The sequence below is a fragment of the Suncus etruscus genome, chromosome X, assembly GCF_024139225.1.
Source record: "Suncus etruscus isolate mSunEtr1 chromosome X, mSunEtr1.pri.cur, whole genome shotgun sequence".
Taxonomy (NCBI): Eukaryota; Metazoa; Chordata; class Mammalia; order Eulipotyphla; family Soricidae; genus Suncus; species Suncus etruscus.
In genome coordinates, this window is record NC_064868.1 from 13,909,001 (window position 1) to 15,041,823 (window position 1,132,823).

General features: G+C 39.6%; 5 protein-coding genes, 3 non-coding genes and 2 pseudogenes across 9 annotated transcripts; 2 read left to right on the plus strand and 8 right to left on the minus strand.

Moving 5' to 3' along the window:
• Positions 1-88,393: 88,393 nt before the first annotated feature.
• Positions 88,394-90,378, minus strand: TMSB4X (thymosin beta 4 X-linked). Its single transcript, XM_049767108.1, has 3 exons — positions 90,256-90,378; positions 89,154-89,267; positions 88,394-88,811 (listed from the first exon to the last, which is right to left on the minus strand). The coding sequence occupies exons 2-3, from the start codon at positions 89,251-89,253 to the stop codon at positions 88,777-88,779; spliced, it is 135 nt and encodes a 44-aa protein (XP_049623065.1). The 5' UTR covers positions 89,254-89,267; positions 90,256-90,378; the 3' UTR covers positions 88,394-88,776.
• Positions 90,379-120,663: 30,285 nt separating this feature from the next.
• Positions 120,664-123,768, minus strand: TLR8 (toll like receptor 8). The gene has a single exon (XM_049767091.1). The coding sequence runs from the start codon at positions 123,766-123,768 to the stop codon at positions 120,664-120,666; it is 3,105 nt and encodes a 1,034-aa protein (XP_049623048.1).
• A 41,650-nt stretch (positions 123,769-165,418) lies between these two features.
• Positions 165,419-185,687, minus strand: TLR7 (toll like receptor 7). The gene is made up of 3 exons (XM_049767090.1): positions 185,655-185,687; positions 185,232-185,332; positions 165,419-168,562 (listed from the first exon to the last, which is right to left on the minus strand). The coding sequence occupies exons 2-3, from the start codon at positions 185,232-185,234 to the stop codon at positions 165,419-165,421; spliced, it is 3,147 nt and encodes a 1,048-aa protein (XP_049623047.1). The 5' UTR covers positions 185,235-185,332; positions 185,655-185,687.
• A 13,279-nt stretch (positions 185,688-198,966) lies between these two features.
• Positions 198,967-199,073, minus strand: LOC126000178 (U6 spliceosomal RNA). Its single transcript, XR_007492540.1, has one exon. It is a non-coding gene; the product is annotated as a U6 spliceosomal RNA (small nuclear RNA).
• A 51,356-nt stretch (positions 199,074-250,429) lies between these two features.
• Positions 250,430-250,504, minus strand: LOC125999582 (uncharacterized; annotated as a pseudogene).
• Positions 250,505-252,369: 1,865 nt separating this feature from the next.
• On the minus strand, positions 252,370-252,463 carry LOC126000398 (uncharacterized; annotated as a pseudogene).
• A 19,922-nt stretch (positions 252,464-272,385) lies between these two features.
• On the minus strand, positions 272,386-295,180 carry PRPS2 (phosphoribosyl pyrophosphate synthetase 2). Of its 2 annotated transcripts, XM_049767101.1 has the most exons (8): positions 294,933-295,180; positions 288,288-288,471; positions 280,556-280,654; positions 279,892-280,016; positions 277,300-277,473; positions 275,441-275,600; positions 274,693-274,801; positions 272,386-272,489 (listed from the first exon to the last, which is right to left on the minus strand). In XM_049767101.1, exons 1-7 carry the CDS (start codon positions 295,052-295,054, stop codon positions 274,709-274,711), a joined length of 957 nt encoding a protein of 318 aa, XP_049623058.1. In that variant the 5' UTR covers positions 295,055-295,180; the 3' UTR covers positions 272,386-272,489; positions 274,693-274,708. The 2 variants fall into 2 exon arrangements, with proteins under 2 accessions (XP_049623058.1, XP_049623057.1); XM_049767100.1 differs by lacking the exon at positions 272,386-272,489 and having other exon boundaries at positions 273,930-274,801.
• A 39,753-nt stretch (positions 295,181-334,933) lies between these two features.
• LOC125999910 (small nucleolar RNA SNORA77) lies at positions 334,934-335,062 on the plus strand. The gene has a single exon (XR_007492345.1). It is a non-coding gene; the product is annotated as a small nucleolar RNA SNORA77 (small nucleolar RNA).
• A 23,376-nt stretch (positions 335,063-358,438) lies between these two features.
• Positions 358,439-973,374, minus strand: FRMPD4 (FERM and PDZ domain containing 4). The gene is made up of 17 exons (XM_049767089.1): positions 973,255-973,374; positions 590,031-590,147; positions 481,391-481,551; positions 475,156-475,258; positions 418,426-418,471; positions 407,698-407,802; positions 405,250-405,357; positions 399,906-400,037; positions 393,641-393,760; positions 381,504-381,640; positions 379,231-379,357; positions 375,242-375,331; positions 374,485-374,667; positions 372,173-372,311; positions 365,498-366,562; positions 363,915-365,117; positions 358,439-362,328 (listed from the first exon to the last, which is right to left on the minus strand). Exons 1-17 carry the CDS (start codon positions 973,293-973,295, stop codon positions 361,037-361,039), a joined length of 5,169 nt encoding a protein of 1,722 aa, XP_049623046.1. The 5' UTR covers positions 973,296-973,374; the 3' UTR covers positions 358,439-361,036.
• Positions 973,375-1,095,782: 122,408 nt separating this feature from the next.
• Positions 1,095,783-1,095,887, plus strand: LOC126000233 (U6 spliceosomal RNA). Its single transcript, XR_007492589.1, has one exon. It is a non-coding gene; the product is annotated as a U6 spliceosomal RNA (small nuclear RNA).
• Positions 1,095,888-1,132,823: the final 36,936 nt, after the last annotated feature.

A 1,132,823-nucleotide genomic window follows, 5' to 3' on the forward strand; every position in this document is an offset into this window, starting at 1 on the left:
GGTACTTGTCTTGCACGCAGCCAACTGAGATTTGATTCCCAGAACCCTGTATGATCCCTTGAGCCTACCAGGAGTGATTCCTGAGCACAGAGCCAGGAGTTATCCCTGAGCACTGCTGGATGTGGTCATCCCCTTTGTCCCTCATAAAAGAAAGGACTGAAAACAGACATCTGGTAAACCACCTCCTAAAGACAATGAAGCTTGGTGTTTGGCATTCTGAAATAGGGCATTTTTCTGCTGCTTTTTATTTTTCCTGTACTTTCAAATTTATCAATGACTACCATTTTAATGGTGTCATAATTTTTAATGGTACTAGGTTTATAATAGTAATTCATTAAGTGGTGCCAAGTTAAATGCCTGGAATAAATAGCTCAAGAGAAAGCTGTTCCTGTGCATTTTAAAACATGTCACTTGCTGACAAATAATGCCTACACAAAGTTCTTGGCCTAGCTTCTCTCCAGAGTCATAAAAAACAGCCATAATCACATATGCATCCCAGGGGGTGGTGGTGGAGAATCTATTTCTTGCTGTTGACTAAAAATAAATCCCTGTCTCCTTGAGTACTCTGCTTCCTCTTGGTGTAGCTTCTCCCATGTTAATCTCAGGGCTGTGGTCCGAGTCTTTGAGATTCTGTACATGTCCCAAGCCAGTCTCTAGCAGATTCTTCCATATGATTCCTGTCTCCTCCAATCATCTAGCAGCCTCTAGGACCTGAATGCACCAATAGGATGCTAATTGGCTGCTGCAGGAAAAGCACCTCAATCTCTGGCTGCTCTTGGAGAAGAGAGCTCTCAGCTGAAAGTAGAGAGCTGATAGAATGTGATCATGACTACTATGAATCTTCATCTGGGAAACTACAAGATCCCAGAGGGACATTTTATCCTGATACCTGCAAAATGACAACATACCAGGATAGGAGACAGTACAAGTACAGAGGCCGAAAATAATGAGAAGTGGGACAGAGCTCTAGGAACTGGTTTGGAGACTGTGGCCCACTGAAACCCTAGATGCACATACCTCTTCCCTCTCTTCTGATTATTATATAATGGAAGGTTCTCAAAGCTCCATAACATTTGTCAACAGACTGATTTCAGGGCAGATAATAACAGAGTCCACTATCTCTTAATTGGAACTAAGGAGATTGGTGGCACTACACAACAATGCAGCTATTCTTATTACCTTTTTTGTGTTTATAAAATTGAGTTAGAATATTAATATTAATATGCAATAGACACATTTCTTAATTTACATACAGAGATATTTCTAATTATTTTCCTATTTGATTTTGATCTTGGTACATATTGACAGAGTCAGGACCTATGAAGAAAAGTTCTTTGAGACATTGGATGAAGCTCAACAGTAGAACACTTCCCTTGCAGGCCTGAGGTCCTGGGTTTCTTTCTTGTCATAAAAAAGGAAGGAAGGAAGGAAGGAAGGAAGGAAGGAAGGAAGGAAGGAAGGAAGGAAGGAAGGAAGGAAGGAAGGAAGGAAGGAAGGAAGGAAGGAAGGAAGGAAGGAAGGAAGGAGGGAGGGAGGGAGGGAGGGAGGGAGGGGGAGGGAGGGAGGGAGGGAGGCAGGCTGGAAGGAAGGCTGACTGAGGCTTATTAGAGATTCTAAGCATGTGAAGGGTACCTGAGACCAGAAACTGGGGGACTTGCCACTCTGGTGGATCCTAGAATGAGATTCCCTGGGTTCAAGTCCCAGCCCCACTATTGACTTGCTGTGTGACCCTTGATTAGGTTATGAGCTTCTCTATTCCTGTCCCTCCATTTGTGAAACAGCAATTATGATAATGATAAGGGATTAAAGAAGCCCCTGGAATGTACTTTAGGAAAGTGCCTGTGTGTGATTAACATTCATCAGCCTGGAGTAGCACTGCTACCCAGCCCATTCACAGCAGTACTAAAATGCATCTGGCACGGTGCTAGACCTCAGTGATATGTGCATGACTCAGCCCCAGTCCTGGGCCTCACAGCAGCCACAGGAAGAAGCAGGTCTATAGAGCAGCTGTCATCTGTGTAGACTTGACCATGGTGTTCTGACCTTCAGCAGAGGAATTTCAACAGCTCCCTCCATTGAGATGCTGCTACTCAGACAAATCCCTCCAACATGCAGAATGTTCTGAACTGACATATTTGTCAAGAACGTTTACAGAACTGAGACTTAATAAAAATGAGGGACTCACTGGGAGTCTTGTTACCAGGGACACTCCTTGGATTTGCTTTAGCAACTGATTTCATAAACAGCAAACATCTGCTGTGTTCTTGGCACTGTGCTGGGACAGAAAGGAAGATGATGGAGATACACCTCCTGCCTTGAAGAAACTCTCAGAGCTGAGAGAAGCACAGCCTGACTATTCCAATGAGACTACCAGTGCAGGAAGATTGAGGTTACTCCACCTCTCACCCTTTTGCCTTCTTTCATCTGCCGTGCTCACATTGTACTGTACTGGCTTCCTTTCCTTCCAGTCTGAGCACTCGCATTGGATGGCATCGGGCTACTCAGAAACCACATTTCATGTCTGAGTTATCATCAACCATGTGGTCATCATGGAGTAGCTACGCAGTAATATTTTCAGATTATAGGTGAAGAAACTGAGGCCTAGGAAACATTCTCATCTTGCTCACAGGGAATGCTGGCTCAAGAAAATGGATGATCTCAAAGTTCCAAGGATGTCCCACCTCTTTAGACTTTCCAGTCAAGATGTATCTCAGCAAAATAAATGTTGCAAATTCCTTTTGGGGATTTAAAGTTAAAAGCTCACCTGATAATTGATTATTGCTCACAAATGTCCCAGCCCTTCTTACTAAATACATGCTTTGATTTTGTACATCCCTCTTAAGACAAAAAAAATCACATGCCTGAGTATATTATTAACAATATTTATTTGGGTCAATTTCCTCAAGTTACCACCACTACAAAGTCTATTCTCTTGACCTCAAATAGAAATAGTTCACAATTAGGAATAATGTTATTCCATTATATTTTTATTTTTATTGTTATATCCTGTACCTTGTGATTACTATTGAAATAGTCTAAAAGTAGCTAATATTTTCAAAACTATGCCCAATGTGATTTTTATGGTTTCACTCTATGCAGAGAAAATTCTTTTACTTATGTAGAAAACATCTATTTGAATTATTTTGAGTATTGGATTTCTAGCCTAAATGTACATACACTGGTAGGAAACATTTTGCTTGTGTAATGCTTTGGCAATAAGCCAAAGCTAAAGGAAATTTGGGTCATTCTAATGGAAGAGAGGTTCAAGGTAGGTTTGTAGGCGGTCATATTCCTTTTATGAAACAAAATCTATACATTTGGAAAGACCTATTTGGGATCTAGTTCCAATCCCTGCATCTTTATTAATTCAATTCTGTGAGCTATAGAAAACCTTTTACCCTCCATTTTTTCTGTTTTTTTTTTTATTCTTAAATAGTCAGCATTGAACTTGAGCACTAGTGGTCTTTATTATTTTAAATCTATAAAAATTCTTAAGGCAAAGTCTTTCCATGCTGTATTTGTATAGGTGTCATAATATTTATATAATTATAAGTATACTTATGCTTATAACCGATCACTTATTATGTATACTTATACTTATAACCAATCACTTATGATGAAGTAATGAGTTCTGAAGAACCAAATTTCCAGCGTGTTGTTGTTTTCCCCCATTATAGTACTTGCATCTACATAGTCCCATTTGTCTTTGAAAATTACTTCTTAAGCAGCTCATTCTCAGTGGCTTAGCAATCTGATACCATTTTCTGGAAATTATTGTTTGGAAGCCCAGCCACCTTGCATGATACACAGTGTGCCATGATGAGTATCATCTCAGAATGAAGCATGGAACACAGAGAAATGGAAGGATCCATTTCCTCACATCATTTTCTTTGTTTTGTTTTGTTTTATTTTTGGGTCACACTTGGCAATGCTCAGGGGCTACTCCTGGCTCTGCGCTTAGAAATCACACCTGGCAGACTCAGGGGACCATATGGGATACCGAGATTTGAACCATCTGTCTTGGTTCGGCTGTGCACAAGGCAAACGCCCTACTGCTATGCTATCTCTCCGGCCCCTGATCATTACTTTTATTCTCTAAACATTCATGAATTCAGGAAGGGCATGATCGGAGAGTCAGACTCACCAGATCATTCCCATCAGCTAGGCATGGTTGACTTTTTCACATTTTGCTCCCATGACTTATAATGTCACAACCTTCTGTCCAAAGCTCAAGATAGAATCTCTCAGCTACGGATAAAAAGTGCATTCTCTCTACTCCCCACAGAGCTTAAATCAAGAGTCCATCACAACCTTAGAAGAGCAGATTTGCCACCAGTCTAGATGTCTATCTGCACAGTGACAATCCTGGATGGAGGCAACAGTAAAATAGGATGCAGAAGAATTCCCTTGGGAGTAGGTGAGCAGATTAAAGGTTAAAGGTTCAAGAGTCCAACTCCCAATGTTTAGTCATCATCCATATCCCTTTGGCACACTTGTACAAGCACAGTTACCTGAACCCTACTCCCAGGAATTCAGATTTTATGTATTTGAGAGCAGCCCAAAAGCTGCTTTGTTCATTTATACTCTGGAGTTCTGATGGGGGCCATTGCTGAGAATAGGTTTTAGAGTAGTTTAACTTGTAGAGAGTTCTAAAAGCAAGGAGACAAAGGCAGATAAGGCTGGACCTCCACCCCTTGAAAGGGTGTGAGAACCCCTCCTTCAGATTTGTCTGGAAGCTAGTGTAATTGGCTAGCTGGCAAGGAAACCATCAGTGACAAGAATAAAGATCATCAGGATGTAGAAATTCTGAATTTCCAACCTCATTGATAAGGAATAGAAGATGCTGGTAAGCAAGAGAGTGAAAAGATTTATTTTCAGATTTCAAATGACACCAGAAAGGGTCTGAGTGCCATTTGGAAGATGAACTTAAAAGGTCAAGTATCTCTGGGACCAGAGCAATAGACAGTGGGCAGCACTTGTTTCGCATGCAGCATACCTGAATTCAATCTTAGGCATCCCCTATGGTCCTCTGAGTCCACCAAGAGTACTTCTTGAGTGCAGAACTTGTAGTGGCCATGGAGCATAGATGGATGTAACCCCAATACAAAAAAAGTCGACTATCTTGAAGTAGTCTTTGTGAGTTTTTAACATATTAAAGGACCAAAAGGTGAGCTTGAATAAACAGTCCATGTCCTCAATGTAGGACACATTCAGCTTCATACACTTGCTTTCAGTCAGAAGGGTCTTAACTCAGAAATAATTCTGCAATCTCACAGCTTTCCTTGGGGACCCCTTGTCCTTTCCTTAGCATAACTGCCCTCTTTCTTCCAGAAACCTTTCCCCATCACCTACCCAGTTTATACATAATGGACAGATTCTATCTCCTGTGGAAACATTCCTCCTGTCGTCACCCCATCCAAATTCTTGTTCTTTCAGAACTACTTTCTCCAAAACCATCATGCACATTCCCCCACACTGTATGCTAGCTTTCCTCAAATGGGAAAAACAAGGACTTTGCCAAACCCCGAGGAATGGTTCTTGGTGATCACTTTAAATATTATGAAAAAGGCCTCTTCTCCTAGACCTCAAATTGCCTATCTTAGATGATATTTACTCTTCTCAGTAAGAGGCTAGTTTTGGCTGACAGTTACCAACACCAAGTGTTTCCTCTGCATCTGCCCTACATGAAAACCTAGAGCAGACTAACAAACAGTTGTCCTTCTTGCACCCATCCCAAGAGGAGAGCACAGTCATAGTCCTGGCTTTGGGATGGAGAGAGATGAAGTCACTTGGCTTATTCCAGATAAGAGGTAAAGTTGGGGTTTTATTCCAGACCGTGTTCAGTGTTGTATCCCTAAGCCACCCCCTCTACTTTCTCCAAGATGCTTCTACATGAGTTAGAGCTACATTTTATTCTAAATGAGAATTATAATCACCCGTTTTACTGGCACCTAGCTTCTGGGGTTGTAACCTCATGCAAAACTTTAAAAATGGTTTTTAAAATCAGTTTCTTTACTATTTCTTTGTAGTAGCCATTTGCTTCATATTTATCTACCTATATACCTAGGGTCACATAAAAATTTCTGCAGCAGAAAGGGGTCATGAGTGGAAAAGCTTAAGAATCCCTGCTCTAAGGAACCCTTGGACGTGAAAAAGAATCACTTTGATGTTCTACTGCCAGTTTTCTGCCAACCACCCAACAGCATCAGGCCCCAAACCATCCTAGACAGATCCTATGTATTATCTTTGAGGCTCTGATCTTCATCTTGAAAATAAAAGTTTTGAAAGTTACTACTCAACCTCAAGCTGAAAAATAAACTGAGGTTAACTGATAATATCGCATTTTTATTGGATTCCCCTATTGTGTTCCTCTGTTTCTAGCGAGGCTCAGACATTTTCCTGGCATTTTTCTTATTGGACATGTTCGTGAACAGAAGCCTTAGTAAGAGAAATCTGTCCCTAGATACCAGCCTGGAATGAAGATAGCAGAACAGTGGTTATACCAAGGAACTTCAGGTCCACCAAGAGGACAGAAGACTGCCATGGATCATAGAGTCCCTGTCTTCAGTGTGGCTAAAGCTGGTGCAGATGATCAAAGAACAAATAACCATGGCACCTAATGATAGTGAGGCTGCTTGGAGATCAGCTTAGTCAGTCACAATTCTGTATATGGTTCCAGGACTGCCAGTATCAGTTCAAAGGATGAACCAGATCTGCAATTTACCTTGTTCTCTTCAGACCAAGGTGCATTGCTGGATCAAGGTTGAGAATGCATTTCAAAATGATGTCATCGATGTCTGAAAATCATCTCTCTTATGTGTTGCTTGTTAGTGTTGGTGTCATACCTGTCAATGCTCAGGTAAAACTCCTGGCTCTGCACTCAAGAATTAATCCTGGCGGTGTTCAGGAGGCTCAGGCTGGCTATGTACAAAGCAAGTGCCCTACCCACTACACTATCTCTTCAGCATCTCTTGTGTGTTGTTTTTTTACTTCAGAGAATTTTGAATACACAAAAATTGTCAAAGTAATAGAACAAAGCTACAGTATCTATCTCCCATTCTAAACAACTATATATATATCTTTCCAGACCACACCCTTTACAACATCCTACCAAACATGGTATTTTCACCCCAAAATATGTATATATGTATAAATATATTTATACATATATAAATATGTTTGTTCTCAACTGAGGACAAAGTTCTGCCACAACTCTGAGACATTTGGCAATATCTGGATACGTGATTTTTGTTATCATTGGAGAAGACATGCGGTTGGTATCTAGTAGATCAAAGCCAGGAATGCTGTTCGCCATTCAAAACAGCCCCTGTAACAGGAGTCCTAGTTTCAATCCCTAGTCCTTCATGACCTCATGCGCACTGCCAGGAGTACCCCCTGAGCACCATTCGATGTAGCCTGAAACCCCGCAAATAAATAAATTTTAAAAAATAAATAAAAACAGCCCCTGCAACAAAAAGTCACTCCAGGATGCATCTAGAGTTAATATTAAAAAATATTTTGAAATATGACATGTTACTATACTTAAAAATCCTAAAGATTCTACCAAAAAAGCTCCTAGAAACAATAGATTCATATAGCAAAGTGACAGGCTACAAAATTAATGCACAAAAATCAATGGCCTTCATATACACAAATAATGATCGAGAAGAAATAAACATTAAAAACAATTCCACTCACAATAGCACCACAGAAATTCAAATACTTCGAGTCTATTTAACTAAAGAAGTGAAGGACCTATACAAAGAAAACGATAAAATATTGCTTCAATAAATAAAAGAGAATACAAGGAAATGGAGACATCTATCCTGTTTGTGGATTGGGAGGATTAACATCATTAAAATGGCAATACTCTCCAAAGCATTGTACAGATTTAATGCAATCCCTCTATGAATACCTATGATATTTTTCAAAGAAGTGGATCAAACACTCTTGAAATTCATCTGAAGCAATAAAAGCCCAAAAATAGCTAAACCAAACTTGAGGAAAAAGAAGATGGGAGGTATCACTTTCCCCAATTTTAAATTGTACTACAAAGCAATAATCATTTAAACGGTATGGTACTGGAATAAAGACAGACCCTCAGACCAATAAAATAAACTTAAATATTCAGAGAATGACCCTCATAATTACAATAAATAAATCTTTGATAAAGAGGCAAGAATGCAAAATAGAACAAGGAAAGCCTCTTCAACAAATGGTGTTGGGACAACTGGTCAGCCACATGCAAAAAGAGCAAACTCTGACCTCTCTTTGGAGGGACCAGCAACAAAAAGTGAGTCCATGATAACAAGCATATTACAATGAGTGGTAAGTGCAGTTAGAGAAATAACTATACTAACAGCTACCATGACAACAATAGATAAATACAATGCCTGTCTTAAAGACAGGCAGGGGGTGGGGGTAGGTAGAAAATGGAGGGACAATTGTGGCAGGAAAGTTGCACTGGTGAAGGGAAGTGTGCATTTTATGGCTGAAACCCATAAACATTTTGTAACATTTTTGTAACCATTGTGCTTCAATATGGAAATAATTTTTAAAAATATTCTGAAATATAAAGACTTTTTAACAGCATAACTGCTATCCCATAATCACATCTGAAAATAATCATTATAATTACATTTTTTGTTGATAAGTAATCTTTTATTTTTTTTTTGGTTTTTGGGCCACACCCGGTAATGCTCAGGGGTTACTCCTGGCTATGTGCTCAGAAGTTGCTCCTGGCTTGGGGGACCATATGGGACACCAGGGTATCGAACCGAGGTCCGTCCAAGGCTAGCGCAGGCAAGGCAGGCACCTTACCTTTAGCGCCACCGCCCGGCCCCGATAAGTAATCTTAATTTTCTTTGCAAGATTAATTCCACTTTGACATATACTCTAACATATTTATAGGTTTCAAGAATTAGAGGACAATGGCATTTTTCTATCTAATTACATTTTAATATAGCATGGGGCGCCTAGGACAAAAAGTGTGTCTTACATGTTTGTGACTTGTATTATAAAAAGGTCTCTGGAAAACATGAACGACTTACTTTGAGCTCTTATAATTGCTGATAAAAATTGACTGGGGGAAACACTGATGAATTCAACTATCCTCAAACTATTCTAAGAAGCTCATCTCTGAATCTCACTGTCACTGACGGCCATTGACAGGAGTTTTACTCTCTCATGGCACCCAATAATATTCCATCAGCCCGCAGACCTGTTCGTGAAATTCTTTCAAACTTGCAAAAGATTGCATTTGTAGGGAAAAAATTAAACAACATCCAACTCACTCAACATTTCACTCTTCCGAGAAGAATATTCAGGTTTAATGGTCACTTTTATGGGATTCACTAAGTCCATTTCAGTCCATTTAATCCATTTAGTCTCTGCAAAAAAAGAAACAGTTTAGAAGAGATACGCATAATTTAAAACTCTAAAATATATTTGCTGCTTCCATGCTTCTGTAATACTAATAAATAAAAGTAGGCCTAATAAATACTAGTAAATGTACAGTAGGTAGGGCATTTGCTGATCCTTGTTCAATATCTGGCATTTCATATGATTCCTGGAACACAGCCAGAAGTAATTCCTGAGTTCAGAGCCAGAACTAAGCCCTGAGCATTGCCAAGTTTGGCCCCAAAGCAAATAAATAGAAATAATAATAATAGAAATGAGGCATTTTTCTCCTTAAAATTCAAAATTTTATTTCCTTCTAGAGCAATGAGCAGTGTGTGTATAAGAACTAGAGATGAACGGGAGAAACCCTAATGACTGAATTAAATGCTTAATAGTCACCACTTTTTTGGTGGGCAGGAAAAAGAGCAGCAGTTGAAAAGTACTGAAGTCTGGGGAGAGGAATTTAACCTTCGTTCTAGTGATGAATGTGGATCTCTTGAATGTTGCTGAGGAAACACATAGGTATGGTGAGATTACTGTTTTAAATAGGAAGAAGGTTCTCCATAAGAAGGGGAGGAATTGTTCTTACTGCACTGAAGGTTATTAATTAAATGCCTTCCCACTTGGACAAGCATTGTCACTAGGTTACTATGAAACCTACTGCTATTGCTCAGTCATTCAAAACAATAAACACAGGTCACAGCATGAAGGTTAGCTGAGGTACACAGAAGCAGGCCAGTCTGCTGTTTTTAAGGAGGCCCCAATATAGAGAATATTAAATAAATTAGGTCATTCCAGAAAGAGAAGTGGAAACCTCAGAGTGGTGATCAGTTCTCTTTTCTAGGAGGTTTGGCTATGAGGTATTGAACTTTCTGTTGAGGCACAATTCCGCATTGTGGGTCTTGGTAGTTCCCCTAAGGGGAAAGCCAAAGTGTGAAAGAAAATTCTCTCACCCAGAATTCTCTCTTGGTAGCTGGGCCTGGAGCATAGAACCAATCAGGAAGTGCCCTTAGTACTTGGACTTGAGGTAACCAGGCCTGAGATTGTTCTTGAAAGTAGTGCTAGAGGCTGGGATCTTGGGGTAGAACCTGCAGGAATGCCTGTTAGCTGAAACACTCTTCTTCTGAGCACAGACTGACCTCGACCAACTGTCTTTGGCCTACTGTTAGTTCTTGTTTAGTTTCTAAACCTGATCTCTCACTTTTCTGGACTACCCATGTCTGTTTTGCCAGTTCCTGTTTGTTTGGGTTTGGTTTTGTTTGTTTGGGTTTTTTTTTTTTTTTGCTTGAGTAATTCTTAGTTGGATTCTGACTTTTATAAATAACAATTCTAATAGCCTGTGTTACTGCGGAAAGATCATTTCTTAGACTCCTAAGGTGACTTGAGTTCTGATGACAAAGGCTTGCATGAATGTTCTTAATACTAGTGAAAAGGCTGGTTATTCTGCAGATACATGGCAAATAAACTTACAAACACTTCTAAATAGCAATTTATGCATTTCTCTTGCTTTTTTTATGTTCCTAAAAGTATTAATCCCCATCTTCACCATCAAACGTCAGTGTATATATGAAGAGATTCTGGTAATCAAAGACAGGAATAGCAATCCAGTATAATCATTGCATTTAGTCACTGAGTGTTGTAACCTGAAATGTATGCCGATCTGTAGAGACTACGAGAATGAGAGACAGCGGGAGAGAAGACAAGTGAGTAAAGCCTTGGGACCAAAATGGAATCCTGAAAAACCATGAATTAAGATAAATATACATGTCATAATACACAAGGATGATCAAGACTCATTACTAGGTTTTTCTAAAAACAAAAAGGCAACAGGCTGGAGTGATAGTACAGAAGGAAGAGTGCTGGCATTGCTCATAGTCTACCAGGATTTGGTTCCTGACACCCCTTACGGTCCCCTGAGTCCCCCAGGAGTGATCTCTAAGCTCAGAGCCAGAAGTAAGCTATAAATACTGTTGAGTGTAGCCCATAAATTAAAAAACATAACAATTTGCATTTTGTTTGTTGTTGTTTTGATTGGTTGGGTTTTGGTGGGTTTTTTATTTGTTTTTTTGGGGGGGTTGTACCACTCCTGGCAGCATTCAGGGGTTACTCCTGTCTCAATGCTCAGAAATCACTCCTGGGGGACTCGGGGGACCACATAGAATGTCAGGAATCAAACACGGGCTTGTCCCGGGTCAGCCAATGTGCACAGCAAACGCTCTACCACTGTGCTATCGCTCCGACTCAAAAAGGCACAATTTGTTATATGTTCCTATTTATTTGAATATAAGCCTATATCAGTTTGTATGCTTCCATTCACAACACTGCAAAGGAAGAAATGAGCTAGTGTCAGTTACAGATTTATACAAAATATTCTTAAACATTATATTAGAAAGTTTTAATGTCCTGAGTAATGGGCAGAGACACATTGAAATGGTGTTTCTATATCCTGAGTCCCTATTATTTTTAGATTTTTGAATGATCAAAAATCCTTTGATTGTATTAAATAGAAAATGTTGACTTGAGTCTGTGCACTCCTTCGGAAAGTCTTCCAAATAAGACATCATTACTCATAATTAGTGTGGTGAATAGATGGTGCTGATTAGAGCATTCCTGATTTGAAGTACATAATAATTCTGATTTTATAGGACTAAGATATAATATTTATGATGTTTCAAGAAGAATATCTCAGAAATTACCATGGTAGCAGAAGTTGTTTATTTCAGTTCCCTTTGGGTTCAAGTATATTTATAAATCCTGACACACTTGAAATCTAAACATAATAAACTGGCCAAACAGACACAGATCAATACTAAACAGTGATAAGATCAAAATGACTAGTAATTAGTTATGTTTAATCCTCCAGAGGATAGCAAACATCTGTGAATAAAGCTCCTTTAAAGAAAAACATTTTTCTGGTGAGGAAGACAGCTCAACAGGCTAAGTGCGTATGTTGCATGCAGGAGGCACAGGGTTCATTCAGTTCTTGGCACAACACTGAGCCATGAGTAGTCCTTGAGCACTCCAAATAAGTGTGACACCCCAAAATGAAATTATACAAAACGAAAATTCTGTGTATGGAGCCAGTATATGACTCAGTGATAGAGGATGCCTTGCTATGTGGGCCCCTGGATTCAATCCTCAAAGCTGCACACACACCAAAAAAATGTGGTTAAGAAGGCAGAACAGGGGAGATGGCTTACATGGGAGAGTCTATGACATGTCTTATGTAAGGCCCTGAGTTCATTTTCTGGCAGTGCATGCCCCTTGGTACAGCTAGGAGCCATGCTAGCATGTTACCCACAGCTGTACTTAGTCCCTGCCCTTTTGTGTGTGGCCACTACTGGGGAAAAAAAAGGAGAATGTGGGAAATATTTAGAAATGAGCAAGGAAGAAAATAGGAGAGTTCATTGGTGTACCAGGAAGACGAACCATTTTTTTGATCATGGGGTGAGCATGAGGAATAACCCTAAAAGGTTAGATATATAAATTTTGCCTTGAAAATATTTCCTGTTTCCAAACAGTTGTTATATCATATTGTGTATACTCAATTTTAGCTTCAAAAATACTCATATTGCAAATTGTTCCTAATTTCTCTATAATTAGTTGCTTAGATCAACAAAGAGGAAATTGGGAAGCTTAATTTAATTTTCAGCAGGACTCATAATAGCATAACAAAAAAAACCTAGCAAAGCAGGGAGAAAAACACAATGGAGAGAGGGCTTTGACCCCTTGGCATAAAACAAAGCAAACAAAGACACAGGGAACTGGTCTGGCGCTGGCAGGTAGCCATTTTTGTCTTTGAAGCCCTCAGTGACATTGTTGAAATACATCTTCAAAAACAGGAAACTGTGTGATTTTGATTTTCTGGCAACCTCGCCCTTTCTTGTGAACTGCCAATCTGACCAGGAGTTATTAACTTAAATAATAACTCAAGGATGAGGACAGAAACCGAAGTATTTCCTTGCCTCTGAAACATGTTCATTTTCAAAAAACAGCTCTGAATCCACATCGCTTTGGACCTTTCTGGGGTTCAACAGACATTCCTGAAACAAGACTCCACAGAAGATAGAGGTGTGTGCGTGAGGCCTTAGACTGGATTTGATGCTACAATAATGAGCAGGATTTGCCTGGTTGAGGTGGAAATTCAGTAGGCGAGATGGGACCTACGGTATAAACTGAAATTCTTGGAGACAGGACAGCTTGTGCCAACCAGACAGCAATCAGGTAGAGAAGATAATGGACTTAACTCTTCCCCCATCTCTTCATCAAGAAGGTGACCTATGGGGCCGGAGAGATAGTATGGAGGTAGGGCATTTGCCTTGTATGCTGAAGGACGGTGATTGGAATCCCAGCATCCCATATGGTCCCCCGTGCCTGCCAGGAGCGATTTCTGAGCATAGAGCCAGGAGTAACCCCTGAGCACTGCCGGGTGTGACCCAAAAACAGAAACAAAACAAAAGATGACCTAGAGCAAGAATTGACACGTGTTCTGTAAAGGATCTGAGAGTCAATATCGCAACTACTCCACTTGGTCATTGTAACAGATCCTAGATAGTCATTACAGTTATGCCAATAGAACTTCACCAACAGATATAGAATCGGGGCTAGATCTGGTCAGACTTAAATAACACCTGATCTATATGATTAGCTCATTCTCTCTAATTGTTAAAAAATATTTTTTCATAAAAGGAAAGAATGTTTTTTCAGAAACAAAAGAGAAGGGAATAGGCTAGGAGCCAGAGTGATAGAAAAGTGGTAGGGCATTTTTGCCTTGCACACAACCAAACTGGGACGAATCCAGGTTCAATCCTTAGCATCCCATATGGTCCCCTGAGCCTGCCCGGAGTAATTTCTTTGAGTTCTACAAACATCTTCCATATTTCTATTCTAAACTCCTTATCCAAGAGGTTAATCAGATGGTTGGAATTTTTTAGGTCATCCGAGCTATCGTCTTCATTCTCTGTGCATGGTGTTTGCCTGCAAGGTTTCCCCATTGTCACGCTTATAGTGTGATTTTTTCTGCGTGTTTTGGTGGGGTTCATTGGTTAGAAAGAGTGCACGGCCGCAAAGCGGAGTGGCTGTGCTCTTCTGGAGCCTCTGGGAGAGCTATTTTTCTGGGCCCTTTTCGGCCCACTCCCAAGAGAGGTTCAGGAGACAGGACAGTGGAAAAACACGCACAGGCAACACTCACAGTTTCTCACAGTCGGGAACCACTGGGTAGGAGTGGATTTTCCCAGCCCGACATCACAAACAGGAGACCTGCCTTTCTGCAGAATACTGCGGGTAGCCGGTTTTCATGGTCGGACACAGTTCCTTGGCTTTCCGGCCCTTGGATGAGCCTCTGGGAGAGCTATTTTTCTGGGCCCTTTTCAGCCCACTCCCAAGAGGTTCAGGAGACAGGACAGTGAAAAAATACGCACAGGCAACACTCACAGTTTCTCACCTGCCAGGAGTAATTTCTGAGCACAATGTCAGGAGTAATCCCTGAGCACTACCAGGTGTGGCCCACCCACCTCCCAAAAAAGAAGGGATTTGGCTAGTCTCTCTCTTCAAAGTTAAGCTTTTTTCCTCCAATTTATATGTGCAAATGCCTTGGCCCTTGAGAGTTGAACTCTCTCTCCCTCTAATTTCCTTTCATTTTTCTCCCTTTCATTTCCTTTCTTTTACTCTGTGGGGTTCCCTCTTCTCTCATATTTCCCAAATTAAACTATTTTACCTCAGAATTTTAAGAAAAGTATTAAGGTCTACAAACAGGAAAACTCATGTTTCTCTAATTAATGAGATTATTTTCATCAATAATTAGTGATACTTTTAGATACTGGTGAAATAATAAAGCAATAATGTTTATACACACATATATATGTATTTGTATAACATATACATTGTTTTGAGGGCTACACTCAACTGTGCACAGACAGGGCTTACTCCTTGCTCTGAGGTCAGGGATCATTCCTGGTGTAGGTCAGGGGACCATATATGGTGCAGGGGATTGAACTCAAGTTGTCCACATACAAGACAATGCCCTTCCGGACTATGCAAAGCAAAGTATTATCACTCTGGCCCAAGAGTATTTATATTTTATAATAGGTTATTAAATATAAAAGTAAATCAGAATTCTGATTATGCTATGTTTTTTAGCAAATGACAATTTATTATTTCCTCTTTCCAGTTCCATAATTGACAAATAAAAATTCTATATATTCAAGATATAGAACCTGGATGTCTTGATACACACATATATTGCAAACTGAATATTACTGCCATCAAACTGGTTAACATTTTCATGACTTCATTTGGTTACCATTGCAGGGATTTTGTTTTCTGTTTTGTGTTGAGAAGATTTATGATCTAGCTATTCTTCAAATGAAAAGTACTCCACAGGGCATTACATTCTGATGATGGCCACCAGACTGTACATTAGACCCCCAGAACTTATTCATCTGATAACTGAAACATTTTACCATTCTACTCTTGCTTCTGTTCATTCCATGTTTTCAGATCCCATATAGAAGTGAGCTCATAGTGTATTTGTATTTCTAAATCTGACTTATCTCACTTACCCTTATGTCCTCTAGGTTCATCCATGTTGTTACAAATGGCAAGATTCCTTTTATTCTTTTTTATTCTATTTTATTTATTTGTTTTTAAGCCACACCCAGTGCTGTTCCAAGATTGCTCCTGACTCTGTGCTTATCGATCACTCTTGGTGTCGCTCAGGGAACCATCTGAGGTGACAGGAATAGAACCCAGTTCTGCCATGTGCACAGCACTTCTTTACTCCCTGTAATATCTCACTGACTGCCCATTTTTCCTTTCATTGAATAATATTCTATGGAAGGAGGCTCATATTTGCTTGCATGCACGTGCACACAGACATATTTAAATGTTCCATACTGCCTCCATTCATCCCGCCAAGAGTATTTAGATTTTCCATCTCTTGATGACTGTGAGCATGATGGCACATAAGCAGTGCTCTCTTTGAGATCTTGTTTTCATTTCCTTTGGATAAATACCCAGAATTGAGGTTGCTGGGTCACATGAGGGTTCTATTTTTAACTTTCTGAGGAACCTCTATCTGTAGTCACTGTCCCAATTTATATTCCCACTCACAGTGTTGAAGAGCTTCTGCAGAAAATCAGTATTGAGATGAGTAAAGACTCAAGCTTTCATAATAAAATGAAAATATCTCTTTCCTCTCCCCCAAACATTATAGAAGGCATCAGTCGCAAATAAAAACTCTCTTGAATTTCTCTTCTCTAAGCCCTTGAATTTCTGGCTCCTGATTTACTTCATTTGAGTCGTTGATTGGTTCATCCAGCAAACATGTGTTAATCCTAAACTTTCTCCCAGTCTAGCTCCAGTAATACAACCCTAAGCATGGTCCATTCCTTTTTAACACTGTGTTCTAAGAAACCTGTAATGTGATGGCTCATTCTGATGTTCCATTTGCCAGTCACCTAAATTATCTGTGACAACAGAAATCAGACCATACAATGTAAACTTGATTCATAACTTTGGTTTTAGAAGTAGTTCACATGTTTCGGGGGTTACAGAGGAAAGAATGCAGGCTGCTAATGAACTTGTGATACTTCATTCAGTACCATACTGGAAATCAGGAAAAATAAAAAAACGTTTTAGGCAACTCAAACAGAAAATGATGGAGGGGTCACATACATTTTTAAATGATATTTACAAGAGAAATGTTTTATCTTTATTTTGGACTTTTCTTTATTTGTTGTTGTTTTTTTGTTTGATTTGGGGGGGGTCACACCCATCAGCGCTCAAGGGTTACTCCTGGCTCTGTGCTCAGAAATTGCTCCTAGCAGGCAGGGGGACCATATGGGATGCCAGGATTCGAACCATGGTCCGTCCTGGATCAGCTGCTTGTAAGGCAAATGCCCTACTGTTGTACTATCTCTCTGGCCCTTATGTTTTTGTTTTGTTTTGTTTTTATCTTTTTGTATAGTATCTTTTGATTTAGCCACCTTAATTTTATTTTTTATTTGGGCACTATGATGTTTACAAAAAACACACTTTGACTTTCTTTTTCAGAACTGGATTTTTATTTGAATACTGTGATTTCTTTAGGCCCTCTTTCCTCTCAGGAAGACAGTGTGATTACAGCAGAGTACCTACATACACAGACAAACACACACACACACAAACTCACACACACACACACACACTCTGTCTCTGGGTCCTTTCTCCTCCACTCCACCCCACTTAGCTAACTCCATTCTCTAGGCCAAACTCTTGAGCCTTTAATCATTGTGAATTTCCCCAAAGAGGGAATTAAAATTTGGGAGCTGACTAAACTTAATATTGAAACAATACAGACCCATTCCGGAGCTGAGGCCGCAAACCTATCTTCTTGAATATCCATTTGGAGTGTAAATTCCTTCTTAAGTGTGTGTCCCTGTGCCCTGCAGTGTTCTGTGCGCTGAAAACATCCCTTTCTGAGCTGTGGGCAGAGAAGCAGATGGCTAGTATGGAAAGTGCAAGCACAGAGCAAACACCCAGTGACTGGCAGTTCCTAATTGGCTTGGAGCGGGTCCAAGCTGCAACATCAACCATTGAGTCAGATGTACTTTCCAGTCCACCTGTGAGCCGTGCTCTGACTTATTCAGCGGCAGGAGCACAGCGTGTGCCAAGAGAGTGGGCACCAAAGAAAAGACTGGACAGGGGTTGCTAATCACCTGGATACAGTCTCAGCCTCTCAGGTCAGGGGTCATGCCAGGTGGGGACTGATCTGTGCCTTGTAACATAGGTTGCAGCATAAGTTCTTCCTTGCACTTCCAGATGTGACATCCATAAAACACTGCTGCCTGCTGTCCCCTGAAAAAACCTGGCTACCATTAGAAGCTTCGGCTCTGGCAGTTCAGTTAGGTGCACCTGAAAATTAGAAGAAAGAGTAATTGAAAGTGAAACTCTGGCTCCTCTGGAAAGCCCTACCCAGGGTTTCCTGGTGCTGCCTGTATTTTGTCCTTACAAAAGTCAGCAGCAGCCCAGACTGATCCCAGGGCTGTCTGTCCAGCAAGAGCATAGCAGGTGGGCTGGAGGCAATCTGAGTCTTTGTGTCCCCCCCAGGAGCCTCCAGGAGCTAGCTACCTATTGGGGAATCTCAGCTCCAGCAGTCCTTAGAAGCATTCATGGGCCCTGCGATGAGTTTGAGTCTTGGCAGGGACACTCGGACTGTTTCCTGTCCTAAGAGACGGGCTGGAGGAACAAAGTGAACCAAGACTGAGTGTTTGTCCGCAAGGGAATTAAGAGCTAGTGGGAAAGACTCCTGAAAACCCCCTGGAGATTTTAACCTCCTGGAAACTCCCTCAGAGAACTCAAAAGAGGGAAATTGACAGAGAGAAATAGGAGTAAAAAGGTTTCTTGAAGGAGGTGGTTGGTTTTGGGGGGTTGGGGCCACATCCGATGATGCTGATGGTTATTGCTCGCTCTGTACTCTGTAGTTGCATGCTCAGAGGGATCATACGGGGTGCCAGGATTTGAAGGGCCCTACCCACGGTATTATTGCTCTGGCTTGATTGCATTAGATTCAGAGCCTACAGGTAGAAATTTGGCCAAGAGTCTAAGTTGTAAAAGACGCTGCACTGTCAATAGACTTATGGGACTATGGGGGGATCAGGCCCCCCTCTCACCCTGTTTCACTGGCAAAGCTTAATGCCCTATTTTGCCAGAGCTTTTGTTTGTTTGTTTTTTGTTTTTGAGCCACACCCACTGACGCTCAGGGGTTACTCCTGGCTAGGTGCTCAGAAGTCAATCCTGGCTTGGGGGACCAAGGGATCAAACCACGGTCCGTCATAAGCTAGCACTGGCAAGGCAGACACCTTACCTCTAGCGCCACCGTGCCGGCCCCTATTTTGCCAGAGCTTAATGCCCAAGCTGCCTGTGCTGATTAGTGTATCCCCAAAGTTACATCTTAAATTTCTAAACACTTTCCAAATGGGTGCTATACTTCTTTTGAAGATTATTTAAAAGTTTGAAGAGCATACCAAGTGGGAAAGAATTGTATAAAAAGAACACACACGTTCCTACCAATGTGGAGATTTTACGTCTGCTCCCGCCTGTCTGTCTTCAAGTTGTCTGTTGATCTAGGTGATACATTTCATTGAGTTAGTGCTCCATGTGGGTAGGGAATAAAAGTGAACATTTAACCCAAACCCCTTCCATTTACACATAAGCGTAGTTTCTGTCCACTTCTACCACTGTCCTATAAGTGGGTGGAGTTGGAGTGGGAGGAGTCAGGCCTTAAATTGTTCGAAGCCAAGTCTCTAAATTACTGTTCTTGCCCTAATAACTCTTGAGAAATAGTCCTTAAATTTGCTTAAGCATTTCCTGTGGTCTTTGCAAATAACCTCTAGTGGAAAAAAAAACAATTGAAGTGACCAGGCTTGCCCTAAACGCTATGGTTAGTTCACAGAACCGATATGAGTAACACATTGGTGGGTCTTGTTGCTTCCTCAGCCCTGAGCTGCTTGCAACAAACTTCCTTCCCTGATAATGACCTTAAGATTCACCTCTCCATTCTTTTTGAGCAATTTCGCAGAAAATACTACTACTGGGAACAGAGAGACTGTCTCCAAGTTACAAAGAATTTCTTCAGAAATTTGGAATGTGTTTGGTGTTCTTAAAAAAAAACTGCTTTATGCCTATTTCACTTGGCGGGATGTTTTTGGCTCTGTGGCTAGGTGGTTGTGACAATTTTGGAACTTTCTGACCTTCCAGTTTCTCCTCCACTTGACCTTCTGATGCCTGGTGATGGAGAATTGTTCCTTGATTCGAGGTTCTTTTAAAGAAAAACGAGGCTGCAGTGAGCTCTAGCCAAATATTATTAGTTGGGTGTGTGTGTGTGTGTGTGTGTGTGTGTGTGTGTGTGTGTGTGTGTGTGCATGTGCATTTGCAAGTGCATGCATGCATGTTTCTGGCCCAGTAGGCCTCATAAAGTGCTGTCAGATGAATTCTCTATTGAGGACTTTGTAAAAATAAATTGTATTCCTGTAAAGTAAGAAAGATGGATTGCCCACACCACTCAGTTAGATTTGTCTTATTTCTTCACTGTTACACATTTTATGCTTGAAATAGAGGAAGACCCAAGGCAATTCTGGCTTCAAATTACCCAACCTGTCTTATTGGCTAATGGAGGTGGCCAAGTGGATAGTGGGGTAATGAGTCAAATGGTGGTGTTTCAAGTGAAGAGTTAGGGATGGACCCCTTTTGAGTTACTGAGACCTCCTGGATGTAAAGAGGGGCTGACTTGGCTGCAGAAACCAGCCCTAGACAGAAACAGTTCTCCCAAGACCCAGCTCTACACAGATATGTGGCTGAACTGTACTTTCCAGGAGCAAAAGAACCCATGGCAGAGTGGGGTTAGAGTTTCAGAGTGGTGAGGTGCCTGGCATTGAGAGCAGGAAGCAAACGCTGGGTCTGTATTGTAGAATAATTTGGTTTCTTTTTTACACACTGAAAGGTCTGGGCACTTCTGGGTAACAGAACAGCTTAATCATGTTCCCTGGGCTTGAGGGCCAGCATGCACAAAAGGTGGGCACCTACTGGGAGGGGAAGCTCACATGGGCAGCAGATACAGAGACATGCCGTAGGAGATAAAGCAGTCCAAAGGGTGTGCTTTGGCCATCCCTGGTCATGATTTCCTGTTCTTGGTTCTGGTAGCATTGTAGTTCATATGAACTACAATGAACCCAGTGCCAGGTGGCAGAAAAACATAGCATGTCTTCCAGAACATTTAACAAGTTCTAAGCTTACTAAAGCATTTTGGTTTGTCTCTGTTTGTTTTGAGGTCATATCTGGTGATGCTCAAGGGTTACTCTTGGTTCTGCACTTAGGAATCACTCCTGGAAGTTCTTAGGGGACCATATGGAATATGGAATATGGAATGCTGGAGATCAAATTCGGGTTGGCCTTATGCAAAGCAAGTGCCTTACTCTCTGTGCTATCTTTCCAACCCCTCTTAAACCATTTTGGGCTGCAAGTTCCACAGATTCATTAGTGAATCTCGTGTTGCTCTGTATGAGTGACTGCAGCAGGAAATAATCAATCTCAATGCCCTTAGTCCGTAACCAGAGTCTCCTAGTGCTCAAACTCAGACTGCCATCAGAGGTACTTCTAAAAGTGGAACATTTTAATTTGTTTTATTTGTGGGGGAACACTTGGTAGTGCTTAGGAGCAATTCCCAGCTCAGTGCTTCAGGATCAGTTCTGGTAGTGATTAAGGGAACCACACAATACCAGGAATCAAACGCAGGCCACTGGCATGCAAATCTTGTGATCAGCCCTTTGATCTGTCTCTCCAGTGTAATAGAACATGTAGTAAAAGAGATTATTAGCTCTGTCCTTAAAGCAACCAGCTATCAAGCCAGATGATTATTTTGACTCTCTTATTGTTTCAGTGAACACCCTCAGTCTTCACAATATGTTGGTACCAATTTTTTTTTTGTTTTTGGGTCACACCCAGTGGTGCTCAGGGGTGACTCCTGGCTGTCTGCTCAGAAATAGCTCCTGGCAGGCACCGGGGACCATATGGGACACCAGGATTCGAACCAACCACCTTTGGTCCTGGATGGGCTGCTTGCAAGGCAAACACCGCTGTGCTATCTCTCCGGGCCCGTGTTGGTACCAATTTTAATAACACCCAGAACTTTCCAGAAAGGCAATTCCAAAACTAGAAGACCCATTCTAAAGCAATTGAACAGAATTCAAAAGTGCTGAGGAGGAAAGAATCCCTAGAGCGAGACTTGTATCTACCAAAACTGGAGAATCAAAATTCATTGGTACAATATGTACTTTCAAAAGAAAAATGGGAAATGCTGAGATTAATACCACCCTGACCACCAGAATACAGTGTATCAAGAATCCTCAGAGGAACAACACAAAATACTGTTGGCTTTTTGCCTGTTTGCTTTTGAGTCACACCCAGCAAAGTGGATCACACACTAGCACACCCTGGGGAACTATAAGGTCCTGGAGATCAGCCGAGCCAACACATGCAAAACCTGTCCTCAACCCATTGAGTTATCTCTCCTGCCCAGCATTGTTGGGTATCTTCATGAATATTAGCAGAGAACATTTTCTCTGAGACTGTTCAACAATTTGAGAGCTTTACATCTCCTAATTCTTCTTACAAACACATTCCTTATATGTTATGCTTACATGGGTTTTTTTGGTTTGGTTTTGATTTTTGACCTCCCAAGCAGTACTCAGGAATTTTGGGTACTCCTTCCAACAACTCCTAGCCAACTCACTGTCAGTTCAGTGCTCTAGTCCTATAGTGACAGGTGGGTGGGTGAGAAATAGTGGTGACTTGAACCATCCCAGAAGTGCTCATGAGCCTCAGGGGATGTATCCAGTGGTGCTCAGGGGACCAGGTCGTCAAGGGGATTTAAGCAGGTCCAGCCCCATCCATGTTTATATAGTTTAGATATGAGTAAAGGCCACCACTCATTGTCTCCATTTCTGCTTGGGAGAAGGTTTTTAAGAATAAATCCTTGAGGTTAGCAAACCAGCTTTGCTGAGATTTACAACCCTGAGTCCCGCATCATTTTAGTTGTGCTGGTTTCCCAAGTACTGGAGTGTCTGATTTTTTGTTGTTGTTCTGAAACAAAGTTGACTTGTCCTGGTTATTCTTGGTGTGGGGTCCTGCGTTCTGAACAAGGAGGGACACCATTTTACAAGGACCACATGGTGTAAGCCACATGCTAGGTTTCCTCAAGCCTATTTCTATTAATTAACACACCCCCAAGCTACCTGGCCATACCAGAAAAGGACACAAAGGAGAGTAGGAAGGAACTCCTAGACACCAACCAATAATTTTAAAGATCATTAAAAAGCTAGAACCTCCCTATATTCCTTCCCTATAAAATCATCTTCATGACCTTGGGCAGGGTTCATCTCCTTCTAGAGTTTTGGGACTATTAGCAGACAGATTATAGTTTTGTTCAGCTTTACTCCAATTATGTGGTCTCGTTCTTCATTCTGAACCCTAATATTGGCGCTCATGGATTTACCTCTGCCCTGCCCTGGAGAACCAAACTTTGCTCTGGGTCACTGAGTGTTCGGGGCTCTGAGATACCAAGCCCAGTGGCTCAGCATACCTTCCTGCCCATTGGCACACTGAAGGCTTTGCAAGATACAACCTCATGCCTCAGTCCTCAGCTTCCTCCTCCAGCACACGCTGTGGCTTCTCCCTTTTGTGATAAGCACAAAAGCCCTGAGCTCTGGAGTCAAACAGATGCAGGTTCAAGGAGGAAGCTTGAGGAAATAGGCTTTCTTAGCTGTGCAGCGAGGTATGAGTGACCTAGTGTGAAACTCACGAAGGTCTGCTTTGTGGAATTACACTTTTCTACAATCCGGAAAGGCACTGCCTTCAGAGTCAGGAAACAGGGGAAAGATTCGTTTCCTCTGCCCCCACCCCTCAGGCACTTAATAGCTTTGAACTCCCCATTGCCTCTTCTGAAAAAGAGGTTGGGTGAGCTGGGGGAACTGGGTGATGGGAAGGTCCCTCAATTATTGCTCTCCTCCCCTCCATCATCTGATGTTTACAATACATGACTGCAAATACCCTGCACAAAGTCAGCTGACTAAGGTGCAGAAAAAAACTAAACACTTGTCTTCCCAACCGAATTGGGGGGTGAGGTGCGTTTGAGCCACACTCAAGTGCTCAAGTGTTACTTCTGGCTCTGAACTCAAGAATTACTCCTGGTGGTGCTCAGAGGATGCTACGGGATGCAGGAGATCAAACCTGCATTGACCTTATGCAAGGAAAGCCCCCTTTTCCCTGTACTATTGCTCTGCCTCTCCCAACAGATTTTTGTTTGTTTGTTTTTGTTTTTTGGGTCACACCTGGCAGTGCTCAGGGGGTTACTCCTGGCTCGATGCTCAGAAATTGCTCCAGGCAGGCTCAGGGGACCATATGGGATGCTGGGATTCGAACCACCATCCTTCTGCATGCAAGGCAAATGCTCCATGCTAGCTCTCCGGCCCCATCCCAACAGATTTTTAACACTCTTCTGAATGAATCCTGCTGGTGAAAGCACTAGGCTTCTCCAGCTCAAAAGAGATAATTTTTTTCTTTGTGTAGGGGAGCAGTGGGGAATGAGGGGGACTCACCCCTAGCAGTGCTCAGAGGTTATTCTCAGCACAGTGTTTTGAGGACCATTCAGTGCCAGGGATGAGCCTAGGGCTCCTGTTTGCAAAACCTGCACTCCAGCCTTCTGAGCTTTTATTGTCCTGGACCATAGAGTTTGATTTTTACCCTTGCTGAGGCTGCTAGAATAAGCCATCTCCACCCTCCACTGCAACTCACCTGAACCCCAGATCCCCTGCCTCCATCCCCCCTCCAATCCTGCAAGTCAGGGAGGATGGTGGGAATAGGAAGTCAAGTATTTGAGCAGGCCAGGCTGCTTTGTGTCAGGCTTCCTCATATTACAAATACCTCCTCCTTGCTCTCCTCCCTGGCATCTCAGCTTAAATGTAAAAACACTTCTGTACCCTGGGGAAGCGCCCAACATTCTTTGGCTAAGGATTTTTTCATCTTTCACTGGCCAGTTGCTGAGCTTTGCTGCCTCCCCTCCTCCCCCAAATCAAAGAAAGGAAGTCTGGCATGAAGGGAAAAGCACCTTTCTGGGTGCAAACTTACACCTGGGCTGGAATGAAACCTCTAGCAATGTAGCAGGACATACTTTTAAGTTGAGGGTGTGTATTCTTCCCCCACTTAACACTCTGGCTCTCTGCCTACCCGTGGGGGAAGCAGAAGGCTCCCTGGTTTGGCTTTCTTTTCCAGATGGGCACAACGTTTAAAGACCTGCATGTGATTCCCAGAGACAAAATACCCCATGCATTAACTCCTAAATTTGAAGTCAGCCTTGTTCCTTTTTAAATCCTGTTGGGTGGCTGATTTTCGTGGAATCTTGTGCATTTCCCCCAAGACCACCCCACCAAAACTAACATTCCATCTGGCTGATCGGCACTCGTCCAAATCTGGGCTGCATCCTTTGGAAGGAATCTGATACCCTTTGCCCAGTTCTGGTATTTCTAAACTGCACCACTCAGCTTCTATCATGCTATCAACTGTTGGGTTTAATTATGTTTGTGGTCCATTTCCTCTCATTTCAACATAAGGCCCTAATACCTGGACACTAGCAGAGCAGTAAAGGCACTTGCTTTACATATGGCTGATCAGAGTTTGCTTTCCAATATTCCACATGGTTATCTGAGCAACATCAAGAGCAATTCCTCAGCACAGAGCCAAGAGTATATCCTGAGCATCTTCGGGTGTGGCTCCAAAACGGACAGACACACACACATGCAGATATACTCATAAATAAATAAAACACAGGCCTCAAGATCTGACCTTCAAGTATGTTTTTCTTGGTACTGTATCTTCAGCACCTACCACAATGCCTGGGACTTTTAAGTTAAACAACAAAGCCATAAACTTATAAACACCCCCCAAGATCATGAAACTGAAACCTAACGACTACTAACCATACACGATCAACAAATGACGATAAGCCACAGCCATTTGATAATCTCTTTACTTTATTTTTGCCTTTTCTCTAGAAACATATCTTTCTCAGCTCCTTTCTATTCACTTTTTCTTTGAAGCTGTCTGATTTAAATGACATTTATGCTCAGACTCTTAAACAATGGTTAATCGTTGTTGGTCAAGTCTCAAAGGGTCTCTGCTGAATAAATGAATGAATGAATAAATGACCTCTCAAAGATTATTTTTTGAACCCATCTTAAATAAATCAACTTATCAGTTATTTTGTTTCTTGAGTTTATGCTATGAGTCAACCAAACAGAAAAGGTAGACCGAAGAGAGAAAGAGTGCACAGATGCATCTATCTTTGGAAGTAACAACTAATCTATACTGGAAAGTAGCAAAAAATAAACTATGTGGTATGCTAATCAGCAAGCAAAAGAAATGACATGTTGACAATGAAAATACAATGGTTCTTAACATAATTTATGCTAAAAGAGAACTATAGGTTGAAAGGAATATCTAATGGATAAATTGATTTCTAGACAACTATGCTATAAAATTGCAATTAGATGTTGGAGCCTAGCTCAATCCCCAACATCGAATATGATTCCCCTGTCCCAAGCACAGAGCCAGGAGTAAGCCTTAAGCACTACTGGGTGTGGTCCCAAAACAAACAGTAAAAAACAGTTGATGTCAGAAGATTAATGGAGTCCTGGATGCTGAGAGTGGAGGGGGAGGGATTGTAAGTGAACGTGAGAATCTGGATATGCTGGATGTGTTTAATATCTGGAACATGGAAACAGTCTTTCAGGGGGGGGTATAGAAATCAATGCTTAACCTACTACATGTTCTTAAGTACATCAGTTACTGCTTGAAAAGGCCAAGAGGGTGCATTGGAATGCACCCATGAAAAGCTACCCTATGTGGGCTTGGTAGGCCACTGAACTAGTCATTTTTTGAGTCTTGTTTTTTTTTTAATCTACCAAATCAGAACCTCTAAAGAATTAACTAGATAACAGTTTTAGTTCTATAAACCTTTGTTACCAGGTCTAATTTTGTTGGGTTTGTAATACATGGTAAGTTTCTATTCCAGAAGCAAAGAGACCTAATGCTGATTCTCAGGTCCTTTTGTTATATGCCTTGCTTCTTTGTTTTCATCTTCCCCAGCTGCACTGTCTTAGATTTCTATCACTCGTTCAGCAAGTATTTCTTGTACCACTTTGTTTATGAAACCTTTTCCAATTTTCTGTGATCGCTTCTGAATTCTGGCCCCTGACATCTGAGTGGCTGGGTAACAACCTGCCTTCTAACTCACACTCACCCTGCCATAGCTCATCTCAAACCTACTCACAGATCTTCTCTTGCAGACTCCAAATCACATGGAAATAATAAAGAACACTAGAACCATGAAAGAGCAAGAGAGGGGGCCAGCGCAACACTCAGTGGGTAAGGCGCTTGCCTTGCACATGGTCTATGTGGGTTCAATCTCCAGCATCCCATATGGTTCCCTGAGTCCTGCCAGGAGTGATCCCTGAGCAGAGAGCCAGACGTAAGCCCTGAGCACCTTTGCGTTTGGCCCCAACCAGAACAAAAGTAAACACTCCAACTTTCACCAATGATCATCCCCTTACAGCCTTGAAAGTCTTTCGTATGCAAAGAACTGAACCTGACCACTTTGTGTCTGCAAAACACACACAGTGGACATCAGCCCTTACCTCAGCTCTCAGAGACACCCAAGACATGGAAAATTCATTAACTGCCTATTGAATTGAAAGGAAAACAATCATTTCCCGCAGATGTGCAGGCCTGAGTGGAAGCAGGGGTCCTTTCAGTGTGTGAGCACAATGGGCTGTGCCCATTGTAAGACTGGAAACACGTGGAGGGCAGCCTTCTGCCTCCCCTGGAGAAGAGGAGCAAAGAACAATTGGGATGAAACTCGAGAGTGCGAAGGAAAGCTTGGTGGACCCTTGAAAATATGGGCCCACATGGAAGATGTCCTAGACAAGAATGGGGAGCTGGTGACTGGGCAAACAATGTAGGAACCCCGTGCATTGGGGAGATTGGCTCTACTTTGTCTGGCTCCCCAACACAGCACAGTGACTCTGAGCCCTACCGGGTGTTGTAAATCACTTCCTATCTGGCACCAGGGTTAACACTTGCTCTGTGAGCAGGACTGGCAGGCCCATTCTTTATCTGGGATGAGAAGAGGAAGCTGTTTGACAACTGCACTCCAACCTCCCCTTTACTCTGATTTTCCACAATCCCAACCTTGAGGGGCGGGTGGTAGCCAGGAAAAACAGCTACAAGCACTGAAGGCACAGGGCAGACCTGCAAGGAGCAGCTGAACTGGTGGGGAAGGAGGAAATGCTACCAGGGTGAGTTGGTGTGTTCTCTTCTCTTCACAAAAAAGCAATAAAATGAGTAACAGCGGAGGGGAAACTGTATTCAGTTTAAATCCTGCTTCTTGTATGACACCAAATTCCTACTCCCTGTCCATTGAGCTATTATTTATCATTTGATTTATCTATTGCAGCTTCATTGCCGGAGCAGCTTCCAAATAGAACTTGTGTAGGGAGACACAGAATCACCCCAACTCACAGAACAGTGAGAGGACAAAGAGGCCTTGCAGATCTTTCTAGAAGGTCTCAAGCTTAGAAGGCAAAGACGATGCTGAAAACAGGAGCTGAGCTCAAGGCAAGTGCCCAAGTCTCATTGCAGCTCATCCTGAAACCCTCCAGGTCAGCCTGCAGCCTGACCTCATCATTTTAGAATCTTTGGAAACCAGCAAGTCGTGTTCCCTGGAATTTTCCATTTCAGGTAAACAAGCTCTTGTTCTCCAGGAAAGGGGGGTGGGGCTTCCTTTCAAGTTACTGTTATCTTATATCTTGACCAAAGGGCAGAGCAGGGTTGACCCTAAAGCCAAGCAAACACAGGAGCATGAAACGACCATGTATCTGCCTTTGCAGCCCAGTCTGGCCCTTCACCAACCTCCACCAGGTTTCCTAGCCTCTTCCTCCAGGCAGGGCCTCTTGCTCTAGCTTATTAGAAAAGAAAAAGAAAAAAGAAAGATGGTATCTCTGCCCTGTCCTAAGAGTTTGACTGGAACCTTTTCTTCCCAATAATCAGCTCCCTGCTGTGACAAGCCTGCAAACTGCCTGTAATGCCTGAAGGCCCAGCTCAGCAGGAGGCCTCTGTCTCTTCTCAGGCCCCTGACTGCCTAGCCTTTGGTGGGTATGCCCCCCACCTCTACCTCCCAGGGCCTGAGCCTCTCTGACTGCTAATCCCAGGGTTTCCTTCTAGCTGATTCCCTCTGGACATTCCCATCCCTCCCCCTCTCCAGCTGGAGATTTGCCCAGACCCTGTCCCTGTTCACTCTAGAGCTCCATAGCATGACACCTTGTTTTCATGCTTCACAGCATTTAGCACACTCAGAAATGATTTTCATTCCTTGCTTCATTTACAGTGGTTCTCTCTTCCAATTGATTCACTGAAGTATGTGGGAGTGGGGGTCTCACATGACTATTGCAACAGTAATCACAAAGAGAATCAATGTCAACATACTCAGGCCAGCTCTCTCCTGCTACCTCCCTATACGGGTTGGGCTTCAAAGACATCTAGGTTGCTAGAAATGTTCACCTCTCTCTCCCTCCACCTCGCCCTGCCCCACCTTGCCACCATGTAGATGTCCTAGCTATCTAGACTCACAAGCAATTGCAGCATTTCAGCCACCGTCTTTAGGCATCCTTTGAGTCTTTTTTATGTGAATCCCTAGGGTATGAGCTCACTTGCTCAATAAATACTTGTTGAATGTGCAAATAAATGTCTGAGTTCATTGAGTCGACTTTTTGAGGATTTAATAGGGAATCAGCACACTCCTACAGTGACAACCAGAAAGCACAGATTTCAGGTTTGGGGGTCATAAAATCTGTCACAACTCCTCAGCTGCCCATGAGCTGGAAGGCAAGCATGAAAGAAATAAACACCATAAAAATCTAGACAGTGCAGAAAACCACCCACTGGCTCAAAAATTTTTTTTTTATTTTAAAGATGATCACCAACTCTTCCCAGATAGTCTAGTCTGGGTTAAAAACTCTGAGTACTTCTCAGAATGGGTGGGAACAGATCCTCCTTTCTGCATAAACCACAGCAACCCACAGCCACACCCGACACTCTCCAACAGAAACAAGCCCAGCTCTACAGCTTAACCTTGTCAACTGCCAAGCCACCAAATGCGTTCCAGATCTACGGATCCTGGACTGTGTGGCCACACTCAGGCATGCGACACCCCAAAATTTCATAGTAGTGTCAGCCCAATAGGATCACAGAAAATCTGATAGAAAAGTTCCATAGAAGACCACCATGCTCAGAGAGCCTAAACAGTAACACAGAAGGCTCAACTATCATCAGCCACAGCCCAGTAAATCCTTAGATAATGACTTTAGTAACAGCATGGAGAGATAGAGCAATTATTACAAATTGACCATTACTGATCTAAGTTTTAATAATTCCATTTTCTTTTCATTGTTTCATGTTTGCACCTGTAAGGTGACACACTAAAATGGTGATGGGATCCGTATTTGAATACTTATTGACTGAAAAAAAAACTATATTATGAATAACTTGGCAAATCCTGGTGTTATAATAAAAGAGTTTTAAAAACTAGGCAGTGGAGTACATTTGATGCCTCCTTAAAGAACTCCTTGATTTGCTGCTGTAGCCTGAACACCCTTTGGGAGAGATCTAATGATTTCCTTGCAGAGGAAGGAAAGCAACTAGAGCAGGGGTGGCAAACAAGTTCAACACAAAGAGCCAAAATTTTAAACTGTGAGAGTCAGAGAGCCACACCACGCAGTGACCTGACAAAACAGACAAACGCTCACACAAAAGCATCTAATTTTAACAATAATATATTAAACACATATTGCATTTTGCCATTTTGAGTCAGGGTAAAAATCCTGCAGTGATGGTGAGGGTGTGCTGTGTCCTCCACACGAAGAACTAATGGCTCCACACTAAGAACTCATGGCAAGATGTGACACAACATGTGACACACGGGTCCCCCCCCCCCCGCCCCCGTGCTGGCCTGTGCAGTTTTTCCGAGGGATGGGAGACGGGATGATGCAACCTGGGGGCGGGACTTCGCGGGAGATCTCTCCTCAGAGGTCCCTCCTCAGAAGCAGCAGAACAAAATCCAAACTTGGCAAAGAGCCACAGTATACAAAAGAATGATAAGAGGCAAAGAGACGCATTCATTTTGGCCAAGAGCCGCGTGTTTGCCACCCCTGAACTAGAGGCTCAATGAAATAGAGAAGCTTGCTCTGAGTGACTGAGCTAGCTTGTTGGCTCCACAGCCTCCAAGTAAGTGGAGCTCCAGGGAATCATCTGGGACAAACAAGACATGCCTGGGAAAAGACTCAGGAACCTGGGCCGATGAGATAGCACAGCAGTAGGGCGTTTGCCTTGCAGGCAGCTGATTGAGGTAGGATGGTGGTTTGAATCCTGGCATCCTATATGGTCCCCATGCCTACCAAGAGCGATATCCAAGCATAGAGCCAGGAGTAACCCCTGAGCGCCATCAGGTGTGGCCCAACCCCCCTCACCCCCCAAATAAAGACTCAGGGACCAAAGATGACCAACCAGATGCTCCCTCCAAATTTTTGGAATCAATAGGAAAGCAGCAACAAAGAAAAGATAAGAGGATATTCTCCCAGTTTATAGATGGTTAAAATGGACTATTGTGAGTTGAAAACTTGTTCAGTGTGATAGAGATTCAAAAAAAGTCTTGGATTCAGGCCTTACACAAAATGTATAAATGTCCTGAGCTTTGAGGGGAATGGGAGAACAAGTAGTAGCCAGCCTGTAGTGAGTGCTTGTCCTGCGCATATCATTCTGTGTCTCTGCTACCTGTGTCTCCAGTGTATTTTAGAGGCAACCACTGATATGTACTAGTGAGGGCATATTAACTTTGATCTGGTGGTTAATTGAATGTCTCAAATAGACCAGAAAGAGATTTCACCTTGCAAAGTACTTTTGCTGCCTTTATTTTAGTTCCCAATGTAAAGGAGAGACTGACAGACATATAGACAGACAGACAGACGAGACAGAGAGACAGAGAGAGACAGAAAGAGGCAGGCAGCTGGAGCAATAGCACAGCATGTAGGGCATTTGCTTTGTATGTGGCACACAGGGGTTCAATCCCCAGCATCCCATATGGTCCCCCGAGCCTGCCAGGAGTGATTTCTGAGCACAAAGCCAGGAGTAACCTCTGAGCATGTATGGAGCAAAAGCCAAAATAAAAGGAGAGACATAGACATAGAGGAAGAGTGAGTCACTCACCAGCCCACCCACAGATGTTGAGTTAGTCCTGGCTCCTGGCTCTGCACACAGGAATCACTCCAGGTACTTTATGCAGTGCCCAGGATAGAAGTGCGATCGACTGCATCTAAGTCAAGAACCCTTGAGTATCTTTCTGGCCCAAGGTCCAGGATTTCACCATCCCTAATCACCATCTAGTGTGGCCACTACAACAATAAAAAATAATAATTGATAAAGGACTGCTGCCTTGCTCCCTGTCTGCTTTTCTGCACAAGACAGCCAAGAAGACGCCATCAAACACAATCTCCAGGACCCAAACCCGGTAAGGGCCCCACCCAATAAGGTGGAGCCAGAGGAGCGAAAACGCTCTGCTTAGCTCTGGGGCTGTGTGCATCATCTAACCCACGAACCCCAGCACAGCACATTGTAAAAACCACTATACAGGTGTTGCAATGGGGAAACAATGCAGGACAACACCACACATAGAGAATGAAGATGACCTGAAAAGTACCAACCACATAGTTAGCCTCTCAGATATGGAGTTTATAATATTAATATGGGGGATGTTCAAAGAACTCAAAGCAAGCATAGATCAAGACCATAATGATAGAACTCGAAACTGAAATAAGAGGTCTGAAAACTCAGTAGATGAATTGAAAACCTCAATTAAAATTGAAAACTCCTCTCCAATGGAGTAACAGCAGCTGAGGATGGGATCAGTGATTCAGAGGATGAGATGCAAAACAACTCCTTACAGCAAAGTGATTGGAAAAGAACCCTAAATCAAATGATCAGGCAATGAATAAACTACTCAAAGAATGTGAACAAATGAAAACAGAAGTCTTTGATAAACTCAACAGAAACAACATAGGAATCATTGGAGTCCCAGAGACCCAGGAAGAGAATATTAAGGAGTTGGAGGAAGTGTGAGAAGAGGAAGAGAAGTAAAAAGAGGAAGAAGTAAAAGAAGAGGAGGAGGAGGAAAAAAAGAGGAAAAGAGGAAGAAGAAAAGGAGGAAGTAGAGGGGAGGAAAAAGTAAAAGAAGAGAAAGAGGAAGAAGGAAAAGAAGAAAAAAGACAAGAGAATGAAGAGGAAGAAGAAAATTAAGAGAAAGAAAAAGAAGCAGAAGTAGAAGAGGAGGTGGAAGAAGAGGAGGGAGAAGAATAAGATGAAGAAGAGGAGAAAGGAAGAAGAAAAAGAAGAGATGAAAAAAGAAAATGGATATTAATGATTTTTTTTAGTTTTTTTATTTTTTGGTTTTTGGGTCACACCCGGCAGCCCTCAGGAGTTATTCCTGGCTCCATGCTCAGAAATCGCTCCTGGCAGGCTCTGGGGACCATATGGGATGCCGGGATTCAAACCAATGACCTTCTGCATGAACTTTACCTCCATGCTATCTCTCTGGCCTCTGAAGATTTATTTTACTTTATTTTCTTATAATATTGTGTTAAGCACCATGGTCATAAACATAGTTGTAGTTGGATTTCTGTTAAAAATAATAATAAAATTACAAATTAAAAATGATTATGATAAAAATCATAAAAATAATCATAAAATTATGATTTTTCTAGAACCTTCTATTTACATACAAAAATTATGTTTGGAGACATGGGGGTGTCAAATGCCCACTACAACTTGGGAATCTCTTTCTTTTTTTTTTTTTTTTTTTTTTTTTTTTTGGTTTTTGGGTCACACCCGGCAGTGCTCAGGGGTTATTCCTGGCTTCACGCTCAGAAATTGCTCCTGGCAGGCACAGGGGACCATATGGGACGCTGGGATTCGAACTGATGACCTCCTGCATGAAAGGCAAACGCCTTACCTCCATGCTATCTCTCCGGCCCCGGGAATCTCTTTCTATAGAGGAAAGGAAGAAAAGCTGGTGAGGGTTTGGGAGGATGGAGATGGGATGCTGATGAAAGCCTCTGCCAAGGGTGGAAAAAAGAAAGAAAAAATACTAATTACAAAGCATATTATGTCTCAAAGTATAAAGCTTGAAGAAGCTTGGCTATATTTGGACACACACTTTCAGTATAATTAACTGGAACCTTTCTCCTGGAATATGGACAGGAACCTAGGGCAGGGCATACAAAACTTTTGTAGTGCTGCTGGGACATTTGCTTCTCTCTAGTGCTTCTGGGAAAGGACAAAAGGGAAAAGGCAAAACCACTCTGCTGTTCCATCCATGGCTCAGTGGCTTCAGGAAGTTCTTTGACCTCTCTAAGCCTCAGTTTCCAGTCTATAAAACAGGCAGGCACAGTGATATTGAAACCTCATATTGCCTTTATGGGGATTAAATTCACCCTATGTCATATAAGATGACATTTTTAGCACAGAGACAATCTCCTTAGAGCCAGCTAATAAAAGAAGTTGTGAGAGATTTGTGGACCAGAGTTATTTTAGAAATCAGAAGATGAAGATTAGCACAAAGAGTGAAACAGCATTTAGACACCAATGGAGTCTTTTTTGCAGACCCGAGCTTTTAGAATGTTTCAAAACCAATTTTCAGTTATTTATTCTTCTAACATGTGCTATTGGTAACATAAAAGACTATTTGCCGCTTCTCTATACATCTTTCCAGTTAAATGACAGTATTTCAGGACAATGACAAGTGGGTATTTTCAAGATTGAGATTTTCTCTTAAGAGCACCTCAGACTGTTCCCTCACCAGGAAGGGGGTTTAGCAATGGAGCCATGGAAAAGATCCCATTCAGTTGTTTATTGCTTTATGATTAGTTTGTACAGTCTCTTGAAAGTGTTTTCCTTTTCAGAGGCACCTCCAAAGCTCTGTTAAGAGGGGCCTTCAATTTTGAGCCAGTGCTCCTCAACTTTTTGACAGTATTGAGAGGATTACCTCAGGCACCCCAGGGGTGTTGGGGTGGGAACACCCCAGGTCCATACCCAGGGGTGCTGGGGATCAAACTAAGGTCAGCAGCATCAGGGCATATGTCTTTAATTCCTGTGTTGTCTCTCTAATCCACCAACATTTAAGCTTTTTGAACGAGCAATTCCACTCTAGAAAAATCAGACCTCCTGAATAAGTCTCTTGCATGCCTGCACAAATACAAGTCAGTTCACAGTAGCACGCTAGATTTCCCATGTGTTTAAAAAAATTGAGATCCATCATTTTAAACATATGCTCAATTAAATCTCATTTTGTTATGCTTCAATTATTTTACCCATGCCCTTTACTTGAGTATTAAGATTATTTCAAGCTCTTTCTGACTACAGTTGGATACTATATTTTTATGGGGAATTTCACAGGTGATAGGGGAGAAGCTAGATAGCTCAGAATAGATCTAACACAACATGAGAGTGAGTGAGAGAGACAGAGAGAAAGACAGACGAAGAGGTGGCACAACTGGGGAGTTAATTAAAACCCAGTGCACACAGCTTGGTGTCTGATGAGAGCATTGCACCCCGCTCTGAGAGCCACTCCCAGAGCAAGGCTTATTGGCTGGGAGTGGCTCATTCTAGTTGCACCACTGTCAGAGGCTGATTCTATGATGATTTACGGAGAGAAGCCAGTGCCTCTGGCTCTGATTTTTAAATCCATCAGGCATAAGCACAGAGGGAGAATTTACTGTCTAAAGAACCTTCTATATTCTCTGTCCTAGGTACAGTATCATAAAATGTGGGGATTTGGCTCTGCTATTTGTCATAAATCTTCCAACTTCAACATTCTATTGAGGTGGATGGGCGTGAGGAGAATTATACCAAAAAGCTGACCTCTTGAGTCGGAGAGATAGTACAGGGGTTAAGGCGTATATCTTCCATAGAGCAGCCCCCACTTCCATTCCCAAACCACATGGTACCCCAAGCATTACTGGGTGTGACCTTTGAGCTTCCCACTTCACATTCCAGCATTCCACGTGGCTCCAGAAATCATTGCATTGAATCTCTGGCTTGGTTTTCTTGGCTGAGAATTGTAAAAAGGGTCTCTAGAGCCTCTTGACATCACTTGGGAATCATCCCACCACACCCCTGCAAAAAATTTTAATAAACTCCCTCAGAATTGAACCTGTAGTAGGTTGTGGTAATAATGTTGCTATAAATTGAACTGCATAGAGCAAAACAAACATAAACTCCTTTTTCTGAGGCAATAATCAGGTATAACCAGTCATGTCATTTCGAGTGGCAAGCCAGAAATAAAAGGATCATTTGGTCACACCAGCTTAGAAAGTTTCCTTAAAAACTCACAGGAAGGAAGGGGCTAGAGTGGTGGCGCAGTGGTAGGGTGTTTGCCTTGCAGGCGGCTACAGACCTCGGTTCAATCCTCAGCGTCCCATATGGTCCCCCAAGCCAAGAGCGATTTCTGAGCGCATAGCCAGGAGTAACCCCTGAGTGTCACCAGGTGTGGCCCCCAAAACAACAACAACAACAACAACAAAAACTCACTGGAAGACTGAAGTGTGGAAACAGTCAAAGTGACTATTGATAAGAGAGACTAGCTAGGGGCCAAAAAGACAGCACAGCGGTAGGGTATTTGCCTTGCACGGAGCCACCTGCCAGGAACGATATCTGAGAGCAGAGCCAGGAGGAACCCTGAGCGCCAACAGGTGTGGCCCAAAAACCAAATAAAAATAAAAGATAGACTAGCTAGTTCAATATCATTTATCAACTCATTCATTCACTGGTTAGGTGCTTTTATATCAATATTTCTCTACCAATTTAAAGGGAAACTAAAGAGTTCAAGTGACTTTTAAGCTCAATATCATGATTTTGATGCAATGTAATATTACAATAAGAATACAATAAAACATAGGTTTCATGTGCATTACGAAATATCAACATGTATATATACTGCATTTAATTAGTATCCTTTTTGTTGATATAAAAATAACATATTGAACATTAGTTATATTATACTGGAGTTTCTAGCAGAAATGACTTTGAGCTAGCTCGTTCAGATAGTAAGTTTCTCCTCCTTTTTCTGTTTTTGTTTTGTTTCCATGGAAATCTGTGGGGGAAATTTTCTACAAAAAGCTGTTTCGGATTCTTTTGACTAAAGTTCTTCTAAATAGCAATAGTGCAGAGCAGGTGGAGTTACTAAAATGTGATTTAAACCCAAGCACACACACGTCTTACAATTGGGCGCAATGGGAAAGATATTTAGTAGCAAAGTACTTAAACGGTGTAAGACATCAACTATTTTAACTCTGTTCACATGATTCTGATAGTTTGAAAGCCTCCCAGAAATTGTATCACTTTGAAAAGTATGCTGCAAATGACTTCCTGACACACCCAGCCAAACTTAAGATGAAAATATGTGTGAAAATTGTTGTCCAATGGTCTGAGAGGTGTCTGAGACAAGGGAAACTAAACTGAGACTTTCTGAGGCTAGACAAAAGCAAGGCAAGCAAACTCTGGCCTGCTGTTGATAAGTCAACTTGGCAGAGAAACACATGCTGGTCAAGTGTACTCAAAGAAAGTTTATCTTTCTGTGTCTATTTTCCTCATATAGAGTAAAAGGCAAAAATTTCTACCTTCAGGATGTCTGGAAAGATGACAAGAGAAAGTTGCTGCTCATGAAGGGAGAACTATTGATTTCTGCTCAGCGTCTATGCATCTACAGGCAGCCTCTGCATGGCTTTGCTCCTGTACATGTAGATGGAACTATCCCACCAAAATAATTATACAATAACCAAAGACTACATACAACTAGTGGCCCAAAATGAAAGGAGAGAGTCTAGAGGACTAAAGATAGACAAAATCAATTGTTATTTCCTAGAGTCTTCATTTATTATTGTAAATACTCAACCAATCTCTTTTAATCTCATCAAAGATGTTAATGTGGTGATGGGAAGGTTGCACTGGTGAAAGGGAGTGTTATGTTTATGACTGAAACCCAACTGCAATCATGCTTGTAATTATGGTGCTTAAATAAAGATTTTATAACGGTAAAAATATGTTAATGTTATTAATTTGTATTAATTGAGTAATAATAACTATAGTGAGGCTTATGATATGGGAGACTCTGTATGCCAGATATTATGCTCTGTGCTTTGCATGCAGGACCTCGTGAAAGTTCTCCACAATCCTTTGACACAGGCATTATCCACCCTGTGTCCTCTCAGGAACTGAACTTGGGAGGTAGGAATTCTCTCAACCCCACATCTTCAGGAAGCAGACTTGCAGCTGAAACCTCTCCAACTGGACACCATTCCTATTTTCTTCTTCCTACATAGCACACCCAATGAGAAAATTAGTTTGTTGGGAGACATGAGTGCTTGCCATTTAGGTTAGACCCCCTCTATATGAAACCAGTGTTTCTGGGCAGAAGAAAGAAGAACTTGACTTGGTAGATGAAAGTCTGGTGGAGGAGAGAGATTACAACACATGATTTTCCTCTTAGAAATGCAGAGAGATAGTTCCAAGGCATTGGGAAGATATCCAAAACCAGTCAATATAAATGATCTGACTACAATGGTATTTATTTATGAGCTTGCAGCAGAAAGGAGGCCCCCCACGTGGATTTTCTGAACAGAACTGCAGTAGTGGGATTATGCCCTCAGCTACAAGGTCTCCTCAGTCTTCAGTGTGTGCTATATCAGAAGAAATGAAAACGCTGGAAGCTGGGCAAACTGGTTACCACCGCAGATCCCTGCATTGGCCATGCTGAGTGCTGTACCCCATCTTAATAAGTAAGAGGACGCCTTCCTTTCATTTCCCAGGCAAGATACTTAACTTGAAGTGGTCTAACATTCCTTTGCAAAAGGATCTTCATGGCCCTATTTCCTGAACACTACAAAGTAGGCAGCAATAGGATCATTTGGCGACCTCCAAATTTTGCTCCCAGTTTTGCAAGCCACCAAACCTGAGATGAGGGGGAACAAAGGCAAGTCTGTTCCCTTTTGCTTTTTTTTTTTTTAGTGGCAGGTAGGAGTACTTCCGTGTACACTTTATCTCAGCATAAGAAATGAGCCTCTGGTTTCACTTCCAGTGTAGTCAACATGCACAGTGCTTTGAGAGGGAACCAAAGTCTGGGAAGAGAGTCCAAAAGTGCCACTCATTAGAATGAATAAGGCCAGAATTCATACTTCATTGGGGTTTCATGAGAGAAGGCAAGTTGGTAGAATTTCTGGGTGTAGGTGATGGCATGAGTCCAGGAAAAACTGTAACATTTTAGAGACAATTTAGTATAGAAGTTTCCTGAAAGATTATAGAGAAAGGCAGGCTAGAGGAGAAGGGTGTGAAGACTGGCAAACCTATGGACCAATTGATAGTACAGCAGGTAGTTGGGCATTTACCTTGCAGGAGGCCTACCCAGGTTTGATCTCTGGCACCACATATGGGTCCCTGAGCCCTACCAGGAGTGATCCCTGAGCACAGAGCAAGAAGTAAGCCCTAAGAAATGCCAGGTATGACCCAAAAACAAATAAATAAAGACAAAATAAACAAATAAACAAAGGCAAACTAAAATGATTGGCAAACCCTGAATGGGAGATACAAATACTCTCTGGTAAATGGTGTGTCTAGCTTGCCCACACTTTTCTTCCTGTAACAACTTGCCTATTTCTGTGCCTTCAAACCCTCTACCACAAATACCATCCATTCTGTTGTCTCATAGTAGCTAACGCTGACTAGGGATGGAGCCTCTCATGTCTGAAGCCCAAAGTTGAATCCTTAGCACTGCTGAAAAGAAAAATTGCATTGTGAATCAAGCATTCTATAGCATTCAGCACTGTTCTTTGCATTTCATGTTAGTTAAGAATTTCTTTCTTAGGGACCTTAGCGGTGGCACAAGCAGTTAGGCATCTGCCATCCTCGCAACTAGCCTAGGAGGGACCACAGTTCGATTCCCTGGCATCCCATATGGTCCCCCAAGCCAGGAGCGATTTCTGAGCACATAACCAGCAATAACCCCTGAGCGTCACTGGTTATGCCCAAAATCCAAAAAAAAAAAAAAAAGTAATGGTAAAGTTCCAAATTTTGGGGGCCGGAGAGATAGCACAGCGGTAAGGCGTTTGCCTTGCATGCAGAAGGACGTTGGTTCGAATCCCGGCATCCCATATGGTCCCCCGAGCCTGCCAGAGGCGATTTCTGAGTGTAGAGCCAGGTATAACCCTTGAGCGTTGCCGGTGTGACCCAAAAACCAAATAATAAAAAAAAGAATTTCCTTCTTAATTCTCACACTGGCCATTTGGCCATTACAAATGAGAAGACTGAGGCCCAGAGATATCATTTAACAAAGTCAAGATCACACAGGAAATGTGATTTCCAGTTGCAAATCGTACCATGGCATGATAGAACCCCACTTCTGTCCTCTAAGCTGAAAGATCCTTGGATGAAAAAGTCTAGACTTTGTGCATTGGTTCATTGAGTATGCCAAAGTGTCTGCAACATTTTACTAGACTAGCCCTGGGGAATAAACGCAGCCTCTGGGCTACTCATTCTCAAAGATCTCAGAAACAGCTTAAAATATGCTTTCCCAACTCCCTGACTGACCTTTCAGGCAATTCTGCTACAAAAAACAGCTTTTCAGACAATCAAGTCAATTGTCTGATAAGAAAGACATCAATCAAATTCCCATTTTCACAGATGATGTTGGCTTTGAACTGGGAGTACTAATGTTAGAGAAGAGGCCTCTCCAGCATGTTCTTATTTTTTTTCAACTGTTTTCATCTCCAAACAAGGGAAGTATACGTACAGGTGTAGAGGTCTACTGCCTACTCAATCACAGCCACTAGGGAGAGAGTGTTTTGCTGCCTTTCAAGCACACACACTTGTGTCTTGTATGTGCCAAGGCCACCATTGCTCTGGCTCACACGCGTTGGTCACTGTGCTATAGAAGTCATTAGCTTAGCTTGTGTAACATGGAGGAACCAAGAGTGCTGCTTCCTCATTGGCATACAAGACTTGCCCACAGTCCCCAGCTGTTATGAAAGTGTGCTGAGCTGCACAACAGGAAGTACAATCCATGGCCAGTAAATAATCCCTTTCCTTCCCTTTTTTGCTGGCCTCAGAACTTCCTTATCCTTAGTTCCAAATCCTTTCTCAGATGTTTACTTAGGAACTTGGATTTTCCTCTCCCTCTTGGAACTCCTCTGGTGGGTGCAACAAGGGAGCCCAAGTTCTGTCATCTATCTCTCATTTTATAAGCTCAGAGTCAACAAGGGTGAAAGCAATAATGTCTACAGAGCTTCCAGGGAAACCTTGAAATCACAGGGGAAAGGGCCCACTTCACTATACTCATCTTTCTTCTGTAAATATTCTGAGATGGAATCTATCAACATCACTTTGTCCTTGAGTGAGAATTTCCATTTTGGTTTACCCCGGCACACCCTGTTTAAAACCAAACCAAGAAACCTGAATCAGGAAGTAGAATTTTGGATATAAAGCTTTGCAAATATATTAGAAAGTGCAAAAAGAGCTGTAAATAGCAACTCTCACTCAGCAACTACCATTCATGCCAGGCAAATGGGAGAAATATAAACTCATCTGTGATTAAATGTGAGAAGAATGAAAGGTTCCTAAAACATTGTGCTCCTAATAAACATTTAATTCCTAGAGTCACAAAATGCACCATGACTGCTGAATTGCTACTGCTGACATTCATTTCCTATGGCTATTCTAACAAATGATCATAAACAGGCTTGAAGCAACACATTTTAAATCTTATCTTAGAGCAGATCACAAGTCTGATGTGGATCTCACTGATCTAAGGCAATTTTGAGTCACAGCTCTTCTTGAGGCAGGCTCCTGGAGAGAACCTGTGACTTCCCTCTTCTGGGCTTTTAGAGGCCACCTGCATTCCTTGGCTTATGGGCCCCTTCCTCTATCTTCACAGCAGCATTGTCAGGCCATATCTTTGTAAATTGCCATTTCTTTATTTCTCTTCTATAGTTTCATCTTCCTTTACCATTTTCAAGGCTCTGTGTGATTACATTGAGTCCACCCAAATATTCTAGGATAGTGACACAATTTAAATTTTATCTGACTAGCAACCTTAATTCCATCTGTAACCTAAATTCCTCCTAGCCAAAGCGCATAGAATTTTTTCAGGATCCAGGGTTGAGAACATGGAAGTCTGTGCAGAGTTCTTTATTCTCAATAACATCACACAAATATATACATATTTTTTCTTAGTAACATATGTTTTGTCTTTCGGCATTATTATTTTTGACTGCAAAATAAATTCTCCTAGAAATTGAGTCCTATTAGTGTCCAAACAAAGTAAAGTACTTTTACTTTTTACTTTTACTGAGCACTATTAAAGAGGCAAATTTTGCTACATTCATCTTTCAAATTCTTACTGAATTTCTGTAAAATAGTGAAGGCAGGGACCTAACCTGGGTTCAATCTAGACACCACCTGGTGGTCCCTGAGCACTGGCAGGATTGATACCTGAACATAACTGGGTATGGCACAGAAACAAAATGGGAAAAAAGACATGACTGATAAAATTCTTGTTTACAGATTTAAAAAGAAAAGCACATGAGATTTGAAAGACTAAAGGTTGTTCAGCTATTGGAATTTTCTTGGCTTCTCTCAATACCTTTTATCCTGCCTTTTTAACCCTCAGGTCTGTGCCATCACTCCCTCTCCAGACCCACATCACCAACACCTCCACCATCCAAATCTATATTTGCTGGTGGGCATGTGTCCACATTGCGAATTTTGGGGGAAATCAGAATAGAACACTGAAAGCTTGGGCTTTCTTTGCATTAAGAAAGCACGTACATTCTCACAGAAGAACAGAAGTTGAAACTTGGACTAGAGAAAGCAGAACTTGGAAATAATTTGGCTGAAATCATTTGGAGGTCAGCATTGCAAAACCTAGAGACATTCATGAGCACCATTCCTCTGGAGACCTCTGCATTCAACTCTGTGTTCAATCTCTCCCTACCTGTGATATCCCAAGTTCTCTGGAGCTCAAGCTGGGCTGTCAGAGGCCCCAGATCTCTGCAGCCATTTGGTTACTGTAGGGGCAGGTAGGTACTCACACAGCTGTACATGCCTGTCCTGTGATAAGAGGCAGAACCGTGGGGTGAGGAAACAGAAGTGCTCACCACCAACAAAAGTCAGAGCCAGCAAATTCAGCGAATGCTTCTCTCCAAGCACTGAGATGCTCCAGCTTCCTGGTATTTTCTTGTGCTTTCAGTTTGGAGACAAATGTGATATTTCGTGGAGTCCTTTTTTGTAATACTAACTAGTTCAACTAGCGTATAATAAAAGAAGAGCAAGGATGGTGGGATTTCTTTCTAAGTATTGTAGTTTTTTAAAAACCACACACACAAATTTTTCTAGCCCTAGGCTATTTCTTTTCATCATTTTTGGAGGACCAGAATATTAAAGAGTTCTAAAGATCCACTTCTTGAATTCTTAGCTCAGCCATCTGCAGTATTTTCTCATTCCTCTTGTAGTCAAATTGCATGGAACCCTGTTCATCACTTTATTAGACTTCCAGCCCCCAACTTATGTCTCGACCTATGACAAACTTTTGATGCTTAGCTCAGGGCATATGTGAGCACATCTGGCCATCAGCATTATCATGCTCAGCAATTTTGAGGCAGGCACTGTTTGCACTGTTTGCACTCTGATGGTGAGCTTCCCCTGCAGTATTTGTTGTGGTGAACTACTTACAGAGTTACTCTTCTTCGTCTCTCAGAAACAGTGCAGTCAGGACTGTGTGCAGAGCAAGTATTTAGGAAGGCTGGTTATAGATCAAGGTAGGTTACTTCACATGAAGGTTTGCTAAAAAAGAGCATGCAAGCGAAAGCAATATGGCTCCCAGGATGGGCTCCTAAAATAGAAAAGTGAGATCAAAAATGATGAAACCCATTGAGAACAAAAAATGATGAAACCCAAATAAAGCCCAATATCTGTTACAAGGGCAGTATGTATGTCAGTTTCTTAGTTTGGACAAATGAGAAATGGCAATGTAAGATAACCATTGGGTCAGAGTGATAGTACAGTGGGATAGACACATGCCTTGCAAGTAGTTGACCCAAGGTTGATTGCTGGCATCCCATCTGGTCTCCTTAATACTGCCAAGAGAAATTTCGAATGAAGATCCAGGAGTAAGCCTGTAGTATGCCCCCCTATAGAAAATAAAACCATGGTAACCGTTAGGTGAAGCTGAATGAAGAGCCGACTTCAGCTCTTGGTGCTGTCATTGCAATTTTTCTGCCAATTAAAAAAGATCCTAAAGGCAAAAGTTTGTTTAGAACCGAATAAGCATGATAATTTTGTTTGAAAGAAACTGTGGTTTTCTTTTTTCCAGAGGAATGTGTTTATGTCATGCAAATATTTTAATACAATAAACTGGGAGTAATATGATAGTTCTATGTAGTTCAAAAGTATTGTAACAGCTACCATAAATAGCATGATACAGGCTCAAGTATGCCGTGAACCAGCCCTTCTTGGTTTAGTGATGCCACCTTTGCACCGATGCAGATGAAACATCAGATATTTGGGAAACTTTTATATGACTCCTCTTTAGCCTTTTCTGTGGCTTCCCTATGTGTCTAGCGTATGTAAGGCACTGAGATTCTTACAAGTGGATGGTCACAAGAGCACCTAAGGAAATGGGATGAGTATTTTCTGCACAAAATACATGGTTTATCTAACACTTGAAGCAAATGCATTTCTCAGATATGTTTCCTGGGCTTTGGAATATAATTTTGTAAGACACAAGCTTGCAGGCAAAGCTTAGCACATTGAATTCAAGTGTGTTCAAAGCTGAAAAGCACTACTGTGAGTGATTGGAAGAGCTGGTGGATTTTCACAGGAAAACTGAAGTGAACTCTGTTCTACCTGAACGTGTATACAGTTAAAAGTACAAATGAGTTACCCATTGAGAAGGATCATTTGAGTGAAAAGAGTATTTTCGGTTGCATTTTCTCAAATTCTTCCTCTTGAAATAGTTGGTGTTTGCAAAGGCCTGCAATAGCTGAGTAGCTACAGAGCTTTATACCTGAAGTGGGTAAAGGAAAGCAGAGCTTTTTCTTCTGGAGTCACTCTGCCCCAACTGCAAGGCCACATCAGCTTGGTGTATCTATAGGCTTTCTTTCCTCTGGTAGTTCATCTGTTTCATAGAAAAGCAGTCAAGTAACTGAGAAGAGAGTTCTACCCCAATTCACCACCTCTCTAGTCTAACATAGAACAAAGTCTAGCAAAAATTCCCAGAGTGAAGTCCAATCTTCTGAACCATTGACTTCTATTCCAGAGATTTCTTTCATCTGATGAATCCAGCTGTTCCCAGCTGAATGGCTGTTGTCACCAGTGGTTATGAGTTATTGGCTCTAGGAGTGGAGCAACCTAAAAGATTTGAATCAAAGACCCTGCAGAGATCTTCCACCCTCTCTTCTATCTGTCCTCCACTCTGAAGGAACGTTCCACAGTCTCAGCGGAAATAAAACCCCACTTAGCTGTGGACCCCAGGCTTCCAGAACTGATTTAGCCTCCAGAAGAGTCATAGAACAGTTTGGCCTTTGTCCAAGTTGAAATGAGAAATGTTTTCCTGATTATCACAGTTGCAATTTTTCCTCAGGGAAAAGAAAGATTCTGCCAAAAGAAGGAAACCCAGTTCTTTCTAACTCAGACAGGTCATGGAAGGAGGTTGCAAGTGGAGAGGGTGGCTGACCTTTCTCTCCAGAGCCTCCTTAGTCTTTAGACCTGCATTCTCATAGGTTAGTCCAGTCAAGGACATGCACATCCATGCATCCTGCTAGCTTCCAACCAAGCCCATATGAAAAGGAACAATAAGAGGCAGATGCACACCAACCATAGAAACAAGTCAACCTCTGCAGACTGGCTCTGCATTTGACCCTAGTTCTAAACTCTGCCATCTTCATCCCTGCTCATCATGGCTGAACGAGACAATTACCAGCCTCTTATCATGGAAAAGCCCCTATATGGTGCCCACTATTTCCTATTTTTATTTCTCAGCACTTATGAATGCTTTCATTTGCAGACACAGTCTCATTCATTTTGCAGCCCAAATTAGCAAGCAGAGTCTCGGTTTGCAATGTGATAGAGGCAGAATCTCCCAACATGTTTTGTGCAGCAATGGCTTTGCTCCCTTTTCTCTCCCTCAAGTTTCAGACACATGCACACCCTTTTTTCTCTTCTGCTAACCTTATGGCATTGACCTGTCTCCTCAGTCTAACAACTGCATGATATGGTCCCAGAAGTGGGCTGAGACATCTAGGTTTTGCCCAGATAATTATGTGCTTACCACTATAATTTAGGCAGGGCACTGGTGTTTCCTAACATTTTCTTTTTTAATCTGGATTTTTACAAGAAAAGGACATGGGGAAATGTTGCAAATAAGAAAGGAACGTGCAAGTGCTAACTCTGAGGATTCTTTTTTTTTATTTTTTATTTAAACACCTTGGTTACAAACATGATTGTGATTGGGGTTCAGTCATATAAGAGGACACCCCCCATCACCAGTGCAACTTTCCCACCACCAATGTCCCAAGTCTCCCTCCACCCCACCCCGCCCCGCCTGTACTCTTTTTTTTATAAATTACCTTTATTTAAACACCGTGATTACAAATATAATTGTAGTTGTATGATTACAGTCATGTAAAGAACACCCCCCCTTCACAAGTGCAGGATTCCCATCACCAATTTTCCGGATCTGCCTACTCCCCACCCACACCTGTACTTGAGACAGGCTTTCTTTTTCCCTCATTCATTCACATTGTTATGATAGTTTTCAGTGTAGTTATTTCTCTAACTGCACTTATCACTCTATGTGGTGAGCTTCATGTCATGAGCTGCACCTACATGGGAAAATGGGGGGAAATAAGGGTTGGGACTGAGGCAGTAAAATATTAGAAATGAGATTTGTAGGGCGGTATCAAGGTCACAATACAAGATGGATTTTATGGATATATAAAATATATGCATACAATACTATCAATAGGAAAACAAGGAGAAAAAAAATCCAGTGACTGTCCCAGCATAAACCAGTGCTAGAACAGCCTGCCCTCCTCCCAAAGTGCATTCCCATTAGTGTAGGGAGAGGTAGGGGGGAAGCCTGAGGACCACTAAGAGTCCACCTGAACCCACTTCTGGACATCTGAGCTGGCACCCAGGGAAGGCCTGGAGTTAGGGGAAAAAGACAAGGACAGCTGGGGGCCTGCCAAGCCTCCCAGCACTCCCCAGGCCAGGGAGAAGGGCTTGAGGACTCTTTCTCATCTGTGCTGAGCCAAAGGGAGCAGAGATTTCTGGACCTGCATTCAAAGTGGTGGGGAAGGAGTTTGTGGGCCAACACCATCAGCATCATTTCAGATCCTATAGGAACCTTATAGGATCTTATAGGAACCATGAACTCTTAGGGCGCATCCTGTATACATTTTTACATAATTTCCAAGTGACTTCTGCATGCCATGGTACTAACTGACCACACAGATGGTTGGGTTGACTTTCAACAGCTCCAGATCACCCACTGGTAAATGATTCCCTTGTCAGTCTTAGGTTCCATAAAGAAGCAGAAAGTTGAAGAATTGTTGGACAATTCATTGGTCTTCAGAAGATCATCAGTGTATACTGTAAATGGGAGTTTCTTAGGCCAAATGTTTTTCCTTTCTATTTCCCCCATATTTTGCTCTCTCTATGCAAACAACCACCACCACCATACATACACCTTTTTTTGTACTTTTATCTTTATCATTAAAAATATCTTACTAAACAAAAACAAACAAACAAAAAACGATTGACTTTTGTATAGGGTACCTTCCTACGGCTCCCTAATGTCCTTTCCAGATAATCTACCTGGTATGGCCAGGCTGCCTCATGGTATGAATATGATTAGAGTTGGATTATATGGCAAAACTGGAAACAAGAACATGCCTGACCACTGTTTCATACTCTCTTCTACCAAGGCAGAGGTCCCCGCAAAGGAACAGTAATTGATGCAGTAATTGATGGTACTTGCTTTGCTTGTGGCCTACATCCGTGCTTATTCTTGGCTCTGGACTTAGGGATCACTCCTGGTGAGGTTCAGGTGATCATATAGGGTGTATATTCTCTCTGGGCTAAGTCTTCTTTTGATAATAACTCCAAGTACAACTGTGGACAAAAAAGATCAAGGAGTTATTATAGACAGAGTAAAATTAAGACATTAAAACTACTTATAGAGCACACTGTAGTGGGAGTCCATGGCTTCCAAATGCATTCTGAATGTGTTCTGTGCAAAAAAGCATTAGAATATTATTATAGACATCTATAAAGAGCACTTGATTTGGACACCTGCTCAATCTAAACAGCTGTATCTGTTCTTGATGGAAGTGTTTAATCCATTGACATTTAAGGAAACTATTGACAGAAAGGACTGTTGCGCCATTATATTGTGAAGGGTTGTTGTTATTATTGGGGATTTTGTTTGTGTGATTGCTCTTTGAGTAGCCCATTTAGGGTTGGTTTCGATAACGCAAATATTGCAAGTTCTTTTTTGTCTGAGAATGTTTTTAATCCTCCCTCCCATGTAAATGAGAGTTTCACTGGGTAGTGAACTCTAGGTTAAAAGTTTCTTTCATTTAGTAGTTTGAATATGTCATTCCAATCATTTCTTGCCTGGATTGTTTCAAATGGAAGATCTGGTTTGATTCTTATGTTGTTTCCTTTATACTTGAGGTTTGTCCTCTTTTACTGCTTTAAAGAGTTGATCTCTCTTTATGTTTTTTACCATTTGGATTACTAAATGTCTTGGTGTTGTTCTGCTATGGTTTATTTTGTTTGGCACTCTTTTTATCTCTTTTATTTGTAGAGAAACTTTTTTCCCAAGGGTAAGGAAATTCTCTGTTATTTTCTTCCTCACTTCGTGTTCTTCCCTTTTCCCATTTTCTTCCCCTTCTGGAATTTCTCAGATTATTTATCTTGTCTTTGTTCATTGAGTACTTTACATTTTCTTCCAGGGTTTTGTCTCTCCTTTCTTTTTTGACTTCTTTATTACTGATGGCTTGTAATTAGTCTTCAAGTTCATCTATGCTATTCTCTATCTGTGTAATTCTACTATTATAGCTTGCTAACATGTTTTTAGTTCTTTGAGTTTCATTTGTATGGATTTTCTCGTCTTCTGAAAGAGTAGTTCTTTGAGTTGGTTGAATTGTTCATCTACTTAATTTCTTAGGCTAGTGACTCCTTGATTTCCATTGCTAAACCATTAAGTGTTGATTTTAGGTTCTCATCTATAAGGTTGAGGCTTTTGGGTGGTTTTAGAGATTTGCCAGGATTTATCTCTATAGCCCCCACAGTAGATATCTTCTTTAGCTTCCCCCTTGATGTTTGCATTTAGTAGTTTAGAGTGCTGGAGTATCAGGGTGCTTAAGAATGTGATTTACTAAATTGTTTGTATAAAATGTGACTCAAGCTATATATTCTTAGAAGTTATTTTTCTAAATTAGTAAGGTTATCTAAGTATGGTAAGAATATTACATACTAGTTTATTGATTTGTACAGCTGGTCTTTGAGCTATATATTTTCTTAGAGAAAAAAGTGCTAAATCCAATCTTCTTGGAAGTCTATGATATAAATTTAAATGACTTCTTGTGGAAGATCTAGCATCCTCACAGTATAGGAAAAGGAGAACTAATGGGAAGGAAGGGGGTTTGAGTAACAACCCGGAAGTTGGCTGGGGGAAAAGCCCATAAGTACAGTGCTGTTTGCATTTGGTGGAAGAGATTAAAGCATGCGTTTCTCTATTTCCTCCCCAACATAAACCTGGCTGGCTTCAAAAGACAGATGAACAGTGATGGCACTGGAACCCAGAAAGAATCTCAACAGCTAATCGTTTTAAAGATCATCAGAAGCTAGAACCTCCTCATCCTTTTCCTATATAAATTGGCTTGGCTTGTGGATTGAAGATCTGGATTGGGCCCTTAAAGGCAAAGGGATTTGCTCTCAGTTTAAAGACCTCCAAACTAACATGAAAAGATATAACCAACAACATCTTGCAGACCCTAGGTGAGGTGGCCTCCTTAGAGAGGTGGCCCCGACTAGCCAGTTCGGGGTTTGTGACTGACAGAATACACTCTTGCTTTGCTTTATTTCAATTGTGCAGTCTTGTCCAATTCCAGTCCCTAACAAGGTGATTGTCAATAAAATGAAGTTCCTTAAACCAGCCCCAGAACAATGTATTGGTAACCTTTATGAGTGAAGATGGGTTCCAGTATCTGGATTTTCAAAACATGTTCATTCCAATCACATGTTAAGAGCAAAACAATAGTCATAAAATTATTCCAAAAATAGATTTTGTGCTTAAATGTAACAGAACTTTCCTGACAATGTTTAGTATAACTTATTAACAAAATTATTTTAAAGACTCTGATAAAACAAAAAGGAAAAAGGAATTTGCAACTCAGATTGGTTGTCCAGGTCAAAAAGTGGCCAATCTGGGTCATGTCCACTTGGCTATTCCAGCTGCCTTAATCCATCCTTATACCCCCAATATTCTTCTTTGGAGTGATGGAACCACTTTGGAACCCACTAAAAGAAGAAAGTCAAATAACAAAGTCTGCAAAGATTCAAACTCCTAATTTACTACTATTCGCTATTATTTATTATATCCTTACCAGATCAAAGTCTTTGCTTCCAGAGATGCTCTGGAAGATATAAAATAAATTGTAGCAATCACATATTTGTTTGAAACATCAGTATTGGGCCGGAAAGATAGCACAGCGGTAGGGCACTTGCCTTGCATGCAAAAGGATGGTGGTTTGAATCCTGGCATCCCATATGGTCCCCCAAGCCTGCGATTTCTGAGTGTAGAGCCAGGATGTGATAAAGAAAGAAAGAAAGGAAGGAAGGAAGGAAGGAAGGAAGGAAGGAAGGAAGGAAGGAAGGAAGGAAGGAAGGAAGGAAGGAAGGAAGGAAGGAAGGAAGGAAGGAAGGAAGGAAGGAAGGAAGGAAGGAAGGAAGGAAGGAAGGAAGGAAGGAAGGAAGGAAGGAAGGAAGGAAGGAAGGAAGGAAGGAAGGAAGGAAGAAAACTGTCCTTTCCTTGGCAAAATACAAGAGCATGTACCAGATTCCATAGGGACAACCAGTTTCAGAAGCAGTACAGACTCAGCTACATGAAGACTGGAGGGAAACCGGAAGGGTGAGATCAGAAAAAAGAGAATGGCCCCAGAGAAAAAAATTCCTGAGGAGCAACTCAGGTTATTCAGAGATATACAGAAGATAATAATCCTCTAAAACTTCCTGCTTCTTGCCAGCCCTGTAATCTTCCCATCTTGCATATTTTAAGCTCTGGTCAGAGTGTTCCCTATCCCCCTTGTCAAATGAATATCAGAAAGATTTCTGTCCTTTCCCAGCATCCCATTTAAGAATTCCCATGCCTTACCTTCCTATCACTTCCTTCCTTTTTTTTTTTCACAAAAAACTTCTCCTAAATTAGCCATCTCCTCTCCAGTCCTCTCCTTTCAATCTTGACTACCTAAGGATAAGAACCTCCTGTGGGCACACTGACACTACTCAATAACAGTGCTTAACCCCTGGAGACTTATGAAAGATTACTCACATTCCATCCTCCAAAACTCCTAGTTGAGAAAGCAATTAGAAAATGACCCAAGGGGCTGGTGGGGTGACTCAGGTGATAGCCAGGTGAATCCCCAGGTCATGGCCACCCATCCTTCTTTAGCACTTCAGCTGGTTGTGTTCCTGCCACAAATGAGGAGAGAGCAGAGGAGTATGTCAAAGATAAAACAACAGAAGGAAGTAGCAAAGGGCTGAGTGAAACCAACTCCCAATAGAGTCTCCCATAGCAGGAGGGACCAAAAGACTGAATAGCAAATATGTATTTCCCAATCAGATGAAAGCAATGCCTTAGAAGATTTCCCTTTATAATATATTACAAAATTAAAAAAAAACACTGCAGTATCTTGAGAGAACTCACATAATTTCTGAGCCATTGTTACAATAATATAAATGGAAAATTCACACAAGAGATCAAGAACTTTTCATAGAAGAGGAAGATCATAAATGTTCTAAAGAAGAAAGATTTAATTCTTAAGCTAATTTCTTTATGGTTTCTCCTGACCATAAAGGTAGGTGTTCTGCTGGTTTTATAACAGTGCTTTAATTAGCATGATGTGTGAGTAATTCTCAGGCTTGGAGAAAGAATCTCTAAAGTGGATATGTTTCCTTCCCAAAGAGAGAAAAAAGCCTGTTGTTATTGACTAGTTGGTGGTGGTGTGTATGTGCCTTTTTTCTTTTTACTGCACTTGAATGGTTTATTCAAACACTTATTCACGTATATATAAACAGAACTGGGAAAGAGAAGCCTCTCTATAATTTGGAGCTTCAATTTTCCAGTACTCAAACGAGCAAAGCATTGTCAGATTGACCCAGAGACTGAGAAGTGCAGTTTAATTAAATGGATCCTCACATTTTATGAGGCTCTTTGAAATGTTTAGCTATAATAGGCCATAGAAATGCAAATGATGAACAGGAAGCAAATGACAAGGAGCCTGCCAAGCCACCAAGTAAGCTGAAGGCAGATATTTATCCATAAATCTTCCAAGTCAAAGGAAAAAGAAAAAGGAAGTCCTTCGAGATGCCCGACCTTCTCAACATGTCCAACCTTGACATGTCCAACTTTCTAGGCATATCCAACCTTCTTAACTTCTCCCTACATAGTCCCAGCAGCAGTGGTAGCTGAAGAATTAGAATTCCCTGATTCTAACAGCATCCCAAATAGAACAATTAGAAGGGCAGGTCTGGGAGAAGAGTATTCAGGATACAGAGGTCAATAAAAATGCAGCTCCTGGGTCCACAGAGCTCACACCTGACTTGAATGTTAAAATTTTTAAGAGTGTTATAACCTAATTTAAAAAAAAACCCCTTTAAATCAGGGGCCAGAGAGATAGCATGGAGGTAAGGCATTTGCCTTGCATGCAGAAGGTCGGTAGTTCGAATCCTGGCATCCCATATGGTCCCCCGAGCCTGCCAGGAGCGATTTCTGAGCATAGAGCCAGGAGTAGCCCCTGTGTGCTGCCGGGTGTGACCCAAAAACCAACCCCCCCAAAAAAAAAAACCTTTACATCAAAGGAAAGGGAGTCTAAATAACTTCTCTGGTTTCATGATGATTCTTTTTGTAATTATTATATAGTTTTTAAGGCATTTTTTATAGTTATTTATAGTGAAGTTTTAAAAATGTTTTAGCACCAGTCCCACCATAATCACAACCTTCTTCCACCAATGTTCCCAGAGTCTTTTCCAGTGAACACACACCTCCCCTCCTCAGCCTACCATCAGAACAGGCACCTTTTAATGTTTGGTTGTTCGAGGTCGGTTCTCATGATTTCAGTGTTGTTTACGTCTGGTTTAGATTTTTAATTCTGTCCTTCCTTAACACCACCAATGCACCTGAGACATCCTGGATCCTGGCCCTTTCACATCCTCTTTCTCCTCTGATTTTTTTTTCATTCTCCTCACTATACTCTGGATCCAAGAATGTTCTATACAACTCCCATTTGTACCATTGCATTCCCTCATGCCATTATTGTAAATACCACATATAAGTGATATCATTCTGTGTAAAGTGAACCCTTCCCCCAACTCCCTTTTTTCCCTAACCCCTTCTTATGGTATGTAAACACCCACTGGATTACAAGGACCTTCCCCCACCCTCGTGAATTGTGTTCTGGTTAATACAGAAAGGAGTTTCCTGAGGGCTAGGGACAGAGACAAGAGAAGAGAAAGACATGGCTTAGGCAGCACAGGGGAGGGAGAGCTCTGCAAAGAAAGACATGGCAAAGAGACTCATGGCAGAGAAAAGCTGTAAGAAATAAGCTAGTTGGCTCCAATGAATATCTTTTCTCCACCATTACCCCAGTTCATCAGACCCGTCAGCCTAAGGGTCTAACGAAACACAGTGCCTGGGGCAGCCTCACCCAACACGTGAAGCATATTAGTTTTTAGTTTTTTTCACCAATTTTATATTTATCCTTCTTTTTCTGGCTTAGTTCATTTAACACAATAACTTCCAGTTTCATCCATGTTGCACCAAATTGCATGATTGCATCATTTCTTACATATATGTAGTTCTCTATTGTTTATATATGTACCACATCTTCATAATCTCATAGATTCCAACACTTAGCTATAGTACTGAGTGCTATGATGAACAATGGTATGCATACGTCCTTTGGAGTGATTTTTTTTTATCCTGGGTATAGATGCCCAAAAATGGAATTGCTGAATCATATGATTTTACTGAGAGAACTCCATGCTATCATGCTCTTTTCTTTTACTCCGGTTTTATTGAGACATAGATGTCAGATTTTTAAAATTTGTGTTTTCTATAAATCACATGCCAGTGTTAAATAATAAGACTCCAGGAATGTGACTTTGTCTAATTCATCCCATGACCTCAGAAGGATCCACCAGTTTAAAGGAGTTACACTGGCGCTGAAAACTCCCTTTCAGTATCAGTATCAGCGATGCCCCCAATGATTTGCTTCCGGCCTTTGATTTGCATGGGTTTCTGCAGCACTTGCTGCTGGAAAGTTTGGGAAGAACTGGTCCTCCGTGCTCTTCAGTCAGGAGAAATGACTGCACTGGCTCTTGGGACACACTCATGCTTCTCAAAAATTGCAAGCTTATGGAGTCATTCTCTAAGTAATAGTGTCACTGTGAACCCAAACCCCAAAGTCGGTATCATCCTGTGGGCTTTATAACAGAACAAAAGAGTAGGTCACAGAACAACCACACTTGTTGCAGGCTATTTTCGCCCTTTTACAGCAAGTCCTTATTGTATGGGCGGGCCTTGTTTCTGCTTTGTCTGGGAAAGCAGCCGTGCAGAAGAGTGCAAAAGGTTTCGCTTCCTTTCTAGCCTACATTAAACAGTAAAAAGGGCATTTTGAAAATGCTTTGGCGGAGGACAGTCACTTCCTGGCTGCCTTTGTTGAGAGAGATTCAAATAGATTCCAGAGGCACCATTTATGAGACCTGTTTTTGTGACAAATATCTCAATAACATGAACTTTTGATTTTAGCATTCTTTTCACCACCTTTCAGGGATTCTCCCAGCCCACAAGACATTATCCCAGCATTAGTGACATTGTCCCTGTCTGGAAAGTGCATGTGCTCTGAGGATTCTGCCCATGGATCAGCTGCTGACTGGGCTCCAACAGCATCCGCGTGGATTATTCTTTTCAGCTGTCTTATTGCAGGCATTGAACAGACATGTACTCAGTTGCTTGTTATCTTAAGAAAAATGTCCCAAGAGGGCAGGAAAGCACTCAAAATTGTTTTCAAATCTGAGATAAGCTACTCACACTGAGATTCTCTTCGTATAATTTGGAAGATCTCTTGGCATGGTGAACCCCCGAAGTTTCGCCACTGCTTTCTCTGTGATGATCCATGTGACCACTTTTTAGTTTTCGAGATGATAAACCTAAGGTGTAATGCTGAGCCTCAGTGAGGAAGAAAAGGTACTTTACCTTGTATTTCCATTGATGATTGAGAAAGAAAGTGAGATTGGATTGAACAGTGGAAAATCTGGTAAATGAGTAAAGCTCCCTGAGAAGTTTGAAGGAAACCGAACATTCTCTCCATTTAGAGGTGAAAATTGCTTCTCACCAGCAAGTAATCATTTTGCCTTCCTGATTGTTCTGGACCTCATTGATTTTGTTGGTTTTCTGTTTGTTTGTTTGTTTTGCCTGTAATAGGTAGTCATGATCAGAATATTCCTCCCTTCTTTAAGGCATGATTTGGCTGTTGGTAAATTATGAAACACTTTGTTAGCTTACAGGTTTCGCCTTGGTTCTCTCCTAGAGTTAGGCAGCTCATTGAGTATTTTCAGCCCTTTATCAGACCTTTGAGGAAGGTGTCTGAATGTCAGGACAATTTTGAATAATGAATCCTGGGACTGTACTGCAAAACAATGAAGGCTCGAATCCTTCTGTCCTTCATTTCTGTTGCTTACTCTACCTTACACAGTAGATGCTTCATAAGAGTGTGTAGAATGAATGAAGTTTGCTCATAGCCAACCCATACTATCCCTTCCAAATGAACGCATAGAAAGAAACAAATATATTTAAGGATAGATAGTGAGTCCCTGTAAAGCACAGAGAACTTACGTCTATATTCGTTTTCACTATGTTAAATAGCTCTGAGTGGTTGCCTCCATTCTATCTCCCTCCATATGTTGATTATATACAAAAATTCTAAAGTAAGGCCAAGACTAGTCCTCATGTTTCTACTGGCCTTGAAAACCTCCTCATGTGGTTTGCCAGCACTTACTTGATGATGATACTCGCTATGTTACTATGCATTGAGCTCATCTCTCTCTCTCCCCTTCTCTAGAGCCTCTCAGGCTAATTAGATCTTTGGTGCACTCTTGACAAAAGCTATAGAAGCTACAAGTCCCAGACCTTTCCCCTGGTACTCCAGTGTGCCTGAATGACTGGAGCATGTTTTTTTGAATCTCCCCAGACACTACCTCCAGACACACCAGTCACCCTTAAGAGGGAGTCAGCAATCCTGCTCTCTCCCCCGCCAGCAGACCAGAAGCCATTCTGGGAGTAAGATGACAATACAATGAGTAGACAAAGCCTGTACTGTGTGTGCTTTTCTGTCTGCCCATTGTTGAGAGCCAGCTGACCCTGGGTTGTGCATTCTCTGCATATCAGGAAGTTCCTAATCAGGGGAGAAGCAGTTTCTTTATAGTACTAAGGACATAAGCAAATTTAGAATTATTTGGGAAAGGACTTATTTAGAGGATTTTTTTCTTTCTCCTCATCATAGACATTCTTAGTGCAAACTTTTAACTCGAAACCAGCTAGATAAAAATGACAACATAGATTCTATAGGCCATGGATTTGATAGTTGTATCCTTTACTTCCTACACCAGACTTTATCAAGATCTTTGGCAAATGTTCTCACACTTGGACTTTCTCAATTGGTTTCACAGGAACAGGCCTTATCTGCAATTGGAGAAGGGTAAGGCCACGTCACACGGATACATGAAATGTTTGTTACGAAACTAGTTCCATGGATAAAAAAATCTAGGAAAAAGTTTGGATAAGAGTTATTTTGCCTTTAAAAGGAAGTGATCCACATCATTTAAACCACTAACAACTATTAAGCATGCTCTTCTGTCCAGATTTAAATTTTAACTAATATGGGCCCGGAGAGATAGCACAGCGGTGTTTGCCTTGATAGCAGCCGATCCAGGACCAAAGGTGGTTGGTTCAAATCCCGATGTCCCATATGGTTCCCCGTGCCTGCCAGGAGCTATTTCTGAGCAGACAGCCAGGAGTAACCCCTGAGCACCGCAGGGTGTGGCCCAAAAACCAAAAAAAAAATTTTTTTTAACTAATATTTTATGGTTGCTGGCACTTTTGTATATTTTATCTCACAGTGTTAATACACTATTTACTGATGTCCTTTATCACCACCAGAATTAGTGCTTTTCACTTGAAAACTAGCTTAATTTTCCCCTTTAATTTCACTCTAGTCTCTATTTCTTGGAGATCTGGTGATACATAGTTCTGTGATATTCAATACGAGACCTGATACTCTGTTGCTATATGTTTCCCTTGTCATAAAGATAGAAATTAACCTTTCTATCTTTATTTTTCATCCATCTTGATAGGTGTATACTAAAGAGTACAAAGGAGTCTATGGTCATTTTAATCTACTTTCTGGGTCTTTAGTTGTTAGATCCACAAGGTGTATACCCGTTTACTGAGTGTATGATGTAGAAATAAATATAGAGAAGCAGTCCCATTATCACCAAATCAGTCTTCTTGCTGTAGATCAGGCATCATTTATGAATATGACTGTTATAAGGGCATCTTTTTCTAATTTAAATATATATATGACCACTGTTATTTTCTTATCCATGAACATTTCATTCTAGGACCAGAGAGGTAATACAAGGGTTTAATCCAGGCACAGCCAGGAGCATTCCCAGAGTAGAGTCAGGAGTAAGCCCTGAGTACAGCCTGGTGAGTCCCAAAACCAAAAAAGTTTTCTTTCAAATGGAGAAAAAGAGTTATAAACAATTAATTCATGAACGCTCTACACACCAGGTAGTAAGCAAACTTTCATTTGATGGATAAATATGACCAGCTACCTGTTTTACTACAGCTTTCATGGTCAAGGACAGAGTTGGGTCACTGTGACAGAGATGGTCTGACCTGCACAACAAAAAATAATTACACTGTGGCCCATTTCAGTGAAAATATACTGTCCCCACTACAGGCAAAGCTATTTTCAAGGCACTTCAGGAACCACAGGAAATGAGTAGGCACAGAAAAATGACCATGATGAATGCCAACCTCTCATATGGATGAAATTTCTAAAGTAGCAACTTACATAGTACAGAAAAATTTAAAAAATGGAGAATAAAGTAGAAGTAAGACTCAAAGGACTTGTACTTTGCATGGTGAGGAGAACAGAGCCCAAATGCTAAAATTGGGCCCTTTTTGGATTGGCATACCTCCCCTTCAGAGCCAGGGAGCTGGGCCATCACCAGTCTTCCTGACTAATAGATGAGTAGTAGACACCCCACTTTGGGTCAGTCAGAGTGGACAGAAAAGAGGTTTATAGTTGAATATTAGTCTCACAAATGAAACAGATTTGAGGGAGGTGGAGGTGGTCTTCTATAGAATGAAATCATTTGAGTATTATTTTAACATATACCTACCACCTTGATAGGGCCAGAAGTAAGCCAGATTATACTTGTCAAGTGTACAGTACACTGATTGCTAATGAATTGGCCTCCACAAGATGTCCAAATTGAAGCCTTTTCAAGAAGTGATACTTTGAGGGGTAAGAGCGATATTACAGTGTATAAGGTGCTTGCCTTGCATATGGTTTATCCAGGTTCAATCCCTGGCATCCCATATAGTCCTCTGATTACTGCCAGGAGTGATTCCTGAGTGCAGAGTGAGGAGTAAATGCTGAGTATTGCCAGGTGTGGCCCCAACCCACAACCAAAAATAAAAAGATAAAATAATGTGTAACTTTATCCAGGTGGATTATTTCCAGTTAATACCATCAAGGATCTGCAGGCTCACAAGAAATGTCTACCACTCGATTAACTCCTAAGAAAAATGTGAGTTGAGGTGTTGAAGGGAGGACAGATATAATGGACTTGGTTTGCATATGGCTGACCTAGGTTTCTCCTGCACTGTATATGGTTCTCCTAGCACTGCTAGGACTGACCCCTGAGTGTGTGTGTGTGTGTGTGTGTGTGTGTGTGTGTGTGTGTGTGTGTACAAGAGTAAAACACGAGCACTGCTTACTGAGTGTGGCCCAAAAACAAACAAAAAGAATGTGAGTTGAAGAAGGGTAATTCTTCATCCAGAATTAGGGTTATTACCAAAATCTTTAAATTTGATTGGGGGCAACTGGTGAAGATAATTGTCCTTTAAATGACCCACTTATATACATCCAGATCTTTGTCAATAAAAAGAATCATGGACAAACATAAATGTCCAGGTTTCCATGTCCTCATTCATTGACTTAGACATAAAACATACAGTTTTAATCTAAATGCAGCTGAATATAACAGCATGCTAGCATGACGTGACCAAGCAAACAATATATTAAAGGACTGGATTATAGTGTTTACATAATCTTACAAAAGGTGATATGTCCCTGGCCAATAGGAATTATGGCAAATTGCAATCCTGTTTGCCAGAATCTAGATTCTTAGAATCACGTTGCTATACCTATCATTTTTGCCTTTTATAAGCCTCAAAAAAGGACGAAGTAAGAGATGGAAGGAAGAGGAATGGAAGTATGAATTGCTTTTGTATAAGTAGATAAAAGACATTGTCATGATTTTGTGTTATCTACTTGGCTTTGGCTGGCTATGCTTTTGTATCCACTACCATCTAATAAATTGATGGGTAATAATAAATCAGAAGCATCCACTTGGGTGGTCTGGCAAAAATTCAGTTTCAAGTAAATATAAGCACTCTGAAGATAATCTGCCGTCAGGAATGTTCTTTTTAAAGCTCATTGTTTATTTTAATCCAATGGAAAAAAAAAACATAAAAACTGAGGAATAAGATATGTAAAGAGAAAGCACAAATATTAAGACTGGCAGATAGTAAAAGACAAGGATGAACTGAAGGCCATGTTCAGCTTTTAGACTATGTAAGCAAATTTCTCTTTGGAGCAAAGATTTGAGTTTGAAGACCTCTGAAGGCCTTGAGTTCCTGCTTTGCATAGAGAAGTTCCCAGGTTCAATTTTTGATGCCTGATGGTCCCCTGAGCATCAGCCAGGTGACCTTGGTGACCTCCAGAACTGTTGAACATGAGGAACAGTGGACTAAATATTGCTAGAAGGAGCCCTGGGGACCCCGACTCTCCTTTGGGAAATCCAAAAATAAAAAAAATAAAGTAAAGGATTAAGGTACATTAACTTCATTACCTTCATTTAATTAAGTTAACTTTTTGATTGTTTGCTCTGGGGCTACACTTGATTATGCTCAGAAATCACTCCTGGCAGGGCTCAAGGGATCCTATGAGGTGACAGGAATCAAACCCAGGTTGTCTGCATGTAAGACAAGTACCTTACCTGCTGTACTGTCTCTCTAACAAAGTAATTCAGATGGGAAGTCCATTCGTATATGTCTTTACTGTATTTTCAAACTCTTACAGTTTTTTAATACTAAAGTGATACATGTATATACACATATGGGCAATCACATACATGCTTGGAAAATGTTGACAAATGCCAAACAGAATGTACATCTCAACATTCATTTAATAATATTGTCACCACCCAAAGATACCTAACACCTTGTTTTTAAGTGGAAGTTGTATTAGGGGGGTAGTATTTTCATTATATCAAAAAAATTCAGCTATTTGAAGTAAAAGATTCCAACACAGTTTGTCACCCAACATCTAACCATAGCTATTGAAAACTCTAGAAAGGTTTGATGACCAAGGCCAGCCAAATTCTCACATACCTATTGAGAATAAGAAAATCATCCTCTAGTCTTGATCATAAAGACCAAACTATTTTAGGCAAGAACCCTATGGGTTCTCAACCCTGGAAGAACTGTGATTTACAAAAGAGCAAGTTCCTTCCAAAACGAGACCTTGGCAATAAGAAGACTTAGTGTTCCTTAATGTCCCCAGCTCTAATTACAGAAGATTGTTATACTTACCCCTAGAGGTTCTAATATTGTTACCTTAATTTACAGCTGTTCTTTAATTTCAATAGGCAAATGAAAGTTTTAATTATAACTAAGCAGCTCTTCCTGGGAAGATCATGAAAAGAGACCTGTGATTTTGGTTTTGGCAGGGAAGAGGGTGAGAGGAGTCCTTGTGAGTACTGTACTCACCCACCCTAATTCAAACACTGTACATGTGCACATGTTCTTTGGACCAAGTTAGGATTGAGACTATGGCCAAGCTGAGCCAACAGACCCATGCGTGACCTACAGCTGCACATCTTCCTGCTTTATGCACTAATAGCCACATGCTATCATAAATGGAAGGCAGAACTTTACCATATTGAGTCTGTCCATGCAATAAAAGGATATGAGGGGTATCAAAGCATCAAAACAAGTCTCTGTTGAAGTGAAACGTATTATCTTTTATTGTTTAATTTCTTTCTAGTCAACCTTATCATTTATATATCATATAAATCATCATATATTTACAGACAGGTAGCAAAAATTCTGACAAAGTTCTCTTTTACCCCTCACCCAACTAACTTCTCCCTTACGAGCATCTGACATTACAGCAGTTCATTGGACATTATTAAGAAGGAACAACAATGGGGCCAGAGAAGTAGAAAAGGGATGAAGGCCATTACCTCACATGCAGCTGAGTCTACTTTCATACTTGGAACCACTTGTGGTCCCTTGAACTCTGCCAGAATTGGGACAGGAATATGTCCTGAGCACCATCAGGCATGACCTACTTGGACCCCTGTTCCCCCCAAAAGAAGCAACAATGGTACGCTGTGATGTTGAACTACTCTGAAAACTATTTGGTTTCACGAGTTTAAAAAAAAAGATCATTTTTGGCTCCAGAATTTAATCCAGCCCCCCCTCCACACATACACACAGCATTTCGTCATCACTTCTCCTTCATCTTCTTTGAGATATGACAGTTTCTTTATCTTTATTTATTTTATTTATTTACGTGCCCATGATCTTCTTTGGTAGTGCTCATGAGGAATTTTGTAGAATGTCCTGCAGCTTGGGCTTACCTCTTTCTCATGAGTCTGGGGTTATGCCATTTAATAAGTTTTTTGAGGGGACATACCTGGTGATGCTCAGGGGTTACTCCTGGCTCTGCACTCAGAAATCACTGCAAGCAATGCTCTGGGGGACCATATGAGATACAAAGGATCAAATCTGATTCAGCCATGTGTAAAATGTGTAAAAAGCGCTTTACCCACTGTATAGTCGCTTCAGCCTCTCACTGCACTGGTGATATTGCTCTTCATGGCTGAGTTATGGTGCTGTTGGCCAACTCTCCTTTCATCTCCCTCCCCTCTTACCTCTTACCTCTTACCCTCCTCTCCTCTCCTCTCCTCTCTTATCTTCTCCCCTCCTCTTTCTTCTCCTCTCCTCCCCTCCTCTCCCCTCTCTCCTATCCCCCCTTCCCCTCTCCTCCCCTTTACTCCTTTCCCCTCCCTTCCTCTTCCCCTTCCCCTCTGCTCCTCCTCTACCCTGTCTTCCCCTTCCCTCTCCTTTTGTCTCCTCTCCTCCATAATGACAAAGGTATCTACTACTTATTGAGCACATTCCATGGGCCTTTAAACTATTTGATCTTATTGAATCTTTGGAACCATTCACACTTACTCATATTTGCTTCCATGCAAATGTTATATTACCGGTTGAATATACTTTGCCCGTGGAAAAGGAATTTACAAAAATGGAAAGGAGGGTCCAGAGAGATAGCATGGAGTTAAGGCGTTTGCCTTGCATGCAGAAGGACAGTGGTTCAAATCCCAGCATCCCATATGGTTCCCCAAACCTGCCAGGAGCGATTTCTGAGCATAGAGTCAGGAGTAACTCCTGAGTGCTGCTGGGTGTGACCCAAAAAACAAAAAAAAAAAAAAAACAAAAAAAAAAAACAAAAAAAAAAAGGAAAGGAATCCATCTTTGATTTGAGTACTTAAGATCATCATTATAATGCAACACAGCTGAACCCACCCAACAGCTAACTCAGCATAGGGCAGGAAGAGACAAGATATATAGAATGAGTCAGAGAGCTATTACAGTCGCTAAAATGCTTGCCAGGCATGTGGCCGAACTTTAATCTCCAGCAGTGCATACAGTCTCCTGAATACCACCAGGAGTCACTTTAAATGATAGTTTTCTTCTCACCTATTTGCTCCTCTTTAGAAGTTGTGTCACAAAATCCAATCCTGTTTGGATGAAGGACTAGTGTCCCCTTCCTGAAGGGGGAGTATCATACTGATATTTGGAATTATTTTGTAAGAAAGATGATGTATTCTAAGAAAACTTCCTTTGAAATTTAGTAATCCATTTTAATAAAAACAAATTATTACCAGACTCTGAATTCTATTTTTTTAAGAAAATTTTCACCTTAGCCAAATCAAACATTTTCTGATTAACAGTGAGTGAATGTCAAATTGGACAAAAATAAAGGAATCAGGGCAAAAAGAAGTGTAAAAGGTCAGAAGAAGACATTCAAGTCAGCTGAAGTGCTGGAAGAATGGGTCATATTGTCCAGCGGGCCAGAATAATGAGATATAATTGGCTATCAAAGCTTATGGAAATTCAGCAGGCTACAGAGCACTGGCCATCCAGGACAACTTAGTTAAAGGCAGGCTTTTGATTGGTATTACTGGTTATTAGCCCACTGATCAGTATTTATTTTGTTTGTTTGTTTGGAGCCACACCCAGCAGTGCTCAGGTGTTACCCCTAGTTTTGTACTCAGAAATTACTCCTGTTAGGCTCTTGGGACCATATGGGATGCCCAGGATTGAACCTCGTTCAGCTGTGTGCAAGGCAAATAAATGCCTTGCCCATTGAGCTATCACTCCAACTCTGATAAATACTTATTAAGCTTCAAGCATTTTAGTTATAAGTATTTTTGTTTTAAAACAAAAAGAGATTTAGAAGGACAGAAATCTCACTCTTTGGACTAATGTTTTCCTGTAAGAATTAAGTGGTTTAAATACATTTCATTAACTACAAACTTTCTTTTCAACCATGCATAGTTTTAACTTTTCAACCATGCATAGTTTTAGCTTTTAGTTTTAGACCTGTCATTGATTAAGAACACGGTTTCTAATTTAAAACATTTGGATCATCATTCTGGTTCTGGTGTACTAACACCATTGAGAATAGCATGTTCCCAAAAGTCTGGGAGTAAAGCGATAGTACAGTGGGTAGGGCATGTGCCTTGCAAGCGACTAATCCAGGTTAGGTCTCCAGAACTCCATATGATCTTCAAGCCCTGCCAGGAGTGATCCCTGAGTTTAGAAACAAAAGTAAGCCCTGAGTACCCTTGAATGTGGCAACAATATAGTCTGAAAACAGCCAATGCTAGCAAGATTGTGATAAGAAAGGAATCCTCATCCACTGTCGGTGGGAATGTTATCTGGCTAAGTCTCTATAGAAAGCAATATAAAGAGCTCTTAAAAATAGGTATAGAACTCCCATATGATCCAGTGATACCACTTCTTGGTATCTACTCCGAAAGCATAAAAACATTCATTCAAAATGATATATACACACACCTATGTTCTTTGATGCACTTAGTACAAATAGCCAAGATAACAACACAACCCAAATGCCCAACTATGAATTAATGAGTCAAGAAGTTGGATAGAGCTGTAACGGCACCTACAAATGCAGTCTCCATGTTCAACCCAAGCCAGATTCATAGACTCTTCTTTACTCAAAGGAGATGTAAACACTGGCCTACACAGCAAAATGCTGGGCAACTCAGGAGGAGAGGGCAAATTAAGCCCTCCATCACCTAGAATCACTGTTTCCCCAATGGTCCTGCCTCATCACTCTATTATCCCTTTCGGGGACACCAATCTGACCATACTTCAGGCATGCCATTTGGGAAGCGGATATCATCAGAGCTTTTTTGGAGAGAGTGCTGGCACACACACACACACACACACACACACACACACACACACACACACACACCCCATATCTTCCACCTCCCAGGAAGCCTGACAACTGAGAACTTTCTCTTAAAAGTAATAAATCAGTAAAAGTAATTTGAATTTCTGGACAACTTCTTTCTTTTGATGCTGTCTTCCCTAAAGGAACATCCCAATTTAACAGAATGGACAACAACAAGAGTTTACTAAACCTTCTGCCAATGTATTAATGACTTCATTGAAAATACAATAATATTTAAAAATGTGCTTCTTACTGTAATTTTTCTTTATTTTTTCTTCTATTTTACATCTCTTCTTTCTTTTTTCAATAACTTTGTTTTCACTTCTCTGGAAAAATGTATCATGATCAACTATGTTAACTATGTGATGCATTTTTTAAAATAAATAAGTAGGTTATATATATGTATATACACAGTGGAAGATAGTGTAGAATAATAATTCTTCATAAAGGAAGAACAAAATCATGCAGTTTGCAGCAACATGGGTGGAACTAGAGGAGATCATGTAGAATGAAGTTACTCAGAAGGAAAAGGACAGATATGTCTTTCTCATATATTGGACTTAAATATACATACATAGTAAGGTAACAACAAAGGTCCAATGGCAACATAATGAGAAAATTGATCCACACAATTGAATTGAATGTGAAAAGGAGGGTCATTGGGGTCTTGTGGTAGAGAGGTTGATACACACTTGTGATGGGTGATGGGCGTGTGTTGGAATTATATGCATGAGAAACCATCATTAATAGTATTATAAGTCACAGAACCTCAATCAATAAAATTTTTTCAAAGAAAAACAATGAGGTCCTGACTGAATTCCACCTGGGGCACATCTTGAGGACTGATTTTCTTTCTCTCTTTAATCTTTAATGGAATGGATAATCTTTTTCTTCCCAGGATCATTTAGATATTTTTTTTTGGTTTTTGGGCCACACCCGGTAATGCTCAGGGGTTACTCCTGGCTATGCGCTCAGAAGTTGCTCCTGGCTCGGGGGGCCATATGGGATGTCGGGGGATCGAATCACGGTCCGTCCTAAGCTAGCGCTGGCAAGGCAGGCACCTTACCTCTAGCGCCACTGCGCTGGCCCCTCATTTAGATATTTTTAACATCATTTGGGGACCATATAGTACAGGCAGGTGTTCCAGGGGCAGCAGGAAAGAAGCATATATGTCTATCCTGTCATGTACCAGGTTACATAATATTATGGGCCTTAGGTACTACAGTAGACCTTTCCCACCCCAACTCCAAGGTAGGAAGCTCAAAGGATCCTCTCTCTATATTTAACCTTAAGGGTCAGTAGTGTGGTAAAGATACACATTTTATTCTGTTAGATCCAATATATCTTCATCTGTAAACCTGGAAAAAAGGATAGTAGTTGATAGTAAGAGTAAAGTAAGTAGATAGGCCTGATAGAAAATGATCTGCTAACTGTTAACACTGGCAATTAAAAATAACAATTTAGTTCATGAACATGAGTTCTGGATCTAGTTGCCAAAATGTCGGAACTACAGACTGTAGGTTAAACCACACTAGTTAGCATCAGCAAAATCCAGACTATGGGAAACTTTGCAAGTTTGCCAGAGGCCTCAAAAGAAAACTGTAGAGAAAGCAAAGCTGGAGATAAGAAGATGCCCATTTTTGAAAGTAAGACTAGTGTTCAGCAAGAATATAGTACCTCTGGGTGATAAAACCATAAGGAGTTAAAAAATAAATTGTTACTATGAAAGAAAGGGAGTGCCTGATTTAAGAGTGCTGATACTATACTGGTGCTGTATAAAATTTTTGGAGTAGGTGGAAAACTTCCATTATTTGACTTGTGTGATGATTCCAAGACTTGGATGTTAATTTTCTAATAACACATCAAAGCATACATTTATAGGGTTTTGGTTATGTGTGGGATCTTCCTTATTTTATCATAAAAACAAGATATTTTTAGTTATCAGTTACTCAAACAGGAGGCTGTGCATTGACAGATCCCTACTTATATCGTTTCTTTAAAAATCAGAAAATATGAGACCTGAGAGATAGCACAGCGGTAGGGTGTTTACCTTTCATGCAGCCAACCCAGAATGGACACTGGTGTGACCCAAAAAGAGAAATCAGAAGATATTTTGTATTTTCTTATGGGAATTGACTGGTTCCAAATAGGCACTGTCTCCCCTACTGATGGAGCTTCGCCTTGCCAATTCTCATTGATGGTACCTGCTGGGTACCTGTAGACATATGAATTTGTGACCCCAGAAGTTGAGAAAATGTGTTTTGTCCTAAACATTGAGCAGTTTCCTTTGTGAAACAATGCATTCTTTTTTTGTTTGTTTGTGGGTCACACCCAGTGGTGCTCAGGGATTACTCCTGGCTCTGCGCTCAGAAATTGCTCCTGGCAGGCAAAGGGATTGAAACCACCATCTGTCCTGAATCAGCTGCATGCAAGGCAAAAGCCCTACCTCTGTGCTATCTCTCTAGCCCTACCACTGTGCTATATCTCTGTCCCTAGCAATGTATTCTATAGAAAATTATTCAACATGGGTAGGAGAGAAAGTAAACAGATAAGTTGCTTGACTTTGCATGCGGCCAACCTGTGTTTCATTCCCTGGCAACCCATATGAGTTGGTCTGCCAACTCAGGCCTGCCATGAGTGATTCCTCCTTGTTTTCCTAAAAGACTGGACCAGTCAACATTCCCTCAAGTAGTGAATGAGAGTTCCTTTCTCCCCACATCCATGCCAGCACTGGTAGTTTTTGTTCTTTTGATGTATGTCAGTCTCTGTGGTGTGAGGTGATATCTCGTTGTTATGATTTGCATCAGGAGTGATTCCTACGTGCAAATACAAGAACACCACTGAGCACCAATGGGTGTGACCAAGAAAAACAAAACAAAACAAAAGGCAAAAAAAAAGCTTACAACAATTTAAATTGTATTTCTCAACCGCATACCCCAAAAGAGTTCTATGCTGAGGTCTGTTCTTTCTTTCTCCTCCCAGGAGAACTCAGTCTGATGAGGAAAATTGATGTCTAGTTAACTCTGCTAATCTAATGAGCTCTGGGTCTTGAGAGCATCAAATGTAGGGACGCAAAGAGGACAAAATGCCTCTGAGTGAGAATCTAAGACGTTACTTGGAAGATGCAAAATGACTTGGGAATTGGAATATGACTAGAATAAGAGTGAGTTCATGTGGGAAAGCAAAAGCTGTACAGAAAGAAGTGGGAAAGCAAAAGCTGTACAGAAAGAAGGAAAACGTTGAATGCAGAAACAACAGCAGGTTCATCATAGTGCACAGTATTTGAATTAGGTTCTCAGTGCTGGTGAGTAATTTACGAGTGATGAGGAACAAAATACAGTAGACTTACCACGTGACTAAGACAATAATGCCGCCATTGACAAATTGGGAGGACATGTTTTATAGAGAGGCTGACTTTAAGCAACAACCATGTGAAATACCTACCCAGATGAAGAGATAAAGAAGAGACAGACAGAGACAGGAGAGTGGAAAGTCACGTGGAGTATTAGGGAATTATTGAGTCACCAGTTTTACTAATTAAAGCTTTGGGGGAAAGGAAGAGTATAAATAAGGAAGAGTCTAAGGTCATATTTAACTCCTTGAACAAACTATGACTAAAGAGACAGGTAGAAGAAGTAGAGCCAGTGAAAAGGAGGGTAAAGAGAGAGATGATTCACAGCAAGGGGAGAGCAGAGGAACAGCCACTAAAAAGTGTCCAGTATGAAGAGAGAAAGGATAATTTATAGGGTGAGGAAGGATTATTGAAAAAAGAAAGGGAAAGGATATTTATATAGCTAGAAAAGGTGGCCAGTTTCCTCCTAAGTAATTTGTGTCATCATATGTTCCTTTTCTTTCCATTAAAACCATTGTTTGGCATCTGTGTTTTATCTTTATATTTTTCATTTTCTTTTTTTTTTTGCAAAATAATATATTTAAGCACTATGATTACAAACATGATTGCAGTTGGGTTTCAGTCATAAAAAGAACACCTCCCTTCACCAGTGCAACACTCCCACCATCAATGTCCCCCTCCCCAACCCCTGCCTGTATTTGAGATAGGAATTCTACCTCTCTCATTAACGTTGTTATGATAATTGTTGGTGTAGTTATTTCTTTAAATGCACTCACCGCTCTTTATGGTGAAGTTTTTTGTTGTTTGGGGACCACACCCAATGATGCTCAAAACTTATTCCTGGATCTGTGTTTAGCTCCTGATGGTGCTCAGGGGACCATATGGAGTGCCAGTGCTCTTGCCCTGGTCGTCCCCAGACAAGGTAAATGCAGGGCCCACTGTACGATTGCTCTGGTCGCTCTTCATTTCTATTTTTTTTTATAAATTTTTATTTAAGCACCATGATTACAAGCATGTTTGTAGTTGGGTTTTAGTCATAAACAGAATACCACCTTTCACCAGTGCAACATTTCCACCACAAATACCCCCCTCCTTCCCCACTCCTGCCTGTATTCACGACAGGCATTATACATCTCTCATTCTTTAACACTGACATGCTAGTTGTTAGTGTAGTTATTTCCCTAACAGTGTTCACCACATTGTGGTAAGCTTCAAATTGTGAGTCCATCCTTCCGGCTCTTCCCACCCTTAACTCTATTGTCTCTGGGCCTTATTACAGTAATGTTTTTAATTTTTCTTAAAACCCATTGATGAGTGAGACTATTCTGTGTCTATCTCCCTCTGACTTATCTCACTCAACATAATAGATTCCATGTACATCCACATATAGGAAAATTTCATGACTTCATTGCACCTAACAGCTGCATAATATTCCATTGCGTATAAAACCACAGATTATTTAGCCATTTATCTGTTGTGGGGCATCTTGGTTGTTTCCAGCATCCAGCTATTGTAAATAGCGCTGCAATGAATATAGGTGTGAGGAAGGGATTTTTGTATTGCATTTTTGTATTCCTAGGGTATATCCCGAGGAGTTGAATAGCTGGATCATATGGGAACTCAATTTCTAGTTTGTTTGTTTTTTTTCCTTTGAGGAATCTCCATATTGTTTTCCTTAAAGGCTAGACTAGACGGCATTCTGACCATCAGTGAAAAAGGGTTCCTTTCTCTCCACATCCCCGCCACCACGGAATGTCCTTGTACTTTGTGATGTGTGCCAGTCTCTGTGCTGTGAGATGGTACCGCATTGTAATTTTGATTTGCATCTCCCTGATGACTAGTACTGTGGAGCATTTTTCATGTGTCTTTTGGCCATTTGTATTTCTTCTTTGAGGAAGTGTATGCTCATTTTTTCTCCCCATTTTTGATGGGGCTATAGTTTTTTCTTATTAATTTCTGTCAGTACCTTTTATATTTTCAATATTAGCCCCTTGTCTGATGGGTGTTATTTGAATAGTGGATTATGTAGATTATGTATCTTAGGCACTATTTCCTTTGAGGTGCAGAAGCTTCTCAGTTTAATAAAGTATCGTCTATTTTTCTCTGCTTCCACTTGTTTGAAGAGTGCTGTTTCCTGCTAGGAGATGCCTTTAGTCTTAATGTCATGGAATGTTTTACCTACATGTTGTTCTTATATCTTATGGTTCAGGCCTGATATCAAGGTCTCTAATCCATTTGAATTTGATCTTTGTGCATGGTGTTACATGGGGGGTCTGAGTTCGCTTTTTTGCAAGTGGCTAACCAGTTTCGCCAATGCCATTTGTTGAAGGGGCTTTCCTTGCTCCATTTTGAAATGTTTGCCCCTTTATCAAAGATTAGTTCATTCTATGTATGGGGAACACTAAAGTCTATTCCACTGACCTGAGGGTCTGTCTTTATTCTAATATCGTGCTGTTTTGATAACTATTGCTTTGTAATACAGTTTAAATTTGGGGAAAGTAATGCCTCCCATATTCCTTTTCCCAGGGATTGCTTTAGCTATTCGTGGATATTTATTGTTCCAAATGAAATTCAGGAGTGTTTGATCCACTTCTTTGAAAAATGTCAGGGGTATCTTTAGAGGGATTGATTTAATCTGTACAATGCTTTGGGGAGTATTGACATTTTAATGATATTAATCTTCCAATCCATGAGCAGAGTATGTGTCTCCATTTCCTTGTGTCTGCACTTATTTCTTGAAGCAAGATTTTGTAATTTTCTTTGTACAGGTCCTTCACCTCTTTATTGAAGTTGACCCCAAGATATTTGAGTTTGTGGGGCAGTGATGTGAATGGGATTTTTTTTTGGTTTTTGGGCCACACCCAGCGTTGCTCAGGGGTTACTCCTGGCTGTCTGCTCAGAAATAGCTCCTGGCAGGCATGGGGGACCACATGGGACACCGGGATTCGAACTAACCACCTTAGGTCCTGGATTGGCTGCTTGCAAGGCAAATAACGCTGTGCTATTTCTCCGGGCCCACAGGGATTATTTTTTAATATCCAATTCTTCTCTATCATCATTGGTGTATAAGAAGGCCATTGACTTTTGTGTATTAATTTTGTAGACTGCCACTTTGCTATATGAATCTATTGTTTCTAGAAGTTTTTTGGCAGTCTTTAGGCTTTCTAAATATATTATCATGTCATCTGCAAATAGTGAGGGTTTGAAGTCCTCCTTACCTATCTGGATGCCCTTGATTATTTTTCCTTGCCTAATCACTATGGCAAGTACTTCCAGTACTATTTTGAATGGGAGTGGTGACAGAGGGCAGTCTTGTCTTGTACCAGATTTTAGGGGTAAGGCTTTTAGTTTATATCCATTAATAATAACATTTGTCATTGGCTTGTGGTAGATGGCCTTGAAAAAAAAGTTCCTTTAGTTCCCATCTTGATAATGGTTTTTATTAAGAATGGGTGTTAGACCTTATCAAATGATTTTTCTGCATCTAGTGATATAATCATATGATTTTTGTTTTTCTTTTTGTTGATATGGTGTAGGATGTTGATTGATTTATGAATGTTAAACCATCCTTGCATTCCTGGGATGAAACATACTTGGTCGTGGTGAATGACCTTCTTGATGAGGCATTGGATTCTATTTGCCAGAATTTTGTTGAGAATCTTTGCATCTGTGTTCATCAGGGATATTGGTCTGTAATTTTCTATTTTGGCAGCATCTTTGTCTGGTTTTGGTATCAAGGTGATGGTAGCTTCATATATGAAAGTATTCCTATTTCTTGAGTTTTATGAAAGAGCCTTAAAAGTATCAGTAGAAGTTCCTTTTGAAAGGTTTGAAAGAATTCTTTAGTTAACCCATCGGGGCCTGGGCTTCTGTTTTGGGGAAGATTTTTGATCATTATTTTAATGTCCTCAATAGTGATAGGCTGCTTAGATATGCTACCTCATACATATTTAACCATGAAAGGTAATAAGAGCCCAAGAATTTATCCATTTCTGCCAAGTTCTCATGTTTCGTGGCATAGTTTCTCAAAGTAGTCTCTGATTACCCTTTGAATCTCTGCAATATCTGTAGTGATTTCACCCTTTTAATTTCTAATCCGGTTTATCAAGTTTCTCTCTCTCAATTTCTTGTGAGATTTGTCAATGGTTTATCAAGCTTGTTTATTTTTTCAAAGAACCAACTTTTGCTTTTGCTGATCCTTTGGATTGTTTTCTGGATTTCCACTTCATTGATTTCTGCACTAAGTTCAGTTATTTCCTTCTGCCTACCTATTTTTGTTCCATTTGTTGATAATTTTCTAATTATAAAAGCTGTGACATTAAGCTATTTGTGTAGGCCCCTTCTTTCTTCCTGATGTGTGCTTGCAAAGCTATAAATTTTCATTTCAGTACTGCTTTTGCTGTGTCCCATGAATTCTGATAATTTGTGTCTTTATTGTCATTTGTTTCCAAGAATGTTTTGATTTCCTCTTTGATTTCATCTTTGACCCATTGCTTGTTCTGTAGTAAGCTGTTTAATTTCCATATGTTAAAATTTTTCTTCTGTGTCCCTTTGTAGTTCACATCTAATTTCAGTGCCTTGTATTAAGCGAAGGTAATCAGCACTATTTCTATCCTCTTGATTTTATGGAGATATGTTTTATAAGCCAGCATGTGTTCTATCCTGGAGAATGACCCATGTTCATTGGAGAAGAATGTATATTCAGGTTTCTGGTGATGAAGTGCCCTATAGATATCTACTAGCCCACTCTGTTCCATTTCTCTTTTCAGAGCTAGTATATTATTGTTGGACTTCAGTCTGGTTGACCTATCAAGAGGTGACAGGGCAGTGTTGAGGTCTCCCACAATTATTGTATTGTTATTGGTATCTTTTTTCAGATTTGTCAACAATTGTATTAAATACTTTGCTAGTCCTCATTCTGTGTGCATATGTTAAGGAGTGTGATTTCTTCCTGTTGTACATATCCCTTGTTCAGTACAAAATATCCATATTTGTCCCTTACAACTTTTCTGAGTGCAAAGTTTGTGTCATCTTGTTAGCCCTTCTTCCTGTAACCTTTCCTGCTAATAAGACCTGCCCATTTCTGAGAGAGTCTTAGGTGGGTAACAAAAGTTTGGTCTGAGGGACAGGAGAAGATATGGAGGATGGATTGAGATAGAAGCATGAGGAGGAGAGATGGCTGAGAGACAATGTACAATGCAGGGCTGAATAGGGATCCAGCATAAAAGATTATGATAGGCCACACACATGTTGGTCAGAGCATGAATAAAGCTGATATTTCCTGAACCTTGACTGCCTGTGAGTTTTCTCCCCACTGTTGTCCCAAAGCTGTAGACCCATCGGCTGGAGAGGGTTGCAGACACGTGGCCCCGGGGTTGGAGGAGAAAGGCCTCTCATCCCTTCATCACCATCCACCACTTCCAGCCCACTCAAGGGCTCTTATTCAACATCATCTGATATTAATATGGCCACTCCAGCTTTTTTTGAAAAGCAACCATTTATTAGAATCAATACAAGAGTATGAAAAGAGGGAAGAAGGGGAGAGAATGAAGTCTACATCAGACGTCAGTTGTAACACGTAAATTGCCTACTTTCAAACATTTACATTTAAAGTCAAACATATAGATATATATGTGTGTATACATATACATATATGTACACATATCATTTATCCTAAAATAATCAAAAGTAGACATGTTTGGCTGAAATAGAACAACAACAAAACCCACAACCAAAGCTCCCTCATAAAGCAAAAAGGTCCATAGAGAATTTCCCATTTTTCCTTTCAGATATCTGGCTACCAAGTGTGACTTGTTTCATAACTCAGAATAATCCAGAGACTAAAACCCAACCTCTTGCCACTCCAGCTTTTTAAGGGGTGTTGTTTGCTAGGATGGTTTTCATCCAGTCTTTGATTTTGAGTCTATGTTTGTTCTGACTATTCAGGTGTGTTTCTTGTAGGCAGCAGAAGGTTGGGTTCATTTTATTGACCCCTTTAGCCATTCTGTGTCTCTTAACTGGTGCATTTAGTCCATTGACATTGAGAGAGATAGTTGTCATGGGATTTAGTGCCATCTTTCTGTAGAAGGTTGGTGTGTCTATTGGTCAATCTTGTCTTACAGTAGACCTTTCAGGTTTTCTTAAGGATGGTTTTGAGTTTGCCAAGTTTCTGAGCTGTTGCGTATCTGTAAAGCTATGTATGCTTCCTTCAAACCTGAAAATGAGTCTTGCTGGGTGTAGTATTCTAGGCAAAGGATTTATTTCATTGAGTTTTGTCACTATGTCCCACCACTGCCTTCTGGCCTTGAATGTTTCTTGTGACTGGTCTGCTGTAAATCTTATGAATGCTTCCTTGAATGCAATTTCCCTTTTTGATCTTGCTGCTTTCATATTCTATCCCTATTTATGGGATTCATCATTGTGCCTAGGATGTGTCTTGGGGTGCTTTTCCTTGGGTCTCTTTTAGCTGGTACTCTTTGGGCATGCAGGATTTGGTTGCATGTAGTCTTTAGCTCTGGCTGTTTCTCTATAATGATGTCCTTGACTGTTGACTCTTCCTGGAGATTTTCTTTCTGGGTCTCTGAGACTCCAATGATTCTTAAGTTTCTTTCAATCTTATCAAAAACTTCTATTTTCATCTGTTCACATTCTTTCAGTAATTTTTCCATTGTCTGATCATTTGCTTTAAGGCTTTTTTCCCAATCTCTTCTCCTATATGGAGTTGTTATGCATCTCATCTTCCAACTCACTGATTCTATCTTCAGCTGCTGTTACCCTATTGGAGAAGCTTTCCATTGAGGTTTTCAATTCCTCTACTGAGTTTTTCAGACCTGTTTTTTCAGTTTGGAGTTTTCTGATTTCTATCTTGATTTTTATTAGTGTTTCATTCAACTTGAGCTATGCTTTGAGTTCTGTGACATCCTCCATATTTCTTCTCTAAACTCCATATCTGAGAGACTAACTAGGTGATTTGCCTTTTTTTGTGTCATGAGAGTTGCCATCTTCATTATCTATGGCTGGTGTTGGCCTTCATTGTTTTCTCATTGTCATGCTTGTATCGTGGATTTTTCTACGTGTTATGGTGGTATTCATCAGCTGGATGATGTGTGTAGCTGCAATCCTCTGGCTCCACCCTTTGTAGGTGGGATGACTCACCTCTGAAGAAGATGAACCCTCAGGAAAAAATGTCAAAGAGGATCAAGTCCCAGGCTGAAGCAAGCAGAGAAAAGGCCCAAGATGTCTTCATTTCTATTTTTGATTCATTTTTTTCAATAGAGATATAAAGTCCTTAAGGAGTTGAGAGGAATTATTCACTGCCTTCCATTTTATAGTATCTTTCCACACAGATGCACTCCATGTTATTAACCTCAAAAGCAGAGATCACAGTAAAAATGATTCAGTAGTGATGAATTTTAAGTACATATTCACTTTACTTTTATATGTTTTTTCACTGTAAGTTTGATAATTTGATATTAAACCATGTTTATGTTTAACAACCAGCTCTCAAAATTTCTGGAAATTTTAACAAGTGCTACTGCCACTAATACCACTATTATGAGATATCTAGAATAGCTCACATAAAATTTAGTATAGAAATCTTTGAAAAAATTACTTTTAAGGGAGATTAAGGGATATTTTCCTTTGTTCATTTAACCTATATTATTTTATTTATTTAAAAGTAAGAGATAGGTATTATTCTTTTGGGGGAACCTCCAAGCATTGTTCATGGGGTCCAAGGGCCACTTTACCAATATGTGAAGAACTGGACTAGAAGGTTTAGTGCTAGGACCCAGAATGTGACATTCTCAGTTCCTGTGGATTTAGAGCCACTGGAACCACCCAAAAGGTAACATTTATCAGTATTTGGGATACCAGGGATTAAACTAGGGGCCAAGTATATGCCCCCTCACCCAGAACTCTCCACTTATCCTTTATATTATTATTAGAATAATCATTTATAATGTTAAGACACTATATTAGACAGATCACTTAAATTGCCACTGTGTAAGAGGGGAGATGAAAATATCTATCTGGGGGGCTAGTAAATGGGTCAAAGGTATGGATTACAGTTTTGCATGCCAGATCCTTGGATTCCCCCAGTCAATGTCTGAGAGCAGATTCAAAGCACTTATCCAGGAGTAGTCCTAAAAGTACCCCATGGTGTGGCCTCCAAACAAAAAAATAATAAAATACCAAATTGATGTTGCATATATATTGAAGCCTAAACAATAAAAAGCATTCACTAGCAGGAAGCAATAGTGTTAAATCAGTTGAATGGCACTACACCTTTCAAGTGTTTAAATATTTGATCTCTGTCATTTTTATTATGTATTAATAAGGTTTAATGAAATCTTTTGGAAAGGTCACGTTTCTTATCATTCCACCTTCAAAAGACAGGAGAAAGTGCTTCATTGTTTATGATTCCATATTGGAGTCTTTGGGGATTGTGTCCCCACTGAAATCCTCAACTTTTTTTTCTTGGTTTCCATAACAAACAGGAAGCCTTAAAAATGACTCCTGTGTTAGTCATTGCCCAGATATGCGGTTATGTTAGCACTGGCCTCAAGCTGAAGATAGGATAGGGCTCAATGTCTATAAGCAAACAGGAATATTGGGGTGAAGACATTTTTTCCAGGTAGAAAATGGAAGTGGGCCAGACATCCTTGAAGGTCTCTTTTTTTAAACTCTGGGCTAGTGTTGGGAAAGTTTGTTTGACCAGTAGAACAGGTGATGTTTGTTCAAGGTTTGCAGAAGCTCAGCTGACCCCTGATCAACTGAAAATCCTACAGCTCCTTGGTTCTCTGGGAGAGTAGGAGGTTTCTTCCCATGGCACAGTGGCAGAAGTGACTGGACAGGCTATGTTCTCATTTAATCTGTACCTAGATTTCCTTTGTTTTGTATGGTTTAACTTTTAAAAGTTTTTGATTGATTCGCCCATGAGGAACAGTTACAAAGTTGTTTCTGATTCAGTTTCAGTCATACAGTGCTCCAACACCAGTGCACATTTCCCACTACCAATGCCTGCAGTTTCCCTTCCCCTATATGGCAGACATTCTTCTCTCTCTGTGTGTCTCTCTCAATCTTCCCCTTTTCCCTTTTAGACACTGTGGTTTGCAATATTGTTACTGAAGGGGTATCATGAATATCACTATATCTCCTTTAAGCACCCAGTTCTTGTCAAGAGTGATCATTTCCAAATACCATTGCCATAGTGGTCTCCTCTCTGCACTAACTGCTCTCTCCCACTCGGTCCTTAGGGCCCTGTCTAGATTTCCTTTCTAATGACACCATCCCCTATCAGAAACCTGAACAGATATATGCCTCCCAGACCCCAGCACAAGAAGCCTTTGCTCTAGCCACATAGCTCTAAGGACAAGCAATTTTCCAGCCTCATCAAGGGAACTGAATAACATTTGGGATAGATCCAAATTGGTATTTAAGATCTACTTTAAACTGAAGGAAAATGTGATTCACAAGTATGTAACTGTTTTCTTCTTTAAAAAAAAAATCGCAAGTGGGGCCGGAGAGATAGCATGGAGGTAAGGCGTTTGCCTTTCATGCAGAAGGATGGTGGTTCGAATCTGGGCATTCCATAAGGTCCCCTGTGCCTGCCAGGGGCGATTTCTGAGCGTAGAGCTAGGAGTAAGCCCTGAGCGCTGCTGGCTGTGACCCAAAAACCAAAAAAAAAAAAAAAAATCGCATGTGTGAGAAGGTTGGTTGCAAACAAGCCTAAATCTGACTCTTTTTTTGTTTTGTTTTGTTTTTGTTTTTGTTTTTGGGCCACACCCGGCAGCGCTCAGGGGTTACTCCTGGCTATCTTCTCAGAAATAGCTCCTGGCAGGCACGGGGGACCATATGGGATTCGAACCAACAACCTTAGGTGCTGGGTCGGCTGCTTGCAAGGTAAACGCCACTGTGCTATCTCTCCGGCCCCCTAAATCTGACTCTTAATGGTGAAAGGACAGCATAGACCATCCCTGGAAAGGGCCTTTGAAAAAATTACTGATAACATGGCCACATTATAATGTCATGGGTTTTTTGTTTGTTTGTTTATTTGTTTGTTTTTGGGTCACACTTGGCAGTGCTCGGGGGTTACTCCTGGCTCTATGTTCAGAAATCACTCCTGGGGGCTGGAGAAATAGTGCAGCAGGAAGGCATTTGCCTAGCATGCAGAAGGATGGTGGTTCAATCCTGGCACCCCATATGGTCCCCTGAGCCTGCCAGGAGCGATTTCTGAGCGTGGAGCCAGGAGTAACCCCTGAGCACTGCCAAGTGTGACCCAAAAACCAGAAAAGAAAAAAAGAAAAAGAAATCACTCCTGGCAGGCTTGGGGGACCACATGGGATGCCGGGATTCAAACCACCATCCTTCTGCATGCAAGGCAAACGCCCTACCTCCATGCTATCTCTCCAGCCCCCTATAATGTTGAGTTTTATTAGTCAGAATAAGTCCATCAACTCCGACATCTGCTTTTTTTTATTATTAATGCTGTTAGCATATTTTAATTGTATTTATTGCTTTATATAAGTATGTGGAATCCTCACAAATACTAAATCATATTAGAATGAATGTAAGGAAAAATCATTTTTCTTTGATCAAATAATTAATCAAATAAAGAGTCATCAGTAAATGTCAAAAATGTTTGGTGATATTTTGATGAGGAGCAAGACTTTGAGGTTCAATTTAACTTCATCTAGGTTACTAATTAATTACAAGGGGCGGGGAGGAACTAATAGGTTTACAGTAAGAAAATGATACCAACATATAAGCAAGGTATGATATCATCACCATGGAATGGTACAAATTGCCACTATGTGCTTCTTATGAGAGGCACAAAGAAGGATACAACCATTTTTCTGGATGATCCCTACTAAAAATAATTAGTTTGTGTTTTATTCAGGCACACCAGGCATTGCTTAGTGATTATTTCTGGTTCTGCACTAAGAAATCACTCTGGTAAATACAAAGGACCATACAGGATGCCAGGGATTGAAATTGGGTTGTTTACATGCAAGGCAAAAGGCTTACCTGCTGTACTATCACTCTGGTCCTCCAAAGTGGTGATTTCAAACCAGCAAAAAAACATTATGAATACTCAAAATGAGGATTTTCTAGAAACCAGCTGGATTATATGCTTAAAATATGTTTTGAAAGATATCAGTAGAAGTATTGTTTCAGATGAAAAACAGACCACAACCAATGTGTCATGTGATCTTGTATTGGGTCCCCAATGAAGAGGAAAAAATGCCATTAGTGGAACAATTGGAAAAAGTCAGTTGTAGCATCATGATCCTCTAAGATCCCAGGAGTCCATATTTCCTTTAATTTTTGCAGCAAAGTCATGGGCCACTACTTTCCCTTCCCTGATGTGACAGATCAGAAAAATAAAATTCCACACAAGTTAGACACTCCAAGGTTACACAGCTAATAGAGGATAAGGAATAATGGCAAGTTGACTAGTGACAGTGTAGAACAGTGTGCCATTTTGTTTATTGGCACTTGGGAGTCCCAACAAAGGATTGGAAAACATGGGCTCTGGGAGAGGCTCAAAGCAAAGGCATTTCAGGGTGATTTTAGCTCATCCTGAGGAGAGACAGTTTATGATTCATGTGAAGTCATTGATGAGGAATGACAGCTTGAATAAGAAAGAAAGAAGCAGGAGCTGGGGAGATGGACTTCTTTAGTTGTCTGTATCAATGACTCTGACTCACTCTGAGATAAACACTTGACATCATAAGGTTAGTAAGACTAAAGCCACACACACACACACACACACACACACAACTGCAAAGAAGTTTGATTAAACAGTTGTTTGTCCTTAGCAGACAGGAGAGTCGGGTCATTCTTGTTCTGTTTCTTTTTAGTCATTTGTTATGACTTGGTTTAATGCTGGCAAGAATCAACTAAATTGATTTCATGACACTGAGGGAACATGACCTGCAATTTAAAAACCATGTTCTGTGGTGGAGAGTTCAGAATGGCAACCCTCACTCTCTAGTTAAAAGGCTTGCCCTCAGTCTTCTTTTCTTACTCCAGCCTAGCCCCCTTCTTTTTTTCCACCTTATCCAATGTATGACCTTACAGCCCTCACTGTGGGTACCTAATCAGAAATGCCTAGAATATGAAGCATGGCAGCAGGGCACCAGGCATAAGTGACTTGGTCAAGCTAGTATCCTAAGACAATCTCATGTTACATAGATCAACATACAGTCACTGACTTCTTGGAGAGGTGGAAACAACAAATAGTTCATCAGTGTTTCCAAGGAAAACGGTGGAAAGTATGGAACTGCCTTCTTTGGGGCTCGTGGACCTGAGGTTGGCTTCCATCCAGTTGCTTTGGCTTAGGATATGATTCAGGGGCTAAACACACACTTCAACTATGTAAAGGTTTGCCTTTGATCCCTAGTACCACGAAACAAAGATGGAAATTGAAAGCAAAAAATGAACTTCATTTGCCTCTACCTCTTGCTAATCTGGAAACTTCATTGTTTGAAACTAGGGTTGAAGATGTAAATAGATTTTTCCTTTTTAGTCTCCCTCTCTCCTGTTGAGAAACCTGATGGGGTGTTTCTTTTTTTTTTTACCAGAAAATCAGCTCTGATGAGATGAAAGTTCAAATTTTTATTGTCCATGTGTTTGTTTTTGGTGTATGTCTGTCTTCATGCATCTGTTTTATAACAGGAGTTTTAAAGAGCAAGCCAGTGATTCTTTAAGGATTACCTTCAGTAAATTTAAATATATGAGCTTAAGGTACTCTCAACTTCCTAGCTTAATTTAGAGTTACATAATTCAGTCCTCTCTTCCAAGAATCCATTGTATATTCTTTTTATTTCCATTTTCTTTTTCTTATACATTTTTTTGGTTTTGGGGCCACACCCGGCAGTGCTCAGGGGTTACTCCTGGCTGTCTGCTCAGAAATAGCTCCTGGCAGGCACGGGGGACCATATGGGACACTGGGATTTGAACCAACAACCTTTGGTCTTGGATCGGCTGTTTGCAAGGCAAGTGCCGCTGTGCTATCTCTCCGGGCCCTTATTTCCATTTTCATTCAGGGCAGTGATCTCTCTATTGAGAGACAATAGAATATGTACTAATTTTTCTATGTGGTATTTATTTTACTTCCATTGAGGACATATCAAATCACTGTAACGATACAATTGCTTTCTTCTAGAGCATTGCTATTCATCCCTGTCATCACAATAAACATAACTGATTCCAACCTCAGTCAGCTATTTCTTCCATCCCATGTTTCTGTCTCCACTCACAGTGCCTATATCTTTCCCTATATTAATCCTTCTATGTCATTTTCTTGTTAATATGAGAAACTGCAACGATCTTTTCCCACAAACCTTGTGTTTAGGAAAATGTTCCTGTCCACAATACTAATCACCAGGTTTACTACTTCAACCATGGTCGTGCTTTGCCTCTAGAAAAGCAATTGGTCACAATTCAGAGTAGTTTGAATAGAAGCCCCCCCCCAAACAAAGTTCTGTCCATTTCAATTTTGCAAAATCTATTAATGTAAACTTATTTGGGCAAGGAATCTTTGCAGTTGTAGTAAAGGATCTTGAGATCATCCAGGATGACCCCAGTGGAGCCAGAATCTAATGATGAGTGCGATTATGAAGAGGAAACTAATTGATGCAAAGAAGTCCATGTGACACAATGGAGTGACGCTGCCACATGTCAAGGAAAACTGGAGCCTCCAGAAGGTAGAAGATACTAGCAATATTTGTTCCCAGAAACTTTGGAAGCAGTGGGCCCAGTTGACATTTAGATGTTGGTCTTGTGGCCTTCAACATTGTGAGAAAATTTTTCTGTTGTGGGGTTGGAAATATAGTCCAGTGGGTAGGGCAATTGCCTTGCATGCAGCCAACCTGGGTTCAATCTCCAGCATCCCATAAAGTCCCCGGAGCACCACCATGAGTAATTCCTGGGTACAGAGCCAAGAGAACCCCTGAGCATTGCTGGGTATAGTCAAAAAACAAAACAAAATAAAAAGAAATTTGTTGTTTTAAGTCATTGAGTTTGTGGTCATTTGTTATGGACAGCAGCTCAGAAGCTGATGGAAGAACAGTTTGGAATGTGTCCATCCTAGAGTAAAAGTAGTGCAAACCTTAGCAATGCCCCAGGAACAAAGTCATTTTACCCATTTCAGATATATATGCACCCAGTCTAGCCAGTGTGAAAATTGGGACTAGGGGCTGGAGAGTGGTAGCTCAAAGTGGTGCATGTGTAGACCCTGGATTTGACCTCAAGCACTACCTTACTTCCCAATATCACTGGGAGAGAGTAACGCTACCAGTACCCCTGGAAAGTAGCCCCACAATAAAAAAGATTGATAGCAAGTGAGCAGGGAAAGTATTTATAATGCAAAGATGTTACAGTCTGTCCTATTGAAATGTGGACTAAAATACCAATAAAAGTATGATTTATTGCCTTCTCATACTAGGCTAATTATCATACCCGATAATATTTTTTGATAACAAGTACAGACAGCTCCTCCATTGCCCTACCTTACATCGAGCGACATTTCTGAGCAGGAAAAGACTACAAGCTGGTTCATGTGGATGGAATGATTTTTACTCCTGATATCTCTCTATTGCCCAAGTGTCATTTTCAAGCTCTTTAGTCAGGCCGAGGGACCCTTCACCGTCTGGTTCCACTTTGCCCAACCTGTCTATGGACTGGCAAAAATAACAGCAAGCTCAAAGTGGTTAGAGACTTGATCAGACTCTGGCCATCCACTCACCTTGCGTCCATTCTGGGTCTGACTTGCCTTCCTCCTCCCAGTGACTGTGACGGAGCAGGACTCTCCGGAAGTACTCAGTACATTTGAATTTCAGTTCGTGAAATTTTTTTTGTGAGCGTTCTCTTCTCACATCTTAGGAAATATTTTTGTTTTGAGCCTGGGAAAACTGTCACCAAATCTACATGCAGCTGCAGGGAATCGGCTCCTTCCAGAGCTCAGTGTGGCCACGAGGAAAGGCGTCATTTTTTGTGCACTGACAATCAGGAGACAGCAATGGCTCCAGCTGGCTGCTTCTATAGCTACTGAACACAACTCTGTCCAGGCCTTCCGGAAATGGACGTGGCCCATCAGTCTGCCATGCGCTGGCATTGAGGCCTCCTGTGTTCAATGACCTTTCTTCAAAATCCTGACATACTATCTGCTCCCAGCAGCCTTGCAGGCAGTCAATTGGGGGAAAGAAAACAGAAAGTATGAAGCATAAGCAATAAATGTTTTTCTGGAAGTTCTTCACCTAAATCATAAAATCCACAAGCAAGAAAGATTTAATTGTATCCATATTTTTTGGTTATTTGGGGGAGGCACACCCAGTGACACTCAGGGGTTATTCCTGGCTATGCACTCAGAAATCACTCCTGACTTGGGGGACCGTATGGGATGCTGGGAATCCAACCAAGGTCCGTCCTTGTTCAGCAGCTTGCAAAGCAAGTGACCTACCGCTCTGCTACCGCCCCATTTTTTTTTGTTTTTGCTTTTAGGGCCATATTTAGCAATGCTCAGAGGTTAATGCTCCTGGATGTGCACTCAGGAATTAATCCTGGTGCATATGAGATGCAAGGGATGGAACCCCAGTTGGTTATGTACAAGGCAATTGCCTTACTCTCTGTACTATGTATCAGTCCAAAGAAAGATTTTCTGAGGGGGGGGTCCACACCCTGAGGCACTCAGAAGTTACTCCTGGCTCTGTGCTCAGAAATCACTCCTGGCAGGCACAGGAGACAATATGGGATACTAGGATTTGAACCACTATTTGTTCTCGTCCTGGGCCGGCTTCATGCAAGGCAAATGCCCTACCGCTGTGCTATCTCTCTGGCCCGCAAAGAAAGATTTTTAAAATGTCCATGCAAGCTATTCCTAAAGCTAGAGCATTCATCAGAAAGGATTGTCAAAAGATAACAGGCAAGATTTTTTTTTTTTTGTTTTTGGGCCACACCCAGCGGTGCTCAGGGGTTACTCCTGGCTGTCTGCTCAGAAACAGCTCCTGGCAGGCACGGGGGACCATATGGGACACCGGGATTTGAACCAACCACCTTAGGTCTTGGATCGGCTGCTTGCAAGGCAAACACCGCTGTGCTATCTCTCCGGGCCCAACAGGCAAGATTTATCGATGCTGATAAAAAAAAAAAGAATTTGATTCTGATGCCGAGCATCTGCTGGTTTTTATCAAATTTCACTCACCATTGTGCTCAGGGAGAAACCGGAATGTAATTTTCATAGAAATATTAGTGAAAATAACCACCCAAAGCAAAGAATCTTAACACATTTCTGAATTACCAAAGCTCCATCAATGACCTTCAACAGGGAAATACTAATTTTTTAGCATTTCCAAACAAATGGAAAAGAAAAGGGTATCTTTAGCTGAAGGACAGGACTCAGCAGCAGAAATAGCATCTTTATGAGTATTATATTTGGGTGGTTACTGGACTCACTCACTACTCTGGCTTATCAAGTAGTTTGAGGTGGGCCAGAATGATAGCACAGCGGTAGGTGTTTGCCTTGCATGCTGCCGACCCTGCATGGACCTAGGTTCGATTCCCGGCATCCCATATGGTCCCCCAAGCCTGCCAGGAGTAACCCCTGGAGCACTGGGTGTGCCCATCCCAAACATAAATAAAATAAAAAAGTAAAATATGCTAAAAAAATAAGTAGCGTGAGCCCTAAACGTTGAGTAAGAATCAGCTACACCAAGGAACAGAGGCAAATAGGCTCTTAAAATATATTTCTACTTGTGTAAATATGTTTCAAGTTGTTTTCTGGCATGTCATTTACATAGTCCAAGGTCCCCTTAAAACTAGCACCTTCCACGAAGTAGCCGTTACTCAATGCAGATGTGAAAATTCCCATACGTGTTACTTCATCACTAAGCAAGGTGCCTTGGCCCCAGGAAAGAGAATCTTAGCATACAAGTCTCAAAAGCCAATGATTGGTTTGCTACTGGTGGGAGAGTGGGATCCGGGAAATTAAAAAACTGAGTAAGGGCAAGAAATCCAGGCCAAAGAAGACATGTTTTAGGAAATCTCTCTTCTTCATACTGTTCTTCATGATACAACATGTCTGTAACTTTGCTTTAAAATCCATCTGAACCTTCCACTTGTCCTCCATTGCCATGTGAATCTCTGTGCCTCTGTCTCTCTGTGTCTCTCTCCGTCCCGCTCTCTGGCTCTGTCCCTCCCCCTTTCTGTTTTTTTGGTCTGTCACTGTATCAGAAAAGTGAGCAACTGGAAGGCGGAGCAGGGGAGGGTGTTTTTCTCCTCTTCAGCGCCCAGCAGAATCCCACAAAATTAACTGGAGCAAATCAAGCGTTAAGAGCTTTCAGGTTCGCAGACAATGTTGCCATTTCCATACTGCAATTTCGAAGAGCCTTGGGTGGTTGTTTTTGTTTTCTGGCCACGCTATTGTTACCCAAAGGTACTCCTATTTCTGGGGTGCCGGGCAAAATGGACCCTGGGGGGTTCAGAAGAAGCAAGACTGCGGTTGAGTTAATTTTGTGTTTCACGGAGTTAGAGGCTTCTTGGGGGGGGGGGAATATAGATCGGGTGCATTTGGAAGAGGCCTTATCTCATTCAGAGTGTGGGGAGAGTGCAGGGATTAGCAGGGATGGAAAAGAGCAGAGACAGCACCCCCACCCCACCCCACCCCCGTCTGGTAGCAACCGCCGCCTCCTCCTTCCTTCATCTCAAACCGGGGTTGCTTCCGACAGTCGCTTTCAAATTCTGGCCGTTGGAAAACGTGACTGCAGTAGCTGAGAAATTTCGGAGATTTCAAAATGAATGTCTCGTCGTGCCCAGTGCTTTTATTTGTGTTTTTTTTTTTTAATGCCCACTGTGTGGTGTCTGCGTGCAGCTGAATTTAAAAGGTGCAGACACCCGGTCCGCACTGACCTTCATTGAGCTTCTACCTCCGCGCGCCGCTGAGCTGGGCCTCCTGGGGAAGGGGAGGGGGGCCAGAGGCACCTTCCTTGAGCACCATCTCTGGGGTTCAAGATCCCGCATCCTCAGATTCCCGAAATTGTACCCCTGAGAAACGCTCAGCCCTCCCAGCTCCTAAAAGGCTGGAGTATAAATTCCCAGATTGAGTCTTTAATGCCCCACTCCCTTCTGGGAAGATTCTCTCTTGGGGAGAAAAAAAAATACTTCACCCCACCCCCCATCAAACAAAAAGCCTCCCCTGCCTTAGAGCAGTTTCTTTTGCACCCGCTAGGAGCAGAACCTTCTCAATGCTCACCCTGCAAAACTCCGTCCATCATTTGGGAACTTGGAGGAGGGTTACCTTACTTTTGTCCTCTCAAACGAGAAAGGCGGTGGCATGCACCCATCGATTGCATAAACTCTCCTTCCCCCCTGAAAATTCATTTTTTATTTGGGAGCTGAAAAAGGGTTCGTTTCTTAACTTCTGATGCACCTTGCATTGTTTGGAGAGGGGAAAAAAAAAACCACATCACGCAGCTGCCCTAAAAAGCTTAGTGTGCCTCGGTATTTTCATTTAGTCCACACCCTTCCTTGCAGACAGGAAAAGAGCCAAGGCAGGGCTGGAAGGCCTGGCTCCTTGTCCCTAATTGGGCTCTGGGAACCAGAAAGCACTGGGGCTTTCTCCATCCCGCCAGATCTGGTGTAGGCTGAAAGGCTGCTGCAGGCTGATGCTCTAGTCTAGTTGATTATAAACCACAGGTGAATGGTTTCCGGAGCATTTCTCAAGAGTTGAGCAAAGGAAACAAAACTGGCCGAATAATAATCAACACTTTGCCCTCCACCAGCTTTTCTTCCTTCCCCCAAGACTTTTAAATTCAATTTGGATAGTGTTGAACTTCTGGAACTATTTGCATTGTACATTTTAGCTTGGCTCAGATGCCCCGAGTGGACTTTGGGGCCAATTGCCCATTTTGCTTTAATGGGTACTTGAAAAACTTTCTGCACCGTTATCAGCTCGTTTATAAATTAATTCTTGCAAATCAGAACTGCTTTTCCGGCTTTCCTGCACATTATGTACCCTTGAACAAGAAGGTGGCGTCACTCACCCCTTGTAATAGGGTTTCAAGGAAGGTGACTTATGTCTACAAAATCCTCTTGGCTAAAATTTTTGCTTTTGGTTGAAAGGCAAAACCTCTTTGATATAGTCCTTAACCTATATGATTTCATAACCTCAAAACTTTTACTAGTGGCCAATGCATTCATTTTGTAAAATACGGGACATCTGCCTTTAGAGGAAGCATGTTTTTATTTTTTGGTTTTTGAGCCACACCCGCTGATGCTCAGGGATTACTCCTGGCTATGCACTCAAATCGCTCCTGGCTTGAGGGACCGTATTGGACTCTGGGGGATTGTACTGCAGTCCACCCTGGGTTAGCGCAAGGCCGATGCCCTACCCCGTCTGCCACCACTTAGTCCCAGAAGCAAGTTTTAATAAATCTTTCAAAAGCTACTCATTTTCCTGACAAAATTGTTGAAACCGTTCATACTGGCTAAATAGGTCTGAAACAGGACCAAACACCAAGTGTCAGCTTAGGCACTGGAGGTGTGTATCCCCCTTCTTATGCCGTATTCGTACGAAGAACCCAAATACCCACAAATTTAGTGCACTAATAGACCCAACCAATTTATCAATTATGGTCTCCATATGCCAAGTTACCGCACTGCCACCCCCATGCCCTAAAGAGGTTATATATCTTTTCCCCTAAGAAAATAGCCTTACTATCAAGGCGCTCTTTCCAAAGGCCACACAACCAGGTTTTAAAACTTTATTTGCATATTAAAAAATTGTGCATTCCAATATAATTAAACCATTCAACAAAAAATGGCACTCAATTTAACTGTTTTTTACAGCCAGCAGGACACTTTGAACCCACACCCGGTGTTAACTCCATCTCTGGTCCCACCTGGCTTCTTCCTTCCCCCAACATAAACACCCAAGTTTTTTTCCCTTCCAACCCAAGACCGATGGGGGAGGCAAGGCGCCTCAGTAGTTGTCAGTAGTTCCCAAATCTTAAAATGTGAAAGGGGGGGCAGCACAGTCATTTAACTTTAAACTTTATTCAACTTCGCATCTAACCGAGTTAAACAGCTAAAAGAAGTAACATAAAGAAGGCAATGCTTGTGGAATGTACAGCATGGAAGGGCAGCCTCGCTCTCTTACGACTCGCCTGCTTGCTTCTCCTGTTCAATGGCTGTTGAAAGACAAAAAAGGGGGGGGGGGAATGGATGAGGATCTGGCAAAGCTGCAAAAAGCTTCCCTGCTCCCTTGAAAATCCGCTTATTCTACCCAGTCGCGACCATGCCTCCATTCTCATCACGAATACTGACACTTGGAACAAAAACAACCCCAAAACAATCGGCAATTCTATTTCCAGGCAATCTTCATTTTGAGCTGTCAGGCTCCTCCCCTGCATTCCCTGACACCCCCCCCAACTCCCCAAATTCTTCTCCCAGCCCCTCCCATCTCCTCCCTTCAGTCCCTCCCGCCCTGCCCTGCCGCCATGAGGAAGAGTAGGGATGGGGGGCTGGCTTACTTTCTTTAGAAGGCAGGGGGTTTTTCTCTTGCGTTTCTGTCTTCTTCAACTTCGACTTATCGAATTTCTCAATCTCGGCCATATCGGGCTTGTCAGACATGGTTGCGGAGGAAGCTGCAGGTAGAGAAAAAAAACAAGGAGGGGTGAGAAAAAAACACCCACCCACATTGGCCCCGGGCTTCAAGATCGCTGCTTCCTCCCTATGGGGGGGGGCGCAAAACCACACCTCTACCTCCTTCCGTTTTCTTTCGGGTCAAAAAAAAAGCTTCCTCCTTTGCACAGAAAAGGAGCCGATTCTTTTCTAAAGGGGATCAACCCGAAAAGTGCGCGCGCTAGGTGGCCCCGATCGCCTCCCCAACCTCCCGCAGGGTGAACAACCCAATGGGGCTGCAACGGGGCAAAAAAAATAACGGAGCCCTTTCAAGGGCAAGGTAGAAGCGAAGGCCCTGTCGCAGCGCGCGCTGCCATTTCCCGGAGGTCTGCCCTAACCATCCACCCCAAAAAGATCTACGGGCCCCCCACTTGGCTTTCAGGTCTCACACAAAGGCAGAAGCTCCGATCGCCGCCGACCACCGCCCTCCCCGCTTCCTTCCTCAACAATGCGCCGCGCCCCGACACCCCACCTTCCCCCATCTGCCTCCGGAGCAGTATAGCTCCCGGCGAGGAGCCCCGTCCGAACGAGTGTCACCCCCCTCTTCCCTGCCGCAGCTCCCCGAAGATCGTCAACTTCGAGGGCAAAAATAGCCTCGTTGGAAGCGCCGGGTGGGTATCCAGGCAGAACAAAGGATCTTTCTGTCGCCCTCGTCGGCTGTGCCCCCCCAAGAAGCAAGCGAGATGGCTTGGAGTGGAGGTGGGGGGCGCCCAGAAAAAGCGCTCGGAGCGCGCCAGAGCTGCCCAGAAGCGCGCGTAGTCGCGAGCCGAACCCTGATTTTAGCCCCGCTAAAGCAGAGCCCTAGCTGCAAAGATTTGGGCGTCTCCAAGGCCGGGGTGCGGGACCCCAGAACAGAACACCTTTCGGGGAAGCCCTGCAAGGTAACAGGGGAGGAAAGGCACGGCCTGATCGGCGAGCGGGGAGACGGACAGGGATACGGGGGGAACTCACCAACGAGGCACGCGAGCTAGGAGAGACGAAAACGGACGGCGACCACCAGCGAAATGTCGGGCGGGGCGCGGCGCCGGTTTATATGGGTGCCGGGAATGCAAATGAGGTGACGTCACCGGCCTCCAGCTTCCCTCCGGCCCCAGCTCTGCAGCGGGCTGGGGCCCTGCGGGCGGTTCTCGTGCAGCCCCCACCCCGAGCCCGCGTCCACCAAGGCGCCCCGAACCCCACCACAAAGGTCGCGGAAAGCCCCGAAAGCCAAATTCCCCGCCCCTCCTCCACAAGGCTTTGTCTCTCATGGATGTCTCTAGTACCGATTTTTCATAGCCGCGGGTGCAGATCTATTTTTGGGGGGGTCGGGCGTGGGGGGGATTCACGACGTATCTGATGGCTAAGAAGAGCCTGTCCGAAGGGGATCGGACATTGGGAGAGTGGGAAACTGGTTTTGTCGGTTGCACCCGCCCCCCCCCCTCGACCAGGCTCGCCGCGGACCTTGCCCACTGCCAGGGTTCGAGTCCTGTGACTCAGCTCTCCTGCCCCACCCTGGCCTTCTTTGTGTCTACAGTCGGTTACTTGCTTGTCCTCTGCTCTTGGAGCTTAAAGCACCCAGAATGAGTGATACCCCCCAAAAAATTTAGTTTTTTTTTTTTTCTGCAATATCTCTCTTGGATTTCCCTCCGCTTCCATTTTCCTAGTTCGCAACTTAGCTATCCGAATATTGGTTGGGGGGGGGGTGTTTCTCTAGAATTCCACGCTTTCTCTTGGTATGGGAGTAGAAGTCAAGTTCAAGCTCAGCGACTGGCCTGACAATGAGGAAGTGCCCGCACTTGCCTGTTTGTGATTTTCCTAAATTATCAAAGTGCTTGCTAAGATGGCCTGCTTTCATGCTTAAGGCTGCAAACGCAGAAACGGGAAAATCTCAAGTTGAAGTTGAAAAGGAGAACCATTTGGAGAGGAGCAGGTTTCTTTTTTAGTGCCTCCTGCCCACCCTCCCCAGAGCTGTTGAGGGAGCTTGGGGAGGTTGAGTGGAGGGGGGGGGCAATTCCAAAATGGCACCTGCCTCAGAGGCCAGTCACCTCCTCACTGCAGAAATGAGTTGCAGACACCAAGTCTCACTGCCTGCCAGTGACCCAGGAAAGGGAGAGACCAGAGCACACAGGCAGCTTTGAAAAAGGCCCCAAACTGATGTTTTCAGGGGACACATACTCTCCTGCTTTTGGGGATTTGTTTCCAGAACCCCCTTCAAATCAGGTTTCTGGCGGTGTTTTTGTCTGCCTGGCCTCCTGGCTTCGGTAGAGCCTTCAAGGCACTTAAAGGCCTGTGAGTTCCCCATTGCTTCAAGCAGGGAAGTTCCTCCTTCTGAGGAGGAAGGGAGACTCTGGGCAGGTGACTGGTTCCCTGGGGCTATGACTTGCCTTGCCTGGTGGCTGCTCTGTGAACCTGGAGGGCTAGACCAGACTGCAGTGGGATAGCCTGTAACCTCTCCAGGAACACATTCCCCAACCCAGCCCCAGATGCCTGAGAGGCCACTTCCTGGGAGAAACAGGAAAGATAGAGCAGGGTGCCTTTGGGGGCCTGTTGAGCTGACATTTGCCTTGGACTGATACATTCCTGTAGATTCTGTGAATCCCCTCACCCAGCTGCAATTACTTCTTTTTCTCCCAGGTTAAAATGAAGGCCCCTGCTGGCTCCTTTGACAGGCTTAAGCCTGGAAGAAGCCAAGTCTCTTGTCAAGACAATTGTCCTCTTTCGTTAATAAGCTGCCTTTGCTGTGTTTAGCTCTTGATATAAAGTGGGGGGCAGCAAGGCATGGTGGGGAGAGAGTGGAGACTGACACTGACAGAAAGAACTGAGGCTGCCATCTTGGGCCTAACTTGCCTTCTTGTCAGGAACCTAGAGAAAACAGAAAAGGGACAGTAAGTCTGAGGGAAGGAAATGCAGACTAAAGGCAAATGTTACCGAGGCTCTCTTTGGTTGTGTTAAGAAATTGTTCTGCACCTCATTTCCTCTCCCCGGCCAACTGGTGAAATGGAATCTGCAGTGCCTACTTCCCAGAGAAGTTGGGCAGCTTGAATCCTCAAGATGGAACTTGGCCTTCAGTCAACACTTTTATATTGTTTTCTGACATTACTATTTAGGATGACAGGTTAAAGGGGGAGGGAAATGAATGTTTCACTGTTTGCAAAATATGAGTATAGATCCCACTTAGCCCCTGCCGGGCCTTCCTCAACACATGGGCCACAGAACTCCACAAAAAAGTGCTGAGAGAGCCACACTGGAAGGGGCCCCACCCCACTGGTGCCTGGTGAACCCAAGTAGACATATAAGACAAGTTGGGTTTTATTTTGCTTCCCAGAGTACACCTAGAATCTAGCAATAGCGATTTCCAAAGTTGGGGGAGCTGCTGCTGATAAAATTATGACTGCATGAAAATCACTCGTTGGTTTTCAAAGTGTTCAACTTTGTACAGATCAGGAAGAGGAGGAGGGAAACAAAGAAAGAGCAACACCAGCAAGACCCTGGATTCCGCATTCTCAAGCCCAGATCCCTTTGTCTCAATTACGGGAGCCTCCTACCATCTGCACCTACCCACTTTCCCCTATGACCCCAACCTTCTCCATCTGTTCATCTAAATCCCTGTAAAAACAGCCTGAGTGTGCCCCCCCCACCCCGCCACCTCACCCCCCTGTAACAACAAGAGAGGAAAGGACAGTTTTCTAGGCTGTGCCTAAATTCAGTTCTCACCCTCTTCAGTGGCTACTCAGGGAGAAACAGGCAGGAATTGGAAGAATTTGCAGGAGCTCAAACTCTTGGGGTTCTGGTGCTCCCAGAAGGCCCCTCTAAGCCTCACAGCTTGAATGTCATTTCCCCCCTCTGGCCCCTCTTCATTGAGCTCAGTGTGGTGAAAGGAACTAAAGGCATTGGGGCTGATGTGATAAAAAAAAAAAAAGGGAAGGAAGGCAACCGAAAGGCAGAGAAGATTGAAAGCACGATTGAGCTATTTTCCTATCCCTCTTGGTTGATTGAAAAGAAACTAAGAGCGAAAGGGAACTTTAATGCAGAGCTTCATCAACCCAGTTCCCTTCTGTGGCTCAAATTTGCCTCGACAACATCCCCTCCAAGTGGTTACTCAGCCTCCACACAGCAAGGACAAGAAAAAGAAGCCTGAGAATCTTTGTGTAGGTTCAGGAGTTGTTTAGTTAGGCTGGGGCTGACTCTGAGTGAGAGAAAATAACAGGAAATGATGTTGAGAGGCAGGCAGTGACCAGATTGTATAATAATCACAGTGACAATCAAATCCTAATAATAGCAAAATATTTTTGAGTGCTTACCACATACAGGGGAATCTTTTCATACAGTCTCCCTAAATCTACACCGAATGCTATTATATATTATGTTTCTCATTTTGCAGATGAGGAGGTCCTGGGCAGATTAAATAGCTCCCGGACAATAATACAGTGGAAGGAAAAGGCAATTTCAATGATTTTAAATGAGCTGGCTGGCTTGTTTCAACACTGTCCTATGTCCAAAATCCTAAGCTAAGACCCATAGTAGCTCGGTTTCATAGGCTAGATCAGGGAAAGACATAGTTGATCTCCATAAGCTGTACAAATTGACATCCCCAGACCTTTGCTATGTAAATATTGTAGTCATCTTCCACATACGGTAAAAATATCTTGGTTCCAATTTTCAGCTGGTTTCATTATTGAAACTATGTGTGTTTTTGGCCTCCTGCTCCATGGCCCAGTGCTCTTGCAGTAAGTGAGCCCTTTATCTTGAAAGTGCCAGTCGCAAACAGTTTTTTTATTTTCCCTGCTTTAACATTTTCCCCAGTAGTCACTCATGTTACAAAAATCCAAAAAATGAGCAGGTCAAAGAACCTATTGAAGGGGAAGGCATTTAAAACTGCCAGCAGCCTTTCCAAGTTAAAAACGATCAACTAGCATTGCATCATGAAGTCAAATTATCATTTGCCAGTAATAAGTATTCATATAATTTTACATACATCAGCAAAGCTTTTTTTTAAAAAAATATATTGTTCCTGCATCACCAACCGAAGATGCTTAACTGCTTTGTACTGAGGAAAATAAAAGCTAGCTAGGTGGGTGGTGGACAATTGGTACAAATTTGAAAGGAAAACACAGGTAGGCCAGAGTCAACCCTAATGACTCTTCAAGACTGGTGTTTTGTGTGGACACACAGCTGTTATTGACTGTAACATGAGACATATTCAAGAAATATGCACAGACATATTCAAGAAGGTCCAGCCCTGGTTTTCTGTTCTATTGCTGCCATCTTGAAATTCTGAATAGTCATTTTCAGCAAAGGACCCTGCATTGGGGCCTGAGAGATAGCATGGAGGTAAGGCATTTGCCTTACATGTGGAAGGTCGGTGGTTCGAATCCCGGCATCCCATATGGTCCCCCAAGCCTGCCTGGAGCAATTTCTGAGCGTAGAGCCAGGAGTAACCCCTGAGCGCTGCCAGGTGTGACCCAAAAATAAAAATAAGACCCCACATTTCCATATTGTTTTGTGTCCTCAAATTTTGAAGCCATCTTGGCCCTCTCTCATTCCCTGTGTGCCCACAGTGCTCCTGGTTTTCCCTAGAAACTAGGAGTGAACCTGTTTATTTAGATACTCTTTTCTCTGAGTCAGTCTCTTCTTGGTTCTGTAAGAAGGAGTTAACAATTTGCAGAAGGACTTTCTATTAGGAGATGAGAGGAAAACAAGTTTGGTTTGGTTTTCTTGTTGTTGGGTTCCTTTGTTGTTACTTATTCTGTAATGATTGGGGCAGTCACACATATTTTTCTTGCAAGACTTTGAAGACTGAACACTGATTTTTGACACTGTGCATCCGAGCACTGTCACTGGGACAGCAGAGCCACTGGTATCACACTCAGATATGTGGGACAGTGCCTAGGATCAAACTCACAACCTTTTACAATTGCAAGATTGAGCTCTACTATTGAACTATGCTTGGGTCCAAGAAAAACAAAAATTATTGTTTAATTTTTAATATATTTTTGGTTTGGGAGCCATACCCAGTGATGCTCAGGGATTACTCCTGACTCTTTCCTCACTAATCATTCATGTTGGTGCTTGGGGGACCGTGTGGGATGCCAGTGATTGAACCCAGGTTGATGGTATATGAGTCAAGCACCTTACCCACTGTACAATAAAACTCTCCAGCCCCCAAAACCAAGTTTTAAAGCACAAAAAATAAATGGGCTTATTCATGATTCTAGAATTTGCTTAGAGATTGAGTTGACTGGATTAGTCTAAAGACTACAGGTTCTGGGTCCTTACCTACGCTCCACCAGTACATAGAGGAGGAAGGATAGATTGATTCTAGTCTAGATTTTCTTCAAGGCCAGGCTCCAATCAAGGATTTGTTCAATCCAGCAGCCTTTTCTTGTGGACTTTTTTTTTTTTTTTGCGGGCAGTCTCACCATCCTCAGTTCATTCTCGAACTGAGATGTGTTTTGCATAGCAGACTCTCCCAATCCTCAACCCCCCCACCCCAAGCCCCTGTCTTCAGTAAGAAAATAATTTCCCTATTATGACGTCCAATGATCACTTATGGGGGTTCCCAGACTGTCTTTTTCTGACCCTGTAGTTATCAGCGTAGTGAGAAACCACAGAACAACTGTACTTGAGAAACCGAATCTACCATTTACCATGAACCATTTACCATTCTGCAATGAACGCTGGCATTGGAATGCCACAGTCCATACCAGCAGCTTACCTCAAAGTGTTTTAGCACCAGCTCAGAGGAACGGGTACATCGGATAGCAGTTGAAAGAAGCAAAAAAACAGCTTACAGGTGTCACCTTACAATTTGGGTTTGAGTAGTTCCTTATGTAATAGAACTCGTATTTATCTGGTGTTTGTGAACTTGGTCAATGTACTTTCTCATCTTTTGTGCCATTTTATCCTTAAACACTCTCATGCTGATAAAGTGGCTAGGTATCAGTTTTGCAGATGATGAAACTGCAGAGAGAAGTTGAGAGACTTGGTCAAGGAGGCAGAGCCAAAATCTTAAACCAAACTTGCTTTAAAACACTGTCCCCATAGTTCTTGTAGGCCCATCGTATGCACCGAGCTCAGTGACATTAGAGCTCAATGACACCATCCATCATGAGGGAGTGTATATCTTGAATGTGGTGACAAATTCATTCATGAACTTGCATCAGTCACGTAAATGCTTTATTTTAGCTAACTATAGATGATGTGTTGGTATTAGAATTGTCCCTGATGCTAAGTAAATACAACATTTGTCTTGTGGTTGTGTGTATACACACACACACACACACACACACACACATATATATATATATTGTGGGGGGTATGGAAGTATGCTCAGTTATTTAATTTTTGTCATCCAAGCATCCATTTCTCAGATTTGACCCTTCATGTTTTGCTTCCAAAGATCAGAAAATACTCATCCATGGAAATTTCTTCCTCAACTGACAGCCCCCTGCCTGAATATATATATTTTCCTTAACTACCCACAGTCCTTTCCACAAAGCATGAACATTTATTTGAATTTAAGTCCTGAACATATAATCTCTCCATTTGCTCAACAAATATTTATTATGCTCCTTAAAGGCAGGCAGTATTCTAGAAGTTGCAGACAGCTCAGTCAACAAAACACCAGGTGTGTCCCAAAAAACAAAAGCAAAAACAATTTGTATCCTTAAGGATAGCACAGTCCAGTGGGTGGAGATAGGTAAAGTATCAAAATGCGAAGTGTGTTGTCACTACAGGACAAATGTAGCAAAATAGAGGAGGATGTGGAGAAGTAAACAAGGCCTCTGAGTTCCAAAAGCAACACTTTCAGGGAAGGAGAATATAGACCTTGTAGATATCTAGAGGCAGCTGTTAGGTAGTTGGATGTCAAGTCAAAGTCATGGTAGAAAACATGGGGATTCTTCCAGACACTCTTCAAGGAAACCCATTTCTTTTCTTTCTTTTCTGTTTTGGGGGGCACGTGTGGTGGTGCTCAGAGGTTACTCCTGACTTTGTGCTCAGAAATCACTCCTGGCAGACTCTGGGACCAGAATGCAGAATGCATGATGGAGATAAAACCTGGATCTGCATCGTGCGAGGCAAGTACTTTCCTTGCCGTGCTCTTCCCAGCCCCCAAAACATTTCTTCCTTTTCCTTCAGCTCTCTCCCAATCTTCTCCACCCAACAAATAACAAAATCATATTAGCTTGCTGTGTCCCTCATTCCCAGTGAGACCTAAGAGACCTTGAAAATTGAAGATTAGGAACCAGTGCTTGGAGCTTACTTTAGATTTTGTCATTTGGATGTGAGAAATTTGAAGACCAAACCCCAAACCAGTCCAACATGGAAAGTGCCCACTTGTGCACAGGAAGATGGAGCATAAAAGTGGGTAATAAGCAACAAGCAAAAAAGAGAACTAAGATGCTGTTTGCTCTGTGACACACATTTATGTCACTTGGATGGCTGTTTTCTTTTTACTAACTAGAACCCCATTATTATTTCCTTGCAACATGTACAGATTGCATCCACTTGGATGTTTTATTATTTTTTCACTTCGAAATAACTCCCAAGTTACAAAAAAGTTGCACAATGAAGAAAAGCACAATGTAGAATTACTATATACCTGGCTCAGGGATTACTTCTAGGAGGGTAGCAGAGTTTGGGGGATCATATAGAAGTCCCAGGGATTGAATTAGGGCTGGCTACATAAAAGGCAAGAGCCTTACCCCCTGTATTATCTCTCGGGATCCATTTGCCACATGTTTTTCATCATCAATCTATCGCTGTTTCATACTCGAGAATAATTGCTCCTGACTTCATCTTAGCCCCAAAACCTCAGTGTGTATTTACTAAGAATAAGGGCAAGTCTCCAACATCACTGCAGTAGAACGATACCCAGGAAATTCTGGACACTGCAGATCTATTATTTAATCTACAGACATTACTCGAATTGGGCCTTGTAGTCTTTCTTTGCAACAGTTTTTTCTGGTGTATGTTGCAGTTCACGATAAGGTCATGAATTTGGTTGCCATGTTCCATTAGTATCTCTGACTTCCTGGGCCTTCCTTCATTTTCCATGGCACTTTTTTTTTTCCAGGACAATGTGGCCTAATGTGCTGTATTGTCTTTTTATCTCATGTGGCTTTGACATTCCTTTTAGGACCTGGCTGAGTGAATAGAGGAAACCTCTGTCTTATAGCAGTTGAATCAGGAGTGTGCCCAGGTGGAACTTAGACAAGATTGATCACTGTTTAGCACTTTTCTTTGCATTTTTTCCCTTCAAACTGAGGAATTGAGTCAGGAGAAAGTGAGTCTCAAATACTCTAGAAACTGCTCATCCCTCTTCCCCGATGTAGGTTTCTGGAAATCAGCTGGGTTTTTTTGTGTTTTGTTTACTCTAATAGGAAACAAAGCCATTCAGTAACCCCATTAATTTGGTCTTAGGATGCTCATTTTACAGAGCGGAAAACTGAGGCATCAGAGATTCCAGCAGTGACATGGTTGAGGAGAGATTAGATCCAGATCTTTAAAATTCTCACCTTTGTGATTCTGATTCTCCGCCCTCCCCCCCTTTGCCCCAGGATTAAGGTGAGAGATAGTCTGGGCTAAAAGGTTTTCAGATGCTGGTCAAACAAGAAGGTCCTCTCTGGTTTTTCAGATTCACCAAAATGTTTGTGTTCCCCACCCCCCAGAATCATAGGTCAGAGAATGAGCGAATCAACAGAAGTGTGTGATAATTAGAAGACTAGCTAAATATAGGATTTATACACAAAAACGGAAAACGAGGAAAAGCTGGAGGGAGATTTATTCTAGAGGTCCTGAAAGAATGTCCAAATGTCTCACAAATGGAAAACGGCCATAAAATTGTAAAATCTCTTTGTGTAATTTTTGTTTAAAGGAAGCGTATAGTGAACAGTTCAGAAGGGAATTTCTTTGGAGAACTATTAATAGAGATTACCTCTGGGAAAGAGAATCAGAAAGGCCTTGCACCATGATCAAGCATTACTTGCATATATTTCAACATTTAGATGATTCGTTGGTGCTGTTCTCTCACTTTTATAGAGTCTGTTATATTATACTTACTGATAATGCACGTACGTATGGAGCAGATGGGAAATATTTGTACCCTCAACTTAGTTGTGAGCCTCAAACAGTTCAAAAATAGTTCAAATAGTATTTAAAATGCAAACATAGATAATTTCTAGGTGTATGAGTATATATCACATCGGCCTGGGTTATTTCTTGCAGAAGAAACACCAAAGTTTCTAGTACATGTTTGAAATAAATAAGAGTGCAACCATGAACTGGGTTTCTTTAGTAAGGAAATACCTTGCAAAGGAAGTGAAAAGTGCAGCCAGACTGAGTAGAAGCACTTCCTGCTTACTAGTCATGAAGGAAACCAAGGTTCTTAAAGGAGCAGGACACCTAGAGCCAAGGGGACCTGCGCTTGGTACTTTTTACCCTTAATCAAATTGGCTATAGCCTGGTTTGACCACCTTGTGGAAATCAGGTCAGAGTTTTGGTTTTGCTATAGCATGTGAGCCCTGTATGAAGTGTGACTGAATGGAACCATATTTTCAGAGAGGCTGGAAGCTGGGGACATACAAGGACTAGGTGTCTACAGAACATTCATGGACTGGGATTCACATGTTGTGGATGTGGCAGGTCAAACCCCTATAAAAGCCAACATTTCTTTGTCAGGTGCTTTCTTAGCAACGGCGGTCATGATCTTGCAGCTGCTGTCTCATTCTTGCTCCTAAGAGCTGTAAAGGAAGGAATGACCCACATTTGAGTGACTTGCTCAATTTTGGAGGCAGGTAGTGAGAGCAGAAGTGGGCCCCAAGCCTAGCAGGTTAGCTTCTGGCCTAGTATCCTGGGGAAAGAGGGGCCACCTGTGGTTTCCTGGGGTTTCATCATCCTCTTGTCAGTTTATGTGGAAGTGACTTTGTTCTGATTTCAACTACCTCCAGATGTGCCAAAGGGGCACTTAAGCAGTGTTGGCCAGGGAGGCCTCCATGTAGGTAGGACAATGGAGAAAGCCTGGACCAGCAGGTGAAGCTTCCCCATTTGAGGTGGAGAGGTGGGAGTGAGTCAGGGCTAGGCTATTCCCCTGTTTCTTCCTCTGCCAAGACTGCTTTCCCGTAGGAATTGGTAGATAATCAGCTCCAATGATGCACAGCGGAACAGCTGGACATGCAACCTCTCCCAGGCCTCTGCTGGCCTTGATTAAATGCCCCCAGGAGCTGTGTGGACTCACCCCATACTTTTCCTTCAAGGACTGCCTAGAAGACTGGAAGGTTATCCTAGATGCCCCTTTCCCAGCCCACCATGTGCAGCAGTAGGGATGCAACATGGTAGCTCCAAATGCGGAAATATGCCAGCTAAATTGGAATTTCAGGTGCCTCTCAAATAGCTCTACAATGAAGGAATGAGTTCAGGACTGATGTGAAAATCCACCTTAAGAGCGCATTCTGGATATTAGCTGGCTACTCTTTCTACCTTGTTGTAGGTCAAAGAAATTTCAACCTTTTTCAGGATTGATCACTACTTCTGCACACACATACCTCTCTTAGTTTTCTTCTTAGGAGCTCTAGGCTGTCCCTGAGTCCTCTGATTTGGGAGGAGAAAGAGAGCAGAAGTGAGAGAGGACTGGAAGGGAAAAGAAAGGTCGCTGAAAGTGCAGCCCGGTGGAAACTGTAGCCCAAGAACTCCTGGTCAGGCACCAGTGGGTGGTAGCAAGATGCTAAGTGGACTTGGAACTGACCCACTAGTCATGGTCACATTCACAGCAGCAGAGCCTGTGTTTAAGTCTCATCAACTAACTCCCCAAGGCTCCAGCTTGGCAGGGCCAGATTCTCCTCTTCAGAAGAGACTCCTCCCCCACGGAGCTGCCCACACAAAGGCAGGATTCAGAACCGGAGCAATAGAATGCAAGCCTCCGGCCTCCCCTTTAGTTTAGCACTCCCAAGTCCACACCCTCCCTGATGGCCTGCTGCTGAGGAGCCAGGCGTGCCAGGCGGTGTAGACAACAGGGCAGCGGTGGAGAGTCCTTATCCCCTGGACTCCACCAGAACTTAACCCTCAGAAGCCAGAGGCTCCATTTTTTAAGTGTTAGCCCTGGAATGTGGACAACTGGTGTCACCACCTGCCCGGTGAAATGCGGATTATTTTCCCAAAGCAGCTCCCCCACCCACCCCAGCAGCCAATTCAAGGCTTCTGCTTAGACAACCACCCTGGGGAGTTTCTTCTGTGTTCCTGTCCCCAAGGGCCAAGGCAGGACTCACCCCCTCCCCAAGCCTGTCAAAGCCTTTTCTCGCTTTGTCTGTTTGTGTCTGTTGCTGACATGTCTGTTGGTGCCCCTTCTGGTTCCCCATCTCCTGGCCCAGCAGGGATGTGTGGCCTCAGGGACTTATTACCAGCACATAGCAGTGGCTTGGGAGGGCTTGAAACTCCTGAAAACTTATTTAAGGCCTACCTTGAGGCTGGAGGAGAGATAGGACAGAGGGGGGCCACTTGGCCTTATTCAAGGAGGGCCTGTCTTTGTACCCCTCAAAAATAAAAAAAAAAGGGTCATGATACTAGCAGGGTTCAAATCCCTGAATTGTGAAAAGGTGATGGTTATTAATTGGATGTGGTTTACTACACACTGATATTCTGTGAGGGTCTCTGATTGCTATTGTGGGAGGAAGCAAGAAATACCCACAAACTCTCTTGTTTTGGAGGGCATGAGCAAAAACCAACCTGCTGAGCACAACCACTGGATAGACAAAATCCAAACAATATTAGGCTGCAGTAACTAAAGGCTTCTCATTCCAGGTTTTTTTTCTTTTGTTTGAGAGACACAGTCAGCTCACTATTGAAGGGAATATGCTACTGGTGGTGCTTTGCGGGGAGCATGTGATACTGGGAATTGGACCAGGTCACCTACATGCAAGACCTACACTCCAACCTATAGAGTGATTGCACTGGGCATGATGTTTCTAACTTCTTATGCCACTTGGGACATCTTCATGAGAGGCAAATATCCTTCCCTGTTATACCATCGATCTGGCCCCTTGGTTTTGTTGTTTGTGGAATTAAAAAAGGAATTTTGAGTTATTCGGATGTCATAATAATATGCAAGGCACATCAGCAGAGAGTTGCCAATCCTATGAGCATTGGAAGAAACTATGAGTGAAAGACCCAAATTGAGGAATCAATGAATGAGCAGAAAGAGCTGGGTTTTGTTAGTTTGTTTTTAGGAAAGTAAATGGATTTTCTTTTCTCCACGAGTTTCTGCTTCTGGGAGAAATGTCTTGTATTTGCTGTGTGCTGAAAGGCTGCCATCTCTGTGCCTCAGGATACCCGGACACACCTCATGCCTCCCCAACAACATGCCAGCCCACGAAGCATTTTCCTTCTTCCTCACAGCCAGGTCCAGATTGGGATTATAATCTGTCACTACATTTTCCTGCCTCTACACGCATCCCTCATCTCTGCACCCCTTCTAGAGCTGGTCTGGCAGTTGCATTCCCCTTCTAGAGTTCCTTCCCTGACCTGGGTCCACAGGGGGAGTCCTGCCCTTGTGGTCTCCGCCCAGCCAGAGCACATCCCTCCAGGGCATTTCTCCATTGGAAGCTTTATAGCTCAGTGCTGCCTTTTCCAGGAAGCCCTCCGGGGGTGCAGCCACCTAGGGGGATGCCCTGGGAGGGGAGATGTGGGGGCCAGGTGGGGCTGCCTCCGAGGCGTTGATGCTGTCCCTTGGGGTGCTGAACCCCTTTGAAAAAGCGCCTCTGCTGGCATCTGTGCCCAGGACTCTACAGAGTAAACAGGCACAGGCGCTGGGCAGCGCCCCAGAGGCTCCCACGCTGTCACGTGACTGCGGGGTGTTGATTCACTTTCACTTCCCAGGCAAGTGTGAATTTGGGTTCCAGACAAGGCGGTGGGAAGGCCCATCCCCAACTGCCATTGCTTTTTCTCAAGCCTAGGAGCCCAGAACTTGCTTTTTTTCACCTTGGAAAATCCAAGATAAAAGAGAGGAGTGACTGGCCTGAGTGGCCTCAGCAGTTCTCAGGGGTCCTGGAACCTTTCATCAGGCGTGTTTCTCCTCCCCAGCAGCCACTTCAGCTGGCCTGGGGGTGGGGGGGTGGGGGCGTGAGAAGGCCACAGCCTGGGCCTTGACTGCAGCTCCCGAAGTGCATTGCAGGAAGCCCCTCTGGGACGTGGTTCCTGAGGCTTCCCAAAGTGGACTCTTCCCTTCCCCGCCTTTTGGCTCTATTTGCAGTGCCCAAGGCTGCACTCATTTATTTGGTCACAGTGCTCACAAATTGCTCACTGGGGGACTCACTTGTGATGCTGCTTAGCCATAACTAGCAGTGTTCAAGGGTGATTCACCTAGAAGAGATGCGGGGAGGGGTCCCACACACCACATCTGCCCGCGCAAGGTGGATGTTTTGGTGTTCAGCTGCCCCTGTACTCCGAGAGTTGCTTTTTTTCTTTTATTCTCCCGTCCCCTTTGGTTTTGGGGTCACACCTGGTGGTGCTTGAGACTCCTCCCTGATCGCTGTTTGAGAGGATCACAGCTGATAAGACATTGCCTGGAATGTCACCCCTCTGAGCTATCCTTCTGGCCCCCAAGAATTGCTTAAATAGTCCTGCGGCAATGACAGCAAGGTTCCTGCTGGGATCTTTGGGAGTGAAGAGGCACCGAGCTTTGAGTCGGTTCTGTACAAGCCTCACCTTCCCTCTGGTCCTCTGCTCTTGGCTTGGGGCAGATGCAAGCTGGCAGAAGTGAGAACATGGTTGTGCTCCTGAGACTCCAGGGTGGTGCATCTGATGGACAGAGCCCAACATGAGAACCCAAAGGGAAAGGCTGGAGCTCAGGGAAGAAACAGCACGAAAAAAAAATCAAGTCTCCAGGGATTATTGCCAGTCCCATTCTATGATCTGTCTCTAGCTTCTGGAACAAGCCAGCCCAATCCAGTGTCTTTGGACATTCCTTATGCCATGTTTCCCTCTGGCTCACTTGTCCCACTTCCTTCTTATAAGGGACCAGATGGTCACACTGGTCCCATCTCTATAATCTGGGCCACTATTTTATCCTAAAGCCAGTGAACTAGCTATCTCAGTTCCACTACAAACTTCAATCCCTTTCCACTGCTCCAGAGACATGACAAAGGGGTTTCAGCCTGAGCCACAACATGTCCTCCCTCCGTCCCTCCCAAGCACTGCCTGGCTGAGTATTGCCTGAAGTAACCTCTGAGTCCCCAAGTGCTGCTGGGGAGGCCCCTGTTTCCCTTGGGGTCGGAATGATACTGTAGTGGGGAGGGCACTTGTCCTGCACGCAGCCATTTTGGCTTCAATTCCTACATCCCATAAGATTCCCTGAGCTCTCCATCCCCCGGAGTGATTCCTGGGTGCAGAACTAGAAATAACCCCTGAGAACTGCAGGGTGTAGCTCCCAAGCCTCCAACATAAAATAAATCAATAATTCCCTTTATACTCACTTTGCACACAGTTGGCCTGGGTTCCATCCCTAGCACCACCTGTTTCCCTGAGCACCCTCCAAGCACAGAGCCAAAAGTAAGCTCTAAGCAGTACTAAATGAGGCCCAAACACTTGAATAATTTCCTTTTAACTCTGGAAGAAATTAATATACTCAGGGACCCTCAAGATTGCTACACAGACATCACGGGGTTGGGCGTTCTCCTGGCTGGTCCCCTTTTGTACAATATTTGCTGCATTGCCTTGAGCAGTTTCCTCTGCTATCTGTCGGAAAGATGTGGAAATAATACACACACAAACACACACACACCTGTCCAGTGTTGCACTGAGGCTGTCATGAGATGATTCCCTTAACATGCTTTCAAAATGGTGACATCCCATGACCACCTAAAACCTCCTGCAGTTGGAAAGCAAAAGGTTTTACTCCTATAGTGAATCAGCTTGGCTCTGGGCAGGTACTCAAAGGGGATCTGACTTCAAAGGTGTCAATCATACCATGAGTGACAGTGCACCGGTCTCATGAAGTCTACATGGTGGAAGGTATTTACACCAGGACAATGGGTCGAGTTGACTCAGCACAGCATGGCTGCTTCCATCTGCATCAACTGTTTATTAATCATTTGCTGGTAGCTTGTGACAGATTTCTCCCAATTTTCCATTTTTTTTTTTTTGGTTTTTGGTTTTTGGACCACACCCGGTGATGCTCAGGGGTTACTCCTGGCTATGCGCTTAGAAATTGCTCCTGGCTTGGGGCACCATAGGGGACCCAGAGGGATCGAACTGCAGTCTGTCCGAGGCTAGCAGTGCAAGGCAGACACCTTACGACTTGCGCCACCACTCTGGCCCCAGGTTTCTCCCAAATTTTAAAGGGAAAAGATGTGAACTTCTGACTCCCTTCTAGTAGAGCTGAGCTCTACAAAGCTTCCTGCAGGAGCTGCTGTGGCTGGAGAAAGAGCAGTGAGCCAGCTTGTCAGGATGCAAGGCTTTGGGGGCTCTGCCCTAGTTAGTATGCTTCTCCTCCAGAGCAAAGTTAGAGCCAACATTCCAGCACGTGCCACATGCAGCCATCACCCTCAGGTTGTGGGTGGCCATTTGGCATTGCAGAAATGCATTTTTGGGGGAGAGGGAATGGAGCATCTGGGTCCTGCCAATAGTGGTGGCCCCTGTGTAAGAACACTGTAATAGATTTGCCCTAACAAGTGTTGGATGCCTTTCAGTCCAGAGCATAGGCAGCAAGCAGGGAAATTGTTCTCTTTCCCAAGTGCTCAGCACAGGCACGAAGGGATGTGAGGAGGAAATCCACTCAAAGTCACGGTGCAATGTGGCCTCCTCTTGGGCAACCGGGACATATTTGAAGATAGGCAAATAGAAACGCCACCTTCCCAAGTGAATCAAGTAAGTACCAGAGGGTCTTTGGGGACGGTGAATAGTGGTGTTTGTACAGAGAGGTAAAAACGAACCAACCAACCAACCAACCATTGTTTTTACGTTCGGTTGGAGTGTGTGAACTTCCTTCCACTGACTTCTGACTTTGAATTCAAATGTGCTCCAGGAACCTAAAATACTGGGACCATCTTAGAATCTCCCCACACCCCACCCGCACTCAACCGAGACCAGCTTTGAGTGCCTCCAAGGACCTGGTAACCCCTCCAAACCTCCCCCCCGAAAGTCCCCAGGTGCTGCCCATGTGCACAGGTGCTCTCCGTACTCCCACTCAGCGTTACAATGTCTCGGGATTTTGCGGGTTTCTAAAGCGTCTTTGGGAAAAGCTTAGGATCCAGTTACAGTGGGAGGCCTGGCTTCAGAAGCCTCAAGGCCTGGGGTGTTTTCTAGAAGATGTTCCGGGGAAGAAAGAAAATCCCACACCTGGTAAACCAGTTCAGCCAGCTCCGGTGACATCACCAGGAGCCAATAAAACAACCCCCTGGAGTTGACCCGTTCCTGTCTGAATTGGTTCCGCCTACGCATTGCTGGCCAAGGTGCCCCCCAAAACTGCACTTTTTCTGAGCACACCCCTTGCTGCTCTGTGTGAGGACTGAGCCTGCTGGTAGCAGTCTTCGTTCCAAGCATTTTGGACTCATGCTGCGAGGATTAGTTGGAAGAAGCCTGGAGGCCAGAGACAGGTGGGAAGCCAGGTTTCGGGGTAAACAATAGAAATAAACTCCCCAAGCGGAAAAATAAACCAACAACAAAACAAAAAAACCCAAGGTGGATTTACGCGGACTGTTGCTGCCACCTACTGTTCAGAGTTGCTATTGCCGCATGAGAAAGAGTCATTCGCCCTCTGGTGGTGGAAAATGCCAGCTGTCCCCCCCTCTCCCCCCCCCCCCCCCCGCCCTTGGACTCCCTTTGATTTACTCCCCTAAACAGGTCATGTGGGGAAAGGGAGGGAGATGAAATAATCTGAGATGAAATCATCTGGTTCCTTCCATTAACTTCATTTTATTCAGGTGAATCTTTGTGGAGAACTGTTCGGGTGGTCTCCTCTGGTGATGCTTATTATGGCTTATATTGTTTGAAAGCTGGGGAATATCACAAATTCCCCTGTGCCGAGTTTCACAAATTTGTTCTTAAGTGAAATTTGAGAGGAGGGAACAGATACATAAGCCCTTTGCTGTCCCAAGTTTAAGTGGGGCTATGAGCGATTTGGGGGGCACGGGTTACTCCTGGTTCTGCAATCAGAAATCACTCGTGGCAGGCTTGAGGGACCATGTGGATGTGAGCAATTGGATCCAGATCATCTGTATGCAAGGCAAATGCTCTACCTATTGTGCTATCACTTTGGCTCTGAGAAAACACCTATTTTTTTCTTTTCTATTTATGTATGTATGTATGTATGTATGTATGTATGTATGTATGTATGTATTTATTGTTTCGGAGCCATACCCTAAAAAATTACACATGAGCAATTTTTAAAATGTTAATCATGGGTCACATAGATTTGGACACTGAAAATGTCATAAGCTTTACTTCCCATGTGTACCGTCTCAACTGTGGCAGGAAGAGCTGCTAACATGTGCTGGATGGAGTTGCTGAACATGCGAGTTTGTGTCCATGCTGAGAGGATGTCATGTACAATGTAGATGAGAAATGCTCAGAAGGAAGCCACCCCTTGACCCCAGGAGCATTCTGGGATGGAAGATTTATTTGGCATGGCATGGAATTTGCTTTGGGAAATTGTGCTTTGGTGACATTGAAACTGGCAAACTGCTCAGTATTGACACAGCTTACCATGAATTCGGACTTGTAGCCATGATAGACTAGAGTCTGGGTTCTCCAGGGTGCCCTACATGATGGCACTGAACTCATGTCTATTTCCTAACACTTCCCCTCACCTTTGTCTTTATTTTTCTCCTGCACTGCACAGGCAAAAGCTTAGCATAACATCTGAAGATGAGGATCCGAAAATGAGGGCCCAGAGATATTGTGCAAAGTTTATGGAGCTTACCTAGCACATGACTATCCCACTTCAATCCCTGGAACCACATAGTGTCCCCTGAATACTACCAAAGTGATTCCTAAGCACAGAACCAGGAGTACATCCAAACTCTGCCAGATATGGACCGCCACACACACATACCCAAATAATGTCAATGCCCATATGAAATGAGAGAAGCCAGGGGCCCAGGGGTCTCAAGTGTACTGGTGGTGTTAAGAAAGGACATAACTAGGGGCCTGGAGAGATAGCACAGTAGCGTTTGCCTTTCAAGCAGCTGATCCAGGACCAAAGGTGGTTGGTTCGAATCCCGGTGTCCCATATGGTCCCCCATGCCTGCCAGGAGCTATTTCTGAGTAGACAGCCAGAGCACCCTGAGCACTGCTGGGTGTGGCTCAAAAACCAAAAAAAAAAAAAAAAAAAAAAAGAAAGGACAGAACTAAATACCTAAGCCAGCGTCAACAACAATGAAATCATGAGACCCAAACTTGAACAACCAAATTTAAGAAAGTACCTGTTGGGGGCCAGAGAGATAGCATGGAGATAGGGTGTTTGCTGTGCATGCAAAAGGACAGTGGTTTGAATCCCGACATCCCATATGGTCCCCTGAGCCTGCCAGGAGCGATCTGAGCGTAGAGCCAGGAGTAACCCCTGAGCGTTGCCGGGTGTGACCCAAAACGAAAAATCAAAAAAATAAGTATCTGTTATTCTGGCAGGCTGGAGTGGAGGCCTGGGATGGACTCTGGGGACATGAAAGGAGAAAGATTGACACTGGTAGAATTCTACCACTGGTGGTAGAATTGGTCATGAAACACTGTCTAAAACCGAACTAGGAATAACTTTGTAAATGACAATGGCTTAAAGAAAAAAATTAAGTTGTCAGTGATTCCTACCCTGGCTCAGAGTTTCATGGAATCAGCAAGTTGGATCTATATCACTTGCAAGACAGTGAGCATTGGATATGGGAAGGAAGAAGGGGGAAGAATCCATATTCCTGGGCAGAGGCTGGAATCTAACATCTGAGTGTGACCCCCCCATTTTTACTTCATCTGTTCTCATCTGGGTCTGTAGAATTTCAGCCTCTGCTCACAGTTGTGGATTAGTCGTGGTCATGAGTATTGGGGACAGAGTGACAACAGGTCAGGAAGCCACAGTGAATCTACAGTCTGATGGAAAAGCACGAAACAAAACCACTCTCTTCTTTCCTCTCTCATCCACTGAGCCACACTTGTGACAAGTGTCGAAGTGTGAATAGGAGGGTGAGAGTAAGAGTGAGGTTTAGAGGCTCAGGAAAAGACTCTGTAGGAGACATCTAACTACTGCTGTAAACTAAGTAGGGATGGGCTCTGAGGTGAGGACCATATGTTTGCAGCTTGAACCAGGAGTAGAAGCCTTCCGACATTTAAGTTTTGGTTTTGGGGCCACACCCATATGCACAGACAAAAGTCCTGGCTTTACACTCAGGAATCGCTCCTGGTGAATTTGTAGGCCATATGTGATGCTGGGAATTGAACCCAGGTCTGCTGCATGCAAGGCAAATGCACCTGCTGCACTATCACTTCATTTGTATTTCTTCCTCAAGAATGGTCGTTCATCTCTTTCCCCCATTTTTGATGAATTTGAAAGTTCTCTTCTTGTACAGTTCTTCCAGTGCTTGTGTGTGTGTGTGTGTGTGTATTTTTTTGTGGTTTTTGGGTCATACCCGGCAGTGCTCAGGGGTTATTCCTGGCTCCATGCTCAGAAATTGCTCCTGGCAGGCACGGGGGACCATATGGGACGCCGGGATTCGAACCGATGACCTCCTTCATGAAAGGCAAATGCCTTACCTCCATGCTATCTCTCCGGCCCCAGTGTGTGTATTTTTTAACTCAATCTTGGATGTGTACCCTTTATCTTGGGTGTATACCATATATCTTGGATTTATACACTTTATCAGATGATTAATGAGCATATAAGTTCTCCCAGTCTGTGGACTGTCTTTGTATTCCAGTTTTCATTTCCTTTGAGATGTGGAAACTTCTGAATGTAATATAGTCTCATTTGCTTAAGTTTGTTGCCACTTGCTTGGTCTATGGTGTTTTATCTTTAGAGATGCCTCTAATTTCACTGTCATGGAGAGTTCCCCCTATGTTTTTCTTATGGTTTCAGGTCTGATACCGAGGTCTTAAATTTATTTTGACTTGGCTTTTGCGCATGGCATCAGGAAAAGATCTAAGTTCATTTACTGCAAGCAGCCAACCACTTTTCCCACATCACTTGTTAAGAAGGTTTTCCTTCTCTACTTTATATTTTTGCTCCATTATTGGAGACTAGGTAAGGGTCTATCTTAGTATTCTCAATACTATTCATTGATCAGGAGCTCTTTCTTTATTCTAGTACCATGCTGTTTTAATTGTTAATGCTTTGTAGCACAGATTAAAGTTGGAGAAGTGATACCTCATTTATTTTTTCCAAGGATTGCTTTGACTTTTGGGGGATTATGTGATTGTTATTCTGTATAAATTTCAAATTTCGGAAGTGTTAGATCTTTTTCTTTTCAAAAAAATCATGGGTATCCTTATAGGGACCCCAGGCTTGATCAACGTTGATTTTTAGCTTTATCGATCATTACTTAAATTCATGGAAAATTGGCCTCAAACAGTAAACAGATGATTACTTAGAAGATAAGCCAAAGGGATATTTTCTTGCATAAATGCATAAATGCCTTTATTCCCCACAGTTTTAAAGAACATTCTTTTTTTTTTTTTTTGGTTTTTGGGTCACACCCGACAGCGCTCAGGGGTTACTCCTGGCTCTATGCTCAGAAATCGCTCCTGGCAGGATCGAGGGACCATATGGGATGCCGGGATTCAAACCACTGTCCTTCTGTGTCTAAGGCAAAAGCCTTACCACTGTGCTGTCTCTCCGGCCCCTAAAGGAATTCTTCTAAGGCATCTGCAACTTGCACGGACTTCTGAGTAATCCTCTCAGAAGTAAAGCCAGCCTGATTGATGGTCGTTATAATAACAAACTTCTTTGGAGTCATGTTCTTCCCAAATTGCATGTGGAAATTCTGAACCCCAGTACCTGTGAATGAGACCCCATTTGAAGATAGGAAGGTTGAGAGATAGTTAGTTAAGCTGGATTCATCCTGGAGTGGGGAACTCTCAATTCCATATGGGTCCTTAGAGGAAGAGAGAGATAGAGAAAGAAAACAGGCAGTGACAGGGAAGGTAAAGATTCGAATGAGGCATGTACACTTCAAGGAACATCAGGTGTGTCCAGGACACAGCACGTTAAACCTCCTTCTGGATCTCAGCGTTCCTAAATACAGCTTCATCAGAGACTTCCAGTTTCCAGAATTGTGAGGCAATCAATGTTTGTTTGTTTGTTTGTTTGTTTTTTAGTTCTCTTTATTGAGTGATAAAGCTCTCCAAAAATTAGGTGTGTGCACCAGCCCTAAGTGCAATCAATATTTATTGTCTTGGGTTACAGTTTGTGGTGCTATGTTGTGGGAGCCCTAGAAGACTTGAAAAATTATGATATTTGAAAATTGCTTCGAGAATGTTTAGTTCATTTACAAATGAGAAATCATTTTCAGAAAGGTGGGTGTTATTTCTCAGTCACACAGCTTCTTTGCTCTGACCACCACTGGTCATTCCAGTCATTATACTTGAATGTTCTTTGTGGTGGCTAACAACCAGAGACTGTGGCAAACAGGGGACTTTTCAAATCATAACCAACTCCAAGAAAAATTCCAAATAAGACTTCTCTATTATCTATGAATATTAATTCCAATACTATATTTTATTATATCCTACGAATGAGTCCAATCATTTTATTTCTATACCTCTCAGTTTGACTCATTTCATTTAGCATAATGCTCTCGATATCCATCCATGGGTAAACAGATTTTATTACTTCATTTTCCCTAACAGCTGCATAGTATTCCATTGTGTAGATGTCCCATGGTTTCTTTACTCACTAAAAAATAAATTTAGAGATTAATGAGTGGCACAAAAAACATTTGGCCTTTAGGTGTACGTGTTACCTGGGGTTGGTTATTTTATATTTTTACTGAAGTTAGTAATAAGAGAGCACTTATCCCTTACTTTGCATCTGAAGCTAGTTTTCAAGGAACTGCCTTGAGTTGTGATCTTCTCCTTTGTAACTCAGAACTCATTTCTTATATCCATAGCTTAATGTATTGTTTTATTGTTAAGCACTGCTTTGTAATTGTAAGCATTCTTCTCAATACTTATGACTGGTTAAATTTTTAACACATTTGCTAGAACGTGTTTTCCAATACATTCACTGTGTGGTCTCATTTTCATCATATTTTGCCATCTGTGTATCCACTCTCCTCAAAGAGGACACAAAAGAAGTCCTCTAATGCATCCGGACCCCAAGGACTAGTCCACGAGATCTGGCAGATCAAAGTTAGCCTGCAACAGGGAGAAAGACTCCATTTGGTTGGGAAATGGCCCAGTTGTATGGAGGTCTGTCTGAGGATGACTTCCAGCTTGCTGATAAAATGCTACCTGATGCTTCATTCTGCAGAGAAAGATTCCACACTTTGTTTGCTGAAGACAGTGGCAAGCGCCAAGCTTAGCTGCTCTTTCTAAGAGCCAGGTAGAATTCAGGATCAAGAAACCCTAGCATTTCCCAGGGCAGATGTGATTTTCCTAATAGCATGTGGGAGGTGTGTGTTTCTCTGGCCATAAAGAACTAGGTCCTATATCCATTACTTTTTGTTTATTTGTTTTTGGGGGAGCCACACCTGGTGACGCTCAGGGGTTACTCCTGGCTATGCGCTCAGAAATCACTCCTGACTTGGGGGACCATCCATTACTTTTTTTTAAGTAGGGCTCACACCCTGCAGTCTTCAGGCTATACCAAGTTCACACTCAGAGGCACTTAGGGAGGGGAAATGCTATGCGAGGTATCACTCATGGCGTTACATGTGCTAGGCATGCACTCTGATGCTTGACTTGTCTCCCCATCTCTGCACACATTCTTTTGATGGGACAGAGATCATAGATAAAACCTGAACAATTGAAGTGCTTGTTCATGTCAGATCCCCTTTACCACATGATATACATGGTTCAGTTGATTAATCACATTAAGCTGAGCAAAGCTGGTCTGCTAATCATCAAGCAATGACTCCCTGTGTGGTTCCTCTGCCTTCATTCCTTGGGTCTCATTGGTTCATTGCATTGGATGGTATTCTTTGGGGGTGGAGTTTGTATTGTAAAAGAATAGTAAATGTACTTTTCTAGCTCCCCCTCACCATCCCTATAGACTCTGCTCTGCCAGGAGCGTTCTAGACATGGATATATCCAGTCATTGGAGTGGGGTCTAACTGGCAGGCTCTATCGAGGCTACATTTGATATCTTCTAAGAAAACCTTAATAAAGAACTTTCAGACTAACTCTAACCAAGCTGATTTTCTTTGGGGAAAAGGACAAAAAATCATTTTGCTTTGAAATTCTAATTCTTGGGGCCAGAGAGATAGCATGGAGGTAAGGTGTTTGCCTTTCATGCAGGAGGTCATCAGTTCAAATCCTGGCATCCCATATGGTCCCCCGTGACTGCCAGGAGCAATTTCTGAGCCTGGAGCCAGGAATAACCCCTGAGCACTGCCGGGTGTGACCCAAAAACCACAAAAAAAAAAAAAAGAAATTCTAATTCTTCAGCTTTTCATGCTATAGCTCTTGATAGAAACAGTAAATCCTTCTCAGGAATGCTGGATAGTATTTAGAAACCTTTGGTATGCATAAGGCATATACATATACATTTAGACAAAATTTCCCAAACTGTTATGCAAAAGATGATATTTTAGAAAATTCTAATCTATCACAAGTCACTGTTTATACATGTCATGTCCTTGTCAAATTAAAAACCTTCAACTTCTGTATTAATTTCATCACAAATCAGTAATATTCCATATTAGGGTGGCATTAATATAAAGGCTCTCTGTACTCAAATTTTTATCTCATAAAGATATGTATATGTGAAGAGAAGTCTAAGTGTTATAGAATTATTTGCAGTGACAAAAATCTGGATTGCTAAATAACTAGCAATAAAGGCAGGACAACAAAATTGTCATTCATATAAAGAAGTACTAGAAGCCATTAAAAACAGAAAGATGTTTTCAGGGATATATTAAGTGGAGGGGCAAAATGTAGAGCCCTGAAGTGACTCCTTTATTTTAAAAAAAGCAATTAAATGTAAAATGAAAACTTGTTGAAGTTGTGGGAAAATTTGCTAGCTGCCTAGCAATCTTTTTTCTTTTTCTCCTGTAGTTAACAACGTTCCCCCTTTGAGAATATTTCCGGACATAGGTTTCCATGATGTGAGGACAGTGTCTTGTGGGTGGAAGGTTATATAGATGGGAACCACGGTTGAACCTGGGCCCTGAGTTCTCACCCTGTTACTTTTGCCCTTGGCTACCATTGAAACCCAGCTGTAGTGATGTAGAGCTTGGGTCATGCAAGGCAATGCCAGTTCTCTAAGAGATAGAAAAGCAATGAGAGGAGGGGGCCGGAGATCTTGAGTGGTCGGGCAGAGCAGAGCTGCTATGCCAAACACACTGTTGTTTCTGGAAATTTTCTTGGCATCTTGGGCTGCTATCATCAAATACCAGTCTGGGTGGTTTAGCAAAAACAGATATGACTATCCTGTGATTGTGGAGATAAGCAAGTCTACGATCCTGGCAAATTGGGTAGCTCTTATTTCCTCCAGCCAACTCTGAAACTTGGTGAAAACTCTGATAGTTTCCAAAGTAAAGGGTATAGTCTCTAAGTTAAGCTTGCAGATCTTTAAACAGTACGTGTTTCCAACAACAAAGTCAACTCCTAGACTTGGTGGAAACTTGATGGTCTTTTCTAATACCATCTTCTCTCTTTGTCTTCACATGGAAGAAAGAGTCCAAAAGAGTTCTCTTGGGACACTTTTATGAGGACACCAAATCTCCCTCAGGAGGGCTTCATCCTGATTACCTAATCAATCACCTCCCAAAGCCCCTCACCCCAAGTCCCCAGAAGTTAGGTTGTATGAATATGGTGAACTCAAGGCCATAGTACACAGGGTAGAGAAATAAACTGCCGTGTTCTTGGTTATTTGGGGGTGAGGGGCACAACCCATGGTATTCAGGAGAATGTGCACTGTGGGAAATCAAAGAATGCAGCAAAGTATGCACATTTGCACCTAAGGCTTTCCTCCCAGTTTTGCTAGACCTAGTTTTGCTAGGTCTTTTTTTTTTTTTTTGAAGGGGGGTCACACCCGGCAGCACTCAGGGGTTATTTCTGACTCTGTGCTCAGAAATTGCTCCTGGCGAGTTCATAGGACCATACGGATGCCTGGATTCAAACCACCATCCTTCTGCATACAAGGCAAACACCCTACCTCCATGCTATCTCTCCGGCACTTTGCTAGGTCTTTTGAGAGCAAGATCTTTATACTTCTAACACAAGAATTTTTAATAGTGATTTCCTTAGGAATCAAAAAGACATTGGGGTGGAGATTTCATTTTCATATATATTCTTTTGGAATTTTTGAATCTTAAAAATGTATATGCAGATATTAGCCTATATTTATTTAAAAATAATGACAGAAGACCAAATGATATTAAGTTTTTAGGTTAAAAAATGGAAGGGTTGACTAGGTGGTAAGGGCATAGGGTGGAGGGTGGGCAGATCCTGGCTTCCGGCTCTCTACAAAATTCTTTTCTGATCTGGAGGCTAGCCCAGCCGGCATGGGGTTTGGGGAGACCCCATGTCGAAGGCCTTCTCCCTAACTTGGGTTGCTGAGGGCCTTGATAGGCCCCAAGCCGTCCCCTCTTCTGCCCCCCAACCTCCAGGCCTTCCTTCCCTGGGTGCCAACCCAGGTGGTCAGGCAAGGTGGGTGTCGGGTGGTCCCTCTGGATGGGGTCCCAAGCTTTCCTTGCCCTTCCCCCAGCACTAGGTGGGAAGGGCACAGGGTGGAGGGCGGGCAGATCCTGGCTTCCGTCTCTCTACTGAATCCTTTCTTGATCTGGAGGCTAGCCCAGCCGGCATGGGGTTTGGGGAGACCCCATGTCGAAGGCCTTCATCCCTCCTGGATGGTGGGTCATAACTTGGGGTGTGTTGAGATTTGTTCGATTGCACTAAGGTTGTCACTGGCAATTTCTTATCAGTCTACATGTTCAAAACCGCGCACAATATATATTAGAGTATTCCCTATCCTTAAGTTATGTTTTGCGTATGCAGTATGTCCATTTTATATTCTGCCCTTTCGCACACCCCTACAAAACACATTTTTACTCCTTGACTCTCTCACCCCCCCTACCATCAGTAACCAACATTACTCTTTTTAACTTCAATACCGCAAAATCCTAATCAAAGACCAAAGCCGTGCATTGGAATTAACAATCCTCAACTATTTCAAAAGACATAAAATGGACATGCATGTCTTTTGAATATTTTATGTGTTTTTTTCTCTGAAAGCTATGTCTTACTAAATATTCTCTTATACAGTGACGATTCTAACAAATTTTTATCTTTTCTTCTTTTTGTGAGCTGTTCAATAAGGAATTTTTGTGAAAGAGTCCCCCAGTTTAATGCTTATGATTGAACCATGTCATGGGGATTGTTGGACTTTTTCTTATGGCCCCCATATGCGCTGATAACGTCATGTGGCATTGTTCCTTGTTTGCATAGGCACATTAAAATGGGAAAATACTATACAATCAAATAAGATCTTATCTAATAGAGATTGGAACTCACAAATCTTTTAGTGCAATGGGACCTTACACCCTGAATATTGACATAATGACCTGGCACATGGCTCAGAAGAATGGGCATTCTCCATTCACCCCTGAACCAGGGAAGCCATCCACGAAACATCCAAGTTTGTCTATAACATCACCTGGAAGCAATCCTCTACCATGGAAGACCCTACTGCTGCTCTGACTTCGACCTGCTCAAAAGAGACTTCCCTTAACAGTGAGAAGACTTAACAACAACAACAACAACCTGCTTACAAGACAGTGCTCTCTGCATTGTCCTGTAATTGTGAGATGAAACTAGAGGACGCTCCACATCCTGACTTCAATGTAGGATATGCAGATTCCAGGATCTTTAATACAGAAGCATGATACCAACAACAGAGAATGTGTGAAAAATAAAAGTGTTTTACACTACAGATAATGTCTTGGATTGGACAAACTAGCTTGCCTGGAGCCTAGAGTTGGTCTTATGCCAGGAAACTTCAGGGGTAGGGTCTCCTTGTATTTAGGCCAAGGTTTTTTGTTTCCATGTCCCTCATATTTTGATGGGCCTATGCAAACAATAATTGCCACTCTAACACCATTTTTACTGTGCTCCTTTGACTCTAATCCTTAAAAAAAACTACTTAAATTTTTAGGTTAACTTAAACTAATATGCATGTGCATGGAAATGTAAAAAAATACTATGCCTTTAATGTTTAAGGAGTTACATAAGTTTTATGGCTTTCGATTGCTTTGTGTGCTGCTAAGAAACATTATAAAGTATTACAATCTGGGGACTTGAGGTACAAAGTAATTGTACATGGGTTCTGTTTTATTTATCTTAATGTTCTTTGGCTGAAAGTTCAAAGTTAAGATATCAGCAAGGGTACTTCTGAGAATTTTGTTTATGGGTGATTGTCCTTCCACTGTAACTTTACCTTGTCCTCTTTCTTTGCATCTTTGTTCTAATAATAAAAATAAAAAATTAAACACTAAAAAATGGAAGAGTTGAAAAGAGGGTAAGGCACTTGACTTGTATGGGGAAGACCTGGGGTCAATCCATGGCACTACATTTGCTCCCCTGAGTCCCACCAGGTGTAAGTGATCCCTGAATGCAGAGACAAGAGTAATCATCTCTGAGAACAGATGAAAAAAATACTCAAAAACTAAATTTGAGGCCACACTGGACAGGGCTCCTAACTCAGTGCTTGGAGTTCTCTCCCAGAAGTGCTCAGGAGACCATGGCATACCAGCCCATTGAGCTCCCTCTGGCATGATGTTGACTTTATATTTAACAAATTTTAAGTCCTATTTTCAAATATCAATGCATTGAGGCAAAAGTGAATATGAGAAATAAACTCATCCACCAAGTTCACTATGTCCCACTTCATAAAAAATATTTGCTCACAAGAAGTTTAAGCCAAGCCTGTATGTCACCTTTGTTAGTTGTAACTCTCAAAAGAAGTATGTGCCAAAGTATGTGAACTTAGCACAAATCCTGATTTTCTAATGTTATTTCTTTCTTTCTTTTTTTTTTTTTTTTTTTTTTTTTTTTGGTTTTTCGGGCCGCACCCGTTAGATGCTCAGGGGTTACTCCTGGCTATGCACTCAGAAATTGCCCCTGGCTTGGGGGGACCATATGGGACGCCGGGGGATCGAACCGTGGTCCTTTCCTTGGCTAGCGCTTGCAAGGCAGACACCTTACCTCTAGCGCCACCTCGCCGGCCCCCTAATGTTATTTCTTAAAATATACATTTTGATTTTCCTCACAGTGTGAAGGGACACAGGAATGAGCTCGATAACAAATTAATGCATCATCTCTTTAGGATTTCCCTTCATAGAACAAGCCTGCCTTCAAATATTTGTTCCCATGCTTCAGCAAACACAAGCATATATAAATTTATTAATATAAATATCACAAGACAGGTTTCACTGTGACAAAACTGAAATGGTCTTTGGTACATGGTCTTTGACTTTGTCTATGTTTCATAACCTCATTTTTTCAGTTCCTTAGAAACAAATTTTCAGATTCCAGTGTTTTAATTGCCTTACATTTGGGTTTACAGTCTGAAAGATAGCCAGGTGTTATTTCAAATTTTTGTGTGGAATTGTCATCACTTGCACACCCAAAGTTCCAGGGCCACCTCCCCACCACCCAAAAGATCCCTTTGATCATTCCTTATAACATTGTCCCTTACCTTTGAAAAACACCAGAGTTTTCATCAAGTCTAGGAGTTGACTTTGTTGTTGGAAACACATACTATTCAAAGATTATGCAAGCATAACTTAGGGACTTTACTGAAGAAAAGATGGTGCATTGCAGCTTTTTCTGCTTTACTTTCTAAAGAAACTTTACTTTCTTATGTTTGGATACATTCAAATGGTTTTCAGTTTGATTTCATAAGATGCCTCTTGTAGATTCAGATTCTCATTGGAGAGAAGATGCTATTGACTGCTTTGAAGAACCCAGAATAGCATGGGCGGATGGGCAGGAAGAATAGAGGCACTCAGAAAGGGTACTTATAGGTATGACTTTTCGGTGGTAAGCAAAGACAAAATAAGTTGTTCTAATTATAATGATCTTAATGTCAAAAGTTAACAAAAACTGCTTCCTTTTTAGTTTCTCTATATATTTCTCACATAATCATCATGTGAAGTATTTTTATGATTTATTTATTTTGGGGGGACATATTTGGCAGTGCTCAGGGCTTACTCCTGAATCTGTGCTCAGGGATCACTCCTAGAGGTGCTCGGGGGACTATATGTACTGGGGATTGAACCCCAGTTAGTAGCATGTAAGAAAAGTAGCTTACTGCTGTTCTATATCTCTGACCTGAAGGAAAGCATGTTAAGTCATCAATTCAAGATTTTCAGCCATGAAAATTGACAAATAGTCTCAGTGTTTCTAACGTAGCTACATACTTAAAAGAAATAGAAGTAAAAAATATCCACTTGAAAACCTACCCATCTTAGCCTGACTTGGCATGTAAGCCTGAAAAACCAAATGTATAGCCTACGTTGGTCAAAGTAATTATAAAGGAAAGACTGATATAGCCATGGCTGAGGTATCCATGTCTTCAGGAGAGATGTTAAAGCTAAACAGAAGCTTCATTTCAAGACTGTTAGTTATAGTTGTAAAAGTTTTTAGATGTTAGAAGGAAGGTATAGTAAACCAGCTGCTAAATTGGCCCGCAATAACTGCTGCCTGCTTTTTCATAGTCTACAATCCTGATGGCCAGCAGAGACCATCCCATATCCCCTATCAGTTTCAAACATGGGGAGCCCTGTGACTAATTTCCAACCAATAGAATGAGGTTATAGATTATCAGTTCCCTGATGAGGTCATAAAATATAGTGCCATCCATCTCACCCACTATCAGTCTTAGAGTGGCTTGGAGAATGAAGCCAGCTTCTGTGTGGTAGAATTCTGTCTGACTGAAATTAGCATGGCATCTGGCCAGCCACTCAGGAGAAAATGAATTCTGACAGGAACCACAAGAATGTGAACTTAAAAGTGGATCCTAATTCTAGGAGATGCCTATAACACTAACTGACCCCTAGAGTACAGGGTGTCTGAGAGAGCCATAGCAAAAGATATTGAACCTAGGCCTAGACTCCTGACTTACAGTGACAGATAAGGGGTAAGCCACTCAGTTTTGGGGTTATTTGTTTCCCAACAAGAGAGAATGGAGACAGATGGTAATGGTAATGGCTTTAAGTTTTATTACATGGCTAAACTGTGGCTCAACAATATTTAATATTGTTTAATGGAATTCACATACAAATTGTTGTACCGAGAATCATTTTCTGTTAAGACTACATTTTTCAGACTTTGCCAAAACAGGCCTTCCGCCTTGGGGTTGTCAGGCCATTGGAGAATGGAGCTCTTGCAGATACGTTGCCTCAGCCTCAGATACTGACAATGCTGAAGCACAGGCTCCAGCAAGATAAAAACAATCACATCTAAATTCTCATCCATGAGCCTCTGCAAGGCCAGGTAGAATGCTGTCTTAAAGTTCCAGTTTCTTGCATAGTTTTTGGTTAAGACAAAGATCGTTTTCTTGCTTTGGTAAATGCTCTGCATGACATTATCAATGTTGGCTAACCCTGGGTCCCAGTCCCTCTCCTCCAAACAGAGGAGCACACTCTTCTCTTCACTCTCTTCAAGGTGGAAGCGCAACTCATTGATAACCCAGTCAGTTACAGAAGCGTCTTTGGTATCATATGAAACATAAGCATCATAGAAAGTCTGGGATGTGGAAAGAGACCAATAGCCTTTCATCTTTGCCGAGCACATGTGATAGATGAACCAGACATCCCAATAAAACCAGTGATGACCCAGGGCAGCCATCATCACCGCAATGGTGATGAAAGATGTGAAGATAGAGAGCGTGGCTGCCATGGTGTCTGAAACACAGGTAGTGAGATCAAGACTCATAATACTCTCTCCACTTTGATCCCCAGGACTGGCACAGATGACAGTTGCCAACCTAGGAATTTTTACCTTCTGGTTTTCATCAATCCACATTAAGAAATCACCAATGTCACAGGTACAGTCAAAAGGATTTCCACCGAGCTCCAAAACCTCTAACTTCACACCATCTTGAGTTTGGAGTGTAGATTTGTTGATCATCTTGAGCAAGTTGTCACTTAAATCAAGGTGTGTCAGATTGCCAGCTTCAGCAAGAAAGCTGGAGGGCAGTTGGGAAATCCTGTTTTGACTCAGGAGCAGTGTCTGAAGAGACGATGTGCATTTCGATTGGCTGCTGGGTAAGAAAAGCTCATTTCTACTTAAGTCAAGCAAACGGAGATGAAGAAAATTCTGGAGTAGCGTCCAATTAAAGAAATTTAACCTGTTGTCATTTAAATAAAGTTGGGTGAGGTGGGGGGAAAGGTAACCGAACACGTCATCTGGGATACGCTGAAGTTTATTTAAAGATAAATCCAACCTTGTTAGGTTTTCCAAATGCTGGAAAATTTGCCTGTACCTGCTGTCATCTGCATTCCACAAAAGGTCTAGGCGGTTGTCACTGAACACTAATTCTTCCAGGGATGCACTTTTGAGCTGGAACTCTGTCAGGGTGTAAATATTGTTGTGGCTCAAGTTTAAAACTTTTAGCTGTGTTAGATTCTGGATGAAGCCTAGACAGTGTGTCACTCCTGCTATCTGGAAATAATGCGAATTGGAGCTGAGATCTAGGACTTCTAACTCCGTGAGTTCATGGAGTGCATTGTCATCGGCAAAATCCAGCCAATTGTTTGTCAGATCCAAATACTTGATATGAGGCACAGCTGAAAATTCAGTCCCATGAAGCACTTGACCATTGGCATTTGAAGACAGATTTAAGCAGGCAATGTCTTTAAAAGCTTCGAATTGCTTATCCCCAATGAAGAAAATACTGTTTAAGCTCAGATCTAAGGCTTTGCCATAAGCTGAGCACTGTGGCTTTATTAAAGGATGAGTGTTATGATAAAAATTGGAATGAGGATCAAACTCAGTATCTGTAGAGCGTGGCTTTCGGATGTGACTATGAAAAGAAATGTTGTTGGCATCCGTTTGCTGGATTTCATTTACCAAAGGTGATATTCTGTTTTCTGATAAGTAAATGATGGTCATGTTGGAGAAATTTTGGAAAATAGTAAAATCAATCTGCTTGATAAAGTTAATGCCCAAGTTGATAGTCTTTAAATTGTGGAGATTCATTAGGGGCTGGAAATCCTGTTTTCTGAGTTCTTGGAAGACATAACCTCGGAGGTGCAATATCTGGAGGGCTTTAAGGTGAGAGAAGTTTGGGGAAATGTTAACATATTTGGGATAGTCTGGATGTTGATAGTTAAAGGATAAATCAAGAATTTCTAAATTAGGCAGTTTGGTGAAAAATTCTCCTGAGGCAATTTCTGTCACTAAATAGTTGAATTCTAGATGGAGCACTTTCAGCTGAGTCATATTTTCAAACCATCTGGCAGGAATGTTGCGGAGGGATGTGCTGGAGAGGTTTAGGTAGTGGAGTTTGTTCAGGGTTTGAAAAGCCAGAGGATGTATATCAATGGATGCACCATTGTCACAGGGATTACATGGAAATGGGGCGTTGTAACACCTTGGACAGTTCCCACTGAGATCCAATACTCTCAAATTGACCAATTTCTTGAAATCTGTTTGATTGATGGTGTGGATGTTGGTGTTGCTGAGATAAAGTTCTCTGAGGGATCTAGGAAGTTTTGGGGGTACTTGGTGAAGGTTGTTGAAAGACAAGGAGAGCACCTTCAGTTTCTTAAGATGTTGAAAGGCCATTTGGATGTTCAATGTCTTATTACAGGTGTTGCCAAAATAGCAGTTCCAGTCCAAAAAGAGAACTTCCAGATTAGCCAGTCCCAGAGTGTTATTTTCTGTTACTGAGACAATATTGTTTTGAGTAAGTCGCAGTTGCTTCAAGGAGTCCGGCAAAGTTGCTGGTATTTGTTCGAGTAGATTATCCTCCAGCCACAGCTCCTGGAGCTTTAAGTTGAGGAATGCATCTTTCATAATATCCATGCCTTGCTTGGTCATCTTGGAGTCCTTTTGCCTCTGGAACTTGGTGTTGTGGTTGAGGTTGATCTTTGTTAGATTCGGTAGGTGTAGGAATGAGGTATTGGTGATGTGTGTGATGAAATTCTCAGATAGGTCCAGTTCTGTCACATAGTTACCCACGGTTTGGGGAACCTGTTTCAGCTGGCGATTGTTGCAGTCTGCTATAATGGAATCATTGAGGATTTTCTCATCGCAAGGATAACTTCTCAAATGAATGGTTTCAACGGTGAAATCACAGGATGTAAAGATGATCAGAAAAAGGCAGGTCAGAAACAAAGGTTGAAGGACCATATTTGCCTAGAGGGAAGAAGAAGTGGAGGGACTGTATTGGTGATGGTCCTTTATCAGGACCTGGGTGCTGCCAGGCCACTGAGGCAGATGCTGTGAAGTATGATTTATCGTAACAGGGAATCCAACTTGCTTGGGAATGAGTTTATGCTCTTAACTTATTTGACTTTGAAGAGGAGCACTCTGAAATTATGATTAAAAAACCCTGGAAAGCTTCTGTAGAGGCAGTTATCCAGATGTCCCTCCACTCTAATGGGGAGTTGCTAGAGCACCCCTATGATGCATGCTAGTCCCCAGTGCAGCCAGTGCTGTAACTAGGGCTTCACCCTGATAGCCTCAGTATCAATGAAGTTGGGACCAGTTCCAAAGAGAGCTCAGATCCAACTTTTATTGTGTGATCATCTAGTATATGCAGAAAGACACCTCTCAATCCTCTAACTGCACAATCATATTTCTCATGGATGTTTCCTCTAAGTAAGCCTTCCCTGCCTCTGTGAATGTCTCTTATGTACTTGCTTGCCAGGAAAATGGACATCATCTGTGGAGAATAATAACAAAGTGTCAGGGATTGTGCCAAGCACAATCATCTTCTCACCAATGTGATGAGCACAATACAGTGAGACCAACTCGTGCTGTCCTTCTTGGTTCATGAGGAGGCCCACCCAGGAACTTCAGCTTTCTAAAGAATAATACATCACAGAACTGGGACTCAAGTTAATCTTTTGAAATAGCATGGATTGAGTCACTGCTTGTTGCACACCGAAATCTCATGTTGCAATCTGCATGTTTGAACCTGTGCCTCAAATGTGGGATGCAGTCAAATTATTTTTACACATCAGATAGCACTCATATGTCCCTTGTCATACATGTGTTGAGTTTATAGCTGTTCTTTTGATAATATTCTAGACTTATATAGGTGATACCTGACTTTTCCTTTATATTTTTATAAGTACCTCTATTTCTCTGACTCTTTTAGAACAGGTTTTCATATATTCCCTTTTGTATATGGATAAACTTCTTTGGGGTATTTATATATTTATATAATCAATACTCCTATTAACACAATGAAGTAAAATAATGTGCTTGGCTTGATCAACAGTTGTATTAATAACATTTAAATTCTTACTACACAGGGGATGGAGACCAACCTTTTCAAAAGTACATACTTCACTAAGCCTCAACTCCTTGTTGTAAGATCAACTAAATTGGTGTGCTTTCTGTTTAAATTTTCCTATAATTAAGGGTTGGGGAACCAAGTTCATCTCCTCCTATGTAGGTTTTTTATATAGATGTTGATTATTTGGAGAATCAATCTTTTTTGCTCATCTTCTGATCACAAGAAATTAAAGGAACTTCCATCAAAGAGCCCTCAATGAGAGAGAAAAAACTTGCCAATCAATGGCCAGATAAACTAATACTATGAATGAGTTCATTCAAAGTAGCATAACAGATCTTCCATATTTCAGTTGTTTCAACTATAATGTTCTTTTGAGGGGAAGACATCCAGGCGTATTTCTGGCTCTGTGCTCAAGGATACATTTCTTGTGGGAATTGGGGGGCCAAATGGTGCTAGGGATCCAACCTAAGTCAGCTTCATGCAAAGCATGCTTCCTACCTCCAGACCCTCAACAAGAATTTTTTTCATCTTTTCTTTTAGTGGCTTTGTAATTTTATGTTTTGTCTTGAGGCCACATCTGGCTGTGCTGAGTGCTTACTTCTGGCTCTGCAATGTTTGGAAATTAAATGGGAAGCCAGGAATCAAATCTCGGTCCACTACATGCAGGGAAAGCATTTGCCTTCCTCTGCACTATCTCTCTGACCCCTGAGATTTCATTTCATTTATCTAACATATTTTAACCACTAAAATTATTTTGGCATAAGATATGGGGTGTGGGGTGCCTGAGTGATAGTACAGAGAGGAAAGCATTTGCCTTGAATGTGATTAATCCAGGTTTGATTCCCAGCATCCTATATGGACCCAAGCTTCTAGGAGTGATTTCTGAGCTCAGAGCCACAAGTAAGCCCTGAACAGTGCCAGGTGTGGCCTCAAGACAAAACTAAAAAAAATGTAGGGTGTTTTTAAATGGAGATACAGTTACCCCCACATTATTTCTGAAGATCTTTTTTTCCTTTCTCAGTGACAGGAAATATTCCTGTAATACCTACTTACTTACCAGAGCATTCACATCTATTTCTGGAATCTGTTATGCTATTCATCATCCAGGTGTCTGTCCTGTGGGTTTGAATAATTACAGTACTTGGGAATGCTAGTATCTTACATTACCTTGCTCATTCTTCTTTTTTGGAGTTTTCTCATAAATTAGGAGACAATACTGGCAATTCTTCATACAAGTAGCAGAGTAATATATTTGACATGTAAAGGTATTTTATGCATGAGAAGACAAATGACCAAACAGAAAAATGGACAAACTATATTAACAAGAGCAGAAAAAAGGAACATAAAATTTAGACATACAGAGGATATTCAATGGCAGTAAAAATAATACTTGAAAGGACTGTTTTCCACCAATTCCGCTGTTCATATTTTGCTGGTGGTAGGCATTGAAGCTACTCTAAGATAGAAAATACTTTGTAATATCAATCATAATATAAATATCTGTAAATCCATCCATTTCCTTTCTAGAAGTAATGCTTCTTATATATGCAATATATAACAGAGTTGCCAAATTGACTTACACACATGCACTGTATTCCCGGACGGCCCATGTAAACAGAATAAACTCTGAGTAGAGGTCTAGTTATATAAACAATGGTGTGTTCATCCTGCTGCATACTAGATTCCATAACATAGAAACAGGCAGCTCTCTATGCAGTTATGCCTTCATTCAGTGACTATGTTGTGAGCTCAGGGAATCTTTCCTTGCACACAACCCAGTAGGGATCAAAACAGATACAAATACTTGTCTCTTTGGTGATTCCATTATCATTTAGAGGTGATGTGTAAGATATATGTTCAAAAGGCCTATTGGGGGACTATAGTCCCCATTTGGAGATGATGTTATATTATGGAAAGGATTGGGGAGATTAAAAAATGGGAACTGGGGTGGTTCTATAGAATAGCTCGCAATTGGCACTTCTCTTGTGTTTTGGTTATAATAAGCCTGGAATAGGGGGTTGGGGAGAGAAAGAATCCAGGGATAAATGCCACTGTGCTTTTGGCATGCCAAAGGCACATAATTGTAGTGGGACTTGCACCCTTGAGGCACACTGGGGTCACCTGGTTGTTGACTTAAATGCTTGTCCGATGTCTAGAAATTTTCACTGGATGGAAGAAGACAAATTTATTTTTGGAAAGAATGGGAACAGCTGACAGGGTGAGGCCGAATTGCAGCTTCTTCCCTGAGTACAGTGAGCAACAGTAGTGGTACCTAGGGTGGACCATTAGGGTAAGACCCAGACTTTGCATTTCAAACTAAGCTTGGGCCCACACCCAGCAAAGAGGAGGAAGGCCACAAGGGGGCGCAGGAGACCAGCAGCAGAGCCCAAAATTCTGTTTTCAGGGAGTTGGGACAGGAGGTGTTGTTATTTTTGTTTATTTGTTTGTTTTGTGTGTGTGTTTTGAGGGGTAGCCAACCCGGCAGTACTCAGGAATCATTCCTAGAAGTGCCTGGAAGGACCATATGTAATGTCAGGATTTGAACCTAGGGCAGCCACATGGAAGACAAGCAGGCCTTTCCCATTGTACCATCACTCCTGACACCTGAAATTATGTTTTCTAGGTGAAGATGAGATTCCTGAGAGTCTAGGGTCACTTAAAAGAAAGTTTTTGAAAAGATGGAATTATTCGGAGGGTGTTTTGTGAGTGAGGAATTTGAGATTCCCAATAGTACCAGAGTCTGGTGGAGAGACCAAGAGTTGACACATTCCCAAAGATACTTTTTAGGGAGAAGTTGGGTCAGGGCATGGGCTGGGGGTAGGAGTAGCCTTGCGGAGCAAGGGTGAGAAATTGGGGGTCAAACCCTCACTGTTTTAGCCTCTACAGAAGGGACATCAAGGGTTTCCTGGACCCCAGGGTACATATTCTCAGGTGCAAGTGCTTATCCAGCTCAACTCAGAAGAGAAGTAAAGCCCAAGCCTGGCTTCCAGCCCCCTCAAAGGTTCAAAATTGAGTCTGGGAAAGGAAGTGAAAGGGAAGCAGAAGTGGGAAGGAACCAGGGAACATTCATGAATCAGATGAGTGCAGTGAGAAGGCAAGAGCCCCACCACTGCCTGTGTGCTGGAGTAAAGGTCACAGAGTCAATTAGGGAGAAAAAGGGCCTGTGCAGATCAGGCGCTGAACACTAGACCCCACCAGTAAGCCCAGCGCCAAAACAGAATTCTTCCAGCAGATACCAGGTGCCAACTGAGCGGGTTGGAGTCGTAGGATAGAGGGGAGGGTGTTTGTCTTGCACACAGTCGACCAGGGTTTGATTCCCAGCATCCCACCTAGTTCCCTGAGCACCACCAGGAGTGATTCCTGAGTACAGAGCCAAGAAGGATCTAAGTGAAAGTTCCACCAGAGGACCAGAGAGAGATGTGGCTTGGACCTGGCTTCCGAAGGCTCCTTGCAGGGAAGTTAAAGGATTATGTGCTCATGAGATTGGGGGGGGGTCCACAGAAGACAAAATATATCTGAGTCTGATGACAAAGAGCACAGGTGGCAGAATGTAGAAGACTGCAACAGAAAGGGCACAGGAATTTCAGGCAGGAGTGATGTTGGACTACAGCTTGGAGTATGTGTGTGAGCATGGGGGTGAATATGGATGAGCGTGTGTATATTTGTGATTGTGTGAGCCTGTGTGTTACCATATGTTTGAATGTTGATGTTTATATTTGTATGTGTGTGTACTACCATATGTTTGTGAGTGTGTGTTACCATATGTTTGAGTGTGAATGTTTCTCTTGGTGCGTGTGTGAGCATGTGTGTTACCATGTTTGAGTGTGAATGTGTATATTTGTGAGTGTGTGTCCATATGTTTGTGCGAGTGTGAATGTGTGTGTGTTGCCATATGTTTGACTGTGAGTGTGTATATTTGTGAGTGTGTAGCATGTGCGTTACCATGTTTGAGTGTGAGTGTGTACATTTTGGAGTCTGAGCATGTGTGTTACCATGTGTTGGAGTGTACGTGTCTATATTTGTGAGTGTGTGAGAATGTGTGAGCATGAGTTACCATATGCTTGAGTGTGAATATTTGTGAGTGTGTGAGCAAGTGTATTGGTATGTGAGCATGTGCATGCGTGTGAGCATGCATGTGAGTATAATTATGCGAGCATGTGTATGTTACCATATATTTGAATGTGTACGCGGGTGAGCGTGAGCATAGGTGTTGGTGTGTAAGTATGTGCATGTTTGTGTTATTGACTATATTTGTGATTGTGTGAGCATGTATGTGACTCTGTGAGCATGTTTATATACCTATGAATGAGTATGAGTGTTTATTTGTGAATGTATGGGCATGGGTGTGAGCATGTATATTCGAGATTATGAGTGTGTGAGTAAATGTGTGTGTGTGTTGGAGCAGAGTCTGTAGCACACAGACCACTCCAATCTCTTCCTTCCCACCAGGCTCACTATCACCAGAGGCTTCCCAGGTTTTAGGAATGCAGAAACAGAGGGTCAAGAGTGGCCTGGCGGGCCCGGAGAGATAGCACAGCGGCGTCTGCCTTGCAAACTGCCGATCCAGGACCAAAGGTGGTTGGTTCGAATCCCGGTGTCCCATATGGTCCCCCGTGCCTGCCAGGAGCTATTTCTGAGCAGACAGCCAGGAGTAACCCCTGAGCACCGCCGGGTGTGCCCCCCCCCAAAAAAAAGAGTGGCCTGGCACCAAAAGTTAAAAAATTAAAAGTTTTGGGGGGCCAGATCAATAGTTCAGAGGGTAAGGCACTTGCTTGCATACAACCTACCTGGGTTCAATCCTAGAATCCCATATGGTCCTCTGAGCCCTGTCAGGAGCGATTTCTGAGGTCAGAGCCAGGAGTACCCAAGCACCACTAGGCACGGTACCAAACCAAACCATACTCCGTTTCTAATTTTCTTGATTTATTTTAGCTTTGCGGCACCCTCACTTCCTTAAAACTTTCCTCCAAAGTAAACAACCTCATGCAATGTAGAAAAATTGGTCAATTCCACAGCTCACATCCTGGCAAGTATTGACTCAGCTCCACTTTCCGGACTAAGACTCGTCTAAGGAGAACAACTGGAATTTCCCTTCAGCGGCCACAGCTTCCCTCTGGAGGAGAGTAGCCAGCACCCAGCACCCAGAGACCTCTCCCAGCTGGAAAGACTAAATCACAGACTAAAAGAGATCAGATACAGTGTTTGGGAGAATCAAGTTTTAAATTGTTGGGTATTTCTTAGTTGTACTGGGGGGGTGTCAAACAAAAAGCTTTACACATCCAGGGCAAATGTCTGCTTTTTGTGCTAGAGCTCCATACTTGGCTAAACCTCTGGAAGGCAGCTTCTCTGTTTCTCTGAGGCACAATCTCCTCTTTGCAATTCTAAAGCCCTCAAAGAGCTGAGCACTTGTAGATTTTGTTTGATTTTGTTCTTTGAGCCTTCTAAGAAAAGCTCGGGTATTTGGGGACCACACTGGCTAATACTCAGTCAACTGGCCAGGTGGTTCCATGCTCAGACATGATCATACAGTGTGTCTTATACCCAATGGTTTTGAGGGACCTCAAGGAGCCCTGAGATGCTAGGCATCAAACTTGGATCAAAAAGGCCATGAGCCCTTTGAGCTATCTCCCTGTGCTCTGTTTATTTTTTTATTAATTTATTTGGCAGCAAAACCTTATGTGAAATCACTTTCAACTACTCTTTTTTGTTTTTGGGCCATACCCATCAGTGCTCAGGGGTTACTCCTGACTCTGCACTCAGAAATCGCTCTTGGCAGGCTTGGGGGACCATATGGGATGCCAGGGATCGAACCGAGGTCCATTTCGGGTCATTTGCATGCAAGGCAAGTGCCCTACTGCTGTGCTCTCACTCCTGCCCCACCTCCAACTACTCTAATATTTTATTTTGCACCTAACATACATATTGTTACTCCACAATCAGAATAGCCATGTGCATGACTTGGAGCCATAGCAATTATATTGAAAGGGCATTTGCCTTGCACATGGCGAATCCAGGTATGCAAGTGTTTACACTTCACAAAGACCCTGTATCGTTGTTCTAATGTTTCTTATACTTTTTATTTGCACCACACCCAACTGTGCTCAGGATTTACTTCTCTGCCCTCGGGGATCATTCCTGGCAAGACTTGCAGAAATACATGGGGTGCCAGGGATTGAACCCAAGTCAAGTGCCTTACCCACTAATCTCATTTTCTAAGCAACAGGCTGCTGCCATATTTTTGCTGCTACAGACAGACGGAAGTACAAAGACCATGCAAAGGTGGCTATGGAAATTGGCATGATGGTGCCCCAACCAAGGGATGCCAGAAGTGCCAATCACACCAGGAGCTCAGAGAAAAACAAGAGACGTATTTTCCTTCAGAGCCCTGGAAATCATGCCTGGGCATCATAATTGCGAGGAACCCCTTGGTGTTGTTCAGCATCCCCAGTTTATGGTGTTCCAGAAACACAGCCTCAGAGACCAAGGTTGAGGAGAGAGAACAGGAAGTGCGAGGTGCTTGGTGCAACTCATATGCAGAGCAGATCCAGCTGCAACAGGCAAATCTTTGCACAGCACAAAGCTCAGGGCAGACAAAGCCTGGTGCACAAACTAGGCCATTGTGGTCTTTAGCTTCGCCTGGGACACCCAACCCCCAAATCTTGAGATCTGAACATGGATCAAAGAAACAAAGGATAAGACCTGTGCAGTTTGCAAGGAAGTGTGTCTTAGCTAAAGACAATGTGGTAGGCACAATAAGCCCTTAGCCATCCCAGGACCCAGCTGGTGGGATAAGGGCAGAGCAGAGATTAGATGTGCAATGGGATGTCCCTGCCAGGTAGACTCATCAGTCCATCAGGTTATCCCACTCAGTCTGGAGTGCAGGGTGGTGATAAGTGTCAACTTCTTCCTGGAGTCACCAGCTCAGTGATCAGAAACTTTTTCCCTCATCTGCAAGGCACTCTCCTTCATCATTTTCTCTCAGTGTTTTCTGTATCTTGATGCCATTAGCCCCCAAGAAGAACTATTGCTTAGAAAGTGTAATTTGGCACTTGACCTGGGTTCAATCCCATGCACCCCATGTGGTTCAGCAAGTCTTGCCAGGAGCAATTTCCGAGTGCAGAGGAGTAAATCTTGAGAACAGATGGGTATAGTGCAAATTAATAATAGTATAAAAAACATTAGGACAGGGACCCACAAGGTGGTGCGGAGCTAGCCTACGACTGGCTTTAGTTAGCTAGGTAGGCTGGCACTAGCCTAGGACTGATTGAGGTTTGATCCCCTGGCATCCCATATGGTTCCCCAAGCCAGGAGTGATTTCTGAGCGCATAGCCAGGAGTAACCACTGAGTGTCAGCAGGTGTGGCCCTATAAAACAAACAAAACAAAACAAAAAAAGAAACATTTAGGACTGTGGTCCAGAGTCTTTGTGAAGTATGGGTAAAGGTGAAGGTATGATTCTTCTGTACCCCAAAAGCACTATTGGAAATATGGTGCTTCAATTTAAATAAAGTAAGTAATACAAAGGGAAAAAAGAAAATATAATTAAACCCTAAACTGAATTTCTTAGTGGTTCATCCATGATGTATGTAAGATTCCACAATATGATTGTGCATTTAGATCATGCTTGGCAGTACCCAGAGTAATCGTGGCTCTGTACTCAAGGATTACTCCTGACAGTGTGATGATAGGGATCAAACTGGGGTCCACTGTATTAAGTATTAAATATTGTTAATCTCTATACTCTCTCTACTGTATATTATAATGATTTCTTGTTATTGGGGACCCTTTCAGCAGTGTTCAGGGTTTACTCCTAGCTCTGTGCTCAGAGATTACTTTTGGCAGTTTCAGAGGACATAATGGGGGTGCCGGAGATTGAACCCAGGCTGGCCATATTTAAGGCAAGTGCTTTACCCACTGTAGTATCTCTCTGGTGCCCAGAGCTAAAGTTGTGCCAAGCTGGAAATCGTGCTCTTGGTTCCTCATTGATGAGGCTGACCAGCTGTGCCTTGTGGAAGTAAAGGAAAGAAATGGTTGTACAGATGGCACTTGTCACCTAAGAGGAATTGCTCAAGAAATAAATTCTCTAAATTTCGTCACATTCAATGCAGTCTCTGACAGCTTCAGAAGACAAAAGCAAACCTGAGATATTTAAGCAGGTGCCCCAAAAGTCAGAGAGCCTGATTTTATGTGCCTATAGCAGAGGATGCTGTTTGAGTAGTAGAACTCCATCTGCTGGCATCGGAGGAGCACTGTAACAGGGAGCTAACCTGGATCTCAGTGTTCAAAAAAGTCAGTGAGTTCATAAAAGTCAGTGAGTTAGGGGCCGGAGAGATAGCTCAGTGGTGTTTGCTTTGCAAGCAGCCGACCTAGGACCTACGGTGGTTGGTTCGAATCCTGGCGTCCCATATGGTCCTCTGTGGCTGCCAGGAGCTGTTTCTGAGCAGATAGCCAGGAGTAACCCCTGAGCGCTGCTGGGTGTGGCCCAAAACCAAAAAAAAAGTAAGTGAGTTGGGTATTGCCATAGCTCCAGTTTTACAGGCTTGGCATCTGGGACCCAGACTGGTCACCCAAAAGATCCCTCGTTAGGTGGCTGCTCTGAGACACAGTACTGGGGGTTGTTAATGATGTGGTTTTTCTGAGCAAGGAAGACTTGGTTACCATACCCGAAAGTCTAGAGATCCCATCCTCTTGCCTTTCTACAAAGATCACGTGACTGCAGAGCAACAAGAAATGAACTAATGTGAGGAGTAGCTATCCCCAAACCATGCTTAAGGGGTAGGAATCACTTCTGGTCATGCCTGGCTGAATGGTTCTATGCTTTGGCTCTGATGTTATACTGCTTTGGGGGCCATGCAGTGCCAGGGATCACTCTTGGGTCTTTGAACATGCAAAGCATGTGTACCATAATTCCTGGGCACAGATTTTAGATGTGGACACCAACTAGCAGCCCTTTATAACCACCTGAAAAGTCAACACAAACTGTGCTTGTAGTGCCCATCCAGAGAGATGGGGATGTAACTTAATGAACTTTCTGTAGTCTTTGAAAATAGTCGTGTGCTGGGGAATGATAGTTTGAAAAATAACAGGTGAGGGACAGATAAATATTACAGCAGACAAAGTGCTTTCTTTGTACATAGCCAACCTGGGTTTGATTCTTGGCGCCACATATGGTCTCTTGAGCTCTACCAGAAGTGATTTCTGTGCATAGGCATGGAAATAAATAATACAAGGTAATGCCTTTACACCCCCTAAAATACAATTAAAAGTTTTTAATTGGATCCAGTGTAATAGCACAGTGGGCAGGGCCACCTTGCATGCAGCCAGCATGGGTTCCATCCCTAGCATTGCATATGCAATGAACACCGTCAGGAATGACCCCTGAGTGCAGAGCCAGGAGTAACCCCTGAGAAACATTGGGTGTGGCCCCAAAACAAAAAAAACTTTTTAAATAACAAATGCCTCAACTCTGTTAAATAGGTCAGTTGAATTCCAGGGACACACTCCATTGGAATGATCTCCATAGATCTCCATAGATAAGACACTGAGAATCACATTCGACTGAGTTTCTAAGTCCAGTCATTTCCTCAGGGAGGCTCAAACTGCAGTTCCATGGCCTGGGCCCTGGGACACTGCCTTCTCTTGTTTGCACTCTGAGTACAAAAAACTTTCCAAGGGGGTATTTAGGATTACTGCATAAAGGCACGAGAAGGCTTGGAGGAAAGGATGTGCCTCCCAACTGCTCTGATGCTTCCCCACAACTTTTCAGACAAAGGAGGAGGAAACTTCTGCCTTCTGCAGTCAAACTGAGTCTGAAACCCTGATTGGTTGCAGCTTAAGTGCAGGGGATCCTCACTTTAACTTCATATTGGACTTGCCAGGCAGCTAGAAAGTTAACTTGTCCCACTTCTACTGGATTCTGAATTCCTTGCCAGAAATATAGCCTGCAAGTCCCGTGTGTGTGTCTAATGTCAAGGCAAGGCTAAGACTTTCTGCTCTGAGGCTGACTTGCCACCTAAATTCTGCCCTCCACCAATCACCTGGGAGAAGCAGGAGAGTGTTTCATTTCATATTCTTCTGGGGTTTTAATCCTTTTTTTGCTATATAATTAGAATGGTTATCAAGAAAATTTGCAGCTATCAAAAATAAATTCCTAATTCCAGTTACAGGTCTGTGCATGTCATTGTCATTGGTTCAGCTGGCCAATCCCTTCTTGGCCCATGCAGTCGTTTTGCAATGCATCATAAAATTTTAGTGCAGACTTAATTTACTCTAAAAATCTAGAATGGGTACTAAATGGATGTTAAAAATTAACTTTAAAAATGTATGTTAAATGGGTGTAGAAAAATCACGCCAAGAGCTGTAATCAGAACTAAATGAGCTGAGGAAAAAATACACGATAAATCTTGGTTTACTTCAATCACACCTAGCAGTGATTGGAAATCACTCTTGACAGTGCTCACGAGACCATAAGATGTGGGGGTTCAAATGTGAACTCCCATATGCCAAGCCTACATGCTTCTATGAGCCATAGTACAGCTTAGGACAGCTTCTCTTAAAATCAGACATTTTAGTTGCTTTGAGATCTTGTTGAATTTTTTAGAAAATATCTTTAAAAAATCAAGTAGGACTGGAGCCATGGTAAAGCAGGCATGGCATTTTCCCTACACACAGCTTAGCTTGTACTATACCTAGTACCTCATATGGTGTGCTAAGCTTGCCAGGAGTCATTCCTGAGTGCAGAATCTGGAGTAAACCCTGAGCATTGCTGGGTGTGGCCCCCGGAAAACAAAGAGTTAAAAAAATCAAGTCTGAGGCCAGAGAGAGTAGAGCAAGGAAGATGCTTGCCTTGCATACAACCAATCCTATTCAGTTCCCAGAACTTCATATGAGTCCCCTGAGCCCCACTAGAAGTGACCCCTGAGCAGAGATGGGTATAAGCCTCAAGAACAGCAGGGTGTGGCCGCAAACCAAAAATATCACATTTGCTTTTCATATCTGCTAGCTGTTGACCAAAAAAAATTCAAAGAAACAAAAAAACAAGCCCTGGTCTATCTAAACAGTCTGGAATATCATAATAAAAACAGTAGCTAATGGAGGAAGAAGGTCAACACTAGTGGTGGCAATGGCTTTAATTCACTGTCACTATGTGCCTGAAATATGACTGTGAAAGACTTGTAATTCACAGTGGTCCCAATAAAATTAAAAAACAAACAAACGAAAAACACCTCTAAAAACTGTAGCTTGTGTAGGAAAAACTCTGAGGAGAAAAAACAGAACTTAGTATGAAATCTCTCATCATAAATTAATTCCTGCTTGTATAAGGTTCCTGTATTTTCTGCGCAAACACTCAGCGCCCTTTCTTCCTATCCCATCCACCCAGTCTCACTTGCAATTTTCTGTTTGCTGCTCAGAGTCCTAAGAGCACTGTACATTAGCTTTCCAGAATAGCTGTACCCTGGCCATGTTGTCTTCATCTAGACTGACTTTGTTCATCCTAGTGAGCACCAAATCATATTGCTACAGAGGAATTACGGAGCATGCTGGAAGGTTGTGTTAAAAGAATAGAAGTGGCTCACCGTAGTGCTAGCGTTGTCCCCTGTAGTTCTCTGCTCCACTCTGTGCAGCTGTGAAGAGCTGGTAAACTTGGAGCAGTGATGCACGTGAAAACTGGCAAACTTCCCGAAATCGCTTTGCTTTACCAGCAGCACCACCTCATGTGTGGTTTGCAGAAGTTTACATAGGAAGAGGGGAACTTGTGATTTCTTAAGCATCGCCTAATCATCTATTTACTGGGCTTGAACATTTCAAAAGTGAAATTGGGGAGTGGGGAGATTAAGATGTGAATACCAGTCAGTTCTGGAGAGCAGGATGGTGGAAAGAGTAAATGAAAAATATAACCCTTTCATGTTTGTTTGTTTGTTTCATTTTATCAAATATTTGTACTATTTAGGATTGCCCAAACTATTTTGTTATTTAATTCAAAACCGTAGTTCAAAGACATGCACGTGGCTTTATCTTTTTTTCTACACATTTCTAAGACAGGTGCACGGCTTTATTTTTGTTCTATGCATTTCTAAGACAAAATACAGTGTGAGTGTGCATTCCCCCACTAGGCTGAGGCCACACAGATTGACTTTCTCTAGGTGTCTGTACACTTCAGTTGGTACTGGACACGTAGTATAAGTTCAATAAAGTGCATAGAGTGAATGAATGAAAAGCATTCTTGAGGCAGAAAACCCAATGTCCTAGTTTGCTCAATTAAAGAAAAAGGGGTCTTGGGGTTGCTCACATACCCTGCAGTGATTAGGAGGCACTCAGCAGGGCTCAGGTGACCATATGTGGTACCAGGGATAAATTTGAGTCAGCTACATGTAAGGCAAGTGCCTTCCTTACCTGCTATACTATACCTCTGAACCCCATGAGAACTGAAATTTTTGCTCTCAAAAGAGAGGACCTTAGAAGGTTCAATGAGCAAGGGTCATATACTATGAACTGGGAACTAAATCCAGCTGGGAACTTAGACTCACTTTTTCTGATGGGGTTCTGCAATCTAGTTGCTGACAAAGAACACTAACTTTCAATTTCAGCAGGCAAAATGTGACCACCTCTCTCAGAATTCTGTTCTTATCTGACCTATATTATAAAAAGTACACTCAAGGAGCCGGAGCGGTGGTGCAAGCCATAAGGCGTCTGCCTTGTGTACGCTAGCCTAGGATGGACCACAGTTCAATCCCTTGGTATCCCATATGGTCCCCCAAGCCAGGAGTGATTTCTGAGCACATAGCCAGGAGTAACCCCTGAGTGTCACAGGTGTGGCCCAAAACACAAAAACAAAAATAATACATTCAATTAGATGGAAGGATGATTGGATGGATGGATGAATGGGTGGATGGTTGATGGACGGATAGATGATAGATAGATAGATGATAGATAGAAGATGATAGGTATGTAGATAGATAGATAGATAGATAGATAGATAGATAGATAGATAGATAGATAGAGGAGTTTGAATCACACCCAAAAGTCCTCATGGTCTGCTCTAGCTAATAGGGTACTGGAGACTATATATCATACTGGGGATTAAATAGGGGTCAGCAAGGTCAGCTGCAGCTTATTATTAGATTTTGGATTTCACAAATAACATAATTATAAAAGTGATTTGTCTCTTTATAGAATTACAGATTTTCCCATTGGTATATTGAGTCTAAAATACTCTCTTGGGATAGCATGGTGGTAGGGTGTTTGCTTGCATGCAGAAGGACAGTGGTTTGAATCCCGGCATCACATATGGTCCCCCAATGTCTGTCAGGGGCGATTTCTGAGCGCAGAGCTAGGAGTAACCCCTGAGTGCTGCAGGGTGTGACCCAAAAAACAAAATTAAAAATAAAATAAAATACTCTCTTGGGGTCGGAGTGGTGGCGAGGCGCAGTAAGGCATCTGCCTTGCCAGCACTAGCCTAGGACGGACCGTGGTTTGATCCCCCCAGCGTCCCATATAGTTCCCAAGCCAGGAGCGATTTCTGAGCACATAGCCAGGAGTAACCCCTGAATGTCACCAGGTGTGGCCCAGAAAACAAAAAATAAAAACAAACAAAAACCCCATAAAATACTCTCTGGCTCTTAAAAAATTTTTTATTGAGACTTGTGAATTACAAGTCCTTCATAGTTGTATTTCAGATATATAGTGACATTGAATTAGGGCCATTCCCACCACCAGTGTTGATCTCCCTTCACCATAGTTCCTAAACATGCATCTCATACCTCCACCCTTAGTACCCTGGTCTACCAGTGTAACAGGTCCATTTTGTGTTTAGATTGTTATACTGTGGGTCTCTTCATTATATTGTTGTTAACTTTGGCTTGGATATGTAGTTCTGACCATTTTCCCCACCCAATGCACCTGAGATCACTTGGCTCCTGGGTGCCTGTCATCCACGTTTTATTTCTTTACTCAATTTGTAGAAAGACATAGAAATATGAGGTAAAACAAATGATTTGTGTTTCAAGGTTCTATGAAAAAGGCAGGAGCTTCTTCTATCTAGAAGATATAAATAAAATTAGAAAAAGAAAATAAAAGAAGATGAGCATGGCAGGTTTTTGTTCATATGCAAAGTAAATGTTGGCGAAATTAGAGAGGAAATACCATTGGCCAAAAAAAAAAACCCAACAGGGTGTCTCTACCCATGATGCATACTGTCATAAGACCAAATACAGGCTCTGGACATACAAATTGTCCAACCCCAAGGTTTTTCTTTTTTGGTCCCAGTAAAATTCTACTCAGTTGTGTTTGTCATAATCTTCTGTAATTTGAGATCTTGGTTTTTGCACCGATCCTAAGTTGAAGCTGGGGTGTCGCAGAGTCTTCTGATTTCATCCCACTGTTAGGTGGTAAAGCAGGGAAACCTACCTTTAGAGCAAGTTGTTGCTGTTTCCTAGTCATCAGGGTGTCATATGAATCTACCTTGGAGCTAGTTGGTGCCAGGGTAGAATTAGGGCCTCCCTGGGGGGAGATTGATTCCTGGTGTTGGTGCAGAAAACCATTCCGATTTCAAGGATGGGATTCAAGCTTTGGGATTGGACAGTCAATGTCTGGTAAATTGAGGCCTAAGTCAAGTCCCCATGACAAATAATACTCTCTGACTCTTGACTGAAAATGTTTTCTGACTCCAGGCCAGTAGAGTTAAGCCTGGATGGGGTATAATGGACCCATCTTGCCTAGGCCTCTAAACTAGAACAAACCATGCTGGGACAGGAGTACATTTCACACACACACAAATTTGATGATGATGATGATGATGATGATGATGATGATGATGATGATGATGATGAACAAATCAAAGCCACCCCTCCTTGAAGTACCTCTCTACCTGCCCACAAAAGGCTTTGGAAACCATCTTTTGATAGGAGATGCCCCTTTTCAGGAATTATGGACTGGAGAGACCTTACATAGGGTTTGGTGTATGTTTGGGAAAGGGTTCCTTAGAATCCAAAAAGCAGCTTGTGGCTTAGTAGACTCCTCCTAAACCTTCATATAGTGTGGCCCTGGATCTTTTGTAGAATTTTCTCAGGAAGAAGGGGGTACAATGACTGCTGGAAATGAACTGAAGAGATGGTGGGCTTTTTAGAAAGCACATGCCTGGGTTTTTTAGGTCCAAAACTTTTGGTCCTTTGAATAGACCAGTCACCTGAATTCTCATAGTGTGGAGCATCCACTGCTTATGTTTGTCATGTGAATGTACAGGAATATGTTGGTTGTTCAATTCAATCAGCCTGCACAACACAGGAAGTCTCACACCACTGGAGACTGCCTCAGAGAACAAGGTTGAAGCTGAGAGACTCCAATGGATTAAAGAAAAAGACATAAGTAAAAGACAAAAGTGTGAGTTTGGGAGTCTTCACTGTCTTCAAGTTCATCATGATTTCTTAGAAGAAGGAATCATTACCAGAAAAGGGGGAGGGAGGACATTTTTTAGTCAACTGCCATTTTATGCTAACCGGACCAGACTTTGTACATGTTCTAGGGCAGTTATGGCTAACCTTTTTGAGTCCGAGTGTTCAAACTGCTGCACAATGCCTGGTCCTCCCAATGGCCAGCCATCCCTGTTGCCAGGTGAGCTGCAAAGCAGACACTGGCACACTCGCCTCCCACCAGGCCGCATATCTTAATTGTGGACCTTCCCACATGCCAGCTGCAAGGCCTTCGCTTGCCACAGCTGGCACGTGTGCCATAGGTTCGCCATCGAGGTTCTAAGGCCTGCATTTTGGCACACTATTTTTGGCCTCATCTCAAAGTTGCTTCCTCTGGGAAGAAGAGCAGACACCAATCTCTTCCAGGGCACCTGACACAGTGGCTTGCCACAGCAAATTCCAGCTCTTGGGATTTCAGAGTTACTATTGCAGCTCATTTCCAAAATAACTTCTCCTTCCCCCACTTTGGTGCTGTCTCTCCAGACACCTCTGGGGGAAGTTCTTTAAGTCACCATTTAACTGAGGGCCAGATGTCTCCTGAGGGTCCACAGGATATTTCAAGGGAGTCATAGGTAAAAATCACAGAAATGAAGGGCCATGGCACAAGACTAGGGAACCATCTGTGGGACATGCACAGGAAAGGTTAGAAGGGGCCACTCTACCAAACTACTTTCATGTTTGTAGTGTTTTCAGAGTAGAGGGCGTGGATTAGTGGAGCAGAGAAGCATTGTGAATTAGGTATTCCTCATGAGGTCTCTCCCACTTCAGATGCACAGTCCCCCTGCCTGCCTTCCCCCTTCCATAGGGTAAAGGATCAGTTAATGCCACAGAGGGCGGTTTCCCTCCCAGTGATGTGGCTCAGTTCTAAATGGCTTAAATACTATGACACGACAGCCACATTAGGCAGCATTTCCTTTTCCTGGACAACAGAAAACTTAAACCATCTGGAGGAAATTTGCAATCCCCAGATCAATTCGAGAACCCCATCTTGACGTGTGGGGCAAGACCCTGTTTGGGATTTTCCAATCGGTTTCTGAGTGTCATGAGAGTTACACTCATGACAGAGTGCCAGAGAGTGCCAGAGCTAGTTAAAAGGCTGGGAGGGTATCAAGGGCAGTTTGAAGGGAACAGTGGGTGGCAGAAGAAACTAATGGGCCACAGCTGAGTGAGTTGGTTGATGAAGCAAGACTATCCGGTGTAATTGTTCCATGATGCTTGTAGTCAGATGAAAATTGTTTTATATATAACTTGTCAAGTTTTCTACATCAGCCATGCTGATGCTGAAGGGCAGGACCAAAGAGGAAGTAAGCTTCAAGTTAAGGTGGTGCCAAATTGAACTTCTCCACGGGGAGGGGTGGGCGGTGCTAGCATGAAACTTGTGGCTTGGGTTGGAAGGCAGCCACCAGCATGCATCCCCATTTAACTTCCTATGCATGGGTACATAGAAAGGTAATTTTGTGGTGAATCGGTAGCCCTTATGGGTTATGTTAAGAAAAGAACTACCTCTGTGAATCTTCCTCAAAACGCATGACCCCAATTTCATAATGAGAAAGAGCCCAGAAAAACCTGATTTGAGAGACACACTGAAAAATATCTGAGCAGCATCCCTCCAAAACTATGAAGTTCATAAGAAACCATCTGAGTGACTCTCAGGACTCATAGACACCAAAACAGTACATGATAAATGTCAAGATGCAATCACTTGTATAGTCTGTAATTGAAAATGAAGAAAGACTGAATAAAGTGGGGTAACTAAATGAAATATTGTATATCACTATTGGATCATTAATTGGGATAGTGTGCCACAATCATTTAAGAGACTAATGACAGGGAGACATGGGATGTGGGGGTACAAAACTCCCACTAGCTTTGTAATTTGGCTGCCAAAATGTTCTAAAATAAAAGTTTTGTTCATTGATTTCATTTTTAATCTCAATCTTCTTCTTTGCTTTTATTTTGTAATTTTTTGTTCTAGTTTTGCAGCCTCCCCTTGACATTCTCAGTGGTTACTTGTGACTCTAAGCACAGGACTAATAGCAGGTGGTGTTTAGTGGATCATTTGGGTGGTCGGGGTTGAATCCAAGTCAGCAACATGCAAGGGAAGCCCCCTGCCTACTATACCATTATTGTGGCCCCTCAACTTTTGTTCCTCATACACCAATACACAGTATTAACACTAGCCAAAAGATGGAAAGGACCCTCCTGTCCACACGATGATGAGAAAAGCAAAATGTTTATACAACATGGCAGAGAATTCTGAGAGTTCTGATATGTGCTACTACCACCTGAATGAGTCTTGCAAACATTAGGCTAAGTGAAGTGGGCTAGACACGAAAGGAAGGATCCTGCAGGACAAACAGGACAAATTTGTATGCGGAGAAATGTAGGAATTACCAGGTGTGGGAAAGAGTAGTGGCTTCATGGGAACAGTTTCAATTTGGGATGACAGAACGTTCTGAAGCCTAATTACACTGGTGGTTGCACAACAATGGGAATATAACGCTGCTGATTGCACATATATGAAAGGGCTAAAATGATACATTTCCCATTTTGTGTGTTCTACTTTGGCTCCTTACTAGATAACTAGATACAGGTTTTTGTTCATTTTCTACGTCTTCAGTCTTGTTTCTAGAAATCTGTTTTAATCTAAGTTGTCTAGTTTCTTTTTACTGTTGCATGTTTTTTGGGGGGAGTGGCATAAACGGCATGCTCAGGGGTTACTCCCAGCTCTACACTCAGAAATCACTCCAGGTGGGACTCATGGGACTGTGTTTGATATGTGCAAGGCAACCTGCTATGTTATTGCTCTGGCCTCTCTAAGTCATCTAGTTTTAGCAGATCTTTTTTCAGAATTTCTTTTCATTTTTCATTTTTATTTTTCTGAGTTGGTCACGTGCCACTTTCATTTCTGACTTTTCTTATAAGACTTTGTGTGTGTGTCTGTGCTTTGGCCATATGGCTAATGGCTTTCCCAATTTATCTGTATGAATAATTAACTTCTGTTTCCTCCATTCTGTCTCTTCTTTATTTCTTCTCTAATATTCCTCCCTTCCATTGCTTTTGTTGTTGTTACCATGTCCGGAGTTCACAAACTTCATTCACGGTCCTCACACACACTTGGCTGAGAGGCACTGGAGATCCCACAAGTCATTGTAGTGCCAGAAATCTGGAAGGAGGTGGTGCTGGGACATGTGGGTCAATGCCATGCTAAGGATGGAGCCTGGGTACTCACACCTATAATACAGGCACTCTGCCATTAATTAACACCCCATTCTACACTCTTCTCTCTTTTCCTTCCATAACCACACCTTGATGGATTCTTCTATTTTTAGTTTCTCATATAGTTAGATTCCCTCCACTTCCCCTTCCTCATTATTCTTACCCACACACTCCTCCTTCCCTGACTCCCTTTTCCCCAACCTCTTCAGAATCAACCGAGATGTAGATTTCCCCAATGCTTCTTCTGGCATCTGATCTCCTCAGTGCCAAGGCTCTACCCATTGGTAGAGAGCTTCTACCCATTAACACTCCACAGCCATCTTCAGCGGTTCCTAGTCTTCCTTGTTTGCAATGTGTAGATTTTGGATCATTGATATCATTGAGATCATTGAGATCCAGGCTAGAATTGGAACCAGAAGCTCTGTTGCACTTATTACTTCTTTCCTGTATGACGGTTTAGTGGGTCTGTCCTGTGTTATTCTCTATCAATCAGATTTCCTTTTATGTTCCAGAGTTTTAGTCATCCAACCAATCGTATGCATTTCTCAATGAAGGGAGACTTGAAGGGGAGATGCAGACAACTGTTGGTACAAGTTTGGTGTATGGGCTTCAAGAATTTTTCTTTGTATATACTGACATATTGCACATACTTTTACAAAATATGATCAGATGACACACTACCCCCTATTTTCCACCAAGCACTTTGAGTTGTAAAATATTTATAATTTTGGCTTTCAGCTTATGTCCAGTGGTTCTCAGGTGCTATTCTTAGCAGTCCTTGGGGGACAGAGTGGTGCCAGGGTCTGAACAAAGAATACACACATTTTTTTTGAAGTTATTTTTTTTTATTTTGATCATAGTGTCTTACATATTGTTGACAATAACATTTTAGGTACATATTTACATAAAATCAGGGGGGATTCCCATCACCAAATTGTCCTCCCTACACCTTCGTTTTTGTCCTACCTCCCATTTCCTCTTTCCTCACCCCCAGGGCGGCTAGAATATGTGGTCCCCTCTGTATACAACCCACTACCTGGTAGTCTTGCACCTGTTTGGTCTTGATGCCTCCTTTATCTCCCCCTCTAACTGTAGGCAGGACTAGCTAGTTCAAGTTGCATGGTTTTGCCGGAAAAAGAGAAGATATATAAACTGGGGTAAGAGTCTAATACTCCAAAAATGGGTGGAATCCTTCTAGAGGCTCTCATCATCGATTTGGGAGATGAAGGAGAAAAAGAAGGTGAAACACTCCACCAGTACCAAAAAAAAAAAAGTGTCAATTATCCAGTGAGGACTCCAGCTATATCGATAAGCACCACAAAAAATAGATGAAAGAAAAAAAAAAAGAAAGAAACAAAAACAAACAAACCAAAAACACGCCATGATCTTGAAATAAGAAACATGGCATAGCACATAATGAAAAAAGAGAAAAGAAGAGAGAAAAAAAAATAAGTATATTTGGGGACAACGATTTCAATAATCACACCCAAACAGAGAAATCGACCAAAATAGATAGGTAAATAAAAATAATACTAACAATAATAAATGAAGGTAAAAAAATATATAAAATAACCAAGGTTTTGTGCTTTTTGTATTTTTGTTTTTTCCCCTCCTGCCCTGGCACAGTAAATATTGGGGTCATTCAAAAAGGAATTCACTTGGCCTAAGAAATATGGGGTTTCTCCGTCCTTGGAGTATACTGTCATGGGATCAGCTCTAGACTTTGCTCAGGATCATTTATTGTCCCGGTGGAGAATACACACATTTTTAAAAAAAATCTGGGAAAGTCACACCTGGTGGTGTTCAGAGGTTACTCCTAGTTCTGTGCCCAGAAATCGCTCCTGGCATCACGGTGGACCATATGGGATTTGAATCACCATCCTGGATCATCTGCATGCAAGGCAAACGCCCTACCACTGTGCTATCTCTCTGGCTCAGAATGCTCACTTTTGAGCTATCTTTGAGTAATCTTTCTGATCCTTAGCGCACTGTTCTGGTGATGTAGCTCTGTTCTTTTGGTTAATGGCTATGTTATATGCATTGTCTGGATACAACATTATATTGGATGAAATTTATTTTTTTAGGGTTTGCCAAAAAATTTGGGGGTGCTCAGGAACCACTCATGGCGGTGTTCATGGACCATCTATGTTCCTAAAGATCAAAACCAGATCAAACATATTCAAAGCAAGCTCCTTGCCTGCCACAAAAAAAAAAACATTTTGAAGGAATATAGTTTTAATTAACTCATTAATCAAGTTTGAGGGTCCTAGATAAATTTGTTGGTGATAAGACTATAATGAAACCAAATTTGTTTTCATTTTGGAGCCATACTATAAAAAAAAACTGAGGAAGGTAACTTTTCAACTTTCTTATTCTACCTTTCCTCCTTTCTCCTCCTCCAACCTCCTTCTCTTTCTTCTCTTTCTCTACCTCTACCTTCTCTTCCTCTTCCTCCTCCACCTTCTCTTTCCCTCCTCCTCTTCCACCTTCTTCTCCTCTTTCTCCTCCTCCTCCACCTTTTAGTACTCCTCCCCCTCCTTTTTATCATCCTCTCATTCTACTCCTAATCCATCCCCATCTCCGCCACCTCCTCATCTTCCTCCTCCTCCTTCCTTCCATTTCCTCCTCTGTTTTGTACTTATTCTTAAAATAGTAAGTTTGGGTTTTTCTCTGAGAAAAACTTATGACCCTCTTCTGGCAGATATAGCAGTGGAGGGTTGTGGAAAGCATCTGGAAGTTTCCTTGGGTTTTGCCTCTCTGTTTGGTCCATTCTCAGTTGGCACATTGCTCTCCTTCATTAGAACTACATTCTAATGGATTCCTTATACATATTTACCTCAGTGAACAAAAACTTGCCTTGCTACAACCATTACTTTCATAAAGTTAGCTGCCATTTGTTCTTAGGCTTCTTGTAGGGATTTATTTATTTATTTATTTATTTATTTATTTTTTGATTTTGGGCCACACCTGGTGATGCTCAGGGGTCACTACTCCTGGCTATGCACTTAGAAATTGCTCCTGGCTTAAGGGACCATATGGGACACTGGGGAATTGAACCTAGGCCCGTCCTAGGTCCGACATCTTCAAGGCAAACATTTTACCATTGCACCACCACTCCGGCCACGTTTTTTTGTAAAGTTTTTTGTAAAGTTAATGTTTACTATTTTGCCATTGATTGACAATAGCATTTATGATTCATGCAATAAAATCTTTTAATTCATCCAATAGATTCATCCAATAAAATGTTGTATCCAAACAATGCATATAACAAAGCAATTAACCAAAAAGAACAGAGCTTCATCACCAGAATGATGTGCTAAGGAGCAGAAAGATTGCTCAAAGATAGCTCAAAAGGGTGCATTCTTCATTTAGACACTAGCACCACTCATTCCCCTAAAAACTGTTAAGAATAGCACCTAAATATCACTTGGCATAAGCTGAAAACCTCATTACACCCACTCCTGAATTTCTAGTGCCATTCATGCTATCAAATTGACCCCGTCCATCCATTCTTCTCACACCCCTCTTTTCCTCTGGTAACCACATTTTCTTAATAAAGTTATTTTTGTTGTTGTTCATCAGTTAATTTGCCTTTGTTCCTTATATTCGACATATGACAAAAATCATCTGTATAGCATGCTTAAATAGGTTTAAGATTATAGGCCACACATGTTGGCCAGGGCTGAATAAAGATGATCTCTCCTGAAAAAAATTATCTGTAATTGTTTCTCACTTTCTGAATTATTTTTCTAATTAAGCACAATCACCCTGAATTCTATCCATGTTGTTGCAAGTGGTACAACTTTGTTTTTAAATATTTAAACATGTTTGTGTTTGGGTTTCAGTTATAAAAAAGAATACCCACCTTCACCAGTGCAACACTCCCACCACCAATGCCCCCATCCCCCTATTTCCCCAACCTGTATTCTAATTCTCTCACCCACTACCATTGTCATGATAGTTGTCAGTGTAGTTATTTCTCTGACTGGACTCACCACTCTTTGTGGTAAGCTTCCAACCCTCATCTATATTGTCTCTGTATTATTACAATAATGCCTTTTATTTTCTGAAAGCCCATAGATGAGTGAGATTATTCTATATCTATATCTTTCCCTCTGATTTATTTTATTCAGCATAATAGTTTCCATGTCCATCCATGTACAGAAAAATTTCATGACTTCATTTCTTCTGATGGCTACATAGTATTCCATTTCTTTCGCCACTGATCTATTGTTGGCATCTGGGTTGTTTCCAGATTCTGGTTATTGTAAATAGCACTGGAATGAATATAGATGTGCAGAAGGCATTTTTGTATTGTGTTTTTGTGTTCCTAGGGTCTATCCTAGGAGTGGTATTGCTGGGTCATATGGGAGGCCATTTCCACTTTTGAGGACTCTCCATTTTGTTTTCCATTAAGGTTGGACTAGACAGCATTACCATCAGCAATGAATGAGAGTTCCTTTTTCACACATCCCCTCCAACATTGATTGTTCTTGTTCTTGGTGATTTCTTCCAGTCTTTGTGGTGTGAGATGGTACCTCATTGTTGTTTTGATTTGCATCTCCCTGATGATTAGTGATGTGGAGCATTTTTATTGTGCCTTTTGGCCATTTATATTTCTTCTTTGAGGAAGTGTCTGTTCGTTTCTTCTCCCCATTATTTGATTGGGTTAGATTTTTTCTTGTTAAGTTCTGTCAGTACCTTTTATATTTTTTATATTAGCCCCTTATCTGACGGGTATTGAGCTAATAGTTTCCCCCATTCTGTGGGTGGCTTTTGTAACTTAGGCACTATTTCCTTTGAGGTGCAGAAACTTCTTAGCTTAATATAGTTCCATCTGTTTATCTTCACTTCCAGTTATTTGGAGATTGATGTTTCCTCCTTGAAGATGGAGAGGCACACCTTTTTGCAGAAGCTTCATCTTTTCTAATTGAATGCTAGTATTCCTTCTTTTTTTTTTGTTCTTTTGGTTTTGGGGCCATACCTGGTGGTGCTCAGAGGTTACTCCTTGCTCTGCACTCAGAAATCATTCCTGGCAGGCTCAAGGGGGACCCTATGGGATGCTAGGAATTGAACCCAGGTCCGCCTGGGTTGCCCTCATGCAAGGCAAACTCTCTACTGCTGTATTATTGCTATTGCTCCCCTGAATGTTACTATTCCACTGGCATTTTGGGCTATGGCTTCTCTGACTCCCTCTAGTCATCGTGGAAGAGTACTGAGGCTATTTCTTGTTTTGGCTATTGTGAATAACGCAATTATGAATATACAGTCTCATATGTCTTTTTAAATTAGTGTTTTCATGGCCTTTAGAAAAATGCCTAGAAATGATATTAATGAATTATCTAAGATTTATACTTTCCCTTTTTTTAAGGACTTATAAGACCATTTTCCATAAGAGCCACACTTATTTATATTCCCATCAACATAAAAATCCCACAATTTCCTTTTTTTCTACATCCTGGCCAGCATTCTTTGAGTTCCATCTTTATGCACTAGATCATTCTTTTAGATGTGAGGCAATATTTCATTGTAATGTTTGTTTGTATTTCCTGAAAATAAGTAAAATGTAGTGTTTTCCATATGCCTGTTTCCTTTGGGGGGTGTTTGAGCCACATCTGGCAGCATTTAGGGGTTTCTCCTGGCTCTGCGCTCAGAAATCACTCCTGGCAGGCTTAAGAGACCATATGGGATGACAGAGATCGAGCCTGGATCAGCCACATGCAAGACAAACACCCTACCCACTGTACTATTTCTCTGGCTCCATATTTTTAATTAATTTCTTTATTTAAACATCATGGCACAAGGCTGTTTATAATACAGCTTTTTTTCACAATTGGAAAATTGTTCATGATTGACTTTTAGTTATATAATATACAACACCCTTACCTTTCAACAGTGCACATTTTTCACCACCAATGTCCCCTGTTTCCCTTGCAGCTGGGCAGATATATTCTTTTCTCTCTCTCTCTCTCTCTCTCTCTCTCTCTCTCTCTCTCTCTCTCTCTCTCTCTCTCTCTCTCTCTCTCTCTCTCTCTCAAAATTTCACGTTTTCTTTTTCTTACAAATTTTCCACATAACTATATTTCTATAATTACTTTTAGAATTTGAGGAAAATTGGGGGTAGAGGGTGTTGGGGGCCTCTGTGGTGCTCAGGGCTTACTCCTGGCTCTGTACTCAGGGATCAATCCTAGTTGGGCTGAAGCTCAGCCCCATGCTAGGAAAATGCCCTTTTTGTTGAAGTATTGCTCCGACTTGGGAGAAAGTATTTTTGTTTCTTCCTTTTTGCATCGTACCCCAAAAGGCTTCCCCCACCCCGCAAAATAAAAAGCCTTCAAGGTTAGTAATGGCTTCTTGAAGAGCTAATCACCTGAAAGTGTTAATAATAATTCTACCACTAGATGGCGATCTCTGCCCAGTATTGCGGACTCTATAAACAAGTTATTTTTGCAGGGTGACCCAAAGAATAAAATTAGTATGGAATTTTTAATTTCTGTGAAAGCTGAAAAAAATTTACACATGTTTATAAAATTTATTTCTGTTTTGAGACAGTTTCCTTAGCTACAGCAAGCCTAGTTTCCGGAAAATAAAAACAAATTAATTGGGGGCCCGAGCAATAGAACAGGGGGTCGGGTACTTGCCTTACTTGCAGCCTATCTGGGTTCAACCACCAGCGTAGCCCAATGTGATGCCACACCAAAACCAAAAAAAAGTAAATTATTTTGTTTGTTTTTGATTGGGGACTACAACCCGCTATGCTCAGGGCTTATCCATTTTTCTGCACTCAGGGATCACTCGTGGCAAACTCAGGGGACCATATGGGATGCCAAGGATAGAATTTGGGTCAGATATGTGCAAAACCAGCACCTTATCTGCAATACTATATCTCTGAAATGAAATGTAATTTTAATTGCTTCAGAATATACAGTTGAAGAAAAACAAACATGGATGAAATAGTAAGCAACACACACACAAATACATACTTGAGACAGTAAAAGTGACATTAAGAAAGAACTAGAGAAGGGACAAGCAAATAAATGTATTTTCTATTATTTTTCCTTTTCTTTTTTTAGAGGGGGTGGCTCACCCGATGGTGCTCAGGGGTTACTCCTGGCTCTGAGCTCAGAAATCACTTCTGGTAGGCTCGGGGGACTATGTGGGATGCCAGGGATCAAACCTTGGTCTGTCCCAGGTCGGCCACGTGCAAGGCAAATGTCCTACCGCTGTGCTATCACTCCAGCCCCAGGCTTCCCAAGTGTTTTCTAACTTCACTCGCTGAGTTCATTGTATTAGAAATAGACAATGAACTAGTACTCGACTATGAGGAAAGATGAGATTGTGTGGTTTGCTGCAATTTGGATGAAAGTGAAGGAAATCATGCGAAGGGTAGTGAGTCCAAAAGGAAAAAAAACAATACCAGATGATTGTGCTCCTCTAGGGAGTACACAGAAACAAAATCAGGGGTTTTGACATCCTGATGGAAACCAGCCCTGACGTCATAACACTGGAATATGTTATCTGTGACACATATGTAACAAGTATATGATCAGAGGGGGCTAAGTGAGGCAGAGTCCAGAAGGAGCCTTGGAGAATGGGGGTAAGGGGGGGGTCCCTGGCACCCAGATGGATAACTTAGAGGAGCAACATTGCAATCTAAAATAGTCATCATGGGCTGTCATGAAAGAGGATAAAACATAAGTCCAATGGTTAATGGTCTTTGGCATTTCAGTGGTGAAGGAGGTTCATATTAAAAGCAGGAATATTGACATTATTGTAACCAAGTCACTTTAACAAGATATGAAATACTAGAAGATAACAAAAGAAATAGCACCAAGTGGAAAAATATTCAGCTGCTTAATGCACCTAAAGTGCTGAGCCTTTCTGTCTCCCTCTTGAGTGTGACATAGGTGATAGGTGACTTTCCCTTGCTTTGCTCTGCTTTCTGAGCTGTTTCTCTGACTTTTTCCCAGTGCAACCTTGCGATGCTTAACTCTGGCTTTCAGAAAACTGGCGGATTCTTGCAATCATTTTGGGGTCCAGTAATGGCAAGGCAAATATATACAGATGTAAACAGTCCGTTTCTTTCTCATTGTCCATGTGAAGTTGGCATCATATTTGGATGAAAACAGAAGCAACAGATCTCCCAGCCTTCCTACTGTCTTCTCTTCTCTATCCAAAAGGGGTGCAAAAGCAGCACCCACCCCCATCCTTCCTGGAGATACAAAAGTTCTCTAGTCACTTTAAGTCCTAACCATTTCTGTGATTCTTTAAAAACACATGGACTGAAGAGGACCAAATCCAAACAAAACATTTAGCTTTCAAATGTCCCTTGAGGTATTATGCAGAGAGATTAAAGTGGGTTTAAGAAGAGAAAAGAGGAGAGGACTAGGGGAAAGAAGCAAGGAAAGGACAGGAGGGGAGGGAAGAGGAGAGGACAGAAAGGGAGGGGGAAGGGAGGGGAGAGGAGATGAGAGAAGAAGATGGGGGAAAGAGGAGAGGATTGGGGGAGAAGAGAGGACAGGGGTGGAGAGGAGAACAGAGGAGGGGAGGGGAGAGGAGATGAGAGGATGGGGAAAGAGAAGAGGAGAGGATTGGGAGAGTGGAGAGGACAGGGATGGAGAAGAGAGGAAGGGAGGGGAGAAGAGGAGAGGACAGGGTAGATGAGAGGAGAGGATGGGGGAGGAACAGGGGAGAGAGGAGATGACGGGGGAGGGAAGGGGAGAGGATGGGGTGGAGAGAAGAGGAGAGGTGGGGATTGGGGGAGAGGAGAGGAAAGGAGAGGAGAGGAGAGGATGGGGGAAAGGAGAGGAGAGGAGAGGACGGGGGCAAAGAAGAGGAGAGGATGGGTGAAAGGACAGGGTGGAGAGGAGAGGACAGGGTAGACAGGAGAGGATGGGGTGGAGAGGAGGGGAGAAGGGAGCAGAGAAAAAGAGGGGAGAGGTGGAGAGGGGGGAGGGGCGTCAAGCGGGGGAGAGGAGGGAAGTGGAAGGGAAAGGAGCTATAGAGCCAGAAGTAAACCTTGAGTACTGCCAGATGTGGCCCCAAAACAAAATACCAAAAATCTCCCTAGAATAGGGTTTTGCAACGGTTTGGCATTAAGTCACTTGGGGAGGGGCAGCTGGTTCTTACAGAAAAGTCTCACGTGGAATGTAGTGGCAGCACGGTGGTAGGGCACTTGCTTTGCACATGGCTTTCATCCTCAGCACAGAAAAAAATAATACTCCAGATTTTGGGATTCCAATAAGTTGACCCTGGAGTTCCAGTGAAACCATGCATTTGAGAAGTACTCGGTCATTCTCCAAGCATGGTTCTCCCTGTGTGATGTGCCATCAGAATTCTCAGCATTCTGAAAGGCTTAATGTAACTATTATTTTCTAAATTGATGGGCCTGCAGGGGCATAAGAGATAATACAGTGAGTAGCATATCTACCTCGCACGCAGCTGACCCAAGCTTGAATCCTAGCCCTTAATATGGCGCCCAAAACAAACAATAAATGAATAAATTTTAAAACTTCAATTCCGGCCTTCTAAGCCATGATCTGGTGACAAAGACCATTCCCAGCGCTACTTGACTCAATTATGCAGGCAGGTTAGTTCAATGCTTGGGCCCTGGAGATGTGATAGTGCTAGGGCGGAGTGATGTTAGGGGGATTCCCAACTTATCCCAACAGTGAAGATTACAACTGCTAGTTTTGGGGGAGACATAGTATTATGGGCTAAAAATTAGTGCTAGGTGCATGAGAACCTATCTGAGCCCAGCCCCCAGAAATCCTCATTAGAACAAGCTCCACTCATGAGCTGTCTGAGAAACAGTAACAATGGAGCAACGATGCTTATGTACTTATTTACAATGACTCTGACTCTGCTGATAGAAAATAGCTTCAAGTTTCCAAACTTCAGTGCTCAATGGACCATCAGAATAGGCATGAATTTGGGCCTAGGATTGGGGGCTGCTTGTAGATCCTGAAATCATGCCAAGGTACTGCTTGGTTTAGGTAGCACAGGAACAAAGGCAGGATAGTTGATGCCTGCATCACTGGGACTAGTCCACAATAAATCCACCAACCCAGCCAGTTGTTAATCTGGGACGTCTTCAGTGCTGGTTGACCCATGACCAGTTTGCATAGTTTTTTTTTTCACTCCAAAAGGCCTACAAGCCCTTGAAGAAAGCACAGCAGGAATCTTGATGAACATCAGTCTTGAAAAGATATTTCTGGATGAAGAGGTCCAACTAAAAAGCCAGAACACAGACTTAACAGCACTGAGATCTAAACTGCAACCCCCTCAACTTTATAATGTGTCTGCCAAGGTGGCAGGTAGAATGGAGGATGAGAACATTGGTGATGAGAGTTTTAAAGCTGGAGGTTGAATTGGTGTTGAAATACCTAAAAATCAACTATCAGTGACTTTGTAAATCATGGTTCTTTTATTAACTGCAAAATTATTTTTGGAAAAGATCATTTTTGGTTGGCCGTGACACCAAAGGCACAGGCAACAGAAGCAATATTTCAATTCTCGTGAATAGAGCAAAACAGAAAAACTGTTGAAGGTAAAGAGAAAGTGTTTCTGAGGAGCCAACAGTGTTTATAGCTAATACTGGATTCCACACTTGAAATTTGCTCAGAGAATTGATCTTAGAAAAGAAAATTGAGGGTCCCGAGCGATAGCACAGTGGTAGGGCATTTGCCTTGCATGTGGCGGATCCAGGAAGGACCTTGGTTTGATCCCTGGCACTCCTTATGGTCCCCGGAGCCAATTTCTGAGTGCATAACCAGGAGTAACTCCTGAGCGTCACCAGGTGTGGCCCAAAAAGCAAAAGAAAAAAAAGAAGAAAATTGACAATGTCCTCTGACAGATGCGTTTTTTAGCTTGAGTGGGCAATCATTTCACAACCATCATGTTCTATTCCTCAAGTATAATTGGGGGGGGGCTCAACTGGCAGTGCTCAGAGATTATTTCTTGCTCTGTGCTCAGAGATCACATTTGGTGGTACTCAGAGGACTATGTGTGGTGTGGAGAATAAAATCCAGCTCTGCCCCGAGCCCAGTGGTTCTTGATGAGGGACAACTGCCATTTTGTCCACCAAAGTACATGGCTCACCAGTGCTGCCCAGCAGGTGTGAAAAGGTTGAACCCCATTACCTTTCAGTACACAGGATAGCACCCCTCCAAATCTCCCTGCCCCCAAGGAAGAATATTCTGCCCGACAATCAAAAGTATTGAAGTTGAGAAACTGGGAGATCAGGACAAAGGCAGATTATCTTGAATCTGTAAGTCTCAGATGATGCTGAGAACCCTGCATGTCTAATGACCCTTGAAGAAATGATTGTTTCACATTCAGGGACCACTGCAAGACCCCACAATGTCTGTTCCTGCCATTGGGCCAGCAGGTATCAATGACCTCTCTCTAGTTCTCTTCTTTGACCTCCAGAGACAAAAGCCAAGTTCTAACTCAGTGCCTGCCATTGGCCTACTGGAAGTCTGCCAACTTCCATCAGACTCAAGCTCACTTCTGGACATATCATCCCAAAGATCTTCTTTCCATTTTGCCATTGCCTGACTTTACTCACTCTTCCTAGCTGAGCTCTCGTGACCTTCCTGCTGGTCCTTCCATCTTGTCCCCTAGTCTGTCACTGCTCCACTGTCATCTAGTGGGCCCTCTGCATTGGCTTCTAAATACTAGCCTCCCTCCAAAGTGTTAGGATCTGCTCAGTACATTTGACACCATGGGGAATATTTCTTTGATTCTTTTAGTTGAGGGCCACACAAAGTGGTGCTCTGGACCAATTCTGCTGTTGCCAGGGATCAAAACTGAACTCCCTGCATGCCGAGCTTGTGTTTAGCCCACTGAGCTATCTCTCCAGCCCTGTGGCATGATTTGAAAGGATTATTAACACCAATAATTTGATATTTTATTCATTTAATGCATGTTCAGAAGGCATTTTATCTTTTTACATAAAATATACGCTCCTGAAATGGAAACGAATTCTTTCTTTGTACTTCCCTTTTTTCTGAGCCCCTCATAGGAGACAATGACTGCCCAGCTAGTTCCGTGAAATTGGGCATGGCTACAACTTTTGCCCATTCTGAATTCTGGCAGAAGTTTCTTTATACTTATATGCAGCCCTAACCACTGTGCTTTGTGACAGGAAACCCTCACTCTGGACTGAACACTGCTGTTCTGCTTTCTTCCTAGGACCAGTGAGGCCAGCTCAGCCAGTTGGTAAGACAAAACCAAGCTGCAGGAGATTGAGTTTAGCAAATGTTAGAGCTGATTTCAGAATAGCTTGCTGAGATGGAAAGAAATGTAAGGAAGTGACCCCTCAAATTTCATCAATCCTCCAAATTTCAGACTCCCAAAGTATCATATTCCAAATTCCCACACAAACTTTGCCGAGGCAGGACCTGGTGCAATCTTGCTGTTCAGGGCCTCACAAGGAGGGATTAAGTCTGCCTATCACACTTTTAGAAGAAAATAATTTTGTGCAAATATGTACAAATATCAGCAATTTTTTTCTTTTGGTTTTGGGGCCACACCCAGGGCTTACTCATAGCTCTGCACTCAGGAATCATTGCTGGCAGTCTTAGGGGACTATGGTCTATGATCTCCTAGGGGATGCTGGGGAATTGAACCTAGGTTGCAGTGTCTTACCTGCGGTTCTTTGTTCTGACCCCTCTCAGAAGTTTTGTAAATGAAGTTTTATGATTGTATGCTATTGTTCTATAGCAAGAATAATGTGAACACACATGTGAAAATGGAGTAAATGATTGCACAAACTCAGGAGCTATGAGGAAAGAAAAAGGGGGTGGGGGGTGGTGAAATAGGAAGCTCTCACTTCTTCCTACAGGCAAAGAGCCAACATAACTCAACATTTGGCACTAATTTATACCTTGGCATTTTCTTTTTTTGTTTGTTTGTTTTTCTTGTGGGATCCTAGGAAAAAGTTGAACTGGAGCAATAGGAAACTTGGATCAACAAAAGGGACTTTTCGCCAATGAGTTTTCAGCAGGAACTGGTCAGTGTTCTCAGAATAGAACGAAGAATGTAGGAAATTAGATTTCATCCTCAGCTTTCGTAAGATTTTGTTCTTCTATTTTTTGATGGGGGGGGGGCTCACACCCGGTAGTGCTCAGGGTTACTCCTGGCTCTACGCTCAGAAATCACTTCTGGCAGGCTCAGGGGACCATATGAGATGCCGGGATTTGAACCACCATCCATCTGCATGCAAGGCAAACAACCTACCTTTATGCTATCTCTCTGGCCCCGAACGTAGGAAATTAAAAGGATGTTTAAAAATAAGCCCACAGAAATGCTCTCCAGTTTTGAGACATTTCTTGTAAATTTGATACATTTAAATTCAAAGAAAGCCAAGCCGTAATTGGCACTTTGGAATAAGAAATAGCAAATGGAGTGCGATTCTTCAAGTAAAAATATCTTTTAAAGAATAGATGAGGGCCTGAGTGATCAAAAAGGGGATTGTAGACATCATAGATCAGGTAATGCAGGTTGTAAAGGACTCAGTGTGACTGCTTGAGAGATGTACCCAACCTGACAGAAAAGTATTCCAGCAGATCACCATGGCAACAGCAATAGGATTTGTATCATGGGATTCATTGGCTTGGTGTGTGTGTGCAATTGATCCAAATTCTATTAATAACATCATGGTTGGTGACTGAATAGATGAACAGAAGAATGGGGAGTCATGAAAAAGTGAGAATTTGAATAGTTCAGGGAGTGAAAATTTGCCTGTGTGTTTTGTGGAGTTCCTTGTTTCTTCCAGATGGTTTCTATTTATATATTAAAATAATTTCAAAATAAAAACTAAAATAAGATATGAGGGACCAGAGAAATAGTATAGATAGTATGTTCTTTCATATGGCTGACTTTGGTACCACATGATCCCTGAGCCTGTCAAGAGAGATCCCTGAGCACAGAGCCAGGAGAAGCCCTGAGTACTGCTGGGTGTGGCTCCAAAAATAAAAGCAAAAAAATGACATTGGGATTTTGAGAAGGATTACACTGAATCTGTTGTGGTTTTCTAATGGCCCCTTTTACAATGTTAATTAAATACAGTGTGTAAGGCACATGTCTGACCCAATTCACATCCCGAGCACTGCATTTAGTCCTTTAGGAGCTACCAGAACTGGCCCTTGAACATGGGTATAAGCCCTCAGAACCATGCTGTGGTCAAATCTTAAAAACAAAATATGTTCATTCTTACAATCCATAGCATAGAATATTTTTTCCATCTCTTTGTGTCTTTTATTTCTTTTCGTTGTTTTCCTCATTTCTATTTTTGCTAATTCATTATTAGCTTATAGAAATGCATGAATTTTTGCATGTTAATTTTGTAGCCTACCACTTTACTATATTCATTCATTTATTAGCTTTGCAGGAAAGAAAGGGTCAATCACATTTTTATTACCAGTGCTCAGTGGGATGAAAAAGGCTTCAGATTGCTGCTTCTGTATTTTGTTTCTTAATTGGCCCATTTTTCTTGTCTGCTTTTTTTCTTCATGCTAAGAACAGATTTTTTTCCTTTGATAAATCTTTAGAATGTCCTATATTTGGAGGAAAGTAAAATTAAGTGGATACTGAGGTTTACTGACATTCTTCAAACTGCTATTTGGGTTTTGTTTAACTATTTCCTTATTAACAGAATGCATGACTCATAGTTTTCTTCTCCTTAGTTAAGAATTATTTAATTTCAGAGCAGGTTGAATAATGCAGTGGATAGGGCACTTTTCTTGCACATGGCCAACCTGGCTTTGATTCCTGGCACCCCACGTGGTCTCCCAAGCATCACCAGGAGTGATCTCTGAGAATCACAAACATAGCAGCAACAACAACAACAACAACAATAATCTCAGAGCAAGTTGAACAGCATCTGTATTTTCAAAGAGCACATAGCCAAACCCTCTGCCTACTTCACTGTCTCTCATCATCCTTACTTTCACAGTCTAACAGACCTTACCTTACACATGACCGACTGGGGATTGATCCCCTGCACCCCATATATTCTCCTCATAATGTCTTAGGTTATTCTATTTAGAATGCAACCTTTCCCCACAAATACTGACCTCTTGTCCTAAATGAGCTCTCATAGGCTAAACCAACTCTGAGATGAAATCCAGCTGTAAGTTGGGTCCACCCTTTTTTGTCTCAATTCCTTTGCAACAGCACTCTTAAATATACCCTTAAACACAACATAAGCATTCATGTTTGTTTCTGCTCAGGATAACGTTTACATTTCACTGCTTATAACTTTTTTTTGCATGCAGTCCTTTCTGCTGGAATCAGAGAACAAAGTGTTATGGATTCGCTTAGATCAAACTCTTAAAAAAGGCAATCTCAGCTTTTTGTGACATGTGACTGGGAATTACCCTACAAAGGATAGTTTTCCTATTCATTTTTTTTTGGGGGGGGATTGGGTCACACTCAGGATTACTGCTGGCTCTGTATTCAGAAATTGCTTCTGACAGGCTTAGGAGACAGTATGATGCTGGAAATCAAACCCTGATCAGCTGTATGCAAGGCAAATGGCCTACCCACTGTGCTATCTCCGTCATCAGTTTTCTTATTCTTGAACCTCTCCTTTACTTTCTGGAGTTGAATTTGATTTTCTCTGCTTCACTGTGTACATTTTTTTTTACCTTCTGCTTTATCACCAGGTTGACTTTTATTCCCTTTTCTACTGTTTTGCTGAGCAATTTCTCCTTTACCTATATCACCACTTACTAAAATGCTAGAACATTTTCTATTTGTCAACTTATCTTGAATGCATCAAAAGGTTTTTACCCAGGGCCGAAGAGATGGTACAGTAGGTAAGGCACTGTAATGCTGGGGCTTGAACACCAGCTGTGTACACAGAAGTTACCTTTAAGCAATACTGTTTTTCTAGCCCCTATATGTCCTATTTTCTTCTGTGGCCATAAGAGCTGATCATGAAAAAATTCTTCTATCACAATATGGTAAATGCACCAGACAATGTGTCAGAGAAATCCTCAGCAGGTTAAGAAAAACACCAGGTAAAAGGTGTCCATTTGTATGAGGACAGATGAAAACTAAACTTCGGTGTTGAACGTACACAATTGCTAGTAAACTCTAGCTGTGGATATTATATAATGTTCTAGACAATGTTATTATATGCAAATACATGAATGAATAATTTTAAAGTGGAAAAATTTTAAAAAATCACTGAGGATTTCCAATAGCTCAACCCAAAGAAGACTAGATGGTGGGAGATGCAGGGTCTGGAGAGACAAGCGACTGCAGTAGATCATGGTTATAGTGACTGATAATCTTGTCTCAAAGTCCCATGTGGTGGCTTTCCATTTGGACCTGGCATTGGGATGTCACTCCCTGTCACTGGAGTTCTAAGTTCCAAAACAGCCAAAGTAGTGGTGGCTTTCTTAGCAGTGATGCCCTACTGGAAAGTGAGTCTTGGCTATAGCATCATACTGTTGGCCCTATAAACTTTCACTGTTCAAGATATATCAATTCCTGCAATTCACTGTTGTGAAAAATTTCTTAGATCTCCAGCTCCCCGCCTTGCCTCCAGCAATGAGAAATGCACTAGTTTTGTATTTCCTGCAAGAAAATTTTATGTCTTAGTTAACTATCTTCAACTGGCCACAGGAATGGCCATTGGCTAGAAGTGGTAATGAATGAGAGTCATTTTCCTCCTGGAAGCAACTTCTTGCCTCACTTGGATCATTGATGACTCTAGGATATCTTAAAGGTACCAGACACCACCAGGTTTTAGTCTTCCTATAAGATGCTCCTTCTGAGACATTAAGATTCTGGCCTCCCCTTTCACCTTCAGTCTAAGCTCTTGCCAAACATGTACTGTGAAGAAATGGGGTCACTGAGATGGCAGGGCACACCTGTTCAAGATGACTTGCAACCCTAAGAACATGATCATGTCCCCCCGCCTTCCCTCTGTAATTACAGCAGCTGGTGTGACACACTCTGAGTGTCTCAGCCATCTTGCACACTAGGTGGTCAGCCCCTTTCATTGTGCTGCCCCAGTATATTCTGCTTGTCATGTTTGCCAGCACATGGCCTGGTGCTTTTAGGACAATAACTGTGGCCACTGAACCAGCCATAGGCTCCTGATGATAGTGAGCTTTTTGCTGCTGTATAAGCAATGCTGGGGAGCAATCCTAGGGCCTCACCATACAAGTGTTCCCCTGGTCTCTTATTGATATCTTAAAGGCAAAGCCTTGGCTCTTATCCAATTTCTGGATATCTGTGCTGAAAAGTTGAAATAAAGGCTGGGGTTATGTGGTTTTAGAATAGATAGAGCATTTGCCTCGCATGTGTGAGGACTTGAGGTCAACCCCGGAAACTGAAACAACAACAAGCCCTGAAAATAAAAACATAATGCAGCTGAACAAAGTAAAGTTAACATGGATTTGAAGGGCTGGAGAGATAGTATGAAGGTAGAGCATTTGCCTTGCATGCAGAAGGATGGTGGTTCGAATCCCGGCATCCCATATGGTTCCCCGAGCCTGCCAGGAGCGATTTCTGAGAGTAGAGCCAGGGGTAACTCCTGAGCGCTTCCGGGTATGACCCAAAAACAAAAACAAAAACAAATGGATTAGAATGTGCCAGAGTCCACAGGTGTCAGTAAACTGGTTCTAGAGGTGGCGCTCATTGAAGCAGGCTGTGTACTATGTCCATGTGAGAAAAGAATCTGCTTGAGAGGAAAGTACACACAGACCCTTCACTTCCCAGCCAAGAAACTATGTGCAGAAAAGGTTCTTTGTTCTTGAGTTTCACCATGAATATCACAAGTTGAAAAAAGAAAGTGAGAAGGATAAAAGGGGACCAAAAAGTAGAAAAATATAAAGCAGTCCTATTGTCATCAGCATCACTACCGTGGAGGTCCGCTGTGTCATCAAATCATAAATTAGTTTCTTTTATCTCTCTTTTTAAACTTCCCTTTTTACTGCATTCATGAGCGTGTTCATTGGTTTCTTGTTCTCTTTTATTATGTTGACTTAGAGAAATGGATTCATTTTTGCTCATGGCATTCTGCAAAACACACCTTCTATTCATCTGCCCACAATCATATTATTTTGGTTATTTTAGGAAGCCATCCTGGCAGTACTCAAGGTTTACTCCCATTTTGGTTCTTTGGAAGTTGCTTTTGCAGTGGGGAGTGGGGGGACCATCCAATGTTATTCGTCCATCAGGAGATTCAAATTGTTCTGAGTGTTTCTTAGGGCAAAGGACTCAATCTTCCAGCACATGAAACCAGTAGTGTGTTCAGGTGTTCAGTTACCAACTGCTCCTGGGATATGGTGCCCCAAAGCTCAAAGAGGAAGGCACTCCATGTCCCATTTATCTAGTCAATCTGTCCCTGTATTTTGTGGACTCTGCTCTCTTGAAAAGGTGGAGGACCATGTAAAAGTTTCCAATCTGGCTTTCTTGGAGATTGAGGAACAAGATGCCCAGTTCTCCAGTCACATATCACACAGGACACTGCATATTCCTTGACTAGCGTCATGGACCATATGGACTGAAGCATGTTCAGCCAGACAGAGCTGGAGGTAAACATGAAGGTAAACAAAGGGAATCTGAGGCAGGAATGAGCTATGGTCTAGCCCCCTGATTGTCCTCTCCAGAGCACAAATTTTTTTCTCTGCCATGACATTTACCCTGCCTAATGTCTCCCTTAGCCTAGTCTACAGATATCTTGCTGAGATACCATTATTATCTGAAGAGGAAGAATATGTCACAGCCAAGTCTGGAGTCTCAAGGGACTGGTGCAACTCTCAATTTCAAGGAACTTGGGGACTTGGGGAGCAGGATTTATGGAGGATCAGGAGTCTCTCCATGAGCTGAGGTAACAGGAGAATCAGTGTACATTCAGAGTTGTAAGGAAGCTGGCAGTCATGCTTTTCTGAATATCTGAATTGGAAATTTTTTAAAAATCTGTGAATGCCCAGAGTCACGTACAAATCCACTGAGTATCCTATCAACGTAGAAAGAGGGACTTGTCTAGACCATCATGGAATCAAACAATCAGCGTGCTTTTGGTGACTTTCTATGACAAAGCCCAGTACTGAACCACATAACAAAGTGCCCTGTGGTTTCTGGGTTGTGTGATTTTCAGTTTTCATTCCCCTGAGTCCACTTCTCAACATGCTTAAGTTTTCATCAAGTACTATTTGACTTAAATATTATCCAAATAGTTGAAGCTTTGTCCATTCAAATGTTTTTTGTTTGTTTTTGGGTCACACCTAGCACCACTCAGGGGTTACTCCTGGCTCTGCACTCAGAAATAGCTCCTGGTAGACTCGGTGGACCATACTGGATGCCGGATTCTAACCACCACCATCTGTCTTGAATCCTGCGTGCAAGGAAAATTCCCTACCTCTCTGCTGTCTCTTCGCTCCATTCATATGTTTTTGGGTTTTTTTGGGTTTTGGGCCACACCCGGTGACGCTCACGGGTTACTCCTGGCTATGTGCTCAGAAGTCTCTCCTGGCTTGGGGGACCATATGGGATGCCGGGGGATCGAACCATGGTCCGTCCTAGGCTAGTGCTGGCAAGGCAGACACCTTACCTCTAGTGCCACCACGCCACCCCCCCATTTATATGTTTTACTTGAAGAAAATATGGTGTTTGGAAGTCACCATTTTAGAATGATACTATCCCTGTTTTCATTAAACAAAGGCATCTATTACTACATCAAAACTTAGAAGTTTTCATAGAGCACTACAAATTAATTCTTTACTCATTCCAGAGATTTCTGTGAGAATGTGCGACCCTTATTAATTGCCTTCATGTCATTTGGAAATAAATCATATATTGTATATTTATACCTATACTTAAAGTAAATACTTTGGTAATTCCAATACAATATATTCCAAAGATAATATCATATCTGTAGTACTTTCCAGAGGTCTCAGACACTCCTGTGGGTCACTTCTTTTAAGAAATAAAGCTTTCAATTTATGTGACTTCATGCCCAGTTGAAAAAAAATATTTTCAGAATGTTTTGGTCCTTTCTGCTATTGTTTTTGAGTAGTAAAGTTGAAGTTAAAAGTGGAACCTTTGGGGCCAGCAAGGTGGCGCTAGCGGTAAGGTGTCTGCCTTGCAAGCGCTAGCCAAGGAAGGACCGTGGTTCGATCCCCCAGCGTCCCATATGGTCCCCCCAAGCCAGGGGCAATTTCTGAGCATCAAGCATGTTGGCCCGAAACCCCCCCCCCAAAAGTGGAACCTTTGTCTGTGTTAAAATTTGTTCATCTCTTTTTCTTTACTTTCTTCTCTCTCCCAATTTTTTGTTTGTTTTTTGAGGGCCCATCCAAAAGTACACAGGACTTGCTCCTGGTTCTGTACTCAGGGATCACTCTCAGTGGGCACAGGGACTATATGAATTGCTGGAGATTGAACTCAGGTCAGCAGTGTGCAATGTAGGCTCTTTACCTGTTGTAATATCTCTTCAGCCTGTCCTCCTGATTTAATGGAATCTGTTTAATTGTTATACCTCTTGATTTACCAACATTAGGTGAGTTTCACATAATTACAACTATACTTTAACAAAAGAGTTCAAAATATCATTGGATGGGAGAGTCTTCAATGGAGTATAGTGCTTTGAAATGTAGGTGATATTTGCTTGTTTGTTTTGGGGGCCATACCCAATGGTGCTCAGGTGTTACTCCTAGATCTACACTCAGGAATCACTCCTGATAGTGCTCAGGAGACCCTATTTGATGCTGGGGATCAAAGCCAGGTTGGCAAGGCAAGTGCTTTCCCTACTGTGCCATCTCTCAGACCCAATGTAGGTAAAATTATTGGTCTTATTCAGCTCAGGCTTCTATAACAAAATACCATAGAATGGGTAGCTTCAGTAATAAACTTTTTATTTTTCCAATTCTGGAAGGTGGAAGTCTATGAGCAGAGTGCCAGTGTCATTCTGGAGAATGACGTGTACATTGTTGACATTTTTCCTTATATATTCAAAAGTTGGTAAATGTATTCCCTGGCCTCTTCTTATAAGGCACTAATCCCATCATAAGATCTCTCTCACAACTTTACTCCCAATACACCACTTTCTAACACCATCACTGTCACATTGAGAGTTGAAATTTCAACATATAAACTGGGAGGGACATTCAGTTCATAACAACATTTAAGCTGATAAATTCCCATCAAAATTAAAGGCGGATTAATTAATTCTATTTTAATTAATAAATTTAATAAATAACATTTAATTTGTGAATAAACTATGTACATTGATAATAAAGATGTTTCTCACTATTTCCCCCTGGAACCCAGAAGCAGACATGGGGACAAGGAGGTAACGGCTGGGAAAACAAAGTCTCTAATAATTGTGAAACAATTAATTAAGGAGTAAACTATTGGCATTTCTGTTTTGCTAATTATCTCACTCTGGTGCATTTTAATATCATAGATACCAACCCTAGATTTTCTTCCCTATCCCCCTGTATACCAGAACTTCTTAAGAGACCAAGTGGATATTTTTCAGTTCTATGATTGTGTGTGTTTTGCGATTGGGTGTATAATAGGTGTATAGAATAAAGACAAATTACAGGAGTATCCAGCACTTCACATGCATTCCTTGCTATCTTTCTTTCAGTAGTAGTTTCTATAGGAGCAGAAGTGTATATGGAGACCCAAAAATAAGAAATGTGGCATAATATGAAGCCCATCTTACTTTGTCATTTATTCAGGATTCATCTCTGATATAGGCAATCCCAGAGAATTTGAGGACAGGTGTTCGATGAGACAGTTATGAGAAAATCAAATGAGTCAAGCTTCTCTTGGCAAGTTCAGATGTCAGTCAAATTTTGCAAAGACCTAGAGTCTAGGTCTAGGTCTTAAACTGCCTCTTTGAAAACTCGACTGTAGGTCACATGATTGTCTGTGGCCAGGGCATTTTTCAAGCACTGCCAGAAGTAGGGGTAAGCCTGTGGGTTTGCTGGCCACTCCAGTACAGAATTCCTACAGAGCCTCTTTCGGAGCTGGAAGAACTTGGACTTCTGAAGGGGCTTCTCAAGGAAAACCAAGATAATCACATCCACTTTTTCTTCCATGAGCCTCTGATGGGCCAAGTAAAATGCTATCTTGAAATTTTCAGTCTTTGCATATTTGTCTGTCAGTATAAACACTGTCTTTTTGCTCAGCTCTATGCTGTGTGAAAGGTTTTCCAGAACAGGCTGCCCTGGTAACCAGTCCCTTTCCTCAAGACATAAATTAAAATGTTTCTCTCGTGGGTCTTCCAATTTTGCCACAAGCTCATCCAAAACCCATTCTGTCACAGCTGGGTCTTTAGTGTCATACACAATGAAAGCATCGTAGCAAGAGTTCAGTGAGAGTAAGCGCTGATACCCTTTTATTTTGGCCTTCCAGAAATGGTAACTATACCATACGTCCCAGAAATAGAGGTGGTTGGCTGTCATGACTACCATCAGAAAGACAACTGTCAAGATGGAGAATGAAAAGAGGATCAAGTTAGTTAGGTCTAACTCACAAGTATACATATTCAGAGAGACGACGCTCTGACCTTTGTGTGCTCCTGGCCCTGAACAAGTCACTTCTGTGGCCAAGTAAGGAATAGTCACCTCTGTGTGGTTAATCCACCAGACAAACCACACTGCATCACAGGTGCACAAAAAGCGATTATGATGCAAAAACAATATATCCAGTTTATTGAGGATATTTTCTGGAAAGCTTGTTTTCTGGATAATTTGGATTTTATTTGAACTGAGGTCCAGATATCGCAACTGAAAGGCATCTTGTAGAAAATACTTGGTCAGGTACCTGATTTGATTATTCTTAAGGATTAGTTTCTTCAGGCTCCCAGAACAGTTGGATAATCTCATGGGGAGAGTCTTTATCTGGTTGTTGCTGAGGTCCAACGTTTCTAGATTCTTCAGATACTGGAGGTTTTCCCAGTTGAAAGATTTGAATCTATTTTTGACCAAAAAGAGGGTCTTGAGGGTTGAAGGCAAACCATGAAAGACTCCAGAAGGCAAGTAACTTAAGGAATTCTCAGAGATATCTAGTAACTCCAAAGTGGTCAAATTCTTGAATAATTTGAAGTATCTGGTGTCACCATCTTTCCATAAAATATCCAAATTATTTCCTCTGAATTCCAGAGTCTTAAGAGATAAACTTTCCATGGTCAGGCTAGTGGAGGTAGAGATTCCATTGTTATTCATCATCAGTTTCTTCAGAAATTTTAAGTTCTTGGTAAAGTTAAGCATATGAGTAATTCCTTCTGATAGAAAATAGTGACTATTACTACTTATATCTAAAACTTCCAGTTTCTTTAGCTCTTCAAATGCGCTTGCATAAAGCAAATCCAGGCGGTTATTAGAAAAATCCAAGTACTTCAATTCTTCCAAATGCTGAAATTCAGTGCCATTAAGCGTTTGACCTATGCTATTTCCCGACAAATTTAGACATTTGAGGAAAGAAAGCTGCTTAAAATCAGAGGACTTGATAAAAAATAAGTTATTTCTACTTAAGTCTAAAGTTTGACCATACTGATAACAGTCTTCATTATAAGATAAAAGAGTCTCTTTGCTTTTGAATCGGCAACTCCTGGCAAACTCATCATACCTGAAATAATGTAATGTTTCAAGGAACTGAGCCCCGTGATTCACTATAGAATTTCTGGAATTCGAGCAGGAGCCAAGTTCGCTTGAATCTCCAGAAGGTGAGATTTTATTCATGGAAAGATCGATGATTTTCAAGGTTTTGAACTGTTTGAATAGGCTTAGGTCAGCAATTTTTATGAAGTTCGTGCCCAGATCAAGAACTTCCAGATTGGAAAGCTTCTGTAATGGTAAGAGGTTAAGGCTACTCAGCTCCTTAAAGACATAACCTTTGATCCGCAGAACTTTCAGGTTTTTTAGGGAAGAGAATGCATCTGATAGATTTATAAATGCATGATAGATCTGAAGTTCAAAATTGAAAGATAAATCAAGTTGGACAAGGTTGTGAAGGGAACGCAAAAAGTTGGCCTCTCCAATTTCTTTCGCCAAGAAGTTTTGGGAAAGATCTAGATCCCTAAGTTTTTTAAGATTTTTAAACCATTCCGAGGGCACATAATGAAGAGAATTACTATGGAGTCGCAAAACTTGTAATTCTGTCAATGTGTCAAAAGCATTTTTATGGATCCGGAGGGGAGAATTATTTTCACAGGGCGTACAAGGATATGGGGCATTATAACAACGAGGGCAATTTCCGCTTAGGTCAAGAATTTGCAGCTGAGTGAGGTTGTGAAAATCGTCTTCATGGATTTTTGCAATCATGTTGTTATAAAGATAGAGTTCTGTTAAAGTTGATGGCAAAACCTTGGGCACAGTGGTGATATTATTATCTTTTAGGGAGAGCAATTTTAAATTTTTCATACCTAGGAAAGCATTTTTTTCTATGTGATACGAAACATTACAAGGATTGCGAAAATAACAGTTTTGGCCCAGGTAGAGCTTTTCTATGTTGGTCAGTTCTGTGAGATTATCTTTCATAATCATGTAGATGTTGTTGGCCTCCAGGCTCAGCAGCTGTAGACTGGCAGGAAGACCCAGAGGTATTTCTAGAAGCTGATTTCCATCCAGGTAAAGGGCCTTCAACTGAGTGAGTATACTAAAGCTTCTGGGTTTAATCTGCAGCCTTCTGAGACATACTTGGTCTTTCGGCCCTAGCCGAGCTGGTATGCAGTTACATCGGAAATCAATCTCAATCAGATTGTCCAGCCATTGGAAAGAGGCTGGAGAAATTTCTGGGATGTGATTAATAGTTAGGGTGAGGTTGGTGGTGTTGGCAGGAATACCTCCAGGGATTTCCGTCAAATGCTTGTCTGTGCAGTCTACAGATACCTGGGCCATTTCCGAGTCTGGAATTACATCACAGGGCAGAGTTTTGGGAAACCATCGAGCCCCGAGGAGTTTGGAAATCAGAACCATGTTAAGCAGGATAAGAAACTGTCTCTTCTGTGTCCACATCACAAATATCTGCAAGTATAAGAAAGAACAAATGACCAAGAATCAAAATGGGACATTTCCATTTGCTACCTCTCTTTTGCTACATTTGAATTAATTAATGAACTTGAATTTTATTTTAGGTGGGATTTGGGGTGGTTTTTGTGTGTGCACCTGGCAATGCTCAGGAATTAGCCCTGGGTCTGCACTGAAGACTTACTCTTGGCAGTGCTCAGGGGACCATGTGGGGTGCTGGGAATTTAACCCAGATTGGCAACATTCAGGGCAAGCACTCTATCTATACAGATAGCTGTACTATCCATCTCTCTAACTCCCTTTTTACTCCTTTATTTCTAAGTTTTTCCATGCCCCCGACTACTTTTCTTTTCCAACTGTACCATCCTCACTCCAGTTACTAGCCTTCTGCGATAGACTTCAAACTTCTTTTTTAACCTCATGTGACTTTTATTTTAATAAATTTCAATAATAAAAACTTTATCACCTTAAAGAGAACTAATATTTATTAAGTGTAAAACAAAAACTTTAGTCACTAGTTATAATAATTAACTCAGAGATCTGCGACCTATATGCAAAGTATTGTAACTTAGGTAAATCATTTGTATATCTAAATCCAGATCCTTTTAGTGTTATATTTATGGATGTTTTAGTATTAAAAATTATAGAATTTTATAATATTGTAAATTTATTTTAATGAAAAGTGTCAAACCTACATAAAAGCAGGAGATATTTTTAATATAATTTTTATTTTAATCATAGTGGCTTACATATCGTTCACAGTAATATTCAAGGTACATAATAACATTGAATCAGGGGAATTCCCATCACTGAATTGTCTTCCCTCCACCTCTGTTCCTATCCTGCCTCCCATATCCTACACCCTCACCCCATGGGGTGCTAGAAAGAGTGGTCCCCTCTGTGTCTAGTTTATTACTTAGTGATCTTAAAACTGTTTGGTCTTGGTACCTCCATTACTTCCCCCTCTAATTGGGAGATGGGACTAGATAGTTCAAGTTATGTGGTTTTGTTTGAGGAAGAGAAAAGTAATAAAATGGGGTAAAAATCAACTACGCCGACAATGGGCAGAGTTCTTCTAGAGGCTCTCATCCTCGGTTTGAGAGACTAAGGGGAAAAAAGAAGGTGAAACACCACAACAATTCAAAAAGAAGTATCAAATAAGATATCCAGTGAGCACTGCAGCAATATAGATATACACCACATAATTGCCATGGTCTTGAGATAAAAAACATGACAGCGCAAAAAGGAAGAAGAGAAAAGAAGAAAAAAAAGTAAATAAATAAATAAAAAAGTGGACAACTACTTCAATATCCACCCCAAAACAAAGAAATTGACAAAAACTAGATAAAAGAGAAAAAAAAGATTATTTTTTGCTTTTTTGTCTCTTTCTTTTTTTCCCCTCCTGCATAGGCACAGTAAATATTGGGGTCATTCGAAAAGGGAATCCCCTTGGCCTAAGAGATATAGAACCAACCACCTTTGGTCTTGGAGCGGCTGCTTGCAAGGCAAACACCGCTGTGCTATCTCTCCGGGCCCAAGTTAAGTTATGGTTAGTGCTTCTGAGGTCAAGAACATAGTGGATTTCTCTCTCCCCCTTTATCTCTACATCTAGTAGATGGGTTTCTCCAAGGGTTTCTCCACCCTTGGCATATATTGTCATGGGATTATCTATAGACTCCTTTCAAGTTCATTTACTCTCCCCTTGGTTCTTTTGTGGTGTAGGGAAGACTTTTGCTCCGATCAGGATTATAAAATCAAACCTCTATATCTAGAGATCTCAGTCTCAAAAGCAGGAGATATTAATGTGCTATCATCTAGCATCAACATATATCCACTTTATTTTTACCATTCCTGTTAACTTTGTTTGTTTTGTTTTTTGGCCATACCCGGTGATGCTCAGGGGTTACTTTTGGCTATGTGCTCAGAAATCTCTCCTGGCTTGGGGAACCTGTTAGGACACAGGGGGATCAAACCACAGTCCATCCTAGGCTTGTGCCACAGCTCTGACCCCCATTCCTATTTCAATTATCTCCTCACCCTCATGTACATTGGGAAGCCAGCTCACTTTGAAACAAATCCCATATAAAATATAATCTCCACTAAAGCTATATCAGTGTCTCTGTAATTTAAAAGGATTTAGAAAGAGATGATAGATCTATCAATATATTATCATGTCCTTATTGTACCTAATAATAGTGCTTCTTTTTTTCGTGGGTTTTTGGGTCACACCTGGCAGTGCTCAGGGGTTACTCCTGGCTGTCTACTCAGAAATACCTCCTGGCAGGCAAGGGGGACCATATGGGACACCGGGATTCGAACCAACCACCTTTGGTCCTGGATCGGCTGCTTGCAAGGCAAACGGTGCTGTGCTATCTCTCTGGGCCCCATAATAGTGATTCTTGAATATAATCAAGCACTTTGTTAGTCCATATTTGTTTCGCTCTCTCAAAAAATAATTGGTATTCACTGGGTTTGTAGAAATGAAGTGACAATGCTTCATTTTCCTTCCCACTGTTGGAGCAGTGACTGGGATCAAACACTTATGTTGTGGCATATACAAGCTTTGTTAGGTGCTGGGAATGAGGGGAAATATCATGGATTTCATGCTGGGCATGAAAGTGGGGTGAGTCTTGGTGTCAAATCTGTAGCCACCAGCATGAAAGGCAGCATTCTACCACTGAGTCACTGCCCTTGTCCTGAAATTTGCTTAGAAAGATATGTATTTCTGCTCTCTGCAATAAGGACTTGAACATTCTGCAAAATATTGGCAGAAGCAATTTGACTTTTTTGTTGGGGGGGCCACATCCGTTTGATGCTCAAGGGTTACTCCTGGCTCAGAAATTGCCTCTGGCTTGGGGGGATCATATGGGACACCGAGGGATTGAACTGCGGTCCTTCCTTGGCTAGCGCTTGCAAGGCAGACACTTTACCTCTAGTGCCACCTCGCTGGCCCCAGCAGAAGCAGTTTGAAAAGCAAATTCAATGACCTACCTCAGAGTTATTTTACTTTTTTTTTTTTTTTTTGGTTTTTCGGCCACACCCGGCGGTGCTCAGGGTTTACTCCTGGCTGTCTGCTCAGAAATAGCTCCTGGCAGGCACGGGGGACCATATGGGACACCGGGATTCGAACCAACCACCTTTGGTCTTGGAGTGGCTGCTTGCAAGGCACCACTGTGCTATCTCTCTGGGCCCAAGTTAAGTTCTGGTTAGTGCTTCTGAGGTCAAGAACATAGTGGATTTCTCTCTCACCCTTTATCTCTACATCTAGTAGAGATGTTTTTTTGGGCCACACCTGGTGGTGCTCAGGGATTACTCCTGGCTTTGCGCTCAAAAATTATTCCTCCCTGGCAGACTAAGGGGACTATATGGGCTGTCTGGGATCAAACCCAGTTGGCTATTTGCAAGGTATTTGCAAGGCAAATGTGGTATTGCTCCAGTCCCACTCTGTATCCAGTCTTGTCATAGGTCTCTACATAACACATCAAGTGATAGATTTTGGTCTGCACACAACAGTCGACCATTCAACCACATTCTGTATATCCATAAACACTTATACCCCAACCCTCACCTCCAACTCCTGCTGAAACTGTTAATAATCAGATATGATTATGTCACAAATCTTTTCCTGCTTGACAAGTTCGATACAAATCGTGAATAGTAAGCTTCACAGAGAGGGTTAGATTTCAAATGGTTTTAAATCCAGGAATAGGGCTAACCTGGCTTAAAACATGCAAACTTGATTCTAATGGGTAATTAGCAAAGTGTCTTGCTGAGAAAAGCCCAGATTTTTACCAATGGTGTTAATCAGGCACTAGAACTAGGTGCCAGGCTCAAGGTTTGAGGCTCAGTTTTAGCCCTGGTGTCCACAGAATGAATGAAAGGTTTTCCAAAGAACCGAAGCCAGATACTTCCCACATTTCTGCACTCAGTAATTCTCACTTTTCCCAACTTCAGTCTCTCTAGTATTTCCAATAGACCCTGTCCTCGTGTTTGGCCACATAGCACCAGGGGTTCACATCTCCATCGGAGTTTCTGCAATAGTTAGCCTCACCAAGGCCTCGCACCCCGTTGGGGTACTCCAGAGTGATGTAGGGATGCTGGAAAGTCTCATTCTAAAACAGACATAGCTTCCCACTTTGTAGGACCGTCGAGTTCTGTGTTCCTCTGTAATCTGCACCATTGGCTGTGAAACATTCAGGTGCGTGGCCTAGGCTAGGCTGCAGGCAGGCCGGGCCGCCAGCGTGAGCACAGCGCAGCAACAGAGAGCAGGGAGAGGTGGGCTGCGGGCAGGGCCATGGGCCGTCAGGCCGGGGGCAGCCATGGGAACGGGACAAGACTTCAAACTTCTAAGGCTAGAGAGATTGTATAGTGCGTAGCCATCTTTCATATGGCTGACCCAGGTTCAATCCATGACACCACTTCGATGTGATCCCTGATCACAGAGCCAAGAGTAAGCTCTGAGCACCACAAAAACAAGCTGCTCTCCCCGATCTCCTTTCTCTACAAATCACTTATCAAGATGGCTAGAATATTTTTTTAAAACCTGAATCTTATCAAGTGGAACAACTTTCTATCAACTTTGAATAGAAATCTTCAGCAAGGTCTTTAGCATTGCTCATGTCATGAACGTCCTAATTCCAGACGAACCCTCTTTGACCTTGAACCACCTTTCACCTTGTATAACAACATACTAGACATCTGGTCTGTTTTCTGTTCTGCATTTGAGACAGTCTTGCTCAATTTACTGTTACCTCTTCTTGAAATTGTCTTTTTGCTCCTCTTCCCACATCCAGGTCATTAGCTTCCCCTAGGTAACTGTCATTGTCTTCAATATTTGGTGTCTGCTTAATCCAAGTGGCTTTCTCTGACCAACTTATCTAAATGCTTTCTCATGTAATGACAGCATGTCCTTGGTCTTGCTTAATCTCGGTGAGTAATGCCTGATAGTGTCCATTAGACTTAAAAAATGAATTTTGTATACATAAATAAAATAATCAATGCACAAATGGATGAAGAGTAAAATAAAGGGAAAATAGTTCAAAAGAACTCTCTTTTACCAGAGTTCTTCAGGCTACTTTCCCAAACACCCGAAGTATCCCATTTTCTCTCTTCTACTCACCCCCGAATTCCTTGGATTAGGGAGAAGGTTTTTTGAAGATTTGCTTTTTGAGATATCCAGTTTGACACTATCTTTTTCAAGTTTTTTGGAATCAATCCAGACAGAATTACTCCATTTTTATCTCCCACTTCATCATCTGTTTAATGGACTATGAAACACCTTCTGGTGAAGGTTGGAAGAATTGGGTGTGGTCCTGGCCTTATTCACTTCCCATATACCATTTGGAACCAACATTCCTGGTGAGAACAAATTTACCAAAAATTATTGGAAATACATTGGAGTTCCATTTATTCATCTCCATACTTTCTTTTGACATAGTTATTGAAATCCTGCTGGGAGCTAATGGAGGAGTGCAGTAATACATATTTAAAATTCAAAGTGAAAATACCACTAGCTTTTTCTGAACACGATACTGACAGTGCATATGTGTAGCTTAATTGTATGTTGTTCTTCTTCAATAGAGCACTTTCAGATGCTCCCAATTAATTCTTTTGATTGTTCATGAAGTCCATAGATTGGTATATATCTCCCAATATATTTTTTTTCAATTTTACTCCTCTCATAGAGATAGAATCTCCATTTGCAGTTGGGCATATGACACTATAAAATTTTTTTTTCAGCCTTCATGGTAACTCAGCTTGGTCAGGTCTAAGTGCTAGACTGTGTGATGTGAGAGGAAGTGAGAAAAGCAGTTTCTGGGTCTTGTCCTTAAAAGCCATTTGCTTTTCTCCCGTCTAGTTCCATCTGGCTTCAAAGATGGTTGTCATACTTAACCATGATGGAAGTTACAAATGAGGAATGTATGTTAGAAATAGTGAAGATGCAAGCATATCCAGATCCTTATGTGACCTCAGAGAGCTTAGTGGAAGTACTGGCTCAATACTGCTGACTTCCAGAAGCTTACAAGAAATCATAACATTGTTAAGCCAAGTACATTTAATTGGATTTTATATTGTATTAATGCAAACTTCAACTTTACCAGTGCAGTATACAGAACTTAGAAATAAATAGCTGACTGCAATAGACCCTAAATCATGTGACATTGATGTTTGTGGCCCTATTATGCCATCTCTAGGGACTTGCTGAAAATATCACCTGTGGGGCTTGTTGTCTATTTTTTTTTTGAAATATGATTGACACTCAATGACCTTGAAATCCAACTGGAAATTATAAAGTAAATTGAAAAACATATTATACCTCAAAAGAGTTATCAATTATCTGATACTACTGGCAAAGAAAACAAAATGGGGATGGGGGGGTAATTGGTGGTGGAAATGTTGCACTGGTGAAGGGGGTATTCTGTTTTTGACTGAAATCCAACTACAATCACGCTTGTAATCATGCTGCTTAAATAAGTATTTTATATATTGAAAAAGAAAATATATATAAACAAATAGGACTAAACCAAGCTAAAGAGTTTCTGCATGGTAAAAGAAACAAATGATAAAATTCAAAGACAGAATGGGTAAAAAATTCTCATTCAGCCCATTAGATAAAAGCTTGATAATTAGGATATATGAAGTACTCACAAAGATCAACCAAAAAATTTTCAAAAACCCTATCAAAAACTGGGGAAAGAAAATTAATAGATATTTCTCAGAGGAAGACATGTGAATCACCAGTAGATACATTAAAAAGTGTTCAACATAACAGAATTAAAATTGAGAAAGGTCTACTAGGAAAGTGATAGTTGAAATTCATCACTCTGGACAAGAACTGCACGCTGAAAAGAGACAAAATGATATGCATGATACCCCTTAATTAATAGTAGTGCAAACCATAGTGTCAAAAAAGAAAAGAGAAAGAGTGAAGTAAAATGCCTGCCGCAGAGGCAGGCAGGAGAGGGTGGGTGGGAGGGAAGAGGGCATCATGAAGGGTAAGAGAGAAACTGGGGACATTAGTGGCAGGAATTGTGTACTAGTGAAGGTTGCTGTACATGGTACAACCGTAACTGAATCATGAACAACTTTATCTGTGAAAAAACTGTATCATGAACAATCTTATAACCACAGTGTTTAAATTTTAAAAAAGTTTTCAGCTTTATCTATTACCAGGGAAATCCACATCTAGACAACAATGAGATGTTATCCCACACCAATGAGAATGGCACATATAAAAATAATAGGAACAATCTGTGCCGGTGGGATGTGGTGAAAAGGAACTCTCATTCACTGCTGATGGGAATGTGTCTATTTCAACCCCCAGAAAAACGGCATGGAGAGTTCTCAGTAAACTTAAAATTGAGATGCTATGTGACCCAGCAATTTCATTTTTTTTATATCATCCCCCCAGGACTTAAAACTATTCATTCAAAAGGACAATTTCAAACCGTTATTCATTGCTACATTTACTATAATAGCTAAGACATGGAATCAACCTAGGTGTCCAACCACAGATGAATGGATTATGAAGATGTGGTACATGTTCACAATGGAATACTATGCAGCTGCAAGTAATGATGAAATAGTGTAATTAATTTACTGCAACCTGGTAACAACTGGAAGATCTGTTGCGTGAAATAGGCTAGAAGAATGACAAATACAGGATGATTTCACCTACCTATGGTGTATAGAATAAAAAGTTGAGGAAATGTAATAAAGAGGGGATGCTTACACCACCCCAGAACTTAGGAAGAAGAAAAAGAGAGGAGGAAATATATCAATGCAGGAAGAAAGAAGACAAAAAAAGGGAAGTAATGGGGTAACAGGGTCTGGACTTTGGTTATATTAGTGATATGGGTGAGTGTTCTAGTTCTATATCCAAAGCACAAACTCAGCAACATAAAAGCATGAGATTTAAGCTGCAACCATCAAACGTTATGAGTCTGTCAACTATCAATAACTTTGTATATCATAGTTCTTTAAATAAAAAAGGAAAAGAAAGGTAAAACAAACAAAACATTGCATAGTTGTTGTTGTTGCTATCCAGTTCATTAACTTCAGTTGTTTATGGTTCATATATGTCTGAAACTATCCACTTCTTAAGCCTTTTACTCAATAGTGAGAACTTGTAAGATCTATTTTTAGCGACTGTACAAGAGAGTGTTGTAAGCTATATTAAATTTCCACATGCCAGCTGCAACTTTGCTCTTAGGAGAAATGGGTTGGCAACATTCATAATGATGACGGGTGTTGATGGCTTCATACTGTTTTTAGCAGTCTTTGGAGTGAAATGAGCCAGTACATAAGCAGGATGGAAGGAATTGTAGCTCCACTGAGTGAGGATTTCTCTGCCTGCAGCCTGAACTCTACAGCTGATTAAGACCTCATTAATTTGGGGCCTGGCAGGATTGACAAGCCAACTGCTGTACCCCAAAGTCAAGCATCTCTAATGGATAGAGTCCAACTAGTAACCTTTAGAGAAAACAAGCTCGGGTGATTATGTTTTCCTCAAGAACAGAAAGTAGGGCCTGAAATCTCATCAAGAGAGCTGCCTTCCCCTGGACTTCTACAGCTTCTAGAAAGTGAATTCAAAAGAGAAGAACATTGAGAAAATGCAGACTCTTTAGACTCTCGTGTTGATCTAATGTGACAGCTAGTCACAGGTGGTTATTTTGATATAACTTAATTAAAACTGATAGCAATTTAATTTTTTTGTCGCATTAACCATATTTCAAATACTCAAACACCATTGAGACCTCCACAAACTGGACTGTATTCTGGCAGGGGGGATCTTATTTTTTCATTTGGGAAGAGCTTTATTAAGATTATATTCATATTTAGTAATATAGAGCATGCAAATTCAACATATTATGGTACAGTTCCAGAGTTGTAGAATCATCATTGCTAATTCTAGAACCCTTTCATCATGTCTAAAAAAGCCCCATACCCATTAATAGCCACTTTCAATTTCATCCTTGACAGATGAATTTTTATCTGTGTAGAAATTTCTAGATTCATTGGTCTAGACTAGGTTTTGGCAAGCGTCTATAGTCAAACCAGGTAGTAAATAGTTTAACAGATGTAAGCTATTATGCAGGTACTTAAATATATATTTATGATGTAACTAACTAAAATGGGATCATAAGCCCTCCAGAAACAGATGATAAGATATATTGGCCCACAGGTAGTAGTTTGCAGACCCATGGTCTAGATGGGAGCTGTTGGTTTTATTCAGTGTGTGCATGGAATGAACTCTAAGCAAATTTATTCCAAGATTACAAAATATTAGAACATAAATTACCTGAAAAACTTGTAAATTTATTTGCATCATTCAAATTACAACCAAGACCATTTACCAAAATTCTGTCACCCTTATTTCAGTGCTAAGAGTTGGGATCCTTGACAAGGAGGAAGGTGAAATGCAGGAACTTGAGAGCTTGCCTGCACACTGGGAGACCTAGGAAATGCTGATCCAAAGCTATCCTACCTTTCTATAAGGTTCTATGTTATCTCATCCCCCTCTCCTTTGAGAGAGTGAGCACACATAAGTCTCCAACCTTGTATTTATTTGCACTCTAACATTAAGCTGCCAAGAGAAAGAATTGATAAAAAAAATCCAAGCTTGGAACTTCCTGAAAATCCCACAGACTCACATTAAATTATTGTAAATAGTAAAGCTTACTCAAGGATCAGAAGATTGACAAGAAGATGAGGAGCAATTGGAAGAGATAGAGAAGTAGGGTTAAGTAGGAAGTGTGCCCTGAAGAAAAGGGTGGGGGCAGTGCAGGGGGAAGGATACAGGAAGTAAAGCTAAAGTAGAGCTTGCTTGTCCCTTGAACTCAGTTCCTTCCTCTTGAACTGATTTGTTTCTCCTGGGAACAAGCACAGCTAAGTTCGGTCAGTCTTGGTCCTGTGCTTCACAGTTGAATTCCCATGGAAATGGCTCTTGACCAGAAACCTGGAACCCAGGAACAGACACCAGTGTGGGTACAGTCCAAGAGCCACCCCCATAGGGAATTTTAATTGTAATAAGGTAGCTGTGATCTGATCAAATAGGTGAAGACTTTGTTCAGGGTATCCAAAAACAGATTCTTTAAACAAAGTCTTAATTCATAGGGATGGGACTCAGTGGTAGAGTACATACTTCATATGCATGGGGCTCTGAATTTCATCCTTGTCAGCATACGTGCACATGTACATACATACACATGTTCACACACCTTGCTTAAATCTGTTACTTTAAGAGAATATCTGTGTTGTTGCTATACTTAAAAGATACCTTGAGATGATTTTTTAAGTGTAAACGTTTTTGGGGGGCTGGAGAGATAGTACAGCAGGCGTGGTGCTTGCTTTGCATGCCATCTACCCACTGGCACTGTGTATGGTCCTCTGAGCTCACCAGAAGTGATCCTTGATCACAGAGCCAGGAGTAAGCCCTAGGCAAGGGTAAGCTAGATGTGCACCCCCAAACAAAACAAAACAAAGGTAAAAATTTCTTGGGGCCAGAGAGCTGGCGCAGTGGTATGGCGTTTGCTAACCTAGGATGGACTGCATTTTGATCCCCTGGCATCCCATATGGTCCCCCAAGCCAGGAGCAATTTCTGAGCACATAGCCAGGAGTAACCCCTGAGCTTCACTGGGTGTGCCCCCCCAAAAACAATAAAAGTAAAAATTTCTTATAGGCCAATAGAAATTTCTGTAAGTGTGGAAATGTCCCTTTTCATGTCATTGATAATATAACCTTAACTTCAACTACTCTTATTTTGAAATAAAAGAGATATCTTTTGAGAGAAACAACCCTGACTGGTCAGTTGGAGCTGTTGGTAGATGGATTAAAGGTTTGTGCAATTTAAAAAAAAAGAAATAAAATTTTATTGGACATGGAGTCATATCTGTGCTTTCATGTGATACAAAGGATGCTCCTTATTTTGTTTTGTTTGCTTTGCAGAAAGTGAGCAGTGTTGTGATTGACTAAAGAGAGTAAATTCGGTCATTTGATTCAGAAAATACTGCGTGACACAGGGTCCAGTCATGGTGATGAATCCGAGCTTATTTCAAACGCACAGGGGAAATGTACGTCTTTGGGGTGCAGACTAATTATTGGAAAACTGGGAATGTTTGGGCTTGCATACACAGGTGTTCTAGTTTCCCTATAAGTCACCTCTTTTGTTAAAATGGAAAAATGTGAAATTCAGGTTGAATAGTCACCACTCATTTGTCTTTGCTTGGAGTGTTTTGTAATAGCTACCGTTTTATCTGTGCCACGTGCTGAGAGAGACCCGCTATTTTACACCACTGCACCATGACAATGAAGTTGAAAGGACATAGAAATGTCCTCATTTCACTAATGAGGAAGTAGAGATCAGAGCCACAGTTTCAAAGCCAAGTTCTAACCCTATAGTGACTATCACCTTCCAGCGACTACATTTAAATTAATTTCCTTGTCAGTTATAGAATTCTTGGCATTGTAGTATTTCACTATTTAGAGTTTTCATGAGAAGCATGTTCAGATATCATAACATATATTTATGACTTCAGTGTATTAGCTTAAGGAAAAAAATGGCATTTCCAATGATACCTTATTTAGGGGGTTAAGGGTCCCCTCAAGCAGGGACACCAGGGTGATGCTTGGAGATGCCAACAGAGAGTGGCTGGGGAATGGGACAGATGTCAGGGATAGAACTCAGAGCCTCCCAGGTGCCAGGCATGGCAGTACAACTGGAGCATTCTCCTTGAAAATCCCCCCATGATATATTTCTTAGAGAGTAAATTCCAGATGTCAAGGGCTTAAAGATAATGCTGACACCCACTCTTGCTATTAAAAATGTGGCTTAACAACTCTTCGAAATGGCAATTTTTATCCCCTTGCATGCAGGACTCTGACCTGTATTCACCAGTGAATTTCCGAGGTTTATGATGCATATTAAATTCACACCAGAATGTCTGACTCTAAAGCTTGGATGACTAATAGGCAAAACTATTTACAGAGATGGTTCTAACCTCCTGCTTTGCCAATACTGAGTACATTTTTGTTTTGAAGTTGGCCTTCTGCCATTAACAACAGCTTTCCTTAAAGGTGGAACAGTGAATACAATTATAAGGGTTTCAGCTCGACATCATTCATCACCATCAATCAAAACCCACAGGTATTATGGTGTCCACACGAGAAGTTCAATTCCATTCTTCCCTCCCCAGTTGACTACTTTTACAGGATTTTTACTCACCTCTTTCCCCTTCCCTTCTGATGACCACGAACAGTGTTTTTGCATTTGGCTAGGGGTTACAAGGCAGTGCTCAGGGCATCTAGGGGCCACTCCTGGTGATACTCAGATAACTAGGCCTGAGAGCTGAGTGTGAGGCTCAAGAGTGAGATGCTGCTCAGACCTTGAGGTGTTGGGGATCACCAGGGCCACCCAGTGGTGTCCGGAGTGGGGGAGTCATGCAATGGCAGGGATGGAACTTGGTCCCTAACCATTCCCTAGCTCTATAGCAGAGTTTTTGCTCTTGTAAAATCTTGAGACAGTCATGGTTTAGGATTCAGTCAGTAGTGCTACACTGAAGAAAGCCGCTGGACTCACTTTCCAACTCACTTCATAGAGTGCATTCTGAGGCCAAATGGCAAAAGTGAAGAAGTGAGGAAGGAAACTCTGCACAATGCAATAAGTTTAAGGACAAAGAGATGGTTTTGACTTTCCATGTTCATTCTTCCCAAGGAGTCACATCCTGTGATGTGAGCTAGATCTGGATCTAGTCAATCTGTCCAGCACAGGGATACTCACTGAGTTCTCCTAGAACTTGACTTTCTCACCTCCCAAATGTGGGGTTCGTGCTTTTGCTTTATTATGTTCCCCAGTGATCCTCTTCTTCTGTAGTTAGTTAATGTGTGACCTGGAAATGCCTCCCACCCCCACCATTACTTTCTCTACATCTCTACATCCTAGTGTATGGTCTCAGCTTTGAGTCTTCTTAGTCCCCCCACCCCCAAATCTCAGGCTGCTGTTATTTCATAAAGGCCCAAGCAAAGTTTCAAACTGCCATCAACTGCAAAGAGTTCCGAAACAAAGAAGAGAAAACCCCATTAGTGCACTATAATTAATATTTGATATCACCACATAACTATTGTATTAACTTTCTGAGAGAATATAATGGATAGAACCTAATGACAATCCAGCAGTTTGGGGAAAATGACTAAAATTTAGAAGTCGCCAATAGTGGAATATAAAATTTGTCCTTCTAAAGAATGTGGCTGAGCTGGAGATACCCTTGCATGGGGCAAAACTCCAATTTGAAGCCCCAGCATCACATCTGGTCAGCTGAGCACTGCCAGAAGGAACCCTGAGTTCGAAACCAGTAATAACCCCTGATGGCCTGTGGGTTGTGGGAAAGGAAGGGAAAAATTAATCTAGGGCTAGAGAACTAGTATAGGGTTTGAGGAAAAACTTCCCTTATCTGTGACTAAGAAAATGTGACCATGTGTGGTACCAGTTTAATTCCCCACACCACACATGGTCCCATAAGCTTCCAGAGGTGGCCCCTGATCACAGTGTCAAGACTAACCTCTGAGCACTGCTGGCTATAGCCCCTACACTGATCCCCCCCAAATAATGTGGTTGAACTGAGTCTTCAGGTGAAACCAGTCCCAGACAGTGACAGAAACTTCTTTCTAGGCCCAATATCAGAACCACCTAACAGAACCCAATCAGATCCTAGATCTATGACACAAAGTAGTGTATAGTGATAATTATTTTAAGCCTGTGCATTTTGGGGTGGCCTGTTACGGTGACTGATTGGGAGCTCAAGCAAGCAAATTGGTGCAGAAGTTCTAGCTAGAGACACAGAAGAGGGAATTTAGAAAAGTTTCCTTTTGGTATTGCCAATATTCTAGTGAAGTTGGAAGCAAGATTGTCAACTTACAGTGGGAACCAGAGAAAAGGCTGGAAATAGGAAAAACAAGGACATTGTAGAGCTCATTCTTCCAAGAGAGACAGAGAATGGCTGCACATGGAAGTAGGAATTGGATGCCTGGTGGCAATAAGGAACCCCTCTCCCAAGAACTGCCTTTCTCCATTCAGTTGGTATTGTTCTCCCAGTCTTGATCATTTACTTATTGCATTGATATTACCTGGTTAGGTTTTACTACTTTTGGCTCAATTCATCACAAATGCAGTTGATCTCATGATGCAAATAATTAAAACCTGGCAAACATTTACAATTATTCTCAGTTCAAAGAGGAAGTATCCTCTGGTTGGAAACCCAATTAACTAGGCATAATGGGCTAAACTATGCTTTGTATTCAGTAAGCCTGGTCTCCATCGCTAGCACCAACTAATATCCTAGGTACCACTGGGAGTAACCCCATGCACCACTATGTGTGGTCTTGGGACCCTGGTTATCTTCAACATTGCAGGGCTCAAGATGCACTACATCTTCAGGTCCTCCCATTTAACCTCCAGCCTCGCTGATCTGGAATGACTGTTAGGGGTCTGAGCTTCCAGAGCACCCCAACACAAACAAGTGGATGAACAAATGAATGAACAAACTATATTCAATGGGCAGTACATGCAAAAAGCAGATTTAATTTCCAATACTGCATGATCTTCCTGCACAGAGAACATGATTCTATGGTTACATAATAATCTATTTAATGTGTGTCTTGGAGACCATGATTAATCCTTCCCTAGTACAGGACATGAGGTCTTCTCTGCCTTTTTGAATGACTGTCTTCATAGTTTGTAACACCCATGATCATTTCTTGAAGGGTTCCTAGAAATCAAACTTCTATATTTTCCTATCAAACATCTTAATAAGATTGAATAATCTCCCTGAGTTGTTTTCATCCTTGTCTATTTCTTCTCTTGAAATTTGTTTTCATGTCTCTACTCCTAAAAGTCATACCAACTTTACCCTTTTTCCTGAGTAAGTTAGCATAAGTGAAGCCATGTTCATTGTCCATCTCCTGAGTAGCAGTGAGTACTAGACTTGAACTAGAAAGAGCAGAGGAGTCTATAGCATGGCTTCCAGTGCCAGGCTGCCCAATCAAACTAAGATCACTCCAGATCCTTTGTTTTTTTTGTTTGTTTGTTTTTGGTTTTTGGGCCATACCCGGCGATGCTCAGGGGTTACTCCTGGCTGTCTGCTCAGAAATAGCTCCTGGCAGGCATGGGGGACCATATGGGACACCGGGATTCGAACCAACCACCTTTGGTCCTGGATCGGCTGCTTGCAAGGCAAACGCTGCTGTGCTATCTCTCCGGGCCCCACTCCAGATCCTTAATCTCTCAAAACTCTGCTCCCCATCTGTGCCTCAGTAAGCTGTTTTGAAGTCTGTTTTACAGACATCAAGCCTTTGGCATACTACCTGTTCTAGGCAGTCAGTAGAAGTCCACTGTCGTTATTATCTAAAACCCGTGACACCAAGCCTCAAGAGGCAAAGGCAGCTGTAAGCATGGTTTAGCATAAAAATAGACATATGCATTTCTAGGAAATGAAACTAAAACACATTGCTTTTTGTGACTAAAGAACCCCTGCCTGCCCAGACACAGTTAACTCTTCACTAGAACTTTGACACCTATACTCCGATCTAGAAATCAGAATGGGTTTCCACTGAATAGACTCCATGGTATCTAGTTTGGGCAACAAAATTATTTCATCAACAAGTCATGGATTAGGGTTTTTTTTGGCATACCTAATAATTTATACCACTGACAAAAGAAATAATCTGTTACTTTGTTACTTGAATTTTGCAGTAACCCTACAAGGCAACTAGAGTGGGTATTAAAATGTCTGGTTTAGAATCAGAGGAATTGAGTTTCAGAGACCTCAAGCCCACCATCTATTGACCGGAGGAGCTGATGCTGAAAAAGATTCTTCTTGTAATCAAACTTTAGCCAGGTGTCTCTATAGCATTAGGTTCTGACTTTGGGGCTGGGATGTTCACCTGCTCAATTTGAGCAATAATACTACTGACTCAGTTTATGGAGAGTCCCTGATCCAATAACTTTCCCCAGCACACACCCCCCCATTGATAACAGCTCTTTCTGGCCAACTTGAGTCCAGAATCCTCTTGAGTCAGTGAGACCAGAACCTCCACATTGCTGTTTCCTTTTAATAACTTTCCACCCACTGACAGCCTGCCTTGGCACTAAAGCCCTACTTAACCATGTTTTGCTGAAAACAGAACCCAATTTCATCCTGAGGTCTCTTTCCCTCAGTCCTAGCAGTTCTGGAAAATATGTTCTTATTGTGATTATTTACTATCCAGCTCTGCTTTCCTCTGACAACACACAAGCTTAGATTTCCCACAGCTCTGGTTTAATGTGTATTAGTCTACATCCTCCTTAGCCCACATAATGTATGGAACCAAGTACAGAGTCATTTTAGTGGTTCACGTGACTTGATAGCCAAAAATAGAGGATGAGAAAGTTAGATCCATAAAAGCTATTTCCCAAGTTCCAACATCTGTTCCTCTCCAACTTCTGTATAAAGTTTAAATCTGAAACAAATATGAACTTCTAAATTACCCTGTAATCAATCTTGGCTATGAAATACCATGAAGTCCTCCTGCCCCTCTTCTTTCCCCTAGCCAATTATCAAAGAATTAATTCTTAAACTTCCCTCTGTTAGCTGGTTTTGGTCCTCCCCCAAAACTTAGAGATTACATTCTTACCATGTTTAATTTTCTTCTAGGACGAAACACAGCAATCTGGTTGAAATGTGCAAAGCATGGGAGGTGTCAAGATCCGTCTAGGCTGAACCCAACAGCATCAACTAAAATAAAGAGAAAAAAATCTAATTTTATATTCCATATATGACAAAGTATCATAGTAACAGACATGCTAGGGACACAGTTTTAACAAACCTATTAGTACTATTCCCTTCCTCTAAGAAATAAAAACAGGAGATAAAAAAAATCATCATTATTACAAGATGGGCTTAATCTTCAAAGAACTGACATTTTAGACTGCCAAATTTTCTTTATATTCTATGAACTTTTTTCATAAAATTTGTATTCCTTCTCCTCTCCTCTCCCTTCACTGAGAATTCTTTATTTCACTTAAATTTTCCCAATTTGACCCAATGTTTAAAATACCTTTGTGTGTTGCATGAACTTGTTCAATGTCAGGAGTCTTCTGAAATGAAGAGGAGGACCATAGGAAACTGCCTGATCTGGGGTTTTTGAGAATAAAGATAAGATTGATGGTGGGGAGGAGTAAAACTATTTAAATCACCCCAGACATGTGGTTGGCAGAGAAATTCAGGTTCCTCTTATTTCTACCACAATTGTTGGTGCAATGTCTTGTCTAAATTCAAACAACTTGTACATGGGGCATTTTTATATGCACATAATATGTGTTTCTCTATCTCAGCAATCTTGATATTTTGATACTATAATTCTCTGTTACATTTCATTATGTTAAATAGCATATCTGAACTATGGCACCCACTAGATGCCAACCACATTGTCCCCTGTGAAATTTAGATATTTCCAGGCTTCTTAAAATAGCTCCTGGGTAGCCAAATTTCCCCAGGTTGAGAACCACTGTTGAGTAAATATCTGAAAGGCAAGTCTAAATTGTCCTACTCTATCTTAGGACCAACTGTAGGGACAAGCCAATCATGGGTGTCAGTGTAGAATCTGTGTAGATACAAATCACAGGATCTCAGGAGTGTGTTCACCAAAAAGAACTGTTGTCTTGAATATTTATCACAGTAATCATCCATTTAGCTTTTACTAAGTGCCTGTTCTGTATGATGGCCTGATTCCTACTCCTTTATAGCTGCCAGTCTAGAGGGTAACACAGGTAAAAGTGCCATATCAATATTGTAAATCATGATGCTAAAATAAAATTGAAAAATAAAAACAGGGTCCGGAGAAATAGCATGGAGGTAAGGCATTTGTCTTGCATGAAGAAGGTCGGTGGTTCAAATCCCGGCATCCCATATGGTCCCCCGAGCTTGCCAGGAGCAATTTCTGAGCGTGAGTGACCCCTGAGCACTGCCTGGTGTGACTCAAAAACCAAAAAAAAAATAGAAAGAAAAACAACAGCCAGAAAACAGTTATGGAAGTTGGACTCGATTGTGGTGCAGACCACAGTTCCAAGGGACCCTTAGGGAGAAACATCCCGGTAGCCCTTTCCTGAAGGAAAACATGGAAAGAAGGAAACAGGAAAGAAAGGAGATGGGAAGGGAAAGATACAGTGCAGAAGGGAGGTGCTGAGACTGGATGCAGGAAGAACTCAGCCCACGGAGCAGCAGCTATGAGAACGTGCTGGGTCAGCAGTGGCACCACTGTGATTGATCCAGGTCTAGGTAGAGGAAGTTTTGGGGGAGAGGATGGGGCTAGAAAAAGAACAGAGTAAGCAGTCAAGTTCAGAGGCCCCTCAAGTAAGGAGGTATCTCAGGCTTTCAGAATATTGACCATCTGTTTTCAATCAGTGGCAGAAAACACATTAAGGACACACACCTTTTCCTGGTCTGTCCAAACGTGTCCCATTGGGCTAGGGGACCTGGAAGCTTCTTTCACACCTGCCAATGAATAGATTGTGTCTGGGAAGCCCCTTTGAGGGCTTCAAGCTGGTAAATGCTCTGAATAGGTTGAAGTTTTAAAAGATCCATTAAAAATGATGGTCTTGGAGCCAGAGTAGTGGTGCAGAGTGGTCAGGCATCTGCCTTGCCCATGCTAGCCTAGGACGGACTGCGGTTCGATCCACCGGCGTCCTGTATGTTTCCCCAAGCCGGGAGTGATTTCTGAGCAAATAGCCAGGAGTAATCCCTGAGCGTCACCGGGTGTGGCCCAAAAACATCAAACAAAACAAAACAAAACAAAATGATGGGCTATTTATTGTCTTTTAATATTTTCCAACTCCCCCTCATTTCCTCCCTGTAGCTTTTTCTATTAAAGTAACCAGGAATCTCACAAACATCTGGCTACAACTATAGGACACTGGTCACATTTTGATGTGGTGTTGGGGGACCCAAGTTACAGAGTTGGTGAGCTCACCTTTGGCATGAGGGATAGAATTAATGTTTCAGTACCTTCGAGGCAGTTGCTTACACAACTGAGGCTTGCTGGAAGATCATTCCTGACTGGGAACACAGCAGGACTAATAAAATGTTATACACTCGAGATCCCTTCTCACATGAGAAATACAACAGGGCATGTGTTGCCACAAACATCTGAGACTTAGTGGCTTCTTAATTTTAGTTCTATTGAAACCATTGTGATTTACAAAGTCTTTCATAGTTGGGTTTCAGACATCACGGCTAATCCCAGACCAGTATCGACCTCCCTCCACCAAGTGCATCCCATACCACCCCTCCTGCCCGCAGCCTGCCAGGATAGCAGGCTCATTTTAAGTTTAGATTGTTAAAGTTTAGATCTCTTGACTCCCCTGTTGCCTTTGGCTTGGATATTTGGTTCTGTCCTTTTTTTAACACTATCAATGTACCTGAGACCACTTGGCTCCTGGCCCTCATCCATTCATATTTGTGTTTCTCCTCTTCACTTAGTTTCTTTTTCTGTTGTTGTTTTTGTTTTGGGGCCACAACCAGGGATTACTCTAGGCTCTGCACTCAAAAATCGCTCCTGGCAGGCTTGGGGGACCATATGGGATGCTGGGGTTTGAACCTCGGTCCATTCTGCGTTGGTGGCATGCAAGGCAAATGCCCTACTGCTGTGCTATTGCTCCAGTTTCTTACCTTCCCTTCACTATACCCTTGGGCCAAGGATGCTTGAGACTACTTCTATTTAAACCATTGCACTTCTTCTTGCAGTCATTCCAAATACCACATATAAGTCATATCATTCCATATGTATCCTCCTTCTGGCTTACTTCATTTAACATATTATCTTCCAGTTCCATCCATGTGGCTGCAAATTGCATGATTGTACCACTCCCTACAACTATGTAATATTTCATTGAATACATTTACCACATATTCATTATCCACTCATTTGTTTTTTTTTTTTTTTTGGTTTTTGGGCCACACCCGGTAACGCTCAGGGGTTACTCCTGGCTATGTGCTCAGAAGTTGCTCCTGGCTCGGGGGACCATATGGGACACCGGGGGATCGAACCGTGGTCCGTCCAAGGCTAGCGCAGGCAAGGCAGGCACCTTACCTTTAGCGCCACCGCCCGGCCCCACTCATTTGTTTTTGGACATCTAGGTCGACTCCAAGTCTCAGTGATTGTACTGAGTGCTGCAATAAATAGTGATGTGCATACATCCTTTTGGATGAATGTTTCTCTGTCTTGGGGATAGATACCCAAGAAAGGGATTTCTGGGTCATAAGGCAGCTCAATTTTGAATTTACTGAGAATCCATCATACTGTTTTTCATAGGGGTTGGACAAGGGAGCATTACCACTAGCAGTGGAGGAGAATTCATTTTTTACCACATTCCTGCCAACAGAGATTTTTCCCAGTATTTTTGATATGTGCGATCCTCACTACACAGTGGCTCATTTTTTATTGTTGCCCATTTAGAAAACTTTGACTCTTGCCAGATTTTATGATGCACAGTTTTAGGAACTGGTGTATAAAGAAGGGCAAGACAGGAAACAGACAATTTTATTAGGCTCACAAAACAAACAAGGATGAGGTCCCAAAGGGAAGTTCCAGAACTCTGAAAGGATAAAACGATCCTGGGAGCTTTCCTAACTTATCACCATGAGGACCTGGTGAAAGGTGTGGAAAGAGGAGGGTGAGAATTGAGGAGCATTTGAGCCCTGTATATCTTGGTGTGAGGAACAAGGTTGAAAAGCCAAGTTCAGAAATAGATGTTTGAGGGGCTGGTGAGGTGGCGCTAGAGGTAAGGTGTCTGCCTTGCAAGCTCTAGCCAAGGAAGGACCACAGTTCGATCCCCTGGCGTCCCATATGGTCCCCCCACGCCAGGGGAGATTTCTGAGCGCTTAGCCAGGAGTAACCCCTGAGCATCAAACGGGTGTGGCCCTAAAATCCAAAAAAAAAAAAAAAACCAGAAACAGATGTTTGAAATACAAAACACTAGGAACTTCTGTTTATAAATGTTTATAAATCTGGCATCTTTATATTTCTTTTTTATTAATATCTTTACTTAAGCACCATGATTACAAACATGTTTGTAGTTGTATTTCAATTATAAAAAAGAACACCCCCTTTCAACAGTGCAACCTTCCCACAACCAATACCCCCATCCCCCTCCTCCCCACCCCCTGTCTGTATTCAAGACAAGCATTCTATTTCTCTCACTCACTACCATTGTCATGATAGTTGTTAATGTAAATATTTCTCTAGCTGCACTTACCACTTTTTGGCATAAACTCCATATCATGGGGTGGTCCTTCCAGCTCTCCTCTCTATTGTCTCTGGGTACTTTTACAATAATGTTTTTTTATTTTTCTTAAATCCTACAGATGAGTGAAACTACTCTGTGTCTGACTCTCTCCCTCTGATTTATTTCACTTAGCATACGAGTTTCCATGTCCATCTAGGTATATACCAGGGGTGGCAAACACAAGGCTCTCAAGCTGCATGTGGATCCTGGCCAAAATGAATGCGGCTCTTTGCCTCTTATCCTTATTTTGTATACTGTGGCTCTTTGCCAAGTTTGCTGCTTCTGAGGAGGGACCTCTGAGGAGAGATCTCCGAGTGAGTCGTCCTGCCCCCAGGCTGCGTCATCCAGTCTCCCATCCCTCTGAAACAACTGCACGGGCCAGCGAGCGGGGGGACCCATGTGTCACATGTTGGGTCACTAGTTCGTAGTGTGGAGGACGCAGCACAACCCTCACCATCACTGCAGAATTTTGACCCTCACTCAAAATGGCAAAATGTAATATGTGTTTAATATATTATTGTTAAAATTATATGCTTTTGTGTGAGTGTCTGTTTTGGCAAGTCACCTCGTGGTGTGGCTCTCTGACTTTCATAGTTTAAAATTTTGCTCTTCCCCCCGCACTGGTGCCCAGGGTGAGTGCATTCCCCTGGGGCCGCTCCACGTGGGTGCATGGAGACCCCTACGCCAGCCAGCCTGCATGCCTGTCCCCAGAGTGAGTGCAGTGTCCTGAGGCCGCTCCAACTGGGCATGCAGGGACCCCCACGTCCACAACCCCACGCGCCTGTACCCAGAGTGAGTGTATTCCCCTGGGGCCGCTCCACGTGGGTGCGCAGAGACCCCCTTACCCACCACCTCACTCTCCTGTCCCCAGAGATCACCCCACCCGACCTGAGCTTAGACAGGGGAGTGCAGTTCCCTGGCACATAGCTGGTCAGAGTCGCCTGCGCCAGACCCACTCTGCACTGCTGGGACAGGCTAGGACCAATAGACTGGGTGAATTTGGGCCTGCCACCTGGACCTTTGGGTGACCTAGAGCAGCCTACCCCCCTGAGCCCCGGAGTGGACCTGAGACTCCCCAAGGGCTGAGGGCAGCTACCGGGTGGGTTTGGCTGGGGGAATTTCTTCGGCTGAAGCTCGGAGGGGGGCGGAGCTTCATTGACTCCCAGATAGGGGAGGGAACAGAAAGCTAGGCTCAACAGCGCCTGCAACCATTGTGGCCAGGAGAAGAACTACACCGGCTGACAGGAATAAAGAGAAGGAAATTGACCAGAGCCACTGAAGGAAGGCTGACCTCCAGGTAGCAGAGTGGGGGAGAAAAAGCTAGACTCAACAGCGCCCTCCACCATTGTGACCAGGAGAGGACCAGCACTAGTTGACAACAAAAGGGAGCAGCAACGGATCAGGCCACATAAAGAGCATAGGAGGAGCCAAACCTCAGCGAGCTCACCCAACAACCCCTCTAGAACCACCCTCAGGGAGGGGACCCATCCCCATGCCACAGGGGATCAAAACAGGCTGACTTTAGAAGGCACAGCACTCAGGGCCCGGAGAGATAGCACAGCGGTGTTTGCCTTGCAAGCAGCCGATCCAGGACCAAAGGTGGTTGGTTCGAATCCCGGTGTCCCATATGGTCCCCCATGCCTGCCAGGAGCTGTTTCTGAGCAGACAGCCAGGAGTAACCCCTGAGCACTGCCGGGTGTGGCCCAAAAACCAAAAACCAAAAACCAAAAAAAACAAAAAAAAGAAGGCACAGCACTCCAAAGCACACCAATAAATGCAAAGAAATTTGGGTAAATCAAGGAGAACCCTAACATCTGGAGATACGGAGACAAACCCTAGCAAGTTTCCAAGTCCACCAAAAAGCACAGATCCATGGGAAGGTGACCTAAAAGCAGCATTGAGGAAGTAAATGCAAGAATTGATAAAACAAATGAAAGAAACGCTAGCTACTGAGTATAAGAAATCTATGGATGAACGAATCAGCCAAATTAAAGAAGAAATGTTAAAGAACATGAAAGATTTCATACAAAAGGAATTGAAGGAATTAAAAGACAAAGTAACAAGCCTTACGAGCAGAAACACAGAGTTGAAGAAGCACATTGAAGAACTCGAAGGAAAACTGCAAACAAAAAAATGATCAAGAAACCAACAAAGAAATAAAAGGCAAAGAATTGGAAGGAAAAGTCCAGTATCTAATGAACAAGGACAAAAGAAACAATCTAAGAATTGTGGGTATACCAGAAGGGGAGGAAGTAGGGAAAGGGGAAGAACAAGTAGTCAGGGAGATAATAGCAGAGAACTTCCCCACCCTCTGGAAACAAACTTCAATGCTAATCCAGGAAGTGAAGAGAGTACCTAATAAAAATAGACCCTAATAAACCAACAGCAAGACATATAGTAATCCAAATGGCAAAAAACAAAAACAAAAACAAAAAAAAAAACAAAGAGAAAGATGAACTCCTTAAAACAATAAGGGAGAAAGAAACCTCAAGTACAAAGGAAGGGACATAAGAATCAAACCAGATCTCCCATTTGAAATAATACAAGCAAGAAAACAGTGGAATGACATATTTAAACAACTGAATGAAAGAAATTTCCAACCCAGGGTCCAATTCCCAGCAAAAATATCATTCATATGGGAAGGCAGACTAAAAACATTCTCAAACAAGAACAAACTTGAATTATTTGTGCAAACAAAGCCGATCCTAAACCACCTTCCAAACCCCAATTGTAACAACAACCAACCTACACAACACAACTGCACAACAGTCATCTCTGTCAATAATCTCCCTAAATGTCAACAGACTAAACTCTCCAATTAAAAGACACATAGTAGAGAACTGGATTAGGAAAAATAAACCGGACTTCTGTTGTTTGCAAGAAACACACCTACAACTACAGGATAAGCACAGGCTTAGAATAAAAGGATGGAAAATAATTATTCAAGCCAATGGAAAACAAAAAAGAGCAGGAACAGCCATTCTTATATCAGACCAAATTGCATTCAACCTCAAGAAAGTGATCAGAGATAAAGAGGGTCACTACTTACTGATCAGAAGTCAATATCTATGCACCTAACGTAGAGCCAGCAAAATATGTGAGGCATCTGCTCGCAAACCTGGAGAAACACATGAAGGGAAATATGATAATAGTAGGGGACCTCAATACTCCACTATCACCACTGGACAGATCCACCAAAGAGAAAAATAGCAAATAAATAAGAGCTCTACATGAAAAATGAGAAGATCTAGGGCTAATAGACTTATATAGGACACTCCATCCCCAGAAAGCAGAATACACATTCTTCTCAAGCCCACATGGAACCTTCTCCAGAATAGACCATGTCTTAGGATACAAAGCCCACCTATATAAGACCACAAATGTAAGGATCATTAGAAGTACCCTATCAGATCACTATGCAACAGAGGTCAAAATTGACTTCAAGAAGAAGCAATGGAGAAAAACTAATACCTGGAGATTAAACAACATGCTGCTCAACAACAGCTGGATCAAAGAACAACTCAAGGAAGAAATAAAAAGATTCCTTGAGACAAATGATAATGAAGAGACAACATGTCAAAATTTATGGGACACAGCAAAAGCAGTAATTAGGGGGAAACTCATAGCAATACAAGCCTATGTCAAGAAACAGGAAAATGAAAAAATCAACAGTTTAAAGAATCACCTCAAGGAATTGGAACAAGAGCAACAGAGAAATCCAACCACAACCAGTAGGCAAGAAATAATAAAAACCAGAGCAGAAATAAACAACATAGATACTAAAAAAACAATACCAAAAAAAAAAAAAAACCAATGAGACCAGGAGTTGGTTTTTTTGAAAAAAATAAATAAGACAGACAAACCACTGGCAAAACTCACCAAAACAAGAGGGAAAACACCCAAATCAGTAGGATCACAAATGAAAGGGGAGAGATTACAACAGAACCCCAAGAAATACAACTTATCATGAGATCATATTATGAACAACTATTATCAGCTAGGCTAGAGAACCCAGTAGAAATCGACAGATTCTTGGAAAAACACCCTCTTCCAAGACTGGAAAAGGAAGAACTAGAAAGCCTAAACAGACCAATCATCTCAGAGGAAATTGAAGATGTAATTAAAATACTCCCTAAGAACAAAAGTCCAGGCCCAGATGGATTTACAGGTGAATTCTATCAAACATTCCAAGAAGACTTACTACTACTTTTCCATAGGCTCTTCCAAACCATAGAAGAAACAGGAATCCTCCCCAACTACTTTTATGAGACTAATATCACACTCATCCCCAAAGATGGCAAAGACACCACCAAGAAAGAAAACTACAGACCAATCTCACTAATGAACATAGATGCAAAGATACTCAACAAAATCTTAGCAAACCGAATCCAGCACTTCATCAAAAAGATCATACGTCGTGACCAAGTGGGTTTTATACCAGGAACACAAGGTTGGTTCAACATACGCAAATCAATCAACATTATGCATCACATCAACAACAAGAAAGACAAAAACCACATGATCATATCAATCGATGCAGAGAAGGCGTTTGACAAAATCCAACACCCTTTCATGTTAAAGACACTCAGCAAAATAGGGTTAGAAGGAACCTTCCTCAAGATAGTTACAGCTATCTATGAAAAGCCTACAGCCAACATTATACTTAATGGCGAGAAACTAGAAGCATTCCCACTAAGGTCAGGAACTAGGCAAGGCTGTCTACTTTCTCCACTCTTATTCAATATAACCTTAGATGTCCTAGCAATAGAAATCCAACAAGAGAAGGGAATCAAAATAATCCAAATTGGGAAAGAGGAACTCAAACTATCTCTATTTGCAGACGATCTGATGATATACATCGAAAACCCTAAAGAGTCCACAGTAAAACTCCTAGAAACAATTAACCAATACAGCAAAGTGTCTGGATACAAAGTCAGTACACAAAAGACAGTAGCGTTTCTATATACAAACAACAAAATCTAGGAGAGAGATTAAAAATACAATTTCATTTAAAATAGTATCAAAAAATATCAGGTACCTAGGAAACAACCTTATAAGGGAAGTGAAAGACCTATACCAGGGAAACTTTTAAACACTTCAGAAAGAAATTGAAGAGGATCTAAAGAAATGAAAGAACATCTCATGCTCATGGATAGGTAGAATTAACATAGTCAAAATGACTATCCTACCCAAACTACTATATAGATTTAATGCAATCCCTATCCAAATTCAGACATTATTCTTTAAAGAATTAGAACAATCAATCACAAAATTCATCTGGAACCACAAAAGACCCAGGATAGCCAAACACATACTGAAAAACAAGATGCTGGGTGGCATCTCCTTACCTAACTTGAAACTATACTATAAAGCCATAGTAATCAAAACAGCATGGTACTGGAACAGAGACAAGACCTTAGACCAGTGGGTCAGAACAGAATTCCCAGACATAAACCCCCAGATATACAGCCAACTAATATTTGATAAAAGAGGCAAGAACTTGAAATGGAACAAAGAAAGCCTATTCAACAAATGGTGTTGGTACAACTGGAAAACCACATGTACAAAAGTGAAAATTGACCCATACCTCACTCCTTATACAAAAGTCAACTCAAAATGGATCAAAGACCTTGAAATCAGACCCGAATCTATAAAGTTTATAGAGAATGAAATAGGCAGAACACTCGAAGACCTATATATCAAAAAGGTCTTCGAGAATGGAGCACCAATGGCAAGAACTTTAGCATCAAACATAAACAAATGGGACTACATCAAACTAAAAAGCTTCTGCATGGCGAAAGAAACCTTACAAGAAGACAGTTAACAGAATAGGAAAAAATCTTTTCACTCGACATATCAGATAAAGGGCTGATATCTAGAAAATACAAAACACTCAGAAAGCTGAGCCCCCCAAAACCAAATAAAGCCATAAAAATGGGGAGATGAAATGAATAAACATTTCTCTGAGGAAGACAGAAGTATGCCCAACAAACACATGCAAACATGCTCACCTTCACTCATCATCAGGGAGATCCAAAACAAGACAACAATGAGATACCACCTTATAACAGTGAGGATATCTCACATCAAAAATAATGGGAACAATCTCTGTTGGCGGGGATGCAGTATGAAAGGAACTCTCATCCACTGCTGGTGGGAATGCCCCCTAGTCCAACACCTATGGAGAACAGTCTGGAGAGTGCTCAAAGAACTCAGAATTGAGCTGCCATTTGACCCAGCCATTGCTCTCCTAGGTATATACCCCCAAGTTGGAAGAACATTCATTCCAAAATACGTGTGCACCCCACTATTTATCTCAGCACTCAGTATAATAGCCAAGTCTTGGAAACAACCTCGATGTCCAACAACAGATGAATGGATCATTAAGATGTGGTATCTATACACAATGGAATGCTACATGGCAGTCAGAAATGATACAATCACAAACTTTGCAGCAACATGGATGGACCTAGATCATGTTATGTTAAACGAAGTAAGTCAGAAGACAAAAGATAAACACAGAAGAATAGAACTATTCTGAAGCACCTAGAACACACATCTTATACACAACTAATACTCAACAATCAAAAAACAGGGTTTAACAGGGTAGAAACTCCAAACACTGTAATAGTCAACATATACTTGGGAGTAGTGCCCAAAATACATGAGAAAGGAACAACACAAACTCTTGACTACACAGTATACCACAAAGAAACCAGCAACACCAGAAACAGCAACATAGAGAGAACAGGTATGTAATCAGCCTTCTACAACAAAGACCCATAATAATTCCTTAGAGATCGTATACAGGATCACAGGTAAAGAATACCACGGCAAATCACTGACTCCAATGGAAACATCCCATAACACTATGTTTTAATGCCTTTATCTTACTATATTTTAAATAACCTCTCAGCTTTTCTGTCCACAGGCGTTCTTGGATACAAAGGGTGGACAAACTAAGTTGGCAGCTCGGGGCTCAGTCACACGAGATACCGTACCCAGCTTGCAGTACGAGATGGTCCCGAGAAAACTCTTTAACATACACTTTATCTCTAGGTTATACCTTCTTTTAGGAATTGAAGCACGTAACCAGTCAGACCACCGAAGCAGCAACTGTGATGTACAGACTTAAACTACAAGCTTTACTCATCGAACACATTCAAGCAAACTAGCATTCCCTTGCTATTTTCTCCTCTGTTCTCACTTTCTTTTTATTTTTTCTTTTCTTTTCTTCTCTTTTATTTTTTCGTTTTCTCTTCTCCCTTTCTTTCTAATGTATTTTCTATTTTCTCCCTTCCTACCTCTTCCATATGCCTTCCCCTTTCCCCCCTTTGGAAATCCAACTATCCCTTCACCTCTCAATCCCACCCAGACCTCACACCGTATTAAAACTCTTCACCCTCAGTCTGTAATCTATTAGGCATCAAGATTGACCTCCTACCCCAACGAACCAGTACCCAGCACCCAGGCGAGGGGACACCCAGTCAAACCCACACCTCGTGTCCTGCAAGAAAAGGCAGCCAACTCCCCTGCGGACTCATGCTGCGCGGCCCTCCCTACCAACTCCCACTAACATGGACTGTTACTTGAAACCGGACTTAGTTCCAAAAGTATCCCCAATGCAAGAACTCTTCCAAGACCTCCCTGCTGCAAATCTTTTGCCAATCTGAAGAAGGTCAGGGGATGTGATGGAAAGGTGCCTGGGAAACCACACACCACAAGAAAAACCCAAAAGACAATGGGAAAACCTGTACTTCCAACATAAGTATAAGACCTGTATTACACCACCTCTTTACCTGCTTTTCCCCAAATGTAAGGTAGTCTTTTCCATCACTTTGGTCCTTTACATACTTTGTTGATTCATTTTTTTAAAAATGTCTGTTCTACATATACACATGTGAGCACATACATTTTTATTCCTATTTTTATCTTTTTTGGGTGTATGATCTGATTCTGTTTTCCTCTCTGTCTACCCCCAAATACACCAACAATATAATGTAGCACCATTTCTCCCTACAAAGGCAGACTAAAAAAGGGGAAATCTTACATATAAAAAAGAGCTTTTATCTACTAGGAATAGGAACTTATAGTTGTTTACAATACAGGGATATCTCCTACCTTGAAAATATGTCACGTGGACTCAACTTAGACCTCAGGTGATTAGACACCACTCGTCCAGACTTGAACCCTGGATCCCAGACATAGAAATGGCACAGTTCTTCACAACAGCTGCAGGAAACAAATCCCATCCAGGACAGCCTTAATACTGCTGGGTCACCAACAGGTGCCAGCTCTAATATGATATCCTGACAATGAGGAAAATGGGAACAACTTGACCTAAGAGCAGGTTATCCTACCTCACCAGCTAACGATAACACAAAATCAGAAGACTTGTCACCCTTTGGTAGGTCCAAAAGCCAAGATCGCGATTTACAGATGACTGGTTGCTAGAACCATGACCAGACTGTATATATCTTGGGACCAATAAAAAAGCCCTAGTCCAGGGTTTGAACTACGACCTGCACAATACCCATGATCCCCAGTTCCAAAGGTCTGGCAGAGACAATGGTAACGGAATGGGGCTTCTGGAAACACAAAGACGCTATCCTATGTGCCATCCTAGGTTCAGTGCAAAGACCAAGACCACCAACCACAGAAGATGGATTAAAATGACACTGAGGGAACAGAACTTCTAGAACCACAAAGAAAGACTTCATCATAAGTCCCACTCCAGAACCTGTGCAGATACTGAGATCTCTAGATACAGAGGTCTGATTTTATCACCCAGGACAGAGCAGAAGTCTTTCAAACACCACGAAAGCACCACCAGGAGAGTAAATGATCCTGAACAGAGTCTATAGTTAATCCCATGACAATATACTCCAAGGGTGGAGAAACCCCATATCTCTTAGGCCAAGTGAATTCCTTTTTGAATGACCCCAATATTTACTGTGCCAGGGCAGGAGGGAAAAAAAAGCAAAAAGCACAAAACATTGTTTATTTTTTATATATTATTTTTTATCTTCATCTATTATTATTTTTTTATTTATCTATTTTTGGTTGATTTCTTTTTTTTCTTTTCTAAAAAATATGGAACGCGTCACGAATTTGCGTGTCATCTTTGCGCAGGGGCCATGCTATTCTTCTCTGTATTGTTCCAATTTTAGTATATGTGCTGCCGAAGAGAGCACAAGGTCGATTTCTTTGTTTTGGTGTGGTTATTGAAGTTGTTGCCCCCATTTATACTTATTTTTTTCTCTTTTCTTTCTTTATGTGCTCTGCCATGTTTCTTATCTCAAGACCATGACTTTTTTTTGTGGTGCTTATCATTACTGTTGGAGTCCTCACTGGATATTTCACACTTCTTTTTGTACTGGTGGAGTGTTTCACCTTCTTTTTCTCCTTCATCTCTCAAATCGATGATGAGAGCCTCTAGAAGGATTCCGCCCATTTTCAGCGTATTAGACTTTTACCCCAGTTTGTTACTTTTCTCTTCTTCAAACAAAACCACGTAACTTGAACTAGCTAGTCCTGCTTCCCAGTTAGAGGGGGAAATAAGGGAGGCACCAAGACCAAACAGGTGCAAGACTACTTAGTACTAGGCTAGGATCAGAGGGGACCACATATTCTAGCAGCCCCAGGGGTGAGGGAAGAGGATATGGGAGGTAGGACGAAAACGGATGTGTAGGGAGGACAAATTGGTGATGGGAATTTCCCCTGATTTTATGTAAATATGTACCTAAAATATTATTGTCAACAATATGTAAGCCACTATGATCAAAATAAAAATTATATTAAAAATTTTTGTCTCTTTGTGTCAAAGTTGTTCGCCACCTCTAGTATATACCCTAAGAACACAAAAACACAATACAAAAATGCCTCCTGCATACCTATATTCATTGCAGCGCTATTTACAGTAGCCAAAATCGGGAAGCAACCCAGATGCCCGAAAATAGATGAGTGGCTAAATAAACTGTGGTATATATACACAGTGGAATACTATGCAGCTGTCAGGAAAAATGAATTCATGAAATTTTCCTGTATATTGATAGGCATTGTTCTTTAGATTTCGATGGCAATAAAGACTTCAGTTTTATTTTGCATGCATAGCTTGGTTGAACATCAAGGCCATTCTCTCCAGGAAACTCTTCCTTTCAGTACACTCAAACCATAATTTGGGGACCCAGTGAGGCAGTAAAGGCAAGGCAGGTACTCCTTGCTGCCTGCTTTCCCAGATTTCTCTTGTGTTAAATGTGCCCTTGGGTTCATCTAGTGACTCTTTTTTTTTCAAATGAGGCAAATGTTTCATGAATATATTGAGAGGTGGGGATTATGTAAAGACTGGATTATTTTGATTGACCTTACCTTTTTCTTAATTGTGTGTTAGAAAACAAACAGTGGTTCCAGAGTAGAGAACCTGAATTAAGGAGAGGGGGGAAAGGAAGACGAGGAGAGAAGAGGAGAGAATACGGGAAGGGAGAGGAGGGAAATGGAAGGAGGGGAGGAGAAAGGGGAGGAAAAGAGACGGGAGAAGATGTATTTCCACAGCTTCTGATTAACTTGTTATTTCAAAGGCAAATTGTTTAGGAAAAGGGGGAAGGAGTTGAGTTTACTAAATTTTGGGGATTACTTGTTTAACCCTTGTAGAGAATCCTAAATGCATGAAAGACTTCCGTCCTTAATAAGTAGGTTCAACTCAACTGAATCTTTTTATTTTCTTTCAGTATGGGGGCTGCACCTGGTGATGCTCAGGGATTACTCCTGGCTCTGTGCTCAGAAATAGTTCCTGCCAGGCCTTGGGGACCATAAGGGATCAAATCTGGATCAATCACATGCAAAACAAATGCCCTACTCACTGTGCTATTGCTTAGGCCCCCATCAACTAAATCTTTGGAACTTTCTCCTGGAGTCTGCTGCGGATGTAGAGCCCCCGTTACTCAGAAATGTGGCTGCTTTACCAAAAAATGCTCTCATCACCCCTATGTTTACCTCAGTGTTATTTACAATAGCCACAATCTGGAAGCAACCCAGAGGCTGGATAACAGATGAGTGGCTAAAGAAACTGTGGTACATTTACATAATGGACTACTGTGCAGCTATTAGAAAAAATAAAGTCATAAAATTTGCTTATACATGGATGGACGTGGAGACTATTATGCTGTTAAATGAGCCAGAGGGAGAGGGATAAACATAGAATAGTCTCCCTCATCTCCAGGATATAAGAAAAGTAAAAGACAATATGACAATAATATCCAGAGACAATAGAACTGAATGCCAGGAGGACCAGCTCATGACATGAAGCTTGCCACAAAGAGCAGTGAGGGCAGTTAGAGGACTAAATACAATGACAACGACAAAGACAATGATAGTGAGGGAGAAAGACAGAATGCCAGTCTGAGAGATAGGCAGGAGGTTGGAGGGGAGGAATGAGGGAAAATTGGTGGTGGGAAGAACACACTGGTCAAGACTGAACCCCAGTATGAAAATTTTTGTAAACATGTTGATTTAATAAAAAAAATTAAAAAATAAATAAAAATGGGGCCGGGCGGTGGCGCTGGAGGTAAGGTGCCTGCCTTGCCTGCGCTAGCCTAGGACGGACCGAGGTTCGATCCCCCGGTGTCCCATATGGTCCCCCAAGAAGCCAGGAGCAACTTCTGAGCGCATAGCCAGGAGTAACCCCTGAGCGGCACAGGGTGTGGCCCAAAAACCAAAAAATAAATAAATAAATAAATAAATAAAAATAAAAGTCTACAAATAAAATGTAAATAAAAATAAAAGTTAAAAAATAAATCGGAGGGAGGGACTTCAGAGCATAAAAACCGGCTAACCTTTGCAAAAGCTGGCTCCCTGTGTGTGACACCAGGCGGGGAAAATCCGCAAAAGTACACCGGCCCAGTGGGGCTCAGCTGTGAAAGACTGTGAGTGTGACCTGTCTATGTCTGTCTACTGTCCTCTTGCGTGAAACTCTTGCGAGTGGGGCAAAAAGAGCCTCCAGAAACCTCGCTTGCCCAGACGCCATTTTCAGGGAGGGACTTCAGAGCATAAAAACCGGCTAACCTTTGCAAAAGCTGGCTCCCTGTGTGTGACACCAGGCGGGGAAAATCCGCAAAAGTACACCGGCCCAGTGGGGCTCAGCTGTGAAAGACTGTGAGTGTGACCTGTCTATGTCTGTCTACTGTCCTCTTGCGTGAAACTCTTGCGAGTGGGGCAAAAAGAGCCTCCAGAAACCTCGCTTGACAAGACGCCATTTTCAGGGAGGGACTTCAGAGCATAAAAACCGGCTAACCTTTGCAAAAGCTGGCTCCCTGTGTGTGACACCAGGCGGGGAAAATCCGCAAAAGTACACCGGCCCAGTGGGGCTCAGCTGTGAAAGACTGTGAGTGTGACCTGTCTATGTCTGTCTACTGTCCTCTTGCGTGAAACTCTTGCGAGTGGGGCAAAAAGAGCCTCCAGAAACCTCGCTTGACAAGACGCCATTTTCAGGGAGGGACTTCAGAGCATAAAAACCGGCTAACCTTTGCAAAAGCTGGCTCCCTGTGTGTGACACCAGGCGGGGAAAATCCGCAAAAGTACACCGGCCCAGTGGGGCTCAGCTGTGAAAGACTGTGAGTGTGACCTGTCTATGTCTGTCTACTGTCCTCTTGCGTGAAACTCTTGCGAGTGGGGCAAAAAGAGCCTCCAGAAACCTCGCTTGACAAGACGCCATTTTCAGGGAGGGACTTCAGAGCATAAAAACCGGCAAACCTTTGCAAAAGCTGGCTCCCTGTGTGTGACACCAGGCGGGGAAAATCCGCAAAAGTACACCGGCCCAGTGGGGCTCAGCTGTGAAAGACTGTGAGTGTGACCTGTCTATGTCTGTCTACTGTCCTCTTGCGTGAAACTCTTGCGAGTGGGGCAAAAAGAGCCTCCAGAAACCTCGCTTGACAAGACGCCATTTTCAGGGAGGGACTTCAGAGCATAAAAACCGGCTAACCTTTGCAAAAGCTGGCTCCCTGTGTGTGACACCAGGCGGGGAAAATCCGCAAAAGTACACCGGCCCAGTGGGGCTCAGCTGTGAAAGACTGTGAGTGTGACCTGTCTATGTCTGTCTACTGTCCTCTTGCGTGAAACTCTTGCGAGTGGGGCAAAAAGAGCCTCCAGAAACCTCGCTTGACAAGACGCCATTTTCAGGGAGGGACTTCAGAGCATAAAAACCGGCTAACCTTTGCAAAAGCTGGCTCCCTGTGTGTGACACCAGGCGGGGAAAATCCGCAAAAGTACACCGGCCCAGTGGGGCTCAGCTGTGAAAGACTGTGAGTGTGACCTGTCTATGTCTGTCTACTGTCCTCTTGCGTGAAACTCTTGCGAGTGGGGCAAAAAGAGCCTCCAGAAACCTCGCTTGACAAGACGCCATTTTCAGGGAGGGACTTCAGAGCATAAAAACCGGCTAACCTTTGCAAAAGCTGGCTCCCTGTGTGTGACACCAGGCGGGGAAAATCCGCAAAAGTACACCGGCCCAGTGGGGCTCAGCTGTGAAAGACTGTGAGTGTGACCTGTCTATGTCTGTCTACTGTCCTCTTGCGTGAAACTCTTGCGAGTGGGGCAAAAAGAGGCTCAGAGGAGCACGGCCGCTCCGCTTCGCTACGCGGCCGTGCACTCTTTCTAAGGAAAGAACTCCATTGCAACAAGAAGGAAATATCACACTAAGAACGGCGCTATATCACAGAAGCAAACATTTCTCTCTGGACTGTCTTCTCTGTTGCATGCTCGGGCCTAAGATTTGTCCCAGTGTGAGGCTTCATCCACGGAGGACTTCCCTCCCTTAGAGGCAAGTCAGCCCATCCAGAAAGGGAGGAGCCAGAGGAGTGTGCTGCCTACATCATATAGACAATGAATACCACTACAACACGTAGAAAAACCCACAATACAAGTGTGACAATGGGGAAACAACGCAGGCCAGCATCAGACATAGAGAATGAAGATGACAATTCTGAGGACCAGATAATGACTGAACAACTAATCAACCTCTCAGATAAGGACTTTAGACTAGCAATATGGAAGGTGCTCAACAGACTCCAAGAAACCATGGATCGAGTTGAACAGAACACTAATAAGAACCAAGAAAATATGAAGGCAGAAATGACAAAACTCCAAACTGAAATAACATGTCAACTAACAGGACTGAAAAAGTCAGTAAACGAAGTGAATGACAAAATGGATAAGCTCTGGGACAGGGTATCAGAAGCTGAGAATAGACTTGGTGCTGTGGAAGATGAGATACATAACAATTCCATACAGCAGGAGAGATTGGACAAAAAACTTAAAGCAAATGAGCAGACAATGGAAAAATTAGTCAAAGAATGGGAACAGACGAAAATAGAAGTCTATGATAAGATCAACAGAAACAACTTAAGAATCATTGGAGTCCCAGAGACCCAGGAAGAAAATTTCCAGGAAGAATCAATGGTCAAGAACATCATTAAAGAGAAACTTCCAGAGCTAAAGAATATATGTGATCAAATCCTGCATGCCCGAAGAGTACCAACCAAAAGAGACCCCAGAAAAACCACCCCAAGACACATCCTAGTCACAATGACAAATCCCACAGATAGAGACAGAATTCTGAAAACAGCAAGATCAAAAGGGGAAATCATGTTCAAGCAAGCTTCCCTGAGATTTACAGCAGACCTGTCACCAGAAACGCTCAATGCCAGAAAGCAGTGGTGGGATATTGTGACAAGACTGAATGAAATGAATGCTTCACCCAGAATACTATACCCAGCAAAACTCACTTTCCGGTTTGATGGAAGAATACATGGTTTCACAGACAAAAAACAGCTCAGAAACTTCACAGACACAAAACCAGTCTTAAGAGAAAAACTGAAAGACCTAATCTAAGACAAGACTACCCAAAAGACACACCAAATTTTGAAATAAAGATGGCGTTAAATCCCAGGACAATTCTTTCTCTCAACGTCAATGGACTAAATGCACCAGTTAAGAGACACAGAGTGGCTAAATGGATCAAAAAACTCAATCCAACCTTCTGCTGCCTACAAGAAACGCACCTGAATAGTCAGAACAAACATAGACTCAAAATAAAAGGCTGGAGAAAAGTTATCCAAGCAAACAACACCCATAAAAAAGCTGGAGTGGCCATACTAATATCAGATAATGCAAACTTTATACTCAGGAAGGTTGTAAGGGACAAAGACGGACATTTTATATTAATCAAGGGGTACGTAGAGCAGGAAGAATTCACTCTCCTAAACATATATGCACCGAATGAGGGGCCAGCAAAATATTTAATACAACTGTTGACAAATCTGAAAAATAATATCAACAACAACACAATAATTGTGGGGGACCTTAACACGGCTTTGTCAACACTGGACAGGTCAACCAGACTGAAACCCAACAAGAATATACTAGACCTGAGGAGAGAAATGGAAGAAAGAGGCCTAGTGGATATATATAGGACACTCCATCCCCAGAAACCTGGATACACATTCTTCTCCAATGTACATGGGACATTCTCCAGGATAGACTACATGGTGGCACATAAAACATACCTCCATAAGATCAAGAGGATAGAAATTTTGCAGACTACCTTCGCTGACCACAAGGCTCTGAAATTATTTGTGAACTCCAAAGGGACTCAGAAGAAACACTTTAACACCTGGAAGTTAAACAGCCTCATGCTCAATAACCAGTGGGTCCGAGATGAAATCAAGGAGGAAATCAAAAGGTTCCTGGAAACAAATGACAATAAAGACACAAACTCTCAGAACTTATGGGACACAGCAAAAGCAGTACTGAGAGGAAAATTTATAGCTTTGCAAGCACACATCAGGAAGGAAGAAGGAGCTTACCTGAGTAGCTTAATGACACAGCTAATAGAACTAGAAAATGCTCAACAAAAGGACCCAAGAATAGGAAGACAGAAGGAAATAACAAAGCTGAGAGCAGAAATCAACGAAGTGGAAACTCAAAAAACAATCCGAAAGATCAACGAAAGCAGAAGTTGGTTCTTTGAAAAAATAAACAAGATTGATAGACCACTGGCAAACCTAACAAAGAAAGAGAGAGAAAGAAATTTGATAACTCGTATCAGGAATGAAAAAGGAGAGATCACTACTGATATGACAGAGATTCAAAGGGTAATCAGAAACTACTTTGAAAAACTCTACGCCACTAAAAATGAGAACCTGGAAGAAATGGATAAATTCTTGGACTCTTATAATCTTCCACGGTTGAAGGAAGAGGATGTAGCATATCTAAACACCCCCATCACCATTGATGAAATTAAAACAGTAATCAAATGTCTGCCGAAAAACAAAAGCCCAGGTCCAGATGGATTCACTAATGAATTCTATCAAACTTTCCAAGAGGAACTACTGCCAATCTTGGCAAGACTCTTTCATGAAATTGAACAAACAGAAACACTTCCAAATAGCTTTTATGAAGCCAACATCACCTTGATACCTAAACCAGACAGAGACGCTACCAAAAAAGAAAATTACAGACCAATATCACTGATGAATGCAGATGCAAAGATCCTCAACAAAATCCTGGCAAATAGGATTCAATGCCTCGTTAAGAAGATCATCCACTACGATCAAGTAGGTTTCATCCCAGGAATGCAAGGCTGGTTTAACATCCGTAAATCTATCAACATAATACACAACATCAATAACAAGAAAAATAAAAACCACATGATCATATCAATAGATGCAGAGAAAGCATTTGATAAGGTCCAACACCCATTCTTGATCAAAACTCTCAGCAAGATGGGAATGGAGGGAACCTTTCTCAATATAGTGAAGGCCATCTACCACAAGCCAGTGGCAAATATTATCCTCAATGGAGAAAAACTGAAAGCCTTCCCTCTAAATTCTGGCACAAGACAAGGCTGTCCTCTCTCACCACTCCTATTCAACATAGCACTGGAAGTACTTGCTATAGCGATTAGGCAAGAAAAGGATATCAAGGGAATCCAGATAGGAAAGGAAGAAGTCAAGCTCTCACTGTTTGCAGATGACATGATACTCTACTTAGAAAACCCTAAAGACTCTATCAAAAAGCTTCTAGAAACAATAGACTCATATAGCAAGGTGGCAGGCTACAAAATTAACACACAAAAATCAATGGCCTTTCTATATACCAATAGTAATAAGGATGAAATGGACATTAAGAAAACAACCCCATTCACAATAGTACCACACAAACTCAAATATCTTGGAATCAACTTGACTAAATATGTGAAGGACCTATACAAAGAAAACTATAAAACTCTGCTCCAAGAAATAAGAGAGGACACACGGAAATGGAAACACATACCCTGCTCATGGATTGGCAGGATTAACATCATCAAAATGTCAATACTCCCCAAGGCATTATACAGATTTAATGCCATCCCTCTAAAGATACCCATGACATTCTTCAAAGAAGTGGATCAGACACTTTTGAAATTCATTTGGAACAATAAACACCCTCGAATAGCTAAAGCAATCATTGGGAAAAAGAATATGGGAGGAATTACTTTTCCCAACTTTAAACTGTACTACAAAGTAACAATTATCAAAACAGCATGGTATTGGAATAAGGATAGTTCCTCAGATCAGTGGAATAGGCTTGAATACTCAGAAAATGTTCCCCAGAGATACAACCATCTAATTTTTGATAAAGGAGCAGGAAATCCTAAATGGAACAAAGAAAGCCTCTTCAACAAGTGGTGTTGGCACAATTGGATAGCCACTTGCAAAAAATTAAACTTAGACCCCCAGCTAACATCATGTACAAAGGTAAAATCCAAATGGATTAAAGACCTCGATATCAGCCCCAAAACCATAAGATATATAGAACAGCACATAGGCAAAACACTACAGGACATTACAGGCATCTTCAAGGAGGAAACTGCACTCTCCAAGCAAGTGAAAGCAGAGATTAACAGATGGGAATATATTAAGCTGAGAAGCTTCTGCACCTCAAAGGAAATAGTGCCCAGGATACAAGAGCCACCCACTGAGTGGGAGAAACTATTCACCCAATACCCATCAGATAAGGGGCTAATCTCCAAAATATACAAGGCACTGACAGAACTTTACAAGAAAAAAACATCTAACCCCATCAAAAAATGGGGAGAAGAAATGAACAGACACTTTGACAAAGAAGAAATACGTATGGCCAAAAGACACATGAAAAAATGTTCCACATCACTAATCATCAGGGAGATGCAAATCAAAACAACGATGAGATACCACCTCACACCCCAGAGAATGGCACACATCACAAAGAATGAGAATAAACAGTGTTGGCGGGGATGTGGAGAGAAAGGAACTCTTATCCACTGCTGGTGGGAATGCTGTCTAGTTCAACCTTTATGGAAAGCGATATGGAGATTCCTCCAAAAACTGGAAATCGAGCTCCCATACGATCCAGCTATACCACTCCTAGGAATATACCCTAGGAACAGAAAAATACAATACAAAAACCCCTTCCTTACACCTATATTCATTGCAGCTCTATTTACCATAGCAAGACTCTGGAAACAACCAAGATGCCCTTCAACAGACGAATGGCTAAAGAAACTGTGGTACATATACACAATGGAATATTATGCAGCTGTCAGGAGAGATGAAGTCATGAAATTTTCCTATACATGGATGTACATGGAATCTATTATGCTGAGTGAAATAAGTCAGAGAGAGAGAGAAAAACGCAGAATGGTCTCACTCATCTATGGGTTTTAAGAAAAATGAAAGACACCCTTGTAATAATAATTTTCAGACACAAAAGAGAAAAGAGCTGGAAGTTCCAGCTCACCTCAGGAAGCTCACCACAAAGAGTGATGAGTTTAGTTAGAGAAATAACTACATTTTGAACTGTCCTAATATTGAGAATGTATGAGGGAAATGTAGAGCCTGTTTAGGGTACAGGCGGGGGTTGGGTGGGGAGGAGGGAGATTTGGGACTTGGGTGATGGGAATGTTGCACTGGTGATGGGTGGTGTTCCTTTTATGACTGAAACCCAAACAAAATCATGTATGTAATCAAGGTGTTTAAATAAAAAAAAAATTTAAAAAAAAATCGGCAGGGTCAGAGAGATAGCACGGTGGTAGGGCATTTGCCTTGCATGCAGCTGACCCTGGATGGACAGCGGTTTGAATCCTGGCATCCTGAGCCTGACCAGGAGTGATTCCTGAGCACAGAGCCAGGAGTAAACCCCTAAGTGCTGCCGGGTGTGGCCCAAAAACCAAAAAAAAAAAAAAAAAAAAAAGCAATAGTTTGCAATATGTGGTCTAGTTTCTTAAACTGTGTAAGTAACTAAATGTGGGAACTGTGTGTTAAATTGGCAACAGTGAAAATTTCCTGAATACACAGTGACCAAAATTAATTCAATCAGGTCAGAAGTTTGGCAGTGTCTGCAGTTCTTGGGAGAAAAGTGGTCGTGAGTGGAAAAAGTTAAACAAACTCTGATGTAGGACAAACCTTCCATATAGCTCATCAATCACCTATTAGCGTATTAGGAAGAAACTGGACTTGAAAGTTAAGAAACCTAAAATCAAATCCTATCTCTTCCTTCCTTCCTCCCTCCCTTCCTTCTTCCTTCCTTCCTTTCTCCGCCCTCTCTCCTTCTTTACTTCTTTCCACTCTTCCTGCCCTCTTTCCTTCATCCCCCTTCTCCTTCCTCTCCCTCTTCTTCCTTTTCTTCCTTCCTTCCTTTCTTATTCCTTCCTTCCTTCCTTTCTTTCTCTTTCTTTCTTTCTTTCTTTCTTTCTTTCTTTCTTTCTTTCTTTCTTTCTTTCTTTCTTTCTTTCTTTCTTTCTTTCTTTCTTTCTTTCTTTCTTTCTTTCTTTCTTTCTTTCTTTCTTTCTTTCTTTCTTTCTTTCTTTCTTTCTTTCTTTCTTTCTTTCTTTCTTTCTTTCTTTCTCTTTCTCTCCCTTCCTTCCTTGTTTCTCTCCCTCCCTTCCTTCCTTCCTTCCTTCCTTCCTTCCTTCCTTCCTTCCTTCCTTCCTTCCTTCCTTCCTTCCTTCCTTCCTTCCTTCCTTCCTTCCTTCCTTCCTTCCTTCTTTCTTTCTTTCTTTCTTCTTTTTTATTTGAAACTTATTTCTTCATTTAAACATCTTGATTACAGATATGATTGTGATTAGGTTTCAGTCATATAAAGAACACCCCCATTCACCAGTGCAACATTTCTACCACCAATGTCTGAAATCTCCCTCCATCCCACCCCACCCCCACCTGTACTCTAGACAGGCTTTCCAGTTCCCTCACTCATTCACATGATTATGGTAGTTCTCTGTGTAGTTATTTCTATAACTGCACTCACCACTCTTTGTGGTGAGCTTCATGAAGTGAGCTGGAAGTTCCAGCCCTCCTCTCATTGTCTCTGAGTATTGTTTCAAAAATGACTTTTATTTTTCTTAAGAATCATAGATGAGTGAGACTATTCTGCATCTCTTCCTCCCTCTGTCTTCACTCAGCATGATAGATTCCATGTACATCCATGTATAGGAAAATTTCATGACTTTATCTCTCCTGACGGCTGCATAATATTCCATTGTGTATATGTACCACAGTTTCTTTAGCCATTCGTCTGTTGAAGGGTATCTTGGTTGTTTCCAGAGCCTGGCTATTGTGAATAGTGCTGCAATAAATATAGGTGTGAGAAAGGGGTTTTTGTGTTGTTCTTGTGTTCTTAGGGTATATCCCTAGGAGTGGAATAGCTGGATTGAATGGGAGCTCAATTTCCAGATTTTGGAGGAATCTTTATATCGCTTTCCATAAAGGTTGAACTAGATGGCATTCCCACCAGCAGTGGATAAGAGTTCCTTTCTCTCCACATCCCCGCCAGCACTGATTGTTCTCATTCTTTGTGATGTGCGCCAATCTCTGTGGCGTGAGATGGTATCTCATCATTGTTTTGATTTGTATCTCCCTGATGATTAGTGACGAGGAGCATTTTTTCATGTGCCTTTTGACCATTTGTATTTCTTTTTTTTTTTTTTATCAAAGCATCTGTTCATTTCTTTTCCCCATTTTTTGATGGGATTAGATTTTTTCTTGTAAAGTTCTGTCAGTGCCCTGTATATTTTGGATATTAGCCCCTTATCTGATGGGTGTTGGGTGAATAGTTTCTCCCACTCGGTGGGTGACTCTTGTATCCTGGGCACTATTTCTTTTGAGGTGCAGAAGCTTCTCAGTTTAATGTATTCCCATCTCTTTGATCTCTGCTTCCACTTGTTTGGAAAGTGCAGTTTCCTCCTTGAAGATCCCTTTAGTCTCAATGTCATGGAGCGCTTTACTGACGTGTTGTTCTATATACCTTGTGGTATCAGGTCTGACATCAAGGTCTTTAATCCACTTGGATTTTACCTTCATACATGATGTTAACTGGGGGGTCTATGTTTGCATTTTTGCAAGTGGCTAACCAGTTCTGCCAGCACCACTTGTTGAAGAGTTTTTCCTGCTCCACTTAGGATTTTTTGCTCCTTTGTCAAATATTAGGTAATTGTATGTCTGGGGGACAATGTCTGAGAACTCATCCTATTCCACTGATCTGAGGATCTATCTTTATGCCAATACCAGGCTGTTTTGATAACTATTGCTTTGTAGTACAGTCTAAAGTTGGGGAAAGTAATGTCTCCCATTTTCCTTTTCCCTAGGAGTGCTTTAGCTATTCAAGGGTGTTTATTTTTCCAGATGAACTTCATACGTGTTTGATCCACTTTTTTGAAGAATGTCATGGGTATTTTTAAGGGGATCGCATTAAATCTGTATAATGCTTTGGGGAGTATTGCCATTTTAATGATGTTAATCCTGCCAATCCATGAACAGGGTATGTGTTTCCATTTCCGTGTGTCCTCTCTTATTTCTTGGAGCAGGGCTTTATAGTTTTCTTTGTATAGGTCCTTCACATCTTTGGTCAAGTTGACTCCAAGATATTTAAGTGTGCGTGGCACTATTGTGAATGGAATTGCCTTCTTGACTTCCTTCTCTTCCCTATCATTATTGGTGTATAAAAAGGCCACTGATTTCTGTAGGTTGATTTTGTAGCCTGTCACCTTACTATAGAAATCTATTGTTTCTAAAAGCTTTTTGGTAGAGTCTTTAGGGTGTTCTAAGTAGAGTATTATGTCGTCTGCAAACAATGAGAGCTTGACTTCTTCTTTTTCTATCTGGATTTCCTTGATATCTTTTTCTTGCCTGATCGCAATAGCAAGAACTTCCAGTACTATGTTGAAGAGGAGTGGTGAGAGCGGACAGCCTTGTCTTGTACCAGAATTTAGAGGAAAGGCTTTTCATTTTTCTCCATTGAGGATAATATTTGTCATTGGCTTGTAGATGGCTTCAACTAGATTGAGAAAGGTTCCTTCCATTCCGATCTTGCTGAGAGTTTTGATCAAGAATGGGTGCTGGACCTTATCAAATGCTTTCTCTGTGTCTATTGACATGATCTTGTGATTTTTATTTTTCTTCTTGTTGATGTTGTGTATGATGTTGATAGATTTACGGATGTTAAACCATCCTTGCATTCCTGGGATGAAACCTACTTGGTCGTAGTGTATGATCTTCTTGATGATGCATTGGACCGATTTGCCAGAATTTTGTTGAAGATCTTTGCATCAGCATTCATCAGGGTTATTGGTCTGTAATTTCTTTTCTGGCAGCATCTTAGTCTGGTTTAGGTATCAAGGTGATGTTGGCTTCATAAAAGCTGTTTGGGAGTGTTCCCATTTTTTTCAATTTCATGGAAGAGTTTGGCTAGGATTGGTAGTAGCTCCTCTTGAAAGATTTGAAAAAATTCATTAGTAAATCCATCTGGGCCTGGGCTTTTCTTTTGGGGCAGATGTTTGATTACAGTTTCAATTTCCTCAGTAGTGATGGGGGTGTTTAGATATGCTACATCCTCCTTACTTAAATGTGGAAGGTTATAAGTGTCCAAGAATTTTTCCATTTCTTCTAGGTTCTCATGTTTAGTAGCATAAAGTTTCTCAAAGTAGTCTCTGACTACCCTTTAGATCTCTGCAATTTCTGTCGTGATCTCCCCCTTTTCATTTCTAATATGGGTTATCAGATTTCTCTATCTTTCCTTGTGAGTTTTGCCAATGGTCTATCAATCTTGTTTATTTTTTCAAAGAACCAACTTCTGCTTTTCTTGATCTTTTGGATTGTTTTTTGGTTTTCCACTTCATTGAGTTCTGCTTTCAGCTTTGTTATTTCCTTCTGTCTCCCTATTTTTGGTTCCTTTTGTTGGTCATTTTCTAATTTTTTGAGCTGTGTCATTAAGTTATTCAGATATGCCCCTTCTTCCTTCCTGATGTGTGCTTGTAGAGCTATAAATTTTCCTCTCAGCCAGACTGGCTGACAGAACCATGGCCAGACTGTATGTATCCTGGGACCAATAAAAAAAGCCCTAGTCTAGGGTGTGAGCTACGACCTGCATAATAACTATGATCCCTAGTTCCAGAGGTCTGTCTAAGACTATTGCAATGGAAGGGGACCTCTGGAAACATAACAGAAGATGCTATCCCAGGCCCCTTCCTAGAATCAGCACAAAAACCAGGATCGCCAACCACAGAAGACGGATTAAAATAACACTGAGGGAACAGAACTTCTAGATCCACAAAGACATAATCATAACTTCAACTCCTTGACTCGTGCAGATACCGAGACCTCTAGACACAGAGGCCTGATGTTATCACCCGGACAGAGCAGAAGTCTTCCATACACCTCAAAATCACCAAGGAGAGAGTAAATAAACCTGAAAAGAGTCTATAGTTAATCCTATGACAATATACTTCAAGGGTGGAGAAACCCTGTATCTCTTAGACAAAGGAAATTCCTTTTCGAATGACCGCAATATTTACTGTGCATCTGCAGGAGAGAAAAAAAAAGCACAAAGCAATTTTTTTTATTATTATTTACTTATCTATTTTTTGTTGATTTTATTGTTGTGGTTTGGCTATTGAAGTGGACATATCCATTTTTATTTATTTATTTTCTTCTTTTCTTTTCTTATGTGTTCTGCCATAATCTCAATACCATTATCTCAATACCATGGTTTTTATATGGTGCTTACCCTTTTGTTTTGTTTTGTTTTGTTTTGTTTGTTTGTTTGTTTTTGGAATGCTCACTGGATATTTTAATTGACAGTTCTTTATATACTGTTGTTGTGTTTCACCTTCTTTTTCCCTTTCGTCTTTCAAACCAAGGATGAAAGCCTCTAGAAGGACTCCGCCCATTTCCGGAGTTTCTGATTCTTTTTTTTTTCTTTTTTTTCTCCAGGTTATTACTTTTCTCTTCTTCAAACAAAACCGCATAACTTGAACTATCTAGTCCCGCCTCCCAATTGGGGGAAAACAAGGGAGGTACCAAGACCAAATAGGTGTAAGACCACTAAGTAGTACACTAGGCACAGAGGGGACCACTTATTCTAGCAGCCCCGGGGGTAAGGGGAGAGGATATGGGAAGAAGGACGGGAACATAGGTGGAGGGAGGACAATTCGGTGATGATAATTCCCCTAATTTTATGTTAATATGTACCTAAAATATTATTGTCAATGATATGTAAGCCACTATGATTAAAATAAAAAGTATATTTAATGATAAAAATTTTCTTCTCAGGTCTGCTTTTGCTGTGTCCCATAGATTCTGGCAGTTTGTGTCTTCATTATCATTTGTTTCCAGGAAAGTTTTGATTTCCTTTTTGATTTCATCTCAGACCCACTGGTTGTTCAGTAGCAGGTGTTTAATTTTCAGTTGTTAAAGTTTTTCTTCTATGTGGCTTTGTAGTTCATGTCTAATTTCAGAGCCTTGTGGTCAGAAAGGTAGCCTGCATGATTTATATCTTCTTGATTTTATGGAGGCATGTTTTTTTGTTTTTGTTTGTTTGTTTGTTTTTGTGGTTTTCTGGGTCACACCCGGCAGTGCTCAGGGGATACTCCTGGCTCCATGCTCAGAAATTGCTACTGGCAGGCACGGGGGACCATATGGGACACCGGGATTCAAACTGATGACCTTCTGCATGAAAGGCAAACACCTTACCTCCATGCTATCTCTCCGGCCCCGGAGGCATGTTTTATGTGTCAGCATGTAGTCTATCCTGAAGAATGACCCATGTACATTGGAGAAAAATGTGTATCCAGGTTTCTTGGGATGGAGTGTCCTGTATATATCTACTAGTCCTCTTTCTTCCATTACTCTTTTCAGGGCTAGTATGTTTTTGTTGGGTTTCAGTATGGTCGACCTATCAAGTGTTGATAGGGCTGTGTTGAGGTCTCCCACAATTATTGTGTTATTATTGATTTCTTCTTTCAGATTTGTCAGTAATTGTATTAGATAATTTGCTGGTCTCTCATTGGGTGCATATATGTTTAAAAGTCTAATTTCTTCCTGTTGAACATATCCCTTGATTAGTACATAGTGTCCATATTTGTTCCTTACCACTTTTCTGAGTATAAAGTTGGTGTCATCTGATATTAATATGTCCACCCCAGCTTTTTTGAGGGTGTTATTTGCTTGGATGATTTTCCTCCAGCCTTTGATTTTGAGTTTATGTTTGTTCTGACTATTCAGATGTATTTCTTGTAGGCAGCAGAAGGTTGGATTCATCTTTTTTGACCCATTTTGCCACTCTGTGTCTTTTAATTGGTGAATTTCGTCCATAGACATTGAGGGAGATGATTGTCATAGGATTTAATGTCATCTTTGTAGATAAGTTTGCTGTTTTTGTTGGTCTCTCTTGTCTTAGAGTAGACCTGTCAGTTTTTCCTTTAAGGCTGGTTTATCATCTGTGAAGTTTCTGAGCTGTTGTTTATCCATGAAGCTATGTATTCTTCCTTTAAATTTGAACGTGAGTTGGGCTGGGTGCAGTATTCTAGTGAGGCATTCATTTCATTCAGCCTTGTCATAATATCCCACCACTGTCTTCTGGTCTTGAGTTTCTTGTGACATGTCTGCTGTAAGTCTTAGGGATGCTCCTTTAAATGTAATTTCCCTTTTTGATCTTGCTGCTTTCAGTATTCTATCTCTATATGTGGGATTTGTCTTCGAGGATGTGTCTTGGGGTGTTTTTCTTTGGGTCTCTTTTAGCTGGTACTCTTCAGGCATGCAGGATTTGATTGTATGTAGTCTTTAACTCTGGGAGTAGCTCTTTGATGATATCTTTGACAGTTGTTTCTTCCTGGAGATCTCCTACCTGGATCTCTGGGACTCCAATGATTCTTATGTTGTTTCTGTTGAGTTTATCAAAGACTTCTATTTTCATCTGTTTACATTCCTTGAGTACTTTTTCCATTGCCTGTTCGTTTGTCTTAAGGTTCTTTTTCAATTTCTTCTGTTGTGTTGAGTTTTTCTGCATCACATCTTCCAGTACTCCGATTCTCTCCTCAGCTGCTGATACCCTGCTGGCGAGGCCATCCATTGAGGTTTTCAGTTGATCTACTGTGTTTTTCAGATCTGTTATTTCAGTTTGGAGTTTTCTGATTTCTGTCTTTGTGTTCTGTTCAGATCGATCTATGCTTTCTTTGAGTTCTTCAAACATCTTCCATATTCTATTTTAAGTTTCGTATCCGAGAGGTTAATCAGGTGGTTGGAATTTATTAGGTCATCTGAGCTTTCGTCTTCATTCTCTGCGCATGGTGTTTGCCTGTGAGGTTTCCCCATTGTCACGCTTGTAGTGTGGTTTTTCCTGCGTGTTGTGGTGGGGTTCATTGATTAGAAGGAGTGCACGGCCGAGAAGCAGAACCGCTCTTCTGCTGCCTCTAGTCTACAGTTTTTTTTTGGGGTGCGCTCCCTAGGCCTCTGAGGAGACCTTCACGGATTGAGAAACACAGGCAGACAGTTGCAGGAGAAGTTTTCCTCGAAGTCCTCAGAGTAAACAAGGCATAGCAGGGCAGAGCCTCCGCAGGCCAGAGAGCTCAGCTTATTGGATGGCAACCTCCACAGCTAGAATTTACTCACTGGGCAGCTTCAAAATGCAGTTTTTTTTTTGGGTGCGCTCCCTAAGCCTCTGAGGAGATCTTCAGGGATTCAGAAACATAGGCAGCCTTTTCTTATTTCTATCTCTCTCTTTCTTCCCTCCTTTCGTCCCTCCCTACCTTTCTCCTTCCTTTCTTCTTTCTTCCCTCCCTCCTTTCCTTCCTTCCACAAGTACTTCCTACTTTCAAGTCCAATTTCAGTCAAAAGCCAATTCCAGAAGCTCTGGGAAAGAGCAAAGGGCCTGTGGTTTCTTTTATGCCTTCAGTTTGGGAAGTTTCATGCATGCAGCTATTAAGGTGTTTACCTATCCCTGTGTTAGCTATTATCCCTGAGTGAACTTTACTTCCCCCACCCTATCCTTCATTTTCTGAGCCTGTGACCCCAATCTTATGGCCCTGTGTATACAAAGATGCTTGAGTATTTTCTCTGGAGACTTTCCATTTCACCCCCAACCTCATCCTGTTCTGCCTTTTGCCCCTATTTCTTAGCCTTTGACTTTCTGGAACTCAACAGTCCCTTCCTAGACAAGTTGGTCTGCTGTCAGGTTCAAGAAAAGAAGCAGTCTCTCTTCAACCAGAATAGTTCATTGTTAGAGCTTGGACTCCTGCCCAATCCTTCCCTGTGGAATTTTGTGGCTTGTGCCAATATTCTGTGCCAGGCTGGCATTGTGGTCTGCTGTACTAACTGTATCCTTATACATGTGTTCTTTCTCTGAGAAATTATCTCACAGCATGATGCTTCAGAGACCAAGTCAATGAAACCATTTGAAGCTGGCATCACCAAGACTCCCAGATTCTGGAGTCTCTGTTCTAAGCATCCATTGAAAATAAATTATGTATTAGGAAGCTTCACTTAAAATGAAGAGCTAAGGGGCTGGAGCAATAGCACAGCAGTAGAGCATTTGCCTTGTACTTAGCCAACCCCAGACGGACCCTGGTTTGATTCCTGGCATCCCATATGGTCTCTGATCTTTCCAGGAGCTATTTCTTTTTTTTTTTTTTTTTTGGTTTTTAGGCCACACCCGGTGACGCTCAGGGGTTACTCCTGGCTATGCGCTCAGAAGTCGCTCCTGGCTTGGGGTACTATATGGGACACCGGGGGATCGAACCGCGGTCCGTCCAAGGCTAGCGCAGGCAAGGCAGGCACCTTACCTCTTGCGCCACCGCCCGGCCCCGGAGCTATTTCTGAGCACAGAGCCAGCCAGGAGTAACCGCTGAGTACCACTGGGTGTGAACCAAAACTCAAAACCCAAAAACCACACACACACACACAGAGCTAAGTAAAAAGGTACATTATTTATCTTCATAGAACAGGCTTCAGGATACAGTTTCCCTGAAATATGTGCTTTCAGTACACACACAGCCTCAGGAAAGTTGAGAATTTTTTGTTGTACTCCCATTTTACTTAGAAGTTGGGACATTGCTGATGGGAATGTTGCACTGGTGAAGGGGGCTGTTCTTTACATGACTGAAACCCAACTACAATCATATTTGTAATCACAGTGTTTAAATAAAGATATTAATTTAAAAAAAGTACTGTATTTATACAGCAGCCCTTTACAAAAAACAAGATCTTTAAAAAAATCTAACTGGGGGCTAGAGATAGTATAATAGATAGGGTGCTTGTCTTTCATGCAGCTGACCTGCATATGGTGCCCTAAGCTATGCCAGGAGTGATTCCTGAATACAGAACCAGGAGTAACCCTTGAGCATTGCTGGGCTGACACTAACAAATCTACATAGCGACTAGAATAATAGTACAGCAGGTAGGTTGTTTGCCTTGTATGTGACCAACTAGGATTTCAGCTGAAATCCCATATGCTTCCCCAAACACTACCAGAAGTAATTTCTGAGTGCAGAGCCGGGAGTAACTCTTGAACATCATATGGGTATGACCCCTTCAAAAACAAAAAATAAAAGCTAAACTAAAAATTCTACATATATTTCACGCTTACAAAGCTTCCAAAATAGTTGAAAGGGGTCTCATTAATGATCCATGCAGCAAAACACTTCTAAATCTGCAAGGCTTGTTTTAGCTACTAAAACATCTCTAAGCACTAAAACAGTGGTCTAGGACAACATTTGCCTTGTATACAATTTACCTGGGTTTGATCCCCGGAATCCCATATGATCCTAGGAGCATCATCAGGAGTGATTCCTGAATGCAGAGTCACAAGTAAACCCTGAGCATCTCCAGGTGTAGCCCAAAATCAAACAAAAAGTATCTCCTAGTACTAGCAGAAAGTGAAAGTAGGTCTTTGTTTTAAGTGCTGCCTCATGGCCAAGGCTGGAGGAGCGTGTGTAGAGAGAGGGCAAGGACTTGGGTATTGCGGAAGAGCTCAAAAGCCCCTAATTACAACTTTTATATTTGGGGGTTGGTTGCTTTGTTTAGGAGCCACACCAAGCAGTGCTCAGTATTGACTGCACTCAAGAATTTCTCCTGGAAGATTGGGGGCGGGGAGGGCATATGGGTTACCAGGTATCAAACTGTGTCAGTCGCATGCAAGGCAAATGCCCTACTGGCTGTGCTATCACTCAGACCCAGAACTTTTAATTTTTGGCTTTGGAGCCACACCACGTGGTGCTCAGAGGCTAGTCCTGTCATATTCCTTGGGAATTATTCCTGGTGTTGATGAAACCTTGTCATACATGTGATTAAACCTGGAGCCTTATGCATTTGCTCCAAACATTTCAACCACCACCACCCCCAGCTCTACTCAACTTTTATGCTGAGAACACATTCTCTGGGTGAGGTGTGAACAAGATAGGTATATCATTTCTACAAGATCTGTGGACACTAGCTCTGCTTTAGCTGCCACAGAGTTTGTCAAAAGGAAAATCTTCGTAGGGCTAAAAGTATCTCAGAGGATTCCTTCCCCCCTCCTTTCTCAGGGGCCCAATCCCAGCCTCATTTGGAGAAAATGAATCGCTGTTAGTCCAAGATCCAGGCCGTGCATTTGAGTGTGTCTTTGTCTTGAAGTGTCATAGGCAAAGTGGCATCCATTATTTTTAGTATGGTCTCTCCCACCACATTGCTCACTTCTAGAATGAACTCATTTCTGGGCATGTGGAAATGTCAGGTGAATAGTCGCCACAAGTTATGCTCAAAGCATACAGTATGTGAGGAAATCTGTGCCCCCATAATATGAATCTTGGTAACAGTGAGAGCTTAACATTTGGGCTATGTTATCTGCCATTCTCACTTTGAATCCTTAACACTCATTGGTGCCTGGCCCAAGTCCATAAGCCAATAAAATTGGGGCTGACTCTCCCCTGATATCCCAGGTTGGGTTTTCTTTTTACCTTGCTTGTAGTAGTATTATTCTAGAGAATCTCTCTCCCTTTATATGGATCCCACACCAGGCACCCCAAGATAAGTGCACTGGTCCCTGACATTCCACCCCTGCTGGCTCCTCAACACATGACTCAGTGATAGGAGGCACAAGCTGAGAGTGTCTTCTTGGGGGCCCGGAATTCATCTTCCATGGGTGGTCCTCACAGTGTTCTTCACACATACTGTTCTGGTTTGCTGTCACCAGGAAATGACTAAGTCTAGTAGGGTAAGGTGGGGAAGGTCCTTGGTTATCCAAGCATCTGTGGGGGGAAGTACTTCTGAAAGGCAAAGAAGTCATGTGAACATGATACCCAGGACTCATAGCATCCAGAAGAAAGAAGCAGCAATCTCTAGTGAACAGGAAAGGCCAGGAAATGGAAGGAGATAGGAAATGAGAGAAAATGGCAGAAGAGAGGAAATGGCAGGATGTAAAATCACCCTATGGCCATGTTTTCAACCTCGGGTGAACAAGTCTGAATCAGGGTCGCTGCATGAAATAATCCAAACCAGGCTGAAGGTGAAGCACATAGAGTCTGGCAATAGTCTACCTTGTATGGAGAGCCAGCTGCCTTCCAGAACTGTTGTTTTTATTGAGTACAGAGACCACCCGAATGGGAGGGGTAAGGACAGAGTAAGGACATATACCTAGACTATCCTGAGCCAGTTCCACATAGGTTTACATGTAAGACAATCTCTGCTGGGGGTAAAACCAAGTTGTAAACAAACATATACAAAGAAATGAGGGGTGATCTTTGTTTTGTGTAAAACAAGGTATAATCTAACAGCAGGACATAGCAGGAGAGAGTATATGACAGGAAATGGCAGGGGAAAGGCAGGAAGCACCTTGAAGCCCCAGAAGCCCACTGCCCACAGCACCATGGCCAAATGACCAGCCTTTTCTACTGCCTCTTCTCCCAGCTCTCCCCAAAGCGCAGCTGGCTCAGGAGCCTATGTGAAGTGGACCCAGCCCCACCCACTCCCAGCTCCCCTTCCCACTGGGTTTATTGGCCTAGATCAGGTCCGAGCTGAGTCAGGGAAGATTTTCCCCCTGAACTCTTTTTGCCATGTGATTGCTAAAAAGCCCTAAAATATCCCAGAGATGTCAACCAATTGTGGGGGGACCATCACTCACATGGATTATCAGAGAAAAATTATTATTAGAGGTGACTTCCATTGGAGGTGATCCTTGGTGAGTACTCAGCCACGTGGATACTCAGCCACGTTCGCAGGGCTTAATATCTGGCTTCCTTAAAGGGACTTCCAGATTTGGATTCATTTTTAGGAAGTGTGATATTTTAAAATATTGATTGATTGATTGGTTTTGGCTCATACCCCACAGTGCTAGGGCTCACTCCTGGCTCTGTACTGAAGGATCACTTCTGGTGATACTGAGGGACCATTGTGGGTGTCAGGGATTAATAATGGGTGAGTCACATACAAGGCAAGTGCTCTACCCAATGTGCTATCTCTCCAGCCCCTTAAAATGTATTTATTTTTTGATATTTTTGTTTTGGGGCCACAGGGTGGTGGTTTTCCGGGGTTACTCCTGGCTCTGTGATCAGAAATTACTCCTGGCAGGCTCAGGGTACCATATAAAATGCTCAGGTTGGCTGTGTGTAACGCAAATGCCTACCCTCTGTGCTATCACTCTGGCCACTTAAAATATATTTTCAATTATAGTTTAGGAAACACGGTTACAACAATGTTATTGTTAGTGGCATTGGTGTACAAAGTTACTGCCACTCTCCATCACAATGCCCAAGACCCTGTTTGTTCTTGTTGTCATCTCTAGTTCATCTTTTTCTATCACCCACCCCTAAGGGCTCCTACCAATGCTTGAAAATATGACTTTTGTGAACCAAGGCCAAGGATTTGTCATTGATCGTGAGTTTACTTCCTTGTTTTCGCTCTCTTTAAACCACAGATGAGTGAGATTACCCTCATTTGTGATTCTCTTGATTTATTTTGCTTAACATGATACATTCCTGTTCCATCCACATGGCAGAAAACTGCATGATTTAATCGGTTCTAACGATTTTTATAGTATTCTGTTATATTCTATGCCACAACTTCTTTATCCATTCATCTGTCATTGGTCATTTGGGTTCTTTCTGTATCTGGGCTATTGCACTAAGTGCTGTGATAAATATAGGTATTTCTCCATCTTTTGGAATGAATGCTTATGAGTTTGGGTTGGGGGGGTAAATGCCTCAAATTGAATCACCAGGTCATATAGGAGTTCTAGTCTTTTTTTGTTTTGTTTTGTTTAGGGGTCACACGGGACAGCGCTCAGGGTTTCCTCCTAGTTCTTCAGGCAAGAAGTCACTCCTGGCAGGCTTGGGGGACCAAACCGCGGTTTGTGTTGGGTCAGCCCGCGTACAAGGCAGTCACCCTACCCATTACCCCATCGTCAGTTTAGTAGTTCTAGTCGTAACTATTCTGCAGCATCTCCATACTGTGTTCCATAGAGGCTGAACCAGATGGCATTCTTCTCCAACAGTAAATAAAGGTTTCTTTTTCACCACATCCCTGCCAACATGGGTAGTTTCCAGATCTCCTGATATATGCCTTTCTCAATGGTATGTGTTGACATCTATTTCTTCTTTGGATTTGTATTTCTCTGAGGGGCATGAGGGGCACTGTTTCATATCCCTACTATCCATCTGAATATCTTCTTTGGGGAAGTGTCTGGTGATATTTTCTTCCCATTTTTCATAGGCTTACTGTTTTGTTGTTGAGCTCTGTGAGTGTTTTATATGTCTTGGATATTATCCCTGTATTTAGTGCTTGGTATGCAAATATTTTTCCTATTCCATAGGGTATCCTTTTATGCTAGTCCCAGGGAGGTTTGTTGGCATGCAGAAACTTTTTAATTTGATGTAATCCTATTTAATTTTTGTTACATTTCCAGTGGAACCAAATCATTGCAGCCTTACTGAGAGAGTTATTCCTGGAGAGTTATTTTCTTCATGTAATTTATGGATATTTGTCTAATCTTAAAATCTTTAATCCATTTTAAATTTACTTTGTGACTTGTGCTAGCTATAAATCCAGTTACATTTTTTGGCATGTGATTATCTTAACTCTAATCATTTTAAATGTTTTGCCTAGATAAATTCCAAACTGACCATTTTCTTTTTAAAAGAATAATCGCAGGGTCCAGATAAATAGTACAGTACATAGGACACTTGCCTTGCATGTGGTTGACCAGGTTAAATTCCTGGCACTCCATATGGCATCTCAAGTACATCCAGCAGTGTTCCCTGAGTGCAGAATCATGAGTGATATCATCCTCTGTTTGTGATTCTATTGATTTATTTTGCTTACAATGATACATTACCATTCCATCCACATTGCAGCAAACTGCATGATTTAATTTTTCTTATGATTTCATAGTATTCTGTTATATTCTATGCCACAATTTCTTTATTCATTCATCTATCATTGGACATTTGGGTTCTTTCTGTTTCTGAACTATTGCATTAAGGGCTATGATGAATATAGGTATTTTTACCTATATTAGGACTAAACCCTAAGCATTGGTAGGTGTGACCGTAAAGCCAAAAATAAAGAAATTTTGGTACATAGTAGAGATATAGGACTGGGATTAACTATACACACACATACACACATAATGAACCCCAGTTTGATCTCTGGCACCATACTGCCATGAGTATAGAGACAGGACTGAACCAAAAACAAAACAAAAAATGTGGAAATGTATGCTATAATTTGTTGAACTTCAAAGGAGTATGCATCTAACTAGAATTTGGTTTTCTGGCTCATGAATGCAAGAATGGTTGCCTCTGCAAAGTCAAAAGGCTCACCCTAAAGCTGTGTGTTAGGTTCTCATGTATTTTCACCGCATAAAAGAATCCCTTAGGCTTTTTTCTCAACCTATTTCTCCTTTTACAAAAATTGTAATTGTATTAAGCTCAGTCAATTTTTTGGTTTGTTTTCCAAGCTAAACCTGTACCAAATTATTTGAAACATGACATTAGAGGAGAAGAAATTTGCTAAAGCAATATACTCTTGGAAAGGAAACAGGAAAGGAAACGGAAAAGTAGATGTGAAACTTAGCAAGTCAGACAGCCAGTAACCATGTAACAATGGGCGAATAAACCTACCAACTCAGGAACTGTTGGTAATACCCACAACTAGAACAAGGAAATGGATCTAAACACAATAAAATAATGTCATTGGGTTTTAAAGGTTTGATTAACTTAAATCTTAATATCTATTGGGGAAGGAAGGACTAAATATAATACATTTTATTAAGAGTTTTGTTTTGTTTTTAAGTAGAAGTATTCTTTTGTTGGTTTGGGGCCATACCCAGAAGTGCTCAGGACTTACTCCTAGCTCTTCACTCGGATCACTCCAGTGATCAAGGAGACTTTATGGCGTAGCAGCATAATTTGTTTCAGAAACAGATTGACTTAGGGACTAGGACATTAATGAGGTCTTGTTTACTTTGCCTTTCAACTTTTCTATTGAGTATATATAACCTTCATTTTTAGACATAGATAAGGTATAGATAAGATGGCAGTCTAATAGCTCTTGTTGTGGTGGACCAAATTGTGTGCCTTTTACATGTATTTGAAGTAAGGAAGTAAAAATGTTAAATATGATCAAAGTGCTGAGCAGTGGTTAAATAAAATTAGTAATTAGTATCCTGGTAAGACAAGGCCCGGGGGAATATATACTTTATCTTTGCCATGTAAGGACACAGAGTTTGCAACCTGAACACGCTCAATAGGCTACTTCACTTGGACACCTCAAATTTAGGAAGTAAGGAAATAAATGTCTGTTGTTTTAGACTACCTATCTATGATACTCTATAATGGTAGTTAAAATCTGACTAATACATTAATTTTTCCAGGTTCCCTTGGAGGGCAAAAGGGTATAGTAACCCTCACCCCCATTTATCCTGGATTTTACTTTCAATTTGCAGATACTCACCATCTGAAAATATTAGATACAAAGGGAAAAAAACACACACAACACAACAAAACCCTAGAACTTTGATTGCAATCTACTATTGCAATTAGTCTATAATGTATTATACTTTTAATCTCTTCGTGTTCCTTGCTTATAAAATTATACTTTATCATGGGTATATCTGGACCAGAGAGAACATGGAATATGGCAAGTTTGTTACTACTTGCAGTTGAAGGCATCTCCTGGGGGAGTTGGGATACCTCCTTGTTGTGTATGTAAACATTTTAATGAGAATTTTATGTTACTGACCCTACCCTGATCGGTGATTGTGCCCTACCCTAGGGTGTGACCTGGCACTCTGCCCCCACCCTAGGGTGGTACCTGATTCTGCTTCCACCATTGGGTGGTACCTGATCCCACCATTGGGTGGTACCTGATTCTGGGGCATAAAAACTAGGGTCTGTGGAAGGTGAGAGGCTTTTTGTCCTGGACCTATTCTTAGGCCTTTTGGCTTCGGCCTCTTCACGGAATAAAGAGCTGTTTTCTTCGGAAGCCTGACTGCCTGTTGGCTTTCTTCCCGCCGCAATCACCTCAGAACCGCCGACTGAACAGGGTAACAGACGTGTGGTCCGAGCTGGAGGAGAAAGGCCTCATCCTCCATCCCTCCATCAGTCAACGCCATCTAGGGCTGACTTGCAACACCCCCTGTGGCTAAGAGGGGTCACTGCATTCATTCCTGCAGCACAGGGCTGGCTCTAACTTGGTCATGTGCCATTTCCTGATTCAGTCTTTGAAGCCTGAAAGTGGATGGCCTCACAGGAGAAGCCTGAGCTCCCTCTTCTGTTAGGGCCTGGAGGTGAAGTCAGTACTGTGCACACTGAAGCAGTGTTTCTCAAATATGGGCTATATTGTGGGCACCTATGATAAACCAAGGGGATCATTGCTGAAAATAGCATCAAAGAGATGCTATGACATGACACACAGGGCCAAACAAGTGAGATGGGAGGGAGAAACACAAGAAGGAAACAAAGCCCAAAGAGGTCCATGGTTGGAGGAATTTTGAAAAACGCTAAAAACTAAGGAATACCTGTCAGTTTGAATTATCATTATTTTCTTCCAGAGAAGATCTCTGAAGAAAAGATCCTTTCATAGACACTGGGCATGCAGAGAATGTGAGATCCCTTGTGTTAAAGATCAGGAGTTTGAAGTTTAAAGGAGAGAATTTCCCTTCTCCTTGATGGTTGGTTCAATCTTTGCTTCTAAAGACCTACCCAATCCTCAGACCTCTGGTAGAAAGGCAAAACAAGAAGGCACACGAGTGGGCTGTGCTGCCAGAGAGAAAGCAGTATTCGGACTCAGCAATTCATGTGGGGGCACAAATCACCCCAAGCCTTGTCTTAGTGAACTAATAGCCTGGCAGGGGCTCTGATCACCTAGAATTTCACAGGAATGTGCATGGTCTGGTTCCTCGCAAGGCTGGGAGGCTCACACTATAATTTGTCCTAGATTGAGGTTATAGGGTACAAGAAGGATTTGGGAAGTGCCCATATTCTGTGATAGTTTCCTTCTGTACCCCTTGCATTTTTCCTTGTTTTTTTTTTTGTGTGTGTGCCACTCAGGGGTTACTCCTGGCAAGCTCGGGGGACCATATGGGCTGCCAGGGATGAAAACTGGGTTCATCCAGGGCCATTAGTGTGCAAGGCAAACAGCCTACTGCTGATTTATCACTCCAGCCCCAACATTTTTTCTAATTACTTATGTCATTGAAAAATAGTTTTCCCTGGAAGAGTGTACATTGAAGTTAGTGACTGAAATAATAGTGGCTTGGCATGGTGGTCTGACCCTGTATATCTGTGGGCGATTCTTTTTGATGAAAATACAATCATATTTTACGTGCTACTGAGTTAATAGTAAGTAAGTTAATAGTAGGGTAAGGCTCTTACCTTGCATGTGATGAACTTGGGATCGATCTCTGTGTACTTTATATGGTTCCGTGAACCTGCCAAAGTGATCTCTGAGTGCAGGAGCCAGAAGTAAGCCCTGAGCACTGCCATATTTTGCCCCAAAACCAAAGAAAAAGAAAAAAAATACTCCTTCATCTGTTAAATTTCAGAATCATATCAAGATGACTGGGACTATAGTGATAGTACTACACAGGTGTTTGCCTAAACTCCACACCAGGTAGTCCTGACATTCCTACAAATTTGTTTTTATAGCTCCATGTGGCTTTAAGAGTTTAAAAATATTCTAACAGAAGAATTTAAAGATTCACAAGTTGTTTTAGCTAACTGAAGTCCTGCATTTATGTTTTGCATTAAGTTAATTTCCTCCTAATTTACTCTCCAAGTCCAATATTGTGTTCATTTCATTTTAATTCCAAGTCCCTCAAGTGCTCTAGAGTTTTCTTTATTAGAGGTAGAAATCCAATCAGAGATATGAAGCTGAATTGGAGAATTTCTATTTATGATTTGCATTTTAGTTTATTTAAATTAACTTCTATCTTCAGTCACAGAACATAACTGTGACTCTTAGTTATATTGCTTATAGTGGAGATAATTATTCTCCGTTTACTTCCCTGGCCCCCTTACTTTTCTTCCTCTCTTAGACTTCCTTCCTATCCCACCCCTTCTCCCTTTTCTCCCTTCTCCCCATTTTCTCTTCATGTTTTCTCCCCCTCTTTTTTTACTGGTGCAAATTGCAGCACTATAGAACAAATAAACACGTGATGCAAAGGCTAAGAAGGTGGGAATATGAAAAAAATGGTTCTCAGGAGCACAAACTAAAGTCACATGAGAAGGTAGCTAGCTGCCAGCAAACCTCACCTACACTAACCTGGTCCAGAGTCCAGAACTGTTCCCATTGTATAATCTTTGAGTTGGGGTGACTTATTTTTACTGGTGCAAATTGCAGCACTATAGAACAAATAAACACTTGGTGCAAAGGCTAAGAAGGTGGGAATATGCATAAAATGGTTCTCAGGAGCACAAACTAAAGTCACAGAGAAGGTAGCTAGCTGCCAGCAAATCTCACCTACACTAACCTAGTCCAGAGTCCAGAACTGTTCCCATTGGCATTGACTATAATCTTTGAGTTGGGGTGACAGTATTTCCCTTAGAGAAGGGCTCCCAATATGTTGCCAGTACAGTAATTTTCTCATAAACCAGACAAATTATTCAGGAGAAGAGGCCAGGGAGGGCAAATGGAGGGCAAATAGAGCTATGTAGGAAGGTTTCTGGCATGAAGAACTCTCATGAGAGTCCTCTGAGCCTTTCCAAGGGGGAAGCAGTGCCCACCTTGGGGAAGGTCAGTTCATATTCTCATCAAGCTATAGCATGGTGTGGACATAACCTCTGTAGATAGGCCTGGCCAGAGGGACAGATACCACAAAAGAACACTGGTATAATGGCAGCAGGACAGCTGGCTGCCTAGCACATTGCACATTTCTTCAATATTTTTGTATTTAGTTTCTGGGGTGGCTGAATTAATAATTCTCTAAACTTTCAGGCTTTTGAGCTTTTGGGGGTCTTTTGAGCTTTTGGGGGGCTTCTTATCTTCATATCTGCCTCCACACCCACCCTTGATAGTGGTACCTTAATCCAGGAGGCAGCCTTCATTCCAAGTCAGCTAGCCAATGACTATAAAAGAAGAGGGTGGGGAGGACCAAAGATAGTGTACAGAGACGGGGGGAACAGAGAGGTAGTACAGAAAAGAGGAAGGTGCAGTGAGGGCGAGGAGGGCAGGAGAGATAGTACTTTGTATGTGGCTGACCATAATATAATCTCTAGGACCACATAAGGTTCCTTGGGCACCACCAGGATTGATTCCCCGAGCACAGAGTCAGGTTTAAACTGTGTATAAACCAGCTGTGTCCTCCAAACTAAAAGAATAAAAGGAGAGTAAGAATTTGGTCAGCTCTCTGGGTTTGTATACTCTAGTTTGCCTCCCTGAAAAAGGCAGTTTCAAGGAGTCTCGGATCAGCTGTCACAGACACAGTTGCTAAATTTTCCATTGGTGGTGGTGTTTTTCGATTCTTGGGAACTCTTTGGGCAAATGCCACCATTATCATTCCCCCAGAGCACTCTCACAGGGGTCTGAACCTCATTCTGTCATAGAGGAGGGATATACCAGGATTCTCTTCTTCTGGGACCACAGCTGACCTTGTGCAACCAGTTCCCCTCCATCAACAAGATCTGATTAGTTGCTGGGCTATTCAGTACATAATCTCCTTCCCCCAGGCTCTCACCCCTGGGCCATTTTTATAAATTAACATATACCTTAAAGACAAAGGCTGGAATATATCTAGAGCTGTGGCCAGAAGGTCATAAGCAATCAACCTGTACCTTTAATATGTAGCATGACCTTATTAATATATAGCATTGACCTGTCAGGCCCTAGCAGGATTATTCCTGCTTGACTGTATGTACATTTGTAACCCCCCTTCTTATGATCTAAACTGTTAAATTTATTTTACTTATGAACTGTCCTGAGCTTGGGACTTTAATTAGGAGGGTGATCTTCCACACAGAACTTAGTGTTCTCATGTTTAGCCAAATCTCAGCTGCAGAAAAATTTCTAGAACTGGAACTTCACTTGACAGATCTCTTTCCCAAGACATTAACAAGGTGGGGGACCTGGCAAACAGTGGATGCAATAGAAACCAACAATAGAAAGCCAAGGCCACCCATGAATGGAGCACAAGATTGTGTAATGAGTTTGCCCCCAAGCATACAGAGGAACTGACTTGAAGATTCTCCACAGTGTCCCTAGGAGTAAGCACTTACTAGATCTTCCTCTGAGGTCTCTTGTGCTATGTTTTTCATGCCTGATTATCTATGATTTTCTAATGAGCCCAAGTGGTACATACCATCATCAGTTCCCTTAACAGAAGAGGCAACTGAGGCTCATAGACTAAGCAGCATATTCATGATTGTGCAGTTCTAAAGAGCTGGTACTTGAATCCAGATGAGTCTGCCTCAAAGATGAATGCCTTATAAATTCAATGCTATTGGATTTATTGACTTACAAGCTTCACCAGGTAACAGCACTACACCCGGAAGCAACCTTTCTAATTCTTTTCAGCTCTTATTACCAATCTCCTTGCTCCCATTTCCCCATAGTGGGGACCTGGTGTGCATCTGGAAGAGACCCACATCACTCTGCCCTGGAGAAGGTTATCCACACAGACCACCAGAATGTGCCACAGTAGGAAGGAGCCAATAGGTACTGGCATAAATCTGTCCATCCAGGCAGGCATGTTTGTTTGACCAATTGAAATGGGAGAAAGGAAACTGGGATGCTCACCCCATCTATCCCCAGAGTTTCTTCCCTGATCATCCATTCTCACTAAACTTGAGTATGTGGAGAGTGGCAGGGAAAGAGAGGCCTATGGAGGCCAAATGACTTCTCCAGATGTTGGTACTTCGGGGTAGTGACACAGTATTCTTAGAATATAAATGTTAATATTTGTTATGTCACATTACGTAAATAAAATATTTATAAATTAATTGAAAATAAAGCAGCCCTTCCAGGGATCCCTTTCAGCTCTTCCCCTGTCCCCTACTGATGAGCACCAAACATCTCAAAGTCCTTGTCTTCCACCAGAGAAATGAACAACAGCAATGCATACTACCATTTGTGGAGTGTTTACTAGGGACAGACTGTTCGCTGATCTTTCTACAATTATCATCTTTCCTCTTGTCAACAATCACAATCAGAAGTCAACAATCAACAATCAGATGTCAACAACAACCAACAAACAGATGCTCATTCCAGGAAGGGTAAACTAAGGTGTAATGTAACTTGTTTCCAGTTCAGAGCTGGGACTCACTCTTGGCTCTCTCTGACCCTCTGCTGCTTATCCAGACCCTGTGTTCTTGGTCCTCCCTGAGCCTGGTGGAAACACTTCAGTCAGCCTGTCAGTGACTGGCCAGAAGGCTCACAGCATAGCAGTGGGCCAGGTGTCAGGAGCCTGTTTCCCTCAGTACCAAGGTTGGGAGCACAAGAATGCCAGGCTAGCATGGTAAGCTGGGCTAGGGTACAGACGGAAGACCTTGGATTCATTTTGCTCCAGTGGTGGGGTGCCTCTGCTGATGGCTGGTGGGAGGTGCCATCTGCTTTCAGAGGAGGGGTTCATGGAAAAGAGACAGCAGACTTTCCATTGGAATCACCTCTCTTTTTTTTGGCTGCCTTCCTGTCCCTTAGAACATGTTGACCATGAAGATCAGAGCCATCTAGTTAGCAGGGAGCAGCCCATCTGGGCCCTGCAGAATCTTAGGGGAATCCTCTACAGGCCAGATATTGTGGGTGCTGATTGCAGCCAGCCATGAAAGGGAGAGACAAGAAATCAGGCCAAGGCTTGTTGTCTGGCTCAGAATAGAATCAAGTGTTGGGGGCATCAGGCAGGGGGATGGCAGTCACCAGGATTTCTTCTGAGTTAAATAGCACTGGGCCAGCCTGGGAGGCCCAAAGGTTCAGTCTAATCAGACAAAGACTACACATTGCTGGAAGATTGTGTTGACTATGACAGATGAAGAGGGAAATCATCAGTATGATGGGGCAGGGAGAGAGGAGGGGAAGGAAAGAGGAGATTAGGGAGTGAGGAAAAAAGAGAAAAGCAGAGAAGCAAGAAGAGAGAGAATGATACTCATCCAGGCATCAAGTGAGAAGCTAAAATAGACAAATAGAAAACAAGGTGAACTTAGAAGGAAATAAGTTCACTTATTATTGGTTTACTGAAATTATTTGAAAAAACCTGGTCAAGATCAGGATCCCAAATTTGTCTCTTACAAGAGGAATCCCAAGACTTAGCAAAAAAATGCATTTAATGAAGAGAGATTAGATTGGGCTTGTAGTACTCTATTGACTAAAGCCAGAAAGGAAATGAATTAATTTTAGAAATAGCTTCAGTACAGGTGGGGCCCAATGAGGTTATTAAGATTATGTATTGGTTAGCTAAAAATGTATTTACAACTACTGTGACTTCATTTTGGGGGAATTGGGGCTACACCTAGCAGTGCTCAGGGGTCATTCATAGTTTAGAGCTCAGAATCTGGGGCAATGCTGAGGGGCTACTCAGGACTAGGGATCAAACCCAGGCTTCCCACATGCAAAATATGGTCCCAGTCCTGTAAGTTTCTTTTAAAATGAAAATTACAGAATTTCTTAGTATAATATTGCCCTCTTCTGGACAATCCTAAAATGCTCAATGAGGAAAAAACTTTTAGCAGTGAACAGAGACCAAAGTTTTTCACTGGCAAAGGGAGTGCTTTGGGGATCAAGGGACCTTTTCTAAATTTTATGCCATGTCTTTAATGCCCATATAGAAACAAATATAAATGTGGGACCAGAGAGAATGTCCAGGGGTTAAGGTGCTTGCCTTGCTTAAGCTCAACCCCAGTTTGATCTCAGCCACTTCACGGAAACCCTGAGTATCAACAGAGGTCACTGACTCCTGATATAGAGTCAAGAATAGCTCTGCCAGGTGTGGCTCCCAAAGCAAACCCAAACATATATGATATTTGGATTCACTTGTTTTAAGAACAAGTTAAATTTTGAAAGCACAAAACATTCCAACACAGACAAACACGAAAACCCCAGGCATTTAAAATATTTCTAAGTCATATACAGGCGCCAGCAAGGCCAATGACCCAGCCAGCACCCTCAGCTGCACTATGGGAAATAAAGGTTGCTCAGGGGTTTACAATTATATTATTTCACTCCTTAGGACAGATGAATATATTTGGGAACATCCTGAAGTGAATTATTTCTTATAAAAATAATATTTAAGGCCAGATTGCTTCAAGAGGCCATTGTTCTTGTTCAGACTGCACGGATGGATGGGGCTGTGAGAGATTCAAAAACAAAAGAATGAAGTTTCTTTAAACCTATCATTCTAGAGTCCTAGGGTTTAGGTCCATGTAGGTTACTGGGAGGGCATTGCACGCTATGAGTTCTGGCATGCAATTACAAAAAAGAAACAGAAAAGGCCAGTACCTATTAAAGAAGGCTGTTCACTACACAAAGTAATTACAATCTACTTGATAGTTACTCCAAGATGCTATGTTCTTCTGATTGATTGGTTTTTCCAAGCAGTTTAGGAATTATCTTTCTTTGTAGCTGGAGATGCAGAATCTCCAGGCCCTGGAGGGAAGCTGGTGTGTGTGTGTGTGTGCGTGCGCGCACACGCGCGTGCGTACGTACGCATATGTGTCCTGTGTCCTGTGTCCTTCTGTGGTCTTTGATCATGTGTCAATCAGCTTCTGACTCTGCACATACAGAACAGGCTCTAATCCATCACTTGCAACATGTTCAATTTCCCCTTTGAAATCTAGGATCTATACTATAATAGAATCAATAGATAGTGACCATGTTATAAATCAGGGTGATTTTACATGTTTTCATTTTTTATTTCTTTTTCACAATAAATATAACATTTGTGTCTAACAAAAATGGGAAAGAAAAAAGACAAGTGATTTAGCAGATGATTCAACATCAACTTTCATGACCCTGGCTTATTATTTTTATGGAAACCAAGCTTAGATTTTCATGACAAGCTTTGTTCAGGGCATAGACCTGAAAACAAGTCTTTATTCCAAGATGTGCAATGTTTGTTTGGTTTCAGAAAGCCAATGCAAGTTTTGCATTGAAAGTCCGATTTTTAGCATTTGCAAACAATATTAGAATCTACTGAGCAAAGGAAGCCCCAGTGGGTGTTCAATGTAAGGATGCGGGGGCTAGAGCAATAGCGCAGCGGGTAGAGTATTTGCTTTGCACGTGGCTGACCCGGGTTCAATCCCTGGCATTCCATATGGTTCCCTGTGTCTGCCAGGAAGGAATTTATAATCAAAGAGGTAGGAAAAACTCCTGAGTGCCACTGAGTGTGGCCCACAAACAAGACCAAAAAAAACGTAAGGATGCTTCTACACAATAATTAATGATGTGTTTTGAATGAAAATTTGAGCGAGTGATCATTGATTTAACCAGAATACTCTCCACATTTCAGGATCTACAATAATTCATTGTGATCAAAAGACTAGAAATCTCAAGTGTTGGTGAGGGCGTGGGAAATAAAACTTTGGAGCACTGTTGATGGGAATGGAAATGTGTGCAGTGACAATGGACAAAATATGGAGACAGTAACACTGAAAATGGAAATCCAATCTGATCCTGCAGTACCTACTTCTCTGACGGTGATGAAAACACTAATATGAAAGGATCTGGGTTCACAAGAGCCAGACCATAAAGTCCACTCCATGTGCGTGGATGACTAGACACGAACATTGTGAACTGTCCAGTCATGTGGTGCAACTTGGCCATTTAAAACTTGGATGGAAGCCGAGGAGACTGTGCCCAGTGAATCAATTCAAGAAGGGAAACATAATGACTGCAGCATTTTCCTCCTACGTGGCACATGAATAAAGCCAAGGAGTGTACCCCAGCTTCCAAGTGGACTTTAGGGGATACATGCTCTCAAGTTGGGAGGTTCCTGTGGCAGTCAGAACACCCAAACCCTAGCTTGCAGATTTCCACATCACCAGGGAAGAGTTGAGTGACTCAGCACTGTGGTTTCTCTGACTTTCACAATATCTGTGTGATGTGAGTGGAATAATCATCCTGTGCATGTGATTAGCCCCATCTTAAGTCAGAATGGATGGACTTTACTGAGCTCTCCTAAACCCTGCAAGGCCCTACCCTGCTCGGGGGTTCTTCCAAGGGTGTGAAACACTTCCTCCGCAGTTTGCCCCTCTGATCCATGACTACATCAATTGCAGAAGCTCCCAAATGCTCTTTTTGTTCAATATTACCTCCCATGTGTTATTTTAAGTTATGCAGCAATTATCAATATCCCCAGCAATGACAGAATATATGTGCACCAGAACTGAGTTTTCAGTAAAGATTTGACCTGAAACATGTATAGTTTTTTCTTATTACTATCAATTCTAGTAAATCCATGATGCTTTTATTTATTTATTTATTTATTGTTTTTGCAGTGCCAGTGCTGGAACTTAGAGCTCACATGTTTCTAGCACATACCTTACCACCAGGCTAGAAAGAAGCCAGTTGTTTTTTTTTTAATTTTTGACAGCGCTTAGGGATTACTCCTAGCTGTGTGCTCAGAAATCGCTCATGGCAGGCTTTGGGGACCATATTGGATGCCAGGAATCAAACCCAGGGCTATCCTGGGCAAGACAAATGCCCTACCACTATGCTATCACTCCATCCCCAAGAGAAGCCAGTTTTATTATTGTGTTTGTTCAGCAAAGTTTAGCCTCTACCAGGAGGGGTTACTCGGCCATATGGGTTATCAGAAATCAAAACAGTTCTATTTACTATATACTTGAATACAATTTTATTTACTATCTACTTGAAAATAATGTACAGACAGAAAGATAGCCACTGTCTCCACTGATAAGTGCTGAGAACCATTGTGTGTTGACCACAGTTTCATCCAGTAGTGACTGATGGGTGGGGAAACGCCCTGGTGCTGACATGTGCAAAGTCTAGGGAGAACCAGGCTCCCAGGGAGTTCAGGGCTCCCTAGAGTGACGATGCTGTTCGTGGAATTGAGGATCGGAGAAGTGGCATCAGCTGGCAGTCTTGGAAAGCTCCCGAAGGACAAACTCCCAATAGGTGCTGGCCACAGGATCACACATTGGTCTCATTCAAGCTGTGGGAGCATCCTCATATGCCTTTGGCTTCTCCTCCAGTTTAGCAAGAGTTTTCTGCAGCTTCATTCTTGGCTTTTCTTCTTTTAGATTTCCTCCAAAGTTTGTAAGTCGAGTTGGAATCTCAGGCTTTGTTCTCCAAGTACAGGAAAGTCTGCCAGCTCTCCTCCCATTCCTTCTCCCTGGCAAAAAGTTCCTTGGCCAGTACTAGATTCTCAGTTGCACAACCTTGATGTGGTGGACCTGAAGCAGAACTTCCACTCTTGGTAGTAGAACACTCCTTGATGTTGAAGTCGCAGACCCAGTAGTGGACAAGCTCTCCTCAGACACCGTCCATTACCTTCACCTTTTCCCTTTGGAATTTCTCCAGTTGATCTACTTGCAATTGTTTGTTTATTTATTTATTTATTTATTTTTATTTAGTATCTTTATTTAAACACCCTGATTACAAACATGATTGTGGTTGGGTTTCAGTCATGTAAAGAACACCCCCCTTCACCAGTGCAACATTCCCATCACCAATGTCCCTAATCTCCCTCCTCTCCACCCCACTCCCACCTGTGCTCTAGACAGACTTTCTACTTCCCTCATTCATTCACATTGTTATGATAGTTCTCAATGTAGTTATTTCTCTAACTACACTCATCACTCTTTGTGGTGAGCTTCATGCAGTGGGCTGGAACTTCTAGCCCTCCTCTCTTTTGTCTCTGAAAATTATTGCAGGAACGTCTTTTCTTTTTCTTTTTTTTATCTTTATTTAAACATCTTGATTACAAATATGATTATGATTAAGTTTCAGTCATGTAAAGAACACCCCCCTTCACCAGTGCAACATTCCCACCACCAGTGTCCCAAATCACCCTCCATCCCACCCCACCCCCACCTGTACTCTAGACAGGCTTTCCAGTTCCCTCATTCATTCACATGGTTATGGTAATTCTCAGTGTAGTTATTTCTATAACTGCACTCACCACTCTTTGTGGTGAGCTTCATGAAGTGAGCTGGACGTCCCAGCCCTCCTCTCATTGTCTCTGATGATTGTTGCAAAAAATGACTTTTATTTTTCTTAAAACCCATAGATGAGTGAGACTATTCTGCATCTATTTCTCTTGCTCTCTCTGACTTATTTCACTCAGCATAATAGATTCCATGTACATCCATGTATATCCACTTCCAATTGTGGTGCTTTCTGGACCTTGGCCTTGACCCTGTGCAGTAACCAAGGCCAGCACTTTCCTCCCTTCATTTGGTACCTGCAGCCTGTCCCAGAGTTCTGTATGGCAAGTCCGTAAAGCTGCACACACACACCACTTCATTTTTGTCTCCAGCTTCTGCAGCAGCCTCAGCAATGGAGCCAGGTTCCCCAGGGACAGGCAGAAGTCGTCCTTGTCCTTGAACACCAGATCACACTGGCAACTAGCTTCTGGGTCATGGTCCAGCTCCTCTATGCACACAATGATCTGCAACTTGATGTTTATGAATTCTCCTGCTTCCACAAGGCCTTGGTTTTCCACCAAGGCCTTTTTTATTCTGTATTGCACACTTTGAGTGTATTGAGTGAGCCCCTCCAATAGTACTAAATTGACCTCAGGATTTGTGTATCTGATGCTGAAGTGAGGCTTGATGTAAGAACTGGAAATAGGAAGCCTCAACTAAAATATCAGACATTGAGATTTCTGAACATTACACAGCAAAGTGCATTGCCAGTGAATGGCATGGGGGCTTGGAGTCATAGCACCCTGGTGAAGCCCATTTCCCTGCTCTGCCTGCCCCCAGAGTTCTTATACAGGGGACTCCTAGACCCATACTTGTGACACTTCCAGTCCTTCACCATAGGAAAACAGGAAGTGCAGGACTCATTTCACTGCCTGGAAGTCTGTGACTGCCACTGTATACATGGATGCGTGGGCCACGCCCTGAATCGAAAGCAGTGACCCTATGGCATGACGTTCCTGCCCTTTCACCCAGAGTGGCAGTGACAGTGCATTAGGCTGGCCATAACAGGGACCCATCCTGGCAAGCAGTGTACCGGTGCCTTTCTCTCGGGACCTGTGGTCTCAGACTCTACCCCAGGATTGACACCTGGATGCTTCCCTTCTTCCCACAGATGCAGCAGGATTTGATTTGAACCTGAGGGGGGGTTGTCTTGACAACACAATGTATCCTGTCAATTTTAGAGGTTTGACTTGACCCTAACTGCTCTTGACAACACAAAGGATCCTGATAATTTAAGAGGTCTGACTGGAGCTTGAACAGCTGTTTTGACAAAGATGGATCTTGTTGATTTCAGATGTCTTAAACCTGAACCCCTGTTTTTATTTTTTAAATACTTGTTTTGGTTGTAGAATCACATCCAGCTGTACTCAGGAGTTACTCTTGGCAGGCTCAGGAAACCATATGGGAGGCTGGGCGTCTAACCCAGGTCATCCTTCTGCAAAGCAAATACCCTACAGCTGTGCTCAGGCCCTGTTTTTTTCTTTTTATTTAAGAATCATATTTGATATGCTCAGCCTAATTCCTGGCCCTGTGATCAGGGATAACTCCTGGAATATAGGAAATCATATGGGGTGCCAGTGATCAAACTTGATTTGACTATGTAGAAGGAAAGAGCCCTGTTCACTGTAGAATGATCAGTTTTTGTAGCAAGATCAGTTTTGGTTTTTGTTTGTTTGTTTTTGGGCCACCTTCCATGACGCTCAGGGTTTACTCCTGGCTATGTGCTCAGAAATTGCTCCTGGCTTGGGGAACCATATGGGACTCTGGGGATCGAACCGATGTCTGTCCTGGGTCAGCCAAATGCCCTACTACTGCTCTATCGCTCCAGTCCATGTAGCAAGGTCAATTATTGAACTTTAAAGCTCTTATTCACAAGTTAGCCTGTGGAGGTCAGAGAGGTAGTGAGAGATAGCATGGTCCTGCAAAAAGAATAAATTTTAAAATAATAAAAATAATAAACTTTCTTTATTCTCATTTATTTTTGTTTCTGGAGAGTTTATGTCAAGAATTGGCCTAACATATGGAGGTCTTGCCGAGATAGTCCTCTTGGGGCCATGGTTGCAGACTCAAGTCACCTCTGTGCTCTAAATGTGAGTCCTTAGGAATAATGTGGTGACTGGTAGTGAATAGGGACAGCTTCATACAAGGTCTGAATGGGATCTAACCTGCGGGTCCATAGAAATCTGTAATGACTCAAGGACATTTGACCCTCCTGAGTGTGTCTGCTCCTAGCCAGGAGGGACAACTGAGCACAGGATTTATATGTGTAGCCCAAGGCCAAGGAATCCTTAAGAGCCCACGAAAGGTCCAGCCAGGTGGCCATCAGTGCTGCTCACCCAGCTCTCCCTTTCTCGTGTTCACTTTACTCTCCTCATCTTAACAATGTCACTGCTGCCACTTATCTTAAATCTGGAGCCACCAAAAATGAGAAGGACACATCAGGCCTGCAATAGAATCCCGGTGACATCAAATAACTGGTGAATATAATGTATTCAGAGTTAAATAAATCAGGGCGATAGTGGGTTAGAGTCCCACTGTCCCAAGGCCATGGGTTAGAATTCCACAAGAAGGGAGATTTCAGTCTCATTAGATCCTGTCAGGTCTCTTCTGAAGTTGCTGGATGCAGTCAAGATTTCCAAGGGATGGGTTGGCCAGTCATTGTGGCAACCCCTGGATGAGTGGAATTTCCCAACACGAGCAAATTTGTGGGGTTTTTTTTTGTGCCTGTGGTTGAGTCTTGTGTCTGTCTCTGTTTTGTATAATTTAATCTTCAGGCCTGGTACTAGAAGGGCTCCTTATCTGCTCCTCTAGATACAGCCAAGAGCAGAGTTGGAGGGTCAGGAAACACTGGGGATTCTCAATCATCAGTGACAGGGCTCAATTTGCCCTGGAGCAACCCATCTTTTTTGATCAACCTCAGCTGTCCTCCTGCCATTCTTAAAGGGATAGAGGAGCATACATTTATTAAATCAGCTTATCTGCATGTATATATGTATGGTGGCCACTCCTTTCTATTGGTCAATCCATCTATTTGTGTGGAATGCTAGAATTGTCAGGTTGAAATGAGAAGTAAAAGCCCTTAGATCTGTGCAAATTGTATTAGCACTAGAATGTGTCTGTCTTGCTCCATTGGTGAGTTTGTTATTGTTATTATTAGGCACGTGTCTCTGCTCCACTTCCAACAGTGAAAGTTGAATGAAGATCACCAGGAGAAAAGTTAGATGCTAATGAGACCAGCATGAGGGGCTTTGGCTGGTAGAAAGGATTATTAAAGACATCTGGTATTAGGAGGCTTTGGTATCTAGACTGCTGACTTGGTAGGCTGGTGGGCCCTGTGCGGGTGTCAGTGGATGCAGAAAGAGGATGTAGATGAGCTTTTAATCCTTTTAAAAGGAGCTAAGATTCTCTAGACTCATGTTACAGTGCTCATATAAAATGGGAAATTACAGAAAATCAAAGTTCTAAAATCATGTGCATAAGTGTTCTTCTCTACATTCTGTAAATTGGGGAGCATTTGCTTTTTCTCTCTTCTTGGCACTTTCACTACACTTTTGATGCTTCATGGCACTATGTTGGTTTGTAGTAGGGTTTATTCCTCATGCAGACAGGAAATGTCTAAAGTCAGCTAGAGAACCCCATAGTCCACGTCAAGGGAAGCAGAGCTTAAAGATAAGGTTAATGACAGGAGCAGGTCCAGTAAAAATGGGTACTGTTACATCTACTCTGCTAACCTCAGGGAGTTCCTAGAGGCAGTATGGTCTAAGGAAATCATCTAGAAATGGCTAGATCTCCAAAGACTGGCCACAGCCTGGGCCCTGCTCTCAGTATTGAGAAAAGTCCTGGAGACCAAATTTCTCCAAACCCTGAAGAGGGATGGAACAGACTAGGAAATGATTCCCAAAGCCATCTCCAGCTCATCTTGCTGATCTAATCTTCACAATTTCACACTGGCCAAGCCTGGGAAAGCCAGACATGGCAGGCAGAATGCATTAATGCTTCTATTATGTAGATTACCTGCTCTGTCCTTGACACAGAATTCCCCAGGAATTCTCAGTAAAATAATGGGGTGCTCCAAATATAGAGCTCTTCAGTTTTGCTATGGTGATGCAAAAGAACAAGCCAAGTTAATTAAACCATCTGGCAAAATTTAAAGTGAAGGTGGAAAGAAAAACTTATTTTTCTGCACCTGACTGAATTAAGTGTATTCTAGTGGGCTTGACTTAAAAGTTACCCCTTGATAACCCAAATGAAAGTGGACTAATTGGTTGTAGAAAACTTGCTATGAAGAAATTATAGCTGTACAGATTATCAGTAGTCTGACTAGAATAGTAGAAGCCAGAACTTTATCAGGAATAATTTAGGTTGAATAGGAATATAGGAGAAGTTACTCAAAGCTGTGCTTTATGTGCTGTTACTGAACCTATTGGGACTTCTAGGTCTCCTCTCCTGGAACCACCTGCCCAGCATTAAGGAGCTTTTCTAAAGGTCTGGCAGCATTCAAGGGGAATGAGAAACAGCACAGCCCTGCAAAAATAGCAACTAGCCTTGAACAGGACATTCTTGGCTGGGTAGCCACTAGCGTTGAACAGGAACATTCCTGACTGGATAGCCTAACTTAGAGCCTGCCAAAAATTAGAAAGCCAAAGTAGAAGAAACATGATGTATGTCACAAGCTTGTCAGTATGTTCTAACCACTATAGTTGCTTCTATACAACTGCTTTCCTTCAGATAAGGTAGGAATGTGGATTGTCTCCCCCAGCCTCTGTAAGAAAGAGTCTATGATGTATGTATGAAGAAATCTCAGGGCTCTCAGAATCGCTTTGGCTTGGGTGGGGTTCTCAGTACTGATAAACTTTTGTCACTTTCACTTATTTCTCTGCTGGAGAGTGGGAGTGCCATCCCATGTGCAATCCCTAGTACCCCATATGGTTCTTCGAGCTTACTAGGAGTGATCCTTGAGTGCAGACTCAGGAGTAAGCCCCAAGAACTACTAGGTATGATCCCAGAACAAAAAAACAAAAAAAGGAAGAAATTATCCTGTTGCTCAGACTGCTCTATAGAGTCACAGAGAAAGAGTTGCTAGTTTCATAAAAACTGTATATGATAGTGACTTTGATGAAACTAATAGAATTATCCATGTCTCCCTCAGAATACATGATTGAGAGGCTATGGCTCAGAGAGAATTATTTTCCCCTTCCTTGCGTTTGCTATGCTCAATGGAGGGGGTAATTAAATCTCCCCAGAAAATATCTGCAGACTGTTGATTAAGGTGAGACACTGTCAATAAAACAGTATCATACTTGAGGGATTCAGACAAAAGAAAAATTAAGGATTCCAGCATTGTTCAGGGTGCAATATATCCTGTGATAGTTTAGTCCTTTTTTTATATGGCTTTTGGTCCACACCTAATTGTACTCAGGACATATTCCTAGCTCTGTGCTCAAAGATTTTTCCTGGTGGGGTTAGGAGCACCATATATGGTGCCAGAAATGGAACCCAGGCAGCCTCAAGCTAGGTAAGCACCATACTTTCTGTACTATCTCTCCAGCCCCAATATCCTTTTTTGGTGGGACCACAGCAGGAAGTACACAGAAGTTACCCCTCACTTGTTGCTCATGTTGCTGATGAGTCCCAGAAGATCATATCTGGCACCAGGGTTGAATAAGAGTTGTCTGTGTGCAAAGCAAATAACTTACCCCTGTTCTCTCTTTTCAGCTTGATAAATTTTTTTTGTTTTTTTTTTTGGGGGGGGGCCACACCCGTTTGATGCTCAGGGGTTACTCCTGGCTAAGCGCTCAGAAATTGCCCCTGGCTTGAGGGGACCATATGGGATGCCGGGGGATTGAACCACAGTCCTTCCTTGGCTAGCGCTTGCAAGGCAGGCACCTTACCTCTAGCGCTACTTCACTGGCCCCGATATTTTAATATTCTTACACAATTCTCATATTTATCTTTACATTTTTCCATTAAAATTTACTAAATACACAATACTTTATGCCTCAACATTCTATTTTGTACATCTACCCTGGATTTTACTATCATTTACATTTTAAAATTGTCTTTAAAGAATAAGTAGTTAATTATATGTTCCCTAATGCTTAGCCTTGTTTATATAAATTTTCACTGATTCAATTTCACATAGCATAGTTTAGTGTCTAAAGACTCCTAGGAGACTAATTTCAGAATCAGCAGACAAATTTCTGAATAACCGCTTTAATAATTTTTTACAAACTGGGTTAAACATAAATTCCTGCTTTATTATCAGTAAATATTTGATTTGGTTCCTTTGGCCACTTGCTATGTTGCTCAGAGATCTACTTGCTTCTGTGCTTGCTTGCGAATCACTCCGTGTGGTATTCGGGACCATGCAGTGCTGGGGATCAGACTCCTGCATGCTCAGCCCATTGAGATCACTCTCTGGCCCCAAATACTTGCATACTTGTAATTACCTCCACCCAGGATCACATAAAATGTCTTGGGTGAAAAAGGGTCGAGTAGAAAATATTGAAGCACCCTAGTGAGCTGTTATTCTAATAGGGACTCATTGAATTACATTTTGGAATCTAATCTAGATACAAATATTTAGTGCATCTATATTTTAGTCTTCCTTCAAAAGTGATATTGGCCAAAGAATAGTATTTGACATTATCACAATAAAATCTATACCACAAATTACAAATATGACAATATCTACATGTTTAGATGACTGGAACAAGGCTTCCAGAGTACTAGGATAGCCTGGTGCCAATGTATGTACCCACATCTGGGATTTAGAGGAGTCACTCAGTTTCTATTACATTATCTTTTTTAGTAAATAGAATATTGAGTCCTGATGTATTAAATTGTGACTATTAAATACATTAAGTCACTATTAATAGTAGACTACACATTTGAAATGTTATACCCAGAGACCCAAAGTGTTTGAAATCTCTTCTGAAAAGAATAGCTTCAAGAAACAAATCATCCATGGTAATTAATGGTGAGTGAAATTTTTAGATTTTTTTAAATAAAAAGAATCACAACCACTCATATTTTCATGAAGAATCTGCTATTTACAAATGTTTATACCAAATCTTTCACAGAGTGGGGGCAGGAGAGCTCTTCAAAATAACACTACTGCAGGGGGTAAGCCATTTGTCTTCTATGCAGCTGATTCCAGTTCTGTCCCCAAAACCACCTGGCTCTCTGAGAACACCCAGGAGAGACTCCTGAGCCAACAGGAAGCCCTGAGCACTGCTGGTATGACCTCAATGTCCCCTTTCCAGGAAACTGAATAAATAGCCTCTGTTTCTGAAATGATCTGGAATGGTCTAGAATGATCTTCTGAAGTCATCTTGTCACAGACATTCTGGGCATGTGGTACTTCTTTCCCAGTATCCATTCTCAAAGCATCATCCTGAAGGCTTCATATACCTGCAAGAAGTGCAGTCCTTGTTAGGGTTTGTGGGGACCAGGGCCACATCTGGTGACATCCTGGGGGTTGTGTCATGTGGGTCCTAACTGAATAAGAGAGGTCAGTGGTTTAAAGAAGGGGTGTCTAGATTACTTTTGGCCCCAAAATCTAATGAGAAGGAAAAAGAGAGTGGGAGAAAGATGGGAAATAATGATGGACAGGGGTCAAGAGGACTCAGGTGCGTGGGTGGTGTTCAGGAAGGACAAAACTTAATATCCAGACTATGGAGTCAACACTGAAATAATGAGATCCAAATTTTTACAGCCAAATTAAAAAAGGTACCTGTGAAGATGGCAGACTGTGAGGGGGAGGTGTGGGGAGGAACCTGAGGACATGGGCGGAGGGATTGGTGTTGGGATTGGTTCTGGGGCATTGTAGGCCTTAAACTTAATTTCTGAATAACTTTGAAAATCGCAGTGAGTGTTTTAATTAAAAAAAAAACCTTTTTAAAGAAAAGTGGGAACTCATACATGTTAGGCAAATGTTCTCCCATTTGAACTCTCTGTGGCCCTGCATGTCTCCATTTTATACCATCGTATTTACTATTTATTGTCATAAGCATAAAGAAAAATTTCCCCGGTCACTTAAATGTGTCACTCTTTGACTCCCAGGATCACTTTTCGTTTGAAAAATTTCCTTTAGATTCTGGGTGCAAATTCATTTCCCACACACAGTGTCCCAGCATATGTCCTCAGCTATGGCTTACTTCTTTATATGTTCACATATTGGGGAAGCAGCACCTAGTAGTGTTTGAGAGACCATTTGATACCAAGGATTGAACCAACTTGGGCCTCCTGCATATGCAAAGTATGTACCCCAACCTTTGTAGTCATCTCCCTGGGCATGTTGGAATAATTACTCTCTTCATGCTATTGGCTGGGGATGGAACCCAGGACCTCACATGCAAGACAAGTGCTCTACAGCTAATGTACACCCCAAACCCATAACCTGTCTCTTGACTTTCTTCTCAGTCCTCTACATCAACCCCAAGAAAAGGCTCAAAGTCCAGTGGTTCCTCCAGCATCTGCTGGGCTTGCAGATGTTGGCTACCTGAATTTCCTCTGCTTGACCAAAGGAAGCACAGTCTCCATTTAGATATTTGGGTTCTGTTCAGCATTGCATTTAGACAGAGATACACGCTGTCTATTCTCTTTTTTCAGAATATTTTGTAGTCAAGATTCATACTTGGGCCAGTGGCTCCATTGGTTTCATTTTGTGCTAGTCTAAGCAGTATTTCCAATATATCACACACATCTTACAGGGGCCAAAATCCTTGAGACCAGAACAGCTTAAAGTCTGCAACCTGGTGAGTATCTATGTATCCTGATATACCTTCTCTTCCATTAATTTGTCAATTAAAAATCTGGCTTTTGCATATGGAGATTTCAGATAGCTATCCTTATATGTCAGTGTATATGTGTGTGTATATATGTATGTATAAATATAAATATAAATATAAATTGCACTGATTCATAGCCAAAGTGATAGCATAGCAGGTAGGGAATTTGCCTTGCATGCAGCCAACCTGAATTTGATCCCCAGCATCCCATATAGTCCCCAAGCATCATCATGAATGACCCCTGAGCGCAGAACCAGGAATAATCCCTGAGAACTTCTGGGTGTGCCCCCCAGATTCCATTTATCACTTCAGAACCCAGTTTTCTTGATTTATCAACTGCTTTCCCCTTCAGTTAACTAAATTAGGTCCCATAGTACAAAACTGGGTTTGTTTTCTTGATGTATTACGGGTATGTGAAATTCTACAATGTTTGTTTTTCTGTTTGACTTACTTCACTGTGCACTAGGTCCATCCCTGTTGCAAATAGCAGGGTTTCCCCCCACCCCCAACTCAACAGTCTATTTATGTCCCTGTCTGCTATGTCTCCCATCTCTGATCAATCATGAGTTGATGGGCACTTAGGTTTTCTCATACCTTAGATGACGGGTTTTACATTCTTGGCTAAGTGCCAGTCATGGGTAACTGGATCCTTTGGAAGTATTTTTGTTTTCTTTTTTCCTGAGGAATCTTCATACTGTTTTCCAGTGCCTATACTTGTTGACATGCCTGCCAACAGTATCCAGGGCACCTTGTCTCTTCATCTTCTGACACTCGTTTTTCTTTTGTTGTTGTGGACCATTTGATAACACGTTTACACAGGTTTGAGTTGCATCTAGGAAGAGATTATTGTCTATTCATGTGCCTGCTAGCCATTTGCATGGCATCTCTGAACAAGTCTCTTTAGATTCTCTGTCCATTTATAAGTTGGGTTTTGTTATTGAGTTCAAGGGTTATTTAAATAATTTGAACTTTTTAATTTTAGGGTTATGCCTGGTTGTTACCCCTCCCCCAATTCCACATGCTAATATCACCTGTATGGTCAGACCTATCCACAGCTGGGAGGGGTGTCTGTGGTTGGGAATATAGGTGTTGCCTGAGGGGAAGGGAAAGAAGGAAACACAGGAAAGGATCATGGAAGGCAGCAGAGAGAGGCTGCTTGAAATGCTTAGCATAGAAGTCATGTGGGGAAATGCACATGGTGGTTAGGGCTGTGAAATAAAACTGGCTATCTCCTGAAACTTCAACTGACTCTCTGTGAAATTATTTCTCCGCTGTTATCCTGCAACCTTCAGACCCACCTGCCAAGGTGCTACAGGCGCCATGCCAAGAAAAGCCTGACCCCAACCCTAGAACTCTATATTTTATATTTAAACAACACCTGGTGGTGCTCAGGAGTTACTCCTGTCTTGGTCTTTGGGAGACCATATGATGCTGGAGATATAACGGGCCTTCTGCATGAAAAACATATGTTCCAGGGGCTAAAGTGACAGCAGAGTGGTAGAGCATTTGGCTTGCACATTGCTGACCTAAGATAGACCTGTGTTCAATCCCTGGCATCCCATATGGTCGCCCAAGCCTGACAGGAGCAATTTCTGAGCGCAGAGCCAGTAGTAACCATTAAGTGTCACTGGTTGTGGCCCTAAAGCCAAAAAAAAAGACACATACACACAAAAGTGTGTTCCAGCCCTTTTCCTCTCTCCCTCGTTCTCGATCTCTCTCACTCATAATTTGAATACTAACTTGTCAGATTACGATTTACATGAACTTCTCCCATTCAGTAGAACACCTTTTTGTGTTGGTTTTTTTTGCACTGTAGAAGCTTCTTAATTTAGTGCCATTTGTTTGTTTTTGCCTTTGTTTCCCCAAATCTCCGAAGAATATTTCTAAGGGCTGATGTCTTTTTCTCATTTATGATGACAGGTCTCAATTTCAAGTCCTTTCTTTGGGGGGAGGTCATCCCCGCAGTGTCAGGCCTTACTACTGGCAGTGCTCAGGGATGCTGCAAAATAAATTCTAGCCTGCCACATTTAAGGTAAATTCCTACATGCTGTACTATGACTCTAGTCTCACAGTTATCATTTATTAAAGAGACATCATTTGCTGTTTTTGCTCTTAATTCTCTGACATAAATTATTGATTTGGATTTAAATAGCTTTATTTCTGGGTTCTCAAATTTGCGGCAGTGATCTGTTTTTAAAGTTGTGCTTAGTATAGTCATGTAGAATAATATGAAATTGAGGTACATGATATTTCCAGTTTAATTTTTTTTCTCAGAATATTTTGTTTTGTTATTCAGGTCTCCTGTATTTCCCAATTTTGACATTTGTTTCTACTTATGTAAAAAATGCCATTGGATGTTGCTCTTTAAAATTCTTTATATTAAACACTGTGGTTTACAGAGTTGTTCGTCATTCATTTATTTCTAGGATTCAATATTCCAGCACCAATCTGGCCAGTAGTATAACATTCCCCCCCAGCCTGGTCATCAACTTTCCAACCTCTCCAAGGCCTGCTTATTGGCAGGTACAAATAATTTAACTAATATTTCTTGCTACAACAAAATGTTAGTGGAATAATAGAAAAAAGGCTGCATTCACAGAACATTTGTGAAACTTGTTGTATCTCGCAATGAGGCCTTATGTCATTGTCTGAAGTTCTACTAAGTTGTATATTGCCTATTGAGCATTCTATTGTTGATTTTGTTGAAGTTATGTGGTTTCTATGATAATTTCACATCTAATTCTGTGTAATCCTACTAGGAAATCAGTATTAGCAGTATGGGGGTATTAAGAGATCCACAAATTTGAGGATCTGTGAAGTTTGACTGATGAGTTCATATGGCTACAGCAGTGTTTTGTGGGAGCCCTCTGAAGTGCCCCAGTTTGATCAGCTGCGAGGTCAGTATGTTCATGAGTTTTCCTAGCGAGTTAGGATTATTTTCCAAGTGTTCTATGTCTTTGGCATTGGCTGCTTGTGAATACATGATGGAAGGTTGTGGAATTTGAGTGTGGTTGCCAGGGGCCTCTGGAGGTTCAGAGGTGCTGGGTGAGGTGGCCCAGAGTGACTCCACAGGTCTCCAGAGATAATTGGACATTTTGTTATGTATTGTTAGGTATTTCATTGCTTTGGTTGACATGGGAATTTTATTTTTAATTTTTTCAAAGTATAGTAAACAGTGTTTATTTAAAATTACTTGACATGCCATTTTTTTTAAATAAGTCACATTTATTTTTCTTAATTCTGCTAAAAAGAACACCAAATGGCTATTTTCTTTTTTCTTTTTTCTTTTTTTTTTTTTTTGGTTTTTGGGCCACACCCGGTGATGCTCAGGGGTTACTCCTGGCTGTCTGCTCAGAAATAGCTCCTGGCAGGCATGGGGGACCATATGGGACACCGGGATTCGAACCAACCACCTTTGGTCCTGGATTGGCTGCTTGCAAGGCAAACACCGCTGTGCTATCTCTCCGGGCCCCAAATGGCTATTTTCTTTCTTTTTTTTTTATAAATTATCTTTATTTAAACACCGTGATTACAAATAAATGATTACAGTCATGTAAAGAACACCCCCCTTCACCAGTGCAGGATTCCCACCACCAATTTCCTGAATCTACCTACTCCCCACCCCACCCACACCTGTACTTGAGACAGGCTTTCTTTTTCCCTCATTCATTCACATTGTTATGATAGTTTTCAGTGTAGTTATTTCTCTAACTGCACTTATCACTCTATGTGGTGAGCTTCATGTCATGAGCTGCACCTACATGGGAAGATGGGGGGAAATAAGGGTTGGGACTGAGGCAGTAAAATATAAGAAATGAGATTTGTAGGGCAGTATCAAGGTCGCAATACAAGATGGATGTTATGGATATATAAAATATATGCATACAATACTATCAATAAGAAAACAAGGAGAAAAAAATTCCAGTGACTGTTCCAACATAAACCAGTGCTAGAACAGCCTGCCCTCCTCCCAAAGCGCATTCCCATTAGTGTAGGGAGAGGTAGGGGGAAAGCCTGTTGACCCCTATAGAGTCCACCTAGACCGGCGCCCAGGGAAGGCCTGAAGTCCAAGGGAGAAAAGGGGGGATGGATGGGGGCCTGCAAAGCCTGCCAGCACTCCCCAGGCTAGGGAGAAGGGCTCCAGTATGGGGCCTCCCCAAACCCCATACCTGGTAAGAGCTGGTCTCCAGAATCAAGGAGGAAATCAAGAGGCCAGATGTCTGCCCGCCCTCCTCCCCATGCACCTCCCCCCTGGTTGACATGCCATTTTAATGATGCTGTTCCATGCTGTGTGTTAGAAGTCTCTCTTCATTTCTGTGTGCCTTCCATGATTTCTTTCAACTGTGTCTAAGATTTGCAGTATACAGAATCTTTCAGGTCCTTGGTTAAATTTATTCCTATATATTGAAATCTTTGCTTTCTTTGGGTTGGGGAGCCATACCTGACAGTGCTCAGGGCTTCTGGTTCTGTGCCTGGAGTCACTCTTAGCTATGTTCAAGGTATCGTATATCTAGAGACATCACAGTCCTGAGAAAATAGCAACGAGTTTTGAACAGGACATTCCTGGCCGCATAGCCACTAACCTTGAAAAGGAACATTTCCTAGCTGGGTAGGCACATTTTGAGCTGCCAAAAATTAGACCACCAAAGTAGAAGAAAACATGCTGCCTGCCACAAGCTTGTCAGGATGCTCTAACCACCAATTTTTGCTTCTGCACATCTGCTTCGCCTTAGATAAGGTAGGAATGTGGACTTGTCTCCCCCAGCCTGTGTAAGGAAGAGTCAGTGATGCTTTTATGAAAAAACTCACAGCTCTGAGTCTCTTTGGCTTGGGAGGGGTCCTCAGAACTGAGTCTAATAAACTTTCTTGCACAGGGGCCATGCTAATCTTCTCTGTATCCTTCCAATTTTAGTATATGTGCTGCCGAAGTGAGCTCTAATAAACTTTCACTTATTTCTGTTTTGGGAGGTATTGTGTTGGCAACTTCTGTGTTAATACAGGCAGGGGATCAAAATGGGTTTGGGCTGTGTACAAAGCAAAACCTTTAGCTCTTTCTTATCTCTCTGGTCCCATGTAATAAATCCTTTTTGCTTACATCTGGGCCACACCTAGCTGTATTTGGTCAAAACATGTGACATTGAGAACCTAACTCAAGGCCTCACCTGTTTGGCAAATGCTTTCCCACTGAAATTTATCTGTGGACCCTCTAATTCTTGCCATGCTTTTTGACTCAGATTGTCTCCTGTTTTTTAACGTCTAATAATTCGTTATGTGTAGACATCATTTTGTGTATTCGTAGGTTGTCACTTGACTATGCTCAGTGGTGACGATTTCTAACAACTTTTTAGTGAATTCTTTGGTATTTTCTTTGATGCTGTTGTTGTCTTAGGTCCACAACTTAGGTAGTTAAAGATCATTCCTGATGGGTATGTGGGACCATTTAGGGTGCTAAAGATGGAATTTGGAGCAGCTACATGCAAGGCAAATACCCTACCTGCTGTACTATCACTAAACCCTGATTTTTGGGATTTTCTATGTGTATTATATCATAGGCAGAAAAGTGAAAATCTTTTAACTTTTCTAATTGCATTCTTAGTATTTCCCTTTGTCTAATTAATCTGACTAGGACTTCTAATACTATGTTGCTTTGTAGTGATAGTGGACATTCTTGTCTTAAAGTGGATTATTTTTGTGGGCTACTCCTGGCATTAGTTAGAGGAGGGACCATGCACTGCTGGGGATCGAACCCAGGGCCTCACATATGCATACCAGTCCTTTGACCTATCTCCCAGCCCCTTAACCACTGATGTAATGTTTTTCATCAGTATGATGTTTGCTATGGCCTTGTTACATGGTCTTTATTTTTGTTGATTTAAAAAAAATCACAAATGAGTTCCTAGGGTATATCCCTAGGAGTGGTATAGCTGGATCATATGGGAGCTCAATTTCCAGTTTTTTGAGGAATCTCCATATTGTTTTCCATAAAGACTGGACTAGACAGCATTTCCACCAGTAATGAATGAGAGTTCCTTTCTCTCCACATCCCTACCAACACTGATTGTTTTTGTTCTTTGTGATGTGTGCCAGTCTCTGGAGTGTGATGGTACGTCACTGTTGTTTTGATTTGCATCTCCCTGATGATTAGTGATGTGGAACATTTTTTTTCATGTGCCTTTTAGCCACTTGTAGTTCTTCTTTGAGAAATTGTTCATTTCTTCTCCCCATTTATTGACAGGGTTAGATGTTTTTTCCTTGTTAAGTTCTGTCAGTACCTGGTATATCTTAGATATTAGCCCCTTATCTGATGGGTCTTGGGTGAATAATTTCTCCCATTCTGTAAGTGGCTTTTGTATCCTAGTCACTATTTCCTTTGAGAAGCTTCTCAGCTTAATATAGTACCATCTGTTTATCTCTGCTTCCACTTGTTAGAGTGCTGTTTTCTCCTTGAAGATGCCTTTAGTCTCAATGTCATTGAGTGTTTTATGTTAGTCTATATATCTTATGATTTCAGGTCTGATAAAAGTTCTTTAATCCATTTGGATTTGGCCTCACACCTATATTAATGGCAGCACTATTTCCAATAGCCAAAATCTGGAAACAACCAAGATGTCTTTTTTTGTTTGTTTGTTTGTGAGTCACACCCGGCAGTGCTCAGGGGTTCCTCCTGGCTCCATGCTCAGAAATCGCCCCTGGCAGGCACAGGGGACCATATGGGATGCCGGGATTCGAACCACTGTCCTTCAGCATGAAAGGCAAACACCTTACGTCCATGCTATCTCTCCAGCCCCAAGATGCCTTTTTTTTAATATGGAATGCTTCACGAATTTGCATGTCATCCTTGCTAATCTTCTCTGTATCGTTCCAATTTTAGTATATGTGCTGCCGAAGCAAGAACCGAAGATGCCTTTTAACAGATGAATGGCTAAAGAAACTGTGGTACATATACACAATGGAATATTATGCAGCCATCAGGAGAGATGAAGTCATGCAATTTTCTTATATATGGATTTACATGGAAACTATTAAGCTGCATGAAATAAGTCAGAAGGATAGAGATAAACACAGAGTATTCTCACTCATCTATGGGTTAAAAAAGACATTATTGTAATAATGCCCAGAGATAAAAGAGATGAGGGTTGGAAGGAACAGCTCATAATATGAAGCTCACCGCAAAGAGTGGTGAATGCAGTTAGAGAAATAAGTACACTTACAACTCTCATGACAATGTTAATGAGTGAGAGAAGTAGAATGCCTGTCTCGAATACAGGTAGGGTGTGGGGGAGGATGGAGATGGAGGGCATTATTGGTCTGAATGCTGCACTGGTGAAGGAGGGTGTTTCGTTTATGACTAAAACCCAACTACAATCATGTTTGTAATCATGGTACTTAAATAAAGATATTATTTTAAAAATCATAAATGAATGTTGAACTTTATGCATCTAGTAATATGAGTTATATAAGGATACATCATTGTGTTCCTGGAATAAGTCACACTTGGTCATGGTGTATGATGCTCTCAGTGTGTTAATTAATTTGGTTTGTGTATATTTTGTAGAGTTTTGAGTCTTTATCAGAAATATTGGTATGACTTTGTAATCAAGGTAATGTCTATTTATACTTGTATTGGGAAGATTAGCCTCTTTAAAGATGAGTAGAATTTACTAGCAATACCATCTGAATCTGGGCTTTTTTTCCTTAAGATTTATGAATACTATTGAATTTTCCTTACCTACAAATGGTCTGCTCAGATAGTAAATTCTTGATTTTCTTAAAACAGCTAGGCATCTCAGAAAGGGGCAGGGACAAAAGGCTTTTAAAAAAGAACCAGTGGATTAAAAACTTGGCTAAACTGGAGAAAGAAACATAACAAGATCAAAATATAAATGTCTCTCTAGAGCTGCTTCGTAAACGAATCAAAATACAATGAGGAAAACCAAGCTCCAGAGATAAGCTGACTTTCTAACAGAATATTTGGAAAATCCTCCCATTCCTTTCTGGTCTGCAAAGTCTGAAGAAAAAGACAACCAGTAATCCCGTATCTGACAGAGTTCTCCAAAATTAGTGGTGGTGGTGGTGTTTTTTTGTTTTTGTTTTTTGGTAAAGTAAAAACTGAAGAAATACATCAACTAAAACTGGCCTCAGAAAAAATTTTCTAAGGACTTCTTCAGAAAGCCTACTTAGAAACAGGAAAACACAGCACAGTATGTCTCATTGGTACAGATAACCAAATTCAGAAGACTGTTATGGTAGTATCATTTTACTCTAATATAAAGGTAAAACACAAAAATCTTATGAGAGGCCAGAGCAATACTACAGTGGGTAGTATTTGCCTAGTGTGTAGCTAATCCAGTTTCGATCTCCCAAACACCACCTAGAGTGATGATCCCTGAGTGCAGAGCCAAGTGTAACCCCATAATTGTCAATGGGCACATAAGGTTAAAACGGACACAAAGAAAACATGGGGGGGATAAAATGCATCATTTTAGAATATGGCCAAAGGTAAGTTTTCTCCTTTTAAAATAAATTAGGGATGTGGATTTAAGAAAATGTGTGAGCTGTTGGTGAGGAGATAAACTGGCAGAGGCTGCAGTATGGCCTGGCTACTTGGGGTTACTGTCCAGCAACCCCACTTCTAGCTAGAGACCCAAAGGAAATTACAGCACTATTCCCAATAGCCAAGACAGAAAGATGAAAGGTTGGAGAAACAAAAGAGATTCATGAAACTATTTGGAGGAAGAAGGCAGGAATCTATTGTGTTTCATGCTTTTTAGATTCCAAGTGAGAAAACCAGATATCTCTCCTGTGTTATCTCTCAGAACTCCTGGGCAGAGGCAAACTTCAGACTAGTATAAAGGATTACTTAGTTTCTCTCTCTCCCTCTCTTCCTCTCTCCCTCTCCTCTCTCTCCTTTCTATCTCTTCTCTCTCTTCCCAGAGGCTACATATTAGCATCCCTGGGTGATCACTGAGCGTCACCTGCTCCTGCGAGCCTGGCAGCTAATTGCAGGATTTTGCACTTGACATGTTACTGGAGTTGTTGACCTTGGCTATTTGCTTAGGGGGTGTTTTTTCCCAGGCTTCTATAGTATTAGTAGAAGTTTCTAGTTTCCTGTAGTGCAGTGACTGGAAGGATTTAGGAATTTCCTTTCCAGTCTCAGCAGGGGGGCTAACTGTTAAAGGACTGGAAAAGCAAGTCTCATCACTTTACTTTGTATTTATCTTTCTTTCCTTTCTGTTTTTGTTTCTGGGCCACACCTGGCAGCGCTCAGATATTACTCCTGGCTGTGCAGAAGGCAAATGCCCTCCCCCACTGTGCTATCATCACTTTGGACCCAAGAAAAATTTTCTAACAGAAACGTACAAATTTGGGGTCAGAGCAATAGCACAAAAGAAAAAAAGGAAAAGAAACTTTTCTCTTTCCTTATTGAATTTCTAGTGGTGCATAAAATTCACGATATTTTGTTCAAATCTGACGCTGTGCAATTTATTTGACTCATATTATTTTCTAGCTTTAAGATTAAACTGTGTCCCTTTTAATTTGCCCCAATATATTTTTTGCCATTTTGTTTAGGCCACACCCATCGAGGCTTAGGAGTTAACCCTGGAGTGCTCAGGGGACCATGTGGGAGGCCAGGGGTCAAACCTGGTTTCCTCATGTGCAAGAAAAATGCCCTCTCCGCTATACTATCATTCCATCTCCCCAACATTTCACGCTGGGGGAAGACTTTCACTCATTAGCACTTTCCCAATCAATAATTTCTCCAAGCCATCAGCTATTAGAGAATAAGAATCTGAACTGAAGTGTGGGTTCAAGTAGACATTTGTCTGGGAGAATTTTGGCACTTCTGACTCTTCCTGCACTTGAAATGTGTTTTAAAGTCAAGCTCTGTAACTGCACAAAAAGCCAAGCATTTGGGGCCAGAGTGGTGGTGCAGTTGGTAGGGTGTCTGCCTTGCATGTGCTAGCCTAGGACAGACCGCATTTTGATCCTCAGGCATCCCAAGCCAGGAGTGATCCCTGAGCATCATAAGGTGTGGCCCAGAAACAAACAAAAAAAAGTAAAGCATTTGATAGGGTCAAAGCCATAGCACAGGGGTTAGGACGTTTGCTTTGCATACAGAGGATCCATGTTCAATCCCTGACATCCCATATCATTCCCCATGTCAGCCAGGAGTGACCCCTTGAGAACCGTCAGGTGTGCCCCCCCCCAACAGACACCCTGATCTTATTCCTTAACAAAATGAACTCTTCAAGATTGCAGCTATCCCCTAAAGAGAAAGACAGAATCCTGCCGAGGTGGAAGTCCAGAGAGCTCTTAAGTTACATTTATGGAGCCTGGAGGAGCCATTTCACTTGATCCCTAGAATCCTTCAATCCCCCTTAACACACTGCCAGGAGGGACCAGGCCTTGGCTGGTGATTCATCCCAGGGGCAAAGGAAGGAGTGAAACCAGAGCTGGCTCTTAGGCTTTGAAGTCCACTGGTGTCTCTTGTGTACTTTGGCAAAGCTTTGAACAATTTGCAGAGCTCAGAATCCTGAGACAACAGCAGTACTCCAACCACTGTGTGAGTTGGAGAACAAGTACAAAATTTAGGACTTTCCTCTTTCTGTTAGCATTTCAGGACTTTTGCATGCAACTGATTCCTCCCCTCCTGTGTTCCAACAGGTGTTCAGCCACACAGGTCAGTTGCAAACACAGCAGGGCTGAGCTATGTGTCTATGGCCCGCAATGCATTGCTGGGAAGGGAGCATTAGAGAAGAGTTCAAGTTGCTACTATCCCTTAGGCCTTGGGCCATCTAAGCAAAACTCTCCTAAAGGGGCTTTGCATAAAGCCAGGATGCAGAGCTTCCTTTCAGGGGTACTAAGCACCTACATCAGATCAATACCCAAACTACTTCCAGAAATAACCCCTTCCCTTCTCTGGGAAAGCAAGAGGAGCAAGCAAGTTTGGTTCTAGTACATGCTTTTCCTTGCATTCATTTAACAAGTCATTCATGTCCTACCCAAAATTATTATGGGGTAGAGTGTACAGTTACCTCTGCAAATGCAATAGCTCTCCAGCATATGGGTTAGTCCGCCATGGTTTTTCCTCCTAATGAAGACGTCTAAATCAGCCTCTCCTCATCAGCAAAGCTCCCAAATCTTCATGAAATGGAGGGTTTTTCCTATGTAGATAGGATAAATAGCAGGTCCAGCAACGTAAGTGGATTACGCCTAGCAATTGAACATGGAATGTCTTGGTCTCAGGAGAAAATTGTGGAATACAACTGGGATAAGGAAAATGAAATGGCCTAGGTTTTTTGAGTCAACCATTAAAAAAAACATCCCTTTTCTTTTAAAGAGCTTTCTAGCTCCGTGGCCCTACCTCTCAGCCCTGTTGCTACTCTATGATGAGCTAGGGCCAAATATCTACCAAAAATCTTAGGCTAAATGACCTCTTATTTTGCATTTTCGCAATCCTAGATTTGTTCCCACCTCAGGGATAAGGGGTTCCAAAATATACATTTTTCTAATTCATCTACCATAGCAGAAATTACCACAGGCCCCTCACAAATTATTTTTTACTTTAAGATCATTTTTCCTATATTGAGAATAACTTGCCTCTTGAATCCTGTTTTAGAGATGGGGAAACAGCTAATCAGAACTTCTTTTGCTTTTCTGAGATTGTTGCTACCTTTTTTTCATCTTATTTCTCATATATGTATTTCTGATTAACTTTTTTTTCCTTGGCCATTGCTCTGCCTGTCAGTCTTAAAAGACATGATCAAACTTTCTGCATTTGATGCTGAACTGGGTCCAGTTACTAATAGAGAGGCTTAGAGAACAGGTCTTTCGAGAAAATTCCTCCAGGACTTCTCAGGCCTCTTCTTCCAGGCAACCCACTTCACACTCTTTTTTTTAACTTGCTTTCCCAATCATTTCTCTGAAAACCACAACTTCCAAATGAGAACAACATGGCTTTTTCCATACCACCTATCTGCCATCTTAAGTTACTCACATTTGAATCAAGCAGCAAGTCTTGTCTCTTGAATACTGGCTTTCAAGCCATGAGCAATCAAAGGAAATAATCTCCATTAATCAACATAAACGAAATTGCAATCTTTGTTAGTCATGTCACAGATGTCTCAATAATCATTTTAAGTACTTGGATAGAAAGTACAGTAAAGAAGTTAGGATGCAATACTGCTAGAAAAATATCCCTCAAAATGGTGGCAATTAAGTCACTTAAGTTTCAGTTCCTCAATGAAAATGAAGAAAATGACTGGATGATTTTTAAAAAGATCACATGCTGCTTCCAAGACACTCAGGCTTAAGGCCATTTGTGGTATAAAATGGAAGGGCTGGTAAAAAATAATCCTATGCAAATATAAAATGGTCATCCCTAAATACCCAAACCAATGTTAATGACAGTCGAATCAAAAGACCCAAACTATAACAAACTATACACAAAATGGACCTGTTATTCTAGCAGTACAGGGAGCAGAGGGTGTTGGTATGAGATGCTTGCTTGGAACTATGGTGGAGGGAGGTCAACACAGGTGGTGGTAACACCCTTATTCACTGTTACTATGTAACTGAAATACAAGTGTGAAAGACTTGTAGTTCATAATGGCCTCAAATTTAAAAAAAAAGCCACACACATAAAAAGGAAGCTATAGAGAATCATTATGAAGCCCTTTTTACTTTCATAATATTGTGTTGGTGATTTGTTTAAATAATAAATTTCATGTGAAATTTATAGAATTTTTGTTCCTAATTCTCATTAAATACTACTACTGAAATTTTATAGATTAGGAAGAATGCCTTAAATTAAATTTATTATAAGTTGATGTTTAAAAATAATCCTATGCAAACTAATATTAGGCAAATTATAAATCAACACTCAGCAAAGGCCTTAGACAAATCTATTGATTCATCAAGAAATGTATGTATTGGCACCCTTAAATATATAAGGTAAACACTTAAGAAATATGAAGAGACATATGCAGAAAAACTATTGTATTAGGAGATTCACTACTCAACTTTTAACATTGGACAGATCACTTGCTGGGAAACATGGACAGGAAATATATTTTAGATCAAGTGAAATAGACATAGTGATCTCTGACAGTAGCAAATGTTAAAATTTAAATATACAGACAGTATCTTCTAGAACATGTTTGAGTGGCCACACCCAATTCATTCCTTTTGAACTAGCTTCCTGGTCCAATATGTTCTCTTGTTTTTAAAGAATTTGCATTGCTTTTCATTGACTTATGAATGTGTAACTTTTTTAAAAAAAATTTAAAATGTATGTATCAGGATTTGAAATAGTAACATTTATGTTTGAGATTTATGATGTTATTTCCCCACACCCACCACTACCATTAAGTCCCTTCTTGACCCCTAAGGGAGCTCTGTTCTCATGGCATTTCTCAGGGCTAGTTTTTCTTGGGCATGACTAGTTCTCGATACTTATTTTAATCTCTCCTTTTGACACACTGGACTTAGCATGGATCCTTCCAGTTGCATTCAAGTTGTAGCAAAATGCAAGATTTCATAGCCTGTAGCATTCTATTGTGTAGACATACCACAGTTTCTTTCGCTACCCATCTGTTTTTTCTTAGGTGGCTATTGTACAAAACATGACAATGAACATAGACATCCGTATATCTTTATAAATTATGACATGTAATAAAATCACTGGATCAAAGGGAAGTTCTATTTTCAATGTTTGGAGAAATCTCCCTATTGTTTGTCACAGAGACTGAACCAGTTTACATTACATGAATGAGAGGGTCTATTTTCACTGTATTTCTACCGATAGTGGCTGTTCCCAGAGTTCTTGATAAACATCATTACCACTGCTGTGAGGTGCTACCACATTTTTATTTTTATTTACATTTTCCCAATAGCTATGATAAACAATTTTTGATATGCTACATGGTTTCAAAAAATAAACACGGTCAGAGCGATAGCATAGCAGGTAGGGTATTTGCCTTGCATGTGGCCAACTTGGGTTCTATCCCTGGTATTCTATATGGTACACTGAGTACCACCAGGAGTGGTTCCTGATCACAGAGCTAGGAGTGACCCCTGAGCAACCAGGGATGGCCCCTAAACAAACAAAAAAACTAAAAATAAAGTTGGAGGAGGGAGATGAGAAAAAATAGTTTGAATGCACATCATTTAGTTGAGTGTAACTGGAAATCAGTGGGTGGAGAGATACTACATAGATAGAAACTTGCCTTACCTGGCAGACCCGAATTTGATCTCTGGAACCCCCATATGGTTCTCTGAGCCTTGTCAATGCCAAGGATCGAACCCAGACTTCCTGTATGCAAAGCATGTATTCTACCTACTTAGCTATCACTCTGACCCTAAAATGAGTTTTTATTGGAGAGCTACTCCCAGCAGTGCTTGTGGGCACATGTTGTTCCAGGAATCAAATCAGGGTTAGCCACATTCAAAGCAATATTATATCTCTTTGGTCCTAAAATAGGGTTGTTTTTTGTTTGAGGGCCACACTCAGCAATGCTCAGGGCTTATTACTCCTGGTTCCATGTACAGAGATCATTCCTGGCAGGGCTGTAGGGACCATGTGTGGTGCCAGGGATCAAACTCGGTTGACCACATACAAGGCAAGTGCCCTACCCACTGTACTATCTCTATTGGTACCTAAACCAGATTTAAAAAATCATGGTGCACTGTTAGCTAGAACAAGAAAAAGAAAACTCAAAGTTAGATATTGAGAGTATTATTAACATCCCATGTATATGGGTTACCTGGACATATAGAACATCCAAGACTAAATGTGATAACATTTGTGCATACCTACATTCACTACAGTGCAACTTCTAACAGCCAATGTTTGTAAACACTGGAGGTGCCTGGGACAGATGGGTAAGTGGATTCAGTTACTGCAAACATATACAATGCCATGCTATGCAGCCATGAGGAAAGGGAAAATCTGGCCTCACTGCAACGTGGATGAAACTGCAAAGGAGTCACACAAAGCAAAGTCAGTCAAAAAGAGAAAGACAATGCCAAATGATATGGCTCACGTGTAGTCAAAGACAAAGCGAAGAGACAATTACCAGAGATAAGTTAGCTTTAGATTCTGACTACAGAATAGAAATTATCCAAACGGGTTGGAGGGTATGTGTGTGTGTGTGTGGGGGAGGAGCGGACTCTGATGGAGGAATATTGGCACTTTGTGATATTGGGGTGATGTGGAAAATCCCTAAAGCATACAAACATTGAGTTCTTGAAAACCAGTGTTACCCCCACAAACACACAATTAATGATAAAGCTGAATAGTAAAGACATAAAATATTTTTCATTTTGTGGTTAAAATTGTTAATAAAATAATTTATTAATAATTTATACAGTGGGTAGGGCATTTACCTTGCATGTGGCCAGCCCAGCTTCAATCCCTGGCATCCCATGTGGTCCCCTGAGCCCACTAAGAGTGATTCCTGAGAGCAGAACCAGGAGTAACCCCTGAGTACCACTGGATATGGCCCCATAATCTTACTGAGGTCCCATGATTCATGACTGAGTTTCATGCATACAATGTTCCAACATCAATCCTTGTACCGAGGCCTACTTCTGTTTCCCTCCCAGCCTGCCTCAAGAACAAGCAACTTTTTTCCCTTTAAGCACTGTGGTTTAAAATGCTGTGACTGATAGCTTCATAAATGGTACTTTACTGCCTTTCAGCACCTTGTTCTGTCACAGTGACCAGTTCCGCCCACCCATGTTCCCTTCCCTTCCCACACTCAGCACTAGCCAACTTGGTACTAAAAGATAGTTCTGCTTTTCATTTCTATTGAGGCTGGCTACCTATGTTTCCTTCTATTGTGTAGATGACATATTCCGAGTCTTCCCCTCTCCTTCTGATTAGCATCACTCAGCATAGGACTCTCCAAATCCATCCATGTGGCAGAAAATCACATGATTTCATATTTTCATATCCAAAAATAATTTCATCTCAGATGCTAATACTTTTTCATCTCAAAAAACTAATAGAAAAGACTGAATAGTAGTGAAATAAAACTCTTCACAGACCAATAATAAGACATTATTTTTATTAGTATTCAGAACCTTCAATCTATCAAATCCAGATGGCTTTGGTGAACATTCAAGGAAGAATACTGATGCTGGGGGATCCCTGCCAAGATTCCAGTGAGTTTTATTTTTCAGAGCAAATAAAAAAAAAAGCTAAGATTTATACGACCCCATCAAAGATCCAAAAATATCCCGAGCAATCTTGAGCACAAAGACAATGCTCAAACATCACAAGCTGCATGTTCTGCCAGCTCTTGCAGTCAATCCAGAGAACTCAGAAATAACCCCCATCCCAATATATGGTCAACTGATCTTACACAATGATACCAGTGACATATACTGTGTGAAGGAGTTCATCATTCTCCAAAACATGATGTCTATACAGACAAGAAAGATATTTTGCCTTTATTTCATGCCAGATAAAAACAGTTAAAGACTGACTAGAGAGACTCAACATGGGGCCCAACCCACAATAATTAAACTTAAAAATGTGTCTATGAAGGACGAAGGGGGTGGAATGGGAGGGAATGTGTAGATTTAGGCACTGATGATAGCATTGGCTGGAGTTCAGTGATTAACAGCTTTGTACATGTTGATGCAGAAATACCAAAGAGTTAAAAATATGAACTTGCAAAATTGCCAGGGGATAGTACAATTAAAAAAAACATTTTTGGATATAATCCCCAAAGCACAGGAGTCTTGTTTTACAAAAGGAAACACAAAATAGGGGCCAGAGCGGTGGCGCAAATGGTAGGGCATCTGCCTTGCCCACACTAGCCTAGGATGGGCCTAGGTTCGATTCCCTTGGTGTTCCATATGGTCCCCTAAACCAGGAGTGATTTCTGAGTGCAAAGCGAGGAATAATCCCTGAGCGTCACCAGGTGTGGCCCAAAAAACCAAAAAAGAAAAAAGGAAACACAAACTACATTGCAGTCAGATAGTGGTCCAAATCCTTAGGTCCTTGTAATGTCCTTTCAGTTTGATTATATCACAATAGACTCCAAGCTCAGCATACATTTCCCTTGACTTTAATTGAATATCCTGCTTCATGTTTGATAGCTCAGCTTTGCTTACATACCCAGCTATTCTGCTCCTAAGATTGACAATTTGACTACCACTGTTATCTAATTTAATGCCCTCTGTGAAAAATAAAAAAAAATCCTAGCAGTACTTCTATAGCAAAATTTTGAACACATAAAATTTGACCCCACTTCTAGTATTCTTTCTAGGAATGTGCACAAATGGCTATTGATATTTACTGTAGTTAAGAAGTATAAGCTTCATAGCAAAATAAAATTATTGTAGTTAATATTTTGTCAAGGAATCAGCCGTGAGGCCAAGTTACTGTAGTTTGATTGAGATGGTCCACCAGATGTGCCTCCTACTGTTAGATATGTAGACACCCAGGAAATAGGTTTAGCTAGAAAGATGATAATCTGAGGAGAGGCAGAAAAGGTGGTTTAAGGACCACTCATTACTAATGACTGGAATGCTGGCACCCATAGGGAATGCCCTCTTGGTGGGGAACCTGTATCCACTCATATCTGCCCCCTCTCCCAAATAAGATATTCGAGAGAATTCTGCATTAGTTGCCTGAGGCCTTTTTGATATGACAAAGCCTAGGAAGGTTAGATTAGCACAGATGGGCAACTATCTGTTCATGCATGCCTTTCTTCCTGTGCTTGCTAGTTGATAACAACAGATACTGGACATAAAGGCCAGTCATTGCTCTCAGCCCCAGAGGCTATGAGCTCTCCTTTCTTATTTCTGTTTTGTTTTAGTAATCTTCAGGGCACTCTTGTTCCCAGACCAATCAACCAGGTCCACCACCACCCCCACATCCAATTCCCATGAAAGAAAGAGAATGGGTGGGAAGGGCCAGGCCACTCAAGGAAGGGCTGGTCTGCACCCCAGCACAGGATCAGCTGACAAGCAGTTGAATGGCGGCCAGGCACTGGCAGCAAGAAGGGTACTTTCATTTCAGCGGCTCTCAGTGGCACTCCTCCAGGATTCTCTCCTCCCCACTTAGTTCCCCTTTCTCACAGTGGGGACACATCCAGGCTCGATGCCCAGGCATCACATCATCAAAAGCTCCCTGCTGCTGCTTTCTACAGGACCACAGTGAGGAGGGCAGGTGGGCGCTATAAGATTTTAGGGTGCCAACTTGCATTCTAAGCTCAGGTTGTGAAAAGATAGGTCGATTGTAATCACCACCCTCCCAGTATCTTCTTGATGAGCGAGGTCTGAACCCCTAGGTGGACAGAGCTGAATGACAGATACCAAACGCAGAGGCCAGATGTTCAGCACAGTCCCAACAGCCTCACACAGAGGCCACATGTTTAGCATGTGCCCAACAGCCTCCGACACACAGAAGTCATGTGTTCAGCACATGCACCAAAGCCATACACAGGCCACATGTTCAACACATGCCTCCCACATACACAGGTACACATAGGTGTTCAGCACATGTACTAAATGCCTCCAAACACAGAGACTACATGGTAAGCATATGCACACTAATCTGGAGGTTCAGTTCAATGTCCTCTGAAGGCCACTGGCCCTCTGAGCAGCAAAACCACAAAAAACAGCAAGCACTGATGTTGTTCTACATTTCAGGGAGCAATGCCAGCCTCCCTCTGGGAGCAGTGCTAGTACTCTCTGGGGTTTCATCTTGGGGACGCCAGCTGGCCTGTGTCCTCATGGCTTCCCTGCAGTCCTCCCACAAAAGCAAGCATAACCCCTTCACTGACAGCAGTTACCATGAGCCACCCAGATCATTCTTGTCCTGCTTAGCACCCCTGTGTGGGTCACACCCCCTCTTTCACAGTCTTTCAAACAAACCCAGTGACCCACAAAGAGTCCGAGACTACTTCCTGTGGCTTCTCAACGAGGTGTCTTCTTGTGATCTGTGATGCTACACTGCCTGGACTCTACTGAGACAAGATGGCAGCAAATTCTCCGAAAGAATCAGTGACATGCCAATGATTTCATTTCTGGTGCTGGGGATCGAACCCAGAGAACAAGCACTCTACTGCTAACCCAGTTAGAGAGGTGCTAAACTATTAGCTATTCGTCCATAATATTGAGTTTATTCCAACTTTTTCTTCAGAATCTTCAGCAGGATCAATACAACCAAGTTGTGATGCAATCAGACTGAGCCTTGCCCAGGTAATTCAAAGTAAATTGTAATAATAGTGACAAATGCAGTTCAATGTATTTAATATATAGATATAAGCCTCTAGAATTGGAAGATGGTTAATGCTCACCACGGAAAAGTCTAGGCATTCATATTAACCCTAGGCATTAGTATTTAGCCAGAAAACAGATTGGAGGTTAAAGAGAAATCAAGCTGATCAAATGGGACTGTGAAGGACATTCTATGCCTCCAAAGCAAGAAGGGGCAGGGGGAGGGGCAAGAGAGATAGTATTGTGGGGAGGGCACTTGCTTTTCATGCTGCCAACCTGAGTTCCATCTCTGCCATCACATAGGGTCCCCGAGCAAAGCCAGTAGATATTCCTGAGTGCAGAGCCAGGAGTAACCCTTGCACATTGTTGGGTGTGGTCCAAGAGCAAACCAACCAACCAACAACAAGCAAGAAGGCAAGTTTTGGTCTAGTTAGTGTTAGTTGTGGAATAGGATAGAGCTAATTACTATATTCATTTTTATTTTGCGGGGGGCGGCACACCTGGTAGCGCTCAAGGATTACTCCTGGTTCTGCACTCAGAAATTGTTTCTGGCAGGCTCAGGGGATCATATGGGGTGCCGGGGATCTAACCCAAGTCCGTCCCAGGTTCCTCTGTGTGCAAGGCAAACATCCTACTGCTGTTATCACTCCAGCCCCTCACTTATATTCTTTTTTTTTTCAGATCTTATTTTATTTTATTTTTTAAATATATTTTTATTTAAACACCTTGATTACATACATGATTCTGTTGTTTGGGTTTCAGTCATGCAAAGAACACCACCCATCACCAGTGCAGCATTCCCATCACCAGTGTCCCAAGTCTCCCTGCTCCCCACGCAACCCCTGCCTGTACTCTAGTCAAGCTTTCTATTTCCTTCATACATTCTCATTATTAGGATAGTTCAAAATGTAGTTATTTCTCTAACAAAACTCATCCCTGTTTGTGGTGAGCTGTAACTTCCATCCCTTCTTTTGTGTCTGAAAATTATTATTGCAAGAATGTTTCATTTTTCTTAAAACCCATAGATGAGTGAGACCATTCTGCATTTTTCTCTCTCTCTGACTTATTTCACTCAGCATAATAGATTCCATGTACATCCATGTATAGGAAATTTTCATGACTTCATCTCTCCTGACAGCTGCGTAATATTCCATTGTGTATATGTACCACAGTTTCTTTAGCCATTCATCTGTTGAAGGGTATCTTGGTTGTTTCCAGAGTCTTGCTATGGTAAGTAGTGCTGCAATGAATATAGGTGTAGGGAAGGTATTTTTGTATTGTATTTTTGTGTTCCTAGGGTATATTCCTAGGAGTGGTATAGCTGGATCGTATGGAAGCTCAATTTCCAGTTTTTGGAGGAATCTCCATATTGCTTTCCATAAAGTTTGGACTAGACAGCATTCCCACCAGCAGTGGATAAGAGTTCCTTTCTCTCCACATTCCCGCCAACACTGTTTGTTTTCATTCTTTGTGATGTGTTCCAATCTCTGTGGTGTGAGGTGGTATCTCATAGTTGTTTTGATTTGCATCTCCCTGATGATTAGATTGGCACATATCATTTATATTTTTAATAAAGAAAAAGGTTACACTTTCTAAGGGAAAACATTGATTTATCATTGGGTTATAATACTATGGAATTCAGGGTAGAGCATATATATATATATGTTTGGACCAAAGTTCCATTTCAGCCCATTCCCCACCCCACAGAATCCCCTCTCCTCACTTTTCTTCTTTTATTTTTCACTCTCCATTTCTTTCACCTCCACTTCTCCAGAAACTCCTATAGTTTTCAGATAGCTTAGTGACAGTTTTCAGTTAGCTTAGCTGGGTTCTGCCCTCTTTGTTTTAGTTAATATGACAATGCCTGGAGAGAGGAAGCTTTGTATGTTATGGGGAAGGATGTGACGATTGGATAATTTTTTCATGTTTTTTGGGGGGTTTTTTTGGCAGTGCTCAAGGAGACTCTTATATGGTACCAGAGATCAAACCCAGGTCAGCTGGATGCAAGGCAAACACCTTATTCATGGTTCTGTCTCTTAGATTTCTATGGGACCAGAAGAGATAGTCTCTCAGTTAGAAAATAGTTCAATATAACTAGTTCCCTACAAACATTATTTGGGGGCCCATTTCTATTGAGTTACCAGGATTTGCTGCCAATCCTGCTTTTCATGCACCAATCAATCCTACATGGTACCCATCATCTGAGAGTCCCCTCCCTATCACTCTGCACCCTCCCACGAAGCTCAGTTCCATGGTCAAAATCTCCAGTTCTGTTAGTTTGGTTGTTTGTTGTTCTCTTCAGATCCCATGTATAGGAGAAAATATCCCCTTGAATAGAGTTAATCTGAAATTCCACAAAATTGTAAATCCTTATGTTGCTATAGTACAATTTAAAAGAATTTGGGGGGGAGCCACACACAGAAGTGCTCAAAGATCATGCCTGGTGGTACTTCTGGGACCATATAGGTTACTGGGAATTGAACTGGGGTTAGCTTATGCAAGTAAAATGCCCTACCCGCTGTGCTATTGCTTCAGCCCTGATATAGTACAATTTTAAAGAATTCTTCTTTAAAGTATTTTTGGTTTGGGGGAGTCACACCCAGCAGTGCTCAGGGCTTATTCCTGTCCCTGAGCTCAGAGATCATTCTGGTGGTTTTGGGGAATATATGGAGCACCATATGAAACCTAGATCACAAATGTGTAAGGCAAATGCCCAAACCTGCTGTACCATTGCACCAGTTTTCCCAAAGTCTTTCTTAGAGCTATATAAATTTAATATCATGAGTAAATCAGCACTGATAACATCTTTAAATTCAAGAAATTTGAATATATATATGTATTATATGTATATATATATACACCAAATGGAAAATTTTGTAATAGTGAAGAGAATTAAAATTTTAAAGGGGGGGCTGGGAAGATGGCGCTAGAGGTAAGGTGTCTGCCTTGCAAGCAGACGGACCGCAGTTCGATCCCCCGGTGTCCCATATGATCCCCCCAAGCCAGGGGCAATTTCTGAGTGCATAGCCAAGAGTAACCCCTGAGTGTCAAACGGGTGTGGCCCAAAAACCAAAAAAAATTTTTAAAGGGAAAAACTCTGAATAGGACTAACAAAGGATGAAAGTGTGTTTTATCCTAAAGGAATACTGGCTTTATATGAGAGAATATTATATTACAGATACAGCTAGGTATCTGTATTAATACATAAAACATTGTAATAAAACTACATTATTAATCTGATAAAATAATTAAACTTTCTGTATTTTGATAACTAGAGAGATTGAGGGTATAGCTTCAGACGTACCTTACGGGAGAGGTGAAGAAAGATGCAAGGTGTTGTGGGAACCACAAATTTATTCTCTATCAACCCAGGGAAGTAACCATTCCCTGGAACTAACCCAGGACTATTCAAAGACACCTACAATGGAATAGAGGAATAGAGGGGAAACTGAGGATGAAGCACCTCCCCTCCTTGGGAGAAACCAGGAGCAGGGTAGGGCCCTGCAGGGTCTGGGAGAGCTGAGTAAAGTCCATTCATCCCAACCTAAGCTGACCAGGTCAGGCAGCTGACCACCTAGCCCTCAATGGCAAACATATGGCACTTGTGCCAGCAGTGGCACACAAAGGCCTTACAGCTGGCACGTGGGAAGGTCCAAAATTAAGATATGTGGCAGAAGGCGAGTTTGCCGGTGTCTGCTTTGCAGCTTACCTGGCAACAGGGCCGGACTGGCCATTGAGAGGACCAGGCATTCTTTGGTTTTGTGCAGAGGTTTGGACACTCAGGCTCAAAAAGGTTAACCATCACATCTAGGCCCTAGACCTTGACCTTGGGAGACCCATGCTCCAGGCTAGGTGGGAGGGCTCAGACTGAACATGGGCAAATGTGTCCCAGGAGCAACAGGAAACTCCTGGGAGGTCTTTTTTTGAGGACGGGCACACCTGGTGATGCTCAAGGGTTACTTATGGCTCTGTCATCAGAAATCACTCCTGGGAGTGCTCAGGAAAAATATGAAATCCCGGGGATCCAACTCAGGTCAGCTGAATATAAGGCAAGTGCCCTCTCCTTCTCTGTGGTCTCTCCAGCCCCCAAGTGAGGTTTTGATTCACACAAGCACAAAGTCAGAAAGGACACTCAGTGCTCCTACAGTGAGTGTGGATGGTCTGAGTCCACACCAGCACTGAGCTGAGAGTCACCCAGAACATGGCCAGGTGTGGCTCCCCAACCTTACAGAGCTTTTAAAAAAAATCAACATCCAGGGACAGGAGTGATACAGTGGGGAGTGCTTTTGCTTTAAACACAGCTGACCCGGGTTCAATTCCCGGCATCCCATAGGGTAACCTGTGCCTGCCAGGAGTGAATTCAAGGTGAAGTTTCAGGGGAACCTGAGCAGACCCCAAACTGAGTGAGTCTACCCATCCTTTTCCTCCTCTTGAGACCACTTGGTGCCAGTGCTCCTATAGTATTCACTCCTGTAGTGCTCACAGCTGCTGGTCGTTAAGCAGCATAAACTGCACTATAATGTGCTGGCATTCGTTGGGGAAAACCCCATCCTACAGTGATTCTGCAAGAGTTCAAGGGGCCCAATTTGGGATTTAAGTGTTAGAATCTACGTTTAGGGACTGGAGAGATAGCATGGAGGTAGGGCATTTGTGTTGTTTGCAAAAGGACAGTAGTTCGAATCCTGGCATCACATATGGTCCCCGAGCTTGCCAGGAGCGATTTCTGAGCGTAGAGCCAGGAGTAACCCTAAGCGCTGCCAGGTGTGACCAAACAAACAAACAAACAAACAAAAAAAGAACCTAAGTTTAGAACCAAGTTTGATTTAGAATTAACTTATTCTTCTGTAAGCTAGCTTTGATATAAACCTAAGTGAAGCCATTACACTGGAACTAGGCCTAAGATAACAGCTGCCAATCTCTAGAACCTGACCTTATGAGCACATAGCACATACCAGAAAAAAGCAAAAGGTCCAGATGGCCTCTGAAGAACGTAGAAACTGAACACCAAGCCTCGGGTCTGTGAAGATGCAGCCAAACATATGCATTTGTCTTATACAGTTTATTAAGAATACATAGTTTTAAAAGGTCAATTATGATTATGTGGAAACCCCCTAGACTGCCTATAAAAATGGCTGCGAGCTATTGTCAGGGTCGCCATTGTCCCAAGAATGGTTGACCCCAGCTTCCTTGCATTTGCAGTAATACGTGTGGTCTTTGTGGGATGGATCCTGAGTCCGGAGGTGATATAGGCACCCCATACCCATAAGTGGGTATAGTACCTCCTTCAGAGCAGAACTTGCTTGCCGTTGCCCTCTGTGATCCCCACACAGCTGGTAAGTACAAAGGAGCTGTAGCTTTGCAGAGGCTCCCCAAAGCATGTTTGCAAGCACTGTGCACTCACTCAGCCTGAGAACATCCTGGGTTCTCAGGTGCAGGTATAGGCACCCTTGGGGGACCCATAGTATGAGAATTTTCTTTCTTTTTCTTTTTTTTAATAATTATCTTTATTTAAACACCGTGATTACAAACATGATTATATATTATATATTATACAGTCATGTAAAGAACACCCCCCTTCACCACTGCAACATTCCCACCACCACCAATTTCCCAGATCTCCCTCCTCCCCACCCCCCCCACACCTATACTCGAGACAGGCTTTCTACTTCCCTCATTCATTCACATTGTTATGATAGTTTTCAGTGTAGTCATCTCTCCAACTGCACTCATCACTCTACGTGATGAGCTTCATGTCATGAGCTGCCCCTACCAGCCCTCATCTCTCTTGTCTCTGAGATACTGTTAAAAATGTCTTTCATTTTTCTTAAAGCCCATAGATGAGTGAAACCATTCTGCGACTTTTTCTCTCCCTCTGACTTACTTCACTCAGCATAATAGATTCCATGTACATCCATGTAGAGGAAAATTTCATGACTTCATCTCTCCTGACGGCTGCATAGTATTCCATTGTGTATATGTACGAGAATTTTCAATGCACCCAGGAGAGCACTCAGCCTCTCAGTGTCCTTTTCTTTTCCAGTTGGGGTTTTTTGGGGAGTTGAGTCATACCCAGGGTTGCTCAGGGGTTCCTCTTGGCTATACGCTCAGAAAATGCTCCTGGCAAGCTCAGAGGACCATATGGGATGCCAGGGATCAAACCCAGATCAATCCTTGGGTAAACACATGCAAAGAAAATGTCCTACTGCTGTGCTATTGCTCCAGCCCCTCCAGTTGGTTTTGCTTGCTTGTCTGCAAATGAAACTAATTGGGAAAAGCACAGGAACATAGGCAGCAAGTCTAGAGCTGAGCAGCAACCTTAGAAGGCAGTTTGGAAGAATCTGTACTCAGCACAAACTGAGATTCTCGACCCTGGAAACCCCAAACATCCTAATGCTCTAATCTAAATAATGGCCAAGACAATGCCATGAGAATTGTCTGCCAGCTATGAGCCACGCTTCCCTTATTTCTGGCTTTTGACCATTGTTATTTTCATTGTTGCCATTTATATTCTTGGCCTCTGCATTTGTCTGTTCACGTGATTTCTGAGTGTGATCCACTTGGCAAACTGGGCGAGCTCTTACTGATGTGGGGCCAGTGTCTTTACCTGTGTTTCTTTTCTTCACTCATAGAGCTGCGAGGGGGCCTGTGTGCCAAGGGGAAGGAGCAGTGGGCTCTTTGGACCAGGTGAGTGTAAAGTCAAACTAGGATATAAGTGCTGCTCAACTTGTGACTTGCAGGGACCCTTTGCTGCAGGCTGGCTAAGGTCACAAGGGAGTGAGTGCGTTAAGGCCTAAAGCTCAGGTTGCTGACCAGCTGCTGCCTGATAGCAAGGTTGGATGAAGGCGTTATTTATTCAGGTCTAGGAAACATCCTTCAGCCTTCATGACTAATGCAAAGGGTTACTGCTCACTGTATCCCTGGCAACACAACTTGGAACAATGCCCAAACACAAGGCCAGGTGGCTGACTATGATGCATCTGAACGTGATGAAAGGTGGTGAAAGGAAACAGGTGTGAGCGGGAGCCAGGGATCTGAATGTGGAGAAATCAGAAAACAAGTGAAGCAGAGAAAGCAAAGGGAGCTGATGTGGATAGATGGACAATTCTCTAAAAGACAAACATTAAAAGCATGCGATGTAAATGCATATCCCATAGCATGATGCACACAGGCATGAGCTATCTATAGGAAACCAGATGGTGTGGGGATGGGCTTTCAACAGGGGAGAACAGAACAAGGTGGGATATATAAGACTCAACTTTTAGAGCAATTGCAATTCTTTTCCTGGTTGTCCCATGCTATGGTGGTCAGGGGTCATGCCAGAATCCGATCAGGGCTCACTTCTGGAGGTGTTCAGGGGACCATTTGCACAACATGCAATTGAACCTGGTTTGGCCACAAGCAAGGCAAACACTTCTGTGCTTACAAAAGTTCTGATCACTAAATATTCTTGATTGAAATTCTGTGCAGGATTTCATTTTTTTGGTAACTGGGATTCTATTTGCAAAGTACCAACCAAACACTTCCAGGTACCCAAAGAAAACACAACACTAGAAGACAGTACGAACTTTGAAAGTAGTAGGATTTTATTCAAATGTCTTAGTACAGTGTTGGAAGGTCTTAACATCTTATATTCTAAGCCAACACAAGCGATGTAAATGAGCTGTTCTTGAGTCTAGTTGACATATCTAAGAGAGAAAAAGTTGACATCATATCTAACATGCTTATCAGTAAGGAGACTGGTACTACTTAAATTAGAGGCCGAACTTTGGCATATTAATATCCTTATCTTTTACCTCATGATTCATTTACAACCACATCGAGGCTGAAGTTCTTAAATCTTAAATGAAATAAACTATTCATCACCTAGTTTTAGTCATGTCAACATATCCACATTTGCATGCCAAGCAGCCCACAAATGCATCTTATTTTCTTAACTGTTTTGGGCTTCTTCTAAGCACCAAATTCCAAGAAATACAGATCTCCCATGTATCAAAAATTAAAATCAGAACATTGAAACACTCTTTCTAGAATATTCCCCAGCCAAGTCTTGCCAGAGTCCATCTGTATTGCCACAAGCCGACTTCTCAGACTTACAGTATCTTTCCCCCAAAAAAAGCCTTTTAAAGTTACAGTAATTTGCTAGTTCCTGCCACAAGTAATATTTTGACTTCCCTTCTTCCACCTTGTAAGCAGCAAAGCTTGCACCTCCAAGATAGCTCTTCCATGTCTGACAATGCTAGTGAGGACTTCGTATCTGCAGAATCTAGATCAGCAAAGTTATTCTCTCTGAGTCAGAAGACTCAGCAGAAGGAAAACATGGGGTTTACTTATTCCACCAATTACTGGGGACAGAAGAATTTTCTTGGTTGTCCACCAACGTGCATAGAATAAAATTCAAAGACTCAATGGTGGCCTTTGGCCAGTGATAAAGAGGCACTTTGGGAGGCTCTTGTACAGAGAAAACTAGCAGACACCTGTGTTGTCTTATTGGAGCATCTTAAGTTGGGTTATTTGTATTTTTTTCTTCCATAGACCTTTATTTTGGGTTCTTGGGCAGACCTCAGTGGTGTTTAAGACTTACTCCTGACTCTGCACTCACTCAAGAGATCATTCCTGGAAGGTTAGGGGGGACATCATGGGGTGCCAGGAATGAAACCGGTCACATGCAAGGTAAGTGCCCTCCCTGCTGTAACAATGCTCAGGTCCTTCCATGGATCTTTTTACCTACTTTTCATGTAATAGCTTTAGGTACAATGAACACTTGTCTTAAAGCAACTGGGGGGGGGTCACAGTTGCATCATCCTGAGTGTCACCAGAATATTCCAAAGGAAGCATAGGTGAAAGTCACATAAATGGGGGTGGGGTCACAGCATGAGAATAAAGAACCATGGTGGGCAGGGAGCAAGAAAGGACATTAGGTTTGAATGGGCCAGTCAGAAAAAGTGAGAAATACAGGCTTAAGTGAGATGTTACTTAGTACTTCTGAGTATCGACAAGGACAAAAGAATTTTAAATCAGGACTAAGGAAAATGCACTGGTAGATCTTTAGCAAAATTTACCTTTGTATTCATGTCAAAAGCAAACTCAGGATCAGACTACTAAATTTGAGGGGACTCGGGAAAGTCTTTATTTTGGTGCAAAACTATATAATATGAAGTCACTGGAGGGCATGACCAGTAAAAGCTGGGTCCTTGATGAGTGAAGAGACCATGACTGACAGACAGACTATGACAAAATGCTTCCAAGAAGGAAATCTTTTGCGGAATATAATTTTGAAGCTTTTCCGCATGATATCTCAAGAAAATAGCCAAAACATGTATTTTTCCCCAAAGTGGTCATTCAAAAATACTAAACTGCATTGTTTTTGTTTACTAAAACATTAATGTGTCCATGGCCATCTGAGGCAATTTGAAATTTGGTCTAAGTGAAGGACAAGAACCAAAAGGGTTTATTGGAAAACCAGTTCCTAAAATAATACTTCCATTACACGATATATTTGCTAACCTTCATTTCAAAGTGAAGGGCTGACTCTTGATAGGATTTTATCCAAATGTCCATAGGCATTATCACTCCATTTACACAAAAAGCTCTCATAGAAAATCTCCTTTGGCATCCCCAAGTTCTACAGAATCTATGTATCATATAAAGATATGGCCTCAAAGCACTGACAGAACACAGGAAAAGTTCACCCAACGCAACAAGATAACAAAACCTTTTCTCCTTTATGACATCCATTAAAGAGCAAACCACCAAACCACTGACCCCCCTCCCCCCTAAGCTGGGAAACAATGGTGTTGAGGTTCAGAAAGGGGAACCAATGGATCACTACAAGATTGCAGTTAGCCTACAGTTGCGGGATCCCCAAGCTACAGAATCAGAGCAGCTCACAGAAATCAGGCCAGGTCTACAGTGGGACGTGGCTAAACAGGTAAGACACTGACTCCCCATTGTGGGTTCTTCGGATGGCTTCAGCCAAGATCATGGAGATGTCAATGACCTAAACACCAACAAGAAAGCAGACACCGGGAGAAGCCAATGAGAAAATTGCATTACATTTGAGTACCCCCCACATTCTACTGTGTCTATGACTAGACGTGGGTTCCTCTGGGCAGTAGATGGCTCAGTGTTTTCACTGTCCCCAGCTGCCACATGGATTAGAATTCTCCTGCATAAGTCTGAACACTACTCCACTAACTATAAAGATACCCCATGTATATGTTGCACCCCACTTCCCCATTATCTGTCAGTGGAAATCAGTTTAGGGTTTCTATCTCTGAACTCTGACTAGGTGGGCTATGAGCCTTCCTTTGCCACATAAGATGGGGTTTTTGTTTTGTTAGAGATGGTCTTGAAATTTGGGGACTAGGCTTGTTAGGTGCTATGGAAGTTCTATTTCATTGGAACAAAGATTGTTTTCTATTGTGGATTAATTTGCTTCATATTTCCTAAGATCCCATCCCTCACACCCCCACGATGTGGGCCATTCTCTGAGCTCGAACAGAACCAGAGCCTCTCCTGATGAGTGGCTGCAAACTACCCACATCTGCCTTCATGAGCAACTCCATTCAGAGGGCCTCAGAAACTCCGGTGGGAGGCATCCAGCTTGGTTCTGGCTGCCTGCAGTATAGATAACTACCTGAATCTTGGCGCAGTGCTTCATCTTGTCCTCTTGTGGAATTGTGTTTGTCACCACCACGGCCTCAAAGGCAGCACTGTTGATCCGGGAAATGGCTGGGCCCGAGAAGATGCCATGGGTGAGGATGGCATACACTCTGGTGGCCCCTGCTGAGAGCAGCCTGGAAAACAAGGCGGGGGAAAGATGCAGCATGTACAAGAGTCCTGGACATATTCTTCCCTGGTGTAAACTGAAAGGCAAAAAGGAGTGGGCAGGGAAGTTGCTCTATGTGCTGGACGCATGATGTGTATGCAGGTGCCATGGCAAAGAAAGAATAGGGAAGGAAGGAAGAGGAGGGAGGCAGGAAGGAAAGAAGTAGGGAAGGAAGGAAAGAGGAAAGAGGAAGGAGGAAAGTAAAAAAATAAAAGGCGACTAAGATATACAAGGAACTGACCAAATTTAACAAGAAAAAGACTAACCCTATCAAAAATAGGGAAAAGAAATTAACACTTTCTCATAGAAGAAATAAAGATGGTCAAAAGGCACATGATAAAAATGCTCTACATCACTGATTATCTGAGATGCAAATCAAAACAACACTGAGGTACCATTTCATGCCACAGAGATTGGGACACATCACAAACAACATTACGCATTTTCATGTCTGGACACTGTGGAATACCACAAGCCCACAATGCATCTGGTTGAGAAATATGGTAGAAAAATTGTGTTCATTTAATTGGGAATTGAGCTGTGAGGCTGAAGAAGGAAATTTCTGTAATTTTTAATTTAGGGGGGGATGAGGTCCACACCCAGTGATGCTCGGGGGTTATTCACTTCTGGAGATACTCAAGGGACCCTCTGGCATACCAGGGCTGAAACTGGGATTGACTGCATACCAGGCAAGCACCCATCCTGCTGTACCAATACTCTGACCCCATAAACACAAGTTCTTCAAACTTCATTTGTAGGGGTGGTGAGCTACTCCCAGTTCTGCGCTAACAACATGCAATATCAGGGTTTGAACCAGGATTTGCTACCTGCAAAGTCAATGTCCTCACTTTGGCCTAAACAAGATATTTGATTTCCATCATTGGCCCACATGTAGTGGTGCTCAGAAGTACTCCTAGCCTGGTGCTCAGAAAATCATGTGATTATAGGAATAAAACCTGGGGCTCCAGGGGATGGAGCAATAGCACAAATGAGAAGGGTGTTTGCCTTGCACGCAGCTGATCCAGGTTTGATCCTTGGTATCCCAATCCACATGGTCCCCAAACACTTAACAGAAGGAGTAACAGATCAGAGTCAGGAGTAATCCCTGAAAACTACCATATGTGGCCCAACTCCACCCCTAACAAAACATTTCCAGGACCAAGTTCTAAAAACTAATTAAAAAAAACAGAGAGGCTGGAGCAATAGTACCGTGGGTAGAACATTAGCTTAGGATGCCGCCAACCCCAGGTACAATCTCTGAGCCCACCAGGAGTGATTCTGAGCACAGAGCCAGGAGGCCCAATAGCAAAACAAACAACAACAAAAACAATACAACAGCGCTTACATGTTTTGCTTAACTGTCAAGCATGTCCCTTGCCAAACTTGCCCAAGCACCTGTACCCTTCAATTGTCTGAGCCACCCTTGGGGAACCCCAGCTAAGGGATTTGCCTTTATTCTTTCTTCAAAAGCAGAGGTGGGAGACATTTAGCTGCCGACAGCCATGTGGATACGGATGATGTTATTTGTGGGGTCCTGTGATGACACATGTCCCTTTCTGAACCACACCAAACCCCCATGATGTTTGCCTGTGGATCTAATGCTCCCCATTCCTGCCTAGAATGTTCCTTTCCATTACCAAGCCACCCTGAGCCTCCCCTGCTCGTACTTGTCAGCCGCATGACAGATGGTGCCACAAGTATCGGCCATGTCATCCACCAGGATGGCTACGCGGTCCTTGACATCGCCCACCAGGACCATGCGGTCCACCTCATTGGCCTTTTTCCGCTCCTTGTGGATCAAGGCAAACTCCACGTTCAGCCGGTCTGCAATCGATGTTACTCTGCAGAGACAAAGAAACATGGGCCCGGTATCAGAATGCTCCTGGGTCATGGGATAGCAGGCCTGGGATAGATCTCCAGCAGTGCTGCTAGAGACGGGGCTGGAGCTTCTTTCTGATCCATGCATCCCCCCCCAAGCAGCTCAGCCAGGCCAGAGGGCTGTGTGCAAAAAAAGGTCAGGGAACAGAGGTGGTGATACATAACGGGGGAGGGAGAGGGAGAGAGGGAAAGGGGGGAGATAGAGGAAGGAGGCAGAATGAAAAGGATAATTGTCAAGTTCCTACAGGTGACAAACATCTAACACCCTCTGTTGTTCAGTGAGACCATTGCTTACTAACCTCTGAGCATCAACAGGTGGGACCTAAAAGCCAAAACCAAAATACAAAGCTACTATCTGAAATTGGCCTTCTGTGATGATCATTTGTTGGTGTACTTAAGGAAATTAGTCAATGGATCTTAAATGGAATTAGTTATTACCCCCTCTTCCTTGATGATGGACACATACCCCTGCAGAGGACATTTGCCCTAAGTATAAAAAGAAAGTCTGGGGCCCGGAGAGATAGCACAGCGGTGTTTGCCTTGCAAGCAGCCGATCCAGGACCTAAGGTGGTTGGTTCGAATCCCGGTGTCCCATATGGTCCCCCGTGCCTGCCAGGAACTATTTCTGAGCAGACAGCCAGGAGTAGCCCCTGAGCACTGCCGGGTGTGGCCCAAAAACCAAAAAAAAAAAAAAAAAAAAAGAAAGTCTGGCAAATTTGGGGGGGAGGGTTGCCAGGATACAGACTTGAGCAACACCTGTGGTGGGGAGGGGGCAGCGATAAAAGTATCAGAGAGATGCTGTGCATTGCTCTTAGCACCCCCAGCGGATCTTCAGGTCTCCCCCAGGTAGCTATGGCAGTGAATTTATCTGTCCCTTTCTCAAAATTGCCAGGCAGTGCCAGACTTCAGATTCCAGGCTGGGAATAAAAGGATTCTTAATTTCAACCCTCCCTCTTCCTCCAAAGGTTTTCAAAGGCATTCCTGGGTAGGTCGCTACATATTGGCACCTCACCTCACCCAGCAGCCACCCCTGTGAGCCTTTCAGCCTAAAACTTCTATTTTTACCTCCCTTGGCTGATTCTCAGGTGCTCCTGGGAGTGCTTGGAGGACTATACGGGATCAAACTAGAGTTAGCCATGTGCAAGAAAAGCCCCTTCCCCGCTGTCCTTTTGCTTCCCCTCAAAAGCTCCTTCCTCCTTAGGCCAGTCATCCCAAGAGCCAGAGCTCAGGTCTTTAATGTCCATTTCTCTCCAACAGACGGTTGGTGTTTTTGGGGGGGTGTTTTGAGTCACACCGCCTGAGCGATGCTCAGGCTTATTCCTGGCTCTACATTTAGTAATCACTCCTGGCGGGCTCAGATGCTGGGGATAGAACATGGGCCAGCTGCATGCAAATCAAGTACCCTCACTGCCGTGACTCCTCTGACTTCTATGACTTACGGAGTGTTTCCCTGATTGCCCTGTGATCCACTGACTTGGTTGGGGTGACACCACGCCTCGAACCAAAAGGTGGGCTGGGGGTGAGGGGCGTGCCAAGCATACAAACCTCTGCAATTCTCTCTCCATCATTGCTGGGATCCATTTCTACAAATATGCTCAGACTGTGGAACACCCTACCTGCCTCCTGTACATGGGTTGCATCCCACATCTGCATAGGGCCTAGGCTATGGCTTCATTTCTCAGTTCTAATGTTCTCTCCTCACTCTAAAACACAGACTGGCTTTTCATGTGGACCTGTCCCTGGAGACAGCATTAGAACCTGCACTCTGCTCCTTTCTTTTTTTGGCTTCTCCAAGTGCTGATTTTTCAAAAAGATTTTGTTCTTTGGGGGTGGGTGGTCTTCCCTTCCAAATGCTGAGGATTTAGGATTTAGGTCATTGTGCTCTTTTTTTAGTACACATTTGGTCATGCTTGAGGGTTATTTAAATCTCTTCACTCAGGAATCATTCCTGACAGGATTGGAGGACTATATATGGGATGGTGGGGATCGAACCCTTATCAGCTACTTGCAAGGCAAGCGCTTTCCCTACTTTACTATCACTCCAGGGCCCAGGCTACTGGGCTCTTTAAAGAGACCTTACTGACATCTCATGCCTCTTACAATCAGGAGGGAAAGGGCTCACTGAACCCCACTTTTTTATTTTGGTTTTTATTTTTGGGCCACACCAATAGCTCCCTGGGTTTACTCCTGGATCTACGCTCAGAAATCACTCCTGACAGGCTCATGGGACCATATGGGATGTGGTGGATCGAACCAGAGTCAGCCATGTGCAAGGCAAAAGGCCTGTTTGTAAGATAAAGGCTGAAGTCCCCTAGAACTTGCTGCCTCAGCTAATTGGGGGGTGGGGGCAGCAGGCCCTGGGGTCAGCTGCACAGATGTACCTTTTGGCTCCCCCCGCGTCGGGGGAAACAATGATGCAGTTCCGCCACTCAGAAATGTTCTCCCGGATCCACTGCAGCACAGCCGGTTCAGCGTACAGATTGTCCACGGGGATGTCGAAGAAGCCCTATGTGACAAGGCCAGAAGGAGGTTCACATCATCTACATGGATGATGGACACGGGGTGCTTTTGAACAGACTGCCTAATTATGAACCCACTTTATCTGTGTTCCTACATTTGCTGTGTCTTGGTTAGTTCTATTCTGACAACTTGGCTTCTGTTCCTGAGAAATCACCTTCATTTCCTATCCTAGTGTCTTGGCCTGTCCTAGAGATGGAAGCATGGTTTTGCTACTTTATATCCACATTCAGATGCAAGCTTAATTACGGCCAACAAGCCAAGCCCTTGTCTCTGGCAACATCAAGTATGATGTCAAACTTGAGTGTGTAGAGAGAGGAAAATCCATGAGAAGCAACATCCAAAATCCCAACCCATGTACCCATTAGTCCTTTGGGAAATTGAGTCTGAGTTAGAATTTGACCTCTGGCATTCATTAGGGGATAAAAGAGAAGGGTTAGAGATGGGGATCATTGATCTAGCACAGGTATGCATGAATGAGGCTCATTTGTGCATATGCACACACACATTTAAGGAGCCACTACAGACCTGGATCTGGGAGGCATGTAGATCCATGGTGATGATATGGTCGGCGCCCGCCACTGACAGCATGTTGGCCACAAGCTTGGCAGAAATCGGTGCTCGGCTCTGAAACAGACATGCCTGGGTGTTATGAAAAGAAGAGGAAAAAAAGGCAACCTCTAGAGTAGCCCCCACTAAGACTTGAAATCAGGGCTGAGTGATTCCATGTTACCAGAGAAATGAACGTTAGACATGGAAAGTCATTTGACAACTCCTAATAATAAAAAATGACCAACCAAGGCTGGGACCGGAGAGATAGCATGGAGGTAGGGCATTTGCCTTGCATGCAGAAGGATGGCGGTTCAAATCCCGTCATCCTATATGGTCCTCTGAGTCTGCCAGGATTGATTTCTGAGCATAGAGCCAGGAGTTTCCCCTGAGCGCTGCTGGATGTGACCCAAAAAAAAAAACAAAAAAATTGACCAAGGCTAACAAAAGATCCCCTCTCTTAGTCACTAAGTACGGGTCCCCAAGGCGAGACTATGTCACTCTTATGGGACCTCTAAGGGGTAGAGAGAGCAAATGTCCAAGAAGCCAAGCAAATGTTGACTGTCTCCACGTGGAAGGTCACCCTTGACTTTCCTCCAAGGCTGGTGAGTTTCCCGAAGCTCTTTGGCAGAGGCTGTATCCAGGGATGGAACAAGTCCAGCAGGGAGATGGGCTGAGTGCGGGGAGGAACCCTCAGAACCCCAAAGGTCAAAGTCAACTCAGCGAGAAGAATGCAAGGCCTGGCAACTGGACACTTATGTGTCAGACAATCTCAACAAAAGTTAGATGAAAAGCAGCACTCCTTAAAAGGTGCACGTGGCTTTGGTATTTACAGAAATACCAGTGCACAAACCACTGCCTTAGAGCAGCTGAACTTGTCCAGAGCATCATTTTCTACTCACCTCGGTCAGTTGTTGCTAAATGCACACATTCCAATCTCCAGCCACAAACACAGCACCAGGATAAAGCCATGTCCCTTGCATGGCACTAGCTTGGGTTCAATTTGCAATATCTCATGATCTTCTTAACACTTTTGGGAGTTAGCCCTGAGCACAGATCCAGGAGCTGCCCCATGCAGCACACCATCTGGGTATGGCTTCCCAAACTAGACCCCCCAAATCCAACCCCCAAGTCCCAGTGATTCAGCAGACATTTTATTTAAGTAAAGTTTTAGCATTTTACCACAAAAATAAAAGAGTTGAGGACCTCTTGTTTGAAATAACTGTATTATGAACAACTTGGTAAATCATGGTGTTAATACTAAGTTTTAAAAACACACACATATAGAGCCGAAGCGATAGCACAGCAGTAGGGCATTTGATTGCACATGGCTTATCCAGGACGAACCTTGGTTCAATCCCCAGCATCCCATATGTTCCCCAGAGCTAAGAGCAATTTCTGAGAGCATAGCCAGGAGTAACCCCTGAGTGTCACCTGGTGTGGCCCCAAAACAAACCAAAAGCACACACACATATGAAGGAACAACAAATAAGTAGACCAAATCACTCCACCCCCAAGAAACAAAGCAAACCAAAGATTCCAGATTTCTCTGCTGGGAGAAACCATGGTCAGATATGGCTGCAAAGGAACCCCAAATTTCACGTGGCTGCTCTCCTGCAGGAACAATCCATCTGGGTATCCAGCAGAATTTATGAAAGCACCTTGTACAGGAAATTCCTTGGCAGACCCACTGGGTATGCTCAGATAGCCTGGAGGGCCTCACACATGTATGATCCTGTGGTTGAGCTCCAGCAAGCCTCATCCACCAAAAAAACACCCAGGAGCAGCGATGTTTAAAATACAACAAGGATGTGGGCTAGAGCAATAGTATGGGGTAAGTTGGGACCAGATAGATAGCACAGTGTGGAAGTCCTTTGCCTTGCATGTGGCTGACCCAGCTATAATCCCTGGCATCCCATATGGTCCCCCAAGACTGCCAAGAGTGATTTCTGAGTACAGAGCCAAGAGTAAACCACATTGGGTGCGGTGGACCAAAACAAACACACAAACAAAAAACAACTACAGCAGGGAGTGTGCTTGCCTTGTATGTAGCCAACCTGGGTTTGATCCCAAGCTCTCAATATGGTCCCTAAGCCTCAACAAGAATGATCCTTTAGTGGCTGGAGAAATAGCATAGTCTAGCAAATTTGCCTTGTATGTGGACAACCTGGGATAGACCTGGACTTGATCCCTGGTGTTCTATATGGTTCTGAGGCTACCAGGAGCAATTTCTAAGCACCGAATCAAGAGTAATCCCTGATCTTTGCCAGATGTGGCCCCAAAACAAAAACAGAACAAAACAGAAAAATGAATGATCCTTGAGCACAGAGCTAAGACAAGGCCCCAAGTATGGCTAGGCATGGCCACCAAACAAACAGAAGCAGCAGGAACTGGGAAATCATTCACAGCGTTTTATGCGTGGCATGAAGAGGTCCCAGGGACTCAATCCCCAATATCATTTGGTCTCCTCCAAGCACTGCTGTAATCTGTGAGCACAGAGCTAGGAGTTTCCTCTGTTCGAACACTGCTGTGTATAGGCCCCAAACTAACAAGAAACAATGCAAACAACCTCTCCATATGATTAAAAGGCTTTGGGGAGCTTCTTTGCAGGAAACTCAAAGTAAGTTGTATCTGAGCTGCTATATGCAACACCATCCTCTAGGGCAAAAAAAAAGGGCATGAGAAAGTCTGAGGGTGCTTCTGTTTCCTCGTGGGGTCCGGGCACAGCTGCAGTAGATACACAGTGAATGCAAAAGGCAGGAGTCCGTCATCCCACCCTCAACTCTCTACTACTCTCCACTATGGACAGCTGGGGGGTGCAAGAAGTGGGGCTGTCTCCTAATGCTTCCTTCACCCATTTCCAGACACAAAGCCAGTCTGCTTGCTCTCAGGAAGAAAATGAATCATCAGAAGAGCATTGGCCATTGAAAAAGGACCAATTTCTGGCGCAAGGAGGCTCGAGAAGCACCATGGCCCACTCTGGATGCTCACACGTGCCACAGTGCCAGTACAGACCCTTCTGCCACCACCCCCCACACTCATTACAGAAAAAAAAAACTACTCAGCATCCCCTGCAAACCTCCATTCTTTCAGCAAAGAGCCCAATCATACAGAAGGCTCCACTGGACACCCAGGGTATGTCAATCACTTGGGGGAGATGTTGCTATAGAAGTGTGCAAAGGATGCCATGGGTCAGAGGTGCCTGGAAGTATCGTGGGGTTCCTTCCCAGCATCAGAGTCTTGTTCAAGCTATCCTGGCTCAGAAAATCAGCGGTGTAGTGTCATTCCCAGCTTGACAGGGGTTTGACAACTCCCCACTCCCTGATGCCATCCCATATCTTCTGACAAGATGCCTGCAGTGGTTGAGCACTGGCCCTCAGGCTAAGCCGAGCCCAAGGTCTGAAAAAACTGGTTTATTTACAAAATCTTTGCAAATACGACATCAAGGATTCTGTGAGTGAGTATGAGTGAGTATGAGTGAGAGAGTGTGTGTGTGTGTGTGTCTGTGTGTGTGTAAAAATGGGCTATATCTAGGGCCCTGGAGGCAGCGAGTAGGGCATTTGCAAGTTTAATCCTTGGCATCCCATTCGGTCCCCAGAGCCTGCCAAGAGTGATTCCAGAGTACAGAACCAGGAGTAACCTGAGAACTGCTGGGTGTGGCCCCCAAAACAAAACAAAAACAATAACAAAAAGAATTGACCTGCATCTAGTGGTGCTCAGGGGACATTGAGTGGCATTGGGATTGAAAAGGGCCACCTGCAAGGTTTGGAGACAGCGTGGAGGGGGTTGCCATGCAATCACATGGGTACTCAAAGGACTGCTGAGAAACAAGCAGTAGCAGGTGAAGATGGGAGCAAAAGGTGAGAACAATCGCCCATTCCTGAAGATCCCAGAAGCTGTAAGTGCTAAGGAGCCAACCTCCAGGGAATCTAGAGTCTCTCACTTCAGACCGCAGGCCCCACCTGCTGCTGTCACAATTTATTATGACAGGAAGAGGCAAGCACCTCCATCCTCAGGGGTGTGTAGTTCTAAGCACCCCCCAGTTCCCCCACGTGAAAACCCTCCACAGTCCCACCCGTAGTCCCAGTTGTCATCTCTGCCTAGCTTCTGTGCTGACAGCCATGAGGCTATGGCACTGTCTGATCAGGTCCCCCAAATGATAGGACATTCAGCAAAGTGAATGAAGGGTAGGGATAGAGCAACAGACCTGTGACAGTGGGGAAGGCACTTGCCTTGAATGGTGGTGAACCCAGGTTCAATCCCTGGCATTCCATAGAGTCCCCTACACAGTGCCAGGAGTGTTACTCGATTGCCAAGCAAGAGTAAGCTTTGAGCACTGCTGGTTGGATCCAAAACACAAATAAAAATGGAGATTGTACAGCAGGTGAGGCACTTGCCCTGCATACAGCTGTCTTGGGTTTGATATTCGGCATCCCATCTGGTCCTGAGAAAGGTCAGGAGTGATTCCTAAGTGCAGAGAGTCAGGATTAAGTCCTGAACGTTGCTGGGTGTGGCCCAATAATGTTTAAAAAAAAGGAAGGGGGCAGAGCAATAACACAGCAGGGTGTGTGCCTTGTGCGCAGCCTACACAGGACTGACTAGAGTTTAATCTGCAGCATCCTCCGAGCCTGCCAGGAGCAATTTCTGAGTGCAGAAGCAGGAGTAACCCCTGAGCACCGCCAGGTGTGGCCCAAAGCCCAAAATAAATAAATAAATAAATAAATAAATAAATAAATAAATAAATAAATAAATAAATAAATGGGGAGAAGCAGAGAGTGGGTGTTCCCCATCCAAAAGTTCTTAAAGAAAACTTTGGGAAAGTGGGGAAGTGAGACAACAGGAGTAAGCTGGAATCAGAAGCTGCTCACAGGCAGCTGTCAAGGCCAAATTCTGAATGCAAAAGGAAACCAACCTACTCCCTGTGAATGAAAGCAACGATGTGTGAAAACACAACCTTGGTCAAAGCGTTGGTAGGCAAACAGAAGGCATGGGAGTCAGCATTTCAGCTCCTTTGCAGGAATTGAATTAGGGCCAGGGCTCATCCCAGCGTGCAAACAGGGCCACATGGAGAAGGGACTAATCAGAAGAGATGATGACGTAAATGGCTGGGGGTAAATGTAAAAGCTATGGGGAGCAGAAAATGTCTGATTAGAAATCAGACTGCAGCAGGCCCTTGAATCATGTGCCTATGCTCAATGTGAATTTTAACAATTACCTAAGAGAAAAACAAAACAAAACAAAAAACCAATTTCAGTCCACGTTGAACAAAATGACATTATTTCTGGAGCTGGTTTCTCTGCAAATTTTGCTGAAAGTGGCTGTTTTGTTTACAGACAGAAAGTCTCAATACCAGGACACAATAGAGTCTGCAAATCCGATGTTTAGTGGGACATGAACAAAAAAGCCGTATTCTGCCTGGGAGCTGCGTTAACCATAGGAGAGGTGGCCGACCTTATGCTCGATGAGGGCTGGAGAGGTAGCACAGCGGGTATAATGCTTGCCTTGCATTATACTGACCCGGGTTTGAATCCCAGTATCCCATCTTGTCCCTGTGCATCGCCAGGCATGATCTCTGAGTGCAGTGACCTTCTGCAGGGTGTTAAGGCGGAGACCCCTACCCCTCCAAATCCAGTGACTGCTCTTTAATGAGAAAAAGATCATAGAGAGGCAGGAAATATCATGTGCAGAGAGAGGCAGAGATGGGAGACTGGAAAAGGCTGAGAGGGAGGGACCCTTCATTCCCCTAAACATTCAGAGGCTGTGTATGAATCCAGGAGAGGGGTCCATTTCTGTGGGGTCAACTTGCTCATTTATGATTAGGAATTGGAGAAGTCCTCACCATCTTCTTGAAAGCTCCAATCCTTCCCTAATTTTTTTTTTTTTTTTTTTTGGTTTTTGGGCCACACCCGGTAACGCTCAGGGGTTACTCCTGGCTATGTGCTCAGAAGTTGCTCCTGGCTTGGGGGACCATATGGGACACCGGGGGATCGAACCGCGGTCCGTCCAAGGCTAGCGCAGGCAAGGCAGGCACCTTACCTTTAGCGCCACCGCCCGGCCCCTTCCCTAATTTTTTTCACAAGCAATAAGTCCTATTGTTTTCTATCCCTTCTAGAAACTTCCAGAGCCTCCTCTGATGAGTGGGGTGAAATGAACAAGACAAGAACATTGAATAATAACTTCTTTCTAGAAAGATACGGTATTGCTTGGGGTTTCTTTCTTTTGGGGTGGGGTTGAATAAAAATGAAGAGCCTTGGATCTGGAAAAAGAGTTCAGGACACTACAGGACTTTTCTTGTTCACAGCAGATTTAGGTTCAATTCCCTATGCCCCACATGCTCCCCCAAGCACTGCCAGGAATGATTATTTAGTGCAGAGCCAGGAGAAAGTTCTGAGCATTGCTGGATGTGACCTAAAAATAGAATCTAAAAAGACAAACAAAAACAGACTAAACCAAAAAGGAAACCAGAGCACCACACCTGAGCTATTCTTTTGCTGGGCTCCATCTTCAACCTTATGTTACATTTTCTATTTTTAATTTTGGGGGTCATGCCTGGCAGTGCTCAGGGCATACCCCTAGTTCTGCAATCAGGAATCAACAGCCGGTGGTGTTCGAGGACCATATAGAATGCTGAAGATCTAATCTGCATTTCTTCCGTGAAGTATCCTACCCACTGTGCTAATTCTCCAGTTATCCCACGTTGTTCCTTTTCCAGTTCAACCTAGTTGGAGGCACTGAAGCACCACAGTGGACATAGGACAAAGGTACACTTCATCTTGCAAAACTTAAGTGCATTGGCCGGAGCAGTGGCGCATCGGTAGGGCATTTGCCTTGTAAGCGGCTGACCCAGGATTGTCTCAGGTTCAGTCCCCGGTGTCCCATATGGTCCCCCAAGCCAAGAGCAATTTCTGAGTGCATAACCAGAAGTAATCTTCTGAGCATCTCCAGGTGTGGTGGAAAAAAGCAAAAACAAAAAACAGGGGCCGGAGAGATAGCATGGAGGTAAGGCATTTGCCTCTCATGTAGAAGGTTGGTGGTTCAAATCCTGGTATCCCATATGGTACCCTGAGCTTGCCAGGAGCTATTTCTGAGCATAGAGCCAGGAGTAACCCGAGTACTGCTGGGTGTGACCCACAACAACAACAACAACAACAACAACAACAACAACAACAAAAACCAAAAAAACCCCACAATCTTAAGTGCAGTGGTATAGCAAGGCTAGTGATGAGTTCAATCCAGGAACCCCTTCCTGAATCCCCCCCACCTTTTTTCTGTGATCAGTACCATCCTGAACCACGAAGATGTACAGTGGCGCCATCACCAGGACAATACTGGCAACTGAATACTTGCCCTCAAATGGGGATGGAGAAATATTAGCAGGGGGGTTGTTAGGTAAAAGACAAACCTTTCAAAATGCCAAGGGCTTGAGACAGTACCTGGATTTGATCGCTAAAATGAAAAGATATATCAGGGCTGGAGTTAGAGCATGGCAAGTAAGGCATTTGCCTTGCAGGTAGCTGATGTGGGTTCATTCAGGTTTGATCTCCAGGACCCCGTATGATTTCCTGAGCTCGTCCAAGAGTGATCCCTGAACACAAAGCCTTGAGTGCTTCTGGATGTGACCCCACCAAAAAATAAACCCCAAACTAAAACAGACAGCAGGCCAGAGGCTTATATTAAGGCGAAGATGTGGCTGTTTTGAATTCTCACCTACCTTGTCCTTTTTGTCCTGTCTGGCATACGGGAAGCAAGGGATGACGGCGGTCACCCTGGAAGAGGAGGCGATCTTGCAGGCATTGATCATGATGAGCAGCTCCATGAGGTTGTCATTGATCTCGCCACAGCCGCTCTGGATGATGTACACATCCTCTCCTCTCACGCTTTCCCCGATCTCCACGCTAGGAAAAGCAGAAGGCCAGCCCCCCATTAAGCAGGGCTTAGCGTGCAGTTGGGCTCACGGTTGGGATCTAGTGCAGGGAAAGGACACAGAACCAAGTCAGCATGGAGAGGGTTGCTGGGGAGGTATGCCAGGTGTTTTATAGAATCTTAGCCCTGGGTCAGATACATCTAATTCTCTCAGCTGCCAGCATGGACAACCAACCAGCATGTCCAGCCAGGTGAGCTCAGCAGATGCAGGGTTTGTAGGAGATGGGAGGAGGGAAGTCCTCTGACTTGCACACATGGGGTTCCAGAATCCCAGCAGTGCTCAGGAGTCACTCCTGGGGGACCACATGGGATGCCAGGGATGGAACCTGGGGAAGGCAGCATGTAAGGCAAACACCCACCTCACTGTGCTATCTATGGCTCAAGGCCCTATATCCAGCTTTTGTTTGATTTATTTTCCAGGAGACAGTGATCTGATCTTCTCCCCTTTCTTTCATTTCCTATGCACTGACATTTTCTCAGCACTGCAGAGATTCTATCCTCAACTTGGGGCTAATTATCCAAACCCCTCTATGGCAGAAGCCTCAATGGGCTGCCCTTGAGAAGCCCCTTCCGCCTGCTTCTGTACCCTGTTTCCCACTTTCTGCCCTCTTTCTTGGCCTGCTTCCTTCTTTCGTTGTTTGGCACCCTCCAGTAACTTTCTATAGTCTGAGAATCCCTCAAATCATTTGAAAAGTGTGTTGGGAAATGATCCATATGTTGACTGGAGCCCAGGGCATTGACGGCACAAAGGGGCTTGCCCACCTGTGCCATAAGCAGAAGTGACACCCAGCAGGAACTTTCCTCACCAGAACACTGTCGTCCCCGGAGCCAGAGTTGGGGGGACCAGCATGATTGATAGTACAGCGGATAAGGTGCTTGCTTGCCTTGCACCTGGCTTACCCAGGTTCAATGCTCATCATCTCATAAGGCCCCCCTAAGCTCAGCCAGGAGTGATCCCTGAGCAGAGCCAGAAGTCAGCTGTGAGCACTGCTAGGGGTAGTCAAAACCCCCCACAAAAAAGCAATAATAATAAAATAATAATAAAATAATAATAATAATAATAATAATAATAATAATATAGTAATAATGCCAGCAACTGCTGTGCTGCTTGGTTTGAAAAAAAACTGCTGTAAGTAGGAAGAATTCCAGCCCCATGTGAATTTTACCTTTTTTTTTTCAACTTAGTCCAAAATGAGCTTGCAGAGAGTAAAATGGCCCAAACACACACTTTATGCATGTCCACACACACCACCAGGACAAGTCACATGCTTCTAGCATCTGGGGGAACCATTAGCCACGTTCCAGAGCACCCCACCCATTATGCTACAGTAGAACAGACGATATGAGAAAATTCACACCCCTCCCCAAAGTAGATCAATCTTTTTTTTTTTTGGTTTTTTGGCCATACCCGGCGGTGCTCAGGGGTTACTCCTGGCTGTCTGCTCAGAAATAGCTCCTGGCAGGCATAGGGGACCATATGGGACACCGGGATTCGAACCAACCACCTTTGGTCCTGGATCGGCTGCTTGCAAGGCAAACGCCGCTGTGCTATCTCTCCGGGCCCGATCAATCTTTTATTTTATCTTGATTTACTTTAGGTCATACTCAGGGATTACTCCTGCCTAAGGGACCAGGGACAATGGTATTTCAAAATGTCTAGTGAGGCCCCCAACTTTACCCTTTACCTCTTCTCCTAGGTCAAAAATCAGTTATAGCCAAGAAAATTAATGTAATGAGCAAGGCCATTATTTCTGGAGAAATGTAAAAGACTCCATTTGGAATACCAGCAGTCGGTTGAGTCAACAGCAGCTTCTATCTAGTCTCAAATGGACTAATTAAGATAAAAGTGGACTGTGGCAAGCTGTCATCACTGGAAAATGAATTTTGATACCAGAGTGCAAGGGCCCCTAAGCAGCCCAAGCAAAATGGTTACTTCTGTGCAACAAAACAAAACAAAACAAAACAAAACAAAAAAAACCTTTGCTCTTCAAAGCCACATTAGCCTGGTAACAATTTGGCTAGCTTTGGAAGCTTTGCTGCTTCCACGTCTGAAGACACAAAAAGAGTGGCTTGGAGCTGGAGTGACAGTCTAGCAGAAATGCCACTTTGCCTTGCAAGCAGCCGACCTGGGTTTGACCCCCCAGCATCCTATATGGCCCTGAGACCACCTGGTGTAATTCCTAAATGCAGAGCCAGGTGTAAACCCTTTGCATCACCCGGTGTGGCACCCAAAAAACAGCATGAAGCCTTAGTTCGGGCTGAGAGTTGGCAGAGCTCCCTGAATTCTTGGTCCACAAATAACCAACCCCCTTCTTCCACCCACATTGGGGAGCAATCTCCATCGCTTAAACTTCCTTAACAATTTCTGGAGGCCTACCACTGGTGGAAGGGGCTAGTCTGGTCTCTGCAGCCCAGTCCTATTTCAGTCGAGTTTTACTTTAATTATTAATGAGGGAATGAACTTGAAATCATTGGAGTGTATAATTCAGGTAAATAAACCCAGCTTTTAGATGAAGCAGGCATGGCATGCAGTGGTACCCACCCCAAAGACCTCTGGTTTTAATCTCAGGACTCTAAATGTAGTCGTTAACATAACAAAGAGGAGAGCACTGGCAGAACACTAGAATGAAGGTCAGTTGCACTGATAAAGTCCAAGATTCCTTAAAAACAGGAGACCAGAGGAGTGGGAGAAAGCTATGTTAAGACAGAAGCTGAGGCAGAAAGATGCGGTCTGCTGCAAAAAGGGGGTATGGGGCCCTGAGCCAAGGAATGCAGGCAAACCAAGGAAAGATTAAGAGAAGGGATTCTGTCTCCCACCTCCAGCTGCAGCTCGCCAGATTCCTACCTACAGAAAGCAGGACAAAGAGAGACATATAGTTCCAACAAATAGTTACTGGCCGGGTGTGATGGCTTTAAATTCCCAAACATCCAGTTTTCTTTTTTCTTTTCAGGTACCTCAATCCCCAAGACTAGGAAATCTAATCTTGCAAAAGATAAAAAATATGCTATGGCCTGGGGTGGGAGAGATAATAGGCAGCTCAACAAGCTGAGCTGGGTGCAGGCTGGGTACGCAGGAGGTCTGGTTTGATGCACCAGCATCGGTGGGTGTGGCTCCAGAAAAAACCAAAATTATTATCACTGTATAAAGTAACTCCAAGGCTGCTCCTGTTGCTGCAAAGAGATGTTTGTTGGTGACTTCTGGCTCGCCAGTGAAGATTTTCGGTCTCCTAAAAATGATTTGGGGGGGGGGCAGGATATGGCTCAAGTGACAAGGCTGAATTGGCTCTCCTATCTTACATCCCCTAGTAAAGCTGGGCCAGAGCACTACCAGAAGTGGCCCTCAGAAAAAGGAAACTGTGGCCAGAGCATCTGTTTGCCATCTAGAAAAAGAAAGGATTTTAGACTGATCTCCAAGGAAGGAGATAGGAGTTTATGGGACTCAGCAATGAGCGGATGCCGGAATTACAGACTTACACACACACACACACACACACACACACACACACACACACACACACACACACACACACACACACACAACCAGTGTGTCCAGAGAGTGAAAGGTCCTGAGCTGTCCAACCCTGCCACCAAGCAAAAGCTAGTAGTAGCACCTTGTCAGCCCTGAATTAGGTACCTCAAAACTTCCAGTACCAACTGCCACCACGTGGGCAGAAACATGGCTTCCTTGCTGAAATCCCCACACTGAAGGTTCAAGTTAAAAGAACAACTAACTTCTGTTGTGTGGTTCTGGGGTCATTTGTTACCCGGGAAACTTGGGGCCTTGAGGTGCCACTAAAGGGCTCGGAGGGTAGGCCATTCAGCAGGAGTGTTACACCAGATTTCAGACATTTCGTCTCCCACAGAGGAGCTGGTGTTCAGCTTGCAAGTCTGAAATGGCTTAGAGGGAAGATAAAATCAGCTGTGTGCTAAATTAGGTAGCATTTAGGAACGGGGAGGGGGGTGCAGCAAAGGGAGCCATCAAATTTGAGGCCCTAGTGGCAGCCCTGGCATATCCCCCCAAAGCATTCAAAAGTGGAGGGGAAAGGGATAGGGATAGAAATTAACTCAGGTGGTAGATCCTCACCACCAAGTGCCAGAGCAGTGATGGGAGTGGACCCCAAAATGAAGAGCCACAAAAATTCAAAGGGGGACTGGGAAGGAGTCATGATCAGGGGCCAGCAACCTTGACTTCTGGCCTGGCTCCATGAAGATTCGGGAAGGAGCTCTCAGAAAAACTGGACTTTTTCTCCCTTTCTCTCTCCTCTTTCCCAAGACCACGCAGTAAAATGCGGGTCCCTGGCAGAGGACTTGGGCCAGAACGGCCTGTGAATCTCAACCACCTCTGAACCTCACAGTTTATAAAGAACCCCAAGTCAGGAAGTTCACTACTTTTCTGGCCCTGATACCCAAACAGAAAAACACCACAACGGAACTTATTCCCAGCCTTCACATGGAGTGGTTTTTCAGCCCACAGGCTGGTGAATTACGAAGTCATGGTTATAAAACACTGAGAATCCAATGAAACTGCATCCGTCTTCGCAGTGAAACACCAGCATCCATGTGAATTCACCCAATAGTCCTGCCAGTCTTTTGAACAGAAATCCTCCATGGCCTGACATTGCTCTTATTACAATCTAGATCAGTGGTTCTTTGGGGTTGTTGTTTGGGACCCAACACAGCTGTGCAGAGTCTGGGGGCTGTGTCACAGAATTACATTCTGATGTGGGGTTGCTACAATGCAGAAGGGGGTAGTATCTAAGTTGGGGCTCCCCTCCAGCCCTTTGAGCTATCTGACTGTCATGTGAAGCATTTGGGGTGCAGTGAGATGACATTTGCTTCCGGAATTCACTCCCTCCAAAACAAAAAAGATTATCCGTTTATTTTTCAAGTTCTTAAACCTACTGCGGCTTGTGGACTGGCAAATTTAACCAGGCACCATTTAACCAGGGCTATGCATACCTTCTCCAGCCTTTTCCCAGCATACTCACACTCTATAATACTCTCGAAGAAGGAATTCTTTGGCCCAATAATTCTGGCTTCTAGAAGCCACCAAACTGGTGTTAACTCACAAGTTGGACCTGGACCTTGGGATATCCGTGGTTCCTGCCCCCCACCCCCCAAAAAAAAACAAACCCGATTTTTAACTTGACAGTCATTAGTCATCGAAGTGGGACAATTTCCCACTGAAAAGGAATTCTCACACTACTCAACACTAGCTACCTCCTTCTCCACATTAAGAAATTCGAAGCCCTAGTAGTATCTAAGAACTTTTTCTGTAAGCCAAGGCCATCTAGATTTCTCTCCCACCACCTTTTCTTTAATTAAGAAAACTTTAGGAGCCAGAGTTCAATGGGCAGGGCGCTTGCCTTGCACGTGGTCAGCCCGGGTTTGATCCCCGCACCCCCCCGCACCCCACATGATCCCCCTCCCTGAGCACCGCCAGAAGTGATTCTTGACAGCAGAGACAGGAATAAACCCTGAACACTGCCAAGTTGGTCCAGAAAGAAAAAAACTAAAGGAATTGGGGGTTTATTTTATCTCTAGGTCTTAGGCTTTATTACTTGTGGGTGTCCCTGCATTTAAGTGTGGATAGCATGGAGAACTGGAGATTCTCATGGGGGAGGCTGCTGGCCTCCAGCTGTTGATTCACAGCCCCCAGGGGGATGTGGGCTGCACTGGATCATGGCTTTGGGAAAGAAATAAAAATGACTGGGTGGCGGCGGCATTTAAGGGAGCGACTTGACTTGCCGCGTCCAAGGGCTTTGTGGTCTTCGGCAGGTGGCAAAAGAGCCGCGACCGTCCCCACCACTTCGGGGACGGGGACGGGGACGGGGGGGCGTCCAAAGACGCAAGAGCCGAGGCCCCTGGCAATTCCCAGAACTTCCTAGAAGCGGCAAATGCATCTCGGGGCTTAGAGGCGGAGGCGGTGGAGGAAGCCTGGGGAGCCCCAGCACGTGCGCCCCCAGAGCTCGGGCTCTTCCTTCAAGCCAAGCACAAGCCGGCAGCCGGTTCCCCCCCCCCCTCGAACCGCTCCGGGGCGTCACTAGACCTGGAAATACACCGATCTCCCCGAGTCACAAGCCCAGGGAGCAGCACGATCCCATGAAGCGCCCCAGGTAAAAGCAGAGCAGAGTGCGGGAGGGAAGTAGAGAGGGGGGTGACGCGCGCGGCGTGCGGCTCAGCCTAGCGTGGAAACCGGGCGAGCCACAGTCGCTGGGGGTCCCCCACACACACACCCGCTGCCCAGCCCGCCCGCTGCACCCCGTCTCCCGGCCTCGGTGACCGCGCGATCGCCCTTCCGGGCTCGGGCCGCCCTGGCCGGCTTGCAGCACCGGAGGCCGCGGGGTGGCCGGCCCTGGCCCTGGCAGTGAGTGCGGGCCGCCGCCGCCAGGGTGGCAGCCGCGTGCCCGCGTGCGCCCCGCGCGGCCCCCACCTGGTCTCCTGGTTGCTGAACTTCTTGGTGACCACCTTGCCCAGTTCCAGGCCCAGCCGATCGGCTACGCGCTGGGACAGGTCCTGGTGCGAGCTGCCGCTGAACAGCACGATGTTGGGCATGGCGAGGCGAGGCGCGGGACTGGGACGCTGCGGGGCGCACGGCGGGCACAGCAGCAGCAGCGGCGGCGGCGGGAGCGGGAAAGTGCGGCGCCGGCGGGGAGGAGCAGAGCCTGGAGGAGCCGCACCGAGGGCGGAGCCACGCGCCGGCGGGGGCGGGCCGGGCGGCCGGGAAACGGGGGGGGGGGGGCGGGCGCGCCCCGGAGGGCGGAACCGCGGAGCTGCCAGGGGCGGAGCGGCGAGGTGAGAGGCGCGGGAAAGTGGGAGCTGTGGGGCGTGGGGCGGAGCGACAGGGCACCGGGGATGGGGGGTGGGTGGGAGCTAATTGCCCAGCGTTGGATGATGCCCCGGGAGCTGGGCCGCAGGGGACGGGGACGGGAGCATGCCAGGCTCTGGGTGGTGCTGGAGCTTGGAGGTGCCCTTGGTCCCTGCGAGAGCTCCTGCCCCCTCCCCCAATCCCAGATCTGGATTTTTCTGGCCACTTCCTAGGCCAGGGCCAATGTGGGCATTCAGGGAGAGAAGAGGGAAATGATGAGGAAGGGATTTCACAGTTTGGAGCAAGCCCCCAACCTGGACGCCCCAAACCCGGTGCTCTAGGGTTCAGCCACTGAGCAAACTGGAACCCAAGGGCCCTGTATTTGCAAAGCTGCTTTGGTTTGTAACAGATCTAAGCACCCATCTATCCAGACAGGAAAGCTACCGTCCTGTCTCAATTGGAAGAGAAACATCCCCTAGGAAAACCAAAACCAAAAAAGCCTTTCTCCCTTTAGTATGTACTTCAAGAAAAAAATAGATATGCACACCTTTTAGTAACTTTGGAAGTTCACCAGTACGAAACATTCGGATGGTTTTTGGCTTTCCCCTGTTATGTAATCATTCAACGCCTTAATCAATGGTGCTATAAAGTAGAACTAATATCCTTTCCATTCATTATGCTTCTTGGTCTCTGAAACTTGAAGCATTCACCATCAGTACTTGGTGGAAATTTGCTGCTGATCCCAGAAGTACAGAATCGCCATGAAAAGTCCCCAATGCCTGTTCTGGTCTTGAGTGCTGACTGTAAATTGGGGAAACAGGGTTAATCTCGAAATCCAAAGGCCCACTCAGAATCCTCATTTTTTTTATGTAGAGGTCCTACCCAAGACAACTTAGCAACGTCCCTCTTGTTGGTGTCTCAAAAGCCAACCCCAAGGACCCAAAGAGCAGACAAAGACCCAAAGAGCATCCAAACTCTGGCTACAACCCCAACGAGCATCCAAAGTCTGGCTACAACCAACCCTCCAGACCCCTGGAATCAGCTGTCTTCCCCCTTCATGTCAGATAGGAGCAAAAAGGATTTTTTTACCCAAGAAGCAAGTGAAGAGTCAACCTTGGCACAAACCAAATTAGGGGAAGAGAATGTGTTGCTTGCAGAGGGAAGAGCAATGGCCATGCTAGTTAATGTTCCAGATGTGACTGCATTTGGACAAAAGTGATTCTGCAAAACTATAGGCTTGCTGCTGGCTGCTTTCATGATACTGACATTCTGAGGATTATGTGTTTGTTAATTTGGTGGAGGTTTTTCCTGGGGGTCCTTGCAAATTAAAATTTTGAGACTGTGTTTCTTTTAACTCCTGATGCTTCCTGTTTAGCGAAAAGACTAGCAAAACATCCTTTGTAGGAACTTTTCTGACCCTTCTTCCTTTTGCCGGATATGTGTGGTGCTCTATTATCTGCTGTTAATAATTTGTAATCTATGTATTTTATATATGTGTATATATATGTATTACTGGAGTCTTGCAATACTCAGATTCAATGACATGCCTAAAAAATTTGGGGGGGGTCACACCCAGCAGTGCTCAGGGGTTACTCCTAGCTCTATGCTCAGAAATCGCCCCTGGCAGGCACAGGGGACCATATGGGATGCCAGGATTCGAACCACCGTCCATCTGCCTGAAAGGCAAGTGCCTTATCTTCATGCTATCTCTCCAGCCCCTAAAAATTTTATCATGTGAGTCTTCTAATGTAATTATTTAAAACTCATCTAATAAAATGTACTACCAACAATATTGTTGTACTTATTGTATCCTTAAAATTTCTCTCATAAGTCATGAAATAGGCTTATCCATGGATAGATTGGAGAGTATTATGTTGAACGGGATGAGTCAGAGGGAGAGGGACAGGCATAAATTACTGCACTCCATTTGTGGGATTAAAAAGTATGGTATTAATATACAGAGTCAATAGAGACCAGTAGAACCAGTGATGATAGGAAGCTTGTCACACATTGAAGGGCAAGGGTGGGTGCATTTAGGGCAGAGAAGGGACCACCGTGACAATGAGAGTTGGAAATGACCACTCTGGACAAGAACTGGGTAGGAAAGGAAATAAAGTGCAGTGCATGATACCCCTTCAATAACAATATTGCAAACCACAGTGTCTAAAAGGGAGAGAGAGAGGGAGAGAGAGAGAGAGAGAGAGAGAGAGAGAGAGAGAGAGAGAGAGAGCCTGCTATAGAGGCAGAGGCAGACAGGAGAGAGGGCAGGGGGAGGGCAGGAGGGAAACCGGGACATTGGTGGCAGCACTGGTGAAGGGATGGGTATTTGACATTATATGAATAAAACTCATCATAAGCAGCCTTGTAACTGGTGATTCTCATGGTTATTCACTTAAAAATTTATAAAAATATTTCTCTCATAGACAAAATACAATGTTCTTCTCAGAGGGAAAGTGGAATTTTGTTACGATGGTGGGGCTGGTGTCTTTGGTAACAAAGCTGATGGACTGTTTGATAAATAAAACAGCTTAAGACACATCTAAGTTTATTGATGTCTGGGGCTTTGGAAGATTGAATTAATCATGACAAACCTTGAACTTAAATAATCCCAGGGAGAAGCAATATCTGGATTAGTTGTTGGCACAACAGTTTGATGAGTTACTCAACTTAAATGTTAAGGGCATAAAATGGAAATGTACCACTGGGATGGACAGGAATCATGTAAAATTATCATGCGCAGCCAACTGCCCAGAAAGCTGTCCTTGATCAATGTACAGGGTTAAAAGAACAGCATTGCCAAGACACCCTAACATACTCATCCTTAGCAACTGATTATAAAATTTAAAGTTTGCAAATAACTTTATTTTAAAATAAGTTAGCATGGATGCAAGCTTATTCCTTTATTGGTGACATTTTCTCAATTATTTTGCTTGAGTTTTATTTCTTGGGATATTATTTAAGGTCACACACTTCCAAGTCCCATGACCTGGGTATGCCCGATCCACAAAACTGCAACTGTAAAGAACTCCTGCGCTAGTTTCTCAAAGTTGGCACCACAGACCCTCATGTTCAGTAATATACATAGGGTTTATGGTTGAATGTTAAGCAGTACCTGAATCTCTATCCACTCGAGATGAATAACATTTTCTCCCCAATTGCAATGATCCAAAAATGTTCTAGACATTGTCAAATGTCCCCCACCCAGCGAGTTTAATCAATCCAGATGTATAACCACTTATCTGAATAGAGCCCTTGGCCTTTTGCTTTATGTTGGTTTTTGTTGGTGGTGGTGGTTTGGTTTGGAGCTACACCTGGTGGTACTCAGGGCTTTGGAATCACTCCTGGCAGTGCTTGGGAAGACCATATGGGATATCATGGATTGACCCAGTGTCCACTCCATGCAAGGCAAATGCCCTACCTATTGTGCTATCCCTCTGGCCATCCTGCCTTTTTTCTTTGTGTGAGCCTTTCCTCCAGTCTGCTTGAGCTTCCTCACAGCATGTCTTAGGGTTTCAAGAAGCTAAGTCTCAATAAACAAGTGGGTGTTAGGCCTCTAGTTGTTTTGTGCTTGCTAAAGTTCCATTGTTGAAGCATGTCACATGGTCAGGATGCTCTGGGCCAATTTATAGGAATCAATCCTATGTCCACCAATAATCTGCTATGGAACCACAAGGAAAATATAATACATTGAAGACTAAAGACTCAGGATGAAAAGATAAGATCTTGCATGTACTATGAGTCAAGTCTATTGTAAAATAGTCATTGGCTAGTATTAGAAAATATTAACAAAGAAAATAAAAGCACTGAGGTATATCTATTATTGACTTGTACCTTCGTGATTCGTGGCTAAGACTAAAATGGGAAAAGTTTGATTTGCGTGGTTGAAGGCTTTCATGTCTTGTCTCCGCTAGATCATGACCAGGGTTTTTTTTTTTATGAAGAACTGGAAAGATTTTCTAAATGAATGAATTCACTTTGAAGTAGTTCAGAGCTGAGTAGAACCAATGGCCCATAACCCATGGCCACAAAAAGCTGCAGGGCAATTAGAATGAGCTCATCTAGCTCAAAGCTTTTCTCTCTAAAATAGTGCTATACAGAGGAAATATGACATAAACCATGTATGGAACCTATCCTGTCAGCCATATTAATAAAGAATAAAAAGAGTAAATAACATTTTAATAATATACATTCTTTCATTGAATATGTTCCCAAATATGCTCACTTTTACATGGAAGCAATATAAAAATATTAAGAAGACAGTGGTTCATGCCATTTGTGATACTATGTTTATGAAATCTGATGTTTATTTTCTACTTGCTTATCTCAATTTCGGCACACCATGTCTCGAGTGCTCAATAGTTGAAGCTAATAGTTGCCAGATCAGAGTAAGAAGTTCTAGAACACTGTCTCTTGAAATCAATTCAAAGACACCCTAATATATCCATATCCATCCTTTTGTGTGGTTTTCTTAGGAAAATAGCAAGCAACTTTATAAAATACCAAAGTTTATGAGTAATATACTTTTAAAATAAGTCAAAATGGATGCAAGATTATTCAGTTCTTTATCATTCCTTTCATAATTTTTCATAATTCATAATTTTTCATAATTATTTTTCTCGATTTTTGTTTCAATAACCTCTATTTATATTGTTGTTGAAATAAAACACTTTTAGATACAGATAAGAAGGTATAGTGAAAGCCTAGATACCTCTACCCATCACCTAGATCTAGCAGCTGTCAAAGTTGTCCATATTTCTTTGCCCTTTATTCAAAATTCCCAAAGCCTGAATGAAGTCAAAATTCCCTTCATTTAGAGAAAATTTAGCGGTGGCCCATCTATACAATGGAACCTTATTTGGCACTAATAAGAAATGTGTATCTAGCCATGAAAAGAAACATGGGAACCACAAATGCGTATTCCTCAGTTTAAAAAAAAAGGAGCCAATCTAAAAACACGACATATTGTAAGATTCCAAATTTATGACATTCTGGAGAAAGCAATAATTCAGAGTTAGTTTAAGGATCAGTATCTGCCAGATGCTGGAAAGGGCAAGTCTAAAGAGGGACAGCTAAGAGGATTGTTAGAACCATGGAAACTAGGAGACACTTGAAGTCAGCATTTGTCAACCAAGCTCCACAGGACCATAAGGGCATTCCAAGAGGGTTATAGGTGAAAACTACATCAATAGGGGACATGGCACAAGACTAGGCAGCAACAGGTTAATATGGGAGCCACAGGAAAGAAATTGGTAGGAACTGGGTCTTGGTGGAGAAGAGGTTGAGAAATGCTGTTTTGATGGTGGAGGAAGTGTGTATATATATGGTGGAGGCATCAGAGTAGATTATGTAAAGGCTTGGTTCATCAATGATTACAATGCACTTTGTTTATTTGTGTTGGATCAAACTTGGCAGCACTCAGCTCTGTGCCCAGAAATCGCTCCTGGCAGGTTCTGGGGTGGAGGGGTGCATCGGATGCCAAGGACCAAACCCGAATGGGTCCAGGTTGGTTACATGCTAGGCAAATGCCCTACCTGCTGTGCTATCACTCTGGTCCCACAAATGCACTTTTCTAGAACATAATGCCGAGATATTGAGGGTGGAAAGGATATGCATCTTGGACATAAGAGGACAGGTAGGAACTTTCTGTGCTATCTGCTTTCTGCTTATGTGAACACAATACTACCCTGTGGGATGAAGATCATTACAAAGTAGCAGAAAGGACCAAAAAAAAATAAAAGGTCAAGGAGCAAAATAATTGTGTAGAGAAGATTTTCCAAATGGTTAGTAAACACAGATCAGCCTCGTTAACCATCAAGGAAGTGCCCTTGAGAAGCACAGCGAGGTAACTGACACCCACTCGGGTGGTTTTCAGCAGAAAGACAGAGAACAACAAATGGTGAGAATTCAAGAACTTAGAGCCCTCACCCTCTCTAGGAGGGCTTGCAGAATGAAGCAATGGCTTTGGAAAAGTCTGTTTCAGTTCCTCAAACTTAAATATAGAGCTTCCAGCTGGGGCAGATGGCTCGAAAGGCTAGAGTGTACGCTTTGTCCGCAGAAGTCCTGGGTTTGATTCCCAGAACTGCCTGGTCCCCTGAGATCTACCAGCAGAGGAATCCCATTAGCAGATCAGAGAATGATAATTACCTGACTTGCAGCAGATCTATAAAGATCAATAAATCTCTAACGATCATAGTCAATAAGATGGAAACCAGAAGTCAATGCAAACAATCTTATTGGAACTTTAAACTAAAACTCCCATCCAAGAAAAATAAACAGTTTAGACGTTTTCTCAGGGCCTGAGTGATAGCACAGTGGGCAGGATGTTTGCCTTGCATGCTGTGGATCTGGGTTCTATCCCTAGCATCCCACATGGTCCCCCTTGCCAGGAATGATTTCGGAGTGCAGAACAAGGAGCAACCCCCCTGAGCACCGCAGGGTGTAGCTCAAAAACAAAACGAAACAAAAGTTTTCTAGAAAGGCAAAATGACAAGCATTTCTTGGGAAATTTACATATAATTGGGAATTTAGCATATTTTCAGAGATTATCAGCTGAGTGCTGCCAAGTTTGATCCAACACAAATAAACAAAGTGCATTGTAATCATTGATGAACCAAGCCTTTACACAATCTACTCTGATGCCTCCACCATATATATATATATACACACACTTTGCTGTTTTGTGGGAAGGGGGTTGGTCCGACCTGGTAGTGCTCAGGTACTGCTCCTAGCTGGGGGATCACTTCTGGGGGATGGGAGGACCATCTACTGTGCTGGGGATTAAAATGGATGCTTCATGCCAGGAAATCAGGGAAAATTATTACCATTCTACCTCTCTGGCTCCATAATGTCCTTTTTATTGGACATTCTTGGTCCTATTAGTTGAATAATCAATTATTCCTGGGTCTTATCAGTCACTACTGGAAAAAAGAATAAAGATAAATACTCAGGCCTACTAAGTAAGCTTCAGAGAGCTGTGCAGCATATATAATCAATCCACAGAGGCAACAAATAAGGGTGGAGATGGAAGTCTGAGAAGGTTTTTACTGGTGGAGCTAGAAGGTTGTATTTATTTGTTTATTTTTATTCAGGCAAAGAAGTGAACTGCAGAGTTATTCATAGTAACATTTCAGACACACACTGCCCAACATCAACCCCACCACTAGAATCCATATCTCTCCACCAGTGACCCAGATTCTCCCCAGCCCCCAGCCTGCATTCTTGACAGCCTCATTTTTCCAGGTTTGGTTCTTGTAGTTTGGGTCTCATGCTTATAGTGCTATTGACTCTGTGGCTTAAATGTAAACAACATAAACCACACATAATATACTGTATTACACTAATTAATTAACATATACTGAACCATCCTTGCGTCCCTAGGACAAATCCCATTTGGTCATGATGTATGATTTTTTTAGGATATGCTATCAGATTTGGCTGATCAACAATTGTTGATTTTGATGTTGCTATTCATTGGGTAAATTGGTCTGAATTTTTTTAGTAGTACATCTATCTGCTTTGGGTATTAGTGTAATGCAGGCTTCATTGAAGCTGTTTGGAAGTATTCCTGTTTCTTCAATATTTTGGAAGAGTTTGAGGAGTAAAGGTAGTAAATCTTTAAAGGTTGAATAGAACTCACCAATAAACCCATCTGAACCCAAATCAGGACTTTTTTGGGGAGTTTGGTTTTTGGGCCACACCCGGCGGTGCTCAGGGGTTACTCCTGGCTGTCTGCTCAGAAATAGCTCCTGGCAGGCACGGGGGACCATATGGGACACCGGAATTCGAACCAACCACTTTAGGTCCTGGATCGGTTGCTTGCAAGACAAATGCTGCTGTGCTATCTCTCTGGCGGTGGGGGGGTGTTAATTACAGTGATTGGCCTCAAATAATACCAACCAGAGCAGAGATAAAAGAGAAAGAGATAGAGGGACTGTGGAAAAGATAATAGCTTAAGTGCTGGAGAGATAGCACAGTGGTAGGGCATTTGCCTTGCATGCTGCTGACCCAGGACTGACAGTTTGATTCCTGGCATCCCATTTGGTCCCCCGAGCCTGCCAGGAGTGATTTCTGAGCACAGAACTAGGAGTAATACCTGAGTGCTTCCAGGTGTGACCCCAAAAAACAAAAAAGAAAAAAGGAAGGATGGAAGGAAGGAATAAAAGAAGAAAGAAGAAAGAAAAGATGGAAAGAAAGAAGAAAGAAAGAGAAAGAAAGAAGAAAAAGAGAGAAAGAGAGAAAGAAAGAAAGGAAGGATGGAAGGAAGGAAGGGAGGGAGGGGGAGGGAAGGAGGGAGGGAGGAAGGAAAGAAGGAAGGAAGGAAAAAACAAAAGAGAAAGAAAGAAAGAAGGAAGGAAGGAGAGAAAGAAAAAAGGAAGAAGGAAGGAAGGGAGGGAGGGAGGGAGGGAGGAAAGAAGGAAGGAAGGGAGGAAGAAGCGAAAGAGAAAGAAGGAAGGAAGGAGAGAAAGAAAAAAGGAAGAAGGAAGGAAGGAAGGAGAGAAAGAAAAAAGGAAGAAGGAAGGAAGGAAGGAAGGAAGGAAGGAAGGAAGGAAGGAAGGAAGGAAGGAAGGAAGGAAGGAAGGAAGGAAGGAAGGAAGGAAGGAAGGAAGGAAAGAAGGGAGAGCAGGAGGGAGAATTTTTCACAGTTCCAAAAGTCTCAGAGTGCCAAGTAAAATAGACTCGGAACAACACCAAGACATATGGTTATCAAACTGACAAACTCATTGGAGTTTTATATCAACCATTAAAAAAGCAAAAACCAGGGCCGGCGAGGTGGCACTAGAGGTAATGTGTCTACCTTGCAAGCACTAGCCAAGGAAGGACGGCGATTCGATCCCCTGGCGTCCCATATGGACCCCCCAAGCCAGGGGCGGTTTCTGAGCGCTTAGCCAGGAGTAACCCCTGAGCATCAAACGGGTGTTGCCCGAAAAACCGAAAAAAAAAAAAAAAAGGCAAAAACCATTCTTAGTTCAAAGACTACAGAAATAGGGTCTGGGTAAGATCTGACTTAAAGATGACACATACTTTGCCAATCCCTTATCTATCAATGCTTAGCAGATTCTCATAATATTTTCATTTTTTGTTAGGGAGTGGGTGGGTGTCAAATCTGATGATACTCAGGGGTTACTCCTGATTCTGTGCTCAGGAGTCAATTCCATCAGTGCCCAGGGGACCATGTGGTAGCAGGAATTGAACCCTGGGTTCCTGCCAGTGGTCCTCAAACTATGGCCCGCGGGTCACATATTGTATTTGTATCTGTTTTGTTTCTTCATTGCAAAATAAGATATATGCAGTGTGCATAAGAATTCGTTCATAAGTTTTGTTTTTACTATAGTCAGACCTTCCAATGGCCTGAGGGACAGTGAACTGGCCCCCTGTTTAAAAAGTTTGAGGACCCCTGCGAGTGTACACAAATCATGTATCCAGTTCATTAAGTATCTCTCTGGCCCCAAAGAAGAACTCCATGAAGTCATGGGAATTTAAAATCTTGCTTCATTTGGGGCTAGAGTAATCGCAAAGCAGGTAGGGCATTTGCCTTGAAAGCGGCCAACACAGGATGGACCCGGGTTCAAATCCCCAGCATCCCTAATGGTCCCCCAAGCCCCCAAGCCTGCCAGGAGCGATTTCTGAGCTCAGAGCCAAGAGTAACCCCTGAGATCCTTTGGGTGTGGCCCCAAAACTTAAATAAATAAATAAATGTTTATTTTAAAAAATAAAATATTGCTTCATTGGGCTTTTGTTAAGTTTGTTTGGGGAGCTTCACCCAGTAGTGCTTAGGAGCTACTCCTAGCTCTCTGCTCAGGGATTGTTCACAATGGTTCCAGGGGCGGGGTGATCCACGTGACGTTGGGGATTGAACCCCAGGCAGGTTTTGCACTTGGCAAAAAGTATGTCTTCCAACCCTTTGAGTTAGTTCTCCAACCTTCCTTTAATTTACTTTGATACTTTTTCTTTCTCCTTCTTTTCCTTTTTTTTTAACTTACAAAACAAAGGTGCCATGCAGAGAAGAACTGAAAAATTAGAAATGTTCCCAAACGAATACTCCTTAGATTAGTATTCACAGCGGGTACAGGAGACAGTTTAATGAAAGTGTGATTATTTTGCAATTGATGTGATCAATGCAGACAGCGACTTGAAGTCTGTTCTGAATTTCCCATCTCCCTACAGACCTTTTGCTGCAGACACTCATAAACACTGCATGATAAAATGGGAATCAGCACAAAATGACCCCTAGCAATGCCTGAGAGCGAAGAGGAATAACTTCAAGAAAACTGCTCTTTGAAAGTATTTTACAAGACCCTTTCATGTATTTAAAATGCTGGAGAGTAATAATATAGATGCTGACTTGTGTTTCCCAAAGTGGCCAGGACAACATACCTGGGGTCACTGAAATGATCCAGGGCAGGGCAGTTTTTTTTTTCCTTTCTGAAAGTGGATAGTGGTAGGTCAAATAGGTTTGGGAATCTTGCTCCAGAATGTCTGAGGGCCTGTTTTATCAGAGCTAAGTCAAAGCTTCCCATGAGGGAGGCCCAATGCTACTGAATTATTACTTCTTAATTTCACTTCATCACTTTGTGAACTTGTGACTCAGAGCCCCTTCCATTTTCACAGAGAACTGAAAACAAAAAAAAAGTCCTCTAGTCAAAGACACTTTCTGGTCTTGTCTTTGCAAAGCAAAGTGCCAGTGTAAACTGAGTTCAGAAATTAGTAAAAAAAAAAACAAAAAAAAAAAACAAAGGCCATGTTTTAAACATCCTTTCATTTTGAGTTCGAGGAATTGGTATATTCTTTGGAGCGCTAGTTGGAATATCAGCCTTCCTGAGACATAACAGAGTCGGTGTAGCCTCTTAGTCCTAATTATAAACATGTTTTTAAAACTCTCATTCTGATCGTTGTATAAGAGGATATTTATGAGTGGGTACAAACGTACACCTGTACCCTAAATCTTTCCACATCTACCATTGACCTCACTCCTCTAGATTCAGATAGCATCATCCTTTCCTCCACCCAAGAAGACTCTTATACTTTCCTTAGAGAAAGTAGTAGGGAACCTGAGAATAAGACATGATTTATGGGTGTACATGCTCTTCATTTATTCATTTTATTCCTAATTTAGTTCCTTTAACATTACTTTTTCTCTCCATCATTCAAGTCATTAGGGTTATAATGGTGTCAGGGTTTCTCTTATCCTCACAGGTTCATGCCCTTTCTGGTGTTCAAATTTAGGGTGTCCATCAAAAAGACACAGTGGACCACCAGATAAATTTAACTACGGTAATGGAGAAATGTTGAAGTCAATGCTTTCTTAGTGGTTTTTGGTGGAAAATGCATACGGAAGAGGGAAGCATTCGACCAAGTGGAGGTGGTGCTGAAAGGTCGTCAAGGAGTATGTCTGAAATCCTATCAGTACTGGAAACCTATCAGTACTGTAATCCTTTCAGTACTGTAAACCACAGTGCAAATTTTTATATACTAAAAAAGGCACATCTTATAGAAGCAGACTGTGGAAGGCAAATGAGGATGGAGGGGGACACTGATGGAGGGAAATGGACACTAGTGGAGAGATTGATGTTGAAATATAGAATGGCTGAAATCCAATCATGAATAATTTTGCAGTTTCATGATAGCTTCTTAAAAAATAAAATGTAAAAAAATATTGGGGCCAGAGCTTTAGTACAGCAGGTAGGGCATTTACCTTACATGCGGCTGACCCGGGTTTAATCCCCAGCTTTCCATATGATCTCTCTGAGCTTGCCAGGTGTGATTTCTGAGGTCACAGCCATAATTAATCCCTGAGCACTGTTGGTTATGGCACCCAAACAAAAATTTAATTAATTAAAAGCTGTTTATTTTGTAAACAATAAAATTAATAATTTTGGGGGGCTGGAGAGATAGCATGGAGGTAGGGCATTTGCCTTGCATGCAGAAGGACAGTGGTTCGAATCCTGGCATCCCATGTGGTCCTCTGAGCCTGCCAGGAGCGATTTCTGAGTGTAGAGTCAGAAGTAACTCCTGAGTGCTTCTGGGTGTGTCCCAAAACCAAACCAAACCAAACCAAAACAAAATGAATAGTTTTGGGATTGGGAATATGACTCCATCGTAGAACACATACCTGGCATGTATGATAACTTGGGTTCATGACTCACCAAACCAAACTGAATAAAGAAACCCAAATGTAGAACTTCTGCAAACACTGTTGTTATTCTAAACCGAATTCTCAAGTCTTAAAAAGAGCTCATCATGTCCTTTCCAATGGTTTATCATATATTAAAAAAGATCTGACTTATGAGCACAACTCTTAACAAATGCATTCATTTGCTTTAATGTCTATAACTGTATCAGTTCAAAAAAAGCATAACATGATTTTCTCAGTCTTTTAACAGGAGAATAATGTGACCTTATTCAGGCTTGGAAGTCTTAGCTCAAGTGTCTTGGGGGGAAAAGCCACACTCAGTCAATTATTAACCACCCTGGCACTCCTTCAAGGTTACAGTATCAAAGCGAAGGGAAGGACAGCACCAAGACAGCACTGAGGAATTTCAGTTCAAATGCTCTAGAATAAAATTTAGACTCTTAAATGCCAGAATGTTGGATGCTTTAGGTCAAGTCAGTAAAATAGGTTTCATCAATACCCAACTTGTGTGCAATGCAATGCACTATGTACAAGTCAGAATGATTTATCACAGATCAAGGTTGTTTGCCAGTGAAATTGGACAGCAACCCTAGGTTCTTGTTCCATGAGCACAAGTGAGTAAACTGGGGCTCAGGGAAAAGCTGATATCCAAGGCTGGGCAAGGATTTGAGCGCTCTTCTTTGTGTCCTGTTCCTATGTTTGACTCAGTCTTATGTTGCAAGGATATCAGCATTATTCTTCAGTGCTGTGTGTTCTCAGAAATCCTACAGGATTCTACTGGGGAAGTCTATGTATTATTATCTGCACTGGAAAGGAATCAAAGTCACATAGAAATCCATACATTCACCAAATTACAAAAGTCTTCTCCCAATCAATCAAGCCCTATCAATCCAAAACTGCTTACCAAGCCAATAAATTGGTAGCGTATTGCTCATGGACAAGTTTAATAAGTTCCAATTCATCCTTGATGTTTAGAGATTGCTGATGTGGCCTTTTGTTGGAAGTGGTGCTAAACAGCCAAGTGAAGCCCATATTAGAGCTATGAATGACCAAAAAGTCACATTCAACTCATTTAGTGAAATTGAATGGATGACATCAGGGTTCCCAGATCAAGTCTTAGATTTCTTTTTTTTTTTTCTCGAAGAGGGGATGGTTGGGATACACACAGTGATGTTCAGGGGTTAGTCCTGGCTCTGTTCTTAGGAATCACTCCTGGAGGGCTCTGGGGTTCAGGGATGGGATGTCGGGAATTGAACCCAGGTTGATTGCATGCAAGGAAAACACTCTCCTCAATATACTATTGCTCTGGCCCCCAGGTCTTGGATTTCTTTCGCAAATTTCTTGAATTTCCAAGAAGCACAAGTCTCAGCTAGTTGAGCATTTGGCTACTTCAGTTGACTCTATAGAGTGAACCAAAAGAACTATGGCTCTGTCACCATGGAGCACCATCATTTCCCTTCTGGTTGAGCACCTTCCCTTCCCAGCGCCATTTCTAGGCACCCTACCCTGGCACTACCTTCACCTCCCATTTTCTCTTTAGAAGTCGCCGAGCCGCATTGTGTGGTGACTTCTTATCTAATCAGCAGAGAATACATGTTAATGGCAACAGCATTATTCTTGGCACTAAGTACACATTCATCTAGTGAGGAACCAACAGCAATTTTATGAATATATTTCTCACTCACTTTCTATAGTCTGGATGGTTGTAGTGTTAATATCCTCAGAACTCACCGAAGCATGCAGGCACCTTGATGAGTGGCTATTGGGTGACATAGCAATGGTTTGGCACAACTCTTCTGTGTCTAATTGAGTTGCAGTCGCCATTCCTAACACCAATAGCCATTGTTATTCTGCTATTACCAATTAAAAGTAGACCCATTGCAGGTAGAAATGGAAAAATTCAGCCAATTAACATTTGGCCAATGTAAACCAATAAACCAAGCAATTTTGTGTATCTAATTTAATAGTCTCATTTGAGTGCAGGTCTGTGGCAGATCTGGGGGGTATATTCCTTGATTTAGCCAAATAGACTTTTGTTGGTCCTCTCCAAGAAATGCTCAAGGGGTGTCAGTGCCCTGACATGTGATACTCTACCAACCAGACTGGCTAGTTCAGTGCTCAGGCCCAAGATATTTTTGTGTTACTTAGGTCCAGTGGTGCTGGGACCACCAGGGTTCTCCAGGGCCTCACCTGCTGGTGTTTAGGGTGCCACACAATGCCAGTTTCCACTGAATCCTGAGCCATTTCCCTGGGCCTATAATCAGGGTCCTCAAACTTCTTAAACAGGGTGCCAGTTCACTGTCCCTCAGACTATTGGAGGGTCTGACTATAGTAAAAACAAAACTTATGAACAAATTCTTATGCACACTGCATATATCTTATTTTGCAATGAAGAAACAAAACAGATACAAATACAATATGTGGCCCAAGGGCCATAGTTTGAGGACCACTGAGTCCTATATAAATAAACATTTTCTTTTTACCAGTGATGGTCAAACACAGGACACAGGTAATTTCTCACACCTCTCTCAGCCAGGGGACATGCACCAGGACAGAAAACATTTCTGTTTGTTACACTTGGGGGCATTGCTGGTATCAAAATAGTGAGAGGATATCAAGGATGTTGCTAAACTGGCACATGACAGCTTACTCCATAAGTAACTGTCCATTTTGATATCATTCAGGCCAAAAAACCTTCAGAGAAGTTTCTAGTTTCCATTTTATGGGCCACAGAGCACTGCTCAGGCACCATATCATGTCAGGGATAGAACTCAGACCTCCAAAATGCAAAGTCCTTTGAAACCTTTGCATGAGCTTTTCCAGTTTTGTGACTGAGTACTCTAGCGCCGTTTGCATCAGAAAAAGTATGAGGATTTAGTCCTCTCCTTTCACTCTGCCCCTAAAATAATCCTAATTTTGGTATATTAGCCAATGGATGTGACAGAGTACATGAATTAAATGTGACTTGTTAAGTCAAACCAATAATCTGGCATGAATCTTATTTGCTTGTTATGGATAATTGTATAACATTTTTAGTTTGACAGTTTTTTTCCATATCCATATCACATTCCATATCACAAAGCTTAGGGATCAGTCCCAAAAGTGCTTGGGGGACCAAAGCTGAAGCTCCCTTGTGAAAAACATGCACTCAGTCCTTAGAGCCATCTTCCTGGCCCCAGCAGAGAAGAATTTATAGACAAAATGGTCGGGGTATGGTGTGTTGTTGTGGCTTGGATTTGTATATTTTTCTCTGTATAATAGCATTGGGGATTGGAACCCAGGGAGTGTGCTCTGCCACTGAACTGCCTGACATTTCTGCCTGGTCCTTTGTCTCATCTGCTCGTAAACACCCGTAAACACCAAGCTGATGAAACACAAGATGCTTCATCAACTTGGCAAAAAAAAAAAAAGAAGAAGAATGAGAAGCTAGTAGAACAGAAGCTTCAGTGCTCATAAATGTGCTTGCTGTGCTCATTAATATGTACATGGGATACAAACAGAATTTTCATTTTTTGGTTTTGTTTTGAGGCTACCAGCGATGCTCAGGGGGTTACACCTGGTTTTGCTCAGGGGGACCCTATGGGATCAAACTCAGTCAGCTGCATACAAGGCAAGTGCTCCATGCAGTGCACTATTATTCTGGCTCCAGAGCCCACAGCTCTATGACAGTTGTTTTGATTCTCTCTGGCTTTTCACTTCAAACTTCCCCTCATAGCCTCTTGTATCCACCTATGCTATTTTACTTAATTGTAGGAAGATTTTTTTCTTTTAGCAATTTTCACTTCTGGCCTCTCCCTCCACCCAACCCAGTGGTACATGGCTCTTTCTACTCAGTATGGTCAACGTTCCTGAACAAATGGCTTGTTCAAAATGTCTGATATGACATCACAGAGAACAAGAACAACTAGTGTTGCACAGTTGCGGAGAGAAAAGGACTCTCATTTACTACAGGTGGGAATTTAACTAGAAGGTCAGCTACTATTTGACCCAATAATACCACTCCTAGGAATATACCTTAAAAGACCAAAAACACCATGCAGAAAATCCCTCTGCATTCCTATGTTCATCGCAGCACTATTTGTAGTAACCAGAATTGGGAACAACCTAAGTGCCCTAGAACAAATGAATGGCTATAGAAACTGTGGTGCATCTATACAATGGAATACTATGCAGCTGTCAGGAAAAATGAAGTCATGAAATTTACATGGATGGATATGAAGATTTTTATGCTGAGAGAAATGAGTCAACGGGAGAGACAGAACAATCTTATTCATTTATAGGATACAATTAAAATAAAAGATAGTATGGTATTAATATCCAAACAAAATAGAGATCAAGGCCAGGAGGATTAGATGCTTGCCACAAAGAGCAGTGAGTGCAGTTAGGGTAGAAATGGCCCACTCTAACAGTGATAGTTAAATGGATCATTTTGGACAAGAACTGGGTGCTGAAAGGTGATAAAGTGATATGCATGGTAGCCCTGCATCAACAATAGTGCAAACCACAGAATCAAAAAGGAAGAGAGAAAGAGGGAGAGAGAGAAATGGAGGAAGAGAGAAAGCAATAGAAGGAGAAAGAAAAAGTTCCATACAGTAGAGGAAGAGAGAATAGAGGGGCTGTTATACAGTTTATTTTAAGGAAACAGGCTGTGAAGTAACTTCAGTGGCAAACTCAGTCATTTGAAGACAGAAAGGGGTGAGAGCTCAAGCTTCCCTCATATTAATGCCTCACAGGACCATGCTCTATTTGTCAAAATGAAGACATGAACAAAGTTCTTATTACCATTAGGTGGCAGGAGTTTTTCTCCCTCTGGTCCCAGAAACCTACTGTTGAGGTGACTATATTGAGTGCCTAGAAGGTTCTCTTGCTTTCGAGAAGACATTTGGCATGAGTGACTAGATAAAAGTCATGACAAATGAAGTACTTTTCAAGATCTCACCCCACATCTTGCAATTCTCTGATCTTTGCTCTGCAGAAGAATACTGCTGTGCAGATGTCTGACAGAAACAGTTCACTTTCTTAACAGGGAGGATTGGTATTCAGGGCCATATCCAGAGGTACTGGGGGCTACTCCTGGCTCTGTGCTGGGGATCACTCCTAGCATTGTTAGGGGAATGAACCATGTGGTACTAGGAATTGAACTGAGTCAATAGCATGTAAAATGATTGTTCACCCCCTACTATCAGCCTATCAATGATTTTGAACTTTCTGTTTGCTTGTTTGGGGGTCCATACCTGGCAGTGTTCAGGACTCACTCCAGCTTGTGCTCTGATAGCACTTCTAGCAGGGCTCAGGGAACCATATGAAGTGCTTGGGATTGAACTCCAGTGAGCCATATGCAGGCAAGTGCCCTGTCTGTCTATTCTCTGTCCCCTGCAATTGCTAATTTTCAACACATAGGAGAGGAACTGGGGATATTTTAGTGGTAAAGCGTAGGGCTCACATATTGAGAGCCTGACTTCCAACCCAGCACCTTCCCCCCCCAAAAAAAACCAACAACCACTTAATGAATTAAGGGGGTGATTTCATGAAAAAACCCACATTTCTAATTTCTTTTGAAAAGCCAGAAGATTGTACAATAGACCTGAGAAACAATTGTTGCCCCCTGCAGAGCTGTGGTCTGGTGGGGAAATCTGTGACTGCTGTTCTTCTGTCCATTTTCCACCAGACCCCTGTGATGCTTTCCCTTTGCTTCCCCGGGCTCATCCAGGAAACTGGTTCTGCTACTGGACTTTTAAGTCTGAGGATGCATTTAAATTAGAATCCAGATAACAGCCTGTCTCCAATTATCTGAAGCCTGCTACACGGAGGACATGCCCACATCTGGAGAAATCTCATTATCTACTGAGACACGGGGCTTCAAGCGGTGAAGCAGGAAAACAAATAGCTGGATGGGTCTGTATAAAAGTCCCCTTGATTTGAAGGCCACCTGTAAGTGGAGTGCCCACGAATGGATATGAGTCCTGCCCTACACATTTAGAGCAGGAAACAAAATCCTCACTTAAACATGAATAATGTAGCCCTGAGAAAACAAGGAACAGCAACTGTCTAAATGCAGATGATGGCAATTTGGTTCCCATTCAAATTCTCTGTATAGGTGGCTGCAGGATCCCAGGTGAAGCTCAATCCCCCCCAGCTTGTTTTAGAAATAAATTTAGACTTCAATTTCCTTCCCAAGATAGGCTTTTATTGTATATTATTCTTGTTTTAGTAATGTTCTATATTTTTCATTACTCATTTTCAGTGCAGGTTGGAAACATAAAATTATGGGAAGAATTGAGGTCTCAGAGAGGGACAAAACTAGAACTTATTACTTTAGCTTTTGGAAACAGAGCCTTCCTGCAAGCTTGTTTTTCTACAAGAAAAAGGTCACTGAAGAATATATTATCTCTCACTTCATTTATTGAGGTCAAATATGGTCAGTATTTTTAATTTGAAAGAGAGAAAATCCCCCAAGGGACTTTCATTTTAAGTAAAAGATTATGATATCCAACCTGTAGCTGTCTTTTATGTTGCATTTGGAGGCCTTCCCTGGACATACTGATTGGGGGACTACTCTTAAATCACTGTTCAGATGTTATCCTAGGGGACCCTTTTGAGGTGACCCTTTGGGGCCAGGAAGTCAAAGGTCTTTTGCACACAGCCCCTTGAACTATCGCCATAGTCCCACCCTGAGCTGCCTCACTTGTTAAGGTTTTTGTTTTTGGGCCACATCCTGTGGCACTGAGTGTTTCCTGGCTCTGCACTTGGAAATCACTCCTGGCAGGCTGTGTGTGGACCTTATGGGATTCCAGATAGAACCCGGGATAGAACCTGGGATAGAACCCAGTTGGGCTGCTCTCAAGGCAAATATCCTAACCACTGTGCTATCGCTCAGGCTCCAACGAGATAAAATTTGGGAACAGTTAAATTGCACTGGTCTAAGAATTCAGAAAGACTATAGTGGATGGGGCCGGAGCAGTGGCGCAAGCAGTAGGGAGTTTGCCTTGCATGCACTGACCTATGATGGACTGGACATGGTTCTATACCCACATCCCATATGGTCCCCCAAACCAGGAGCGATTTCTGAGTGCATAGCCAGGAAGTAACCCCTGAGTGTCGCCGGCTTGTGGCCCAAAAACCACACACACAAAAAGAATATAGTGGAAACTTCTGGAGAAGTCAGATTTTTCTTAATTTTTGATAGCTCTATACTATTTTATAAATGAGACCAATTTATATTGTGCCTGTTCTCTTCAATAATGAATAATAAAAGAACCACATTTTGTTATCCAGATTTCTTCTGGGAAAAATGATAAAGCGTTACATATCGCCATGTGTGAATCTGGAATTCTTTTTTTTTTTTTTTTTTTTTTTTTTGGGTTTTTGGGCCACACCCTGTGACGCTCAGGGGTTACTCCTGGCTATGCGCTCAGAAGTTGCTCCTGGCTTCTTGGGGGACCATATGGGACGCCGGGGGATCGAACCGCGGTCCGTCCTAGGCTAGCGCAGGCAAGGCAGGCACCTTACCTCCAGCGCCACCGCCCGGCCTCAATGAATCTGGAATTCTATCCCAGCACAACTCCTAAACATAAAAATAAAAAATAAGTTTCTGAGGGGGCCAGAGAGATAGTACATTTTAGGGCACTTGTCTTGCACGTGGATCTCTGGAATTCCATATGGTGCCCTGAGCACTGCCAATATCAGATCAGAGTGGATGCTCAGAAGAGTCATTATTCAATTGGGTGGGTGGGGGGTATGTAGTAGCAGTGTTCATGGGCTTCTAGGAGCTGGGTAATCAGGAGTTGTTTCTGAAGGTGTGCTGGGATTAAAACCAGTCCTCCTGCATGCAAATCATAAACTCCAGCCCTTTGGGCTTCCCCAGAGAAATACAATTACACATGACCGAGGGAAATACACAATCTTTTTATTTTTATAGAATTTTAATTTTGTTACTGCTTGGGGGCACATTTGGTGGTGATCAGGGTTTACTCCTACTCTGTTCTCAGGAATCACGCCTGGTGGTGCTCGGGGGACAATTGGGGATGCAAGGGATCAAACCTGGGTCAGCCTTGTGCAAGTCAAATGTCCTACTGGCTGTCCTATCTCTCTGGGTCCCTAAGATATTTTTCTCTTAGCTGGATTTTCAGATTGTGTGATCTGAAGCATGAAGATTTCTTAAATTTAGAACAGACTTTTAAAAAACTATTCTTAGGGCAAGTTTTTATGTAATGAAAGGAAAGATATTTTGAGAAATATCTGAGAAATGACTTGGTGACTTAATAAATAGTACAGGACAATCTCCCTTATATGTGTATTTAGACTAACTACATGAAAAAATGTAATGGTTTAAATGGGGTTGCATAGATCACTTGTGGCTTCTGAGTTTATTGGGGAGAATGAAAGAAATAGATTGGAGGAGAAAAACAAATGTGAAATAACAAAGGGGGGCAGGGGTCAAGGGAACTCAGGTGCATTGATGGTATTAAAGAAGAACAGAAGCAGGACGGTGACCATGGAAATCGGAATCCGCTAAGGAGTGTATAACAACTCACCTGCCAAGTCAACTAGCCCTGAAAATGGATGGCGCTGGAGTGTCGGGCCCATATCCAGCCTTTGGGGGCAGTCGGTGACATGTGAGAGGGGGATGGGGGCTATCCGTAGGTCTACGCCTCGACGAGTAGGAGGGCTGCTGTGGTGAGCCTTGAAGCCTAGGATGCGAGCCCTGGAGGTGCTGCCACAGGTGCATATCTGGATGGTAGTAGCAATAGATAAATGAATAAATAAATAGGAAGTACAGAACTAAATATCCAGAATAAAAAATGGTCAGTTCTAAATACCCAAGTCAAAGTCAATGGCAACAGAATTAAGTGACCCAAACTATAACAAGCTAAATACAAAATAGATCTGTTACACTAGCAGTTCAGGAGGCCAAGGGTAGAGGTATGGGATGCATTCTGGGAACTATGGTGGAGGGAGGTCAACACTGGTGGTGGGAATGCCCCTGATTCACAGTACTAAGTAACTGAAATAAAGTTGTGAAAGACTTGTAATTTACATTGGTCTCAATAAAATTTATAAAAAGAATGAAATATCCAAGCCATGGAGTCAACAACACTGATATAAGGTCCAAACTTGAATAACCACACTTAAAAAGGTGCCTGTCTATTCCCATGACAGTATGCTTCAAGGGTGGAGAAACCCTGTATCTCTTAGGCCAAGGGAATTCCCTTTCTAATCTCCTCAATATTTACTGTGCCTATGCAAGAAAAATAAAGAAGCACAAATTATTTTTTTGTTATTGTTGTTGCTTGTTTTTTTCTCTTTATTTGGTGCTTTGTTTTGTTTTTATTTCAGGACCGTGGTTATTGTTTGGGTGTTGTATTTATTGCTGTGATACTTTTTGGGTTCTTTTGGTTGATTTTTTTGTATTGTTTTTATGTTTTTTTTCCCTTTCTTCTCTTAAATTGATATTTAAAGCCTCTAAAAGGACTCCTCCTGTTTCTTTCTTGTTTGATTTTTGCCTCCCTCCTTTTTTTCTTTTCTTCAAACAGAATCATGTAACTTGAACCATCTTGTTCTGCCTCACAAATTGAGGGGGAAATAATGGAGGGTACCAAGACCAAACAGTTGTATGAACATTGAGTAGAAATAAAAAATGATCAGACTTAAACACCAAATCCAAAGCCAATGACAACAGAATCGAAACCCAATCTACAACAAGCTGGACACAGAGGGGACCACTTACTATACTAGCAACCTGGGGGTCAAAGGAGGGGAATATGGGATGCATGCTGAGAACAGGAGTGGAAGGAGGACAACTTTGGTAGTGAGAATGCCCCTGATTCAATGTCACTATGTACCTAAAACATTACTGTGAAAGATTTGTAATCCACTTTGGTCAAAATAAAAATTATTTAATAAAAAAAGGCGCCTGTAAACATGCCAGGCTGGGAGGGGGAGGTATGGGATGAACTCTGAGGGACATTGGTGGAGAAAGGTTGATAATGATGTGTGTTTTAACACTGTATGTCTAGCACTCATATATGAACAGTTTTGTAACTCACAGTGCTCTAATGAAAAATTTAAAAAGTAGGGTTGACCTGCTTATTTCACTGCTGCAAAGACCACACTCAGCAGTGCTCAGAGGGTGCCTGAGAAATGCCAGTAGTGTCCTGTGAGCCATGCCATGGTGGTAGATCAATGGACTGGGACATGCTTGGCATGCACAGGGCCCAGGTTTGATCCAGCATTAGTCCCCTGAGCACTGTCAGGATCAATTGACGAGCATTGCCAAGCATTCCAAAACCTGGCTCACCATCTTGCCAGCCCAAAGCAGTAGTTTTCCAGTTCCACACTCCTCTCTGCTTAACCCCTTTGTTTCACTGGAGCCAGGAGCACTAGCTCTTTTGGAAGGGACAGTTATTGAACCGGGGTGTGGTCCCTTCTGAGATGAACCTTCATCAGAGGAGCACGTATCAAAGCAGCCTTGTCAACTTCAGCTGCAACAGTGTGGTGTGAAATGGTGTGAGCATCACAATGGAAGCATGCACATGTCACAACAATAGCAAGGAGAAGGGGAGGGAGAAGGGAAATGGAGGTGAGGGACAACAGAAGGGAGAAGAGTAGAAAATAAAGGGTAGGGGAAGAAAGGAAATGAAATAGAGGAAGAGGAAGGGGAGGGGAAAAAGGGAAGGAAAGAGAGGAAGGGCACAGTGATTCTTTGAAATGATTGTTGAAACTGAGCCCCTTTCTAGAGGCCAAACTGTCAGCCCCACCCCTACTCTGTCTGCTGATCATGAAGGTGCATCAAACCCTCTGGGTATTCGTGCTTGTGGTGAGATCCATTTTCTTTTATTTCCTTGTGTGATATTGCCTCTTTTCTGGAAACGTTAGTTAAAATTTTCCTGTCTTATGTTGAGGGAATAATCACAAAGAAGGAAGATTTTGTTTAATCAAAAATCACACCCAGCAGTGCTCAGAGGGTGCCTGAGAAATGCCAGTGCATCCGATGAGCCATGCCAGAGAGGTAGCTCAATGGGCTGAGAAATGCTTGGCATGCCCAGGGCCTAGGTTTGACTCAGCATTAGTCCCCTGAGCACTGCCAAAACCCCAAATCCAAAATCAAAGCAAAACATCTGCTAGTGTGCAGGCAATAAAAGGGGCATACCCTCCATGGAACCCAGAGCCTCATGTACACATGGCTAGTTAATGTTCTACTCATTGACCACATCCCTCACCACTGAATTGAATAATTGTGAGTATTTTTGGTGGGGACCACACCCGGTGGTTCTCAGGGGTTATTTCTGGCTCTGTGCTCAGAAATCACACCTGGTAGGGTTGGGGGACCATATGGGATGCCCAAGATCGAACTTGGGTCCATACCAGGTTGGCCACATGAAGGCAAATGCCCTACCACTGTACTATCACTTTGGCCATGTGGGGAATATTTTAACACTTGCTTTGTGTTGGACACTTTAAAAATAAAACTCTTCGGTCGGAGCGGTGGTACTAGAGGTAAGGCCTTGAAAATGCTAGCCTAGGACGGACCTCGGTTCGATCCCCCGGTGTCCTATATGGTCACCCCCAAGAAACGAGCGGTTTCTGAGCACATAGTTAGGAGTAACCCCTGAGCATCAACGGATGTGGCCCAAAACCAAAACAAGACTAAATAAATAAATATAAAACTCTTGCATGTCATGAATCAGATGCTTGAGTCTTGGGCAAATATCAAACTGCACAGAAGAGAAGATATGCCATGAGTTGGGCCACTAGATGGCGGGAATTTTTAACTCCAACTGCACATAAGCCCCCACACCCCCTAATAAATTAGAGCATGCTTACTCTAAAACAAAGAGCCCTAAGGGAAGGCTGGGCCAAGTTGAGGCACAAGGGTGAGAAACCTGACCAGAGGGCTCTGTTTCCTGCTGGCTACCATAATCAGCCTGACTACTGGTTCCTTGTCCTGCTGGGAGCTCCATCCCTCCTGGTGATCAGCAAATTAAACACTTGGAGCACCCACTCCGAGGTCAGTATATGTTGTAATGGGCTTGTTCCCATTACCTAGTCTGGAATTTTCTTCAGGCAACGATGCATCTATTAGAACAAGGAAGGATGTGTGTTACCTGCCTTAGGGCTTAGGATGACTCCGTGTGGCCCAATTAGCAGAGGATACCACAAACTTGGGACACTGGAAACTGGCAGCTGGTCTGGTCTGGGGAGTCATAATGCTGGGATTTGGATTATCAGCCATGAAGTGCTCTGTTGAAGAAGTCACCCAGGTGACTACAGATCTTTCTGCTCTGCTTTCTCATCTTAGAGCAGGTAGACAGCTTCCATAGGCCTGTCCTTTCAGGGGCTTCCCTAACCCATACTTGTCAGCCTATCAAATTATAGAGCTGAAATTGTTCTTACAGGTCTGGCACATATGACCCTGACACATACCTGTTTGACTCTCTTCCACTTTCTAGTGGAAAAAAAGTAGTCGTGGTAACTGGAATGTAGAAAGAAGACTTTTGGGCAATGACCTCACCATGACTTCCACAGCAGTTTAAGGGAAGGCTACCAGAATCTACCTAGTCTTTCCTAGATCATAGAACCCTCAGCCTCAGCACAGAAAAGATGTGTAGAGGAAAAAACCTTGTTGTATCTGTGCGTTACCACTATTGGTAAAGTATTGCTTGGTAAATTTAAATGTTTTCTTAGTTTGGAGACAGTGGGCTGGGCTATGTGGCTGAGTGCTCAGCAGTGGAGTTTGAACAGAGCAAATATTCTATCCCATCTCCTGCCTGGTCTGCCTCATTTCCTCTCCACTGAAATATTGGCAGTGAATAGTTCAAGCCAAATGAGGCAGATGGCAGAACTACCACCAGCCTGCGGCCCACAATAACTGCACAGAGCTACAAACCCTGCACCCTTCAAATCCTTTCACAGGAAACGGTTTGTATCTGAACCATTTAGTATATCATTACACACTTTCTCTCTCTTTCTCTCTCTCTCTCTCTCTCTCTCTCTCACACACACACACACACACACACTAAATATACGTATATATAACCATTCCATTTAGTATAGTTCTAGTTTTGGCTGATAACAGTGCATGAGAAGATTCCCATCTGAACTCTCAATTCTCAGGCACCCTATTTTGGGGTGGAGGGAGAATCCTCAGCAAGTTGGCAAAGACCTACAGGACTTGAGTAAATGACAGATAACAAACTGAAGTGACTGCAGATAGCCATTGGGCATGACTTCAGCCACATCAATTCTGCATTCGGAGCAGCATTCCTGTAAAGCCTAGAAGATTCAGCTCTCTGTGAAATTTGTGCGAGCTTGCTGGTTCACAGATTTTGTTGTTGAATGTTGAGTGTATGCTCCCCCATGAACCCTAGACATATGCTCATTTTAATTAATGAATACATTAGTTGGGGAACTTTTTTATGAATTACTGAGAGAAAAAGTAAGTTTATATGAACAGCAGATAAGAGGGTAGGTAGGAATGGAGCTGAGAGGGGAGTCGGAGGCCTAGAGAATTCTCCAGAAGTCCCACTACCCCAAGCAGGGAACAGATTTCACCTCCCAAATATTCTTACTTGTACAACTATGCTTGTGTTGTGATATGTTCTTGAGTGAATGTTTTCTTCACAGCCAAGAAAAATATTCTACTCCTGAGCCATATCCCAGCCTATGCCCCTATTATTAACATCTTGTGGTTTCAAAATGATCGATTTTGATTATTTAATTTATTTTTTTCCTCCATGAAACATCAATGTGACTCAACCCCAACAAGAGAATTTCACTCTGGGAACACAAAAGTCACCTGAGACAATATGTAAACAAATGGTGTCGACATGCCAATAAAGCTTTATTAACAAAGCTCTTGGGTCACAATGACTGATCCCAGGCTTAAAGAGCCATTTTTATATTTTTCTGCTAGAGCCTGCAATGGTTATTCTCAATATTTTCCTGCACTATGTCCTGACCCCTTCTCCCGTACCTCCTGCAGTTCTGTTCTTTCTTTTCTGGTTACAACCACTAGCAACTTTTTTTCTCTTTTTAATTTACATTACCTCCGTGACTTAATAGTTACATACAAACTGGTTCAAGCAGTCCTCTGAATAACTTAACATTCAACTTTGAGATCCTTGTGCAAAAGAATTATTTCTATCATGCTCTTTAAAATATGTTAAACACAGTGGATTTGGGGGGTGATAGTGGGTTAGTTTGGGTCAAGGCTCTGTGCTCAGGAATCACTAATGGCAGGTCTCAGGAGTTCATATGTAGTGCTGGGGATGGAACTGGGGTGTTTACATGCACGGTACTTACCTCAGTCTCATCTCTGTGGCTGCAAACACATCATTGATGTTTACAATTCTCTTAAGCCTTGTCCTTCCTTTCTTTCCTAACCTTACCAATTTTGGAAATTTCCTGGAACCCTGTGTTTTTCTTGCAAACTCACTCCCTCATTGTAGGAAACCTATATGCAGCTTTATTAGGAATGCAGCAGAGAAAATACTTTTGTTTTTGTAGCTCTGCAAAACATGCAAAAGCCTGTAGCATTCCTTCATGCTGAACTTTGACCTTGACAGATTTCTGAATTAGAAATTGTTTTTCATCAACATTTTAAAGGTCTTATTTTTTTAGACATTGAGCATTCCTTGTTTCTGTGGGTAGCTGAAAACACTTCAAGTCTTCAGCTTTTGTATGATGTTCTTTCTTACTGCTTTCCCTCTCTGAAATCTTCTAGAAGCTCCTCTCTATCCTGGCATGAGTCTGAATAGGATTCCCTTTTCCACCATTGTACACACCCCTTGTTGGAACTTTCTACTCATGTTTTTTTCAATTATGATAATTTCCTGAATTACTTCTATGAAAATTTCCTTCCCCCCCATTTTCTGGAACCTTTCTCAGTTCATTGTTAGATTTTCTGCAGAGAGAATTTTTAAATCTTTGTTAGTTTTCATTTCTTGATCTTTCCATTCTATTCAGAGATATCTTCAAGAATTTCTTCTACTGAATTTTTTTTGTTTCTATATTCATATTAGGTAAAATCACATCATCAATAGTCGACACTTCTGGTCTTAAAGATGGACAATTTTATATGCTGTTAACTGCAATTATTAATTTCCAAAAGCACGTTCCTCTTCTCTGATTATTCCCTTTTGTGTTGTCTGTGTCCAATTCTCATTTCATGGGTGAAATATCTTCTCTCTCTGAGGATATATTAATAGTAGGTTTGGGGTTTGTTTTTTTTTAACTTCCTGCGCATTTTTTTTCTAGTTGTTTGCTTCTGCCAAATTGTTCTCTCATTTTCCCATTAGAAATTTTCTATACCTGATAACATCAAAACATAAAAGCCAACATTTTTATACCACTTATTCTGTCTGGCAAAAACTCGTAAGTGCTCCACACATATCAGCCCACTTAATCTTTACAACATCAGTAAGAGGTAGGGGCCATGAAGGATGGAACCTACAATAGAGAACTAAGTGGACTGGAGAACGTACACAGCTGGGAGGGCACTTACCTTGCCCAGGGCCAAAGCACATTCAATCCTGGTAACCCATATGACCTCCTGAGAATCACCAGGGTGATCCCTGAGTGCAGAACCAGGAGTAACCTCTGACCACAGCCATGTGTGGCCCCAAACAAAAAACAACACCTCCTAAATCCTCTAACACCTCAGCAGTGGTCTAAAGTAGACACTAAATTTAAGAGAAGTAGAAGCTCTGTGCCCTTGAGACTGGGTTTCACTGGATATTCGAGCCAGTGGTAGTGAACAAAGTGCTAGAGTCATAGTGGAGGAGTGTGCCTGCCCTACATGCTGCTGACACAAGTTCAATTACAAGCACCACATACATTGCCCTAAACCCTACCAAGAATGATCCCTTAGCACAAAGCCGAGTAAGCTCTGAGCATTCTAGGTGTGGCCCAAAAGCCAATTAAAATGAAAGCACAAACATTATAGGTTTTGTCTTTTTGTTTTTGGGTCATACCCTTTGGTGCTCAAGGGTGACTCCTGGCTCTACACTCAAAATTTGCTCCTGGCAGGCTAGAGGGGCCCTATGGGATACCAGGGATCAAACCCAGATCCATCCCAGGTCAGCCGCATGCAAGGCAATCCCCCCTACCGCTGTGCTATTTCTCCAGCCCCATTAAAGTTTTTTCTCTGGGGGGGGGTGTTAGGCCACACCCGGTGATGCTCAGGGATTGATTACTCCTAGCTATGCGCTCAGAAATCTCTCCTGGATTGGGGGATCATATGGAACTGCGGGGGATCAAACCAAAGTCCATCCTATGTCAGCCGTGTGCAAGGCAAACACCCTACCGCTGCGTCACTGCTCTGCCCCCATTAAAGTTATTTTTTTTAAAAGAAAGAAAGTTCAGGTGCTTCATAATTTGTATACATTGTTTTTGAAGATAATTCTTTAATGAAGACATGTTGGCTTCTACCACACTAGCCCTAACATTATTTTTAATTAACAGCACAAATGATGTGTTTCCTTGAGTGAAATGTAAGATAACCCAGTAGTAATCCTAAATAAAATTTTAAACTCATAAAATATAATCTCAGTAATGTGAGGATTAGCCAGTCTGATAAAGGGACAAAGATTGAATATTTAAAAAGGGGGGCACAGGTGGAGTAACTTTTTCCCCCTTATTTTTGGTTTGGGGGGCCATACCTGGCTGTGCTCAGTGCTTACTCATGGCTCTGTGCTCAGGAATCACTCCTGGTAGGGCACAGAGGATCATAAGTGGTGTCTGGATCAAATCAGACCAGTGGAAGGCAAACTCCATATCCCACTGTACTATCTTTCTGGCCCTGTGCCAGGGCATATGACAGAAAAAGTAGCAGTTTTCACCCAGATGTTTTGAGAACTAAGGAAAGCCAAAGGGGAAAAGAGCTTCAGGCTTTGGGCCTTGAAAGTGGGGTCTGAGTCCAAGAGACAAAGTACAGGGCATCAATGACACCTTAGACAGAGGAGGACACATGTGTGGACTTGGACAAAAGATGTTACCCACTAGAGTGTAGAGGACAGCAAAGGGATAGGCCAAGTCATGTCAACACATTGGTGAATGAGAGGACTGGATATCATGAAAGAACCTTAGAACTACCTACTGGAATTGTACAATGAAGAACGTTGATTATCAAAGCATTGGGACTTGGACTTACATGCCAAATCCAAGGGCCCACCTACATAGATGCTCAACACCCAAAGCTGTCCATATCCTGATCTCCAGAATTTGACAGTATGAGTCCATGACCTGCAATACTGTAATCCAGTACTTGTGTTTGAAGCCACCAAGTTGGAGGTCAATGACTTTGGAAGCCAATCGGAAAATCAATACAACTTACCTTCTACAGTACACCAAATGTTTTGAGCTGGTGAAATTTTCCAGAGAAGAATGTTCTAGTCTCCTGCACAGTGAGGATATGTGCCAGTATGTATGGAGCTGATATTGGTCTCCTGTCCTACTCATAATACTCTTTTCCTCTGGGCAGAATCCTTTCTTTCATCCCTGCAGGACAATCACAGGAGTAAAAGGAAGAAAGAAAGTTTTTTTTTATCTTGGAAACTGAGACTGTCTGGAGGTCTATTGCTCAGACAAAATTCTCTGACTTTTAGCTTCACGTTGTATTTATTTACTAGCAATCATAACAATGTGCTAAAGCCCCAGTGGCACACACTGCAGAAGTGTGTGTGTTTCAGCAGAACCAAGATAAATGAGAAACATTGGGTTTTCCAGCACGTATACCATCCCTTGAAAAGAAGTTAAAAATCTTTCAACATTCTGTTTTCTTGAAGCATTTTTTGCTAAGTGTACTGGAAATTTGATGTAATTAGCACCTGATCTCTGTATTTATATGTCGTTTGTGGAGATCTACATAGCCAATGATGAAGGAAATTAGGCGTGATTATCTGGAGTACCCTTGGCCACAAAGTATTGGAATGTTTTACCTTCCTGTTCGAATGACCAATTTAGCGTCTCACAGAAGTGCACTTTATCCTTAATTTATCCTTAATTCAGTCTCACATATCCTTCTAGACACTCTTCTTCAGCGAACTGAAATATTCTCAGTGGCCATACTGAGATTGGGGTTAAGAGGAAACAGGTGTTACAAATGATTTTCAGCCCAACTATCCTTTATAGTACCATATAGTTTGGTGCTAATGTCAGGGACTTCTACATTTTTTTCAAAAAATATTTCAATTTCTGGCCTGAGAAAAATGAAAAATCCTCTAATAATAAACCCTATTATCCCACACTTTTCAGGAAGTGAACTGATATTCTAAATAAAGCCTAATTCTTTTTTCCTTAAAGCCTAATTCTTGTTTGAAATGTCACGGAGTTTTCCCTTTCCCCATTCAGATCTCTCATCTGAATGCAGCACAAAGAGATTTTGGGAGGACTCCCTTTAACTCCCCAAATATGGGCCTTCAACTAGCAGCATTAAGTGCTCCTGGGCGCATGTTGTTAGAACTGCAGGTAGAGCCAGCCCAGAATCTTAACAAGTGTTCCCGTGACTGCCTTGCACATTCTTGTTTGAGAACTAGAGGCTGAGAGTTGCTAGAATAAATGGAGTTACTATTTCAGCAGCTGGCATGTGGAAGGCACTCAATACATTTTCCATAAAAACAACCTGAAAAAGACTCACTGAAGATCCACAATATTAGAAGAGACAGCCTCATGGCATAGTCTATCTCTAAGCTTTATTGAGTTTCAATGGATTCTTCCATCATGCAGCCAGCCAATGACCTGGCATTCACTGTAGTAAAAAGGGTTAGGTTAACTTTCTGAATCACTGTCTTGCATTTTTAATGCCCTGTTGTGATAAGTGAGCTTACAGTAGGAGAAAGTTTGTCTTTGAAAACGGATGGGAGAAAAAAATATATACAAACCTCAGGATTTGCCTTTTTTGGTGTCCCTGGCAGAAGATTGTCTCCTCCACATTGGCGTCACCTGGGTCTTTCTATTCTCTAATTATACCCTGTGCCTTTGGCATGATCATGTGAATAGCTTGAACATTTTTTAGAATTAGGCAGGAGATAGCTATGAGATAAAAAGGTTGTGCACTGACTGCAGTCAGCTGGAGGCCTGGCTCAGGAAGAAGAAGGGAGGCTGGATATAACCTTGATCTAAGGGCATTGCTGTAGGAAAAGGCTTGTTATCAGGACAATTTGGTCATGATTGCAGAACATTCCATGGGAGGGTGTATGAGCTGGAGCATAGGACAAAGGACCCAGAGGAGGGTAAACAGGAATTGGATGCCTTACTGAGCTCTTCTTGGACCAGTTGGGTATCTTAGGGAACTGTGAAACTTGGGGAATTTGTCACTTCAGTTGGGGGTAAGTCAGGACCCCTATGAGTAGATCATTTTGGTTCTTGACCTGGTATTGTCCTAGCCATGGTGTCTGTCTTGTTGTGTCAACGGAGGAACAGTTATATTTGGGGGTAGAGGTGGGAGAAAGTTAGGCTACACCCAGTGGTGCTTCTGAGTTACTCTTGGTTCCTGTGCTCTGTCACAGAGCGGTAGAAACCCCAATACAAACTAAAACTTTTTTGTTACATGTCTTCTTTAATCTCACATTCCCTTGTTTGGTTCTGCGGTGTTTCTCTGGACCCTGCCAGTGGCATGTTGAGGCCTCTGAGGGCAATCCTGGATCTCAAAGGGTGCAGGTTTTTGGCTTCACACCAACAGTATTGGGAAGCAACATGAAAAGCTCTTTCCCTTGACATGACTGGTTTTAAAGGAGGTGAATACTTCTTCCATTCTGGATATTAAGGTGAAATGGGAAGCTTGTTGGCAAATGTCCCTTCCCATGTAAAGAAATGATAATATGTGCAAGTCTTGACAAGAAGAGCTTATTTTCTGTCATTATCCCCACTTCCTCCTGCTTGAAGCATGCACATTGGCACAAAGTCATGATGAATCACAAGATACAAAATGCCTTGTCCTCGTGCCTTTTTCAGTCTTTTGTTGCTTCCTTATGTGATTCCTGTTATGAGAGAAAAACACCCCAGGATAATTCAATGTTCTGTCCAGTTTCCTCTAATGCATTTACTTCATCATGCATTTGGAGGCATGAGTATGATTCTGGAGATTGAACCCGAGGTTGACATTTTTCTTGCTTGGGGGATTAGATTATACCTTGCAGTGTCCAGGGGCTGCTATTGGCTCTTTGCTCAGGGATCACTCCTGGTGATGCTCCAGGGACAGAAGAGTGGATGCAATCATGCACAAGAAGCTGCTGAAAACAGTTTTTGTAGAATTGGAAATTCCTAACTGGAAGCAACTCTGCAGTCGAGGCCTACAGTGACTTTTGATGGTTTCATTTGGATCCACCTGAATTAGATAGAAGGTGTCCAGACATTTGTTCAAGCAAGATTATGACCCATTCTGCCTGGAATTCTCCCACATCCCAAGTTGGGGGGTGTCTCATTCCTTTCCTTTTCTTTATAGAGTTCTCTCTCATATTTCTTAAATAAAATGTTTGGGGATTGGAGTGATAGTACAGTGGGTAAATGGCTGAACTAGATTCAATTCCTAGCATCCCATAGGTCTCCTGAGTGGTTCCTGAATGCAGATCCAGGAGTAAACCCTGAGCACCACTGGGTGTGGCCCCAAAAATCATATTAACAAAATGTTTTTTAACATGCATCACCCCAGGGTTCTTGGCATGTCTATGGCAGTGTTTAAGGCTAATATTTGAAAGGCTGACTGACTATAAAGCAGACAATTTTTGCAAACAAGGGGATCTCTGCCAATCCATTGAAGGACTAAATGGAATAGCAGGGTGACCCTCCACCAAGTGAGAGAGAATGTCCCCTCTCCATGACCTTTAAGCCTGACCTTTGGTACTTTGTCTCTGCTGATTTGTAACCAGGTACAAATTGGTTCTTTCTGGATCTATTCTAGAACTAGAACATTGGCTTTGCAGATTTGGGGGTTGCCCTTTCCCCTGAACTCCAGAATCACAGGATCCAATAAATTTCTTTCACTTTCTTTTTTTTTGATTGCTATTTTTTTTTTTGTGGTTTTTGGGTCACACCCGGCAGTGCTCAGGGGTTATTCCTGGCTCCAGGCTCAGAAATTGCTCCTGGCAGGCACGGGAGGACCATATATGGGACGCCGGGATTCGAACCGATGACCTCCTGCATGAGAGGCAAACGCCTTACCTCCATGCTATCTCTCCGGCTATTTTTATTTGGTTTTTGCTTTTTATATGAAACTATTTAGTCTCCTTAATACAGCTGGTTTAGATACAACAAGTGTACTCATCACCTGTTTGTCTGAGAACTTTTAAAATAGATTTTCTTTTTTCTTTTTTTTATGATTATATTTATTTAAACACCGTGATTACAAATATGATTATAGTTGTATGATTACAGTCGTGTAAAGAAACCCCCCTTCACCAGTGCAACTTTCCCACCACCAATTTCCCAGATCTCCCTCCTCCCCACCCCCCCACACCTGTACTCGAGACAGGCTTTCTACTTCCCTCATTCATTCACATTGTTATGATAGTTTTCAGTGTAGTCATCTCTCCAACTGCACTCATCACTCTACGTGATAAGCTTCATGTCATGAGCTGCCCCTACCAGCCCTCATCTCTCTTGTCTCTGAGATACTGTCAAAAATGTCTTTCATTTTTCTTAAAGCCCATAGATGAGTGAAACCATTCTGCATCTTTCTCTTTCCCTTTGACTTACTTCACTCAGCATAATAGATTCCATGTACATCCATGTATAGGAAAATTTTATGACTTCATATCTCCTGATGGCTGCATAATATTCCATTGTGTATATGTACCACAGTTTCTTTAGCCACTCATCTGTTGAAGGGCATCTTGGTTGTTTCCAGAATCTGGTTATTGTAAATAGCGCTGCAATGAATATAGGTGTAAGGAAGGGATTTTTGTATTGTATTTTTGTGTTCCTCAGGTATATTCCTAGGAGTGGTATAGCTGGATCATATGGAAGCTCAATTTCCAGTTTGTGAAGGAATCTCCCTATCGCTTTCCATAAAGGTTGTACTAGACGGCATTCCCACCAGCAGTGAAAATCTCTTTCACTTCCTATCTATCCAAATTCTATTGGTCTCCCCTCTTTCTCCTCTCTCTCTCTCTTTCTCTCTTTCTCTCTCTCTCTCTCATTGAGAATGCAGCACAATCTTTCTTTAGATTTGAATATGTGATATTCTGGTCCTTGGCCAAACAGCTCCAGATCCTGGCTAACCAGTTACTATATGTTCCCAAGCATGTGTAGTTAGAAGGGGAAACTAAAGGTAGAGACTCAAGCCTTCCATTAAGGTCTGATCTATGTCTTCACACTTCCTAGTCTAGTATCTGATTAGATCAGTGAGTTCTGGACCCCACTGGATGAGAAACCTGGGCTATGTATTTCTTTGTTGTTTTCTAGAATTCTCCAGTGTTTATGAGGTCTTGTCATGGTAAAAATCTACTAGAACAGAAGTAGGCTGCTTTCTTTTATCTTCTGTTACTGGTAAGAATGTAATAGGAATGAAAAATGTCTTCTTTCAATATGGTCATAAACAAAAGCAGAAACAAATGCTGATATGTTCCCCAAAGATGTCTACTATGGAATATTTGATTGCAAGGTGTAATAAAATAGTTTTAGTAATTGACTTTGCCTGGCATTTTCTTTCTTTTGGGATTGATACCAAAAATATTTTATGTTTACTAAGATTGGGAAATTTCTATTTTGTTTTGTTCTGGGGCCACACCCGGCAGTGCTCAGGGATTACTCCTGACTCTCTGCTCATGCATCACTCCTGGTGGGCTCAAGGGATTATATGGGATGCCAGGGATCACACTCAAATTGTCCATGTGTAAAGCAAGTCTCCTACCTGCTGTACTCAATGGGCATCTTTTTTTAATAAGTCAGATGCTCAGGGAAGAGATGGACATGAATTAAATTTTATTTTCACTCTTGAACATGATAGGGATTTTGCACATCTCTCTCTCTCTCTCTCTGTGTTTGTATTCTGACTTGTAATCTACAGGGACTGACACAGGAAAGCAAGCCAAATTTCAGTTTATTATTTCTAATTTAACTCACTAATTTGTATAAGGAATATTACATATTCTGACAATTTACTAGCAGAAAATAATAAAGTGCCTGGGCTTAAAAATAAGACAATTTCAGAATTTTCTCTATCCGTGACATAAAGTGTCTCCAAGAAGAGGCTTCATTTCAAATTTGCACAAAGATGTCACAGACTGATGACAATCATAGTGATGGGTAAATTTCTTTTATCCTTTGGGCCACAGCTAGCAGTGCTCAGGGCTTAGTTCTGAGCAGGAATCACTCCTGGTGGTGCTCAGGGGACCAGATCTGGGATCAAACCTGGGTTGTTCAGGTACAAGTCAAACACCCTGGGGCCGGAGAGATAGCATGGAGGTAAAGCATTTGCCTTTTCATGCAGAAGGTCATCAGTTCGAACCCCGGCATCCCATATGGTCCCCCGAGCCTGCCAGGAGTGATTTCTGAGCATGGAGCCAAGAGTAACCCCTGAGTGCTGCCGGGTGTGTCCTAAAAACAAAAACAAAAAAAAAATAACAAGTCAAACATCCTACCCACTGTTCTATCTGTTAAGCACCTTTAGTACTAAGTGGGTTCATTAGTAGTTGTGCCACATCTACTTTTGTGCTCAACTCCCATATCTTGCCTTTGAATCTCCCCAAATACAACATTCCCTTGATATTACAATCCATTCCATTACCTGAAAACCATTTTTTCTGGGATTTATCCCTGGGTTGGCTGTATGGGGATCCTGAGGTTAAGCCTGGGTTCTTTCCACAAGGCTTTGCAGCAAAGCCACACAGATGCACCAGAATGTAGTATGACTCTCCATCCCCCGGATAGCTCCTCCTTAGCTCTCATCTAACTTCAAGGCAATCAAACCATGAGGCCCAGAGCAATGGAACCAAGTGTGATGTAAGGTGGTAGCTGAAGTCTCTCTTCTTAGCATACAATCATGATCTCCATTCTTTTGTCTTGGATTTGTGACTGTCCCCAGTAGTAATAGGGGGCTACTCCTGGATCTGTGCTCAGGGAATTTTCTTGGAAGTGCTTAGGAGACAGTGGAGTGCCAGGAATAAAACCAGGATGTATGACATGCAAGAAAAGTGCCTTACCCACTGTACTATTTCTTGTGCCCCATAATCTCAATTTTAAAAGAAAGGACAGCAATGCTTAAATTGGTTCCCAGACTATCCAAAATGGCCCAACTGGGATTTAGATAGTCTCTCTGCTGCTTATGAGCACAATTTCAAGGTTCATTGAGCCTTGACAAGGCTATTTCTACTGCCATTGTCAATTGGGGCATCTGGCTATTTCTTCTGCTTGTTTGTTTGTTTTGTTTTTAGAGCACAAGTGGCAACAATCAAGGATTACTCCTGGCTCTACACTCAAAAATCACTTCTGGAAGGCTTGGGGCCCACCATATTCGATGCTGGGGATCAAATCTGGGTTGGCTGCATGCAATACAAACTCCTTACTTGCTGTGCAACACTCCAACCCCACATCTGGCTATTTCTCAGTTGATTAAGAAGCAGAATTTTGGGCCTGGAGAGATAGCACAGCAGCGTTTGCCTTGCAAGCAGCCGATCCAGGACCAAAGGTGGTTGGTTCAAGTCCCGGTGTCCCATATGGTCCCCCGTGCCTGCCAGGAGCTATTTCTGAGCAGACAGCCAGGAGTAACCCCTGAGCACCGCCAGGTGTGACCCAAAAACCAAAAAAAAACAAAAAAAAGCAGAATTTACTTTATTCTTTAAGCACTATTTACATATATTTTGGTGTTTTTGTTTGAGGGGGGAGTCACACTCAGTGGTACTCAGGGATCCCTCCTCGTGGGACTTAGGGGAACATATTTGATGCCAGGGATTAAATTGGTGTCAGCTGAGTACAAGGCACATGCCCTAGCAATAGTACTAAAGATATGGCCTTATTATGTAAATATCATGTAGATATTATAAAAACGATTGAGGACTGAGGGAAAATTATAGTCTCCTAAGTGAAAAAATTGGAATGTTGAATAAAAAGTAATTCATGTGATTTCTATTAAATGACTTTGACCTTTAGGGCTAAAGAGATAGAGCAAAGTTTTGTAGTGCATGTTTTTTTGTTGTTATTGTTTTGTTTGTTTTGTATTGCGGTCACACCCGGCGGCACTCAGGGGCTACTCCTGGCTCTGCGCTCAAAAATCGCTTCTGGCAGGCTCTGGGGACCATATGGGATACCGGGAATTGAACTTTGCATGCAAGGCAAATGCCCTGCTGCTGTGCTATCTCTCTGCCCTCCACTCATCACTTCTATGTAATTTCATATTAGAAGTGTTCACTATAGGGGCCAGCGAGGTGGTGCTAGAGGTAAGGTGTCTGCCTTACAAGCGCTAGCCAAGGAAGGACCACGGTTCTATCCCCCGGCGTCCCATATGGTCCTCCCAAGCCAGGGGCAATTTCTGAGCGCTTAGCCAGGAGTAACCCCTAAGCATCAAACGGGTGTGGCCCAAAAACCAAAAAACAAAATAACAAAACAAAACAAAAAAAGAAATAAAAGGAGTCCAAAGCAGAAGAGAAGTGGAAGTAGCATTGTTTACAGCTGCACAATAATATATAGGTTGAAAATCCAACAGTCCATTAGAAAGCTTTTAGTATAACAATGGTGGCTACAAAATCAACATACAAAAACTATTTAAAAAAAACTATTTCAGTCCTATATGCAAGTAACAAATGAGAAGAAATTATGAAAATGATCCCCTTCACAATTGTATCCACGAGAAGCCATTAATATATTGTTGTAAAGCACAGAATTTCAATTAATAAAAAAATTAAAAGCACAAAAGAGGATCTAGAGCACTAGTATAGAAGGTAAGGTGTGTGCCTTGCATATGGCAGAGCTGATTTAATCCCTGATATCCCATATGTTCCCCTGAACTCCCAGGAATGAGCGAGGAGTAAATACTGTGCACGGCCAGTGTAAACTACAACCCCTACCTCATTCGCTCTCCCAAAAAAATCCCCATAAAAGATTCATCTACTTAGGGATAAACACTCGAGGTGAATGATCTCTATAACAAAACTACAAGATACCGTTAAAAATACAGATATATTAAAAGGTGAAAAAACATATTTAATAGTTTTAATTAGAAGTAATAGACTTCAAAATGTCCATATTATCAAAAGCAATATATAATTTAAAGTGATCATAATAATTTCCAATGATATATTAAAGTAAATAATAAATTAAGAAAACTGAGGCTTATATGGAACCACAAACGACTATAGTAATCCTGTTTTGTTTTGTTTTGTTTTGTTTTGGACCACACCCGGCAGCGTTCGGGGGGGGGGGGGGGGGTTACTCCTGGCTCTGTGCTCAGAAATTGCTCCTGGCAGGCTTGTGGGACCAACTGGGATGCCAGAAATTGAACCCAGGTCAGTCCTGGATCGGCCGTGTGCAAGGCAAATACCCTAGTGCTGTGCTATCGCTCCGGCCCATGACTATAATAATCCTGAGGAAGGAAATTATAAATGTAAATGGAGCAGTACAATGTTACTTGAATTCAAACTATACTACAAACAATAACACAGAGGCCAGAAAGAGAGAAAGTGTAGCAGGGAGGGCATTTGCCTTATAGGCAGTTGACTTGGGTTTATTCTCTAGTATCTCATATGTCCCCTGAACACTGCCAGGAGTAATTCCTGAGGGCAGAGCCAGGAGAAACCTCTAAGCATCTCTATTTGGGTTCAACCTCCCCAATAATGAGAATAAATAATACTACAAAGTGACAACAATTAAAACTGTATATTGGGATATTAAACAAACACAGATCATAGAGCCAAAAACCCAGAAATAAATTTATACATTTACTGATATTTAATTTATACTACTTAAGACCACATAAAGGACAAAGAAGTCTCTTTACTCAATGCTGCTGGGAAAATTACAGTGTCACATACATAAGAATGAAACTTGACAACTCTCTTAAGTCCATTTACAAAACTGAATTCAAAATGGGTTAAAGACAATTGATATAAAACTCAAATGATAGGGTCGGAGTAATAGTACAGTGGGTAGGGCATTTGCCTTGCATGCTGCTGACCAGGGTTTGATCTGTGGCATTCCATATGGTCCTCCGAGCCTGCCAGAAGTAATTTCTGGGTACAGAGACAGGAGTAAACCCTGAGTGCTTCCAGGTGTGGCCCCAAAACAATAAACAAAAACAATAAAACTCATATGATAGACTGGGATGTGGCATAGCCAACACAGTACATACCTTGTAAATAGGTTTAGTTCCTGGCTCCACATACACACAAAAACTCAAGAGAAACAAACAAACAAACAAAAAAACAAAAGTCTCTAAAATTTAGCAATAAAGTATGTAGATGATCACACAGGGGAAGAATTCCATAACCTTAGCTTTAGAGAAGTTTTTGGGAAATTCACTCCCACAGACATGCAAGTGAGTAAAGATTTAAAGAACAAGAGAAGTATTGCAGACTCACTCTGCACCCTGCTATAGCCTCAAGTGCGGGTGCTTTTTCTGTCTGCCACAGAAACATTCCAGGGGCCCAGGACCACTTTGACCTTGTCAAAGTAGATGGAGCTGCCTGGCAACACAGGAAAAAAAAAAGGAAAAAAAAAGAACAAGAGAAGTAGAATGCCTGTCATGAATACAGGCAGGGAAGGGTGAGGAGGGGGGCATTGGTAGTGGGAATGTTGCACTGGTGAAGGGAGTGTATTCTGTTTATGATTGAAACCCAACTACGAACATGCTTGTAATCATGGCACTTAATTAAAGATTTATATAAAATGATTCATCTTTAAATTGAAAAGGTTTTGTAGCACAAAAGAAAATATAGAAAAAAAAACAGAACAAAAACACAGCCTACTTATTGGGAGAAAATAATCACACATCATATATCTGGTAAGGATTAATATCTGATATGTATGAAAAACCTATACAACTTAACCAGAAACAAGGAATGTGAGCAATAATCAATAGATGATTGGCTAGAGAAGATTTGGTTCATTCATCAGGGAATACTACTATTTAACTATGAAAAGAAGAAAATTTACAGGAGAGGTAGCTCAAAGGCCCAGAGCCCATACTTTGCCTGGTCCAGGAGGAAGTGGTTTCTGAGTAGGAACAACATTGGGTATCATCACCAAATAAATTCTTTTTGTTTACTATCCACATCTAGCCGTCCTTGGTGGATCATGTGGTGCCAGGGATCCAACTTGTGGATCCTATAGCACGATTTTGGCTCTGTCAACCAAAATGTTTCTGAGCAAGATAAGAATGAAAACAGAGGATACCGAAGCACCTGCCCATTCCGCCCTACTCTGGATGGAAAAAATTGACTCAGATATGATAAAAAGATGATTCCTCTGGGGACATTTTCAGACCCTTATAGTAAAATCATCACACCTGAAAAATAAAGGGCACCAAAAGCAGTAGCTTGTGAACCTTCAATTCCTCTCTCTGGGAACACCACAATTAATTAAACGGGTATTCCCAGATATCACAACAGCAACAGCAGCAACAGCAACAACCGAAGAGCAGGAAAGGAGGGAAACTAAGCTTAAGTTACATCCTGGTACTTTGGAGTAGGTAGTTTGGATCTCAATGAAGGTAGTTGTTCCTGCTATCAGTTACCACTATTTTGTACCAAATATTTAGTATACATAAGACAGCTGTCACTTACGTAGCCCACACTTGTATTCATGGCTCTTTGTAGGTCCGGGCTGGGCAGTGTGGGCTTTGACTGGCCACCCTCCTGGCTCTGAGTGCTGACAGGGCAGTGCAATCAGTTTCCCTTTTACTCTGTATTAGGGCGCAGCTAGCCAGAACCCAGGACCTCACCTGTGCAAGGTGAGAGCCCCAGTGCTCCTTCCTAAACCTCAGCAGGCTGCGGTTTCTAGAGGTTGCCTAGTAATCAGCAAGGCACTGGGGTTCCCCTCAGCACCACGTCCTACCCATGATTTCCCAGCCTTCTCCATGACCATAGTTGTTTTCCCATTAGCTTCATTTCTTCTTCATTACCTCAATTATCCACCATGGCAACCTTGAGGTCTGGAAAACAGATCTGACCTGCTGAGTGTAGCCTGGGAAGGTAATGTTTGCTTCTAGCTGCTTTTTTTTTTTAAAAAAATAATATCTTTATTAAGCACCATGATTACAAACTGCTTCTCTTTGGTCTGCCTTTCACTTTCTGCCAATTGCTTCTGGGCTTACTGAAGCCTGGGCTATGGTCACAAAGGCAGACTCCACGAAGCTACGAAGGGGGGCAGCACCCCAATATTCACAGTGTCACAAGACAGTCAACTTTTTCTATTTTGCTTGGGAGCCCTATGGAAAAGTGCTCAAGGCTTATTCCTGGCTCTGTGCTCAAAAATCACACCTGGTAGGGCCTGGAGAATTCTATGGGGCTACTAAGGATCAAGTCCAGCACATTCCTCATCGAATTCTTACCTTTGTTCATGGGCTCAGACTAATTCAGACTGAGACTATCTATATCTTCCCAGGGAGGAATTGTTTCTGGAATTTTGTGGTAATTGGCTGTGAGCGAAGAGAATAATAGAACTAGTTTTGGAGTATTTAAATAAGGCACCTTAGTCAATACTTGACTTTTGGGACATACTTTGAAGTGCTCCATGTTGGGTTTTCAGTGCTCAATGCTCAACACTCAGTGCTCAGTGCTGGGGGGCACTCCCAATGGGGCAGTGCCTGGGCTCAACCCAGCCCCCTGCTTGCAAAAGTTTCACTTAGCATCTTCAGCCAGCTCCCTACCCCAACATTTTTCTATTGGGCCTTCACATATGTGGGACACTGGGGATTAAACCTAGTGTGCAAGGCAAGAGCCCTATCTGTTGTACTATATATAGCTCCAGCCCCTCATGGAACTTTTATTTCTTGAACTGAAACAAATCTTCTCCCTGTACCTGCTATTCTCCTAGCTCACAGCCAGTTACCACAAAGTTCCAGAACCGATTCCTCCCTGAAGAAGATACAGGTGGTCTGAGTTAGTCTGAGCCCATGAACAAGGGTAAGTAGGAGCATTTAGGGCAGAGCAGGTGAGGAAGGTGTTGGACCTGGTCCTTAGTATCCCCCACAGAATTCCCCAGGCCCTTCCAGGTGTGATCCCTGAGAACAAAGCCAGGAGTAAGCCCTGAGCTCTTCTCCGTAGGGCTCCCAAGCAAAACCAAACCAAAAAATTGTCTTGTGACAGCATGCATACTGGGGTGCTGCTCTACCGCATAGCTTTGTGGAGTCTGCCTCTGTGACCATAAGATTGTGCTAAAACAAGGGTACAAACTAAGGTCTCCTCAGGGAACATAGACTCTATGGGAAAGAAATAGGCCTAGAGAAGGCTTGTCTCTCTGGAATCTGAATAATACTAGAAGATTCTACCCATTGACTGTCAATGACCCAAAGCAGACCTCCTGGGCTTTGAGTTGGGTGGGAGAAAACATTGCTTCTGAGTGTGTTCAGAAGAGAAAGTTTAAGGGTTTGAGAGTATGCAAAACATGTGGGATCCCTCAGTTCCATTCCTAGTATCACACTGTTCCCAGCAATGCCAGGAGTTATCTTAAGCACAGAGCTAGAAGTAACATCCTCACATTCCAGCACTCATGGTGTGCCCCCTAAATAAAAAAACATAAAGAAAGCCTACAAATGGCAAATGTGTACTTTTTACTTTAAAAAATCCCCTGTACTATCTTTCCAGCTCCCGCCCAAGTATTTCATAGGAAAATTACATAGTAATTACATAGTTCATCCTTTAGAGATAAGAAAAAATGAAATATGATCTAAAAGATCACGTTTGATAAGAAAATCCCAAAACTTCACACAGGGCAGTGCTGGGGCCTTGGAGATAATACAGAAGTTAAGATGCTTATCTTGCATGGATCTACCCCAGTTAGATCATGGAACCACACTGAGCACCACCAGGTATGGCAGCAAATTACTACCTAATCACACACACACACACACACACAAAACCAAAACACTGTAGATCTGAAAAAATAGAGAACAATGGATTTATGACCCAATTAAACAGAAAAAAATGTTTCTTACTAAAATCAACTTCACAACTCTAAAATTCAGAAATCTAAGCTCCTAATTGCAGAAAGACTTTTGGTATGGGTGCAAACTTTGCCAGCAATAAAAGAACCAGTGTATTTATAAAAGAAGGCCCTATAGAAAAACGGTCCATAATAACACTTCTGAAAAACAGCAGCAGTAAAATACCTGCAAAAATAATTCCATAGATCATTAAAGCTGAAAAAAAAATCACAGCTGAGCAGCCTAACCATGGGCTCTTCCCTAGAGAGGCATATTAAGCATCGAATTAATGTGTCTCTGGTCCCAGAGCTCCTGGTGGGGCAGAGCATTTTAATGATTTTTTTCAAAGTAGCCAAAATGCGAGAATTAGCATAAAGGCAGGTCTTCAAGAGCTCCTTGGAGCCCAGGGTTTATTACTTTTATTCCATCTGTCTAAACATTTAAAGACGAGCCTGGGGCACGCGTTCTTCACCTGGGGCATCTCTAGTTGCTTGAGAAAAAATATAAGCAAAACTCAAAGGTGTCGGATAGACTTTTGTTTTGCAGCAAGAGGAAAGGTCAAAGGTCAATCAATTGCTCAAAAGCTCAGAATTGCTTGGGGGAGGGGCTGGAGATTTAGTAGTGAGAATCCTTCTTGCACAAAGCTCCACCTGGAGTGATCAGAGTATGGAGGCGTGGTCCCCAAATTAACCCAAATATTGCTTGGAGAGCTCAGCTGCATCTTACTGCACCCTCTGAGAATAGAAAGAAAATCAAGGCTTGGGAAGGACCTGAGGTTCCCTCAAGGGAAGTAAAGACCAGGTTAAAGACTCACATTGGGAACCTGATCCTTAGCCAAATCCTTAACAGCCTGGAGAAATCTCTCGCCTAACAAAACACGTCCGCTCTCCTGCCACCTAGCGATTGGTTCTAAGCACTACAGTTTTTTTCTCTCGGAACCTGGGCTAATGTTTCTTGTTTGTTTACTACTTTAACAAAATTAAAGCATTGTGATATACACAGTTATTCATAGTTGGCTTTCAGACATACAATGTTTCAGCACCAATCCCACGACCAGTGTCAACTTCCCTCTACCCATGTTCTCAGTCCATCCTACGCCACCATCCCCTTCCAGGCAGCCATCATAACAAGTGTCATCGTTTTAAGTTTGGTTATTCAAGTTTGGGACTCATGATTTCATTGCTGTTGATTCTGTGGCTTGGATATTTAACTCTGTCCTTCCTTAACGCCACCAAGACACTTGGGTCCCGTTTTTCTCCTCCTCCACTCAACTTTTTCCCTTCTCTTCACTACACTTTTGAGGCCAAGAGTGTTGTAGACAGCCCACATTAAAGCCACAGGAAGAAGGATAAATATAGGATATGGTCTTTAGAATAACTACGTGAAGAAAATTCATGTTGATTTTTTTATTTTGTTTTGTTTTTGGTGTTTGGGCCACACCTGGGGCTTACTCCTGACTCTCTGCTCAGGGATCTCTCTCTCTCTCTCCTGCTGGTGCTCAGGAGACCATATGTGGTGCCGGGTCTTGAATCCAGGTTGACTTTGTGCAAGTCATGCACCTTCCTTGTTTCTCTGGTTCCAGTGCTGATGTTTGGACTTTTGACCATTCTGGAAGAAGGCGGTCATGGTGCTTTCCAGTCGACTTTAGAGAGACGATCCCCAATTTGTGGTCACTGTGGTCACTAGGACAAGCTTCCTAGGAACATACTAGAAACACCTCACCCCAGACTCCCTGCATTTGGATCTTAAGGGATGGATGGGCTTACACAAGCCTTCCGTCCAGACTAAAGAGGAGCCGAGTTTAAGTGCCACCATCAGGAACGTTGGGAAAAGCTGACTTCTCCATTCTTTGGCTTGTTAAGTTGAGCAGTGGGTCCAAAGGTAGATGGAGTTCACTTGACTGACCAGGGGCTCTTGCTGTGAGATTCAAAACAGGCAGTGATTCACATGTATGCTAAAGTTGCAAGCATAAAGGGGTTGGGCCAGATAACAGCTAAGTTTCCACTCAGAGGTTATATCATGCCCAACTGTTAATGAGGCCACAGAGCAAATAATATTCAACCTCTTGAAAATAACACGTCTTTTTTTCTCTCCTTAACTATTTGAAGATATGCAGGTGGACTAAACTGGGCTAAACTCAGACTGGAATAAATCCAGTCTGGATCAAATCCAGGGCTCCTGTATGCATGTAAGCATGAGCTTAGCCTGGAGTGGGAAAATTAGGAGCAGATGCAGGAGTGACACACTCTGAGCAAAATGTCATAAGTCATAAAGTATGATCAGAACAGAGCAGAAGAGCCAGGTTGAGCTGATGGCTTGAGCAGGAAGAGAATAATTAGGAAATGCCTGTATGGAAATATATGGGGTTGCAGAAACAATGAGTAATTGTATATAACTATATGGAGTCACAGAACAATTAGGAAATGTCTTTATGGAACTATTTAGGGCCACAGAACAATTAGTAAATGTCTATATTAAACTATATGGGGTCACGGAAACAATTAGTAAATGCCTGTATGGAACTTAATACAGAATCACTGATTGGACCCAGGATTGTGTACATTAGCAACCAATGTGTTAGTTATTCAATCCATGAAGATCCAATCTGGCTTTGACCTGGGAATCCATTTATAGTTGAAACTGGTTCTCCTGCTAATCTACAGATGCTCCACCAAGCATTTGAGCCACCTCAGGAAGTTCTGGCTCAGAAGAACAATCTTACTGCCTGGGGAGGAGACTTTCATTGTTGTTACCTGAGAAAACAGACAGGGCTTCATTGGCTGGACAATGTGGAGAATGGATTTCAGAACAAAGGGTAGAATTTTGAAGGCATAGTTTGGAGTGCTCAGGGAGCTGGTGAGAAAGTCACAGCAGGAGGAAGTTGGGGCAATTCTGTTTCAGCAAGATCACTTTGAAGCCTGGACGTCATATTGCATCATGGGATTATCCTTTGCTTCATCTCCTGTGCCCTCTCTCCCTCTTGTAGCATGAGGGCAGGGCACAGGGGTTACTCCTGGCAGGCTTGGGGGACCATATGGGATGCCAGGGATTAAAGACAAGTCCGTCCCAGGCCAGCTGCATGCACGGCAAATGCCCTACCACTGTACTATCTCTCTGGCCCCTTCTTAGACACAGAACACTGGTTTTAGGATTGAAGAGCCTGCAAAAAGCAAAGCAGAATGTCCTCATTTCCCATGTGAGCGAGGGTCAGCCAACAAGCCGGCACCACATGAAACAGGCTCACGGTCCTCAAATGGGGTCTTGCCATTCCTCATCATTTTGTTCTAACATTGACATGAGAAAAGCCATCTTGGCTGTCATAGACGGAAATATTACTAGAGGACTGTATATAGCATTGATATGATGTCAGGCCCCTTTTGCATGATCTGGCAAAACGAACTAAGGAAGGGGCTCAATTGAATTTTCTGGTGGTGAGGAAAATTGCTCTTTTTTTGGGAGGGGCACACCCAGAGATGCTCAGGGTTTATTTCTGGCTTTCATCTCAGAAGTCACTCCTGAAAGGCTTGGAGGACCATATGGGATTCCCAGAATTGAACTTAAGTCAGCTGTGTGAAAGACAACTGCCCTACCCACAGTGCTATCACACTGGCCCCAGGGGGGGGGCACATTGTTTCATTCATGGCAATGCTCAGGGGGTTTGAAATCCAGTACCCAGCATGCAAAACATGTGATCTAATGCAAGGGTGTTGGCATTTGAAATGGAAGGATCCAAAGCAGTCTTGCTGAGTCTTGCTGCATGGGGAAGGACTCACTTTCTCCTGTGTGAATTTACAAAGAAGTGCAGGCTTGCAAAGGTTCAATGTGTAGGCATTGATGGGCACATACCTGGCAGCTCAAGGAACCCTGTTAGTACCCGGCATTTGTATAAGTACAGGGAGAGGGACAAGAATGGTACAATGAGACCTGCATTTCTCTTACCCCTTCTATGGTGATGGGAAGCACAGTTGGCTGGCATGCATAGATGAGTTCCTTACAGTCAATTAGTTAAGGTGTGTGTGTGGGGGTCAGGCATGTATGGGATGCTTTTTCCTGTTCAATTTTAAATGATATTATATGATCTACACATAAAAGTGTCTAAGATACAAAGGTATGCTAACTTTACATGACTCCCAAATGGGTCCTGAACTAGTCCCCTGACCATGTCAGAGTCTCTCCTGCCTGCCTTTCCAAGGCCCTGTTCTCCTCTCTGCTTCTCCTGTGTCCTTTTATTTATTTATTTATTTATTTATTTATTTATTTATTTATTTATTTTGGTTTTTGGGCCACATCCGGCGGTGCTCAGGGGTTACTCCTGGCTGTCTGCTCAGAAATAGCTCCTGGCAGGCACCGGGGACCATATGGGACACTGGGATTCAAACCAACCACCTTTGGTCCTTGGAATGGCCGCTTGCAAGGCAAACACTGCTGTGCTCTCTCTCCGGGCCCTCTCCTGTGTCCTTTCTCTCCCTCTTACTCTGGCATTCCAGACCCTGGCATTTATATTAGACCAATGCCTGCACCTAAGCAGCTTCCAGTCTTGGCAACCCTAGTCAGAAGCAGTCGTGAAGACATCTATCCATAAAACTTAGGACCATAGGATGAAATAAAATCTTTGGAGGGGGGAATTTGGGCTGTATTCTAAAATGAGCAGAAGCCACTGCCAGATTCTGAGCAGCAATGAGTACATACTGATATGAACTATTTCAGTGGAAGAGTTTGAATGGTGCCATTTTGTTAATAGCAGTTATTATCCAGGGAGACAAGGATCATCCATTAGCTCCCGCTAAATAATCATTTTTGGACTTTCTGGATTCTCTATAACAAATCTGTATTTAGTTTCATAAGGTTTTCAAAAATAAAGTGCTTTTAACCCGGGGTTGTATGAGGACTTGTTTCATAACCAGACTGTCCTCTAATAGTTTTCATATGCGGTCGATCAGATTAATAAATTAAATAGCCCAAGGGATTATAAGATCATCAGCTATAGCAAAATGCTCAGCTACATCAAATTAAATCTGAAAATTAAATTTTGTGAGACTGAACTCTGGGTGTATTTTGAATTAAATGAGTGCTGGATATAGATGATGTAAAAAAAACATTATGAAGAAAATTTTCCTGAAGAAGGGTCATTTTAAATTGTAATAAAATTTTTAAGAAATATGGATGAGAAATTAGTCATCAGTATACTTTTAATCTATATTTATTTATCTGCCTCCACAGGCACTTATGATTAATGCCAGACCTTATACTCAATATTCTCATAAAAATGTCTTCTTGAATTTATTTATCAATCCCAGCATTCTATTTTATTTAAGATATGTTCAAGTGTGATTCAGTGATGTTTATATATTTACATATTATAAGTACAGTGCTTTATTTTATATCTGTTTGCCTTAACACTATAGATATTGTATAATAGAACAATCATTCTAAAAGGTCAGGGCTAGAGAGATAGTAACTATCTATTGTTCTATCTATACTATAGCTGGTAGGGTGATTGCCTTGCATGTGGTAGACCTTGTATTGGTCCCAAGCATCCCATATGATTCCCCACTCACTACCAGGAATAATTCTTGAGAATAGAGCCAAGACTAATCCCTGAATATCGCCAGATATGGCCCCCAAACAAAACAAATTAAAAATTAAAAAATGGAATAAGCCCTTTACTCATAATATAATTGGTCATAAATTCCAACTGCGTTTAAAGAATAAAAATTTTGTCTTTTCAAACTGCAAAGAGAATCCTTAAATATGTGTGTATGTGTGTTTTGGGTCACACTCAGCAGTGCTAGGGAGATCCTCCTGGCATAGGAAACAATGTGATGCCGGGGGTTGAATTTGGGGTCCTGTATGTAAAGTGTGTGCTCCAGCCCTTTCTATCATATCCCTGACCTAGAAATGTCATTTCCTTTAATGAAATAGAATATAAAATGAGAGTTTCTTGCAATCCCATGGTAGACTATTCAATTTTATTTCTCGGGTTGTCTTGGCCTCAGCAAGGATACACTTTAGAGAAGTTAACCATGCCTGAGGACTTTTCTTTCCTAGTAACATCTCAACCAATTAATAAAATTAATAAATTATTTAATTGAACGTTGCTCTGGTGAAGGGGGTGTTCTTTTTTATATAACTAAAATCCAACTACAAGCATGCTTGTAATCATGGTGCTTAAATAGAGATATTTACAAAAAATAATTGAGATCCACAGTTAAAAATTTGTTCACGATTGAATTTCTGTCATACAATGTTCAACACTTTTCAGCAGTTCACATTTCCCACCATCAATGTCTTCAGTTTTCCTCCTGCCTTCCGACTTGCCTGCCTCTGGAGCAGACATTTTTCTTCTCTCTTCAAAGGAACTTAAGAAAAAGAATTCATTGAAAAACTTGGCAAAATGCATGAAAAACAAAAGAAAAAGAAACTCAATTTTCAACTACCAACCAGGCAACAAATGCATATGGACAAAAATATGAACAAATATAACAAAATTTTAGTGAGTATGCATACAGATATATATGACTTCTTGGTGATATTATTGCTATTTAAAGATTTTAAGTATTGGGCCAGAATGATAGCACAGCGGTAGGGCGTTTGCCTTGCATGCGGCCAATCTAGGATGGAGTTTGGTTTGATTTTCCAAGCCAGGGGCGATTTCTGAGTGCATAGCCAGGAGTAACCCCTCAGCATTACAGGGTGTGGCCACAAAAAATTAAGTATTACCAAAATTACAAATGGGGAGGCTGGGCCAAGTGCTATTACAGTGCTTAGTGCATTTGCCTTGGATACAACTGACCTGGATTCGATCCCTGTTATCCCATATGACTTCTTGAGCACTGCCAGGAGTGATCCCTGAGTGCAGAGCCAGAAGTAACTTCTGATCATTGCTGGGTGTATGCCTCTCAAAATACCTCCAAAACAAAAAATCGGGAAGCTATTTCTGGCTCTGTGTTCAGCAGTGACTCAGTGCTCAGGAGTGACTCAGTGCTTGGGGGATAATATGGTGCTAAGGATCAAACGGGCTGGCTGCATGCAAGCAAGTTCACTAACTCCTGTACAATCTCCAGCCTTAAAGTAAATTATTTTAAAATTAGTTTTACATGTACACTATGATCCAGCATGTTCATCTCAGTGTTGTTGATAGGAGGGTTCTGGAGGCCATCTGGATGCCCATCACTGGAGAAGTGAAGGTAGTAGATGTGTGCCTTGGAGAACTATACAACAATGAAATAAAAGGATTTGGCTAGAGTACACAAAGCAACAAAGGGCAGTTTGTTCAATAATAATGACTGAAAACAAAGTCACAGCAATTATAGTAAGATCATATGATGTCTGTATTATCTATATATCCAATTATTCTCTAGATCTAACTAGACAATCAAATTATCATAGGATACACAGCAACACCGCACTTTTCTTCATTCTCCATTAATTCAGATGATGGGCCTCCTAACCATTTGTTGGTTGACTTATTTTGACCTGACTATGTGGATTTATTAGAGTAGGTTAGAATCACTAAAGATTTAAGTCTAGGGATCAATGGGTCCTTCTTGCTAAAGGTGGGCACAACACTGACACACTTTGGTTATACCACACCCACACTTGGCTGGGCCTGTCTTCTATTTCACCAGCGTAGGATTTTGACCTTTCAAGTACCAGTATGTACCAAAGTATCATAGACTTTAACACACAAGCCAGCTACTTCCAGAGCAGCTGAACCCTCTGCCAGGCACTGGTCTTGGTGGATTCACCCTTTAGGGACCCATATGCCAGAAACACTTTTGGGTTGATATTCTCCGATGAGGTTACATGAGCCTTGACTCGAGTGACCATCCCCCTGGCACAGACAACGAACTGCATGGAAAGGAGAATAAAGGTTTCCAGGGTGCCTATGAGATATCCACATCTGAGGCCACACTCATACCTCTGAAAATTCCACTTCTTCTGCCCACTCTCAACTTACTCTTCCTATAAGATCAGCCAATCTAGGCCAGAATGATAGCACAAAGAGTTGGGCACTTGCTTACACAAGACTGACCTGAATTTGATCCCTAGCATTCCCATATGCAATCACCAGGAGTGATTTCTGAGTAAAGCCAGGATTAAGTCCTGAGCATCATCAGATATGGCCTCCAGACAAAATCATAACAAAGGCAACTAATCTGCTTTGACAGTCTCATTGGAAGCAGACTGGATACCCAAGAACCACTAATAGAGAAAAGTGATACTGAGTAAAAAAGCTAACCTGCTTTGTGGACCATTTTCCTTGGACCTACAAGCCCCATGAATGGTTGAGCCTGCCCAGGTGAGGGGAATAAATTTCTAGTAAAGTTGGTGAAGGCTTATCATTTCTCAGTTTCCACACTGGGGCATGCATCCTAGATAAAAATCGCACATAGGCACAAAGAGACAGGTACAGGAATGGTCATTGAAGCAGAGTTTTTTTCTTTTTTCTTCTTTTTTTTTTTGTTTGGGCCACACCCAGTGATGCTCAGGGTTTACTCCTGGCTATGCGCTCAGAAATTGCTCCTGGCTTAGGGGACCATATGGGACACCGGGGAATTGAACTGTGGTCCGTCCTAGGCTAGCACAAGCAAGGCAGCACTTGTGCTACCGCTCCGGCGCCTGCAGCAGAGTTTTAATAGTCAAAAATGTAAATGACCTAAATATTCACGAACAATAGAACCTAAAGTTTAATGTTCAATAAACTATTGTATGGATACAAATGAATGAGAGTTGTACATGCAAAGATTCTTGCAAGGCTAATGTTGAAAACCAAGTCAAAGGACAAAAAGGTACAGTATAATTTTATATAAGGTATGAAACATAAAGCATGAAACATTTACATAAAGTATGAAAACATCACAACTTGACACATAGCTAAGGGTATGTAGTAATGTGAAAAAAATACATAACATACTGGATGAGGCTGAGTGCCAAACAACATCAGATGGGATATTATTTTTGAAAGAAGAAACACGAGACTAGGAAGGTTACTCAGACTATTCCTTATCTTTCCCTGATATTGATGTATTTAAAACAAAGATACAAAGCAATATGGTAAGTTTCTAGGGTCTGACACATTGGGGTAGTAGTACATAAGAAATGCCTACAAAAATTATAGTGAATAATGGATCCTCCAATGTCATCTTACAAAAATCACAATATAAACTAGTAAATGCTAAGTGTCAACAATAGTTACCTTCATATATTCATATATATTCATATATTCTTCATATATACATAGTGGTCAGGATAATTATTGTGTTTTTATTCATGACTTCCACATCTCTATTGTCCATGCTGGTATCAAAATCAGAAATATGTAAGACTAAAATCTGGTGGTGAAATCTTATGAAAGCACTATTTTCACAGATGCAAGATTCAATAGAAATTACATTCCATACAGTTTTTATGAGAAAAGTTATCTTGGCTATATTGAATACTGTAAACTGTGTCACCCATTCAACACAAGCTGGGTAAAATGTTGTGGGATAGTATTTACTTAGAGAGTTTTATTTTTACTAGAAGTTGAGGTCACAGGGAGACATATCACCAGGAAGGCCATTTCCACAGAACAGATAATATTATTGAGATACTGGATTATGATATGATGAGGTGGAAACATACATGACAGATTAAAGGTGGCAGCCAATATTTGGTTAGTCCTTCGTTTTAAAAGTACAGATTATTGGGCCGAAGAGATACCATAGCGGTAGGGCATTTGCCTTAGACGCAGAAGGATGGTGGTTTGAATCCCGGCATCCCATATGGTCCCCCGAGCCTGCAGGGAGCAATTTCTGAGTGTGGAGCCAAAAGTGGCCCCTGAGCGCTGCCGGGTGTGACCCCCCCCAAAAAAAGTAGAGACTTTTTCTCCTCCTCTTGAATATGACTTGGCCTGGTGAGCCAACGAACCAAAGGAACATTACGGATTTACTTTCTAGATCAGTTCATAAGAATTGCTACGTTTGGGGTCAGTAGGGCATTTTTCTTGCATGTGGCCGATCTGGGAGGAAACAGTTTGATTCCTGCCATCCCAAATGGTCCCCCAGCCTGCCAGGGGCAGTTTCTGAGGGCAGAACCAGGAGTGGCCCCTGAGCACTGCTAAGTGTGGATCAAAAATTGATCAATCAATCAATCAATCAAGTTTTAATAAAAAGAATTGCTAAGTTTACTTGTTTCTTCTGGGACCTTCCATCTTAAAAGCCAGTCACCATGGAATAACTGCTGTCATCTTGAATAAATGTTATGCTGGTAGAAACCCAAGCTTCATAGACAAGTCTCTAAGGTCCAAACAATTGTTAGTCACATGAGAAGTTATCATAAAGCCTTCTTAAAACTTTAGTGAATGCTAACCTTAGCCTCTGCTTGATTTCAACTGCATGAGAATCCATTTCCAGACCCAAGATAACTTTTTTTTGGATTTTTTTGGCCATACCTGGCGACATTCAGGGGTTGCACCTGGCTATTCTTAGAAATCACACCTTGCAGTGCTTTGGGGAACATATGGGGAACATATGGGATGCCAGGACACATGCCCTACACACTGTACTATTATTGCTACATCCCAAGAGATGATAACATTTGCTGATGCATTTTATGGTTGTTTTAATGCAGCAATTGATATTCAGAATAGTATATTTGTATGTTGTCAGTAAGAAAAAACTACAGGGGCTGGAGAGATAGCATGGAGGTAAGGCATTTACCTTGCATGCAGAAGGACAGTGGTTCGAATACCTGCATCCCATATGGTCCCCTGAGCCTTCCAGGAGCAATTTCTGAGCATAGAGCCAGGTGGGTCTGAGCACCACCAGGTGTGACCCAAAAACCAAAAACAAACAAACAAACAAACAAACAAAACAAAAAACCTATAGAAATTCCAATAAAAACTGTAAAGTAAGTAAAAATGAATCTAAATATGGCATGATTTTATTGAATATATAGAAAAGGAATAGCAAAATCAAGATATGTTCTGGTTACAGTCTGTTGAATTGTATATCTAACCTATCCAAAAGCATTAATGCATTCATTTATGTCAGAGAAAAATATTATCACCCTTGACAAGGTAGCAACTGTAAGATAAACTTGCCCTATAAGGAGAGATGAGCTGAGGCTGATGAGATAGCACAGTGGGTAGGGCACTTGCCTTGCATGTAACCAATCCTGGTTCAATCCCCATCACCCCATATGGTCCCTTGAGTCCTGTCAAGAGTGATCTCTAAGCACAGAGAGCCAAGAGTAACCACTGAGCATAGGCAGGTGGGGCCCCAAAACAAAATAAAAAAACAACAAAGGAAGGATCAGCTTTAATCAAAGGGACTCTGAGACAATCATAACAATCAGACTGAACTTTTGCTAGAAAAATATAGGACAGAAAATTGCTTTGCTCTAGCAGATTTATGAATACAATGTTTGTGACAGCTTAATATCTCTGGGTTAAATGTAATTCAAGTTGTGAAATTCTGTATTATGAAATTTTTCTGTTGGTTTCTAAAGATGTTAGAGTCTAATCTATTAACCCCCCTGAAATATGTTTGCAGTAATGATAGCCCCTTGTGCATATGTTAATATTTAAACACATTTTAAGTAATTTCAGACACAAGGTTCAGTACAGAAAAGATTCACACTTCTTAAATGATATCTGTGAATAATTTAGTGCTTATTCACAAACTCGAGCATATATTAGAATATTCTGGAGGACTTTGTAAAACACTGGTCGTTGGTCTCTATGTCCAGAGTGTTGGATTTGGTAGGTAGAGTGTGGTAATTTGTATCTCTATCAAGTTGAAGTCTGCCACTGTTTCAGGAGTCACTCTTTGAGAACCCCCCCCAATGAACATATAATGAAGTCATGATGAACTCTATCTTCTTTTCTTTCATACACAAGACTCTTTGTTTCACCCTCTATAATTGTTCTGAATAACTGAAAGTCTTTTTTAGAAAGCAGTTGGAGATGATGATTTTCTAAATGGCAGTCAGTTTGTACACTTTTGATTTCTCAATACTATGAAGACTATTCCTTTAAAAGTCATGAAATGTGGGGCTGGGGATAGAATTCAACTGGAAGAATATCTGTTTTACATGTGTGAAGTTCTGGGTTATATCACCAGCACCTTGAACTCACCAATACATAAAAACACCACAATGGAATAAATGTTGGCTATAAAAAAAGATGAAACCATTTTGTCATGTGGGTGGACCTGGAGAAAATCCTGCTGAATGTAGTGAATGTAGGAAGTCAAAAGGAGAGGGACAAATACAGAATGATTTCCCTCTTATGTGCACTTTAAAGAGGCAAAATAAGACATATAATATAAGGGCCAAGGGGATAGTACAATGGTAGGTCATTAGCCTTACACATAGCAGATCCAGTGAGCAAAGAGCCAGGAGTAACCCCTGAGCACTGCCTGATATGAACTTCTCCCCCAAAAAATAAAATAAAACAAACAATACATATATAATATAATATTATATAATAGATATAATAATTGCTATAACCAATATAGCAAATTCCCAAAGGCCAGCACAACTTGAGAACTGGTGTACAGACCTGAGCTGATCATGGAAAAAAGGTGGAGACAAGCAGTCAGTCTGGTGGAGGGTGGGGTGCTAATATACTAGATGCATGAAGTCCTACCATTGAAAGTATTGAAGTCGGGGCTGGAGAGATAGCATGGAGGTAAAGCGTTTGCCTTGTGTGCAGAAGGTCAATGTTCAAACCCCAGCACATCCCATATGGTCCCCCGAGCCTGCCAGGAGTGACTTCTGAGCGTAGAGCCAGGAGTAAGCCCTGAGTGCTGCAGGGTGTGACCCAAAAACTTAAAAAAAAGAAAGTATTGAAGTCATGGTACTCAAATAAAAAACAAAACAGCAAAAATTAATATAGACATACATATGTCTATATTTCATATAGATGAGGAGATAGGGGAAGAGGGGAGGCTGTCTTAAGATGACTGGCAAGATAATATAGGTGCTTTTATGATATTTTAGGTTAAATAAATAGTCAGGAATAAAATGTAATCAGTCATTAGTTAGAGAGGTAGTGAAAAACCACGAGTGAATTCATTACCTTGCAAGAAGGACGAGGTAGAAATAATTCAAAGCTAGTAAGTGAAAATATTATGTCAAATTTCTATTTAATAGAAATGCATATTGTGGACTTCTGTGTCTCTGAAGCACAGCAGACATCTTGGGCCTTTTCTCTGTTTGCTTCGGCCTGGGACTTGATCCTCTGTGGCATTCTTCCCTGAGACCCAACTATGATACAAACATGCTTCTAATCATGGTGCTCTAAATAAATATTTATATATATATATATACACACATACATATATATAAAATGGAAGAAAGAAAAATAAGCTAAGATTAAGTTCCATTTTTTCCAGAATAAAACTATTTAATGACCTTTTGTATATCCTAAGTGTGAAAAAAAACAAGTCTTTATCTTCATGGGATTTGTTTGTATTTAATTCCTCCCCCAACCAACTACCCTATACTTTGTTTATAATTTATCTATAAAAATCTTTTTAAATGTGAAAATAAATAATTTCTAGATTCCCCCCAAAAGAAATGCATATTGTATGTAATAAAATATACCAATGATAAGAAGTAAGAGACAAAGACTAAAATGACAACTGGTAAAATGAGTTGTCTCTTGGAACTGGAATTGAGGGTGGGAACAGCACTTGATGAGTGCTGTTGCTGAAAATCTTTGGTGAAGTTTAAATGCTCAAAAAATTATGTTGATATTTCTTTGAGCAAAAGAAATGCAATTATTCACTTGGCTACAAACTAAGGAACAAAGTTTCAATTGTTAGATTTAAATCTTTTGCTTCATCTCTTAGCTTGGGGGGGTCACACCTGGCAGTGTTCTGGAGCCTAGGAAGTACTGGAACTGGGGGATTTTACCAGGTTTCCCACCAAGAATGCACACACTCGCTTTTTTGAGCCAGCTCTCCAGCCCTTGAGTTCAAATCTTAATTTGACTAGTATCCAGGACCTGGGGAAAGTGATTTGGAATCTCTAGCTTTAAGTTCCTTTATTTTTTTCTTCAGAAAAATGGTGATTCATAGCAATTTCTCCTTGGCTGCTGTAAGAAATATCTGGGATCATTGTGCACGAATATTATGTGGCAAGGTGCCCAACACAATAGCAAGCACAAATTTTAGATCTTATTATGATGAATCCCATTATTATTACACAGGCAATAGATGGGAGTCTGAGGTGGCAGAAGTGAGGCAGATCAGATGCAGGGCATCTAGAATTGTCGATCCATGGTATTTCTGTGATGTGACACACTCCATTTAGACACATATGTGCAGGTTTTGTCAGCTTTTTATCAGAAACCCAGGGAGTACTGGGGCTAGAGTGATAGCACAGTGGATAGAGAGTTTGCTTTGCATGCAGCTGACCTGGGTTCGATCCTCGGCAACCCATAGGGTCCCCTGAGCTTGCCAGCAGCAATTTCTGAGTGCAGAGCCAGGAGTAGCCCTTAAGTACCACCAGGTGTGGCCCCCAAACCAAAACCAAACCAAAACCAAACAAAAATGAAATTCAAGGAGTACTAAAGGATTCAATCATAAAGCTTTGTGTAGTGCTGAGAGATCAAGGCATGCAGAATATATTAGGAAATGAGCCCCATCCCAGAGCCGACACAGAGAAAGCACAAACTTACCATACCTCCTTTTGGGGGGCTCTGACAAGGGTTGAAGTGGGGCATGTGGAGAACAGAGTTGCACCAACATGAGCTCTACTTCCAGATTAATAACTTAGGAGCAAGCAGTCAAACCCAATCCATTCTCTTGCCTATAAATACTTGCCCAAGGCAATGGTTACACTGGTTAAAGTTGAGCATCTTTCATCATTCATGTGCAGGTTGAATCATTTGATCAAACCTGATCTTAAAGTCACACTGGACTCTGAAATGAGCATACTAAAAAAAAAAAACCACACCCAAACCCCAAATTCCGAGAGAAAACTTACCTATGGACATAGCAGTAATAAAACCTGCACAGGTCAGTACTACATCATTACTGGAGTTTCCAGCCCCAGAGCAACATGGAATATTAACAGAAAACTCTTTCTGCAGAATAAGCCTGGGCCAGAATGGAGGACATTGAACTCTGCCCACGTAGCCTATGATGATTTATGTCAGGATGTGGTTCCTGAAGGCCTCTCAGACCCCTTTCACGTGGCTGTATAATTTCTTCTGGCCACATGATGTGATCAGTGGAGCATGTAGCTGAGGAAACAGCCTTAAGGGGCATGACAGGCAGATCCAAAGGTGGTCCCCAAGACACTTTCCCTTGGTATTCATTCCCCTATAGAGCCCCCCTCTCCCCGGAGTGAGGACAGGCCTTGTGACAACAGAATATGGCAACAGTGAAAGAACTTAGAATATGGGGCTGGAGTGGTGGCACAAGCTGTAAGGTCTCTGCTTTGCCAGCCCTAGCTTAGGAGGAACGGTGGTTCGATTCCCAGGTATCCCATGTGGTCCCCCAAGCCAGGAGAGATTTCTGAGCGCATAGCCAGGAGTAACCCCTGAGCGTCACCAGGTGTGTCCCCAAAAAGAACTTAGAATATGAATTTAAGCCCCTAAATCAGTCTAATTTTACTTAGATTATTCTCTCTGTGTGTGTGAGTGTGAGCACACTCTGAATATTTACATTTCTGATCCCTGAAATCAAATGCAAAAGGACTAGTCCACACAGCAGCTGATTTCGGGAATGTGGACATCACCCTCACTTGTGACTCTAGGGGTGCAGCCAGAGGAATGTGACCAGGGCAGGCTTCCTGCCATAAATAAGGAGAAGGGTTGTGATGGAAGAATGAAACAGTGCCAGGGGAAGTGACCCTAGAAAAAAACCTCACTCGTTCTAGATGAACTCTCAGAGAGATTTCAGAACATTGAAAGCACAAACAAATGTTGGAAGTGGGTCCCAATTGCCAAAGCATAGAAAAGATGCTTGACCCATTACTGTATCATGTGGCTTTCCTCACTGTAGTCCAATGCTGGATGAATGGGTCTGCAGGAGGGGTGCCACACAATACAAAGATAGATGGATTCAAGGGAAAAAAGAGCATAGGGGCCAGGGGGCTTCCAGCTTCCTGGATGGATCTGAGCCAGTGTTGTCCTTTCCCTGCCAACTTTTTTTGACCAGAACAAAGGTGATTCACATTTGTTATGGGGGGGTGGAGTTAACAAAACAAAAACTACTTATGTTAGTTAATCCTAGGTGGGTCTCTAATAAAGCCTAAGTGGGTGTTTTTACAAATTCAAAAGGTGGATGGAGGAAAGGGAAAACTGGTAGGGATCTAAGAATTAGCTCCAAGTGTCTACATTGTATGGTTATTATTATGACTAAAACTAGACAAACACTGTTAAATGTCTCTTTAGGAAGTTTTTCATAAAAGACTCCTTTAATCCTCAATATTTCTCATGTTTTAAATGACTGTGTAATAAACTCAAACCCTATCAACTTGCTCATATTTTTCTTTCTTTTTTTTGTGGTTTTTGGGTCACACCCGGCAGTGCTCAGGGGTTATTCCTGGCTCCAGGCTCAGAAATTGCTCCTGGCAGGCACGGGGGACCATATGGGACACCGGGATTCGAACCGATGACCTCCTGCATGAAAGGCAAATGCCTTACCTCCATGCTATCTCTCCGGCCCCGCTCATGTTTTTCATGTCCCTCTACTCTTAAAATTGACAGCAAGAATAATATTCTTCTTAGTTTTACAGTCCCAGAAGTCAAGCTCAGGGTCTCAAGCATGCAAAGCACATTACCACCGAGCCATATACCTGGCCCAAGAGAGTAACATTTTGGCAAAACTTTTTCTAGGGGCACATGTGTTGCCAGGGTCCAAGGTGACCTAGCACAGTCACCTGCATCTCCTTTCTTGAGATGTGGACTTTTAAATTTTCGTACTTGAACACTAGGATATGGAGTGGGGCTCTCTCTGTCTTTGGAGAAATTCACAGTCTCTTTCAAGCATTATAATCTCTTTATCTCCCCCTCTTGCTCTTTCCTCAGAATTTCTAGATAAAACCTGGTTTTACTTAATATTTTTTCAGAAGTTATGAAATAGTTGTAGTGTTGGCTCCGAATAGTAAGCTCATTAGACATATTTGGGGTTAGCCTGGGCATTTTAAGGCCTACATTGCCATGCAAAAGAAGTCTTGTCATCCTGGGTCCTGTAAACTCTGAGTCCTTCAGGATTTGAATGATAAGGAATTGAGAACAGCCACTTCCATTGCAGCAAGGAATCCTGCACTGTTTACCATTGGATTCCACTTCCTATGCCTAGCATTTAACTAACCTAGGAAGTTGTCTCTCACATTTACTTGAATAGATGCATTTATCCTATTTTTGAGCAAGTGAAACACACAAATCAGAGTGAAAGCTAGGGAAATATTACCAGGTTAGAGGGAATCAAAATGGCCCAGCTTTCCAGGTCTCACTTAGAGCTATCCACTGCCAAAGCTAATTCTGTCTATTATGAATGGTGACACCACAAATGGGTTTTGATCAAAACTGCAGGAAGGAAAGTGATAATTAACAGGAAGAATTAAAACAACAACAACAACTGCAACAATCACTCAGTGTTTTGAAATGAATACCTAATAGAAAATGGAGAAGCAATGATAAATATAATAGAAAGATGAAACAGAGCTCAAGTGAAGATAGTATGTTCATTTACATTTAAAGCTTAAATAAGTGCCTTGGTATAACTACTTCCAGTGGTGCAAGATTTCACTCATTTCATTATTTTGTGTCTTGGAAACATTTAATTTAATAAAGAAGCATTGTGGGGCCAGAGCAGTAGCACAGTGGTAGGGCATTTGCCTTGCACACAGCCAATCAAGGACAGACAATGGGATGCCATATGCCTGGCATCCCATATGGTTCCCCCACAAGCCTGTTAGGAACGACTTCTGCAGAATCATTGTTTTCCTCTGGATTTCCTATGTGTAGGTTTTGAAATTAAAAAATGATGTAGGTAGACTATGATATTCCTTATATGGTAAGTGTTAGTAAACCATTACTTGGTAAGTGAAAAACTTACATGCTATCACCCAAAACAAAGATCATTCCTGGCTTTTTGTATGTGTTTGTTTACAACTTCGTTTCACCCAAAACAGATTTTTCCACTTACTGCCTCCTATTCTACATGTCAAAAGCATATATGGGCAGGACTAGCTCACGTTAAGCCATTAGGTCTTCATTCCCCCTCCCGGTGGTAGTCTCAGTACTTAATAAATCTCTCTCTCCTCTCTCTGTCTCTCTTTCCTCTCTCTCTCTTTCTTTCACATGTAGAAAGCTCTCCAACCACATGTGTTTTACCCTTTCAAGCTTGGCCTGGTTTATTTACTGAGGTGACCCCTGCTCGAGTTCCACTTCTCTGGGTGAGATTATAGCATCTGGATCTTAACAATAAGGAATTGGTGGAATATCTAAAAAATACCCAACATATTATTGGCCAAGCTATTATGAATAAAAATCCCATTCAAACAGTAGAACTGACTCTTTGCTACTTAAAAGCTGAGAAGTCATCCCTGCAATCTAACGTTAAAAGAAGTCACAAAGAGAAAGCTTCATCATTGGTCTTTGAACTAGCAGAGGCAAAACTAGCACGAAAATCCTTATAAGTCAAACACAAATAAAATAAAAAATCACCCCAAAACATAATTACATATGCCTATACACTTCCCACACCTCCATACACCAAACAGACCTGATGCATATTCCCAAACCAGCTACTTTCAAAGTAGAGATATGAAAATAGAAACAGTTCCAGTATTTTGAATCTTTGATGATTTTCAAATGCTTGAACAAGGGACAGCATCAACTGAATAGACCTGATTTGCTTTGGGTCAGTGTCAACAGTTAATAGTTATGAAGAGACATCACCAAGAGGAACAAACGTCTTTCACTGCCCAACCAAGAATGATATAGAAGAAAAGGGGAGAGTGACGTTTTGAGTTAGCTCAGAAGTCACATTGGGAGAAATAATAATGAAGCTTATCTTTCTAAATTAAATCATAGTGAAAGATGATATTTACAGCAAAAGGAGTTGATCTATTGTAGTGTTGTTTGAGCTAGTCATTTCAAGAGCCTTAGTCTTTCTTTTCTGGAACATTTCTTTTATGATTGGAGTACTTCCTTTTGGTATTATGGACTATTTTAATTTTAATGTCCGAGACAATGCCAATAATAGTTGGATTTCACTATAAGCAATATGGCCGTGGTTCACCTGTGAACCTTTTCTATGTCATTGTTTCCCCTCTGGACAATCCTCTTATGTATAGCAGAGAGTTGAACCAAGGAATAACAGCAAAAGTCATTAGAATCCATGTCAGATGAACTCTAAGTTAAACGCTAAACTCATGAACACATATAATAATTATGAGTTATATATCAAGTTGCAAGATGTCTGAAATTGTTGACAAGGATGGTCTTTAGGGGGTGGGTCGATAAGAACTTTCATTTTCTTCATTATTTCTATAATACTTGTTAATAGGAGGAAACTACTAATTTTTAAAGGTGTGAAAATGACATTGTAATTATGTTCACATGTTATTTATGCAGGATTTTTTTGTGAAAATGCTCTTGGATTAATGTGTAGATTTGTTTCTACATAGATTGTGAAAAGAGGCCTGAGGACTAGAGAATTGAGATCAGATGTGCATCCGGAGACTAGAGAATGAGATCAGATGTGTATTCGTATGTGGGGAGTAAAAATCAACTGGCTACTTATGTGTTTGGACATTTTGTAATTAAAACAACAGTAGGTGATACACTTGAAAAAGCAGACTGAAAGTCAGACGTAAAGGACCGTGAATGTGAGGAAGTTTCTTTCTCTACTTTGGTGATCTCCAAAGTTGAGTGATGGCTACCCTACCTGAGACAAAATTTTTGCATCCATGCACCAGGCATATGCTTATTTCTTTATTTATTTAAAATGATGTACATATACCACTGTACTTTTATGCCATTATAAAACATACACAAACATAAAAAAGGCTAGATAAAAATAAACACAAGGATCATTCTTATATATTCTTCCTATACTCGAGGCAACCTGGACCCCACTTAGGAGCCCAACACTTTGTGAATGGGGTCCCTTGAGTTTTCAATATAGTAAAGAGTCCACTTATAAGAAACAGAAACTTATTGGAACACCCCAGAGGTCAAGAAGATTGATTAGAAAGAGCCAGAGCTATTTGATTGAGGCTTTTCAAAGAACTGGAATGGGCTGGGAATTGGTTATAACTGGACATGTGATTGGAACATGAATCATCACTTCCTTGTACACTTGCTTATACATATGCAGTACACATAATGTATTCTGTACAAAGAGGCAGGATACAATATGCATAGAAAACAAACATCCCCCACATATTATCTTGGGCAATATATTGAACATAATGCTTATGATAATAATAGCTAACATTGAGTATTTGCTCTCTGCCAGGTATTGTGATAGCTTTACATACATACATAAGTATTACTGAAAAGTCATGACAACCCTATGGAAATAGAGCTTATTATTGATGTCCATTTTACAATGAGGAAATTGTGACTTAGAAAAATATGTATTAGCTTTCCCAAGATGAAGGGCTAGAAAATAGCAGAGTCCAAATTTAAACAAAGAAGTTTCTGACCCCAGACCCCATGTCCTTAACTACCAAACCATATTGCCTACATAGAGAAGTAATGGTAGTGTTCAAACCATAAGGTTGTTAGGATGATTAAATGAGATAATATATGTGTGATGTTAAGCACATTAGCTGACATAGAACACACATCCTATTGTTAGTATTTTAGTACACAGAATAATATTTAGCAAAAAATGTCCACAGTACACACCATTTATATTCTCAATAGCACACCAATGTTTATCATAATAAAATAGTTCATTATTGAAACATAGTTTATAATACACATCTAACTCCTTTTGTTTGCTACCATCAATAAATATGTGTAGTTTCTGTTATTGAGTCTCTATGAAACAATTGATGAAAGAGAAAGCCACTGTGGACTGTTAGGCCTCCTGCCCAGTAGGCAAAAAAAAATGAAAATACCTATTCCTGGCCCCCTCCTAAAAAGCAACCAGCTAGATATTAGTAGGAGTATTGGCGCACATAAATTGTGCTTGGGTACTGAATAGGTTAAGAAGTACATGTCAATTTGATTTTACAGCTGCAGAACTTGCATCGTTTTGCTTTGTCTCAGATATTTTAGAAAACTTCCTTGTATTCTCTCAGTGGTCAAAGTGACCACTTCTGAGTTGTGTTTTGTTTTGTTTTCCTAGCTTCAATATTTCTATCAGATTGAAATGTTTGACAAATATTTTACTATTTTAATTTACTCATCGCTTCTATATTAGAGCAGACATCTCTTGCTGATTTTCTGGCACATTCCAGATTTGAGATTTTGTCCCAATTTGAGGCTGTAATTGTAAATTTGGTTGGCAGCGTCGGTCACAATGGAGGAGGGGTGGTATGAGGCTCTGTGCTGAGAGCTGGGAGCTCAACTGGGGCTCACAGGCTGGTGTGTGTTTTGCGTCATATTACTACATCTACACAGACTTTTCATGATTGTCAAATGTTTCTTTCTGCGAGTTTACAAGTGCTTTACTAAATGTTTGTCACTCTTAAGGGAATTCTAAGTTTCAGGGTAGAGTTGGGAAGGGAGATAAGGTCTTTGGTTTATATATATATCTATATATATTTGACATTTAGTCAAAGCAGATCTCTCCTTTCATCAAACAACTGAATTTTGATGTCACTAATTTCTTTCCTTTTAAGAAATAAAGATATGCTGGAACTAGGAACCTGCCATGCTTTCCCCCATTCTATACAGGAGTTACTTCCATTTTACCATAAAGAGCATGTGTGTTGACACAACAGAATCCATCTCCACCCCCTCTCTAGACCAAATAACATATGTGAGTGCTAGTTAGGTAGGATTCTTGGAAAAAAGCATAGGATGACCAAAGACTATGAGCCCAAAATTTATTTATTATATATATATTCTCGAATCATTCACAATAGCTTTTTGAATTTTAAATGTTGTTTTGCTATTTCCAGTGCTTCAAAATCATAATTTTAAAACATAAATTGCGTTTTGGATACACTTTTTTCTTTCTTTTTTTCACTTCTAAATATACAAACAATATAGTTTCCAAGTATCTGCTTGGGAGAGGAGGGGATAGGATTGATTGTTTTGTGTGAACACATTAGAATTTCACAGCATAGACCTGGAGTTTCAACTCTGAAAAATAGCCACATGGCATCACTTTCTTGTTAACTTCTTTCACATGTGTGTATATTTATGTCTACTATAAACAGAACACATGAATTAGTACATTTCCACATTTCATCAGTGTGACTTTTATCTCCTATTTTATATAAAATAACAAAATATACAGAGAGAAGAAAGGAGACATCTGTTCATCGTACACAGAAGGGAAATAAAAATTCATGTATGGCTTTGCAAAGGTAGATTATGACAACGTGACTTTTGGACTTTTATTTATTTAAAAGCATCTTGAGAGAACGTGTTAGTGTGCTTACGAGAGCGGCCATGGTGGTTGAATGTCGCGACGAGAGTCCAACGTTGGCATCCCCAGGAGTCTTCCCGGTGGCTGCCTCTGCAGCTTTCAGGAGGCAAATGTAGTTGATGACAACCTCGTCAATCTTCACCACGATTTCCTGCCGTTGTACCTCAGAGTTCACGACTTTAACTAATCGCATGCAAGCTTCCGTTAGGCAACAGAGCACTTGAAAGCTGGAGGTCATAGCCAGGAGCATCTCCTCGGGGCTTTTTTCGGCCATTGCCATCTTCCTGCAGGCACTTCCCAGCTGTCGGGACTCAATGGCTAACAGTTGCTTGTACTGAGAAAGCGTCAGGTCATACACTTCCTGATGGGGCTGCTCTCGCTTCCCCTTGGTTGCCCTGACAAGGCAGAGCAGCTCATTGGCATCATTCTGGGCTGCAAGGAACCCATCGGGCATTGCATATGTGCTCTCCTTGAGGGCATTTATTCGTGCAATCTGAGCATCAAAAGCCAGGCTGCTGAAGTTCATGTCATTGGACCCTTCTGGCTGCTCCTCTCCTTGCTTCGGACTCCCAACAGCCAGGGGCAGGCTGGTGAGTTGAGACTGGGCTTGAATTAGCTGAGGGCGGTAGAGGCAGGAGACCTGGTGAGTGGCCTCTTTTTTCTCATCTTCCTCCTCACCTTCTTCCTCCTGCCCTTGACTCTGAAAGCAGTAGCTGAAAGGTCCCCTGCATCTCCAAGTGTTGCCTTCTAGCTTCCACAATGGTAATGTTCTATACAACTTGGAGTTTTTGTGAGCCCCGTGGGGCCTTTTGGGAGCCTTTCCCTCGCTGCTAATGTGCATGGAGCTTTGGGAAAAATTTCTGGTGAGCTTCTTCCCCAGAGGGAGCTCTGCTGGCCTCTCTGAAGGGGCCTCCTGTGCTTCTGTGATCCCTGGACACTTGAAGCTGACTACACCCTGGGCTCTGTCTTGCAAGGTCTCCAAACTGACCGATCCCAAGAGGATACCACTGCTCCGTCTCAGAGACCTCTGGCTGGGGGGTGTCCGGAGATGGCTACCCCATCTCAGCTCCAGTGACTGCCAGCTCACAGCCTCTCCATATGCCTCGTTTGCTTGGGAGAATTCATGAGGGTCTGGATTTGGAATTGGCACCTTGGATTCCAAGTGGATATTTGATGGTAGCAGGATGAGATCAACTTCGGGATGTTGCGACCAAGCTGAAGGCATGCCTCCTCGTCCTTCCTTCCCAGGCTCTGTCAAAGCTACACTAGGGGCAGGAGAAAAGCAGAGAGAATTATTAAGCACCACTGCCATGGCTGGCTTCCTGTCCTCACTTTGTAGTGCCTGTCATTTCTCAAGGAGGCCTTTAGAACAGTTGCTCTTCTTGGGAATCACGTGCTTTCCAACCACAGCCTTCTGAGAGCTCAAAACACATTTCCATCTCAATCCATTTCAGATTACCTATTACTGCTGCAACTCCCAGCTCAGTTGAAATGGCCTAGAAATGCCAAATACTTGAAGGGAAGCTGGAATTTCAGGAATGATCTGGCTTCTAATATTTGTCTCTGAAAGTTCAGGCAGGCAGTGTCAAAGACATGCCCTGTATGTATAGCATATAGAGGGCATTTAAATTTTATTGAGAGTTTGGTCAATCCTGGCCAGAGCTACCTTATTAATAACTGAATAAATTATTAATAATAAAAATTTAATAAATAAAATAATAAAAATAATAAATTATTAACTGAATAAATGAGAATTAAATAGGAAAACTCTTTTTCCTTTGTGGTACTGGGATGGAACTTAGGCCCTCACATACACATACATACACACACGTCAATTCTCTACCATTGAGTCACACCCTCGTGCTCCAGGCTAATTTAGTTATTTATTTTGAGCCATATCCAGTGGTGTTCGGGGCTTACTCCCGGCTCGGTGCTCAAGGGTGACCTCTGGTGGTGCCCAAGGGACCAGATGCAATGCTGAAGATGGGACCAGGGTTAGTAGTATGCAAACCTGGTACCCCCAAATTTATCTTTTTCAGAGCACCCTGTGAGGTTTGCCTGATATAGGCTCTGAAGTTGAGATATTAGGAGTGGCTTAACTTTTCTCATAAAAGTCATATGAAGAAAATAATCTCCCTCCATCTCATAGAATTTCCATAAGCGCAACAAATAACCTGGCTAAAGGGTCTTCATCAATTTCAATTTCAAAGGCTTAAACAGGGTGATTCAATCGCTGCAACCTAAAGATACTCTTGGATGATGGATTTAGCACAATGCACAGACACTTGCTTTCTTAAGGCAGGTGAAGCTGGTGGGTGGGTTTTGAGAAAGGTGAGAATCCAAAAATAGGAATAGAAACTGGCCCAGCTACACTCTCGAAGATAGCTTCTCTATGGAAAAGATACTCTTGACTGTGTGGCCTGAAGTAGAAAAGTGTGAAAGGGAATATGGTTTTACCCCCTGACGGATGGCCAGGTGGATCTGTGAGAGGTTCAAGTGCCAATGGAGCCTAGAACTGTGAAGGCTGACACTGAAGGTATCTGTATTCTTGTTTCTACATCACCCAGACACTTCCTGACACTGAGGTATGCCAGATGAAAATACTAAAAACAAGCACTGGGCAAGCATTGAAAAGGCCAATGCCCTTTATGCTATTGCTTCAGATCTAGACACTTAGGTCTTTAATTTTAACCATGGGAAGTTGCTGAGTGACAGTTGACTTGGCCACCACTCTGTGGCCTTCCTACCCGGGCTAACTTGTCTCCCACCCTTTATGCTTAGGTTGCCAGTTAAGTTTGTTTTACAAGCTCCCAGCAAATCAAGCACTAAATCCATCACTGCTGTACCTGTGGTTTCCTTAATCTTGGGGAGCCGATGACATCCATCTCTCAAAGTGCCAAACAGGGGTTCGGTATTAATGGCTGTGTGCAGAGCAGGCACTGGCCCCCGTGGACACATCCCTTCTGTCTGTGGGTGCAGGTCCTTGAAGGGGGCGCCATGAGGGGGCAGCCCTTGGGCTCTCTCATCTGGCATCAGGTGTTTCCCCATGGAGGGGCATTGTGGGGACTCCACTGGGGTGGCACAAGTGCTGCTGCTGCTGCCCGTGCCACAGCCTGCATCCACCGAGGAGCCTTGGGAGCTCTGGAGAGAGAAATGCCCCTCACTTTGGAGCGATGACATGCGCTTGGCCAAATGGTAATCACAAAGGTGGGCCACTCCTTCTTCAGCTTCGGGCAGCTTGGACTGGTGGTCACAGGGAGGCCGCTCAGCATCCTCTGGGGTTTCTAAGTCTTTGGCTGAAGATGCACAGACTGTGATGTCACTGGCTTCTACTGCAGAAGCGCCTTCCTCCTTCACTTCGGTCTCCCGAGAGCCCAGGCCAGAAGCTCTGGGAAAGGTAATGCCCGTGGCTGCTTCCAGTCCAGCCTTCTCCACACCTGCTCCGTCGGGGGCTACATACCATCTTTGGCTGTCCTTGCGGAAGGCAGTTCTCTCCAGGTTGAAAGTGCTCAGGTGTTGACTGTCTCTCGAAGCTCCGGCTCCACATTTCCCTTTGGCTTCCTCCTCAGGCTCTGGGGTCTTGGTCCCCTGCTGTTTTTTCCCTGGCAAATTGACGCTGGGGGGCGCCTTGCTCTCTGCATCTGCAAGCTTGCTTTTCCGTTTGCTGGTGCAGGAGTATACCACGGACCCCATGTGCAGTTTGCTAAAGTAGTCCGTGACCGACTTGGTCTCCATCGTTTCAGGCTCCATCTCCATGTGGTCTGAGTGAAGGATCTGCTTGGAAGGCACAACTTTGGGCGGGAGGTCAGTGGCTGCACGGCTGGCCTTTGGAGGCAAGCTCCCAGGGGGGGCTTTGGACGTGGGGAACTCTGTCTGCTCTTCAGGAAGGGGCTGGTAGCCTTCGTGAGCGGCCAAAAACATGCGGGAGAGGTTTTCGGACTGCTTCTGGGCCGTGGCCAGTTCAGAACTCTCCGTCATTTCAGAAGAGTTAGTTTCATTGCCTGAGTCTGAAGAAGACTCAGGACTATAGGCCCGCAGGATGGCCACACCTACATGCCATAAAGAAACAAGAACCGAGTCATTAATGGGGGAGCAGCAGAGGCCTGGGAGACACGAAAGCAAATGGGACTCACTAGCATTTAAAGGAAGAGCAGGCTGTTTCCCCTTTCAGTAAGGATTTAGGCATTTATTGTAATGGTTGTTCCAGACATGGGGAGCAAACATGCCATGTGTTTCCAAATAGCAGCAGCAGCAGCAACAACAACAAAGGAAACCAGATACACACACAAAATAAGCCACGATGGGAGTTTCAGCACATGAATGAAATGGGGCATGCGTGAAATGGAGAGTGGGGCCTCCCAGGACAGCGGGCTTGTGAGGATGCAGTGGCATGGCTATCAGTGAATAAATGTAACGATTGTGAAAGAACCTGAATTGTCCCTGGTCTGTTGTTCTTCTGAGCTGGCCAGTGCTCCCAGGGCATCCAGTGTGGAAACCACGGTGCTCTCCAGCCCCTTGTCTCCCTTGCCCTCGGAGCTGGTGGGCACAGCATCGATGAGGGACACAGGGATCTCGTCCTTCTGCAGGTTGCTGCCTGGTTCCTTGTCGTCATGGAGGGCAGCAGCCTGGCTCTGTGAGTCTTCCTCATCAGAACTATCTCGGAAGCCAGGAGGCGGGGCAGCGATGGCCATGTTCAAGGAGCGCAGCAGGAAGTCATCCTCATTGTCATCACCTTCTGGCGGGGGCAGCGATGTGAGGTCGATGATGTCATCACTTGACCCAGGGAGGTTGAGCAGGGCAGGCCGGCTCATCTCTCCCACCACCAGGTCCTCCTCACAGCTCACCTCATCCTCATCCTCCACATCGTCGGTGTTTTCAGAGTAGCAGATGTCATGCAAGAGGGGTTCCTCAATGCCTCCGGCGGCCTCAAAGGTCTTCACATCGCCGATGTTTGCATAAACAGAATTTGCCACAAACTGGATGCTGTCCGGGTCAGGAGCGAGATCTAAGTTTTTCATGTCATTGGCACTACTGATGTAGAGGTTTCTCTGCTTCTCCAGCAGCTCTGGGGACTCCTCCAAGAGTTGCTCATAGCCTAGAGCTGGGGGCGTAAGACTCTCATCCAAGGCCAGATCCCCAAAAATAAAGGACACTTTAGCTCCTCTCGGAGACTCCTGTGCTTTCTTTATAGTGTCTGAGCCCGAGAAGGTCAAAAGTGAGCGCTGAGCTAGACCTCTATAGTCAGCCTCGCATGGAACATCCCCTGATGGGGCCAGTGGCTGGCCAAGGGCCTCTGGACAGTAGGTGCTGTCCACATATAGGTGCCGGTGATCTTTGGGACACAGAGGGCTGTCAGCAATCTCCACTGCCTTCTGTTTGGAATCGATGTATGTGATCTGGGCTTCTTGTTCCCCCTCGCCAATAAAGGTGGTCATTTGGGGTATACAGTTCCAGTCTGTGCCCACGAGGTTATGTTTTCCTTTGCTTTCAGCTCCTGAAGAGAAAGAGTCATGGACAGACATTATTGGGTTGACACTCCCAAGGACTTATTTCTGTTTCATTTTTTAATAAAAAAAATTGGGGAGGCACATCCAATATGCTCAGGGTTACTCCTGGCTCTATCCTATGAATTAAAAATGGCAAAAGCCTAATTTAAAAATTGTTATTTTGTAAGTTCTTCAAGGGTCTTTCTGCAGGGAATCTGGATGTGGAATTCTGATGAGCTATGATATTTAACCCGACAGGGCACTAGGACATTCTGTGAAAATTGCTCTGAAGACTGCAGAGGCAACATTGGAAGGCAATTTCAGGTCCAACTATTCTCCTCTGTTTCTGCAAATGGCTTCCTGGCCCTAGTTTGGACAATAGTCACATCAGGCTGTAAGATAAATGGGGAGGGGCCAGAGAGATAGCATGGAGGTAAGGTGTTTGCCTTTCATGCAGAAGATCATTGGTTTGAATCCCAGCATCCTATTGGTCCCCTGAGCCTGCCAGGAGCGATTTCTGAGCATGGAGCTGGGAGTGGCCCCTGAGCGCTGCCGGGTGTGACCCAAAAACAAAAAACAAAAACAAAAACAAAAAAATGATAAATGGGGAAAAGTCAGGTGTTCTGAAAAATGTTTTTGGTTTTCAGAAATCAAATTATACAATGGATGTAATGGTAAAAATATTTTCAGTTATTTTACTAAATACATTATTTTCATGAATAGTCAGAAGGGCATAATTATGAAGATACTGAGTTATATACTAGTTATATTTGCATGAAATAATATATGTACTTTGCAGGAGTGAGAGGATTAGCATTGCTTTACTAATAACAACTTAGATTATGATTGGTCTATCTGTGCCTGTGTGTATTGTTGAGAGGAAGGACAGTAGTTCATCAAAGCCTTGATAGATAGAGATCTGGGTTTCATTCACAGATCAGCAAACCAGTTTTATAAAGGAAAAGCCAGATTTCACATATTTCAGGTTCTTCGGGTCAACTGCTTAGTGAAGCAATTGCTGAATTCTGCTGAAATACAGATGGAAACGGTATGATAAATGGGAACCCAACCCAGAGAAAGGATGTTTCCACTTTGTGATCTTATTTGGAAAAATATATATTTATAGTTGAAAATAAGGATCTCAGGATAAGGTCACCCTGAATTTACTATGAACCCCAAATCCAAGCTGAGAGAGATTAGTGTCACACAGAAGGAAAATCCAATTGGAAAATACTCCATAATTATTCAGCAATACTCTATAACTATTTATCAAAGAACGTTGGTAGTAATAGAAGCGAGAAGACGCAAGTAAGATTTGCTTCTAGAATCTTTCAAGGAAGCATAGTTCTACAACAGCTAAATTTTGGGCTTCTGGCCCCACAAATTGTGAGAGAATAAATTTCTGTTATGTTATATTCCCAAGCTTGTGAAGATTTTTTTTTATTTTTGGGCCATAGTCGGTGGCGCTCAGGTGGCTATGCGCTCAGAAATTTCTCTTGACTTGGGGACCAGATGGGATACCAGGGGATCAAACCACAGTCTGTCCTAGGCTAGCATGGGCAAGGCAGATGCCTTACCGATTGTGCCACTGCTCTGGCCCTGTGATGATTTTCTATGGTAACACTAGGAATATAATGTTCATGGTCTATTTTAAATAAAACTTTATTTATAGGAACAAACTTTACCCCACCAAATCCACAATTTTCAACCAAGAGAACGAAAGCAAGTTAAGAGATACATGATCTTCCTAGGGCCCAAGGGCCAGAGACACAGGATTATGTGGATTCAGGGATTTTAGAAGCACTTAAAGCAAGGGTCTCAAACTCGCAGCCCACCGGCCATTTGCGGCCCTCTGTACAACATTTTGTGGCCCTGCCCTAGAGGAATCTTTTTTTGTTTTGTTTTGTTTTAGTTGTTTGGGTCACACCCCCCAATGTTCAAGGCTTACTACTGACTTTGCACTCAAGGATCACCCTGACTTTGCCTCCTGAGGCCCCCAGGTAAACTGAGTTTGAGACCCCCTGACTTAAAGGTTAATTTTCAAAACAGAGAGGAAAAATATGAGGCTTATTTCTCAGATCCTGATTGAGGTCTTTGATCACATTGAGACAAGGAGAAAATACACACTTAAAGTTGATTTTCTTCCACAAGAGGAAGGCACTCTTTAGGCTTCTGGACTGATTTGGAGGCTTGGAAGGTTGTGACTTGGAAATTAGGATCTGTACCATGGACTCATTTTTCACAGTGGGAGAATAAAAGAGTAGGGAAAAACTTGACTAAATAAGCTTCATTCTATTTATTTACTTTGTTTTTTTGGGGGGTGGTCACACTCTTTAATGCTCAGGGGTTATTCCTGGTTCTGTGCTCAGGAATCACTCTTGGTGGTATTTGGGGGTCCATATGGGATGCTGAGGACTGAACCTGGGTCAGCTGTGTGTAAGGCAAGTGCTTTACCTGCTGTTCAGGCCTGTTCACTCTATTAAATCTCAGGAGTGTTGTTTGACCATTTCTCTTTAAACTTTATTTATTGTTTCATTGATTGGTTTCTGGGCCACACCCAGTGGAGTCAGGGTTCACTCCTGGATCTGTACTCAGAAATCTCCCCTGGCAGGCTGGGGACCATATGGGATGCCTTGAATATAACCGGGCCCCTCCTGGGTCAGCCGCATGCAAGGCTAATGCCCTACTGCTGTGCCCCTGTTTGACTATTTCTGAAGACCCTATCACAGTATGCTAAATATCTGGTGTTGCTCAATTTATATCAAGAAGTTGTTCTCTGGAATAGTCCATCTGCTTATTTTCTCTTTTCACCCCACCTCTGTTCTCTCCCTCTCTTTCTCTCTCAGAAGATGACACCCAGCTATTAAGACAAAACAAAGGCATTACCTTATCTTCCTCTTTCTTTTAAACCTCTATCTTTGATATGTAAAGCCCACCTGGATGACTTTACTTTGCCCTGCCTGGTTGAATTTTGTACTGGATTAATAAAGAAAGAGTCAGTTTTGGCTTGGCATGCTTGGAGATACCATTAGGGAGAAGCCATTGACTCCATGACTTTCTCCTGACTGACTTGGTTAATTAATCCTTCGCATATACCCTGCTTCTTTAGACCTGTCTACCTGAGGTAGAAATACGATGTGTGGGATGATTTCACAATGTGTGGGATTTATTTTACATACATACTCTCTCTCTTCCCCCATAGAATGGAGGCACATACATGGAACATGTATTCTCACTCTATCTCTCTGCATTGAACTGGAAGAAATTACTGGAAGGTTTAAGAACCTTCTTCCTTGCCAGTGACAGCAATTCTCAGAACTAAGCTTGCTATTTCTAGATTTTTTTTTACTAGGCATTACATTGTGAGTCACTATGAATGGGACAAGACTGCAACCCTTATTACTGTTACCATTTTTAGACTCACAGGTTCAGTATTTCTCTACTTATACAATGTTAGCAATCCATTATGGAAATTTCTTTTTAGGTTTTGGGGCCAGATTCAACTGTGCCAGGTTTACTCCTGGCTCTGTGTTCATTGCTCCTGATGGTGCTCAGTGGAACATATGCAGTTCTCGGGAGTGACCCATGGTCAGTTCCATATAGGGCAAGCACCTTAACTCTTGTACAATCTCTCAAGGCCAGGAAAAATTGTTTTCAAAGTAAACTTTAGGAATTGAAAATAGAAAGATAAGCATTGGGTTTATAATGTGAAAAGATTACTCCACATTGTTGAAGTGCTGTTTGGAACATCAAAGGTCAACATTAAATTGCCTCAAATACCCTACTGTAAAAAATAAAACCCCAAACCAGTCATAAATGTGTTCACAGTTCCCGTTAGTTCCTCAACTTTCTTTGTAATCATTTGTGTCTTCTCAGGAATTCTTACTTTTAGTCTCTTTTCCTTTCCTTTTTGTGTTTTTCTCTTGTCTTTTTTGTTTTATTATGAAGACACAATCAGGGATGCTTAGGACTTACTTCTGGCTCTGCCTTCAGGGATCACTCTTTGCTTTATTGGACTCAGGGAATGTTCTGTGGTGCTGGGGATGGTAACTATTATATTTTCTCTCTTCCTCTCTCTTGCTCACTCACTCACTTGCTCTCTCTTATGTCTCTCAATTTTATTCTCATTTTTTCCACATTTTGTTTCTATTACTGATGATTTTTATTTGTTTGGAAGCTACACCAGGAATTTCTAAGGGGTTAGACCTGGTTCTGCACTCAGGATCATATGGGATGCTGGGGCTCGAATCTAAGTCATCCATGTGCAAGGCAAGTGCCTTATTCATTGTACTAATGCTCTGGCTCCCCCTAATGTCAGTTACTAACAGAACTACTGGGCATCCTATTAAGTGTTAATTCTAGAGCTTTCACTAATCCTTAATTTGTAAGCTAGACTTTTATTGTTACCAATGAGGAAAAAGAAAATCATTTCCAATAAAACACCAACACAAAGCAGATTCCTTAGTGTGGTGCTGGAGCACAGAAGTCAGTGAAAAGTTGTCTGGCAGGCTTTGCCCATTTCTCTTTCCTCTCTGGCTTTCCTTTGTCCTAGAACTCTATGCATTCATAACCAGCTATCATTCCAAACAGTGTGATATTATCTATATAACTATCTACATATTATTACATAACTTTTAATAATACTTTGATTTCCTCAAGATTTATTAGTAAGATTCAGGGCTTATTCCTGGCTCTGTGTTCCTGGTGGGCTCAATGGGGTGCTAGAGATTGAGCCTAGTGAGTCATGTTCAAAACAAACAAAAGTTTGTTTCCAAATTATTCAAAATAAACCTAAAGTCAGGTGCTCCTAATTCTATTTTTTCCATATGTCAGTAGCTCTGAGCTGAAAATAATGTTGGTCCACCTGCCATATTAGTAAGTGCCTATTAACAGGGAAAACAACTTCTAAAACAAAAGAAGATCAATACTAAGCAATGATAGTATCATCATTGGCAGTCCCCTTGATCTTCACTGGGTGTCTATTTGGTTCTGTCAAGGGGCTTACATGAATGACTCCATGTCTTTATAATCATAATAATCCAATTGCAGAGCTAAGATGATTAGTATGTTCCTGTTAGGTCCAAGGTCAACGTAAGTTTTAGGTTATATTCAAGTCCTCCTGCTGCTAAAGTTCCCAAAATCTGGAAGGCAAGTCTGACAGCAGGAGGAGGTGCCTAGCCAAGTGGCCTTGGGCATCTTAAGGAGAGAAAATTCCTCAAGTGAAGGTCTCACAAGGCAGCTGAAAATGGAATGCCTTGGTGGAAATTATGAGACTTTCATTTGAAGGATTGTTCTTACCCGAAGTCCAGTAAGAGGGAGGTAACCATAAGCCCACTATGAAGACTGATGCTTACTCCCTCCACAATAATAAATCACTGCTTTTGAAGCCAGAAGTCAAGCATTTTCAAGTGATATAAAAATTGTGTAGGGAAAAAGATTAACATTTTCATAAAAAATTAGACCCAATCTAACGTCATTGAGAATTTTTGTGTTCCCTTTATTAGGAATTTTGATTTCTTTTGAGAGTACAATTTTAACTTTTTAAAAAACATCGTCATTTGCGTTGTCTGTTAGGATGGTGGGAGGTCAGTTCTTTAATGAATTCAGGAAGAAAATACCTGTTTCTTGGGCCCCTGTGTTTTTCTTGTTGGCCATGTTAAATATTGACCTTCTGGAATCCACAAGTAGTCTGTAGTATCCAGCAGTGAGGCAGGCCAGATTCATGGCGTCTGAAGACTCCATCAAGAGAATGATGGGCTATACAAAAGACAACAAACTGGTTAAAGTCTTCCAATCCTTGACAAGCTTCTTTAAGTGACAAGGGCTTTATCTGTGCTTAAGGAATATAGACAAGAAGGTTTTGAGTAACCATTTCACTGGAGAAACACAAATGAGGGGAAGAAGAAAAAAGTGAGAGCTTTGCTGGGGAAAAAAACATTTAGGGAACACTCACTTGAAAGCCTAGTTAAACTGAATATTTCCAAGCCATAAGTGAAATAAACAAACAACTGATTAAAAAGCACTAGTCAAGGTGTTCCCAGATGTGAACCCACAATCTGAGACATCATGAGAAGTTTAGGTTTTTGTTTGAAGGGAAATTAGTGTTGAAGAGAAGTAAAAAACGGAGTGGCAATGACTGTTAAGATGGAATAAAAAGTAGTAAAGAGATTGAATGAAACTGAGACAAAGGACTGGTTTTCTGGAAACAGGGAAGTGATATTATGTCATTGGAATTGGACATGGACCTTGGGAGCATATGGAAGGAAACATTCACTTCAAACCATTTTTCTCACTGAGTTGGGAGGTGAGAGTTGAAAAGGTATATTAGCAAAAGTGAGAGAAACCAGGGAGCAATTACATGGGGACACATTGGGAAGGGAAGGGAGACACATACAGGGATGCAGGAAGTCAAATGACAGGGATGATTTTCATCCAGGGACATGATCTAATTTCCCATTTAAAGGCTTGCACTGTCTTTCCTCCCAACTTGTATTGAGACGGTTTTTTAGTTCTTTGACAGGGACAGAGAAACATGAGTAGGATCTTGTCATTCCTGTCTGTTAGGTGATTTTTCCAATGAATTGCCTTCAATAAACACTTCCTTCCACGCTTTGTCTAGGAAGGGGCTATTGTTTTCAACGTCTTTATTCACAAGCCAGGCTTTTACAGGTCTCTTTACCATTAGATCCCCCTGGGTTGATCCCAGAGCATCTCATCAGCTGTGGCCAACCAGTTTGAGCTCACATGCTTAACTTTCCCATGTTCCCGTTGTCATGTTCTCCATTGATGCTGACTCTTCTCCTCCAATAGTCCTATAGCCTGTTATCAGAGCCTCTCTCCTGGTTGATATCACTCCTTTATGGAATTACTGTCTCCTTCCCATGCAGTGTTCCCACCTCACCATCACAGAAACATGACATACGTGAACATTGCCAATATCCAATGGCTCATGTTTTATTGAGACAACAAAAGAATTAAAGGCAAGGAGGACTAGGTTATCTCCTGTCAATTCCTTTTTGGGGAATAAAATATGCTTTTCCTGGATAATCTCACATGGTTCTAAATGGAATGACTTTGATATTTATAGGGTAAGATCAGTCAATTCCAAGCACACAGAACACAACAAGAATGACAAAATTCTTTTTTTTTTTTTTTTTTTGGTTTTTGGGCCACACCCGGTAACACTCAGGGGTTACTCCTGGCTATGCGCTCAGAAGTCGCTCCTGGCTTGGGGGACCATATGGGACACCGGGGGATCGAACCGCGGTCCGTCCTAGGCTAGCGCAGGCAAGACAGGTACCTTACCTCTAGTGCCACCGCCCGGCCCCATGAATGACAAAATTCTAAAAATATAATTTTTTTCATCTATATGCCCCCAAATAGACACATAAGACCCAATATAACATTTGAGAATGGGGATTCTAAAGAAAATTGAGAGTGAGGGGCTGGATGATAGCATGGTGGGTAGGACATTTACCTTGCACTTGGCCAATCTGTGTTCGATCCCTGGCATAGCATATTGTCTCTCGAACCTGCCAGCAATGATTTCTGAATGCAGAGTCAGGAATAACCCTTGAGCACTTGCCAGGTATGCCTCCCCAAAAAGTGGGGAGGCAATAACCCTTACTCTTCATATATAGGAAACACATTCTAGAAAGTTTGTAGGGGAAACTTTCCCTTAAATTCTAACAATCTAACAATATATTCTGCATTTACTTGTTCAAGGAGATGAGGAAACTGGGCCCAGAGAAGTTTGACCACTTGTCTCTCATGTACAGGTTATATAGTGTGGGTGGAGCCTGAGGGATTAAGGTAGAGGCATATTTCTGGGCCACACTGTATCCCTGATGCTACGCATAGAAGGTATGCTTGCTTGAAGCCAAATTGAAATGAGCTGTTTTAATCAAGGCCATGCCTGCAAAAGACATACCTTCACATCCAGGACATGGAGCTCCACCCTCACCAAGCTCTCTTCTTCAGTAAACATCTCAATTCGGTTAACATGGCTGAAATCGGCTAACAGAGCCACGAGGTTGGTTTTGGTGTTGATGACGTGGCTTATGCCATATCGGGGCCCAACCAGGAGAGTCACTTCGGAGCGCTTTTCTGCCTGCTGGGGAGAAGGGGACAAAACTTCAAAATTTTAGACCTCTGAAGCACAATGCCAAGATGAATTTGTGGAGTCTGTTTTTCTAAGATTATATTTTCTTTTAAAAGTGTTGCTGGGTTTCACTGTACTCAATCATCCAATTAGAAGAACTAGTAGATGACTGCCTCAAGGCACTGATAAATTATGAATAATGTAGAAAGTAAATGTTATCATAGCATGGAGATTCATAATCATGAGCTGTGCTTTTGAAAGCATGAGGTTCTTTTTCTTTGTTTAATGGGAAAGAAACTTCTGGTCCAACTTTTGAAAAGCCAGACACCATTAGAATGCCCCAGTGCTCTATGTTTTCCAAAGTTCTCTTTCCAGAGCATTTTCTGCACTGGCATCTCACTTAGCATTTCTTCTGATATTTTATCCTGCAGTGTAGTCAATTAGATGTGAAGGCTGAAAGAGAGACTCAGCTGATTTGTCACAAGAGGCAACCCATCCAAGGCAGCCTCCACAGTGACATCAGGCAGCCTCTATCTATGGCTTCCAAGAAAAAAATCTAACCAAAAAGAAAACAAAAAGAACTTACCACTAATGTTGCCTTGAACACACGACCCCCATACAATCGCAGGTCACTGAGGAACTTGAGATAATGGACCTTGGCTTGCAGCGCAGAAAGCTGAGGAGAGAAAAAAAAAACTCAGTTGTTAACTCTATTGGGTGTCATTCTGTTTCTGCTCGGATACCAGCTAAGACAAGGACACACTAGTAGGAGGATTTGACTGGCGACAGGAGGAGTGTGACAAAGACTCTTCAGGATTGTAATGAAAGTAATTGCCATCTATTTGACTCCTGATGCAGTCCAGAAGGACATCAGGATGAAAATCTATTTGGGGGGAAACTGCATGGAAATGCTGAGCCAATATACTCAACTAGGGAGAACAGATGATGAAATGTTCCACAGAACATCTGCTCATTGGATTTTAAGAGGCAAGTGGTGCTTTCCGATTGCAATTAGAGACCACGGTGGGTTGTGGATGAATTCTCCCTGAGCACAAGGACTCACCTGTACAGGGAGCTGGTTTGCATACACACCTGCAATCTATATAAAAACCTTTTAAAATAGGCTCTACTCCAAAGTTCAACTTTCTTCCAGTTTTTTCATGATTACAGCAAGAAATAACTTTTTGAGATTTAGCCACTGGGTATATTTGGGGGGAGGGCAAGAGAGGCCACAACAGGTGTGGCTTGGAGCTTACTCCTGATTCTGTACTTAATGATCATTTCTGTGGGGCTTGAGGGCAATGTTTGAACTGGAAATATCAATCTGTTTTATTTGCTCAATTCCAAGAATCTATTGTTTTATGAGTAACTTACAATCACATTTTTATGTAGATAAAAATTTGTCGTTGACACTGTATCAGTGGTCCTCAAACTATGGCCTGCGGGCCACATATGGTATTTGTATCTGTTTTGTTTCTTCATTGCAAAATAAGATATAAGAAGTGTGCATAAGAATTCGTTCATAAGTTTTGTTTTTACTATAGTCAGACCCTCCAATGGTCTGAGGGACAGTGAACTGGTCCCCTGTTTAAAAAGTTTGAGGACCCCTGCATAGATCCTCACATCATAAAAAATATATTCAATTTAAAAAGAAGTTTATATTTTCTACTAACTGTGCCAGGAATGTGTATTTGGGGGTAACATTTTCCAGCAGTATAGACCATTCAGTAGCAAAGACTGGAAAGGTCTGTTTTAAATTGCAGATGACTTGCCAATTCATTTGTTAAACATACCTAAATGTCCTACCCTTTATGTAATTGTTATTTAGTACTATTCATCCATCCTACTTCTTTCTAAAATCTGAACACTTGGCAAATTGATCTGAAAGCAAACTACTCATTCTTGGCTAGGAAAAAATGACCTTTAGAGCAAGACAGCAATGGATAGATCCATCGAAATTAGAACAGCTATTCAAATGATTACAAAGCCAGGGAGCTAGGCTTGACAAACATCCTCCTAAATAATGCCAATGAAAAGAAACCAGCTTTTGGAAAATCAGAACTGAAATTAAAAAGTTAAAATTAAATTAATTTAATAAAAGTTAAAAATAAAAAAGGGGCTGGTGAAATAGTTCAAGGTTTTTCATGTGAATTTTGTATGCTGAAGATTAAATCTTGGCAACCTGTGGTTCCTAGAGTGTGGCCAGCTAGGGGTGACTGAAGGCTCTTAGCAGAGATGGGAGTAGCTCCAGCACCTCCAGGTAGGGTTAAAAAATGTTTCCTCACACACCCCATGCACTAGTAATACTTCCTGATGTTGTCCCTTTTTGGATAGGCACATTAAAATGGGAAAAATTAACAGATTCAAACAAATTCTTATCTAATAGAGATAGGACCAAAATTATTTCAGTGGGACCTTACACCCTAACCACTTGGCATAGTGACTTGTCCTATGAAAACAAACATGGTCTTCTACATCAGCACCAGGAACAAATTCTACCAAGGAGAGCCCAACGATTGCCATGGCACTGACTTACTCCAAAGACAGTTCTCATGTCACCCTGACAACCGGGCAACAGCAATAGTCTGCTTCTAGGGCAGAATTCTCTGCAATGCTAACTGAGGATGAGATGGAACCAGAGGGCTTCGACATAGCTCCTATACAGAAACCAGGATCTATAACTGCAGCTACCTGACAGCAACAACTGCGATAACGAAAAGCTGACCACTAAGAATGACACAGGGGTTGGACAACCTGGTATGCCTGGAGCCTTGAGTTGGTCTTATGCCAAAATACCTCAGGGGTAAGATCTCCCTGTTTTTTTTCAGGCCCAAGTTCTTTCTTTTCAATTCCTTCCATGTTTTGCTGTGCCTATGCAAACGACACCTGCCACACATACACATATTTTCTCCTATAGTCTATCTCCCATCTCAAAAAAAGGATGTGTGTGACTGTACCAAACCTTAGAATATTGTATTAATGACTTTATTGGTGATTCAATAATTTTCTCTAACATAACTGCTAATGAACTCTCTCCCCTTCTTTTCCAGCTTTTTTCTTTTAATTCTCTATTTTCTATGTTTAAATAACTTTACTTTCTCTCATCCTGAAACAAATGTATTAGGATCAGTTATGTCAAATATGGAATTTATTTTCTTTTAATAAACTATAAAAAGGTGTTTGTATTTAACCCAGGATATCCTGTTCTATTTCTATAAGTTGAATATTTACAGGAAGTGGGTAAAGATGATTGATAGTGCGTAGAACCTATTACATATTTTTAAAAAGCCATGGGGGTAAAGATGGACTACAATCAGCATACTTTAGCTAGTAAAAGTGACTTACAATTAGATACTCAGACCAAATAATTGTCCCTTTAAACAATGATTTGTGTTAGAGTTTCACTGTCTCTATGGCTGTTGTTGCTGCAAAGTATTCTGGGGCTATTGAACTGTTCCCAATTGCACAGAGCCAGTTCTTAATTCAGTCCCAGTATTTGAAGGCTTCTTCTCATTCTGGTTATTGTAACCCTTTGTTTTTTATTTTATTACCTATTCAGCAATCTCTAATATGTCCAATAGCATACTTTATATTATTTCATATGTTTTGAGGTTATACCAAGCTGTGGCCAGAGCTAACCCCTAGCTCCGTGCTCAGGGATCATCAGTGGTGCCAAGCTTGAATTGGGGTCAACCACATACAACTGAGTCCAGGCCTGGGACATAATATGAGAGCTAAGATGCTTGCCTTGCATGCTGCCAACCCCAGTTTGATCCCTGGCACAGCCTATATTTGCCCACAAGTGATCCCTGAGCAGAGAGACAGGAATAGTTTCCATGTACTGCTAGGTGTGGCCTGAATATTATCCCCTCCCAAAATAAATATGTATTCTTTTGTCCTTGATAAAGGATTTTTTAGGCAACAGTAATAGTGGGCAGCAGAAACAACGTCATTCTGTTTCCAGGAGAAAGATGGAATTAAATAGTGATTGACTAAGCAGAGTGCTATTCCTCCATGAACAATTTGGCCATGTCTAGAGACACATTGATTTTTCATGATTGAGGGGGTGGGGTGTGACTTGTGTCTTATGGGTAGAGACTAGGAATGCTATCCAACTTCCCACAATGCACACACAGGATGGCCTCTCTCTACAACTAAGTACAATCTGTTTCCAAATGTGAAAATGATTTGGTTGGGAAAGAAAGCCTGGTTTCATGAGCCTGGTTCTGCTCTGCACATAAACTGGTCTGAGTGTAGACAAGAACACGGTAGGAAGGTAAAATGATCTGGCAAGTCACATGGTCTTAGAGTCCATAGAGTCCATTCACATGTGAACACACAAACACAAAGGCCTCAAAAAGGATCTACAGTGTACAAGGCATATAAGTAGGTTGCCATACTTACTTGCCATTAGTCATAGAAATATGTTAATAAATCCAAAAGGTTATACAATGTGACTGCTTCTGAAAATATGGTGCTAAGTATTTTATTCACAGGGTAATTTTAAACATTTCTAAAATGCACACAAGCTTCTCTCTTGTAAATCCATTTTCTATTAAGATGCAGATGTGATACCTTTTTCCCGGGTGGTACCAAGTTTTGATTTGCTTTGACAAGGTGTGAAAGTGCTTTCTTTATGTTCTTTTCTTTCATGCTTTGCAGCACAGCCGAGGGAAGAAAGGTCTCTAATCCCCATTCTTTCCTGCAATGAAGAACATATCTTTAATTTCGCATTCTTGTGATGATTAGCGATCTAAGACAAAATGGTGCTGTGACGATATTTGTTGGAACAGATGAACTCTGGGTAAGGTAAGGAATGGAGGCAGGATCCCAGTTAAGGACAGAATTTGTTATGTACATATGGGAAACATACGATTTAATCATGAATATATGTTTGCGTTTTCAAAGAAATCTTCCTCACTTTCTAGAGAATGCTAGGAAGACTTGGGATCAATAAAAATGGAAGTGATGCCTCATTCAATCCACGACTGAGTGTTCTGGAATCCACTCACATGTATGAGTTTGTCTTTTTCAACACCAGTTTCTCCCCATCTCTGTTTATTCCCACCTTTCCCTGCGTGTCCATACTTTCACTTGGATGGATGGATGAATAGATATGTCTGGACCATTCTTCCTTCCCAGCACCCTCATTAATGGTCATTTCCCTAGAAATACACAGTTCTCTGCACTCACTTCCCTGCCATGGTCGTGGCTTTTGAATATCTTCCACCTATATTTCTTTTTTTTTATTGTTAGGAGGTTGATGAAGCTCTTGTTGCTAGTTAATCTTTCTGTGACTCTTTGTTTCTGAAACATTACATGGTTTCAAATATGTGTTGATGTCTTTCATCAACATTTTTTATTCGGGGGGTTGGGGGTGGGTACTAGTATGGAGTCTGGGTTCATCATCTTTAAGTAGGTCTGCTGTTGATGTGATGGGGCAAACCTCACACACAAGAAAAAGCAGACCAAGAGGATTGAGTTCATACAGCATTTTGGACCATGTTCAATCTGGTAAAATATGGGTCTAAATAGTATGAGATACTTGTTAGTGGCCGAAAAACCATCTCAAGTTGTGCAGGTCACATCTTGTGAATCTGGTCCTATCAGCTTCAGAAAGAGGATGGAAGCCAGCAAACAGCAAATGGGAGACCGGAAATGTTCATGATAGCTCAAGCAGCTGGAAAGGAGAAGCCATTCTGCCCCCTAGTGGTCAACTCGGCACTGTGACTTTAAAACCTCCCTGGACACCCTCAGGAAGCATCTTCACAAGTGGGAATTTAGCTAATTTGTCCTCTTTCTTGGAGCCAGGGAGGTGACAGAGCCCAGAGCTGTCATGGTTACGCGGGGCTGTGGATTCAGCCCTGCCACACAGCTTGAAGTAGGAGAAAGAGGCTTCTAAGTGTCCTGTCCATGGGCACCTTTATGGGACCTACCTTTAAAGCCACACTTACCCACTGAAGGCCACGCAAAAGGCTTGTTTCAGAAAAGAGGAATCTTCTGCAGACAGAGCTAGTACAGGGATGCTAAAAAAGGGTACTCAACCAGAGAAGGTATCCAACCCTGTCACCCACAAGGCCTAGTCGGCCTGGGGAGGGTCCCCTCTGGCTTTCTCAATGCTTTTTTCTACAAACTCTAACTTGCTGTCAGCACCTAGAATGTTGCTTTCCACACTGTATTTTGGTACGCTAAAGTAAGGTTTAAAACTGGGGTCATAAACCCCTCCAGAATATTCCAAGGGCATTACAGGTGAAAACAGAACCAATGGAACCATAGCAAGAGGGTAAAGGACCCACAGGTTGAAGTGGGGGATTTAGGAAAGAGGAAGGTCTGAGTTGGGGTGACATAGGGGTGAGAGAAGTAGAGAAAACTGACCAAAGTTCGGAACCCAACACCTTCCCCCATTAGCTGACATCATCACTTGGCAAGTTCCCAGATCCTTCTGTACCTCGGTTTGCATAGCTGTAAATCGGAGCTAAATTCCTAATCTCAGAGGAATGTCATGCGATTAAACAACTTCAGGTCTGAGCAGTGCTGAGAACAAAGCTTGGCTGGACGCCAAGTCCCTTTAGAATCGCAAACTCGAAAACCTAAACATTGAAAACTGTCTTCTTTGCTTTAAATAGCACTGTCTTCTGAGCCACAATTTTTTAAAGGAGTGTCATGGAAAGGTATAGAGAATTTTTCCACCCAAAATGCAGAGAGAAGCTTACTATATTTTTTGTCCGGGGGGGGGGCATATATTGTGTCATAAACAAGATCAATTTTGGAGACAGATCCCTGGATACTGGGACCTTTCAGCGACGGCATCTGTGTCTTGCAAATCACTCTACAGAGTCAGCACTTACTCAATGTACTTGAGGGAGATTTTCTGCGTCTGCTTGGTGGTGACGGTGGCGATATACATTTGCAAGGCTGCCAGCCGCAGGGCCACGTCGTATTTTAGCTCGGGTCCGAATCTCTCCTGCACCACATCGTTGCAACTCTGCGAAGAGATCAGCAGAGGGCGCAGCGTGTCAAAGAAAGGGTCGGTACAGACATTAAGGGAACATAGGGGACAAACGCTCGCGACCCAGAAGGGTTTGCACCTTCCCGTCAAAGGTAAGGGAGTCAGCGTGGAAACGTTTCCACATTGCTGCTCGCTCAAACTCTTCTGCCTTTTATTGCACCCATCAAAACTCATGCCACCCCCTCCCCAAACTCTTCACGTGCACCCACTGTTTCATCCACTATTTAAAATCACGAGCATTTTGGTCAAAGTAGTGATTGGGAATTTGGGTAGGAAATTTCCAAACACTGGCCTCGCCATGAGCATGAAGTTCCTGGACTTGGGCTAACAGGTTGCCATCCTTGCTTGTGGGTGCCTCAGTTTCCTCTTCTGCAAAGGGCTGTGGTGAGGATGCAAGGAGTTAAGCATGGAAAGCCCCTCAGCATTCTACCTGGTGAAGTTGAAGCACATGTGTGTGTTCCTGGCTGCCATCACTTGTCATCCAGAGTGGCCTTGGGTGGCAGAGTGAACAAGTATAGAGCTGTGGCGTTGCCACTGATTCCTTGTGTCTGAAACGTGGACCAGTAAAGCTTAACTCTGGCTGCCTCAGCATATCCATCAATGCAATGGGCATCCATACTCACTGGCTCCCTAGAGTGGCACTGGGGTTTCATGGAAGGGCTTGATTGTAGGGCCCAGGCATCACTAGTAAGAAGGGGAGCTAGGAGCATTCTCAGCTATTGCAAGGTTGAGTTCTGTCCCTGGCCTAGGACGCTACCAGTCTTTCCAAATCTCCCTGCCTCACCTCTGTGTTTATGCATCTGAGACACAGATTCATCTACCTTCAGAGGCTTTGTGGGGTGCTGGTGTGGGCAATGAGCTCCTCCGTGAGCAGCAGGGTGGCATGCTCGTTCACTCACTCCAAGGGGGCGCAGCGGGCACAGGTGCCCGCGGAAAGTCTACCAGTGTCGGAGCTTCCTCTGCGTCCTTTGTTTTGTTCTGTGGAGCTAGTTTTTCAGGCTGGATAACATGCTGTGTAGCCTCTTTCTCCCCTCTTGCTTCTTTGCTTTGTTTCCAGAAGTTTCCAAATGGGAGACTCTATCAGGGTTTGGCTGCTGTCTTTTGAGAGGAGAATCCATTTGCGTTCCTTACCATATTGGTTTTGATAAAGAGAAGCATGCGCCTCCATGTAGTTTATGGGTATCTCTGCCCTGTAAGTCCATCCTGGGTTCCACTGGTGCCTTGCACTGCTCTCGGGAGGGGGTATATTGGTCTATTCCCTCCTGCCTGACAATGAGCTCGCATTCCTCGCTGCCTCCATCTCAACTGTGCTCACCACCTTGGTTTCTCAGAAGCTCATACCCTCATTTGATTTGCCAGTGGGTCTGGCCTGTGGCAGCAGAGAGGGCAGTGTCACAGAGAACTCTGTTTGCAATTCTGTCTTGCTAGTCTTGGGGTAGCTAGTTATTTTTGAGTGTCCAGGTCTGTCTATAAATGGGTGTTATAGGAATAGTATCCTGAGAGGATATTTTTCTAGTCTCCTGAACTTTGAGGAGGAAAGAGCGACAGAGCGACAATCTCAGGTCACTGGAGACACTTGAAGAATCAGGTGTTGCTTTTTAGAAAAGCATTTTGATAAATCACTTTCTTCTATATCTACCGCTGAAAGATTTTTTTGGGCCACACCTGGCGACTCTCAGGGGTTACTCCTGGCTCTCACTCAGGAATCATTCCTGGCAGGCTCAGGGCACCATATGGGATGCTGGGGATAGAACCCGAGTCAGCCACATGCAAAGCAAACAATCTTCCCGTTTTGCTATCACTCCAGCCCCCACCATTGAAAGATTTTAAAGGATTATTAGTCTAGCATTTGGAGACAAAATCTCCAAGGGTGACAGCAATCTGCTCTCATTAATCACATGACCCTGGGTATAGCATTTCATTCGGTCTTTGAGACTTAGTTTTCATATCTGAAAAATGGGTTAACACATTCAACTCTTGAGGTTGCTAGTATCCCCAGGAGATTGTTTCAGAAAATCACTGTGCTTTCTAAAGTTAAGTTAACAACTGTCACTCCTTCACTCTTTCCCCTTACTGCCATGCAGTAAGTTTGCTATTTAACCAAACTTGTGGGAAATGTTTTGGTCAGAATGATTAGTCACTTAATTCTATTATATAATGAGTTCAGACTGCTCCTGGAGAATTAGTGTGAAGCCTGCTATATCTCTTTTTGGGTACTAATCATGCTATTGTTAGTCTCAAGTTCATTACTGAAAATTTAGCTACATAAGCAAAATGCTGGTCATTGTTTTTGCATATGTGATTCCAGAAGATTACATTTCAGCTGCACAACAAATTCTTACAATGAACATGCCAGATTTTAAAACAAGCTAATATTGCCAACATGTATGAAACATTCAGGGTCTTCTTCTATAGTATCCTGTTTGCTAACAGTCATTCTCTTCATAGGTAAATGTCAGCATAGCTCAATATAATTATGAATGTGAACAATCCAGACTGTTACGATTGACTATATGCTAAATTTGGCCAGTGATACTTCATTCATGGTGTATTAGTGGCCAGGAGATGGATAGGTATTGAAACTACCAAATGTTGTTTTCCTTCCCACAGCTCATCTAGTCAATGGGCTCTGTCCTCATTAGGAGCCTGCTAGATTGAAGTGTTTTTTTTTTCTTTATAACATGACATATATTGCTTCCACTTACTCTTCTGATCTTGAAGCTAATTTCTTACATCATTTTAGGACCTGAAAATAAACTGGGTATACAGTACCACTGGCTTATCCATGAACTTAGGTATTTTTTTAGACGTACTGTATATTTTGTTATATAAGTTAGGGACTTTGGAGCAGAGGGTCTAAGGACAAGACATTGTCATTTTTTTATCCTTAGTAGATTTTGAGCTCTGCTGAAGAGCTTTCCATCAGACCTCTTGGCACCTTTGCCAGTACCCAGATAGGGAAAGGAAGCAGACATTGTGTTAGTACCTGGTAAGCCTCTTGCCATGTTCTACTGATCTTAGCACAGTCCCATGGGTCTAAGAAGATGTGCCTTTTGACTAAGAAAATGGCCAGAAATGGCCTTTGACTTGGGCTATCACACCATCATAGACAGACTCAGGGCTTTGCTTCTGCCCTCCATCCCCAATGGCAAATCCAATTTCTTTTTTGTTTTTTGTTTTTTGTTTTTGAGGCATCCCAGGCAGAGCTCAAGGGTTACTTCTGGAGCAGGACTAGAGGTCATTCCTAAAGCTGGTGGGATCGAACCAAGAGCTTGAGCACTAGCACTTTGAGATGATCCCAACCTCAATTTCTTTTTTATGGAGGTTCAGGGACTTGTGGTGGTTGAAATTGAAGCAGATTGAAATGAGCTGAAAGTGTCACTTTGCCAACGAGATGAGGCTCTGGCATCTCATTTATCTATTGTGAAGCACAAACTGGCACCTGCCAACTATTTCTTTGCAACCAAAGAAGTAAAAACCAGTCCATGGGGCCGGAGAGATAGTACAGTGGTGTTTGCCTTGCAAGCAGCCGACCCAGGACCCAAGGTGGTTGGTTTGAATCCCAGCATCCCATATGGTCCCCTGTGCCTCCAGGAGCCATTTCTGAGCAGATAGCCAGGAGTAACCCCTGAGCACTGCCAGGTGTGGCCCAAAAAACAAAATAAAAATAAATCCCAAACAAACCAGTCCATACTGGAAGCTGGATGGGGTGATCTCCTGGTGGGTTCATAGAAGGGATATGAGTTAAGAGAAAGTACAGCTGAGATTCAGGCTTCTTGCCAAGGTCACATCTGGGTTGCCAGAGTCACCTGGTGCCAGGGACAATGCTCAAGGATAGAGGTGGCCAAACTTTAACCCAACCCCCAAATCATGAAGGTCCCAATGTTCTTCGTGGAAATTGGTGCAAAGTGTCATGCACATTTCCTTGTTAAGTACAGTTCAGCACAGGTCTGCCGTTTCCTGATGACTCAGGGTTAACTTCATGAACACCAACCAACTCACTGAGCTATAAGCACCACCACCTCCTCCAAAGTCGCTGACTGGGGAGTTTTTGTTGGCTTGTTTTTGTTTTTGAGCCACACATGGTGATGCTCAAGGAATACTCCTGGATCTGCCCTCAGGAATCACTCCTGGTGGATTTCAGGGACCATATGAGATGCTGAAAATTGATCCGGGGCTGGTTGCATGTAAGGCAAACTCACTGTAATATCATTTGAGCCCTTGATTTGGGAGCTTTAAATGCTCCCTTGTGTTCCTTGTCTTCTTTTTTTTTTTTTTTTTTACTTTTTTTCTTCTTTATTTGAACATCTTGATTACATAAATGATTGTGATTAGGTTTCAGTCATGTAAAGAACACCCCCTTCACCAGTGCAACCTTCCCACCACCAATGTCCCAAATCTCCCTCCATCCCACCCCACCCCACCTGTACTCCAGACAGGCTTTCCAGTTCCCTCATTCATTCACATGATTATGGAAGTTCTCTGTGTAATTTCTATAGCTGTTCTCACCATTCTTTGTGGTGAGCTTCATGGAGTGAGCTGGTGTTCCAGCCCTCCTCTGAATGTCTCTGAGGATTGTTACAAAAATGACTTTTATTTTTTCTTAAAACCCATAGATGAGTGAGACTATTCTGCGTCTCTCTCTCCCTCTGACTTATTTCACTCAGCATGATAGATTCCATGTATACCCATGTATAGGAAAATTTCATGACTTCATCTCTCCTGACTGCTGCATAATATTCCATTGTGTATATGCACCACAGTTTCTTTAGCCATTAGTCTGTTGAAGGGCATCTTGGTTATTTCCAGAGCCTGGCTATTGTGAATAGTGCTGCAATAAATATAGGATTGAGGAAGGGTTTTTTGTATTGTATTCTTGTGTTCTTAGGGTATATCCCTAGGAGTGGAATAGGTGGGTCGAATGGGAGCTAAATTTCCAGATTTTGAAGGAATATCCATATCACTTTCCATAGAGGCTGTACTAGATGGCATTCCCACCAGCAGTGGATAAGAGTTCCTTTCTCTCCACATCCCTGCCAGCACTGATTGTTCTCATTCTTTGTGATGTGCGCCAATCTCTGTGGTGTGAGGTGGTATCTCATCGTTTTAATTTGCATCTCCCTGATGATCAGTGACGAGGAGCATTTTTTCATGTGCCTTTTGGCCATTTGTATTTCTTTTATATCAAAGTGTCTGTTCATTACTTCTCCCCATTTTTTATGGGATTAGATGTTTTTTTTCTTGTAAAGTTCTGTCAGTGCCCTGTATATTTTGGATATTAGCCCCTTATCTGAAGGGTGTTGGGTGAATAGTTTCTCCCACTCGGTGGGTGACTCTTCTATCCTGGGCACTTTCTTTTGAGGTGCAGAAGCTTCTCAGTTTAATGTATTCCCATCTGTTGATCTCTGCTTCCACTTGTTTGGAAAGTATAGTTTCCTCCTTGAAGATGTCTTTAGTCTCAATGTCATGGAGTGTTTTACCGACGTGTTGTTCTATATACCTTATGGTATCCGGTCTGATATCAAGGTCTTTAATCCATTTAGATTTTACCTTCGTACATGATGTTAACTGGAGGTCTATGTTCGCTTTTTTGCAAGTGGCTAACCAGTTCTGCCAGCACCACTTGTTGAAGAGATTTTCCCTGCTCCACTTAGGATTTCTTGCTCCTTTGTCAAAAATTAGGTGCTTATATGTCTGGGGAATGTTATCTGAGAACTCAAGCCTATTCCACTGATCTGAGGGTCTTTCTTTATTCCAATACCATAGTTTTGATAACTATTGCTTTGTAGTGAAGTTTAAAGTTGGGGAAAGTAATGCCTCCTATTTTCCTTTTCCACAGGAGTGCTTTAGCTATTCGAGGGTGTTTATTGTTCCAGATGAACTTTATAAGTGTTTGATACATTTCTTTGAAAAATGTCATGGGTATTTTTAAGGGGATCACATTAAATCTGTATAATGCTTTGGGGAGTATTGTCATTTTAATGATGTTAATCCTGCCAATCCATGAGCAGGGTATGTGTTTCCATTTCCGTGTGTCCTCTCTTATTTCTTGGAGCAGGGCTTTATAGTTTTCTTTGTATAGGTCCTTACGTCTTTGGTCAAGTTGACTCCAAGATATTTGAGTTTGCGTGGTACTATTGTGAATGGGATTGCCTTCCTGACTTCCATCTCTTCCCTATCATTATTGGTGTACAAAAAGGCCATTGATTTCTGTAGGTTGATTTTGTAGCATGGAACCTTGCTATATGAATCTATTATTTCTACAAGCTTTTTGGTAGAGTCTTTAGGGTTTTCTAAGTAGAGTATCATGTTGTCTGCAAACAATGAGAGCTTGAATTTTTCCTTTTCTATCTGGATTCCCTTGATATCTTTTTCTTGCCTGATCGCTATAGCAAGAACATCCAGTACTATGTTGAAGAGGAGTAGTGAGAGCGGACAGCCTTGTCTTGTACCAGAATTTAGAGGAAAGGCTTTTAGTTTTTCTCCATTGATGATAATATTTGCCATTGGCTTGTGGTAGATGGCTTCAACTAGATTGAGAAAGGTTCCTTCCTTTCCCATCTTGCTGAGAGTTTTGATCAAGAATGGGTGTTGGACCTTACCAAATGGGTGTTGGACCTTCTCTGCATCTATTGATATGATCATGTGATTTTTTATTTTTCTTCTTGTTGATGTTGTGTATGATGTTGATAGATTTACAGATGTTAAACCATCCTTGGATTCCTTGGATGAAACCTACTTGGTTGTAGTGTATGATCTTCTTGATGATGCATTGGATCTTATTTGCCAGGATTTTGTTGAAGATCTTTGCATCAGCATTCATCAGGGATATTGGTCTGTAATTTTCTTTTTTGGCAGCGTCTCTGTCTGGTTTTGGTACCAAGGTGATGTTGGCTTCATAAAAGCTGTTTGGGAGTGTTCCCATTTTCTCAATTTCATGGAAGAGTTTGGCTAGGATTGGTAGTAGCTCCTCTTGAAAGATTTGAAAAAATTCATTAGGAAAACCATCTGGGCCTGGGCTTTTCTTTTTGGGCAGATGTTTGATTACAGTTTCAATTTCCTCAGTAGTGATGGGGGTGTTTAGATATGCTACATCCTCCTTACTTAAATGTGGAAGGTTATAATTGTCCAAGAATTTTTCCATTTCTTCTAGGTTCTCATGATTAGTAGCATAAAGTTTCTCAAAGTAGTCTCTGATTACCCTTTGGATCTCTGCAATTTCTGCCGTGATCTCCCCCTTTTCATTTCTAACATGGGTTGTCATATTTCTCTCTTTCTTTGTGAGTTTTGCCAATGGTCCATCAATCTTGTTTATTTTTTCAAAGAACTAGCTTCTGCTTTCATGATCTTTTGGATTGTTTTTGGTTTTCCACTTCATTGAGTTCTGCTTTCAGCTTTGTTATTTCCTTCTGTCTCCCTATTTTTGTTCCCTTTTGTTGGTCATTTTCTAATTTTTTGAGCTGCGTCATTAAGTTATTCAGGTATGCTCCTTCTTCCTTCCTGATGTGTGCTTGTAGAGCTATAAATTTTCCTCTCAGGACTGCTTTTGCTGTGTCCCATAGATTCTGGCAGTTTGTGTCTTAATTATCATTTGTTTCCAGGAAAGTTTTGATTTCCTTTTTGATTTCATCTCAGACCCACTGGTTGTTCAGTAGCAGGGTGTTTAATGTCCAATTGTTAAAGTTTGTCTTCTGTGTGGCTTTGTAGTTCGCATCTAATTTCAGAGCCTTGTGGTCAGCAAAGGTAGCCTGCAAGATTTCTATCCTCTTGATTTTATGGAGGTATGTTTTATGTGTCAGCATGTAGTCTATTCTGGAGAATGACCCATTTACATTGGAAAAGAATGTGTATCCAGGTTTTTTGGGATGGAGTGTCCTGTATATATCTACTAGTCCTTTCTTCCATAACTCTTTTCAGGGCTAGTATGTTTTTGTTGGGTTTCAGTCTGGTTGACCTATCAAATGTTGGTAGGGCTGTGTTGAGTTCTCCCACAATGATTGTATTATTATTGATTTCTTCTTTCAGATTTGTCAGTAATTTTATTAGATAATTTGCTGGTCTCTCATTGGGTGCATATATGTTTAAGAGTCTGATTTCTTCCTGTTGAACATATCCCTTGATTAGTACATAGTGTCTATCTTTGTCCCTTACCACTTTTCTAAGTATAAAGTTGGTGTCATCAGATATTAATATGGCCACCCCAGCTTTTTTGAGGGTTTTGTTTGCTTGGATGATTTTCCTCCAGCCTTTGATTTTGAGGCTATGTTTGTTCTGACTATTCAGATGTGTTTCTTGTAGGCAGCAGAAAGTTGGATTCATCTTTTTGACCCATTTTGCCACTCTGTGTCTTTCAATTGGTGAATTTAGTCCATTGACATTGAGGGAGATGATTGTCATAGGATTTAATGTCATCTTTGTAGATAAGTTTGCTGTGTTTGTTGGTCTCTCTTGTCTTAGAGTAGACCTGTCAGTTTTTCCTTTAAGGCTGTTTGGGTCTCTTTTAGCTTGTACTCTTCGGGCATGCAGGATGTGATTGCATGTAGTCTTTAACTCTGGGAGTATCCCTTTGATGATATCTTTGACAGTTGATTCTTCCTGGAGATTTCCTTCCTGGGTTTCTGGGACTCCAATGATTCTTATGTTGTTTCTGTTGAGTTTATCAAAGACTTCTATTTTCATCTGTTCGCATGCCTTGAGTACTTTTTTATTGCCTGTTCGTTTGTCTTAAGGTTGTTTTCCAATTTCTTCTGTTGTGTTGTTTTTCTGCATCACATCTTTCAGTACTCCGATTCTCTCCTCAGCTGCTGATAACCTGTGGGTGAGACTATCCATTGAGGTTTTCAGTTGAGCAACCATGTTTTTCAGACCTGTTATTTCAGTTTGGAGTTTTCTGATTTCTGTCTTTGTGTTCTCTTCAGATCGACCTATGCTTTTTTTGAGTTCTACAAACATATTCCATATTTCTATTCTAAACTCCTTATCTGAAAGGTTAATCAGGTGATTGGAATTTATTAGGTCATCCGAGCTTTCGTCTTCATTCTCTGTGGATGGTGTTTGCTGTGAGTTTTCCCCATTGTCACACTTGTAGTGTGGTTTTTCTTGCGTGTCGTGGTGGGGTTCTTCTGCTGCCTCTAGTTGGCTGTCCTCAGAGTGAAAAAAGGCACAGCAGGGCGGAGCCTCCACAGGCCAGAGACCCCAGCTTTTTGGACAGTGACCCCCGCAACCAGAATGTACTTACTCAGCAGATTCGAAATGCAGTTTTTTTTGGGTGCGCTCCCTGGGCCTCTGAGGAAACCTTCAGGGATTCAGAAGCACAGGCAGACAGGCATAGAAGAAGTTTCCCCTGAAGTCCTCAGCCCAGAAAAATACTTAATATTATTGTTGACAAGCTTGACAAAGCCAGCTAAATATGGAGTGAATCTAGCAGCTTCAACAAAGCACTGTGACCAAAGTCATTCATCTACTCCAGCAGAGTCTCTGCTGCTCCAGGTTCCCAAGGGCTCAAAGCCCATGGTCTTGCCAGTCAAGCAGGCCTCTCCTTCCTGTGTGTTTAAATGGTGCATCTTCCCAGCAGGATCCATATACCACTCCCCTTGTCTTCTATTTAATCTCTGACATCATCCTTATCTCTGTCACTTTCTCATCTTCTCCTTATCTTCTTAGAAGACAAGGAAAGCTTTCAAGCACATACAAAGTACTAAGATCAAAAATGTCAACCTATGAACTATTTACACTGACCAAATGCCTCATTCCCTTTGCTTTTTCATTCCTTCTAGGATGACTTCCATAGGTAGCCAGCCCCAGCCCAAAGCATTCTGTCACTATTGTGCATTCTCTTTATTGTAGCAGTAAGTTTCGTCTCGTTTCTAATCCCTTTATGTAATTCTATGGCTATGTCTACGTTCTGTAGGTGCATCTTCAAGTTTAATTGGATTATATTGTTCATTTCAGTGTAATGGAAAACAGTTATTTCTAATATATATATAAACCGTACCCTAATGATCAACATAGAAGAAACATTCCCTTTGTGGAAAATTTTGGTAGATACATATTCCTGAAAAATGATAGCCCAGAATCAGTCAAAGTGGGCAGAGGCTCAAAAGGCTACTCTCCTTTAGGATTTACAATGGTATTAGTAAATGAATAATTTTACTATAAACTATTCATTTCAGTATGAGTTATTCATTTGCACTGGAAAATATAATAGAAATATATGGGCAAATGGATAGCAAAATAAACACGTGTGTTTATGTGTTTATGTATATATATTTGATTTTGTGACTTCCTCTTGATTCTTCATGCAGAATCACTCCTATTAGTGTTGGAGGAATCTACGGGGTGCCAAGAATTGAGCCAGTGTTGGCTACATGCAAAAAAAGTACCTGCCCATTGTACTGTCTCTCCAGTATTTAAAACAGGCTATAGCCAAATTGTGTAACCCATTATATAATTAATAACTCATTAAATGACAGAGAATTTTTTACTATAGCTGAATGTCAATTAATAGGAACAGAATTACAAAAATCATTTTCTAACATCAAAATAACAGGTTCAGGTGAGCACTAATGAATACTAAAAGAGTAGGTGAATATTTGAAGAGTTACAGTTAATGAAAGGAGTCACATAGTAACTCTCTATAAATTACTTAATTACAAATGGAAAATTAATCATTTTAGAGGCCACAGAGAGATACTATAGTGGATAGGGAACTTGCATTGTATGTTACCAAATCTGGTTTGATCTCTGTCATTCCATATGGTTCTTTGAGCACCACTAGCAGTATTTCCTGAGGGCAGAACCAGAAGTAACTCTTGAGCATCACCAAGTGTGTCTCCCCAGAAAAAGAGAGGAAGAAATAATTTTGGAAAAGAGTCATTGCAAGACATCATCCTAGCATTCCTGATATTTCAATATGAGCAGGAGTTGGGGCCAAAACGATAGTACAATGGGTAGGATGTTTGCTTTGCATGCAGCCACCCCAGGATCTATCCCTGGCATCCCATATGGTCCCTTGAGAACACCAGGAGATGTCTTTGAGTACTGTTGGATGTGATCCCTCCAAACTCAATAGCTACAATCATAACAACAACAATATGAGCAGAACACAAAAATCTATTTCATTGTTCTCCAATTCAAAACAAATAATCTCAATGTGAGCCATCTAGAAATTAACTTAATATAATAAGTCCTCAAAACTGGCAAGGTCATGATAGTAAAATAAAGGGTACAGTTGCTCCAGTTCTAAGGAGACTAAAAAAACTCAGAAAACACCTAAAAATAAGATCATAAAAATAGATTCTACTGTAGAAAAATGGATATTAAACTATATTTTGTAAAAAAAAGTAAAAAAAATAGGGTTGGAGAGTTAGCACAGTGAGTAGGGCATTTGCCTTGCATGTAGCTGACACGGAGACCAACTTGGGACTGACCTGTGTCAGATTCCCAGCATCCCAAATGGTCCTCTGAGACTGCCAGGAATGATTTCTGAGTGCAGAGCCAGGAGTAACCCTTGAGCACTGCTGTGTGTGGTCCAACACCCCCCAAAGTGAAAAATATAGATATGGAATCTATATCAAATAATGAAAATATCTCAGCATAGAATTTAACTATTAATTATATAAAGATGATATAAATTATCTTTGTCAAATAAGTACATAATGAGCTTCTTAGGGATACATTTTATCATTTCTATAATTAACACACCTGCTTCTGAAAAAAATACATATTCTACATTCAAAAGCTTCTATTTGGAACATGAATCTGTAGTAAAAATAAAGTCAATGTAATATGAAACCAAGGGTAAAATCTACTCTTGATTATGATAATATACTTTTGTTTATAATTATATTAATAATATTAATAAATAATAATTATGAAATAATTTCAAAGGCAAAGAGAAAAAAGTTCCTAAATGAAAAAAAAAGTTTAAGATTTGCCTAGAGCATTGATATAGAACAGGTCATAAGGTTCACATACCTGAACATAGAGATACTCAAATGCCACCGGGTCTCGCCTTAAAAGATCAATTGGATCCTTTGGGACAAAGCTAATTCGGAAAAGACAGCGCATCTTATGGGAGTTAGGTCTCTGTGTCACCTGAAAGAGAAAGAGCAGGAGAATTCTTCAGAGCTGGCCAAGCAATGACAGTGGGACATAAAAGAGTTTGTCCTGACAACTGCACATAACAGTTTTTTACATTGGGTTGACCAGATGCATGGCGGAGATGAGACACAGTGAGAGGTTGCCTACCACCAGGAGAGCTATGTGATGGAAAAAGAATGAAGATACTTCTCAGGAGGCTCTACCATCTGAATCCCCAGAGACTCTGGAAAGGGATCTTCATACCAGAACTGTAGGATTGGAGCCAAAGAATCATGACACAGGATATATCATAGGGAAGAAACTAGTTTCAGGATATCCTAGGGGCAGGCAGAATGGCACTAGGGTGCTGCCTATGCTTTGATCACAGTAGGGTGGATCTGGGGCTACAAAAGGGGAAATCCTGAGCAGAACCCAGAGATTGGCCCACTAGAGTTTAGGGCAGTTGAGTATAGTACAACACTGTTGTGGGTTTTAGTAACTATAGACAGGAACATTAGAAGCCCAATAATGTCAAACTTGGTGATATCATTTTGGGAAGCAGGAAGAATGATGTTGTGACCTATGAGCTATAGCTGAGGTGCACATATCATCACAGTGCTCCAAAGATTTCACATGAAGACAGTGTTCAAATGATACAAAGAACTTTGGAACACACTGTGGTTCTTCAGCACTCAGGTCAATGTGTCCTTTTTCATGTTTTCCCCCTGTCTGCACAGTATGTGCTAAGAACTAGGTGTGAGTCTCTCAATTCCATTTGCCACAAAAGGGAATCCTCAATGAATATACAGCCTAATAAATAAAAGACATTGGATTCTAAGAGAGAAGGTAAAAGCTCTTCAATTTCCTTTGTAAGGTCAACAGGATGAGCTAAACAGGTGTTCGATTGAGGTTTAAATGTTTTTTCACAGAGCTGTATTAGCTATATATATATATATATATATATAGTGGGTAGGGCACTTTTATTGCATGCAACCAACCCAAATTCAATCCCCAGTACTATATATGTCCCCTAAGCCCTGTAAGAAGTAATCCTTGAGGGGCCAGAGAGATAACATAGAGGCAAGGCGTTTACCTTGCATGCAGAAGACGGTAGTTAGAATCCTGGCATCCCATGTGGTCCCCCGAGCCTGCCAGGAGCAAATTCTGAGCATAGAGCCAGGAGTAACCCCTGAGCGGCACCGGGTATGACCCAAAAACCAAAAAAAAAAAAAAAGAAGTAATCTTTGAAAACAAGGTTAGGAGTAGGCCCTAACCACTATCATGTATGTTCCAGAGAACATAAACAAAACAAAAGAAACCAGCTCTTTGAATTACTTCTTAGACTTTGTCTTCTCAAAATAAAAGTGAAAGCTCCCCCACACCAGAGCCCCTTCTACTCCCTCATCTCCCAATCCGGATTTGTTATCTTCCCCTCAATTAACCCTCTTTACCCTCAGTTCTTTAATTTGTTAGGCACCAAGACTGACCTCCTGCCCCAACAGATTCTGCCCTTTCGCACACCCCTACAAAGCTCATTATTACTCCTTAACTCTCTTACCCCCAACCATGAGTACCCCACATTTACTCTTTTTAACTTCAGTACTACACAGTCCTAATCACAGACCAAAGTCGTGCATTAGATTTAACAACCCCCAACTATTTCAAAAGACATAAAATGGACACATATGTCTTTTGAATATTTTATGTGTATTTTCCTTAACAGCTATAACTCTTTCTAAATAATCTTTTACCAGGAAGATTCTACCCACTTTTTATCTTGTCTTCTCTTTGTGAGCTGCTCAATAAGGAATTTTGGTGGAAGAGTCCCTCAGTTTAATGCTTATGATTGAACCATGTCATGGGGATTGTTGGACTTGTTCCTATGGTCCCCATATGTGCTGATAATGCCACGTGGCATTGTTCCTTGTTTGCATAGGCACATTAAAATGAGAAAATATTATACATACAAATAAGTTCTTATCTAATAGAGATTGGAACACACAAATCTTGTAGTGCAATGGGACTTTACACCCTGAACATAGATATAATGACGTGGCACAGGCCTCAGAAGAATGGGCATCCTCCATTCACCCCTGAACCACGGAAGCTATCTGCAAAACATCCAAGGTTTTTTTATAACAACACCTGGAAGCAATCCTCTACCAGGGAAGACCCTACCATGGCTCTGACATCGACCTGCTCAAAAGAGACTTCCCTTAACACTAAGAAGACTTGACAACAACCCTGCTTACAGGACAGGGTTTTCTGCATTGCTCTTTAATTGTGAGGTGAAAGGAGAGGACGCTCTGCACCATCCTGACTGCAATGTAGGATATGCAGATTCCAGGATCTTTAATACAGAAATATGATACCAACAACAGAGACTGTGTGAAAAATAAAAGTGTATTGGCACTACAGACAAAGACCTGGATTGGACAAACTAGTTTGCCTGGAGCCTAGATTTGGTCTTATGCCAGGAAACTTCAGGGGTAGGGTCTCCTTGTATTTAGGCCAATGCTTTTCCTTTCCATGTCCCTCATATTTTGGTGGGTCTATGCAAACAATAATTGCCACTCTAACACCGTTTTTACTGTGCTCCTTTGACTCTAATCCTTAAGAAAAGCAACCCACTTAAACTTTTGATGTTAACTTAAACTAATATGCATATGCATGGAAATGTAAAAAAGTACTTTGCCTTCAATGTTTAAGGAGTTACATATGTTTTATGGCTTTAGATTGTTTTGTGTGCTGCTAAGAAATATTATGTACTACAATCTGGGGACTTGAGGGACAAAGTAATTGTACATGGGTTCTGTTTTATTTTTCTTAATGTTCTTTGGCTGAAAGTTCAAAGTTAAGATATCAGCAATAGGACTACTGAGAATTATGTTTATGTGTGATTATCCTTCCACTGTAACTTTACCTTGTTCTCTTTCTTTGCATTTTTGTTCTCATCATTAAAAATAAAAAATTAATTAAAAAAATCAAAGTGAAAGGAAGGAGATGAGAAATATGGGGGAAACAGGGGTCAGGGGTCTTGTTAGATCAATGATGTGGTGGAGTTGTTTAGCTCTATATCCAGCCAGCACTGAAAACATGAGATTGAGGGTCTGGAGAGATAACACAGTGGTAGGGCATTTGCCTTGCATGCAGATGGACGGTGGTTCGAATCCCAGCACCCCATATGGTCCCCCGAGCCAGCCAGGAGCAATTTCTGAGCGCATAGCCAGGAAGAACCCCCGAGCACTGTTGGTTGTGGCCCCAAAACCAAAAAAAAAAAATAAAGAAAACATTAGATTGAAACTACAATCACTGAACTTTCATGTGTGCTTGTAGGGGTGGGGGAGAGTAGTGTAAGTGGGAGGGAACATGGAGAACTGGTGGGAGGATTGGTGTTGAAACACTATATGCCTAATACTTGTCTATCAGTAACTTTGTAAATAATGCTTTTTTAATGAAATAAAATAATCTGGGGGGCACACTCAGTGATGGTCAGGGCTCTGCACTCAGGAATTCTTCCTGGCAGTGTTTGGGAGACCATCTGGGATGCCGGAGATGGAACCTGGGTTGGCTGTGTGCAAGGCAAACACCCTACCTGCTGTGCTATCACCAGCTCTAAATTAAAAAATTTAAAAAAGAATCCATCTTTCCAAAATTTTTATGTGACCTTGAGTCTATTGTTATGATAATCAGGTCATACTAGTCTTGGGAAATGAATTAGTATAATGCCAAAATGTACTTTAAATTCATTAGAAATGCAGTCCCTAAATAAGTCTCTAAAACAAATAAGAATACAATTTCTAAGAAACTTTAAGTAGTATGTTAATAGCCAGTAATATATTCTATATAGAAGTTTAGTGATAAATTGCCAAACATAGAAGTCAAGTTGCTTGGAAGTTCCTTGATGGCTTTCATTAAAATGAAATGTTTATAAATAATTGTTGTTTGACTAATTTCTTTGTTTTCTTTTATTTAGGAGCCTGGATGTACTCAGGTCTTATTCCAGACTCTGTGCTCAGAGACCACTCCTGGCAATAAACAGGGGACCACATGGGATGCTGGGGATCAAACCCAGGTCAATTGTTTTTGAGGTACCCTACCTGCTGTACCTTGACTCTGGCCTCTTGACTAATTTCTTAAACTTTACCCTCCTGTCATGCCTGATCAAGTTTATCACCCATCTGGGTTTGAAGGCATATTGCTGATATTTTTTTTATAATATTTAAATCTTTCTTAAATATTTAAGCCCTTTCTCTTTCTCAGAGAGAAAACTTGAGTTTTAGCACTTTGCTTTTAGTTCTGATTAAAAACCAAACCAAACCAAACCTTTCCCACAAAGTTAAGCAAAGAACCACAGCAAGAGGCTTTTTGTTTCTTTATAGCATTTTCAAAGAAATTAAAAAAAAGGGGATGAATGTGAAATGAGAAGCTATGGCTACCGAAGCACCAGAAGAGTGTTTTAACAGTATTTTCCCCCCTTAGCTAAATCAGTATGAAGCTTGCCGATAAAGGCTATGTGGTAGATAAAAGTGCAGAGGAAAATAACTAGAAATATCGAAGTGGAACTAGAAATGTCAAAAAGATGTGGAGTGTTTCATTAGACTCATAGGAACTGGCTGTCAGCCCAGGTCTGCTCGCATTTCCTGCTAACAGCTGAAGGCTAGGGCAGGCAGACATGGGGGACCATCTGCCAGCTTCAGCCCACCACACATACCGGAAGTACTTACCACACATACCGGAAGTGTCTTGGTGGACAGACCCCCCCATCCCCATACTTCCTCATAGTATATCTCAAAGGCATGATCTCTGCTGATTCCGCCCCCACCCCTGACGTTCTCTGGGAGGCATGTTCTCTCAGATGGACCTCAGTGGGGCTTATCTTATCAACACTTCCCTGGCTTCTTGATATACCAATTTCCTTTCCTGTTCCTCTCCCAGTATGACCCGAGAGCTCCTTTCAAACGAACCACGTGTGTCCAAGGCCTGTTCTTCAGTTCAGCATCTGGAGGAACTCAGAGCCAAACACTGACCTTTTGTCACACAGCAATTCTATCTCTGAGGCTGCTCCTCTAACATGCAGCATCACATATGTCAATTATTTTCGGCAGCTGTGCTAATAATCAGTAACTATGAGAAGTGAGTTAGAATCACTGTAGGGAGACTTCAGTATGATCAAAATGACAGATCAAATGTAGGACTAGAAATGAATTAAAAACGGAAACAGTCTAATGATTCATTGCCTCAAGTTTTACGGAATCATCAGCATTGGGGGTGTGTATTTTGGTAGAACTTGAAGTTGGGGCCAGCATCATTTTTGTTTGTTTGTATTTGGGCCATACCTGGCAGTGCTCAGGATTATTCCTGCATCTGCATGCAGAATTTCTCTTAGCCGATGCTCAGAGGACCATATGGGGTGCAGGAGATCAAACCTGGGTTACTTGCATGCAAGGCACATGCCCTATCTGCTGTACTATCACTCTGGTCCAAGGGCCACCAGCTTTTATCATCAAAGCAATACAGAATATGTATTTGTATATTTTTGTGACTCCATTTTCTGGAGCTGCCTTGTCTCAGTTTCTTCTCTTAGTATACTTTCATGCCCTCCCTCTAAGCTTCCTCATCACTGAATTCTCTCCCACCCCAAGAGGAACCTGCTGAAATAATTTTACTGCTAAAACAGGCTCTGCTTATGGACAATTACAAGAGAAATTAGGATATACAGTATCCAAACAGCCTGCTTCTCTTTCCAAAAAACAGATGGGGGTTGCATCTTGGTATCCAGAAAGTGGAAAAAAACACATGGGCGGATCACATCATTATAGGATGTAGTAATGGCCCCCAAATAGTGACCACACCCAGAACTTAAACAGGACTTTGACTTAATTTAAATGATCCCAGAAACCATTTCTTTGCAATAACTTCAAGAGATCAATGATTAAGACAGGGGACCCAGTCACTGCAGTGACATCCCATCTAACTTTCTAGAGCCACATCCCCAGTGAGTAACTGTGAGCTTGTGAATGACAAATCCGCTTTGAGAACAACTGACAGCCTGTGAAAAATGGACAGAAAGGGAAACATCACCTGAGGTGTGAAGTCCTAGGCATTGGCATGCTGGGAGAAGCGTGGGATTTGGGTCTCTAAACATGCAAGCATTCACCTGAGTAAGAGTCTCCTGTTCATGAAGTAAGAGCAGCTTGGTTGCAGAGCCTTCTGTCCTCTGCTCCAGCATGAGTGAGAAATGTTCAATGCCTCTGATGGAGAGCTTCTCTTGAAGGGTTAAGATGACATCCTTACAGAGAAAACAACACTTGGTCAGCACTCAATGTAACACTGCTGTCATGCCTGTAAGCCTATGAAAACTGATCTTATATCTGAAGCCTTTCCACCTTCCAATTTTTGAGGAAATTGCTGATATACCTTCATTTTGCTTTTTGAGCCTTTAAATTGCACTTGTCCTTATAAAAGCCCAGTTGACAAATAAAATTATACCGTTTATTTCTTTATTTCAATTTTGTAGTCACACCCAGTGATGTTCAGGGCTTACTCTTAAAAAATCATACACCGTGATTTACAAAGTTGCTCATAATACAGTTGTTTTATGCACTGAATGTTCTAATAATAATCCCACCACCGCTGTGAACTTCCATCCATCAATATCCCAAACTTCCCACCCCCAAGCCTACTCCCTTTGTAGGCACAGACAAAAATATTTACTTTATATTTCTTATGATGAAATGGCAAATGGAATGATCAAAAATAGATAAATAAAAGTCAATTTTATTATTGTTTTATCTATAATGATGTTTACTGAAGTTGTTGAGGATTATTGAGCTGGTTGGTGCTTGTTGGGCCTTTTATGTTATTGTTTCTGCTAATTCATCTTGGTGTGCTTCTATATGACTTTCCTCTCAAATTTGCTGTACTCTTACTGAACTGCCAGTATTGTGAAATTTGGAGGTTTTGTACAATAGGCCATATATAGGAGCTATATATCTGGATGATAAAGGCCCCAGAGTTTTCAGCCTGGAGATTAGTTTACCTTGGATGATTCAGTGCCTTGCCATTTGTTCTTCCCATCTTCCAATTTTATACCTATCTAGAATTCCAAAGTGGAGGAGTCCAGTATACCAAAGGATACAGAAAGGAGGCTTTCCTTTTTTTAACACTTTTCCTAACTTTCCCATGACCTCTAACCTTCTGAGCTCATAACCAGGAGACAAGTGGCAGGAAAGGATCACCTATCAAGTAAGGTTTTTTGTTTCCAGACATACCCAGAATGCTCAGGGTTTTCTTCTGGCTCAGCACTCAGAAATTACTCCTCACAGTGCTTAGGGAATCCTGTGAGATGCCAGGGATAAAACAATAGGCAGTGTTCAAGGCAAGTCCCCGACCTATTGCACCAATCACTCCAGCCCTCAAATAATATGGTTCAACTTAGAAAGGGTAGCAACAGATGGTACTAGTTAACCCTACTTTTCCAAATGGAGGGGAGATGACATTTAAATCATGGCTCTGCAAGGGGTCAGCTGTGTGCTGGCTGCATGCCAAGTCAGCCTGCTATCTCTTTCTGTAAACCTGCTTTGACTAGTTATATCAACTCACTGTGCTCCATGGATGCTTTCTTGCCCTTCGACAACAGGCTTGAGTTATTGCAACAGACACTGAGTGGCCCATGAAGTCTAAAATATTAAGGCTGCCTCCTGGCCTACTTTTCTTTAGGCACATGTGCAAGTGAAAAGACTTTTAATCCTAGTTCTGCTAGGTAACAGTCATATAGTTTAGGGCAAATGATTTATTTACCTTTTAACTATTTCAGTTTATTCACTCTATTGATAGAGTAATATAATGTACCTGCCTCTAAAGAAATATAAGGATATCATTCATATATGGAAACTATTTATTATAGCACTTTTGATAAATAATTGGTTTACTAGAACAATGTGTTAGTTTTTCTTTTAAATCCCTGAGGAAGGAGAAAAAAGAGCAAGACTTGTTAGCAGTTCGCCCAAGGATTAAACACTTATGAACCAAAAGGTATTCTGGCCATAAACCTGTTGGCTGTAATGGAAAATGAATGCCCTCAACCACTACCTTTTTCAGATACTTAAAGCTTATAAATTATTTCCTTTCAAGAGAATCTCTAACATATGCTAAACAAATGCACAGAGCAGAGGTTTTCAACTTGGAACATTTTTGCCCACAGTAACATTTGATCATTTCTGGAGACATTTGTGTTCTCAAAATGGGATTAGGGATGCTACTGCCACTGAGGAATACTGCTAAACATGTTATAAAGCATACAACAACTCCCACAACAGTTCTAGAGTGAAGTGCTCACCAGCTTAAGAGTTTTTTCCTTTACTTATAATTTTGAGTTTTATATTCTTCTCGGTAGGCCTCTTTCAATTTCCTGAGGCCTATTTAAAATAAAGATCTACATACCACCCACCACCAAAAAGCACTCAGTAGAATTGCTTTGACTTTATTGAATTTTATAAAAAGATTCTCTGTTTCATAATTTTTGCTTGAGGCCCAGAAAGGAAAAGACAAAATCAGCCTTTGTGTGAAAACACATACCTTAGAAAAGATTTGCTGGAATTCCCAGAAAGGACACTGGAAAAATCAATATCAATAGTTTTTCCCCCCATTGTGACTCTGTAGCAAGAACTTAGGCAATTTTTATGAAACAGTGTCATATTTCTTTTATAACTATACTCTTTCTATTTTTCACCTACCAGCCAGTGTCTCTTGTGATAATAAGGCTGCTAGGTACAAGATAAGATAACTTTAATTTGCTGCAAGCTCTGCATTGCTCCCTGTCTTTTCATTGCCTTTTGCAATCCTTAGGGAAATCAGACTTAGTTTAGTGCAAGTTCCTATAATAAAGAGGCCAGAGGGAATTCACAACATAGTTCTTTTCTAAATTTATATTTATTTCTGCTAAGAAACATAAACGTATTTTCTTTATCTATATTTTCAGGTGGGGAATGAGACCCTATGGCCAAGAGCTTATTTTTAGTCATCTCATGACACAGAACAAGGTCATAATGTCATATAGCTCCATGGGTTAGATCAGTGAGTCAAATCTAGCCATGACTGATCATTTATATAATATCAGTGTAGTAACAGATTAATATTGCTAAAAGAAATATTTGATTCTATTCCTGACTCTTAGGAGGTATCTTCTAAATTATCAGAGAACAGTCCTAGTTGGAGTGACTCTGGCTACCTTGGATTACACTAGACCATCTATGTCCAAAATATGATTTTTTTAACTTTGTAATTTTGACTGAGGACCTTAGACATGTGGTATCATCTTGATTTTTGGAGGCAATAAAAATGAGTGTCAATTAAACTCTGAAAGTGGGCCAGAGTGATAGTACAATGGGTAAGGCTCTTGTCATGCATGTAGCTGACCCAGGTTCAATCCCTGATAGCCCTTATGAGTACTGCAAGAAGTGATTCCTGAGTGCAGAGCCAGGGATAACTCCTCAGCTTTGCTGGGAGTGTCCCCATAACAAATAAAACAAAACTCAAACTCTCTGAATTTGAAGGCTTGGGGGACCTTCCATTGTTAGTAGTCCTGACTGTATACTGTTGTATATTATTACTGAGAAAATATACTGTGTGTATGAGTCTACCAAGTCCACTAGAAGTCCTATGCTTGATTTCCACTGCCTTATGCACTTTCCGCTATTACTTATTTTAATTAGTCACTTATTTTTGTGATGCTGAAGATTGAACCTAGGGCCTTACATGCAAGGCAAATATCTACCACTGAGCTACATCCCCGTCCCCTACTGTTGATTTTATTCTGTATTCTTGCTGCAATAAACTGTAACTGTGAGTATAATAAATAGTTGGCTAAATAGTTAACAGAGTCGATAACTGTTACAGAGAAGAAAGAGTTCACAAAGCCTCAAATATTTATTCTTATATCTTTTTCAGAAAGTCTGTTGACTCCTAGATTAGTTTATCAATATTTAGAATGTCTCACAATAAATTGATTTGAGTAGGAATATAGGAAAAGGACATTTTATATCATTACCATTTAAAAGAATCAGTCTTCCAACAACAACAGAATCAAAATCCAAACTACAACAAGCTAGACACAGAGGGGGGCAAAGATTTGTAATCCACTTTGGTCAAAATGAAAATTATTTAATTAAAAAAAAAAGAATCAGTCTTGTAAAAAGGAAATTAATATTTCACCTGAAAATGATTTAAGGATGATTTAAGCGTTTCATCATTAATCTACTAATATTGTCTGCTCATTACCTGCTAAATCACTACCTACCTAAAGCAATTCAAAACAAGCTGCTTATTGACATTATGACAATAGAAATGTGCATTGAGTGAGACATGCTTCCACCCATGAGGTTTATGATGATCGATCTACACCCCCCCCAGAATTAGTAGTTGACTATTGCTAGACATTTCAAGCACCCTGCTGATATTCACTTGATATATTATTGTGCAGATTGTTACTAGGTGCTTCTTTAACCTCAAAATAATTTCTACTGTGCTATATGAAGAAAGTCTATTTTAGGTGGATGGAGAGAGAGCAATCAATTTCGAAGCATCCTTTTGTACAATCAAAAAGATAATATACACCATTTTGCCCCTGGAAGGAAACATGGGGAACTCATAGGCTTAGATACCCTTCATGTAAATCTTGCCTGTGACCCTGAAAGAATAGGATTGTATTGGGGGTCTCTTCATTTTCATCCTTTTCCTAAGAAGCATGACTCATTTCTGCCTTTTATTGGGTTGTTTTCCTGACACTGGTTATAGTAATTAAAAGTGAATATTATCTTTACTATTTTTTTTTTGCTGGACACCAAACTAGCAGATATTCAATTAACAGCCAACATCTTAATCTTCTTGGCGAGTGACATTGTTGAGAAGTCATGCTGGCTTTGGGCAGGGTGCCAAGCCTTCTCGGGTGCCAGGCATGCTATTGTAATTAATCTGCAGTTGCATTAAAATGACGAGCCCTTGTTTCTTCACTGATATCCTATTATAGTGTTTATTATAGTGTTTTGTTTTGCATCCAGGCACATACATACACAGTAGAAGTTTCATAGTTTAAGCCTTGTGCTGATAAAGATTCCCATGCTCCCCTTTTCAGTGGCTACAAAAAAATCTCAGAATCAGGTATATCTTTTTTATTTTATTTATTTTTATTTATTTATTTTTGGTTTTTGGGCCACACCCGATGACACTCAAGGGTTACTCCTGGCTATGCGCTCGGAAATAGCTCCTGGCTTGGGAGAACATATGGGATGTCCGGAGATCGAACTACAGTCCGTTCTAGGCAAGCTTTACCGCTTGTGCCACCACTCCGGCCCCTAGAATCAGGTATATCTAAGAGATGGTACTCCCATAGCATAAAGTGAGACTTTATACTTTCATACTTTTTCAAGACTTTATCCTTTTTACTTTCATACTTTTTCAAAACTTCATACTTTCTGTGGAAAGAGGGGAGGAGCTCCACTTACCTTGATGGAGGTGCTGCAGTCAAAGCGAAATGATTTGGTCTGTCCATTTTCCAGATAGACTTTCAGAACATTTGGCATAAAAAGAAGAGAATTGTCCTTAACAGTTTCCTGTTTAACCCAAAAAAGGGAAGGTATCAGTTAGTTGAACTAGAATTCTGTTCTCTTCAGTGGCACCTTATTCCAATCATAGCATAAGGAAACAACTGAATTCTCCAAGGCCGGGTGTCCCTTTGGTGAGAATTGAGTTTGGTTGTTCCCAGCAATATTCTTTTTCTGGCTGTAAATAATTCATTTGTTTCAAATAAAAGACATTTTTTTTATCAAGAACAATTAGCTCAGTGCCCCCAAGTGTCAAGGTTTTTTTTTTTACCAGAAACTACATACTCACGAATGTTGGGAATGAGTTGTTGGGAATGAGTAGTGTTGGGAATGAGCATCCCAGACTAACAAAATAGCATGTCTAAAGAAGAACAAAGACTATCAATAATGATGTTTAATTTGATGCCCATTGGTTCTGGGCAAGGCCAGGAAAGTAAATCACAAGTATCAATGATCTTCAAGTGTAAACTTATTTTACAATAGGATTTTTAAACCCATTTAACAAAAGGCAATAAAAGGAATGGATTCATGTGTTAAAAGCATTATACTAAGTCTACAAAAACAGATCTCAATTTAGCAATTCTTTAGAGTTGCCTAGAAACATGATCAGAGGAAATGGAAGTAGAGAGAGATAAAGAGGAAGGGGCTGGGAAGAAGGCCCATAGAGTGAGTTCTGTGAATCTTTGGTGTGAGCTGCGTTCTGCACACACAAAGCCACAGAAGTCGAGGGGAACTCAACAACCATGAAACCATTTGTTCTTTGATCGGCAGATAAAGAAAATGAAGATGAGATGCTCAGAGATTTGCTACTGTCCTGCCTTGCCCATAGAAATTTAGGTCCTAAGTGGTCCCATAACAGTCTGTACTTTTTGCATACAAGTCTCCTAAGTTCCCTCCCCTCTTTTCTTTCAACTCTATCGAATATCTGACATGATTTACCTGCTTCTCAAATCACCGAGTCCATAAGAATTAACACACAATGTGTCAGAAGCACAGATAAGGAAGGCAATGAAATTGTTCACAAAAGGTTGAAGGGGTATCCTGGGATTGAATATCCCTCCCACACACAGATCTGTAGAGAGGCATGTAAGAATTGTCCACGTAGACAACTGAACCTCATCCCTTCCTCATAATCCATGCCTCCAAGTGCTCCTTTCTTTCTAGGCACTAAGTACCACTTTCACAGATGCTTCTAGATTCATCTTCTATCTACTAATGACCTAATATCATGCTTGAAAGCTTGAGAAAGAAAGAAGTTTCAGAGAACCTTCTGGGATACAGTTCTTCTTATAATCTTAAACTAAAGTCTTGTTGAGCTCCCTACAATGGATATCAATGTGGCCTCTCTGAGGGCTGAGAACTACTAAAGAGGGCAGAATAGGTCATGGGGAATGGCAGGGATAGGGATGATGATAGGGTGGACCAGAAGATAAATTGCTCCCAGCACAGCACAGTACCAACTTTGGGTCCCTCACACAAACATCACAATTGGAGAGAAACAGGGCAGTAAGTTAGAGCTAGTAGACATTTGGAACACAAATGTGTTGCTTATGATGCACAAGCCTGTACCTTTAATTCAGATCTAGCACACCCTTAGAAAAGGGCCCTTGACCCAAAAGGAGCATGTTGTAGAGGATTTCTGTCCTGGAAGTGGATTTAGTGACACTCACAACATACTCAAGCCCAAGTTACAAAATCTGGCATTCTTCAAAGGTCCAAAAATATTAGTGATCATGATGATAAATTCTAAAAATAAAAACATCATGGTGCATATGTGGATATATATGGAAACTGAAAATGAAGCATTCTCTGGATATTAGCATTATTCATTTTGAAGATATGCTTAAGCAGACATAATTTCTATCAAGACCTATTGATGGAGACTGGGTAATATTCCTTTATTTCTGGTTGAATATATGAAACTTCCCCATAATTTACAACTCATTTGTTCTTTTGATGACTTGAAAGAATAGAATATTTCTGTATAGGAAAAATTAGGGGTAAGAACATAATACCTTTCTTGAAATTCATAAAGGGACTTATGGGGAAGAACGCTAGTCGGCAGAATAGTCAAAGATAGGAGAAAGTGTCAGAGTCATATTTTACTCAATATGGGTGCAATGCCAGTGATCTCAAACCAATTTTCTTGCAAAGTATTCCAGTCTCTTAACAGTAAAATATTCAAGGAAAACTACCACGATTCTCGAGGTATTGGTGATCTCTTAAACCCTTAACAAACCTGAGACTTGGCATCTCTCTAAAAATCCATTAATCCCATTGAATGATCAATTGCATGGGGAACGCCCCATGCCCACTGACTGACCCACAAGTAGGCAACTGTCAACTCACCGACACTTGGCCATTGATGATGACCTCCTCAGAGAAGCGCACTTTGACTGGATTGGACTTTAATCTTGCTTTCTTGGCAGCACTAATAAATGCTGATTTTGGAGACTAGGAAATAGAAAACATTGGAGTTTATTATTGGTACTACAAGGAAGACCTCTTGTAATGCCTGTTTTCTATTCTCATTGACCCATAGATATAGTATTTTTTGCTAAATACAAAAATGCAAGCTACAAATAAAAAATAAATACAAAATTGTTGGATGCATAAAATACAATGTAGTTCTTGAAACCATGTCTATCATGCTTATAAAGTGGTGAGTTTTATTTAGCTACCAGATTATATCCTTATAGATTATGCACATATTCTTACTAAACATATTTTTAAAGATTCTTGTTTTACTGTATTATGAAAGCCATAATTCTTTTGTGGGGGCATATGTATGGGTTACACCCAGAAGTGCTCAGGAGCTAAATCCTGGCTCTACAATCACTTATTCTGGTGGTGTTGAGGATCACATTCTGCATTCCAGTCTTCCATGCTCTCTCTCTCTCTCTGACCCTTTCGTTTCCATTGGGAAACTACACTACACCTGGAGTAGTCAGTGGTGCTCAGGAGATCATGAAGTGCTAGAGATTAAATGCAAAGCATGTGTTCTACTCTTGGGTCCATTCCCAGCCTCCCAAGGATCTTTTCAGATGATTGGTATGAAAGATGAAAGCCTGTTTTGAATAAGGAGCTTTAGCACAATATGGAAAGTGAAAGATGGACACATTCAAGCATTGTATTTTGTGATGAGTTAATCATGAATTAACATTTTTAGAGAAGCAAAATAGTTTCTATTGAAATACATTTAGGGTATGTGAGGAGAGATACATGTTCATGAGAAAAGGGGCTTCTCCAGAGTGGGAAAAAAGTGCCCTATATATAAAAAGTGCATTTTTTATCAATCAGTTTATTTTTCACAGATACAGATAATAAGTCATTACTATTATAAAGTATATAATATTATAAATAATATATATTAATAATATATTATTTATAATATTATATAGTATTATGTAGTCATATATATGACTATTATAATAGCCATGACTATTATTATTACTAGGCAATAATACAATGATATTCTAGGAACATCTTGTAATCACTAGTGTATATACAGCTGTCTGATGTGTACAGTGAGAAGTGTATTCCTGAAATATGCACTCATCCCTATGCAGTGCATCTGAGCTCTCACAGGAAATGCCAAATGACTTCTACCCCTTTGAAATTGATCCCACTGGTGAGGATAAGTAAAGCATGGTAGAGTCATTCCTATATATTTTAGAGATGAATTAAAAGAGAAATAGATTCAAAGTCTATTGATGAACAGAGAAGCAAGATTAAGATGATAACCTATCCAAAGTGATGAGCAATTTATCACAATAGTTTAAGGTATGGGCAACATTATTCTTATACTTATTAGTAACATTTGTTCTCTTTTTATTTTTTTTAATTTTTATTTTGATCATAATGGGTTACATATCTTTCACAGTAGTATTTTAGGCAGATATTAACACTGAATCAGGGCAATACCCATCACGAAATTTGTCCTCCCCCCATCCCTGTTCCCTTCCCGCAACCATATCCCCACCATCATCCCCCGGGCTGCTAGAGTAGGTGGTCCCCTCTGTGTTTAGCTTACTATTAGTGATCATATATCTGTTTGGTCCTGGTACCCTCCCTTGTTTCCCCCTCTATTTGAGAGGCGGAGCTAGATAAATTGAGTTATCTGGTTTTGTTTGAAGGAAAGAAAAGCAATAGATTGGGGTATAAAATAAGAAAAAAAGTCAAATACGCTGAAAATGGCCAGAGTCCTTCTAGAGGCTTTCAACCTCAGTTTGAGAGAGGGTGTGAAAAAGGTAATCGAAACACCACAACAATAACAATACAGAAAGAAATATCAAATTAATTATCCAGTGAGCATTACAGCAATAAAAACAAGCAGCACACAATAGTCTCGGTTCTGAAATCAAATCACGCTGGAATGCAAAAAGAAAGAGAAAGATAAGATAAAATAAATTTAATGAGAGTGAGCAGAGCCATTGATCGTCCTAAAGTGAATATTAACATTTTAGATTTAGATATCATTATTATTCATAGCATATGAATATGTGGGTATATGAGCATGTAAGTACAGATGTTCATATATGTGCATACATGCATACATGTGTGCATGTAGGCAAGTGAGTGAATGCAGGCAAGAAAGCTCCCATACTTTATATGGCCCAAACCTGAGTTTAAAACGTTTGGATGTATTCAGTGGTTTTGTGATATTACTGGGTAAGGTAGACAGGAGACCCTTGCATACTATTGAAAGATGATTTCAGGTTCAGCTTCTTTGGATTCTATGATCCTCTCTTATTTGAAGGAGGGGCTGAATTACTGGGTTCTTTTTTCTCAGACAGAGGACACAATGGGAAAAATTGCACCACAGGAAGCTAGATCTAGGGACATACAGCCTTTGCAGTATTATTTTTGAAATTTGTCTTCATGTGAGGATTATGTGTGTTGCATAATTTTTATGAAGCCCTTTCAGAGAAGGATAGTCATGTGAGTACATGGTTCCTATGTTTCAAGCACCATTTGTTAATTTTCAAATGAATTCTATTCTCTGTTGTTTACAATATAGAAGCCAATATTTTGCTTGAGTCACACAATTGTTATTTTAGAGATCAATTATTAGCAGTTGCCTATGGTTCAATTTAGGGGTTTTTTTGGGTACTCTAGAACTAAGAGATTGAAGTTGAGGGTCTAAAATTCTAGTGACAAAATTCCAATTCAGCCTCTACCTTCTGTGTATTCCAATAGTCTCAAGGCACAGAAGCCAATTTGAGCATTCTATACTTTGAATTTCAAAAAAAATGAAAAGAAATTCCTCTCTTTGTCAAAAATATCTTAAAGTCAATTAAAAAATAATTCAATGAGATCCACAAGATGCGCTATGCCCATAGAATGGATTAGTGTTCAATCATAGAAAGTAATAGAATTCTGAGAAAAGGTGGTAACATAGATGAAAATATTGTTAAATGAAAGAAATTGGACACACAAAGTGTCATGTATTATTTGATTCCATTTAGTTGAAATGTCAAACTAGACAAATTCATAAACACTTAATGGTTACCAGGTATCCTTTTAGGGTGATGAAGAAGCATCTTTTAACTAGGTAGTTGTGATGTTCGCACAAATTTGTAGACATATTTAATGCTATAGGACTGTATTTCCTTGGACAGAATTGAGGTTACTAAGGGAGAGGGAGGAGAAATTTGGCAGACAACATTAACAATAGGTTAAAAAATTTACATTACATGGAAAAAGGTAAATTTGTTATGAGTGTTTTACTACAGTTAAAAATAAAACAGGGGGCCAAAGATAGAGTACAGTGGGTAAGGTGCTTCCTTGCACGCAGTTGAATAGGGCTCATTCTCAGCATCCCATATCGTCCCCAAAGCAAAGTCAGAAGTGATTCCTGATCAGAGAGCCAGGAATGACTGCAAAAATAAATGAAAATCACTGTTGTAAAACAAACAAACAAACAAACAAACAAAAAAAAACACGATAGGGCCCAGAGAGATAGCACAGTGGTGTTTGCCTTGCAAGCAGCCGATCCAGGACCAAAGGTGGTTGGTTACAATCCCGGTGTCCCATATGGTCCCTCGTGCCTGCCAGGAGCTATTTCTGAGCAGATAGCCAGGAGTAACCCCTGAGCACTGCCGGGTGTGGCCCAAAAACCAAAAAAAAAAAAAAAAAAACCCACGATAAAACACCAGTATAGGTAGTTCTAGAGTGTGCTGGGCTTTCAGAATGAAATAATCCTGGTTATTTCAAAGATTTTATCTCCAAGCTTCAACCTTGCATTGACACATTCTGTTTCAAGAGATTGGCTGCCTTCTTAGAAAACCAACAGTACTGCTCACCCCTCTCTGCAAAAATTCCCCTGAAAGGATTCTCCTCAAAACACAATAGCTTTGAACCTGCTTGACGAACTGTTTAGAGCCCAACTGATGAGATGATTTGGTGTTCTCTTCAGTATCCCTAATTCTGGGCCAGGACTAGGAGTGATTAATGGACAAATCAGACAGTAGTTTAATCATTTGCTTTTGATAAGCCTTTTTTTTTTGCTGAAGGGAAAACATTATTCTCTTTTAATGCTCTTTAAGCTGGCAATATTTATATTGGCACAATGAGCTTCACACAAGTGAAACGGCTGGAATAAAGCTCCCTAGAACAGACACTACTAATTAGGTGAGACATTTGAAGGTTGCCACACCCACTTTTGCCTTACTGGCAATTAAGGATTTGACTTACATTGGCACATTGTATAAAGTGCCAGCTATCGAGGTTCATTCTTCTAGGTATCTGAATTTCTTTTACTTTTGTTTGGCTTTTGGGCTACACCTATCAGTATTCAGTGCTCTGCACTCAAGGATCACACCTGCAAAGCTCAGGGGACCACACGTGGTGCTGAGAATCAAACCTGAGTTACCTGTGAGCAAGGCACCTGCTGATTCATTATTCTATGTATCTGAATTTGTAAGTGAGAATATTTACCATCTCTTTCCACAATATAATCCGTTGCTTTGATTAAAAAATCACATCTTATTTTTTGAGGACGTATACACACCATAGTTCATTGCTGCAATGAATATAGGAGCTAAGATATGGAATCAATCTAGATGTATAAATGATAGATGGATGAATTATGAAGATGTGGTCTTTAGGTACAATGGAATACTATGCAGCAAGGAATGACTAAATCAAGCAATTTGTTGCAACCTGCTTGGAACTGGAAGATCTCACGTTGAGTGAGGGAAGCCAGAAGAAGAAAGACAAACACAGGAAGATCTCAATTATCTGTTATATAGAATAACTGGATGAAGACATGTAATGGAGTAAAGGGTCAATACCTAGATCATCCTTGACCCTGGAGCTTAAGGAAGAAAAGGCTAGAGAAGTAAAGAAATCAAGACAGGAAAGAAGATGAGAAGGAGAAGTAATCAGGGAACAGGGACTGGGCTTCAGTTATATTGGGGATGTCAATGGCTATAAAATATATATTATTTTATTTAATTTTAATTTTCTTTTGGTTTTTGGGTCACACCCGGCAGTACTCAGGGGTTACTCCTGGCTCCATGCTCAGAAATCACTCCTGGCAGGCTCGGGGGACCATATGGGATGCCGGGATTCGAACCAATGATCTTCTGCACGAAAGGCAAACGCCTTACCTCCGTGCTATCTCTCCGGCCCCTACATATTATTTTAAGGGGATGAAAAGATATTACAGCAGGTAGGGAATTTGGTTGTATTGGGGATGTTGTACCGGTAACATACATATTATTTTAAAGTCATGGCTATAACATACATATTATTTCAGGAGGATGAAAAGATATTACAGCAGGTAGAGAATTTGCCTTGCATATGTGCAACACAGGTTTGAAACCCAGCATCCTACATGGTTCCCCAAGCATGGCCAGGAGTGATCTTTAAGCACAGAGCCAGGAGTAAGTCCTGAGCACCACCAGATATGGCCCTAAACCAAATATTAATAAAATCACATATTATTTTAAACATATTTTAAAGTCAATTGCTGGGATAAAAGTCTAAGAATCAAAAATAGTTCATTTTTTCTTATTTTGATCCTGTGACTAGTTGCCATAATGGAAAAACTTTGTAGAAATTACTTTCTGAGTGTTGGAGTGATACTATAAAGGGAAAGATTTACCCTTGTTCACCTCAGTTTGGCACACAGTAGCAGGTAAATACTGCCAGCAGTGACTCCTGAGCACAGAGCCAAAGTAAGACCTGAGTACCACCAGGTATGGTCCAAATTATTATTACTTTATGACAATAAAACATAACTCTCCAAATTTGAATCTTACGAAATGAGAATCAATGAAGTAATGATTTCTTCCTCTGGCTCTAGTTATTTCAGGTACATGGGAGATGCCAAACAGTCTGGACTGCTTCTGGAACACATTTCATTATGGCTCAAAAATCATAAAACATCCACCAAACCAAAGAAAATAATTCTTAGCAAACTTCAGAACATAAGTACTGATCCCAAGCATTTCATATCCTGTGGTGGAAATGATAAGTAATTACCATTTAAAAATTATCAGATTCCTCTGCTATTAATTTTAAGATTCAAAATCCTCTAATCTACCCCTGTTCCACTTTAGAGATTGACTATTGCTAAGTAGGTCCAATAGATGAGTGTCATGTCCCTGATGTCTTAGATGTTCTTAGAAGTCACCAGAACACCAGAACACCACTTGAAAAATTATAGAGAGAGATTCATTTCTGAATCTAAAGTCGGAAGTCCTGGACATAAGTATTTGGTGACAACTAGCTAGCTCATAGTCACTGGCTGGTTTAGTTGGGAGTCTGCTTTTCCCCACTTCAAATGCTGCTCAAAGCAGACCCTAAGACAAAAAGGTAGTTGACTTAGGGGTGAAGCTGAGGTAGTTGAGAGGGGAAAGGGTAACAGGGAGAGGAGAAAGTCACTGAAGCATTCAGATTTAAGTTAGGCACCACTGCAAGCAATTTGAGCTTAGTGCAACAGAATCTTGGGGAAATATGGCAGACCTTAGTCCTCATGATTGTTATATTGCCCAAAGAGAAAAAGTGAGTGAGTAGGGGGAAACATATCTATTATTCCCTGCCAGTTGGTCCGCTGTTCTGAGACTGACAATTCCTCTACACATCATGCCTGTTCTATGAGCATGATCATAGGACTAAGAAAAGCTCACAGGTGAACAGTCTGTATTCTCGGTTGTAAATTTTGCTGAAATTCTCACACTGGCCAAGGGACTCAAACAGTGTCCATCGCACTGGAACTATTGTTGCACTTAGGAATACGACTTAACTCACAGCACACTGAATTGGAGTTGGATAATCTACAACAAACTGTATAAGTGGGGACCAGTTACCCTAGCATCCTAGGAGGTAAAAGAGGGAGAAGTGGGAAATGCTGGGAAAAGGGATGGAGGGAGGACAACACTGGTGGTGAGAATTCCCCTTATTCATTATCACTATGTACCTTAAATATTACTCTGAAAGATTTGTAAGTCACTTTGGCCACAATAAAAATTAAAAAAGGAGGTTCTAAAGACTTTAAAAACTCTGTTTCAGTATGATAGACTTGGAAAGTTCTGGAACGTGAGAACAGAGCACATGAAAAATTAAAGGGCTCGCCAAGAAAGACAGTTAATGAAAAAATGGTAACAGTACAAGGGAAATAAAGTGTGTTCACAGAAGATAAATTCATGAGTAACCTTTGGTAATTCCAGCTGGAGGAAATACTGCTAGATATGGTTAAAAATTAATATAGTCAACTATGTTTTGCAGAATTATTTATAACTGAAAAAACACTAAAGATGGTATCAAGAGCTCAATGATATGGTGTAGCTTAAGTAAATCTTGATTTAATGTAATGTTTTAGTGCATTTTAAATGATGCTTATAAGCGATTCTTTATGGCACAGGAAAATAATTATGATATACTAAGTGCAAGAAGAATAAGGCTGGATATACAATATGCTCTCAATTACTGACGAGGCAGAAAACAAAACACTGGGAGGAAATAGGCTGAATGTTTACACTGGTTGTCGCTAAAGAAAAATGTGCTGACACAGGTTTTTCCGTTTTTGTACTTCCTTCTATACATGCAGCACTCCCTCTTTCTAAGAAATAAAGTAAACAAGATGACAGTAAACAAGATAGATAATACTAATATCAATAATTATTTCTTATTTAAGAATTTCAGTTTTATAGGGCTGTCCTACCAGTCCCCCAACCCCCAACAAGTGCCTCACCAGAGATGAGGTATGCTGGGGATTCCCCATACTACATTCCACATTTTACATGGAATATACCAAGAAGGCCTAAACAATGCGTTGTCTTGATTGCATTGTGTTATACAGAATAAATAGCACATAAAAAGGACTGGCCAGCACACTGCAAAGAAATTCATATGGTCCTTGAGAATAATTAGCAAAAAAGGAAACCCAATAATTTCTCAAAAAACAATTTGCTTATAAGACAATTCAGATGCAAATATCTAAGGAAAACTTTGCAGTCTCTTCTCTCCATGGTGCTTGGTTCTACAGTGAATGTTAAATAACTTTTGGATTTCAGCATTTTGGACTGGATTAGGAAGAAAAAGTATCAGGTGGAAAAAGAGTTTCCAAGCACAAATAACTTGACTCCCAAATGACCATGACCACTTAACAATCCCTGGAGACAGCTTTGGTTGTCCACTGGGAAGACACACTGAAAGGGATCAGGTATATGGAGACCAAGATGATGCAGTGTCCCTCAGTACCAGGACAGCTCTCTGTGAGGGAACACTCTTTCACAGCGCCAAGCAGAATTGTCCTGAGACTGGAAGGGGCTGAAGGGGCTGGGCCAAGCTCTGTGGAGCTGGTGGATGAAATAAGAGGCTGCAATTTCAGGAGGGAATGGCTGGTGCAAAGCTAATCAGAGATAATCAGAGATAATTTCTAATAACTGAGCAGCAGGGGAAGGAATCTGAGGTGTGAGCCATTAGCCATGAGGACATATAACACTTGCTCTTAAATGCTGCGGCAATATTTTGACTTTCAGGCTAGTACTTGAAAGCCCAGAAAAAATCCAGACTACCTATCTCTTCTAGGGGTTTTCTCAAATAACTGAGAATAATGAGTATTACATGAGTAATAAGTCAGGCCACAAGACACACCCCTTAACGTCAACGCAAACTCACCTCTTTTCTCTACGTTTACTAACTAGGGCAAAAAAATTCCTCCCACCTGGTTTGGAGTGAAATGATTCTGATCTCGCCTGGTTAACAGAGGTGCAAGTGGGGAAAGAAAGTTCACAAAAGGTCGTGTCAGCTGGCAGCTTCATTAACAATGTATGCCAGTCACTTGCTCATTATAGATATCCATAGTGGCTTTACGCAAGTGCATTGATCTCTTGCAAAGAAATGAAGTCCAGAGAAAGCTAAAGGAAGTGAGGGTAATAATTCCGTTAATGGAGCAGACCACATGCATTGGGAGTGGAAGGAATCATGAGCTCTTGGAGCAAGACAGCCTTGCATGAAATGCGGTCTGTCTACCTTCTTTGTACAACTGACCAGACTCCCTGCTAACGTGGTGCAGGAGGGAGATTTGTGCTCTTACTGGCGATTCAGTCTCAAATCTTAGTTCTCCTACATCCAGTTGTTGCCTCAGTTTTCACAGCAAAAATTGGGAGTGTGTGTGTATATCTGGGTTGCTGTGCCAAAGTGAAGGGATTTAAAGTGACAGTTCATATTAGAGGCTGGGAATAAGACCAGGGGTTAATGCACTTGCCTTACACACAGCTGACTCTAGTTCTATTCCTGGAATGTATGAGCACCGCTGCTGGGAGGGATCGACCTGGTGTGCTCCCACCCCAAATACTCATAAAAGTCACAGTTCATATTAAACTGAGCTTTTTCCCCCTTATCAGTAGTTTCACTGGATGGCATAATTTGCTATCTTGGTTAGTTTCTATTGTGATTTTATTAAAATCCTGAGAGTATTTTTTCCTCCCCCCACTTCCCTAAAGTGTCTATTTCATTATCTTTAGGAGGAAAATTCTACTAAAACAGGCTATAAAGAGCTAAGTCAGCAGATGGAGACTGGTACCCAGCTGAAGCGCAGTTCAATGAATGTAGAAATTTGAACTATAAGGTTAGACAGATTTGTAAGCTGGTGGGATTTTTGGCCACTCTAAGGGATGGTCTCACATGATACTGACGGTGACATTTGGGGAGGAAATCTGAAAGAATGCCCCTTGGCATTTTTTAAAATCTCAACGGACAACATAGGAAGTTCACAAGCAAAACCAAATTCGCAGAAAGAGGAAAAAAATAGGAGTTGACTAGGACTAAGGGTGGGAAAGAGATTCATTTTCTATGGGAATGAAGGATCTTAATGGGGGAGTGATGAAATTCTCCTCTGGCTGGTGGGAAAGGTTTCATACCCCACTGTATTTTTGAGAGAAATTCAGACTGAGAAGGGTGAATTTTATGGTATGCAAATTAAATAGTGATAAAACGGTTGGAAGAATCCTGGGACTGAAGGTGATAGGATTTTAATCACTACACCCTCCTGACCAAGGATGCTTAAATTCAATTCTGATTACTAGAATTTTCCCAAACCTACTGTCATAGGTCTCCCTGAAATGTCCAGGTTCCCACTATATTACTGAGCTAGGGTGAAGAATGTACAATTATGCTTCATGGCCCCATGATGCGATATTCCCACTGGGCTTTTGAATGAGCTAGAACCTAGGGCCTGACACAGGGAGGCCTATGCTTTTCCACTGAACACCATCCCTGCCCCCCTGGGCTTGCATTTCAGAAGTCTGGTCCTCAAGAAAGCCTTGAGTTTTGTGTCATTTCCAAATGCAAGTCACATGTAAAAGTACAAATGCACAAATACACAAATGCAAGTGGCAGAGCCAGTTGGAAACTCTTTCGAAAAGGTGCTGCTGGCTTTTCTCTCCAATGTCTGTGGGTCTGCCCTCACAGAGGAAAAGAGACAATTAATTGCGAGTTTTCAGCTCGAATGGTGCCGAGTGCAGGCTATTTTTCCTCTGCTGTTACTCATCATCTGTTTCCCTGCAGCGGGAGGAAACCGGAAGTCTGACAGCAGGGGCCGGCGCTTATGCATAGGACACTTACAGGGTAAGGCTGAATGACAGTGAGGAGTATCGATTCTTTGCAGCTTCTGTAAGAAAGAAAGAAAGAAAAAATATTCATGAAATGCACAGAACCAAGCCCCTAACATTGAGAATATTATTTTGGGAGGAAATGCGTGATGAACTGGCGACTTTTTTTTGACTTCTGAAGCAGAGTAAAGGATAAGTTCAGACCTGGGCTTTCAGACCACAGTAGAAAACCCAAACCCAGCCTTCAGCAAGGCCAAAAAGTCACTCAAGAGCTTGCCATGTGACTTACACTGGATGACTGCATCTGTGAGACTGAGCACAATGGAAGTAGCTGAGGACTAGCAGTTTGAGAAGGTTCCCTCATCAAGCAGTCTCTATTTTATTATTATTATTATTATTATTATTTATTATTATTATTATTATTATTATTTTGCTCTTTCCTGGGCTCCATCCTGACCTTCCTTTAGCTGCATATAGATGTCTCAAAGGATAACTCAAAAACTACCAATACATTAAACATTATTAGCACTGCATAATGAGAGAACAATGCCAAAATGCCGTTGTTAATGCCTGTGTCAAAGCAGATTCCCACCCCCAGCCAGCCTTATCACCCATCTTCGAGACTTCCTCTGCAGTCACTTCTACTATAGGGCCTCGCTAATTGCATCAGACAAGCCTCATTGTAGTTGAAAACAGAGCAAGGTTTATCTAATTTGTACCAAGTAACCCAAACCTTTCAAATACCCAAACCCTTGTGTGTTGGTCGGGGGAAATCATATTATGGGTGGTAGATTTTCTTCCTCCCTTCTTTTCTTTTTTTATCCTGAGTTAGAAAAAGGTCAGTTGCCACTTTACTGAAAGAAGCTGACTTTTAATCATGAGGCTGTAATTAATTACCTGCCTCTGAGATTTATGGCCCAAATGAATAAAGGAAGGGGTCTCTTTCAGGGCTGTTCTCTTGATGAGGCTAGTACAAATCATGTTTGTAGTCCTGTTGGCTGGGTTGGGCCCCTGTTCCATGGTTGCTTTCAGTGGTGCTTGGGGTAGACTCTAAGGTAAGGAGTGGGCTTGGGAGGAGAAACTTCAGTGGAACAGGGACAGAAAGCAGCAGAAGATTCTGGAAGATGATGGGCAAAGAACTACTCACTGTAGATGTAACCCATTTTCTCTCACAGGCCAGTTTCTGAGGCTTGGCAGGGTGCCCCAACCCTATCAGGGGTTCCTGATATGACATCAGTATTGTCAGATATAAAATCAGAGTGGCCAACTTAGCAAATAAGAACTGAATAGATGATCTAAACAATTACGCATTTCTGCTGAGTAGACATGTGTGGCAGTTCAGGGCAGTTGTCTGGCATCACTGAGCAAACTTGGTGTCACAAACACTGTGCTCCATCCATGCCACTCTGGCTTCTTTCACAAAGAAATGCTGGCACCAGCCTTTATAACGGAATGTAATTGAGGATTCAGGTCACAGTCAAAGGGCTGGCGACCCATTGGGTCTCCATCATCAGGAGAGTGGCTAAATGAATGTGTTGCAATGCATTGTGGAATGAAGTAGCTGTACTTTCTATATGTGTGACTACTAGGATGAACCTTAAAAACAGTGCAAGATGGGGCCAGAGACATGGCACAGCGATAGGGTGTTGGTTCAAATCTCGGTATCCCATATAGTCCCCAGAGCCTGCCAGGAGCGATTTCTGAGTGCAGAGCCAGGAGGAACCCATGAGTACCGTTGGCTGTGATCCAAAATTCAAAATAACAAAACAAAACAAAACAAAACCAAAAAAACTGTAAGAGACAGGATACGATATGTAATAGAAGGGAGAGAGAGAGAGAGAGAGAGAGAGAGAGAGAGAGAGAGAGAGAGAGAGTACAGTGGGTAAAGCACTTGAATTGCATGCAGCCAACCTGTGTTTGATCCCCAGCACTGTAAATGAATCCCTATTCCTGCTAGGAATGATTACTGAGCACAAAGCCAGGTGTAAGCCCTAAGCGCAGTCAGAAATGGTGCTCAAACAAGCCAATAAATATGTAATGCAATGTATTCGTGAATGTTTTAAAATATGTTTGCATGAAACCACAATACACATGAAGAAGAGTGCAAAAATGATAGGAGACACATTTGATATAGTGGGCCATTTTCTCTCAGTGGAGGCAGGGGGGTGGGAGAGAATATAAGTATGGATAAGTCAAACCAGCAGGGCCTTGTATTGTTCTGTGGTGATAATTATTTGTACCAGGAATTGATGAGTTTGATTAACTAATTTTTCTGCACTTGTGACTTTAAATTAATGAAGGAGGATGAAGAAAGTTGGGGGTAGCCATATGTCAGCAAGCTTATTAATTGTTTAAGAGGACTTGGTTCTTGGAAATCCCCTAAATAATGGCTATTCCTCATAGCCATTAAGGACTATGGAGAAGCAGGCTCCCAATGTGGCCTGTCACATTGCACCAACTCTCTCCCCGGTGGATTCAACACAATTCCTGGTCGCTCAGTTTCCCATATGGTTTGGTCATTAGGAGGAACTCTTGTGCAGAAAGCAAACAGAAGCAAAACTCAATTAAGTTTCCTTGTTCGTAGACAATACGACACAGCCATCATACTCCAAGTGGGAGGGAGCATCTGTGAGTATGGCAGCCAAGCGGACTGTTTGTCCTGCCCAGTCTGTTCTGCCTAATCTGTTTACAGAACACTATGGAACAGGTGCTGGATTCTTGGACCATACACTTCCGGTACAGCTGATTGGGTCTGAGTATTTGAATGAGTTCAGATTTCTTCTCTCCAGGATCAGAACTAAGAGACTCTAAGGAGAGTTGTGAGCCTGCCCCACTGAAGGCTGAATGAGAGGAAATGTTATACTTTTCCTTTGCTGAGAAGCCTTCACTCTGCTTTCTAGAGAGTGTGAGATTATCACCAACAGTGAATAGCGTCCTTTTTCACCACATTCACAGTAATACTGTTTCAGGTCTTTTTGTTGTAGGTCAATCATTTTTACAGCTGTAAACTAATCTCTCATTGTCTACTCATTGGCATCTCTCTGACAATAAATAATAATGAACCCCTTTTGTATATGCCTGTTGGCCATCTGTATGTCTTCTTTGAGGACATACGTGTTCACTTTCTCTCTCAACTTTTGAATGGGATTTACCGCATTACAATTAAACTACAATTTCCAAAAATGTTCAAAAATGGGGTGAGTTTTTAAAACAAAGTTATTATTAACACAAATAAGAACAAAGAGCAAGGGGAGTGGAACAATAGACAGTAGAGTGGGTAGGGCACTTATCTTCCATGAGGCCAATCTGTTTTCAATCCCCAGTATTCTGGTGTCCCTGGGGGTCCCTAAATGCAGGACCAGGAGAAATCCTAGAGAAACTTCAGGTGTGGTCCCAAACCCATCACCCTTCCAAAAGAGGAAAGTAGTAGTGCTCCCTACCAAGTCCTGGGTCCTCTGTTCTGAATGCTGCTTACTCACCATACAGGTAAAAATACACTGATTGATGTCAAGTGCCTGTGTATGAGATCTATCATCAGTTCTGGAAATGGGCTTCCCCTCACTCACCTATAAGTACTTAATTATCACTTGCCAGACAAGAAGAATTAAGTTCATGGTAATTTGGTTCCCTTAGGTTTCCTAACTCAGTTGTAGGAGAATAAAAATATCAAAATTGTATGTGTTCATAGGTTACAGGCTTCTAAGTTGATTGAGACAGATTCAACTGAAGCGTCATGCCAGTAGATATCAATCATTGCCACACAGCAAAGCAGGGTGCTGCGGGCCTTCCAAGTATGTTACTGAAAATCAGAGTTTGTGAACCTTTGCCCCTATTTTCTCTGGAGTCTGACTCAATTTTTCAAAACAGGGCAACAGGTAAAAGCCAGAAGCAGCAATATATGTTCCAAGAGCAGAACTACATTCATGAAATCTCTTTCCTGCCATAGAAACAGGCCCAAAGCATCCCCAGCGGACAACACATGGACGATAATTGATATGGTGCCCTGTGCTCATTTTAGGGTAGGCTTCTTGCTCATCTTGTTCTACAGAGCCAACAAGATCTTTCTTTTTTTTTTCTTTTTTCTTTTTATTTAAACACCTTGATTACATACATGATTGTGTTTGGGTTTCAGTCATGTAAAGAACACCACCCATCACCAGTGCAACATTCTCATCACCAATGTCCCAAGTCTCCCTCCTCCCCGCCCGACCCCCGCCTGTACTCTAAACAGGCTCTCCATTTCCCTCATACATTCTCATTATTAGGACAGTTCAAAATGTAGTTATTTCTCTAACTAAACTCATCACTCTTTGTGGTGAGCTTCCTGAGGTGAGCTGGAACTTCCAGCTCTTTTCTCTTTTGTGTCTGAAAATTATTATTGCAAGAATGTCTTTCATTTTTCTTAGAACCCATAGATGAGTGAGACAATTCTGCGTTTTTCTCTCTCTCTCTGACTTATTTCACTCAGCATAATAGATTCTGTGTACATCCATGTATAGGAAAATTTCATGACTTCATCTCTCCTGACAGCTGCATAATATTCCATTGTGTATATGTACCACAGTTTCTTTAGCCATTCGTCTGTTGAAGGGCCTCTTGGTTGTTTCCAGAGTCTTGCTACGGTAAATAGTGCTGCAATAAATATAGGTGTAAGGAAGGGGTTTTTGTATTGTATTTTTGTGTTCCTAGGGTATATTCCTAGGAGTGGTATAGCTGGGTCATATGGGAGCTCGATTTCCAGTTTTTGGAGGAATCTCCATATCACTTTCCATAAAGGTTGAACTAGACGGCATTCCCACCAGCAGTGGATAAGAGTTCCTTTCTCTCCACATCCCCGCCAACACTGTTTATTCTCATTCTTTGTGATGTGTGCCATTCTCTGTGGTGTGAGGTGGTATCTCATCGTTGTTTTGATTTGCATCTCCCTGATGATTAGTGATGTGGAGCACTTTTTCATGTGTCTTTTGGCCATTTGTATTTCTTCTTTGTCGAAGTGTCTGTTCATTTCTTCTCCCCATTTTTTGATGGGATTAGATGTTTTTTTCTTGTAAAGTTCTGTCAGTGCCTTGTATATTTTGGAGATTAGCCCCTTATCTGATGGATATTGGGTGAATAGTTTCTCCCACTCAGTGGGTGGCTCTTGTATCCTGGGTGCTATTTCCTTTGAGGTGCAGAAGCTTCTCAGCTTAATATATTCCCATCTGTTAATCTCTGCTTTCACTTGCTTGGAGAGTGCAGTTTCCTCCTTGAAGATGCCTGTAATGTCCTGGAGTGTTTTGCCTATGTGCTGTTCTATATATCTTATGGTTTTGGGGCTGATGTCGAGGTCTTTAATCCATTTGGATTTTACCTTCGTATATGATGTTAGCTGGGGGTCTAAGTTCAATTTTTTGCAAGTGGCTATCCAATTGTGCCAACACCACTTGTTGAAGAGGCTTTCCCTGCTCCATTTAGGATTTCCTGCTCCTTTATCAAAAATTAGGTGTTTGTATGTCTGGGAAACATTTTCTGAGTATTCAAGCCTATTCCACTGATCTGAGGGCCTGTCCTTATTCCAATACCATGCTGTTTTGATAACTATTGCTTTGTAGTACAGTTTAAAGTTGGGGAAAGTAATTCCTCCCAGAAAGCATTTGATAAGGTCCAACACCCATTCTTGATCAAAACTCTCAGCAAGATGGGAATGGAAGGAACCTTTCTCAATATAGTTAAGGCCATCTACCACAAGCCAGTGGCAAATATTATCCTCAATGGAGAAAAATTAAAAGCATTCCCTCTAAATTCTGGCACAAGACAAGGCTGTCCTCTCTCACCACTCCTATTCAACATAGCACTGGAAGTACTTGGTATAGCGATTAGGCAAGAAAAAGATATCAAGGGAATCCAGATAGGAAAGGAAGAAGTCAAGCTCTCACTGTTTGCAGACGACATGATACTCTACTTAGAAAACCCTAAAGACTCTACCAAAAAGCTTCTAGAAATAATAGACTCATATAGCAAGGTGGCAGGCTACAAAATTAACACACAAAAATCAATGGCCTTCCTATACACCAATAGTAATAAGGATGAAATGGACATTAAGAAAACAATTCCATTCACAATAGTGCCACACAAACTCAAATATCTTGGAATCAACTTGACTAAAAATGTGAAGGACCTATACAAAGAAAACTATAAAACTCTGCTCCAAGAAATAAGAGAAGACACACGGAAATGGAAACACATACCCTGCTCATGGATTGGCAGGATTAACATCATCAAAATGGCAATACTCCCCAAGGCATTATACAAATTTAATGCTATCCCTCTAAAGATACCCGTGACATTCTTCAAAGAAGTGGATCAGGCACTTTTGAAATTCACCTGGAACAATAAACACCCTCGAATAGCTAAAACAAGATCTTTCTTTAGTAGAAAGCATAGGATGGAGCCTGCTTGGGTTCAATTTGAGTTAACCTTAGTTTAAGCAACCCAAAAGTGTATACTTCTGGGAAATCTACAAACAAATTCACAAGGGGAAAAATAAGCTGATTATCTCCCATGGTAACTTATTGCCATGTCATATCACATGGGTGCTGATAAAGAGAGAACTTTCCTGTCCTTTGCCTCACTGTCCTGACTTCTTTTAAAGCTGAAAGGAGTCAAAGCTAAAGAATGAGAGAAGGCCCCTAAAGTCATTGTACTCTTTTGAGGCAAATGAGTTTTGTGGTGTTGGGAACTTACACTGTTACTGTATATACTCGAGTGTAAGCCAAGTTTTTCCAGCACAAAATTTGTGCCCCAAAACATGAACTTGGTTTATACTCGGGTCATAGAGGTTATTTGATTCGGTTGACGTAGTCTCCAGTCCTCTTCTAGCATCTGCTGGAGGGGGCGGTGCTTCAGCTCAGTCCACAGTAATGGCTGAGCGGAAGAGGCAGGTGGCTGAACTGAATGCCACTGACCTATTTCACCCACAATATTCTGGGCTTTGTATGAGACCGATATCTTCGAAGTTAGTGATGATGACAATGTCTATGCTGATACCCTCACACCAGATACAGCTGAAGCTCTGTTTGGACATACGGATGATGATGAGGAGGAATCCAGTTTTGAAGGATTTTAACCTTTGGGATTTAGCTTGAATAACTGTTAAGCTACGTGTTTCTGTACTTTATTTAAACTTTTAAAGTTATTGTTGCTAGGTTACAGTTTTTCTTTAGCAATAAATATGGAAAAACATTTAATCTACTGATTCCTTAATTATTGCAATTGTTTCGGGAATATATTTTTATTTTTGAAGTTTACCAGTAGCTGCTGCATTTTCCACTTCAGCTTATACTCGAGTCACTAAGTTCTCTTAGTTTTTAAGGTAAAATTAGGGGGGTCAGCTTATACTCGGGCGGGCTTATACTTGAGTATATAGGTACTTGCCACTGAGCATTTTATTTCAGATTCCAAATAGTTAATGACACATGAACAAGTGGCTGAAGAAATTTTCTGACTATGCTCTTTCAATTTCTGAGATTTTATGGAGGGCCAGGGAGGAACTGGTTGAGTCCTAGAAAGCTGTGATGAATAGGTAGTGTAAAATGTGAACACAGTTGCTGCAATTTTATACCCCGTGAGACCCAATTGCTTTGTTTACTACCATTTCTATTCATTTAAATGCACTTCAACAGATTATATTGCACCCAAGCAATCCTTGACCAAGAGAGTGAGTGCTTAGAGCCCCAAGAAGAAGTAATCAAAAGAATGAGGGGTATAAGGTGGTGAAATGGAGAACAAACGGACTCAAAAGACTGGGAAAAATGCTAGTTTTCTTTAGAGCAGCTCTCATGGTACAATGTTTATTTGTTCAGTTCTAGAAAGGGAAGTGGTTATTAATATCTTCAGTACAATAGTGGTTAGGAACAGACAAGTCCCTCAACAAGCACTCTTGTTGCTCATCACAGACCCTAACCATCACAGATACTGTATTAGCTTCCTATTACTATTGTAGTAAAAGAAACAAAAACCTTGTTCTCTAAAATAAACTATTATCTTAAAGTTGTGATATGTCTGAAATGTGCTTCACCCAGCTAAATTCCATGTGTCAATGGGGCTGTTTTTATTCTGGAGCCTTTTCAGCTTCTAGAAGCTTCATTATATCTTGGTTCATGGCCTCTTCTTTTATCTTCAAAACCAACAATGTACTATCATCAAATTTCTCTGACTCTCATGCTCTCTCCTGTCACTTGATGGGACCCTAGTATTTACACTGAGTCCTCTTGGATAATCCAGAAAAATTGATCCAGGCTTAATAGAATCACATCTGTAAACTCACAGATTAGGGTTTTGGCATCTTTGAGGGGTCATTATTCTTCTTGGCATGGATAATAGCTTTATTTCTTATCTAATGCTTTATAACAAATTACCAACACTTAATGACAACACCACACACTTCTTTTCAGTGAAGCCAGTGGGCTTTTACTAGAACTTACTTAGAAAGATGCAGTGTAGTGGGGGTAGAGAGGAAATGTGCATTCAGCAGAGAACAGGAACTTGAAAGAGCAAACACAAAGGCACAGAGACAAGCAAGGGAGGCACACGTTTAGGGAGAACACAGGTCTGAAAAGCAAGCCCCACACACTTTTTTAAAATAAAAATCTTGTATTTTCGTGAGTTGGGAAATATTAGAAAATATATATGTTGACGAGTATTCCAAGATTGAGGTGTTATCAAAAGTTTAACAGGAAGGATCTACTTCCAAACACATTTCTGTGATATATGCAGGGTTAAACAATTTCGGGTCACTGTTGAACCAAAAGACTTGGTTTCTTGAGTGTTCCCTGGATATAAACAAGATCACTTGGTTCATCAAAACTAGCAAGAAAGAGAGTCTGTTAGCAAGATGGAAGTTTGCATCAGCTGTCATATAATTATGTTGGCAGAATCCCATCATCTTTGTCATATCTAGAAGTAAGTCACAGGTGCTCCCCATATGTGAAAGGAGAAGGGAGGATATAGCTATATATTAGGAAGCAGGGATCATTAGAACCAATGAGGACCCTCTTAGATTCTGTCTGCCACACTAATAAAGAGAGAGATGAAACAGTATCTCTAAAGCAGCTTCCAATATTGACTTCATCTTATATAGACTATTGTTTTCACTCAAGATTGTCAGGAAGAACATAGAAGGAAAGAACTTGAGGAGGGAAGAAAGTAAGAAATGGAAATCATGTGGATCAGGCTTCAGGGCTTCTTTATAGCTCTATATACAAACCCCAGAACCAGCAACACAGAAAACATGAGATCCAAACTATAACCATAAAACTTTATGTAATTTTTATATCTATTGAAATCATTGTGATTTACAAAGTTCTTCACTGTTGAATTTCATACATATAATGTTTCAGGGCCAATCCACTACCAGTATCAAACTCTTTACAATGTGCCTGTCAAGGTGGCAGGCTGAGGGGGGAAGGGAACTTGGGAACACTGGTGGAGGGAAGTTGATATTGGTGTTGGGATTGGCACTAGAACATTCTATGCCTAAAACTCAACTATCAATATTTTTATTAGTGATTCTTTTGTAAATACAAAACTAAAAAAAAGAATATCAAGAAGTATTGTACAACTTATCATTTAAAAATTAAGTTTTGAAAAAATTAAAATTTCGAATTAAAATATACCTATTATGACATATGTATGACAATAAAGTATTTGTATCTAAGTGATTTTCCATAAATTGCCTGAAATATAACTTATATTTATTTTAATTTTACCACTTTTGAATAAATAGTTATATTATTTAATATTATATTTAATATATTATAATATACAATGTTATAATAAATAAAAATAAATCAATTGAAATTAGAATTGAAATATAATATTACAATATGTTATTTATATTATGATTGGGGATGAATTATTTCCTCAGCTTTCTCTTGTCTATAAGTAATTATAATCTGTCTGACAAAAAGAATTAACTCCATGTGTCTATCTCTTAAGATTCCTAATCCTGGGCCCAGAGAGATAGCACAGTGGTGTTTGCCTTGCAAGCAGCCGATCCAGGACCAAAGGTGCTTGGTTTGAATCCCTGTGTCCCATATGGTCCACCGTGCCTGCCAGGAGCTATTTCTGAGCAGACAGCCAGGAGTAACCCCTGAGCAACACTGGGTGTGGCCCAAAAAAACAAACAAACAAACAAAAAAAAAGATTCCTAATCCTAAAATGCTAGGAGGAAAAAAATGATTGAAGCCATTTTAAATGGTTTAACAGAAATATAAGGATGAAAATTGGAAGATGCCATATACAAGGAATTAGATAACTTGTTTTTTTGAAGTTGTAAAGAAGAGACTTAAAGAAATTCAGTTAAGGGGCTGGAGAGATAGCATGGAGGTAAGGTGTTTGCCTTTCATGCAGAAGGTCATCGGTTCGAATCCCAGCATCCCATATGGTCCCCCATGCCTGCCAGGAGCAATTTCTGAGCATGGAGCCAGGAGTAACCCCTGAGCACTGCCGGATATGACCCCAAAAAACCACACACAAAAAAAAGAAATTCAGTTAAAAGCACATTTAGAGAAGTATTATTTCATAAAGAGATTCCAAGTGAAATTTTTCACTTTTGATGAGTAATTTCAAATTACAGTGCCAACTTTTTAAAGTGGCTGAATGTCTTAAAATATCATTTTCAGGATCCAGAGATATGGTTTAGCGTGAGGATGCATGCCTGGCATGTGAAAGGCCATAGAATTCGATGCCCAACATGGCCCAACATTAGCCAGTATGACCCCTGACACTGCTAGTTGATATGATTCTCCAGTGCTATATTTAACTCGTGTGATAATTGGCGCTCTGCCATCAACTGTGCAATCCCAGATATCAGAGCAGGAGAGGAAAATATATTCGATCAACTTTGCCTTCAATTCCTCACTTTCCTTTTTTGCAACAAAAGTATTTTGCTTTCTGTTTTTAGTGAGTCTTTTGAAAGCATTTGCAGTTCTTGCCCTCAGTGATTGCAGACCATGTTTTAGCATTTTTTACATTTATCATGTTTTACATTTCTCTTTTTTAAATTTTTTTCTAGGTTCTTGGTTTAGGGTCATACCTAGCTTTATATTCAAGGTCCATACCATGTCAAGGATGGAACCTGGGACATCTGCATGCAAAGACTTTCTAGTCTATTGGGCTAATTTTTTGGTCCTCACATTAAAACGTTCAATTTCAATGGGTGTGATTCTGTTGCAGCTAGCAATGTAAGAAAGAAGCTCAGATTCCAATAACATTTTCACATTTCAAGTCCCTTTCAACAGTGAAGCTAGAGTTCTGATCTCTTTCTCTTAGAGCACCATAACTTTACATCTTTCTTCAAATTAATTCCCCATTTTATGTTGCATTATTTTAATATTGTAGTATATGTATATTCATCTAGGAATATACTATCACAATTTTTCCTTCTATAAAAAAACTGAATAGATTTTCTGACCAGTTCTAAGATTGTTAAAAGTATGTGGTAAAGTGCCTTGATTGGATTTCAAGGAAGGAAGGAAGGAAGGAAGGAAGGAAGGAAGGAAGGAAGGAAGGAAGGAAGGAAGGAAGGAAGGAAGGAAGGAAGGAAGGAAGGAAGGAAGGAAGGAAGGAAGGAAGGAAGGAAGGAAGGAAGGAAGGAAGGAAGGAAGGAAGGAAGGAAGGAAGGAAGGAAGGAAGGAAGGAAGGAAGGAAGGAAGGAAGGAAGGAAGGAAGGAAGGAAGGAAGGAAGGAAGGAAGGAAGGAAGGAAGGAGAGGAGAGGAAGGAAGGAAGGAGGAAGGAAGGAAGGAAGGAAGGAAGGAAGCGAGGGAGGGAGGGAGGGGAGGGAGGGAGGGAGAGAGAGAGAGAGAGAAAGAAAGAAAGAAAGGAAAGAAAGAAAGAAAGAAAGAAAGAAAGAAAGAAAGAAAGAAAGAAAGAAAGAAAGAAAGAAAAAAAGAAAGACAGAAAGAAAGAAAGAAAAAAAGAAAGAAAGAAAGAAAGAAAGAAAGAAAGAAAGAAAGAAAATAAGAGAAAGAAAGGAAGAGAAAGAAAGGAAGAGAAAAAGAGGAAGGAACAAAGAAAGGAAGGAGGGAAGGACAGAAAGAAGAAGGACTGAAGGAAGGAAGGAAGAAGGAAGGAAGGAAGGAAGGAAGGAAGGTAGGGAGGGAGGGAGGGAGGAAAGAAGGAAGGAAGGAAGGAAGAGTAATTCACTGTTATTTGCATTTATAGACATTTATATTTATTGGAGGTTGGGAAAAACAAGCCAAAGCAAAATAAAGTACATAAGCTATTTTATGTCAAAATGCAAGTTTTTTTGTTTTGTTTTTGTTTTTGGGTCACACCCGGCAGTGCTCAGGAGTTACTCCTGGCTGTCTGCTCAGAAATAGCTCCTGGCAGGCGCGGGGGACCATATGGACACTGGGATTCGAACCAACCATCTTTGATCCTGGATCGGCTGCTTACAAGGCAAACACCACTGTGGTATCTCTCCGGGCCCAAAATGCAAGTTTTGATTAAAATAAAGTCTAAACAAGTTAACTGTAAGATCTTAAAGTTCAAATGTAGAGGTAATCAATCTATAAAGGCTAAGACCTAACATTAAAAATGGCAAAATAAAAAGAAAATTTAGAGCTAGTTATGAAAGGATTTTATAAAATGACATTCTAACATAATTCAAGAGATTATTGTGCCGTATTTTTATTTGGAACAAAAGGTGGTAAGGCAGAGGGAAAGGGCATATGAACTCTCTTTTCTAAGGTAAATACATGCGCACACACAATTTTTATTCTTACACTTCAGAGTTCTTCAAAGAGAATGGAAAAGTATTTTCTACAAGTGAGTGCATCATGCCCTCCCTTAAACATTTTGCTGGTGGATAGCCACTGTTGATGGAACTAATTAAAATTTCTCCAGTGACTTGACTCGGAAGAGACTTTCCTCAATCCTACTGGATCATGAAGCCTTCTATTTTGTCTTCCGATCTGAGTCTCTGTTGATGTAAAGAACATTATGATTTCAGTGACTGGGTAACCAGCCATAACAAAGTGTTAGCTTAGTCAATTGCTGGCCAAGATTGAGCACTCAAGAAAGAGCACTGCCCTTCATTTTTAGTCAAGTTGCAATGAGATTACTTGGAATGGAGGTTTAATGCTTCATCAAGTTGACCTTTCCAATACTCTGAATAGAGATTGTAATTATCCACTGCCTCAATTCCTAACAGGTTCTGAAACTATTAGCTGAAGAGAATGGAAATCACTGGCAAATAACCAAGCATTCTGAAAAGGTCAATACATTAATGCTAAGTGTGATCTGTCATGGACATTTGGTGGAAGGTTGGATTATATCCAGTGATGCTCAAGGGTAACTCTTAACTATGCACTCAGAAAATTCACTTGGTAGTACTTGTGGGACAGTATTTGAAGCCGGGCATTGGACTCAGGTTGGTGGTAATATCATTCTGGCCCCTGGAGTAAGGTGACCATTTCTTAGTTATATTCAGGGTCCCTGGAGTAAGGTGACCCTTTCTTAATTATATTTAAAAGGTGCTACAGAATGAAATAGGTGTCATGGAATTACGATAGTCATCCCATCAGAAGCTCCATTGAACCCACGCTTCCTTGTGTCATCTTCTTCCCTTCAGTCTGGACTATCTTTGTGACTTGCTTTTGATAAATACTGTGGCAGTATTGAGTCACAGCAGTTGTGTATGCTCAAGCAAATCTTTAATTATAGTCTTACAAAATTATTAACCATCCTTCTAAAAATCCCATGATATGTAAAACCTAGCTTTGCTGTTAACCTAAGTGCAGCCATATTAAAGTCAATAAAAGTGCAAGGAAAAATATTAGGACTGATGGGTTGCAGAATTAAGGTTACTAGAGAGAATGTAGAGACAGCAGGGAGACATGACCAACTATGTGGAGGAGCACTGGAGGTGGGTATATTGTGCCAATATGTGCTTTGAAGAGGCATGAAATGACTTTTCGCAGGGTTGGGGGGCGTCATATCCCACAGTGCTCTGAAGTGACTTCTGGCTCTGAGTCATTCGTGGTGGTGCCCTGGGGTCCATGTGATGCCAGGGATCTAAAAGGGATTGGCCCCATGCAAGGCAAAAGCCTCAACACTTATCCCACAGGTAGAGTTGTCAAAACTAATGATAACACAACAAAATGCTTTGCTTAAAGAATTTCCAGGCCATGATTTGCTGTCTGGTTAGGGTGTGTATTTGAACTTTGCAGAAGGATGATTAAAGCATGCAGTAATTTTAGATTTTGCATTACATAGCTTACTTACAACCAATGCCTCGAATGTAAACCTAGGGAGAAGGAGAATTCTTTGCAAAATTTAATCCCCATTTTATTGAAAGCCTAAAAAAGTTAGGCTATGATTTGCTTTGTGAAGAATAATTGGCTTTTAATTTAAAATTCATATAATTGATGTAGTTATTAACAAACTTAACATTTTTTTAAAACTGTGTAGTGAAATTATAGGTTGGGGGCTCTGTTTTAGGAAGTGGCTAAGATACTTATTTCAAATCACATTCAATATAATATTTGTTTTTATTTTGACCTAAAATTTTATCTATTTAATTCACTTTTTTGTTGAATGAATGTTGTCTTTAGACTTTGAACTACTTGATTTCAATAGGTACTTATGCTTAAGATTTATAAAGGGCAGCTGAACATTTTTTTTCAAAAATTTTAAACTTTATTATTAATTGATTGGTTGTTGGCCACACCCAGAGGTGCTCAGGGAATACTCCTGGCTCTGCACTCAAAAATCACCTCTGGCAAAGTTGGGGAACATCTGGGTGCCAGGTATCAAACTGGGCCCCTCCCGGGTCAGCTGCATGCAAGGCAAGCACCCTACAGTTGTGTTATCTCTCCCGCTCTGGCAGCTGGATTTTTGAGGTTAAAAGTAACTTGCTTTATATGCATAGATTATAATAAATAGCTCTCATTTCATTCTTTTCTTCAAAATTTTTCTTCAACATTTACTGAGCAGGTGTCAGCTATTGGGGGGTTGGTTGGTTCATCAGTGATCCTCCAGAGGAAAAGGTTTTTGTGCATACTTAAGGATATTGGCAATGTTTGGGGACATTATAGCTATCAAAATTATGACTGCTACTGGTATCTGGTGAGGAGGGCAGATACTTAACTTCTTACAAGGCACAAAATACCCCCTCTGTAGTCAAATGTTTAGTCCCAAGCATCTAAAAAATCTTGAACTTAGAATCTCCATACAGATAGATACCTCCCAATGAATCACTGTCCTGACTTAGAACTCTCTAGAATAGTTTGACCCAATTTGGAATGTTTTATCAATAGAATGAATCACATGGATGAATTATTTTCTTTTCCATCTTCTTTCAGTCAGCATTATGTGAGCACAATAAATTGAATTAATAATGTGCTAGGATATAAATGTACCACAATGAAGTCAACCATTTGGCAACTGAGGGACACTGAGTGGTTTTGTTTTCATTGGGGGCCATAAAGAATCCTTTTGTTATTAATGCTCTTCCATATGAGAACACATGTTAACGTTCTTTAAGTATATTCCTAGGAGCAGAATTGCTTAGTCATAATTACCAGAGTTCAGGCATAGACTCAGTTCCTTGCAGTTAGTTCATTGTTTTTTCCAGATCTGACACATCTGTCTCCTGAACTCTATGTATTCTATGCATCTATAAGCTTTCTTTCAAACTCTTGGACTCTAATCACTCTCTGACTGAGCTCCTTCCATTCTGCTGGCTATTAGAATGAGCAGCAATTCACTACTGCACACTGTCAGCTCCATCCATATTCTTCAGCACATGAAGAGGTAAGAGCTATGATGAACAAAAGGCATTGTGCTGAATAAGGGATTAATTTATGTTTCACAAAGGAAGGGCTGCATAAGAATGTCTTCAAATTCCTACATGCAGTCAAAGCTTTTTCACCCAAAGAGTGCAAGATGGTGTGTGAATATGCCAATGCCTGCTCCATAAACTGATCTCAACATGATTTGGACCACCAAAGTCCTGGTGAACAGTTAGCAATTTTTCACTGCTCCTCACCATGTGTTGGGACAAGAGAGAGTTAATTCACGTCCTCACATTTATTGCCTCTGCTTTGCTATGTGTCTGGCATAAAAGCATGTTTTTCATCTTCCTTTGCCAGTCTAGCTTTTCTGGTATTTATTATTTGAAGTTAAATATCAGAATTTCCAAGGACATGCTAGTTGGTTCAGAATATCCACAGAAGGCCCCAGACTTGTGGCAATAAGAAATGAAATTTGCTAACGACAGTAAAAAAGAAATCCAGTTTCGCCCTGTTTTAACTCTCTCAGCAGCCACAAGCAGCTGCAGTTTACAGCACTGCAGAATGATCTGATGAACAAGGCTATTCCAGAGGCTCGATCTAGATGTATTTGCTCAAGAAACATCAGAACAAGCCTTTACCTACATCTCAGCCAAATCTTTCTAAGGGAAAGGGGCCTGCATTAAACTGTTGAAAGGTACACAGAGATTAAAAATGAATTCAAGAATATGTATTATACTGAAAAAAAAAACCTTCTAGCAGCCCATTTTCTTTAGTGGCCCTAAAAGAATAATAAGATTTTTAGAGATTTCAAGTAATCCCATTTCAAAATTTTGACAAGTGTTTTTCCCCAGCACTGAAGCACATACAAACCTCAAGAAAATAATTCTTGGTGATAGCCAGAAAATAAGAACTAGATTAATAACTAATATATTCTGAATGGTTACCACATACCAACATGGACCCACACATGGTCTTTAGGTTGCCTAATTTATCCTCTGCAGAAAAGGAGGTAAAATGCATAATAATTTATATTTTCCATAATGATAGATTATATATTATAATAATGATTTATCCTCTGCAGAAAGGGAGGTAAAATGCAGAAAAGAAGGTACTGTTGTTACCCCTCATTTTAGAGAAGAGGAAACTGAAATTTATGAAGATCAATGAAGAGGTTGTAGTTCTCACATTCAGTGATTGGCAAGATTGGTATTTTTCAACCTCCAACACTCAGTTATAGAGTTTTTTTTTTTATAGAAATACAGATATGGAGTTAAAAGCACAGAGCATATCAGGCAGTAAGTAGTGTGAAAGTTTGACTTTTTACACTTCTGAATTAATGAGCATTATCAGTATTTAAAAGGAATCTCTGTTTCTCATATATAGTTGGGGCAAATCATAACTCCTTAGTGGATTTCACTTTTTTCTCTTCTGGAAACATGGACGAAATCAGAGGTTTTCTACTTGTGCTCCATTCAACCTTCTGAGATAGGGGCATATACCATGGTAAAAGCCCTGGACACTACTATGTCTTTTCTTTTTTTTTTAATTAAAAAATTCTTTGTCTATTCAGTAAGACTATCACCTTTAACTATCTGCTTTAATTATCCTTTAACTATCTGCTTTAAGTGCAGGTACTATGAGTTAGGCTTTTCCTGGAAAAGAGGGTTCTTCTGTTGAAAGCAATAATAAAATGATTGCCAAACAATTGCTGCTACTGGTTCTCTTCAATTTTCAACAGATCCTGATCTGTCAGTCTCAATCTCTATTTGAATTTCCCAGTATCATCTTCTCACTTAAACTCAATGAAAACAAAGATACCAAAAATTTCATTGGATTTGTCTGCATTTCTGTTCCTTGCCTCTAAATAATATAGTGGCAGAGGTGAGGGTCTTGGGCAATTTGGTGATGAAAGGGAGAATAACTTATACCATAAATATTAATCTAAAGTATAATAAATACTGTAATTATGAACACTATTGTGACCATGATATCTAAACTACAACAAAAATGAAAAAAAAAAGATAAAGAATGGCATGTAATCTGGCTATTTTATATTGTAGTCTAGCAATACATACAAGAATCCAGGACACAGGCAGTACTATTATCTATTTTATAGATAAGGAAATGAAGCTTAGAAATATGAAGAATATATATTTGATTTTTGATTTGGGGGCCACATCCAGTTGTGCCCATCTGGGATCATTTGTGGTGGGCTCAGGGGGACTAGATGTATTGCTGGGCATAGAAACCAGGTGGGCAGCATGCTATGTTGTCACTCCAGCTTCCTGAAGGTACTTTGTTTTTTTTTTTGGCCATACCCGGCAGCACTCAGGGGTTTCTCCTGGCTCTGTACTCAGAAATCGCTCCTGGCAGGCTTGGGGGACCATATGGGGTGCCAGGATTTGAACCACTGTCAGTCCTGGGTTGGCCACTTGCAAGGCAAACGCCCTACTGCTGTGCTATATCTCTCCAGCCCCATGAAGGTACTTTTTAATAGTTTCATGGTGGGAAAGAAGAATAATCCAACTCCAGAGCTTATATTTTAAGCAGATAGGACCAGCTCTATCTCTACACTTGCAGTAAACTATAATTTCCCACCACAGAGACCCTAGCTAATGGCATTGGGGTCTATTGAAGAGGCAGAGCAGTAACAATGCTGTGTCAGGTCTGAACCCAATCACGTGGGAGCATCATTTGTTCTTGCATGTCCACAAATTCTCAGATTCATCATGCGCATATCATAGCCAAGCCAGTCCTCTTAACTCAAAAGGTTTTGGAGACATGTGTAATAGACCTCAACCTCATCTGCACCCTTCAGGAAAGCTCAGCTAATAGAGGCTGAGCCACTCCACCCATATTTTAGATGAATGATAAAGGAATGTTATTTTCAGACAGAAAGAAATAGCTACTATATAAGCCCATTTCTCTGAAATTATAGGACTAGGCAGATTCATAGAGATAGATGGTAAATTAGAAGTTACCAGGGGCTAAGGGAAGGGGGAAGAAAGGCTTTGATCAATGGGCACAGGTAGCAAGTTTCTGTTTGGGGTGACATGAAGATTTTAGAAATAGAATAGAAAATTGTACAGTATTATGAATGTAATTAATGCCTTTGAATTGAAAAATTGAAAATGTGGTTAAAATGGAAAATTTTATGTTCCACCCATTTCAACCACAGTAATTTTTTTTAAAAAAGATAATCATTAAAAAGAATTCAATACCACTAAATTCTTGTGGCTATTTGTTATTAAGCAGTAGGTGTCTGATACAGTCCTGTTGGAATGGTAGGGCACATATTACAGAGAAAGAATGAGAATACATCTAATGGTGAGTATGAGTGAGAGAAGAAAGGGGGGAAATGTCAGATCCAGTATCTGGCCTGCTGAATGAAATCTCTCCCTATTAAAAATAAATTAGGTAGCAAGCCAAGGAAAGAAGCAAATGTTGGGGCAATTAAAAAAACATTTGCAAGTGGCTTATGCCATTTTAGGGTCACTCCCACAGTGGTACTGCTGACATGGGTACATGAGACAAAGAGAGGAATTCAGTGAGCTGGAAACAATTTTGAAAGGGTCTAAAGCCAATACAAATTTGGAGCCTGAAAGACTGCAAGAGATTAGAAAGAGACAGGTAGTGTCACCTGCCAAGTTGAAGCTTTTAGAAACAATAGTTCATATTCCAAGTCAAATTAAAAAAAATCACATTCTTATGCAAGTCAGATCAATCTGACTGACAGTTGCTTTCCTTCCCCTCTTTGTGCAATGATATTTATGTTTGATTCTGCTCTTTCTCAGTTGTTACTTCACTTTCTGTTTGCCGGCCCTGCAGTGTTCTCACAATTCAAGTATTTAATATATTTTTAAATGCTGAAATCAAAGAGGTCCAGAGACTGTAATGGAATACATGGCAAAATTACAAAAGGGAGGAGGCAGTGGAATCCTTTTTTAGACATTTGCTGAGAGGCTAAAAGTGTTTGAGCATTGAGGTGTTAGCTGAAAGTCTTAGCAGCAAGCCATGTGACTTCGAAATGGAAATAATAATGATAATAATAAAAATAATGATCATCATCATAATCATAAGCCTGTTCAGAAGATTATTGTGAGGATAAATTATAGATGGGTGAACTGCTTTTAGTATCTTGGGAAAAGGTATTATGCAAATTTAAATTTCCTTCTCTTTTCATTATTTTTCCTTGAAGACTGACAAAAAAAAAAGAATTCTAGTGGGTGGTGAAAGCAAAGACTAAGGAAGAAAATAATTCAAGAAAGCAAGTAAGGGAAGGACTTCTAGTCATTGTATTTGTTTTAAGAAAATGCCTCTACCAAGCCACAGAGCTGTGAGGGTGGACGGCTGATTGGGAGAGTCGTTCTCCTCTCTTGCCCCTCTTCAGGAAACATTTAGATTTTACATCCATTATGCTAAGAGCATCTTCTCTAGTCTTGTGACCTGGCATCCCCACCACTTCCATCCTGTGCTCCACAATGCACCAGATATGGCGCTCACTGACAAGTCTTCATAAATTGAGGTGCTTGCTGTCATGGTCAATAAAATTGGACTTTTACTATTACTATGAATTCTTGAGACCAGACTCTGAGGTAGAGCACTGGAAAAGATACTGAGGACAGAGACAAGTCAGGAGCTAAATGGTTTCATCCCACGGTTGCATCAAGAATTGCCCTCTTCTGTCATGTTGGCTACATGTTCTTGAAGCTTCTGTCAGTGCTCACCACCCCCGAGGTTTTGAGATGTGGAGGACTCCTGGGAGCAGTAAAAGGGTTAGTCAATATTCCCGCCTATTCTTTACCACCAATTGCACCCAGCCATGGTGGGGCTGCGTGACCACACTCACCCCAAATCTTTGATATCATACCCCAAAATAGTTTTCAGTGTTTCCAATTCACATAAGAGACTGCTCTCTTCTCTCTTCACTGATCCAGGGTCTGATCAGGGTCTGACCCAGGGCTCCTTGGCTCATGTCAGAACTGTCACCAAGACCTCAGCCACTAATTTTACACTTCTGGGTTCTGGACATATCATTATTATCACAATTCAGTGCCCAAATGTCTCAAAGTTTTCTTCCTCTTCTTCTTTTTTCTTCTTCTTTCTTCTTCTTCCTCCTCTTCTTCTTCTCTTCTTTTCTTCTTATTTTTCTTCTTTCTTCCCCCTCCTCCTCCTCCTCTTCTACTTCTACTTCTTCTTCTTCTTCTTCTTCTTCTTCTTCTTCTTCTTCTTCTTCTTCTTCTTCTTCTTCTTCTTCTTCTTCTTCTTCTTCTCCTCCTCCTCCTCCTCCTCCTCCTCCTCCTCCTCCTCCTCCTCCTCCTCCTCTTCTTCTTCTTCTTCTTCTTCTTCTTCTTCTTCTTCTTCTTCTTCTTCTTCTTCTTCTTCTTCTTCTTCTTCTTCTTCTTCTTCTTCTTTGTTACATCTAGAGGTGCTCGCTACAAAACTTGGTTTAAAGTGTTGGCCTAACATTTTGGTGCTAAATATTTGGGACACCCTAGCAGAGCTAAGCAGAGAACTTATAGTGTTGGGTACTAGATACAGATCCTCTCATATGCCTGGACTGTACTCCATCACCTGAGCAACATATTGTACCCTACTTTTTTTCCTTTGGCTCATGAAAGCCACCCAATAAAACTGCCGGTTGTGTCACTGTTATTTCTCCAATCTGCCACTCACAGGTGATCACTTTCTCCACTTACCAGTTGAAGAAACTGGTTAAGCGATGCTCAATTTGTCCACATTACCTGACAGAACAAGATTTGGCAGCTGTTAAGGAGAGCTACCATAGGCCTCCAAAACGTAGCATGGAAATGAGCAAGTCCTACTTTTAGGTGAGAAGAGGCTGCGTGGGGAGTCACAGAGAAGGTATTGAGTGGCATATTTTGTTTGTTTTGTTTTGGGGGATCACATCTTGTGGTGCTCAGGGGATTATATTTAGTTCAATGCTCAGGGGGATTATATTTAGTTCAATGCTCAGGGAAGCAATGTGCATAGCTCTCCCTGCTCCCCAAATTCTATCAGGCTTATTATCCCAGTTTCCAAATTGTCATTTCTTTTTTGTGTAAGGGGAAGGTCAGTGCTTGAAATTGAACCCAGGGCTTCATTCATGCAAGGAAAATTGAACCTAGGGCTTCATTCATGCAAGGCAAATTTTCTACTGTTGAGTCATATCCTCGAGGAAGAAAAAAGAAAGAAAGAAAGAAAGAAAGAAAGAAAGAAAGAAAGAAAGAAAGAAAGAAAGAAAGAAAGAAAGAAAGAAAGAAAGAAAGAAAGAAAGAAAGAAAGAAAGAAGAAGGAAGGAAGGACAGAAGAAACAAGGAAGGACAGAAGAAATAAGGAAGGAAGGAAAGGAAGAAGAAAGAAAGAAAGAAAGAAAGAAAGAAAGAAAGAAAGAAAGAAAGAAAGAAAGAAAGAAAGAAAGAAAGAAAGAAAGAAGGACAGAAGAAACAAGGAAGGACAGAAGAAATAAGGAAGGAAGGAAAGGAAGAAGAAAGAAAGAAAGAAAGAAAGAAAGAAAGAAAGAAAGAAAGAAAGAAAGAAAGAAGGACAGAAAGAAAGAAAGAAAGAAAGAAAGAAAGAAGGACAGAAGAAACAAGGAAGGACAGAAGAAACAAGGAAGGAAGGAAGGAAAGAAAGAAAGAAAGAAAGAAAGAAAGAAAGAAAGAAAGAAAGAAAGAAAGAAAGAAAGAAAGAAAGAAAGAAAGAAAGAAAGAAAGAAAGAAAGAAAGAAGGACAGAAGAAACAAGGAAGGACAGAAGAAACAAGGAAGGAAAGAAAGAAAGAAAGAAAGAAAGAAAGAAAGAAAGAAAGAAAGAAAGAAAGAAAGAAAGAAAGAAAGAAAGAAAGAAGGACAGAAGAAACAAGGAAGGACAGAAGAAATAAGGAAGGAAGGAAAGGAAGAAGAAAGAAAGAAAGAAAGAAAGAAAGAAAGAAAGAAAGAAAGAAAGAAAGAAGGACAGAAAGAAAGAAAGAAAGAAAGAAGGACAGAAGAAACAAGGAAGGACAGAAGAAACAAGGAAGGAAGGAAGGAAAGAAAGAAAGAAAGAAAGAAAGAAAGAAAGAAAGAAAGAAAGAAAGAAAGAAAGAAAGAAAGAAAGAAAGAAAGAAAGAAAGAAAGAAAGAAGGACAGAAGAAACAAGGAAGGACAGAAGAAACAAGGAAGGAAAGAAAGAAAGAAAGAAAGAAAGAAAGAAAGAAAGAAAGAAAGAAAGAAAGAAAGAAAGAAAGAAAGAAAGAAAGAAAGAAAGAAAGGAAGGAAGGAAGGAAGGAAGGAAGGAAGGAAGGAAGATAGAAAGAGAAGGAAAGAAAGAAAACAGGTAATAAATAATAGGTCCTCTGTCTTTAAGAAGTCCACAATCTGTGCTCAGGGATGAGAAATTTTGTTTCAGGCCACACACAGCAGTGCTCAGTGTTTACTCCTGGCACTGTGCTCACTTGTTGGCTTGAGGGACCATATGGGGTTCCAGGGATTGAACCTGGATTGGTCCAATGGAAGGCAAGTGCTCCATCCACTGTACTACTGCTTCAGCCCCAGAAACTTACAATCTAAACAACAGATGGACAAAATTGCAGAGAAAATACCAGATACAAGTTATATATGGGTGCCTGACAATTGAAGTGGGAAGAGAACAGCTGTTCCCAGGTTATAGGTGAGGAAAGTTATATTCAGGGACACATTTTAAAAATACTTCAAGCCAAACTGGATGTATGGAAGAGGAGTTTACCATGTGGGTAAGGCAAAGCAAGGCATTTCAGGCAGTGGGACTAAGATTTCTATGGAAAAAAGGCAAGAAAAGCACACAGTGCTCTTGGGGGCTGCTGGAAGTAGCTGATGCTATACCAGAACTGAGTGAAGGCAAGGGAGTGGGGACCAAGAACATGGATCTGGTCACAAAGGTAAGGAGCACGTGCTTTCTGTCCAGGACAGTCACCTGATATGGGCTCTCAAGTTGAAGTCTTTCCATCGGTTTTATATGTGAAAAATCCCCCAGGCATATGCACACATATGGTAGGTGCTTGGAAAGAATATGACACAGTTACAGGCCATTTCCATAGCTCAGGTAAAGTCAATTCACCATTTAAACAAAGGATGTCAAAATGGTGGCGAAGATAAGGGGAGCTAGAAGAACAAGTTGGGGAAAATCTGCATCTACAGGCCAGGGATCCAAGAACAAAAGGTACAAGGTGCAGACTAGTGCAATGCAAACACTGAATGAGGGGGCCAGATATCCCTGGGGCTTGTAGGCTTCTGGGGTGAGTGGTTATTTATGGCCACTATCTCACAATCTATGTGTCTCAGGGCTGGAGCTTTGAGGAGTTTCATTGGAATGGAACTTGTAATTGAATATTAATAATAAGGTCATGGAAAAAAATCTCTGAACTCTTGTTCCAGATGCAAGAAAAAGAGAATAAACAAAGGAAGAGCAAGCAAACAGAAACAGCAGGCTAACTTCCTTCCTGCACAGCTGAGACCATCTCCTTATATGTTCCCAGAAATAATCACAACCAGAGCTTTCAGAGTACTATGGACGTCTACTGTTCTTTGTATTGGGGGTGGTGGTGTGCTGGATCAAGCTCATGTCCTAAGAGATGAGGCAGATATTCTACCACTGAGTTGCAACCAGACCCCCCAACCAATAATATGTTTTCCTTTCTTCATTCAAGGTACAAAGAGCAAAGTGGTAGAGATTGGTAATATTCTATTTTCATTGGCCTGCAGTTTTCACTCCTGTCACCAAAGGAAATCTTCAGCTCATGCCTAGAAGCAGAGTGAATTGAAACGGGTCAAAACCAACATATAAAAAAAGAAGGGATTAAAATCTGTAGCAAATATTTGCCTTTTACATGAAGCATTTTACCTGGCGTTTAATTGTCTATGGAAGTTTAATAATATTTGAGTAGGTAAGATAGAGACCTGTATGGTGGTGTAGGCATAAAAAAAGCTGAATATAAAAACCAAGTTTAAGTGTAAGAACACTCAAAATTGCCCGGTGCATCAATACAGTGCATTTAAAAACAGTATAAAAAATTGTACAAGCCTGAATAGGTAATAATATTCTGGAAACAATGGTAAGGAAATAGCAGGGAAGTTAAAATAGGTAGCAGACCATTACTGTATGATGCATATTATTTTTAATAATATTATACAGCTTTTTTATATTTGATGAATGATAGCAATGTTTAAAGTACCCCAAGACACAATTATACAAACACACATTAGGGATTCTTTTAAAAATGTATTTTCTTTGCCCAAATGAGTCCTTACTGGGGTCTTTGAAAGTTATGTAATATATTATATAAATATTCTTTAAGCACAAGCTTTATAAACCTGTTAGGGGAAGTCTGAACAGAATTAGCAAAACTGTCAATGTGCCGAGTTAATAATGCACCCTGGATAGCCTTTGTTGTTATTCACATGCAGTTTCTTCATGGAGATGAACTAATTTCAGATCCCCAGAAAATATTAAAAGCAAGTGGCACTTTGAGCTTAAATTGGAAATATGGCTCACTGGGTCCTTCTTTTTCTAAGAGGAGTCAGATTTCACCAAGGGCCAATTGGTTGTTTAAGAAGACTAGGATAAATTATTCTTTGCTATAATGAATACAATAGATAAGTTATGAAATAAACCTAAATATCTCACAACAGATGAAAGAATTATGAAGATATGGTACATCTACACAATGGAATATTACACAGCTGCAATAAATGATGAACTCATGCAACTGGCTACATGGTTGGAACTGCAGTGGCGCAAGTGGTAGGGTTGCCTTCCATGTGCTAACCTAGAAAGGACAGCAGTTTGATTCCTTGGCGCCCCATATGGTCCCTTAAGCCAGGAGCAATTTCTGAGTGCATAGCCATGAGTAACTCCTGAGCATCACCGGGTGTGGCCCAAAAACCAAACCAAACAAACAAAAAACATCATTGGAACTGGAAGATAATCATGTTGGATGAAGGAAGCCAGAAGATAGACAAACATAGCATGAGCTCACTTATCTTTGGTCTCTAGAACAACTAAATGAGGAAATATATATAATGTCATAAAGAAACGATGCCAAGATAACCCTTGACCCCAGAGTCTAGGGAGGAAAAGACCAGAGAAGAAAAGAAATCAAGGTGGGAAGGAAGATGAGCAAGGGAAATATTGGGGGAACTGGGATCTGAGCTTTGTTAACATTGATGATGTAGGAGAGTGATATAATTATACAACCTAAGCCCAGACTCAGCAATTGAAAAAATGAGATCTAAGCTGAAACAACTGAACTTTAATGGCAGATGGCAGATGGGATGGGGGAGGTTGACTGGGGGTTGTGGGATGATAGAACGGCGGGGGGGGGCACTAGTGAAAGGAGTTGACACTGGTGGTGAGATTGGGGATAAAATATTATATGCTTAAAACTCAACTATCTGTAACTTTGTAAACTATGGTTCTTTAACAACATATTTTTTTTTTCAAAAAATGAACAACACTGGGTTGAGAACGGCATGTGCCCCCTGTAATGCATTTGGCTTAAGGGGGACAGTGACACCTTTAAAATACCTTGTTATTTTCTCACTATCTGGATGGGAAGATGAACTAGATGTGGGTGACCTCATTGAGATGTGAGGCCCTCTAAGCAGCTGGCCCCCAGTCTAAAATCTGGCTAAGCACGATGCTAGAATCTCTTCATTCCAAATCTGCACCTTAGAAGTGCTAGTGAGTGGCTCACCTGACAGCTGCCAAGGACAAAATTAATGTTACAGGACAGCAAAAGCTTGAAAACTGTTTTGAATTCTTAACTGTGGGCCTAAAAACATGCTTTCCGCTTAGTAAAAATAATAAATACACACTCGATTTACATTTGAAAGCTTGTTAAATAGTTGGAGGTCTTAGTAGCAAGGATCAAAAATCCAGGGGCTCAAACATGCAGACAAGTCTAGAGCTGAACTACATCCTCAGCCTGAAATAGTTCTCTCTGCTTTGAAAGATGAAGCCTAAAATGAGCTCCTATTCTTCAGAATATGAGCTGAATGTAAATGTATCTCCATGTAAAGACAAGAATGTACAATTACAAATAGATATATCTCCGACAGATCTCTTTAACCATTTTATCATCTTTGTGGTAGGAATAGACAACTTTTCCAAACACTATCCAGAAAAACACAAAAACAACAGCAACGGCACAAAAATAAACAAACAAACAAACAAAATTACTGAAGTACTGGTTATAAAAGAGGAAGACTGATGCTACAGTTTCGTTACCATGGGAGGTGGTTTTGTATTAAAGGTATGAATTTGGGAGTTAAATTCATAGACTGATTCTGATGGAAGGCCACATGCTGTTGATAAAATAATGTACAGTAGATTGGTCTCAAGTTCTGGGCTTAATAACACAGAGCTCTGAGCAGCAAAAATTTATTTAATCCCCAAATTAGTTGGCTTGTCTGCTTGAGTGGCTCTTTCATCTACCCAAGGTTCAAGGTAGACATTTAGGAAGACCCTCTATTCCTCACTGTCCAGCGATATCTGCTGCATCTAATAAATCCCCAAATTTAACTCATTGTCTACATACAGGCTGATCTGGGCTGGAGTCCAACTGCTAGTTCTTGACTGGACATTAGGTAGAACTCTTCTCTTGTCTCTGATCTGTTTCCACTGTGATCTCTTTTATTCCATTGAAAACATAGCAGAGCCAGAGGGGAGAGGCTCCCAAGTGATGCTCAAGGATCCAGGGGCCACTCCACATGATTCTTGGCCAACCAGACTGGGATTCATGAACAGGGCCAAATGACGGCGTGCCTTTCAGGCTCTGTAGTATTGGGAAGTACTACAACTATACCTGGTGGTGCTAGGAGGATGTTTATGGAGCCAGGGAAGAAACTACGTGGGGTTAGGCATATACAAGACTTGCACCCCAACCCCTGTTTTCTCTATCTCCTGCTACAGAATGATCCTTTGAAGATGAAAATTGGGCACATTTGTTCTACTACTTCAACCCTTCCCACAAAACCTGAGAAGGCTTTAGTGGACTCAAGTGCTTGCATGTTCCACGTCTGGATGTGGCATCCACCAAGGTGAGTTTGACATCCCTACAGTTGAGGACTCTGGTCAGGGCAGGGGGATCTTTCTTTTCTAGACAATGGCTCTCTCTTTTTTCTAGAATAAAGTACAGACATTTTCACATTCATGACTAGGAGTCTTCAGGATTTGCAGATATTTTAGGACACGTGAGCAGTATCTTGTCAGTGGCAAACATGAACAAATCTCTGTTCCAATCAAACTTGAAGTCCAAGTGTGGTCAAGGAACCAGATATATCCAGCAGGTCACTGCTGTTCCTTGGTTGCTGCCTCTTCCCATTAATCTCCTCACACTTCATTCTCTGGCTATTCTAATAGTCACTCCGCTCCCTGTCTCTTCCTGAACCCTGTTTCAGCCCCATTCTACCCACTGAACTTTTCCAATCCTGAATGCTAGGTCGTCGTCAACGTCGTCATCGACCTCCTCCTCCCTCCTCTTCCTCCCCTCCTCTTCCTCCTTCTCTTTCTGCTCCTCCTGAGGATTTATAGAGACTCCTTTCCCTATGCCATTTCTGTCTCTCAAGCACAGAGCCTTTCCTGAATGCAGTTATGGTCATTTGGAATTACTGGGGCCATCCATTGGGTCCTTTACTCTAGGACCATCGTACTTTCCATATCAGACTAAACGTCCAGGAAGAAGCTGGAACCAAATGGGACCGGAGAGATAGCATGGAGGTAAGGTATTTGCCTTTCATGCAGAAGGTCATTGGTTCGAATCCTGGCATCCCATACGGTCCCCGGAACCTGCCAGGAGTGATTTCTGAGCGTGGAGCCAGGAGTAACCCCTGAGCACTGCCAGGTGTGACCCCCCCAAAAAAAAAGGGGGCCGGAGAGATAGCATGGAGGTAAGGTGTTTGCCTTTCATGCAGAAGGTCATCGGTTCAAATCCCGGCGTCCCATATGGTCCCCCGTGCCTGCCAGGTGCAATTTCTGAGCCTGGAGCCAGGAGTAACCCCTGAACACTGCCAGGTGTGACAGCCCCCCCCCCCCAAAAAAAAGAAGCTGGAACAGATCTTCTTTCTTTGTTACTCTAAACCCAACCCTGTCACAATGGCTACGTAATAAATACCAAATGGTGAATCCACTACTATGTGTCTGGCACATAGTAGTTGCCTAATAAATACTGAATGGTGAATCTGCTTTATATAACTGCAAGTAGCAACACATCCAATCCAGACAAGTGGTAAAATCTCCCAAACACCCAGGGGTATGTCTAAGATACCCACACTTTCTTTCCTCTGAGTCCTCATGGAGATAATTCTTTCTGAAAATTGCACTCAAGGAGCAGTGATATCTTCCCTCTACCAAAATCACCAAGTTACTTTTGTTGCATATTTAAATTTTAGAGGTGAAAAAGCGTGGTTTTCTTTCTTCCCTTCCTTCCTTCCTTCCTTCCTTCCTTCCTTCCTTCCTTCCTTCCTTCCTTCCTTCCTTCCTTCTTTCTTTCTTTCTTTCTTTCTTTCTTTCTTTCTTTCTTTCTTTCTTTCTTTCTTTCTTTCTTTCTTTCTTTCTTTCTTTCTTTCTTTTTCTTTCTTTCTTTCTTTCCTCTCTTTCTTTTTATTTCTTTTTCTTTCTTTGTTTCATTCTCTCTTAGTTTTTCTTTTCTCTTAATTTCTTTCTTCTTTCATTTCTTTCTTCCTTCTTTCCTTTCTTTCTTTCTGCCTGTCTTTCTTTCTTTCTTTCTTTCTTTCTTTCTTTCTTTCTTTCTTTCTTTCTTTCTTTCTTTCTTTCTTTCTTTCTTTCTCTTTCTTTCTTTCATTGTTTCTCTTTCTTTTTCTTTCTCTCATTCTCTTAATTTCTTTTTCTTTCTCTTGATTTCTTCCTTCCTTCCTTTCTTCTTTCTTTCTTCTTTCTTTCTTTCTTTCTTTCTTTCTTTCTTTCTTTCTTTCTTTCTTTCTTTCTTTCTTTCTTTCTTTCTTTCTTTCTTTCTTTCTTTCTTTCTTTCTTTCTTTCTTTCTTCCTTCCTTCCTTCCTTCCTTCCTTCCTTCCTTCCTTCCTTCCTTCCTTTCTTTCTTTTCTTGGGCCACACCCTATGACGCTCAGGGGTTACTCCTGGCTATGTGCTCAGAAATTGCTCCTGTCAAGGAGGAGCATATGGGATGCTGGGGATCAAACCAGGTCTTTCCTGGATCAGTTTCATGCAAGGCAAATGCCCAACCACTGTGCTATCGCTCTGGCCCCAGTTTTCTTTTATTTTTTTTAAACTTTATGTATTGATTGATTGGTTTCTGGCCCACACCCAGTGACACTCAGGGGTTACTCTTGGCTCTGCACTCAGAAATCACCCCTGGAAGGCTCTAGGGACCATATGGTATGCCGGGAATAAAACTGGGTGCCCCTGGATCAGCCACATGGAAGGCTAACACCCTATTGCTGTGCTATCTCTCCGGCCCTATGGTTTTCTTTTTATAGTGGATTTTTTCCTAGTTAAATTGATTCACCCTCCTTTTTTTCTAGAGATAACTGGCAATGAGTGTTGAATGTGGGAATTAAAACAGACATTGGATTATGTACAGATAGTCTCTGGTATTAGATTTGAGGTGTTTTTAGAAAACATCACTAAACTTAAACTTCTGAATTATTGTCTTCCCAAGAAATCCCTGGGAAAGTGCTGAATGGCAGCAAGTGCAAGAAGCAGAGATGCAAATGAGGGGATTCATGGTCTTCTTTAGGGTGCAGACTTGACCCTTGGCATAAGCAGTACCTCAGGCACAGCATTGGTGAGTATGTGAAAGCAAGAAGCCAGGCACTGTGAAATCTTAAGCTTCAGGGTGGCCCTAACCAGAACTTTTTTGGAAGAAGAGGGATCAGTGCTCAATCTCTTATCTTTATTGCGGACATCAGTAGCCAGGGTTGGAAAGACACTTATAACTGGGGCCAGAGTAAATAGCCAGTAGTAAGGCATTTGCTTTGCATGTGGTTTCCCTAGGTTTGATCCCTGGCATCTGATATGGTCCCCCAAACCTTCCAGGAGTAATTTCTGAGTACAGAGACAGCGGTAACCCCTGAATGTCACCATGTGTGGCCCCAACTCCTCCTCAAAAAAAAAGATACCTATAACTCCTATGGGGGACCCCACTGGTTATCTTGGGGTTCTGCCTGATTAGCCTCTTAGTTTCTCTTCTTCTTCTTCTTCTTCTTCTTCTTCTTCTTCTTCTTCTTCTTCTTCTTCTTCTTCTTCTTCTTCTTCTTCTTCTTCTTCTTCTTCTACTTCCTGTATGTTCATACCCCACTTATTTTTTTCAGGACTCTTCCAATAATGTTACTTCCTGTATGTTCATACCCCACTTATTTTTTTCAGGACTCTTCCAATAATGTTACCTGAATGTAGATTTTCATCTGGGCTCCCCTCCTAGGAACCCCACCTAAAGCATGAATACATAGTGAATGACAAAAATATTCATATAAGCAATTATTTATAATTTTTGTTTTTGGGTTATACCTGCCTGTACTCTGGAGCTATTCCTGGCTCTGTGGTTCAGAGTGATCCCTGCCTGTGCTTAGGAGACTGTATGCAGTGCTGGAAGTCGAACTAGGGTCTGGACTAAGCAGCCATAGGCAAAGCAAGTGCCTTATCTCTTTAGCCCTCCATTATTGCAATCCCAACCTCTTAGTGGTCGTAATTTGGGTAGTTTATGCAAAATAAAACCAGAGGCCAGTCTACCTTACTCGCAGTGTAAACATAGTTTCAGAACTAGAATGATAGGGAGAAGGAAATTGGAAGCAATTGGAGCTTGCAGGTAAATAAGAAACAGTCCAGATTAAAAGTAAAATCTCCTATGTCACAGTCACACTGGGAAATTTTCTATATATCAAAACATACTGAAATAACTATCATCAATAAGGATCATTCTCTTAAAAGGATGACTGCAAATGTTCTTTGAAACTGAAGAAATGCCAATCTGCATTACTCTTACATAAAGATTTTTTTCCTGAGCAAAAAGGCAATTATGCCTGACAGGTACCTAAAATAGCCTTGATTCTGAGTTTATTTTTTTTCAATCCAAATGTGGGCAGAACAGTGGTGCCTCTGAATTTGAGCTTATAAAATCGACAAGGGGTGGGGAAATAAATTGAATTGCAATATTTAGAGTACACAACCCATTTCAACTACTTCACCATCCCTCTTTTCTCTTCACTTTCTTGGAAGCAAATGAAAAGTCTAAGTTCTCTTTTCCTCGAGCTGAAAATGGGTATGTTTGGGGGAGAACTGGTCTAACTGTTCCATTGGGCATGCATGCTTGACTGAGCTCTGCTTGGAGCAGGCTACATATCTCTGAGAAAATACTGCCCCTGGATGAGCTTTTGCATTCTTATGTATGATCTAAAGAAAACCTTTTCTGTAAAGCTTACTATTTTGCAAAGATGAGTTTTACACACATATTAATCATGGACGAATACAGAACGTGAAAAGAATGTGTATGGCTTCCTTGGAGGAAATAATTCTCATGCTACTTTAAAAACAGACATTTTGCTCTGCAGGAAGTCAAAATCTAGGTTTTGCTGTCCACAGATGGACAATTCTCAACAGTTCATCTTCATAATGCAAATGACACGTGAGAGTAAAAACTAATCTATTTACTTTGAAAGGGAAAATAAAGGAAACTTTCAACAGAAGAGTTGTTTTATTATTTTCCCCAAACATTACAAACGTGTACTCCTTTTGTGGGAGGACACACAGCAGGGCTGGGGAACTACTCCTGGTGCAGTGCTTGGGGGTGGCCTCTGGTGATATTCAGGAACCGTGTAGACCTGGGGATTGAACCTAGGGCTCCTATATGCAAAGCATGTGCCCTAACCCCCTGAGCTATCTACCCAGCCCTACTCTTAACTTTCTAAAAAAACAGAACTTTTCCTGAGGATTTCAGAAGTATTACTCAAATTAATGTGCTATGTGACCATTTCTTCTACTTAATATTTACAAGAATTCTTTTGATTGAAAATGATTCAGTAAAACCTTTAGCTACTGGAAGATTATGTGATCATGGTAAAATAGTTTTAATAACCTTGAGCTCCTAAAAACCATGCAGTAACCAGGAAGAAAGCAACTAGGGAGCAAAGTCAAAAATTATGACCCCCCAGCAGCCACCACTGACACCTGGCATCTTCCGGGCAGAAAAATGGGCTCGAGTACTAAATGTGGGTAGGGAAGAAGGAGAATAATCTATTATATGAAGACATTAGCTAAAATACAACCATGGAAAGAATACAATACATCTTCCTAATTAGTACAAGGTAGATCTTGGCATGTATGCATGAGAAAATAAGGTCTAGGGTCAGAGAGATAGTACAGCAGGTAGGGGTAATTGCCAGGGCATAGCTGACCCCAGTTCAATCCCTGGCATTCCATATGGTACCCAAGCACCAACAGGAGTGATTCCTGAGTGCAGAGCCTGGGCATCTCTGGGCATGGTTCCCAAAAGCAAAAGAAATATAATATAATCTAGCAACCAGTAGGATATATAGTCAAGCAGAAAATAAAAGCAAATATCAATGTGTTGCACTTACTACTGTTTCTATAAATGGAAAGAGATAAAAGTTGAGCCTCAGCAATATGTCTATGACTTAAAACACATCAACTACACTTGAGTTTATAAATTTATACTGATACTTTAAAGCAGTCTGGTTTGGATTCAGAGAGCTAACTTCATTGGACTATATTTATGCTTTGCATATAGAGGACCCAGGTTTGGTTCCCAGCACTGCACAGTTCCCCAGAAGTTTTGGGAGTAGCCCTTGAGAACCACTGGGTTGGCCCCCAAAACAAAAAAATTTAACTAATTTAAAAACACCAATTTATCAGAAATGCCAATAAAACAACACATGGTTTGGAAAACTGGCTTTTAACTCAAGAAATGAGACAAGTATTTGCTCTGTCTTTGATATGAATGTTCTTCAAGAGAAACCAAAATTTTTCTTTAGAGAGCTACTCAGCTGATTATTAACAAATGATGAGATTACAGTATTGCCTCTTTGCAGCAGCTAAACAAATGACAGATCTTGACAAAGGTGCGTAGTTGCTGCTTACAGCACAGAAAGGAATGGAATCATGGCTCATACAGCCCTGGGAATGAAAGCACAGGTAACCCCCATGAGATGGAGACAAAAACTCCTACATGGAGGCAGAGGGCAGAAGTTCATGTGACATGACATGCTAGGATGCATCTTCCAAGTCCAGATGCTGGAAATTTCTACAGAACAGATAACTTTTAAGATATATGCAAATAAATTACTTCAAAAGACAAGAATTAAGAGGTGGCTAGACAAAGCAGAGGTTAAGTGCTTTGAGCCATGAGCAAAGGACAGTCTAGAAAATATGTGGTGTTTGATTCAAATGCACTATGATAAATTATTTTCAGAGCCATTGGAATACAGACAAAATATTGGCTCATATTATGCTAATATGTAAAGTGTGAGGAACACTATTGGGAAACTTTATAAGGAGCTGATCCTTCAGAGATACATACTGAATTCTTTTTTTTTTTTTTTTGGGTTTTGGGCCACACCCGGTGACACTCAGGGGTTACTCCTGGCTATGCGCTCAGAAGTCACTCCTGGCTTGGGGGACCATATGGGATGCCGGGGGATCGAACTGCGGTCCGTCCAAGGCTAGCGCAGTTAAGGCAGGCACCTTACCTCTAGCGCCACTGCCCGGCCCCTGAATTCTTTTTTTTAAATTGAGAGCCTGTGCTTTACAATACTGTTAATAATTTCTCGTGCACATAATTTCAACAGCACAATGCATTGCCAGTTTGCCTACCACCTATTGGATACCTCCAAGGACCCCAATACCTTTCCCTTTTAATTTCTTCATCCCTTCCCATCAACTCCCCTCCCATTGTGTGGATCCTTTCTTCTATTATGTTGCCTTTGGACCTTGGTTTTCCTCTTGCTGTGTAAACAATTCTCACCTATGAGAGGTCATTTTGTATCTCTCCCTTTCCTTCTGACTGACTTTGCTTAGCATGATCTCCTCTAGTTTCATCCAAGTTGCTGAAAACTGAAAAATTCTTAAAGATGAAATGATGCTCTGTCTGGAGATCTCTTTAATATTATCAAAAGGTGGGTGGGAAAGTATCTTGAAAGTGTGGCTGATTGGTGAGTTGACCACCATTGGTGCTGGGTGATGGGAACAGGGGCTGACTGGATTTTTCTATACTTAGGAACCTATTGGGGGCCAGATGCATGTTAAAAAAGACAGAACTAAATATCCAAGCCAATGGCAACAACAATGGAATCAAGAGACCCAAACTTTAAAAATCTAAACTAAAATACGGGCCTTTTCAACTTGATCTAAGAGCAAGTTGTCCTTCACCAGCCAATGATAAGACAAAATCAGAAGACTTGTCATACTTTGATCTGTGCAAAAGTCAAGATCGCTATCTACAGATGACTGGTTGTTACAACTATGACTGAACAGTAGGCATCCCGGGACCAACAACAACAAAAACAAAAAGTTCTAGCCTAGGTTTTGGTCTATGATCTGTTCAACAAACAAGATCTCCAATTCCAGAGGTCTGACTGAGACAACCGCAACTGAACAGGGCTTCCAGAAACATAATGAAAGACTCTATCCCAGGCTCCATCCTAAGAGCAGCATAATGACCAAGACCACCAACTATAGAAGATGAATTAAAACGAGACTGAAGAAGCAGAACTGCTAGAGCCACAAAGACTTCATCATAAGCTCCATTCCTTGAGCTGTACAGACACCGAGATCTCTAGATACAGAGGTCTGATATTAGCATCCATGACGAAGCAGAAGCACCGAGAGGAGAGTAAATGATCATGCAAGGAGTCTATAGTTAATCCTATGACAGTATACTTCAAGGAGGGAGAAACCCTGTATCTCCTAGGTCAAGGAAATTCCCTCTGTAATGTCCCCAATAGTTACTGTGCCTATGCATGGGGAAAAGAAAAAAACACAAAATAATCCTTTTATCCATATATATATATATATATATATATATATATATATATATTGACTTCTTTATTTTGGTGTAGATATGGACGTTGATGTCTCCAATTTTATTTTATTTTATCTTTCTCTTTCTTTTTTCACTCTGGCATGGTTTGATTTCAGGACCGACACTATTGTGTGGTGCTTATCCTTATTGCTGTAGTGCTCACTGGATATTTTATTTGATATTTCTTTCTGTATTGTTGCAGTGTTTCAATTACCTTTTTCCTGTCCTCTCTCAAACTGAGGTTGAAAGCTTATAGAACGACTCCGCCCATTTTCAGCTTATTTGATTTCTTACCCCATTCTATTGCTTTTCTTTCCTTCAAACAAAACCACATAACTTGATCTATCTAGCTCCGCCTCTCAAATAGAGGGGGAAACAAGGGAGGGTACCAGGGCCAAACAGATATATGATCACTAGTAGCAAGCTAGACACAGAGGGCACCACTTACTCTAGCAGCCCAGGGGGTGATGGTGGGGGATATGGGTTGCATGAAGGGAATGGGGGTGGAGGGAGGACAAATTTGGTGATGGGAATTCCCCTGATTCAATGTTAATATGTACATAAAATACTACTATGAAAAATATGTAAGCCAAGATAGTCAAAATAAAAATTTAAAAAAAATAAAGAAATCCCATTTTGGCATTTTTATTTTGACAGATTATTGTGCAGTTTTGCAGAATAAAATCTCTGTGTAAATCCTCAAAAATTGTTAATAATTTCTCATGCACATAATTTCAACAGCACAATGCATTGCCAGTGTGCCAAACACCTATTGGGTACCTCCAAGGACCCCAATACTTTTCCCTTTTAATTTCTTCATCCCTTCCCATCAATTCCCCTCCCATTGTGTGGATCCTTACTTCTATCATGTTGCCTTTGGACCTTGGTTTTCCTCTTGCTGTGTAAACAATTCTCACCTATGAGAGGTCATTTTGTATTTCTCCCTTTCCTTCTGACTGACTTTGCTTAGCATGATCTCCTCTATGATGCTCTGTCTGGAGGTCTCTTTAATATTATCAAAAGGTGGGTGGGAAAGTGTGGCTGATTGGTGAGTTGACAACCATTGGTGCTGTGTGATGGGAACAGGGGCTGACTGGATTTTTCTATACTTAGGAACCTACTGGGGGGCAGAGGCCAATCAGTTTCCTCAAAAATTATTAACAGTATTGTAAAGCACAGGATCTCAATTTTAAAAAAAGACTGGGGAGCAGAAGGGTGATACGGGATGCACTTGGGGGAATATTGGTGGAGGGAAATGGACACTGCTCGTGGGATTGGCCTTCATTCATTGTATGTCTGAAACCAAACTATGAAGGACTTTGTAAATTACAATGGCTTTGATAAAATGAACCTTAAAAATGGTTTTTTAAGGGCTTCTCCTACATTACCAAGAATCTTTTAGCAAACCCCCAGATTTAGCTCCTGGTATCAAACTACCATTGTGAGATGTTGCAAATTGAGATGGGCTGATCCCAGGGACAGTCACAATACTGGGCCAGTAAAAGCCCTGTTTGAAAAGTAGTAGTAGTATTTGTGGTGACCGTTTCTACCTTGTGTTCTTAAGCTAGTACTAAGTAAGCTTGAGCTGCTGGCTTGATTTGGTGCTAAGTGGAGAGAACTCTCCCAAGAAAAAAATCAAATAAAGGAAAGTGGGAGGAGTCAGGATATGGAGGGGCAGGATTTCAGTCCTGTGCCAGGTGGTCTCCATCTTTCCTTTTCTTCCCCTCCTCCACCTAGCTAGATTCCCTATTTTGCTTCTTCAGTTTGAGTTGGACTCCACTTCTACTAAGAGACTCCTACTAATCAGAGCTATGCTACTTGCAAGATATACCATATATCCGAAGGCCCAAGGAGGACACCATACAAAAAAGAAAACCAATTGCAAGAGAAAGCTACTTTTAAGGGCTTCCTCCATATTGTATTACCTTGTTAAATAATGGGAACTGGAACCTCACTGTGCTTAAGAAATATAATAAATGTAGAAACCGGAAAGGTAAGAAATGTGCATGGTGTTTTGTGTGTGATGTGTATATGTGGAAAAAAAAATCTCAATTTTAGAAGCTTTCTATAAATTTGATCTTTTTTTTTAAATTATAATTTCACAATAAGTTTTCTTTGTTTCTAGGGTGGGCTATTCAGGTTTGAAATGACCAATCTCCATGTAACCTAGATATCCCATAGTACTCTATTAGAGAACCGTATGCTATTTCCGGAATTTAAAGTGATCTGCTAATGTTGATTGGGTTCAATGAGAAACACTATCTCACCTATATTACCCTTGCTTTAACAATAAATATAAATGAAAACACTATGGGGGTAGAATTTCAGATTGTGTGAGGAAAATTCAGTCTTATATACTTCTTGTAAAAATTCAAGATTGCTCAGCCCACAAAGCAATCCAATTTATTAGACTCTGAGATATATACTATTTAGTGCATAAAAATTTAAATAGAACAGCCTTAAGGAATCAAAGGGAAAGGAGGATATTTAACAGCAATAAGTTCTTGTATGATGAAAATAATGCATCTTTTTTATTTTCTCCTTTATTATTTGACCCAAAATCAGAAATGAACTTTGCTTGGTTCAGTTTGAAAAATTCTGAACACAAAAAGACAAAGACATTGAAATAAAAAGAAAACATTATTTAGAATAATAACATATTATAATTGCTTCCATCTGAAAAATAAGATCTACAAATTAGGGGAAATTTTTCTATCTAAACAGATGTGCTAGCATAGAGGAAATGAGTCTATATTTTATCTTTTAAGTTGTTTTCAAATAGCTTATTAACTGCTTTTTAATGTCTACTATGTAGTGGTATATAATTTGGTATACTTAAATAATGATTTAAGATAAAAAATAATATTAATAAATAAAGATGGTGAAAATCAATCCATGTTTGGAATAAGACCAACTTGAGAGATATCAGCTCATGCTTGTAGGTGGCCTTTGAAGGCATTTCAGAGTAAACAAATGACCTTACAGAAAGTCCCCATTTTCCTGGTTTCTGCATTTTGTCCAACACTAAACCAAGAACTATGGTGTGTGTACTAACTTTTCTCCCCATCATGCTCACTGTAAGAAACATTTCATTTCTTTGTTTTATAAATAATGAATCTCCACTCTGACACCTGAGTTGGCTGGCAGAAAACACACTCAATTTTTAATTTATTTTGTTCTTTATTTTTGCTGTTAGACCTGGCAGTGCTCAGGGCTTACTCCTGGCTCTGTATTCTGGAATCACTTCTGGAGGGGCTTCGGCCCACATGTAGTTTTGGGGACTCAACCCATATGGGGTACATGCCAGGCAAGCATCTTATTCACTGTATTATATGTCCCTGGCTCTACACACTCTCAGATTTTTCTTATTTTTTTAGGTTATGAAACAGTATTGATGGATGTTGTTCTGCTCTCACCATTCACACTCTAAGTCATAGTCTACCCCATGACTGAAGACTGGTCATTACAATGCCTTGGGTATTGTACCTAGTGGTAGCAGGTTGTATACAGCCGATCAGACTTTGGATTGACTTCATTAAGTATTGCTCAACTGACCTTGAGAAAATTATTGGACCCAGTAGTCTAATAGAAAGCTTTGTACACACGTATACAAGTAAAACTCTCGTATATACTATTTGTATTTTCCTAATTCTATTTCTTCAGCTAGAAATGAGTCCACTTAAATCCAATCAGGAGAATTTGTGTATGTGGTCCAGGGAAGGCCTTAATAAATGGTGACTGACTCTCTTTTATTTTCCAGTTGATTTAAAAAGTGATTCAAGTGCATCACTCAACAGCATCTGTTTTCATGAAAACAAAAAACCAGGTTAAAAATGGCAAGGGGGGTACGAAAACCTTCTTTGTGTTTAGAGAATAATTTTTGGTCGCATTGCACAGATTTATGAAACAAGGCATTTTTATAGGTCCTATTTATAAAGCCCACTGTCTTGCCATTTAGTTTATGAACAACAGGGGTCTCTGCTCCCACACCATCTGGGTTCTCAGCAGGGAGAGGGTGGATCTTGGTAATTGCTACCTCCCTGCTCTGTTGCTTGGGAACTGGGACCGAATTTGCTTCATTCCCTCCCTCCTCTCTTCTCAACAGTTGAATGGATATTCTGCCATCTTGGGACACTTCCTACTCATTTGGGAAACATGTGTATGCAGGAATTTTAAAACTGCACCTTCTGGAGAAAAAGGTGAGATATGTCTACAATTATGAATGAAAATTTTTTTCGGCAGGGAAAATAATCACACACAACAATCATCTCTAGTGGCTCTCAAAGGGTGGACACTAGTGACAACTATGCCTAGTGGCTGGGGAAACCGCACTAGGATGTCAAGGATGGGGTCACAGATGCTTAGTTTCCTCATTCCAGGATGGTGCTATGCAATGAAAAACTGTCCCCCATAGCCAGCCTAGAGCCCCCATTCCACCATTTTGGGGCATGATAGCTCTACATTTGCTGCATGCCCAAATAACAGGCTCAGTTGGGAGAAGTTGGGAGTAGTGCTGCAGTCTCTTTGCCAGAGATATGTCGATTTTGAACTACCAAATTTTCTGCATCTTAACAAGAAAGGGGTGTGAGGAATTATATAGTTTGAACACTTAGGAAAGGAGGAAGATGGTTCTCTTTAAGTCCATGTGTAAATAATGCACCCAGAGTATAAATGCATAAAATCAAGTCCAGTTTGAGGAGTGCAGAGGAGTGGAGATCATGAAAATTATTACTAAAATCTATTTAGCTATCCTTCCCCCAACATCTCTTCATTTTCCATAAAAGATCAAAGGTGGCCAGATAATTTATAATACTTTTTTCTCTCTACTACTAAGAAAGTGTGGTAGTCTTTTATGTACTACAGTGCTTTTATGTACTCTTTTGCAAGGTGTTCTGTGTCTCTGATCAAAACCCAAACATCTTGGGGAGGTATTACTCAGTTCCCAGCATTCATTCAGTTTCTTCTGCTGGGTAGTTCATCCTAATTACTGTACAAAAAGTCAGAGGTGGCCATTAATTCCAAGGGACATTAAACTAATGAGTGAAGCCATTTTCTTATTAATTTTTATTAATAAGAAATTTTCTGGGGCCAAAGCAATAGTACAGCGGGTAGGGCATTTGCCTTGTACACAGCTGGCCAGAGTTCAATCCTCATCATCCCATATGGTCCCCGAAAAGCTACCAGGAGTGATTCTTGTGAGCCAGGAATAAGCCCAAAGCACTGCCAGGTGTGGCCCAAATAACAACAAACAAAAAGAAACAAATTTTCTTCTCCCTCCTGGAAACCCTTGATCACATCTTTCAATCTCTCTCTCTCTCACTCTCTCTCTCTCTCTCTCACACACACACACACTCTTTTCTTTCTTCAACTTATATTCATCCTATAGGTGTCTATATTTTTGTCCAGCTTCTTCTTTTGGGGTTTGACTGAATAGCTAAATTTTTGCCCCAACCCCCTACTCTGTAATTTTAAGAAGAGTAATGACAACATCTGACACAAAGACTGACTGAATTATTACCAAGGCACCAAATGCTCTCATATACACACTAGTTCACTTGATATATGGACAAAAATGCTTAGTAGTTCAAATTCTTCATTTTCTCTTATAGTGTAGGAGACAAAGACTAGAAGACTTAAGCAAATTTCTCATGATTGGTTCTGGTGATTATGATGATGATAACCTGGATAAAAATAAGAACTGAAACATATTGATGACTTACCATGTGTGGTTTTTTTGTTCTTATTCTGTCAAGAGATTTACCCACTGTGTTTTACCTGTTTCTTTTTATTTTACCTGGGGTAGATCTTCAGTTTATAGAGAACGATAGGAAGTTCTTGCTGAGGTTACCTATAACTGATCGACCACGGAAGTAAAATTGGAATGCAGACTTTCGACTGTTTAGCCATGTGTATTTCTATCAGATTGCAGGGTAAGGTTTTCCAACTATTCACCAATTCTTCTTTCCCACCCTTATTTCATTGCTCTCTGACAGCTCGGTTCATTTTTTCCCATTTAGGCAAAACATACAACACTCATTGCCCCAGGACAGGAAGTGTTATCGAAGCAGTAAAATATCTAGGTCACAGGAACAGAGGATGAAAACTACAGGCTTGAAGGGCTATTCAATAAATCGGAGTAAAGGCTTCCTGTTCTCCAGAGTAGAGACCAGTTGGAGGATGGTGGAGAAAGGGTCAGTTTTAGGGCAAGCACAAGAGCACTGATTTGTGGGTGCCTATAAAAGAACAGCCACATTCTCCATCTTTTCAGAGACTGAGAAGAACCCTCAACTAGCTTTGTTAAATATAAGAGCACAGCATCTGTGCCTTCTTTCCTAGTCGGAACCCTGGAAAGCTGGCAAGATCTTGAAGAAACTCAGTCTTTGTGATTATTCTCTGTTTTATCTGGTTTGGGAGGAACAATTGGACTGAAAATAATAGACAAGTGACTAAGGAAGGCTTAACAATGGTGAATCATAGAAGGCACATAGCTTTGTTTCTGAGTGAGTAATCCAAGACAGGAAGCTGAACCACACTGTCACATACAATCAAATAATGATGAATGATGTGGCCAAAGAGTGAATGTATGTCACCTGTCCCAATAACTCCTCCCTCTTCCAATAAGCCAACACCCCCACCCAAATGTAGACTGAGCATATCAGAAAGTGGAATGTATTGACCATATGCTAGAATAGTGATTAGAAACAAAACTTGGACTGTTATAAGGTAAATAATCATACATTTCTTGAACATATGAGTATGTAATAAAAGAATCCTGCTTACATGTCCACCTAATTGCACTGCCTGTTAAAAATAAAGGAACTTGAACTTTTTTTTGGGGGGGAGCCATACCTGGTGGTTCTCAGGAGTTACTCCTGGCTCTGTGCTCAGAAATTGCTCCTGGCAGGCTCAGGGGACTATATGGGATGCTGGGGATTGAATCCGGGTCTGTCCAGGTCTGCCATATGCAAAGCAAATGGCCTACTACTGTGCTGTTGTTTCAGCCCCAGGACTTTGAATATTAGCTCCTGAGACAGTCTACTAAAATACCAAGGAAATGAAGCTTATTCATTGGCCTTGGACATATTCTGACCAGAGTCTCTCCAAGATGATTGTTGTTTGTCTCTTCAGTCACTTATAGAAAGGGAACCACACACTTTGAGAAAGTGGTAGATAAATGGAACATGGCACAGGATCTTCCATTTCTTATCTATGATCTTCCATTTCTTATCCCAATACAAGTTGCTAAGACATTTCAATAATGTCAACCATATGATATCAGAGAAATCAGTCCTTAAAGTTGAACATTTTCCTGGTTCCTTAACATTCATTTTCAATAAATGAGTGGCATGAAAACATTTAGAATAGTGAAAAGTTTAATGAGGAAGTCAGAGAGGGTCATTAACAAATTCTGAAACATAAAAATAATGAGGGAAGCCATTTTCTTATTATTTTTCTATCACTATCTGTCACTGTAACCTTTATGAACTATGAACTCCAATTCATTTTTCTACTTTATCTTTATTAGAATGTTTCCCCACACATTCCATTTTCTAGAATTGCTGACCTTTTTCTCCCCAGACTCTGTGATTTGCAATTTTCAGGAAATGTGTACACTGCAAGTGTGTATTAGGTGAGACCACAATTTGTAGTGTCAGCATACCGAAAGGCTGTTCTTTTGTGTTTTCACTAAAATTGCTTGCTGTTCTTACTATATTAAGGCCTTATTATATCATACATCATTGTGCATATTTTATGTGCTGTGTGCTCAGTAGATCTTTGCTTTGTTATTTGACTAAGCAGCACTGTGATGCATCTAAGCCCAGCTGAAATTAGACAGGAAGGTGACCTTCCTAATGTATTCATTTGCAGACACAGTATCCCTGGAACATGATCTGATTTGACTTTCCATTATAATTCTGGTAAGGAGGGACTAGAAAAAGGACAGATGTGCTGAGATCTGAATTTTAGTTGGATGCTTTCTAAATGGTTTCTTTTGCTATTATTAAGCTGCCAATCTCCCACCAACTGGAACAAGCAAGTACTTCCTACCCAAATCAACTGCTTGGCAAACCTGGGATAGGGGACAAACTATTTGTGCATGATCCAAACTGGTGGTTAGCATAGGTAGGACATACAATTCCAGATTTCCTGGGAAAAAAGAACTTAGCATACCCAATAGCCACGTCTGGTTGCTTTTTGTACTGGTTTTCTTCCACTGCCAATGTGCACTGACATTCTTACTCTGAGTGAAATCTTCAACATTTCCAAGCCTGAGTTTCCATTCTGTGATGTGGGAACAATAAATTGTATTTGCTCACAGGACTGTTGAGTGGACTACGTATTATGAGGAGGTTTAGAGAATTCACTTATCAGCAGGTTGGATTTTATTAATCCATTTCCTACTGCTAGGACCTTCAGCATATCCTGGAACATTTCTGTGCCTGGCTCCCTTGTGTGTAAATTAGAGGCAACCAAGTGTACCCACTCATCATTGTGATATAAAATTCATTAATATAGAATAAGTACTCAGAACAGGGCACAGAAAACACCATATAAATATTATCTGGTATCTATTTTTTGAGGGGAGTGGGCTCAGGTTCACCAGTTCCATATCTATTGGTACATGGGGGTCTCAGAGACATAAAGCAGAGTTTATAGGGCCATGTGGTGCTGGATATTAAACTGGGATTGGAGTCCATGTCCCCTAACTCTTTTACTATCCTCCAGTTCCTGAAAACCAGTGACTCATAGTATTTAGTAGAATATTTAGCATATTATAAGGACATACTACATTGTAACTTTCATAATTATTATTATTCAGGGATATAATCAATAAAACATTTTTATCCTTGGAGCATCAAAAATATCACCCTTAAAAGTTATCCTTGATTCTAGAAATAATTGGCCCATTTTTTGTGAGGATATACATGTTCTGGGTAGAAATGAGTCCATTTTTAAGCATTATTGTTAGAGTAATCTTTCCAATTTTTAAAGGAAATTTGTATATGCTTAGGTGTATTTATATGCACCAATAACTTTGGTAAGAGGAATGTCACTAAAAACGTATCTTTTGTCCTTAAAGAAAGTAATACTGAGTAATTTCCCATATATAATTATTGTTTTTGTTTTTGATTGTGGGCCACACTCAGTGTTGCTTAGGGGTTACTCCTGGCTCTGCACTCAGAAATAACTCTTGGCAGCCTCAGGGGACTATATAGGATCCAGGAGATTAAACCCAGCTCAGCTGCATGAAAAGAAAATGCCCTACCTGCTATGCCCCTTTATTTCTTATTTGGTTTCTTACCAAAAAAGTTCAGCACTTCTTCAAAGTCCAACCTCAGTGGAAGAAATGTGGGCAACTTTCTGGAGAGGCCAATGGAGTGCTAGCACTGCTTACTAACCAAATCAGTGAGACTACTCAACAGGTAGGGAAAGGAGAGAAATGGAATGACACAGCCACCTTCTCACAGAAGAGGGATCAGGTTTGCTGCATAGGAATTTTTTGCCTTCTTATAATGGGATGCATAAATGGCAGCTTGTACTGTAGTGAAACCACCCAGAACTCATTACCTACATACTGGCTCTTCAGTGATACATTCAACAGGTAGGGAAGTAGATGGTGGAAATTTTCACAATCTGTTGCTTGGGTTCTAAAGTATGGAATCAAGGCATGCTATGGTAAATTTGTTTATACATGAGAGACATTTTCTAGACGGAAGGGTAAATTCAATAGCTACCAGGTTCTCAAATGGAGCTCTCAGCCATGAGAAGAGCTGGATGAAAGGTAAATGGAGATAGGACCACAAGAAGAACCAGTGGCAGAGGTGGGACCAGCATGCAGTGAGAAGAACATGCTGCTTTGCTTCACTTCATGGCCATGTATTTCTTCTATTCATTGAGCCCCACCACAACACATGCTGCAAAAGTCACAATGGGGAAACAATGCAGAACCTCACTATTCTTAGTGAATGAAAATGGCACTTCTGGGGCTGGAGCAGTGGTGCAAGAGGTAAGGCATCTGCCTTGCCCAGACTAGCTTAGGAATGACCGCAGTTTGATCCCCCGGCGTCCCATATGGTTCCCAAGCCTGGAGCAATTTCTGAGCACATAACCGGGAGTAATCCCTGAGTGTCACAGGGTGTGGCCCCAAAACCAATAAGGAAGGAAGGAAGGAAGGAAGGAAGGAAGGAAGGAAGGAAGGAAGGAAGGAAGGAAGGAAGGAAGGAAGGAAGGAAGGAAGGAAGGAAGGAAGGAAGGAAGGAAGGAAGAAGAAAATGGTAGTTCTGAAGATCCAATTAGTACAATACACCTATATAGCCTCTCTGATAAAGACTTTAGAGAGGAACTGTTGAAGATGTTCAAAGAACTCAAAGAAACCATGGAACAGCCAGCCAATAAAACTCAAGAGGATATGAGAGTAGAAATGAGAAAACTTTAAACAGAAATGATATAACTGGAAAACTTGGTAGGAAAAATGAGAAAGTAACAGAAAGGGCTTCCCAACAGAGCAACAATTGCAGAGGACAGAATCATCAAGCTAAAAGATGAGCTGCATAACACCTCCATACATCAAATGGAGCTCTCATCACTAACATTTGTGCCTTTAGTCTAACATGAGTTAGGGAATGACAGTTGCTACCTTGACAGGGCAATTGAGAGAGGGTAAGAACAAATTTGGTGACCTATTGTGGTTCACAACCATCAGCTGGACAATGTATGTTACTATAGCTTCAAATTGCAAGAATCAAGAGGGCCTGAGTTTCCAGGGATAAAGGCAAGATCTGTTACTCAACCCTCTCTTTCTGTACCAGCCTTTCCTTTAACTCAATGTCAACAGCTACCCTGTTGCCTCATCATGACATGCTGGCAAATCCCAGCCATGGCCACTAAAGATTCTTTCCCAGCATGAACCACTCTCCCTGAGCCCTGCTCTCTGAAATGTACGGCCATTAATTACAAGTCTCCTTTAAGGCAGGGATCATGTTTCAGGTATTTATAGATCCCCAGGGTCCTAGATCACATTTGTTATCTAGTTAGTGCTCAATAGTTATTTGTTGAAATCTAATACATTTAATTGCACTGGTGAGTCTTGGGGGATGGGGTGTGGTTCACAATATCTTTAAGCGATTACATAACGTGGTTTTTAGATATGAAAATTTGAGATTAATGAATTTATTTGTGAAAAGCCAAGGGAAATTATTCTATGATACTTGTGAAAAAAGAAAGATGTGGTAATTTACAAAGGGCAGACATTCTTCAAAGATTCTGCTCCTCAACTCCCAGAAAGTATGAGGTAGAGTTAACAACTTAGAAAACTATGGGATGAATGGAACTCATCTAATTTCAGTGCAGCAATTATTTCTCTTATTGAGAATATATGAAAAACCCAAATGTGGTTACTATAGCAGTAAATTGGTCTCCAAGAAACTCTTTCATTTTCGCAAAAAATAATTTCTTTAATAGAGCAACCAAATGATAAGAAAAAAGAATCCACAAAGAACACAAATGTATGCAGAAACCAAAAAATAGACCATACACCAATGAAATAAAAGAAAGAGGGTAAGGGAGGGCGACTAAGACTAACCTATATAGGCCAATAAATGGATGCCAATCTTTAAATGGAGAATTGTACAGTGTTATTAAAATGAAGAGTGGCATTTTTTTCCTGTGTTTACATAGTGGTTAAGAAAATGGGCTATTTTATTAAACAGAATGGGAATTTATTTAGTGGAAGCTAGGACATTAAAGTACATATTAGCTGAAGAGTCTAATAAAAAAAGATTCTTTTTACAAGAGCTGCATTTTGTGGTTAGTACGCATAAGGCAGAGAGATGAATAAAGTGATGGGAAGGCACAGGAAATTTCCGAATACACCAATTGTTTCATTAGTCAAAGTAGTATTTCACAATTATAGTTTTAATGAGATTGCAGGTAATGGTCACACTAAGAACTTAATGGTCAGCCACATTTTACTCTGGTGAGTTGCACTGCATGCCAGTGTACTTTGCACTTTTTTTGGGGGGGCCACACCTGGTGACACTCAGGAGTTACTCCTGGCTATGAGCTTAGAAATCGTTCCTAGCTTGGGGGACCATATGGGACGCTGGGTGATCAAACCACAGTCCATCCTAGGTTAGCGCATCCATCCCACTGCTTGTACCACTGCTCTGGCTCCTAATTTGTACTTTTTTTTTTACTGTTTCTAGTATTTTATTTTATTTTATTTTATTTTAATTTTATTTTGACCAAAGTGAATTACAAAACTTTCACAGTAGTTTTTTAGGTACATAGTGACATTAAATCAGGGGCATTTCCACCACCAATGTTGTCCTCCCTCCATCCCTGTTCCCAGCATGCATCCCATATCTCCCTCCATTACCCCCCCCCAGTTGCTAGTATAAGTGGTCCCTCTGTGTCTAGCATGTTGTAGATTGGGTGTCAATTCTGTTGTCATTAGCTTTGGATTTGGTGTTTAAGTCTGATCATTTTTTTTATTTCTACTTAATGTTCTTATGACTGTCTGGTCTTGGTACCCTCCATTATTTCCCCCTCAATTTGTGAGGCAAAACAAGATGGTTAAAATTTTGTGGTTCTGTTTGAAGGAAAGAAAAATAAAATAAAATAAAATAAAATAAAATGGGGCAAAAACCAAAGAAGCAAAAAATGGGAGGAGTCCTTTAGAGGCTATAAATATCAATTTAAGAGAAGAAAGGGAAAAAGGAAGAACCATAACAACACTATTTAAATTTTTTTTTTAAAAATCAAACAAAAAACTCGAAAAGCACCACAGCAATAAAGAAACCAACCACACAATAACCATGAACCTGGAATAAAAAAAAGAAAAGAAAAGAAAAGAAAACCCATGGAAAGAAAAAACAAGCAACAAACAACAACAATAAAAAAAAAAAAACAAAAAAAAAAGTTAATTTGTGCTTCTCTCTTTTTTTCTTGCATAGGCACAGTAAATATAGGGGAAAATAGAAAGGGAATTCCCTTGGCCTAAGAGATACAAGGTTTCTCCGCCCTTGAAGTATACTGTCATGGGAATAACTACAGGCTATGTACATGTTCTTTTACTCTCCCCTTGGTTATTTGGTGGTGTCTGGAAACTTTATGCTCCATCGTGGATGCTAAAATCCTGCCTCTGTACCTAGAGATCTTGGTATTTGCACTAGTCAAAGGATGGAGTCTAAGATGGAGTCTTTCTTTACGGTTCTAGGAGTTCTGTTCTATCATTGCTGTTTTATTCAGTCTCTTTGCACTTTTGATTAAAATGAAGCCCCTGTTAATTTGGGGTGGGGTGCATGGAGGTTGGGGATACAGCCAAAACTTACTCCTGAATCTGAGCTCAGGAGTAAGAGTGAAGGACTTTGAGAACAATGTGGGCCAGTGGAGAAAGGAGTAAGTGTCTTATCCATTGTGTTATCTGGAACCTTGGGGTTCCAGATATATAAATATATCCCTGGAATTACACCAATTCTGAAGTGAGTTGCAAATATGCAGAACTTGTTTTTTGGGGGATGGACATAAAACATAGGAGCTTTCGCAGAGGGGTGAATGCAATTAGAGAAATAACTACACTAACAACTATCATGACAATATATGCTAATGAGTGAGAAAAGTAGAATGCCTGTCTCGAATACAGGCAGGAGGTGGGAAAGGAGGGAAATGCGGGCATTGGTGGTGGGAATGTTGCATTGGTGAATGGGGTGTTCTTTTTATGACTGAAATACAACTACAATTATGTTTGTAATCATGGTGCTTAAATATATTATTTAATAAAAATAGTAAAAAAAAAGGGGGGGCGTTGAATAAATAATATTAAAATGGGGCTGAATAAAAAGTATAAATGGTAGGGTGCTAGCCTTGGACTCAGGTGACTGAGATTCAATCCCAGCACCACTTATTATCCCCTGAGCAGTGGCCCACGTACTAAGTCTTAGTAATTCCTTGGACCTGAGCATCGCTGGGTGTCCCTCCCATGAAACAAACAAAAAATAAGTAAACAACATACAAAATACCTCACCCTTCACAATTACTCCTGGAACCAAATGAGGTTCAGGGAACCATATGAGATGGGATGTCTGGGATTGAACTCAGACTTTCTGCATGTAAAGCAAGAACCCTAACCACTGTCCTCTCACTCTGAGTTCTCAGGGAACTTGGGGAACATATGCAGTTCCAGGGATTAGACAGGAGTTTGCTAATTCAAAGCAAATGTCTTAAAAACTCAAGTATCTCTAGTCCTTCAGTTTACTATTTTTCTAAATGTCTCCAATAAAAAATCCTTGGGGTCAGAGCAATAGTACAGCGGGGGTGCCTTTGCCTTGCACACAGTCAATCATGTTTGATCTCTGGCATCTCATATGATGGTCTCCTGAGCCTTCCAGGAGAGATTCTTGAGTAAAGAGCTTGGAATAGCTTCTGTGTGTTGGTTGGTGTGGCCCAAAACCAAACAATGGATGAAATAATCGACATCCTGTCGTGCTGGGGTTTATATCATGTTCTCTGCTCAAAGGGTGTTTATGTCAGTGTTCAGAGGACCTTGGGGTTCCAGCAGTTTAACCATGGAGCCCTCCCACCTGGTCTCAGCTGGGTGAGTGATGGCTCCAGCCCAGAAGCTCTTTTGGAAGAAGAGGAGTAACCAACCATTTCACATTTGTGTTTGTAATTTGTCATCGATATTTCACGTTAACACGCACTGTGAACTTCCTCTGTGGTTAAATTAGGAAACTGGCACAGTGTTTTTAAAGGAACACTACACTTGCCTCGTGCCTAGAAATTCCATGCACACCTTCAATTGCTAACCAGGAAGACTACCAGGAATGGCGGAAAAACTCGCAGACTATGGAGATCCGGAATTCCAGGTCCAGGAGATTTCTGCTACTGGCAATGCCCTAATGTCATTTGCAAACCAGGAAGACAAGAGGAATGGCTGAAAGACTAGTGGACTATGGACAGCACAACTTCCGGTTTCCCAGTAGGCAATGCCCTGAGGTCATTTGCATAACGCAGAATGTTCTGCTACCAGCTGATTTTTTCAGTTCCAATGTACAGGTTTCCTTAAAATCGTACTTTTGCATGGACGGAGAAACTTTCTCTACCCATTGACTGAAAAACTGTCCAGTCTCTAGGACTCCTGTCAAATTGCTCTAAGTGTACTGCAGGTCCGTTCCTTGGTCTTAGGCATTGCAGAGAATCCGTTAGAAGCTCCATGCTTTCACACACAGCTAATTTTTAGCTTCAAGCTTTAATACACAGCTAATTTTCAGTTTCAGGCTTTAGCACACAGCTGATTTTTGGAGAGCTTTAACTAGAAATGAACCTGTTTTGGTCAGTACCTAATAGTTACCTCTTTCTATCTTAAGATGGATAGTCTTTCTTCAACCTTCAACGATACATCCAGTTGTTTCTTTCTCTGTGTTTTAGGTTGTATGTGGGGTAACTGACAGGTGTTCAGAGTTCTCCCTTGGCCAGAGCTGTTAAGAAATTCCATAAACTCCTTCAATTGCAAGCCAGGAAGACGAACAGGAGATGCCAAGAACCTGCAAACTATGGACAGGACTTCTGACTTCCCTACTGGCAATGCCCTGAGGTCATTTGAATAACGCAGAATGCTCTGCTCCCAATCAATTTTTTTCAGTCCCAATGTACCAGTTTCCTTAAAATCGTACTCTCATGGAAGGAGAAACTTTCTCTACCTGTTCACTGAAAAACTGTGCAGTCTCTAGGAATATGGTCAAAGTCACCTTGAGTATACTAGGGGTTGATGTCCCTTGGTCTTGGGCATTCCAGGAAAGCCGTTTTATGCTCAGTGATGTTAAACACAGCTAATTTTTGGAGAGCTTTATCACTCGATAAAGCTGCTTTATCGAGTGATAAAGCTTGACATCAAGTGTTGAAAGATAGAAATTAACCTGTTTTTGTCAGTACCTAATAGCTGTCTCCTTGTGTCCTAGTGATGTGTGCTCTTTCTCTATTCTGCCTTCAAAGATAAGTCCAGTGGTTTATTTTTCTGTTTTAGGTTGTATGTGGGATTACTTAGGCATTTTCTGATTCTCCATGATAAATCAGAGTTTATTAAATCCCGTGGCCAGTGCTATTATGTCCGTCCAATTAGAGGTTTTCTTTGTGTGTGTGTGTGTGTTTTTGTGTGCGTGCATGTGTGTGAGAGAGGAGAGAGAGAGAGAAGAGAGAGAGAGAGAGAGAGAGAAGAAAGGGAGTTTGGATTCAAAGTAGTTCAGAAAGATGTGAGGGGAGAGAGAAAGAAATACATTCAAGAGGAAACAGGATCAATCAGTAGTGAAAGGTTGCTTGCCTAGCAAACCTCTAGTATCTCATCTGATTACCTGAGCACCTCCAGGAATGATTTCTAGTGAACGCTGCTGCTGCAGCAGTAGGGCATTTGCCTTGCATGTGGCTAACCTAGGATGGGCCACAGTTCGATCCCCCAGCGTCCCATATGGTCCCCCAAGCCAGGAGCAATTTCTGAGTGCATAGCCAGGAGTAACCCTGAGTGTCATCTGGTGTGGTCCCAAAACAAAACGAAAGTAAAAAAAGAATAGGTATTTGCACCTTATGTTTATTTCAACACTCTCCACAAAAATTAAACAACAACAACAAAAAAAACCCAAAAAACATAGGTTCTTGGAGGGCCACTCCTGGCTCTGGCTCAATGCCCTGGGGTTTACTCCCAGTGGTGCTAGGAATCAAGCCTAGACAAGTGCTCAATCCTGACAAGTGCTTTTGCCACTGAATCACCTCCCTAAGTCAGACAGAGAGCTTTAAGGATGAGCTTTAACATGCTCTGTTCCTGTCAGGGAATACCCCACTGGATCTCTGCCGGGCTGGTAGGAAGCAGGAACTGTGTAGTGGTCAGAGAACCAGGAATTGGGTCTTCCTTTTGTGATATAGTCCAGAGCACATATTGGAGAGCATTTTATCTGCCCGTATCCAAGGGTCATCTGAGGGGACCAGCAGCAATCAGACAAGACACATGGATCCAGGCTTAGGCTTAGAGGGGCAGTTGCTTATTCTGCCACCAAGAACCATATTTGAGATTCAGGGTACCCTAAAAGGGAGTCCCAATCATATACCCAAAGAAAGATTCCTAGCTCTCCTATTGATCTCACATGGCCCCAGAGGGAAGAAGAGGGAATCTTATGCACTCAAAATTTCCTGAAAAGTATAAAATTATACTTTTTGGGCTGGAAAAATAGTCCAATATGTTAAGGTTCTTGCCTTACCTGAGGCCAATCAGAGTTCAAATCCTGAGACCTACTAAAGTGAGCAGTGAGGATTAAGACCTGATCAATGCTGGGCGTTTCAAGAAAACCTTTTCCAAGCCCATATTTTCCAATTTCCCAAATCATTACAATTTTTTCAGGGGTGTGCAAAGTGAGTTTTAAGTGCAATCATGTAGTGAGAAATGAGTTGTGCTGATCATTGGGATTTGAGTCTAAATTTGGTCTAACTATGGAAAATGCAGCAAGCTTCTTGTCTTTGTCATCTCTGAAAGGACAAAGTGAGAAACACTTTTGTGTGTTTGTATTGGTGTTTGTGTCTCATCTGCTGTTACTCAGGGATTATTCCTGGCTCTGTGCTCAGTAGTAGAGAGAAGGTGAATCTGGGTATGCACAGTGCCAGGGAATCCAACTGGCAAGTGCGTTACCTTCTGTACTATGTCTCTGGTCCTAACAAACATTGTTTGGAAAGGGACATATGGATCAGAAAACCTGTTCCAAGTACTCTACTCCAGCATACTAGAGGAAACTATCTCAGAACATATGCTATAAACGGGTGCAGCAGTTTTCAAATATAACATTCAGGGTGCAACCTGAAAATCCATTTTCGTGTGACTTTCCTAGGTCACAGAGGAGTTTTAAAACATTTTTCCAACCCTATTAAAATTATAAAAGTCCTTAGCTCAGGATCTGGGTGAAAATGATACAGTTAGATCTGTGAACCATGGTTGGCTACTCTTATATTGACTCATTGATTTCACAAAATTCAGTGAGTTTATATTTTATTTATTTAGTTTGGGAGCCACATCCATCCATCCTCAGGGCTTCCTCCTGGCTCTGTACTAAAGAATCACTGCTGGTGGTGCTTGGAGAATCTTATGAGGTGCTGGGATTGAAAGCAGGTGGGTTGTGTGCAAGGCCAGTGCCCTACCTGCTGTACTATCTCTCCAGCCTCTCACTGAACTTTCAGCACATATAAATACTTTCTGTTTATAGAGACACCAGCTTTTATTCTCTTCTTTAAAGCAGAAGGAAAAATATTTTTCGAAAAGCCTCCGGGAAACCTATTAAGACAGAATCACAGTTTAGATAGCATTGTGCCTGTCTAGCTAGCAGCAAGCCATTCAGTCATAGAAAAGCTAAACAAAGGCAGAGATTTTGTTTCTTCCATCATCCTCTGGGCACAGAAATCAATATGGTTGGTTACAGAGGTGTGTGCCTAGGGAAGAACAAAATGGACAAGTGACCTCCCATTACTTCCAACATGGCACCCCAGGACACACTGAGAGAAGTTCTAGATGAGATCTGCTGAGACTCACAGGCATCTAAAGAGAGAAGTGGTTCCTAATAGTAACATGGCAGCTTTCTGGTCAACCACAGAGAATCTGCCCCAGCTTTTGTCTTCCAAGTCTAAAAGAGGTTTGGGGGTATCCCATGGCCTGGTTCCCTATGCAGGGGTCCCATTGCCTACCCCTCTGTAGCAACATCCACAGAGAAAGATCTTTTGGAGTGTTTCAGGTTCTATGAGGACAGGCATTTTGCCAGCAAGCTGCAAAGGTTCCATTATGTTCAGTCTAAAGCTGGATGGCCAAGTGTTCTGAGATGAGGTGATTTGGCACCCTAAAAATGAAGCTCTTCTATTTACATCTTGCTGTTTTCAAAATGCCATTCAGCATTTCTCATGATGCAGTAGCTGAACCAGGCTTAGTAAAGAAGCTAGCTTTGGAAACCCCTAGAAGCATGCCACTGGATGCCTTTCCCAAATACAGATGTGCTTTGTGTTGATAGAGCATAAATGCTACATGCCTTTTTGTTTATAGGGTTCTGATAACTCTTTTTTTTTTTGTTTTTGGGCCACACCCTGTGGTGCTCAGGTGTTACTCCTGGCTATCTGCTCAGAAATAGCTCCTGGCAGGCACGGGGGACCATATGGGACACCGGGATTCGAACTAACCACCTTTGGTCCTGGATCGGCTGCTTGCAAGGCAAATGCCACTGTGCTATCTCTTCGGGCCCAGGTTCTGATAACTCTTACTTTGAGTTCAAACTTGCTTGAGAAGAAGTTTATAAAGACAAATGCCACACCCCATTATTCCTCATGCAGTATTCCAACCTTATCCCCCACCCCTCAGCAGGATGAGGGAGTCCACTCACCAGTATAATTGGCACAGCAGCATTTGAAAAACTTCTATAGATTCCACCCTAACTCACCACGAGGGTGACTCCAGTTCCCATCTGAGGCTATTCTGGACCAATACTTTATCATCACACAAAATCCTGTTTCTGTTACCCCATTAAAACAATTATACAACTAATTCTTTACACCTGTGCTAAAACTAAACCAATAAGCCAAGTACCTTTTTGTTAAATATAATTTTTATTTTGATCATAGTGGCTTACATATTGTTGACAATAATATTTTAGGTAAATATTTACATAAAATCAGGGGGGATTCCCATCACCAAATTGTCCTCCCTACACCTCCGTTTTTGTCCTATCTCCCATATCCTCTTCCCTCACCCCCAGGGCTGCTAGAATTTGTGGTCCCCTATTTAAAAAACTTTTAGTTTTGACCTAATTATTCTTTTGCTTTGGTTGATGATTTCAAAATTCAGAATGAATCACTCAGTCAAGTTTTCTAAAAAGCAGTGAACTGTATGTCTGTGTATTCATGGGATTAGGTACATAAAATTACTCATCACAAACTGATTTAGGTATTATGTTTTGATCTCCTTGATTATGGAATATCAATGTGTTAGTAATTTTTGGAAAGAGAAAAACAGCCCCAAAGCCTTTTCAGAAAGCAATAGAAATAGTAGTCAGAGGAAAAAATGGCCCAACTCCTTTACTAAGCATCAAAAGAAAATGACAGCCATCTACTCTTTCCAAATAGTCTGGTCCTAGTTGAAAATTCTGGGACTTTCTCAGTATGGGGAAATGAAGATATACCTTCCCACCTGAAGCTACAGCAGCCCAAATCCACACCCAATACCCACTGACAGAAACGGTCCAACCCCATAACTTAACCTAATCAAACTATCAAGTCAAAAATCAAACTAAACATTTCTTCCATATTTATAGATCCTGTACTGCCTGGCTGCAAGCTCGGTTAGCTTCAACAGTCACATTGAAAGCTCAGTTAGCTCCAACCACAACCAAGTAAATCTTTAAGCACTGACTTTAATAACAATATTGAGAGATACAACAGTCATTTTGAATTGACCCTTAATGATCTAAATTTTGATCCTTCCATTTGCCTTTATGCTAGAACAAACAGCAGAAAGTAAAATTTTTGTTCTTGCAAGGGAGCAGGCTAGGGTCGTGGGTGGGAAACTGGAGGGCACTGGTGAAGGGAAGGTCACATTAGTGGTGGGATTGATGTGAGAACATTTTATGCCTGAAAGAACTGGATTGGGAACAACTTGGTAAACTATGGTGTTATAATAAAAATTAAAAAAGAGATCTCAAGAGCAACTAAAATTAGTTTTAAGAGCTTTAAAGAAAAAAGAAATAGGAGGCAGAGAATGTTCAGGCTTGAAGCATAAGCACTCTAACTGAAAACCCAGGATGCATTCAGGAATATGTGCTGTCATATTAGAGGTCAGTAAGAAGGGTTGGGCTTGTGTTTCTGGCCAACAGAAAACTCTTCTTCTGCTGGCTAATGTCTCAGCTGGGAATCACCAGGGGAATCACCTACCTGACCAGGTCGATGACCCGTTCCCTTGGTGCAGCGCTGACTGGCTCATCATTGATCATCACGATCTGATCTCCTGGGATCAACTTGCCTTCTGAGGGACCCCCTGGAGACAAAGATGAGTGAATCATGTGAGAAGACCAATGGGATGACATCTTTCCTGAGTGTACTCTGCCTTAGCCCATGTCAACATTGGCTGCACTGGACAATGAGCCAAGAGCTTTGAATAAGCTAGAGCCTGAATTCAATAAAATATACTTTTCAGAGTTGGCACTTGGGCATCAACTTTGGCTCCAACTTCCCAGGCAAGTTTGAGACTCCATAGGCTTACAGTACTTCTCAAAGTTGATGTGCTGCCCAGAAGACTGAGGAGGATTAGGGAAGTAGGGTGTAAAAATGAACGCCCCTCACAAGCTCCAAGAGCTGTATATGCTGAGTGGATGGATCATACTTGGAGTACGGAGACACCTAGAAAGTATTCTTCTGCAGGATGCAAACCAAAGGGCTAGAGAAAGAGACTCCAATACAGTAGGTAGGAAACTTACTTTGCACAAGGTACAATCTGCACATGGCTCAATCCCTGGTGCCCCATATAGTTCTCTGAGCACTGCCAGGAGTGATCCATGAGCACATTGCCAGAAGTAAGCCCTGAGCACTGTGGGTATGGCCACAAACAAAAGAAAAATAGGAAGCAAATAATTGAAGGCCATCATTACATGAAGCTTGCACATATACTAACTTAAAACCTAAAAATAAACATGTTGTTTTGGAATTTACCTCCTGATAGAACGATATGGTAGGATACGGAATATGATTTAAGCTTTATTTCCAGAAGTTTATCTCTGGGGAACAGGTGCAGCTTAAACAGTATTTCACTTATTATCCCAATGACTTGGTTTAGTCATCCAACCAGGCTACACGTGCACAACCTGGAACTCAAAGTCATTCAGTTGTTCTCTACCCACCCAGACACTTGGTACACGTATCACTCAAGCAGGGGCATGAACTTGTGTGCATTCTGAGGAGTGGGTGAGTGGGGAGGAAGATTAGTTTGTCTTTATTTAATTGAGATAAAATAATCATTCCAAAAGGTGGGAAGTGAGATTCAGTGTTTGCACACGAAAGGAATTCAGCAATCAACTGAGTGACATTTTGTAAGCATTGGATTATGTGCAATCATTCCAATTCAGTCCAATGAACGGCTAAAAATTAAATACTGATCAAAACCAAAACGGTTTTCAAAGTAACTTCACAATGGGTATTAATTATCCTGATAATGAGAAAAACCACTGAAGATAAACAGACATACTTACTCCTGCATTTAACCTATACTTTTTGTCCACATGAAAATGTTCTTGTCTAATCAAGTAACTTGTATTCAGAATTTAAAAGAAAGCCACACAAACTTCACTCAAAAAATGGAGCATACTTCAGAGTGGTCTATTTCAAAGTATATTCTTGTGTCCTTTCCTTTAAAGTCTGGGTTATCTTGCATCAAAATTCTGCTCATGTCACTAAGAACACCTGGGCCTTCAGTACACAATGTTTGAGAGACCTGGTTGATCTAACCAGCATTGTCAAGCACAAAAATGGCCAGAAACAGTCATCTCTGACCTCTGTTTTCACTTTTTCTTTCTCTTCTCAAAATTACCTAACAGTAGGAGTTTGTGTTAGATAAAGAACTGAAGGCAAGCAAGGGAAGAGGTTGAAGGAACAGTGGGACAATGCAAGAAAAGAAAAAAAAAAGACTTGAATTTCTAGTCAGCTCTAGATAGAACACAGATGGTGAAAATTCTCATCATGAGAACTGTTTAAATATCTAACAGTTACCAAAAAGGCTAAATATATTCCCAGATAGGACAAAATATGTGTAGACAAATATAGAGCAGTAAATTAATATAAATATAATATAAACAATGCAAAGTATTTGTGACTGAAGGCCCAGAATTGCTACTGCACATATACCTTCTGTGTTTATGCCAGTCATGGTTAGCTGTCAGGTGCTGTACAGGTGTTTTTTCTTACAAGGCATGGGTATTACTTTCTTATAAAAAGAACCAAATAGTTTGCTTTGAGAAGAAAATTCTCCATTGCATCAAGTACATTCATCCCATGGAAAACTAAACTATATAGCTAATGAGGGGAAAAGCTCAAATGACAGTAAAGAGAATGGCCAGGCAATGGTAGTTGTGAAAAGGAAATATATTCTTCTCTGGACAATTTCAAAGTGACTTACTGGATTAGAAATGCTCACCCTAAACTATATAATATCAAAATAATGGAAAAAATGAAAGAATTATAAAAATCTACAAAAGCTCACTTTGATAAGCTCTTTAGTCGGTTTTCTTGAATTTACTCAACTGGTTAAAATGTATTTTATTTGGTATTTGGGGCAACAACTGTTGGTAGTGTTCAGGGATTAATCCTGGCTCTGAACTCAGGAATCATTCCTGGAGGACTCAGGGGAACCAAATGGGGTGCTGGATATTGAACCCAGGCTATCTCTGTGCAAATGCCATATTTTCTGTACTAATGCTAAAGCTCCTGGTTAAATATTATAGAGTAAGATTATCATCATTTCTGGAATGAAAAGTATATGCCTGGGCATTCTTCCCTAGACTCATAAGGTAGATGCTATTATAATTAGTTCAGATGATGTAGAGCAGCAACTTCAAGCTGAAATGCCTGGGAGTTGACACAGAAGCTCAAAATTTAAATAAGGAAAGAAAGAATGAGGATTGAAATCCCTAAAAAAACAGGCAGTCTGTGATCTACACTACATACTACTAAATGTGGCTTCTTGTTTGCCAAATCCTGGAGAGAAACTGTATAGAAAAAAATTCTTTTTATTTTCCCAAAATTAAATTCAACATTAAAATAAGTAGATAAGGACCTGGGGATGGCACTGCAGTGGTCCTCAAACTTTTTAAACAGGGAACCAGTTCACTGTCCCTCAGACTGTTGGAGGGCCGAATTATAGTGAAAAAAAAACTGTGAACAAATTCCTATGCACACTGCATATATTTGATTTTGAATTGAAGAAACAAAATGGGAACAAAAATAATAAGTGGTCTGGGGGGCCATAGTTTGAGGACCACTGGTTCAAAGGGTTGGAGCACATGGTTTGCATGAGATAGCCCCATGTTTGGTTCCTGGTACTGTGTGATCACTGGAGCTCCACTTGTGTTGCCCTTTCCAAAAACAGTAAGATTAGTAGATAAATAGATATAGTATATAACAGGAAGATTAATGTTTCTAAAAAGGCAAAAGCAAAAACTCCCTCTTTTTAAAATAATAACTATTTAAAGAACATTCATTACATTGTTGATTATATAATGCATTTGTTTTCAAGTAAGTGGGAGTGAATATTTGAAAAAGAAGAAATGAAAGAACAAAAAGAAAGGAGGAGGGAAGTATGGAAGGAAGCAAGGAAGGAAGGAAGGAAGGAAGGAAGGAAGGAAGGAAGGAAGGAAGGAAGGAAGGAAGGAAGGAAGGAAGGAAGGAAGGAAGGAAGGAAGGAAGGAAGGAAGGAAGGAAGGAAGGAAGGAAGGAAGGAAGGAAGGAAGGAAGGAAGGAAGGAAGGAAGGAAGGAAGGAAGGAAGGAAGGAAAGAGTATAGCAATAATTGGGGCCGGAAAGATAGCATGAAGGGAAGGCATTTGCCTTTCATGCAGAAGGTTGGTGGTTCAAATCCTGGCATCCCATATGGTCCCCAAGCCTGCCAGGAGCGATTTCTGAGCATTGAACAACGTGTAGCCCCTGAGCGCTGCTGGGGTGACCCCCCAAAAAAAAGAGTATAGCAACATGAAAATTTGTGAAAATTATTGCATCTCAAATTAGGTCATTGTTAGGTCATTATCAGAAGGTTTACTGTTGTGTTACTGATCCTACCCTAAACAATAATTGTACCCCACCCTAGGGTGTGACCTGGTAATAGTGTATTGGATTATTCCTTACTTGGAATTCTGCTCCCACCCTAGGGTGGTACCTGATTCTTGTTAATAAAAGCAAGGGTCTGAGGAAGACTGGGACTCATTCTTTAGTCTTCTTCCACTGAGCTTCACTCCATCTTAGGAGCAGAAAGCTTTTGTGGTTTGAATTCCTTGCTTGAGCACTGGATTTCCTGAACCCATTCTTGTACCTTTTCACTGTGTGAATTATTTGCTGCGGATTGCTACAACTGGAACTATTCCCCCTAACCTAATCAAACAGGGGAATCGGAACTGCCTTTTCTGTCTGGGAGCTTGATGGGAATCAAACCTTAACCAATCTCCTAGAGAACATGACTCTTCAGTTTACTAAGCTCTTGTTAGTAGTTGATTTTTCTGTTATTTTGTTTCTGAATATTAGGTATTTTCAAATACATGTATGCTTCTAAATTGGTGTATTCCTACTCAGATGACAGTATTAATATTTTTAGATATGTGTCCACAGGGTCCAGGAATTCAAGCACTGTGACTGATACTGTGCTATTGTGGGATGTGTTTTTGGCTACCCAGAAAGGCAACTTAACTTTGAACAGTGGCATCACAGTCCATGCTATTCAATGGTTTATAGCAGACCCTTTGTACACTTATGAGAATGACTATGGCAATACATTCATTATCTGATCACACTGTTGAATTTAAGAGAGTTAAGAATTTGGCAGTGCTATCACTTTGTTAGATTTTGCTGTATAATAAATTATTGCAAAGTTCCACACGGTGTTGAACAATTATTTCTTCTCATGCTTCTGGGCTCTTAGGATCACCACAGACTAGCTGATATTGCTCAAGTTCACTATTTGGCTTCATACTGCTGATCAGACCTTATTGGAAGGTGTGGAAGAACTGTCCCATATGTTCATTCGGTGGTTGGGGTTGAAATGGCCATAGCCATTTCATGAGGGAAACTCATGTTTTGGCTATGGTAGAAGTTCAGGAAACCAGCTCAAAGGCATAAGGAAGTTTCCAGTTTTTGCTTATGTCATCATTGTTGACCCGCCATTGGCCAGTGTCAGTTGCTTCGTTCAACTCAACAGCAACAGGGTAGGACAAGTAATGTAGTCTTTCCCAAAGTGATCTTGTTTTCAAGGAGGGTAAGGAAGTGAATGATTTAGGAGGGTATGAGGGCACCTTCAGGTACAACAAAGAGATACTTTCTGCTTGTTTATTCAAAGAACATAGATTGAGGGGATTGGAGAGCTGAGTGATTTTGTTTTCTGAAAAGGAAACAGTAGGCCAGAGAAGTTTTGGAAGCTTCTTGTCTAATGGAATGGGGTGGGGTACATCTTTGTCAAAAAATCCAACCATTCCAATGTCTAAATCCTATTGTGACTTACAAAGGACAACTTCCTTTTTCACATCAAGGCTTTGTCAAGAGCTTACAAAGTGCATAGTATACAGGGTCTATCCCTTTTATGTACATTCTCTTGTTAAGAAGTGAGCTAAGTCTAGGATTTCTAGTGGTGAAACAGGGTTTTCCTAAGTCAAGTACTGTGATATAATTGTCTAAAATATAATGTGTCACTCATCAGTGGGCTATAAGAAAAATAAAAAAAGTATAGCAATAATATCAGAGATAATAGAGCTGAATGCCGAAAGGACCAGCTCATATCATAAAGCTTGCCACAAAGAGTGGTGAGTGTAGCTAGAACACTAACCACAATGATAACTACCATGACAATGATAATGAGGGAGAGAGGCAGAATGCTCATCTGAGAGAGACAAGCAGGGGTTTGGGGTGGGGAGTATAGGGGGGAAGATTGGTGGTGGGAAGATCACACTGGTGAAGCATGGTGTACATTCTATGACTGAAACCTCACTAGTTTTGTAAACATGATGATTAAATATAAAATAAACACTAGCCCTAACCCTAGCCCTAGGCCAAGACCTAAGCCTAAACATAACCCTAACCCTAATACTAAAACAATTCTAATATGAGAGGCTGAAAGCAAATTTTGCATACAGGAGGCCTGACTTGGATCCCTGATACCTCATGGTCCATATGCACTACCAAGAGCCACTCTAAGTGGAGTATTGCCAGGTGTAGGCCCCCACCAAGCACACACACACACACACACACACACACAATCTCTAGCTTAAGGTGCCATATTTTCCCTCTTGTGGTCTGACTTCCAGATGATAGGAGACACCACCTATTTCCTAAAATGGAAATGAACAGTGAAACATAAAACACAAAACAAGTCTGGCAGGGTTCAAAGAAACTGAAGGACCAAGTAGTAGAATAAGGGTGCTTACCTGGTGTAACTGAGCGGACGACCACAGGTTTTTCACTTCCTGCCACAAAACCAAAGCCCAGCACGGGGTCCCTTCTCATCTCCACCTTCCTCGGAGCTGGAGGTATGATTTGGCAGCTGTCAAACCGAGGGTCATCAAATGGGAGTGCCTGTGTCATGTGACTGTGGGAGAAGCAAAGGAGACAGGAAAGAGGCATTAAAGTCCGAGGCTGAAATGCCTGAACAGAGCACTTGCTCTGTGTAGGGAGCAGGAGAGGGGTGGGGAGTGCCCCAGTTATGCCATTCATGGGTTCCTTGTCTTCCATTTTTCCTTGAAAACCAGGCTGGCTTCTGCTTTAGGTCTTGGCACTAGACTGGCAATTGCCTTAAACTGACATGCTTGTCCCATGGGTGTGTGTGCTGCCTCAAAACTGCCTCAATCTGGCCTTCTTCAAGAGGACTGTTCTGGCCACAAACTTTAAAATTGCAACCTTGGGATTAACAGTAGAGGAATTAAGGCACTTTCCTTGCAAAATCCAGTTTGGCTTCCAGTTTGGGAGCAACCAAAAACATACCTGAGCACAGCTAAGAGTTGCCCTAAATGCCATCTTCCTTCCAAAAGAAGATTAACAACCCTGCTCCCTCATTTGCAGATGTCTTTTAACTCAATGCTTCTACTTCTTCCCCCAGTCATCTTCTTCCTTGCTAATGTGCTACAGAATACATGTAGTTGATTCTTTTTTAATTATTTAGTTTCCTGCACAAGAAGGTAAAGCTCCACAAAAGCGAAAATGTTAATCTCTCTCATATTCCAGGTGCCTAGAAAAGTGTCAGGGACATAGTTGATGGTCAATAAATAATTAGATCCATGAGAATTGCCTAGTTACAACTTTTCCCCTCCTTTTCCCTCTTTTATATCTTTATTTAAACACCTTGATTACAAACATGATTGTAGTTGGGTTTCAGTCATATAAAGAACACCCACCTTCACCAGTGCAACATTCCCATCACCAATGCTCTAAATCTTCCTCCTCCCCATCCCACCCTTGCCTGTATTTGAGACAGACTTTCTACTTCCCTCATTCATTCTACAGCTTTTGAGCTAACAAAGAACCTCTGCGGGTAGGTCATTTAGGCATCATTTAGGGCATGAGAATTTATCCTACTGTCAAAGGAATTCATTTGCAAAGAAGTCAAGAGATTAACTCTTCACATTTATTTTCTGAAGAGATTTTTCCAGTGACTTAAGTGAACCTTTTTGTAAACACCTAAATGTCAGGAGTCTTATTAATAATGTGAATAGAATAAACCCCATGTGGTAGTCAAGTATTTTCCAAATGCTTCCCCAAATCATACAGTTAATCCACAAAGCCACCTTGACAATGAAGGAACAGACCATACATTATTAGCTACATTTTCCTAGTACAGAGGAAAGCCAGAGAAACCAGACAGCTCGGGAGGTGATTGCATGTGGCCAATCCGAGGTTGATCCCCAGCACTGCCTAGGGTCCCCTGAGCACCAGGAATAATCCCTAAACTCAGTGCCAGGAGGAATACCTGAGCACTGCTGGGAGTGGCCCTTAAACAAACAAAACCTTTTTTTCAAAGTAAGGGAAAAAATAAAATTAAAGAAAAAGAAAGCCTTTTCAGAATAGTGGCTGACTGCCCTGTCATTAATAGAGATGCGTGTTTAACTCTTGAATGTGTACAGATGCCTTCACTCGTGACCCTTATCCATGGCAGAATTCCTAGTGAAATTTACTTAAAGTAACTGAAACCATGATACAAACTTGAGTCTCCTTCAATCAATTCGAGATCAGTTTGAAATACCTGGAAAGATGTTGCTCCAAACACCATCTGGGCAACATATTGTTTAAATAGAATAAAGCCAGACAGACAAAAGAGAAATCCCGTTGTTCTTCAGTGGAATGAAACAGACTCCAGCCAAGGCCATGAACACCCTCTAGGCTCTGACCTTTAGGACTATATCACTGATGAGGAAAAGAAGCTGAAAGCCCTTTCGCAATCGAAAGGAAAGGTCTTTGCACTTTAGCTGCTTATGACCTGGAATGCTGGGCTGGTGTTACTTTGTGAACTAACCTCTTTTACTCCAGCTGGCATCTATTGGCTCTCTCACTCCTTCTTCAGAAATCCCCTTGCAGGAGGTGGGTTCACCTTACCCACTTCCCTATTACAAAGGCCAGGAGAAGTGAGACAATGGGGGCCAAGGTCATGCTTTGCTTGGGAGTGATCCAGCTGTGATTCATGCCAGGTCTTCTGATTCACAGTATCATGTACTTGAGCATTGAATTTGCAAGGTCAGGGCCAAATAAAATCAGGAGACAGGCCCCTCTTACAAGCAGCACATACCTTTAAGCCCAGACCAAGGCCAGCCCCCCATCACCATTTGGGACATTCTAGAAATGTCTTAGCTCAGAGTGATGGCATCAAGGTGAAAGCTAGAGAGCAGTCCAGTGGGAAGTTGTGCATTCCCATCTGGACTCAGCTGTCAGATGGGTCCACCACAGCAGGACCCTTGTTGGGCACGAAAGCAGGTGAGTAAAAGATTGCAGGGTTTTGGCAATCCAAAGCAGTCATGTGAGTGTGTCTACACCTACGGACCAGCACCAGTCTTACATACTGACCCAGAGGTGGCACCAACCAATCAGCACTGGTTGGTGGGTTAGTGGTTAAGAATGTTCTCCAAGAGGCCACAATTCAAAACTTTGGTTAATCCAGTAAGATGAATATAGGGTGAGTCCCAGTTTGCAATGGAGAAATCTGATAGGGCCCCAACACAGAACAGAGAGACAAAGGACAGAGAAGGCCAGCCAACATTGGGACCAGTGCAGAAAAGGAGAGCTGAGTTTGTTACAGCATATCTTGCTGATTGGACACTTGATCTTTAAAATGCCTGCAAGTTCTGTGGCTGCATGTATGTGTGGGAGAATGGGGCCCTTAGCATGGCAGAGAAAGTCCTCATCTCTGATATCCTGTACAATGAAGCTCCATTCCTAAATATGTTGCTCTTGACATTGGAAATGAGTTTCTTCCCTTGGCCAGAGATGGGACAGAAGCACAAAGGGTAAGAGACAATTTTGGAGTCAGCTCAGAGTTCTGGCTTTGCACCACAATCCATAGCAGACATAGAAAGCTGGGAAAGGATGGAGCAAGGCTGAGGGCTACTAGCCGTCCCACTTTAGCAATCCTTGGCATAACTCAATTGCCAGTGTGGAGATGGATGAGCAAAATCTGATCCCCCCAGTTCTTGCTTGAACTCCGGAACTTTCTTTCTGGACACACTGGACCTTCCCAGTGAACAGATCTGTGAAAAGTCTCTAGCAGTGGTCCTCAAACTGCTGCATGTTGGAATCATCCAGAAGTTTTCAAAAGTCCTAAGATCTGGAATGCAGTAGAGGTCACTCCCATCAAAAGAGCCACCATTCAAAGTCAGTATCATTTTCAAAACAAAGTCCCAGTGATTCCAAAGTGTAGGACCATTCACCTGAGGGTGGGTTCCAGTAAATATTCTAGGTCATGGGAGAAGAGGGCACACATGACACCCCCAATAACCTCCTCTAGCTTCCTTTGCAAAAGGAAGTTAAAATGTTCAAGTTTCTCTCTTGGCTACCTGCCCTCTTTCCACTACTTGAAAAAGTCATAGTTGCCCATGTTAAAATTTACCATTCATTCATCACTCCTGTGATTTCATTAATACCTAATATCTAGTAAGCCACAATTTTATGCTAAGCATTTTCTTCAATGCTTTCCATATGCTAGATAATTGGATTCTCCCAAGCTACTCCATATTATGTTCCTTTATTCATTTAGTCAACAAATATTTATTGAACGCCTGCTGGCTTCTTAGTTCTGGGGCTGTAGTAGAGACAAAATAATAAAAACAGAGTCTGTTCTCTTCAGTATTCAGGACCAAAACATCAGTGAACACATTAGTGAAAGGGTTGTTATGTCCTCTCATTCTAAGTGCAGAAGAGAAAAGAAAGCAGTGAGGAAGGAGCAGGAACCATTGGGCTCTAACCTTGGGTTAGAGCTCTATCAGGGACCATGAATGTCTGGGGAGGAAGTTTGGGCATCGGACCTGGTGAGGGCACCCTAAGGGGACAGCTGGCAAGCAGCTGTGAGGGGGTAGTTAAACAGAGGAATAAGGTGAGGAAATCACAGATTTTCATGGTACTGTCTTCCATTGCACTGGAAAGTTCCAGGGGTAGTAATGTGGTGACTGTTGCACTGAGATCCATGTGGACCTGGTTCAAGCTGGAAAAGTATTTCAGTGTGCCCTGGGCCAGTGCAAATAAAATGTCCTGTGGCTGTGTCAGAGTGACTATGGCAGTAATGATGACAAGGAATGGTTGGGCTTTCAACAGATCCACATATTTGCAAAGAATAGGCATGCTTCTTGCTTGAATTCTGGAACTTTCTTCCTAGACACACTGGACGTTCCCAGTGAACACAGCTATATGAGCATGTGGATATCTGTCCCTATATACTCAGAGTAGGAGCCATTTTCCACACAAGGTGTTAACACTTCTTGCTTTGCATAAGAAGCTCATAAAGTCCCAGGGATAGGGTAAAGGCACAGAGAGACTGTCTGAGTGAGTTGCTGGAGCCAGACTGCCTGGATCTAAATCCTGACCTCACCATTTCCTAAGCGGTATGACCCAAGCAAATGACTTTATCACTCCGGGTGCTGTTCTGAGAAAGGCTGCTGCTGATAACAATCTCATAAGCTCCTTGTAAAGGTTGAATGAATACATGTAAAGCACTTGGTAAAAAGTCTGGCGCATAGCAAACCCTCAGAAAGCGGAAAGCAGGAGCGATTCTTTTCATCTCTTGAGGTCAATAAATAGAAAGGCAGATGTTTCAGACATTATCGAGTTATTCTTTCTTAAGAAAATAAATTCAATAATGTTTCTAACACTTTCAGCCCAATTCTTGGCAAAATGCTTCACAAGTCCTCGGGAAGTTTTGAGACCTTGAATTTGAAAAATCACAGCTAATGCAACAACAGTAAACACACCTAAAATGCTTTTACATATAAGGCAATATTATACTGGAAAATAGAAGAAGAAAAAAAAACAGGTTCTGTTGCTAGTGCATCATGATTAGTACATTTTCCTTGCCTGGTTTTTCAACAATAAGTTGCTGGCTGAGATAGGGTGAGACAGCTAAGGGCCAAGGAGTTGCAACACTAAATTCCATCCAACTATGTGAGTCCCATTTTAGATGCTGCTGTTCTTGGTTCACAAAGAATATGCCCTTGGTCTCATCAATGCCCTGCAATGTTTACACAAAATAATGTTTGATTCCTCTGCCCTTGCAAATGTGTATTTTGTGATTACAAAACAGTGATATTTTCCCCCTACCATTCCACTGTGTTTATGACTTTCTAAATTCTTTTTTGAAAATTCTTTTTTGTTTCACTTCTACTTGGAACATAACCTTGGAAGTAGCCTCCTTTTCTGGAATAACAGGTTGGATTTTTAAAATGGACTGTCTGAAAAGAATCAACTGCTGTCTCTTTCCCACGATGTATGCTCAAATGCTTCTCTACGCCATATTATTTTAGTCTTTGTATTAAGGCGGGCACTTTCTGGCTCTTTCCTTGCAATATTTTTATAAAGATGCTTGAGTCCTTTCATCCTGAGCTGAAAGGCAACATCACTGTATCTGCTTCCATGAATTCTAATGCTGAACCTAGTGTAACACAAACTACCATCCCGGTCTCCAATTTGCTTCAACAAACACATACAGACAGAACAGGACTCTATGACCTGAAAACCCAAGCATTTATTAATTGAGCTGGAAAATGTGACCACTGAGATTGGGTGAGCAATATTCCTGTGGCTGATAGATTCATTTGAAAAGGCATTAGGGTAATCCTACTGCCTAATTCCCTGTGACAAAAAGAAAGAGATTTCCTAGAACTCGGAGAGCCCTTACATTTCTTTTTCAGGGGAATTAAAAGACCAAATGTGCCCAGTGTATCACAAAGAATTACGTTGACTAGTACAAAGTGCCCTAAAAGAAAACCTCAAAGAAGTCCAGTTTTCCATGCAATCGTTAGTGTCAACAAGGCTCTTGGTGGAATTATTAGTGTCAACAAGGTTCTTCAAAGCAAATTTTGAAGCTCTAGACTTTGATATAGAGTTAAAGATCTGGACAGGTGGTGGGAGGTGATGCTCCCTGAGTATAGAAGACTGGAATGCTAAAGAGTTTAAGAAGTTTTATGCTCCCATTTGCTGTTCAAGGTGGCGGTGGCACTTCCCAGAGAAGTATTTGAATTGCCAACTTGCAGTAACTCGTATGAAGAAACTCACAAACGAGTTTAGGGATAAGATTTATCAATGTTATGTGATCAAACAGAAACTATGACTAAACAGACTTGGGGGTAGGAGCAAGGAGAGTTAGATGAAAGGACACTAAGCTGAAAGAGAAAATGTACTGCTATGAGTTACAGCAACTCCTATTAGTAAGATTCCAGAACTTTCTCTATATCTGGAACTACATCTTATTTCCCTGTATAGGTACCCATGAGGCTAAGAGGCTCATCCACTCTCCATTTCTATTTTCTATGCCCAAGGGATCTACATAGTGAATTGTGGGTATTCCCATAATCAATCAATCTATCTGTTCTATCATTTATCTAACAATCTGTTTATCCACCCACCCATCCATCCATCTATCTTTTATTTATAGAAAATATGGACACATCTTTATCCTTGGGAATCAAAAAAGTTCAATCAAATTTATCCACGTGTGGAAAGTTAAATTTGACATAAACATCAATGGATGCACACTATTTCTTTCTACCTTACATAACAAGTGAGCCTCATGCATCTTTCCTTCATGAATATGCATATTGTGGGCATGGAAGCCCTTAACCTAATCAATTCCCTAGTCTCTCATCAGTCAATTCTCACAACACATCAGGAGTATTTAAAGATATAGGAAAGTTTAGAAAGCTTGGAAATATAATTAGGTCTTGAAAACCCCAGAAATCACAAATGTTTTGAAGAAATCTTATTAAAGCACTTGTGAATGAATTGGGCTGGAGTTACAGTACAGATGATAGAGAGCTTGCCTTGCATGTGGCCAACCTAGGTTCAATCCTCAGGAACCCATATAATCCTCTCAGACCCACCAGGAGTGATACCTGGGTGTAAAGCTAGTAACACCTGGGTACCACCAAGTGTGCTCCCCCAAGTAAAGAAAACTTTTGTAGGACTTAAATAGGACTTCTCCTGAATAGGCAAACTATATATAAAATTTTCAGTTCTCCTCAAATTAATTTCTAGACTTTTTTTGGTGGGGTAGAGTGGGGTGTGGTGCATACCTGGTTGGTGTTCAGATGATATTTCTAACTCTTTGTTTAGGAGTGACCCTTGATGGTACTTTGGACCATGCACTGATAGAGATCTAAGAAGTCAGATTGGCTGCATACAAGGCAAAGGCAAACACCTTTTCTCCTGTACTATTTCTCTCACCCCAATTTTTAGATTCAACACCATCCTGTAAAACATGGTCCATTTTAAGGAACTCTCTGGACAAAAATAGCTCTGTACTCTATCCTACAAAGAGTTCCAGGACCTATTATAGAGAGACAATTCTGAGGATTCTGCAAAAATGGCACAAATACAAGAGAATATAAAAGCGGAACAGGAGCTCTACCTAGGCTGAAACAAAGGTTTTGGGGATAAATGCATGGATGCCTGCCCTTTTAGAAAGATATAATGCAAACTACTACATCAAAAAATGAAGCAAAGAAATAAAAAGAAGTGAACACAATGTGGTTGATTCAGAAGAAAAACAATTAAGTACAGGAGAATGACTAATGACTAGGAAAGTCTTTTGTCCTACATAGGCTTGGTTGGTTCATTATTCGTTGACAATGAACTAAGAGTCACCCTTCAGAGTCAAGGAGATCTTATAATATCAAATGAGAATGGGTTTTAAATGATTTTAAAAGAAACTTGGATTAATGTAAAAATCTAGAGAAACAGATGTTTAAAAATGATTCCACAGTTAGGTGTTCGGTTTATTGAAAATTATGCTAATATGTATCTATAAAAACAGAAGTCTTGGAAAACATGGAAATAATTTTTTCTAATCTTTTTAAAAATCTTCCAAATGGAGCATTTCAGTGGATGGGGGAACTCGTTTGTTAAACATAATAAAATACAGACTCTTCCATCTGGTTTGTGAAAACAGATGAGGGACATCAAGGAATATGGAAACCTTTCAGTTAAATTTCTTGCAGAGATGGGTCTAGAAATATTACTATCAAAAGATTTGGGAAGCAAACTGGTAAAACACTTTGCCCACTTGCTTCTTCATATATTTTTGCAATGCCTTTGTTGATTCTGTGATCGTTGTTAAACTATGGACTTAAACTAGAATTTCAAACAGACCTTTCAATTTTTATTCAAGACAGTGGCAAACCAAGATGGTCAAAAATAAACGAGCATCCTCTGTCCTTTGGCTGTTATTTAAAATTCAAAATAACTTTCACTGCAGCAGTGACAGAAAATGCTTACAAGTAATTAAAATAATTAAAATTTATATTTTACCATTCTCTGATCTTATTTTAGCATCTTTTGGATATGCTTTATACTCTCCAAATATATTCTTTGTCATATGAATATATATTATGAATAAATGACTATGTATTCAGTGTACCAGATCAAAACTTTTCTCTAATAGAGTATAAAAGGAAAAAAAGGTGATTTTGATTCTTTTTAATCCTGACCTATGGTGTGGGGTGAAAGAGTGTTGTATATTTTCAGACCCGATGGACGGAATCACCAATATTATGAAACTAACTCTCGCTCTTGAAAAGTACAGCTTTTGCATTTATAAAAAAATCAGTGACATGTTTAGAAACCAAAATATGAAGTCTAATTGCAGAGAGGAAACTAAATTTCTATCCTACTCACCTAACCATACCCAAGCAAAGAGCTCAAATAGTGGCCCTAGGTTTGAGTAACAAAAAGGACAGATAAATTGATGGTTCTTACAAGTGTTCTAGCTTTGGGCTCCAATAGATTGAATCCTTCGGCAGTTGGAAATCCAACTACCCCCAATCTTTCTAAGGTGCCATTTGACATCTGTTGTTGACAGAGCATAAAGCATTGCCAGACTAGATAGACTTTTCTTCATGATTGATTACCCTTATATTTTTGTATCTGAAGGAAAATACATTTTTTGAACAACAGACTTGGTAACAATGAGCAAAGCATTCCTCATACATGTTTAAACTTTAGGGTGAAGAATTCTTCTCAACACATTGAATTCATCTTTTCTGGGGGGGGGGGCACATTCGGCAGTGCTTAGGAGCTAGTCATGTCTCTGAGCACTCTGTGCTCAAGGTACCACATACAAGTGTTGGGGATTTAACACCAAATTGGTTTCTATGTATATTTTAGGGCAGTATTTGTATGTGTATTTAGGGTTCTGGGGGTTCAAAACACAGTATATCCCCCAGTGCCATCTCCTGGGGCAACAATATATCCCTGGTATCTAAGTGTGTCATTTAAATTTTATGTAAAAATATTATACTTAGAAAATGAAAATAATCGCACAGCTTTGGTAAATTCAAAAGAAAAGCACATGTAACAGAAACCCTGATCTAAGACAATATTTTAAAAGGAGTTAATTTTTACTAAAGAGATTTGTAGTGAACTGATACATTTTATACACTGTATACATTTTATGATATTTTAATCTTTACTCAAAGGATTTCAAAAAGCGATTAAGTGGCAAGGATTTACCTTGATGACTAAGAACTTAATAGAAGTTAAAACAGCTGGTAAGAAAACATAGAATCAAAGGTTTATGCTAACAGCTTTATATTAATGAAAAACCTATAATATCATAATCTTTACTTCATTAAAATTATGCTTCTAGCCTACCTACCTAGAGAATTTAGTTCCTTTAGAAATAAAACAAAATTAGTGCCTAAGGTTATGTATATACATTTATCATTTCTGATTTGTGTTTTGTTTGCTTATGTTCCCATAATTCTTTATTATTTAAAAGTGTTTTATTAAGTAAGATTCTATGGTAACAGAATTGTAAAAAAACTGCTAATAGTTTCTCATGCACACAGTTTCAACATAATACCCATCATCAGCCTACTTACCTCCCTTCCCCAAGGACCTCAGTGCCCTTCCCTCTCAAGCCCACCCCCAATTCATTGTGTGGGCCTGTTCTTCCATTATACTGCTTTTAGAACATTGTTAGCTACCTTGCTGTATATATTTAAATCCCACATATGAGAGGGATCATTCAGTATCTATCTCTTTCCTTCAGACAGACTCCATTCAATATATCCTGTAGTTACTGTAACTCATTGGTTTTTATTTTAGAGTTGCATAGTATTCTGTTATGTACCTATATCACAGCTTTTCTTTTTAATTTTTTTAAGTTGAGTTTGTCATACAATGTTCCAGCACCCATTTAGTTGCTTTCATATGTTGGCTAATATACTAAGTATGGCGATAAACATAGGTGTGCATATCTCCTTTGAAGTGAATGTTTTTGTATCTTGAGAATAGATACAAAAACATGGTCTCACTGGGGGATTTTATTTCTAGTTTTTCCTCAAGATTTTCATACTGTTTTCCATAGAGGCTGACTCAGACAACATATCTACCAATAATGGATGAAGGTTCCTTTCTCACTGAAACCCCACCAGCACTGGAGGTGCTATTTCTAGATATTTTTATATGTGCCATTCTAATCCTGGTCAAATTATAACTCATTGTTGTTTTGATTTGCATTTACCTAATCATGATTGATAATGAGCACTCTTTCATATGCCTTTTGGTCATCTATATGTCTTCTTGGGGAAGTGTTTCTTCATCTCTCCTCCTTTGGGGATTTTTGGGCTTGTGTTGGAATTTTGTGAGTGCTTTATAGATCTTGGAAATCAACTCAAATTAAAAGGCTTCTGCACAGTGAAAGAAACACAAGCTCTAATTAAAAAGATACCCTACTGAATGGGAGAGAATATTTGCAAATAATACATCAGATAAAGGGTTGCTTTACCCATTCAAAGACCTTGTATATTTGAGCTGAATGTTATAGCCCTATTCTTTAGTTTGCTGCCTGGCATCTATTTTACCAGATTTGTGTGCTTGGAATTTGATTCTTGGAGCAGTGCCATGTGCGCATTTCCTTTTGACTTCCACTTGGTTCATCCAATGACAGTGTTGGCAGGAAAAAGTGAGGATAGGAGGAGAGAGATTACACTATTTATTTCTCTTGCAGTCTCCTTATTGTAGGAGTGGCTCTGCAATAATCTTACCCACTCTGAATATTGTTCCTATCATATACCGTATTTTTTGCTGTATAAGACATACCTAACCATAAGACACACGTAGTTTTTAGATGCTCTCCTCCTCTGCATTCAGGCTTCATTCCAGGTGGCATTCGCTAAGGAAGATGCACTTTTGATTTCCAGTAAAAATATAATTCTTGTTTCTCTCTGACCTTTGGCCAAGAGCAATAAATACTTTTGCACTGATAACAGCACTGAGATGAATTATTCAACTAATATTTATTTATCAATTATACTTAAACATACTCAATAGTTCTCAGAAATCAGACACCACCACCTTCCTTCCCTGAACTACCTATTTAATAAAAACCCCTTTCTTAATAAAACATAATATTCACATATAAAATCTTATATCCAACCACATTTTGGGGTTCAAGTCTTATTGGTTAGAGTTTTTTTAATTTTTTTAAAATTTTATATTATTGAAACCATTGTGATTTACAAAGTCCTTTATAGTTGGATTTAAGACATACAATGAATCAGAGCCAATCCCACCACCTTGTCTAGTATGCATGAGGCTGATAGGTTTGGTTGCCTCTTTGCCTACCTGTTCAAACATGCTCACACTCACACACAGACACATACAGAGAAGAATTGACTACTGTAGATTCCACTTCTAATGTCTCTTTGTCAATGCAATTTCAATAAGCTTGTATCTTTGGTCAACATTACTTAAATTGAAATCTTACCATACAGTGAAAGTTACAGAAGATACAAGACAGAGAACACTGCTGATTTTGGGAGATAGAGATCTTAGCTAATGTTTTTTTTTAAAGAAGAATTGATGTATTCATTGGGAGATCTTTCAAGTTGGCAGAAACTGGCTTTAAAAAATTCAGTCTCTTATGTTATCTATCAAAGACGAATTTTAGCCCCTATTTACTCAGCATATTTATTTTTCATTTGATAATTAAAACCCGCTTATTTGAACTGAGTTTTAGATGTTTTATAATAACTGTGGTAACTATGACCAACAATTACCATAAATTACATAGAGAACCCTTTATTGTTGTACCTTTGTTCAAAATCTTAAGTGATGAATAATTTTCCCCCAAGTTAGCTTATTTTCTTAAAAGTTATTCTCCTTCACCACAGTAATCAAATGAAATCTATAATAATAAACTTACTAGTAATTCTCCTTGTAATGGGGGTACATACCTTGACGAAATAATTATCTTTTCCTCTTTTATTTTTCTTCTTCTTATCAAAAGACTATTCTCTGAGAGTTTGAAAGATGTTATGCTAAAACTATTATATTTTCAGAGGGTATATTCATTCCAGGTTTATTTAATAGAAACGTTCTATGTGCTTGGTGTCTAGGATATGGCGATGAATCTAATTGACAAACATATATTCTAATGCAGGGATCAATAGCTAATTTTACAAATAATTTTATTATAGCACATCCATGTCCACTCATTTATGTATTGTAGCTACTTCTTTTTTTGCTGGGGGCAGTGGAGGTGTACAACCCAGCAGTGCTCAGGGCTGACTCCTGCCTCTATGCTTAAGTGTTACCCCTGGAGATACTCAGAGAAACTTATAGGGTGCCAGGGATTGAGTCTGGGTCATTATCATGCAGGCAAGTACCCTACCCACTGTACTGCAGCTACTTACATGCAAGAATGGCAAAGTTTAGTAGTTGTGACAAAGATAATTTAGCCTATCAGGCCTCAAATATTTATTACCTGATCCTTTAAAGAAAAAGAAATATAAAAGGTATAATGTCCAAGCCCTTTAATTGGAAAAATTGAGGTAATCCAAATAAAATTAATTAGATCATATTTTGTTAGGGGCTGATATATATATGAATGAAGCAAAGTACAGCAGGATAAAAAGTAAAATACTGTAAAGATAGGAGTGGAATTCTCTTAAGGAAACAAAAGATTGAGCCAGGAGGAGGAACGTGGTAATATTATACAGAGAAGAGGGAACAGATGCCTAACAGTCATGCAGAATGGTCTTCAATCTCTTTCTTGTTTTACTCATTTATCCCTTTGCTCAAGAACATTTTAGGATCAATTTACTGTGTTCTTGGTCTGTGCCTCAGAGAAATTTTCCAACACAGAAGGGGCAGCCGGAGAGACAAACTATGAGAGAGATATTAGCTTACTAGTGTAACCTCAGAACATGATTGGCAATCCATTGGAAAGGCAGCAATTGGGGACCAGGAAAGACTTCACAGAATGGATGCCCAGGAGTTAAGTCTGGAGAAGTAAGGTAAGGCAACACGTGGATAAGGAGAACACATTCCAAAGGCAAAATAAAGTCATGAAATTTGTTTATCCATGGATGGATATGGACATTGTTATGCTGAATGAAATGAATCAAAGAGAGAGGGATAGACATAGAATAATCTCACACATTTGTGGGATATAAGAAAAATAAAAGATGGTATGGTAATAATATCCAGAGAAAATGGAAATGAGGGCCCAGAAAACCAGTCCATGATAGAAAGCTTTCCATAAAGAGCAGTGAGTGCAGTTAGGGCAGAGAAGGTTCCACTATAACAGTGATAGTTGGAACTGATCACTGGTTGTTGAAAAAAGAAAAAGTGACATGCATGGTACCCTTTCAGTAACAATAGTGCAAGAGACAGAGAGAGAGAGAGAGAGAGAGAAGTAAAATGCCTGACCCAGAGGCAGGTGGAGTGAGGGACTGGGGAAATTAGTGGCCAGAAATGTGCACTGGTGTAGGGTTATGTATAGTCTATGACAGAAAGTCAATCATGAACAATTTTGTAATCACAGAGCTTAAAAAAGTGATTATTAAAAAATATAGTGTTAGGGCCCGGAGAGATAGCACAGCGGCGTTTGCCTTGCAAGCAGCCGATCCAGGACCGAAGGTGGTTGGTTCGAATCCCAGTGTCCCATATGGTCCCCCGTGCCTGCCAGGAGCTATTTCTGGGCAGACAGCCAGGAGTAACCCCTGAGCACCGCCGGGCGTGGCCCAAAAAAACCCGGAAAAAAATAGTGTTACCTTTTCCTTGAATAACAAGTGACATTCATTACCCAGGAGCGAGTGGGGGGCAGTTACTAGGCTTTGAATAAGTGGTTAACCTGTTTTCGAATCAGGCATCCCATATGGTTCCCCCAGCACTGCCAGGAGTGATACCTGACAGCAGAGCCAGGAGGAACCCATGAACTGAGTGAGGCCTAAAATCAAAAGAAAAGAAAAAATATTTTTAGATTGCTAAAAAGTGTGGGAGGATTAGGGGACATGAAGAGGTGGAGTAAAGGCCAGAGCTAGTACAGTTAGTAGGTAACTTGCTCTGCATGTGGAGGACCTGGGTTTGATTCCCAGCATTCTGACGGTACCACAAGCATGGGCAGGCATATGTCCTGTGCCAGGAGTAAGCCATGAGTATCACAAATTAATGCCCCAAAATAAAAACAAAAAGAAGAAATGGTTTAGAGGTATCACAGCAAGAGTGGAGGAGAGTTTTTGGCACTTGAACCTGTTGGGGGAGTAAGTTTGCATGCCAGTACCAGACATGTTAACTACTGTAGTCATGTTACCTAAAAGCAACCCAACATTTTAAAATAAGTTAATGCTTTTGGGGTCACACCTAGCAGTGCTCAGGACTTACTGCTAACTTTGTCTGCTCAGGAAGCTCTCCTAGCAGGGCTTCGGGGACTATACGTTGTGCCAGGGATTGAACCCAGGTCAGCTGTGTGCAAAGCAAACACCATACCCACTGTACTGTAGGTTCTGGCTCTACAATAAAAATGTAAAGCACATTTTAATGCAAAACGTGCCCAGATCAATTCCAAGTGCTGCATGGTGAATAATGCAGAGAAATGCTTAGGAAAGGAGAAATGAGGTTAGAGGGGAAAAAGCTAAGCCTTGGTGGAATACTACTCAGTATCACTCTAGACCCATTCATTATACCAGCAAAAGGACAGCATTCCTGGAAGGTCAGAGGTGCTGAAATATAGCAATGAAGATCCAGAATACGGGAAATAAAAATCTGAAAATTCTTTCTCCCTGTTCTGAGATCAAAGTGGCATATTTTAACAAATAAGATTAACAGAGCGAAGTATTAAGCTGCATGCACATATTATTAATGTTATTTATGAATCAGAGTGTTATTCATTTTGCAAGTTCAAAGGACCATAGGGCTTAAACAGAGCCTAGACTGATATATTTTTCCAGTCATGTTTTCTGCTGTAACAAATGAGATGTAATAAATCAGGATCTATTAGGGCTTGTATAAATTAACATCCCAAATAGATGCCATTAATTCATGATCAAATGTATCCTTCAAAGACCAAGATCTATTTGTCAATATCACTATGGAAAGCCATCGCAACAATTAGTCTTTTATCCACAGCCAGTTCATCTACCCCGAGAGATTTTTGCCATTGTTAAAGACAATAAAGTTAGCCCCTTGCAAAATGCTTATTGACTCTGCTGGATGAATCTAATTGTAGGATCTTAAAGGCCAAGATGCTTGGCAGTTTCCCTAAAGCTAAAAAAAAAAACACCCACAGCTAGAGGTGGTAATCAATTATATTAATTGAGTTCAGTTCAATGTGTTTAAGAGATGACTTTTATGTTAATGACACCATCATGTGTCAGAGGCAATAATAATCAAGTCGACTGAAATGCTGATGAGAGTTAGCATCTCTCCATCTCGTCACCTCTTATCATCAACTTTAGACATGCATCACTCCTTAGATTGTGATACCCTAGTGACAAACAATTTAAAAAGCAGTAACTACCCAAGAGAGAGATGGTCAGAATCAGATGTGCTATTGGGTGGTCTCAGCAGTGTGAGAGTTGGATGAGTAAATGAAATCAGAACCCTTAGACACTGCAGAATGTAGGTTTAAGTGAACAGAATCAGAACCCTTCGGACATTGCAGAGGGAACATTGCAGGTTGAAAACACCTGACCCAACTCCAGTAGAAAATGGTGGAGCCCTAAGTCCAAGGTTACTTTCCCATCCTTCATCTCAGAACTACTGGACAGGATTCCATGTCAAATTGCCTTTTCATTTGTGGCTGGTTCTAGGGGTACGAAGGGTGTGCTCTAACTAACTGGAACAAATTCAGGGAAAGGTGAGTTGTGAGTTAACTTGTCTGTCTTTCCTCAGAGACCATTTCCCAAGCAGTGCTGTGAAGAGGAGAATGGGCAGTAGCTTGCAAGACCATGCATTTCCCACCACTCATGTCTAACTAAAAAAAAAAGATTACCTTTCAGGTCATTAAAGAAAGTGCAGCAATTTTTGAGAGTTGTCATATCTATTTTAGTGCTAAATATGCTTTTCTTTTGTTTTGGTTTTTGGGCCACACCTCGTGGTGCTCAGGGGTTACTCCTGGTTTTACACTCACGAATTTTGCCTGGCAGGCTCAGGGAACCATATGGTTTGCGGGGGATCGAAACCTGCGTAGATTGCATGCAAGGTCAATGCCCTACCCATGGTGCTATTGCTCTGGCCCCTAAACATTTTATTTCCCCCTACCCCAATATCAACTTGGTTGAGAATTCTTTTCTCTCCATGTCTTAATGCAGCAATTGGAGGTTTTAAAAGTCAGTTTTAAGAAGCAGGAAAGGTCACTGATTCTGAGATGGGTTAGGACCCGAATGTGAAAAGCTCCCACCTGGTCAGAGATATACAAGCCAAGAGCACAAGAGGCAAAACACAAAGCTCAAGTCCAGGTTCACCCTGGATATACTGAGCTGAGCTACTGCAGCACCAGCTCGTCTTGCATTTTCTTAACTCCTTGTGACTTTCTTAGGGATATGAGTTCTCAGATAGCAAAGCATTTGTGGGAGGCAATAGCGCTGATTGATGATGAACAATTCAATGGCTTGGATTTTTATAAGCATTTACACTGCTAAGCATCCAACCACTGTCTAGATTTGAAAAGCAGAATGATGAAGTACAAAACTCATCATTCTGTGTGCTGCACCTTGAAGAATGATGATAACATTTCTGAGTCTTGGGTTCCAGGTCCTAGGTCCTGTGGATGAAAGAAGCAGCTCCTAGTTGATTTTCCAGTTGTGATTTTATCATGGTCTGGAGTTGTTGAGAAGAGATTATTCCTACATGATCATCGAAGAGTGGGACCCAAATTTATTTTACAGGAGCCCTTTACAACAGCAATTGGGGTTTGTTTTTTGTCTTCCTAAGACAATTTTAGGGTCATTTTTACCTCCTTTTTAGTTTGGATTCATCTGGACAAGGCTAAAAATAGATCAAACTTTCAGAGGCTATGTATGCTTAATAGCATATTGAAATTTTTAAAGAGCTTGGTTATTTTCCAGAATAATTAACATGTGTCAGCAATATCCATTTTTCTAGATGCACATTTCTTCTGATCATAATTGATGTTTAACAAAATATGAAGCCTAGGAATTTTCAATGACATATATTTAGCAATTTTATGGCTGTCTAATTAGCTTGTCACAATAATATTCATTTAATTCAATTTAAGGGCTGAAAACTATTTTCAACCTTTATTAGTGTGACAATTATTTTCTGGGCCACATAAGGGGGGCACTGGAACTTCATCACATGTTTCCATTGAGCTGTGAACCCAGGGCATCAAGGTGGTTGAGATAGAGGTGCCCTTATAAGAATAGTGGAGGAATCTTGGCTTCCCATGAAAACTATGATAACTTACTAGAACAGATTATAGGGGGAAAAAAACCTTCCTCACAAGCAGTTTGCAGTTTCTTCGATAATTTACACTCATTGATCTAATCAATATAAAAGTTGAGCACTGTTCAAGGGTTTTAAGAACCATCACCATAATCACAACCCACATTACTAACTTTCACTAAGCTTGCCAAAGCACTGGTCACCATTGCTCCCGTGTCCTATGCTGTCATATTAATTTTCATAAGAAATTTAAGAGGTGGTGACATTTCTTTTTTTAATATTTTATCATGATCAAAGTGAATTACAAGTCTTTCACAGTAATATTTAAGGTACATAGTGACAATGAATTAGAGCTATCCCACCACCAGTGTGTCCTCCCTCCACCATTGTTCCCAGCATGCATCACATACTTTCCCCCTTTGCCCCCATGGACTGCTGGTGTAACAGTTCTCCTTTGTGTATCACTTGTTATAGATTGGATATATAGATTATGGTGTCATTGAGTTTGGGTTTGGTGCTTAAGTCTGATTTTTTAATTTCCACTCAACGTTCATATGACTGGTCGCTCCTGGTACCATTCATTCCCCCCCCCCTCAATTTATAAAGGAAGAACAAGATAATTCAAGTTCTCTGGTTCTGTTAGATAAAAAGAAAGAAAAAACAAACCAAACAAAACAGAAATGAAACAACAAAAAAACTGAGAGGAATCCATCTAGAGGCTATAAATATCAATTTTAAACCAGGAAGGATAAAAGAAAAATGAAACAAAAAAACAAGCAATGACAAAAACACAATAGCAACAACAAAAAATCATCACCAAAACAACAATAACAAGAAAGAAAAGGGAAAAAAAAAGAAAATGAGGGAAAAAGAAAAAAATGAAGGGCTGGTATGGCAAGGTTTTTTGTTTGTTTTTTTGTTGTTTTTTTTTTTTTGCATAAGCACAATAAGTATTGGGGAAGATAGAAATGGAATTCCCTTGTCCTAGGACACAGAGTTTCTCCACTCTTGAAGTATACTGTCATGGGAGCAACTACAGTTCCGTACACGCTCATTATCAAATCCCAAGGTCTTCTTGTGGTGCCAGAAAAATTTCTGCTCAGTTGTGGATGAAAAAAATCTGTCATCTGTAGCTAGAGATCTTGGTAATTCAACAGATCATAAGACAAAGTCTAGAATAGAATCTTTTGCTATGGTTCTAGAAGATCTGCTCCCTTGCATTTGTTGTAATCAATCTTCTGTAATTAGTGATCTTGATTTTTGCACAGATCCTCAGTCGAAGTCTAGGATAGAGTCTTTCCTTATGTCTCCAGAAGTTCTGCTCAGTCATAGTTGTGAAAGTCAAAATTCTGGGATTAGAGGTCTTGATTTTTGTTCAAACTCTAGGTCGTAGCATAGGCTAGGGTCTTTCTTATTGATACCAGGAAAAGTTTTATCATCTTTTTTGGTTGAGAACACTGAACAACAGAGCTACAAAGTAACTGAGCACTGGACAGTTAGAAAGTAATAATGAAAGAAGTCACCACTCTCTCTTATCACCAACAAACCATTATAAATTATGGGCCAATATTGTTTTTTAAAAACAGAAACAGAGCTGCAGTGCAACAAAACACAAAGGATTTGGAAATATACCAAAAGAGCAATTCACATCCCGAAGAAAAAACAAACTGATCGTTTTAAATGGAATTAATGGAATGTATAATAGTAAGGTCAATAAGCTATTCACTCAAACATAAACCATACTTTTCCCCATGCATATTAGATTTCTAAGCTATGAAAGTACTATAAAGAAATAGTAAAGAACACATTTTGAATCTTGAGGTTATTTCCAGGGTATTTCTAGATATAATATTAAATTTGAATACAAAAAAAGGAAAAGACAAGGAGGTTCAAATACAGTCATTTAAAAGAGAAAAGCCAAAGCATATTTACAAGACAAATAACACACTAGAAGAAAATATTTGCACATAGAGAATAAATAAATATGTCATACATTTAACAGATCTTTACCTGGTATAAGTTAAAAGCAAAGATGAACCATTTAAAAATGGTGACATACAAGTATTGGGGGAGGGTAATAAGGGTGAAAAGGGGACCAATACGACAATTATAGTTGTTAATAATCACTCTGGGCAAGAACTGGGTGCTGCAAGGAGATAAACTTATATGCATAGTACTCTTTCAGTAACGCTACTGCAAATCACAGTGTCTAAAAGGAAAAAAGAAAAAGAGATGGAGAGAGAAGAAAATTGCCATAGTTTAGGCAGGCAGAAGAGAAGGCAAGGGGAAGAGTGGGAGGCAAAGTAGGACATTGGGGGTGGGAAATGTACACTGGTGTTGGACACTATATGACTGAAATTTAATCATCAACAACTTTGTAAAAAATAATTGTTACCTGGAAAAAATAGTGGCATAGATGAGCAAACCCATGGGGGGAAATAAAACAAATAGGCAATAATGCTTTTAAAGACCATCATTTTTATTTACTAATACAAAGTGAAGTACTTGATATTTGATATGCTACATTTGCCCCTTTGAATGGAAAGAGGAAGCTGATGCATTATATTTCTAAAGGGCCATTATAAATATCAATTGTATCTCAAATTCAGTGCATATATAGTATTTCAACAAGCTCACTTCTCGGCCTGTTTCATGATATATGGTTGACTTTTGTGACCTATGTTTATACTGCCCTTTTAAAAAAAAACAGAGCAAAAAGAAAAACATGTGTATAAAGGAATAGAAATTAAATGCATAAATTAAATGCATAATTTAGAAATAAAATACATAATTTAAATAGAAATTAAATACATAATTTCATATGCAATTCAACAGAAAACTTGGAGGACCAAATTTTGAAAAATTTTTCTGGAGGGTGGAATAAAAGAATTAGAATAATGAGGAACATACAGTTGATCAATTTACAAGGACAAAAATATAACTGAGATAAATTCCAAAAGAAAATAATAATAATAATGATAATAAGGGATGATCAAAAAAATAAATTGGGATATTCCCTGACAATTTAGCCTGACAGTAACTCATGGTCTATCACAATGAAATTTTAATATACCATGTGTCAAGGAATTATATTCAGGGTTCTGAGAGAGATAGCCCAGGTTACTGACTTGTATCTTGCTGACCCTGATTTGACTCTCCAGCACCATATATGGCCCCTGAACACCACCATGTGTAGTCCCAACCTGCCACTAAATGAAATGATTAAAACTATACTTATAGAAAAGATACATTGCAGATAAAGTAATATGAATTAGAAATTACACATCAGGACAGATGGTGGAAAGGTAGTGTCCTCAGACCTGAATTGTCTAAGGGAAATCATTTTTATCCTAGATGTCTATGTTAAGCAAGAGGGCAGAATAGAGTTATTTCTAGACATGCAATTATTTAGAAAGTCTCTCACATTTTTTTCCTAAGCAAGTTATCAAGATGTGTTCCAACAAAATTGAGAGCGAAAGGCATGAAATCAAGAAAATTGTGCCTCCAACACAGAAGGAAAAGGCAGCAATGCCGTAAGATGACAGTCTGTAGTGGGTTCAGAAGTTATCAGCTCAGATTATAGCAGAAGGAGAAATGCAAAAGAGGGTACCTGGGAAAGAAGGTGGATCTAGAAATGTGACATTACCCTTGAGGACACAGCATCTAATAAAGGACAATCAAGGGGGAAATGAACACCAGCACTACTGGAAACAAGAACTTGAAAAGTAGCTGCACAATGAATACTATTATTAATAAAAATGAAATTCTTCAGTGAGTTTTAAATTTAGAATCCACCTAGGGATAAGGCACAAAGACTCAGGAATAGCTAAAGAACAATTGTTAACAGTTTTCAGTCTTTGATTACTGAAAATAAACTATTGAAGGCAGAAGTTAGAAAAAGAAAGGGTAAGGAGAAATGAAGAAGAAAAGCTAATGCATTATATTCGCTTTTAGGTGGGTGAGGGATTGGGCCACCCACTTGGCTTTGCTCAGAGATCTGTATTCCTGGCTCTGTGCTCAAGGATCACTAATGGTGAGCTTGGGAAAACATATTGGGTGTCAGGAATTGAACCTGGGTCTGCTGTCTGCAAAGCAAGAACCTTATCAGATGTACTATCACTCTGATTCTCGTATTTTATCTATATTTTCATTTCGCATTACTAGTATCAGGGATATGATCTTTAGTAAGGAGGAGAAATATTATTTAAAACTACAAAGATTGGGCTGGAGAGAGAGTACAGCAGGTAGGGAATGCAACAACAACAAAAAAAAGGAATAGATTCCAGAATCCCTCCAGGGATTCCTGAGCAGAGAGCCAGGAGTAAACCCGAAGCACAGCCAGATTTGGCCTCCAAACAAACAAACAAACAAACCCACAAAGATAACTGTTAGTTACAGAAATGCAGAGAAAGAGGAGATTGAGATTGTGAGGCAACCAACTTGACCTCTCTGGCAGAGTAAGTAAGCAGTTGAGGCTAAAATTGGTAATTCTAGAAATACCAACTTAACTATCAGGAGTTGACTGACTTTCTATTCTGTAGTGGGTCAGACAGCAAATATTTTATACTTTGCAGGTCATATAGTCTTGATCGCAAATACTCAACTCTACAATTGGAGCATAAAACAATCATAAGGAATGAGTGTAAATGTTATAATAAAGCTTTATTTACAAAAACATCCTGAGCACATCAGGACTAGCTATTGAGCACCACAGGGTATAGCTCAAACCTCCATTTCCCCCCATTCACCCCAAATATTAGATGCTAAATTCTTTTAAGATGATGTATTATTTCTTTATTTTCAGTCTGCCACAGTGTATCACATAGAACTGGGGTACAAAGGAATCTTTGAAAATATAACTTATTTAAACTTACCTATTAATAATGTGTCATGAGATTTCACAAAGGAAGCCTGAGATAGTAAACCCCACTGGAAATTATAATTTTACATTCATTACAGTTGGCTTTGCATTTACGTAATTAGAAGAAACAAAGGTCCACAAGGCTTTATTTCAGTTCCAGAATCACAAGAACCTCTACAGGTCTTGTCATAGAGAGATATGAAAAGCTATCATAAAAAAAAACCGGCTAACCTTTGCAAAAGCTGGCTCCCTGTGTGTGACACCAGGCGGGGAAAATCCGCAAAAGTACACCGGCCCAGTGGGGCTCAGCTGTGAAAGACTGTGAGTGTGACCTGTCTATGTCTGTCTACTGTCCTCTTGCGTGAAACTCTTGCGAGTGGGGCAAAAAGAGCCTCCAGAAACCTCGCTCGCCCAGACGCCATTTTCAGGGAGGGACTTCAGAGCATAAAAACCGGCTAACCTTTGCAAAAGCTGGCTCCCTGTGTGTGACACCAGGCGGGGAAAATCCGCGAAAGTACACCGGCCCAGTGGGGCTCAGCTGTGAAAGACTGTGAGTGTGACCTGTCTATGTCTGTCTACTGTCCTCTTGCGTGAAACTCTTGCGAGTGGGGCAAAAAGAGGCTCAGAGGAGCACGGCCGCGTAGCGAAGCGGAGCGGCCGTGCACTCTTTCTAAGGAAAGAACTCCATTGCAACAAGAAGGAAAAATCACACTAAGAACGGCGCTATATCACAGAAGCAAACATTTCTCTCTGGACTGTCTTCTCTGTTGCATGCTCGGGCCTAAGATTTGACCCAGTGTGAGGCCTCATCCACGGAGGACTCCCCTCCCTTAGAGGCAAGTCAGCCCATCCAGAAAGGGAGGAGCCAGAGGAGTGTGCTGCCTGCATCATATAGACAATGAATACCACCACAACACGTAGAAAAACCCACAATACAAGTGTGACAATGGGGAAACAACGCAGGCCAGCATCAGACATAGAGAATGAAGATGACAATTCTGAGGACCAGATAATGACTGAACAACTAATCAACCTCTCAGATAAGGACTTTAGGCTAGCAATATGGAATGTGCTCAACAGACTCCAAGAAACCATGGATCGAGTTGAACAGAACACTAATAAGAACCAAGAAAATATGAAGGCAGAAATGACAAAACTCCAAACTGAAATAACATGTCAACTAACAGGACTGAAAAAGTCAGTAAACGAAGTGAATGACAAAATGGATAAGCTCTGGGACAGGGTATCAGAAGCTGAGAATAGACTTGGTGCTGTGGAAGATGAGATACATAACAATTCCATACAGCAGGAGAGATTGGACAAAAAACTTAAAGCAAATGAGCAGACAATGGAAAAATTAGTCAAAGAATGGGAACAGACGAAAATAGAAGTCTATGATAAGATCAACAGAAACAACTTAAGAATCATTGGAGTCCCAGAGACCCAGGAAGAAAATTTCCAGGAAGAATCAATGGTCAAGAACATCATTAAAGAGAAACTTCCAGAGCTAAAGAATATATGTGATCAAATCCTGCATGCCCGAAGAGTACCAACCAAAAGAGACCCCAGAAAAACCACCCCAAGACACATCCTAGTCACAATGACAAATCCCACAGATAGAGACAGAATTCTGAAAACAGCAAGATCAAAAGGGGAAATCATGTTCAAGCAAGCTTCCCTGAGATTTACAGCAGACCTGTCACCAGAAACGCTCAATGCCAGAAAGCAGTGGTGGGATATTGTGACAAGACTGAATGAAATGAATGCTTCACCCAGAATACTATACCCAGCAAAACTCACTTTCCGGTTTGGTGGAAGAATACATGGTTTCACAGACAAAAAACAGCTCAGAAACTTCACAGACACAAAACCAGTCTTAAGAGAAAAACTGAAAGACCTAATCTAAGACAAGACTACCCAAAAGACACACCAAATTTTGAAATAAAGATGGCGTTAAATCCCAGGACAATTCTTTCTCTCAACGTCAATGGACTAAATGCACCAGTTAAGAGACACAGAGTGGCTAAATGGATCAAAAAACTCAATCCAACCTTCTGCTGCCTACAAGAAACGCACCTGAATAGTCAGAACAAACATAGACTCAAAATAAAAGGCTGGAGAAAAGTTATCCAAGCAAACAACACCCATAAAAAAGCTGGAGTGGCCATACTAATATCAGATAATGCAAACTTTATACTCAGGAAGGTTGTAAGGGACAAAGACGGACATTTTATATTAATCAAGGGGTACGTAGAGCAGGAAGAATTCACTCTCCTAAACATATATGCACCGAATGAGGGGCCAGCAAAATATTTAATACAACTGTTGACAAATCTGAAAAATAATATCAACAACAACACAATAATTGTGGGGGACCTTAACACGGCTTTGTCAACACTGGACAGGTCAACCAGACTGAAACCCAACAAGAATATACTAGACCTGAGGAGAGAAATGGAAGAAAGAGGCCTAGTGGATATATATAGGACACTCCATCCCCAGAAACCTGGATACACATTCTTCTCCAATGTACATGGGACATTCTCCAGGATAGACTACATGCTGGCACATAAAACATACCTCCATAAGATCAAGAGGATAGAAATTTTGCAGACTACCTTCGCTGACCACAAGGCTCTGAAATTATTTGTGAACTCCAAAGGGACTCAGAAGAAACACTTTAACACCTGGAAGTTAAACAGCCTCATGCTCAATAACCAGTGGGTCCGAGATGAAATCAAGGAGGAAATAAAAAGGTTCATGGAAACAAATGACAATAAAGACACAAACTCTCAGAACTTATGGGACACAGCAAAAGCAGTACTGAGAGGAAAATTTATAACTTTGCAAGCACACATCAGGAAGGAAGAAGGAGCTTACCTGAGTAGCTTAATGACACAGCTAATAGAACTAGAAAAGGCTCAACAAAAGGACCCAAGAATAGGAAGACAGAAGGAAATAACAAAGCTGAGAGCAGAAATCAACGAAGTGGAAACTCAAAAAACAATCCGAAAGATCAACGAAAGCAGAAGTTGGTTCTTTGAAAAAATAAACAAGATTGATAGACCACTGGCAAACCTAACAAAGAAAGAGAGAGAGAGAAACTTGATAACTCGTATCAGGAATGAAAAAGGAGAGATCACTACTGATATGACAGAGATTCAAAGGGTAATCAGAAACTACTTTGAAAAACTCTACGCCACTAAAAATGAGAACCTGGAAGAAATGGATAAATTCTTGGACTCTTATAATCTTCCACGGTTGAAGGAAGAGGATGTAGCATATCTAAACACCCCCATCACCATTGATGAAATTAAAACAGTAATCAAATGTCTGCCGAAAAACAAAAGCCCAGGTCCAGATGGATTCACTAATGAATTCTATCAAACTTTCCAAGAGGAACTACTGCCAATCTTGGCAAGACTCTTTCATGAAATTGAACAAACAGAAACACTTCCAAATAGCTTTTATGAAGCCAACATCACCTTGATACCTAAACCAGACAGAGACGCTACCAAAAAAGAAAATTACAGACCAATATCACTGATGAATGCAGATGCAAAGATCCTCAACAAAATCCTGGCAAATAGGATTCAATGCCTCGTTAAGAAGATCATCCACTACGATCAAGTAGGTTTCATCCCAGGAATGCAAGGCTGGTTTAACATCCGTAAATCTATCAACATAATACACAACATCAATAACAAGAAAAATAAAAACCACATGATCATATCAATAGATGCAGAGAAAGCATTTGATAAGGTCCAACACCCATTCTTGATCAAAACTCTCAGCAAGATGGGAATGGAGGGAACCTTTCTCAATATAGTGAAGGCCATCTACCACAAGCCAGTGGCAAATATTATCCTCAAAGGAGAAAAACTGAAAGCCTTCCCTCTAAATTCTGGCACAAGACAAGGCTGTCCTCTCTCACCACTCCTATTCAACATAGCACTGGAAGTACTTGCTATAGCGATTAGGCAAGAAAAGGATATCAAGGGAATCCAGATAGGAAAGGAAGAAGTCAAGCTCTCACTGTTTGCAGATGACATGATACTCTACTTAGAAAACCCTAAAGACTCTATCAAAAAGCTTCTAGAAACAATAGACTCATATAGCAAGGTGGCAGGCTACAAAATTAACACACAAAAATCAATGGCCTTTCTATATACCAATAGTAATAAGGATGAAATGGACATTAAGAAAACAACCCCATTCACAATAGTACCACACAAACTCAAATATCTTGGAATCAACTTGACTAAATATGTGAAGGACCTATACAAAGAAAACTATAAAACTCTGCTCCAAGAAATAAGAGAGGACACACGGAAATGGAAACACATACCCTGCTCATGGATTGGCAGGATTAACATCATCAAAATGTCAATACTCCCCAAGGCATTATACAGATTTAATGCCATCCCTCTAAAGATACCCATGACATTCTTCAAAGAAGTGGATCAGACACTTTTGAAATTCATTTGGAACAATAAACACCCTCGAATAGCTAAAGCAATCATTGGGAAAAAGAATATGGGAGGAATTACTTTTCCCAACTTTAAACTGTACTACAAAGCAACAATTATCAAAACAGCATGGTATTGGAATAAGGATAGGTCCTCAGATCAGTGGAATAGGCTTGAATACTCAGAAAATGTTCCCCAGAGATACAACCATCTAATTTTTGATAAAGGAGCAGGAAATCCTAAATGGAGCAGGGAAAGCCTCTTCAACAAGTGGTGTTGGCACAATTGGATAGCCACTTGCAAAAAATTGAACTTAGACCCCCAGCTAACATCATGTACAAAGGTAAAATCCAAATGGATTAAAGACCTCGATATCAGCCCCAAAACCATAAGATATATAGAACAGCACATAGGCAAAACACTCCAGGACATTACAGGCATCTTCAAGGAGGAAACTGCACTTTCCAAGCAAGTGAAAGCAGAGATTAACAGATGGGAATATATTAAGCTGAGAAGCTTCTGCACCTCAAAGGAAATAGTGCCCAGGATACAAGAGCCACCCACTGAGTGGGAGAAACTATTCACCCAATACCCATCAGATAAGGGGCTAATCTCCAAAATATACAAGGCACTGACAGAACTTTACAAGAAAAAAACATCTAACCCCATCAAAAAATGGGGAGAAGAAATGAACAGACACTTTGACAAAGAAGAAATACGCATGGCCAAAAGACACATGAAAAAATGCTCCACATCACTAATCATCAGGGAGATGCAAATCAAAACAACGATGAGATACCACCTCACACCCCAGAGAATGGCACACATCACAAAGAATGAGAATAAACAGTGTTGGCGGGGATGTGGAGAGAAAGGAACTCTTATCCACTGCTGGTGGGAATGCTGTCTAGTTCAACCTTTATGGAAAGCGATATGGAGATTCCTCCAAAAACTGGAAATCGAGCTCCCATACGATCCAGCTATACCACTCCTAGGAATATACCCTAGGAACACAAAAATACAATACAAAAACCCCTTCCTTACACCTATATTCATTGCAGCTCTATTTACCATAGCAAGACTCTGGAAACAACCAAGATGCCCTTCAACAGACGAATGGCTAAAGAAACTGTGGTACATATACACAATGGAATATTATGCAGCTGTCAGGAGAGATGAAGTCATGAAATTTTCCTATACATGGATGTACATGGAATCTATTATGCTGAGTGAAATAAGTCAGAGAGAGAGAGAAAAACGCAGAATGGTCTCACTCATCTATGGGTTTTAAGAAAAATGAAAGACACCCTTGTAATAATAATTTTCAGACACAAAAGAGAAAAGAGCTGGAAGTTCCAGCTCACCTCAGGAAGCTCACCACAAAGAGTGATGAGTTTAGTTAGAGAAATAACTACATTTTGAACTGTCCTAATATTGAGAATGTATGAGGGAAATGTAGAGCCTGTTTAGGGTACAGGCGGGGGTTGGGTGGGGAGGAGGGAGATTTGGGACTTGGGTGATGGGAATGTTGCACTGGTGATGGGTGGTGTTCCTTTTATGACTGAAACCCAAACACAATCATGTATGTAATCAAGGTGTTTAAATAAAAAAAAATTAAAAAAAAAAAAAGAAAAGCTATCATAAAAGCTTTAACAATCTTTTAGGAAAAATTCGAACATGTAGTCTTGATAATTAGCACTTTTGAAAGCAAGCAGTATCTATTATCAGTAAAGAGGCAATCATATTAACATTTCTACATACTCTTCAATTCAAGAAATTACCTTCTTGCCCAAAAGTAAAGGAAAAAATAAACCCCAAAGATCTATAAGCGTTTCAACTCCCATTGGAAAGGAATTGCTTTTTCTATCACTCCCATTCCCCCAAATACTAGATGAAAGTTAAAGCCAACAAATCAACCTTTGTGGTTTCTGTTCACATGAAGCCTGTCTATACACAAGAGCAAAAGCATATTTCATCACTTAATTACAGATAGTCTCATATGATAAGTATGCAAAGTAGATTTTAATTATGTCTCAAATTGAGTCCTGAAAGCTGTGGGTTCAGTAGATGGAAGAAATCCACTGCTGGATTTGGGCTCTAGGGACTTGCACTCTTAATCACAACCATGAAATCAGAGTGTAGGATGAATGCACAGAGACAACAAAATATGCAGAAGAAACATCTGGAAATAAATCTAACTCTCCTTTACTGAAAAGTGCTGCCTTTGAAATGTTACGTCTATGAGTATTGTTTTGTGGGTCTTATAAAATCATGCACAATTCAAAAGCAAATTAGGCATGGGAAGGCCACAATTCACTTTGCATAGGCATGCTTCAAGAAATGTTTAATATGTCATATGTACAAAAAGGGTGATGTATGTCACAAGTACAAAAAGGATGATGAGGTAAGCAAAACATTAAAACATATGATCTTTGCCCATAATTAAACATCAAAGTTTGTAGAAAATATCTTTGTTAATACTTTTGATCTTTCCTGTGCTACATGAAAGGACACATGTTATTGCAAAAGATAAATATTATATAAAAAGACAGATAATATTGTAACACTTTCCAAATTCAGCTTCTGATCTAGAAAACACAAAAATTTTCATATTCACAAATATGGGGCTTCAGTTTCTATCCCACACTGTTTTCATTGAATTCTGAGAATTTATTAAGAAGCAACTGAATGAACAGTGATTTAATTCTCTAGCCTGGAACAGCTGCATTGTTGTTTTTGTGACACTTATGATTAGACAATAAAATATGTTTAATTAAACACTGGTTTTTGCCTATGGGAGAAGAATTATATAAGGGATTTGTCTAATTTAAAATAAATTGGATAAACATTTTTGATATCCTAAGATTCATGCTTATCAAGTTTCAGTGAGCATAAAATAAAAACATTAAAATAATCTGGCAACAGTCAAAGAATAGTCTAAATTATTTCCATGTGTTTTTAAGTAAATACTTGGATCAACTTTCTTATAAAAGAGACTGATTCAGGGGCTGGAGCAGTCACGCAAGCAGTAAGGCATCTGCCTTGCACGAGCAAGCCTAAGACGGACCATGGTTCAATCCCCCAGCATTCCATATGGTCCCCCAAGTCAGGAGCGATTTCTGAGCACATAGCCAGGAGTAACCCCTAAGCGTCACCGGATGTGGCTCCAAAACAGAAACAAAACAAACAAAAGAGAATGATTCAGGGGCTGGAGTGATAGCAGAGTGGTAGGGCATTTGCCTTGCCTCTGGCCGACCCAGAATGGACCCAGGTTCGACCCCCAGCATCCCATATTGTCCCGCGAGCCTGCTGGAGTGATTTCTGAGGGCAGAGCTAGGAGTAACCCCTGAGCGCCGCCAGGTGTGACTCAAGGACCCAAAAAAAATCTTGTAAAGCTATTAATTAAAAAAAAAGACAGTGATTAAGGGCTGGAGCGATTGCACAGTGGGGGAGGGCATTTGCTTTGCATGAGACAGACATAGGTTTGAAACTCAACATCCCTTATGATTCAATGGATCCTGAGTACAGAGCCAGGAGTAACCTCTGAGCACTTCCAGGTGTGACTTCCCCCAAAGATATATTCCTTAAAACATTTAGAGAATTTTTATGAGAACTGGTACCAAGATATTTTAAGTGCTATATGATTTCCCATTATATAAAATATATTATACATATATTAGATATATGTATATATACATATACACAGAAAAATGGGCAGAACTATTTTAAATTAATCATGTACTCAAAACCTACTGGCAAGCAAAAAATGTACTGAGCAAATGAACAGTGTGGAATGGAGAATTGCTGGACAAAATGAATATATTATCTGGATTCTTTTTAAGTGGGAGAGTAAAATTGAAAAGTCAAATATGGGGCTCATAATTTCTATTAATGTGACAAAACCTTTGATGTAGTGATAAAACCATCCAAAATATTTGTTAGTTTCTGTTCTCTAGTTTCTCTTTGCTGGTCCCCATGACTTTCCTGTATCTAGCTCTGACATTCAGATTCTGTATTCAGACATTCTGTATGACTCTGATACTCAGACTGTTGCCCACAGACCTGGAACACCCCTTCTCCCTTCTGAGCACTAAAGGCACAGATTAACACTTCTGAGATTTAGACTCAAAGGGAAGAGATCCTGGGCCATGGTATTTTGCAGTTCATGGAGATTCCTTCACAGGTTCAGTTAACAGTTCTTTTAATTACTGTTTTTTAATTAAAATTAAATTAAAGACTTCTAAAAATAATGCCAGGCTGGCTTTTTAAAAATGAATTAAGATTAGTGGTTTTTCAATAAATTTAACATATTTATCATCTGACTCAGCAATTCTTCTCCTAGGCACAAACAAAAAAAGAGCTGAAAAATGTTAAATCAAAAGTGAGGCACAAATATTTCTAGCATAATATTCATAATATATCAACAATTATTATATATTGATATCTCCAATGGGACTTTGAGGTTGGAACTAATTTTGGGCTATCATTAATAGTGCTAACAATTATACATATTTATAGACATAGAGGATTATTTGGTCAGAAAATTATGAAATAATAATTCCTCTGATGACCTAGATTAACCTTGGAAACACTATGAAAGAAGCTACACAAAACAAAACATTTTGATCCCATTTCTAGAAGTAGGCAGATGCATATATATGAACAGGAAAATGACTTCTGGCTGCTTGGGGAAGGGCAGAGGGAATGAAAAGCAACTGCAACTGTTTATAGTAAATATATTTTCCTTTGAGATTCATGAAAACATTCTGTAACTAGGTAGTAATGATGGTTGTGAGACTGGGACAGAAACTTGGAAGCTCCAATAAGTCCCTTGAGTGTATGGATGTGGGGAAACATGTTGGCCAATTTGTGGGATCTGATGGTATCTCCTGGGAGGTGTGGGGGGGACTCCCACACACTGGAGGGTGCAGAACTCAGCTGTAAATATGGTAAGTGCACTAAATGCCACTTGTATGTGTTACTACAAAAAATGTATCAAAAGAATTGTGTATATGTACCACAGTTTCTTTAGCCATTCGTCTGTTGAAGAGCATCTTGGTTGTTTCCAGAGCCTGGCTATTGTGAATAGTGCTGCAATAAATATAGGTGTGAGGAAGGGGTTTTTGTATTTTATTCTTGTGTTCCTAGGGCATATCCCTAGGAGTGGAATAGCTGGGTCGAATGGGAGCTCAATTTCCAGTTCTTGGAGGAACCTGTGGTACATATACACAATGGAATATTATGCAGCCATCAGGAGAGATGAAGTCATGAAATTTTCCTATACATGGATGTACATGGAACCTATCATGCTGAGTGAAATAAGTCAGAGGGAGAGAGAGACGCAGAGTAGTCTCATTCATCTATGGGTTTTAAGAAAAATAAAAGTCATTTTTGCAACAATCCTCAGAGACAATGAGAGGAGGGCTGGAACTTCCAGCTCACTTCATCAAGCTCACCACAAAGAGTGGTGAGTGCAGTTATAGAAATAACTACACTGAGAGCTACCATAATCATGTGAATGAATGAGGAAACTGGAAAGCCTGTCTAGAGTACAGGTGGGGGGGGTGGGATGGAGAGAGATTTGGGACATTGGTGGTGGGAATGTTGCACTGGTGAAGGGGGGGTGCTCTTTACATGACTGAAACCTAATCACAATCATATTTGTAATCTAGATGTTTAAAGGAAAAAACAAAAAAAAATGTATCAAAACATGTCATTTTGATGAGCCTGTGATTTATTACCCTGAGTTGCCCTCCTGCCCTGTATGCTCCTATGGGACACATACTGGGAATAACAATATTAAATCAAGCAAAAAAAACTTTCACGTAAAGCACAAGTACTAAATCATTTTTCCATGGTCCTTTCTAAGGAAGGACATGGGGAAAGGAAGAGGAAGGAAGAATACTCTTGAAGGAAGAATTTGAAAGAGAGGATGATACAATCCTATTTTCTAGTAGAGAATTTGTAGTAAACATTTGAATAGGCTGATGATCACATACATTGTGTAAGTGATTCTGAGCACAAGACATCTAGCTGTGAAATTAGTTCGAGTCCTCATACTTGTATGTATTAATGAGTGAATGAGATATTAGCAAAAGTTTGTGTCTGCAGAAGAGTCTCCCTCATCTGTGGAATTTAAGAAAAATAAAAGACAGAACAGTAATAATGCACAAAGAAAAAAGAGATGAAGGCCAAAGGGACCGGCCCTGGTATAAAGCTTACCACAAAGAGTGGTGAGTACAGTTAGAGAAATAGCTACACTAGCAACTATCATGATAATGATAGTGAGTGAAATAGAATTCCTGTCTTGAGGAGAGGCAAGGGTGGGGGACAAGGGAGAGATGGGGGACATTGGTGGCAGGAAGGTTGCACTGGTGAGGAGGACAGGTGTACATTTTATGACTAAAATCCAATTACAAACATGTTTGTAACATGGTGCTTAAATAAAGATATTATTGGAAATAAAAGAAAAAATCTCTCCTGGAAAGAAAAGTTTGTTTCTGCACGGTTTAATTAATCATTTTTCTTTTTGTTTTGGGGTCACACTCAGCCATGCTCAGGCATTATTCCTTGTTCTGTGCTCAGGAATCCTTCCAAAGATACTCAGGGGACCATATGGTTGTCCTGGATTGAGCCTTGTCTGTATGCAAGTCAAGTATTATCTCCCTAGCTCCCGAGTAATAATTTCTTTGGGAGGGTGTTGGTTTACATCTGGAAGTGTTCAGTGTATACTCCTAACTCTCTGTTCAGCGGTCACTTCTGGTGGTGTTCTGGGGACTATAAGTAATGTTAGGGATCGAACTGGGGTCAGCCACATACAAGGCCGTTGTCTCAACCCCTGTACTCTCTCTCTGGCTGAACAGAAGCTTGTATTACAAACTAGGCTACACTGACTTGCCAAAGTCAAATAGCGGTTGAATGATTGATGTGAGAGGAGGTCCCAGGGACAAAACACAGTGAGGATTCAGCACAATGAGAGTACCATGAATTTCTGATCCAGGAAAAGCTAGATTGAAAAGAAAGTCATTGGTGGTGGGAATGTTGCACTCGTATGACTGAAAACCAACTACAAACATGTTTGTAATCATGGTGCTTAAATAAATGTATTATTAAGAACAGAAAATTTAGGGTACTTAATGAACAAAGACAGAATAAATAGTCTCGGAATTATAAGGATACCATAAGGATAGTAAAAAGAAAAGAGAGCAGAGGAGGTGAGTTCTACAGGACTGGAAGAGATAGTGGAAAAAGGAAAAGGCCAGCAAAGTTTAATCAAAGAATGATTGGCAACCAGGTTTCTAAGAATAAAGACAGCATTTTATGGCAGTGCTCCAAAGTCCATATTCCTAAAATTATTTGACCATTTCCCTACATAGTGTCTTCTGGATTTTCCCTGCAACAGCTAGCATGTCTCTTGGTGGGCTGACAGCCCTGAACTTCCAGAGCCGTGTACACAAGACAGCTAAGAAAACCGTAAGATGAAGATGAACCTGTTGTGTCTAACTTGAGTACAATTATTACTCTACCTCCTTGTCTTCAGAGAGGAGACATGTCTGAGAAGGGCAATGTTCTGTACACAGTTAATCTTACTTCTATGGCAATTTACTAAGGATGAATCCTTATTCAGCATTCCTCTCTTTCTTAACTTCTGACACACAAAAGGGACATTTTCTGAGAAACTTCTACTATTCCCCCAGAAATAACAATTTATAACAGAAATTGGGATTTATAGACTTTTTACAAGTAAACCCGACTTAGTTATCCAGAGTCAATAACCAAACATCTTATCCGGCATCTGGAGGCGAAGGAGAATGATTTACCTCTACAGTCAATGTGATGAGGTTATTGTCTTTTTTAATATTATTTTTTATTTAAGCACCATAGTTACAAACATTTTTGTATTTGGATTTCAGTATAAAATTCACACACACCTTTACCCGTGCAACTTTCCCATTACCAATTTACCCTTTTCCCTCCTCCCTTTTCTGTCTTCAAGACAGGCATTGTATTTCTCTCTATATATTATTATTATTATCATGATAGTTGTTAGTGTAGTTATTCCCTAATTGAGCTCACCACTATTTGCGGTAAGTTTCATATCATGGGTTGGTCCTTTCAGCCCTTACCTCTAGTGTTTCTGGGTATTGTTACTACACTGTCTTTTGTTTTTATTAAATCACACAGATAAGTAAAACTATTCTGGTTATCTTTCTCCCTCTGACTTATTTTACTCAGCATGATATTCTCCATATCCATCCATATAAAGGCATATTTTGTGACTTTTTTTTTCTAATAGGGTGTAGTATTCCATTGTGTAGAAGTGCCACAGTTTCTTTAGCCACTCATCTTTTATTGGTATGTCTTTTGTTCTGCCTTATATTAAAGTAGAATATTCAGTTCACCATTTAAGACTGATTATGAGTCTGTAAAATTTCTAAGACGTTTAACTGTGAAGTTGTGTATCCTTCTTTCAAGCCTGAATGTAAGTCTGGCTAGGTGAACTGCTGTAGGTGATGCATTCATTTTGTTGAGTTTTGTCACTATATCCCACTATTGACTTCAGGCCATGAGTGTTTCTTATAAGAAGTCTGTAGTAAATCTTAGAGATGCTCCTTTGAATGTAATTTCCTCTTTGGATCTTGCTGTTTTTAGTATTACATCCCTATCTCTGGGGTTGGTCATTTGACTAGGATAAGTTTTGGGGTGCTTTTCTTTAGATCTCCTTTGACTGGTACTCTTCAGACATGTAGCATTTGGTTGCATGCACTTTTTATTTCTAGAAGTTTCTCTGTCATGATGTCCTTGATTGTTGATACTTCATGCGGGTTTCTTCATGTGTCTCTGGGACTCCAATTATTCTTAAGTTTAGTTTATCAAAAACTTCTATTTTCATCTGTTCACATTCTTTGAGAAATTTTTTCATTGTCTGCTCTTTTTTTTTTGGTTTTTGGGTCACACTCAGCAGTGCTCAGGGGTTACTCCAAGTTATATGCTCAGAAATTACTCCTGGCAGGCTTGGGGGGCATGTGGGATGCTGGGATTCGAATCACCGTCCTTCTGCATGCAAGGCAAATGCTCTACCTCCATGCTATCTCTCCAGCCCTGTCTGATCATTTTTAGGCTTTTTTCCAACTTCTTTTGTTATATGGAATTATTATGCACCTAATTTTCCAGTTCACTGATTTTTGTCCTCAGCCACTATTGCTCTGTTGCTGAAGCTTTCCAGTGTGGTTTTCATTTCACCTACCAAGTTTTACAGCCCTGTTATTTGAGTTTGAAGTTTTCTTATTTCTAATCTCAAATCCTCTTGAATCTTATTTGTGGCACGTTTCCATGCTTTCATTCAGTTTTATGAACACCCTCCATATTTCTTCTCTAAAGTCCTTATCTGAGAGAATAAATAGGTGGTTGGTACTTTTTGACTCATCAGAGATAGTATCTTCATTCTCTAAGCACGGTGAGGGCCTGTGCTGATTCCCTACTGTTGCTGTTGTAGTGTGATGTTTTCTATGTCCTGTGCTGGTGTTTCTTGACTAGGAGGAGAGTGCAGCCATGGAGCAGAGTGGAATGGCCATGCTCCACTGGCTCTTTTTCAGTTATTGTCTTTAAAAATAAAGTCACTAGAGATATGAGAGTAAAGGAATGAAGGAGTGAAGGCACCTGCCTTTCATGAGGTTGACCCCTAGGGCTGATCCCTCCACACTGTATATATAGTTTCCTGAGCACGTCCAGGAGTGATCCCTGAGTATTGAATGAGAAACAAGAACTGTTGGGTTTAAGTTTCCAATAGAGTAATTACATCAAGCCTAATTTTTCTTGCTACTAGGAAGTGATAAGAAAGAATCCATTGTAGGATAACAAGAATCTGTCTATATAGACATGAGGTTCTGGGTTTGATACATACACACACAAAAAAAGCTTCACATACACGATTTCATTCTATCAATGATTATTCTACTCAAACACTGTAACAATTTGGACAAATTGGACCAAATTTGTCACTGTTTTCTCTGAAAAAAGATTTTAAAAGAACTTAGTAGGCAAAGAATAAGATTGCATGGAATACTTTTTTCCTTTCTAAAACTTCAGATATCACATTAGTAGAATTTGCTGGTTGAATTCATTTGTTTAAAATTAACTAATCAGATTAGAAATAACTTCTGGCAGCTACTAAAAGCAATTCTGATAAGTTCCTAGACTCTCATGTATATTGTTGATATAAATCTTAAAGGAAACATACTATACTTATTTTAGATATACATTTTTAATTTTAGAATTTTTCTTTGCCATTTCTAGCTCTCTATTTCCTTTTATCTTTTATTATATATAGTTTATTTTAGTTACTTGAACATAGTTATACTTCAGTGTCCTCAATACTGGTTTTTCTCTTAAGAATGATCTGCCTCTTTGCTTCTCAATATGTAAAATAATTTTACTTTATATCTTAGCCATTGTGACTGTACAGTATGGAATCCATACTCTGTGTGTTTCTCTAAAGAGTGTTCATGTAAATTAATTTTATGATTAGACTCAGACAATATAACTATTTCCCCTAGACAGAACCAAAATTTCACTCTGGTTTACTTAGCAGTTTTTAAACTGTTGACTTTACTAATACCTGTCTTGCTCAGAAGTCAGCCAGGAATTTAGGCAGAGATTATACAGAGAAGAAAGGGCACACCCTCTATAGCTTTCTCCTGTCTGGCACTCCCCTTTGTGTAACAGTGATTGGCCCAAATAATACCCTCCTGTTCTTCAGCCCAGATCAAAAGACTATAAATTTTCTATTGTGATTTCAGTCACTTTCTATGGGCCCCCATTATGATAGGTCTTACAATCTAAAATCATAAAAGAGTAGGAAATCTGGGCCTTATCATTCTTTTATTCCAAGTGTCAACTCCCTTCCATATTCTGCCTACTTTTTATACCTTTTCCAATGTTTTGCGGCAAGTATTTAAAGGTTTCAAAGTTTTTTCTAAGTTTATAGTTATCATAAAGAAGAGGGCCAGTCTGATGGGTCTTCTGTTTTGTTTTTATCATGCAGGAAAGAGAAACTCATTTTTTATCTTTATAGGACTCTAGAATGTGACCTTCTAACACAATGCAGTGGCAGAAAATTTTACTTTCCAGACATTTAACCTTCCACTTTCACTCTGCTCTCCTCCTTTAAACTTCATCATATTTTGGGAGGCTATCATCAGATTCCCCTTAGGGATTCTTTTGTTTACTGGGAAGATTTTGGAATTGTAATGAAGCATTCATGAAGGATACTGAACTCTGCTTCTCTGAGTAATAAGAATTTAAGAGAAGATATGAACTAAGTAACCAAGAGCTGCTGGATTAATAAGCACTTTCATCACCCCAATCCATGGAATTTTAGAAATCAAATAGAAATAATATTTTTCTATAATGATCAAAATGTAGGTCTAAACAGCTGTGCCCAGGTTGAAAAGAGAATATCCAGTTGAGACCTCTGACTTCTCACGTGGGACCTCAGGATTTTGAGTCAAGGCTAGAAGAAAGTTGAACCCAAAGGTGTAGTGACACCAACCTTCATCTAATGGATCTGCTGAAATAACTCTCTTTAGTAGATGGCTTTAAAATGTGTCCCCAATGAGACTTGGACCCTGTAGCCTAATCCAATTAAAAAACAAAAATGGTTCTTAAAGGCTATATACCACTCAATTGTACTGCAACAAGTCTGAGACAAATGTTGTATTATTTGAAAACTGGAAGGGTAAACTGAGGGGTGTTTTGAGAAAACAGGTATGGATCCAAAATATTGAAACTCTATTCAGGACTATTCAAGAGACAGTAACAGTCTATCCATTAAAAAGTTTGCTTATTTAAAATATTACCTCAAGTACAGTTTTATGTGTTAAACTGTGGGACATTTCATCAGGTATTTTTACTACCTGGATGAAATACTCCCCATTGTCTATACAACTAGCATTTGTTTGACTCAATTCTTATTTCAAGTAGGTCTCTAGCACCCCATGTCTTTTACTTCAATCGTGGTTGATATTTGGCTGGAAGATGGGATGTTTTTATCCTCTTAGAAAATTACATTTTCAGGGGCCAGACAGATAGCACAGCATTTGCTTTGCACTCAGCCAATATAGGACAAACTGTGATTCGAATCCCATCATCCCATATGGTCCCTCATGTCAGCCAGGAGCGATTTCTGAGCACAGAGCCAGGAGTAACCCCTGAATGCACTAATGTGACCCCCGGAAAAAAAACAACAAAAAAAGAAAATTACAGTTTCATTGTGAATGACTAAATGACATTTAATTAATAACATTATTTTGTGTTGTAAGATGACATACTATGCTTACCCATCCATGAATTGCCTGAATTCTTAGTGGGGTTAAATATGCTTCCAAAAGGTGAAAAGAAGGGCTTGGGACAGTAAAGTGAGAAGGGTGCTTGTATTTCACATGTTTGACCAAGGGTGGATCTCTGGCATCTCAAATAGTCTCTTGAGCAGAGAGTCAGGAGTTACTCCTTAGTACCAATGGGAGTGATCCAGAAACAAACAAAAGATACAAACAAACAAAAAGAGTAAAAAGTGTTCTTGTGAGGAAAAAATATGCCTTTTTATATGTAAATAACAGATAAAAATATAGTATAGAAACTTGTGGACAATATGTCTGCAGGTTTAAATTTTCGTTAGAGGCAATATAGTCAAGGGCATTTACCATAAACTCATGCAAATATTATACTCAATGGAGACCAACTAAAGGCTTTCCTCTAAAATCTAGCATAAGACAAGGCTGCCCCCTCTCACCACACCTATTTAATATAGTACTGGAAGTGCTTGCTATAGTAATTAGGTAAGAAAAAGTTATCAAGGGCATCCAGATAGAAAGGAAGAAGTCAAGCTTTCACTGTTTGCAGATGACATAATATGGCAGTTAGAATACGCTTAGACTCTATCAAAAAGCTTATAGAAACAATAGATTCATAGACCAAAGTGGCAGTCTACAAAATTAACACAAACATTAATGGCCTTCTTATACAAAATTAATGATGGAGAAGAAATGGACATTATAAAACAATCTCATTCACAATAGCGCCTCAGAAACACAAATACATTGAAGTTAACTTAATTAAAAAGATGAAGGACCAATACAAAGAAAACTACAAAACACTGCTTTAAAAATCAAAGAAGGCTCAAGGAAATAGAGACATATACCCTGTTCATGTATTGGGATAATTAACACCATAAAAATGGCAATATTTCCCTAAGCATTGTACAGATTTAATGTAATTCCTCTAAGAATACCATGACATTCTTCAAAAATGTGAATCAAACACTCCTAAAATTCAATTGAAACAATAAACTCCCCAAAATAGCTAAAGTAACACTTAGAATAAAGACAGACCGTCGGATCAATGAAATAGACTCAATTATTCAGAAAATGGTCCCCAATTAATATTTGATAAAGGGGCAAGAAAAGCAAAATGGATCAAGAAAAGCCTCTTCACCAAGTCGTGTTGGGACAACTGGCCAGCCACATGCAAAAAAGCAAATTTGGACCTTCATCTAACACCATGCATAAACGTAAATCAAAATGGATTAAAGACCTTGATATCAGACCTAGAGCTATAAGGCATATAGAAGAACAAAGAGGCAAAATTCTCCATGACATTGAGACTAAAGGCATCTTCAAGGAGGAAACACCATTGTCTAAAGAAGTGGAAACAGATAAACAAATGAGACTACATTAAGCTGAGAATCTTCTGCACCTAAAAGAAACAGTGACAAAGGCCACCCATAGAATGGGAGAAACTATTCACCCAAAATCCATCAGATAAGGGATTAATTTCTAAGATATACAAGGCACTGACAGAACTTAACAAGAAAAAAAATCTAGACCCATCAAAAAAAATGGGGAGTAGAAATGAACAAACACTTCCTCAAAGAAGAAATACAGATGGCCAAAAGCACATAAAAATGCTCCATATCACTAATCATCAGGGAGATGCAAATCAAAACAACAGTGAGGTGCCATCTTATGCTGCAGAGATTGGCACATAATTCAAAAAACAAGAGCAGCCACAGCTGGAGGGGATGTGTGTAGTAAGGAACTCTAATTCACTGCTGGTGGGAATGATGTCTAGTCCAGCCTTTCTGGAAAACAATATGGATATTCCTCAAAAAAACTGGAAATTGAACAATGCCACTCTTAGGATATGCCTTAGGACCACAAAATCACAATACAAAAATGCCCATCTGCATGCTTATGTTCATAGCATCACTATTTACAACAGTCAGAATCTGAAATCAATCCAGATGTCCGACAACAGATGAGTGACAAAAGAAACTGGTACATATTCACAATCTAATACTATGAAATTTTCCTGTATATAGATGGACATGGAAACTATTATGGTGAGTAAAATGAATGAGAAATAGACACATAATAGTCTCACTCATTTGTGGGACTTAATAAAAATAAAAGACAGTATAATAAAAATACCCAGAGACAATAGAGATGAGGGCTAGAAATATCAGCCCATGATATGAAGATATCATGACATGTGCTCTTACCACAAAGATTGGTGAGAGCAGTTAGAGAAATAACTATATAAACAACTATCATCACCATGATAATGAGTGAAAGAAATAGAATGCCTGTCTCTAAGACAGGCAAAGGTTTGGGGAGAAGAGAGATGGTGGCTGGAAGGTTGCACTGGTAAAGGGGGATGTAATTTTTATGCCTGAAACCCAATTATAAACATCTTTGTAAGCATGGTGCTTAAATAATATATATATTAAAAATATAATAAAATTCTATGGAAAGCGATATGGAGGTTCCTTCAAAATCTGGAAATTGAGCTCCCATTCGACCCACCTATTCCACTCCTAGGGATATACCCTAAGAACACAAGAATAAAATACAAAAACCCCTTCCTCACACCTATATTTATTGCAGCACTATTCACAATAGCCAGGCTCTGGAAACAACCAAGATGCCCTTCAACAGACGAATGGCTAAAGAAACTGTGGTACATATACACAATGGAATATTATGCAGCCGTCAGGAGAGATGAAGTCATGAAATTTTCCTATACATGGATGTACATGGAATCTATCATGCTGAGTGAAATAAGTCAGAAGGAGAGAGAGAGAGACACAGAATAGTCTCACTCATCTATGGGTTTTAAGAAAAATAAAAGTCATTTTTGTAACAATCCTCAGAGACAATGAGAGGAGGGCTGGAACACCAGCTCACTCCATGAAGCTCACCACAAAGAGTGGTGAGTGCAGCTATAGAAATAACTACACTGAGAACTACCATAATCAAGTGAATGAATGAGGGAACTGGAAAGCCTGTCTGGAGTACAGGTGGGGGTGGGTGGGATGGAGGGAGATTTGGGACATTGGTGGCGGGAATGTTGCACTGGTGAAGGGGGGTGTTCTTTACATGACTGAAACCTAATCACAATCATTTATGTAATCAAGATATTCAAATAAAGAGAAAAAATAAAATAAAATAAAAAATAAAGAAGAATAAAAAAATATAATAAAATTACCTTAAAGGGACTGCTAGGGAAAAAAATCCCAAAGCACTACTTTGATGGGAATAAAAGACTGAAAGACAATGCTATAGGTTCCCACACTTTTCATTTGGGGAGTGATCTGTGGAATATTATGCCACTGAGAAACGGCTTTTCCATGTATAACTAATCAATAATTTGGGTATTCTGTCTGTCAGTTCAGTTTTACAATCATCTTAAGTCTTTATGCCCAGAACTCATTCTGACAATCATCCATTTCACTTGGAAGATCAACACCCAGAAGACATGGCCTTAAGGCACATCTGGGCAAATATCAATGCAACTGCATTTCCTGTGGAGGAAGGGCGGTGTTCTTTCCCTCCCCCTTAGCTCATCTATACTGCTCAGGTTCCTCCCTCAGACTGGGACCTCAGCTGATCATCTGATATCAGACCAAGTCTCTCATTTTTGCCTCCACACAGCCTGCTGGTGTAAAATATTTGCTTTTTCCTTTTCATCTGGAAAACAAACCCCAAAGCCTCTCAAACAGCCTTACCCCAATCCTTTCTAACCCTCCTGGGACATGGTGGCCCCCACTTCCAGTGATCTGCTGACCTAGCACTTCTGCCTCTGCACTTCTCTTCTGCTCTCTCGTGCTGCAGAAGTTTGGTGGGTAATTTAGTCACCCAATTCAAAGCAACTAACCTAATACCTGGAGTGAATGAGCAGCTGGGACTTAAGCACAAGTTTCATTTCCTCAGTAGGCAGTTGTAATGATTTTGATGCCTGAGGCCTTTGCCTTTGCTTCTGGGAGCAGAAGATTGATGACTGATACAAACTTTTCCTCAAGGACTTCATATTCCATTAGGGACCTTAAAGAATGATCTTGGGTTTATAGTTTAACAGCCATGTGGGAATTGCGGTGGCCCTGGCCCTTCAGAAGCCTCAGGTCAGCTCTGTCACAGGCAAAGTTCAATAAATAGGGCCTCGAGGAATAGTGCTCCTAGAAATTTTCTTCCTACAGACACATACTGGCCAAGAAAGGTTGAGTCTGTTCAACAAAAACAATCTTAGTTTGATTTTTGGTTTAGAACCCGCAACACTGAATTACTAGGGGGCATGAAAAAAAATCCCCTGCATTTTGGTGCCCCATCAAGCACTAGCTTGTAGCCTGACCACAGGCCTGACAGTGGATTTTGTTTGTCTTGCTTGAATTCCCACAAAGGGTCTCTGAGGGTGCTCCTGTGAACAAAGGGTCAGAGGACTTTCAAGACTTCAGCAGTTGAGTTTGAGTTCTGGTCGAAATACTAATTCTTGGTTGGAGAGATAGTAGAGCAGGTAAGGTGTTTGCCTTGGACATCGATGACCCTGGAGTTCAATCTCTGGCATTCCGTATGGTTCCCCCAAGCTCACAGGGAGAAATTTCTGAGTACAGAATTGGGAGTAGTCCATTATTAGCCAAAAACCAAACCAAAACAAAAACAAACAAATAAACAAAAACACCAATTCTAAGTACAATGGATAGGACATTTGCTCAATGCAGCTGACCCAGTTTCACTCCCTATCACCTCATATGGCCATCCAAGCACCGTCAGTCAGGAAAGATCTCTGAGCACAGATTCATGAGTAAGCACTGAGCATGATAGGGTGTAGCAAAATAAATAAATAAATAAAACAAAAAAACCCTCCAAAATAAAAAAAAAATCACACCAGTTCTCTTCCCCTCATCTCCCCTTCCAACAGACCCAGACCTATCTCTGGGTACTCTCTGTTCTGAAGGAGAATCTTTTGTAGTTTTCCTCTCCAATGTCAGTATGATTAATTAGAAGTCTGGATTGAATCTTTTACTTAATTTTGTTTCCTTTTTTTTTTTTAAAGAAACCATGCAACTAAAGACAGAGTTGGTGTTCTCAGGAGGAAAAAACCTAATCACAATTCACATAAACTCTGAACTTGGCTGTGAGTTAAGAAGCACATGCTTTTACATAAACAGAATATTGGTGACTAGAAGTCAGGTGTTTGGGGTTCATTGTCATTCCTATGTCAAATTGGGGAGGAACTGGGGAGATGGCTCAAATGTCTGATGTGAATGCTCTGTATGCCAGAGCCCTGGGTTTGACTCCTGACATCACATGGTCCCTGGAACACCACCAGGTGTGAAATTATAATTTTGTAGCTCCACAATATAAATGCATGCGCTTTTCAATTTGGACTTATCCTGTCCTCAGTACTAAAAGCCCCATGAGTCTGTTCTGATCATTCTCATTCCATGCCATTACCCCATTCTCATCCTTTCACATAACACAGTCAAAACAAAGACTGTTGGGGACCTCCATGAACTCTTCTTTAGTTGGGTTTTAGGTATTCATATTTACATTCTCAATATAAAAACAGTGCAATATTTTAAAATACTACTGCTGCTGCTAATAAATATAATACAGATATAACTAAATGTCATATCTAAGCAGAGCGTACCTATTCCCCCCCCAAAAAAAAGAAAAATAGTGAGCTAAGTGGTCACTAATTGCTTTCCATTTCTGCAAAATAGGTAGCTGGACTCTCATCTCTGCCTTGAAATCAGTCCCCAATACTGTACCATCAAACCTTAGGAAAATACTCTGATGGCACACTGGGACTGGAAAACACAGCCAATATCTTCGTACTGTAACAAACACATTATTAATGGCATGAAGGCCTGATGGACAGAGGTACTAACAAGGTCCTGAAGTCACTGCTATGGAAATGCGTGAGAAATGCCACAGGAGAGAGAACTACTTGATTCTGTTCAAAATAGACAGATGGACTCTAGGAGAAGAGACACGGGCTGAAATCAGAGGAAAACTCATAAAAAATGAAGTTCCAGTTCTTCATTCTGTTTAGTTCATGTATATGAATTTAGTTCTTTGAATTCTAAGAAAACTAGAAAACTTCCAGGAGGTCTGGTTGCCCGGGAAATTTCTGGAAGGTTATTCTACTTCTGTTCTTGAAGATTCACTCATCATCTGTATAGCATACAGTTTAGCCTTCATTATGTTCTGAGGGCTTTCAAAGAGAAAGGTTTTTAAGCATTGATTAAGCAGTGACCTAGGAAGAAAAGCAAAAATTCCTCTTTAATAAGCAAAACAGGAATGGCTCTATTATGTTTTAAAGGCATAAGCCTTTTAATCAATGTTCCATTCGAAAATTCTCTTGCCTTCCCTCTCAATTAGAAAGCAAATGACTTCAAATGTTTTATTTGGTTCTATCTTAAATATTAGATGCTGCTGGAGGGGGTCAAACTGCAAACAACTTTCAGTGTTTCCTGTAGAAAATAAATTGTTAGCTATTCCCTAGGAATAGACGATAACAATAAAGCTTCCCTAGGAAGCGCTGATGCAGGTGTTATTCAGAGGACCCATTTTTGCCCCTTCTGGTATCTTTATCAGTATCTGAAGATGGTTCTGCTTATCACAAGCAAGGATGGGATGGGGTTAATATTGGTATCTCACGGGTAGACACCGTGGTTATTGTTCAATCTAGTACAGTCTTCTGTCCTCACAAAACAATCCTTTTATTTAGAAAATAACCCTAGAAAATGAAAGCCTCAACTTCAAGATTAGTAGACTATAGCTTTTGGCCTGGTAAGTTTTCAGTCAAGTGAGCAATAGAAATGGGAAACCTCCCTTTCACATTGCTCCAAACCTAAGACCATGGGCTAGGTCCTTTAGCAATAGACACAAGTTCCAATAGGGATGTCAGGAAAAGGTATTTCACAGAAAGGGGAAGAAAGAGAAATCCAAAGGTCTCTCAAAGAGCGTTCCAGAAAAGTCAGAACACAAACTGATTATTGGCAATTACAAGTGACCTTATATAATCATCAACAATTTTCGGACACGAACTAGAGCAATAGGACAGCAGGGAGGGCACTTCCCTTGTAAACGGCTGATCACCAGTTCTATCCCCAGAGCCCCATATGATCCCCGAAGTACTTCCAGGAGTAATCCTTGAGCCCAGAGCCAGGAATAAATCCTGAGCACCTTAAGTGTGGCCCTCAAACAAAACAGAAATCAATTATGGGACAACAGCAACAGAAACTTGGAAGCTTAGCAGGAAGAATAGATTAGGGAACTGGAAGGGTGTGGGAGACAGGAACACAATGATGGGGGGGTGCATTGTGCTAGAATGCTTTTATGTGCAAAACCCTGCCAGCAACAGTACTGTAAAATATGCTGCATAAAATGAAAAAAAAAAAGCTTTGACAAAAAGGAAAAATTCTGCAGAAAACAATAGTAGCTTTTGGATTCATGTATCTGTATACATGTTCTTGAGATTTGTGCTTTCTGAAGCACTGATGTTTGGTTACATTACTAAAGTTTGTGTTCCCCCCTTTAATTAGTTAAACCATTGAAACTTCCATATTTTTTGCAGCATAGGATTTGTTTTGTTATGATCTGGGTTTTAAAGTAAACTTTAGATAAAGACTTTCTCACATTGTTCATATTAAGGTGTATCTCATTTATGAAATGAATCTCATAAATTTATTTTTTATATAAAGCTATATAATATCAGACAAAGCTTGAATTTAAAGATTAAAAAAGGAAAAGCTAACTTTTTTGTGAGGGAAAGGGATTTGGGTCACAGTTGGCAGTGTTCAGGGGACGCAATTTCTTGCTCTAAACTCAGGAATTACTCTGGTGGTGCTTGGGAGACTATCTGGGATGCTGAGTTTGAAATTAGGTTGGCCAGGTGCAGGGCACTTAATTATCTGTTGTACTTATGTACAATTATCTATAGCCTTATGCCCATCTTTTTTATTTGTCCTGGAATTTGAGTAGTTCAGATCCAGGCCTTCTTGGATTCCAAGATTGGGTTTCTATATTATGCAAATGAATACTTTATCAAGTGCTTTTTATGACCAGAGGTTTTTTTTATGAACACCTGAAATAATAAAATAAAGATATATTTGTGATACTTTTATGGTGCAGAATTTCAGTTCTCAATTCTGGTCTCCAATCATTAAGTCCCAGGTATATCAAGACAGAAATCCTAAAACGGTTCAGAGATTGAAATCTGAGCTAGAGAAGGGAAAAATCAGCCTCTGTCATGTTCAGCACACCCTCAAGAACATGATCCACAGCTTTTGCTTGAGTAAGTGTGCTAAATGTTTACAATTAAAAAAAAACACACACAAAAATAAACCACACATGGCTGCCATAGCAACTCCTCTGTAAATCACATAAATATGTTTTGTGTGCAAGTTAATAAGGTTTTTTTGTTGTGATCATTTGCATGACTCTCATTTAATTATTTCATGGCCATGCCTGGCTAGACAGTGAATTATTCATTGAAGGGGAAGACAGAGCTGGAGAGTTGAAGAAATTAAGGTCAGGTTTAACAATTGGGTAGAGAATCTTAACTTAAAGTTTAGGGATGGAGTGACATTGAACATCCCCAAACGTCATTACGTTTTATCCACTGAGACATCAGTAAAGTGGTTGATGCTGAGGTTCTTGATGAAGTTAAGCCAAGGTAGGTATTACTTAAAATGTAAAGCTCAGGGACTGGAGCGACAGCACAGCAGGGATAGCAGGGGATAGTGCACCTAGCAAAGTGGCCAGCCCGGGTTCAATCCTCAGCATTCCATATGGTCACCCAAGCATGCCAGGAATGATTCCTGAATGCAGAGTCAGGAGTAACCCGTGGGCCTCTTTGTGTGTGGCTCCCTCCCCCTAACAAAACCAAACATGTCAAGCTCAGGGAGATGGAAGTTGTGCCTATTCAAAATTACAAACTAGGCTTTGTCCTCAGGTGTTGGTGTAATGGGCAGAGGATTTCAGAAGGCACTGAAAAAATTCTCTTCTTGCCTACTTCCAAAAATTCTTTGGAAATGTCTATGTGTGCAAATTAGTTAACAATCAAAGTACATGGCGTTTGAAAAGTTATAGGGGTGAGGATATATGGAGCACAAGGCAGACACCAGAAGAGTCAATGAAATGAGTTACCTTTACTGCTTTGCATGCCAGCTCTTTTAAGAAATACATTGTATTTTTTGGTTGTTTATTTGGGCAGATGCTGTCTAAGTGGTGCTCAGGGAACCTGAGGACCAGTGCCCTTGATTCTTGGCACACTGGCCCAGCAGTTTCCTGGCAGGGCTCCAGGATATAATGTGACATTTGGTGATAGTTCGGGGACCAAGGGATTATCTGGTGGTTGCTGAGTGGAACTGGTAGGATTCAAGTATTCATGCTACACAGGGACTTGTGGCAGATTTTCTCAATCCTGACAAATTCTGGCCCCTCTCAGGTTTCCAAGGAGGGTAGAGAGGAAGGCAATAAACCCCATTTCTGTAGGCTTCTATGTCTCTTCTCTTCACTTCACCTAAGTCAACTAAAATACCTGCAAAATTATGCAACGTCCAGAAAACTTTCTTGATGACGATCTGATCTGCGGTTTATGGGAGCTATTATACAACTCTATAAATTACAGATAAAAGACAGCAATGCATAATGGTGAGGTGAAACGAGAGGACGCTCCACATCCTGACTTCAATGTAGGATATGCAGATTCCAGGATCTTTAATACAGAAACATGATACCAACAACAGAGACTGTGTGAAAAGTGTGTTGGCACTATGGACAATGTCTTGGATTGGACAATCTAACTTGCCTGGAGCCTAGAGTTGGTCTTATGCCAGGAAACTTCAGGGGTAGGGTCTCTTTGTATTTAGGCCAAGGTTATTCCTTTCCATGCCCCTCATATTTTGGTGGGTCTATGCAAACAACAATTGCCACTCTAAAACCGTTTTTACTGTGCTCCTTTGACTCTAATCCTTAAAAAAAACCCACTTAAAATTTGAGGTTAACTTAAGCTAATATGCATGTACATGGAAATGTAAAAAATACTATGCCTGTAATGTTTAAGGAGTTATGTAAGTTTTATGGCTTTAGATTGCCTTGTGTGCTGTTAAGAAATATTATAATGTGTTACAATCTGGGGACTTGAGGGACAAAGTAATTGTACATGGATTTTGTTTTATTTATCTTAATGTTCTTTGGCTGAAAGTTCAAAGTTAAGATATCAGCAAAGGGACTGCTGAGAATTATGTTATGGGTGATTGTCCTTCCACTGCAACTTTACCTTGTCCTCTTTCTTTGCATCTTTGTTCTCATAATTAAAAATAAAAAATTAAAAAAAGACAGCAATGCAGAATCATTATTGTCCATGGGTGTACAAAGTCGATCTTATTCTGTTCAACTGCTTTTCTATTGATTTTGCTCCTGAAACCACATCTGAAGCTAATTCTGCCTTCATTTGCACATTCACAGCAATATTTCCCATCTGCACATGCTTTTGTTCATTGGTTTCTCCCTTGGACTTGTCAAAACATCTTAGCAGTTTCCTCATTAATGAGTTAAATAAAACCTTTGACAGGGCTTCATTTTCTATCTGTACAAGAGTCATGATTTTACCTTGTTCTGAAAATTGTCTAGGAACAGATATTTATTAAGCAGTGTCAGGGCACAAAAGAAATCATCTCATGCCCCTCTAGATTCTTCAGAGAATAATAAATAATGAGGGGAATCAAAATGATAAGAGAAAACATGAAAAGGAGTTTATTAAGTACATGTCTACTTTCTGTCTATATACACAGAAGATGCCCCCAAATAGGATAGTTCCCTCAGTTGCTCCACATAAGCCATCTTTAAATAAGGTCAACTAATAAAGAACACATTGGGAAGAGGAATGTTAGAAACAGAGGTGACGGGCCCGGAGAGACAGCACAGCAGCGTTTGCCTTGCAAGCAGCTGATCCAAGATCAAAGGTGGTTGGTTCGAATCCCGGTGTCCCACATGGTCCCCCGTGTCTGCCAGGAGCTATTTCTGAGCAGACAGCAGACAGCCAGGAGTAACCCTTGAGCACTGCAAGGTGTGACCCAAAAACCAAAAAAAAAAAAAAAAAAAGAAACAGAGGTGACTAATGAAGGCACTGGAAAACAAAGATATGTGGAATTAAGTTCCCATAAGTGAATATTTTCTTGTGATACCTTCCTCAAGTGAGATATTTAGAAGAAAATGTCTTTTTCAAAGGCCTCCTCCAGATTCTGCTTCCAGAGTACATGCCACCCAAAGACCTCTTCTGAGACGTCAGAATCTTGTCTCTTCATAGTAGCCCCTGCATACTTAATTCCAGTCCTAATTTCTTAAGACTTTAAATGGTAATTTAAATTATGCTCCTAATATCAATCTAGGTTAATAAAATCCATCTCATGTCATTGATTAAATTAATTTTTAATTCAATTTAATAATTGAAATTATGACAGTTCATGCCTGACAGATATCAAATGGCAATTTTAAGTTTTGCATTTTCATATTTCTAGCTGAAAACCACTTAACAAACCATGCATTAACACAACTAATTTTCTTGATCACAACTGAATTTCCCAGATTTTTATTTGAAGTATTCTAAAATTTCACTTTGGTAACTCTTGAAGTATTTGAAATATAGTGGTAATTTTATTGACCATAGAATTCAGAAATGTCCATATTCCTTTTAGTCTAAACCCAGACTGGTAAGTAGGTAATTCCATGCTTTGCATGACTAATTTATAATCCAAGTCCTGCTTCCTTGAAGCATGAAAATCAAACATGTTCTAATAAAAAAAATTAAATTGTATAGCAAAACTATAAAATGGAAAGCGAGTTTTACTCCAATGCCCCACATTTTTGACACACTGCCCAGAAGACACCAGTTTTCAACTAGAAGATCCTTAAAGGAATATCTGAAAAAGCCTAGAAGAGCTCTAAAGCCCAGAAAAGCTGCTATTTGGGGTCCCCACTGCACCAAAGTGTGTGATATGAGTGCAACTGCATGAGCCCACCACTAAAATGTGCATTCCCTGTCCAGCAGCCCACCCACATGCGTGGGACCCAGCTATCAAAACCCAACAACACTGAAGAGAAATGTGTTTAAAATAAAGTAATATAGTGGAGTTCTATATAGCATTTGAAAGGATTCATGGATGTGGTTCAGTGGTACAATGGTACAGTGCTTGCCTTGCATGTACAAGTGCTGGGTCTGAGGCCTGACAACACAAAAATTGTGTGTGTATGTGTGTGAGTGCACACGTGCATGTGAGTACAATGGAAAAGTCCTCAAAATTTATTTACTAAAAAATCCAGTTGATTATATTCATCAGATATATTGAAAATATTTTCTTGTTGACCTTTATTTAAGTTTGAGCTTGTAGGTCACATTAGGAGCACACAGCGGTCACTCCTGGGCAGTGCTTTGGGGATCAAGTAATGCCACAATCAAATACAGATCTCCTGAGTGCAAAGCATGAGCTCCAAATCATTGAGCTTTCCTTTGGCCCTCTCTTTGGCCTTTGCATTCTGCTTTGATTAGGTACCTTGAAAATGACTTGCATTTTGAAACAGTTCATGTCAATTATGAAAGTTATTGTCCACTTAAAGCTGAGATGTCATGATGAGACTTTTAGGGAAATCGAGTATGTGGGAAAATGATTTGAATTCTATAACTGAAAGTGAAGAGACTATGAAATGTACTTAAAGAATATTCTGAATTATACGATTATCTAAGTTTTTCTACTGATAATAGCTTCTTGCTAAACAAAATAGTGAGCAGATTCAAAAATACTTTTTCAAAAACGCCTAACCTGGGAAGCCTTGAAAGAGAAACGGAGACCTCTCCATTTTCTAAGTCATTGGATTTCTTTATTTTCTTTATTTTAGTTTGGGAATCACATCTGGGGGACTCAGGATTTACACATTGGCTCAGTGTTCAGAAATTTCACAAGGAGTCATGTGTGCCAGTGATAAAACTGGGTTTGGCAGTGTGCAAAGCAAGTGTTTTAATCTCTGTATTTAACTCTCTAGCCTTAAATTTCTTTTTCTAAGAAAATCTGATTTTCTAGAATGTTGATAACTCTTTAAATACAAATAACTAAGTCCTTCTTGAAACCATCAAGGGAAATTATGATGAGGCAATATATAATCTAAAACTAGTCACAATGTTTCCGGTCATAAAACTGTTGGTTCACAAGCCATTCAGCAAAAGTCTAGTGTTTTTATAGACACCCAGACCCTTTTGAAGCTCCCTCCTTATACCATCATTTCTTTAATTACCCCATATACCCCTCATTCTGATTTGGGTCTCCTGATCCTAGAACAGAGAGCATCTGAGTCCCATCAAGGGCATGATTGTTCGTGTTGTTCTCTAATGTCCTTGCTAATAGGAAGTGAGCTTCTTTTCATCATATGTTCCATCATATGTCACCTCGACAACTCGGTCTTCTTGACTCTGCTGCTTCGTTTATCTAGGTCAGCATGGATATCTTCTTTTTTCATATAATAGTGACCTCTGTACTGTAAAGTTCATTGGTTTATCCAATTCTTAATTATAATACCTAGGCTCTAAATGCTTAAGAAATAAATGAGGAGATCACGAACAACTTTAATTTGTGGGAAAAAGGCCTATATTATGAACAACCATGTAACCATGGTGTACAAATAAAAATATATATTAAAAAGAATAAAAATAATGAATGGGGTGGAGAAACTTAGGCACTTTGGTGTTGGTTAAGGTGTGGTAAACTGCACACACCAAAAACCATGAACAGACGTTAACACTTTAGTAACCATGTTATTTAAAATAAAAAACATTTAAAAGATGGATTTTTTTGTTTATTTGTTTTGGGAAAAGTGTTCTGGCTCTGTGCTCTGGGATTCTCCTGGTGGTGCATGGGGGATGAGATGTAGTGCTAGGTAGAGATCAAATCTGGATTGATCAAAGGATCAAATCTGTGTTGACCAAAGTGTAAGATAGTACAATCTTACTGGCTATACTAGCTCCCTCGACCTGCCCCTCAATTTTTTTCAAGAATAAAAAGTAAAGGGGATTGTGAGATATTACAATAGGTAAGGTGCTTGCCCTGCATGTGGCCAACTCAGATTCAACTCCCAGCATCCAATATGGTCCCCTAAGAACCACCAGGAATGTTTCCAGAGTACATAGCTAGGAGTAAGCCCTAGCTTACTAGATTGCCAGAAACCAATCCCACAAAAAAAGAATGAATGAGCACATTAATGAGTGAATGAGTGGTTAGAGATAGCTAGAATTCTTGGCTTTTATTTTCTTATAAAATCAATTTGTGTCAAAAAACCTTACAAAGGGACATAGATATTTTTCTTCAAATAAAACATTTATCTTAAATCCAAATGGCTTCAGGTCAACCAACAACTGAAAAATGAGTATTGGGCAAATCTACTGTCTTGAAAGCCTGGAGTAGCAGAAGTCTGCCTTTCTCTGAAACTCCAAACAATAAGAATATAGTTGTTATTTACTGTAATAACTCTAACAATGAAAATCACCCAAAGTTCAGAATGCGGACTGTGTATGACAGAAAATTGCAGAGAGAGATTTAGAGGAGAAAAGAAAAGGTACTTTCTTTCTAAAATAGCACAAGAAAAAATATCCAGTGGTTTACCTCCATCTGTGGGAAGATTATAGTGAAATGGAAGTAAGAAAATTTGCATCCATCAATTTTTATTTTCTACCACTGAATTTTGAATTATGATGAAATAGTGATAAATGTGCTTATGTTGCAACTGAGTAAAGAAAGATAGTTTTCTCAACACCAAGAGCTGAGCTGTGAAGACCAATTTGATGTGTGATCTTGGGGCAATATTTTCTGCCACTTTCCAAACAATCACCAAATAATTTTCAAGCCAAATGTTCCCCAAAGATTCATAGTTTCTTTATCACATGAATAAAGGGTAGGTATGAGTATATAAGATAATAGCATAACATGTTATGGGAAAAACTACCTTCTTTCAAAAAGAGAAAGGTGAAACACTTTTAAATTTATATTCATGTTAATTTCCTTTAACTTTCAAAAACTAAGTCTATTTTAGTGTTCCTTCTTTTCTTTAAATTCCTTGGAGGAAGGCTCCATACATTACTTCCAATTTCAAGCTTGGGGATTGTTTCTACTGATGGTTGGGAGGGGCATATGAAAATCACCCAAAATTCAGAATGCGGACATGTATGACAGAAAATAGCAGAGAGAGATTTAGAGGAGAAAAAAAAAAGATACTTTCTAAAACAGCACAAGAAAAAATCTGGGGATTGAGGCTGGGTCTCTGGAATGCAAAGCCTATACACTAACACTTTGAGCTATGTCTCTGGCTCCTTCCTAAAAAATGTTTATTCATCATCCAGTTCATTTCTGTTGGACTGGAAATTAATCACATGAAAATGCCACATATTTATACATTGAAATTATACTGCTTTGGAGATTATCAAGTACCTCTTTTTATAAGAATGATGTAATCATATGGAACTGACTCATTCAGGAGGCAAACAGAATGGTAAAATGAGAAGTGATATGCAGAAAGCCTGGTATTGATAATTTTTTCCAATTGTTTGGCAATCCTTCAGATTTCAAAGATTCATTATAATCATTGATATTTAGATCAGTTGTGTTCACTTACCCTCTGTGATAAGATACTTGTCTAATATATGTATGAATATATAAATGTATTTATATTCATATTCAATGCATATGAATACATATCTGAATACATATATGACATATGATATATGCCATAGAAGAGTTTTTAGTCCCTGATTTCTAGGTAGGGGACTCTATTTGATTGTCCCTTACATTTGGAACTATTCCTTACACCTTCTATTTATTTCTTCACCATCTTCATCTCCAATTACTCAATGACCTAACTCTGGAATGCAAACTGAGTCCATGATAAATACTAAAAAAGGAAAACTATACTTGACCCAAATCCCAGAGGTAAAGACAATTTAACCTCAGTTTACCTTTCTGTCTAAAGCTAACCATTGGCTTACTTTAGGTCTGAAGATAAGATGGAGTATAACAGGCCATGCATAGCCTAACATATTCTAGCTTTTATAAGTATTATGTATTTTTCTTTTTTTTTCTTTTTTTTTCTTTTCCTCTTTGGTGGTGGTGGTGTGGTGGTGGTGGTGGTGGTGGTGGTGGTGGTGGTGGAGGTGGTGGTGGTGGTGGTGGTGGTGGTTTTTTAGTGGTGATAGGTAGTGGTGGTGGTTGTGGTGGTGGTGGTGGGGTGGTCTTTTTTTTTCTTTTGGCTTTTGGACTACACGCAGTAACACTCAGGGGTTACTCCTGGCCCTGTGTTCAGAAATCAATTCAGGCAGGATTGGGGGACTCTATGAGATGCTAAGTATTAAACCAGGGTCAGCCACGTGTAACACAAATGCCCTACCTACTGTGCTATCGGTCCAGCCCCATATTGTGTAATTTTTAATTAAAAAAAGATGCTATAATGACTTGTCTTAGACTCTAGTTGATTGAACATTGACCATTAACTCCTGAACGATGGGTACCACCTATGGAAACAAACATGGTTTCCCACACCAGCACCAGGAACATAAATTCTACCAAGGAAGGCCCCACTACCGCCCTGGCAATGCCACGGCACTTACTCCAAAGACAGTTTTTCTATCACCCTGACAATGCTAACTGATGGTGAGATGGAACCAGAAGATACTACACACCACGACATTGGACCTGTACAGAAACCAGAATCTATAACTACAGAAACCTGACAGCAACAATTGTGAGGCTGAAGAGCAGAGCTGACCACTGAGAATGACTAAGGGGTTGGACAACCCCTTATGTATGCCTGGAGCCTTAAGCTGGTTTTAATGTCAAAATACTTCAGGGGTAAGATTTCCCTTATTTTTAGGACCAAGGTCTTTCTGATTCCTTCCATATTTTGCTATGCCTATAAAACGACAACTGTCACACATACACACATTTTTAGTGTATTTCACATCTCTAAAGAAAAAAAGGGGAGTATACTAAACCCTTGGTTATTATATTAATGACCTAATTGGTGATATAATAATTTTCACAAATATAACTGCTAATTAACTCTCTCCCCTTTTTTCCCATTTTTAATTCTCTATTCTCTTTCTATTTCTTAATAACTTCACTTTCTGTCATCTGAAACAAATGTATTATGATCAGTTATGTCAACTATGTGATACATTTTCTTTAAATAAATTTTTAAAGAGATGCTAAAAAATTGGGGATAAGGGAGCAGTTAACTGTGAACAAGGTTACTTCCTGGTTCTATGCTCAGGGATCACACCTGGCAGGGCTCAGGGACCATATGGGATTGCAGAGATAGAATCTCGGTAGGCTGCATGCAAGACAAGAACCTGGCATGCTGTACTATTGTGCTGACCACAAGATGCTAAAGTTCTGCGTTTTCTTGTATGTCAGTTCCATAAACAGCCGTTTCTCCAAGTAGTCCTGCTTCATTTAGTCCTTTCAATTTAACATATAAAATATGGATTCTATGCCTTAACCTGAAAGTTGATCCCACTTACAGATCTCAAGTAAAATAACTAACTCAATAAAAAAATCTACTTACTGGTACCAATATGGTGAAACCAAATATTAAACAGTGAACATGTAGGTGCTGAGACAAGCCTTTTGGGAGAGGGCAGGAAATTTCATACTACATAGCATCAATACTTATAACTAAACTGCATCTCCATGCAATGACATATTCCTTTTGTACCAGATGTAATCAACTCTGCAAAAGCCTGTGTTCCATCATTTGTCATCATTTTATACTAGAATAGAATTCTCAGTGAGCTATATGAAAAAAAAACACTAGCATTTGATGACTGTCTGGCTATGATAGTGTGCCAAACACAACACTTTCACCAACCCAGGAAATAAATCTCAGCAGAACAGATAGGGGCCAGAGTGATAGCACAGCTGTAAGGCATTTGCCTTGCACGGCAGACCCCAGTTCGAATCCTGACATCACATATGGTCCCCCAAGCCTGCTAGGAGCAACTTCTGAGTGCATAGCCAGGAGTAACTCCTGAGAGCTGCCAGGTGTGACCCCCAAAAATTTATCTTGAAGTTATGCTGTAATAATAATGCCATCCCTAAACATATATACCATGGCTTTACAATGTCATTTTTAAGGTGCCAGAATGATAATACAGTGGGTAGGGCACTTGCCTTGCACACAACAGAGGGTTCCATTCCAGGCATCCCATATGGTCCCCCAAGTACCACCAGGAGTGATTCCTGAGTGCAGAGCCAGTAATAAGACCCGAGTACTGCTGAGTGTGTCCCCAAATAAAAAGCAATGTTATTCACACAGGAGTTCTCCAATAGTTTTTTGAATTGGATAGGGTTATTTGGGAAGCATTGATGACATAGTAGGAAGCCAAGTTCTCCAAGGCAGTTAGAGTTGAATGTCAAAGCTCACTCTTCAAACCCATGTTTTCCCTTGACCAAGTATTTCTCTTGTAAGTCTTTATGTTTCTTGCTTATTTTCCACTTTTAATAAGCCTGTGTTCTCTCTTGAACACAAACTACTTCTTTTATCCTCCCCTCACATCGAAGTGGGTTTCATTCAATAAATTCCAACTTGCCTTACTGAAAGAATGAAAGCTGTGTGTCAATAAATAATGTTCCATGAATATTTTTGTGTTTCTATGTGGACAAGGTTTTTTTTTTTCTTCTACAAACAGTCCTAGCATTAAAGGAGAATTTCAAAGCAACCATGGACATGAACCTTTGGTGATGGCCTAAAGTCTTGGTCTTAGTGAAGTGCTGCATTTAGATATTATGATGACCAAGTGGGGTTTCCAGAGAGGGTGTGCTCACAGAATGGAGGATGGACAGATGTGCCAACAGTGCCTGTGCCTGTGAAGGCTCTGCTTTGATACTTCTAGAATACAAAACTTCTACTCCTAAAAAGTATATCTGAATCTGATTAAGTCATCCTGGAAAGGGCTTTGGGAAAACTACTCTGTGAACTGTGTGAACATATGTGTAAATGTATAATTACAGCATGTGTATATAATTTTTTTTCGGCTTTGGTCCACACCACGCAGTGCTCAGCGGTTACTCCTGGCTCTGTGCTCAGGGTTCATTCCTGGAGGTGCTCAGGGACAATAGGGGATGCTGAATATGGAGACTAGGGTGAGGCACATGCAAACCAAATGTCACTCCTGCTGTGCTATAGCTCTGACCCCTTGTTTGTAAGTTTTAAAGTGGTGTATAGGGCCAGAGCAATAGTACAGTGGATAAAGCACTTGCTTTCATCACTATTGACTCCTGACTTCTCAGTGCCTGTACTGTAACTGTGGCTAAGGTATTCTGATTATCATGCTTGATGAGAAAGAAACACCCAATACAGGAAGTTTGAGGTCTCACCTGGGAAAGATATCATCTCATTGTTTTGCAAACAGGGGACAGACAGATCAAAGGCTTCTTCTGTCCAGGCAAGCTGCATGGCAGATTGAAACCAATTCTGTCCTTTCAGTGGGTTATCACTTGAGCCTCACTCAGCAGGCCAGAGACGTTCAGAGAGTATGTGCTTCTATGAGTTTTCAACTTAGTCTCCTGTGTTTCATTTTGTTTCCTCAGTCAACTAACACCATATGAAAAGAATGAGAAAATTAATCATAACACTTTGTACTTCTTTTGCACATTTTTGACGCCGAGGGAGCTAAAGCCTATTTCACACTGAGTTCCTTGGAGATAGTGAAAGAAGTCCCTGAGGCAAGTAGATTGTAAATATTTTCATAATTGTGAAAATGAGGGAAATGAAGCTGGAGATGTGATTTGCCATGTCTAGCCTAAGCAAGCCGAAATGCGGATCATGGAGTGAAGAATATTGCCATGAATTTAAAATTTTATTTGGTTTGACACAACCGTTTTTTGGTAAAACAGGAAGAGGAAATTCCCATTAGAAAATAAGATATTCAAGTTTGAAATGATCACCAAATTACTCCTGGGAAATAATCGGTTCCCTCACAGCACTCCTTACACACCAGCTGATCTAAGCAGGAAATTGGGTTTGAAGCCTAAATCATGCATATTAAGCTCCTGGAAAATGAAATAAAATCCCTGAATAAATTTACTTTATGTACTTAAAAAGTATAAATAACACATGTATGGAGGGCAGAGGTGTGGTATGTATCTCAACCAAAGAACCAACAACACTGTGAGGACACTCAGAAATCAACAACCAACCAAACTTAAAAATGTGCCTGTTAAGGGGGCAGGTAAGGGGTAGAAGGGAATCTGGGAGCATTGATAAAAGAAAAATGAAACTGATAGTGGGACTGGTGTTTGAGCAAAAATAGCCTGAAATTCTATTATGAAGAATTTTGTAAGTCATGGGGCCTTTGTAAAAATTTTAAAACATCTAAAATACAAAGGCAATAGTATTTGGTAGAAGAACATTTGAGTATCTGTAGACTTGAATTGACTGATGTCTTTTAGGAAAACAATCTTTCTCTTTCTATACAAGCAAAACTATTGTGAATATAAACTCACTCATTGGCCTGGCAGCCCAACACTTACTTGTGGTATAATCAGGGAGAACTTTGAATAAATAAGACACTTACACACCTTTGACATGCTTTCTTTAAAAAAAATTCTTTTTCAACATAATGTCTGCACCATGTAACCAGGTCTGTTGGTTTCAACCCAATATTAATTTCCAGTACCACTTCCTATTAGTTCATCAAATGTTTTACTGTCAAAGTCTTGCAGAATCGTGAAAGAGTTCCTTTTTGCTTGAAAAAATCAAATTCACCATCTTTAATGTGAAACTGACCTACAGCTTCAACGGGGGAATGTATGACATTATAAAGCAAGAGTGAAATTCTATCGATGGACCTTTCATGAACAGGTGCATGAGTATGAAGGAATTTTCTAAAAGGTCTGGGACCCAGATCTATCACATTTATTCAAGAACTTGGAACCTCTATTGAGAATGCATATTTTATAGAAGGGCCACTTTCAGTGTTGTCTCTCTCCATCTCTAATTCAGCCAAAGGAACAGCACCAAATACTCTGGCCTTCGATTCACCAATAACACCTTGCCTTTCAGCAAATGTAGACTAGTAAAATAGCACAATTTTGATTTAATGTGGCATAATTTAAAAAACTCCTCAGTAATGCCCTGTGATTTACAAAAAAATTTCATCATTGCAACAACAGATCTCAGATTGTTTCCTTCCAATAACTCAAAGGCCCTTCTCACTGTTCAAAGGAAAAACTAAAAGTACTTGAAGAGAATTTTAGACAGACTTACTGATTTCCTCAAAGTCTGTGAAAAGTCAAAGTAGGTGAGCAATATTCATAATTTCCTTTGACTGAGAAAGTAATGTTAGTGCTGTCAAAATTAATGAAGAAAGATACAAACTCAAGGGAAAACTCGTATTTTAATATCTTGAGAATTGTAAAAAATGGGCCACACCAATTACTGTTCAGACATTTTCCATGGCAGAATAAAAAATACAGCAAAATTTACTCATAGTCCTTCAACACAATAGACATTTACAGGTGATAAAACTTCAGTTAGCCAGAATTCAATTTTGTTTTCTTGTTTTGCTAGTAGTATTTTCCAAAAGGACTGCCATACTTTTGCATTTAAAAAATCTTTTAAATAATATTTATTGTGACCAAAAGTGAATAACTAATCTTTCACAGTAATATTTAAGGTATACAGTGACAATAAATCAGGGCCATTCCCACCACCAGGGTTGTCCTCCCTTCACCCCCTTTTCCCAGCATGTGTCCCATATCTCCCTCCTTTGCCTCTTGGAGTGCTAGTGTAACTGTTCCCCTCTGTGTATATCTTATTGTATATAGGATATCGATTCTGTTGTTGTTGACTTTGGGTTTGGTTTTTAAGTCTGATCACTTTTTATTTCTACTCAATATTTATATGGCTGCTTAGTCCTGGTACCATTCATTTATATTTTTATTTATCATTTTATTTATTTATTTTTATTTTTAAGTCTGATCATTTTTTATTTCCACTTAATATTTATATGGCTGTTTGGTCCTGGTGCATTCATTTTTATTTTTATTTATTATTTTTTATTCATTTTTATTCATTTTTATTCATTTTTATTTTTTTTTTATTTCCCCCCTCAATTCATGAGGCAGAACAAGATGATTCAAGTTGTGTGGTTCTGCTGGAAGAAGACAAAAAAGAATAACAAAAAATCCAACAAACAACTTTTACAACTTTTACAAAAAAAACCAACAAACAACAAAAAACATTAACTACCAGGAAAAGACAGAGCACCAGCAACAACAAAAAAAAACACCAAATGATAACCACAAAAGTGAAAAAGAAAGAAAAGAAAGAAAAAAAAGAAGAAAGAGAAAAAGAAAAAAAGCGGGCCCGGAGAGATAGCACAGCGGTGTTTGCCTTGCAAGCAGCCGATCCAGGACCAAAAGGTGGTTGGTTCGAATCCCGGTGTCCCATATGGTCCCCCGTGCCTGCCAGGAGCTATTTCTGAGCAGACAGCCAGGAGTAACCCCTGAGCACTGCCGGGAGTGCGGTGCGACAAAATTTTGTGCTTCTTTTTTTTTTTTTTTTGCATAGGCACAGTAAGTATTGGGGAAATAAAAAAGGGAATTACCTTGGCCTAAAAGATTCAGGGTTTCTCCGCCCTTGAAGCATACTGCCATGAGAACAACTATTGGCTCTGTATGTGTTCATTACCACACCCCAAGGTCTTTTTATGGTTCCAGGAAACTTTCCGCTCAGTTGTGGATGATAAAATCAGTCCTCTGTAGCTAGAGATCTTGGCATTTGCACAGATCATAGGACAAAGTCTAGGATAGAGTCTTTCTTTATGGTTCTAGAAGTTCTGTTCCATCATTGTTGTTGTAATCAATCTTCTGTAATAAGTGGTCTTGGTTTTTGCTCAGATCTTAGGCCGAAGCCTAGGATAGAGTCTTCATTATGGCTCCAGAAGTTCTGCTCAGTCTCAGTTGTCAAAGTTGAATCTCTAGAATTAGAGATCTTGATTTTTGTACAAGTCCTAGGCTAAAGCCTAGGGTAGGGTCTTTCCTATTGGTCCCAGGATAAGTTCTTCCCAGTCATGTTTGTCAAAGTCAGTTTTCTGTAGTTAGTGCTCTTGGTTTTTGCACAGATCACAGGATGATGTGTCTTCTGATTTCATCTTACTGTTAGGTGATGAGATAGGACAACTTGCTCTTAGATCAAGTTGTCATTTCCTCCTTGTCAGGATGTCATATCAAAACTAGCATAAGTTGGGTGCCAGAGCGGCATTAGGAATTTCCCAGGGGGATTTTGGTTTCTGGTGTTGTTGCAGGGAACTATATCAGTTCTACATCTGGGATCTGGCGTTCGGGTTTGGACTGTTCAATCTCATGGAGTCTAAAGTTGGGTCCACATGACACATGTTCAGAGTGGAAGGTGCCCTGTATTATAAAAAGTATGGGTTCTTATCCTTAGAAGATAAAAACTTATTTCTGTACATAAGGTTTCTCCCTTTTTACTGTGCCTATACAAAAGTGGATGGTGTCATATTATATTGCTGGTGCATTTGGGGGTAAGAATGACAGGCTGCACAATCTCTGTGCCCTGATTTTGACCTGAATTTGTTTTTGTTTTTTCGGCCACACCCATTTGATGCTCAGGGGTTACTCCTGGCTAAGCACTCAGAAATTGCCCCTGGCTTGGGAGGACCATATGGGACACTGAGGAATCGAACCGAGGTCCTGATCCTTGGCTAGCGCTTGCAAGGCAGACACCTTACCTCTAGCGCCACCTCGCCAGCCCCTTGACCTGAATTTTTATCTCAGGCAAGTTTTCATACCAAGCAGAACCAAAACAGGTGAAGTTAAAGAAAATAGATATCTATATAAAATAGAAGAAATAAATAAAATAAATTAAAAAAGTAATTAAAGAAAAGAGTGATGGAGGAAACTACCTTTATGTTTGGGAATAAACCCCTTAGAGGAATTATTATAGAGATATTAAACATACAAAGGTAAATATAGGCATCCCAATTAAGTCTTTTGAGATATTTTTTGGGGGGTGAAATCCAAGGCTCTTTTCATCACATACCATGGTCTTGTTGAGTTTGAGAAATGATTTACAGCATTAAGAGATCAGGTAGTGTCCTTAAGCTGGAGTCTTTCTGAAGCTTAATCCATTACCATGCAACAGTCCACATTGGGAGGGGGGCGAGATGAAGGGCTACATAGTATGAGTCAGCAGGTGTGTTTGTTGTAGTTTCTTGCTGGGGCAGGAGATGTGGGACTGTTTGGGAACTGGGTGGTGGTTTATTGGGGCAGGAGGTTGGTCTTGGTGCTTAATGAATTAAGAACTGAGGGTAAAGAGGGTTAAATAAGGAGGGATAACAGATCAGGATTGGGGATGAGAGGATAGAAGGGTTTCTGAAGGTGGAGGAGAGATAATATATAAAAGGGGCTATATACACTATAGACATGGATTGTTTACAGTTTAGGTTTGGCAATCAGAGAGAAGACCACTGTATACAAACTCATGGCCACATATAGACAGATATTAGAGATCTATTCAAGTTGTTGTTGGAGGCCTGACCATCGTAGTTGAGTCTGAGCTCTTAAGATATAATTGACTTTGTAAAGAATTAATGTACTCTTTATTTTAAGTCATTATTATGAAGTTAAATTTCTATCATTAAAAACAAGACAACAGGCAGTATCCCAGAGATAGCCCAGTGTCTAAACAGCACATGCTTAGCAAGTATAAGCAATGAGTTCAATACCTAGCACCACATATATATGCTGCAACATTTTCTTTTGGAATCTCTGAAACTGTATCTAAGTTTGTGCTCTCCATCTAGATATGAATGAACTCCCATGGGAACCACAATAGAAAGCATGTAAGCACAGCAGCCAGGAGTATGACCTCTAGCAAGCATGTGTGTGAATAATGACAACAGATCTGATAGCACTCTAGCCAGAATGCACAGGAGCCCCACAGTAAAGTGGGACCCTGCAAAGCAAATATGTAAGTACTATAAATAAAGTGTATGGCCCCTGGCAAACACTAAACTAAATATGCATGACCACCATCACCAAAACAACAATAGCAACAAAGGGAAGAGACGGGAGGAAGATAACAGGCTCTAAATGAAGTTGTGCTAAGCCCCATAGCACAGAGTTCAGTTTATTACAGTTTTGTTCTCTCCAATAAAAGAACATAGACTAGTAAAAAAAAATCAGTCACCGAATTAACACTAGTTCAGTAAATTGCCAAATAGACTTGATTCTCCCTACAATAGTGCTGCTCAAATCACTCAGTACCCCACTGGAAACCTAACCTCATTAAGTGGACAAACAGAAAGCACTTGTAATTGTACTCATGGCCACAACCACCCCATGGATTGTCCCCATGGAATCTCCAGCTTTGGAAAACATCATCCCAAAATAAAGTGAATTTTCTACAACCTTTTTTGGAGGGAGGGGTATCAATTCAATAACTCCTTGCTCATGCTCCCTTCTGTCTATAAAGTCTTTCATTTTGTACTGTTCCTTTCATCAAGTGGTGTGTGTGTGTGTGTGTGTGTGTGTGTGTGTGTGTGTGTGTGTTTGGGCAAGACCTAGCAGTGCTCAGGTCTTACTCCTGGCCTTGCACTTGTGGACTACTCCTGGCAGTGTCAAGGGACTATTTGGAGTACTAGATACATCTGTGTTGGCTGCATGCAAGGCAAATACCCTACCTACTGTACTATCACTCCACTCCATCTCAGAGTTCTTTCATATCTACTAGATTGGGGTGCTTCCCAATTCATGAACTGTTGAATAATTCCAGTAAGATCTGCAAAATATACTCATTTGGATTTCGGTTTTTAAAATAATAATGTTGAATCAGTATCCCTCCTTGCTATATCTAGAGTGATTCTAGGCAACTGTTGTCCCTTCTAATTTCTCTCTTCCTGAGTCCCTTTTCTCTAGTGATCCAGACTGTCCATTTTGACATATATTTAGTTCTCAGTCCTTTTGCATACAGTTTCCTTCATTAATGCTGATAAGTGAACTTCAGAAAAGAAAGCAAAAGTATACGTTTAATATAAGTATTAATGGCGAGCAATATTAATTGTGTAGTCATTAACAAAACATCAATGGTTTGGGCCATATCTAGCTGTGCTCAGGGCTTACTCTAGGCTTTACAACCAGGGAACATTTTTTTTGTTTTTTTTTTGGTGGGGGGGCCACACCCGTTTGATGCTCAGGGGTTATTCCTGGCTAAGTGCTCAGAAATTGCCCCTGGCTTAGGGGGACCATCTGGGATGCCCGGGGATCAAACTGCGGTCCTTCCTTGGCTAGCGCTTGCAAGGCAGACACCTTACCTCTAGCGCCACCTTGCCAGACCCACCAGGGAACATTTATGGCAGTGATTAAAAACCAAGGGTGCCAGGGATCGAACTGGAGTCAAACTTGGGTCAGCTATGTGCAAGACAAGTGCCTTACCTGTTGCATCATATCTTTAGCCCCCACAACCCTTTTTATGAAAAGAAATGATTCTCAACCTTGTGTATAGTTTCTAATGTTTTATAGTGAGCGTTAAATCAATGTCCTCTTTCTTTTGGTAGTGATGTTGGGGAGAGGGGGCAGGATTGTGGCCATATCCAGCAGTTCTTAGGGACTATTATTTCTGACATTATATTTAAGTGTGACCCCTGGTTGGGCCAGAGTGGCAAATACAACAGGTTGGGTGCTTGTCTTACATGTGGCCAACCTGGGTTTTATCCTGGCACCCCATATGGCTCCCTGAGCATGGCTAGACTGATCCCCGAGTGTAGAGCCAAGAATAATCCCAGAGCACTGGCAGCTTGGCCCTAAAACAAACCAAAACCAAACCAAAAAAATTGATTCCCATTAGTGCTCAGGGTGTGTATGATTGATACAAGGAATTAAGCTGGGATTAGCAAGGCACAGCTTTATCTCCTGTATTATCTCTGTGGCCTGATATATTCTTTAATAGATTTTGAAGAAGAAAATGCACCACAAAAGATAGAACAGTGGGAAAGGTTTTTGCCTTGAATGCAGCCACTCGTTTTTTATTGCTGTTACCACACGTGGTCCTCTAAAACCTACCATATCTGATCCCTGAGCAAAGAGCCAGGAGTTAACTCTGAGCACTCCCGTGTGTGACCCAAATGATTATTCTCCCCAAGATGCATCATTACTAATTTTGTTACTTCTGAAATCATGTATAGAAATGCACTCAAATTTACAAAGCACCGTAAAAGAAAACAGAACTAAATTTTTGGTTTATTGAACTTAAACAGGGAGGGCATTTTGAGAGTAGATGAGACATTTTTATCTTTCAGAACAATAAAGACAAATTTGAACATACAAAATTTTCTTCCCTAAATTTGCAGTTCAAAACTTTAAACAAGTAAATGCCACAAGTCTCCCACACTACACACATTTCTGTACCCAAATGTTTACTTAAAGGTGGTAAGTTCTTGGTGCCAGTGTGGTGGCGCTAGAGGTAAGGTGTCTGCCTTGCCAGCGCTAGCCTAGGACAGAACTCGGTTCGATCCCCTGGTGTCCCATATGGTCCCCCAAGCCAGGAGCGACTTCTGAGCGCATAGCCAGGAGTAACCCCTGAGCGTCACCGGGTGTGCCCCCCCCAAAAAAAGGTGGTAAGTTCTTTCTCAAATAAGAATTATATTAAAGTTTCAGCAGCATACAAGAATGTCCTATCTAGAAAAAAAAATCTTTTTCCAGGTATCCAAATCTCCCATAATCTTGCTAATGTTTTAAATTTCACTTGATGCTTTTTTATAGCCAATCCTTGTCCAAATTTCCTCTCTGACTTTTGTTTTCTCAACAGTGCTACTGATGTGCTATAAGGTTTATTTATTACTCGATGAACCAATAAAACATTTATCAGCCTAAATCTGGCAGGGTAGAGAATATGTAGTCCAAATAACTTCTGTGCTTAAGAATGATTTTGAATGATAGACAATTTTCTCCTAGAGGCAGGATGGGAGAAGAGGAGGGAAACTGGAGTAATTGGTGGCGGGAAATGAAAACTGGGGAAGGGATGGGTGATGGAACATTGTATGACTGAAACTCCACTATCAACAATTTTTTAACTCTGTATCTCACTGTGATTTAGTAATGGGAGAAAAAAGACAGGTAATTTTGGTAGCTTCAAAATAGAAAATCCAACTGATTCCTCCTGGTTTAAATCTGGGTGCCAGTATAAGACTGTAGCAGAAAATATAAGCTTAACACCTATAAAGTACACTACATCTGTCCTTTTGAATTTAGAGGTTATTTTCATGCTTCCTTTTTTGAAATAACTCATTTAGCAACTATGGCTATTTCTTGAAAGACTGTGCTTTGGCTCATCATTCTGAAGTGGAGGAAAAAATAATTTTCTTCGCTATCTCATACTTATAAACAAATGACTTTTGAAAGAAGTTGACATCTATCATGCTATGTACAAAACATCATTTAACAAATATAGCTGATATTATCCAGTCAGATTGCTTCCTGAGGATATGACTTGAATGACTTGAATGAAAATAAATAACACACACACACACATACACAATATCTGGCTTTTCCTGTAACCTTGTTGCAAAGGCCAATATGCTGCATTGCTGAGATTTTGTTTACAAAAAATGACAGCTTGGATCAACTCCATGTCTATGGATCGCCTTTTTATTTTCTGGTTATCATTAACTTGTTAGGTAGAACCCTATTCTTTTTCACGTCCTGATGATGGTGAATTTCCAAAATTTTCATCAGGATAAGCATAGCATCTGGCAATTGCGCATAAGTAAACAACCTTGTGAAAGAGGTACAAATGGTAGCCATTAGCATGGCACATGAATGTTTTACTGAGTGACTCTGGGAAAGAAGCTCAATGTTTTACATCCTGTTCAACTCTAATTGCACTTGGCAGAGTGGCAAGAGGCTCTTCAGAATCTTTCTGATTTAGCATCAAATCTTGCTTGTCTCCTATACTTATACTGACTACTTGGCACTGGTAGACTTCGTCCCCCTGAATCTGTCATCTCATTCCTAAAAGAGCAGCAAATGATGCCTGGCCCAAAGATACTGTTCAAATGAAATGTGAACACTTTATATCACAGAACTCGATTGTAGAAGGCTTATATTATTTATTGCTTTTTCTCTCTATGGCAAAATACACCTGTTGGCATTAACCTTCTTTTGAACTGATTTTTCTTTTTTCTTTTTTTTTTTTTTTTTTGAGAAAAAGAGACACGGGAGAAGCTTAAAATAAATAGTAGAAGTTTCCTTGGGTCAAAGAGATGGAACAGTGAGTAGGGCACTTGCCTTGCAAGTGGTTGGCAAGGGTTCCACCCCTGGCACCTGATATAATTTTCTGAGCAGTTCTCAGAGTGTTCTCTGAGTGTGGATCCAGGAGTTAGCTATGAGCATGTGATCTAAAAACAAAAAGATGATCCCTCTGGACAAGAACTGGGAACTGAAAGGAGGGAAAATGATGTGTGATATGACTTCAGTAACAATTCAATGTCTAATTGGAAATAAAAAGGGAAAAGAGAGAGAGAAAGAGAGAAGAATGTCTGCCATAGGGGCATAGACATAGGCATGGGGGAGGACAGGAGGGAAAATAAGGACATTGGTGGTAGGAAATGTTCACTGGTGAAGGGTATTGGACATTGTTTGACTAAAACCCAATATAAAACTGTATATCTCAGTGATTCAATTAAATAATTTTTTTTATTAAAACATGAAAATATTTCCCATATTTTGCTGTGCCCATGCAAAAAAAACCTTGCCCTGCACACACTTTTTTAAAATTATTTAATGTATTTTTTATCTCTTATCTTTTAAATTGGGGCTCCTGCCTTTTTCTTAGAACCTTGGGAAATGGATTACTTTATTTTCCCACATATTGCCACATTTTCTATAAAACTAAGAGGCAAGGAATAAAGAAAAGCTAGGGGTCAGGACAAGTGGTCTCAAATGCATTGGTGAGGAAATAAAGAAGGACAGAACTAAATACCCAAGCCAAAGTCAATGATAATAGAATCAAGGGACCTAAACTTTAACAATCTAAATTCAAAGGAGCCTGTTACACTGGCAGTCCAGAGGGCAAAGAGTTGTGGGAATAGAATGCATTCTGAGTCCATTGGTGGAGGAAGGTTCACACTGGTGGTGGGAAGGACCCTGACTCATTGTATAACTGAAATTCAACTATGAAGGACTCTGTAAATCACAATAATTTCAATAAAAACTAAAATGAAAACAGAACTTACCTTTTGTAAGGGAGATTTACATTTAGAAGGTCAATCTGCACTTGTAAGGGAGTCTTGTTGCTTTGTACCAGGAAGAGACAGGTGAATAAATCACAAGAAAGAAATTAATGGAGAGGGCAGGGACAAAAATACACCTTTGCTTATACTTCTTTTCTTGATCACCAACCATGAAAGTGGCTCCTCCTCCCTTGGAATCTTTTGTCTTTTGCTGGAGTTAGTATTTTAGATATTGGCTTGGGCCATTTGGGGGAGTTGGGTTCAATTATTCTGGGTCTCTTCCATAAGTAGAGGAGGCATATATGATATTTTATTTTATTTTGTTTTGTTTTATTTTATTTGCCACACTTGGCAGTGCTAAGGCATTTCCTGGTTCTGTGCTCAGAAATCACTCCTGGCAGGCTCAGGGGACCAAATGCAATGCAGGGGATCAAACCCTGGTTGGCCACATGCAAGACAAATATCCTACCCACTGTGCTCTGGTCCCCAGAAATCATGTAAGTTAACACATTCCTGTTCAGTTTTCTCCTACTAGCTTTTTACCAAATAGTTATACTTGTAGTTCATTATATATTATAATATATTTAGGTATGAGCATTTTAAACCAACATCCTTATTGTGAAGTAAGGAAGGGTAGACAGAAATTGTTTATTCTTGCCCCACAGGAAAAAAACACTTCAAAATGCATGAATTCATCTTAAGTTATGCATGCTATAATGTATGCTTAAATATAGATGCTCTATTTCCCCAACACATATTTCAGCTGTTTTTTAAGATTAGTAAATGCGTGATAAATAATTGAATTTTTATATCTCATCTCAAAAGTGAATATTTTTATAATAATCAAGTCTTCTGAATCCATAACAGCAAGAAAAAAAAACTATGAAAACCAAAAAAGCAAGAACAAAAAGAAATTTGAGAAAGCTGTGTGAAGGGATCAACACAATAGAAAAGACAGAAGGCCCCTCAATCCACATTAAAATTCAGTTCCTTTCTGTTGTGGGTACTTGTGTTCTTGGCCTCAAGCAGTCAAGATTGAAAGCAAGGAACTGGAGATCAGAAAAGACTAGAAAGGCAGGGAAGCTTCAGATGCAGAAGGGTCTATTTTCGTCCTTAATTCCCAGGTTCCTCAATATCTTCAAGAATGAAAACGAAAATATTGAGTATTGAGATGCTGAGACTCAGACTTAGAAGGCAGAAAAATTCATTGGAAAGTAGAGGAGAAAGGAGAAGGAACTACACTTGTGGGGAGGAACTTAGCATAAGACTAAGTATGGTTTTCTGGGGGGGGGTTGGTTATAGGAAAAGTGAGTCTCTGCATAGGCTTTAAAAAAAACTCTGCTTATCAATTGATAAGAAGCAATGCTACAAAGAATGTCTGGATCCTATAGAGGGGTCTTGCTGGTGGGTTTTCTTTTCTTTTGGGCCATTGGCCTTAGGCCTAGCTTATTTATCTTAGTCTCCAGAGAGCCTTAAATTCCCTGAGGAAAATTACAAGAATATTTCAAAATGGAGGAAGAGGGCAGTCAGCTGGCAAGGGGACCCTGTGGCTTCCTCCTTCACTTCCATATTGTGGGAGGGGTCTCCTAAAGAAGGATTTTAAAGAAGAAGGCAGAAAGGATTCCGGAGCAAGACATCCTCTGAAAGAAGGGGTTAGGGCTGTGGGCACTTAATTATCTTCCAAGAATATGAGCCCTTGAAGCAGGCACTAAATAATTATTTTCTCAGTTTGCTCAGTTACCTAGGCCAAGTTCCTCAGGCCCAGCTTCTGGACATTCCCTGCTGGCAATCCATGCTGCCAGTTCCCCTTTTGTTCTGTTCTGTGGAACCTAGTAATTGGAATGGAGGCCCACAGAAAAGAGGATAGAATAGAACTATTTGCCTCAAAAAAAAAGGCTAAACCTGCCAAAAGACCTGAAGGCCTGGGGGACAAAAGACTTATTTCAGAAGGTGGGTACACCATTGTGATGCACATTTTAGGATGGTACCCCCTAGGTGAGGCAATTAGAAAGTGTCTGTGAGGACACAGATTGTAAAACTCCATCAAGAATGAACCACCAGTTTAATTTTTTCCTCAAGAAAAGTCCCAATAACCCTGATATCTAAAAAGTAGCCGAATTTAGCTTTCCCCCAAAAGCTACTTTGAGGCTTTTGCCCCTCTCCCAGGCCCTTGCGCTTTTTCTGTCTCTCTCTCTCTCTCTCTGTCAATGTTTCTGTCTCTGTCTCTGTTTCGCTCTCTCTTTCTCTCATTTCCCAAATAAATTTCTTGAATGCCATGATTTATCTTTGCACAATTCTTCTTTGTGAGAGAAGATGAAGGAGCTAGAAAGATCCACGACTGACTCTCCTTTCCCTCAAAGAGAAGCTCTTCACTAGTACCTGGGTTTCACCAGAACAAGTGGGACCCAGTAGGATTTGATAACTACCTCAAGGGGCTGCTGAGACCCACCTTGAGATGCTGAGCCTTACTCTGGACAGTGCTAGGGCTCAGAACAAGCACTCAGTCCTAGCCGAGCTCAGTAACTTGCAGGGGTGACAGGTGGGCAGAGAGAGAAGTGGGAGATCACCTTCTTCCCTCCTCAGGCTGCCTCCGCAACTCATATAAGTCCCTCAAGGCCCCTACTCCACCACTGGTGGGAGCCTCCCAACAGTACCCCAACAGCACCCCAACAGCACTCTCAACAGTATCCCTTCTGGGACATATCCAGAAAAAACACACATTTTCCTTTCTGACCTAGCATGCACATCTGCACACACATAAGAGAAACATTTTCCAAAACAATATTTATACTACACACAATGCACTGCATTTTCTATCTCGACCTGGGTCCTATTTTAAAACACCGGTCGCGACTTAAGAATTAATTTCATGAGTCACTAACAGTCCATGATTGCATTTTGAAAAACAGTGACCCTGGCAGGCTATAGAAATCTCTTTTTACATAAAAGAACCTCCATCCTTTGCATTTCAGTGAGCTCTTCTTGAAGCCATTTGGAGGCACCCAGAATTGAGGAATCTATCCATCCAGGTAGCCAAGGAGACAAACTCCCTTCCACCACACAACGCACGTAATTTGGCAATGATGCTAGCTAATAAAATTCGATTTGTGGATAACAGAAATTTCTATAAAATACTACATGCCCCCATAGACAGATTTTCCTAGAGAGTTCCTAGATAGTATTTGATATGAACATAAGCAGAAATAAATGAAATACAATATTTAACATTCAATATACATACCTCTTTGGGACTGTATTGGTGGGGGGGGGCAGGGGCCCCTCTGGCAATTCTCACTGAGACTGTGAAGGCCTGAGGGTTCACTGCCACTGCTCAATGCTCAAACTAGTGGGGCTCTGAAACTACTGGAGATCTAAGCAGCAGTATTGGGGGTGGGACTATGTCCCTGCCAGTTATTGAATGTGGGCCTTGTGAATGCCAGGCATTCGCTCCAGCCCCCAAAGCCATCTCCCTGGTCCCCTCAATAGGTTCTTTAAAGCAGAATTGACTGCAAAAGGGTAAGTGGCACTTAGTCTGTTTTGTACCGAGTTTATTAATAATTGCGCTAGATTGAAGTCACAAAGAATCGATAAATTACCATAGCCCATTCCATTTCCACTTTAAAAAAATTAACCTAAAACCTTCTGCAAAGCTGCCTGGTTATTCTTTTGTCAAAGTTGAAGTAGGGAGGAAAGAACGGGGGGTTAATGTTTTAGGTAATATGCTTTATCTCTATAATAGGTTTTGCTGAATGCCTTTTTTTGATGGTGCTTTTAGCCAGATTCTCTGGTTACAGAGCTTGCTCTCTTTATTCCTTATAACTTCAAATGAAAGTTTCATTTCTCTGGCCATGATGGATAATTTCTCTGACAGGCAAAGAAGTAAATAAACAAAACAGAATTGACTAACTGTTAAATTTAAAAATCAGCATCACTTAACGTGCCACAAATATAAGCATATAATAACTAGGCCAAACATAATTTTGCTTGTATTTTTCTGTAAAATCATTATGCACGACTTTGCCCTCCATGACTCAGATCATACATGTAGCTTTTGATCCCACAGATTTTAAGTCAGGCCATTTATAATGTGTAAATGTCTGTATATATATAAAAGAAGGTAAAAACAACTTTTAAGTTGTACTAATGTTTATAACTCTCTTTTTTTTTCCTTTATGTTTTTTGGACATCATTTGGTCATGCTCAGGGGCTACTTCAAGACCAGCACTCAGAGTTAATCTTGGTGGTGTTCAGAAGACCATGTGATACCAGGGTTTGATCCTGGACTTCCCACATGCTCAGCAAATTAGGCAGTCTCATCTAACCCTAGTCATTCTTGAAAAGTCAAAACATAGCATGATGTTCTCTGTTCTTCTAGAAAGCTGACACTGGGGGTAAAATGTGTATATTGCAGCAAAACTTGAGCTTTGTGGTGAAACTCAAATGATCCAATATTTTAAAAACTATATGCACTATGTTGATATTTAGAGGAAATCTAGTATAATAAAAGAAGAAAAACTAACCAGCAGTGGATATGTACTGTGAGGGAATCCTCCTCCTTTAGGTATTATCCTTCCTTGAATCAAGTACAGAGGGAAACCTATCAAACGTATTGAATATTATTTCCAACACTTACATGACAAAGAATTGATCCTCAAAATCTGACTCATGAGGAAGCTTAGGGAGATAAAGGACATATAACTAAGGACTCAGCTGTTATAGACCTGGTCTTTTGTCTAGGACCTGGGAACTATACAGTGTGTCACAGCTTTGAGAGGGAAGACTTGCAGGGACCTAATTAAGTTAGAGGAAGCGGAAGGCATAAAATGTGGAATTAAGTGGAGACACAAAACATAACAACAGTTATGTTCTATGAAATATGTTGATGCAGTTAAAAATGTAGTAGATTGGATGTATCTACTGGAATCCAGCTGGATCTCACAATGGTAGTACCACATGACACTGCGTAGTAGCACAAGTCTAGATATATCCTTTTCCTGCAGCTCCTTTTTTCTGCAGCTGCAAAGGGGAAAGACTGTTCCTATCTATAGACAAGGGAAAAATATCTCCAAATTGGGCATCATTTGAATTGAACCTGAATCTGAACTGAATAGGAAAGTGTATCGATCTTTGTCTGCACCCTCTTTTGTAGCTTTCACATTGGATCCAAGTCAATATTTTAAATAGTTATGGAACAAAATGAACTTTTAAAAGGAATTTGTATAAATAAGATTAAGGTGAATTGAGTTGGTGACAGACATATAGGACAGGGAAATATTTCATGTACATTTAAAGCACCATTAATTTTTCCCAAGGGAAGTAAAACAAAATAATAAATATTTACATGGATACACCTGAATAAGTTATATATCTGCACATTCCCATCTGTATAATATAAAGGGATTTATTCATATATGTGATCAAAATATATAGTATATTGTTACATATATATTTATATAAGGTCTAAAGTCATGCATACAAAGAATTATACAGATGACTATATGTATCAGCAGATGGGCATTATGTGAATGACAAATGATTAATTGAAAAATATTATTAAATCAATCTTTTAAACTTACAGCCAAAAAGAAAAAAAATGTTGTATCCCTACAAAGAACAAAAATATTTTGCTATATCATTTGGCTCAGAAAATGAATACTCTTGAATAAATGGGTTGGAAAACGCTTTCAAAGTTGATGCTGCAAACAGTACTATGGTTCTTACATTTGGCATGAAATATTCTAAAAAAATTCAATAATATACATCACTAAATTCATAATAAATCATTCTTCCCTCTCCAGTGGAAAAATATCAGATGTAATGCTCTTGTTTATCTTTTATAGTCATAAGAATTGCATTCCTCAAAGAAGACACTAATATATGTAAGGTGATTATGAATCAGTTCAGACTAAAAATATTTTATTCGATGCTTTTAGTCATTGTCTGTAGCTAACATAGAACTAGAAGATTAACAGAATTCACAGTCTATCAGTTTACAGAGTTAATTATGGCTTCAAATTCTCATGAGTCTGAAGATTTCACTACATACCTACCACTTTCCAGTGTGTAATTATACTTATTCACTTTCCTGTTAGTAATGTAGTTCTCTAAGTTCCAGCATGCTTACCTATGAAAAGCATGAAAGAAATTTCTTTTGATACTAACTAAAGTTGATCGTGTTCTTCATATAAATATTTAAGTTTGGATAACCAAAAATAATCATGGGTTCTCAGGGTAGGAGATAAAAATCTCACTATGAATTAGATTGATTCTCTCAAGAGTATGCCTGCAAAGTCATAGTACCCCAAAGGATTTTACAATTAATAGTCAATCAAGGAACTAGTAGTGGGTACCACTCATAAAATAAGGGACTTTTATTATTTGATTTCAACTTTTAAGTTGTGTGGCTCGCAACATTCTCACTTGGGGCAGATATTAAGATATCTCTGGCCTGCTTGTGAAATTCTGAAATACTCAATGTGATTGATATCCATATTTTAAAGACTTTCTTGTCCTAAAGGTTTGTTTTTATCTTTTAGAATCTCATCATATTTCTTTATAATTGATTCTTCTGTGCCAAAATGTTTGACATTGTTATGGCAAAAGCCACATGAAGGATTTAGAGTTAATGTCTGCACTGGTTTTAAATATTCATTCTTAGTTCTACATGCCCATACAGGTATTTGAAGGAAGTGGGGGATACTTAACAGGCAAAAACAACCCAATAAAGTGTGGGGAGGAAAGTTTAAGATTATTGGAAAAGGCGCAGGACCCTAAAGAAATACCAGTTATGCTCTGCAAGGAACCATCAAAAAAGGGGGACTGAGATAGCTGAAATTATCAAGTGTATGTCATAGCTTGGAAAAGAGCCATTAATTCTTGTTCCATCATGGGACTTATACGCCATCCAGAGAGAATTTCTACTAATCCCGAATACTCTGCAAGAGAGGAACAACGGATGTTGAAACAGGGTTTCCAAACGAAAACTAACAGATGCTTTACTAGACAAGGCAAACTACTTATTTCTATGCCAACATAGTGGAAAATTATCAAAGGATTACATGAGGCTTTCCACTTGAAAAAAGATGTTTGAACACTATTAACCCAACTTTTCTTCCATGGAAAGAGATTGAAGAGAACAGTGAGAGAAGGAACACAGAATTATGCTGAGTAATCCTAGGTCTCTGCTCTTCACCCAACTTTTTTAGCATTGAGGAGCTTGTGCTGTTAGAAAACTAAGTATTGTTGCTGGGGTTGGAGAGATACTAGGTGGATAGGGTGCCTTGCATGTGGCAGAATCAGGTTCAATCCCCAGCAGCTCATATGGTCTCTGAGCATCATCAGGAGTAATTTCTAATGGCAGAGCTAGGAGAGATTTCTGACTGCAGAGCCAGGAGTAACCAAGCAATTCTGGGTTAAGACCCCCAAACAAAACTAAATTAAACTAAGGGTTGCATATATACTCCAGATTATTCTGCTAATATTATCTAACTTTCTATATGATATGAAGACACAGTAAAGTTTTTTCTGGACTCCTTTCCAAGTGTATGGGACTGCATTGATTCATGGCTTTGTAAGAGGTGGATAACCTTAAAATATTACTTTTGAAGACAGGTAGGGCTCTTACTTTGTACATAGCCAACCTAGGTTCAATTCTGGGTACCAGATTTGATTTCCCAACCTTAAGAGGAGTGATCCCTGAGTACAGAGCCATGAGTAACCCTGAGAAAAAAAACAAATAAAAAATATATAACTTTTTATTCTTGTCTTGAGAATAGGTGATAGTACTGGATACTACTGGGTACTATCAAAATCAAAGAGAAAGAAGTGGGGAAGACAACTTCAGTTTCTTCAATAATGTCCCAGTTGAGGAGTCATGGATATAGCTCAGTGTAAGAATGTATGACACCATGTATGAGATTCTGGGCTCAATCCCCAACATAAAAGTAGTTGATTGAGGGTCCAGAGAGATAGCATGGAGGAAGGGCATTTGCCTTGCTTGCAGAAAGATTGTTGTTCGAATCCCGGCATCCCATTTGGTTCCCTGAGCCTGCCAGGAGTGATTTCTGACCATGGAGCCAGGAGGAAGCCCTGAGCACTGCCAGGTGTGACCCAAAAACCAAAAAAAAAAGTTGAGTGAGACACATTAAAGAATTCTTCTCCCACCCATCAACATCTGGATTGTACCAAAAAATGCTACTATGAATATTTTAGTGTAACCTTGTGACATACAAGTCATAGAATGTGTCCCTTAAACATGCTTCTTCTGCTAGGTATTCTTACTCACTGCTAAAGGCCACATCTCTATTAGCTAGGCAGAAATAGATTCCCAGAGTTTGGTGTTCTTCAGATCCTCAGTCCCTCAGTCCCTCAGTCCCTCAGTTCCTCTGATACTCCTGATACTCCTATCAGCTTCAAGAAGATGTGGCCGGTCTACCCAAGGTCTTACTCCGAAAGAGCCATTGGTGACAACCTTGACCTTTATAATTGCAACTAGGTTGTATGCAATCTTCTGAATGGAAATTCTTGGCTTTGAAGCAGAAGCCCTGGAATTATTACACCTGCAATTTTTGCACTCAGAGGAAGATAATTCAATTTTTGCACTCAGAGGAAGATAATTCTCATTTTCCAAATGCCAACATTATTTGAGGACTTAATAATAAGATACTGAGCCCAACAACATTTCAAGTACAATAGCAGAGGTAAGCAAACTTTATGAAAAGGGTTGGATTTCCCTTTATCCATTGTGTACCCAAATAATTATAGCCAATAATATGTGCAACAATACAGTATGGCTGTTTTTCAAGAAGACATTATTTAAGGCCACTTGTATTTATATTTCATATAGTTTTAACCTATTACAAAATATTCCTTTTCTTTCTTTTTCCAACTCGTTAAAAATGGTAAAATCTTAGCTGACACACCATATGGCAACTAGTGGTGGGGTGTGAACCCCTAAACTATAGTGCTCAAGAACATATACATTAGAGATACTATGTGTTTGAACTGCTTCTATTGTTTGCACACTCTCGCCCATAAAATGAAAAAGTAGCATCATTCTGTGGGACTTCTACCAGATGAATGATTGGCGAACATTATTCAATAATTATATGTATTTTTTAAATTCTGCTTTTATACCAAGATATTTAGATACAGAGGTCTGATCATATCATCCATGATGGACCAGATGTATGCCATACATCACAAAAGCACCAAGGGGAAAGTAAATGAACATGCAAGGAGTCTATAGTTAATTCCATGACAGTATATTTCAAGAGTGGAGAAACCCTGTATCTCTTAGGCCAAGGGAATTCCTTTTCTAATGTCCCTAATAATTACTGTGCCTATGCAGGATAAAAAACACAAAAGAATCCTTTTTATTTATTTATCTATCTATTTATTTATTTATTTATCTTTTTTGGTGACTTCTTTGTTTTGGTGTGGATATTGAAGTTGTCTCCAATTATTTTTTCTTTTTTTCCCTTTTTGTACTGTGACATGTTTTTATTTCAGGACTGTGGCTATTATATGGTGCTTTTCTTTATTGCTGTACTGCTCACTGGATATTTTATTTGATATTTCTGTCTGTACTGTTGTGGTATTTTAATTCCTTTTTCCCTTTCGTCTCTCAAACTGAGGTTGAGAACTTCTAGAAGAAGGACTCCGCTCATTTTCGGCTTACTTGATTTTTACCCCATTTTACTGCTTTTCTTTTCGTCAAACAAAACCACATAACTTGAACTATCTAGCTCTGCCTCTTAAATAGAGGGAGAAACAATGGAGGGTACCAAGACCAAACATTTGTATGATCACTAAGTAGTAAACTAGACACAGAGAGGTCCACTCATTCTAGCAGCCGGTGGGGGGGGGATAAGAATGGGGGATATGGGATGCAAGATGGGGACAGGAGTGGAGGGAAAACAAATTTGGTGATGGGAATTCCCCCTGATTCAATGTTAATATCTACCTAAAATATTACTGGGAAAGTTATGTAAGCCACTATGACCAAAATAAAAATTATATTTAAAAAAATATTCTGCTTTTGCTATCATGTTATCATGCATGCCTTAACCATGATAATACAAATCAGGCTTAGACACAGGCAAGAGCAGGCATATTCAGCTCTGTGGTGTATGTGGGGTAACCTCATCTGCTATTAATTCTCCTGGTGTAGCTAGGTATGATCATTGGCTCAAAATACATTGTCATAAGGGAAAATATTAAAAAAACCTCTGAATTTCCAATTAGAGTAAAATTATATGTTAACTAAGTCCCTTTTTATGGGTTTGTCTATGCTTTTGCCATGGATCATAACATTATATCCATGGAAAAGTCCATTCCATGTTCCAATTTCTCGCTTACAAGCCAATCATCAAAAAATGCTAGTCATAAGGACAGATTCAGCAGAGCTGTCTGTTCACTACTGGGAGAATGGGAATAAAGGCAATTGGCAAGACATACAATTTTATTATTTGGATATAATATATTTTTCTAAGTGAGGGCAACCATAAAACTAAAATGTGTCAGGGAAAGAGGTGCCAAAATTTGAATAGCTCCACTGACATGCTGAAGTGGTGGCTCCAAAGAATGGCTTGAAATGGCACCAATATCCAGCCACCCCATTCCCCAGCTGTTACCAGCAGTGGCTTCAAGCAAAACAGTGAACTGTTGACAATAAAGATAAGTCAAGTGGTTAACTGGCAATTAGGGGGTTTTCATTCCTACTTTCAAGATGTGCCACTGGCTAGGACTCCTGTTTAGTGCTTCAAATTTCCCTTAAGCTGGGGAGCTTAAACTGGAAAAAATACTTTAATAAAGGGTTGGTTGGTCCCTGCACTGAAGCACAGCGAGATCCATGCTGTCTTTCCCTCCTCCTTGCAATGCACACAAACTATCATTATTTCACTCTTTCCAATTCAGACCACAGAATTGTGGGCTCATTTAAACTGTATACAGCACCTATCCTCCCACTGGCAATGCACATGGCATTGCTTCCCTGAGACTTAGGCCCATCAGAATTGATGTTAAAAATTTTTAGGGGGTTAGCCTTTTTCCATGTCCTAGGAAGACCTGGCTGTTCTTAGACTTTGACTTCAATAAAAATGAATACATACACTTTAAAATGCTAATTTTGCAGCTAATCTTAGGTGAGGTAATGAATAAGTTTGAAGAAACCATGGTAGACAATTCTAAAAACAAAATTCTGCAACTTGGTGTGATAATGACAAGAATCCTGGGTTGTGGTGACAGGCTAAGTAGCCAGCTGGGGTAAATAAAATAGGTGCAGAGTTAAAATTTAAGACCAAGGTAAGGATCAAGGTGATAGCTAGTTCAAAGGGCAATAGTGGGCTGGAGAAATAGAACTTGGGTTCAGGTGCTTGCTATGCATATGGTTGACTCCAACTTGATCCCTGGCATTGCATAAGTTCCCCTAAGCACTAACAAAAATGATCCCTGAGCAGGAAGCCAGGACTATGTCCTGAGTGCTGCTGGGAGTGACCTTAAAATAAAAAAGGGGAAATGGAGTGCATATTCTGTATGCTGGAGCACTGGGTTTGATTCTTGGTATGGCATAGTCCCCTAGCACTATTGGGAGAGACCCCACAAAGGCAATATGCTAAGTCCTAAGGGTATAAAAGAAACAATTTTACTGTTCAAAAAATCTTAAAATTATACAGGAAGGGCATTAACATTTATGTAAATGTAAAACTATGCAAATTAAATCAAGTGATTTGCCTTAGTGGGATCTGGATCTTAGAGGAAGAGAGGATTGGGTATCAGATACAATTTAACTCCAGGCACCATGAAGCTATGGGCTTACCACTAGCAGCTGGGCATAGGAGAAAATAAGACCCTATTAAAGTTCTTCTAGTGATTTTTGGTCTAAAATGGCTAATTTTTTTCCACACCCAGCAGTGCTCAGAGGTTATGAGCATGATCATATAAGATGTCAGGGATCAGACCCGGGTCAGCTGCACACAAGGCAAGAGACTAGCCTACTTTCCAGTTCTGAAATGGCTAATTCTTCAGAATCTCCAGTACAGAGCAAAAGCCACCTACATATTTCATGAAAACAAATGTTGGGGGGCAGTGTTTAGGTTCCCATTGGGTGCCTACCCCAAGTTTTCCTCGGCAGCTGAAAGCTTTGGTCAGGAGTTCACACCTGACTTCCAGCTGAACAGAATATCTTTCATGCCGGAAAAGCTGCTAAAATTAAGATGAGAAGGGACCAAGATACAATCAAAGGCATTATATTCAAATCCCTTTGTCACATATATTTGTTGTTACAAGGTCTTGTTGTCCTGAAAGAAAATTTGGCCTATTGAAATGACAGCTTGTAACTCCTCCATAAAAGATACAATTGAGTGATTTAGTCATTTCATTTTCAGTTGGAATCTAAATAAATTTATGTGCATATTAGATTTTTCCCCTCAAAAAGCACCTTCATTTCACCACATTGATAAGCCTGGTTTATTCATGGGACGATTACTACAAAGAGGCCTTATTTAAATGAGGCCAGAGGCTACAGAGAGTGCCTACATATATGTATATTACATATATACAATTATATATAATATACATATATGTAATATACATAGATATGTAATATACATATCTATATATGTAATTGGAAAACTACAGAACCCAACAGGCCCTGAAGCCCCGACTGCAAATAATTTTGATTCCTTACTCTGGTGGCAAGAACAAAGGGACATCTTTACCCAGCAGCCCCTACCAGGGATATACAAAGGTATAAAGGTCTTTAATTAAGGGAGTACTTGAGTGTCTTGCCATGAATCTGCTCTTTTTAAGTTCTTTTTCTTTTTTCCTATGGAGACCCATTTTGTTGTTGGAGTACTTGATTGATTTTGGTTTGAGGTCAATATTAGCTGTGTAAACTTTATTTAGAACCTGGAAAGGTTTTGTGAATTAATTCAGACAATGGATATAAAGAAAGAATAAATGTTCTGGAAGCTCATATTACATATTCTGAAATTATAATTCCTTAAAATGTTGAAGGTATTTAAATAATGAAGTGCATACATGGGGCCAATATTGTTTTAAAGGTCACTTAAAATGGCTAAAAATAGGTTCTCCTATACATAGATAATGGGTGTCTAGGCCCAGAAAGGAGTAACTTTGGGGTTTAAACTATGATAATTGTTTAAAGAAAGTTTTCCCTGAAGAGCTTTTGCTGTGAGTAAAAGTTGTCCTGAGATAGATGAAAAGGAGGCTGTTAACAAGGGAAAGGTTGACAACAGCCTTCATGGATTGTTTTGCAGAAGAAAGTAGTGAACAAAATCTATATATATTGTGTCCCTACTCTGTTACACTATCTTCTATGTTTAATTTTGATTTAATTTGGCTTTTGGGCCAAACTTGGAGGTGCACAGGCATTACTTCTTACTCTATCTTCAGGGATCATTCCTGGTGGTGCACAGGGGGCCATATTGGATGGTGGGAATTGAGTCTGGGTCTAATGTGTGCAAGACCTTTTCTGCTCTACTATTCTCTGTTTCAGGGGTCAGAAAATTTAGTCTCTGAAAGGTCAGACATATTGGGGTTATTGTAGGTTGTTCTACAAATGAAAAGATTTGGATTTAGATGGTATTGCCTAGCTTGTTCTCATTCATAATTTTTTCTTTATTTTTCCCACGGGCTCCTTTTCTAGTTCTAATTAGGCCATCTGGCTCCTCAGGACAGTGTTCAGATATGTGAAATAAGATAGATATAAGTGATTATACTAGAGTATGGTTATTGGGGGAGCATACTTGATGGTGCTCAGGGATCATTCATGCTCTGTGTTTAAGAGTGTTCACTAGTTGTGCAAGGCAAGCACATTTCCCCAGGTGCTATTTCTCTGGACTCTCAACTGATATTTTTCAAAGGGATTGGAAGCTTCAGTTCAACCTCAGCTCTACTAAAAATGTGGAGTAGATCATACTTTGTTGGTGGTAGTGGTGGGCTTTGTTGTGCCTTTGTAAGATGCTTAGCACCAATTGGAGGCTCTACCATAGTTAGATGACTATTGATATTCCTTCATTAGTTGTTACAAGCAAAATGTCTTCAGATGTTGTCATATGCACCATGTGAGGCATAATCTTCCGATATTTCCAACCACTTCCTTACAGTAATAGATTTACTTCTTTATTAGCGTAGTCATTGAAGAGATGTACTGGATAGTATAAAAATACTTAAACTTTGAAGTACTGGTGTATGTGGAGGTACTTTGTTACCTGAAAAAGTTGCAATGTGATAGAAATCATATTTGTGGTTCCTACTGGTGACCAAGGTAGCAGCCAGTGTACATATTGTTCTATTGCCTGTTGTTATATTCCTGATTGAAGAAAGTACTGATCCTCCAAGGTCCACCAATGTGCCTATATAATTCCATGCCTCAGCTCCTACCTATTATAAGGTTATATATTGTGAATTCTGTGCTGATAGCTGATATCTACTGAATTCTAGAAAAATTCATGAGCTTTGTGTATCTTGTGTTAGGAAATTCTCTTCTAGTTTTGACATACAACCAAGATAGGAATCTTAAGCGTACTTCTACATAATTACTATTATCAGAGCCTGAAAATCATTTAAATTTATTGGGTTACTTTACAGCTAAGTAAATACTGGGCAGGAGCTTTTCTCAAGGACATGCAGTTGCTCAGGAGTATTCCTCTGTAACCTACACTGATGATGTTTCTCATTTGATTTTTGTTACCCACATGGCTGACACTGCAAGTTATTGCCTGGTAAATTCTTACAGGATCTCTGACCTCTGAACCTTCCATGATTATGCATGTCTGAAAACCTTGAGGAAATGGAAGCCCCAATATAAGAACTGTAAATAAAGTATGAAGCTAAGAACTGATGGGAGAAAGAAGGGAGTGGTAAGAATGTCAGCGTTGACAGCTTCATTGTGGAATTGGAAGAGGCCAAAGGCAGCATCCCGGAGTTATCCTTGCACATTACTATGAAGTTGGAGATGCTGAAACATTAGAGAAGAGAGAGATAATAGAAAAAGTCTCCTGGGGAGGCTATGAACAAGGGCAGGAGGTAAATGAAATTCTGGAATGAAAGGCATCTGGCAACCAGACTGTGTCAACAATAGCAGTGATGCAGCCAAGTTACCACTATTGAGTGACATCCTAACGTCCTTGTCACTCAAAGTGTGGTTCAGGGATCAGCAATATCCAACTTGCCTGGAAGCTTCCTAGAAATAGAGATACTTCAGCCTCCCATTGGATCTCAAATCACAAATCACAAACCACACTTTAAAATAGACGGATAACCAAAATTTGAGAAGCACTGCTTCTAGAATGCTGATGGCAGGTCCAAGGGAGTGAGTATAGTAGGTAGAGATCTGGGTTTGATTCTCTACACTCTACATGGTCTCTGAGGTCAGGAATGATCCCTGAGTGCAGAGATAGTAGTCCTGGTTATTCCTGGGGGATGGCCCTTCTTTCCAATAAAAATGAAAATAAACTCAAAGAAACTTGAATACTTGCTTTCCTGCTGTTAGTTTAATTAAATGGTTAAATGGGCTTATTAGTTTACAATAGTATAGAATTTCATTTTGGGAGGCACACCTGGTAAAGCTCAGGGGTTATTCCTGGCTCTGCACTCAGGAATTACTCTTAGAGGTGTATAAGGGATGTGAGGCATTGAACCTGATTGGCTGCATGCAAGGGAAATTCTACCCACACTAACCCCAATGGTATAGAATTTCAGGAAAGAGATTCACCACACCTCCCACCAAATTTCCAGTGGCACCCCATCAGTTAAAGAACCCACTCTGCAATATTCCCCAAACCTCACTTTTTTCTGGGAACAACCACATTTTCACAGAGCTTTATAGTTAGGTGTGCATTCTTGTCACTTTATCTGCTTCAGTAATTCACACTACATAGGGGAAGAAAAGCAACTAGGTAACTGTCCTTCATTTCTAACTTATGTAACTTAATACAATCACTTAAAGTTTTCCTAATTTTGTTCCCAAATGACACATTTGGAAAATAATCTTTTTGGGGGGCACACCCTGCAGTTCTCAGAGGTTACTTCTTCCCCTGCACTTGGGACCATGGTAGACTCAGGGGACCATATGGGATGTCAGAGATAAAATCCAGGTCTGCCACATTCAAGGCAAACATCCTACCTACCCACTGTGCTATTGCTCTGGCTCCTGGAAGTAATCTTTTTTATTTGAAATTCTAGAACAAAATAATATCAGCATTTCCATGTTCCTTACTATAAGGAAAGGGTGACTAAATAAATGGTTTTGGGGGGCAGAGAGATAGCATATAGGCAGGGCATTTGCCTTGCATGCAGAAGGACGGTGGTTCGAATCCCGGCATCCCATATGGTCCCCCAAGCCTGCCAGGAGTGATTTCTGAGCAAAGAGCCAGAAGTAACCCCTGAGCATTGCTGGGTGTGACCCAAAAACAAAAAAGTAAATAAATAAATGGTTTCTGGGGCCCACTGCTAGTTGCTTTGTTTTAGAGATCAGTATAACGTGACGAGAAATCTAAATGTTTCCCCAATGTTGACAAGATTTCAACAGAAAATGTATTCTCTAAAGAAACTGCTCTTTCTGAACATTTGCTGAAGCAGGTGAAACAGTCAATTGCTGATGAAAACTATCAGAGCCATGGGTTACCATAAGGAAAAATGGGGTTCATTTCCTAATTGTTTGTCTAGCTTTTCACCCCACTGTCTTAGCCATCTGGAAGTCTCATTATTTCCTTCAATCCATTTTCTCCTTCGTCACCCTAATTGGTTGTCTTCCTGTATGTTCCTGAATGATTTATTTCATCCATCCATCCACCTGCTATCCACATATACAAACTATCTCTGCCCTAAAGAATATTCTTATGGAATAAAGTCGAAGATACTAGATTGTCTACCTGACACACATTGGATATTAAGCAGACATTTGATTATTGGATGAATAGATGAATAAAGTTTAGTTCTCTAAGGCCAAGGACAAATTCTGTAGTTTCTCTTATTACTCAATGCACCTAACACATTAATTGCATACACTCATCTCCTCCTGAATTTCTCTTGAATAATGAATGGGCTATTGGAAATCAACACAAAGGTATTTTAATGCCAGATATTATGAGAAAAATTCAATTTGCCACTAAGCCAAAGAAAGGTCTTATCCTTAACCATTTCATGGGAAATAAAAATTGAGAAGCATCATTAGGAAAATTCAATATGGCACCTTAGTTTCTTGAGGAAGTTTTACCAATCAAACAAATAAAAACATCACATGCGTTAAAGGGGCTTAATTTAGAAAGTCAGAAAGATATTTCAGGTCTCTTGCTCTAATTCAAAGTAGGCTTTTGTCTACAATTAATATCATAGAGATGATTCAAATAGAAGACATTTTTTTTTCCTTGAGAGGAGTTCACAGACAGGCAAAGTAAAGTCAGCCCCCCACCACCACCCAAATCCTAATCCACCCAGATTCCAAGAGCCTGGTGATATGCCAGTGCTTTCTTCACAAGAATGCTGGCACAAAACAAACTGTAACTTGGACTACTGGTGTTGGTTAAGAACCAATTAATAAATATTGCAAGCTCTAAGACCACAGAATTAGCAAGGGTCATTTACAGGAACTGAAGTGATGCCAATAAAATAAACAGAAATGTAAATTAATGGAGGAAGAAACGAGGCTAAATGCCAGGCAACCTAAGTGGAAACACCTCTCACGAGTTCTCAAAGTGTAGACTCAGCGGGAAAGATGCCACTAGGAAGTCATTTTGCAGCAAGTGAAAAGCCAGCAACAGCACTAATTAAGCACGTATGTGGGGCCATCAGAGTTACTCAACTGACATTTCTCCCTCCAGAGATGTTCTGATTATGAATTTACCACGTAAAAGAGAAGATGATCAAGCCAGGCCCGTTATATTTTTCTGCAGAAATTTTTGTGACTATTTTTTCTCTCCCAGATGCAGCCCTGATGATCTGACAGTGAAGCTGACGGACTGTAGCCCACCAAGTCAAGCTGCATAATAAGAATTTCCTTCCTTCTTTGATTTTTTTCTGATTTGTCATTCTGTGACTGTTAATCCAGGGCATCTCAGAAACAGCCTTTACAGCCTAACATGTTGTGAAAGATGAAATGAACAAATCCCATTTGTGAGTCATCCACTTTGATGACACAAACACTAATATACGAGACAACAAAAGTCTTCGTTGGCCCAAGACATCCTATTTATGGGGCATGGGGGAGCTTGCGTGGGAATCATACTCTTTTTTTTTTTTTAAATCCTGGATATTCAAAGCCTTTCTGTTGTCACCAATAAATTATTATTTGAAACCAGCACGGGCTTCTTGCATTACAATTTCCACAATACTGTCATGGGCATTCCTCATGCTCATTCGACCACCAGATGGCTGCTACTCACGTGGCAGCCAGATTTAGAGAGCGTTATATGAAGGTTGGCACTGGAGGGCACAGGGAACGGGAGGTGGGGAGAGTTGAATGATGTGTGTGTGGCACTGACATTAGGGCAACCCTCGGTGACTCTCCACTCAGCAGTTTCTCTGCACTTCTCAACTCAACTGCTAACAACACCATGGGCCCCCAGGGGCTCCTTGGGAGAGCACGAGCAAACGTGTGCGTGTGTTAAGAATAATATACGAGGAAAGGTTCTCATTATCGGCTCCTGTCACTCACTTGGCTGCTCTAGATTTCCGGAGTCAACCGTGAGCCTGAAGGGGCTTAAAATGAAAATTCAGGGCAGGTGACAGCTAAAGTCAAGGCAGCTCCCCCTGTGCATTTCGATGTTGCTGTTGGGAGAGCTTGACACAGACAAACTTCACTTTGATGCATCGGACACAACAAGGGAATGAACCCACCAGGGGAGATTGCAGAGAGGCCTGGATGCTGGTGGGAATTGCTAATCAGTGTTGTTTCTGGGAGGAGGCTCTTCCAGGGCCCTTGGACTTGAAATTACCTCCCTCTCAGACTGAGCAACAAAGCAATCTCAATAGTTTGGGAAATCAGAAAAAGGTGTTTGATCTCAAATGTCTAAAGGACTCCTACAACTTATTAATAAGAAGCATAATGAGCCTATTGGAAAATAAGCAAAAGATTTGCATCAGCATTTCTCCAGAGAAGATGTCTAAAGGGTCCAAAGATGTCTCAGAGAATATTATTAGTCATCATGGTAATGCAAACCAAAAGTCCAATGAGATACTGCTTCCTTTTCATTAAGACAGAGAGAATCCAAATAAGAGAATCAGATACACAGAAAATGGACACTCATACATTGCTGTCATCATGGTAATGCAAACCAAAATCCAATGAGATGCTGCTTCCTATTCATTAAGACAGAGAGAATCCAAATAAGAGAATCAGATACAAAGAAAATGGACACTGATACATTGCTGGTGGGAATGGAAAATGGGCAAAGTAAATTGGCAGTTTCTCTAAATGTTAAATAAATTGACCATAGGAGAGGGTGGGACAATAGCACAGTGAGTAGGTTATTTGCCTTAAATGCAGTCGACCTGGTTTCGAACCCTGTCATCCCATGTGGTCTATTGACCACTGACAGGAAAGACTACTGAGCACAGAGCCAGGAGTAACCCATGAGTATCACTGGGGGTGGTTCCTAAATCAAAAATTAAAATTAAAAAATATTTACCATAAGAGCCAATATACCATCCCTAGATATCTACTCAAATGCAAGAAAAGTGGAGCCAGATCGATAGCACAGCTGTAGGTAATTTGCATTGCATGAGGCTGCCCAGGAAGGAACTCAGATCGATCCCCAACATCCCATATAGTCCTCCTCACCAGAAGTGATTTCTGAGTGCATAGCCAGGAATAACCGCTGAGCATCACCAGTTGTGTCCCCAAAACAAAAACAAACAAACAAACACAAAAGGCAAGAAAAGATAGGGCTGCAGAGATAGTCCAGAGGTGAAGGCACTAGGTTTGCATGTGGCCAGCCATGGTTTGATTACTAGCATCACATGTTCCCCCAAGCACAGGCACAACTGGGAAGGAGTTCCAAGCACAGATTTAGGAGTCACCCCTGAGCAGTGTAGGTCAGATGTACCTACAATGCCTCCCTCTGAAAAGCCCGAAAACTAAAGAGAGAAAGTAAATCATGTTCATGCACAAAGATACCTACATAATCAAGCAGCGAAAGCAACATAAATGTCATCTCATGAATAGATCAACAAAATGGGTGTTGTCCATTAAGTGGCTGGTATTCAACCCAGAAAGAAATGAAGTCATAATAGAAGATGCACCAATATGTGCAAAATCTGCGAATATTGTGGGATGTATAAGAAGCTGTTCACAACAGACCATGGTAACAGGGTCCACTTACTGACTGTGTTCAGAAGAAGCAAATCTGTAGAGGGAGAAAGCTAATTAGTGGACACCTGGAGTTGGAGGTGAGGCCAAGGAATAACCACAAATAGGCACAAAATTGAGGGGGAGGAGGGATAAAGCATGTTCTAAAATTAGACTGAGTTTACAGTTGCCCAATTGTGAATTTATTAAAAGGCACTGACTATACATTGAAACAAATTTAGATATTTGGTCTGTAAAAGTGATTTTTCAATCATGTCATGGGAGGAGCTGTGGTAGTGTCTGCAGAAAAAAGACTTCAATGTCAATCACCATCCCTGCCTCACTCTGTCAATCGCATTTCCTGTGGCTGCTAAGAGTCCTCAATGTCACAGATGTGTGATCTCCAGGACAGAAAAACAAGTGTATGATGCCCTGGACATCATAGTATTGACAATTAAAATGAGAAAGGGAAAGGTGAAAACAAAGTGATTTTTTAAAGAAGAGAGAGTGGTGGCACAGTGGGTAAAGCATTTCTCTTGCATGTATCTGACCGACTCCCTTCGCCAGCCTCCCATACGGTCCCTGAGCCTGCCAGGAGTGATTCCTGAGTGAAAAGCCAGTAGTAATCCCTGTGCACTGCTGGATGTAGGCCCCGTAAGATGTAGAGATGATAAGAACATTCCAGCTAACTACGGAATTACAAAATTATGTGTCTCACCATTCTTACTTTCATTTTTAGGGTCAACCCTACATTTTGATTTGAGTATTTTTTATTCTTCTGAATGTGATAAGACATATCTGATAGGCATACATATTCATCTCATTATGTATGTGGCATTTTTGTGTCTGAGGAGCATATATGTGCCATGCCAGAAAGAAAATCCTAGTTGGCTGCCTGTGAGGCAGGCACCTTACTTGCTGTACTATGTCTCTGACTTCATATTTGGCATATTTTTAAACTGTGATATGGAATCATATCATAGACATTCTTTACCAATATATTACTCCAGCTAACTTTATATTTCTAAGCTATCTCAATGTGGAAATGCTAAAATTTGTCTTTGGTCACTGCTGGTTGGAATCTATAATCATTGCCATTTCTATGTCATGGTTTATTTTCTGATAAATAATAGTGAATTGGCTTGAAAGTCTCTAAGCCATATCACACCTTAGTGAGGCAATTGTCTTGTGTAGGCCAGAGTTGAGTGAGTCCAATAAAATTGACAGTGTTCAAAGAACAACAAAACAGGGCCATAATTCCAATAATTTTGCATATAGAGAAGGTAGAATTAAAGTTATAGCTATAAAGAGGGTTATAAGGACAAAGAAATTTTACATGTTTAAATTCCTTTTTTGTGGGGGTTGGGAATTTTGAGCTAAAACCAATGATACTTAGGGAACCATATATGGTGTTGGAGATTGAACTGGGATCAGTTGCATGCAAAGTTAAGTGCCTTAACTCCTGTACTATCTCTCTGCCTGTATGAGTTTACATTCTACCATCATTATTTTCCTACCAATATCGAAGTGTCTGGATCATAGCTACTGAATAAATAGTAAAGAGTTTGCAGGACAGAGGTCCCAAAGAAAGGCAGGGATCAATTTTGGAGATTACAAAACCATTGGGGCTGACAAAAGGGGCCTCCCTCTTACAACGATGAGTTAAGTGCTATAGTTTTACTGGAACATGGATTAGTGGGTGGGCTACAATGTAGAAGGTGGTTAGAGTCTCTTTTATATCTGAATTTTTACTGTTACAATGAGATTAAAGGGGGCAGAGAGATAGTACAGTGGTTAGAGAACATGGCAATCTCTGGCATCACATATGGTTCCCTGAGACCATCAGAAATGATTCCTTTTAAAAAACAATTTATATATATATATGTATATATATATATATATATATATATATATATATATATATATATATATATATATATATATATATATATATATATATGTTTTTAGGCCACACCTGGTGGCACTCAGAGTTTACTCCTGGCTCTACATTCAGAAATCACTTCTGGCAGGCTCAGGGGACCATCTGGGATGCCAGGGATCGAACCTGGGTCCATCCCGCATCAGCCACATACAAGGCAAATGCCCTACTGCTGTGCTATCACTCCAGCCCCAATATCTTTATGTAAGCACTATGATTACAAACATGTTTGTAGTTGGGTTTTAGTTTTAAAAAGAAAACCCCCTTCACTAGTGCAACATTCCCACCACCAATGTCCTCTATCTCCCTCCTCCCCCGCCCTTGCCTGAGTGCAGAGACAGGAATAATCCTTGAGCATCGCTGGGTATGGTACCCCAAAAAACCCAGAATACATTTAAAGGCAGACACCATTGTAAGGGGTAGGCCTCTAGCTCTTCAGTTATTTATACTCATGTGACTGACTTTTTCAGATCAATTTCCACATAAGTTCCATTTTTAAATATAGATTTTTACTCTATTTTAAAAAAATAATATACATGATGATTTGATGATCATACATTTTAAAATTATTAACCATATTAAATGATTAAATCCTTTAACTTGCAGTACCATTTTTAAAATTATGTGATCAGAACACATTATATAGACTTTGCAAAATTCAGACATGCAAATGATATGATTTATTGTAATAAAATGCTGCATATGAAATCTCCAGAACTTATTCATCATGTAACTGAAAACTAATAAATTTTGATCAACCTGTCCCCAATTCTCTCACCCCTTACTTACCCTGATCATTGTTATTCTACACTGCCCTTATGAATTTGATTTTTGATATTCCACACAAGTGAGATTATAATATTTGTCCTTGGCTTATTTCACTCAGAATACTGTTCTTTGGGCTTTTCCATGTAGATGCAAATGGCAGACTTTTATTCTTTATTATGTCTGAATAATATTCTATTAAATATAGCTGTTATGTATAATGTAGAAGACCATTCTCAATTTCACTTTTCTGTCAAAAGGTAAGTTGTTTCTTTAGCTTGGCAATTATGAATCATATTTCAATGAATGTGTTAATGAAAGCAGGTATTAAAGAGCCTGCCTTGATTTCCGTTGTACATATACTTGGAAGAAATACTAGGAGTTCTGTATTTATTTTTGTTTTGTGGCTACACTTAGTGAATCTCAGGAGATACCTCTGTCTCTGTGCTCCAGAATTTTTCCTGGTGGTCTTAAGGGGCCATGTAGTGCTGGATAACTAAACATATAAAAAGCATGTGATCAACTCATTGAACTCTCTCTCAGGTACACATTTATTTTCCTTTTTTGAGGAACCCCCATACTGATATCCATGATGGTTGTACCAGTTTACATTCCTACCAACTGTGCTCAGGCTTCCTCTTCTCTACACTTTCCAATCATTTGTAATTTCACCTTGTTGTTAATAGTCATCCTAGCAGCTGAAAGGAAACTCATAGTGGTTTTATTTTAATTTCTTGTTGTTGAAAGACATTAATCCCCTTTCACTATAATTGGTTATTTCTGTATCTTCTTTGGGAAAATATTCAGATCCTTAACCATTTACCATAATTTGTGTTTTGTAATTTTTGTTTGTTTTTACTATCAGTTGTATGACATCCTGTGTGTTTTGGGTATTAAACCTTTTCTTTTTTTTTTTTTTGCAACCATATGATTTGTAACTGTTTTCTCCCATTCCTTGGATTGTCTTTTCATTTTATAGATTATTTCCTTTCTATACAATAGCTTTTTCTTTGGATTTTCTACTTGTTTATTTTATCTCAAATTAAAAATCACTGCCAACAGTGATGAAGAAGATAATATAGTGGGTATTGGATAGTATAGTGGGTTCACAGCCAGGGTTAAATTTCTAGGAACTCATGTGGTTTCCCAAGCTCCAGGAGTGATCCCTAAGCTAAGAGGCTGGAGGAAACCTGGAGCACTTCCAGTTGTGGCACAAAAACCAAAATCAAGTCAAAGCTCAGACCAATCATTCTTTTTTTTTAAAATTATGTGAACAATGATGCAAAGAAAGAGGACAAGGTAAAGTTATAGTGAAAGGACAATCACCCAAAAACAGAGTTCTCAGAAGAAATCCCCCTGCTCACACCTTAATTTTGAACGTACAGTCTAAGAACATTAAGAAAAATAAAACAGAACCCATGTACAATTACTTTGTACATCAAGACCCCAGATTGTAGTACATATAACATTTCTTAGTAGTACACAAAGCAACCTAAAGCCATAAAATTTGTGTAACTCCTTAAACTTGAAAGCATAGTAGTTTTTTACATTTCCATGCACATGCATATTAGTGTTTTTTGTAGGGGTCCTCAAACTTTTTAAACAGTGGGCCAGTTCACTGTCCCTCAGACCATTGGAGGGTCTGACTATAGTAAAAACAAAACTTATGAATGAATTCTTATGCACAGTGCATATATCTTATTTTGCAATGAAGAAACAAAAGATACAAATACAATAGGTGGCCTGCGGGCCATAGTTTGAGGGCCACTGGTTTAGAGTCAAAGGAGCACAGTAAAAACTGTGTTAGAGTGGCAATTATCATTTGCATAGGCCCACCAAAATATGGGGGACATGGAAAGGAAAAGCCTTGGACTAAATACAAGGAGACCGTATCCCTGAAGTTTCCTGGCATAAGACCAACTCTAGGCTCCAGGCAAACTAGTTTGTCCAATCCAGGTCATTGTCTGTAGTGCCAATACAGTTTTATTTTTCACACAGTCTCTGTTGTTGGTATCATGTTTCTGTATTGAAGATTCTGGAATCTGTATATCCTACATTGAAGTCAGGGTCAATCATTCTTACCCTCCTCCATCTATTCCTTTTCTGCAGAAAATTTATGGTTTCAGGTCTTAAATTTACATATATAATCCATTAGAATTAAATGCTGCATATTATTTAATGATCAAAAATCATTATTTGGGACATGGATATCCAGTTGTCCCAATACCATTTAGTATAATGGTAAAAAATATACCCTACTTTGTAGTGTTACATTCTTGTCAAAGATTAATGTATATGTAGGTTTTAATTTTATATAGACTATTGATCTATTGCTTTATTTTTATTTATATACTTAATATTTTAACATAGTTTAATTTATTGTTTATAATTTTTCAAATTAGTTTGAAAAACAGAAAATATGATGTCACTAGCTTTTGTTTTAGTTTTTTGGGGGGTTGATTTTTGGTTCAGTTCTGCTCAGAGGTTACTTCTGGCTCAGTGTTCTGAGATCATTCCTGGCTGGCTCAGAGGACTAAGAGTACCATAAATAAAACCAGGTAATATGAATTCAAGACAAGTGCTCTAGCTACTGTTCTATCTTTCTGGCCCATAGACTTGTTATTTATTCCTAAAATTGCTTTAGCTATTTGTGATGTCAAAAAATTTAGAAGAGTTCTATTTCTGGAAAAATATCATTGGAATCTTGAGAGATAGGAATTGCTTTGAATATGTAGACTTCTGGGGCCAGTATAGACATTTTTAACAATATTAATTTGAAAAGAAAATAATGTAATTTTTGTCTTCAATTTTTTTTTTGGTTTTTGGGCCACACCTGGTGATGGTCAGTTGTTACTCCTGGCTATGTACTCAGAAATCACTCCTGGCTCAGGCGACCCTATGGAGATTGAACTCAAGGTCTGTCGTGAGCAGCCAATTGCAAGGCAAACACCCTACCACTGTGCTATTACTCTGGCACTTGTCTTCAATTTTTAATAATTTTCACTGCAAAATATTTAACTCTTTGATTAAATTTATTTCTAATATTTTACTTTTTTCGTGCAGTTGTTAATTTCTTTTCTACATAGTTTATTTTTAGTGTGTATAAATTCCATATTTTGTATATTTTGTTCTTGATATGCTGTTAAACTTGCTAGTATTTTGTTCAGAATATTTATTCTACATTCACTAGGAATGCTGACTTGTAGTTTTCTTGGCGTGCTCTTACCTGACTTTAGTATGAAAGTAATGCAAGTGCCACAAAATGAGTTTAGGAGTGTTCCCTCTTCTTAAATGTTTCTGGAAAATTTTAAGAAAGATTTGGCATTTATTTGCCTTCCAATGTGTAGCAGAATTTATTTATGAAGTCAATTTGCTCTGGGTTTTTTTGGGGGAAAACTCTGATTACTTCTTCAATCTCCTTACTTATTAGTCTGCTCAGATTTTCTATTTCTTCATAATTATCTTGGCAGGCCACACATTTCCAGGAATCTATTCACATCATTAGGGTCATCCAATTTGTTCTCATAGAAATGTTGATAGTATTCTCATAATTCTCTGAACCTCTGTGGCATCAGCTACAATGATCTGTCATTTATTTATAATTGTATTTGAGCTCCCTCTCACTTTTTTCATGGTAGGTCTAGATATAGGTTTGTTGATTTTACCTGTCTTTTGAAAAAAGTAATTCCTTTTTATATAATAACTTTATATAAGCACCATGGTTACAAAATTGCTCATGACTAAGTTTCAGTCATACAATATACACCACTTTTCACCAGTGCACATTTGAAAAAATAATTCTTAGCTTTATTAATTTTCTTTGTTGCTCTTGTCTCTAATTCATTAACTAACGCTTTAATATTTATTATTTTCTTTGTTCTATTAACTCTGCCTAGCATGTTCTGTTTTATTTCAGTTCTTTGTTGTTGTTGTTATTTTTTTCCACACTCAGTGATGCTCAGTAGTTGCTCCTGGCAGTGCTCAGATGATAATATAGGACGCCAAGGATCAAACCTGGGTCTGTTGTGTGCAAGGAAAGTACTCTAATTAATGTATGCTCTGTTCCCTGATTTCACTCATTTATAGTATAAATGTAGGATGAATATATATCATCTATCTATATATCTATCTATCATCTATCTATATCTACCAATCCATCCATTATTCCATCCATCCATCCATCCATCTATTTATCTATTATCTGTCTAGTTTGTTTTAGTTTAGGATGATACAAAAGACTAGCAGAAAACAGAAGAGAACATACATATAAATTTTTCCAAAGAACACCAGGATTTTTGTTTGGTACCTTCATAAAATTCATCAGAATAATGAACAGAATCTCTTCAAAACACTATGGACAATTACATCTTTAAAGTATATTCAGGGCCAGAGTGATATTACAGCTGGTAAGGCACTTGCCTTGCAAGTGGCCAACCTGGATTCAATCCCCAGCATCCTTATGGTCCCCTGAACACCATCAGGAATAATTCCTAAGTTCAGAACTAGGAATAATTTCTGAGCATCACCATGGCCCCCAAACAAACAAAAGTACACTGGGAATTTTATTTCTGTAGTAAAGATAAATTGTTACAGAGTTTTTAACTTCCTAATCATTATTTGTACTTGCATTCAGCATTTCATTGTCACGAGGCTTAGGCTTCCTATCATTTCCAGTCCATCCCATCTCCCTATTTCTAAGACTAATTGGAGATGGGAAGGGGCTCCATGTCTTGTGATCAACAGACCCTCTTCTCAGAGCACCTACTACAAAGAAGGAAGGGATACTCATAACACTCAGAAAAATTTCTGCTTCTCTGGTGTTCCTAGACTTGGCTTCAGAGGGATCACAAATGTTAGAAAGGTGCAAGTACTTGCTCACAAGAGAAACGTCCTCCAGCTTTCTGGCAACAAGCAGAAAAAGGGGCCTCCATTCTTATCTCCCCCCCCCCCGCCCCATGACTCAGATGCTATCTCAAAAGAATCATTTTACTAATATCCATCTCTTTCATGCATGAAATAAGTAGCAACTTCTCATTTCAGGGAAGAATTCTGTAGACGTGTCAACTGGTGAATTACAAATATCCAAGTGATTGCATCTGAAAAGGATCAGTTTGAATGAAGTTAGTCAAAAAGAATTATCTCTTTCATATGTGGGAGAAAAGGAATCTTTGGAGGGGGAAATTAAATTTCCAAAGGTAGTAGAAAGAAAGAGCAGGCGAACTGGTCTTCAGCAGGAAGTTTGATAGTGGGGTAGGAGTAGGTATAAGTTAGTGAAGGGAACATAAGGACAGTGTATAATGGGGAGAAACTGGTGACTTTGGTGGAGAGAAGTTGATACTATCAAAGGGCCTGATGTTGGAATATTGTCTGTCTGAAACAACAAATAACTTTGTAACTGTAATTCACAATGATTATGATAAAAATATTTTTTAAAAATCAAAATGATGTCAAATGCAATGGTTCCCAAATTTAATTGGGCCTACTATGCTCTTTTCAGGAAAAATGACACCACTTCCCTAGAAAGCTACCTTTGTACAATAAACACTCTGAAAGTGTGTTTCATTTTTACCAACCTGAATGGTTGTTTTACCCTCCCCCCACCATGGGGCCCTTATGGCCCATTTTGGGAAAGACTTCTAGAAGAAGATTTGACTAGTCCTGACCTAATGTGTTATTTTAATGCAACCCTGTTCAATTGTGCACATATTTCCTTTGGCTACTTTCACACTAGAATGACAAAGTAGCATTGCTAAGTGGTTGAGTTGTGGCAGAGATGCATTGTCTGTAGAAATTAAAATATTTACTAAGTGATCTTCTACAGAAAAGATTTGTTGAGCAGGCCTAGAAACTCAGAGCTGGTACAGTAAGAGGAAAATATATATAATGTATTATAATATTATTATAATATAAATTATATTATAATATATAAATGTGTATATTTATGTATAAATATATATTATATACTATACTAGCAGTACCATTGGTCCTGACCCTTTATTAATTTTTAAATTATCTTTCATAAAAACATCGTAAATTACAAAATAGATGATGGATTTTTAGGCATATAATTTTCCAACAAGAATCCCTTCAGCAGTGTCCACTTTCATCTACCAATGTCCCTAGTGTCCCTTCCACTCCCCAGCCTGCCTATATGGCAGATACTTTTATGTTTTTTCCTTGACTGTGGTTTTTAATAATGCTACTGAGAGCGGTTCATGCCTATGATGCATGCCTCTTTCAGCACTCAGTTCTTCTCCAGAGTGACCACTGGCTTCCATCATTGTTACAATAGTCCCTTCCCTGACTGATCACCCTTCCCTCACAGTGGCAATGAAATCAAATATCTTTTGGTGAGAAAATTCAGCCATAACAGGTCATAGCCACTGCTGGAGACAACCCTCCCTCTGTTCAAGTCCTTAATTGCAAACGTCACTTGAGAAATAATTTTTAAAAAGGGGGGAGGTTGGGAGGTGAGGAGCTGAGGGCTAAATAAAAAGCCTGATGCGGCCTTCTCGGAAACATGAATGATGAACAATTCCTGTTAGAGCCCTTCTTTTCTGTGAATTTCCCTGTACTGTCTATCCCCTTATATGAAAAAGAACAATCTAGAAGAAAGGGGCTTAGAAGGTCAACAAGAATTCCTTTCCTCTCAGCAATTCTTTATTGTCAACAAGCCAAATGTAAGAAGGGTTGGTGCATATCAAGAGGTAAAGTAAAAACCATAGAGGATATGAGGACAGGAATGAGAAGTACCAAAACTAACCCTCAATATCAGGGGAAAGGAAAATCTACTGTGATTTTCATATATCATTTCTTCTTTTTTAGGCTAGAACAAAACACACATCCATGTCAGATAACTGTGACACAGCTGTGACATGTCACATAACTATGTCACCTAACTGAGTTATTTCATTGATTCTTCAGAAAGTTAAATGTACCTAAAAACTTCCATTATGCCATCAATAGATTAACTTATGGGCCAAGAATTTAAATGGTTTTGTTTTTCTCTATTGAGAATGGCATTACATAGCAAAAATGGAAAACAAAGACAAACTGAAAGAGAGATGAGAACAAGGAGTATCCTCAGATCTTAAGACTTTTGGGAGCACTTTGCAAGCACCTTTGAGAATACCTTTTTGAGCACCTACCCTCTCTTTGAGCAATGGGCCTCCGATTGTATGGAGCTGATTATGCAGCTCAACTTTCGAGATTAAAAGGTCCTTTTGAGCCCGGGCGGTGGCGCTAAAGGTAAGGTGCCTGCCTTGCCTGCGCTAGCCTTGGACTGACCGTGGTTCGATCCCCCGGTGTCCCATATGGTCCCCCAAGCCAGGAGCGACTTCTGAGCACATAGCCAGGAGTAACCCCTGAGCATCACCGGGTATGGCCCAAAAACCAAAAAAAAAAAAAAAAAAGGTCCTTTTGAGGGGGTTGGAATGATAGCACAGTGAGAAGGGCACTTGCCTTGCATACAGCCAACCAAGTTCGATCTCATGTGGCAACCCATAGAGTCCCCCAAATCTGCCAAGAGTGATTTCTGAGTGCAGAGCCCGGAGTAATCCCTGAGTACCTCTGTTGTGGCTCAAAACCAAACCAAACCAAAACAAAAACATAGTCCTTTTTGCTGGTTTGTTTTTATTTCAGTCACTTGGGTTGCTGTGTGCAAGGCAAATGCCCTCCCTGCTGTGCAATTGCTTGGGCTTTGACAATCTCTCCCAGGGCTTTCCAGTATGAATCTCTCTTGCCAAACCTGTGCTCCAGGAGCATTGAATAGCACAGTCCATGCCACAAACACGTGGCATGGCTGCTGTCCACTGGCACCCATCCGAGTGCCCACTGGCACAAAAAGCACCCCCCTTTTCTATAATTCTTGCGAGTGAAGAGGCTGATTCCCAGAAGTTGGCCATCGATAACAAGGGTGAATTCAGGCTCTGGAAAACAGTGCAGGCTAAGGGCTTGGCAGGGAAATACTGTTTCCTCCCCAAGTAGAAACGGAGAGCCAAGCCCCTTTCCAGCCCCCTTGTCCCCCTGTGCATAAATGTGCACAATCCTGGATAGGCACCTGCCACAAAGGTGATTCTGTGTCCTCTTAAGTTCAGCCAAGTGTCTTGGCAGCAAATACTCACAGCCCCCCACTTGGGATCTGGCATAGGCTCGAGATTTCTGTTTGTGCCCCTGCTTTAGGTGAGGACATCGAAATTGCTCTCTGCAGAAAGAAGAGTTCCAAAGGCCTGTGGAAAGGACCAACAGGAGAAAGGCAGCCCCAAGCAAGGATTTCAATTACAGGCTGGGATTAAAATTTAGCGAGCCAGGTGCTTTTCTTTGGCATCGGTTGCTGTTCCTGTGAGCTGAATGGACTTTGTGACCCACCTCCTGCTTATCCCGGGTAGAGGGGATGCCACATTAAAAACTTAGAGAAGAAATAGCTGACCTCATGCACTGCCTAAGTCCTTACAGCTCTGACCCAGTAGGCATGTTCCAACTGTTGGAATAACTAAGGTGCTTCATATGCTGACAAACCTTTCAGCTACTTTGGCTTGCTCAACCCTGAAGCCAAGTGTTGCCGGCCTTTGAGAATGAAGGCCAGATTGAATCAGCCGGATTCGAGAGCAAATGCACAAAGGAAAGAGGCTCTGTTTCTGGAGCAGTTTGCCTCACCCAGATCTTCATGCCCTATGCCGAGTTCCATCTGGAGTGACAGTGTCATTTCTGAGCCTTCCTGTTCAAAGCCCTTCCATCAACTCTGCAAACTTCCCTTCCAGCTGGGAGCAGTGATTATTAACCCAGCAGACAGGCGCTCTGTCAGATTCGCAAGAAAACAAATCTGCTTCAATGAAGGGAATAAACAGTGCCTAATGTTCAGCCTAGGAAGTTTTTGCATTGATGCGACATAATTACCTTTCATTTCATATAATGATACTATCACGTTGACTTTGTTCCTCCAATTCCAAAATTATAATATACTTCCTTCCCCACAACTGGATGCTCAGGATACTAAGGAGCTTGATTAGCTAAATGGCATTTCCTCTTGCCATAAGACAATCATTTGCAGTTTTTTTTCCAGAATTCATTATATATACTTGGAAGCCACATATTTTGGGAATGTTTCATCAAATACAAAACTGTGAGGCAAATGCCTCTTCTTATATTAAGCCAATTCTGAACTCCTTGGATATTTACAATCTCAAAAAAAAAGGACAGAACAGCCATTCTCAAATAGATATCTCATTTCTTCTATTGACATGACTGTTAATTTCCACAAAGACCTGCATGTTTATGACCAGAAACAAAGAATAACAACTTGCCTACACTCTCAAATATCATGTTCCTCTGTTGGATATGCATTTAAAAGGAAAAGTTGGTGGCTTGGGGATGAGGCTGAGCAAAGCATGTGCCTCATATGCACAAGACCCTAAGTTGGACTCCCAGCTCTAACAAAAGAATAAGTTGATAAAGGAAGAAATTTACATCTGTTCCCAATATGTAGACTATGTCTACATCCAACTTGATAACTAGACTTTTCTTGATTGAAAACAATTATTTTTTTTTGAGAAAGAGAAGTTTAAGGGGTCCTATCCACAGAATAAAAATAAGACTGATGAAATCTTGGAGGTAAAAATCACCCCCCCCACATAATTCTAGAAGAGAATTCACTGTTTTTACCCTCTTTGGGTTCTATGTCTTAAATGAGACAAACGCCCAGCAGAATATGGTCTGCAGCATGCTTTCACAAAGCAGACACAAGACAAGTATTTCCCATTCTCTGCTGACAGAATCCTTTCCCATCTTCTGCTACAGTTAACACAAAAGGGTGCAGAGCACTCAAACTGTGCATTTCTTCAGCTTCTTTTTTCCCTAGAATTGGATGAGCCAAAACTGCACTTCACATTGACCACTTAATTGACTGACAGTTGGAAATAACTAAACTTTCCCCCAACTTTTCCCTGTGAGGGTCAAGTTGGAGAACAAAGCAGAAGTTTCTACATCTCATTACTGATCTCCATTATTCAGGTTCAGAATTGAGTTCTTCTGCATTAGGACAAGAGTGACTCAGTATAATTGCTCACTATGGGAATTGCTTGGAGAGTAACAGACTAGTGGGGATTATCCAACCCACATACAGGGCTACAATTTTAGAGGTTCACTGGATGAAGGGTGGGGCAGAAGGCCAATAGGGCAAAGAAGAGAAACAAAGCCTCTGAACTTTAGAAAATCAGGGCATGTGGTTTGGAAGTGACCCCTCACTTTCCTCTTCCCTTCTATGCTTCTCCCCACATTCAAACTTGATTTGTCATAATTACTGGCTAGTGATTTAATATTTATTTGGTGGATGCTTTAATTTCTGTTGCAGTTCTACAAAACTCAAGCTCTGGATTTCTGAGGCACACTATTTTAGCATTAAATTCCCATCATCTACACTCAAACAAGCAAGATCTTATTACTACTTAACTCCAATATTAAAAATATGGGACCTGAGGTATGACCTATTCGCTATCTATTAAACATATTTGTATTTCTGATGAGGTTAAGGAAATATGTAGCTAAGTTGAGAATGACAGCTGGCCACTCACATATGCTGCCTGTGATAATGTATCTTCACCCCCCTAAAGAGACTGGATTTATTCCTTCTTAGGGTTCCTATTATATCTAAAGTGCATTCTGTTATCGTACTTATTACTTCCACCACAGTAAAATCCTTGGAGGGAAGAACTTGTCTTGCTCATGTTGGATATTTTCAGCTTTTAGTGGTGCTCAATAAATAATGGAGGGATAAATGTTGGACATGGCCCAGGGGAGCTTTAGAAGGTAGCACATGCCCAATCAAGTTGAGCAGTCACAGATCTAAGGATACTGAGTATGGGTGGATAGCAAGGACAGGTGAGGGTAAGCTGATTGTAGGGGGAACAGTAGCGACAGTGAGGGCGAGCTGAGCTGAGCACATATTATGAACTGAAACCCACACCAGAGACAATAAACCATGAAGGACTGAAGATGCAGTATAAACACTATTCCAGCAAGCTAGAGGATATGGAGATTGAAATCTTCGTGAACTCCCAGCTTGCTTCATTTCTTTTTGGGGGCACAGCTGGTGATGCTCAGGGCTTCTCAGGGATCACACCCAGAGGTGCTCAGAGGACCCATATGATATGCTGGGAATCAAGTCCAGATTGGTCGTGTATATGGCAAGTGCCCTATACTCTGTATTATCCTTGCAGCACTCCTCCCCAGGTTTCGTAGCAGAAATGAGATTCCTCTAATGTAATTTCACAACCTCATATATCAGTTGTCAAGATCAAATGAAATCTGATGTCTTTCAAACACATCTTAGACTTTGATATTCTGCCAAATAGTTGCCTCAACTTGTGTTATCCAAATCAGAGCACTTTAAAGACAAAAAGAATTATCTTTAAACAGTATCTGTGTTTGAAAAAAAAGACACATTTAAAAAGACCCTCTCTCAGGCAAGCATATCTGGTTATATGGTCACTCAACTATATCTGTATCTACCACACTATATATAGTCCATGCCTATAGCCCACCAAGAGCTGCACTAATATTTAGATTCATGTCCAGACTATACCAGTTTCTACACCTAAACCTATTGTTGATATTGTTTCTATAAATCTTATCTTTCCATCAAGCTCTCCTTTTCACATGCATTTCTTACCTCAGGAAAAAGAAGACACACCTTTTCTTGGGTCTCTTTCTTTTCCTTCAAGTTCTCTCTTTTCTACTTCTGCTCTCTACTCTATTCATCTTTCTTAAGTAGTACTAATGAGAAAGTAAGAAAATTTTCATTTTGCCCCTGTCATGTTTATTATTCAATTCTTTCTCCTCCACTCTCTCACGCTCTCTCTCATTCTCCCTCCCACCCTCCCCCTCTCTCTAGTCTACCTCCACACTCCTCCAATCACTGCCAGTTGAATTTATATAGAGAAAGCTAGAGATTTATAGAGTTGATAGAGAGAAAGAAAGAGGTCCTTCAACAATTACCTCCACCATGTTTGTACCCTGATCTTGGATTTCCTTACCTTCCAAACTGTTACAAATTTATTCTCTATTTAAGACCCATAGACTGCAGTATCTTATAGCAATGTAAAAGGTCAAAAGCATCCAGGCATGAGGATTTTTTTATTGCTCTTCAAATAGTTTTTCAGAATATTCCAATATGGAGAACCACCAGTTTGCAGATAACACAATGTCCATGAATACACATAATGACATTTCTGATTGCTTTGAACCCTGCAGATCTGTAAGCCTTTATTTAAAAAAAAAAAAGCCCTACTAGTTTGGTATTCAATCCGACCCTGAATAATTGGGGACAGGAGTGGGAAGATGAAATCTGAACATATTCTGAACACTGTGGGCCACATTTTAATGACAGAAGCACCTCATTATTCAGCTATTAGATTTCAACTTTGATTATGCAAAATTTCTCCCATATTTTGTCCATCACAGGAAAGTAGCTTTGTTTCCATAAAAACAATTGTCTGATGTAGGCTATTGTCTAAATCCTAGCCAGGATTCTACTTTATTTTTAATAAAAAAGAGGTCCTATCATGTCTTTCAAACAGACTATATAAAAGAGTGAAAAATTAAATGTAAAGGTGCTAATTACAAACCATAGATAATTTTCAGATTGTTCTTTTAACTCCTGAAAGGAATAAGTACAGATACGCCTGCTACTGACAAACCTGAGCTCCCTGGAAATGCTGGTAATTAGAGAACCTTTTGGTAATGGACATTACTCAGTGGGTAGGAAAAAAAACCATCAGAATGATTTTCATTATTTACCTAAAAAAGTCATTAGTGATAAAGAAAGAACAAACATTTTGCAGAGAAGTTTGGCTCCAGACATCTTAAAACAAAGTCTTTAAGAGAACTGTGGAAACTTCCTCTTCAAGTAAACATGTCCCACAGATTTGGAAAAGTGACACTGGGAACTAGTTTTCAAATGTGTCATTTAGCACCAGCTCAGGCTTCTCTATTAAACTACAGATGAGCTGCTCCATGTTTTAAGAGCTGGCATAGGGCCAGTGTAAATGTTAAAGGAGACACCTGGTCTGGCCTTTACAAATGTCAATGACTCCAACGGAAATGCATGGAAGGAGAGTGAATGAAAAGGGGGGCTGTTTCAAAAGGGGAGGTTTCTGCATATTGATCCAATGGCCTGAAATAAATGAGAACCCAAACTTATTTTAATTGGAGAAGTCTGAGATATATTTTCATAAATTCATAAACCTTAGCTTTTAAAAATCACTTCTTTGCAGAAATGGTTGTCTTGAGTCAAAACATGGAGACCACCTCAAATGAACGAATGCTAGAAATCTATATCTATGATACAATATAAATGAGACAATACTTCAAAAATCATCTTTCTAGCAGCATAAAGGATTTGGGACTATTCCAAATGGAGCAATCCAGAATGTAATCAAAGTGATTGACCTTTCTTCTAGTCTACTGGCTTTCTGGGCAATTTTGCTGCCCCTGTCAGCTTCTCTATGAGCACATCTTTGGGGGAAGACTTGAAGAATGGGTTATATTCAAATTCAACTGGAAACTTTCTAAAATGACCCAGAATCAAATCCTTGACTAATAAAATGTGCTCTGAAGTGGGGGCGGATGTTATATCTCTTCTACAATTCTAGCAAGAGGAGAGATTTAGCTGATAGAGACTGGAGATGAGCCCAAACACGGGAGTTTGGTCTCTTGCAATTCTAATATAGAGGTGCTAGAAATCCAAAGAATAAAACCCCAAAAAATTTTTGACATGCTTGTTTTTATCAAAATTCTCCCTCTCTTTATAACAATAAAGTTTGTTGATCTATCACTATTTATCTGGAACAAGATGCAGTCTGTGGTGTGAATATTTTTTCCCCATTGAACACCTGAATTTCTGTTCAGTGGTATTAGGCAAAGTCCAACCATGCTTCCTGATTTCAAATAGATTTCATTAATTTCTCATAATTAAGAATAATTCCTTTAGCCAAGTGGTCCCAAGTGGTCTCAGGTGCATTGATGATGTTAAAGAAGGCCAAAACTAGATATCCAAACCAAAGTCAACAACAATGAAATCATGAGACCTGAACTTTAACAATCAAAACTTAAAATGGGTCTGTTAGCTGGCAGGCTGGGGGCAGATGTGGTAGTATAGGATGCACTCTGGAAACAATAATAGAGGGAGAGGGAGATTGACACTAGTGATGGGACTGGCCCTGATACTTTGTACATCTGAAACCCAAGAACTTTGTTCATGAAGAACTTTGTAACTCACACTAGTTTCAACAGATTTTAAAAATAAAATAAGTATAGTTCATTTAGGTTGAAAAAAGTATGTAGGGTGAATCATTACTCTTTTGGGCAAGTGCAATATAAGCACTTTTCTCATATAGCTACACTAAACAGAGTACTACAACTCTGTGTAAATCAGTATTGTATCTACTTTTTGAGGAAGCACCTAAAAAGATAAATATAGAATTACCATATGACCTAGCAGCTCCACTCCTAGAAACTCAGAAATAAAAGCTACAAGAATGTACTGAGATACTTGTACACCAAAGATAACAGTATTACAAGAGCCAAAACAACCCAAATATCCCCAGATATAAGAATGGATAACAAATATAGTACATCCACATAATATAATATTATTGTATTAAAAAAGGAATGAAATTCCAATATGTGCTATGACATGTGTGAATATTGAGGGTATTATGTTATATAAAACAATCTAGATACAAGCAAATGATCGATGCTTTCACATATAGCAAAAACTCCAGGGATGGGGATAGAAGGAATGAGGGATTATTTAAGGGGTAGAAAGTTTCTGTTGAGAAAGATGAAAAAGGGGCTGAAGAGATAGCACAGCGGTAAGACGTTTGCCTTAGATGCAGAAGGATGATGGTTCAAATCCCAGCATCCCATATGGTCCCTCGAGCCTGCCAGGAGCGATTTCTGAGCATAGAGCCAGGAGTAGCCCCTGAGCACTGCTGGATGTGATCCAAAAACCAAAAAAAAAGATGAAAAGTTATGGAAATAGACAATAATGATGGTACAGATTTTATGTCATTAATATAGCAAATCACACTTAAAATTGATAAAATAAAAAATAACTTTAAAATACCATTATAAATATAAACAAATCAAAGGAAAACGGAGGACCATTCAAATCTACAAGCTCAGTCAAAGGTACCAGGATAAACTTTTGAAAGAACCCATTTGTCATCTATTTGTGTAGATGTTTCTTCTAGCTCATGAGCCAATGATGCTTTTATCTTGACTATTTCTGGAAGCTTTTCATTTCAATTACAAATTCTTGGTTTTAGGGACACACCCAGCTCTACTCAGGGCTCCATATGGCATGCCTGGTATTTAACCCTGGTCAATTGTGTGCAAGGTACACAATTGGCTGCTCTGGTTCATTTTCTAGCTCTGAAATGATTCCCCTCTCAAAGAAATATCAATTACTGGTTTCAGAGAGTGAACATGGTGGCTGGGATGTACTGAGAATCACTTTGGCTCTGGCCAGGCTAACAGTGGAAGAAAGTCAACTGCAAAGACAGTACTATCCAACAACAAAGCAACCTCAGGTTCAACATGCAGGAAATGCAGTGGACTGAGCCCCTTGAGTGATGATGACCTCTGAACTCTACTCTAACTTTATTCATTCTCCTGAGGATAGAGATCTCACGAGAACCCAGGGTTTTACCATTTAACTCACTTGATGAAGCAGTCTCGGCCATCTCTGTTGGCCATCATTTCCCATCCATAGGGCGGCACCTGGTTCAAGCCCCAGGTTCCTGAGGGAGGCGGCCAGCCTGAAGACTTGGTCCTGTGGCTGGAAGACAAAAGAAAGAAGAACGTTACTACCTGATATCTCTGTCCAAGATGAGGAGGCCAGCAATTAGAATGTTTAGGGACAGCTACCACCCCAGGCATTTTCCTTCTAGAATTTTGCTTCCTTTTGCATAGATACCCTCCAGGTAAGTAAACTTAACTGCATTAATAGGTAAGGGATCCCTACAATGGCTCAAAAAAATAAATAAAAGGCCTTTTCTGAGGCTGCACTGGCCAATTCTGAACAAAAGTGTTGGAAACGTTCCATATTATGCATCTTTGAGGACAGACAGAAGGCTCATTATGCACCGGGAGACTTCAGAACACTTTATAAACATACATCTGGAAATGTTCATTTTTTGGATAGTAAGCAAATCACCTAGCTCCCAAATTTGAAAGAGTAAAAAATGTAAAAATACAAATTTTTCAGTGTCATAACCACATTCCAGTCAAGGTGAGTCAGTCCTAAGACCTTAAGCAAACTTCCGTTTAAAGTTGCATTAAAAATCCAGACATTAACACTGAATTTCCATCACACACCCTTAAGTTTGAGTCATCAGCAAAACAAAACAAAAAGATAAAGAATTTCTAGACATGTGCTTTTCTGCAGCAAAGCCAAGAGAAAAGTGTCTTCTTATGACTAGCATTTGTAAATAGTGGGCAATATGCCCACCTAAACAGGCACCCAGCCCTATTTCTGGAGCCTCATGAACCCTGTCCCAGGACCTGTATAAACACTGTCATGCAGGACACAGACCTACTCACCTCCTAACCCAGCCTAGCTCATATACCTGATCAAAACCCAACACCTTTCAAGGGAAACAAGTCCATTTCCTGTATGTTTTCTGGAAAAGAACTACTTTGCATAGTTTCAACCACCTCTGTGGCTTTCTTCTTTAACTTGCTTTCCTTTTCTCACATTCTTCATAAAGTATGACGGGACCTCAAGAGTTCATAGATTTAGTACAGGTCTGGCAAATTTCAAATGGCCCCTGGGATTATTTCTTGCCCCAGGACTATTTAAAGAAAAGGCCAGGCAACAATTTCTGTTCCTCTTATTTGCACAAAAGTCAGCAGTGGCAATTTCATCTAGTAAAGAATGTGCTGCTTGGATTGTTTCCAAATTCTAGTTATTGTGAATAGTGCTGCGATGAACACAGGAGTGCAGAGGGCTTTTCTCCATTGTGTTTTTGGGCCCCATGGGCATATGTCTAGTAGTTGAATTGATAGGTCATACAGAAGCTCAGTTTTTGGTTATTGGAGGACTATCCATATTGTTTTCCAAAAGAGGCTGAATCAGGCAGCACTGGTTGTTCCTGTTCTCTGTGGTGTGTGCCAGTTTCTGTGATGTGAGATGAGATCTGATGGTTGTTTGGATTTCCATATCCCTGATGATTAACATGGTAAAAAAAACACAAAAATTTACCACCCAGAGGTACTACCAAAAAATTCACAACAATTACTCTCCTAGCTGAGACAATGCCCTGCAGAATGCTGTCTAAGGTAAAACCCAGAACTCAGACCCTGGAAGGGGTGATCACATGCGAATCTTGTATTTTATCTCCAGACTCTACTCAAGACCCCCAAATCAAACACCATATTCTAGGGTAGTATAAAAGATAAGAGCTTCAGGGTCAGAGTGAACTTGGGTGCTTATCCTACAGGAACCAATAATTAGTGTTAAGCAAGAAACTAATCACAGGGTGAAAGTGGGGGTGTTGGGTGCTGGAGATTAGAGAGGGGGGGGTCACTGAAATAATGATGGAGGAAGTGGACACTTTGGTAGTGGGTATGATACTGGAGGCTTTTATGTATGAAATCTTCTCCAAAGAGTTTTGTCAATCATGGTGCCTAAAATAATATTAAAAAGAAAAAGAGAGAGAGAAAAAAAGAAAAAGAGTATAGTATATGTGTATATATGTATATAGATAGACAGACAGATATAGATAGATGATAGATGATAGATAGATAGATAGATAGATAGATAGATAGATAGATAGATAGATAGATATTAGGGTGATGGGTTGGTTGGCAGCAGCTGCAGCACCTAAAATGTGTCTGACATGCAAATTCTGGGCCATTACCTAAGACCAACTAAATCCAGAGGTGATAAGTTTAACTCAACAATCTGTGTTCAGCAAAGTAGTGGCCTCAATTTTGGAGAACTCTTGGAAATAGGGTTTCTGCCCTTTTACTGTGGATGCCTTGAGCAAGTTACTTCCTTGCCTCCTTACACAACTCCATCCCAACTACTCATTTATCAAATGGTAGGAAGAAGACCATGTTGTCAGGAAAGTATTAAGTGAGATTTGGAAAGTACTACATCGCCCATAGCACAGTAAGTGCTAGAAAGTGTCTATTAAATCAAGCCTTGTCTAGACTCTCAAGAGAATATAGGACTTTGGGTGGCTAAACAAGACTATATGGCTTTATTGGTTCTCAACATAGAATAAGGTTGCAAAGCTCAGATTTGCTCCCAGTTTCACAAGCTCAGGGCAAGAAAAGGTGAAAGCAATCCTGTTCCCTCTTCCTAGAAAGGCAGAAGGTGAGAAGTTCAGTTACTGAGGAGATGGAAACAAGGAGCTGTGAGTCCAGTGGTGTGTGTGTGTGTGTGTGTGTGTGTGTGTGTGTGTGTGTGTGTAAGTGAGCTGAAGGCCACAGCTGGACCCTTTCCACCTGTCTCAGATCACTTGAATGTTGGAAAGTTCAACCTGACATCAGGCCTGTGTGAACCACTTTCAAACACTTAGCTCAGCCTTAAAAATAGCGACCTACATTGGCAGGGCTATTTAAGTCACTCCAGAAACTCTCCACCATGGACAGAAACTGCTTCTCTGCTTTGTGCCCCACCCATCTGCCACACACTGAAACTGGCCAGGGCAGAAAAGATCTTTCTACTTTTTTGGAAAGCGAGACCAGACTTCAAGAGTCCCAGCCACTTGCAGGACCTGTACTGCTGGGATGTCTAGCTGTGAGAATCTAGGTCATCTCCTGGCCATGCTCAAAGCTCTGTAGATAACCCTGATGGGAGATAGGCCTCAGGAGGGAGCAGACTTGGAAACCACCTATAACTCACTAAGGGCGCCTGACTGTCCTTAGAAACACACCCCAGTATCAGCGAAAGAGAAGTTATAGGGGATGTGTTGTTAAATCCCAGTTTTGAGTCACATTCAAATCCTGCCACTTACTAACTTGGTGAGTGTGGCACAATGCTCTGTACCTGATTTTTTTTTTGAGTTGGAGAACAGAATGTATCACTCCGCACTTTCCTAAATTGTGCACAGTAGATACTTATTGGACTATCTGGAGACATTTTTGGTTGTCACAACTGAAGTAGGGGTAGCTTATGACACCTAAGCATAGAGATTAGGGATGCTAATGAATGATGCTAAGAATGATCCAGGCAAAATGGTCCTTCCCACTTTGTCTATATAATTTTGTGGGAGTGTGGGTTTTGGGCTACATACTTGGCTGTGCTCAGGGATTACTCCTGGCTCTGTGCTCAGGGATCACTCCTGGCTCTGTGCTCAGGGATCGCTCCTGGTGGCCTTGGGGGAGCATATGGAATGCCAGGGATCAGGTATAGTTCAGCTGCATGCAAGGCTAGTATCTTCCCAGCTATACTGACCCCCAACAATTCTTAGTACTTGGAAATACTTTCTCTTTATAGTTTCAGTCAGAGACTTATTGTGGTAAGTAGAGAATTTGTCTACAGCACAGGGAGTAAGTGCAAATCTGCCATTTGCCAGTAACAGCTTCAAGGGTGGGTGAATTTCTTGGGTTTTCTGTGCTTGAATTTTACATTAACAATGAAATTAACAGTGGTCAGCAGTAATGTCAGGCAGATGAATGAGATACACAGAGTCCAAAGTGCAAGGCTTGACTCCTTGAGAATAGTGCTGGCAAATGAAAGGTTGTGTTATCAGAGAAGGTAATGAAAGTGACTTGAGTATTTGACCTAACTGTTGAAACTTGGGGAAAGATCTCTGAAGCCTCGGGGTATACCACTATGCCTAATAACACCAGCATAAGTATCTTTTGAAGAAGGAACTGGAGCAGTAGTACAGTGGGGAGGGTACTTGGCTTGCACCTAGCTGACCCAGGTTTGATCCCCAGTATCCCAAATGGTTTCTTGAATCTGCCATGAGAGATTCCTGAGTTCAGAGTCAGGAATAACCCCTGAACATTGCCAAATATGGCCCCTAAAGAGAAACAAATAAACAAAAATAAGAGGAAGAAAGTGAGGCACAGAAAAAAAATGCTTCACTCTTCTCATATCCAGTGAGGGAACTTGATTTTCTTCATTGCACAGGGTCTGTGATCTCATTAGAAGGGAGACATTTTTTTTGGCCACACCAGTGATGCTCAGAGATTATTCCTGGCTATATACTCAGAAATCGTTCCTGGTTTGGGGGACCATATGGGATGCTGGGGAATCGAACCATGGTCTGTCCTAGACAAATGCCCTACTGCTTGCACCACTGCTCCCCTAGAAGGGAGATTTTTTAAGGTAAGAACTATGCTACAGAGATTGCTCAAGGAACAGAATTACAAGGGAAGCAAAGTCCACCTAACTACACCCCAAGCAAAGTGCCTGCCAGAGTTATGCAACTAGTTCAGAATTTCCAGGCCTGAATCTCGAATCTTCCTGCTCAGGACTCCTGTTATTTACATGGTGCCATAATGATCATGTCCACCTTGGAGCCTTCTTCTAATATTTAGGACCAGTAGGCAGGGTTAAGCTGAATCCTTTGAACTTGATGTTGAGAAATGTTTACCAAGCCCAGTTCAGATATGAGAAAACCTAAGGCACCTCTATTCAGTAATTCATCCCTGACAACGATGAACATGACACAAATCCAACAAAATAAAATGTGACCCAAACTTGGATCATCCTTTTATCTCTTTGAACTCACAAAGATTACTTGCAGAATAATGAAGTTTCTATGGGATTGCAGCTCGTGTTTCTAAATGTAGTGTATCTTCTTGTTTATTTTGCTCTGCATGGTGGCTGGGTTACAATCCCCAAACTTACATCATGCCTTCCTCCTATCTCGCTTCAAATGCTTTTCAAGCCAAGTATCTTTAAGGTTGCTAGGCACTACAGGTTAGGGTGAAGAAAACAGAGAAAGAGGAAGGAAAATAGGCAAAGAGGCTCCTGCATGGCTTTCTGAAAGGTCTATGTTTAGTAGCAGCTGTTTCTGACTAGATAGGCGTACCTAAAGGGAGCTGGAGACCTTCCTCTCTGCAGATTCCTGGCGCCAGGGCTCACCAGACTCCACTAAATATTAGGCTACAGTGAGGCTGTTTACACAAATATATCTTGAGTGAACTAAGGTCTCATCACCCTCACAACCCAACTCTCTCCATTCAACCTGGCATCAAAGAGAGCAATGACAGGATTTAGGTCTCAAACAGACCTTTATTAGCAGCATGGTAGTAGGGCATGTGTGTGTTCATGAAGAAGAAACATTAAAAAGGCGAACATTGCATCCAAGCTGCTACACAGACAGAAGGTTCTTCTTCAAAGTTTATTGTTTACTTTGTGCTTTGGGAGCCACACTTGGCAGTGACCAGGACTCAGTCCTGGCTCTGTGCTCATAGATCACTGCTTGTAAGCTTGGGCAACCATATAGGGTGCTGGGGATTGAAACTGAGTTGGAAACATACACAGCAAACATTCTACCTGCTATATTAGAGCTCTAGCTCCTCTAAAGTATTTTTTAAGATTCTACTTTTCTTCTGATAAGGAGGACAGAAACAGACAGGAAGGAAAGAAAAGCAAGCTATATAGAAGGAATTTAAATATTAATAGCACACCCCATGTAGGCAGAAACTCCCAAATATATTTCTCACAAAATGGCTTTAGTCAAGCAGAAATGTATTATTAATCAAGAGTTAAACTATGATAAAAGTAATTTGGATGCATATTTTCCTAAGTGACTATAAACATTTTTCTGAGTATTATCATTTGCGTCATTGCATGATTTACCAACCCACAAAATGCAGTGACTTTTGTGATTATATTTCCATGACTTTCAAGACAAACATCTCACTAACCTGTGAATTACTTGTTTCCAATTTGGTATCTAAGAGAATTACTGGGGAAATTTATTTGTGCTAACTCGTTCTCCTTCCCAAATCGTGCAAATATTCTGTAAAAAATCCTGGCCCAGGCTCAAGACATGTTAGGGTGTAAAGTCACAAACCCAGAATCCCCAAACATTGCACTGATGAGTGTAGATAGGAAGTATTGATTGTTTACATAATATATACCACTTGCTGTTCAAGGAACTTAGAACAGATTAGAGGGGGAAATGGTTTGTGAAAACCATGTTCAACAGAAACAGGCAAAAATAAACAACTTCAGTGATTTGGCCCAGATCCTTTCTAGCCATCTAGCATTCAATCTATTACTTCTATATAAAAATATTCTGCTACTTGAAACCTAATTATCCATGGACCCAGGGGGTAAAGTTTGGTGGCAAAAATCACCTGCTTTAGAAGTATGAGGCCAAAAATTCAATCTCCAGTGTCACCCATGTGTGTCAAGTATGGCGCTGCTATTTGCAACCTGCAGCACTGCAGCACTGCAAAAGTGACATCTCCAATGTCTAATAGAGAGGTGTATGAGCTCTGAAACTAGAGCACGAGTATCCAGTGAACACTGTGGCAAAGTGTCTGAGCACCTCAATTGAAGTATGTACCTGGCAGTGAGCACCACAACCAAATATTGGGTGTCAGCAGCAAAACTGAAAATGTGTAAGCCTCACTGAGCACTATGGCCAAGTATAACACAAAAAGCAAAGGTTAGAGCACCACCATCAAGTTTGTCTGAGAACTTGGGACATCTCAACTGTAATAACAAAAAGGAACAGAAGGGACAAAACTCAACTAACTTACTTTCCCTAATTGTATCAATGTTCCACAAATATATTTCCATATCTTTGCTGATGTTGTTCTTTCATTATTTCTTTCCTACTCCACCTTCCATTCCTTACACAATGCTTCTCCAACTTCCAAACCCCCATTAAATACTATCTCTTGCAGAAAGCATTCTCAGACTGCCCTTGTGCTAAAATGATGACCTTGCTTCCGTATAATGCCAGGAAGCTGCATGGCGTATCAATGAGGTAACATTTACCTTGTATAACTACAGAGAGTTGTGTAACTACAGGTCTTCTTGCATTTCAAGCTCTGGAGATTTCATCCATTACAAAACAATCTCTATGCTGCACTTAGATAATGCTCAGTGAACTTTTATTAGTTCATAAACTCATTGAAAACTGGACTTTGGTTAGTTTTTCCAGCTTGAAGTAGAAAGATCTCTTATTTATTTATGAAATTCCCTAGCCTAGAGTTTTCTTTAAGCAGGAAGTCCTTGTCTCTCTAGCAGTACTTGACAATGGTAGCTGTGGAATGCATATTGCTGGTTAACTAGGCTGATACATGAATCTTCCTATACGTTTGACTTAAAAAGTATAATGAAATGCACAAAACCCCTATTGAAATAAGATTGCATATTTTTCTTATTGTTTGGGGACTTAAATGCTGTCCCTGGCTCTGTACTCAGAAATTACTCCTGGTGGCACTGGGGAACCATATGGAATGTCAGGGATTGAACCTAGTTGGGTTTGTGCAAGATAAGAGCCCTGCCTTCTGTTCTCTCTCTCTCTTTCTCCTCTCTCTCTCTCTCTCTTTGTCTCTCTCTCTCTCTGTCTCTCTGTCTCTGTCTCCAGCCCCTAGGATGCAGATTTTTGCTTTCTGGAGAAACTAAAAGTATGAATGCAATAACATAACTTCTTATTATGATATTGGTGAATGAGTGGGTGGATCTAAGATTTAGCATGAGCATAATAAAAGCAGACAGACATGGGACCCAAGGAATTGTAGGACTCTCCTTTGAGTTCAGCTGCTGTCAAAAACAATTTCAAGAGACAGATGCAACAGCTTAGAGGTACCACCATGCTCACAACAGAACTTTGCAACCTCAGCATTTTTGAAAGCTTCCAGATTTTGGGAAGACAAAAATAAAATGCAAAGGCATAAAAGGAAAGAAAGCCAAGGTTTTAAATCAAGGCCAGAGTGAGGTTGAACTTTCAGACTCTGGTTTCCTTGATAGAAGGTGGTTTTCATCTTTGAGTTCCAGGGCTTTTTTTGTAGGACATGGTTTTTTGCTGATGGAGAGCTCAATACTCCAACTATAATTGCTTCCTCGACTTCTCATTTTAAGAAATGTCAATCATTAAAAATAAAGGGAAGTACAATCCACCCGTCTACTCTACCTACAGCTGTGGTTCTCAACAAGGGATGACTTTGCCCTCCAGTGGACAGTTAACACCCTCCAGGACAGTTTTGATAGTTACACTGGGGTGGTGGTATGCTTCTAGCTTCGAAGCAGGAAAGATCATGGATACTAGTAAACAACCTGCATAAAATCAAATGATGACCAAGGTCAAAACCCAGCCTCAAGCATAGGTTGATGCATGGTTGTCACAATGTATTTTGTCCTTATGGGACTGTTGAGTAAGTCAGGCATCATAGCTTACTCTGCCTGGACAGTGCTTGGCCTTGGTTTATCATTCCCTGGGCTCTGAACTTACATTGAAACTCCTGTGCTGGGAAATTCAGACATTAAGGAAAACGAAACTCTGTCCAGAGAGAGAGAGAGAGGGGCAGAGAATTGGCCTTGCACGTGGCTAATTTGGAATCTATCCCCAACATTTCATATGGTACCCCAAGTACTGCCAAGAATAAGTCCTGAGCACAGAACCAAGATTAATCCCTGAGCATTACCAGCTGTGTGTCCCTGTACCAAAAAGACATAGAGAAGTCTTTGTTACACCCCTCAAATTAGCCCCCACAGACTGCACCGATTATTATTATGTCATTCCAATCATACTAATTATTAACTGCTTTTATTTATTTCATCCAGGGCTCAGTCTTTGATTCTTAGCAGAAATATGGAGCCTAAATATGCCATAAAGTCCTACCATCTGTATCTTGTACATAACTTTTCAGAGATGATGGAAAAGTGAACATCATCATTGGCTTAATCTTTACAGTGACTATGCTGTTCAAACTTTTGCAAACATTCATTTTCAAAGGCCATAGCCATATCCCACTTGACTTACTTATAGAAGGCTCATCACCTAATATTGTTACTCTTTAAACTTAAGCCATGTTCAATTAGGCTTTCTATTGAAGAACCTCATGGAAAATTTAAATATTTTCTGACTTAGCTATTCACTGTGAAGATGACATTTTCACTGTTTACTGAAAACATCTATTTTCATCTTTTGAATGTTAATGCATTAATATATAAAGCAATGGTTGGTCTGGACTGTCGCTCTGGTATTCTTTAATGAGTGGATTTGTTTAATGATTAGATTTCCATGTGAAAGGCTATCTAAGAGCTACCCCCCATTTTGTTAGAATTTTTTTCATTTTGAGTTAACGAATCAAATGTTACTTAGAAATTAACCTTCATTAGGTACCAGAAGGAATTAAAAAAGAAGTGATGCAAAAGAAAAAGTGGGGTGTTGAGAAATGACCTAGTGCTAAATTGAGTCCCATCCCTAGTGCTACCACATGAGCTGACTTTGAACCTGGCAGCACTGGTGTTTGTGCCTGGAAGCTCTGTTTTCTATCATCTTGGTATGACAAGTGATTTCTAGGAGCACCCAACTGGAAGTGGGGAGGGTATGACATGATGGCCAGGAATGTTACGCCTCAGTGAGCCTATATGTGAGCCCTGCGGTGCCCTCTGGTGGGCATAACCAGAATGCTTGTGACCAAGGTCAAAATATGCACAAGAGTGGGAACCCTGATGAGTCTCCATGCAAACACCACAACTGAAGTGTTTACCCTGGGAGCAGCACAGTTGAGCTGTGATCTCAGGCAAACCCCAACCAATTGGTTCCACACTATAACCAAACGTATGTAACATTCAGTCACCATGAAAACAAGAATAGAGAGAACAGATGGCAGGGTAAGGCTGTAATAGCATCAAGAAGAAAAAAATGAAGAGAGAAAGGCACAAATTTTGACTTTACAAGCATTCTCTATTAATTAAAAGTGAAAAGGAGATGGAGAGATAGTACAATGGGTAGGGTGCTTGCATAGCACAGGGCTGGCCTACCCATATACAAGCTCTGGCACCTCACATAGAGTCTCTGGCATTCTATATGATCACCAAGCCTTGCCAAGAGTGATTCCTGAGTGCAAAGACAGGAGGAAGCCCATAGCACACTAGGGTTTGGCCCCAAAAATTAATAATCAAACAGAAATGAAAAAGATATGTTAGAACATATACATATGGGATAACTGGTCTGGAAGGCAACAGACTAAATTCCATCTTGGAGTGACAGGGTTAGGCAAATATTTTCAGCTTTTGGGAGTTATGCTGCAGCCACTTTCTTTTTTCCTAAAGCCATTGACAGTAGACATTGACTTTATGTAAACAAGTGGGCCTAGATACATTCCAATAAAACTTTATTGACAAAGGCCTGGCCATTTGACCTGCAGCCCTTCATTTGATGACCTCTGATCTAAGCATGCTATGATATTTTGAATCTTTACCCTTGATTTTCTTATTCATAAAATAAATATTAGACATCCTCGGCCTATTCAAGCCCCAAATGGTTCACCAATGAAACTGGTCTCCTCAAAATCCACAGCCTTTGACAGGCTTAGAATAAATCCATTGACACCAATTGAACAAAAATGGTTTTCCATCAGTGTAACTGTTCAGCACTCAGGAAAAGGGAATGCCATTTTCCATAGTATGTAATTCTAAGTACAGAACCTCATAGTTCAATCCATCATCTACCTGCATATTAGTAAACATTTGGAATCTCAGAGGCATTGAATTTGTCTGATAAACAGGGCAACTCTCTGGATAAAATGTGGTTTCAATGTCCAGTATGTCCACAGTGTAGACCTAGCAAGAAAATCCTTACTCCAGTGGCTGCCTTCCAAATTTCAAATGAAGACCATTTGGGGGCTTATAGAGAATGTACAACTTACAGAGAAGTTTGTTTTTGGGAGTTTTCAAATAGGACAATGTCAGGTGTTTTTAGTATCAATATTTGACATCTAATAACAGATTCAATGCTTCTAGTCTCATTGACTCTTTTTAAATAGCCTATAACGCCATTCATTTTTGCTGTGAAAAATGACTTTGAGGGGGGGAGGCAGAATAAAGCATAGAGTTGACCAAAAATTGATTCTTGGCATTCCATATGGTCCCCCAACACTACCAGGAGTGATTCCTGAGTGTTGAGCCTGGAGTAAGCCCTGAATAAAAAGTTCTTTCTTCAATCAAAAGAAAAAATGGGTTCAGCTGGGTTTGCTAGAGACTACATTTTTTACAGTTGAGTTATAATCCCAAAAGTACAGGTATTTATAGTTCGCCTGCTGACATGCTTAACAAGGTAAGCGAGAGTTACAGCACACTTAGGTACAACTAAACACAGCAGCACATTAAAATGTGTTGTCTGCCTTCCTTCCCCAGAGTTAGCCTAAATTCATGATAGTTTTCAAAGGTTATTTATAATATAAACAAAACACATCAAGCTAGTAGTGTGTTTTATTTTTATTTCATTCTATAAAGATCAGTAGTGGCTTTTCATGTTGGAGTTACTTAACACATGTTAGAGATTCACCACTTGTTTTCCGCATTTAAGCGGCTGTTACCTTGCCCCATCACAGCCCTGAATTCATCAACTAGTTTTGAGGCTGCTGTCCATTTTCCTAAAGTATCACTCAAAAAGCCACCAAGGAGTAGAGGAGGTGAGCTGCAGAAATGAAAATGAGTTTGAAAATCCTTTCTGCATAGCTACCGAAGGGGAAGCCATTATTCCGCTGTTTCTTAATATCTGCACATCTCCAAGGTCATAAAAAAATGTATAAGAATAGAGGGTACAAAAAGTCTCATAAAGGACATAAACATATACTTTTTTGGGTCTTTAAACAACTGTGAAAATCACCAGGGTAACTCCAAGGGTAATGTGGATTTTCATTTGAAATGAGGGCTTCCGACTTTATTTTTTGTTTGCAGAAACCCTTCTTATTAAACACCATTTTCTTAGTACTCTGTGACAGACACACAAAGCTGACAACTCCCTGTTCTGGAATTATAAGCAATTAGATAAAATAGAGAGAAGGAAATATTGTGAATGGTACGGGTCTAAACCCGGGTATTAGACCTCATCACTCCATATGGGGAAGTAAAACAGAAACATGGTATGTCTTTAAACTTCCATTTCTGAGGGTAAAAGACAAAGTCTATACTCTTTTGTCATTTTCATTATTTTTATTCTCTTCTCACATTTCCATAACCATTTTGAAGTTTGTTTGGGGGCCACACCCAGAAGTGCTCAGGGTTTACCCCTGGCACAAAAGGAACAATATGGGGTGCCAGGAATTAATCTCAGGTTGGCTGCATGCAGGGCAAGTGCCTTGCACGCTGGACTATCTCTCTTGCCTACTAGAGAAAATTGAGTTGTAATTCTATGTCATATACCTATCATAATAAAATAATTGCAACAGAAATGCTACAGTAATAGGAGGGTTGTTTCCTTTTCATTTACCTTCCCCAGCTTCTCTTAGGAGTTCATTTATATTCTTTTCTTGAGAATACAGGCCACATCGAATGGTTCTTAGGGGTTACTCTTGGTTCTGTACTCAGGAATTAATCTTGGTAGTTCTGGAGGGACCATATGGGATGCCAGAGATCGAACCTGGGTTTGACCCAGGCAAGGCAAGTGACCTGCTATAATGTCACTCTGACCCAATTCATTTATATTCTTAGTCCCATCAGCATTGAGGATAATTGTCATCACTAAACGCCAATAGAGATGCAGCAAGTCTTGTCCTAGTCCAAGTAGTGATGAAAGGTAAACTCTGCTCCCTTTCTATGGCCAACTGAAAACCAATGTGTATTTCTTTCCCCCAAGATGTAGTGTGAAGACGGAAAGAGCTGAAAGCACTGGGAAAACAATAAGTTCTCAATAGCTATATCGTGGAGTGATGATCACAGCCAGGAAGACTTTGGTTTACAAAGAATACAGATTTTGGCAAAGTTTAACCATATATGACATGCTCAATTTTAATGACATGTTTGAATTGTTTCCTACTCTGAGACATACACACTATAACCATGAATATTTCCTTTCTTTCTTTTTTTTTTTTTGGTTTTTGGACCACACCCGGCAGTGCTCAGGGGTTACTCCTGGCTGTCTGCTCAGAAATAGCTCCTGGCAGGCACGGGGGACCATATGGGACACCGGGATTCAAACCAACCACCTTAGTCCTGGATCGGCTGCTTGCAAGGCAAACACCACTGTGCTATCTCTCTGGGCCCAACCATGAATATTTTCAAGCAAAGATTTTTGCTTAGAATTGACATGTATTAGGAAAGAGCTGCAAAGTCTTTTCTCATACAAAGTGTCCTCTTTGGGCAGGGCTTATGTCACATGGTTACACATGAGAATGAGCTGAATCTGGTGAAAAGTCAGGCTCAGCTTCCAAGGGCTTCAGGGTGAGTGGGAGGGATACAAGTATTTTTATTCCTAGCGAATCGAATCCCTTTGGTGTTGATGCCAATGGACCAAGGAAGACACTTTGAGGAGCAAGACTTTACCTGAAATAGAAGATTCTCAACACTTCCTGGTTCTCAATCCTTGGAGTTCCTAGGGATGCCCATTGGGGCAGCATCTGACAGGTGTCTCATGAGACCAGTGAGGATGAAGTGTGCAGGAACAGAAATCAACATCCACTCATTACCTAACATTGACATTGGGAAACCCAAGTCAAGGTCAAATTGCCCATGAAACCTGGCCTGAACAAAGAGGATAGAAAAAAGGATGTCTTCCAAACCAATATGGCCCTTCCCATTCCTGGTTACCCCAGGTTTCTAATACATAAACATGGTAATCATCTCTGAAATGGAGCTTGAACTCATGTCCTTCCAACAACAGCAGAGAGCCAACTTTATGGTCTGGAGCCAGAAGGTTTCCATTTTTGGGTACGATGCTGGGCTAAGTGTTTAAGGACTCTATCAGTACTCCCAACTCCAGGTACCATATTAGGGGTAGCTAGATGTGTACCTTTGGCAGTGCCTTTTTATTTTAGAAGAACAGAGTTTAGAAGAGTTTAGTAGAGAAAGATTTTGCAAACTCAGCTGCTGACTCTTTTCCAAAATAACTTATTGAACAAGTACTATATTTCAGAACTAATCTAAACTATCTCTAAAATTCAAAGTGCTTACTTGGTCTCAGTTCTCAAAGAACACAGAAAAAGGCTGATATTCTAAACTATTATACAGAATATTATTGGCATAATTACAATTTATTGTAAAGATCATATTTATAAAATAATTTAGTCTAGTATTTTTAAGATTTTTTTTAGATTTTGGACCACACACTGCAGTACTCAGGAGTGATCCTGGTGGTTCTTGGGGGACCATATGGGATGCTGGAGATTTAACCCAGCTCAGCTGCAAGTAAGGCAAATGCCCTACCCACTGTATTATTTTCACTGGCCCCAAATCAAGTTCATTCTTGATTGTATAAGTATAATAAGAACAATTAGGAATAAACTAGATTGAAAATAGGTTTCCCTATAGAAACATTACACATTCTGTTAGAAACATTTTCATGATTTCCTTTTAAAAGACTTGATTTCACATCCAATCATGGTGTCTCTTCTCTCTGTTCACCACACCAGTGGTCGGCAAACTCCAGCCCCTGGGCTTGGCATGTCTCCTAGTTTTGTAAATAAAATTCAGTTGGACTATGGCCAGGTACATTCATTCAAGTGTGGTCTGTGGCTGCTTTTGTGCAATAATGACAGGCAGAATTGAGTAGTGTGACAGAGACCATATGGCCTGCAAAGTCTAAAACATTTACTATCTGGATCTTCACACAAGCACTTTGCCAACCCTGGTTCTAGAGTTCTAAGTGCCTCTCTGCATGGCTTCTACTGACTCCTATTTTGCAATCAACTCAGAAGAGGTTGCCATGGCCATTTGCAGGTGGTACTATATACTTGATTCTAACTGATTCTGTGTCCTCAGTTTCCTTAGAGCTGAGTAAATCATGAGCTCCAGCATCATGATTTGCCCAACTTGGAACTCTTTGCAGCATCAAGTGAGATGTAACTGAATTCATGAGTTTGTCTAGGGCGCAACTGAAGCCACACTATTTAGGACAGTGAAATTACCAAGAGCAATAAGCAAACATCTGATTATACCTGTAACTAAATTAGCAGAGACCAAATGGTCCTTTTGGCAGTACACATGGAAAATGGCTCTTACAGCCATTTTGCTTGACAGCATTTTTATAAGAAGATCCATAATGAATTGGAGCCATAAAAGACTTGCTCTTCACACTCTGGTCCTACGTGAATTTTTGCTTCCTTGCCTCAGCAGAGATAAAGAGCACAGTTCCTGCCCTTTCCTGCCCTTTCCAGGTCGAACAACCCAGAAGCCACGCTATTTGCATGCTGGTTGATAGACTGCATTTCTCCTTCAGCCCAACAGCACCATTCACCTGGTATTTTAAATTCTTAGCTAAGCTCCAAGGTCCCAGCAGAAAGAAGAGATGATAATTACATGTTTCAAGCAATGAACTTCCCCCCCCACACACACATCTTCTCCTTTACGTTCAAGATGGTTTAAGACTAGAATGAGGGCCCGGAGAGATAGCACAGTGGTGTTTGCCTTGCAAGCAGCTGATCCAGGACCTAAGGTGGTTGGTTGGAATCCCGGTGTCCCATATGGTCCCCCATGCCTGCCAGGAGCTATTTCTGAGCAGACAGCCAGGAGTAACCCCTGAGCACCACCGGGTATGGCCCAAAAACCAAAAAAAAAAAAAAAAAAGACTAGAATGAGAACATACAACTCCCACCAATGTCTCTTGGAAAGCAGCTACATCAAATCTTCCCCAAATTGTTATGGTCAGTCACAATGTGTCTGATAGACACCATTCATTGGCAGTGATCAGCCCTGTGAGTCCATGCAACTCCAGAATGTGCTAAACACATAGAAGTAAGGTGTGACCAAGATGCTGGTGAGTTCTTTGGGAAGAAGAGATCAAAAACCAAACTCTGAATGACTGATAGTGAATTTTTACAATATTCTCTTTCATTTTTTCTCATACTTCAAAAAAGGAAGGAAATGGGGCCGGCGAGGTGGCGCTAGAGGTAAGGTGTCTGCCTTGCAAGCGCTAGCCAAGGAAAGGACCATGGTTCGATCCCCCGGCGTCCCATATGGTCTCCCCAAGCCAGGGGCAATTTCTGAGCGTGTAGCCAGGAGTAACCCCTGAGCATCAAACGGCTGTGGCCCAAAAAAAAAAAAAAAAGGAAGGAAATTTATCTTGCTCTTTTATACCAACTGATACTATACTATTTTAGGAGTACATTTTGAGGATTTAAAAACAGTAGAAACAACGGTAATGAAAAAGAATAACATGATTTCACTTAACTTATTCTACTTAGACCCAGTTCACAACATTACATGAGTAAAATGATTAACTTCAAGGTATTGCTAACAAAATAGAGAACAAAGGGATGGCAAGACATTGGCTTTCTCATGGCAGTGCCCTGCAGTAGCATTATAAGCATGGCAAACCAGTGATGCTATTACAAAAAGGATACTTCAATGAAAAAGGAAACAAGAATTCATTTCAGCAGACGACCTTTCACAATGATAGTAGAAAATTAATAAATTTTCCCTCTGGCACATGAAATAGACCTTGATTTCACGATGGATTAGAATATAAATATTCACCTTGATTACAAATATGATTGTAGTTGGGTTTCAGTCATGTAAAGAACACCCCCCTTCACTTGTGCAAAATTACCATCACCAAAAGATATTTAAAAAAAGAATATAAATATTCCTCTATAGTATCTTTCTCATGTTACTAAATGTTGGCTGTGGTTCCCCAAATCGGTGAGAGTGTCCTCTAGGGGGCGCTAGAGCGATGGGGACTGAAATAGGGAAGTTCTTCCTGAGTCACTCAAAGCAGGTAGATTTGACTGCTTACAAAGATTTTTTTTTTTCTGTAAAGGAGTGGCAGGCCAAGTAAGTGAATCCCTTTTCTACCATAACAAGAAACCCCACTTTGTTTATAAAATAAGATATATATAGGTTCAATTGGTTTACAAAATCTTTTTTTTTTTTTGGCTTTTGAGTCATACCCGGAGGCACTCGGGTTACTCCTAGCTCTGTGCTCAAAAATCGCTCCTGGCCGGCACAGGGGACCATATGGGATGCCGGGATTTGAACCACCATTGGTTCTGGGTTGGTCACTTGCAAGGCAAATGCCCTACTGCTGTGCTATCTCTCTGGCATTACAAAAACATTTTGTGGGCGCAGTCACACCCACTGGTGCTTAGGATCTACATTCAGAAATTACTTCTAGGGGCTCTTGGGGGACCATATGGGATGCTGGGGATCAAACCTGGGTCATTGTGTGCAAGGCAAGTGCCCTACCCTCTGGACTATGGCTTCAGCTCCAGTCTACATAAATATTTGAAGCTTCTGTTCATTAGCTTAGCTTGTCTATTTCTCTTGTGAAAGAGCAAACATTGACTATGCTGCCTTGATGTCATAGCCCCAGCCAGGTGAATGGTGTCAGCTAAATGGCACCAGCTAAATAGTTTTCCAATATCAGGTTAATGTCTCACCTCCCTCCTGAGGCTTTTGCATTGAGTCCAATGGGCACAGAAGGTGTTTGCATTCCTGAGCTTCTTACATTGCTCACCACTGCTTGGCCATCCAAGGCGGCTCAGATTCACCACATCACAAATTCAACTCACTTTTAAACCTTCAAATTCACACCTCTGCCTCAATTCCTCCCCCTAACATTTGCAATCCTTTGTACTCAACACACATACTGGCTGGAATACAATTGCCTTTATATTGGATATTTTAAGTTTGTTGAGCCCTCAGGCCTAGAAACCATTAAGTCTCCCATCTGCACTTATCCCATTCCTCCTGATTTCTTATCTTTCTGTTTTGTGTTTTTCTTTGAGTGGAAGGCCATACCTGTGGTGCTCTAAGTTTACTCCTGGCTCTATGCTCATGGATCATTCTTGGCAGGGCTCAGGGAAACATATGGGGTGCCAGGATCGAACTCAGATTGGCCACATACAAGGTAAGCAACCTATCCACTGTACTGTATATCTCTGGTCCCTTATCCTGTCTTAATGGTTTATATTCACCACATCAGTAACATGTACATCCTACAAGAAATTCAATCCAATAACCCTGTGCATTTGTCTGTCACTCACCCTTGCAGCTACTGAGCACGGGAAATGTGATTAAGTCCAACTGAGATGTACTAAAAAAAATGAAATCTGTTCCATTTTGGAAGGCAAAGGAGATATAAAGTGTTTCGTTTATCAATTTTTTAAAATAAATTATTCATATATTAAAATACTATTATATGGGATATATTGGTGAAACAATATCTAATGTGAAATCCCACCAGTTTCCATTGCGAAAATGTGATCAAAGAATTAAGATAATGCGAGTAATTAACATTATTGTTATGTCCCAGAATGACAAAGATTGAGAAAGCAGGCAGGAATTCTTTACTAGACACATGGGAACTGCACTTTTCCCAGGGAGGGTGCAAAGTGAAGCCCCATCATAGTTTTTCCATACCTTTTAATAGTGAAGCACATCTTCCTAGAGCAGATGAGCACAAGTAGATAAGCAGGCTCACAATACTGGGAAATATGGTTACAGGTGGAAGGCCACCTTCGTAGCTAATTCTCAGAAAACCTGCGGCAGTTAGTCCTTGTCTCTGAACCTGACTGATTACTTTTATGGAGCTTATTTGAAAAACAAACAGTGACAAGATGGTTACCAAGTCATTACAATTATCATTTGATTGTACTCTGTGGAACCAAGAAACTTGGATCAGGTTAGAGGTTCTCTCAGAGATATTATCGGGCACCTATTCATTCTTTTTGTTAAATTGCCCCAGGACAATATAGATGAAACAATATCCATTGTAAAATTCCATGTTTCCATTGCTAAAATGTGACCAAAAGAATTAAGACAAGGTGAGTAATTAACATTATTGTTATATCCCATGTTGACAAAGATGGAAGCACTTAACAAAGCTTAATATCCATCCTGGGTATATTCATCCTGGATTCTGTTAGCTAATTGAAATAGGGAACTTGTGTCTTTTCTTTATTTAAGATTAATATCTTAATCAGGGGTCTCAAACTCACGGCCCGCGGGCCGTTGTGGCCCTCCATACAACATTTTGTGGCCCTGCCCTAGAGGAATCTTTTTCTGTTTTGTTTTGTTTTAGTTGTTTGGGTCACACCCCCCAATGTTCAAGGCTTACTACTGACTCTGCATTCAAGGATCACCCCGACTTTGCCTCCTGCAGGCCCCAGGTAAATTGAGTTTGAGACCCCTGTCTTAAATGATACATAATAGGAACTTACCTATATTTACTGAGTTACATTGAGAATCAGGAGACAGGGACCAGGGCAGATAGCATGAGGTTTAGGAAAATGTGTCTTATATGTACAAGACCTGATTTCAGTCCTCTCACAAGCACTTCTATAGGTGCTACCGATGGCACCAGAACACTTTAGCACATCTTAGGGTCTGAGCTTTGAACTGTTCCTCCAGTTTAGCTGAGTATTGCTAGTGGGCTCCTAGTGTAGCTTGGGCATCACTCCCACTCCTGCCTAGAAAAGAAATGCTGGAAGAGGCCGGACAAATAGCATGGAGGTAAGGCATTTGCCTTGCATGCAGAAAGACAGTGGTTCGCATTCCGGCAGCCCATATGGTCCCCTAAGCCTGCCGGGAGCGATTTCTGAGCGTAGAGCCAGGAGTAACCCCTGAGCGGTGCCGGGTGTGACTCCAAAAACAAAACAAAAAGCAAAAAAAAAAAAAAAAAAAAAGAAATGTTGGGGAGTGGGCTCCCTTGGGGTGCAGAGGCAAAATAATTGTTACGGTGACAGCAAGAGTCAAGCAACTATTTTGAGCCCTATACTGTATGCCCCAATCACCCAATGAATCAGGAGACAAGCATTTCAAAGTACACCCTGGCCATGGTAGGCATGGAATTAAACTAGGTTGTCTTTGTTCACCTTTGCAAGCATCCCACTGATTGCAAACAGCTAACATGGATATTGAAATCAACTCTTCAACCTTTTACTTTACACCGGCAGACCAGCATGTGTAATCAAGACAGGAGATCTATGGTTTTCAACCTGTTTACACCTGCACACCAGGAATGCTCCTTGTGATTAAAGTGCACCATAGCTTACATGAAACTCTCTTGTTAGTTAGCTCCTTGCAAGGTAAAAAAAAAAACTCTGTAAGACTCATTAAATCAATGGTCCTCAAACTACGGCCCACGGGCCACATATTGTATTTATTCCCATTTTGTTTCTTCACTTCCAAATAAGATATATGCAGTGTACATAGAAATTTGTTCATAATTTTTGTTTTTTACTATAATCTGGCCCTCCAACAGTCTGAAGGACAGTGAACTGGCCCCCTGTTAAAAAAGTTTGAGGACCCCTGCATTAAATACTGGTACCTTAAATTCTATCAGTTGAACAAATAATAAACTAAAGCACTTGCTGAAAGGTTTGAGAGGGTGGGCCTGATGTGGGAGAATTAGTTGAACTCTTTTTAAGTGAGATACAAAAATTGGACCCCTTAAAAAATTAATGGCTGCCAATACTTACCACATAGCCTGGTCCAAGTTAAAATGTCTATGACATTCCCAGGAAGCGGGAGGGCAGATTATCGTTTCTGCTTGAACTACAGCAGCCCAACACTGCACCCTACACCCTCCCACAGAAATGGCCCAGCTCATTGACTTAACCTTATCAAACTTCTAGGATTTAAATTTGTTTTAGACTTATAAATCCTGAACTTCACCTCAGTATTCTACAGTTGGGTTTTCCTGTAGTATCATAGATCTGATGGGAAAGTTGCATGTTAATAATATTCTATCAAGCTTAGTGAGCCTAAACAATAACAAGGCTCAACTACCATCAAATCTTAGACATGACTTTAGTAACAGCATGGAGAGATCTAACAATCATTTCAAATTGACCTGGATTGAACTAAGTTTTTTTGTGTTTGTTTTAGGGCATATATGGCTGTGCTCAGAGGTTACTCTTAGCTCTAACCTCAGGGATCACTCCTGGTGGGCTCAGGGACCGTAATGGAATACCGAGAACTGAATCTGTGCCTGCTGTAGTATAAAACAAATGCCTGCTGTATTTTACACTAATTCGTGGTATTATCAATCACTCTGGCCCCTGATTTAAGTTTTGATCATTCCACCTGCCTTTGCGTTGTAACAAGATATATAAAGTAAATTTGCTTGTGCCTGTATGAAGGCAGACTACGGTGGCTGGTGGGAGATTGGGGACATTGTTGAAGTCACATTGGAGATAGAATTAGTGTTTAATCATTGAATGACTGAAATGACTGTATTAGGAACAACTTGATAAATCATGATGTTATAATAAGATTACAAAAAAATGGACCCTGCTGTGGTTGAGAGTAAGAAGATAAGGGGTTAAAAGGGGGTATAGGAAGAAACAGAATTGCTGATGACAGCAAAATTGTTGAGTTCCCCTGAATTTCCCCACACCACTGAGAAGCTTTTAAGAAGCCAGTGTCTAGGTCTGGCTGTTTCCAGACACAAATCTCTCCTCTCTTAGGAGATCAAGGAGCTCCCTGCAGAAAGTAAGGGGCATATAAGGACTGCCCTAGCCTTCCGCAGCCTATGAGTTCCACCTGCTTCAGTAGGGTGGTAGAGACAAGTCATAGGGCTAGAGTGTGGGCTTTTCTTGCAAGCGGCCCAGATTCAGTCCCCCCTACCACAGGGTTCCCTGAGCACTGCAGGGAGCAACCCCAGAGCAATGACTAGTATGACTTTACCCCAAAAAAGATCTGCACCAGAGTCCTTAAGACCCTAAATCCTTGACTTAATGCTTTTTTCCCATTCAGAAACACAATCCTAATAAATGTCAACAACATGCATGTGCACTCAAGACCAACTGCTAAGTCTATTTATGAAAATATCTACAGCCAAACACGTTTGCTCTTCGACTCCTAGAAAACTGATCAGAAGTCCCAGTCTCCCAAACACCCAGTCTCAGTGTGCCCACCAAAGTGATCAATGTTTCCCAGGTGGACTCCTGAAGTCATTAATAACATCCTTTTTATTCCCAGAAAGGCTGCCAGCCATCAATAAGGACGACTTGACACAGGGCAATCTCATCTTCGTGGAAAGAAGTAGCTTCATCTAGAGCACAGGTGAATGAGTTTAAAAGGAAGAGGCACTGCAGACAAAAAAACCATAATGAACTTTCTCCAAGCCTGCAAAATCCATAATTACTATTTATACTCTGTGTGCGCTTCTCTCAATCAGAGCCAATATCTTATGACTGAAAAGTCTCTTCTGGGGAGAAAGAGGCATCAAAAACACAAAGGGATATTAAAAATGTTGCTTTACACTTTTTTATTTCTTTTTTTCTTCAAGTGGCCAACTGCAAGCTTCTGTTCTGGGTAAGATCTCTGACCCCCCCGCCCCCAGAGGATTGGACCCCTTAACTCTCAAAGTTCTTGTATTTTTCTTTTTCTCCCTTGCTTGAGTTGGGCTTTGGACATGTGTCCTTGAAGTCATTCCCGTTTTATATAATTGTTCTAATTTCTTTCTCACAATTACTTTTCCTTTTCCTTATTTTTTTTAAATCTCACTCCTTATCCCATTTATTTTTCATTTCTTGCCCTAAGAAATTTCTTTCTGGCAGGCTCCTCTTGTTCTCTTTGGCAGTATTTCATGAGGCACAAATAGCCATAATGATCAAAATATGTTCTTGCTAAAGGGGGCTTCACCCAAGGAGCTGAAGCCCTGCTCAGACATTATCTCATCAATCTCCCCTCATCTCTGTGACGGGGGCAGTCTCCCAGGAGAGACACATGGCTATAAAGAGAACAGTTTTTGGAGCTTAAAAAGAATCAACAAGGGACTCTTGGTATTTTACTTCACCTAGGTTTTTCTGCTGCTGCTTCTTACTGGCCTCATCCTTATATTTCACCCAACACACAAAATGTGCCTTACTTCTTAAGACTTTCTTAGACAAATCCTTATCCAACTTTCAAAATCACAGTTAACAAAACCTTCTATAATACTGTTTGGTATTTTTTTGTACCACACTCAGCTGTGTTCAGGCTAACTCTGGCTCTGTGTTGGAAGACATTGCTGCCAGGGACTGAATGAGGGCCAAGCATGAGCAAGACAAGTGCCTTAAAACCTGTACTATGTCTCCAGCTTTATATACCTTCCCCCATCTATTCCTACTGATGACCAAATGTCATTTAAAATTTGGCACTGGTAAGAGAGGAACAATCATATCTAATATAATAACCACATGATGATAAAAGTAGACCAGTGAAGGATATGCAGATGGACTGTGTAATACTTCCAGACACAAATAAGTACAAGGATCTGGAACCCAGGAGAGAAAATGAACTGAGTTACCATTATTGACAGTCTATTGCTGGGCTGCCAGGCCAAGGAACCAAAAGAAAGAAAGACAACCTTCATTTATGTTTTATTTTCAGTTTAATTGTTTCTTGCAAAGCTCCAAAATGTGTCACTTTGAATTCTTATATTCATAGTAGTATTTAAGATTCCCCTTATGGCATTAAGTGCTTCTTCTGTCCATGCCTTTCTCTGCCCCACTCTACTGGAACTGACGAGGCAAGTGAGAATTAAAACCAAAGGACTTTCCCAACTTGTGCACACAAGCCAACTTAGGGCATCTCCAGACTGCTCTGGTTATGCTTGATTTTTTAAAAAAAAAGTTCAAAGTGTTTGCATTTAATGTTCTAAACAACTCTCTATAAGGTTGCTGTCCATCTAAACTTAGAGATGAAGACAGGGCTAGAATCCCTGCCTGAAGATTTTCAGCAGCCAGATGAAAGGACATTTCAACCCATGGTTGCCCAATTTGACTTTTTTTTTTTAAAACAAAATGAAACAACAACCTGCTCCTTGGTGTACTAAATGAAAGGATACCAGTTTCTTGGTGTTCTAAATAAAAGGATCACCAAGCCCATTGATTTTTCCCCAAACCCATTCCATTTTGATGGGCCTGTTTTCCCTCATGGGAGTTCTGACTTCAGAATGTAAACTGAGTCAACGTTTTGGCCTAATCAAGACTTCCTATCTCCTGAAAGATAGAAGATACTCCCACGGATGTCTGCAAAGCGTTTTGTTCTATATTTGAAACATTTGTCTTCAAGAGACATAGGGGTAGTCAACACTCTTGAGTATCAAGTGGTTCCAAGGTCTTGGGAAAAACAAGACTCCAGGGCCACTTTTGTTGTTGTCTGTAAGGTAACTCTTCCCCCAACTTCCTGTTTTCCTAACCTCTTCTTTTGATCATTCCACCTGGAATGGAGCAAGCTATTTTAAATAAAGAATAAAAAAGTCAGATTGGATGGGGGGAGGTGAGAGAGAGAAAGGCAGAGAGGAGAGGCAGCATAAAGCATAGCAGAGAAACAGCAGAGAGCTTGTGAGGGATAAGCATCATAGGGATTTCTTGGCAAAAAATGAGCAAATATCAGACTCATGGCAGAGAAAAGCCTGAGAAATAAAGTGACTCCGATGAAACTTTAAATGACTGCTTGTGAATTATTTCTCTGCCATTAACCTGCTCCATCAAACCAATCTGCCTAACGGGTTAGAAACATAGTGCCTGGGATGGCCTCACCCAACACGTGAACTTTATATTTTATATTTTCTATTCTACAGTTGGTTGTTGTTTTGCTTTGTTTTGGGGACTACATCTCTGAATTTACTCCTGGTTCTCCACTCAGGAATTACTCCTGGAGTGCTCAGGGGACTATTTGAGGTGCCAGGGATTGAACTCTGGTCAACCATGTGCAAGGCAAGCACCCAACCTCCTGCACTATTAATCCAGCTCTCTGGGGGACACATTAGGGCCACCAGTTTCCTCCATTCTCGCCCCCCTCAGGCTGTTAAGTGCCCCCCATTTTCAGGGGGATTTCCCAGAGCAGGAACCACTAAAGTCTACTGGAAAGTTCTTTACAGTTATGCTGAGATAGGAAAAAAACAAACCAAACAGCACTCAGTTCCTCAAGATCTTTTGTGGGGCCGGGAGAGATAGCACAGTGGCGTTTGCTTTGCAAGCAGCCGATCCAGGACCAAAGGTGGTTGGTTCGAATCCCAGTGTCCCATATGGTCCCCCGTGCCTGCCAGGTGCTATTTCTGAGCAGACAGCCAGGAGAAACCCCTGAGCACCGCTGGGTGTGGCCCAAAAACAAACAACAACACCAACAACAACAACAAAAATGATCTTTTGTGGTCCTTTCAATAGAATATAAACAAATGCTCCCTTGAGCACACAGATTAGTTCATATAAAAATTATACAATGATGTGCTGCTAGAAATAAGAGATGGGCAATGATTATTACAGTGCAGAAACAAGAAATGTAGTGTAAATATTGCAGGTTTTCGTGTGATATTGAAAAGAGAATAAGAAAGAAGAAAAGCTTGTTTCCCTACTGATCTAATTATCTCATCATCCGGCCTCCCCTGGAATTATCAGCAAGGGCAGTATTCTCTGAAAGATGCAAGAGCTCAATAATTAGATATGGTCAGGTTATCTGGAAGGACTGCATGGATTTGGGTCCTTTTAAAGACAACCTATGCCTGCATTCTGTATTTATGACTGCCACAGGGTGCTAAAGCACAAACTTGTTTATACCCATTGTAGCTGAACTTAACCCTAACTAACACACAAGTCAAGTTTGCAACTAACACACTCAGAAATGACCAAGCATAAACCAAACACCCAAATATGTCATATTTCTAAGGTCTCTGTTCTGAAGTAGCATGCCCATAATTTTCTAATTAGCAATGTGTGGAAGCACATTTCAATGACACATTTAATAAGTATGTTTCATTAAAAATGTGCGTTTGCTTTGAACAGCTTATAAATTGAATGGTTCAAACCACATCTTATATTTATTACAATGGCTGAAATGCAAGGCTATTCTGGTGTACCTGTTGGGATATGACCAGGAGGTGTATGCCAGATTTATATACTTTAGCCAACTTTTGTGACAATATTAGGCAAATTCTGTGTAGCAGAAGTTGGAGTGATTAAATTGGGACAGCATTTCTAATAAACCTGCTTGAAACATGAAATTCCAGCTATACCACTCCTAGGAACACAAAAACACAATACAAAAATGCCTTCTGCACACCTATATTCATTGAAGCACTAATTACAATAGCCAGAATCGGTAAATATCCAGACACCCTACAACAGAGGAGAAACTGGTACATCTACACAATGGAATACTATGCAGCCATCAGGAAAATGAAGTCATGAAATTTTCCTATTCATGGATGCACATGGAAACTATTATGCTGAGTGAAGTCAGAAGGTGAGAGATAGACAAAGAATAGTCTCACTCATCTACGGGCTTTAAGAAAATAAGACATTGTCCATAACCTGAACTCTTTTTACCAGGGAACAGAGAAGCCTTCTCTGGGCAGCATGGGAGAGACCACTAGGCCCCAGACTGAAGGCCTTCAAAAGGGCCATGAAGTGGCTTCTCCACTCCAGCTTGGGGTGGGGGGCAGACAGGTGGGTCCGCGAGGGTGTGTGGGGGAAGGGAGCACTGTCCACACAGCCTTTCCAAACAGCTTTCCTCCCTCCCATCAGTCCTCATCTTCCAAAAATCACGGGTGCACATGACAACTGTAGATAGTTTATAGTTTATGTAGGTAAACTATAGGTGGTTTACTGTATTATGATACCATAATGCTCATCATTTGGGATAGTTTCTGGGAAAGGAAACAGGATGCTTAGGACTGCTGGATAATATTCCACTGTGTATACTCCCTATACAGTGCTCAATACCACATCATGTATTTTTCCAGAATACTTTATATACAATCTAATACATGAAGCCCTTCTCTAGTAAATTTCACCATCACCAATCATGATTGGCCGAACAAATGGAAAACCTTTACATCAGACTGGCCAGCTTTATATATGCTTTTTGGGTTCTTTTTATCTTTTTTAATTCTTCCTTTGTTAAGTGTTTTGTCCCATATCATTTGGGTCAGCTCTGTAAATGTAACCCATGCATTGATATTCTGTGTCTGCAGATGCATGAGCATAAGTGTATGTGGTCACCACTCTAATGTTAGTCTAATGCCCATTTGTAATTTATATGATATCTATGCTGTATGTTGTTCTTCCCCCATCCCATTTTGCTTACCACCTTACAAATTCTTTTTAGCTCAACGTGTTATTCTCCCATTTAACCCCTTTTACCCTCAGTTCTTAACTCCTCTCAAAGCAAAACATGTCCCCAAACTCAGCCAGCTTCCAACCAGCTCCCAAAACAAAAAGATGGATTCTTAGCCATAGAAGAAACTGACACTCTGCTGCTACTGATTGGCTCTCTCTGACCCCTTCTCCTCCACTTACCTTCACTGTGGAATTTTGCTTGCTACCAGATTTGATTGCTCAGAATTCCCCCACCTGACAACATTTTCTGATAGGTGGCTGCTGGGAGCCATTTTTCTTAGACTCTGGACTTTAATCCTCCCCTGACTACTTCAAAAGACTTAAAGGGGACACATACATCCCCTTTGACTATTTCTTTAGATGTATTCCTTTAATAGACATAACCTTAATTTAATATCTTCTTATGTAGCAGCAATTTCCCCCCACCCTCGGGGTCTGTTTAGTACTGAATTCTAGTAGATAACTCTCTGTTTAGAGCTCATGTCAGAAATTGGTAAAAAGGGATTGTTGGCCTTGTTACCTCGATCCCCCATACACCAGTAATACCTTATGGGGTTGCTCATTTCTGCACATGCACATTAAAATGGGGGAAGTTTACATATGCAAACAAGTTCTTATCTAATAGTGACAGGAACACACAAATTTTATACTTCAGTGGGGCCTTACACCCTGAACACTTGGCATAGTATATTGGCTTAGTCTTCAGTAGATCGGACATTGACCATTCACCCCTGAACCATGGACACTATCTGCAAAAATAATCACGGTTTTCTATACTATCACCAGAAATAAAAAAAAGCTACCAAGGAAGGCCCTACTACTGCCATGGCACCGACTTACTCCAAAGAGGGTCCTTACAACACCCTGATGACATGGTAACAGCAACAGTCTGCTTCTTAGGATAGGATTCTCTGCGTTGCTACCTAATGGTGAGATAAAACCAGAAGATACTACATGTTACCGAACTTCTACATAGGATCTGTACATAAACTAGGAGCTATAACTATAGAAACCTGACAGCAACAATTGTGATGGTGAAGAACTCTTACCAGGACCATCGACAATGACTATGGAATTGAACAACCTAGTATGCCTAGAGCCTGGAGTTGGTCTTATGCCAGAGTGCTTCATGTGTAAGGTCTCCCTGTTCATAGGACAAAATTTTTTCCTCTCTATTTCTCCCATAATTTTCTGTGCCTATGCAAACAACACTACTGTCACACACATCTTTTTTAGTGTATTGTATCTCCTAGCTTAAAAAAAGGTGGGGGGAGCTTAATAAACCCTCTTCTAGTGTAATAATGGCTTTACTGGATATACAATAATTTTCATGAATATACTTGCTAATGAACTTTTTTCTTTTTTTCATATTATTATTATTATTTTATTATATGTTTTAGTTTTTTCTATTTTCTCTCTATTTTTTCAATAACTTCACTTTCTGTCATCCTGAAACAAATGTATTATGATCAGTTATGAAAACTATGTGATACATTTTCTTTAAATAAATTTATAAAAAGAAAATAAAAGTCATTATTGTAATAATACTCAGAGACAATAGAGATAAGGGCTGGAAGGACCAGCCCACAATATGAAGCTTACCAAAATATGAAGCTTACCAAAAAGAGTGGTGAGTTCAGTTAGAGAAATAACTACACTGACAACTATCATGACAATGGTAGTGAATGAGAGAAACAGAATGTCTGTCTTGAATATAGGCAAGGGAGGGGGAGGAAGGGGATGGAGGGCATTGGTGGTGGGAATGTTCCACTGAATAAGGAGAGGTATTCTTTTTGTTGTTGTTGTTTTGTTTTTTGTTTTTTTGGGCCACACCCGGCAGTGCTCAAGGGTTACTTCTGGCTGTCTGCTCAGAAATAGCTCCTGGCAGGCTCGGGGGACCACATGGGACACTGGGATTCGAACCAACCACCTTTGGTCCTAGATCGGCTGCTTGCAAGGCAAATGCCACTGTGCTATCTTTCCGGGTCCAGGGGTATTCTTTTTTATAATAAAAGCACAACTACAAACATGTTTGTAATCATGGTGCTTGAATAAAGATATTAAAAAATTGTCTTCTTTTCTACTCTAAAGGCAGTATCAAAAATGTCTACAGTTAACTCATTAAATATTACATTGAATAAGTATATACACCCATTATCCTCTTGTATTTGTGTGTCACAAGCACTGAATAAATATTTGTCAATAAATGATGACATAACACCTCATTCATCGTTAATTATGAGTCATGATTCTTAATAACCCCACTGTGTCAACATATGGTACCTAATTCCAAGGAGCTTTCAATATTCATAATTTACCTTTGTATTCAATGAGGCAGCTGGAAATAACCCAGCTGAAAAGACTGATGTCTGCCCAGTGGTTCTTCACACTCCCAGCATGAGGAGACATTCAAATAACTTACAGCTAATGCTGCAGTTTCTTAAATTTCATCAAAGAAGAATAAGCCTGGGGTAGCTTTGCTCTAAAACTAGAATTCTAGGATTCTAAGCTGACCTCACACAACAGATGTTAACTTGAAGTGCACTCAATCTTTGGTGAGCATTTCAAATTCTTTTGAGTGAAAGTGACTATCACAAACATGGCTTACCATCAAGAATAAGAGCAAATGAGTTTAACCCAACACCTCTGATTAACAGGAATCCTCTGGGGGGACACAGTGTTTGCAGACAACTTGTCTTGGCAGATTACCAATGGCCAATGGCACATGATTTCTAATGCTAAAAGAATTCGAAGCTAGTAGGGTGTTTGCCTTGCATGTGGCTGACCCAGTACAAACCCAGGTTTGATCCCCAGTGTTCCATAAGGTTCCCTGAGTTTGGTAGGAGTGATTTTTGAAAGCAGAGCCACGAGTAATCCCTGAGCACTGCTGGGTGTGTCCCAACCCACCCCCCAAAAAAATTTAAAAAAAGTTAAATAATTCAGTGTTGGGCTAAAGGGACATTGGGTATATGCATTAGGATCTGCAACAAATTATGTTAATATTGTCAAGTTCAAACTCTCTTTTCTCTCATGGACTCAGTGGATAGAGTGAATTTTCAGACTTCTCCCCGGGCAGGAGTTCCTTTCTGTTAACCTTTTTAAAATATTTTGGGCCCACTCCCAGCAGTGTTGAGGGGCTTTGTTCTACTACTGGATTGCTTCTGGCAGTACTTGGGGAGCCAGAAAGTATAGTAGGAAATGTTGCATACTGGGAATCCTGCATTGGACTAACTCTCAACTTCCATGGACTAGCTCTCAACTTCCATGAATTATTTACTAGTGATGGTTTTGTTTGAACCTCCCTCCATTTCCATCCCTGAGACAGCTGAGAGTTTCTAGAGACATTTTTATCTAAGTGACACATGCAGAAGGGGACTGCTATTGGTATGTCTGTGGTAGGCAAGGTCAGAGACGCTTTTAAATAGCCTACAAGGCATAAGAAACTTCTCCAACACGAAAGATGATTTAAGATCCTGCTCCAAGTACTGAGACCTCCAAGATCAAGAGTTCCTGCTCAAAGGAGAGGGCATGGAAAAGTGCCTAGAGGGGATTTGGAAGTCCAGGACACATCTTGACGCTGCCCATTGAATGTCCTTATGCTTCCTTCATATTCTTGTTACAAAATGCAAAATCTCCTTCTCCTTTGGTAAGTGAATTATTGAAAGAGAATGAATGATAAGGACAGATCACTGTTCTCTCATGTGCCATGCAGACCACCTTGACAACGTGAGAAATCGTGTATGGATTCCTCACGGATGTTCATTGGCATCTACAACCTCCAAACACTCTGGCAAATCAAGGGCAAGTGTGTCCCTCCTCATTGAGCACAAAACAGTGAGCACTACAAACTCATAACCTCTGGTTTGCTTCTTCTGTAGCTTAAATACTAGCTTGGGGAATCTCCGCCTAACATCTGTTTGTGATGTTGCTTAGGATCTCATCTTTCAGATCAGTTTCCTGAAAATATTGTACATTCCTTTCAAAAGTGGCTCAGGGTTAGGTATATGGTTCAAAGGATGATGCTGGCATAAGTGATCCCTGAGCTCAAACCACAACACTGCACAGTACCCTAAATACTACCAGGTATAGCCTAGGTGGCTCCTGAGCACTGCCAGGAGTGCTTAGTATCTTAGGGACTCACAAACCATGTCTGTTCTTTAACTTACCACTCAGAACCTTGTTGTCCTTTACCTCTCCTCCGCTAAGTCTTTTCTGAGTAGCCCCTCATGTCCAATCATCCAACATCATGCTAGAAACCCCTCTTAACATTATTTTAAATTATATTTTTCGCTTCCTTTGTCTTCTGTGACTGCATTTGAAGTGCTTTGGGTTGGAATTCTCTGTGCTCCCTTAGTTTTGAGCAAATTAAAAGCAGCTTTTCAATGGAAAATTAAAGAAGACTTTAGAAGCCTCAAAGTATATCTCTAGGTGTGTTTTCAGTAGTAACAAGGAGATATTAGGAAGATTTTGGTGAGGGAGAATAAGATCAAGTGACAGATGTCAAATATATATTAAACAGCTTTGGAGCAGAAAATTCCCATGGAAGACCTTTTTACTTGAACTTCATCATCTTACAGGGTCTCAAGGAAACAGAATTCTACTTTTCCAAAGGTATTTGAAAGAAAATGTTCCAGTCACACTGTTTTCAGATATTAGTGAAATTAACACACATGATCCTAACAATACTATAACTAAAATAAGGCATGTTTATATTCATTAAATTTAATCAATGTACGTTTGGTGTATAGACACCTACATACAAAGAATTCAGGCCATACAATCAATTTTTCTGGAAGGAAAACATCATAGTTATTGTAGTCCATCAATAATGATCATGAATAATTCATCTTTCTTTATGCAGGTATAAATTAATGCTTGATTATTATAAGGGATTAAATAATCCTTATGTTGAGCACTTAAAGGCTTGACCTGAATGTAATAATTATAGTATTTTGATCAGTAGTTGGATGCTTATTGCATAGTAGGCAAACAAATCAAGAATATATACATTATTATAATTTCCAATTGTGCTTAATAGGAAAATGGGGCTTTGAGGATATAGCTCAGTAATATAAGACATGGCTTACAGGAGTAAGTCCATCACTTCTTCACTCCACATGACAAGAGCAATCCTGGTGGCACTACCCTTTGGTAGTGGTGTCACAACAAAGTGGTCAATCTCCAGCATATCACAATTATGTGCAAGTGTGTTACTCCTGAGGAGTACTGCAAATAAAAATAAGCACCACAATAAAGTGTGTGATCACCAAAACCAAGTACATATGAGTCACATTTATCACAACAACAAGAGATTAAACACTGACTTTAATTGTGGCTCCAATGGATTGATTTACTGGATTAGACAGGAATCATCTTTGTATATAGTATAAGTTTAATATCTTGGCTTTCGTGGGGTGTGGGTTGTAACACCTGATGTTTAGGAGTTGCTACTAGCTCTCTGCCCAGGGGTGATTCCTGCTAGATCTTGGAGAACCAGGCTCTGTGGAGCTCAAACTATCCAGCACCCAAAGCATGTAGTGAGTCTGTTGTCTCTTTCCTGATAATATGGATATCTGGGATTGTACATCCCTTTAAAAAGTGGTTCAGGGTCAGGGATATGGTTTGAAGGGATGATGCTGGCATAAGTGTTGCCCTGTGCTCAAAACACAACACTACACAGTGCACTAAGTTCTACCATGTATAGATTGGATGGCTCCTGAGCACTGCTAGACACAAACATAGAACTACATCAACAGGCTTGGCCAAGGAATTGCCTAAAGTACATAACATTTATTTTTCTGGTTTGGGGACCACAACTGGTGGTTTTCAGGGGTTACTTCTGGCTCTGAACTCAGGTATCACTCTTGGCATGCTCAGGGGACCCTATGGGATGCTGAGGATCGGCTGCGTGCAAGGCAAGTGCTTTATCTGCTGTGCTATTGCTTGAACCCCTCTTACCCCTATTTTTAACAAAAGAGCATTTTATTGTTTTCATTGTATCCCATGCTAAGCATAAGAACCAGGCATGTAAACGAGTGATTCCCAATAGTGTTCAGGTCCAAGTTGAGCACAATTTCTTCCTATTTTTTACATCAACTATCTGAAAGAACACAACGTTCTTAATAACTGCCACAAAAATTTTGGATATTTTTTTACCTTCTTATTTCTCTATGTAGGGTAACCAATTAGAAACCAACTGTGGGTCATTTATTTGAAGTCACTTCAAAGATTTTTTTTTCTGTTTCTCATTTTTAGCCTTATTCTAAGGTTACCTTTGAAATACTCATTGCCCTGCTTCCTCCTGAGTATTTAGCGTGCTTAGTTACAAAAAGGGAATTATAACATTAGTCTACCTTGATGGAAAAAATCATGCCTGCCCTCTGGGAATAAGACTATTTTCTTGGAAATATATAGTTTGTCAAGTATTTGTTTTTAACAGAAGAAAAGAATGGAATGAGGGGAAGGGATAAAACTCTGTGTTCATTTAAAATATCCAAACATGTTAGCTCTTTAGTTTAATTTCTAAAAGATGCCACAGTTTAGATGTCGAACACTTTGCCCCAATGAGCAGGTCATTTTAAGTGACTGATATGACTCATTTAAAAAAACTTTTAGAGAAGTTTGTTCTCAAGATTTTCTAAAGGAACTGAAGTACTCTTCTTTCTCTCTTGAAATGATTTTAGTTTTTATCTGGAAGTTTCAATTAAAAATGACTTAGATTTGATCAGCCTCAAGTTCAGTGCACTCTGTGTAGGCAGTGTGAAAGCAGCAGAAGAAACACATATTTAGAATATGCTTCTTTCCCAGTAAGGTCAATAAGTAGTTCAGGGCATTTTATTCACATAAACATCCCTCAGATTCTCTATCAATTTCTCCAGAAACTCAGATAGCTGTCAGGAGAATCAAAGAGCCTGATATAATATTCCAAGGTGAGTCAGGCTTAGGAACCTTAGTAATAGGGTAATGACATGGCTAGAAAATTCAAGTAGGTGTCATTTTGGACACATCTGTCCCTTATATACTCCAAGTCAATACAAGCACATAGCAAGCCAAGTACTTTTGGAAAGCAAACGACTTTACCCAAAAGATAAATTTCCTTCCTACTGGATCTCCCTCTTAGGGTCTGAATAAACTTTGAGCATCAAGAAACTAAATCTTAGATCCACCATAGTGATGCGAATGTCTACTCAGGGTATGGCATCATTCTGCATGTTTCTCTGTAAATCTCAATTCTGTGCTTGCTTGGCTACTATTTTGATTTTCTTATGGTGCTTGAAATTTCTTTTGTGTTCTGCTCAAAAGTAATTATTTTGGGGGAGGTGCTGGGGATTGAACCTAGGGCCTCATGTGTATCAGGCAATATACCTCCTGATATACATCCCTTGACTTGTTTTTCCAATTCTTTCTTGTTCTAGTGTTTTGATGCCATATCCTATAGGTACAACTGAATATAGACAATTCCCTTATTTCTAACGTAAAATTGATACATGTTTAAAGAAAAGGAAGCTAGAACAATTCCTGTTACTTCACACACTACACTGAGATGAAATTGATACACAGGCCCCAAAGCAGATAGACTGAATGGAGTAGGGAAGTGTAGTAAAAGAGATTTCTGACTAATCCATCCAATTCCACTAACGTTTGCAAATTTATTGATTTTTATTTTCACCTATTTTATTATGTCATTCAGTTTTTCAGATCTCATTATCATTTGTGACTTTTTGCTCTGCACAAAGAGAAACTTTTTATTTTGGTTTTTGGGCCACACCTGGCAGTGCTCAGGGGTTACTCCTGGCTGTCTGCTCAGAAGTAGCTCCTGGCAGGCATGAGGGACCATATGGGACACCGGGATTCGAACCAACCACCTTTGGTCTTGGATCAGCTGCTTGCAAGGCAAACGCCACTGTGCTATCTCTCCGGGCCCCAAAGAGAACCTTTTCCTCGAGGAAACGAGAAAGGTAGATTGATATTATTTAGTCCATTTAGTAGGAAAGTAAAATAGAAAACGATGACTGTGATGAAAATAAGAACTCATCTGCCTACTTTGATCTCTGGTTGTTGTGCTGTTTATTTGCAGGTGAAGCTGTGATGTAAAACTCACTGTAAAATCAAATTTGTTCAGACAATATCAGCCCCAGAAAGAGCTCTCTGTAGAACATGTCTGCTTTCTGACCCACCCCCTTATTCGCATTAAATTAGAACAGATTAACTAAATGTTGCATGAAAATAAATAAAATGTCATTTTAATTAAATATAGTAGTACACCATCTTCTGGCTGAATACCAATAAGCACTTTACATTTCTTAAAAGTAAAACAGATAATGCCCCTCCTCCCCAGTGGTTCATAAAATAGAATTCATCTTAATCTACTTTGATATGTCTGACTGGGCCCATTTGTGCAGCGGACCAGCTACTTATGATGCTGAGAATAAAGTCATAACATTTTGACAATTTCTCAGCACTGAGGCCAGTCCGACATGGCAAGGCATTAAATGTCAGTATGAACTTCTGTTACTAAAATGTGAAGGGCAATTTGTCAGGAAATGAATACTTTTAAAAGTATGTCTGTCAAAGGAATCCATGTTGGAAATCTGATGAATAAGTTAGATTGTACAAAACAAGTTGGCTTGCTGCAATGAAGCATGTGTTGGAGCAAATGCTCTCTGGTAGTTACTAGGACAGACCAAGGTTCTGTGCCTGGCAAACTGTCTCTTTTCTTTTAGAACATACTGGCGTAAACTCAGAGTCTGAGCATTTGTATTCTCAGTAACTTCTTTAGGACTTCATAATTAGTATTTCTGAACAAGTTCTTGTGTACCTATGGAAAATACAGTCACACACTGAAATTTCTAGGGTAACACACACATATAAGCACACACATAATTATTCATTTTTTAAGCCAATTTGTCAGTGCAGGAACTAACAGTAGGTAGAACTAACTTAGATCTCTCCAGAAAAGAGTTGGTTCAATATCCATATCTTTAAACAAAAATTCAGTGTTCCTTATAATGGCTGCTACCTTCCTCAAGATGCTCAGCTCTATGGCTTGTTATGTGGGTCTTTTCTAAACTTTAGGAATTAAGTTAAGGAGCAACTTGTCAATTGGTGAGGTTTTCATTGTATTGAACTCTAGGAAGTCAGAAAAAGGCTGTTTTTTTTTTTTTGAGTCTTTACTAAAATGTGCTCTTATTCTTTTTATTTCTTGCTCTGAGATTTGAAGACTACGAATTCAAAAATATAAATTCTTTTGACTGTAGCTCTAAAGAAACCAGTGTTTTTTCAGAGATCACAAAAGAGAAGAGGAAGAATAGATTATAAGTCAAAACTTTTGGGAGAGATGTACATCAAAAAGAAAAATACAAAAATTTTAGGTCGGCTGAGCAAAGAACATGGATACATTTAGGGAGACAAGAGATTCTCTTAATAACATAATATAAAAGTTATCATCCTTATCCTTTTAAGAGTTTTTCATTGCCGACTCTAAAGGGGAACAAAAATAGCACCAGAAAATAAATTTATTATCTCTGATTTTTTTTCTTGCATCACATTTTTTGCCTGTTTAGTCTTATAGGTATTTCTGAGGACACAAAACAAGAGGCTTATTCTCAGAAAAATAAGGTTATATTCCTTCTTCGAAGGCTCCATTTGTATTAGTGAAATTTATATTGATAAATCCAGAAACATTCAGACTGTAAATAAGCATTCACTATTGTTGTCTCCCTCTCTTCTAAACTCATCCAACTGCTATCTTTTTAGGGAATAAAAATAAAAATAAATCACAGTATAATCTAATTTAAAAGTGTTTTATAGATACCTAAAATATGTTGGAAAGAATCAATCTTGCTCCAAACAAAGAATATGCTCCTGTCATAGGTAAGTCAAGGACTCAGAACTTTTTGAAATCTAGAACTGTCTAACAGCAAAAGAGAACTTTATTTTCTGACTGTATTTTACTTGCAAATAAATGTGGCAAGAATGAATTTCTTGCTAGACATTATTCTTTACACATATATGTGAATTATTTGGTATTGTTCTCAATAATTATAACAACCCACAGCATTTATACTTCCTGGGAAGCATATTTCTTGCACAATCTATCTCTTCTTTTAATGGTAAGATATATACAACACTCCTGAGTTAAGACTTCAAATATCAAAAGTACAAAGAGAGGAGGGCTGGAAGGTCCAGCCACAAAGAGTTGGTGAGTGCAGTTAGAGAAATAACTACACGGAGAACTATCATAACATGTGAATGAATGAGGGAAGTGTCTAGAGTACAGGTGGGGGTGGGGTGGGGAGGAGGGAGATTTGGGACACTGGTGGTGGGAATGTTGCACCGGTGAAGGGGGGTGTTCTTTACATGACTGAAACCCAACTACAATCATATTTGTAATCAAGGTGTTTAAATAAAGATATTAATAAAAAGTACAACATCAAAGATGATTCAAATAAAACTGATGAAGCATAAACAGAAATCTAAGAAAACATTCAGTATGAGGCAGATAGGTCACTGAAAAACTGGGCGTCTTCTTTTTCTAATTTTATTTTATTTTTTTATGCAGAGACAAGGTTCTAGTACCAGATTCACAGAGACAATAATGGAAATTTTTCTTTTTCATATTTACATCAGCACCATGATTACAAACATGTTTATAGTTGGGTTTCAGTCATAAAAAGTGGGTATCTTCTAAGTAACACTATGGTATATTCATTTTAGGGTTTGGAGAAACTTCTGTTCTTTAATTTTTTTAGTTTATTTACAGGCCACACCCGGTGGTATCTTCTAAGTAACACTATGGTATATTCATTTTAGGGTTTGGAGAAACTTCTGTTCTTTAATTTTTTTAGTTTATTTACAGGCCACACCCAGTGGATCTCAGGGGTTACTTCTGGCTCTGTGCTCAGAAATTGCTCCTGGCAGGCTCAGGAGACCATATAGGATGTAAAGGATAAAGCTCGGTCTGTCCCAGTTGGTCACATGCAAGGCAAACGTGCTACCACTATGCCATCACTCCAGCACATGTTCCCTACTGTTTTATAACACAATTCAACTTTGTTTACATTGAGAGTCTCCAAGAAAGTCAGCCCATATGCTGCCTATCTGGAAGCCCCATTTTTTTCTCAAGAAACTAGTCACCAAGCAAAGTGAACTAATTTAGCAGCATCTTACCTTCAGTCATCACTTTTAAGAGTAGAACCACAAACAAGTCCTAATTTGAATTTTGTAGTTAAATCCAGGGTATTTGGCTCCTCCAATGGAGCACAGGGGCAATAAATGTCAGGTATAAGATTACACTGTGGTAGGAAAAGAAGTTACTGTTGTCAGTCCTAATACCAAACTGAGACCTCTGAACCAAAGCTTAAGGTCAAGGCTTACCAGGAGAAACTTCTGATGTACACAGTAAGAGCAACATTGCTTTGTCTGTTCAATATGCTCATCTCTATTCTTAGATGAGGGTAACATGCCTACCTGCCATTCTTATATGATCCAATTTCAAAGGCTCTCCAAATTAGATAAAGGAAATTGCTACTGTTTGAGGCAAAATTTCTAATAAAGACCATCTAAAGCAATAGCAATTGTAAAATTGTTCAGCTCGACCTTCAGCTCCCTGGGGGTGGCCCGGGATATAGGCAGTATTCCTATGATTTAGAGGACTGAAGTTGGAGTGGGGGCCCTGTGAAATGTGTTCTTTAGCCTGTGATAATGAATTGAGTTTCCTTTTGATCAAATTGTCTTTCAAGTTTTTTGCAAAATCATCTTCAAAGAAAAACTCCTGGGGTATCCTCCAAATCACCCCCCCCAACTATTGCAACCCCTCTTTTGGAGTAACCGGTTTTCACTCTATTCAGGATAATTATTCTTTGCTTGTGCTTATCACTCATAGACTAGAAGTACCATACCCAAGGGGTGGTCCTTCTTTTCCTAATAAAGATCTCAGGTCACAAGGAGAAGCTTATAGTTTTGCTTATAGTTTTGGTTTTAAAACTAGTCTATCTTCCTGCTGGTATATTTTACTGGTGAGCAGAAAGATTGTTGTGGACGTTTCTTGAACTTGTTTTCATTCCTTCAACCTTGTGTGGATTATTTCCTGTGTGAGAGTTTTCTTCCAGACCCATGTTTCTCAATCTCTTGAAATTGGGACATGAGACTTCTATTACACCTCATTTTTTTAGCCTGCCAATATTAAAAAGAAACTTACGTTTCTTGGAAGCACAGCACTTGATGAATAATGCTGAAGGGACACCAGCAATGGCTTCCTTTATATCAAAGAAAAATTAGATGAGAAGAAATGAATTCTTGCAGGAAACTAGTACAATGGCACCTTTATTGTTGCCACTCTCTCTTTCTGGTCAATTCCTGCTTTTCCTGATGTTGTGGAAGAAAATTCTGTTTCCTTTCACTTTAGTTCAAGGGTACCTAGCTAAGTGGTCTCCCACATTTTCTTTGTCAAAGGTTTCTTACAACTTGGTCATATGTAGTCCATATGCTCCTGGGGAAAATACTTGACCTATGAGAAATCATCTTTGAACAAATACTCTACTTTTAGCTTTCAGAAGGACAAGTGAGAGTAGTTCTACAAAGGGATCTGAGAACTTTTTATGTAACAAGCAAGATAGTATTAGGTATTTTATATACTTTAGGTCACATGGCCTCTTTCTCAATGAATCAAAATTCTCATAGCATTGCTTCTGCAATGATCAATATTATTCTGCCATAATCAATATGTAACAAAATGAGCATGTCTGGGCACCAATGGAACCTTTTTTCCCACTAAAACAAGTCTTGTTTGGACTGTAGAATACAGTCTTTGACACTGTCCTACATGTATTCTTAAATATTCCCCAGTACATGGGAGCTGGAGCTTTAGATTTTTAGATTTCAGGAGACATGAAACTTTATTAAAGGCCCTACCTACCATGTGTAGCTTCTAAGATAACATTTTAAGCAGCCTCCCAAGCTGCCCTGCATTTAAACCGGTTTCTGCTCTCTACCTCCTGCCACCTTCTCCCAGGCTTCTTTTGTTGAACCCCTCTATCTCCTCAGGCAACCCTTTTTATTAGCAACCACAAACCCTTCCCATCCAGGTGAGCTAGGTGGAAGTTGTGGGAGGAGTAACAGCAGCCAACACAGGTCAGACAACAGTTTGAATCCTGACATCCCATATGGTCACCTCCAAGCCTGCCAGGTGTGACTTAAAGCACAGAGCCAGAAGTCACCCCTGAGTGCCACCGGGTGTGACCGAAAAACCAAAAAAAATTTTTTGCAGTGGCCCGGGATTCTAATCTACTCTCATTTTAGTCATTTTTCTTGTCTTCTTTTCCATCTAACATTTTCCCTAAATTTTCTGTCCTGATCCCTGGAATCACGTCCCAGACAAACCACCTGGTAATACATCCTGATTTCTGGTTCTGTAGGAGGCGTAGGCTCTCAAGCAAATGGAAATAAAAACTAGAGACCATTATGAGAAAATGTTATCCATTGCACAGACCTTTCAAGCTCTTGTTGCAATGGATACCCATTAGAAGATAATACTAAAGATTAGCAGCATGCAACTTCAAGGCCTGGGTTCATTCCAGAACATTTTTTGTGTCTCACAATCGTCATTTAACCAAGGAAAACATGTTTAGCAAAGTAAAAAAAAATTGACAGATGGAAAGCTATGAACTAAGAAGTGCTTGCAGGTTAGTCAATGTTGGTGACATGGCCTCAAACAAGGGCAAGCACCATGTTTTCTAAATAGAACTTCTAGAAGACTCTGGTAAGAATCGGTCTATATGTACATTCAGATTTTAGTGAAGAATGAAAACTAGGGTATACTTACTCAAAACAAGGGAAGCCTAAAGTGGTTGCCTCAGAAGAGGTCTTTTATAAAATAAATAAATTACTTAAAGATAATGAATAACATAGTTATTCATAATATATTTTTTCCAGGTTCTAGGGAGAGAAGTTATTAAAAAAAGAAAAAAAGAAGATAAAAAGAGTATAGCAATAAGAAAATTTGTAAAAATGATTGTGTCTTACAATGAGGTCATTAAGTCATTGTCAGAAGGATTATTAAACTCTCCTTGCTTGTTGATTCTGTTACTTCTTTTGTTTCTAAACATTAACTGGCCTCAAATATACATTGGAATTTAAAATGGTGTGTTCCTATAGGGATTATAGTATTTACAAAACTTGATGTTGTCTAGGAATTCCAAGCACTATTGCTGATACTTTGGCTTCATGGGGCACATTTTTGGCTTTCAGGCCTTCTGGAGGTACAAGACGATGAGGGAGGGTAACTGCACTCACTCATAAAAAGTCCTCGTTATGTCTGCCTAAATACTGACATTCTTGGAGTTTTGTTCAGATTGGTGCCTCTTCAGAGAGCCATTCATGAGTGGTTGAAACTGTGCCATTGGCTAAGTATGTGATAGTGGGTAGTGAGTGTAGTAGGCATGGCTTCAGAAGGACAAGAATTTGTCCCACCTCTCCTACCGAGATTGCCATCTTTCAGTTGCATGGCTAGTATACCCTTAAATGTTATGGCTTGGATTACATCTCTTTCAAGAATAGATGGAATCTATTCTGAAGCTGGCAGATTACAGATGTGGCAACTCAGAAGTTGTCTTTTAATGACCTCAATATTTCTCTTAGTTTAAATTCCTAAATTCGCCTATTCTTTGTAGTTGGAGATTACTTTGGAGTTTGACTCAACCCACACTTTCTTAGTTTATAACAATAGCAAGTAAAATAATAAATTGCTTTTCCTTTGATAAATGTCAAATATAATATTACAATAATTTTATTTTCTAATAGATTTAGATTTATATATATTACTTCACTCATTGAAACCTTAATTAAATGGTGAACTGGGAAAACTCCATTTTAAAGGAGTCCTTTGGTATATTAAGGATTATTCAATGATGAGATTATGGAAAGTGGGCAAATGTTTGGCAATTTTTCTTAAAGGCATTACAGAATTGTAATTATATAAAGTTAAAGTAATGATTATTTACTACTTTTATGATCAATTTGAAGAATTTCAACAAGAAAGGAGTCCATAAATCCCTGAAAGATTTAGTATTTAAAGTGTTTTTAGGAAATAGTAAAATATATATAACCCTCATTCTGTTCTTTTCTTCTCTGAAAAACAATCACCTGGTTCAAATTTGGTGACTGTTGTGGTTACACTGTTTTACATATCCTTCTAATTATTCTTATGTTCTTTCCTTGAATCCTACTCATTTATTAATAAGATAAACAGAATACTTATCCATGGGGGGGTAGAAAACAGTATTGATTATTTCTCCTCCTTATGAACAATTTTCTTTTTGGGGGGGCACATCCAAGAGTATTCAGAAGGAATACCCTACTAGTGCTCAGAGTTCCTCCTGGCTGTGCTGAAGGTAATAAAGTGGGGGTGGGATCAAGGATTGAACCCACCAACTCTCCTGCCTGCAAAGAATGTGCTCAATTCCACTGGAGTCAGATTTGGATAAATGACTTGCTTTGCTCAAATAAATACAAGTAGGAGTAATGAAAACTCTTCTAATTAAAAACTAAGCATAATCAATTCTATATTCAGTTTCTATCCTGTTTCTTTGACATAATTGAAAAAGTAGATATAGTGTGATAGAAAGCCATACCTGATTTATGGTGTTTTTGATGAAAGAGATAAATAAATGTTTTTATCATAATCAATAAGATTTGGGAGGTTGCTACTTTGACATATAATAATCAGAGAACAGTTACAAGCATTCAGAAAAACACCAGACTTGGATCTTGTACACAAGAAATTTTAAGTGAAAGTTACACAAAACAAGATCTCCTGTAAATAGTATGGGGTGGTAGTCTGAGTGGTTGTTAAAAGTACAGCCTTAAAATCAGAAAATACAGGTTGGAAATTCTCTCACTCGTCTAAATTGGACTAATGTACAAAGATATTTAATTATTTTCAGACTTAATAAATATAGTTCTTCATTTGTAGGTTGGTTGGAAGAAAAACCAAGAGAATATTATTCATAGATGGCATGAGCTTGCCCAATGCAATTGCTCCATCCAAATTATAAACAATTGAAAGCTATATTTAAGGAAACCAACATGACATTGATGGCCTTGTGTATTTCCATGAGATAAGGCTTGTTATTTTCACTGAAAACCTTGTTTTGATAATTAATCAAATGAAAAGAGATAATGTATACAGTATTAGAGAGTTGGTAATTAGCTTCACTTCATAAACTTGTCCTTATAGCCTCTCATAAATTTTGCAGAGTTGATAGGTTAGTAATATGTCATCAAAAAGATGAGGACACTATGGCTTCCTAAAGAAAAGAGCTTATATAAAAACCTAACTTCTTAACTCCAAATTCCATACTTTCATCCCATTGGCCTTAAATGTATTTGAGGAAAGGAATTTCCCAATATTCTGAATGGATCAACTCAAAAGGATGGTTAAGAATGTATTCCCAATAATCTGGGAAAATATCAATGCCTATATTTTCCATAATAACACACCACCAATATCTTTGGAAAAGAACTCACAGGGGCTTGCTACTTTCTTTTTGTTGTAAACCTATGCTGGCAGAACTGGTCTTGATCATCAAAAGGTCATTTTCCTGTGCAAAATTTCTCTCCAGCCATTCTTTGACATTTAAGAGTCTTTGCAGTCCCTCGTCATGTGATCATTCTTAATTACATTATGGAATCTTACAGTACTATGGAGTTCATCCAGAAATTTCATTGTTTTCAATGCAAACAAGGTTTTCAATGCAAACGAGGTTTGCAGAAGAGATTATAGAAAAAAAGTCTTCATTTTTGTTGATTTATTTTGTATTGGAACCACACCTTGCTCTGTGCTCAGGGATCAGTCCTTGTAGGGCTTGTAGGACCCTACAGGGTGCAAGGGATAGAACCTGGGTCTGGCATATTCAAGGCAAACTTAATAGCTCCTTTTTTTCCTCTCAAAAATGTTTTTCTTCCTCAATCTCATCTTACTGGATTTTGGAAATTCACATTACAAAATCATGGCTAATGTCTTAGAGAAAACAGAAGTCATTTAATTCATGTCTATAACTTCAACTTGTTTTGAATATAAGTATTCACAGACACTTAAGATTCTAACCAGTAAACTTCAGCTTAGCTATAAGGTAGATTTTAAATATTCTGAGAAGATATAACAAAATTATTATATATCTGCCCCCTCTTTAAAAAATTAGGACCTTCTCTGGCAAAGCAGCTAATTTGTACTCTACCAAAGCATTCCTATCTCAAATAATTTTCCAAGTAGAACATGCATATATAATAATCTTTCATCATAATACAGAAAAATACAATTAGAATAGCAATCTTGTGGTTTATTAACCTATTGGCCCGAGGGCCTTGAAACATTGAAGTAAACATTGAAGTTCAGTAATAAAAACTGCATAATGTATAAGCATCATTGAGGTGCTCATTCAATATCAGAAACCAAAATTTTTGTTTTGAAGTTCCAGCAACACATCACAGTGCCCAGAGTTAATGCCAGGCAGAGCTCAGAGGACCATATGGTGCTGGTATCAAATGCTGATCAGATGCCTGAAGTCTGATGCCTACCTTACCCTTGGTACTATCTCTCTGCTCCTAGAAACCAATATTCTATTGAATTTTTAGATGTTGTAATTAATTTAACAGTAAATTTTATTTTTTACTTAATTCAGGTGCATAATGGTTCTTGCTAGGCAGTTTTAAAAGAAAGAGTGACTGATAAGATATAGTAATGATATTTTCCAGGTGGGAAACTTTTTCCCAACGGTCTCATACCATATTACTTGTAGTCAATGCTACTGAATTTATTCTGAGGAACCAAAGTCTGTCTTCATTGATAAAACACTTCGTTCTCACCAAGATTAAAGAATGTTTTCTCAGAATTACTAGAAATATCTTTGTTATTTTAAGTTAACAAAAGTTATGTAGTTGTGGGTCAGGTTTTTTTTAACCCCCAGAAAGAAAATAGGGTGGGGAATAGCTAGAAACCTGAAATCAGAACCAGCCAGAAGGCATGGAGGCCTTTAACACAAAGGATCCATCTCAGGAGCCCTGAAAGCCATTGAGATGCAGCATTCCAGGCCAAGTACAAAGAGGCTTCCAGTGAGGTGAGGTAGTTGGTCTCCACTGGAAAGAGAGGCTCTGCAAAGAGTATATAAAAGAAGACTCAGCTGCTCCAAGCTCCGCCTTGGCAACCACCCTAGCAACGGACTGTGTGTGTGTGTGTGTGTGTGTGTGTGTGTGTGTGTGTGTGTGTGTTTGTCTTAGGAGAGAGGTCATTTTAGGCAAAGTGTCTATAAATCTAATATGGACAAAGGAAGAACATGTGTGTTGGCAGTGTTTATGTGTTGTCCAACTGGATGTACTGCCCATCGATTCTCTCCACTCTAGAAAAGCCTGTGCACTTTCCTGAGTAAGTATCTTAACTTAATATCTCTCCTTACATCCAATGTTTCCCAATAAATTTGTTATGTTCATTGTTTGTCACCTAAATAATTTTTTTCCATGAGGGAAAGGCAATAGACTTGAAAAGCCAGGGTAAGGTCTAGGACTGATTTTTCTTCCCAAGAGGAATTCCTGACTCCAGACTGAGACTACAGTTTCCCGAAAAATTGGATGACAGCTCTTAGTTTCCACATCATGCATAGCAAGTAGACTTCATGCAGGGCTGGCAGGACATGCGTGTCTGTGCCATGCAATGTTTGTGTCTCAGCAGACTATCACCAGTTCTAAATCTCCCAGACATTTTTCCAGGTGACCGGGATAGAGAAAAGTGGTTGATTTCATTCTATTACCACTTCACATAAGCCACCTGGGGAACCTCCATTCGCAACAACTTCATTAGTAAAGCAAGTAAATAATTAACTCAAAAATAAATAAAAGCAGCAGTAAAATTCAAATCCAAATCAAAGCAGCAACCTTGCAATTCTATTATGAATTCTATGACAGACTATTTGTAGCTACTTGGTTTTACACATCTATCTACTTTACAGGAATATCTTGTCTGGATGCCACCAAGGGATAATTCTGTCCTTCATTTGCTTAATTTGTTCAACTGACTGTAGAAATTATTGAGACAGCACAGGAGTTCTTATAATGAACAACAACATTTAACTACAGACCGATTTTCATATTTTTCTATTCTAAGCAATAATGACAAATAGCTTTCGTGTGTGGTGGGGGATAGTAAGAGTCACATTATACAATTACACTTTTGGAACATTGTACTCTGCCTTCTATAGTCATTACATCCACGCTGGGTTGGAAACACGGTTTTGCCATTCAGAGCTCCAGGACAGCAGTCATCAAGCATTCATCATGTCTGACCAGTCTGGGCAACTTATAAGGCACTTTTGAGGTGGTAATTCACTGAACTCCAGGAAGTCCTCACAGAAGTACCTTTTTAGAACTAGCAATTTTAGTCTCATCAGCAATAATCTACAAGTGATTTAATGATGCTGAATCAAGGGTCTCTGCTTTAACATTTACGAGGAGACATAAAAAGTTACAATTTCACAGTACAAAATTAATATTAATATTAAAATAGGCTTGCCTTTTAACTGATATTCCATTTCTGAGATGTTTGCCTTTTTTTTTATTTAAAAAATACTCCCTTAAAATCCAGGCCTTGATTGAGCGAGATGAGAATGACTGGGACAGAAAAGAGGAAGCAGAGAAAAAATTCTGCCAGTTGAAAACAGGGTATTTTCCAGTAACAATAGCTGCTTTTTTCTGATTAGAGCAAAATTACTTAATCATCGTTTGCCCTTACTCTCTTCATCTAATTGTTTAAAAAGATATCTATCTAGTATTTATGGCCATGAATAAATTGCATAAATTGCACATATTAATGTTATTCTTGAACTTATAGTGGAAGACATGACAAGACAGATACATGCTTACTCTATTTGTATATTAATTTTTCAGGGGTACACCCTGTGCCCAGATATTACTCCTGGCTCTGCAGCTAGGCATCACTCCTGATAGGACTGAGGGGACCATATACGGTGCTAGTAATTGAACCTGTGTTGGCCACATGAAATGCAAGCATCCTCCCTGCTGTAATGTTACTCGATTTTTTTTAAATTAAATTATAAAAAAATATTTTTGAAAAGGTATTAAAATTGGCACTCACTGAGGAATGACATTAGAACTGGGAGATTTAAAGTAAAAACAAACTATTGGCATTTATTATATAAACATAAAGATCTAGTTAGGGCCATCTATTTTTTATGCTTTAACTATTTCTTTTTTGTAGTGTGAGGAACTGAACCCTGGTAAGTGCTCTACTGGCTGGAACATCTTTTTCCGTGTAGCAACCCTTGCTTGCCTTGATTTTACAACTTGGTTGCTGGCTTCAGTTGACATAACTAGCTATATTCTATTGAGAGTCATATGATGTCAGTTCAAACAGCACCTTGTGGTATCATTATTGGAAAATAGTAGAAGGATTGTGAGAAAAGAGAAAGAGCTGCTAGTGATGAAGTTCAAGGAGAGCATGGAAAACAGAACCAGAAAAGAATAAATGACTGAGCCTTGACCCTGAGAGAGGAAGGATATTTAATACATCGAACTTTGTACCTAGATAAGAAGGGAATAGAGGAAAACAACTATTCATGGTGAACACACGTATCCACCCACAATTTCCTCTTCACAGGAGGAAATGAATTAAAAATTATTATATGTCCACATATATTCTACTATTGTTTCTTTTCTTAATTCTAAACCCTCTGTGGAAATCACATGGGCACCCTTCCTAATCAAACAAAAATGCATCTCACAGCGAGAGAAAAATAGAAAAACCATGAAAGAACCAAGCGAATTCTTAAACTAGTTACTAAATATAATTGGGTATAACCTAAAAAAATTTGGAAGAAGAAAAGCAATAAATGGAGGAATGTCTGAAGGGGGTAACAGTTTAGACTAGTGCATTGACCAGAACACAGAGGCAGGGTGGGATCATCCAAAGTGATTGTGGCTGGTACAGAAGGAACCATAGTCATGCCATTGGCTAGGTCCTGGAGGCAGCCATTGAAAGGGCTTAAATTTTTACTTCCAGAGATGTAGAAGGCAACTGGATGAATGTACTGTTTTTTCATTTCACCTCAGTTTTCCTCAGATAAATTTCACAGCACTGAGTCCCAATCCAACTGATATTTTCACTGACATGGTAATTCCCCAGGGCAAAGAAAAGACCCTCAACTATTCTCTCAATTTGATAGTATTACTTAGTTGGAAGAAAGTATGGCTGATTCTGCTAGCAACAACCCAAACATTTTTCTCTTCTTCCCTTGTAAATATTCCTCTATTATTCAGTTTCAATATGTGCTACCTTTCCAGTTTTGAAACTTGGGAGGTAATGTGACTAAATTATGGCCAATGGGATTGTAGTAAATTGGTGAATAGGGGTTCTAGGAAATGTGCTTAATATCGGGAGCTGCATTCTACCTGCATTTCCTTATTGTTCTATCTTGTTTTCAAAGCTCTAAAATGCAGAAGACTATTAATATTCAAAGCTTACAGTTCCTTTGGGAATAGAAGGTAAACTTGAGCTTGGTAGCAAATCACTAGCTTATCAAAATGAAAGATAGATTTTGTACAGTATCTAGCCAAGCCTTGTTATATTAACATCATTTTATACAGGCTAGACTATTTAACATGAATTTATTATCATTACTAGATTTAATTGAATAAAATAGAATCTAATCCTAAAAGAATTAATATTTTTTACTATTGTCTCTTATTTATTTTGGTATTTGGCTATGCCTAGCTGTGCTCAGAACTTCCTCCTGGCTCTATTTTCCAAGGCCAGTCCTGAAGGTGCTAGGGATATCAGCAATCAAAACTGGGTCATCAGCATGCAAGGCACATGCCTTCCTTGCTGTATGATTATTGTGGCTCTAACAATCTCTCCTTTGGCTTTTAAATAATACATTCCTCTCCCCCAAAATAAATGTCAAAAATTTAGGAAATTAGATCCAATCAACAGCGTTGCCTATAGTTAAGGAGATCTCATATAGTGGACCATGGATATAGAAGCCCATACAAAGACTAGATACTAATTAATAGAATTGATAATAAACAGAGAGGAGCCTTTTCTATCTTTGCACAGGATATTTCTAGAATGGCACTCAAAATTGAGGGGCTCAAATGAGTGCTCTAAGCAGAAATTCTCGTGCGGGGAGCACTCTCTCTTTTATTAAGTAAAAGGAGAATTACTCAACAGAAGAGTCCAATCTTCTCTGCCCTTATAACACATGCAAATGAGTCAAAATTTTAGAACTATAGAGAAAAGCCAGTATATTCTATTCTTGTGACTAGAATGAAAATGATGACAACCATGGAGCTGGGAAATTTGCTCAAGTGACAGAGCATGTGTGAGGTCTTGTGTTAGATCCCGGGCACAGCATAGTGCTGAATATCATATGGTGTGACCCTGGTGACTCTTAAGCACTACCCGGTCTGAGCATTGCGCCACTGGCAGTCATTGTTGGCAATGATTCTGGGTCCATCCAAGCACTTCCAGATCTTGCTCCACTAAAAATATGGAAAACACCTTATGTTCAGGACTGATATACAGTTCGTACTTAATACTGTTCATTTGAAATGTCACCATTATGGCTCCAATTGATGCCATCTGTGTCCCTTTTATTTTATTACTCAAAATAGTTCAAATAAAATTGTCTGATATTTTTGAAGGGCTGGCTGTGAGAGTTCGAGCAAACAATGGTATGGAAGCTGTCTACAAAGATGAAAAGCACTGTTATTCAGAGTTGTGTGACTTGTGTCGGTATTATACTTTTTTGAGTTATGGAAAAATATGTTGGCTCAAGAGCCAGGTCTAGCCTCATTGGTAATGCAGTTTCAGTCACTTACAAATGCCATTATCTTTCGTTAAGAAGGCACTAAAGCTAGAGAAATCAGAGAAAAATTATTATCCCAATACTTAATTGCTTATAGCAATATTCAAATCTAGAACAATTAAAAGAGCTGCTGTCACTTAAAACGAAAAAGCAGTGAGGAACAGAAAGTTTGATCAATTTTTCCAAAGTTACCCAGCTGGGAAATGGGGAATGAATCTTACGCAGTGAGCACCTTGAACGGGAAGTGCAGAATTTGGTTTCCCCTCCTGGGTTTTCTCTCAGGAAAAAATTTCTCAGAGAGCATATGGATGACCACAATTGGTTTGGCTCAAAGAGGTACTGTGAAAAATCCCTTAACTAAGAAGTTCAAAAACACATGCCTCTGCATGCATAGACAGTCAGCCACATAGAACATAGAGAACTGATTCCTAGGAGTCTGCGCATCTTCCGGCCTAACTCACAGATAAAGAGTTTCTGGAGCAGAGGTGAGGTAACTCTAAGTCTGGTCTGTGGGGAGAGAAGAGGTAAATCTAGATGGAAAGCAGCTCTACTCAAGGGGAAAAGATAGGTGTGAGATCAGATCTGTTTTGCCACGCTCGTAAAATGCCTCATCTTCAACACATCACTTAACTTGAAATCAAGTACATAAATGTTGACTGCACTTACCTTTTAATACGTGTGACCTCTGATCTCACTATTATCATAAAGGCAACAATATGCTATTTGCTTCTCTTGTGTGAACAGCAAAGAAGCCAGGAAAACTTCAGCATTCTTCCTAGCATAGGCCAGAAATATTTGCTTCCCAGAGAATACTTTCCTATTTCTTTTGTTTTTCTGGGTCACACCTGGCGATGCTCGGGGATCACTCCTGGCTCTGTTTGGGTCACCATAGAGGATGCTAGGGATCAAAACTACGTTGGCAAGGTGAAAACCCAACTTACTGTCCTATTGCTCTGCTCTCTCCCAGCCAATACTTTCTTACCACAATTAATAACAGAAATAATATCACAAGGGCGAACATTGTATCTATCTGTTAAATATGCCTGGTCTACATCATACCTTTTAACAATGTTTATTTAAAAGACATGGCTTCATAGGCGTATGAAAGTGTGTGGGCCAATAATCAGGCAGTTTTTTTTATTCTTTTTTCTTCCAAATTATGTGATAGTCTTATTGGACAATAAGTTGACTCTACAAAATAAATTTTGGTTCTTCTAGACTCCAAATGCAGTGATTCTTTTTTTTTTAATTAAATAATTTTTATTTGACCAAAGTAGATTACAAATCTTTCACAGTAATGTTTTAGATATATTATGACATTGAATCAGGGGCATTCCCACCACCAGTGCTGTCCTCCATCTACCTCTGTTCCCCGCATGCATCCCATATTCCCTTCTTTGACCCTCCAAGCTGCTAGTATAAGTGGTCCCCTCTGTGTCTAGCTTGTTATAGATTGGGTATCAATTCTGTTGTAGTTGTTTGGATTTGGTACCTAAGACTGATCATTTTTTATTTCTACTCAATGTTCCTACAGCTGTTTGTTCTTGGTACCCTCCATTGTTTCCTCCTCAACTTGTGAGGCAGAACAAGATGGTTCAAGTTATGTGGTTCTGTTTGGAGGGAAGAAAAAAGAAAGAGAAAAAAGGGGGGGGGTAAAAATCAAACCATAAAAAAATGGGAGGCATTCTTCTAGAGGCTATAAAAATCAATTTGAGAAGAAAGGGAAAAAGGAAGAAAAACACAAAAAACATACAAAAAAATCAAACAAAAGAACCCGAAAAGCACCACAGCAATAAAGACAACAAGCAAACAATAACCACGGTCCTAAAATAAAAACAAAACAAAGCACACAAAATGAAGAAAAAACAACAATAACAATAACAAAAAATTAATTTATGCTTTTTTTTGCATAGGCACAGTAAATATTGGAGAGATTTGAAAGGGAATTCCTTTGGCCTAAGAGATAAAGGGTTTCTCTGCCCTTGAAGCATACTGTCATGGGAATAACTATAGGCTTCGAACATGCTCTTTTTCTCTTCCCTAGGTCCTTTTGTGCTGTCTGGAAACTTTTCGCTCAGTTGTGGATGATAAAATCAGGCCTCTGTAACTAGAGATCTCGGTATTTGCACAGGTCATAGGATGGAGACTAGAGTGAATTCTTTCTTTACGTTTCTAGAAGTTCTGTTCGAACACTGTAATTTTAATCAGTCTTGGGTTTTGCACTGATCCTAGTATGAAGCCTAGGGTAGTCTTTCATAATGCATCCAGAAGTTCCAAATGCAGTGATTCTTAAAACAGGTTACAAGGTGCAATGATCGCAGTAACTCTCGATTAATAAATGTTAAGGAAAGCTTTTTTTTTTTAAAAAAAAAAAAGAGTCACTTCCGTTTTGATTAACTGAGCATACTAATATTCAATCATTCTCTACATGGGCACAACCAGTAGATTCAAAGGGGAGTCAGGCAAGATTTTCTTGAATGCAATTAATGACTCTTCTATAAATATAACCTTCATAGCACAAGGAGAATGACCACTCCTGACACCACATAGAAATAATGTCCAGAAAAGTTCAAAGTGAAATCAGTATTGAGAAACCACTGTATTGAGAAAAACTGTCATTTAACAGCCATGTTAGCCTGATAAATAGAAAAAAGGAATCAATGTGAAAAATCAAGGGAACTTGGCAGAGAGATGACACTTATTTTGTTAATGATGTTTGGTTCATAATTGTTAATATACAACAGAACTCATGTCATGGTCTCTCTGTGTTTCTCCAGACGAGAAATGGAAGAGATTACCATCTGTATTTGTACAATGCTGCAGGTACACAGGAAAGAGCTTTGGATCCAAGATGAATTTAGGTTGTGAATCGATTAATCATTAGAGACTCTAAAATCTGAGAAGTCTAAGAAGCTTCACTTAGTGACACTGTCAACAGCAGTGTGTCCATAAAACTAGGAGATGCTAGGTTCTGACTTTGATTACCCCAGCCAGCAGGGAAAACTGGCAGAGAGGAGGAGCTTTTGGTCACACCTTCATACGCACAAGGAGGCTTTCCTGTGAAAAGAATTCATTCTAATCCCCACAAATATCAGTAAAATCAAGGCTAAAAAAATCCTACACCCTTCATTCACCTTGCTTTCCCCTTGGTTTCCTTTCGAGCACTGATTTCGAATTGGGGTTTTAGTTCATTTATTCATTTAGTCCCCCTCACAGGGAACCCCAAAAGTCAGAGACACCAGGTTTTGAATTCACAGCCATTCATTTGCTGGGCAGTTGTTTTAAGTCACTGACCCATCTAACAGAACCCTATTTAGTCTTTTTATCAACTGCATTTATTTTTTTTTACCATTTTCATTTAAGTACTGAGTATTCATTATACTTTTCATGAATCTATCATCCTAACAATATAGCCATCACCAGAAAGCCTGTTTCCTCCAGCATAGTTCCAAGGGCCCCTTCGAGTCACCTACCTCCTCCCACATAAGCTCTGGGTAAAATCTCCAGTTCTAATGAATTTGGCCATTTGCTATTTCCTTACTATGTTTCTTTATATCCCATATGTGAGAGATCATTTTTTTAAAGAAATTATCGCTCAGGCGGTGACACCTACACACATAGATGATTAAAGCCAACTCTTGAAATTCCACATAACTGTAAATCAATGATAAGTTAAATGTTTTACTGAAACAATTTTCATTTTTATAGGCATATAAACTTAAAAATGAGTAGCATGAGTAATTCTATGGTAATACATTTTTAAAATGAGCACAAAATCGATAAATCTGACAAATATACACAATTTAGCTAGAGTGAGGAGAGGAGAAATAAAATTTTAAGGGATCATCCGAATCTGCCTATAAAAGTGTGTTTTATTAAAAAAAAAGGGGGGGAAATATAGGATTTATGTTAGAAAAATGTTAGAGATAATGCTTATATTTAGTCAGTTTAAACTACAGGTAGCCAGACAACCTTTAGATTTCATTCTTGATTATTTTGCCAGTGCTTTTTGCTGCAGGGCAGACTGTCCTGGCAACAAAAGGCAAACCACAGGATTTCTCTGTTATAGGCGATGGACACAGTTGGGCAGGAAAACTGCTGCCATCAGATGGACCTATGCTCTTCAGAAGTAACTGTAGCTGCCTCCCCAATGTCAGCCATGCTCCATGTCAGGGAAGCAGCCATATCTTGCCCACTGGTATATCCAAATATGCCCAAAGATCAAGAAGCATCCCAGTGACAACTCACCTAGACACATACTTTATACCTATCTCTGGGAAGCTCAAAGGCCTCAACAAAGAGTTTTGGGAGCCAGAACTGCTCTTATTGTTCTCTACTACCATACTGGATTACCTTCTTTTTATATGAGGAGTACTTATTCTAAACTCCAGATCCTCAATGCACCTCAGTGCCACAGACTAGCTTTGGTCCGGTTGAGTTAGAGAACTTCTTTGAATTCCCTCGAGAAGAGTGGGTCCATGAATGGTGTGTGAAGAAATGAGAGACCACACAATTCTATGTGGGAGAAACAGTATTCTAGGCTTAATGTGGAGAATAAGGGGTGTAAATGAGGGATTAGCGAGCCACAGTTTTTTCTATCGCATGAAAAGAATGTTCTCCTATGTTAAATTACAACATGACTTTTTGGAAATGGAAAAACTAAACAATTCACATGGCTCCTGATGAGTATATACATTTAAATAAGCATCCAAAGTTAAAAAGAGAAGATAAAATTTAACATTTTAAAGCAGTTCCTGTCTGGCTAGTCCTGGATGTCAATACTGATTAGGGGAATTTTCAAGGAGATGGTTTTTCCTATATTCTGAGGGAACAGGTTTTGTTTTAGGGGCTAATACAGATAACTAACTTCTTAAGGTCTGACTAAGAAACAGCTTTTAGGAAAAAACAAACTTATCTGAAAGAGATTCAAATCTACCTGGTGAAGGTTTTCTCAATAGCCCAATTGTATTTCCTGGACAAGACTTTGGATGTAAGTTCTGAGGCAAGAATTAGTTAGCAAATGCTCAAAGTCTTTTAGAGATGTCCAAAAGACAGAACATTCCTTTCTGTTTAAAACTGCAAAGGCATATAGAACACAAAGAGAAATAAAGTTGTATTTAGGTATATTTTGGTGCTGAATTTTCCTGGGAAAAAGAAATTAATCAAGGCTATATTTGCCTGAAAAGATCCTTATGATTGAACGTAAAAGGTTCAACTATATATACACATAATACAGCAGAAGGGAAATTCATATATAGGCCAATAACTATTGGTATTAAGCATAAGAAATATCACCTTTCACTATCAAAAATTTTGGTCAGCCATTCACATTGAGGGAAGACTTCTCAGTGGGCCTTCTGATGAGATTTTGATTAGATAATGAGAGGTTCATATTTAAGCCAAATAAATGTTATTAAGCATGAGAAATATCACATTTCACTATCAAAAATCTTGGTCAGCCATCCACACTGACGGAAGACTTCTCAGTGGGCTTTTTTATGAGATTCATTAGATTGGTGATACTTCAAGTTCCCTCAGAAAGTATGCTCTACACACTAGATTTTCTGTCTCATATAATGGATATGCAGGGCCAGGGATCAAAGTGGGGTTGGCTGCATGTAAGCAAGTATATAAACCTTAAATAATTCTGTGACCCCAGCAAAAATAGATTTTAACTGTGGGACTGTGAGCTAAAATTGCTGAACTAGAAGATAATGTCCTTGCTAAATTCAATTCTCTCTCTGTGTCTCTATCTCTGTCTCTGTCTATCTCTCTCACACACAGGGTGAGCTGCTCCATGGGGTTAAAGATCCAAGTTTCTTACAGGTAAGAAACCTAATCCATCGAAGGACCCTAGTAATAAGGCATCTTTCATTTTCCTTTTATAAGCAATAGATGTCGTCAAATACAAGGAAGCATGAAATTTGTACATGCCTACTCTCTGTACTACAATTAATTAAAAAATCTGGTAGACAAGTTCCGTTGGAAAGAGAACATCAAAAACATTTTATAATAGAAAAGAACAGACAACAACAGCAATTAGTGCACTCTTTCCAAGAGCTCAATATTAATTTTTCTATACCTCTCTAGGCTCTTTAAGCAAACAGACATGTACTCAACTCCCATTTCTATGCTGCCCTTTATTAGCTGTTAATGCTAGGTGCATTATTTAACTTCTTCAAATAACCATTTCTTCAGCTACAGATCTGAGATATAAATAATTATATACCACTGACCTTTTAGAATGGTGTTAAGAAGAGGGAGAATGTATTTACATGATGTGAGTAGAGTGCATTTTAACCAGCATACAGTACAACCAACAATCAATTTGATCCCTATTCCTAAAATTCCAATATTTCTTTTGTACTTCTGTTAATGGAATTTTTCAATAAAAGTTCTTAAAATGATCTAAATCCACATTTATTTATTTTTGTTTTTTTTTGGGCCACACCCTGTGATGCTCAGGGGTTACTCCTGGCTATGGCTCAGAAGTCGCTCCTGTCTTAGGGGACCATATGGGACACCAGGGGATAGAACCGCGGTCTGTCCTAGGCTAGCGCTGGCAAGGCAGACACCTTACCTCTAGTGCCACCGCTATTTACTTTTTAAATTCACCAAAGTGGAGCAGGTTTAAATATATAGTATCAAATGCCCTAGCAGTTGTTTTTCAACATCAGAACTACACTAGCTCTTGGCAGATATAAAAGCCATTCCTCTAAATCAGCACTGTCACATAGTAGCATGAAATAGATAAAACACAGTTTTCTTATTCTATCGGTCTAAACAGGGTCTAAAGATTTATTTTCTGTTAGGTACCTAAGTGATGCTGATGATGCCCATCTAGGGCTTTAGGCTGAATGTTAACAGCTGTAAGTGGGCATTGAAAGAAAAACTGGTCAAGTACACTGAATCTCTTGAAATCAACTGACTTAGGTAATAAGACACGAATAAGCAAATACTCCCAAGAGACTGAAAACAGGAGTCCTATTGACATAAAATAATTTCTTTTAGAATGACTGAAATACATTCTGGAGAAAGAAAAGGACATGATTACATTCCCATCTTCCAATCCCAACAACTACCCTCTTTCTCTAACAGGAAAACAAACAGAAGACCTTCAAGCTCCATTCTTGGAATAAGTCATAAAACTCAGTCACTTCTCATTCTCATAAGAAAATGTCTACAACTACTATTGTTTATGGTACTCCCTGCAGAAGACTTAATATACACTTTATTCCCAGTTGTCAACACAAACACAGACTCACCAAAATTAATGAGGAACATAACTCTGCTTTTGGACACGAGAGATATTTCCTTTCAGAAAATTATTTTCCCTGTCCTTAGAAAACCTCATCTTTATGAGGGAGAATGCATGTTTATTCTCAAGTTATTTTTCCCAACTTTTCCTGCTTCACGAATAAGCCTATATCCAATCACAAGAATATGGGGACTCTTATAGCTCTCTGAAATTAGAGATGGGCAGAAGAACATGGAGGAAATTAGAATTAGAGTTTGTTCTATGGCATGCTATCAAGATATTAGGGTACCCAAATAACCAGGTGGATGAGAAATTTGAAATCAAAAAATCAAAGGTTTGCAAGGAAGAAGTTTCAAGATGGCTATTAGGTTAACTTTTCGAAAATGGAGAAATTATGCCATGATACATATGTTGAGATTCTTCAAATAAAGCAAGTGCACCATGCAACTGAGAAACATATAACTAGGAGCCAAAATAGGAATGGTAAACATGTTAGCGGAGTAGGTATAGTTTGTTCTTTTTTTTTATTTAAGGAGAAACATCCCCCCCCATCTCTTTTCCAAAGTCACTGGTGCTTTCAGGAATAATACAGTCCTAATCAGGATTTAAATCTGATTAAATCCTGTTTTTTCGGGGGCCACGTCCAGCGGGGCTCATGGCTTACTCCTAATTCTGCACTCAGAAATCACTCCTGGTGGGCTCAGACGACCATATAGGATACCAGGGTTTGAACCTGGATTGGTTGTATGCAAGGCAAATGTTCTACCCATTGTTCTATTGCTTCATTATTCATGCTTTTACTTGTTCCCACTTTTATGCTCACTCAAAAGACTAGTTTGAATTATGATGTGTTATGAGAGTAAAACACATTTTGGATTTGGAGACTTTCTACAATAACAAAACTTAAAACAATTAAATAATGTTTATTTAAAATGTTATAATGGTATTTAACTGAGAAGGTGAAAAACCTGTACAAAAAAGCCACTACAGAAAACCACTTATTTCAAGAAATAAAAGCAAGTGCGAGGAAAGGGAAACAAATTCCTGCTCATAGATTGAATGGATTAGTGTCATCAAAATAGAAATACTTCTTAAAGCATTGTGTAGATACAATACAGTCCCCCAAAACATACTTATGACATTTTTCAAAAGAATATACTGAACATTCCTGAAGTTCATATGGAACAATAACAATCTGAATAGCAAAAGCAATCCTGGGTAAAAATTAAATGGGATGCATAATTTTTCATAACTTAAAAACTTAAAACTGTACTATAAAGAAATAGTAATTGAAATGGCATGGTACTGAAATAAAGATATTCCCTCAAACCAATGGAAAAGAGTTGAATATCCTGAGACATGCTATCAGGTATATAATAAATTAATCTTTGATAAAGGAGAAAAAACCAAATGGAATAAGGAAAGCCTCTTCAAAAAAGTGGTGTTGAGAAAATTGTCAGTTACATAATAACAACAACAAAAAAAAGAGCTCAGACTGCTTTGTAATGCCATACAGACAGTGAAATAAAAAAAATCAATATGGACAAAATACATTGACATCAGATCTGAATCCTTAAGTTACAGAGAGGAAAATGTATGCAGAGCTCTGTGTGACATTGAAGATAAAGGCATCTCTAAAGATAAAACACCAATAACCAGTAAGTGGAAAATCAAGATAAACAAATGGTACATTAAATGAAGAAGATTCTGCAACTCAAAGGAAAGGATGAACAGGATACAAAGATAACTCAAGGAATGGGAGAAATTATTTACCCAACACTCCCCTGAAAAGGGGTTAATATCAAGATATAAAGAACTTGTAGAGATTTAAAAGAAAAAACATCCAACACCATGAAAATAATGGAAAAAGTGAACAGAAACTTCCTTAAAGGAGAAATTCAGGAGCTGGAGATATGATAATGTGCCATGTAAGTTTGTTTCATGTTCTATCCCTGACATCACATGTGGTTCCCTGAACACTATCAGAAGTGATTTCTGAGTTTACTCAGGGGTAATCTCTGAGCACTGCAGGGTGCTCAAAAAATAAAACAAAACTGAAAAGAAGAAATACAAATGGCCAGAAGGCATATCAAAATTCTTCTGCATCACTAATCATCAGAGAGATGCAAATCAAAACAACAATGAGTTATCATATCACACCACAGACACTGGCACATATAATAAAGAACAAGAACAACCAGGACTGACAGGGATGTAGGGAAATAGGGACTCTTACTCTTTGCTAGTGAGACTGTCAATTGGTCAGCCTATGGAAAATATGTTCATTCCTAAAATAATTTAGAAATTGAGCTTCCATTTGACCCAGAAGCTCCAGTTCTTATAATATACTACAAGAGCCTTAAACCAACTTAAGTGTCTAAGAATAGGTGACTGGATAAAGAAATCATGGTACCTATACACAATGGAATATTACTCAGTCATAAAGAAGGATAAAGTCATACAATTCACTGCTACATGGAGGGACCTGGGGAACATCAGGCTGAATGAAATTAGCCAGAGGAAGAGAGACAGCTACAAAATGATATCTCTCATATGTGGTATATGAAGAAACATAATGGTGGACTAACAAATGCTCAAAGAAATGAAGACAAAGAACATGAGAACTGGTCTTCAATAGCAAACATGCCACTTGAGGGAATCAGGGGATAGAAAAAGGAGAGGGAAATGCCTATGGTAGAGGGAAACACTCAACCTGCAGGAAGATGTGGTGTTGGTAAGTGGCAAACTGTTACATATGCAACCCTATCATACTGTAGGCCACAGTACAAAAACATATTTATTGGGGCCGGAGTGGTGGCGCAGAATGGTAAGCTGTCTGCCTTGCTGGCACTAGCCTAGGACGGACTGCGGTTTGATCCCCGGCATCCCATATGGTCCTCCAAGCCAGAAGCGATTTCTGAGAGCATAGCCAGGAGTAACCCCTGAGCGTCACCGGTATAAATACCCACTGTAATTATAATAAAAACAGCCACCTCTTATAGAAGCAGATTGGTGATTGGGAGTCAATTGGTGGTGTTGAGTACTGGTGAAGGAACTTGGACACTGGTGAAGAGATCAGTGTTGAAACATGTATGCCTGAAACCCAATCCTGAAGAACTGTCATTTCATAGTGACTAAAAAACAATTAAAAATGTTTATGATGTTAAGATAAAATTTCAAGTATATTATGCTAAATTAAATGATAATTATACATATTGATATGGTCTTTTAAGCTTTCTTAATGTGCCTACCAGAATGGTTACAATAATAAAATAATAAAAATATTATTAATTTTCATCAAATATATATTTAATTTTAGGTTACTGAATATCATTTATATTCCATATTAAACCTTTATTTTTTGTTTTTTGGGGGAGCCACAGCTGGTAGTGCTTAGGGATCATGCTTGGAGGGGACTTAGAGAACCATGTTGGTGCCAAGGATCCAAGCTGGGTTGACTGTGTGCAAGGCAAATCACTTGTCTGCTCTACTACCTCTCCAGAACATTCCCTTTAAATAATACAACCTAAAGGTTTATAGTATATTCAAAGTGCTATTTATCCATCACCGATTTCTACTCTTAGAACATTGTTATCATCCATCCCCAAAACATTCTGGATTCATTTCCCATTCTTTTTTTTTTCTTGCAACCTCTAGAATCCTCTCTATTTCTTATCTCTATGGATTTGTTTATTCTGTACATTTCTGACAAATAAAGTTAAACTGTGATTTTTTGCAGTAGGTTACTTTTACTTATTATAATGTTCTCAAAGCTTATCTATGTATCAGTATTAAAAGTACTTTGTTCCTTTGCGATTAGTGTTCTAATGTATGATGTACCATATTCAGTTTAATCACTCATCAGTTGATGAACATCTTCATTTCCCTCCTATTTTTGTCTAAAGTGTATGCTGCAATGAAAATTAATACAGATATATTCTTGGTGTTGATATGTTTTCCATTCACTTGGGTATTTTCCTAACTCCTGGTTCATATGGTGAATCTATGGCTAACATTTAGTTAACTTGTCTTTATTTTCCAAATTTCCTTATCTTTTTTTTTACCAGCAGAGTATGATGTGGATTATGCTAAATAAATAACTAGAAAAGACTACATCAGGAGCAAGAATGACAGTACAGTGGCTACTTTCTTTGCATGTGGCCACTTTGGTTCAATTCCCAGCATGCCATGTGATCCTCTGAGCCGATGAAGTATGATCCCCGAGCTTAGAGTCAGGAGTACCACCACATATGCACCCTCCCCTTCAAAATACCCAACTCATCATGTCCATTGAAATAATCAGTTTAAGGTTTTTTGGTTTTTATTTTTTGACTGTTGACTTCACTTTATCACCAATTTGTGTTACTATGTTTTTATCTGACTTCCTCATGTAAGGAATCATAAAGAACGTGAAGTGGTATCTTATTGTGTGATTCTGATTGCATTATATTCTGGTTGAACAGGGCTGCATTAGATGGTCTTTACAGAAAAAAAAATAAGACTTTATTTTGTTAATCCCCCTGAGATACTTTGCTTAATTACTTGCAATAAAGATGCTAATTTTCTTTTTTCTTTTGTTTTTGGGCCACACCTGGTGATGCTCAGAAATTGCTCCTGGCTTAGGGACCATATGGGATGCCTGGGATAGAACTGAGGTCTGTCCTGGGTCAGCTGTGTGCAAGGCAAACACCCTATCCCTGCGCTCTCGCTCCGGCCCCAAGATGCTAATTTTCTATCTACTGGATGCCCCTCCTACCTAAAGACTCAGTAGTTTCCATGGTAGTGTTCATAAGCATTCTGTGGCAGTGAGCACGGCCCTATAACAAATGAAGCAACATAAACCAGGATTGCCCCAGAAAATGGTAGCATCTGGTCACCCTGCCTATATCCCACTTGTGGCACAATCATTGTAATACTTGCTAGAGAAAGCTGTGCCTCACTGGCAAAAGCTCATTACTCTCTGCTTGGAAACATCACAACTGTTCAAATGATTGTGGCCTAAGGCACTCAGCAATTATGTGTCTCTGAACTATTTTGATGAGAAATACTACCTGTTGATCAACATAACAAACTTCACTTCTGTTAAGGAATTGTCAGTTTCTTGATGAAACTTCTTGGCTGGAAGGTTTCAACAACTTCAGGTGTCACTCTTAGCCATTGAAGAAAGTACTTGTCCATTGAGTTGAGAGACTCAGTGTTCCAGTTTATTCCTCCAAAGTTCCTAAGGTTTACACTTACTTCTCAAAAATAAATCTAATATGTGCCTTGCAAAAGACTCTTTTCCACTTTCCCTAGCTTCACAGCTTGCTCCTTTTTGCTTGGAAATAATGCACAAGACAGTGGCAAAATGCTTTGCCCTGTCAGCCTATCATTTGGTGTCTAGGGAGTCTTAGTGAGGACTGACGGGGAACCAGTATACCAGAGGCCCCTTTTGTTGTGGAGGTATTATTTCACAGAGAAGGGGAAAAGGCAAAACAAATGAAATAATGATTTCAACAAAGATGTTCTTTTCTAGTTGTGTATTTAGCTATTTTTAATTTTAATATTTAGAATTTTATAGGCCGAGCAGAGCTTACAGCCTCCTGGGGGAGATTTCCTCTAAATTACAGGGTTCTTTAATATGCAATTTGGGCATCAGCTTAAGGCCATTCAATGTCTCTCCACAGTGTTTTAGACAAAGCCATGTAGCACATCATGGACTTCCAAATTATGCCCTGCAGTTCCCCTATGAGATGTGCTTCAAGAGCTGGCGATTGTATGTTTATAGTTGTCTCCAGCTGGGCTTTCAAGAGCTCAGTAAGGAAGAGGCTGTTCTGTAGGGGTGGCTTGCTTTCTGGAGTCAAAGAAATAGCCACCCCCAGCTCCTGCAAATGCAAATAAAACAGAGAGGAGATACTACTCAGTGTCCTGAACGAGTGGCAGCATTTGGTAAAGAATTATGACATTTATCTCTGAGGGGGAGCAGAGTTCCATATTCTCAATGGAATTTATTATGGCCTGAACATTTGAGTTGTCAATTTATATGTTGAATTAATCCCTAAAATGATGGCAGTAGAAGGTGGAACATTTGGGGTTAAGTCTTAAGGGTGGAGCCTCAGAGTTTTCTTGCTCTTTCTACCAATTGAGAACCCAAGAAAATGGCTGTTCACACAATAATAAGTTAGATCTCACCAGGTACTCAATTTTCTGGTGCCTCACTCTGGAAATACCACCAGAAATGTGAGAAATATATTTCCATTGGTTCTAAGCAACTTAATCTATGGTATTATGTTATTAGATCTGAAAAAGTCTGTTTCTCAATGGCAATTCTGCCTTCTCTGGCCCTCAGTTTGTTGTTGCCAAATACTCAGAACTTGAAAGGTCAGTGTCGTGGATACATTGGCACTCTTCCTGGGTTTCCCCAGTTCCCTTACTCAAGGTCTCTGTTGATCTTCCCCACTGATCCATAGGCTCATTTCCAGTGATCTACAGCTATAGTGAAGGGCTGCCCTTTGGCCCTGCTTTATTGAATTACTCCAGAGAGCCAGAACTAAGGACCCATAAACAATAACAGAAAGGCACAAGAAATTTCAAAGCCCAGATTTACCACATTGGTGAGACCTATCTGGGAATGGAACACATGCTAGAATATTCTTCTTACTAGTCAACCTGTCCATAAGACAATTGATTAAAGATCCCCAAGTCATGGTCACTTAAATCATTATCTCTCTGTAGGGTTGCAAATGAAAATAGGATGCCAGTTAAATATGACTTTGAGATACACACATTATTTAGTATGTCATATGAAAATTTTGCAACATGTACACATGGAATAATGTCTATTTATAATTCAAAATTCAAACATAACTGGGAACCTTTAATTTTTTTCTAAATCTACTAAGCTTATTTAGTAGACCATTGTTTCTTAAAGTGGGTGACACCACCTCCCCTTTGGAGAAATTGGAAGGATTAGGAAGCAGTATATAGTTTAAGGTATCATGGTGGGTGGAGGCGGGGAGTGATTTGTTTATTCACTTATATATGGTATATTTCAAGGGAGACACAGAGGGTTTTTTCTCCCAAAAAGGGACAATAGGTTAAATCAGCTTAAAAAGCCTCAATATTAGAACCTCAGAGCAACCCACTAAAAAAAATAAAAGAGAATTTGAGAAGTAGAGATTTTTCTCAGTGGTCATGGGTCAATTTTCTTTCTTCCACCTTGCAATTTTTTTTACTACTTTGTTGTTGATGGGCTAAGTTTAATTCTTAGCACTCTATATTTTATTTTTGAGAGGCATAACTAGTACTACTTGGGAGTCATTATTGGCAGTGTTAGAGGAGTCACAGGGTACAGGGACTTGAACCTGGGTTCTCATGCAAGCAAAACAATGCTTCAGAGCATCTCCCAGTCTTCTGCAAGTCTCAATCTCCCTGCTGGAAAAGAAAAATTGTGAAAATAATTCAAACCAAGCTCTTTATCAAACAATGCCTTAATGGGAAAATGCGAATTGCTCACAGGAGAAACATCTCCTTTGACAGGTGGCCTTCTCAAGCCCTTCATATAAGTATGAAGTATAAGTGAACCATTTCTCTTGCTTTTGAATAAGGCTGGGTATCATTTCAAGAGTTACAATAGGGAACAAAATGAATTTTGGACCTCATCAATTCAGATTATAATAAGAGAGGAGTTCTGGTTACAATATAGGGATTACTTACTGGGATTATTTGCTCCTGTTCCCATGGGAAACAGTGTAGAGTGGAGGATGGGAGTTGTGGCTCTGTGGTCCATCAGGCAAACTTTTGGCCCTGACTGTTTAGTCAGAAAATGGTTTGGAGCCTCGCTTCTTGTCAAGAAATGAGAAAGATCTGTGTTTTTAGCCGGCAATAAAATAGCATCATGTTTACTTGCAAGAGACTCAAGACTCTCAGTTCGGAGAAAATTGAAAAAATGTATTACAGCAATTGTACAAGTCAAAATATCAACTTTGGTGTCAATTTCAGAGTCCTGACTATTCCTATCACGGGACACAAAAATCTGGACACAATGAGTTTCAAAATAGGAACCCTGAACTCTGGGATCCTAAATGTACAGTCACTGCCCAACCTTTTCCAGGAGGAAGCAACTAACTTTCTTAAATTGGGAAAAAAGTCAAGTTGTGCCTTTGCTCTAGATGGAGCTACTTCCTGTCATACAAGTTTGATCTCCATCCATATATGTGTGTAAAGGCAGCTCAGAAGAAAGACAGTACTACTTCCAGGATTAGATCAAGGTGAGATATCCAAGGAATAGTGTCTTCCAATATGAAGTCTATTTTTCAACTACATTTGGGGGAGTGTACAACTGGTGGTGCTTAGAGCTTACTCCTGGCTCTATGCTCAGGGATATTCCTAGATGTATTTGGATGAGTGCTGGGGATAGAAACCAGGCTATCCAGGTGCGAGTCAAGCATCTCCTATACTATTGCTCAGGTTCCTCAACTACTTTTTTTAAAATAAAAATACTAAAGTAGTAGGGAAATTTTCCTCATGACATCATCTGAAAATAATCTGTAATAGGTTATATGATACACACAGTTGGTAAATAATATAGTTGGATATAAGCCAAAGAGCTCTTAATTCTTTTTATGGGTAGGCAAATCACAAAACAATAAATCACTAAATGTCAGAGGCAGCATTAATTTATCTATTTTTCTCCCCTATTTTCAGGTTTAGATAAAAGATGGATGGACATATCCACATATTGATTTTCACTAATTAATAAAATTTTACTGTATTCTGAAAAAGATTAGTGAAGTATGATCATGGACTAAATAGAAGTGAGTATACTTTAGAGCAGGAAAATACTTGGACTCCAAATCATCATTCAAGAGAAAGAATGAAACAGAGACATGGCCAGATTTCAATGTGGGTGTTGTGGAAAGAAAAGAAGGAGGCCAACATAACCAAAATGAATAAAAGACATAAGGAAGTACAGTGATATAATGGATAGAAGAAAAGAAATAGCTAAATCTAAGTAAGTACTTGAGATGACAGAGGGAAGAAGAGTAATGTTAGGTGAGAGTGTGTGAGAGACAGAGACAAAGAGACAGAGAGTTAAAGAAAGAGATGAAGCAAAAACTCTAGGTTATAAGTGCTATTTTGTTGTTGGATGGGAAAGGAATTTGTGTCATGGATCAACGTTTGAGGAACACATTCTACCAATCACCCAGCTAAATTCCTGAATCTAAGTTTCATGTTGGGAGTGGAGGCAAAGACAAACTTTAAACTACTAGAAAAATATGAAAGTACTTTGCCCAACAGCATATAAGTGGCTAAAGAAATTGTGGTACATATACACAATGAAATACTATGCTGCTGTCAGAAAAAATGAAATCATGAAAATTTCCTATACGCGGATGGACATGGAAACTTAACATGCTGAATGAAATGAGTCAGAAAATGTTCAACACAGAATAGTCTCACTTATCTGTGTTATTTAAGAAAAAATAAAAAATAGTATGTAAATAATACCCAGAGATAATAGAGGACCAGCTCATATATGAAGCCTAGCACAAAGATTGGTGAGTGCACTTAGAGAAATAACTACACCAACAACTATTATGATAATGGTAGAGAGTGACAGGCAGGGGGTGGGGGAGGTTGAAGATGGGGGTACTAGTGGTGTGAAAGTTACACTGATGAAGGAGAGTATACATTTTTATGACAGAACCCCAACTACGAACAAGTTTGTAATCATGGTGCTTAAATAAATTTATTAATAAAAAGTATGCAAGTACAGTTTTAAAAATAATAAACAATGAAGCAAGGAACATCAATGTAAATCTCTAAAGCAGTAAAATAAGAGAACAAAATGCAAGCAATGTAACAGGAAAAGAGAAATAAGCTTAAAGGTTCAAGATCTTTAAATTTGAGCCATTGTGAAGCCCACAGTAGGAATTTAGAGCAACTGAACCTATGTCAGAGTGAACAAAGCTGTGGGAGGCAAGCCTAAGGTTTTAGGACTCAGAAGACACGGGAGCAATGCACAAATCAAAGACAAAGAGCTAGCGGAACCACTCCACCACATCACTGCATGTCCATATGCTCCTTCTAGTCAAGGAACCGTAAAATGGGATGTAGAAAACATCACAGTATAACCACAACAATGTAGAAATAACACAGGGCCCCATCATACTGAGAGAATGAAGATGGTAGCTCCAATGATCTGAAAAGTACCAACCACCTATTTAGACTCTCAGATAAGGACTTTAGAGGAGAAATATTGAAGATGTTCATAAAACTCAAATAAAGCATGGAACAAATGGAAAGTGCTGCAAATAAGAATCAAGAGGATCTGAGAATAGAAATAAGAAAACTTAAAACTGAAATAACAGGGCTGAAAAACTAGGTAGACAAAATTAAAACCTCACTGGAAAGCTTCTCCAACAAAGTAACAGCAGCTGAAACAGAATCAGTGTGCTGGAAGATGAGATGCATAATAACTCCATATAACAGAAGAGGTTGAAAAAGGAGCCTCAAAATGATCAGACAATGGTAAAAATCCTCAAAGAATGTGAACAGATGAAAACAAAAGTCTTTGATAAACTCAACAGAAACAACGTAAGAATAATTGAAATTCAGAGACACATAAAGAAAACCCCCGTTAAGTATCAATAATCAAGGAATCATTGAAGAGAAACTTCCAGAACTAAAAAGTGAATGCAACCAAATGCTACATTTCTAAAGAGTATCAGCCGAAAGAGATTCCAAAGGAAAGCCCCCCAAAGACACATTCTAGTCACAATGATGAACCCCATAGATAGGGATGGAATACTGAGAGCAGCAAGATCAAAAAGGAAAATTACATTTAAAGGAGCATTCCTGGGATTTACTGAAGACTTGTCACAAGAAACCCTCAAGGCCCAAAGGCAGGGGTGGAATATAGTGACAAAACTCAATGAAATTAATGCATTGACAAGAGTGCTTTACCCAGCCAGACTTATATTCAGGTTTGAAGAAAGAATACACAGTTTCACAGTTAAACATTAGTTTGGAAACTTTACAGATTCAAAATCAGCCTTAAATGGTAAACTGAAATATCTACTTTAAGACAGACCAAAAGACATACTAAACTCTTACCAAAATATGATATCAAATCACATGACAAACATCTCTCAACGTCAATGGACTAAATGCATCAGTTATGAGACAAGGAGTGACATAATGTATCAAAAGCTGAATCCAACATTTTGTTTCCCATAAGAAAACACATCTGAATAGCCCGAACAAACAGGGACTTGAATTCAAAGGCTAGAGGACAATAATTCAAGCAAAAAACTCCCTTAAAAGGCTAGAGTGACCATAATACTTTCATATTACACAGACTTTATACTTAAAAATTTATAAGGTACAAGGATGGACATTTCTTAATAATTAAGGGATACGTACAACATGAAGCAATCACAAACATAAACATATACACACCCAATGATGGACCAAAATATTTAAAACAACTACTGAAAAACTTGAAGGAAGATATCAATAACAACACAATAATAGTGGGAGAATTCAATACTGCCTTGTCACCACTTGATAGGTCAACCAGGCTAAAACCTAATAAGTATATACTAGCACTGAAAGGAGAAATGGAAGAAATTGACTTAGTAGATACATATAGGGCTCTCTACACCCAGAAAATTGGATACACATTCTTCTTCAATGCATGAATCATTCTCCAAAAAGACTACCTGTTAACCTATAAAAATACCTACATAAAATAAAGATGAAAAAATTATACATACTACCTTCTCAGATCATATAGAAATTATTAGTGAAATTAGAAGTGAACTACAGACACAGAGGAAAATCTGTAACACCCGGAAACTGAACAGCTCACTATTGAACAATCACTGGGGCATAGATGAAATCAAATAGGAAATCAAGATTCCTGGTAACAAATTAGAACAAAGACACAAATTATCAGAATCTGTGGGACACAGCAAAAGCTGTACTAAGAGAAATTTATAGCTTGTTGAATCATAGACTACTTTGAGAAACTTTGCTACAAAATAGGAGAACCTGGAAGAAATAGATAAAATCTTGGGCTCTTATAACCTCCCAAGGCTGAACCAATATGACCTAGCATATCTGAACAGACACATCAGTATTAAGGAAATTAAAATGGTAATCAAAAGTCCTCCCAAAAACAAAATTCCAGGTTTGAATTCTTTCAAACCTAGCAAGAAGACCTACTGCATATACTTTTCAGGCTCTTCCAGGAAATTAAAGAAACAGAAACACTCCCAAATAGTTTTTATGAAGCTAATGTCATCCTGATACCAAAAGCAGACAGAGATGCCATCAAAAAGAGAACTACAGGCCAATATCCCCGATGAACACAGATACAAAGATCTTCAACATAGTCCTAGCAAATAGGATTCTTTAACAAGAAAATCATATACCATGAAGAAGTAGGATTCATTCTGGAGATGCAAGGATGATTCAACATATACAAGTCAATCAATGTAATATACCACATCAAGAAAAGAATAATTAAAAACCATATGAACATATCAATATATGCAAAGAAAACATTTGTTAAGATCCAACAGTCATTCATGATAAAAATTCTCAATATGGAAATGGAATGAATTTTTCTCAATATGGTCAAGGCCATTTACTACAAGCCCATGGCAAATATACTCAGTGGAGACAAACTGAAAGCCTTTTCCTAAAATCTGGCACAAGGCAAGGCTACCTTGTCTTGCCACTCCTATTCAATATAGTATTGAATATACTTGCCATAGCAGTCAGGCCAGAAAAATATATCAAGTGCATCCAGATAGGAAACAAGAAGTCAAACTCTCTCTGTTTGCAGATGACATTATACTATACTTAGAAAATTCTAAAGACTCTACCAAAAAGCTCCTAGAAACAACAGATTCATTTGGCTAAGTAGAAGGCTAAAAATTAATGCAAAAATTCAATGGCCTTCTTATATACAAGTAATGATGAGAAGAAATTGACATTTAAAAACAATCCCATTCACAGTAGCATCAGAGAAATTATATACCTTGAAGACAACTTAACTAAAGAGGAGAAGGACCTATGCAAAGAAAACTACAAAACATTCCTTCAAGAAATAAAGGAGGACACAAGGAAATGTAGCTATGTACTCTGTTCATGGATTGGGAAGATTAACACCATTAAAATGGCAATACTCCCAAAGCATTGTACAGATTTAATACAATCCCTCTAAGGATACCCATGGCATTCTTCAAAGAAGTGGATCAAACACTCCTGAATAGCTAAAGCAACCCTGAGGAAAAATAAGATGGGAGGCATCATTTTCAGAAACTTTAAATTGTACTACAAAGCAATAGTCATTAAAACAGCATGGTACTGAAATAAAGACAGAACCAGAGATCAATGGCATATATTTGAGTATACAGAGAACGGCCCTTAGACATACAATCAGTCTTTGACAAAGGGGAAAGAAATGCAAAATGGAGCAAGGAATGCCTCTTCAACAAGTGGTGTTGGGACAACTGTTCAGCCACATGCAAAAAAGTGAAAGCAGGCTTCTATCTAACCCCATCCACAAAAAGATCAAATCCAAATGGATTAAATACCTTGACATCAGACCTGAAACTATAAGGTATAAAGAAGAAAACTTGTAAAACACTATGTGACATTGAGACCAAAGGCATCTTCAAGGAGGAAACACCCCTTTCCAAACAAGAACAAGCAGAGATAAACAAATGGAATTACACCAAACCGAGAAGCTTCTGAACTTCAGAGGAAACAGTGAATATGATTTGAGAAACTATTCACACAACAACCATCAGATAAGGAGCTAATAACTAGGATATACAAGGTATTGACAGAACTTAATAAGATAAAAACATCTAACCCCATCAAAAATGGTGAGAAGATATGAACAGACATTTCCTTAAAGAATAAATATAGGTGGCCAAAGGCACATGAAAAAATGCTCCAACTCACTAACAATCAGGGAGATGCAAATCAAAACAACAATGAGATATCATCTCATTCCACAGAGACTAGCACACATCACAAAAAAAGCTGAACAAACACTGCTGCTGTGGATGTGAGGAAAAAGAAACTCTTATTCACTGCTGGTGGAAATGCTGTCTTGCATTTCTGGAAAACAATATAGATATTCATTATAAAACTGAAAATTGTGCTCCCATATGATCCAGCAATACCACTCCTAGGGATATATCTTAGGACCACAAAACCACAATACTATAATGCCAGAATCTGGAAACAACCCAGATACCCAACAACAAATATGTGACTAAAGAAACTGGTACATCTATACAATGGAATACTCTGTAGCTGCTAGAAAAACATGAAGTCGTGAAATTCCCTTATACATGAATGGATACGGAGACTATTACACTGAGTGAAATGTCAGTAGGAGCGAGGTAAACACAGAATAGTTTCACTCATATGTGGGGTTTAAGAAAAATAAAAGTATAATAACAATACCCAGAAACAATAGAGATGACAAGAGCTTATTACAAAGAGAGGAAAGTACAGTTAGAGAAATTACTACACCGACTACCATGACAATGAAAGATAAAGAAATATAATGCTTTTTTCAGAGACAGGTAGGGGATGGGGAAGGAGGGAAATGGGGGAGAATGGTGATGGAAAATTGCACTGGTGAATGGGTGTGTGCATTTTATGATTGAAATCCAATACAAACATGTTTGTAACCATGGTGATTAAATAAAAATTATGTAAAAATAAATTTGATCAGTTAAAGCACCTACAAAAAGAAAAGGTTTAGTATTCTTTGTAAAATATCATCATTATATCATGACAACATAATTTACTCTTTTTTTCTTTTTGGGCCACATCCTGTGATGCTCAGGGGTTACTCCTGGCTACGTGCTCAGAAATTGCTTCTGGTTCAGGGGACCATATGGAATGCCGGGGGATGGAACCAAGGTTCATCCTAGATTGGCTGCATGCAAGGCAAACTCCCTACCACTGTACTATCGCTCTGGTTCCCATAATTTCCTCTTAATTTAAGTCTTTTGGGGGTATTAGGGCCACATCTCACAGTGCTCAGGAGCAACTCCTGGCTCTGCACTCAAGGATTACCTCTGCATGTTCTCTGGGGATCTAGTGAGGTTTGCTGCATGCCAGGCAAGCACCATAACCTCTGTACTTTCTCTCTGGTCCTCTCTTAAATTTAAAGATCTTATTTCAAACTCACTATAATCAGTTATCACAATGCAACACAAAAGTAAATAACAAAGAAAAACTTCAACTTGTCACTCCTCTTCTTCAAAGACAAAAAGAGAAAGGTAACCAACTCAAAAAACTAGAAAATGCCGAATGAAGCAAAAAAAACCTGAGGTATCAGAAAGACAATTCAGGGTTAAAGCACTTTCCTTGCACATAGTCAATCCAGTTCAATCCCTAGTATCACATATGGTCCCTAGAATCACATCTAGAAAGATCTCTGTAGCACAGAGACAGGAGTAGGTCTTGAGCACCATTGGCTCTGGCCCCCAAACCAAAACCAAACAACAGAGAATAAAATGTGTGCTAAAAAAATAACGAACAAAAGAAATGAACAATCCCTCATTTAATCCCCCCATAATCAAAGTATTGTTAGTTCAGCAAGTGTCTAATGAACTATACAGATCTCTAAAATGAAGGGAGGAAAGGGATCAATCAGAAACATTTATGATTTTCATAATTAAAATAAGGAATAACTAGATACTACAGTGATTTTCAGAATCAAAAGCGCTATACACAACTTTAAGTCAATAAATGTAAAACCTGGAAATAGATTTCTAAAAAAGAAATAACCAGAAGACGTAATAAATTGGTGTACACAAAGGCAACTTAACCACTAGAGAAAGTTCCCACAAAAATCTCCACTGGATTTCTGTGGCTCAAGAAAGAGGTGAAGCAAATGCCTCATTTGTGAATGACCCTGAGTTTTTATTCCTGAGACTATCAACAGTGGTTTCAGGCTTCTAAGCATCGCCTGGCTCCCCAAATTATACTCAACTTGCAATTAAATAATATATATCTTCAATAACATCTATTTTCAACAGATATCCAGCCAGCTGACTTGTTTTTATCAACATAAAATCAAAATAAAACCAAAGAAAAGTAACATTGGAACTTATTAGAACTTCAGCTGTAAAATAATTCCTAATCAAGATGGAGAATGTAAAGACTGAAGACTAAACGACTAGCAAACTAGGAAAGAAGGAGGATATCTAAGTTAATAAAAATGGTTATCATTTGCTAAAGATGCACAGAAAATTTCCTGCTTATTAGTGGTTAGATTTTATACATATTTAATTGAAAATATGGAAATAGAAATTTCTCATGCCTGCCTATACTTAAGACACTGTAGGAAAAGTCTAGCTAATATAATAATTTAAACATAAAATTAAAAATAAATTATTTAGGGGCCGGGTGGTGGCGCTGGAGGTAAGGTGCCTGCCTTACCTGCGCTAGCCTTGGAAGGACTGCGGTTCGATCCCCCGGCATCCCATATGGTCCCCCAAGCCAGGAGCGACTTCTGAGCGCATAGCCAGGAGTAACCCCTGAGCGTCACCGGGTGTGGCCCAAAAACAAAAACAAAAACAAAAAAAATAAATTATTTAAAAAGGGGTCAGAGTGATAGTACAGGAGATGGGTGCTTGTTTTGCATGGGCATCCCTTATGGTCCCTCAAACACCGAGAATAGATCCAGGAGTAAGCACAGCTTACTGTGCTGTGACTGACTTACTGACCACAGTTAGGTGTGGTCAAAACAAAATTAAATCAGAACAAAACTAATATAAGATTTTCAAATCATAAGGGACACTTTGTTATTCAGAATATATTAGTCAAGATAACCCTTAATTCACATTGGTTTCAATAAACATTTAAAAAAGATAAACCAAATATTATTTGAATTTACATGAGATTCCTCAAGTGACTGTAGACAAGATTAAAATATATCAATTGGTAAGACTCCAAATGTCAGAGTTTAAGCAGGTGGAACATATAATAGAAAAAATAGATCAGAGTTCTGATAGTTAGAAAAATGATAAAATACCTACTTACAAATCTAACTTAAAATGTTTGTTATGATGAAAGCACTCATACAAGAGTAAAAGTATATGTTAACAAAAAGAAAGACTGGACTGTGTATATATCAGACTACTATGTTCAATTATAAGAAGGTTCAACTAAGAGAAGCAGTCAAGACTTATCAGTCATTTTTACTAAAGTCCAAAAAGATATTTTCTGACAATTTTTTTTGCTGGCTTTGCTGAGAGAGCTTCATATTAACACAGGTGTCTAAGCGTGAAAGAAAAGCAGCAGCAGTATTTCAATCGTAAACTGAATATAAAATTACAAGTTTATACTACAAAGTATGAACACCTGGACTTTGTGGTTTTCCTCCAACATCCACTACATCTTTCCTAAGTTGTGGTGAGTTCTGAAGATTCATCCCAACACCAGGGATTGGCCTACACCAGTAAAGTCCATCCCACAATTCCAATAGGTATGTGATTTCAGAAGTCAGGCCTCAACCAATAAGAGCATATAAATTCCATTAGAGACACAAATTAAGAAAAGGATTAGTATGGGAGTGAAAGCACTTGTTTTGCATGTGGCTGACACCTGTTCCATCCCTTTGAACACTGCCAGGGGTTACCTCTGAGCCACAAAGCCTGGAATAGGCTTTGAGCATCTCCAGGTGTGGCCAACCATACTCCCCCATTCCTGCATAAGGAAACTAAATATAGACTTCACACTAAAGGTGCTTGTTAGATGGGTCATTAATGGCAACACAACTTTACCTTCCTTTGAGGCTTCTGGCATGAATATGTGGGCATAGCTAGGCCACAATATTGAACTTAGAGAGAGGGAAAGGAAAGTTAACAGTGAAGCGAGCAGAGCCAAGATGGAAACAGGCAAAACCACTGATTTGGGTCAACCTTATGACCTTTAATTTCTTTTTCTAAAATCGTACAAAAATTCTAAAATTGTACTTGGACAAAATAATCATTTGGGGGGGTTGGTGAAAAAATACCCTGCAGTGCTCAGAGCTTACTCCTAGAAAAACTCAGGGGATCATATGTAGTGCCAAGTTCAGCTGTGGACAAGGCAAGCACCTTACCCACTGTGTTGTCTCTTTGACCTGTCAATTATTCTATGGATACAATGATTGTTTAGTATTTCTCATAGGTTTTCCCTAAATTGTAATTTCTCACTGGACACAATCTTGCTCATAGAAACTTAACAAAGCACATGCTTTGAAGGGACATATTGTGATTGGGTGCAAAAAAAGATTTGAAAGCCTGAACTTCAGAGCTGCTTTCTCCCCTTACCTTTCCTGTCCTTCAACTGCTCTTTGATATTATTGAGCTGCTTCACATCTGAAGGTCTCTACTCCTGAAAACCCTGTGTATTTTCATACTTCTCAGCTTATAAATAAATGTAGATGCTTGTAGTCTCTGGGAAGTACTCATCCTTCATTCTCTGTGCCTATAAAAGACATCCTCATGTCTAATGAAAGACATCCTTATGAAAGACAGCTATAACCCTCCCACCCCTATTTACAAATACATCCTTTTCACTCTTTTTTTCTCTGAACTTCTTGTTATAGCTGATATCACAAACTTGGCAAAGGAAGATGTATTCCTAGGTGGTCCCTATGCTTCTGTTCCTGAGATCTTTTATTGTTGCCTGCTTTATTTTTGTGGGAGTCATATCCAACTGTGCTCAAGGCTTACTTTTGACTCTGTACTCAGAGATCTCTTCTGGTGGACTTGAGCACCATAAGGGATGCTGGCGATCAAAGCCAGGTTGGTTGTGCATAAAACAAGTGCCTTACCTGCTATAATGTTGCTCTGGATCCTAAAATTTTAAGTATGTGTTCCTTCCAAGTGAACTGCGAGCTATTTTTTGGACAGGAAGTGTGTCCTACCTTGGACTTCAAACATAGTACGATCTCAGAAAACACATCTGATTCATTGGACTTCTGGGATCAAGGTTCTTGAAACATCTGTATTCTGACAAGATTTTTCTTGCTGCTTACTAGCAAGTTCCACTGCTGACTACCCTAAACTTGTCTCCAAATTATATCATCTGCTCACTACCCTTTGATCATTTAACTCAGAAGATGGAGATGTGCAAACTTCAGCCAATCTCTGGAGAGTAATATCTCCCAAACAGCAAGAGGCCAATTCAATCTTCATGTTTTCTGATCCTAGGAAATCATTTGTACCCTGGGGCACTGTTGTATCCATGGAAGAGAGATGACAATCTCCAGGCTGTATTTAGAGCTTAATCCTCCCCATCTCTTCTCCATGGCAGTGGAAATAGATTGCTTTTTCACTCTGCACTGCTCTGTTCTGTCGGCCTATGACTTTGTTTACAAAAACAAGCTTCGAGATAATAAACTCCTTCTTGGCTCATCTGAGCCTACTGTGGTGAGCTGTTCAAGGCTGGTTTGAATTCTGACAACTCTCCTAACTCTCAAGGTAACCCCTCCTCCAATGTTCAAGGACTCTAGGAAGTCAAGGACTCTTTAGGGAATATCACTGGAAGATATTCATAGTTAATTTCACTTACCTTGAACTCTTTCATTTTGAAATACTGGGATCACCATTCTGGTGGCTTGTTCTCACATTGCTAAGCATAAAAGTGCAGTTTCTCTTCTTCACCAGCCTCCCACTCCCGTAGCTGTCCCTAACTGTCAAGTAGGGTTAATGGTCGTATATTTGGCCCTGGTTTGACTGGTGGAATCTACCTCAGCCTGCACTGGACCCAGAGGGATGAGATGTTTTCTTTCCTAGTACCAAGTCCTCTACTGTTTCCCAAGGCCTTCCAGGGAAACCTTTGCCCTGACAAGGGTCACTTAGATATTGATCATATCAATGGTGGGTTGCATATGATACAGGCATGCAGGCCTGCCCCAAATGATTGCTGATACCCATATTGTAAAGTTTATGCACTATTTACTGACTTGTTTTACCAGTCTAGGGACACCAACTGAGATTTCCTTTGCTCTCAAAGGTGTTCCCCAAATGTATCCTATTATAATGTCTAATTTTGCCCTCCCTAGGTTCCAAATCTTTAATGAGGTTCCATTAGTTTGTGGTAGTTGTTACCCTCCAATAATGGCTTCCAATACTCAAGGATTGGGGTTTTTGGAAACCTCCTTGGCTGTAGTTAGAAAGGGGATGTCTATACTGAACCTTTCTTGCATCAGTGGGCTTAGGACAGAGGCCCATTTTAATCATCTATCTTTGTGCTGTTTTTAGAATTTCCCAATGCAGATTATGTTGATGTCAGTGTTTCTCGAACTTTTTTCCACCCATGATTCCCTTGTGAACTTGTTTCTTTCCTGTAGCATCCCACTCTGTTGTTTGGTCCTCATAATCTTGTGCTATGCCCACCCCTTACTTATGCAATTTCTACCTGTGGTCCCCATTGGAATATCTTGAGTGTGAGAGGGGACTAGTTAGGAAATGAATATTGAGACCCTCTCTTAATGGCTGTTACACCCTTGATTTGGGCAGCAGAAAATGTTTCCAGTCATGATTTTGTTGGAACAATCTGATTCAGCCTTCCTTGGCCCTGTTGTTCTTTAAATAGTTCCCTCAAATGGTCCTATGTTCTCAGTTTCATCTAAGACAGATTCAAGTATTTTTTGTATGTGATATTCTCTGTCTGCTCATAACAGTTGTCCATACCCTTGATTTAATGTTCTTGGAAATTTCCCCTGACCTGGTTCAGTTAGGACCTGAATAAATCTTCCTTGTCTTTGGAGGCTCCTGAAGTTGTCTTCCTCAAATGTCTGTTCCTATCTTGTATTCCAAATCCCCAATGAGGAGGATGTAAATAGTCTGCTTCTGTATGGTATGCTCTGCTCTCTCGTAATGGCTACCCATACCCCCAATTCAGTGTTTATGAAACTTTCCTTGAATTGCTTCACCAAGAAATTTGCATGAGCTTTCCCTGGCAATAGTCACTGTTTCCTGAATGTATCTACTTATGATGGCTTATTATAAACTCTTTCTGAGGAGGCCTCAAGCAGAGTTTGTCTCTGGAATATCCTGCTTTCCCTGCAGTTCATTTTCTGTATAAAAACTGTAATTACCAGAAGTTAGGCTTAAGTTAAACCAGACCTGGAAATTATTAAGAGGTAAGATTGATAAAATAACTCTACTCAGGGATGGAGTGATAATATAGTGGGTAGAGCATTTTCCTTGTACATGGCTGACCTGAGTTTGATCCTTGGCATCCTATATGGTCCTCCAAGCACTGCCAGGAATGCTCCCTGAGTTCAGAGCCATGAGCAAACCATGAACATTTTAAAGTGTCACCCAACATCTAACCCCCAACCCCAACACAAGCCTTATTTAATTATTATACTCTCATCAATAACCAAGAAGTTAAGATATGATTAATAATTTAAGACATTTGATTCTTGGGCACTGCATGACCCACAGAGAAATAGTGGATACCTGTTCTCCCCTACTAAATGACTTCATTCATAAAACAATTTCCCTTGCATGTTAAAATGTGCTTTCCTAAGTAGGCATGTGTTTATACCTTGACCAAAGATTCACCAACTTTCCGATAGGGGGAGAAAAAGAAATACACGCATGGGGTGTGTGTGTGTGCGTGTGTGCGTGTGTGTGTTTGTTTGTGTCACATTTGCATAAAGTAGAAAGATCTTTCTACAGTCAAGATATTCATTGCAAACACAAAAGTGGACTTGTGTATCCCTTTATTAATATGAAAGAAAACGTCTTTCTACATCTGTTGCATTCCATCTTGTGCTGCACTACATGTACAAAGTCTTATTTCCACACAGAGACATTTTCAATTGGGGAGTTGTATTGCTGCCTATACTCCTTCCACATTCCCCAATATTTGCTCAGTCTAGAACTGCTTATTATTGTGATCATGGGAAAAGGAGTTGCTAACTGGCATTTTTTTGGATAGAGGCCAAAGACGTTGCTAAGCATTCAACAATGCACAAAGTGGCCTTGCCTGCCAACAGTCATTGATAGGATCCACAGAGTACCGAGGTTGAGAAACTCTAACTCACAGAGCACCTCACTTAAGAAACAAGGAAATCCCAGTGAATGTAAAGTTCTTAGTTTTAAATGCATGTTGACAACAAGTCTTACATATAGAGAAGCAGAAGAGGTAAAAATAAAAAGACTGATATGAAAATATAGTCTCACTTCATAATACATAACAGCAAAAGAGATGTAATACATAGTGGCTAAACCAAGTTGAACCCAGATTCCTGACCCAAAGAAATCATTTCATAGTAAATATCTTAAAACAGTATTTTGAGTCACAACATTTTATGACATGGCAAGACTACCTAACATGTGTTATTTGAGATGCTAAGTATTAGGGCTACGAAGCAAGGGTTTAAAGATGTTGGAGCAGGGGTGAATGCTTCAGTTGTTATATGAATGCTTCAGGTGCTTAGTCAAGGCTTCTATGAGGACACACTGGAAGCTAAAGAGCTGAAGAAAATGTGCACTTAGGTACTGTCTGAAGGAGGCATTTTCCAAGAGAGAACAAGTGTGAATGTCTGAGCCAGTGATGGACTGGACATGCGCAATTTCACCAAATATTAGTCTAAATAAATAGAGAACCCTAACTTATGGAAGGCAAGCAAAGACATATTCCATTTCAGCCCAGCCTGGTCCTCTGGTGAATAACTTTATGTTTGACTTGATCAGTTGTAAGTACATAGTCATTACTTGACAAAATTTGAATTTTGTTGCTTAAAGTGATCAGAAGGAAACAACAGTAAATAAAAATTGCTTATTACCAGGAACCAAATGTAGCATACAATGCAAACAAAATCAGTGTTTAGTCAAAACTATCAACCATGTAATTTATTGTAGATAATGTTGTGTATAACCATGCATAGTAATCCTGAATTATGATAAAATTTAAGAGTAAGAGAAAAAGAGTATCTCTACTTTTAGGTTGGCCTTTGAGATAATCTGGGATTGGAAGAGGATAAAAATTTTTCAACTGTTCCTAATTATCTGTTTGGTTTAGTATGTTCTGTTTAAATTAAATATTAGTACAGTGTTAATATCTGTGGTTGGCTTTAAGTTTTCTTCAACGTGAGAATGTCTAGGCTTGAAATTAAATCTTTCTCAAGTTGACTCATGCCCATATTGTCATTTTAAACAGTTGTTGATAAAGAGAGAAATTGTTTATTTTTTCTATTCATTGAAGTTCTGTCATAATATATTGTCATGTCTTAGACCCATTTAATAAGACATTGATATAAAGAACTGTAATATAATTATATGCTTGCATTATATTATTCTTGCAATGATTCCTCTGTGTATCCCTGACTCCAGAGAGTAGAAATATATCTTATATGTCTATATCTATACCCATATCTATAGCTCCATCTATAGTATAATGTTTACCATGACTTCATAATGCAAAATTGCTTGTAATAGTTTTCACTAAATGTCTGCATAAAAAAATAAATGAAAGATATGTTTCAAGCAGCCAAAGATGAAAACTACTTAAATATATGCTTCAGATGCAATTTGATTCGTAACTCAAGGATAAGAAATAATTTCTCTATAAAATTTGACTATAAGTACTCATCTGAATCCAATATGTATCCAGGTGAGAAAAAATATTTCCAGAAACATTTTTCCTAGAAAACGAATAACAGCAGTCAAATGCTTAAGAGATTTTGATCTAAAAAAAACCCTTCAATAATATTTTTCCTATACAAGGATACATATTCCTGGGAGATGTTAGAAAATAATAATTTTAATGCTTTTGGGGTCATACTTAGCAATCTCCAGAGATTACTCCTGGTTCTGCATTTAAGAATGCACTTGGTAACACTGGTGACACTTGGGATGCATAGAGGATGCCAGGGATCAAACCTGGTTCAGCTGAGTGCAAAGCAGTCTGTACTGTTTATCTCTCCAGCCCCTAGAAAATCATTATTAATGAAACAAAGAATGAAAAATAAAAGAAAGGTAGAGCATAAAGATATTGGCTACAAAATATGTGAAGCAGAAAGAATAATTCATTTCTCAAAAAGACTTCAGCAACAACTTATTTTTTTCATTTTTTTCACTTAGAAAATCAATTAAAACTGCTGATGAAGTTGAATTTGACACCAGAAGAAACAACAGAGTTAGTGGCATTAATATATACTTGTCTTGATTTTTAGAGGATTAGCATTCTCCTCAATTCATTGTTCATCCATTCCTGGAACATAATAATTGAGCACTTACTCTAAGCAAGAAACTCTACTGTCATGAGGGATTCATATATGGAACCTATTATGTTGGTTTAGTGGGAGAATAACAAATGCCCACAGGCAATAGAAGCAATGAGCAAGAGAACTGGTTTGCAGTGTTTGCAGTAGTAAGCTTGGGATTGGAAGTGAGGGTGGGGGGCAAACGGGTCAGTAATGTTTACAACATGACATTGGGGAAGGAACCGATCATTCTGCCAGGGATTGAATGCTGAAAGTAGGTCTAAAGAACTGGGGAGAAGGAGGGAAACTGGGGCCCTTGATGGAGGGAAGTGGTTACTGATAAAAAAAGATTGGTGTTAAGAACATTGTGAGACTGAAACTAAATCATGAATAACTTAGCAATTTTGAATTTCACAGTGACTCAATTAAAAGCATGTAAACAACAGAAAAAAACTTCATGAAGTTATCTTAAGGCATTTCCATCTGATTTGGGGCAATCTTTGTGTAAACAAATAAAATATTAATAAGAAGGCAGGCTTAACTGTCAAGAGTTAGTATCACTTAAGACTAGAATTTTGGAAGACAAACATCTTTCCCTGAATGTCACATTCATGATGGAGTTTTATAGAGTTGTGAAATTGGACAACACATTTGGATAAATGGCAAATGATTTTATATGGAAAGAATACAAATAAATTAAGATGGGATTATGGGAAACTGATCCATCAGAACTACCCTTAGTTTCATTGCATTTATCTCCATTAATTTATACTTGTGAAACGAGTACAAAAAAATCAATATAAGAGTCATAGCATGCAAAAGGACATCAAATACTTGAAGATGGTGGAACAAAATAAATCTTTAATAGAAATGCCAAGAACAGAGTGTCTTGTCTACCCACTATCTATTCCTGGGGAAATAAATCTTTTACTACAAAAAATGGCAGAGAAATGATACTATACCCAGTACTTTAGAAAGTTACATACAAAAATTCTAGAAAGAAACAAGATACTCTCCATCAACATTGGAGTAAAAGAAATCTAAAGATTTCTAAAGAAATCTATGGAATGAAATCCAAATCAATGTTTCAGATAGGAAAAAGTTCAAAGTTATGTAATGTGGTTGATGGGGAGTGGAATGGTGCTTATAGTAGAATAAAGCATATTAATTATTCAGAATTCTGAAAAGTTTAGGAATGAGAGTCACGAGCACAATTGACTATTAGGTGAGGCAGAAAACTGGAAAAAGGAATTTTGTTTGATGATGAGTAGAAATTTATGCAGCCATGACAACAAACATAGAATGCAGTCAAACAATTTTATTCTTCAACCAATACAGACTTTTACCAGAAAGAGAAGTTATCGGCCTTGAATACAGTAGACTCATGTGAAAGTCTACATTGGCAAGTTCCCCAGTGCCTTCACTGGCACAGTTTCAGAAGACTGCCAGCCATGTTTATTATCAACCCTTGTCCTCTAACACAAAATCAGACTGTGGGATCCTTCCCTAAATGAACAAAAATGTTTCAGAGAGAAGAGTGGCCTGTAGCAAAATTGGAGACAATAAACTTCTATTTGACTGCCTACCCAATCACTAACAGTAAAAGTTATAATCCCCAAGACATAATCTTGCACTTGGAGCTCACAATGAGTTTATTACCTAATTTCCAATGTACACAGATAGTCGGGGATTATAAAATGTTTGAGGAAGAACTCCAAATCAAAAGATCGAAATCAGCTAAATGTGCATGCATGAGTGAGCATGTGCACACATCTACACATCACAGGGAAGTTGAAAAATCATGAAAAAGAAGGGCAATCAGAACTGCAGACAAGCACTCAGAAGGCAGCCTCATAGATATTAACTCCTTAGAGATATGAGATGATATCATAGTGATTCACTGTATCACTGTATCTTTGAGAAGTGCAGGAGGATGTATTTTCAGCCCCAGTCGGGAGAAATGGGCTCAGCAGAAATGGCAACAGAAATTTTCTCAGAAGTGAAGAAAATGATGAACACTTATAGGATATTGGTAACATGAATGCTCCAATACAGACTCAAAGAAAAGGCACCTGCAATTAGACGATGGAAAAATTTAGAAAAATTGTTGAACCATGTCTGACACACTGAATACTGGATAAATTTGCATTGAGATATTTTAGGGGGTTATTGGTTTTACATGAAGATTTTTCCAATGCCCATAAACAAAACAATAGCTTGAAAAAGAAAATGTAATCATAATGGATATTTAGCTTAGCAGCACGATTTAATCTTCACCATAAAACACTCTGCATTTAATAAGAAGTTGAAATGTGATCATCACTGTAAAGGTAAAATCAGAGTGTCTAAAATAATACACATAAAAGAATATCAGTTATATGTTTACATTCAAGATATTCTAAATAACAATGAATAAGTTACGTGTGTTTGCTTCTGGGAGTAGGAAAGACAAAGGAAAGGCGTTAGCTAACTATAGTTGTAAAAACCTTTAGCACAATGCAACTTTTAAAATTATTTACAAGTAAAATTTTGGTTAAAAATAAAGAAAAAAACCTTATTTTGGTTTGTTTTTAGGCAACACTCAGAGGTGCTTAGGGTTTACTCCTGACTACACTTAGGAATGACATATGGGAGGCTTGGAGGAACCATTTTGTATTCCACGGATTGAACTCAGATCAGCTTTGTGTAAGGCAAATGTCCTACTGTCTCTCTGCCCCAGAAAGCAGCATATTGTTCCAAGACAGAGACTCTCACAAGCATTCCTTTAGGAATATTTAAATTCCTCTTATCCTCAGGAAGAACACAAAGCATTGCCTATGTGCCAGAACACCACCATAATAATTTCTCCTTCATCACTTTTTCCTTGTTTTTGTTTTTATTTTTCATTTGTTTGTTAGTTTATGGGTCACACCCGGCAGCGCTCAGGGGTTACTCCTGGCTCTATGCTCAGAAATCGCTCCTGGCAGGCTCGGGGGACCATATGGGATGCCGGGATTCGAACATGCAAGGCAAACGCCTTACCTCCATGCTATCTCTTTGGCCCCTGCCTTAACACTTTCTTCTTCACAGCCTCAAAAATGCAAACACATATCCTGATTCCTATTATTCTCAAAGTGTTCCTTGCCTACCTTTCTTCACCCCTGTATCTCCTGTGTCCACACTCATCTACCCATCTTGGACATTAAATTTGTGGTAACTCTTGAGTACTGCTTTACCTAAGGGGACACACACACACGCACACACACACACAGAGTTCTGAATCATCATTTGAACTAGCCAAATCATAATGGCTTGATTTGTGTGTTTGACTTTTTCACCTGAGATACCTGCAGATGAGCTTAAAATGAGATTTAAAGGGACTCATTGATGAATAAGAAATGTCCTACTAAGGAAAGAACATTTTCAAATACGCAATGATCAAGTAGTAGAAGAGGCATTTCAGCCACCAATTAATGATCCTTTGCATCAAAACAAAATTAAGTTAGACAGTGTCGAAATACAAGAGAATTTGTATAGCCATCAGACTTATAGCTGATGTTTCTGGTATATATAATGTGTCTTCAACACTTTACATACATTAATTTAGTTGCCCCTACAGCAAAGCTATGGAACTAAGCTGAGATCAGTCCAGTAGTGAAGTCAGGTATCTAATACAGTTAAAAAATAAAACTGAACTCTAGAGTTAGGAGCCCCAAGAAATAGAGAAGCTTGAGAACATTGTATTTCCCAATCACACACAAATCTGTATTAAAAGCAAGAGTTTGAGAGGAGGCTCCCAGAGGAGGTGAAATTATTAGTTGATGGAAATAAGTGTTCATTATGCACAAATGTCAGACTGTAGTTATCAAAAGGCCTGAAGCCTATCACTCCTTCTTGTCTGGTATTTTGGTTATGTTGGGTCTGGGATGGAGTCAGTTTATTTTTACTGGTGCTTTCTCCAAATGTCTATTCAAGTAAAAGAAAGGCAGGTGACCCCCAGAGGTCTTTCTTAGGGCCAACAGCACTGATGAAAAAGAATAAAAAACCTTATAAAAACAAACAAACAAACAAAGCTCTTAGGTCAAACGAGGTAATTGATTTCAAGGTTTAACCTTGTCTTTGGATAAGCTCTTTCTCTTAGCCAACGATAATCCATGGACAATGCTAATATTCATATTAAGGGAGAGGTCTAGTCCCAATCATCTTTTAGGACTGCTCTGCTTGGCAGTAAAAGATTCTTAAGACACTGGTATGGTGTTCAGCCTGCTAATTCCTGAGTTATCGGGACCAAACACTCAAAAGGAGCTCTCCATTCTACCTGTCACAAAAACAGGCAGGGATGGCGCAGGGGAGAGCGGCACTGGTGGTGGGAATGTTGCATTGGTGAAGGGGGGTATTCTGTTTATGACTGAAACCCAACTACAAACATGCTTGTAATCATGGTGCTTAAATATTTTTTAAAAAAGGAGCTCTCCAGTTCTTCATGAGAGTACTTTGACCAGAAATTTAACTCCATATTTATTCTAGAAATAGCTCCACTATCAATTGTATAGAAAACCCAATATTTATCAAAGGAGTGTGCCTATCAAAGTGTTTCTCTGACTGTGCGCAGGAGTTAGGATGCAATTGAACGGAAGGGCGCTTGCCTCATGTATATCGAAGCCCTGGTTCGATCCTCAAAATTTGAAAAAGCAACTGTTCCTGAATGACTCATCAGGGACCCACAAGTTGAACACTCACTTGTAAAAATGTTCATAGTTGAATTTATACAGAATATCACCTGCTACTGAGAAAATGAAAAAAAAAATGGCCTGCCATAAATGAAGTCAATTTTTCAAAAAAGGAATCCAATTTCACGGCCAAAGCTTATATACACAACTTTCATGCCTTTAGTGGGAATTACAAGGCTCACACTCTCATACATCATAGTAAAATAAAGTCCTGGAAAATTTACTAGCAAGAAGAGAGTAAAACTACAACATTAATTGGGCCCGCCTATATCTAGTAACAGTAGACAGTTATTTCTCAACCTTATCACTCTTAATATCCCAGGTCAGATAATTCTATGTTGTGGGATGTTAACAACATTAAACATTTGATTTACAGGATACCAGTGGGCCTGACCCATCTTATTCATGGAAGCCAAAATGTCAACAGCATTGCTAAGTGCTATCAACACCACCCAGATTGCACTCGTGAGAAACATTGTAAGAGACAGAAAGAATAATAAATATTTTAGTTGTTGCTTTATCAGGAAACTATTAAATTTCACCTTTATTTATGTTTATGTTTTTATTGGTCAGACCTAGTAATGTAGCTGCTATTCCTGGCTCTGGATTCTGGGATCTGGGCTCACTCTATGCAGGGCTGGGGTGCTTTAGGCATCAAAACCAGGCCTTCTACATGCAAAGCATGTGCTCAGCCCACTTGCCTTTAACTTATACTTTTAATTCACTTCAAATTAATTTTTTTCTATGTATGATGTGAGGCTCACTGATTAATTTGTCAGGGAATGGAGCATGGGGGTAACAGGTGCTGAACTCTGAGAAAACAAGAAAGAGTGCCCTTTTTAAAAGTTTTTGGGCCATATCTGGTGGTGCTCAAGGGTTACTCCCAGTTCTGTGCTCAGAAATCACTTCTGGTAGGCTTAAGGGACCCTATGGGATGCTGGGTACTAAATCTAGGTCTGCTGTGAGCGAGGCCCTACCCTTTGTGCTATCACTCTGGCTCTGGAAGAGTGCCTTTTTACAGTTAATTTTCATTTGCTTTATTTTAACTAATGATGAAGAGAAGAAAAGAGAAATATACCTTTGGTTGACAGGCAAACTCTCAAAATTGCTCTGATAAATAGAACATTGTGGAAATCAAAGCAAAAAAATTAAAGAGGAAGAGGAAAATGAATTTGAGCCATGTGATTTACCTAACTAAAAAAAGGCATTAAAAATTAAGCACACACACAAGCTCTGTAGATATTCTGTCTAGAAAAGAAGACAAGCTCTCATTGATTTTTTTCAAGTTATGTTGTCATCTGGAATTATGGTAGAACAAGTGACTAGCTACAAACAGAGGATCTCATTAAAATTAGTTTGAATTTATTTTCCAAGAAGAGAGAGCTTATCAATTCAATCTATGAAAGCCATCTTTCTGCTATGAGAAAATACCATAGACAAGGCAGTTAAAAATCAGATATTAATTTATTTCTTACAACTCTGTTTATTGGGGAGCCCTAGGTTAGGGTACCATAAAATTCAGGTCCTGGTTCATAAATTTATTATCAATTATTATTATTAATGACTTTTAATAATAATTGTCATTTTAATACTAATAAATAGCCATTATTATCAGTGGCTTTCCTATCACCACCTATACACAGTAGATCCTCACAGGACAGGAGTGAGAGAATGAGAAGGCACATGCATGCCAGCCTTTCTTCCTTTTTCTGGAACACTAATGCTGACACATCTACTTTATGCCCATAATATCATCTAAACCTCAGCAAAGGCCCCACCTCCTCAGAACATCAGCTTTGGTGATTAGGGCTTTGACATAATGAATTTGGAGTGACCCAGACATTCAATATGTACTACCTGGCGAAAATCAAATTAAACTACAGAAAGATTAAAAATAAACCAGTAGTAGTTCTTGTCTTTAAGGAAGCAAAAATATAAAGGTAGAACTGTTTTTATGGAGGACTCTTAAATATAATCTTTATTTGTAATTCATGTAGCATATGCAATCAGAGATGCTCAGAAAAATGTCAGGTAATTAAAAAAAATGTCAGGAGCTTTCGAGTTTTTGTGGTGTGACAAATAACATCATTATTTTCCAGATGGAGAGGCTGGAGCATTGGGTGGGTACACAGTGCATTTTTAGAAACGCAGTGATTGGATTTTGAGTCTGAACTTCTGAAGAGGCCTGGGGTCTTATTATGTAGGGTGCAGTCTCTGGACAGGGACCTCTGTCAACCAGTCACTTGGTAGTTTCATAGAGCTATACACGCTCTGCTCTTGCCCCAGAACTATTTTAACCAGATCCCCAGATAATAATTATGCTTATTATTAATTTGAAAAGTACTGCTTTGAAGAGCCCAATTTTAGCATTGAAGACTGTACTGTACAGAGTCTTTTGTAAGATTTGTAACCAAGAGATTTTTTTTTGTAAAATATTCAGTTTAGACTTCTTTTTGTACTGTTGGGGTGTTTCACCTTCTTTTTTCCCCTTCGTCTTCAAACCCATGATGAGAGCCTCTAGAAGGATTCCGCCCATTTTCGGCATATTTGATTTTTACCCTAGTTTATTACTTTTCTCTTCTTCAAACAAAACCACATAACTTGAACTATCTAGTCCTGCCTCCCAGTTAGAGGGGGAAATAAGGGAGGCACCAAGACCAAACAGGTGCAAGACTACTAAGTAATAAACTAGGTACAGAGGGGACCACATATTCTAGCAGCCCCGGGGGTGAGGGAGGAGGATATGGGAGGTAGGACAAGAACGGAGGTGTAGGGAGGACAAATCGGTGATGGGAATCCCTCTGATTTTATGTAAATACGTACCTAAAATATTATTGTCAACAATATATAAGCCACTATGATCAAAATAAAAATTATATTAAAAATATTCAGTTTAGAGCTTCTTGGAAAATATTGTGGGGGAGAATCTTTTAAAATAAACCTTTAGGGGCCGGAGGCGTGGTGCAACAGTAGGATGTTTGCCTTGCTAACCTTGGACGGACTGCAGTTCTATCCCCCGGCATCCCATATGGTCCCCCAAGCCATGAGTGTGTTCTGAGCACATGGCCAGGAGGAACCCCTGAGCATCACCAGGTGTGGCCCCCAAACAAGCAAGCAAGCAAACAAACAATGCCTCTAATATACTAGGAATAGTAGATTAAAAGTAAGAACAAATGAAAATAACACATATAGCAGTGACTAAGTTAAGCTTCATAATAGATGTCCTTCAAAGGAAGATACCTGTGCTTGAGCATATAACATGCGGCAGGAAAATTTCCCTGAAAAGAAATCTGAAGGCTCACCTTGAAACTTGACTGGGTCTGTACTGAAAGTCTAGAGTGGGACAGTGATTACTACTTCTCATTGCCATATTTCCTTTTCCCCCACACAAACCTAAAAATACTAGCATTAACAAAATACTGTATACAATAATTTACTATGTTTCTCTAAGACAAAAATGAAACCATGCAAGGATATCATGTTGCATAATGACAGTCAGGGATAAATATAGTATCTATAAGGAACTTAAAGATACATGGCAAGGTAGCAACAGAGGGTCAAAGGCAATACAGGGAGAATAAGTAATGCATACAACTGAATTTGGCGGTAGAATGAAAGGGAGGGAACTTCGGGGGTGATGGTTATGGTTGGAAGTATGTACATGGAAAACCATCATGAAGAATATTGTAAATCACAGTACTTCAAAAAAGGAAAAAAAACAACCCACTATTTAGATAAAGAATAATAGTAGGGGAATAACAAATGCCCCAAAGCAAGTGAAACTCAGAACTGGTCTTTAGTGGAAGTTTCTAGAATGTGTATATAGGGAGTTGGGGGGAATAGACACTGGTACAATGGTGGAGGGAAGCAAACACTGGTGGAAGGCATGATGCTGGAAAGTTCCACATATGAAATCCTACAACCCTGCTAGTAACAGTTTTGTAGACCACAGTACCTAAAATCAAATAAAACAAAAAGCAAGTAAGTTAGCAATGAACAAGGAATTTAACATTCCCAGATGGCGACCTTTCCCTATGATCCTCTCCTTTCCTTTATCTCCTTCATTTCCTTTTTGCTTATAAGTGGAAGACAATGTGGTAGCCTTTGTTATGATACACTGCCAGTCTACAGTGGTTGAGAGTCAGTGATCTGAGACCACTGGGAGACAAGTTGTTGATTTGTCAGCATTTCTCAGATACTAATACCATTGTCTGAGATTTCTTTGATTTAAAAATGCTGAGTTAGGGCTGGAATAATAACACAGTGGATAGAGTGTTTGTCTTGCATGTAGCCAACCTAGGTTCGATCCCTGGCATCCCAAATGGTCCCTTGGGCTTGTCAGGGTAATTTCTATGTATAGAGCCAGGAGCACTGAGCAACCTGAGCACTGCTGGATGTGGCCTCCAAACCAAACCAAAACCAAACCAAACGAAAGCAAAAAGAACCTAACCCCCCAAAATTGAGTGTAGGCTCATTGTACAAGGAAAAGAAGATTTATAGTTAGTGGACATTTTGCTTTATAATGGAAAAGATGTTATGTAACTAAAAGGCAGCTATAGAAAACTTTTAAGAACATAAAAAAATTAGGGGCTGGAGCAATAGCACAGCCTGGGATCTATCCCCGGCATCCCCTGAGCCAGGAGTGATTTCTGAGTAAAAAGCCAGGAGTAACCCCTGAGCGTCACTGGGTGTGGCCCAAAAACCAAAAACCAAACCAAACCAAACAAAACAAAAAACCCCAAAAAGGAACGTAAAAAAATTAAAGCAGTTCATGAGATAAATCCTAGAGAAAGAATTGAAGGGATTAATTTTTCTATGGAGCTTTTGCTCCACTACTCAGGAAACAATAATAATACAGTAACAGGAAACATACCAAAAAGGTGGAAGATTAGAAGCTTACAGCCCATAATCCTTATGGTCACGGCCAAAATCATAATTAAGAAAAAACAAACATTTAAATTTTCCTTCCCTTCAAAACCTAATCTCATATTTCTTCTAAGACCTTGGAGAGAAACGCCAATTTGGGTTTACTTTTAAACAATGTTAGATGACTGCTAAGTAGACTTCATGACCTTATTCAAAATGAAATCATGTACAAATAGATTGCAGAGGGAAGAATTTCTTTAAAATGGTATTTTGCTTTCCTAAAGCCATAAAACAATCTTTTCACATAAGAATGCTAGGATTACGATGTTACTGCCTCTAGACCTTTGCTTTAGGAGACCTACTGAGTTTCCACAGGCAGGCTATGAAATCACTCAGCTGTCAAAGCGTCTCCCTCAAAAGCTCAGCTGTCTGAATAGACACAATATGCATAGACCTATCAACCTTTTTTCTGCACAAAAAAAGTCACCGCCTTCCCATTTCTGGGCCTAGTCTGTCTTTTAAAAGATGCAAGAATAACAAAAATATGGTCAAAGTCGTTCAGAACTCTGTTCTATTCACCTTCGTCCAGAAGAGATCAAACCAAATAGCATCTCTGTTAGTTTCCACAGGAAAACCGACATGATTATCTCCCAATTTCATAATATTTTTCTTCATGGGAGTCTCAGTTATCTATATATTTCACTTCTTACAAAATGCAACCCTTCTTTCTAGTTTATTTAAGAATATTCCAGGCACAGCACAAAGTGTTTTATTTGCATTATCTCATTTCATTCCCAAAGAAGTCCTGAAAAATAGGTATTAGTGTTTCCACATTTTCAGAATAGGACAACAAGAATAAGAAAAAGAAATATAATTTGAAGGAAAAGTCCTCTATTTAGGTCTTATACTCCAAAGATCAAAGCCTATAAATTTATCCCCAGCATGCTATACAAATTCTGTTTCAGAAGACAGGTCAATAACAATTTAGCTGAACGTATTCTTCTTGACCTTGATCCTCTTTGGCCTGATAACAAGCTATGTCCTTAGAGGATCTATTAGTTGTGCTTCTTATTTTTTCAACAGAAGCAAAATTCAAAGCCATAAATATGTCCAAATTTCATAATTAGAATATAACTATAATATAATTCAATTTAAATTATTTTATAACCAATTATATTATACAATAATTAATCATATTATTTATTATTAATAATAAACAATACATTATTAAATAAGTAAATAAGTGTTATATTATTTATGATTATTTGAATTTTATTATGATTTAATTTAATTATAATATAATTCAATGCCTTCGATTATAATACAGGAAAGGAAATGCCTGTTTCCCACACCCCTGTTTTCAAGGAGTCCAAAACCTTGGCCCACAACATCCTCCATATTGATGAGTTTAAGGAATTTGAAGGCCTAGTGAGTGGGCCACAGGTTTGGGAAGCAGGATAGAGAGTGGAGGCTGTCCAGGGAGTGAAAGGGGACAGCATGAAGCTGTTATAGATCATGACCCGGAAGTCCTCTTGCTTCATGTAAGTCTCCTGAGGTGATGACATGCCATTCCGTTATGAAAAAGAAAGAACCATTTAACCTTCATTGCTAATATTTTACTTTTGGAGAAAGCCAAAGTCAACAGGGAAATCTTTCTCTGTGTACTGCCTAGCTGACAAGAGAATATTTGCTTAGGGCTCATAACCTCTGATCAATTCTATATTTCATTTTTTTCATCTCTGTGACAAAACAGTTACACAAAAGAACCATTTCTGTGAGACAAGTTGTGGAATGAAAAGCCCTTTTTGAAAAGAGAAAGCAATAGAACCATTTGTCGTGTCAGGCTCATCTAAGGACAATGTTTTGATAATTCCCCATGACCCATATCCCACCTCCCTTGATATTTCTGGACAAATTTTTGTCACCCAGTCAACGTACTGCCCAACCTACATGACATATAGGGACTCACCTGATGTCTCTCTCCTGGGCAGGACATGAATTACATTCAGCCTTTAGGACAACTACAAAGGTTACATCTTTGTAAACACTCAAATCACTACTTTCCAGCACTTGAGCCATGCTGTGATGGCCTGACAAAGAAAGATCAGTGAAATCTCTTCATCTTTCCAGTCAAAGATAAATTAAAAAATACGAACTTTCTCAGGCACCAAATAGGTACTGAGAGATTCTACAAGCCACAGAGATAATAACAGATGCTGTGAGGATTCCATGACAAATAAGAAAGATGATGTTGCCAGCACAGTGAAGGTCATGACAAACAAGTAATTACATGTGTGGTTGACAGATGCCACTCCAGGGCACACATAGGCACCACAGGATCTCAGAAATGGATGGGAGATAGGAAATAGGAAAGGTTTCTGTAGAGGGCCACAGAAGAGTGTCGGGAGAAGTTCAATGTAAAATACAATTGCTGAATGAGAGTCAGTCATATGGCAGGTTGGCTTAGGATGAAAGACCAGCATGGGAGGGGGCTGAACATATTTGAGGGGCAGAAGAAACCAGCCTACAGCAGGAAAAGCAAGCAGGTCTCAAAGGAACAAGGGCATGAGGAAATGGAAAGATTTGGACCTGTGAAAGGCTGACTGGTGGACCTGTGGAGAACAGATAGTAGACAGCCAGTTGGGAGAACCTACAGACCTCTGAAGGAGGCAGCGAGGAACCCCATCAGGTTATATGGTAAGGGAGAGAAAAGCTTGTTTCAGAGACTTAGGAAATGGCCACAAAGGGCTGAAGGATTGTGAGGGACAGTGAGCCTGAAGTAAAAGGAACAAGCTGAGGTTCCAGCAGCTTGAGGTTGGGTCAGGATGGAAGAGGAACTGGGATGGTTCAGTTGGGGCCATGCTACTGAAAGGCAGACAAGTAAGGTGTTCTAACTGCTCTAAACTCAGCATCCAATTAGGGCCAGGAACAGTTTCCGCCACACATGGAAGCGCAAAGGAGGCTGGGAGGTCATAATATGGAAGGGTGGGACAATGAAGAAAAGTCAGGACTGAGATGGAAAAGGAGCATAAGACACAGCCTACATGGAGTTTGTCTCTCAGTTCTCCTAAACTAGAACAGTATAAAAGGATCTAGCACCTGTTGACTTTGGTGAACTTAACATGTACTTGGTGGGGGCAGAATGAGACTGAATGAGAGCATGAAAAAGTGGGGGTAAAGGAGTGGCATTAGTCAGCTAATTCTGAAACTGTGGCTACCAGTGCATTTTTAGACTCAAATATTATGGAAAACCCTCCTGCTTTATGTTATTGTATGATCATTGGAGTCTAATGTGCTAGGAAGGAAAATGGAAATTATTTCAATAGTTGTTAATTCAACAAAAAATACTCTTTTTATATGAAGAATATATCTTATAAAGTACAGTGATATTTTCCAAGAGAAAAGAATTATAAGGATAACTTCAGCCTATTATCATAGGCTGCCAAGGCACACTAACAGACTTTTATCTGGTTTCACAGAAGTTTGCCTCTATGTATATTTTGACCTTGTCACATAGAAACAAATACGGTTTTCAAACAGAAACACTGATGGATACTCAAATGCATGAGTCATGAGTTACAATAGTTCACAATTACCAAACTGCTCTATTCTTCCTGGACCAGCCAGAAACCAATGACATTTCTCCATAGTGATCATCATAGTCTATGGCTGAGAGAGAGCCATGGAAAGAAGGCATGCAGAATGCATGACCATTCTTGGCAACCTCTTAGAAGTGCCTCTGAGTTTTACACTGCTTTTAGTGTTTTTGAATTGAATCACCATGAGATCCATGGTTACAAAGTCACTGAGAGTTAAGTTTCAGTCATGCCATGTTTCAACACTTGCCCCTTTACTGTCCATCTTGCTGCCCATCTTGAATTTGGAACAAGTTATTCCTGCAGAGAATAACCTGTTCCATGTCAGGGCTCCTTTTGGAGGTGTAAGAAAGCCTATGGAATCCTCAGAATAATTACTTGAAGTGAATTAAGAAAAACATATATTTTACAAAGGAAAGTAATCTAGCTCACCACCTATTTTTGTAAGACTACATTTGAGATACAGAAATCAACCTAGTTTTTAGTTAACTCAGTATACAGAAAGATGTGGCTTGTTTTTGAAGTCCTCGTTATTATGACAGATATGTCAAGTGTAGTGGTGACTGTTGACAACCTAAAAAATGGTTAACAGGCTAAAGAAAACGCAGAGAGAGAAATGAAATTGACAGCAGTGAGTATAGTTGTGGCTCTGAGCACAGAAAGGCTGATGGATGAGATGTTATTTGAACTGAGGCCCAAGTCCTGAAGGTGTTACTCTTATGTATAAATGAAGCCAAATATTTGAGGTAAAGCAGGAATAATCTGTGGTTGACTAAGGAAAGAGTTGATACAAAAATGAATTTAAAAATCTGAAATAAAACTAAAAAACGTTTTGTAAAGGAAGAAATCACATATACAGTGTTAGCAACTTCCTTTGTAAAAAGCTTTTCAAACTTCCTTTGAAAAGACTGCAATCACGATAACATGAAAAAAATACTTTTCATTTGATCATATCACATACGTTTCTAATGATTGCCTTTGCCCACAAAGGAGAGACATCAACTTTTCTCATGCATTCCATCACCCAAGAGGTTAGGAGATACCCATTAAAAACTCCTGCCATCACACAAAGTCTATTTTGAAAATACTAATGGAGAATTAAGCTCAACAAAAAATTTACCTTGAAAAAATTCTAAGATTCTGGAGTTTCCCCTCCGGGAGTTCAAATTACAGCCCAAAGTTATACAGAGCTAAGCCAGATTTAATCCATAGTACCTTCTAGTGTCCCCCAAACCCTAAGTGCAGAAGTAAGAGTAAGCCCTGAGCACATCCAGATACAGCCTGATAACAAAACCAAAAAATTAATTTTTATAGATGTACAGGGACTGATGATCAGTGCTATATATAAGAAAGACATAGGGCTGCCTCAGAAGCAAGCCCAGCCTACAAAGGTTATTTTACCATTGCAAATGGATGCCTGGGAGATGCTGGCCCACAACTGGAGAGGAATTAGGAGTCCAGAAGAAAGGCCATGCAAGGACAAGCCTACCAGGAAATACATCACCATCATTCTATGAACAAAACCTTCTCAAAGGAATTTCAGGAGGGAATGTTGCTGTTCTTAATCCCCATTTATGTTCATTCAGAAAAGAAAAGGGGGCAGGGAGATAGAAAAAGAGAGAAAAAGGAGAATGAATTGAGGAAAGGAGTCAAGAGGGAGATGCAGAAAGGAAGAGGGTAAGAGGAAGAAACATAAAGATAGGGAAACACTAGATAGAAAACAGAAGCAGAAATGAAGGGAAGGAACAGAGAGAAGGGATGGAAATTGTGGGAGAAAAATATTCAAAACAGAGTAGATGCTTAGTAATTAAATTATCATTTATTGCCATGTTACCATTTGCTAAGGGCCAACTCTTGGCATTTAAGCAGTACCTTTCAAATAATGTATATGCTGCCCAAAGATCTATATATTTGCTCATATCCTGATGAAGAATTCTAAGTAATCACCAATGTTTCAAATGATCAGCTGCAACAGACATTGTCAATAACAATTAGGTGTCATGACCTTGAAATGCATGGAAACTGGGATAAACAACAGCATAGAAAACATACTTTGAAGCAAAAACCAAAATATTTTCTCAAGCTAATGATCCATAGTCTTCTAAATGATGACTACTGTAAGGAACAGGTTTAGTTGCATGAGTAATTAACCAGGACAAGATGAGTTCAGATACAGCTACATAGACTATATTGTAAAACTCAAGCAAAGAATAAATTTCAACTATTTATTAGTATTTATTGCCCTAATATGCAAATAGAAACTGGGTGCTGGTGACAAAATGTTAGATTATTTGGACTCTTGGTGATTAATATCATACCTTTTAATAGCATTCAAAATTAAAAGCAGCAAAAGAACTAGAAATGTCTTAAAGTCCCATTTTACCTTCTTCACTATTTTATTTTTGAAGAAATTAATTACTTTAATTTTATTCCAATTCTGGAGGAGTATCTGTAGTTATGATTGTCTGGTAGCCAATTATTATCTCAATTATTATCTCTCTTCATTTCCCGTTGTTGGTAGTGTGAACTAAAAAGGGGAGATAAAGAGCCACAGTCCTTTATTAAAATATCACCTAAATATATATAAAATATCACTCAAGTTAAATAGAAAGTTGAGTTGATATGGGTTAAAAGGGTATTAAGAGAGGAATTCTGGTGAAAATCCTTTAATCAGATTTTCTCCAAATACATTACTTTAATCAGATTGTTTTGTTCACACTAAGAACCAAAGAAATGCGAATTTGTAATAGTAGAGAAGAGAGTGGCTGGTGAAGGTGAAGAATGCAGGACTATCTCTGAGAAGCCAACACATATAATCTAGCCCTATATTTGAGCCAGGGACACTTTAGTCATCCTCAGATTTGCTCATGGGGCTGTAATTGTCCTGAAGCACTCTACACTTGTCTGGATTCATATGTGTCCAAAATTATTCATTGGGAGATATAACACATAAGCAACAGTCTGTTGTTTATGTGGTATATCTGGAATATATCTGGAAGAAATACCAGTATGTAGCATGGTATATCTGGAACATGGTAAACCAAGTGGAACATGGTAAACCAAGGGTTAAAATTGTCATCAAGTATGGCCTGGAAAATTGAGGACCGTTAATGCATTAAATGATTTTCCCAGACCTCAACATTTTCTCTGTTCACCTCAAATAATTGTACAGTAGAACACTGAAATTCGGACATTATTCTTCACAATGTCATCATCAATAGAAAGGAAACTTATACCCACTTTTACCAGAAAACAGAAACTCTAGCACAAAGAGATTTTCAATATAATCTGATATTCATGCATAGGGAAAGAACTAAGTAATGGGACAAACAGACCTGTATTAGAAAAACTCATAACAGTCTCTACTTTTGTAATCACCTGGAGAAAATGACTGAATCTCTTTGTGTTTGGGGGAAGGCATAGTGATATGTGACAATGCCACAAAACTCAAAGCACAATGAGTTCTCAATAAATGTTAGTTCTCCATTTGAATCTTGCCATTATTTTTTGCTTCTTTTTTCTAAAACCCACTCTCTGATGAAGTTTTCCAAGATAAGTATATACTGACAGTTTTCCAATTACAGAGAAAATCATGGAACCCTGGATTCCAGAATTCCTTAGTGTTTTCTGTGATAGGAAAATATATATCCCATGAATTTCTATGGTATGTGACACAAAGTATCCTCAGAATATCATTGTGAAAAGGGATTAAATTATATAACAAAGGGCCCGGAGAAATAGCACAGCAGTGTTTGCCTTGCAAGCAGCTCATCCAGGACCTAAGGTGGTTGGTTCGAATCCCGGTGTCCCATATGGTCCCCCCCCGTGCCTGCCAGGAGCTATTTCTGAGCAGACAGCCAGGAGTAACTCCTGAGCGACGCTGGGTGTGGCCCAAAAACCAAAAAAATATATATATATAACAAAGCCACTCTGTTGAGAGTAAGAAACACCGCTTTCATTTCATAAAAGTCTTTTCAAGCAATTAAAAGTAAATCTTTGTCTTAGACTGGAGATACAGCAGACAAGGTGTTTGCCTGCATATAGTTGACCCAGATTCTATGCCTGGCACCAAATGTGGTTCCTGGAATACCAACAGGAGTGATACCTGAACAAAAAGCCTGGAATATGTCCTGAGCACATCCATGTATGGTCCTAAAACCAAGTTTTATTTTGTTTTGTTTGGGCTATACCCTGAGGTGTTTAGTGAGGTATTTCTTCAGTCTCTGTACTCAGGATCACTCTCAGTGGGGTTAGAGAGTCATATGGGATACTGGGAATCAGACCTGGGTTAGCCACTTGCAATGCAAGCACCCTACTCAGAGTATTATTACTCTGGCCATGAAACAAATTTTAAATAAATCTTTATATCAAATAAAATCAAATTTTATGCCATATTAATGAGTTTTTGAACTGTAGTCTGCCAGAAAATAGAATATACAACCCCCAAATTGAAAACAAGTAGATAGAAGTTACATTGATAGGAATCCTAATGGATCATGGTTTTTTATGTGGAAGAATTAACAAGAACCTATGTGATTTATAGCATGGGGATATTAGATAGAAGGTAGTAGCAATGCATATTAAATGATCACTAAGTGTTTTCTTAAAAGACTCTGTAGCAATAATTTTTTAATTCCTATTCACTTAGCCAAGATATACTCATATAAAAACTATTGCGACCCTTATTTATAGTCACATTGACCAATGTTGCTTTAACAGGGAAAGGTAACATCCCAGAAACAGTAAATCCTTATAGGCCTTAATTAAAAGATATTCATCATCCAGACACTAAATGAATTTGAAGGAAGTAGAAGACAAAAATATCACCTTTTAGATGGCTGGTGATCCTGGAGGACTGTTGGCTGGAAGAGCAGAACATCCTCAAAATAGCAGCAGATTTAAAAACAGCCCTTCGAGTGCTTTAATGGGTGGGCCTCAAAAATAAGAGTTGTCACATCTAAAGGCTGGCATGCAATGTTCCAGGGACCAACTCACAAATGCAAAAGTCTGCACAGCACATTCTTCACATTTCAGCATATTTTTTTTTTTACCATTGGAAAATTAGCCAAATCTCTAGACCACTAAGCAATTTTTTTCTACCAGAAAAGAGATAGGACCTAGACAGCAAAAGTCCTCTCTCCTTAAACCTCTGGTGGTAGTTATATTCTCAGAAAAAAAATAGAGCTTCAGACACCCAATGCTTGTGAGCAGGAAACACCCTTCAAGGCTACAGAAGCAAGATGACATCAAGCTCATTTGCTGTGTGCAAACTAACTCAGACAGTGGGGAATAGGGTAGGGATGTCATGGGAGACATGTTGAAGATTTAGAAACCTATTCTGCTTCAAGGAATCTGTACCCCTTTGGGAGAATTGACTTAGCTACATTAAATACTAATTATTACCGACTTGCGATTCTTTTGAACCATGCTTAATGATAAGAACAGAATGTTAAAATGTGTCACCCAGCATTACACATTGAATTGCCATATGATTTGAATTAAGCTAAAGTGGGCCATGAATCAGGTAGTTTGGAAGTCTTTCAAAATAACATGGTGAAGAGACCCCTTAATTAAGTACTCGTCATTCACTCTTCCTTTTACGAACAAACAACATATGTTAATATGTTCCCAAGGACAAATTTGCAAAGGGTTAAAACTGGAGTTCTTAACTGGTCTCTTTTTAAAAGAGAAATGTACAATGAGTTGGGTATGATATCTAGTGTTTACTATGTCATTCTGGACACTCCAGTGACCTTGACAATGGGAGCTAAGAATTCAATAGAAGTGAATTCAATAGAAAAGTGAAGGAGCTCAGATCTAAAATGAACTATATGTAATTTTGAGTACAAATCTATGAATTTTAACAATTCAGGTCGCTCAATTTACATACTTTAACATATTTAAAACTGGAGTACCTTTCTTTGTCACTGCTTGAAATAGCTGTCCATCATGCAATAGTGGTTAGATCTGGGACTGTATAGACAATGTACTCATTGTTAGTTATGTGGTCTTCACTTCAGTTGAGTTATTTCTATTGGTAATAGCACACCCACAAAGCCTAAATCCTATTAAATTTTCTTCCAAAAGTTTCAGTATTGAAAAATAAATTTACTGGTATGGAGAAGGGAAAGGAAATAGAGTGGAACATCATGAATTTGATATTAGGAAAGTTAAATATTGTGAAAAAGTGAACATATTTTCTAGTACAGCAACAAAAAGTCTCAGGCCCTAAGACAGGAAAATATTCACATGAGTAGATGAGGCTAATGTTTGCTTATACTAAAGTATAAACAGAAGAAGTACCTATCACAGGCATGAAAGAAAAACCAGATAATCAAAATTGTCAGGAGTTTGAAAGAGAATCTCAGATATAATAGTGGGAATTTCTGAGATTTCTACATCAAAACTGTTTAAGACACAAAGGATGATGTTATATGAACAAACGTGGATATCAGTGATTTTAAGAAATAAATGCTTTCAGAAAAGGCTCTGAGAGCAAACAAGTTTTAAAAATGGCTTACTCACTATATTCCCTTATATATCTCTTTTCTTTATGTTCAAGAGATCTATAAAAATACAAGGAAGTAGAATAGAGACTATTTCTGTAAGTCAATAATGAGATTAAAAAGATGAATAAAAGTAATCAAGGCAAAAGAAAGAAACTATTTCAACCCTAATATAAGTGTCCTTGAAGAAGACTGTTTACATTGAACATATGCTAAATAAGTTTTAGGAAGATATTTTCTGGTCCAGAGTGATAGTACCAGGATTAAGAAGCTTGTCTTGCATGCAGCTGACCCTGGTTCAATTTCTAGCACTGTATAGGGTCCTTTGAGCATACTAGGTTCGATCTCTGAGTACAGATTCTGGGGTAAGCCCTGGGCATAGCCAGATTTGGCCCATCAGCAAAATAATGATTTTTTTTCTTTCGTCAGAGCTAAATGTAAGAGCATTTTAGAGAATTGTGAGCACTATCAGGATTGAGGGACCTGAAATTGACATTTTAGCTATTATTCTGTTAGTAGCTTTTTCTTTCATTACACTTTTATGACTTATCATAAAAAGGGAAAAGGCATAATTGCAAGTTACTGGTAGAAAGTGGTTAAATCGTGAAAACCAAGTTCATTCACACCAAGGAGCATTATGTGAGAATAAAACAAACAAAATAGAACAAAAAACAAAACAAAACAAATTAGAAGCACACAGAGAAACATGGATGGGTCTTAAAATCCCAGAGCACAGAAAAATAAGCACAATGAAACATATAACTCAATAAAATGGTTGCAAATTGCAATCGCTATAACAATAATACTCATTTGCAAAAACAAATGCATTCAGAAAGATTCACTCGACTCAGAAGAATAATGACCTGGGTTTATAATTGGGAGTGTCATATGTGCTAAAAAGAAATGAGTGAGTTATTCATTTAATCTTATGAAGTCTAATTACTAGTGATACTAATATGAAAGGAACTAATAATAATATTGACAACTGATGTCCTTTGTGAAAATTTAATCTAAAATGTTCAAATTGGAAGGGACATAGAGCTTCAATAAAATATTTTAAAGCACTTTTTCTTTTTTAAAATTAGGAAGATAAATAAATAATTGATATTATATATTATTAAAACTATTAATAAAAGTAGGTAAAAAGTTTAGGGAATATCTATTCATTTAATAAGTTACTTTCAGATTCATAAAAATGTATGACTCTTCAAAGGTACCACCTAAGACCTTACTCTCCCCTAAACAGTAACTGAAATTTTATTACTACTATTATTATTATTATTATTATTATTATTATGTTTTTTGGTCACACCTGGCGGAGTTCAGGGGTTACTCCTGGCTCTGTGCTCAGAAATCACTCCTGGCAGGCTTGGGGGACCATATAGGATGCCGGGATTCGAACCACTGTCTATCCTGATTCGGCTGCTTACAGGCAAATGCTTAACGGCCCCCAGTAACTGAAATATTATTATATGGCATAAGTTTTGGTAATTATGGTTTACAGTTAATAAAAACTATTTGCTAACATTGAAAATCATTAAAACCTATTAGCTTCCATTAAATTTATCTTAATTTTACTATGAATTTGATAATTTTAATGATCACACAATTAATATTTTTGTAGCATTTCAACAGTACATGTTACCAAATTTCATTTACTTCTCTCATTTCCTTTTACAAAGAGTTGGACTCTGTGGTAGCCCCATAGGGTAAATTTTGAGTATATGTTCCATGCTTCCTAGGTCCCTAGCTCAGAACCTCCTCAGTGTTCTGTTGTCTTTCATAAATTCCAAGAATCCTATTCCCCTCATTACTTGATCTCTGAAGTTGGGGAGTGAGGCACACAAAAAAAATAGTGTAGCAGTTGAAAAAATTCAAATTTGTAATTTTAATTACAAAAAAGAAAAAGAAAATCAGATGACACAGGTTGTGCATGTGCAGAGACCTGAGTTTTATCCCCATGTCTATGGTTCCAAAGCACTTCTGGACTGAGTATTGAGCTGTTCAGCTTGGTTGGCTGAGTTACTCCTGGGAATAGCTTTTATGTCTCCTGAAGATTGATTGAGAGCTTCATACCCCCTCCAACTTCCCCACAAATAAATTTGTATCAATACAAATACACTCATATGTTAGGCTCCATATGGCATAATTTCATCTGGGGGAAATGGGTCTGGAGCAAGGCTCGCCACAGGAAATAAACCAGGTCAAGCTTGAGAGGGTGAAACATACGTGGTGTGGTTGGGAGCTTTCTGCCTTGTCAAGTGAGAGATAAGAGTGCTTCTCAACAGAATCACAGGTTTTATTTAAGTACTGAGACCATTCCTGTGCAGGGAAGGACAAAAGGTTTAACTTGAGTTAGTCCTGTTCTGTTCGGGTATGATTTGGATTTGTAGAACAAAATGGTAAGTAGGAAAACCTTTAGTTTTGGGTGAAAACAAATTATAAACAAACAAATAAAAGAAGTCAGGGATGATCTTTGTTTTGGGTGAAACCATGTTGTATGTTGTAAACCAATAGTCATAGATTTTACTATAGTCCAAGGAGTATTAATATCAGATGTACTGCCATTTGGGGGTCCAAGAAAAAATTTTGGTGAGAGCTGTCCTGTGTATAGTTGGCTGCTTACCAGCATCTTTGCCCTCTACCTACTAGATTCCATACAACCAGTTCTCCCAGGACCTCAAGGGGAGGGGACCACTGGTACCTTGGAATGAAAATAATAAATGGAAATCTGGTGGGGAAAGTATTGTGATTACTGGTTTTTATCAATGTTCAATAAAGTTTCCTAAGTGACTTGAACATTGGACTTTGGGGAATACTTTTTTAATGCAATCTCATTACAGGGATGTTTCATAAGGACATCAATAATAATGGCGACAACTAGTTATCTCTGCCTTATTTCACTGCCTCCTAACTCTTCTTCTAGAAAAGCTTCTCAGCTTTTTCCCTGACAAAAAACTCTTCCTGCATTAACCCTTTACCCGCTACGCTCTTAGATGGAACAAAAGAAAGGCAGGGAAAAGAGAGGTCACTCATCATTCTGGAATACCTTAAAAAGCCTTCCTGATTATTGCTCTTAGATCTTTCAAGTGGTGTTCATTATTGTACTTTCAATTCTTTAAAGGCTGTCATATCCCTGAGCTTCTTCCTATTTTGGCTTAATTGGCCAGTTGGAGCTGTTGTTCATCATGAAAGGACACAAATGATCTGCTACCATAACCAGGTTCCTGTACGTCCAGATACTGTCCTGAGGTCAGGTCTACATTTTATTACTCAGACTCATGTTCAGAAGATTGGGATTTAGTGCCTGACACCAAAGCTCTCTTCCTGTTTTGGAATCAGCAGCAAATGTGCTTATTGCAGGCTACCATGGGCATTATCGGCAGCATTTTTACCTAGAGCAAATGCCTGTCTTTGGCTCCCAGAGATAGTAATTCAATTAAATGGAGGTGGGACTGGGAAATCAGCATATATCTTTTTGCAAGGATGTGCTATTAAAATCCTACTATGTACCAGGCAGTGTCCTTGGATAAAACCTGAAAGTATGAGTAGAAAAATTAGAGGCATTTTATTGTGTGTGTGTGTGTATGTGTGTGTGTGAGTCACACCTGGCAGTGCTCAGAAATCCTGGCTCTGTTCTCAGAAAATACGTCTGGCAGGCTCAGGGGACCCTAGGGGATGCTGGGGATTGAACCTGAGTAGGCTACATGCAAAGTAAATGTCCTACCCTGTGCTATCAATCTGGCACCAAGGTATTCTATTTTGAATGACAACAATGGAAAATTGGTTGGGACACAACTACCATGATTTATTTTTATTTTTTATGTATGGAGGCTACCGCCAGTGGTACTCTGGAAGTCAGGCAGTGCCAGTGATCAAACTCAAAGCCTTTCAATACTAAGCATGTCCTTTACATGTAGGTTGAGAATACCTATCTCCCTGGCTCTTGGATAAATATTTTTAAAGTGTTCTGTAAGATATACCAGTATATAACTGATCTTGTGTGCCACTATGCTGCCTGCCTGTATTGGTTTTTGTTGTTGTTTTTTGGTTTGGGGGCCATAACCAGCAGTTCTCAGGAGTTCCTCCTGGCTTTGCACTTAGGATTCATTGTTGGGGGTTCTTAGGGAACTGTATGGGATGTCAGGAATCCAACCTGGGTCAGCCAAATGCAAGGCAATTTCCCCACCTGCTGTACTACCACTCTGGCTCTGTTGCAAGTGAAGAGGTTGACTGATGGAGAGATGGAGGATGAGGTCTTTCCCCTCCAGCTCGGAGCACGCGTCTGCCACCCTGTTCAGCCGGCGGTTCTGAGGTGAAGCAGCGGGTAAACAGCTCACAGACAGTCAGGCTCGTGGAAATATTAGCTTTATTCGGTGGACAAGACTGAAGTCCAAAGCCTCAGCATCAGTTCCAGCCAAAAGCCCCTTGCCTTCCACAGACCCTTGTTTTTATCCCCCAGAATCAGGTACCACCCAATGGTGGGATCAGATACTACCCAATGGTGGAAGCAGAATCAGGTACCACCCTAGGGTGGGGGCAGACCGCCAGGTCACACCCTAGGGTAGGGCACAATCATGGATCAGGGTAGGGTCAGTAACATAATAATCCCATAAAATGTTTACATGCACAACATGGCTCCAACAAAGGTGTATTGAAAAACAGGCATCCCACTCTTATTTTTCCTCTGTATCAGAAATTGAGTCACTTGAACTCATTGTACTGATGCTGCAAAGCCATAGTATCTATATTGTGGCTTCTGAGAACATAGTCTGCAAGTCTGAGCATTGAAACCCTTCATTCTTACTGTTACATAAGTGATATTAATGGAGAATGTGTATCAAACGCTTATGTGCCCGTCATTATGCTCATGGCTTAATCCCATGGTTTCATTTTTTTTGCCCTCCAAATTCCCAAACTAGAAAACAGTTGAAATGGCCATTTTCAAGATAAGTAAACTGAGGCGAGGTGAAGAAATTTTCCAAGACCCATACTCTGCTCATATTAGGTGGAGACCAAACAGGAACTCAGAAACTGTCTCCAGCATGAGTGTTCTATGCTTTTCTGTGTAATACAAAGCATGTGTGTAGTTCTGGGATCAAATCCAACAGATTCTCTGAGCTTTCAGTCAATGGAAGGCAGATCAGTGCTCCTAAGGACATTCACAGCTTCATCTCATATAATTATGTCACCTTGTAAGATGCAGATGACTTTTCAAATGCAATTACTTAAAAATCCTGTAATGAAAGAAAATAGTCCTAGACTATCCAGGAGGGACTAATGTCCTCCTAAGATTATGAAAATCAAAGAAAATGGAACCTCCCTGGGAGCTAGCCACAGACATCCAACATCTTGATTTGATTTGGTTTTAATTTTGATTTGGGGGCCAGATCTGGCAGTGCTCAGGGTTTACTCCTGGTTCTACAGAGGTCACTCCTAGCAGTGCTTGGGGAACCAAGTGTGGTACTGTGGATCAAATCCAGGTCAGCAGCATGTAAGGCAAGTGCCATACCTGTCCTACTATCTCTTGGTCCCAATGCCTTGATTTTTAGCTTGACATATACTCCTGTCAGAAACACTGGGAAAACAAGTATGCTTCTGGTGTATAGACCCTGGAGCAATAGCTATTGGGATCTCATACACAAGGTCACATTGTCACTTATACAGGTCACTCAGTCCACAAATGGCAGCAATGAAGGCATTTACAGCAATTGGAGTTAGTAATTGAAGCTTCATGCAGTGAAATAAAGAAGTTAGATGGTGTCTGAACTGAGAAACAACCTCTCAGCTCAGTCATTGCCCAGAAAAAAAGGAGTTCTAGTGCTGCTGGCTCTTGCCTTTCTTCCCTGAGGCAGAACAGCCCCCTTCCTGCTGGGACCAAGAAAGAGCTGGGACAAAGAAAGTGTCTCAAGGACAAAAACCCTTAATGAAGATTTTTATAGAAAAGGCCTTCTTTCCTCTGATCTCTTAACCCACCCTAGACTCCAAAAGCTGATTTTCAGATTGCCAGATGCCACTGCTGCATCTCTGGTTAAAGATACATTTCTGACAGCTGAGATTATTAAAATTTTGACTAGGGGAATTATTATATAAGCAGTCCTTAAAATACAAGACAAAAATTTTCCTGAAAAGCTCTGTCTGTGTGTCTGAAGACATTACTATAATTTTGGGTTTCTCAGTTTCCTCGCTATGGACATTTGGGACCAGATTTTTGTTGGGTGAATGCATCCTGTTACTGTCTCCTATGTGTATAGGGGCATAGCTAATACCTACACATTAATCACCAGTATCGCTCTTTCCTTCAATGATAACAAACAAAAATGTCTACAGATATTGCCAATGTCCCCTGAGGATCAAAAATCATCTCTGGTTGAGAACCACTAGTATAAGCAAAGACAAATTTTATTTTTTATTTCACTTCTATCATGCTATTTCTACTCCCACTATCCAGCATCTGCCCACTATCATCAAAAATAAAGCAAAAACCAATGACACTGGGGAAATAACAGTGTCTGGGCTTCTAGGCAAGTATAAAGACTCACATTGTTGTTTCTTGCATTTTTTTGAGATGCTGCTTTTTTTCTTTCCAGTTCTTACAAAACCTTACATTTAAGTAAATAAATTTAATTATCTACTTGCCTTCAGTCACTGTTATATTTAATTCTGAAGAGTAGGATAATGACAACATGCAAAACAAACAAAGGCTCCTGGGTACAGATTTTAATTCTTCATTACACTCTTAATTTCACATTAATGATGGAGACAGGACTTGGCAGAAATATAGCCAGAGATATAGGAGGATGTTTTTTACACCAAAGAAAAAAACAGATTCAGTACTCAAGTTTGTCATTCTGAAAGGAAAAATTCATAATGCCTTTCTTCTTCAGGACTTCCCCCTGGTCTCAACAGCCATTATTTTATTTTCGTGGTAGAGTAAGTCTCTACAATAATAGTCCTTTTATGCAATTTATTTGTTCATATGTTCATTTACTTAACCTTGGGAATTTTTTGTTTCTAGTGGGAATAATGTCCCTTTACACTAGTGGTTCCCAACCATAGCTGGTCCTCAGAATCACCTGGAGAGTTTTGCAAAACAACAGTGCAATAACCAGAACTCATTCATTGCTGATGAAAAGGCAAGAATAGCATATCCATTTGGGAAAACAGTTTGGCAGTATGTTACAAGACTAAACATACTCTTACCATATGATCCAGCAATCATGTTCCTTGGTATTTACACAAAGGAGTTGAAGGCTTACAGAGACCTGCACATAGATGTTTATAACAGCTGAAGTCATAATTACCCCAAATTGGAAGCAACCAAGATGGCCTTCAGTAGGTAAATTAATAAACGATTAAAACCAGATAAATGAATATAATTAATTACTAAATAGAAAATGATATATTAAGACATAGAAAGACATGAAGAACCCCAGAATGCATATTACTGTGTGAACAAAGTTAGTTCACACAGTAAAAGGCTGAATACCAAGTGACTCTAACTACATGACATTATGGAAAATGAGATACTATGGAGGCAGTAAAAAAATAGGTGTGTTATCATAGATTAGGAAGAAGGAGGGATAAATAGACAAAATGCAGACAATTGTTGAAGTAGTAACAATCCCCTTTATGATACTATATTTGGGTACATGTCATTGTAGATTCACAGAAACCCAAAGTCAGACCAGAATAAACCCCAATGGTAGAATTTAAATTCTGTACTTGGGGTAGTAATGCTTTTCCACAACGGGGTCATCAGCTGCTAGAGGAGGGCTGAGTTTATGTGGACCCCAGAAGCCAAGAGGAAATCTCTAAACCTTCCCTTGATTTTTACAAAGAAATCATTAAATCTATTGAATATTTGAAACTATTAATTTTTAAACAAAAATATTAGAGCCCTACTTCCAAAGACTAGGATTTAATTGGTTTAGGATGAAGGTTGAGCATCCATATTTTGAAAATTATCAAGAAATGCAAATCTTTTAGAGCACTGACTGTTACCAGAGGTCAGCACTTACAGTCTGCAATCAAACCCCTTGGTCCCCCCTGTGAATGAGTACAGACTCATTGACCCACACTTAGTGAATCCACACTGGAACATAGCCACAGGCATTATTTCCATGTCAGTGCTAGTTGCTTTGTTAAGTTGGACTTCATTTCATCTGACATTTCAAAACAGTTGAGCAAGCAGTAAAGCTAAAAAAGGGCTGGGATAAGAAAAACTGTACAGGTCTACAACAAGAATTTGGAAACCATAATAAGTTTGATATATGAAAAATATGACACTAAAAGTAGGCAGAAGTCAGGGAAATACAGCCTTGTAGGATGCCAGTTGGTTCTTGGTTCCATGGGAAAACACATGTACATTACAAGCAGGCCAGTAACATGATGAGAATTGGATTTTTAAAAGTGCAAAGACCTTAGGGGCCAGGGTGGTGGCACAGCGGTAAGGCATTTGCCTTGCATGCGTCTGACCTAGGATGGACTGCAGTTCGATCTCCTGGCATCCCATATGGTCTCCCAAGCCAGGAGCGATTTCTGAGCACATAGCCAGGAGTAACTCCTGAGCATCACCAGGTGTAGCCCAAAATAAAAAACAAATAAACAAACAACAACAAAAAGGTACAAAGACCTTTATAGGTGGTTTCTAAAAATGGTATATGAGTTAGGAAGATTATTCAAAGCAGTAAAACACATACTATTTTGTGTGAAGTTCTGTGTTTAATTCCTTGTAACTATACATCCTCTATAGTCCATCACCCAAGCGGGCTAGAACCTCACAGAATGATGCCAAGTCCCTCCAGAGCAGCCAGGGGAGATTGCAACATTGGATGCTTGAAACTCAACTATAAAGAACTTTAAAAATCATGGTGCCATAATAGAAAAATAATGGACTACAGGGCTAGCTAGAGAGATTGTGGGAGACATCTCCCTAACAAAATTCCAACCTCAAGGTCTTTTATAGTTTAGGTCTTTTACCCTTGAGCATCAGGTGTGTTATAAAAAAGTTAAGGGTCTTTTAGATAGAGAACAACATATATAAGAATAGAATAGGAAATTATCAGGACTTTATACATTAAGGGTGCCTGCTGATTGGCTGTTTGAAATACCCCAGCCTCAGTTCTTCATATACCTATTGAGTGCTTATGTGCTAACCAATTATCCCTAGTGGCTCTGTCAACTTAAACACAGGCTTACTTGTTGGAAGCCAGGGTTGGTGGGTGGGGAGCTATATTGTATTAGACATATAACCAGCCTATGAGCTCATGACGCTACCCAGGTGATCCTAAAAGTTGGATGGTCCTTGTGTATTATGTCTCTTTATGTGCCTGTCTCTTCTTTGTGACAGACCACCAGGATATGGCTCAAAGGGCTAGAATATATTCTTAGCATGCGGGAGCCCCCAGTTCAATCCCAGGCACCTTCATGACCCCAGGATATTACCAGGAGTGACCCTTGGACACCACGCCAGACTTAATCCCAAATACTTCATGGTATGGCCCCTAAACAAATAAAAAATAGGGATAGCTATTCAGGCAAATCATGGTGGGGAACACTGGTTGCTATGGGTATTGATTAAATCAAGATAGATGATTCCAGAATCTTGATAATGGATAATATATTGGGGAAAAGGGTGAGCAATATTAAATCTTGTCCAGTAGACTAATACTAGTATAGGAAAGTTTTCTTGATTGAACAAGAAGAGTATCTATTTCTAGAACATATGTAGCTTATTCAAGCTTTGGGTCTATGGCCTGCTAGTACCTCTTTCTGCAATCTTTCTTCCCTCAGATCTCAGTAGTCAGATCTGGGCTAAAGTGCCATCTTCCCAGAACACTTATTCTTGATCACATTGTCTTAGGGTCTGGGAAGGTGTTGCAAGAAGGGCAAAGAGCTGTTCACCTTTGTTAAAGGCCAAGTGTTCCAAGAATGTGAGTAAAGGTGTTGGAGTTTTTCTTGCCCAAGGCTGCCATGACACTGACCAAGTACAGGTTAGAGATAATTCAGCCAAACACTGCTGCCCTGCACCATGTCCTCCCTTCTCCTCCTCTCCTTCATGTTCCTCTTCTCGGTGACATTCCCAGGAATATGCCCTCTCATTTAACCTACACTGGCTCTCCACACATGCACCAACTCCTCGTAGGGAGGTCATGCCCTCCAGCTCACTCTTGCCAAGAGCAGCTTCCTCCTCCTCCTCCTCCTCCTCCTCCTCCTCCTCTTCTAGGACCAGATCTGCTAGAAGCATGCCTTGACCTTTTGGTCCAAGCTGTGCCTCTCTGGTACTCTCTAAACCTGCTCTTATATGGCTTGAGGTCAACACTGACTGACTTGTCTCTCTCATAATCTCAAGTCCACTGCTCTGTAAGTAAAGAATTACCCCCTTGGTGCTCCTTTGCAAATGGATTATTGTGGGATAGAATAATCGGCCCTTAGATTTATTGTAGTATCACATAAATCACGATTATACCTAAGAAATATGATCAGATCTCCAAAGACTGACTACTGCCTGTATGAAACCAATATTCTCTAATCATCTGTCCTATTTAATGAATATAGCTGGCTTATGTTAGCTATTTACTCCTTTCTCCTTGTTTCCACATTTATCCCTGGCACATTTGGTCCTCCAAAAGACAGGGAGATTGCTGGGGGATAAGAATAACAAGGAAAATCTGGAACATAATGAAGATCTGAAACCGGGAGCAACATAAGCCAAAAACAATGAGAAGCAACTGTCCTCAGACTGTCCTTACTCAACCTGCCAAAAGATACAGAGAGCAGCTCGAAACCTCTTGGTCATTCCTATTTGCTCAGAAGGGTCTCCAGAGCAGAAGAGAAGGAAGGGAGGAAGAGAGGTGGGGTGGAGGTTTAGTGGGTAGCCTATTCTCAAGTCTCATCAAGATTTAAGAATAAAGGGCACAACAAACTAACTGCAGCTATATTTAAGTTGTCCATGTTTTCTAGAAAAAAAGACGTTACAAGCAACTTGAACATGAGTTTTCTTTCTCAAGACAGATTTTCTTCAGCTAAGATCTGGCTTAAGCTAAGGAACATATAATTTACTCATATTTTTCATATTATATGTCTCTCACAAAATCTGTAGAGTAATTTGTAATTTTAAACTTGATTTTAAACAAATTTAATTTGTAATTTTAAACTTTTAAAATTACTCTTGCAAAGTAATTTGTAAGAGGCTGGCTAAAAATAGAATTACGAGACTTTCAGTTCTCAATGCTGTAGGAATGTGTCTTTTAACGGTTAGTCATAATATTACTTTCAAGTATTCTCTTCAAATCAGTGTCACCATAAAATCTTTCATGACCTAAACAATCAAAACAGAAGCAGCAATAAAGCAAACTCTAATTAAACCAAATGAAACTCTTCTGTGATCTTGATATTTGGCCTGAATTTGTTTTAAAGCCAAACTGGAAATCAAATTGAAGGGGTATAAAAGTCATATAAATTAAAGTGGCAGTTTGGCATCCCTCCTACTTGGAGACAGAAAATGCAAGAAAGCAATGCTCCCAGTACCCCTTGCTTTGTTGCTGTTGGAGTCACTGTTGTCAATGTCACTTTCCTTTACACCAGATGAACTTGATTCACATGTGTCATGGTGCTTGCAACGTTCAAGCATATAGTGGCATCCCAGGGGGAAATGCTAGAGTTATATTCTCTAATAACTTTAAGCCTTGAACCCTGCCAGTTGGCATGTTCTCTCTGATTTAGGCAGATTTCCCAAAAGAACACAGTTGTTGCCCATTTTCTAATCAAAAAGCCATCCTGATAAATTAAAAATGACAATATGAAGAAGCAGGTGGTTCAACTTACTTGCTAAAGATCTCATTGGAGTTGAATGTTAATGAATTCTTTTGCCTGGACTTCAGTTCACTTTAACAAGGGAGGAGGGCATTGCTATGAAAGTCCTCTAGAGAAATTGGTCTAATTACACAACTAAGAATGGAGAGAGAGCCTGAGTCACTTTCTGCATCTGAAAACTCTGAAACAAGTAGTAGCAGCTCCTTCTAAGGTATGCTGACCAAAGAAGACCTCTCAGGTGGAGGACTTGAGAGAGTGAAGTGAGATTAGTTGACTATCCCTAAAATTTGTCTGATTAATTTTTGTTTGTTCTGACCTTGGGATGGATTGGACAGTAGCAGGATCACACAAGAAACAGACAGTCATGGGAGAAGGTGCATAAGTTTGAGAAACCTCTTGGCTCTTACTGAGCCATCTAGATGCTTTCCCTGTCTTCCTTCTTTCCTTCCTCCTTCTCTTTCCTTCCTCCTTCCCTTTCCTTCCTCCTTCCCCTTCCTTCCTTCCTTCCTTCCTTCCTTCCTTCCTTCCTTCCTTCCTTCCTTCCTTCCTTCCTTCCTTCCTTCCTTCCTTCCTTCCTTCCTTCCTTCCTTCCTTCCTTCCTTCCTTCCTTCCTTCCTTCCTTCCTTCCTTCCTTCCTTCCTTCCTTCCTTCCTTCCTTCCTTCCTTCCTTCCTTCCCTCCCTCCCTCCCTTTTTTGCCACACCCAGTGATGTCAGGGGTTATTCCTGGCTATGCGCTCCGAAATTGCTCCTGGCTTGGGGATCATATGGGACGCAGGGTTATGCAACTGAAGTCAGTCCTAGTTCAGCAGCTTGTAAAGGCAAATGCTCTACTGCTGTACCACTGCTGGGCCCCATCCCTGTCCACTTTTATTACATAGAGTTAACAGAACTAAGGTAATTTACCTGAGGGTCAGATTTTAAGGATACTTATGTTAATTAAACCTAGGTGGGTTCCTTATTAAGCCTGGGTGGGTTTTTACAACTCAAAAAAGGTGAGAGGAGGAAAAGGAAACTCAGGGAGTGATCTACAAATCAAATACAGATGCCTACACCTACGGTGTTCCCAAAAGAGCAAGAGGTCAAGCATGGATGGGAAACCAATTGCTTGCACCTGAAAATACTTATTCCATGGAAGTAGAACACAGCAGCATAGAAGGAATCAAAGGCAGACATGTATATTGCTTCGTGCCATGTGGTCTTGATAAACTGAAATACGTTTACTGAAAACTAATCATACTGAATATCAAAACTCTGGCTCCCCCCACACTCTTAAACCTTCAACTCCATAGATATTTACATCTGTTTAGAAGCTACTGGAACTGGCAGATGGAAATTTTTTTCAACAGGGAACTTATTGCCTAGGACACAATATAACACAGAGACTGCTGAAAAGTGCTCAAATGTAGGCATAAGCAGAAAGCCTGAGACTCACCTACAAGAAACATCTAAAGCAGGCTCAGGGTAAGAGCTGAGGCAGGATGCTAGGCAAACAGCATGGCAAGAACCATAAAGGAAGTGGGCCAGTGAAGGGAGCTGGAGAAAGAACAAGTGCTGAGCTGTGAGCATCCCCTAAGGACTGCCCTGTAGAGCAAGCAGCAGAAATCTACTCCTGACTGTACTCTAAAGTAGCTTGACAGGCTTTCAGTCTTTGACAGAGAACATGAAAACTTTGTCTTACTATACAAGTATAGGCACCAGTGCTCCCAGTTTAAGGCAACATTCAGTTAAAGGTGGACAGCTAGGAAAAGATGCACCAGCCATTACAGGGGAGGCAGAGAAAAGGCATTGAATCCATTCTCCAAAAAATATGTCAAAACAGAATAAACAGAAGACATGTTGCTATTTTCAGGGTGAGGCACTGTGACTCAGTGCTTGCTTTCCAGGAGTGGGAATGTGGGTTTGATCCCAGCACTGCAAAACAAATAAGTGGACATTTTCCAGGTAAGGTACGAATGTAGGACCCATTTTATGATATTTGTATTATTATTTTAAAATACATTCAATTAATTTTTCATTAGATGAATACTTGGAAGCAAGTTCCCTTATTACTGATTGCAAGTCAAGTGACAATTGGATAGCATAATGGAAAGATGGCATTATCTTTGCAGGAAAACCCAAATATGCAAATAATTACATTTAGATCCTCAAAGAAACTTCGGCTCACTCTCAATGTCATGTCAGTCCATTGAGAAGGTTTGGTTGGAGGCCTTTCTGCTTTAGGGCACACCATCCCCTAGATCCCCAGAGAAACCACCAGGGCTAATTAGCTTGCTGTCATACTTGTCAATAGAGCTTTACTCAAATTCCAGTATGACTCACACTAGGGGCAATACTTTCGATTGGAAAATGCCCAATACACATACCAACAGATGCCTGTTAGTGAAACCTGTCAACACACATCAAAGATGTTCGGACTTCCATCCTTCCAGTGTGGCCAGCTGGATCCTAGCTTCTGAGGATCCTGAAAATGTCAACCTCCTTGGATGCGAGCTGTCCCACATTCAGTCACCTATATTCCAGCACCAGGCAAACAGACAAACCTTGCAAGCAACATGGCCCCAGGGTTCTTGTAAAGTTGGTTCACTGAGACTAGAGCACAGGTCAGCACATTGTTGGTACTCAAATAAATCCAGACTTTAGGGGTGAAACAGCAAATGTATCACTACTCTTCCTCACCAATCCAGATGGAAGTGGACTGATGAAATAAATGGATTTTGACTGCCAAGTCATAGAAAAAAGGCAGGGATCAGAGGATGTGAGTTGGGGAAAGAAAGAAGATAAAGAGAGAGGCAAGTTTTCCAGAGTTTTTCTTTTAGTTGAGAGGACAACATGAATGCTAAATCATATCCTCCCGAAATCAAGCACAACAACTAAGACCTCTTTGAACCATTCACCAGGAACTACACATTTACATTTTTTTTTGAAATGCAATTGGGAGAATCCTTAAATGAAAAGTTGGGTGGGGAGGATTATAAATTGATGGCCAGAACTAATTATGCTTGTCATTTGGCTTAGGAAAGGAGTCACCCGCTTGTTTTATTAGTCAAAGTTTCTTGGAAATAGCCTCATTTCACCATCTCTCAGCTCACCCTAGAATTAGAAAGTTTTGCTGTAAAGTAGAAAGTTATTTGGTCCTTTTTAAATGGGCTTTTCTTTTTAAGTTGTGACAGGTATCATTCAGTGAGGGTAAAATGAAGAAGTCATGACATATCCATATGATGTCAACATTAATGCCTGTTCTTATCACACACGTACAGTAATTTCACTTCATTTTATAAAATGGCTACAGATTCCGAATGTTCAGAGGAAGTCAACTAAGATTTCCTTTCAAAATACTAATATTTAAAAAATGCATCTGGTAGATCTATAGGGAAATATTTCATTACTGTGTATTCCCTCAGGATGAAAATGTTATCTTGACAAATGGATTACATGAGAAAGAAGTATGCAAATTCCCAATCTTTTAGGAGAACAGACATTATTCAAATGGCAATGCTATCTTCTATAATCCCCTTAAAAGGCAGCATATATTCTAAAAGTAGAAACAACACATGCTATTACTTTACAAAGAAAAAACAGACCAATAGCTTGTTGCTGTTTTCTTAAACAAACAAAAAAGCCCACCAGGATTTATGTACATATGGTCAGTGAATATGAACATTAATGAAATATAATGGTTCTTTATAAATTCACAGATTTTTACACTTTGGTATAATATCTTCTTGTTTTTCAGCCTAGAGGAAATTAGGTCAAGCACATCTTAATTTATATTATGTGTCTTTTAAAAAGTTAAACTCTGGTCAAGTCAAGATTAGGAAAATATAACTTTAAAAATAATGACATAAATAAACCTAAGAATTTATTCCATATTTTTTCTTTCTTTCGTTTTGAATCAAAAGGAACAATAAAACGCAGAATGGATGTCTTACAAACAAGAAGGTTGCCATACAAAATCCTGAATGTGCAGGTAAATTTGAACTACATATAAACCTGCAAGCTTTCCTGTGTTTTCATTTGGTGAAACGGAAAATTCTACTGTCTGTTGTTTGTCCTGAAAACCTGGAGAAGTCAAAGTACAAATTGATAGACACAGAAACCACAGAAAATGCTTTCATAGTTTCCCAATGTGTGTGATTCTTCTCTACATATCACAGATGCAATATGTTCACCTCTTTCATCTGAAGGTCTAAGTCTGTAACTTTCAAAAAAATGATGTATGATTCCAATGATGAGGAATAAAAAGCCAACATCTGAAAGATATTCCTGATTCTTACTCATCTCAGACTAAATGTAATAAATGTTTTAGTTTTAAGATCTGGAAAAGAGAAATAAAATAGAGCAGATGGAAAGTTAATAGTGAAAGGAAGCCATGAAAAGGGAATAAGGAAGGGATAAAAAAAGAAGGAAAAAAGAGATTTGGTCATGAATAGGAGCCATGGGATATCTTAAACTTGATTAAACAAAATGAAAAAAAAATCATGTGTCTAAGTTTCTTTAATTTTACAGCTCTATGGATTTTAGGCAATAACAACCAGAGACATCAACTACATTCACTTTCAGATTGCAACAAGTCTGACTAGATAAAGCTGGCATAAGAGACTACTGAAAGAATAGTTGGCACAGAGCTGTGTGACTATCATAGAAGAAGTGACCAATATTCAAAGCCTCCTGGTAGTACTTCTCTTAATAGGACTTTCATGGTTGCAATTCTATGGTATGTTGTGCCCTGATCCTCCCCCTTTGCCCAGAAATTCTACATCCTGGAATACCTTATCAAGTAGGCTCTAGTGATTAACTACCTCAGAAATTACCCCATCCTTTGACTCCATAGAATAATGAAATTAAACCCCTAATAAAATGCAGAATGTGGGTGATAATTGGGGTTAGTTGTAGTCATGTGTGTAATTCAGGTGCACTTTCTGTTGATTCTCTTGAAGGAAGTAGATTTCAAGGAAAAGAACTGAATAATCATTTTTCTGATGAGGAGAAGTTAAGTGAAATAAATTTTGGCACTTTTTATCTGGACATATTTAGCATGTAGGAAAGTGGTGAATATGTATATGTGTCTATGCAGTATAGACCCTTGGTGCAGAAATTGGAAAACCTGATTTTGAAGTATGTCTTCTATGAGCTAGCAAGTCACAAGTCACTCTACCTGTCTCTTTGTAGATGTTTCTTTATTTCAAAAGCGAGAATCAGGTATTGATTGGTTTCCAGTGGTCCCATCCTAACTTTGAAAAGCTCTGATTTCAGAGTAGAGTGAGCAGTATTGAAAGACTAGAGTGGTTAGAGTATGACAGTGGTTGGCAACCTGTGGCTCGTGAGCCACATGTGGCTCTTTACACTTTTAATGTGTGCCAGGCAGCCGCTCCAGGAGTCATGACTCTGCTCCTAGCCTCTGTTGGTGCACGCCCTGTGTGGCTCTCAAAATAAATTTCAATCGTGGTTTTGGCAAGATTTGGCTCAATTGAAAAAAAAGGTTGCCGACCACTCAGTATGAAAATAGCACCTGAGGGGGGGCAAAGGAGGGAGATATGGGATACATGCTGGGAAAAGGGGGTGGAGGGAGGACAACCCTGGTGGTGGGAATGACTCTGATTCATTGTCATTATGTATCTTAAATATTACTGTGAAAGATTTGTTATTCACTTATGGTCACAATAAAAATGATTAAAAAAGTATATAAATAGTAACTAGAAATGCTGGTTTTATGAAATTGTTTCTAGTCATCACAGAAGCTTGATAAGCTGTGGAAGGGATATTTGGTAGAGTTGAGTTTGCTTATTCCTAGATTTCTGTAGCAATGACTTCTGCTCAGGAAGTTGCCTTGGAGTAGATTCTCTCTCTTTATGTTTCTCTTGACAATGAAGGGCCTTTGAGTGTTTGATTTATGTTATATTCCCCTTCTTTATTTTAATCACATCAATAAAAAGGTATATGGTAAGCAATGACCCTAAAAGTATCACACTCATTTGAGATTTTTCCTTATGAAAATGAAGAACTTAATAATTTGTGAGGAATCTATGATAAGTATATTGGGGTCATAGTCTAAGATAAGGGGATTGGATAGATCTCTTACCATTGTTCATTTCTAAAGCATTGTCTCCATGAGCCATCTATACTTGGTCCTAGACTAATCTAGAAACCTGCAATTGCCTAACCCCAGTGAAATCCTTGAAATATAAGGAATAAAATGTATTTATTTAAAAATATTTTAGGCAGAGCCAGAGAGATAGCATGGAGGTTAAGTGTTTGCCTTGCATGCAGAAGGACGGTGGTTCGAATCCCGGCATCCCATAGGGTCCCCCGAGCCTGCCAGGAGTGATTTCTGAGCGTAAAGCCAGGAGTAACCCCTGAGCACTGCTGGGTGTGACACAAAACAAAACAAAACAAAACAAAAATATTTTAGGCATCATGGCTTATAAATCAAGAAAGAATGAATTTATTGAGTTAATTTTGGTTATTGGATCACACTGGTAGAACTCAGGACCTAAACCTGTTTTCTGCATTCAAGGATCACTCCTGGAAGGGATCAGGGATTAAAGGATTGTTTTGTTTGTTGTTTTCTACTTTTCCCTTTTTCTTTTAACTTTATATTGATAGCTCCAAGATGGACTCTTCTCAGCTTTTTTCCCCATTTTTCCCCTCTTTTTCCCAACAGAACCACAGAACCTGAATCATCTTGTGCTGCCTCATAAATAGAGGGGGGTGGGAAGTGGATGGTATCAGGAGCAAATGGTAGCATGAATATTGAGTGGAAAGAAAAGATGACCAGAAATAAATTACAAACCCAAAGTCAATGACAACAGAAACAAGATACCAAATCTACAACAAGTTATATACAAAAATAACCTGTTACACTAGCAGTCCCAGGGGCAACGGGAGGTAGTATGGGATACATGCTGGGAACAGGGGTGGAGGGAGAACAACAGTGGTGGTGGGAATGGCTCTAATTCCCTGTCACTATGTACCTTAAATATAACTGTGAAAGACTATAATTTACATTGGTCACAATAATAATTAAAAAAAGATATAGAGGATTGAATTATTCATCGCTAGACATTCACCAAGACTTGGAATGACTCAGTGCAGATCCAGGAAGTGGTGATAAACATCACAAGAAAATTCACTTTAGATAAGCTTCATTACTCTTGGGCAACATGTTCATGAACAAAATACTGTATTTTGGAGGGCACCAATTTTCAGCCTTCTGTGAAATGAGGAGTTCTTAGTGTGATCGCCAAGGACCCATAATCTCATTTAGCCATTTTGCCGTTTTAGGTGATGGACAAGATAATTCTTCAAGTGAAATAGACCTATTTGGTTACATTATCTAAAGAGAGGAAACTATTATATAGAGGCAGTAATGCAGATTACAAGCTGAGAAAAATATCGACATTTTTTGCTAAGGCCGAAGAACTGAGAGCAGACATGATCGTTTCACAAAGACTAAGTTTAAACCAGAGCTTTTGAGAAACCCACTTTAGTAATATGTTGTCATGAGTAATTAAAGAGAAACCAAATCATTTACTGAATATTTATAAATTATTGAATTTTTATTTCATGGCGTTTTCTCTTTAATTAGCTCTCATCCATGTTTGTGACTAGTTCTGTACTCAGACTGGAAAAATAACCTGCAATGACTCTAACGTATCCTTTATTCCAACATTATTGAATGCTCTCCGTGATGCTGTTCCCCATTTTGGCAAACAAAACCCCTGAAGGCTATTTGTTACAGGGGCCATGTAAAGCAATTGTTCCAGGGATTCCCCTTGAGGATGAGAACTTCTGAGACACCACTGCACAAAAGATGGGGAAATACAGCGCAAAGAAGGGCACAATACCCCCCATGATTGATGAGTCCTATTTGGACTTGACTTTGGGCCATCTCTCCTCTCTCACAGAGAATCCTGGTTATAATACTTATAATACTGCCTTGCTCCAAGGCATTATTAAGACCGAATGATCCTGCTGAGCTTTTCCCCAGTACCTCATTTACACCCCCTGGCTATGTTCTGTTACCCTTCAGGTATCCCAGCTCCTCTTTTGGTCTTATTTAAGCACTGCTGTAAGGTTTCTGGTCATCAGCCAGAGGCCCTTTCTTTCTTGGTCATGAGCTGGGTGGGGGCATCCTCAGTCCTCAAACTCACAAGGAGGAGGAAGTTGACCTTGCAGGTAGACAGGGTCATCACATGCCTTTTTTTCTCCTTTTTAAAGCTGAAGTTGAATATAGTACATAATATTGCCATTAAATTAACTGCATTAGAAATGATCTAAAAAATCTAGAAACTATACCAATCAAAGCTAGTTTTTCATTATCCTCCATTCTTAACTAGACTTCTGCTGCCGTCACAATTTATTTTACTCCTTCAATGAACTCAGATGAATCTGGAATGAAATCTTGGCAAAGTCACACTCAGAAGCTGAAGGATAACAAACAATCAATTATTCATGGTGGCAATCTATACAATGGGAATGAAAGTGGATATCCAGTAAGGCCTCATGAGAAATGAGGAAACATATAATAAGGGTTTAGCAAGGTCTTTGCTACTATGAATAATGCCATAGAATAGCTATATATTTATAATTCACAGATCCTTCCTTACTTATGTAAATTCCCATACATTCAATAAAACACATCTGTATCTAAAGAACTCAGTCTTTAACTTTTATGTTTTACTTTTTAATTGAAGTCTAACATGCAACAAAGTATTAAAATTTGTCATGGTTGTAGTTCAGTGACAACTTTCATGTCTTGCAAGAAATAAAGTCCTGGCTTCTATCCCAGCATAGCTGAGAGAATGGTATTTCCATTCTAAAGGGATATCCTACTGAGTCTGAAAATACTCAAGAGTCAGTCCCTCATGCAAAGATACACACAGCAATAGCATTCAGAAGATGTACTCACACAGCTTCCCAGTCAATAGCCAACCAGTTCTGAGAAGGGCCTTGATAGTTTCATATAAGTAGAAGCATGTTTGTACAGTGCTAATATATACTATAGAAATATGTATATTCTAGAAGTATAGTCTATGCATAGTTCTAATAATATACAACTATGTGCAGTGTTTTGTATTCCAACATTATGCTTAGAGGACAGCAATTCATTTTTTACATTATTGTATGCTACGTCATTGTTCGGGGGAGCGAGGGCTTCTTCCACTTCAGGAGTAGTGTAAAAGAAAGATTTGCCATAATGGCACCTGAAGGTTAATGTATCAGAAAATACAGATCACGACATTAGATGTACCAAGCTGATGACCATGACAGATCATATGCACAGGCAGGAAGGCAGACAAGATGTTGCACATAAAGTCTCAGAATTTGTATGCTATCATTACAAACTGCTCATTTTGTCCCTTGGAGACTTGTATTATAAGGGAAAATCAACACAATTTCTGAAATGATGAAAGTACATTGAATTAGGAACAGTAACACTATTAATAAGATTATTATTAAATCCCATAAAAAGAAGGATTTTTCACAAATGTTGATCCATGATTAATTTACTTTAATTATATTTTTTCTTATTTACTTGACTCACATTTCTCTCTTCAATCATGATACCTTATTAAAAATATCTCTTCATATGCATAACTTTCTTTCCACAATCTCCTTGCCTCTCCATAAGATTCATTTCATTTTATAATCAATAAACCTCATGGTCCTTTGTGCATCTTTCAGCTGGTCCCCTTCACATTATTTAATGTCTTAGCATTTCCTAGAGGCTTAGATTTAATGCCATAAAATAGAAATGAACAGCTTTTAATCACTTGGTTTGCCTGAAATGGTATTAACCCAAGTTTAATGTACTCAGGCCCCAGGGAGGCTCAGGAGATCGAAAATGGGTGGGGGACATTTATCAATGTGTATAATTTGTGAATTTTGTTAGTAAAATGCTTGTTGATATCATTAGGCAGTCATCTCACACAGAGACAAAGGATGGCTTCTCTATTATTGCATGACATTCTTACTTGGTAATTAAAAGACTACTGCAACCCTATGAGCAATAGTTAAAACCAAATATGGAACAGAAAAATGGTCTTCCATAAAATAGAACAAGCCCTCTTTTATGTTGCATTGGCCAGTAACAACATGTTTTGATTTCTTTCTAGTATAACTGTTAAATGTTAAGCAAATGTTTTTCCTCCTCATAGGGATAATCAGTACAAACATCAAATTGTTCAGAATAATTCTTTACAATAAGCCATCCCCGGTAAGAATAGTTGTACATCTTTAGTACAAAATTCATGTTCTTATGATGAAATAAGCCCTGCCATTCCTTTACCCCATTTCCAGGTATTGCTCTTGATGAAATAAATCTTTGTCACTTGATTCTTACTTCTTCAACCCTCTGCTGCTGGTCTCTTCATAGCCTGGGACATCAGAAGTCAAATATACAAGAGAATCTGAGGCATTTTTTAGGAAAAAAAAGAGGTTGACTATCAGACAACAAGGAGAGAATCAGATCTTTCAAGTGCTCGGCCATGGTGACAAGCTCTATGAGGCCTAGCTAGGTAGACCCTAGAATGCTTACAGAAACCTGTGTAATAAACTGAAGGTTGATCCATGAAAATTAGATAAAGTTCCTACTGATCAATCTAATCACACAGTTTTCTTGGCTGCTCATTAATGCTCCTCTGATCACTACTGCATTTACTCTCTATTTGGGTGCCAAACATCCCCCAATTTTCCCCCTCTCACATTGCTTCCCACCAAAATGAATGTTGTATTTCTTGTACTTCATTGTTCCAATGGTTATTTCATTTGGTGGAAATTTCAGCAGCATTGAGCTTAGTCTGATTGTTGTGAGATTTAACTCTGAAAATTTGGTTTTACTCTGAGGGGTTGGAATTTGTTTCTAATCATGAATAGATACCTGTGTTCTTCCTGTCATTTCGTATGTGAAATTTTTGAATCCTGTGAACTTGAAAGTTATCTTCAATTGAAAAGTTCAATTAAAAGTTCAATGAGGAGGAAAGAGGCAAGTCAATGCAAAACTCATCTGAAAGTAAGAACCCATTCTTTTTTTTACTTTTTCTTTGTTTCTTTCCCTTCCCTTTACTTGGGATCAAACCTTGCACATACATGCAAGGCATAAATTTTTTCAATTCACTACATACCCTGTTAAAAGATTCTTCATTATTTGTATCCAACTGTCCGTATTGTAGAGTTCTGAATGGATTGGCTTTAAAGACTTTATTATATGGGGCCGGGCGGTGGCGCTGGAGGTAAGGTGCCTGCCTTACCTGCGCTAGCCTAGGAGACGGACCGCGGTTCGATCCCCCGGCGTCCCATATGGTCCCCCAAGCCAGGAGCGACTTCTGAGCGCATAGCCAGGAGTAACCCCTGAGCGTTACCGGGTGTGGCCCAAAAACCAAAAAAAAAAAAAAAAAAAAAAAAAGACTTTATTATACAAGAGAAAACATACTGTAAGATAAACAGAGCATCATTTCAAACTCCTTTGAGCAGTTTTTCAAGCAATGCTCCTATTTCTCTTTATACTTCACGTCTTGTAGGTTACAGGGCAGAATTTTATCTGTGGGTTCAGTGGCAATCTGGCTTATTCTTAGAAGCTATGCAAGTCTTTCTTTTCAACTGTTGCTCATTAAGACTCACCCAGGTCTCTGGTAGCATGAATTTTGGTAAAATATATTCTGTGGGATAGAGCCCAGTGTCCTCTGTAAGAATGAAAATATAACTCTAAGTCAATGTATATGTTCACCTTGGAATGACAAAACCTAGGGCAATTGAAGGCTTGAGGGTCCTCGGTGTTAGAACAATGGCTATGCTCTTAGCAGCATGAAGTCCTTTGACCTTTCTACACTAAACTTCTCCAATGTTACACTGAACTACCAGCAAGATGGAAGAAATGGAATTTCTTAGTATGTCCTTTAGGCCAACCAGTCCTTTTCTTTTCCCCAATCACAATGAAATTCTGCATGTAAAACCATGATGTCATGTCTGATTTCACTGATAACCAAGAGATAGTAGCTGACTTGCAACATCCTCTGACGCTGAGCCCAGGAATTTCTCTGATTTCAGATGCTCTGATAACTCTTTCCATAAGACTAGATACTGAAACACTTTTTTCTTCAGAAATCTTGGTTTGCAATGGGTAAATTGTGAAAAAAAACAGAAAAACGAAGCCCTTGGGAGAGTTTTTCTTAAAAGCCAGGGGTGGCATGCAGGGAGAATGTACAAACTCTCAATGGTGTGTCTAAAATCCCTGAATTCTAAGTGGGTCTGTTGCTTTTTGAACAATTCCATAGAGAGGAATATGTGGAAACTGTTTTAAACTATATGCCGAGAAACACCAGTGGGTACTGGAAACAGTCTCTCAATTAATAAGTTCCAGAGCTGTCATATATGAGAGTTCTCTCTTGGAAAGATATTACTGCATAGGAAAAACTCTTGAGATGCCCTTCTGCAAACACACCTGCTTATTTTTGTTTACTCTTGCATTTGCTAAATTTATTCTATTGTGTAACCTTGGAGGCTTGGCAACTAATAATCCATTTTAGGCTATTCTCCTAAAGTGAAGAAATGCAGGGACTAGAGAGTGCCAGCCCCCCTTTTCCATGATGGGATAAAACCCCTAATAGTTGCACCCTCTTTTGTATTCCTCTTCATAATCCAGGGGCTTGACAAGTGGTGATCAAGATCCCAACTCAGGACTTGGCTTCCAACCCTCTGCATGGAAAATGAGGAGATTGCTGAACATATTACTTTAAGGTCAAATCCTACAATACGGTAAAGTGAGAATATTTTATGAGTTACATTAATACTACATTGGGGCTGGTGCCCTGTGAAATCATTCTGAGCAATTTGCTGTGTCAAATTTCTGTCAGGCTAATATAATGGACACAGCTTAGCCAAACACATGCCAAAACTCAGTCAGGAATATATATCTATATATTTGTTCCTGTTTCTGCCATGTTCCTGAGAGACCTTAGAATAGTCATTTACCCACCTGGGTTTCAATTGCTTCACCTCAATTAAAGGGGGTTGATGTGAATGACCTGTGATGTGTTCCAGGGGCCTTCAATAAAAACAAGAATGTATAGCTGCTGCCTCTGCTTTCACAAACTGACAATGACCCCAATATTGAGACCTGGATTACAAACACAGTTGCTAATTCTGATGCAGCACCAAAGAAGATATTGGAGAACCTTTTTTTCATCATTAACATTCATTCATCATTTATTAAAAGGCTAATATATGCCAGGAGTCAGGCTGAGCCTGGGGGACATGGACATGCTGCCCCCAAAGCAGCAAGTTTAATGGAGAGGATAGGCAAATAGTCAAAATTCAATTCAAACAATATGATTTTCTTCCAAATTGGAGTTTCTCAACCTCTAAACTTTTGACATTTGTAGGCAGCAAATTGTCTTCTAAGAGCTGTCTTGTGCATAGCAAAGTACTTGGCACCATTATATGCATAGCACTGCTCACCCCCAAAGGTGTCTGACCACCAACATCCTTTTAGACACTACAACATATCTACCATATAAATCACCAGTATTTGAGAACTGAGGATTTAAAACTTTTATTATTAAAGAAATTTTCTGCCATCTGCTATGCCCTACATGAGTCGCTATAAATTTGTATGTCCTAATTGGGGGCTCTACTTTCAATTTTGCAAAATATATTAAGTACATCCACACATTGGAGGTGTTATCCTATTTACTGAGTGTTCTTCAAAAAAGGATGGCACAAAAGCTTATATTACTCATTTGGGGAGCCCATGATATATGTTTGTACCATGGTCAAGTAGAAGTCATTCAATAAGGGGGTTACAAGCAAGATGCATTAGCAGCAAAGAATTCATTCACCAAATGTTTTCCCGTATGCTTATTATACCAATAGGTAGAGCATCTATTCTCCTGATCAACAAATATGAACACATAAAGTCAAATACTGCCTAATGATGGGATCTACCTGAAAAATTTGTTCTTAGGTGATTTCATCCTTGTGTGAGTATTGTAAAGTACATTATATTAATGTAGTCACAAAGCCTATGGCACACCTAGGACAGATGATTTGGGGTGCTGGGACCCTAAATATGTGGTACTTTGTTCTTGATTGTTCCATGGTGTAAACATCCTGTGGTTGAAAGAAAGCTTCAGGGGTGACAGAGAATGCAGGGATGGGTGATGGAAACAATTTTTAAATTAGGGTGATGGTAGATGCAGGGCTCACATGTGTCAGCAACACTTTGTACAACCTGGACAGGAAGCAAAAGCTATAGGATGCATTCCACAGCAAGTATGAAGCTGTGCTTTTGTTCTGAAAGGTATTTGTGTCTTCCCACTCCCCCCCATGCTTGGGAGTGTCTAAGGCAGGTGAGAAATACCCTAAAGTTCCCAAGAAAGCACATTGCTCCATTTCTTTGCCCTCCTAGTACGATTGGTCTCTGCTAGGCTGTCTGTGAATTTCTGTCCTCTGCTTAGGGCAGAGGTCTATGAGGTCTGTACTACTTTCCCAAATGTACACAATCACAGGAAAAGAGTGCCTTTTCTCTCCTCCTCTTCCCACAAACCTTCATCAGCTTGCTACAGTTCAAGCTAGCTAGCATATTAGGGACTTTTAGGTTCTGTTCCAAGCAACTTCTTTCCTTCTTCTCAGTTCTTTTTCCAAGTGGGTATTTAAAGAGCCCCAGTGGTATAGATTTTCTGGCTTCAATCCTTCTCCACCTGATCTTACTCTTCCCCCACTTCATCAGTGTCTTACCATTCTCTGAAATCCTGCAGTACTAGTCAACCTACATCCCAGATAACTCTGGTTCTTGCTTTTGACCCAGTTCAGTTCCCTTCCTTCATCAGGCTCAGATTCCATGTGAGAGTACAACTACATGCCAGACCCTGTACTAAGACTTGCTGAGTGATATGATATCCAAGTCCTTGGAGAAGTAGGTGCAGTCTGCACATCTTCCTCTTTGGAACCATTTGCCTGAACTCAACCTCAAATTTATTTAGAAGCAGCAGATTTTTCAATCTGGTCAAAGCCTCTCAACCTAAAATGATCTTCTAGAAAGTCCTCACCTTCTTCAGCAACTGTTTGTGAATGCATAATTCTAAATAATGCTTGAATCATATTATTTTGTGGTCTGTGTCCAAAGTAAAACGATGTGTGTGCCCAACCCCAACCCCCAATATGAGACATCTGGAACTTTTAGTAATTGAAAGCATTTTCTTACAAATGGGAAACAACTTCTTTAAAAAGAAGCACTTAATAGGGGAAAGACAATAAATAGGTCCTTCCGAATATTAGACAAGACTTTGCTTGAAGCTGTTCATTTTCATTCAACTTGAACAAGCTTAGCCTGTCTTGGTGCCTAACAGCTGAAATTGGAAAGGAAGGTTGTTTCCTGCTTCCTTTCTCAAGGAAGGGAAAGAAGCACAGCTCTCCCTCCTCCACAGTACAGGGATCTGGAAGGGCTCACATGCTCATCAAGTGCAAACATGGGGGAAGTCATGTGGCCTGCTGCCTTCTGCAAGCCTGCAAACACTTCCAGGGTCAGTTGATAATGTAAGGAGCCAAGGCTCCAGCCAGCAGACCAGCACTACATCATTTCCACTCTAAGAGTTCAACCCACAAGCCAAACAGACAACTGGAATCCCAAAGCCTCAAAATGCTGCCATGGGCTGCAGGGGTTTTAGCTTGAAGATGTTATTGTTGAGCTGAGGGTATGGAGAGAGAGAGAGAGAGAGAGAGAGAGAGAGAGAGAGAGAGAGAGAGAGAGACTGTTAAATTTCTAGAACTCTCGGAACTCGCCCCAGATCTGTCCATAGAACTCACATTTGCCACTTCCTCACTATGTGCTAGTGTATTTCTGAATCACCTTGAATGAATCGCTTTACCTCTCTGCCCTCTGTCATCACTATTGAAGAGTTAGCATGAGCTCTCTAGTTCCCTATGGTCTTCTGGTCATTAGACAATGTCCCCCCAATACTTGAAGCTTTGCACAAAAGACTTCTCTGTCAATAAAAGATATCACAATTCCTTGGATAAATCAGTTTTGGAAGTAAATCAAACACAGATATTCTGGACTTAGAGCTCAGGGAGTTCGTTTCAAGTGTTCCATCAAACAAAGTTAAGTCAAATTCTCATAGATATGATTATTGCAGCAACTTGTATGAAACCATGAGTTGGGTTTGAAGACTAATCAATTGCTCTAGTTCAAACTACATAATTCACATAACAAAAACTGAATTGCTTGTCCAAATTAGCTGGGATCTTCTAGAAAACAGATCTCACCTTTTTCCCTACTTGAGACTCACAGGCAGCTTTGTATACTCTAGTTAAAGATATTAAGATGATAACTTTAAATTTCACTTGAAAATGAATAAAATAATATGAATATAAATGAACTAATATGAACCCTGTTAGGTTAGGTCCTTTCAGCTTGCCCTTATCTAAACTCAAATCAAATTACTCAAACCATATTTCTAAAAAGCTAGTAACATTTCTTAACAATGCATTTGCTTCACATTGGACATTTCACTATTAAATATCCCATTACATTTCTACATTTTATTTTTTTATTTGGGGGTGAGCCACACCCAGCAGTGCTCAGGGACTGTTGAGCTCAGTGCTCCCAAACTTGGTGCTCAAGAGATCATATGTAGTACCAGGGATGGAACCTGGGCTGTCTATATGCAAGACAAGCACCTTCATCCCTATACTATCTCTCCACCTCTGTATTTACACCTTTTAAAACTCAATAAAACAAAAAAGTGCTCCTTGAAAAAACCTAAATGGTCCTGTCAGTAAAAAGTAAAGCAGAGAAATCAGGACGAGTGGGAAACATACTATTTCAGGCTCCCAATAATGAAAACATAGCTATCTATTAACCTTGTTTTGCCTGCCCAGTTACCATGACTGGAATCCAGTGCATTTCTAGCACTGATTGTACTAGAAACTACCACTTCCAATGCCGATTTCTCCCCAAGTGTATATCATTGCTAATGCTCTGTCTCCTGCTGCTCTTGTCCTCATATCCCATACCATTTCTGGCAACCTGTAGGTCCCCAGGTAAGTATCAGCACAGTTGCTGAAACAAAATGGATGAAGCAGAAACAGTCATTTCTCTTCCTTCTGAAAACATATATTTACAGGTCCAGAATGCTCGACTCTACTCTGTTTTCTTCACTTTGCTGCTGACAAATCAAATTTCTTTCCAACTAACTGTTCAAATCAAGTCTCTTGGATATATAATACATATATATACATATATGATATATAATACATATATGCTCCCTTGGTTAATATATCTTAATTAATCGATTGATTAATATATTAATATAAGTTAGTACATGTAATACACACAGAGAAGTATAATAAAAAATCTAGAGACATACACATGCAATGAGTGTACACAGACATCAAAAACTCACTTTGTGGGGGCCGGGCGGTGGCGCTGGAGGTAAGGTGCCTGCCTTACAAGCGCTAGCCAAGGAATGGACAGCAGTTCGATCCCCCGGCGTCCCATATGGTTCCCCCAAGCCAGGGGCGATTTCTGAGCACATAGCCAGGAGTAACCCCTGAGCGTCAAACGGGTGTGGCCCAAAAACCAAAAAAAAAAAAAAAAAAAAAAAAAAAAAAAAAAAAAAAAAAAAAAAAAACTCACTTTGTGTGTTCACTCAATTTCAGTGGCAATTGAACCAATATTCACTAGATTTAGTTGTGTGGGGTCCACAATGGAAATGGCATCAAAGAGCGCAAGAGTAGCAGACTTGTTTTCAAATTCCAACTTGCTAGGAAACCTTTGAGAAACAAGTGGGGGCTGAAATGCATTTTTTCCTCTGCACACAACAATGACACCTAACTGCATTCAAAACTTAACCTTCTATGCTGGATGCCAAGGGGCTGAAAGTACAGGAGGACCTGGGATTTAGTCTAGACAAGAAGTAAGTTTACAGTTGCAAAAGCTAGCAATAACATGCATCCCAAACACTTGGTCAAGAGTCACCGCTGACTTCAGAGGGGTTTAATACAAAGGCAACACAGCACATGATTCTTTATGTAAGACGGCACATTCTATAAGGCAGATGACATACTTTGGCTGGGAACTTCACCTTTAAGCAAGATGCTCTCCTTAAGGACAATTGTGACACATGGCATTACCAAGGAAGTTAAGGCAAATGTCACATTTCCCAGGCTTTTATTTTTGTGCCTCTGAAAGCTGTTTCTTATTAGACATCATCATTGAATTTAAAACCCTAAAAAAAAGCAACACCCCAAGACTGGAAAACACCAAATTCATCTCCAAGATGAGATGTTTCTCCCCAAAAAGGAACCAGCAAATGGCTTGATACTTATTCAACTCAGTGCTCAAAACTTTTTTTTTGCACAAAGATCTCAGGAGAACACAGTGCTCTGGGGCTGGCAGAACCAGTCTGGTTTGAGAACAATGGAACAAGAGTCTTTAAACACAAAAACACAAGTAACTTCTGCACTAGTATACACTTGAAGTCAACAGCCAGTTCAAATCTCTCCTGTTCTTATGATCCACTGGCCCAGAAAAAATTCCAAGGAACAGCCCTGTCCCAAGAACATGAACCTGGGGCTCTCTTCCCTTTGCAAGGTCCTCTCTGCCCACAGGCTGCTCCTCCACACAACACCCACTTCTTGTTTTACCTTTGAATGAGTGGACGCGGGCACAGTTCTTCCTACTCTCTCCAGCAGGAATGTAAAAGGCTGCGAGCTCTTCACTCCCAAATGGCATTTGACTCTACTGCATGCAATCACTCAATGCAGTATGGATGAACGAGCCAAGTTCAGGTTCACTGCACGACCGTGCCTTTATTCCTGACAGCACATGAGTCGCGAGCTAGCGAGCAGCGATCGGCACTGGTGATTAGTTCCTGGTAAAACGGAACGGGCCAAGCATGTTGGTAACAGCTTGCTCACACAGGCGTTCGCCTCACCCTTGCTGTGCCAAAGTTAAAGCATGAGCGTGGAGAAAGAACAAAAGAAAAATACAATATGAACTGCCTCTCTGGAGGAGCTTCCTCTTCCAGCGAAACATTCTCCACGGAGGCTGGACCACAATAGGGGTGGCCCCTTAACTATTTATTTACTCCCCAGGAAAGCCCAGCAAAATCAGCCTGAGTGCTTGCTGGGTGCCTCTTTGGCTAAAAGCCTTAGGGTGGCTGGAGGCCAGCAAAGAAATAACCATGTAATAAGCGGAGAACACAGCCACCAGCTTCACCTTGATCCTGCCTCTGGAGATGCCAGCCTGTTCTGTTTGCTCAGGACTCTCCTTTTACCAACATTCAATTTGAATGAGCCAGGGCAAACGCCCTGCTCGCCCTCCCACCCCCACCACGGCTTGAGAACAGGATGCATTTATGTGAAACCTGAGGAGAAAGCCTAATGCCCAGGCATCCTCTGCATTCCCAGGAGCTTTTATTACAAGAGCCAGGTTACATTTCATTGCCAGAAGCCACTGCACTTTTTAGCGTTGTGACTTGCAGTTCAAGTCCCCTCCATACAGTCAATCAAACATGCCCGAAACATGGCTGAACACTGTTCCCTTTTGACAAGCTCCCATCTGCAACCTGGAGGTAAAAAGAACAGTGGCCTGGAATGAGCTGACTTGGCTGGGCTTCTCTTTTCTCTTTCAATCAGCAACTTTCCAGACTGGGAAAAATGAGCTCCAGGTGCGTTTATGGTGGGTCAGCTTTATGCTGAGAAATAAGTGCTCCGTGGTTCTTTAGGAGGAAGGGATTCATTTAAGATGGACCACCAAAGATTCCGCATCAATGTTGGTGGACTGCTTTTCAGTAGCTGCAAAGCTACTGGCTTAACACGTAATGCTACTTAGCATAACCAACCCCAACATTCATTCTACCTGATGAGAAGAATCTGCTCTCAGAAGCAGGGAAAAGTGTGTCTCTTGCCATATTGACTTGACATTTTCCCTCCTGTGCACTTCCCAGTGGATTGAGCTGCAAAGCCAAGATGGCCCAGGGTCTATGCTTGTTTGACAGAACTGACCCCATTCAATAGCAATAGTTGAGAATTCACGTTATGTGGTTGATCCTTGTTATGTGCCTTTCTTCACGCTTTCAGAACAGAATCCTGGACCAGCCCAGCTGACTTAGTCTCTTCAACCTCTGAATCTGGATAACATGTAGTAAGTGATGGCAAAAAAATTTCTGGGACTTTTTTCCATGGAGTGAGTAGGGGTGCAGTTGGAAGAGATGCTCAGAGTGTTGCAAAAGCCACTTTGGGATGAAGTTTCCTCAAACAGCAGCAGCAGGAGGAGGATTTTGAGAATAGCAGAATATTGTCTCTGGGAGCTGAGACTGCTCTGTAGGCCAAGGAAAATTGTCTATTCGTTCTCAGGATTTATGACGATATCTGGAAGGTCATGGTCATACTATACTCATGAGGGTATGAGGTATGAGGTATAAAAAAAGCCCTAGAACATAAATAAGTCCACCAAAACTTGACCTATTATATAGGAAATGTCTTTTATAAGTCATAATTTTACATTTACCAAATAATCACGGATTCCCTGACTACCTTTTGTTTTAGGTTTTGGTACTCAGTGGGTGGATTTACTATGATGGCATTTTTTGGAGCTTATGTTAGAGATTGACATTTTGTCAAAGAACAAATAATAAAACTAATCTGCAGTCAAATGATACCACCCCAGAGTGACATCCAGTTTTTCTGAGATTCTGTTTAAAACTGTAACCATTTTGGCCTTTATATGCTAAGATACTGTATGTACAGATGACTGTGTATATATGTATGTGTTTGACATATGTTGAGAGAATAGGAATAAATGCCGAGTTATAAAGGTAACTTATTTACATCCTGTAAATCAATGGGAAATTGATTTACAAGCATACTTAAGATATTGTATAAAAACTTGACCCATCAACGATTAGAATAAAATATATTAGATTCATCTATTCAACTGAAAAATCTAAATCCACAAACTCAATGTCTATAGTCTAGGCAAAAATATTTGAAGCAGTAATAGAGGACTTAAAAATTGGGGGTGGTAGGGAGATGTATTTCTTAGTATCAATGTATAGGAAGAAAATTTTTAGGAAAATGTTTCATCTACCTCTCTGAGAAATTACTTATAATTATGACTTTTCACAGCCAGGACAACTGAGGATGCCTTCCAACATTTGGGCGGAGGAGATATGAAAAAAGCTGGAAGGAAAGTGTGATGATAATTATTAGTTAAAAACCTTCTAATAGAGGGTATTTAGCATGAATCAATCCATTTCTCCATTCATTTCTTTATATAAGCTTTTCCAAGTGCCCTGGGGTTTATAGTAGAGGGACATGAAAAGGATCATGCCCTTGGACCAAATGTGGCTCATTTTCTCAAAGGGATACCAGCAATATCCCTAGAAAATGCCAATACAGGATGCCAGAAGAGAATGTTCAGACCCATCAGGAATATAGTTATGGTTTTATGCAGATGGCCTGACTTCCCCAAATGACTTGGAGAGAAAAGGAAAAGGCAGCACAATTGGTTAAGCACTTATGTATCAGGAGAAACACATTCAGAGTTTTCAGAGTTGATAATTATGACAGTCATGGTTTCTACTTCCCATGACTATGGACTTCTCCTGTCAGCAAGTGAAGGTGATCAGCTGACTTTTAAATCGGGCAATCATCCTAGATTTTCTGACTGGGCTTGATGGACTCATCTGAACTCTAAAAGACCAGAAAGTAAAGTGAGAAAGGAAGTCAGAAAAGTTTAAAGCCTAAAAAGGATCCACTGTATTTTGTTTTATTGAAAGTAAAGAAATGCATACCTAGAAGACAGAGAGTTAGTTGCTCCAACTACAAAGAACTGCTTTTCCCCAACAAGCTGGAAGAGCACTTGGGCACCAGAAGCTGGGATCCTCTGACCTGGCTATTACCTAATTTCAGCCTTCTAAGACTCTACACAGAGTCCAGTGATACAAAGCTAGACTTCTGATTTACAAAATAGTGAAAGAATTTGGGGATTAATGAAGGTACTAAGCTAGTGAGAGCTTATTTCCAACCATAGAGCACTACCTACAAACTTTCTGCTTTGAAAACTGTCTCAATTCCTTAGGCTCTTCCATGAGGAAGGTAACCCGTTCTGGCGCCTCTGATGTCACTGGATAAACAGGCCATGCCCAGAAAGGCCCTTAGTCATGACAGGTTCATACAGAGCCTGGGACAGTGATTTTTTAGATGGAGAGTGAAGAGGAGAAATACTGCAGAACAATGACACAGTGTGAGATGCTGGAGATTCAGAGAGAAGTAAGGCAAGAGTCTGTCTTCAAGGATTATACAGGATAGAGGAGACTGGGAAATTGACTATGAGCCAAAGCAGAGCCAGGTGTGGATCTGGAAGCAGAAGGTCAAGCCATTCTTTATAATAGGAGGCAGAGTGTGGAACTTAGAGTCATAAATAAACACCTAAGCTGCCCAAGAAAACCCATCATCAGCTATCAAGATATCAATATTTTCATTAAAGACCAGCTCCCACCCTGTTCTTACATAATCCTGTTGGCCTACTGTATTTAACTCACACACAAGTTGCACTTTGTCTTGGCTCAACTTGACATTTGGGGCAGTCATTTTAATTTATTCAAAATATTTTTGGCCACACTTGTGACACTCAGGGGATACTCCTGGCTATGTGCTCATAAATCGCTCTTGGCTTGAGTGACCTTATGGGACACCAGGGGATTGAACCGAAGTCCATCCTAGGTTAGCATGCTCAAGGTAGAACCCCTACCGCTGTGCCATTGCTCCGGCCCCTCAAAATATTTTTATATTGATTATGCTGTTTTGGGGTCCCCTATGAGCTCCTATCCCCCAAGGGAACCTCACTAACCTTATCCCAGAGAAGAATAGACTGGACAAAAGAAGGAGGTTGTTTTAGCTCAGCAATGGATAAGTTTAGCATGAAACACCAGTAGAATTGTTCCCTACTTGTACTTCTGCCTTCTCATTTGGGGACTCAAGGGAAGTTTGGTCTCACTGTTTTTGAGTTTGGAAATTCAGTTTAAGGGTCTTTCACTCATTGAACATTTTTATGAGAGGGCAGCCTTGCTCTAAGAGTGATTAGTGGCCCCTAAGATGCACGCTCAGCCTTCTTTGCTTTAAGTCTGTTCAAAGTAGTAATCTACTTTACTGCTAAATTAGACCATTTCTCTAGAAAATCTGTGGCACTTCCATTCAAGATATCTAATAGGCCTAGGAAAAAGGGGCAAATGGCATAAAAGGCTTTGTTGAAATTCAGGGAGAGCTAAGTCAGATTGAGAAGGCTTTCTGTATTCTTAGTATGGGGTCAAATGACTTCTGCAACTGCATGCAGGTGGTAGTTCGGTTTGCTGGACCCCCCACTGGCCTGTGTGGTGCAGGTCACCCCGCAATCACAGAGTTCTCTATTCCTCCTTTGAAAAGCTGCCACCTTTGTCGGCTTCGCTTTTTTTTTTTTTTGGCTTTAATGAAAGGAACATTGGTCTCCAAAAATGGTGCTCAAAGGAAATGCTGTGTTTCCCCATGGCCGACTTCCTGCTTAATTGGATCATTTTGACAATAAGGAAGCGTCTTTCCCACCTTGCGTTCTAAAAATAGCAGGAGACCACACAGTTGTGGTTTGGGATTTTCGACAGAACAATCTCTCCCATTGGCTTTGGGGCTTTGTTTGGTTGGGAGATAATATTAATCTATTGTCAGGTGGATACAGGGTCTTTCTAGCTGTGAGTGGGCTTCATACAAAAGGTGTTCTCAGGGCCAATTTAAACCAGCAGGTAGAAATTGTTACACAGTTGAATCAAAATCGAGAGGAAAAGTATATGCAATTGGCTTTGATAAACTCCCACTATTTATTATCTGTGGCTGAGGTTTTTCAAAGCAAACATTTTGTAAAGTTAAAGCAATTAGCATTTGATTCCTACCTAATGGCTACACTCCCTTAAAAATTCCATAGTGATTAAAATCCAAAATTGGCAATACAATGACATATGAGAATTTAAATTTTTAAACACCCATTGTAGCAGTTGAGCAGAGCAACTGTAACAGTCCATGCACAAGGAATAATTTCCCTTCCACGAAGCAGCCAGTTAGATTCCTCCAAATTCCATGGAATACACAGAAGAGGTATGGAGTCAACTGATCGGCCTGTGATAACTTTAAGTCATGTGGATTGTGACTGTACACTTGACTTTACAAATAAAGGGCTAAATTATACAAGGTTGCTACACTTCCACCCTGAGAAAGCCCAGGCTATAATGCCTTTTTTCCTGTAACTGTAAAATTGTCAGAAATGACTTGGATTGAATAAACTAGTTTGCCTGGAGCCTAGAGTTGGTCTTATGCCAGGAAACTTCAGGGGTAGTGGTGTCCTTGTATATAGACCAAGGCTATTCCTTTCTATGACCCCCATATTTTGGTGGGCCTATGCAAACAACATTTGCCACTCTAATACCATTTTTACTGTGCCCTTTTGACTAACCCTTAAAAAAAACCTCTTAAACTTTTGATGTTAACTTAAACTAATATGTATGTGCATGAATATATAAAAATACTATGCCTTCAAAGTTAAGGAGTCACATACATCTCATGGCTTTAGGTTGCTTTGTGTACTGCTAAAAATGTTATAATGTACTACAATCTGGGGACTTGTGGACAAAGTAATTGTACATGGGTTCTGCCTTGTTTTATTAATGTTTTTTTTGACTGTAAGTTCAATATTTAGGCATCAGCAAGGGGATTTCTTCTGAGAACTCTGTTTATGGGCGATTGTTCTTTCACTGTAACTTTACCTTGTCCTCTTTGCATCATTGTTCTCATAATTAAAAATAAAAAATAAAAAAATGTCAGAAAATGAGAATTCAGCAGGGCTGTTTGCTAAAGTCCTAACAGACTCCTTCAACCCCATGATGTTGGTCCTTTGAGTTCATTTTTAACCTAAGGGCTTGATTAATTAATAAATAATTATTTATAAATAAATAATTAATAAATGGCTTATTCAGAGCTCACCTTCCTTCTTTGAAGAAGTGTCTCAAATTGGTTGAAAAGGAGGCAGCTCTGTTAGCATAAAGCAAAGGGCACAAGACCATATCATCTTCCTAGGAGAACTCTTTGAGGCTTGTTTTTGACCATATCCAGGAGCAACTGAAAAACTTCAGAGCAAAACCAACCAACCTAGTCCACCCATATTGCTTTGACAATGCAAGATACCTGGGCTTTATAATTTGATGCCAAATTTATTTTGACTACTTGGGAAGATAAACAGATATCCCACAATATGGAAACATAAAATCCCAATCAATTCAATAGATGTTGATGAAGACTTGATATATTTGTCCTAAGTTATCACCAGAAATTCTGAGTACAAAAAATTATTGGTTCTAGAGATTTCACTGCACTTATCATAAGTCACCATTGCATATTTATCCACTCTACATCAAGTTTTTTCAGTATATGCGTAATTCAAACATTGCAAAGGATAATACTCTTTAGTATATCTTTTAGTATATATTTATATATAAAATCATATATATCTTTCATATAATGTCCTAAATATTTTATGAACCATTGCTTCTCTGAAGTTCTATATAATGCCATAGGCTGTATTTTTATTTGTAACAGCCGCCACTCTTCTCAAACTATGGTGCTATTATCATCTGGAACATTTATCAGTCCTGTGGCAGCCACTGTGTAAGCACTGAATATCCTGAAACAGGATCAGGCTGCATAGGAATGACCACTTTCAGCTCAGAAGATGGAGCCTTGTGGGCCTTTGGTATGAGAGATCAGCAGTTCTCCTGCTCTCACTAAAGCAGGGCATGTTTCTGTTTCTGTTTCCGGGGCATAGTTGTATTTGCATGTTCAATGAATGATGGAGTTTTGCAGCAATTAATTCCATCTCAGTCTCAGTTCTCCTGATCTAGGGAATAGCAGGTTTCTTAGGGGACTAATGAGAACTAAATCTGAAGCAAATACAAAGTCCAAAGTCCAATGTCTGGCATATCAAAAACAGTGTTTAAGTGATTGTTATCATTACCATCATGACTTTTTAACATGATTTCAGTGAGATGTTTAAATGTCTTAAAATGAAATCAAAATAAACTCAAATAAATTTCAGGCTCACTGCTTTATGCTACAAGTATTTAGCTTAGAAAATCACCCTACACATTTACTATAATGTTAATAGATTTCTCCCCTTACCTTCTCTCATCATTCCACATGGCTTGCAAACACTTTAACCTACCTTCATTATCAGATATAATCATAACCTGATGATCTGGGGAGGTGGTAATATGATGGGGTTGGGGACAGGAGCTGTCAATCATACTGTGGGAATTAAATAGCTAATTCCTTATTGAACTCATGAAAATAGATTATTTTGCATATTATTATTATTTGGATGACATATACTAAGAAACACAGAGTACAAGCCATAAAATAGGTTTAAAGAGTAAAAGAGGCAAGAGAGAGTGAAAGGGATGAGAGAGCTTTGCAAGAAAACGTAGCAATTTCCAGAGATTTGCTGTAGAAAGTAATCGAACTTTTGTCAGCAACAATCAAGGCAAAAAAGGAAAATAAAATATATTATTGGAAATACATTCAATCAAATAGGAAGAAATTTTCCATGGCAATAAAATCAATGATATGCTGTGAAGTAGAGTGTTTGCCTTACACTATATGATCCTGGGTTCTGTTCCTAGAACCCTAAAAATGAATGACAAAATTAATAAAATTAATATTATTTTCCAGCTCCTCAGATAACACAGTAGGTTGTCCTTTTTGATACTTTACTAAAGACATTGAACTAATATGGGTTCTGAATATTTTTGTTAGTTGGGACACACCTGGAGTGTTTTGGGAGAGCTGTTCCCAGCAGTACTCAAGAGAACATGCAGTACCTGGGATTAAAACTGGGCTTCCTGCAGGCAAAGCCTGTACTCAGTCCTTTGTACCATATCTAGCTGACTGTTTCTGAATATTCTGAAGAATAAAATTCCTGAAATGCAAAGCAATCAAGAAATGAATATGAAGCATATGTTTATGGTAGCAGGTTTGAGATCTAGCAATTATAGAAAAGATGGAGTATTGAGCTGGCTGAAATGTGAAAAATTACAATGTGCCCAAACTTGCCTTATCCTCACATGATGGCTTTTTCTTAAGGAAACTTGAAGCATTTGTTAAAAACATCTTGAAGCTTTTGTTAAAAAACATCTCAAATGCTTTTTTGTATGACTTGAGACACTGCCCTTTTGCAGTGCCAGTTCTCCTGCCCCAGAAAGATTTCCTACTGCCAAATGGTCAAACCCTAAGCGGGCAGTATCTGTCTTCCCTGAGAGGATGGATGTGAACCTCCTGGGGCTAGAGCTTGACAAAATGCTCAAATCACTGGGCTTTTGCTGTCTGTAACTTTTCTTCATATGCTTTCCCAGTTGGAATCTTTAGATGAAAGCAACCAATTTGAAGTAAATTTATTGTGGACATTCTCTCTGTGTATTACGTTCATTATTGAACATCGCCTATTTTCTTGCTCTTTTTTTTGCTATTTTTTAATAATAGGAGCATGCCAAGGAGGGAAAGAGTATTTGCTCACTAAGAGGAAACTCTTGCACAATCAAAAGTTCATGCCAATCCAAAGAGAACCACGTGACATCCATAAAATATCTTATAAAGAATTTATATTCAAAAGGAGAAGCAGTGATATACAAATAAATGCTCAGAAGACACAGAAGAGGAAGATTACATGCTAATTAGATTAGCTCAATTACTCTGACCAGGTTCAAACTCTCCAGCACAGAAAATTGTGAATGAACTGTTTCACTCGCTTTCATTAATCTATGATTATACTAAATCAAACTGAGTTCCTTAGATCCATCACACTTTTGCTAGGCTTCATTTATAACAATCATTCCTTTGAAAATGGGTGGAGACCAATCTAGAGGCTTTCAACCTCAGTTTAAGAGAAGATATGAAAAAGGTAATTGAAACACCACAACAATATATAAAGAAATATCAAATTAAATATCCAGTGAGCACTACAGCAATAAAGACAAGCACCACACAATAGTCTCGGTTCTGAAATCAAATCATGGCGGAGTGCAAAAAGAAAGAGAAAGATAAGATAAGATAAGATAAAATAAAATGAAATAAACAATTGGAGATATCAACTCATTTTCAAAGTATTGACTTCTTTATTTAGTTATTTTTTCTTAGTTTGTACCCCATTCTATTGCTTTTCTTTTCTTCAAACAAAACCACATAACTCGATTTATCTAGCTCCACCTCTTAAATAGAGGGGGAAACATGGGAGGGTACCAGGACCAAACAGATATATGACCACTAATAGTAAGCTAGACAAACAGGGGTCCACCTACTCTAGCAGCCTGGGGGGTGATGGTGGGATATATGAGTTGCAGGAAGGGAACAGGGATGGGGTGGGACAAATTTGGTGATGGGTATTCCCCTGATTCAATGTTAATATGTACCTAAAATACTACTGTGAAAGATATGTAAGCCATTATGATCACAATAAAAATTAAAAAAAATCGTTCCTATTGACTATGCAACTTTTTTGTGGGGACACACCATTAGTGCCCAAGGTTTACTCCTGGCTCTTGACTCAGGAATCACTTCTGATGAACATGGGGGACCATATGGGATGCTGGGGATTGAAACCGGGTCAGCTGTGTGCAAGACAAATGCACTACTTGCTGCACTATCACTTGGACTCTTTCTTTTTTCTTCCTTCCTTCCTTCCTTCCTTCCTTCCTTCCTTCCTTCCTTCCTTCCTTCCTTCCTTCCTTCCTTCCTTCCTTCCTTCCTTCCTTCTTCCTTCCTTCTTTCCTTCCTTCCTTCCTTCCTTTCTTTCTTTCTTCTTTTTCTTCCTTCCATTTTCTTTCTTCCTTCTATTTTCTTTCTTTCTTTCTTTCTTTCTTTTCTTTCTTTCTTTCTTTCTTTCTTTCTTTCTTTCTTTCTTTCTTTCTTTCTTTCTTTCTTTCTTTCTTTCTTTCTTTCTTTCTTTCTTTCTTTCTTTCTTTCTTTCTTTCTTTCTTTCTTTCTTTCTTTCTTTCTTTCTTTCTTTCCACATCTGACTGTCCAGGGCTTAATCCTACCTTTGTACTCCTGGGGTTTATCGGGACTATATATGGTGTCACGGAGGAAACCTGGGTCAACCACATACAAGAAAAGCACCCTGCCAGCAAGGCCACTTTCTCCAGCAAGCCTTCTCAGGATGAACCAGGTATGTTAGTCACTATGGCTTTTTAAAGAGACCATTACACTTTCACAGTGTTTATGCAGATGAATAAACTTCTATTGCTAGCTAACACATTTTTTATTTTGGATTTATTCAACTTTCCAGTGTTGAAATAATATCCAAGCTAGGTAAAGATATCCTGAATTAAATTTGAAAATATACTTGATTAAATTTGAAAATAATTCTCACTAAAGGCCTAAATTATTTAAATGACATAACCCATACATTCAAAGAGTATTTTTCTTTATTTAATTAGAGATTACACCTAGCAGAGGTACGAATTCCAGGAACATTCTCACAACGCAGAGTCAGAACTAGCCCCATCAGTGCTAAGGATATCATATGGTATTCAGGACCAATGTCAGGGCTATATGTACCCTAGGAAGCTACTCAACAGCTACCTTGAGCCCACAAAGCATTATTTATTTATAATTAGTACTTGAGGAACTAGGATCAAAACTGGGTCTCCCAAATGTAGAGCAAGTTCTTGGTAGCAGTACTAACTCTCCATACTCTCACTTTTTTGTGTATCAGGGTTAAAATTCAGGGCCCCATACATTCAAGGCAAGTGTTCTATCACTGAGCTACAGTTAAACCCACTTCAAACTGTTACACATTTGTTTTCATTTGGGGGCCACATCCAGCAGTGCTCAGAGGCTACTCCTGTCTCTGCCCTCAGGAGTCACTTCTGGCTGGTTCAGGGGACCCTATAGGATGCTGGTTTCGGGACCCTTGTTGGACACATGCAAGGCCAGTTCCCTTCCCACTGTACAATATCTCTGGCCTAAAAATAGTATTTCTTAAATTTGCTGAGGAGACAGACTAGTGTAGACTTGATCCTTGCATGGCTTCATTGATTTTTGAGAATTAAAACAAGAAGCTTCTATGCGATTTAAAATGCCTTTACATAGATGAAACTGCTCCCTGGAAATGTGAGGTAGTCCAAAGTCAGAGAAAGCAATCTACAAACCCAAAAGGCTAATTTCTAGAGGCAACTTTTATTTTTGGTTTTGGGGTCACACCTGGCAGTGCTCAGGGGTTACTCCTGGCTCTATGCTCAGAAATCACTCTGGCAGGCTCGGGGACCATCGGGGATGCTAGGGTTCGAACCACTGTCCTTCTGCATGCAAGGCAAATACCTTACCTCAATGCTATCTCTCCAGCCCTAGTGGCAACTTTCTAAGATTAGTAGGCAGAAACAACATACAGATTTAAACTAGGTGTTAGGGGTGGAGAAACAAAGATGGGCTAGAAATGAGATAAGGACAATGATGGGGAGACATGGACACTTTGGTGGTGGTGACAGTATAGAAACTTTGTTCATCCCAAATAGAAACATTAACACTACTGTAATCTTTTTACCGAAACAACAACCACAGATTTAAAAATAATACTTCAGGGAGCTGGAGTCGGTAGGGTATTTGCCTTGCATGTGGCTGACTCAGATTCGATCCTGGCATCCCATATGGTCCCTGAGCACCACCAGGAACGACACCTGAGTGTAGAGTCAAGAGTAATGCTTGTGCACCACTGGGTGTGGCCCCAACAGAAACATGTGGGGGACCAGAGGAGTTGCACAGTGTTCTCTTTGCATGTGGACAACCTGAGACGAACCCGGGTTCAATTCCTCGAATCCCATGTGGTCCCCTGGGGCCTGCCAAGAGTGATGAAGACCCAGAAGAAACCCCTGAGTGCCATCGGATGTGCCCCCCCAAAAGAAACAAATGAGACTACATAAAAACAACAAAAATACATTAGGTCCTAATATCATATTTTTATAAATTTGAGAGTAATTTATAGTTTTGTCACAAATTAACATGGTTTTAAGATACGAAGTCATGTTTAAAGAAAGATTCTTCATCTACTGACTATTGACAAAAGAACAGAAAAGAGAAATGGTACAGAGCATTTTCTTGCTTTGTACTACCTCTGGAAGTGATTGTTTGGGCATGACCAGTCCCTACTCACTTGGCTGCTGGCCTTCTCTTTGTAGGGAAGACCACAGTGGGAGTAAGTGACACAGGCTGATTTCTTCACTTTGTGACACCTCTCTGTCTCTCTAACTCTCTCTGTCTCTCTCACTCTCTCTTCTCTTTATTTCTGGTCAGTTCTTACACACACACACACACACACACAGCTGGGTCAAATGCTAAAGGGAAAATCATTGAACTGTGAAGATTGATGTGCTGGTCATTTCCCTCATGGCCAGCCTCCCAGGGCAGTGTGTGAGAGACTAGGTCACAGAGTTGGAGCTCAGGTGGTGGCCCCAGAAACTCTGATCCACCTCTTTATCCTTGCTTCTAGCAGCTTTCATACTAGCTGTTTCCACCCAGCTACTCTCTCATTTGAAACAATCTCAGGGAATGGGATCACATCAAGTGAACTCTGGGGGAGTAAAAGAACAGGATACATAGAGGTGATGAGACTATGGGGACAAAAAAGTCAAGGATACCTCTTCCTAACTGTAATTCCTGTGATCATGGGGCAAAGAGGCACAAGAAAGAGAGTTAAGGATGGTGTGATTATTGCTTTTGGAATGAATGCTTTTTGGGCCCAGGGAAAGCAAGGCATCAAAGAAGAGGATATCTATATTACTCTGGAACCTGGACTCTAAACCTAAAGATAAAGAAGAGGGAGAGGGTGCCCGAGTAATAGCAGAGCAGGTAGAGCATTTGCCTTGCACATAGCCTACCTGGGTTTGATCCCATAGTCCCATATAGTCCCATATAGTCCCCAAGCTTGCTAGGAGTGATTTCTGAGTGCAGAGCCAAGAGTTACCCTTGAGAGTTTCTGGGTGTTGCATCAAAACAAAACAAACCAAAAGAAGAAGAAGAAGAAGAAGAAGAAGAAGAAGAAGAAGAAGAAGAAGAAGAAGAAGAAGAAGAAGAAGAAGAAGAAGAAGAAGAAGAAGAAGAAGAAGAAGAAGAAGAAGAGAGAGCAAGAAGAGGTGGGTGGAGGGTGGCAGGAGCAGTGGTCAGGGCCCCAGGCGCTTCATGGGGTGAAGTGTTATATAACTATATAGCTGAACCACAGATGCAAAGAAATGAAAAGCAGAAGATCAAAACTGCAATAACTAAACTTAAAACTCTACCTGTTAAGGAATCAGGTTGAGGGGTTGGGAGGCTGAAGGAAAATGGGAACAGTTGGGGCCGGGCGGTGGCGCTGGAGGTAAGGTGCCTGCCTTACCTGCGCTAGCCTAGGAGACGGACCGCGGTTCGATCCCCCAGCGTCCCATATGGTCCCCCAAGCCAGGAGCGACTTCTGAGCGCATAGCCAGGAGTAACCCCTGAGCGTTACCGGGTGTGGCCCAAAAACCAAAAAAAAAAAAAAAAAAAAAAAAAAAAAAAAAAAAAAAAAGAAAATGGGAACAGTTGATTCTGGTGATAAGTTTGTTGTTGGAGAACTCAAATAGGGATAATTTTGTAAGTCATGGTGCATAATTTAAAAATATCAATTACAATCAAGATCTTCCTGTCCACCTTCCAACATATGTCACTGTTACCCATATTTCAGCATTATAGGACCCTACTCAAGAGGGCTATCTTGTTTAAGGCCAAGAGTTGGAAATTTCAGGCTCAGATATGGACACAAATTTGTCTTAAATTTTAGCTTTGCTGTCACCCCATTCAGCATTCAAATTATCTCAATGTTAAGAAGCTACAAAGAGGGGTTGGGGAGGTAGTAGAGCAGGTAGGGCGCTTGCATGCTTTCAACACAGGTTCAATTCCTGGCACCACACAGCACATCCTGAGCCCCACTAGAAGAGACTGCTGAGTATAGCTAGGAGTAAACAACAACAGCATCAGCAACAAAAACAACAAAAACCAACCAACCAAAAAAGCTGCAGAGAAAGGCCAAGTGGCCTCCTAGGTTTCTGTTTCTTGGAGAGGCTCCTGCCTGGCTTTCAAGGATGGAGCCCTGGAAGCCCTGGAAGTGTTTCTGAATATGTAACATGGCCTTTGGCAAAGCCTGAGCATCACCATCAGGAATGAGAGTTGTGCTTCAGTGGCCCACCAGCTGGGAGCCCCAGTTGTTGGTCCAGTGCAAGCACAGACAACAGCTTTTCTATCAGGCAACTGCTTTAGTTGCAAAGCCAGAAAGAAAGCAGGACAGCAGGGAGCACCTTACTCAGTCATTCTCCAAGCCCGGGGAAGTTGCTGAACCCTGGGAAGCCAGTCTTAGTGACTGTCTCAGCCTTCAAACTCACTGCTTGCTTTCACAGGAGCCCTGCATGTGATAAGCCCATGTTCTTAGTGTTTACGCATGCTATCTTCATGTCTTTCCTACACACATTTGTTGAACACTCCTTGAGGGATTAACCAGATACTACAGACAGCTCCATCACCTTATCTTTCACAACTCCAATTCCAATTCCAAAGCAGCCAACCTAAAGCCCCGTGTTTCATGTAGGTTTCTCACACCCCACACTGGAGTGGGGATCCCACAAAGGCAGTCATTGGGTTCTGGCATTACTATTTGGAGCAGGAAACAATTTGTACACTTGAGTGAGAGTTTTCATCAAATGGTTTATTTCTTTGTCTTGTGTGTTGATGAATATGTGTATATGTATTTTAAGAACCTGACATTCACGTGGACCCAACTTAGACCCCAGGTGATTAGACACCATCCGTCTAGCCTTGAACCCTGGATCCCAGACATAGAAATGACACAGTTCTTCACGACAGCTACAGGAAACAAATCCCATCCAGGACATCCTTAATACTGCTCGGACACCAAGTGCCAGCTCTAATATGATATCCAGACAACCAGGAAATTGGGAAAAATTGACCTAAGAGCAGGTTATCTTACCCCTCCAGCTGATGATAAGACAAAATCAGAAGACTTATCACCCTTTGGTCTCTCCAAAAGTCAAGATTGTGTTTTACAGATGACTGGCTGATAGAACCATGGCTGGACTGTATGTATCCTTTGACCAATAAAAAAGCCCTAGTCTAGGGTTTGAGCTACGACCAGCACAACAACCATGATCTCCAGTTCCAAGGGTCCGTCTGAGACAATTGCAATGGATTGGGTCTTCTGGAAATGTAACGGAAGTCGCTATCCTAGGCTCCATCCTAGGATCAGTGCAAAGACCAAGACCACCAACCACAGAAGACAGATTAAAATGACACTGAGGGAACAGATCTTCTAAAACCACAAAGAAAGGCTTCATCATAAGTTCCACCCCTTGACCTGTGCAGATACTGAGATATCTAGATACAGAGATCTGATTTTATCACCCAGGATGGAGCAGAAGTCTTCCAAACACCATGAAAGCATCAAGGGGAGTGTAAATGAACCTAAACGGAGTCTATAGTTAATCCCATAACAATATACTCCAAGGGTGGAGAAATCTTGTATCTCTTAGGCCAAGGGAATTCCTTTCCGAATGACCCCAATATTTACTGTGCCTGTGCAAGAGGGGAAAAAAAGCACAAAACAATTTTTTTCTTTTTTTTTTATCTATCTAGGTTTTGTCGATTTCTTCATTTTGGTATGATTATTGGAGTTGTTGTCTCCATTTATATTTATTTTTTTCTTCTTTTCTTTTCTTTCCTTGGTTGCTCTGCTATGCTTTTTATCTCAAGACCATGGCTTTTATGCAGTGCTTATCTTTATTGTTGGAGTGCTCACTGGATATTTTATTTGACACTTCTTTGTGTACTGTTGGGGTGTTTCACCTTCTTTTTTCCCTTCGTCTCTCAAACCAATGATGAGAGCCTCTAGAAGGACTCCACCCATTTTCGGCGTATTTGATTTTTACCCCAGTTTATCATTTTTCTCTTCTTCAAACAAAACCATATAACTTGAACTATCTAGTCCTGCCTCCAAGTAAGAGGAAACAAGGGAGGTATAAAGACCAAAACAGGTGTAGGACCACTAAGTAGTAAGCTAGGCTCAGAGGGTACCACGTATTCAAGCAGCCCCGAGTGAGGGAGGTAGGATGGGAACGGAGGTGTAGGGAGGATAATTCGGTGATGGGAATCCCCCTGATATTATGTTAATATGTACCTAAAATATTATTGTCAACAATATGTAAGCCACCATGATCAAAATAAAAATTATAAAAAAAATACAGTAACAAGTTGTCAGCATGACAGACTAAAAGTGGCATCTTGCAAGTAAAGAGGAAAGCAATGTCCCACATCACATCCATATCATGTGCTAAGAAACAGAAGGACTCAAGAGCTGGGTATTTTGTAATGCAAACAATAGAGTTCCCTTGAAAGGTCTCCACAGCAAGTTCACTGAAGCTCAAGGACACATCATGTGTTGTGTTTATAGTCTAGTAGTAGGTGCTGGAAACTTCCATGCTTCCATATCATAAAAAGAAAAGCTCTGTTTTCTCTCAAGATAACTGAAGAATCGACTCGTCCCTTGCCTTCATATATACAAAGTTCTAAAACCGAGAATTGAGAACTGAGAGAAAATTTGAGGCAGTGTGAGGCTGAGGATAAAGAGTATCTGTATTTTGTGGGAAGAAACACGTGACGTAGAAAATACATTAGTGAGATTAGCCAATCTGAGTTACTTTTCACTGGATTCTGGATGATGGGTCCAGCTCAAGTGGTAGTTAGACTTTGATGAAGAGGGCAGGACAATGCTAAGTGCTGAGGAGAAGAGCCCAGAGGAAGGTACATTAGACTTAGATAATCTGAGGTGAGACCATGATTGATTTCTATACCCCCATGTCCCACGATTCCAAGAGAAATGAAAACATGGTTAACCCTTGACATATTTCCTATCGAATTGTATTCTTATAACTAAGAGAATGTTTTTGAAATATTCTACTGGTCAGGGTACAACCTAGAATTTGAAGACAGAAACAGAGACTGAAATGATTGTCAGAAGTCATCAGAATTTGAAAAGGCATAGTACGACTCTACTATGGCCACAGTGAGAGCCTGCCAACACCCCAGTTTTAGAAATCTGACTTCTAAGGAAAGAGGAATCCTCAGTACCCCTCCTCCAGTTGTTGTGTGCAGCTGATTTTTACTGTCCCCATTCGACATTTTAAACATTCTAACAAATTCCTGTGCTCTCTGAGAAAGCTGACAGTTTCTCAAGGCTGTAATTCTGCCTTAGGCTCACAAGAGACCAAGAGATAATGGGCCATACCTGGGAAGATGGTGAAATACAGAGCCTGAAAGGTCTTAAATAAACAGACAGTCCCCATCAGCCAAAGATGTTCATCTTATCTTAGCAACACAAATGGCCTTTCAATTAAAAAGGCATCTCCTGGAAATAAATGGGAATCCTCTGAGACTTTATTTGATAAGAAATGTAAAGACTCGGTTTTCCTATCAAAGACCCAGTTTTCCTATCAAAAATTCACCAAATGAGACATACTTCAATTCGTCTTATATGAAGTTGCTTTCAGACTGGAGATTTTTTTCATTTATACTTTTCAATAACCTTTTTTTCCTGAGTCTGAGCATCTTGATACTTGATACTTAATACTTTCATTCTTGAAATGTGGAAGAATCTGGGAACCTTAGACCAACAGAAAGACCCACTGTTAGGACTCTTGTGCCAATACAATGAGAGACAAAACCTTTCTGTTGATTTAAGCCAAAGAGTTTCTTAAGCAGGAGGCTGTCCTTGGCACCAACTGCAAAAGGAACAATATTAATCCTTTTAAAAAGGTGTCCTTGTTGCAAAATATATTTAAATCACGTAAGCAACAATTTGCATCCAGTTCTTTCCATTGTGAGCAGAAAAAAAAGCAAATGATCAAATCTTATACAACACAAAATTTAAAGGCCTGGTGTTCCCAGCAAAGTATCATCTGCATACACAGCTGCACGAAGGCAGCCAGCCTATACAGTTTTCACAGAGCCCATGTCAACACCCACTATGAATCCAAGTCCACAAACCCCATTTTTCCTCTTGACAATTTGATCTGATTTCTACTATGTTTTACAGAGATTTCCTCACTATTACAATTGGTCTTTCATTTTTCTGGCCACTGCAAAGGCAATCTCTTAACTAAAGCATAAATATTTCTCCAAAGGTACCTTACATCAGATTATCATGGTGTGGCATAGTTCACTAGAGCTGATTTGCATTCTTATGTTATAAGACATGATCATTACCAAGGATTCCATTGTTACCCACTCCCTCCTCCTCCTCCTCTTCCTCCTCCTCCTCCTCCTCCTCCTTCTTCTTTTTTCATACTATTGCTCGAAGCTAACCAAGAAGAGTGATTCTGTTTGACTTCTGTGATCACTTCTCTAAGACTCAGTGCTTCATTGGGTCTGTAGAGTTCAAAATACAATTTGATTTCTCTGATACCTGACTAGAAATTTTATCAAGAGTCATAAAACATAAGAAGCTACAGATATCTCCAATTTTCCCTCAAATGGTTAGAAGTAAATAATCATATAAAGAGGAAATAAAACTATCAGTGTCTGTGTGAAATGAGGATACAGGGGAGATTTTACAGCCTGAGTATTATAGGTCACAGATAGGAAATCCTGATAATATTTGTTATATCTTGCCTAGAACCTACATTAGCCCAAAGGCCTTTGCACAAAAGGCCCATCACAGGGGAAAACCCTTGAGATAAAGAATTGCAGAAGCACAAATTGCTGGGGAAAAACTGAAACTAGGGTCACAGAAAGAATATCAAAAGACTCTCACCACTTCCAAGCTCTTCTTTAGAGAGAACCCTAGAAATGGATTTTGGCAGAAGTTCAAAAAAACTGCATATAATCTAACTTGGGGGAGGAAACTAGGTCTCTGGAACCTATCTTTCTCAGAGATGTGGTAGTCCATTGGTCAACTTTGGGAAATGGCCCTTAGATTCCATGCTTTGGGATCTTCCCACTCTGCAGAAGCTCATGCTTTCTCTTAAGCATATATCTTTTTCTTTTTTTCCTTTAAATAAAGGAATATATATTTGTATATATATGTATATATAATATATTTGTAACTTCGCTGCTGTCTCTTCCTGAAATTTTCTGTGAGGCAAGGAAATATACCTGGTAAACCTGGGCAAGATTTAGAACTGACTTTTTTTCTGCAGAACAAATGGTCTGATAACCATTTATGGGGCTGGTGAGACTTGAGAGCTATATCTTGCAGATGCTCAGAGCTGATTTTCATTTTCCCAGAGTGATTGAGGTTGGGAGAGAGGGAAGTGTCAGAGGAGTCATTCACTTGAGGCTACTGTCTCTCTCCTCACTTCATATAAGTCATCTGAGGAGCCTTATGCCTCCTCTCTGCTGCTGGTGGAGATGGGTTAACATCTCCCAATGGCAACAAGAGCACAAACTAATTTTTTAAAATTTTATTTTTATTGAAACCATTGTGATTTATGAAGTCCTTCATAATTGAGTTTCAGGCATACAATGAATCAGGATCAGTCTCATCACTCCATCTCTCTCCACCAATGTTCCCCAGATGCATCCCATATTACCCACCTCTGCTCTCCAGCCTGCCAGTATAACAGACCCATTTTTAGTTTAAATTGTTAAAGTTTGGGTCTTTTGATTCCATTGTTGTTGCTTTTGGTTTGTATATTTAGTTCTCTTTTTTGTTTAACATTACCAATTCACCTGAAACCACTTGGCTTCTAGTCCCCATCCTTCTATATTTATGTTTCTCCTCTTCTACCTATTTTTTCCTTCTCACTATACTCTGGGGTGTAACCCTGCACCCCATCTTTCTGTTTCCCTAACCTCTTCTTTTGTGATGTTAATCCCACCTTTTGAATCAGAACTGCCCTCACCTGGGATGAGGTGAAATATATTGAATAAAAAGAATAAAAGTGTGCTTGCGGGAGGCAAGGGGGAGCAGCAAAAAGCAGATATCAGAAAGCTTAGTAGAGAAGCAGATGTGAGGAAAAGCATATGGCTGTAGCCATGGAATAAAAGCAAGCTGACTCCGATGAAACTTCAATTGACTGTGAATTATTTTTCCACTGTTATCCTCCGTCTTCAGACCTGCCTTTTGAAAGGGCTAGAGGCACCTTGCTGTGCTGAGGGCAGCCTCACCCAACATGTGGATTTTATGCTTTATATATATATTGGCTTTACAGCCACACCCTGTGATGTTCAGGGGTTACTGTTGGGTATGTGCTCAGAAATCGCGCATGGCTTGAGGGATCATATGGGATGCTGGGGGATCGAACTGTGGTCTGTCCTAGGCTAGAGTGCATAGGGCAGATGCTTTAAGGCTTGCGCTACTACTCTGGCCCCTATATTTTATATTTTAATCAACACTAGGGCCAAGGGTTATATTGAAAGATAACTCCCATTTAGACCATTGTATTTCTTCATACAGCTATTCTAAATACCACATATAAACTAAATCATTCTGTATTTATCCTTCTTCCAACTAACTTCATTCGTTTTTCCCACCCCGATAAACTAATTCTTTTTTTTTTTTTTTTTTTTTTTTTTTTTTTTTGTTTTTGGGCCACACCCGGCGGTGCTCAGGAGTTACTCCTGACTGTCTGCTCAGAAATAGCTCCTGGCAGGCACGGGGGACCATATGGGACACCGGGATTCGAACCAACCACCTTTGGTCCTGGATCGGCTGCTTGCAAGGCAAACGCCGCTGTGCTATCTCTCCGGGCCCAATAAACTAATTCTTAATTATATTTATTTCTTGAAATCATTGTCAAAGATTCTCTCCTGTTCTATGGAGAAACACGACCTTTTCAAAAAACAAACAAGAGGGTGATTCCCTTGCATGCCGCCAACACAGGATAGACCCCAGTTATATTCCTGGCATCCCATATGGTCCCCCATGCCTACCAGAAGTGATTTCTGAGCACAAAGCCAGGAGTAATCCCTGACTACCACTGGGTGTGACCCCCCCCAAAAAAAAAAAAAAACAAGCAAACAAGAACCTTGCCTCCCAAAACAACAACCTTTTTCAGGCTAGTTTTAAACTAGTCATCCAGGAATTAGCCAGAGTATGATGAAACTAGTACTGTTTAGTTTGTGGGAGGCTGAGGAGTTTTATGTGTTGGCTTGCATGACTGTCCTGAACCACTCATCGTACTGGTGATGCTAGTGACTAAGGCTCTTCAAAAATGGAATTTGAATTTAGGGAGATGACACAGAAATGTGCTTTTCTCTTGATATGTTTTGCAACAGTCTTGATTTGTTAAAGAGAACGAATCTGTAAATATCAGGCATGCACATATATATGGACAATGGCTCTCCATTGAAACATCCCATCAAGGCCCAAATACATGTACACACATCAGTTTAACTCATTAGGTAGACTTAGTTGATAAAAAAATTTTATTTAGTATAATAATGCCTCAATGCCTCTTAATCTCAATGCAATCTGGAATGCAATCACAATAATAGGTACTTATTTCTCACATAAGGGTAAAATGGACCACATAACTTAAATGAGTAGACACACAAAATACCAATTCTTCTATAGATCAGTAAGTAGTCATAAGGTATATTCTTTTCTGTTTTTATATTATTCAGCCTACTAAATCAGTCAGAATAATAAAAATAAAAAGGAAATTGTAAACAATCAAATAGTATTACTGAAATGTAGGCTAGGAGCATGAGTCCAAACTTATATTTCAGAAAACTAAGTTTCTCCATCAAGCTCCTAGCTCAAAATGCCTAATCTGGTCATCACCAGATACAGTAAAGACACTGATTCTCCAAATTTGGACTTCAACAGATGGGTTAAAGCCTAGTACACATAAATAACAGGAAGAAAACTGCTTTCATCTACCCTTTGTTCACTTTGATCTTCCCTTTCTCTACTCTTTGAGAAGAACATGATGATTCTTTGTGTTAACAAACACAAATCCTGGGGCTGGAGCAATGACACAGTTGTAGAGCACTTGTCTTGCACATGGCTGACCTAGGACAAACTGTGGTTCGATCTCTGGTGTCCCTTATGGTCCCACAAGCCAGAAGCGATTTCTGAGCACAAAGCCAGTAGTAACCCCTGAGCATCACTGGGTGTGACCCCAAAACAAAAAACAACACAAATTCTAATAAAAAGATGGAAAGATGAACAGTGAACTCTACAGGAACTCATTTCTAATCAGATTAACTTGAAAGTCTATAATGACATACAGGAAACAAATATTATACATTCATATTTGTACCTTCTTCACACACAATATGCTTCATATTTATTAGAAAAATTGTTAGGTGAGGAATATGCCCAAGGATTTCTTCAGGTCATTTTATACATTTATACCTTTGTAACTTTTTTAATTTAATAAATTCAAAGTCAAAAGTCAGACAGAGCTGGGCTATTAATAGAGCTACTAGCAATCAGATTGCAGCATCATGGAAAGAACCATCACATTCTCTCCCTATAGCATTGATGATAGCTCCCAGCATTTGGTACCCTTGTTTAAATAACATTGATTGAAAAAAGGCAACAGATTGCTCAGGGCAAGATTTGTAGCATATTTTACAATACTGCTGAAGTCAGAGAAATGATGTCTATCTGGAAGTCCAGTTGTCATTAAAAATGACACATTGGGTGAGGCAAAAATCAAATTATAAAGAGACAAAGGAAGGGATCATAACTATGTTGAGGGATCATAATCATAAACATTATATGTTTGTATACAGTTTACCCAAATACTGCCAAAGTCAATTTCTAGGGTGGTTGTCAAAGGGCAACCTAAATCAAATAATTTACAATCTGAATAATTTCAGTACTTTTGTCTGAGTTTGCCTTATATAGACATCCAGTATTGAATTTTTGAAACTGTCCTTTTTCTGCTTTCAGAACAATAATCAAATTATCTTTCTCTATGCGTCATAATTTTTCTCCTTAAATTTGAATTATGGTAAGTAAAGACTTCTCTCAAAGGCTCTCAGTGTTTCCAAAATTAATTAACCAAGGAAGGGATTTATAGAGGATAAGTAGAAACCCACCTTAAGCACTGAGTTTTTGTGAGACTTCAGAAGAATTTTAAATTATAAGTATGTGACAAATTACAAACTGTCAATGAGTGACTTTGCTGTGTGATCTTATAACATGGAGACATGAAACCAACAACACAACAGTCATAAAATTATCTCTACAACCAAATAGAAAAAAGGATCATTGTTTATAATACCAAAGTCCTTTCATGTTAGCATCCAAGAGTCATGGGCTATGTACAAGTTACTTTTTCCATACACTACATATTTCTTCTGGCCTTGAAACTTCAACTTATTCCGGTACATAGGAGGTAAGGGACAGGGAGAAACTTGTGAGAGAAATGCGAAGTAGTAGGCAAGTTTTACAAACCAGGAAAATATCAGTAAACTTTACATAATTGTGGTAACCTAATCAGTCAGAATAGCACAAAATTAGAATGAACACACATATCCTTAAACTAGAAAATGTGTTAATAGTGGCACATCTATTCAATGAAATAAAACTCAGCCTTCAAAAAAGCATCAGAGCAGGGCTGGAGATGTGACTCAGCAGCAAAATTCAACGGTTGCATGTGTCCAATCAGCCCTTGTCCAATCACCGGCATTACACAAAAGAAAAGGAAAGAAATAAAAAGAGAGAAGAAGACATAAATGAAGGGCAAAAGAAAGAAAGGAAGGAAGGAAAGAAGAAAAGAAGGAAGAAAGGAAAGAAAGAAGGAAGGAAGGAAAGACGGAAAGAAGACTGTTCTGCTACAAACTATAATAGCATGAAAAACTCTTAAAAACAACACACGAAAGACAGCTTGTACAGTTCCACTTAGTATTCAGAAAAAGGCTAAAAAATGAATAGAAATTGTCAGGGCTAGAGATGAAAACAGGCATAAACCATAAATTAACATGAGGGATACTTGTACAACTCAGTAAGTTTGTTAAAGAAGTGTTTTCAAGAATAAATTACACTTTAGTGAAGTAATTTGAATAAGTTAAGGGGTACGTTTCTAGAGAATTATAACAATCGGAATGTGATGGAACATCTATTTCCTTCACATCTGGCACAAAGAAAGATCTGATTTCATCCTATGTTCCCAACACAATTGTCTTTCTGAGCGACAATTTAATGACCCAGCAAAGCCAGGGAAACACCCAGGAAACAGCATAGTGTGACCCAAGATGTGAGTAACTGGACCTCCACTGGACCTCCACTGAAATTAACTAGAGTTGAGACCATGACTGGTAAGATCCTACTCTAGGTACAATGGTATCTATCCAAGAATTGTGATGACAGAAATTCTTACCAGGACTGACACATACTCATATTCACTAATCGATGTTCACTGTGGCTGTGTTTGCTCTTTGAGTAGAGTTAAAATAATTTGTTATCAATGACCTAACGAATCCTAAAATGCATTTATAGATTTCCTTGGAAATCACTATTCAAGTAAAAATAAATTAAAAAAAACATTGGGAAAATAATATGCAATGTTTACTTTCTATCTGTATGACACCACATTAAGGTGAGCAGTCCACTCAGTTATAATGTGTCAAAACTTGACAGTGGCATGAGTGAGTTTTAAAAATTAATAAACCTTGGGGCCCAGAGAGATAGCATGGAATTAGGGTGTTTGCCTTGCATGCAGAAGGATGGTGGTTCAAATTCCGGCAACCCATGTGGTCCCCCGAGCCTGCCAGGAGCGATTTCTGAGCATAGAGCCAGGAGTAACCACTGAGCACTGCTGGGTGTGAACCCCCCCCAAAAAAATAATAAACCTTATTGACAGAAGAATTGAAATGAAAGCACAAAGTTTTCACATATGTTCTGGATGCCTCTATAAATAAATAGCCTTTCCCAACAACATGCTTTACCAGAGTGACAATTTATTACAGTTCTTTCCAGGAACCAATGCTAACTGACGCCATGCTATCAAACAACAAAGTGAGCTCAAATCAACATCACATTTCATTCACTGTGTTGTACACTCTATGAGTTCTGGGAAGTATATTCTGTCACATATCTAGAGAATAGTATAAGGCACAAATTTTAAACATTCTCTACATAGGAGTTGGAGAGATATTACAGCAAAGAGAGTGCTAACTTTACACGCAGATGATCTCCAGCATAGAATATAATCCCTGAACCCTGCTAGGAATGATCCTTGAATGTACTTCCAGGAATGAGACCTGAGCTTAGCTGGTGTGGCCCAAAGAAACAAAACAAGTTCTCTATACTCCTCCTCACTTATCAATTCCTCCCCACACATCATGGGTAAACCCAGATTAATTTACCTCCATAGTTTTGTCTAGTACAGAACAGTGTGGAACTGAAATAATGTCCAGTGTGTCTTTCTTGGGTTGGTGTCTTTTGTGCAATTTTAGTGCATGGTGGCCAAAAAATTTTATGACAGTTCTTATGCACTAAAGTTGGATGCAATCATTCTATGAAATGTTTAAAAATGTGCCTATCTTACTTAGGAATATTTTTGGTGTAACATTAGAATCTCTGGCATACTACTAATGAACATTGGCTATTATATTCTGATAATTCTGAGGTGCATTAAAGGTTTTTCCATGACCTTTCTTAGCCAAAATTGAGAATTTTAATTGTTTCTTTGTCATGAGTTTATTATTTATAAAATTAATCTTTGGAGATTCATACTTTGTGTGCATTTTCAAAAATATCACAATGAAAGCAATGTTAATTTAGAGATACTTTTAATTCAGACATCCAAAGAGACACAACTGAGCATTTTTCTTATACTGTCAGAGATAGTCTGGAGACCAAGACAATTTTATTTAAATTGAAGTGTTTCCTTGCTTGGTCATGGCTTGAAAAAACCATAATGTGACCAAAACATTAGAAGCAGTCACTGAAACATAACTTCTAACAAAAAGGCAACAAGCATTTACATCATTAGCATGTTCATCTGTCATAGTTAAAGGTAGTGCAGGTGGGATGGTAAATTATTGCCTCCAAAATTGAAACTTAAAGTGTGCTATAATGTTTCCAATTACACATACATTCTGTGTTTGAAAAGTTAGGTTTGCAGAAATAGATGGTAGGGCAAAGAAAAATTTTAATTCCCATAAATTTCTGGATAAACATTGTTAGAGCTGACACAAGCCTCCCAGTAGTTATTTCAAAAAATGCACATGCTTAACAATCAAATCAAAACCAGACCTAGGATCTTGGGATCAAAGGTTATTTAGGTTTTTAATATCTTTGTCAATTGCAACAAATTACTGAATACACCTATGAGGTCCATATTATGGAGAGTTCTGCCTGTTTTTCTCAATGTATTTTATGGATTTGGTGTAATCTCAATGTATTTAATGCACACTGAATACATTTTTGTGTATGCCCAGCACCCCATATACATGTAAATCCATACACACAATTAAACATCTGAACCAAGATCCAATTTCTGTGGCATTAAATCCATTATGTCACAATTTGTACAAGTCATTTGCAGAACTTTTCAGCTTCCCAGATGGAAACTTTTTTTTTTTTTGGGCCACACCCGGCAGTGCTCAGGGGTGACTCCTGGCTGTCTGCTCAGAAATAGCTCCTGGCAGGCATGGGGGACTATATGGGACACCGGGATTCGAACCAACCACCTTTGGTCCTGGATCGGCTGCTTGCAAGGCAAACGCCACTGTGCTATCTCTCCGGGCCCTCAGATGGAAACTTTCTACCAATAGTTACCTTGCAATTGAGCTTGTGTAGCATGATATCGTCAAGGATTGTCTCTATATAACATGCAAGAGATGCCCCTTCCTTTTTAAGCCTGACTAATATTCCTTCTGTTACGAATGAGTATGCCCATCCCATTTGGTTTATTTATCCATCTGTTACTACATACTTTGGATGTTTCTAATTGTGCCTGTTGTGAACAGTGTGCTTTGTGTGTGAACATCTGTTTGATTCCACACTTTCTTCTTGAGGTATATACCTGAGAATGGATTTGCTGCAGCAGGTCATCATCTGCATAATAGTTTGATATACCTAAAATAAAATGACTGAATTACCATGCCGCATTTCTGTAGGCTGCATTACAGTTCCTAGCAATGCAAACAGAGGTCCAACTTCTCCAGGCCTGCACCAATAGTTGTTTCTCTGAAGTTTCTTTTTGATCTTAAAGGATAAGAAGTAGGATCTCATTGTAGTTTTGGTTTGCCTTTCCAAAATTTTAGTGATGCTGAACATCTTTACATATGCTTTTTGGCCATTTGGATATTTTCTTTGGGGAATGTATATTCCCATCCTCCCCTTATATTTCAATCGAGTTGTTTCATAGTTTGCTCTTGCATCACACAATTTCTTTATATGTCTGGATTTCACTCTTTAATAGATTGAACAATTGTACATCTTTTGATGCACAAGTTTTTAATTTTGATAAAGTCTAATTTTATCCCTTTTTGGTTGTCTGTTAATCTCTTTTATTCCAGGAAAGAAAAATTGAATTACTTTTGTCTTTGAAGTTAAAAGGTAAGGAATCATCATACACATACTAGTAATTAGTATTACTTCTGATCTGCATAGCAATTATGATTTTCTTCCATTCTAAAGGCTTTCCTATTATGGGGTAGATTTTCTAGCTTCATTTTTCTTGTGTCTGTTAAAAGGTCTATGTGATTTAATTCATGGCACACTATGTAGCTCACACTCAAAGGCCATAATTTTATGCCAAGAGTGTTTTCCCTGTGCCACTTATTCTCTTTAGCAACATTCATTTTGTTACCTGATATGGAGAACACACAAGACTAAATAAAAATGATAAATTCACAGCTTTATTAAAGAAAATAGCAAAAAAGAGCCAACTAGTGCATCAACTCATACTCACTGAAAATGTCTCAACATAAAGTTAGAAAATGCACCTGTTTATTCCACTTTACACAGGTTCCAAATTGAATGCTTCCCATGTGTAACAATTTTATTAAAACTTTGCAGCCATTTTGAGAGGGGTGAAATGCTTGCTTGCATGTATATTAAAAGTAGGTTCTCTTCTGTTTTCCATTAAACACTTAAATCTTAGTGCACATAACATATTTGTAATGTGGTAAGCAGATATCATGAAATAAAAGTATTTCTTTCATTCTTACTTCTTACCATATTATCCATACGCTAAACATACCAAACAACATTATTATTCATTTACAGTAAACTTATGTATATAGTAAAAGCTCCTTATACTCATAACCTGCACACATAAAAATTGTGATTCCTTAACATTTCCCTATACATTTTCATCTCACTATATAAGAAAATTTCTTCATAGTGAGAGGAAAAAGAGGAAGGGAGAAAAAAGCAATGAATTAATGGAAAGAGTTTATAGTTCTAATTGGATTTCTTCTGCATCCCTTTACATAATCTTCAGCAGAAAGATGTTATTAAATATCACACAAATACCTTAAAATCAATATGCTAGACTTCCTAAAAACCTAAAGGACAAGAAGTAGAGCTGGATTTCTATCTAAATCTAAGGAACGTTTTCCACTGTTATAAAAATATAATACCAAGGCACAAACCCCCAAATTAAGATGAACTTTAGATGGTCCATAGATATACACCTTTAGGCAGAACAAAATTACGTGAAAAAAAAAACAACTGATATCATGCAAATTACTTAACCCTGGGTCAACCTCTATGATAGCCTATTTCTGGATTTTCATATTGTCCCTATAGTCTATTGAGCCAATAACTGCATCAAACTGCAAGTCAAGGAGGTTCCATGACTGTCTACTCAGACACCATGATGAACAACTATCCCAGCATGCCTGGGTTTATCTGGGGAGACAAGCAGTGCTCAGGATATTCATGGAGAGTTTCGAGTGATTCTTGTCCAACTAGACCAGAAGTTCAATGTGAGGACCCGAGGACATAACTGTTCTGAAGGCCCCAAAGTACCTGACATTTACCAGAGTCACCCTGGTGATTACTGGGGGTTTTTGGAGCAGCATCAAGAGGTGGTGCCAGGGATTAAACCTGGGCTAGCTGCATATGAGGCATGCACCTTAACCCCTGTACTTTCTGACCCTTACAGCTTTGCTTTTTGTTTGTAAGTCTTAGCATTAACATGAACATGGCTAATGTCTACTAGAGAAAATGTAATATTTTCAGGAGAACAAGTTATTTTTTTGATAGGAACAAGTATCTTTTTTTAGAGAAAGCATGGCCTGAATGAGATGAGCTTTAAGTTAGACACAATTCTTTTCTCAATATAAAAGACACCTACCCATAGATATATGAAAAACAATATTGGCAATATTAGTGAATTCATGCTAATTTCTGTTTTAAGCATGTCTGAAAAAATGAAGTGCCAAAACTATTTCCATAGTTAATTATTAGTAAAAGTTAAGTGTCCCGACAATACCACTTTCTAGAAACATGATTTGTATAAATGGCTTTTAGCAATTTGAAGAACTTGATTCCTTCCCTGTAAAAGAGCAGGATGAACATGTCTTTGTCCTAGGAGTATCTGAACCCTGAACATTACTTAATGCCCTGTTATGGTCAGTACATAAGCATGAAGTGAGAACTTAATTCTTAGCAGCCACTATTCTAATTAGGCAAAACCCACCACAACTAATTATGGTTTTCCATTGCTAAGAGTTGTTATTCTATCTGATTATCTGATTAATGTGGAAAGACAAAATAAAGAAAATAAGATGCCAGACATCTGCAATCAGGTAGCCATCCAAATTTTATGGAGCCTGAAATTTATACAACTGGAGTTAGGACAGTTTTAAGAGAAAGGATGCAAAATTATGAATATGAAATTTGGCATAGGGTCTTAAAAGGAGCCCATGCAAATGAATGGCCATAGAGAGGAAGAGCCATGAACTACAGGTATACTTGTCCCTGCTTCTCAGGGAGCGAGCCATAGACTTTGAGTTTCAGGTGGTGAATCCAGAATGATGAGATTCTAGCCTTTCATGAAGCAGAAGTCATTCTGCTGAGAATGAATATTAGGGAATGGAAAAAGATGGGACATCAATGATGTTGTTTAGTGAAGTGCCCAAATGGAGTAATCCCTTGCAGAGAGCATACAGGACTTGAATGATGAAACCTGGCCTCTAGAAAGAGCTAGAACCACTGAGAGCAACAGCATTGCCAGAGTTTGTCAATGGCAGGCATTTTTCTTTCTGTCCTAATTAGCCAGTCAAGCCACACTTTTGATGGTGCTGCAGGAAATTCAAGGTGCTTATTCTCCAGTTTTTCTCTGCGTGGCTGGAATATTTTAGATTTAGTGGACAAGTATATAAATATTAATTTCTGTTCTATTTAGGAAAGTAATGACAATGGAAACACCTTGAATACCAAGGTGCCACTGCTTGGGTTTATATTGGACCAATTAACTGTCAACCCAGTCCCAATTTCACACAATTGTGTCAAAAATACAACAAAGGTCCAGGTAGTCTTTGGCAAAGTAAAAGTTTCTGTCATTTTTAGCATGATTATTATTGTCAGATGTAGGATTGAAAGGGTAGAGATCAAGAAAACTTGATAACTGTGTATCTGTGGATATGGATTCAAGGGATAAAGAAGATACGCAGTCTCAAGATCAATCCCTGGCATGGCATGGCCCCCTGAAAATAGCCTTGGTATATCCCAAGTACCACTGTTTCCTACCTGTAAATTGTAAAGCCTGTACAACTTGGCAAAGCAATGCCAGGAATTGCCAGCTGCATGTGGCTTCTCTAAAAACTACCAATTGGGAAAGGATAGTATCTACTTTTGCAATTATATTCTATGAAGTTGCTGTTTTAAAATGCCTTTTAGGATATAAAGTTATTGCACAGGGGATAGGTCACTTATCTTGCATGCAACTGACCCATGTTTGATCCCCAGCACCACAATGGGCATCTGAGCACACCAGGAGTAACCCCTGAGCACCACTGGGTGTGGCTCCAAAACCAAACAAAAGATAAACAAATGATGTTCTCTTATTGAGAATTTTATGTAAAATCCCAATAGGATAATTATCAGAATGGCTCTGAGAGTAGAGAAAATTAAGGAACTTTTCCTACACGTGACCAATCTCAGTTCCATCCACTGTACAGCATACAGTTTCCCGAGCAATGCCAGAAGTGATTGTTCAGCACAGAACCAAGGATAAGCACTGAGCACAGCCATGTGTGTCTCTCCAACAAAAAACCCAAACCAAATTGGTATCCAGAATGGTTACAGTAAGGAATATATACATTAACAAGTATCGGTGAGAGCTGGTGAAGCCATAGAAATGCACATTCAGGATTGATGAATAATGGGAAGTTAGCATCAAAGTTACATGCACGGGGCCGGGCGGTGGCGCTGGAGGTAAGGTGCCTGCCTTGCCTGCGCTAGCCTAGGACGGACCGCGGTTCGATCCCCCGGCGTCCCATATGGTCCCCCAAGAAGCCAGGAGCAACTTCTGAGCGCATAGCCAGGAGTAACCCCTGAGCGTCACAGGGTGTGGCCCAAAAATAAATAAAAAAAAAAACAACAAAGTTACATGCGCAAAAAAGAACTAGGGGGCAAGTAGTTATACATCTACATAGTAATTCAAAATAAATAGACAGATATGGAAATGAATGACAAATAGTGAAAATGTATGTCAATATGCTTTATAATAACTCAATAAAATTATTAAATTCCTATTAGCAATTAAGCACTAAAGTCATTTGTGGTAAACTCATTTAATAGAATACATAGTATTGGAAATGAACCAATTATAACAAACCATTAGATGAAGAGAACTCACAAAAGAACACATGCTATACGATTTCTTTAACATACAGTTCAAGGACAGCTAAACTACTCTGCAGTGTTTGAGGTCAGGGCAGAAGTTATACCTTGGCTTGGGTAGTGGTTCCAACAAGGGAGATTTAAGGTGAACTGGAATATACTTTTCTTTTTTTGAATGCTTCCAGCATGTGTGTGCTTCTTTTATGAGAATTCTTTGAAGTGTCGATTTAGAAAATGTGCGCTCATCAAGGGCGTTAGGCATTTTATGATTAGAATTCAATCACAAGCAACTTTGGAACTGTGAGGAAACAACTGTATTATGAACAATATTATAAGCATATTGTTTAATGAATTAATAAAAAATTTAAAAAGTAACAAAAGGAGGCTGGAGCGATAGTGCAGTGGTAGGACGTTTGCCTTACATGCGGCTGACCCAGGACAGACCTCGGTTCGATCCCTGGCATTCCATATGGTTCCCCAAACCAGGAGCAATTTTTGAGCGCATAGCCAGGAGTAACCCCTGAGCATCACTGGGTGTGCCCCCCTCAAAACCCCCAAAACCCAACCAACCAACAAAAAGTCAGCAGAAATATTAGGAGTATAGAAAATTGGTACATCCCCAAATCTGGGAATTACTGAGAAATACAAGCATATAAAATGAAAATCATGATCCTCTATTTTTATGATACAATGAAAATAAATCACCATAAACAATAAGCTTTAGAAGGACTAGCAAGAGTGACACCGTTCTGAATACTCTCCAAAAAGAATAAAATAAAATTACACATTGTTGGCAAGCATGCTTTCTTCACATGCATGCTTCTAGTGTACTAAAGCTTTCATTGACTATTTTAAATAATGGTTGAGAACACTCATTACAGAAGAAAATCTTACAAACTTTTTACTCAGCTTTATTTACCTTACTCACCTTCACTTTTCATTTCCTGTATCTTGACCCACTTTTAACTTATTGCAAAGTTATTCGGGAGCATCTAACTTGTTTCACCATGCAGTTCTTATCATGTTAGTTTTAATCAAAATCAGTTTGAAAATTTAATTAAATTAGACAGTTTATCACTGTCCAACTTTTGTAGTTTCAAAACATCTTTTCTTTTCAATTAAGATCGGGTCACAGTGACTGAAGCAGATTTTGGGTGGACTCTGAAAACAATTCTCATGCGTGAATCTGGTGGTTCAGTGTCTGAAATCAAGCAAGCAAATGTAGCTAGAAGATTTTTATGTAAAGACCAATACAAGCATTAAGGCCAGTCTGGAATTTGAAGACTAGAAAAACATCATCATTTAAAAAATGATGTAAATTCAATAGGATTATAATATAAAAAGTGAAATGAAAACTCAAACTCTAAAATAATAGCAATACAGGACAAGAAAGAAAATTCTATTTCCTACACCCAGATCCCATACCTCACATGCACAGTAGCAAAAGGATCTGGTTGGATGGTTGGTTTTTCTTTTGTGTTTGCTACTGACCACTTGGAAACATTATTATTATTATTATTATTTTGGATTTTGGAACATACCCGGAGGTGCTCAAGGCTTAGCACTCAGGGATCACTCCTAAATGGCTCAGGGAACCTATATATGGGCTCCAGAGGTCAGCCACATGCAAAGCAAGTACGCACTGTACTATCTTCCTGGCCCCAATTTGGATATATTGAAGTGATTTTTATAAATATTCTAATGTTTATCTTTATGAATGTATTCTATATTCTAAACATGTCTCATGCATTAGCAATTTGAGACAGGTTCTATTAACTACTGCCTCTAAGAGAAATAAAATCATATGTGCTTTCTCCTAAATTTCCTCTTTGCTCATTTTATTTCAATTTGTTATATTATGTTTTACATCCCTCTACTGGTTATATTTGTACTTTCAAACAATCTATTTAGAGCATAATTTAAATCTCTATTGCTTAGTGTCTTATTTCAGGCTGTATCTCCTTCCTTCTGATTATGAAACAGGAGGATATACACACCTCTTAACTTCTCTCACTTACTCTCTTGCTAGGAAGTTCTACCAATTATGTAACAGAAAATATATTATTGATGTTCCATTAGGAAGATGTCAAGCATTTACACAGCTTCCTGTAAACCGTCATTCCCACAATTGTTAGGCCATTCTTTTGAAATGGACCAAATTCTCATTTTAGTTTCTCTATTAATTTCTATTTACAGGATTTCCAATATCAAGACTTTGGCTTTAATTATAAATGTCACACTCAATTGCATATCCAAATGTCTCTCAATTTTTCTAATTGAAAGAAAACTTGGCTACTTAGACAACTCAATGCTGCTTCGTGTCTCCACTCTAATTTTCCTGGGACACTGTAGATATTGGGCTACTTCTGAACAAACTGAACTCTAAAGAATTCTGGAGAATTCTGGACCCCCATATTGATCCTAACCCAACAAACATATGTGTGATAAAAGAATACCCAGATTTTAATTTATTTTACTCTTTTCCACACAGACAGTCTACAGATGGCTTGTTGAGATGCCCTGAAAGTAGTTGCATCATTTATTTATGCATGTATTTATGGTTTAAATTAGCGGGTGTGTGTGTGTGTGTGTGTGTGTGTGTGTGTGTGTGTGTGTGCTTTAGTGGTAAATTTCAAAAAATCAGAAAGCCAAGAAGTGATGGAAAAAGCATTCGTGCTACAGTCTTGGGACAGATGAGGTCTGGGTGGAGCCTACAAAGGAGATGGAATGTGGACAGAAATGGTTTGGGGGGACACTTGAGCAATGATGGAAGGAAATAGGTACTTTGGTGGAGGTTGTGATGATGGAATGAGTAATCATGAAACCCTACCATAAAAAATCTTGTAAACCACAGTGCTTCCAATAAATTAAAAAAGACTTAGGAACCAAAAAAAAAAAAAAACTTCCAGGTGACGTACACATTTCTATAGAGCTGGAATAACTTGGGGATAACATGTTTATTCCACTTTCCCACAGCCTTTGGGGTTCCCTCTGGAGTTGATCTCTTGAATGTGTTTATTTTTTCTCCACTCTCTTACATTTCCCAAATAAACCAGTTTACTTCTCTCCATCTCCTCAAAAAACTCATTATTGCCTTTTAAAGACCTGACCCTGAATCCAGGTGGAGACTGGAACTCCTTTTTACCAGTCTGCTTCTCCCCACTCAACAGCAGCAACATGTTTATTTTGTTTTCGAAAAATGATTGATGGAGCCAGAGAGATAAATAATAGAGAGGTTATAAAGTGTTTGCTTTGCATGCTCCGGACCCATTTTTTAATCCTAGAAACTGCCTATGGTCCTCTGAGCACCACCACAAGTGAGCCAGAATTAAGCCCTGAACACCACCAGGTATGTTTCCGAAAGCCCCAACATTCCCCATTATTTTTCTTCTGTTGATAGTAACTGCTACCTTACTGCCTGCCCCACTGTCTTTCTTCATGTTGGTCTTGCTGATGAGGCATAGTCTCTGCAGTAGGGCCAAATTTCAGTGACTTCTTCATCAAGCCTACATGGTAGGGAGAGAGAAAACTATACTTTGAGGGAGACTCACTGCCTCTTTTATGCTGGCACCCTACATTTCTAGCAATGGAATTTCCCTGATATTAAACTTCAATCCTTAATTCTGGTCATATATCACTGATAGTGGTAATTTCCTGTCAAGTCTGGTGGTTTATGATTCGTTTGTTTGACTGACATGGCTTTCTTTCTTGGTTTTACCAAAGATACCCTGTTTCTTCTGCTTTGATTTCTATATGTTATATTTTCCCATGAGTTTGATAGGAGAAATAGAGCCAGAAAATGAAAATCTCTCCACAAGTTCATTTAGAAAAATAGTTGGTCCCTTAAAGTAGGATTACTTAATTCTTGAGTTTAGTAGATGATCTCCAATTTGTTTTATAAATGCCACAGAGGGGGGTTTCCAGAAAGCAAATATGCATTCAAGATCCTTTTTTTCCCATAGGATTTTCTTCAGCACTCATTAGTAAGAGCACCCATTGGAAGTATCTAGGTACTCGGAAGTATCTTGGTACAATGGAAAAAACTTGGAGCTTCTTCTCCTCTGACTATGAGGATGTCTTGGAATTCCGAAGGTGTTCTATTTTCATCTATTTCTCCTCAGCTGAGCAAGAATAATATGTGTCTTCTTCCCTTGCACTATAAAATCGGTCAGATCAAGACAACATCTCGTGGAGCTGGAGTGATAGCACAGCAGGTAGGAGGTTTGCCTTGCAAGAAGCTGACCTGCGTTCAATCCCTGGCATCCCATTTGTTTCCCTGAGCCTGCTCAGAGTAACTTCTGAGCACAGGGCCAGGAAACCTCTGAGCTCCGCCAGGTATCACCCAAAGACCAAAAACAGAAAGAAAAAAAGAATGAATTTTGTATATTTTTCTTTGAAATGCCTACGAAATTGTGTGGGTCAATATTAATGACACATCAAACCAGTGCCACTACAGATTTAAAGAAAGATTTCATCAACAAAAAAATCATTGTAACTGAGTTTTATGATTAAAACTAGTTATTTTAGGACCATGGCCAGGGCTGAAATCTCTTCTTGGGTGAAGGTGGACCAGGTGAATGTTTGTTTAAGCATGGAAGCAAAGTCATCCATTGTTTCCTGCAAGGAGAGAGGTGTTTGTGGCTCTCAGTCTCTTGCTCTCTCTCACATCTACAGAGGATGTTCACTAACGCATGTGTATCTCCATTTGTTTAAGTTAAGTAAGTTTTTTAAGTATTTTAGGTAATATAAAGAAATAAATGATGCTAATATCCCTCGTGCAGTTAGCCTAGTGAAACCTATCCTAATACTTTAAATGTTCTTTCTAAACTATTGTTCATAAATTAGATTGCCCCGGCAGGAAAAGAAAAGAGTCAATACACATATGATTACTTATAAAATATAGCTGCAAGTGAAAATTGATAATATTAGTTTAAATTATACAATCATGCTTGAAAAAAAGGTAATAATTATAAAGTATTGGTTTATAGTTTAAAAGTATAACATCTTTAAAAATGTTGAAAAGCCAAAATCAATGTCTCATTTTTTTTATATTTTAAAATAACCACTTCTATTTTGAGAAAAAACTTAATAATAGCAACAATTTAAATAAATAAATACCACTTAAGATGACAAGGTAAAATTTAATTTATTTTAGTTGAAAACCATATTTTGTTTTTTCCATTTTTATTGCATTACCATGAGAATATATTATCTATTAGTTATATTTTTTAAAAATCATTTTCTATATTTTACATGCATAAATAAAGAGTTCCAAGATGATTTTTATATTATTTTTATAAGAACAAATATTTTAAAAGATGACAAATTTTTATAATATATAAAAGATAAAATATCACAAGCCCATTTTCTTTTTTAAAAAATTATCTATATTTATTGGTTTTGGGGCCACACTTCAGTGGCGCTCAGAGGTTACTTCTGGCTCTGCACCAGAAATCGCTCCTGAGAGGCTCAGGGGACAATACAGGATGTGGGGAATCGAACACAGGTCTGTCCTGGGTTTGCTACACGCAAGACAAACGCCCTACTGCTGTGCTATCTCTCCGGCTTCTCCAAGCATATTTTCTTTATATTGTTTTCTTTATTTTTAATATAAAACCTTTAAGAACCATGGTTACAAGCATGAGTGTAATTGGGGTTCAGTCATAAACAGCATACCCCCCTCAGGGCCTTGCACATGGCGGGCCCAGAACAGACCGTGATTCAATCCCCTGGCATCCATATGGTCCCTCAAGCCAGGAGCAATTTCTGAGCTTATAACCAGGAGTAACCCCTGAGTGTCACCATGTGTGGCCCAAAAATCAAATAAAAAAAAGAACACCCTTTTTCACTAGTGCTATATTCCTACCACCAATGACCCCTCCTTACTACCCCTGTCTGTATTCAAGACAGGCTTTCTCTTTCTCTCACTCATTAAGGTTGTCATGATAGTTGTTAGTGTAGTTATTTTCCTAATTACACTTGCCACTCTTTGTGGTGAGTTTCATATTGTGAGCCAGTCCTCACCTCCACTGTCTTTGGGCATTATTAAAATAATGTCTTTGTTTATTCTTAAAACCCATAGATGAGTGAGACTATTATGTCTCTCTCCCTCTGACTTATTTCACTCAGCATAATAGATTTTATGTATAGAAAAATTTCATGACTTTACCTCTCTTGACAGCTGCATAATATTCTGTTGTGTATATGTTCCAGTTTCTTTAGCTATTCATCTGTTGAAGGGCATCTTGGTTGTTTCCAGATTCTGGCTATTGTATATAGCACTGCAATGAATATAGGTGTGAGGAAGGGATTTTTATATTGCATTTTTGTGTTCCTTGGGTATATCCCTAGGAATGGTATAGCTGGATCATATGGGAGCTCAATTTCCAGTTTTTTGAGGAATATACATATATTTTCCCATCAACTAGATGGCATTTCCATCAGCAGTGAATAAGAGTTGCTTTCGCTCCACATCCCCGCCAGCACTGATTGTTCTTGTCTTTTGTGATGTGTGCCAGTCTCTGAAGTGTGAGATGATACCTCATTATTTTAATTTGCATCTCCCTGAAGATTAGTGATGTGGAGCATTTTTAATGTGCTTTTTGCCATTTGCATTTCTTCTTTGAAGAAGTGTCTGTTCATTTCTTCTCCTCTTTTTTGATGCGGTTAGATAGTTTTTCTTGTCAAGTTCTGTCAGTACCTTGTATATTTTCAATATTATCCCCTTATCTGATGGATATTGGGCTAATAGTTTCTCCCATTCTGTGGGTAGCTTTTGGATCCTAGTCCCTATTTCCATTGAGGTGTAAAAGCTTCTTAGCTTAATATATTCCCATCTATTTATCTCTGCTTCCACTTGTATTGCAAAGCAATAGTTATTAAAACAGCATGGTATTGGAATAAAGACATATCCTCAGATCAGTGGAATAGACTTGAGTGTTCACAGAATTTTCCCCAGACATACTGTTGTGTATGTAAATATTTTAGGGGATTATTATGTTACTGACCCTAACCTGATGGTGATTGTGCCCTACCCTAGGGTGTGACCTGGAATCCTGCCCCCACCCTAGGGTAGTAACTGATTCTGCTTCCACCATTGGGTGGTATCTGATCCCACCATTGGGTGCTAACTGATTCTGGAGGATAAAAACAAGGGTCTGTGGAAGGCGAGAGGCTTTTGGCAGGAACTGATGCTGAGGCTTTGGACTTCAGTCTTGTCCACCGAATAAAGCTAATATTTCCACAAGCCTGACTGTCTGCGAGCTGTTTACCTGCCGTTTCACCTCAGAACTGTTGGCCAGACAGGGTGGCAGACGCGTGCTCTGAGCTGAAGGGGAAAGACCTCATCCTCCATCCCTCCATCAGTCAACCTCTTCAGGGACTGACTTGTAACAACATACAATCAATTAATTTTTGATAAAGGGGCAAGAAATCCAAAATGGAGCAAGGAAAGCCTTTTCAACAGGTGGTTTTGGCACAACTGGTTAGCCACTTGCAAAAAAAGTGAAATCAGACACCCATCTAACACCATGCACAAAGGTCAAATTCAAATAGATTAAAGACCTTGATATCGGGCCTGAAACCATAAAGTATATAGAACAACATTAGTTAAAACATTCCATGACATTGAGACTAATGGCATCTTCAAGGAGGAAACAGCACTCCCCAAGCACATTTTCAAGTGAGGTAGTATATTTTAGCACAAATACAAGATTTGTCCACCCTGTATTTCTGTGTCCAGATCCAGAAAAAGCAATTTTCGTTGACCATATTATAGGATTAAACATAATGTTTTAGTAGGTTTAATCACCTTATTATGACAACTTCCCTCAATTTATTATACAAAAATTTATACAACTGCGTTTGTTGCAGTGAAAATATTGCATACAAGTAACTGCTTGTCTAAGACAGGGAGGAATTTCTCGGGGGACCCCATCTCTGTGCCTTACTCACTACAGCACTGGGGACAGAGTGAGTGCAGGGACCAGGCAACAGATGAGAACCAAACTTGCCTGGGAAGACAGGGAGGAAGCAAGAAGGGGACTCCATTTTGGTGCTTTGGTCCCCACAGCTCTGAGGAGAAAGTGAATGCGGGAAGCAGGGAACAGATAGGAGAAATTCGACCTTGCCAGGACACACACTAGAAGGACCACGTGGAAGAAGCCATCACTCTGCCTCTGCTACTGCTGGCTTGTACATACACACCTTGTCATCACGTCGCAGCCCTACAAAACCTGCTGGTACTTAAGACTACACCAGACAGGCCTAGGTAGAGCAGGCCCAATTCTTTTCTCCATTTGAAAATATATAGCACCCAAACCTAACTAACTAAACTCTAACACCTCTACCATACTTGGGTAAACGCTTATGCCCCGAGAAAATAAGCCCTAAAAAGATCAACCTCCAACCCCCTTTTACACAACCAAACAGACCATTAAAAACAAGCCAGAAAACCCAGTACCCTAACCCATACCATGCAAAGAACAATGGACAAACTAAGGAAGACACCAGCAGCTGGTGATATATAGAGAAATCCTAATAGATACCCAAGTCCTCCAAAATGTATGAACTTTATAGATGAGGACATAAAATCAGCATTTAATGTCCTAGCAATGGAATTCAAAGAATCACTATCTAAAGAAATTAAGAAATACATAGATGAACAGTTCATCCAAATCAAAGAAGAACTCTATCAGAAAATGAAAGAGTCCATACAAACAGAACTGAGGGAATTAAAAACATGCTATCAAGCCACAATAGCAGAATTACACATATAGAGCATCTCATGGATGAACGTGAGGACAAAAGACAAGCCAGCAGCAACAAAGAAGTCAACAAAGAAATGAGGGACAAAACATTGGAACATAATGTGAGTACTTAATGAACAAAGACAAAGTAAATAATTTACAAATTGTAGAAATACCAGAAGGGGAGGAAAACGGGATAGGGGAAGAACAAGTAGTGAGGGAAATAATAGCAGAAATTTTCCCAACCCTATGTAAAGAGACACCTTTACAAATTCAGGAGATTAAAAGAGTTCCCAATAAAATAGATGTTAATAGACCAACACCGAGATATATGGTAATCCGAATGGCTGAAAACAAAGAGAAAGATTAATTCTTTCAAGCATTAAGGGAGAAAAAAAGACCTCAAGTACAAAGGAGGGAATCTAAGAATCAAACCAGATTTCCCATTTGAAATGATTCAAGCAACAAGACAGTGGAATGACATATTTAAACTACTGAATGAAAGAAACTTCCAACCCAGAGTCCACTACCAGGCAAAACTCTCATTCACATAGGAGGGAAGACTAAAAACATTCTCAGAAAACAAAGAACTCACGCTATTTGTGCTAATCAAACTGTCTCTAAATTAACTACTCAGAGAAGAATTACACAATCCAAACACCCAATTGTAACAACAACAACCGGACACAATACAATAGACACAACAACCCTCTCTGCCAATAATCTCCTTAAATGTCAAAAGACTAAACTTCCCCCATTAAAAGACACAGAGTAGAGGGGTGGATCAGAAATCAAAAACCAGATATCTGCTGCCTGCAAGAAACACACCAAAAAGAACAAGATAGACACAGGCTAAGAATAAAAGAATGGAAATCAACTATTCAAGCCAATGGAAACCAACAACAACCAAAAGCTGGAACAGCCATTCTTATATCAGACCAAATTACATTCAACCTCAAGATAGTGCTCAGAGACAAAGAGGGTCACTACTTATTGATCAGGGGAACATTAGACCAAGAAGTATTAACTCTGATCAACATTTATGCACCAAATGTAGAGCCAGCAAAATATGTAAGGCATCTGCTTGCAAAGCTGGAGAAAATATGCAAGTAACCACTTTTCTAAAAATATTAGATAATAGACTCCATATAATTTTGTAACTGATTTGCAAATGCAATTCTATTAGTAATGGCTAACAAGAGTCTTTTAAAATTTAAGACATAGGACCAGGAAATACTACAGAGAGTAAGGCTGACCCAGATTTGAATCCTCACACTGCTTATGAACATGGCCCTTGTCCAATATTGGGTGTGTCTCAAGCCTCAATCCCCCAAATATTGAAGGTGGAGGTTGGACCATATCTGGCAGGGCTCCTGGGTTACTGTCTTTAATCAGGTGGTCACTTTGGTAGTGCTTGAATACCATATATGATGCTGGGAATCAAACTGGGGGTATTCCAGGCCCCCTAAATTCTCTCTCTCTCTAACCCTGAAAATGCCTTTTATAATGTAAAGTTGATATACACATAGAACTTATAAAAGCTTTAATTTGAATCACTAAATGTGCTTCTTCTTTTAAAAAAATTCCCTAAAAAGAGGAAATAGTGAAGGAGTCTGTACCTTCTATTAAAAAATAATGGTAATACAATAAGGTTGATAAAGAAAAAACCTGCATAATATATTTTTGTCAAAATGTGGTAGATTCTAAAATTTTCTAAAAATATCAGGTGAGTCTTTAATATAAGATGTATGCTAGAAGAAATTGCTGTATAGTCAATAACTTGCTCTTACCTTATAGAAATGCCAATATAAAACCCTTCTACAACACACACAATGTTGCTTTTTTTCAAGGTTTCAAAAGGAATGAATGGGAAATAGTAAATTAGATTGAATTTGAACACTCAAGCTTAGTCTAGATTTGGACATTCTCAAATACAGCACATCTTCATTGTCAAGAATACGGACTATGATCTGTAATTCTGTCCCTTATGTCTTTTTTTGCAGTTTTTCTGCCTTTGACACATCATGTTTTAATTTCACACCATCTCGATCATCTAATAACACAAACATCTTTTCTTCATTACAGACTTGCTTTTCCCACAACTACCTTACTAATTTTGACCAGTTCAAGCTAAGTAGACCAACCTTTATTAAGCATATGCCTTTACTATGTATATCTAATATATCTTTTAAAGATTCGCCCAAAAATACTTCCATGAAAAGTCATATTCTAAAGTTTAAGAGAAATGGTAAAGAATAAAGTCTTCCTTTTCTTTGTCACTATGGATTTCGAATTCATAAAGCACCATAACTAATGCTTTTTATAAATTTAGAGAAAATATTCCTGAGTTCTTTATCAAATTTCTTTTTTAACCACTTCATGTATTACTGGGTTTAAAATAACCAGAGAGATTTCTATCAATTTATCAGATGTTAGCAGACATGGTGTTCAATAAAATACAGAACTAGCAGGATTGAATTAAACAGGCTAAATTACTACCAGATTAGATTTGCTACCACTCCTCAGAGTCTTTTAATATGCCTCAAATCATGAATGCAGATAACAAAGTACAGGCTTATCCACAGGGAAATTGACAGAGGACAATAGAAATCAGTAGCACGAGGAATTGTGGTTTCCCAGTTTTTCAATTATTCACTGTCATTTGGCCACCTCATGAGTCATTTGACTTTAAGGATGATAAGCCTAGGTCTACCACAATTGGAATTGGGTCATTGGGAAAGTTACCTACTCTTTCTAAATTTGGTGTGAAAAAAGTTGTGCAATTGATAGATGAAAATGAAGAGGCTATTTGAACTGATGCTAAATCAATCTGAAGTGTGAACTCATAAACAAACCAGAAACATCCACTTATTTATTTCACTGCCACGCATTAAAAGGTGTGGGAATCACTTTTTGTTCAATGTTTCTTCTATTCTGTCATGCATTTATCCAACATCCATTCATCATCATCCATCTACTGAATGGTCACTTGTCTCATGGAAATCCTTGAGTTTTTCTTCAAGCCAATGGTACTTCGAATAAATTTGTATAACAATTTTTTTTCTGCTTGGTGTGTACTGAGGGTGGTTGGAGAAAGAGAGAGAACTTTGAAGACAGATGTAACTCTTCTCTACCATTTTGAGTCTGGGAAGTTCTACAAATTATTGGACCAGTTGTCTCTTGGTCATTTACTGAATTGTAGAAAAAAATCTGTTTATGAATATCAAAGAAAGGCACTGAAATTACCCATCCAGAAATATCAGTGAATTTAAATTCATGATACAGAGCAATAAATGCTTTTCAGGTAAGAAATAAAAGGGCTGGAGATATAGTACAGCTGGTAGTACACTTGCCTTGCACAATGCTGACCTAGGTTCAATTCCTGAACCCCATATTGCGTCCCATGACCACCAGAAATGATCCATGAGTACAGATCCAGATCCAGGAGTAAGCTGAGTCCTTCTAGATAAAGTCCCAAACAAAACAGGACAAAGCAAAACAAACTGTTCAAACACTATCAAACTGAATTTTGATTTATTTCTTTGTTTGGTATTGAGATCATAACTGGTCGTGCTCAGGAATTACTCCTGACTCTTCATTTATCTCAGTGATCAGGGAACCATTTAGGGTATCAGGGATTAAACTTGGGTCTTCACATGCAAGGCAAATGCCCTATGCACTGCACTATTGCTCTAGCTCAAACAGAATATTTAAAACACAGTTTTTCAATGTTTGCACATAATTTTCTGAATAGACTGAAACCAAGGGACACTAGAGTAAAAAACAAAATGGCAGCAACAAAAAAGAATTCAAAGTCCATTGCAGAAAGGTCCTATTAGTAAAAAACAAAATGGCAGCAACAAAAAAGAATTCAAAGTCCATTGCAGAAAGGTCCTATTAGTAAACTCAACCTTCAATCCACTTCAATGCCATATTCCATTTCACATTGCAAATTAAATTTAGAGAATGAATTACACATTAAAAAACAGTAAACAAAATAATGAGATAGCAATTTCCCTGGAAACATAGGATGACCATAAAAGAAAATGACTTTTGGACAGCAGGAATGGATGGCAACTAGGATTCCATCATTGAAACACTGTTTACAATTGTCAAAACACGTAAAAAACCAAAATGGTGAATAACAGAGAACTGGAGAAAGAAACTATGATACATAAGCAGAGTAGAATACTACTACTAGCTGCAGGAAAGGATGACATCATGCAATTTGCTGCTACATGAATGGATCAGGAGAGTATCATGCTGAGAGAAGTCAGTGAGAAGGAGGCACAGATACAAATGGACATCAAGAAACATAGTAAGGAAAAAACAATGCCCAACAGGCAACAGAAACTGAGACCTGATCTTCAATAGGGGGATCTTGAGTAGGGCAGCCTTCAATGGAGGACCTGAGGATGGAAATGCTAATACTGGGACACTGGTGGAAGGTGTAGAACTATAAATTTTATGTATGAAAGCATCCCAATAACAGTTTTGTAAACCATGGTGCTTAAAATAAAAATTATAAAGAAGGGTAAAAATGGTTCTCCACTCACACCCATATGGAGAGTTGTTAGCTTGGATGTTACCTCTATCTGTCTGACTGCATTCCTGAGCTTCACCATTCCATAGTACAAAGGCTACTGCTGTAGGTCATGGATCAAAAGTCACTCAAAATAAAAAAAACTCATTGGAAAGACCAAGAAATGTCTTTAGTGTTTACAACATCAACGTGTTTTTGTTTTGGTGTCACACCCAATCATTACCAGGAGGCTACATGAGGATTGCTCCTGTCAGTGTTAGGGATATAGGTAGTGCTGGGGATTCAAGCCAGGTCTGACCTTACAACTTCACTATTACACTCAAGTGTGAGCTGCTGAAACATATCAATATGAGCAAAGAGGCAGCGAGAGCTTCACGTATCAAAAAAAAAAGTATTTATGGAGCAGCAGATTTAGAGCAATGTAATTGCTACAGTTATCTTATTATCCATCCTGACCACTAGGCAGCAGGAGGCAGGTGGCTTTTCCATCTGCCCTCCACCCTCCTCCTTCCGCTAGGTTTGCTCCTTCAGCAATTTCCACCCTGACATCCCTGGAGATGACTCCTAAGACTCCAATTCCAGCTCTGACCTCGTTCTTGAGCCCCAGACCCAGATTTTCAGTTGTCCCACTGGGTATGGCCAGATGGATGGCCTGCTGATAACTGGGAATGCACAGGCCAAAATAGAAAGAACTGTCCTGGCTCAGCTATTTGGCCTTTTGTGAATGAGCAAATCAAAGCACAGGAGACTCATCCACTACCCCAAGGTCACAGAGCAATCCAAACTCTGAGCCCCTGCTTACAAGTCCCACCTGTCTTCCTGGGTCTTGTTCACAGCTACTGTCCTAATAGAAAAATAGGTGGTGACCTATTGAGTGATCATGAAGTCGACTGGAACCTTTGCTGGACTCCCTGATGCCAGACTTTTGCCATTATATTATTTTCCAGAGCTCCTTAAACATGAATGACCTTGGTGTCTATCTACAAGAAGATAGAACCATCGCGTGTCCTCAAACCTGAGGGATACTTTGGGAGAAGCATGCCCTTTAACCATTCTATCATTTTTTGGTGACGATTACAGTGTCGAATCCCACAAATCAAGATAGCTCAGCACTTGCAATTTCAAGGCTGGATACTGGAGCCTATTTGGATTATCAAAGTGGATGCAAATCATCCATAAAAGTGCCTACAGTGACTCCCTACATTAAATGGTAAACCACAGCCTCTGGAAACACATTCTCATGTGGAATCCCAGCTCTCTCTGCTACTAGCACCTTTAAGCTGGGCACGTTTATCTCTGCATCCTTAACTTCCCACTCAGTGAATAGGGAATACTTATCATAATACATGACCTCATTATCAGGGAAAAATGAATGAATACATGTAAAGTCCACACAGAACGATGTGTCAACTACATGAATGAGCAGCTTGCTCATTTGGGCCTTTCCTGTCCCCCCCCTCAAGCTGATATGCATGTCCTTTCCAAATATATCACTTCATATACCAGGTTGACCTTTCATCACATGACAATCATCTTTTTCCTATTTTTCTGTCTATTATTTTTCCAAATATTACACTGACTTGGATACTCATTACCTCAGTCTCCCAGGGACTCATGTCCTACACATTGTGACTGCATAAGGCACAGATGGTCAATCAGGATACTCACTCTAGACCATATTGTACCCATTGGAATTTACAGTTCTTCCACCAATAGTTTTGGATGCCTAAAGGAGCCATTTAGTGTTCTAATGCCTCTAGTCTTGCTTAAAGATAAAGTGGAGACTAAAATAGCTCCTTCTTTGGAGACGCATGAGACAAAATGAGACATTTTGTATATTAGTAGAGCAAAGCACAATACCTGCCTCATAGAAACTCGCAGTAGGCACTAGTAATAGTTCTAGAAATACATCTGTTACCTTTACTATGTCTCCTTCTTAGAGATTCTGGAATCCAGGGAAACAAAGGTTGCTTCATTCACTTTACAGTGTCTTGTACTATACCTGCATTTGAGGCAGTATCCCCCCAAACTTATGCTTGTTAACTAAAATGAATGTCATTCAACCCATCTGCCTTCATAGTTCAAACATAGCAAACATAGCTTAGTATAAAAATCTGAATTCTAGTCTTTTAGATATAAATTCTAAATGATACAGGAGGTTTGGTAAAATCCAGAGGCAAAAAAATATTTTGTTAATGAATTATTTTCTTTCCAATTGGCCTTTAATTTTTTTCCCATATAGGACCAGTGGAAAATACAGTTCTTTGTGTACCTTACATTTCTAATTAATTATAGTGCTTTTGAATATTTATTCCAAGAGTCATTATAATATCTGAAAGAGGATAGTGTTTTAAAGTTTCTTCTGTCAAGGATTGTTCACTCACTGTGGTATGACTGAAGAAATAACAGAGAATTATGTGGAAAGGATCCTATTGGCAACAAGCAAGAATCAATTGTACCGAGGGATCAAGGTTAGAATCAGAGTGAAAAATCTTCCCTCTGTCACTAGCCAGCTGTGTGACTTCATGCCATCCAATTCCTCTCCCATTCCAGAACACTAAGTGAAGACACAAATATGGGCTGATGACAATGACAATTACTCAATCCTCAAATTTGGGAAACCACATGTGACCTCCTGTTTGAGTCAAAAATCAAGATACTCAAGTCCCTATGAACTCAGAAGGATCCCAGTTTGGGTTCCAGTAGACACCATCACTTAAGCCATAAAGAAAAGGACAAATGGTATGGAAAGGTCGTATTTCAGCATGTGCCTGGTTCTGCATCATTAACCTCTGATCAATGTTCGAGATCCATTTTCTGAAATGGTGCTTCTCCCAGTGATTATTTCATACCTTGCAGGCCAAGGGGGAGAGACTATCCTGAAGGATAGTCCTAGCTGCAGGATTTAAGGATTTCTCGTGGTCACAAAGAAACTAGTTGGAAAATAATGAAAAAAAATCAGAAAGAACCCACCAAACTAATCTGAGTGTCTGTAGTATGAAAATTAAAAATAAATAGAAGGGAGTCTGGTATTTTTCTGAGGTGGACAGCCAACCAGCAAAAACTGAAGGTTATTTACATTCCAGTACCACGAAGGAAAATCCAAGACTAGAAGGTGACTCCTTATAGGGCAGTTAGGAGTTCCCGGGCAGATAGAAAGAACAGCAATGAAACTGGCAAGGAAGGTTTGGAGCCCACTGAAAAATTGATGTTCCAGTCAAAGTGTCTAAAATAAGCTAAAATCAACAGCTCACAAACTACATACAGCTTAGCACACAGCAGCTAGTTTTGAGTGGTTCTCAAATCCTGAATTTTCCTGAGAATCTACAAGAACACAGACAGCTTTGCCTGATAACCCCAGTTGACCTACTAAAAGAAAAAAATCTATTGCGACCTCTTTGCCAGTGGCTTATCAGCTTTTGGGACTAAAAGGCCAAGCAACACTCAGTGCTTCTAGAACGATGTTTTTCCTCTTCCCGCTATCACACCAAGGATCTTAGTCTGCTTTATTCTTCAACAACATTCCATAAGCCATTTACCTTCTAACTAAATGTGAATGCAAGTAGGGGAGTGTGCCTGAATGAAGTCTTAGGCAATAAAATATTTTCACTACTTTCTCTGGAGTGAAATTACATTTGTGGAATGATTAACAATGACTTCGATCCAATCAACACAGATCTGATGCAGTTCGATTATTACGTGCTTAAGCAACACTTTGCAGTATCAAACCCCATTCCCAATTACCAGGAACAGAAAACTTGATATAGTAGAGGAAGTTCTGGAAAACAAGTTCCTTCAAGGGAAGTTGGAATTAACTCTAGGAATTAATGGAGGGAAATCCTATTTGCTATTTGAGTCTCTTCATTACTACCCCAATTTGGTAAGTAATCTCATTAAACCTTTCTCAAAGAAACTAGGATGCCAGCAAGAAGTTGGTCAGGCTAGATGTCTGATTTCTCCATATATTCCTAGAAATCTTGAGAGAGTGAACTCTAACGGACCTTAGTATGCTTACAAATCATAGAGAAATAAAAATACTACAAACTTACTAAACTATCCCTGGCCCTAGGTATTAATTAATTAATCAGTTAATTACAACAACAGAAATGAAACAACAAATGAAGCCTCTCTGTGCAATCCTATACGTGGAATCTAGAATTATGGAAATGCCCTTTCAAATGTGCCATGTTACTGATGGATCTTTAATGTATGTCTTACACTAGAAAATAACTTGGATGGCCAACGTTGTCCTGCACTATTTGTCATGTATTCTTATTTCTGGAAGAGAAGCTGCCCTGAATTAGGCTGGCTTAAATGTATGAGCTAAGTAGTGTCCATCTAGTTATTCAATTTGCATGCAAATCAAATTGCCTCTGGCCCACTTTCTCTTTCTTTCTTTTCCATGTTGGATTTATTTCAGTGCCAGACTGCCTGGTGCAAAAATCATCTTCCACTTCAAAGATCTGTATCAATGGCTACTACAGTGTGTTTTCTCCTATCGCAAGTCAAGTGCCAGGGCAGAATATAAATACCATTCGCACACTCTATATAAAGGCACACATTATTAAAAAATGAAGAAACTTCTGCAGTGACTGAATCATTCAACTTTTTTTCTGTTTCTTTGTTTACATAGGTATGTTTTTGTCAAAGTGTAAACATTGGTAAATAAAACAATTTAGAGATGAATAGGTAACTAGATGATATATTTTGGCCCTTATAGTTTTACTTGACAGAAATAATTCTTTACATTCAATTCAATAATCATTTCTAGTGCATCTATATGTTCATAATGATTGAGTCTCTGCTTACTAGAGTTTTGAATGCCAATTGTTTTGATCTTATTCTATAATGTAAAAAAAATCAAGAATGAGTGATACAATTTAGGAAAATGAATTTCACGTTGTAGAGACTGTTCTTTTGGTTTTAAAAGAGGATACATATTTCCTCATAAGAAAACTATAGCCTGGGGCCGGAGATATAGCATGGAGGTAAGGCGTTTGCCACTCATGCAGAAGGTCAGTGGTTCGAATCCCGGCATCCCATATGGTTCCCTGAGCCTGCCAGGAGCGATTTCTGAGCGTAGAACCAGGAGTAACCCCTGAGCACTACCAGGTGTGACCCAAAAACCAAAAAAAAACAAAAAACAAAAAACTATAGCCTAGACCAAGATGCATACCCTGTAGTAAGCTCAGAGCTGATGTCATCACCATGACCGAAGAGAGATTAAATAAGTATTTACTTTCTCTGTATCTTGTTTTTCATTCCTCTTAAGATGACTGTGATAAAATTCAGCATTTACAGCCACTCACTTAGGTGGACCACAAACTTTTTCACTCTCTAATACCAATTGAACTTGGAGCTTTTCCGAATCTTGCTATTTAACAGTTGCCATCGTTCATAGGTTGGGCTGAATATCAGTATTAGCAATGATTCTCAGTGAAGTTCAACATGGTAGCTCTGGGCTATTCCTAGACCTAGTAACATATGAAGCAAGAGGAAAAATGTCTTTTCTGTCCTAGACAACTCTTCTCAGGAGGAATACTTTTCAGGAAATACTTCTCAGGAAGTATTTCTCGTGAAATATTTCTCCACTCAAGCTAGACAGAGGCATCTTTTCTGAGACTGACTGATTCCTGTGGGGACATCTATGAAGGACCCCCACAAACCCTACACAGGGAACAATGACCACTCATGCAGGAAAACTTACCTTGGGAGCAAGGCCAAACGATCTCCCCCCCAGCACATCTCCTGCAGATTTTGAAAAGCTATCTATACTTTGGATTTAGCTGAACAAATTAATCCCATGCTGAGCCTTAAAGGTCACATAGCTGGGCCGGGAAAAATGTCCAACTTCAAAAATTAAGCTTTTGGCTTCTGCTGCAAAGATGGGGTGGGGGTAGGGAGACGGCATTCAGGAAGGTGATCTGTGTGCTAGAAGGTGCTGAGCTGTGTCTGGTAAATGGAAGTAGCGAGAACCAAGGGGAGAGCGGGTCTTAAGGAGACAAAGGTATGAACTCAGAGTAGTGGGAAATATGGCAGCTGGAGTCACAATTCAGCAGGAGTCAAGATTGAAAAATGTCACGGGCTTGTTTCTTAGGCTGGACAAGTGGGAAACACAGCGAAAAGAAAGTTTCAAGAGTTGGGATGCTCAGAGCAGGCTGACAGGATGTACATAGGAAAACACATTGACCAACAAGGAAGCAATTATAGCCATTCACACGCAAATAACTGAGCATTATCATTACATCTCTATAGCATACATTTTGGTGGATGATTCATGTTGAAATTATAGATTATCTTTTCGAAGTCAAGTGTTCATTAAAAGACTTTATTATGTTTATTACTTCAATATCGTCTCAATTGCAAAAAAAGGAAGATAAGAAATAATCATTACTGCCATTGTTCTAGGACATGAGGTTATTTAGAGCTGCTACACTGAAGAGCTAGAAATTGCATGCACCTTAACTATACAAAACTCAGTGAATGTTTATCAGAAAAGCCTACCTATTCAAGCATGATTCTGTGTGATTCTTTTTTAGGTTTCACCTTGTACAATTTTCTGGGATATGTGTAGGGTGTAAAGTACACTACCTGGTCCGCCACTGGCCCCCTACTATCTGAAAGGGAAATGTTCCCAATCTTCTGAAGGAAAAAAATGAAGCAAAGTAAAACACAATTACTGTTAATTTAGAAAGAAAGATTTCTTTTGCTTTAGTGATGCCAAATTCCCCAAGATTACTTTCTGATTCCTACCAAATGACACATAAAATTTCAAAGACCACGAAAAGCCAGCAAATGCAGAAACACTATGATACACACCAGCTTATAGTCAGTAGTTTCAGGGAGAGATGGGCAGGACCACTCTGTTCATATACACATTTCTCTTCATTGGCAAATAAAAACATGTACTTACAGAACTCTTTCTTTTGGGAGCCGAGGTTGGAGCCACACCTGGTGGTGCTCAGGGGTCAATTCTGGCAGTAATCAGGGACTATTCCTGCCTCCACTCAAGACTGCTGGGCGTGCTCAGTGATCCAGATGTGGTGCCAGAAATCAAAGAGGAATTGGTTGCATGCAAGGCCAGCACCTTACTCATTGCACTATTCACTTCTAATATGTGTTTGCTTTTGAAAAACAGAAATGGTATCATGTGAACTTTAAAAAAAAAACAGGAAATTCCTGTAGTAGGAAATATTTAGATGATCTGTAATATAAGGAAACTGTCAGTTACTATATTTTTCTTCTTTATTAGACAATTGATAAGCGAGTCTGCCTTGAGCCTACTAACAGTGTATGATGCTTTGCAGCAATGACATATATTCTTCAGTCATCATGGGTGTTGGGCATTGCAGAATAAATATTGAGGAAGACTGACTTACTAGAAAGAGTAATTGCTGAAATTAGTTCTTTCTATTGTTCTATTGGCTTAGTGTTGTTTATTTCTGAAGCCCTGTGAAATAAAAGATTTATAAAGAATAATATTTTGGGCCAAGGAGAGAGGGGTTCAGAGGCCCATGCCTTGCATAAGCAAGGAGCTGAGTCAAATCCCAAGCATCACATGACCCACAACACCTCCTGTTGTGCTCCCCAAATAAAGAAGAATTGTTTTATTTTATGTTTATTTGCAGGGGCCTCCCCAACAGTGCTCAGGGACCTAGAAGCTAATCCTTATGTTCCTCATCTCAGCAGTGCCCAGAGCTAGTGATGCAATGATGCCTAGACTCAGGTGCTGGGAACCAATATGGTCACACCCAGTGCTGCTCAGTGGCTACCCAGGCTCAGTGTCAGGGGTTACTTCCAGCCAGGGGACCATGTGGTACTAAGGAGAGGGCAGTAACCAGGATGCCTGGATGCAACACATGCTCACAGTACTAGGAATTGTTTCCTGAAACTTCAGTTATATGGTTTTCAACTAATAAAATCAATGATTTGTTTTGATACCCTCAATACCATTCTGCTTTCACTGTGTTCCACTCCCACACTCTTTAGCTCTGGAAACCTTAGTTTTACTATCAGTGCCCATGATTTGACTTTTTATTTTATTTTATCTATTAATTGATTTTATCACCTGTTATTGCTCACTTACTACTTGCCTTTCTCCTGGCTTATATAGTTTTGAATAATCCCCTCAAGAGACTCCTTTTTATATAAGGTACTGACAGAACTAAACAAGAATAAAACATCTAACCCCCTCCAAAAATAGGGAGGAAAAAATGGACAGACAATTTCTCAAAGAAGAAACACAAATGGCCAAAGGACACATGAAAAAATGCTCCACATCACTAATCTTCAGGGAGATGCAAATCAAAGCAACAATGTGGTATCATATCACACCTCAGAGACTGGTACACATCATAAAGGACAAGAACAATCAGTACTGGCAGGAATGTGGAGAGAGAGCAACTCTTATTCACTGCTGATGGGAATGCCACCTAGTCCAGCCTTTACAGAAAAATATATGTAGATTACTCAAAAAACTAAGGCTAAAGAAACTGTGGTACATATACATAATGGAATATTAGGCAATCATCAGGAGAGTTGAAGTCATGAAATTTTCCTATACATGGATGCACATGGAATCTATTGTGCTGAGTGACATAAGTCAAAGTAAGAGAAAGAGACACAGAATAGTCTCACTCATCTATAGGTTTTTAAGAAAAATAAAAAACACTTGTAATTATGCCCAAAGATGAGGGCAAGAAGGACCAGCTCACAATATAAAGCTCACCATAAAGAGTGGGAGTGCAGTTAGAGAAATAGCTACACTAACAACTACCATGACAATGAATGAAAGAAGTAGAATTTCTATCTCAAATACATGGGGGGGTGGGCAAGATGGGAGGTATTGGTGGTAGGAATATTGCACTGGTGAAGGGGGTGTTCTTTTTATGACTGAATCCCAACTACAATCATGCTTGTAATCATGGTGCTTAAAGATATTATTTAAAAAAAAGAGGGGCAGGAGTGATAGCGCTGTAGTAGGGTGCTTGCCTTGCATGTGGCTGACCCAGGACGGACCTGGTTTTGATCCCTGGCATCCCATATTGTCCCCCAAAGCCAGGAGTGGCTTCTGAGAGCACAGCCAGCAGTAACACCTGAGTGTTACTGGGTGTGGCCCAAAAACCTGAAGAGAGAGTGAGAGTGAGAGAGAGAGAGGGAGAGAGACAGACTCTTTTTATCTTTTGTGCCAGACCCACAGGTACTCAGGGATTACTCCTTGCTTTACAACCAGGCATCACTCCTGGAGAAGTGCAGGGGACCTATGGGTTGTTGGAGATCAAACTAAGGTAGGCCATGGCAAGGCAAATGTCCTACCTACTATGATATTGCTTTAGTCTCCTACTGTTAAAAATAGGTTTTATTCAATTAACCTTTATTTTTCCAGGCTCTGGTAACAAAACCATGGCCTCTACCACAGGATACAGCTCTGTCCACAAAGAACTTTAATTAGGCTGTGGGTGGTCAAATGTCACTTAGATTATCCTGGAGTCATATTTCATTCTATAGCTACCCCACATCTTTAACCACTCACCTAGTGATGGCCACTTCACTTTATCCCTATCTTAGACAAGTTAATAAAGTGAAAATGAACTTCAGATGAGGTAGTGGATTATTCAAAGGAGAAATATTAAAGAAGAGTCTATATCCCATCATCTATATCATGCATCTACATTCTTGAAAGGCAATATTATTATGGCCTTCTGTCTCAAACTCAAACAATTAGAGAAAACCACAATAAAAATAATGTGTTCTTTCTAGTCCTATATCCATACCATCTATATAAATTCTGTAAAATATCTGTAAAGCAAGTCAATTTGAATGAAATCTTTCTCCCAGACAAATTTCAATTGGTGGGCTTGAAAGGAGAAACATTGCCCAGTTTAGCTCTGGAAGACCTGAGCACCTCTGGGCTGAACCCTGTAGACCTGGCAAGAAAAAAAAGCTTAGTGGCTTCAGATACTTGCCTTGCCTTCTGAGAAAGGTCTGGTTTCAGTGTCCAGTGCAACCACATTCTCTTGGCAAATTTGCATTCTGTGAGTCTCTGGAGGTACAATTATTTTGGTTATATCACAGGCAGGTTATATCACAGGCCCTTAAAAATGGGGTGACAGGGCAAGCAAAGAGATGGACATGAACCAAGGCTTTCAGAAAATGGGACACCTGGTGAGTTATCTGTAAGGATGATTCCTCACTGAGGATGTGGTCTGAGTACATGAGCCTTGTGATTGGCTTAGTGGCAGTAGGTGAGCACCGCAGCTAAACTCTTTGAGCCCCTTGGTACATAGTTTACTGTACAGTCATGGTTCATAGCATGTGCCCTTGGCCACGGTGGCAACAATGAGAGGAGGTAGAGAGGAATAAGAACTAGTCACACTGACATAATTTCTTCATTATCTATAAAGTTGGACTATACCCATTTGTTGCCCAGAGTTTAATTTTCACAGCTGAACACAACTCAGGTAACACAACATCATCCAGCCCGTCTCTTTTTTTTTTTTTTTTTGGTTAACTTGAAGAAATGAGGATTCATTGTCTGGGCATGTTTATTACTGTCACCAAGAAGTGATGTTTCTTTTTATTAAACTTAGGCTAATTTCAATCATCCTTTCTCTTTGTCACACCTCTGGAACATGAGTCTAAATTAAAATGTGGCTTAATGGTTGCCTTCTTATAAAAATATTCTACATGCAAAAACTGCTCCAATGTGTCTAGATAATGAATCATATATGCTTGCAAAATTTCAAGGACATAATTGTCGTCAATAATAATTTTTGAAAATTAGCTCATTTCTTGAGTGTGTTCATATGGTTCATAGAATGAACCCCTTTTATGATTCATAGACTTCATTCCAATTTTAAAGCAAGCAGATGTTTATCTGTAAATAAGGTAAAAATGTAATGCTTGAAAAACTTTGGGTACATTTATTCTGAATAAAAATGGCAAACATCTGTAGCTAGTGAAAATACACTATACTTCAATCCTGTGGGAACCCACACATTAAGGGGTGACAAGCTGCAGGTCTTTAAAATGGATATCTATATTGCTATTCCAAACAAAGGAGGATGCTTACTGGAATTAGACTCACTCTGTCCAGATGTTGTTTGAGAATTCAAAGGCATCTTCTATACTCGGAGAGTATTTTGAGGATGAGTGATCTTTTCAAGCAGAAAAAAGATATAGTATAGTGGACTTAGTAGAGAGCATTAGTAGAGAGCATTTTTCTTTACAAATGTTAAATTCTGTTGCTAAGCAATCTTAAAAGTCCATTTAAAAAATAAGGAATAAAGTCATAATAAAAACCCTATTCTCTTGAAAACCATCAATTTAAGAGTTTAACTTTTAATACTAGCTCAATTTGAGTTTGAGTAAAATAAGTAAATTACGATCTAATCATCTTTTTCTCAAAGGAAAATTAATTATTATAAATATGAGAGTAATCTACCAAATAACATAGTTATGTGTATTATTCAGCATTTGCATTCCATTTATTTTGGGTGTATACTCAATGATCATTTTCATTAGTTGGCTGCTTTCAAGACAAGGAAAAGAAAATTTTAGCATAATTTATTTAAAGTTGTTTTCTGGTAAACTTTATTGTTTGTTTTGGGGTCATATCCTGGGTTGCTAAGAAATTTTTTCCTGGCTCTGTGCTCAGGAATCACTCTTGGAAGGCTCAGGGGACCAGGGAATAGAAGGGATTGAACATGTGTCAGTTGTGTGCCCTATTCCCTAGTAAACTTTTATGTTCAATATCAAAATTTCAACTGTTCAAAGTCTTAATAGAGGTAATTCTTTCTCACAATGTTGTATTATTAAATTTATTTTTTTTGTTATGTGCACACACAATGGTTCTCATTAGGGCTTACTCCTGTCTCTGTGCTCAGAGATTACTCCTGACAGACTTAGGAGACACACTACAGTACAGGGAAAATGACCCAGCTCTGCTGTGTGAAATGCAAGCAATTTCCTGCACTGTAATCTCTTTCTAGTTCCTTAATTTTCATTTCCTAAATAGCCATTATTACTTTGAGTCTATTGATGAATTTTTAAAATAAATTTTGATGGGGCTGGAGGGATAGCACAGTGCTATGGTGTTTGCCTTGCATACAGCCAACCTGGGACAGACCTAGGTTTGATCCCTGGACTCCCGTATGGTCCCCTGAGCCATCCAGGAGTGATTTCTGAGTGCAGAGCCAGGAGTAACCCCTGAGCGTCACCTGGTGTAGTCTCCCAACCAAAAAATATGTTTTGAAAAAGAAAATCAAGTGAGACTAGTTTCATTGTTGTTTCTAATTCAAATAGACATCTTAACCCATCACCAGACAAGATGACAAGGTCTACCCTACCAGTGCTTCCCAAAATGGACAATATTGAGCTCTTCAGGAGACACTGGAGGAGAGACCCAAATAAGTCTAGGAACATCTAGGCTGAACCTCAAGAACTCAGGATCCCACAGCCATGTTTTTTGGCATTAATTTCTAGCTTCTATGTCTGCAAGCCCAAGTCTTGATCACCTGCTGATATGGGGTGCAGGCATCCTTCCTGTGAATTCCAGGACATGGCTTCCATTGAACATGCCTAGGAGCATACTAGCTATCTTTGGTGGAACTGAGTCGCAAAAGTTTTCATTGGCAAGCCAGCTTGTAAAGAATGGAGGAATTTCATCTTCAAACACACACCCACACAAGACTACAGGGATCATGAATGCTTAAGACACCCTCAAAGGAAACTAATGGCAATCAATAACTCCATATGATTCCCTGTGTCCCATAAGGAGTAATTCTTGAGCGCAGAGCCAGGAATAACCTATGAACACATCTGTATTTCCCCTAAGCCCCCAAATTAAAAAAATTAAAAACTTATTCAACATCATTTGTCAATTGTATTTGAGAGAAGTTAGAAAATCAAGTACTCTGGCATTTGAAGATGCTGCTACATCAAGTTTCAAAAATATCTTTTATGTGTCTTTTTAATTTTTCAATTTCAACAGGCCATTTTTGGTAAAACAAGTGATTAATTTACTGGTTCTCCATCACAGAGATCTAATCCAGATGTGAGGCTTTACTTTCATCTCTAATATTCTTATTTAAAGAGTTTTGCCAACTTCCAAACAAGAATAGATACAATCTTCCGTATGTCTCATAAAACAATGGCCTTTTCAGAAATACATGTCTGGGGGGTGGGCTACTCAACTAAAAACTCACCTTTGTCTTTACAGTGAAAACTATGTCATATCAGAGCAAAATGATCAAGATTTTCCTGTATTTATGTTGAAAGAGGTAAATCCTGAAAATACTGTCACTCAGATTTAGTCTACATTGGTAATGTTGTTTCGATGAACCTAAGGTTCATGAAATATAGGGTGCAAGGATCAAACCAAGTGCATTGTCCATCTCATAAAGTATTAGTATGCAACCGTTCTTATTACTTTACAAATTGTTTATGATGACTTTTTCGTGTTCTTTTTTTAATATATTTTTATTTAAGTAACATGATCATATTTGGGTTACAGTCATAACCAGAATACCCCCCTTCACCAGTGTAACATTACCCCCTTCCCATCCCCTGCCTGTATTTGAGACAGGCATTCTACTACAGTTATTTGTTTTTAAGTTCAGTAAATTGTATTTTTTTTTCCTTAAAGGATAAGAGTAAAAAATATAGTAAAGGTGTGATATTTCGCGGGGGCTAGTGCCCCTGCGCAGAACGTTATAAGAAATATATGGATATCATTGTTTTTCATCTGTTTGTCATTATCTGAACGCCGTCTAAATGCTCGTTTTATTCCTTTACTCCCTCACTCCCATCTCTTGTTACCCCACATTTAACCATTTTCTGTACTAATGATTTTTGTTTTGGCCAAGGTAGATTACATATCTTTCACAATAATTTTTGTGTGGAGTCTGAAGCTTCAGCAGGCAACCCGTCATGGCAAGGTTCCATGCTGTCGGCTTTTTGGCCAAGATAGGTTGAAGATGCAGCCTCGGCAGCCCCCCACAGCCTTCTGTCTTCTTCCTCCCTGTCCCCAGGGTAATTAATTCCTGGACACCTGCTCAGGGTCCCAGCAATTGGTTTCCAGTGAGGTGCAATTTAAAAGAGACCCCAGGCTTCCTTGTTCCTGCAAGGGGCTGGGAGGGGTCTGCTGAACTTTCAACTTCCAGCAATTAGGAAGCAAAAGCCTCTCGGGGAGTCGGAAGCTTCAGCAGGCAACAAGGGGAGGACATGGCTCCATGCTCTCTTCACTTGTCCAATCACAGACCAAAGTGGTATCTTGGAAACACCCCCCTCCCTCTTGACTATTTCTAAAACATAAAAGGGTCACGTGTATCTCCTTTGTATATCTCAGATGTATTCCCTTAACATCTATAACTCTTGTCGAATATCCTCATATAGTGAAAATTTTGCCCACTGGATTTGTTATTTGATTGTTTGATTTTCCCCCTATGAGATCTGTTTTATAAGCAATACTGGTAGAAGAGTATTGCTGTATAGATTTTATGTTTGTACCAAGTTATGGGGAATTTTGGACTTTTTCATGTTCTAACTGCTGAGTAATGGTGATAGAAACCAGATTAATCTGTAAAATCCAAAAATCTGCAAAATCTAATCCAAGCCTTAGTTTAAAATATCTGGTACCCACCTATTAAGAATCATTGTCTTTGCTATTTCTGCAGTGACTCTGTGGATATCAATAATACCTTATTGATCAGTAATATTGATCAATTTTGAATATTTTGAATATTGATCAATACCTTATTGATCAGTCATAGCCTTATTAATCCTCAGTGATTATAGCTGAAAAGCAAGGAGAAAGAACAGGAAATACAAGAACAGAGACTCAACCAAAAGCACAGATATATCTAGCACCTGCAGTGCTAGTTAAAAAGGCATCATGACAAAGCAAGCTTTTCACTCATCCTTGACTCATCCTGTCATGTATTCATGGCAGAAAGTAGCACCCATGCTACTTTCATGTCTTCATTAGTCAATACACAAATTTTGGGTGAAAACCTGCCATCTGTCAATGATTCATGAGCTACAATGGAAATTTAATTAAATTATTATATGTAAGGCATAATTTTTGAGTGCTCAGTTTCCCAATCTTCAATATTCCCTTCAGAATTAGGAGTATGTAAAAGTTTTCTAGTTTGACCCTAAATTCTATGATCCTGAATTCTATGACCTGCATAAATGATTGATAATAAAAGCACTCTCTTATTTGGATGGAGCATGAGTTCACATAAAATGCTTTATGACATAATCATAGGATAGAACCAACGTGACCAACACCTACTTTCACGAGTAGAAACTCAGTGTACAGGGCCTTTTAAAGATTAGGTTCTGAAGAGATGTGCCATCACACTGACCTGCATCCCTTTGGGCAGGGGTGGCGAACAAGTTCGACACAAAGAGCCAAAATTTTAAACTGTGAAAGTCAGAGTCACACCAAGCAGTGGCCTGCCAAAACAGACAAACACTCACACAAAACCATATAATTTAACAATACTATATAAATCACATTTTGAGTGAGGGTCAAAATCCTGCAATGATGGTGAGGGTGTGCTGCGTCCTCCACACTAAGAACTCATGGCAAGATGTGACACAATGGGCCCGGAGAGATAGCACAGCGGCATTTGCCTTGCAAGCAGCCGATCCAGGACCAAAGGTGGTTGGTTCGAATCCCGGTGTCCCATATGGTTCCCCGAGCCTGCCAGGAGCTATTTCTGAGCAGACAGCCAGGAGTAACCCCTGAGCACCGCCGGGTGTGGGCCCCCCCCCAAAAAATAAAATAAAATAAAACAAAAAAAAAAGATGTGACACAACATGTGACACACGGGTCCGCCACTCGCTGGCCCGTGCAGTTGTTTCTGAGGGATGGGAGACGGGGTGATGCAGCCTGGGGGCGGGATTACACGCTTGAAGATCTCTCCTCAGAGGTCCCTCCTCAGAAGCAGCAGAACAAAATCCAAACGTGGCAAAGAGCCACAGTATACAAAATAATGACAAGAGGCAAAGAGCCATATTCATTTTGGCCGGGAACCACATGCGGCTCGAGAACTGTGTGTTCACCACCCCTGCCTTTGGGTAAAGCCACCAAGCTAGAATCAAAAACAGGGGAAGTTGATTTCAACTCTGGATAGAAGAAACTGAAAAAGCCTGGAAATGGCAAGAATGATGAAACAGAAACAAACCTGCAATTTATGTAGGCTAGTCACCAAATGTATACTTGCAGAGCACTGCTCTAGATGGAGCATCTACATTTCTTTGGAAACATGATGAAATCTCCAAATTAAACTACAAATTAGATTGGGTGTTCAGTTGTTTTATTTCTGAAGGTAGGTTACAGAGTCGATTCTTGGGCTGACCCAGACTTACTCTCTCTGGCAACCCTGTTAGAGTCAATTGAATTAACTGGAAATTTGCATACCACAAGTTCAGGAAATAACCAAATGGAATAAAGTACCATATTTGAAAACTTAGTATTGTAACCACTGCATAATACAAAGGGAATTTTTTATTTATACAGACATAAATGCATTAGAATGCATCAGAATGGGGTGATTTCAGAGGGTCATTGTCAATGAGGCAAAAAGTGAGCAATAGCCAACTGTTGACTCCCAAAGGACCGTCATGTCACCAGCCTGACTTGTGGAGAAGCAGTTGAGGAAATTGTCAGAGAAATAAATTTATTTTGTGATGATATTTTAAAACTCTACCAGGGTCCAAATGAGGAAAGTCAAGCAATTGTAATTTATAACTTGAAAGATTTCTAAATTCTGAAAGTCAATTTGTTTCCCAGACCTCAGTTTATATTACTTTAGAGAACATTATGATAGAGATTTTAGTTCCATTTGCCAGATGGAAATCCATACTTACTTCTTCTCCCACTTGAGATTAAAGTAAATGTAAAAATTAATAAGAACTGATACCAGCAAAGAAGGAAGGCGTAAGGATGGATCAGCAGTTTTGTGAGGGCAACAAGTATTGGACAAAGCTAGATTTGAAGAAGGGGAAGAAAGAGACCAAGTAGTCTCTACTTTTACTGTGTTACCCGAACTTTTCATTTAGTGAAGTGGATGGAAAAGAACATGGTGATGGCTCACTGAATGAACAGGTGGAAAACAGGCTGGAGACTTTGAGTTGCCCTGGATTACCCCAGAAGGCATTGATTTCTCAGCATCTTTATGATTCAGTGCTTTTTCATCCAGGTCAAGTTGCCCTGCTGTCCCTCAAGGACCATCAGCAATATCTGGTGATATTTTATGCATGACCATTTCAGGACACAAAGGATTAAGTACTAGCAGTAAAAGAGAAGAGTTACCAGCAACTTCTTTGGCCCCTTGCCCCATCCCTAAAGAGTGTCTGGTTCAAATGCTAATAATGCAGAAACAGAGAAAATCTGTTGGACTCCATATGTGTTTTCATCTGAACACAGAGACTTGGAAGCTGAGATACTCAGAGGAATCTATCTACAATGTAGAGGAGGCTTGATTTGACTGGGAAAAATAACAAAAAGATTGGCCCTTAGAAATGCCAGCTATAGGGGCCGGAGAGATGGCATGGAGGTAAGGCTTTTGCCTTGCATGCAGAAAGACGGGGGTTCTAATCCCGGCATCCCTTATGGTCTCCCGAGCCTGCCTGGAGCAATTTCTGAGCATAGAGCTAGGAGTAACCTTTGAGAACTACCGGGTGTGACCCAAAAAACAAAAACCAAATAAACAAACAAAAAAAGAACAGAACAAAAAATACCAGCTATAAAACTGGGTAGAAGCCATGAGTAGAACCTGCATAATTCCCTCCATCAATTGCCTCCTGTAGAGAGGTCATAGTCAATATTTCAAGTACAAGAGATCGGAAATTCTTCCCTAAAACAATGGAATAAACAACCTGAGAATAGAGGGCAGAAGATGGGATTCAACTAAATATTCTAGCATTTACAAGTTCACAATGCTTGTTCCCTACCCATTCAGCCTATAGCTAAGACCATCCAAGTACTAATTTCATGGCCAATAGCTTCCTTAAAAGTATTAGTTACTTCTCCAAGACTGCAATTTAGGTCCATATGCCCTTACTTGGAGGAACTTATGAATCTCCACGGATCCTGCTGAATTGTAGATTGTGTTTCAGGAGAGATGAGGTGGGGTCACACACCTTGCATTTCGAAACAATGCCAGGAAAATCTTCCAGCCTAAAGCCTCCTTCTCTCCTTTCTCAGGGTTTTGAAGGGGAGTACAAATTTTTTCTTTGTAAATTAACTTTTCCTGGGTCAGGGAAACGTCTGCTTTTTTGTCTGTTGTGTCATAAAGATAAAGTAGAGCAAGTGTGGTCATACCAAGTAGTTCAGTTTCTGTGAACGCACACCACACTGACAATATTAAACTCTAATTTCCATGAATGCAGTAAATATCTGAACAAATCAAGTAATACTTCTCGATTATAATTTCTCTTCAAGATCAGATCAAAAATATGTGTTGGCTTTTCGTGCCACCTGGTCTCTACTAATATTCAAAGGTAAATCTGCTAATGTGAAATTGAGTTAATCAGCTTAGATAGGTTTTAGTCCCTGGGAGTTAAAAAATTTAGGTTCTGTGTCTTCTATATTACTGTAGCATGTTTGGAACAGGTATATTACACAAGAACTCAATGCAAAAAAATAGTCTAGTAATCTATTATGGAATGTTTTGCAATAAATAATATATTTTAAGGGTAGGAAAGAAAAAACAGATTAGATTCATTTACAAGTTTTTCCTCCCTTGGCATATATTCATTTGAAGTTTTGGTGATGGAAACTGTGTAGAAGTAAAAAAAAAATCAGTGGAGATTACTTTGAATAGTTTACAGCTTTCACAAAGCAGATCAGTGAAATTTTATTGAATTTGTCAAACCTCTTAATATTAATATTAAAATATTCTAAACCCTGATGATCTGTTTGGTCAATAGGATTATTTCATATCCACATCCATAACCTTTTTCCCCTTGATTTTGAGCCACATCCAGTAGTGTTCAGAGATTACTCTTGGAACTACATTCAGAGATCACTCTTGGTAGGCTCAGAGAGCCATATAGGAGTAAGGGGTTTGAACTTGTGTTGGCCATATGTAAGGCAAGCTCTCTACTATTGCTTTGGCTCCCACAGCCATTGTATTAATTAGAAAATTTATTAGTCATCACAATTTTTCCATAATGAGGGAGTATGGGGATGAGGTTACAGATTGATACCCTTCACCACTCACATGCTGTGTGTGATCAGTGGCACTGCCATTTGGAACCCCCAGAAGCAGTTAAGTGTGTCCAGGATGCCACAACCAATTGGGTATAAACACTGAAGCATTACATGTGTGCTACATGGTGAGAGCTTCAAAGAAGCCTCAAACAAGAACAACCCTCAGTGAGCATTGTAACCAAAGATGAGAGAGCCACACATCAGGGTGCAACTCTAGGCCATTTGAACAACAACAAAAGGAAGGGAAGTCAGTTAGGAGGCCATTTGCTAGGATGCATCAACATATCAAAAAGTCTAAGGTTAGTGAAAAAGAAATGAAACAATCTGGGAATTTACTATTAAAACATCTCCACAAAGGTTATTCCATTATGGATAAACCAAAAAGAACATGAAAGTAGGATAATTTCACAACCACATGCTAATTTCGAATTTGCATTTTAGTGAATTGGCAGTTTCTGTTTCATAATGCATTAAAATGACAGTTTCAGTTTAAAATACGTGAAATTGAAACAAAAAATACTTACCATAATCCCTGCAAACAATGAACAAACATAAGCAGAATACTCTTGTATTGTAAACACTACATGTAAGGAAAAAAGCAAGCAATCTGGTGAAGGACTAATTTTTTTTTGTTTTTGGGCCACACCCAGTGGTGCTCAGGGGTTACTCCTGGCTGTCTGCTCAGAAATAGCTCCTGGCAGGCACAGGGCACCATATGGGACAGCGGGATTCGAACCAACCACCTTAGGTCCTGGATCGGCTGCTTGCAAGGCAAATGCCGCTGTGCTATCTCTCTGGGCCCCAGGACTAATTATTTTATGTCAGTTTACTGGTCCCAGCCAGTCCTTCTTCAGAAATTTGATCTTTTTTAGTCATAATCTGATCATTAACAAAGGGCATATGTTGGAGTACATGTTGGAAATATCTCCTGGGAAAACGTAGTTCCTTTTGGAAAAGGTCATACAACCCGAACTCCAAGTTGATATTAACTATGTGTTATCAAGCTTTAAGATGAAGTTGGCAGCAATGAAGTCCCCATTCTCCTTCTGCACACAAAAGCATAGACAGGCTTTGGCTAGGGAAAACATGGAGAGCAAAAGCCACCAAGACTCTTCTATTCTTTAAACCATGAATATTTTGAAGCTTCTTATACTTATTTGATTTTCCTAAGTTATAATAAAAAAATTAAACCCCCAAGAGCAGAAATCAATGAAGTGGAAACCCAAAAAATAATCCAAAAGATCAACAAAAGCAGAAGTTGGTTCTTTGAAAAAATAAACAAGATAGATAGACAATTGGCAAAACTAACAAAGAAAGAGAGAGAGAAAAACTTGGTAACTCGTATTAGAATTGAAAAAGTAGAGATCACTACCGATATTGCAGAGAATCAAAGGGTAATCAGAAAGTACTTTTAGAAACAATATGCCACCACTAAAAATGAGAACCTGGAAGAAATGAATAAATTCTTGGACTCTTATAACCTTCCATGATTGAATAAAGAGGATATAGCATATCTAAACACTCCCATCACTACTGAGGAAATTAAAATGGTAATCAAATGTCTGCCCAAAAACAAAAGCCCAGGCCCAGATGGATTCAATAGTGAATTCTTTCAAACTTTTCAAGAGGAACTATTACCGATCTTGGCAAGACTCTCATAAAATCGAAAAAAAGGGAACACTTCCAAAGAGCTTTTATGAAGCCAACATCACCTCGATACCCAAACCAGAGAAAGATGCTACCAAAAAAGAAAATTACAGACCAATATCCCTGATGAATACAGATGCAAAGATCCTCAACAAAATGCTGGCAAATAGGATTAAATGCCTCATCAAAAAGATCATTCATTATGATCGAGTAGGTTTCATCCCAGGAATGCAAGGGTGGTTTAACATCCGTAAATCTATCACCATAATACACAACATCAACAACAAGAAAAGTAAAAATCACATGATCAGTAGACAAAGAGAAAGCATTTAATAAGGTCCAACACCCATTCTTGATAAAAACTCTCAGCAAGATGAGAATGAAAGGAACCTTTCTCAATATAGTTAAGGCCATCTACCACAAGCCAATGGAAAATATCCTCAATGGAGAAAAACTAAAAGCCTTCCCTCTAAATTCTGGTACAAGACAAAGCTGTCTTCTCTTACCACTCCTATTCAACATAGCACTGGAAGTACTTGCTATAGCGATCAGGCAAGAAAAAGATATTAAGGGAATCCAGATAAGAAAGGAAGAAGTTAAGCTCTTACTGTTTGCAGATGACATGCTACTCTACTTAGAAAACCCCAAAGACTCTACCAATAAGCTTCTAGAAACAATAGAATTAGATAGCTAGGTGGCAGGCTACAAAATTAACACACAAAAACCAATGGCCTTTCTATACACCAATAATAATAGGGAAGAAATGGACATTAAGAAAAAAACCCCATTCACATTAGTGCCACAAAACTCAAATATCTTGGAGTCAACTTGACTAAAGACATGAAAGACCTATACAAAGAAAACTATAAAACCCTGCTCCAAGAAATAAGAAAGGACTCACAGAAAAGGAAACACATACCCTGCTCATGAATTAGCATGATCAACATCATTAAAAATGCAATACTCCCCAAAGCATAGTACAGATTTAATGCGATCCCTCTAAAGATAGCCATGACATTCTTCAAAGAAGTGATCAAACACTTTTGAAATTCATTTGGAACAATAAACACCCTAGAATAGCTAAAGCAATCATTGGGAAAAAGAATGTGGAAGGAATTACTTTCCCGAACTTTAAACTGTATTATGAAGCAATAGTTATCAAAACAGCATGATATTGGAACAAAGACAGAACCTCAGATCAGTGGAATAGGCTTGAATATTCAGAGAATGTTCCCCAGACATACAATCACCTAATTTTTGATAAAGGAGCAAGAAACCCTAAATGGAGCAAAGAAAGACTCTTCAACAAGTGGCATTGGCAAACTGGCTAGCCACTTGCAAAAAAGCGAACTTAGACCCCCAGTTAACATCATTTACAAAGGTAAAATCCAAATGGATTAAAGACCTCGATATCAGACCGGATACCATAAGGTATATAGAACAACATGTAGGTAAACACTCCATGACATTGAGACTAAAGGCATCTTTAAGGAGGAAACTGCACGCGCAAAACAAGTGAAAGCAGAGATTAACAGATGGGAATATATTAAGCTGAGAAGCTTCTGCACCTCAATGAAAATAGTGCCCAAGATACAAGAGCCACCAACTGATTGGGAGAAACTATTCAACCAACACTTATCAGATAAGGGGCTAATATCCAAAATATATAGGGCACTGACAGAACTTTACAAGAAAAAAAAATCTAATCCCATCAAAAAATGGAGAGAAGAAATGGACAGACAGTTTGATAAAAAAGAAATACAAATGGCCAAAAGGCACATGAAAAAATGCTCCACATCACTAATCAATCATCTGGGAGATGCAAATCAAAACAACTATTAGGAACCACCTCACACCACAGAGATTGGCACACATCACAAAGAATAAGAACAAGCAGTGTTGGCGGGGATGTAGAGAGAAAGGAACTCTTATCCACTGCTGGTGGGAATGCAATTTATTTCAACCTTTATGGAAAGTGATATGGAGATTCCTCCAAGAACTGGAAATCGAGCTCCCGTACAATCCAGCTATACTACTCCTAGGAATATACCCTAGGAACACAAAAATACAATACAAAAATTCCTTCCTTACACCTATATTCATTGCAGCACTATTTACCATAGCAAGACTCTGGAAACAACCAAGATGCCCATCAACAGATCAATGGCTAAAGAAACTGTGGTACATGTACATAATGGAGCCATCAGCAGAGATGAAGTAATGAAATTTTCCTATACATGGATGTACATGGAATCTATTGTGCTGGGTGAAATAAGTCAGAGAGAGAGAAAGATGCAGAATGGTCTCACTCATCTATGGGTTTTAAGAAAAATGAAAGATATTCTTGCAATAATGTTCAGAGAGAAAAGAGAGGAGGGCTCACCTCATGAAGCTCACCACAAAGAGTGGTGAGTTTAGCTAGAGAAATAACTACATTGAGAACTATCCCAACAATGATAATGTATGAGGGAAACAGAAAACCTGTATAGAGTACAGGCAGGGGCAGGGAGGAGGGTTATTTGGGACATTGGTGGTGAGAATGTTGCACTGGTGATGGGAGGGTGTCCTCTTATATGACTGAAACCCAACCACAATCATGTATGTAACCAAGGTGTTCAAATAAATTATTATAAATAATAAAAAAAGAAAAATTATACCCTACTCTAGCATAGTCATTTTTGTTTGGATTTATTTTCTGTGTTTATTTTTTCAACCACATTCAGTGCTGCTCAAGGTTTACTCTTGGTTCTGTGCTCAGGGATCCCTCCTAAAAGATGGTTTGTGGTACCAAAGATAAAGTCTGGGTAGGTCATGCACAAGGCAAGTACCCTGGCCACTGTTTCTCCACTTCAGTCCTGTGATACAGTTTAGAAAGATTTATTATAGGTTTTCAAGGGTGTTAGCATGCATCGTCTTAGGGTACACAGTTACTTCTCCTTACCACCACAAAAGTGTGAAAGATCTTCTACCCATCTGCCTGTGTCACCTGAAATACATCTGCTTTTCCAACAATTGGCCTTCTATAATGGCAATCTCAAACTTCTTATCAAATATCATAGTTTCTATCTATTCCATAGTGCTCCACAAATTATCTCTCTTGTTTTCACTTGTGCAAAACGGTGGGAATTAGTTGAATTAAAGCATCAAAACCAGTAAATGAAATGAGGTTCTTGGTAAATAAACATGGCATCACCATGTTTTCTACATTTTTCTATATTTTCTAAATATTTTCTACAATTTCAAAGCTTTACTTCCTTTCTTAGAAAACAGTCATCGAAAGGGTGACCTTGGTAGATATTTGAGAACTTGCTGCTGCTTGGCTGATACTCAGGACCATTAAACATGACCACACGCTATAGCAATTGCCAGAAATTATACTTTTAATAAATTCCTAACAAGAACTTAGTCAAGTTACTTTTTCCAGGTACTATGACAATAGAAAACCTTTCTCTTTTCCTTATCTCTTGGCTGTCAAGGGTTTACAGGATATTTCAAACAATTATCTTATAAATGAAATAACAACACAACCACACACTCGCTCATACCACTGAGAAAACACACTATTTCATATTGCCTACCCCACAGAACCTTGGAGAAATTAATCTTGCACTCCTGTGTCCTGAATTCCACTTCCCTAGAGTCCCAGTTTAATTTTCAAAAACAAAATGTCTGCTTCTCAAAGGATCCCTTTTCACTGATACCACTCCAAGCAAAATGTAATAATAAAGTTAGAAGAGATTTTCCTAAAGGTGAAAGCAGGGTTTTCTCCAGTGCATCTTGGGGGTGGGGGAGGCCTGGGATTCAGTGAACATGTAGAATTTGGGGCCTTTTTGATACCTGCTGTTGTAGTTTCTGGAAAGCCAGAAACTAAGTGTTTCAGTTCTCAATCATGCTCCTACCTACCCGCTCTCCTATATGGCCTTGAAAAAGTCCCCTTCCCTACTTTTGCTTCATTTCCCCTCATTTGTTAAATGAGCATAGTACCTGGCTGTGTGAATTAACGGATCAATCATTTTAAATGGCTAAGATAAAAGTGCTTTAGACTCGCAAGACATTTTAAAGGATGTAAACTGTTATCTTCCAAATACTCCATATGTGCAACTCTATTAAGCTAAAAAAAACACACCACCAGTGGTTTTCACAGCAAATTATACTAAGTGCTTTATAAATTCCAGAGGCAAATGCTGATAAAGGTTCTATAAACAGTGTTTACAATGACAGCTATGTACAGAGCTGCAAAAACCATTCTGTGGCAAGCATTCAGAAACAGAATTATTACTAAAATAGAAATTTCCAAACCAAGCAAAAGAAGAAAGCCACCAAGGCCAAACTTCCAGAACTTTGGATTGGAGTCAGTGATAGTACAGTGGTGTAGGTGTTTGCCTTGCTCACAGCTGACCCAGGTTCAATCCCTGGCATCCCATATGGTTCCCTGTGCTTGACAAGAGTAATTTCTGAGCACAGAGCCAGGAGTAATCCCTGAATGCCACAGGGTGTGGCCCAAAAACCAAAGGAAAAAAAGTAGAACTTCGGATTATCTTTCATTGACACTGGAGCGAATATAAGAGAAATACCAGAAACAGGACCAACAGATGTCTTTAGTTTACTGAAAAATGTAGCTAAGAAAGGCACCAAGAGCAGAAAAAATACAAGATTTCTAATCAGATGTTACATTTCTCAGTAATTCAGAGAATCAATGAGTTTCTACAGTTCCAGACTTATTCCTTTTTGCCACAGCCCTCAGGAAGTAGATTTGACCAAATTTTGTTGTTTTCAAACATGTCTTCCTTCAACTCAATCTAAGAACAACTTGCCTTAAGCAGTACTTAGGTGAAACATGCAGGCAGAAAGGTTCTTGTCTTAAGATGTGGGGATAAGCCAGGATGAACAGATAATTTCCCTTTTTGTAGAGAATAGACAGGGAGGAAAGTGATAGTCTTAAGCCTGAATGCACAGTCTTCCTGGGAAACTCAGAATTAACTGACAACCAGGCCCAAATCCATGCCAATTCCATCATGATTATGACTGTGGTGCAAGACAGGAGCTATTTTGAAAATTCTCAAGACTCTTACATTATGTGGCCAAATATGAGAACCAGTAGAGTAAGGCAGTCAACCTTCAACCTTTTGTTGTTATTGTTGTTTTGTTTTGTTTTTGACCATATGTACCATACATATAACTTTATTTCCTTTTCAGCACCCAGTTCTGGTGCAGTCTGTTGAAGGGCATCTTGGTTGTTTCTAGAGTCTGGCTATCGTGGTCCATATACACAATGGAATATCATGCAGCCATCAGGAGAGATGACGTCATGATTTTTCCTATATGTGGATGTACATGGAATCTATTTTGTTGAGTAAAATAAGTCAGAAGAAGAGAGATAGACACAGAATAGCCTCACTCATCTATGAGTTTTAAGAAAAATCAAAGACATTATTGTAATAAGGCCCAGAGACAATAGAGTTAAGGGCTGGAAGGGCAAGAAGGACTGGCTCCAAATTTGAAGTTCACCACAAAGAGTGATGAATGCTGTTAGGAAATAATTACACTTACGACTAGCATGCCAATGTTTAAGAATGAGCGAAGTGGAATGCCTGTCGCAAATACAGGCAGGGGTGGTAAATGAGGAGGGGCATTGGTGGTGGGAATTTGCACTGGTGAAGGGGTTGTATTCTGTTTATTTATTTATTTTTTTTTTGGTTTTTGGGCCACACCCGGTGACGCTCAGGGGTTACTCCTGGCTATGCGCTCAGAAGTTACTCCTGGCTTCTTGGGGGACCATATGGGACGCCGGGGGATCGAACCGCGGTCCGTCCTAGGCTAGCGCAGGCAAGGCAGTCACCTTACCTCCAGCGCCACCGCCCGGCCCTGTATTCTGTTTATGACTGAAACCAAACCACAAACACGCTTGTAATCATGGTGCTTAAGTAAAGCTTTAAAAAAATAGATAGTATGATAAAAATATCCAGAGCCAAGAGAAATTAAGGAACAAGAGAACCAGTCTATGATATAAATGTGTTTCAAACTATGTCTTTTATTATTAACAGGACAGAAGCTACTCTTGAACAACCATGAGTGGTCACCTTTTCTATAGACAGTAATTTGCTTTAAGATTCTTAATTAATTTGGACAATATTTGGCTCACATACAGTAAACTGAAGGTCTGGCATGAAGTTCAATGGAAAGATTGGATTGGTGGCTCTCAATCTTTTGTTGTCATTGTTGTTGTTGTTATTCTAGGCCACACCTGACAATATTAAGGAGTTACACCTGGCTCTGCACTCAGTAACTACATCTGGTAGTGTTTGGGGAATCATATCACTTGTAGGTGATCAAATCTGATTGGTTGCTTGCAAGGCAGATACTCTATTGTCTAGACTTTCTCTCTAGCACCTGTAGTGGTTCTCAATATGAAAGAAAAGTGTTAACAGAGATATCTGGACCCCAAAGTTCTCTCGCTGAATATTTCACATTATAAATCTCAGTTTTCAAACCATCCAGAAACCAGGAAGTCAATTTTGATGAATCTCTTATAGTCCATTCCAGCTTCTTAGTAACTGTTAGTTTTGTCCTTCAAACTAATTAGATGCCTTAATTTTCATACTTAATGGGGGCACAGTTGGGTCATACCCAGCAGTGCTCAGGGGACCATATATGGTGGTGGAGGTCAAAGTGGAGTTAGACACGTGCAAGGAAAATTCCTTACCCTCTGTGCTATCTCTCTGGTCCCTTTCATACTTTTAAAATACAAGTGTCTCAGAACCAAGCTTAAATCAAGAATTCTTTTACCAGGCTGAAAAATAGTTTCCAAGGATTTTAAGCATGCAGCTATAGAGAAAACACACATTATTTTTAGCAACAAATACACATTTATTTCACAATACGCAACAATGGAAAGCATCATCTTCAAGTAGTCCACAATTTCAAAACATGATTCTCTAGAAAGCAATTAATCATTTGCTCATTGTTCAAAATGTTTACTCTTAGTAACAGACAAAATGTTCATATTTCAAAAATGCAGATTCCATAACATGCTATTAGCACCCTGATGATATCTACAGAGAATTTTTATATAAGAAGGAACATTTTTTGCGGTTGGCAAAAAATTAAGAAGAAATTTACCTTGAGATACTGATCAAGGGTTTGTGTGAATCAAAGAATTTTTATGGCCATGACCAATCTCATTACAAACTCCAGTAAGGGGTCTGTTATGGAAAGGTACATTTTAATGAAACTGGGAATCAAACTAGCATGGGTCAGACATCCCGCAGCATGTAAATGAAAACATACTGCAAAACACTAAAAGCCAAACACTAGAAAGTGAAGCAAGGAAAAGAGGATACCACTGTTATGCTATCAAAATTTTAAATGTCTCTCCAGACACAGAAGCAAATGTGAAATACAAACATGGCATAGACTACAAGGGATAATGTAATATCAATTGTATTTACCCACAGCCTTGGAATCTACTGTTCTTAGAAGGTGAAAAGTAGGGTCAGTAAGGATTCACAGGCAAGATGCATTCAAACTATTTCTACATGGTATATCTGCTATGGCAGATACCCCAAACCCATCAACGCTTTTCAGCTACCAGGACACTAAAGTACCACATCCTGGACTAATAAAGTAGTTGGTAAAGTAAGATAAAATCACTTCTGCTGCTACCTCTGCTTTAATTAGACATAGTTAAATGCTTTGGGAAATCTGATGCCAGTATTTGGTAAGATCCTTTCACAGTCTCATCACAAAGAGCTCAGATTTCTCAGGGAAAAAAAAACAGTCAAAAGAAAATCCATACATAAAAGGAAAAAAAAAGAAAATACACATATTATGATTTTCAAGTTGTCTGTCATTTCACCTAAATACCCTTGACCTTTCTCTCTGTCTTCTTATTAGAACAAAACCAATAAAGGAAAAAAGGCTTCTTATTAGTAACAAGATACCATAAGTCTTTGCCATTTACTTGAAATGCAATTTATGGAGTCATCAAAGGCCTTAAAATTCAAATGGCTTCTATATTCAGATCTTAAAATGGCAATAGGAAGTTCATTAAATCAGAACTAACATTCCTCATTGAATATAAATTTTAACGATTTTAGTAACATTAAAAAATGCTAAACTCTGCATGCCATTTTCAATGATGATTCTCCAAACTATAAAATATTTCTACTTCCCAACAAGTGTGATCAGTGTATTCCAGTAGCTAAATGCCTGTCTTTAAAGCAAACTTGGTTATGTAGTAGAGAACACCACAGAACCCTGGAGAAATTTCATGATGCTTCATAATGCTACAGAACTCATGCCACACGGTGGATTGAACTGCACACCCCAATGCAGGAACACATTTCTAAAGTGACTCTAATGAGAAGAAAAGGTGAATGTGAAGCCCATTCACAAAGCCCATTAGGTTCAATTCAAAACAAATACTCAAAATTTCCTGTTGAGTTTAATAAAAGCTATTATAGTTATGCTATCTTCAAACATACAATCGTTGAGAATATTTTTTAATTTTATCTTTCCTGAAATTAGATTATGCAATTACCACCTAAGACGCTGCTTTCTGGAAATGAACACAAACTGTAATCACTAAGTAAATACCTAAATGTAATGTGTCATTTCAAATATGCCTTACTTTCACTACCATGTTAATCTCCTGTCAGCACTTGGGCTAAGAAGAGAGGTTCTGTTTAAACCTTGACACAACTGATTCTTTTGGACAGTTATTTTAGGGAAGGGCATTGGAGCTGCCCAGTGCACTATTTGCTATGAAGCAACATCTGTGATATCAATCTACTAAATAAAAGTTGTACCTGCCCACCTTAAATTTATAACAACCAAAATATGTCTACAGAAAGTAGCCAATGTTCCCTGATGGACAAAATTATTTAGCTGAGAACCACACCTTTAGAAATGTGGGCTCCAGGGCCTATATCATCTTTAGGAAACCATTTCTGTCAAAGTCCCATGGTTTTCTGTTTGTTGGGGCTTACTTCTCATTCTTCTAGTGAATGATGTCTTTTGCCTGGCTCTACATACTTAGAATGTATACTGGACTCACCTTATTCCACAACATCCACCAAGTTCAAATTCTGATGTAATAAGAATGAGGCTCAGAAGAAGCTGTCCAAATTGTGGCACCTTGAGTATGCTGAGTTGAAGAAATTTGAACAAGTGCAGGGAAAGCGATCTCTGACTACACCTTTTTCTCTGAATCAGGTCAGACAAGTGATAGGAAAATTTGGGGGAGAAAGAGAGAGAGTGGGTGAGAGTGAGAGAGAGTGAATGAGAGAGAGAGAGAAAGAGAGAGGGAGGATGCTGAAACAACTCAGGTAGTTCAATATCTGGGCTAAGATCTCTAGAGATTTCTCAGGATAGGGGCAAAAACCCAGTGCCTCACCCACACCTGACATTCTCTGGCATATAAATGTCCCAGCTTCACAGTTCCATGACAAATCTCAAAGAGACACCAAGCTACTGAACCATACTAATTCTAAAGCTTATAGTGCACAGCCGTATATGCAGCCATGAGACACCTCTAAATTTCATAGTACTGACAGCCCAGTAGGAGCACATAAAATTATACAGTAAAGTTGCATAGAAACTCACTAAGCTCTCAGAGTGAAAACAATTAACACAGAAGGCCCAATTAGCAACACATAGTTCAGTAAATCCTCAATGACTTTAGTAACATTAATGTGAGATATAACAATTTTCACAGATATCATTTTCCTTCATTATTTTTCCACCATTTTATTTGACATGTTGTTGTAACATGCAATAGAACTCATTTTGTGTTTACTAAGGGGGGATGTTTGAGGATTGGAAACTGGGGACATTATCACACTGGTATTGGGATTGATATTAGAACATTGCATGCTGGAAACAATGGTGTTATGTACAATTTTGCAACTCAGGTGTTTAAATAAAGTTTCAAACATAAAGAGGAAATTTGACTCAAACCCAGAGCCCTTACTTCGGGTTCTTTGGTCCTCAAACACTTGCCCAGGACTTCCCACTTGTCCTCTGTAAAATAAATCACACATTGTGAAATCACCCCACACTCCGAATTTTCAACCTTAGGTGGATGGGTCTGATGATGCAAAGTAGTGGTAAATGTTTAATAAACCAAGCCAGTCAGGAGAGTCATGGAGTCAGTAGCTTTTTGCCTCATGGTATCTCTGAGCATGCCAAGCCAAAACTGCTCTTATTATCCCATTACATAATTAAACCAGGTGGGGGCAAGATGGAATAAGATCCTGATGGACTTTTACACATCAAAGGGCTACGTGAAAAGGAAAGAGGAAGACAGGGGTGGGGTATATGTTTTGGGTTAATAGCTAGTTGTCAGCTTACAATCATCAAGCCTGTAGTGTAAATACTCAAGATGGGGCTTAGAGACCGCTCAGAGGCAGGGAGCCTGCCTGTCAAGTATGCATGTGACTCCAAACTATTTGGTTTGGTTTCCCAGTACCACAACCAAGTATCCAGTTTCAAGCATGTACCATAGACAGATGTTGAACCATCACAACCTCTAGGAAAAAGAGGGAGGGGAATAATTAAAAAATTTAAAAAGAATAAAAAAGTGCAGATTTTATCATTTCTTTGGCTCTTATTTCTTCATGAAGTCTCAAGTAAAACCATTAAGCACATATGCACGAGAGCCAGAGACATAATACAGGAGACAAGGAACTGCCATCCACTTGACTGTTCCTTGACATTGCATATGGGCCTCTGAGTACTGCTAGAGTCCACTAGTAAGTACAGATTTAGCAAAAGCTTCTTAGCAAGGTTGGCTGTGATCCAACACTCCTCACCCTGAACCCCAAGAATCTGTGTGCCTTTTTCTCTTGTTAATCTGTCTCTGGTGAAACCCATTTACAGTACTTTAGTTAGAAAACCTGGAAGGAAAGTCAGAAAACCCATTTTGCTCCCTCCAATACAAGACTTTGACAGGACTGGTATCATTTCATTCATTCATGGAGACATATTGTTATAAGTAATCAATGACTGCTTAATACAACACTTATCTCGAGACATGTCCTCAAAAACATTTGACTAAAAACTAGCCTTTTGTTTGGAAACTGAAAATGAAAGAGATTTTCCAGATTTCTGTTTGAAAAGAAAAGAAAAATTCCTTTGAACAGTCCTTAGCCAAATTTTCTGGCAAGCTAACAAAACTTAATCACAAAAGACATTAAATAATATATTAGTCACTAGGCACAAGTTAAATTTATAACTGTTATATTAAGAAAGCCATAATCAGAAAAACTACCAAATATCTAAAGTATAAGTAGTAACACCATCTAATAAATATGACACACACAATGTTAGCTATAGAAATCGCTGATCCATGGTATTTACTCCAAAGCCTGCACATTAAAGATAAAGCTTTTTTACTTCCTTAAGAATGCACTAATTGTGGTGCATTTGGGTTTCTGTAGGCAACCCAGCAGCTGTGGTTCCAACATGAGCCTCTGAGAAATACATTTAAATGAATATTTATAAACTTTCCTTAGCAATTATATTTAGCAATGGTGGCAGATGCCTCTGCTTTTGCAGTGTTCGCTGTGTCACTAATTAGAGTCCCTCTTCAATCATGCTGTCCCTCAGTCACTTGTCTCTTAACTGTACCATGGTCACATTCAAGAGGCAGAGAGATGCGAAAGTCTAGTCCAGCATGTCTATGATCAACTTGAAAAACAGAAGTCAGGAAAACATACATAAGCCATAAGCATTCCATGTTCAGAACAGAAGATTTCCCTTACAGCAACAAAAAGCACCTTTGAAAGTGAGGTTTTTTTTTTTTATTGTGGCTGCACCCTTCAAAGGGGTATTAAATTAAGATTCTATGGATAATTTTGCTATACTCCTAAGAGCTCTGGAATTAAATGAACAGGTCACTATTCAGAATCTTCAAGCTCACTTCTATAATTGACTTAGAACTTCTGGGAGAGAAATCTAGAAATGTGTTTGGCCACTAAATTCTCACTTAAATGACCATTTTGATATCTTTGTGAAATTATAAGTGACTTTCTCTCACTGCCCTCAATATCTGTTGGGTATATCAATTTAGTTTTCTTTCTCTTTGCTTGAAATGACTTGATCTTAGGTTTATTCATGTCTCCCTACCCAACTGATACCAGGCAATTAGTTATTAGTTGAGGAAATAAATGCACTAGCATTTATATTCTGACCTGTATGCAAGATTCAACATCTTGAACTTTAACCTGAACTCCAGAAATATTGAACAAAAGTTTAACAATAGAGCAGCTTTAACATCACTTATATATCGAATGTGTACATATGAGTCATCATGTTACTTGGTTCTGATTTCCATTTTGGACTTTAATACATTGACATTAAAATACAGAAATAGGGCCTGGAGAGATAGCACAGCGGCGTTTGCCTTGCAAGCAGCCAATCCAGGACCAAAGGTGGTTGGTTCGAATCCCGGTGTCCCATATGTTCCCCCGTGCCTGCCAGGAGCTATTTCTGAGCAGACAGCCAGGAGTAACCCCTGAGCATTGCCGGGTGTGACCCAAAAAATAAAATAAAATAAAATACAGAAATAGGGGCCCAAGAGATAGCATGGAGGTAGGGTGTTTGTTTTGCATGTAGAAGGACGGTGGTTTGAATTCTGGCATCCTATATGGTCCCCTGAGTCTGCCAGTAGCGATTTCTGAGTGTAGAGCCAGGAGTAACTCCTGAGTGCTGCTGGGTGTGACCCTCCAATAAAATAAGATAATTAAAATACAGCAATAACACTATATACATCATCTGAGATTCTGAAGAAGTGTACCTCTTAAAGAAGAAGTGTACCTCTTAAAGACTTCGAAAAATTCAGTGCAATGAGGAGACATCGAATGGGAAGATATCCATAGGAATTGAAAATTCTGGGAGGCTCAAGTTAGGAACTAGATTTATACAATGAGAAGGAAACTATCAACCCATCAATAAATTAAATGAAGCTAGATTTAAAGATGAAATAAATAAAGGGAAGAACTCACAAAGCCTTCCTTTTTCAAAGGGTAACTTTCTAGGTATTTTACATGAAAAGACAAAAAAGAACTCTGACTTTGATCACTGAGCTCTCTCAACACTCCTTCTGAATTCAAAGGTCTAATAGACACATTCAGTCTGTCCTCTTACCAATCATTGAAAACTGAACTTTCTAACAGTCTTCTAGATCTAATTTCTTTGAATTTTTAGGCTTCATTCCTTTGAGAATTATCCTCAACAATTGGCTACTCTCCTAGGATGTCTTTTCTTCTTCCACTCTTCCCTCCTAATTGACCAAAAGTTTGTTCCTATGATTTACTGAAAAGGAACTAAACTTTGCTAATCTGTGTGGTTCCAGAGGTCTGCAAAAATTTTGTGAGAAGAATCAGATAGTAAATAATTTTAACTTTATATCTCACACAGTCTCTATGTGAACTATTTAAGTATCATGGAATAGAAGGTTGAAATAGGGAGGGTTATTTGGATTACTTCCCAAATAACTGTGAGACTAGAGATAATACAGTGGGTAGGATGCTAGCCTTGCATGCAGCTAACTTGATTTCGATTTCCAATTCCCATTTGGCACTATGCCAAAAAGAAAACAACAATAACAGCAGCAACAACAAAACCCAAAGCAAAAATAAATAATCCTACAAAAACACAGTGGATTCAACTGGGCCTGTATTAATAGTTTGCTGACCCCTGGTGTAACCAGCCCATAATGCTATGGTATGGATTATCCCTGGCCCCAGAAGTCCTGACTTCTACCTACTACTTCCAAAATAATTCTCTCAAAGAACATCAATGACCAAACTGACTGCCGTTATTCCTTGCATTAGTCTTGCTGTTCTCAAAAAATTTGGATATTTGAAATTTGACTCTCCCTTTCAGATTGGCAGGGCCTACTGTCCTTCTCACTTCAAAATATTAACCTGTCATTTTTTTGTTACCTTCTCTCACCCACAAAATGAAAGCAGCATCCACATTGAGCCTCTCTTTCTGGTTTTGGGATATGTCCTACTGAGCCTTCTCACCCATCACCCACCATCCCTCCCTCAGTATTTGCTGACATGCCCTGTCAAGGGCACCTTGTTTTATCCTCCCATTGCACTAGGGCACACACTGAATTCTTACAATTAGTTTCTTGGCCAGCTATACTACTCAGCACTGAAGAAAAGTTTAAAGAGGAAGCCCAACAACAACAACAACAACAACAAAGCATTTTAAGATGTTGCCTTTCAAAACAGAGAAGAATGTTTAAAGAGAGGGAATATAGTTTCTATTAATAAGATAAATTATTTGCATTTGTTTTCTGCTTTAAAATAATCTAATATAAATGATAGCAAATAAAAAAATTACATCTTAGTGGTGATGGAGATTTAGCATAGTGGGTAGGACACTTGCCTTATGTGAGGCAGAACCAGGTTTTATCATTGACATCCTTTCTAGTCCACAGAGTCAGGAATTACCCCTGAGCATCACTGGGTGTGACCTCAAAACAAACAAAAATAACACATTAAATCTAGAAGCATAGGAAAATATAAAGCGTGATGAAGCTTATTTGAACAATAAATACATAAATAAAATATAAATTTCAAGAAATAGTTAAATAGAAAATCAGATATAACTGAAGAAAATAGTTAATAGATAAATTAGGAGTCTCTAGAATGTAGCATGAAGAGAAAATGTATTAGGAAATAGGAGGATGGTGAAAGGTACACTCGATCCAGTTAGAAGACATAAAGGTATCTGCTAATTAATATCAAGCAGAGACAAATTTGAAGAGATAATATTGGAATCTATTCTATTATGGTTAGAGACATTAGACTACAGTTGCAAGACGTCCCAACATATTATCAAAGCAGTTAAGTTAAATCAAATTCATCTTTAGAAATGTGTATATTCTTAAAAGTTACCAAAATAAAAGAAATTATCTTCCACGGAATTACACTTAGACTTAAAGCTGTCTTCTCAACAACTTTAGAAGTTACAAGACAATAGAATAATGCCTTTAATGAACTGGTGATTAAATAAAGAATTTAAGGATGCTCCCTTCCAAAGAAGAGGAAAGAATGCCTAAAGCAAGAGAGAAAATAGTTGCCAAACAAGGATAACATAAACAACCGGAATGCTTTTTTAAAAAAAACAATATACTACATTTTTAGGCCCACAAAATTAGTATACACTGATAGAACAACTCTGAATAAATTACTAAAGTGTTCATCAACCAGGTTGAGAAAAGAAACGTGAGAGAGTAATGTCAGAAAAAAATTAAGATACAGGAAGAAAGAAAAGCAAAGAATGTAGTAAATATTTGGTGACTAAAAATATTGAATATATCAAGCAAATTCATCTTATCTTGTGGGATTATATATATATATATTTATAAACAATAACAGCCTGTAAGTTTTAAAGTGACATAGTAAGCAGAGATTAAATATGCTTTTATATTCTTGGGAATAAAAGTAAAAGAATAAATTAACTTTAGACTTGGATAGTTTAACAGCTTTCGATAAACACTAAGAGGATAGAAACTGGCCCAAATAAACAAGCCTTGAGAATGGGTGGGTGGTGCTGAAGAGTCACATCCACAACCAGTTATCCCGGGGCAGTTGCCAGATGGAAAGGAGCAGAAAGGCCCTGTGTGGGGAGGCCTAGACCCACCCACCCCTCAACGAAACACTGAGGCAACAAAGACAGCCAAGAAACATGAATTATGGAGACAAATACATAGCCTGGAATATGAGTGTAGCTGGAAATATATACCTCTACATATACAATTACATTAAATGTGAATAAAACAAATGCCTAAGTTAAAAGACAAAGCCATCTTTATGTTGCTTTTCAGAGATACATAAAATTAAGACTTTAGAGAGAAGGTAAAAAAAGAAAACATAAGGGATTCTAGAGAGGAAAATCTATCTACCAGCAGAAACAGAGTGGAAAATTTAAGACTAATTATTGATCTCCTTCCCTGCTGAGCAGATAAAGGATCCTGGTTATATTAAGGTACCCTTCTACTCAAGTTGAAAATAGTTACCCATTATGATCAACTTCTCAAATTAAGTCAACCTAGCTGCATTCATTTAGGGATAATATAACTTTATAAGCAGCTATTCCTTCTTTGCTCCACGTGAGTGCTATTTTAAGCTGGAGCCGTAGATTTCATTTAATAACAGTGATATTTATTCACTAGAAGGAAGGTAGGAAACTGGACTGGCTATAGTTTCTGAATTTTATTTTCACATTTGCTCTTCATTTTTACTGAGGGGATTGACTAGAACCAGTAAGGATGGAATTATATTGACATTATTCAGCTCATTAGGAAGGGCATATTGCAGGAAGGGTAGTACTTAGAACATAAATGAGCAGAATAGTGTCTGTAGGGACCAGCTAGCTGTACCCCCACATAATCACAGATATCCATTCTCTTCCAGTCAGCATCTCCTATACCAAGAGAATAAGCAAAACAATGTCAAGAGAGCACAGTAAATTTGGAACATGGCGTATACAGCTAGGATATCTAAAGGCTGCTCCAAAAAATTATATGTGTAATAAGGAGAGCAGGTTTGGGTGCTGAAATTAAATTCTGATCATTTGCTAAGTAAATATTCTTGGCTATAAGACTAAAGTAGCTGCATATCCCATTTCTTAATCTGTCATTGCGTTTCTATGACTAGGATCTGACTAATGATTGACCAAGCGAGTTTCTACTATCATTGTGCACACAGCTTAGAAAGTAGCCAAAGAAGCAAATCATTTTAATTTCATACCATAGTTTCTCATGCCATACAAATATTTAATTACTGTTTAATAGCTAAAACCAATGTTAAAATGTATTAAAAGTTGTAACTCTTCTGAGTATGAGACTACAACAATTTTTAGCACTTGGGTCAGAGAGTTAGTATGAGAGATAAGGCTCTTGCCTCAGAAGAAGATATATCCAAGCCATTTCATAGAGTTTCCTGATGACTAACAGGAGTTTTGCTGAGAGCCAAGAGCCAAGAGGACTAGCCCTTGAGGATTCCTGGATGTGGCTCAACACCCCCATCCAAGGAATTGTCAGATCTTGCTTCTTGATAATTTACCATCTGTACTGTAAATGTTCACCTCAAACTAGTGAGAGTGATTTCACTAATGTTTCTCAGAAATTATAACTGCCTGTACACAGAGATTACAATGACAGCAGAGAGGCAGAACTGAGTATAATGGCTGGAATGAAACTTGGCTCTGAGCAAGCAAGGTTCCCTAGAATAAAAATTGGCAAACTAGAAAGCATGGCTCAAATATCCCAGTCATCTGTGTGTTCAGAGATAGCCCCATCGGCACATAATCAGCTTCCTTCATCTATGTGTTGTCTATGGTGCACATTGTACTATGTAGCAGAGTTGCAACATTGCAATGAAGGAAGGGAGAGAGGCGCCTATTAAAAGTGTCTTTCTGGGCAAGGAGAGATAGCACAGCGGTGTTTGCCTTGCAAGCAGCCAATCCAGGACCAAAGGCGGTTGGTTTGAATCCCAGTGTCCCATATGGTCCCCCGTGCCTGCCACGAGCTATTTCTGAGCAGACAGCCAGGAGTAAACCCTGAGCGCAGCCGGGTATGACCCAAAAACAAAACAAAAAAAGTGTCTTTCTATGATTATTGTCAAAAAGTCCAGGTGTTCTTTGGAAAATTAGATACCCAAATACAAACCCATTTACTAGATTAATTTTTCCCATTTATGGTAAAACTAGCTCAAGAGGGACTCCAAGAAGTCTCTTTCTCAAACATATGCAAAAATGTTTTCTTTTTCCTGCCTTGACAAATGTTGAAGAGCAAGGAAGTAAAGGTAATTTCAGCAGTTGGTACACTTCAACTTAGTTCCTTGGAATAAGCTAGGTAGTTCTCTGAGACATTTACTACAACAAAAACATCTCCATATTGCTTCTTTGGGTGAAACTCACAAGCAGTGCTAGGAGGTCCCACTGATTAACCAGGGCAATGGTTTATTGTAAAGGTCTAAAAATGAGGTTCCAGTCAGGCTCTCAGGTAGCTGAATCCCTGTACTGTCTCACTCTCTCTATCCACAACCTTTTTTTCTTATCATCTTTCTTCCTTTTTGGCCCGAGGACTGCCACACTAGTTGTTGGTTTAAGACCAATAATTCAACAAATAAGCCTAAACTCTACTCCTCCAAGAATTACAACTATACATGGAAAAGGAAGGCACTTTATCAGTGATGGGGTTGGACCTTGCTAAATGAGGATTTCAGGGTTAGATAATGGCTGGAGCATTTTAGGATACACATAGTTTTCACATCTTGAGTACTAAGCAATATGGTAGTGAGGCCTACCTATGTAGATGGCTATCCTATTCAGCTCCAAAAGAACTCCCAATGCAAGAACTCTACCCGACCCCTTTCTGCTGCAAATCATTTCTCAAACTCAACAAGACCAGGGTATGTGATGAAAATGTGCCCTGGATTCCACCCCCCACAAGAATATCTCAAAAAACAATGGAAAAGCCTATATTTCATTTATATTTTAATAACTCTATAATACTAACTCTTAATCTGTTTATTGCCAAATATATATATATATTATGTATATATACATTTTTCTTCTCTTCCTTAACTTTACCTGTTTTGGCTCTGCTTGGTACAAAAACCTACAAGGCAAAGTCTTGCCGAGGATAAAAGCTCAGGTCAAAACCAGGGCACAGACATGATGGAGCCTGGCATTTTCACCCCTCAATTGCACCAGCAATATAATATAGCACTATTTCTTTTTGTAAATACATACTAAAAAAGAGAAAATTTTATGTATAGAAACAAGCTCTTATCTACTAGGGATAAGAAACCACACATTTTATAATACAAGGGCATCTCCCACCCTGAATATATGTCATGTGGACCCAACTTAGACTCCATATGATTAGACAGCTACTGTCCAATCCTGAACCCTACATCTCAGGCATAGAAGTGATACAGTTCTCTGCAACAGCTCCAGAAACCAAACTCGCTCTGGAACTTTCTTTTTTTTGTTTTGTTTTGTTTTTGTTTTTGTTTTTTGGGCCACACCAGTTTGATGCTCAGGTGTTACTCCTGGCTAAGCGGTCAGAAATTGCCCCTGGCTTGGGGGGACCATATGGGACACTGGGGGATGGAACTGCGGTCCTTCCTTGGCTAGCACTTGCAAGGCAGACACCTTACCTCTAGCGCCACCTCACCGGCCCCTCTGGAACATTCTTAATACTGCTCTGACACCAACATGTGCCAGTGTTGATATGAAATCCTGAAAATGAGGAAATGACAACAGCTTGATCTAAGAGCAGGTTGTCTTATCTCATCACCTAACGATAAGATGAAATCAGAAGACACATCATCCTTTGATCTGTGCAAAAACCAAGATCGCTAACCACAAAAGAGCGATTGTGACAACCCTGACTGGGCAGAACTTATCCTGGGAACAATAAGAAAGACCCTAGCCTAGGCTTTGGCCTACAATCTGTACAACAACCAAGATTTGTAATTCCAGATGTCTGACTGAGACAACTGCAACTGAGCAGAACTGGAAACAGAATGGAAGACTCTATCCTAGGCTTTGTCCTAGGATTGGTGCAAAAACCAAGACCTCCAATTACAGAAGACTCATTAAAACAATAGTGATGGATCAGAACTTCTAGAACTGTAAAGACAGACTCTATCCTAGGCTTCATCATCCTATAACCTCTGCAAATACCAAGATCTCTAGTTACAGAGGTCTGAATTTATCATCCACGACTGAGTGGAAAGGTTCCTGGTGCCATAAAAGACCTAGAGAAGTGAAAAAGAGCATGTATGGAGCCTGTAGTTATTTCCATGACAGTATGCTTCAAGGGTGGAGAAACCCTGTATCTCTCAGACCAAGGGAATTCCCTTTCTAAACTCACCAATATTTATTGTGCCTATGCAAAAAAAAAAGAAGAAGAAGAAGCACAATCTATTTTTTCCTTTTATTTCGGGATCTTGGTTATTGTTTGGTTGTTGTCTTTATTGCTGTGGTGCTTTTTTTTGTTTGATTTTTTTCTTTTATCATTGTAGTTTTTGTCTTTTATTTGTTTTGTCTTTTTGTTATGCTTTTCTTCCTTTTTCTCTTAAAATGATGTTTTTAATCTCTAGATGGACTCCTGGTTTTGTATTTGTTTGTTTTTTTTGCCTCTTTTTTGTTTCTTTTTTTCCTTCAAACAGAACCACATAACTTGAATTATCTTGTTTGGGGTATAAATTGAGGGGGGAAATGGATGGTACCAAGACCAAACAGTCATATGAACACTGAGTAGAAATTAAAAAGTTGATCATACTTAAACACCAAATCCAAAGCCAACAACAACAGAACCGATACCCAATCTACAACAAGCGAGACACAGAGGGAACCCCTTATACTAGCAGCCCAGGGGCGAAGGAGAGGGATATGGGATGCAAACTGGGAACAGGGAGGACAATACTGGTGGTGGGAATGCCCCTGATTCAATGTATGTACCTAAAATATTTCTGTGAAATATTTTTAATTCACTTTGGTCACAATCAAAATTATTTTAAAAAAAGAAAAAGGAAAAGATGAAAAGAGAAGCATATAATGCTGAGTTAAAGAATCCAGTGTTCTTGGAAAATGAGATACAAAGCATCAATCTCCAGTCATAATGACCCTGAAAAGCCAAAGTTTTCTAGAATAGCAGACTGAAAAAATCTTCTGGATGCAAAGTTGTGGCTGTGCAGTTCCCCACAGTGGCCTTGCTGAAAGAGTTTATTAAAGTACCTTGGAGTTAGTAGGGTAACCTGATAGACTGCAGGAAGCATGTTAGTGAGAAGCAGAGGATATGGTATATGGAGGAATCCTTGTCATTCTGTAGTTATAACTCAAGGAATCAGGAACCTCCTGGAATGTGCACACAGCCATGAAATTAAAAAAAGCCTGGGTTTTGATTATGCTGAAACGCTCAGGGTCTCCTAGAGCAATGTTACCCAGCACTTGACTAGCAATCCTGTTTGGTTTCTATGGCAACACCCACCGCCTCACCTTTACCTTCTGTTGAAAACTTCAGTCTCTAACTTCTTGTTCCAAACTGCAGGGCACCGGAGTCTGGACTTTGTCTGTTTAAGTGCAATGACATGAAGACTCAGCTTCTGTCACTGACCTCTAGTTCATTCTCTCTTCTCTAGCAGGTGATGTTGTTTTAAATGTGATATAACACTCACATAGTGAGGCCTGTGGATCTGAGATAGGCAGTTTAATGGATTTCTACCTCTGGAAACATTCAGATCTACAATTTCCAGCACATTTGTGGTTTCCCATGACTTGTGTGGTTAGATCACAAAAGTGAAAAGTATTCTTATGATTAGTCTCATGACCTAGCTTTGGCAGATTTTGAACCATATATGAATGAGCTTGGTTTGCTTGTCATTTATCTCTGTGATTGATTTGAGTTGCTGTATGTAGCAGTGATTCCTTTTTCTTCAATTGTGATATGTTTACAATTTGTGGTAATTTACTATTCCTGATAGTGGACACATAAGATGTCTTCACTGGTTATTATGGTAGATAAAGCCTGCAGGGATATTTTATTTGTCTTTGACTTCCAGGATCTCCACTTCCATCCTTTCTTGAATCAATCACCAACTTGGTATCACCTCAGTGAATTTCTCTTTTTCAGAGTGGCAAATTTCACTGGATCTCTAACAGTGTGACATTCTATATCCTGCCTTTGCATCCGATGCACTACACAGTCTTTATGGCCCATGTGCTCTCCAGCTTTGTGCTTTCAGTCCACTTCTACCTCTCACCAATAGCCAAGCACAACTCACTCAGTTTCCCAGTCTGGGGCTCCGGTGTTGTCCAGGGATTGGCACCCGGGTGGCCCCCTCACTCCATAGTTCTATGTACACTGGTGGCAAATGTTCACAAATTTCTAAGATCATCTAAAAATGGCACCTTCTTCAGGAAGTCTCAAGCTGCTACTATTATATGAACCTAGATAATGGTGAACCTTTTCCATCTTTGTGACTATGCCATTGTTTTCTGTGGTATGGCAGTGCCATCTGATTTGCTCACAATTCTTTCCTGCAGAAGTCAATGAAATGAAGAGTCAACTGACATTATTCATCAAACTTCTGATGCTACTTGTACTGTGATCATGAAGGACATTTTGTGGGTCTTACTGTAATTCCATGTGGCAAGTTTACAGTTTAATGATGCAATTGCCTGAGCATGGAAAGAATGAGGCAATGAGTTGTACATTTATGGGGAGCAGTGACGATCTATCTGGCAGTGTTTGAGAGCTTCTCCCAGTTTGGTAGATGAGACTCCAGGTATTGATGACACTCAGTGGAGCAAAGTCAGAAATATAACCTTGGGTTTCCACACGTGAAGAATGTACTCTAGCCTTTTGAGTCATCTCCTGAGATGACACTAATTTGGGGGGGCATAATAAAGCAATTAGCAGAAAAGGACACCAATATATTTAGCCTGTGTTCTCATAGTTCATATCTGATGCTTTTCCTTAATGCTAACTACTTCCTATAAGACCTGGTACTGGGAACTATGAAGAGCATAGATCCAAATATGTTAATATCACCCTCAAGGATTTCACAGCCTACTGTGGAAAATAAAATTAGATGCATAGGGCCCTTATTAGAAATATAGGTTTAAGAAAACCTTGAAGGTAAAAAAAGAAAACCCATAAAGAGAAATTTTGTGTATGTGACAAATTAGAAATGCCATCAATATTTCTGATGGTGGGAATAATTCCTTAAATATAGCCATGGTCAGTTTAGTACCATAGCAAAATATTAGTAACTAACTTCTTTTGGACCAGCCTTGGGAAAATTTTATTTCAGTATCATGTGTGCTTGTAAAATTAATGACCAAAATTTTCTGCAAAACTATATGTTCACCAAGCTGAGGTGACCCCAAGAGTCATAAGCCTCCATTTACTTAACCCTTGCACTCTCCTATAATGTCCCAGGAGATACAGTCCTTAACTTTGGTTAAACAACCTGGAAAATAATTTATATGCAATATTCTATAAAATAAAGAGGAATTTTATTTAGAAATCCAAGTATCAGTAGAGTTTTTTCCACCTGATCCTTAAATACTTTTGTGAACTCTCCACATATGACTTGTTGCATTGGCATATGGAAAGAACTTTAGGACTCCACCTAGCTGTCTACTGGTCAATAGGTCTCAAGTCACTTTCAGGGCACCTGAGATGGTGCTTCAGTACTCTGGCACTGGTGGAGGAATCTAAATGCCATGCAAATGCTCTTTTCAGAGGCACAGTCAATATTCAGAGATGCTTTAGTTTGCCCTCTTCCTGCTTGTGGGAACAGGATAATTTATGGAAAGCTGGGCCATAAGGTCCCTGGAATTAGGTAAACTCTCCCCTGTGTCCATACCTCCTACCTGACCATATATTAACAGAAAGGAACAGGATAAAGTTAAATGTGCAGGTGTTGCTACCTCTATCTAAAAACCCAAGGAAGAAAAGCCTTATAATAACTATTTTAGGGGCCTCGAAATAGTACAGTAGGCACTTGCCTTGCATATTGGATGGCCCCAGTTCAATTCACAGATATGCATATGGTCTTCCCAAACAATTCCAGGAATAACCCGTGAGCACAAAGCCAATAGTAAGCCTGGAGTAAGTCAGGAGTTAGTCATTCAACCAGGTGTGGCCCTCAAACAAACAAATTTTTAATTAAGGAGATATATGTAAATCAGGGAACATAAAAGAACCATGCCCATCAATTGTGCCTGAAATTTCTAGTTTCTAGACATCTCGCTGCAACATTGAGCAGTAAATAACTAGCAAAAGCACTGAGGATCTAGCCTACAGTATTCTGATATATGGAGAGACATCCAATAAGAAGGCCCTTCCTTGCATATTGTTCTAAATATGTATTGAGTATGTGTCAACATTTTATCATGAAGATTTCACATAGCATGTATCTTATTACCATTCAATATCATGTATACAAAATATGAGTGTAAAGCAAAATGTGTCCCAGGCTAGTTTTGGCATTGCATGAGTAAGTCATGGTTGGGCCTGCCTTTTAGTGGCTCCACCAGGCAGTACACGGACTGATGTAACTCAGCAGGTAATGAACAGTGACAAACAAGTTATACTTCTATGGCCCACAAGTGGATCATTTGCTTACTTATCATATCCTGGAACTAAAAGGAAAATGTAGGTTTTATTACACAGGATTAATATAAAGTAGTGGTTTTCAATCTTGAGTTAGTTTGCTCCCTGGACAATTTTAAGGAATGTCCAGAAATATTGGACTATATGTTTGTGTTTGTGTGTGTAAACCCAACATCTGGAAGTTAAAGCTCTGGACATCTGCTAAACTTTCTAAAATATACAGGGTAGCCTCTACCAAACAACTAAAGTGTTATCAGGCCTCAATTGTCATGAGTGCAATGTTGTTGCTTTAACTGTGCAAAGCTCAGTTAACTGTGTAAAAGCTCCAAATTCCTTTTTTTGTTTGTCATAATTGGGATTAGTAAAACAGGGCATTGCACATTGGATGTGATATTTAGCACTGACATTTTACTAAACAAGCATCATCATTTTTATTGTTCCCATGTATAAATAAAAACATCATATGTCATACTCTGAGGTTAACATTCTAGCTGGAGGTTTAATGAGCTTTCTCATTACCTGTTTGAGTATCAATGACTATTTTTGGTCTTTACTGCTGCCTAGAAAATTTTTTTGAGGATTATACCTTAAAGAATTCTCAACGTGTCAATGGTTGTTGAAACAAATAGAAAAAGTTGCTTGTATTACACTGTAGAGCAAATGAAAGATCAAACAACTATGCATACATAGGCAGAACTATATATGTGATACATCTATATTCAAAGTCATCAGACATTCTATAACTTTATAATTTTCATTGACATATATTTTTATAATTTTCTATATGATCTTAGAATTTATAGTGTAGCTAATAACTAAAAAGTAATCAGGCCTCAAATATCCATAGTATAAAAACAGAGACCAAATATTGTAACTTGAACTATGCAAAGCTTTTGGGTAAAAGATACAAATTCCTTCTCAGATTTCATGTTCGGGATTGCATAGGCATTGCACCTTGGAGGTCCTATTGAGTTTATTTTTATGATAAAAATAAAAAGTAAGAGATGACTGACAGTTAATATTTTTATAAACAGAGAAATGTTTTCAGAGTCAGCATTGTCTTTTAAAAATTACTGTTGAAAATATTTTTTTGCATTTTTCCTAGCTCAACATAGTACATGTTTTCACTACCTTTAATGCAGTAAAAGAATGGGAGTGGAATTGGAAGAGAAAGGAACTGACATGTTCTCATAAAATCTTTTCACCTTTATATAAAGAATTTTTGGAGTACAATTTAATGCCATAAAGGGAGGAGAATTATAGCTCTTCATGAGGCAATAAATGTATATATTAAGAAATGCGACCAGAGCAATAGCACAGTGGACAGGGTATTTGCCTTTCATGTGGTCGACTTGGGTTCAATCCCTGGCATCCCATATGGCATACCATCCTGAGCCTTCCAGTAGTAATTTCTGAGCACAGAACCAGGAAGAAACCCCAAATGCTTCCAAGTGTGGCCAAAACAAAACAAAACAAAACAAATCAAAAAACAAGCAAACAGAAAGAATTCCTAAGAATTTCTTATATATTTATAAAGTGATCTATGTTTAGGAACAAGTCCTCCTACTAATATGTTTTAGTGCTTACAAAGTCTTGCTACCTACCTACCATTGTTTCACCAGGCCTTCTTGAACTTTCTCATCATTTCCCCCTACATGCAAATCCAAGTTATAGAACTCCATGGTGTGAGTTCCCAGAGATTATCTACTTGCTACTTACTGAAACACCTACTGTCTATAAATAAGTGTCTTAATTAAGAGTGTTTTTTCCTGGCACAGATTTATCTCTAAGGGATGAAAACTGATTTTCCATTTTTCTCCTTGTCTCCTAGACTTACATTTGCTGAGAAGAAAAGATAGAAACTCAATGTTAGTGTTTACCATTGTTGGTTATACACAATGTGGGGAGAAAGGACTATGTTATCTCTTCTCTGCACCTAATCGCTTTCTGCACCTAATAAACACTCTAGATGAGCAAGCCAGAAATACTCCCATTCCTGATGATTTGTCTATTCTTTCCAGAAGTATAGTACATTGTTCTAAGGTCATCTTTATTTTTATTTGTCAAAGGTACTCTTAATGAAAATGAAATTTGTTGACTATAGTGAAAAAATTTGATCAATTTGATGTATGGAAGGAAAAAAAACTAGGTTTGTAAAAATTCCTATGCTTTATAATATATAACATGCAACCCTTTTTTCTTCCTCAAAAGAAGAAACATTTCATTCATAGCAATATGAATCTTCAATTGTTAATACAATTTTTAAAAATGGCCATATGAAACTTAAAACTAAAACTTTTGAAAAATCCCAAGACTCTGGGTATAGCACAAAGAAAAAATAATAATTATATATAATAAATTATAACAATGCTACATTCAAGCAAAATTAGTTAACTTCAAATTCCAAGCATATGGCCATGACCTACAAGGCCATCAAGTTGAATTTATATGTACAATTTATTTATTCATTTACTTCTTAGAACAATGGCTAGCAACTACCAGAAATTTTTTTTTAATTTTTAGTTTTGGGGCCACACTCAATAACTCTCAGGATTTACTCCTGGCTATGCGCTCAGAAATCACTCCTGGCTTGAGGATAGGACCTAGGTCCTTCCTGAGTCAGCCAATGCCCTACGGCTGTGCTATCGCTCGGGCCCCAGAAAACTTTTAAGAAAGAAAAATAAGAACTTAAATGTAGAACAAACCTGTGTTTCTATAGTAAATTGGGCAATGACTCCACCAGTGAAATAAGGTATAATTTTTTTCCAGGTATATCAAAGAATGCAACAATTTTCATATTTATTCTCCACTTCTGCAAATTTCCCCTTCTTCAGGAAGTAGCTTAATGGCTACCACACAGCAAAAATCTACTTTTGTGACATAAATTTTAGTATTCTTTCTCCTAATCATGCTTTCCACACCCCCATCTTCCTGTCTGCAAGCTGCTTGCTTAGTCTTTTGCCTCAAAGTTGTCGAAGTACATCCTCCAACCAGCCAGAAATACACTTACGATTTTGAAAACAAAAGACCATAGTCACTGAACATTACAATATTACCTACCTGCTAGATAGGAAAAAAATGTAGTCAGTTACGATTATTCAACTCTCATGATCAATATCATATAGAAGAATATTACTTATATTTGTGTGTTTTTGTGTGGGTGTGCTCCCACTCCAAATACTTCATACTTGGATTGAATTCAGAGGATAGACTCAGTATTTGACATCATTTTCTCAATCATACTCCATATAAGACAATGACAAAAAGCCTTCAATATTTTCTATAACTTATGTCAAAACATCCAAATATGGGAAGCAAAAAAAATTGGGAAGCGTGATTTAAATATAATAATGCAAATGTAAATGGTACATTCAATTTGAGAAATACTTAATCAGGGAGGAGAATTTCCAAAAACTCAAGTCTCTCACCACATTGTTCTACATGTGACCATGATCAGACTAGTAATTACTACACAATTGTTTTCTCAAGTACTAATTGGGAAAGAAAATAATTGCTCTTTATGATCATCCTAAATCTAAGTCAAATGATGAATATCGTGTCATTTATAATTGAAGACAGAAATACAAAGCATTCATTGTTCTGCCATTTTGAGGGTCAGGTACTGAAGTCACTGTTGAAATTTTCAGAAATAGGGCCCGGAGAGATAGCACAGCGGTGTTTGCCTTGCAAGCAGCTGATTCAGGACCAAAGGTGGTTGGTTCGAATCCCGGTGTCCCATATGTTCCCCCGTGCCTGCCAGGAGCTATTTCTGAGCAGAGAGCCAGGAGTAACCCCTGAGCACTGCCGGGTGTGGCCCCAAAAAAAAACAAAAAAATTTTTTTCAGAAATAAAGAAGTAATAGATAACACTGCTTTAAGTCCCCAATACTACCACTGCTACTTCTTCTACTACCACTAAGTACTTATTGGTTATTTTGTATATCCAGGCAATGTTCAAAACACTCAGTAGATACTAATCATTATAAGCAAATTTTTGGTTGCGTAGTTTATATTATACAAATTTACAAACTGAGGGAGATAAAGTTATTTAAGTAATTGAACCAAAGTTTTACATTTCTCAACTCATTCAAAGAGGAAGAATAAAAATTTCATTTTTCACCCAGAAATATGTCAACATATGGTTAACATTTTGACATAGTCAAGAAAATAGGGTTTTTTTTTTACATGATCAGAAGCAAAGCAAAGCATAAAAAGAAGAAAAATGAATGGAAAATTATTTGTTAAAAACAGAGTAGAAGGGAGTTGGAGAGGTGGTGTGAGCAGTAAGGCGTTCACTAGCCTTGGACGAACTGTGGTTCAATCCCCCAGGGGTCCCATATGATCCCCCAAGCCAGGAGCGATTTCTGAGTGCTTAGCCAGGAGTAACCCCTGAGAGTCACCAGGCGTGGCCCAAACAAACAAACAAACAAACAAACCAAAATAAAACCCAGAGTAGAAGGCTAGAGGGACCCATAGGACCAGTTGGCAAAACAAAAGGAAAGTTGTCCTATATCGGTGATCTGCTGGGCAGTCGCAGCTGTGCGACAGGGTGCTCTCCTGTTGCCCAAGTTTAGACAACAGCACCATCAAGCAAGGTCACTCTGTGAGCACAGTGGATCAAGACAAAAACAATTTCATTCTAATTATATGTGCATACAGGCTAAACAAAAACACTGCCCAAATGTCAAAATGCAAAAAAACCAGTCCAGATTTGCTTATGCAGTAATTTTTCTTCCTTGCTAATTCATTGTCACCTATATTTCCCCTCATAGAACAATTTTATAGATCCACTTTGTTAATCCTCCCTATAATCAACTAATTACCCATATTTCAGAGGCATTTTTTCTATCTAGAACAAAGTACTGTTTCCTCAAAAATGACCCCATATCACTTAATATTTGTTCAATCCTCTAATTCTTTCTAAAACTCCCTTACTGAGATGTTGCATGATTTCACATGGTATATGTATTCTCTACTGAGGCCCAACTTTTTTTTTTCCTGAGGGGTCTTTGTCTGGAAATTAACTTTTTTTGCTATGTAAACAATTTTTTTACTAAGGTAATATCGAGCAAAATAACACACAGGAAGAGAACTAAAATGAAATTTTTGCTTAAGAAAGTAATACAGTAACATGGCAAATGAGTGAGGAAGAAGCTAGTGTTAGTAAAGGCAAAGTAGGGAGCAATAATTTCAAATAGAAAAGATGAGTATATGAATAAACAGCACACTCAGGAAAGAGGAGAGGAGAATTTCTGTGGTAGTGGTCCAACAGGGATGATTAATGACCCAAGGAGGAAGGGGTGAGGGCTTAGCAATGTGATGTCTATAGTTAGTGGGTTTCATTACTACCTACTGAACTTAGGAAGATAAGAAGTCGGAACATCTAGGAAGAAAAATAATCAATGATAAATTTAGCTACTATGACACTGATATTGCTGTAGGATAGTCATGTAAAAATGCCCTATATTTTCTTTATTTTTGTTTTAAAAATTTATTTAAAGCATTGACATTTACAAAGTTATTCACAGTTGAGTTTTAGACATAGAATGTTTCAGTACCAACCCACCACCAGTGTCAACCTCCTTCCACCAATGTCCATCCAATTACTCCCAACATTTGTCTTATCCCCACCACCAGCTTGCCATCATAAAAGGGACCTTTATAAGTTTGGTTGTTAAAGTTTGGGTCTTATGGTTTTGGTACTGTTAATGCCACAGTTTGAATATTTAGTTTCATCCTTCTTTAACATTACGTACCTGAATCCCCTCAACCCTGCCCCCATTATTTCATATCTGTCTTATCCTCCTCCACTCTAGTTTCTTCTACTCACTATACCGGTGGGGAGATTGTTCTAGATAACCCCCATTTTTATCATTGCATTCTTTCATGCGGTTATTCTAAATATTATCTATAAGTGATATTCCCCTGAATTTCTTCTGGTTTCATTGTTTAAATATTAATATTTCTTCATTTAAACACAGTGGTTACAAAAGTGTACATAGTTGGATTTGTTTCAGTCTTTGAATGTATACCACCCTTCACCAGTGTAACTTTTATATTCTGAGATAGAGAAGTGGAGCCTGAGAGATACTTTTCTGCCAAAGACTTAAGAATAATTAGCCTAGAAATGACACCTGAAGCCATGGTGATGGAGAAGATCATGTTGTGATAGGATATACTATGAAATGCCACTCTAACACCATTTATTACTACTTTCCCTTGACTCCAATCCTTAAGAAAAACAACCCACTAAAACTTTTGAGGTTAACTTAAACTAGTAAGCATGTGCATGGAACAAGATAAATGTACTTTGCCCTCAATGTTTAAGGAGATACATAGGTCTAATCTCTTTGGATTATATTGTGTGCTGCTAAGAAATAGTATGTAATACAACTGGGGATTTGAGGGACAAATTAATTGTATTGTACATGGGTTCAGTTTTGTTTTTCTTAATTTTCTTTGGTTGAAAGATCAAGGCTGGGATATCATCGATGGGACTACCGAGAATTCTGCTTATGGGTGATTGGGCTTCCACTGTAACTTTACCCTGTCCTCTCTCTTTGCATCTTTGTTGTCATAATTAATAAAAGCAAAAAAAAAAAAAAAAGAAATGCTAAAGGGAGTCAAGCAAGTCCTTGGGGGATCAAGTATGACATTGGATAGCAATCTAACAGTCAAGAAAGAATGACAGGAGTATTCAAAGACATTTAAGGGAAATTAAGATAAAGAAGGAAATAGATATTACCTAAGGAGCAAGTTTCAAGAAGTAGAAATGGTATTGACAAATGATGTTACAAAGTGTCTCGAGAAAGATAAAGACTTAATATCCTTTGGACTTGACAGTGAAATCTCTTAAGAGGGAACCATTCATGAAAGGCATAAGGGGCAGCAAGAGAAATTGTGGAGTCTAATGAACTATTTTATTTTTAATCCAATATGGAATTGGAACATGGAAATTGATCATGGGAACTGAAGATTAAATACTTGGGAATAAAAGTAATAAATAAAATCATAAAATGAGAGGAGAGAATCCAGGATCTTGGAAAGGATAGCATTAAGATGAGAAATGTCCCTACCTCCTGGAATAAAAGATTGTTTTGGGGGCCTGGAGAGATAGCACAGCGGTGTTTGCCTTGCAAGCATCCGATCCAGGACCTAAAGTGGTTGGTTCGAATCCCGGTGTCCCATATGGTCCCCTGTGCCTGCCAGGAGCTATTTCTGAGCAGACAGCCAGGAGTATCCCCTGAGGACCGCCGGGTGTGGCCCAAAAACAAACAAACAAAAAAGATTGTTTTTGGAAGAATGTACTAGCAACATTTTGATGATATCACACAAATGGAAATTAAGAAACTCCTCCAAATGAGCAAGACAATATTCAGATATGTCAACATCTTTCTATCTTTCTACTTCTACCATTTCCTTGATTCATACAAATATAGCAATATAATAATGACATTATAATATGTGCCATTATATATAACACACAATATATCATAATATATAAAATTAAGAAAAATACATGCTTGTACCTCTCATTATTATCATTTCTAGAAGTAGAAAGTATGTGAAATGCTATACTGATCCTAAAATGAAAATTTGTGAACACATCAGAGACAAAAATTATATTTTTAAAATTTTTATTAATTTACCATGTGATACAGAGTTAAAAATTTGTTGATAGTTGAGTTTTAGTTATACAATGTTCTAGTATTCATTTCCTACCACCAATTTCTCCAGTTACCCCACCCATCTCCCCAACCCCACTCCAGTCTATACCTCTGGCAGAAACTTTTCTTCTCTCTTTCACCCTATCTTTCTCTTGCCAAAACTTAAAATTTGAGCTATCACTGAAATCCTTCATAGAGTGAAGAGTAGAATAAATTAGTATATCAGTAAACTAGTTTATAGATTTATTCCACATGCTACTATATAGCATGAAGCTAGTATTTAATAGTTTTATCTAACTTATGCTAACAAAGATGTACACTTGATTTCTTTAATGGAGAAACTGTTTAGTGATCTCAATAGGCAACCAAATGTCAAGGAATAGACCAGACCATTGAAGGAGTGAAGCACTTAAGGCCTCAAACTTCAGTTATGCAAGGGGTTAGTCTTTGAGTAAATTTTGTTTCTTTATTTACAAATACTTTATTTATACTTTTATTTACCAATTACTTTATTGGCTGGAAATGAGACTCAGGGACAGACTGCATGCTTTGCATGTATGAGTTTTGGGGTCTAATTCCCAGCATATCTCCACATCACAATATTTATTTTGGCTTCCTTGTCCTGAACTACTTATATTTACATATAAGAATGATAATTTTTTTCTTTTTGTGGGGGATCAGACCTGGTGATGGTCAGGTTTCTAATCCTAGCTCTGTGTTTTAGGAGTCAAAAGGAGTGGTGTTTAGGAGACATTGAAGTACTGGAAATCAAACCTAGGTTCTACATGCAAAGTATAAACTTATTCTATTTATCTTTCTTTGTATCCATGGCAGGGCTTTCTTCCCTAGATCCTAGAGTACAGAATTATTTTATACTCCTCTTGAGAGACACTATTTCTCTTCATGCCATGCCCAATAAGGCCATAGTCTCCCACAAATACAAGAGGGCATTGAGCTTTCTCAGGATTACCTTGTCACTACTTCTCAGGGGCTGAGGATTTCCTCTTACATTTACTGCAATTAAATCTTACAAAACATAAACTCAGAAGCCATCATGAGTCAGATTAGAAACATGCTCATTTCTGTCAGTTCTCAGAGATAAGAGATTCAACTTATTGCCTCATACCCTGCACCCTACAAACAGTCCAGAGAATACAAAGGCAACACTGACAGGTGTCTAATGTAATATGCTTCATTTTTTCCCTTTTTTTTTTGTTTTGGGCCACACCCAGCGACTCTCAAGAGTTACTCCCGGCTCTGTGCTCAAAAATCGCTCCTGGCTCGGGGTATATAAAGGATGACAGGGATCGAACCTGTGTTCGTCATGAGTCAGCTGCATGCGAGGCAAATGTCCTACCACTGTGTTACTACTCCAGCCCCAAACATAATATGTTTCAAGATAATTTTCAGTGTAGATGGAAATATTCTAACTACATTGCCTGGTATCTACTTGTGAATTCTAAATATTATGATGCAGTTCATATAGGAAATAAAGCCAATTTAATTTGATTTTGTTATATTATTAAAAATTTCACCTTAATAGCTACACTTAGGATAAAAACTTCTTACTAACTGAATTAAGACTATATACTAAGAGTAAGCTCAGACACAAACGACCTCATCAATACATAGAAGACATGCAAAGCAAAGAAATTGGAAGCAAATGACAAGAAGAGTGAAGTGGAGAGAGTATAAGACAATTTTAGGCACTATACACTCATGGTTTCACATTATAGAGAAGAAAAGCCCCAAAAAAGGAAAAGAAAGGAATAGCCAAGTAAAAGGGGGGAGAGAAGGACAATAGGACACTGCACTTCTCTCAACTCATTTATTCAGAGAACTTGGGAAACAAAACATCATGAAGCTGTGTTTTCTTCACTTCTTTTCCAACATACTAGCAAGGTAGACCTTTTATTGATTTTATTCCCAGCCTTAGCTGTTGAAAACGAAGCCAGAAACAATAAACTATATTGGTGAGTATGTGATGTTGATCAATAATCTCTGTGCTTGTCCTTGCCCAAGATTCAGAAACAAATATGACTTATGTGTAAATACGAATTTTAATAAATAATTAAAATACAAAAACATTTTAAAATTAGAAGTCAATAAAATTAACAACTCAGTTCTATTAGAGACTAACAATTTTCCATAACAAATAATATGTATATTCATAATCATGAGAAGATTGGTTTGAAGTGAACTGAAGATACTATATCTTGGCAGACAAAAATGCTTAAATAGACAAGGTATGAAAATTCTTCCAACAATGAAAATGGTAGAACAACTTTGGAAAGTAGGAAGTGTAAATTTTCAAGAGCAAGGGTGCTTCCTCATTACTTCCTTTAACTACCACTGGGGATTATACATCTTTGTAACATCACTATCATCTAAGGTAAACATACCAAAATCCCATTCATGGTTTCTTTTTTTTTAATTTTTATTTTGATCATATTAGCTTACATATCTTTCACAGTAGTATTTTAGGTACATATTAACATTGAATCAGGGGAATATCCATCACCAAATTTGTCCTCCCCCATCCCCATTCCCTTCCTACAACCCATATCCCCAACCATCACCCCCTGGGCTGCTAAAGTACGTGGTCCCCTTTGTGTCTAGTTTACTACTAGTGTTCATATATCTGTTTGGCTCTGGTACCCTCCCTTGTTTCCCTCTATTTGAGAGGTGGAGCTAGATAGTTCGAGTTATGTGGTTTTGTTTGAAGAAAAGAAAAGCAATAGAATGTAGTAAAAAAAATCAAATAAGCTGAAAATGGGCGGAGTTCTAGAGGCCTTCAACTTCAGTTTGAGAGAGGACAGGAAAAGGGTAATTGAAATAGCACAACAATGCAGAAAGAAATATCAAATTAAATATCTAGTGAGCACTACAGCAATAAAGACAAGCACCACACAATAGTCTCGGTCCTGAAATCAAACTAGGCCAGAGTGCGAAAAGAAAGAGAAACTCCCATTCATGGTCTCTGAACTGTTATGTTATACTGAAAAGTATAAGATAGAGACACTTACTGATTCAGAGAACAAGCAAGATTTTTTTGTCCATTTTCTACAACAACTTTAATCCAGTGCACTTCTCTGCTTGGAGGAATTTCAAAGTTCTGGAACACTGTGTGGCTGCCATGCCAGGACTAAGTCTGTTCCCCTCCTCTGGTGATAGAACTTAGATTTTATCTAAAACTTAAGTGACATTATATTCAAGGCATGCATATTCATAATTGATCTAAAGTAGTCACAGCGATTTTGCCACAAATGTATTATTTTAAAATGGCCAATGAAACATTAAAAGAAATCCTTTGGGATGGACATTTGTTAGTACTTGGGGAGGAAAGGACATGGCATTGTAGGGAAAAAAACTAGGGCATTGTACATACAATGCATTTGCTATATCAATGAAGCCATGTTCTGAGCTTCTAGATGGACTTTTAAAGGAAGTGTGAGGAAAATCAGGTTCCATGAGAAGAAAGTTGAGAGTGAACCAATTGAACCCTTCTGCCTGCCTTTGGATGCCATCACATAAGAGACATTTTACTTGGTGGAAAAGCACCTTGGACTCCTGATATAGAAGTCAAATGAACTTCTTAGAAGCCAGTGTCTGGACAGTGTGAAGCATATGTGTACTTAGTCCTCAAACAAACCTGTTATTTGGGACACTGAAAGCTGGATGCAGGATATTAGAGGCAAATTCTTCTTAGAAGAAAACATTGCATTCACAAACATCAGAATCTGGAAACAACCCATGTGTCCAATAATGCATGAGTGGCTAAAGAGACTATGGTATATCTACACAATAAAATAGGTCAGAGAAGGAAACACTAGGATGATGATATTTGGAAATGATTACTTTGGACAAGAACTGGGTGCTGAAAGGTTGGATAGCTCAATCTCAGGGCCCAATAATTCAGTGGTGTCTGGCCCCTGCGTTCACCACCAAAATCACACCAGGCAGTGCTTGGAAACATCCAAGGATACAGCCAGCAGTGGTTGGGAGTTAACTTATAAATCAAAATTTCCAAACTGAGGATCTAAATTCATGAGTCAGTAAGCAGCAGTAGAGTTCACTGATTTTTATCAAGGCCATGCTGTATTCCTGATATTATTCAATGACTTTAAGAAAGAAATATATGTTGAAAAAGAAGACCTTATAACACAGAGACTTATTATCCACTTAAGTATCTATTAGGAACTTTATTAGGTTCATGTGCATAGCTCTTAAATGCATAAGAAAGCTCAAAAGAGTTTGGTAAGATGCAGTGATATAATGAACTATAAGAGATAGTTATTGAATGGTGAATATTAAAGATTATTAATAAAGATTATTAATAATCCCTTTCTATCCAGAGACTTCTGCATTTCTTTTTTTTATTGGTTTTTGGGTCACACCCGGCAGCGCTCAGGGGTCACTTCTGGATCCATGCTCAGAAATTGCTCCTGGCAGGCACGGGGGACCAACCATATGGGATGCTGGGATTCGAACCACCGTCCTTCTGCATGAAAGGCAAACGCCTTAACTCCATGCTATCTCTTTGGCCCTGACTTCTGCATTTATTAAAATTATTTTTAAAATATTAAAAATAAGGGGCCGGAGAGATAGCATGGAGGTAAGGCATTTGCCTTTCATGCAGTAGGTTATTGGTTTGAATCCCGGCATCCCATATGGTCCCCTGAGTCTGCCAGGAGTGATTTCTGAGCATAAAGCCAGGAGTAGCCCCTGAGTGTGGCTGGGTGTGACCCAAAAACCCCAAAATTATTAAAAATAAGAGTTCTAAAGACATAAACTATATTCTTATTCCTATGTTCCTTCCAAATCACATGAGAATAGATGACTGTATAAAGAAACTGGTACATAAACACATTGGAATAGTACATGACCACAATAAAAGATAAAGCCGCACAACTTGCTGCTACGTGGAGGGACTTGGAGAGTATTATGTTGAGTGGAATTAGTCAGAGGGAGAGAGTGGCATAGAATGAGCTCTCTCATGTGCAGACTATAAAAAACATTATGGTGAATAACCGGTACCCAAAGACAATGAAAACAAAGAGCATGAGAACTGGTCTTCAATTAAAAAAAGCACTTTGATGGAGCTGGAGGACAGGAAGGGGGTAAAAGGGGAATGGTGGTGGTGTAGTAAATGCCTATGGTGAGAGAAAGTGTTCAACCAGGAGAAGGAAGTGGTGCTAAAAGTTGGTAAAGTGTTATGTCTGAAAACCTACCAGCATCAGGACTGGAAAACACACTTAACATATTTACATGTTAAATCAGGCCCTCTTGTAGAAGCGGACTGGTAGAAAGCAAATGGGGTCAGTGGTGGGAGTAATGGTGCAGGGAAGTAGACACTGTTGAAGGGATCAGTGTTAAATCATTGTATGCCTGAAACCCAATTAGGAATAACTTTGTAATTTCACAGTGAGTATATTAAAATGAGAATTTTTTTTAATTTTGGAAAGTTATATGCTAGTTAATTTCCTAGGCTGCTAATAATAATTTCTTTGTGTCAGTATGGTATATTAAACAAATATTAGCACCAGAAAAATCCTTCACGTAGTTAATAGAGCAGTCCAATATCTACTCTATGTTAATTAGTCACTTAGGCAGTTCAAATACTGAAAACTCAACTGAAACAAAATGTTTATTAGCTAAAATGATGGTTCTTCAAAAATCTCACTAATTAAGAGCCCACCAATTTAGCATATGTCATCAGCTGACCTTGTCCAAGCTAAAATTTATCGGTGTGGTCTGAAGAGTGTGCTCAACAGTATAATGACACAAATGAGATTTCCGAAGACATGCTTAATTGGCCCAACATGAACAAATAGTGAGGACTTTAAAAATGGCCTCTTGAAAGAACAATGAAGCTGATTATAAATTATTCTTATCTTTTTCTTCCCATTAACACAAACACGCCCACTGGGCTCTCCACTTGGCCTCTCCCCAAATACCGGATCTTCCTAGGGACTGATGGGTCTCTGTGAAGACAACATTAACCCTAGCAAACATCAGATCTGGCTGCCTCAGGATTCTTCTCTACAATGTATAAGTAGAAGATTTTGTTCCTATGAAATCACAAAGCTAAAAGCCATTTTCAAAATAAAACTTTTAATAATACAGTGTATGCCACTGCTCTCCAATGGAATGATTCACTATGCCATGAATGTTCTATATCTGCACTGTCCAATGAGGTCACCCCTCACCAGACAGAGCTTTGAATATATGAAACATGGCTAGTATGACCAAGGAGTTCTTAATTACACTGCATTTAAATTTCCAGAGGCAACTTTGTTTGAACGTGTATGAGAAAGAGTGGATACAGACATTTAGCTACTCAGGAATTTCTGGGCATATCCATTGTTGGCTTGTCCCAATAATGGGCTCCCTTTGGCCTTTAGCCATGTCATCATAGATTTGGTGGCTGATTGGACAAGATCAAATTAACAAAAATCCTAGATGTAACTAGAATATAATTATCCCTCCCCCTTGCTTAGATGGTTCTCATTTCATTGGGTACAGCAAGTTGAAGTTGGGATTCTATCAGCCTATGGGCATTTCCCCAAGATTCTACAACCTAGCCCAAGGATCATTTCATGTCAATGAGCATTCAAAATGTTGAAATTCCTATAGATAGATTCTGCTTTAGGCTTTGGTTAAATAGGTTATGTGGGACAGACACTTATCTGACTGCAGAACCTTTTGTCTTCACAAAATCCTTCATCCATGAAGTAATTTTACAAGTGTGCTTGCATAAGCACACTAAATATATTAAATGATATAACAGATTATTTGACATAAAAGTTCAGTTTCTCTTCAGTGGTGTATAGGATAATTAAATGTATTGTGGTTATTTATCTTGGTGCCTAATGGAGAAGCTGGAGTTGGGTTCCTACCTTTATATCTGAACTGGACCCAGATTTCTAGTTTTCTAAGAGCCAGTAATTCATGGTAGCAACCCATGAAATCTCTGACATAAAACATGTGAGTTCATTTGGTTTTATTTCTTTTATTATTTACAGGACCATGATTTACAAGGTTACTGATATTTCAGTTTTAGGAATGTAATGTTCTAGCACCAGTCTCAACACCAGTATCAGCTTCCTTTCAATGGTATTTCCATAAGTCCTCTTACTCCTCATCAACCCTCACTCCACCCCACCACCTTGTCAGGCACATTATCAATGTTGTAGTTTGTGGTATGCATGCCATATTTGCAGTGTTGAGCCTGCATTTTGGCTATCCTACTCCCCCACCTATACCCAAAGCTCCTGATTCTTGTTTCCTTATCACTTTCTTTTCTCACCTTCTTTCCTCTCTCCTTGATTTACTTTATTTTAATCCTCCTTTTCCCTGTAGTACATTTATTTTTTTTGAGAATAATTACAAATACAATAGTTAGAAATACTTAAAAAATACCTGTCGGGTTTATTAACTTAATATGGTAATATTGGTATCTATAGTTCATTAATACCTGATTTTTGGGTAGCATGACATAAAATGATAAAACAACAAGATACATAATAAGTGTGTATAGAAATTCAGGTGAAGAGGATGGACTTTAGAATTCCCTTCATTTGAATTCAAATCTTGGGTCTGCCATAACTAACTTTGTGACATTGCAGATTTCCTCCTTACAATTTTGAGCCCTAATTTTCAACTATGTCACTGAAAACAAATTGTACTCAATTCATCAGGTTGGAATGGTGAATTAATTTCTTTCACAGAAGATATTTCACTGCTGATATTAAAGTTAATCAAAATGAGTAAAGGTTATGGGACTTGATGAGACTATTCTTTTTAAAAAATATGGATTCCATTTGCTTGGAATTCTGAGTTTTGAAAATAATTCAGGATGATTAAGGAAGGGTCTCCAAAATTTTTGTTTTGTTTTGGGTCACATCTAACAGTGTTCAGGGATCGGGGAATCTTTTATGGCAAAGTGCCAGAGGTTGAACCCAGGACAGCCTCATACAATGTAAGCACCTTACTCTCAGTCATATCTCTCTAGTCCAATTCTTCAGTCTTTTAGACAATCTCTTGGTTTAAGAAATGAATTTATAAAACAAAGTAAGCTTTATTTCTTTTTTTAAACGTTCATAAATTTCTAAGCACTAAAATAGTGGTTATTATGATTTTTCAAATTAGAATTAACAGAAGCAAGATAAAAAATTTCATCGAACAAATAATAAAGGTAATTCACTTGTGCCTCCATGACATCAGCCTAAGAAATAATGGAATAACATTAGGAAATAATGGAATCTAACTTCCTTGGAATCTAAACTCTCTTTTTTAATTGTATTTTATGTAATCCATTTACAAAAGTGTAACTTTGATGGTTTGATGCACAAAGTTACTGTGCACTTTCACTCCCGCAAAAGTGCCTAAGACTCTCTCTCCACCACTCTATGTGTCATCTCTACTATGCCATTTTTCCACTCTTCCCGCAGCTACTACTTGAGAATTTTGCAATTTAAGGCCTTAGGTTTCCTGATTCAATTGTTGTCTATTCTGTTTTCTTCTACGTCTATCTATAACACAGATTAATGAAATAATCTAGCATTTGTCCTTTTCCCTCTGGCTTGTTTCATTTAACATGATGTCCATTAGTTCTTTCCAAGTTGCAGCAAACAACAAGATTTTCTTATAGCTATTATGTAGATAACCACAGCTCTTCCTTCACCTGTCACTGATATTTGGGTTGGCTCTATATCTTCTTCTTCAGAATACATTTGTATTTTTACTTTAACTTCATGTGGAACTTGCTATAGATGTTACAAAGCCAAAGCAATAACACAGCAGGTAGGGCATTTGATTTGCATGCGACTGACCCAGCTTTGATCCCTGGCATCCAAAAGGGTCCCCCAAAGCCTGTCAGGAGTGATTTCTGAGCACAGATCCAGGAGTAACCCCTGAGCACCACTGGGTGTGGTGCCAAAACAAAAACAAATGAAAACAAAAGAAATCCATCTAGAAGGCTTGGGGAAGGCCAGGGATTGAACTCAGGTCAACTGTGTTTACATAGAGCTGTCTGTGTCCTATCTGTCCTACCTTTTGTGCTATCACTCAGCCCACCCCCCATTTGAAAACTTAAAAATATATGAAGTAGAACAGTGTAATTCCTTATTCAACTTCTATTTCTTTTAAGGAAACCACTTTCTATAAAAAGTGGTTCTATAAAAAATTCTATAAAAAGACTTGAAATTGGGGCTGGTAGGTAGGGCATTTCCTTGCATGTGACTGACCCAGTTTCAATCCCTGGCACCTCAGGTAATACTACAGCCACATCAGATATAATCCCTGAGTGATATCTAGGAAGAAGCCCTGAGCACTGCTGAGTGTGCTCCCCAAGTGACAATAACGAAGGGCCAGAATGATAGCACAGTGGTTAGGGTATTTGCCTTGTACTCGGCCAACCTGGATTTGATCCCTGGTATCCCATATTGTTTCTTGAGCCTGCCTGAAGTTACCCCTGAGCACTTCTGTGTGTGGCCACTAAAAACATCTGAAAAATATTTGAAATTAGAACACAGACATTAATGAGGCTCAGGGATGACTCCAGTGCTGGAGAGCCCAACTCATGGCACAAGATCAGTGTCTGTCGTTTTGTCCAAGAGTGGTCATGGTGGCAATGCTATTTAGGATTCCTCATAAGACAAAAAATGTGAAATCTCCAGAGAACTGTGGCCAACCATAGACAAGTTCCACAACCAAGTGTGCAGCATTCAATGTATATCACAACATGGACAATGAAATCAAGTGCACTTGAAAAGCACTGAACCATCGTGGGCACAAGAACCCCAACTCACATGTGCAACCCCCAGTGAACTATGTAACTAAGCCTGAACACACAACCAAGTATGCACCCCACTTGGGTTTCTTTCTTGTTTAGTTTTGTTTATTCTTTTGAAGGGGCAAAGGCAGTGGTACTCTGGTTGTTCCTGATGCCTATACTCAGGCATCATTTCTGGTGGGGCTTGAGGAACCATATGGGGTGTTGGGTACCCAACCTGCCTCAATCTCTCTTTAGCTTGTGTAACCTTCTGTTGAGTAAAACTGCAATACAAGTAAGGAGGAAATATTTTAAATAATATTTATTAAAATTATTCTGCATATAATACTTTAGCTATCAAGAAGAGGTGGGTTATGTTTTTTGCCATTTCCTGTAGTACTCAGGGCTTATTACTGACTCTGTTTTTATAAGTCACTCTTGGTGGTGTTCAGAGGGATATATATGTTGTTGGGGATCTACCTATGATTGCCATGCTCAAGAAAACCCCCTAAGCCCTGCACTGTCTCTCCAACCACCACCAAATAATTTTTATCTTGTTCCTTCCCACACCTTTCATAGAGGAAGGGAAAGGGACAAGGTTTTCTGAATCAAGCTGACTAGTTGGATTCTGCTCAGGGAACAAGTTTTGGGGACAAGAAAAGAAAACGATCCAACCAGAAACCATGTTGTGTTTAGCACACACAAAGTGGTGCTCAAAAGTCAGTGCCCCTACAAAAACAAAATACAAGGCTAAACCAAACTGAACTCAAACCAAAACAACTCTACCTGGGAACTATGTTATCCAAGCAATGAAGGGAACATATGGTCCTCTGGCTCCTAAAACTTCTCTCCATTCTCCAATTCGGTGACATGGTGCTGGCATCACCAGCATGCTTCCCCCCTTCCCAGGCTGCCATCCCATCCTCTGCTTGAAATCCTGGCTCACTACATGCCCACACCTTCAAATGTCACCTATCAATCCAAACCACATGAAAAGGCTACACCTCCCTATCAGAGCTCCTATTTTTTCCACGAACATTAAGTAATTAATGGTTATTTATGTCCTTTTCTTCTGGATAGAGCTCACTCCTGCATGGCACAGACCATTTCTTTATCTCAGATGGAACCTGGCCCAGATTGGCCCAGATTGAATGCAGGGGCACTTTGCTTCTTTCTTTGAGCACCTCTTGAAACCTACTGGGAGCTGATAAAATCCATGAAATAAGAGGTTGTGCTTAGGGATGACTTGGCTGTTAACATTAACTATAAAACTCCATTTTGTCATTATTTCCTCTGTCAAGCTATCTCTTCCTCCCTCCACTTTTTTTGGGGTGGAGCAAAAATTAAAAATATCAATTTCTGCAGAGCCAAGTGGATAAACTGTGAGCATAAAAAAGATGTCAATTGAAGGGCCTAATTACAAGGATCCATCAAGGCCCTGGGTGTGATTCTGACATTTTGTATTCCTAATTTCGTACTGTTCTTCCCAAACAGGGCTTTTCTCAGAATGTAACAATGTGTGACTCCACAAAGCTGGATATTTGCCTGAATTCAGTTCTTTTTTTTTTCTTTCAGTGGGAGAGAGAAAACATCTCAATCCATCTTTCTCCTTTCTCTGTTTCTGTCGGTCTCTCTCCCACTACCCAACACACACAGACCTAGAAACCATTCAGGGATTCCCAATGCACTGAAAAATCTATTCTCAGATGGTTCCTTCCCTTTAAAAAAATGAAAGACCCTTATAGGGTGAATGAGTCAGCAAATGGCTCAATGAATAAACATAGGAAAGAAACTCTATGATGTCATAATATTGCATAACAAGGAAATATATGGCTTTTCTAAAATGCAGTAGCAGCAGGGAAATATTCTCAACTTCATAAAATTAAAATTAATATTAATTAACTCTATTAATTATTAGTAATTAAAATCAGTGTCCATAAATATGCAGGAAAGAATTATTTCAGACAGAAGCCAAATAAAATAAATGAATCACTATCACTCAGAAGTGTAAATGTAGCACAAAAAAGAAAAATTTCCAAAGTAACTCCCTGAAAACTATGTCTGAAAGAACCACAGACAGACTTTCATGCTCTCAGCGAGGTATGGACAGTTAAAGATAAAAACATGAGAATTATTCATAACTGCCACAATATACCCACGTGTGTCTCAATTAATATAATCTCCCACATTCATGGAACTGATACCTGAGGAAGCACAAGTGTCTACAAGCTAAGAGAGTGCAATCATCCCAGTCGATCACATGATGAAACAGTGAATTTCAATGAAATATTATTTATGCCATTTTGAAGTTTTTATTCATGAAAAAAATTTGCATTCAGATGTCAACTTCTATTGCAAAATTTCCAGCGTCTTTGTATGTGTCTGATTTGAAAACCAAATTACCCTAAGTGCTAGAAAACGTCACATTGTACACTGGTAAAAATTATCAAAGCTGAGCATATTGAAGAGAATGAAATGAAAGCAACTTTTTTGAATATTTTAGACATGTGCTTTGTTAGTATTTTCAAAACTCCACATTCCTTGGCACTTTCTACAAAGTTCATTTTGGAAAACCATCCCCTACACTCCCTCCCAAACTCACAAAATTATTTACTCTATCATAAAGTCATCTGTATCTAGAATGAAGATCAAAATTAGTTGGGTGCAGTGGCTGGATTTCCTTAAAGGACGAAGTGTATATGCCTATAAGACTGGCTGATAAGCTGACAGTTATTTAACTGTTGAGTTATGATTTTGCAGAGACATGTTCTCTTCTAAAAATAACTGGGGTTGAATTATTTCACTGTTCTACTTTACTATCTCCCCAAACTAGCTAATCGTTGCTAGCTAAGTATTGTAACAGATTTCAGATTTCAAATTGTTCAAGGTTCTATAGGTCAGATTTGAAATACCCAATTAAAGCAAAAAGAAGTTAAATTACTAAAACTCCAAACAGCCCCTTTAACACATAATTAACTATTATAATTATTCATTTCACTGGGCTGGTCTTCAGGCATGATATCCCAGAATCTATATTACTTAAATAACTCCAATTCCATCCTTGTTACTCATTAACTGATTCTAAGCTCTGGGCTAACTCGACTCTAGCACCAAATATTTTCCTGACACCCACCCAAGGCTACCCCAAATCCCAACACTGAGACTCTATTTCCAAATTCTTCTCCTCAAATTAAGTACTTACCTAGAACACCATATGGATAAGTTCATAGTCAGTGATTGGCCAGAGCATATTTCCAAATGAACAGTTGCTGAATACTAGGATTTCATTCTTTGAATAATTTACTCGATGTCAGGTACTTCTCAAGCACTTTACATGTAAATCATTTCATCCTTGCCCAATTCCAATAACTTACCTCATTTGATAGTTGTGTCAAAGGAAGCAGAGACATACTATGAAATTCATTGGAAGCACATAATATAGAAAAGAACAAGGTTCAACTTATCAACACCATGCTACCCTTACATCTAAGAAAATGTCTATATTCGAGTCATTCTGGTATGCAAAGAGGCAGGATCCCAGGGAGCCTGATAAAGCTGCAGCATCTCTGACTCAGCAACAGACCTATCTCATGAAACTACACTTGCCAGAGTTCCTTAGGAGAAGCTGTTGCTCACAGTTGGATATGTACTTGTCTATGGAACTCATTAATGACAAATGATATGTCACCATGCAAAATCTCTCACTTTCATGTGCAGAAAAGTTTATTTTTGTCTTGTAATGACCAGTTGAAGCCACAATTTTCAGCAAGCCAACTAAAGAGCTTTAGTGTAGCTTGCCTGCCCCTGAAAAAATGGGACATTGAAAGTTGGGACACAAGTAAGTGGGGCGTAGTGGTGGTGGCAGTCATAGTTTGGGTCATGGTTCAATTTACAGTTCCCAATTTGGATGCTGCTTACTTTAGTGTGTTTCATTTGTCAGAATTAGTTAGCTTTACCCTTGTGATTTCTGCATTATTTGACATACTTGTGATTTGCTAATATAAGTTCTGATAAAAAGAAATCAATTTTTGTGGGGGGGGTTTGGATCACATCAGTGGTGCTCCGGGGTTACTTCTGGCTCTGAGCTCAGAAATCACCCCTTGGTAGGCTTGGAGGACCATATGATTTGCCAGGAATCTAACTGAGGCACATCAGGGTTGGTTGCCAGCAAGGCAAATGCCCTACTGCTATGTTATTGCTCCTGCCCAAGAAACCAATTTCTGAGTTGGAGAAATAGCTTAAAAGTATGAAGCACATAAAATGCATGTGGGAACACTGGGTTTGATCCCTGGCAACACATGATTCCCTGAGCACTGCTTGGAGCAGGCTGCTGAGCACTGTGTTAGAAGTAGACCCTGAGCACTTCCATGTGTGTGTTCAAAACACAAATACGAAGAAAAGAATAATGATCTATACCTGTAAATCAATATGTACATATAAGCCACAACATTTATACACATATAAGCTTGTGATGTTATATCAGATATATCATATCTGATATGTTATATTCAGATACATTATATCTGAAATAAAAGATTAACCCAATCATTAGGTGAACTTGCAAATTAACTTTTCCTATTTTTGATGTTGTCGTATCATACTTCTCTGCATCTTCTCACCCTTGCCATCTTGTTTTGTTTTTGTTTTTGTTGGGGGCCACACCCAGAAGGTTTTTATAATAACTTCTGGCTCTGAGCTCAGGTATCATTTCTAGTAGGGCACAGAGAACAATATAGGATTCCAAGAATCGAACATAGATTGACCATCTAAAGTCCTACTCACTTTATTATCATGTTGGCTCTCTCTTGCCCTTCTTAAATACAATGTATACAATGAATACCATATAGTCATAGCGTTTAAAGAGAACAGGAAATGATTCGACACATGGCTCAATTGTATAGTTAATGCAAATCTAACCAGCGAAGATACTTTTAAAAACATTTTTTAGAGAAAGACAATGACATGTGGCATGATAACTAATAGTCCTCATCAGAATGACAATGTAAAGATTTGCTCAGCATGCAAAATAAACTGAGAAAATGAAAAAAAGAATCCACATATGCACCCTCGTCAACAGATGCTATTAGGTGTAACAAATGCACGGGTGTTTTTCTATCAAAAAGTTCTTTCTGAAGGACTCTAAAATCAGTCAATTCATCATAGAGAACTTTCTACTAGTCCATTCTACGAATTTAGAGAGTTAATAACAGTAAACACAAGCTAACACTTGCAGGGCAATCTTCACTTACTCTCCAGAGTTCACATTCATCTCATCAATCTAGACAACAGTCTAGCTTGCACAAGTGCCCTTTCTTCCCCATATTAGAAAGTTGGAGTATGAGAGCTGTATTCTCTTCCTCATCAGATTTTCTCAGGCTCAAATAATGTTGACCTTTGGAACCTAGCAGGGGTCTCAAACTCAATTTACCTGGAGGCCTCAGGAGGCAAAGTCCGGTGATCCTTGAGTGCAAAGTCAGTAGTAAGCTTTGAACATTGGGGGGTGTGACCCAAACAACTAAAACAAAACAAAACAAAAAAAGATTCCTCTAGGGCAGGGCCACAAAATGTTGCACGGAGGGCCGCAAACGGCCTGCGGGCCACGAGTTTGAGACCCCTGGGAGGCTGAGGAAGAAGTGGGGGTTATATTGTGTACTAGAGTGTTTTTCATAGCATCCCTGACCTTCATCCACTAGAGACCAATAGTACCCTCTCAGTTGTGACAAGTAAGAATGTCTTGAGATTCAGCTGTCCAGTGAGAGAGAGGGGGAGGAATGAAATTGCTGACACTTTTAAGTACTCAGTCCTTTTGGACTGGAGAGCTAGTATATAAGTTAAAGGTGCTTGCCTTGTATGTGGCCATCCCTGATGTGGTTCATTGCCCTGAGTACTGCTGGGTGTGGCTCCAAACAAACCAAAACCTCAGTATTTTAACAACAAACTGAGGCTGGAAATAATGCTTATCAGTTATGTCTGTGAACCCCAAACCTATATTAAATTTCCCAGTTCAGCTTTCCAACAAGGTTTCTCAACTTAATTCAAATATATAATACAGAATATGGTATTAGGGAAGATGGGCCATTTTTTGTTTGCTTTTTGACTACTGGAAAAGCGAGGGCCTTGGAAGAAAGAAGAAGTTTTCTGCAATGACACAAAGGGGCGAGTTATGTGGTTTCTGGTCCAGTCCCAAGGTCACCTACTGAGATTCTCCCAAATTCGTGGTCACATAATTTAATAAGCTCCCACTCTGATAGGGTGTTTTTCACCCAGTTACATGATATAAAGTCACAAGTCCTGTCTTCCACACTGGCAAAAATGGAAATGGCAACAGAACCAAACAGAACAGTCCAAATTCACCCTAGGGGGAGGTTAAAGCCATTTTGCAGTGGTAGGAAATAACTGCTAATATTTTTAAAGAAATGTCAGAAATCTGAAGACTAGTCTGAGCATGAAAGGAAAGCTCAAAGTGGCATTTGAAATTTTTATTTTTATAGAGTCACTGGGAAATTACAAAGCTATTCATGATTGGGTTTCAGGCATGACATGTTTCAAATGTTTCAACATCAATACCTTCATCAGTGTCCACTTCCCTCCACAATAACTTCAACCCCTCATTTTCCTCCCACTAGTGGGCTTCTACAAAAGGTGTTTTTTTTCAATATATACATTTCTACACTGTAGTTTATAGTACTGTTGCTGATAGGATTCCATACATAATACTTTATCACCAAGGTAGCATTTCTAATCAAACCTCCCTTGGCATCATAGTTAAGATCCCCTCAAATAAAAAAACATAATTCTATTCAGAAGTATAACATCACAAAGACAGGGTGATGAATGAAAGTCACTCCAGTGAATAAAATGAAAAAAAAATTTTTTTTGGGAAAAGCCACAGAAGGGGATGTATAAGCTTCTCTTAGCTCTGCAGGATATTAGAGTTCAAGAAAAATAATCTTTTGGGTGTAGTGTTGGTACTGGGGACCTTATTTCTAATTAGGGTTCTTTAGGGGGATGTCAGTCTTTGTGGTGCTTGGGACCATTTGTGGTGCCAGGGACTGAATCCGGGTTTGCTGAGTGCAAGACAAGTGCCTCATCTGTATTCCTTTTCCAATCCAGGAAAACAATACTTCTATATTCTCAATAACCCTCATTGGACCCTCAATATCACTATAACAGGTCTTGATCTCCATAAAGTGAGGAAATGCATGATAAACTCCTTTACATTCACTACTTCAGAGTTGGTTCTGTGCAAAAATCGAGATCTCTAACTACAGAAGACTGACTTTAACAACCACGAACGGGCAGAACTTATCCCAGGACCAATAAGAAAGACCCTAGCCTAGGCTTTTGCCTACAATCTATACAACAACCAAGAGCTCTAGTATCAGAGGTCTGACTGTGACAACTGTGACTGAGTAGAACTTCTGGAAACATAATGAAAGACTCTATCTTAGGCTTCGTCCTAGGATTGGTGCAAAAACCAAGACCATCAACTACAACTGATTAAAACAACAGGGATGAAACAGAACTTCTAGAACTGTAAAGTAAGACTCCATCCTAGGCTTCATCCTATGAACTGTGCAAATACCAAGACCTCTAGTTACAGAGTCCTGATTTTATCATCCACGACTGAGCAGAGTTTCCTGGCATCTTAAAAAGACTGGGGGAGTGAAAAAAAGCATGTATAGAACCTGTAGTTATTTACATGACAGTATGCTTACAGGGTGGAAAAACCCTGTATCTCTTAGGCCAATGGAACTCCCCAATATTTACTATTCCTATGCAAAAAAAAGGGCACAATTTTTTTTCTTTCTTTTTTTTCTATTTAATTTGTGCTCATGATTATTGTTTGGTTGTTGTTTTTTATTGCTGTGTGATTTTTTGTAGTCTCTGGTTTGGGTTTTTTGTTTGATTTTTTTGTTATTGTTATTATAGTTTTTTTGTTTATTTTTTGTATTTTTTGTCTTTTTTATGTTTTTCTTTTTTCTTCCCTTTCTTCTTTTTAAATTGATATTTATAACCTCACAAGGGGTCTTCAAACTATGGCCCGCGGGCCACATATTGTATTTATTCCCATTTTGTTTCTTCATTTCTAAATAAGATATATGAAGTGTGCATAGAAATTTGTTCATAATTTTTGTTTTTACTATAATCTGGCCCTCCAACAGTCTGAAGGACAGTGAACTGGCCTCCTGTTTAAAAAGTTTGAGGACCTCTACTCTAGAGGGACATTTCCAGGTTTTTTGTTTGTTTGCTTTTTTTGGGTTCTTGTTTTGTTTTGTTTTCTTTTCTTTTTCCTTCTATTTCCTTCTTTTTCTTTCTATTTTTTCTTTTCTTTTCAAACAGAACCACATAACCTGTATCATCTTGTTCTGCCTCCTAAATTGAGGGGGAAAATGGATGGTACCAAGACCAAACAGTCATATGGATATTGAGTAGAAATTAAAAAACTGATCAGACTTAAACACCAAATCTAAAGCCAATGACAACAAAATCAATATCCAATCTATAACAAGCTAGACACAGAGAGCACCATATATATTAGCAGCCCGGCAGGGGCAGGACAGGGATAGGGGATGCATGCTGGGAACAGGGGTGGATAGAGGACAACACTGGTGGTGGGAATTCCCCTGATTCAATGTCACTATGTACCTAAAATATTACTTTGAAATATTGTAATTCACTTTGGTCACAATAAAAATCATTGAAGAAAAAATACTTCAAGTTGGGACTGGGATACAGAGTTCCTAATCTTTGCCAAATACCACAACTGTTACCAGAGAGTAGGGGTGTCCTGCTTTGTTTCTTTATGAAAGTTGTGATCCTAATATCTTCCCCTTTACAGCTACGGTGAAACTTATTCTCATACAATGTTTACTTTCTCATCCTCTCCCCAATATTTCCCACAAGCCCTCACTTGGGCATTCTCATATTATGTTCAGGGACTGTCTCAGGAAAATAATTCCACAAATTTAAAGCAATGTTGATTCGTCCAATGGAGAGTCTTGATACTTGAATCTCCTTGCATAGCTGAGTCATCCCCTTCCAAAACATCTGGGTCCCAATGTGAATAATAAATAAATATATATAAATATATATATATAAATAAATAAATGTAAAACCAAGTATGAATTAGAAATAAATATTGATTGTATCAAACCACTGAGGTATAAAGTATAAAGGTATAATTTCCTTAACAGCTACTGATACTTTTGTTCCCATCAACCAGGACAGGAATATGTTTGAGTAATGGAATACCAAGAAAATTGTCAGAAAGCTTCTGGCTTAAGGTACTTTCCATGAATCCCACTGACTCTGATAAAGGTTATGCCCCCTGAACATAACCAGGATTCATTACTGAGTACAGAGCGCAGGGTAGCTCCTGAGTAGCACCAGGTGGGTGTCCCACTCCACCTAGTGTAAACTTCTAGGGGATTTAGCCTATGAAAAGAGGGTTACAGGTATTATTAACAGATGCAAAGGAAGTCTCCAGAGAGTGCAAAGAACCAGAAAGCTAATAAAGCCTTTCCAACCTTTTCAAAGTTGTCATTTCCCAAAGGCATCACTGCTTACCTGCACTTTAGCAAGACTCCAAGGGGCAGTTGGTTTTGTGGAAGGGAACACAAACTTCTTGAAAAACTACAAGAGACCCAATAATATCCAAGAAAACCCTTGCTCCTTAAGATTATCTCTACAGAATACAGGCAACTCAACAAGACAAATAATAGTTTATCATCACTCTGACAACAAATAACCTAAAAGTGAACCAATAATTTGTTACTGAATTTATCAAGACTTACGCTAATAACAATGTTTTAAGATTCGACTTACAAGCATCCCATCTGTCTTAGAAAAGAGCTATTTGGAGCACCGGAGTATTGGAGCATCATTATATTTATAATGTAAACATGTTTTTATATTATAAAGGGTAGAAAACAGGCTGTCATAATAACCAAGCTGAGTAAACATAACAGCTTTTTTGTATTCTGGAAGAAAGTTTTTTTAAAGTCATGCTTTGCAGATAAATGTTTCCATCTAAGTAGATCTTTACTGACAGTATCCAAGGAGAAGACAAGTGTTGATTCTTTGGACATCAAATTAAGGTCCCTTATTTTTCTGAAGAAATATATGCATGAAAAGCATGCATGATCTGTATTCACGTGATTTCAAAGCTTGCTTTTAATTTCTTAAATGGTTATGGGGCCACTCTGGCAATGCTTGGGGTAACCATACAATACCAGGGCCTTTAACAAGCAAGTGTTTCAAATAGCCCCACAGAAATAGTCCTAGTTGGAGGGGCTGGAGTAATATTACAGCAGGGAGCATGCTTGCCTTGCACAGGTCAACCAGGGTTTGATACTGGAATCCTATGTGGTCCCCTGAGACTTTCTTGCAAGAGAAATTTCTGAGTGCAGAGAAAGGAGTAACTCCTGAGTGCAGCCAGTTGTGGCTGACCCCCAACCCCCAAAGTATACTGTATTAAAATCCAAAAGAAACAGAAGATTTATACTTTATGGTATTTCTCCTCCTTAGAAGGTGATTGTTCTTCTGGGCTATGAGAAGAAGCAAACTATGTATCAGAATTTACTAAATACTGGAGGATTTCAGACTTGACTGATCATTAAGAGCATCTCAATAAATTATTTTGATCATTTCTTAATATTTAGAGCACATCCCAGATCAACTTCATCCCAATCTTTGGAAGCAGAACCAGGTACTTGTAAAAATATCCAAGTGATTTCAAGATACATTGAAGGTGAAGAACTATTCTGTATTCTACCACCTTGACCAGCTGGAAAGTTCATCTGAGAAGCCCTTAGTTTTCCATTAATGCAAAGCCAACAAGGCAGCTTTCATTCTACTTGAACGTAATAGCAGAAGAATGTTAAACAGTAGGCCTTAGTTTTCCTCTACTGAATATGACATTACCTTGTACCACTGCAATACATCCTGAGCTTGAGGAGATGGATGGATGGATGGATGGAGTAAACTCCATAGCTGAGTTCACACTAGGCTTAATACAACCAACAGCCAAATTTTCCCATCGATTTTTTTCTAATTGAGAATAAATTAAAATGATTGGCTCTCCAAAATTCATGACAGAATTATTAAATCAATGGAACTATAACTTTGGATATTCTTCAAGAACATATGGTGGCATAATCCAATATCTTATATTTAAAAATTGTGTTATGTTCAATTAATAGATAAACTCATTAAAGCCTTGTGGGAAAACAAACATACGGAAGCCTATACTTACATCTCACTTCATTCCAATCAACACCTGTTGTGGAGAAATGGATTTATGATCTCATTGTATTTTGCATCACATTAATTGAGTACAGGATTGTAAAACAAGTGGAAAGCAGTTCCGGAGGGGGAAGCACTGGTCTATCATGAACTGAGCCCCTGTCACGAACTGAAAATGCAGAACAAATCTACAGCCTCCAAGAAGTCACCCAGCCTTTTTCTCCCTGTTCATTCTCAGGCCTTCAAATCCAACCACCAGTTAACATTCCTACCGGCACATCTAAAATGTATCTCACAGTTAACTTCTGAGTCTCTCCTATAAAATTATTGGTATTGGAGCCAGCACCATAGAATATCAAGTAATACACTTGCCTTGCACACAGCCAGCCAAGTTGGATTCTAAGACATGCCCATGGTCTCTTCGTGATTGATCCTTGAACTCAGGAGTAAATTTTGGACAGCTGGATGCTGCCCCTCCCTCCAAATAAAACAAACAATGCTGCAATGCTGGTCTTTTCAGCCTCAGAAAATGGTCACTTTCTCCTTTCAGAATTTCAGGACAAAAGCTCGAGTCTTCTCCTCGAGATCCTACCGGAATCCCACCAAATAGCACTTCGAAGACGACCCAGCTTTGGATCTGACACCAAGGCCATTATCTCAGATCTTCCTCAAGATCTCTCAGATCTTCCTCAAGTTGCCAGTGAATATCTTAACTGACTGCTTGTGAATAATTTCCCTGCATCATCAGACCTGTCTGCCCAAGAGGTTGGAAACGTGGTGGTTGGGGTGGCCTCACCCAATACGTGGGCTATATATTTTATATTTTTATTCAGCAGCCACCATCTTGACTCATGCTCCGTGATGGTGCCTCTCAAGTTGTTTGCCTGACGCTGCATTGTTCCTTCCTTAGTCTTACAGGTGAAGAAAGCATGAGTTCCATGCTGCCCCTCTATGGAATTTTCAGTTCAATTGAAGCCTTCAACAACCCCAAGAAACCCAAGTCATGTGATTTCAATAACTGTTTCTCATGATCATTTTTACTCGCCCCCACAGACTAATTCTCTAGTCACCCCTGTCTGCTTTTTAATCTATGTCTTATATGTTAACATCTCCTCAACAGCTCTAGGTCTCAATTAGTTACCAACTAAGCAGCTTCTTAGAATGCATGAACTTCAAGGCTAAATTCCAACAGGTGTTGGGAAAACTCAGTCAATCCAACTCTCTCCTATACATCCTTACTGGAGGGATCTGTGCCCCCTTTTAAGTCCTAACAAACTCCCTATAGTTAAAATATTGAACATTGGTTTTGATTTTACTTTCTGGAGAAATTTGACCATGCAGAGTTTGAGCCTGATAAAATTAAAATTAAAACTGAATCAATCCTTCCCATCCCATCCTTCCCATTCCATCCACTTGATTTTCCTTAATCTTAGAGTTTATTACATCATCTATCATGCCTAATTCTAAGCTTAATATGTGGTTTTATTTTCTACTCCCTTTACAAAACTCAGGTAGGGGGTTTGGTTTTGACTCTACTCCCAGAATCTAGAACAGTGCCCAACACACTGTTCATGCATCATAAGTACTAAAGAAATGAAATGATTAATTATGCCAGATATAATATTCCGGTGAATATTTATTATTAAGATGCTTCAATATAACAAGACTGGATCAGGGCTATTATTGAACTATACTTAGAACTGTGCCATATATAAATTTAGTGGTTGTGGGAGAACATAAATTCTACATCTGAGCGAAAGTCTACCTTAGAAAGACTGGCTGAAAGTGAAAAGATTTATCTGTCAGAAGATACATGTTATTTCTTCTTGCATTCATATGCATTGAAATACATTTTTATTCTGAGAAAAACACTGAGATTTTTCCAGGCTTAGCATAAATTACTATAATGCACCCACTAGAAACATCCTAATGACACAAACAACTTCTCCTAGTGGGGGAAAGATACTTAATCCATTTTATTCTCATTAAAGACTGGCAGTATATCAGGTACATCAGAAACTACAATCATCTCATTTCCCCTGCAACTGTTTTTTATAAACAATTTATATTACTACAAGAATATGCTCAGGGAGTCTTTGTTTTCTTCCCAAATAAATATCTCATTTTAAGAGGAAATTTTTACATCCTGATGATAAATGGCAAAATTTGAACCACTCTTTTTTAATCCCTTTAATGAATATTGGCTTTGATTTCACTTTCTGAAGAAATTTGATCAGAGTTTGAGCCTGATAAAATTTCAGATCAGCCACTGCTCAACAACCAACATAACAAATACTAGTGCAAGATATCGTATTCCTTGGCATCAATTCCTAAAAATTTGCTACCATTTTCTCTACCCCAGGCCTGTCTGGTCTTTCCCACAGTTCTTCAGAACTGACTACATATATGATTAATTAGTGCACTGAATCTAAAGAACAGGAGAGTCTGGCAAACAAGTCTTGCTCTAACTGAAAAACCCGGATGTTAGCACCTCACATCCTAGTTTTATTTAAGCTCACCAGCAAAGACATAATTCTTGGAAAAGAGTGGATCTTGGGCTGTACTGATTATTATTCTTTAGACACACAAAAGATTTCACTGATGTCTCCTACTCTGAATCTGCAATAGGGGTGTGTGCAAAAATTCTTCAGTAGAGGGGTGTGCAAAGAAGGACAATAATGTGTGATTAACTCGTTCAATAAAAATCCATGCACCCTAACTTGTGTTATGTAAAAATAAATAGTATGGTAATAATATACAGAGGCAATAGAAACAAGGGCCAGGACGACCATTTCATGGTAAGAATCTTGCCACAAAAAGCAGGGGAGTGCAGTTAGGGCAGAGAAGGGACGACTCAAATAATGAGAGTTGGAAATGATCGTTTTGGACAAGAACTGGGTATTGAATGGAGAAAAAGTGATAGGCATGATACCCTTTATTTACAATATCACAAAACATTTTCTAAAAAGAATAAAAGGAATAGAGAGAGAGAAAGAAAGAGTAGAAAATATCTGCACAGAGGCAGGCAGGGTAGTGCAGGAGGGAAACTGAGAATATTGGTGGTGGGAAATGTGCACTACAGAAGGGTATGGGACATTCTGTGACTGAAACTCAATCATGAACAACTTTGTAACTAAAAAAAAAACCCACAACTGTATTATGAACAACCTTGTAAACCTCGGTGTTTAAATCAAGTATTTAAAAAAATATTTAAAAATTAAAGAAAATGTCTAAGAACACATTTATTATCATTAACCAAAATAAAACCTTGCACCAAACCCTGGTGGTTGCTCTTTCCTGAGAACAGTGGCACCTGCAACAAGGCTATGTACAAGCTTTTTAATAATCCTTCTGCTCTTACCTACATTCTGGTCTTTGACCTTTTCTCCAACAAATAACCTGGCTGTATGGACATAGATTACTCACATCTCTTTCTGGCCTCCAAGGAATTCCACTTTATTCAGTCTTGGTTCACTGGCTCTCCTGAGATTCCCAGATGGAGCAGAACAAGTGGTCATGGGCCTGTCCTCATAACAAATACATGACCTAATGTCTGTTTCAAAGGGGGGAGATTTTGAGGAAAAGTTTGAGGGCTCTTGAAGTAAAAGCCAAGAAGTGGAATGGCTGGGTTATAAGGAAGCTCAAGTATACCTCTATTCTAAAAAGGTATCTGTTCTAATATGATCATTGCAACACTATTCACTATAGCAAAGATCTGGAAACAACCCACATGTCCAAGGAGAGATGAGTGGGTAAAGAAACTGTGGTATAACTACACAATGAAACACTACTTTCCTACTGGAAAAGATGAAGTCGTGATATTTGCCACCACATAAGGAGATCTAGATGGTATCATGCTGAGTGAAATCAGCCAGAATTACAGGGGCAGATAAATAATGATTTCTCGCATGTGCGGGGCATAAAGAAACATAATAAAGGAAGAACAAATTGTGAAAATAAACAAAATATGAGAACTGGGTCTGCAGAATTGAGCTCGCGATGGCACAGGGATGGTGGTGGTTAGAATAAAGGGGGGCAACCTGGAACAATGGAGGAAAGAAGTGGGACTGGAACACTGTTTGCATGAAACCCTAAGAGGATTGTAAATCATGGTGTCTAAAAATAAAACAAAAGTAGGGTATAAATGAATAAAATAAAATAAAAGAGGAAATTTTGCTCTTACTGACCCTGGATTGTTATAAATTAACTAAGATTCAAGGTTATTCCATGGAGCCTCTTAAATAAGCTCAAGTGGGTTCCACAAACACTGGTACCTCTATCCAAGTGGTAACACCTACAGAAACAGACTTATAATATCAGCCCCATTTCAGGAACCTCTTCAATGTCTAAAGGGTTTGTCTTCTTCATTCCTTAAATGGAAAGATACAACTACACTATTACTCTATATCAAGCCACAGTAGGGAGTTCAGGTAGAATTTGAAATATAAATATTGCCACTTGTAGGAACAATGATTGCTTTATTCCCCCTATCCTTTTTGATGTTGCTGAGAAGACTAGGATCACTTTTACTTGGTTGTGGTATATTCAAGCCTAGCTGTGATGATTACCGGGGATCATACACTTTAGCTGTGGTATTCACACAATTATTTTCAGTGTTGGATACAGTGTTGGATATAGTGCACCAGCATTCACATACTTGGTTGTGGTGTGAAGGATTCACAATGGCAATGGACTATGAGCCTTGTGAGATAGCAATTGGGTTCAAATTGGCCTTATATCTGCCTTAAAATTACATACTGGAGTTTCGGTGATTATTTTACTATGTGTACTATTATGTCAACTAGACAAAAATAAATTATATTGCTATAATATAAAGCAACAAGAGTTAAACTATTGTAGTGTTATTGAGTTCACAATGGTAATATTTTCTTTTTGTTTTTGTCTTGTTTTGTTTTGTTTTTGGGTCACACCTGGCAGCGCTCAGGAGTTACTCCTGGCTCTATGCTCAGAAATCGCTCCTGGCAGGCTCAGGGGACCATATCCGATGCCAGGATTCGAACCACCGACCTTCTGTATGAAAGGCAAAGGCCTTACCTCCATGCTATCTCTCCGGTCCCTACAATGATAATATTTTCAACTCAAGTATTATTGAAATATTTTCAACAATTTTGTGCTTTGGAAGACAATAAGTGAAAGTCTCAATTTTACCAGAAAATAAAAAAAAATGAGAAGAAATGGGGACTGTCTGTGCATATGGACAATTTAGAAATGCAGAATGTTGTCAACTGATGAAACTGCATCTCATGAATTGCTCTACTACTGTATGTAGATTAAAAATTCTTACCATAAATAGTTAAATTCATGAATGAATTAGGCATCAAATATGTAGTATTCAATGTTCCTTGGAGAATGCTATCTCTGTTTTCTTTCTGCTCTCTTGCTGGGCTGAACTGTTTCATAGTTTTTATCAACAAAATAATGTTTGCCAGTCTTTTTGCTTCTGATCCTTCTTACCTAAATGTCAAGTCTTGGTGCTGTGTTCTTCAGCAGAAAAGATGCACTGATGACATTTGAAGATGACAAATGCATATTACCAACTTTTGAAGTGAGAGATTCTAAGCGGTATCAAAATATTCACTCACTTTATATTAACTTAATACAACACAAAGAGTGTGACAAAACATAGAATTCTATGTGTTTTACATTTTATTTAGTGCAACTTGATTGACTCTGATATACAATTTTTGGTTACTTTTAGTAAGGTATTTTTACTCTCCTTTAGGATGTAGGATGATAAAAACTTTGCCAGTGGTTATGTGCAGAACCAAAATAATTTGCCAGGTGATTATGTATCTGCAAATAAATTCAGTTATATTCAGCTGAACTGTACTTGGATCAAGACTTGCTATGCTTTACAGTCTTCTTTCTTTCCTTCAGAAAAATCTGCTCTTGGGAAAAGACACACAATGAAGATTTCTGTACACCACAATAAATAAAAAACATACAAACTACAGGATCTGAATTTGAACCCCCGAACAGGATTGTTAGTGCCAATCTAAAGTAAGAGACCTTAAGAAGAGATACTTGAGGGGTGGATAGATCGAGTTCAAAGTGCTTGCATTACACCCCAATAACCCCTCTTTGAATCAGTGACACTACATACTCTAATTACTACTAGGGAACACAGAAATAGTTCCTGAGCATCTTTGGATGTGTTCCACCAGAGTAAAACTAGAAATAAAGAACTAGAAGGAAACAAAGGCGGAGAGACTTGGTTCAACTGGAAGGACAAGAGGACATGTTGGAATGAATATCAGGTAGAGGCACTAATCTTAGAAAAATTAGAGAGGAGCAAGACAGCATTATATGTTTGGAGAGCAGGTGCCATGACTAGAGTAGAGCATAGGTGAACTAAAAAGTCAGCCATATACCAGGACTGGTCAGCAGACTGGAGTAGCCATTGAAGAGTCACAGAGAAAAACCATATACAACTGGCATTCCACATAGCACACCCTGATATCATGTGATTGATAGATTTGGAGAAAGCAAGAGGAACAAATGAGACAGTTCATAACTACTAGAATCAAATGTAGTGCTTAACACTGATACAGAATTAGTCAGTGAGTGGTGAAAAGCTAAAAGGGTGGGTTCAACTAGACAGAAAAATGGATCGTACTACTGGATTTCTGGTTTGAAATTATGAGTGGTGCCACTTACTGAGAATAGAGAAGGGGAATGATTCATAGGGAGAAGTCATAAAAGAGTCGTTGGGAGTAGTTGAGCTTGGGTATCTGGGATCTATCATCAGTATTTGGACACATTTTTGGAGATCAAGTAAGAGGAGGAGGATGGAGACGAAGATAATAGAATAAGAACCATACAGTAAGCATACAGTAAGAGGGTAAACTACCAACCGATAAGACCATGGAGGGAATGCATGCTAACCAAGGACAAAGGACTGAGGTCACAACCAGAGGACCTCCACAACCAGATGCACACAGGAGGCAATGCTACAAGGATGACAATGTTCAGAGATGCACTCTGAGTAGAAAAACACACTCTTCTGCATGTTCTCTTCTTGGAAACTCACAACCCTTCTTAAACCTGCCCAACAATTAACTGCATTACAGCTGGGTGCTATAAATTTAACCCAGTTATGATACTTTCTAACTGGAGATAGTGTTTTGGGGCCAGTACAGTGTGGAAGCGTTGCAGGTTCAAGTCCCACCAACCCATATGGTCCTGCAAACCACCATTCCTGAGTACAGAGCCAGGAGAAACCCCTGAGTAACAATGGTTGTAGCCCCCAACAAAACCAAACCAAACCCTCAGTGGTTTGGTGGTCCCCCAAGCCCTGCCAGAAGTGAGTTGAGTGCAGACCTAGGAGTAAGCCCTGAATACTGTGGGGTATAGCCCCAAACTAAAAGTAAAACTTTTTTGAGATGCATTTCCCAGTCTTGGGCAATGTACCATAATAAAGTTCATTGGGCTTGCACTTTTCATCTCTGTCCAGTGTGGGGGTCAATTACATAGAAAGGGACAAATAGATGTATAAGGACCAAATGGCAACGATGTTCCAAGATTTAGGGTCACCTGTGCAGCTCAGAGTGTCCCCACAGGCTGGCCATTTACCCAATACAATCTCACTTCTCATCCCTGACTCCCAACATGTGGGTCACTGTGTAAGTTGCAGGAGATATTAAAGACAGTTCATAAGCACGTAGATATTCAACAGTCCATGAAGAGCAGGGATCCTTCGAGTATAAAGTAAAGGCATGGCAATTTACTGGTCTCTTATTGCCTATGATTTCTTCTCCATCTAAAAGACCATAAACTGGTTCATCCTACTCTTTGCTGCTTTACTGGACACACTTTTGCTGCCCACCAAAGACCTAAACTATTTTGTTCAGTGGACTTGGGGTTTTTGTTAGGGTAACAATTTCTCACACCTATGTCAGACACCAATCTCAAATGCATGTTTATGACCAATAGAGTGTACATCAGAGGTTCCTAAGACCTCTTTTGGGTTCCATCTATAATTCTGATTGACTAGTAAAAAACTCATGATAAACAATTTACTGACTAAATGATTTGTTTTTGTTTTTGTTTTCTTGTTTTTTGCATCACACCCGCCAGTGCTCAGGGGTTACTCCTGGCTCTAGGCTCAGAAATCGCTCCTGGCAGGCTCGGGGGATTATATGGGATGCCGGGATTCAAACCAATGACTTTCTGCATGCAAGGCAAACTCCTTACTTCCATGCTATCTCGTTGGCCCCAAGACTAAATGATTTTTATGCAAGGATAAAATTCATGATATATCAGGCAGTTTCACAAAATAATGCAGTGATATTTTAACAGAGAAAAGAACAGAATCAGGAACAGAGCTCACAGGGGTGAAATTCAAACCATGCCTGTTTAAGTTACAGGTACATATGTGCCCTATTATTGCATGACTCCCAGAGTATCCCAGGGTATGACTCTGGTGTCCTCTAAGGACCTTCCAGTCAACAGACAACTAAACAAAAAATCATTAGGGCAACATGCTGAGTGGATTGTTGCTGTGAATGGTCCCTAATCACCCAAACATCAATGGGGAGTGCTCCAAAAGAGAAAAGTCAATGAGAAAGGGGCATTAAGGAAAAGAGTGGAACATCCTTTTCATGTACATTGTAGAATCGTGGCAATACCTATGTAAATTACTGATTTTAGGGGGGTGGATTGTACCAAAGTACCTTTTCTTCCAGTTTTTCTACTTATTCATATTATTATAGTTTTTTTCTCTTTCAGTTATCACAAAAAAGTGTGAAATCAGAGCCCATATAGCAAGCTTACATACCACTCTACTAAAATGATAGCACAGCAAAGAGTTACTGCTTAATGTTATCAGTGGAAAAATGAAACCAAATGGCCAGTTCATTTGTTCTCTTTTATGGCAAAATGGCTTTATGGAGAATTATTTGCAACAAAAATATTTGCAGCCAAACTGTTAAAGAGAGTTCATTTAGAAACAGTTAAATAAAGAAATATGCAGGATGACAGGGAATGGGAAGTTTCTGTATCTTCTTTAAATGTGATCTTCTCTAAATACCTTCCTGTTTACCAAAGGAGTCATTTCTGAACTTCTGGGGAATTTTTATGGAAGAGTCTTCATGTTGGCTCACTTGCTCTCAAACTTCTTTCCTTGACTCTCATGAGAATGAGGTCCAGGGCCAAAATGTACATGGTTTGCTCCTTTAACTCTCTAGTGAACAGTCCCCATTGTAAAATCATCCAAGGATACATCCAGAGTCACCCTATTGGAACAAAAGATACATCTAACACCTAAGAAGTTCCAACTTACTTAGCAACTCCATGGTAAGAACTACAGTCAAAGAGTAAATATTAGAACAGAAAGTGTTCCTGTGCCCCATTACTTAAGAAAGAAGAAATATTTTAAGAATACTGAATCAAGAACTGGGGGCCGAGCCCAGTATATGGGAAAATACATATATTTATATATAAATGGGAATTTATTTATATAAATGTATATATAAATATATAAATATGCGAATATCTGCATATATTCCCATTATTTGACAAACACCCAAGAAACTTAAGTGGGGTCAGAAATAAAATTAATGGGCTGCAAGGAGATTGTGATCTGAAAAAAGAAAATAAATGATTCTAATAGAGTGTAGCTTGGAATACACATTCATTTAAGCAAAAACAAACAAAATCCATGATCTTTCTGATTTTCCAGTGAGACCACAGCTCTTATTTGATATTTTTTCCCTGAAGCTTCTACGGAAAATCTCCAAAATATATCTCCAAAATACAATAATACAAAAAATACAAAAAAATCTCCCAAATAATGTTCAATGACAAAATCAAAAGAGGAAGAAAAACAAAAACAAATGACAAACTTAGTTTGAATTCCATAAAGCTGGAAATAGCAAAATAATAGAAAATGTCTTTGGCCTCCAGCATTTCTAAGTGGAAAATAAGTCAAGAATCAAAGCATGACCTTTTTGTTTTCTGTTTTGGTGTTAAAAGGTAAAAAAAGATGAGTAATCAAATACTTAGAATTTTTAAGCAGCAGACAAAGGAAATGAACAAACAGGAATCACGAATGTGATGAAATCTATGATTAAGTTGAAATTTTATTTATTTTAGATTTTGAGAAATACTCTGACATGCTTTGAGGTTACTCCTAGTGCATTGTTTTGGGGATCAAATGCAGGGATTCTGCATGTAAATTATATACTCCTGTTCTTTGTACCATGTCCCTTTCCATATGATTTAAAAGGGAAATCAGAAGACTATTTTCACCTAGCCATCAGAACCTTGAGGATTTTCAAGAAAAACTCTTAGAGTCAAATGGAATGACTTATCAAAATGGAAAGACTTGGTAAAAATGTTAGCACTAAATCGCTAAAGCAGAAAACATCCCACAAATATTGGCAAGGAATACTATACCAGTAAAATCACTCAAAAATCAACACTCTAAAGAGTCATTGCAAGTAGTATGATAATTACAATTTAAATGAGTTTCCAGAAGGTATTTCTCAGGCTGAGCATTGAACATCTTTTTAGGGAAATATGTTTATAGTTACAACACCCTGGACACTAGATAAATGAGAATGCTGAGATAATAATTTCATTTATCAGTGGTAGTAACATTTCAGGAAGAAACAGGGGATTAGGAAAACTTGTGGAATACTGTATAAATCCAAAGTACACTAATATGAGTGAATAGGCTATTAGTATGCAGGGATATTAACAAGAAAAGCAAAGCAAAATAAGTTAACGAGAGAAAGTAGTTTTGGACAGTTAGAGTCTGTGAATTTGTATGTTCTTGCCAAAGAAATTCACCCATTCATTTGTGGACTGCAAGCACCATGCATGGCACAGAAAAGATTGAGAAATCTTGATATACACTCACGTTGCCATGCTAGAGCAAACTTTATAATTAAGTCTCTTCCATAAGTCTAGGGACTGCTTGTGACTGTGTTTTGGTCATCAATTTTTGTTTGTTTTTGAGCCATAGTTGGTAAAACTCAGGGGTTACTTTCTGGCTTTGTGCTCAAAAATTACTCTTGTCAGGCTTGAGGGAGTAAAGAGGATGCTGAGGATTCAACCTGGATTGGTTGCATACAAGGCAAATGCCCTACCCATTGTGCTATTGCTCCAGCCCCTGGTAATAGATTTTTGAGATCCTTCAAACTATAGGTAAATTAAGACTGGCCTTCTAGAAGGCCCTTGGGATGTTTAGCACTGTTTTAGTTATGAGCTCATGGATTTCATGGGAACCCCTGGTTAAGTTCCTGGGACACAAATTTTAGCAGCGCCTACTTGGTGTCATCTAACTCTATTCTATTATACTATGTTTTAAGCTCTCTTGCTGATCATGGGGAAAGGACTAAGGTGAAAAAAATCTCTGGCAGAAACATGATGGAATCTCAGATTCTTGATGCCAATATTCTCTTGGAATATGTTAGAGTTATTTCTTGACTCAGCTTCTTTCTATTATTTCCTGTCACAAATTATAAGATTTCTTTGTGATCTGTGTGCTCACTATCCCAAATTGTATTGGCAGATCTCTACCTCTTTTCTGACCTTAAGGTACAATATTGGTATATTTATCCCTAAAGCAGATAGAGATACTATGAGAAAGGAAATTTTCAGACCAATATCACTAATGATCACTGACACAAAAATTCTCAACAAGATCTTTGCAAACAATCCACCAGCATATGAGAAACATGCACAAAGGGATGCAAAGATGGTTTGACGTATGCAAATTAGCTGACATAATAAATCACACATTGATATAATAAAAGATAAAACCATATGATAACATCAATTTATATAGAGACAACTTCTGAAAAAAGCTAACATCATTTGGGGGGGGGATGGGGCTACACCTGGCAGTGTCCAGTGGTTATTCCTGGCTTTGTGTTCAGCAGTTACTCCTAATGGTGCTCAGATGATCATATGAGATGCCAGAGAGCAACCCAGATTGGCAGTATGCAAGTCAAATGCCATAGCTGAAGCACTAGTGCTCTGGCCTCAAGTGATCATTAATTTATGATTAAAAATACCCTAAAAAAATTGGAACTTGCTCTTCAAGCACATGTACTCTCTTGAACATGTATTTCCCCCTTTCCTTTTCTCTCACAGCTAAAGTAAGCTTTGTTCACTAGAAGCTACATTATTTTAAAAAGTAACAAGATTGGAAGTAACCTTTATCAAGATAGTAATGACAATCTATAACAAATCCACAGCCAGTATCATCCTCACTAATGAAAAAACAGGAAGAATTCCCTCTGACATAAGGCACAAGGAAAACATGACTACTTTCTCCACTATTATTCAATATAGTATTAGGAGGCACAGCAACAGAAATCATACAAAAAATAAAAAAACAATTCACATTGGAAATCTATCACTAATTTCAGATGACATGATAATATACATAAGACACTTTAGTAGACATTTAGTGGGCACAATGGCTCCTAGCAACAATACATCAATACTAAAAAGTCAACAACACGGCAAGAATGAGATTCAAACTACAATAAACAAAGAAACTTAAAAACATACCTATTAATGAGCTCAAGGAGTGAGTACAGTGAATAGAGTGCTTGTCTTGCATGCAGCCAACACAGCTTTGATCCTCAGCACTCCATATGGTCACATGAATCCATCCAGGAATGATTCTTGAGTTCAGAGCCGGGAGTAAGCCCTAATCATAGCTGGTTGTTGACTTCTAAACAAACAATATACTACCTGTTAAGGACACAGGATATGGGGGGATGGGGTGGTAACCTGGGGACATTGGTGGAGGAAAGTTGACATAGGTGGTGGAATTGGTGTTAGAACATTGTATTACAAACTCTACTATGAAAAAGTTTGTCAATTATGGTGCCTTAATTTGAAAATATACATGTATACCTATGTTCACTTCAGGGCTTAGTACTATATCAAGTATCTGAAAACAATCCAATGTCCAAAAAATGTACATATAAAAGTCTTTAGTATATAGACACAATGAGTCACACTCAGTTATAAGAAACAATTCAGGGGCCGGAGAGGTGGCGCTAGAGGTAAGGTGTCTGCCTTGCAAGCGCTAGCATAGGACGGACTGCAGTTTGATCCCCTGGTGTCCCATATGGTCCCCCCAAGCCAGGAGTGATTTCTGAGTGCATAGCCAGGAGTAACCCCTGTGCATCAAACAGGTGTGGCCCAAAAACCAAATAAAAAAATAGAAACAAATCAAACCTGCCATTAACTACAACATGATGGAACTTGAATGTATCATGTTAAGTGAAATAATTCAGAGGTAAAAAAGGGCAGTTACTGTATGATCTAACTCATCTGTAGTATAAAGAGAGACAAAACAAGGAAATAGACAGTATCAAACAATGACAAATCCTTAACCTCAGATTACAATATTAGATTTCCAAGCAGTATGGGAAGGGAAAACTCAAGAGTTGGCCTTGAGGTGAGAGAGAGAATGAGAGAGAAGTGTACATTGGGCATTAACCTTGGCAAAAATGTCAACACTATTCTACACATGTTGCCTAATTAATAAAAGATCAATCATTAAAAATGGTAGAAGACAATATTAAATGAAATAGAATTTGCTTAATATTTATTTGCCCTATTTTATGTAAAGAAAAGTTGATGTGCTTATCATAAAAGGCTGAATTACCATGTGGTTAGCTCTAGGTTGTACAGGTAGGACCTGACTCTTAGAATTTTACAAGGGAGACATTAGTGAGACTTGGGGAAAATAAGAATAAGTATGGAATTAACTTTCAGGATATAAACTAGTGTTTCAGGGAGGAAAGGAGAGATATCCTACAGGAAGGATCAGGAAATCAGTGATTTACTTTCTTCATGAACCCTCAATATTAGGACAATGAACAAAGAAAGACATAGAATATATTTACATACTATCATTGATGTATTTCCTTGTTCCTGGATGACAATCCCTAATGGCTATCTCTTAGTAGGAAATTTCTTGTGCTTTGTTCTATCTACCCTTGTAAACTATGGCTATATCAAATTGCTGGTGTGGACTTTCTCCTTCATCGATCCTTTCTCGATCTTACCATTCTTTCTCACTCCCAGTACTTTATTGATATTATTACACTATGCATACATCTTCCAACTAACTTAGATATATCTTTGGAATCATTCTGCTTATTTGATAAAACATGATGTTTATTTTTCTGTGAGATGAAATACTATACTTAATATCCACTGATCTTAGTCCAGGATGACAACATTAAGTAGACTCAGATATCTAAATAATATAAATAACATGAGTCTTAAACAACAACATATTTGCTTTGCATTATAAAGTTCTGGGCTCAATTCCAGGCACCCTTGTCCAAATACATAACATTATGAATACTTATTATGTTTTAATTATAAAGACCACAAATGACTATGAAAACAAAATATTCAGGTATCAGAGTGATATACAGTGTGTGGGTAGCTTGCTTTGCAGAGGACAACCTGGATTTGATCTCTGGCACTCTCTCTGATCCCTTGTGTCCCACCAGGAGTGATGCCTGAGTATAGAGGCATCAGTAGGCTATGTAAACATGACCAGATGTGGCTTAAACCCCCACACCCAGAAAAAGGGAAATTGAATATTCATAGGAGCTGTAGAAAGTTAGATCTTAACTGGAATTTTCTATCAGTTTTGGTAAGTGGAGAACACCTCGAATGATGATTGACGATGAATTGTCAATGAATTGTTCAGAGCTGAGCTGTAAGTCAGTGTGTCTCAGGGTTAATTCAATATAGCCTTCCTCCTGCAAATTGTTTATCTTCTACAAGTCCCAGAAAGGAACTTTTGCCTTTATTCAGATAGCAAGCTACCTAGTACTCAAAGAACATTACTGTAATCCTGCATGTCTTGCTTATATTTTTACCTTGTGTCCAAGAAACTGAAAATGAAGATCCTGATCTTGATCTTATATGAATTTATTTTTTGTACTTCTAACTACAACTGTTCTCCCCTTTGGATGTTTTATAGACAAAAACAAAGTGTTTCAAGCTTGTGGTCACAAATCTTGTAGTCAAGGGAATGGTAACTTGTATTCCTGCATATAGTATCCAAAGTCCGACTTTTAGATTTCCTGTCCTTCTCCTTGTCTTTGCTCTAAACTACTGAAGCACAGTTACTTTCTGTCTATGAGCCTTTAAGGATTCACACACACATGCACTGGAACATCTGACCAGGTGAGCATTTTGAACGTTGACATATTTAACACACATGGGTTTCTTCTTACATATGATTTTCCATATGTTTTATCTGATCTTAATTTCTTCAGAAGTAATTAACACACACTTAATGTAAGTATATGAAGATTTATGCACATGACCTTCACAGTTTTCATCTGACATTTTCAAATTCACAGATTCAACAGCTGAGAATCCTATCACAGAAAATCTCTTTCATTTCCTTTAGATAAGCATCAATTCTAGAGACTGCAATCACCTGGAATGAAGAAAGATTTTCATTTAATGAAATATTATTACATTTTGAGGCCAAGACTTGTTAGTGGATGGAGTTTTGCAGTATTCCTTTATTTGGTGTTTCTTTCCTGAATAATAGAATATTTTGATCTTTTAAAACTCTATGCCTATGATGATATTTGGAATTCAAGGTGATCACTGCTTCAAGCAAATATATTATCAAGAGGTCAAACCATTCTATGCCTAAGTACTGTGTTACTTTGGATAAACTCCTGAGTTCTGGTCAATGACCTTAGGAAATAGTATAAGTTAACACATAAAACTTTTCTGAACCCATCTTTTTCCCACTACATTTGGAACCAATTTTTGGTAGTTCTATCTCAGAAAGTTTCTTAGAGTTCTGCTATAAACATATGGGATCCTTTGAATCTAAAAAATAGGATTTTAAAAAAAATTGTCATTTACAGAGAATTTATTATATGCCACGAACACTTATTTTTGATTTATTTCTTTTATGTTACATCAACCTGATGAGTTTTTTACACCCATTTTGTAAGAAAAGTGGAACTCAGGTAGGCCAATCAGTTGTCCTGCAGCTTCATAGCTACCGAAAGGAAGGACTGCAGTGGTACCTGAGTTTCAGTGAGTTTAGAACATCCTTTCTTAACCATTAGGCTACCAGTCACATATTAGTAGTCGGTGATGGTGTCAACACTCCTTAACAGTCCTCTCTTCCACAAATATATATATTATATAGTATTATATATTATATATACTGACCTGTTGTTTTAGTCAACATTCTCCAGCAGAAATGCAAATGATACTTGTGCTCACTTCAGCAGTATTTACTCACTTAGATGAAACTTGTGTACAGCAACTCTAAAGGTTTTACTCCCAATGATCAATTAGGGAGGTAAGAGGAGAAACACAAGAAACAGGAAGTGAGCAGATTTCAAGAATTTTCTATTATAGGGTAGTTTATGACTAGGTCTCCTGAACTTACAGTGGATGAGTTAGACCACAAAATTGCTTTGACCTGAGCTTTGACTTTAGTGTTGTAATCTGTTACTTTTCAAGCACCCTGTGTTTGTGTTTGTAGAAGAGAGATAATAGGGGCATAAACCTCCATGTAATCCAACTTTGTATTCAGTTATATTTTCTAGTATTCAGTGGGATGACCAGGAAAAGGTTCAAGAAGTGCTCAAAGTTTGGGGGGTGTAGCTCATCATCAGAGTGATTCTATCACCAGTACAAATGGATACAAAAGCACAAAATAGGGAGCCAGAGTGATAGCACAGTGGGTAGGGCATTTGCCTTGCATGCGACCTACCTACCTATATAACCCTATAGTTATTCTATAGGGTCTCCTGAGACTTCCAGGAGTAATTTCTGAGCACAGAGCCAGGAGTGTCTCTTGATGCTGCCACTGGATATGGCCACAAAATAAAACAAAACAACAAAACAAAAGCACAAAATAGTCCCAATGATATGCAGAAATTCAGATAAAACCCTACTACAGACAAATCTGGAGTCCAGAGAGTTTGATAATTTCCCTGTGAATGATAACAATTCCTTGCTCTTTGATCAAATGGGGCTCCTAAGTGTTCAAGGGAACTAGCTGACACAGTCCTTCACTACTTGGAACTTTCGAACATCAGACAATTTTACTAAATATTTCATATGTAATAATGGCTACTTGTTTTATGGCTGATCGGTGCTCACAGCAAATGAGGCTATTTTTAAAGAGGAACATTAGAAATTGAACTGGATGCTCTGGGGTACTGGCCAGAGGTATATCATGAGCTTGGCTAAATGTTCCTCCCTGTCCTTGGAAAAGACAAGAGGAATCAATAAATGGAAGGTGAAGGGCTGGGGGCACTTGCCTGCTCTCCCCAGTTCTACATGGGGGAGATCTTACATGTGATGTAAACTAGACACAGATACACGTCCTGGGTTTGCCAGTAGCTGCTCCACAATTGCACACAAGGGATAAAGTTGGGATCTAACCTTACCCTTAGAGCTAATATTTTTAAGCTAAGGCAAAGACCTTTGGTCTTTGAATAAACTGATTATTACAACCATTTGGTAGGGCCATAAGGGACTGGAAACTTGCATAATGTCTTTCTTTTTCTTAACAGTTAAATGTTCAGGCTATTTTCATTGACTATGGAAGTTAATCAAACTAATTTAAATTAATTTTAATTTTTGCTGTATTTTAATTTAACTGAGATACAACAATGTCCTCTTAAGATATTCCACTTTGGGCCAGAGCAATAGAACAGTGGTAGGGTATTTTCCTTTCAAGCAACCAACCCAACAGACCTTGATTCAATTACTGGCAACTCATATGATCCCCTGAGCCTGCCAGGAGTGATTTCTGAGTGCAGAGCCAAGAGTAATCCCTGAGTGCCACTGGATGGGACCCAAAAACAAAATATATATAATTGAATATATAAGTTACTCCTAGCAGACTTGGGGAACCATATGGGATGTGAGGGATCATACCTGGGTTGGCTGCATACAAGGCAAATGCTCTACCCATTGTTCTACCACTCTGGCCCAATATTTCTTTTTTTTGTGTTTTTGTTTTTTGGGCCACACCCGTTTGATGCTCAGAGGTTACTCCTGGCTAAGCGCTCAGAAATTGCCCCTGGCTTGGGGGGACCATATGGGACGCCGGAGGATCGAACCGCAGTCCTTCCTTGGCTAGCGCTTGCAAGGCTACCTCTACCGCCACCTCGCCGGCCCCATGGCCCAATATTTCTATATTATACATTATACTATGAGATTGATCTTCTAATATTCATATAAAATTACATAAGCATAATAGAATAAAGTGATTGATATAAAAGAATACTCCATATGTCATATACTTTTATAATTTAATATTACTCTAATACTAATCAATATATTCTCTTTCCCATGAACATCAGTGCCAATGTTTGTCAAAGAAACATCTTACAAAATCTGCAAATTCTGTGCTTGCTTCAGCAGCACATATACTAAAATTTCAGAATTCTTAATTCATATATAAATATTACCATATGATCATATGAGTAAAAAATCATATGTTAGGGCCATTCCTTTTGTAGAGTACCCACTTTGCACAATCCTGGGAGCACCACCTGTTGGCATCTGGGCCCTTTCCAGGGCATTAAAACCACAAGTGTGTATGCAGTGCAACCCAATATGTGACCCAGTCATATCCACAACAAGGGAAGGGAAGGAAGACACTGAATTCGTCAGATCTAGCATATTCATCAGAAGTTTAGATGTGAGAGGTGATGATGCTAATCTATTTTGCTGTGAACAACTGCTCTTTAATAAAAATGACAAGGAAAACAGAGGATATGATTCAATGCTCATTTCTAAGTTGTTCCATGGACAGTTTTCAGTTGCTATCACAGTCAATGCCTAGAAATGAAGTAACTAAGCAAGGCATTTCACAGAATAGTGTCACAAGGGAACTTAGGCACACACACACACACACACACACAAAATTTCTGTCATGTGTTTTATGCCTACTATATTCAGAATTTTGCACAGAAGGCTATATCTTTGCATGAGTATCATAGCGAATTAAAACCATAACAAAGTAGGTTTAGTAAAAATTATATTTTAGGGCTAGAGAAACAGTTCAGAAGGGGAGATACTTGAGTGACATGTGGCTGACCTGGGTTTGATCTCTGGTATAGCATATGGTCCCCTGAACATTGTCCAGGAGTGATCCATGAGCACAGAGTCAGCATGAAACCCTGAGCAATATTGAATGTATGGCCCCAAATAAAAAATTTATATTCTTACCTAAGTCTTAGCAAACTGAGCACACTGATCACACAAGAGGCTCTGACCATTAATTTGCATTATACATACAACTGCAAAAATGCAACTTGGCTTGGCTATAATTCTTCCCCCAAACTGCCATATCAGCTTCAAACAACAGCCAATAACTAAATAATTCTTTGTAAAAGTATTTGTGCCTTTTTTAAACCTAGGTCCTGGGTTCTGCCTTGGAACAATGAGGCCAGGACTTCCAATCTTGATGCTGCTTGAGTGATCTTGGAATTTCTTCCTGTTTGGAATCCCTGGTGCTGTTCACAATTTCCAGTCACACTGAAGCCAAGTATAGGCAAGTGCCACAGATAAGAAGAAATGTTACTGTAAAAGATTTGTAATTTACTTTGGTCACAATAAATTTTTCTCAGAAATAGCTCCTGGCAGGCATGGGGGACCATATGGGACACCAGGATTCGAACCAACCACCTTTGGTCCTGGATCGGCTGCTTGCAAGGCAAACGCTGCTGTGCTGTCTCTGAGCTGGTCACAATAAAATTTTAAAACAGTTGTTAAACTTCAATAATAATCATAAAAATGTAAAATAACAAGTTAATAATGAGTTAAACATCTATCGATATAAAAACATTTTTCAGTTTTTCAAAAAAACATGCATGAGAACTAGAGCCAGGAAGGTAAATGACCCTAGTGAACATGTGAGAAGCATTCAAACTAAATGTGTGGGGTCATGTACAGAGGGGAGGGTATGTTGGCCTTGCACATGGCTGATTCAGGTTCAATCCCTGGCAATCTATATGGTTCCCAGAGCCCACCAGTAATGATCCCTGAGTGCAGAGCCAGGAGTAACTTCTGATCACTGATGGGTGTGACTCCAAAACAAACAAACAAAGAATATATTAAGAGAAAAGTTGTTTGTGTATCAAACAACAAACTAAATAACAGCAACGAACGAAAGGGTCTGAACCTTGGTGAGCCCACATGCAAGCCAAAGTCATATTTAAACAATACAATGCAAATGGTGGTTTCTCCAGTCACTTTCAGCCTCAAAAAGAGGAATTGACTTTTAGGGAAATAAATAGGAAAACAAACAAAATTTACCTTTTCTGTGAATTTTGAAAAGGTTTGGAGGACATTAGCTAGATGGCTTAACACTCTGTCAAAACTGCCCAAATCTATCTATACATAGATATTCTATGTATAGGTCTGAGGCAGACACTTGCCAAAGTGCCCCACTTTCCTTCGAGGTGCACTAAGCAGAGAAAATAGTCCATAAAACTGTGTTGGGGATGATTGATGATGGTGATGTTTCTTGCCCTGACAAACATGATTAAATAAGAAGCTAAAGCTCTCTCCTTTCCACCCCAGGCACCGGCTCCAAGACACCAATGACCCACAAAGGCTCCAGGAAACAGAAACTCATCTTTCTTGGGCTACCCCTCCTTCTCCTTTTCACACAACTTTGTCCATGCTTCCCAATTTCCTACTGGTGACGTTAATACTACCTTTTCTCTATGGAATTCAACTGGACCTTGACTCACAAAATCAGAGGCTAGTCATCCATGCTTCCATCTAGGTTCTATATTTTTCTAACAATGCTTAGTGCCACAGAAAGACAACAAATATCCCCCTAATACTCTCTATGATCATCAAAATCAAGAGTTTTGAACAGAATATATTCCAGCACAAAGAGTAGGGTATATGGATATGACATCAAACTGAGTGTATGTAGTCACTAAAATCAAATACATGACTTGAGAACATCGTCACAATCTTGATGCTTGATACTATTACTACTATCATTTCAGTGTGCTTGATTTCCTAATATACCTAGGTAAAAATAACTACAAGAACAAAAGCAAAAAAATATCACCAGTAGATATGATTGAGCAGTGAAATTATGAGTGATTGACTTTATTCCTTGTTATTTTACACTGCTTTCAAATTTTCCATGATACAGTGATAAAAAGAGTATATTACAACAATGTGATACCTAGTTAACAACTTTTCTCAGTATTTGGAAGTTTATGAACATGTTATATACTCCTTAAACATGCCCTGAAAATTAAGAAGTAAATAAATAGAATAATAATAATTTGTACCCTACAAGGACTATTATGATATATTTGTGAAAGTTTCTAAGGCAAGAGGATATCTGACAGTGAATATATCATAATATCCTTCAAGAGAGGCATTACAAGGGACAGAAGCAGCATAGAGGTGAAGGCACTTCCATATCTGGCAGCTGCGGCTGAGATTTTGGTTCAATGACCACAACCAGGCATTGCTCTTGAGCAAAAAGCTAATTATTTCTCTAACCACTTCTGGATGTGTTCCCTTCTCCCTCCCCCACAAAAAGAGAGAGAGGCATGAAGAAGTCTTGGTATTAATTTTGTTTACAATAAAATGGATTTCACATGGAAAGAAATGACTATATAGAAAATTATTGAATGCAATTCATGATTATTTTTGATTTGGGGACATACTTGGGAGTTCTTAGGGTTTATAACTGTCCCTGCCTGGTAGGGTGCAGGTAACCATTTGGAATTCTAAAGAATGAACCTGAGTTGGCTGTATGTAAAGCAAGCTACCCTACCCTTGTCCTATTGCTCTGGCCCCATAAGATGAAATTTTTCTGCTGGGAAATCCATCTCCCAACTTTTCAAAGTCTATTTCCTCCCTATCACAACTTCTCAGAAAATCTTTGTCTTATTATCATTGCCTGTACATTTTCTATTCTTATATAGCACATAAAATCATCCAATACTTTTCCTTTGTCCTTCTGACTTACCAGGTTTCTCAGATTCTTTTCAATATACATTCTTGCCAACAGTTAATAAAGCGTCCTTGTAGACACATCATTGTCGGCACTTGTTATTTCTAGCATTTTTGCTATAGGTTCTTCTTAACAGTATGAGTGATAGCTCATTGTTGTTTTGATTTACATTTCATTGACAATTAATGATGAACATTTCTTAATGTTCCCAGTTGGTCATCTGTAAATCTGCTTTGAGGAAGTGTCTATAAATATTTTCTCTCCGTTTGGGGGGAGGAATTGTTTTCTGGTTTTGAGTTTTGTAAGTTCTTTATATATTTTGGATATTAACCCTCTAAAAATTCTCTTGATATTTCAATTACCATAACCAATTTCCCAAAGATCTATATGATATTCTGCTTTGTTACACCAAACTGTCAGACATGGATCAAATTATACAATTCCCAGTATTTCCCTTTCCTATTCCATATCCGTATCTGTCTGATAAAATTGTCTCAAAAACATCTCGTGACTCACAGAAATGCAATAGACAGCCAGCTTCATAACATATAAAAATATACTACTGATTTGACATTTAATTAACAAGTCCCTCATCAAATGTAGATATGTAGGGAAGAGTTTAGCCCTTAAGATATTCGTGAACTAGGATAAAACAATTTACACAGGCTAAAAATCATATGCTTCTTTCATGAGGGTCATACCTTAGTAGAGAGAGCAAAAGAGCAATGATTTTGGAGCATGAGTACTCTGAAAGAGTGTAGGAGAGTATAGGTTATTGGCATGATGAGTTCAGAATTTATGTGTGCTGGGTATCACACATGGATAGACAAAAAGCCACTGTGAGGGAGTTTGCTCTTCTTTCCTAGGGATCATCTGACAATATACAGGGACAGTTGTGATGATTATAACTAGGCCTGAAAGTGGTAGAAATAAATTACTGATAATCAGTTGTAGAGACCGGAAATACTGTTCAATATTCTACAACGCATGCTCAAATTTCCTAACTGACAGCTGCCTTAAATTCAATTAGGATTCTGAGTTGAGAAGCCCTACTCTAGAGTCAGAAAGTGAGGGAAGGAAAACGCAAGAAAAAATTTCATCTGCACTGGGAAGCTCCCCTATGAATTCAGCTGGCACCAACCAACTCCTGGCCCATTAGACCATTTTTTCTTTAACTCTTACTTTGTAGCCAATATTTCTAGTTTTAAATCACAGGCGTATAGGAGTAGAAATCCGATTTGTGAAATGTTCAGATTTTTGGTCAAATCTAAGGATGCTCATTGTTGGCAAATGCAAAGCCCTCAAATGAATGAAAAAAAAATGAAGCCTTAATTTGAAGGTGTCCAGGAAAGATTATACTGAAATGTGCTAAAATGCTGAATTGGTTCAGGAATCTCATACAATATGTATCTCCTTTTGTCTGAACTATTTTTCACCACTTGGGAAAAAAGGAACAGAAATTACCATAAGAATTATGCAAAGGAAAAATATGGCTTTCCTTATGATTCGAAGTGGTTTAACAGCATTATCAGAGAGCATGAAAATGAAAGCCTTACAAACAAGTTCACACTCAGTCTTTCTCCAGTTTTGAGGAATTAGCACCCAAAAGTTCAAGGAAGTGAGCTAGAAAAGGAAATTCACTATGAACTCACAGCAGCTCCATCATAAGTCATTGTGCCCTGGACTACCAATAAAAAATGATTTGAAGAGCTGAATAATTCTGCAAGATTTTTTTCCGACCACTTTGACATTTTGTATGCTCAGAACATAGAAAATGTAACCTTTAGATGTCAGGAAACGGTCGGAAATTGAAACAGATTCATTTCAGTCTAGTGAATGCCTACCTTTTAAAAAAAACAGGAGGATGGATCTCATTTGACACAATGTGATCCAGGACTTCTTGGACTTTTAAAAGAGCAATAATCAGAGTGTGAAGCCTTGTTTCCAGATCCCCTATGGGGCTTGGAATTCAGTAATTCAAGGAAATGAGTCACAAGGAGCAGTAGTGAGCTGTCAAAGCATTCTTGGCACAGCCCAAGGACAAAAGAACACGACTGACGTCCCTGTCTGGCTCAGAAAGCACTGGAACCTTTCAGTGCCTGTGCCAGCAGCTCAATGGCAATCCATCCATGTGATTCTATTTGGACATCATCTCCAAGACTGAGCCAAGATCTCAGGGGAGGGAAAGTTGAAGACGAGGAAAAGGAAAAGAGAGTAGAAAGACCCTGTGGGCTGTGTCATTACTACTGTGGATGACAGAACGTTTGGGGGTTGCCAAAGAACTTGCTGTATTTCAGGTTGGTGTTATTTTCCTTTTTTGATTTTTATAATTTTTAATTGGATCACTGTGACATACAGTTACATAGATGTTCATGATTGAGATTCCATTATACAATGTCCAACACCCTTCACCAGTGCACATTCCCCCCCCTCTTTCTTCCTTTTTTCCTTGTAGACACTACTTGCAATACTGTTATTGAAGGAGTATCAATCATGCATATCATTTTCTCTTGTTTCAGATGGATTATTTTCGACTCTCATTGCCATAGTTCTCCCTTCTCTGCCCTCAATGCACTTTTCAGCTCTTTGTTTCAAGCTTTTCCTACCATGGACTAGTCCTCCTAGCCCTCATCTCTATTGTCTTTATTATAATATTTTTAAATATCCCATCAGGGGCATGCCCTCTTGTGTTCTTTTCCTCTTTATCAGAAGCTTATGAACTGGATGAACCACAGACCCAGGATTTTTTTGTGAGGCAGAAATCCCATCCCCGGGGCCGGGCGGTGGTGCTGGAGGTAAGGTGCCTGCCTTGCCTGCTGCGCTAGCCTAGGACAGACCGCGGTTCGATCCCCCGGTGTCCCATATGGTCCCCCAAGAAGCCAGGAGCAACTTCTGAGCGCATAGCCAGGAGTAACCCCTGAGCGTCACAGGGTGTGGCCCAAAAACCAAAAAAAAAAAAAGAAATCCCATCCCCCTGTTTCCCAGTTTTATTTGAAAAGAAACACTGGTCCGGTCCAGATGGAAAAATAATTTACCCAGGAAGTAACTCCCAGTAGAGGGGAGTGCCTGAGTAGACTAGGCCTTGGTCTTCTGTGCAGGTCCACATGTAGTTATTGTGAGTTTGGAAAAAAAAGATGACTGGAGGCCTACATGTGACACATGACAATGTTCCAAGTTCTAGCCAATAATGTATGGATGTATGGCATGAACTATGATATTTAGCTAGTAAATTCAACAATTGTGTTTGCATAGCAATAGGAAAAGGGATTCCAAATTGAAAATGGGGAAGTTTCCCCTTTCCAAAATCCTCTTGTTATCCCTTACGTCCTGCACTAAGCTTTTTCCATCCTCCTTTGCAAACATTCCAAGTTGACAGGCTTTGGTTTGGCCTGCCCAGAGAAGCCAGGTAGCTCGAGATTACTGGAGTCAGAAATTACAGGCTCATAAGTGCTCAGCATATGATACAAAACAGGAGCTGGTACATATGTCCTAAAAGGACCCATAGTTTTTAGGAAATATTTTAGGTTTTACAGGTCATACTATACTCACAATTGCCATCATTATAGGGAATCACTGCTATCTAGTATTGAGCAAGTGTGGCTTTTTCAAATGTACTAACCATTATTTGCAAAAAAAAAAATAATGACATATCTATAATCCTGCAAATTCTCTTGACTATAGAAAGAGGAACACTTGGAGGAGAGTCAAAGGGGGCCACTCAAGAACGTTTTACTGACAACTTGTGGCAACTGAGTTATTTAAAATAGTGTAGCTTTTCTAAACTGAGATAGGCCACAGATGCAAAAATCCAAAATTCAAGGATTGGGTAATCAAAACAATTCTATTCTTATAATGTTTTAGATAACATTATTAACTTCATTGGTGTCAGAAAGGTTAATATTTATTTTCAAATATTGTTAACTGGATAAAATAGAAAATTAGTCACATAAATTCCACCTATCGCTCTTACCTTTTGAAAACTATGACTACAAGAAAACTTCTAATTTCATGCAGAACTTCTCTTTGTGGTGGGTGACGAAGTTTTATTGTGCAGTGTTGCTCTGGAATGTGGCTGCAGATTTCCATGAACTGAAATTCATATCCATAGCAGCCAGCTCCACTGAATTTCAGCGATCCGCCCCCTATGCCTTGATTTGACACATCTTGTAACAATACCCAGGCGTCTAGATTGAACATGCCTCTAACACATCTTATAGATCACATAGCTTAACTGTTTTTAGCAGCTCCCACTTCTGTCACTGACCAGAGAAGCTTTTCTTGCATTGGAAGAAATGATGCAAAAAAAGAAAACCTCCTTGTATCCTTGATAACGTGACCTGTCTGAGAGTGTTTATGCTTTTCTCTTTGGGGTCCTGAAGGAACACAGTACCCCCCCATATTCCAGCCAGGAGGATGGTATGAGGTTATTTACTCAAGTAGAGAGCAGTAGCGGACAGTGAAAGTTGACTGACAGCCAGCCCAGCCCATCACATGAGGTTTCTGGGCAGACTTCATTTCCTTGAAGAACAAATGCAGGCTGCAAAAATTAAAGGAAGAAGGGAAGAAGAGGAAGAAGAAATAAATAAAATAAAGTAATAACGATTGCTTTTGTTCAAACGTATCTTCTAACACCTCTTTAGAGTCAATCTGTTTGGAAAAACAGCATTGAATGTGTAGAAAGAGACTAAACGTTTTGTAAGCAGAAATAGCTTTTAGTTTTATTAGCAATTAGATGATCATTTATTTTTAGCAGAAATGTAAACCTATTTGGGCAATAGTGGATTGGTTACCACGTATGCTGGTATATTAACTATTTTGTATTACTTCATTTAAACACCATGGTATAAGGTTATAGCTGAATACTATAATTCCTGCAAGGTATATATTTCCTCACTTTTTTGGTGTGACTGTTGAGCCATATCTAGTGGTGCTCAGGATTTACTCCTGATTTCCTGGTTCTGTGATCAGGGATCTTGATCCCTAGCGAGGCTCAAGGGACCTTCTGTAGTGCTGGAGAAAAAATAGAGCCTGGGTTGGCCATGTACAAGACAAGCACAATAGCCATTTCCACTATCTCTCCAGACCTAAATTCCTTCACTTTTAACTTTAATTTCAACAATCCCTAATTAAGGTAACAAACAGTCTTTATGTCCATGGAGATATCATGAAAATTTAGAGTTTAGAGGAAATGAAGTCTGATATTGTTGGCCAGGAAGAGCCAAATAAATCCTCCTCATTTATTTCTCTCTCTGCTGGCCCAGGTTCTCAATTCTCTACCCTCTCAACTGCCTGATACTCACCAGAGAAGCAACCTAAGTTAGGAGCCAGCCTCCCTGTGATAACAGGAGTTACAAATGTATTTTTACTGCCCATTTTCAAAAATTGGGGTCAGGCTGCATTCCTTTGATGTGTGTATGCTACAAAGCAAAAAAATGACCATCACAGTCAATTTTCCATTTCAGTGTAGAGCAGAGGCCACTGTAATCCCTTCATGGTGACATTCTTGGAAGTTACAATCATGTCAGCAAAGAAAAGATGACAAGATCTGTTGGAAGGTGTAGGCTACCATAGAGTTTCCATCCTGACTGGCACTCACACAGGACCTGAATTTTCAGGAAACCTGAAAAAAAGATCCCAACTTAAAAACTGCTTTAGAGATTCCTGAGTACTTGTTGTGCAATGCAGCATGGCAACTGGAATTTAAAAGCCCCCCCCCAGGGAATCCAATGTACTTCACTGCAGGGATACATTTCAAGGAGGAAGAGGCAATAAATCATAAGTATCATGACAACTCTTTAATGCATGGCCAGACTCCCCGTCTGCCCAAAGGCAAGGAGCTGGAAACTTAGAGGGCTTCAGCTTTACTAATAATTGGAACATTAAAGTGGCCAATGCTAGACTTGGCCACAGTAGTCTATGATCATTTGCAGTAGGAAGGTGTGATGTGAGTAAGATATGCAGTTACATTCCTGACCTCTACCCAGTGGATGCCAAAAAGATCATGCCACTCCCCCCAGTCATAACACACCCCAATCTTTCCCAAAACAAAATTACCACCTGTCAAGAACCACTGAACTAAATAAAAAGTTGTGTCACTTCAGCCACCAGAAGTAATATAACCAGAAGGGGGAGAGCCTGCCCTTTGCTATCTGGGCTTGTTTATGAGCACAAACAAAATGTTTGCAGAACTTGAGCCCTACATGGGATTTGGGTCAAGGTTTTTTCCAGAAGACTAGAAGACCTACAGTAACTATGGAACAAAGGGCATCCAAACTGAGAATGGCTGAAAGTTAAAGAAGCAATGTGACATGCTCATAGTTCTTTGGGCTGTATTAATTTGTTAGTCCAAGTACACCTTCAAGTTTCCATGAAAGGGTGATTTCCAGGCTCCTGAACTCTCAGAGACCAAATGTAGATGGCATAAAAATGACCCACTTGGACAAAGTCTGAGTCAGTCCTATGCAAAGGTCAGTCCAGACAAATCTCACAACTCTGTAAATCCAACACTGATTCTGTCTATGGTATAAGGATAAATGTTTGCCATTTTTCTTGCTGTCAGATTTTGAAATGTTATTCCAGGTGTCAGAAAAGTCCCAGAAACCCAATGAAAACCAAGTATCCTATTGTTTTTTATTATGAAAATCCTCCCCCTGGAAATAGAAAAATCACTGTTTACCCTATTTGGGCCATTTGTCTCTGCTGTCTTGAAAGAAAAATCTAGCTGATCCCAATCTCTGAATTTATAGGAACTTCGCACACTCTCAGAGATTTATAGTCCAATGATCCAAACCCTTTGGGAAGGCACCCATATGACAATAACTCACAAACATCTGCAGGTGCAATCAGAGAAAAAAGAAAGACAACACAATCAGGAAAAAAATCAAAGCCCACTTTGATGGAAGTTGCAAACAGTATTGCATGACTAGTTCAGTAAATATACAAATGAGCCTGTCAAGCCCCATTCAAATACAGGACACCCCTGCTGTTTCCATCACATTGCTCATCTTGATCTAAAAAAAATAAATCTAAAACAAAAAACCTACAAACAACCTGTCTTTTATTTTTTGACTATGCACATTTAGCAAATAAAATATGATGAACTGAGATAATGACAGTATGGTGAAGGGAAATAACAGAGACATTGCATTGATCAACCTTAAAAATCAAGGCACAATTAAGGTCAGGCTCAAAACCAAGTCTACAAAGACAATTTTCTCATTAAATGTCAGTCAGACAATGATTGTTGTCCACTCACCTGAGCACTCTCATCCAGAGTACTTTGCTGGACTACATTTACTAGTCTTCCTTGTAAGTAATAGGGAGAAACATTTATTCACCCCCTGAATTAACTAGTAAGATCCACCACGTTCATGGTGTCTTCCCTCTCGATTCGGGTAGTTTGAGACCCCACAAGTGAGCAAATCTCCACCTAGACCAGTGCGGTGCCAAATATTTTCTGTAATAGGAAGTCAGAAAATACAGTCTTAACCAGACCGTAGTGACTCAAGTCTGCTGTAGATCATAAAACAATAGCCGATGAAGCAAAACCATGAGCATAGTAGTTTTCCAATAAAATTTTGTACACAGAGACTTAAATACACATGATTTCTATGTCTCACATTATTCCTTATGTGATCCCACATTATCCATCAGGAAAATGTGAAAATGTGCTCATTAGAAAAACAATAATGTACTTCTTTCTACCTGTGATCCCTGACAGAAAGGTCTAGGGTCCCTCATATACTACATGGAGAAAAAACTTTTCCCCCAACACTAAGAGTTGGATTGTGCTAAGTCCGAGTTTGTTTCAGTACTTGGAAGGTTTTACCATGTGTTACTTGACCATCATGAAAAGGGCTGTTACGAAACTGTTTCAGAAATGAATAAAAGGTTTCCTCGGAAAAATGCTTCTGATCCTATCTGGAGGCTGACATCAGCAGTCAGATTCCCTAAAGTTAAAGAAGAATTGACAATTTTTAAGCAAGCCATTTCCCCCCTCTACAACCTTCTGCTTTCACCCTAGTTTAATATTTATTTATCAAGGATAATCTGATGGGAAAAACTCTCCTACGAGTTCTGGAGATAAATCCTGCTTGTGACTAATTTTGATATGATGCCTACCTGAGAACAGAAATGTTATTTGTCTTGAAGAAAGAAGACAGAAATTTATTCTTGGCAATGGCCTTGATTCAGACTTAATGCGATGAATTGAGGGCACACAAAAATTTATATACAATGACATATAAAAGAAGTCATTTTCTTATCTGCAGATAGAACCACAAAAGAGATTATTTCATGTAATTCAGAAAATATGGTTCCAAAGGCACTATTATTCCACTATCTAAAGAATACTGCACACAGACACTATAATTAAGCTCTAAACATTCCTGATTTTACAGATTTTTATAACTGCACAGCTAATTTCAAAGGGAGTATTTAAGGACAGAAAAATGTATAGAAAACTATTAATTAATAAAAATATTTATAGTGATTTGAAGGTTATTTGACTATATTATCTAAGAGTACATATTTAGTTTTTTTCCAAGAGGAATTTTCACCGACTTGAATGATTTTTATGTTACATTTAAATGCTAAATGTTTAAACTTGTTTTGTTTGTTTTTTAGGCCACACTTGGTGACTCAGGGGTTACTCCTGGCTATGTGCTCAGAAATCTCTCCTGGCTTGGGGGACCATATGGGACATCAGGGGATCGAACTGCTGTTCATCCTAGGTTAGCGCGTGCAAGGTACTGCTCTGGCCCCTAAATATGTAAACTTTTTTTTTTTTGGTTTTTGGGCCACACCTGGCTATGCTCAGGGGTTACTCCTGGCTGTCTGCTCAGAAATAGCTCCTGGCAGGCACGGGGCACCATATGGGACACCGGGATTCGAACCAACCACCTTTGGTCCTGAATCGGCTGCTTGCAAGGCAAACGCCGCTGTGCTATCTCTCCGGGCCCCTAAATATGTAAACTTTTTATAAGGATTATATAAAGATATAAAATTAATTTTAGGATAAAGAGTACAATGATATTCTCCAATAAGAATGCTACACTTTCATTTACTATTATGACAGAAAATATTGATTCAACCATTTTTTTTAAAAAATTAGTTTAAATTTAAGTTTAAAGCAGACTATCCATCATTTTTCTAAAGGCCTAAGTTGCAGTGGCCAGTATGGCTGATGGTATGCCATTCAACAATCTCTGGTTTTTACTTTCTTAAACATTCCATTTCTGCAACTCCTGAGATCTACAGAGATTGTGAGAAAAATCACAGACACCTTATCACTGAATGTCATGACCAAGGCCTAAAGATATGTCTCAGGAGAATGTGTGGTGCTGCATATCCAGTCCAGACACAGATGCTCCAGCTTTGCCCAGGTGATCCCCACAGCACTGCAACTAATTGCATTCCCTGTGAGCATCACAACCATGACTGCAACCACCAATGAGCGCTGCAACCCAAAGCACAGACAGACACAGCAACAAATCAAAGGAAACAGGGATTTTATTCACTACAAAATTGCCACCATTCTAGCTGTAGTTTATCAATTCCTACTGGCCTGTTTCCCTGGGGCAAGCTAAAAGAATATAGTAAAAAAAAGTAACTGCTTCATCTCTTAAAGCATCTGTGTTCTGGTAGAAAATTCAAAGAACTATAAAAACTGGGAAATATATAATGACATGCATGAACTTTCTTTCTTGTTTCTGAAATTTGGTTTCATGCCCTTATACTTTTCTGAAAGGTTGACTCCAAGTGGCTCAGCAGTAGAGTGCTGTTGGACATGGACAGGTATTGCCTTTAATTCCTGGCTTACAAAAATTTTCAAAGATTCAATCCAAATCAGGATTTGTTTTAAACAAGCAAACACATATAATAAGCAAGCAAGCAAACAAAATCTTTTATACCTTAATTTTAAGACTAAACTATGTCTCAATTCAGCTAGCTATTTAAAGGAAATACAAGGAATGATGAAACCTATGAAACTATCATGGAACTGAACTCAACAAAACTGAGACTCGAAAAAAATTCTACAGGATCAATGAACTCTTTCAAAACACATAATGTAAGAGAGAAGGTGGAGGAGGAAAGCTACCTAGAATTTTTTGAAAGTTATTTGGATTTTAACTCAAATAAATGAATTATAAAACATATAAATGTTTGGAAATGTAATAATAAATAGTTAATATTAATTAATTACTGATCATATTTAGGCAAATTAAGGGCAGTTAAAAATGAACTACATCTGGATAAAGTTTTGGAACAAATATCAAGGATAAAGATGTAGTAGGCAATATTTTAATTCATTTTCCAGAAATTCTCATTCAGTTAATATCCACTTTCTAAATGGCGGTCAATTATGAAACCTATATACTAAAAAAGTAAATCAAATACATTGGCACCAAGAACCGAAACAGAATTTCACTGGCAATGTTTTAATAAAACTTCCTCTCCATGAATACGTCAGATATTCATTCACAGGCTAAGATTACTACTACTAAAACAGACCAAGTCTGATTGCTAACATAAAATATGTATGAAATGATCCTTTTCTGGCAGACATTTCATTCATGCTCAGAAGGAATGGAGCATGTCTGAACACACCAAATAATCTATTTTCTAATACAGATACAAAGCAAATATGAAAAAGAATGATTTTGCTAAAGTGTAAATGTATACAGTGTAACAAGGAAACAAAATCTACTTCTTAGATGTAAAGACACACTTCCAAAATAATTTTGGTTCTAGAAAAACAGTCTAATGTCAGAGGAAAACTATGCATAAGAAATAGTCTCATTCATCTGTGAAATTTAAGAAAAATAAAAGACAGTATAGTAATAATACCCAGAAACATTAGATATGAAGGCCAGAAGGACCAGCCCATGATATGAAGCTTAACACAAAGAGTGGTAAGAGCAATTAGAGAAATAACTACACCCCACACTTACCATGATACAGAAATACAATGCCTATCTGATGAAGGGGTGTGTGCATTTTATGGCTGAAACCCAATTAAAATCAAATTTGTAACCATGGTGCTTAAATAAAGAAATTACTTTCATCAAAAAAAAAAAGAAATATCCTTACATATGTCAATTTTAGGAAAGAAGTTTTGGTTCTTCTTTTGTCTGCATCAAGTTTTTGTCTGGATCAACTCTGCATTACTCGTATTTGGGGACTGATCATTCTGGATTGTGGGAGCCATCCTGTCAAATTTAGAAACACCCAGTGTTTAGAAACACCTGGTTCTTTGTCCTGCAGATGCCACTTGTGACAACCAGTAAGGTCTCCTGGAATTACCAATTATCCCCAAGGAACAAAAATTCCCACTAATTGAGAAAGACTGGCTATAGATCAATTCATGATCAAATATCAAAGGGAAATGAGTCTGTCAAACATTCTTAATGAACAGATTTGTTCATAACATTTTGTCAAACGTTGTTTATGAACAAATTCTTGGTTGGTAGCTATTTAATCTGGGAGTTATCTCAGTGGAGAAATGGTCCCCCTAACATAATAACCCCAAGGTCAGCTATTGTCCTGGGTCTAACTGTTTATGTCTTAGAATACAAAGGATTTGCAAACAGGCACCTAGGAAAGAATCGAGTACAAAGGAAAGAAGAGCATCAATAGGTTAGGGTCTTTTAGATGCCTGCTGATTGGCTGTGTGAAATTCCCAGCCTCTGATCTTAATATACCTATTGAATGCTGATGTGCTGACTGACTGTCCTTAATGTTTCTGTTAAAGAAAAACTATGCCTCATTTTTGGAGCCTGGTAAAGGATGATATTGTATTGAATAAAATGGCAGCCTGAAGGACCACTGAAGGCTGCCCAGGTGACTCTAAGCTTGAACAATACTTGTATATGTGTTTGTCTCCTTATATGTTTGTCTCATCTTCTGCCATTGGCTTGACCCAACCACAAAGGTGCCAATCCCATTAGTTTTAGGCGTTGCAGTCTCTAGTAGTACCAGTTAGTGGAAAACAATGTCTCTCAAATATGTGGATTTCTCTGTGTCATGTATTTCAAGTATCACAGAAAAACACACACCAAGAAGCTAAATAGCAGAGTAGCTTAGGCACATTTCAAGATGAAAACTTATTTTGTAAATGATCAAAGGAGAGTGATAGAAAATACTACTTTTCCTTTTAGACTTTAAAAATATTTGTCCAAGATTTGGGGGCTGTGTGTGATCATAGTGAGGGCAGGGTACTTGCCTTGCATAGGATCAATCTAGGTTTGACTCTCTAAACCCCATATGGTCCCCTGAGCTTGCCAGGACTGGTTTCTGAGTGCAGATCCAGGAATAAACCCTGAGCACAGCCAGGTGTGATCAAAACATTAAAAAACACTATCCAAAATTCATAACTAAAATTAAAGCACATGTCTATTATTTCAATAAAATAATTATTCGTTATTTTTATAGAGGATATACATATATATCCTCTCTATATATTCTCTAAATATATATATATACATATATATATTTACCTAATTCACAGAGATGGAAGTTCTAAAATTATTATCTCTTTTCTAATTTTAACATGTTTCTGAGTTGTTTTAAAATTTAGTGTAATTGATAATATAAGCATTGATGTGTTTGGAATTTAGATACATGGCTGTTATATCATTATTGAGATTTTAACCATATTGTTGATTTTCATTTAGAAAGACCAGCCATATTTTAAGTTTCCTGATGTAATATTTCAAATTATTGGGTTTTTTTGTTTTTCTTAAGTGATTCTCAAGGCTTACTACAAGCTCTGTGCTCAGGCTTACTAATCCTGAGGGTTCAGGGGACCCTACAGTGTGTCATGGATCAAATCTGGGTCATCTGTGTGCAAGGCAAGTGTCATATACACTGCACTTTCATTTTAGCCTTTTAAATTATTCTTGAATATATACATAAACACCTACTGTTATTTAGTGCTTCTCTAATGTCATATTTTGTCTTCTTTGTCTCTTCCTGTCAAAAGTGATGTTCTTTCTATGAATATATTATGACTTTCAAATATGTTTAACTAGAAATGGATCTAGATAAAGCACAATATTGAAAGATCTCATACTGAATACTGCAGAGAAAATATACCACTGACACCTAAGTACTTCCTTTTAATTAAACTTGCTTTCATAATTACTGATAATAATCTTCAAAAAAACTTATCATACTAATCATATTATTAACTATGAAAGACCCAAAAATCAATTTTTCTGATTTCAAAAAAGCAACAATTTTGATATCTGTGAATATTTTAGCTATCTGATGGTCAACAGAAAATAAAATTACCTCACATCTTCACCATGCTGGTCCCAATTTTATTGGACTTTTCATAAATATAGTTTGAAAGGCTTCTCCTTTTATTAGAAAGGCAACTGCTATTAACTATTATTAATTTTAGTTCAGCACATATGGTTTCATGGTCAAAGTCATTATAAAGCTTCTCTTTCCCAGGCAATCATGTGCCTTGCCCAGTACACTTGGGCTTTCACTGGGTACTATTTGATGAACTCAATTAAGTCCAATCTTTGATAAGGCATCTGCTTTTAAGCTCCCAGTGATGGCCAGCATGGCATTTGTTGATGGGCTGCACATACATGAGTATTAGAAGAACACATAAAAATCACATCATATGTGTTAACAAATTTAGTGTTTACTGCAGAGTTAGCAGCAAGATAAATATCGAATGAAATAATGAATGACTTGTAAACAAATTATTACTCCTCGTCTCTATCTCCTCCCCGGTGGTATTCAATCCCTTCTTTTTGGCATGTTTTCTTTCCTTCCCCAACTTCGTAATTTGTAACCTTCCTAGCTCAACACTTTGTCTAGTTCTTTCTAACACCCAGTCCCACGGCTCCTAACAGTGTTATCATTTATGTATATAATTGCATTTTAAATGAAAGTGAATTTATTTTCATCTCATATTGGTTACATTCTAACACCCCTGGAGATGAATGGCAGTGTTCCAGAAGGCTGCATCCAGAACGTACAGTTGGAGAAAACGCACAGAGCTGCTCACTAGAAATATCTCTCTCCATGGTGCTCCACACCTCTCAGCTCAATTTGGTGAACATAGGCAAGGCTCAACAGTCTGCTGCATTTTTTGTCTTCAAAACCACGTCAATTTTTTTAAGGATGGACTTTGGCTAATTTTGTAATGAATCTGTATTTTAGAGGTTCTATGGAAACCTTTATATTGATAAAAGCTAATACAGAAATTTCTCCATAGCACAACAACCATAGTCTCTAACTCTCAATACACATCCACACACATCCACACACACACACACACATTAGTGCTAATATTAAAAGGAACCACTCTGCTTACTTTTGTTGGTCACACAGACTACCAATCCATTCTTTTTGTGTCTTTAGGGAAGGGAAGAGGTCTACACAGTTGTGATGGGGTCACCGGGGCTAACCCCAGCAGTCCTCGGGAGACCATAAGGTCCCAGGAATCAAGCTCAAAGTCCTGTGAGTTCCAGGCATGTGGTCTAGCTCTTTGAGCTACTGTTACTTGTGCTGATTCTTTTGTGGAAGCCCATGGGCAATTTACAAGTTTAAAGAAGGGAAGCACATCATGCCTAGCAGCCAGCTATGAAATCAATTAGCCAAGTATTTCATTTCCCAATGGATTATACAGAAGATATTCTCTAGGAAACAGAAATATAATTTACCAAACATTTGAGCAGTTTCTAGGTACAAAGATTACGAAAATAATAAAGCACAATACCTGCCTTCACAAAATATCAAAATAGCTCTTCTTGCTCACAGGGCCTATAGTTGCTAGCATACATTTAGAAATTTACTCCTGGATTGTATAGGTAACTCAGTGATTTGGAATATATGTTTTGCATGCAGAGGGCCTATGTTTGATCCTCAGCACTGCATGGTTCCCTAAAGATTGCCAGCAAAGACCCCAGAACACTAATGTGGGAGTAATCCATGTGCACTATATGGTGTGAGTCCCCCCCAAAGAAAATTTACCTTTGAATCCCACTTGCTCCTTCCAGCTGAGGAGAACACTGCAGATGTTCTCCTGAAGATTTGGTATAAGCACATTCTGAGAACTGTGTGCCACCAACTACACAAACTTATACCTGAATTCATGGGTCACTTTCATTGTGCTCATCTCAATGACATTTGTACCTATAAGTCCTGAACTAAAGGAGGTTTAATAAATGGTTGTTGAAATAATGAGAGAAACTAATATCACTCCTGAAAACTATGAGGCTAGACTTATAGAAGATACCAAATAAAAGTGCTCCAGAAGATTTCTTAATTCAAATTTAGCCCCTACATATGCAGGATTGACAAATAAATTTCAGGAAACCTTAATTAGAGTGATACATAAGTTGCTATTTTAAGTATATATCAAATACTACCTGAGACATATTAAAAAGACGGTTACTGGGGCCGGGAAGGTGGCGCTAGAGGTAAGGTGTCTGCCTTACAAGCGCTAGCCAAGGAACGGACCGCGGTTCGATCCCCCGGCGTCCCATATGGTCCCCCCAAGCCAGGGGCGATTTCTGAGCACATAGCCAGGAGTAACCCCTGAGCGTCAAACGGGTGTGGCCCAAAAACCAAAAAAAAAAAAAAAAAAAAAAGACGGTTACTAAGCATTTATCAGAAATGTGAATAAAACCTAGCATCCTCTATTTTTTGTTAAATGTATCAATCCTGCAAATATACAATTTTTTGAGGTAACATTAGTTTGCAATACTGTTATAGGTTTCAGTATTTACTATTTCCAAAGTTCCTTAAATTAAGAGGATTCATTTTTGAATTAAAAGTAGTCCACAGAGACTGTGATGGAATTCACTGCTAGAAGTGAGTTAGAACACTTGTTTCGCATATATGAGAGCTCGGGTTAGATCTTTGGGGCAAGAAAAATCAGGAATTTATATTTATAATAAAGATAACAAAAAGATCCCTGAGATTCACACTCTCTTGTCAATACTTATAAATGTCTTCATTTAGCATCTATGACCTCAGAAAAGTAAATTTATGACTGCAACAAGCATGCAGATGTGACAAACTTATAGTTCAAAACCATTATATCTTTACTATTATCATTGGGTTATATAGCACATTCAGAAAACAAAAATGTATCACTAAAAGTAAATAAATAGAAAATCATAAAAACAATAAAAATTTTTTCTGAGGCTTGTGGTGATAACTGGAGTCTTACCAAAAATATGACCACATTTGGTTTACTTTACTTCTGCAGTGTGAGTTATTGCATTACTTCTCTTTGAATAGTTTATATACTTGCAGATATATCCTATTACACAGCAAACTCCCTAAAGGCAAGCATACTCTTATTTATTAAATATTGTCTATCCCCAAACCCAGATAATCCCTAATTAGTTGGTGAGTAGGATAGATGTTTGCTCCCTCTTGTGGTTGATTGAACTGTATATGTGGATTGAACAACTTAGATGAACGACTTACATGTGATTGCCCAATTTAAATAATTTTCTCTCTAGAACAAACTAATACTGTTTATGACAAAGAAGTTTGCAAGTTTTATGCAAGTCTACTATAGGCCATTTTGGATAGGAAGGAAAAAAGGTGCAAGAAAGAACCTTGTAGGGTTTTTAATGTTGCTATTTTGGTTTTTTACTTTTTAAATTTTTATTAGAACAACATGATTTACAAAGTTATTCATAGCTGAATTTTAGACATACTATGTTCTAGCACCAATCTCCCCACCAGTCTCACCTACTTTCATCAGTGTTCTCACCAGGTTCATTCCCACTCCCAACTTGCCACCACAGCTGGCACATTTTTATTTGGTTGTTGAAGTTTTGATCTCCTCTTTGTAGTGTTGTTGATTAGTTTGTATACTTATCTCAATCACTCTTTTATACCATCAATGGATTTGGATCCCTTTAATCACTGCTCCCTGTTGCTTTTCATTTGTCTCTCCCCCCCAAAAAAACCTTTTTATTCTTTGTCCACTTCCCTATACTCTGGGACCAAGGATGATCTAAGCATCCCCTTTAAAATGGTTTATTGCCTTATTCAGTTGTTCTATATACTAGAGATAAGTAAGTTCATTCTGGTTCTTTTTCTTCTGGCTTACTTTACTTAACATATTATCTACCAGTTCCTCCATTTTGCATCAACTTGTATGACTCCATGATTCCTTACAGCTCATATTGGGTATATATACTAAATTTTCTTGATAGCTGCATAGTTTTGCATCAGGTATATTTACCACATCTTCATGATCCATTTATTTATTGCCAGACACCTAGGTTGATTCCATATATAAGCTACTGTACTAAATGTTGCCATTTATAATGGCGTGCATATGTCTTTTTAAATCTTTTTGTGTCCTGGCAGCTCAATTCTCATTTTACTGAGATATCTCTATACCATTCCAAAAAGGTTGAACCAGACAGCATTCTCATCAGCAGAGAGACATTTCACCACACCTCATCAAAAAAGGTTGTTATTAGTATTTTTTTATGTGCCATCATCACTGATCTGGAATGGTATCTCATTTTCTTCCTGTTGATTTTTTTTTACACTAAGAGAAGTGATGATGTGTATATTTTCATGCACCTGTTGGTACTCCATAAGTTTTTTTCAAGGAAGCCCCGGTTCATTTCTTTTTTTTGGGGGGGTGGGTCACACCCAGCAGTACTCATAGGTTACTCCTGGATATACACTCAGAAATGTGGCACTGGTGAAAGGGGGTGTTCTTTATATGACTGAAACCCAACTACAATCACGTTTATAATAAAACTATAGAAATAAAGACATTAATTTAAAAAAAGAAATAGCTCCTGGCATGAATGGGGAACCAAATGGGATGCCGGGATTTGAACCACCATCCATCCTGAATTGGCTACATGCAAGGCAAACTCCCTACTGCTGTGTTATCTCTCCGGCCCCATCATTTATAATTCCCATTTTTCATAGAGTTTTTAGATTTTTTTTGTTAATGATCATTAACAAATTTCTGGTCATCAACCCTTTATCTGATGTTGCTGAATGCAAATATTTTCTCCAACTCAGTTGAGTGTCTTTTCACTTTTGCCTGTGTTTCTTTTGTCAGGGAAAAACTCTTTAATTTGAAGTAGTCCCATATATAAGATTTTGATTCTATTGTCTTTTTCATTGTCATGATACCACTGAAGACTCCTTTGAGGTCTAGGTATTGGAGTATTCTCTATATACTTTCCTTGGTGTAATTTATAGATTACCATCTGATCTCAAGGTCTTTAACCTACTTGAAACTGGCTTTTTAAGATATGTCTTTACATACTGTGGTTTACATAGTTGCTTATATTACTTTTGTTTCTGTCATTCTATGTTCTAACACATATCCCACCACCAGTGTAAAATTCCTTCTACCATCCGAATTGACTTTTCTATAAGGCATGAGATACAGATAGATCCAACCTTAATTTTTACATGCAATTTTCTTGTGCATGTATTTTTTGGCATCATTAGATAGTAAAGAAGCTTTCTTTGCTCCATTTCATTTTCTCCACTCCTTTTTTAAAAAATAGCTAATCACTGGAGTCGGAGCAATAGTGTAATGGTAGGGAGTTTGCCTTGCATGTAGCTGATCCAGGAAGGACCTTGGTTCGATCCCCAGCGTCCCATATGGTCCCTCAAGCCAGCAGCTCAGGGGCCTGAAAACCAAAAAAAAAAAGTTAGTCATGTATGTGGGTAGTTGTCTTGAATATTTTATTTGGACCCAATTTGGACTCATTGGTTAGAGAGTCTATCCTTAATTTGGTACGACACTGATTTGATCAGTGAGGCCTCATAGTTTTAAGTTAGGAAATGAGATACTTTTCATTTTTTACTCTTCGGTATGGTTTTGGCTGTTTGGAGTCTTTTATTATACCATACAGACTTTATTATTGACTGTTCTAAGTCTTGGAAAATGTCATCTGAATATTTATAGTGATGTATTGACTGTATATATTGACTATATATTGACAATATATTATCTATATATATTAACTATATATTAGTTTAGATAGGATACTCATTTTGACAGTCTTGATTCTTTCAATTTATGAGCATAAAATATTTTTCCATTTGCTAAGGTCTTCTTTTATTTTTTTCTTAAATGTTATTGAAATTTTTATGATATAAATTTCCCATCTCTATTGTAAGTTGATTCCTAGTTTCTTGATATTTTGGACACTATTTAAATGGGAAATTCTTTGGTCTCTTTCTCCTCTGATTCACTATAATAGGAATGTGACCAATTTTGTGTATTGTTTTTGTAGTCAGCCACTTTGCTATGTTGTTTCTAGGAACTTTTCTGTGACTTCTTTAGGGTCCTATGTATATTATCATGAAATCTTTAAATAAAGATAATTTCACTTCCTCTTTTCCATTTGTATCCCTTTGAATTCCTTTTCTTGTCGCATTGCAATATCTAGGACTTCTAATACAATGTAGAGACAGTGGGCATCCTTGCTTTTTACCTGATCTTACTGGGAATGATTTTTATGTTTACTGTTAACAATGATATCTGTGGACTACTTACTATCTAAATCCCAGTTTTTACTTTTAAAAATAATTATTCTTTTTGAATAGATATTTCTCTCTCTTCTTTGATTTAAACAGTACCCTAGTAGGCGAGCATTAAGGCTGTTTATTTGGGGGCAATTCTTGTCTGTTGTTCGAATAAATATTTAGAGCCCCTTCCTTTTTATTCTAACTAAGTCCCATATTCCATTTACATATCATCAAGAAGTCATTTTAAAGAGGAAGATGGTGTGTCAACAACAAAGTGCACAAATAACCCAACTAGTGCTTTCTTGACCAACATAATAAAGTCCAAAGTAATAACAATCAGGTGAGAAATACTAGTTTTTTTAATCTCTGTTCATTCCAAGTGATGATGAAAGCTTCAAGAGGATTTAAAATATATAGAATCACAATATTTCTCATTCTCTAGGAAGTTCTTATCCATCATATCTATATACATTATATATAGGTATAAACATGCAATATTTTTTAAGTTTACCCAATTTATGTTGGACCAAAATTCATAAAGTACAAAGGAAAACAGGCAGAAAACTCTATGACATAGATGCTAGAGGTATCTTCCATAATTAAATATCATCAGCGAAGAGACAAAATAAATACAAAACTGTGCTGTAGTAAGAAATTTTTACAACGTGAAATAAACTATGACTAGAATAAAAGGACACCCTATAGGCTGGGAGAAGATATCAAACCTATAGAAAGCACTCATAAAACTTTACAATAACAACCCAAGAAACAGAACAACACTATCAAAACTAGTGAGAAAAGCTGAATAGACCTTTCTCCAAAGAAAGCATAGATGGCCGACAAGCTACAAAGAGTAATTTCACCACTTATCACCCGGGAAATGCAAATCAAAATAGCTATGAGCTATAATGTCACACCAGCAAGATAGGCACACATCAAGAAGAATAGAAAACACCCAAAGTTGATATAAATATAGAGAAAGAAAACCTCTGTCATCTGGTTCAGACTGTAGCAGGGGTCCTCAAACTTTTTAAACAGGGGGCCAGTTCACTGTCCTTCAGACTGTTGGGGGACCAGATTATAGTAAAATCAAAAATTATGAACAAATTTCTATGCACACTGCATGTATCTTATTTAGAAGTGAAGAAACAAAATGGGAATAAATACAATATGTGGCCCGCGGGCCGTAGTTTGAAGACCCCTGCGTCTATGGTATAATATAGAGACTTCTCAAAAGACTTTTGAGTATCTATTTCAGAGATCCCCAAACACTATTTCCCTAAAGATATTTTCACTCTTAAGGGTCTTGAAATTTACAATAGCCAATGTTTCAACACAATTCACATTAGTCAATACCTGGAAATAATCCAGGTTCCAAGAACAAATGAGTAAGGAAACCGTTGCATATATGCATTATGGAATACTATTCAGCTAAAAGAAAAAGATGAAATTATACAGTTCACTGCATCATGGATGGAATTAAAGGATGTCATGTTTGGTTAAGTCAGAAGGAAAATGGCCAATGAAGAATAATCGCTCTCATACATGCAATCTAAAGAAACACAGTAAAGGAATAACTGTTCATCATGGGAACAGACCCTGAGTGTCAGCCTCCAGAAAAGATTTTACCAAGAGCATCAGGTAGAGATGCACGGTTAAGGACCTTGACATATTGGTGGAGGGACACTGATACTCTGGTGGCTGGTGTGGTGTTAGAACACTGTAAACCTGAAACTTGGTTATTAATGAACCACAGTGCCTAAAGAAAAAGAGGAGGAAGATATTCACCCATGAGTCATCTGTGTAAGAATCTGATAGAACGCCCAGTCTAGTCAAATCACTTAAGCTCTATTGTAAAAGATAGATGCTTTGAAACTATGTATCATGGAAGCCTCTTGTCAAGCAACAACCTATGAACCAGCATGTGATTAGAAAGCAGAATAAAATAAACTACCAAGCTAAGAAGAAACAAACTATCTGGGGATCAGTCAAGTCCTGTGCTTGACGATCACCGCATCATTTAATACTCTAAATTCTCACAACAATGAGGTTGACACACCATTAAATCAACTTGGCTCAAAGTTATATAGCTAATAGAGAAACTTTACAATCTGGACATACATATGCTACACTCTAGGTAAAAAATATTCATTTAAATTTGAAATATTTTCCTGATTCTCAGGCATAAGGCAAAGCAGAACAAGAATACAAAAGAAAGGATAAACCATGCAAAAATGGTTAATTCAGTAATTCTACTTAAACTAAAAGAAGTTCCTGGACATTTTATTTAAATAACAGGAAAAAACTTTTGGGTATATATATGAAGTTTCATCCACTTACCATTTGGTCCTCTTCCTGAGTCACATGAAAACCATAACCTCTCACCAACCAGATATACCAGACACTTATTCATCCCTCTAATCAATACTAATGGGCCCTTTGTATTTTGGTTCAAAAAGGTTCAATTGGCTGTGAAGAACACAAAAGTTTCTGTAGGGGTTCTGGTTTATAACATCTTTTGATTTGATTCATAGAGAAGATTGAAAGCCTATGACTTAATATTTACATACTGCCTATTTATAAACCTAAAAGTAGTCTGAAATTTGAACTTAATCTGCCAGTGTTCCATCCTTTAATTTTTATGCATATAATGGCTGGTATGATACAATATTTGAATGTCAGTGGGGGTAAGAATAGTGTTAACAGTTTGCTCAAAGCTTTCTGGTTGGAAAGAATCACTTCCCCATGGGCAATTTTTCAAGTGATAACAATGTGCAGATGAGCGAAAAATAGCTGGTGAAATTCATTTGAAGATATAATTTAATCTTATTGAATTGTAGCATATGATAGAGAGTCAATGGGCTAGAGATAACCTTTAGGTAAATCAGGCAGCAGGATGAGAAGGCAGCATGGACAAAATCATGGTGCAAGCATAGTTAAAAAGGGAGAGACTCTTGGTGAAGGTCAAAACACACTTTTAAGGGAAGTCAAGAGAATGAAATGCTATAAAAACAAAGAACAAAGCTACCAGTAGATGGTACACATGGTTTCCTAATGACCTTCAAAAAAAGTTTGATGGTTAAATGGCAGACAATGTGGCAATTAAAGAAGATTAAAGAGCAGAGAATTGAAGACTGGCAGAGAAAACCTATGTTAAGATGTTGGTAAGGAGGTGAAAAAGACAACAAAGTAGGTAGTGCCAGAGATAAATAGAATAGAGCCAAAATGTTGAAAGATGGGTGAGGTCAATGATTGAAGCCTGAGAAAAAGGCCAGTGGAAAGGGAACAAATAATGTGAAAATTGAAGAAAATAGGTGAAAATTCACAGCAGAAAACCAACCAACCAAACAAACAAACAACAAACAAAAACCCCAAATAAATATGTAGGGAAAAAAGATCATAGAAAATTTACATGGAGTTCAGCCTGGAAAGAATGAATACATCAAGATCCCATGTTATGTTCCAGGAACTACACTTGGTCATTCTTACTTGGCATTTAATTTACTGTGTTTAATGTCAAATAACACCAATAGAATCCTCTCTGCAAAAGAGGAAATTGAGGTTTATAGATACTAAGATATTGGCATGACATGATGGGACTAAGATTGAAACACGTACACCTCTATGATCCCGCAGATAAACAGAAAAATAATAAATGTGGAAAAAAACTGTTCACGTCACAATTTCAGACACTGAGACATTTATTACAATATCTAATGTGAGTATTCCTGTCAACTTGTACTTATGTCACTTCTTGTATAAAAAAGATAAGAACAAAAGGATCAGTTGTCATATATAAAATGTGGTGCATGATTTTTGCAAATAAGATATTAAAAACTAACTTATCTACTAAACATAATGAAAAATACCCATAAATAATTCAATATATCTAATCAGGATTTGCCTTGCACTCGACAACCTAGGTTTGACCCCAGGCCTCCCATATATTCCCCTACGTCTGCCAGGAAGGATTTCTGAGTGCAGAGCCAAGAGTAATCTCTGAGCGCTGCCAGCAGTGGATCAAAGACCAAAAACTAAAGATAAAGATAAAAAACATAAATAGTAACAATAGCAAAAATAAAGTTTCACTAGGTGAAACGTTTAGAGTTCTTGTTCAGGACACTAACTTTTTCCTTGATTGCTTACAACACAGGAGGTGGTTACCTCAAGGAAGGTGTGGAACTTGACATCCTGAAGTGTTCTGAAGCACACAGTACATGAGTGTAAAGTGGGTTTGGATGGGTCACATTTTCATGAGTTGTTCCTCTCACTGACTTGATGATAGCAGCCCTTATTCTTCACACTTGTGAACAGGAACTTCTTAGTGAAATGCCAAGAAGTGCTGAAAACTCACAGCAAGGGAGAAAGGCAGCCCTACCTTGTTAAAATGCCTCAGGCCCCAATATACCAGAAGATTCCACCCACTGAAATGTTGCCAGTTCTGTTCGAGAAATAGGGCTGTAGTCACACAGCTGCAGGAGAGGTGAGGGTTTTTGTTGTTCTAATTTCAGTTCAGCTACGGAAGTCAAAACTGGAGAAGGGCAGGAAGGAGGTGCTTTTCATTTGAGCCTGAATTAGTTTTTCAAGCTTTCAGAATCCTTAAGCCTTTAGAGATAGTGGCTATAGATTAAATATTCACTTAATTCTGTTGTGAAAGCTCCATCCACTTGGCCATTTATTATTTTTCAGTTTTGCTTAAATAACTTCGGACCAATTTATAATAAATAGTAGACTTCTGTGCCCTCATCTTATTTGCTCTACTTCTCTTGCTATTTCCTCTTCCTTTTGGGCACATTAGAACTCATTCAGACACATAACCTTGCTGTTAACAAAAGAAAAAAGATTTATGTGCAAGTAAGATTTGATTCCTTCCATCAAATGTTTACTTAAGAAGGCGTTATTGCCAAAAAATACTATCCTGATTCGGCCGGGAAGCCTATTTATCAAGGCAAATTCATCTCTTATCTTGCCAGACTTCTAATCTAAGTCTGCTGTGGGAATTTTTTTATATACTGTAGGAATTGTGATTTAGCATATTATGTGTTTCATCTACAGGATCTTTCAGAAAGAAGAAAATGTTCAACTACTACTGTTAGATGCTTGGAGACTAGCACAACTGCGTCTTGATACAGAAGGAAAATAGCTTATTCACACGCTAAGTGGGCCTCAGCAATTTAGGAAAGGACATTTTCTTCAGTGGAATACATGAAAAAAAAAAACAAACAAAAAAAAGAGGTAATCCATTGGAACTTGTTACAAGAAAAAAGTCCTGTTCCCTCAGTGATATTGTCCCTAGATATTCATCCTGAGAAGATAATTCAAAAGAAGAAAAATGAAAACCAGATTAACAGAAGAGTACAGTGAAGCACCAGGCTTAAAAATACAAAATTAGATCCCACGTAAATCTTCCTAAAGGCATGTGCAATCCTCCTCTTACCTAGAGAGACTTCTAGATAAAGATCAGAAGGAAACACATGACAGGAGGTGTAGTGTTGTTAGCATGGTAACAAGACAGGGTGTAATTCTCATCTTCAGTCTCTATCACTGTGAAACTGTCTTAGCAGCAACATTATAAGAAAAGAAATAGTTCATGTAGAAATGTTCCCTCCTCTATCTTCCTAACTGTAATTGATTTTAAATACCCAAGCTAAGCTCTACCAACTTTGGTCTTGACTTCTTTCAATTTCATGTAAATTTTCTAGCAAGTAATGCTCAATCAGAGGCAATTCTGTCTGCCCCCGCCTCAAGCAATCCTGGGAATATTTTTATTGACATGGCAGAGGGAAAACAACTATCCTCTATGACATGGAAGTGAGGGATATGCTTTATATCCTAAAATACATATGATAGCAAATCCCAACCAGGAATAATTACAGTTTTTCAGTAAGAACACTGATAACCCCAGCACTAAACCATATAATTCTTCAATATTGATTTTTCTTTTGTTTGTTGGTTTTGGCACCAGAGATCATACTGAGCGCCTCAAAGATACTAAGCCTGTATTCTAGCTTTAAGTTATGCCAGCAGTTATCAATTTGGTGATGCTTCAAAGTAGTTTTCAAAATCAGAAAAATAAGCAAGATCTTTGAAAAACACTGGACCACAAGACACAAAAGTATATGCATGTAAAATGATATGCAGGCAAACATATGAGAAGATATTCAACAGCATGAGTAATCAAATTAAAGCACAATAAAACACCACTTCCTATGCTCTAGCCTGGCTACAATGTAAAATACAGATAATAATGAATATTGTCAAAGAGATGGAAAAACTAGAACTCTCATAAACACTTGATGTAAATAAACAACAGTGTGTCAATTTAGCAAAGTGTTTGTTCCTTTCTTGAAATATTAAATATACAATTCCTCTATAATTCAGCAATTCCTTCCAGTTATTTACCCCAGAGAAATGAAAACACATCTCTACAAGTCGTTTTGCACATAAATCGCAACTTTATTTATAATTAGCTATTAACCGCAAACAATGAAAAATATCAATATCTGGTAAGTGATAAAATGTAACAGATTGTATAATGAAATGCTACTAAATAACAAAAGGGACAAACCCTTTTCATGTAATGAAGTCTACTTGCACATCAAGTATTTAATAAGCTTCACTATTTAAAAAATGTAAAGTAACAATCCTAAAATCAAAGAAACGTGGTTATGATAATGAATGAAGAAATTAGTTTTACAATGGAAATAAAGAAATCTCTAAGTGCGTGCCTGGGTATTCTTCTACAGTCTAGATTCCACAAGGACTAACTCTTATTCTCTAAAATTAATAGGATGTCCAGAAAATGAAGAAGCAAATTGCCTCAGTTCATATAATTTTCATCCTGCTCTAAATTACTCTACAAATTCATACAATCCAGTATTCATTCATGTAAATATAAATATATCTGAGGAATAAATTTAATTTTTAAGGAAAATAAAATTTTAAAGAAAATCAAATAAAAGAAAATGGAAAATGTCATTATTTAAACCAGGATTTGAACTCTGAGCTACAATTGTATTTGTACTGGGAAATAACACATTGTCAACCACAATGACCTACTTCCTAGGACCACAGGAAGACTACATTTCCCAGAACCCTTTGTAGTTAGGTTGGGGTTCCTAAGTCAGTATTCTGACCAATAGAACCTAAGAAGAGAGTTACTTCTCAACGTAGAATAAGAAAAAAACATACCTGTATGTTGGCTATACTTGTAATAGGGATGGAGAACTATTTGTAAGGGTTAAAAAAGACTATCTATATATTCTATTGCCTAATAAACGTTGGTTAAAAGAGTGTTCAGTTGTAAAAATAAATTTCAATGAACTGAATATTGTACATATCTCTGTTATACTTTATTTGATGTTCACCAAATGATTTTTCATCCCATTTCTCTTTCTGGAACACCTCAGACACCACATGTTTCTGTTATGTTATGAGGTAGAGGCGCATTCTAGTGTGGAATCACACACACCCCAACTTGGGGTGTTTTTACTTCACGAGGTTTGTTTCCCTCTCTAGAGAAACCCACAGTCTCTCTTGTGTGCATTTCATTTTCTCTTCCATTTAATAACATTTCTTTACTTAAAAAAGTAATTGTTGCAAATTCAAATAATAGGGTGATCTTTGGATTGCTGCAGAGCCTAATATACAAAAATCATCTACTCGGTAATGGTTTTCCTAAGCACAGGGCCTGGTACGAAAGAATAACTGATCATGTCTGTTTCTTCAGCTATCAAATTTGAAGAGGATCAATGGCTCCAAAACAATTTCCGTATAAACTACTATAAAGCATATACTATGAGTAATATATAAATATTGTAATATTTATATAAATAAATATAATAAATATTACGTGTAAACCAGTGCCTGGAAAACAGAGTACAGGTGTTCAGATGGAAGGAAAAAGGGAGCCCTCACCCTCCTAGGAACATCACTGAGGTTCTCCAGCTTAAAAACCAGTAAATCCTGGAGCAGAGTTTCAAAACTACTGAGTTAATCTCTTACATTCTTTATACATTCTTGCAATTTTGACAGCCATGATTATCATCTTCAAAAGCCTTTCATTAAATTCGACTCTACCATTTAGCTATTTTTAGATCAGATTTATTTCCTCGACTCCCATTTGGGGAAGAGGATGAGTTGTGCTCGAAGAAGGGAAAAACAGATTCAGTTGAGCTATCTTCACCCTGATTGTGAATTATCTAAACTGCCATAACTAAATCCTCAATATTTTGGTCTTCTTTGAGTGGACAAATTCTTCCCATTCTTCGAGTATAGCTTCTGCGAGATTGCACCACATGATCCCCGTGTGACAATTTCTCTTAGGATATCCAGTAGATACCCACACTAGGTAATACTCTGTAATTATAGTCAGAGTTTCACAACGGCAATCATTTTTAACATTCAGTGGAAAACTTTTTACAAATTTTCTTTAACCAAATACCATTGCACATTAAATGGATGTTATTAATCTTAATTGCTTTTCCTAAAGCGTTTGTCTCATGAATTCATAATTTTTGTCTTAACTTTGTATTCTTCCTCATTAATTCTTTTGAGATGTTTTTAAAAATTAACAATGTTAATGAACACTGATGACTAAAATTCTTTTTTGGGACATCCATTTCTCAATTTGATCAGACAGATACCAAAATGAAGAGGTATCTTGCTTTCTCCTGACATCTTTATATGGATAAAATACTTAATTTCAGTGCAAACTGAAGAACTAACATATTAAAATCTGCCATGTAATTCATTGTATTATTTGGCATTTAGATGGGTATAATCAAAAAGTTCTTTTAGGTGGGAACATATGCTTTGGGTCAAAAAGCTTTTTTGGTAAAAGTTCAGAGTAAATATTTCACTTTGCAGATCATATGATCTCTCACAACTGTACTACCCTGTCACTGGAGTGTGAAAACAATAAAAACAGCTTAACATGTAAATCAAAAAATAGGACTGAGTTCCACTAAAATTTTATTTCTAAAATGTGCACAGGACTTGATTTGACCCATTTACTGGCCCACACCTAAAGTGGAAATTTGTGTAAAAGGAAGAAAAAAGGCATAACCAGAATATTATTTCATGAGAAGAGTATCTAGTTTGTCAATAGACCATCAAGTTTTTCACCGTAAGAAAGTATAGAGTGAGATATCAAAAAATACATTTTTACTTTTATACTATTAAAAAGAGGTCAAATAGTTATCAAAGGAAGGGATCTAAAATGGTTTCAAAAAACAGAACATGAAAATGCATCTAAATATTTATGATCTACACTCCCAAGTAAGTTGATTGATATTCAGCCAACAAGAACCTTAGGTTAATACAGGTAGGCGTATATGACTAAATACTTGTCCCTCTTTTTGGACATATATCCAAACTCTAGCCACTAAAGTGCTCTCAGAAAGCCTAATCCATTTTTTGAGGAAAATCTATTTGAACTTCTTCAAGACAAAATATTTTTCATAAATTTTAGATGCTTTCCACCCACCCTTTCATTTTCATGTGAGAAGAGACGAATTTAATGTGCCAAAATGCATTTCTTCAGTATAAGCTTATTTTTAAGGCTACGAATGAGAAATATCACCAAAGTTCTGGCTTTATACTCCTTTTGAAAATCACTAAGGATAAGAGAATTGACTTTTACTGAGTTTATGCTAGGACCCAGGACCTTCATCCTAGTAAAGAATAGAGATTGAGGTAGAGTTCATTCTCGAAGGATAGAGGCAAACATAAACCTGGAACCCAGAACTTGAGAAGTCAGAACACATTCTCAAAGAAAACTGAGGAAAATAGGACCCAGGGGGAAATGCAACTCTTATTTTGGCCAAACCAGAAGAAGGTAGTGAAAAACCTTGATTCAGCGCCTTACAAGTGGACTCAAAATTTTCTATAGGGTTCAGCTCATAAATTACAGTGGTGGAGACAAAGGGACCTATATTCTTACACACAACAGATTTTTTTTAAATACTGGGGACTGAATTTAGGGACTCACACATTCAAGGCAAGCAATCTATATCCTTGACTTCTTTTAAGCCCTGACTTCTTAAGAGATCATCCAAATTCACTGTCAATATTTACCTTAAATATAACTGTGAAAGACTTGTAATTCACATTGGTCACAATAAAAATTATTTAAAATAAAAAAAATCCACCAATAAAATTTATAGCCTTACAAACTGGAACATTCCTTCTTTGTTTTGTATTCTGGTTTTATACCTTTGGAAGGGCATACATGAATTATTTGTGAAAAATAAATCTTAAATTATTAAAAAAAGAAAACAAAACCAATACTGTTGGCTTTCAAACAAATTCTGAAGAGAACTTGAGAATCCAATGGACTTGCCTTAACATTTCTGTAGATCGGCATCAGGGGCAGAAGATTTTACCATGAAAACAAGGAAAAGAACAAAGCAATTAGCAATTACTAAAGAATTTGTTAATTTTAACGACAACCATTAAGTAGCTATGTATATTTTTAATCACTAACCTGAGTTACCCTGAGTTATGAAATCTGTCCCCTTGGAAACTGGATTAGTTAAGAAACAGATTTTGACTTCATATTATAGTGGCTTAAATAAGATAACAATGCATGTACCCTACCAGAAATGTTTAGGCTGATGTGTAGCACTAGTTCTCCATGAAACTGCAGTAGTTATGGGGTCCCAGAGTAACAAGGAGTCCAACGTTCCTCTGTTGTGACACTCTGCTATTTCCATGGTGTTATTCTTGTCCATAGATCCAAGACAATAAACCACTAGGCCTGCATGGCATTTTGAGGGAAAAAGACCAAATATCTAACTTCAGGTCACATAACTACAAGATGTCTGAGAGACAGACTCTACAAAACAGAATAAAACATGATTTATATTTCCCTCATAAGCTACATATTATAGATCAAAGTAAGCCCAATGCTGTCTAGTTTTAAATGGTGGTTAAACAGTAACAGACTTATATGTGACAGAAATCATATGGCGCACTAAATATCTAAAATACCATTTGGTCACTTATAGAAAAAGTTTCCCAATACTTGTAATAGAAAATTGCCTTCCAGAGAGATACGACTCTCTCTCTCACCCCCAATACACACACACACACACACACACACACACACACACACACACACACACACAAAACGAAGAGCTGGATTGATCCAAGGGGATAATAGTAGCCTCTGGTGCAATTTGAGGTACTTTCTGTTTGATTGAAAGCCAATTTCCAAGTGAGGGGAAGTGGGGGTGGGTGTTTTGTTTTCTGAAAAAGGGATAATGGGCCAAATAAGTCTGGACACCTCCATTATGTTTTTAGAGAAAGATGAATAAATATAGGAAAGGAACATAAAGTTACAGCCACAGTGGTAAATAAATGCCTTCTCAATAATGGAATATTTCGGGGCCGGGCGGTGGCGCTAAAGGTAAGGTGCCTGCCTTGCCTGCGCTAGCCTTGGACGGACCGCGGTTCGATCCCCCAGTGTCCCATATGGTCCCCCAAGCCAGGAGCAACTTCTGAGCACATAGCCAGGAGTAACCCCTGAGCATTACCGGGTGTGGCCCAAAAATCAAAAAAAAAAAAAAAGGAATATTTCGAGGTTGTGAACAATTGAAATCATGCCTAGTCACAGAAGTTGCATTTCTTAGTCCATTCTTATTATCATTTTACTTATTAAGTCAGTGATATAACAAGTTCAAGCATATTAGCCCTGCCATTTTCAGTGGAAAGGAATCAGAAAATTGATTATAAAAACAGAATTAGAACATTGCACAGAGTGTGTTTGCTTTGTAAGTTTAATTTGTTACATTTTCATGAATACTTTTCAATGCTAGCAAAGCTTCTGAATGTTCGCATATCAAGTTGTCCTGTCCCGTCACTTGATATACTTCAAAGGAAAATATTATATAGTAAATGCATAATTGCAGCGTAAAATCATTAAGAGGATTTAATTAACTACCTTCAAAAATGATTCTTTAAGGAAGCATAAAGTACTTTACTAGGATTAATTAAATATCAGCGAATGAAAGTGGAAAGGTGATTGTCCTTATTTTATCTATTTAAAATAGGCTCATAAGAGTGATTTACTGATCCCCCCCAAACCCAAGGTAAATTGGATTTTTGCAAATGTATCTAATAAATTAAATAAAAAATTAAAGTAGGGGCCGGAGAGATAGCAAGGAGGTAAGGCGTTTGCTTTTATGCAGAAGGTCATCAGTTCCAATCCCGGCGTCCCATACGGTCCCCCGTGCCTGCCAGGAGCAATTTCTGAGCATGAAGCCAGGAGTAACCCCTGAGCACTGCCGGGTGTGACCCAAAAACCACACAAAAAATTAAAGTAAAGTTGCTGTAAATAATTTGTTCCTTGTGCAGAGGCTGCCATGGGACATCAAAGAGCTCATGGGTTGGTAAACAGATCCAGCAGCCAAGTGGAGCAAAAGGGAAGCAGGATTGGCATTCAGAGCTGGGGGAGCAGGAGGCCAGCTCCAAGTCTAGAGAAGATGTGAACTGCTTGGCCGAATTTCAGCTTCTGCTGTCTCCTGCCAAAGCTCCTCATGGTCCTTCTCAAAGACAACCCGGGTAGCCATAGAGGTTCAGACAACTAGCTCCATCCCTCTTGGTGGATTCCCTCTATTCCTAAGAACCCCAAAGTGTCAGGCAGGCCAATTCTGCCATATTACACAGAGCTGCTCCCTCCTGGGTCCGGGGAGAGAACGTTAAATAAATGCCAAAGCAATGAAATAGTCACCCGTTGATATCAAACACTGTTTTATTTTCACCACAGTACCTTTCAGGGAGAGAGTCTTATTTCACTTTGTCACACTGAAATTATATCTGTGGAATTTTTTTTGAAATGCCTCGTTTTGACATTTTAAAGCCTTCAATTTCTGAAATCTAACATTTCGGTGTTTGATATTTTTAAATCCAACTTACTACTAGATGTTGTCTCTGGAAATTTGGTGAATGTTAAGGCTGTCACTTTTTCGCAGACATCTAAATTCACATGCATGCAGGTTGTCTATCTTTATACCCTCCACTTGTGTGTGCGTGTGTTTGTGTGTGAGAGCGAGAGCTAGCACATGCTTGCACATATTTCAGGGGAGGATTACAATAGTGGGATAATGATGATGCCTGCAGTCATTAGCATATCCAGTTGTGCTCCCCTGGAGCACAACTAATGTTTTTGTAGATGTGGGTTCAGAAGCTACCCTGGCCTTGTGTTTTAGGAAAGACAAAAACATCCTGGTGGACCCTTTCTGGTTAGCAAGCCCCTGCTGAAAGCCTTTTTTTTTTTTAACAAGTTCACACCCCACACATCAAGTCATACTCTTGGTATAAATTTTAGTTAAAGGTTGTTTCAAGTTCCAGCTGTTGCCATTCACTGGAGTTAATAGTTCCTCATATACGTGGATTCCTCTCATCAAATGCTCCATACTTACAAAGCAACCCCTAACCATGCACACAGGTACCCCCACCATCTCCCCTTGTCTCCTTTTGGCAGGTCACAGTCACTTTGCATGTCATTGCTGACTTCTGAAATGTCAACAGTCTCAAAATGATAGTCCAATTACTTGGATATTAATCTCCCAAATATGCAGTATCTCCAGTGCCCAGACAAGAACCTGGTACTACAAAGAAGTTGAGGAGATAATTACAGAAGGAAGCATGGAAAAGAAGGCAGAGATAGCTACAACAGGTGGAATAAAGGGGCAAAAGATTGGTGGGAAATTTTTCATCCTTAATGAGATAATTTGGGTTAGCCATTGTTCTCTGTCCTAGAGGTTTCCATGAGGATGGAAAGGAAAACCAGTTCCTCAATTGGGGCAATTCCAACAATACCTACAGGGGCTCATTCCAGATGGTTTCTTCTGCTTCTACTAAGTTTTGCTGACTTGCATTTTTTTTGCTTCACCTCAACCCAACAATCCCTTTATGCTAACCACTAGGAGTATTGTCACAATTTTAAATTGTGTGTGTCAAAAGGGAAATGACGTACACAACTGCAAGAAAGGTTGAAATCATTCAATTTGCTGCAAACTACTTGGAACTAGAAGATGTCATGTTGAGTGAAGGAAGCCAGAAGAAGAAAGACAAATGTAGGATGATCTCACTTATCTGTGGTATATAGAATAACTGGATTAGGAACTATCATATGGCAAAGGGGGATACATAGATCACCGTTGACTCCAGAGCTTAGGAAGGAGAAAGACAGAGAAGGAAAGAAATAAAGGTTGGAAGTAAAAAGATGAGAAGAAAGGGGACTATTAGGAGAACATGATACAGGGCCTTTGTTACCTTGGTGTTGTGGGAAGTGGTCTAGCTATACTTCCAAAGCGCAGACTCACTAACACTAAAACATGAGATCGAATCTGCGACCACCAAACTTTGTAATGTGCCTGTAAAGGAAGCAGGGATTGGATAAGTGGTCAGAGGATAATGATGAATGGGAGCACTGGTGATGAGAGTTGACACTGACGGGGAAATTGGTGTTGGCATATAATATGCCTAAAACTCAACTATCACTAACTTTGTGAATCACATTTCTTTAACAAAATGAAAATCTTAAAAAAAGTTTTAAAAATTGAAATAATTTGAGGCATCTGTTTTATGTATTAGCTTTTGGCTTCACATTGTTTTTCTTTCTGGCCTGCATTTCTTGTTCACTTGCTTTTTAGCACTGATTTTTCATTTTTGTCGTACTCTTTTTTTTTTTTTTTGCATAGATTTAGGAACAGTTTTAAATCTGTTCTTAAATAAGGCAGTAAGCACAAGGATATGCCAGGCAAATAACGATTTATGAGGGCACCATCACCGAGTTAAAAACAAGCAAATGTCACTTGAGTGGAACGGAAGAAAACATGGCAATGGCATGCATATCTTATAAAAGCAACATCTGATACTCAAAGGACCATTCTCATGTCTTATAAGTAAGATGAGTCTAAAAATATTGACCCAATGATGAATTGTCTTTTAACTGAGTTGTCATTTCAATTTCTGGAAACCTAGTAGTGTGAGTAAATGAAGGAGATTCATCAACAATGGGAGTAATTATATGGTTATTCTTATCTTTCAGATTCAAGACCATAATTAATAATCATCTCAAAATTAGGAAGATCTCACCTTCCTTAAAAAAAGTGGACAAACAGATCCATTTTTGCCAACATTTTCAACATTTTCACAGATTTCTCAATTCCCACCCACAAGGCCCATCTACTATACCGAAGTCCATCACACCACAGTGGGGGCTTTCAAATGTGACTCTATAGGTTTGAGTTAATGAGGAAATGTTCAATATTTTGCAGTAGTTAAAGAAAAATGAGATCTATAAATAGATGTGGATATAACTGTCTATAGTCCTTGCTTCAAGAGACTTTCAGTTTATCTTATTATGGCCTCCTAAATTAGTTTTTGGTTCTATAATGTTATTTCTTTTATGAAGGGAAGAAATGACTGGTATTAGGGGTTAGTGCTCTCAAATATCCAACATAAAAATGCCCCCCAAACAGATTTAATCTCAAATTATATGTTTTAAAATGGTATTACTTGGTAAAATTTAAAAAAAAAGCAGAAGGATAGCTGGTGAGTTTTATGGACTCCAGATGATTAAATGTTGTACTAAATTATAAATATTCAAGGCCATATTTTATTTTTAGAAGTAATTCATGTATATATTATTCAACATATATGAACCAATTCACAAGAGGAATGAAGAAACAAAATACCCTAGTAATTCCACCAGTTTTTTTAAAAGCCAAAAATTGAGGCTGGAGCAATAGCACAGTCTTGCATGTGGCTGACCCCGGTTTGATCCCCGGCATCCTATATGGTCCCCTGAGCTGGCCAAGAGTGATTTCTGAGCACATAACCAGGAGTAAGCCCTGAGTGCTGCCAGTTGTGGTCCAAAAACGACCCCCCCAAATGTAAGAGCTAGGTGCAGAGCATTTGCAACAGTCTATTGTACATTACTGATGATGTGTGTACTGTTTGAATTCTGTTCCCTCACCTTCATAGTTATGCTTTTCGTGAACCCAGAAATCTCATCATTAGAGGAGCTGTTTCATTCTGTAGAGGTTTGAGTTTTAAGTCTTAGAATAGGTCTCCTTGAATCTGGTTCGAAGTTCAAGAGTCTAATACTCATTCCTGAGAAACAGTCCCAAAATGTTGCTATCCTCTAGCTCCAATGAAAGCCCTAACAGGTTTTTTAAACTCTTTATCAATTGGCAGGATGGGTTCTCAAATGAGTGTTCCCGGCATCAGGCTGGGAACTTCTCCACTTGGGTTCATAAGTTACTGCTTTCTGCTATATTATTTGGAGTCACATCTATGCATGCACAGCATAGAAGTCACACATGGACAGAATATGAGTCATCCAGGGATTTGTCTTTTGAACAAGCGAATTCACTATTTCCAGAATGACCTCTAAATCTCTAGGTGTTTTGAGAGCCTTGCACTCTAACCTCTGATTCCTCCACTTAATGAGAATTCCTTGTTATGCTTGAGTTCTATTTCTGTATGCCATATGAGCCAGGAAATGCTACTAGCAAAATAAATAAATAAATAAACAGAAAATGCAATGAAAGAAAGAAAAGAAGAAAAATCCAGACAAATGTGGATCTTACCTACTGCAACTTTACCTACTGAGGTCTTATCCCCTGCAATTTTGCTTTGTTCTCTTTGTTCTTCAGATTGCTTCTATGTTTTGCAGTTATGAATTTTGACTTGGTAAATTATGATTTACCAAGTTATCATAGCTAAAGTTGAGATGTATAAATTATGGCACCAATGTCACTACTAGTATTAACCTTAGTCCATCAATGTTTGCAGGTTCCCTCCTACTTCCAGACTTCCCAGTGTAGCATCATAACAGGCACCTCTTAAGTTTGGTGGTTCAAGTTTGGGCCACAATAGTTCAGTGTTGCTGACTCACTCTCATTCTGTGGATTGGATTCCTAGGTGTTTATTTATTTATTTATTTTAAAGTATTTTTTAATTCACAATTATGGCTAGCAAAACAGTCCAAGGATGAACCCCATAAAAACTACTCTGTCAATGCTGGATTGAGAACCTGGAAGACTTTTGTTTGTTTAATTGTTGCTTTTAAAAAAAAGTAAAGCAATATGTCCCTTCTATATTTCATACCCTTAGTTAAATATTGAGAACATTTCTATCTATAGAAAAGAGCTTTGAGGCTTAATAATAATGTTTTTAAATAGAAAATTAATAAAGATTGCTGAGGCATTTTTTCAAGCTGCAAACAGAAAGTTGGAGTTGTTTTTTTCTTTGCATATGGCATTATAAGCTTTGGCAATTCTACAAGCTATATCTCCCTGTCACATAAGTCTATCATTTGCGAAATAAAACTCCCAGGGCTCTAATTTTGCAAAGAAGACAATAAAGGAAAAATGGGGAAAAACTGAAGGCCAATTAAAAAGAGATCCCTTATTTATAAAGGTGGATTTATACTTGAAGGGAACAATCTTCTTTGATAGCATGTAAGACAGTACATGTATAACCCAACATATTGTGATATTTATAATCCTATGTTTATCATCAGCCATAAATTTCAGTTGGGAGAAGAGAAAGAGAATGTAGCTAATACAATCTGAAAAGAAATCAGTGGAGGGAATATGGAAGGCTATGCATGGAGGTCATAAGAATCAGGGTCAGAGGCAATATTAAAGTTATGTCACAAATCAGGACACTAAAGATGCCACTGATGTGACCACTGAAGACAGGCATAGTGACTACCTAGTGTAAACTTAAGTTGCCTCTACTGAAAATGCACTGAGACTTTTCTCACGTAAGAGGAGCAGTGATTGACAATGTGGCTGGTCATCAGCATGGGTTCTATTTGGACCCATCTGCTAACTCTGAGATTCTAATTCAAGGACACATATCCATGATTTGCCTGGCCATCTGGGTTCTACAAACTCTAAGGAATGCTGGAAAGATAGGTCTGTGTATCTCCAGATTGTATGCTAGCCTTGACTCTGCTTCATAAATTGGTGGTATCCTCATTTATAGGGAATTTGCTATGTGATTGCCTCCCAAGAAAGTTTCTCTTACCATATTCCCTGAATCTCCAAAGATATAAGTAAACATCTATTAAGTACTGAGCCAGTATTTCACTGTTTGCTTAACACTTTCCAAAGCCCATTATGTCATTTAATGCCTTAACAATTTTACAGCAAACTATGCCAATAGGATATTTTCCATCTGCAACAGTAGAACCTGAGGTTCCAGAAGATCCTGCGGTGATAAAGACCAGATTTGTCACCACTTATTTTGGTTCAAGGTCATTTGTCCTTGAAGAATGCAAAAAAAAGTAGGCATACTCAAAACTGATGTCTCAACTGCTTGCTACTGTGTATTCCATATAGTACTAGCCTAAAGTTCAGAGCATTTTGGAACTCCCTTATTTCCATGTCTGGAATCCTTGCTCTACTCTACAACCCTGTTCAGGTCAAAACAGAATCATCTTCTCTGAATCCATAATTAACCCACATAGAACCTGAGCACACAACAGAAGCTCAATCCTTGTTTGCTGAATAAATTGCAGAAATCTTGAAACTTCATTTCTGCAATGAAAGGGGTAATGCTGAGGTAGACAGAAAAACCCTGTATATTGCATTTATCTAGCAGCTGCCCTGTAGGAAGATATAAAGGAAATAACACAATACACCATTTGAATACCGAAGAGAGAGGTGACGCCTTAAAAAATAAACACCCCAATGTATGAGTCATCTTAAAAGAGCTTTCAGCATTCCAAGTCAGCTTTGCAGTAACACCCTGAGAGTATATGGAAAGAATTAAACTATTTTTCTTAACCCATACAATCTATCGCCTTTTCAGGCTCCTCGTTTATCCTAAATTTCAATCCCTTTGCCAAAAGCCCTAGCTTAGCACTTTTTTTTTCAGATAAAAATAAAAATCCTCTTAACTTGAAAGTAAATTTTACTATATAAATTTCTCATATATAAAGGAAATCTTAACTTATATTTCAAAATGTATTACTAGAGATATTTCTATACAATGTTGATTCCTTATGAGGCAGGAGATTTGGGCTAAAGGAAAGCATTTCATAACTGAGTAGTTAATAGCTGGAACAGGTTGTGAAATTTTCTTCTCTGAAAATCTTTGAAAATTGGATAGATCTTCGACCTCATCTATCTTGGATGACTTGTTTGGCTGGGGTACAAGGAATAGGCTTGGTGGGTTTCCGGACTCCATTCCAGGCAAGGATATCATCACCTCCATTAGGAAAAATCCCTCTTTAGCTTCTAATTAGCCTTCATCTGGTACCAACTTGGTTAAAGAACACTGTAACGACCCTATTTTTCCCTGTAAGAATTTACAGTTTTAGTAATTCAGAGTAAGACAGGGAACAAATAAATACAATTAGCCGTATTCACAAATGGGGCAATTCATGCCAGTATAAATTCAGGGTAAGCACCCTGGGTGTGAGAGAGCAACTGTATATAAATGAGTGGAGTGGGATTTGGAGAGAAGTGCAGACCTGCTTGCCATCAGCTTCCTCCAGCAGAACTAAAGAAGAGGAGAATGTTTCAGATACCAATATCAGTCACTTGGCAAAGGGCAGGTGTGAAGGCCAACCTTCTTAAAGGAAGAGTAGCAAATGGCTCTCAGAGGTAGCAACACTCTGAGACCATTCAGAAGACTGTCAACAAAGAATCAGCTCCCCTAGCCCACAAGAACAGTAGCAGCAGCAGATTGGCATGTTAGGCAGTGGCCCGTGGCAGTTCAGCAAGTTCACACCACGGTTCTTATTTGGGAAGCCATTGGAAGAATGATACAGCCTCACCAATCAGCAAGGGACCCTACAAGAAAGCTATGGAACCAGAGCAGTGGGCAATTCAATAACAGGCAGCAGAAGCATAACGCTTACTTGCTCTGAGGAAAAGAGTCCCAGAACCAAACCCTGCCTCCCCTCTTGCACACAAAACGTAAGAGCAATGCCTCTCTGTTGGGTGCTGCCTTGTAGGGTTCAGTCATAGCATGGTGTGTGAGCCAGAGTTGTTCTGTCCACAGTAGGTGATGCAACCGAGTCTCTGACCTCTCTAAGCTAGATGCCAGCAATATGCTCTCCCCAAATTGGGAAGACTCCACACATCTCCAGACATTGTCCAAATGTCCCCTGGGAGTATATTAGTGGAACAGGAATTACTCTGCTCCACTAAAAAAAAATGGACCATTGAGCAAAATTTACCATTTAATCAGAATGAATCCTGCCTCTCATTTATAGATTTTGTAAAAAAAAAAAAAAAAAAGAACTTTAGAGGGAAAAAAACAAAGCAAATGGGATTACATGCACAGAGCAAAGACAAATCTGGATTAAAATCCTCCACAGCAAAGATTTCCTTCCAAGTTCTTTTTGCATCTATCTCTGAGGGTCCTTCAGGAAATACTATAGTTACTGAGTTCTGGTTCCAACTAAATGACACATAAATAATTCACTTCTTTGAGTTAAACCTTTGATCTTGTGAAAGTACAAATAGTCCTGGGAGAAAAGACATTTTCAGGTATTACTGATTTGTAATGCCTGGGAGTAAAATAATACATTATTCTAATCTTTCTGAGAAGCAAGTATCACATAATGACAGTTCACATAGACAAAAGCAATCGCCAGACTGTGTCGACAGGCAGCCTAGGTACTTAGTGGGCTATGCCATCTAGGTTTGTGCAATGACACTCTATGTCATGGTGTGTACAACAATTAATGAACTTACTGAATGATGCATTGCTCAGAATCAATCCCTGTCATTAAGCCAGAACAATCCTTCTTGTTTTGAAAGAAAGGATTTTGATAAGTAGGCAGGACGATGCCTCATATATTTAGTTCTATCCTTGCCCATCAACCCTCTCTCGGGTGTCACCAAGGTTGAAAACCACATTTCACAGGTCCCCTTAGCAGCAAGTCTCCCATTTACATTCTCCTAGGGAGGGTCATTCCCAGAGATCTGGCAAGAGAAGACAAAGGAGAATTTACCTGTAGCAGCATCAATTCCCTCTCATTCATGGTTGGTATCTTCTAAGCAGCTTTCTGAACATCACCCTCTTAAGTGATGAATGCTACGAAGACTCTAGCTCATGGTTTTTGCCTTTTCTGACCTCCCTAGTTCTTCCAAATCTCAGAGCTCCCTGACCTTTGTTTACTTAAGTTCTCTAACAGTGGCAAACTGATAATTCTCTTCATCCCATTCCTTCCTGCTCCATATGTGCTACACAGATTTTTGTGTAAAAATCACTTGTATAAAGTGATACCACCTTTATTTAACCTTTATCCAACATTGAATAAAATTTATCAAAAAAACCCCAAACAAACCAAAAACAAAAAAGAGGAATAATTGGGAGAAAAGAGAACTTTCCATGAAGTAGAGATCACTGAATCCGTTTCCTAATACTGCCATGATGAATAACAAAACATCGGGTGACTAAGAACACATAAATCATTTTTTTTCAATTTGGGAGCTAAAAAAACTCTTAAATCAAAGAATCACAGGGCTATACTCACTCTGAAATCTCTTGGAAAGATTCCTAGATAAAGGATCTTTCCTTGCTTCCCATGTTTTGCTAGTTGATAGCAATCCTTGGCATTCCTTTTTTCATAAGTTCAGTTTTTCTACATATTTACCTGGCAATCTCTATTATTTGTGTCTCTCTATTTATTTATTTATACCTCTTGTAAGGAACCAGAATGGGACACTAAATAGTCCAGTAAACTTTGGAGTTACTTTAAAAAAAAACTATTTCAAATAAGGTCACAATCATGGCTACTAGACATGAACTTCGGACTAAATTTTGACATTTTCTTCCTTTCTCTCAAGGCCAGTCCTGTACTAAGACTGGTGACATAAACATCATTAAAATAGTCCCAGTTCTCCAGGAGACATAGTATTCTCAGAACTAGATTTTTAAATATGTGTTTCTCTTTTTGGCTTACAAAAATCACTCTATTATTTTATGAATCTTACATACAATCATACATTAAAGATAAACTAAATAAAAGTAAAAGTATCAGACAAAGCAGATTTCAAAGTAATTAATATTACAAGATATGAAAATAAAAGAATATAGCAATAAAATGGTACACTCCACCAAGGAACTGTAATAATCCTAAAGGCATTTGCACCTAATGAAATAAAAAATATATAGGAATTGAAACCAACTAGCCCCCCCAAAAATAAATATATCCATAAATTGACATTGTATTTGGAAACTAAATACCACTTTATTGATAAGAGGTAGAACCTGTATACAGAAAATTAATATGGAATTTGAAAAATCTGAATAGTTAACCAATTTGACCAAGTTGGCATTATATAACACATTTTTCAAATGTACATAAATTATTATAAAGACATCTTTCATTTAAAAACTCTCAACAAATTTAAAAGGACTTAAATAAATCAAGGTCTCTTCCACAATCATAAAATTTAAGTGTAAATCAATAACGAAAAACTACTTCAGAAGTTAAATGCATCTTATTCCTTCTGAGGGTAGGATGCTTATGTGTTTACACACACATAGAAACAAACTTCTCTAGAAAGATGAAGCAAAGCTAAGTAGAAACTTTGTTTATTCAATAGACATTTAGACACCAACATGTATACAGTCCTTTACAGGGAAAAGGACTATTTTATTTTTAATTTTCACTCAATGAATCATTTTCATGCAGTGCATGAAGAATGTAACCACTGACTTTGTCCAAATGTTCCTTGCTCACTGACAATAACATACATATCCTATTGTATGTGTGGGCCAATTTCTATGCAAATATCCCATCAGTCAGGATGAGGATTATAAGAAAACCTGGCACTCCAAAGAGCTGCAGTTGGCAGGCTGTAAAAAATGAGGATTATGGCCAGAAGCACAATGACATGATTAAGGAGAAAAAAATTACACAGAGTCAAAAAGGATAACATATCTCTCATATCTCTAGGCAATAATCAATACTTAGGGAAATGCTTATGAACTCATAGAAGCCATGAGAGTGTTAACTATTTCTTTAAAACTATAAAATTCATTTTCCAGTAATTTCTATAGAGAAGCACATTAACCCAAGAGGGTGGCATGAACACAGAAACATCTAGTCATTAATCCTTGTCATCCCACATGGTTATGGGAAGCATTTGCCTTCTGACATGAGATACAGAGCTACAATCTATTCTCCACTCTTTCTCACACAGAAGTTGCTCATTAGTAAACAGTCTTTTTCATCGCTCAAATGAAGAAGGCACAGAAACCATTACAATGTTTTGTGGATTAATTTACTGTGCTAATGCCGAAAACCACCTCTGACATGCTGACATTCGCTGGTTTGTTCCCCATCTCATAAAAGTTGGGATAGGTTAGGTCTCCCTTCAAAGCAATCCACTGGATGACCAAACAGAACTAGCAAGTCAGTGAGGGGCTCTGCATTCTCCTGCCCCAAGTTTTCTTATTCCCTTGTTGGTGGTGTTTGGATAGCTCATAACCAGAGTTGCACACATTTGGTGGTGGTGCTTGCACACTTGGTAAATAATGAGAGGCAGTACTCGGGCTAAGTTTCAGGCCTTCAAGGCAGGCACTTGATCACTGGGTGACCCTGGTCCTCATAACCTCTTGTGTCAATCACTGAATCCTACATGCAGCAACCTTAGCTTCTCTGCTCTTTTCATCATTGTCTATAGATTCTCTAAAACAAAATAAAACAAAAACAAAACAAAACAGTTTATAATTGTTTTCAATATTGAAGCTGATGTTTTCTCCCTAATTATAAAAATATAGTATAAAATTTGGAAATACTATGAAAATACAGGGGGAAAACAATAATACAGAATCTCAAACTCTATGGACAACAACTTATCATCAATGGATTTTTTGGTTCCAGACATTGATACATATTTTTCAGGAAATTGGTGCTTGAAGGAAATGTATACATTGGTCGGACTCTAAGCTACTATTTTATTTGAGGCCTTACACTATAGAACATAACTCTAAACGTTATCTGATTCTGCTTATACAGGGTTTCTACATTGTCTTTAAACTCTTTATGCACTCCTGTAAATTGTGGCAACAGAGGACAATGTAAAATAATCATGAGTAAATTCGTTTTATGAGGTGAAATTGCAAATGACTTCCTTTGCTGAAGAAGACATTTTGTCATCATGGCAACTTCATTCCCTACCACTAATCCATAACCATGTCTATTTTTCCAATGCAAACATTTCAGCAGTTCTCTTATTAATAACCAGTTAATAGCAGTTTAAATGCATTAATTTTGCATCTGCATTCGTCATGGATTGACTTGGCTATGAAAAGCATACCTTCATAGAAACATTATGCAATTATCTTTACAATGAAGATATTCCACTACTAGGGAGATTTTCCTAGTAGCCTGCTTTACTCTTTTAAGAATACATCAGAGCTCTCTTCCTTGATGATTTATGTGCCTTGTAATGAATGCATATTATTCCAGCTTCAGAAATGCTCCATGCTAATGGATATTTAGGTGATTTCTATTCTTTGCTATGGTAAACAAATACCACAGAGAACATGCTTGGACAAAATTGCATGCTTATCCAATTAATTCTTCGGGCAGATATCTATATCTAGCAGTGGAATTGCTGAGACAAAATACTCACAGGTACATAGGTCAAGGGTTGAAGTGCCTGTTGCGCATGCAGAAGGCTTGGGCTTTAGCACTAGTACCATGTGGTCCCCTGAACACTCATCCAGTTGTATCCAGTGAGCACTGTCAGCTGTGTTCTTCAAACAACAACAACAACAATAACAACATAATTCCTGCAAATTTTAATCCGTAACCTATTTCTGAAAGGTTAGACAGAAGTTCACTCCTATGGCTACTCTATGCAAGAGAACTTCTTGTAGAAAAGCAAACTTAACTGTTTGTAGGTCACATGGGTCCAGAGATGTGTACTCGGAGTTTTGGTAAGATCATATGATCTGTGATGGGAACTGAATATGCCTATAAGCCACTACCTGCTCACAAAGCATTTCAGGAAATACACACACACAGCACACACTGTCATTCACTACTTTTTAATAAAATTTAAATAGTTTACTAAAAAAGAAATATTACAGAGAAATATGGCCTGGAATTAGGTTATTTAAGTTAAAACTCTTGCCACAAAGAGTATGGGAGTGCAATTAGGGCAAAGAAGTCATTATTAGGAAAATGATAGTTGGGAACAATTGATTTAGACAAGAACTACTGGATGCTGAAAGTCGGCAAAGTTATATATATATATATATATGCTACTCCTTCATTAATAGTATTACAAACTATAGTATCAAAAGAAAAATAGTAAGAGAGAGAAGAAAATATCTGGCAGGGGGAGGGAAGAAGGGAAACTGGGAATAATGGTGGTGGGATATATGCTCTAGTGGAGGGATTGGCATTGGCCATTGTATGACTCAAGCTCAATCATGAACAACTTTGTAATCATCTCTTCATGATTCATTTAAAAATCACTTCACAAAGAGTAAAAACAGCTCACTCAGAGTAATGATAACAAATTTAGCTTTCCTAATAATCAGGAACTAGTTGGAGAAGAGTGAAGGCACAACCATGATGTTCCAACAAAATTAAATTCCAAACACCGCACCAGTCAACACAGAGCATCCAGAAATGACCAAACCCACGTTTGATGGTGTGGTATATAAACCCACCTTGGGTTGGAATGATCCGTTAATTAATGTTCCATAAGATTAGGGCTGTTTTCTGTTTGTTCGCTTATAGAAGTTAGATTTTCAGGGGACACTGAGTTTTTTTTCCCCTAAAAATAATTTGGCAACAATCCAAATAATTTTGGAGATGTCTGCTCTAATTAGTTAAGACACAGGTACCAAGATTTTTTTAAAAAAATTCATATATTTTATAGCAAATTTCTAAAATTTAAGCCTTGAAGTTCTCTTCTTTCTAATCTTTCCCAATTAACTATTTCTATGCATTAATTTCAAAACAAACTGTTTTTTTAAACAAACTGTTTTCTGTTGAAATTAGAGTAATGCTAATTTTCCAAATATTCTTTTCATTCAATTGATCGAGTATAATGGCAATGACTTTAGAATGTCTTGAGAGTGAGAGAAAATTCTTGGGATAGCTCAAAATTAGAGCATCTGCCATCTGCCTTGCAAGCTGAGGTCAGTAATGCCACAAGTTCAATCCCCACCACTGCTCAGTCACCACAGTGTGACACTAGTGTCTTTGCTGTTTGAGATTCAGAGTAATACAACAAAATGCACAATCTCCAGTGGACAGCAATCTCCTTCATCACAGAAACAATAATAGAATGTCAGAGAAAAGGGAAATCAAGCAAAAATAAATCCCAACAGACTGCCGAACTTTTGGGGAAGACAAGGGGAGAGGGAGGAAAAGGAAGGCCAGGGAGAAAAGGTTAGGATAAGAGAAAGAAAGAAATGCAAAAAGCAAACTGAAAAGAGGAGAGTGACATGTGTGAGTAGATGGAAGTAGCACAATACTACATGAAACTAAGGATTCCCTACTCAAGTTTGGCCTCTACACCAGCTGTTACAGCAGGTATAACCTGGAAACCAGTGATAAATGCAGAATACCAGCACCACCCAGACACAGTAGAGCAAAATGTAGGATATGCAGATTTCAGGATCTTTAATACAGAAACATGATACCAACAACAGAAACTGTGTGAAAAGTGTGTTGGCACTATGGACAATGTCTTGGATTGGACGATCTAACTTGCCTGGAGCCTAGAGTTGGTCTTATGCCAGGAAACTTCAGAGGTAGGTTCTCTTTGTATTTAGGCCAAGGTTATTCCTTCCCATGCCTCTCATATTTTGGTGGGCCTATGCAAACAACAATTGCCACTCTAACACCGTTTTTACTGTGCTCCTTTGATTCTAGTCCTTAAAAAAACCCACTTAAAATTTGAGGTTAACTTATGCTAATATGCATGTACATGGAAATGTAAAAAATACTATGCCTCTAATGTTTAAGGAGTTACATAATTTTTTTTTGGTTTTTTGGGCCACACCCGGCGGTTTTTAGGGGTCACTCCTGGCTGGGTGCTCAGAAATAGCTCCTGGCAGGCACAGGGGACCAGACCATATGGGACACCGGGATTCGAACCAACCACCTTTGGTCCTAGATCGGCTGCTTGCAAGGCAAACGCCACTGTGCTATCTCTTCGGGCCCTGAGTTACGTAAGTTTTATGGCTTTAGATTGCCTTGTGTGCTGTTAAGAAATATTATAATGTGTTACAATCTGGGGACTTGCGGGACAAAGTAACTGTACATGGATTCTGTTTTATTTATCTTAATTTTCTTTGGCTGAAAGTTCAAAATTAAGATAACAGCAAGGGGACTTCTTCTGAGAATTATGTTATGGGTGATTGTCCTTCCACTGTAACTTTACCTTGTTCTCTTTCTTTGCATCTTTGTTTTCATAATTAAAAATAAAAAAATTAAAAAAAAAGATGCGCTGGTCAAGAAATGGAGTTTTTTTTTTGGTTTTTTGGGCCACACCTGTTTGATACTCAGGGGTTACTCCTGGCTAAGCGCTCAGAAATTGCCCCTGGCTTGGGGGGACCATATGGGACGCCAGGGGATCGAACTGCAGTCTTTCCCGCCACCTCGCCGGCTCTGGAAATGGAGATATTAATTGTGTTGGATACATCTTGGAAGTGTCTCAAGTTCTAAAAATGACCAATGGCTGCCAAGTTCCTTCAAACCCAGGGTTGACTCTAGTTGTAAATTCCAACTTGCCTCAGTGAGAATGATTTTTGTTATTTTGATTTGGTTTGGTTTGGTCCCACCAGCAGCTCCTGGCTCTGAACTAACAAATCACTCCTGGTAGATTTGGGGGACCTTAGTCCAGGTTCAAACCCAGGTTGGCAGTGTCAAGGCAAAACCTTACCCATTGTGCTATTTCTCTAACCCTGGGAATGATAGTTTGATTTGCTTATTGGATGTCATTTAACCCCTAGAAAAGTCTGAAAGCAAGTACAGAGATGAATTAGTTTCAAAGTAGTCATTTTTTAAAATTAAATGTAAAGTCAATCTGTCTATATTTTGCAAGTGCTTTATATTATAGAAGAGAATTTGGCATATATATTATATATTAGAACTTAGCCTTGGAATTCTAAGTTCAAATGTGTCCTTTAGTGATCACTTAAAATTTAGATTAAGGGCTGAGGAAGTAGCTTAGCAAGAAATCACTTGCCTTGCATGGATGAAGACTGGGCCTTAATCTCCATACCTCGAAAACAAAAAGTGGGTTTAAAAATTTAAATGACAGTGTGTTTATATTTAAGAGAATGGAATAGTTACCTTTAGAAGTTTCCAACACGAATTCACTTGATAAAAGTAATTTAAATACTTGGAAAAGTGTTAGTCAACTGATGGATCTGAGGTTTTAACCATTGAAGAAATTTAGTATGAAATCTTACTGAATTTAAAACTGCTTCAAAATCAGAAACAGAAGTTTCAATACGTCCATAGTATTTTGGATCTCATCAGGTTAGTTTCACAAATTCCCATTTGATCAACTTTTCTGTATGAAAGTCAATGCTGCACAAACATAAGAATAGACAATGAAGTCTTTGAGCAAACTTCGAAATAAAACCACTCAGCTGAGTCTTGGTGCTGCCTGACTCCAGCTTCAACTTACCCCACCATCATTTCTCTTTTCTGCTTCCATTTTCCTGCATCCCCCCACCCATACTTTCCAGCACACCCTCTGTCAAAAGTGAGCTAGGAATCAGGAATAAGCATAGATTTGGAGGCTTCTAAAAAGTCTCATTATCAGTAATATGACAATAGCAACGAGCCCTTATGGTAGGAGAACATAATTGGTAGAGGAATCTCTGCCTCAGTGGATCTGTAAAGCTCCATTGCGTTACCGAGGAATGACATTGAACGCATTTTCTGGTCATCCACCAAGATAAGTATCATATATGACTCTGATCACAGCAGAGATCCTGGTCATTTGATTATTTACCCAAAACCCATTTGGACAAAACAATATTTAGTGAAAACCTCAAGCTATTTTTTATTTTGTTTTACTTTTCTGATCATGCAGATGACCACTGAGTTCAATCCTCAAAGAATGATTTATAGCTTAAAATATAAAAGCATGTGTGTATTGAAAAGAGGTGATACAAGCGAGATTGACCTGCTATTATTTTCACAGTGTCACATGTGGTAAGCTGGTATTAAATGAATCCAACAAGAGCATTGAGAGACAAAGGGGGCTCTAATGTCCTGCTATTCTGCTTAAATAAACCAAACCTAAGCTTGTAAATGCCTCAAGGTCAGGAAATCAAAATGCAGAAAACAATCAATCACCAACAGCTAACTAGACTTGAAGCTAGAGTCAATCAATAATTCCTTTCCTTCACTTCTCTCCCTTTTCTACTGTCAGAGGGGGTTCATAACCATTATAGATTTGGTATTATTCAAGTTGAATCTTTTGACTCCAATAAAGTCAAGATTATTTGGGTTGTTTGTTAAAAACTTACCCAATGTTGTTTGAGTCCATCAAAATTTCTAACAGTACCCAGAGTTAAAATGATAGAATAGTGGGTAGGGCATTTTGCTTGTATGTAGCCATAGGGGTTCAATCCCCAGCACTCCGTATGGCCCCCAAAGCCTGTCAGGAGTTATTCTTGAGCTCAGAGCCAGGAGTAACTCCTGAGCATTGCCAGTTTTGGTCCTCAAACAGAAAAATGCTTATCTTTGAACAAGAAACTGTCACATTGTATAGTGGGGCTCCATAAAAGCCATTCCAACATATCTATAAGGACAGTTCTTAAAAAGAGAAAAATGTCTCAGCTTTAGAGACATCCAGTTCAACTCTATTGTTCTGGCTATTCACATTCTAGGTAATTAAACAGTGAAACACTCATTCAAATGGCTGCTGATTTTCTATTTCACAGGTTCTGTTTCCAAAATAATTCCTACTCCATCCTTACTTAGGTGGTGAGGTGACACATACTTATACTTTCATGCTCCTTTTAATATGTATGTACTGCATGGAAAGCTTTTTGCAATAAGTAATCACAGGGCAGAGAAGATAGTACAGTGGAAAAATGAATGCCTGGCATGTGGCCAACTTGGGTTCAACCCCCAGAACCCAACACCACTGACTGATCTCTTATCATAAAGCCAGTAGTAAGCTCTGAGTACAATCCGGCCATAAAAGAAAGGAAGGAAGGAAGGAAGGAAGGAAGGAAGGAAGGAAGGAAGGAAGGAAGGAAGGAAGGAAGGAAGGAAGGAAGGAAGGAAGGAAGGAAGGAAGGAAGGAAGGAAGGAAGAAGAAAATGAAGGAACATAAAAGGAAGGAGGGAAAAGGAAGGAAGGAGGGAAAGAAGAAAGGAAAAAATAGAGAAAGAAGGAAGGAGGAATGAAGGAAGAAAGGATGGTGCAAAGGGGAAAGGAAGGTAGTAAGGAAGTAGAAGAAGGAAGAAAGGAAATAAAGGAGAGAAGAAAGGAAGGAAGGAACAAGAGAAGGTAGGAAAGAAGTAAGAATAGGAAGAAGGAAAGAAGGAAGAAGGGAGGGAGGGATGGATGGAAGAAAGGAAGGAGAAAAGGAGAACAGAAAAAAAGAAGGAAGGAGTAGTGAAAGGAAGAAATGAAGTAAAGAAGGAAGGAGGGAAGGAATAAAAGAATGAAGGAGGGAAGAAATGATGGAAAGAAATAATGAAGGAAGGATAGAAAGAAGAAAGGAGTGAAGAATAGAAAGAAGAAAATTAAGTAAAGAGTGAATAAAAGAAAAAAGGAGGGAGGAATGAAGTGGGAAGAAAGGAAATAGGAAGGAAGAGAAAAGGTAGAAAGGAGAGAAGAATGGAAAAGAAGGAAGGGGTAAGGAAGAAAGGAAGGTAGAAAGAGGAAGGAAATGAAAGAAGAAAGGAGAGAAGAATGTAAGGAAGAAAGGAAGAAATGATGGAAGGGAAGTAGAAAGGAAGGAGGGGGAAGGAAGAAGGGAAAGAAAGAGGGAAGGAAGGAAGGAAGGAAGGAAAGAAGGAAGGAAGAAGAAAGGAGGAAAGAAAGAAAATCAGGAATGAATGAGGAAATAAAGAAACAAAGAAGGGAAAGAAAGAAGGAGAGAAGGGAATGAAGAAAGGAGGGAAGAAAGTAGAGTAAGAAGAAGTTGGTCCAAGGGTTGTGTGTTATTGTTAAGCTATTTACTATTGTCTCCTGCTCACACCCAAATTTGACTAACTGGAGGAAAAAAGGAGAGATGGAAAGAAATAAAGAATGAGGGATGAATGAAGAAAAGAAGTAAGGATGGAGGGAAGGAAAGAAAGAAGGAGGGAAGAAAGGATGAAAGGAAAGAAGTTAGGAAGGCAAGAGTGAAGAATGAAAGAACAAAGGATAGAAGGGAGGAAGGAAAGATGGAAGGAGGGAGGGAGGGTGGGAATGAAGGTAAGAAGGAAGGATAAAGGAGGGAGAGAAGGAAGAAGAAAAGAAGGAAGGCAAGAGGAAAAGAAAAGAAAAGGAAGAAATCTTGATATGAAGTGTGTATTAAACCAGTTTCATTTCCCTGCAAAGAGTTCAGAATATCAACTGCCTCAGATGCCATCGGCAGTCATGCCCTCCTCTTTCATTTCCTTTTCACATCCCCGATGATGTGATTACTGTGATGTCCCGCCCTAAATATCAGCTCTTCCTGGTGACACATGTTTGCTTCATCCTAAACTGGAAGATGAATGCAATCAATGGCAGTAGGGCATGCCAGACAGGGCTGTGTCACTGAGCAAAGTGAATGATGGCAGATGTCTGAACTGTGGAGTCAACCCAACTACATTTGGTCTGGGCAATGCTTCCGATCATTGTTATGTGATGGACTCGGAAGTGGGAAATAATACAGAACATTAAGTCGTTAGTATTTAGCCTGGAAAATCTAGAAATGACAACATTTAAAAATGATTGTGGCCAGGTTGCCAGAATGCTCAATTAAATTAAAATCCAACAAATGTCCAGATGTTCATTTACACAGGGGCCTACATGCCACTTTATACTCACTGATGAATTCCATTCATCCTTTCCAGAAACAATCTTTGGGTTTCACCTGCCATTCCAAGTACCAGAGAAACACAGATTAACCGACCCTGACAATTGTGCCAGTCTGACAAATTTATTTACACACCCATTACAGACCATGCCATAATCATGAAAACATACATGCATCTCTTCAAGCATGGATCTTTCAGCCTGTTGTCTTGCAGGTTTGACCCTTAGATAGCTTCTGACCACTCACCTTCTGGGAAGGTTTTTGATTCTCTGATACCCTTTTCCCAACTTGGGGTATGTTACACTTGCTTTAATCTAGGGGAGTTTATGAGTTTCAGTAATTGTGACTAATATTTGTGATGATGTGCTTGAGCACTAATAAAAACATTTGGGCATTGACTTTCACGCTGTGTTCAAACACTAGAAACACTAGATAAATTGCTCATTGAAATACAGTCTAGGAATCCTGAACACAGATTCCTCTAAACCATGGCTGAGTTTCCTCCTCACTGATGGGGAATGTGTACCCTCACTGTGTAACTGCAAGGCACAAATACACAAAGATAATAAGATAGGGTTATTGAACTCCCCACCAAACCAAGGAAACCGTCCAAATAGGGATGGTTTCTAGAATCATGAAACAATTTCATTGTCCCCAAAGTCTGCCATTTCCAGAGGCATTAATGCATGTATGCCCTTCCAGCTAGGGAATCTGAGAGTTTGAGGAGTAAAACACAACTAAAAGCTCAATGAAAAATATCAGTCTATCCAATGTAATTGGAGTCATTTTCAATTTTTCAAAGAAATATATCTTTTTAATGTTTTGAATATGCACATGCATTTGGTGATTGGATTGATATGTGTATATGTGTATCCATACATGTTATCACATGCATGCATGCTGTCATGTCTTTGGATTAAAAACATGGACTTGAACATTGAATGGCATGAAGAAAGAATAGAATAAAGCCAAGGGCAACATAGCTTCTATTAACCTTTCTGCCTCCATCTTTCATTTGTTATTTGGTAAATTAAATGCTCTTGGGTAAAAGGGGAAAGCCAGCCCTGGAACTTCCATTCCATGTCGGCATTGTTTTCTATAATTAAATGCTGGGCTTGCTATCAGCATTACCCCAAGTGTTATGCTAGGAATAGAAAAGTGTGAAAAGAAACAGTATTCCCTCTAAAAAGATCCATCCAGCTCTCCCAGCAGTTCTTTGCTCTTACTTTTGTGACATTAACTGTCTAAATTCTTGGATATTTAAAATTGAATTGGAAAGCACTACAATTGTTTTATTTTACCATTTACTCCTAAGATGTGAATCTTAAACCTCTATGAAACAGCTATATTTTATACATAGTTCAATGAACTATAATAATGTTCAGGATTTTCTTTTCTTTGTTTTGCCTTTATTTTTAAACATTTTTATGCATTTATCATCATTGGATTACATATATTATCAAATTTCAGGGGTTTACTTCCTCTATTTGTGTATTGTTTTCACCACTCCCACCAGCAAAGTTCCTGTACCACCCCAGCACTCCAACAGCCCCCTCCTACTTATTTTCCCCATATTCTCCTCTAGTTTGCATGGAGCCCCAGACTCATTTCTTTAACTGCAACATGTACCCTTGCAAATGGGGCAAAACAAACAGATCGTTTAAATTCTTCATTAATTAATTGACAGAAATTTACACCTTACTTTTCCTAATTCCCTTCTAATCACTGAACCATAAAAACTGTGATGTGTATGTCAGGACACTGGTTGATTTGAACCTATATCCTAAAGACAATTAATTGAGTTATATTTAAAAGCCCCTAAACAAGGATCTATACTTCAAAGGCAGCCAAGGCAAACACTTCAAAAGTATTATCGCAACCCACACCTGAGGGGTTGTTAGGTCCTATCCCAAAACTCACCTTTACCTGACAGAGGACAGTGATCACCCCCATGTCATGTTTGTTTCCACAAGAACTCAGTCTTCAGCACTTGGGTAATGCTGAAGAACTCCAGCATTTCACAAGAGTATTAGGGAACCAGAAAGATAATGTAATGTACAAGAGCACCCTATCTAGTCCTGAGTTCCACCAGGACCTGTGCCCTGAGCACAGATCCAAGAGGAAGCCCTGAACACTGCTAGCTATTACCAAAAAGCAAAACCAAAACAAAGAGTAATGAGCCCAGTGACCCCAGTGTCTGTCTTGCGAGTATGAAGGCATGTGTTGGAGCTGCAGTGATGCCACATGCACCAAGGATGTTCCCTTTGGCTTTGTTGCCCCGGACCCCTGCCACAACGGAGTGGGATCTCTGGCACACTAAACCAGTTATGTTGAGTGTCACAACTATATTGAGTGCGCAACTCTTGGTAAGCAACACCTCCAGGAGGGTGTTTGTGTGACCGTTGGTGATGACAACTATAATAAAGTGAAGAGAAGGGGAGGGAAAAGATTTAATATGTAGCACCAGGAGATTTCTGATACAATAGACAGGCTTGATTGTATTTGAGAGGATAAATAGGGACTCATTATCAACAATTCAGAAGATCAGAAAGTCATAGAAGATGACGAAGCTTTCATAGCCAATAGATTTATTGCAGCAGCTTATTATATGTTGTACATAAAGCAGTCTGAAAGCACAATTGAGAAAGCATTTTAGCACTCCTGGTTGGACAAATGGCTCTAAAGACAAAAGAATTGATTTATAACAAGGCAGCAAAATTCCACACTTTGACATTGCCATCCACTTCTGACTCTCTCTTTATTTTCATTTCAGACTATTATCCTAGTGTTTTTAAAGGCAGCTACTCTATTTGGTTTGAACCTGGAATGCCCACTATAGTTTCCTCAAGACCAAACGTCCTGAGGTATCTGTGCATTAACCACATAACAGTGGTAAAACATATGGGCTACTTCCTTGGTTGTTTAAATGACCTCTCCAAGTATGTATACATATGTATACATGTATATGTATATATGTATATTCCACAGAGAGCAATGGCATGTAGAAACTTGGAAAACACAATGTCTCAAAGCTCTATTACTGATACTGTGGCTTTTGTGGGGTGTGTTCTAGGCTGCCTGGTATCCCCGAAGTAGTAGAATATGGAGTGGGATGCGGAAGGGTGCCTGCACACACTGTAAAATGTCCTGGCAATATCTAATTCCTGGGTGCTTTGAATTCCTGTACAACTTCATTTGTTTGATGTTCTCATCCCCATAGGAACATACCTATGTGTTAGATGCCAATGTGTAGCTGAGGTCACTTAATATTTGGAAACAAATAAATGGTCAGCTAGCAACAAGAGCTTAGTAATTCTTTTCCTTTTCTTTTCTTTTTTTTTTTTTTTGGATTTTTGGGCCACACCCAGTGAAGCTCAGGAGCTACTCCTGGCTATGTGCTCAGAAATCGCTCCTGGCTTGGGGGACCATATAGGATGCCAGGAGATCCAATCTTGGTCTGTCCTAGGCTAGCGCCGGCAAGGCAAATGGAGATATAATAATTTTCACAAATTTGCTTGTCACTGTACTTTTCTTAAATTTTTTTCCTTCTCTTCCCTTTTTTTCTTTTTTACAGAAGTTTGCTCTCATTTATCTGGATATAAATGTATGATGGTCATCTAGGTCAATTATGTGATGCATGTTCTTTAAATAAAGTAAGTTTAAAAACATGCAATATCTCGGGCACAACTCCAAACCTACTGAGTGGGAGCCTCTCACGATAGGTGCCCAGTCATCTCATTACAGGCCTGGAAGGTATTTCTGATCAACACTGAAGTTTGGGAATTGCAGCTCAACATTTGGCATGCACCTAGTTAAGTTTGCAAACACTGACTACAGATGCAGCCAAGCTGGCATCTTTGGAGGGAGGGGAAGCAGATGGCAAGGAGTTCCACCCTTCTGTTATGCTTGACTAGCAAGGTGAAGGAGAAGTGGCCCGGCATGGTTCAAAATCCCTGTAGCCCTTGCTCCAATGTCAAAGGGGCCGCCATTGTCACACGTTTTGCAGTTGGCACTCACTGTCCTCAGACTTGTACAGATTGACTTGCCAAACACCCATTGGAGATGACAAAGAATCACCTCTCCTTGATACCATTCACAGAGAAAAATGACGAAGGCAGCTGAATTAAATCATCATGGATGTCCATGTTGCCTGATAGCCAAAAGGCATTGTGGCCAATCCCAGGAATGGAGGGATATGACCAGAAATGTTGTTTGTGTTTCAAAATGTGAGTGTGTTCATTCAACAGGCAGACACAATTTATTCAAAGCCAGCCCCAAACAAAGTAATACCTAGAGAGAAAAGCTCTTTAATAAAAACAAAATTATTAATATGTACTTTTTGTTTAATTTACTCAATTTGGTTGTTTAAAAAAATTTTATTGAAGTTTAGCTAACACAGTTATCATAGTTTTTTTTTTCCTTTTTTGTTTTTTTAGGCCACACCCATTTGATGCTCAGAGGTTACTCCTGGCTAAGCGCTCAGAAATTGCCCCTGGCTTGGGGGGACCATATGGGATGCTGGGGGATAGAACCGCGGTCCATTCCGTGGCTAGTGCTTGCAAGGCAGACACCTTACCTCTAGCGCCACCTCACTGGCCCCTAGTTATCATAGTTTTGATGCACAAAGTTACTGTGTCTTCACCACTATTGAAATAATAAATAGGCTTTATTTTTAGAGCAGTTTTCACTTCACATAAAAACTGAATGAATGCTACAGAGAATTTCTATATGTGGGAATTAAAATCTGTTTAGTGCTTGCTTTCTCTGTAGCTACTGATATGCTTGTATGTCTTTTCTTTTCTTCAACTTGTTCATATGACAAGTTTTCTCAACTGACTTTTAGTTGTTGTTGTTTTGAGGGGAGGCACAACAAATAGTGCTTCAGGGATTATTACTCCTGGCTCGTATTCAGGACCATATGGAGTGCCAGAAAACCCAGGTTGGCCAAGTGCAAGGCAAGCAACCTACCTGCCCAGGCCCCATCATTAATTGACCTTTGAAAGTTGAACCACCAGGCAGATCTGATATAAATTTCACTTGGTCAAGGGTTATAATTACCTTTATACATTGCTGGACCTGGTTTGCTAATATTTTATATGCTTGTATTTAGGTTCAAGGGAGATATTGGTCTATAGTTCTCTTGTGTGCATGACACTAGGAATAGAAACTCAGGTCTCAAACACCATAAAAGTAATTTGCTTACTATTGAGCCACATCCCTAGCCCTGTAACTCTCTAATGTTTTTGCCTGGTTTGAGTATTAGAATAATACTGGCCTTAACCTCATATAATGATTCAGAAAGTATTATCCCATTTGCTCCTACCTTGTGGAAGAAATTATATATAACGTTAATAATTTCTTTTCAATGTTCTTGTTTGTTTTAGGGTCATCTCTGGCAGGGCTCAGGGGTTACTCCTGGCTCTGCACTTAGAAATTACTGCTGTCAGGCTCGGGGGACCATATGTGATGTTGGGTATCGAACCTGGGTTGGCACTGTGCAAAGCAAATACCTACCTACTGTGCTATAGCCCCAATGGCAATAATTTCTTCCTTAAATGCTTTGTAGCATTCACCAGTGAACCTATCTGGGAATGTTGCTTTCTATTTTGGATAGACATTAATTGTCTTCAATAATTAGATATTAATTGTCTTCAATAATTGCAGATCTATTTGGACTACTTATTTCATGTGTTAATTTTGGTAGATTATCTTTGATGCTTTAGATTAAAAGGACTGAGCGGGCCCGGAGAGATAACACAGTGGTGTTTGCCTTGCAAGCAGCCGATCCAGGACCAAAGGTGGTTGGTTCAAATCCCGGTGTCCCATATGGTCCCCCGTGCCTGCCAGGAGCTATTTCTGAGCAGACAGCCAGGAGTCACCCCTGAGCACCGCTGGGTGTGGCCCAAAAACCAAAACCAAAACAAAACAAAACAAAAAAGGACTGAGCCCATTTAAGGACATCAAATGTATAAGTGCACTTCTTCATAACAATCATGTATGTTAATTTCCATGTAGCCTAGACTGGCGTGCTTGCTTGCATTTCTAATATGAATAACATATTTTTCTTTATTTTCTCATTATTTGCATCTAGAAACATACTTATTTTGTTTATGTTTTCAAAAAGTCAGTTTTGATTTTGACTGTGAAAACAAAAGTAAATTTAATGCAGTTCCACTTGAATGAAAATCAAACTTGTTTAGAGAAAACTGACTTGGAAGCCACAAAAATATATGATATAGTTGATAATATAAAAAATAAGTGAGGGCTTTAGAAAATATGTGGGTGTAGAGAAGAATTAGGGAAGGTCCCTTTAAAAACAAAGTGGCACTAGAATTCAGTTGAGAAGACACACACACACACACACACACACACAGAATAGGTGTAGGTGGAAAGCACATTCAAGTCATATCTACTTCTGTTTTCTAATTGGTAGTCAGTATCTTCTAAAGCAATTTATTCAAAAATCATATTTACTCACATTATTGCCACCATTTCTACTCAGATATTTTGAAAAGTCAGTGCAGAAAGATACTTGGTATGTTTCATATATAGGTAAGATAATTCAGATTAAAAAAAGTATTTTACTGTGGTTCCAGGTCCACAGCCAGCCCAGGGTTTAGTCCTGGCTCTGCATTCAAGGACCAGTCCTGGTGGGACATGAAATAATCTGATGGGATGTCAGAGATAGAACCTAGGTTGGATGCATGCAAGGCAGACACCCTCCCCATGGTACTATAGTTTTGGGCCCTGATAAATTCAGGTTTTCCAAGTATTCTCCAACTATTCAATTTTGCTTTGGATATCCTCCAATGTGCGTAGCCTTTCCTGAGATCTAACGGGAAGGTTAAAGGGAACAGAGACATATGGAGCAATATATTTGTAGATATATTTTCCTCCCAGAGCTTGGATAGAAAAATCCTATACTATGTCCTAGTACAAGTGGAGACAAAGTGAGGAAAAGTCAGTCAAAACATCTTTTCACTTCCCTTCAAGAGTCCACATCCTAGGCAGACTCCCAGCAACCAGGGCCTCCACCGACCCTCCTTGCAACTGGTAACTGGGATGCCTCTGTGGGGGTGAGGTGGAGCTAGTCAACAGGCCCTCTGAACTAAACTCTACAGCACGGATATGGGACCGCCATGCCAGGCCTTCACAGCATGGCCAGGCAGCTGAGTCCCGGAGGGTGTGGGGGAAGGAACCACGTAACTCCTCCCCCCGGGCATAAAACGAGCTGTGCAGGCGACCTTTCTGGCAGACTCACAGCAACCAGGGCCAACACCTATCTTTGCACCCGGGGTCCTTTCTCATCTTTCCTCATTTCCCAAAATGCGCGGTTGCACAACTGTCCTTAGTTTCCCATGATACCACAATTCTGGTCATTTTAGATTGATTCTAAGAAAGGAAAAGGAATGCCCAAGACCTGCTGGATAATACTCCATGTGCTTAACTCCTCACAAAGCAGACATTCTCCCCACCCCACCCAGATGCCAAGCAGCCCTCAAAGTGAAAAGATAGTTTCTCAGCATGAGAAGAAACCAAAACACAGGTGCTATTGATTTGCTCTGGGTGGCCCCTCTTCCTTCACCTCCCTCTACTGTTGCCTTTTGCTTGCTACCATATTCGATAGATGAGAAGTCTCCTGCTTGAGGATACTCCCTAATATGTGACTGCTTGGAGCCATCTTCCCTAGACTCCACAAAACCAAATCACAGGCTGAAGCTGGGTTCCGGATCTTACCCCCTTCCTTGCCTATTTCAAAAGACTTAAAAACTTCCAGCACTATGTTGAATAGTAGTAGTGAGAAAAGGGACATATAAATCTCCATTGAATATCTCTTCAGTTACATTCCTTTAATAGGCATAACCATAATCAAATATCTTCTCATGTGTGGCAATCTCCCCACATCCTTGGGATCCGTTTAGTATGGAATTCTAGTAGACAAGTCTTTGTTTAGAGGCCATGTAAGAAAAAGGTTATGGGGATTGTTGGTTTTGATACCTTGACTCCCACATGCACCAGTAATACCTTGTGGTATTGCTCCTTTTTGCATAGGCACATTAAAATGAGAAAATATTACATATACAAACAAGTTTTTATCTAATAGAGATTGAAACACAACATTTTATACTGCAGTTAGACCTTCCACCCTGAACACCTGACATAGTGACTTGGCTTAGACTTTGGTTGATAGGACATTGACCATTCACCCCTGAACTTGGACACCATCTGTGGAAACAAACATAGTTTTCTACACCATCACCAGGAATAAGAATTCTAACAAGGAAGACTCCACTACCGTCATGACACTGACTTACTCCAAAGATGGTATTTATGATACCCTGACAACCTAGGAACAGCAATAGTCTGCTTTTAGGGCAGAATTCTTTGCAATGCGACCTAATGGTGAGACGAAACCAGAAGACACTATACACCACCTGGCCTTCGACATAGGACCTATACAGAAACCAGGATCTATAACTACAGAAACCTGACAGCAACAACTGTGATGTTGGAGAACTGTTACTGGGACCACAGAGAATACCTAAGGGGTTGGACAACCTAATAGGCCTGGAGCCTGAGATGGTCTTATGCCAAAATACTTCAGGGGTGAGGTCTCCATGCTTTTAGGCCAAAGATTTTTTCTTCCAATTTCTCCCATATTTTACTGTGCCTATGCAAACAACAACTGCCACACAGACCTTTCTTTTTTAGTGCATCTATCTATCTATCTATCTATCTATCAATCAATCATCTATCATCTATCTATCTATCATCTATCTATATCTATAATCTATATCTATATAAAGAGCACAAGGCCTGAGAGGTGGCGATAGAGGTAAGGCATCTGCCTTGCAAGCGCTAGCCTAGGACTTTGGTTTAATCCCCCGGCATCCCATATGGTCCCCCCCAAGCCAGGGGTGATTTCTGAGCTCATAGCTCAGAGTAACCCCTGATCATCAAACCAGTGTGCTTCCCCCCCAAAGAAAAAACAAACAAACAGAAAGAGCTCATTAAAGCTTCTGCTATTGCATTAATGACTTTATTGGTGATACAATAATTTTCACAAATACAACTGCTAATGAACTCTTCTTTTTCCAATTCTCTTTAATTTTTCTCCTTTTTAGATTTTCTATTTTCTTTACAGTTTTTGATAACTTTGCTTTTTGTCATCCTGAGACAAATGTATTGTGATCAGTTATGTCAACTATGATACATTTTCTTTAAATAAAATTATTTTAAAAATAAAATCCACAGCCCAATTTCTAGTCTATAAAATTATTCTTTATTTCTGAAACATTCATTATTTTATTTTTTTTAAATGATCAATGTGTGGTATAACTAAAAAGTGGCTAGTCTTTGGGCCTGAACATACTTATTTTTTATATATTTTATTTAAACACCTTGATTACATACATGATTGATTTTGGGTTTCAGTCATGTAAAGAACACCACCCACCACCAGTGCAACATTCCCATCACCAATGTCCCAAATCTCCCTCCTCCCCACCCAACCCCCACCTGTACTCTAGACAGGCTTTCTATTTCACTCAAACATTCTCATTGTTAGGATAGTTCATTATTTTCTTAACAAAAGTTTCCTTTTAGATTCATGCATATGCCTAAAACACCATTGAATCTTCACTTTAATAATTTTTTTGGATTTTTGGGCCACACCCATTTGATGCTCAGGGGTTACTCCTGGCTAAATGCTCAGAAATCGCCCCTTGCTTGTGGGGGATCATATGGGACACCGGGGGATCGAACCGTGGTCCTTCCTTGGCTAGTGCTTGCAAGGCAGACACCTTATCTCTAGCACCACCTCTCCGTCCCCCACTTTAATATGTTATAATTGAAAGTCAAATTACCACTTAAATAAAGATATTATAAATAAAAAAGAAAGTCAAATTACCAATTTTGAATAGTCAGTATGCCAAAATAGTGTACCAATATTGTATTGCCAATCAGCACCTCATTTCACTGAGTTATCTCATTGGGGTGATATCATATTAATATAGGAGAACTGTACTAAGGAAAATAAAAACTAGCACCACAAGCATTTTGAAAGATTCTACCAAAAATTCTATGAAATATTTTTTAAAACCTAAATCCAATCACTCTCAGTACTATGAAAGTAAGTGTGGCAGGAGGGACTGGTTACCTGTTTACTTCTTTTCAAAGTATTGTGTACTTTGACATATCAACACTCTAGCCCCTTAGCAGAGAACAAACTTAACTCATAAGATTTAGGGTCCTGTAGCTCTATTTGACTGCTGAGATTTTAAAATGATGTTTGACATGAAGAAGAGAGCTCAAATGCCTCCGGCTGGAGATAATTTGAAAAAAAAAACTGCATGCAAACAATAAAAGACATGAAAAATGCAGATTAAAATGCCTTTAACATGATTTATGCTGTGGACTTCTGTAATTGTACCTATGTATTTTCTTTTATAATCACTTTATCATATTTCCTGTGGCAAGTAATTGGCAGCCAGACACCTCATTTCCACGGCTGCAAGTCATCTGTCATTGTCTTTAATAAAACTGGACATGACAGCAATAATTTCTTATTAAAAGGCATTTATGTAAGGTAATCTCCTGCATCACTTTGTTTCTTTGATTACTTTTTTTACTTAATTTTTAAATAATCTTTTTTTCTTTATATATATGTGAGCATATATTTTTCTATTTTTTGTCCTGCTTCTGTTTTCTTCTCTTTCTACCCCCAAATGCACCAGCAATATAATGTAGCACCACTTCTTCCTGCAAAGGCATACTAAAAAAAGGGGAAATCTCACGTATAAAAACAAGCTCTTATCTACTAGGGATAAAAACTCTTACATTTTTACAACACAGGGGCATCTCCCACCTTGAACACATGTCATGTGGACCCAGCTTAGACCCCAGGGAATTAGATACCGACTGTCCATCCTTGACTCCTGGATCCCAGACATGGAAATGACACAGTTCTCTACAACAGCTACAGAAACAAAATCCCCTCCAGGGCACCCTTAACACTGCTCTGACACCAACATGTGCCAGTTCTAAAATGATATGCTGACAACGAGGAAATGGGAACAACTTGATCTAAGAGCAGGTTGTTCTGCCTCACCAGCCAACGATAAGACAAAATCAGAAGACATGTCACCCTCTGATCTGTGCAAAAGCCAAGATCGCTATCTACAGGTGACTGGTTGTTACAACCATGACTGGACAGTATGCATCCTGGGACCAATAAAAATGCTCTAGCCTAGGTTTTGGTCTACGATCTGTACAACAAACAAGATCTCTAATTCCAGAGATCTGACTAGAGACAATCACAACTGAACTGGTCTTCTGGAAACATGACGAAAGACTGTATCCCAGACTCTATCCTAGGAGCAGCACAATAACCATGACCACCAACTACAGAAGACAGATTAAATTGGTACGGAAGGAATAGAACTCCTAGAACCACAAAGAAATACTTCATCATAAGCTCCATTCCTTGACCTGTGCAGCTACCAAGATCTCTAGTTACAGAGATCTAATTTTATCACCCATGACGAAGCAGAAGTCTTCCTTATACCACAAAAGCAATTAGGGGAGAGTAAAGAAACAGACAAGGAGTCTACAGTCAACCCCATGACATTATACTTCAAGGATGGAGAAACCCTGTATCTCCTAGGCCAAGGGAATTCTCTCTCTAATGCCCCCAATATTTAATATGCCTTTGCAAGGGAAAAAAAAGGCACAAAATAATCTTTTTTATCTACTTATTTTTTTATTTTTATCTTTGGACTTCTTGGTTTTGGTGTAGATATTGAAGTTGATGTCTCCAATTTTATTTTATGTTATTTTATCTTTCTCCCTTTTTGCGCTCTGGCAAGGTTTTATTTCAGGACTGAGACTATTATGTGGTGCTTGCCTTTAGTGCTATAGTGCTCATTTGATATTTATTTGATATTTCTTTTGGTATTGTTATGGTATTTCAATTCCTTTTTTCCTGTCCTCTCTCAAACTGCGTTTGGGAGCCTCTAGAACAGGGGTCTCAAACTCAATTTACCTGGGGGCCACAGGAGGCAAAGTCAGGGTGGTCCTTGAGTGCAAAGTCAGTAGTAAGCCTTGAACATTGGGGGTGTGACCCAAACAACTAAAACAAAACAAAACAAAACAAAAATGATTCCTCTAGGGTAGGGCCACAAAATGTTGTATAGAGGGCTGCAAATGGCCTGCGGGCTGCAAGTTTGAGACCCCTGCTCTAGAAGGAATACACCCATTTTCAGCTTATTCGATTTTTACCTCACTTTATTGCTTTTCTCTTCTTTAAACAAAACCACATAAATTGAATTATCTAGTTCCACCTCTCAAATAGAGGGGGAAATAAGGGATGGTACCAAGATCAAACAGACTGTGAGAACTATGTAGTAAGCTAGACACAGAGGGGACCATTTACTCTAGCAGCCCGGGGGTTGAGGGTGGGAAATATGGGGTGCAGGATGGGAACGGGGATGGAGGAAGGACAAACTTGGTGATGGGAATTCCTCTGATTTAATGTTAATATGTACCTAAAATACTACTGTGAAAGATATGTAAGCAATATGGTCAAAATAAGAATTATATATAATAAAAAACATTCTTGTAATGATGGTGCTTAAATAAAGATTTATATATATAAAAGAAAAAAAGCATTTATAACAGAGCATCATGGAATTCAAAAACGACAAAATACAATGATTTCTCATGAATATACAATAAAGCTATAGTGGCATGTGATAAATGGAGCCTCTGGGAATAAACCGAGTTCCTTAAATGATTGCCACCATCAGCGATCCATTATCCCCTTGTTACTTAGGTGAGGACAGAAATGCTTACATTTGCAATAACTTAAAAAAATGCTCAGTGAATAGTTGGCCCCTTTAAGGTGCTTTTTTGTTTTTAATTCTGGGGATTGTGAGTAAGCCAAGAGAAAAAGAAAGATGGGGGTAGGGTGATTACGGTGTAGAAGGATTGGAAGGCTCGGTATGCCATCTGGCCTGCTGGTGGGAGAGAAGGCTCCGGGTTTCATGCTGCTCTAGTCATTCATAGTGACATTCATCTCTGGAGCATTGACTTTGTGTCCAAGTCAGTCGACCATTCCCAGAATTCTGATGGGGGGAGGGACCTGTATAAAAATACTCACATGTTGCTTATCTGTGCCAACAACTGCTTGTGTGTTGCAGAAAGACAACTTTGATAGAAGACTTGAATGCTCAGAGGTGGTATGTTACCTCTCCCATTTGACCACGAACTATTCTTACATAATGCACTTCGTAAACTTTAAAAGAATTCTTTCCTAAATGTGCAGTGCTGGGTTCTCTGTCTCACAGAAGGAAATTGTTTATAATTTGTAACAATTAAAATTGTTGGGGTCCGGAGAGATAGCACAGCGGTGTTTGCCTTGCAAGCAGCCGCTCCAGGACCCAAGGTGGTTGGTTCGAATCCCGGTGTCCCATAGGGTCCCCCGTGCCTGCCAGGAGCGATTTCTGAGCAGATAGCCAGGAGGAACCCCTGAGCAACGCCGGGTGTGACCCAAAAACCAAAAAAAAAAAAAAAATTAAAATTGTTTACAATAGCAGCAACTTTACTGAAATTGTTTACAGCTCTGCATGATGACTTCTATTACAATTTGTTTCAAGGCTGAGCATTTATGTGGAATACTTATTCCTTTTGGGGTGCGAATGGTCATTGGAGACAATGACTCAAACTTGGAACTCAGACTCATTGGTCACATCACATGCCTTGGAGGTATGCCCAAAAATCAAGTGTCGCTGCATCCTATCTCTATGTGTCTGAGCAGGCAATCATTTCTCAAAAGTTTTTCCAAATCTGCAGTTATTTGGTGTTTGGAATTTTTCTTCCTGTTCGCTAAAACTGTGGTATGTTTTAAATTAGTGTAGTTGGGTCAGCAAGGCTGGGAAAGGTGATTGGCACCTTTAAAATATCCATCTATGCAGCTGTCTACCTTTTTAATAAATACAAACTTTTCTTTCTCTTTTCCTTCTTTTGTCTATCTCCTTTTTCTGGGTTAAATGTTGTACTTTCAATATACAGTCCTAGTATAGGATCATTAAAATTATCAGAAAATTCTGGGTGTTTTTTTTCAGGAAGCTTTGAAAGAATATAGGATGATCTACCTCAGGATACTTACCATTTCATTAAAAATGCTGTAAGACATTATGAACCCACATGGGCACTTTAGTTCAAATTTGATTTCTAACTTAGTTTGGGGAGTCAATTTAGAAAGACTAAGAGTATTTTCAAATACATCTATTACTTTTTTTTTCTTATTTTGTGTCTTTGCTTACTGCCTTGTCCACTAGAATGAATATTCTAGTGGATTGGAGACAGACCTTCATCTTATCTACTGAGGGTACCCCACTTATCCTTTGTTCAGCACAGAGGAGGTCCTCAATTTGTCCAGTGAATAAATAGATTTCACTTTTCAGGGACTGAGATGTCAATGCTGTCAACCCACTCTTAGATATGAAGGGATCTATATTGCCCCAGGAAGAGGACATAGCATGAACATGTCTACAATAGTTAGAAAAAATATGTGTGTATGCCAGGAAATGGCAACCCAAGGTTCTGCTGCCTAGAGATAGAGACATCAAGTGGTCATCACTAGCCACTCCTCACCCCCTCAACTTCTATTTTTCCTTCTTTTCAGTTCCCAAGGAGCCTCAACTTCACATCTACCCTTCAGCCTGCATTGATTTAAGTGTCTACCAACCATTTTGCAATGCTCAGTCATGTTCTCATGCTTCCATTTCTATTCTGAAGAGCATCAAACTGGAGTGCATATTTCCAAAGGTCATGAACTGTGAGTGCCTATAGGTCATAAGATGTGAAAGGTGTGGCCACTGAAGATTACAATGCATGGAATACAGCTCATTTATACTGCAAAAACTTTAAGACCTACCAGGGCTAGGCACCAGTCTGTAAGCTGGGAAAATTTAGACATCTGAAGAAATATTATTTTATATAACTAACATATTGGGTGAAAGAGCAAAATAATGAAGATATTTTCTCAAAATATCTCTTTGTTGACTAAAATCTTTAGGAATTTAGTGAGGACTTTTGTCTGAGATAGGAAAGGTAACCAAAAGACTATAGTGGGTATTTAATACACGTATAATTATACCATTTGATTTGTGCAAGAAGATGTCTGCTAAGGACAAGGATTGGACAGGAAGTTAATCAAGGTAAATATAGACCACATGTCTATCAAAACATACTGCTTATTGGTAACTTGTTTATTTTAAAAGGAAGCCAAGGTGTTTGAAGCCAATGTCTTGATTTCAACTCCAGGATCATAATTTAACAATTTTGATAAAAATTTACCCCCAGCTTTGCATATCTGGAAAATAAAGTGCTTTTTGTTGTTGGTTTTTATGTTGTGGACTTATATAAAAGCAACAACTTTCTTACAGCTAAAAAAGGAGCCTCAGAGAGGGAAATGGGCACAAGGAAATGACCTAGAAATAGGCCATTACAGTCGAGAAAACAAACTCCAGAGATCTGGCCATTCACTTCAATATCAGTACAATAAAGATGTGGAGTGACATTAATTGTCCCTTATTTCACTTGGTAAAATGATAGGTATAAAACCATTAATTCAGATCTGAAAGTGACACATTGTACAGGAAAAATCAAGTCAAGCCTTAATAGATTTGAATGAGTATCTTGGCTGATAATTGGCAGTGAATCCATCACAATTACACCTGGCTCTAGTGCTACCTGGTAGTGTCTATGTTTGCACACAAGACCCATGACTTAACACATAAAAATATTTGGAGCAGAACATTTTTAATGGTGGTGAAGGGGTCAATGTTAAGGCATCACTTCTGAAAGTGTTCAGGGGGGCAATATGCAGTGCAAAGGATCAAATTGAGGTTGATCATATGCAAGGCAAGAACCTTACCTCTTTATACTATCTCTTCAGCCCTAGAACAAAACTTATTAAGTAAATGCTGGTTCAGCGACAAGACTGTCCCAGACTGAAAGTGATGAGTAGCCTATACAAACATGTATATTTATCCTCTTAAGAAGCAGGCAGGGGCCAGCGAGGTGGCGCTAGAGGTAAGGTGTCTGCCTTGCAAGCGCTAGCCAAGGAAGGACCAAGGTTCGATCCCCGGCATCACATATGGTCCCCCCAAGCCAGGGGCAATTTCTAACCCCTGAGCATCAAATGGGTGTGGCCCGAAAAACCAAAAAAAAAAAAAAAAGAAGCAGGCAAATTGTGGATACAAGGTGGGTCTGATAAACATAATTAGATTCCAAGGAACCTTCTCTACTGCACTAGAATAATTTCTAGGCAATGTAAAAAAATCTGATTTCAAAAACCTCAACTGACTGATTTTAATAAGCTCATACTAAGAATATAAACATCATACTGAATATACATGAGACAGGAAAATTTTGCCTGGAAAAAAAAGAACTTAATAATTTTGAAAACTAATGTAAATGTGAGAGGAATCTATTTACTAGAATCACCTTTTGATGAGTTTTTCTCACTTTGAGTCACTTCTTCCAACTTCTACTGATCTTTGTGAAACACAGTAGACAGAATTATTATTGGAATATTTATTCTTGCATACATTCCCCCTTTTCAGATAACTCCACCATGCTTTTAATTCTGGAAATATTGCTTTATTCTGCCTTGGTCCTTATGGTTTGATTAGGGTTAACTGGGCCTCAGATACAGGGGTAGACATATGACTGAGGCCTGACCCATAGGAAATAAAGCATTTGGAGGCAGAGATGGGACAAGTTATGAGAAATTATCTGGTACCATTTGCTGATGTGACCAAGGGAGAAACATACTGTAACAGCTATAAAAAGACCAGCTTTATGCTGTCAGTGAAGAAAGATGACCTGAAAATAAAAGAGCCTAGAGAAAAAAAGAGGTTGAGACAGAAAGACCCAAACTTAATAACTGGGCATGCAACCTATAAACTTTCATTGGCAACACCCACCTGGAAAGTCTCCTCGCATTTCTTTCATCTTCAAGTTCATAAGTTTCAACAAGAGTTCTTGCTTTTTCTTTATTATTTTATTTTAGGCATAGTGTAGTTTACAGAGCTACTAAAAGTAGAGTTTCATAATGAAAGACGCTATCCTAGGATCAGCGCAAAGACCAAGACCACCAACCACAGAAGACGGATTAAAATGACACTGAGGGGGGTTCCTGGGAGGAGCTGATGGGGCACCCTGGGTTTTCCCCACTCCCAGGCCGGGTCTGGGGACCGGCCTAGGTTGGGCTTAAATCCCTGCCCTTCGGGCTTGGGAGGGTCTCTCTCCCTTCCTGGAGCAGGAATTTTAGCAGCACGGGCGGGCAGCTGGCAGACCTCCGCATGTGCCAGCGGCCTTTTGGCCTGGCCTAGGGTGGGGGGCCCGGACCTGGGTCACCCGACCCCCCTTTCCCCCTTTCCTCCGGATCTCCAGGTGGGTTTCTGGGAGGAGCTGATGGGGCACCCTGGGTTTTCCCCACTCCCAGGCCGGGTCTGGGGACCGGCCTAGGTTGGGCTTAAATCCCTGTCCTTCGGGCTTGGGAGGGTCTCTCTCCCTTCCTGGAGCAGGATTTTTAGCAGCACGGGCGGGCAGCTGGCAGACCTCCGCATGTGCCAGCGGCCTTTTGGCCTGGCCTAGGGTGGGGGGCCCGGACCTGGGTCACCCGACCCCCCTTCCCCCTTTCCTCCGGATCTCCAGGTGGGTTTCTGGGAGGAGCTGATGGGGCACCCTGGGTTTTCCCCACTCCCAGGCCGGCTCCAGAGGTTGGCTTAAGGGGTGGCGTTTGATCTGGGGGGTGGCAGATAATTGCTCAGCTATACTCAGGCTGTCACTGGCAATTTCATACCAGTCTACTTTTTGAAACCGCGCACATTAAAATGGGAAAACACTATACAGACAGATTAGTAATTATCTAATAAATCTCATTACAATGTACCTTACACCCTGAATATTGATATAATGACCTGGCACAGGCCTCAGATGAATGGGCATTCTCCATTCACGCTGGAACCAGGCAAGCTATCTACGAAAGATCCAAGGTCTTTTATAGCAACAGTTGGAAGCAGTCCTCTACCAGGAAAGACACCACCAAGGGTGTGACATCGACCTCCTTAAAAGACACTTCCGTTTATACTGAGAAGATGTGACAACAACAATGACCTGTGAGAAGACATGACAACAACAATGACCTGCTCTACAGGACATGGTTCTCTCTATTGCCCCTTAAGTGTGAGGTGAAATGAGAGGATGCTCTGCACCATCCTGACTGCAATATGGGATATGCAGACTCCAGGATCTTTCATACAGAAGCATGATACCAACAACAGAGACTATGTGAGGAATGGAGGTGTATTGCCACTACAGACGATGACTTGAATTGGACAAACTAGTTTGCCTGGAGCCTAGATTCAGTCCTGTGCCAGAACACTTCAGGGGTAGGGTCTCCATGTATTTAGACCATAATTTGTCTTTCCATGTCCCTTATGTTTTGGTGGGCCTATGCAAACAAATGCCACTTTAATATCGTTTTTTACTATGTTCCCTTGACTCCAATCCTTAAGAAAAACAACCCATTAAAACTTTTGAGGTTAACTTAAACTAGTAAGTATGTGCATGGAACTAGATAAATGTACTTTGCCCTCAATGTTTAAAGAGTTACATAAGTCTAATATCTTTAGATTATATGGTGTGCTGCTAAGAAACAATATGTACTACAACTGGGGATTTGAGGGACAAAGTAATTGTATTGTACATGGGTTCAGTTTTGTTTTTCTTAATGCTCTTTGGCTGAAAGTTCAAGGCTGGGATATCATCGAAGGGACTACTGAGAATCCTGTTTATGGGTGATTGGGCTTCCACTGTAACTTTACACTGTCCTCTTTCTTTGCATCTTTGTTGTCATAATTAAAATAATAAAAACAAATAATTAAAAAAAATGACACTGAGGGAACAGAACTTCTAGTACCACAAAGAAGGACTTCATCATAAGTTCCACTCCTGGACCTGTGCAGATACTGAGATCTCTAAATACATATTTTATCACCCAGGACAGAGCAGAAGTTTTCCAAACATCACAAAAGCACCAAGGGGAGAGTAAATGAACCTGAACAGAGTCTATAGTTAATCCCATGACAATATACTCCAAGGGTGAAGAAACCCCGTATCTCTTATGCCAAGAGAATTCCTTTTCGAATGACCCTAATATTTACTGTGCCTGTGCAGGAGGGGAAAAAAAGGCAAAAAGCACAAAACATTTTTTATTTTTATTTATTTATTTATTTATTTATTTATTTATTCATTTATTAATTTTATCTATCTACTTTTTGTCGATTTCTTTGTTTTGGTATGGTTATTGAAGTTGTTGTCTCCATTTATATTTATTTTTTTCTTCTTTTCTTTTCTTTCTTTATGTGCTCTGCCATGTTTTTTATCTCAAGACCATGGCTTTTTGTGGTGCTTATCTTTATTGTTGGAGTGCTCACTGGATATTTTATTTGACAATTCTTTATGTACTGTTGGGGTGTTTCACCTTCTTTTTCCCCTTTGTCTCTCAAACCGATGATGAGAGCCTCTAGAAGGATTCCGCCCATTTTCAGCGTATTTGATTTTTTCCCCAGTTTATTACTTTTCTCTTCTTCAAACAAAACCACATAACTTGAACTATCTAGTCCTGCCTCCCAGTTAGAGGGAAAAATAAAGGAGGTACTAAGACAAAACAGGTGTAAGATTACTAAGTAGTAAGCTAGGTACAGAGGGGACCACATATTCTAGCAGCCCTGGGAGTGAGGGAAGAGGATATGGGAGGTAGAATGGGAACGGAGGTGTAGGGAGGACAAATTGTTGATGGGAATCACCCTGATTTTATGTAATTATGTACCTAAAATATTATTGTCAACAATATGTAAGCCACTATGATCAAAATAAAAATTATATTTAAAAAAGTAGGGCCCAGAGAAATAGCACAGTGATGTTTGCCTTGCAAGCACCCGATCCAGGACCTAAAGTGGTTGGTTCGAATCCCGGTGTCCCATATGGTCCCCCGTGCCTGCCAGGAGCTATTTCTGAGCAGACAGCCAGGAGTAACCTCTGAGCACCGCTGGGTGTGGCCCAAAAACCAAAAGAAAAAAAAGGAAAAAAAGTAGGGTTTCATGAGGGGCCGGAGAGATAGCATGGAGGTAAGGCATTGGCCTTTCATGCAGAATGTCGGTGGTCCCATATGCTCCCCTGAGCCTGCCAGGAGTGATTTCTGAGCATAGAGCCAGGAAGAACCCTGAGTGCTGCCGGGTGTGACCCAAAAAACAACAACAACAACAACAAAGTAGGGTTTCACGCATACAATAGTCCAACACCACACTCTTCACCAAAGTGTCTGCTTCCCTTGGACACAATCCAGTATCCTCAAGAACCCCACTGTGGCTAGCTTCCTACTGAAGACCACATCTCAGTTTATGTGCCCTTTGGCTTTATTATTTATTATTATGTCTCTTTATATATCATTTTTATCTTGAATTAGGCTCCACAAACATTGTATCCAGCTGGGAAGGTCTTTGAATCCATCCATGTCTGAAACTATATCTATCCTAGGATCTTTAAGTCATGTAAATCATCAGATTCCATGTGAAAGGGACTTTGGGTTGAGGTTTCTCTACTTAAACTTTTGTTCTACCACCTGGATTACAATCAATTAATCTTTGATAAATGGGCAAGAAATGAAAAATGGAGCAAGGAAAGTCTTTTCAACAAGTGGTGCTGGGACAACTGGTCAGTCACATGTAAAAAAGCAAAGTTGGACCTTCATCTAACATCATGAACAAAGGTCAAATACAAATGGATTAAATACCATGATATCAAACTCAAAACCATAATGTATACAGAAGAATATGTAGGCAAAACATTCCATGACATTGAGAATAAAGGCATCTTCAAGGAGGAAACAGCACTGTTCAAACAAGTAAAAGTTGAGATAAACAGATGGGTCTATATTAAGCTGAGAAGTTTCTGCACCTCAAAGGAAATAATGACGAGGATACAAAGGCCACACACAGAATGGGAGAAAACCCATCACATAAGGAGCTAATATCTAAGATATACAAGGTACTGACAGAACTTAACAAGAAAAATTATCTAACCTCATCAAAAAATGGGGAGAAGAAATGAACACACTTTCTCAAAGAAGAAATACAAATGGCCAAAAGGCACATGAAAAAATGTTCAACATTACTAATCATCAGGGCGATGCAAATCAAAACAATGAGGTACCATCTTACACCATAGAGACAAGCACACATCACAAAGAACAAGAACAATCAGTGCTGGTGGGGATGTTGGGAGAAAGGAGCTCTCATTCACTATTGGTGGGAATGTCGTGTAGTCTAGCCGTTCTGGAAAACAATATGGAGATTCCTCAAAAACTGGAAATTGAGCTCCCATATAATCCAGCTATACCACTCTTAGGGATATACACTAGGAATACAAAAACACAACACAAAAATGTCATCTGCACACCAATATTCATTGTAGTGCTATTTATAATAGACAAAGTCTGAAAACAACTCAGATGCCCGGCAAAAGGTGAGTGGCTAAAGAAACTGTGGTAAATATATACAATGGAATACTATGCAAATTTCAGAAGAGATTAGGTGGGGCTGGAAATAAATAAATCAATAAATAAATAAGTAAATAAATAATGCACAGCAGTAGGGCATTTACCTTGCAATCGGCAGCTCCAAGACAGACCTCGGGTAGATCCCGGTGTCCTATATAATCCTCCAAGCCAGGGGTGATATCTGAGCACATATTCAAGAGTAACCCCTCAGCATCACCATGTGTGGTCCAAAAACAAACAAACAAAAAACCAAGAAGCTATAAGGTTATGAAATGTTCCTATGCATGAATGGACATGGAATCTATTATGCTAAATGAAATAAATGTGGAGAAATATTGACACAGAATAGTCTCTCTAATTTATGGGTTTTAAGAAAAGTTAAAAACATTATTGTAATAATATTGAGACAATAGAGATGAGGACTGGACAGTCCAGCCCACGATATAAAACTTGTCACAAAAAGTGGTAAGTTCAGTTGGAGAAATGACTACACTGACAACCACCATGACAATGGTAGTGAGCGAGAGAAATAGAATGCCTGTCTTGAATGCAGGTGAGGTGCAGGAGAAGGGAGATGGACGCCATTGATGGTGGGTACGTTGCTAGGAAAAGACTTAGTATGGAGGCCGTGTGAGGAGGTTTACATGGCGGTAGGGACTGTGAAATAAACCTGACTGACTCCTGGAACTTCATCTGACTGCTTTGTGAATCTCTCCGCTCTCACCCTGCTACCTTCAGACCTGCCAGACCATAGGGACTACAGGAACCGGGTCGAGCCCAGAAAGGCCTCAATATCCCCCTACCAACAATAGATCTCATTAATTTATATTAAGAGAACATCAGAGCACCCAAGACCTCCTAGGATAATAATAAGCCAACTCTTCATGGCATGTATCAGTACTGTAGGGGTTGGTAAACTGCAGCTAGAAAACCAAATCCAGCACATCTCATTATTTGAAAAATAAAATTTAATTGGAAAACAGTTACACCCAGATTATAGTTGCTCTCCTACAACAATGATAAAGCGGAATAGTCATAAAAGCAAGAAATTAACCTGCAAAGTCAACAATACTATCTAAACTTAAGAGAAAAACGATTACAAGCTCATATTTAAATTAATCAAGTCAGGGGCGGGCGGTGGCGCTAGAGGTAAGGTGCCTGCCTTGCCTGCGCTAGCCTTGGATGGACCACGGTTCGATCCCCCGGTTTCCCATATGGTCCCCCAAGCCAGGAGCGACTTCTGAGCGCATAGCCAGGAGTAACCCCTGAGCGTCACCGGGTGTGCCCCCCCCAAAAAAAAAACAAAAAAAATTAATTAATCAAGTCTTTATATTATGCTCGTTAGATTTTATTTTGTTAGTTTGGCTACTTACTCCAGCTTGACATCTTTTTTTGTTTGTTTTTGTTTTAGTTTTGGGACCACACCCAGTGACGCTCAGGGGTTACTCCTGCCTATGCACTCAGAAATCGCTCCTGGCTTGGTGGACCATATGGAATGCCACGGGACAGAACTGTGGTCCGTCCTAGGTCAGCTGCATGCAAGGCAAACACCCTATAGCTGCACCACCACTCTGTCACATCTTTTACCACAAGGTCTCTGATTAGTGTGTAACTTGCATCTAAATTATTTTCATTCACAAGTAAAGGGTGTAAAACAATTCGACTGGATTTTCTTCTGCTCCTAACACTGATTTGCATTGATTCGTGAGATATTGCAGTGGATATTTGATATCACATAGAAAACTGCCTTTCACCCATAACTCTAATCCACAACATGAGGGCTGTCAAAGTAGCATTAGCACGTTGATTCTTTATTGGACAAGATCTGTCAGCAGAGTGCTGTCTGATGGAACATGTTTTGTGTCTGGTCTGTCCGAAATGATAGCCACTGGCCATGTATAAGATTTAGAAGTTGAAAAATGTGTAGTCCCACTGAAGCAGTTAATTTTTAATGTTAAGTAGTTCAATAAGCTTAACAGTCAATGGAGATCCCAGGGACAGTTTAGGGTAAAGAAACTGCCTTGCAAGGGCAACTGAGGATTTGCTCCCTGGTAACACCATTCATGCCCAAGTGCAATCCCAGAAGCTACTCTATCTGTGATTCCCAGCATCACAAGAAAACATACAATCTCTATCTTTACCATGTTGAAACTGAAATTATAAGACCCCATCATCACAAGAGCAACAAGAAAGGAAAGGGAAAAGTAAAATACAAATAATTTCAAAACAAAATATAAATAAACACATACTTCTAGTAGTTACCAACTTGGAAAGGAAAAAAAACCACTAAAAATGACAAGATTTTATGCCCCCCAAGCAGTGTTTTCTTTTTTTAATATTTCTACTTGTGGCTATGTTTTTGTTTTCTTTTTTCTCCTATGCAATGAGCCAGGGTGTCTTGATTTACAGTAAGTAGGTATATGGTGCTCTTTCTGATAACAAGAATGCTATTATTTCTTTTTTCCTGGTTTTCACTGAAATACATAAATCCTTTTTAATTAATATTTTTTATTTAAACACCTTGATTACCAATATGATTGTACTTGGGTTTCAGTCATGTAAAGAACACCTCTTCTTCACCAGTGCTACATTCCCATCGCCATTGTCCCAAATCTCCCTCCTCCCCGCCCCACCCCTGCCTATACCCTAGACAGGCTTTCTATTTCCTTCATTCAAGCAGTGTTTTCTTATTCAAGTTGTTTTCTGAACCTTTTTGTCTGTCTCCAGAAAATTCCCACCTTTCCTGGTCCCCAAGCCCAACAGAATACTGGGAAGTTAATGTCCATGTTGTTCGTCATGATAGTTAATAAAAGTTTTGAAAGAATCCTGGAAAAGAAATACCTATACCTACTTTGGGGGAGGAAGAATTTGGAGGGCATTGGTGGTAGGAAGGTTGCACTGGTGAAACCTTTTTTATGACTCAAACTCAACTACAAACATGTTTGTAACAATGGTGCTTAAATAAATATGTTAATAAAAATAATAAAGAAAGGTTCAGATAACAAGCAAGCCTGCAAATAAGAATATCAAAGAATTGTTCTAGTAATCCATTAAGTTTTTTTTATAACCAGTTCCTCATGGATTATAGATACCTGCTCCGGAAATGAACTTTGTAATTGAGTCTAGGGATGAAAACCAATTTGCTGACCTAGTTTTCCAAATCCTCCCTTCAGGAACTGAGGTTGGCTTCTTCACTGCTTGGTACCAGTCACTTTTTTCTAGAAGCCACAATCCCCTGCCCAACAAATTGAAGCAACATTTTCTTGCCAAATAAACTTACTTGATGATATGTGGACCATGTAGAGACTCTCCTTATTCTCCAGGGGAGTCTAAACTAAAACCAGGATTTATAAGTACCTTTAATTTATAAATCTGATGTTCTCTGAAATTGTACCTTCCATCCTAACTCTTCTCTTAAATTCACACACATCATTGCAATGACATAGATTACAATGGTCAGGGCTTCCTCTCATCTTTGCAAGTGCTTAATGGTGTCATCACTTTGAAAACGTATCAATTTGGAACCTGTAGACCTGGGTTGGCATTGGGATTTTTCTCAGTCAAAGGATCCTAGCTGAAATGATGCATGTGTTTTTCAGAACTGAGAAAAGGAGGCCAGAGTTGACTTACACAGCCTTGAAAAGGAAAAGAAGGGAAATTATCTCTTTTCTAGTAGTATCAGAGACGTTGTAGAAAAGAGCTGAGATTCCCAGCCACCACCTGAGAGCCACTGTCAAAGAAGTGTTTGAGGGACACTTGGAACTTCTAAACCCCTGCCTTGGAGTGAATGCCTCCCAAAACAGCAGGGGAACAGTCCAGAAAGCCCACTGAGTTGTTAAATAGAATAGGTTGTTATTTTCAGCCTGAAAGTTTTAAAGCAGTTTGTTATGTAAGTACAGGAAAGGCATTCCAATTGTGCCTAAGCTGCCCTCCCACTTGCATTTTCTGAGAAGTATGCCAACTTTTCAAGTCCACAAAAGAATTTGTTCCCAACTTCTTCCTGATTCCATAAGTATTCCTGGAGGATCACTCTCAGCTTCCCTAACATTGCCTTAAGCATTACTCTTGTTTACTAACGTATCCTTGCAAATGTATCTTCATCTAGCACAGTCCTACAAACTCTTGGACCTTCATTCAACTAGATCACAGGGGACTTGATATATTTATGCTTCATACCTGAATCCATTGCTCTTTCAATAGAATGTGCTATACACTTGACACAATGACAGCAACCCACTGGCTGTATCAAGCAGATTATGGTCGCAATGATTTGGGTGCTAGGCAAGGAAACCTACATCAATATTGTTTTGTAAACAATTTCACTCACTCTAGGCAAAGAAGAGGTTTCAAAAGTGACAACTCCAGAAAGAGAAGAGATAAAGGAAAATCACTCTTCCAAAACAGAGGAGTAGGAAGAAGTATAGCATCACTCTCTTTGCTCCCTCTTCTTATTCAGAACCATTCTAGACTTTTCAACTACCAGTCAAATGTAAATCAGTAAATGCAGAGATTCTTTTTTCATCACTACTGTGTGCAGTCCTAGGTCCTAGACAAGAATAAGTGCTCAAAGAGTGTGTTGGTTGAATGAATAACCTGTGAATCCATCTCCATAGATGGAACAAAACAGATTGATCAATGTCAAAAGTGAGAAAGGAGCAGTAGCATAGTGAGTAGGGCATTTGCCTTGCATGAGGTGAACCCAGGTTAGTTCCCTGGCATCCCTTATGGTCGCCCAAGCAGCATCAGGAATGATTGTTAAGTGCAGAGCCAGGAGTCACCCCTGAGCACTGCCAGGTATAGCCTCAAAACAAAACAAAACAAAAAAGTGAGAAAGGATTTCAGTTCTCAAGGGAAGATTAAAATAGACTTATTATCCAAAGTTTAAGATGGCAAAGCAGGAGGTGATGTTTTTGAAAAAAAAAATCCATTATAAAATTGTTTTTCAAAATACACACAAAATGTAAAGTAACACTCATTATAAATGTATAGAAATGGACTGCCAGGTGAGCTAGAACTAGAACGTGTCTGTTTCTTAATATATTTTACATTTTACCATGTATAACAAAAAACTGCAATAATATGTTTAATATTTTATTATACATAATTTCAAACTAATATAATATTCTAATTTATTAACATTCCACATAAGTATTACCCTCTCTCAATGATATATCTATGCTGTCAATTTTTTCATAAAAAGCACATCAACTTTATCTCTTCCTATACTCTATGAATACTATATGAACCAATTAATTAGACTAATAGGTTGAAGATCTGGTTACTCACTGTAACCTCGAATCCAATAGGTTATGCTTCCATACTTGTATTTAATGAACACTAATTAATAGCATGTTTACATTAGAGCTAATTTCATTTATGTATATGAAGAATAGTTTTCTCATAATGGATTTTTATCTTTATTCACAGTAAACCAAATGTCAAACTAAAATAAATGATTCATTTTTATTTTAATCAATTTTATATTTGTTGCTTTCACTGAACCATTTTTCTTCTTGAGGATCTGAGAAGTATATTTTTCAAAAATGACTATGAGAAGTCACAGAAATGAAATCCACTTTATTAAAATCACCATTTTTATCAGTCCTAGATATTTGTATTAGTCCTTGATATTTTTTACTAGTCCTCAATTTTTTTCACTAGTACAAGACTTTTCCATACTGCCACATTTATTCTTTGTATGTCTTTATCTTTTAGTTAAAATACAGAACCCAATTGTAGCAACATTCTACTGTTTAAATACAAATTATTATTTGGTATGACATGAATGAAATGTTTAGAATATTTGAAACCAATGTAAAATATAATGTGTAATTTAAAATTTGAATTTAAAACTTTCTTAAATGACTACAGTGTGGGGAACTTTTGTCTCAAAAAGAATGATCTAACATGAAAAGTGATTCAAATGAATGAATAAAAACCAAATTTTATTTTAAATATATAAAACTTTGACATTTACTTAGTAGCATGTGGTACTAATGCAAGAGTTGGTGAGACTATTTTTGCTTTTCATACACCCAACTCCAGTTAAACGCATGGCATGCATGGTCCTCAACATTCAATTCAAGAAAAATATGGGGGAGCAGAGAGATAGCACAGTGGTAGGCCATTTACCTTGCATGTGTCTGACCCGGAACAGATCCGGGTTTGATTCCGGGCATTCCATATGGTCCCTGATCCTGCCAGTAGATATTTCTGAGTGAAGAGCCAGGAGTAATCCCTTAGTGCTGCTGGGTGTGGCTCAAAAACCAAACCTCCTCAAAAATAGTCTGATAATTTTTCCATCATACAGGTAAATAGAACTTGCCATTAGAGCTCAATAAGACAGGGACCAGAGAGTTAGCTCAGAAATACCAATACTTGACTTACCTTTGTAAAAGACACAGGATCAGAGGAAAGGAGAGGAGATGATGCAGTTAAGGGAAAGCTAATAGATGGTTGAAGGGTAGGGTAGCATGAAGCAAATTGGTGATGCCAGTATATCTCAACTTTGGTGGGCTCTAGAATCACTTGTAGAACCTGGTCAAAATACGACGACTTGGGACTCAAGCGATATAAAGTGTTTGCCTTGCATGCAATAGACCCAGGTTCAATACCTGGCATCCCAAATGGTTCCCCAAGGCTGCCAGGAGTAACTCCTGAGTGTATAGCCAGGAATAACCTCTGAGCACCACCAGGTGTGGCCCCCAAACCAAATCCCCAAATTATACAAAATCCCAGGCCCTCACTAGGGCCTCTGTTCTATCTAGGTTATCTAAGTGATTCTAATACTCCAAACAGAATCATGACCAGTAGCTCCAAGGGTTTCTGAGGGAAGACATATGAGCAGAGGAAGCCAGAGACAGGCTGCCAGTAGTGATCTGAAATGCTATTTTTAAAAACTAAAAACTAAGGAATTTTTTCTACCTTTTTCTCACCATCTGGCCATCCATTGTCCCAGAGATAAACAAAAACACTGGTTTTCCAAAGCAGAGATCAGCAGTCCACTGTCAAATCAGGCTCACCACCTGCTCATGTGCCATAGACAAGCTAAGAAAGGCTTCAATGTGTCAAAATGGTATGAAAGAATACAGAATATTTTATGAGACAATAATAAGGACTGTCAGGGAACAGAGCAATAGTACAGTGGGTAGGGCACTTGCCTTTCAAGTGGTCAACCTAGGTTCAATTTCTGGCATCACATATTGCCCCCCCCAACCCCACGCACTACCACCAGGATTAATGCCCAAGTGCAGAGTCAGCAGTAACTCTGGAGCATCACTGTGTATGGACCCAAAGCCAAAGAAAAATCACAACAAAGAAATTCCTGTATCAGTATTCAAAGACTGTACTGCACATAGATGAAGTGTCTCAATCATGAATCTTCTGTGACAATAAAAACAGAGTTGAGAAATGGCAACTACATGGTCAAAATATATTTACACAAGACCTGCCAGGGTCAGAGGATTGAAAAATAAGGGCCAAAGCAAAATACAGTGGAAAGAGTATTTACCTTGCATGCAGTTGACCTGGGTTTGATCCCCAGAGTCCCCTGAGTCTGCCAGGACTAATTCCTGAGTAACTCCTGAGCCAGGAGTAACTTCTGAGCACTCCATGTGGATAGATTAGATAGACAGAAAGCAGAAAGGTATGTAGGTATGTAGGTAGAGATAGATAGATAGATAGATAGATAGATAGATAGATAGATAGATAGATAGATAGATAGATAGATAGATAGATGGATGGATGGATGGATGGATGGATGGATGGATGGATGGATGGATGGATGGATGGATGGATAGATAGATAGATGATAGATAGATAGATAGATAGATAGATAGATAGATAGATAGATAGATAGATAGATAGATAGATAGATAGATAGATAGATAGATAGATAGATAGATAGATGATAGGTAGTTAGGTAGATAGATAGATAGATAAGTCGGTAGGTAGATAGATAGAGGTATATAAATGATAGATATAGATAGATGATAGATAGATAGATAGATAGATAGATAGATAGATAGATAGATAATAGGCGTCTCCAAAGGGTGAAAGAGAAGGGAGATACCTGGTTTAAGGAAGAGCTAACAGCCTCCTACACACCCTGACAAACTCCGTACCCAACAGAGTTTTAGAGACCAGAGATTCTATCTCAACCATATTTTGTGCTCCAGATTCCTCTGAGCTGTGGCTTAGAGAAACCTCCAATATTATGCTGCAGGAAAGATTCAAGGCCAAGTTTAGCACGAGGGGAAAAAACCCCATTAAATGTTATTCTGTGAAACAAGCATCTCAGCTGTCAGGATGGGATGAAGACTAGACACCACATGAAATTCCTGATAATATGAACTTTCCAAGTGTCCTATGGAAAAGTGCCAGGGTACACTCCCCTGCACTCTGTTGGTGAGGCAGGTGGTGGCTAATACAGGTAAAATCTGAAAATCTGATTTAGGATAAAAGTAAAAATGTGCCTTTCAGACACATCTTCATTTCCTAAGACTGCTCAGATATCGGTTGACCTTCTCGTTGGTTGGCTCTCCTTGAATTTGAATATTAAAGCTACTTTTCTTTCTGCCCTCACTGACATAGAGCCAGATGGGAAAGCTGGTGATCCCTAGAGCAAGATGTATGAGCACATGTGTACCTCCCCTCAGCCTTGCACCCCACTGTGGTTGGTTGCAAAGAGGTGATACCTTGTTCTAAATAGAATGTTGGAGTCCAGCCCAGATTTCATTTACTACTATATTCCGGGTGCAGATCCGTTAATATCTTCCAATTACCTGCTGTATAGAACCACTGCTATTTTAAGAAGCCACTTAAGGCTTCCTCAGCATAGAAAACCTGGCCATTTCCAGACACCTCTGATCAGAGAAAAAGGCACAAAAATCCTAGAATTTAGGTTTGACCTCATTTGGATTTTGGATCCTATAAACCAAGAACTGTCCTGGAAGCTTCGGTTCTTCTAAGTAAAAAGGTGACTATATACTTTGGGTAAATGATGATTTATTTGAAAATAAAAGTGAACGAGACTATTTAGTCATGAAAATACAAAGTGGAGACTAGAATTAGTAAAAAGGAAAGACTTGGAATGCTTAAAATGATACATTAAGTGATAAATGTCACAACAGAATAAATTACTTATAAATTTTCTTTACATATATGTATGAATATACATACATGTATATGTTATGCACATATAAATATCATTCAATGGGTGATCATTCTTTCTTTTTATCTCCTTTTTGGTTAGCTATACAGACCCTGCTGATGCCTCAGTGGCTAAGTGGCTGCCTTGATTGCCTATATTTTTTCTCTAGTTACCTGTTATTTATAAAGAAAAAAATAATGAGGAATAAAAAAGACATAGGGAAGTCCAAGCATTAACGATCACCCACCACTTGGTAACAACAATAGGGCCCTTCTCTGCCAGCAGGGATAGGAAATAAAAGGCTTCACCAAGTGAAGAGCCAGTTTCTGGGGTGATGGCAAATGGGGATTGTGGTATGACTAATATCTGGGCAGAGAGCAAACCTTTGGGCTTGACCTCCTGAGCTCTGACAGTGGCCTAAGAAGCTCAACCAGGTTGATTTTCACTATTGTTAAGTACTGCTTAAGTTTCTGGTGGATAGTGATGGAATCTTCTTTGATCTAAATTCAAGCAAAAGAACCCAAGGTATCTCTGGTTTTGACAAGCCTTAGAATCGAGGTGACTGGGTAGGATGTGTTTCTCTTTTTCTCTGTCTGTGTGGAGAACAGCTCTACCAGGCTTAGGCTTCAGAATCAACCATGTATTTTGCTTTCTGTTAGGGAACAACTTCAATCTGTAACTACAGCGATCCAACAGCCCTGACTTTTATCTTTAGTATCTTGCCAAGTTGTGATGTAGCTCTTCAATTTGGAAAAGATAAAAGCACACACACACACCAAGCGCTGTGCTCAACATCTCACCTGATTTCTTTGTTGTTTACTACTATGGAAAACAGCCGGAGTCCTTTAAGGGACCTGCAGTATCCCATAAAAGCAAAATATGAAAAATTCAAAAGCATTATTTCTTAAATTGAAAGCTCTTATATAACCAGATCGCACATAAAGAAAAAAGTTGAACTCACAGCCACACCAGAATATTCCATCAGTAGAAAGGCCCTAACATCAAACCCTGGTCCTTACCTAGCACATTTCAGTTGACTTGAATAATTTTAATCCCAAGGAGAGTTCTCGAATTTAGCAGCCATTCCTTCACTGTTCTTAGGATTATGCAGTCTTAGGATCCCAACTGCCAGGAAAATAAAGACAACATCTAGATGCAAAATGTCAGGGTGCTCTGAGTTTGAGAGAGTGACTTTACTTCATTAAAAAAAATCTCAGCTGCTTTCTAACAGTCGGACACTGTGGGAAACGTCTGTGAAAAGCAACGGCATCAGCTTCAAGCCAGAGCATGAGTGGAAACACCTGGTCATTAGGCAGAGCTCTGGAACCACAACCAGAGACTAGGAAGCCAAAGCATGAACTCATGCTCTTAAGCCAACCGGAGGCTTCAAGATGATCACAGGACATTAACTAACTGAAGTGCAGTCTGATTTGCTAAGGTGCAAAGTTCACCTTGGATCCAATGGTGACAGGGCAAGCACCTGATTTTCAACTCCAGGGCCAGGCTGCCTGTGCTGAGGAACCATGTGAATGCCACACATGGATGCAAATCAGTTGAAGCTACTGCAGCCCCTGTGAGGCAGTTGAAAATCTAGAACTTTCAGTGACATTTCTCTTTGAGACTTAGGAGGAAGTCTGGTTAACTTAGTAAATTCAAGCAAAGAATGAGAAATCGACAAGTAGCCAAATGGTGCTGGGCTTACAAAAGACCAAGAGAAACATGTGACTGGCTCCTTTCTTCTACCCACTTTTTCTCCTCCATTAACTATAAATCAGACCATTCCCTACCAGCTGGGAGAAAGCTCAGTTTTGTGAATTCTAAGAAGCACCTGCCTTTCACATCTGCAAGTCCCTAGGTTCATCTTATACCAAAGAGCAATTACCAATCCCTGCCTACATTGAGTAGGCACAATTTCTTGACTATTCTTGGAATCATTACTGGACAAGCACATTGCCACCTCTGTAGCTAACTATTGATTTAAAGACCATTTGAAAAAGAATGGGAGGTCTGACGCTTTCTGGGAAAACAAAATCGGTTGAAACCTCAGGGGAAAAATCAGTTGAAAATTTCTGGGAATATTAAGAAAAATCTCTCCATCGAAGTGTAAAAAGTAACTTCAGATTAAATTCTTACAACCTAGTAGAACTCATTTCAGAAATGCTGTTGGAGGGAGCATGGAAAGTATTATGTGGAAAACCACAAACATCACTAACTTAACTGAAATGTGATTGATAGGGGCCAAGTTAAGCTCCGATTGTCTTATATATGAAAGCCTGAGCAATAATGACTAAACTGCTTCTATATCACTGTTCTGTGGGCATAACATTTTTTTTATGATTAAAACATTCAACTCCATCTAAAACATAGTTCAAAACTACAAAATATCAGGGTTCGGCAAGGAATCTTATGGTAAATAGTTTAGTTTTTCTAAGTAATACAATCTCTCTCAAACTACTCAAGTCTATCATTATAGCAGCAAAGTAGCTATTGACAGCATGTAAATGAGGGCTGTGAGTATGTGCAAATAAAACTTTATTTGTAAAAGCAGACACTGGGTCAGAGTGGGTTTACAAATTTGCCAACCTACAATCTAACTAAAAAATCATTATTTTGTAATATCTTCATGGTCTACACAAAATCATTTCTTGCAGTTTTTGACCTTTTTGATTGGCAAAATTTTATTAAAAATTTTTCAGTTCTAGATAAGGAATAGAGACATTTTTGTCAAAACCTCTTTCATTCCTATTTAGGAGATTAAGAGATCTAATGTGTTTCTCTGATCAACTTCACAATTACTACTTAATTCCACCTCAAGCAATCTTCTTCCCACACGTATGTATTCCTAGCCACTTTTGTTATCACACTCTCTTAAATTTTTATTCTAATGGTGGTAGAAAGTTAACTCCACATGGGTCAAATTACAGGCATCATCATGAATAAGAAGTTTAGTTGTTGTATTCAAGATGTGCAAAATTGAAGAAAATGAAAGAAACACTTTAAAGTAAAATAAGGTAAAAGTCAATGTCAATGTCTTTGCTTTCCAAAATTCTCAAAAGGGTACAACATCACTTTTAGAGATTTCCATTTCAATTTCTTCTAATGGAATTGATTTCCTCTGCTTCAACACTGGGACACTTAAAACATGCTCTCAATTTTTTACTCTTACTGTTTGTCTTTGATGAATCAGAAGATGATATACCCTTCATTTACATTGCATTCACATGATAGTCTGATCATGCTGTTTAGAGAGAATTGTTTTTAAACCCAGCTTTGATTTTGTTAGCAGAAAGCTACTTGCTATACTAAAATAATCACCAAGGATAAGTACCTTACCTAAGCCAAAGACTATTTTCCATGATTCCAGTCCAGTGAAATTATGGAGGGGTGTGGAGGAATATTTAGTCTACACAGATGTTCAGAATCTCAGACCCTTTCATCTTTGGTCTCTGTCTTCTCTCAGCATTGGCACTTCTGACTTCAGGAACCATATCATTCATTGTTACAGGAAGCTGTTCTGGGCACTGTAGGATATTTGGCAGCATCCCACTCAATACCAGTAGCAAACTCTCTTCCCAACACTGACAACTGAAAATAATGTCTCCAGTTAATGCCAAATGTTCCCTGGGGAACACAATCATCTTTCTTCCCACCTTGGGAACCAGTCTTACATCAAAGTATGGTGTAAGACATGGTGCTCTATCCCTAGAAGCATAATTTACTTTTACTTTTAAAGTTTCTTTTAAAGTTATTTTTATTCATATAGAACACATAGTACATGATCTTTATAACCATTGTATGAACACAAGATGCCTCAGTTGAGAGGCCCTTGTAGCATATTCTCATAAAAGCAAGCACTTTTCCCTTTGCCTTGAGTATTTCACAAGCATCACAGAAACAGTCTAGGTCACAGGAACTTCTACCAGAGATGAAAGATATAAGATGTCTCTAAAAACCCCGAGAAAACTAGGTCCCCTTTGGAGGTTTTCTAAACCTTAGCAGGTGCCATTGTATTATCTCTTTCTATCTGCTCCATAATCCTTCTTAGGAACAACCCACCCCTCAAAAAAAAAACTATGCCTGGGAACCTTCTGTCTATTACACCTTCCTTTTAACAAAATCTCTTCTCTATTTAACAAATAACTAGGTGTATCCTATCATATTCTTTGCAATGGGAAACAAAGCCACTTTTCCAAGAGAGACTATATCCTGTAAAGTTATAAAAACAGTTCTAGTGCAAATATTGAGGTGCCTGGTAATTTTTATATGCTCCCAATTGCCATCAAAACAGTTCTATATCTCATTCTCTCTAATCAGAGACTTCCCAAAGCAATCACAGGCAGGCCAGGTGTCTTCTGTATGTTTCCATCCACATTTAGTGGTTGTTTAGAGAAGAGTACTGTAAGTAGGTGGAGTCCATAAGGTCGTTTTGGAATAGAGGCAAAAAGAAATCATGCACTGACAAGTGTGAACACTGCCTGGCACTGCACTGTAACCCTAATGAATACATTTCTCTGAGGTACTAGGGACCCAAAGTAAGTCTGTCTTCAAAGCCAAACTAGGAAACAACAGGATGTTAAACACCTTTGTTATTTTTCCCAAAAGTCATTAGCATTAAAAATCCAATTGTGAAAAATTAGAGCAAGCAAGATTGAGTAAGCGTTTCTAGGCAAAAAAAATATGATGATTATAATAATAATGTTAGACCCTGTTATATAAGTAAGAAACCCAGGAATACAAAAAAGAAACATAAATCCAGAGAAGGCCAAGGAATAATTGGAATAGTTTCTTTTCTTCAATGTAAGAAACGCACAAAAACACCATTCAATCTTGGCTATTTGTGTGGGTTATGCCTACCCTGGAAATATTAGAGATCCTAATTGAAACCAAACATCTCCATTCATTATTTGTAAACCATCTTCTTGGAAACCTATCTATTGCATTTTCTTCTGGTAAATAAACCATCTATCCTATCTTCTTGCCTTTTCCTCCTTCATGATGTGACAGGAGCGAGCATCAAACAATGTCACTAGTAAGAAATTCATACTTATAAGGACTCTGGATATTTTGTGGTAAAGAAATTCACAAAGGTGATGACTGTAGCTAAATCTGGTCTGTGGCTCATAATAGCATTAGAAATTAAAGGAAAAAATTTATTCACTTCTACGGTTTTGCACTCCCAATAGTTGGGTCAAGGGGAACTTTCCCTGACCCCAAACTGCCATGCTCTTTATGACAAATGGGACATGAAATTTGTTAGTGTTCCAAGTAATGTTCATATGTTTTTCAGATACTGAATCCCAGACACTCCTGTCAAGATGTTTGTGGTGAGTAGTGAATCCCAAAGCATGTTATCACCACCATGACTCACTGCAAAACACACTAACTTCCCCTGGCACTCATGGCCCTCAGTTGCAAGGACACTAATTGTAAATGTCACTAAAAATGGCAAACAGGAAACAAGTCACCAAAAAAAAAAAAGAAAAACCCCTACATCTGCTTATAGACAGTCTGGATTCAATCTCCTATTGCTTCTGAGTGGGGAATCTGGTCTTTCAATGAGCATGCCTCATGCAACTCATTCTGTTCCAAGATGCTACAGCCCTTTCAAAGCCTGTGGTTCTATGGACCATCTTTTTCTTTGAAATCATAGCCATTCTATGTTAACTGTTATTCAAAATAGCCACACGATTCCACCTACTTCATTCTGCACCAACTGAAGAAACATTATTAAATATGAGAAATCTCTCTTCCCACCCTACAGTTAATTATACTTGCCACCAAGAATTCTTAATTGGACCCTCCAACAATTATTCTAAGAGGAAAATAACTAGTTTTACCTGAAATTTTAGCTTACTTCCACAATAGATTTTTAAAAAATATTCTCTGACATTTGGTGACAGCTATTGTTCTTCAGAGTAGATTTATTCATTTAATTCACAAACAATAAAGTATTAAAGGCAGTATAGGTTGAAAGGAAAAAGGAGATGGTTTCTAGAAAGCCAGTTATGTGGGTCTTTTGGAACACCTAATTGCTTCATGTTATTTGGTAGTGATAACAAAAACCAACCTCCTTTAAAAGAGAGGCAGGGGCTGGAGCAATAGACATCGGTAGAGTATTTGCCTTGCACTCGGCTGACTCGGGAAAAACCCAGCATCCCATATGATCCACTGAGTCTACCAGGAGCGATTTCTGAGTGCAGACTTAGGAATAACCCCTGAGCGCTGCCGGATGTAGCCCTAAAACAAACAAAAATAACTAATAAAAATAAATAAGAGGCAGAACCACCTTTTTTCAATACCCACATTATTGAAAAGGAGGTTATTATTGTTTGAACCAAATAGATGACAACAAATACATTTTATAGTCATGGAGGTAGAAGCAGTAGGTGGGGTTGTAGCAATACTTGTGGTGGTAGCAGAGGTGGTGTTGGTAATAGTAGCATTAATAATAGTAGTTAATGAGTAATATTAGCAAGAGAAAAATTGTAGGACAAAGTAACATCATACCAATATTAACATCAGTGGCAACAGTATAAGTCTCATTGATGGCAATAATTTTATCATTGGTAATCAGCAATACTAAAAACACAGCTATTACTGATACTCATAATTTTATTGATATTTGAAGCCAGGAAAATCATTTCATTTTTTAGCAAAATTATAATTTGCTTTAGGCACTGGGTATACCTTTGTTGGGGACATGTTCTAGGTCTTCTGGAAGTGTTCAAATACTTGTAGCGTTTGTGATTCATTAAGTGGTACCTGTTGTACCAAGGATTACCTAAGCCCTCGATGGTGAACTTATGGCACGCATGCCAGCCGTGACATGCGAGGGCCTTGCAGCTGGCACGTGGGAAGGGGTCTGCAATTAAGATATTCGGCGCAGCGGAAGGTGAGTGTGCCAGTGTCTGTTTTGCAGCTCACCTGGCAACAGGGCTGGACTGACCCTTGGGAGGACCGGGCATTGTGTGGCAGGTTGGGCACTCATGCACAAAAAGGTTAGCCATCACTGACCTAAGCTAACCCCATGGTGCCTGAGAACCTCCTGCGCCACATCCAGTAATGCTAGAGAGACCACATGGTGCCAGAGATCTAATTAGAGTCAGTCACATGCAATGTATGAACCTTAATATTTGCACTATTTCTCCAGCCCTCACAGGATCTTCTAAAGAGTGCAATACCTTTCCTAGAAGATATCTTGGAGTAGTATTAGGAAAAGAAAACAACCTTTGGTTGATAAAAGAGAAAGAAAGGCACAAAGGAACCATTAACAGAAGACTTATTTATAAGTTGTATTGATTATCAAAGAGAACAAAGCATACTCCGTAAAGAATACGGAGAAAAACATCTGAAACAGACAGTGAGACTAGCATGATAATTACAATAGTTTCCAAATTGAAGTTTATTCTTTCTGTACTTAGAAGCAGGCTACCTGGTTAAAGTATGACAGTGGGAAAAATCATCCTGCCCTTATAACCATCGATAAGAAGATGGAAACTAGTGGAAATACAACTGCGACAAATAGGAACCACTTGGTGTCTGCTTGGAACACCTATATTCTTCAGTCCTGTTTTCATCATTGTTTATAAATGTGAAATCATTGGGATTGATATATTAAGGAACGATTTGTAAGCACTCAAATTTCCTTTTCGCTGATGCACCATTTCATCAGGGAGAGCACCGGTTCAGAAAACTACATTTACACACATGCACTCCCTGATTTTATGTGCTGCTGCTGTGAACAATTGTTGCTCAAGATAATATCACTTGCCTCTCCCCTTATGAGATGTGTACTTTTCTACTTTAATGTCAGGATGAGTCCTAAAGTTCTCTCTCTACTCTGGAGAAGGTCTTGTTCTTTCTTGAGTACATAACATTCTCTCTTTCCCTCCTCTGAATTTTTGAATAAAGCCCGTTTTCTGCATAAATAACCCCTACATTTAGCTGAACAGAAGGGTACAAGAACTCACAGAGGTACAGCTCTCCCTAAGTATCTCCAGCTCCCTCAGTTCGAACTATACGATAATAGCCACACCTATCCTTATCTGCCTTTCTACACTCCACTGAGTACACAGAAATTTCTTTCCAGTTCTCCACGTTAGAGCACAGTCTTTCTTATGCTCTCTCTTCCCGCCAACTTCCAAGCTTTTTGAAAAAGAGTGGCATATGCAACACATATATGTATTTCTTAATTACTGAACTTGTGCAAAACTGTGCTATCATTTTCATCGGTTCACGATCCATTATTTTTGTTAGGACACTGACAATATTCTTGAGTGTTTTAAGAGTCATGCTCTTAACTCATTTTCCCTACCAGTGTGGTGTTTTTAGTATTTGGCTTTATAAGAGCACTGTAAGTTAAATAGCACATATGTTACATTATAGCAGAAATGACTGTCTTTATCTTCCAAATCTTCACCAGCATAAATAGGGGGTACTTTTCTGGAGACAGATTCTGTGAGTTTTGGAGGGAAAATATAATGTTCCATGATCAAGAATTTTCTCCTTTCCAAGCAGGACACATTATAAAAAGGATAGTGAGTCCCGAGATGCGTATTAAAGAGGTAATAACAATGGCAAGGTTCTTGGAACTGCAGAAAGAGTTGAAGCAGAGACAAGCCAGCTGGTCACCAGGCTATCTTTTCATGTGCATGATGCCATGAGTCTGAGATTCACAGTATCAACTCATCTGAGTTTTGCTTGTAGAGGGCTCAAAATAGCTAAGAGCAGAGGTAAAAACACTCACTCACTCTTCTCACTTTCAAAATCAGTCTTTTTTATCCAGACAAGCTTGACAATGTCTAATTGCAAAATAAAGATGATGGATCAACTAAACAGAAAGAATTGTGGGGGCGGAGCGATGGTGCATCAGTAGGGCGTTTGCCTTGCATGCAGCTGACCTAGGATGGATGGCAGTTCGATCTCTGGCATACCATTCCCCAAGCCAGGAACGATTACTGAGTGCATAGCTAGGAGTAGCCCCTGAGCCTCACCTGGTGTGCCCCCCCCCAAAAAAAACCCAAAATAAATAAATAAATAAAATAAAATAAAAAAGGGAATTTAGGGCCAGAACAATAAATAGCACCCAAACAAACAAACCAAAAAGAATTGAGATCCCTCACTCATTGCTCGGAAGAGATTTTAGAAGAAAATGATATAAATTATTTAAAATTAGAGTTATTAAACAGCTGAGAGTTAGTTTCATATAGCAGCTATGCTTTAAGTCATTAATCTCAGAAGCCCATAGTGCTCTTATTATCTGTTTACACATATATACAAAGCATACATATACCATAGTTATATCTTCAACAATATTAGAATGTGATTACACCTCTTGACTCAGGCAAGAAATGAATGCCTAGTTCCAAAGGTTTATGCCTTTCCACATGCAAAGATGATTCTTTAGTGGTCAAGTCTTATAGAAGAAATACATAGCATTTGTGATCACTGGAGCCATTTATGTTGTGATATATATTTCTTAGAGACTTTTCAAGCAGGAAATAATTATAGACTGGAAAGTGAAAACGAATTTTTAACCTGTGTAAGTAATGTATAAGTGGCTACTGATGATCAGTAGCCCTCTGGTATATTATATTGGCACAGGAAGATGGTCCCAAAAATAAGAAGTAATCCTTATAAGAACCTGTTCTTCCAACCTCTCACTGGATAGATTTTGGCTCAAGCATTTGGCTAAAGGTCCCCTGAGACTTGTACCTATGGTCACAGGGAACTCTTGGTCGAAGTTCAATAACTTTGAGCAAGGGATCTCATGAGCTCAGTCTGGGTCACAAGAACAGATGATTGTAGCCACTCTGATCTATGATGTTGGAAACATGCTCCAAAACAATGAGAAGTAATGTCCAAGAAGAAGGAAGTTTCCAGTGATGAAAAACTACCTCAGGACTCTACTATATCCCAAGTATAAGCAGCAACTTATTGGCAAGGGGTAGGTATGAAATCAGTGTATACAATGAGACAAATTTATAAATTATAAAGGATAAAATAGAAAACATTAGATTGTACCAATTTGTCAAACTTCTTTTTTTTTTAATTTATTTAAAGAAAGGACATCACACTGTTGACCCGATTGATTATAATACATCTGTTTCAGGAAGAACAAAGACAGTGTTATTTAAAATTCGAAAGAAAAACTAAAGTAATGGAAGAGTAAGGAAAGAAGAAAAAGTTCAGTATCAAGTGTATTTCTGAAAATTATTGAATCCCCGATCAACTCATTAAAGCCCTAGCAGAAGTTTTATTAAGCTCTTCTTTTGTTTGTTTTTTTTTAAAGATAAGAGTTAAAGAAATACAGTAAAAAACAGTGTTAAAGTGGCAATTGTTGTTGTTTGCATAGGCCCAGCAAAATATGGGGGAAATGGAAAGAAAAGGCTTTGGCCTAAATACAAGGAGACCTTACCCCTGAAGTTTTCTGGCATAAGAGCAACTCTGGGCTCCAGGAATACTAGGTTGTCCAACCTGTGAGTCATTCTCTGTAGTCCCAGTAAAAACTCCCCCCTTCCCCACCCTGCACAACTACTGTTGTTGATGTCAGGTTTCTGTAGCTAAAGATTCTGGATTCTGTGCATATCCTACATTGAAGTTAGGCTGAAGTGGAGCGTCCTCTAGTATCACCTCTAATTTGTAAAACTTCTAATTTAATTATGTGTATATATGTGTAGGCATCCATGCATGTGGTATAGATGTATATTAGATAATAATGTTAAACACATTTTACTGTGTACTTGGGTTTTAAGATACGAGAACAGAAGTGGAAGCTCTAGAGCTCAAGAGTGGTGTAAAGAGGTAACAGTATGCACCGAAATCATAACAATCAATGAACCAAAAATGGGGACAAAGGTGGGAGGTAAGGAACATTGGAGTGGCAATGGCAGTATCTTTGTATATTGATACAAGAAACTTTAACACTATTGTAATGCTGATGCCTAAACTCTAATACAATTAACATCACATTTGTTTAATATGTGGATATATGCACCCAACCATTTGTGGAAATAATCAGTGTATCCTATCCCCATGTCTTCATTTATGTGATTGTGGCTACACAAGATAGGTCAGAAAAATACAAGTTTCTTTTCAATGGTACCCAATAATAGTGCCTACAAAATCCATGTGTTTTATCATAAATACCAAGAAATCATATGTTAAATTACCCAACTGTATTAGTTGGAGGTAATTTACCCATTACCAAACAGCTGTGAAAGAAAAGCCCTTTCTGTTCATGCAAACTCTCATCCTCTAGTAAATGAAACAAGGGAAGCACATTTCCCAGTGGTGTAAAACTCCAGTATTATGAGCTATTCCCCATCTGGGCAACCACTGTCATCAGCCGTAATTATCAGGTACCCATGTAACCATCACTTTCTAGAGATCAATTAAGCAAATCCTCTCTGATCTCCAGAGCAAGTAGTCTTGGTTGCCAAGAGTCATTTCATCTCTCTCTTTCCTCGCTGAGTCTGGGTTTTGCAGCAGTATCAGAGAGACACAAACTATCCTGAGGGTGGGAAAGGATATGACAACTGAGACCCTCACTCACATTAGCAGTGGACTCTTAATGACGAAACCAGTGCTACTGAAAGGTAGATACAACCTCTATGTTGAGTGGGCTAACTCCTTATTAGATAAGAATGCTTTGTTCATGTTAAGATACTTAATACCCTTAGTCGCTTTTCCACTATATACCCAAATGATCCCTACCCCCAACACTTTAAACAACTCAAATTTCAGGAGCAATTGCCCAACACCTGTGGTTGAGAAATACTAGGACTCTAAAGCAAGGGTCAGCAAACATTTGATGTACAGGAATTCAAGAGTAAATAATCTTTGTGGGTCTCTGCTCATTTTTGCAGTTAACTTTGTCACAATGCAAAATCAATCAGAAATCATGGTAAACAAATGTGCAAATTTTAATAATGCTTAATCTACACAAAAGGGTGTGGTTTATACTTGCTCATAAATCCTAGCTGCTCAGTGCCTGAAATTTTAAATCAATCATGGCAAGTCTCTACCTGGAGGATTTAGAAAAGGCATGAGACATCATGATCATTCCAGACAACATACAACCAGAGACTCTAATTTCAAGTTTCTGGGACCATTTTCACTATTTTATCAAAGGAAACAGAGCAAACATATTCTGTCCCCCCTACGCACCTTTGCTCTTTTGTGTGTGAAGGGAGAATATCTGGAGTTAGTATCAACTCTTTAAGAGGTGCAGTTAACAAGCAGGGCTGGTGCATCTAAAAAATGAGACCGGAATCCTACAATTCCCTTTAGCCAACCACAAGTTTGCTTTACTAATGGGCTCTCGTGTGAATTAATACCTAGTTCTCCTCTTTAAGGTACTTTTAGTCCTGCTTCCTATGACATGCTACTGGTAACATCATAATAAATATATGTTCAGTGTGATAATAAATAAAGCCATATGAGTGAGTTATTTCTGCTAAAAAATGAGTTTTGTGTCCCAACAAATGTTTGCTACCACCCAAGTGCAAGTGTTTTTTTTCCTGTTAGACAATAGCTTTCCTTATTGTTGTGAACTATCCACAGCTCTTAATAAATAAGCAAATGGTGAATAGCATATTCATTGCCTTCTCCACCCTTTCCCTTCGTCCTCCGTCCAGTTGGAACCAGTAGTAGGGTCATTGATAAGGTGGATCATAAATAAACATCTCACTGTCTTTCACTGAGTGTGTCTATTCCAGCAAAAGAGTTTCCAAGATCCTCAACTCTTTATCAAAGAAATTCATTCTGGAAAAAATAAAGCCACACAACGAAAGCACTCATGAGGCTTCAGCCACTCCCTAGCTCCTGCCTTCAAACTCAGTTATGATGCCTGGAGCTGTGGCAACCACTTTAAACCCAGGAGATAACCACCACACAGAGGGAGGCTGAGTCATGAGGCCTAATCCAGGAACTCTCTGCCTCTATGTTTAAGTCACTGTCAGTCAAGTATTCCTTTACTTGCAGCTGAAATATCCTAACTGATATAAAAAAGCATAATAAGGAAGATTTTTTTACCCTTAAGATACTGAGGTTATGCATGAATTACTAAGAAAGGGTAATTAAAAATCAATGACCTATGTTGTAGGGGAGTTTTGAGCTCTGTCCTAGGAAGCAGACACTAGCTTGATAACCTAGTTTTCCTGGCTCAGAGGAGCTACATACATGATTGTATCTTCTATCCTCATAAGCCTGCCAATATCTCCAATGTTGCTTCTAGACTTCACTTCAAAGCATCCACTTGTCACGGGAAAGCAATCAGTAGACAAAGAAGAAATATAGCAGTTCTCTCTTATTTATGGTTCTGCTTTCAGAGATTCATCCCAGTGTGGGATCAACCCCAGTCCAAATATTAAATGCAATAAGGCATTTTGAGAGAGATGATTTGAGAGAGATCATTTCATAGGACTTATATTATAGAGCATCATTATAATGGTTCTGTGTTGTTATGATTATTATTGTGTCTAGTTTATAAATTTAACTTCATTATATATGTATAAAGATAAGAGAAAAACAGTAAATACAGAGTTTGGTACTGTGTGCATTTTCAGATAGCCATTTGGGGTCTTGGAATTTATCCCCTGCAAATAAGAGGGTAATCCTAATAATTTGTCAGCATTTTTCTTTGAGCCTGTTACTTATTTGTAAATTATTACCATTTCATTATGGGAAAGAAAGCAAGGCTGGTGAGAGAATATCAACATTCACTACAAAATTCATATTCAAGTCATATTATAATCTATCTGAAAAGAGAAAAGATTGTTCACAGTAGGAATGTTAACAAAGAATCATTTATGTAGAGAAATGATATTGTCTAAACTCCCATTAGTACAAATATTGACATACCCACACATTTGTCTACATACTCACTTATAACTCTATTCTAATCGAGAACCACTTGATATTTGATGAGGTAGCACCAGAGTTAACCAACTTTCTGGAAAAGAGGAATTTTTTTCCAGACTTTGTGGATCATTTGGTTTCTGTAGCAGCCACTTAACATTCTTAATTCTTAAGCCATTAATTCTTAATTCTTAAGCCATTCTGTTAAAAAAAAAAACTGAGCATAATGAACACAATCGTGTGCCACTAAAAGTTTAGGTATGGACACAAATTTGAATGTAATATAATTTTCATGTTTTATAAAATACTATACTTCCTGAGACACTGATGACCAATTAACAATGTAAAAACCATTGATTTTTTAAGAGCTAGGAAGAGAGATCACATGCCTAGCATGTGAGAAAATCAAAATTTCATCCCAGGCACCACATGACTTCCGAGCAGCACTGTTGTGGGAGTCCCTGGGCTGAATCTGTCCACGGCATTCCCAGCACTTACAAATGTGGGTCTCACCAAAAAGAACATTCTCCTTTACACAAACGCAGGCAATTGGATGGATGGGGACTCCAGGAATGAAGCGGATCACCAAGATCCCAGGGTATAAGAATCCATTGAGGGGACAGGAGAGATAGCACGGAGTTAGGGCGTTTGCCTTGTATGCAGAAGGATGGTGGTTCGAATCCCAGCATTTCATATGGTCCCCTAAGCCTGCCAGGAGCGATTTCTGAGCAGAGCCAGGTGTAACGCCTGAGCGCCACCGGGTGTGACCCCCCAAACAAACAAACAAACAAACAAACAAGAGAATCCACTAAATGTAACTTTTAGGTCCACAATAAAACTATCTATTAAGCTCAGTATGACTTAATACATACATAACTTCTGTGTGAAGTTTATAAAATGGTGAACACACAATCCTATAATACCTAGATGATATGATTAATGACATTACTTATGTTAGATAACTGACACTTTATGAAGCTCCACATGACCACATAAGAATGAAACTAAGATAAACTAAAGGATTAACCAGTAGAGAAGGATTAGAAACTTTATTGCTTCCTACACGCATTCCATCAACTTAGTTAAACAGCACTCAATTCTTCAGTCTGTCAACAGGATTTCAACCGGAAAGCCAAATTATGAACTAATGGCATCATAATCAAATTATAGTCTTAAAGGTAACATCCATCAATAACTGCTCAGAAGGTTGACCTCCAAATAAAATACTAAGTTTTCCCCTTTAGTGAACTGAATCTTATCAGGGGGTAAAATTTGAGATTTGCTACAACAATTTAAAAAATTTAAGCTTAAAAGGCTCAGAAGTATGTTGGGTAATGAGAAGCAGAAATCATTTTCCTACTTTTATCCCTATCAGAGAAAGCCTAAGGAAAGGAAGGAATTTTGCTTCAGAGTATTCTACATTAAAGATTTTTTGGAATGACATGATCTTCCAGCTTTTATTTGATTTTGCCAATAAAACTGACCACTAAAATTTCATAGACCTGGAGTTTGCTACTGTTTTATAACTTTAATATATTAAACAACTTCTAGGTTTCATTTATTTTAAACAGAAAAAGGTATGAAATTATAGGTTGTGGGCCAGAGGGATAGTATTTCTCTCACATTTCTATAAGCCCTGTTCAAATTGCTTGCACCATACCTGGTTACATGAGCACCACCAGGGGTCTTTCCTAAGGATACGGCCAGGAATAGCCCCAGAGCACCATTGGGTGCACTTCCCCTGCAAAATACATTATAGGTAAAAACAACAACAACAACAACAACAACAACACCTGAGTTAGCAATTTATGTATTCACTCAGGAAAGAATTTACTCTAATTGTTTAAGTAAACTTTCTTTTCTCTGCCTAACTGTCATTTGAATAACATTTCTAATTAATGTTTCAGATAGCCTTTCAATATTTTTTACATAAAATCAAACATACTTACTACTGTATTAGTTACTATTTTCAGGCAATAAATTTATCCTGGAACTTATTCTCTGTCACTGCACAGAGTACTCCCTCGTTTTCTTTATTTGTACAGTTGCCTAGTATGTAGTATTATTTTAATCTATGGTAAAATAATGGCAGCTTAGAGATAAAATTAATTGTGCCAGAGTATAGTAAAGAGAAAGAAAGAAAAAGAGTGAAAGAGGAGGAAGACAGATATACAATAATGGAGGACAGGGGTCAAGAGAATTCAGGTACATTGGCGGCTCAAAGTAAGAACAGAGCTAAATATCCAAACTACAGAGTCAGCAACAAGGAAATCATGAGACCCATTCTTGAACTATCAAACTTCACAAGGTAGTTGGTAGTACGGGCTGGAAAGGGCAGTTCTGGGATGGATTCTAGTAACACCAGTGGAGAGAGGTTGACAATGATGGTGGGCTTGGTGCTGAAACATTCTATGTCTAAGCTTAACTATGAATAACTTTGTAAGTCAGAATGCTTTAAAGAAAAAATGAAAAAGAACTAGAAAGTGACAGGGTATATCACATAGGGCTCCTATTTTCCACATGATGAACTCAAAGCTCAACTTCACAGAACCTCCATCTACTGTCACTCCCATTCCATCACCCTTCACTTCAATTCATGATATGAGGTTTTCTCTTCTAATGATATTCTTTACTTTCTTTGATATCTTTGAGGAACTGGACTTCACACAACTTTAGCATCAAATTTAAATATTTTTTGAATGGCTTCTCAAACTACATTCTGTCTTACTCTTAGGAGAGTGGAAACTCAGCATGCTATTGTCATTCCCATAAAAATGTGCCTGTAAAATCCAAAGACTTAACTAAAAACAGCCATCACATTATTATCCAAACCAAAATAGTGGATAATATAATCTTAGTAAATGGTGGAATATGCAACTATTTGTATTTCTACGATGCTTCTAATGATATGGGAAATTAACATTCTGTAATGACAAATATAGCATTTTTCTCTATGATGACTATAAAATTGATGGAAAGGTTAATGCAAACAGAATAGTGATTATAACTGGCTGGTGAAATCTCAAATATATATATATATAATTTTTCCTTATAATTCATCTTTTAAAAAGTTTTTAAGAATAAAATTACCTTACTTTTACAATGAGGTAAACATGTTAAAATCCCTGTTGGTGTTGTTTGGATCCTTGGGATTCTGTGGGTTTTCTATTAACTATTTTTGAAAATCAAGCTTATCTTTCCTAGGGTTAGAAATGTATATAAAAATATAAAGAATGGAAGGAGACATGAATCCCTGTTGGTACATAACTCCTTGTATCCTCCAGCTAACAGACTCAAATTCTCTTTAAATACTTTTTTTCTGAATGTTCTTTTGTTCATTAATATGCAAACACAAAAGGTATGTGTTTTTGAGAACACCTTTTCTTTTCTTTTCTTTTTTGATTTGGGACCACACCCAGTGGGGCTCAGGGTTTATCCCTGGCTCTGTGCTCAAGAATTACTCCTGATGGTATTCAGGGGACCATCTTGAATGCCAGGGACACAATCTAGTTTGGCCACATGCAAGGCCAATGCCTTACCTGCTGTACTATCGCCCTGGATCAAGACCATTTTGTTTTTGAAAAACTGTGTCTTAGTGGTTTCATTTCACAGTAAATATAAGCCTCTAATTTTTCTATGCCATTGCACAAGCAGTAGATGCTAAAACGCATGGGTGTATCTCAATGATTATTACTGACAATCCTCAGACTGGCTATCAACCATCGACGGTCCTTGAAATAAAATGGCTGAAAAGCATGGGCATCGAGAATTTTCTGGTTCTTTTTTTCTCACAGCTAAACTGTATTGCATGCTCATCTGAAGCAAAACACTCATCGCCCCTTCTTGTTAAAATTTGTTTATGCAGTGTTAGAGTTTTCAAAGCAACATAGACATGGATTTTAGGTCAAATACATGCATCTCAGCAAAGTAATGCCCTTCTTTTCGTGTAGTAGTACTTCGATTTTACAGTTCTTTGTCTGCTTTTCTCAATATATAAGCAATATTTCCCTGACCATGTATTCTTTATCATTGAAAACGGGTATGCAAAATACATATTATGAAATCTTTAAGGATTTTACTGTCTATCATTATTTTGTGACAGTTAAGAAATAATGTGTATCACTGAAGAAGGCATGGCTAACCCGGATTGAAGGAAAAGGAAGAATGAGGATTGTGACAATGGATGCAGGTCTGAATCCCAAGCTTCCAGGTGGAATAGACAATAATTCTACTATTAGCTGCTATTAGTAAGCAGATAATAGTTACCTCAGACAAATGTCGAGTGTCCACTTAGTATACTAAATAAGTGCTGGTAGCAGCTCCTGAAATTCAGGAGCCATTCTGTCTATTAATCAAAATCTAGTAGATAAATCTGGGCCAACTATTACTTGACATCAAGCATAATGCAACAGGATTTCACCCTGGTCCATTCACAACTCCCCAAATATTGCTTAATATGTACTAGAAGCCATATAGATGGAAAAGAGCTTACAAGCCAGATATGACCTCAAACTTGACTTAATTATATGCAGTCCGTGTCAACTGGCTAATGCCCCAATAATGTCACATAAGAAAATTTTCCCAGGCCTAGAGAGGCAGTATAGTGGGGGAAGGCCCTTGCCTTGAACATTTCCCAGGCATCCATGGTCTGCCAAACACCATTAGGAGTAATTCTAAGTGCAGAGTTAGGAGTAACCCCTGAGCATCATTGGGTATAGTCAAAAAAGAAGAGAAAAGAAAAAAGGAAAGAAAGGAAAAGAGGTAAAGAAAAGAAAAAGAAAAAGAAAGCCCCCCCCAACTCAGTATCACTCAACAAGTATCCTCTATTTTCATGCTCACAGTCTTGCAGGATGGTTCTGCTGTGCATGCAATTTTAGCTCATGGAAGCAACAGGCTAATATAGACAGGTCTTCACATGACTATATCAAAAGCAGAGAAGAAACGTTCACTGCTCTCTGAAGGTCATCTACAAAAACAGTGCTCTGGCTCCTGCCCAGATTCTAGGAACTAAGGAAACTCCAAAGTCCAAAAGTAGGGGAGGTGAGTAGGAGACCTCTGAGAGGAGTCACATAGAAAAGGCCTAGATTCAGGGAAGGTTGAAGAACTGGGCCAAAAGTACAATCAACCTCACACTGAATGTTTTGATAACGGTAGGGCAAGTGATGTCCAGCAGAGACTCAATTTCCCAGCCTCCTTCAAAGTTAGATAGGGCCAGGGTTCTGGTTAATGGTGCATGAGCACAACGAGGTACTTCAATTTGGAGAATGGCTCTTGAAAACCTCCCTTCTAGCCCTTTCCCATTGCTTGCATCTGCCAGTTGAATGTTGATGGGAAGTGCAAACTTGACATTGAGAATAGAATATAAAAGAACCTTTATTTCCCAGGTTCTCTTAAACACCTTGTGTAGCTCTGCTTTCTCGTTCCATCAGGAACACCTGTAGAGGCAAGAAATTAAGCACGAAATAGGCACAGAAAATTGGGGGGTTGATTTAGTAAGGCAGTAAGATTATCTTAGTGGACAGAAGATGCTACACATTTAATACAGAAATGAAATAATTCTACATGTTTAATACATAAATGTAATGTTGGAGATGGCTGCATGGAACAAACTCAGACTTAAAAACTGAAACACAAATGACAAACGATCTTCCAGCTGGAAAGGAAAGAGTAAAGATTACTTAAGACAGAGTGAAAAAGTATCTGCAAAATTTCAGACTTATGACACCTCAAAAAACTTTGAAAAGGAAGGTACACATAAGTGTGTGTCTGTGAATGTGTGTGTGTTTGGAGATTGAATAGAAAGTTTAGGTGAGAAAGGAGTTGGAAGTGCTCAGAAATGGTGTCACCAAAGGAAAAAGGGGTCAAGGCCAAAAGGGTGAAAAATAAAGAAAGCATTCAAAATAAACTCCAAGTGGTATATTAAGTGCTAAGAAATAAAAACACAGGAAGGTTCCATCAAGGGTCTGGGCAAGGTACCCCTTCAAGCACGTGCCCTCACCCTCATTCCCCTTCCCATCAAAGGAGGAAAATATTCTTGTCATGGCTCTAAACTGCAAAGGGAAATTTTAATACTGGGCAGAGAGCTCAAAGAAAAATAAACAAATACTGTCAAGGGCAAACAGTCTCTTTTGTGGCCTCACTGATCATGTGCTTAGTGTCACAGTCTTTTTAATTTTGCCCAAAATTAAAATACATATATATACAAAATACATATATATGCCAATAAATATGCATATCCATATATTTTTTATACAGACAAGCACAGCTGTATTCCGGTGCTACTTTCTTTGCAAAAGATTCAGTGATGAGTTTAGTTAGGGAAATAACTACATTTTGAACTGTCCTAATAATGAGAATGTATGAGGAAAATGGAGAGCCTGTCTAGAGTACAGGCGGGGGTCGGGTGGGAGGAGGGAGACTTGGGACATTGGTGGTGGGAATGTTGCACTGGTGATGGGTGGTGTTCTTTACATGACTGAAACCCAAACACAATCATGTATGTAATTAAGGTGTTTAAATAAATTTAAAAAAAAATCAGGAGAAAAATCAGGTGGTTACTATATGCCAATCTCTTTCTGAGGTCAGAAAGGGGACATTGTGGGGCTGGAGAGATAGCACAGCAGCAGGGCATTTGCCTTGCATGCAGCCAATCCAGAATAGATGGTAGTTCGAATCCCAGCATCCCATATGGTCCTCCATGCCTGCCAGAAACGATTTCTGAGTTCAAAGCCAGGAGTCACCCTTGAATGCTGCCAGTTGTGACCCACCCCTCCCCAAAAAAAAGGAAAGAAAGAAAGGGGACAGTGTCCTGAGCTACCATTCAGTGGGGCACATTAAGGACTGTGGCCAAAGATATCCCAGACATCACTCACGAAATGGTGGAATGGAGACATGCCCACTAGGGATGGAATCAAGCCACATTTGATTATTGATTCCACCCAGGGATCAAGATTGATCATGATGAGGAGGTCTGTGTGTGAATTTCATGAGAGACTAGTCTCTGGACTCTTGCTAGAGTAGCCATTGGAATGTCATTGTTGTGGTCATATGTAAATACAAGGCAGAAAGGACACAGCCCCCACTTAGCCAGATGGCTTCATGTTCTCCCCCACAGCCTCTTCCACAGTTAAATAATCATCCTGCTTAAATATAGAAAGTTGCTTTTTCTTCCATTTGGTGGTGCATTTTCACATTAATTTTTATGAACTTTGGCCTACAGTTTTTGTTGTAGAGCACTCCTTCAGATAATTATCATGTGCGTATTTTCAATTAAGCAAATAAGACCCAATTTATAAAAATCGGTGAAAAAAAGCAACCAAAATAAAAAGTACGACTGTGTTGTACAATACCGGAGTGGAGCAATGGCTTTTCCGTTGCCAACTTGAAAAACCTATCTGTCATAAAAATGCTAGTTATGTTGATCAAAAAGGACTTCCTAAAATAAAAGCTTTAGTGATATATATATAAAGTCACTTAGATATAATCATAACTTTGTTGAGCAGAAAGCAGTATCAGAATGTTGAAGCTTCCAAGTCAATGACTTTTTAATCAGGGAAACAATACTTGAAATGTTCAAACAGAAATAAAAGTTTATTCACTGAAACTGACTTCAATCATGGGCTATATTTTTAAATTTTATACATTCATAATACTGGAGTCCTGAGTATGGTTATTGCATGGTATTTTATTTAGTAATGGCTTAGTCCAGAGTATATAGCAGCATGACAAATTCAGTACCCCATACTTGATAATATATTAAAACAAGATTTAGGTAGAAAATGCTGCTCCTTTGCCACAGGTAAAATAAACTGGATGTTAACTTTGTGATTTAAAACTAAGGCTTCGATTTCCTGGAGATAATTTTCACAGATCAAGTACATAATGCCTGAAATTGCTCAGAAGCCAACATAGAAATGTGGGATATATTTTTTGCAAATAACTAAAGGTAGTATACAGCTCTTCATAACAATGATCTCAATCAGGTCATAAAAATGTTGGGGTAAACTCAAATTCCTATTTAACCCGCCAACCTCCATTTTGTGCCTAGAACTAAATCCACTTATCTCGTTTTCTTTCCATTTGGAAGCAGATTAATGAAGGTCATCAGTTATTAGGGCCAGATGGCTCCACAGAAGGAAATACCAGGCATTCCCATGTAGACCTGTTTATTGGTAGAATCTGCACAGGTATTGCTGCTCATGCTTCTTTCATTCATGTTAAACCAGAAGTTTTAGTACCTATGAAATGCTAACAATTCTCTAAAATAAAATAACTCTCCAGCCCCCAAGAGCAGGCCAAATGAGTGATCAAAGATGAGAAATTGTCCCCCAGTGAAACAAATACCAGTCTAGTCATTGTGTTCCCTTAAAGAGATCAATATTCAATGGAGAAACAAATAAAGTGTGACTAGAAGTTGAAATACCAAGAAGGGCTCCATGAATTCTGAATGCATTTGAGTGCATTCATGCTATGAATATGATATCCTAAACTTGACACGTGTTGACAAAAGTTTATCTCCCTCATGCCAGCCTCCTCTGCTTCCTTCCCAGACTAGGTTTCAACCTTGGCCTCTAACACAGATTGTTTCTAACTGGCCACAACCCTTGGATGACCCACCCTTAACACATTTGCTTAAGAGAACTCAGGGATGCCAACACTGTACTGTTTGTTCCAGCCAATCTCTGAAGACAGGTCCCTACTCCCCCAGCATCTATGAGAGGATACAAGTCTAACCTAGGGGAGTAGCAGTTAGCAAACTCAAGTTGGTGTTAAATGATCCAGACCCCTCTTTCTTGATTCTCATGCTATTCTTATTCTCTACTCTAACTGAGCCCCTACACAGTTCTTACAACCTCCTTATTGTCTTTTGAAGATGAAGAGTCTCTATCCCAAAATATGAAGTATGGACTTTCCACGGGCCTCTTTCCAGTACTACATTGATGCATAATCCTGATTAAGATCTCCCCTTATCACTTCAGTGTCTGACTTTGACAGTCCACATTGGGATAGGCTTATGTTCACACTTTTATGGTGATAATTTAAAGAGAAATCAGAACCCCAGGGTCAGTAAACTGTTTCTGTAAAGGGCCAGATAAGTGCAATTATCAGGTTTGGCAGGTCATAAGGTTTCTGTGGTATCTATTGTGGAATCACTTGGCCAGTGAGGAACACATACAGTCATAGACAGTACCAAAATGCAGAAACATTGCTGGGTCTCACTAAAAAATGGTCTGATTATCCATAGACACTAGTATTTTAATTCTATATAAGTCGTCTTTTGATTTAGGGGAAATAATTTAATTTAAAAAACACAACTTAGCTCTCAGGGTATATTAAAACAGCAAGCAAGTTAAATTTAGTCCTTAGTTTGCCAAATTCTGATCGAATCTGGTCTTAATATTATACCCTGTGCATGATTAGCTTTCAAATTGCAAGATGGAAAGGGCACTAGACCTCAAGGCCATACTTTTCAAAACAAACAAAAATGCTCTCAATGTTTTTTTTAATTTAATCCAGAATAAAATTTATTATTTTAAGCCAATTTAATGTTGTTTCTTTTGGGGGGGCTCCTAGACTGCTGTGGGCCACTAGGGCCATACTCAAGTAGTGCTAAGAAGGTCATGTAATACCAGGCATCAGGCTTGGGGAGCTCTGAATGCTGGGCATGTACTGCAGCCCTAGGATCTCTCTCTCTCTGTCTCTCTCTTTCTCTTTTTCTGTCTCTCTCGGCCCTAAAGACTTTTTTTCTCAAAGCTAAATTTCTAGTTCACCAATAATATATTCTGTCATAGCTAAGTCCCCATTGCAAACTCCTAATTGAATAATAAAAAAAGTAATGAAGTTAAAGTCTGTGTGTTGTGCATGTGCATATATGTTTATGTGTGTGTATGTATGTGTGCAGAGAATGAGCAAGTGGAAGGTATAAAAGCAGAAACTGAGAAGGTTCAATGCAAAGTACAAGAAAGTTCCAGTGCCACTGATAATCTATTCAATGTCTGTAGGAAGAAGATAGGCAGAGAAAAGGACAGAGGGAAGGAGGGGAGTGAGGAAAGGAAGGAGGGAGAGAGGAAATATAGGAGGTGTGGAGGAAGGGAGGGAAAGAGTGAGAGAGAGAATATCTTTGAAGCAGTACAGAGCCTGAACGACACTTCTTCCCCTGCGATTGGGAATGATTAGGCTTTCACAGCTGCAACTAGCAACCCCTGGGAAACTAGAATTAAATATTCCTAAAACAGGAATCTAGTTCTGTTATGAAACTGTTCATCATTTCACCTCCTGACAGCCACAAAATTCAGCAAAACTCAGAAAGAACTCAGACAATGAGCAAGTAGCAGTTTCAATCAAATTCAAAACCAAAGTCTTAGAGAGTTTTTCACCGCTGGTCTCAGCTCACTTTTGTTGGCAATATTAATAAGATGACTTGAGTCACAAAAAACGGGAAGGGTTAAATCACATTCTTGGCTTCTTTAACTTGCCAATTTCCCTAGGAATTGCTTAATTCTGAGCAAGATAAAGATAAAAATGGGAAATTTCCTAGTCTCTAAATAGGTTTTTACATAAAATCTGAGTAACCAATAGATACATATTTTAAAATTCCCTTAAATATAACAAAATCAGCACACTTTATTATAGCAGATATTAGTCACTGCTATTTAGCTCCAAGAAACCCATGCACTCCAAGAGGATGTAAAATAGAGCAGCCTTCAAATTTACCTACAAGAAATATTCTCCATATGAATAATTTGGATTCAATCATTATTGCAAAGTGTGTCATTTTGCATAAATAAAAACACTAAAGCTGGGCTGTTCAATCCATGAATGTATCAGTCAGTTTAATAACACCCTTATGAGTTTGGGGTTCAGAATCACTTCCCTCAGGAGAAAGGGGCATAATGAAATGTTTTTCTACTGAACTTCATTCTTCCATAAACATGTGAAAGAATACATCTGCTTTATAAATGAACCAGTCGATACAAAGAGCAGTAACAATAAAATATATGCCTATCTTGATACTATTACTGGTTAATAAGGCAATCGTCTGTAATGTTCTCATCTACAAGGATGGAAAATGATATATAACAGTTACCAAGGAAACAGCGAAGTCAAACAGCATGTAAACTATCAAGCAACTTAATAACCAGAAAATGAGAAGAACAAGAAAAAGCATCATCAGACAGAACTGTGACATGTTGCACCATCCACAGTGGATACAATCAAGGGTCAAATCTCAAAAAGATGAAATAAAGGGACACCACTTCCTAGCAAGTCAAATTCTGGGCAGTATTTTCTTCTTAAATGATAAATCGTTGAACAGTACTGAATTCTCAAGCAGTGGTTTAAGTTGTGAGTTTTTACGTGACTGAAAGGGCAGTGATTATAGCAGTAAATGATTAAGTGAAGGTCCTTTGAAAAATATTCAAATATGGTGTCTATTAGTTGTAGTCTGGACTACTGTTCTCTTGTTCTTTATAATCACAACTCTCTTGACTCACAAATAAGACTCTTAGCAAATCCCAGGTTTTCACCAGCAAGTGCTGCTGGAATTAACTTTAGAAATTCACATACAGGGAAACGCAAGGCCAGTCCCTGCTAAACCAAGAGAATTTGAAGCACTCCAGTGTGTTGATCAAAGCTAAAATTCTTTAGGAAGATTATCAGGAAAGATCCTGCCAAGTGAGCACTTCTATATTTCACCTTTGAGAAAAGAACTTGTTTCCGGGCATTGTTAAAGACAGAAAAGACTTGATTCCTTCCAGCGTAGAAGCTGACCACAGCAAAGATGCGTTTCTACAAGCGAATGAGATGCCCCCTCTTAAAGTTTTTCTTTCAGCATGGGGACCACCATGACACTCATCCCAAGCAACACGAAGGGATGATCTCACTGGATGGGAGATTGCTTAATCAACACATATGCTCAGAACATGCAGCAGCTAAAGTACATCTCTTGAAAGATTCTGTTTTGGAACTAGTTCAGGATGGAAAGTAAAATTCACACTCATTTACTAAAGCAGTAACTTTGCTTTCAAATAACACATGCCTCTCTCCTAGCTTGTCACACTCCAATGACAACTATCGTCAGAGAGGCAGCCTACAATTCGGTCAATGCATCCATCCGCATCTTTTTACTGACATAACGCACTGTTCTCTCTCTCCCCAGCTCCAAAGTCCCAGGGCTAAATCAAGGCTCTGCATTCATTGCTAATAGTATTGCTTTTAGCATTTGCTCTACCACCACTAATAAAAATTAACATAAGAATAATAAGGATCTGGGTGACTTGAATCAATACTCTTGGTCATGTTTCTCTTTCCCTCTCACAGAGGGCACCGGTGCTGTTGCTTAAGTCCTGCTTATCGTTTTCTCCAACTATGGTGCATTCTTAAACAGCTGTTTCTCAACTAGTCACAGGCATGGAAAAAGTCAAGAACATGGAGTTATAAAGCTATGGCAGTCTGTGGTATCAGTTGGATTCCAGGTTGCCATTGTGCCTTCACCCAGGACAGAGCATATCAGCCTTCTACTCTCAAAGCAATGTCTCTTCCTGGGCTGCCCCACAAACAGAGATGTTTGATCTTGTCTCTACAATCTTCTTTGCCAGACAGTCAGTGAGTGGCAGGTTGCCTTGGCTAAGCCTGCCTGCTAGTGTGTGACATGAAGACCGAGGCGTGTGAAGAAGAGAGTGAAGGTGGTGCAGCAAAACAAATGAAGACCTGGGGGTGTTGGGGAGGAGCAAATGTGAATGACCATGTCCAAATAGATGTTTTTAAAATGGCCCAAGTGTGCTTTCGCCCTAGCAAACTACATTTGGAGTTGAGACTACATCGAGCTGATGTAATCAACATGTCCTGCCCTGATGCTAAGGGACGAAGGAAACCCCAAAATGATTCTTTGGGGGGGCTGCAATTCACACTAAGCTACAGCCCCAAGAGAACCCTCCTACCTTTCTCATTGGCTATGGTTAAGTGGTCTCGAGGCTCAGAGACCAGTTCTTCGCAGATCAAATTCCCTGGAGGAGATGGAAGACTTCAAGTCTTTGGAGGATCTTTGGAGAATACTTGGAGGATTGAATAACTGGGTAGCCCCAACATGGAAGGCTCGTCTATCAGTGCTCCTTGGAAAATCGGCCTGAATGCACGCGTTGTCTTGGCTTTCAACAACAAACAACCGTCTCTGGGAAGCCAGTGTCTAAATCTTTCAAGGCTTCAGACCACAGACCACAGAGTTAAACCAGGCAAGGCTAAAAAGGTCTCTGTCTCTTTCCCCACAGGTCTTAAACACTTACGCAAGGACCAGGAACTCGGACCCTAGTCTCTTAACCTGGGTCACCCCCCCCCCCACTGAGGCTGGGGATTGTCCAAGTCTTGTAGAAGGAAGGGGGAGAGCAGGCACAGTTGGTCACACAGGCTTGGAAAGCAAATAGCTGGCTCTAAGCACTTTTGGTGTTTCCTGACAGCTGCGATTACAACCAGTGTGTCTTATCCCCGAAGAAGCAGCGGAGAGACACCATCCCGAGACTCTGAGCCCCAAACCTCTCCCGGGCTTTGCCTACTGGAAAATAAACTGTCGTGAATGCCAGTGCGGTGTGCGCTGGTGTGCCTGCGTGCGTGCGTGCGTGCGTGCTTGTGTGTGTGTGTGTGTGTGTGTGTGTGTGTGTGTGTGTGTGTGTGTGTACTCAGGGATACACAAACCCCAGCAGCCCCCTGAGAAAGAAGTTGACAGCAGCCGCGCTGGCCCCACGGGTTGGTCCCTCCGTTCAGCCCCGCGACGCCCTCTCCTCGTCTCCGGTTTGTGCGTCTCCCAGAGGCGCCTGGTGGGGGGGGGGGATAAAGCCCCAACTTGCCTGCGGTGGTGGCCCTGAGTGCAAAAGACCCTGCACAGCCCCTACCTGGAAAGCTTGGCAATCTTCACAAAGCTGAAGACGTCCATGCAGGCGGCCTGGGTCGCCCCTTCTCACGCCAGCAACTGCAGCCGCGGCCGCCCCATGGCCCGGCCGGGACCTCAGCGCGCCCCGCGGCTCGAGTGGCGGCGATGGCTGGTGGCGGTGGCGGCAGCTGCTACCCCGCTCCGGCCGCGAGCTGCGTGTGCATCCCCGGGCAGGACCATGGATTGGCGCCCGCGTCCGGAAAAGTCAATGGAGATGGGGAGGGGGGGGACCCGACGGGGATCCAGGGGCACGGGCGAGGTGCAGGGCCGGCTGGGTCGTGCGCCCCACCCCGTGCGCTCCGGGCCTCCGAGGGGGTTGAAAGGACACTCGTCCGCTCCTGTCGGGATTGGGTGGGTGTAGAGGGGGCGCGACGGGTGCTGCTCCTGCACCCTGGCCCCCTCGGCCCCGCTGCCCTGCGCGCCCAGGAGCGCAGACTGAGCCGCGAGGCGCCGAGTGAGCCCGGTACTCGCGCACGCACCCCTCGCGGCACTGCAGCTGCCTCGCCGCCTCCTTTCCCAAGCCCAGAGCCGGCTCCGCTCCCCACCCCCACCCTCGAGGGAGGTGGGGGGGTGCTCTCTTGTCACCCGAGGCGTGTACCTCCAAATCGCCCTACCCCCCACCGCCTCTGAGGACGCGTTGGGGGGACCGCGATCGGCTAACTCGCCCTGCCTTGGCCAAAGCGCCTGGCAAGCCGGGCAGCTTGCCGGGTGTAGGCACCGAGGAGCTTGGGGTTTGCTGGAACCCCCAAACTAGCAATGGGCGAAGAGCCGGGATGGGGTCGAGTCAGTGGGGGAAAAGGAAGAAGGAGATGTGGCCGGCGCTCTGGGTGCGATTGGAGCGAGCAGACTTTCCACGGCTTCCCCCCCACCCCACCCACCCCACCCACCCCCGACCGATGGAGCGAGGCGGGGAAGGGGAAGGTGGGAAGGTGTGTCTCTGGACACGGCATGGTGGGGGGGTGGGTGGGATCGGAGAAATAAGCACAGGAAAACCTATTTTTTCAGGCTCTAGGGTGGAGGGCTGTACGCTCCAAAGCGGGGTCCCGGGAGCTGCGATACGGGTGGTAACCTAAAGGGGGCTCCGAATCTTCATGAAGGGAAGGGAAGGCAGGGAAGGGAAGGGACAGGGAAGGGAACAGAACGGGGGTCTGGAGGGCACAGAGCTGCTCACTCCCTGGGCGAAGAAAGGGGCGAAAGAGCCTTGCTTAGTCAGAAAACAAGACACACGGCCACAGCAACACTCACCTAAGGCAGAGGAAACGCCAAGTTGCAGCCATGGAGAACTCCTGGCTTTTTCTCTTTTACGTAATTATCTTGGAGCCTCGCCTGTCTTCAGTAACTCAGTTTTCTCCCAGGAGCCTTAGGCTTCTGGGGGGCCCCCTTGCCTTTTCTTTCTCTTGGAACCTTGAGGCTCCTTTGCCCAAATCCTTTTCAATCGCTCCCCGACTCTCTGAAGGTCAGCGAGCTGCACAAAGTGTGTATCGTCCACCCAGCAGCGTTTACCTGATGGCAGCCCCCCCCCCCCCGCAAAGCAAAGATGCTCCCTCCCCACCCGAAAAATGTTGGAGGCTCTGGCTAGCCAGATTTCTCTCTCAGCTCTTAGAGGGGGGCTAGGGGAAAGAGACTGGGGTTAGCTGTCCCAGACTTTTCAGCTCCTAGCCTGTTTCCAGTCTTCAGTATTCAAGTCCAGGACTCCCCCTTTATCCAAGGCATACTTGCAAAAAAAAAATAAACACGAAAACAGGAGCAGCCTGCAAAACTCGAAATGATCGGAATCGCGGGCATTACGGTGCATTATTTCAAAAGTAAATAGAATCCGTTTTCCTTGAGTTTCTTATAGAGGGAATTGAATTTCATGAACAAGGTTACTATTCATGTTTCAGAGGAGGCGAGAGGGACCTTAGCTTTCAAACCCCCCCTATTGTTTGTATAAAACAATTATAGTTTGATTCTGCACTGTGATTGATAATTTTTAAAGTAATTTAACCTTTCAGTCTCAAAGCAACCCTCGGAGGAACCATGCTTTAAAAAAGACAAATAGTTTTAAGCCACAATCTATTGTCCATGCACTAGATAAAGATATGTTTTATTTTTAATATATTATTTAATTGAATCACCATCAAGTACGTAGTTACAAAGTTGTTCATGATTAAGTTTCAGTCATACAATGTCCAATACCCTTCACCGGTGCACATTCCCCGCCACCAATGTCCTTTCCAGTTCCCCCCCACAGGCATTCTTCTTCTTCTTCTTCTTCTTCTTCTTCTTCTTCTTCTTCTTCTTCTTCTTCTTCTTCTTCTTCTTCTTCTTCTTCTTCTTCTTCCTCTTCCTCTTCTTCCTCTTCTTCTTCATCTTCTTCATCTTCTTCTTCATCTTCATCATCATCTTCTTCTTCTTCCTCTTCTTCATCATCTTCTTCTTCATCTTCTTCTTCTCCATCTTCTTCTTCTTCATCTTCTTCTTCTTCATCTTCATCATCATCATCTTCTTCTTCTCCTCCTCCTCCTCCTCTTCCTCCTCCTCTCTCGGCCTGTTCTTCCTTTTAGACACTGTGGTTTGCAATATTGTTACTGAAGTGGTATCCTGCATATTGCTTTATCTCCTTTCAGCACCAAGCTTTGGTCTATAGTTATAATTCCCAACTCTCATTGTCATAGTGCTCCTTTTTCTGTCCTAATTTCCCCACATTTTTTAGTAGTAAGCTTACTTCCAGGGATTGGTCCTCCAAAGATGTATTTTCAAATACTCACCTAAGGCTACCTGTCTGATTCAAAGTTTACCAAAAGCTCTCCACTTTCTTTGTAGCTAAAATTGTACTTCAACAATGACCAACAAGACCCTCAACACCAGATTCTTAGTCTGTTAATACTTTACATTCCTCTTTCTCCCCCATCACCCTGACTATTGCTATTCTTGCTATTCTTCCAAGTCTACGTGTTTTTCCTCCTACCTCGCCTCTTTTATAAGGACATTCACCCTAGAATGTGATTTCCTAGATATTTTCACTTCCAGCTTCTTTATTCCATCAAGTCTATACATAAACACCACTTTCCCCAAAACCATCTCTGAAAAGTATATTTAAAATTTCAAATCCCCATCCCCTGAAACCCAAGCTTCATTGTCTCCCCTATTCTTGTTTCTATGCCACTTGTCACCCACCAGAGAATTAGAGATTTCTCTGTACATCTATTATTTCTTTTCTCTTCTTTTTTTACCTTATGCTATTGCTAGAATAAAATCTCTACTAGGGCAGGGATTGTTATTAAGAGAATATCATTTTATTTGTATTATCATTTAAAAAGTTTTGGATGCCATATAGCTAGAACAGTTCCCTGGATATAGAAGGGCCTTAACAAACATTGTTTGAATAAATAAACTTTATGATTTAAAACCAAAGGTAGTCAAGCATCCCTGGTGGGTTCTGAGCTTGGTGTCACCATTGCCCCATATTAGAATCCTGCGTGCTCCTTCAAATTACTCTCAAGAGCAACAAGGACCCTCTCATAAACTCACTGATTATCTCTCCTCCCCGTCACTCTTCTTTTACAAGAGATTGCCTCCCAATACCTTTCCATACTTTCAAGTCAACATCTGGAAGGCTAAGACCAGAGAATGAGAAATAGCGATAAAGCCTTTGGAAAATATACTTTGAAAAATTGCATCTTTTGGAAACTAGAATGATCAGGGTATCCTTTGTAAGAAAAAAAACACCTTTCTGGGGCCAGACTTACATTACAACAGATAGGACATTAGAACATTTGCCTGGCATGCAGCTAACCTTGGTTCAATCCACAGTACCCATTCTGATCCCATGAGTTTTCCTCCAAGATTAAGTCCTGAGCACTGCTAAATGTGGACCAAAGCAAACAAACAAAAAACAAAACTAACAAGATAACCTTATTGCTGAAGAATTATCTCAGATATCAAATAACAAGTTATTCAACAGTCAAAATGACAGGAAATCGGCATTATGTTTACTTGTAGAGACAGCATCCTTTCAAGACATCTGGTCTACCTGGAACAGCCTGCATTTGGGTTTCAGTCTGTGCCAATTTGTTATGAATGGTGCAGATGCCGACTCTCCACAGCCTAATAGCCACCAGGGGAAATGACTGGCTTCTCCAGGTCTTTATATTATCCTCTGGCATATTAATTATCTAGTATGTTTTCTAATGGGCTGGTATCTTTTTCTAAAGCAAAAGGATTCTCCCCCTCCTTCTTTGTTTTTTTTTCATTAACATAAAAATGGAAGAATCTGCTCCCTTGAAACATGCTAACACAGCCAGTTTATACCTCTAATCCCTTTTGGTAGATAAGCAAAGATTTGATTATCTAGTGCATCAGCTCTGTTTCTCTCTGTGCCAGGTGTGAGCCAGAGAGGTTTGGATAGGCTTCTTTGTCTAGCATGAAGTAGATAAACCTAAAATAAATAAAAACAGTGAGTAGGATTTTAGTACATATGTGATTTCTGATGTTTTATCTCTAGTCTGGATAACCTCTAAGTTTCTCCATTGGATCTTGTAGAGATTTACTCATTGGAAATGAAATTACTCATCCTTGAGAATCTAGTTTGCTTTACCTGAATTCAAATGACATTTGGTCATCTCTAACAAAAACAAAAACAAAAACAAAAAAACAAAACAAAAAAACAACAACTTATAAGCACTGCTAAATGAATTCACAATTATAAGGCTTGGGACATCAGATTGAGAGCAAATATTTTATCCTCTATGAAACTCAGCTCTCGTATGAAATGGAATGACAAAAACAATAATCCTGACTTTGTCTACAATGAGTTATTAAAATTGGATGCCAATTAATAATTGTGAATGTGTGAATTAAGGCACATGATTATTAACCCAGAGGGTTTTCCTGAGTCCTTTAGAGCCTTGGAATTGTTGATAGGAAAAATTTAGCCTTAAGGTCACTGTTCTGAAATTGTGAATACTTTCTTTGATCAAAAGTAAATGTTTTGCCTCAAAATTAATCACAGTACCTAAGTCTATGAGTGATATTATTCTCTATGCCCTGAAAATTTCTATGGGTAAAGAGGAAAGAGTTTCTGCATTAGTGTTGAGTGAGGAATTCATGTCAGGAATCACCTATTGAGACAGATGTCTCATACTGAATGGCAGCTGGGGGTTTTGCTGAAAATTACAGTAGAGAGAGTCCCCATGAGTTTCTCAGTTGGACTGAAGCATTTTGACCATCTGGTCATAATCTTCAAAACACATGTGAGTAAACAAAATTAAGGTATCCATTAATTCAACAAGAACTTTTATGAACCAGTTTCTGAGAAAAAACATCAGGCAACATGACAAGTTGCTGATCTAATATATTTGACTTTGTTTGTTTGAAGTGCTCAGGACTTACTTCTGGCTCAGGGATCACTCCTGGAAGTGCTCAAAGAACTAGATCTAGTGCTAAGGATTCATCCTAGTTTAGTGTGTGCAAAGCATGTGTCTTTTCAGATATACTGTCTCTCCAGCCAGACTTTACGTTGTATAGGGAAGATAAAGGGTAGGCAGGAAAATCAGAAAATCACATGCATAAGAAAAATAGCAGATGGTGTTTTGCAAAGAGTTAAAGTGATTGAAAAGGGTGGGTAGGTGGCTATTTAACATCTAATGCTGAAGGAGGATGTCTCAAAGGAGGTGACATTCAGTTTGAAATGTGCTTATCAGTCACTGTTAATGTAAAATAAATATTCAGAAACACAGAATGACCAGCGATGACAAAAAATAATCAAGATCTTATGTCAGGAACAACTGTCATATGTTTAAAGTATCATAAGGTAAATGAATTAAAGAAGGGTAGTGCATTAAATGGGTTGAGAGTAGGTGAACTTGTAAGAAGACAGAGGTGCCATTATGAGGAGCACAGTAGATCACAGAATGCCATGTGACTTTGATTGTGAGATGAGCAGCCATTGGTGGGTTTTTTAGCATGAAAATGGCAAAATCACATTTATATATTTTGAATGACCACTCGAGCAAGGTGAACATGAAGTTCAGGGAGACAATTTAGGAACCTGTTACCAAAAAAATCAGCCAAGAGATGTCATGGCATAAATCTAGAGATTTTCTCTTTAGTTGATCAGAAATAGACTCTTTGCCTTAAAATAAATCAATGTTAAATAGTACAGCAGAAAGTTCATTTAATAACCTTGCACCTGCTGGTTGACACAGAGTTGATTTCCAGCATCCCAGATTATCCCTTGAGCACTTCCAGAAGTTATTCTTGAGTACAGAGCCAGGGATTAAGTCCTGAGAACTACTTGCAATGTGCTTTACCAAAAACATGTTTCAGTAGCTCAAAAAGCAGCAGAACCAAGAGGAGGTAAAAAAAAAAAGTAGCCAGGTATAGTTTACATTAGGAAAACAAGTCCTGTCAATGGATTGGTTATGGAAGGAATAAAAAGAGGAATAAAGAAGGACTGACTGGTTTATGTTCTTTAGAAAAATACCTTGTTTCTCTTCATCAAGTATTGAACATGCAATGTACAGTTTGGATGGTGTTTGTTCGTCTGTGTTCATATAATCTCCCTCTCTTCTTTTCAGTGACTCTTGTCTTGACTGCTAATCCCTGATGTATGATTCTCACCTTTTTCTCTTGATCAAAGGCATTCATTCTAGCATTTATGCTTTTTATAAACCATAAGATAGTCCCATGTGCATTCAAGTATTCCAAACTTTACCCCAATCACTCATAAGCTAAGTACCATCCCTAAACTTGTCATTATTGAGAAATTCTATCTTCCACCTTTGACATCTTAAATCTATTCTGTGTTTTCTCACAACCCTAAAATCCAGCACTTTCCTGAACTACTTGTTAATATAACCAAAGACATCTTTGTAGCTAAACCCAATGGCCTGTCTCAGTTCTTAATGTAATGAACTCACTTGCTGAGTCCCTCTTTCTTACAGTATTATTTTCACATGGCTCTGGGAACATTATGATTGACTAATTTTTTCCTGCCTTGCTGCCTCTAAAGATAATTTTTGTTAATCTGTTACTGTACCTCATCTTGCCCAACTCTAAAAGGTGAGCTGTTCTAGAATTCAGTACTAGACCTTCTCTCTGCCTTTATATTTATTTTTAGGTGACCTCATTGAGTTGTGTGATGTTTGACACTTTCTATATGCTGATAACACCAAGATTCATATCTCTGGCCCACACCTCCAGACCTCCTGCTTAACCTCTCTGTTGTCTGCATGTCTAATGAACATCTGAACACAAAATAACCTAAAATTAATTGCTATAAATAAAACTCCTCCCTAAGGTCTTTTCCATCTTCACTCTGGAAAATTCCATACTTCTTGATGCTTATTTCTAAAATCTAGTTAACAAATTTGACATTTCCCCTTCTAAAACCATACTTAAAACCAATGGTCAAATTCTTCAGTTCGACCTCCAAAATAGATGCACACTATTAAACATTTCACAAGTTGTACTGCAACTACCTGTGTCTGAGCTACTGTACCTCCTGTTGACTATGATGCCATACTAATTGCCCTTCCTACTGCTTTCAACATATTTACATTCAAAATCTAGCAGGTTTTTTGTTGGAACGAGAGGCAGACATGCAATTTCTTGACTTAGAACTTTTCTTTTTTTTTTTTTTTTGGTTTTTGGTTTTTGGGCCACACCCGGCACTGCTCAGGGGTTACTCCTGGCTGTCTGCTCAGAAATAGCTCCTGGCAGGCACGGGGGACCATATGGGACACCGGGATTCGAACCAACCACCTTTGGTCCTGGAGCGGCTGCTTGCAAGGCAAACACAGCTGTGCTATCTCTCCGGGCCTGACTTAGAACTTTTCACAGCTACCTTGTTGCTTCCAGGGCATATCTCCTGACTGAAGATCTTCCCTTCTCTCCCTTGCTTTACTGACCCATTGGTTACTATATGAGTTGACCTTGGGACATTTGCTGTTCTCTTTGCCAAGAAAACTCCTCTCCCAGATATCAGAAAGGTCTTTATTTAGAGCACTCTATTGCAAGTCAAAGAGAGAACCCACTTCTAGTCTTATAGTCCAGCATCAGCCAGCCATATAAAGGACCCACCCTTATAAATAAGACCCTAATCATGATTGGCAGGATGAAACTATAAACACCTCTTGGGGAAGACTGGGTGTAGAGAGTTGGTTGGCAGTTTGAAGAGACAGTTGGAGGAGCAACTGGTTTGAACGTTTTCTATCCCTGGCTGAAAATATTCTCCTTGATTTGTACAGACCTTTACGTTTATACTTTCAGCTGGATCTTTTTACCTTACCTGACCCTCAATCTGGCCTTACCCTGGTCCCAAACTCATCTCTCTCTCCCTTTACCTCTCTCCTGGCCTAGGGGTTTGCCATAGGTCCCTAGATATCTCTAATAAATAAGACTGTGATGTTTGTCAGAGGTGTGCCTGCAAGGCCCCATAGACACCAGCAGTGCAGGCCCATCTCCAGCATCTCGGCTCTGACACCCACTCTTTGTAACTTGTACTTTGACTTAGTACTTATCTTTCTGTGCTTCATTTTCTCACTAGAACCTCAAACCATAAAGTATTTTAATTTCATATTTCCCATGATAAAAGATCAGATTCAAAAAGGAAAGATCAAGAATATTATTGAGCAGATGAATGAGTGATTAAATAGACTATATTCTATAGGGGTAAAGGGAATTGCTTCAAGTCTCACATGGAGTTAGTAGCTATTGTACCCCATTTTAGCTACTACAAAAAGTGAAACCAGAAAAGCTAAGTGATAATGCTAATTTCTACAAAAATTAGATATTATTTTATTGTGAGAACACTGCTTCCTCCTGGGGACATCTAGCATCAGAGCAGGAAAAAAATGTAGAGTGGCGGCCAGGAACATGCATGCAAGGAATGAACTTTATCACAGAGATACATCATGGCTAGAGAAACCTTTGAATAACAATATGGAGAAGGAGGAGAAATATCTCAAGTCCAGGGGCTTGTGTGCATGTAGATCAGTGGTAGAGAACATGTTAAATATGTGTGAAGCCTGGATTCAATCCCTGTAGCCCCCCCCCAAAACAAAACTCTCTCAAGTTATTCCAGTATGACTGAATTTTATCTTTCATGTTTATCTTAATGAAGACACAAAGTTGAAAGCTGCATTATGGGGGCATCTTTAAATTCTAGAAGAACCAGGAATTCTATTCTCAAATCTGTAAACAGAAGTGACCCCTGAGAGATTACTCACTGAATGTTCCTTGTGTCACCTTCTCACCTGTAAGATTTATGGATAAAAATAAGTTGGTATAGTCCCAGTCCTTTTACCTCTTATGCAATACAGATATACAAGCAAATCTTAAAAGTTTAGAGACATAATATTTTGACTATTTTATCTGCTTTAGTAATTCTGTAATCAGAAGACTAGAGATAGAGAAGACTAGTTTCTATAAAAACGAATGAAAGACCAGAAATTTTTACCAATTTTTTATCTATAAAATAAAAACGTATTACCTAATTTTTCTATAAGCAGAACTTCGTTCAAGGTTAACAATCATATTTGCAATAGGTTCTACTGGGCCTATGTTAGGTCACCCAATTTCCTTTATATGTTTACACTTGTTTATTCTCATCCATTTTGTTCAGGCATATACTAAAAGTCTGTTCATGTTCAGAGATTTCTAATGACTAGTTTATTACAGATTTTCTTCTTGGCTGATGAGGTTCACAATGAAAAAAAAGGAAAGAGGTCATTTTAAAGATTCCTCTGGTGTATAATTTTCAGAATATGAATTATTGGTATGATATACCTTGTAACAATATTTTGAATTCCTATGTTACATTATATAAAGAAAAACAAAGAGACTCAAATCTGTCTGAGACACATTTTAATATTTCAGACACATTTTCAACCTCTCAAATCTTGAACTCACTTTTATGCTGTCTAACACAATGTTCTTGCGTCTTAGCCCTTTACTAGACAAAACTAATCAAATCACTTTGAATAACAGCAATTCTACTTGATGGATAAATTGCTCTAGTCCTGAAGGCTATTATGAGGGTGATCTTTAAGGAATATATCTGTACACACACACACATACACACACACACATATATATATATAAAGCTGACTAAGTTGAAGTTATTTCAGATTTTTGCAGTCTTATTTATGTATCAATTTATTGTTGTATTAATTAACACTTGACGCTGATACGTCCAAGTGTGAGCAACCAGTGGTACATGCCAATGTCAACAGGTTAATTCAACTAAAATTTATTGAATGTATACCATTGAAATCTCCTATGTAAAGTGTAAAGAAAAGATTAAGATAAATAAGATGTGATTAGGATGATCAAGAGATACAGCAAGATCAAGAGATACAGATCAAATGACAGAAGCCACTGTCACTTTTAGTAAGCAAGCTCTCTATTTTTTTAAGTGGAAGCAAAGTCCCCTTTCAAAGACAATCCAGTACATTCACCCACCCATATTTGCCTTCTATTCACTATAGATACAGCTTCCTATTTTCAAGTGAGCTCAACAAGCCGTGCCATCTTTCAATTATGTGACAACAAACACCAAAATCTACTTATTGAATAGCTATGTTCATTGCAGTGCTCCTTATAATAGTCAAAATAGAAACAATCCAAGTACGCAACTCAAGATGAGTGACTAAGGAAATTATGAAATGCTACTCCACATAAGAGGAAATCTTGCTGTTGGCTATAACCTACATGGAAGGTGTCATGCTAAAGCAAGGAGAGTCAGAAAGAGTTCCTACAATAATCTTTTTTGTGGAGCAAAAGGAAGCAAAGTCAAGGAATGGCTAACTTCCAGTGAAAACAACTCTTAAGATTCTTCCTATAGTACTAAGTCTGTTAAATGGGTGTAGAGTGAGGAGAACATGAAAAAAAAACCTAGTGATAATAAAGCAGAAATATTGGTATCCTAGTGGTAGATGGGGTGTGGTAACATAGTGTGTATTAAACATAAACGGTACTACTGCTGTAAGTCATGATGTCTCAATTTGGGGTTTTTTGGGTTAGATTCCGTGATGCTCAGGGTTTATTTCTGGCTTTGTACTCAGGAATTACTCCTGGGATGCTGGGGATTGAACCTGGGCTGGCAGCATGAAAGGTAGCACCCTACCTACTGTACTATCATTGTGGCCAAAGATGTTTTAATTTTTAAATAAGCATAAAGTCAGGATACTAATGATAGTGGAGATGCACTGGTAAAGAAGGGTTTTTTGTTTATGACTGAAACCCAACTACAATCATGCTTGTAATCATGGTGCTTAAATATAGATTTTATAGAATAAAAAATATGGGGCCGGAGCAATAGCGCAGTGGTAGAGCATTGTATGCGGCTGATCCAGGATGGACCTCATTTGGATCCCTGGCATCCCATATGGTTCCTCAAGCCAGGAGCAATTTCTGAGTGCATAGCCAGGAGTGACCCTTGAGTATCAGATGGTCTTGCATACATGGTCTTGGAGCTCACATTGAACTATAGAACAAATAATTAAGCTTATCTTCAAAGTTCCTATTTTATGAGATGAAAGCATCTCTTTTGTTTAAAACCTGTGGCATCATGGTTCCTTGAATCTTGTTACTTAAAGGTGAATGCCTGCATTAACACTAGTAGTAGAAGGGTGGTCAAATAACTATGTAAGTCCTGAACAATGACAAACCCTGGACCTTGAATTACAGAGTTTATCTTGAATTATAAACAGGAGGTGGGGAGAAGTAAATGAAGATCAGGCCACTGGTGACATAAGGACAGTGATGGAGGTCATGGAAAGAGTGTCAGTGATGGTATGCAGTCATATTGTATTCCCATACTATAAGCTTCAACACTACTGTTAACCAGATGACCTGAACTGTCATAAATATTTATATAATTTCTGAAATAGTCACAGTATCATAGACAAAAAGATCATGTTATTATAGCTATAGTTAAAATTATAGTTATATTTGAGAAGATAGGAATCCACATCAGTACAATGCTTCCCGATTTAGAAAATGTTTCTGCACATATTGTCTCAGGATTTACAACAATCCCATGAGGCAGCAATTATTTAATTCAATTTGTAAATAATAATACTGAGGTTCTAGAAGGTTGTCATTTGCCAGTGATCACTTGGCAAGAATAAAAGTGGCGGCACTCACTCAAACAAACGGAGCCTCATTTCCATGCACTTCACTTCCAATGTATCAGAGCTACCTCAGTCAGAATGTGGCCAAGAGCCTGAGAATACCATGTGAGAAGGGGAGATAAGAGGGAGGGGAGAGGTGAACACTATTGAGAGGAGGGAGACAGAGCAGCTGGGAAACCTGAAGAAAAGATAGATGCTTTTTGGGTTGGGCTCTAAAGGAGAATGGAAGGGGAAAAACAGGTCACAGACCAATTCTGATGCTGAAAAGATGGTGAAGATAAAAATACGAAAATGCAGGGCATATTAGACAAGTGTTCCAACTACATTACAGATCCAAAGTTAGAAAAAAACCAATTCTGAAGTCAGTTTTGAAATGTCTGTCTAAACACTCCATCTTAGGAGTAGATAATGGGGCTCCCTTAGTGACTCTAAAGGAGAGACAATAGGGCAATATAATAGAAATGAGGCTAATTGCCATTGCACTAGTTGATCAGAAGAAGAGGAGTCCAAAATAGAAGGTATCTAGAAAGAGTATGTGGTGATGCAAAGTGGAGCTGACCATATCCAAAATGGATGCTACTGGGTAGAATTAGGTTGGAGAATTGCCTATGGAGTATGGGAGCTAGTGATGAAGCAAAAAACCAAATGAAACCAGAGAATTCACTAGAAGCCAGATTGGAAATGATACAGATGACTGATCACTTGCTTCTTTGCAACCTTGGAAGAATATATTAATTTAATCAAACCAAAATTTCCTTCACAGATCCACTTAGGAGATTTTTTCCATTCACTTGTCCAGTTTACATGTAATATGAAATATCTCTGTCACACTTTCTATAATTTTAATTGCTCTTTAGCTGTGTGCCTGGCATTGTGCAAAGTTAAAATCCACTGTAGTTGATCTTTCAGAGCAGGAGAACAAGTTAAATCCATTATTGTTTTCTTGCTGAAGCACTAGCTTTGTCCATGATCAAGAAATGTGGGTCTGAGTCTGGAGCAATAGTACAGTGGGGAGAGCATTTGCCTTGCCTAGTGGTCAACCTAGATTTGATCCCTACATCTAATATGGCCCCCTGAGCATTCCAGAAAAAATTCTGAGCCAGGAGTAACCCCTAAGCACCTCGGGTGTGGGCAAAAACAAAACAAAACAAAACAAAATAAAGAACAGAAAAGAAATGTGGGTCTGGAGCAATAGCACAGGAAGTAAGATGGCTGTCTTGCATATGATTTACTCAGGTTCAACCCCTGCTACCCATAGAGTCCCCTGAATCTCCCTGGAGTGAACATTGACTGCAGAGCCAGAAGGAAGCCCTTAGAACATCAGTGTAGCCCTTCCAAATTTAAAAAATATAAAAGTAAAAATGTGATCTCTTCTCAATGGCTTTTTGCTTTGATGATTGTTATTGAGTCTGACTTTCCTTGAGATCCACCATCAAAATGATGACAGTTGTCCTTCTTTATTCCCCTTTCTACATTCTGCTGTGTCAAGATCAGTGAAAAGCTATGGATAAGTTGTCAGTCCCTAATTATAGGAAAGCCTAATTACAGGCATGCTATACTTGTTCCATATTATTACTGAGGGCCTCTCTGTTGTCACCCAGAAATAATCTAGAAAAATGCTATCACCATTGTTGAAAGACTGATATAGAAAATGTTGTCAATTCTGCCTTGTATTCTTGATTTTGGGAAGGCTCCATCTGAATGCCCCTATGGACTCTGAAAAGGAGACAGTTCAGAGTAATCTGTTTAGGGGATCAAAGCAAAACACTGAGAAGATGCGGGAAAGCTGAGGAGCACTGGTCATGAAGAAGAGCCAATAAGCTCGCTTCTTTTGTGTTGTTCAATACGGAAGTTTGGAGGCTGAAGCCATAGCAGAGCAGATAGGGTGCTTGCACTGCATATGACTGACTTGTGTTCAATTCCCAGATTCCCATATGGTCCTCTGAGTAGCACCAGGAGTGATTCATGAGTGCAGAGCCAAGACGAACTCCTGAGAATCACTTGGGGGATGGTCCACAAAAAGCAATATGGAAGTGTTTTGTGTCCCTCTACCTATTTAGTCTTTACCATTATCATCTGGAAGGGTTCCATAGACTCTGGCTTATAGGCATTATAGCTGATTACCAGCAGGACTGCTGTAGTACAAGCCTAGCCTCCTTTCTGACAAGAGGGTGCTATTCTGGCAGACACTGCTGAGAAAAGGCCAGTTGTGCCCTAGGTTAGAGCTTGGCAAGATAGCAACAATGAGCTTACTAAAATATTCATGCATAATGAGATTTAACAATGCCAAGTGGATGGAAAATTGTGTGCTTATGCCTCTTGCAGTTAGACAAGAATTACTGGAACATACCTTACGTACCCTAAGCTGCCTTTCTCAAAATTGAAATAATTTACAATAACAGTATTTGGCTGTTTACTTAGTAACATGTATGTTACAAGAACATTTGGTCCTTTCAAGAAGCATACGGTTTCCATGGGAAAATTTCTGTCCTTGCTTTCCATAGTTAAAAAAAGTCACTGAAATACACCCTTCCTGTCCCATGCTGAAAGTATTCACATAGTTACCAGCCACTAAGCAATGGATTTATTGCCACAAGAAAGTTTGGTCTTTTAGGTCGTTTTGTAGCAATGCTTAGTTAAGTTTTAATAGATGATTCTGTTGATTAATAGTAAATAGGACATTAGTGAATATATGGTTTATGGAAAGAGTAATAGCTGTAAATTTTGCTTAGGGTAGTGAAACTAATAACTATAGAACAACGACTTTATGGAAAATACTGAAATATTCAGAATGTACAGGTGACAGTTTTGTAAAAGTGTTGATGCATATTGTTTAAGCCTGCAGCTATAATCTAGTTAATGCTTAACGTACCATAAGTTACTATTATTGATAATTTTCTGATTAAATATGGAAGGAAAACTTTGAATAAACGAACTCAAATCCAGCAGCTCTTGAGTGTGCTTATCTCTGAGTATCCAATCGCCACTGACTTCTAGCTCCTTTCCTCCTATGAAAGAAGCCCTGAAGCCTCTCTTAGTGCTGCCCAACTCAGCTGGCCTCAGGCAGGAAAACTTTGGTTTGTATCTTTTCATAACAGTTGAACTTCTTTCATGAGGAGATATCAGTGTTAGCAGTAGAAAGTTGGTCTTGAAATTGTTCCAGTAAAAAATGATATATAAACCTTGAAAATGTATGCTGCTGAGGAGAATATCTATTGAGATTTGCTATGTTATAAATCACAATAGGAAAGGTATCTACATCAATGGAGGCCCAGGGAATGGCCCAGCAGGACAAGCGCCAGCTTTGCACCCAAGAATTTGTCTGCCCGGTATTTACCACATGCAATTAAGGTGGTCACACGTCCTCAGCTTTTTCTCCACCACTGTTCTCTTGGTATCTCAGGAGCCCTGAAGTCAGATATGTGCAAGAATCACAACTCAAACTATGCGTTCCCTGGCTAGCACTTCTGTGTACAACACAATATCTTTTTTGGGAAAACTACAACTAAAATGTGTGTGATCCGCAAGGGCCAAGACCACTAACCACAGAAGACAGATTAAAATGACATCGAGGAAACAGAACCTCTAAAATCACAAAGAAAGTCTTCATCATAAGTTCCACTCCTTGACCTGTGCACAGACTGAGACCTCTAGATTTAGAGGTCTGTTTTTATCATCCAGATCGGAGCAGAAGTCTTCCATATGGCACAAAAACACCAAGGGGAGAGTAAATGAATGTGAAAGGAGTCTATAGATAATCCCATGACAATATATTCCAAGGGTAGGGAAACCCTGTATCTCTTAGGCCAAGGGGATTCCCGTTTTGGATAACCCCAACATTTACTGTACCTATGCGGGGGGGGGGAGACAAAAAACACTAAATAATCCTTTCTATAATTTTTAATTTTTAATTTTTTATTATTTTTTAATCTAGTTTTGATAAATTTCTTTGTTTGGGGTAGATGTTGAAGTAGTTGTCCATTTTTTAATAATATATTTACTTTTTCTTTCTTCTTTTCTCTTCTTTCTCCTTGCACCTCATCATATTTCCTATCTCAAGACCATGGCAACTATGTGGTGCATATTTTTATGGCTGCAGTGCTCACTGGATATCTTATTTGATTCCTCTTTTTGAACTGCTGTGGTGTTTCACCTTCTTCTTTTCCCCATCGTCCCTCAAACCAAGGATGAAGCCTCTAGAATGACTCCGCTCATAGTCGGCATAGTCGATTTTTACCCCATTATATTACCTTTCTCTTCCTCAAAGAAAACCACATAACTTGATCTTTCTCGTCCCGCCTCCCAACTAGAGGGGGCAGTAATGGAGGCACCAAGACCAAACAGTTATAAGACCACTAAGTAATTAACTAGACACAGAAGGGACCACGCATTCTAGCAGCCCCTGAGGATATGGGAGGCAGGATGGGAGCGGTTGTGGGAGGACAATTCGGTGGTGGGAATTCCCCTGATTCAATGTAAATATGTACCTGGAATATTACTGTGAAAGATATGTAAGCCACTATAATTAAAATAAAAATTATATTTTAAAATAATGTGTGTGATCATCACAACTACCGGAGCACACAACATGACAACAAAATTCTTTTCCCACTGGGGAGCCCGGGAGCTAAGTGTAATAGCACTTCAGCCAGGCAGGCTCATCCATCAGATATGTGACTCTTGGTAAGCACCATAACTCAATAACAACAAAAACAACAAAACAGCAGCAACAATAGCAATGGGAAGAAAAGAAGCAATATATTCAGAGAGGTGGCATAGGAACTCAACAGTTTAAATGAAAAGTAATGATTTTGAAAAAAAAATAAGTGGCAATATTTTATGTTTTTGTAAATCCCTTTATGAAGATGATTTTCTGCATTCAATCTCTTGGGCTCATCTCACACTGAATATAGTCTCCAGAAAATCCCACTTAGAGTTAGTGAGAGAGTGAGATAGAAATAGTAAGTGAAGTCTTAGTGATGTTATAAAATTAATTCCAACCTTTCTGTTACACGGATAAACTTCCAGGTATGCCCACAAAGCACATTAAGGGGAAGTGGTCAACTATGCCACAGTGCTTAGGTCTTGCTTAGTTCTCACTGGTTTTCACTACTGGGCAATGGGATATATAATGCAAACTTCCTGCCATTTACTATATTCTAGCATTGGGCACACAGATAAATTATAGTTTCTTGACCTAGATGGGATATAGACACTATTTTCATTTGAAGAATTATGGCAAATAAGTTTAGTTGTTTCACTCAAGGTTATACAGTAAATCTCCTTTGAACTCTAATCTTGGTTTTCTTCCACCCAATCAAAATTCTTATTGGGTCCAGAAACAAGACTGAAATATCTATTTAGTCCACTCTTGAATTGATTCATAGAGACAATCTGAACAACGCTTTCTCAAGTGACCTCAGTTTAAGTCTGATATAAGGCTAATTTTCTACTCATCACAACAGACAATAATCCAACGTCATGACTCAATAACCAGGGACAGCTATTTTGTGACAATTTTATTTTTCATGGGGACATGTCAGTACTTATGGGTAGAGGACATAGAAATGCCCAGGGAGGAAATCAGATTCTTGCACATTGATCTCCGTAGTCCTTTGTGAATATTTTATGGAGAACTTTTGAGGGAAGGGAAGACACAAAGATGGTTTTTGCACAAGAAATGTAAGTTTCCTGAAATAAGACCTTCACTATCATTTTTCCATTTCCCCTCCTTCCATCCCTTCTTTTTCTCTTCTCTCAGAGTGTGACACAGAATCTCACTTTGTTGTGGAAATAAATTTAGCTTTTAGCTCATGATTCATCATCCCACTTGCAAAAGAAAACTCAGTAATAGATGACAATGAATGCTCCTTTGACTGATTCTTTGAGAGCATAACTGATTTGGCCATGTATGGAAAAATTCATATAGAAAAATGAGAGAAATTTCTTTGCTTCTGCCTTTCATTTATAAGTATCAGAGAATTGACCTCGGCCTCCTAGAGCTTGAGGCCATCTCGATGAAATGCTCTAATTTATACTCCTGTGAATATGATACCATACATACATATCACCATGCTCTTACAAAAACATTTATTCATCTAAAATATAGACTACATGACTTGCCCCACAACTACCACTACATTCTGAAAGTCTGGATCTATGCTAGTGCTAAACATTGTATTTTATTAAATATTATATTAAGTCCATAGAGATGAGTTCAATATATTTAGTTCACATTTACATTCATTTTACAGAAACTCTCACATCATTACTATGTACTCTCTTCTCCAGGCTAAATAAATCTATAATCTTCCTACATTTGAAATTCACATTTAATTTTCTTTCCATTTTAGTGTTTCTGGGGTCTTCCATGGACCCTCCTCCAATCTTTCCATATATTCTTTTAAATTTGCACCAAGTCTCTAATAATAGAGATTTTTAAGATATTTAACATGTGGAATAGGTAATAGGAAGAATTAAATAATAATTCCAATTATTTAATGTTGATGACATCAGCAATGGTAATTTTAAGACTAAATTGATAATTCTATATAATTGTGAATTAACTACTGAAATTGAAAGAAGGAAAAGAAATGGCCATAGAGAATTCAATTTAAATTGTTCTTCATTTATAGTACTCAATGATGAATCAGACTTATATACAGATATGTATAAATATAGACTTATATTTTCTTGTGAATGGATTTTTTAATAGCCAGAAGTGACCTGCTGTGTACTTACATGTTTTTTAAAAAGTAGCAGTTCAGCATTAAACATTTAGAAAGTGGGGTATGAATATTTCTAAACACTTTGATGAAAACATTTTTAAGCCATCCATTTAAGTGCATATTTAACAGGTTAATTAATGGTTCTTAATGACAAGAATTCTAGTGAATAATTCCACTTACTAATAAGTAGACAAGACAATAATGGAGTATAAGAATTAAAATTAGGAAAGTGTATTTAGGTGAAAAGAGTCAAGATGACTTTTGAAAGGAGGTAGACTGATTTGCCTTATTAGGGGTTTCAGAAGTCCATAATACATTTTATAAGGAACTGAAGGCTCTATAATTTATTCTCTACTTATTATTTCAGTTACTGTATGTGTGTTACATTAAAAATACTTTAAAGTTAAAAAATACCAAGATAAAACACTGGTAGAGGGAAGATAATACTGGTGGTGGGATTGATGCTGGAACACTGTATGTCTAAAAATTCAACACTGAATAACTTTGTATGATAAAATTACAAATAAAAATTAAGTTAACATAATTCACGGGGCCTGAGAGATAGCATGGAGGTAAGATATTTGCCTTGCGTGCAGAGGATGGCGGTTCGAATCTCGGCATTCCATATGGTCCCCCGAGCCTGCCAGGAGCGACTTCTGAGCGTAGAGCCAGGAGTAACCCCTGAGCGCTGCCCTGTGTGACCCAAAAACCAAAACAAAAATTCACATGATATGAATATGGAGAGAGGAGAAAAGTTTACTAGGAAGTCAAAGGAGCAAAGCATATGGCTTAATGTACTCAGGATATAAAATGGCTGGGGCAGAGCTATTAGGAGTCATGTTGGGTAAAATCTAGCAGCTGACTTTTAAGTCATGGGCAGAAGAAAAGGCACAGAGGACTCTGTAGAAGAGTGCCATCTTTAGGTAGTGTGCCAAATCAGGGCCAGAGTTTCCCATGGACCAGGCTTCTTCTGAAAGTACAGTACAGGTGACTCCATCTGTAAGCCAATTGGCACAGTACTTGAAAGTAGAATGATAAGGCATCCTTCTAGCTGGGGGAAGAATTAATTTAAGTTCAGTATGGCTGATGGAAGAGCGTGAAAAAAATGACTGCAGGGGGATGGTCAAAACTTAGAGAAGTACAATGGTAGTGGAAATGAAAGAAAAGGAGATAGAGTCTGAGTAAAACAGTGAATCAAGATTAGTTTGTGGGTGTGTTGACTTGGTACAGGGAAAAATGGATGATTTTCAAAGGTTATTTATATGATTATTCAGTAAACATCTAAGAGCCATGAAAATCTGTTCAGTGAAGCTGTTCTATCATAAGAGGGTCTTCTAGCTTAGCGAGTTGCCAAAATTGACTTTAGTTGTCTTAGGGACAAAAAGAACTTGTCATCATGCCAGGTGCTCCCAGAGTCAACAAGAACTAGAAGGATTGAACATAGTGATGGCAAATTCCAAAAATGCCCTATAGCTTGCACTAGCTAGAATGACTTAACATCTCTCAAGTGCTTCTAAAATCTGGCATTTCTGTGACTCCTTTGGCAGAATTGAGGAAACTGTAATTCAAATCATTTTCCATCTCTGTGGTTCAATTGAGATAACCAAATTGAGAAAGAGTGGGGACTGAGCAAAATGTATTCTTGGCCACTGACTTTCTTCCTACTTTATTTCCTCATTGCTCAAGATTAAGTCTTGGAAATATGAAGATGTTCAAAAGCCTGGAAAAATGACTTCTTAAATATCCTTTAAAATTGAGATTTTAAAAAATTCACAGGGGCTTTTCAATGTGACAAAAAAAACATAAACAGAGACTGAAAATATCATGGGCTTGGCATGTATGAGAAAGGGAGAAACAAGTTACCGGGCAGGGGGGATGAGACTGGTGCATAACAGAAGATAAGTTGGGAAAAATGCACAAAATATTTAGACGGCCTTACCAGTCCTAACAAAGAGTTTAGATTTACCGACTTGGCCCCAGGTAACTGAAGTTAATAAAAGGTCAGAATGACACGATTAGAATAGTTGATCACAGTATGAATACTGATGAGTTCTAAAAGAAAGCTCTAGAATTGTAAGAAAGCTATTGCAATCAGCAACTAACTGCTCTTTCTTGACTGTGAATATGAATCACAACTCAAAAATGTTTAAGTGATTAGTTTAGATGGCAACAGTTTTCAAGGGTGGAATGAGGACTAAAACCATCAGAAAATAAGGAAACTGTCCAGGAATCGAAATGGGATTTGTCCTGAAATATTTTTTTTATCACCAGAAGTAGTCTTTATCACCTGATATATTACCATAAGGTAATGGTGGTAAAAAAAATGGCTAGGAAAAGACCTATCTATCTCTGTTTACATGTTTATTGCAAAATGGAGGCCATTAAGGTATAGTCTGATTAAGCCCAGAAGAAAAGAGGCTGGATTTCGGCACCAGGACTAATGACAGGCAATACTGGAGGAAGTAGACACTTAAAAGAGAAAAGAAATCATACATACAGAATTATCATGCCATTCTTGCCTTCAAATCTGTCAGATCCTATTCGCATTAAAAATAATAAACAGGGTCTGGAGCTATAGCACAGTGCCCAACCTAGGTTCAATCTCTGATATCTCTTATAGTTCCGGTGTGTGCCAGGAGTAATTTCTGAGTGCAGAGCCAGGAATAACTCCAGATTATTGCAAAGTATGGCTCAAAATCAAACAAATGAACAAAAGAAAAAATATCCACTCTTCTAATGTTACTCTTACAACAAAGAATAACATCATCTTCTTGGGTCTTTTCTTAGCTTCCTTTATTATTCTCTGGATAATTTGTTGCAAAAACACTAATCTAAAAGTATGCTAGAGATAATTGGTTATGTTCATATATCTTGTATTGGTGTATAATGTATACCTTTAGGAATCTATACAAATAATGACTTAAAATAGACTATTATGGGTATTATGGGTATGAACATTTCTCAGGATATTTAAAATTAGGCTACTACTCTTGGGTATCTACCCCCAAGACATTAAAACATAATTCAAAATGACATGTACACCATTACATGAATACTGCAATGAGTAATGAAGTGTTTAAGATAATAACTAAAGTATGGAATCCTACTAGTTGTCAACAATAAATGAATGGATTATAAAGATGTGGCATTCATACACAGTGGAATATGATGCAGCTGCAAGGAATATTGATGAAATAATGCAATGTCCTGAACATGGACGGAACTGGAAGGTATCGTGTTGTGTGAAATAAGCCAGAAGAAACACAGGATCATACCATTTATCTATGGTATATAGAATAGCTACATGACATAATTTAATGTTTGTTTTATTTTGTTTGAGGACACACCTTGCAATTCTCAGAGGTACCTCTTGACTCTGCACTTAGGAACTGCTCCTGATGGTGCTCCAGGGGCAAATAGGATGCTGGGTATTAAAGGGGGGAATGACTAAATCACCCTTAACCCCAAAGATTAGGGAAGATAATGATGCAGAAGAAAGATAGGAAGGAAGAAGATGAGAAAGGAAAGTAACAGGGCTCAGGGGTCTTGGATATACTATTAACATGGGAGAGTGGTATTGCTTTATATTCAAAGAACAGATGCAATAATACTTAAAATGTGAGATAAAAAAATACAACCATCAATCTTTATAATGTGTCTGTCAAGATGGCAGGCTAGGGAGGTAGAAAGAAACATGGAAATATTGATGGAGGAAAATTGACACTGGTGGTGGAAATGACTCTAGAACATTATATGCCTAAAATTCAACCAGGAATGATTTTATAAATCACAATATTTCAACAAACTATTAAAAATAGATCACTAAGGGGCTAGAGAGTTAAAAGAGCAGGTAGAGCACTTGCCTGGCATACAGTTAACACTGGTTTATCCCCAGTACCCCAATGGTTCCCTGAGCTCCACCAGGAGCTCTGAATGCAGAACTAGGAGTATCCCTGAGCAATGACAAATGTGGCCCAAATTATGAAAAGATTATGGGGCCGGAGAGGTGGCGCTAGATGTAAGGTGTCTACCTTGCAAGTGCTAATGTAGGACGGACTGCCGTTCAATCCCCCGGTGTTCCATATGGGCCCCCCAAGCCAGGAGCGATTTCTGAGGGCACAGCCAGGAGTAACCCCTGAGGGTCAAAACGGGTGTGGCCCAAAAGCCAAAAAAAAAAGATTAAATAATTCTGGCACTGCTAGTATAATCAGGCAACACAGAAAAAGCCCAAAACAAGTGATCAAATGTGCAAAAGCCAAGATCACTAACTACAGAAGACTAACCATGACTAGGTAGAATTTATCCTGGGACCAATAAAAAAGACCCTAGTCTAGGCTTTGGTCTACTATCTGTACAACAACCAAGATCTCTAATTTCAAAGGTCTGAATGAGACAACTGCTACTGAGCAGAACTTCTGGAAACATAATGAAAAACTCTATCCTAGGCTTCATCCTAGGATTGGTGCAATAACCAAGACCACCAACTACAGAACACTGATTAAAACAACAGTGATGGAACAGAACTTCTAGAATCGTAAAGAAAGACTCTATCCTAGGCTCCATCCTATGACCTGTGCATATAACAAGTATCTAGTTACAGAGGCCTGATTTTATCATCTGTGACTGAGCAAAAAGATTCCAGACATCACAAAAAGACCTAGGGGAGGGCAAAAGAGCATGCACGGTGCCTGTAGTTATACCCATGGCAGTATACTTCAAGGGTGGAGAAACCCTGTATCTTAGGCCAAGGGAATTCCCTTTCTAATCTCCCCGATATTTAATGTGCCTATGCAAAAAAAAGTAGCATAAAATAATTTTGTTGCTGTTGTCATTGTTGTTGTTGCTTCTTTTTTGTTTTTTTTTTTTGGTGGGGTGTGTGTGCTTTATTTTGTTTTTATTTTGGGATCGTGGTTATTGTTTGGTTGTTGTCTTTTTTGCTGTGGTGATTTTCATTTTGTTGTTATGTTTTTCTTCCTTTTTACCTTTCTTTTCTTAAATTGATATTTATAGCCTCTAGAAGGACTCTCATTTTTTGATTGTCTGATTTTTGCCCAATTTTTTTTTACTTCTTTCCTTCAAACAGAACCACATAACTTGAACCATCTTGTTCTGTTTTACAAATTGAGGGGAAAATATTGGAGGGTACCCAGACCAGTCATATGAACATTGAGTGGAAATAAAAAATGGTCAAACTTAAACACCAAATTCAAAGACAACGACAACAGACTCGATACCCAATCTACAACAAGCTAGATACAGAGCGGACCACTTATACTAGCAGTGTGGGGGGCAAAGGAGGGAGATATGGGATGCATGCTGGGAACAGAGCGGGAGGGAGGACAACATTGGTGGTGGGAATACCCCTGATTCAATCTCGCTATGTACCTAAAATATTACTGTGAAAGATTTATAATCCACTTTGATAAAAATGAAAACAAAACACACAAAAACACAAGTGATCAAAGTTGGATTATGGTTTTATGGACTATACTGATATACTTCACTTTGAATCAAGTAAATAGATTTATGAAACTTTAAAACAAAATTAAGAGGAAAATATAAACTCAGAATATATCAGAACAGAATCTAAAAGGGGTCAAATATTGTTCTAGATAACTAAGATTATATTTTAAAAAGGGATTTTGGCCTCCTTGCTGCTTCACCAATATGTTCTGTGATATGGCGAAGAGCCTGCTAACAAACAGCTCCACCTGAGACTAAGAACTGAGACTAGAACTAGGATCTGAGAGGAAAACAACAGAACTGATGAAAGAAATAAAATTTGGGGAAAACAGGAGCAGGAGTGTCTCTCTTTAAACCTGTGTTCTCTTTTGAACACACTTCTTTCTTTCTCTCTCCTAGCATCTATCTAAATACTTTTCAATAAAAACTATATTACTTCACAAAAACAAACACACCTCCAAAACAAACAAACAAACAAAAAACCAGGAGCAGAAGCCATGGAATCGATGGGCCCTACGAATGAAAGACATACAATGTAAGAAGCCAACTACTATTCAAGAAGACTAACTCTTCGGGCTCCAACAATAAATCCACTGAGCACTGAGCAAGATGAAGTGTCTTCTATTTGGTACAAAAATAGTTACCTAATTAACACAATTAAAAACAAAATGCTCTTCCTTAAAGGGCAAGATCATCAAAAACAGGGTCTGTGCAAAGACAGGATCAGAAGGAAATCAGGCAGAGCACAGCTTGCAAGTTGGAGATAGTGCTTCCCTGAAGAGAAAGTAGATCAGCCAGGGTGTAAAAAAACTATCCACAAGAGATGACTTAAGGCACAGAATAAGCCAAAGTGTTGTGGGCAACACATGTAGTCACATCTGTGATGGTCCGTGCAGAGATTATTAAGGCTAGGCCAGGAGCTGGCAGAGCAAAAACTGAAGAAAGGTTTTCGCAGTTGGTTCTTTGTTGTGACAAAGCAGAAATGACCTAGAATTTCTTCAAGAAAATTAGTTCAAAATACTTTTCTCTGATGATTGCTTGACAAGTTCTTTCAGTAGTGTGAAAGTATTGTTCTTATTCAGTCTTGTTTGGAAGTTAGTTTTCAGAGATTGTTCAAACTTGTCCCAACACGCTTGGTAGACTTCAATTGTACTTATTTCTTTAAAACTTTCAAAAGGAAGAAAAAAGGGAAAAGAAAACTCAAAAGAATAACAAGTAGAAAGTACTTGCAAATATTATACTTTGGGGAAGGCACCAGAGACTAGAAGTTTTGAAATCATCTAACAAGTGTCCATATTTATGCAGAGCTGGAACCTAAATAAGAGCAAGAATATACTAAGAACCTCTTTGAGTTCCATCATTTACCTTGCTTTTCAAAGGTCCCCAAATTCAGTTACCATTGTCCTTATTTTTTAAGTGAAACAAAAATCTGTCAGTGCTTCCAGGAAATCTACCTTCTTAAAATGAACAAACAAAAACTGCTCTATATGAATTCCCTTTATCCACTCCCCCACCAACTATAAGGGGCATGTGGGGTAGTACCACTTTGAAAAATACCTCTTTAAGGAAACAATGTAGGAAATTCTCTAAAATTCTCTAAAATGCTGCGGAATTTATAATTTAATATTAATAGTTAGAGGCTAAACAAATTGGCTCTATTGATTCTCTGTGCTTTCCCAAACTCATTCCTGAGCTAGAACAATTTTTCTATATTTATGTTTTTGAATTAATAGTAAGTTTTTAAGTGGTGTTTTATAAAAACCCTCAGAAGTTAAGCATAATTATTTTAGTGTTATATTTTATTTAGCTAAAGATATATGGGCCCATTCTTGGTAATAGAGCTAGTTCAGAAATCTTAAATAAAAGGATGTTTGCGATGAAAAAGGTTATTTCACATTTTTATTGTCATTATAGGACTGTTTGTAGATATTTTGACCAAAAACCATAAGATATATAGAAGAACATTTCCTATCATTGAAAATAAAGACATCTTTGAGGAGGAAACACCACTGTCCAAACAGGTGGAAGCAAAGATAAACAAATGAGATTACATCAAACTGAGAAGCTTCTACAATTCAAAGGAAACAACAGGCAGGGTCAAAAGGTCACCCACTGAATTGGAGAAACAATATTAACCCAATACCCATTAGATAAGGGGCTAATATCTAAGATATACAAGGTACTGACAAAACTTAACAAAAAAAATCTAACCCCATCAAAAAATAGGGAGAAGAAATGAACAGATATTTCCACTAAAAAGAAATACAGATGACCAAAAGGCGCATGAAAAAAATACTCCACATCAATAATCATCAGGATGATGCAAATCAAAACAACAATGAGATCTCATTTCATGCCACAGAGACTGACACACATCACAAAGAACAAGAATAACCACTGCTGGTGTGGATATAGGGAGAAAGGAACACTCATTCACTGCTGGTGGTAATGCCGCCTAGTCAAGCCTTTCTGGAAAACAATATGGATATTTTTTAAAAAACTGGACATTAAGTTGCCAAATAATTCAACAATATCACTCCTAACGATATACCTAGGGATCACAAAAATACAATACAATAATTCCCTTTGCACTCTTATGTTCACAGCAGTGCTACTTACAATAGCCAGAATATGGAAACAACCTAAATGCCTGACAACAGATGAGTGGCTAAAGAAACTTTGATATATCTGCACAATGGAATACTACGCAGATCTTAGGAAAAAATTAAGTCATGAAATTTGTCTATATGGATGTATATGGAGGCTATTATGTTGAGCGAAATAAGTTCGAGGGAGAGAGAACAACACAAAACAGTCTCACTCATCTGTTGTATTTAAGAAAAATAAAAGAGGGCCCGGAGAGATAGCACAGCGTTTGCCTTGCAAGCAGCTGATTCAGGACCTACGGTGGTTGATTCGAATCCCGATGTCCCATATGGTCCCCCGTGCCTGCCAGGAGCTATTTCTGAACAGACAGCCAGGAGTAACCCCTGAGCACCGCCAGGTGTGGCCCAAAAGCCAAAAAAAATAAAAATAAAAATAAAAGAGAGTATAATAATAATATCCAGAAACATTAGAGATGAGGGCTGTAAGGACTAGCCCATGATATGAAGCTTACCACAAAGAGTGATGAGCGAGTGCAGTTAGAGAAATAAGCACACTAACAACTACTATGACAGTGATAAAGAGAGAGATACAATGCCTGTCCTGAAGACAGGCAGGGGATTAGGGAAGAGGGAAATGGGGGACATTGGTAGCAGAAAAGATGCACTGGTGAAAGGGTGTGAACATTTTTTGGATGAAACCCAATTATAATCAAGTTTGTAACTATGGTGCTTAACTAAATAATTTTCATTCAAACATAAGAATAAATAAAAGAGATAAAACAAAGACCTCCTATTGGAAATTTTCCTTGCAGAAGGTTCCCTCCTTATTAAAGTTATTTATAAAAATGAGTAGAAGAGATGAATAGATATTTCACAGAAGACGGCAAATGAGCCATATGAAAAAGTGTCCAGTCTCACTTATTATTAGGGAAATACAAATAAAACAAAAATGAAATTCTATTTATTATCATATATAAAATATTGAGAGTAGCATATGTGAAAAACATTGAAAACAACCAAAAATGACACAGATGTGGTATAAAGATTCTTTCTTTCGTGTTCATTGGGAATGTCATTTGATTCAGTGTCTCTGGAAAAAGGATGAAGATACCTCCAAAATTTAGAAAAATCCTTCCATACTACTCTGTATGGGAGAACTTTTACACTTTTTGGCATTGACTCTGTAGACAGAAAAAAAATGAAAAATGTATCATAGCACTAGGACAATAGCCAGAATATAGAAAACAGCCAAATGTCCAACAGATGAATAGATAAGTAAGTTGTGAAGTATATTGAGCTATAGAAAAACAGTAAATCTTGCAGTTAGCTGCAATGTGCATGGTACTGGAGATTATATTAAGCAAAATAAGTCAGGGGGAGAAGGAAAACTACCAGATGGTCTTACTCATCTGTGGAATGTAGAAGGATCAAGAAGAAAAAAGGCAGTATTGAATCATACCAAAGTATTGGTCTTGGTTTAAAAAATAGATTAATAAGCAGTGGAAGGTGAATAAAGATTGAACTAGAGGTGATATATGTCCATGACAAAGGGTCGTAGGTCCTTTAATGGTGGTGAGGTAATAATAGTCAACTTACTTTGAATATAAATAGCTCCACTTTAATACTACTGCAACCATGTTGCCTATACTATAATAAATAAAAATAAACCTACATTGTTAATACAGTAACACATCACTGAGGAGATTGCCCAATATACTTGTCAAAATTCAGAACATTATTCCCCAAACATGACACTTTGGTATAGTGATTGCTTTAGCAGGTCTTTGAGAAAACAGTCGTTCTGACCTCATTCTTTCTCTACCTTTCTCCCATGACACAGAAATAGAGTCCTTCTTGAGAAAAGCCCTCTGAGGAAGGAGCATTTTATCAGTGAAGATCAGAGCAGAATCTCAAGAGATGGCCTTGCTAGATCACCTCCCCATATCCACCACCCACAGTTCACTCCAACCACCTCCTTAAATCATTCTTTCTAAGATAGTTCACATTTACTACTAAAAAGCTATAAATAACAAGTCTGTCCCTGGGGTCTTTATTTCTTTCTTAAGTCTCCTCTGCCATACAAATCAACATTTCTCAACCAGGGGTCAAATGGACCCATTAGCAATGGTCCTCAAACTACGGGCCACATATTGTATTTATTCCTTTTTGTTTCTTCACTTCTAAATAAGATATATGCAGTGTGCATAGAAATTTGCTCATAATTTTTGTTTTTACTATAATCTGGCCCTTCAACAGTCTGAAGGACAGTGAACTGGCCCCCTGTTTAAAAAGTTTGAGGACCCCTACATTAGAGGCTCCAAGATTTTCCAAGAGGGCTCAGGTAAGAATCATATCAATAGGGATGAAGGGTATGAGACCTGGGATCAATTGAACAAAGGTGTAAAATGGGGAATGTGGGTGATGTGAACTGGAAGAAAATTAGAATGGAAGAGAGTCAGAGCCAGAAAAAGGTTGAGAAATCAACTCTAATGTCAAAGTTCCAGAAAAATACACATGTGTGATTTTTCAACTATTAATTTGTCTTTGTTCAATTACTTTTCAGGTCTAGTCAGAGAACTAAGAGAAATGTGGAAGACATTTCCCATTTCTATGTAATAACTTATAAGCAAAAAGTCAACATGCCCTGGGAAAAGAAACGTTCAATTCTTTAAAGATGCAAGTGGAATATGAAAAAACATTTAAAGACTAAATATATTATAAGCAGTTGAGGAAAGATAGGGTATGTCATTTGTATGGAAGCAGTAAGAATCTCTCAGAGAGATCTTTACTTACTAATTTACAATAAAAAAGGAAAAAAGAAAAGGCAATTCATGTTTATTTGATATAAGTCATACAAACAGTTTCTAGAAGAACAAAAGCACACTTTAAAGAAACACAAGCTTTGAGACTTTTCCCTACCCCTAAAACACATACTAAAAAATATTCACTGGAACAGTGAAGAAGAGAAAACCATTCAAATTTAAGAAAGGTAAATACTCTGAAAATGAGAAAAGTGACAGTTGAGAGGAATATAGAAAAATGAATAGCAAGGAGGAAAAAATATTGCAGAAATTTTTGGTAGCATTTAACAGGATATAGCAAGCAAGGTTTTTTTTTAAAGGTGAACTTGAGTGAGAAAAAGAGTATGTGAAAGAAAATTCCCAGGTGGTATCATAACAGAAAAGAAAAAGATGTTTTAAAAAAAAAAGATTAAAGAACAGGAAAATATTGGATCTATTTAAGCTTCTGTGTATAATTTAGTATTCTCTAAAATTATTTCATCTTTGCCCCCAAAATGCATTATAACTCCAAATACATATATAAAAGGCCTTTAAATTGCCCCTGTGTCTCATTTTCTTGAATACAGTATTTTCCAGACTTTTGGTTTAAAATAATTATATCCTAACTCAGGCAAGGTTACAGCAAAAAAATGATATTGCTCATAGTCATAATTCCCCAATGAGTTTGTGTCCTAATCCGAAAAAAATATGTGTCCTTATCTGGCTAAAAGGACTTCTGATTATGAGATTAAGTGGAATATTTTGAGATGGGTGATTATCTTGGACTGTGTGGGTGAGCCAAGTAATCACTAGAACTTACGAACAGAGAAGATGGAGAAAGACAGGGATCAATGGCAGAACAATAAAGGCGATGTTAGAAGCAAAGGCATGGCCATGAATGTGGGTAGGTCCTAGAAGAGGAAAAAAGTAAGAAAAAAATGAGACTTCCTAGAACCTGCAGTTCTGTCTTAGACTTTTGAGCTACAAACTACAAAATAAGAGTTATTTATTGTCCTGGTAAGTTGTTATAGCAATAGTAAAGTAAGCCAGTCATGTAAGAAAGATCATGGGATGTAATAAATTACAGTCCATTTGAATTCAATTCAACTATGGCAATAATTTCACTCTTTTTGGTTTTTTTTTTTTTTTTTTGGTTTTAGGGCCACACCTGGTGACGCTCAGGGGTTACTCCTGGCTATGTGCTCAGAAGTCGCTCCTGGCTTGGGGGACCATATGGGATGCCGGGGGATCGAACCGCGGTCCGTCCAAGGCTAGCGCAGGTAAGGCAGGCACCTTACCTCTAGCGCCACCGCCCGGCCCCATATTGGTTTGTTTTTGAGTCATACTCAGGGGTGTTCGGGGCTTACCATGTCTCTGCACTCAGGGGTCACTGGTCACTCCTGGTGGAACTCAAGGGACAATGTGGGACCAAGGATCAAACACTGGTCAGACACATAAGGTAAGCTTCTACTAGCTGTACTGCTGCTCTCACCTCTATTACAGTGATTTCTAAACAATTCTTTCCTCTGAATGGTCTCATTTGCACGTGGTTCCTACTCATGTCATAGGAAAAGAAAAGCACTGCTATATCAAAGTCCCCTTGTCCTTGATAAATTAGGATGTCTTGAACTATGTGATGGGCTTCTTTAAAGCTAGCAGCCCCTCTCCCACAAACCTGGGAAAAGCTCAAGTGACCAACTGATTGGCCTGGTAGTGAGAAATTCTTTGGCTAGAGCATGCAGTTGTCTAATTGGCCAAGTTGTGGTTCTGCCACCCAGTAGTTTGGGAGGAGTTCAAGAAGGCGAAGAGACCTTAAGGGCACAGCTCTCATAAAACAATTAAAGTGTGTTCACTCTTTCCTGGGGATCATAAAATCGCTGGTAATAGAAAACTGTAGTCTGAACCTGGGAGTGGGAAAGGATTTTAATTTACTAGGAAGATTTATGGAATTGCCTGAAAGTTGATCTATTATCTATAGGACCCTAATAATCTTGTTCCTTTTCCTAGCAGCCTAGCACTTAGGAGGAGTTCAATCAATATATATTGGATTAATGAACTGGCTCCAAAGTGTTGACCTTCCTCATTTGCTGAACATAAATTTAACTTTGTGGCTGCGTAAAAAAAAAGCAAAGCTATTCTTTTTAGTTCTGATTCTGTATTTTTTCCGCATGCATTTACATTCATATTATGAACATAAAGTCAGGGGTTAACTAAAAGATTAAGAGAGTGATACACAATGATGATTCTAATGTTACTAAAACCACAAATGCACACATACACGGTATTCAAGTTAATGCAAATTCTAAATGTCTAAGATAATGCAGACTGGAATGCAGCCAGAAAAATGTCATTTTCTGGCTTAATGGAGAGATTAATAAATCACCACCATGAATTATATATGAATTCTCACCCTGGATCTGAGTTATTTTTAGCACAGAAGAGTAACATGATGCTGCAGGTACAGTTTGTGTCAACAGCATCATTGAAGGAGCAAGTACCAAGGAAAGTAGGGCTGGGATGTTTCAATCAACAAAAGCAGAGACAAAAAACTCAGCATCCTGTAGGTGAGAGACAGCTTTTCACATGTACCAAACTGAATGGCAAATGTGATGGAAGGAATCACAAGTGTGCAGCAAGGATGGGCCAGTATGCTGATAATTATGCAAATCACTGAACCCTGCCTCAATTGTGGCCCTGCTTGACCAAGGTAATTGGCAATTGGGATTTTCACTTCCTCTCTACTGAAGAAGGCCACCATCTGAAACAAAAATGAAGAGGCCAATTAACACCAGACACAGATACCTCCATGTGCCGTCATCTGAAACATAAATGAAGGGGCCAATTAACTCCAGACACAGCTACTTCCATGTGCAAGCTAAAGAAGGGTTCCTGACATGGGTTCAAATCTTGGGTCTATCACAACTTCTAAAAGACAGAAGCCTTAGTTCACTTGTCCATGCAAGAAATAATGGCATTGTATCTATATTCTAAGCCCATGAAAAGGATTAAATGAATTGACAGATGTCAACTATTTAGTATGTAGTCAGTCTGTATTCAGTCTTGATAAGAAACTTTCTTGTCAAGTTTCTTGATAAGAATTGTCTCCAAAAATGTCAGTTTGGTTAAAAATTAATGACAAGCATAGGTATATCTCCAAAAGTAATTTTTCCCTCCTTCCCTGGACATGATAGATTTTTTTTCTTTTCCTCTTGTTGTTATAACCTTTAGGTTACTCACACTGAATTGTGTTACTCACACTCACATGGTTCTATGAGTCAAAAATTATAAAGGATGAAGGTATGTGGGGTACACCATGCCTAAACTCAAGACTCCACATCTTGATGCAAGGTAAGTACTCAACTACTCATAAGTCCCAGGGCCCCCTTCATACATTTACTTTGAAGATAATTAAGAAATCAATTTATGTATACCTATATAAATCTTCTGAGGTAAGAATAGAAATGTTTTCACAGATGCTTTATCATCATCATATAAGCAAGGTCCCATAGATAGGAAATAATTTTGAAGCAAAGTCACAATCACACAGGAAGTTTGCTATTCAGTCAAGAGAGATGAGGACTCTGAGAAGATCAAATATATAATCTCATCCCAATATATCTCTACTGGCCTTGAGTGTTACAAGGCACTAGGCCCACATAATTATATCCAATTAACTTAATTAAATCTTAATGTATGAATCAAATCACAAATAAACAGGCTTCTCAGAGACTTATCAAGAGATTCAAAACATCATCTTGTTGGTGGTGGGGAAATAATTTTGCCATAACTGACCGTGCTCAGGGCTACTCTGGTTCTGTGCTCAGGGGACTTCAATCCTGGCAGAGCTCAAGGGTCATATGTGGTGCTAGGGATTGAACCAGGGTTTCATATTAGGGGTGTAATAGAAGAAGAGCAAATATCAGTCTGAAAATTTAGTCTTCTAGTTTAGGTTGGAGTTTCCTAGGAGAAAGAAAAGAAGACCAGGGACGACACAGAGGAGAAGAAAGGAAGAAAGCATAGGGAGTACAGAATATAGAACACTAGAGGAGGATGAAAGAGTGTAAAGGAAGGGCCCGGAGAGATAGCACAGCGGCGTTTGCCTTGCAAGCAGCCGATCCAGGACCAAAGGTGGTTGGTTCGAATCCCGGTGTCCCATATGGTCCCTGGTGCCTGCCAGGAGCTATTTCTGAGCAGACAGCCAGGAATAACCCCTGAGCACTGCCGGGTGTGGCCCAAAAAACAAAAATAAAAACAAAAAAGAGTGTAAAGGAAGTGACAGATGGAGGTGGGAGGGGATGGGAGAGGAAAGTAAGAAGGAGAGGGAAAGAGAAAAAGAATGGCAGGAATGGTAGAGAAGGTAAGCCTGAGGAGAGGCAGAGGGAAAGGAATCCACCAATGGAATAAAATTATTGGTAGCAAGGGAAGGAGAGGTGAGGTGCAGAGAGGAGGAGGAAGAAGTCAGAGGCGAGAGGGAAAGGTAGACTTTTACTGAAAGAAAAACTTTCATGTGTACCAGAAGGAACTGAAGAAGATCCTTTGGGGTCAAAGTGATACTGTGAAAGGGAAGGGGAAGAAAGCATCCTGCAGACTTCTGAAGGGGACACAAAGCAGCCTCTAGAGCTCTTAGGTGGTAAGCAATTGTGACATGGAAGCAAGGCCACACCTAGAGGGTCCATTACTATGGTGATCAGAATGTATGTGAGAGGCCTCTGAGTTTCGGGTCATCTCAAGGTCAGAAAGATGAGGAAAATATGGAAGGTGTCCTGTGGAGGTGCAGGAGAGACCATTTTAGGATCCCTCTTGAAGGAATCTCAGAAAGAGCCTGAACTACCATCTCCTACCAAAATGGACACCTGAAAGGGTATGAGACAGTCGTGTGAAATAAAAGCCATCACTTGAAAAGTTGAATAGACTCTCCAATTCCGCTCTGGGCTTGGTCATTGTTTCCCCCATGTGACAATGTCACTCTGAGCCAGCCACTAGCTTTCCCAGGAAATTCAAGAAGATTACTCTTTTCAGCAGAAGTACCCACAATTATTTGACCAATCAAATACCTCCCCCCTTTCACAAAATAAATTCCCAAGCAACCTCCTGAAATCGATCTTCTTTACTTGAACAGAAAGTAACTTCCCCTGAGCTCCTTCCCCCATCATCTCAGTGCCTCTCAGGTGGTTACTTGGACTCACTTCGGAAATCACTGATGTGGAGAAAAGAGAACTCATCTAGAACCTTTCTGAAATGTGACAGGCATTTCTCAGAGCAAGCTTCTCCTTCACTTTAATTCATAAACTCACATGGAGAAAGCCCCTTGGCAAATGGGATCTCTCCTAAGCCTGCCAGCGAGCAAATAAAATCACTTCAACTGCCCCAGGTCTGATTAAAGTTGTCACCAATGTTTGCATGTGTACAAAGAATACAGAAAAGTATATTAGAACATCTCGCCAACCCATTTTCAAACAGTTTGTATTCAGTTCCTCCTTAGTATCTATTCCTCTCAAGGTGATCAATTCTAGAGTTTGTCTGTTACGCCCTGAGACCTGGGAACAGAAAACTATTTACACAGTTGAAGTTTTCTATTTTATTCATCCAAATGTGAGCTTTTAAGAGAGCTTAATAACCCAATTTATCTGCTTGCTGCATTAAACCTTCAGATTTCCATTAATATCCGTGTGCTTTGAGTAGGAAAGATAGTCTGTGAGTGTTCACTTTAATAGTATGAAATTAAGTCATGAAGAGTACTGTTTATGGGTACTATGACAAACATATTCTACCCCTACATAAACATATACAGAAAGATTGGAAGACTAATAAATACAATTTCTAAAGTGTTCATCTTGATAGGAGAATTGTTTTCTTCCTTCTCACTTTATTTCCACCTTTCTTCTCATCCCCCTATTTGTCCCTCCTTACTTCCTTTCCTTATTTTTTGAGTGAAACGGTTTTTCAAGAAGACTGAAGTGAATCTTCATTACTTTTGAATTTCCTTTGAAATCAGAACATTACACTTTGAAAACATTGATGTACTAAAACAAGTAATAGAAGCAACACCCATGTTTTAAAAAGTCAGAATTTAGATCTTTGGGGGAAAACATTTGAAAGACTCTGCTGTGTTTGGATTTGATTTGTTGTGTTGTGTGCGTTTGCAATGCCAGGTATTAAACAGTCTCATATGCAAACCAAAGGATCTATTGCAGAGCCACATCCCCAGTCTGTGGCTGGGCAATTTTTATTGTGGAAAAGGCAAAGATTTGGAAAAACAAAGAAAGGTTTATCAAATATTCTAATGAGGGCTACATAGACTTTCTTTGCAATAGTTCAGACAGTAGAAATAAGACCAGTAAATTAACAAAGAAAGATTCATTGATGCTTAATTGAAAAATAATTTCTCATAATGAGGCTGTGCTGCAAAGCTTAATAGTGCTCTCACTTTGTGAAAGCCATCCCCATAACCATCTATGAAATACTCTCCTAATATGCTAGACAGCCATGCTTGCAAATACTCTCAGATGCCAACGATCCCATATGAAAAGAAATATGCAGATGTCAACAATATGAAGAGGCACACACTTGATGTTGAATGTCTTTCCAGCCCACACCCATCATAAAAAGTGACCATGAAGTTGGTTTCTCCTCTTTCAGGATTTCCCTCAGAGTTGGAAGATCTGTTCTCAAGTCATAAACTGTGAAGTTAGTCGCCTCTAGGGAAATAGTGTTTCATGAATATCAAGAGTGCCTTGAAATCAGTAACACTGGGACAATTAGCTTCAAAATTGTTGCCTGGCTCTGTTCAGCTGCTCCTTTCAACCACCTGCTTTATGACTTCACAGATGCAGGAGATGCTCATTATCTCCCCTTACAAAATTCCATCAATTACGGAAAAAACGTTGCGATCTTGGATCTTGAAAGTGTAAGGAAGGAAACACAAGATTAAGGAAAATAAAATAAACTCTACATGAGAAAAGTATAGAAAACAATAAAGGATAGCAACGAAGGAATAAGAGTACCAAAAAAACCTTTTAAAAACAACCAATAACATGCATTTAAAATAAAAGTAAACTCTAGTCTTGGAGGCTTATTTACCTGTTTAAATAGTCAGCTAATTTTTAGATGATTCACAAAGTCTACTGCCAAAAGGTCTTATTGGTTTAAGTAGGTTATTCAAATAAAAGGGAAAAATCAAAATCCAAACAGATGTGCTATTTCTAATTTTACCACCAAGTCTCCTGATTTTTTGTTTAATATGGTGGAAGTTGCTTCATCTCTCAGAAATTTCAGTTTTCTGTGTACAAAAAAAGAACCAGATAAACCTCGTTTATTTGATATTCATAGATATTTAATGTTGAGTGAAACCTAGTGATGCAATACGTGTGGTGTTGTTAAGTGCAGTTTATAGAGTCTAGGCAGGAATAGGTCAAAGATCTTTTGCAGGATCTCGAACATTTGAGATATTTACAAGATTCTAACTATATTTGAAATTTCATTAAATCTTTGAACAAGAATTGCAACTGAGCTACTTTTTTCCTCCTAGAGTCAAATTCTAAATAGTTAAGGCTTTGGCAACAATTGCTCTTTCTCTTGAAACTACTGATACCACTCACTCCTACATGAGTAACACAAAAGCAAATGTAGATAATACTTAATTGACTGCACATGACCGTGTCTGAAATAAACTTTATTTTCCAAGGCAGGTAACAAGCCAGAGTCGACTTGTGAGAAGTATTATGGGAACTACATAGTATTCTCAAATTACAAAAGAACAAATTATTGCAACAGGTACTCAACTTGCCCTGGATCACTCACTTCTAGTTTGAACCCAACTCCATCTATCCCCAATCATAAGTTCTCTCCTCCATCTGAGGGTGCTATTGGTATCATATATTTTGTGGGTCATTTAAAAGTAGGATTTATCTTTTGGAGGGGGAAATTCCACTCAACTTATTATACAACTGCTCTATGCCAAAGACAGTGCTCAGAGAACTCAAGAACGTCTCAAGATTCCAGAATTCATTCTTATTGTTAAATTTATCATCTTGAAAGGTTGGCTGCTATTTTTAAAATATTTTTCTTTATTTAAACACCATGATTACATACATAATTCTAGTTGGGTTTCAGTCATTAAAAAGAACACTTCCCTTTACCAGTGCAACATTCCCACCACCAATGCCTCTCATTTCCCTCCTTCCCCATCCCCTGTTTGTATTCCAAACAGGCAATCTACTTCTCTCACTCATTAACATTGTCATCTCTTTTACTCCACTCACTACTCTTTGTGGTGAGCTTCACATCAAGTGCTAGTCCTTCCAGCCCTCATCTCTATTGTTTGTGGGCATTATTACAATAATGTCTTCTGGTGTCTCTTTCTCTGACTTATTTCACTCAGCATAATATATTCCATGTACACCCATGTATAGGATAATTTCATTACTTCATCTCTCTTGATGGCTGCATAGTATTCCATTGTGTATATGTATCACAGTTTCTTTAGCCATTTATCTGTTGAAGAGCATCTTGGTTGTTTCCGGTGTCTGACTATTGTAAATAGTGCTGCGATGAATATTGGTGAGGGGAAGGCATTTTTGTATTGTGTTTTTGTGTTCCTAGGGTATATTTCTAGGAGTGGTATAGCTGAATCATATGGGAGCTCAATTTCCAGTCTTTTGAGGAATCTTCATATTATTTTTCATAAAGGCTGGACTAGATGGCATTCACACCAGCAGTGAATGAGAGTTCCTTTCTCTCCACATCCCCATCAGAACTTATTGCTCTTGTTTTTTGCGATGTGTGCCAGTCTCTGTGGCATGAGATGATACCTCATTGTTGTTTTGATTTGCATCTCCCTGATGATTAGTTATGTGGAGCATTTTTTATATACCTTTTGGCCATTAGTTTGCTGCTATTATTTCAGTGAGAAGTTGGTCCTGCAAAACTCAAGTGAGATGTTATTATATGAATGTCATAAAATAATTTCAGTCAAGAAGATACTGTAGACATTTCCATAGTTAGGTGTTAATAACCTAGAAATTTGCCCCACGTCATCAATGAATTACCATACTATTAAGAAAAAATGATTGAATAATGGTTTTTCACAGAATCTCTCTTTTCAATTCCCAACTTTTTGTTCTATTTAAAACTCCCTTTCCTTTTATTTTTTTACTTTGTCATTTATTGAAATTATTTCTGTCAAACCCATACTAAATACACCCATTTTAGACAAACAGGTTTTGAGCAAGCTGGGTGGAAGTGTCCTGTGGTTTACCATAGGATCATGTTTATTATCAACATAAAAGACTGAGCCTCCTCATTCAATTTATTAATTACTTGGAGGTAAGAAAATTAGAAAAGACATCAGATAATAGTTCCAATTACATGGTGCCTCAATTAGCTGGAACAAAGAAAGTGCTGAAACAAAATAGACTTAAATAAGAACAGATGTAAAAGTCCAATAAATCTATTTCACATGAACAAATGGAGACCCAACTTCATAATTCTCATTTGAAAGAAGCCTGTGGATTTTCACCTGCCAACTATTTTCATACAAAGTGTTTATAACATGTTTATAAAATAATATTATAGTCACAAATAGTAGTAATAAGAGTTCAGGATTTGGGTGACATTTGGAGCATTATACCCATACAGAATGTACAAATATGTCTAATTTTATTGCATATTGTTTATTGCACTTTGAGGATAGTGTCATTTATATAATATTCTCAAACAAGCACAAGAATATGAAATACTATGGTTGGTATTTTTAGCAGTAAATAAATTGGGATGGGAAAGGCCACTTTCGGGACTGCTGAAGCCTTTTACCTGTCATTGAATTCAGGGATCAAGCCTAGTGAGGAGCTGAGGGTTGAACATGTGTTAGTCTCAGGAAAAACAAGTACCTTACCACCTGTGCCATCTCTCTGGCCCCAGTAATACATAATTTCAATGAAATATATACACTAATGTAATATTATGTAATGTAATGTATGTAATATATGTATGTGTATATTATGTATGTAATATAATTTAACGTAATAATAATGTAATACTATTTCATACATAAAACTATTTCATACAGAAGACTTGAAACATAATTTATAGGCACTGAAAAACTGAAAATCTCATGGGAATCTATGGTAATAATCATGTTATTGCTAAAGCAGAGAACCAAAAATGCAGTATTACAAAGGTGTATGACAGAATTCAGAGTGTTAAGACTACCAAAAATGTGCCATGGGTATTTTTTGTTGGTTTTGGTCCTGAGTATTGAATTCAAGGCCTCAATCACATGTGGCATAAGCTCCACTCCTGAGTCACTCTCTCAGCCCCTATTCTAGACTAAAGTTCCTTCAAGAACAGCTCTGTAGTGAACAGGAATTTGCTCAGTGGTTAAGCACCTGCTTTGCACAGATGAGTCTCATCCTAGCACTATCATATCATCGAATACAAACCTAACAGTACTGCCATTGGGATCTTTGGTGCCACAATAAGGGGATGGAGCCCCAGACATAACAACAACAAAGAGAAGATACAAAGAAATAGTCACTTAGAAATAAGTACACTAACAACCAGCATGACAATGTTAAAGAATGAGAGAAGTGGAATGCCTGTGGTGAATACAGGCAGAGGTGGGGCATTGATGGTGGAAATGTTACACTGGTGAAGGGGGGTATTCTGTTTATGACCGATACCCAACTACAAACATGCTTGTAATCATGGTCCTTAAATAAAGATTTGTTTAAAATAGAACCCTGCAACATTCTTGTTCCAAAAGCAAGAAATGAATATATCCCCCCATATATGAAAGGGAGGATACAAAAAGATCTTATTGCTATAAATATGAATTCTAGCAGAAAAAATTAGGTTCATTTGTACATTCTGATGGATGCAATGCTCCAAATGTCACCAGAATCCTGAACTCCTATTACTATAATATTCTTTGTATGAACATGAATAAATCTGTAAACATTTTCTGTAAAGGACAAGAATGTACAAATCTAGGCTTTGGCTGACTATATAGTCTCTGTCACAACTACTCTGCTATCATACAGAGTTTTAGGTGAAAGAAACACACATAGCTGCATTCCAACAAAACTGTATTTATGGGTCCTGAAATTTGAACTTCATAGTACTTTTCACATGCTATGATATATTATTATACTGATTTCCCCCAAGCCAGTTTTATCTTGTGGACTGTGGAAATGCATGCAGTAGAAATGATGTAGCCCATAGGTTGTAGTCTACTAATATGTGTCCTAGATGGTATTGGAGTTGACTTCTTACTGTGAGTCCAAGTTTAAGTTGAGTTAAATTTCAGAACTAGGATTGCATTATTTTAAATCCTCCACCACTGTCCACAATGAATGCTATACATAGATATTGAAAGTGATAGAGATTGAGCAGAGAAAGTTTCATAGCAAAAAGTGATGAACTAGGGCTGGAAATTAGTCAGCTTAGTGAAGAAATTATTATCTTTTCAATAAAATCATTTTGACTTAGGTACTATGACATGCAACATTGTTATTTTTACTTTCCATGGATATATCATTACAGAGCACACACTTTTCTGCACCAGTGTCCCATGAACACCTCCCAACTGCCTTCTCCAGAGCATTGTCAGCTCAGCTGTGATGACTTTGACTATTTGCTATTCCCTTATTTTTTTACTTTTTATCTCATATTTGGGATAGATCTTGCTCTTTTTTTTTAAAAATGTAGAGGTTGCGACATATACACATGTGACTTAATAGAGATAAACTCCTCGCTGTAAATCCATGACCAAGTAGTAAAGTGAAAAAGGCATTTTTCAAAAACTAGATAATATTTCAGGCATATAAATAAAACTTCATACAATGAAGCATTAGGTGCTAATACATTTTAAGATTTGCAGAAAATAGATAAATTCTACAAATATAAAATTAGTATGAGTGAAAGAGTTAAGAAAAATTTCAGGCGATAATTTGAATAGGTCTATAGAAGTATAAAAGGGTGTTTTATCCTAAGAAAGGGAATATTGACTTTATAAAAATACTTCTTATCAGGGCTGGCAAGGTGGTGCTAGAGGTAGTCTGCCTTGTAAGCGCTAGCCAAGGAAAGATCACGACCACGGTTCGATCACCTGGCGTCTCATATGGTCCCCCCAAGCCAGGGGCAATTTCTGAGCGCTTAGCCAGGAGTAACCCCTGAGCATCAAACGGGTGTGGCCCGAAAAATAAAACAAACAAAAAAACCCAAAAAAAACAAAAATAAAAATATTTCTTACCATATAAAATAAAATATTTTATTTTGTTAAAATATTTATTTATATGGCTGAATATAACATATGTAAATATATTATATATAAGTATATTATATATTGTAAATACATAGATATAAATATATATAAGTATAAATATTTAATTATATGCTCTGGGCACCATTTCACAGCTAAGCATTAACACAGGAAAGCTCAAGAATGGCAGCTCACTAACTAGCAGATATGATTGGAGGTATAGTACTGAGACTCAAACCAGTAAAACCAGGTGAGTGAGGAAAAATAAAATACAAATTACAAAGGGGATTACTCCTAGGAAAATATTTAGGAGCCCAAAACAACAATGCAGAAAACCCTTCTTGATTTCTATATCCATTGCAGCACTGTGCCAGAGCCCTTCAAATACAGGCTTGACCCCTTTGAAATTGCCATTCTAGGGAGGCTTTTCTTAGGGTCTCTTTTAGCTGGTACTGTTTTGTACATGCAGGATTTGATTGCATGCAGTATTGAGCTCTGGGAGTTTCTCTGCAATGATGTCCTTGACTGTTGATTCTTCCTGGGGATTTTTTTTTCTTGGGTCTCTGGGATTCCAATGATTCTTTTGTTGTTTCTCTTGAGTTTATTAAAGACTTATATTTTCATCTGTTCACATTGAGTAATTTTTTCATTCTCTGGTCATTTGCTTTAAGGCTCTTTTTCAATCTCTTCTGTTGTATGGTGTTGTTATGCATCTCATCTTCCAGTTCACTAATTCTGTCCTCAGTGTTGTTACTCTGTTGAAGAGGCTTTCCATTTAGGTTTTCATTTCATCTGCTGAGTTTTTCAGACCTGTTATTTCAGTTTGTAGTTTTATGATTTCTATCTTCATATCCTCTTGATTCTTATTTGTGGTCCTTTCAGATCAATCTATACTTTCTTTAAGTTCTATGAACAACCTCCATATTTCTTCTCTAAACTTGTTATCTGAGAGTCTAAATAGGTGGTTGGCACTTTTTATTTCATCAAAGATGCCATCTTCATTCTCTATGAATGGTGTTGGCCTGCATTGTTTCCCCATTGCCACGCTTGTAGTGTGTTTTTTCCTACGTGTTATAGTGGGATTCACTGGCTAGATGTGCTCCTCTGGCTCTGCTTTTTGTGGACAGGGACAGCTCACCTCTGAAAAAGTGCCCTCAGGGAATGATCTGGGAGGAGAGGATCAAAGTCCAGGACACAGCACAACAGAGAAAGCAGAGTTCACAATGTCTGCAGTGTTTCAGAGCACACAGAAGAAATCCAAGATTGCCATTTTAGCAGGACAGACTCTCAAGCTCAACGAACAAAGTCCCAGAATGGAGGCCCCCTGTCAGCTGAGATAACATGCTCCCTGAGTATGGGGAAAGAAAGAAGAGCTTCTGTTAGAGAAAACATCTGTGATGTCACAACAGAGCCAACCTCCTGTGCTTCCCTCAATCATGTAGGCAACATTTCCTTCACCCCCATCACATAATTAATATCCATATACATGATACATAACACTTACACACACACACCTTACCAATAAAAACTTTTATTTCCCTTTGTTCTATCTTCCCAAGTGAATAAATTCTGTCTTTTCCTATTGGCTGTATAACAGTTTAAATATCCCTTGTCCCTTTGTAATAAATGAGTCATCTTACTAAGTCACTTCCAAAGGGTTTCATTGGCCCTGCACACCCACTTGTGACTCACAAACTCACATGCAGCAAGCATTCACTCTTGAACCTGGTCATGAACTCATCTGAATTCATATCAGCTACACAGAACTATTCACAATACCCAGAATATGGAAACAACCAAGTGCCCAAGAACAGATGAGTGAATAAAGAAACAGTGGTACATCTACACTATGGAATACTATGCAGTTGTTAGGAAAATGAAAACATGGAATTTGCTTATTTGTGGATGGATATGGAGAGTATTATGCTGAGTGAAATAAGTCAGAGGGAGAAGAATAGATATAAAGTGATTGCTTTCATTTGTAGGATATAAAATAAATATAGCACGGTAATTATATCCAGAAGCAATAGAGATGAGGGCCAGAAGGATCAGTCTGTGATGGGAAATTTGCCACAAATAGTGGAAGAGTGCAGTTAGGACAGATAAAGAAACACTATGGCAATGTGAGTTGGAAATGATCATTGGATTAAAAACTGGGTGCTAAAAGGAGCTAAAGTGATATATTAATGATACCTCTTCAGTAGCAATATTGCAAATCATTGAGTAAAAGTAAAAATGGTAGAGAGAGAGTGAGAGGGAGAGAGAGGATGAGAGAGGGAGAGAGATAAATATTTGCCAAAGAGATATGAAGAGAGAAATATTAAAAGAGAAGAACATTGGTGGCAGGAAATGTGCACTGGTGAAGGTCATTGTATGACTTAATCTCAAACACAAACAATTTTGTAACAGTGAAAATAACTCACTGGTACTATGAATAACCTTGTAAACTATGGTGTTTAAATAAAGTAAAATTTAAAATATAAAAAGAAAAAGGAAAGAGTAAAGAATAAAGAAAAAAGAAAGAAGGAAGGAAAGGTGGATCTAGACAAGCAAGATAACTCAGTGCTGGCTGTCATGAATTTTGGTCTAGGAGCAATCCTGTTTCTGTCTCTCCTATGTAAATGAAGAATCTTATCACCATTCAGTTCTCTCACCTAAGGATGATGAGTAAATTATTTAATGCCAGAAAACTGCTTGTGTTCTTTTGATGGGAACAAAAGAGTCGAGAACAAGTACAATGGGGCAGTTGATTTGTATTTATTCCTGCATTTATTAAATTGTCTCTGTTCTGGTTTAAGGAAGGCCTTTATGAATACAAAACAGTGTAAGAAATAGTCTCAGAACTAGTCATATCTCCTGGGGAAAACTGAGTGTACTAGCAGCCCATGATGGCCACTATGGAAAGGGTTTGCTGAGTCAAAATGTGTCAATTTTAACATTCCCTCTTCTATTTCTAAAAACCTAAAATTCTGTCACAGAGATTATGGGACTGATTTTAGCTTCTGTGTAGCCTTTATCTGTATAGGAGAAACTCCTTGCATTTCACAGTTCTCTCTGCACAAAAGTCTTCAGCCTGCTATGAAGTGTCATGTGATAGAAACAACTGGATGGATGAGGCAAGAAAACTGTTTAGAGGGGGCCAAGTCCAAATTGAAGTAGATGTGTTTTATTACCTCCTTCAACATTCCCACCAGCAGTAATGTGTGTTCCTGTTTCATCAAATCCCTGCCAACATGACTGTGTTTTCCTTCTTCTTTGATAGATGCCCTTCTCACTGCTCTGAGATGTTATCTCATGACTGTTTTTGATACGTTGCATGGTCAAGGATCCATTTGTAAACCAAACAGCTCTATCTTTCTCCTGCTTAGAATCCTAAAATTCATACCTGATTTTTGCAGGGTCGATGCCACAGTCCTAACCAGGACCTGCTGGGCTTTTCCCCCAGGTTCTACTTGAACACCGGTTTCCTTCAGTCCAGCTACACAAGACTTTTTTACACTCCCCAAATTTGCGAAGGACCTGCCACCCTCAGGCTCTAGCTGCACTGTGGTCCTCTCCTGAAGTCTCTTCCCACCCCCACATATCCTGATGAGTGACTCTCCTACCTCCTATAAATCTGCTCAAAGTCAACTTCAGAGGCAGACCTATTCTAACCACCTTATTGACCATTTTCAGACTCCCTTCCAGCACTCTGTCACTTTTTGCTGATTTATCTTTCTGCAATGTGCTTGTTATCTTTCATCATACTGTAAAAGTTATTTTTTATAGGCTCTTTGAGTCACGGCTTTTTATCTGTCCCATTTGCCACCATTCTCTAGAACCTAGAAGACTGCTAAACATGCTGTGGGGGCTCAATGAAGGTTTGTTGGCTGAATTAACACAGCTAAGGCAGAATAACGACATGGGAGTGCAGCTCAACTCATGAACCTCAAGCTCTATAAACTTTCTTGGTTGGCCTTTGAGTTGTGGCTCTGATTTCATATTTGGGGCTTCCTCCAGAGTCCACATTTGCCCTGTTCACTCTTTCCCAATTCAATCGTTGTCCAGAGCTTACTCTCTTTTAGGGCAGTGAGAGCTCCATGGCAAGGCAGGAGGTAAAGCAACATGAAAAAAAATTCTCCTGAATTAACAGAAGGCAAAAGCGATTCTCAACAGGAATGGCTTGGGGTTGACCATTGACCTCATTTTCTCATGTGGAAAAAGCTAACAAACATCAATATTTCGATCCCAGACTATTACACAAGCTATTTTTGAGCTAATAATGTCTAGGAGAGTCACTTCACAAATATAACTGGAATACACAAATCTAGAGATATTTCCTAGGCATAACAAGTGTTCACAGAGGCTGTTTCACCCTCGATTTCTTTATGCTCAATTATATCACTCAACATAATGATAAGATAGACACCAGGGTGTGATGCAAAACTCAAATTTTGTATATCTACAACTACCTCTTTATCAGAACAAACAAAGCTATAATTCCTACTTCCTAAAATATATTTTTAGAATAAAATGGGCTATTTTTAAAGTGTAAGATATTACAGAACAAATCTCCAGTTCATCATGGAGATGAATATACACCACCATCCTACTTTCTAAGTGCTGACATACCTAGAATGCAATAGGAAAAGATAGAAAAAAGAATAGGGAATTCATTGACTAATGAATTATAATTACCTAGTTGAAGTTTCTTAAATGTACCCTATTTATATTTAGTCATATAATGTCTACCAGCAAAAAGGAATTAGCAAGTAAAGAGAGATCAAAGTCAAAGGGAGAAGAATAGATATAAAATGATTGCACTCATACATATAAACATGTATACATATACACATATATACATATATCAATATACTATGGTATTTGAATCCTTCACATACATAAAAAACAGTATATTTCTGTGGTTTTCAAGAAAAGTCAGCAAAAGATTTTCAACATATCAAAACCAGTCCATAATTATTCTTAAGAAAAAAGTTTTATTGAAATATAGATGTGTTCACTCATTTACATAATGTCTTTCACTCTTTTTTACCATGAAGTTAAGGCTGGGTTTTTGCAACAGAAATCAAGGGCCCAGAGAGATAGCACAGCGGTGTTTGCCTTGCAAGCAGCCAATCCAGGACCAAAGGTGGTTGGTTCGAATCCCGGTGTCCCATATGGTCCCCCGTGCCTGCCAGGAGATGTTTCTGAGCAGACAGCCAGGAATAACCCCTGAGCAACGCCGGGTGTGGCCCAAAAACCAAAAAGAAGAAAAAAAAAAAGAAAGCATGTCCTCAGAAGCCCAAAGTTTTCACTACTTTGCCTTTTTCAGACATAAGTTGTCCACTCTGAAGGCAAGATTAGAATTTGAAGGTAGGTTGTTTGTTTCATAAACCAGTTGCATACCACGAATATGTTTTATAAGTAAGTCATTAATCCTCTGGGTGTTACAAGTTCCTAATGTGTCAATTATATTGATAACAGTGGTACCAAAATTCATATAGATAAATATTAAATAAATCAACACATATCATGTCTCAAAATAGTCCCTTACATGTCACAGGCATTCAATATTTGTTTGCCATATGTGACATTAATGTGAATGAGGTTGTTTTCTTAGTGTCCATCTCTTCCCTATCATTATTGGTGTATAAAAAGGTCATTGATTTCTGTGTGTTAATTTTGTAGCCTGCCACCTTGCTATATGAATCTATTGTTTCTTGAAGCATTTTGGTAGAGTCTTTATGGTTCTCTAGGTATAGTATCATGTCATCTGCAAACAGTGAGAGCTTGACTTCTTCCTTTTCTCTCTGGATGCTCTTGTTATCTTTTTCTTGCCTAATCGCTATAGCAAGTAATTCCAGTACTATGTTGAAGAGGAGTGATGAGAGAGGACAGACTTGTCTTGTACCAGGATTTAGAGGAAAGGCTTTTAGTTTTTCTCCATTGAGGATAATATTTGCCACTGGCTTGCGGTAGATGGCCTTAACTATATTGAGAAAGGTTCCTTTTATTACCATCTTGCTGAGAGTTTTTTTTTTTATCAAGAATGGGTAATGGACTTTATCAAATGTTTTTTTGCTTCTATTGATATTCTATGATTTTTATTTTTCTTGTTGATGTTGTGTATTATTTGAGAAACTATTCACCCAATACCCATCAGATAAGGGGCTTATATCCAAAATATAAGGCACTGACAGAACTTTACAAGAAAAAAACATCTAATCCCATCAAAAATGGGGAGAAGAAATGAACGGGTATTCTGTCAAAGAAGAAATATGCATGGTCAAAAGTCACATGAAAGAATGTTCCACATCATTAATCACCAGGGAGATGCAAATCAAAACAACTATGAGGTACCATCTCATGCCACAGAGATTGGCACACATCATAAAGAATGAGAACAAGCAGTGTTGACAGGGATGTGGAGAGAAAGGAACTCTTTTTCACTGTTGTTGGGAATGCCATCTAGTGCAACCTCTATAAAAAGCGATATGGAGATTCCTCCAAAAACTGGAAATTGAGCTCTCATATGATCCAGCTATACCACTCCTAAGGATATACCCTAGGAACACAAAAACACAATGCAAAAAATCCCTTCCTCACACTATATTCACTGCAACTTTATTTACAGTATCTTGACTCTGGAAACAACCAAGATGCCCTTCAACAGATGAATGACTAAAGAAACAGTGGTACATATACACAATGGAATATTATGCAGCCATCAGGAGAGATGAGGTCCTGAAATTTTAGTATACATGGATGTACCTGGAATCTATTATGCTGAGTGAAATAAATGTTTCCCTCATCTATGGGTTTTAAGAAAAATAAAAGACATTTTTTCAATAATTCACAGAGACAAAAGAGAGGAGAGCTGGAAGGCCCAGCTCATGACATAAAGCTCACCACAAAGAGTGGTGAGTGCAGTTAGAGAAATAACTAATTTGAAAACTATCATAATAATGTGAATGAATGAGGGAAGTAGAAAGCCTGTCTAGTATACAGGTATGAGTAGGGTGGGGAGAAGGGGGATTTGGGACATTGGTGATGGAATGTTGCACTTGTGAAGGAGGGTGTTCTTTACATGACTGAAACCCAACTACATTCATATTTGTAATCAAGGTGTTTAAATAAAGATATTAATAAAAAATAAAATATCTGAGGAAAAGTCAACATATTTGTTCTAAACCTAATACAGGTTTTATGTTCTTTCTGGCCATATCTAATTAGGAAAGGCTAAGCTATCTATATTCATTGTCTTCCGTGTATCTTCTTAAAACTTCTATAAAAAGAGAGGATTTTCCAATAATAACATAAATTTATGTGAGTTTAGATGTTTATATATCCTAATAAATCTCCCATATTGATAGTACCTGGGATAGATAGGAACAAATTAATTTCTTATCAGTCTGCTAACATTTGCTTAGGCACTTTTTGCTTCTTCATTTCTTACCTATTATTCTCCAAATGATATCATGGTACTTTGATGTTTTCTTTGGCCCTTGGCATGTTCTTTGCACTCATCCCCTTGTTTCAGAAGTGCTAAGGGGATTTCACCTGGTACTTCTTCATACATTCACCACAGCAGCTATGCAAATGTTGCTCATGTGCTTTATTTTTCAACAATAATATAAGTGACTAGAATTGAGGAGCGTACTTTTTGCTTCCCATAGCTCTCAAAGCACTACACTTAAGGGGGTTATTTTGATAGGTACAAAATACACTAACTTATTAAAATCATCTTAATAAACATATGCATATATTCTATAAGGGTCCCACAGATGTATGCATGAGAAAGTAAAGGGTAGTTAAATGGGTTAAAGACTTGAACATTCTACAGAAGAATTTAATCAACACGGTCCAGAAACAGTAAAAGACACTCACCTATATAGTTACATTGAACATGCTGGGAATAACAAAGAATCAAGGACAACATAGACCTTGAACTGCTGCACAAAATTGAGTTGCCCAAAGGAAAGAGTGATGGTGGAACTCCAAGACAACTGTGAAGGGAGTTGAACACTGATAGATGGTATAATGCTGGAACACTGAATGCAAGAAATTCTGTCATGTAGTCTTGTAAGTCATGGTGCTTCAAATATATTTTAAATAAAGATTAAGTATAAGTTGGTGAAATATGTGTAACTCAAGTTGTAGCAATATTTACCTAAGATGAAGAGATAAAACAGTGAATGGGGAACTGGCCACAAATATGGTGGATCTGGCTTTGACCCCCAGTATCCCATATTCCCAAGCACTGCCAAGAGTGTTCCCTGAGCACAAAGTCAAAAGAAAGCCTTGAGCACTACTCACTTGGTGTGTCCCCAATTTTCTTAATTTAAAAATGAAATGCATGTGCTGAGTTATTAAATATCAACTAGAGTTTCTAAAATAAAAAAGATGTAAAAAACTAACAACCAAGATGCCCTTCAACAGATGAATGGCTAAAGAAACTGTGGTACATATATACAGTGGAATATTATGCAGCCATCAGGAGAGATGAAGTCCTGAAATTTTCCTATACATGGATGTACATGGAATCTATTATGCTGAGTGAAATAAGTCAGAGAGAGAGAAAGACACAGAATGGTCTCACTCGTCTATGGGTTTTAAGAAAAATGAAAGACATTTCTTAACAATTTTCAGAGACAAAAAAGAGGAGGGCTGGACGTTACAGCCCACCTCATGAACCTCACTGCAAATAGTGATGAGTTTAGTTAGAGAAATAACTACTTTGCAAACTATCCTAACAATGAGAATATGTGAGGGAAATAGAAAGCCTTTCTAGATTACAGGTGGGGGCAGAGAGGGGAGGAGGGATATTTGGGACATTGGTGATGGGAATGTTGCACTAGTGATGGGGGGTGTCATCTTATATGACTGAAACCCAACCACAATCATGTTTGTAACTACGGTGTTTAAATAAAAAATATTAAAAGGAAAAAAACTAACATTTTTACACATAACTGGTAGGAGAATTATTTTGGGAAACTTCTAAGTACTCAACATGAGCACAACCTGACTTAGCAATTCTACCTGTCTGTGTGTTAGCCACATAAATATCTATGTATATTTATTTAAAAAGATAGATGGTGCGAGAAGGTTCCAGATAGCAACATTTGTAATAACCAAAGCTGGTAATCATCTAAATTCTGATGAATGTAGAATGAATAAAGAAATGGCTGCACTCTTTTCATGGAATGTGAAGTAGCAAAGAAAGCAATAATATTCCCAGTTTTCACAGCCTGCATGAATTCCATACATATAATGTCAAGTGAAAGAAATCAGAAGTACAATTCAATTTGGATAGAATGCAAAACTTAGTGCAACCAACCCAGGCTTCTAGAAATTAATACAATCATTATTCTTAGAGGCCAGCATGGGGGATCTTCTTGTCGAAGTTGCTAGTATTTCATGTTTTCCTTTCCTCACCTCACTTCTTTGTATTGTGATGAGGTGTCTGTGCTTGCTAATGGTAGCCCATTTGATTGCATCTGATTGTAGACTTAATTGCAGTGCTCACTAGGATTCGCTTGTTTTGGGGTAGAGTGGTTGCACACCTGACTGCAGTGTGGTAGCGATGGCATACTTGGTTATGCAACTGATTATGCAAATTATCAGTGCATACACCAGGGCATTGGCAGGGACTGAACTCAAGGTGTCATGCTCCAAAAGCAGGCACTCTACCACTAAGCTATTCTTGAGTCCCCGTAATGATCTCTTATTTGTTTTATCAGTGTTGGATGGGTGTGTTCACTTTGTGCAAATGCATTCAGCTAGGAAGTGAAAATGTACATACAGACTCTTCTACACGTAGCCCATTCTTCAATATGTGAAATTATTTTGACTAGCTGAATTAGAAAAAAGTTAGCCACACATTCCTCTTGATTTTCAGGTACTGCTTTTGGCTTTGTACATAGTATGCAGGTAACTCAAGTCACCATTCCCTGGAGAAAGCGAGCTTTAATGAGAGAACAGTTGTTCTGCTCACACCGTGACCAACACCCTGCCACATTCCAGCAGCAATTTGCCACCTCGAGTCTTTTGCTAACCACACTGGAATATGTCATTCTTAACACAGAGCTCAGCACCTGGAAATTGGAAAGAACTTCATTTTCCAGGCAAGAAAACAGACTCTAATAGTCAAGTTTCCAGTCTGAGATCACACAGCCAATTCACAGATGAGATGGTAATGGGGTCCCAGAACTCCTGCTTACCAGCTGCACTACTTCCTGCTTCTCCTACTTCCTGGTAGTTAGCAAAACTCCATGAGGTAGATACAGTCTCCACCCTCCTGTGTCAGCTGGTATCCTTAGAGCATGCACCCACATGCACACACACACGCACACGCGCACACACACACACACACACACACACACACACACACCTTCTACCTGCCGCAGAAAACATTAAGATTTCTTCAGCAATATTATGCTCCTCTGAAAACTTGACAGGAATCAAAGGAGAAGAGGAGCCACTTATTAATTTTCTTTGGGGCCAATTGTTTCTTTCAGACTCTTATGTATATGCTGATTTCTGGAGCTGAACAGCAGAATCATAACCTAGTACTTGGTTAGTAATTATATGGTGCATTGTGTTGTAGGGTTGTTACATGCTTGGGTAGGGGGGAGAGAAAAACCTTAGAAGTAGCAATTCTTTGCCTTGTCATTTTGAAAGGGGAAAAAAATCTATATTTGGTATTCAATGAAAGCATGTCTAAATTAGCGATGTGGGCATTTTTTGTTCCTCCTTGAACAAGGCTTTTATATCTCTTCTCTGCATAGTGAATACTGAATACAGAAAGAGGTGAAGTTACAAAAGAGGCCAAAGTATTACATAACCCAAATTGGATAAACAAACCCATCTACCTGGGAGGCTTCCTGAATATCGATGCTGACCCTGGGTGAAGAGCAAAGAATTCTAAGAGGCCAGCATTGAGTGCATAAACTTGGGCATCAAATACAGGCTGCAGAGCAGGATGGAACTGAGCCCATTATCCTGGGAAGTTATTACTCCCATATTCTGAACCTCTTTTCTCTTTGGTTTCCCCTTCACTCTCTTAGCTCCATGTTTAATCCTTAGACCCTGTATACTGTCGTGTATAATCTCTTTCTCAAGTGCACGTAGGATGTTTGACTTCCTCGTAATAAAATTTGAGTAGTATGGCATATTTATTATTTTATTAATTTCCTGTTAATAAAATTTGGCTTGAAAGTTAGATTATGTGGCAAAGGCAATAGGGTATGTATAAGGCTGCACCTTAGAAGATTACAGTGACAGAGCTCACTCCTGCAGACTGTGAAGAAGTAAAGGTGCCATGTTGAGACAGGGCTCTTGATAAGGAACACAGAAAGTCTCTAAAGAGGGAGAGTGTCTCAGATGAAAGGCATAAGGAATATATGTCTCTCTGCCTGGTTCTACAGTATCATAAAACAATTCTGCCAAGAACTAGGTAAGTTTGAATGGGAAGACCCAGCTGAGACCTTCACTATTACCTTCTAAGACAATGCTCAGAGGACCTGGTTCAGCTCTGTCTAGACTACAGAAATAATGAGAGTGTAAAATTATAAATACAATTTATTTTAATCCACTAAGTCTTATAGGTATTTGTTATTTAGCAAGAAATAAAAACATAGTATGGAAGCGAAAGTAAAAAAATACACAGAGTTGGGAATGAAGCAGCATTCTCTTGAACCATCCAAAAGAAGATATCAAAAGGAGATAGAGAATATTATGCAGCCCCTGGAAATGATGAAATCACATCAAAGAAACTGGAGGATATCAACTGAAGTGAGTGCTGGACGCTGTTACCAATCTTGATTGAATACAACTAGGAAATGGAAGGTATCAAAGGTTGCCAAAATAGTGATTTTAGATTAGGGAAGTAATAGTATCAAGGAAGGGAAAAATAGAGGGGGGAATCAAGAAGAGGAGGTCCTAAAGTTCAGGGGCAAGAGCCAGATCACTGGTACTGTAGAGGTAATGTACCTGTACATAGCTGAACAACAAGATCAATGCTACAATATTTAAACTTTAAAAATGTATCTGTTAGACTGGAGTAGTAGTACTGTGGGGAGGATGCATAACTTGCATGCATGGTTCAATCCATGTTAACCTATGTGGTCCTCTGAGTCCAACCAGGAGTGATCCCTGAGCACAGAACCAGGAGGAAGCCACTAGGATTGACAGATGGGGCCAAAATACTAAAATAAAAATGTATCTGTCAACACAAGTCAGGTTGGGGATTGGGAAGGAATCTAGGGTAAGCCATGAAGGGATGAAGACACGGGCAGAAGGGATGGAGAGGGGAATAATGTATGCCTAAAAATTCATTGTAAGCAATGATACAAAAAACAAAAGTTTCTGCATACATAAGAGGAAGAGAGTTACAAGGCACTGCTGTAACTTACTCAACTATAAAGTCTTGTGTTCCTCCTCATTGTATAATGCCTATGTTTTTATGGAGAAAGTTTCAAGGTACCAACCAAGACAATAGGATGCCTCTGTTTGTCTATAAAATTGTTATTATATTAAAATATTTTAGCATATAGTGCAGGGTGCAGGACCCACGCACAGGTGGGTGGAAGGCTCTGGAAACCGAAGCTGAGTCTGTAGCAATAAATCACTGTCATTGCTTCTTGCAAAAAAAATATTTTAACATATAAATTTAAGACTAGCTCACATGTATGCATTCTACTCATTTTTTCAATTAAGAGGTGATTATTCACGTAGAATAAGTTGTTTTTGAAGATTCCAAAGGTTTCTCTTAAACACAAAGCTTCACATACATTTCAATTACTCCCATTAAAAATTGAAATACACACAATTAGTGCAACAATTGCTATAGAAAAGAACTAAGAAAACTGGATTTAATTAAATTCTTTGAAGTCACATATAATTGAAGCCAAACTTACCATCTGTAGGTATATCTGTTTTATAGAGTGGTATCTAATAAATACCAGTATCAGATCTAATTATTTAACTAAGATAAGTATCTAATGGTTTTCTTTATCTCTAGTACTGACTTTTAAATATACTCTGTTGAAAATCAAGACATATAGCCATGCTGTTCTTAATTTTCTATTCTTCATTATTTGGATTCCCAGTTAATATACAGATAGCCATATTTTTCTTCAACACTTGTTTTTTGGATTTCAGGCATGCAATATTTCAATACCCTTCCCAAGTGTCCATTTAACTCCACCATTGATCACCATGACTCCCATAAGATCACTTCTACAAGAGGCTTTTAATACAAATTTTTGCATTGTTGCTGATAGGGCTTCATACATAGCATTATACCACCTTTCAGGACCACCTCTTCCTCATTGTTGAGCACTTTGACCACCATTAGCTTGATTCTCCAACCCCATTCTATTTCCCTTTTGTTGAGATAAAACCCCATCTAAGGACTTGTTTTCTATGGAATACTGGTTATCATTGTTCTTTACTTCAAATTATGTTTTGTTATATTCCACATAGGAGAGAGTTGATTCTTCCTCCAACTTCACATAGCATGGTAGTCTCCATCTCCATCCATAGAACAGCAAATTGCATGACTTTAACTATTCTTATGGCCTAGTAATATTCCATTGTGTAGATGTACCACAATTTCTTTATCTAGTCATCTGTTCTTGGGCACTTGGGTTCTCTCCAGATTCTAGCTACTGTGGATAGAGCTGCAAGGAATAGAGGGTTGTATGTGTTTTGATGTAAGGCTTTCATGCTACTAATAGTGCATATTTTCCAACCAAATCCATGTGCTACTCAATCGTTCACACATAAAAGGGTCCTCAAACTCAAGTCCTTGGTCTTTTCAAAGCTTTATTCCATCCAATATGGCTTCTCTCTTTTGGAAGTTTCCTATTCTAGAACATTCCTTTAAGGACCCATTCCTTTGTTTTTGTGTGACCACTCTTGGACTTGACCCAGCCAACAATCTAGCTCTGGAGGAATCCTGTTAAACTGTGCAACCCTGAGTTCTTCTCCAAACCTTCTCCTGCCTACCAATGCTGAAGTGCCTTCTCTCTAGGACAATGAAATAGATGTTTGTGTTTCTTCATTCTGATGTGTCAAACTATATTTGCTGTTTTCATTCACAGAGACATTCTGCTACTTTCTTCACAGAGAAGAGGCAAAGCATTGGAAGACATACCTTCTGATGCTCAGGGCTTACTCCTCTCTTTTCACTCAGGAATAATTTGTATTTGGTGCATAGTGCATCATACAGGGTCCTGAATATCAGACCCTGTCAGCTTTGTGCAAGGCAAGACCCCTACCCACTGTGCTGTCTCTGTGGTCCATGAGGCAAGGGATTTTTTTTTTTTTGGTTTTTGGGTCACACCCGGCAGTGCTCAGAAGTTATTCCTGGCTCCAGGCTCAGAAATTGCTCCTGGCAGACACTGGGGACCATATGGGACGCCGGGATTTGAACCGATGACCTCCTGCATGAAAGGCAAACGCCTTACCTTCATGCTATCTCTCCGGCCCCGAGGCAAGGGATTTTTAAATTCACTGCATATTTTCTTTTTCTGAGCCAATGGAATTTATTCATTATTTTAAATAATGAACCAACAAGCTGCTTAGCTCTCTTTTGATGATAAAAATTGCCAGGGAACCAAAAAAAATTGCCAGGGCATGCCTAAGCTTTTTGGGGGGGGGGCTCAGCCCACCAGATGTATCCTCAGATTTTCCTGGTGGATAGAACTAATTTAACCCCCATGGGGTTCCTCAAAAGGCCCACTGTGGACGTCTTTATCCCCTGCGTGGATGGTTGAGGAATTTCCAAAGAGATGCCTGGCAGTACATTTTCAGCCAGTATTTGACTATCTCTCCTTTGTATATATCAGGCAAAATAATGGCCTCTATCAAATAATTTGGCTCAGAAATTCCAGCACCAAAGTTTATTTGAGAACCCCTTTTCTGGATATAGTCAGCCCTAAAAACAAAGACAATTTTTCTCTTTGCAACTGCAGTTTCTGGTAATCAAGGGCGTAACCATAATGCAGATCTTGACTATTGACCCTTCTTTAGAAATAGGGAAGCTCATTCTTGGGTATTGGGTTCCTCCCTTCACTTAACCTCTAAAACTATAGAGGCCAGCCTAGAAAGATCAAATTTCTAGATATTTCCTACTTCCTCCTAATCCTGATTTTGTATTTAAAGTAAGCTTGCAAGGAGTTACCTTGATTTGTGACCTTCTCTCTTGTAACTTAGAATTTTTACAGTCACACTCATAGCTTAGGTATTGTTATTGTTGTACTAGGCTTTGTGATTACAATTATTCTTCACCTGTGGCTAATTTTACCCCTATAAATTCCCCTGCTCAAAAAATTAAATTTGTCACGCTCCTGCCAGAAAAGTGTTGACCTCTCTGTGTGGTTTCATTTATTTCATATTTCATATTCGGCCGCTCGTGCTTCCACTTTCTTCTCGTGAAGTGCTATGATCCACGAGAATTGCTGAGACGCAGCACATCTACAGCAAAAAAATTAAGAATCAATGCTAATATAAGAAAAATTGTATCCCTCATCTAGAGCACCAAAATCATATCGATACATCCCTCTTTACTTATTGTGAGACATAATAACCCTTTTGCAAAGGAAGCAAGCTTCATAATGCTCTCTCACATATAGTCACTTATAAGTATGATTATATCATCTAAAAGCATCAATACAGGCCTGAATGATACTGCATTGGGTAGCCCTTTTGCCTTGCACACAATTGACCAGGATTCTATACCAAGAATGCCATATAGTTCCTATAGCAACACCAGTAATGATTCCTGAGTTCAGAGCCAGAAGTAACCCCTACACATGTCAAGTGTGGCCCAAAAGTAAACAAAAAATAAACAGTAAATAAGAAATAGGATATTAAACACATTTCATCATATCATTCCTTTTAGTTAAAAACATCATTTTTTCCCTATAGCCATTAGTATCCTTTAGAAAAAAGATGTATTTGATTCCTAGAAGAACCAAGTTGAAAATCCTGTGAGTTGGGTGACTGCAGGTGATTTCAAAAATATAACTCACGGGTGAGGAGAGAATATTTATGGCTGCTCCTTCATCATATCATAAATTTCATAGGATTGAGGAAATTTGTTTTATTCACAGCAGAGAATGCTGATGAAATTTGCACAGGTAGAAGCTGTCAATTCTGGTGACATTAGTGGAATTCAACCACTCTAAGAAATGGAAAGTACAACACCAGGTAGAGTAAAAAAATCTTCTATTTTTTCCTCTCCCTGTTAAAATCGTAAATTAGACCCAAAGGATGAAAGAGAAGCAACTGATACTCTAAAGGCAGCATTTCTGAATGCCATTCGGCATAGAAAAGTTTGGGGGGCAACTTTGTCAATCCCCTTTCAGCCATTTGCTAAATGCATGTGCTTCATTCTTCAAGTATTTAGTGGTTTGGAGACAATGGTCCAATTCACAGCTCAGAAAGCAGGCCCAGAAAGACACTAAATCACTGTGAGCAGTAAGTCCACCAGCCATAAAAACAGAGTCTGAAAATTGCCTAAGGAAGATGACTCCACTACTATTAAATTATCAGAGAATATATTTGAAGTCCTTATCCCCAGGAACTTGTGGGAAAATCTGAGTTGAAAAAGATGGGAGAGGGGAGGGAAATGTTCACATGTGCTTCAATCCAGGTACAACACACAGGTCCTATCTCCAAGCCAGATACAAATGAAATGCAACAAAGTGAAGTTTCCTGGTTTGTTGAGGGCTTAGCTAGCAGACAGAGCAGGTTTGCATAGACTAGAACTATTTTTTATTTATTTTAGCCACATGGAAGTCTGCTCGAAGATGACTGAGCTCATGAAAAAAAAAGCAGTGTGAGTTAGAAAGCCAATCAATATTTACTACGTGAAGAGGACTTTGTGGCTTTAAATAGGAGTCATTTAAATGGGAGGAAAAGCAAGCAAATAGGTAAATAATTCATAGGAGTAGAATCTGACACATTTTTGGAAGGGAATCAAATGCAATATTGATGCCTCTATAAAGAAAATGTTTGGTGTTGTTCAACTGGCTGGCTCAAACAAATGACAATATTGTTTTGACTCTGAAAAGAATTGTAATCTCTAGTGAAAGGGATAAATTCTCTTGGAATTCAAATCCCCAAATTATCACACCAGAACACATTTCTAGAATTTTAGATGCTTCCAGATATATGGTCGTTTCTTTTAGCCATCACTATCTTGTAGTGTTTCACCAGGTACTGAGATTTTTGGTGTGTTCGGTGTTGAGTGTGTTTTCTTTTCTTTTTTTTTAATTCAGGTTTGGGGATTTGACTAAAGCTTTGGGCTCAAATCATATCTACTGAAGCTATCCACCGGCTTGCATCTCTTTTTCTTCAAATCAGCCAGGATCGAAAACAAGCGTTCTCTTGCTGAGGGATGGAAGCCAGAAACAAGAGCTCTCCCTGGTGGACATGACGGGTCAGACCACCTAAATAGAAATGATCCCCATGACGGTCTGAGGAGTTATCCAAGTCACTTTTCAAGTTGGAATGCTTTTGAGCATAAATTTAGGCTTTGAAAGTCACCATCCCCAGAAAATAGGCATAACTGGGACCGTTCTAGGATATGGGAACATCTGGTCATTCCATGTTAAAAAACAGTCTATTTGTCCCCAGTAATTAGAATAAAACAAGGAAGATAATTTACTTACCAGTGGAAGAGGAAGGGAAAAAAAGCCAATGAGTTGGTGAATAAAATGATCATCTGCTCCTATTGGGGGAGAATGTCCCCATTCTATCTGTTCCTAGCTGAAGTAGGGACGACAAGATATGGGGTCTGAATTCAAAGAGTTACCAGTAAGTAATTGGTTCAACCATTCTCACATGTAGAAATTGCATTTATATTCAAATGTGTTCATAATTCAAATGACACATCGTGGTCTGATGTATCTTTGCTTTTACTTTTCTAAGCTTTGTAATGTCAAGAGCTATCCACATTTGCAATTTATATTGTAGCATTAGATTAATAACAAACTTTTCTATTTTAACACCACAATTGCCAAATATATTTCAGATAAAGCTGCCAGTAGAAGAATGACGTGGAGAGGTGGCTCTGAGACTGCAGTTATTTACCAAATAAATGAAATCATCAGGTCATGGCAGTAGAAATGGCCAGACATAATCCCACTTCAGCTTGAATGAAAACGATTACATAATAAAAAAAAGGCAAATGGAAATGATTTTTCCTGAGTGCCAATAATTTAGATTTATGGGGTCATCTATACAAATTGCAATTTCTAATGGATTGCAAAACACGTGTCTGATGACTTTCATTTCCAATTGTGTACATTTTATTATCGTTTGAATAGCTGGAAAATTGGAGTCTTAAATTAAAGTGCAAAGATGGAGACATAAACCAACAGTTGGAAAATGGATCGTGTAGAGAGATTCAATAAGCAGACACATTTTTCACAAGAATTTTTATTATTATTTAGTCATATAAGTTGTGAAATTTTACTAGTTCTTCAGTCAAAAAGAAGTCTTCAGACTGTTAGAGGTAAATACAGACATTTCTGCTGTGGGAGGAAGGGGGCGGAGATTTCAATATGCCAAAGCACTTTCAAGTACTATTTTGGTAATTATAAGAACCTTACTTTACAGAGATGTATAAAATACACTTATTTTACAGATGAAGTGGCCAAGGCATACAATCTAAACAAGAACAGGAACTCTACTGGGCTCCCTAAAGCAGGATTTGAAATTTCTCACTACCTTATAGCTTTCACTCAAATGGAGTTGGATAGACTTACAGCTGTATTCATACCAATTTCGTCCTAATTATATTTCCCTGAAAATCCCTGACATGGATTTTATTGCAACCAGGAGGTGTCCACTCTCTCCTTAATGAAAACCTGGGGAAAGACCCCAGCTTCATGGAACTTAATAGGGACTGATTATATGTGACTATGTGCCTCCCCTTACCCCCTCCCCCGAGGACACGCAGCAATGCCTGGAGACCATTTTAGTTCATACGACCCCAAGGGTAGGGGGTCTAGATATTACCGGTATTTAGAGGGAAGACACTAAGGATGTTGCTAAACAAACGACAATGTACAGAATAATCACCAATAACCAAGAATTATCCCATCTCAAATGCCAGTATAGTGCTGCAACTTGAAAAACCATGTTTGAGACATGAGCATTGTATTTTCAAATGACTTCTTAGGATAGAAATCATCTTTGGATACTCCATCCAGCACCATTTCTGTTCATGCCTGTAGGCTATAAAATCAAATAATTTTACAAGTAGTGTCCTGAGTGTGGGAATAAACTGCATCTGAGCTTGATGTTCAAAATTCAAATGACTGGGACCAAATTAGCAATACATAGCGTTCTCCAACCACTGCCAGTGGTCACTCCTGAGCACAGAAATAGAAATAGTCCCTGAGCACTGGGATTTGATTGTAATAGAGTAAAGTTGATAGGCTGTTACTCTTCTGATTATGCCCTTTATTCCATATGTGTTAAGTAGTTAGAGGTTTTTATAATATTTCTCTTTGGTATATGCTTCCCTGCCTGCTTTCCCACCTACAACCTTTCAGGTAGGGGGCGATGTTTGGATCTGAATAAAAAGAAGTTAAACTGGGAAAATAGGGTCCTTTTGCAGCCGGCTTGCGAGTTCTAGAGTTTTGGAGCAGCTGGCCCGTTGGTAAAGGATTTTGTGTCCAACCTTTTTGACCCTTTCTTACCCTCTTGTCTGTGTGGATTAAATGCTGCGGATCTATACAGCCGGAACTGCTTCCTCTGTCCTGGTTGGACAGGGAAATGAGAACTGCCTTCCCTTCCTGGGAGCTCTGTGGGAATCAAGCCTCAAACAATCTCATAGAATACGTAACCCTACCCACATGTTCTTAGGATATTGGAGTAAAAAAGTTCTCCTGGCCTTGAAAAGATCAGCTGCCATGTTCCGACCTGCCTAAGAAGTGAGCCACACATCTTGAAACTGTGGGTGATCTCTCCATACTGAGAGTTGCCTCCAGCTGCCAGCCAGGAAGAAACCTGGAGACTCAGTCCTATACCCTCTATTCTGTGAATAACCTAAGTAGGTTTGATGGGGGAAGTAGTGTCTTTCACCAGCCAAGGTTCAGATGGCATTGGATCCCTGTCTCATTCCAGAACTGTGAGCTTCTAAGTTCCTAAACAGAGGAGCTCTTTAAACTATGTATGGAAACTGTGACATAATTATGTGTCTTGTTCTAAGCTATCAAATGGTTACACAGCCATAGCATGATGTCATATGGAAAAACAATACGAGCAGTGTTCGAGAAAAAGTGTGTACAGATGTGAGGACTATAATGAGCACTATACTCCCACATTCTCCCACTAGAGATGTCCAGGCCCCAGTGAGCATCACAATGAAGTAAAATGTTTGTGACCATCTGTCATGAAAATAACAACACTGACAGAGGAAAGGAATGGGGGAAAGTGTAAGGGTTATACTTGTCTTTTATTACTGAACTGACTTGCAAACAAAAAGGAGGAGAAATGTGTAGGTGATGTGGCAATTCAAATGGTATCTGGGGGCCACTTGTCAGCAGTAGATCAAAGGGAAAGACATTTAGAAAAGTGTAGTTTTTCCAAGCAAAATTATAAAAACCTCTATCTCCTTCTCAATAATTTTACTTCCAAAATCATCCAGATCATCCCTCAATCAGCATGAATATAAAATGTTTCCCCATGAGAAATGGGCATGCTAAGGCCTAACAAAGGAAGTCATTGCTGTAGCTTTAACCAGGTAAGGAGGAAAATTTCTAGAAGATGAGATCCTTCAATTTCAGCTCCATACTCATTTCTCATGCCTGTTGGAAACTGAGGGACTAAACATGAGTTAATAAACACAGAGCCCATTCTTCCATCTACAGATCCCAGAAGATTCAAATAAGAATTATAAGATTATAATTATAATTATAAAATTATAAGAGAATACATTCAAATCACATAAAACAAAAACTATAATGGTATGTTTAAACAGCAGTGTTTCTAACAGAAAAAGTTCTCTTCATATGGAGAAGACAGGCAATATAAATAATCAAAGGAAGATTTATTCAAGTAAACAAAATAAATTTTAAGTGAAAAGTGAATTAATAAAACAGAGTGAGATGAACGGGGTACTAGCATAGTGGAAGAAATGAATTAAGAATAAAAATGTTATTGTCTATGAGTAAAAGAGAACTGACAGCAGATAGATAGTGTTTGGAGAGCTTGAGATAACAGAGCTGATGTGATATGAACTTATCTAGAGCTGGAGTCAGTAGGGGTGGCAAATGTATCTGTGAGATAGTGAGAGAGAGAGAGAGAGAGAGAGAGAGAGAGAGAGAGAGAGAGAGAGAGAGAGAGAGAGGGATGCTGTAAAAGGTCTATTCAGAGAATAATTCAGGCAAGGAATTTCTAGAAGCAAGAACAGTTGGGATGAAATGCTAAGTATAGATCATTAATGACTAAACAAAGTGTGGGAAATTCTCTTTATAGAGGAAGGAGAACAGGAGGGACTTCAATTGTACTATTTTAACAATCCTCAGTCCTATGAGCCTCTGAGGTAAAATCTGAACTCTCCAAAGCAAAACAACAACACAGAACTGTAGCTATGAACAGGTTGGACTATAGATTTTTCATAACCTCATGATGCCTGGAACATTCTGGAATGATTTCAGAGTACTTGAGGGTGTGGCCCAAAACCCTCTCTAAAAAAGGAGATAGCTATTCAGTTGATCTTCTGTAGTTCTCAATGAGAACTCGGGCTGCTCATCAAAGTGAAACTCCAGTTTCACACAAACAGATTTGGATTTAAAGGTAATTGTTATTTTTTTTTTACTTCATGGTAGAACATGAGTCTATCCCCCCAAAATTTTCACCCGATTTTCCCACAATTTTGAGAGGCATTTTTAGATACTTGAGCATATAATATTCTTGAAACCACATCCATTATTGATATGTCAACTGACTCACTCAAGATTCCCCCTGCCATCCACACGCATCCTCCTCCCTATAATAAAGCTTAATCTGGAGTCCAATTCTCAGGCTTTGTAACATTCTTGCTTTACTGTATTTCTTTATATCCCATGTATGAGAGAAATAATTTTGCATTTGACCCTCTTTTGGTTGACTTCATTTCTATCCATGTAGTGGCAAATTGTGTTGATTTTATCTTTTCCTCAGAGCTGAGTAATATGCTATTGTATACCACAGTTTCTTCATGCACTCATTTGTTCTTGGCCATGGGTTTCTGGGTTGTTTGCATATTTTATAGTCTTTTATAAAAGATTTAGGACTCAAGACCATGAGCTGTCTCATGAATCTGGTCATGATTCTTTCTCTTTCAGAAAAAGGTTTAAGCTGTAGCTGATATTCTCTCATGTTAGCTCATCTTAGAACCACTAAGTTGACTGGGAAAGAAACTAGTTGATGAGAAAATGGATCAGTAGAAGGGGGCCAGATAATTTTCTTCATGAACTTGATATGCTTTTCCCAGCTTCATATACCCTTGAGAAATGGCTTTAAATTCTCAAGCTATGTATCTAGTCTTACTGATACAGTGGGAGTGGAAAAGTAGATCACTATGTGAATTGTGCTAAGCAGTTTAAAACTCACCTATCAAAAAGGTATCAAAAAGGTATTCAATGAAAATAGACAGTGGGATGCCTAGGGGGATAATAGCAGATAAAGGGAAGCCTCTAGCCAGACTCTCTAAACTCACACTCACCTACACCCAGATGGACAGCAGGATCAAGAAGGATTTGCATATCCAGACAGATGGTAGACTACAGACATGGCTCAGATGCCCAGATAGTAACTGAGCATAGGAGTCTCTTATATTGCAATTGACCATGCAGAGATTTAAGTAAATTTAGGATGACAGAATTGTTGGGGCACAGTCGAAGGGAAGCCCAATGACATGATTTGAAACCAGATCCTTGTATACTGGAGGATAGCAGAATGGCCAAGACCAGATCATCAGACACCAGAGACAACCATAATCTATACTCAAGAAATGAGATGAGTGACATTGTACAAGGAATAAAAGGAGAAACCTGAACTTCTTAAGCAATTGAATGTTTTCTGCAAATCCTTTAGACAATTCTCACGTCCTCACTAGCAGAGAAAAGTTTACTTTTGTGATAACCTTGACACTGTGCAGAGAAAAAGGTAAAAGAAAATGTTCCTTACGTTCATGTTTCAAGCCAACAAAACAAAAAGCAAGCAACAGTTTCAAAATGAGCTGAATAAGTTGATAAAATATTTAGTAGGGAGCAGAGACAAAGATTTTGGATCAAAGTCCTCCACAAAGAATCAGGTCGGGAAGGGAGAGAATTTGCCTGGTGAGAAATGTCTTCTGTGGTGATTGTCTTCTCCAGGGCTCCCTACACTGCAGGCCTAGGGAAAGTTCAGCTCAGTGCTCCCAAAGTCATTCAGTAACTGCCATGATCCTTGACTTTTTTGCTGCTAAACTGCTATTTTAGAGTCTGTAATGGACTTGCTACTCTGTCATTATCATTTATCTCTGGTGACAAAGCTAAATTCCCCACAGTGCTGGTCAGCTGGGAGTGAGGAGACTTACCACCACCCCAATGATGGTGATGGCAAGTCGCATTGAAGATCCTCTTGTGAGTTTCCTGCCACAACTAACACCTGCTTGTGAGCCCCAAACAAGTATTTTTAAAACTCCAGAACCACGTGATGGGCATTGCAGCATTTAGCGCAGTTGGATCTAAGCTCGGCTGTTAGAGACAAGGCTAAATCAGTGCTAGCTCAGAAAGTCTAAAGTCAGTCTCCTTTTACTCTGGCCTATCACAATAAATAGGGGTAATGAAAGAAGAGTAAAGTGGAAGGGCACCTTCTTGCAAACATTGTGAGGAGCAAACAGTGTTCTTGAAGCATACACGGTGTTTGACAGATGTTCAGTACTTTACTGCATTTGATAATAATGTTGCTATGTCATAAAAGAATGATTTACTTGCTAGATTGAATCTTTTGGAAAGACCACAGAGCTTTCAACAATCCCTTCCTAAATAACCTGACTCTGGGCCAAAATGGGTGGTTCTATTAAGAAAGAACCATTATGGGTGAGGTGGAGTGTGCTTTAGAAAAGCAGAGCAGCAGGGGAAATTTAAGGAGTAGAGTCTAACATCAAGGTCTTATCTTAACTCTTGATGGGCCCTAGATAGCAACTAGGTGTTTCTTCATCTTCTCTTCTAGACCTTGATTGCATAGAGAGCCAGTGCTCTGTCTTTCTCTCCTGGTTTCTGAACTATTTCTCATTAAATACTTGAATGGGAAGTAAACTAAATTTGAGTGAAGGAATGCCATTTCTTACATTACATAATTAAGGATGGGGCTGGATGGCGATGGATGGAGGCCTTTGTGCTTAGGCCCCAGCCACGTGGCTTCATCCCCCATGCAGCCGGCGAGTCCCAGGCCCAGGTGAAACGCGAAATTACTCACTCACAGGCAGGCTTCAGGAAGAATCATCTTTATTTAGGCCCTAGCCACCACGTGTGTGTGGCCTATCTCATAACCTTTTAAGCATTCGGCCATTCTTAGCCCTGCATCTTATAATTCAGTCATCTTTCTCCGAGAGCCCCACAGGGCCAAAAGGCAAAAGCCTTTAATCCCCTGGCTTCCGGGTTTATCTACCTATTCCAAGACCCCTCCCAGGAATGGGCTGGGTCTTGGAAGTAAGGTCACACCTATTATCCGGTTCCCAAGACCCCTCCCAGAAATGGGTGGGTCTCAGATAGGTATCCTACACCATTCATTTCAAAGTCTCATTAAACTTCAATAAAACTAGTAACTGCAGCTGCGTTGACCATCTCTTATGAAATCCCCATGTGGATAACATAGATCTTATGTTTAAAGGCATAGTTACTGTTAATCCATGACTTTATGTTCTGCATATAAGTATGGATCCTGCCAATCCTCCCTCGGGAGTCATCATTTATGATCACCATTTACACCAACCAAAAGCACTATAAATCTTAGTTTAGTCAACAAATCTACAGAAGACTAAAGGCTTCCAATTTCATCTTGCAACTTGCAATATCTAGGGCAAAGAGATAGCTTCTATCTGAGTGCTCATATACAGTTTTTTCCTCATGAATATTTGATTCTAGGTCAGAACTTTCAATACAACAACTAGGCTAGTGTGTGTCTTTCCTTCTAAAACTCAGGTTGTGGAATCTTAGAATCATTCATTGCCAGAAATTGCCTGATGGCACCCAGAATATTCTGTACCCCAAAAAGAAAACCACTTAGATGTTTTTTTCAAACTTCTTTCTTCTCTCATATGGTAGTCTTGAATTTGATTATTACTCCTTACTTGTAGAGAATAAAAATTAATTGCAGAAGGTGCCTTTTGTTTCATGCCAAATCTCACCAACACCCTTCCTGTCCTCTTTTAGAAAGCTCTATAGTAGCCTCTATTTTCCATGGCAGCTGTGTCCACCCCTGTCAAAAACAAGACAAAACTTGAACAGTACTGAAAACAGAATTGGCTCAATGTTCCTTCACTACAGTAGCCTTATCTCTTGGTCTCTGGACTCTCGCATGCTCAGTGAAGACAGACATATAAAAGAAATAATCCTTTCAAATGCAAAAAATACCCAGCAAAACACAACCTCATCTAGTTCTTCCTGTGACTAGGCAAAGCCATAAGCTGCCCCCAGGCTGCACAATTTTTAGCCCTCGTGCCCTCATGCATTCAAGGGTAGATTTATATCACAGCCTGTATAAGTACCAGGTCTGAACACTCCCCAGTTTCTGACATGATCTGTCCAAGTACATTGCTTTCTGCTGCCAATATTATTCTATGGCTTCCTTATCACTGGCTCCAGCTCTCTACAGGCTGCAAGATCCTTCCTTTTACAAATGCCACACTTCTCCTTCCAAAGACCATAATTTAAAGCATTTGGAGAATTCCTTTGCATGTTGTTATAAGAATTATAGGATAAAAGAGATTATCTTAATTATGTCACTCAATATGGTGCAAGATGCATGCAGAGCAAATGTAGTTTCAAACTCTTATTACTGGAGGAAAGCTAGCAACACACCTTAGTAAGTTCATGGATCGCTTACACATTCTTTTAGTGTTTGCTTTGTTTTCTTGTTTGTTTGCTTTTGGGTCACACCCAGTGATGCTCAAGGGTCATTCCTGGCTATGAGCTCAGAAATCACCTCTGGCTTGGGGGGGCCATGTAGGATGCTGGGGATCAGAACTGAGGTCTGTCAGCTACGTGGTTCAGCTACGTGCAAGGCAAACGCTATACCACTGTGCTATCGCTCCTTGTGAATTCACTAATAGGAAATCCATTGTTGCAATAACATGTAGCACTGAGAAACAATACCCATTTACCTTTTAATGGAAAGGCTGGTAAGCAGTCTAACTGGCTGGCTTTCAAGAGCAAGTAAATAAAATATTTTTAGAACTGCGGCTTGCAAGTTTACAGCAGTCAATTATCCCTCCAGATTAAGGTATTGATCACTGTGTCTGAAAAAAGTCTCTAAGAAGGTATGAGGGATTTGTATCAAATTGGTAAATGTGAGCAGAAGTGTACAGGACATAGAAGAGAACAATGAGAGGAAGTAGCCAGCTTCATGAGCCATTAGCTAAAAGAAGACTCATTGGAAGGTAAGGAACATGGATTCAATTATGACATATGTCATCTCTTCAGATTTGGCGGGGTAGCTCTGTTGATTGTAGTGATTTCAAACAGATATCAATGATTTTAAAACAGGTAACTTACTTAATCTGGGAGCTTCTTTTGTAAAAACAAAATGTTAGTAAAATAGAACAACCAGAACCATTTCAGTACAAGAAGAGGCCAGATACCTAAGTTATTTGCAAGGGAGTATTTTCCTCTGTTAAAATAATGAATAAGGGCCCAAGCTATAGAACAGAGGGGAGGGCATTTGCCTTGCACATGGATGATCTAGATTAAATCCCCAGCATCTAACATGGTACCTGAAGATTGCCAGGAGTAATTTCTAGGTGCAGAGTCGGGAGTAACTTCTGAGCACTGTTAGATGTGGTCCAAAAACAACCAAACAAAAAGAGTAATCAGACTATATAAAGTAACTTACAGCAATAAGGAAAAGGCATCCAACCCAAGAGAAAAATAACTTACTCAGTGGGAGATGTGTGGGAGATGACCACATCTGGCAATGTTTGGGTTTTACTCTCTTGATTTGCACACAGGAATCACTACTGTAGGCTCAGGAGATGGTATAGGATGATGGGGATTGAACACAGATACTCGGCATGCACCCACTTTACTGTTGCTCTGGGTCCCAATGAAAATTTTGAAAATCAGATAGGTAGAGATGTAAAGCACCTAATGAACATATTAAATATCATCCACTAATCTTTAATGAGTGAAAGAATGAAATGACCTGTTTATAGAAATGTCTATTTGAGGTTTAGTGTTGGGATTTGGGGGAACAACAGAAGTACTGAGCACAAAACCTGGGTAAACTTTGCTTAAGGCAAGTGTCACAGCCACTGTATTATATCTCCAGTTCCAAAATGTCTATTAAAACAAAAATAATCACACAAAGCTTATTGGCAACGCATGACAAGTCCATTAACTGAGTAAAGAAAATCAATAAACTTTCAGTGGGGATCAAAATAGATCATAATCAGATGCTGAATAAAAATAATATATACTAGAAATCCAGAGATTGCTATACACTGAAACAAATTTAAATTTTAATAGAATGATAAAAGTTGTATATTATCAAGTGGAAATGAGGACATTGAAAACTGTGTGAATATAGATTAATATACCCATTTATGAAGTAGTGTGGGCTTATCTAATTCAAATGGAGTGTCATGTCCCATTTGGTCATATCATTTCTAGTTATAGTCCCTAGAAGAAAGGTCAACAAATCATTGTTTGGACCAAATTAGGCCTGAAGTCTGTTCGTATTGGGATCACAGCTAGAAAAATATTAAAAAATATTCACAAGTGGCCAAGGAAAAAATCTACAGAATGCAAAAGTCATATGTAAATGATGTGAAATTCCCAGGCTAATATCTCTAAGTCTACAATTCCTGGCACACAGCCTTGTGTCCTTGTTTATATTGCCTATGGCTGCTTCTGCTCTGTCATGGATGAATTCAGTAGTTTTGACAAAGGCCATATGGTTTAAAAAACTGAAAATATCACTGATACTTGACCACAAAAAGTGCTCAAAAGAAACTCTCATGCCTCTGTGCCAGGAGGATGTTCAAAGTTGTTCACATCAGTGCTGTTTGTATTAGACAGAAACTGAAGCAATGTGGATGTCCATTAAGAATCAATACAAAGGGGTCAGAGAGACAGCATAGAGGCAATGCATTTGCCTTGCATGCAGAAAGATGGTGGTTTGAATCCCAGCATCTCATATGCTCCACACCTGAGTGCTCCAGGTGTGACCCAAAAACAAAAACAAAAAAAGAAGCAATACAAAGACTAGTGTTGTCATAGGTGTGGGGCAAAAAAGAGCCCTCATCCAATGTTGGTGGAAATATCAATTGTCACTACTGCTTTGGAAAACAATCCAGAAACTTCTCCAAGAATTAGGAAATGATCTTTTATATGGCCAAGCAATTCTACTTTTCAGCATTTACCTAAAAAGGTCCAAACATACCTTTGCTTTTGAAAAGACATTTGCAATCCTATGTTCATTGCAGCACTAATCATAATTGCAAAGATATAGTAATAACCCTAGTGTCGAAGAAGATGACTAATAAAGCAACTGTGGAATATGATATTAAGTCACAATGAAATATTACTAAGTTATAAAAGAAATATTGAAAGCATGTCATTTTCCATTATGTGGAGGTATCTGGACATTATCCTGTTGAGCTGACTCCAAGAAGATTGAGAGGGAGAGATACAGAACAACCAGCTCATCACTGGAATATAAGGAAACACAGTGTGTAACAACAAATGATCAAGAACAGAACCTAAAAATTGGTTTACAGAACTGAGCTTACCAAGGTTGATGAGGACTTAAGGGATTGTCCGGGAAGGAACTGTGAGCAAAACTAGGGGAGGAGTCATGCTAAGCAAAATAAGTGCAAGGAAGAAGAACAAAGAGAAAATGTCACTCGTCAGTTGTCTACAGAGCAATGGCACAAGGGGATACAATACTGAATGTGGAAAGCCCCTGGTCTTAACACTACACAACTGAAATTAGCAAACAGTTAGGAAATAAGATGGGATGAGGGAGAGAGATGTGAAGTTGAAGTAGCATGAGGACAGTGGTTGAGGGTCTTGGGTACAGTGGGGGTGGATTAGAGTAACTGCATATCAAAATCATAAATATGAACACCATTATAATCATGTTATCAAAATTACAATATAAAATAAGGAATTGTGTAAAATGTTATATTTATAGAATGAATTCTAGTAAGTTTTAGAAACTCTTCTTGTATTCACCAGTAGAAACATCCAACACTTAATGTTGAATTGAAAATAATTATTCACAAAGGGACACAGCATAAAACTACTAATCTACATTTTGAATACATAACGCAAATGATACACAATGTGGACTATGACTATATACTGAGATATAAAGGATAAAAATATACAACATGGAATTAACAATCACACACCATCAAGGAACTAGTTATTTCTGCTGAGAAGAGAATAATATGATAATGGTGCCCATTTGAATTGAAATTTTCTATTATTTCCAAAATAATTGCCAGGCCAAGAGAAAAATATACAGAGAGAGTATAGGGCACTTGCATTGCATGAAGCAGATGCGGTGTCAATTCCTGGTGCACCCAAGTTGGCCAGGAGTGATACCCCAGCACAGAGTCTGGAGAAAAGACTGAGCACAGTTAGATCTGACCCCAGACAAAAACAGAAAGGAAATATCAGGACCAGAGATGTAGCCCCTTGGTGGAGTGCTTGCCCTGAATTTTGTGAGACCTAGGTTTGATCTTCTTCACCACAAATAAAGAAATAAAAAGGGCTATCAAAATACACCAACACTTGGGGCCAGGGTGGTGGCACAAGCGGTAAGGCATCTGCCTTGCTCATGCTAGCCTAGGATGGACTGCGGTTTGATCCCTCAGTGTCCCATATGGTCCCCCGAGCCAGGAGTGATTTCTGAGTGCATAGCTAGGAGTAACCCCTGAGCATCACAAGGTGTAGCCCAAAACCAAAAAAAAAAAATACACCAGCACCCCCACTATTCAGATACTATTCCTTCTGCTGAGTACCCAAGGGTTCGAATAAACTGTTGTCTTGTCATTGATTGTGTATTGTAAACAGTAGCTAGCTTGACTGTGAGTCATTACTTTTTCTTTTCCTGTATGACATCATTATTCCTTGGTTTGGGGTTTCTTAAATCAAATACTTTGACTCATAATGATGCAAGATTGTTTGTAGAGGAACCTAAACTAAGACAATATTTATAGCAAAAATCTGTAAAGTCTCTGTCAGAGCCTGAATGATGTTCAAGAAATATTCCTTGAAAAATGGTTTATGATGAGAGCTCATGAATAGTATTCAAGAGCATTGTAAGAAAAAAAAAAAGGTGGGGCAGAAATATGGGGAGTTTTCAAAAAGTGACTGTAGGAATATGAAGGGGCAATTTGAGCTGTGCAACTGAGAAATGTGTATAAGAAAAATGTCACTTTAAATCACAAGGAAATCATAATATCTAATTGCTACAGACCTCCTTAAGAATGTCTTTTTTTGTACTGTTTCCAGCTTCAAAAATTTATATATTCCAAGTTCTACAAAAGATACAACATGTCTGCAACAATAGAAAGAAGAAAACCATTATACAATCCATGAATAGTAAGAACTCTATTTTCATTTTTTATAACATCTTTTTTCAGCACCATGATTACAAACATGTTTGTAGTTGGGTTTCAGTCATACGAAGTAGAGCCTCTTCGCCTTGCAACTTTCCCACCACCAATGCCCACCATATCAGACCCCATCCACCCCTTGCCTGTCTTTGAGACAGGCATTCTATTTACCTCACTTACTACCAATGTCATGATAGTTATTGACATAGCTATTTCTCTAACTGAACCTACCAATCTTTGTGGTAAGCTTCATATCATGGGCTTGTCCTTCCAGCACTCATTTCTATTGTCTCTGGGTATTATTACTACACTGTCTTTTATTTATCTTAAATAACACAGAGGAGAGAAACTCTTTTGTGTCTAACTCTCTCCCTCTGACTTACTTCACTCAGCTTAATAGATTCCATGTAATCCATGTATAGGAAAATTTCATGAATTCATTTTTTCCTGATGGCTTCATAGTATTCCATTATGTAGATGTACCACAGTACTTTAGCCACTCATCTGTTTTGGGCATCTGGGTTGCTTCCATATTCTGGCTATTTTAAATAGCACTGCAATAAATATAGGTAGACCGAGGGCACTTTTGCATTTTTTAGTTCCTAGGTTATATCACTAGGAGTAGATTGCTGGATCATATGTCAGCTCAATTTCCAGTTTTTTGAAAAATACCCATATTGTTTTAAAGAAAGGCTGAACACAAACATCATTACTACAAGCAGTGAATAAGAGTTCCTTTCTCAATACATCCCCGCCAACACTGATTGTTCTTGTTCATTATAATTGTGACAGTCTCTGTGGCATAAGATGGTACCTCATTGTTTTTATTTTCAACACCCTGATAATTAGTGATGTGAAGCATTATTTCATGTACCTTTTGGCCATTTGTATTTCTTCTTTGATAAAGTGTCTGTTTATTTTTCCCCCATTTTTGATGGGGTTAGATATTTTTATTTGTTAAGTGCTGTCAGTACGCCTGGAGGTGAGTTGATACATCAGGAAAGGGGGAAGCCGCTGAACTCTGCTGGAACTCAGATGCCAGCACCAGTCTCTGACTGTCTCCTGTGCTGTGTTGCATTCTTGGCCTGATATCATCCTGTGTGTGGCTTCATCTGCGCACGGCTAACCTTCCCTGGAGGTGAGTTGATACGCCCAGAGAGGGAGGAGTCAGAGGAGCGCAGCCACTCCTCTTGGGTACTCGGCTGCGCACATCATTTAGCCAATGAATACAACCACAACATGTAGAAGAACCCACAATATAAGTGTGACAACGGTGAAACAATGCAGGCCAGAACCAGACATAGAGAATGAAGACAGCAACTCAGATGACCAGAACATGGCCAACCAACTAGTCAGTCTCTCAGATAAGGAGTTTAGAGTGAAATATGGAAGATGTTCAAAGAACTCAAAGAAAGTATAGAAGAGAACACTAATAAGAATTAAGAGAATATAAAGATAGAAATGAGAAAACTTCAAACTGAAATTTCAGGTCAAACAACAGGTCTGAAAAACTCAGTAGATAAATTGAAGAAAAACATGGATGAGCTTTCCCATGGGTTAACAGCAGTTGAGGATAGAATTAATACACTGGAAGATGAGATGAATAACAACTCCATACAGCAGAAGGGATTGGGAAAAAAAGCCTTAAAGCAAATGATCAAACAATGGAAAAAATTACTCAAAGAATGGGAACAGATGAAAATAGAGTCTATGATAAGCTCAACAGAAACAACTTAAGAATCACTGAAGTCCCAAAGACCCAGGAAGATAATCTCCAGGAAGAATCAATGGTCAATAACATCATTAAAAAGAAACAACCAGAGCTAAAGAATATATGCGATCGAATCTTGCATGCCCGAAGAGTACCAACTAAAAGAGACCCCAGAAAGAATACCCTGAGATACATCCTAGTCACAATGATGAATCCCACAGATAGAGACAGAATTCTGAAAGCAGCAAGATTGAAAAGAGAAATTACATTCAAGGGAACAGCCTTGAGATATACTGCAGACATGTCACCTGAAACACTCAAGGCCAGAAAGCAGTGGTGGGACATAGTGACAAAACTCAATGAAATAAATGCTTCGCCTAGAATACTGCACCCAGCAAAACTCACTTTCAGGTTTGAAGGAAGAATACATGGTTTCACAGACAAACAACAGCTCAGAAACTTCACAGACTCAAAACTAGTCTTAAAAGAAAAACTGAAAGACTTACTTTTAAAACAAGACTGACAGACACACCAAACTTTGATATAAAGATGGCACTACATCCCAGGACAATTCATTCTCTCAATGTCAATGGACTAAATGCACCCGTTAAGAGACACAGAGTGGCTAAATGTATCAAAAAACTCAATGCAACTTTCTGCTGCCTACAAGAAACACACCTAAATAGTCAGAAAAAAATAGACTCAAAATAAAAGGCTGGAGGAAAATCATCCAAGCAAACAACACCCATAAAAAAGCTGGAGTGGCCATACTAATATCAAATGATGCAAACTTTATACTCAGGAAAGTTGTAAGGGACAAAGATGGACATTTTGTATTAATCAAGGAATATGTACATTAGGAAGAAGTCACTCTCCTAAACATATATGCACCAAATGAGGGGCCAGAAAATTATTTACTACAATTGTGGACCAATCTGAAAAATAATATCAATAACAACACAATAATTGTGGGAGACCTCAACATGGCATTGTCAACACTTGATAGGTCAACCAGACTGAACCCGAACAAGAATATACTAGACCTGAAAAGAGAAATGAAAGAAAGAGGCCTAGAAGAGATATATAGGACATTCCACCCTCAGAAACCTGGATACACATTCTTCTCTAATGTACATGGGACATTTTCCAGGATAGACTACATGCTAGCACATAAAACATACTTACATAATATCAAGAGGATAGAAATTTTGCAGGCTACCTTCGCTGACTATAAGGCCCTAAAATTACATATGAACTACAAAGGGACACAGAAAAAAATTTAATACCTGGAAGTTAAATAGCCTCATACTGAATAACCAGTGGGTCCGAGATGAAATCAAAGAGGAAATCAAAACCTTCCTGGAAACAAATGACAATAGAGACACAAACTATCAGTACCTATGGGACACAGCAAAAGCAGTACTGAGAGGAAAATTTATCTATTTGCAAAATGATGCAGCTCATAGAATTAGAAAGTGCTCAACAAAAGGAACCAAAAATAGGGAAACAAAAAAAAAATAACAAAGCTGAGAGCAGAAATCAATGAAGTGGAAATTTGAAAGATCAACGAAAACAGAAGTTGGTTCTTTGAAAAAATAAACAAGATTGATAGACCACTGGCAAAACAAAATAAGAAAAAGAGAGAAACGTGATAACTTGTATTATGATTGAAAAAGGAGAGGTCACTACTGATATGGCAGAGATTTAAAGGGTAATCAGAAACTACTTTGAGAAACTCTATGCCACTAAAATGAGAACCTGGAAGAAATGGATATATTTTTGGACTCAAAATCTTCCACTGTTGAATGAAGAGGATGTAGCATATCTAAACACACACATCACTATTGAGGAAATTAAGACAGTAATCAAATGTCTGCCCAAAAACAAAAGCCCAGGCCCAGATGGATTAACTGATGAATTCTTTCAAACCTGGCAAGACTCTTTCATGAAATCGAAAAAACAAGAACACTTCCAAATAGCTTTTATGAAGCCAAAATCACCTTGATACCTAAACCAGACAGAGATGCTACAAAATAAAGAAAATTATAGACCAATATCGCTGATGAACACAGACGCAAAGATCCTCAACAAAATCCTGGCAAATAGGATTCAATGCCTCATTAAGAAGATTATCCACTACGATCAAGAAGATTTCATCCCAGGAATGCAAGGATGGTTTAACATCCATAAATCTATCAACATAATACACAACATCAACAACAAGATAAATAAAAATTGCAAGATCACATCAATAGACACAGAGAAAGCATTTGATAAGGTCCAACAGCCATTCTTGATCAAAACACTCAGCAAGATAGGAATGGAAGGAACATTTCTCAATATAGTTAAGGCCATCTACCTCAAGCCAGAGGCAAATATTGTCCTCAATGGAGAAAAACTAAAAGCCTTCCCTCTAAATTCTGGCACAAGACAAGGCTGTCCTCTCTCACCACTCCTATTCAACATAGCACTGGAAGTCCTTGCTATAGCGATTAGGCTAGAAAAAGATATCAAGGGAATCCAGATAGGAAAGGAAGAAATCAAGCTCTCGCTGTTTGCAGATGACATGATACTCTACTTACAAAACTCTAAAGACTATACCAAAAAGCTTCTATAAATAATAAACTCATACAGCAATGTGGCAGGTTAAAAAATTAACAGGCAAAAATCAATGGCCTTTCTGTACACCAATAATAATAGGGAAGAAATGGACATTAAGAAAACAACCCCATTCACAATAGTGCCACACAAACTCAAATATCTTGGAATCAACTTGACTAAAAATGTGAAGGACTTATACAAAGAAAACTATAAAACTCTGCTACAAGAAATAATAGAGGACATGAGGAAATGGAAGCACATACCCTGCTCATGGATTGGCAGGATTAACATCATCAAAATGTCAATACTCCCCAAAGCATTGTACAGATTTAATGTGATCCCTCTAAAGATACCCATGACATTCTTCAAAGAAGTGGATCAAACACTTTTGAAATTCATGTGGAACAATAAACACCCTAGAATAGCTAAAGCAATCATTGGGAAAAAGAATATGGGAGGAATTACTTTCCCCAACTTTAAACTTTACAATAAAGCAATAGTTATCAAAACAGCATGGTATTTAAATAAAGACAGGACCTCAGATCAGTGTAATAGGCTTGACTACTCAGAGAATGTTCTCCAGACTTACAATTACCTAATTTTTGATAAAGGAGCAAGAAATCTTAAATGGAGCAAAGAAAGCCTCTTCAACAAGTTGTTGGCATAACTGGCTAGCCACTTGCAAAAAATTGAACTTAGACCCCCCAGTTAACATCATGTACAAAGGTAAAATCCAAATGGATTAAAGACCTTGATATCAGACCCAAAACCATAAGATATATAGAACAACACATAGGCAAAACACTTCAGGACATTGAGACAACACATAGGCAAAACACTTCAGGACATTGAGACTACAGGCATTTCAAGGAGGAAACTGCACTCTCCAAGCAAGTGAAAGCAGAGATTAACAGATGGGAATATATTAAGCTGAGAAGCTTCTGCACCTCAAAGAAAATAGCGCCCAGGGTACAAGAGCACCCCACTGAGTGGGAGAAACTATTCACCCAATACCCATCAGGTAAGGGGCTAATCTCCAAAATATACAAGGCACTGACAGAACTTTACAAGAAAAAATATCTAATCCCATCAAAAAATGGAGAGAAGAAATGGACAGACACTTTGACAAAGAAGAAATACAAATGGCCAAAAGACACATGAAAAAATGATCCACATCACTAATCATCAGGGCGATGTAAATCGAAACAACTATGAGGTACCACCTCACACCACAGAGATTGTCACACATCACAAAGAATGAGAACAAGCAGTGTTGGCGGGGATGTGGAGAGAAAGGAACTCTTATCCACTGCTGGTGGGAATACTGTCTAGTTCAACCTTTAGGAAAAGCGATATGGAGATTCCTCCAAAAACTGGAAACCGAGCTACCATACTACCCAGCTATACCACTCCTGGGAATATACCCTAGGAACAGAAAAATCCAATACAAAAATCCCTTCCTTATACCTATATTTATTGCAGCACTATTTACCATAGCAAAACTTTGGAAACAACCAAGATACCCTTCAACAGATGAATGGCTAAAGAAACTGTGGTACATATACACAATGGAGTATTATGCAGCTGTTAGGAGAGATGAAGTAATGAAATTTTCCTATACATGGATGTGCATGGAATCTATTATGCTGAGTGAAATAAGTCAGAGAGAGACAGACGCAGAATGGTCTCACTCAATTATGGGTTTTAAGAATAATGAAAGATCTTCTTGCAATAATATTTTTCAGACATAAAAGAGAGAAGGGCTGGAAGTTACAGCCCACCTCATGAAGCTCACCACAAACAGGGATGAATTTAGTTAGAGAAATAACTACATTGTGAACTATCCTAACAATGAAAATGCATGAGGGAAATAGAAAGCCTATCTAGGGTACAGGTGGGGGTAGGGTGGGGAGGAGGGAGATTTGGGACAATGGAGATGGGAATGTTGCACTGGTGATGGTTGGTGTTATTGACATTGCTGAAACCTAAACACAATCATGTATGTAATCAAGTTGTTTAAATAAAATATATATTAAAAAAAGTTCTGTCAGTACCTTGTAAATTTTCAATAGTTTCCCCTTATCTGATTGGTATTGGGTGAATAATTTCTTCCATTCTGTGGGTGGTTTTTGCATACTAGGCACTATTTCCTTTGAGGTGCAGAAGCTTCTCAGCTTAATATATTCCCTTATGTTTATCTCTTCTTCAACTTGTTTGTAGAATACTATTTCCTTCTAGAATATGCCTTTAGTCTCAATGTCATGGAGTGTTTTACCTCAGTATTATTTTATATACCAATAGTTTCAGGCCTGATATCAAGGGCTGTAATCTATTTGAATTTGACCTTTGTGCATGGTGATAGCTGGGGGTCTCAGTTCGCTTTTTTGCAAGTGACAAAAACCAGTTGTGCCAACACCACTTATTGAAGAGGCTTTCCTTGCTCCATTTTGGATTACTTGCCCCTTTATCATAATATTAGTTGATTGTATATCTGGGGAACATTCTCTGAATACTCAAATATATTCCACTTATCTGAGGATCTGCCTTTATTTCAATACCATGCTGTTTTAATAACTATTGCTTTGTAATACAATTTAAAATTTGAGAAAGTAATGCCTTCCATATTCTTTTCCCCAAGGATTGCTTTAGCAAATCGTGGGTGTTTATTGCTCCAAATGAATTTCAGGAGTGTTTGATTCACTCTTTTGAAGAATGTCATGGATATCCTTAGAGGGATTAAATCTGTACAATGCTTTGGGATTATTGCCATTGTAATGATATTAATCCTGCCAATCCATGAGCGGTGTATGTGTCTCCATTTTCTTGTGTCCTCTCTTATTTTTTGAAGCACGCTTTTGTAGTTTTCTATGTATAGTATTTTATGCATCTCATCTTCCAGCTCACTGATATTTGAATAATATTTAAGTGCCATTATTACAAACATGTTTGTAGTTGGGTCAGTGCATCTTTCCTACCACCAATGCCTCCAATTTCCCTTTTCCCCCACCCCTGCCTGTACTTCAAACAGGCATTCTACTTCTCTTACTCACTACCATTTTCATGAAATTTGTCAGTGTATTTATTACTCTAACTGTACTTACCACTCTCTATGCTAAGTTTAATATCATTGCCAGTCCTTCAGACTTTACCTCTATTGTCTTTGGGTATTATTGCAATTCTGTAATTTTGTGATACTGTTTCTGCCCTCAGCCATTGTTACTCTGTTGTAGAGGCTTTCCAATGAGTTTTTCATTTCACCTACCAAGTTTTTCATTCCTGTTATTTCAGTTTGTCTTTTTCTCATTTCTATTTTCAGATATTCTTGATGCTTATTTGTGCTTCAATGTTCATTCAATCTTTTTTTTTAATTCTATGAGGATCCTTCATATTTATTTTCTGAAGTAATATGTGGTTAGCATTTTTTGGGTTATCAGAGTTGCCATATCCATTATCTATGCATGGTGGAGGCTTGCATTGTTTCTCCATTGTCTTGTAGTGTGCTGTTTTCTACATGTTGTGCAGGGTTTCATTGACTAGAAGATGTGCACGGCCAGAAAATGGAGAGGAGAGGTTGGGCACCTATGGCTCCACCCTTCATGGGAGGTGTCAATTCACTTCTGTTGACATGCCTTTCACTATTTCTTCTAGCTCAGGTTTGTCCCAGTGCCAGTGGCTATGGGTCTAGTGGCATTTGCATTGAAAACTATGCAGTGTGGATCAGAATTCTATTTTCTCATTTTCTCAGTAAAACTAATTGAATCGCACTTGTGGAAAAAATAGAGTATAGAAATACAAGCAACCAACTATTCTACTCAAGAAAAATAATCATCAGGAACAAAAGAGAAACTTAATGTGTTTACTATGAGGATACGGTTTCTTTTGTCTGAACATCTTCTGTACCTTTTAGATACATGACATACTTTCCTAATGGACAACCTGATTTCAGTATTACAAAAGATTTAAATAAATAGCTAATATTTCTATTGTCAACATTTTCTTAATTTCTCTTAAATGCCCTTTGAATAATATCACACTTGGGAAGTCAGATAGGGGTTTACTTGGTGTGAATCCTTCTGGTTTTCCGCTTAGAAATTGCTCCTGGCTTGGGGGACCATATGGGACACTGGGGGATTAAACCACAGTCAGTCCTAGGTCAGCCGAGTGCAGGGCAAGTACCCTACAGCTGCATCACCGCTTCGACCCCTGAGCTCCAGATTCTTAGTCTATATCTCACAACTAATTCCTGAGGAAGCTCGACTGGTGCTTCTTTAGAAATATATCCACAACACAGTGAATTCTGACAATAATACTAGAGCAAATAAGGTCACAACTGCAGGCCAATTTTACCTGGGTTTCGATTTTCGCTGAAATTTTGGACCTTTTTGAAAAATTTAAACTTAAATGATTATCCTAAGGAAAAGTGGTCGATTTGGGGAAAAGAAACAAAATTGCCATGTTATTTACTTTGCTATCACTGCTATGAAAAATAACCTCAGCCTTAGTGACTTAAGGGAACAAGATAGAATGGCCTTTCAGAATGGGTTTCACAGGGCTAAAAATCAGGGGTCATCAGCACCATATTTTTTAGGGTGGTTTTTAAGGAGATTTTGTTTTCCTGACTTGTGAAGTATCTGTTCTCCATATTAAAAGGCATCTTTAGAGTCTCTGTCTCTGTGTCTCTGTCTCTCTATTTCTTTGTGAATTTGGACCCACACCCAGCAGTGTTCAGGGCTAATTCCTAGCTCTGTGCTCAGGGACCACTCCTGTAGGTGCAGTGACTAAACAATGGGTAGAATGCCTATATAGTACCAGGGATTATATTCTGACCACATGCATACAAGGCAAGCACCTTACCTTCTGTATTATCATGCCACTACATCTCTATGTCATTCCATCACTCTGCTTCTGTTTCTCTCCTACTTCATCACATCTCTTTCTCTGAATCTAACTCTCCTGCCTTCCTCATACAAGAACCATTTTGATGACTCTGGGAGCACTAAAATAATATTGGATCATATTCCATCTCAAGATCCTTAATTTATTGCAGTGCAGAGTCACTTTAATATGTATATGAGGAAAGAAATTCAGATTTGGCACAGAGACATCTGTGTAAATGGAGGAAAGAGACAAGGGGGTACACATGAGTGACTTCAATAGTCACTCATGTAATAAGAGGAAAAGATAGATTTGTGTGGTCATCAGATCCTACCAAAAGTGCTGCAGCACTGAGAAGATATGAAAATCTGCCTTTCTCAACATGTTCAGAGAAAATCCAATCCATGTTGCATTGTTCTGGGAATCAGAGGTTAATTTGGTCCTCCTGGTCTCAGGAGAAAGCATTGTCATGACTTAAGAATGCAGGTGGTATTAATATTTGTGAAGAACATAAAGATTGAGGGCAAGTTCTTACTCCTTTATATCTCAGTTTTGTTGCCATCTTTTATAATAGAACAAGCACCCACAGTAACTCCCCTTTTATGAGTTAGAAGTGATATTAGGGAGTAACATCTGAATCTAGGTTGAACGTTGAAATGTCTCTCCTATCATTTTTAAGTGTGAAAGTTAAAAAAATTTATTTCCAACATAAAAGTGAACTCTTCATTTTCCTCCTTTTTTAAATGCCATATGTCTTTTGACATAGAAGATATGCACTGGATTCACCCCACTCTTTTTTACATTGGCATTTACATCCCTGTAAATCCTTCATACATGTTATGAAATAGATTTTTCCTTTGCTAAACTTTTTGATGCTCTTTTAAGACTTGCCAAACCCAATAATAACCCAGAAGGGTTGAAGAACTTTTCCTGTATCATGACAATATTTATACAAAATATACTCACCTTAAAGTGAAACATATTTTTGTGGTGCGTGACTTTGAGTGACCAAGGCTAGAAGGAATGGGCAAGGCAACTCTGACTGGTTTTGGGCATTTATGAGACCTAGCATTGTCTGCCATGCTCTACAGTGCTGGTGATTAGGGTGGGGTCTTAGGGATTCACTTCTCATAGACGTTCACTATGCAATATAATTGGCACCAAGCTCAGTGACACTTCAGAGTCTTAAAGACAGTTCCACATTTGTGTTTTTTTCTCTTTTTAAGGGAGTTAAAATTATATATTTTATAACTAGAATTTTACTACAGTGTTCCCCTACATTCTTACTTTATACCACTTCTATAAAAATATGTAGAATCTCTTACCTCATTATGTTAATCAATTTTGTCTCTTGAATAAATCCTTACAATAAAAATATGTAGAATCTTAGAAAGTGTAACAAAACATTATTTAAGTAAGTTTGGTGACCGATTATGTGTGGCTTTCCTAACTTTCATTGCTTTCCAAATACAAAAACCATTCTAAACGATAAAAAACCTAAATTGTTCCCAAAATTAAATTTTGCCTTCCCAGTGAACAAAATCAAAATAGGTTTATTTGCTAAAGGAAAAAAGTACTCAAGTAGTTAAAAGAGCCAAAAACATAAAATAATCACTGAATGTATCACAAGCTATATTGATTTAACTGATACTCTCACTTGTTTCTTTACATACACCATGTTCACATAAACATACATTCTTGGGACCTTATATTCAAGGGCTCATCTCCAGTTATGGTCTATAACAGAATATAGTGTTCAAATTTAATGTGTTTACTAGATAATACCACTTTGTGTAGTGTAACCAGGCCGCCTCATTTTGCTCATATACAGATCCTGAAATTACATGGTATAAATTTCAGGGACAAGAAGATGACTTGAACAAATTTTCTAAAAAAAGAATCTAGAGCAAATATGAATTCTTTGGAACGTAATTAAATTTGTGTTAATTAATAAAAAAATAGCCAGAGGTACAAAATTGGGAGCTTTTCAAAACTTAATTGGCTGTAGGATATAGTTAGCTAGCAAGCTAACATTGGGTCCCAATCAAATGGTTAAAGTTTCTGAAACAAAGAAATATCTCAAATATAACTCAATGACTGTAACATGATATAGCTCCTAGGAGAAAAATATAGTTAGATTTATGTATGGAACCAATTATAGCTGGTTTCTGAACCTTAACAGTAGGTAAGAATAGAGATATAGCATAAATTAGATATAGACTTAAAAATAAATAATCTCCACAAGAGTGAAAAAAAAGAAAATAGTGGAAGAAGAAAAAAAAGAAGGAAAATAATATCAAAAACAGACAAAAAACAAACCAAAACCAGAAAAAGGAATGCTGGAGTGGCAGGCTTTGGTGTTACCCCCACTTTTTTTGTATAGGCACAGTAAGTATTGGGGAAGGAAGGAAATTTCCATGGCCTAAGAGATTCAGGATTTCTACACTCTTGAAGCATATTGTCATGGGAACAACCACTGGCTCCATACCTTCTCATTGCCATATTCCAGGGTTTCTTTTCTTTTTTTTTTTTTTTTTGTGGTGTCAGGAAACTTTTCTCTCAGTTATGAATGAGAAAATCAGGCCACTGTAGCAAGCAATTTTGGTATTTGCTCAGGTCCTAGGACAAGGCCTAGGATAGAGTTTTTAAAGTTCTAGAGGTTCTGTTCCACTCTTGTGGATATTATTCGGTGATTTTTTCATTTCATTTCTTTTTTTTAGTACTTGATACCAAATTTTTTCTTCTCTTTTTCTTAACCTTTTTATCTCGAACAAAATAGCATAACTTGAATCATTCAGACTCATAAATTGAGGGGGGGAGGATGATACCAGGACCAGTCATATGATCATGTAATGTAAATAAAAATTTACCAGACTGGAACACCAAACAGAATAAATACCCAACCTACAACAAACTGTAAAGTGGAGACCAGTTACACTAGTATTCTGGGGGGGGGTGTTAAAGAAGGAAGATTTGGGAAACATGCTGGGAACAGGAGTGGAGGGAAGACAACATTGGTGGTGGGAATGCCCTTCATTCATTGACACTATGTACCGTAAATAATTCTGTGTAATGAACTTCAGTCACAATAAAAATTTAAAAAATATATTGAAAAAGAAAGAATACAAAGATTTTCAGAGAATTAAACATAAAGAAAAGAAATAACTATGCTGAGAACTATCATAACAATGTCAGTGAGTGAGGGGTGTAGAATGTCTGTCTAGAATACAGCGAGGGGTGGGTAGGGAAGAGTTGGGGCATTGGTGATGGGAAGGTTGCACAGTGAATGGAGTGTTCTTGTTATGACTGAAACCCAACTACAATTATGTTTGTAATCACAGTGTTTAAATAAAGAAATTATTTGAAAATAAAAAAATAATCTCCCATATGGTCCTATGGTTAAGCATACAATCATTAAACTTAGTTTAATGCAAAGACAACTATCCTTCAAGGTATAAGAGCCAAGGGCAAATTCTAAGGTCCATCTGCAGCCCCAATTCCTGCTGGAATATTTGTATTCAGGGAATATTTGGGTTTAAAATGATAATCAAAGCTAGCCTTAAACCACAAAGTCAAATGCAGAAACAAGGAAGTTTTTCACAGTAAGCAGATTGTCACAAAAATGCACAAATATAAAAGATTACAGCCTCAAAGGTTGGTAGGGAGGTTGAGAGAGGGGAAATGGTGAAGTCAAGAAAGACATCAAGCAGCTAGGCCTGATCCAGCCAGCCATCCGGCCTGCTCCTTTCCAATGGAACTGTCCTAGGTTCTGAAATAGGTATTTAAATAAGCCTTGTTCCCTTGATGACAATATGAAATTGTCACCATAGTTTGGTATTTGCTAAAGACACTCTCTCCTTTGCTGCCATCATGAGTCATTATCTACTTGAAGTCACCTACGTTGCACCTGAGCCTGGCCAGGGGAATGCACTGTTTGAAAGGGATAAAACAGAATACCTGGAGCTCATACAGAAATCTGTTTCAAGGTTTAATGATTTATTTCCTTCTAGAATTCACTGGCTTCTTAAAAGTCACATCACCCACTCAATTTGCCAATTGAGAATGATTTAAAACTCAATAGTATTTGCAAATAGGAATCTTCCGTCCTTTTACAAACTCCAGAAGCCTAATCGCTCTATTTTCATGTTAACTGCCTCCTCTTCTAAAGTACAGGAGATTATTAATTATGCACTCTGACATTTAAAAGGCATGATTTCTGTGTATTTATTACTAACTTCAAGACTGAGTACCACCATACTTCCATCACAAGTTAGCTAATTTCTGACAAAATAAAAAATAGTGAGCTCAATTAAAATAATCACATTTATTGAAATGGACACTTTTAATATTTTATGGCTCAACTAATTACTTATCAAATCTTAGAATATAATTCTAAAAACAATTAGAGATCAAGTTTTAAAGTTTCAATTACTTGGGGATTCTAATAAGTGTAAAAATAAAAATGTATTTTTCTTCTTCCTAAGATAATCATCTCTGGTAACAAACAATGTGACAGTAAACATACTACTGCCCTCTCTTGCTTATACTGAGTTATGAAGAAGAACACGAGAAACTTTGATTCAGTAGATTTAGATTCAGTTATCCCTCAACTGTGTACTCAATATTAGGAAGTGGATGAATGGACTCCACTACACTGCTTGGTTAAATCAGAAAAGTGTATTACTCTTTAATGGAAAATAAAACATATTACTTCTAGTTTTTCCAGGTTACTGAAAAATGCCCATATTGTTTTTCCATTTCCATCAGCAGGAGAGAGAAAGAGTGTCTGCCACAGATGAAGAATGAGGGGAAGGAGGGAAACTGGGGGTGAAGGTAGTGGTGGGATGTATACATTAGTGAAGGCATGAATGTTGGAACATCGTATGACTAAAATTTAACCAGTCAACTTTTCAATGTATATCACATAGTAATTCAATTATAAAAAAATCACTTTCGGGTCTAGAGATATAGTATAAAGAGGAAAGTGTTTGCCTTGCATGCAGCCGACCCAGGTTCAATTCCTGGCATGCAATATGGTCCCCTGAGCACTGCAGAAGAGCCAAGAGTAAATCCTGAGCACGCTGAGTGTGATCCAAACATTCCACCTCAAAATGACTTCCTAAAACTCTATCCAGGGGCCAGAGTGATGGCACAGCAGTAGGGTGTTTGCTTTGCACGAGGCTGACCCATGACAGACCTGAGTTCAATCCCCAGTATCACACATGGTCCCCCAAGCCAGGAGTGATTTCTGAGTGCATAGCCAGGAGTAACCCCTGAGCATCACGGGGTGTGGCCTAAAAAAGAGTCCTAAAACTCTATCCATTAAATAAAAAGTGGAGGCCAGGGAAACTGCAACAAAGGAGTAGAACCAGATATAGTCTCATGGAAACTTTCCTGGAAGGAACAAAAAGGGAGCATGCAGGGTGAGATAGTAATATGGCACTAGGTAAAGAAATTATTTATTAATATGAAATATTATAAGAGAGGGCCTACTGTGTGTCTGATAGCGTGGATTGATAACTTAAATCACAGAATGACCTAGCTGATTTGATGTCAGATAATCATTTCAACATTCTCACCCCTGTCTTATCAGTCCAACTCCTTGAAACTCAATAAAGGACTCACCCAAACACCCTTAGTTAATAAAAAGCTATGAGAGGCCAAAAACCTTTGTATAGACTCCATCATATTCAGGAGATGCCATAATCCAAGAGGTTTTCTGCCTTCTTTTTTCTTCTCTTCAATAAAATCATTTCTGAATTCAACCATTTGCAGTCCAGTCCTTTGCTTTCAATTTTTTTTTTTTTGCTTTTCAATTTTTACCTTTTGAGGACCAGAACCCAAGCACCTGCACCTTCTATTAACTCTTCAGAACTGCGGGGGAATCTTCTAGAAAACAACCCAAGTAATAAAGAGGTAGTGGGATATTCCACGATGAATAAACACAACTACCGAAAATATACAGGCACATTAATTTGTATTGGTCATCGATAATTCCCATCGCAAGAAAGCCAGAATTGGCCACCCCAAAATATTTTTTGGTAAAGGATAATTCCATGAGCAGGTCTTGAAGTTAGATCAGAAGAATGGAGATGGCCTTTAAAAAAAGTATTTAGGTACCACTCAGTGAAGGGCATGGCCTCCCTGAGCTAATGAGGATCTAATTCCCTTATCTCCTCACTGGAGAAGGCAGTCTCTAAATCTGCATAGCCTTGACTCTTTGGGTAACCTTAATTCACTTTGCCCCTGGCCACAAAGTTCACTACATTAGCAAAGCAATTTAAAGATGGCATCTCAGACCACAAGGTTAATTTTTCATCTCCCAAGTGTTCTGGAGTTATAAATATTATAAATAAATTTCCCTTACTAGTTTCTCTTATCAATCTAGGAGATATTTATTTGGTTATTTGGAACGAAGAGAGGTACAAGATGACTTCTTTTATTCCTGAATGACACCATAAAGTCAGAAACAGAGCAAAACTACTCACCATTGTCATCTCAACTAATCAGCATTAGATGGGAGGCCCTATCCAAAGCAATTTCTAAATGATTAGATAGAAATAAATATTGAGACATTTTATAAAAATGTTGTCACAGTTTCTTCATAATCTCTTGGTTCTCTTTTTAACCAAGAAAACTTAGAGTAATTCAACTGAAAAACAGTATAGCAGATCAGTAACATGGTAAGATAGAAAATCTGGTATAACAGACGAGCTTCTTATGTATCATTAATAATGATTTAGAAAATATAATTAGGAAAAATAGAGCAGACTTTTCCAAAATAGCACATATAATTGCTGCTACACACATAAATCTGTTGCAGACAAATATGTAGGGGGCCTCTGGTAATGAACTTCTCAAAAACAAAACAAATTTATAAAGAAATTGCCCAGCTACTTCTGAAGAAATCCAAAGGCATGAAGACCACAGCCCTTTGAGAAGCAGATCCTGGACAAGGTTTTTGCAGATGTAGAAACTGAAGCTCTACTAGACTCACAACTCCAAACCTTCGAACCACTAGCAAAAAATAAGTCAAAGGGATTTAAATTGGAAGTCAGATGATGACTATTTTCCAATGACATGATAATATGAGAATACCCTAAAAGTCAACATAAGTCAATACAAAAGAAATCTGTTGCATTCTCATATACAAAAAAAAGGAATCAGAAAAGAAAGGTAGATTGCCAGTGTGTCCCATATACTTTAGAATTCACACCCATGCAAATTCTCCATGTGTATATTATAAAATTTAGTCTTTTATTCCCTCCTCATATGCCTGGTGTCCATTTGGTTGCAGCCTGAGAACAGTCCAGAAGGTAGAAAGAACTTCCCTCTTCACTCTGGCAATAAAATCCTTCTGTTTTACAACATTATTTTGAGGTGATTTCTGCTTGTAAACAACAGATGACATCTCCTTTGTTCCTGTATAATTTTATTTTATTGGCCTCCAAATCCATTGCCAGGGAGAATTCAAAATGGTGAGAGAAAACAACTGATAGGATTTTGGAAAATGCTGTCAGAGCATTTTCAAGCATGCTTAGGACAAAAAACAATTGTACTTATCTCTTACCCCTCCCCCTGGGGTAAGATACTAATCTTAGCTGATGGTCAGACCCTCCCACGTCTGGGAGGGATCTGAGGTTGGTAACTAGAGTAGCAGGGATTGGGGTGACAGAGACTCAGGAGAGACAAACACAGTAAGGAGAAATGAGAGACAGGATAGATGCAGGATTAGAAAAGAGGTTGCGAGAGATATGCTGTGAAATATGCACATGGCGTTAGGGCCTTATTAATAAAACTTTATGTCTCCTAAAACTTTATCTGACTACTGTGGATCATTTCCTTGCCGTTATCCTGGACCCACAGACCTGCGGGCTGACGATGCTGCAGGGGCGGGGCTGGACAAAGAAAAAGGCCTCTCCATCCACCACAATTCAACACTTAACCTAAGTAAAAAAAAAAACACTCTACTAAACTCAGGCCTCTGGAAACCATGAAAAGAAAACATGAAAATGCAGAATCAGGAAAAATCTGATTGTCACCATAACTCAAAAGCCAACATTTAATAGCATGCAACATAACAACAACAAGGTGCAAGATTGATTATTCATAAATTGCTCCTGCCTTTTCAAAAATCATTAACTGAATGGTTACAAGTGGTGGAGTACATATTTTGTATGGGCAATGTCCTGAGTTTGATCTCTGGAACCATATGTCTCCCTGCAGCACCATAGGATTGGCCCTTTCAATAAGTCCTTTGTCAGACTTAGTTGAATAGACGAAATAGTATAACTGCAGAAATGTTTAAAAGTAGCATTATAACACTAAGAGTTATGATAAAACAAAGAAGTGCCCATATATCCATCAAATCTGAAATTATTTTTAAAAAATTCACTATATTAAGGCTAGAGCTATAGAATGGCAGGTAGGGTGTTTGCTTTGCATGGAGCCATCTCAGGTTTGTTCCCCTCAAAACAATTAGATGTGCCCCCCAACACTATCACCCCATAAAACAACAGCAAATTATTAGAAAAAATAAAGTATATTCTGCTTGAGAAGGCAGAATTCTACATGCTAACCAAGACTTCCACTCTCTGAGACGATGATGGAACAAACTTACAGCCCATCTTGTGGACTCCTGTTATTACATTAACAAATGCAACAGAAAAGCAATAAATGTGTGTGGTGTAAGTCATTGTGGCTACTCAAAATGAAAAAGGAATAATGTAGGAGGCAAATAATGTTTGTTTAGGATAATGTCCATTAATTAAATTACTTCATTCCTTGCACAAAAAAAACCCTCCAATTAAGTCATTGAAATTCATTCTCTTAGAACATCTCAGACCCCCCCAACAAAGTTTGCGGAGTAGGCAAAATTTTTCAATTTTTCAATATTTCATCATCTCCTAAATGATGGCCTAGATATATAGCAGACGATAGTATACTCTAAACTAAATTCATAAGCTAAATACTTAAATACAGATATGAAATAATAGATTATAATACATTTATCATACAGGTAAGAAATTATGAAATTAAAATAATTTAGAAAAACAGTTCTTCATTTGACTCTTTTCAGTGATGTTGATGAGACTAAATTATGCTCTATATTATATATATATATATATAAATACACCATCATCAGTAATGTAACTAATTGACAAATGAAAGAAGAAGGAACATCTGCCAAAATCTAGGTAATTAAAATAATCCCTGTCTTCATTATACTCACATTAAATTTATAATTCAATTACTGTATAGTGTTTTTATTTTCTATTTCAAATAATTTTATAATATAAAAATATTTTCATAAAATAAATACTAAGAATTAAACTGTGGTCAAAAAAGAAATAAAACAATTCATGTCAAAATTTTTTATTTAAACTACTTTGTAGTATTTATTTTAATAGACAAAATTATATAATTGCAGAAATGTATAAAAATATTATTACAATACTATAGTTTGATAAAACAGAGAAACACCCACATCTCTATCAATTCAGGGATTGTTAAAAAAAAGAATTCACTATATCGAGGCTGGGTCCTATAATACAGAAGATAAGGCATTTGCTTTGCATTTGACTGACTTAGGTTTGATTCACAGAACCCCATATAGTCCCCTGAGCATCTCTATAAGTAATCTTTGAGCAAGGAGCTAGGAGTAAGCCCGGAGCACTTCCTAATGTGGCCGAAAACTGACTATAAAAACTGGAGCAGAGGTGGCAAATAAGTTCGACACAAAGAGCCAAAATTTTAAACTGTGAGAGTCAGAAAGCCACACAAAACGCAGTGACCTGCCAAAATAGACAAACACTCACACAAAAGCGTATAATTTTAACAATAATATATTAAACACATATTGCATTTTGCCATTTTGAGTGAGGGTCAAAATCCTGCAGTGATGGTGAGAGTGTGCTGCGTCCTCCACACTCAGCACTAACAGCAAGATGTGACCGAACATGTGACGCACGGGTCCCGCTCGCTGGCCCGTGCAGTTGTTTCCGAGGGATGGGAGACAGGATAACCCAGCCTGGGGGCAGGACTATGCGCTCGGAGATCTCTCCTCAGAGGTCCCTCCTCAGAAGCAGCAGAACAAAATCCAAACTTGACAAAGAGCCACAGTATACAAAATAATGATAAGAGGCAAAGAGCCGCATTCATTTTGGCCGGGAGCCGCATGCGGCTCTAGAGCTGCGTGTTCACCACCCCTGATATATAGAGGGTAAGGTGTTTGCTTTACATGCAGATAACCCAGCTTGGCTATCTGGCACTACATATGGTTCCTTGAGTAACACCAGGAGTGCCGCCTGAGCATAGAGTCATGAATAATCCATAAGCACATCCAGATGTATTTCCTCCCACTGTCAAAAGAAAATATTCAGGTGGGTCAAGGAGATACTGCAGCGGGTAGAGAATTTGCTCTCCATGTTTGACCTAGGTTTGGTCCCCAGCAACCCATATTGTCCCCTAAGCTTCTCCAGGAGTAATTCCCGGGTGCAGACCAAGGAGTAACCACTGAACAATGCTAAATATGGCCAAAGAATAGCAGAAAACAACAAACACAAGAAAATATTCACTGTACTTTTATCATGACATGTTATGTGGCCATTAAAAAATCAGAAGTTTGTTATATTGTAGTGACATGGTCCCACACATCCAACAGTACCACCAGGAATGATTCCTGAGCACAAATCGATAAGTAAAAGTTGAGCATGATTAGGTTTGCTCCCCAAACAAAAAAGAAATAACATGATATATTCATAATATTCTAGTAAATAAAAAAATTGCAATATAGAACCAAGAAAAGAGTTTAAAGGATTTGACCACATACCTTGCAGGCCCTGAGTTCAATTCCTGACACCTCAAGACTTCTCAACTTCTGCTGATGTAGCGTTGATGCCCCCCCACCAACACTCTCAGGGTGGCCTGGTAGTTCCCTTCTACATTGCCAGATTGAGGACCACTAGGAAAGCTTATACCCCAGCAGTGGCAATACGATATATAGTTTGATCTATTTATTTTAAAATACATGTTTATATTTAATTTAAGGCATAGAGAAAGCATAATTATATTTTTTAAATAATGAAACAATATATATTTTAAAACAAATTATTAAGAGAATGTATTTGGTGAGAGGGAAGGACAGAATTGGAATGTTTAAATTGTATGCACTATGCACTATCATTCTGATTCCTGAACCCAAATGGTGAAAACAAACATAATAATAATTGCTATAAATGTTTGAAACTATCAGTCTTAGGTTATAGAAGTTAAAAGACCAGGGAAGGAACGAAATAGAGGTGGGGTAAGAAGAGGGTGAATTGAGGTAATAGGGGCCAGGGTTCAGGGTCTCGGGATGCAGCCCAGCTGTAGAAGTGTGGGTTATGCATTTCTAAGTTACAGAGTCAGTAATACCAAAGCATGAAAACACAAACTCCAATAATCAATCTTGAAAATGTGCCTTCTAGACCTTTTGCTTGCTGTCCCACCAATCCATCTGACATCGTTGGCCAATTCCAGGACAGGAGGCAGAGCCCCCACACACTCTGATTGGGGCCCAGCAGCCTCTACACCCGACCTGATTCATATTAAGTGCCCACCACCACCTTCTAAAACAAGTAGTAAGTCTTCACAGCAAACTATCTTCCCAGCACATTACACATTGCTCAGTTATACTTCTAGACATTCTGTGACGATGAGCAGAGAATACAGAAAGTAACCTTCAGCTTAATCCCTGAGCATCTTCTAGGAAGATCTAACTACAAAGACTCATCCCCAGCACAGCAAGAGTACTAGGATGAAATAATGAAAACACATATGTGTCCACAAAATTCAATGAGCAAAAACTGTATTACCAAAGACATAAACACCACCAACCAGCTCAGTAAATCTATGAACAATATCTTTGGTGATACCAAGATGAGGATGATCAATGAGCTTAAAGAAATTATGGCACAAATAGTCAGCAAAGCACATGAAACTGGAATTGTCTAAACAAAAATTACTACAATCATAAATGACAGAAACAAAAAGTATGATAGGCAATATCAAAAGCTCAACAAAAACTCTGATTAGCAGAATAACATTTAGTTGAGTAAAAGATCAAGAACTTGAGGGGTCGGCGCGGTGGCGCTAGAGGTAAAGTGTCTGCCTTGCCAGCGCTAGCCTAGGATGGACCGCGGTTCGATCCCCCCACATCCCATATGGTCCCCCAAGCCAGGAGCGACTTCTGAGTGCATAGCCAGGAGTAACTCCTGAGCGTCACCGGGTGTGGCTCAAAAACAAACAAACAAAAAAAAAAAGATCAAGAACTTGAAAGTGAGAATTAAAACTCTAAGAAACAGCTGATGGCACTAAACAGTCTAAAAAGAAATGAACAGCATATCAGAAACATATGTGATGAGTTCAAGAGGAACAATATAAAAATTATTGCCATTCCTGAAAAATAAGAAGGTAGATGTGATGAAGATCAAATGATTAAAGAGATGACAGATGAGACTGTCCAGAGTTAAGATTTACAGACACTGAGATCCAAGAGACCAGAAGAGTCACAGCAAAAATAGACCTAATTAGAAAAACTCCAAAGCACATATATTCAAAATGACAAAATCCTAAGATAGAGACAGAATATTAAAAGCAGCAAGATCAAAAAAGGAACACACTGATTCCAGAGCAACAATACAGCAGTTAGGGTGCTTGTTTAGCATAAGGCAGTCCTAGATGGGATCCCTGGGACCCCGTATGTTCCTCCAATCCTGGCAAAGAATGATCTCTGAGCAAAGCCAGGAGTCTATCCCTGTCTGGGGTTGCTCAAAAAGCAAAAAAATAATTGGGGGATTTACATACAAAGCAAAGCCCATCAAATGCATAGCTGATCTATCTAATGAGATTCTCTAAGCCTGAAGAGTGTGGAAGGATATAGTACAAAAACACAACAAAATGAAATCACCAAGAAAACTCCATCCAGATAAATGATCATTCATCTTTGAGGGAACACTGTATAGTTTTACAGACAAGCAAATGCTTAGGGAATACAAAGCCTTGTTAATTCCTTCATGTACAGTGGCCTTTTATGGGCTAAAAACATTCAGATTTAAACAGACATAGTTTATTTAATCAATTCTCCCAGCTCAATTTTTTTTTAAAAAAAAAAGCTTTGATCTCAAATTCCTCTAGATACTTGGTTTCTTTTCAAAAACCCTGAAGAAACTGCCTAGGAAAGTAGAGGCTTCTCTTGGTTGAGACAGAAAATAACTTAGTTACTTCAGTTTATTTTTTAGATGTCCTCTCCTACTCACCATCACTTTCTCTCCATAAAATGACCTATTGCAGTAAAAGCCTTTCTATTTTCATCTGATCAGAGTTTAAGCTTAATTAAACTTCATTTAGCATTTCCTGCCAGTAGGTAACTACATTCAAGGGAGAAGAGACAAATGATTAAAACAATGGACATAATAAGCAACTAAAATATTCAACTAGGGACTAGAAAGAGAAGACAAGAATAATGAAAATGTGGGTTGGGAGTGCACGCATCAATTAGACTTTTGTTTTCTATATTTTTTGTGCCAGGGATGGAATCAAGGAATTCACATATGAGAGCCATGTACTCTACTGCTAAGCTCAATTAATATCTCAACTCCCTCAACTCAACTTTTTTCAGATTTTAAAAATATTTATTTTTAAGTTAACATGCATAACAAAAAATGGAAAATAACAAGAAGCAAAGAACATAGTCACAATTATACAGTTAGGTCTGATACATTCTTCTAGGTATTTTTTACCTACACTACTAACAATCCATTATGTTATTAAAAGCATAGGTTATGAATCATAATTCTTTATACACCATGAATATTTATCATTGCAAACTCCCAAAGCCACATGAGTATTTGGTAACCAAGAATACACAACACCAACTCAGTTTGGAAGGAAAATATTTTGTTGCTAATACCATATATTTTTAAGAAGTAATATTAGTAAACTTTATTCCTATATAATTCCTTTTAGTTTATAGGAAAGAATGTCTTCTGGGAGAGTCTGTTAATCCACCTCTTGGAACATGATAAAGTCCTCAACTAAACTTTTACACTAAACAAAACTGTGAGGAACCAGAGCAAAGTAAAGGCAAAAGACAATATTGAGGACAGGTGGGAGGAGCAGAGTGTGGGCACATGCCTGTGAAAAATGTCTTTCTATGACCCCTTCCCACCTGCTAGTTCTTTAAGTCATTTTTGCAAGTACCTTAAACTATGACCCTTAATCCCCGTGCTTATGTGAGACTGAGTTCAATCCATCTCTTTCTCTAGCATCTTCTTCAAGATATGGAGAGGTTACAATTATGACTTGGTCATCATCTCTGGATACTGTTACCATACTATCTTATGCATATATATTCCACAATAGAGACAGGAGGCATAGAAGGCCAGTACATGGTAGGAATTATAAAATAATTGGTCACTAGTTCTCTTGTTTTAAACATTTTCTCCTAGCCTTTTTAATTTGTGATCTGCTGGCCTTAGTTGAGCTGATCTCACACAAAGCTGCCTCTCACTGGAATAGGAAATTTGAGTTCAGTTCTTAAAGGTGTTTTTAAAAGAACGTTGAGTGTTTTAAGAAGAATCTGGAATGCTGTAATATGACATAGATTTATCCAGAAGGGGAAAGAGGGTCTACGTTTTAGAATGTGTTTACGTTGATTGCCATTAAAACTAATCTTTTGATTTCCTTTAAATGCTTCTCTACCTTTCTTTTTCTAAGTGTTTTTTTTTTTATTAAAGCATGGTGACTTGCAGGTTATTCCTAGTTTGGTTTTTGACATAAAATGTTCCATCATCAATGCAGCCACCAGTGCCAAATTCCCTTCACCAGTGTTCTCAGATTCTCTCCTACCCACTCCAGCCTACCATCTTGACAGATACCTTTTAAATTTGATTATTGGTTATAAAAATTTGGGTCCTATGACCTCAGCATTGTAGAGTCTGTGGTTTGAATATTTAGCTCTAGCATTACATAACACAACTGATGTACCTTGGTCCTTGCTCCCTATTACTTCTCATCTGTCCCCTTCCATCCAATTAACTCTATTTCTTTTCTTTTCTTTTTTCTTTTTTTAGTTTTTGGACCACGCCCGGTGATGCTCAGGGGTTACTCCTGGCTATGCACTCAGAAATCTCTCCTGGCCTTGGGAACCATATAGGATGCCAGAGGATCGAACTGCGGTCCATCCTAGGTTAGCACATACAAGGCAAATGTCCTACCGCTTGTGCCACCACTCCACCCCCCCCCATTTACTCTATTTCTATCTTTCTCTGCCCTATATTCTGGGGTTAAAGGTGATCTAAGCATCCTCCTTTAAACAATTACATTTCCTCACCCCGTTACTCTAAACACCAGAGATATGTGATATCATCTGTTTATCCTTTTTCTGGCTTCATTTATCATGATATCTTCCATTCCATTCATATTGTGGTGAATTGCATACTTTTACCATTCCTTTTTTTTTCTACCTTTCTTTTTCTACCTTTCTTTTTCTTTCTTTCTTTTTTTTTTTTGGTTTTTGGGCCACACCCAGCGCTGCTCAGGGATTACTCCTGGCTGTCTGCAAGAAATAGCTCCTGGCAGGCACAGGGGACCATATGGGACACCGGGATTCGAACCAACCACCTTTGATCCTGGTATTTTCAAGGCAAATACCGCTGTGCTATTTCTCCGGGCCCTTTTCTACCTTTCTTAATACTTTACTTATGGCCATATAGGAACTTGTGACTACTATTAGGTAATTATTATTTATTTCTTAAAGGTAAATATTTGTTGATAGTTGCTTAAAATCTAGTGCTTGAGGAATGTCTACTAAATGATGAATTTGAAAATGACTCAAAATACTGGTCAAAGGAGAAGACATTCCTATTTGCTATTGTAATGATTGTGGAGTAAAATAGATAGAGACTGCTTTGTAGGGGTTTCTTTGTCTAGTGTAAAAGTGATAGAACTAAGGCAGAGCTCATATTGTTGGTTTCCAATTCAAGACAGTAATATTTTTACTCTACTTATCTTATAATGAGAGTTAAAGTACATATTATTTTGCCTACTCAAATACCAATAACTCAATTTGTATAAATAATATAAATATATCATTAGAATACATAGATACCTTTCTAGTTTCCCTGCTGACTTTTTGGGGTTGCTTAAGTTATAACTCTACAAAATTTTTGGATGTGTTGGTGAGACCATAAATATCACCAGCTAGGCAGAAGACAAAGGACATTAAATTATCCAAAGAAACACATTTTCAACTTTTTCTTTTCTATAAATCTGGCACAGTGATTTAAAAAGGAAACATATTTATTTACCTCCAACTAGCAAAACTAACCTCAAACAAAGATAAACTCTGGTAAAAAAAAATCTTGATATCCTTATTTACCACAAGACAGCTAAATGGCACAATACCATTGCTGTTATTCCCAATTTATTCAACAAACCTTACATGGTTCAAAAATTTACTATCTTTCAACGAGTGGTTAGTGCAGTTAGAGAAATAACTATGCTGAGAACAACCATAACAATGTCAGTGAGTGAGGGATGTAGAAAAACTGTCTCAAATACAGGCAGTGTTGGGAAGGGAAGAGATGGGGTCATTGGTGATATGAAGATTGGGGTGGTGTTCTTCTTATGGCTAAAACCAAACTACAATTATGTTGTAATCACCGTGTCTAAATAAAGAAATTATTTAAAAAATTAATATTGGGGCCAAAGTGGTGGTGCAAGTGATTAGGCGTCTGCCTTGCCCGGGTTAGCCTAGGACAGACCCAAGCCAGAAGCGATTTCTGAGTGTATAGCCAGGAGTAACCCCTGAGCATCACCAGGTGTGGCCCAAACCCCCCAAAAATGTAATATTTTTGAGGTGCATCATAAATGTGTCTAAGAGATAAATGAAAAATATTCCTGACTCTATGAAAATTGCCTCTACTGACCAAGTTATTCCTTCTCTCTTATGTCTTTCTGAAGTAGTTGGACTATATATATATAGTCACACACTTTCCTATCTTTTCTTTTCTTTTTTTTTGGGGGGGGGGGTCACACTCGGCAGCGCTCCGGGGTTACTCCTGGCTCTAAGCTCAGAAATCGCTCCTGGCAGGCTCGAGGGACCATATGGGATGCTGGGATTCGAACCACTGACCTTCCACATGTAAGGCAAACGCCTTACCTCCATTCTATTTCTCCGGCCCCCACACTTTCCTTTCTTATGGCATATTTCATTGTCATCCCTCTACCTGAATTTTGGTAAAGTCCTGGCCATGTATTGGGTTCATGAATGTATATTGTATATTAGGTATTAGATTGTATGTCTGGGGTACATTCTCTGAATACTCAAGTGTAGTCCCCTGATATGAGGGTCTGTCTTTATTCCCAGACTATGCTGTTTTAACAACTATTGCTTTGGAGTACAACTTAACGATGGGGAAAGTGATGCCTCCCATCCTTTGTTTTCTAAGGATTACTTTAGCTATCGTGGGTGTTTTTTGTTCCAAATGAATATCAGGAGTGTTTGATCCAATTCTTTGCATAATGTCATGGGTCTGTATAGAGGAATTGCATTAAATCTGTACAATGCTTTGGGGGAGTATTGCCATTTTAATTATTCTAATCCTCCCAATCCATGAACAGGGTAGGTGTCTTCATTTCCTTGAGTTCTCTTTTATTTCTTGAAGCAGATATTTGTAGTTTATTTTTGTATATATCCTTCAGCTCTTTAGTTAATTTGACTCCTAAGTGTTTAATTTTGTATGGCACTAATGTGAATGGGATTTTTAAATGTCTATTTCATCTCTATCATTATTGGTGTATAAGGAGGCCATTTATTTTTGCATGTTAATTTTGTATCCTACCATTTTGATGTATGAATCTATTGTTTCTAGAAGCTTCTTGGTAGTGTATTTAGGGATTTATAATTATATTAACATGTCATCTGCGAACAGTGAAAGCTTGACTTCTTCCTTTCCTATTTCAATGCCTTTGATATTTTTTTCCTAATTGCTATGGCGAGTACTTCCAGTATTATGTTGAAAAGGAGTTTAGAAAATAATGTTGAGAATAATATTTTCCATTGGCAAGTGGTAAATGGACTATATTGAGAAAAGTTCCTTTCATTCCCATCTTGTTGTGAGTTTCTATCATGAATGGGTGTTGGACCTTATCAGGTGCTTTCTCCACATCTATTATATATTCATATGGTCTTTATTTTTCCCTTTATTTATATGGTGTATTATATTGATTTATTTATGTATGTTGAACTATCCTTGCATTCCTGGAATAAAACCTACTTGGTCATCGTGGATGACCTTCTTGATGAAGCGTTGGATCCTATTTGCCAGGATTTTGTTGAGGATCTTTGCATCTGTGATAATCAGGGATATTGGTCTGTAGTTTTCTTTTTTGCAGCATTGCTTTCTGGTTTTGGTATAAGGGTGATGATAGCTTCATAAAAACTATTTGCGAGTGTTTCTCTTTTTTTCAGTTTCATGAAAGAGCCTGAAAAGGATTGGTAGTAGTTCCTCTTAAAAGGTTTGAATAAATTCATTAGTGAATCCATCTGGGCCTGAGCATTGGTTTAGGGGAAGATTTTGATTACCAATTTAATTTCCTCAATAGTGTTGTGTCTATTTATATAGGCTAGATCATCTTGATTCAACTGTGAAATATAATAATAGTCCAATAACATCCATTTCTTTCAGGTTCTCTTGTTTTGTGCCATAGAGTTTCTCAAAGTATTCTCTGATTACCCTTTGAATCTCTGTATTATCTGTAGTGATCACTTCCTTTTAATTTATTATACAGTTGATTAATTTTATCCCTCTCTATTTTTTGTGAGTTTTTCTAGAGGTTTCTTAATCTTTTTTATTTTTTCAAAAAACCAACTTTTGCTTCGTTGATCTTTCAGAATTTTTTTTTTGAATTTTCACTTCATTGATTTCTGATCTAAGCTTTGTTATTTCCTTTTACCTGCTTATTTTTTCATTCCTTTTGTTGCTCATTTTCTAATTTTATAAGCTGTGTCATTAAGTTATTTATGAGTTCTGCTTCTTCCTTCCTGATGTGTGCATGCAAAGTTATAAATATTACTCTTAGTATAGCTCAGGCTGTGCACCAAGAATTCAGATAATTTGTGTCTTTGTTTTCATTTGTTTCCAGGAATCATTTGCTTTTCTCCTTGATTTCATCTCTGACCAATTGATTGTTCAGTAGTGAGCTTTGTAACTTCCGGGTGTTAAAGTTTTTCTTCCATGCTCCTTTGTAGTTCACTTCTAATTTCAGTGCATTGTGATCTGGGAGGTAGTCTGTACAATTCTTATCCTCTTTATTTAATGGAGGTATACTTTATGGGCCAGTATGTGGTCTATCCTGGAGAATGAGCCATGTGCATTGCAGAAGAATGTGTATACAGGTTTGTGGGAATGGAGTGACCTATATCTATATATGCATTTATCTACTAAGCCATAAATCTATATGCATATATCTACTAATCCACTTCCTTGAATTTCTCCTTTCAGAGCTAGTATATTCTTGTTGGGTTTCATCATGACTGACCTATCAAGGGGTGACAGGGTGGTGTTGAGGTCTACCACTATTTTTGTGATTTTAGATTTTTCAATATTTTTAAAATTAGTTTGTTGGTCCCTCTTTGGATGTGTATATGTTTAGGAATCTGATTTTTTTCCTGTTGTACATATCCCCTGATTATTATAAAATGTCCATCTTTGTCCCTTATAACTTTTTAGGTGCAAAATTTGTGTCATCTTATGTTAATATGGTCACTTCAGCTTTTTAGGGGCTTGTTTTCTTGGATGATTGTCCTCCAACCTTTGATTTTGAGTCTATGTTTGTTCTGACTAGTCAGATGTGTTTCTTGTCATCAGAATGTTGGATTCAGCTTTTTGATCAATTTCGCCAATCTATGCCTCTTTTTTGTGGTTTTTAGGACACATCCGTCAGTGCTCAGGGGTTACTCCTGGCTCCATGCTCAGAAATTGCTCCTGGCAGGCACGGGGGAACATATGGTATGCCAGGATTCGAACCGATGACCTTCTGCATGAAAGGCAAACGCCTTACCTCCATGCTATCTCTCCGGCCCCATAATCTATGCCTCTTAACTGGTGCATTTAGTCCATTGACATTGAAAGAGATAATTGTCATGATATTTAAAGTGATCTTTGTGTAGAAGTCTATGGTCTGTTTTGTCTTAATGTAAACTTTTCTGTTTGGCATTTAAGCCTGTTTTTCTGTCTGTAAACACGTTGAGCTGTTGTTTATCCATAAAGTCATGAATGCTTCCTTCACACCTGAATGTGACTCTGTGTAGTATTCTAGGCTAAGTATACATTTCATTGATTTTTGTCACTATATCCCACCAATGCCTTCTGTCCTGTTTTTTTTTTTTTTGGTGACAGTTCTGCTGTAAATCTTAAGGATGCTCTTTTGAATGTAATTTTTCCTTTTTAATCTTTCTGCTTGCAGTATTTTGTCCCTATCTGTGTGATTTGTCATTGTGACTAGGATATATCTTGGGGTGCTTTTCACTGGATCTCTTTTAGCCAGTACTCTTTTGGCATGCAGAATTTATTGTATACTGTCTTTAGCTCTGAGAGTTTCTCTGTAATAATGTCCTTAACTGTTTATTCTTCCCCTGTATTTTCTTCCTTGGCCTCTGGGACTTCAATGATTCTTATGTTATTTCTGTTTAGTTTAACAAAGTCTTCTATTTTCATCTGTTCACATTCTTTGAGTATTGTTTCCATTGCCTGATCATTTGCTTTAAGGCTCTTTTTTCAATCTCTTCTGTAGATGGTTTTGCATCTCATCTTCCAGCTCACTGATTCTGTCTTTAGCTGCTGTTATTCTGTGTGAGAGGCTTTCCAGTGAGGTTATCATTTCATCTAACAAATTTTTCAGTCCTGTTATCTCAGTTTGGAGTTTTCTTATTTCTATCTTCCTATCCTATTTAATTGTTTGTGGTTCATTCAGCTCAATTCATGTTTTCTTTGATATCTATGAGGATCCTTCATATTTCTTCTCTAAACTCCTAATCTGAGAATCTAAATAGGTGGTTGGCACTTTTTGGGTCATCCGAGCTGCCATCTTTATTCTCTATGCATGCTGTTGGGTTGAGTTGTTTCCCCACTGTCATACTTGTAGTGTGGGTTTTTTCCTATGTGTTGTGTCTGTGTGTGCGTGAAAGGGGGGTTCATTGGCTAGACCAATGGTTGGCAACGATTTTTTTCAACTGAGCCAAATCTCGCCAAATCTATGATTAAAATTTATTTTGAGAGCCACATAGGGCGCGCACTGACAGAGGCTAGGAGTAGAGTCCTGACTCCTGGAGTGGCCTCTCGGCACACAGAAGAGCCAAATTAAAAGTGTAAATAGCCACATGTGGCTCGCAAGCCTCAGGTTGCCAACCACTGGGTTAGAAGATGAGTGTGTGGCTGTGAAGACAGCCTAACTCACTGACATGCCCTGAGGAGTTTTTTTATGCTGGATCTTTCACTGATGCCTCATGGAGGTAAGCAGGGAACAGAGCCTGAAACTGAGCAGGGGACTAAGCAGAAGCCAATTAAAATGTCTTCTTTGGGGCCGGAGAAATAGTACAGAGTTAGTGTGTTTGCCTTACATGTGACTAATTCAGGATAGACCTATGTTTGATCCCCAGAATCCCATATGGTCCCCCAAGCCAGGAGAATTTCTGAGCACATGGCCAGGAGTAACCCCTGAGTGTTGCTGGGTTTGACTAAAAACTAAAAAATGAAAAAATAAAATGTCTCTTTTGTGCCAATGCAAACAGCAGGAATCAGGCTCCACTTTTCATGGGTGGAAGAAGCCTACCTCACTGATGTGCCCTGAGTTTTTTCTAGTGAAGTCCTTTACTGCTGCCTCATGAAGAAAATCAGGGAACAGATCAGGAAACTGAACAGAAAATAAAGCAGAGGCCGTTTAAAATGTCTCCTTTGTGTCAAAGCACATGGCAGGAATTCACATATATAAATTTGTTTAGGAATGAAATTGTACGCAATATTTCAAATGTTGATACTTTTTTTAATCTTTGCTTAATAGTTATATAAAATCTTAGAGTTTTTGACAACTCTGAAAAGTTAAGTAATAAAAATCCTCTCAAAGGGCCCAGAGAGATAGCACAGCGGCATTTGCCTTGCAAGCAGCCGATCCAGGACCAAAGGTGGTTGGTTCAAATCCCGGTGTCCCATATAGTCCCCCGTGCCTGCCAGGAGCTATTTCTGAGCAGACAGCCAGGAGTAACCCCTGAGCATTGCCAGGTGTGGCCCAAAAACCAACAAAAAATCCTCTCAGAAAAACATTTTAGCTATACCTCTCAATTCTGAAATATATTAATATTTACTGCAAAAGGTTTCTAATACCATCATTTATTTTTGTCCATAAGTTTATTTAAATATGATTTTAAATGTTTAAGTATACAAGTAATTTTGGTTGGACCTTTGTTATTGATGTTGTTTACTGCATCAAGCTTGAAGATTAGGATTTTTTGATATTTTTCATGTCCTTGTTTTTTATTTACCCAATAATATCTTTATTTAAGCATCATGGTTACAAACATGGTTGTAGTTGGTTTTCAGTTATGAAAAGAACACACCCCTTCACCAGTGCAACATTCACACCTCCAATCTCCTCCATCTCCCTCCTCCCCCACCCCTTGCCTGTCTTCAAGACAGGCATTCTATTTCTAACTCATTATCATCATCATGATAGGTGTTGGTATAGTTATTTATCTAAGTACACTCTCCACTCTCTATGGTAATTTTTATATTGTGGGCTGGTCCTCCAGTCATCGTCTCTATTGCCTCTGTATTATTACCATACTGTCTTTTATTTTTATTACATCCCACAGATGAGTGAGTCTATTCTGTGTCTATCTCTCCCTATATTTTTTTTCACTCAGCATAATAGTCACCATGTCACTGCACGTTTAGGAAAATGTCATGACTTTATTTTTCCCTGATGGCTGCATAGTACTCCATTGTGCAGATGGAGTACTCATCTGCTGCCAAGCTCTGGGTTGTTTCCAATACTGGCTATTGTAAATATTTATGCAATACCTGTGTAGAGGGTATATTTGTAATTGTATATTTGCATATTTGTATTGTGTTTTTTGTGTTCCTAGGATATATCTCTAGAAGTGGTATATCTGGATCATATGGGAACTCTATTTTCAGTACTTTTGAGGAGTCTCCATATTGTTTTCCAAGAAGGCTGAATTATATGACATTCCCACCATCAGGGAATAAGGGATACTTTCTCCCCACATCTCCACAAGCATTTATTGTTCTTTTTTGCTTATGTGGTGTGTGCCAGTCTTTGTTGCGTGAGATGGTACCTCATTGTTGTTTTGATTTGCATCTTAATGATGATTAGTGATGTGGAGCACATTTTCATGTGCCTTTTGACCATCTGTATTTCTTCTTTGAGCAAGTGTCTGTTCATTTATTATCCCATTTTTTGATGGGGTTAGATTTTTTTCCTGTTAAGGCTTTATGTTAACCATCCTTGCATCTCTGGTATTGGAACCTATTTGCTAGGATTTTGTTGAGGATTTTTGCATCTGTGTTAATCAGGGATATTGGTGTTTTCTTCTCATTTTTGCAGCATCTCTGTCTGCTTTTTTATTAGGGAGATGTTAGTTACATAAAAACAATTTTGGGGATTTGAATTTTGGGATTGAATTTCCTGGAGAAACCTGAAAAGGATTGGTAGTAGATCCTCTTGAATGGTATGAAAGTATGTGTTAATGCATCTATATAGGTCTGAGTTTTTAGGGGGAGCAAGAAATTTGGTTACCATATTAATTTCCCAATTGTGATGTGTCTGGTTATATAAGCTAGATCATCCTTGTTCAACTGTGAAAGATTACAAGAGACCAAGAATTTACCCATTTCTTCCATGTTCTCTTGTTTTGTGGCATAGAGTTTCTCAAAGTAGTCTCTGATTACCCTTTGAATCTCTGTAGTATCTGTAGTGATACTTTTAATTCCTAATGTGTTTTAATAATTTTTTCTCCCTTTCTTTGTGAATTTTGCTAGTCTTTTATCTCTCTTGTTAATTTTTTCAAAGAACTAGTTTTTCTTTTATTGATCTTTCAGAATGTCTTTTAGATTTTCAATTCATTAATTTCTGCTTGAAGCTTTGTATTTCATCTGCCTACCTATTTTTGATTCATTTTGTTGATAAATTTCTAATTTGATAAGCTGTGTCATGAAGCTGTTTATTTAGGCCCCCCTTTCCTTCCTGATGTGTGCTTGCAAATTCATAAATAACCTCTTAATACTACTTTTGCTGTGTTCCATAATTTCTAATAATTTGTAACTTTGTTCTCACTGAATTAGTGTATTTTTCCATGCCTTTAACCTTCATAATGGTGTATGAACATATTCGCATACAATTATTGTACACAAATTTACATATCTACTGAATAATATTTTCTCATTTTGCTCTCACTAAATCTCAATTATTAGTCTGGTGTTTCTCTTGCCAAGAAACCTTAAAGGGCTGATCAAAATTGCAGACTCAGGAAAAAATAAAACCCTACTATGAACAATATACATAGGATATGTCCATCTCAACATGAGATTTAGGAGAAAAAAGCAAATTCATCTTTCAGAACTTGTATTCATTAATTAGCCCTCACAAAGGTTTGGGATACATGTGTGCAATGTGGATGTAATTTAAGACTCTCCAATCCAGTGTAATAATTTAGACTAAAAATAATTCCCCTTTATAATTCCCTTAAAATAAAAACACACTTTGTAATCTCAAACCAATAAATAAATTAAAAGTGGTTTCCCAATAGTACAACTCTAAAAGTAAATGTAAAGCATATTTGAAGAGAAATACTGTCTATGCAGGCCTCTAAAATTTCTTACTTGTGGTTAGACTAGAGGCCAGCAACACTTTTTATTAAGAACAAACACATATTAAAAGTTTAATCTTTTCATCCATTTATCCATCCATTCATCCATACAGTCTCTGCTGCAATTTCTCAGTTCAGTTTGTTTTAACATGAATTCATAGCTTTATATCCATGAATGAATTAAGAATGACGGTGTTTCTTGAACAATACAATATGAATGCTTCTGTCACATGAAATCACTTTACCCTTTAAACACACTCCTTGGTAACACTATTGATGGACTGCAAAATTTTGCTTTTGTCTTTTATATGTGTGTTCCTTTTTTACAAAGATCTTTCATATCTAGACCAGTGAAGCCTAGCTGGGCTTATCTTAGAGGGAGTCATTTTAATATTATTAAGAGAGAAGCTCTGTTCACACAAATTGTCACCACCTAGAATTTGCTACTATATACTCAAGCATGCCAGTGGGGCTCTACAGAGATAGAGCAACTGAGAACTGATGTCCACAGTACCTTCTAATGAGGTTTACTTTACATGACCAACTGTGGACAGATTCACCTACATGCAAGAACACTGTTGCATTAAATGATTAACGATGGGGCTGGATGGCGGTGGATTTCTCTCTGTGCCATTCCAGGCCACGTGGCTCAGCAACCTCCATGCAGTTGGCGAGTCCCAGGCCCAGGTGAAATCACTCACTCACAGTCAGGCGTCAGGAAGCAACAACTTTATTCAAGCCCTAGCCACCACGTGTGTGTGGCCTATTCATAACCTTTCAAGCACAGCAATATTTTGCTAGCCCTGCATCTTATTTTCTGTTAGCCATCTTCCCTTTGGGCTCCATGCTGGTCAAAGACCAGAACACAGAAACCCAGAAGCCAAAGTGCACAGCAGCGCAGAAAGGGCAAAGAGCCAAAAGGGCCGAATTCCCTTGGTTCAAGCCTTATCTAACATTTCCAAGACCCCTCCCAGGAATGGGAGGGTCTCGCAGGTAAGGTTACACCTACTATCCGGTTCCCAAGACCCCTCCCAGAAATGGGTGGGTTTCAGGTCGCTACACGTAAATCCAGGGTGGAGTAACAGAACACATTCCATTTTTTCTAAGCTTCAGGATGATTTATTAAGCTTAAAACAGCAAATTCCCAACCAAAGTCTTATACTTCTAGGGGAATCCAGAAATCAGGAATCATATCCCATCCAAGCCTGCATAAATCTAGAGAGTCAAAATTAATATCTTCAATAGTGCCAGTCACAATGAAGAAATTAAAAAACCAACTTGTACTAATATTGAGGTAAAAAGTCAGGGAAATTCTCAAATATGCAGGAGTTTTCTACCTTTCCTGATGGATTTAAAATGAGAATGGTCAGACAATTTACTAAATTGAAGAAAACAATGAAGAACTCTAACAAGAAAGGGAACCTATGAGGAGGCTTCAATAGAAATCACTAAATGGAAGACCAGAGTAAGAAAGCTAAAAGAAAAAACACTAGAGAGTATATATGCAAAAGAGTAAAATAGGCATAAGAATGAATAAATGAGCTTGAGGCCAATGCAAGAAACAATCTAAAAAGAACAGAATAAGGAAAAGATAATTAGACACAATATTAAAGAAAATGTCAGAGAGCTATACAGCCACTGAATAGAAATAATATCTTAATTATGGGTGCCTCAGAAATACAGGTACAATATAGTGAGGGGAAGATTTAATGGGAGAAATTATAAGTGTGAGCTTGTCAGTCCAAGAATTGATTCATATACCCAGGAAATTCAAAGTATTACAGACAGAATAAATACAAACATAAAAAGACCAAGACACATAGTAATCAGAATGGTGAAAGCCAAGGTAAAATAACCCTGAGAGCAGCAAGAACAAATTATACTCATATCAACATAAAAATACTAACATATATTTTAAAAGCACCCTTATACTCTAGAAGGAACTTGTATGATATAACCAATACACTATGTTGAACAGACATTTAACCAGAATATGTTACCCAGCTAAGTTATCATTTAAATGTTAAGGAGTAACACAAAAATCACAGAAAAAATGGCAACTGAAGTTTGTTGGAATTAAACCAGGACTGCAAAATGCAGTTAATGGATTCACTTATAAATCAAAGACCAAAGAAATAAACTTCACAGATAACCAGGATACATACCAAAAGTTTATACTAAATACTTTTTGTTTTGTTTTTGGGCCACACCAGGTGATGCTCAGGGGATACTCCTGGCTATGCACTCAGAAATCGCTCCTGGCTTGGGGGGACCATATGGTATGCCAGGGGATCAAACCACATTCTGTCCTAGGTTAGCACATGCAAGGCAGACACCCTACCTCTTGTGCCACTGCTCCAGCCCCAGTACTAAATTATTTTATTTCGATAATATAATTTAATGTCAATGGCCTGAACTCACTATTCAAAAGGCATAGAATGGCAGAAGAGATTAGAAAATTGAATGTAAACTTCTGTTTGTTACAAGGGAACCATTTAAACTATCATGATAATAATAAACTAATTATAAAAGAGTGTAAAACACTCTTATAGGCAAACAATAGCATTTAAAAGGTTGAGGCAATTGTAAATAGACAGAATAGATTTTAAACTAAATGGGCATTATATTACAACCAAAGAATTTACACATTAAGATTGGAGTGAGGGAATACCAGGTATGCAAATCAACTTATAATAGGCCAAAATATAGAGAGCAATACAGAACTAGTAGGAAACTTTAATAGCATAAATCAACCAAACCATAAGAAATTAGACAAAAAAGAATGAAAAGGATTGGATACATAATACTTGGGTTAAGATGCTTGTAATGCATGCTACTGACTTAAGTTCAATTTCTAGCACTATCTAAGATCCTCTGAGAACCACCATGAGCAATAACCAGGAGTAAGCTCAAAGAGTGATTTAATTGACATATAATGACTGATCAGCCAAAAAATGAGAATTCATATACTCTTCATATATGCACGGGTAGTTTTCTAAGGTAGATCACATACTTGGACATGAAACAAGCATATAAAAAATAAAGAAATAAAAGAAAAATAAAGCAAACAAACAAACAAAAATATTAAGTGTCCTCTCAGATCCCAATTCTATGAAAATGGAAATAAATCAGAAACAGAAAGCCAGAATGAATAAAACATTATTAACTATTAACTATTGAAAAATCACTGGATAAAAGAGGAAGGAATCCAAAGAAGAAATTAGAAATAATCTTCTCTACTGAGGAAAAGTAAAGGGATTGATACTTGCCTTGCACATGGTCAACACTGGTTCAATTCCCATATCTGCATATGGTCCCCTGAATAATGACAGGACTGACTCCTGAGCATACATACAAGAGACAAGAGTAGGCATTGAACATGGCTGGATTTGGTCCAAAAACAAACAGCAGAAGATTATTGGATAATGAGAATGACAAGCCAAGATACCAGAATTTATGGGTTTCAACAGCACATTCATGGAAAGCAATAAAGAAATTATTCAGAACAGGCTCAAAGATGTTGGAATAACCAGATGCCACCCCACTCAGTATACACCTTGTTACTCATTGGTTGGAAAAAATCTTTGAATATAGTACCTTAGATTGGTGTCTAGACCACTTGTTCTCCATCCCAGGCTACTGTCTGTTTCTGTTTAGTAAATATTTTGGGTTACGGGAAAACATCTCTTGCATTTCCAGATTTCCTGGCTGAGTTGCCTCCTTCTTAGGAGCAGAAGGCTTGTGTGTTGGAGTTCCTAAACTCGTTTTACCCCTTCATTGTGTGTTGATTATTTTCTGCATTGGTGTTTGCTTTCAGACCTGCATCTTTCCATAATCCTGGTTTCGGAGCTTGAGGCCTAATTTTCAAATGGCACCTGAAGAGTTGACGACTGGTGAGATGTTAATTCTGTGGTTTCTTAAGTGGATTTCACCAGCCTGGGTTTTTAAGCTTGCATCTATTTGGTTCAAAGTTATGACAATGGTTTAGTTTTCGGTTGAAGGACCCTGGCTGTTCCTTACGCAAATTGTTACCTTCTTTCTTCAACAATCAAGATAGAATTTACTGATGCAATAATTTAGGCATTAGTGGCTTAGGTAGTCGTTTTTGTTTGTTACAGTAGTTCATAATCTTCGTGAGTTGCAAAAGATGTGGGCTGAATACTCGGACTTAGCATTAAAAATTTCTGAAGTGCTTTCAACTGTTTCTGAAAGGCATCAATAGCTGAAAAATAAAAGTATATTTGGTGACTACACGTGGTTAAGCCCAAACTGCTTGGTTGTATTCCACTGGGCTCTACTGGTGCTAGGCCAGAGCATCCTCTAGTTGCTTCACCCAATGATATTGGGTTGAAAGGTAAGATATATTTCAAACATTATATTAAAATGACCCTAACAGAAATGAAATCAGAAGGCAGATCTGTAAAGTTATCACCTACACCCCCTTCACTGAAGCTATTTAGAGTGTGTGGTATAGACCTCATTCCCCACTCTCTATATTTATTAGGAAAATTGACATTAATACAGAATCGGAAATAAATCTTTTCCATCAGGAAAGCAATCAACCACAGCGGCTAGTTCTTAGAGAAATTGGCACTAACACAGAAAATTCTCTCCATCAGGAAAACAATCAAACTTCAACCTATGAGAGTTTAAATATGGATTATCTTAGTCATTTTAAGAAAGCACGCATGGAGTATGGTCCTCTTTCTGTTTTGTGTTTATTCCTTGGTGCCTGGAGTAATAGTGGGTGTTGAACCCACTAGGACATTAGTATCATAGCTAAGACCTGTTTAACTTCATTTTTCCTTCCTAGTATTTACAGTCAAAGATGTGGATGCCTGAAGGTGCAAAGAAAAATATTAATGGCCTAAATGACTCTGGAAAAATTGTTGCAGGAATCAAATTATCTTATGAGATGCTTACATGGGAAGGCGAATTTACAGAAGTAAATAAACTGGCAAGACTACCACATATTGTTTTGATACTGGTCAGGGAATTTGCTTTGAATGCTTGGAGAAAAAATGACCCTAAAACTGAATACAATGGTAGTTATGCTAAGATTATTCAGGAAACTATGGAGCCATAGGCAGATTTTCTGGGGAAATTGACAGAGGGTATCAAATAGCAGATCAAAACTAAAGAACTTCAAAAAACCCTGATGAAAAGCAGAGCCTTTTATAATGCTAATGAATATTTTTAGGTTATATTACGTTCCATTAATGAGAAAGTAGATGTCATGGATTTCTACATGATTATAGAACACTGAAACTTACAACTAACCTCTCCCCCATGCTACACCTTTAACAACGTATGCTATTCAGATGCACACTCTATGAAATCAGATCAGTGGCTTTCACTCAAGGAAGTCACCTGGGCTCTGCTCAAATGCTAATTCCTAAAAAGGAAATAGAATACATACCCTTCAATGAGCCTTATATTATTTTTCAGAATTTTCCTCTCATTATCCTGCTGGAAGATACTGAGATTTTTTAAGAGGACACATGTTGTGATTTCCTCTATTATTCTCTCTTCCCCTATACCCGATGCTGTCTTTTTTACACTCATATTGCATAAAGAAAAGTCTGACCACAGCAGTACATAATAATAACAAGTCTTCTCAACAATTGGAACTTGCTACTTTAAATTACTTACTATCACGTGTTTCAGAGTCATGAAAAGCAGTAAGCGATTCAGCTTAGGTGATAGAATTGTTCCCAGGCATCAGTTTGTTCAAGACTTGCTGCAGCAATTGCAAGTGCTTCTGAATAAACATATTGAGCCAATATTTATCATTCACATAAGATCCCACTTTTGCCTCCCAGGATAATGGCTAAAGGCAGTAAAAACTGCTGATTGTCTGACTATGCCAATATTTAAGTCACCTGGAGAAGACCACACAGTACTACCTACAAACATTTGTTATTTTCATGTCAACTATCATATTCCATGGAGGTAAGACAAACAAAGATTATACATGTACCATTTGTGCACCCTCTAATACTCTAATAAAAGAACACATAGAGCTGGAGCTAATCTACTGAAGGTTAAAGACTAATGAATTATAGAAAATGAATTTTACACATGTTGACATTTTTCCCAAAAAGTACTATCTTTATGTAGTGGTAGATGCATATTCACATTTTATATGGGAAATTCCAATGATTTCTAAAGAAACCAAAGCAGTTACACCTTCTGCTACCATGTTATGAGCATCCCCCAATTCATAAAGATGGACAATGACATTGCCTACACCAGTAATACTTTTCTATCATTTTGCAGAAAAAAATGGCAAATCAGACATATCACTAGTATCCCCTATAATCCACAGGGACAAGAGAAGTTGAAAGATATCACAAAATCCTCAAAACTCAACTATTAAAATATAGGAAATGAAGCATGCCATTCACATATATTTTATTCTTAATATTATTTTAACTAAATTTCTTAAATTAACACCAAAGATAACCCTATACAACTGCAGAAAGTCACATTAAATAAGATATTCAGGTAGGTTTCATCCCAGGAATGCAAGGATGGTTTAACATCCATAAATCTATCAACATAATACACAATATAAACAAGAAAAATAAAAATCATAGGATTATATCAATAGACACAGAGAAAGCATTTGATAAGTTCCAACACCCATTATTGATGAAAACTCTCAGCAAGATGGGAATGAAAGGAACCTTTCTCAATATAGTTAAGGCCATCTACCACAAGCCAATGGAAAATATTATCCTCAATGTAGAAAAACTAAAGGCCTTTCTTCTAAATTCCAATGCAAGAAAAGGCTGTCCTCTCTCACCACTCCTATTCAACATAGAACTGGAAGTACTTGCAATAGAGATTAGGCAATAAAAAGACATCAAGGGAATCCAGAGAGGAAAGGAAGAAGTCAAGCTCTCACTGTTATCAGAAGACATGACTCTACTTAGAAAACCCTAAAGAATCTACCAAAAAAGGGGCCGGTGAGGTGGCGCTGGAGGTAAGGTGTCTGCCTTGCAAGTGCTAGCCAAGTAAGGACAACGCTTTGATCCCCCAGCGTCCCATATGGTCCCCCCAAGCCAGGGGCAATTTCTGAGCACTTAGCCAGGAGTAACCCCTGAGCATCAAATGGGTGTGGCCCGAAAAACCAAAAAAAAAAAAAAAGAATCTACCAAAAAGCTTCTAGAAACAATAGACTAATATAGCAATGTGGCAGGCTACAAAATTAACACATAAAAATCAATGGCTTTTTTATACACCGGTAATAACAGGAAAGAAATTGACATTAAGGTATCAACCTCATTCACATTAGGACCACACAAACTTAAATATCTTGGAGTCAACTTCATTAAATATGTGAATGACCTATACAAAAAAAAAACCCTATAAAACCCTGCTCCAAGAAATAAGATAGGACACACGGAAATGGAAACACACACCCTGCTCATTATTAAGAGGATTAACATCATTAAAATGTCAATACTCTCCAAAGCATTGTACAGATTTAATGCAATCCGTCTAAAGATACCCATCAAAGAAGGGGATCAAACATGGTTGAAATTCATTTGGAACAATAAACAAACTAGAATAGCTAAAGCAAACATTGGGAAAAGAATATGGGAGGCATAACTTTCATCAACTTTAAAGGTTTTACAAAGCAATAGTTATCAAAACAGCATGGTATTGGAATAATGACAGACCTTCAGATCAGTGGAATGGGCTTGAATACTCAGAAAATGTTCCCCGGACATGCAATCACCTAATTTTTGATAAAGGAGCAAGAAATACTAAATGGGGCAAAGAAAGCCTCTTCAACAAGTGGTGTTGGCACAACTGGCTAGCCACTTGCAAAAAATTGAAATTAGATCCACGGCTAACATCATATACGAATGTAAAATACAAATGGATTAAAGACCTTGATATAAGACCTGATACCATAAGTTATATATAACAACACGTAGGTAAAACACTCCATGACATTGAGACTAAAGGCATCTTTAAGGAGATTAACAGATGGGAATATATTAAGCTGAGAAGCTTCTGCACCTCAAAGGACATAGTGCTCAGGATACAAGAGCCACCCACTGAGTGGGAGAAACTATTCACCCAATACCAATCAGATAAGGGACTAATATCCAAAATATACAAGGCACTGACAGATATTTACAAGAAAAAAAACTAATCCCATCAAGAAATGGCAAGAGAAATGGACAATTTGATAAAGAAGAAATACAAATGGCCAAAAGACACATGAAAAAATGATCTACATCAATAATCATCAGGGAAATGCAAATCAAAACAACTATGAGGTACCACCTCACACCACAGAGATTGGCGCACATTACAAAGAATGAGAACAAGCAGTGTTGGCAGGGATTTGAAGAGAAAGGAACTCTTATTCACTGCTGGTGGGAATGCCGTCTAGTCCATCCTTTATGGAAAGTGATATGTAGATTCCTCCAAAAACTGGAAATTGAGCTCCCATATGATCCAGCTATACCACTCCTGGGAATGTACCCTAAAAACACAAAAATACAATACAAAAATCCCTTCCTTACACCTATACTTATTGCACTACTATTTACTAGAGCAAGACTCTGGAAACAAGCAAGATGCCCCTCAACAGATGAGTGGCTAAAGAAACTATGGTACATATACACAATGCAATATTATGCAGCTGTCAGAAGAGATGAATTCATGGAATTTTCCTATACATGGATGTACATGGAATCTATTATACTGAGTGAAATAAGTCAGAGAGAGATGCAGAATGATCTCACTCATTTGTGGGCTTTAAAAAAAATGAAAGACATTTTTGCAATAATTTTCAGAGACAAAAGAGAGGAGGGCTGGACGTCCCAGCTCACTTCATGAAGCTCACCACAAACAGTGATGAGTGCAGTTAGAGAACTATCATAACAATGTGAATGAATGAGGGTAGTAGAAAGCCTGTCTAGAGTACAGGCGGAGGTGTGGTGGGGAGGAGGGACAATCGGGACATTGGTGATGAGAATGCTGCACTGGTGATGGGAGGTATTCTTTACATGACAGAAACCCAACCACAATCATGTTTGTAATCAAGGTATTTAAATAAAATATTATTTTTAAAAAAAGAAAAAGAAAAGAAGAAAAGGGGCTAATAGTTAAGATATAAAAACATTCTCAAAGTTGGAGAAATGTAATGAAATAACATAACAATGTGGAGAGGAGATGACTAGTTGCTTCCATAATGGTGGCTGTTGTACACATAGATAAAATTTCCATCATAAATAATTATTAATACAATTAAAATCAGAATTAGATTTAGGTATTCACTCACACCACTGAGAGTGGATTTTATCAAAAATTATGGAGACAATAAAGAAAATAACTCATACAATGCTGGTGGGTGTTCTGTCTGGTTAGTTCTCATTCATAAAGAGATTTTTTCCGGGGCCGGGTAGGTGGCGCTGGAGGTAAGGTGTCTGCCTTGCAAGCACTAGCCAAGGAAGGACCGCGGTTCGATCCCCCGGCGTCCCATATGGTCCCCCCAAGCCAGGGGCGATTTCTGAGCACATAGCCAGGAGTAACCCCTGAGCGTCAAACGGGTGTGGCCCAAAAACAAAAAAAAAAAAGAGATTTTTTCCCAAACATTAAGTATTAACCTTCTGAAATTCCATACCTGGGATTAAGCTCTTTCATTAAAACTCCAAAATTCCACACCTGGGATTCTGCCCCCAAGAAAATAAAGACAGTAATTTAAAAATATAAGCAAATCTCAGTTCATCACATTATTTATAACTAATAAATGGAAACAAACCAAGTGACAAGGAACAGAAGAGTGTATTAGAAACTGTGGAAAAACTCCGCCTGGGCTCGCCCCGAAGTGTCTACATCCTGCCCTCTCCTGCAGAATCCCCAGCCAGTCCGAACTTCCTGCAGGCCAACCCAGACCCCAAGCCAGGTGTGTCCACTCCCTGCCCCCTCCCATAGAAGCCCCAGTCATTCTAAGAAACATTTGAACTTATAACATATAGGTCTAGGCAGCCAAGACCCAAAACTCAGTTCCCTCTGATAATCCATAGCCCATAAACCGAATAGCAAAACAATGAAGTAGCTTGTAATACCTCTATCATACTTAGAAAGCTCACCTGGTTAGGAAAAATAAACTCACAATTGTATATACCTTTAATCACTTCTAATACAATCAGTACAACAGACCACTTTATTAAACAACACGAAACTTTAACATTCAAAGCCACCAAATGCAAAGAAATATGGGAAAATTAAGAAAGACACTAGCACCAGGTTTCCAATAACAACGAATGAATAGATATCTAATGTCTGTCTATATGGGAGCATGAGTTTGTATAAAAAGGACTCCTCTTTGTCAGCCAAACCTATAAATAATCCATAAATCCTATAAGCAATCCATGCCTATGGTGCCTCTTATATGTTATCCCTCACCTTCATAACTCCTTCTATCCTCTCATGCCCTCAATCCTTATTTGTTATTCCTCCCTATTGAACCCTCTTTATCCTCAGCTCTTAACATAAGCAGTGAGTCCAATCTCCTGCCTAAATAAGCCACCATCCAACTCTCAAAGTGAAAGGACACCCCCTCAGTTTTAAATCTCATGCCCTAGCAAGAAGCTACAACCACTTCTTCTGCTGATTCATTATATGTGACCCTTCTTCTCAACCCCCCCCATATGTGGACTGTTGCCTCTGGACTTTTCCAGATTCAGCTCCAGAAGAACCCCCCAGACCAAGGGCACTATCTGATCCCTTACTGCTGCAAACCACTTCTCAAACTCAAAAAGACTACAGTGTGGGACAAAATTGTGCCCTGGACCTCCCCTCGCAAGAATATCTCAAAAGACTCAATGGGGATATCTATATTTTCCTTGTATGTTTAATACCTTAATAGTTATACCCCTTAGTGTGTTTATTTTCAAAGAAATAGGTAGCCTTCTCCATCCATTTTAATTAATTTTTTTATATTTTTTCTTTTTATTTATATATATATATTTGTTAATTTTATTTGTTTTGGTTCTGCTTGGTATAAAATTCTAGAAGAAAAAGTCCTGCTTGGAATAAAAGCTCAGGTCAAAAACAGGGCACAGAGACTTTAAAACCTTTCTTACCCCCAAAGGCACCAACAATATAATATGGCACCTTTCCCTTTTGCATAGGCATACTTCAAAAGGAAAAATCATATGTAAAAAAAGAAGGGCTTATCTACTAGGGATAAGAGGCCTTAAATTTTATAATACAGGGTGACTTCCCACCCTGAAAATGTGTAATGAGGACCCGACTCTATATGATTGGACAGCAACAGTCTAACCCCAAACCCAGATCCCAAATGAAGATCCGACACAACTCCCTACAACAGCACCAGAAACCAAACTCCCCCTGGAGAATCTCTAATACCTCCCTAGCACCAACTTGCGACAGATTGATACAACAGCCTGATGAGAAAACAGCAAAAACTTGATCCAAGAGCATGTTGTCCCATCCCATTGCCTAATGGTAAGATGAAATCAGAAGACACACCATTCTTTGATCTGTACAAACCCAAGATCACTAATCACAGAAGACAGTCTTTGCCAACTGCGATTGGGCAGAACTTTTCCTGGGGACAATAAGAAATATCCCAGATGAGGCTTTGGCCTAGAATTGTACAAAAACCAAGATCTCTAACCCCAGAGTTCTGACTTTGACAACCATGGCTAAACAGAACTTCTGGAGCCATAAGGAAAAATCCATAAGGATCAGAGATCAGGATTGTGAACTGATGATACTAGGGTAGATGGAGGAAGGGAAACTTGGTATAATGGTGGAGGGAACTTGACATTCTGATGGTGTGTAGGGTGAACTGCAAATAGGAAACACTAATATTGCTAATATTGCAATACCTCAATCAAAACCAGTTAACTGTATTTGAATACAGTTTTGAGGTTTTGGGGGACACACTTAGAGGTGTTCCAGGCTTATTCCTGGCTCTGTATTCAGATCACACCTGGCAATTTTCAGGGAAGCATATTGTGTATGAGGAATCCAACCTGGGTCAGCTATGGGCAAGGCCAGTGCCCTACTGTACTTTCCCTACAGCCTCAAATATATATATATATATTAATTGCATGTATATGTCATCATCTATAGGACAAAACTCATGCATTTCCCATAAAAGAGTAAGATGGTCATTTATCATATAGTAGGAGAAGGAAGCTGTGATAACATGTAAGTAATATGATAGCATAAAATTATATTTTATACTTTAAAAAAGCTCTAAGCATAAAATTGAGAAAAAATTGAACTTCTCAGGACCTGCAATCAATATCAAAATACTACAGATTACCACACAGTAAAAAATTCTAATTTTGCTACATAAGAATATGAGTGTATTCCTCTATTATCACCATGCCATAGAAGAAAAAGCAAACAATTTCCTTTTAAAGAAGGTTGCTTTCAAAGTAGTCCTTTTAATTAAGTACAATTTAGCTTTATTAGAAGCATGCTCAAGTGTAACTATTTTTTAGTTTTACTACAAAGTAGGCGAATTCTTTTTTTTTTCAATGTCTTTATTTAAGAACAATGATTACAAACATGTTTGTTTTTTTAGGGGAAACCCTTTCATTTTAGTAGGTGAAACTTACACAGGTTTTCAAAAGGTCCAATCAACTTACCTAAATAATTCATATTTGGGAATTACTGGTATTAGAAGCAGTCTCAGATCTCTTTTGTCCTCATATTAAACATAATTAAATTCTTTTTCTGCATCACTTTATATTATATTGCTTCTTCTCTCTATAGAAAGTCTGAAAAATGACTGCTGCCTACGGTTCTTGCAAAAGTATTTAATTTTTCTTTTTTTAAAGTTGATATTGATGTAATTTCTATTTAGATCTTCATTAATTCCAATTATCTTTTTCTTTGATTTATACTTTCATTATTATCTCAATAAGTTAGTCATACATCAGATCTTTCACCTCAAAAATGTCATACAGTTTTCTTTTATGGTCTACTGGTTATCTAGTTAGGGTGTTCAGTGGAGTTTTTTCCCTTGGAAATCATATAACTGGAGTTAAAAAAAAAAGAGCGTGTGAGGCCCTAGACTCAATTTTCAACACTGAAGAAAAATAAAGCTAAAAACTCTATTGGTAGAACTTTCATCCCTGCCTCTATATATATTGACAAATTTTCTCCCTCTGCAAACAAATACAGTGGCCCAAAGGAACACTGATAACAAAAAATGAACAAAGACAAGAAATGAGATCACCAATTAATCAAAAGCCCTCAGACCTTCAGACAAGATCTCTGAAAATCTGTCACCTTTAGCCTGAGACCCACTCCCTGGTTTAGAATGTAACAATATTCAGTTATTTCTGGGGCTAACTGAAAAAGAGAAACTTCAGTGCTAGATGACAGGATTCAGAGTGTAATTGGAAGCTTATGATGAAGAGTGTTGTCAATAAAAGTAGAAAACTCATTGTTAAACAAACAAACAGAAAAAGAAAACCATAGCTCCACTAGGTCAGATCCCAAGGTAAAATGAAAAGCAAGCAAGAATTTTAAAAGGAGCTGGAAAAGAAATGAGATTGACCTCAAAGTATAGGAAGTTTGCCACACAACTCCAACATGGTAAATTATATGCATGGGAATAAATAAGAGGGCCCCAAGACATTCACAATAAAACACATGTTATAAGTAGGTCTCATCCTCTCACACATAAACAAAATCCTAAATACTTATTGACAGTTGAGTTGAGGATATTGAGGAACTACTTAGAAAGCCCATGTATAAATTGCATTGAATAGATGAGGAGAAAGATGTGATCTAGTCCTTACTCAATAAATGGTCCTAGTCTCCTAACTGTTCAGCTAATATTTGTCTAACAAATAGACACAGATTCTAAAAAAATACTCAAAATTACATTAGTAAACTAGGTGTGGAGAAAGAATGATGAAATAAGAAAACAGAAGAGTCTAGAAATTAATCTAAGAACCCACACTACATGTTTAGTGATGTCTGATAATCTTTTAAGAAGTTTTGTACATCATCATACTGCCAAGTCAGGGAGTGAATAAAGATGCTTAAAATAGGATCATGTATGAAAATACAATGTCTTTCAGATGGGTTACTCAAAGATTAAAACAGTTTGATCTGCTCTTGTGTTTCTGGACTTCCCCCTGAAGTCCCTGCTACTTAGGAGTTGAAGGCTTACATGGTAGAATTTCTAAATCTGTTTCTTCCTCTTTAGAGTGTGTGTGTGTGTGTGTGTGTGTGTGTGTGTGTGTGTTATTTACTACATCAAAGTTTGCTTCCAAATCTGAGCCTCTCCAGTGCCTGGCTTTGGAACCTGAGGCCTAAATCTAGCACTGACTAGTGGTGAAGCTGTCCCATTCAGAACCAGAAGAGGTGAAACATAGTGATGCCAACTCGTCTCATGCCACAGGCACCAGCTGGCCTGAGGAAGAGCTTGTACATTCACTGTAAGAGTGAAGGAATCATCTACTTTCCACTGTGACTTGAAAGAACATGTGAGAAACAAAATATGCTTTTCCATTCAGGTAATTAGTTAACAGTCAGCTTCCTGTAAATCTATGAGGCAAGCCTGTCACTGGAAGACCAACAGTTCAACAGTATTTGTTGCCACTGACAAAATATAAGCTTTCAGGTGAAAATCCAAATTTGGGGAAACTTAAAAACTTTTCTGTAGAGCCAAGTGGTGATATGGATAAATGATTAAAAGTAACTATAGATGGGCCCGGAGAGATAGCACAGCGGTGTTTGCTTTGCAAGCAGCCAATCCAGGGCCAAAGGTGGTTGGTTCAAATCCCAGTGTCCCATATGGTCCCCCGTGCCTGCCAGGAGCTATTTCTGAGCAGACAGCCAGGAGTAACCCCTGAGCACCGCTGGGTGTGACCCAAAAACAAAAAAAGTAACTATAGATGCTACAAAATGAAAGAGAGTGCACCTTGAAATCAATATTTAAGAAACTAATTATTGAGTTACAATGTGGCAATAAATGATCTTTGCCAATGTGTTTTTCAACTGGGCTGCCATCCAGACATGGGGCCACTGGCACTGGAACAACCCTACCAAGAAAAGCCCACAGAAGGCACATCAGTGGAGATGAGCTACATGAAGGGTGGAGCCAGAGGAGCATGGCTGTTCCACTCCACTCTTTGGAAATGCACATCTCCCAGTCAATGAAGCCTATCAACACATAGAAAACACCACACTACAAGGATGGAAATGGGAAAACAACATATGCATAAAGAGTGAAGACGGCAGCTCTGATGACCCCAAAAGTCCCAACCATTTATTGAGCCTCTCAGTTAAGGACTTTAGAGAAGCAATGTGGAGAACCCTCATAGAACTCAAAGAAATAATGGAATAAACTAAATGAATCACAAATAAGAATCAAGAGGTTATGAAAATAAAAATGAAAAAAACTCCAAACTGAAATAACAGGACTGAAAAACTTGGTAGGTGAAATAAAAGCCTCATTGGAAAGCTTCTCCAACAGAGTAACAATATTTGAGGACATAATCAGTCAGCTGGAAGATGAGATGCATAGCAACTCTATACACCAGAAGAGACTGAAAAAGAGTCTTAAAACAAATGATCAGTGCTCACTTCGGCAAAACATATACTAAAATTGGAACAATACAGAGAAGATTAGCATGGCCCCTGTGCAAGGATGACATGCAAATTCGTGAAGTGTTCCATATTTAAAAAAACAAAAACAAATGATCAGACAATGACATCTTCAAAGTATGTGAACAGATAGAAACAGAAGTTTGTGTAAACTCAACAGAAACAATATGGAAATCATTGGAATCCCATGGACCGAAGAATAAACTGTCCAGAAAGAACCAACAATCAAGGACATCATTGAAGAGAAAATCCCAGAGCTAAAGAGTACATGCAACAAAGTCCTGCATACACAAAAAGTATTGCTAAAAGAGATCCGAGGAAAAGCACTCAAGATTCATCCTAATCACAATGATGAAACCCACAAGGTAGGAATAGAATACTGAAAGCAGCAAGATCAAAAATGGAAATAACATTCAAAGCAACATCCTTAGGATTTAAAGCTGACCTGTCACAAGAAATCAAGGCCTGAAGGTAGTGATGGAATATAGTGACAAAAAGTAAATAAATGAAATGAATGCTTCACTCAGCCAGACTCACCTTCAGGTTTGAAGGAAGCATACATAACTTTATTGATAAACAACTGTTCAATGTTTTTACAGACACAAAAAATAGCCTTAAAAGACAAACGGAAAGGTCTACTTTAAGACAAGACAGACCAATAGACACACCAAACTCCTAAATAAAGATGACAATAAATCCAGTGACAATTATCTCTCTCAATGTAAATAGAATAAAGGCACCAGTTAAGAGACATAGAGTGGAGAAATGTATTGAAAAGCTGAATCCAACATTCTGCTGCCTACAAGAAACACATCTGAATAGTCAGAACAAACATAGACTCAAAATCAAAGGTTTAGATTTTGAATCATCCAAATAAAAAAATCTGAACTGGCATATTAATATCAGATGAAACAAATTTTAGACTTAAAAATGTTATAAGGGGGCCAGAGCGGTGGTGCTTGAGGGAAAGTATCTTCTTTGCAAGCACTAGTCTAGGATGGACCGCGGTTTGATCCCCTAGCATCCCATATGGTCCAGTTCCCCCAAGCCAGGAGCGATTTCTGAGCGCATAGCTAGGAATAAACCCTGAGCACCAAGGGGTGTGGCCCCAAAACAAAACAAAAACAAAAAACAAAACAAAATGTTATAAGGGACAAAGATTACAGGTAACATCTCATAATAATCAAGGGATATGTACAACAGGAAGCAATCACACTCCTAAGTATATATGCACAAAATGAGGGACCAGAAAAACATTTACAACAATTGGTGTCAAATCTAAAATAACATCAATAGCAGTACAATAATATTGGGCGACCTCAACACCACTCTGTAACCCCTTAAGAGGTCTACAAGGCTGAAAACTAATAAAAATATACTAGTTCTGGAAGAAGAAATGGATGAAAGTGGCCTAATATATATAGTTATACATACATACATACATACATACATACATACATACATATATTCTTCTGCAGTGTACATGGGTCATTCCCCAGGATAAACCACATACTGGCCCATAAAATATAGCTCTATAAAATCAAGAGGATAGAAATTGTGCAAACTACCTTCTCAGATCATAATACACTGAAATTAAAAGAAAACTACAGACACAGAGGGAAAACTTTAACACCTGGAAATCAAACAAATCACTACTGAACAACCAGTGGGTCAGAAGAGGAAATCAAAAGATTCCTTGAAACAAATGAGAACAAAAACACAATTATCAGAATTTGTGGGACACAGCAAAAGTGGTACTAAGAGGAAAATATATAGCTTTGCAAGCAGGAGCCTACATAAATAAGTTCATGACACATCTTATAGAATTAGAAAGTGATCAACAAAAGGAACCAAAAATATGTAGGCAGAAGGAAATAGCAAAGCTTATATTAGAAATTAATTAATTGGAAATCTAAAAATCATTAAAGCAAATTCATTCTTTAAAAAATAAACAAGATCAATAAAAAAAACTAATAGGGAAAATAAAAAAGAAAGGGATAAAGAAACTTAATAATCCAGAATAGAAAATAAAAGGGGTAGATGACTACATATACTACAGAGATTCAAAGAGTAATCAAAGACTACATTGAGAAACTCTATGTCACAAAATAAGAAAACCTGGAAGAAATGGTTAAGTTATTGGATTCTTAAAATCTTTCTAAGTTGAACCAGGATATTCTAGCATATATACTGACTCATTCCTATTGAACAAAATAAAATTTAATCAAAAGTCTTCCCCAAAACAAAAGTCTAGGCCTGATGGATTCACTAATGAATTATTTCAAACATTTCAAGAGTTTCTACTGCCAATCATTTTTGGGCTCCTCCAGGAAATTGAAGTAGAAACACTCCCGAATATTTTTATGTAGCTAATATCACCCTGATACCAAAAGCAGACAGAGATGCTTCAAAACTGAGAAGTAAAGACCAAAATTTCTGATGAACACAGATGCAAAGATCCTCAACAAAATTCTAGCGAATAGGATCAAACTTCCTCAAAGAAGAAAAACAAATGACCAAAAGGTACATGAAAACGTGCTTCACATCACTATTCATCAGGGAGATACAAATCAAAACAACAACCAGGTACTAACTCATGCTACAGAGACTGGCACACATCACAAATAACAAGAACAATCAGTGCTGGCAGGGGTATGGGGTGAAAGGAACTCTTATTCACTGCTGGATGGAATGTCATCTAATCCAGCCTTTCTTGGAAAAAAAAAAGGGTATTTCTCACGAAATGGAAATTGCATTCCCATATGATCCAGCAACAGCACTCCTAGAGATATATACCCTAGGAACACAAAAACATAATACAAAAATTCCCTCTTCATGCCTATATTCATTGCAGCACTATTTCCAATAACTAAAATCTGGAAACAACCCAGATGCCCTAAAATAGATGAGTGGGTAAAGAAACTGTGGTACATATACACAATGGAATATTATGCACCTCTTTAAAAAATGAAGTTATGAAATTTTCCTATTCATAGATGTACATGGAAACATAGTTGAGTGAAATAAGTCACTCATCTGTGAGACTTAAGTACAATAAAAGACAATATTTTAATAATATTCAGGACAATAGAGATGAAGGTTGGAAGGACCATCCCATAATATGAAGCTTACCGCAAAGAGTGATGAGTGCAGTTGGAGAAATAACTACACTTACAACTATCATGATAATGGTAGCGAGTGAGAGAAATAGAATGTCTGTCATGAAGACAGGCAGAAGGTGGGGAAGGAGGGAGATGGGGGGCCTTTGTGGTGGGAAGGTTGCACTGGTGATGGGAGTGTACTTTTTATGACTGAAACCCAACTACCAACATGTTTGTAATCATGGTGCTTAAAGATATTATAAAAATAAATACATAAATAAATAAAACAGTTGTTCATTCTCACAGTTCGATGCAAGTAAATTTGATCTGTGTAGATTAGATAATACCTGAGCTGCAGTAAGGTTCTATAACAAATTTGTTTCACTTGAAATAGGCAGAATTTCTTGGTTTTATTGCGTTTCAAAATAATAGAGAACTCCAAGTTTCTCTGCAAGCTATTCATTTCTTAGCTTGAGATTGTTTTCAAAATAATATAAAATCAATTCATCTGATTTCTACAGAAATGTGAAAAAGTTCTCCATTGTTTGCAAAAAATGTAACTAGCTTTTTCCTTGTTCAACTTTTAATTTAGCAAAATTTCCTAATGACATGTTTTATGGTGTTTCTTTTTTTCTGACCCACATACAATTGATTGAACCCAGATGTAATATGTCTTTTGTTTCCTGCCAACGTAGACCAGTTACTGATGCTTGCATTTGGAAGAGCATGGCTCAGTTTGTTGAAGCATATTCCTTTGTCTGACTTTTTCCCATGATCAATTCCCGGTTAAGTATTTTAGGCTGGCATTCTGCAGACACATTACATTGTTGTTGATGCTACATCCATCAGAAGACACATGGTGCTAATTTGTCTTTGCATCTTGTACATTAGCTTGGACAGTTGGATTTCACTGATATTTGTCAGATTTCTCTATGGAATATTCTCTAAAGGAATATGTTATACTTATAAAAGATATATGTTATATATATATATATATAACATAATGAGAATGTATGAGGGAAATGGAAAGCCTGTTTAGAGAACAGGCGGGGGTCGGGTGGGGAGGATGGAGATTTGGGACATTGGTGGTGGGAATGTTGCACTGGTGATGGGTGGTTTTCTTTTCATGACTGAAACCCAAACACAATCATGTATGTAATCAAGGTGTTTAAATAAAATAAAGAAAATATACAAAAAAGAGTAAAAATTCTCGCATTACAAAATATGTCTTTAGCAACACAATTTCTTAGTAGAAATGAAATAAAATAAATATTATTTTTCAAAAGGATAAAACATAGTTACTTTTAAAACAATGCTTTCTTTGATGCCACCATGCCTGAATGTCCTTCCTTTCCCCCTACATTTATCTTTACTGAGAGTTTTTTAAACTGTTAAAAACCATGTGAATGAGTGACTTTGTTTTATCAGATCATTTCCATGAGTACCTACTGTGTACTGTTCTCATTACCTTTTACTTTTCTAGTCTGTCTAATACTTGCTTATTTGTCCAGCTTTTGAAGAACCCAGAATAGCACAACAAAATATTTCTTTTGGGGGCCAGAGAGATCGCATGGAGGTAGGGCATTTGCCTTGTATGCAGAAGGATGGTGGTTGGAATCCCGGCATCCAATATGGTCCGCTCAGCCTGCCAGGAGCGATTTCTGAGCAAAGAGCCACGAGTAACACCTGAGCACTCCCGGGTATGACCCAAAAACCAAAAGAAAAAAAAAGAATATTTCTTTACACCCCTTGCAATCCTTTGTAAAAATTATTACTAAAATAATAATAAATACTTTTAGATTTATGAGTTATTTCCATTATAAAATTTAATATCAGAATATCATGATATTGTAGAGTATATCTTTGAAAAGAAACACATTGATACACTAATAGCCCCAATTTAATATAGTTTTGAAATTCAATGTATGCTGACTAGATATATAAATTTCCAGATGCTCACATAGATCTCTGTTGTTATTATTAAGGCATAAATTTAAGTAGATGATGATAGAAGGGCTCTGCAGAAATGACCCATTTTATTCCCATACCAACACACGTTATGCCCATGAGCCTTGTTACACAGCCATTTCTTCTGTTTAAAATTCAAGAGTTGTACTTTTCATTCTGAAGGAAACAAAATGCTTTTCCAATGTACTGACAAATGCAGCATCTCACCAAATATCAAGATACCCAGGAGGCCAACTAGATCAATAACAAACTTCTAGTTTTGGGCCTCAGCTCTATGATTTAGTTCTATTTATTAAGTATTCACCTTGAAATAGAACTAGAGAACACTCATTATTACAATGCGAACTGGATATACGCTAGAAACCCCGCTTGTTCAAATGTAGCATATTATAATAGAAAGATTCCTGGAGTTTAAAGAAAACAAATGTTTTTATTATTTAACTCTGCCACATAAACCTTGCCTTTCATAATTCACTTCTCTTTGCAGAAACCCATTAACTCATCTTTAAATAGAAATGCAGTAGCAACTCCAGGAGGGTGTGTAAGCAGTAAAATATACTCTGCACAAAAGAGCACTGAAATCCGTAAAGCACTTATAAATATTAGCTAGCCATGCTTTGGAAAGACCCTAAAACACAACTCCACTGTTGTTACCCATATGAAAATTCATTAAATATTCGTTTATCTGGTGCCAAATAAAAACTTGCTAAAGATTTCAGCACTCCAATGGAACATGTTTCTTGTACCAATGAAGAACATTAAACAGAACAGAATTTTAACGATGCTAATACCTAGACAAAAAATGATCAAAGAGATGGACTGACAACTTTCCATGCTGATTTCTAGAGTAAAATCTAGTTGGAGAAGGGAGAGCTGCCAACTTAGGTTACCAGATCACCATATACCTTTAACAGTGAGGCTCAAACTGTCTCTCTGCACATCTATAGGAAATCCTCAGATATTGTCCATTTTTTTCAGTCTTGCATACATCTGTATGCATACCTACAATAGTTCTGGCAATGAAGCAAATCAGTGGGCAAAGTGTCTCTCCCTTCAAATAATGTCTGTTTGCTGTTGTAGGATTTTTGTCTAATCCAATGCTTAAATAGTTACCAATGCATGACTGGTGGCTAAGTAAAACTTATATCAGTAAAAAAAAAAGAAGTCAGCAATAATGAAAGCAGATTATGATACTGTACTGGTGCTCTAGTCTCGAGTGCAAAATCAGCTTCAGTGAATTCCCCTGACATCTCATGTAGAGCAGGGTTATGTACTAGGTGAAAATAGGTTCAATTAAATCAATTCCCAATAGAAAGAAGCAGTAGGAGATAAGAACTAGATAGTCTGGTACCCAGAGTGAAGGATTTGCATAAAAAGTCTTCTTTGTAAACATAAATCGTGTCCAGAAATTGGTATTTCACTATGAAACAAGGAGCTGGTTGGTCATCTAAGTGCTGATAATCACATGTCCATCCCTCACAGTTCTAAATCTAAAGCTGAAGTATGCTGTTGAGTTCTGCCTCCATATTCTTGGACCATCTCAGAACCAATAATTGGTAATAAGAGTCACACTTAGAGATGCTGGAGGCAGGGAATAGGGAGCACTTCTTTTTTATGCTAAGTTTGATGGTGCAGGCCTGAAGAATTGTTATTCTGGAGGCCCCAAATCCAAGTCTGAACAACATAACAGGTAGTAGAGCAGCACCAGGGCTGTACATGGTGATGTTCAGTAGCTCGTATGATGACACTGATAACTTGAGTTATTTCCCTGGTCCTCTAGCACCATCTTTCTTTCCTGTCTCCCTGAACATGAAAATATTTCCTCACATTATTATGTTATTGCTATTAATGCTTTGCTGTGCCTAATTTATCAATTTAACTTTATCATAGGAATGTATATGCAGGATTTAGTACTATCTAAGGTTTCAGGCACCCACTTGGGGGCTTTGACTATATTCTCCCCACACAAAGAGACTGCTATATGCTCTTTTACCAACCTGGAATAATTTCTGTCTGTATATTTCATCCTTTTTACTGGCTAATCTTTCAGTGATCAATTTAGCCAGCACCCTTAAGTAAGCTATAACATTCAAGGTTATTGACTTTGGAATTTAATTGGTATTCTTTTATATTTCCCTATTTTTTTTCATGCTTGTGTGCAAAATACACAAACAAATTTCTTTTATTATAGCATTTTTACCCAAAATATTACTTGCCCACATTACTTATCTATATCTCCTAGAATATAAGATCCATGTATGTGAATAAATCATGTCTATCTTATTCTCACTGGATTTCCCAGAATCAAATGCAGTCTGTCATTGCAATATTATATTAAGTGCCTAAAATAACACAATATGCCACTGTTTAGAATAAACTCACGTTAACAACATACATATAAATAATCCAATATTTTCATGTGAAGAATGATTAGAAATTATAAAGCAGGGGAGGGTCTTCTTGTCTGATGAGCTCCCATATGATTCAGCTATACTCTCCTAGGGACACAAAAATACAATACAAAAATCCCTCCCTCACACTGATATTCATTGCAGTGTTATTTACAATAGCCAGATTCTGGAAATAACCAAGATGCCCTTCAACAAATTAATGGCTAAAGAAACTGTGGTACATATACACAATGGAATATTATACAGCTGTCAGGAAAGATAAAGTCATGAACTTCTCCTATATGTGGATGTACATGGAATCTATTATGCTGAGTGAAATAAGTCAGAGGGAGAGAGACACATAATAGCCTCACTGATCTATGTGTTTTAAGAAAAATTAAGGACATTATGGTAATAATCCCCAGAGACAATAGAGATGAGGGCAAGAAGGACTGGCTCACAATATGAAGCTCACCAAAAACTCTAGCAACTATCATGACAATCTTAATGAGAGAAGTAGAATGCCTGTCTCAAATACAGGCAAGGGTTGTGGGCAGAGGGAGAAGGGGGGTGATAGGCGATGGAGATGTTGCACTGGTGAAGAGGGTGTTCATTTTGTGACTAAAATCGAACTATAGTCATGTTTGTAATCATGGTGTTTAAATAAAGATATTATCAGAAAAGAAAATCATATAACCCTAAATATATATGAATCTTATGATTTCCACAACTAAATATTATGAGTATAGCATGCTATATAATTGCTTAAAGCTTAGCATTCCAATAAAACTATAAAATAATAACTAAAGAAAAGAAAAATACAAATTCTTTAGCTACTATGTTCAAACCCTGAACAGTCATAATCAAGATTCAAGTTTTGCCCTGATTTCTTATTTAGTTTTATATTGGTGTTTATATAATTTTTATTTAAATCATTGTGATTTACAAAGGTTTTTATAGTTAAGTTTTAAGCATACATTTTTTTCAGCACTGATCCCACTACCAGTGTCAACTCCCCTCCTCCATTGTTCCTGGATTCCATCCCATAACTATCCTCTGCCCCAACCTACCATATTAACAGGTACCTTTTTCAATTTGATTGTCCAAGTTTGTGTCTCATGATTTCAGTGTTATTCATTCCATGGTTTGAATATTTATTTCTGTCCTTCCTTAACAAATTAACGTATCTGAATCCCCTTCACTCCTGGCCTTCATTATTTCATATTTGTCTTTCTCCCCCTCCACTCAATTTCTTTCCTTCCCTTTACTATACTCAGGTTATCCCAAATGCTTTCTGCATGGATCTGATTTAACAGGAAATGTACAAAATTCATCAATAGAGAATATGCTCTCTTGCTGGCAGTAAAACTAACAATAAAATTTTCATGTAAGACAGGAGAATTGTCTTATTGATAATCAAAAGTCCATGGTAAATTTTTATGTTTATTTATACTAGAGGATTTTGATGCATGCAAATGAAGGCGAAACATTTTAAGTTGTACCCTGTGAGTCTATGAAGAACTGCTATAACACAGTTCATGGATGTAGCATTTGCTGGTATAACTTGAACTAATAACAGAATTAAAATAATTAGGGTTTAAAATCTTAGTACTACTGACATTTGGGAATAGATCATTGCTTATGTGAGAATGTTGTGTGCACTGTAGCCTGGTGAAGGGTCTCCCAGTCATCTCCTATGAAATGCTAGCTGTACCATCTCTCCTCTTCCACATCTGTGAAATAAAAATGTCTCCAGACATGGCCAGATCCACCTCAGGAGCAAATTTACCCTGACTTGAAACCAGTGACTTAGAGTAATTGAAAGCTGCCCTGATGCCTCGCTTTTTCGCTTCCCATTTCCTCAAGTGTACTGATCATTACCACATCCCAATGGCCTCAAGGAAAATTTAGTACCACAGACACAGGATCCTTCACATTTTTAGTTTTGATTCATTCCATTTTCTCCACATCTTAACCTGTCAAATATATCTTGCATAGTTATTTTTAGAAGATTTTAGATATAATTATTTGTTTTGAATAATATTTTTGTAGATACCAGATGATAGAATGTTCTATTCACCATTCTACTACAACACTGAAATCCTGGGGTAAAGCTAAACTCTATTTTCACTGAAATTTGACCCGAAATGTTGAAGTATTCACTACTCTTCCCCCCAATATTTTAATAAAGTTTTGTGAACATTAGTATTGCTATTTATAGTTTTTAACTTTAGAGACACTTGCCTGTAAACTACCCATATTATTTCCATCACACCTTTCTCAAGTCAGCTTTTACTATATTATTCTTCATCTTTGGGTGTAATATTAGTAGGCATTTTAGGAACATTATCAGAGTCCCTTTCTCAAACGCATCTTGATCACTATTGGCATGTTAAAGTATTTTAGCAAAGGAGGTACTCAGCTGAACTTGAAGTGACTTTTTCTTTTAAGAAGAAAACATCTGGGGCCAGAGTGATAGTACATCAGGGAGGGTATTTGGCTTTTATGAGGCCCACCCTGGTTTGATCTCTGGCATCTTATATGGTACCCTGAGTCTGCCAGGGGGGCTTATTGTGGAGCCTGGCATAACCCCTGAGCATTAATGTGACTAAAAAAAAGAAAGAAAAAGAAAACATCTAACATCTATAGTCAAAACACAGCCTTCATTTCTTATTAATTTTCTTTGTTTCAACTAAAATTTTGCCTTTTCCTTATTTTTAGAATGTCAATAGCCAACTTTAGCTTTACCTTTTCTCCTTCCTAATGGAAGGACAATGTTTCTAACAATGTTCATGCTTATTTATCTTAGAATGCACCACAGTCCTTTTGCAGCTAAGGACTTTTGCAGCTAATATACCCATGGTTTGGTGTCATTTCCAGATATTTCCATGAACAATAGAAGTTACTTTCCTTGTCTGTTTTATCCATTGATACTGCATTTGAAGAGATATTAACTACAGGGGAATATCTCACTGGGTTTTTTTAGATGACACTTTCCATGTTGATGATCATAATCAAAGATTACCTTCAACAATTATAAAGTATCACAGTCACCCAGAGATCTATCTGGGGGGCAGGTATCACTTAGAGGTTGACTTATTACTCTACTTGTGGGTGGTCCCTTCTATTTTGGGGGGTTCCATACTAATGACAGTGGTATTAAATTAGAAATGGATTTTGAAGGATATTATAATATAGGTAATAACATTTTGTAACAGTCTATTCATTTGAGATGATCTAGAACAGTGATCTTCAACCATTGGTCCATGGACCACTGTCAGTCAGCAGGTGTCAAAAGGCCAAAAAACACTAATCTAGCACCTTAGTTATACTTTCCAGTCCATGAACTTGTGCAGGACCAGTGTTAGTCTTCGGGTGGAAAAAATTTGAAGAATGCTGCTTTAGAAAACATAAAATTCTTTTTCCAGAACCCAATATGTCTCATGATATCTGGAATGCTTTTATACAATTTGATAAGCCAGAAAGGTCTCTGGCTTTTGCATAAAGGCAGAGTGTTGTTGCTCTTGAAAAAGTGTGTTTAAATCTAAGAATTTTCATCTGACATAATTAAGTTAGGACCAGAAATAAGCAAATGGAATGTAGTAGACAAAATGCTCATTTATTCTTCGGGAATTCCACTGCCCTGATGTACATGTCTTATGTCATCTCTTTCTCTTTGATGTGGATATAAGGTGTGAATAATATGGGAGTCAATTCAGAGTAAATTATGGGAGATGTCAAGGGTAGAGATATTATGTTTTGAATATATAATTAAAGATCCTAGTCAGTTTAAGTTTTTTGTCAGCTGAAGTTAAATTGACTAAAAGGGAGATCTTTCTGGGTAATTAGATCTAAAAATGTCTAGAAATAGCAGGAATTTTTTTTTGCTGGCTTTGAAAAATAAAGCCGACATGGTATGAGAAAGTCAGGCAAGAAACCAGAAGGGTCTCTACTTGCTAACAGTAACCCTTAAGTGACAGTAAAGAAGCAAGTGTCCTAATACATCTTTTTTGTTCATCTTATTCATCCAGCAAGGCTCTTTGGTCTATCAAAAATACATAAGCTTAGAAGCTGACCCTGAGATTCAGAAATCGAGACAACCCAGCCAAAACGCTATGTTCAACTTTGTGAAATTGTGAGCACAGAACCTAGCTGAGCTCTCCGTGAATTCCTGATTCATAAAACAAACAAACAAACAAAAAAACCCAGCATTTTTCTAAGTCACTAAATTTGTTTAGATTGGTTATGCAGCAATTGAAAATGTATGAATCCTTAATGTTGAGATATAAACTTCAGTAGTTGACAACAAGAGGGGACCAATGGCCTATTTAATAAACTTGCTTCTATTTATGATAACTTCACAAACATGGAAAATAGTGAAATATCAACAAAAATGGGTATATTGTTTTTAAGCAAATGATTCCTATACATTGAAGCCTACACTACTCATTCACTGGAATGTTATATGCAAAGATAGCAACTTCCAGATATTACATTTATTAGTCTTTATTTAAAGAGCAAGAAGGAATAGTCTGGTTCAAAATACTGCATTCCCATATTATTATAAGTATAATTTATATAATTTATAGAAATTACACACATATACATGGCTGAAGTGATAGTAGTAGGTTGGGTGGTTGTCTTGCTTGCAGCCAGCAATTTAGTCCATAATTTGCATATATCCTCCAAGCCCCTCCAGGAGTGATCCCTAAGAAGAGTCAGGAGTAAGCTCTGAGCACCAAAAACATATATAGTGGCCCCAAAACATATATAATATCTATATATTATATCTTTATATAAAGTTGACTCTTAATTAGTTAGGACTTATTTATACTCCAGAATATAGGTTTTCAGGAAGCAAAGACTGAGGATAGAATGTTGACACTAATAAACAGTTTTTAAAAATTATTTTACCAAATTAACATCAGTGTATAATATTTATGTTTTAGCTATACCAAGTTACATATCAACATCTATTTTACTATATATGTTAACCACCAAAAATCTAGTTCTCATAAACAACACGCAATAAATTACTTTTATCAGCTATACCCCAATCCCCACTCTCTCTGGTCATCACTATTTTGTTTTTATAGTTTTAGGAAATAATTTTGTTAACACTCTTTCACATGCCATGCTCCATGTCACAGGAAGGAATTTATTCAAGCTGATTCTAATTTTCTTCATATAAGTGCCCACATCAAATAATTGCATCAAATGTCAATGTACCTGAGAAAGTGATAGTTTTTCATATCATAATCTGAAGATTGTCTCTTGCTATGAAGAATCCATTGGAGAGATCTGAAATCAAATTGAGTTAACTATAAAAATCTGAAATTAATAATACATCTACAAAATGGAAGCCATGAGGATTTTAAAAAAAATCCTTCTACTAGGGGCCAGAGCAATAGCACAGCAGTAGGGCCTTTGCCTTGCACACGGCTGACCTGGGATGGACCTGGGTTCGATCCCTGGCATCCCATAGAGTCCCCTGAGACTTCCAGAAGCTATTTTTTAGCTCCAAGTCAGGATTAATCCCACAACAAAAACTATCCTTCTAATGTAAGTAGCAACAAACTCTCAGTTGGAATTACTCAGTTTTTCTAGAAATAAACAGGCTCAGCAACACAAATTTAAGAATAGTAGAATTCCAATAAATTCAAGAGGTTATAATTTTATTTCTGTAATACAAATGCTTTTGTATATATTGAATTCTCAATAACTAGACATAATTATTCAAAGGTTGCAAGATTACTCGTAAAAAGGCTATGGGAGACATTTCCGTAGTAAATGCAAGAGCTAACCTAGTTATGAGTAAAAGTCCACATTTCGATTCTGAGAACTATTACTATTTAAAAGATAAAAATTCATAATTTAAAGGTTTTTTACATCATCTTATATGCTTACCTAGAAGCTGATCTATCACATTGTATGCCAGTCATTATATAATTAATTATATGTCAAAGGTTTTGAGCATTATGAAATCTTGACACATTACCCAAACTCTTTGATGGTGAAGAGAGAAAGAGCACCAGGTTGAAACAGAAACAAGTCTTTAACAGGTCTCATTGGGAGATGTTGATATCATCTTATCTTCCTGTCTTTTTCTTATTAATTTACCAATTTGGCAGATTTTTATCACTGATATTCATTATAAAGTACTAGGGCTGATGATTAGAAGTTTATTTTGTTAGGTTGGCCTAGTATAGAATTTTAGTGCAGACAGAACTAGACATAGGTATATATGTATATATATATAATATAGAAATTATGAGACTAACAAGTGAGTTATCTAGAAGATTAGGAATTAATTAGTCAAGAGAAAGTCTAGTTTATAATGTGAGTTATTAAAAAGATGATTTATTTATGTGGGATCACTGGGTGGTGAATAGGATTTTTACAAATTATGTAACACTATAAAAATGCTCCAAATAATAAACTTAAAATAACAAGTACTTATTATCTCATCATTTCCATGGGTTAAGCATTCCAGTGCCTCTTTTCTGGGTCCTATGTCTTAGAGTCTCTCACTACTCTGTAATCAAAACATCAACACTGGCTATATCCATCTCAAGACTCATTTTAAGAGGAACAACACACAAGTTCATACTCATGCAGTTGTTGCTAGACATGTTTCTTCATTGGTTGCTGGGTACAGACTGCTTTTAGTTTCCTGTCATTTTGACCTCTCTGTTAGGCAACTGACAACTTGACAAATGATTTCATCAGAGTAAGAAAGTGAGGAGAGCAAGAGAAAATGTGATCCAGATGGAATCCGTCTTTGTAACCTAATCTTAGAAGTGACAACCCATCTTTCTCATTCTACCATGCCGTTAGAAGTGAGTCTAGGTGTGCCCACACTCAAGCTGAAGATATTATTCAAAGAATGATTTCCAGGAGATAGGAACTATGGGGGCTATTTTAGGCAGTCTCTGAGATAGTTGAGAAAGAAATATAAAATCAGTTCTGCTTTTTGAAAGAGAGATCTTGTATTTGAACTTGATTCATTGATGAGATATCCAAAACCAAGTGTCAAGTAGGCAATAGTCATGATTCACCTTTGGAAATCAGAGGAGAGATCTGGATAGAACACTGCACACAGAACACGGTATTATCAGCCTAAATTCAAAGATATGGGAATTGAAGAGCCCATCTAGGAAGAGAGACAGACAGGGGTAAATGGAGTCCAATACCAAGTGTTGGGATACCGAAATATCATGTTTAGATAAAGTAGAAGAGAGAAGGAATCTAAAGAAAAAATTGGAATGATAGACTAAAGAAGACAAATGAAGACACTTATATTTGAGCACCAGGAGATAAGAATGTAGAATGAAAGGATGGGTACTTGTGGAAAATATGGCTGAAAAGAAAAATAATATGAAAATAAAAAAGTGACCTTATTTGCTTTCCCAGTCACAAGTTGCATGGACACAGCCCATGGGTCTCTGAAGGCTGAAAACTGAGAGTTTCTTGATACCCAATAATGGCAACTACACCCAGTACCCTGAAGCCAACCCTGTACCATAGGATGAATGTATTGAGTTACATCATCTATGCTATCAAGAGAATCATGAATATTAAAAAAATGATGATTTCTGAAAAGCTAAAATCTACTACAAATAATGTCACACTGAGGAAATACAAACGAAAAAGACTATCAAATAAAACTATCAATGTTCATGAAAGAAACACACAAAAAAACCATAAAGAATCATGAAAAGACTCCAGAGGGAGTAATTACGGCTTAGTAACAGTATTTAGTAACTGGACAGAGAGGAACAATTCTGAACTGATGTACTTTCCAATATATATACCTGAACAAAATTTAAAAGAGAAAGCTGAGGGGATAGGTTTAGGGGGAGGGGAAATAGTACAATACATAAGGTTCTTGCCTTGCAAATGGCTGACCTGGGGTCAATCCTCAGAACCTCAAATGGCCTCACAAGTCCTACCATGAGTGATTGCTGAGAGCAGAGCCAGGAATAAGCCCTGAGCACCAGTGGGTATGGCCCCCAAATAAATAAATAACAACATAAAAATGTATAAAGGAAATAATTTAGGAAAGAAGGGATAACAGTCGGAACCTGAATTTATTGTGACTTCCCAGTTAAGGGTCACAAGTAATATAAAGGTTAATGATAAAGGTCAAAGAGATTTCTCCCATAGTTTCAAAGCACACTGAACATCAAGGCTCTGAGAGAGGTGGGAATGGAAGGAGGCTGGGGAAAATATTGTACAATCCAGCTAGTTAGTTGCACAGGAATCTCAAGCACTCCATGATTCTGATTTTCTTTCATATAGATTTAAGCCAAACAGTCTACAAAATGTCTGACTGACCAGAAGATTTAATATGTGTTGCTGCTCAACTTTGCTTAAAAACAAGCACACGAGAGCACATGAGCCCTATGCGAGGTACTAAGGAGATATGTAGATTGGACTTTCAGAAACATAATGACATTAGTGATATTTTGAGTTTAAGAAGAACTGGTGCCCAAGGCCTAGCCCAGATCGATGCTTATTTAACAAGGTTAAATGTCCTAAGAGTGAGCCATCTCTGGTAAGGAAGAGACAGTAAGCAAACCCATCATCATGTCCATCTAAGAGAAAACCAACTGCTAAATATCTCTGTGTGTCTTTTAGTAAGGAATGAGTGGACTGGCCTGCTAGTGGAGTATTTAGCTCAGCAATGATTGATGCTGGTAAATCAGCATATATTGTCTGCTCATAACCAGTATTAAAAGGCACATGGAATTTTACTTAAAAGTTACTGTGCCTATGCAGGGCGATAAAGAAAAGGAGGAAAAAAAAACAATCATTTTTCCACATGTTTATTTATCGATTGATCGATTTTTTTGAGGTCTTTATTTTGGTGTGGAGATTACAGTTGATGTCTCCAATATTATTTTATTTTATTTTGTCTTGTCTTTCTCTTTCTTTTTGCATTCGAGCATGAGTTGATTTCAGAACTGAGACTATTGTGTGGTGCCTATCTTTATTGCTGTAGTGCTCACCGGTTATATAATTCGATAGTTTTTTTCTGTATTGTTGTGGTATTTCAATTACTTTTTTCACATCCTCTCTCAAACTGAGGTTGGAAGCCTCTATAGAGACTCAGCCCATTTTCAGCGTATTTAACTCTTGACTTCTTTTTTTTTCCTCTTATTTTGTACCCCATTCTATTGCTTTTTTTTTTGCCTTCAAACAAAACCACATACCTCGATTTTTCTAGCTCTGCCTCTTAAATAGAAAGGGAAACGAGGGTTCCAGGACCAAACAGATATGAGATCACTAATAGTAACCCACTAGTAGGGGTCCACCTACTCTAGCAGCCCGGGGGGTGATGGTGGGCTATATGGGTTGTAGAAAGGGAACTGGAATGGGGGGAGGACATAGTTGGTGATGGGTATTCCCCTGATTCAATGATAATATGTACCTAAAACACTACTGTGAAAGATATGTAAGCCATTATGGAAAAAATATGTTTTTAATCAGAAACTTTCTTTGACTTACATGTATTATTATTATTATATCAATTATATTATATGTTATGTTATGTCACTATATTATGTTATGTTAGCTTACCTCATTATGGTAATCAATTTTGTCTCTTGAATACATTCTTACAATTAAAAAAATAGCATATAATTTTACAGTGTTCATTTTCACCAGATACTTTCCCTGTGCTCTACACTGATTTGTTTTCTTTGAGCAATTGTACTATAGAAAATAGAGATTGAGCATCATTTCAAGTTTTGAGGAGACATAAAATATATGTTTCCAACCTTCTGAAATTACCTAATCTGAGGAAAGGGATCCTAGATACATTATATATAATTCAGCTTTTTTATATGCCCAGAAGAAACTAAGACCAAGATAACGTCTTACTTCCCTGGAGTGTCATAGAAAGGAAGCAGTACAATGAACACTCTGACCCAGGCCTTTCAATTCTCACTCTGGTAGTTTTAGCCTTGCTGAATATCTGGCCCAGCCAAGTGCTATTCCCCGATGGAATCCAGCAAGTCACCAAACAAGTTCTGAAGAATCAAGATCCTGAGACCCCACTTTTTTCAAGGGAACTAGCAGTAACTATAACTATAGAAAGGGTAGAACCAGATTTTATCAACATTTGAATATAAATTTTTCAAATTCATGGGACAAGGAGTAAGATCATGGTCTGTGGGGGGATTTTGTTTAGGATATTTAGTAACTAAATGACTATGGATACAAAGACAGTTGATTAATTCATTACAACCCTCAGTTGAAGCACACTTTAGGCAAAACACACTTTAGGACCCATATCCACTTATGATGTTCTTCAACTCAGAATATTTCTCTTTCTGCACACAAATACATACACACACACATATATATAATTATTGATATACTTAGACTCCATTTATCAGCTCCCTTGCAGTATATTGAGACACATACTTGAGCTCTGGACAAAGTATGAACATGCTGTACTTCTGGGCCTGGGTCTAGAAAACCTCCCAATCACAGTCCTTCATTCATTCATTTGTTACCTTCCAACTTGTGGAAGGAAGAACAATCCTGGCAGCCATGCGAAACAGGTGATGGAGACAGAAGTCATGAGCAGTATTAAGCCAGGCCCCTGAATTTTCCTATGGAGAAGAGCTACCCAATCAAATATATCTACAAAGAAGAAACGAATGCTACTGTTTTGTCACCTAAAGTTTCAGGGTTGATGCATTCCAGGAAATTTTTCACTTTAAACAATAACATGCAAAGAATTTCAATGAGATTTATGGATATATAAATGAAAAGAGTGTAATAAACATGCAACATGTATTAAATTTATAAGTGCGAAGGCTAGACACAATATTGGTTCAAATTCCAGATCTACTGCTAGATGGTTGTATGACTTTGGGAAGTTCATTTCTCTGAACCTCCTCAGCTTTTGCCTACACAAATTAAGATTTACTTCACTGGCTTCTGTGAGTCTTAGACAAGTTAATAAATGCAAAACACTATGACCTGGCAAATGGTCAACACCTAGTCCATGATTGTAAAGAAATCACCTTCCACCTGAAACCGAGCAGGATTGATCCTAGCTAGACAGGAGGTTTTTCCAGATCGGGTTTATTAGGGAACAGGGAGGATAGAGAAGCCAGGGCTCTTTAAGCTGAAATTACTAGTGAAGTCTTTCAGGAAATCCAAATATTGGGGTTATGCTCTGAAAGCAAAGAATTCTAAAGATTATTGACACATAGGAAGCCAAGAGAAAGACATGGAAAAGATTCTACCCTGGATTTTGCAGGGAAAACATGCTCTTGTCAACACTCTGATTTTAAAATTTTAACCTCCGGAACAGTGAAAGAATACATTTCTGATTTTTTACTCTGCCCCACTTTATGAAACTTTGTGAAACAGTTTTTAGGCTGTCATTAAATGTGCTCATCATTCTAGTTATAAATCTCTTAATAGAAAAGCAGATATGGGGGTCGGAGAGATAGCATGGAGGTGGGGAGTTTGCCTTGCATGCAGAAGGGCAGTGGTTTGAATCAGGCATCCCATATGGTCCCCCAAGCCTGCCAAGAGTGATTTCTGACTGTAGAGCCAGGAGGAACCGCTGAGCACTGCCGGGTGTAACCCAAAAACCAAAAAAAAGAAAAGAAAAGAAAAGCAGATGTGGAGCTTTACATTGCACATCTGTTAAATGCAAACAAAAATACTATAGGCATAACACTGTAGTTTTCAGTATAGAGAGAACTAAATAAATATTTCCACAATGCCCATCAGAAGATAGCACCAGGTTTAAATGTTGAAAGTAAATCTGAAGTCCTTGCATTCTAGAATCAGAGTATTCTGGGGCTGAGTGTTGCAAACCATTCCATTTATGGAACCTAAGTTGGCTTATTTTTTGAGAGAGGATATGGACATTGAGATTTGAATTTCAAGTAGCAACAGAGAAACACAAAATTCTTATCTTCTATTCCCTGGGAACAATGAAAGTACTGCCAAGAGCAAATAAGCTGTAACACTAAACAAAACCAATAAACCATAAAAGATACTGCTTATCTATTAGCTTGCCCAAAATCCAGAACACTGATAACACCAAATATTGGCAAGAAAGTGAAGAAGCAGGAACTTTCTTTCCTTGCTGATCAGAATGCAAAGGGCATAGCCACTTTGGAACACACATGGACAGTTTATGAACCTGAATGTATTCACACCATATGATCTAATAATCATACCCAAAGGACTTGAAAAAATACTCAAAAGCTAGCCTGCAAAAATACTCCATGTAAACCTTATATTAGCTATATTTATAACTGCCAAATCTTGGAAACAAAAAAAATGTTATTCAGTGCGTGGCTGGGTAAAAAAACTGCCTGCCCAGAAAATGGAATACTATTTGGTGCTTAAAACAATGATCTATCAAGTCATTATAAAATATGGAGAAACCAGAAATCCCTGTTACTAAACAGTAGAAACACAAAGAATTTATACTCTATAATCCAGCTCTATGATATTGTGAAAAAGACAAAACTATGACAATTTAATTATCAGTGGTTTCCAGGGATGAGATAGGAAGAAAAGGGGGCCTAAGAACACAGTGGTAGGGCATTTGCCTTGCATGCATCTGACCCAGGACTGACCTGGGTTTGATCCCCAGCATCCCATATAGTCCCCCCACCCCGCCAGGAGCAATTTCTGAGCTCATAGCCAGGAGTAACCTCAAAGTGTCACTGGGTGTGGCCCAGTTAACATCATGTACGAAGGTAAAATCCAAATGGATTAAAGACCTTGATATCAGACCTGATACCATAAGGTATACAGAACAACATGTCGGTAAAACACTCCATGACATTGAGACTAAACTAGTGGAAGCAGAGATCAACAGATGGGAATACATTAAGCTGAGAAGCTTCTGCACCTCAAAAGAAATAGTGCCCTGGATACAAGAGCTACCCACTGAGTGGGAGAAACTATTCACCCAACACCCATCAGATAAGGGGCCAATATCCAAAATATACATGGCACTGACAGAAATTTACAAGAAAAAAAACATCTAGTCCCATCAAAAAATGGGGAGAAGAAATGAATAGACACTTTGATAAAAAAAAATACAAATGGCCAAAAGGCACATGAAAAAATGCTCCTCATCACTAATCATTGGGGAGATGCAAATCAAAACAACTATGAGATACCATCTCACACCACAGAGATTGGCACACATCACAAAGAATGAGAACAATCAGTGCTGGCGGGGATGTGGAGAGAAAAGAATTCTTATCCACTGCTGGTGGGAATGCTGTCTAGTCCAACCTCTATGGAAAGTGATATGGAGATTCCTCCAAAATCTGGAAATTGAGCTCCCATTCGACCCAGCTATTCCACTCCTAGGGATATACCCTAATAACACAAGAATACAACACAAAAACCCCTTCCTCACACCTATATTTATTGCAGCACTATTCACAATAGCCAGGCTCTGGGAACAACCAAGATGCCCTTCGACAGACGAATGGCTAAAGAAACTGTGGTACATATACACAATGGAATATTATGCAGCTGTTAGGAGAGATGAAGTCATGAAATTTTCCTATACATGGATGTACATGGAATCTATCATGCTGAGTGAAATAAGTCAGGGGGAGAGAGAGAGATGCAGAATAGTCTTACTCATCTACGGGTTTTAAGAAAAACAAAAGTCATTTTTGCAACAATCCTCAGAGACAATGAGAGGAGGGCTGGAACTTCCAGCTCACTCCATGAAGCTCACCACAAGAGTGGCGAGTGCAGTTATAGAAATAACTACACAAAGAACTACCATAATCATGTGAATGAATGAGAGAACTGAAAAGCCTGTCTGGAGTACAGATAGAGGTGGGGTGGGATGGAGGAAGATTTGGGACATTGGTGGTGGGAATGTTGCACTGGTGAAGGGGGTTGTTCTTTACATGACTGAAACCTAATCACAATCATATGTGTAATCAAGATGTTTAAATAAAGAAAAAAATTAAAAAATTAATTAATTAAAAAAAGATTTTTGTTTTTCTTAGAAAACGATGCCACAAATTATATAGAAATAGTTCTCTATAAAGCCTGAATTTCTTCCTGACTTCAAGTTTGACAGTTAAGAAAGTGATACTGATCACAATGCTTATTGTTTAATAATAGGAAAAGATGCCAATTTATTATGAATAACAAACATTTTTCAATTATAAATAAAGAAATTTACTATAAAGTTAAAAAAAAATAAGGGAGGAAAGGACAAGTAGAAGACAGAAATATTTTAGAATAGAGAAAATATTCTGATATGGAGGATGAGTGCATGTTATACTTTTGTGCAAGTTCATAAGAAAGTCCAAACACTCAACTTTGGTTAAATGTTAGCCAAATTATAAAGTATGGGTTCTGGGTGAGAATTTGTTATATTAGATTAACCAATTGTAGCAACTGTGCACCTAGATGGAGGATATTAAATAATGAAGTGAGCCTTGCAGGTAATGTGGGGACAGGGTTCATATGGTAAATATGTGCATGACTCTCAATTTTTCTGAGAATTAAAATTACCCTAAAAAGAATTTTTCCTTGCTGTGCCAGAGATTGAACCCAACACTAACCTAAAGCAATTGCATAATGCTGAGTTGCCATCACAACCTTAAAAATAGAATCTTACCAACAATAGCTAAAGTGTGAAAAAGTTTCACCGAGACCATGGAGAATGACTCGGGTTGGACAGACTGGTATGCCTGGAACCCAGAGTCGGTCTTATGCCAATAAACTTCTGGGGTGAGGCCTTTTTGTAATCAGGCCAAGGATTTTTTTCCATTTTCATCATTTTTCTGGACCTATGCAAACAACGGCAATTGCCACTATCACACCTTTACTATATTTTTTTACTCTTATCCTTTAAGGAAAAAATACAATTTACTTAACTTAAAAACAAATAACGGTAGTAGAATGCCTGTCTCGAATACAGGCAGGGGATGGGAAGGGGGGAGGGGGTAATGTTACACTGGTGAAGGGGGGTGTTCTGCTTATGACTGTAACCCAACTATGATCATGTTACTTAAATAAAAAATATATTTAAAAAATTAGAATCTTAACGTTAAAAATATAATAAAAAGAGAATCCCTGTAAGATAAAACAATAATTTTCCACTATAACCCTTTCCCTTAATATTAAACAATAACATTTTGACCCTTCATTGACCATTTATTTCGCCTGCACAAGTTCTTCTATGAAAGGCTGATTGATGTTCCTCTGAGATAAAAGTGCTAAAATAAGAAAAGGAATTGCTAACTAAGAGCCTGAAATGTATACACCTAAAATCAAAAACGCTTATTAAATCAGATTCTAGGCATTAACCCATTCCTGACTGGCTGAGAAGGGGAATCTGTAAACACCAGCACAAGGCAGAAACCTGCATTTTACTGTATAGGTGGAACATGTGCAAATTTTAAATTCAGATACATATACATTTGACCCTCTAATTCTCTGTAAAAGAACTCAGTGAATTGCAAGGGAGCCAATGAAATAGAGAGGCACTGTAAGGTATTAGTTGAGCAAGTACCATTAGTCAGAGTTGGAAGCAAATGTGAAGCTGTAAGGTAAGTCAGGAAAGAAGCAAACACAACTATCCAAGATCAGACAAGTAAGGATTCCAAAGCTAGGTCAATCCGCCAGAAGCAGAGTGTATAAATAGTCCTGCTATATGGGGCAAAGGCGAAGAATAGTCTAGTGAAACGAGGAAACTAGAGGAATAAAATGCAGATCAAATGCAAGTGTTGGAAAAGAATAAGATCAGAGTTTGCCTTTGATGAGAGCCATTGCCCTCCTTTCTGGGAGAGCTAGGCTTTTCTTTTCCTAAAGGGAGGAGAACTAGACTTTCTTCTAGTTGCCTTGAGGCCCAGGCTTAGAGTCCTTTGGGACCATTTTTTCTGAGAAAGAAATGGGGAAGGGGAGTAGATAAACAGCCAGATTTAGAACCATATATTTTGGATCTATAGACCTTACCTTCCCAAAATAGAGTTCTCCATTTCTTAGTAGTAGATACTATATATTTCAGAAAGGGAGAGAGGAGAATAAAGGAAGAGACAGAAAGAGTGGAAGATAAAGAAAAAAAAGGTCTGACCAGAGTTTGGCAGGGGTCAGGACAGGAGTGAAACTGGGGACATAGGTGGCAGAAAATGTACACTGGTAAGGGGTGTTGGACATTGCATGACCAAAGCTCTATTATGAACAATTTTGTAACTGTGAAAAGAAAAACAACTGTATTACAGACAACTTTGTAACCACCGTATTTAAATAATGTAATGTACAAAAAAGAAAATAGTGTTTTATATATATATATATATATGTATATATATATATTTGTTTTGTTTATTTGGGGGCATACTCAGTGATACTCAGGTGTTACTCCTGGCTATGCACTCAGAAATTGCTCCTGGCTTGGGGAACCATATAGGACACCAGGGGATAGAACCCGGTCTGTCTAGGTTAGTGCATGCAAGGCAAACACCCTACCGCTTGCTTCACGGCTCTGGCCCCTGTTCAATATATTTTTCTTATTTTACTTTAACTTATTTCAATGGGCACTTTCGCATTGCTTAGGAGTCAAAGGACCATGCCCAGAGACTGCAGTTTTTGCTTGTGGGCCTGATATTTTAGGGCTCAGGCCATAGCTGAGAGTACTGGCCAAAAAGCATCTGATTGGTGGTTGAACTTAGGGTCTCATGCATAAAAGGTATGCACTCTACAAACTGAGCTATCTTCCTGACCCCAATTAAATTTTTTTGTAAGCCAGCCATCTTTGGCTTGATAGCCAGAAGTATAGTTCTCAAGGTTAAAAAAGCCTACTACGTCAGGGCCTGAGTAATAGTGCAGCGGTATGGCATTTGCCTTGCATGCAGCTGACCCAGGACGAACCTCGGTTCAATCCCTGGTGTCCCATATGGTCCCCCATGCCAGGAGCAATTTCTGAGTGTATAGTCAGGAGTAACCCCTAAGTGTCACCGAGTGTGCCTCCCCAAAAAATCCTACTAAGTAATCTATAATATAGATAAAAGGGATCATATAAAATAAATCTCCCTTCCCAAAACTGTTTCCACAGAAACACATTTGCAAAATTTGTTAGTCATTATCTCTAAAAAGATGGCAGGTAGTTGTACAAAATCAATTCACTCACATTTAATGCACTCTGATCTGCTTAATGCATATAGTAAGATCACTAACTACACTAAGCTCCTCTCTTCCAATTCAACCACAACTATTAATAGGAACATTAGAGATCCCACAGACCTTTATAATTTCCCTTCCATTTCCTTGATTTAACTCAATTGATGAACACATTTTCCCCTTCTCTATAATCTGACATAATCATGCCCTTAACCTTCTCCTCACCTAACTTATTCACCTATTAGTTCCCTGGTAAAAGTTTAATTTTCCCTCATATCACCATCCAACTCTAACGAAACCCAGATCTCTGTTCTAGGTAAAAGTCATTTCTTCTTTGCCTCCTTTACTTTACTTTCTATAGCCATTATAAGAAGAAAGAAAAAAGAAGTTACAGATTATTAAATTTATTTTTTTCTCAGTATAATTTGGCCCCCAGGGAGGTATGGTAGCTCTATGATGGCACTGGGAAATCCATTCTGTGTGTGTGTCTTTCCCCCAATCTCAATGTAGTGTATGGCTTTCCTTTACACCTATTATTTCACAAATGCAAAGAAGTTTATTCTCTTCCAATATTGTGATTGTGTCTTAAATAAAAAAGAAGTGAACATGAAAGGTTAAGTGACCTAGGGCAACTGAACACAAGCATGAAAAATCCAAATCAAGACAGCAATGAGTTATCATCGCACACTCATGAGAGTGGCACATACCAAAAATACTGGGAACAACCAGTGTTGGTTGATGGAGATCTGAACAATGAACTCAGATCCACTGTAGGTACTTATATTTTATTTAATTAAAGTCTGTTGCTTGAACACTGACACAGAACCCAAGAACCTGAGAAAACCACAGCAGTGGTGAGTGCCTTGACTTTCTGGTAGTCATGATCTTCTTGAGCTGGACTGAAAATGGAGAGCCCAGAATATTGGAGCATGTGGCACCTGTTCTGAACATGGCAGAGACCCCTCAGGTGGGAGAGCAGGCAGTGAAGGGGGAGAGAGCTGAAAACTTGGAATATTCCCCAGAGGCCTAATCCCCCAACTTTTCTTCTACCAAAGAGGCTTTTTTCAAGGACCTCGGCCCCCTAACTTTGTAGAGGTCACTGATTGGGAAAAACTGAAGAGAAAGCTCTGTTGAAAGGGGACCTACATCCCCCAACCCAGATTCTGGCCAAGTTCTAACTTTGGACCTACATCCCCCAACCCAGATTCTGGCCAAAGTTTCTAACTTTTGTAGAACTAATTGGGAAAAACTGAAGAGAAAGCTCTGTTGAAAGGGGACCTACATCCCCCAACCCTGATTCTGGCCAAGATGATCCGGGTTGCAATAAATTCCAAGACACATAGTGGTGAATTGTGCACCCTGAAACTCCCACTTCCTCAGTGAGCTGCAGCACGAGCATTCCCTGCGGGCGGGTAGGCAGTGTCAGCTTGGCTGCAGGCACCACACTCCAGCCCTAGCTGCCCCAGGCCCAGACCATGGCCCAGGGTTCCACGGAGCTAAAGCTGCGGTGCCAGCCTGCACATCCTGGGGAGTCACTTCCAGCTCACGTGTGTCTGGACAAAATAATGATAAAGAAGAAGGTCGAAATCAATATCCAAGCCCAGGCAAAGCCCAACTGAGGAGAAACTATTTTTCAGAACCTCTTGCATCTTTTTTTTGGGGGGGGGGGGGCCCACACCCGGCGGTGCTCAGGGGTTACTCCTGGCTGTCTGCTCAGAAATAGCTCCTGGCAGGCACGGGGGACCATATGGGACACCGGGATTCGAACCAACCACCTTTGGTCCTGGATTGGCTGCTTGCAAGGCAAACACCACTGTGCTATCTCTCCGGGCCCAACCTCTTGCATCTTAACTTTGTTTCAGGTTAATCTTTTGACCCTATTTGCATCATTCATTATCTTGCGGGATAAAATGTATTTTATCTGTATGGATCTTACTGTTTTGTTCTAAGCCCCTTTACAAACAAAAAATTTATATCTAACTTTAGTGGCTTAATATTAGTTTTCACAATTCTGGGGAAATGCATAATGTTGCTAGTTTTAAAAGTTCTCAGCTCTCCTAGTGAATGTTTTCCAATTGCTATGATATTTTATTGTGTATCTTATATAGCAACTTATTTTTAAACTGTATGATCTGCAGAAATGTTCTTGTGATCTTTTTTAGAGAAGTTTCACAGTGCTTGGTGTAGTAGTGCTAAAATTTTTCAAACTATAATTGTATCTGCTGAAAAGTTATAATGTTTATGCCCAGAGAAGTCTAACAAAAATTGTTATATGTATGGGATATGGAGAAGGCTGATTGTTTTGAGAGGAATTGTGTATAATTTAAACTTTGATATTTTAAGTTGTGATATTGGAGTTCCCTCCTCGGGAGAACAAAAACTTCTCATTTTTTCTTTCTTTCTTTTTTTTGTAATAGGAAAAAGGTAGAAAATGCAGGGTATCCCTTCCTACATGTATCCTTTCCCCCAATGTCCTATGCTTTTTGTTGATATGTTGATCTCTCATAGATAGTCAGACCCGCCCACACCTGAGATTGGAGGGAGGATTTTGAATATAGAATAATAGAGTCTGGCTGCGAGGAAGGGCATGGCAGAAAAAGTATGGAGAAGGAAAGAAGCATGGAGAGTAGCAGGAAAGGAGGCAGACAGAGCTCCTGAGAGAAAAATGGACTTAGGCAGACATGGCACAGAGACTGCACATGGCAGAGAAAAGGCCACGAGGGAATAAAGCAAGCTGACTCCAATGAAACTTTAACTAAATGTGAATTATTTCACCGCTACTACCTTTCTTCAGACCCGCTGGTGGAAAAGGCTAGGGCACCTTGCTGAGGGTTGCCTCACCCAACACGTGGACCATAGACTCTCTATTTTTTTTAATTAAATCAACAGGAATGTTGTCTGGTTCAACCCTGGCGGAAAATAGTATGGAGTGTTGATCTGAAACTAAGAGCTGAGCTGCCTCAGGGCCCAGCAATTACACTTCTATATATCTATTACCAGGGCACAAAAGCATCCGTTCATATATTAGAATATGCACACCGTGATTCTTAGCAAAATCACTAAGATATAAAATCAACTTAGATGCCCAATAACAGATGAGTGGATTATGGAGATGCAGCTTTATAAAATGATTAAATCATGCAATTTTCTGCAACATGGATAGCACTGTAAGATATCATGTTAAGTAAAATGAGTCAGAGGAAGATGGAAAAACACAGGATGATCTCACTTCTCTGTGGCATATAGAATAACTATATGAGGGAATGCAGTATTTAATGTGGGTTATTGCCTAAATTACCCATAACACCAGAGGAGGATAGAAATTGGGGGAGAGTGGAAAAAGTACTGGAAAGTAATGAGAGTCCTAGGATATATTAATGATGTAGAGAAGTGGTATTGCTACACACACACACACACACACACACACACACACACACACACACTCACACCACAAAACCAACAACATCAGAAACATGAGATCCAAACTACAAGTCAAACCTAAAAATGTGCCTGCCAAGGATACAAGCTGGGGAAGGGGTTAGGAAGGAACCTGGAGACATTAGTGAAGGGTAGTTGGCACTGGTGGGACTGGTGGGCATTGGTGCGACTGGCGCTGAAACATTTTATGTCTCAAACTCAACTATGAATGCCTTTGTAAATCCTGGTGTTTTGATACAATTTTAAATTAAATTGAAAAAATTAAAGAGCACTTCTGTAGATCCATTCTGTACATTTTATAACCATCTTCATGGTCTATATGATGTCCTATGGCCAACTGTAAATACATGCAAGTCTAGAAAATATAGCTTTTAGATGGGATCATCTGTACAACAGAAACAATACAGTTTTTATATATAGAATAAAAGATCTATTAGCACAACAAACCAAACTAAACATCATTAAATGCAGCTACATCAGACTTAAAAGTTCTTGTACAGCAAAAGAAATATTTAGCAAAATGAAAAAACACCCCAGAGAATGGGAGAAAATACTTGCAAACCCTATAAAGGGTTTATATCCAAATTATATAAGGAAATTACACAGTTCAGTAACACACACAAGAATTAGAACTGGGGAGAGGACAAAAATAGATACTTTTTCAATGGAGTCATAGAGCTAAATGAAAAAATTAAAACACATCTGTAAGAATGGTGATCTTCAGTTTAAGGAGTCACATAAATTTCATGGCTTTAGATTGCTTTGTGTACTGCTAAGAAATGTTTTAATGTACTATAATCTGGAGACTTGTGGACAAAGTACATGGGTTCTGTTTTATTTTTCTTAATGTTCTTTGACTGTAAGTTCAAAATTTAGGTGTCAGCAAGGGGATCTCTTCTGATAATTCTGTTTATGGGTGATTGTCCTTCCACTGTAACTTTACCTTGTCCTCTTTCTTTGCATCATTGTTCTCATAATTGAAAATAAAAAAATAAAAATAAAGAATGATGATCTTCCAAAAGACAATTAGTTGGTGCTCAAGCATGTGGGAGAAAGAAAAAGCTTGTTTATTATCGGTGGGCTAGTGAACTGATGTGGTTATTATGAAGAATTCGATGGAGGTCCTTCAAAGTCTTCCAACCACATGGTGATCCACCATTTCCACTTCTGTGCATATATGCAAAGGAAAAGGAAGCAGAATCTTTAACAGTTACTTGTATTATCATGTTTGTTGCAAAATTATTTATAACAACCTAAGATATGGAAACAATCCACAGTCCATTAATGAGTGGGTACATTAATATATATATATAATGTAATATTATTCAGCAGCAAGAAAGAAGGAAATCCTGCCATTTGGGATATTCCTGAACCTTAAGGACATTATGATAGGATCAGTCAGAGAAAGACAAACACTATGTTATTACTCATATATGTAATGTAAAAATAGTTGATCCTGTAGAATGTCAGATGGGAAATAAGGTAAAAGAAGAGATGTTGATCAAAGGAGATTAACCTACAGTAGTACGATGATAAGTGCATTCTGGAATTCTAATGCAGATGATTGCAATTATAGCTAACTATAGCGTCTTATATACTTTAAAGTTGCTAAGAGAGCAGATCTAAATTATTCTCACTATACAAAAGAAATGATAATTATATGATGTGATGGAGATGTTAGCTTAGGCTAAGGTAGTAATTACATTGCAAGTATCAAGTCAATACATTATATACCTTACACTAGACAACTATATTTAAATTATATCAAAATATTAAAGAGGAATAAATAAACATCAGCTTTCTAGTGATAGAAACAAAAGAAAGAATTACAGTGAAGAAGTTGGTAAATAATAATATGAAAGAGTCTACCGCCATACCACCCTGAATGCACCTGATCTTGTTTGATCTCAGCAGCTAAGCAGGGTGGAGCCTGCTTAGTACTTAGAGCTGGAGCCGATAGCACAGCAGTAAAGTGTTTGCCTTGCACACCGCTGCACAGGACAGATCTGGGTTTAATCCCGTGTGACCCATATGGTTCCCGAGCCAGCAGCGATTCCTGAGCACAAAGCCAGGAGTAACTCGTGAGTGTCACAGGGTGTGGCGCCCAAAAATACCCCTAAAGTAATAATATAAGGAGTATGGGTGACAGAAAAGCACATGCGTCTGAAATCTGGTATGGAGAAGATAAAATTATTAGAAAACAGATTTTGGTAAGTGATAAATAAATAGACATTAGGTGTGGGGGAAAGGTGTTGTCTCTTTGATGCCTTTCAATTTTGTATATGAACAAAAAGCCTTCACTTTATATAGAAGCCCTAAAATTTTATTATACAATTCAATATAGCAGGGGATACCTATATATATTTTTTAAAAAATTCCCTCACTTAAAGATGACACTCTTCCCCATTCTAGACTCCATTAAAAAAAAAAGCAACCTTTTTTGCCTGACCAATCTACTAGCATTTTTCAAAGGGGCAAGAAACCTTTTCTGTTTTTGAAATTCAGCATAATGCTGCCAGATAAATGCAACAAAGGCTCACTCTCATGCCCCTCCTTGTAAACCTGTGGGGTTGATCACAGAATACTTATCAAGCTATCTTTATTCATCCTTTACTGTCTAGAATGTTATTTTATGATTTTATCTATTGGGAAATGGAGAGCCATTTGCAGTGCAATCATCACAACATCACTTGCCCAGCCACTCCTTTGACAATTAAGCCCAGTTCTATGGTTACCATTGAACAGTCAATAAAAGCATGGGCCAACCACAGAACTTTGTAATGTGCCTGTCAAGGTGACAGGCAGGGTGGGGTGAGTGGGATGCAGGAGGTCAGAGTCTAGGAACACCAGTGCAGGGCGTGAATAACATGGTGGAATTGGTGCTGAAATTGTCTATGCATAAGACTCAACTCTCAATAAATTTGTAAATCACAGTTCTTTAATTCCACAGACACAAAAAAAGTACTTTTTAATGCCACTGGGAAAGACACAAAAGGTGGGAAATTGTGCTAGAATAAAGGTCTAAAAAACAGGGGAGAAATAAACACACCAAAACTATATGGCACACATAATGGTATGTATTTTCAGTAGCTATTTAGACAAAGATTTCTCTCAAAGTCCTTAAATTAACACTCCCCACATACACATATGCTATGCATACAACAAGGATAGATACATTTCTATTTTTTGTACCCATGGCCCATTTTTTGTTCTATTCTTTCCTCTCCAAAATACTGAAAGTTTTGGTGGAAGAATAGTACATTTTGCATTCCTTCTTATTTTCCACTCTTTCTAAATTTATTTTTTCTGTGCACAGCAGGCACCCAACAAACTAAGGATCCTCTATTCTGTGACATAAGTCAGACATAGTCAAAGGTTTTTTTCTTGCAGCAGTGACCTGGAATTCACATACAAAAGAAAAACTGGAATGTAGCTTGAAAAACATTGTAACTGTTAAGTAAGTCACTTGGTATTTTGAAAATCTAAATACAATGAAAACAGTTAGGTTACTGTTCATAGGAAGAGAAAGCTAGAGAGAGAGAATATTGGACCTTTATGGAGAACAATCGTGTCTTCCCTTGTTAGAGGAGGAAGAATAGAGGAAGAAATTGAGAAAGACATAGAGGAAGAGAAAGTTTGGACCACACACCTTATGGTATTCGGGGCTTACTCTTCCTGATCATGCTTTCAGCAATCACTCCTGGCAGTGGTCAGTGGGACCATATGAGGTGCCGGTAATTGAACCCTAGTCAGCAGCATACAAGGAAAGCTCTGTACCTACTGTAATATCTTTCTAGTCCAAAGAATTGGTTGTAAGATGCTCCAGATCCTTGTTTCTTATTGCTGCATCATCAGAGATTTGGTGAAGCAGTGTTGACAGCCATGACTTGTGCTATCAAATCAGTCTTCATTCTCTTGATGAAGGTAGAAAAGGAGCCTGTGCATATGTCTTTCCATTCTTGGCTTGAGGGGAATTTTTAAGAAAAATGATTAGCATGATTCGTGGTTTTAAAAAAAATAGACATAGGAAAATAAAGCTTAAATAAGACACCCAAATTAATGTTCATTGCCAAATACATGCAAAATACATGTATTCTGAAACAATGTCAGTTTCATTAAGTCTAATACTCAATGCATTGTGATAAATTTTTTTGTGGTTTAGGTAGTGAGATTAAATACAATGCTCAATAATCTTTTTCTAATAATGTCAAGTTGGCATTGAAGAGAAGCAGTTGAGATAATTGTGAGAAGATAAATTGCCTTAGTGTAAACCTGTTATGGGTCAATGCCAATGTATCTGGGTCAGATCACAAAGAAAGGGAGAGAAACAGTAACTTGGGAAATTGGTCTATGGCCAAATTACCCATATCAGTAGTTTTATATTGAACCAAAAAATCCTGAAGATTTGATTATTAAGAATTGTAAGGTTCTAAAAAAATAAAAATAAATAAATAAATAAATAAATAAATAAAAAAGAATTGTAAGATTCTGAATGGATACCAAAGTTGACCTTATATTCAAGAGTAGCTACCAGTTTCCATTGGGCAAAGCTGTTGACTGCCTCCAGTTCAAAAATATTGCCCCTCTTGTTCCTTGATATCTGGAAGTTTACAATTTGGAAATCATTACTTTGTATTAGTTAACATCTACTAGTTTTGCTGCATAACAAATCACTCTCAAATTTTATGACTTAACACCACACACATTGATTATCCTCATAGTCCTGTGAGTCAGAAACCTGAATGTGACCAGACAGAGTCTTGTGCTTTCTGCTCTTTAATGAAACTGAAATCAAAATGGTAGCCAAGGTCAAGAATTCATAGTAAAGACCAACTAGGAAGGACATGCTTTGCAAGCTTGCGGTAGCTGAGAATATTTAGTTCATGAATACTATTTGTTTAATATCTTTATTTAATTACCATGATTACAAACATGTTTGTAGTTGGGTTTTAGTTATAAAAAAGAACACCCCCTTCACCAGTGCAACATTCCCACCACCAATGCCCTCCATCTCCCTCCTTAATGCTATTAAAGTGTCAATAACTTACTTGGTCAGAGACTGGCCTTAGTTAATTGCCTGAGAACTTCCTATTTGAGCAGAATAGACAAGTCAAGAAGGCAACATTCATCACAAGACAGAAATTATAACCTTTTTGAAATGTAAGTTAAGATGATCTCGTAACTTCTGCTGAATCCCATTTTAAAAGTAGGTCATGAAGGCCATGCCACATTCAAAAGGAGTAACACAAACAAGTGAGTGATTCTAGGAGACAGATTTCCTTATAAGTTATGTCACAAGCTGCCTACCACACATCTCCTCAATGTCTCATTAAATTGTTTGCAGTTGAGGAAAACCTAATATAGGAATTCGTCTGTTTGCATAATTGCGTCTGGAAGGTTTCTTTGCTGTGAAGAGAAAGACAAGTGAAAGCTGGCTACTTAGAAGGAAGAGGGACCCAAAGATAGGGCAAATGTATCAGAAAGGGAAGAGTGGCAAGAATTAGTTCATCCCAACCTTCTTTTCACTTTTTTCTTACAGCTTCTCCTCTAGAGAAGGTTGTCACAATAAAAACTAAGCATGCACCCATCTGAAGTTGCTCATATCCCATCATTGGAGTGTCTGGTTTCTTCCCTCTCTCTTTCAGTTTCTCTTTCCTAAACAAAACTATTTTCTTTCAAAAATTAATTAATATTTTCTATGTCAAAAATTAGAAATGATTTTCAATACCAACAACATATTAAAATTATATTTTAAAATTATATTTCTATTTCAAAATTATAAGGCCTCTTGGCATATGGTTCCTGCTTCTCCCTGTGGTAGAATATAAATTGTGCATTGCTTAACAGGCATCATGTATTTGGTTCATGGATGCACAAGCTTTTATCTGGCTTTCCTGGAAAGAAAATTCTTTAGGGGATGACAGGTATAATAGTCACATAGCTGGTTTCCACTCCTATGAAAAGTGAAGTGATGGGAATCAAGGATAACCTAAATACTAAAAAATGGAGTAAATGTGTACATAAAGGGAATGAGCACTGAAATGGCTTTGTAATAAAATAACAAAACCTGAGAAAAATTTCTTCAACCTGGTAAAAAATCTATCTACAAATAACCTTTAGATAACATCATAATTAATGGTGAAAGCTAAAAGTTTTTCATGCAAAACCAGGAACAAGACACCATTTTTGATCAATGTTGTATTAGAGATTCTAGCTACTTCAACAGGTAGGAAAATGAAATTAAAGGCATCAAAATTGAAAAGGAAGGGGCTAAGTTATCTCTATTGTCAAAGATCATAATGTTGTACACAGAAGCAAAGATGGAAATAATTGAACCTGCCTAGAGGCACAGAGCTGATATAACTGAAGTAGCATAAAGTTTTGTATAAGTAGTATTTTACAGCTTCCATCATTTTACATCATTTGTCTTCAGAAATAAATACCAAAAAACATCAATTGTATTTTTAATTGTATTTTTGATAACATAAATATATGTTAATTGGTTATAAATAGCAATTAAATATCATTAACACATATTGCAGCTGACAAAATAAATATTTAAAAGTGATAGCTTTGTTACTGAATATAAAAAAATTTCATCCAAACCTCTGGCCAGGACACTAAGTCAAAGTATGGTGATTGTGGTATATAAAAATATTTCCATATTCTTTGCCTGTTTTCCACCTTGACCTTCCAGGTGGGGGCGCTGTTGAGAGCCGAATAAATAGTTTGGGAGCAAGGTGTTGGGGGGGGGTCTTTTGGAGAGTTTGCTGGCTGGCTCCAGGTGTTTTTTTGGAACGTGCAGCAAGCTGACAAAGGACTGTTTTCGCCCAACCTTTTACCCCTTAACCCTCCTGTCTGTGTGAATTATTTGCTGCGGGAAATTATCACCAAGATCTCCCCCCATAAAGGACAAGGGAATGGGAATCAACTCATTCTGGGAGCTCTTTGAGGATACACAAATACCCAACAAAGGATTAAATGGGACTCCACAAATGGGACAACAGGTGATTACTTGTTTTCTTGTATCTTAAGTGAAATTAGGTACACTAGAACTTTCTACAATGGTTAAAATATTCTACATTTGCACCGATGAGTACAACATCTCTTAGACACTTCAAATGTGGCTTGTAAACTTAATACATAAATCTTTAATGTTATTGAAGCTTAAGTAGCCATATGAGGAGAATGAGTATTATGTTAACAGTATGTCTCTAGAGAATTAATTCCTGCTCTTATTCAGAGACTACATGACTCTATGCCTAGAGTAGTCAATCCATGTACAACTATTCATTGATTATAATGTAGACAATTTATACCCACCATTGAGTGTAATTACAAGTTGCAGTACACACTTGTAAATCACCAAAATGATTTCACAACACAGAAATAACTAAAAATGTTCTAAGTGCAAATGTAAGCAATGCTTTTATAGCAACTGTAGCTAGTATTCATTTAGGGAGTGGAGTGAGGTCAGAAATAAACTAGTTTATGTTTAAGTGACTATATATGGCTTCCTCTCCTACACCCATTTCAGTGAATTATTATATGTCACTCTAAACCTAAAGATTTGCCAAATATCTTGCTATTCCTTAAATATATCTTTTATGTTTTATGTTTCCTCATTTTTACCTTATCTTTCCTGCTGAGATTCTCTTATTCTTCTAAGAATTTAAACATGGTCATATATCTCAGGACCTAACTGAAATCAGGCATGATTGCTTTCACTGAATGGCACTCATCCTTCATCTATTTTGTTTGCAACACTTAATGTTCTGACTACAATATTAACAAGACTACATTATAATTTTATATGTGCATTATACCTCTGATTAGAATCATTAAACAACAGCTCGTGAATGAAATATTGCCCTTGATGTTTTTCTAAATAAAGTTGTATTGAAACACAGACACATTCATTATTATACACATTGTTTCTGTCTATTGTTCCCATGTAAAAGTATATTTGAGATTCCTGGTGACAATCAAAGGAGAACACAGCAAAATGAGCTCTCAAGTGCCAATGAACACAGCAAAAAGAGCTCTCAAGTGCCTAACCTCAGGTAGGCTTGCCTCCACCTAAAAGGATGGGGGCTAATTCCTGACAGTCTTTGGGCTAGAAGGGACCCTTTAGAAAGCAATACCTGTGACTGCTTCCAGATTCCCAGTGACAATCAAAGAAGAACACAGCAAAAAAAAAGTGCAGCCACATACTTCTTATAGGACATGAACCGCATTGCAACACTTCAAGCATGGCAAGGGGGAAACAACGCAAGACAAAAGCATGCATAGAGAATGAAGATAGCAGCTCTGATGACCAAAAAAATACCAACTACCTAATTGACCTCTCAGATAAGGAGTTTAAATAGAAATATGGAGGATGTTCTTAGAACTCAAAGAAAGCATAGATCAATTTGAACAGACCACAAATATAGAAATAAGAAAGCTACAAATGGAAAAAACAGGACTGAAAAACATGGTAGAGGAAATGAAAAACTCTACGAAAAACCTCTCCAGCTGAAGACAGAATTAGTGAGCTGGAAGTTGAGGTTCATAATAACTTCATACAGCAGAAGAGATTGGAAAAGAACCTTAAAGCAAACTATCAGACAATGGAAAAAAATGCTCAAAGATTGTCAACAGATGGAAACAGAAATATTCAATAAATTCAACAGAAACAACATAAGAATCATTGAAGTCACAGAAATCCAGGAAGAAAACCTCCAGGAAGAATTGACAGTCAAAACATCACTACAGAGAAACTCCCAGAACAAAAGACTGCATGCAACCTAATCCTGCATGCCCGAAGTGTACCAGTTAAAAGAGAACAAAATAAAAGCACCCCAAAACACATACTTGTCATGACGAATCCAACAGATAGGGATAGAATACTGAAAGCAGCAAGATCAAAAGGTAAAATTACATTCAAAGGAGCATCTTTAAGATTTACAGCAGACCTGTCACAAGAA

Bases quoted from the DNA above. Each gene is read 5' to 3' on its own strand.
- TMSB4X (XM_049767108.1), bottom strand. From the start codon at position 89,253: ATGTCTGACAAGCCCGATATGGCCGAGATTGAGAAATTCGATAAGTCG. The intron at 88,812-89,153 runs GTAAGCCAGCCC...GTCTTTCAACAG, and splicing joins CCCCCTGCCTTCTAAAGAAA to CCATTGAACAGGAGAAGCAA.
- TLR8 (XM_049767091.1), bottom strand. From the start codon at position 123,768: ATGGTCCTTCAACCTTTGTTTCTGACCTGCCTTTTTCTGATCATCTTT.
- PRPS2 (XM_049767101.1), bottom strand. From the start codon at position 295,054: ATGCCCAACATCGTGCTGTTCAGCGGCAGCTCGCACCAGGACCTGTCC. The intron at 288,472-294,932 runs GTGGGGGCCGCG...TGCTTTTCCTAG, and splicing joins TTCAGCAACCAGGAGACCAG to CGTGGAGATCGGGGAAAGCG. The intron at 274,802-275,440 runs GTAGTTATCTAT...GTTGGTGTTTAG, and splicing joins AGCACTGCGCCAAGATTCAG to GTCATTGACATCTCCATGAT.
- FRMPD4 (XM_049767089.1), bottom strand. From the start codon at position 973,295: ATGGACGTCTTCAGCTTTGTGAAGATTGCCAAGCTTTCCAG. The intron at 475,259-481,390 runs GTAAGCACCCTT...CTTTGTCTCCAG, and splicing joins CGTCCGCTCAGTTACACCAG to GGGGTCCCTCAGAAGGCAAG. The intron at 381,641-393,640 runs GTATGTGAACCT...ATCTCTTCGCAG, and splicing joins TTGAGTATCTCTATGTTCAG to AGTTGCAACGATGTGGTGCA.